Below are 1153433 nucleotides of genomic sequence, written 5' to 3'. Positions count from 1 at the left end.
TTAACATAATAGGAATAACAGATCTACCCAGTTTGTGATTTATCACAGATGAACATAAAAAGAAGAGATCCAGTTACTTGAGCAGTTCCTATTATTGTAAGTGATTATGAATTGGCCAATTGCATATCCAACACACATTTAGTTTTTACTGGATATGTAGAACCTGCTTTTCTTACAGGGCATATTAAATAAAAAGCCATTGGCTTCATTGCATATTATTTAATATAACACCTTAGAAGTGATGATTATTAAACATTAAAATATATTTGAGGTTCAAGAAAGTGGGAGGTTTTCCCTATATTTCAGTTGGCACCAAGTCAGGGCCATGTAAAAAGAAAACAAACATTTTCTTTTGACTCAAAAATCCGTAACCCTATTTCATTCCAGTTTACAGTACATCAGTAAATTAAGAGAGCTACATTTAAAAAGAAAAAAGAAAACACAAGGGAGGAGTTCTTTATTCTCAAAAAAGCCTACTTGCTACATGCTGATACCACTTAAGATACACAAAGCAGAATACATGCTTTTCTTATGGGGCACATAGTATAGTTTCTTATTGAATAAAACAGCTACATTACCCACCCAATATTTTTTAGCCGGTAACTTATGACTCACCATCACAGTTTTTTAACCTTGGTCATTTATCACCATTAATTCTTTAAAACTTTTACTTTGTTTCTATCAGAGGTTAAATACCCCTAAATAGCAAGGCAAAATAGCAGTACATCTATCACCACTGCTTTCTTCTGACTGGATAATATATAGCCTCACCCCGCTAAGAAAACCTGCAAATGAAACCTAAAGGCGCACTTTACTCCATAGGCAATGTGTAGGGTGGGGCACGTGCCCTCCTCCTCCCCCCAAATTGGCCCTTGCTGGCCAGGGAGTGGGGAGAGCCGGCTGGTGCCCCACCTGAGAAGCGCCGGCAGCATTTCTGGTTTTCCCTGTGGCACTTCTGGTTTGCTGACAGATCTTTTGGGGTTGGTGATCAGCCACTGGGGGGGACCCCACACCAGGCAGCAATTGGCTGCTGGTGCCCCCCCAGAGCCAGGAGGCACCAGTCGCCCATGCTTTACTCCTAAGCTTTGGTACATCCACAGGCTGGGAATTCACTGGCCTTCATCCTTTCAATGCCAACACCTACGCTTTTCTGTGGAGAGATTTTCTAGTACCTCAGCCTGTCTTCTCTGAACTCCAAAGGAGTCTGCTCTTTATGAACCTTTGCCACTACCAATGCTATTCCTGCTTTTGCCTGTTTATAAGGTATAGTTACACATTACAATTAGCATGTGTTAATTCTAAGGAATGACAGGCTGTGTTATAGTTAGAATGTGCTGTGTACAGTCATACATTATGGGTTAATACCCTCTGACACGTATAATGCTCTAACCTGTCCCTAAAAGGCTGAGGAGTGGACGCGTAGCTAGGAGCTGCCAAGTCAGCTCAGTGCCTACCCCTACTCACCTGCTCTCCAGGCCAGAAGGGGTTCTAGGAATAGGCCTGCAGCCCAGAACATACGTGCCATTCCCTGCCCACCCAGACTGGTGGCCCCCACTGCTCCCTGACACCAGCCCAGATCACATCCACCAGCCATCCCTCCTCTCCCACTCCTAGCCCCCCAGCAGCTTCCTCTTTACCTGTGGCTGCTGGCATTGTCCCAAGGACCAGGCAGAGAAGGGAAACCTGCTCACACTCACTTACCACCACTGCCTCTCTCCAGGTTGAGCTCAGCCTGGAGAACAGTAGTGGTGGGAAGCAGAGGACATGGGGGTGCAGGAGTCTGGAGGGTGAGACCCAAGGGACAGGGGGAAAAGGTGGAGCCAGGGAGACTCCTCCAGCTGCCAGCTCTTCCTGCTATCATGTTGGGGCAGGATAGAGTGTCCAAGAGAGGAAGACTGAAAGAGGTGCCTCCTGGGATGCTGGAGGACAATGCCCAACTCATAGCAGTCTAGAAATATACTATACAAGAAAATATGTAATAGGCAAAATACTCAAGTCCCTCCGTACTGCCTATTATTAAATATTACAGTTTTCAGGGATTGCTCTGTAGCTCTTAAGTGCATTCATAATAATAAATTATTGTAATAAATCCATGTAAGAGTACAGACTTATGCTCTTCTTTCTTTAACACCAACTAACAGCTGAGAACGCAGTCATGGCCTTGTAGGTCAGTTCCTGCTGGAAAAGAAATGAGTGAACTGAAGTCCATGTGAATTCTAACCATTTTTATTTGAAAGTATACTCCTATTTTTAAAACATAGCTGATGAAAGGCATTGGATCTCCTGTTATGCATCTCAGCCCCAAAACCAGTGTCCAGTTCTACAGAGCAACTCTAATTGGAGACCAAGACAGACAGCAGAGTTAAAACTTAAAACAAACGGATCTAGTCTCACAACTTAGAAGCTGAGTTGTAACAGTGCCACCACCTGTCATAGCAAGTAGGTAAATCCCCAAGTTTCAGACAACTATATAAAAATAATGGTTTAGAGAACCAAAATAGGCCATGTTGTTTGAGCAATTATTGCATTTCAAACCCTTCAAAAGAATGAAAGCTGAAAACTAAAAGCTAGTGTTGATCAATGGAAGATGAAAGTGCAACTGAAATTTAACATAGATTGGAAACCATTTGGCTTAGTGAAGCCAACAGAGATTGGAAACCATTTGGCTTAGTGAAGCTTACTGTATTCAGGAAGCAGAGGAAAAACACTTGTTAGTATTCAGCATTTGTAATGCAATTTTTTTCTATGTACTTTATATAATTACAGCTTTTAATGCAAATGGAAATTATAGCTAGTAAGATAAAACCACAACCTAAATTCACTTTTGGTTTTGAGCTCACGCTTGCTTTGATTGTGTAAGACTGCTGTGGCTCCTCATAAAATATTTCAGATACATTTGTATAGCAGAGGCCTAATATATTTAACTTGATATATTATTTTAAAAATTCCTGATTTTTCATAAAAGTGCAAATTCATTCAAACATCATAGCAACTGAACACTACAGTGCTAACCAAGAAAGCAGATTTTTGTTCTTCAGCTCCCATAGGTAAATGGAATCTGAGCATTCCAGTGTGCAGCATATTCGCTCCTTGCAGTGCGAGAACAGTCTTTGTTTCTCAGGTTAGCTTTGCATCTGTCTGGAAGAAATAAATACTTTACTATCTTTGGCCATTAAGAGCAAGGGTAAAGTTTATATTCTCCTTGTAGCAGGTTTGCATGTCATATTGACAGTACCACAGAAGACAGAATAAGTTTGACAGCCTCCCTAAGCAGAAATAGGTGAACTTAGCTCTACAAAGCTTTCGAACAGATTAGGGCTATGCATAAATCAGATGTTCCATGGTATAGAAATCTGTTTTAAAACAATTGATTCACATTGGAATGAGCATATTTTTTCTGTGTCTTAGAAGCTTAGAACTCAGAAAAACATCAATGTGGGTCAAACATGCCATTTCAGTAAGGTAAACACATATAGTTAACGTTATATTTCAAGTCATTTTGTTTTGACCTGTTGAAACATAAAATTTAAATACATATTTAATATTAATAAAATGTATTGTTAAATTGTATATCATGTCAAAAGGGAATAGTGAACCCGGTTTGTCTTGATTTTTTCAATCAAAATCACTACTCATGAAGTGTTTCTGTCAAAATATAATTTTGTCAAAAATGGTAAACGTTCCAATGAAAAATGTGTTACTTTAACAGAGATCTCTATGCTTTCTAGAGCAGTGGTGCTCAGCCTCTGGCCTACAGGCCATATCTGGCTCACAGGACTCCCCACAAGTCTGGAAATTTGGTAGCGATAGCAGCATTCATTGTCACTCCCTTACTGCCAGATTTCCAGACCTGTGGGGATCCCTGCAGGCTGCGTAACATAGCTATGTCCTAGTGCACTGGTTTACCCCATGGCATGCACGGTTGGACTGGCAAGCAGTTGCATCTGGCATGTAAGGCTGTGTTGTGTGCAGCTACATCTCAGTGCATGGAGTTGGACTAGCATGCACCAGAAGCAAGCCTGCAAGGTCAGGCCAACAGATAGTCACACGCAGACCTACGGGGTCAGGTCAACACATGGGCATATCTGACAAGCAGAATCAAGTCCCTGGAGTAACTCTACACCACTCATCCAACCCCATGGGGAAAGAAGGTTGGGCACCATCTTTCTAGAGCAGACGCCACTCTTTCTGAACACCAATAAAACCACGAGGAACAGAAGCTCGTATGTGGACTTTGACTCTTACCCCCTATCTCTTCTTCGGAAACCTTTATGGAAGATGGAGGGAGAAGTCTGCAGTCTTTTTTGTGAGAAACACGACAAGTCAATATTCTTGCCTGGGGTTTTGAACATTAACTGCTGTTGTTGTTTCTCTGTAAGCAGGTCTCTTACTAAAGAACCAGTTTAAATTTAAAAACATGGAGTCATCTCCAGGTACATTAAAGGTGGTGGTGGTGAACAGCCTATTGCGATACTTGAACACAGAGCAAACAGGCAGCAGGAAAGGGTTCAGATGCCCAGGAAGGCTGGCATTACAGACAAAGTGTTTGTGCAAGTATGCAAACAGTGTAAGCAAGAACAGAAGTCTGTATACCAAGCTGAACAGGGGAGCGGGAATATTTTATTATATCACCGGGGAAATAAGAAGGATGAGAAATCAGAGACATGCTATTGTGAAGAATAATGCTTGGAGCAGCTACAATAGATGCTTGCAGTATCTGTAAATCCCTATAGTGGAGAAATGGGATTTCCTGACATCCACATATAGCTTTGGAGACATTAAAGATTCCTTAAATAAAGATAGGATCATTTGTGGGAACTGCTATTCCAACTTACAGGAGAGATTGTCAAGATAACTCATGCACCCTAGAGAAATATTTCTAAATGGCAAAAATAGCTGAACTACTGTGGGAAAGATCAAAACAGAGCAACTAAAGAGCCTGAAAAGCAGGGCAGAGACAGACCAAATGAGATTACAGACATAGTCCTTATGTATGTATGCCTTTATATATAATAGGCAAAAGAAAAAAAAACTTAGTTCATAGGCAAGTATTGAAAACAAACAAATTTTATACTTCAAATGCTACAGCTACCTCAGCATTACATACAAATAAGCATTAATACATAAAAACATGCAAATGCAATGATCTCCAAAAAATAGGAGGAGGTCTGCACAGTTATTTATCTCTCACACATGCTGACACACATATACATATGAATATTATGGATGCTGCGTAAGAGCTGGTGACCTTTTTTAACTGTTATATTTGCAACTATGATAGAGGTGAATGGACAATTCAGTTTCACATAGACTGTGAAGCCAAATGCAGTATAATCCCATCAACATTGTTAAGCAATATTATTATACTGGTGAAATGTGAATAAATCCTGGTAATGTACAATAAAACCATTCTGAGGCCAGCTTACAAATGTAGGCTGTCAATAATAGATGTGTGAAACAAGAGACATTATCACTTGACATTTAAAATTGTTGACATACCTTACTGGACAGCAGGGAAGTCTGAACCATGATTTGACTACCATGGTCATAGCACTTCTTCAGTGAGAGAATGTTCTGCACAATATAACGGACATACAAGACAGCTAAGCCATGTCCAGATGAACATGGACGTTTGGTGCCCAGGGACAACTAGTGGTCTTGTGCCACTACTAGTTGTCCATAGGGAATTCTCATGCCATGTTCACTCTGGTGCATGGCAGGTTACCATAGGTGGGGTAGAGGAGGCTGGGGCCAGCACTGTGCGGGCCCCAGCCTTACCTGGGGTTCTCGGGGGCTCCCAGGGCTGCAGCAGCAGCGATCCTGCCGCTCAGAGCCTACCTGGCAGCCAGATTGCGGCTCCAGCTGGCTAGGCTCTGGTTTTGAGCCGCGCACATTGCTTCTGTGTGTGTTGCTGTGCTTTTGCTTTGCACAGCTATTCGGGTACGGAGAACAGCTGAATGTGCAGAATGTGGTGCTGCAGACATGTCTGCAGTGCCACGTACTTCATGGCCACGCTCATCTGGACACAGTCCTAGAGGGCTAGCTAATATTATAAACAGGCTCCTAGGTGCAGCATTGGAGGCTACCAAGATGAAGAACACTATTAATCCTGGTTATGCCACTGAGAAGGAAAGGGAAACCCTGGAAAAAAGCAGTATTACACCTGCTGGAATTAGCACGGGGGATCAGGAGACTCAATGACTGAAGGCACATCAGAGACATGGGTTTGCCAGAAAATTTTGAATGGGAAAATTTTGAACTGTAAAATTTTCCAATGCCCTAAATAAAGCATAATCTGATTTAACATGTTTATTTGACTTATATTTAGTAAACAAAACTAAAAAAGTACCCCCGTGTAAATGTTATGTCCCAATAGCCACAGTATTTGAACTGAAATATTTTATTAGGAAAAAATATTAAATACAGCACACTTAATGTGGTTGAAATGTTATATTCAAAAAAATTCAAAGCTTTATGTGGAAAGAAATTATCTTTATTGGAATACTTGTAAAAATGTAAAGACACAATTCTTCCCTTACATTTTTTGTTTAAATTTAAGGAGGGGGAAAAACAAATGCACCAAGCACTGTTGACATGCTAATTTTAGCACACCCAAAGAACTATGCATGATATGCCGTGTTTGTCTACTCATCTACTTCAACAGAGTTTAACTCTCTTCCACTGAGGTCATTGCGGCGCCTCCAGTTTCACTGTCACTATCTATAGAATCACTTGCACTACTTATTACTTCCATTTTAGAATAAGATTGAGGCAAATCTGATTCAGAACGACTTGAACTACATTCTCTTCCACTGAAGGTTGGTTTGACCAATGAGTCTACAGGCAAGGGCAAGTTAACATCACACTGCATCTTCTTCACTAATTGTGCTTCTGACTGATTCTCCAGAAGCAAGAGATTTTGAGAAATAGAAAGAAGCTTAGCAGTGCATTCAATTGGTTTTCATTTGACCTGCACAGCCAATTAGGTGAATTCATGAATTGATTTTTGGTTTGGATTATTCTGTGAGTGTATTTACCTTCCTGTTTCCAAATCAATAAAACATATATAATATACTCTCTCACACACTTCCTAGGGATAATCACCTGAAAAACATTCATTACAACTTTGAAACTGCCAGACTTGCCTAATATTGTGGCATCCATCCATTGTCACTAGCAAATTTTATGAAACAATGAATTTTTAGAAGTGGAAAAATTCCCATAGAAAAATAAAGCACTGGTAATGCATCTCTGAGGTGCATTACTCTAACTGGGAACCAGAATGCTTAAAACAGCATGCATGAGTTGGCATGAGAACAGAAAGTCAAAAGAATCAAAATCTATGAGCAAACCAGAGGACCAACAAAAATGGAAGAAATAAGCATGGAAGCAAGTCCTACATCAATAGCAACAACACAAACAAGGCATGGGAAACTGAATACAGAGCCAGAATAACTGAAAGACTATGAGGCCTAACAGGAGACAACAGACTGGTGATTAGAGCCATTTTCCTAGAGCTGGCTGTGCACTAGTAACCTCTGGGCCCAGCTAGTCAGCAAGTTCTTTCACAAAAACAGCACAATAACTGTTAATAGCTAAAGTGAACTGCATGGAACATAGACAGAAAACCACAGGGTGCAGGAGTTTGCAGTTTGGAAGAAGACCAGAAATGTAGTTTGTCTGCACATGACTTGAATTCAATTGCAGTTTCTCTAATTCTCTCAATAAAGAACCAATTTAATCGTAGGAGGCTTTTCATGCTTTAACCCAGCATGGAGTACACAGCAATCTTCTATTATCTGCCTGACTGTGTGCACTTTCTTCCCATCTTCTTTGCTGCAAAAGGAAACTTAAATTTAATTAGTTATTTTCCCCTTCTAACCTTATGCAGTGCAACTGTGCTTCTGACAATGCAATGACTTCTCATATCACCTGCAGCTGTGGCTCCAAGGTTGTAACGAAACTAAAGAAGAGAGAAACTGAGGAAAAAAAATGAAAACAAAAACAAAACTCTCCCTGTTTTATTCTCTTATATGCTTACGTCCGAGAGTGGCTGGGTCTATTTTTAACCAAGGAAAAACCAGAATGCAAGTGTGGCTATGCAAAGATAAGGATCAATACACACACAGTGACAATGGAAAGAAAACACTGTTCTCATTGTCTCAGGGGCTGGCAATTGCGGTTGGGTGATGGAAGGTAAGAATTCAAGGCTACTTATGTCCCATTCTTGCTGGACAGCTCTGCACAGCTCTCTTTCTTTTTATCTGGGGGCAGCCATAACACCTTGAAATCTACCATATTACAAGGCTAAGTACAGACAGCCATAAAGCCAGAAGTTGAATTGATTCAGTCTTCACAGGTTAGTCTAAGCATCCTGGGATATTGGGAACTGTGAGTTAACTTGAATCTGGAGAGGACTGGGGCGGAAGTTTAATAAAGTGATTTAATCTAAATCACTTAAGTCTGATATTACATCCATCCAGGTTTACCTTAAATGAGTTTGTGCCTTTTTGAAAGAAGTTTATGTGCACCGAACTTCTGTTGAGTTACAGATTTGAACCAGTTTCCTATCACTTGTACTGGTTTATGTGTAATTTCTGTCCCTAGTGCAAATGTGAGAGACATGAATGCTTGGTAGCTCAGGGCTGAGCTCTGTGGCTACAATGGAAAAAGACATGGTTTCAAGGGTGCCTTACTCCCTTTTCCACCTGGGCAGAGGGCTTTCTGAGCTGATTTTTGTGGGGGTTACTGCAACCTCTAGCTCCTACCGCATAAGTAGTCCAGGAGAGAAGTGTTCACAGTCTTAGTGCTTGGTAGCTCAGCAGCCAAGATTTTGCAACTGGGAACATCAATAGTGAGATGTCCACTGTATTACTAAGCTGTCTTTCAAGCACCTCTCAAATGAGACAAACTCCTAGCAGTCCAGTGATTCTGCAGTGGCATTCCCAGCTGTCAGTCCTGGGGTAAATGGATAACTAATGGGATTACAACCTAAGTGTATTTCCAGGTTGAAACTGCTCATGCATGAGATCAAAAATAGATAATATTACAGCCAGCAACTCTGGAGGAGAAATAGAAGTTCTAAAGTTTTAAAGTAGACTACTTGAAAAAGCTGAACGTGCTTCCCTTTGGTACTGCCCCATTCTTTTCATTGTTCTTTCTTTCAGGCAGGAAATTCTAGGGAATGTATCGAATTATTCTTTTTCCCTAGGAGCTATATCATTATGGCACCAGTTCCAATTCTGTAGTTAACAGAGTTGCACATCCCACACTTAACAGAGCAGTGAAGTTGGTACTAAAATTAAAACAGCACCTCAGTGGGAGATGAAGTATTGCTTGACTTTCCAGAAAGGGGCTAAGCACCTAACCGGCATCCTGGTTGGGGTTCAGGGCTGGGTGGGGCAGATTACTAAAAATGTGCCTGTGAACAGATAGGAAAGGAAGCATCATGAGTCAAGATATAAACAGTGGAAGCAACACTAAGGAAATTCTGCCTCTCCCTTTTGAAATACAAATTAAAATAGGGTACTCTGAAACTGAAGAGCAAACTGATAGAAACCAGTAGAAGGATTGGCTAGGAATTGAGAATGAGAAATCAATACTTTAATATATGGCTCACTCCTTTACCTCAAGTGAAAAAATTCTTTAAAAGCATGTACATGGGCCATGTACATTTGCATTAAATAGAAAATAGTTATGTTCTAGTTCACATTAACGTTAAGAATTTAAAAAAAAAAATCTCGCCCTGATCCAGTCAGTTTCAAAGGAAAAAGAAAAAGTTAATTCTCTTCTACTGTAGCTCTGAAGAATAAGTCTATCAGATTTAGAAGAGGATCTTCATAGAAGGCTCCCTCTCTCTTTCTCCACATCCTTCTAAACATACGGTAAGCTCTTTTTAAGGCCAGAATTAACCATCTTTATTCAGGTGGTAGCACTACTAAGTAGTTGCATTGAAATATTAAATTCTAGGGGGAGTAACAGAAATCTCTTCCTTAGTATTAAGGAAGGATGGGAAGAAGAATTATTGAGGGAGAAGATTTCATCCCATGGATAAATTCTGAAATGGAAGAGTCAGAGGAAAAACAGGGTAAATTATTCATGATGGGGTATATTGGAACTACATTGAACACAGTAATTATAGCTTTTGATATTTATTTTTGAAGAAGTCGGCTGTCCTATTTCCAAATGATCAATTCTGCGTAGGGTTTGTCAGAATTCTTTAACGGTATGATTTTTACATTAGCAAATTCTGATTTTTCAACACCAGAACATTTTATTGGAAGAGGTCTGATTATGTTTATATCAAGAAACACTTTCCAGGTTCAAAATGATACTTTTAGTAAAAATGAGAGAAAACAAAAGAGATGCAAGGACTTGTTTATTTGTTTACTTAGGTAATAGCTTTTATTGGTAAAACTATAGTGCGGATAAAATTAGACAAGCTTTTAAATTCAAAGCAGTCTTCTTCAGATCATCAGAAGGTCACCAGCTATACAATTGATCCAGTAATACCTATCACCCCTAAAAAAAAGCCTTGTTTCTCACATAATTCCTGTACTATCATCACTACAGCATCACTAACACAAGAGAATAAAAGAGAGACACCCCAAATAATGAAGAACATGTACTTAGAGCACTCATGATTTCAATTCCCTGTTCTGCCTAAGTCATACCGGGAATTAAAGTCTGGTCTCCTACATCTTGTAGGATCTTGACCATCTGGACTATTGATTATTCTGGTTTCCTCTCCTACTTTACTTAGGAGCCCATTTTACCTGCTGTAGAGTATGAAAAAAAATTAAAACTCTCAAAATATTTTGCAAGACAAGAAGTTTCTTTCCCTGATCCAGTTCTATGTCCCATTGTATTCAAGTTGTTTAAAAGCAGAGAAGTGTCCCAACAACTCCAAATATCTAAACAGACAATACATTTTCATTAATCCAAAAAATCCCATCTTTCTAACTAAACCCAAATATTATAGATCTGCCATTATGTCCCTTGTCTAGAAAACAAATCCTTTGTCAGGTTAGTTTGTCATGATCTACCTTTGGCAAGCCAATTTTCCATTTACTCCCTTGTCCTTAATTACTATTCCCTTATAGATAAGAATGTGAACATTAGTCAATTAAAACTGAGGCAGTTGAACTGATTATGCGTCCACTGAGTATCAGTGAGGGCAATATAATAATGGTTAGAAAGAATGCGTTTGAAATAGATTAACATTCTCCCATGTTTATTATCTGGGGAAGTAATGCATTTTAAGATTATAAGGATGAAGAATTCTACCAAAGCAAAATTGAAATGGAAATGTTTATGCTTTAAAGATATGTACTGTTAATTTTTATTTTCAATATTTTCTGGATGCAGCTTTGAAATATTCATCAGACATGCCAGCCAGCACATTACTTAATGACTCCTGCCGTTTTGAAGGACCCAATTTGGAAATTTCTCATTACTTCGAGAAATAATCACTTTAATTAGTCTGCTATAGAAAACACTTGCTTGGATATTTGTAAACAAGAAATGAATCATTCACTTAAGTATCATTTTGAACACAATGGTCTTAACCAGTTCAGTGCCATATGCATCTATGAATATCTGCAACCACCCAGAAACTCATGAGCTCTGCGTTATAGTGCATTTTATGTTCTCATCTGCTATTAGTTTCCTGGTTGCTTTTTTCCATAATAGTAGGTATGATTCCTCATGTGTGGCATAAAGAGTATTCTCATTGGATGGAACCTGATAGGACAGCACTGCTGAACATATCACTGTCACAGCGGTGTTCAACAACTTTCATTCTAGCTGCTTCACAATGTATTTCCTCAAATAGTTCCTGTTTATCATGGGAAGGACTAGAATAAAACACACAGAATAAAACACATAAAACATATGCATATCAAAGTAGTTGGTGATGGAAGGTAGAGTTTTTCAAAAACTTAAAGCCTGAAAATGTATAGCTGGTGGCAGCCTTTTTACTGCAGGAAAAAAGGGGGAATGATAACAACTGAGAGAGAGAGTTTAAAAAAACAAAGTGCATCTCCCAGCACATGCATCGGGACCATTCATGAAGAGTCCTCACCAAAAAATTAAGCCAGGCAGCACAAGAAACAAATACTAGGATACTAGACAACAGAGAAAGTCTAGTTCAGAATAACTGTTCCAAGGATGAACTGAGCTGTATAATTTTGCTTTGGCAAAAATAATTAAAGCAGCAAGTTATATGCTGAGAAAAGATTTTAAAAGCCCATAATAAAACTTTTCCCCATTTCTTATATATATAGTTTTTACTTTAATTTTTCTTTAAAAATCCCTTCCTTTCCAAAATTAGTTGGCATTTCTGCTAAATTTTATATCATTCGCAGCATGTTTCATTGTGGTGTACATATACGAGCATCCTTAATAATAATATACACCAAATATAAATACACTACAGTATTTGGACAGTATTAAGTACAAAGTACGCTCAGTATCATTAATTGTATTTACAATGCAGATACATGACACACTTAATTACCATCCTAATAAAAATACAGAACTAAAACATTCTTTTTCATTGTATAATTTCCACAGTTGTTTGTTTGTGTGCAAAAAGTGTTAGCTTTTCCTTACTCATGTACAGTATACAAAGTCTGGTCTTTTGTGCAGTCATATAAGCTATAAAGACACAAGATAGATTAATATTTAATATTCCACAAAGAGCAGTTTTATACTTAAAAAATACTTCTTCATACTCCTAAAAGGAGAAATGTTCACACACACACGTTTCAGCCCAGATCCTCACCCAGCATAAAAAGGTTTAGTTCCGTTGGAGTTAACAGGATGCCAGTTTTTCAAACTCTACATCTTGCACCTAGTTTAGGAACAAAGGGCAAAACAAGCAAAAGGAAATCAAAAGGAAAAGACAGCAATTTAAAAATAAGACAGCAATTTTCTGCAAAGACAAAAGAGCTCTATAAATACCCATTCCTTCTCATATAACTTACCTGAAAATTATGAATATCATCCAGTTTGGGTTTCGCTACCAAAATGTCAAAAAGAAAATACTAAATCCAAAGACATAATATGCCTCTATTAACTCTGTAGAATTTTTTAATATCTAATTGCTTTCTGCTTGGGCTATTGAACATTTCATCAGCACGTATGTGAAACTTAACTTGTTAATTTTATTTTCCAATTTTCATTAAATAGCACATGTTCTACTATTTAGATTCCAACACTTCAGGGATATATTTAAATCGATGGAAACCAGTTTTATCAATATATAAAAATTAAAATACCACCTTTGCTATCCTTTTAACCCAGCCTCAAACTTTGGAGCTAAACGAATTGATACCATCTTCATATGATCATTTTTACAATTTAGAGGACCTGTTATTAACTGCTGAGCAGTTTTGAGTATTTACAGCTTTGACTTTGCTTGTCTTCCTGTAAGATTTCCAACTGAATTTTAATTACATGCCAGCTATGCTGCCAATAATTTGTATATTACTTATAACACAGTTTAAAGATATTAATTTTTTATTACATTTCATGATTAAACACTAGAAATAAAAGTTATGGATTAGAAAACCATTTGGATGCATAGTTAGATGCTCATTCTAATATAATCAAAGGCTTAGTGTATCTGTCTATCTGCCTCTATGTAACGCATCTGGCCAACTGCACATGTGCCGTAAAGAGAGTAGGCGATGATTGGCTGTGTGAGCTAGACTGTGCAGGCCCCAGTTTGGGCCACGTCAGGGAAGTGTGTGGTGACAGCAAACATGTCCCAGCCACCTGAGCAGCGGGGATGCCCCACGCCTCCCTGCCTCTTGCCTGCCTCCGCCTCCTCTCCCGTGCAGCAGGGATGCCCCCCGCCTCCCTGCCTGAGGGCAAAGAAGGGGGATCATGGTGGTGGCACCCCCCTGCTGCCCAACCCCAAATGCCTCCAGAACAGCCAGCAGGGAGGGGGAGGCAGCAGAGAGGGAGTGGAGAGGGGAGGCAAACAGATGCAGAGGGGGCACAGGGCTGGACATGGGGGGAGAGGAGTGGGCTGGACCCCAATCACCAATGGGGAGGGAGAGGAGAGGAGATGAGCTGGACCCAAAGTGGTGTGGAGGGAGCAGCTGGACCCCAAGCAGCAGCGTGGGGGAGCAGGGCCAGATCCAAGTGCCAACAGAGGACAATGGGGCCAGACCAGACCCCCAGGCAGCTGGGGGCAGAAGCAGGGCCGGACCCTGAGCAGCACTGGTGGTGGGGGGTGGGGCGTTGACTGCACCCCGAGCAGCAGGGAAGAGAGAACATGGCTGGACACTGAGCACGAAGGGGTGGAGCAGGGCCAGACCCTGAGCAACAATGGGAGGGGTGCAGCTGGACTCTGAGTGACAAGGGGGGAGTGGGGCCAGACCTGGAATGGAGATGGGGGGAGGAGGGTGCGGCCGCGTCCCGAATGGTGCCGGGGTGCATCAAATCCTGCCCCCCATCATTCTTGATGGGCAATTTGCAAGTTAATATATACTCACTAACCTTTTTTCCCCCATCCTAGATTACATTGCCTTTTTACTAATGGTCTCTTACTTTATTGTAATGAGTGTAAAACTTTGGAACATATACTTGATCCATCTGTATTTCATACTCAAACTTGGCTTGGAGATTTTTCAGTTTTCAGCAGGTACTACACCTTCTCAGTGGAGAACTGAGAATTGTAGAAACAATTATGAACACTACCAAACCACTTTTTCTTACATAGCATATTACTCTTGTCTGACTACATTACATTCTATATTACTTGTACCTAACGACAAAAATAAGGATTTTGCAGACTAAAGTGCACAACCCACTAGGTTCATTACACAGACCAGCAGCAACTCTTGTAGGGCATGTAACAACAAAAATAGTCCCTTAATTAAACTTTTAACCCACCTAGGCACACACATCCTCTGAGGGGGGACTTTTTAGTCTCCTGCTAGAAACTATTTCTGCTCTTGGGGTTTTTCCCTCTTCCTGGGCTAGGACCTACCCATTCTGCAAGTGTTCCTTCCTCCCTGATACTCCAGGCCAGAGTATTCCTTCCTTCCTCAAGTCAATTTACATGCAAGCCCAGCTGTACCCCTACCAGTGAGCTGATCAATGACTGCCAGCTCTGACACGGGTTTTCCAATATCCCCTTTGTGGCCTCATTCACCTTTAGCCAGATCGGGAGAGGCCAACCCAAACCTAGGATCAGTTTCTTCCCCCATCAGCAGCTTCTGCATCAGTCTGTAGCTCAGTCTTAGTCCAGAGCTCAGATTCAGTAGAGGCATCTGCTTAGACAGCTTGTCTCCTCTATCAGCTGGGGCACTGCTTCTCCAGTTTTTCCCTTTCTTCCTCCCCTAACAGGTATTTTTCTGTCTACATGGTCTAGGGCTATGGACCTTGTACACAGTAAGTTTGGGCACCTCCTGGAAGCTCTTAACCCCTGGACTGTCTTCACATGAAACACCTTAAAGTGGTTTTAGCACTCATTATGTGGAAGTTACACCAGTCTGAGGCAGGTTTCTCTCTGATCTGCACTACCCAGCTCCTGTTCCATTAAGGTGTGACCAATACCCACAGATGTGCTGCCTAACATGAAGTCCTCCAGCATCCCATGATCTCTCACGTCCCTACCTGTAGATCAAGGCTAGAAGCCTGGCCTGGCTCATCAGCCCTCCAATAACAACTCACAGCTACAGCTACAGCTGCATCTCTTAGTCCTGCCCCTGCTCACCAGGCCTCTAGTGGCAAGTGGCAGCTGTGCAGGTGGGGGGCAGTCAGAGAACATTCACTGCTCCAAAAAGCTGGTGCTAGCCAATCAATATTTGTGTGATTCACAGCATAAGGTGTAATAAAGCTTTCTCTGACCTTCCTAAGATGGATGCACTATCACTCCATTGGCTATGCAAAGGTTGCATTTTAAAATGTTCCTTCTGATAGTACAAGGGAGGGTTACATGAAGATTGAAATATTTGTACTCTGAAGAATCTCAGTAACTTTATGGTTCCTTATAATTGCACAGGGACCTCTTGGTAAATATGATACAATTTGAAATAAGGAAACCAGAATCTAGTCCAGAATTAGTGTTTTTCAAATCACACTAATACAAGACACACTATTAATATTCCAATATATTCATGTTATAAGAGTGAGACACAAATGTAGAAGATAGCCAGTAAATATTTTTGCTTAGGAAGGCTTACAGTGCATGTTCTAAGCTAGGGTACTAAATCCAAATTAATAGTGCTAGAAGATGGCGAAATCAATACTAGAGAAAAGAGAGAGGCTTCCTATTTCCGCTTCTTAATTACAAGCTACAGGACCTTAACATATGAGCTTAGAGTTGTTTGCAACTCACAAAATAAAATTACTCAAAACCTAGGAAAGTTGTTAATTAGTTTCTACAATGATGTTTTCTGATTAGCTATCATTGAACCACTCAGAGTTCGCAGAAGGCTCTGGTAAAATAAACAGAAAGATTTCAAATCAGAACTAAAAATCAACCTGCCTTCTAAGTTATACATTTTAGTTGAGGCTAATTTTAAAGCCCTATCTATTTACCTCTTTCCATATAGGGCTACCTCTCTGGTGTTATGATAATAAGGCTTTCTGCTTTTGTATTAGCCTTTGCCAGCTCTGCCATTATGTGGATTTTGTATATAGCTTGTCCTTCCTTTGTTGATTAGTTTTATTTCATCTGCAATATACCAAAAACCATGCAGCTCCTATGTACTCTAAACTGACAGTTCAATTACACAACCAGTTCTTCTTTCAAAAATTTAAAGCTCTACTTGCGGGCAAAATGTATAATGTAAGTAGAATAAAAATGTAGTAGATTGTTGAGATATTATGTATCTTATTATGTGACCATAAGAAAGTATAAATAAGTATTAGTAAGGCTATTTGTTTAAAAAAATGTTATGTCCATATATGCCCCTGTGATATTACCATACATATAGGTATGTTCAGAGTTTTATTATTTTACCTCGGTACATTATTGTGAGGAGTCATCTGACTGCCAGTAAAAAAAAAAAAATCTGGCCCATTTCCAACCCAACAAGGCCTTCTTGCCACACTTAAATCTCTGCCACAGACAGTTTCATTCCTCCACACAATTTAATCAAAACAGAACAGTCTCTTTGACCACTTTGCTAGATGCTCTTTTCCTCTGCTACCCCTTCCTCATTGTCTACTGAATGACCCTGTCTTTATCCTGCCACATTTGTAGATATGCATTTTATATCTGCTTCTATCCTCGTATCTCCCTGTGGTATAGAAAGTAGAAATGCAGCGTTAACCTTCAAAAGATAGCATGATAATAATATTATGCTTCTTAGTATCATTAAAATATATAAAGTTATAACTGAGAAATCGGGCTCCTAATTTCACAGACAAGATAATCTTAATAGATCTCTTAAAATTTTGGTAAAGGTTTTAAAGAGTTCTTTCTAATCAAAAGATTAGATTATGGATAACCATAGACTATGTATTTCACTTCTAGAAAAAAGCCATGATGGAGTCACAATACTTAGTTAACTAATATCAACCCAAGGAGAGTCTTGGTTATTCGTTAGGTTTAACTTGCTGGCTGTTTTCCATGGAGAAAACATCATTATTCTGGTCAGCATTGGCTTGAAATTTTCCCTCTGCTACTTTGTCCCTCTTGTAAAACGTATCCATATCTCTGGACATACAAGAGTAATGATAACAGAAGCACTATTGTGCTACAGTTATGCTATTGTGAAATCTTTATTTCATGTGTGTCCATAAACTGAAACTAAATATTCTAGATGTTGTCATGAGGAAGTCTCATCTCTCTTACTAATGAAACTCGTGGACTTATCTGAACGTCATTAACCAAACGATTCTATGAGCATAAAATTTTGAAAAGGACAAAAAGTTTGAAATGGTAGCCACTGAGGAATTTGACAGGTATGCTATTACCCTCAAACACATATGTAATACATTTTGACCCAGCTTTTGACCCAAAAGCTGACCCTGACATGTTTTTAATTTTATAGACCCTGATTAAAGACAGAGCTGCACCTGCCTTAGACGGGTTATCCAAAAAACCTGTGCACTGAGCAGAGACACAGAGTGGCTAAATTTTCTTCTCAAATATTCAGATACCTCAATCAGGGCTACAAGGTCCACTCAGAATCCAGACCTGAGGGTTTTTTCAAAGAACTAAGCAAGGCTTTCTTTTTGCCTTTGAAAAGACAACCACTGGAGAAGGAGGAGCTTCTGCTTGCCTGTATACTTGGGCAGTTTTTACCTAGTGTTTAGATAGGCCCCTCAAAAGAGGTAGATCTGGATTCTAGGCTCTGGCTTTCCCTGGGGGAATTCAGGCTCACATTTCTCACTTCCCTGGAGCAGATCCTAATTATTAGGCTATTCTTGGCTGCGGTAGGGGGTAACATCCAACTATCTGGTTGTACGTGCTCAACTACGGAGCAAAGAATATAACGTTTGTTGGACCTGAAGAAGTGCTTCTTCTAGTTTACTCAGCTCTGCAGTCTAGTGGTTAGGGCACTCCACTATGACAGTGGAAATCCTATGCACTGATCCCTGCTTTCTTAATTCTATAACATGTTTCATGGGGGTCAGGGGAGAATAGAATGAATCCTTAGAGCAGGGATTTAAACTTAGGGGACACTTTTCCCAGCTTTGGTATTTTTTCTAAACATAACCAGAGTATGGTCAGGTGTACTCTGGGCTCATGGCGGGCTATGGGACTTAAGTAATACTCTTCCTAATTTCTGGATCCCAGTGGGACTTAGGCAGGATCTAGATACCTGATTTCCTAGGCCACAGGAGTTCTGGATATCTGAACTACATAGAATTTGGCAGCTAGGGGGATTTCGGTTCACAAAAAAAGATGTGACCCTAAGGCAACAGTCATTATCAATAAAATATAAAAAAAGAAACCCTTGAGGACAGCCATAACTAAAACTGAACTTTCTGTACTGACAAGTTAATTGGACAGTATGATTAAGAGAGGCAAGAAATATACAGAGTTCCCATCTCATGCTTATATAAGTAGAACAGAAATTATCTAAGAAAAACAAAAATTTCCAAAGTTACTAAATAACTGTGAGCTATTATGGGCACATGGCAATTGTATGGATGATATAATGCATGTTTTCCCCAAATAGCCACACAGAAAGCAGGGGTTATAATTTGGCACTGATGTTCACTTGTAATTTTAACCCTTAGGATATTGGCTAGTGTCACGTTTTTATAATCACTTTGGTTTTTTTGTCTGTTGCTGAAAAACTGTAAGGAGATGGTTATTGCTTTATTAATCCATCCTCATGACACCTTTCTGTGTTGTATTCTCCATACACAAATACTGTCACTCCAATTGACTAAATTTAGCTACTAGGAAAATTGCAGAGAGAGAGAGAAAAAGAGAGAGAGAGAGAGAGAGAGAGAGAGATTCCTATACTCTTTAAGACACAATTGCAAAAAGATTATGCCAGCACACTATTGATGCTTAAAAGCGGTTTGTTTCTCTGGAGGCCACTAAAATCACAGACACACACTCATTAGATGGCACAAAAGGTGTATTTGCAAATAGGGTCAGAGCAGAGTCAAAAACTCAGATTACTCTGAACCCCCCAAGGAATTTTGCAGGCTGTATTTATTTTTTTCCTCCTGGGCACGTGTGCAGAAACAGGAACTCTTACAGTTCACTTCCATTTCATACAAGCATACATGTGGTTACATCACTACATACATTGCATGTATATTATAATTAACTACTTAAGTATGCAGGGCGGAGAGGTAAATATGCATCAGCTAATTAAGCATGCTCAGAGAGTACTATAGGTCACCAAGAGTTTAACCCCCCCCCTTTCAAGGACACAGTCAGTTGAATTCCAGCTTCTGTAATCTGCATGAGAAGCTGGGGGAGAGCCTGCGACTTAGTATAAGAAAAGCTGTGGCAAGGCTGGGCAAGGAAAAAAGTCCTTGGCAGTGTTTCTTTCTTATCAGGTGCAAGATGCAAGCTGTGCATTTCTAACAATACTCCATTTCTAACAATATTCCCCCCTCAAGATGCTTTCTGCTCCCCATTCTCATTTAGGCAGATCAAGATAATTACGAGGAATTTTTCTGAGTACCATGACTTTTGCTACAGTCTGCGCTTTGAGGGGGACTGCTGCAACTTGCATCCCTTCAACTGTGGTGGTTATCAATCTAGTGAGACAATACTCTCCTAATGCCACTTGGGAAAGATCCCAGCTGCGGTTCTCATTCTATTCTTGACCAGTACTCTTAACATCCTCCTTATCACTTACCAACCATTTTGGGGCCAAAGGAAAAGTCCTCCAAGGCCACTGTTCTCCAGCCTCTCGGAGTCCCCCACAGGCCCAGCAGTTGGTGAGATTGAAGGTACCTGCAATTCTTTCCATCATGTCAACATACAAATTTGTCCCTGGGGGAGCAATTGGGGGAAGCGGGGATATAGGCTGGCAGCTAGGGCTGCTCAATCCTGCTTCTCTTACTACATAGATAACAACAAAGCATATTAAGATTCCCACCATAGTCTCCCTTTCTTGAGATTAAATACAGCCTAAACTTTTTCTTTTTACTTTCTTGTCTAATTTTCTGAACTTTGATTAGGCCGTCTCAGGCGCACTTGGAGATCACCAGTAGGTTCACAGCTCCACTTGCTGGCTTCTTGTTCCGAGGACGACTCAGCTTCCGGAGTGAGTTCGTCCTGGGAGTTGGTGTCTGCTCGTGGATGTCATTTCACACGGGTATGGTGTATCCAACGGTCATGGCCAGCAATCTTTACAGCGGTGTGGGTTGTTAGAAGTACCTTATCCAAGGTTACCACTGCACATCCTGTTTGTCTTTTTCCATCGATGACAGAGCTGGAGCCATCTACGAAGTATTCAGCATCTGGGTCTTCAATTGGGTCCTCAGCAAGATCAGGCCACACCTGTGTGGTTTGATTCAGGACCTCAAGGCAATCATGCGTCGGTTTCCCTGGCTCCGGCAGCAAGGTTGCAGGGTTCAAGGCTGTAGTGTGTTTGAAAGTAAGTCCTGGATTAGAGAGCAAAAATGTCTCATACCGTAATTGTCTGGAGGGCTTGAGAAACTTTCCTCCCTCAGTCCCTAGGATCTGGGGAACTCCATGTGGGGTGTGTATTTCCATATCCACACCCATGACTCTCTTCTGGGCTTCTTCAACAACCACTGCTGTGGCTGCCACAGCCCGAAGACAGTCTGGCCACCCGAGTGCAACTGGATCTAGAACCTTTGAGTAATATCCCACAGGTCTCCAGGTTGGGCCTGATGGCTGTGTCAGCACCCCTGATGCGACCCCTCAATTCTCATGAACATACAGTCGATATGGCTTTTTACTATTTGGGATGGCCAGGGCAGGGGGCTGGGTTAATGCTGCCTTAAGCAGATCAAAGGCATGCTGCATTTCTTTATTCCATTTCCATTTAGTGAGACTCTCCTTAGTCAGTGAGTCATACAGTGGTCTAGCCTTTCCACCATAACCTGGTATCCATAGTCGACAGAACCCAGTTAGCCCTAGGAATGCCCACAACTCCTTGGGTGACTTAGGTGAGGTTAGACCTTGGATTGCCTGTATGCAGTCTGCACTCAGGGCTCTGACTCCTTTTGAGAGCTTATATCCCAAAAATGTAACTTGAGGCTGACATATTTGGGCTTTCTCTCTAGAGACTTTATATCCTTTTTCCCCTAGAGTGTTTAGCAGTGACCTGGTGGCTTTCTCGCAGAGTTGCAAGTTTGGGCTTGCAACTAGCAGGTCATCCACATACTGGAGGAGAGTCACTGTGGGGTGCGATCCCTTCCACTCCTCCAAGTCCTTCTGAAGGGCAAGTCTGAAAATATGGGGGGCTGCTATGAATCCTTGTGGAAGAACTGTCCACATGAGTTGGGCTTTATGGAAAGTATCTGGATCCTCCCATTCAAAAGCAAACAATTTTTGACTCTCTCGGTGAAGGGGAATGGAGAAGAAAGCATCTTTCAAATCTAGCACTGTAAATATTTCAGCTTCCCCCGGTACTTGTGTCAAAATCGTGTGTGGGTTCAGGACTACAGGATGGTCTGAAAGGACCTTCTTATTTACTGCTCACAGACCTTGGACCAGTCTGTATGAGACCCCATCTGCCTTCGGCACTCCAAGAATGGGGGTATTATATGGTGAGGACCCTTCCACTAGCCATCCGCACCTCTTGTATTTCTCTATTAACGGCTTGAGTCCAACTCTGGCCGCTCGGCTGAGTGGATACTGCTTTACCCGAACGGGACCCTCCCATCCTTGAGTATGATCCTTACCGGGGAGACCGACTTAGCTCGTGCAGGGGTTCCATCAGCCCATACCAAAGGGTCTACTCCAGTCATGTGATCTTCAGAACTTACTACAGGGCGTCGGTCCTCCAGGAGAGCCATCTGATAGTTCGAGCTCTGCTTGACAGGTAGCTGGACCACCATCTGGTCGTCTCTGAAAAATATCTCAGCTTGCAATTTTGTGAGTAGGTCCCGCCCAAGTAGTGCAACCGGGCAACTTGGAGAATATACAAAGAAGTGCTCAAGCAAATGGTCCCCCACTTTGGTGAGAAGTGGCTTACAAACAGGGAGTCGGGATTGCGTTCCCTCAATCCCTTCCACAAGTACATGCTGTTCACTAGTTCCTGCACGGGGGGGGGTTTCTGGAATCATTGAAAATGTAGCCCCAGTATCCACCAAGGCTTCAAAGTTTTTGCCACCAACCCTAATGGTTACCATGGGATCTTCTTGGGCTCCAACCCGAAGGGTAGTGGTCTTAGATCCCCGTCCCCTTCACTCTGTGTCCTCACCCTTTTCCTCTGCCCACATGAGGTGACCTCTTGGTTCACCCTCTCCTTCTTTAACTTTGGGCATTCCCTCTTCCAGTGTCCTTTCTCCCTGCAGTAAGCACAAACGTCTGCTCCCACTCTTTCTCCTTTCCCTTTCTGCATCCCAGCCTTTCCAGGGTTCCCTCCAGTTATAGCAGCTGCCAGTGCTGCCATCTGTCACTGAGCCTTTTTATCCTCCTTGCGCTCCTGCATATGCTCATGACTCCTATATACCTTATATGCAATTTCCACCAGCTCTGAAATCGGTTTCCCAGCACCTCCCTCAGTTTTCTGTAACTTCTTACGAATATCAGCAGTGGATTGACCAATAAACATAAGATTTACCATGCGTTGATTATCTGGGGCTTCTGGATCTAGGTCCAAAAACCTGCGGAACGCCTCATACAGCCTCCCAAGGAAAGCTGAGGGATCCTCTTCTCTTCCCTGTCTCACTTCATACAATTTAGACAGATTAGTAACCCGAGGCACTGCCTTCCCCATTACTTCCACTATAATCCCCAGATACTGTACACTCAGCTCTCTTCCTTCTGCAGTATGATTATCCCATCTCGGTTCCTCAACAGGGCAGGTATCACACAAGGTACGACCAGCAGCTCCCTCCGCTTCTACCCTGGCTGCTGCAATGCACTCTGCCATCCCCAACACTAATCTCCTCTCCTCCGGGGTCAGGAGGGTTTGAAGCATTATCTGGACATCAGCCCAAGTGGGTCGATGGGTTTGCCCAATAGATCGAAACAGGTCCCTCATCTTTTCAGGGTCTTCACGAAAAGAGGGGCTCTGATTCTTTCAGTTAAATAAATCTGAAGTACTAAATGGGGTGTAGATAAAAGTTGCATTGCCCCCCTCTCCGATAACCTCTCGCATCGGGCAATTCAGCACCGGCTGTGATTCTACAGTCTTGAGCAAATAATAGCCCTTATTCCCTGATTCAGATGGGGCACTTGGCTCAGGCTCACGCTCTGAATCATTAGGTATGCTTTGATACACCCGTGGTGGTTTCCCTGAGGGAGGGAGCGGTGGTGCAGAGGGACTGGATCCCGAGGAGGTGTCTGATTCATCCTCGCTACCTGACAGGGTGACCGGAGAGTGGGTCCGATACTCAGCCAATTCAGAATTCCCCCCCTCATTAGACTCAGGGCGGTCCTCCTCGAGTCTTTCCTTTAACAACCATCACATGAGACTTTACTAAGCATTTCTTAATCCAAGGTGGCTGATTTTGAACTACCCACAACCAACAATCGATATAAGGAAATTGATTCCAATATCCATTCTGCATAACTATTTCATGGATAGCTATCACTTCTTTTACTACAAAGGATCCTTTTGGGGTCCAGTGGACCCCAAATGTTGGCCACTCAAGTTGACAAAACTTAATTAAATCACCCTTTTCCATCTTCACTCCATAATCTGCCTGCTTTGCAAATTTACTGAAATTTTGTAATATATAACTTAAAGGCGTATCCGAGTCTTCTACACGGGAGCGACCCGCGCCCATATGCCCACAAAAGTGTGTCCAATGCACACCAAATACCAAAAGATCCTAGTTACAGATGGTTCGCATATACCAAGCCGAAAATTTCCCAGTATTAAACCAAATCGAACGCGTCTTTGTTCCCGGATCCAGACCAAATTGGGCAAGGGAATTCATATACTCACTCAGATACCCCAGAGATCTCGATCAGAATGCCGGAATGTGTGCCTGGCATCCTCAGAAACCAAAAATTTTGCACTGGAGCCTTTAATCTCTCGGGTACCCCGACTCACGTCTCAAACGCCCAGGCGAGCCCAAAAAGGCGGCTCGGTGCACACTCCCCGTGGTGGCAGAGATGATCTTGTCACTGAGCCCCGAGGTGATCCAGAGACATCCTATCTGATGGTGCCAAATTGATGCTTAAAAGCTTCAAAGTTTCTCTGGAGGCCACTAAAATCACAGACACACACTCATTAGATGGCACAAAAGGTGTATTTGCAAATAGGGTCAGAGCAGAGTCAAAAACTCAGATTACTCTGAACCCCCCAAGGAATTTTGCAGGCTGTATTTATCTTTTTCCTCCTGGGCACATGTGCAGAAACAGGAACTCTTACAGCTCACTTCCGTTTCATACAAGCATACATGTGGTTACATCACTACATACATTGCATGTATATTATAATTAACTACTTAAGTATGCAGGGCGGAGAGGTAAATATGCATCAGCTAATTAAGCATGCTCAGAGAGTACTATAAGTCACCAAGAGTTTAAACCCCCCCCCCCTTTAAAGGACACAGTCAGTTGAATTCCAGCTTCTGTAATCTATATGAGAAAGGCTAGGGAGAAGCTGGGGGAGAGTCTGCGATTTAGTATAAGAAAAGCTGTGGCAAGGCTGGGCAAGGAAAAAAGTCCTTGGCAGTGTTTCTTTCTTATCAGGTACAAGATGCAAGCTGTGCATTTCTAACAATACTCCATTTCTAACACTATGCAAATAGGAATATTTTTCTATTCAAACAAGCTGATCATGAAATAGCAATATACAGCTTGACTGCTCATTGCCAAGGTCCTTTGGGAGCTTTGTGCTAAGGAGGAGGCAATAGGGTTGTGAACAATGCAGAGCAGGGCAAGCTGGAACTCTGTCAATGAGCAAGTCTTCACTCAAGAAGCTAATAATAGGAGCTCTTTCCTCCAAAGGACAGATTAGGTGGGAAAAACTAAACAAAAACACAGAAGCTGGAAACATATGTCTTTTATAGAGTGCAAACAGCTTGTTGTACTGCACAGACATCTACAGACATTGCTGGGTGCCACACCCTGACTTGGGGCAAATCTGGAAGCAGGGTAAACCCCCTGCTTGTAGATGTACCTTCCACATCTGGTAACAGGGGAACCCCTGCAGGGTACAGTGGCAGCAGCAGCAGCGATGGGCAGGGGACCAAAGCGGTGAGGTCCCTTACCCTTCCCAGTCTCCTGGGAACAGGCATGAGGAGGGTGAACCCTCCCCGTATTGCTGTTGTATCCATTTCAAGCTGAGCCCAGTGCTCACACAGCCCAGGTAAAGTAGGCATGAATAACTTTTAAGCTTCTCCTGCCCCTGGGACATCAGGGAAAGTAGTAGCAGCAGGTGGGAGGAGCAGGAGAGCATGCTGGGATGGTGAGGGACTCTGATTTAACTTAAACCAGCAAGGGGTCTGGGACAGACATTGCATAAACCAGTTTGACCCAAATCAGTTAAGTCTGATATTACATTCAACCAGGTTTATTTCAAACAAGTTTCAGCCATTTTCAAACCAATTTATGTGCACTGTTCTGTTACAGGTTTAAACCTGTTTCTGATCACTTAAACTGGTTTATGCATAATGTCTGTCCCTAGCCCGTAAGTCAATAGAGGTCTCACAAGCTCTTGAAAAAAGGGCAGTTACCCAATTCCTACACACTACAAGACGAATTGAAGAATAGTAAGAAACCTTCTTCAGTTTCTGACCAAAGAACACTAACTATGAATATACTTACCTTTAATGCCTTAAAAGTCGGTATGCATTCTCCAGAGCTGAAATCACAGTACCAGAATTACACTGAATTACATTAGCTGGAAACCAGACTTAACCAATCAATATTTAGTATGTCAATGTCAAACTGTGAGACATAGTCCATGGAGCACCAGGTGTTCAGAATTAATCTTCCTGAAAGTTAAATGCTGGGGACTGGGATATTAAAGAGAATATGATCCAACAAATGTACTTCCTTACAAAATGAAGTAGTTGGAGATTCATCTATATGACATAATATGACATAAAAGTGACAACACAACTGAGTGAAACTAAGGACATGTATAAACAGGGAGTTGTTTTGGAATAGTCTTTCATCAATTTCCAAAGCCAATCTATCTAAACCAGAGCAAGAGCCTGTTATTTCAGAAAGTATTCTGTCCATGTATATAACTATTTGAGAATAGTTGTAGCGGTTTAAGTAAAAGATCCTATTAAATGCCATCAGCTTTCTTCTTATAGTTCATCCACTTCTAAACAGGCTTTAATACCTAGTCTCTCTTAGTGACAAAAACAAGGGCAGAGAGGGCCAGATTCAATGCCACCTTTTAGATACATAAGTGGACTTAAACATCTACATGCAATTCTGTTCCACCATGCTCATGTTCCCAAAAAACAGTTAATGCAAAATGTGGGTGGACACTCCTCTTCACTAGTTTCTGTGACTCAGTCTTAAGGGTCAGATGACAGTGTTACAAAGGTAGATGAGCATTAGTGGATTTTCAAGGGCTTGAATGAAGAGGAAGAGAATCACACCTAGATGATTCTCTAAGTAAGTTTACTTGGGCATCAACTGAGATGCCTAGTAAGTAAACTAGAATATGGTTCAGAATGTGTGGATGGTATACATAGAAATTTGTTCGATTACAAGTCACAAATTAATTTAATTCCCTTTGGATGATTCTTATTCAGTTACAGAGAAGAGGGGAGGGAAGGGGAGGAGAGGGGAGAAGAAAAGTCAGTCATGGAAAAAGCAAGTAAAAGTATTACTAGTATTGACAGCTAACAGTTGTGTAAACATCTTCACATACTGCAGACTACTAGAGCATCTAATTTCTGATCATGATTACATCTTTTCTATTTCATGCAGAGTCATCTCTTGAATAGGCTTTGCCCATCATGTATCATTAAGTGAACAAAGGACTGTAAGGAGATGTCTTTACTCATTTTCACTTTTCATTCAGTTAGGATTTTAATACACCAGGGTCTCCAGCTGAAAAAGGTAAATATGCTAGCTCATTGAACTACCCAGTCACCTGTGTTTGACCATGAAATTCTGACAGCTGTACAATGGTACATTTTAAAATAAACTCTAAGGACATAACTGATTCCAGTTATCAGTGCTATCAGGAGCTGCTGTTGTACAGTCTAACTTAACCATTTCCTTTTTATTCTTTCAACTTTATATTTCTGTAGCATGAAAAAAATACATAAAGGAAGTTCTCAGATGACAGTTCAATTCTTCAGAACAACTAAGGCGTTCGCTTAAAGACAGTCTATGAAAAATCACTTTTCATTGCTGAAAGCTATTTCCTTGCTTATCTTAACATATGGTGTTCCTTTGTGCCAAGAAGCGGTCAATAAAAAGGAGCTTTTGTTCCTGAACAACACCTTTGTTCTTCCAAAGCCCTAGCAACTGTTCCTCAATCCTTAGATGGCGTAAGAGTGGGAGATAGACAGAAAGAAATGTCATATGGCAGAGGACTTTCTTACTTAATTGATCTTTTCCAGTTCTGTTCGCAGTTCTGATACTAACTCACAAAGTTACATTTGTAGCAATTAGACGAGTGTGTTGAAGGCAATTATGCATTGTTAGGACACAACTATTATTTTATCTGGTTAATATTAACAGAGCTTTGGTTCTGTTAAAACCCCTATTCTAGTGATAGGAACATTACATGTGAACAAGCATCTTCTCCTTTACCAGCTTCTCTTTGTTGCATAGCATATCTACAATCACATAGAGTAGTCAGAGCTAGAGTCTATTTCCTGCAATGCCAAAAAATGGAAACACTGGAGTCCCACTGGAGTTGGATGTGTTGGAGTTGAATAAGCCACCCATTATACTAATAAATGAGGACTAACCTTTTTTGGCAGGCATGCCAAACACCCTCCTGGAGTGCAACTACAATACTTTTCCTTTACCCAGTCTGATGCTTGGCTTTCTGCTCCCTGCCTGATCTGATGCTGTTTTGCTCCCCGCCCTACCTGCCGCTATGTTGCCTGTTCCCTTCCCAATCTGCCATGTGCCACTAACAGAGGTTGTCCATGCCATTTATGGGAAGCTGGCCACTCCTGAACTAGATGGTCTTGCTACCATATTATCCACAACAGGGCCAGAGAGTTACATTGCAAGAAGATTTATTAATGAAATACATTTCACCTACTCACTGATTAATATAGGGAACTAATTCACCACTCATATCCACTGACCTATAGTCTTTTTAGTACCATTGACTTCTCACTTAAACAAGCATACATCAGGAGCAACTCCAAGGAAATCAAAGTGTTCCCTCTTCCTCTCTCCATGATCACTCCCAGTTAGGTAAATTGCAGTTACCTAAAAACCCATAAACCCATTCAAAACACATGATCACGGAGATTCAAGAATGCTTCCCCCCTCACCCTTTTTTAAAATAAATATCAATAGTTCTGATCAGTATGCTGATAGACCAAGTGAAATGGGCATTGATACTTGGGTTTATATTATTTTGATATTTAAATATAGTTCTTGCTTCTCAACTTATTTTTACATGGAAATTTGATTTTGCATTTCCAGGGCAACATATTTATATTTAAAGAAAATCTTATATTATTCTTTCCCTCTGATCATTTTTTAACATGCTGTTCTGGTGTGAAAAAGTTCTGAATGGCTCATCCTCAAATTGAAGATAATAATACACCTTCACAACTCTAGGAAAACTTTGGCCATTGAACTAATGGGACTAATTGAGGAAAAAGTACAACTCAACCCAAATACGAATGATACAGTCTATCTACTACTTAACAAGGTAAACTGTGATTCCTATTATACATGCAAAGCTGCAGAAGGTCACATTTTCCCAAAGATTAAATATAATTTAATGTGTGTGGTACATTGGTAGCCAGAAGGAAATGGACCATATTTTCTACAAGAAAATGTAACTATAAAAATATCACTGAAGGAGTGCTGGAAGAAACATTTTCAATTTAGTTTACATTAGCTAAAATGCAAATTTCTCAGGATAATAAAAATCATGCTTGAAAGAAAGAAAACAAGGACAACAAATGTATAGATGGGTACTATGCCTGAACTAATTTCTAACTAATTCCATTAAGCATGATTCAAATGTACTAGCATTACTGATTTCAGCTAGGAGTTATACAAGCCTTTTCATATAATTCAGTTCTGTTAATGCATCTCAGTTACAATCTGTTTTATACCACACACTTCAACTTTATGCATGGCTAACTCTTGAATAGGAGATTAAGGAGCTTATTCTCCTGGATATAATTTTAAAAGGTAAACACTAACCTTAGTGGTTTAAACAGGAGTACCAAGTAGGCATAAGCAGCCACTGCCAGCATTACCTTTGCATACAACCTTACTCAAACCGTATTGTGTCCAGTTCTAGTGGCCATATTTAAATAAGGTGTTGAAAACTTTAAATTGGTTCAGGAAATAGTTATAACAATGATTGAAGATTTGCCTAACAAAAAAAAAGGCTTAAGAAACCCGATATATTTTCCTGATCAAGGTGAGGAGTCCAAGGTGATTTATAAGCACCAGCATAGAAAGAATGGGCATTTTACATGTGCTCGTGTAAAACTAAAGTCAAATGAGCTTTAGTTAAAGTGCCCCCATCACCATTTTGAAGAACACTGATACATGAGATATGGAGGCTGGCTGGAGCAGACTCAATTAATCAACTCTTCTCCAATATGCTGTAATTACAGGTTAGTACAGGCATCCCATATTTCTATTAGGCAGAATATTTCAATCAGGCAGATAAAGAAAAATTAAAGCCCAAGGGCTGGATTGTGCAGATAGACAATTTAGACTGAAAGGTGCACATTTTTAAATTTAGGCTAACAATACATGGAGCAATTTACTAAAGAAAATAATCAATTCTTTATTGCTTGAAATCTTTAAAATCAGTAGACACCTTTCTAAAAGCTTTATAATAGCTCAGCTGGACATTATAGGCTTACTGTAAAAATAACCACATACAATTCTATTGCCTGTGTCTGAGATTAAAAACCTGCTTTCAAATCTAAAAGCTATTAGATCTATTTATTTAGCTACTGTAACCACATCTACCTATGGGGGACAGCCATGGCAGCCCCTAGCAGCCACTCAAACTGTGTCTTATCTATGCTGCCTTATGCTTGCCTGACATTCCTTGATGGGGAATATAAATATGGGAGGCTGCCCTCAGACACTACAATAAGCTTTGGGTTCCTTACTTGGCTCTGTTCATCAATGAGCAGCCATACTTTGGACCCAATTCCTGCTAAAGCAAGGCATTACTCGCTCTTTGTTGGGTCTGGGCACATTGGCTCTGCCTCAGTGTTTCAGGCCCTAGACCCTCTAGTTATCCCTCCATACCTGGCAGGCACTAGTCATGCCCCACTAGCACCAAAAGTGCCCTGAGAGGCAGCTTCCAGGTGGTGTAGGGGCTGACTGAATGCTCACCTGACCAGAAGAAGGGAAGGCTGGGGCAAGATAAGCCCAGTGCCTGAGTTGGTATGGGAGCCTCTCCCTGAGAGAGGAGAGGAGTTCTCTGCAGCAGGGCAGGAGGACTCCTGAAGGACCCAAGAAGTTGAGGAAGCTGAATGATTCTGCAGGCCTGGGAGCCAGAGACTACTACCTGGGGCAGAGAAGAAAGGGTCTATACAGGCAATGAGCCTTTGTTTTATGTTGGTGTAACCCAGGTGTCCCCAAAGTGTGTGTTCCCCCTTTACCAATCAATAGAAGGGGAAAACCAGCAGGGCACATGTGCTGGGGGTGGAAACTGCAGTCTACTCACAGTTGCCTCCCACCTATCATACCTCAGTAGAGGAGGAACAGAAAGCAATGTCTTAACCAGGTACAAATATATACATATACATACACACACAAGGTAGTGAACTAGGGTGAGTATTTACAGGTTACAAATACATATAATTATAACTATATACATACCCAAGTGCGACCAGATAAGCATAATGATCCCAAACAGTATGATCAAGTAAATACAACAATAAATGGCACTCTAAAATACAAGGTGTACAGTTAACAGTTAATAAACTCTCCCAAAAATGCACAGCCTGTATCAGCCAGTAAACACTCCAAAATATGAGACACAAAAGTTCTCTAGTGATTCCCTCTTCCTCCTGCCTCTCTACTGAAGCTACCTTCCCCCAAGTGTCACTTCCTCGTGGGAGATCCATTGCCCCACTGACTCACATGTCCCAAGGAGCCAGTTGGGCAATGTTCATAAGCTCCCTGGCCTGGCTAATGTTTCTCCAAGGGAGGGCTCAGTTCCAGAATTCAGGGGAGTGGTGTGACTCACTCACACATCCCAGTGGCTCAATCCTTCTCAGGGGGAAATGCAGGCCTGGGCTGCCTCATGCATGCCCAGGGCCGTGTCACTCTGAATACTGCTCTCCACACTCAGGAATTGCTCTTTTCCCGGGGCCCTTGCAGACCCACTGCAGGGAATGGGTCCCAGATCACCCAGCCCCTCCTTCTCCAGGGCCTTACACCCTGCAATGACTCACTCCACGGTAGTGCTGGCTCCCGTGCCTGGCCTTACCCTGTGGTTGGAGACCCAAGTTACCTCGCTGCAGCTCCCAGGGTCCCAGTTCCTCACAGACCTTCCATGCAGCAATGCCTGCACTTCAGCCCAGCCTTGTTCCAGGGTTGGAGACCCAAGGCACCTCATTGTGGTTCCCAGGGTCCCAGTCCCTCACAGGCCTTCTGTGTAGTGATGCCTGCACTGTCCACCACTTCTGCTAAGCAGCAGAATCTTTTGGGCTCTTCTGGGCAGCTGGATATGCCCACTGGGCAGCTCTCCCAGGTCTTCTTGGCCCCAAGACCTCTTCCTTCTTCATCCCTCACCAACTCTCTTGTGTGCTCGGCACACAGCTGTTTATATCCCCTTCTGGGGCTCCCCCACAAGATTGAAGATGAACCAATCAGGGGGCTACAACATGCAGTCCTCAACTAGGTCTGCTCCTGGGCCCCCACTCTGGACTCTCCTCCTGGCTCCTCACCTGCCTGTGTCTCATTGGTGGGTTTTGCCCCACCAATCACATTTGGGATTTCTTAAACCCAAAGGGCAAGCCTGTCACGTTGGTATTATTGTTTGAGTTACAAGTCGTGAGCCCTGCTGAAGACAGACTCAAGGCCTACAGAGAATTCCTCATCCCAGAGAAAGAGCAGACTGGGGATATAGAGAGTCCCCAGCCCAGAGAAGGGGCAGAGAAGACAAGGGAATAGAGCCCACCAGCTCAGAGAAGGGGCTGAGTAGGGTACAGAGGGCTCCAAAGTCCAGAAAATGGACTGAGCCAGGAACCCTAACAGAGGACCTGTTGGACAGGAAGAGCTGGAGAGAAAGATTAGAGGGTCTACAGTCTCAGAGGGGAACTGAGTGAGGAGCTAGGCATCTGAGGACTCAGAGAAAGAGAGTGGAGAGACCCAGGAGGTCTAAGAGCCACCAGAGGAACTAACAAAAGCTAACATCTAAAGTGATAACAAGGCCTACAAGGCCTGGGGTATGGTGTAGGGAGCCACATAATTTTCCCTTAAGGTTATAGGTCTCCTGCAGGGGCACTGCCAGATCTAGAGGGCCTATTTTGCAAAAGGGACGGATTAAAACTAGTGAAGTCTGGGCAGAACTCATTGAGGAGTTGTCTGGATTTAGGATCTCCCTAAGGCTCATGGGTACCCTCCCTTACTTAGCCTCAATAACAAGGTGTGGTGGGAGAACACTTAAGGGAGGGCAACATTAGAGACTGAGCCAGGCAGGAGCCACACAACTGCCAGGGGGCATCATGGCCACCCCCTGTGATTCAAACCTGCTATAGCCCTATTGGCCCCAATCGTGGCCTCCCTATACCTCACAGACCATCCCCTTCCATTTTCCCTCACCCCTCCCTGAGCTGCATCCCACTCAGTCCCTGGTCCTTTTAGGGCTGTCCCCAACTGAGAACTTCCCCTAGCCTCCTAGGCCTGTCTGAGCTTCAGCCCACCAGACACCCTTTTGCCCTCTCAACTTCAGCTCACTCCACCCAGCAAACCCCTGGTCCTAGCAGGTGTCTATCTATTCACTGGGCCCCTGGCCCTGTCTCAGCTTGAGCTCACTGGGTTCCAGACTCTTGCAGGACTCTTTCTTGGCTTCAGCACCTTATCTCAAATGTTGTATTAAGATATCTTAAAAAAATAGGCTTCAGCACCTTATAGTTCCTGCTAAGTACCTCACTGGTAGCCTCTAAAACCACTCATTTCAGCCACCCACAAGCCACCAGGAAGAACAAACTCCAAAGAAAAAGCAACTCTAATGCAAAATCCATTTATCTCCATGAGATGCCGAGTATACCTGAGCTGGAATCAGTCCTCTAGCACCAGGTTAGGCTCATATAGCATGGTCACCCTGTTTTTGGTTACCTAATTCCATTCCCCTGCTTCTAGGAACCTGTTCCATTGTCTCATCTGTAGGCCTGTTGATTTGAAGCCACTTCACTCTGCTGGCTTCTCCTCTAGCAAGCCTCAACGCTTTCTGAAGCTTACTAGTCTTCTAAATATGAAGGTAACAACTGAGATAGATGCTGAAGCCCCAAAGATTGTGTCCCTTCAAAGGAAAATTTTTAATCTATTTAGTGTTTCAGAGGGAGTCATTTTGGCACTCTTAGCACTAACATGACAAGTGCATGGTAATGTGCTAAGTGAAAAGGCTTTTGGAGAAACAAAGTGGCAGTTCAGTGTGAGGGGTTTTATTTCATGTTTCATCAAGAGACTTACAGAAGCTACTGCTGTTTTCTATCATCTTTCTATCATAATGGAAACTTCAAGTTCTTTTTAGCATTAACCCAAGAGCTATCAGCATAACATCTTCAGCAGGTGCCCTATGAATTTAGCCACGCTTTTAGTAAGGGAACTGAGGCCCATTTTCTTTGAAGAATTTGTTATTCCTAAGCACTTAACATCTGTTCTTAGATTCTCACAAGTTATTTACTACACCTCTTCAGCTGTTCATTATTCATGCTGAGCAAATATAGAATTCTGTGCTGCTTCTATTTCCTTATGGGAAAGCAGGTACATTTTAATCAGAAAAACAATAGAAGCGAAAAAACATTCTGGAATCGCTCTATTTACCCAAATCTAAGACCACTCAGAATTGAAGATGGCCCCCCCACACTAGTAAGATTCTATACATGGAAAATAAACATTTGTTATAAATTTACACCTATAGAATCCAGTTATTTGGGTGTTGTCTTAAATTCATCCCCCCCCATCACCACTGCAGCAGGTAAAGCAGTGTCAGGGCAGGTGGTAGCGGGGAAGCAGTGGGAGGGCAGACAGTAGGGGGTTCAGTGATGGAGGAAGGCAATGGGGGGGACAAGTAGGGGGGAGGTGTTAGGGGAGAAGGCAGTGGAGGAAGCAGTGGGAAAACAGGTGATGGAGAAGCAGTAGAGGGGCAGGTAGTGTGGAGATCAAATAGTTTGACCCCTGTTCCTTGTATCCTCCCACCTGCTTGCCGCCCCTTTACATATCTCCCAGTCTTCCCCTTCACATGCCTTCTTCTCCCATCTTTTACCCTTGGACCATCCCCACAAGCTCCATCCCCACTCCAGCATGGGGTACAGCATGTACAATCTTGGTCCCAGCTGGCCCAGTAGTGGTGCCAGCAATAGCTCCAACCAAACTCTGAAGCCAGGGCTGAAGCTGCTATGCCACTACTGCATACTTTAAGCGGCCTAGACCTAGACCAAGATAAGCACATGCAGCAATTTGCTGTTACTAGAAGCAGCATGCATAGCCATTTACTGCTGCTGGGAGCCATGTGGTGAGCCTGATGTAAGTAACTCAGGGTGGGTAGAGGGGAAGACTGTATCAGGGTGGAGGGGCTGATAGGTTCTTGGTGGAGGGAGGAGGGAGAGTTGGAGAATCTGGCAGGGGGGGTGGTGTCAGGAGAATATTTCAGGGGTGGAATTAACACAGCCCTAGTATTAGAGGAAGTGGCTGGGATTTCCCAGTCCCTGGGTCACACAGCAAACACATGCAGGCATTTGCCAGATTTGGTGAAGCCTTTCTTAGATCAGATGACCTCATCTAGATCTAAGTGCACCTCCTGAATACCAGCATGATTGGGCGTTTAGGTTGACGTAACCTTGGTTAGGTTGATCTAAATATAATACCTGTACACATCCTCTATTGCAACGTGGAAATAAGATATCAAAGTATTAATGGAGGTGCAAAACACACTGAGAAAGGCAGAGGGTGAAGCACAGAATGCAAATTAAGGATAAAACATTAAATAAAATGGAGAGATGATTTATTGGTATTTTAAGACAATAAATGGAGATACAGCTAAATTACTTGTTTGAATTTTGCCCCATGGGTAGCAAGTGATCAAAACCTGTTAGTGCAGCTGTTTGGCACCTTATGTGCAGTGAATAGGTTTATAAATGGAATAGCTAGTGAATAAGTCTCTTCATCACAATATATACCCCCATATAACTGGAAGCTCACCTGAACAGTCAAAGACTAAAAATATATGAAAAATGAGCTGTCGTCTCATTTGAGATGGTCCTTCTAGCTTAAACTCCAGGTACATTAAAGCAAGGAGAAGTGTCATTAATTCTGCTTTACCTAAAGAGAGCTTCCCTCTTTACTGCTATTCATGTGATACTTTGCTCAGCTAAAATTAAGTTACTTAAATTATTTGAAGCAAAAAATAAAATATTAAGGACCAACTGAAGTAGTAGGGTGGAAGTGCTTGACTTTAGGAAGGCTAACTTCAGTGTGCTCAGGAGTGTTGTCAATGATGTGCTGCAGGATAGGAGTACTGGCGAGATGGGAGTCCAGGAAGGGTAGTCGTTCCTAGAGGAAGCGAACCTTCAGGTGCAGGAGGAGATGATCCCAGTACAAGGGAAAAGAGGGAAAGGAGTCAAAAAACATCCTTGGCTAAACAGGGAAATCCAGCAGAGCCTAAGGACAAAAAAGAAGGCATATAGGTAGTGGAAATAGGGGTAAGCAACCAAGGAGGAGTATACCTACTTAGCCTATACTTGCAGGGAGGCAGTTAGAAAGGCCAAAGCAACTAAAGAGCTGAGGCTGGCACCACAACTTAAAGACAACAAAAAATCTTTTTTTAGGTATGTAGGGAGCAAAAGGAAGGTGCAGGGCAGCACAGGACCCCTACTGAACAAGAAGGAGCAATTAGTGACAGACAGCGGGGACAAGGCTGAGTTATTCAATGAGTTTTTTGCTTCAGTGTTCTTGAACAGGTCTCAGGATAAGTCTCCAATGGGCTCTTAGACAGACATCAGAAGGACACTAGCCCACGAACTGTCAGTGCTGACTCGGTGCAGAGTCACTTGGATGAACTGGATGTGTTTAAGTCAGCAGGCCTGGATGAGCTGCACCCAAAAGTACTGAGGAATTGGCTGGTGCCATAGCAGAACCACTGGCACAGCTGTTTGAGCACTCGTGGCACTCAGATCAGGTCCTGGAGGACAGAAAAGGCCAATATGGTCCCTATTTTCAGTAAGGGGAGGAAGGAGGATCTGAGTAATAATAGGCTAGTCAGTCTCACCTCCATCCTTGGAAAGGTCTTTGAAAAGGTTAAGAAGGATCGTATCTGTGGGAGTCCAGAGGGAAAAATAATGCAGCACGGAAACCAGCATGGAGTCGTAGCAGGTAGATCATGCCTGACCAATCTAGTTTCATTTCATGACAGGGTCACAAAATGCTTAGACACAGGAGTAGAAGTAGATGTCATTTTCTTGGATTTTAGCAAGGCCTTTGATATGGTACCTCATCCCATTCTATTAATAAATTAATAGGCTGTGATGTAGATGTTTACATGGTCTGGTGGGTGGCAAATTGGCTTAGCGGTCACACCCAGAGAGTGGTAGTAGACAGGTCAGTATTGACCTAGAAGGATGTGGGTAGTGGGGTCCTGCAGGGTTTGTTCCTTGGACCTGTACTCTTCAATATCTTCATCAGTGACTTGAAAGTGATTGTGAAGTGTACTGTCCAAGTTTGTGGATGATACTAAATTGTGGGGTGAAGTGCACACTCTGTAGGGTAGGGAACCATTGCAGGCAGACCTAGACAGTTTAGAAAAATGGGCAGTACACAATAGGATGCAGTACAACAAGGACAAGTGCAGAGTGCTGCACTTAGGGTGCAAAAATATCCAGCACACCTACTGGCTGGGAAGTGACCCTCTGAGCAGCACAGAAGCAGAAAGGGATTTTGGAGTCATAGTGGACTCCAAGATGAACATGTCGTCAGTGCAACAAAGCTAATTGCACTTTATCATGCATCAGCAGAATAGAACCAAGGAAGTGATACTTCCCCTCTATGCGGCATTGATCAGACCACAGTTGGCGTATAGGCAGTCCTCAGACTTACGACATAATTGGTTCCTGAAAAACCACATCTTAAGTCGAAACGTTGCAACTCAAAACCAATTTTCTCATAAGAAACAACGTTATAAACGGGGGAACGGTTCCTGAACCAAGGCCCGATACCCTATTTTCACCAAAATACCACAGAATTTTGTACTCAGTCAATTATAGATGAGTAATATAGTTACATTAATATATTTATATTGTAAATAGCAATCATGCTGATTTAGAAGGACTTCTTTGAGGTGACTTTGCTGGACTTCTTGAAGGGCTCTTGGTTGGATTGTTTGAAGAGTTCTTGGCTGGAGTTCTCAGGAGTCTTGTCTGCAGGTTTTTCTGGAGTCTTGTCTGCTTTCTTAAAGAAAGTGTGCAAGGAAGTTTGGACAGATGTTCTCCAGGGAAATGAGCAATGCAGTGAACTTGTTTGCTGGCATGGCATTGCATCGGATCAAGCATTGTAAGTTGAAACAGGGTGTCAATTTATAAATGTTGCAAGTGTGAAATGTTGTAACTCAAAACATTGCAAGTCGATGACTGCCTGTATTGCATCCAGTTTTGGGCACTGTAGCTCAGGAAGGATGTTGATAGACCTTAGAGGGTCCAGAGGAGGGCCACTCGCACAGAACAAGCCCTATGAGGAGAGACTGAGGGACCTGGACCTCTCCAGCCTCCGGAAGAGAAGGCTGAGAGGTGACCTTGTGGCCACCTACAAATTTATTAGGGGGATGCAGCAAGGGATCAGAGATGCTCTGTTCACCAGGGCACCTCTTGGGGTAACAAGGAACAATGGTCAGAAACTGAGAGCAGATTTAGGCTAGATCAACTTCTTCATGGTAAGGATGGCCAAAATTTGAAATGGGCAAAATGGATGTGGTGCTCTCCCCTACCTTGGAGATCTTTAAGAGAAGGCTGGATAGGCATCTAGCCGGGGTCATCTGACCCCAGCACTCTTTCTTGCCTAGGCAGGGAGTCGGACTTGATGATCTATTGAGGTCCCTTCCAACCCTACCAACTATGAATCTATGAAGTTAATTGAAAAAAAATAATAATCTTTTAGTGACGTTCTATTAAAAAAACCCCAAAAGTGTAGCATCTGTGATGGATTTGAAACTGCTAGATAATACCTCATTAATCCTGTAAATTGGTTTAGTTATTGTGAGGATCATTATATATGAGTATATTGCTTGAGTTATAATAGAGATCAGGTGGGGGGGAAAACCAAGCAGGAACAAAATAAGTCACCCTTCAGTAAACAGGTAATGGACAATGGGTTTAAGTGACAATTGCTGAAATATTAGCTTTGAAAGTTCTACTTCCCCTCTAACCAACCTCAACATTAGTTTAAACTAAATCACAAAAACTCCAACAGAGAAGTACAAACCAACTAAAATAGGATTTATTAAGCATTTAGTGGGTTGTACTGAGGAATCTGATAAGAGTACCTAAAGAAGTTTGGCTTTATTGGATCATCACAAGGGGATAGTAAGCATTTAAGTAAGATAGACATGTAGGAGTCCATTTGTTGTTTAGAAATACTTTTTTCCCTCTAAAAGCTTTGTTATTGCATCTAGGATATTGAATACTTGAATTTTAAGACAGCTGTTTATTTACAACCAGTCACAGATGCCCAAAGGAAGTAGGTCCCTGACCCTAACCCAGTTGGACCTGATGGATAAACACAGTTAATATTCAGGGCACTGTAACCTCAGACAGAATAATGTTTTAATCCTTCAAATGATCTGAGTTTAGTTCTAGCACAGCCACTACCATATTAGTAGAGAAATAAAGCTCAAGGGGTGCATGTAGAAAGAACACAAGCAGTTTCAACCGTGACAGCATCCTCACAGATGTATAATGAGGACACTAAGAATTATTTGGTTTTTTTGGGTTTTTTTGTTTTTTTTACAGTGGATTTATTCAGGGCCAGAACTTAAAGAGACTAATTCTTCACTGATGTGTGTAGGTTGCTCAGACTTTCAGCAGCTCATTTTTATTTTTGCTAAAGGTCAGCTGACTTTCTATAGTCTTGACCATGCCTCATAACATAAAATAAATCTTCAGAAGAGAAACAGCCATGCTCATGTCTTCGGGACAAAACAATCTGCTGAGATCTCTCACCACAGAAAGTGTAGCTGCTCAGAATTTGTTCTCCCATAAAAAATGTTAAGGTGGTACAAATGAGATGTCAGGTGAGATCTGTTTCCAGCTCACATATCTTCTCGGCCCAGTGGGACTATCAGACTGTAATTCAGTTAAAAACATTCCTTGCAAACTCATTCACCTGGAAAAATTAGGACAGCTAGACATCTCTCTCAAAACTACCTCTGTCAAAGAGAAATTAGAATGGGTGGCAACCCAAAGTAACCAGATGTCTGCAGGCAAGAGCAGCTTCATATTCAAGTGATGCATCTTGAATTCCTGAGGGACTGCCTGGCTGATTCATAGAGCTGGCCAGAAAATGAAAACGCCTTTCCCATATAAAGTTCATCCTGAATTAGAACAAAAAAAAAAATCAATATCGTGATACATTTTTAAGAGATAAGGATCTTCATGGATAATACATCATATTGGACCAACTGTATTAGTTGGGCAGGATATAGGTAAAATTTCAGGTATGAAGTATGGTTTCTCAGGCCTCTGAGGGAAAAAAAAAGAAAAGAAAACACAGCTTGAGCTGTATAGCAGACAAAACAAATGGCTATGCAAAATTCCAATGTAAATAAAAAAAAGATATAAGAGACATTATCAGGTAGCTAAGAGTCAGGAGAAATGCAATAGAATGGATAACCTGATCACTGGAAGAGCAAGACCATTTGTGAGGGTCATCATCAGCTGTGGAGGGCAGAGAGATTAGCAAGGATCAGGTAGATTATAATGTGCCATGAAGTCAATATCCCTGGTTGTTAGAGTCCAGTAAGGTAGTGAATTTTTGTTCCTAGGCCTGTTTTATAAAGATGTTTTATAAGTTAACATTGAGCACATGGATTGTGAAGTCACAAGGGGAGTGGGGGGGCATTTTTGTGAAAAATGTTCTCCTACCTGAGTTCTAGTGCATCTTTCATCTTTTTTTTTTTTTTTTTTGTAATCTTTCATTCCTACTGCTACATCAGAGGCATACATCAAGAGCTTGGTGAACAACTGTTCACCAGGGCACCCTTGGGGAAAAGTAGGAGTAATGGTCACAAACTCCTGGAAGACCATTTCAGGCTCAACATTAGGAAAAACTACTTCACAACTAGGGTGTCCAGACTGTGGAATAAACTCCCTCCAGAGGTGGTACAATCACCTACCCTGGAAATCTTCAAGAGGAGACTGGACAGTCACCTTGCTGGGGTCACCTGACCTGCTTGGTGCAGGGATCTGGACCTGATGATCTTCTGAAGTCCCTTCCAGCCTTACACTCTATGATTCTATGAAGTCTGATGCCTAGTTTTTTGTCCAACTTCACCCACATAATTTTCATGAGAACATTTGGTGCAGTGGATGAGATATGGGAGGAGGGCCAGCTCCCCTCTTATCCCTCAAGCTACAGCTGATAAATAGTGGTACTGAGCAAACTGATGGGTCAGGCACTCACCTGGTAAGTAGGTGGCATAAATCCAAGTCCCAGCTCTGAAATTCAAGTTCACAGTTTCAGTCAGATGCAGAAAGAGAACATTTTTTGAAATCTCAAAAAATATCTGTGGGATGCCTAAACCAAGTAACCATTGTTTGGCTTTCTGAAAATAGTAAGAGGGAGATGATCAGGTACCAACAAATTCCTGAAAGCAAGTTTTAGGAAATAGATTGTATGCTGTGAAGAAGGAAGGCCCCAGGAAACCAGCCAGGAGCCTTCCTGACTAACTGTGAGGAGCAAGACAAAATAGCAGGTTTATGAGTCAGCAAAGTCTAATGGGTTTAGGGTCCTGGAGAGGAACCAGGAGTTTAATCCTTTTCCTAGCTCTGCCACTGACCTCCTTCGTGCCTTTGGGCCAGCCATTTCAGCACAAAGTCTGTGTCTCTGGTTTCCCCTTTACCTTTTGGATATTTATAATGTAAATTTTGGTGGAAGAGGCAGATGTTCTCCATCACTGTAGCAGAAATGTGACCCAGCTGTCACAGCCCTGAGCATGACACGCTCTCACTCCTACACTGATACCTCAAAACTGAAAATACACCAGTGAACATGCTCTGATGTCATTCCCAGAGGCTACTCTCAAGTACATCTTAGACTGATGTCTTTAGATGGCCATCTTGGGATATCCCAAAGCATCTTCACTGGCATATTTCTAGAACTGGAAATCCATGCAAGTGTACAGGAGGGGTATGCTCAGGAATGGCTGGGTCAGGAAACACTGGTGCCATGGGATTGGCATGCTTTATGTGGCTGTACAGAGCCTAGACCATGGTGTGCACTAACACTTCTATAATTATATAATGATCATGTATCAAGTTGACTAGAGTTGAGTAGAAAGAAGAGCATGACTGAACTGGCAGTTTTGTGGACTGGGTACTGTACAAGAAGTATGAAATGGCTAGTAGGAAAGAAGCAGTACCACAAACAAAATTATACAGAATAAAAGCACAAAATTATTATGAGGTTTTTAACCACTACTTTTTACACACTGAATACAAGAATACCAGATTTGGTGGTGAAGTGAGGAAAAAATAGCCAGCTGTCTAAAGTAGGCATTATTTTCCTTTGGCTGAGAGTGCTTTATTGACAATACAGAAAAGGACTGATTTTCAGTTATGATGGAGCTTGAAAATTCTGGGAAGTAAGAAGCTGTAATAGCAATTGTTTGCAGTACACTGGGATCTAATAATGGGGGTATCACAAGAGGACTATGTAATATGGAAATTTGCTCTGTTATTAACTAAAACAGAAAATAACATTTTAGATAGAAAATGAACCTGAGGAAGGTTAATAATGTTCTAAACTCATGAATACCATTGGTATAAGTTAGACCTCCATTAGTGATTGTATTCCACCTGAGATCCACAATGGTGGAATGCTTGTGATGATGGTAATCCTTATTATGATAAAGGCAATTTCCAACAAATCAGAGGCTGCTATTCAGCCCTAGCAAAAGGAGAAATAATTGTTAGTTTTCACAGATTCTGAAAAAAAAATCATAAATATTAAAATACCCTCTTCTGATATTTTTCATTCAAACAAAATATTTTGACACTCCCAAATTAAAATAGGTCAATAAGCTGAAAGAAACTATCTTTGAAATGCTTTGTTTTGAGTCAGTTCAGCATTAAACCACATTTTCCCCACAGTGGCACATTACTGTATAATAGCTGTAAGTTCAGGATCCTAATTGCTCTTATTTTTCCCTGCAGACCAGGCTCCTGACAGAACATTTCTTTCTAGTTCCATTGAGAATGTAAAGTTGCATGACCCTACATGCACACTGTGGACTCAAATTAGGTTCAAGTAGTTCTTAAACTCTATTTCAAGAATATGCAATTATTGTTGTTATTAAACTTGTATGTTTTAGTCAAATTTAAGGTGCCTCACAAAAGCTGCAGCTAGGTTGGACAACCTGAGGCACAGGGAATCAGTGTGTCTCTGGCATGTGGCAGATTAGGGAGGGGGCCAGCAGCACAGTGGCAGATAGTGCAGGGAGCAGAAAGCAAAGAAGCAGATTGGATAGGGAGTGCAGGGTAGGTAGAAGAAAGAAGAGCAGATCAGGCAGGGAAGAGAATCAGAGTAGCACTTGGGGAGGGTGTGGAGTTTAATTTGTGGCACACCTATCAAAAAGGCTGGCCCCACTGTTGTGAGTATAAAATAAATGACAGACCATGCCCCAGAGATCTTAGAAATTAGGAAAAAGGTAAAACATAGACAAAACAAATAATCAGGAGCAGGTAAGGTTGGGAGAAGTAGCAAAAGAAAAAAATCTAGCAGGAGGTTAAAAGTTCCTAGCCAGTGACTGTGTCTACATGAGATGCTTTACTGTGCAGTAGACTAATCTACTGTGCAGTAAAGTGTCACTGTCTACATGTGCAAGTACTTACTGAGCAGTAAAATTAGTCTACTGCACAGTAAAGCCAAATAGCATTAATTGCATGTATAGACGTGACCAGTTAGTAGAAATGGTCACAGAGATTACATATATTCTTTATGAGAGAAAATGAAGCAACCTGTCAAAAAGTACAACAGTTGTATTTACCAAGGATAAAGAAGTCCATGATACAGAATACAGAGATTTTAAGCTTCTACCCTACTGAAAAGCTAGTCTTGTAAGTGCTTATAGAAGGCAGCATTCAGAAAAATTCCCAATCCCGATTTAATTTATGGTTTCATGTTAGTCCACTGTAGCCATTTATCCCTAACAGTGAAGAATTAATACATAAAGGAATGAAACAAGGAGATGTGCCATTTCTTGATGTTTCCATCAGTAATGCAGCAGTTAGCTAGCATGGCAACGGTGCTATAAGTAGTCTTTAAAAAATTTTATCAGCTTAACAATGCTGGAGCTACAGAAGTCTCAGGGAGCTCAGATTGCTTTGAAAACTCGTAGTCTAGTGTCTGCAGTCACTGTTTCATTTAAAAGAAAAAAGAAAAACTTGCAGCAGTGGAAAACTAAATTATAAGCATTCACTTCTGAAAAAACTTACATGTACAATTTTTAGATTAATTAAACATGCAGTGAATGGCTAGGCTACCCAGTGTCCTGAGACACCCCATGGATTAGTTCATTCCTAGTATTTTGTGTTCTTAAAATATAGTCTTAGGTCAGAACAGGCTTTACTCCTTTAGCTAGCTCTTTGCAGCATAAGAATCTTAGACTAAAAATGATGCAATATCTGTGCTTCGAAAAAGTAGATTGGCTTTAAAACTCCATTTCCAAGTCCATTTACATTCCATAGTCCACTGGAGCAGACTGTTAAAAGGAACCAAAACCGACTGATAACTACAATAATTTTGACACAATCTGTAAATGAGAAGATGGCCTCTAGCAATTTAGCCACAATTTGTAATAATAGATGGAGCCAGTTGTATGTACATGCTTTTTCAGATGACATTTGCGTGCTTTATAAATGGCTAGGTAATGTAGAATCTGAAGGAGGCCACACTTATCTAAAAACCTTGAGAATAACAACATTGTGCGATGGAAAGATTTTACCAAATGCTGAATTTTGACTGACACTAATACTAACTTGCAAAATATAATTATACGCTTACATGCAGAAAGAGGCTATGTGTAGTAGTCCTTTAGTCTATCTTTAACATTATGACTATCACTTGTACTTGCTTTCACTATACCTACTCTAACAAGAACACCTTTTCAATATACAGTGATAACAGTGACACCATTTTATTAAATCAAGTCAGAAAAGAAAAAACTCAAAATGAAAAGCCCAGTATTGTTAATATTAAAGTTTCCAAAACTATATGGCATCCCCAAGCCTAGTCCTCCCAAAGCTATAACATGCATCTCAAAATCATGACATCGGTTATTGTTTTTTAATAAATTATGTTGTGCTTTTCTGTGCTTTGATTTTTTTATTTCCCCTTGTCTACCTCAGAAGTGTGAGTGGGTGTATGTATGAGACAGAGACAGAAAAGTGGAGGAGAGAATGGCTGTTATCAACTCTTCCAGATGTACTGAATTATTTTAGTCCCTAAGGGAGCTCTTATCCCAGCATCTGCCTCTCCTTCTCCCTAACAGTTAATTTTGCCTACAACACCTTAACCACTCCTGTCTTCAGTATTCCTTATTAAGTCTCACTTCTGCAGGGACCAGCTGCTGTAAGATCCTCTTCTCCTTTTCTAAGTCTGGAGAGGAGCTATCTTGGTGCTGACAGGAGAAAAGAGCTGACCTGGTTGCTCTCTTTTGCCTCATGTCCTCATATAAGAATACATGAGAGAGCTGTGTGTGCTTCTTGTATCAGTTCTGATCTTCTACTTTTACCCAATGGGTGCAGAAGTGGCAAAGGCAGAGGGATTTCCCTCCAGCACAGTTAAAATTTGTTGGGGTGAGGGACTTGACTTTCTTAGATCATTGAGAGAGATGTTCCAGAGCTGACTGAAAGCTTAAGACTTGCAAGTGTATTGTTACAGTTGGAAACAGTTTAACTCATGCTTTTATAATTTAAAGAAAAGGTCTTTGATGAATATAGTATTTGTGAGGTTCTGATCTGGGAGCTCACAAGACAATTAGCCTGGCCATAAAACAAGCAAAGCATGATTTAGTGTCTCATCCTAGAAAGCTCAAGTTCTATCAATTAGCTTGTAGAAGGAACTTTGCACTGGGTGTTATACAACTCTCTCATGTATTATATCTTGTACATATGATTGGTTTAAACACTAGCCCTGCTGAAATGAATGGGAGGCCAATGATTTCAGAAAGACCAAGATTTCACCCAGTCACTCAAAATAGCATATGTGCATCTTGGAAAGTAGTGTAGCCTAAGATGCATCTTCACTGGAGAGGCTCCGACTAAAATGTTGCCTTTAACCTGGCTCCCGTCCAAAAATGAGAAAACTCATGCTAAATTATAGACCAAACCTGAATGCTGTTTACACTCATGTTAGTAAATCTTCCACCTTGCAGTATGAAGGAAAGCTAAACCATGGAAATGCCACTATTCCTCCAGTGCCTTTCTTGAGTCCCCCACGTGGCCAGAAAAACAGAAAAGCCCAATTTACTAAGAATATCTTAGCTTATGCCAGCGTCATAAACTATAGAATATGCCCCCATGTGTGTGAGTATACCACCAGCAGAGAGTCACTGCAGAATAGTTTTACGGTATGACTACTTACACTCGAGCTAAACCATTCTTGCTGCAACTCACAAATAAATGTCTGAATTAAGTCTATGACCTGAGCCTGACAGTAGTGCCACTCATCTAGGCATGACACCTCAGGGCTAGTCACTTAGGCTGGCCTGAAGCCTTAGTAGGATCTAACCCTCCATGTACTCCCTGTCACTGGAGTGGCAAGCCAGGGTCAGTCAGCCCTCCATTTCCCTCATACAAACCCCTGAGCTGGAATAGGAAGGGGGTCAACCTGAATGCTTTGCTGGCCCCTCTGACTCGCACCGTGACTCTACTCTGGGTGATCTCCTGGCTTCTTGATTTGGCTCAATCTCTGCATGATCATTCAACTTCCTGACTCAGCCTTGGCTTGGCCTGGCTTAGCCTCTTGGCTCCCTGACCTGGTTTGTCCTTGGATTCCATCCATCTGCTCTGGCCCTGGTCTGCACCTCTGTCATGGAGTTACCCTAAAACCAAGTTACCCTTTGAGGATTCACCATGTGGCATGCATGGATAGTTTCCTAAACTAGGTCTACTCTTGCAGAGTTTAGTCTCTCCTTGTAAAGCTGAGTTCAGTTTTATCGATCTCATCTGTATGTCTTATAGTATCTTAATACGAGTATAATTTTGATGCATCTTCATATTTCAGCCAAGGCTCTTTTAGTAAGACAGTGCTTAACTTGAACAGCCCTTGCTATTGATACCTAGAAGAAATGGCTGAAAATTAGCATTTGACAAAAGTTTTTTACTCTCAAATAGTTCTTGCCAGATGATGAGCTTACACTTTAAAGAATGCATGCCTAAACAGAGGGGAACATCTCCCACTGAAAAGGAAGTAGAGGTGAGACAGATATTGAATTAGTGAATCTATATGTCTAAAAAGGATGCAAGTCTAGTAAATAGGCACTTTTGGAGGTTAGGAAATTACTGGCATGGTGCAAGTCCTAGAAATGAAGGGGTGATGAATGTTAATAGCCAGACTGGCAAAAGCACTTAAGCATGCCTTGAAAGCACATCTTAGTCTTTAGTCTTCCAGAGTATAAGGGGGCAAGGTGAGTGAGGCTGGGGACCCCCAAGTCAAGGTGGCTGGGAAAAGCAAGCTGGCATGATGCAGGAAGCCCTGACAGCAAGGGTCAGAGGTAGGGTCTGTATTTAAATTGATGAAACTGGCTACGGACTGCAAACTTAGATTTAAGCTTCAGGGTAAAAACAGGTCAACACTCTGATATTTTCCTTTGTTGGCCCTTATATATGTCTGTATTTCAACAGCTGGTTACTAAATTTTGTTATGCTTATTGTGTTTTTATGAAAAAATCCTTTTGTTGTTCGTCTCCATACTGATTGCCAGCGAGGAAGGGGTGATTTCCAGGCAAGTGATATTCCAGGCTCTCTCTCTCTATGGAGATGGGGGCTTATAATTTCTCCCGTAACCCAAAGTAAGGACCACCTGGAGCTGGCAAAGATTTCCTCGCTATAGTGGCAGGGTCCAGTATAAGGGCAGTAGAGCTGAGGCTTGCTGGGATAGGGACCTGAGGGCAGCCTCAACCTCTTACTTGGGGCAAGTGGCAGCACAGTGGAGAAAAAGTCTGGGCTCCAGGGGTCCCACATAAACAGGTACCCTCCACCTCCACCCTTAAGTGCCCCCAGACCCAGCTGCCTACATCTGCTATGACACTTTGTAGTGAAGACATACGGCTAACAGATAAGGCCTGGAAGGCCTAAATCTAGAAGACAAGTAATTTCTTGTTCTGCTTTGCTCTGTGACCTCTGCCTTGCTGCTTTCCCTCATATAGTCAAATTACATGCTCTTTGGGCACAGACGGTTTCTTACTCTTCTCTACATCCCGATATCAGCTGGAACCTGTATGTGCAAGTATAATAAATAGAATGATAACATTAATAGCAGTAATGCATTATTGTAAGTTCATTGTATTTATCTACCAAGAGTATTCATTTTTATAACAGATCTATAAACTTTTAACTTTTCCTCTCTTCCAGAAGATGTTAAAAACCAAAATAATCTAGCAGGAAACAAGCAACTAAAGAACTCTCATATTTAACCATTACAGAAACATATGGTGTAAATGAAGGTGAAAATAGGCATTATACAATTTAAAACACATTACAGTACAAAAGAACAGCAAACAAAACAAATCTTAAGCTTGATGCTAAAAACTGTTCAATTACCTCAATTTATGAAGCAGGTATTGAATTGGCTTCTACAAAACCCTAAATGTCATCTGAAGTTGACAGTTCTGGCCCACAGTACTGATTGCACTGCCCAGATTGTCTTAGAATGGTACAGGATTTATGTAAGCAACCAGGTAATAACATCTTAAACAAAGGCATTAGTGAATGCCTCAGGCTATCCAGCTGGTGCTAAGGAATATGATTACACATAATTTGGGAAATCTATCAAATCATTCCAATAGTATTATAACCATGGGTAGTAAAGCAAGACTGCCTCTAGTTTAGTATATTGGCAGTCTTGTGAGAGAACAGTGGTTGCTTTGACTGACTCCAGACCTCTGTATAAAGGGTAATTTGATATCTGCATTAGATTAATTAACATGACAATAGATGTATAGTTAAGACATTATTTTTATATTTCCTTTTGTTTATCAGAAGCCCCCTCCTAACAATATCAGTGGCATCTAAATAGGACTTAACCAGCATCTAGGTCTCTTTTCATTAGGCATCTAGATCAGAGGTAGGCAATGTTTTTGGATGGAGTGCCCAAAAAACTGCAACATCTACCTTGTGCTGGCATGCCAAAAAAATAAAACTGGAGTTGGGGGTGCATGGCAAGATGCACTGCATATGTACATAGTTAATAATCATACTTGCTGCTCTTTTTTTTTTAAACAGTAAATACCAGGTTTTCAAAAAATTCTAAACCTGGTAACAATAAATAAAACATTGCATACTACCTTTGTTGTCATGTACTCTTTTTGGTTAAGCTAGTTGTGATGGGAGTAACAGTGAGGAGAAAAAGGGGAACAAGGAGAGAAAATAAAGAAAAAGAAAGAAAGGAAAGACGAGAAAAGCACTAGCCACCCGGTGATAATGTGGCAGGGGGCAGAGTAGGCCATTGGCCATGGGGTCCTACCCCACTTCTGTCCTCTCTTAGTTCAAGATGACATGCTGAGTCTTCAGATGGCTCCTCCACCTCTACACCATGCCCACACCTCACCAGAGAGATGTTTCCATGGAAGATGTTGGCTCTTTACGGATATGCTTGCTTAATTCCTTAAAATAGATGCTCAGTATTCACTGCCATAAACAAGTATAAATGTTCTCAAGTAAAAAGTTGTTTCTGCCTCAGCTTCTGACAGCTGAGTTTGGTGATGCTAGGCAGATAACTGGTTGTCATTACACACAAGCACGAGTCTGAACTGTCAATCATCAGATGGTTTGTCATAGGACTGAGTATGGTTTTCATTTGCGAAAACACTTGTTCACAGCGATAAGTAGATCCAAAGATAAACAGCAAGGCAGAAGCAATTTTTTTCATGCAAACATACTTTTGAGAAAGGGAAGACCAGCATGCTGTAATTTTAAGTTCATTCTCAAGTTCACCTCGCAGTGATTTGAACTTTAATACACAAATGCATGAGCTTTTAAAGTCAATCAGTTCCAATTCAAATCCTTCAATGTTCATCCACAGCAAGTAGTGCGGTTCTATGTCACTTGCCATAGTACTGGTGGGGCTCACAAGAAATTAAAACATGGGTCCTCTGTTGCAAACATCTTGGAATCATCTTGTCAATTCATCTTCCTGCTTTCCTATGTAGTTGCATATATCCCTAGTGTTTAACTGATGCTACTTGGAATGGATTTTCAGACTAGGGAAGTAATGGAAGGCAGACATTTTGATATCTCATCTGAAAACAGACAGCTTTCCAGTCTTCATTCAGTGGAAGGATGGTTTCTGTGTTCCTTGTAACCTAGTTTAAATGTGATGCGATATGATGTGATGCTTGTCAAAAAAACATCAGTTTTGTTAGCCACCTGTTATCAGTAAGTTCTGCATATTGCTGACCACTTTTCTCAAGAAACAGCTTGATGGACTCGAGACAAGCAACAAATCAGTTGAGCACATTACCTTGACACAGCCAGTGTACATAAACTGTGTAGCATTAAATCTCCATATGCAGAATCCATACCATTTAAAAGTTCACAGAATCTCCTGTGTGTCAAAGAGGAGTGGGCAATCAAAAAGTTGGCAATTTTCACAACTGTTATCATGATTTCATTTAAATCAGAAGATGAGATCTTAGTGCACATGCTCTCCTGATGGATAATACAATGGAAACTCATAAGAGGATGTCCAATCTCAGTTTCCAGAAGTTTTACAAATCCATCTGTTTTACTCACCATAGCAGATGCATCATCAAGGCTAACAGAAAACTTTGTGCAGGTCAATTTGTTGCTGTGTGAAAATATCTTTGACAGCATTAAGTATATCATTGGCCTTTGCTGTGCTTTGCATAGCACTCAAAGAAAACAATTCCTCCCAAACATCCCCAGAAATAAAATATTGAAATATTATAGCAAGATGAGAGATATAATTTACATCTGTGCTTTCATCCAATGTAAGGCTCATCACATCACAAGCATGGAGGTCTTGAGTCATTTGTTCCCTAATATTAGTTGCCATTTCATCTGTTGTCCTTTGAGCAGTCCTGGATGACAACAGCATTTCATCAACATCAATATGAGCAATGATGTATTCTCTTCCAACAGAAATAACCTGATATGGTCCTGAAGTCGACTAACCGCTTGAACCAAAGGGGCAACAACACAAAAGTAAATGGAAAGATTGCAGTCTGGAAAATGGTAAGCTTACTCCAAAAATCTGTTTAGTAATGAAAGACTGAGAACTAGTAACACATTCCTGCAAAGAGAGAAGAATTACTTCTATGCTAGGAGAAAAAATAACTCTTCCTATTTAGAAGAGTTTTGTGATTTCTCATTCACAAAATCCTGAAACAGATCCTCAGCACATTTTAAGAAAGTGTCCTTTAAGTAGTCTCCAGCTGTAAAACACTTGCCTTTCTGAGCTATAACTAGAGCTGCAGTGTAGCTTGCCCATTTCTAATTACAAAACTAGGAAAGCTGTCTGTCTGTTTTTTAAATGAATCAACAGCTTTTTGAATGGATTCATGTTTGTCTGCTTCATCGACTTGAGAAAATTTGGCTTTTTGCTTGGTTGTGAAATGGTGCTGGAAGCACAAGATACCACACTTTTGCTGCACACAGACTACAATTAACAATTCCCTTTCTGCACAAAACCATGCAATTCTCTCCATGCTGGCTGAAATATCTAGCTGTTTTTTTACTATCCATGGTTACGTATCTAATTGCCTTCTAACTATAACATTTCTTGAAGCTCACATAAACCAAAGGTAGGACAAACAAGTAAACAGGCAAACAGAAAGCAGAAAATCAGAAAGAATGGAACTATTTGAAGTGAGTATAAATCTGGTAAAATATTTCCATGAAGGCAATCAGAGAGCAGAAAAACACACAAAAAACGTGAACAATATGAAATGCTGAAATCTAGGAATGCAAAGGAGAGAAATCAAAATAAACTGAGTATAAACTACTTTAAGAAAGTAAACAAATGAAAAATATGAACTTGTTTGAGAGAGCAAACAATGAAGACGAATCAATTTAACAGAGCAAAATACTGATTAATGTGAACTGGTTTGAGAGGGCAAAAAACTGATTATGAATTGATTCAACAGATCAAAATAAACTGAATAAGAGAAGAAAATAAACTGAATAAGATAAACTGGTTAGAGAGAAGGCAAAAACTGAATATGAAATAATTTTACAAAGCAAAATTTTTGGAGCCAAAATGGTTCCGAGACTATGGTATTGCCTCAGGGCCATGTGCAGAGCCCTGGCGCACTGTGTGCACTACCCTTATACAAAGGGTTTTGATTGACAAAAACTGTGTGGCTGTGGCTGTGGCTGTGGCTGAGTGAGTGCATTAGGGACAGAGTGTGTGTGCTCTGTCCGGGTGGTGCTCTGCGAGAGGTGTTTGAGATGTAAAGGTAGTGTTTGCACATGGAAGTAGTGGCTTTGTGAACAACTGGTGTGGTGTTGTGTCTGCTGATTATTTGGTGTTGTTGCTTGGTCTACGTTGTGTTCTGTGGGCCCAGGCCAGCAATCGAGAGCACCTCAACGGAGGCCGATGATCTGGACAGCCTAACGGAGGTCCACACCATTTGACTCCTGCACACTTCCATCTCCTAGCCCTGGTGATCTACAGCCGAGGGTTGCTTGAGTTGGCTCCCCAGACTTTCTCCCCTGGGTGTGCTGGGCACATAAGAAGTGGCTCATAACACTACTTGCGTGCCTCTGAGCGGATGGTGAGGGAGGAGCAGGGGTTGCATTTCCTCAGCCCTTCCCCTGCTGTCTCCTCTGAAGCACACATGCAGTCACCACCAGCAGGGTGCATGCATGCCATGAAGCGGATGGTGAGGGAGGGGCCCGAGGCAGCACAAGCCCAGTCTCTACCCTGCCATCCGTGTGCCAAGCAAAATGACCTTGCGTGCCATGCTCTGACACATGGGCCGGGGTTGCGGGCCCCTGATCTAGATTATGAGCTTAGTTGTTATGTGCCACCGTTCTTATGTGAAGCAGCCTAGTCACTCTACTTACTGCCTCTACATATGATCTAAAAAAGGATATCAGACCAAAATCATTTGGCAGGCAAGACCTGGACCCTGGACCTTCTTGTGAGTCAGATGACCCATGTCTGGCTCCAGCACATAGGGCTTCTCACCACAGCTGCCAGAGCTGCTGTGTCAGTACCAGCAGTCAGGGAGTTAATATTACCACCACTCAACCCAAGTTGCCAAATGCTGTTGAATTTAGTCTCCAGCAGTGATCAAAAATGGTACATTTGATGGCAGTGTTAACCCCATGGGTGCTAGCTACACCTGCACAGGCAGTTGAACGGTAACAGCATTAAACACTTTGCTGCTGGAAGCCATGTCTATAAGTCTATGTAGGTACCAGAGAGTTGCAACCCTTTACTTGGCCCATGGGAATGACCATCTTTGACCATAAGGGATCACTGATGACAACCTACAGATAGATCCTATTGTCCATAAATTCTAAGAAAATCTTAGCTCTTGCCGATAAAGACCTCACTTCAAATTTTCTTTCTTTAACTTATTTTCTTTACTGCTATCCATCTCAAGCTAAAGTTGTTTCCAAGCTAATTTATTTATATCTAACAAGATTTCATTTTTATTCCCACTACTTTCACAATGGTTAGAACACATCTGGTGGTCTAGATTGTTCACTTTTAAACAGATTTCAGGATATCTGCTAAAGGTTTCTTGAACAAAGCTATCTAAAGTCTCCACATGTATAATAAAATACAATCTAATATTATTATTGTCTATAAAGGAACAGTCTCATTTTATAATAAAATACCTAAAAGGATTATACATATCATTACAAAATCGTATTTCAGGTCATAGATTATTTTCATATTTTCATTCAAACCCCATCATTATCAGGTGCAGAATTAACCAGGAAAAGATTTATTACCAAAATAACACTATTAACATTTAAAGAGCTATTTAAACAATATAGTCTATCACTCTTTTTTTAAGTAGAAAGATTAACCTATGCAATTAATCTTCTCTCTTGCTAATTGCAAGAAATCAAATGAATTCTTAAAGACTGTGTTTACTGTTTCAGCTGGGAACTAAATTTGAAATCCAAGGTTTAAACATTAATTCCAGATACTCTTTCTCCCACTATGCTTACCTTTGGGGTTGGATACAAGGTAAATAGTAATTGCTGGAATTGCAAAACCATCACCTTCCCGCTCCCAACCCTTTACATTTGGTTACTTGATGTCACAGGAGCCACAGCCATTCAGATATCCATACAGACATTCCTCTAAATAGGAAGAGTTATTTTTTCTCCTAGCATAGAAGTAATTCTTCTCTCTTTGCAGGAATGTGTTACTAGTTCTCAGTCTTTCATTACTAAACAGATTTTTGGAGTAAGCTTACCATTTTCCAGACTGCAATCTTTCCATTTACTTTTGTGTTGTTGCCCCTTTGGTTCAAGCGGTTAGTCGACTTCAGGACCATATCAGGTTATTTCTGTTGGAAGAGAAAAGAGAACTCAGACATGCTTTTTTAGTGTAATCTTATTCATTAAAAAGAACTATGCAAAGGCTTGGTTGCCCAAACATATCAGAAACAAACAGTAATCCATTTCAGACATCCTGAGCATGCCAGTCTAGTGGACCTTATGTCCAAAGGAGCACTGTTTCTCTTCTACCTCTCTGAATCATGTTCTCAACTCCTTTCCCAGGTTTTCTGCTTACTTTCTGCCTTTAACACACACAAGAACAGTAAGAACAGTGTCTTAACCTCTGTTGTAGATGGTGAACTCATTGGCCTGTCTGCACCACCTCTGACCTTGGACAGTACCTCTATTGTATGAGCTGTCTCTCCTATATAAAGGTGCTTAACTGCTTCATCCACTGAGTTTGAAAGTGCAATTGGTAACTATACCAAACTCAGGGAACTAGTGGGCTGGAGCCTATAAGAGGCAAGTTGCAGGGGAAAAGGAGGCCAGAAGAGCTTGTATCTTAAAAAGCCCGTATGAAGTGTGCAAAAGCAGGCTATTTCAATAAGCAGAAAGGAGAGAGGTAGTGTAGCAAGAGGCCAGTAGAAGGAAGTGGATATTTGGGCATATGACTAGGGAGGATTATAGTAACTGTATTGTGTGACATACAAAGAAATAAAAATCAGGAACACCAAGACACAATTTATGATGCAACTAGCAAGGGATGTAAAAGTGAACCAAAAAAAAGCACTCAACAGTATGTCAGAAGTAAAAGGAAGACTAAGGAAAGCACCAATCCCTTGCTAAATGCCCAGGGCACCCCCATAATGGATGATGGACACAACAGTATTCTCATTAGTAAGATAAAGAAATACAATACAGATGAAACTATTGTAACATAGATACTAAACTTCCTGGATCATCATGTTCTACAAGCAGTTATCAGCAGCTTGATGTGTAGCTGGTAGGAGGTATTAAATGGTATTCTCCAAGGGTCTGTCCTGGGTTTGACATTATTCAATATAGAAAACATAGAAATTATAGAAAAGTAGGATTGGAAGGGACCTCCAGATGATACATGGTCCAAACCCCTGCCTCATGCAGGATCATCCCTGTCCAAACCATCATATCTTCTTTTTTAAAAGTTGGGATTAAGTGCACACTGCTAATTTCCAAATAAGGTCAAGCTGGGTAGACTTCCAAAGACTCTAGAGAGTATGATTAGGATTTAGAATTATCTTGATAAAATGAAAAAAGGCTTCCAATCTATCTACCTGAATCCAAGACAACTTGAAATTTAAGACAACCCACCCCCCATTAAATTCTATACATGGAAAATTATAACATTTAGAATTTACTTAGCAGAAGGTCATCTTAAATTTCTCCCCACCCCCTCCCCTCCTACCCCCACTGCTGTTGCAGGGAAAGCATTAGTGGGAGCCAAGGGGCCAGAACCCTTCCCCTTATCCTGTCATTCTTGTCCCCGGTGCTGCCTTGTCTCCATCATGCACCCCCCTGCCACAGGCACCCTTCTCCCCATCCCCAGCACCTGTGCCACCCCTTGTCCCCTTTCATCCCCACTGAGCCTGCCCCCTCCTAGCCCTTGATCCCCCCTGCAGCCTGGTTCTCCCCCTGCCCCCTCCCCTCAATCTCCCAGTTATTCTGGGTCACTTTTGAACCAGAGATGGGGCATAGGTAGGGGAAGGGGTCAGCTATTTGTTAGAGAGCAAAAGATAGGAGAAGTAGGGAATGAGGAGACAGGCGCAGGCATGGAGAGCAGGGAATTGGGGAGGACAACAGAGAGCCAAAGGCTCCTGTTACTAAAAAAAGGAAAGCACAGCAGAAACAGCCTCGCTGTGTAGGTAGACTGACAGCTGAGACACTTAGCTGCAAAGCAATAAACTGGAGGAAACACACAGATTCCCAGGCACCATAGCAAAAAGGCAGTAAGTGGCAGATCTAAGCTGCAGCAGGGATGGGCAGGCTGCCCATTAGATGCAAGGAAAAACCTCTGTGCAGGACTCAGGAGTCACCCAACCAAAGGGGACAGGGCATCAAGGCATATAAACCTAGCACCTGGAGGAAGACAATCCCTCAGGCCCAGTGCATTGCAGGGAACAGAGCTCCCAGGAGAAAAGTGCTGCAGGAGACACCTTAGCAGGCACCAAAACACCCTGAGAGTGGAGAGGTGAGAGCTCAAGGGAAGAAGGGCTAGCTAAATATTTGTTTTACCCCAAGTAAGGGAGGTTTTGTTTGAAAGTGCTTGCCTTTTTTCTAGTTGATACCAGAGAAGTGTGTGTGGCTGTAAAGTGTGGAAAGGAGGCTGCCTGAAGGGAATGCCAAGAATGGGGAAACTAAGGCCAGGGCGTCCAAGGCCTGCCTGAAAAGAGTGAGACCAGGGATGGAGCCCAGAAGCCAAGGTCCAGGACACCAGACATAGACAAAGCAGGGCACACCCAGAGAAAAGGGGCCAAAGTCCAGAAGGCTGAAGCCACAACAAAAGCTTTGAGGCTGAGAGGGCCAAAAGATGTGGTGGGGCTAGGGTTGCCAACTCTGACTGAAGTTATTCTGGGAGATTTTTTTCCCCACTATGACATAATGTCATTCATTGTACTGTTCAACCTGTTCACAATATCAGTCTCCTGGATTGCTTTCAATAGTCACCGGGGATTGATGCCGATTCTGGGAGACTCCCAGTCAATTTGGGAGGGTTGGCAACCCTGAGTGGGGCTGGGCTCTGAAGCGATATCATATACCATCTGTGAGGCATGGACATAGCTATGGAGGTGGATGGAGGCCATAAACAGTCCCCAAGACTCTGATGCCCTGGGGCATCAATAGGGCTGTCAGGGCTGCAACAGATTGTTGGAGGGTAAATTGTGTAGTAGACTGGAACCACTCTGGGCCCTCAGGGCAGCCTCCCAACCTTTTTTGAACACCGTCAAAGTGTGGCAGGAAAAATAATAGGGAAGGGCACCCAGACAGGTCAGAGTAAGCAGGAGACATGTGTCCACCAGGGCACAGGTCCTGTCACAGGGAGCAGGCTGTAGGTCCCCCCCCGCCAACCCCACACACACACACCCTGCAGTCTCCCACAACACTTCCCACAGCCTTCTGTCTCCTGTCCTGCCAAACAGACCATTCCAGCCCAGAAAAAAAGCAGAATATGATGGTAGGGGGCACAGTGACATGCCAGTGCCCTGCCCCTGCCCATTCTGTTGCCTCTCACAGACAAGCCATGACCCCCTACTCCAGCACCACTGGCCCCAGCCCTGACAGTACCCCTCAATCCCGAAAAGCAATACCCTGCCTCCCCCACTTGCTGCTGGTGCCCCTCACTCCCAACCTGCAGCCCCCTGGCACTGCCAATGCCCCATACACCCAACCCAATCACTGATCCTGTCCCCTATGCCCCTCACTCCCGATCCGAAACCCCCTTGGCCCCCAGCCCTGCTGGTGCCCCTCACTCCTGACACGCAGCACCCTGGCACTGCCAGTGCACCACACACCCAACCCACAGTCACCCTTTACATCCCTCTTGACCCTTACTCCTGATCTGCAGCCCCCTGCCCCCCTCCCAACCCTGGCTGTACCAGGGTTACTCCCTTACTCCCTACTCACAGCCACTGCCCCCCAGTCCTGCCAGTGTCCCACACTCTGGACCCACAGCCTCTGCCTCCCAGCCCTGCTGGTGCCCCTCACCTCCAACCAGCAGACCCCTGCCACCCCCCAGCCCTGCTGCCCAAGCAGCTCCCACATTGGGCTCTCTCTCTCTTGGGCTCGTGCTCTCGCTCTCTCACCCGCATGGGGAGCACATGACCCCCAACAGCTAATCACATTGCCCACTGCTCCCAGTGCCAAGCAGCCCACCTGGGAGAGCAGAAAATTCAGACATTTGCTTTTATTTTAAAAACCCACCCGGACACAGCACAGGGGTCCAAAGAAGAGGACATATCCAGGAAAACCCAGATGTATGGTAACCCTAGCAGACACATTTTGACCACTTTTGGTTTTAAGCCTGCAAAGCTACACAAAATCAGTTTCCTGTGTTAAAAAACAATTGAGTCTTAACAATCATTTCTCCTTTTGCTGTGATGTGCAGATTTTGACAGTCCTACAATAAGAAACTCTTCGTGAAAAATGACTAATTAAAATCTAATGTGAAGTTTCCAGACAAAAGTCAGTGCTTTAATATTCATGAGCAATAATTGTTTTTCACACAACTGGTGACACATTCTTTGAGTATAAAAGGTAAAGTATATCCTCGAGGAGGAAGGGAACAAAGATAAAATGAGGTAAGAAATTAATATTTTAAAATCAGAGGGTTGCACTCTTCATAGTTTCTTACCTCTGTGTTGTTACACAGACAGAGGACTCCTTACACACTTAAATTCCTCATACAAGTTGCATTTTTCACAGCCCCTCTAGTCCCCTGCATTCCCCACAAATTGCTCCCCACTGTGGGTTGCCCCATTTTCTCCACAATGCCAGAAGCTGTAAGTATGAACCTGTGATTCTTTTCCTCCCCATCTTCTTTTTCATGGGAGATAAGTCACTCAAGGTGTCAGGATGTCAGTATGCTAAACTTTATTGAGAGGATGAGTAGAGACAAGCTGGTGGGGTATTATTATGTTGGCAGGCATTAATGAGTGCCTGCAACCAACTGTTTGATTTACTGACAATGGCAAATGAATTCAAACTTATGGCTGTACTAAACAGATAACAGGGACTGCCTCTACCCCATATTTGCTCATCTTTGAGATTTCTAGTTTCCCCAAAATATATAAATTTCTGCCCTTTGAGAAAACAAGTATTCATGCTGCTGAGTTTTTGGTTCCAGGCATGTTGGTCTAAGGACATAGGCAGGCAAGGCTCTTTGGTGAGATGTGATATCTTTTATTAGACAAACTGAGTAGTTGGAAAAAAAGTTCTTAGCAAGCTTACAGGCACAGTCATCTTTCATCAGGCATAGGGAGTCTCTACTAGTCTGAGACTCCAAGGAATGAGAGAAGCTAAAAGTGTGGTAGGATGTCAGTGAAAATTTAAATGGGTAGAGATAAGCAAGACAAAAAGTAAAGCAGAGGAGGAGAGGGGGAAAGAGAGCAGGGGGAAGGTGTGGGGGGAAGGTTGAGGGAGACAACAGTGAAAAAATACAAGGTGAAAAAGAGATTGAATTATTGTGGGATGGTGGAGATATGCTGGCAGGTTTTAAATGAGCACCGAACCTTGCTAACCTCATCACCAGATGCAAATTCCCTATGACCCAAACCACACCCGACCGATCCAGACCATGTCAGGACAAGAAATGAAAAACCTGCCAACATATCTCTACCACCCCCACAGTAGTTACACCCCACAACTGAACCATAACCATTCTTCGATCCTACACCTGCACCTCCAGAAATGTAATATATCTCACCCAGTGCACCAAATGCCCTGATTGAAAATAAGTAGGAGAAACCAAACAACAGCTGCACACCAGAATGAACACACATCAAATATCTATCAAAGACAAGAACACCCAACTACCTGTTGGACACATTTTTCTCAGGAGAATCACTCCCCCTCCGATCTCTGTTCTAATCCTCAAAGGACATAGGCAGGCAAGGCTCTTTGGTGAGATGTGATATCTTTTGTTTTAAATAACACAAATCACACAAATCACCTTTCGTAGATAAGACTACGAACTTCACTTCATCAGCCTACTGGGTACTAGAAATCATGGACTCTGTATAGACATTGGATTTATGACACATTACAACCTGCCTGACCTGACCTGACCTCTTGCATTTTTCCCCTCCACCTTTTCACCCCTCCCCCTTCTCTGCCCTTTTGCTTCCTGATTCCCTACTATTTCCTTTTTATTTATAGTCTCTTTTTTAACTTATTATTATTACCACGGTGGTATTTTCCCTTTGGCCTTTTTTTACCTCTGTTTTTCTTCACCCTCCCTTCCCTGCTTTATCTTTTGTTTTTCTAATTTCTACCCTTTTATATTTTCACTGACATCATGTCACTTTTTTAGTTTTTCTCATTTGTGCTCTCCTGATCTTCAACTATTCCCTTTTTCACAGACAGCTTTTTTTCAACCTTGTTTTTTTTCACTGTTGTCTCCCTCTGACTTTCTTCTGGTGTCTGGAGCTCGCAGGAGCTATTACATTTTACAGGGCATGGACACACATAACACTTGGAACAATTTAAATGCAGTTTGAACTTGAAGCAGACTGACATACAGGCCTATTAAACCAGTTAAAATCTACTTGGAATTGCTCAAAAGCACCCCTGGAAAATTAAGTACTATTTTGAACCAATCCATGAGGAACTGGTTCAGTGTTACATGTGAACACCAAGGGAATTTTTATGTGTTCCCAACACAGCGCTGAGCACTTTTAATTAGCAAGCCACATCAAACGTGTTTTAGTTCAAAGCGTGCCATATCTCTTTTCTCAACACTGTGCCACTAATACATGTGACAGGCAAGGGTGATAGTGCACATCAATTTACATGCTTGACTTGCATCGATTTCCAGTGCATTGGAGCAGGCTCCCCACATGTGTATAAGTGCCCTAAGTGTTTTGTGACATGGGTCCTCCAAGCATGCCACACTGCTTTGCTTCTCACCTTCTTCTCCCCACCCCCACATACACTGCTGCAACTGGCCACTATGGTATGCAACCAGAAATCTACTGTCCCTCCTCCTTCCCTGCCCCTCTCCCCACTCCCCCACCCCTTCTGCTGGCACTTTTTATCTGTGTCAACAGATTGTTCAATAAAAGCTATTTTCCTAACAATTAGATTTGTTTTCATTCATCATCCCCTCCCCTGCCCCCAACCCCCATGAAACAAAAAACAGGCCCACATCCTCCCTGTTCTCTTCCTCTTCCTACATCCCAGTTTCAGAGCCATACAGCTGCACTTCACACAGTCATGAACCAATTCCCCATCAGTGGCATTTAGGTTTAAATGTTATGTGTGTCTACGCCATGTAACCATTATGTCTGCATTAGCCTGTACCAAGATAAAATAGCAAAATGGCTCCAAAGTCAAACCTGTTTCATCCAGGGTCAAAGTTAGGATGATTTAAGCTAGGCAGAAGTAACAGTTGCGGAGTAACAGCTCATGCACAGTTGTGAGGAGTAGCCTCCCGCCCTCCTTTTTTGAAACAGTACAAATGTATGTATGTCCATACTCTTAGTTTACACTAAATTAACTATGATCCTTGACCAATACAGCTATTCTGGCAGGAGTCTAATATACATGTAGCCTTGGCCTAGACCTTCAGAGACTTATGTGCATGCTTAACTTTAAGGAAATGGCTAGTTTTCATGAATTCACTAGACTTCTTAACAAGTATGAAGTTTTATACATGCATATTCTTTGCAGGTTCTGTGGCCTTTGCTAAAAGTGAAATTCCCATTTACATTCCTACTGCCTACTGAAGTTGTTTGCCTTATTCATAAAGCCTGATATAGATCTTCTCTGTAATTTCTACTTGAAAGCCGTTTCATTATGGAAAAACAATATGTTTCTGAGCCTTAGGCAAATGCTATAACATTTAAACTGGATCTCAGCTTTAACTGACTTGCTTACAGACTTTTTGGCTCTGGGCTGCATCAGTCCAGCTAGAATATTATAGCATTCCATGAGTATTCCCTTCCATGAATATTCTCCACTGAGAATTCAGTAACTAAATTCTAGTTATTCCTCCTGTTAAACAGCAAATAATGAAGATGTGCCAAAATATGAGAGCCTTCCAGCCATATGAATATCAAAATATCATGGGGAAGGCGGAAGAGGGGGGAACAGGTGCTTTTTTCAATATAAGCAATCAGAATTGCAATGAGCAATTTTTCTTTGCATTATTTTTTTGATGCAAGTACTATTCCATAGCATTTAATAAGCAAATATAGTCCCTGTATGCCTTCAATTTTAAAAACAGGTATACATTTTAAAAAATAAGCTTTATTCCAAATATTTCTGTTTATTATGCAATCATGATACCACTTTGTTTTCCAGTACACTGTATAACAGAACAGCTTACAACACAAGATGCATCCAGTCTTTGAATTTTGGGCTTATTATATATTTAGAGGTAATTTATGAAGTTTAAAACCGTCCTTCAGATTATTCAGATCTCATTTTGATTCATAACTATTTCTAGTTTTAACAAATGAAAAATGTGTGCAAGTAAACTGGTTAATTTTAGAACAAAGGTTGCTGATATCTTAGCTTAAGGCAGCAAAACTATTAGATAGCAGCTGGGCTTTGATTTTTGTAAGACCTTACATGTCATGTTCAAAGGATAAGTAACATTTTACAGGGACTGTACATTTGGATACAATTCAATTCTTATTACTACTCAGACATATGAAGTCATCTGCCATTGTGATTATTAGCTAACTAGGCCTAGAGATAACAGGATGAAGTTCAATGCAGACAAATACAAGATGCTACACCTCAGGAAAAATCATGAAAGACACAAATACAAAATGGGGGACATCTGGCTGGATGGCAGCTCTATGGAAAAAGACTGGGTAGAACACAGACTCTATATGAATCTGTAATATGAGGCAGCTGCACAAAAGACCAATGCAATTTTGGGTTGCATCATAGAAGCATTAAGTGCAAGACCTCTCTACTCAGTACTGTTTGGGCCCCATCTGGAATACTGTGTGCAGTTCTGAGTTCCACATTTTAAAAAGAACATGAAGTTAGAGAGGGTCCAGAGGTAGGCAACAAAGATGAGCAAGGGCTTGGAAGGCAAGTCCTATGGGGAGATGCTGAAGGAACTAGGCATGGTCAGCTTGAGGAAAAGGCACTTTAGCAGTCTTTAAATACTTGAAGGGCTGCCACAAAGAGGGAAAGCACTTTTTCTCTCTTGCTGAAGAGAAGCAGATGTGAACCAGTAGCTGAGGCTGTAGCAAAGTAAGGTTTGATTGGATATCCAGAAAATCTTCTTCACTCTGAAAGTAGTGAGGCAGTGGAATAGACTGCTTAAGGAAATTGTGGATTCCTCTTTCTGTTATATGGGACTGGGTGCTTTTAATCCTTCCTGGAGACACTGAGTGTTGACTATAGCTAAAGCCAGGGACTTCAACTGGGGTGTGCCGACTCTCCTGCTAGGAGCAAAGCTGGAGGTTCCTGGCTAAAGGGTCTTGCCCCTCTACTCAGGGTCAGACTGATCACCATACTAGGAGTCACAAAGGAATTTTATCCCATGGTCAGATTGGGACATACTATGGTGGGGGGGGGGGTGTTGCCTTCCTCTGCAGCAAGGGGCATGGCCCTCTACACAAGACCTCTTGAGCATATATTGACAACAAATTATAGAACAAGCAGGACATTGGCTTCTCTGCTATACCTGTGGCAGGTTGGGGTGTTAGGGCTTATATTGTGTGAGAGTTAAGGGTAGTTTTATGTAGAGTTTAGATTTTGATAGTATGAAATGGTTTGGATATGGATGATCCTGCTTCAAGCAGGAGGTTGGACTAGATAACCTCTGGAGGTCCCTTTCAGCCCTACTTCTCTATGAGTGCCTGTACACAAGCCAGGAGGCTGCTCTGATAATTACAGCACATTGAAGCAGATTTGATTAATTGAGTCCCCTGGAGCGTGATAATTACCACACACCAGCCAGCCTCTGCATATCATGTATCAGCTTCCCTGCACTTCAAAATGGTGGCAGGGGCACCTTATCTAAAGCTTCTTGAATGAGCTTTAGTTAAAGAGCCCCTGCCACCATTCGGAAGCGTGGGGCTGCTGATACATGTGATGCTCCAGGCACTTTATTAGAGTGGCTCTTGGAGCCACTCTAATTAAAGCACCCCCCCCAGAGCATGTGTAAAAATGCCCTATGACTTCTCTAGGACACTATGATCTGACGTTCAAGTTTACTGAGCAGATTGACATTTAAACAAAGTTACAGAAACTGTGCTCCATATAAAACATTTTCTATATACCACGATACAAGAAAATCATTAAATAGCCCAAGAAACCAGGAGCTGAGCAAATTTCTATTCCTAGGTTGTCAATCATGTGAATAAAAGAAAAGCTTCTGGAAGGTTCCTCAACCTACAGACAAATGAAGTAGACTATCAAGAACGTCTGTTCTTGGCAAAGTGTGTAGCAGAGCTAAATGCAACAAAGATGCCATTATATTATTTCTACCATCTTTCACAGCCCTTTACACAGCGCCTTCTGGGAGCATTTGGACACCTGCGTATATAAAGCAGAAGTGGCAAATCTAATCTTTTCTGACGTGTTACAAAGAGGAATAAAATATTTGTGTTCAGCCCAGTTTTATTATATGATTTTTATCCTATTTCTTTTGCATTTTTGGCACAGTAAAATACCATGTGAGTGTGGAGAAGCAAGAGAAAAGAAAATCAAACACCATGCACTTTTGAGCATCATAATCTTTTAAAATTAATAGTGATGCTAGCATTCAACATTGAATACCAAACTTCATGAGCTATTCTTTCCCATATATAGTGTATCTTGCATCCCATAAATCATCCATGTTATGCTTCTTATTTGGAAAGCAGAATCCTTTTAGGATTTATTTAGATTACTTCAAAGTCTTTCTTCAAAGGCTTATTTCTACATTTCTCTACTTATGGACAGTAGGGAGAAGAGAAGGTGCAGGATGGTCAGAAATCAGAAGCAGATGTACAACTGTTGCTGGCATATTTCCTGAACTCTAAGCCTGCAATCCTAGGTAAATTCCAAGCTCGCTCCAGAAAAAATAACAGAAGGCAAACAGAGAAAGGTTGACCTTACACCAAGATGTTCAACAGAGCTTCCAGGACCAGGCTGGGCTTCCAGGACCAGCCAGTAGTCAAGCTGAGGTATTAACAGTGCTGGAAGGATGGGCTTTATGGCAACCTTATGATTGACACTATCAGTATAGCAAAAGCATAAACTTGACTTAAACAGGAATTCTTTGATTTAGAAGATGATTGTTAAAGAATAATTTGTAACCATTAAAACTGAGCTTCATATTTAATGTGTATATTTCACTTTGCTCTGGCAAGCACTAAGCCACATTATATTAAGAATAAGAAGATCAATGTGGTTGTTTTGCAATTTAAGACTTCTCTATCTTTATCACTAAACATTAATTCAATTTAGGCTACAAACAGATATCAACTTTGTGCCACTATAAACATTTTTATGGAGACACAAAGTGCAAGTAGAGGTCCATGCCCTTTCCTGTGCCACAAAGGCCCAAATTTGTAGCTGCAACAAAAGGTAGCATTAATTTGTGCTGCTGTTTTGCAGTAGATGTTGTGTCCGTTTTAAGGCAGGAAAGTGTGGGCAGGCCAGAGCTCTCCAACTATCATGGGAAGTCTTGAAGAGGCACACCCAGAGATTCCAACTCAGGGCATGCCTCTGCAAACAAGGAAACTCTGGGTTTCCCATGTACCCAAGGAGCATACAGGATCAGGTCCCTGAAGCCCCAGGAGTATCTGCCCAGAGACACACCCCAAGTGCTGTCCCACAAGATCAACAATGAAGTGGATCAGCTATGTGGAAACAAATCCCAGCACAGCTAATCTGTTTCATTTGGCAACATCTGTTTATAGCCTTACTGAAAAGAAGAGAGGGACTTACAATGGCTGGACTGTACTTGAAGGGGGGGTAGATACATAGCTTAAACCTCCACAACTACAAGTGCAGAATATTTAGAAAAAAATAAATTCACCTAAAAATAGCAGAAAAAGAACAGCACATCCCAGTATTGGATAAGTGAGTTTTAATATCATGAGGATAAGAGACCACTGAGTATCTGTGCTACTAATTTAAGAAAAAACTTGGGAGAGGCTGCAAACTATTCATTTACAAATTTCAGAATGATCCAAAATGACACCTTCAAAAGGTGAGCCTGGGAACAAAAATTCAAAAACACAACATTTCTCCACAAGTCTTTGTCCACACCACCAGAAGACAATCTTCTTTTTGAAAGGTATTGATCTTCCACTAATCAAACTATCCTTTTTTCTATGATCTGCCTGTCTGCTACCCTTAGGAATTTCTCTCTTCTCCAATTTCACAGCCTAGAAGGCAGTTATTAGTGCTTGCTGGGCCTGTTTTTCCCCTCAGGCCTGAAGAAAAATGCAATGCATTGGGAAGCTTGTCTAATTTTATCCCAGCCATGCTGTTGGGCCAATAAAAGATAGTCATACATAAGAATCCTTCACTTCCTTTAAACTATTTATAGTGTACAAAGACCCTCTGCATTTTCTGTGCTCTATTCTCCTCTGTTTAAGGTATGGTCAATTCTCCTTAACTCATATAATAAAGGAGGTTATCTGAAAAAGCACTAGCTGCACAAGAGCTTATGTAAGCCCTAATATAGTTACAACTGCAATTTATCGTTTACTCCTATTATTATCAAATTTGCCCTAAAATTAGTTGAATGATTGAATTTAATATTAGAGAGACAGAGTGGCTGAATAGGATAAAGACAGTGATAGTAAGAAATGATAATTTCTATCCCTGTTAGCTTCCAAGGTTTACTGATAAAGTATATGGATTTCTGGTGTTGAAAGAATTCATTTATACATTTGGTTGTTTTTTAAGTTTTGGGGTTTGTTTGTTTGGGGGCGGAGGGGGAAGAGTTCTCCCAGTAAAATACCCTGAGAAATGGGCAAAGCATTGAGGTGAAGCAAGGGAATTTATTTTTATTATTAGTTTTAATCTATAGATGAACCTATGTTGCTTCTGAATAATTCATAATTAATCCTAGGACTTTTAGAGCTTGGGGAATTTAAGTCAGAATAAAATGAAAGGCATGTATCATTTAGGCATTAATTTGTTTTTTTTATATCGTCTGTAAACTTTCTACATCCTGGCTTTATTACTGAGGTTTATCACTGCCATCATCAGAATGTTAGCATTTACAGACCCAGATTCTCTTGCTTGCTTTGTACAACACTGAAAGTCCCCATCAGGGACAAGTCCCCATATTTCACAGATTCCTGTGTAATCTTCTTATTGTCTTGCGTTGTCTCTTTTATGGATTCTTATTACCAAAAACTATGAACGGGAACTCAGACTTGAAATAGATTATACCACAACAGCAGTCAAAACAAGATCTGTCTACTCAAATTTATTGTGATGGGCTAGCTACATAGAGTCCTTCCTCAAAACTGTCACTAAACATGGGTAGTACAAATATATTTTCACTATATTCACTACTTTCAGTTAATTACCATCTTGTCTGTTAACTTGCTGCTGACAGCCTTCTTGCTTCTGGGCATAAACTTTGAATTATTAAGATTTCTTATTTCTTTGTATTTTCCATTATGTGACATTACTGCAAAGAAAGTAAAATTTTCACAAAAATTAAATACAAATAGAAATAACCAAGGAAGACATTGGATTTAGAATGTATATAATCTGAGGTTCTGCCCTAGAGAATTCTTATTGTTGTACCTTTTAGTCCTTACACAAATATAATATAAAAAACCTCACAAAGGCACCACAGATATATAAAAACCTATAATTAGGCAGAGCTTATATGTTGTTGCATACATTTATTAACCCTTCCTTGTTTCTTCTGGTTTCTGAGACACAGGCCTCTAGCAGATATTACATTTTATGTAATTGATTGTACAAGAAAATTATGATATGGTAAAACAGCAAACTGTATTAAACGGAACATCTTTGTGGTTGGTTTCTATCACTCCAATTTGAATGTGTGACATGTAGGTCTGTAGCAGTCTGATATTGAGGAGCAGCTCCCCCTGCCAGTACGTCCAAAGAACATGGTTCACATTATTTAAAGCTCGAAGGGATAAGGAGCCTGAGTTGAGGAAAGTCTCCCCAGTATCAGACTTCCTCCTTTCCTGAATAGTTAAACTCATGAAACCCAGCAAGTGAAATCAATTCCTTCATGCTGTTCTGCATAAAATACCTGTAAAGGGCCAGGCACCCAGGGTAAATGGCGCAGCAGGGCAGCTAGGCAGAAAGGAATCCATTGCTGCATGGTGGACTGCAGCAGCATGCCTTTCAACTTGCTGGCATCCAGACCTTTAGGCTAGGGACAGACATTCAAAAAGCCCAATGAATTCAGGTTAGCAGGTTAGTCTAAGCTGTGCAACTTAAACTGATTAATAACTGGACAGACATTCTCTGTTAAATCAGAAAATGCAGCTACATGCCTGCATTGGCTCAAGCCAGAAGCTGGGAGGGCACTAGAGCATACCTGCCGGCCACTGCCAAAGGGAAGGGAAGAGACACCTCACACCCCTCCATGCTGAAGTGGAGGGGTGTGTGGCCAGGCACAAACCATGGGAGGCCAGCCACCAGGTTGGGGGTGGGGAGAAAGAGAGGGCCAGCTGTTGCCAGACTGAGGAGTGGGGATGGGGAGAAAGTCCTTTCTCTGAAGCACTCATGTACTGAACAGCAATTTGCAAAGCATACAACAGGGAACTACCAAAAATCTTTGCCTAAGCTCAGATACAACCCAGTAAAACACAGTATACACAGCTTAGTCTAACTTAAAATGTAAACCAGAAAGACAGGAATTAATTTTACTAATCCTGAAGGCAAAGTGTCTCCTTACAGCCAGGCATTCAGAAAGGCTTTGTTTACATATGCCCACCTTTTATACGTTCTACTTTATAATGTAAATGTAGCTCTTTGCATTCTTTGGTGAAGCTGCCTCCAACTTCCCTTAATTACATGTCCATTATTTGTGATGATTGTCAGGTCTTTGTCAACACTTCCCACCTCTCAGTCTGGTCCTGCAGGTCTTAGCTCTGGGTTCACAGGTGCAAGGCTTGGATCTGCACACAGGGGACTAGCTTGCCTCTCTCCCCAACCCCAGGACATGCTGTGGAATTAATCCCCTCCCTGCCTGACTGCAGGCAAGCCACAGAGAGCAGCCAAACCCCCAGGGGTTCCGGGGGAGAGAGGGAACAAAGGAAGTAATTAAAGCCATCCCTGCCTGCTGCAGCAAGCCATGGAGGTGCAGCCTCTGCTGGCAAACCCCAGCTGTGGTCCCCAGGGTTTGCCAGTGGATGGAGGGGGGGGGTAGGAAAGGGGACAAAGGGAGGAATTTGCCTCAGGGGCCATGTTAGGCCAGCCTCTGGCCACACCCTGCCCCTGCTCTGGCTACAGAGCCCAGCTCACTGGAGCACAGCTCCACCCAGCCCAGAGACCATGCCAGGATGCTGGGGGAGTCTGGTTCAACTTAAACCAGCAAGGGGTTTGGTACAGACATTGCATAAACTGGTTTGAGCCAAATCAGTTAAGTCTAATACCATTTCAACCAGATTTATCTCAAACCAGTTTCAGCCATTTTCAAACTGATTTATGTGCACCAAATGTATATAGGTTTTAACCAGTTTCTGATCCCTTGAACTGGTTTGTGTGTAATGTCTGTCCCTAGGCTTAAAAGTGTGGGCTCCCTAGACATGACCAATTTAATGGAGCTGCAGGAATTATTGCACTGGGAACCAGTCAAACTAACATCAAGAACAAGGATATCCATTTTTTGGCAGATGTCGGAAGAGGAGGCCATGGGTATCTAGGGATGTATCCTGGAACAGATTTGCTTGTATATATTCAAAACTGAGACATATTTGGGCTTTCCTATTCAGTCATTACTGCTGTGGCCATGTTCAAAAGGTTAATGTATAGTTATATTTAGAAAAATGAGCATTGGTAACATAGAGATTCTTGCATATTTTTGTTGTTGTTTTGACAAATTAATTTTGAGTGAGGTGGGTGGGTGATAGGTGAAAGAAGAAGAATCTGGAAAAAATATTTAGAGACTTAAAATTGAATGGAAATGGAAATAATTATTTTTCCTAGCCTAAGAAGGTATCATTTATGCCTAGCAGTTTAATATTACATCCACTGAAATCAAGGCAAATCTCATAGTTGTCAAAAGAACAGGAATGTAATTCTATGTAAAGTAAAATTAGCCAAATGTGAATTTTTTTTTCATTTTGAGAATAAAAATAGAATGTTTGATCTTCAAACTGGGCTAAGTTTATCTGCTTAGCTTATTATGATGTGTGTATTTTGCTTGATGTCTTTGGTCTCTGCTTGATTTTGTGAGACAACAAGAAAATACCTGCCAAGTATGCTCTTAATCATCACACACTGTAATTACATCTGTAGGATGCCAAATTGCTTCTTGAGTTAAAAACTGCTTTCTTTTATAATTGCTGCACTTACAGAATTAAAATGCAGCAATATATTTCAGCAGAATGAGTTTAGGAAGCCAAAGATATACTATAAATATTAAATTAATCCTTGTAAAACAGAAGAAACAAGGCTGAAGTTCCATTAGTTTATCATTTCTTGATTGTAGTTGACAGTTTGACATGTGTTAATAACCTGTAAAGATTGTACTAATCAAAGTCAGTTTACATTTGACATCCAAACATTTTTAGTCTCCCACATCATGCCAACATCTAACATCCAAAGATTTGCTCTGCAGTCAGGATAGTAAGGTTAGCTTCATGAAGAAAATTGACATGAAATTAATTTGCTATTTATTGTTTATTTCATGCCTCTGCCCACCCACCTGCCCTATCACTTACCCTCTGGCTTTGGCACAGCTCTGGCCCTGTTCCAGCCTGGTTGCTCTGGTGGTGGTGGCAGCAGCTTCAGCCTGAACTCCAGGGCATGGATGGAAATTCCACTACTGTAATAGCTGTTACTGGACTGGGCTGGGGTTGGAGCAAGTATGTGGTCTGTGCCCCAAGCTAGAGCAGAACTGAAACCCTACCAACGTGGTATGGTAAGTAGTAGGGTGGAGAAAATGCAGAGACAGTGGGGAGGGCAGATGTGGCAGGGCAAGATCATGGAGGAGCAGACAGAAGTAATGATCCTACCCCTCTGCCACCTTGTACTTGAATCTAAGATGACAGGCTCCCCTCTCCCCCATGTTAAATGTGGGGAAAAAACTCATCTTGGATTCCATTGAATTCAGTATTTAGGCAACAACCTTATTCTGTTGCACTTGGAGAAGCCTCTTTCTCTCTTTTTTTTTTTGCCTTGTCTATCCAGTTTTGCTTATAATGGAACATCAGATTTATTCACTAGGGTATATTACCATTGACTTCTGCAATCTGTACCGTAGATGTATTCTATTATGGTACAAAATGTACAGCAAACTATTCATATGAAATATACTTCTCCAGCCTTTTAAAAACTAGTTGTGTTTAATAGGTCAGCTAAACTGCTTAAAGTAAATGCAAAGGGATTAACAAGTAATAACAAGTGAGTAATAAGTTGGCTATAATCTAAACTTATCTAAACTCATGCCACATTGCATTTTAAAGTGGTGACTCAAGCATTAACCAGCCAAAATCATGAGAAAGTTACCTTGGAAAACTGAGGAATGGTCAAAGGTCAGGTCAAAAATCCTGCTAGAAATCCGAATAGAGAATATCTGAACAACCAAACCACACAATGTTATCCAGAATTCTGCTCTAGAAATTTTGCAAATCAATTATATGGCAACCATAGTATTAACAACTGTGATCAAATACATACCTTGATTATAAGGATGTTGGCAAACCAAACAGTCTGTGCAAGTTTTCTTGGGGGATGAACTAACCCTATGGATATGGAATGCAGCGAAGCAGACGTATTCACGTAAAAACCTGTTCTAGAGATGCTAATGTTAATGTTACACAGAAAAAAAAAATACAGGCTCTACTAAACAAGACTGAAAGCTTGGAAAACAGATCAATGCACTCTAAGCTCCTTTTCTGTGGCTTTTCAGAGTATGTGGTAAAATGAGATTCTATAGAAAATACTCTTTTTACAAGAGCCATTACAAGTGACTGAAAAGCTTAATTTAGATAAAGAATGTGCAGAAGGGCATTTAGCTATAGAAAACAGACTCAGATTCATTATTTTATATTCAAAGCTTGGAGAAGAGAATCATTGCTCATGGTTTGCTTACTTCCAAACATCTAGCCATTTTTATGATGATCTGATTATTGCCATTAGTCATATTTATTACATTAATATCTAAAGAACAGATACAAATGAAACCCCATTTTACAAAGCTCTGTACAAACAGAGTCCCTTCTTGAAGAGTGTCCAGTCTAAACAGGCAAGATAGGTGAAGTGGGAGAAAGAGCAGAACACAAAAATATAATGAGGCATGTGACAGTACAACACCACATAAGCACCACTATTTGGAGAGGGGAATGGCCATTAGGAAATGATAAGATAAATGGAAAGAAAGGAGAAGGGAAAAAGAGCATAGGGAATAGGGCAAGGTAAGAGTTTAAGGGGAAAGTGTAAAATGAAGCAGAGTTGAAGAGATTGTGTGGGAAAGTCTGATACAGATTTGAAGAAAATAGCACAGGGTAGAGAAAATCTAGTCAAAACCATGGACATTCAGAGAAGTTTCAGAAGATCCCTGCTTTATCTGCTTCTATTGTTGTTCTTATTAGTTGGAGCTTCTGGGTGGTTCCTTTCTGCAGGTACTTCCTACATCCACCTAAGTAGGGCAGGACCACCTGGGTCTCTCTTGCATAGTTCTAAGCCCATTCTTCATAACAGGAATTTTTGCTTGTTTCTAGAAACTAACACTAACAACTTCAGGGACCATAACTACTGATTTGAAGTCCTAGAATGGAATAAGCACACAGTCTTGTGTAGAACTAAAATAACAGACCTGGCTAACTTCGAAGACGTACATATTAGTACAATTAACCAACAAAGATATACTCCCAGTACTTTGGCTGCATTACAAATTTAAGCAAGAAGGGGAAATAAGGGAGATGGCAAATGTGAATATGTACACAGTACAATTAAAAATAGAAATGAAAGAAGAGTAGTTTGAAAGTTCACTAAAAAAATCATGAGGAAACAACCTTCCTATATGCTTCAGAGGAGAAAAGGTAATTGTGACAGAGCATCTTTGGGTGCCTGTCGTGATATGGGCGAGAGTAGCTATCAGCTGGCAGGTGTGAACTGGAATAATGAGCCACTCACATGACTGCAGGAGGGCCCTGAGATTGGAGGTGGAGCAGAGCAGCCTCCATTTCAGACCCAGGCCCTCAGGGCCAAGCCAGCAGTCTGCTGCTGGCAGGTGAAAGAGCAATGCCTTGCTGAGCAGCTGCTTGGAACATCTAGGAAGTAAGGGCAGGCGCGATGGGGATGGTAGGAGGCTTCTGGTCCTTGGTGTGACTGCAAACCGCACCCTGACAGGGAAGAGTGGGCTGGTGGGGTTGTCCATGGCAGGACAGTTCCCCAGAAATGTCAGACCAGTCACCTCCTTGCTGAAAGCTGGGTAGGGGCACTTTACAACCCAGCCCCCACTACCCAGTGGGTAACAGTGAAAGCAATGGGGCCAGACATGCCTACTGAGAGGCACCTGAGCCCATGGGGGTGTAAGATCCTGAGGACAGTGAGGTACAGGCATGCCATACCCAGAGAAAGGCACCTAAGCTCAGGGGGTGTATGACCCCAAAACCCTAGTGTAGGGGGCAAGAATGATGAGTTACTCAAAGAGGGACTTGGGTCAGAGCTCCATCCAGGGCCAGATGAATTGGCTGGTCACTGTTCAGATGAGGGTCATGGGAGAGGCCTGAAAGGCTATGCCTTTCAGGGAGAAGTATGAGTAGGCAAACCTAATGGGCAAAGCAGTCACACAAGGATGCAGGGCAGTTTGGGTGTGGCTCAGTGAGAAGCAGCATGTAAGAGGCCCTGTGAGAGATGGCAGAGCGCAAGAGGCCCCAGTATGAATGAGGCCCAATGGGGCGGAGTGAAAGGACGAATGAGGCCTAGCAAAGGGCTGAGTTTGGCCTGGCCATGAGCCCAAGCAAAGAGCTACTCTGAGATGCCATTTGCAAGGCATGGGACACTAAGGGGAGGTTGAAATTGTGTGAGAGCCCCCTGGCATCGAGGTATTTAATGGGTAGTCTCCCGCTTATTCCAACAGATTGATTCCCAACAAGACACGGCAGATGAGGCTGGGCAGACTGCCCTAGATGAAGTGGTGGGCTGGTATGGTGACCAACAGAAGGTGCCCTAATCACAGTAATCTTTTACAGGCTACTTTTGAAATATTAACGTGAGATTAAGGTTGACAAGACTGGTAAGAGTGAGTTTAAAATAGGGAATGGAGGGAGGAGGCTGGGACAGATTAGTTTGGTAGGTCTTGGCAAAAAGGAAGTGTACAATTATGAAAATGAGGATGTAACAGTTATGAAAATGAGGATGTAAACAGCAGAGGGTATAAAGATAAGCAACAAGTTTCATATAGATGAAAACAGTAGTCAGGTAGGTGATAGAGTTAGTGAAAAGACTGTATCTAATTCACTAAGAAATGACTAAAAAAAAATATGATGTTGAGACCAGGCAACAAAATGGAAGAACTGTTTCTATTGATACAGGACATAATACAAGATAAATTAGAAACCATAGAATCATGCAATCATAACTAGATAAGAATTATATAAGAGTATGCACTGTTCAGCAAAGATAAATATAAGAGTTATGATGATGGGGTACCATTGTGCAGTACTGTAGACCGTAAAGAAACATGGCTAACTCTGAAGGTTCACCACTGCACCCCGCTCTTCAACAGGGAAGCTCACCTGCCAGTGGTTCCAGTTCCCTGAAGCCAAAGCTGCCTAGGTCTCCTGGGGTGTCTAAGGTATGGCTAGAGCCCTGGGCTGACAGGGGACACCCAAGCAGAACAGGTGAGGAAAGGGAGAGACCTGCCAGTGTCCCTAGCTGAACCCAACACTCAGTACAGTTGCTCACCACAGCCTCCAGCTAGCCATAGGCATAGCTCTGGGGCTTTGCTTCCCCCACTGGGGCAGCAGAGGAAAGTAATGTCAGCTGGCAGGATCCAGAGGAAATCCCCTGTTGGAGAGGAGAGGGGATGGGAGGGGAGGTGCAACAAATTGGAGATGGGAGGGGAGGTGCCCAGAACAGGGTGGGGAAGTAGGCAGGGCAGGGGTTTATACCTGCTATAGGGACTCAAAAAGATTCCTGGAAGCTGCCACCATGACAAATCTCACAGCACAGGGCAGCGGGGGCAGAGGTTATGTGGCTGCAGCCACCAATGATCTCACCTAACCCCCCCTCCCCCTGTTTTGAAATCTAGATCTGCCTTTGGGGCTAGCACAAATAAAACAGAATTGGTTTGGGACAAACTTACTTTGGAAGGGCAGCAAAAGAGTTTGTATTTTGATATCACTAAAGATCTGTAATAGACTCTGCAAGTCAAATCTAAATATTGAGGGAGAGGGAATTGCTGGGGAATGTGTTGTTATTGAAGACCAACTTTGCTGATATAGATTAAAAATCAAATGCTACTAATAATGATAAGAGCAAATTGACATTTTTTTTCCTTTTTCATAGAACCAGAGGACTTTGGGACACAGAAGCTTGTCAGAGAAAATCTTGAATGAAATTATTGCAAATTGGTTTAATATAAAATTATATTGAAGAATAAACAGAAGTTGCATGGTGATTCCGATTTGCTGTTTCAAAAAGATAGACTTTGAATAATTTAGGCCACATCTAAGCAGGAAACTTATTGTGCCTGACAGCAACACCCTGAGGCATGTCATCTTGTTCTAGGCAGGTTGAATCCTAAACTGGAAGTAATGTAGCCATGTTTGCTTAGCACTGTAGATAGGCTAATTAGTACAAGATGAGCTAACTGGCATTGGGATTTAACAGTGTTAATTAATTTGCCTGAAGTGTCATAGGACTATACCTGCACTGCTTTTGGTTTAAGATGGTGGCTGTCAACTTTATTGGACTCAAGCCATTCCTCTAACTTTCGTAAATTCAAAAACTAATTTAAACATTACAGTGTTCACCTCAATGTAGAGGGGTGGGCAGCGGGGGTGGAAGATAACAGGCAGAAACAAACTTGAGCCAGTGCTTATCTATTTATCTTCTCACAGATTTCTTATCTCCTCACATCCCATGACACTCTGTTTGAGAATCACTTGTTTATAAGGTAGCCTATGCAGAGCTGTGGTGTATATGTTTGATAGTATTTAAATATGCTCTAATGACACAGACAGAAGTGATAATTTTCACCAATCTGGCCACAGAAAGTGACCAAGCACCAAGTACATGGCTGAAGACCGCTTAAAAATGGCCAATTGGGTGAAAATCTGATCTTTCATTGCATGAGGGCTCAGAGGAAGATTTTCAAAACAGAGCATCTTTTGCAACTTCTGTCTGTGCTGTTAAAGAGTTAGTGAAGTTACTGAACTGAAAAGCCCAAAGATTCAGTTGCAAATGACATGCAGACAAGGCGACCCTAGGAGCAGATCTCTTCCCCCTGCAGAACCGAGTCACACAGCAGAGAAGCAGCATACAGCTGTTTCCCTGCAAGCCGGGCTCTGAAACACCAACATTTTCCGAAACATTTCCAAAACGTTACAGATGCCTTGTTGCATTTCAGACATGCTTCTTATCCTTTAGTTTTGATTCATATTCAGCATTTTGGGCACCAAAAAAGCCTCCAAAATGAAACAGCTGCCAAAATTTTGCACAGCCCTAGCAAGAAGGTATATTGATTAAAAAAGACAAAGAAAGAAGTGGTACTACTGTGCAATAGTGCATGGGGTCAAAATGAAAGATGTTCTAAATATGGTCCAAAATACAATTAATATCTTGCTCAGCTTCTCATAATACCTAAGTAAGAACAAAATTAAGGTACAATATGTTCCTGATAAATTGGAAAAATGGTCCGAAGTAAATAGGGTAAGATTCAATACTGACAAAGATTAAAATCAAATTCACAAACACAATTTGGATAATCACTGGAAAGGGAATAATAGTACAGAAAATGAACTAAGAGTTATTGTGAACCCACAGGATGATGAGTCAACAGTGTAATACTGTTGCAAAAAAATAAAAATAAATAAAAAAACCCAAAAACTAATGACATACTGAAATGTACTAATGAGAGTATCATATGCAAGTCACTCTATTCAGCACTGGTGAATGATATCTTTATTATTGTATCCAGCTTGGGGCATGATTTTTTTTAGTTATCTACAAATTAGAAAGAGTCCACAGGAGAACAATAAAAATGATTAAAGGTCTAGAAAATATGAAATAAGTAATTGTTGGGAAAATTAGGATTATTTAGCCTAGAGAAGGAAAAACAGAAAAGCTTCACATTCAGAAAGGATTTTTTGGTAAAAACAATGATGATCAATTGTTTTCAGGGGGGCAATCCCCCCAAAGAAGGCAGCTGGGGCGGGGGGGGGTCATAAATTCTAAAACAAAAGAAAACAAAAAAAGGAGACAAGTTATTTTAGGAATTTTTCAACTCTCAGATGATAAAGTACTTGAACACTTTACATGGAGAGGTTGTAGAATCTCCATCAATGGAAGTCTTAAGAACACGTTGAGCAAACATGTTTCTGAGACTGTCTAGATGGGGATGATCCTGCTTTGAGCAAAGAGTTGGACTTAATGACCTCTTGAGGTGCCTTCTAGCCCTAATTTGATGTTATACAATTTTTCTAAGTAGGATGATTCAGAAAATAATGCATCTATCTTAAAAGAAATTAAAATAGCCCAGTTTGTTTAACATACAAAAACCAAGGCTGACACAGGATGATTATTGCCTATAAATACATGAAGGGCCTAAACACCAGTAAGGGGAACAGTTACTTAAGTAAAGTACAATATATTTGGAACAAACCAAATGGGTTTAAACTGCCCCTTGATTATATTTAAACTGGAAGTTAGAAGAGTAGGGGAATGAAGTTCTGGGCTAGCTGTCAAAGGCTCTCCTGAATCCATCTAATGTGGGTAACATACTAAGTCCTGTAACTCAATGGCACATAAGGGCCCGATGGAACTAGTTTTACATCTGCTGCTTCACCAGCCTGACTAACCAGGCACTCATTTAAAGCTGGGATGACTGGATGGCTTTTAGCATAAATCTGGAGCCATGATAAAATGCTTTAACCACTCTACCAGCAACAGCAGGAGTTTTGACCACAAAACCCCAAACAAACAAAAAACAAAACAACCCCCCCCCCACCTAACTTAAAATTTGAGTATTATCAGTTTTTAGAAAGGATTAAATATCATGGTAACCAGCAATCGCTAGGAAGTAGTCTTGGTGACCCAGGAAGTCCGTTACAAGTCTTGCATTCTATGTTCCTATAATATTTCATAGACTTCATCGACATTAGGGCTGGAAGGGACCTCGGGAGATCATCGAGTCCAGGCCCCCGCCCAAAGGGCAGGAAGTCAGCTGGGGTCATAGGATCCCAGCAAGATAAGCATCCAATTTACTCTTGAAGGTGTTCAATGTAGGTGCTTGAACCACCTCCGATGGCAGGCTATTCCAGACCTGGGGGCTTGGACACTAAAAAAATTCTTCCTTATGTCCAGCCTGAAACCCTCTTGCAGTAGTTTATAACCATTCAACCTTGTCATCACTTGGGGCGCTCTGGTGAACAAACATTCCCCCAGATACTGATGGTAACCCCTGATAAACTTATAGGTGGCCATCAGATCACCCCTGAGCCTGCGCTTTTCCAAGCTAAAGGGCCCCATGGCTCTCAGCCTGTTGTCGTAAGGTCTGTTTTCCTGACCTCTGATCATGCATGCAGCTCTTCTTTGGACTCTCTCAAGCTTCTCCACATCCTTTTTGAATTGTGGGGCCCAAAACTGGACACAGTACTCCAGCTGTGGCCTCACCAAGGCCAAGTCCAAGGGTAGAATGATGTCCCGGGATTTGCTTGAGAAGCTTCTATGGATGCAAGCCAGCATTTTAGTCACTTTACTAGCCACAGCATCGCATTGAACGCTCATCTTCATCTTGTGGTCAATGATGACCCCCAAGTCTCTTTCTTCCATAGTGTTAACCAGCGTAGCACTGCTGAGCCTATAAGGATGCTGCAGGTTTTTCTTCCCAAGGTGGAGAACCTTGCATTTTTCAGTGTTAAACACCATCAGGTTCTTGTCTGCCCATTGGCTGAGCCTGTCCAAGTCAGCCTGGATCACACTCCTGTCTTCAGGTGTGGATGCTTTGCCCCAAAGTTTGGTGTTATCAGCGAACTTGGCCAGTCCACTTCTGACTCCAATGTTCATATCATTGATGAAGATGTTGAACAATATGGGTCCAAGGACAGAGCCTTGGGGGACCCCACTGGTCACAAGACACCATGACGAGTGACTTCCATCAATTACTACTCTCTGGGTCTGATCACACGGAGCCAATTTCCCAGCCAGCAGATCGTGGTGGACCCAAGGCCACAATTGGCCAGTTTCACCAAGAGGTCATCATGGGATGCCAGAGCGAAGGCTTTTTTGAAGTCAAGATATATGAAATCAGTCTCTTCTCCCTTGTCCAGGTGATAGGTCACCTGGTCATAGAAGGAAATGAGATTGGTCAAGCAAGACCTATCTGCAACAAACCCATGCTGGCTATCCCTCAGGATGTTGGCATTGACCTGTCCCTTAAGGATGGCCTCTTTAATAAACTTTTCTAAGATCTTCCCCGGGATAGAAGTCAGGCTGATGGGCCTATAGTCAGCCAGATCCACCTTCCTCCCTTTCTTGAAGACAGGCACCACATAGGCCTTCTTCCAGTCTTCAGGCACTACCCAGAGCACCAGGAGTTCTCAAAGATCCATGCCAGAGGCTGGGCTACGATGCTTGCCAGCTCCTTGAGTACCCTGGGGTGCAGATTGTCAGGGCCAGCTGACTTGAAAGTATTCAAGCTTCCAAGGTGTTCCTTCATGAGGTCAGCATTGATGGAAGGCAGGGGATCTCCCTCACCCAGACCTCCCTGTCCTATAGCGAGCATAGGCGTCCCATGGGACAGATGAAAGACCGACGCAAAGTTTAATAGGTTGGCTTTTTCCCGGGTGTCAGTTGTTGGACCCCTGCTGAACCAGATGGGACGTTGCACTCGCTTTTCCTCCGGCTCCCCACATACCCGAGAAAGGATTTTTTTTTATTGTCCTTGATTCTCGAAGCTAGTTGGAGTTCAGTTGCATATTAGCAAGAGATTGGTTCAATGTTTATATTAGGCATGGTTGCTCTGTCCAGAATTAATAACAGAAAACATTTATAGCTCAGTTTATTACATTCATGTTTTCATCTTCAATTATGATAGTAAAACATGAGATTACTCTTTAACCGGAATGGAGATTAATCACCAGATGATACTGCCTTCCTGTTCTCAACCCAATGTACATAATTAGAAAAAAAGTCCTACCCTTTTCCCTCTTCCACTTCCCAACTCTTCCTTGAAAGAAATCTATGTCCTTCATAGATTTTTTTTTCCTGTAAGCTGTACAAAGACCAGCAGCAGTAATTATTTTTCCCCCTCCCACTTCCTCATTTTCATTTTCTTTTGGCTGGTTCTGAGTTAAAATGTTAAGAAATCATAATTATTCATTCACGCCCTGTCCACAGTCCTAAATGGCTTGAAGCTTAACATTGCAATTTAATTGGATAAGCAATTAATCCCACAAAGTTACCTACTGCTTTATTTATTTTTAATTATACAACTGAGAGATAAAGAGAAGCATTCATAAAAATGCTTTAAAAAAATCTTAAGAGAAAAAGTGATGCCTCATAAAATCATAGAAAGTTAAGGTTACAAGGAACCTCAGAAGATCATCTAGTCCAACCCCCTGCTCAAAGCAGGAACATCCCTAACTAGATCATCAAGACTTTCTCTAGCTGGTTCTGAAAACCTCCAAGAATGAAGATTCTGCCATCTCTCCGAGTAACCTGTTCCAGTGTTTTACTACCCTCCTAGCAAGAAAATTCTTCCTAATATCTAACTTAAGCTTCCCTTGCTGCAACTTGAGAGTGTTGCTCCTTGTTCTATCATCTGCCACCACTGAGAAAGTTTAGCTCTATCCTCTTTTGAATCCCGCCTTCAGGTAGTTGAAGGCTGCTATTAAATACCCTCTGTCTTCTCTTCTCTAAACTAAATAAGCCACGTTCCCTCAGTCTTTCCTCAGAAGTCATGTCCCCCAGCCCTCTCAACAGTTTAGTCACCCTCAGCTGGACTCTCTTCAATTTGTCCACGTCCTTTCTGTAGTGGGGGGCCCAAAACTGAACACAGTACTCCAAACGTGGCCTCACCAGTGCTAAATAGAGGGGAATAATTACTTCCCTTGACCTACTGGCAACACTCCTACCAATGCAGCCCAGTATGCCGTTAGCCTTCTTGGCAACAAGGGCACACTGTTGACTCATAGCCAGCTTATTGTCCACTGTAACCCCTAGGTCCTTTTCTGCAGAGCTACTGCCCAGCCAGTCAGTCCCCAGCCTGTGCTGGTACATGGGATTGGTCCATCCTAAGTGCAGGACTTTGTCCTTGTTGAACCTCATGAGATTGCTTTTGGCCCAGTCTTCCAATTTGTCTATGTCACTCTGAACCCTAGCCCTACCCTCCAGCATATCTACTACTTCCCACAGCTTGGTGTCATCTGCAAACTTGCTGAGGGTACATAATTACTCATTTTGTTTCCATTTAGCACCTTCAAACTCATGCTGAGTGTCTGCAAGTGAAACTTTTCTCCCATATGAATGTATTGTTAAGCAGCTCAGGTCCCAGGAATATGCATTTGTAAAACTTATTAATATCAGACACTAGGAGTGTAAAATGCTATGTTTTGAAAGAACGGGTTTGCCTTGTCATATTAGGGCTTAAATAGGAAATTAGCAGTGAAATGAGTTTTCTTTATCTGCATAAATTAATTCCATAAATATAAGGGAAGTAGATCTACAATTTGTAAAATTAAAATACCGATTTAAGAATCAAAGTTAAAACTGCATAATGGGTAAAAAACAACACTCCACCTCCCCCCCCCGCACATTCGCATTCAGTAAAAGCAATTAAGCAAAGAACATTCAAAATTAAGAAACAAGAAAATATTTTGCAAAACAAAGAGTTGTGTAAAGTGGTGAGGATGATGCTTATTCTTTTCATGGTACAGATGATGCCAACATTTTTAGTACTTCTCCAAGCACATCATAGAATCAAAAAATGGATAATGACCTCAAAATTAAAGGTCCTTAATCTTTTTAATCCTGCCTTGTTTATATATGATCAGGTTTACTCAAAGTTTTCATCTAAGCTTTCCTTTACCTTTTAGTTATTCTTTCATTTACAGAAAGATTTATGGAGAGAACAAATCTAGGAGAATTCTCCCTATTTATTTAAATGTGTCTATGCAGCAAAAGTGTCATTTGAAATAGATAAACACAAAGCTAAGTCTGTTAAAGCTACATCCATTAAACAACTTAGGCCTGTTTCATGTACCTGCTCTGATTTTTAAATAAAGGGCTTTAGAATAGACCTCCAGGCTGTGGGTCCTAACTGGTCTCCTAGTCAAGCTGGGCTAGCCCCAGAGAACAGTAAGATTTAAGTCATACCCATCCCCTCAGCATTTCCTTGTTGGCTGACTCCTCACACAGCATGGTTACCTCAAGTTATGTCTCTGTCCCCATGGACAGAGGTGTTGCAACACTGTTTCAGCCTGTGGGGTAAGAATTAAACTGACCACAGGAAAACAGAAGTGTGGTTGAGGAAAGGAGATAGAGGCAGAGGAGTCTTTCCTGCTCAGACCCTTCTCACTTGAGAGGAAGCTGCCACAGCTGCTGCTTAACAGTATGTGCTGGGCTTGTAGCCATGCATAGGACTTGGCAGCATGAGCTATGGGTGGCAAACAGCACTATAACTTAATTTAAACATACGTTATCCAAAGCATAACCAAATTGCCAGGAAAGTACAGGTATCAGGCTTGGCCATGTTCAGGGAACTAAAGTCAAAGCTGCAGAAATATGACTGAACAGCAAGTCAAGGACCTGTATCCTAAATACTCTGAATTACAATTGTATCCTAAAACATTAATAACTAAGGTTACCAAATGTATTAATAGTTATTTAGCTATAATAAGTGTATGTTTGCTAACATGTTCAAGTGATTATAGACACAAAGGCAGCCTTGAGGATGGAAAAAGCAAAGCAGCCTTGTTAGGCTACAAGCCATGGTTAGTAAATTACTGACCAGGGGCCAAAAGCAAAGCCATAAGGGAGATAAGAAATGTTTTTTTTCTACTATCTCAAAAATATAAATTTCAATTGATTAGCAAGATATTGATTAAAGTATATTAACAGATTGGGGACAGACACCTGAAAACCTGAAAATAAAGAGCCTTAGCTAAGGTGATCCCTTGACCTCTGCCTCAGGGCCACTAAAATTTGGTTCCAAATTTGGTGAAACAAAGAAATTTAAACAAAACCAGAGATCAACTGCTACTATGTCAAATTTACCATCTATATATATTGGGCCTGGGGTGAGTGACAAACTGGACCTTTCAGCTGAGCAGAAAAAGAACAACTCAGCAAGTCCCCAGGAAAGCAGAGATGCCTGGCCAGCAGACCTGTTCTTGAATCCAAGGCTGCATAAGCATTGTCTTTATTAGTAACAATAAGTCTTTGCTACTGTGTATCCTAATAAAGCTTTCAAGTTATGACTGGAATGGTCTCATCGATCAATTATTCTCATTTCTAACCACAAGCCCAATCAAAAGGTCACAGGCTGCTGCCACTGAAGGATAGGCAGTGGCACTGAGGACCCTTCCTGGTGCTCTGTTCATACTACTCTTCCTGGGGGCAGGACTGAATTTCCTATGGCAAAGTCCCCGGGGGAAAGGGGTGTCATTCCACTCCCCCCACCCTACCAGACATGCTGTTCCTGACCAGCTACATGTGCCCAACTCCCTATGAGCAGGCTATGCAGTCTCTGTATCCAAAGGAAAGATGCCTGGGGGAGGGGTCTATACTAGCACCCCCCCACACACTAAATTGTTGCCTGGGGTTTGTGCCCCTCTCACCCACTGCTAGCTGTTTGAAGATGGTGGAACCTCCTTGGAGGTTTTCAAAACCCGGCTAAACAAAGCTTTGGCTGGGATGATCTAGGTAAGAATAGTCCTGCTTTGAACCAGGGGTTGGACTAGATTATGGCCTGAGGTCCCTTCCAACCCTTTCTATGATTCTGTCTCATTTTGTAGCTATGCCCATTCATTAGTTGTACCATCAGTGATCAAGAAGCAATTGATCTAATATAGAATTGATAGTTTATTTTCAACACGTTGTTAGTTAGCACAGCAAATTTTAGGGAATAACTACTTCAGGACTGTTTTATGTGCATCTATTTTTCCTGTGTTTTTAATGAGTAATTAACCAGATTAGCAAATCCAGAAGACAAAAGGTGAAAATGCTTTGTGCTCAGGGGTTTTTGCAGGCAACAACATTGCTGAATACTGAGTGAACCATATTGAGATAACTAGAGATCAAGCATTTTATTATTTATATGGTCATTAATGTTTACTGCATTAGAGATGCAGAAGGAGATGCAACATTTCATAGCTTACACATAGGATCATAGGAAAGTAGGGCTGGAAGGGACCTAATCAAGGTCAATTGTTACAGCCCCCTGCTCATGATCATCCTTGACTAAGCCACGCCAGTAAAATGCATCTAACCTGCTCTTCAAATTTTCCAAGGAGGTTATGTAGGTATCCTTCTCCAATATTTGATCACCCTCGCAGTCAGCTACACATTATCTTTTCAGTAGTACTTGATATCACCTAATTCACTTTGCTTCATTTCTTTGGTGAAATCCCATTAAATGGGCTGTGATTGGATACTGCAGCCTGAAGCTGATATGGGTAGTTTACAACTTAAGACAAATACGAAACACTCCTTTTATAGGTATTACATTTTCTGGGTGTATCTAAGTTCATACAACAGCAATCTACATTGGCAATATCCTCTAACAATAAGACTATCAAGTCTTGCAGGTGCCTTAGATAAACTAACACTTGTATAAATTCCCACTATGCTCTAATGTTGGCTGTCTTTACAGTTTTTCAAATTCCAGTGCCGCAGTAGGACATGCCAGGTGGAATATTCACTTGCATTACAAAGCAGAGGAAGCACAATAATTCCATTTAAACCCAGCTTTACAGGTTGAATCAAAATTACAACATTCTTCAGCCACATTAAAGACCTATTGCTACTCTTCCCCTGTGGAGTACAAAGAGCAAATTCTGAGCTGATAAATCATGTTATACATTACATGGTGTGTGGGGGTGTTGGGCTCTGAGGGAAGAGAAGACTGAATGTATAACAGGTTACTTGATTTTTCAGCAAGAAAAGTAACCACAGAAAGCATTGCTTTAATTTATCTCTCTCTGTATATATCTGGTTTCTTTTTCTTTTTTTCTGTCCAAACTCTGTTCTTCTGTCACACTAGAATGAATGTAGTATCTACTCAAAGTAACTGCATGCCCAAGCACACTAATTCTGAATTAAATCCATAATGATTAAATTCAGGCATTATATAAATATTATAATGAATCAGAACTTGAATAGATTGTGTATCTGGCATGAACCCATGCCAGATTTTCCAAATTGAACTAATTTCCATTTCAAGTGGCCAGGAGGTATAAACTATACAAAAACAATTAAGGAAGCAGAGCATGAGATGGGTTTTTTCAGGTTCCTGCATTACTTGGTATTTCATTTCCTAAGGATGCCCCATATTAAAGAAGCCATTTTTTAATAGAACTGCATACAATAATTTTGTAGTAAATCACTGATCCTTGATACAGTGAGACAAAATGCCCCCATACAGTTAGCATCTCTGTCTCAGGAACAGAATAAGCAACAGAACGAGAAGGAAATATGAAAGTAATCATTCCATATATGCAAGCAATATTTAAGGTCAAAGTATACTTACATGTATACCATAAAAAATATTGGTAAACAATATTTAAATTAAAAGCAAAAATTTACTGCTAGTTTCAACCACTTTTTCTTTTTGTTACTGTTGATTTGAGTAGAATTTTGTCTGCAAGAATTTCAATATCATATTGGATTCATTTCCTTTACCAACAGGAGCATCAAGCCTTTTGGGACCTGCAAGCTGGATTACACCCTGGGCTTCTCAAGGCCTGGAGAGCCCATAAGCAGTTGCAGTTAATCCCTATGGCTACCAAAATAACTGTTTAGTTGCCACTCTCCCCCACTTTTCCTCTGCCGACAATTTTATTTGCCAAGCCACTAAAAATGCCAATTTCATGGCGGGGGGAAGCGGGCGGGGGGAAGCAGCCTTAACTCTGTGGGTTCTTGAGCTGTACCACAACAGTGGGAATTAATGGCACTGCTGCAAGGGAGCCACAACTTTAAATGCTGCAGCCTGCCCGTGAGAGGAACGGTGGAAAAAAACACTGGCCATGTCCAGTTTACTCTCCCTTTCAACTTCTATTCACTGCCACTGTGTGACACAGGATACTGGGCAAGATGGACTTATGATGCAGTGGATGCATCTACACATGCATATTAATGCACAGCAATAAACTCCAGCACATATTGTGCCAGAGTTTATTACTCCTGGGCACCACATTTACACGTGCACCCAGGACCGCAGCATCCTGAGCCAGGTTGGAGCAGCCCCAGCTGGCAGGGGACCTGGGGGGTCAGCCTCCCAATCTGGGACAGTTTCAACCCGGGTCAAAGTGCTGTGGAAGGGCTGGCTGGACCACAAGTCAGCAGGCAGCCCCTGCACTGAAGCACCCTTGTGCCCCGGGCAAGCCTCATTAGCATCTTTAGGTGTATTGTTGCAGGGTAAAAAAACTACCACAGGATAGTACCTGTATTTACATGTACTAACCTGTGGTGGAGTTAATTAGTTTCCTGCAGCCTAATAGCACTACATGTGGGGACAGTGAGATCATTTACTGTGGAGCTAATTACTCCACAGCAAACAACTTGTGTAGCACCCAGTCAATTGCAGTTCTTATGATCTTAAGCCAATGATGAGTCCCACGCAACTGGGTGGCCCAGGCCTCAAGAATCCCTGTGGGCCAGACAACCCATCACCACACACCAGATCTGGTTTACAGGCAATATATTTGATACTCTTGTTCTACATGTTGCTCTTGTTCTACAGAAAGGTCCAATATATTCACTTTTACTCATAATGCTTTTTAATTTTTTTTTACTTTAAGTCATTTATAAAGTATTAAGATAAAATTTAGTTATTTGTAATATCAGAACCATACTTAGTATCTCTTTTAAACAGATACAGACAGACAGATACTAATGTTGAATCTAATAAGGTTCCAAATCAGTCATTTAACTCTTAAATTCCTTTGTAGTTTCTGCGCATCTAATTTCTGTTCCTATGGATTTGAAGTTATTTGACTTATCAATATGTCCCATAACTTATACTTTGGGCTGCTGAACATCAAATGGTATCTGAGAAAACTAGGTTTTCCTGGGTATTTTGGTCAAATTAACAGTGTAGGCATCTCCCCAGAATCTATACTGAAAACCGGTATGAAGTCATTTAAGGTAGAATATAAATGTAGTTTACACACTGACAAGTGCAATTAGTCACCCATGTGCTTTTAAAATTTGAGTAAGCACTTATTTGACTCTGTCCATGCTTACATGCTTTAAAAAACAACATGCTACCATTTATTTATCAATAATACAATATACCACTGAGTTCCTCATAATTTTCCTGTAGATATTTATGGTCCTTTTATGACCAGCCTAATTGCATATGGGTATTCCTTTATCACTATTAATGGCTCAATTTTTACTACCTCTTGCCACAACTCCCATGTGCTATTTATGACCGTCACAAGTAAGCCATCTTCTTTTGAAGACAGAATATGCCCATTATTTGTATGAAGTAGAAGAAATAATTTTTCTAAAATGTATCCCAGTGCAATGTTTGGGCAGTTAAACTATGGCTAAATAAAGTCACCTGCTTTTCTATTAAACTTGTTTGCCTCAGATCTCTCTCAACCTTGTGTTCTCATTATTAGCTCTCTGACTCGGAACTCAGTATGATTATTTATCCTATGTTGTTAGGAATTTCAGTATTAACTTGAAAGCATTGCCAAGTGGCTTTGCTAACATAGTTTCATAGTTTCTAGGGTCAGAAGGGACCTAAACAGATCTTCAAGTCTGACCCCCTGCCCTAGGCAGGAATGAGTGCCGGGATCATAATACCCCAGCCAGATATCTAGCCAACCTCCTCTTAAAGACTCCCAAGGTAGGGGAGAGCACCACCTCCCTTGGGAAACCATTCCAGAGCCTGGCAGCCCTAACTGTAAAATAAAGCCTCCGATATCAAGCGTGAACCTGCTCTCAATCAATTTGTGGCTGTTATTCCTTGTTATCCCAGGTGGTGCCCAGGGGAACAGAGCCTCACCTATTTTCTGCCGGTCCCCCCGGTGAGTTTATAGACAGCCACCAGATCCCCTCTCAGTCTTCTCTTGTGGAGGCTGAATAGATTCAGGCCCTTTAGTCTATCTTCACAAGGCCTGGCCTGCTGCCCCTGACCATGCGAGTGGCCCTCCTCCGGACCCACTCAAGGTTAGCCACATCCCTCTTGAAGTGCGGTGCTCAGAACTGGATGTACTCCAACTGCAGCCTGACCAGTGCTGCATAGAAAGGAAGGCTCATCTGTATGGACCTGTTTGTGATGCATCTGTAGATGCACAACAAGGTGCAATTAAGCCTTACTGACCACTTCCTCCCATTAGCAGCTCACGTCCATCCTGGAGTCAACAATGATTCCAAGATCCCTTTCAGCCACTGTGTTGTTGGGAAGGGTATTCCCCAGCTTATAAGTATGCTGCAGGTTCCTTCTCCCTAGATGCAGCACTTTACACTTGTCTGCATTGAATTCCATGTTATGCTCATCCACCCACCTCTGTAACCTGCCTAGTTCTAGTTGGATTTTGCTCCTCCCCTCCAGGGTGCCCACTTCTCCCCACATCTTTGTGTCATCAGCAAATTTGTACAATGTGCTTTCCATGCCCATCTCCAAGTCACTGATAAAGATGTTGAATAGCACAGGCCCAAGGATGGAGCTCTGGGGAACTCTACTGCCCACATCCCTCCAGGTCAAAAACAACCCATCCACCACCACGCTATGGGTGTGACCATTGAGCCAATTTGCCACCCATCGGACTGTGTAGGTATCAATGCCGCAGTCACCTAGTTTTTTTATGATAATGGGGTGAGAAAGTGTCAAAGGTATCTTATTTCAACTTACCTTTGTAAACACACATGAAAAAAAAATAGTGCTTCCATTTTTTGGATGTTTGACTCGCATGCTGGGTGTTAACTAGAACAAAATAGTGTAGTATTGTTGAGAACTCATAAGGCATGTGAAATCTCTCAGCTAGTGGCAATCTGGTCAAATTGGTAAAACCAATGACACAAAACTTCCTTTTTTATTTCCTTTGTATGGCTTAAAGAATAGAAAAACATGAGTTCTTACTTTTTATAGCATAAATATCAACTTTACTGCACCTCAGAAATACCTCCAAGCCAACTAAGTAGATCCTACCTAAGTGACCCAGATACATTATAGTGGACAATTTTTAGGCCTTAGTTCACGGTACAAAGTCCTACCATCAGTTACCATTTCTTTCCCCTTATAAATTCAGTAGAGAGTCAGATTTTCATCTAAAAATATGAAAAACACGACAAATATGGGATCCAGGTCTAGAAAACTAATCTTGAATGTCTGGTTGATATAACCACCCAAGACTCACCTTTAGTAAAAAACATTTTCAGAATAGCTAGTAACCTAATCAACACATTTTCTCATTCTTGTACATTCTCATGACAGTAATCTATTTTTGAGTTTAGAATATTTTAAGAAATGATGATTTTTTTTTTACTGACAAAAAAACCTGAGGAACAAATACATTTTCATAACTTGTTCTGATGACATACCTCAAAAACACAAATTGTTTTATATCTTACACTCAAGTAAGCCCAGCTCAAATCTGGACTTCTGTTACTCACATATTATATTTATATTCTTCTGACAGAATCCAAATTCACGTAATTCTTTGCAAAATAGATCTAAAGTCCTATCCCATTTCCACATTTAAATTACTTTCAACCAATCCAAGATTTGATCATAACATTTCTCCTTTTAGAGAATGACTATCAGTCTTTGCAAACATGAATCTCCAAGGTAATTCATTCTATGTTCAAATTAGCAATTTATTCTTGAAGTTTTATAAGGCCTAGGTTTATTGGCTGCTTTATAAAATTCAAACTGATCATTTCTGCCCAATCAGGAAACAAAAGATGATGCTTTTAAAAAGGCCTGCCTTCAGCAAACTTGGCAAGTTAATTCTTGACCTTTTTTCCATATTCTTACCATGTTAACCAGGACAATATGAGCTGAATATCTACTGATGCAAGTGATCCTTTGTTCATTGCTGAAATTCTGTCTACCTAGACAGCATCTCTTCTTATTCACTTGTTATGTGAATTTATAAAGCATGCACATAATAATAGCTATAATAGAAAATTTTCAGCTTCCCAATCCAGAGAGAGAATGAGGTGTAGTCCCCGGTGTAATTCCTCATCATTAGCCACATAGAATAAGGGTACTACTGCTTTTGTGTTAATATGAAGCTACAGCTACTCTCCTGATCTGTCATCTGCACTGTACACACAAACAACTGCACAAAAAAAATCACCACTTCACAGTGCATCATATGCATATGCATCTAAAGTAGAGAGAACTTAACCCCTTGAAGGTTAACAATTAAATCACAAACAATGACCTTTTCTGGTTACCAAAGATAATGCTTTCACCAAAACAAAACTGTTCTAATGATACTGAAATACACATCAACCCATGGAGCCTTCAAATAACTGGCTTAGCAAAAAACATTAAGTCTGCTGCCCTAAATGTATATTTACACTGAAAGGGGATTTGCTGGAGTACCAGAATTTCACACTGCATGCAGAATATATTTCCTAACAAGTTTTCAGTTATCCCAAGAGCTAACTCATGTATACACTGCTCTTAGTAGAGATATTGTTTCTATCAATCTTAGATCACTTGATGTTTAATATTAAAGCTAACAGGTAAAGAAGAATTATCCTTATATGCACGTGTGCACATGCACACACACGAATGGCTGGAACAGAATAGGGAAGTTGAATATTTTTACTAAGAAATCTTCACAGTCTGCCTCCAATTTCCAACTCTTCTATTAGTGCACATACACAAATGGTTTTCCTTAGGCAAAAAGAAATCTCTAGGGAGTGCTAAATTACAGTAGTTAAAAATAATTCTCAGTTACATTCTTATTTTGGTTTTATTTACTGTTTTGGTGTTCTATCATTATTCATTACATCATTTCAAAGTCAAGTATACAATGAAAAATGTTTTACCCCCTGAGAGAAAATGACAGCCCCCCAGACTTCGATTAGCATTAGCTCCCAAACAACTAATAGAAGAACAATCCTCTAAATCAGCTGACATCCAGTGAAATAGCAGCAGTCATTAGCTCCCACAGCAAGCCCAACTTTTAACACACAATGGAGATTTCAGATATTTATAGCTCTAGGATTATGAAACAGTACAATAGTGACAAATGGAAAGTTGTGCTTATTAGAACAACCAGTAATTCAGACAAGGCTATTTCTGCCTTCTATTATAGAGAGACAGAAGTCTTTCTTGTTAGAAAGAAATTCCAGGCCACTGGCAGATTACCAATGTTGTGCCAATACTAAAATCTTGAGGAGGAAAGATGACCCAGGCTACTGTGGACCAATTACCCTGACATAAATACCAAGCAAAACAGAGATTTCAATTGATAAAAAAATCAAAAGGAACATACATAAAATCAGTCAACATGATTTGGTTAAAAAAAAAGGGCTTGTCCAATCCTTCTAATTTTGGTATTTGATGAGATTATAAATTGGTTGATAAAGGTATCTACAAACATATAATATATTTAGGGTTTTACAAAGCATTAGATCTAATGTGATATGAAATTCTGATAAAAAATTAGCAACATACTACATCAATGAAGAACGTGTTAAAGAAGATGACTGCTTAAAAAAATAACAATCTTGAAAAATAATTGGCCATGAAGAATTATTATTGGCTTTCTTCTTCAGGCATATATTCATAACTGATCTAGATTTAAATATACAATTCCACTTATAAAACAGGCTGATAACAAAAATACTAACAGTTATTTATACTTCAAAATTTATGTATATGTGCCAAGAGGTAAAATTACATTAAAAATGCATGTTTTAGTTACAAGCTTAGAAGAATTTACAAAACATGGTTAATCCTTTTTTCTACTACTCTCCAAAACAACTTGCTCTAGAAGTTCAAATGAGATGTGATTATCAATCAGTAATAAATATCTCAGTGTTTCATCTAATTTAGAGTAGAAAACTATTCTAACACTATACTTTATTGTGAATAAACAAACTTACAAATACATTTTGTGAGATTAATACACAAATGTAAGGAATACTGTTGTTCATTTACTATGCATAGTAGTACGTAATCAACACTCCCTGCAATGATATTTGACTTTATCATGGAACTGTATTTGAGATATTCCTTCTGCCTAGAACAGTGACCTCAAATTCTGTAGTAATCATCAAATGAAGGGGTGTAATTGTTATGTATACACTAATTAGCTAAACCTGCAATTAAATATGACAGAAAACCTCAATTTCTTCAAAGGACTGTATACCTCACTAGGTCAATACACACTTCTTCAATTCAACTCAGAGTGAAATGCCAATAAAAGACAAAATTCATACCTGTGAAGTAGTTCAGCTCAAAATGTACAATGCATATTTTGAGAATTGAAAGAGAAATTGGAACACAAACCTTGTGCTGGCCATCCACACAAAGCTGAATTCACTTTAAAGCCGGAGTAGGCTAAGAAGTTATGTATTATTAGCTCAAAGAAATCTGTGTTATAAAAGTGCAGGACATGCCCACAACAACTGGATTTGCTGAGATAAACCATTTAAAACGGTTCAAATCACTTCTGAATATACACACTCTCCTTCCAGCCATTCTTATACCTACATCAGGAACACCAGGGAGGGGGTGGAAGGTAGGGTGGAAGGGACAGTAGCCATTGTGCTGGAAGCCCACGGGCCCCATCCTAACTGCCAACAATTCAATTTATTCTATACTTATATGTTCTTAGGAACAACGAAGTGTCAGAGACTTCCCCGGGTTTTCAGATCCAGTGTCTTGCTCTCACAAGCCGTCACATCACACAATACTTTTCATAACCTGATATAGCTCCTTTTCCTGTCATTTCCTGTCTGTTCCAATGGCCAGTTCTCTCTTTTTGATGTAGAAGTTCTGTTCAGTCTATGTCCATCGTAGCTTCAAAGATATCAGCAATAGCTCTCATACAAGACAAATGCATGCTTGATGTACGTTCAGCAACTGTACATTTTTAGACACTTTCCACTGCTAAAGCAGACAAAAAAAAATGTTGAAATGTTATGATCAAGACAAAGAAATAAGACAGCCCATTTCAATTCAGTAATGCCTAGGACCAATCAATAATAAGCCTTCATTCTGTTAGACTCTCTATAGCTGTGTAGTAAGCAATCCTTACCCTGAAGTGCTAATGAGCTAAACAGTCAAGACAGAGGATGAGGGAAAGGGAATAGCACCCAAACAGACAAAACAACATAATGGCAACAGTTTGTTCAATGGCTTGGAGGCATGGGGACTGAAATGGAGAGTAGAGCAGGCTTCAGTTAGTAAGGGATGCACTAAGGAAAAAGAAAAGTGAAGGGCATAGCCTTTATCTGGGGATCACAGAGAAGGGAGGACAGGTATGGACTGAAGCTATGGTGAGAAAGTGAGAGCTAGAGCATAGATCATAGAAAATTCACTCAAAACCAGTCCAAACTACAGGAAGTTCTTGCTAGCCAAAGATCCCTGCTTCCACTACTGCTTCTGTCATTTGGATTCACTTAAACTTGTACCTGGAGTTTTTGTCCAGGGTCACCGGGCAGCTAAGAGGACAAGGGACCACTTTGTGGCCCATTGGCCTAAGTGAGTGGCCTCCCAGACACAGAAGTAGCACACAGACCCCATTTTCCCCCATCTTCCCCTGTTCAGCAGTCCATGCTTAATGTAGTTCAGACTCTGCTCTGACTGGCTGGGATCTCTGGCCAATTCCTCACTCCTATAAACTTTAACAATTGTAATACCTTAAAATTCTTCTAGCACGGAACAAGCTTGGAAAAAGGACACAAGCATCTCTCCCTTCAATTACCACATTTAAACTTTTTTTAAGCAAGATGACAGCTATAGATGAATATTCTTAAAGCAGATGGCATGTAAGCCAAATGTCATAAATAAACACTGGTAATTTCCCTGAGGGGTAGGATTAAATGAACTGCTACTACAGGGCAGATGGAGGAGCAAACTCTTAGTTTCTCTGCTACTTGCCAACATCCCACATGTAAGTAAAATCAGACAGACACTCATAAGCTACAGCCTAACATTAGAGGACATCTCAGAGAGAGGGATAGACTTACGTATTAAAGCAAAGATACAACTGATACCAACATAAACCCAAAACCCATAATGACTGCATGACAAATCAAGCTAATTTACACTGAACAATTGAGCTTGTTCGGTACAATACTGACTGAGGGCTATTGTTTGTTTTACTATAATTGAGATTCTAGCAACTGCCCTCATTGGACTAAAGACAACGTAAATAGATACTAAGCATCCTATTGCTGTGGGTCAAAGCAATGATCCAGCCAAAAAATGTAAGACCCCAGTTCTGAAAAATGAACACATCTTACACTGACAGTAAATGTAGTCATATTAAGGATGAGAAAGTGTTATTAGAAGCAAAACTATAAAAATCTGAACCAATATTATAAGTCCATTTTACTTGAAAGGTTTATAAGCAGAAAGGGAATTAAAGTGAGCTGGAAAACACAAAGGCTGAGATCCTATTTCATCTCTAATTCACCTAAGCGCAAGCCCGTTCCACCCTAACTCAAGTCCTTGGAAAAAAATCACCGATGTGTCTATTTTTGAAAAACACCTTCACCTTAAGATTTACTGACAAAAAACCAGCAAAGATAAAGAAGATTCATTGACCATGTATTAACTGTGTTTCAGGGACTCATGCAGGATGGAATACGATCATACTTAGGTCAGAAATTGGATTTTGGTAAAGGCAAATTATTTAGTGAAAAGACTGAGGTTTCAATGTCTGTTTCCATCTTGAATCATACTAAAACCAAAATGAACATCCCACCCAAGAACAAACAATAGTCTATTCAGATTCCTGACTTGAACACAACACTGTTGGGACTTGGAAGTAGGTCTCGCATATTTCAGTGTCTGCATACTATTGGTAGACTTACCTAAATCATGGTTTTGCAGATTTCATGGAAACTGTGAAATCTGGGGTTGCTCACAAAAAATTATTTTTAAAAGAGCTTAATAGGCTCTGTCCTTGGACCCATATTGTTCAACATCTTCATTAATGATGTAGACACTGGAGTCAGAAGCGGACTGGCCAAGTTTGCTGATGACACTAAACTTTGGGGCAAAGCATCCACACCAGAAGACAGGAGGGTGATCCAGGCTGACCTGGACAGGCTCAGCCAATGGGCGGATGAGAACCTCATGGTGTTTAACACCGAAAAATGCAAGGTTCTCTACCTTGAGAAGAAAAACCTGCAGCATCCTTACAGGCTTGGCAGTACTACACTGGCTAGCACTACGGAAGAAAGAGACTTGGGGGTCATCATTGACCACAAGATGAACATGAGCCTGCAATGGGATGCTGCGGCTAGTAAAGCGACCAAAACGCTGGCTTGCATCCATAGATGCTTCTCAAGCAAATCCTGGGACATCGTTCTCCCCTTGTCGTCGGCCTTGGTGGGGCTGCAGCTAGAGTACTCTGTCCAGTTTTGGGCTCCACAATTCAAAAAGGATGTGGAGAAGCTTGAGAGAGTCCAGAGAAGAACCACATGCATGATCAGAGGTCAGGAAAACAGACATTATGATGACAGGCTGAGAGCCATGGGGCCCTTTAGCTTGGAAAAGCGCAGGCTCAGGGGTGATCTGATGGCCACCTTTAAGTTTATCGGGGTGACCACCAGTATCTGGGGGAATGTTTGTTCACCAGAGCGCCCCAAGGAATGATGAGGTTGAATGGCCATAAACTACTACAAGATCGTTTCAGACATAAGGAAAATTTCTTTACTGTCCAAGCCCCCAAGGTCTGGAACAGCCTGCCAGCGGAGGTGGTTCAAGCACCTACACTGAACACCTTCAAGAGTAAATTGGATGCTTATCTGGCTGGGATCCTATGACCCCAGCTGACTTCCTGCCCTTTTGGCGTGGGGCTGGACTCGATGATCTTCCAAGGTCTCTTCCAGCCCTAATGTCTATGAAATCTATAAAACAATTAAAATAAAATGATCAGTAACTGAACCAAAAAAGGCTAAAGGCTATGTAGGTTTGTAAAAAGGATTGAACTCCATATATTCAATGGGGGAAAACACTTGCCTTTTAAACAGAGAACTTCTATTTATTTATTTTTAATTCTTTGTAAAGAGAGGAAGTAGAGAAGAGTATGAGGAAAACTTACAGAAGACTATGAGGCTGAAGCTGTAGAGGACATGGTTACCTACCAGGGCTGTGTGAAGCTTCAGTCACCAATTCAATTTGGCACAGATTCAGCCCAATTCAGTGGCCAAATCTCCAAATCAAATCAGGAGACCCTTTAATCTCTCCGAATTGAATTGGTACCCTCCAAATCAATTCAGAGAGATTTGGAAAGATTTGATGATTTGGACATAGAAACAGCTTAATTTTTTTTCTACATATCTCAAGGTACCAGGCAGCTCGTGAACACTGAGGTGCTGCGGTGTCCCACAGGAGCACAGGGGCGTCCCCAGCAGACTCAGCGGCAGAACTGGAAGTGGACCAGAAGCACTTTGAGTCCACTTCCAGGTCTGCCACAGACTGCACGGGAGACCTAGGTCTGGGGGCCACCTGGGGCCCCCCCACAACTGATAGAGCTGGGTACTCCCAGTTCATTTCCGGGTCTGCTGCTGGAACTCTAACACACTTTCATCTTAGGTTTCAAGCATTTGTCCAATAGCTATTAGGTAACAGCATTGACCAAAGACAGGATCTAGATATTTCTTATGCTAAAAGGGGTTGAACTACACCACCCTCTTCTGAGAAAAGCACCCTAATCTTAAGGATTATAAGGCAAAGCAGGGCTGAGGGCATCCTCTTCCACTTTTGATGTTTGTTTGCCCCTCTAGCGAAGCAAAAGGATGCTAGAAATACTGTGCAGTTTAGTGAGTTGGTCACTTCCCTGAGGGGGAAGGAGATCTGGTTTCAGTCCCTGCTCAACATTATTTATGTATTTTGTATTAGTCACTGGATAAAATGCATAAATAGCATTGGAAGCAGGGGCTTAATGTGTGCTCCCTCTGCCATCCATGACCACATTGTGTCTTACATATATTTAGATCGCAAGGTCATCAGAACAAGTTCTAGTAAAAGGGAGCCCTGGTACGATGAGGGCACTATGTCCTCCTTTTATACAGCACATTATTATAATAATAATTTAAAAGTTTTGTTACGTTCAGATTGTAATAAACAAATGGTGTAGCTGAATAGATCTAGGTAACAAACAAACCGATACCCTTGCTGCCAGGCTGTATCGATTAAGATTTCCAAACTTTCATTTATGATCTTGGCGATCACTGCAACCAGAAAGGAAGACTTGTAGCCGTTTTTGAACGCTGTTAACTACATCATTTAAGTGCTTATGTGCTTTGGAATCTTACTTTGTCTTCCTCATGACATCACAGGGTTCCACATTTCTTAGAAATTATTTTCTGTGGCAAGTTTGCTCAGGTAAACTATCAACACCTTAGCTCACACTAAGCTTGTAAGAATATACTTTTTTTTTTTTTTTGCTAGCTAATAGTTCTTGTCAAACAGTAAATGCCCTACAGACCACATAAGGACCTCATAACACCTCTGGAACCTCCACTGCTTTAAATGGTGCTATACAGGTGTCATTGGCAAGAAATAAAGTAAACAATCTTGTTAGTTACACAGAAAACCTGAACATAATCCAAATCACACTTTCACCCTTGGAACTATCACAATTACCAGGACTCAAAAACAACAAATCAGTAATTCATGCAATGATCAGATAGATGCGTCTATAACTCAAATACCAGACATGGCACAATAGAATCATGCTTTTCAGGATAAGGGTTCCCAGCTTCCAAAAATGGTTTGCAGCACAAAAGCTCTCTAGTTGCAAATGAACCTATACAACATTATGTTAATTATTTTAGATATAACAATTATATCAATAATGAACATACTTGTAGTTTAAGCACCTTCACATGAAAACCGGTGTGCTTTTCAATAGAATTTTGCCTCGTGATCCCAGGTAAGGATGAGAAAAAGGGAGGCAATTAGTTTCTCTTAAATCTAGCATGCATATATTTTTATAACGATTACATACAGGGTGCAGCATTTCTTATTAGTCAGTAACATCTCCCCCACCTTAACAGCAACTAAATATAGTACTTACCCTTATAAAACTTGTTTCTTTTCCTCAGATTATCACAGACTAATTGTTGGCCTAGTCTACCAACTTAACACATAGAGACTATTCTAGTATTGCACCTATCAAATACTGGTTGAAGTTTATTTTGGTCAAAACTGCTATGCGAGCACAGCTAGGACTATTTCATCAAACTTTATGTTGCATACATCTGATTTTACATAGGACTTAGGTACCCAGAAAGATCAGTAAAGGAATATATCCCCTTGTCCAAACAGAGTGTACAAGTTTACAGTAAACACTAATTTCAACTATGCAAGTGGTATACATTTCCAAATTTAATCAAACCCAAGACAAGGTCTGCACCCCCTCCCCTCCCTCCAATCAGCATGTGGGGGAAAATGCCTTGCCTCAGATTCAAGTACCAGCCTGCTGCAGGTGGTGGTGGCTCAGCTCTGACTTTTGCCTCTCGGTCACAGCAAAAGCTGGAACTGGCCCATCACCTGCCCCAAGTCCAAATGGCTGATCTGCTGGGTTATGTAGTGGGGGACAGAGAGAGGGGAGAAGAAAACTTTTTTTTTTTTCCCTTAACCTTTACCTTCCTGATTTGTCCCTGTAGTTTCTGGCTACTTTCTGGTATGCTTTTTCTTGATGACCTGTGCATTGCGCCTTGGCCTGTATGATTTTGTTTTCTATTTGAGGCATCCTAGAAACTCCTCATGCAGCCACATCACTCTGTTGCCAATCTTCTTGTGCTTCTATATTGTTGGAACAGTTTCTTCAGGGCTTCCAATACTGTGCCCATTAAAAGCTTCAGTCTGTTTTCCCATGGTACCATGCTTATTAATTCTGAATTGGTTGAAATTCAACATTTTAATTTTGCTTGCTTCATACTTTCCCCATCTTAGGATCTGGAATTCTAATCATATCATGATCGCTTCCTCCCACGTCTCCCATCACCTTCACATTGTCTACCATTTCTTCTCTATTTGTCAGGACAAGATCCAAGATGAATGATCCCCTAGTTGTATCCTCAACATTCTGGAACAGAAAGCTGTCCTCCACACAGGTTGGAAACTTTCTGGACAGTTTAAATTTGGCTGTATTATTCTGACATTCACAAAAGCTTTCCCTGGAATCCGATATCAAATCATATTCTTTTCAGAGGCTGCAGCTCTTAGCTTATCTTGTTGGTTTCTTATGCTTCTTGCATTTATATACATACATCAGACACATTTTAAACTCTGACCCATTTCCCTTTTGCATCACTTGTTGGCTATCCTGTAGATCTCTGCCCCTCCCCCCCCCTTTTTAAATAGTTGAGCATCTTCTTACAGTCCTTTCCCCTCTGGTTTATTCTGTTGCTGTATTCACTATAACCCATGGAACCTAGTTTAAATCCCTCCTTGCTAGGTTGGCCAGACGTGCCCAAAAATTCATAATTTCTAAAGGTTAGGGTTGGAAGGGACCTCAGTAGGTCATCAAATTGGACCCCCTTCCCTGGGCAGGAAAGAGCGCTGGGGTCAGATGACTCCAGCTAAGTGCTTGTCCAGTCTACTCTTGAAGACCCCCAAGGTAGGGGAGAGTACCACCTCCCTTGGAAGCCTATTCCAGATTCAAGCAACCCTTACTGCGAAGTTCTTTCTAACGTCCAACCTAAATCTGCTGTCAATTTGTGGCTATTGTTCCTTGTTACTCCAGGGGGTGCCCTAGTAAATAGAGCATCTCCTATTCCCTGCTGCCCTCCCCTGATGAAGGTATAGGTAGCCCCTCCTCTGAACCCTCTCAAGATTCTCTGCATCCCTCTTGAAGTGCAATGCCCAAAACTGAACATGGTACTCCAACTGCAGCCTGACCAGTACCACTTAGAGGGGAAGCATCACCTCCCTGGACCCACTTGTCAGGTTTGGGGTGGGGTGGGGGAGAAATCAGGCTCCTCAGAGCTTGGGCAGCACCCAGGGGATCATCAGGATCAGGCCCTATGGAGTTCAAGCAGTGAGCTGATTCAGTGGTAGGAGGCACTGTGGCCACCAGGCACTCCAGGGCCACAGCATTCACTCTGCCTGGCGGGAACATCGTGCTGGTCCCACCCCCACTGTATTTATTCGCATTGCAGTCAATGCCAAAAAATACAACAGACTAAAAAAAACACACAAAATGTGTCGACATTGTGGTTGACATCACTGAGACATCACTGATTCTGTTTGCACTAAAAAACATTTTACATAGGCTCCTACCCTGCCCCTGCTCACCAAGCCTCTAGGGGCAAGTCACAGCTGTGCAGGTGAGGTACGGTCAGAGATGGTTTTTCCACTTTAAGGTGCAACTGCTTCAAGTCAAGCAACACTAAACCAATTAACATATGTGCAGCTTTCTTAAGGTGTAACAAGACCTTCAATCTGTTTACTGTCCTTGTCTGTCTTTAACATCATCCTGTTGTATATAAGAGCAGCTCTCCAGCCCATCAAGACCCTCTTGAGAGCCTAAAATGCTTGCAATCTCTCAATTTTCTTGTCATCTGCAAATTTGATCTGGAACCTCTTTATTCCAGCATCTAAATGATTAACGAACATAAGCAGCACCAGAGCTAGCACAATACCCTGTGATATCCCATTTGAAACCTCCTGCCATACTGACAAGAGCCCTTTACAACTGTCCTTTGCTTGCAGTTAAACTAGTTATGTTACCACCTTATAGTAATCATCTTACTCAAGTATCTCCAGTTTATCTATGAGAATGTTTGGGACTTTAAGCAAAAGTTTTAGAGTCCAAGTGTCAAAGCCCATCATGTTAATTGTGTTCCCTTCATCTACCCAGCTTCTTAGTTTGAATCAGGAAATGATATGGGGAATAAGGGATAAATTAGGATAAACAGGAAGGCATAAAAAGGAAAGTGAATTCCTGCAAACATTATATGTTAAACAGGCATGTTCAACAGAACATGCAATATAATTAACATGCCCAGCTGAACAAATAGTAGAATCTGTGATAGAAATAAAGAATAGCACATTGTGGGAAAGGAAATCTAAGTGAGTAACTTAAAAACACTCTAGCTAGTAATTATTGTGACTAGATGCATTAAATGCATGCATGTTGTCCAAGGTATACATTCATTAATTTTTTTAATTGAATGGAAAAAAAAAAGTAGTTTTGTTAAAAGAGACAATAAAGTAAGAAGCTAAACAGGATGATGCTAAACAACTTGAGATAAGGCACCTTCCTTCCAGGAATTATTTTTTTACAAAAACATGAATTCCAGCTGAACAACATCTACCTCAATCATGAAAAACGATTCAGTCAAGTTCTCAAGAACTCGATAAAAAAACCCTACTTGAATTAGCCAAGCAGAGGATGATGACAGAGGCAATCAGGTGCAAAACATGGAGGAGACACCTGAGAGGAGAGGAGTGAATTGAAGAACTCGGCAGATTTAGAATAAGGTAAGAAGAACCTGAAATTAAATTTCCCCTATTTCTAAGGCTCCTAAACAGGAGCACTGTGATAGTTGCTTCCTTTTCCCTGTTCCTGGAGCCAACTGTTATGCAGCTGAACAAAGTACAATATTATTACAAAGCAGACAGTGGGGACTTCTCAGTTTATTTAAGCAATATGCAAATAATCTGTTTGGTTTAAGGTAAGCAACAAGCAGAAAAATTGGGACTGGCATCATGTTATGTAGTTAAATTATGCTCTTCTCTGATATTTATTGCATGAGTGGATTGAACTACATGATTTTTTGAATAAGTGATACAGCCACCTGTTTGAAAAATAACTCAACAGGAACTGGCTAAAAATGTTTATTTTTTCTGTTCTGCTTCTAACCATCTTAAACCCACTCCAGAGCAGTGTTCTCCACTAGCTGAAGGACAATCCCCAAACTTCTCCTCCACCCCAACTTTTACATAAGAAATTGAATGTGTTCTTTTACATGCTATCCATGCTATCAAAATCATGCATCCTGCATAGTCTCAGTGCAGACTTGGAGCTCTCCATAAGAACTGAATAAAAGGCATGCAGCAATTTAGTCTTACAAATTAAGATTAACGCTGGGGGGGGGCAGTGTCTTAATGTACTGCCTTCACAGCACATATGCTACAGTTGTTCTGTGTACAGTTAGTCTTGCTCTTCAAAGGATTAGTCAGACTCACCCTCAAGATATTCCAACCAAAATAAAATCTGAGTTCATTCAAAAGAATCTCAACTCCTTTCCTTCTTAGAAACCCATTTTTTCACATTTTTAGGGGAATTGGAGGGGATGGGGGAGGGCAAGAGGATTAATCAATTAAGGCAGAGAGAGATTCCTTTTAATATCCTGAAAAATGGAACATTACCCTTTTTCAGGATACAGAAATTTTGAAAAAGATGCTCTTTGGACTAATTACAGGCCAGATTCTGGTGAGCAGTCACAGCCACAGATTCTGAGTTAAAGCATGTAATGCCTGCTCCAATCCATACCTAGGTGGCTTAACTTCCCTTTGAGGGTTAATTTTCCATCCCTCTCACAGGCAGTGGGCAAATATGCAGGATGAACCTAAGAGATGACATAGAGGGTCAGTAGAGGTTCATCTGCCAACTATTTACAGGATTTTTTCTAATAGGTAGTTTTAGAAATTTGGATTGCAAAGCCTCTGCAGCAAGAAAGTCTGACTGATCCAGACCATATTTGAGAAGCAGAACTAAATAGGAAGGTTCTTCAAGTGATCCTCCCCACTCCACGCCCAGCCACACAAGCACACCCCTAACAACAGTTAAAATGGATCTTCCCCAAATGTAGAAAGGCTGAAGGTATCCTATAAGGATCCAGAGTTTTCTCTGTTAATACCATGTTCTTTTGCATATAACTGATCCTATTTTTTTTTTTTTAACAAGCCATCTGGGTAAAATTGGGTGCACATTATATACAAGGTACAGCCCCAGCCCCAGTGTGCAGCTCCCAACCTCTAAACCCCCAGCCCTGGTGCACAGTCCCCAGCCCTGGCAAGTAGTCTGTGGCCCCCCAGTTTCAGAGATCCCAGACCTCAGGGACTTACTTATTCATACTCCAAGTAAGATTTTTTTCCTTCATAGAAAATAGGATGCATTTGGGAGCACGTATATATGAGAAAATATGTTAGTGGCATCTGCATTGTAGAAAATGGATTATCACTGCTTTAAGTTTCTGTCTTATGCAGTTTTATACCTTAATGCACTGATAGAATTTATTTTATTAAGTCTAATTTTTAGGTTAGTTTTGTTCTTATAGAAAGCCGCAATCCGTAAGTTCCTTCTGAATGGTACTTAGATGCACTGTCACATTTAGGTCAATGTTCCACTTATCTAGAGCTGCTCATTCAAATTTTAGAAAGCTACTCAAAATTGCATTAATTATCAGTAAATGACTCAAAATTTACAATTACTTTAGAACCAATGTATGAAACGTGAAACAACATGCTGTTATTGGTGTTAAATGAAAATCAAGCTCAGAAAACAAAAAAAAAGTTTTCTTTTAACAGAGCACTATAACTGTTTTTTAAAAATATATATTTCTGGACCAGTTATACCAATCCTGCTAACTATAGCACAGTGTCCTCATTTTCAATCAAAACAAAATGTTTTCCCCTCTGAGATTGATAGTTTTTTTTTAAAAATCCTAGTTCAAGCTACTTACTATAAAAAAAGATCTTCACTGCATGCTGGTTTACAAAAATAACATTTATTAATTTTCAATCCTTCAAAATTGCCAGGATTTATTTAAAAAAACAATTATTCAATACACATATAATATTTCACTTTTTCTTTTGAATATGACAATAGAAGACCACAAGGTTTATACTTCTCATGTGCCCAACAAAAGATAGTTGCTTTTTAGCATTAGAACTTTGGATCTGTTCTATTCTTGTACAGAAGTTTAGATTTTCTAAAATAAATTTAAAACAGCAAATAAAGCATAACATTTTGGAACAGGTCATCATAGCTCACCCCTCCCCTCTCCACCTCAATTATCTACAGCTTTTGTATATTCAGATGCAAAGCACTCAGAATGACAAATTTAGAAGGTTAAGAATTTGGAGGGGCAGAGGGTGGTGGTGGTGGCGGTGGCGGAGGGGGTGGTGGCGGCAGCATAAATGGGAAAGGGAGACCATACATATTAAAATTCATTGGCATTCCTGTCCAGACCATATCAGTAGTCCCAGGTGGTGGTGGGGGTGGAGGTGGAAAGGGACAAATTCCATTGTGAACAGGTCCAAACACTGGTGGAGTAGGGGTAGGAGTAGGAGTAGGGGTAGGGGTAGAAGTACTAGGAGGAGGAGGAGGAGGGGGGGGAGGCGGAAGAAGAAAGGGATAGTGCTGAATCATGTCTTGTGCAGTTGCCTGTGGACACACGGCAGATTTCTGATGCATCCTGTGATCTGAAGAATACAGCTGTGGGGGTCTCACTTGTGGAGGTCTCAGTTGTGGTCTCAAGAAGTGTGGAGGACGAAACAAACGAGGACCTCTCCCTCGTGAGAATTCTCTGCCACAATATAATCTTGAATAACTTGAGGTAGGCTGCTCCGCAGGAGGACACTGAACTCCATTTTTCTCACCTTAAAAATACCCACAAGATTACCTTATTTCCAACACAGCTTAGTTTTTAAAATCTTCCCAAGATAGGTCCCCCCCTGCCCTTCTCCTCTTGCTCCACTCCTGATCTCACACGCATACACACACTTAAAAAATCTTAAAATGTAGGGATACAATATGCTTGATGTTTATGAACTGATGTATTCCAGATTTTTTTTAAAAAGAGGAAATTAAGAAATAGCCTGAAATGTAATCACATCGTTTGTTCAATTTCAAACACTTATTTTGGTAAATTAAGAGGCCAACAGCTTTTGTGCTCAGTATAAGACTCTTGAGTTTAACGATGAAAAATTTACACTTCCCATCCCAGGAGAAGTCAATGGTGTTACTATAGTTACTTTAAAATGACTGCTTCCAAGTAAGCACCAGTGAAGTTTTGAGATCATAGTTTTGTTACAAAAAATAAAGAAAGAGAAAAGCACTGAGGTTTTAAAGATGTACGTCTTGATTCATCATAGACGATCGGTTAAGCTTTAAATAATAATAAAAAAAAGTTAATTTATTCTACTGAAAATGAATCAGGATGTCTGAACAATCAAGCTCAAGAATCTCAAAATTAAACTTCCAGGCAATCTGTTTTTTGCAGCATCTACTGTTTAGTAATGAACACATATGCAAGCCTTGTATGAACTGCACTGCCACGTTGTACCCTACAATTCAGTGCAAAAATATTTTGCATCATGCTAAATTCTTAAATGAATCATACTGGAGGTAAACAAAAATACATAACAGTGACATGGAGATGGAACCTGTGAAAACCAGAAGATGCCTATGGTCCTGGCACAGCTTATTGCAGATTAACTGCATTTAATCTCTATGAGCTGGAAACTTACCTAACATGGAAGCAGAAAGGTTTTTTGGCAGGCTTTCAGCTTCGAAATCCCTCTAGAAGGGAACCTGTAATATCCTACAGGGGAAATCTACCACCCCCATACATCTAGCATACAGCCCTGCTCCTGGGCTGCCTGCCCACCACCCTTTAAACTTCCAAGAACACAAACAGCCCGAGAAGCTGCTTTCTAGTCCCAGACTGCTCATGCACTGGGCATTGCAAAGGGACTTCTGACGACCCGAGGACTGGGAAGTAGGGCTGTGCGAAATGGAAGCATTCCGTTTTGACCAGCATTTAGACAAAACAGTGTTTTGTTTCAACTTTTGTTTCGAGTCGAAACGGCTATTCCATTTCATTCTGTCAAAACGTTTTGCTGTTTTGACCCCGTTTCAATGTCTCGCCCATAGGATATAATGGGACTAGTCGAAACAGGCTATAAAGTTGCCGTTTCTGGCCAGATTTGGATGAAACTTGCAGGAATGGTAGCCCCGTTTGAGGGCATGACGCATGCCAAGTTTCAAGAAGACAGGTAGAGCTGGAGTACTGTGTCCAGTTCTGGGCTCCATACCTCAACAAGGACATGGTAAAGCTTGAGAGAGTCCAAAGAAGGGCCACTCATATGATCAGAGACTTGCACAGCAAGCCATACAAGGAAAGGCTGAGTGATCCGGGACTCTTCAGTCTGAAAAAGAGAAGGCCAAGAGGGGCCTTGGTAGCAGCTTGCCACTACATCGGAAGCGTACATCAGGGCTTAGTGAACAGGGCGCCCTTGGGGAAAACTACAAGTAATGCTTACAGACTGGACACCCTAGTTGAAGTAGTTTTTCCTAATGCTGAGCCTGAAATGATCTGCCGGGAGTTTGTGACCATTACTCCTAGTTTTCCTCAAGGGTGCCTTTTGTGGCCTCAGCAGGGGCTAGCAGACCAGTAGTTTTCACCCTGCTGCGCCTTAACACAAAGTGTCACCCATGTCACAAGTTTTGCTCGTCTGCAGCTTGAGGTGCAGTTTCCCCAAACATCTGCACCCATCTCCTGGAAACTTGGCTGGCTTTGTGAGGCTAGCATGCCTGCAGTTTTGACCCTGCTGTAGCTTAACACATACACATGACATAAGTTTTGCATTCAAGATTTTGGGATGCTGTTTCTCCAAACCCCCTGCATCTATATCTCCTTGAAATGTGGCAGGATTTGTGGCCTCAGCAGCGGCTAGCATTCCTGTAGTTTTAACCCGGCTGTGGCTTAACATATACACGACACAAATCTGGCTCTCAAGACTGGGGTGCAGTTTCTCCAAACCCCCTGCGCCTATCTTCTTGAAACTTGGCACACTTTATGCCCTCAGAAGGGGCTACCATTTCTGCAAGTTTTATCCAAATCTGGCCAGAAATGACCAAGTTATAGGCTGTTTCAACCTTTCCCATTATAACTTATTGGTGAAACGTTGAAACAGCATCAAAATGATGAACCGTTTCGACTTGCCTTGTTTTGTTTCAAGGCTGTTTCGACCATATCTGTTTCATTTCAATTTTGCCGTTTCAACTTCAAAACAGGTCGAAACAAAACTGGTGGCGAAATTTTGCACAGCCCTACTGGGAGGCACCCGTTTTCCAACCTGGGTGCACCTTATGACAGCACAGCAGACCTACCCTCATTCCCTCCAGGTGGCAGCACAAACAGGGCAATCTGCAAGCTGCCCTGTCCTCAAGCTGCTCCAAGCAGCAACAAGAAAAAGGTCAGCCTGCAAGTTGCTTGCAGCTGTTTGGACAGAGAAAAGGGTGAAGGAGTACCCTGCAATGGGAGGCAGGAGCTAATCAAGGAGCAAAGACCCCACACCCCACCATCACTTGCAGGCAACCCCTCCATCCTTGCTATCCAACTGAGGCTATCCCCAGGTGTTCTGCATGCCTGAAACTCTGCTGGCCATGCCATTCTGACAGACCCCCTGCACCACCCTCAGCCAATTGGGATTGTGGGACTGTGGAGGGGGCAGCCCCCGGTTAAGAACAGAGGCAACCCCTGCCTAGTCCCACTGATTAGCCAATTGGTGGGTACCAGGAAATGAGCAGGGGCACTAACAGCTTGCTCCTGGATGAGCTATCAGGGGGCCATGGGATACAGGCACCTCTGCTTCCCTTATAAAATGGAAACCTGTTTAAACCAAAACCTTTTTCTGGTTTAATGTGATCCCATCCTAGACAGATTCCACTGTATTTTCCATATAATCACCCAGTCATTTTCAATTTTTAATAAAATATTTATGCAAAATACTTGCATTTGTGTGCCAATGATTTATTATTGTAATTTACTGAGAGTATGCATGTATAACTTTGTCTCAAAAATGATCAAAAACTTTCAAATTTGAGGCAAGTACCATACTAGTGTATTAAGGATAAATGTAACCAATATTTTTGACAGTTACAGTTAGGTTTGTAGAATTTCTATGATCAAAATTAATTGTCCAATACAGAAGTGTGTGTGTGTGTGTGTGTGTGAGTTATTCCAGAATCTTAATCAACTCAGTTTCTATAACTATTTATAAAACAGAAGAAAAGCAGATACTTTTCCTGGAATAATCAATATATTTGTAGGTTTTATAAACAAATCTACATGGACTAGAATAGAAAAAAACGACTACACAAAAAACAAAGTAATATTCTGTAGGTTCACTTGCCAAATACAATTTAAAAACCTATCAGTCCTCAATTGAAACATCACAATCTAAGGAAAATGTGTTCCATTCATGGAGACTTTGGTCAGGTTGTCCCTCTATTTTCAATGACTCTGCATTGAGCCATGGGACTCTATGAGGAACATGCAGATTTTGACGTGTGTTGTCTAAGCTAGGCTATTAACAATCCTCTTTTTTAAGAAAGAGAGACAGCTGCCTTTATCATTCAGTAAGCAACAGAATAAATGAACTACATTCCAAAGAAGGCCACTAGACCAAGGGAAGTATTGAATAATAGGTAAATGGATCATTTAGAATATGTAGCTTACTCACTGCTGGCACTGAAGTTAACCAGTTACAGAGATAAAGGATCATTTAGCAAAATAATTAAAGCTCCCCATAAAACTAATTAGTGTACTTATTTTTAATTACAGATAAGCAATCTTCCCTTTCTCAATTAGTTAGTCCAAGATTAAGAAAAGTACCCTCATGCATTTCCAATTATCATTTTAAAAAGTACTGATGAAATGTACAAAGACTCAAATGTTGTATTAAGATAGATTTAACAAGCTATCACCATTATGCAATTCCTATTTAGTTTTGGGAACTATTGTTAATTGTTCCTATAACAGTTACTCACTTGATTCATTCGTATCAGATCTGGACTTCTTTCTTCCTTGATTCTGAGGTTTCTTTTTCTTCTGTTTTGCTTCTCTCTCTTTTTCATCATCACTGAAATCTAAGGCCTAACAAGTGAACAGACAGATAGTACTCATCAAAAACTTGTTTTATGTTCAAGAATCAGCCTTTTAAGATACTTTAGAGGTCCTGCAAGTAAGTGTATGCTCAAGTGATTAAATAATGCATCATTATGCAGGTGTGCAATGGAATCAATTATGATTACATGGGCATTTTAGTTCTAGCATTTACTAGTTTGAGTCCTCGACTCACAACCTTCGTACTCTTACTTTAAGTTATGATTCACTTGAATGTTGCTTAAAATATATTTTTTGCTTGTTAAGAATTAATGAACTGAATGCAAAAAAGATCACCTAGTAGTACACAACTAAATTAGCCTTCCAGAAATTGCAATTTGGCCACCGCATTCCAAAAATCCTTTCATCATGAGTGAGGAAGCAATATTAATTTTTGGTCTCCATTACATCCAACCCTTGAACCAAATTAAACATATGTACCATATTATATACATAAGGAAAAAGAAACATTCCTCACATTTTTCAACTGATTAGTGGCAAAAAGAGAAAAAGTGACTGTTATGCATTTTGTGTATCCAGCTTTGAAAAGTAATAAAAAAGAAATGTTAAGGAACAATAAGCAACACAAAAAAAGAAAGAAAATACCACTGTATTTAATTTGATACCTTTTGCTTAACTCATTATGCACAACAGATAAATACATTCTGTAAAAAGTTTAACACTGGCAGCTCTGGTTTTAAGGAGTACTATCTACACTAAAGGCTGAGTAATAGGAACCCCTCTCTTAAAAAAAATATAGAACATTCATTTTTTAAAAATATTTTCCATTTCTACAGTGCACTAAATACTACAGCATCAGTTTTACTTCAATTAACTTTGGATCTGCTATATTTTGAATTGTGGTTAACAATGTTAATTTACATCAATATTAATAAGAAGAAAGTCAAAGTCTTGTAGTATAATGAGTCCTTGGAGAATTGATTCAATGCCTTAGACTCCAAAAAGAACAACAAATCATTTTGCTGCTTTGCTAAAAAATTATATTAACAATTGTAGAAAAATAGGCTCATATTTCTCTTAAAAGCCTTTGTTAATAAATAGTTTTACTTTATAATTCCACATGATAATAATAAATGAACCATAAGGAATATCACCTAGCATTTACCTATGAGGAAACCTTTCAGTGATTCCTCTCAGATGATAGCTCTTTAAATTCCTTACATTAAGCAAGTGGAATAGAAAATTTCTTGAGACCTATTAATTCAAGAAGGACCGACCTCCTGTGGCTTAGAGATTTTAATTTGATGCTATGAAAGGATGGATTCTGGAAGACCTGCTGCTTCCTTCTAGCATTGCAGAGGATGTTTATTTCATTTGTTGCTATAAAAAGCGAATAGCCAAGATGCCATCACGCAAGTCCCATGATGAGCCAATGAGCTTATGGTTCAAGCATACTGGGTTCATTCACAGACTGGCATTTACAGAGAGCAGGTGGGTGGGAGTGTGCTTCCTGGCAGAAGACCTATCCAAAAAGAGAACCAACCCAGTAATCTGCATTGCCTGGGAGCCAGCAGTGCCATGGGAAGCAACTAAACATTCCATCACCCTTGATGTTGCTTTTTCAGTTCTTAAAGGAAGGGGCTTTGCTTTGGCCATGGCAGCTATGGTCTCCCAACCTCAAGGGCTTCGCGCTCCCCCAGCACTGGGAGAAGTCAGCAGCTGTGGTCTCCCAGCCCCAGGGACTTCAAGCATTCCCAGGGCTAGGAGATAACAGCAGCTCATCTCCCAGTCACAGTGGTGGATGGGGCACCAGCTTGCTTCTTGCTAGTGCAGGGAAAGCCCAGAACCCTCCTCAACCAGCAAACAAGGCATGGTAGGATCTAATGTGTGATCCCATAATCATGCCTCCTGCCATGCACATGTGGCATGGCAGGAGGCATGACTGTGTGGATCAGGTCACACGGTCTTTACCTCATGCATAGAGGGGCCCTAGGTCTGACTTCAGGAAACTTGCATAAAATTTAACATTCATACAAGTTTGGTCCATAAACCTAGTGAAGTCATTCTAGGCTTGGGAAGAACTGCATCCACAAGTAGCCAATAAAAATAAAAAAAAAAAAAAAAGGTTGCTATGGACATATGGCTTTCTATCATTGCTGGGAGAAAGTAAGCTGGCATGATCCCACTGAATTCCTCCCATCCCCGCAAGGTTTTTCAAAGCTGCGGAGGATGGCAAAGAAGTCCCTTCTACAAGCAGGAATATTGATTCAATACTTGCAAAAAGATAAGTGGGTTAGGCTATATAATTATGTCCAAAAATCAATGCTATATGGATACTGAAATATTGACTTTCAGAACCCAAACTCCCACAATACTTCCTTGGGGAGGAGTGCGGGTGGAAACATCAGGCAAATAAGTACCCATGTAAAAAATATTCTTAATTGCCAAAAATCATGACCCAAGACCTATTATGAAGCAAAGTAAAACCAGTCTCTCTAGATCGTCAATGGCTAGGTATAAACAGAACTAATGGAAGTGGCAACATTACAAACATTCCTACATGAATGCGTGTGCCCTTATAAATTTGCTACCTCCACAAGAAGCACTTATTTTCATATCCTTAAAAAAATTTCTAATAGCCGCTATAAGCTTGTATCAAGATTTTGGGCCTCACAGGATGGTTCTAAAAATGTCTTAGAAGTATGGTTGAACACAGTACATAAGAAACTACCACACAAAGGCAGACTATAGTTTCATCTAATCTAGCATACTGCTTGCACACAGTTAGGTAAAAGATGCTTAAGAAGAATACAAGAAATAGGGCTCATCTATATTAACCCATCCCATTATACGCTCAGTGGGTACATCTACACATGTGCTTTACTGCACAGTAAACCAATTTACTGCACAGTAAAAAGTGTCACCATCTACATGTGCACTGCAATTGGGGCATAGTATATTAATTTACTCTGGTGTCAGACGGCCCCATCACACACAGGTACTATCGGATGGCAGAGTAAATTACTGCACTTAAATGCACGTGTTGACAGTGATGTCAGGATTAGATTACTCTGGTTCAAATTCCACCAGAGTTTATTCAGTCGCATTAACTGGACATGTAGATGTACCCAGTTACTATCAGTAACAAGTTTTCTTTTTGTAGCTTTAGCTCCTCGATATCAAAATCCTCCTTTCCTGACTTTCTCCCTGTCATCAATGCATGTTCCTGACATTGTCACCACACTAAGAAGGAATGAAAATAGGAACTTCAGCAGCTACGGACTCCAGCATCTTATGACAAGCAATAGTATCACTGACTCTTACATCTAGGCAAGCAACATTATGTACAGTAGTGATCCTCCACTTGATTTTTTGTTGTAATACTATTTTCTTTATTATCTTGACTAAGTATTCTCACAAAGGTTTCCTAAAGCTCAGGAATTCATTTTTAGCATCACTGTCAGACTAACATTTTCCATATTCAAGCAGTGAAATTAATTTTGAGTTTTTCCATGTATGACATTACTGATAATGTTAATATAGATTACATGGGAGCAAAATCCAGCTGCATCGTTTTTAACAGCAACTAACTGAAAATGCCCATTCAGACATTTTTGAGAGATTTAGCCAAAGATCACAAGCCTAACTCTGTGTGCATGCAACTCAGTGATGTATTAACTCATGGTGAAATCCAGCAGCTGCTATTTGTTTTTGAAAAGCTTCACAATACTTTTCACTTTTGCATGATAAACTTATCAGGTTTTCAACATCAGCAATGAAGAACTATATCCTATGGAGAGCAAACCTTAGCCTGAGCAAGACTTTTGGATGTGTTAGTATACCAAAATCAAATAAATTAACAGGAGGTGAGTATACTCATTTATCAGCATAGAAAAAGCCCAAGCAGCCTTACTAGCTGTTTAGGCTAATAAGATAAAAATAATCTCTTGTGAACTCAATTCATTGATCGTATTTTTAAATAAGCCATCAAAATGTTGGGATGAATATTAATGCTAAATTGTATACTGGAATAAGTAACAATGCCAAAATTAATCCATGATGGCAGCATCCTGGGAAACTTTGATTCATTCAGCTATTAGAGATGCCCAAACAGCTCAAGCAAGAAACTCCAATTTTATTTTTTATTTTTTTTTTAATCTTTCATTTTTGACATTCAGGAGACTACCTGCAAGCCATTTCCGACTTGGAACTTTGGATGCTGTTTGAAAGCTTATTGAGATTTTAAGTTATGTATGATACTGAATAAGCAAGTCTTATGAATAACTTCATAATACATTCCCTTTCACAATCCAATATATTGCTTAGGACTTATTTTTTTAGTAACGAATTTTAAAGCAGCAGCAGTCTGCAGCAGGGGCAAGTGGTTTCAGACATCTTCAGATAGCGAAGAACTAAGTATCTAAATATCATACTAGTATACTGGCCTGATGCCTGCCTGAAAAAAGATGAGAGCTTTCCATATATGGAGCTGCGTAAGACAGAATGTTATTAAAGTATAATAAAGTAGAATTAAAGAGCACTGACTTCCAAGAAACCAGATGTACATTGTAAAGAGACAACAATCTTCACAAGCTGATCTCGAAGTAAATATGACATGGGAGTAAAGTAGCTGCTTTTGCCTACTTGATCCTGCAGACCTGTCTGACATGGAGCCCTTGTATTACAAAAGTAAACTGACATAAGTTTCAGAATCCCATGTTCTAAAGAGTCCATGATAATATGCACCACCCCTTCTTTTGCAAAGAAGCTAACTAAAAAAAAAATAAGAAAAGATCTGCCATGCAGTAAACCTAATGTGTCCCCTGGCTATATACTGGCAGCTTGCATAAAGCCAGTCAAGAAAAGCTTTTCTTGACAACTGGTGGCTCTTCATATTCTTTATGTTCTCAGTTTAGAGTCTAAATTGCTTTTGTTAGAATGGAGGCATGGCAGAAGCCAAATTACAGTAGGAACCATGGATCAATCAAAAATTCGAGATAAGCTGCTACCTCTGCTGCTAGAGGCAGGATGTTGGGACCACTAGAAAAATCTAGCTCTAAAATGCTAGGAAATGTGTATTTCTATTTCCAGAAGCAAGTAGGAAAAGGTGTTCTATAAACAGTCGATATTGGTAGAGGGCTATGTCTTAAGGAAAACAGATCACTTTCTTAACAGAAGACAAAGAAACCCAAAAACTAGGCTGCATCTTAAGCAACGTGCTAGTTAAATCAAACTGTGAGTATAATGTGTAAGACTGAAACAAACCAATCAAATGAGCTACACATACCTCAGGTGGTGGTTCTTGGTCATGCAACCATGAAGCATCAGATCCTTTTTCCCTAAAAGATTAGACAGACATGTTAAGTAATTTAAACACTAATTCACTGCAAATGAATCCAAATCATTACTTGAACACAAATAAATGCTCTACAAAAATACTGTAACAGCACTGCTTTGAGAGCTCTAACACCAGGAAGAATTTTTTAGATGATTTCAAAAAATGTTCTAAGTTTGAAAGAGACATTTTATTTAAACACATTTTCTAAATAAATATCTTATCTCAAACCAATCCTAAGAACAATTTCCCATGTTCTACTTTGAATGAATGAAAGGTAAGAGTTATATGTAACTAGCCATTAATATCGCTGAGTACTTACAAAAAAAAAACAAAACACCTCTCTTTTTAAGGCCAAACTGCTATGCTGCAATAAGGTGCATCTTCTTCCTAAGGGCCTATTTCATGATGAGAAAGCATAATTCGGAGGAACACACAAGTGAAAACAACTTCAATATGGGTCTATCTAGGCAACGTCTCACCTTCATGGCAATTTCATTCACAAATATAATTGCACTTCCTTTTATTTCAAAAGTCAGATGGCCAAGCTATGTCTTGATGCCAATTCTCAATCACACTTCCTTCCTGTTACCAGGATCTACACACAAGTGTTCTGGCAGATGGGAGGTTTTACAGACCCATAGTTTGAAATAATTTTCAGATCTCTCAAATACCTTTACTTATATATTACAATAAAATCTTTATTATCCGGCATCCCTGGAGCAAGAGAATTGGCGGTTATGTAAAAATGCCAGTTATGTTAAATAATCCAACATGGGTTTTAAGTTAACATGGAGTGGAGTGAAAAGGCGGGGGGGAGGCAGCAGCTGCCACCACATGCAAACTCCTCCCCCAACCAAAAATTCCATTTAATACAATTTCCAGTTACTTAAGTGCCAAATAACAAAGATTTAACTGTAACATGCAATAATCAAGCCTGCACTCACTTAACTCTAAACTTTCTTCAGGGAACTTAGGCAACATTTCTTGTTTAACAGACATAAGATGAGCAATAAGACACCTAGATTAAGTACATTTAACTTAAATTGTCTAAGTAATCAAATTGAAAGAACAACAAAAACTGAAATTCCATTAACCAATCTTTGGGAGGGTGGGGGGGCAGGGAGTTTGGGGAGAGATTTCCTTGGTAGCAGTACTTTAAAGTTCATGAAATCAGTATCCGGTCAAATAAATATTTTAAAATAGGAAGCTTCTGCAAGAATACTTCAACTGAAGTGTGTACCCTTACTATATATTTACCTGCAATTCCAGACAATTAAACATGATCTTTACGCAAGTCTTTTACAAATGGAACTGTTATGTAAATATCACTGCAAAAACTTCAGTTGCAAACAAAACCAACTCAAGAATGTGAATTTCATGTATTGCTTTTTCTTGAAGCATAGTACTAATTCACAAGGAGATTCAGAGAACTAGGTAAAAGGTCATTCCTGCCTTCTGAAAACTACAGTTTGAAGGAACCACAACTTGTTTTGAGCAACTAGTATGTGATGTCATGAAGGTGCATCTGCTTTCCCATACCAAATGTTATCAGCCGTTAGTCTCTTTAAAAAGTCATCTTGTGCAACCTTATTTATATTTCTAGGTAAGTGTTAAACTCGGGTTAAGACTCAGTACATAAACATTTCAGTAACAAAGCACAAAAAACATGAAAAAATATAACTTTAAGGGATATACTAGATGAGTGAGCGGGAAACAAGCGTATCTTATAGAGGTGCGACGATACATTGGTCCCATATCAGATCAGCACCGATACAAGTAAAGTGAGCTGCACAGCTTGGCAGCATGGAGAGCAGCCAGCTCTGGCTGGTAAGTCTGTTGTGAGGGAAGGGGTAGAGGTGGTGGGTGGAGGGGGGGCAGATTAAGGCCCCGGCAGCGAGGGAGGGAGTGGGGCTGGGGCAGGTGCCAGACAGTCAGAGCTGCAAGTGGCTCATCTGGGGAGCACGGGGGGCAGCTCCCACCACTACATACATGCTGGGAGGACATGGCAGGTGTGTACCCTCATATCTGTGCATGGGACAACAGTGGTGTGCAGCTGCAGGCTGACGTGGCACCAGACTCTTTCCGGCAGAAGCAGGGCCAGGCTGCACTCTGGGTGCACAGCGGTGGTGCTGGATGTGCGGGCTATGGGGCGCTACAGTGAATTTGGGGGAAGCTGCAGCCCCCCTATTGCCCCTTCCCAGCACCAATGTGGCCCACCCTGAGCACAACCTGACCCAACCCCCACTCCACCCCCACCCCTAGAAAGAGCCCAGTGCCACCTCGGCCCACAGCAGCAGCCTGCCCTTGATCCATATGCAGATCTAGGGGCACATATCACCCATGTCTCCCCAAGGGGGGTGCGTAGCAGTATCCCCTGCACTGCCCCAACTGTACAGCACCTGCCCCAGCCCCACTCCCTCCCTCACCGCAGGGGCCTCAATCTGCCCCACCCCACCACGCTCCTTCCCACACAACAGTTACCAGCCAGACACCACTCTTCATGCTTCCCAGCTGCATATTGGAATTGGACTGGTATTGGCCAATATGACTCATTTAAAAAATAAAATAAATAAAATTTTGGTCCAAAAAAATCAGGTAATTGGCCCAAAAAACCTCTATCAGAGCACCCCTAATATCTTATAAGATACAGTTTAATAGTTGGTAGGGTCGTAAGGGACCCAAGCAGATCATCAAGTCCAACCCCCTGCCATGGCAGGAAAGAGTACTGGGGTCAAACCACCCCGGCAAGGTGTTCATCCAGCCTCCTCTTAAACGTCTCCCAGGGTAGGAGCCAGCACCACTTCTCTTGGAAGTTGGTTTCAGATCCTAACCGTCCTGACAGTGAAGTAGCGCCTCCTGATATCTAGCCTGTATCTACCCTCTGCCAGCTTGTGACTGGATTTCTTGTCACACCTGGTAGTGCTGCTCGGGGGAACAGGGACTCCCCCAATGCCTGTTGGTCCCCCCTGACTAGTTTGTAAACAGCCACTAGGATCCCCCCTCAGCCTTCTCCTGTGGAGGTTGAACAGGTTCAGGTCACTTAATCTCTCCTTATAGGGCGTGCCCTGCTGACTCCTGATGATTCGGGTGGGCCCTCTTCTGGACCTTCTCCGTGTTGTCTACATCCCTCCTGAAGTGCAGCACCCCGAACTGGACGCAGTGCTCCAACTGCGGCCTGACCAGTGTCGCAGAGAGGGGGAGAATCACCTCCTTGGACCTGCCTGAGATGCATCTGTGGATGCATGACAAGGTGTGGTTGGCCTTCCTGACTCCGTCCCCACACTATTGACCCATGTTCATTCTGGCATCAGTAATGACTCCAAGATCCTTTTCTGCCTCTGCACTGACAAGAAGGGAGTTCCCCAGCTTGTAGATATACTGCTGGTTCTTCCTCCCCAGGTGTATCACCTTGCACTTATCAGTGTTGAAACCCATCCTGTTCTCATCCGCCCACATCTGTAAGCTGCCCGGGTCTAACTGCAGCCTATTCCTCCACTCTAGTGTGCCCGCTTCTCCCCACATCTTAGTGTTGTCTGCGAATTTGAACAGGGTGTGTTTTACACCCCCTTCCAAGTCGCTGATGATGTTGAACAGTGCGGGCCTGAGGACCGAGCCCTGCAGAACCCCACTATCCACATACCTCCAAGTTGAAAATGACCCGTCCACTACCACTCTCTGGGTGTGGCCCGCAAGCCAACTAGTGACCCATTTGACTGTGTAGGTGTCAATGCCAGAGTCCCTTAGTTTTTTTAATGGGAATGGGGTGAGAGAGCATGTCAAAGGCCTTCCTAAAGTCTAGAAAGACTACGTCCACCGCTACCCGTGCATCTAAGGATTTTCTGACCTGGTCACAGAAAGCCACCAGGTTGGTCTGGCAGGACCTGCCTCTAATGAACCCATGTTGGCTGCCCCTAAGCATAATCTCCCCTGCTGGCCCCTCGCAGACATGCACCAGGATAACTCTCTTAAAAAGCTTACCCAGGACCAAGGTAAGACTCTGGTCCTTTTCTGTATTAAAATGAAACAGACAAAACAGAGGTTCAGGGATTTTTTCATCCCAAGTTTTACCTTTAATTTGATCTTCTTGTGTATCTATATGTCTGACCATTTTGTTAAACACGCTTGTGCTCACTTACTGTATGTTGCAAGATATTTCACTGTACGCGTTTCATAGATTTCATAGACATTAGGGCTGGAAGGGACCTCGGGAGATCATCGAGTCCAGCCCCCCACCCAAAGGGCAGGAAGTCAGCTGGGGTCATAGGATCCCAGCAAGATAAGCATCCAATTTACTCCTGAAGGTGTTCAATGTAGGTGCTTGAACCACCTCCATTGGCAGACTGTTCTAGACCTTGGGGGCTCGGACAGTAAAGAAATTCTTCCTTATGTCCAGCCTGAAACGGTCTTGCAGGAGTTTGTGACCGTTCGACCTCGTCATCCCTTGGGGCGCTCTGGTGAACAAACGTTCCCCCAGATCCTGGTGGTCACCCTTGATAAACTTATAGGTGGCCATCAGATCACCCCTGAGCCTGCGCTTTTCCAGGCTAAAGAGTCCCATGGCTCTCAGCCTGTCATCGTAAGATCTGTTTTCCTGATCTCTGATCATGCGCGTGGCTCTCCTCTGTGACTTTAGGCAGCAGGTATTTCAACAGCTGTCCCATAGTTTGAGGTTCTGTCAGTCACAAGTGGTTGAACCAACGGTATAGCCCCATTTTGACCCCACAATTTGATACTATACCTAACACAACTTAGAGGCTAAAATAAGCTATTTGAAAAGAAAAAAATAAAAAAGTTCTAGCATGACTAAATCCCTACTTGCTATGAAGCCAGTTATTCTCATATTAACTATACCCATGCTGAGTTTAAGGAAGAACAGATGCGCTTTAAGCACAACAAAGAGAAATATTTACTAATATTCAGAAGCTATTTAATGAAATCTATGACCATGAGGCCTTCCAAAAATGTTTGAAGTGAAAATTATAAACCATATACACTCTCCCTTGAGACATACAGAATGGATCCTTTTCCAGGAGATTCCCCATGGGAAAGGGTGACTCAGCCTCCTCTATGGCACCTTTCTTTCCTATGCTATCCAGGGTCTGTGATGAAGAGGGTGGAAAGAATGCACGCTATCCTTCACTAATTCCGCAGAAGTCAAATGGAAGGTAACAGACCTGGCTACAAAAGCTTCCCTGTGCCCCTCAGTGTTCTTAAGGAAAACTAAAGCCTTGCAGCAATGTCTGTCTAACACATCTAGGGAAACCCAGTACTTTCTCAGGTTTGGTCCAGCCTCCTGGAGGGGCACCATATTTGAAGTCAGAGCTATGGACCCTCTAAACCTTGGAACATGGCATGATCCACATAGAAATCTTACTTAGGACCCCCTGTGACAGAGCTCTGGTTCCAGATGCAACCTTGAGACTTTCTCTGGTGTGCCCTTCTACTGTTTCCTGCTTGACCGATGAGAACCAGCTGAGTTGTACCAGAGGCCAATTTCTTGGCCGGACTCCTTCAAGCCTTGCCAGCCCAAGCAGAGGGATTCTGTCAGCAAGAAACAACATACCCTCATTCAGCTATGTGCTCAGAAAACATGGATCCCTCTTCCCCTGGGGAGATCAAACATAATAGCTCAGATACCCTGGGTTCACGAGCATCACTGACAATTAATGGGTTAAAAAGAATAAGAAAAGGATTTATTATAAGCAAGAACCAACACAAGAAAAATCAATAGCCATATGCTGAAAGAGAAGGGAAAAAAATATCAGAACAATACCTGATCATACCGTACACCTTATATCCAAGGATACAGCCTCTATTCAGATCACCAGCTGGGAGCCTCCAGCATTTCCCTGTCCCCAAGGAAATCTGACAACCAATCCATATTCTTGAGGAAACCTTTAAGTACTGCTGCATACCTGGTCATTAATTTATGTCACCCCTGGATTCATGGGGCTTATACTTTGCAGTAACTTCCTTCTCCCTACTCCTCTCAAGGTGCATATTTACCAAGACTACTAGCTTCTCAGACATATACATTTGTTAATCCAATATAATACTCCTCCCCCAAGATTGTATGACTAGCTAGGTGTCTGGCTTTTGGTCCTTTTCCAAGCCCTTATCTTTTCAAAGTTCAAACTGTTGAAGGCTTTTAGGCTAATCACCAACTTACTAAAACAACCTTGGCTGTAAAAAATATACATCAAAATTACATGCATCAAGTACTAACTAGACAGCATGCAGATGTGAGAACAATACTGAACACAGCTTTGCATACTAGCTACCATTATATATTAAACACCACAGAAATAAACCTATTTTGGGAGAAAAATCCATGTATGGTACACAATGAGTCCCTAAAAGTAACTTTGTCCTGGGGTGACTCCATGATACTCCCTCCCTTTGGTCCAGCCATAGGAAAGATCTAAGCCTGAATTTTCTTAGTGTAGAAGCTGACGAAAAGAAGAAAACAAACAAACAAACAAACAAACAAACAAACAAACCACACCCTTAAATATGTTTGAGGGGGGAAAAAATATTTTACCAAAGATGAGATGCACAGAGTAATGCAGATGACCCAAAAGTGAAAATGAGAAGTTCTGCTGTATTCTTATCAGTGAACGGCTACAAACCACACCTTGGAATTTAAAACTGAAACTTAATCTTACACATACTGAAGCAATTTTCAACATTTTAAAGCTCCTAAAGCTGTTAAAGCAAGTACTAATGACCCCAAAGAAACCAAAGCAAGTTTTAACTGATAATGACAGTCTTCAGCAAATTGGTCAAGCTATTGTAACATCTGGTACAGGAACCCACTCGCAAGTAATTAAACTTTTGACCTCAGCTGAGCTACCTAAAAAAAGTTGTTAAATAGACATACACCTTATCCAACAGTTATAAAATGGACAATACAGGGAAATAACTGCTCTGCACTCATTCTAGACCATAATTAGATATCATGGTTCTACAACTCTGAAGATAGGAATCTAGGATTTTAAGCAACAGGAATTCAAGTACTAAAACTCACCTATTTCCATCTTAGGAAACTTTAGAGCAAGAAAATTGTTGCGAAAGAGACTCACCACCTAAGAAGCAATCCCCAAGGGGAAGTGATGAGGAAGACAATGGAGGGAGGACAAGACAAAAGTTACTGATTTTCTGTTTTGATACACATCAGGCAGATGCAACATGTGGTAAGAACCAAATCGGCATCAAAATCCTCTAAGTACCGCACTGCTTGATTTCACATTTCACATTCAGATAGTAAACAGGGCACTGGCCTGGATCACAAGACAGTGAGTTTCAATTCCTGCCTCAGCCAACATTTTTGCAATAAGCCTGAGACAGTCATTGTCTTCAGTTTCCCAACAGTAAAAGCACTGTGAGGATAAACATACATCAACAACTGGGGGATGCTCAAATGGTGAGAACTCCTTAGGTATCTAGCTAAAAGGAAAAGCTGACTGGATAAAGCCTTTAAACTAAAATGTATGGTTGACTCTTCCCAAGCAGCAGAAGAATGACAAATGATGGAAAGCAAAGCTCACCTCTGATCTTTAATAAGCAAAGTGCATTCTTGTAGTTCCTTTTCATCTCCTTGGAATATTGTTATAAAAATAATTCCCATAAAAAATACCAGAGGAAGTATCAAAGGAAACCTGTACTGTTGAGAAGCTCATTAGTCTATGGATTTGTCCATAAAACAAATAAGCAAGCAAACCACTAGACATGGTTATAATCAAAACTAGGCAAATGATGATGGTTTCTCCCTATTGCCAAGGGATAGGATAAGACAGAACATTTAATCTGTACAGACACAGTCAAAAACAGAAAACCACCTTCAGGAACAGAGGAAACAATTCTCTGAAGTCTGAACTTCAGTATTCATTCTAAAAATTCAGAAGGGACTGAAAAACAGATTTACAAAAGCACTGAAAAGTGCTTAATCAACCAGATGCATTACAGAACAATTAACATTAGACTCTTTATAGTGGATTTACTGTTCCAGATATCCCCTTTTATAGCAAGCAATTATACTACTACCCTAAATGAGCTTTTACACTGCCCACTGATATTTATTTCTTTGATTTAACAAATCAGAGGAAGGTTTATGTACACATCACTGAAACTTTACTTTCTACAATATGGGATGACCATAAGGCAATCTTCGAAAGAGTCGAAAGCCAGTTCTCCTAAACAGAACAGTTTCCTTTATTATCTTGATCTAGTCTACACCCCGTCAGAAAAAAAACAACTACAAGCACGACAAGCAAAAATCACCCAGAAAATTACAGATGTTCTTTTAAGCACAAATATAAACTGCACACGCACTCTTTTAACAAGATGGAAGAACTGAGACCAGAGCTCACTTGTACCAGGGATGATCATTGACTCACATGGCATGAACAGTAGTTTAGGCACAGAAGTCATTCTAAGCGTACTGAGGAATTTTCTGAGAAAATGTTAGGAAAGTCGGACTGGAAAGTCATCCATTCCAGACCCCTGCTCAATACAGATGATTTCAGATGGACAAAAGCAAGGGTTTTCAACCTTTAACTAGCATACCCCTTCTGGTGGCAGTGGCCGGACACAAGGGGGGTGGAGGGCGGGGTAAGGTGGGGGGTGCTCGCAGGCTGGCACTGCCACCTACTTCCCCGAACTGCTTTTCCATGGCCAGTCACACATGTGGCTCCATAGGCTGCTGACGGGCCTTGCGCCTGGCCAAATCGCACACCGCCGCCCATCAGCAGCCCACAGAGTTGCACGAGTGACTGGCCGTGGAAAGCAGCATGTGGTGGTGGCGGTGCGGGGTGTTGGCAGAGGGAGACAGAGGGCATGGCGGGGCAAGCTCCCCCTGACCTCCTGGCTCCTGAGTGGGAGCAGCGTGGGGTGGTGGGTGGTGGTGCTCCATCCCCACCCATCTCCCTCTCCCCTGTCGTTCTTGATGGGTAATTGGTTAGTCAAGTACAGAATAGTGTGATGGAACCTCAAGAACAAATGATGAAGCACTACTGAAAGATTTGGAAATGAATAAGGCAAAAATCTAGAAGGGTCAAGACCTGCTCTGAATCTCTAGAAGGAAGACACCTGAAAGGTACTTTCACTCACTGTGCTCAAAAATAGAAGCAACTGGCAATTTGAGTACTCAAAGATGCACATTTGTATGTTGACAGATTGGCAGACGGAACAATTGGGGGAAAAGGGCTGATGGCACAGATGGCTGCTGCCTCATTATATCCACAGAACCACTCTAGTCCAAATGGAAAACAAACACAGTCTTAGCACTAAGGAGCTAAGACCAAGATTTAAAAATCTCAGAAAAGTACATTCTCTTAGTTTAACTACAATTTCTTCAGATACCAATTCAAAAGGGCTTTGGAATATTAGCATGTGCGTTACAAGAAGATCAAAATGATCTCCCCCTTCCCATCCCACCCCACCTCCCTGTTGGTCCCCTCATAGTTCTTTAATAGGGTCTACTGGCTAAGTAAGAACACAGGAAAAACAAAGTAGGTTTCTGCATATCACCCTGCTCCTTCATTTGTGAGAAAGAGCAATGCAACATCCAATTAATCATTAACCATTTGGAATACTCTTTTACATCTCACTATCAATCTTTAAAATTAATTTATCATCATGTCTAAGCTTTGGACTGATGCATGGAAAAACAAAAACAATACCCCAGTCCTATAGGTATAAATGCATTAAACTGGTCAAATTTTGAATGATTTTGATATCAAATACTTTAATGTTGATCATTTCAATGTTTCTGTATTTCTAAAACTTCTAAAAGGTTGCATGAATATATTGTTGAAAATCAGTATATAGTTAGAAGCTCTAATGCCTATTCCATGATGATATCTTTGAACTTTAACTTATCTTCAATTAAAACTCTTTATATAAGTTTATTTTTTTAAAAGCATCTTAACATTCTTTTTAAAAGATTAAATAAAAAACCTGTTTTTTTAAATCGTTGTTATCTACCCCGATTTGAAATTTAGCAATCATGCAAATGTTTAATGTTAAAACAAATATATTACTTTAGTTATTTTCCTCCTTCACTTTGATAGTGAACAATTTTATTATAACATGGTCTACTTTTGCACTTTCATTTTTGCAAGGGGCATTTAATTTTTTCTATAAAAGTTCACTGTTTTTGTGCCTATATATACACTTTGTTAAGCAGCCTTAAAATCATGTAAAAACAGGTTAATAACTCACTGTTGTAGTTTCTCTGCAAATATATACTGGGTGAAATCCTCCACCGATGGAGCAAAATACACAGCATCTTTCAGATTAATGCCCTTCTTCTTAATATGCTCAGGGCTGTTAAACCGCAACACATAGAAGGGATGTGAAACAGGACCAAATATCTCAAATATCTGAAAGACAAAAGAAAATTATAGCCAATTTTAGGAAACTACTAAACTAAGAATTTCTTCTCTACAATTATGCGCTAAAACAACTGATATTGTCAGGATTATAAAAATATTCTAAAAATTACCAGATTATGTTTTAGAGCAATTCAAACACTTCAAAATCAACCATGACCGGCAGGTTGAGATTTTGTGTTTAAATAATTTCCTTTTAATTTTTGTTTATTATTCAACACAATGTTGTTAGTTTCCTCAAAAATTGCTACTGAAGAAGTCACTTTCCTTTCCCATTTCCTATTTAGCTGTCACTTACCAGCAGCTATTTGTGTAGGCAAGAGGGAGGCACTTTTGTGATATAGTTCTTCCACTCATCTCATTGCCTCTTCCAGTGTTCACTTCTTGTACTCCTTCCAATCCTTCTTTCTACCTTAAGTCCTTTTCAAAATTTTGGTTCTTTTTTTTTTTGTCTCTGTGGCTCTCTGTGCTTGGAACACTCTGGACTCATCTGTCCTCCTTAAATCTCTAGCCAACCCATACATGGATCATTCTTTGTTTCCAGAGGAAATCCCATCAGCAGACTAACTTCCTTAAGTGTAATTTCATTCTCTTCTTCTGCCATCTTCCCAACTAAATAGCTTTTCATCTCCACCAAACTGAATCCTATGCCCAGAATCATAGCTTCCTTCTCCCACTTTAACTCACTTCTCAAAACCTTCCTGCTTCCTTAAACTCTTCTATGTAACACCTCAGTGCTTCTTGCACAGGGGGAAAGGGAGGAATCTGTTGTGTGTGGATTTTGTAATATAGAAGTAAGGCCATTTCTTTTTACCTTTCAATACATAGAAGCGGACACAGCACATACTAGATGGGTTAAAAGGGTTAAAAGAGAAGTGCTGTGTAAAGAGTTACTAATAAGATATGAAACTAGCTGAATCTGGTCAACAGAGGAGTCTCGTCAATGGAAGAACCTTGAAAGCAGGACAAGAATTGTTTTCTTTCAAGCAGACTACTTGGCAAGAATATATAAAACATGCAGTCACGAGAGTTAAACTTCAGTGTTCACGCCCACAATGTCACTTGATTGGATAGAACAGTAATTTAGTTAGTAGATGATTGAGTATTTTTACAAGCACAAACTAATCACGAACTAATGCTAGCATATTAACAAGGTATAAAATAGTATTATAACTGGTAGGCAGGGTCCCTCCTCAGAGGCACCTCGCTGCAGTGAATAAAAATTCTGTATCTGGCTTTGGATACTTGCTCTACATGATCGTTGCCCCAGCCTAGAGTGAACTGCACGTAGCTTTAAAGAATTAAAGAAATAGTGTGCTTTTCCCCTTCCTTATTGCCACTTTTTTTTTTTTTTTTAACCTGTCATATACAAAATTTCACCCCGCTCTAAACTCTGTTCTGCCACTCTGCTGCCCTCTTAACCACTCTTGCACCTACTCTCATCTACTCCATTAACTTGCTTGGATGTTTCCCATCTCACTGTAAAAGCATGCTTGTCTCTAACCACAATTCTGAGCTGGGAAAATATATTCTTTTATCTCCAGTTATTCTTTCCTTCTCAAAGCCCATAAAAGTTGCCATTTACAATCACCAGCTGGATTTTTCCCAGTTGCATGCTTTCCCTCTTTCAAAGAATTCTACACTGGGTGGGTAGAAAAAAAGGAAATTTCCCCCCTTTCATTGTGCTAGCTACAAAATTTCAGCATGCCAAAACAACCAAGTACTAACAGTATAATCTCAAACCAGGACCAGAACACTAGCCAGGTGACAGTGTTTGTGCATGTGTGCACAAGTGCATGCGAGTGCACGTGCGTGTGTGGAGGGAGGGCGGGGCTGGAAATCAGGTTCAAACCAGCCTTCCCACTGTGCTCTGGACCAAACAGCCTGATCTCTCCCATCCAGCAGAGGACAGCAATCTTCTGCTGCTGTCAGATAATGTAAAGTTACACCTGTACTGAAATTTTAGTACTTAAACCCTAAAAGTGGATGGCAGAATGATGTTACAAGTACACATCATACAACTTAATTAAATGAACGCTAAGCCAAAGCACCATCTGAGTTGCAATTAAAAGCACCCACAAGTTGAAAATATCAGAGTTTAGGCTGCTCAAGTAACCTTAATTCTGCCCCCTTGTATATATGCTTTCTGTTATGTTGTCAATTACATAGAATCATAGAAGTATGGTTGGAAGGGACCTTGTAGATCTTCAAGTCCAACCCCCTGCCTGGGCAGGAGAAAAAACTGGGCTCAAATGATCCCAACTAGGTAGGCATCAGTACATGATCATACCTGATTGGGGAAAAAACAGTATATCTGCCTTATTCAAATTCACAGGCTGCCACATAGCCAGAAAGGGAGGAGGGGATGGGGGGGGGGGGAAAATCAGTAAATCATTTTGGAGGAGTGTAGGGACTTTATCCACTGCAAAAGATCCAAAGCCTGTATATAATTACCTAGTTTAAAGATATCCATTCTATCCTCACTAAACTTTTTCTAGCTCCTTGCATAGTCTGTTTACTGCCAAAAGAGCCCTAGTCACACCCATTGTAGTTTTATTTGTGTATCTGCCACCCTTTTTTGAAAAAATTATTAGGGGTGCACCGCTACAGGTTTTTGGGAACAATACTGGTAGCTGATTTTTAAGCAGGCATATCGGCTGATACCGATCCAATTTCCAATACCAGCCCAGCAACTTGAAGAGCTGCATGCAGCTGGTAGGTCTGGTGTGATGGAAGGGGAGGGACAGGGGAGGGGAAGATCAAGGCCCCACTGGTGAAGGAGGAGTGGGGCTGGGACAAGCACTGCCCAGCCAGGGCGGGGCAGGCATGTGATGGAGCCACAGCTCGTCCAGGGGGGTGCAGGGGTGGGGGCTGGTTCCCACCACTGTATGCCACTCATCTGGGAGCTGCTGGTTCAGCGGCTCATCCAGTGCTCTTCTGCTCACATGGCAGCTACTGCTGTTCATCCAGGAGAGCACTGGGGGAGGAGGGGAAATGTGTCCCCAGATCTGTGTGGGGCCGGGCAGGGCGAGCTCTATCTGGCCAGATGGGGTAGGGCTGTGCTGGGAAAAGGCTATAGGGGGGGCTACAGCCACCCCCAAATTCACTGTAGCCCCCCATTCCTCCTCCTAGTGCTACCGCTGACCTGTCCTCCCTGCACACAGCCCCGCCAGAAAGAGCTTGGTGCAGCCCTGCCCCCCCCCACACACACTGATCTGGGGACACACACTCCCACTTCCTCCGCCCCCGTGCCTTCCTGGATGAGCGGCGCACAATGGCAGGAGCTGCCCTCCCCCCCCCGAACCCCCCAGACAAGTCGCAGCTCTGTCCCATGCCTGACTCGCCCTGGCTAGGGAGCACTTCGCCCAGTACTCCCTCACTGCAAAGGCCTTGATCTGCCCCCCACTTCCCTTCACTGGTCTGTAAGCTGCCAGGCTGTGCTCACCACCTACGTGCTGCACTGTGGCTGCGCGCATGCATAGGCCATTTACTGGCCCAATTAATCAGCCATATCAGCCGATTTCCAATACAGACAGTTTTCTTTATAGCAGTGCTGATCCAATATTGGACCAATGTATCAGTGCACCTCTAAAAATTACATACCCTGTTGTTCAAAATTCACAAACAAAAGGTTAAATGGACTGTAATGAAAGTGACTACACAGACACACCACCAAATGAACCAAGACAAAAGCTAAGAAAAATATTCTGTTACTTGTAAAAGGTGGCACAGTGGCCTTAGGCAATTTTATTTACATTTTCAAATGCATCTTTAGAGCACCCTATTAAAGCTTAAACTTATAAAACAAAAAAATTTCCCACACAAAATTATTAGAAGCATAATTATTCAGTACAGCATATACAGTTTACCATGCTCTACCAGCTTCAGCTACAGTTTCAACTTCATGCAAAATTAGGACCTTCTAACTTTTGAGATCTGACCAAAATAACCTGATAGGCTCAGCCTTAAAAAGACGGCTCTCACTAACAGAAAGGCAATTTAAATTTGAACAGCACTCATTGATCTCAGAATGAAGGTCCTGGTTCAGCTACTGGAAGAAGAGTAAAGACTGTGAAAATCTTGAAACAAAGGAGTATTTTACATGGTTAATTAACCAGCTACCTCATCTAGAAGGGAACTGAGTCAGTTCTTCAGAAAAGACTAGCTGTGCAGAAAAAGGGAAAAACAATCCAAAGAAGGAACCAACATTTTAATGGATTCCCCAATGAAGCATTCATAAACAGTATCATGGTACTGTTATCCATATATAATTATAAGCATGGAACGAATTAATTTACAGGTTACAGATGCCACCAACAATATACATTTACTTTTCTGGTGTTACAATCTATGATGTTTTACCATACAAACAGCAGAAGTAGTGTAATAAGCTTGTTTCACAGACCTTTCCTGCTGCATGCCTATCTTCCTTAAAAATAATGCTTTCTTCATTTACCGGAGGTAGGCCTTTCAGTGACTCAATTACTACTAAAAGTAAAAAAAAGAAAAAATTGGAAGTTTAGTATATTTTAAAATGTTAAAACAACTTAACCAGCAATAATTTAGAATTGAAGCAGCAACTGCAAATAATACAAAGAATATTTCATAATTAAACAGATTTTAAACAGTTTTTAAATGCTTGGGCAACTTACTCACAAGCCTATATGCAATATGCAATCTCTGAAGCCAGATTCCAAATACAACTTTACATTTGCATAAATGTCCGTGAAAATAAACTTGTGAAGATGGAAAAAAATATAAAACCTGAATAGCACAATCCAGGAAAGTTCTACCATACAACTCAGATTACATAATCCCAGCTCCCACATAATGCTGGAAACAAGACTGATACATTCATGGGAGTTCTGTGCATAAAATTAGCATAGCATGACAAAACTGGGGAAAAATAAAAAATTAGATATGGTCCGTTTTATGAAGAAAGCAACTTTATTGGTTTAGATTTTTAAAAAATTCAATCACATGCTGCATTTACTTCTAGCACTGCAGATCAGAGATTTAGTACATTCAAAAACTTCTTTTAAAGCAGAAGAATACAAAACTTGACACCTTAGATGAGGGATGGACAACTTGGGCCCGCAGGCCATACAGGGTGTTTTGGGGAGCTGTTGCAGGACAGGTTAGCACCTCCTCTCTGCCTCCGTCCTCACCTCCCCCATGCAAGAGCTCACCAAAACTCCCTATGTGAGATGGGGCTACAGGTCAGGAGGGAGTGATGCTTGGGAGTGAGATAGATGAGCAGGGCCAGGGACACACCACAATCACAGGACGGTAACCGTGTGAAGCCACGGCTGGAGCAGAGCTGGGAACCTGCTCCCCACACGTCCCTGCCAGCAGAACTGAGGCTCTGCCAGGGAAGTCTCTCCTTGCATCCAGGGCATCAGCTGTGAGCTTGGTCCAGGCCCAAAGAGTGGCAGTGGAGCTCAGTAAGTACCTGTCCTTCCCCCCCACCCCACACCAGACTGTTGCAAAGCCACAATGGGCAGATCAAGCAGTTTCCAGCCCAGCCTACCCCCAGTACAGTCAGCGCTGCTCACCCGCTCATAGATGGCAGCGGTGTGGGGCCCAAGGCTAGAACTGCTCAGGCCCGGAGGGAAGCCAAGTGCATGTAGGCCTAAAAGGCCTCTCCACACAGCTGGGTCGGGCCCACCACAGCTCGCCTGGGGAGCAAGGGAAGGTCTGGTCCCAGCGGGATGGCCTCTGCCGGGTGCATTTTGTCCAGACCCTTCCCGCCTGTGGCACCAGGGCTACATATGGCCTGGCCCAGGCCTAAGGCAGGGCTGAGCATATGGCTTGCTCAGCCCCAGGAGGCTCTGCAACAGCAGGTGACACCAGTCTGAGGGGGTCGCTGCCAATCCCTCATGTGGTGAGCACAGCCCCAGGGCATCCCTGAGGGGCAGCAGCACAGCAAGGTGGCACAGTAGGGATCCCGGGGGGAGCAGTGGGGCTGTAACAGCAGCCTCCCAGGCTGGGGCTGCTGCCCATGACTGGGTGCACAGTGAAGACATAAGGAGCCACGGCTATTCCTGCCAAAGGTCACTAAATGGTAAATGGTAAGCAGTAAATGGTATAAATATAATCGATGTTTAACCAGTTACATCCCTATTTGGTGTATGGTTGTAATTCCGCTCAGCTACACTGGGAATTGGCTAATAATCGAGTCCTGAAGAAGTTCACAAGTAACCATGTGCTATAGTAGCAGTAGCCTGGCCCTTGAGTAACCACAACCATGCGCATGTTTTTTCAGCCATCCTGGCATTCTGCTACAAGGATGTTGCACAAAAAGGCAAGCAATAGATGTTTTAAGACTTCTCTAAAAAATTATCACAAAAATCTTTGGGAATAGAAAAAAAAAAAAAAAAAAAAAAAAAAGATTAGCACCTTAAACTATGGCTTGCTACCAGCTTCCAATAAAATTACAAAAAACCTAAATAAACAGCTACTAAAATAATGTGTTAATCTCAATATAAATTCTTTATCTCTAGATTTGAATCTCTGTCCTTCTTCACTGATGGAGACAAAGCACTTCACCAGCTGGTAAAGATAGCCAGTACCTCTGTTTTAGGTGATAATACTTAATTTTAAGAAAGCAATCATCGTATGTCTTTTAAAACTTAATATAGGCAGACTGGCCAGTTACAGACTTAGTTCAAGTCTTTGCTTTTTCAAAAGATTATTAAACAAGCTCTTTCTGTTCAGCTTCACTCACCCAAGAAGAAAAGCACTTTGGAGGACAAAGAAGAAAAACAGGTTGGTATGGCAGATGTTAACACAGAAGGGGCCAACCTCTTTGGTAGGGATGCCACAAATTAACCTTGTACCCTCCTTGAGTGCTGCTCCGACCCCCTTCCCAACCTGCTGCTCTGCTGTCTGCTCTCTGACCTGTGCTCCCTACCTGATCTGCTGCTCTGCCTTATGCTCCCTGATCTGCAACATGCCACACAAGGAAGCTGCCTGTGCCACATACACCTCATGTTGGCCACCCCAGTTCTAACAAACACCAAATTAAGAGCAAACCTACCATCTGTTATGCAAGGTTGCACTGTAGATGACTTCTTAGCTTCTCAGCCACTTTTAGCTGATTAACTAACAGAGAAGTAGCTAAGCATCCTGCAGAGATATAACTTTCAGATGCAGACCTTATTATAGTTATCCATAATTTTCACTTTGCGGTTTCAAACTACAATGTACTCCGAGCAGAAAAAGGTTGCAGCTATGCTTTCTTGAGCAGGATAACAAGCAAAGCATTTCATTCTATGTTAAGTGTTTTCACTTCATGCGTATTTCACACCACTACACTACAGTCTGCACAGGCTGCCTATTGTAATCTATGGCACTAAAACATACCCATTCAATTGTAAAAGCATAATGTTCAAATAGGTATTTGCAATGCTGCTTCACCACTCGGTGTACTCTTCTCTAGCACAATGAGCCTTCACTGAACAAACCAAAAACAAAACAAAAAAAAAAACCCACAAGCACCATTTGGTACACTTGCACTATAAAATAAAATGAATAAAAATGCCTTAAAACTAGTTTACTCATATAAGCAAACCTATAGGCTTACTATACCTTCCTCATTTACCTGAGCACATGGATTACAGACAAATTAGTACGTCTTCAGTTTGTTCATAAAAAAAAAAAAATAAAGCAGTAAACACAAGTGCTTAACTCAAACTTACCAATGGAAAGACATTAAAAAAGGAGGCTCTGATGTCATATAATCCTCTTCTGCACTACATGAAGTAGTTAAGCGAAGTGCCCCTCTAAGATTTACACTTGAGAGACAGACTGGACTGGCTTCAAGAGTGGGGGGGAGGGGAGGGGGGGGCAGGCTGAGCTTCTTCCCACAGAGATTCCATTCTTGTGGTCCCTCACTTCTCAATTCTCCATGGCCCCGACTCAAGGAGCTAGCACCCAGTTCTACTCCTGAGAGAGGGACTTTACCTCCTCCTGGATTGATCCAGTAAAGCAAACAAATTTCAACAGACAGCACAACAGACAGTGTCTTCCGTAAAGGCATTTGAGGCAAAGGCCAGCCAGCAAGTTCTGTCCCCTGCAAAGGGGTTAAGGAATCTCTCCATCTCTGTACACTCCATCCTGATCTCAGAGGAGCTCTTCTCTGGCAGCAAACCTTTAATAACCAATTTGAATGGGAAACTGAAAAACAAGTCATCCACAGACTGCTTTGTGTTAAGTATGGTTTAAACAGGGACTACACATTTTTATCCCATTACCTGAACTAGCTTGTGACCCCTTGTTCTTCTGGGTTCTTCGCTTGTTGCTTATCCCAACACTGCTCCTTTCTAGCTCTGTATTCTAAACCATTCTTGCCAGTTTATACACTTAGCTGGGCATGTCCTTCCACAGCACTGGATGAAGTGAACTCCAGTTCATGAAAGCTTACTCCACATCTCTCTCTAATTTACTTAGCATAGACTGTACAAATCTACACTGCCTTCTGCAAAAATAATAAATAAAAATAATACAAGACCAGTTTTTCCCAATTTTAAGAGTCCACAAACAAAAGTCCTTGGGCCGAAATTAGGGGTTCACTAATAGAGATTCTGGGGGACAATACCAATAGCCAATATTTAAAGAAGCATGTCGGTTGATACTGATCCGATTTCCAACACAGCTGCATGCAGCTACTAAGTCTGTTGTTGTGGAACGGAAAGGGCATGGTGGGGGGCAGATCAATGCCTCCCCCGCCTCAGTGAAGGAGAGAAGGGGCAGAGGCTGCACAGCCGGGGTGGGGCATGGGACAGAGCCATGGCTCATCAGGGGGGCAGCTCCTGCCACTGTGCACACCCTAGGACAGCATGTGGGGAGGGAGTCTCAGACCTACATGGGGCAGGGCAGACTGAAGCTGTAGGCAGCGATGCGCCAGGCTTTTCTTGGAGGAGGCTGGGCTTAGGGCAGGCAATGGCAGTGCTGGGAGGGAGCTATGGAGGGGACTGCAGCCACCCCAAGTTTTGCCGTAGTCCCCACATAGCGTTGCTCCCAGTGCCACCACCACCCTCCCAGTGCAGCCCTGGCTCTTCCCAGCATGTGGGTGAAGGCAGAGGGTTGAACAAGAGCTCTGCCAGGCAGGTGGCGGTGGTATGGGGAGCAGCACTACAGTGAAATATGGGATGGCTGCAGCCCGCTCCGTAAACCCCCCCGCCCACAACGCAGTCCTGCTGAAAAGAGCCCAAAGCAGCCTTGGCTCCAACCTGCAGCTTCAGCCCACCCACCCCACCCCGTGCAGATCTGGGGGCACCCCCCCCCCCCAATGCCCTCCTGAGGTTCGCACAGAGGCGGGGGCCACCTCACCCCAGCCAGGTACCCTGCCTCCTCCCTCCCTCACCACAAGGGGCATTGATCTGCTCCCCCCACCTCAACACACACACATCCCTTCCCTTCCTCCTCCTATTCCACCACACCAGACTTACCAGCTGCATGCTGCCAGGCTGTGCTCCTCACTGCCTGCATGCTGCAGTGGCTGTGCACAGGCATGGGCATTTAATCAGCCAAATTACCAGCCATTTCAGGTTGATTCCCAATACAATTTTCTTTACATTAGTAAAGATCTGATATCAGAGTGATGCATCAGTGCACCTCTAGCCAAAATCAAACAAGTATTTTGGGCATTAAAATTACATCTCCAGATTTCCATTCCAAAATGTATCTGTTGTTACCAAACTGTTTACATGTTTAACATATATTACTGCTAATATGATATTTGAAATAGCCAACTTTACCATATTTCAGAACCTGACACCCAAGACAACTGGGGCAGTTCATGTCTCTCAATTACACGTGGCAATTTGAAGACTAAGAAAGATGCCATTTACCAAATGGTCTACATATGAAAAAAAGTTCCCTTGGTAGCCACAAAGAGTAGAAATTTAGACACCAATATACAGGCTATGAGAATAACTCAGACTAAGAGAATTTAGCTCCCCTATTTGTTTTTTCAAGGCTGCCTCATGGAAACTACCCTTAATATAACTCGCTCTCGAGACTCTCATTATTAATCCACTAAAAAGCAAGAAAATGTATGGCTATAAAAAGGATGACAACGTTATTTGAGTAAATGTGATATCTTTTATTAGACCAACTGAATAGCTGGAAAAAACTGGTCTTTGCAAGCTTTCAGGCACAAAACGCCCATCTTCAGGCATATGGAGTCTGCTGGTTTGTGTATTCTCTCTAGGGTCGGAATAGACATTTACGCCAATATGCAGCTCTGTGAAAATGCACATATGGCAGGGAAGATCAGAGAGGATAGGAGTTAATAGGCAAGAGACAGGTTGGGGGGGAGAGAGGAAACAGAAAGGGCAATGTCAACAGGTGATAAAATGCAGCTGGGAAAATACAGAGCTGGGGTTACTGGATGTCAGGCAGATTATGACATGTCATAAATCCAATGTCTAGTATTTAGTCCGTGATTTTTTTGTATCCACTAGATTTATGAAGTGAAGTTTGTAGATTTGTTTACAAAACATGCTTTGTAAATTCCCTTTGAGAATTAGAACTGAGAGCCTGGAGAGAGAGTGGTTATCTTGTGAAAAATGTGTCCCCACAGATAATTGGGTATTCTTGCCTTTGATAAATTTTCAGTGTGCATTCATTCTGGTACACAGTTGTTGTTCAGTTTTTCCTACATAGTCTCCATCCAGGCATTTGTTGCATTGGATTAAATATATTACATTTCTGGAGGTGTAGGTGTAAGATCCAGGAATGGTGATGGTTCTACTGTGGGGTGTAGTTATGATGGGAACGGTGGACGTGTTGGCAGGTCTTACACTTCTTGTCCCAGCATGGTCTAGCGGCCCCCACAGTGAGGAAGGGAGTGGGACTAGGAGTCCCAGCTCATCTGGGGGGCACAGTTCTCACTGCTGCATGCACCCCACGAAAGCATGGGGGGGGGGCCATGTGCCCCTGGATCTGCACGCAGGATAAGGGTGGGCTGCCAGCACAGCCCAAGGCCGGGGATGCATGGGGCTCTTCCTGGCAGGGGACTGGACTTGGGCTGCACTCCAGGCAGGCAGCAGCGGTAGGAAAGGACTACAGGGAAGCTACAGTGAATTTTGGGGTGGCTGCAGACCCCAACCCCCACTCCCAGAGCTGCCACTCCCTGCCCCTAGTGCAGCCCCAACATAGTCCCCTGCTGGGAAGAGCCCCATGCAGCTGTAGCCCCATGCCCTTGTGAGGTACATGAGGCACCAGGAGCCACCACCCTCCAGGAAAGCCATGGTTCCATCCCACACACTGTTCATCCCTGGCTGGGCAGCATCTGCACCTGCCCCAGCTCCAGCCCCACTCCCTCCCACAGGGCCTCAAACTGCACGCATGCACAGGGCATTTATCAGCCACAAAAAAACAAAATGAAAAAGCCTACTGCTGATGCTCTCAATTTTCCTCAGATCAGTGCCAATCTGATATGGGACCGGTGTATTGGCGCAGCTCTAAAAGACAGGTGTCCTTATCTATATTACCAGCAACATTTAATACCAAAACAAATCTTAATTATCCATTTTACTTCCTAAAGTTTCAATCAGCTTGAACACAAGAAACTACTAATCAGTTCTACTTGCCTGGTGTTTCAAATTCTAACTCTTGTTACAACAATTAGGTGAGAAACACTTTAAGAAAAATAGATCATATATACAAGCTTTGAGTTTATATTCTGAAGTCAGGGGTGTAGGTTGTAGCGGTGCTGGTCTAACGACATAGGCAGACAGTTCTTTGGGTAAACCCGACAGCTTTTATTAGACCAAATCAATTTTTTGAGTTGGTCTAATAAAAGCTAGCAGATTTACCGAAAGAACCGTCCGTGTCTGTCTATGGTGAAGTCAGACACAGGAACAATCATTCAGTGTCAGATTTTGCAAAAGTCTGATTTGCCAAGTTTTTAATCGTTAATGTATACTATTTGCACCTGCTGTTCCATCCATAGATCCTCACAGTCCTACTTAGGTCGACACTACATCCAGCCCCATAGATGAAGCACATCTGTCATCCTCTGCCCTTTGGCAGCTGACACTGGCAAGAAGCTAGCAGCATATAGATAAATAGCACATAAAGCTGGTAGTATACCAACTATACAAAAATTGTGAAAGAAAAATAAGTTTGTTATTACATCACTTCTTACTTAAAAAGGGAGAGGGGGAAAAACAGAAATTTTGGAGTGGCCCATCACAGAATCTTCAATCCTTGTTTTCACCCTTCTCCTGTATTTTGCAAGCCAACTGAAACACAAACTATGGGCTAGAGACTTCTGAAGACATTTTTAACAGTTACAAATTAAGCATTTATTTTTTCAACAACTTTTTCCATGACAGGAAATTTTCTTGAGTGCCCCACAAAACATCCCTACCTTTAAAAAGATGTATTCAATAGCCAGGTAAGAAGGATTCAACAACAAAAAATTATATTCAATAAATTCATTCACGTAATACCTTCTGTTACACTATACAAGAGCGAAGTCAACAGAAACGTATGATCATTTTAAGAAATGAGATGCTGCAGTAAATACCATGTTCTCAAAACAATGATAAAAAAGATGGTTGTCAGTTAAAGAAAATAAATGCATCTTGCTTACCTAACTGATCAATAATGCTTGAAACTCTCCCAAAGGGCTTTAGTTCAATATCCTCAGGCAGAATTATTACCAAATCTTCACCAAGAGGCAGTTCCTGAGAACATCAGAATAATTAATCTTCAAAGCGCCGTTTTTCACACAAAATATTATCCACTGGTGAGAACTTCCCTTTTTAAACCATTTTAGACATTTAATTTTGAAATTCAATAAAAAAAATCCAGTTAATTTGTAATAATACATTCCAATAATACTCAAAGTTAGTGCTCATCAAATTAGAGAGAACTAGTTTTGAGAATGCTCTCTTTTTTTTTTTTCTTTAACCATTCACTTGTACCATACCCCAATACTATAGCTATGTATTTTAGATAGCTTAACTCAGCCAGAGAAGACTGGCTTCTAACAGCTAAAAATTCTGTTTTAAAAAGCTTCACTTTCTGACATTATCTTTTAAATAATTACATCATGACATCCATGTACAACACTAGAAAAAATACTGTAAGAGAAAATGAAATGGTATTGTGGGGAGTAAGTACATCAGAGATTAAGTAGCCGATATGAAACAGAGTTAAAACCTATCACTTATTTTATCATATATAATGCTATTACTGCACTATATTAACACAATTATTCAAATCCAAAAACTTTTCAGCACACAAAGTTAAACTACAGGGTACAGGAGAAAACTAACACACATTTTAATTTATGTTTTACACAACTCAGCATATGTAACAAATCTAGCTAAGCTTAACAACATGTATCATAAGGTTAAAATGTGAAATCATCATACGTTTAAGAGATCTGTGTGACAGACTTGTGTAGTTCATGTGACCAAGCTCTGGGATAGACTCCCAGTAGGGGTGGTACAGGCACCTACCCTGGAGATCTTCAAAAGGAGACTGGACGCACACCTTGCTGAGGTTATTTGTCCCCAGCTGTCTTTCCTGCCCAGGCTGGACCCAACGATCTCATGAGGTCCCTTCCATCCCTAAACTTCTGTGAATCTGAGATATGATAAAGCGTTCTACAGGAACAACTATTATCTTGCAACCATTTTTTTTTCTAAAACTATGAACATAAAACTACTCTAGTAATACTTTTTTAATCAAGTTTTCGATTGTCCTCATCTTCACATTTAATGTTATTAATCTTAAAAGGATCAGTTCATGTATAACCTGTATTCTTGCAAGATGTCCATGTATTATAGGATAATGCAAGTCAAGCCACACACTGGTTCTCTCATCCTTAAACCATCAATACCAAGTCCTAAGGCAAAATTATTCATGTGACTACAAAGAAAGTATTGACTGCATTTTTGTTTTCTTCCCCTATGCCTCTGCCTCCACAAAGAAAATCCTCCCACAATATTACAAACTAACAGTCTCCTTTACCCAGTTTCCTAGAAGACTTACACACAGGGCAGGTCTACATGTTCGTTAACATGCTTTTGCTAATACACATTCAAATTTAGTACCTCCATTGTGAGGTGCAAGAAAAAAAGCTCATTAGCCTTTTAATGCACATCAGCAAACGTGCATAGTTTTTTTGTGACACTTTAAGGCACATTAAGTGTGCATTACATGCATTTTAATGCTCATTACCCAAAGAATTATGCTAATCATGTGGAAAAGGGGCAGCTGGGCTGCTAAGAGCTCCCAGCTGCCCGCTGCCATGCACAGGGTTTTGACAATCAGCTGATTGTCATCCCATCTACTGCAGTATGAGGCCCAGTCCCAAGACAGACCCAGGGCTATCCCAGCCGGGCCAACAATCAGCTTGCCATACTGGGGAGTAAAGCCTGCCCCACTGTGGTCCAGGGCCGACTATCAGCTGATTATAAGCTCCAACCCCTGACTGCACTGGAGCCAGTTTGAGTCCCCCATGTAAATCTCGATGGATACAGCTTACAATCAGCTGAATGGTGAGTGGCTGGACCTGTCGTGCTTCTCTTTCAACTTGCCACTGCAGGGGAAGCTCAAGATTCTGATTATGCCATTATAACTATGGCAAGCAGTAATGGTGTGATTGGGATCCAATCTCTGATCCCAATTACATAATGTGCCATGTATATGTGCATAGCAAGAGGCATGACTGTTGGGACTGGAGAGCAAATCTCATTGCACCAATAAATGAATATATGCCAGCAGCTCAGAACACAGCAACCTTATATTTTTCAATAACTTCTTGGAGGAAAGCCTATAAGCAAACAGCAATGGCTGGATGAAGCAAACAGCAATGGCTTGCCAGTGACAGGTTGCATACTTCTAAAACTTGCTTTTCTTCCTACTAAAGCAACATAAAGTTTAACAGACTTGTTACTTAGATCAGCGTTTCCCAATGTTTTCCAATCCAAGGCACACTTATATTAATAACAATTTTCTATGGAACACCCATTAAGGCATTCCCCATCTCCATGTTTATGAGCTCATTGCCATGGCAAAATTCCACGGCACACCTGGTCATTTGTGATAGCATGCTATTGTGCCACAGCACACCAGTTGGGAAACACTGACTTAAATTTTTCTTGCCCCAAAGACCTAAGCATCGAAGTTTGCTAACCTGTAACCCATCCTTAGAAGGACATTATTCCCAGGATGCAGCACAGCACAGAGAACAGTTTATAGTAGTACCTGGTACAACACTCACATCCCCTCCATTCCTGGAGATTTTGGGAGTGAAGCTATTAAAAAGCAAAGTGATTCAGTTCCTTCTACCATATTCTCAGAAATATTTAAATTAAGACTGAGAAAGATGATGGATATGGATAAGCTTGAATGCTTGTGGAGTAAGAAAAACTATCAGAACATTTTCCGAAGTGGCACAATAAATGTTTTGAGTGTGGTCAGAAAACTTTTCTACTTACAGAAAAAAAATGAAGGATAGACTTAGACACTTCTCTTCAGATAGATGTTACACCTAGAATGAATGTTATTTTGATTCAATCATTGATGGAACAGCAAGCAGTAATTAAAAGGGAGACTTAAATTTTGCAAAGCCTAGGTTAAAAGTCCCATAATAAAGTTGAATCTTTGACTGATAAGATAGACATTCATGAAACCTTTTGAAAATCTTTTTTGCCCTGTCTTGAGTAAATGCAGCTCTATTATGAACTACTATATGGCACACTGATATGTATGCTAAATAGACTACCAAAGACTAATGACAGACCAGAAAGTTCCACATAAAAGTAGTATAGAATGGATAAATTCTATGCTGTCATTCCAAAAAACATTTTCTGGAATTTATCAAATCAGTTTCATGGAATAGAATCTCTTACATACACATCAGGATTTTATGAAATATGCTGCCAGGTACCATGCATGAAGATGCAAATGATAAATTAGGCCACTTGGTAGGTTACCAGCCCTAATCTAGACCAGGGGTGGCCAACCTGCCATAAAGTGGCATGGCCAGCCGCTGCCTGTGGTGCACAGCAGATCAGGGAAGAGTGCAGGCAGTACAGCAGCAGAAAGAGCAGGTCTCAAGCCTCCTGTTAAATTTGTGTTCTATGCCAGAGGGGTACATGGCTTACCTCCCATTTAGACAGGACTGGAAGCATCTTTTCTGCTATCATTGAGTAGGAAATGGTCACTGCTAGCATTAATATCTATGCGTGAAGTACAAAGATATAATAAATACTTCACATTTCAAAAGTAGACAGGAGCAACAGACTTCTTTTCAAGGGCCGGTGAAAGTATCAAGTCACTTGTTCATCTAGTGGCCACCTTCAAGATTTTATCTATATTGGCAGTGAAGTAAACCCCTTTCTGTAGAGGCCCCAGCCCCCAAGACCAGGTTTCTAAGTTATATCTGTTGTCTCGATGAGATGACAAAAGCTACTGTTCTTGTTGCAGCACTGCCTGAATCAAACCAGTTTCTTCATCTGTTTCATCCTAACAGTCTTTTAAATATCAAAACTTTAAACAGTTTTCTTTGCTTTTCAGATTGCTATTTGCTTTTCTTTGCTACTTATGCTTTAATAGATAAGGCTACTACCTGAGAAATGGTAACAATATCTACATTCCTGAAACCCTACCATGTTATGACGCTGACAAATAAAAGCTTTTTGATCCACAGTGCCGGTTACAGAGCACATTTGGCTTACTTTTGTAGTGGGGCACGAGTTCCTTGCATCTAATGGACAGATCTAAGCAACTGCTAAGCACTTAGGCTCTTTGTATCATTCTTTAAAGGCACCCAAAACTCTCACTATTGGCTGCTGAGGGAACCCAGGTGCTTAACACTGTTTTTCTGAATTGCACTCCTCAAGGTCAGGCATTTACAGAAAGAATCATGATTTTTGTCCTTTGCTACCATTAGATGTACATTGATACACTGGTCCATGTTATATCAGCACCGATATCATTTACGTTATCAGCAATTGGCTTTTCTGGCTGATAGGGCTGATAATGTCATTGATAAATGCCGCACGCATGTGCGCAGGATACACAGGGCCAGCCTGGCAGATTGCAGAGCAGAGTCTGGCTGGTATGTCTGTTGGGGGGGAAGGGGGCAGATCAAGGCCCCTGCAGTGAGGGTGGGAGTGGGGCTAAGGCTGTCCAGCTGGGGTGAGGCGCAGAATGAAGCCAGAAGAGGCTCATCCGGAAGCAGATCTCCCCTGCATCTGTGTACAGGGCAAGGGCAGGCAGCCACTGCAGCTGGCACAGAAATGGGGCTGTGCTCAGGGCAGGCAGTGGTGGCACTGGGAGGGGGGGGCCACAGGGAGCTACAGCAAATTAGGGGGTGGCTGTAGACCCTCCCCATAGGTCCCTCCCACCCCAGTGCCACCACTACCTGTCCCACTCCCAGCTCACCCCAAACCTGTGTGCAGGGTGAGGGGGCACACACCCCATGTAGATCCCTCAAGGGTGTACATGGTAAGGGGGGGGATCTTCCCCGCACTCTGACACCCCAGACAAGCCCCACAGCTCTGCCCCAACTGGGCAGCACCTGCCCCTGCCCCACTCCCTCCTTCACCACAGGAGCCTCAATCTGTTCCCCCCACTTCCACACCCCTTCCCCCAACAGACTTATTAGTTGGACACTGCTCTCCAAGCTGCCAGACTGCATATCAGCAATTGGATCAGTATTCACCGATATGTCTCATTAATAAAATCGGTCATCAGTATCAGCCCAAAAAAAATCTGTATTTGTGTACCCCTAGCTACTATTAACTCAGATCACTAAACTGGTCTTAAAAATTCCTATGGCCTGCATTCTATTCATGCACAGGTTTACTGCAGAAACAGAAAAAAGGAAGTTCTGCTGCAAGTCAAAACTTCATTAGCCAGACAACAGAGACAAGTAAAAAGCTCAGCATCAAAGTAACAAAAACTGAGATAAGCTTAGAAGTGGATCCTGTAGCCAGTGTTGGATTTGGTCAAGAATGGAGCTAGAAGCATGGTAATAAGTGTTTTTTATCTCTGTGTGAAAGCACAAGGTTGCAGGGTGACAAAGTCTAACTCAATACAGAAGAAAGTGTTTCCCATCTCCAAATATCTTAAGGAAGACGACCCAACAACACAGATCAGAAAGAACTACTTCATTTCTTCACAGCAGCCCATTTTCCCCCTCTAGGGCTTTCTTCTTCCACATTTGAAATACATCTGAAGCATCAGAAAATTCTCAGAATGATCTATTTAATGACCCCTACCAATGCCGAAAATTTTAACTAAGAGAGCCCCAAGCTAACCTAGTTTTAAGCTACAGCCCAATACCATAGCTTCTCGCTTCATCTGAGAAAAGTGCAAAGATACAGAGGAGTCTTGTTCCAGCAGCATGGATAACGAACAGCAGAAGGAAAACTTACATATGAAAAGATTAGGAAAAAAGTGAGGAAAGGATCTTACATGAAAACAATAAAAAGCAAGCAAAGACAGTATGCTAATTTGAAGAAAGGATGTTAGCAAACCAAAGTATGTTATACAGCACTCTTAAATCCAAAACACAAGCCAGGGAAATACAATTAGGGCACTCAAACATATATTCTACCCTGTAGTGATGTCATGTAATATTCATGACTAAGATACTTGAAGAAGTGCTTTTTTAAAGATTTGTTTCAGTATCTTTCCATGCCAGCAAGGAATTATTTGGATACCAAGTTCTTTCATATCATAATACGCCTGGATTTCTTTTAAAACACAATTGTAAATTCAAACATCCTGTGTATATAATTTTCATCTTGTAGATTACAACATGACAATAATGTTGTTTCACCCTTAGACTACTGATAGAAACTAAACTCAGTTTCATTTCACTATCACTTATACTTTGGAAAATTGAAAAAAAACCCCAAAAAACCTGCACAATAAACCAACCCTTTCAAAGGCAAACTTGTCAGCACACTGAGTAGTGTAAAGCAATCATAATGCAGTGGGCACAAGTGGCTTTTTATGCTCCTCCAGCTACTTAAGTATATTAGTTTATCTGGCTCCTTAAATTGTACTTGATATTTAAGTTAAAGAACCAGTTTAAATAAGACCAGTCCAGTACAAAACAAGAGCTAGGATGTCTGCGCTTCAAGGGCTCATGCCTCAATCCCTTCCATCAGTGCTACTTGAGGGTACAGTTGAAGCAAGGCGGCAACAGAAAACAGCACTTTTACACTCATATTCAAGCTACCATTCAGTCACACAGCTTTAAGAAACCACAACAGCCAAAAGATATTGGTGACACCTGGAGAAAGTAATCTACCTATGAAATCTCTTGACATATTAACAACCAGCCAATCTTTATCACTAGATCATGCTAGATTACTGTATGTAAATCAATTTTAAAGAAGAGATGTACTGCCCACCCTTTACTTTGACATGATTCCAAGCATAGCTGATACAATCATAACAACTAGCCATGGCCTCTAAAAGCTTGGCTTAACTATAATCCAATTTCTTCACATTAATCCAATGAACAATATTCAACTAGGTTCAGTGATATGGAATGCTTGACAAATGCACTGTTCTGCATGATCTCTTAAGATCACTGTAAAACAAAGAGTAATATAGATGTTAACTATTTTAGAACATGGTTAAAAATACATGAAGGAGCACACTAAAAATTTACTGATGAGAACAAAAATGTTGTGAACATGGGGAGGGCATCTTGTATTTTTCATAAATGAATCCAACCTCTTTGCTAACTGCAATTAACCATGGAATTGTGACAGGTATTTAGCTATTAGTTCCCAAAAAGGAACAGAGGATGGATGGATAGGTAGGTAGGTAAACAGCCACCTTTAATGCTTGGCTTTAACAAATGTAATCATAAAACTGCAAGTGTCCTCACAGGTCATCTAGTCCAACCCTATGTAATGATGCAGAATGCCCTACTCCTAAACCATCCCAAACAAATGCCTCTGCAGCCTTTCTAAACACTTCCAGTGAAAGTGATTTTACATCTTCTTTAAGAGGCCTGTTCCATTATTGTACCATTCCAATGATTAGGAATGGGGCTTTTAAATAAGATTTTGTATACATCATATGAACCCACTGTCTCAGTGGCAAGTGAGAATAGTTATTCTCCTTCTCTATTCTTTTTGAAACTGCATTGCATTGCTCATGAATGAGTCCAGGATGCACCACAGCCTCAGATTCTGTTTGGTAGCACTACCACCAAACCAATTATCCTCCATTCTTTCTACAAGCACTTCAGTTCTCTTTTTCTTTGTTGTTGTTGTTGAATTTCATTTACTATCATCCAGTTCTCCAATTTATCAAGATCCTTCAGTGTTTGCAGTACCTCACAGGTTTGTGTATACCTGTAATTGTGATCACAGAACTCTTTGTTCTTAATTTAAGTCATGAATAAAAGTGTTTTAACAGCATCAGACCAAGAACAGGACTCTTGCAGAACCCCACTTCATATATCCTACATATTTTTTTCCTTGAAGTCATTCAGCAATAGAGCCACCTAAGAAGCCATTCTATCTAGCTTGTTTCCCCAGTTTAGTGATGAAAAATATGTCACGTAGGTGTGCGTTCAAAGCCTTACTAAAGTCCAGGTATAACATATTTACTCAACTAAAAGAAGAGGTCCCTGCCCCTCCCTCCTCCGCCATCAGCAAGGGAAATAAACTCCTCATCCTACAATCACATACAAGGAAACCACATTAAATACATTGTGTATAGTCAAACTGCTGCCAAAAGCAGCATATGCTCAGTAATGCAAACCAAACTAGGAAACTGATTAAAAGCAGCCAACACTGAGCATCACAATAAAACACATGGCTCATGAGGGGCAAACAGTAACCTACAAGGACAGGTTAGTGCAGTCCACCTTAATAAGGTATAGTGCAGTAGTGCCCAATGCGTTCTGTCCCCCTCAGTACCAACTCTTTTTCAAGTCATAGTGAGCCATTACACTGAATACACTGACTTCCTCTTCACTCCCACAGCTGAAATGTGCCTTTTTTCCCCCCCATTTCTAATGATGCCCATTTCTTCACCAACCTTAAATGTCTGGCCAACACCACCAAATGGGACCCCAAGCAGTTCACCCCAAATCCCTCTCTCAGCCTGATGCATATGATTAGTAAGGCCCCACCCTCCATGAGGTTCAGCCAAACCAGGTTGCCCTGAACTTAACCTGCATATAAATTTCTGAAGCAGAAGAGAACTAATTAGCACAATTGGAATGGGGGGGGGGGAAGAAGGGGCAGGTGTATCTGGAGCATACACACATACTAAGAAGTACTGAGCTACAGAGTTACTATGGCTTGAAATTCTGCTGACTCGGCTGAGGCCCAGCTCAATTAACTATGTAAATCATGAGCCTTTTGGCTTTGGACTACTATCGTGCATAATTTATACTCTATATCGAGTAAGTATAAGAGTGCTGCTTAAATGCATGTTTTTGGAGTACCTGTTCTAAAGCTTGCATCAGTTAAAAAAAACAAAAATAAATAAATGAAATAAATAAAAAACCCTACCAACAAAAAAAAAAAAAAACAAAACACAGACAAAATGAATCAATTTATCTTTCAGTGCCCCTCACTTCCAAATCTTCCCCTCACTTACATTTGCTCAGGGAAAAAAGGGTATGACAGAGGGTGGAGAGGGGAGGGCAGAGAGAGCTGCAGGGGGAATAAGTTTGGGGGACAGAGGTCAAGGGGGCCACCTGACCACCCTGTCACATCAGGAGCGGGACCAAAAAGAAGGCATACTTCTGTCAGAGCAAAATTGAGTATATGCTGCCAACACAGAAGAGCTGGACTGACATGCGCGGTTTGACTCTGAGTAGAAAGTTCCAAGGCTCACCCAGCCCTTGCCCCCTGGGTGACCTGCGGACCTGTCAATCATTGTTGACCTACTTTCCCCACAGACCATGCTCAGATTGTGTCAGCTTCTGACTGAGAGCATGCTCAGTCAGAACCTGACATGAGGTAATCTGACTCGAAATTTCTCTGCGGAGAGGGTTCTGATTGGCTACCAAATTCATATAAAAGTTCAGTGAACCCCTCCCTCGGGGGGAGATCGCGTTAGCTGAGGACAGAGGCTGCTGCTGCAGGGACTGTCTCTCAGTCAGGCTTTAGGACCTATACATCTCCTCCTTCGCTTGGCATTTCGTATTACTTATTGTGTTACGGCTTTGACTCCGCTCACCTGGCTTCCGACTTACCTTGGCACTGACTACAGACTACGATTCCGGATCATCCATTGAACTTTGTTTGCAATCTCGGCTCAACTCACCTGGTTTTGACTTCGGCTTCTGACATCACTGCTTCTCACCGTTGTCCTGCGGGACTGGCGTCACGCGACTCACCGTATACATCGAGTTACAGTTTTCATTTTATTGTTTGTATTCCCCATTAATGAGCTGTTGACCAGCCCTGGGACTAGGTCTTCGGACTGAACCTCGTGGGCCAACAGACCCCCTTGTTGTTTACTGTTATAACTGTAACTGAAGACATCGCTGCCTATGCCTGAAGCGTATGTCAAATAAATCCACCTTAATTTCAATCCTCTCCGGGTCTGTATCTCCTGACTCTACGCCAATAATCCCACCTGTCCGTATCTGATTGCCACCCCGGCCCACCGTGACCTGGGGGCCCGATTCATTCTGTTCGGTTTTCCCCGACATAGCGTCACGAACAGGATCAATGGGAGGCATATTGGAGTCGGAGATTATAAGGAGTTGCCCATGGAGCAACCGAGTCCGGCAGACCATCTGTGCCGAGGACTTATGGGACCATATAGCTTTCCATCAGGCCGCACCAGCTGAAGGAACTGTAAGCGGATACCTGTCCCTCTGGGGAGAAAAAGGGGAAGAATGGGCTGTTCGGCTCACCCCAAGTGCTCTGGGTTGCATTGTCCAGGATCCTCGGGCCATTTACCGCCCAAGGGGGGAGACCGGGACCATAGCCATGGCCCGTAAGAAATCATCGGGCACAGCAACCTCAGGCCCGGACCGAGAATTTGCCCGGTGCATGAAGTATGTACAGGAGGGCCGTGAGGATACCCCTCCTGACGAGTTCAATTGTCTGACCCTTGCCATCGGGTCTAGGGGGCATGAGCTCCTGGTCCAGCTGCAAGAGCGGTTAGAGACGGACAGCAAGAAAATCAAATGGTCCGGACCCCGATGGAAGAAAGGCCGCATAATAAATGTGCTTTTTCGGGAGTACGTTGTGTTATTAAGAGAGCTAACTGATATGAGGGCCCAGCTCATGGCTACAACCAGAGCTGTGACAGAAAAATTGGCTAAGCGGCCATTGCAAGATGGCACCGACCAAACTGTCAGCACGCCAAAACCAGTGCTGACATCACGACGTCCAGCTCCACCCATCCCGAGCCCACCCTCCAGAGAGACACCGCCCATGGTTCTGCCCACCGAGAACCTGACTCCCGCAACAGCGCCACCTACTGTACACAAGTCACCACCCCCGTACGTCAGCCAGCGCCACCAGGAGGACGTACAGGAGAAGAGTACCCAAACGAACGAGAACTGCAACCAAATGAATTACAATAGCGGTAACAAAGTAACAAGCAAGAGCGTGGGAACAGAAGCAACTGAAGTTGCTTGACAAAGCTACTGGAACCAATGCGAATGATAAAATGACAAGAAGAACAATAAGGACAAGTACAATCAGAACAAATACAAGCAACGGATTAATGGAAATGACTAAACCAGTAACCAAGAAGAATTATATAAACGAAACCATAAGTGCTGATGACAATGAAAGTAATAAGTAATAAGAATAGTACGAGATAAACCAGTTCAACAAGACAACCAAGACACCGAAGAGTTAGCATCGGCTTTTCCCATTGCAGTCCAAAAATGGGTAACTGATCCCCAGGGCCAGACCCGACAAACAATCACAACGCGAACTAGAACACACCCAGAAATGAATGAACTAAGGAAGGAAACCGGCATAAGAAACGATGAAATGCCAATCGCCTGGTTGGGGCGTCTAGTAGCAGAGGCAGGGAGTGAGACCGTCAACCATGACGAAGCCCTACAGCTTGTGCGCAATTCAGCTTGGAGCCGAGCAAAGGTAGTGGACCCGGTGCCAGTGCTAGCTGACTACTTTTGGCCGATACCAATACCAGCTTTGGTTACCGAGGCACTGCAAAGAAAAATCCACACCTGGCACGAGGGACATGCAGGTCGTGCGAGTGCCACTTCATTGGTGTACACAGTGATTGGAACGTCATACGCTATGTGGAACCCAGCCCACCAAGCCTTAAATTTGACACCCACTCAGGTGCAGGGGGCATGGCCTCATAGGTATGTCCTATCATCTGGAGACGTGCCCTGTCTGCAGGAAGCAGTAGACGCAGCAACCGAGTTATATGGAGGGAACCAAAGCATAACAGCAAGACTCTTACTAAGTACATCGGTAAACAGACCAGATACATACCTTGGGACAGCTCGACCACCTGAGAGGAGCGATGGAAAAACAAAGACATCAAAAGAATGTAAGCTTCGACAGGGATGAGAAAAAAGAATCAAGGTATGTACACGTGATTGAACACAATCCAAAAAATATTGATAAGAACCAACGGAAACCACCTCGAGTGTCACCACAGGAACCGAGAAAAATATTACTCTCGATCTTCTCCACCGCCAGCCCAGACAAGTTATTCACCGCCCCAGAGGACCCCTCAAGAAAGAGCAATGTTTGGGTTCCTTCTGGAGAAATTCGGCCTTAACAAAGAGCAATTAAGAGCCCTAAGAGACGAGGGACAGCGAGTTCTCGCTAAAACTTTAGGATTCATCGAAAGACAGAAATCAAAAAACAAGTGACCGCCATCGGCGCGAGTCCGGTGACCGATGGCTGCGACAACCTGAACGAAACGAACACGGACTTCAAAACTAACCCAAAACAAAACGAACTAAAGCGTGACGAATCTAAACGTAGCGAAACTCAACGAAGCAACCCAACCGACGAAATGAAAAAAACCGAAATAAAACCAAACGAACGAACCGAATTGAAATGACGTAACCTCAGACGAGACGAGTCAAAGCAAAACAAAATGTATCGAGATACATTAAAAATAAACGAACAAGTACAAAACGAACCAAAACAACTCGACTTAAAGCAAACTGAACTTCGAACTGACCGTCAACGAGACAAATCGGAACCAAGCGAACGAGACGAATCCAGAAAGAATGAAACGAAACGAAACCTGAAGCGTAACGAAACCGTACGAAATGAATCGAAACAAAACCAAGAAAACCCAAACGTATCGAACATGAAACTTACCGTAACAGAAACTGTTTTGACTGAAGGAGTGCAGGAGGAAGTCAGAGTTAGGCAAATGAGCTATCCAAAACCGGGTGTTGTCGTAGCAGAAAACAACGTGAAGATGTTCAACGACGACCAAAGACCATATGCTCGGATCGAGATTCAAAATCCCAATGACCAAATGGATATAATGTATGCAAAGTTCCTCCTAGACACGGGAGCCCAAGTGAACGTCATAAAGTCATCCATACCCCACGTAAAAACGAAGAAGATAATGATGGTGCAGGGACTAAATGCTGCAACGGCAACGTGCAGAGTGAAATTTTTAGTAAAAGGCTGCGAGTCTTGATGCAGTCCTTGAGAATGTCAATATTCTAGGGGTACCAGGAATTCGAGTCCTAAACTTAAAGCACAAGGTGCTTGAAGCCTTACCCATCACAACCATGCTGGAAAACGAGTGGCACCGACCGACATTGCGAATTAACACCATGTAGCGGTACACCCCGATACCCACAAAACCACACCTTCAAGATTCCCTCAACACCTGTTGGAAGGCTTAGTAAAAAAGGGATCAATTACGCCGATACACGCTAGTGCCCAACCGTCTCCTGGATGGGGAATCCCCAAACCGGGAAAACCTAGTGAAACACACCTAGTAGTGGACTACAGAGAAGTGAATAAGTGCTGTACAACCCTGGCGCAAGCAACATCTTGTACTCTACTGCAAAGTATGCATGAAATGGCCGAATACCAAACTGAAGAATGGGTAGGAACAACCCTGGACTTGAAAGGACATGTTTTTTTCAATTCCCATCAATGACGCTGAGGGAATTTTGAACATGTGTGTCTGGGGAAAAATCTACAAATGGAACATGTGTCCACAGGGATACCGCAACGCTCCAGCATTGGCTACCGGCACACTGAATGAAAGCTTGGAACGATTTTCAAAAAGTAACCCGGAAGCCAAACATGTAAAGATCTGGAGTTATATTGACGATGTAGCAGTGATGGGAAGAGAAAGAAACATCATGAAAAGAATTACTGAAGGTTTAGTGAAACATCTGACTACTGACGGCTGGACTATAAATGTAAATAAATCACACCTAGAACCATCTAACAGCATTAGTTTCTTAGGGACTACTTTCAGTGGAGCCACTCGACATGGGGTATCCCATGACAATATTGACATCACTGTTTGGGAGAATAAAACCCCTTCGACTAAGCTAGACTTCCAGTCCCTGTTGGGATGGTTAAATTGGTTCCAACATTACGTCACGCCGGAACATTTGCCAGTCCTCACCAGAATCCAACTGTCACGGATGGCCCCGCGAGCGGCCGTGAGCTCGCGAGCGCCCCTTTGCCGTGCCAATTAGGGTGATCTGACACCCTCTACTCGCCCGCCACGTCTTAGATCTTATTGGTTCAGTATGGGAGGCTGCCTACTCGCACCTAACGGCGCCGCAATGGTATCACTACCGCTCCAAAGTGGGGTCCTCTCCCCCAGCCTTATGGGCAAATGCGTGCCTCCAAAACCTCCCCTTTAGCACGCCCCAAGCCTCGCAGCTGTCCCGGGGGACGTTGTCTGGTCCCCTTCCTGTTCTGCGCCCTCTCCGGGCCTCGCCCTCTCTGGGGCCTGTATCGCGCTCACCGCGCTGCGCCCTCTCCGGGCCTCGCCCTCTCTGGGGCCTGTATCGCGCTCTCCGTGCCGCGCCCTCTCCGGGCCTCGCCCTCTCTGGGGCCTGTATCGCGCTCTCCGTGCCGCACCCTCTCCGGGCCTCGCCCTCTCTGGGGCCTGTGTACCGCGCTCTCCGCGCTGCGCCCTCTCCGGGCCTCGCCCTCCCTGGGGCCTGTATCGCGCTCTCCGCGCTGCGCCCTCTCCGGGCCTCGCCCTCTCTGGGGCCTGTGTACCGCGCTCTCCGCGCCGCGCCCTCTCCGGGCCTCGCCCTCTCTGGGGCCTGTGTACCGCGCTCTCCGCGCCGCGCCCTCTCTGGGCCTCGCCCTCCCTGGGGCCTGTATCGCGCTCTCCGCGCTGCGCCCTCTCCGCCAACGATTAGAGAAAGAACGCGACAAAAAGGCCCCTTGGACCTCAAGAGACGCAAAAGCCCTGAGCGGACTTCTAACAGCTGTAAAGAACACGACCCTACACGCTATCAATCTTAGCGCACCACTACTAATTACGATTGGGTTCACTGAGGAGCATCTCTTCACCATGGTGAAGAACTCCGAGGGAGACCTGGTATACCTAGCGCACCGAACCATACAAGCGGCGCAACACCGATATGGCACCGTAGGGAAAGTTCTTTTAGCCGCTCAGTTAGCCGAGTCTTTGGCAACTGGACACGGGAAAATAAAATCGGTAGGGGCAACCCTACTGCCTTGATTATTGCACGATCGACCGGACCCGTGTTTCCAGGGGGAACCGTCGACTTGGAGTGTCCTGGTATTGAACCATCTATGCCACTGGCACAACTGGAAACACGAGGATTTACCGCCGACGTCAATTACCACCACAGAATCAAGTATCACCCTCTATGGAACAACAGAGCCCACGTGGATGGCCTCAGATGGCACCACTCGAGAGGAAGGAAAGTATGGGTATTACTGTAAACCATGTCATTGTCACGAGATCTACCCGGGATACAATTCTGCCCAGAAAAACGAATTACTGAGATTCAAAGAACTGATACAACATTGTCTGGCCCACTACGACAGAACTCTTCCGATTCCAGTGCTAACAATTGACTCCCAATATATTTACAAAATTGTAATAGGAACGGCCTCACCGACAGAAAACCTTGAATTATGGATGGAAATCTATAATCTGTTGTCCAACTTCACAGTGCTACCTTTAAATCAAGCATACCAGATCGCACCGAATTGATACTGACCCTGTCCATGAAAAGATCGATCGGTTATTGGAAGATCCCACTTGTACTAATGTTCTTGCCACAAGCGTCGATGAGCCTGTATGTGTTAACCCGTATTTAACCTGGCTACATGAGGATTGGGGCCACCCAGGTCCTCGTGCCTGTTATACAAATGGCGCCGGGCGTCTGATGGCTACTCATCACATGGTTCTCACCGGAACTGGAAGCGAGTCACCCAGGCTTGTAATGCCTGCGCCAAAGAAAAATGTCATCAAACTAGAAGCACGAAAGGTGCTCTCAATAAGGATACCTTCGCACCAGGACAGACTTGGCAGGTAGACTTTCTCGGTCCCTTGCCAGGGGCGTCAATCCCCAATAAAGTACTGATTGTTGTGGACCTCAGTACAAGGCAAATGACTGTAGTTCCTCTTCATAGGACACACGCCACTGCAGTCATCCTCGCTCTTACAAGTGTCTTTGTGATGTGGAAGATACCCACCACCATCCAGTCTGACGGTGGGCCACCGTTCACATCACTGGCCATAGATCGATTTGCGCATCTGTACAACATCACTTGGCATCACCATCTGCCCTACCACCCACAGTCCAACGGGGTGGTAGAAAGAGCAGTCGGATTATATAAGGAGGCACTATGCCTCAAGGGAAATTACAAAGGATGGACAAAGCATAATCATGAAATTCTGATCAATTTAAATTCCACGAAAGGACTATGGGATACGAGAACACCAAATCCGATGAAATCCTGGGATCCAAAATTTACACCGTCCGAGCTGGTATGGATTACATTACCTGATCCACAAAATTGACACCCAAAGACACTGAAAGGACAGATACAATCCGTCGAAAAGTATCCTAATACTTACCTTATTGAATTAGAGGACAGTGGGCGATCGATCCTCGCTCATCATAACTGGTTGGCTAGAAGAGCCGTTACAGATTCGCTACCATGAATCTTCTGTGTTCCCTGCAAGGGGGGCATATAGTATTAAGTATGGGTTTAGGCACATAACATCGTTTATGAATGGTTTTATTGGGAGAATTTGTTCTGCCGGTCTGTTTATTGTTGTTTCAGATTCACGACCTGTATATTTCACCGCAGTCGAGATCGTTCAACACCATCAAAGCTGACGGATAAATTAAGACACCATGGCGACTGGACCCAGAGATATTGGATTGATTTTCATTTACTATTGTATATATTGTGTATACATTGAAAAACTGTCCGCGGAATCGGATACTGAGCTTTATCATTCATCAAACTCGGTCCTCCACCTACTATCCCTCTGGGCCAATGCTACAGGGGATGAAACGGGCCAGGGACTAACGGCATGTCTTAGGATCCCCATGTCCGTTGAGGATTCAGTCCTCATTCCGTACCCTGTGCCTTTCAACATTGACGAGTGGTTCACTAAGGTTTCCCTAAGTGAAGAGACCACCATAAATATCTCTGTCCCTTTGGAAGGTGGGGGTCATCTTATGACCAGCTATTCTTGGCCTAGAAATTTTTCATTGGCAGATATTGCCCAGGTTACAAACCCTCCGCAAATGAACTGCTTGGAAAGAGAAGCCCGATGCGCCTGTTCCGCCATCCCATGGGGAATACACCCCCAAGGGATAGAATGGTCCAGACCAGCTATGTCTCAGAGGTGGGATCTGCATTCTATTAACCCACCTTGGTATATTGATTTAAGCCCCCGTGGTCATAAAGTTCAATCCGATTTCACGTTAACACCTCTAATAGAAGCCACCCCTTTGGTAAAATGGAATGAATCACAAGCCGTAGATCTGACAAAGTCTGGTTCTCATGGGAGAGATTCAGGGTTTGGATTTTATTATCCGACCCTCCGGGCCATATTACTCCATGCCGCCTGTCACAGCATGGCGCAACCAGTTCGGCAATCTGGAACCCCAGAGCGATCTAGGCATTCCTACCCAACTCCAGGCTGGTGTGATGAATTAAGTACACCAGCGCCATTCCGTCTGGCTTGGGCATGCTCAGATGGATGGCTATATACTACTCTGCCGGCCACGTTAACAGGCGTCCAATGTTTTTTAAGTTCCATTTTGTTCTGTCCCCTGTTACAAGCTTCGACAGCACACCCACCTAGTCCAGCAATCATACATCATCAAGTACGGTCAGCCGCACCAGTCTGGAGCTCACTAACTCATGGGGAGAGAACCACTCAGGACCTCAGTTGGGCCTTTGAGGGCTACTTCCTTTGGGGTTACGCAATAGCCAAAGCTCAAATTGCCCTGGCGGAGCTTTCTGAACGGGTTGAGCTTTTGGCCAACCATACCGCCACAGGCTTTGTATTAATCAATGAACAAATACAGGCCGCGTCTCTAATGATGATGCAAAATCGTTTAGCATTAGATGCATTACTCATACAACAAGGCGGCCTGTGCCAATATCTGAACCTGTCCAGAGACATGTGTTGTATTTCTATCCCCAACGTATCTGTTCCATTACAACACCAAATAAGAAAGATTAGAAAGATTTCAGATGATGTCAACACCATCTCGGGGGTTGGGCAGGGATGGCTGTCGCGTATCTTTAAGTGGCTGGGGTGAAATCCGTCCTCATGGCTGATGAATCTGCTCACACCGGTACTGTCATTTCTGTTTGTATTTGTGATCATTGTATTTAGTATCAGTTGTATTTTTAAGATACTGACATGGAAAGTTGCCAATCTGTGCATCTACATGTATTCCACTGTTCCCGCACATGAAAATTTCCGGAACGATGGTTCCATCGTGGAGGAGGTATAATTCGACCATCTAGCTTCTATGCTGACAGCAAGGGGGCATGTCAGAGCAAAATTTTGAGTATATGCTGCCAACACAGAAGAGCTGGACTGACATGCGCGGTTTGACTCTGAGTGGAAAGTTCCAAGGCTCACCCAGCCCTTGCCCCCTGGGTGACCTGCGGACCTGTCAATCATTGTTGACCTACTTTCCCCACAGACCATGCTCAGATTGTGTCAGCTTCTGACTGAGAGCATGCTCAGTCAGAACCTGACATGAGGTAATCTGACTCGAAATTTCTCTGCGGAGAGGGTTCTGATTGGCTACCAAATTCATATAAAAGTTCAGTGAACCCCTCCCTCGGGGGGAGATCGCGTTAGCTGAGGACAGAGGCTGCTGCTGCAGGGACTGTCTCTCAGTCAGGCTTTAGGGCCTATACATCTCCTTCGCTTGGCATTTTGTATCGCTCGTGTTGTGAATTACGGCTTCGCATCTACTACCCAGCTTCCGACTTACCTTGACACTGACTACAGACTACGATTCCGGATCACCCTATTGAACTTTGTTTGCAATCTCAGTTTGACTCACTTGGTTTCGACTTCGGCTTCTGACATCACCACTTTTCACCGTTGTCCTGCGGGACTGGCGTCACGCGATTCACCGTATACATCGAGTTACAGTTTTCATTTTATTGTTTGTATTCCCCATTAATGAGCTGTTGACCAGCCCTGGGACTAGGTCTTCGGACTGAACCTTGTGGGCCAACAGACCCCTTCGTTGTTTACTGTTATAACTGTAACTGAAGACATCGCTGCCTACGCCTGAAGCGTAAATCAAATAAATCCATCTTAATTTCAATCCACTCTGGGTCTGTATCTCCTGACTCTACACCAATAATCCCACCTGTCCGTATCTGATTGCGACCCCGGCCCACCGTGACCTTGGGGCCCGATTCATTCTGTTCGGTTTTCCCCGACAACTTCCAATAACTAGGTTCCGTACCTGGAAAACTGTAACACATTTTTAATGTTTTCCATATACAGAATCTAATTATTTACTTGAGTATAAGACAATGCCCTGATATGGTATTACTGTCCACTACTTGTCCCTCATCCCAACTAGTTAAGTTGCCAAAGAAGGAAATTAAGATGGTCTGTAAAGTTTTCTTCTTATTGGTCCATGGTGGATACTAATGATCAACTCCTTCTCCACAAATGGACTGCTCTACATCATCATGCCACAGAACAATTTGTAAAATCATAGTGTAGAACAAGAGGACTACTTATAGTCATCCTATATTATACATTCTTAATCATTCAGAATACTTAAATGGAACTATGAACACATGTACTATTTACCACATTTTCTCCTGCTCATCCAGTACATAATTTTTTGTAGATTAAATTGTTTGTACATGTGACAGATCTTTTTCCCATACCAGGATTTAGTCAAATGGTATTTTAATGGAGGAATTATATCTTCTGCTTAGTAAGGGATCTTTTTATTACCTCTGCCTACAAAAGTCACCTTACTTAGAAACCCTCAGAATCACAGGGTGAGGGAAGCAAGAATCAAAGGATGGGAAAGTGGGGGGCAAAGGAGAAAAGATTTTTGGGTCCCCGTCACCCCTAGAAACAAAAAATATATTTTAACAGGCATTAATTTTGCAAGTTAATCAACACTCATATGTTGAAATAAATAATTTGAAAAATTTGTATGCAGGCTTTTAGTTATATACCTCCAGCTAATTCTACCATTGTAATATATGGCATCACAGGAAATTATTGATAATCTGATTACTTAGAAGCTGAGCCCTTATTACCTGTCAGTAGTATAAAGTTTTACTTGTTTCAGCAGCATTTTTAGCATTTAATCAGCAAATCTAACAGTTTAAAAGCAGTGCCAAAGGCTATGCTAAAACACAAAAAGGAAGTTTACAAGAAGTTGAATTTTGGGCATACAAGTAGGGAGGAGTACAAGAATATGGCTTGGGCACTGCAGGGATGAAATCAGGAAGGCCAAAGCACAATTGGTGTTAAAGCAAGCAAGGGATCTGGATGTGAAGGGTAACAAGAAGGGTTTCTATGGGTATGTCAGCAACAAGAGGAAGAACAGGGAAAGTGAATGAATGGATGCCTTACTGAATGGAGAAGGAAACCTAGTGACAAATGATGCAGAAAAGGCTGAAGTATTCAATGCCTTTTTCATCTGTCTTCATAGGCAGTCATCTCCCAGACTACTGCAGCTGGCGGCACAGTTTGGGGAGGAGGTGAGCAGCAGACAGTGGTGAAAGAGTAGGTTAGGGACTATTTAGAAAAGCTGAACACGAACAACCTCACACACAATGCACCCGAGGGTGCTGAGGGAGTTGGTAAATGTAACTGCAGAAACTGACCATTATCTTTGAAAACTCATGGTGACCAGGAGAGGTCCCAGACAATTAGAAAAGGGCAAATATAGCATCCATCATTAAGAAAGGAAAAGAGGAGGATCCTGGGAATTACAGACCTGTCAGCTTCATCTCAGTCCCTGGAAAAAAATCTTGGAGCAGGTCTACAACGAATCCATTTCTAAACACTCGGGGAAGAAAGTGATTAGGAACAATCAGCACAGATTCACCAAGGGCAAGTCACGCCTGACTGCCTTCTATGATTCTCTGTGGATGCAGGGAGAACAGTAGATGTGATATATCTCAACTTCAGCAAGGCTTTTGAAATGGTCTCCCACAACATTCTTGCAAGGAAGCTAAGAAAGTTTGGGTTGGATAAATGGACTACATTTAAGTTGATGGACAGTCCATCTCAAAGGGTAGGAATCAATGGTTTCATGTCTAGTTGATAGTTGGGATCAAGCGTAGTGCACCAGGGGTTGGTTTTGTTCCATATCTTTATCAATGACCTGAAAGATGAGATGGAGTACACCCTCCTCAAGATGTCAGCAAGCTGGGTGAGGGGGTGAAAGTGAGTCTTCCCCTCTATTTAGCACTGGTGAGGCCACACCTGGAATACTATGTCTAATTTGGCACCTACCCCCTTCCACTAGAGGAAAGGATGTGGACAAACTGGAGAGAGCCCAACAGAGGGCAAAAAAAAATGGTTAGGGAACTGGGGGACATGACTTCTGAGGAGACACCAAGGGAACTGGGTTTATTTAATCTGGAGAAGAGAAGACTGAAAGGGAGATTTAATAGCAGCCTTCAACTACCTAAAAAGTGGTTCAAAAGAGGATGAAGCTAGATTGTTCTCAGTGGTGTCAGAAAATAGAACAAGGAGCAAGTTACAACAACAGAAGTTTAGGTTAGATAATAGGAAAAACTGACTCACTAGGAGAGTAACGAAGCAGTGGAACAGGCTACCAAGAAAAGCTGTGGAATTGCCATCCTTGGAACTTTTTAAGACCTGGCTAGAAAAAGCCTTGGCTGGGATGATCCGATTGGTGGCAGCTATGCTTTGAGCAGGGATGGACTGAATGAGTTCCAGCAGTCCCTTCCAATCCTAAATTTCTCCGATTCTATGAAACTTTGTAGCAATTATATTTTAAAAAGTTGTTCTTCATTTGCCAACCCTAAATAATGTTAGAAACTGTAAATTTAATAAGAGGTAAACAAATGTGGGCCAATAAACCACTGCCCAGAAAGAACATGAGCAATCTAGATTATTACAGAGACACAAAAATAGGTCCAGCATGTTGTATGGCCTAGGGCAGTGGTTCTCAACCTTTTGCACCTTATGTCCCACCAAACATTGGTCCCAAAAACCCTAGTCCCACCATAATAAGCGACAAGCGGGGGGTGGGGGGAGGGAGGAAATCCCCCAACAGCCAGTTGACAAATTCCTGCTTCCCTCCCCAGGGCCTCTACCACCCGGCAGACACAACCCAGCGTGGCTGCAGACAGCAGATATCTCGCTGCTGCGAGCTGTACCCCTCTCCCCCGGCAACATGCCCCCTGTGCCTGCCACCACTTCGAAGGACACAGCCCCACACTGCTACCCTCACTGCAGCCTCGTGTGCAGGAGGAGCTTCACCGGGTCAGTGCGAGGTGAGCAGCAACAAGAAGACCCCCGAAAAGATCTCTGCCAGCCTGCAGGGAGCTGAACTCATTGCCAGCAGACTTGTTACAAAGGAGCTTCTCTCCCAGAGGCTTCACCAAGGTACTACTGTAATTATTTTTGAAACTTCAGGTCCCACCTAGATGACCTTCGCGTCCCACCAGTGGGACACATTCCACCAGTTGAGAAACATTGGCCTAGGGGGCCTGTGGCTTGCCCTGGTGCAACCCACAGACATCCCCTGTTCAGCCCCTGACCACGCAGAAGTTGAATAACCCTGACGTACAAGATGAGCTAAGCATAATACAAAGATAGGACAAGAAACTTGGTTCTGATTTTCATTGTTTTTCTGTATTGCTGTCTACTGATTTATTTCATTATTACTTATGTTGACTCATGTTTACATATATTCAGGAGAGACCAAGGCAATACACAGCACCATATTAAATGAAAGCAATAGCATCAGCTGAACTACCATACTCACTCATACCCAAGGATGTTTCAGACTAGTATCCCATCTATGCAAGATGCCAGTACTAAAATATTTTAGAGGAAAACAAAAAAAAAAAACCAAACTCCACAGAGTAGGCATATTCCACTAATGTCCATTAAAGACATTATCCTCATTGTCTTAACCTGGGAACAAAACCTCCATGCTTCATACTTTCTGGGGCAGGTTTTTTTGCATTAACTGCTGTAACTCGGTATATTCTTATTATTCAAAACATCCATCCATACCATTTCCAAATCTTGTGAACTCCTAGACTCACTGACATCATGTGGCGAGTTCTACACTCCAACGATGCCTTATTTGAAGATTTCACTCTCAGCCTTGAATTTCCCAGTCTACTTTCTGCACATTTATTTCCTTCTTTAAATGTATTTGTCTCCTAATTTACCTCTTTAGGAAAACAACTCAAGAGTTCTACAGACTTCTGCTCATTTCTTTTACCCTTCCATGAGCTTCCTGCCCTTAAATTGTGCGGTATCTTTTTTCCAGTAAGGAGGCTGCCACTGTACAACAGTACCCTCATCCAAGATATCTCACGATGTATGCATGGCATTACAAATATAAATAAAGGAAAATAAGAATATTCATCCTAAATGGTTTGATTAGTCCATCCATCAAATTATCAGAAATAAATACTTTATTTTTAATTAGAATCTAGTTTTTAACTTTAAGTAACATTTATAGTAATAAATAATGAGTACACACTATTTATAAGAATAGAACTAAGGACCTTCAGGCAAACCAAGTTGTTAATCCACTGAACTCAGAATGACACAGTAATTTGCAAACACAAAAACAAAGATCAAATTCTTTAAAAAGCCATGTTGTTCACAACAAAATTCATATTAACAAATTCAAGAAAAGTCAGTATTCAGTATACTCTCTGAACCTCTTTGAACACTTGAGAAGACATTTGAGTTTATCAGATCTTTAATCCCCACAATTCAGCAAGCATTTAAAAATAGTCTGTCAACCTAAAAAATAAAGATTGGAGTTCCCCAGTTCTCACACTTGCAGAGAATTAAATGAAAGAATATTCAACTCTACATATTAGCACTATGCTAACAATGAAGAAAATATTAAATGTGTCTAAACTAGTGATATTATTTCAGAGCTTCCTCCCCAAACATGATGTATCATCAACACTTTTATGTCTCTGCTAGGGAAACCATAGCTGTACTGATCACTTTGGCTTGAAATGATTTTACAAATAATATGTTTAAGTTTTATTATATTAAGGAAGCGTAAGAAAAAGGCTGGAAAATGGCCAATTTGTATACCTACTTCAACAGGTAATTCATCTTTTATTTCAACACTGCTTGGCTTGTTATCCTTCCCATTCTTCTGACTGTCATCATCAGATATGATTAGAGGGCATGAAGAAGAGGACAATACAGAAGATGAACTTTCTGAATCTGTGTCACTGCATAAGACAAAGACAAGAGAGTTATAAACATGTATAACAAAATTCCCTTACCACAGTTAGAAGGATATATTAAAATTACCTGTTAATTCTCAGAAAAGTGAGAGTATAGACCAGTGATTCTTAATGAAGATGCTGCAGCACTACAGTGCCTTGAGATCCTTTCAAGGGTTAGCAGTTCTCTATGCAAACAAGATAAACCCAGAGATTTCAAATAGGAATCCATAGGTTTAAAGATGTTCTGATCCAGTCTGAGTTTTTTTGAGTACTTTGCAACAGAAAACCTGCTCAATTATTTTTCCCCAGTCAAAAAAAAAAAAACCACCCCAAAAAAACAGTGAAAAACCAAGGACTAACATTTTCAGAGAACTGCCTCAAGTCTAACAAGAGGTACCTCAAATCCAAAAAAAAGGCTGAGAACCGCTGAGGCAGATGGATGCAACAACTCTATCGGTATCTGAGGACACTACTGTACGCTTATACAATACATCTGTTACATCATATACCAATCATTGCAAGCAAAACCACTTGCACAGCAAAATTTTTAACTCTACTTCTTCAGGGTCAAAGTAAGGATGAGTTAGTTCACATGCTTCACTAAAGGATCTCACAGGCATAACAATTCCAGCCTAGCAGCTGATGCGCACTGCTGAACAGCCCTTTTTTCACATGGCTAAAACATACGTTGGTCCACAGGGCTGTGCAACGCTTTGGTCCCCAATTTGATTCTGCGGACATTTGGCCCGATTCGGTGGCCAAATCAAATCAAAGGACCCTTTAATCTCTCCAAATTGATTTGGAACCCTCCAAATCAATTTGGAGAGATTCAGAAAGATTAGGAGATTTGGACATACAGACAACTTTAAATGCTTTTTCTACATACCTCTAGGTAGCAGGGGCTCGTGAGTGCTGGGGCACATGGAGCATCCCACAGAAGGGCAAGGGGGTCCCCAGTGCACTTGGCAACAGACCCGGAAGTGGACAAGAAGCACTTCCGGTCCACTTCCGGGTCCACCGGAGAGCGCACCCTCCCAGCTCGGCAACTGGTGCCTCCTGGGTCGGGGGGGGGGGGGGGCACCCGGGGTCCCCCACAGCCAATCACTGACCCAGGGAGGTGCAAGGGGCCCCTCCAGCATGCTCCCGGGCAGACCCACAAGTGTACTGGAAGTACTTCTGGTCCACTTCTGGGTTCACCACTGAGCACATGGAGGGCCCCCTGCACTCCTATAGGACACTCCATGCATCCCAGCATCGCAGTGATCCAAATCAGAATCGAATAGGGCCCCCTTTGCACACCCCTATTGGTCCATACTAGCGGTTCTCAACCCATTTTAGCCTCAAGGCACCCCTTGCTGACTTGCTAGTTAGATTTAGATTTCATAGATTTCTAGGGTTGGAAGGGACCTTGTAGATCATCAAGTCCGACACCCTGCCCAAGGCAGGAAAGAGCACTGGGGTTAAGTAACCCCAGCTAGGTGCTTGTCTAATTTCTTCTTGAACACCTCCAAGGTAGAGGAAAGTACCACCTCCCTTGGAAGCCTATTCCATAGATCACAGCTCTGAAGCAGGGCAGCTTTAGACATTTTTTTTTTTTTTACATGTCAACTCAGCTTCTTGGGTATTAAAGCAGCTCTGGTGAGGTGGACAACTCGGAAAGGCTGCACCAGGTCAGAAGGGTTCTGACACTACAGATTCCTATTGGAAAGCCCTGGGTTTACCTGCTGAATCACATCTAGGGTTTTGCACACTTATCCGTGCTAATGCTGGCTGCATCCTGCATCCCCCTTGAAAAGATCTCCCAACAGCCCAGGCTGGCCTATATCCTAAAACTAGCCTAGCCGCAGTTTTGGAGGAAAAAAAAATCCTGTTTCTGCCATGCTGAATCCATTGGTTTGTAAACAGATAAAAAAAGAAATAAACTGGATTTATCACCATTTCCTTTGAATAGCTACCTGGAGAGACTACAACCTCTGCACTTGGTAACAACAAAGAACGGGCATTTCTGCAAGCATGGGAATCGCAGAACTGTTCTTTGTACTTCATGCAGTGAAATCACTGCCATGTGGCAGGTGACAGGCACAGGAGATGCCTGTGGAAACAAACAGCTGCACCAGTACTGCAAAGAAGCTTCAGAAGTAAATGGAGAATCCACTCCAGTATTGTCAACTATACAATAATTATCCTATTTGTGCAATAAATGTCAACCCTCGTACACTGTATGACCAATAAAAGTAAAAGTGTACATAATGTATGATAGTTTTTGAGGCAGCTAATTGATACAGCATCTGCAAAACCTAAGTTGCTCTCAGAGAGTCTTAACCGGCTTCTGGCCTTTTTGGTTTTTTGGGTTTTTTTGTTTTGTTTTAATATTTTGTGTTCCTGATCAAATCAGTTCCAATTCATATTAAGTGAGCAGAACTCAATCATTCCAAAAACCATACTGACTGAGCAAGCAGAACTCAATCTTTCTAAGCACCATGTATGGTGCTTCAACCAGTAAGCATCCTTCCTCCCAGGCTCTCACCCTGCCACTTCAGATACATGGAGGAAGTCTTGGGGGATGCCCCCCACACTTGATCTTAGCCAATCATAAGGATGCATTACTGCTGGGGTTTTTTTGTCTGTTCATTTTTTTAATTACATGTTTTCATATCCCAAGTCAAATCAGCCAATTCAATTCCAGATCTGTGAGTCAGTCAAGAACCACTGACTGGCCCTACTACTGGTAAACATCTTCCACTCCTGCCTGGGGCTTCAGATATTTCCAAATCCTTTGGCGGGCATCCTATGTGCAGGCCCAAGCATGGACGCTCGGGGTTCAGATGCCGCTGAGTTTTGCCTGCCCTCAGCTGTACAGCAAGCAAGGGAGGAATCTCCCATTTCCATAAAGTTGGTATATAACCAAGATCTTCCCACCAGAAGTAAAAGTGGGAGGCATCACCTCAGCCACAGCACTACCCCCACCAGACCAGTGGCTTTCCGCTGCCAGTAGGAAAACAGTGCAGTTGCTGTCAGCACTTCCTTGTCACTGCTTGCCTCAAAATAAAGAAACACTTCAACTTTGATGACTTGGTTCTCACTCCCTGGGGACTTACAGTGATCAATATAAAGTAAATAAGATGTATCCCATTGCTTTCCCGCTTTCTGCATGATTACTGCATGCTTTACTGAACGTTTATTTTCGGTGCACAAAAGTTTTCCAGCAAATAGATACTGTTGCGCTTTTAAAATGATCATGTCATGTTTAAGACCTGGCAAAGCTGGCCCGCTCCTAGGCCAGGCTGGACTTGAGAGGCTCCCCAGACACGAGGCGCCGGGCCGCCGGGCCGACCCCAGGGGCGGTCTTGCAAGGGAGGGATCCAAGCCCCCCCGGACGCCGCACCCCGTGACAGCGGCTCGGAGCCCCGCGCCCGAGGAGGGTGCTAGGCGCCGTCCTACGCACCTGTCTGAGTCCGGGTCCGAGTCCGAGGAGTCCGAGTCCAAGGAGGAGTCGGAGGTGAAGCAGGGCTGGCCGCTGTCCCCAGCCGGGGCCTCGGCGCCTGTGCACGGCGGGGCTTGGCCCGGCTGCGCGGTGGGCTCGGGGTCGGGCCCCGGGCCCGGCGGCGGCGCGTGGTCAAACGTCAGCGTCTCGAGCTGAATAGCCACCTCCATGAGGCAGCAGCAACACCCGCACCACGCGGAACCAAGCCCCGCCCCTTCACTCCGCTGCTTCCGGTTTCCTCGGAACCACCCCGCCAGCGCCTAGTGCGCATGCGCTCTCCACTCTTCCATGTCTCACTTCGCAGTGGAGCTGGTCGGCTTTTGTATGACCGGCACACGCATGTGCGTACAAAACACTGCCAGCCATTCCATGCACCCCGTAGTGCACCTGGCCGGCTTTTGCTTATGCGTCCCCTCTCAGTCCACCCCGCTCAGCTACTGCGTGGTCTGGGCATGCGCACAAAGCACTCAGCCATTCAATGCCTCCCCAGCCGTGCGCCTGGCCGACTTCGTTGTGTGGTATGCGCATGTGCGAGGAAAGGCTATGAGAGCTAGACAGTGTTGAAGAGGTGGCTTCAGGCGGGCTGTTGGTGCTGCGTAGGTGTTGCTGGCACGTGTGGCCCTGGGGGCTGGGCGGGGAGTATAGAAACAGTGGTTTGTCTGCAGAAGTGTGGAGTCCTCTCTGCCCCTAGGGGTGCGGGGGCATCATCTCCCGCCCATAGGTTCAGAGTAGGATGCCTCTCGGAGGCCCCCACTCTTCCACCCGCAGAGAGCCTGACGTTAAGAAAAACATTGCACTTACTGTTAACGTACTGGGAAAACGTGGGCCATGCAGTTTCCACTGGTGGATCTTACCGCTTGTCAGACTGGAAGCATCCCTGCACAGACTGGCGGCCCCCCTCCGAAAATGCCACTCGTAATTTTAATTTTAATTCCACCCGGGAGAGCACACAAAGAAACAACAAACTCTCCCTGTGCCTGAAGAAAGGTATTTGTACCTGAAAGCTTGCAAAGAACACTTCCAAGGGAAGTGGTGCAGGCTCCTACCCCGGGGAGTTTTTAAGAGGAGGTTAGATGAACACCTTGCTGGGGTCATTTGACCCCAGTACTCTTTCCTGCCATGGCAGGGGGTCAGACTAGATGATCTACTCAGGTCCCTTCTGACCCTAGAAACTATGAAACAATTTCTCCAACTATTGATCTAATAAAAGATATCATGTTTACCCAAAGGACCTTGTCTGCGTTCTTAATTTTCACTCTTTTTTGGCAATGGAAAAAAATAAGTGCTGTTTTCCTGTTGAAAAGAGCTCAAAGCCCCCAGCTCTGCACTTTCTGTTTGAAAGCACTATGTTTATCTTGTGGCATGTGTTTGTAAACCTAACAGCTAATGTGCAGCCCCCTCTAAAAGATCTCAAGGCACCCACGGTGCTGTGGCACCATGATTGGGAATCACTGGTTTGGTGCTTGTCTGGAAAGCCAGCTTACTGGCCTTGGGTGCCCTTACGTGGAGGAAGCCTGAGCACCTGAACCTAATGCCTGCATATGCTCCAGCTGCTGCTAACGGGGTGGGGTTAGGCTTGAGGTTTCAGGCTTGCAAAGAACAGGCCACCCTTCACAGCCAAGTAACCCAAGGGCTGTGGCAGGCTGCCCAGCACCTTGGGCAGCTAGGGCTAGGATTGGACAGGAAGCAATGGGGACGGAAACTGGCAGATAACTCATGCAGTTGGTCCAATAAAAGATAACACACACAAAGACCCTTAAAACCCTTGCCTCTCTAAGGTAACTCAAGATATGTTCCAGGAGGTGCTGATTCCTCATTGATCTGGCTCAGCACTTTGCTGGACTGGGCCCTATGTAAAAATCGGTCACCTTGTGGAAACTGTGAAATTGAGAAAAACATTGCAGCTGTTGTTAATCTACTGGGCAAACATGTGGCTACTGTGTATTATGTATTCAGTTAGCTATTGCTGTCATGGATTTCATTTGCCAGTATAAATAATGAGTTTCCATTTTGTCAGCATTTAAAAATCCTATTAAATTAATTGTGTCCTAATTTAAATATGTGCTGCCTTCCATAATCTATTTAAGTAGTAAATGGTAAGTTTTATTGTTATTAGGCACGCGCTTGCATGAAAAAACAAAGATAGGGAGCAGTGCTACTGCTTTTCCAGGGCATGACTATGCCATGATGGAAATGTTGGTTGTATGAGGAATTTTCTCTTAATTTCAGCATTTTGTAAGGCCCAGTTAAGACACTGACAAAAGAACACCAATAGCACAAATACAAGATTCCTGTAATTTGTAAACTGTATGCACGTTTACACAAACTTCCAGCTAGGGATTTCAGTACCATACCTTTAACATTTCCAAACTGTACTTTATCATCACCATCTCCAAAAGGGTTTATTGTAAAAAGGTATGTTTTATGCTCTTATAAATTAAGTCAGCACTGTAGCCCTCGTCATTCAAACACTTATGCATGCCTTTAATGATATTGGAGTGGAATAATCGTATTGAAGGCAATTGGACTAATTCAACATATAAAGTTAAACCCAGGCATTAATGGCTGTCAAATCATTCCGCATTATTTTGCCCTGTTGGATTTACCTGAAATGATATACAGTTTAACTAGAATACAGCCATTATTAAGTATTTCTGCAAGAGATTTAACATTTTAATGTAAGCTTTTTGAATTGCTAATTGTGCCTCCCTGTACTAGTGCCATATTAATAACAAGGCTTCAATCATAGTTTCATAGTTGGTAGGATCGGAAGGGACCTAAGCAGATCATCAATTCCAACCCCCTGCCATGGGCAGGAAAGGATGGTGGGGACAAATGACCCCAGCCAGGTGGCTATCTAGCCTCCTTTTGAAGACCCCCAGGGTAGGAGTGAGCACCACTTTCCTTGGAAGTTGGTTCCAGATCCTAGCCGCCCTGACCATATATCTAGCCTGAATCTACTCTCCATTAACTTATCGCCGTTGTTCCTTGTTACCCCCGGTAGTGCTCGGGGGAACAGGGACTCTCCCATTGCCTGCTGCTCCCCCTTGGCAAGTTTATAGACAGCCACCAGATCCCCTCTCAGCCTTCTTTTGTGGAGGCTGAACAGATTCAGGTCCCGTAGCCTCTCCTCGTAGGGCCTGCCCTGCTGCACCCTGATCCTGGACCCTCTCGATGCTGTCCACGTCCCTCCTGAAGTGCGGCGCCCAGAACTGGTCACAGTACTCCAACTATGGCCTTACTAATGTCGCATAGAGGGGGAGGATCACCTCCTTGGACCTGCTCGTGATGCATCTACGGATGCATGACAAGGTATGGTTGGCCTTTGTGACCGCGTCCCCACATTGGCAGCCCATGTTCATCTTGGAATCAATAGTGACACCAAGATCCTTTTCTGCCTCTGTGCTGACAAGAAGGGAATTCCCCAGCCTGTAGCTATGCTGCTGGTTCTTCCTCCCCAGCTGCAGCCTCTTGCACTTGTCCATATTGAAACCCATCCTATCTCATCCTAATCTCATCTCAATCCTAATAAGGGTCTTCAGATTGTGGAGTAAAATAAATATTAATGGCAATATTAGATGTTAAGTGCAAGACCAGTGATGCCAAAAATGTTGACCCCTCATAGAAATATTATATTTTAAATCTTGTAAGTGATACAGTTTCCTTTTCTCCCTTCAGTTCTGTTCTTTTCTCTTTTTTTTTCTTTTCTTTTTATGTAATTTATGAAGAATTTATGACAAAAAAGGACTATGTGTAGCAGAAAAAAATGAAAGGTAGAATCCAGCTAGTATCCCAGCCCTCCAGACCTATACAAAAACTTAACATAAAAGTTAGCAAGTTTTATTACAGGATTAGGTCCTACAATCAGAGCAGTAACTGCATGCCAGCCAGACTCCAGCTGATATTTCCCAGATCCAAAGCTGGGAAACTCATGAGCTGGCTACACCCAGTTGATGCTCCTGTAACAGTAAATTGAGGCGACCACTATAAGATGTGGAAAAACAAAAAAAACAAGGCAAGCATGGTTACACAACAGGTCCAGAGCTGGCTATTTATCAGGGCCAGTGTCAGATGTCATAAGGTCACAGATTCATATGGCGTTTTCTCAGCAAAGTTGTCTTACCAGACCTTCTCCAAAAACTTATTTTGACTAGTTCCCTCCCTTCAAGGGGACAGACTCAGGAGAAATGACCAAAGGAGTCTGAACCAGTGTTACCAAGTCTGCTTATAATAAGCAGAACTGGGCTTGTTATTTTTAAAACTCACTTTTAATTTTTTGAGAGTCACAGGTTGATAAGCACTCCCACTGCCCTCTGTTTGAAATGGGTTGGGCTTGTTTTTAAAGGCAGTGCTGCTTTTTTTTCTCTTGAGACGTGGCAACACTAGTCTGAGCCTTTGCCCAGCAGAATATACTCCCCTCCCGTAGCTGGAACAGAGCACAAGATTCTGGAGTCTCAGAATTCCTCTGCTGTCAGCTAATACCTCTGAAACCCTGAAGTGCTGTATTACCCAGAGGCTGACAGTCAATTAGCATCAGTCACTCCATAAGCTCAAATGGATGAGGTCTGTGCGGTGGATATGAAGGTGTCAACCCTGCTTCAAGAACCACATTGTGTTGATCCTGCATGCTGGAATTTCTGGAAGGTTTTTAATCTTATTTTTAGAAACCTAGGAGATTTTTTGCACATACAAAAATAAACTTATATTAAAAGAACATCAATAAAGTTGCAGACTCAATCACTGAGGTTGAAAAAAAACTGTGGTTGTTAAGGTGGTTTGTGCATCCTTAATTTAATTTGATTTCCCTATACATGATATGGTCCTCAATTATATACACATTAGCTAGGTGCAGACATTCAAAAAGCCTGAGGTGGAAGCACTAACTTAGGTTAGGTGGAGAATGACCAGACCAGACATTCGCCCTTCACTGGTGGGAGGGCAGCCGGGGCTCAGAGCGAGCCTGCCTGCACTGGTAGAGGCCAGCAGGCTGGGGTACTCCCATATGCCATCCAGGAGGCTTCTAGCAAATGCCAAGCCCAGCCAAGCACTCCTGACTGACCAACACGGCCCTCCCTCCCCTGCAACTGCACCCGCCTGCCAGCAGCTGCTGGGGGATGGAGAGAGGGAGAGAAATGGAGCCCCCTGCCACATGCCCCCCCCCCCCACCCCAGCTATGCTGGCTCGGGTCTTGGAGGGGCCCAGGCTGGGACCTAGGAAGAGGCTCCATTCCCCCATGCTCGCCCCTAGGTCTCGGAACAGCAAAAAGCCAGACAACTTCTTCATGGTAAGGGTAGCCAAAATTTGGAATGGGCTTCCAGGGGAGGTGGTGCTCTCCGGTACCTTGGGGGTCTGTAAGAGAAGGCTGGATATGTGTCTGGGTGGGGTCATCTGATCCCAGCACTCTTTCCTGCCCAGGCAGGGGGTCAGACTCCATGCTCTGTTGAGGTCCCAAAGGCAATGGATGCAGGTGTTGCCGTGGACGTAGTCTTTCTAGACTTCAGTAAGGCCTTTGACACCATCTCCCACCCCATCCTCATTAAAAAACTAGGCGACTGTGGCATTGATGCCTACACAGTCAGATGGATTGCAGATTGGCTCAAGGGTCGTACTCAGAGGGTGGTGGTGGACGGGTCATATTCGACCTGGGGGGAAGTGGGCAGTGGAGTACCCCAGGGCTCAGTCCTGGGGCCTGCGCTGTTCAATTTCTTCATCAGCGATTTGGACGATGGGGTGAAATGCAACCTGTTTAAATTAGCTGATGATACCAAAGTTTGGGGTGAGGTGAGCACGTTAGTAGGGAGGGAAAGACTGCAACAAGACCTGGATAGGTTACAGGAGTGGGCTGACATAAACAAGATGCGTTTCAATACTGGCAAGCGCAGGGTGCTGCACTTAGGCAGTAGAAACCAGCAGCACACTTATAGAATGGGAAACTCCCTTCTTGAGAGCATGGAGGCAGAAAGGGATCTTGGAGTCGTTACTGACTCCAAGATGAACATGGGCCGACAATACAAGGTCTCGGTTGGCAGGGCTAACCGCACCTTGTCATGCATCCACAGATGCATCTCAAGTAGAGCCAGGGAGGTGATCCTCCCCCTCTATGCAACGCTGGTCAGGCCACAGCTGGAGTACTGTGTCCAGTTCTGTGCACCCCATTTCAGGAGGGATGTGGACAACATTGAAAGGGTCCAGAGGAGGGCCACACGCATGAGGACTACAGAGCAGACCCTACACTGAAAGACTGCGGGACCTAAACCTGTTCAGCCTTCACAACAGAAGGCTGAGGGGGGACCTGGTGACTGTCTATAAACTCACTAGGGGGGACCAGAAGGGTTTAGGGGAGACGCTGTTTCCCCTAGCGCCCCCTGGCATGACAAGGAACAATGGACACAAGTTATTAGAGAGTAGATTTAGATTAGACATCTGCAAGAACTACTTCACAGTTAGGGCGGCTAGGAGCTGGAACCAACTTCCTAGGGGAGTGGTGCTGGCTCCTACCCTGGGGATCTTTAGGAAGAGGCTTGATGACTACCTGGCTGGACTCATCTGAGTCCAGTCTTTTTCTCCCGCCCAGGCAGGGGGTCGGGCTTGAAGATCTACAAGGTCCCTTCCGACCCTACTTCTATGATTCTATGAATCTATGAAACTCTGAGCTGCAGCAGTCAGTAGGCTGTGGGGGGCGGTGGAGGGGGGGCAAGAAATGGAGCTGCACCACTGGGGCGGTGGAGGGGGGGCAAGAAATGGAGCTGCACCACTGGTCAGGTCTTACCCCCAGCTTTCTGACTCAGGTCTTGGAGAAGGTCTAGGAGGGATCCACGCTGCAGGGAAGGCTCCATTTCCCCAACCCTTCACCATCCAGTTTCTGGCTCAGTGAAAAGCCACATGTGGCTCTGAGCTGCACTCTCAGGAGGTTGGGGTGATGTGGGGAGAATTGGAGCCCCCATGCTTTGCGGGCCTCTCCCCACCCCCCTGGCCCAAGGCCCGAGCCAACAAACTGTGAGGGACCATGCAGCAAAGGGGCTCCATTCTCTTCCCTGCCTGGCCGCACAGAGGAGTTTCTGTCTCCTACCTGTGACAGCCCAGGGGCAGGGCTGAGCTAGTGCTCTCCTGGAGCAGAAGAGGCCTGGCCAAGGCTAGCACACCACCCAGTGAGGGGCGCCTGGGATACTGGGGGACTGAAACCTCCTTTGAGTCACAGCGGAGTGCTAACATTTAGTAAAGCACTCTAATTTAAAGCACTTCACTCTGATACAGAATCTATCCAGGTCCATCTTAGACCAGGATCCATTTAAAGCAGTCTTATGTGCAATAAGCATCTGTATGGTTATGAGTAGGCACTTATCGTGTAATAAGTGAGTAGGCACTTATCGGGTGATCTGTACCTAGCTATTAACAATTTTAACCTGTGTCATTCACTGCCTAGCATACCCTGTTTTGGGGATGAATCAGAGATATGTAGTGAAGGAGAACATACTCTGTAAAACCCCACCTTAAGTTTTACAGAAGATAGAAGGTAAACAGTGAATATGGCAGGATTAGAGGAAGGAAAAGGATGGTCTCATGGTTAAGGCAGTTGAATAGTGCAGGGATTCAATCCCTGCTTTTGTCAAAGAGTTTGTATGTGCTGCTAGTCAAGGTGCTTAAACCAGTTTGGTCCCAATTGTGTATTCGTCGTTTTCTGTGCATCTGACTTGAGGCTTTACTGTCCGATTTGCAGAAGCATTGAGCTCATACAGCTCTAACTGAAGTCAGTAGGTGTAGTGCTTTAAACATATAATATGCTTATATTTCATAGATTTTCATAGATTTCATAGACAGTAGGTCTGGAAAGAACCTCACAAGATTGTCGGGCCCAAGGGCCAGGGCATCAGCTGGGATCAAATCACCTCAGCAAGATAAGCATCCAAATGTTTCTTAAAGATATCCAGAGTAGGTGCTTGCACCATTTCTGGGAGGAGTCTATCCCAGACTCTAGAAACTCAGTCAGTAAAGAAGTTTTTCCTTATGTCCAGTCTAAAATGGTCTTCCAGCAGTTGGTGATTGTTAGACCTTGTCTTCCCTTGGGGTGTCCTGGTGAAGAGACGTTCTCCCAATTCCTGATGTGCACCCCTTATATACTTATAGGATGCCACCAAGTTACCCCTGAGCCTTTGCTTCTGCAGGCTGAAGAGTCCCATGCTTCTCAGCCTCTCCTCATAAGGCCTGTTGTCTTAACCTCTAATCATGTGCATGGCTCTTCTCTGGACTCTCTCAAGCTTCTCCACATCCTTTCTAAAGTGTGGAGCCCAGAATTGGATGCAGTACTCCAGTTGTGGCCTCACCGAGGCTGAGTAAAGTGGGAGGATGACTTCTTTGGCGTTGTTTGAGATGCATCGGTAGATGCAAGCCAGAGTTTTATTTGCTTTGTCAGCTGTGGCATCGCATTGGTAGCTCATGTTCATCTTGTGTTCAGTTATGACCCCCAAGTCTCTTTCGGTCATGGTGCTAGTGAGTGTAGCACTGCTGAGATTATGAGTATTAAGTATGAGTATTCATGCTAGGTATTAAGTAATTAAAAAAAAAACAGATCAGATTATAGACCTTAATTTCTCTGTGCCTCAGGTTCCCCCTTACTTCAGTGGGAAACTGTGAAAATAAATGTATAGATGCTTGTGAAACACACATTCTGTGGTGATGAGCATGGCAGAAAAAGCATGAGAGAATGAATACTTTCCAGAAGGGTTGTGTAGTGAATAAGGACTGGGCCACACTTTGACCAAGAGAAAATACTGATTACTTCTAATTAATACCTGCTGTTACTACTGTACCTTCCGTGCAATGCATGAGCAGGAATTCCTAGAAAAAACCTATGATTATATAATTAAAGACTGTACAGTGATATATTCACACAAGGGAGCTAAATTAAGGTTGTGCTGGCAATCTTATTACTTACATTCCCTAAGTTTTGAATTCTTGACTTTGCAATTTTAATAATGTCAGTTTGAGTTATATTTTAATATGTGAAATAAGAGTAGCTCTAAAGAGTTCAGTCTAAATATGCTCTTTTGCATCAAATTACTTCCCAGTTGGTAATGATTTCTAGCACTCTCTGCAATAGGGTTGGAGAATTTACCCTATTGTTCCAGGCTGCTTACCATGTTTCCTTTAAGGTGCCAATTGGGGATGATGCAGTAGGAATTCAGTGGGTCTAATACTTTGACAAAACTCTAGCAATTAAGATATTGTTTATCAGTTTTAATATATTTTATTATGCTAGAGCTTCTGTACTTGAGTCCTCTACTGATTTGATTAATACTCTCTATTTTTAAGATGCTTGAGACAGACAGTGCAAAAGGAAGGCAGAAGCTTGGGATTCTGTCAACCCAAAAAACGTAATTAATCACTATATCTGTCTAATAAGTCATATCCACATTTAGTGACATTGGACAAATTCTTATGTCCCATTAATGAAGATAAGGGCATCTGGTTTCTATATAACTTATGAATCATACCTCTTCCATATATACTTTATAAAATAATTTAGGAGGTATCTTCTGATTCAACTGTACCAGTTATACTAATTCTGTTTCAAATGTTTCCTACATTTTGAGAAAAACATCTCATTCCTATGGAATTCCTTATTTTGAGCATATAAAATCTCTTTCAACCTGATAGAAACTGTCCAATTAGAAAATACGTTATCTGTTCTGAGCAATGCATATTTTGTGTACTTTGAGGCCTCTAACATTTATCACAGAGCTTCTCTTAGACTAAAGGTGATGAAAAGCATCATAGGATGTGTGCAAGCATTCAAATGAACCAGTCTAAGTTTCACAGTTTAGTCTGAACAGCCTAAACTCTTATCAATAAAGCTCCATGCAAGAATTCAGTGTTCAGGGGAGTAGGCATGCATATAATCTAAGCTGGTGACAGATGAGAGATAAACAGACCATCAGCATACATCCCAGAAGGCTGCCTGTGCTGCCAGAAATTGCTGAGTGCATGGAGCAGTCCTGACTGGCTGGCTGCCACGGGGATCATGTCCCCTCAGGAATCTCCCCATCAGAGTGAGCCCTTTCTTCCATTCTGCCCGGAGGCTTCCAGAAGAGACTCAGAGTGAGTTTCTCTGCCTGACCTCTGACATGCATCCCTACCCATTATGCACAACAAACCCACAGACCCAGGAGCTGCAATGCATTCTTGTCAACTTGTGCAACTCTCACTGGAGTCTGTGGGACATTACAAGTATCCCTCTGAAGACGACTCTGGCATGTGCCTTCTTGCCTAGGAGCCAGGAGCCTAGTATCCCATGCAGGGCCACATACAAGACTGAATGGCCAATAAGCATCCTGGAATCAACTTACGTCTTCCAACTGAGGTTAAGGAAGCCTAGGGCCTCCTAGATGCCATTGATTCAAGGGTTCTGTGGAAGCACTTCCAGATTGTCAAGTGGTGGTTTGAGGCCCACAAAACCAGCAGCAACTGGTCTGTGTCTGAGTCTTGGGGGTCTCGGTCTTTGTGTTCACGTCTGTGTGTGGGTCTTGGGGTACTTTTATATAGGGTCTTGCTCAGGGTCTCAGATATCAGGTGGCTTGGGCCATATGTAAGGGACACATGTGCTTTGGCCCCATATGTCTCCCTGCAGTCCAGAGCACAAGGTGGGGTTGGGGTGAGAGGTTGGGTTTTCTTCACCCCAAAACAGCCAGGCAGCAAGGTTTGTTCCATGCTTGGCTGAAGCAGTGGAGTGCAACCCAAATGCCAGAATATCGCCCTGCATGGGGCGGGGGGGAGGAAGGAGTGGAAGGCAGGAGCAATGCATGCTGGGATGCCAGAGGATAGCGGGGTAATTTCTATTGCTAAGGGAGCTGTACAAGCATTCATCAAGCCAATCTAATCCCAATCAGTCTAGAGTTAGGATGACCATGCATGCTATTTATAGACCAAAATAAGTGCTGAGCTTGCACACTTCATATTTCTATCACACTAAACTCAGTTCTATTGATCTAACTGTAAGGCTCGCATGCACTGATACATATAGTAAATGTGCATCCATATTCAACCAGGGTATATTGAAATAATCTACAGTGCACTATAATGTTCTGGAATCAAAAGTAGAAGCATTTTTATACACATTAAGAACATTTCATTTCCGATAGAGGTGGTAGGTAAAATTTGCAAAGTAATTAATTTACCTTTGTCTCACTGAGTTACTTATTTACTGCTTTTTCGCTTCTTTTTTTTAAAGGGCATAAAGCATGGAAGCAGATTTTAATCCATTGTTTTCAGTCTGTGTCCTAAACAAAGCAAAAACAGTCTTTTAATTCCAAGAAGGATATAAATTTCTCGGATTAAAGGAGTATAAAATAACCTTGAGAGCACTACGGTGATTTTTGCCAACTTGGCAACTTAAGGAAAATATCAGAAATGATTACTCTGAATTGTAGATGTTCATACAGACTTCTTAAAATTAGTTGCATGCCAGGGTAATACACAATAGGTTTAATTTCAACTACTGAATTGGTAATTTTTAAGGTAATAATCTACCATTATGAAACTGCACAGCACAATGTAAGGATGCTTATTTCCCTAGTCCTTTCTTCAGCCACAACACTTATTACTTCCATTGTGGGCATTCACTGTATCAGGTGGAATCTAATCAGAACAGAATATTTTCTTCTGGATTGACCTTAGTAAAGTTTTAGCGTAAGTATTCATTTTGGCAATTCAGGTTGCATAGCAACTTATCCTGAAAGCAGTTCCATTGTTTTCAACAAAAGAAATTATTTAAGTTACGGGATGGCCCATAACACCATGTTTTAAGTCTGTTCTGCGGCCAGTCAAGTACAAGTGATGTTTATGTCTTTGTCACAGGGGCACTTAGGTGCCCTGTTCCTAGAAGGAGCTGCCAATCACCGGGGCAACTCAGGTGGCGGTTGCTGTACCAACCAGGACGGTCAGGTGACTGGAAAGGGGCAGGGCCGGGCCTATATAAACAGCCCAGGCCAGAGCCTGGGAAACAGTTCCCTTCTGGCTGCTGCAGGAGCAGGAGCTTGAGCTCTGCAGGGAAGCTGAGCAGCCTGAGTCGATGGTTGCAACCTGACCGGCTGCAGTGATGTGGGCAAGTGAACCCTATAAGAGACCATGACTAAGGAGCCAAGTGAGTGTTGGGTTGTAAGCCAGGAGGCTGCTTGGGTTTGTGTTATACCCGGTTGGCTCTTGGTTTAGTTATGGTTATACCGGAGGACTGGGTGAGGCTGTAGGGGTGGGGAGCTCCTGTGAGGCCTCCTCACAATAATCTGGGGGTTCCTGGTGCCCAGTAAGGGCACAGCAAGCGGTGCCAGGGTGGCACAGCGATTGCTGCCATAGCTGGCACAGTGAGTGAGCACCGGAGAGGCATGGTATGTGGGGTGTAGAGACCCCAGCCTGTGAGGGTGATATCTTGTCCAGTGTGGGCAAACGACCCAGGAAAGGGTCAAGGGGCCAGGCACGGCTGTGGGCCACCTGCGCCCCAAGCGCGAGAGGTGCGGCAAGGGCCCCAGAGGGATGAGGAAGCGCGAGAGGTGTGACATAGGCCGTGAGAGGGTGGGAAGCCCGGGGGGGGGGGGGGCACGTGTAGTTTACAGACACCCACCAGGGTGTGGGTAGGAAAGGATCTTGGAGGGGCTCCACTGTGGTGGGGACCCCAGAGGGTCAGAGGGGTGCAGGGTGCGTGACCAGCCCAGGAGTACCAGAGAAAGGGGCGTAGGTTGTGTGGCAGGCCCAGGAGCGCCGGTAAAGGGGCGCAGGTTATGGGACAAGCCCAAAGGTGCCAGTAGAGGGGCGCAGGTTGCACAACCAGCCCAGGGGCACCAGTGAAGGGGCGCCAGGTGCGCAATAAGCCCAGGAGTACTAGAGAGGGGCGCCAGGGTGTGGTGAGCCCAGGGCCCCCAGAGAGGGGCGACGAAGGGCAAGGACTTAACATCCAGGAACAGCTGCGAGGCTTGGGGCGTGCTGAAGGGAAGGAAGGAGGCATGCATTGCCCTTAAGGCTGGGGTTGCACTGAGTCACCCCATATGAGACGGGGATAGTTTACCGTAACGCCATGTGGTAGGAGATTGGAGGCAGCCTCCCATAGAACCATATACATACCAGCAAGACGTGGTGGGCAAGAATAGGGGGTACTAGATCGCCTAAGTGGCATGGCAGGAGGGGCGCTGGTGGGTTCACGGCTGCCCCTAGGCCCCGGCCCGTGACAGTCTTCATTATCTAACTTTCTACATATATTACTGACATAGTACTCCAAAGTGTATTTGATATGTTATGGAAATTTAAATGGTCCCAGACAAAAAATTCACAGGGAAGAATCCAGTGAAAACAACCCATTGTTTTTGTGTAGGTTGGTAATTTTGTTTCAACGTACTAATTAATTACAGCACACTAATTGCCAGGTTGACTAGGCAGTGATCACCAGAAATGCCTTGTTCAATCTGTTAACTGGTCCAGGGTCAAAAACCACCCCTCATTGACTTGGACTAGCTAACAGCCAATAATTGGATGCTTAATTAGTCTTAATTAAGTCCAGGGTCAACACTGCTGGGGGTAGGTAGGGATTCACTGAGACTATTGGGGCACAGCTACACATACACATTTACTGTGTAGTAATGTAAATTACTGTACACTACAAGCTTGTGTCTACATGTGTGCACTTACTGGACAGGAAGGCTGTGTGAAGCTTCAGGTACTGACTCAATTTGAAGGAGATTCAGCCCAATTCTGCAGCCGAATCTAAATTGAATTGGAAGATCAATCAAAAGATCTGAATCAATTCAAAGCTCTCTAACTTTAGTCCCAAGTCAGACCACAAACAGCATTAATGCACTTTAAAACCTGCAAATGTGTTAATGCACTTTAAAACCACTTACGGTGCAGTAACTTACTATGCAGTAAATTTAAGCCAGTATAAACGCACATCTAGAGATGCCCTTTGTGTAAGTAAAATTAAAACTGAGTATGTGTGTACAGCCAGAAGCTTGCCAAATTTCTTTTTTTCCATGTTGAACTAGTTTAGTGGATACTGTTTATCTGAATGCTTGCTGTTCCATGTTAGGCAGCTTCAACATGTTAGATAATTTTTGACTGAGTGTAAGCCAGAAACCTGTCTTCCATATTAGATTTCACTGTGTATAAATTACCCACCTCCTTCCCTAACCTTGCTTTATTGCTAGCTTGTCCATTTTCCTTATGAAACTGATTAATCCCTTTTCAGCCCACAGTTTTCATGTGTGAGGTAACACAGAATCAGCCAGGCAGAATGGTCCTGTTTCAGTAAAAATGTTTAAGATGGAGGAGATGCTCCTGGGAAGAATTTGTGGCTCATTTGCCCACAACATTCCAGCCAGTTGGTTGTTTTTTTTGTTTTTTTTTCCCTTCCCTCCATCACTGGAGAAAAGTAAGTGAATTCTGTTTTTGTGGGCTGGAACAAAAGCAGAGGCCTGTTGCTGCCCCTGGTTTTTGCATTGGCTTATGCATTTCAAGGCCTTGGCAATTACAGTGTATTGAAACTGGGGTAAAGGATAAAGCTAGAAATGGTTTGGGGCTTGTTCTCTGCTATGTGTATTTCCTTCAGTTCAAGCTCTAAGAAGATGTTGTTTTCTATACTTATTTTATCTGTATTTGCTGAAAGCTGTGGAAGGAGGTGTGTCTGCCTAAAGGTTTCCATCCTGCTTTTTATACTAAATGTGATATGATTAAAATTTCAATATGTTATTGTAATTGTGATGTGTTATATTTTCCACTATACAATTTAGGAAAGTCTTAAAAATTTCAGTTTAAACTTGAAGGCTGAAAATTGCCTAGTCATGTCAATATGCCACTTGATCCCTTAGGCAAAAGAGTAGAAACAACAACAAAATGGAAGAAAAAAGCATCAAAGCAAGAAAATGAAAAATATATTTCTTAATATTAGTGATGCATCTCTTCAGATTTCTATTAAAAACAGATCATCTAGATTGTTACATTATATTGTATGTCAGTTTTATTTTGGTGGACTCTAGGGATTATTGGTGGTATAAAAATGCTACCAATATTACAAGAACAAAGTACAATTGAAATGTAAATTTCTATCAGAAAAAATATACTAAAATTAAAAGTAATTATGATTATAGTAACTGGTATTTTTGGTTGGTTAGTTTTTGCTTTGTGTTGTTTCTCCTACTTTAGTTTGATGCATGTCACGGATGGCCCCGCGAGCAGCCGTGAGCTCGCGAGCGCTCCCTTGCCGTGCCAATTAGGGTGGTCTGGCACCCTCTTCTCGCCTGCCACGTCTTTGCTGTTAAAGTTCAGAATGGGAGGCTGCCTACTTACGCCTAACGGCACCTCGATGGTATCCCCTCCGTTCCAAAGTGGGGTACTCTCACCCCAGCCTTATGGGCAAATGCGTGCCTCCAAAACCTCCCCTTTAGCACGCCCCAAGCCTCGCAGCTGTCCCGGGGGACGTTGTCTGGTCCCCTGCCCCTTGGGTGCTCTCCCTCTGGCGCCCTGGGCTCGTCGCCCGCCTGGCGCCCCTGGGCCGGGCTCTCACCCACCGGCCTATTCTTGACGCCCTTGGGTCCCTCTAGCTCCTCTCACCCCTCTCGGGATCTCCGCCGCGCCCTCTGCGCTTGCGGCCCCACTCCGGGTCTCTGCCGCGTCCTCCGCACTTGCGGATTTCCCGTGTTTGGGGCTCAGGTGGCCGTAGCCATGCCTGGCCCCCTTGACCCTTTCCTGGGTCGTTTCTGTTCTGCGCCCTCTCCGGGCCTCGCCCTCTCTGGGGCCTGTACCGCCCTCTCCGCGCCGCGCCCTCTCCGGGCCTCGCCCTCTCTGGGGCCTGTACCGCGCTCTCCGCGCTGCGCGCCTCCCGCGCTTGGGGCTCAGGTGGCCGTAGCCGTGCCTGGCCCCCTCGACCCTTTCTTGGGTCTTTTGCCCCACTGGGCAAAGTGCCGCCCTTCTGGGCCGGGGTCCAACCCCGTGCTCCGTGCCACTCCGGCACAAACCGTTGTGCCCCCCTGGCACTGTGCCCCTACTGGGCACCCGGAGCCCCCAAACTGCTGGGGAGCCCCGCTGAGGCCTCCTCGCTCCCCTACAGCCTCACCCGGTCCTCCGGTGTAAACTGTAACTCAAAGTCAAGCCCTCTGGCTCCAACCTAAACCGAGGCTCCACACGCCTAACAATACCTCCAAGCCCTGCCAGGGCTCTCAGTCCTACCTGCAGTCAGGGTGATCTTGTTCCCTGCATCACCGCAGCCTCTTAGTGGGGTAAGGCTGCCCCACTTGCCTCAGGCTGCTCAGCTCAGCCGCAGAGCTCCTGCTCCTGCGGCAGCCAGAAGGGAACTGCTCCCTAGGCTTTGGCCTAGCTGTTTATAAGGGCCTGGCCCTGCCCCCTCCTGGCCACATGACCGGCCTGGTTGCCCTAGCAACCCCCATCTGTGTTGCTCCAGGCCTCTCCTCTTCCTGGGGCATCTCCTTAGGAGCGGGGCGCGGGAGTGCCCCGCGACAATGCATTTGACAGCACTTTGTCAAAAGCAAGTTTCAGAGTTTTAGCTGTCTATCCCATTATTTAGCTGTTCTCTATTAGCTGGAAAAATCCATTATTTTTAAGTCTAAAAGGGCGCATCTACACATCACCCTATGGCAGTGTGCTACATTGCCATATGGCACACTCTGGTCACTTAGTGATCACATGGGTCTACACATGACTGCCAGCTACGTTTCTGCAGCAGTGTACTCCCCCAGTATAGTGCTCTGCTGCGGCAACGTAGAGGTGAAATCTAACCATACACAACATGCACAGTGCAGTAACTGCCTGTACTGCGCCATGCTTTAGTACTTCCAAAAGGAAGTACTAAAGCACGGATCCATAGCACCATCACCATATAGCAACGCTTAGATGTGCCCAAAGAAAATAAAAGTTAGAATACATTAGTTAAACAATAGTCTGTCAGAAAACTTTTTTCACACTTTTTTTTTTTTTTTTATAAAGTGAATGATCGGTAACTTTTTAGAGGTGAAAGGAAACTAGCTGACCCTCCAAAAATGACATTTCTTTTTACATAAATGCAATGTGTTAAGAAAAAAAAAAAAGCATAATCATTAATTAATCTAGAGGTTAAGAGATCCTTCCAGGGTCCTCTGCTATGGATTCCTTCAAAACTCAGTGCACCTGTCTACATGAGATGCTTAAAGCCCATTGGACTAATTCTACTGTGTATTAGAGCTGCTGGCAAAAACAGTGCTACTGTGCTAATGCACACAAGATTACTCCAATGAGCATTAAGCAGCACACAAAAAGCATTCATTTGTGCTAATGCACAATAGACTTAGTCCAATGAGTATCCAAGTGTCACAAAGTGTTCATTTGCACTAATACAGAGTAGCACAGAATATGGTGCATCTCCTATAATAACAGGTACTAAACTTAATGCTCCATAATAATGGTGGATTAATGAACGTGTAGATGCGACCACTGTTACTCGGCAAAATTCACCTCCAGTCAAATCTTAACTTTCCTCCCTGAAGTTATTCCCTTCCTGCCTGAAGTTGTGAAGAATAACAAATTAATCCCCTTCTTGTTTGCACAGAAAATGGAAAGAACAGTATGTTCAACAGTGCAGAATGAAGATAAGGTAGAGAAACATTTGGAAGACCTTTCTTAACAGCCAGAAGGAAAAATATATATTGTCCCTTTACAAAATTTCCAGGGCTTGGGACAGAGACATTTATCAATAGCATTTTTCTTCCTGTGAATTTTTTTTTTTTTTTTTGTAGCAGGGAACTTCTCTTGAGGGTGAACTTTAGCAAAAATCTTCCTACTGGAGATGCAGTTTATATCACTGTAAATGCTTTTTTGTGAGAGACTTCATTCCTCGAATATAAACTAAGCTATACTGGCAAAAACATATCTCTGGCTATACAAGAGCACTTGTTGGTTTAGAAATGTCACAGAAAATCTCATCCCTGGCCAGCACTGCTTTACTAGCAAAAACTGCTATTGTAAATGTGGCTTAAAAGGCTAAGAGCAAAAGAGTGGTGCTTCACAGCTTCATCGTTCACACTTCCCTTTTTACCTGATGAAGGAAGGAAGGTTACTGCTTTGCTTTGATAATCTCCCAATTTTTTTTCCAGTGAATCCTACAACAGATGCTAAATACATTAGCCACATCATTTTTTCTAAAATATTACTAGTTTTGATATTTTGATTGCCACCTTTCTGTTTCAAACTAAACAGTCCATGGTGGTGAACAGGACACTTCACACTTTCTTTGACCCATTGATTCTGTTTTTAGACATTGAAAAGTAACACATTCAGAAGGTCGTCCTTTTAACCAAAAATACAAGAAATACAATTTTATTTTAATTATTTAAATACTGAGAAACTGAGTGGGTAAAGTCTTAAGGAAAGCAATTGATCCCCACCAAGCTTTTTTGTTCACTGCCGACCTCATTTCCCATTTGTTTGACTCCATGCAGCAGTGAGCTTCACTGTGACTGTGTAATGTAGGCCTTTTTTTTACTACTACCCAATCGGATCCATCAGCAATACAAAATATGGCAGCAGTGAGTATAAGTGCTATAAAAGATATTTATACGTTTTGGTTTAGAGTTGGCTGACACGGTGATAAAACTGAGTTCTATCTATGCCAGCACTTTCATCGTTGCTCTCATCAATTAAATTACACAATTAGCCATTACTTTTTTGCATCACAATACCTATTTTTGTAGCAGTCATATTTGTATCAGCAATTCATTATCTACATTCATGCTTTGATATTTACCATTCAATTTTTCAAGTGCAGAAATATGTTTCTGTTGATGTCCACTTTATCTTTGCAGTCACATCAATATAGCTTGCAAAGTTAAATGTTGGAGATGTGCGAAACTCTGGTCACCGATTCAATTCGGAGGAGATTCAGCTCAAGTCAGCAGCCAAATTGCTGAATCCAAATCAAATCGGGAGACCCCTTAATCTCTCCGAAGAGAACTGGAAGCCTCCAAATCAATTGGGAGAGATTCAACAATACGGCCATAGACACAGCTTTTATATGTTTTTTTTTTTTTTTTTTTTTTTTTTTTCTACATACAAGGTACCAGGCACGGCTCATGAACACTGAGATGGTGGAGCAGACGGACCATCCCATGGGAGTGTGGATGGGGTCTAGCACACGCTCACAGCGGACCCCCCCACTGCCCAGCTCAGTAACTGGTGCCTCCTAGGTCTGAGGGACACCCCGGGGGCCCCCCCCCCCCACAGCCAATCACTGAGCTGGGGGGGGGCAGCATGGGGTGGTACCCTGCACACTCAGTGGTGAACCCCCCCCACACTCTCATGGGATGCTCTATCCGGCCCACCATCTCGGCGTTCATGAGCCATGCCTGCTACTTCAAGGTATGTAGGGAAAAAAAACATATAAAGCTGCATCTATGGCCGAATTGCTGATTTCTGCAACTCAGAATCGAATCTTCAGATTCAGATGCGGCTGAATCAAATTGGGACAGTGATCCAAATCAGAGAACCAAATCACTGTTCCCTGAATCAGGCCAAATCTGAATTGAATACTGCACACTTTGCACACCCCCTATTAAATATACTGTTCTGAGTGAAGTTAGATAAACTGGATGTATTTTAAAAAAAAAAAAAGATAAACTGGATCTCTAGGTCTAGATGTGGCTGTTGGCTAGAAATTTCCAGAGTCTAAGTTTATTAGCATTTGGGGTGGCTAAGTGTCCTTCCTTCCTTTTTTCCTTCCATCGAAGAGGTAGAAGGGCTTTGCAGTTGAGATAGTAAGTGCAGAAGTACAGCAGAGAACAAAGAAATGAAACAAAGGCCTAGTTGCTTAATTATTTGGTATTTTCAACAGACATAACAAATGTATCACATGCTCAGCTTCAGGCATGGTGCATAATGCGTGCTTCAGGCATGTCCAATTTAGCAAGCAGAAATTAATACACTCACCTCACCGACGCATCAATTTAGATACACAAATCGTATATACTGCCGACCCTACTGAAAACTAATAAAAAGACAATTTTACAGGCAAAACACCATAGTCTATAGATAGAAGTTATTTGTGGGTAGCTGTAATAGAAGGACAAAGGCAAGTATAACAGCTGCTCTTTCTGGCTCAAAGTCTGTGACAGAGCTAGGAACCAAATTCAGATTAGTCAGAGCCCAGAAGTTGTTAGTCATGCTAATCTGTAAATCAGGCAAAAGGTAAAGTATGGCACCCCTAATACAAACCCTTTGTTCTTTCTGGTGCTAGTAAGGTATGACTGTGACAGGCTACCTCCCTCAGATATTCAGTAATGTTTTGCACTAGGAACATGTATACATGTACACACAAGTTATTGCCTTTACTGTTAAGATTCTGGCACAAAAGAAAATCCACATTAACCCCAAAGTTAAATTTGACAGTCTGGGTCTGATTTTTTTTCCCCCCCCCCCCCCACTCACTTTCTCCTTGTTTCTTTCCTAGACATTTTTAATAACTATTTTTCACATTCCCTAGCTGGTCCTAGCCACATAGCTAGGTGAATGTACAGAGGTCACATGTCAACAGGACCCTCTTAAAATTGAGCCCCAGAATGTCAAATTTACCCTCAGACTTCCTCTTTCAAAGCAGTGAATTTTTACAAGGCCATCTAAAAATCTAACCCTCCTTTAACTTGTATGATAAAAGGGCAGACTGCTAAGGGCAAAATTAGACTTAAGATGTAAACAGATGCAATAGCTATGCCACATTACAGATGTACCATGTATCAGCTGCTTTGCAGTAATTATTTAATGCATCTGCTCTTATCCTACGATACATGGAAGCTAAACTGGGGCAGGTTATCCCTGAAGGAGTATGGACAAGTTATACTGAGTTAAAATGGGTGAAGGAGAATTCATGCATATCATATGCTCTCTGGTAAGTGTTTTAAGGCTAAGTACAGAGGTTCAAAAAACCCAAGGCAAAATCAGTTCAATCTTTGCAGTTCTTTCTAAGCTGCATAGATTGAACCAGTGACAAACTGAACTGAGGTTGAGTATTTGGGTGGCCAGGACAGACAGAAGCATCACTGGCCTGGGTCAGAAGCCTGAGGACCATCGCATGCACTACACCTAATGACCAAGCTGCTGAACCAAGCTCAGCAGCAGCCTGGGCCTGATTGGCAGCCAGAATCTGCAGGGTGCCAAGAGAAAGCACCCACCATGGCTCTTTTCCCCCACCCCACCTCCAAACCAGGCTGGGCTTACCCCAGCCCTTATCCTCTGAGACAGGAGACGGGGTATGAGGGGCAACACACATACCCCCTGCATGCACTGGCCCCCCCCACCTGGCTCTGCCTTGCAACCAAGGGGGGCTTTTCACCCCCCCACAACTTGAGATGGGCTGGGATCACCCCCCAGCCTCACTCCTTCCTCAACTGTCCACCTCTAAGAGGTGGGGGGCACAAGAGGAGATGCACTTGCCTTCAATGCCCCCCCCCAATCCCATGTGGTGGGGGGAACACACACCATGCAGTTTCTTGCCTCCCTCTGCAGCTCCAACTAGGCCCCTTCCCCAGCCCTCTGAGCATTTATACACATACTTTTCTTCCAGCGCATGCCAGAGATCCACTGCATCAGAGCAGACTTGCATTTCGCCACTTATACAACTGCATGCATTGCACGACCAGGTGCCAAGTGCTGCAGTGAATGCAAGTGTAAAAATGCTTTGTCTCTGACAGGGGCAGTAGGGTAGGGGGTGTGAACCTCCCCAACCTGAGGTCTGCCTGGCACAGAGGAAAGCACTCACTGGAGGATCGCACCAGTCCTGCTCCTTCCCCAACTGTAGGTGCGGCTGGAGATCCCTGCTCAGCTAGAGCTATGAGCAGGAAGGGAGTGAAAAGCTTTTCCACTTCATGCTGGGCAGATCTCAGCTGGGAGGAGTGTTGCCACCCTGCCTACCCCTACACAGAGGTGGACAGCTGAGGAGGGGTCCGGTCCAAGCATTTCCCAGCCTAACTCAGAGCTGCAGGGGACAGGCAAAAAGCTCCAGGGTGGGGCAAATGCCAGGCAGGAGCAGAGACAAGTATGTTCCCCACCTCTAGGAGGTCAAGGCTGGGAAGAGGGTAGGGATTAGCCAATCCTTTCATGGCTTGCTGGGTTGCACAGCCCAAAGCTAGGAGGACCAGAGCATCCCTTTCTTGTCCCTCATCCCACTACCCTGACAGGCCCAGGCAGGAAGCAGGCTGGGGCTGAAGCTTTAGTGCCTCAGCTCCTTAACAGCTGGGGTTGGAGCCTACTTTGTTCCATTGGAGCAGACAGCAGAGCCCAGGGCTGCAAAACACCCTGGGATGCTGAAACCTTTGAGTTAACTTGAATCAGGAAGGGATCTGGGACAAAAGTTCCATTAACTGGTTTAACCTAATCAGCTACATCTGATATTACATCCAACCAGGTTTATCTTAAATCAGTTTTGGCCATTTTGAAAGTGGTTTATGTGCACTGAACTTCTGTTCTGCTATAGGTTTAAACCAGTTTCCAATCACTTAAACCAGTTTATGTGCAACTTCTGTCCCCAGCCTGTGTCTAAACAATAGTGACTTTGTTCGGTTTCACTTAGGGGTAAGCTGTCCTGATTTATCTTCCATTTATTAGGCTGTGGTGGAAGCAGATGTATGAAGTAGTTACCACAAAGCAGCACATAGTAAATCCTCATCTTTTAATTCAGTATAATTTGTTTGTCTAAACCCTTGCATAATAAAAAACTGACAGAGCATAAAGGTATGAGTTTAACTGTGGAAACGAGCACATATCACTGATATGGACTGGAGTTCAGTAATGTTGATGCAGAATTATTCTGTCCAAAGAGCTAGCTATGTATTAAATGTGAAAAAAAAACAGGCATAAAAAGGGTAAGGAACAAACCTTCCTGGAAATGCCATGGGACCAAGTTTCATGACCCTCAGGATAGTAGCTTAACCAAAAAAGTATTTTCTCTTTTATATCATTCTAGTTATAGTTACCTTCAAAACCTTAAATCAGGTAAATATAAGATAATTTCTGGATATTGTCACCCTTATAAGAGAAGTAGAAAAAAAAGCACAGCATTTATTTAATTTTAAACAAAGTTGGTACTAATGTTCTAAAATAAAATTATTTGTTTAGCTCGGGACTTCAATACATTTCTTTGACGCTTGTCTTATTATTTGGAAGCAATTCTTGCTCCTATACTTTTAAGTGGGGTGAAGAAACCAGTTACTTTTCTATCAAGAGTACTGAATGCAACTGAAAAAAATCATACACAGATCAATATAAAATTTTCCATATAGTTTTTGGAGATTAGGTGTTTTCCCATTGGCTTTAGATGACTGACTGTTACCAATGACCACGGTAACCAATGTCCTGCTTCTATGAAATGTTCAAGAGATCCCAGGTAGAGGGCCATGCCCCTCACTAGAGAGGAAGGCAAAAAACCCACAGTTCATACCAATCTGACCATGGGATAAAAGTCCCTCCTGATCCCAAAAATGCCTATCGGTCTGACCCTGAGTAAGGGGGCAAGACCCCCTAGTCAGGAACCTCTGGCTTTGCTCCCAGCTGAAATATTGGCACACCCCAGTAAAAGTCCGCAGCTTTGGCTATAGCCAGCACCCAAAAAATTGTATCTCAGCATGGACAGTTTCACATCTGCCCTGCATAAAATATGACCCATCAAGAATTGTTTCAGAGATCTTTTCCATGAAACAGACAATCATGACATATAACTAGAAAAAAGTTCACAAAAAACTGGCAAGCATCTTGTACTGCTAATGAAATATGCACTGCTTTCACAAATGTCAGTAGAAAGCTCTTCCTGATTTAGTATCACATCACACTCACAATTCTGAAATGTAGATGAATGGATTTAACCTGTTGTACATTGATATAAATCAGAACTGCAGAGCCCTACAGTGGAAATTTCACATAGGGAGCTATAATCAGCCTTCAGTCAAAAGGCACTCAAAATTACATGATATTAGGTTGGAACAGCTGGACATGTCAGTTGTTGAAATAACCATATTTTCTGAACACCTTCAGCAGCCTCTAATTATTGGGGTCCACTGAAGCTTTTGTCACAAATTAACATAAACTACACAACATAATCTTTCAGATTGAAAACACTTCCTGCCCTCCACTGTGGCTGAATTTACATTGATAAACATTGTGCTTTAATGGCATAAAGAGTTGCAATTTGCATCTCACTGTAATCACTATGATGACTATGATTCAGTACATATTCTGTAATAGATTTTTATTGTAGGATGTGGTAGAATCAGAGCTGCTTAGTAATAACCTATGAATATTGTAAATTGCCTGGATTGAACCTCTAGAGACAAAGACTGGTTTAAGGAATAATATTGCAACTACTTCTGTTCTGAGAAAAATCAAGACTTATATTAATTGGGTTTTGGCTTTGCCATTCTATATAACCTCTCCCTTAAACTGTGAATTTCAAAAGATAAACACATTATAATTTAGTGCTTTTTCTTCACAAGCAATGTCACTCTGTTGGAGCAAGCCTAATCAATGCTATTAATGCCCTAATTAGGAATAAGGAAAGGGGCAGAAAGGGTCAAAACTGACACTGTCATTGCTAAAGAGTCCAGCTTCAACAGGCAGTGCAAGTATAGAGAAGAGATAGATTAAAAGGAAAATGGTTTATTGAATTAGGGATGGGTAAAAACTGTGGAAAGATACAGGGAAGAACAAACAGGGGATTTGTTTCTTCAATTTACAATATCAATCTTCCTCAAATGGCGCTTGATATCTGGAGCTACCAGGGAGTGGTCCACACAGCTGATGGTGTGGCAAGCAAGGCAGGCAGTGGCACTGTTAAATTGGTCAGCTTCTCTCCGGACTAAGATGCAGGTGGACACAAACTGGATTGTCAGTTTGGACTCAGCACCAAGTAGCACTGACTTTCATTCAAACACTTGCTTCTTGATTCACTATTGACATAACCACTTACACAATCTGACAAGCATTACAAATCCAAAATACTCCAACAAACCAGTATGCCTGCACTCCATAAATGTGGCATTTGAATTCCATGCTCAAGCACATGTGAACACACTTCAACCACTAAACTCACACACAGATCTAATGGCAGAGGGAGATAAGACACCCTAGCAGTCTTACACAGATACAGAAAGACACAGACAGCAGAACACAGATCCTGTTCAAAGACGCATCAATGCCACACAAATTCCAAAAATACACTGTGGGACAGGCACACACAGACCCACACACCTTCATTGTTATCTATAACTTTGGAAAGCCTGATGTCATCAGCTCATCAATGTCCTCTAATTGCATGAAGGAGGTAACAACTCTTGCCTAATCATTCTCTTCTGCCACCAGGAACTATCAATCACTCAAGGTGCAACATTCACCTCACTCATGATCATCGATCATCTTTGATCCTATTAGCAACATACACCTGTCATTCATTCTAGTCTTCCACCAAAACTAGAGCAACAACTGTCCATACTCTTAAGTCTTAGGTAGGTGGAGAGGTAGAAGGTTCTGGGTTTCTAGGCCTTTCTCAGTTAAACTCAGTTGAACAGATCAAACTTGGGGGCTCCAACTCCTGTCAGTGTCTATGATCCAGCCAAGAGCAACTCTGACAAAGAAAAGTAGTATTTTTATAAATTGTTGGATATGGCTCTTTGTAGAGTAAATACGGCAGATAAACTTGTGATTCTTTGTGACTTCAGTGCACATATTGGTCTTTGTCCAGTGTTCAGCTCTTAGGTAAAAATAGGTCTAATGGGAATTTTTTGCTGTTTAAAGATGCATCCTGACAAGCTGCACATGCAATTTGCTGCACCTCAAAGCAGTTTGAAGATCCCAGTGTCAAAAATCCCAAACTCTGATGAAAAAGTCAGCATGGCACATGCAGGAGCAGTGTGTGCCATCAGAAAGGGAGCCTAGCCAGCTAGAGCTGCACTCTGCTGGCCAAGCTCCAAGTGGCCGGCTCAGCACTTCTGCTGCCCCAGGAAACCCCCAAGACCCCAGGTAAGGCCAGCACAGGTACTGGCCCTAGCCTCCCCTACCCACCTGGGTCACTTTGCCATGCACCAGAGCACACATGCAGGGGCATGCCTGAGGACAAATACAGTGGCATAAATATATGCTGCTGCTATATGTCCCATGGGAAGCACATGCCTCTGTACAGAATGTAATCCTGTAATTACTAGCATATTTAAAAAAAATACTTGCAAAATGGACTTAATCATAGCAATATATCCACTTGAAACACTGCTATCCTTTAGATTACATCCTAGTGTAATTTCCATGTTGTTTCCATTATACACACTATGGGAGTTATAAAATGCTGCACAGACCATATTCTAATGCACTGCAAGCTGAAATTAAAAAATTCAACCTTTATGTATTAAAACTGCACACAAAGTGCCTCCCAAAAAATTGAATGTCAGCAGGCTGAAAGACACAGCTATAAGAAAAGATCATACAGCTAAAATAACTGAACTACTTTTATCTGGTAAATTCAGTCCTGAACCAAACATTTAAGAGTAATGGAACTAGCTTTGTAATAAACTTTACAAAGCCTCTGTAGGAGTTCTTAGCTTTCCGACTCAATGTCATGCCAGCTGGTTTGATGAAAATAATGCGTATCACCTTTTGCAAGAGAAACCCAAAGTTCACATGATTTTCCTCAGTTATCCTTCCTCTCAGGCAGCCAGCTTGAAATTTAATGCTATCAAAGGTGCAGTCCAAAGAAAAAAATGATGTAAATTAAACAGTAGCATAAAAAGGCAACTAAAATTCAATTCCTAGCAGGTAATGAATATAAAATGTTCCTGTGCTGCATTGCAAGAAATTTATGGACCTAAAAGTAGCTACAATATACCAGTTAAATCCTTGCACAGAAGTACACTGCTTAATAATTACAGCCAAACAGCTTTGAAACTACCCCCAACAATTTAAGGGTGCTTTTTATTGCTATTACAAATGATGTATTTAAAAAGTGACTGTCATGATCGTGGCATTTATGATAAATAACTTTACAGTTGATAAAATTATTCCATGTGGTTTAGTGAACTGTTTGAAATCTTTGGCAAAGGCAGACCAGGTTCTTTGGGTAGATGTTATATCTTTTATAAGACCAATTAATAGTTGGGAAAAGGTTCTTTGCAAGCTTTCCGATACAAACACCCTTTGTCAGGCATAAGAGAGTCTCCCTATGCCTGATGAAGGGTGTTTCATAGTATCGTAGTACTTAGGGTTGGAAGGGACCTAAACAGATAATCAGGTCTGACCCCCTACCCCAGGAAGGAAAGGGTGCCAGGATCATTTGTGCCTGAAAGCTTGCAAATAACTTTTTTCCAGCTATTTTTTAAATACACAGGGGGCAAAAAGAAGGTCCCGGGTAATGTGGGGCCCTTGCAGGACGCGTTGGGAAATTTGGTCATCACACCAGACGGCAAAGCTAACATGTTTAACGATTTCTTTGCCCCCGTCTTCCTAAATAGGGACCAGAACAGCCACCTCCCTGCTGGGCCCCCCTTGGGCCCCGGAGGAGGCACACCTGGGCTACGGGTTAGCAAGGATTTAGTTAGGGAGCTTCTGGAGGGGTTGGACGTATTCAAGTCAGCCGGCCTGGATGATCTCCACCCTAGAGTTCTAAAGGAACTGGCCGAGGTCATTGCAAGTCCCCTGGCACAACTTTACGAGCACTCGTGCTCTGGTGGGGTACCGGAGGACTGGAAGAGGGCCAACGTGGTCCCTATCTTCAAAAAAGGCAGGAAGGAGGACCCGGGAAACTATAGGCCAGTTAGTCTTACCTCGATCCTAGGCAAGCTGTTTGAGAAAATTATGCTGGCACACATCCAGGAGGGGCCAGCAGGGGACTGCATGCTTAGGGGCAACAAACACGGGTTCATCGGTGGCAGGTCCTGTCAGACCAACCTGGTGGCCTTTTACAATCAGATCACCAGATCATTAGATGCAGGGGTAGCAGTGGATATACTCTTCCTGGACTTTCGACACTGTCTCTCACCCCGTTCTCATTAAGAAACTGGGGGGCTGTGGTGTAGACACCCACACAGTCAAATGGGTCGCCAACTGACTGGAGGGCCGCACCCAGAGGGTGGTAGTGGATGGGTCCTTCTCAGCCTGGAAGGACGTGGGCAGTGGGGTTCTGCAGGGCTCGGTCCTCGGGCCTGCACTGTTCAACATCTTTATCAGTGATTTGGACGAAGGGGTAAAAAGCACCCTGTTCAAATTTGCTGATGACACTAAGATGTGGGGGGACATGGGCACACTGGAAGGATGCAACAGGCTACAATCAGACCTAGACAGGTTACAAGGGTGGGCAGATGAGAATAGGATGGGTTTCAACACAGACAAGTGCAAGGCGATGCACCTTGGGAGGAACAACTGGCACCATGCCTGCAGGTTAGAGAACTCTTGTCAGCACAGAGGCGGAAAAGTATCCGGTGGTCATCATTGACTCCAAGATGAACATGGGCCTGCAGTGTGGAGAGGCAGTTAGGAAGGCCAACCGCACCTTGGCATGCATCCACAGATGCATCTCGAGCAGGTCCAAGGAGGTGATCCTCCCCCTCTATGCGGCACTGGTCAGGCCGCAGCTGGAGTACTGCATCCAGTTCTGGGCGCCGCACTTCAAGAGCGATGTGGACAGCATGGAGAGGGTCCAGAGGAGGGCCACTCACATGATCAGGGGACAGCAGGGCAGGCCCTATGAGGAAAGGCTACGGGACCTGAGCCTGTTCAGCCTCCAAAAGAGAAGGCTGAGGGGGGATCTTGTGGCCTGTTATAAACTAGTCAGGGGGGATCAGCAGGCATTGGGGGAGTCACTGTTCCCCCGAGCACTGCCAGGAGTGACCAGGAATAACGGTCACAAGCTGGCAGAGGGTAGGTTTAGGTTAGATATCAGGAGTCACTACTTCATGGTCAGGGCGGCTAGGGTCTGGAACCAACTTCCAAGAGAAGTCGTGCAGGCTCCTACCTGGGGGGGTTTTAAGAGGAGGTTAGATGAACATCTTGCTGGGGTTGTTTGACCCCAGTACTCTTTCCTGCCATGGCAGGGGGTCGGACTAGATGATCTGCTCAGGTCCCTTCTGACCCTAGAAACTATGAAACTATGAATAGAAAAGACAAATCTTTAATCCAGGAATTTTTCTTCTGCTCTTGTAGATGTTGCTGTTAAAGATTTTAGGGCTGTGCGAGGCTTCAGACAGAGCTTCGGATCTGGAGAGGCTTCAGCCACTTCAGGGTCTGAAGCAGCACATCTGGGTTGAAGCGCTGGCCTCGTTCGGCTTCCCGAATCAGTTCGGAGCTGCCTCGGAGATCTGGCTATAGGGTATAATGGGGAAACAATAAAATGTCTATAACTTTGTTGTTTTTTTGTCCGATTTGGATGAAATTTTCAGGGATGGTAGACTCTGCAGAGAGGATGAAGCCTGACAAGTTTCAAGAAGATTGGTGCAGGGGTTTGGTGGGGAACAGCACCCCAAATTCTTGAAAGCAAAACCCCTGTTACATTTAGGCGTTACAACATAGCAAGGTGAAAGCTGCAGGGGTGGTAGCTCTTACTGAGGCCACAAAGCCTGCCAAGCTTCAAGAAGATCGGTACAGAGGTTTGGGGGGAACTGCCCCGCAAGCTGCGGATAAGCAAAACTGGTGCCACGGGAACTGTGGGACTGACTGTGCCTGTCTTGGGGTGGGGAGGGGAGACACTACTGCAGGCCTCATGATTCACCCAGGGACTCAGGGCCCAGCTCAATACACAGGACCTAGCTACTACATAACGACTTAACAAGCATCAATTAGCACCTATAAAACCAGGCTAAGGAGAAAAAAGAATCAACACAGACAATAAACTGCCCCAAGACAGACAGTCTTGGCAGCAGTTTTGTTTGTCAGCAGCTAGAGGTGCAGGGCCCCAGACTCCCCCCTGCACCAATCTCCTCAACAGCTGGCAGGCATCACAGCAGGGGCCACCATCCCTGCAGCTGTCACCCCGCTGCACCTGAACACACGCCGTGTCACCCATGGCACAAGTTTTGCTTGTCCACAGCTTGAGGTGCAGTTCCCCCCAAACCCATACACCAATCTCCTTGAAACTTGGCTAGCTTTGTGGCCTCAGTAAGAGCTACTAGCCCTGCAGTTTTGACCCCCCTGTGTTGTAACACACAGCCATGACATGAGTTTGGCTTTCAAGAATTTGGGGTACAGTTCCCCTGAAAACCCTGCACCTATCTTCTTGAAACTTGGCAGGGTTCATGCTCTCAGCAGAGGCTACCATCCCTGCATGTTTTGTCCAAATCAGACAAGAAACAACAAAGTTATAGACATTTCATTGTTTCCCCATTATACCCTATGGCCGGATCTCTGAGGCAGCTCTGAAGCTGTGGAGCTGCTTTGGCCGGATCAAGGTGGCCCTTCTCTGGACCCTCTCAAGGTTATCCACATCCCTCTTGAAGTGTGGTGCCCAGAACTGGATGCAGTACTCCAGCTGCGGTCTTACCAATGTGACATAGAGGGGAAGTATCACCTCCTTAGACCTGTTCATGATGCACCATCTAATGCATGAAAGAGTGCGGTTGGCTTTTGTTATCACTTCATCACATTGACGACTGATGTTCATTTTGGAGTTGACTATGACTCCAAGATCCCTTTCTGCTGCTGTGCTGTACACTGTTTGAGTTGGTGTAAATATGTTGTCACTGTTAAAGCTCATGATAGATTTGCCCCAAAATGTACTGCCTGGGGTTAGACATTGAAGCCTCGTAATAGTCTAATAATCTAAAGACTTAAGCAGGAACACATCATCCACAGCAATGCTAAAAATGAAAAACAGAACTCACAATCCCTGCCCCTTGGAGCTTAAAGAGAAAATATACTACAGTAATAGGTCCTGTTCGAGAACATAGTTAGATAACTCTTCTGACTCCCACTGGCATCAGAATACTTAGTTGTATTGTATTGTCTTGTGAGGGAGAGAAGGAAACTCTGAAAATAACTCACTTTAATGTAAGCCACAAACAGAAAGAAAAAAACGTAGTAGAGGAAATGGTGCATATAAAATGATTGCATCACCTTTAATGACTTCTTTGATAATAATTTGAACTTAATCCCATCAATATGAAAGGTTTCATTCATCTTATGGTACAGTAGTGACACCCTTGAACTTTAAAAACTCAGTAATGTCTCTGGCAAAACTAGAATATGCCTATAATTTCCTTAATTACATTTAATTACTTGAGTAACTCAATATATTAAAGGGAAATACAATCCGGAGCAACTCATTCATTTTTATCCACTTGGGAATTTCTGTTCATTGGGAATGATGCAGCTGTTTATTTTCACAATCCTTTATGAAGCTGAAATCATGTATATTCAGAATGATTATACACAAAGCCTAGGACATACAACATGCTAGTGTAAACCATGTTCACCACACAGTAAAAAAGAGTTGGTACGTGACAGATAGGCCTACACTGGAACTTAGTAGAATCCAGAGTTATCCTGTGAAAAAAAACAGGTAGAAAAATACAAAACCATAAGTTACTCAAAAGAAGCATAGCCAGTTGCCTGGGATAGTTGTGCTGGGACAGCTGGTTATCTGTCTGCTGTGATGCACAAATTGTACCAGCACTGGGGAGTTGTGTCCCCAGGCCTGTACATACGAGTAAAGGCAGTAGATATATTTTGCTTGCTTGGGACACAAAGGTAAATTATATTCATGACTATGTGTTGTTATTGTACTGCTACTCCTATCTCCCCTCACAACCCATACTGTTAGCTCCCTTGTTTCTGTACTTTGCCCCCTTCCTCTTGTTGTTGGTAGCTAATTCAACTTATGATCCCTACTGTGTATTGCATGTGAATTTGGAGTCAACTGCACTGTATCCATCCTGTCTACAGTGATGGTGTTGAGCTATTTACATGGAGGGGAAGGTCTCTGAAAGGAAATAGGTTATCTTCTGCTTCCTTTTTCAGCACTTCAGTAGATAGAGGGTGCATCTACACAAGATGCTTTACTGCATAGTAGAGCAGTTCACTGAGTGGTAAGCATGCACATCAACATGTGCACATGCTTATTGCTCCGTAAATTGCACTACTCGTGAGTAAATTTGCTATCTGCAAATGCAAGTAGCAAATTTACTTGCAAGTAGTTACTATGCAGTAGCACATGTGTAGATGCCAACTGGGAGCAAATTTTCTCCTAGTCAGCCCTACCACTAAGGGGCCAGCCTCAGACTAGTCCTGGGTCCCAGGGGCTGGGAGCCTCTCCTGCCCCAGGGCTGGACCAGCTCCACAACAGCCCCAGGCCCTTAAAAGCCTGCAGGCAGCCTGAGCCCTGGGGAACATGTGCAGGGAGCCTGGGGCAACTGATGGCCAATGCTCCCCCTCCACAGGCTGCAGGCCAGTTGTGCCAGCCTGCTTGCACTCCAGCACTGCTCCCTGGCATTGCAGTGCCATGAGCCTCTCGCATGCAAGGGCTGCCTCATCCAGCCCTGCAGGATTCTACAGGCTCCTTCCAGGCCTGCCAGCACTTGGGCCCAGATGCAGCCAACTTCTGACCATTGAGGCCAGCTCCATCCCCAGCAGCCTGCCCAGACCCTGCAGGTGCTGCAGGGCACTGCCTCACTGTGCCAGTCCCATGCTATGCCCCTGCTCTGAGTGCTGCAGGGGGTTGCCCAGGCCCAGCAACACCAAGAGAGCTGCACGGAGGTCCAGTGAGCCATCACAGGACCCACAATGGCATTCTCACCAATGCCACATGTGGCCTCCTGAGGACCCAGCTGGTCAATGGAGGAGACTGGGGACCTCATGGTGCAAGGTAAGGCGGAAGTAGAGAGGCAGTTCGTGCAGGGCGGACACTCCAATGCACATGTCTGTAAGGGACTGTCAGGCCAAATATGGGAGCATGGGTATGACTGGTTAGCACGGCAGTACCACATAAAAGTCAAGGCCTTGTGGTAACCTAGTTGGTTACCGTCACTAACCACAACTGTCAGTCAGGGAGTGCTCACAAGTCCATGCCCTTTATGCAGCAACCCCATCTTTATGCCCTGGGATCCAGGCTGCAGCCATGCTGTGTACTGCAGCATGGGAGGCCTGCCTGAGCCCTCACTCCAGCTTGGCACCCATCGTGACTCGTCACGAATGGAGGGTCCCCTGAGCCACCAGCTCCCAGTCTCCAGCATCCTCCAGCAGCTTGGGAAGACTGGGCCAGCACCTACCTCAGCCCCCGGCTATTAGGCATGGCCGGCCATGTCACTGTTGGCTACCAGTAGTACCAGCTCCTTCCCAGGGTGGGGCCCCTGCCCTGGTAGCCACATGCTGTGTCCCTCTAACCAACAACTCTGCTGGGAGCCACATACCTTTGCTGCCAGTGGGGACCAACCGGAGCCAGCGGGCATGCCAGACTCATCTATGCAGTAAGTTATACTCTGGGGGGAGAGCCCTCCCTGTCCCAGCCTCTGCCTCCAGCCCCAGCCCCTGCCCTCACTCTCCACTTGGCCCAGCTGAACTCTCCTGGCACCTGGGTCTCCCCACCACAGCATACAGGGAAGTGGGAAACAGTGCAAAACTTTATTAAGCAGCTTGTGCCTCCACAGCTGGGTGGGCATAGGCCTCTCACATACCAAGGAGTGCATCAATGCTGCTGCTGACGTTCTCCTCAGCTGTGTGGGGCAGGAAAGTGTTGTGCAGCCACAGGTAGCCCTTGAGGTGGTGGTGGGGGCAGAACAGGCTTTCCTGCCATACCATCAAAGCTTAGGGTCCCATGCCAGGTGTGCAGGTGTGCCCAGGGCACTATGGCCAGCAGCAGCAGCTGGGAGTAATGGGCCAGGCACCCTTCAGTCCACACAAATGGCTCCTCATGCACCCCTCCCCCCCCCCCAGGACATGATCAGCAGAGGGTGCAGAGCAGCTGTAGGAAGGATGCTGGCCCTGAGTCACCTCTCTAGAGAGGCCCCCTGTGGGGAGGGTGGGGATGCAAACAGCTCTGTGTCCCAGTCATTTGGAGCCCAGGCGCTGTGGGCATGGCAGCAGCACAGGAGATAGGCTGACCTGCAGGAGGGGACGAGGGGGGCAGTGGGTCTGGAGCCATGGCAACAGGTGCTGCCAGGAGCCAGGCCTGGCCCAGCCTGGGAACAGTGGGGGTGGGGGAGGAAGTCTTGGGAGCAAGCAGGGATGGGGGGGCTTGGCCTCCCCAGCTGACCTACCATGGTCTATGGGCACCCATGCACATATGACACCCAATCTGAGTCTAGGCAGTGCCTGGCCCTCTAGTGCAGAGCATCTTACAAACAACTTCTTTTTCATGGCTCTGCTGGTCCTGCAGCTGCACATGGGGGAGATGACAGTTGGCAGCTGGGATGCACTGTCAGGGTCCCTGCTGGTTGAGCCCTGTGGATGCACCAGCTCTGCAGGGGGAGGACCCAGGAGCAGACCCTTCTCCTGGACTGGCTGCTGGTGGCCTCAGAGGGCTGGCTGGTGGATGCACAGGTGTGGTGGGCAGAGTACATTGCCCAGAAGGACAGGTAGGTGGTGGGAGGAGATCTCCCATAAGGACTGGCACAAGAAGGTACAGGACCAGTGTGAAGGGGCATGGGACTATGTGGACTGGGAGTTTAAGGCATAGATTCTGGCCCTGAAGGAGCAGTGCACAGAGGCCCAGTGAGGAGGGAGATGGGAGGGTATTCTGTTGTTGGAGAGAGAGGGGGAAGATGGGGACTGTTTGTGTGAGAAGAACTCTTCACTTTGAGCATGATGCTGGGGGTGGGCGGTGGGGCGAGGGTCCATGAGTAGGCTACAGGGGGCAGTACAGGAGTAGTTGGTTGGCCAGTACTTCTCATACATGGTTCCCTGGCCCTGCTCGAAGGTGTGCACCTCACTTGGGGCCTCAGCAAGGCAGGGGCCCACCACTATTGCTGCCACAGCAGCTCGTGCACCCACTGCCACGCTTCTTCCACCCACTGTGCCTCCTCTGCCCAGGGATCACAAAACAGCTCCCCTTGGGTCTCACAGATGTTACACAGGATATGATGATGACACAAGGGATGTTGACTCCAGTAAACTCAAGGCAAGTGGTGAGAGCATGCAAGTGTCTCTTCAGCTGGCCAAAGGCACACTCCACTTAGGTGTGGGTCTGGTCCAGGCACCAGTTGAAGTGGACCTGGTGGGGGCACAGTTGACTAATATAGGGCTTCATAAGCCAGGGCAGGAATGGGTATACAGATCCTTGATGAGGAGGGGTGGGACCACCATGGAGTCTGTTGGCTTACAAAATGATATTTAGAGGTTTGCTTTTGGAAACTGACTTATAGGTAATATGTAGGTGGGTAGGTTGGTTGGTTGGTTTATTTTATGAGCCTGGGTCTAACACAGAGTTTTACACAGCCTTCAAAGCTGCCAGGCTGTCTAACACAACAAGGTCAATACACACATAGCCTGGGAAACTGGGGGTATGTACCATACTGTTCCATAACATAAGATAAGTGTGGCACCAGCTAACAATGCTCCAGAGTGGTTGAGGGCTGAGTGCTGGTTCTGGGGAAACAGATCAAATTAGGAGAAAGCCCGGAAGGACCAAATTAGTATGTGTGCATGTGATGTGTGATATCCATGGATGAAGAGTCATAAGGAGGGAAGGAGAATACAAAAGCAGAGGCTTGAGAGTAACAAAGGGTCCCTCCCTCCCTGTCCCACTCTGGTCCTTCTCCTCCCTGAGAGGGGTTCCTGTCCCCATTCCCTGGGAGGGTCCATGAGGCCACCATGGTCCTGTCTCATCCACCCCACAGGGTGTGTGGGCCTCAGCATCCCACCTCCAGGCTGCTGACATGATGCCATCTGACACCTAAGAAGAGCCTCAATGAAAAATGCATCCTGGCTAGATGTATTTTGACTCTGATGACAGGCCTAGGATTTGGTAGATATACAAAATTGCTTGAGTGTTTGTATTACTTCTTTTTCTATTATCACTGTGTATCAATAAATTGGCCTATTATTGAATGAAAAGGTCACGGTTGGTCTGAGGGTGGGTTGCCCTCTGGAACAAGGCATCTGAGTCCTAAATCCAGAGCCAAAAGTACCCAGCTGCAGGTACGGCATCCCCAGCACAAAGAGCACACACTGCACCAGGGCTGGCAGGGAAGAGTTGTGGAGGATATGGGTGTCATCAGTACTGCCTGCCCAGCCAGCACTCACATTGGTGAAGGCACCACAGTGGTTGATGATGGCCTGATGCATGACAGAGTAGAAGCCCCACCAGTTGTAGATTGGACAGTCACCATGGGATAGGCAGATGACATGGATGCGGGTCCCATCCAGGATCCCATGCACAGATGCATGGAACCCAGCCACCACCACCAGGGGGTTATGTTCATGGAGCACTTCATGCCCCAGCACATCCTGGAGGGCACTGCACACCTCCAGGATGGCGTCCCCAGTGGTGACCTTGCTGATGTCAAAGAGGTGGCTGGAGGCTGGTGGGCTTCAGTAGGGTGCTGGCCAGCTGGTTGTCCATGGGGAGGGGCTGCCACATGGTGGTGTCCTGCTGCTCCTGCTACAGGTGGAGCTGCTCCAGGAGGTCAAGGACAGTGGCCCGGCTCATGCAGAATATCTCCAGCCACTGTTCATCATCTCATCTGGCCTGGATAACGTGTAGACACCAGTCCTGGCTGGCCAGGAAGGCCCAGAGACAGCAGGGGTGGAGGCCCAGGTGGGCATGGATGGCCCCAGCAGTGGTGTCCAGGAGCATGTCAATGGCACCCCTGCCAGTGTCTGGCCAGGAGGACAGCTGAGTGGCAGCAGGGGGCCTAAGATGGAGCAGTGGGGCCATCCAGGTGGCCTCTACAAGGAGGGGAGCCAGCAAGACCTAGACTGCTATAGGCCATATGGTGGTTGCTGCAGCAGGCCAGCACAGTGGCCAGCAGGAGACCCAGGGTGCTGGGTGTTGCTGCTGGGGCAGGGGCTAGAGTAGCCATGGTGCAGGGAGACAGAAGCTATGGCTGCTGCATGTTGTTTTCATGCCATGCATGCTGCTCCTGGCCAGAGAAGCAGCTGGCCAGGGAGCAGGGAGCTGGGCTGGCTTTTAAGGATGATTTCCAACTGCAGGCAGCTTCAGCCAGAGCCTCCAGTTCCCCCCGGTTGGCAGCAGGGGCCCATTGCAGTCCCATTACTCCTGTTTCTCTGCAAGTGTAGATGCCTGCCTGGGACTGTTTACTCACAAATTGTTTATTCACGAGTAAACTGCTCCTGAATCAAACTACTCCCAAGTCAACTGCATCAGCATCATGCTCCTGGACACCACCCAGTGTGAATGTTATATACTTCCACTAAAGGCAGATTCTGGGAGCTTCTTATTGTTGCTAATGATTAATAGGTTTGTCCAGATTTATGCCTTGGGGTGTGGTGGGTTCCCATGTGTCTGAAGCTCAAAATATAGTATGCTTGCTAGCCTCATCTTTTGTCTATCTCTACTCAGCAGCCTACTCATCATCTGAGTTCTCTGCATTTTCCTTATCCTCCCCAGTCTCTTGTAGAGAGATTTGATATATAAATCTAAATATACATTGCTTTTCAGAGCTACTTTCATGGGCTTCTGTCAATCTGAATCACCTTCCTGGCCCTGGCATGTAATAGGTAGGTATTGCAATGTCTAAATAGAAGTGTCTATAGGCCATTTTGAATCTGGTTCTATTTCATTTTCTGTGCCAGTGAGGCAGGAAGCACTGCTTAGAACTTTATTCAAGGATTGAAAGGACAAAGAAAGTCATACCAGTAATCAAACTCTCATAAGGATAATTGGCTCCTTCAGTTCAAAGTAGAATTGAAGAGAACTCAGGAGGAATAAAGAGAAGTGGAAAAGGGCGGTGGCACATAAGTGATAAAAATCAGGGAGTCTTATCCAGATTACAGGTGTTTTGTAAGTTGGCTATTAATATAAGAGGCAAGAGACTAGTCTGCAGCCCAACCTTCTTTTTTTTTAAGCTTAAACCACAAGAATAAACACTTATCCCAGCATCCATCTGGCTACCTGTGATAAGGATTCTAACCTATAAGTACAACCAGTCAAAAAAATACCTAGGCTGAATTTATTCAATCTTTGCAGGTTAGTCCATGCTGTGTCCAGTTTTGGGCCCCATAATTCAAAAAGGATGTGGAGAAGCTTGAGAGAGTCCAGAGAAGAGCCACGCACATGATCAGAGGTCAGGAAAACAGACCTTACGATGACAGGCTGAGAGCTAGAGGGCTCTTCAGCCTGGAAAAGCAGAGGGGTGATCTGATGGCTACCTATAAGTTTATCAGGGGTGACCACCAAGACCTGAGGGAACATTTGTTCACCACAGCACCCCAAGGATGACGAGGTCAAATGGTTATAAACTACTGCAAACCGTTTCAGGCTGGACACAAGGAAGAATTTCTTTACTGTCCAAGCCCCCAAGGTCTGGAATAGCCTGCCATCAGAGGTGGTTCAACCACCTACATTGAACATCTTCAAGAGCAAATTGGATGCTTATCTTGCTGGGATCCTATGACCCCAGCTGACTTCCTGCCCTTCGGGCAGGGGGCTGGACTCGATGATCTTCTAAGGTCCTTTCCAGCCCTAATGTCTATGAAATCTATGAAATTTATTATAGCAAAACTACATCTAATACATTTGGTTACATCAGTCACTACTAAAACATTTTTAAGCCAATCCTATGACATCCTATGTTTGTGTTACCTAATTTACAGCCTTTTCCTTCTAGGCCTTTTACTCTGTTTAATTTGATCTCACTGCTGATTTAACTGGACATGTTAATCGCTTCCTTTATTTTGATGACTGGGCTTATAATATTTGCAGAAGTTCACTCTGCTGTTAAGTAAAAGCAGACTTTGTGGTCTGCTTTAACCACACTTGAGCAGCTCGGCTTAGGCACGTTGAAAATTACCAAAACTGGCAATTATTAGGAGGGAGAAAAAACCATCCAAAAGAGAAGTGAGAAACTGGGTAGAGAAAAACAAGTGACAAAAAAAATGACATAAGGCAGTGACTAGAAGTATTTGGAGGAGATAAGAGTTACTGAGTTGTAATTATGGGAACAGAAGATAACAGAGAAGAAATGCCATTCCCTGTGGACCTGATAAATATAAAATCCTAAGTGATTAACTGGAAATATTGTAGTTAAAAATAGTAATATTTGCCATATTGTACTAACATCTGATACCTTATCTTTTCTTCATTACTGCTTTTGTTGGTCATTAAAAAGAATATGCTTCTTTTGAAATTAGGTTCATGAAAAATTAAAAGGATCAATCTAACTTCTAACGTCACACTGATATGCCACATTATAATCCTGTCTAATATTACATTGCAAAAAGGAACCAAAGGTACTTAAGACCAAGTTTTACATATTGGCCCATCAAAAGAGTCCTTTGAAAAATATTTTAAATTAAATCAGTATATACTACTAAAATTATATTTAATCTATATTCATTTTTATTAAAGTGTAGTTCTAAATGAAATATGAATATAAAAAACAGCAGTCTGAAGTTTTACTTAGACTAGTGCAAAAGAAGAATCTGATCAATACACACTAGTGTAACTAAGGTGGGGCAAACTGGGGCAGCAGCCATGCTGCCCCAGGGGTGGGAAGATGCAAAAACAGCAACTGCCACTGCAGCCATGCAATTGTGCCAGTGACACAATGGCAGCAACATGGTAGAAGGCGCGTGGTTTAGCTCATGCATCCTGCTGCCCTGGGCACATGGCTACCTTGTTGTACCTCTGCCAGTGTGCTTTGTGTAACAGGGTGCATGGCTCGAGAGCTGCACCCCAGCTGAAAGTGGTTAGAAAAGGATATCCTACTCATCTAGGAGGACTGAGCCAGCTAACAGGGATGACTGGCAAGCCCTCGAGGAAGTTAGAGGCTCCAGGGAGAAAAACTGAAAGAGAGGAAAGACTGGTGCTGAAGAGACAGAACACAGCTGGGGTTGCCCTCCAAGGGCCTGGGAAAGGACCACATGGTTTAATTTCACTGTTTATTGTTTGTGTATTTAGTTGTCTGCACAGGAAGCAACATAAACCATAAAACAAGTTTGCTTAGGGGAAATAAAACTGCTGTGCAAGTGGCAACCCCTTATACCTTGTTACTGTTAGAGTAACAATATGGATTTTGGATGTTGGGATAATGATTTAGAATCTGGGGGTCCTGGGTGTGCAGCTGAATAAAGGCCTTTTCCTGTGTCTCAGCAAAACTGCTGGTCACAAGGCTGGCTGATATATTAAAAGCAACTAACTTAACTAATGCTTAAGCAAGCGGTTTCTTAACAGGGGGGTAGGGTGCAAAGTGCATGATGTGTTAAGTAAAAATAGAATAGCCCACCAACAAGTGTCAGGAAACAAAAGCAGACATATGGCCTTGGAGATGGTGCTGAAGTCAGCAAGAAAACCAACAAGAACCAGCGAGAAACCGCAAGTGACCGAAAGAAGGTGGGAGTCAAAGTCTTACGCATGCACTCTTAGCAGAGAGGCATGTAAATAACTGAAATGCATAGGCAATGCCATGCTAAGGAAGCGAACAGTGAACAGAGGTAGAGCTTGACATAGGAGGAGAAATGGGTGGAACCAAAGGTGGGACAAGGGCGGAATAAATGTTAATAAGTATGAAAAAAGGTATATAAATGTTGGAAAGAACTGTTGTTCAGGGCAGGTCCCCAGTTTGTTGTTTTTTGGGACCTCTGTCCAAAGCTGTCTCCATTCTGAATAAAGCTGTTGTGAGCAATGTGTGCTGGTGTTTGCTCCCTGCTTGTTCCGGCTAATGAGTAACAGGATCCATAGGCAATTGGATCGTCATCTCCCTAGTCACTGGGCACCAAATGGAGTCGGGGTCTAATAGTTGCTACAGCATTGTTAGTGGGTATGTCTACACGAGACATTTACTGTGAAGTTGCCTAACTAGCTCTGCAGTAAACATCTCGTGGCCCTACTAAGCTGCAGGAAACTAATAAACTCCACAGAAGGTTAGTACTTGTAATTACAAATACCATCCTGCTGCAGAGTTTTTTCATGTGCAGCAATGCGCATATAGACTTTGGCTGGGGCATGAGGGTGCTTTAGTACAGCATTGCCTGCTAGCTAGCCCCGTACTGGAGCACCCTCATGCACCAGACAGCCCCTCTGCAACACATTGACCTGGGTCAGAGCAGCCCTGGGCTGGCAGGGTTTACACATGCACCTAGAGACAACAAACTTGATATGTGCTGAACTTTATTGGTTCGCATTAATATGCATGTGTAGATGCACCCAGTAATTACTAAGTTGTTCACCTATGACTGGATCCTGTACTACTGAAGTCAATGGGAGTTTTGCCCTTGACTTCAGTGGCACCGGGAGATGGACACACTATATTATTTGATTGGATCGATGATTAAAGAATAGAATTGTTTGTACAGTGTGAAGCAGCCTTTGTAACATAAAGCATATATGGCAGCTTAGCCAAAGCAACAAGGCCTTGATTGAGAGACTATAACTATAGATATTAACTCGTGCAGGTACTTTTATTACCAACCATATTATTTGAATGCTTATCTCTATTAATTTCTGGTCTGCTTACTCTTCTTAACCTTCATAAACAAAACATAGAAATCAAATGTACAGGTGGTTGAAAAACAATAATGCAAACCAATAACAAACTTGTTTGTTGTTTGATTTATTATTTTATTACCATTTACCCATTAAATCATTGTACTCAACTTCTGTCATCTGTTGTTATAGAATATTGTAAATATACTCCTTGATTTGTATTTAAAATCAATAAATAGCTGCTTTTTTATCTCTGCTGAAATTGGCTAGGAGCACATAAACTAACAGTATTAATAAAACCTTTCATTGTATTGTAAAAAGATGTTTGGCTGGACAACAAAGTGATTCTTTAGCTAGGTAACCTGATATTGTGCTAAAAATTTACATTAAACCATCTTTTATTTAAATTTCACACTGAGAAGGAACTGGATATTTTTGTCAGGAAAGGTTTTCTTTCTGTTTAGTAAAATTCACTGTGTGATGTTACAAGAAACATGGAAAGAAATAATTTATGTCGTAGATTTAGTTTTCCATTATGAAAACATTGTCAAAGAATTCAAAAGTGAAAACCTGCTGTTTCTTCAAATTACAGATATTTTCATAAGGAGAAGCCCTATCAAAAGCATGTTGAGACCGTAAGTTCAATAATTGCTACTTGAAGCAATTAAACTGCCTTCATAGATAAAGTATTCCATTTTCTGAACTCATGTTAATTTATAAACTAAGAATATGTATCTAGACACCACTGAACCTGACTGCTAGCAAAAGTCAGTTTTTATATATTGATACCTGTATATTTTTGTATGCTGTCCTTCACAGAAATTTCTGTTCAAGAAAGACAAAAAATAAACAGACAATGGAAACATTGCTAAGGTTCCTCGGGTACCTATAAACCAAAACACGTGTTGCTTTCTAGGCCAAACATAACATGGGATCATCTTGGTTCTGCTGTACAAATGGGCCAAATTTTGAAGACTCTAGGACTTGGCAGCATTAGGCTTGCTGCAAAGCCCATTATAATGGTAGCTCAGTATGGGTATCACCTGTGGACTACCTTAGCAGGTGATGGCAGGTACTCCAAGTTTGTATGGGAGAATCCAGTGCTTCTGTTCACTGAGTTGATACCTTGCAAAAGGCAGGTACCATATGCCTAGGGTAGATATAAGTAAGCCATTTGTGTAGCCATCAAGCAAAATACTGGATCCATCGAAGACAATGGTAGTTTCACTACTGCTTTCAGTGAGTCAGGATTTCACCCACTGTTTCTGTCTGTTGTACAAACTCACTGTCTAAGAGTTATAAGCATGGTTACTGACTTCAGTAGGTACCGGTTTGGCCCCTAAAACAATTCTGCTCTGATTCATATTCAGAATACTTTCTCTGAAACCAAAAATGTTAGTAATTTCACATATCAGTTTAGTAATAATATTAATACTTAGATCTTATATTTTGGAAGGGGGTTGTTTTCTTTTTTGGTAGATCTCAAACATGTAAATAAAATCTTGAATTGTTCAGGGACTAGTTGAACTGTCAGCCTAGTTCTGGTATTGTACAGAACTATATCAGCTCAATCCAGCACTTGCCCTTGGCTTTCTGGGGAATTTTGCCTTTTTGTAAGAGAACATTTTCTCTAGTCTTACTTTCCTGATCATTATATAATTCCTGTGCTGGAACACTTGTTTTCAAATACTTGGCAGCTTTTCTGACAGCTTTTTAAATATGTTCATTTTCAGATCAGTCATGGCTACCAAACAGATTAGTAAAGGTGATATTCACACATAAATCTCTAGGAACATAAAGTAAGTTAAAATGACAGTTTCAGTTGCTTCCCTGTTATGTTCTCAAGTAGTTTGACTGATTAATTGAAGAAATATAGATGTAATTACCATCAACATCAAATGAAGTTTTATGTATCTTTTTTCCCTGAGGCCATATTTCCAGCCTTTCACCTCCCCCACATTCTGGCAGTCCAGTGTTTGAAAGAGTCTGTCTCCTAACTAGGACCAGTAACAAATAATTGTGTTAGTGACTGAGCTTTTTCCTCAAACTGAGGAAATTTGCTTCTGCCTTGTTTGGGGTTGTTGTCTCTGTGGACTAGGATCCTGCACATCATTTTTATGAAGTTGTTGGGGGTAGAGTGAGTGTGGAGATTGTCAAAGCACTATTCTCTATTGGCAAGGCATACTTATTCTCTATTAAATTTTAGCAAGAAACACTTGGATTGCAGAAGTCCATGCTGTAATTTAGCTATTTTACATCTATCATATTTGATTCCTTGCCTCATCAGACATGAGCTAATGGAAAGGTCAGTTATGGTTTTCCTGTCTCTAATAATAAATGTTTAGCAGTACTAATTTGACCATATTATAAACAAGAATATATTATCATAATCTGGGCATATCTTGTTAATGTTATTAAGGCTTCTGATGGAACAACCACATATTTGGGCTATACTTTTATATGTACTCATAGCAAGTTTCTAAGTAAATATATCAGATCATAGCCAACTGATGTTTATATCATCTGCTTATGATAGACAAGGAGACATTACTGAGCCCTTCTCCTTTTTTCAGGCCTGATTTGAAATGATAGCATTTCTGATTTTTTGAACCATAACAGATTCAAGGGTCTTGTAACATTAGCATAATCCTCTATGAAATGATAGGAAAAAGTATAATGCTACCTTTTCCTGTATGGTTTATGAAGGGTTTTCATTTACATCACTTTAATTCTTTTTTTATGGGAAAAGATTGTGTAAGAGTTATCTTTTATGTCTGTAAATTTCACTCATTTTTATATGTTATCTCAGTAACATTTTAACCCTAATTTTCTTGAATTGGATAAATATGTGTATAATTTTCTCATTATATTCAGGCTAGTGTTGACTTATTGTCAATGTGTAGCCACACAGACAGAGACCCTTTAAGAAAGGTGTCAATAAAGTTCTTGGTTTTTTGTGGAAATCTGCATTAACAGACTTGAAGGGTACATACAGGCAGTCAGGGAGGTTACAGGGAGGTTAGATTAAATTAAAAATAGTCACCTGATCTAAAGTCAGTTGGGATAGGGGGTCTAGCAGGGAGTCTTGGGGAGACTGGGGGGGGTACTTGTGGGAGAAGGGGTTTCATAGATTTCATAGACATCAGGGCTGGAAGGGACCTCGGGAGATCATCGAGTCCAGCCCCCTGCCCAAAGGGCAGGAAGTCAGCTGGGGTCATAGGATCCCAGCAAGATAAGCATCCAATTTACTCTTGAAGGTGTTCAATGTAGGCGCTTGAACCACCTCCGCTGGCAGACTGTTCCAGACCTTGGGGGCTTGGACAGTAAAGAAATTCTTCCTTATGTCCAGCCTGAAACGGTCTTGCAGGAGTTTGTGACCGTTCGACCTCGTCATCCTTTGGGGCGCTCTGGTGAACAAACGTTCCCCCAGATCCTGGTGGTCACCCCTGATAAACTTATAGGTGGCCATCAGCTCACCCCTGAGCCTGCGCTTTTCCAGGCTAAAGAGTCCCATGGCTCTCAGCCTGTCATCGTAAGATCTGTTTTCCTGACCTCTGATCATGCGCGTGGCTCTCCTCTGGACTCTCTCAAGCTTCTCCACATCCTTTTTGAATTGTGGAGCCCAAACTGGACACAGTACTCCAGCTGCGGCCTCACCAAGGCTGAGTACAAGGGGAGAATGACGTCCTGGGATTTGCTTGAGAAGCATCTATGGATGCAAGCCAGCATTTTGGTCGCTTTACTAGCCGCAGCATCGCATTGCAGGCTCATGTTCATCTTGTGGTCAATGATGACCCCCAAGTCTCTTTCTTCTGTAGTGCTAACCAACATAGCACTGCCAAGCCTATAAGGGTGCTGCAGGTTTTTCCTCCCAAGGTGAAGAACCTTGCATTTATCGGTGTTAAACACCATGAGGTTCTCGTCCGCCCATTTGCTGAGCTTGTCCAGGTCAGCCTGGATCAGCTGCCTATCTTCTGGCGTGGATGCTTTGCCCCAAAGTTTGGTGTCATCGGCGAACTTGGCCAGTCCACTCTTGACTCCAATGTCCACATCGTTAATGAAGATGTTGAACAGTATGGGTCCCAGGACAGAGCCTGGGTCTGTGGGGGATGCAGGAAGGGCAAGCAGGGTCCACAGGGGGCTTGGGGAGATTAAGGGGGCAAGCGGAGTAATGGGAGGGCTGGTGGGGTTCAGGAGTGCTTTGCAGTAACGGGGTAAGTGGGGCTTGCGAGGGGATTGGGAAGATTGTGGGGGCTAGCAGGGTCTGCAAGGGTGTTGGGGAGAGTATGGGGGAATTTGGTGGGATATGAGGGGTTAGCAGGGTCTGTGGGCAGGATAAGAGGGACTCTCCCCTCCAGGGGCCAGGTGCTATTTTTAGCCCCCTAAGCCTCCCACCTCAAGATAAACAACCCTTGCCAGTGAACCAACCCCTCCCGCCGATCCCACTTGCCCCTCCCTCCACCCTGACTTAGTTCCTCAGCTCCTGGCACTAGTGAACGCTGGTAATACCAGCATTGGGAGCAGCTTGCAGGATGCAGGGTTTGGCAGGCTTGAGGGGTTGGAAGGGGAGGGCAGCTGGCTGGTCTGTGGGATGAGGTTGTTTGTCCCTCTGGAAGTGGGGCAGGGCATGGGGGGACTAAAAATAGTTGGGGAACAGAGGCAGGAAAGGCACAGCCCTGGGGCTGGGGTCAATGACTGGGCTTTCCCAGCCCTGGAACTGTGCTGGGAACTGTACAGAAGTTCAGTTAGACAGGTCTTGCCATATCTGATGCAAGTTAGATTATTCTTTGCCACCTGCTCCTTTTCCTGTTCAAGTGAAGGTTCACCAGGGCAGGACAGGGTATTCCTTAATAATTGCTCCAAGGTTGTGTGGCTACAGACTCGAGACTGATCCTTAAGAGGGTAGTTATCCACCTTCCTCTTTACCTCCAACATGTTGAATGTACCATTACCAGCAGGGACATAAATTTTATAAGGTAGGATGTGGACCAGGGCAGAAAAAATACCCCTTAGTGAGATTGCACAGGATCTTGAAAAATCCTGTATTTACCTCTCCTTTTATCTAGAGCTGTAATTGAAACCTCCTATCCCGAAAAATTAACAGAAATTAATAACTTTACACAACTGAACACTGCTGTTAACTTCATTGGGAACATAACTGAGAAATACCATTGATTTCAATGGGAACTCTAATGTTCATAAGTGTTTGTAGGATTACAGCCAAAATCTACATCCATTAACTTAAATATCTTTAAAAATCCAAATTGAATTTTTAAATGTCTAACCTTAGTATTAGTGTTTTCTGTGTAATCATTTTCATCCTCTGTGCATGTAACAGTCTTTGGCTTTTCAACATAAAGGGACTTCTGTGGAGTGGTTTATTTTGCAATACTGCATTTCACTGATAAGGTAATTCTAGTAATTAAAATTCAAGTGATCCTGAAATGTCTTATCGGACAACTCTTCAGCATTACTGACAGAAGTACATGACCTTTGTCAGCCAGTTCTTTATTTTGAATTTTTATTAAGTAATTTCCCAAGTAGGATATATGATCATTTAAATTATTTTGTGAGAGCAACATATTTGTCAGAAGTAAAAGTGTGGGATTTTTCTACATGGAATATTTTCATTCTACAACATCCAGGATTCCTCATTCCTCAAGTCTGGTATTTAAACAAGTAGCTGCCTATTTCTGAGAGCTTTATTTAAACTTCCCCAACTGAAATCTCTTTGCTACAAATCTCTCAGAGTGCTTCTGGGATTGTTCTTTGGTATCCCTTCAGATTTGTTTCTTTACAGTAGTCACTCTTTTCCCTAGAGAATGAAAAAAAGAGTTTCATCCGTATTGTATTGGTGAAGGAGCTGTGTTTTTAACTTGTTTAAGGGATGCTTAAACAGTGATGAAATGCCTAGGAAAACATAGTATTTCTCATTGTCATCATCAACAACAGGGATGACCAACTTGTGGCATGCATGCCACAAGTGGCTTGTGCAATCTCTGTGTGGCATGCAGCAGACTAGGAGGGGCACAGCAAATGAACTAGGAATCAACACCATGGCAGATATGGCAGGGAGCAGAAAACAGACCAATAGATTGGACAGGGACCACAGGGAAGGGAGTAGAAAGCAGAGCAACTAATCATTAGAGGAAGGGGATCAGAGTGATGATGGAGAGGGTGTGAGGCTAAGCTACCAAAAAAATTGGTCCCCACTGATCTACATTAAATATACAATATTACTTTACTTCCAGCAAGCCCATGAGGTTGAAGCCCATGTTTCAATGATTTAGAGATTGGAGAAATTAACTTTAAGTAAAAAATAATTAAATGGAAAAGAGACTCTTTCTTAAATCCTTAATTAAATACTTAAAAAGGATGATGGGAGGGAAATCAATAATACCTGAAGACTTCTTTGAAAGAAATAGGTTCTGGTAACTGGGTTAATTGTGGATGGAGTGAGTGGCAAATATGGAAACAGATGTGTGAGGTAAATGAGCAGGGACTCTGAAGAGGAATTGAGCAGAGGGCTCCTGGCACATGGGACCTGAATCAGTGTGATGATATTACCATAACATGCTTAGAAGGGAGATGTTTGCCAGCAAGGCTAGCAACAAGCTACTGGACTAGCTAGGTATGCAGAGTGGCAAGGGACCTGCTGCTAGAGGAGGATGGGGTGTAAGCAAGTCAGGCAAAAATGTGTAATGCTACCTTTATAAAAACAGGTTTCAGTGATGGTTCCTGACATGCCACTGAAGTAGTGATTTATATTACAAATGCTGAGATGAGTCTCTAGGATATCTGATTTAAACTGTTGTGAGTTTAAAATATAATGCTGATTTGTCTGATGGGCTTCAGGTATTGATGGCAGTATGATATATTGTGTAGGAAGGGTGCTATTAGCAGATACATTATAAATGGCCATCTGGACCTCTTCTCTAAAAATGCTGCAAGAGGCAACATATCTAAATCTATCTTCCTATTATTTTATTATATGAAATATCAGGTTCTGTCAAACTTATTTTAATGTTTAATCATTTAAGGTTTAATGTATGTTTGAACTTAAATGCCTCACTCTTATCAAAGCCCATTTTTCCAACATGTTTCAACTTGTCATAAAAATCCTCAAGGTTTTACCAAAGGACTTTTAAAAAGTGTAATGTGAGATTTGGGTTGTTATTTAACTTGTTAACAGCTGTCCTGGATTTTGGCTCTTAAGGCCTTAAAAACCAGAAATAGCTGCTGCCTTAATTAACAAACTTAGCACTGTTGCCAACTCATATATTTCTATTTGGTATGGCCACTAGAGGGGATCAGAGCATCACGCTCACTAAACATAACTTACATAAGATTTCTGCATTTAATTTAATGGCACCCCCTGGTGTAATAATGCTTTAGATGCTTCCTCAAACTGCTCCTGGATGTCATCCAGTATGGATTAATGGTAAATTCTTGCATGTGCTAGAATGGGCCTATTCAGATTAGATTAGAACTGCTCTCTCTGTATCTCTGTTCTATCAGCAGACCTGCCACCTACTTCAGTCCTACATTCCCCAAGGAACAAATCGTCCCTTTTTATGGTCCTTTACTACTTCCAGATGTGACCCAAAGCAGCAGAGTCCCACAATGCAAGTTTGGGCCCATACAGTTTTGAGATTCTGCCTGCCCATAGACAGTTAACCTATAATCAGTTCTCTTCAGAAAGAATAGAAGGATCACATAAAAGTAGCTGGAAGGCCTGAAAGGGACTTCATTAGGTCATCTAGTCCAGCCCCCTTGCTCAAGGCAGGATTGTCACTGACTAAACCATCCTAAGTGTCCATCTAACCTGCTCTTAAAAACTTTCAAGGATGAAAATCCCACAAATTCTCTAGATAGCCCATTCCAACGCTTTACCACCCTAATAGTCAGAATGTTTCTCCTGATCTCCAAACTAACTTTCCCCTGCTGAAGCCTGAGGCCATGGCATTTAGGACACTTAGGTCACAAAGTGCTTAAATGAAGGAGTGGAAGTAGTTATTATTTACCTGGATTTTAAAAAGGCTTTTGACACAGAGTCACACCTAATTCTTACAAGCAAATTGAGTAGCTGTGATGTGGATTTTTTCATAGTAAGGTGGGTAAAAACTGGCTTATGGGTTTCACTCAGACAGTGGTGGTGGATGGGTTGGTTTCTCCCTGGAGGGAAGTGGGCAGATCAGAATAGGATGCAGTTTAACAAGGACAAATGCAAGGTGCTGCACCTTGGGAGAAAGACTCTCCAACACACCTATAGATTATGGGGTACCATTCTGAGTACCACAACAGTGGAAAGAGATCTTGGAGTCCAGGTTGATGCAGAAATGAACACGAGTTGCCAGTGTGATGAGGTAATAAGCAAGGCTAACTGCACTCTTTCTTGCATCAGCAGATATATCACGAGCAGGTCTAGGGAAGTGATAATTCCCCTCTATGCGGCATTGGTGAGGCCGCAGATGGAGTAATGTGTCCAGTTTTGGGCACTTCAAGAGGGATGCAGACAACCTTGAGAGGGTTCAGAGGAGGGCTGCTCGTATGGTTGAGGGCCTGCAGGTAAGACCCTATGAAGCCAGACTGAGGGACCTGAATTGCTCCATGGCTGCAAACACACTCTATGGTGTCTCCCTGGCTGGAGTCTCCCAGCCTAATTAAGCTCTTCTGAGCTTAATCACCCTCTGTCTGCTGGTTCAATGCTCCGGGGGATGTCCCACCCTGCTTCTCTGGGCTTGGGATGCTCATCTCCACACTTCAGCTCCCCATACACTTCTCTTCCTGCTTCTCAGGGCTGCTCTAGCCTCACCGAGCAGCTGCTCCAGAACTGCAGCTCCTGGGGCACTCCTCTCTCCCTCACTGTTTCCTTCTGGCTGTTGGTAAATATCTCTTTTCTTTCTTCCTCTTTACACTTCCTTAAGAAAAAACTAAGTAACTTTAAGCCTGACTGAAGATCCATTGTTGGAGTGGCATGGAGGAAATATTAATGAACAGATAGTGTACAACAGTGCTACCTTGTACCTGAGTGGGTGAACAGCTTGGCAGCTACAGGAAGCTCTCTGTCCGAGGGCCTCTGAAGCCCCTTCTCTCCCCCTAGGCATGGGAGGCAAAGATTTCTTAAGGTTATATCTTTTATTGGACTAGTTATATAGTTCAGTTCCAGTCCAGCAAGCTTTCAAATGCAAGACATTTTTCCTGTTCCTCAGAACCTGGTCAGACTGGAGAAGAATATCTTGCATTGAAAAGCTTGTCTATATTCTAACTACATAGTTGGTCCAATAAGAGATAGCACCCTGTGACAGAGAGCAAAAGACTGCCACACAGCAGGACTTATGGGAGACACTGGGGCAGCAAGCAGACTGACTGTTGGTGGCAGAAGGAGGGATGAGAAGGGAATGTCCAGCCCCAGCATGAACATCTCTTATAAACACATGCCAGAACCACTTTTGGGGGGGGCCGGGGAATGCAGACGCTGGTTCAAAGCTGCCATGGGACAGCTTCTCCGGGGAACCAGAAGTGAGTTCCCCATATCACCCAGAGCAGTGTAGGAAGGTAGAATGACCTGGCAGATGCAAGTGGTGGAAGCCTACAGCTGAAAGTCTGTTCACCAGGGCTGACTCGGGGGAATCAGTGTACTTACCAGAGCAGAGTCTGTGGAAGCCAGATATTGGTGAGGTGAGCTGAGCTGGATCAGTGACAAGCTTGAAAGACAAGAAGAGAGGAGGGACTGGTAAAACCATGAGTGAGAAGGTGGGTGGCACATTAAACATGTGTTTCAGCCCAACATGTCCTGAGTAGGAAAGTGATATATATGTGGGACTGACTCTAAGTAAGGATATTGATAGTAGAACCCTGAGACAGGGTGCTCTTGCCACTATTATTGTGACAAAGATTCTTGAACTGAGGAAGGCAGGAAAAGCATTTACTGAACTTGACATTGCACCATCAGGTTGGCACTAGGCAGGGTGTAGGGGAGGTGGAGTGCCAGGCCCATGCAACAACACATGTATTTATAAAGTCACCACAGGAGGAGGAATTGACACCATCCTCCCTAAAATTAGTTTATTCCAAAAACATGGGAGTCAAGCTCCCAGCTTACAAGGCAGTGGACAGTGTTAGTGTGAGGCCTGACCTGAGGAGGCTTCTGGGAGGACGCCAATTTGACACCCTGAAGGGGGGGGGGGTCAGATTTGCGGAACCTGGAGGCCATGAGGTAATTACCTAATGCATCTGCTGCAGTTTGCTAATGAGTAAAGAAGAAGAAAAAAAAAGAAACGGCCTTAAGCTGATCAACGGTCCTGGAAAGTCCCGGGTCTAGCTGAGTGCAAAGATAGCTATTTTTATTTAGAAAATAACAGCTTGCAGAATGAGATAACGGCTTGGCTTTAATCCCAGAAAAAGCAGTAAGACTAAAAGTGAACCCTCCGGCTGCGGAGATAACCGGTAGGAGGAAAGGTATATAAAGTGGAAGAGCCGGGTCCCGGGTGGAACTACTTCGGGGAGGACAAGGCTGAGGACACGATAAAGGAGGTAGTCTCGCCACCCTGGATGCAGGGTGGGGTTCCCGAGACCTATCAGGTAATAATGGGATAGGGTGTGGAGTGCCTTTCCTCCAGCCCAACGCGCTTGCAGCTCAGAAGCTTGTTATAATATTATCCAAGTGTATTATTGATTTATTTTTACAATAAAGAGAGACATTTGGGTTTTAGCTGGCATGTGACTTGTGGGTTACTCACCTACCCCCTGTTGGGAGGGAGGAAACCCCTAACAGTTAGCTGGGTAGAAAAATCAAAGTGCAGGACTAAGGACTGGCATGGCAAATTACACACCCTAAGAAATCCTTGCCTCTTCATAATTTCTGAACCATCACAGCTACAACGTCACTCTTGTACTGCTATATATTTTATGTTGTGATACAATATTGGTGCATGAATTATGGATATGTTCTGCTATATAATGATTCAATATTCTGAAATATATAATTGTGTGGACTTACTGATATATTTATGTACCAAGAAAATATCACTGTATTCCACCTCATTGCCAATATAATATTGATGGCAGAGTGGTTCATACTAAAATGCATGATAACATTAAAATTCGTTGTAACACAGGAAAGAATAAGAATTTACTATAAGGAGAAATAGTAACGTTAAAAAGTGTGAGTGAGGAAAGATAATAAAAGCTCAACTATATAGGAATTTGGAGGAGTGAATTTTACGTTTAACCTAAGTAATGTAGTTGATGTTTTGGTCATATTAAGCTAGGTTAGTTTAAGAGGAGACATGATAAAAATAGTGTGAACAAATAAAATTTATGCATCAGTTTTACTTTGTAAGCTAAACTATATATCTCTTCTTTGTAAAGCACAATGTTAATTTACTATGTATCTGATATTTGGAGAATCATTTGATTTCCAGGATTTCTTGGCAGCACACAGCTTTGATATTGCAAGCCATTTCCAAGAAGGAATAGGAAGTAGGATGTGGTATCTTTGAATGTATAAAGTGTTGCACTGTCCCTCAAAATACCTAAATTTGTAATGCCAGATTCTCAGCTGCCATCAACCAATTGCCTGTGCCAGCAGCATATGGTCCTTCATTTACAAATAGAGGGCAAAATCCTACTTCACTTTACGTACCAAAATGGTACTTACCCAGACACAAAACTGTCTAAATTCCTACTCAATGAATAGTGAGGATGCATATGTCCACAGGGCTACAGAGCATGCACACTAGGCAGGTATGTGGCTTCATATAAGTGTGAAAGCACCTGAGCATAAGGTGGCTGTGACAGGATGGGAACCTCAGGGTTACTGAGCTCCCCCTTTGTTACCCTCTCTACCACGCCAAGCTGCCTGTCTGCACCTCGCAATCTCACCCGCCATGTCTTTGGTCTTATGTTTATAATAGGGTCTTTGGTCTTATGTGTATAATACCTTTAGTCTTCTTGGCTACAGTTCTCCTGTGCTATACCGGTCCGTCTTCTGGAATGGGGTTCAGGTGCACCCCAGCCTTATGGGCTCTGCATGGCTCCAACCACCCCGTACCACATCCCAAGCCTTGCAGATACATCGGACGTTCTTCGGTCTTATTGGATCCCTTCTCACAGCCCACTCTCTCTCTCTCTGGGCTTCTTGCTGCCCTCTCTCTCTCTCTCTCTCTCTGGGCTTCTCACAACCCACTCTCTGGGGCTTCTCGCACTGCCCTCTCTCTGGGGTTTCTCGCACTGTCCTCTCTCTGGGGCTGGGGCTCCCACACTGTCGTGGTTCCCCTATGAGGCTTCCTCCATCCCCTTATAGCCTCACCTGGTCCTCCAGCCTAACAACACAAACAATAACACAAGCCCCTGGGCTATAACACAAAGCTAAAATGCTCAGCTAACCTCCTTTGAGTCACACTCCATGGGTGCTCCATCCTAGGCCAGCATAACTGATTGCTCGCATTCAGGTCTTTCTCCTTTGCTTAGTTAGCAGCACTCCTTCTCCTTGGCCACCAGCCAAGAACCCTTCTCTCAGCCTCCAGCCTGTGCTTTATAGGAGTCAGCCCTGCCCCTTCTGGTCAGCTGACTCAACAGGTGAGGGCCTCTGACTCCTCCTGGTTGCCCTGGCAACCGGCACCTGGGTGGCCATTTCTGCTCTTCAAGTAGCAGGAACCCTAGTGCCCTGCTACAGTGGCTTAAGGAGAGCCATGCCATGCTTTAGCTCAGTAATCTAGGATAGAGACAGACATAACACCTAAGTCAGTTTAAGTGATCAGAAACTGGTTTAAACCTGTAACAGAACAGATGCTCAGTGCACATAACCCAGTTTGAAAATGGTTGAAACTGGTTTGAGATAAACCTGGTTGAATGTAGTATCAGACTTAACTGATTTGGGTCAAACTGATTTATGCAAGGTCGGTCCCATTCCCTCCCTGGTTTAACTTAAACCAGAGTCCCCCAGCATCCCAGATGCTTTGCAATGCTAGGTGGAGCTCTGCTCTCTGCTCCAGCCCAGCAGGGCTGGCCCCGCCCCTCTGCTCCCTGGCTGGAGCTCCAGCAGAAACTGAAGGTACAGCAGCAGCATCTTCCTGGCTTCCTCCTGCTCTCCTCCACCCCCCTCTCACCACTTCCTGCTCAAGCAGGGATTCCCCCCTGCTCTCTGCCTTACACAGACACCTCTCAGCATTAGTTAGCATACCACATGCTGGCTTTGGTCTGGCTATGGGGGACAGGAGAAAGTCAGACAGGACAGTCTCAACTTAGGGGTTTTTGGAGCCAATCAACAGATAGATGGTAATGTCCCTCCATTCTGTCCTTGGAAAAAGTTATTTAAGAAGAGTTTGAACTAATGAGAGAAGCTTTTGTTTTATAGATGGACTGATAAATCCCTTTCAGCCATAATGTCTGTGTGAAATGCTAACAACTCCCTGTGTAACTCCCTGTTGTGTAAGTAAATGCTCTGTTATCAATGCCCTGCTGACTCCCTTGCTGGTCAGGAGTCAGGGAATCCCTCCACAATCAAAGCATCCTCCTGGGGCCTAGCCACACTGCCCCTCACCGCAGCTGAGCACTGTAAAAGGCAAGGGAGGGCTTCTCTAGTACCCCCCAGCTTCTCACCTGAGCCACTTCAGGTATGTGCCTGCATTTTCAGTCCAGAGGGGATGTCTGTACAGTTACAAATTGGTTCCATATGGCAGCGGGGTACACCTTCAGGGGCCAGAAGTGCCAGGGGAAGACCCTGATGTTCCTGGAGGAGGGCCGAGGGACCCCAGCACCAGAAAACTTACCCAGGAGGTAGGTCAGGATGGAGAATAATCCATTCAAGCCAGCAATGCAGCAGCTGTTCAAGCTGCTGTTGATCAAGCTGAGTGCTGGCCAGCTGATGATGCCAACTGCTGCAGGACCTTTAAAACCCTGGTGGAAGCCAGGTGCAGGGGGAAGCCAGGATGTGAAACACCAAGCATGCCGAGGCTTCACAAACCTCGGACCCTGGCACAGAGGCCCATGGTCAGCAGTTCCCCACAGGAGACATGACCAGCCTTATCGACCCTGGCCCTGAGGTAGGCACCTTAGACCCAGGGTCAGCGTAGGGATGGAGGTGGACCAAAGATGAAGGGGCAGGCAGGATGAATTTACAAGCCTGTGCTCCCAACAGCAGCTGAGGAAGTGGAGACTCCTTGGGGTGCTTGATGAGCTGAAGCCAGGAGTTGCTGTGGCAACATGAAGATACATAAGGTTGGTGGGTGGAAGGGGTGTAGGGGACACGGAGCCCCAGGAGCAACCATAGCAAGCCAGGGAGTAGCCCATCTCTGGGTCGAGGGAGGAACACCACTGAACCCCTCCTTTCAGTTACAATTCTATCGAGTCGTGGTAGGCAAGTCAGGGGCCCAGACCACAAAGTGGGAGCATACTCACAGCACCAGCTGGGAACGCACATTCAGCCTAGCCACGTTAAGAGTAACCTGCAAAGATTGAATCAATTCAGGCCCAGGCTTTTTGAATGTCTGTCCTTGTCCAAGTGCTCAGGGCAGTCAACCAGGAAGCAAGAGACTCGGGTTCTAGACCCAGAAGGAATTTGGCCCTACATCTCCTTAGCTCTCCTAGTCAGAAGGCTACCTCATGGTTACGGATGATGGTTACATGGTTCACTACCCACTTCTATTTTTTTAATGATTCGGGTTCTTTTTATCCCTTCATTTACGTAATAAATTATTGGTTTCTTTATACTTTGACATTTCCCATATGTCAAACATAGAATTTTCATTTCTGAAATGCCCTAAAATACAATGGTTATGACAATTTTCTAAAAAGCATGTTATCTAGCTCATTATTTAGTCAAAATATATTTGAGCAATGCTACAATTGACAAGGTCAGAAACTTCTGTATAATTTAACATCATAAGAATATTCTAAATAATTGACTAAAGACTGTGTAGCCTGCTGCGTAATGCAGCCAGTTTCTAGATAAAAATAACTCAGTTGAAATAGTGATTAGATGCTTTGTTATTTTCACGAATTAGTGGAAAATGGATGAGGGTAGTGTAATCGAGAAGAATATATTCTCATCGCTTACTTCAAACACTGTTTGAAGGAAAGAAAAAATATCTAATTAAAAATAACATAAAGCTTATAATTGTACAATAACATTAGCTATTTAGATGGCAAGGTTAAATGGTATATAATTAGAAATAAAATGAGCCATGCTTTCTAATTTTATACATCTAAAATTATAAATCTAAAATTAGAGCACTGAGGGCAGAAACAATGAAGGTCCTATTTTTTTAGTAACATTGACCAGCTTTCCTCTGAGCACCCACGTGGATAACGCTTTTCCATTTTTTTTGCTCAGAATCTGTTAATTAGGTTATAAAGGTATTAATTTTCTGACGTGTGAATCCATAATGTTTCCTGCAAGGCACTGCAGTGAGGAATAGGAAAAGTTCTTCAAAACCAAGCACATTGGGTATCTTTACACATGCTCCAGGGTGGAGAGACAGGGTGTATTATTAGAGCAGCTCTCAAAGCCATCTGTCAATCTCCAGGGAAGGGTGAGATGTCCAGATATCCTCGTGCCCCAATCAGAGGCATGAGAGGGTCCTTTCACCCCTCCCCGGAGATTGACTTCTAGGGCCCCTCAGTCAATCACAGGCATGGGGTGGCCCACTGCACTCCTTCATGAAAGTTTTCCCCTCTTTCCACCTATCACTTCTTCCCTCCTCCCATGCTTCAGGACACCAGGGCTTCCCACCTCTGTTTTCAGCTCCCTTTTCCCCACCCCAACCTGCTGGCCATTTTCCACTTTTTTGCAGCCCCTGCACTTTTTCACAAGGGACCTACAAAGTTTGCAGTTCACGTCTGCCAACAGCAATCATCTATGTAGCTGATTAAATGCAGCCAGCACTAATCGTGACTGTAAAACACATGGCCCATTTAGAGAAAATCTATCAAAAGAAATTTCACACAAGAATAAGTTAGGACAGCCCAGCTGACTAAGATATATGGTCATGCCCATTGTGCTCAGTCCCCCACAGTGCTAACTCCTCTTCAAGCCTATGTACACACCTACATCCATGGCATGTCTACCTGAGATGCTTACAGCGCAATAGTCTAATAACACTGAAGAGTAGCATGCTAGTCAAAAACTGCTAATATGCTACTGTGCAGTGTTATTAGGCTACAGGATCATAAGTATCACAAAAAGAAAATCTATCGATGCTACTGTGAAGTACTGTAGTTCCTATGCATTTAGCTGATACTTCATTAAGCAAGTACTAAACTAAATGTGCAGTAACTACTGCTCATTAATGAATGTGTAGACAGTCCCACTGTTTAATGCTGAGGTATGGGGTTATCATGGCTTGAAAAGCTGTTAACTATGCTGAAGTCCTGCCCAATGAACTATATGGCAAATTATGAGCCTTTTGGCTTTGGACCAATATAATGCATAGTTTGTAGTATATATAAGTAGGTACAAAAATTCTTTTTAAAAGTGTGTTTACAGCATATCTGTGTTAAAACCTGAAGCAGTTTCAGAAAAGGCAAAATGCATCAATTCTGAATGAATTAAGCCTATGGGTACCTATAGTAATTTGCCTATATGCAAGTTACAACAGGTACATATTTCAGTCAGTGATTTCAAATATGTCCCTCCCTTCTTTCTATCATAGAACCATAGAAAATGATCTAGTCCAATCCCTTGCTGAGAGCAGGATCATCTCCAACTAGATGTTCCCAGACAAGGTTTTGTCTATCTGGGTCTTAAAAACTTCCAAGGATGGAGATTCCACAACCTCTCTGAGTAACTTGTTCCAGTGTTTTACTACCGCCTAGTGAGAGTTTTTACTTATATCTAATCTAAAGTCTCCTTGCTGCAACTTGAGACCATGCTTTTTGTTCTGTCATCTGCCACCACAAAAAACAGTTTAGCTCTATCCTATGGGAACCATACTTCAAGTAGTTGAAGGCTGCTATTAAAGTGCCCCCCGGTCTTCTTTTCTCCAAACTAAATAAGCCCAGTTCCCTCAAAAGTTATATGCCCCAAGCCCCTAACCATTTTTGTTGCCCTTCACTAGACTCTGTCCAATTTGTCTACATCCTTTTTGTTGTGGTGGGCCCAAGACTGGACACGGTACTCCAGATGTGGCCTCACCAGTGCCTAATAGAGTGGAACAATCACTTCCCTTGATCTGCTGGCAACAATCCTACTGATGCAGCCAGTATGACATTAGCCTTCTTTGCAACAAAGGCACATTGTTGGCTTATATTCAGCTTACTGTCCACTGTAACCCCCAGATCATTTTTTTGCAATGCTGCTCTATAGCCAGTCAGCACCCTACATGTGCGAGTGCATGGAATTGTTCTTTCCTAAGTGCAGGACTTGGCACTTGTCCTTATTGAACTTCATGAGATTTCTTTTGTCTCAATCCTCCAATTTCTCAAAGTTTCTTTAAATCTTAGTTCTACCTGCCAGCCTATCTACTACTTCCCCCAGCTTGGTGTCATGCATAAACTTGCTGAGGGTGTACTCCATTCCATCTTCCAGATTGTTGATGAAGATATTGAACAAAACAAGCCATAGGACTGACCCCTGGAGCCTCCACTTGATAACAGCTGCCAGCTAGACATCGAGCCATTGATTTCTACTCTTTGAGCCTGACCATCTAACCAGTTTTTTATCCACTTTATTCTCATTCATCCAACCCATACTTCCTTAGCTTGCTAGCAAAAATGTTGTGGGAGATAATATCAAAAGCCTTGATAAAGTCAACGTATATCATATCCACTGGTTTCATGCATCCACAGAGACAGTCATCTCATCACAGAAAGCAATCAGATTGGTCAGCCATGACTTGTCTCTGATTAATCTATGCTGACAGTTCATAATCACCTTCTTCTCCTCCTCCAAGTGCTTAGAAATATATTCCTTGAGGACCTACTTCATGATTTTCCCAGGGCCTGAGGTGAGGCTGACTGGACTGTAGTTCCTTGGATCCTCCTTCTTCCATTTCTTAAAGATGGGCACTTTGCCCTTTTCCAGTCATCTGGGACCTCTCTCAACCACCACAAGTTTTCAAAGATAACAGCCAGAGACAATCACGATGGTCTGGCCAACTCCCTCAGCATCTTTGGGTGCATCCCATCCAGCCCCATTGGATTTGTATATGTTCAGCTTTTCTAAATACTCCCTAACCTGTTCTTTGACCACTGTTGGCTACTCATGTCCTCCCCAACTGTACTGCCAGGTGCAGTAGTATTTAGTAGCTGAACTTGCCAGTGAATTCTGAGGTAAAAAAGATATTGAGTACTTTTCTGCGTCATTTCTTACTAGGTTGCCTCCCCCATTTAGTAAGGGACCCACACTTACCCTGATCTTCTGCTTGTTGCTGGAGAAGAGTCTGATAAGGGCTGGAGACTTCTTACCCTCCCTTACTGTGATGGTAGCAGCAGTGGAACAGTGGGGAAAGCGAGAGCCCCATTTTGTGAGTACCTGCTCGCAGATACCCAGGAGCCAGTTGGGTATCTGGAGGTCCAGCATGACTGGCAGGAGATGATGGAGCAGCATGAAGCCTCCAAAGTTGCACCATGGTAAGAGTGTAGTCAGCAGCACCAGGGTTGGGGAGGGGATGTGTGAGCTCAGAAGAGCACCTGGCACTCCAGGCTGTAGCCTGGAGGAAGTAGTGGAAATATAAGTTCCCCAGAGGCATGATCGGAGCCAAGTAGCCAGTGGAAAAGCTCATCAGTGAACATACCTGATTTCATTTTTTTTCCCTTGACGAGTAGACACAACTCTTGGGCCCATTCCATTGGTTTACCTGGTAGTCCTTGATGAGTAGGACTACCAGGTAAACCAATGGAATGGGCCTGAGAGTTGTGCCTAATGAACTGTAGGGGAAATTCATTGGCTCAATTGATTTACCTGGGGAAATGCCAGAGAATTAATTGGCTTGATCAATTTATTTAAAGAACTACCAAAGAAATTAATTGGTTTGATCATTTAATCTAAGGGACTGTCGGGGAATTGATGGGTTTGATTGATTAATTTAAAGAACTATAGAAGAATTAATTAATTTAATTAATTCATGTAATTGGACTGTGGTAAAGGGAACTGGACTGAGTGTTTTATCCAATGAACTGCTGGGGGAATCTGATCAGAACTGCCGATGTGGCATTACAGAGCCCTAGAAGCTAGTGGACTGACCCCGAGTGGGCTAACCTAAAGTCAGTTAGGACAAGTCTTAAGTTGAAGGCTGATTTTAGTAGTTATTTTCCCTTTGATTTCTCTTATATGGAAATCAATTGAGTGGATGTGACATCCAGAGTAGCCAACATAGTATTGGCTCTAGTGAGCACAGGATTAGGTAAGGGTGGGGTGTGAGGGGAGAAGAAGCCCCACAAAAAGCCCCAGAGGATTATCACTCTGCCTACAATCTACCTTCTGACAAATTTGTTGACATCAAGGCATGACAGGAAAGAAGCAGGCACAGAGGGCTGGGTGACCATAAAATACTCTCAGCTTCCTCACAGCTCAGTCCACCAAGGCTCCAGGCTGTCAGGGACCACAGCCATAAAGCATCTCCATCTGACACTGATTCATCCTTGCATGTCCAAGAAATGCTCTTATACTCCTCCCTAGTCTTCTGTCCAAGTTTCCACTTCTTATAAGCTTCCTTTTTGACTTTTAACTCAGTGAAGAGTTCCTGGCTGAGACAAGCTGGTCTTCTGCCATACTTGCTAGTCTTCTTGCGCATTGGGATGTTTCATTCCTGTGCCCTCAGTAAGGTTTCTTTCAAATACAACCAGCTTTCCTGGACTGTCCTCTCCTTCTGACTGTCCTGCCCAGGAATCCTGCCCCTCAGTTCCCTGAGTGGGTCAATGTCTGCTTCTCTGAAGTGCTAAGTCTTTACTTTGCTGCTCACCTTACTTCCTTTCCTCAGGATCCTAAATGCATTCATCTCATGGTCATTGCTGCCCAAGTTGCCAACCACTTCCACATACCCAGTCAAGTCTTCTGTGTTTGTGAGCAGCAGGTCAAGAAGAGCATGGATCTTCTTGCAGCAGGAGGTTGTACCCAACATTCTCCAAAAACTTTCTAGATTACTTGTGCACTGGTGTATTACCTGTCCTCCCTCCCACCCCCCCAAAGATGTCAGGGCAATTGAAGTCCCCCATGAGAACCAAGACCTGTAATCAGGAAACTTCTACTATCTGTCTGAACAAAGTCTCATCCACTTCATCCTCCTGGTCTGGTCATCTATAGCAGACAACCAGAGTAATATGTCACTTTTGTTACTCTCTCCTCTGACCCTAATCCAGAGACCTTCAAAAGTCCTCTCTCCAGTTTCATACTGAAGTTCTGAGCAATCATACTGATCTTTTACATAAGGTGCAGCTCCTCCTCCTCTTCTTCACTACTTGTCCTGCCTGAATAATTTACACCACCCATGACAGTACTCCAGTTAATCAAGACTGAGAAGGCCTCCCTTTTTACTCCTTCCTACTTGTGCTTCCTCCAGATCACCTGCTTCCCTACTTACCTCAGGGTGTTGGTTTCCATACCCCAGAGAACCTAGTTTAAAGCCTTCCTTACCTAGTTAGTGAGCTTGTCTATAAAGATGCTCTTCCCTTTCTTCACCAGGTGGAACCCATCTCTTCCTAGTGATCCTTCTTCTTGGAACAACATCCCACGATTGAAGAAGCCAAAGCCATGCTTGCAACACCACCCATGCAGCCATGCATTAGTACAGTCTATGTGCTCAGTGAGAGCAGAATTTGGCAGAAAGGTGAGGGGTGGGGAAGGGACTGCAGTGGAAGAAGTCATGAATACAGAAGGAAAGGGGGGTACCTGATTTCCCCAGATTTATTTTCCATGATGTAGCAGTGGGAGGGGGCAAATTCAAGACAAACCTTCAATAATTAGATTCTATACCTAGAAAATTATAACGAATTTATAATTTTTCCATTGTAGAATCTAATTATTGTGGGGTCATCTTATATTGAGGGTTGTCTTATGTTCAAGTAAATATGGTACTTGATGTAACCACATATACTACCACTCCAATTGTTTTTGGAAGGTCAAATTCATCACATAACTCAGAAGAGGGTTAATACAAATTCCTACTAGAAGCTGATCATCATGCATAATGCCCTTATCTCTCCACTTTCTCCACATTAATTTGAGACCCATACTTTTAAAAGGGATTGCCCCAAATATAGGCCTTACAATATAATGAAAAATTATTCCATTGTCTTTATTTTTTTCCTTTTGCAGTTGAGTCATCCTAGAAGCTCCTTGTGCAGCCACATTAGTCTCTTACCATTCTTCTTGTGCTTTCATCATGTTGAAACAGGATATTGATGGGCTTTCACTGCTGTGCCTATTGTAGGCTTCTAGCCCTTCTGGGCAGCTTTATCATTCAGTCTGTCTTGTGTTGGTACCATGCCTACTATCTCCTTGAATCAGATGAAATCCATCTTTTTTTAAATCTAGCATCCTAGGTCTGTTGAGCTCATGCTTTCCCTGTCGTAGAACCTGGAATTCTATCATATCATAATCACTTTCTCCCAAGTTTCCCTGACACCTTCATGTCCATCAATTCTTCCCTATTGGTCAGGTCAAGATCCAAGATAGGTGATCCCTTAGTTGTATCCTCAACCTTCTGGAACAGAAAGTTGCCATCCACACAAGTTATTAACTGGCTCAACATTTTATGTTTGGCTGTATTGTTCATCCAGTAGATATTTTTTTTTAAATTGAAGCCTCTCATCAGTAACATCTCATAGTTTCTAGATAATTTTGTCACTTCCTTGAAGAATGTCTCACTCCCCTCTTCTTCTTGACTTGGTAGCCTATAATAAATCCCCACCACTATATTTGTGCTGTATCTTTCACCTTTTATCTTCACCCAAATGCATTCTGATCTGCCATCTTATTCCTCCTGAACCAGGGAATATATGTATGTATTTTTGACCTACAAGGCAACATCACCACCTTTTTTCCCAATCCTATCCATCCAAAACATCACCGAACCCTTTAAGAGTACATATGGGACTCTTCCTGCAACTAGTTGCAGAACTGGGAATGTATTGCTTTATATGGAAATGCAAAATTCTTTATATGGTATTCTTTATTTTATAAAAATATTTTATATGGTATTCTTATATGCCTTGTTTTAGGTCTGGTCCAATCCTACGTTCTAGACATTTTCTGTTAATCAAACCGAACTCTGAGATATTTTTATTTGAGCACTAATGATTAATACTGTGTTATATGGGACATAGAAGAAAAGGTAGTACCTACTTCTGTAATTTATATTGCATGTTAGAGAGACTGTAAAATTCAAGCACTTTGTATACCATATGATCCAGAATAAGTCCAGAATAATAACTTAAGAAATAGTTAAAATATGTAAGAGAATGCCTACATATGTAAATAGTTAAATACTTAAATATGGAAGAGAATGTCTACATTTACAGTCCCTTCAATATTTATAGGAGGATTTTTAAATGTTTCATAAAATTTAAAACATTCTATTTAATAGTGTGTTTAGGCCTGAAACTTGCAGTAGAAAACTGTCAAGAGCCACCTCAAACTACTGCAGAGGTTCTAAAATATTTGAAGAATGTTTTGATTTAGAAATTATGTCATATTCCAGTGATCCCTCTTGTCTGGAGTCAGGAGGATGTCACTCTAATGACCAAAATACATACGTAATTCCATTGTGGATTATATTCACAAAAACACAGTTGCATCCTAAACTATCCACAATGGAAATTGTTAATGACTATGCTTAATTACAAAGTATTTTCTCTAAATATAGTCACTGAACATGTTTTTAAGAATATCTGACTGTAGTGGGAAGCTGGCAGGGACTGAAACAAGTTAAGACAGGTAAAGAAAAGTTAGACAAAAGTCATGATTTCAAAATGGAATAAGTTTTTTCACAGACAGGAACCTAAAATGTATTGCTAAATTTTCTTTTAGCTTCACGGAAACTTTTTCTGTGTCTGTTTAGGAAATCTAGAGAGATTCAATTCTAATCTGTTGTCAAAATTAGTTGCAAGCAAATTTGGGCTTTGAAGGGGGAGCTGGTTGCTATCTTAATTACTGAGACTAACACCACATCAAACATACTCCCCTTTTTCCAACTGACACTCTTAAATAAGTGATATACTCTATCTAGTGGCTAATGGAAAACAAGGTATTTAACGCTTCCAAAATGGACCCAAGAGTATAATCTGTGCGAATTAAAAACAACAACACTAAATTTCTATGGGATAACCCACATTCAAGACATTTCATATGAATCAAGCTGAGCTGTTTAATCAAAGATCTGGGGTATGTACAAGCATTACATTTAAATCAACCTAACCCAGGTTATGTTGATCTAAATGACCAATCATACAGGTATGTAGAGGGCAAAAGTCACCCAAAAATGGCATGCCTAATCTAATTTAGTTCAATTGAGAAGGTGCACTAACTTAGATTGCGATAAGGTTAACCTGATCTATGAAGGGGTTAACCCAATCTCACAATACCTGTACACATTCTCAGCACAAGGACACTTTAAAGGATAGCAATTTTCCAGTAAAGCCGGAGTGAAAATGGAAGAAACTGGTGACACTTTGAAAGTTAGAGAAACTACTGATAAATTAGAGGAGGAGTCCTATAAACCCCTGGTTAACAGAACTGACCTTTGGAATCACAGCTTTTGTTGTATGTGTCTGTTCCCTTTTCCTTGAGAATATAGCTACATGGAGCTTGAGGATTCAGGAATGAAGAAGAGCCTGGATCCAAGTCTTTCAGGACACCAGCTCCCCATGCTGGGTATGTATCTTTTTCTTAACCAGTCCATTGCATTTGCATCCTCACCTCATCCTCTGATGCTTTAATCGTGCCTTCATTCCCATAGTTTATCTGTAGCAAATTAAAGAGTGTTTTGGATGTTTCAGGTACTGTCTGGTAGTTGTGTATGGGGGTTGGTCCTGAAGATTTTAAGAACAGTTTAGACAAATACTTAACTAGGATGGTTTAGTCAGAGGTGATCCTGCCTTGAGCAGGTTTTTGGTTTAGACTGCTTCCTGGAGTCCTTTCCAGCACTACTTTTCTATGCATCTACGACATGCAAGGGGAGAGGGACTACTAGCTTTCAAGGGAAAATCATCTCTACAAAAACAAAAAGGGATATATTCTCAATCAGTCACCAGAGAGAGCCTGCAGGCTGCACCCAGTGCCGGTCCCAGGTGGCAGAAGCAGCCTCCTCTCATCCGGCATGCAGATCTGGGGGTTTGCACCCCTGGACAGAGTTTAGCACAGCCCGGCAGCCCTCTCAGGGGTGCAAACCCATGGATCTGCACCCTGGATGACAGGAGGCTGCCTTGGCTACCTGGTACCATAGCTGGGCAAGAAATGACAACATTTTAGGCATTTTCATGAAGAGCAAAACAGTTTCGACAAAACAAAACAGGACAGTGCTTTGAAATGACATGAAACAATTAAATGCAGCACTGTCCCTTCAAAATGGCAAAATGGACCTCAAAATGAAACAATGGTGTTTCTCACAGCCCCAGTGCTCATTAGAATATCTACCTTCACAACACCCTTGTGATACAGTAACATATCCTTAGACCCACTGAGGATCTGAGGAACTGAGAGGTTAATTTGTCAAAGGTTGGAAAGAATTCTGGAACAAAACCTGAATTTCGGATTTTTTAATCACAGGCCAGAACCTCAACCACAAGACTACTTGCTGTCTGCTACTGTCACTTTGCATGGCATTCTTAGGCGAATAATTTTTGGACACAGCATGAACAAGTTAAAATACTTTAGAAGGAATGGCTTATATGGGAGCAAGAAAAAAGATGATGGCACACAGATTATGTCAGAAAGGATTTTGGTGTCCCTAGTTACAGAATGCCATTTATTTTGGGGGGGCTGCGTAGAATCATAAGGTCATAGGAAAGTAGGGTTGGAAGGGATCTCTGGAAGTCATCTAGTGAAGCTCCCCTACCCAAGAGAAGATCATGCATGGCTAAACCATCCTAATTTAACCTGCTTTTAAAAATTTTCAAGGATGGAGATTCCATAACTTCTCTAGGCTATATAGCTGACATCTTGTTACTATGCTCTGACATATTTTAATATACATATATTTATTAAAATCTTTATGGGAAAAGAGTTGTAAAAACAATCAATTTACTTTATGCAATATTAATCAAAGAAAATAGATTCTTTTCCCATTAACATGCAGAATGGAACCAAGTTTAGGATATCCTTGAATTTACTAAGATTATTATGGCTTTTCTGACCTGGGTTTACTTTTTGTTCTATGATCTTTATCCAACTATTTAAAAAAGAATACCATTCAATAATATTAAGAGAGAGGAAGTTTTTAAAATACAGATCATATCATTTTCTCACTTAATGCTTATAGGAAAAAACTGCTCTAATACTGTGATTCTTGCAAGCCTTGAGTGAATTGCAAGTCCTAATACACAAGCGCATACTCTAATTAAGAAAAGGTCACTGTATGTCTGTCTCATAGTGACTGACAGAGCAATAGACTCTGGAGTTCATAATGAGCATAATGATCTTTGTTCAAGGAAATTACATTCTTCATTACAATTTGCATAAATTAACTAACTGATTAAGATTTTTCTACAGTAATTTATATATAAACTAGAAATCTAATTTGATTTTAATATCTAACCAAATTATGGAAGAAGAGATAGAGAGTATGCAAATACAAAGACAGATACCAGTGCTCAGTTGTGTATCCAGAAATATGGAGTACACATTTTGAATTACACATTTAAATTACATTCCCAAATAAGACGTTCAATCAGATGAGAATTTGTTACAAAAGAGTCAAAAAGTTAATGGACTCAAGATTCCCCTAAAGGGCAACCATCTGAAACTTTTTTATATGGCCTCTTCCTTTGAACAGGAAACATTTTTGCTGTTCAGTCTTTGAGTTCCTGTTACTAGTACCGCCTGATGGTTCAGTGTGTGATTCCTAACCAGCACTTCCTTGAGACAATGAGCACTGTGTGAGCCATATAATAGCTCGGATTCCGTTAATTATTCTATTTGCCCATATAAGGCTGAAGAAGGGAGAACGAGCAAGATTGGAGGAAGGCTCTGTTCTAATGGTCTGCTGAAGTAGTATTTTCTTTTCAAGCACTGTCAGCATGGATCCCTATTCTGGGTTCTGTCACTGCTGACAACCTTTGAAAAGGGGAATTAAGCGCAACTCAAGGAACTCATTTTAAAATCCAAGAGCGCAGACAGAAGTGACAGCTTTTGAGCCATCTGGCCCCTGAAAGTGCCTACAGCCATGATTTAATACACATGCATGGCTGCAGAGCATTTTTTAAAAACACGAATCACACAAAAAATTTGTTCTGGTTAAATCAGGTATTACATTAAGGCACTCAAAAGAGAGTACCTTAGGTCTGTCAGGAGGAAGAAGAGGGAGCTGCTGGCTGCTGAATGGCCAGAGCTGGGGGAGAAGATGAGGGGGAATTGAACCCCCTCACCTTGCAGACCCCCTAGCTACACCATCTGAGGTACTAGGAGAAGCTGGGTCAGACACCCAAGGTGAGGGGGCTCTATTCCCCCCTTCCCTCTCAGGTCTGGCCAGTCAGCAGTTGGGAGCAGCCAGCAAGGAGCACAGACAGATGTGCTCACCTAACTTGGAGGTCTTCAAGAGGAGGCTAGATTGACACCTGGCTGGGGTCATATGACCTCAGCGCTCTTTCCTGCCTGGGGCAGGGGGTCAGACACAATGATCCTTCGTGGTTCCTTCTGACTCTACAATCTATGGATCTATGAATCTATGAAAGGAGCTGCCAGCTGCTGAATCCTCAAAGATGAAGGGGAGGGGCTGGGAATGGGGCCCCCTCAACTTGCAGCCTCCCACCCTAGCTACCCTGGCTGGAGTAATAGGAGGAAGTGGGTTGGGCTGGAGCATTCCTGTCTGATGGCCTGGGCTGCTGTAGGCTGCCTACACCCTCCCTCCCGCCCCTCTCTGACCCAACAGGTGAACATCTGTTAGTTCAAGGGGATATTCTAACTCATGGCACTTTATGTAAGGTATCATGAGTTAAGCAGGGCCCTAACATCTGTCTGTGCTCCAAGTGAATATTCATTTAACATTTGAAAAAAATATTTCCCCAAACAGCATTGATTTTGCCCCCAAAGTATTGATATTAACTTCTCAACAGGCAGCCATTATAGGAACAAGTGGCCATCCCCAAATGTCTAGTTCTCTGGAATTCCACATAGATCTATCATGTTCCCTTTCCCCTTCAATGGAGGAGCAGTGAGATGCTCCAGTTCCTGTTGCCAGCAATATGCTGTTAACACTCCACTGCATGTTTAATTTTCCGCAGATGCAGCCAATGTCATCCTGAGGATATCACAATGTCAAGGGATTTTGCATGGATGAAAAATAGCTATTTCAAACTAAATTCAAGCAGGAATAAAATTCTGCTGGACATACATGGGAAATATTATGAAGTACTAGCAGAGTTATGGTCCTCCTCATCCATTATACAACTTAACTACTGTATTTTTTGGAGCACATGTTTCTTTATTTTTGGCTTGGATGGTGTATTTTGTAATGAACTCACTGAATGTGGAGAGCATTAAAACCCTGTGACCAAAATATATTTAAGGAATCCACAAAAGCAGTGACAATCCTTCAGTTCTTGAGGTGCTGTCTTCAAATAGCTGTTTATAGTTTGGGTGAGCTTGAGAGTTAGATGATAACGGTTTTTAATTAATATTACAACATCATAACCACCATTCCAGGCCAGACCAGAAGTCCTCACAAACCAGAAAAAGGGGTCCCCCAAACCCATCTTTTCTTTGACAGTGGCAAATAGGGGAGACTTTAGAGGAAGTATGTAAAAAATGTGGCCTGGCTGGAGTGATCCACCCCCTGTCATACCCTCCTACGTACCAGCAGTTATAGCTTTAGCAACTTCCTGCCTGTTATATTTAACAGCTGCTGATGGATCTACCTTACACAAATTTATCTAATACCTTTTAGGACCCAGTTTTACTACTGAACTTCCTGAGGTAATGAGGAAATTGTTAAATGTACTAAACAAGCAATAGCATGAAAATGCTGTCTTCAATTTGAAATGTTAGAGTTCCTAACAGGTCACTATATAACAGGCTGTAATGTTACTTGGATGCACTTACATAAGATCTCCAAAGAAGGAAGGGTTTTGGAAAACTTCACTATATGCACCATTTCTGTTTTGTTTAGTGGAGGAACATTATATTGCTCGGTATGCATGACTAACATGATCAAAAATGCAAATAAAAGATTAGCAGACTCTATGGAGGCATCATAATGTTTACCATAAAACTAAAGGGCAGCTCAGCCAGCTTGAAAATGTCTAAGCAGAATTAAAAAATATAACAAGAAAAATACCATTTTTAAAAGACATAAGCAGAGTAATACTTGCAAATAGCCTTGTATAAACAGATAATGCTGAGAATTTCAGTATCTTGGGTAAAGACCAGAAAATACAACTTTACTTAACAGTGCAACAATCTGTGTACAAAGCCTTACAAGAAGCTATGTACAAATTAATTTTGGCACACTGGTAATAAGAATTTGATGTTTTCTACATGATTATACCTTGTTTTCTTTTTCTCGCAGTCAGAAAGAACAAGAGATTGATTTCCAGGGAAACAATTAAGATTGAGATATCAGTTGAATTTATAATACCAGTTTCCAATCATGCTTGGAGGCTTGAATGAAATAGAAAACCAGTGTTAGAGATCTTCCATATAAAGTGCATTTAAAGCACTAGCACTAAGAGAGGCAAGGCTGGAAGAAGCTATATGATGTGTAAAATGTTTTGTTTGATGTATTTATATATGACATTGTTTCCAGAAGATCTAAGTATTCCACATTTTCTGAAAATGAGTAATTAAAATATGCAATACAGCTAGTATTACTTTACTTCCATTATTCTTATTCTTCATATAGTACCATAGTGTGCATAATACTGAAAAAATACCTTATAACGGTTCATTTATAAGGTCACACCACCATTCAAACAAATATTAAAAGGCCTGACTAACTAGATCAATTGTAATGAACTGCTAGAAAGAACAAATTCTATGGACAAGGATGGAATTTACTGGGAAAAAAAATATTCTTATGACAAAGCAAAAATGAGTTATTTCACATTGTGGCCATTTGCTTGATAGTTTTATCACTTAAACTTGTAAAATATTAAACATGAAACAAGCAGAAATACATATAACTTATATTTCACATATAACTTATATTTAATATCAATCTGGCTGCAACAGGGTCCCTGACAGAAGCCCTGTTACTTGGGGAAAATCCCCACAGCTGGCAGTCATGATGCCCAAGCAGGGGCAGGGGGAGATTCCCCACACCATTGGTAAGCCAATGGGACCAGGCTTCCAGGAATAAAAGAAGAGACTCCGGGAAAAATGCCTTTGGGCACTTAGAGAGTGAAGAGGAGGGTCGCCCTAGCCGCCAGACGCCTAGTACCAACTCATGAAACCTCAGTCACTGTGGTGAGCCAAAGGGAAGGAGTTGCGGGTCTGGACAGTGACGCAGCATGGCATCCTGGAGCGGAGAAGAGCACCAGCTCTGGCAGCTAGGGCGCTCCCAGAGCCGATCTGGAACAAATCGTGGAGAGGTGGTAAGAGACATGGCCAGCCTCTGCCACTAAGGAGGCAATTAGCGGATATTAAGCCGAGTCGCCAGCTGGAGTGATTCCCACACAGGGGGGACTGGGTCAGGACTCCCACTAGTCAAGACCCACAGAGGGGGAACAGCCAGAAACACCCTTCACAGTAATCAGGAAGGGATAAAAGGCCTCATTTGCACGGGCTGCTAATGAGGTAATTAGCACCGTGAGTCTCCCAGCCAGCACTTACCTTTAGGACAGTGAAGCTGGTGATCTTTCCTCAAGCACAAGGATGACTCTGGGGAGCAGGAGGGGGGTGAACTGCCACCTGTGGTCCAGGCTGTAAAAGAAAGACAAGAGAATAAAGCACCTGAAATTACAATATGGGTCAAGTGTCATTACTCCATGGGCACCTATTAAAACTCCGTCTCTTTCCTCCCTTAGTAAGACCAAAGTCATGGCAGGAAAGAACCAGAGAAAGGGGCAGTACCCCACAGACCTGATAACACTGGCATTATGAAAAAGGAAACAAATTAGCTATTACCAATGTGTCATATGTGTGGATATTATGTATTAAAAAGGAAACACTGGCTTTTAAATATGATTTTCTAGTGTAATCTTAATCCAATTTATTTACCTTTATTCTCAGTGTGCTTTTTCTCATTAATCCAAAACAGTGGAATATAAAATTCTGACATTATAGAAATATTCTTAAGAAAAGAACATGTGGTGCTGAGGAAATGAAACTACCTGTAGAGAAGTCTGAATGCCTTAGGGTCAAGTGCATAATCTTGGGCATTATAGAGCACTCAGGGATCTTTGTTTGTTTTTGTTTGTTTTTTAAAAAGAAAAATGGTCAAAACAACAACTTTAAAATTATAAAAAGCTCAGATGAAAATGGTGTAACAGGGAAAAGAAAAAACAAAAGATGCAGACCTGTCCTTCACAGTAAAAGCATGTCTCTCTAATCTACTAGAATTATTTGAGAATGTCAATGGAAGAAGCTAAAGAAGAATCAGTTGATTCGTTTTATTTAAACTTTCTAAAAGGCTTTAGTGCAGTCCCTCACAAAAGGCTAGAAGAAAAAAAGTAATGAGTGATGAGTTAAGATTTCCATCAAATTAAAAATTGAAAAATACACCCAAAAAAACCTATATGAATAAATGCTCAATACAGAAGAGGAGAGAAAAGATGTGCATTATTTCTACTTCAGATTAGATCCAACATCTACATGTTCATAGCAAAACTTACCATGTATCTCATACACACAAGGAAAGATAAATATTCCTTTATTCAAATATAAGTTTGGAAAACACAGTTTACTGCAACTAGTATGTATATGGTGCACTGGGCACCCAATGTATCTGTTTCATCTAGTCACTTTAGTGCTTGTAGCCCATCCCTCAGAACCAGATCTGAGATACACTTTACTCTCTCCACTCTATAACAAATTGTAAATTCTGTAATCTCTGCAAGATGCTGAGGCATGTGGGCACAATGTATTTCATATTCAGTGTAGTCAACATTACCAAAATGTTTTAAACAAAGGGAAGCCGGAATCAAAGCCATGGTAATTTGCAAGGCCTTAGCAGCAAGTTTTCCAGTTTTTACAATGATGTATGTTAACTAAAACGTATGTTAGATTCTTAACTCTCCATGTCTACATTTTTTACCCCATTTCCAGGAAGACTAGATTTTATCCTTGTTGAAAAATAGTTCAAGCTAAGAAATAGAATAATAGAAAGTAAGTGTGAGAAGGGACCTCAGGAGGTCATCTAGTCCAACACCCTGCTCAAAGGACCATCGCCAACTACATCATCCCAAGGTAGGCTTTATCTGCTTAGGTCTTAAAAACCTCCAAGGATGAAGATTTTACAAGCTTTCTGGGCAACATGTTCCAGTGCTTTACTACCTTCCTAGCAAGAAAGTTTTTTCCTATTATCCAACCTAAACTTCCCTTGCTGCAACTTGAGACCATTGTTCCTTGTTCTGTCATCTGCCACCTACACGAGACGCTTAACTGTGTCGTAACAGAATTTACTGCACAGTAAGCATGTGTATCTACATGTGCACATGCTTACTACACAGTAAACCTCACTAATCGTGAGTAAATTTGTTACCTGCAAATGCAAGTAGCAAATTTACTTTCAATTAGTAATGGTGCAGTAGCACTTGTGTAGATGTCTGACAGGGAGCAAATATGTTCTCCATCAACCATTCTTTTGAGAGAGCTTCCTGCCCCCAGGAGCTGCCTGCTGCCAAGGCAGGCTCTGCCAATGGAGCCCAGATGAAACTGTGTCCCCTTGACCCAGCAGCAGGGAGCTCCAAGCCCCCTGCTCAAGATAGCAATCAGGAAGTGGCGGGTTAGGAGATCCTTATCTCCCAGCCCCAGCTCCGCAACCACACAGGTCCCTGCTGGCAGGGGCTGGGGAACCTGTCCCCCGTCCAGTTCCATGAGGGCAGAGCTGGGCAGGAAACAGGATGGGGAGCTTGTTCCCCACTTAGCTCCACACACATGGAGCTGAGCAGGGAACAAGCTCCTCAGCCTGTTCCCCACTCAGCTCTGTGCTCATGGAGCTGGATGAGGAAAAAACTCCCCAGCCTCTGCCCCGCATGCTGGGTGGGGGCTGGGAACTGTCCTGATAAGGGGTAGGTCCCAACCCTGTGCCCTGATCCAATAAACAAGACATGGGGATTGGAAAGAGCTGCAGGGGTGGGATAGGTCCCAGCCCCCTACCCCAATCTGCCACTGGGGCAGCTAACAGTTGCTAACTGCCGCACTGCTACATTGGGGCAGAAGGCTGGGATCTGACCCTCCTTTGCAGCTCTTTCCATGTTCCCTGCCCCTGATCAGGGAGCCAGAGCTACAGAGCCAAATCTCCCCACACATACACACAGCTCCAACACCTTCAGAAATAACCCCACCAGACACACACACACAGAGAGTTCAAAAATAGCCTCTCATCATTTACATATCAAATCTCTTGATTTTTAAGAATTTGTCTCATTTTTGACAGGGTGGCATTGGCAATACTGCATTGACTTTATGCCCCCCACCCCAACCTGGTTGACATCTGCTACCTACAGTTAAACAACCTGTTTGTGTTCCCTGCAACACTCCTAAATTTGCATTCCTGCAGAACACGTTTCTAAAGACTGGCTTTTTCATACCTAAAGAATGTCTGGCCATCTTTGATATCACCCACCATTTTTAATTTCTGGGTTTTTTTTGCCTGAGAGAGGATGTGAGTGTCCAAAAGCTTGCAAATAACTTTTTTGCAACTATTTAGTTGGTCTAGTAAAAGATATCACGTCTACCCAAGGACTCCAGATGCAGGTCAACATTCCCCTCCCTCCACCTTCCTGCTCATCCACGAAGAGCTCAAAACACCTGCAGATGCCCTCTTTGCCTGAACAAGGGAGTTTTTATTGTAAGGTACAGAATGTTTCCAACTATTATAGTTGGTCTAATAAAAGAAAGCTTATAGTAATGGCTTTACCAGTCTTGTATTGTATATGTGCAATATGTGACACAATTGCACATATTCAAACACACAAATCAAGTAGGTGCATACACACACACTACCAATTCAGGCACATACACATCCAAACCAACCGAGGCACATGTATACCTGTCACCAATTCAAGCACATACATTATACACCCCAAAAGTTAGACAAAAATCAATTGTCCATACCCACACACTCAGCACACATACACAGATCACTAATTCATATATCATGCACACAATGAATATATATATACACACACACTCATCAGTTCACACACATATAACCCACCTACACATACACACAGCTAAGTTCCTAACTTGGATGGTGCAGTGTTTGCTTGGGGTACCTGGGAGAAGGTTAAGGTGAGAGAGAGAGTTAAAGTGTAGGAAGTGAAAGTTGCCAGAACTGGGATTAGAGAGAAGTCAGTGAGGAACTGAGGCTTGGGTTTACTTAAGATCAAGTGGCCCCAGGGTTACTGGTGCAAGGGGAAAAAAAGCCTGGTGGCAAGGAGGAGACAGCCAGGAAAGAGAGAGAGACAGAAATCTGGGAGCTTGGGGCTGGAAACTGAAGCAGACAAATGAGATATTGGGGGGTGGGAGGCAGATAAGTTGTAGCAAGGAGGAGACAGCCAGGAAAGAAACTGAGGCAGAAACCTGGTTGTTCAGGGGAAAAGGCAGTGGGGATAAGACAGTGGCAAAGAAACAGGGGGGTTGGAGGCAGAGAGGAGCTCAGGACAGGTGTTGGGGGTGGCAGCGAGCCAGAAGCAAGAGAGGGAGAAATGAGACAGAAGTTAAAGGAGCGAGGAGCAGGGCTGAACCACGGCAAAGCAAAACCTAACTCAGGGGTCCAAATAACAGTTTTATTAAACAGACAATACACTACACAGCCCCATGAAGTTATTGGTTCACACACACACAAGCACTCACAATGGCAGCAGGAGAAAGAGACTCAATGGAAGGGCTGGAGTCCAGGTGGGGAAGAAAAGCAGAGTCCAAGTCCTTGGTTGAAGAGGGGTTGGGGCGTGATAGCTACCTATCCAGGCTGGAATGGGGTCTTTGTGCAGTAGATGTTGTCCGGGGGGGGGGTCACCAGCAGGGCCTCTGGGTGTATAGGTGGTGTGGCACGGTGCTGGTCCAGATGGAGAGGGCATCCCAAAAAGTCAGTCTTAACTAACCCTTTTTATGGGGCAGACTACTTATGATCTCCTGTGGGGACGGCCTGTCCAGGCAAGGCCAGTCCTGTTCCAGAGGGCTCCAGGTATTCTTACTGAGCATGTGGAGCCTTGGCACAATGGTGAGTTGCCTCATCTTTTGTTTCTTGAATGCTGAGGGTGGTTCCAAGGGCTGGGTTATTGGTCCAGGTATTGGTGTTGATGGTTTGGTCATTCAGAGGGAGCTATTTTTAGACCTACTGCCATTGTCTCTCAAGCACCCTCATTTATCCCCATTCATTCAGGAACCAATTTACATAGGAGGAGTAGGTGTGAGTCATAGATTACACAACCAGGCATGGGGATAAGATGGAGGCTTAACATTACAAGATGAAAACTTGACATGACTTATGCTAACTTACATATATAGGCCTAAAACAGTAATCACACAATATAAAAGCATTAAAAAAAAATCAATACAAACAGAATAATTATCACTTACAACATTATATCAAAATAGCAGGGCACTTATTTGCAGAGGGGAGAGAAAAATAAAACCTACTACCTAAGATAAAATGTTAAAGTTTATCCTACATCTTAGCTTCTTATACTTATCTATAAGGAATAGAGAGGGAGAGAAAAAGTCAGAAATGGTTGGAGAAGGAGAGGGAATGCATTTTAAAAGGAAAAAAAAAGAAAAACTGGAGATTTTGCTACACTAGAAGCCAATATGCAAGAAGGCCAGGCAATGAAAATGCCACAAGACAATGGGTGAGAAGCAGGTAGGGGTGAGTGGAAATATTAGGGCTGGGGAGAGGAGGGGTCTATGGCTTGGGAATGAGAGGCAGGCACACAGACATAGAGACACAGAGACACACACGCAAATTACAGGTGGGTTGGGTTGCAGGTCATGTGACACTTGAAGGTAGCGAAGAGCCTGGCCCAAAGACCACCCAGCTCTGGGCAGTTTTATTTATTATTGCACCATTTAAACATTTAACAGATCTATTTACTAATGCTTTTGATACATTCATGTTTATAATGGGATATTGGGGGCTTCCAATTTTCTGTTTGCCCAGGGTCCTAATGAATCTTAACCTGCCTCTGCTATCCAAGAGACACCTATCTCCTGGCCCAGTGCTCCCTGCCAGCTCATGGACTAACACCCAGGGGAGCCTAGAGCTGCCCCTGGTGGTGGCAGGGGCCCATTGCAGGGCTCCAAGAAGCAGGCGCAGTTTGCTGCCATTGAGCATTTATACACATACTGTTTTTCCAGCAATGTGCCAGAAATCTGCCGCTTCAGAGCAGACTAAGGTGAACTTCACTGTGCTGCATGAAGTTGTATAGGTGGTGAAATGTGTGTCAACACACACACAAAATGGCGGTGGTGCACTTTTGATGAGCTAAAGCACCTCTGAGGTGTTTTAGTTCAAAAGCGTGCTGCTGCCATTTTCTCAGCGCTGATGTACATTTTGCCACTTATACAACTGCATGTGTTGCAGCACCAGGCACCTTTCAAAGCACCCGGTGCTGCAACACATATGTGTGTAAAAATGCCCAATAGCAGCAAATCTGCTCCTGCATCCCTATATGTGTAGATGCCTGCCCAGGAGGATTTACTCACAAATTGTTTACTCTCGAGTAAACTGGTCCCGGATCAAATGCATGTGTAGATGTTCTCACTAAGAACAGTCTAGCTCAGGGGGTGGCAAAATGCAGCCCAAAGGCTGGATGTGGCCCACCAGGCCATTCTATCCAGCCTGCGGGGCCCCTAAAAAATTTAGAAAATTAATATTTCTCTGCCCCTGGCTGCCTGTCATGCAGCCCTTGATGGCTTGCTAAAACTCAGTAAGTGGCCCTCTGCCTGAAAAAATTGCCAGCTCCTGGTCTAGCTACATCCTCTTTGGAACCACCCTTTAGGTAGTTAAAGGCTGCTTTAAATCTCTCCTGCCCCGTCCCCAGTCTTCTCTTCTCCAGACTAAATAAGCCCAGTTCCCTCAGCCTCTCCTCATAAGTCACGTGCCCCAGCCCCCTAGCCATTTTTATTGCCCCCCGTTGGACTCTCTTCAGTGTCCCCACATCCTTTCTGTTGGGGGAGGGGGAACAAACTGGACATACTACTCCAGATGTGGTCTTACTAGTGCTGACTAGAAGGGAGCAATCACTTCCCTTGATGATCTGCTAGCAATGCTCCAAATAATGCAGCCCAGTATGCCATTAGCCTTCTTAGCAACAAGGCCACAATGATGGCTCATATTCAGCTTATTGTCCACCGTAAACCCCAGGTCCCTTTCTGCAGAGCTGCTGCCTAGTCAGTCAGCCCCCAGCCTGTACCTGTGCATGAGACTGTTCTGTCCTAAGTGCAGGATTTTGCACTTGTCCTTATTGAACCTCATGAGATTTATTTTGATCCAATCCTCCAACTTGTCTATGTCTTTCTGAACCCTGAAGCCCTACCCTCCAGCATATGTAGTACTTCTCCCAGCTTGGTGTCATCTGCAAACTTGCTAAGGATGCACTCTGTCTCATTTTTCACATTGTTGATAAAGATATCGAACAAAAATTGTCCCAGGATCAACCCCTGGGGCACTCCACTGGATACCTGATGATCTAGCCAGTTTTCTGCCCACCTTATATTCCATTCATCCAACCCATACTTCCTTAGCTTGCTTGGAAAGTTGTGGGAGACCATAATAAAGCCTTGCTAAAATCAAAGTATATCATGTCCACTGCTCTCCCTGCATCCACTTACCCAGTCATCTCATCCATAGGAGGCAATCAGGTTGATCAGACATGACTTGCCCTTGGTGAATCCATGCTGACTCCTAATTATTTTTTCCTCTGGGTGCTTAGAAACGGATCCATTGAGGACCTGCTCCATGATTTTTCCAGGGACTGAGTTGAGGCTGACCAGTCTGTAGTTCCCTGGATCCTCCTTTTATCCCTTTTAAAGATGGGCACTATATTTACCCTTTTCCAGTCATATGGAACCTCTCTCAACTGTCAGGAGTTTTCAAAGATATTGGCAAGTAGTTCTGCAAGCACAACAGCCAACTCCCTTAGCACCTTCAGGTATATCTCATCCAGCCCCATGGACTTGTACACAAACAGATGTTCTAAATAATCCCTAACCCATTCGTTTGTCACTGCTCACCTCCTCCCCAAACCATGCTGCCTGGTGCAGTCTGGGAGCTGACTTTGCCTGTGAAACCTGAGGTAAAAAAGTACTCCAGCTTTTTCCACATCTTCTGTCACTAGGTTGCCTTTTCCATTCAGTAAGCGTCCCACATGTTCCCTGATCTTCCTCTTGTTGCTGACATACTTGTAGAAATGCTTCCTGTTACCCTTCACGTGCCCTGCTAGCTGCAACTCCAACTGCGCTTTGGCCTTTCTGATTTCAACCCTGCATGCCTGAGCAATACTTTTATTCTCCTCCTTAGCTGTTTGTCCATGTTTCCACTACTACTATTTGATACTTTCAATAACAGAGAAAATGTTAAAACTTGAAAAGAGTTAAGAGTTTAGTTTGAAAAGGGAAAGGACATGCTAAGTGTTTTAATGCAGACTTTTCCCTGTTTGTTTGCATTTATCTAATTTGGAGAGAAGCCTTTGACAATCTCCTGACCCTAAATTGATCTTACTTGGATGTAGAATGCTAAATAAGATTATGTTTTTAGATCTATTTTTAATTACCTAGGTTTATAATATTATCTCTTGAGACACAGTAATAAAGTCTCATTAAAGTGGGATTAAGTGGAAAAATCAGAGTGCTAGATATAACTGCTCTGCTTCTACATGCAGTATGTAAGATGGGCCTGACCCCAACACTAGTTATATGGACAAAGGTCATTTTGAATGTGGAACCTGAAGTGGAAAATACATGGTCTGTAAGCCAAGGAAGGTTTACTGTAATATTGTTTGCATTCTCTCCATTTAGGATTCTTGTAGCTTTTACTCATGATTTCAACAGAATTGGATGGCCCTTCATGTCAGCACAGATATTAAGAGCTAAGAAGTACTGCTGGCTGACTGTCTTGTACTTTATATCACTGTGCCCCCTGGGAACTTCTTGGAAACAGCATGAGCTGTGCTGGATGTTGTCCAGGGGCTAGAATGGCTTAGTTTAATACAGTGACTGCTAGGTTGAAAATGTTCCTATTTCGGATTTTGTTAACAAGCTGAGGCTCACTGCTGATGCATGGTAATTGTTACCTTTGTGGTGAATGCGGAATAGCTTATGCCATGGACAGTCGTTCTCCATGCCCTGGATGTGCTCTAAAAATCTAGATCAGAGTGGGTAACGTCCACCCTGAAGGCCAGATTGGGACCATAGAAGACTCCATTTCCAAGCAGCCCCTGCCTCCATCACTGCAGCCAGTTTCCATGCAGATCCCAGGAGTGGGCAGAGCCATGACAGTGCAGGGCTAGGGTTTCCATAGAGATCTGCCCCAGCAGTGCTGGCAGGGTGTGCAGCTGGGTGGGGAGCTGCTCTGGGGCTGGGATCTTGCGGTGGTGTTGGTGTTGGCCAGACATAGTTTTTATAGCAGCCTCAGATATTTTATATAATTCTTGTAATGGGGCTCCTACCCCATTACTGGGAGGGGGGAGCAAAACCTAGGGTCTGCCAGCCAGACAAACCTGGGCACAGACTAAAGGAGGAAAAGATTTGATCAAACACTCACCCCAGAGCCAGCAGCGACAGCAACAACAGGAGCCGGGGGCTTTCACAGAAACCCTACAGGCCGAGAAGCAAGAGGCCACCCTGAGGCTGTCTGTAACAAGCCAAATCAGGAATCACCTGTGACAATTTTCAAAAGCAGGGGCACCTACACACATGATGGAGCTCTGCTCTGATGCATGCTAATTAGCACATAGCATAACAGACTTGATTAATCGACCCTGCTGTGAGTCTGCTGCAGTGTGTTAATTAGCACACTCCAGCAGCCTATGTATCACGTGTAGTCAGTGTCCCCATGTTTCAAATGGCGGCGGGCACGCTTTAACTAAAGCTCCTGGAATAAACAGGAACAAGCTAGAGCTGAGTAGCCACCTGGGGGTGCTGCGGCCACCCCTGAAACAAGCACCTTGTTACAATTCCATAAGTGTGAACAAGTCAGAATGATATCTGGGTTTCAATAGAGTGCGAGACAATCATTTGATATTCTTGTTAAAAAGCAGGTTTTCTGTTGTTGGCATAGGCTGACACTTCAATTACACACAGTAAGGGGATAGAAGACCTTTCAGTTCTAGCATGAATCATTCCTACTTACAAATGAGCATTTACTGTATGTCACTCAGACAGGTAGATACAGAGAAAGAGTAAGTAAAACTTTAGATATACTCCCTTTCTGGCAGTGCAGCATATATCTTGACTTACATTTGAAACAGCCAGCAACAAATGACTCCTCTGACCTGAGAAGAGAAAGTAGGGAGGCAGTTTGCCTGAGAGGGGTAGATTATCTTGAATCATATTGCCTAGTTTTGAACTGGTACAATTTACATCACTTGGGTCTGTGCTAATAGGCATGCCCTAGCTCACAGATATTCCTATGTGTGTCTTGCATATGCTATAAATTTCAGCTGTGAGATAAATACACACACACACACACACACACACACCATTGTAACCAACCATTCAGAGTTTAAAGGGCTGATATTACAAGGGAGAGGATTCTACTGAAAATTAATGTAGAATTTATATTCAGTGTAATCCAATTTGTTTTTTGATGGTGGGGTACTGGAGATGATTAAAGTGAATTTAGTGTTTGCCAGATGTTTCTCTGACAGTCCTGGATCCTGACGCATTCTTTTATTCACAGAACAGATATACCCCAGGGGATAGTAATGCATGCTTCCAACATTGCCCCTCCTTTCCCATCTCAGCTGACCTGGAGAGATCACTTGTAGGGGGCTAAATGTAATATAGTCTCTATACCCACTAAACCACGAGTGTCACACATATGACCCACAGGCTGGATGTGGCTTGTGGAGCCCTATGATCCAGTCCATGGGTTTTGGACTGACTCTGCACATCACATGCAGCATGCAGAGCTGGTTTGGTATGCATGTTGAAGCTGACACCACAGGCACTGCATGCAGCACAGAATGTCAGTCCAGAGTGCTCATTGCATAGTGTCCCCATGCTGGACTGGCTCTTAGTGCTGGCTCCAAGGACAGTCTGGATTGGGTTGCACTGGAGCCAGTGTGCAGGGTGCATTGGTGATGCATAGGGGGTGCACACAGGTGCATGTGCACCCCCTGAGTTTGGCAGTGCACCCCCTGCAACACAGTGCCACTGACACTGTTGCCTCTGGCCACTGCTGACACTGCCAGCGGTGTCTGCAGGTGGTGGCCGACCACTGGTCGGCACTCACCACCCCTTCCCTCCTCCACTGACAGCACTGCAGCTGCCTGTGGCAGCTCCCCACTTGCCTCTGCCATGCTCCCACCGCCAACAGTGCTGTCACTGCCTGCAGGAGTTAGCCATGCCCCCCCCAGCCTCTGGGGTCACCCAGTGTTCATGGCAAGGCCAGTCGAGCAGCTCACACCCCAGACTGCTACAGCACCAGATCTAATTTGTGGACCGTATGCAGCACAACTTCCAGAGTGGGGTTAGTGTATGCTTCATGTGGTGCACGGGGCTGGACCAGGCATGGGCACAGCCTGCAGCACAGGGGGCTGGGCACAGCATGGGGCATTCACAGTGGACAAACCCTGCATGCTAGCTCTGGTGCACAGTCCCTATCCAGCACACAGACTGGCCCAGTGACCCTCTGTGGCATGTGGGACTGGATGAGTTTGACACTCCTGCACTGTTTGGCTTTTCTGCTGAGATACCTATCATATAGGTCCAGCTCTAATGACACCTTTATCTGGAGTATTAAGAAGGCTTTAAAATCATTCAGCCAACTGACTTTTCAAGCGTTATGACCTTGTCCTGCACATTGAAATTTTAGTCTTGTTAGATGCCTCTTTCTGGTTCAATCACTTTGCCAAGTGTGTTTTTCAGACAATATCCTCCAGGATAAAAATAATTAAAAGTCACAGAACGACCTGTCACACTGATGTGAAAAATCTATACTTCAAACAGGAAATAATTTAGTATAATAATCAACTCAGGTATTAAATGCAAACAAGAATAGGGCACTCTAATGTAAGCTATTTATGAGGAAGGCAGATAGATGTTTATATCATCTCATCTTCATAGATTTAACTTAGGTTTTGTTCTGATTTTTCTGAGTTTTAAAAAGAATTAACAGCCAAAATTACCAGAAAATCTCCAAGGAAATGCCATTATTTTGTTTAAATGGAAGCATTACATGATAGGAAATGTGATTTCCTATCACAATGTTAATTCATTAATGAATTTTAAAATATAAGATATCTAATTTGCTGCTTGAGTACTCTCACCAGTTGGACGTTAAATCTCAAAGTATAATTAATTAAGGAAAGCAGATGGGAGATGTATTGCTAGATTAAAGTCTTCATTTCTCTCCTAACACTGAAAAGTGCCCCAGATTGCTGATGAATCCTGCTATGGATGAGGATAGATATGCTGAAATTCTCCTGGGTTTGTCCAAACTATTTCCACAGAAGCAGTGTAGACTTGCCCTCCACATATGAACCAAGCATAATTGGTCCAAAAACAGCATAAGTGCCCCTACTGCTCTTATGTACTAAAGATGCTTCATTTTCTTCTGTTCAAATAATAAAACATGATCTAATGTTATCTAATTAATGATACATGTTTATATGATGAGTAAATCATATAAATTGTAAATTGGAAAGAAAAACAATAGTTATAGTATTTAGACCTTAAACTATAGTACCACATTTACTTGAATATAGGTAAATAATTAGACTCTATATACGGAAAATGTATTAATTTGTATAATTTTCCAGGTATAAAATCTAACTGTTGAATATCTGCCTTGAATTTGACCCCCTCCTACTGCTACAGCAGGGAAAATAAATCTGGGGGGGGTCAGGTAGCCCCACTTGCCTTCCCACTACAGCATCTTCCCCTCTCCCTTTTATTAGACCCTGCTCTTCCTTAGCATGTAGAAGTGAAGAACAAATTTTAAAACACTTACCTCAAAAGAAAAGAAATAGACGAGTAGTAACATTCATAAAGTACCCATAGATTTAATTCAGGCAGAAATAATGCACCATATCTTTTTGAAACTACTGCAAGTTTTAGTACAGATACTCCATAAATATACTTTTAAGCAGCACTTTTGTGCCCTGCTATAGAAAGTACAAACTATCCATAATATTAGCTCAAATACCAAAGGCTTATGATTTCCTATATAGTTCATTTGGCTAGGCCCCAGCAGAGACAACAGCATTTCAAACCACAGTGATCCCATAGCTCAGCACTACTCAGTATGAGTGTGTACTCTGGATATCCCCCACAAAGGAGCCATGTGCTAATTAGCCTTCCACTCATTACTAGAAACAGGTGGTTTTTTTCCAGGAGTCCTGGGATCCACCCAAATTTATATACAGACGATATGCAGGGCAACCTAGCCTAGCTGCACCTCATGGAGGGCGGGCCCCACTAATCGTATGCACCAGGCCAAGAGAGGGGGCAACAGAGGGATTCTGGGTGAACTGTTTGGGGGCCCATTTGTTCATATTTGTCAGATATGGAAGGCTGTTATTCAAATGGGCTGTACTAATCTATCCTTGTGCTAAGTTCCTATCAGTTTGTTTGCCTTATGGGCCATGTGTTTTACAGACATGATCAGTGCTGGCTGCATTTAATCAACTTCATCGGTGGTTTCTGTTACTAAGTACATTCTGCTTTTGGCAGCAGTTTAATGATAGACAATGTAGTTAGTGAGGTTTCCATCTATGCAAATGTAAGATGAGGGTCTTTTTTCCCCATGCTGATTGGTGTGGGGGACCTCATCTTGTATTTGTGTAAAAATGGTATTTTGTGTTGGCTAATACTAACAGGTGACTATTGAAGTATGTTGTTCAATCTCAGTTAAAAGTTCTGACATTGATACTCAATCTGTGAATTTCTTTTGAGCAGAAAATTGTAAGTTTTTGGATACCGGCCATGTGAATCCTGCACTCAGGAAAACAGAAAACATAATTATACCCTTTAATGGGCTCAATGGAATCATAAGCAACTATTTTCACTGAATGCAGCAACAAACCCAGCAATCAACTTCCTTGCTGCTTAGTAGTGTGTGCCAGTGTGATCACTGGGGAAAAGAATTAATAGGACAAAGAAAAAGATCACAAGTGGATAAATGATTAAATAGGACAGGGCAGGAGAGAGGGAAGGCACATTAAAATAGATACACAGCCCTAAAGATATCTTAGCAAGACAATATAGCCATATAAAGGAAATAGGAAGTGAAGGATCTTTTATAATCTATACATTCTAATAAAGTGATACATAATAGATGGAAGTATATACTTAAATACTGCCAGCATATGCAGAATATAATCTTCTGTGCTAGAGAATTATACATTTAAAAGAACCGAGTTGTTTAAGGCTAAATCTGTTCTCACTTTATACATCTAATTGGCACATACAAAGTCAGCTAACTGCAGCTTTTGACACCTGCACAGAGTTTCAGACATGGGTGCTCAAGTATGCCCATGCCATCTGAGTATGCTCATGGGGGATGCACTCTGGCTGAGCAGATGTGCAGCATCATACACAGACACTCATGAAAGGCGGATAAATCTTAAAATTGCATGTCAGCAAAAGCCTGTGACTAGCTGGTATTAGATATCAGACAGGGGAAAAGCATTGTGCTCATATTTTGTCCTACAGTCAGGAGGAAGGCAGAAAAACAGAAAGCACAGCTGAGTGAGATAATGCTGCCCTGGATGGTAGGAAACCTTAAGTCAGAACTTTGGTCCTTTCCCCCAGCAGGGCAGAAATATTATTTGTCCATTTTATCCAATGAATATAACATGCAAGGTGCAGTAGAGCAGAGAGATTTGTATAATACCTGCCCTGTGGCTTGGTGGTTCAAAACATTTTGCTGGAAAGTAAGAGCTGTAGGTTCAAACCTAGAACTGGATCTCCTTTTATCCAAGCAAGTGCCTTAATCACTAGGCTATTGGGCTTTAACAAGGAAGGGTTCTCTTGCTCTCACCCCTCCCTCCCTCCAGCTAGTATACATTCAGGACAATTCTGTTTTGCTGCAGGGGGAAATAGAAACCCAAACTGCACATAAATACATATAAAATTTTAGTCACACAGTTATGCATGAGCCATGTAGGTATATAAAGTGGAATGGGATCCTCATTCTTAATTTCTGTTGTGTATGAGCGTATATGCTATACCCATTACTGGGACACACAAGTTCCTTCCAGTACCTCTTTCACCAATGTGATTTATTCTCATGTGTGCACTGTCAGTATGATCAGAGGCAGATCCAAAGGAGAGGCAGTAACACAACTGCACCCTGCTTTCTGAGGAGCAGCAGCCAAGGACTTTTTTTTAAGCCCCAAAGCAGGTAAGCATTCCCTCCTCTCCAATCCATGCTCAGAGGCATATCCCATTCCTTTCCCTTCAGGGGACCACCAGAGATTGTGGGGATGTTTTCTGGTCCCTCAACTGATCATATCTCCAGGCAGAATTTCACTGGGTAGCAGTGGCTCATTAGATGACAAGTGGGCACCAGGCTATGTGCTCTGCTCAGTGTCCCCTTGGAGCACTTGTTACAAGTCTTTGACCCCCACTCTTGCCCCTGCTTTCACCTTTTTTGCCCCATGAAATCACTTGTTACACCTCTGCTGCCACTCCAGAAACAGGGAGGGGTTTATAGTTTCTGAGTGGGACTAGTACACAGCTTTCTTGTATAACAAATAGGCTTTCCCTCCTCCTCCTCTCCTTCCATTCCATTCCCCCCTCCTTTGCCTGCTGCTGCCAATGTCCCCACTATCCTGGGGGTAAAAGGAGCTCCTATTCTACTCCAGCTGGGCTGTGTGGGGTTGGGCTCAGCCCAGAATCCCAGCAGTGGCGGTGGGCGGTGGGTCCCCCCTGCACCCTGGCTGCTCCACCTGGGTGTTCCCTGCCAACCTGGGAGCAGGCATGGAGAAGGAGAACTCATCTGCCTGCTACAACCATTGCCCACTGTCCTAGGCTGAGTCCAGCCCTTGGGCTGCCCAGGTTGCCTGGGACAGCAGCTCTCCTTGCCTCCAGGGCAGCATAGACAGTGAAGATATGGCAGCAGCAGACAGAGAAGGGAAGGGAAGGCTTACCTTCTTCAGGACTTACTGCTGCTCCTGGGGTGAGGTCTGCCTGGTGAGGAGAGGGCTGAGAACAGGTGGTATAACAGCTAAAAATTGTGTCTAAGGTGCTTGCTGAATGCTGTGAGGATTAGAACAGGTGTTTCTTATTATCTGTTCATATATTGTAAGGTGTACGTTGCCACTGAGAGACTAATTAAAGTCAAAGATTAATGAGGCCTTGTATGTAGTGAGGCCCAGTACATTTAGCAAGGCCTTGTACCACAGTTAAAATTAACCTTATCAGAAGAATGCAAAGGCTTGTACTGGTATTGGTCAGTCCTAAAGAAAGTTTATTGTGGGAGAATCTGAATGGCTGTCAGTTACCAGCATAGCTCCGAAGTTATCCGGAAATCATGAAAAAGAAAATGCAGCTCTGTAAGAGAAGCTACTAATTTAGAAATTAGCTGCTGACCTGGATTCAGTAGGCCCGTAGATCTCAAGGAGCCCAAGGACTGAATACCAGGGTCCTTCCTGATACCCCTCAGACACCGGTAATCAGGGATGCCTGACTTCGCTGAGCTTTGTAGAAGAGAAACTGGTCATACATCAGGCATCAGAGGGGACTGCTGATAAGTTGCCGATGTGAATTGTTATTGTCTGTCATTGCTTATTATACTACGCGTAGGTGTGTGTTTGTTAAGTCAATAAACCTTTCTTACCTTTTTATTCCCGACCACGCTCTCAATCCCAAACCCTCCACTGGCAGCTGAGACCAGGTGTGCAGCCACATCTGCACCAGTTGCTGCTCCTGGATCCACTTTATAAAATTCTGGATCCACTTCTGAGTATGATCATGGTTCTCAATGAAATTTACCCCTTATGTGAACTGTGGGTGAAATCCTGGCTCCACTGAAGTCAGTGAAGCTAAATATCACCTTGGTTATTCAAAATCAGAACAGCTGATGGCTTGTTCTTTCTTGCACTTCATTGATGGAAAATATGTTTTATTATTGTGCTTTGAAGGCAAATAGGAATTCCTGTTACAGTTAGCATGTGTTACATTTGGTTTATACACTGGGTAATTTAATCTTCCTTTGCAATTAAAGAACAGGAACCCAATTATTGATACTGCATAAACAATTTGTTTTGTTTTGGCCACTTGTGGGTACTTCTGGCAGTTCTGATTGAGTTATTCCATTCATACCCATAGGAACTTTTCATTTAATCATCAGGGGAAGTAAGAATTAAGAATGAACCCAAAGAAGAAAGAGGCCTAAGGAAAGTCCAACGGTAGGAAAAACTGTGATTTTATCCTGCTAAACATTTAGCATTATTCTATATCATGTATGTATGCATGTATGTATGTGCTCTGAAAGCTGTGATATTCCCTCACCTGTTAATTTAGTTATTCAGTTTTATAGACCAAATAGTGATAACTATTATGATTAAAACAAAAGGAAAACATTGTGGCTGCAAACAGATGTCACCTTTGTGCCTTCATAAAACATTTTTATGAAGGCACAAAGAGGAAGCAGATAGACATCCTGAAGTCAATATGGAATCTCTTTGAACAAAAATCAAGCTGTCCAAGACATGTTCAAGACAACTCTTCTACATTGAAAAGATATAGACCTTCAAGAAAGTTAATGAATGAAGACCCCTGGCCTTTCTATTGAAAACTTACAGGTGGTTGCTTACAGTCAGCTAGTGAAACCACATCAGAAAGGAGATTATTATTTAGTTACTTTACATTAATTAGGAATAAAGAGGAATCACCACCTGGTTGGACACATCTGCCTGATACAGACTGTGCTCTTTGGCATGGTAAAAAATGGTAGCAACCAATATTATACATATAGAGGTGGGTAGATGACACAATGGAATGATTCAAAGATGCTAAATGCCAAAATGAAGGGTTAGAATGTAACATGTGACTAGTACCCGTGGTCATTGTAGTATGCAACAGAAATAGGAAGAAAAGTAATGTACATCTTTATATTGCTTTATTTTACTGATTACTAGTAGGTAGTGTAATAATAGTAACAATGAAACACTAAATACTAAGATTTTTCCATACAAACAGTTTACGGTTGCAGATATGAAAGGCAGCTTGTTCTACCTCACAACTGGTTGAAGGCATATGATTGTTTGACTATAAGGCCTTGAATCCATAATGAGATCTTTTGAATATGTATCCTACAAATGCTTACTATCACAAGCAGTTTCAGTGGGACTGCTTAATTTACTGTTTGCAAGGTCTGGCCCTTCAGCTTATGGAAGTAAGTATTTTTATGTAGGCTACCTATATTATAGTATTCAATGTATCTGGATCCCAAATTGCTAAAACAAAAGCTACCAGTAGGATTGTCCATGTTTGTAAGCACCCTACGTGTAACCTTGCTTTAGCTGAAGACATTGGCAAACCTCTTCTTGTCAGTGAGGGTGGACTGGGTCATCTCTCTCTCTCTCTCTCTGTCTCTCTCTCTCTCCCACTCCCATCTCTATGTCATCCTGCCTGCCTCTTCACCTGCCCAACTCTCTGGTTCACCTGTATTATCTGCCACAATAGTTTCGAAGAGCAAACATGGCACTATTTTAACTCATACTGTTTGTACATTATATAAAGAAAAAAAATTCACTGCAGCATTTTTAAAACCTTGCTACAGTACATGGTAAGTTTTAGTTCATTGCCATAGTGACTAGAGAATTTCTCAGGTTTAGGATTTCAACAATAACAAAGCTATCACCCACGCATCTCTAGGGTGATTCTTCTTTGTGTAAACATTTTAATACCAAATAACACAGAACAAGTACAGTAGATACTGTACTTTGATTTTTCTGAAAAATAAAGAGATGGCATGAACAGAAAATGTAGTTAGAAGTTATGTTTTTATGGAAGTCATAAGAAAAATGATGAGTTCGTTCACTGAACAGAACTGCCTCAAATTCTTGTGATTTATAATGGATTCTTAGGGGGAAAATTAGGATATAGTTCAAATATCTCATGTTATTGGAAGTTCTATGGGCTTTTATGCCTACATGCAACACAGTACAAACCTTTTCATCAGCAGATTTCATGCCGTGTTCTAAGAACGTGTTATGCTGAAAGGCATTTTTTCAGCTCCTGTTCCCTCACTTTTATCTTCTGGTTATGCCTGGTCTGCCTTTTTCATACTGGAAAATACGGTAGAAGTAATAGAGAAAAAGGTAACTCCTCACAGCTTTGTATACCCTTCATAGCCCAGTTGTCACATTATGCATAAAATTTCTGTAATTCACAAAATGAATGGGAGGTCATAGATTTATGCCATTATATGAGAAATATTACTTTTTTTAGACAACAATTTTAAAAAGCAACCTTGAGCAGGAAATTGCAAAACAAGAAATCTTCCAGGGATTGGATTGTGTTAAATACAGGTCTAAATAGAGGCTGTGGATTCTTATCCCATTACTTGGATTAGCATTTATAATTACAATGTCCATCAATGGGTTAACTGCTTTTTCTTTCCTACCAAATTTACTTGTCCGAGCTGTGCCACCTCCTTTTTCCTTCCCTTTCCCTATCATTTGTATTCTAATGACTGCTTTCTATTTAGAAGCTCTGCTTCCTGCAATCCCTTCATAGGACCTGATGAAGAAAGCTGTTGATTACGAAAGCGTATGCAGCTCTGATTTAGTTAGCCTATAGTCTATAAAATCTACCTTACCTTCTGCCAGAAATTTTGTGTGCCATATGTGGTTCTGTAAAGTCAGAGTAGGCTTTTGGACTATTCAAGTTTATAGGCTTCAAAAACAGAATCTTTAGTCATATTTCTTTTTTTAAATCATGAAAATATTTCATTACAATATTTTTCAGTGAAATGTTTAACACCTCTAAAATGAATATGTATGATTTTTACAGCTTTGAAGTTAAACTTTTGTCTTGATGCAAAGAGACATTTTTCCTTTAAAAACTGACCTAAATTAAAAGCAAAAAAGGTTAAATAAAAGAGTTGAATAACCTGTAAATTAAGTAAAACACTGCTTCAAATTAAATGAAATATTTTGAGTGTACCAAAAGTAAATTTGGTTTCTTGTTTTCAAAAAAAAATTAATAAATTAAAACTTGCAGTTGTGCTGCGACCCACATGTTCTTGTTTGCCCATCATCAAACTGAAAAAAAAATCATTATTCACCAATATCTAACTGCAATATTTCTTGAATATATTTAGTCATTCTCCATTTATCAATTCTGTTTAACTTGAGGGTGGCATATTTTGTTGTGAGTGTAGGCCTGCAGCAGATGGTGGGAGGGGCAGGAACATAGTCTGCATCCCAGACTATTGTATAATTGTACAGGACACTGCTCCTAAAGCAAATTTTTTTTAAGTCTAAGAGCCATTCGTCTTTCCTTCTCTCCTCTTATATCATGTTGCCATTTTCCAAGTTTTCAGTCTTCTACTGAAAGCATCAAGTTTGCTGGAGGGTGTTGGAAGGTATTTGGCATGAGATGGAGCTACAGTAGATTTTTTTCTGACCCTCCCCCGGACTTAATGTTTCTTTGCCTCTGAAGGGGATTGGTTATTTCTAATTCTATATTCCTTGTTGATCTGGGAGAAAAGTAATGTACATAGAAGACACACCACAAAATTCCCTTATGCCTACTGCCTGCAAGAGTAGAGTCAGGGAACAAACTGTATTGGTCAGGGCCAAGAAGTCTAACAAAGAAAAGTCTACTTCACCCAGCATCCAGGTTCTAATGAATCTGGAATAAATAATGTTAGCTTCTGTACAACACAACAGTTTCCAATTGGCTCTGAAAGTTATGTTCCCATACTCATAAGGACCTTCAGAGATCCAACAATCCTGTCATGTATACCATGATGCTAACTATGAGCAGCCCTGTTAAGGAAGAACCATGCGAGTAGCCTGGGGAAATTATAGTGTTTCCACCTGATGCAGCCAGACTTTTAAGAGAGTTTGCATATGTAGACACACACGCTTACTGCTCAGTAAACTATGCTACTGCACAGTAAAGTGTCTGATGTAGACATGCCCACTATCTAGGAATAAAGACAACTAACTAGCTATTTACATGAATTATAAAGCTGTTGACATGCAGTTTGGCATAATGTGTTTTGTCTCAAGGAAGTAGATTGTTTCTGTGACTGTACTTGTTAAAAGGCATCAGGATTGTGTAAGTTATGGCCTGGAGTAAGTCATCACTCTGAGTTTACTGCAGGTAAAACTGAACTGGAAAAGGAATTCAAGAGCTCTGTCTTAGAGAACTGAATCCCTCTTTCAAGACTATTTTTTATTTGTATTTTTCCATCTGGGGTTTTCTGCACTTTAAAGTGTTCCAACAGGTAGCAGAGCTGAGATTACAGAGCTAGGTCAAGGAGATAACAATCAGAATGGGGCCTTATGGAATAGGTTTTGCTGGAGCTGGCAAACCCAGAATATCACCCTTTGATGCTGCCCCTTTGCCCTCCTGAGGCACATCCAGATGAGCCCTCATGTGCTTCTTGCAGCATCTCAAATCCCTTTGAGACACTGAAAGAGGCACATGCAGGAATGAGAAAATGTTCCCCTTACTGCAAGTTTACACCATGGGGGCAAAATTAGACCCCTGGATATCCAGGGGTCAAAAAAACCTGCACAGAAAAAAGCAGGACAACCAGAAGCTGGGTCCTTCATACAGATGCTCTGACTGCCAGAGCGTCTCTATGGTTAGCCCTCGCCCTGGTGCTGAAGCACACTTGCCTGCCCACTAGGCTGCCTCTGAGGGGGGTAACCCCTGATCACCGTCTCTCTGTCTCACTTTCTCTCTCTCTCTCTCTCTTTATAGTGGTCTTTTGTTTTCATTGTAAAGGAACATGGATTTGGGGGTATTTTACAGAGTGACTTTGGGATTTTTTTATCAGGGATTTTTCTGTTTTCCAATAAGGAACACCCAAATTCCTGCTAGGGAGGCCAGTGGCAGGACCCTGCCTGCTCAGAGTTGGCACCTTGGACCCAGCTGGATGTGGCTGACCAGGAGGTCTATTAGGGCCAGGAGGACATGCTTTGACAAAGCTGGCCACTGCACCCAGAACACCTCCTGGGCGATAGCTGCCCAGATGGCCGGGCAGGGGGCACACATGGCATTAGTGTTGCGCAAAGTCCAACTCTGCAGTCACAGCCCACTGGCAACTGGCCCAGAGGGGCAGATGCCTCATCCAGGTCTGGCAGGTGGCAGCAGGTCACAGCCAGGCAGCAGCCCGCACTGCCAGACTACTGCAGTGGGTAGAGGGTACAGGGAACTCTCAGGGCTGCTGCAGCAGTCCAGCTGGCATAAGGGGTCGTATCCCCAGGTACCAATTGGCTGGGTCCCAGAAGCTCCTGAGAGCGAGTAGCCCTGAAGCTACTTGCCAGAGCAACTTTTTATACTGCTGGGGACAGCACAGATCCAGGAGAAGCCAGGTGGGGTTATTTTGCTCCATGTGGCACAATTTGCTCCACAACAAAGTGTATGTCCGAGCATGTGGGCTGAGGCAAAAAGCTGTTTGCAGCTACTCGTACACAGTGATTGAGTTTTTCTTCTCTTATTGCACAGAAAAGGATACAGGGATTATTATGTTTCTTTAGCTTCTCCCTTAGCCTGTAAAAAAAAAGGGGCTTTGTCTTATGTTCCCAAGTATTCTGAGGGCTTGTGAGTGGGCAGAATCACCTACAAAGGTGACCAGGAGTGTTTGTTTCAATTTCCCAAAGCCAGAATTAGAAGTACAGCTCATAGTGAGTGCTTTTATTTGTTTTTCAAGACAACTATAAGACAAACTGAACCTAGTACCTGAGCTGCCATTGGCACCAGACAGATGGATTATAGCAATTTTATCTCTTTCTACAAAGTTGATTTATAACCCAGGTGCAAGGAGCTTAGAGAAGGCTGCACCATTACAGCAGGCATGTGTTCCTCACATGCCTGCTAGCAGAGCCTGAAGTCCACCCACTCTAGGAACTCACAGTTCTGGTGATTCGGTAAAAGTTGGTGGAGAAAGCCATTGAGAAAAACCTTAACTAATTCTGTCACATTGAGAGAGAGGTTTTTGTAATGGATTAATCTAATTAATCTATCCCTCACATCTGCTGAAAAGGAGTTAAAGTAGAACAGGGGCGGCTAACATGTGGCCCAGGTGCCACAAGAGCCACAGTCAGCTTTGGTGTGTGGCACATGGCAGACCAAGGAGGGGACGGGCAGCACTGTGAGATAGGGTAGGGAGCAGAAAGCAAAGCATCAGATCAGGCAGGAAGTGCAGGGCAAGAACCAAAAAGCAGAGTTAATTCTCCTTGTGTATATATTTAAAGTGGGACTAATACAGTCCCACTTTTTTAAGCAAGAAGCAATCCAAACAGTGTGACAATTTAAAGGATTTCACCCTTGGAAGGATATTGCATAGGTAAATATACCAGCTTAAATAAATCTAAGTACTATGGTACAAAAATCATGGCACAGAAATTTAAAATAATTAAGTTTCAATTTTTTCGCTACATTTTTAACCTTAGTTCCAGACAATTGGATTCCTTGTTGTAATATGTTCAGGATTTTTGTTTAACCATGAAAATTCCATTTCTTCCCTCTATAAAATACCAAATAAAATAATAATCTTGATCTATAGGACACTTCAGATACAGAACATTAATAATTTATAATACTGATATTATGCTGCTTGGCTAGCATGGCTTACAGCCAATTTATTTGTTTTTTTTAGATAACACAGAATTACTGTGCCAGAGTTTCTAGGGCGCTGTCTTGTAGATAAAATGTATTTAAGTATATATCTTGGCATATACTCTTTTGTAAGTCATATAGAAAGTTAACTAATAACTGCAACAGAAATGTAACTTGGAGAAATGAATCCAATACTTACTTGACAATACCTACCTAATCTCACTTGTCTTGGTTGGACATACAATAATTTCCTTTGACATGTCACTGCAGGTTCATGAAGAAATTATGTGTTCAGAATAAAGTACATTTCAAGTCCATGTCATCTAAATACATAATTTAATCTAAATACATCATGTGATCTTTGGAAAACCATTCTTTCAATAAAGTCATGCAAGGGCAGAGTTCCTATAGATTTATCTCTTGTTTCTCTTCTGTCATATTTTGATGGTCTACTAATAAAAGTGATTTAAATAGTGTTGTGTATAGCACAGCTTGAGCACAGGAAGTCAGAAACTTGTTTTTTAATCCCAGATCTCCCACTTACTCCTTAAGAGGCATCTGGCAAACAATCTAAGCCTTTTATCAAAAGTTTGAATGCTCTAAAAGTTAGAAACTTTCTCTTAATTTCCAGCCTAAAATATATTCATGATTCATCCATTTTTTTCTTGTGCCAACATTGTCCACAAGCCTGAGTAGTTCTTTTCTTTCTCTGTTTTTATCCCCTGATAAATGTATAGACTGTGATCATGTTCTCTCCAAGCTTCTGTTTTGCTAAATTAAACAGTTCAAAAGTTTTTTTTCAGTCTCAAACTGAAGTCAGATGGGGTGATAATGAAGAATTATGTTAGTGAACAGGCTTTAATCCTTACTAACATAGTGACACAAGCAGGGCTGAGGGGCTATGGTTTGGGAGTGAGCACTGGGCAGAGCACTGGCATATCAGGGCTGCTCAGTGCCACAAAACAGGGGGGACAGAGGGGACAGGGGGAGGGACAGCCACAGCTGGATTTGCATCATGGTGAGTGAAAGGGGCAGGGGGAGCTCTGATTTTCCATGATAAAAAAACCCAAAATCAAATACCAAAATGTATAGAATGTAATTTATTATAGTGATTGAGGCACTGGTAGGCTTCCAAATTGCTTTAAAATTGTAAATATCTCAATAAAACATTGTGTTCAACTGATACATATATATTTAGCACTATTTCATTTTACTCATGCAGGATACATGCCCCTGGCAGCTGTGGGGGGCATGGCAGCACTGGCTGTGGCAGAAGCATGGTGGCAGCGGTGGGAACGCAGCGGCGGGAGTACGGCAGTGATAAGCAGGGTGCTCCCACAGATGCCGCCAGCGCTGTCAGTGGCGGGGGGGAGGTTGGTGAGTGCCAACCAGGGATTGGTGACCACCCACAGACACCGACAGCAGTGTCGACAGCAGCCAGTGGCAATCACTGACTGCCCACAGATGCCGCCAGCAGTGTTGGTGGCAATGGGGGGGGAGCGCATGGCAAGCAGTGGCTGCCACTGTCAACAGTGCCTTTTCATAGGGGGTGCACCCACATGTGCCACCTACATGTCTCCAATGTTTTTAATCATTGAAAAACACAGATTTTGGGAGTTTTATTCAGAGAAGTCATTATTTTTTATCAGAGAATTTTCAAATTTAAACAGAGAAAACCAGGACCCCTGATATTACTATATGGTGTCTGGGTGTGAAATTAATACTGAGGGGTCTCAGCACTGCTCCAGAGAGTCTCTGTATCTTGTAGGATCATGTCTGTATAAAAAGGAAAAAATAGTCAAGATACCTTTGTGGCCCGTTGAATTAAATTCTTGGAATCCCCTAAAAGATACTGTCTCTTGCTTTACTTGTGAAGGAATCATGAATCCTTTAAAGCATTAAATGAAGTGATTGGAAATTAGGAAGTGACTGCTGCAACTGAAAAAAGTCATCCCTACAACACAGCTGGAGAAATTCATTATTTTGCCATTTTCAGTTTTGGGAGGAAATAGTTCCTTCGTGCCTAGAGGGAAATTTACGGAAATTATTGCCAATGAATGCAAATTATTTTTCAGAAACCAACTCTAGCCTGCTCCTCTGCCCTACCCCCCTCCACACACACACTTTTTCTTCAGCAATCAGTATACAACACAGGTGAAGCAAAATGCTAAAGTCAAAACACAGTTGGCTCCCTGTGTATTAGTCAGCCTTAAATCCAGAAAGGGACCTGTTAGGTGCCTTATCACCTAGCGGAATCCTTAGCCCCAAGGTAGATGCATATACTTCTTATACAATACATGGGGACAGTTAAAGTAAGTACAGATGTTCAAAAAACCTCTGGCACTATTGCACTTTACTCAGAGTGCTATGAGTTAAAGTGGGAATGAACTGAACACTCATTCACTGTTCAGTTGGTGGGGGACTTGTTGCCTACCTGCACTAGCCAAGGCCAGCAGGCAGGGGGCACTCCCACATACCTCCCACAAGGCTGCCAGAGCAGCCCCTCTCCCCAGCCCTGCCCTCCTGTCATCGGGTGACTGTCAGCAGCAGCTAGAGGGGGAGAGGTGGAATGGAGCCCCCATCATGAGGGCCTCCCCATAGCTTGCTGGCTGGGGTCTGGAGGCAACTGGCCCAGGTCCATGTGGCAGGGGGCTCCTTTCCCCCCACCCCAGCCTCTTGATAATTTCAGCCAGGAACTGCAGAACAGGGCTGCCCAATCCAGCTTTTTTCCCTACCCCCCTGCTGCACAGTTCAAGCCTCCCTTCCTCCCTCCCTATCCTGAGACCCCAGTCTGCAAGCTGGGCGGTGGGGGGGGGGGGGGGAGGAAAGGGAGGGAGGGGCTCGCATCAGGTCTAAAAATAAGCACTGATCAGCACCACAATGAGAAGTACTACGGAGTAGTACAGAGTGGGAAAAACAGGAGCAGGATGATTTTGATCTTTGACAATCTTTGATCAGTATTCTGTCCTGCTTTGACTAAGGTAATGCACCAAGTGCATTCCCCCACTGAAAGAAAATGTATGTCTTGGAACTATTACCAGTTCATAGGCTCAGAAGAAGGACTCCCAATATCCAATAAAGTCCTATATACACTGCGTGTATCTCAAGTTACATGCTAAGAGGAGGGTTGTGAGACAATTAACTCTTAACTTTGGATCTCACTATACCTGATACTTTCCTATATTGCTCCATAGGTAACTACCATTCATATATAATCATAGAATGGCAAGGCTGAAGGAGCTTGTGGAGGTTGTATAGTCCACCCACCTGCTCAAGGCAAGACCATCCCTGACTAAACCATCCCAGTCGAGTGTCTGTCTTTACTCTTAAAAATATGTAAGGATAGAGATTCCACAATCTCTCTGGGTAGCCTGTTCTGATGGCTGACCATGCTCATAGTGAAAACATTCTTCCTAATATCCAACCTCATGTGCATCCTCCTGAAGACTCAGTTATATTGCTCCATAAACTGTATCTAAGAAATACAAATACATATTTTCTGTATTTTATCAAAAATAACTTTACTCAGTAAAAGGGTATTCATCAAGATACAAGGGATGTCACCCCTTCTTTTAAAAAATTGCTTCCAGGAACATGACAAAAGTATTCCTTTCCCATAAAAACATTGATTTTTCTTGGACATTTTTAAATTGTCAAAAACTTAGCATTTTTAATACCATCAAAGCCTTTGGGGATTTTAATTACATACAAGGTATAAATCCAGTCCATGATGTATCATTTAGACATAGTAGTTCCCATATATATAGGTTTCTCTGTGTCTAAAAGAAAATTCAGAGTATATACCACTAGTTTTGTGTACCTGTAATTTTTTGATAATACATTCATTTTCAAACTGTAAGTGGGTATACTAAGAATACTGTATATTGAGATTAATTACACACATTAAAATGAAGAATTTACACATTCAAATCAAATAAACCCAGGCATTGTTTTTACACACATCCAAGAAAATTCAGTCCTATAACATCATCCAACCTTTATATTGGATCAATGTGTACAGCCATTTAAAAACAGGCCCCCTTGAAAAACTTAATTTGTTAGCATCATGTGTATTGTGAAGGTGGGTCAATTACTTCTTTCAGAAACGCAGAGACAATTTCTATTGAGATCAATAGGAATTGCATCCATGAAGCTGGAAACAATAAGTTCTGAAAAGCAAAGCCCACCCTATAAGTAAACTGATTTGTTACTGTGTGTTTTGCAGATTTTTTTTTGCATCCTCTTGCATCATCCATATTCAGAAATATGCAGATTGCTGTGCTTTTGAGGGTTGAGAAAAAACTGGCAAAAATAAACTTGGCTTTATCCATTCCTCAAACGACATTGAATGCTGCACTTTTCTAAATATACCTCCATAGACCTGAAAGCAGAATTTTCCCATTAGTGTTCAATGCTGCTATGCAGCACTCCACTTATTGCACAGATAGCTATTCTCCAGATGCAATACCTACAAAGAATTCATAGAAACATCCATCTTTGAATTTAGCACATGCAAGGGGCCTTGATAGGGGGTTATAGTAGTTCACTAGCTCTTCTGCTTTTCATGGGTGAAAACTCACACTTGCATCATCATTATTTCTTGGAGACAAGTACTTCAAACAGAATTGAATAGTAGATTTTATGATGTGGCGCACTTGGGATGTTCTCATGCTGAAAGGTGTTAATAGCTACCAGCAGGTGAATCTTAGGGCTATTCCATGGGAATACTGTCATTTTAATTACAGCACCAGAACTGTGACAGATGGTCCCCTGACTGTAGATAGTTTGACCCAACAGAAGTTGACTATCCCCAGCTACACCCTGAACCACAGAAAGTTAACCAGCAGAAGTCTTCTTCTGTCAACAGAGCTGCCTTTGCAATGTGGATTTTATTGGCATAGAGACATCAGCTAGATATCAATGTTATCTCATTGCTAAATGTCAGTCATTAATCCCTTTGTTAACATGTAGTTTTTTTTCTTGCTAAATTTAAAATATTGTCACCTGTGTAATGTTGTCAGGATGTGGGCAGTCAGTTTGACCCTAGAGAGCCAGGGGTAAACAGGACACATGAGTCACCGACCAGTAGACAAGACTAGATGGAAATATACCTGTCCTATTAAATACTGAAAGGGCTGTTGTTTATAAGTCAGGCTTACCTAGGTTAACTAGGGCCAGTTTGGGGCTAATTAACTGGCCTGCTGCCCGAGTGAAAAATGACCAGGGTACTAGAGCACTCATGTTGCTCAGCCTCTTTTCACAACCTCCCATGCCTTGTCAAAAAACTCAAGGAAAGTCAAGCCTGGAACTTTTTAATAAATTTACCTGGGGGTGGTGGGTTATCAAGTGTTACTTTATCTCGTGGAGGTCCCTGATATTATACTCAGATTTTTTTCTTCATCCTTTAGTCTGCCTGAAATAGAACTATGGTAGTTCTTTACACAGTATCTCTCTCAGCTCCACTGCTGCTGCCTGCAGCAAAAATCAAACACATTTAAGTAAGTGTGGTGCAGGTGTTTAATAAAGGTAGGCTGTGCCTGGAGGCATCTTAGGTGATTATGGGAGATGGAGTTCAGAACCCTAGGTCTATCAATAGCAGAGCAACTACCAGAAAGACCTACAACTCAGGGTGTTTAGAGATCCTCAAAATGGTGGCACAAATTTCAATTAATATGTGGGTACTTCAAAAAAATGTAAGTTCAATCCAGTGTTTCTCTTCAGCTAGTCAGAAACACTGTTTCATCTGTAACCCTCCCATTCCTTCTACCTGCCCAGACCTCTCTTAACATATCATAAAAAAATATGGAAAATGTGTTGCTTTTTTTTAAACAGGTAACATATCATTTTTGGTCAGAGATTATTCTCCTCCCTCCTCTGCCCCCCCCCGACCCCTCCCCAGTTGTAATTATATTCAAAGTAGGTTTGCCCAGTTATCAGCAAAATATCTACAGAAATCTAATAAAAAATAGTGGTTTCTGACATGGCTAGTAGGAATCTTTAGAAAAACATATCAATAATGTTTGTGCCTTTATTATGCATCCAATAATGCTACATTTCTTCATCAGGAATAACTGTTTCTTATATCTGTAAACTCTTTTTATATACCTTACTTGGCAAGAAATGTATATTAGTGCAATCAGCACTGCTTAAAATGTAGTCGGCTTTGAAGCTACAAAAGAATAATTTGTGCTGTCAGCACCCTCACTGGCAAGTGGTTTTTCTGTCTAACAGTCTTAGAAAAGTAGATTTTACTGTTCAAATAATCAAGAGTTTTGACAAAAATTACTTTAACTTTGAGAGATTTGTGTGTCTATAGTTTTGACATAGAATAATTCATCTAGAAGCTAAGACACTCCTAGAGCTAAGTTATGAAAAGAAAACTGCATGTGAAGAATACAGGCTTTAATAAACCCAGTGAAAACTGCCAACAAATCAAATTGCTTTTGAGTACCTTCCTAGAATAAAAAACAAAAAGCCCTTTAAAAAGTTAACAGAGAATCTTTCAGCCTCTGGGGGAGGAAGTGTTCCTTCAGGTGGCTGTACATCTTTCTTATGCCCAAAGACCAAATGTAACACCTCTACCACTCACTGGAAGTTATATACTTCAGGTCCACATTAAAGAGCTGTACCATTTAGCTCAGAGCATGGACACATGGCATGTTTACACCTGTGTAACTTTAAATTACACTAGGAGCATCTACATGTGAATTTACTGTGCCATAACTTACTGTGTAATAAGCGTTTTTTAGGCTGGCGTCTACATGTGCAGCCATTAAAGCACAGTAATGCTGTGTGGACTGATTTGGGACTAATGTCAGTCCACACACACAGTGTTACTGAGCAGTAAGGTGTCCACATGTGCATTACTGCACAGTAACTAATCGGGCATAAATTTGATACCTGCATGATGCAGGTATCAAATTTGTGCAGAAGCTGAGGTAAGTCGCCTTAGCTACTGCTCAGTACAGGTGTGCGTGTGTAGATGTGTGCCCATACTGCAGATTAATTTTCAGTTACTGTGCAGTAAATGTGCATATATAGACATGCCCGCTGAGTTTCAGAACAGACAGATGAGCAGGTATCCCAGAGTAAGAGGAGGCAGGATACAGTTACTACAGCTCCTTGCCACTTCACAAGGGAGCAAGTAATAACCCGCTTGCCTTGAGTTAACAGCTACCCTGTAAAACACTACATCTACCAGTAGAACTTTCACTGGTGTAGTTTCACTCCTGATTTTTCCTGGGAAAATCGCTGTGCCCAGGTACCTACATTATACTTTTCCTAATATAAACAATTGGAAACCAGTCTAAACCCATAACAAAACAGAAGTTCTGCACACACATATTGGTTTAAAAATGGCAGAGCCCAGTCTAAGATTTGCCTTTCCCACCAAACAGAGAATGTGTGTTCTGTTCACTACTGATCTAAACTATGCCGCTTACAGAAAACTAGGTAGCTAAGATTGAATCTGCCTTGGGCTTTTTGAATGTCTGTACCTAACCTACATGACTTGGATCATTTATAACACAATAAGTACACATCTCTCTTGTCCATAAGCTGTATTATCCTTTTACTAAGTTGATAAAACATTAATGTACGTAAATGGAAATGGACAGGCACAGAAATACTGTAATGAAATTGGGGTGAGGTCATCAAATTCTGGTCTTGGTTAAACCAGCATCAATTAACTCTACACATTTACTGTGTACATGAAATTAAAATGACTTTTGGAGCCACTCTAGAGTCTGTGATGCTCATGGCATGTTTGAAAATAAAATGTTGCTGTTGAACTATGATTGTCCATTCCAGTTTGATATATTCAATCGAATTCCAGGGAAGATTCAATGATAAGCTGGACGTCTCCTCCTGACAAGTGTTGGAAGTCCAAGTCACACCAGCAGTCAAATGGAGGCAAGGGGTCTGAGAAGGAATAAGAAGCATGAACCCAGTGTTCAAGAGGAAAGGACAACAATACGATTAAAATTGCTATAAACATGCACCATTATAATCCCTTATAATCATAATTTAATTAATATTGAAATCATATTCAATTATACTAATCATTAAATTAGTATCATTAAGCTAGAACAACAAGGTGCTATATAAACAAAAAATGACAGACCCTGTGAGCAACACTTCATATCTGTACAAGTAAAATCAATACCATAGGTCTGATCCTAGTCTAGCCTCGTTAACAGGTTCTGTTTTGAAAAGAACTAAATCCAGCAAAGTCATGGGAGTTAACAAAAATGTAAGACCACTACAGTGAGACCCAATAGCATAGCCTGGAGAAGGGCACTAGCTCCAGGTACCAATCAGAGGTGGTACCGGAACTGTAGCCCTCAGGGAACCCACACGGGTATGGCAGCCCCTATTCAGGAAGCTTGCTATGAGGCAGCAGAAGTCTGTGCCTCTAACACAACTGCAGCAGCTCCTGCGTGGGCAAGTAGGCACTTGCTTCCCTCTCCCCTTCACACCCGCACCCCCACACTCCAGATGACAACATTTCTAGTTACACCTCTAGTGAGACCAGGAAGCAAAATGGCCAGGATCCAAAAATGCATTCAGGAGTGTGAATGCATCTCTTCCAAGTCTCCACTGAAGCAAACTGGTTTAAATTACCAAGCCCAGTAATTTTGGCAGATGTATTTGACTTACAGTTTTGTTAAGAAAAATGCATTGGACTACAGCTCATTAAATAACCCATGGGAGCAGAGTACCCTCTGTAAAATGAGGAGGTCTGGCTTTCTGGGAGTCCAGAGACCAATATTCTTTATCACACTGTTGCTGTTCTGTGGTTGCTGAAGTTTGATTTATAGGAAGCATTGCTGTTAGTGAAATCAGTAATACCTGCATGGGAAGACATTTACTACAGTATGGGATACATTTGAAATGGAAATAATTCTCTCCAGATGTTATAAATCATAATTATTACAAAATAAAAAAACCATAGTAATAATAATAATTAAGAAATATGCTCTCTGGTTAAAGATAAAACTTCAAAAATGTACATCTGTCAGAAACTAAATCTCCACTCAGGAGAGCTAGTGCATTTCTTCCAAATATCTGCTGATGCACATTGATTTAAATCAGTAAACCAGATAGCTCTGAAAAATGCTTTTGACTTAAAATCACGTCAAGAAAAATACATGGTACTAAAACCCATGACATTATTTTTTGTTTCATTGAGCGAAAGGCAGCAGCAAAAGATATATCAAGTGGAGAGTGAGGGTATGGAAAGGAAAAAAGTATAGCTGTATAGCATAATTCCCAGACTCTCCAAATCAGTGTTCCCCAAACTTTTGATACCAGGGGCACACTTTTTTCTAAATTAAAATTGAAAACACTCTTCACTCTTACACCTGAAAAATGAGAAGTGTGTGTGTGTGTGAGTGTGCACGTACGTGCGTGTGTGCGTGGGTGGGTGAAATACATATGTAATACAAGCAATGGTGTCCAACCTTTTGGCCCCACAAGTCAGGTGAGTGGTGCTGGGTCACTCTGATGGCTATATCTGGCCCATGAGTTCAATCCCATTGTGTTTGGCAGCAGGGAAACAGTGGCAGTGTAAATTGACACTGCTCCTCCACTGCCAAATTTATGGATTTGTGGGAAACTATGAGGACTGGAGCTATTACTGATAAAGCCTCATTTTTCACCACACACTTCCACCGCTCTCACAGCACACTAGCATGCCAAGGCACACACTTTGGGATTCACTGTTCTAGAAGTACCATGGGAGCCGTGTGGAAGTACATCTCTAAAGCACTTGAAATTGTTGGGGTCAAGTCATTCTCACACTCGCTAAGCAGCATATTTGCTAACATATAGCTACATCTTACTGTGGCTTGAAAAAAGGGTCTAATTCAAAGCTCACTGAAATTAGTGGCCGTTGAATTAGGAACTAGGGGCTCTTATACATGTGCATGGAGGCTACTCTGACATGCTATAAATCCAGTGCATTGGAGCAGACTTGATTAATCACGGAAATTAACATGTTCCAGCAGACTCCAGCATCATGCGTATCAGCATCACCATGCTGAAAAATGGTAGCGGGGCACTTTGGACTAACGAGTTTTAGTTCAATGTGCCCTGCTGCCATTTTTTCAGCACAAGGATGCTGGTACATGCAATGCTCAGATGCTTTTAATTAGTGTGGCTCACTAATTAAAGCACCCCCTCCACCTCCCAGAGCACATCTATAAATGTCCTAAGGTCCCAATTCTGCAAAGTGCTTTAGCACCAGAATAACCATGAATACATGAGGAGTGTCAATGGGATGACTTGTACTCAAAACAAGAGGGATACTAAAGTAACTTGCTGAATCAGGGTTTAAATGCACGTTCTTCCAGTCTTCAAGGCAGAAAAATAAAGAACAGGCCTTTTCTAGGCATTAACATTGTCAAAATGCAGTATTTGCTAGATCTAGATAAATAGGAAAGACTGTTTATTGTCAAATATTGATGCAGATACCATAAAAACAAGATAATGAACACATACAGACATGAAAACTATAGGTAAGTAAACTTGTTCCTATGCTACCTTTCTTGAGAAGAAAAGACAAAGAATCAAAAGACAAAATAATAACAGCAGAAGGCCTAACAGATATATTTTCTTTCCAAAGTCAAATTTCTCCATCAAGTTTCTCCACCAAATTTCTCCCCAAGAGCTCTTCCACAGAAATAACCAAACTCGCAATCAGTATATTGAAATATACAAGACAAAAGATTCAAAGCCAAAAGCTGAAGCTCTTCCCAGGAACACCTGAGAGACCGTTCATTATGAAGAAAAGAAACCACCAAAATAAAAATGACTCAGCTTGTTGTAACATTAAGTTTGAGGGTAACAAGGGCTATTTGTTATCAGTGGGAATGAAAACAGAGGAAAGAAGGGAGAATTCAGGGTTTTCACTCTCTGTCATAGGAAGAGTTTCTCCATGCTGTGTGAAAGTAAAAGAGTACAGATTTGAGGTGTGAAGGACAGAATGCAGAGTATATTTTATGGACAGTGCTAAAAGCATGCACTTTTCTTGAGTCCAGTAAAACACAGAAAATCCTAATATATTTTCAGTTGTCTTGGCAGTTGTGAGGCTATCCCTTTTCTGAAAATGGAGCAGCAGAGAAACAGATCACACTTTATTCATACTTGTTCACCATTTACCTTATTGCCCTCAATACATACTGCTTTTCAGTCTTCAAGTATGTATCTCAAAACTGCAATATTTAACGTATCTAAAGGCAATAGCCTTATCTATAACTTTTGTTCTGCTGATTTTTTTTCTGTCCTTCAAAATTGATATGGTCAGATATAGTTGTTTTCCTTTGTGGCAGAAGAACACAGTATCATAGAACCCTTTGGTTCATCAAGTTCAGTTCTAAATTTCTATAACAGGTGGTAGATTAAAAGGCAATCAGAGGCAAAAGCACAAATAATGCCTGTGTTACAAGCTGAAGTAGACACTTTTGGTGCAAATATTTTAAGATCAACTTGATCGTTCTGAGTATTTTGCTCTTAGCCAGGTGTACCCACAAAGATTCAATGAAAGTAAATGGTACAATATGGTGTAAATGTTATGAGCTGTGTGAAAGTAAATCCTATTCTGTCTTGGTTTTGTAAAACATATGATACAATATGAGTCCCCAGTTTAGGAAAGCATTTATATTCAGAACAAGTCTTAAATACAAACTGTTGCTTATGGCACATATTTATGTACTGCCTTAAGAGAGATGGATTTAAGCATACCAGTGCTTTCCAGTACTAGAGTCTAAAATCTTTTATGTGGTTTCTTTGGAAGCTCTGGTCCAATGGCATTAAAAATAAATCAATAGCCCTAATCTTGAATCTTTTTTAATTCATCATCTGTAATGTAATTTTTGGCAGAAAAATTTTATTTAATATGAATCAACTTGTGCCACAGGCAAAGTAGGGGACTACGGATGTGAGCTGGCACAGTTTTTCTTCCTAAGTAGTATGACATTGCATATATTTGCAATGCAACACAATTTGTAAAAAGTCTTACTTTCTAACATAAAATGATAATGGCTCAGGTTTTTATTTTTTCAACACAAATTGGCAAATAATGTTAAATAATGTAGAAATAAAAGAAATATGGTAGAACTCTCAGTCCTGATTTTGATCTATATCCTTTAGTCAAGAAGGGAACTGTCAACTTATCATCTGACTATAATTTAGTGTCTCTTCCCTTTCCACCCCCTCCAATCAATGGAACTTATTTCATCTGCAGAAACCACGGGTGTTATCAAAGAATAAATTCTGTACTATTACATATGCTGTAAGAATAATAAAGGTAAAATCCAGCTTTCTTATTTCTTTGATTTTTCTCACCCTTCAGAATCAGAACTAGGTCTGAACTAAAGTCCTGGATCAAAAAAATAACCGCAGATATTAGACACTGGGCTGCAGGCCTAAATCCTGATCTCAACTGCACGTGCTGAACTTACTCCATATACAATAATCCAAAAAGAAATCTGTTTCAATAGCCTATTCCTATTTAATAATGACTTAAGAAATTCGGGTATTACTAAACAGGAATAGATGTAAGTGTAGTGCACTGCATTTAGATCATAATCAAGCTTTGATGTTAGGATTCATTTTGCTAACACTTCTAGTAGTAAGTATGTATAATATTTATCAGGTGCTTTCTTTTTTGAGCAGCTGAAGTTAGAAAAACAGGTAGAATAGCAATTTAGTCCTGGAACCTAATTTTTATAATTAAAATGTTGATATTTTAACTAAGAACTATATATTGTTAATAAGAATTGATTACATGTCCTGAACTGGAATTAGTTGATATTCGTTATCCATTATGTCTTCAGCTTGCATCCTTTAGCCTGTGGGCCTGAACAGCCAGGCCTTATAATAATCTTTAAATAAAAAATAGTTATATGTAAAATAAAATGGGATCTTCCTTGTTAACAATGCTACTCTGGTTTTAAGTAGCTTCTTTGTAGCGGTGGCTGATCCTAATGGCCAACTGAAGTCTTTTGACAATAACACTAAAAGGAATTAAGTCAGTGGTTCTCAATCTTTATAAACTCAAATCAGACCTCATTAAACATGAGGCACCTTAGAAAATGCCATCTCTTAGCTTTCATGTATGTCTTGCATACAAAAAATATAATAGGACAATTCTTTTGTTGCAAAAAACTCAGAAAGACCACAACAAATTTGAATGTTTATGATATTATGAATTCCTATTTTAAAACTCAGGGTTTACCTTGTGAATTATGTATACTATAGGTGTTTGCAAAATTAATGCTACTTATGTGTGGCACCCTGCAGCACCCTATAAAGGGTTTCACAAAGCCTAGAATACCATGGCACCCTGGTTGAGGATCACTTAGGTATATATTTTAAGCAGAGGAATAGTCCAATCAGTTGTGCTTTTGTACCTTGCTGAACAGGGCCTTAATTGTAAGATTTTAGCATCAAATACTTAAGCTGCTAACCTTTAAAAGGCCAGTCATGAAGCACAGATAAGTGAAGTAGGGCAGATTTTTTTCTCTGGGTTTAAACCTAATTCAAGGTTGTATTCCAGGGGATTAACATCAGAGAACTGGTTTTGCTTTTCTAGTCAATAACCACAAAATACAGTCTAGTCATGCACCCAATACCAAGGGGTTTTTTTTCATTGCAACAGTAGCAGGGGAGCAAAAAAAAAAAAGCAAAACCAAAGCAAAACAAAGTAATAAAACAACACAAAAGCCCCAAGCACCAATACAATGATTCCTTTTTAACTTTCATACCCACTAGCCTTCTTTATAAAGACCTGGAAACTACATTCTAGAATGCACAACAGTCAGACGAACCAAGAGATACACTGAGAAAAGGACTATGAAAATACTAGTATGGCCCCAGCTCTCTAATAAATTGGTATACCAATATGATTATAGTTTATTGGAGATCAAACATAAACATGTTCCAAAAAAAGCAAAAATACTTGTTGTAGAGAAGATAAAGTTTAAGATACAGAGAACTGATCAAAAGGAAGCTGACAGGTTTTTATTAAATAATTCAATTTGTAATTGAAGTTTGGTTTTATATGCACTGTACATAAATGAATAAGTAGTAAAAGTGGCATATGAATCTCTTGTCTGTCTCTCTTTCAATAAAATTTCTGTCTAGACTGAAATTTGGAAGCAAAGCAGTTTTCAGGAAATTTTGGATAGGCATCAACATGGACTGGGACTGGAGAAGGAACAGGAGAGTACTTAAAAGAAGAAACATCAAAATGGAATGATTTTTTTTAATAAATGAGAAATTAAACTGAGGAGTGTATATGCACAGCATGACACTGTAGCACTGGCTAGCATACAAAGGAATTTGGTAAGTCCAGAATGTGGGGGCATGGGAGGGAACCTGACACTGAAGAAGAGAATTGATGATGTCCTGGAGTAGGAGTTTCTTGAGGAAAGGTCAGGTTGATTTCCCTGTCGTCCATGGATGTGATTTCCTCATGTGATGCTAATGTCAAATCACCCAACCCTAAAAAAGATTAGTTTGATCCCTGCTGCTCATAAAAATGCACCTGAAGAGGCAAAGCCTTTACCGCTGAAGTGTTCCATTTTGCAGATGTTATCAGAAGTTTCCAAATACATTTCCTCAGTGGAGGAGCCTGCCCCTGCAGTTCATTTCTCACTACCATTCTCAGATACCATATATCAGACTGGTACTATTATTCTGTTCCTGAAAAATGTGCTGGGTTATGCAGTCACCTGAGGCTGAAGGTGGCACCATGATCTTAGAAGAGGAAAAGAATACAGAGGACCCTAAGCTAGCCTTGCAGCAAACTGGTTCTTAGCAGAAGATAGAACAGCCTTAGGTCTGCTTTACTGTCAATGGCTTCAAGAGGTTGTTACAACCATCAGGGGTAATGTGACCTCAGTCAAACCTCCATCAATTATAATAAATGACTGGCATGGGAAATAAGTTAACATTTCTGGAAATCTTCCTGTCAAGACCGTGACAGATTTTGAACAGGTTTGTGCTAGTGCACAGGTGCCCCAGCATGCAGCTTAGAAAGTAGATTAATATGTTAACTTGCCAAGTACTTCTGCTTCCTTTATAGTTTTTCCTAAAATGGGGAGAAAAGAACATGGGTATATTTTTAGTTGTGCATTGTTTTCATCTGTGAAAATGTTCATCCATTGCACATAAAGGGGAAATATTTGCTGGAGCTTCTTGGTTACACATTGGCAACATCCCACCAAGAAAACTATGTAAGAAAAGAAAGACTTACAACACATCAAAGGGGCCCAGTTCCTAAAGCAAAGTGCTCCTTTCTTAATATATTTAATGTACTATATTTGGCTCTATGCCTTCCAAAATAGAAATGCCAGCTTTAAAGAAATGATCCCCAAATAAGTACAAGGAATTATAATACAGTACTAAGCTACATTACCTTAATATTCTACATCATACACTACTTATAAAACTTCACAAGGCACAGTTTTTACTTTTTAATCATCAGCCAAACAAAATATTTTCATTTCCGAGGCAGGTATCCCAATCAGATTTTGGGTATGTTGAATTAACACTTTGAGATCTTTTTCATTTAGAGATACTAAGCTCCATCCTCATTTATGCCACATTTACAGTTGCACCTTCTTTAAAATCCCCTTCCACTACCAGAATGGATTAATGGAACCTTAAGCCAGGACCCTCTATTTTACGAAACAGCTGATTACTTGGCTAGGCATAGATTTATAGCAATACATTTTAGGGAATAGAACCCCTGCTGGTAAATATTGTTATTGTTCCATTTACTCCACTCTACATGACTTTACATCAACTGAAGATCAAGCCCTGTTTTTCTTTATTCTATAGACTAAAGGTTGATAAGCTTTTGAAAATGTTATAATATAGAGAACTGTACAGGGCACATATGGGCAGATTTTGAGTGGACTGGAAGGATGAAAACATCTTTGATCACAAATAAATGGGTGTCGGGTAAGTATCAATACAAACAACCCTCATTGACAATTATGCAAATCTTGATAAATCCCTCCATTGTCTTGGAGGTCCCTTATCATTTTATCTGGGGCATAATATGATTAGACATTATTAACATAAACTAAATACAATTAAAAGCTTCAGATAGCCAATACCAACATATTTTTTTTACTGTTGGATATGATTTTCATCGTATTCTTTGAGGGTGAAATTCCAGCATGTTCTGAGGACCAGCACATCAATCCTAGTTAGCATCCACAGAAGAGGATGGCATCCTACTGTTATGTAGGATTCATGTGGGTCCATAGGCCTTGGACTGGTGGTAAATTCATCTTCGCAGTCCCTATTTTCTAGGTGCTGCCAATGAAGAGAATTGTTTTTGTCTTCTAATGGAAATTGAAAACATCTGTACTAATAAAACCAGCAGTAATAGGTTAAAATCTAAGGCAAAAATAAGAGCTTGTTTCTGCTTTTGTGTATCTGGTGTTTTTTGGGCAGTCAGTGAAATTACTCTGGATTTACCATGTTATGGTAGCTTGAGAGCGATGTTGTAACTGTGTGATGGTCCAAGAATATGTGAGAGGCAAGGATTTTTTGGGTGGTATCTTTCAAAAGCTTACCTAACTTTATCCCAGCTATACAGCTGGTCCAATGAAAGATGCCACCCACAATATTTCTTGCCTGTGGATCAGAATTATTAGATTTTGCCCAACAGAAGCAGATTTTGGCTCCTAATCTTCTCTTTGCTCCTAAGTGATTAGTACTCAAATTATCTCTTTAAACAGTGCAAATGATTGTTACCATTTACTTTTTTACAGGTTTAAAGAGGCATTCTCAGTCTGGTTATTCTGATAGGGCTTTATTTAACAAAACTCAAAAGCTAGATAAAGAACAAAAACAGAAACAAAAACCCCAATAAAAAAGCCCTCTTCAAATGCGAATGACCTAATTTTATGCCAAAGTATGTATCTTCTTTAGTGATAGCCTTATTCAACCCATATTGTTTCCAGTGGATTTATATATAGTCACACTGTTGAGAAATATTCCTTTTTAATAAATACAATAGATAATTTTGAGTGCAGAAGTGCATAACTGCACAAAGAAACAGAAAAAAAGACAGTTGATAAACAGCCTAAGTAGAAACAGGTCCAAGTCTCTCTTATAATGTGATACAAATGTAATTGCTGTGAACATTAAAGCAACTAAAAAGGAAAAAAATCACAGCATATAATTTCGAAGTGACAACAATTAGATTTCCTTGAAAAAAAGAAAAGCATCACCCTTTTTGTTACAGGATTGTGCTTTGTCCTTGAACCCACTTTACTCATGATCATACTGCCAAAAGTCTGGGACTAGGGGGGCTTATATTTTTTCATCATCATCAAGATTATTAATTTTTTTAAATGCGACTGGGCTTGCTTGCTTCAAGGAGGTTTTTGAAACGTCTGTGTGCATGGTAGACATAGCTATAGTCTCATAATCCTCATCCCTGGAGCGGAAATCACAAAAATGAAATAAAAACTGTAAGTCCCGCTGGAAGTTCTTGTTGAGAAACCCATAAAAAATAGGGTTTACACAGGTGGAGATCATAGCTGTGAGATGGCAGATCAAGAATAACAAATTGTGGCTGCAGGTAGCAACAGGTAGAATTTCATGATTCCAGTCAAACACAATATTGAAGATGGTAAGGGGCAGCCAACAGACAGCAAATGCAACCACAATAGAGATCAGCATGATGTTGATCCTTTTCGTTTCAGTAGACCTGTACTTATTGTCTCTCATCTTGTCCATCATGTTGTTCCTTCTTTTCAAGCGTATGTATATCTGCAGGAAACAAAAGTCAACAACAACAAGGAAAAAAATTGTAGAATCATTTAGCCTAATGACACTTCTAGGGACAAACAGAAATCAAACAGACAGCACAAAACAAAATCTGTCTTACCTTTAAGTAGCAAATAAATATAAAACAAAGTGGTCCAAAATACTGTATCACCAAAAGGGATGTGGTATAAGAAAGCCTGACAGAGTCAAAAGGGAACAAGTCTAAACATACATATTTGTCCTTATATTCATCGATTGTTATGTTTCTAAAGGGTTCATCCGTTAATACATGATACATCATGAAAGGCAAAGAGGAAGCCATAGCTAGAATCCAGATGGCAGCAATTCCTATGTAGGCATGTCTGTTGTTTGGCCTCCACCCTCTGGGGTTGATGATCAGCTGATGGCGTTCAATAGCAATGAGGACCAAAGAGAAAACTGAAACTGTGATTGAGACACACTGCACAAAAGGATTTAGCTTGCACATGGCCTCTCCAAAAATCCAGTGGTCCATTAAAGTGTATACAAAAGTGAAGGGAAGACACATGATGGTTACTAAAAGATCTGAGAACGAAAGGTTGACAATAAGGATGTTTGTAACATTGCGCATCTCCTTTTGTTTTAAGATGATGATAATCAAGGCCAGATTCCCAGAGACTCCCAGAATAATCACAGCTCCATAAGCCAGGGCCAAGGTGAAGACCATGGCCAAAGGTACATGGCAATCTTCATCTTCAAAGTGTAGGATTCTGGAGTTCTGAGAAAAATTCAAGTAGAGAGAATGATTCACAAAAGAGGAAAGAAGTGATGTATTCATGTTGTTTAGAGCTTGGGTTCAGGTTGTGTAATAATCTCTATTGCAGTTGGTCTCTCCCAAATAATCTCAAAAGTTCAGAATATTCTTATTTCCAACAGGGTAGGTGCTCAACAAAAGTTGCAATTGGATTTTCATTTCCTTGATAGTGCTGTACAATCTGCAATGGTAAAGGAACATATATGTTTATTTTGTATAAGAACATATATGTTTATTTCTTATTTTCAAGATAGGGGTATTTATGGTACCAACCCTATAGATGCTGTTACCTGAAGCCCTTGAGGCATTAAAAACTTATTAGCATTCTAAATTATAGCATGATTCTGTAATTGGCCAGAATGAGAGTTGCTGTTCTGACCTTCTGAGGATTTATTTTGACAGAGAAGAAAAAAGAGAGACTATACACCAGTGTATACTTGTATGTATACTGTATATATGCACCAGGGTATATACCAGCTATCAGACCATACTAGATAACACTGCTAAAGCAACTAACCATGCTAGGGATCTGTTAAAGTACTTTTAAACAATAGAACATTTATTCAGAATAAAAATCATGGACTCACAATGGGAAGCCTATTTATAGATAAGTGATTATAATATGGTCATGAAACAGTCATAATATGTGAAGAACAAAAAGTTCTGCATTTCTGAACATGGTTCCCCTGATTTACCTGTGGTAGGTTAGGTCTATGTTGGGTCAGGACTGATGGTAGTCTCATGCAGAGTTTAGATTATGTATGGTTTGTATGGGATGGTTTAGATAGGGATGATCCCTGCCTCAGGTTGGATCTGGAAGTCACTTCCAACCCTACTTCTGTATGATTCTGTGAGTTAGTCTCTGAGGTGCTACCCTACTTTCTGCCTGATATGGTCACAGGGAGGGAGAGAACGATTCTGCGTTATGCAATACAAACTGTGTTTCATTGCTTGTTCAGAGTCCTTGACACAGACCTTGGAGTAGCAGGCAATAAATAAGACCCTAGAACAGTGGATCCCAAACTGTGGTAAGGGTATTACGAGTGGTACACAGGCAACCTGTCTGTGGTACTCATTAACAGATTTTTTTTAAATTACTTTATATGACAAACTTTGCTGGTGGTACTTAAGGCTGAACTGAAACATTTGCTGGTGGTACTTAAAGTTGTATCATTTTAAATTGGTGGTGCATGATCTGTCAGAGTTTGGCAACTGCTGCCCTAGAAGTAAAATAAGTTTTTTATACACCAGTGTATGCCAAGCCAGGTGCCAAGAGAGCCCTGTTTTGGCCATGAATGGTGCATGCCCCCAGTGACTGGGGGGGCACAACTGAGCTGGCAGTGGCAGAAGTGCGGCGGCAACGGTGAGAGCACAGCAGCCATGAGTGGGGGAGAAGGGTAGGCGACCACCCACAGGCACCGCCAACAGCGATGGCAGTGGCCAGTGGGGATTGCTGACTGCCTGCAAACACTGCCAGTTGTGTCAGCAGCAGGGTGGCAAGCCGCAACCACCCAAAGGGGTTACACTGCCATGCTCAAGGGGTGCATGTGCACCCACGTGTACCCCCTACGCATTGGCCCTGGTTTTGGCCATGCCAGTGGAACAGTTCTGCCATTTCAGATTCTCAGTAGGGTACCATCCAGCCAACAAACATTGACACTAGAGTCAGCTGTAGTCACTCACAGGGAAAAACAGGGTCATAGAATCATAGAATCACAGGAAGTTAGGGCTGAAAGGGACCTCAGGAGGTCATCTAGTCCAACCGCCTGCTCAAAGCAGGACCGTCCCTTGCTAGATCATCCCAGCCAAATCTTTGTCTAACCAAGTCTTAAAAACCTCCAAGGATGGAGACTGCACCACCTCCCTAGGGAACCTGTTCCAGTGCTTCACCACCCTCCTGGTGAGAATGTTTCCTAATATCCAAGCTAAACCTCCCTTGCTGCAGTTTGAGACCATTGCCCCTTATTCTGTCGTTTGCCACCACTGAGAACAAGGTAGCTGAAGGTCCCCTCCGTGCCGAGAGGCTCGTGCAGCGGCAAGGAAGACTTCTACATCAGCAAGGAGCATTGAGTGGGGAAAAGTGGCCCCAATCACCACCCACGGGCCAGAAAGCGCTCTGAGATGTGAAGGGCTGGATGGCCCTGGTGATGCTAAATAAGTGCCCTGAGCCCTCCGCATAAAGAGCCCGGGCTGCCTTCTCCTGGATACACCGGGGTGGAAGGGCTGGCGGGCTGCGGTGCAGTGCATGCTCGAGGATGCCTCGGAAGGGCTCTGGCTGGGGGGCGGCTTTGGCACGTGCCCAGCCGGGCAGGAGCGGGAGCCAGGACGCGAGTGCTGCGCACAGCGGGGGATGCTCAGGGCTGAAGCCCAGCCGGGCCGACCCCGGCCATGTGTTCCCGGAGCAGGCGCCCTGGAGCCGGGGTTTCGGAGGGGGCTCGGGGGCACGGGCAGGGGCGATGCCAAGCCCACAGCCCCAGGGCTCTCCGGCTCTATCACGTCGGCTCCCGAGCATTTGTGTCCCAGAGCATTTTACTGTGTAGAGCGTCTGGCGGGAGCGTTTGCTCGCCGCGGGGGACGAGCAGCTCCCCGAGCACTGCCCCCGAGCACTGTCCGCCCTAAAGCTTGCCCCTAGAGACCCTGGCCCTGCAAGCCTCCCGCAGCCTCCTCTGGCGGTGCCCGCCCCAGCACAAACGGGGGGTGGCCGAGGGAGGCATCCTGGCCCTGCTCAAATGTCCAGCCTCTCCCAGATCTCAGAAGGGCATGCAAGGCCCTCCGGCATCTCTCGCCCAGTGTATTGAACTGGCTGGTAGCAACACCTTGTCCACCGCACTTTCTGACTTGAATACTGGTTAACCTTCAACAGATTTAGTAGGGTCTAAGCATAATGTGTACAGCACCCTTGGGTGCTGGATATTATGAGTCCTAGCCCTCAATTCACTGTATAGGGAACGACGGGCGTTGTTAGAGGTTACCTTTACACCTTTCTAATGGCATTTAAAGTGAAAGCGTCCATGCATCAGAGGTGTTAAACTGTACTGAGTCCTCTCTAAGCATGTTACAGTGAGGTCTCTTTGGGTTCTCTACACGGTTCTGCCTGGGTTGGGCTAGTCTGCTCCACAGAGATAAAGCAATCCGTTTGCAGCGTCCCAAAATGCACAGCTCCCAGCCCCTGTCCCCCTGACAAACCTGCCACCCAGGACCCAAGGCAGGCTTCTGGGCTGGGGGACAGGGACACAGCCCTGCCCTCAGAGGGCTAAGCCTTTGCCACACCGTGCTCACTCGGTTGGCTTGTCTTTATGGACACAGAGGAGGATGGGGAGCTGGATGAGCCTCAGCTAAACCTGAGGGTAGGAAACACCAGGTCCAGGCTAGAATCGCTGCCCAGGCTAGAAGAAGCTGGTGCACAAACATCATGGGCTGGGGACTGACAACCTCTTCCTCTCGTGATGATAAGGACTGGAGGGGGGATGATCCAGAGCTAGGTCCTGAGCCCCTTCGATCTTTAGATCTCTGATGAGCTCGGCGAGGAATAGGGAGGGGTTGATATAATAAACCTGAGTGCTTGATCTAATAATCTGCTGAGGGATTGGTATCACAACCCTTGAGGGACTCCGTTATGCTCAGACATACACTTGCAAGAGGAAGGAGGCTGCTGCTAGCTCGCAGTCCGTTTTCCCTATTACGGTAGCAGGGTTGGAAAGTGCTGAGCTCAGTTCATGACCGATCGCATCTTTAACCTCGGCATCATTTTTCAACTGTATTTTCACCTGCTCTGTTATGACCTGCTTCCTCACACAGCTCTTATTTTCCAGCTGTTTCTCTCCCAGCGATGAGATAGCAGAGGACAAACCCAACCCGACGTGAGCAAACTGGAGGAAACGAGGAAACCTAACTAATCAACATTGTGTGACGGGCCGACAAAGGACTAGGGATCAAAGGGGAAGCAGCCCCTCTGATCACCTTCATCTAAGCTAGGATTGCTCTCTAGCAAAGAAAGGAAGAGAAAAGAAGAAAAGAAAAAGCGAAAACTAAACACAGTGCACATAAAAAGGGATCAATATTTACCCACGTCACACAAATAGACGTGCTTAAATGATTCCTTCTTCCGGCTGTGAAAGCACAGAGACTCAGGCATTGTGTGCTTAGAGGAGGGGAAAGAAAAGAAAGGGAAAATCAAATAAGCTGGCACACCTCTGCTCCAACTGCAGCTAGCAACAGCCTTGTTGAGGCTGGAATTTCTCCTCTGCCAAGTCTCCCGCCAGCTATTTCAAATGTACGCTTAACCCCAGGTCATAGCAGTCAGAGAGAGGATTGCCATGTTAATGATGCCTGAAGTAGACCTCGATAATGTTATTGAGACACATCTGATCTCCGACCAGTTAGAAGAGCTGTAATCCTACCCTGCCTAAATCCACTTGAGTAGTGCTACCTATAGGGAGTATGCAGTAACCACAGGTGCAGGAGCAAATGTCCAAAGAGCAGATCTCTCATCCTCCTGGCAGGTAATGACTCCTCTTTGATGTCTCCTGTGGCCGAGGCCAGCTCAAAGTTGCTAGGGGTGGAGGGGTTTGCAGGATCAAATCCTACTGCGGGTGGCAGGGCCAATGAGGTATATGCAACGATTAAATCACTCGGCTGGTTTTGCAATCCATTCCTACAAGGGATCCCTCCCAATCACCAGGCATGCAACCTCCACAGCGCTACAAGTACTTTTGAAGATGCTGCCTTACTCAGGGAATTGCTGCAGCCCGGCTTGGATGAAGCAGATCTTCTGCCCCAAGTTTGACTACGCCCATTTTTTCCAGCTGGTTTGGACATCCACTAAGCTTTAATACATGTTTTACATGGGGTCATCGAGTCGTTTCATCCTCCCGCTCTGCTTCCCATCCACAATCCCATGCACTGTCAGGGTGAGATATATATCACATATGTCTGTGTACAATGTCTGTGCCCATATTGAACCCAGACATATGGACCTATCTGTAGACTCTGTACCTGCATCCTTCTCTTTATGTGTCTATAAGCAGGTAGAAAGCTGCCTGTGCATCTGTCTGGTGTATGCAAGGATTATTTACACCCACCAGCTTCAATTTTCCTTGGTCTCAACGACAAACCAGGGCAAGTTTCGCTTGAAACTAGAATGAATCCCTGCTTCATCTGGGCAGAAGAGATCACCTCCAAGCTCGTCAAGACTAGGACTTTGCTAGGTCCCCGCAGGTCAAAGCGTGGAGTGGGAGATTCGTGTCTTTTCCCCTCTGCCTTGGCTGGGATGATCTAGTTGGGGATGGTCCTGCTTTTACCAGGAGGTTGCACTAGATGACCTCCTGAGGTCCCTTCCAACCCTCATTTTTCTATGATCTCCAGTAATTAACTCAGTCATAAACTAGGCAGAAGCTTTTTTGGGGGTGCCAGGCCTAAGCTTTGCTCTCTCTCCCCCCCCCCCCCCCCCCCCGCCCTTCCATCACTGTTCCCTATTCTGCATTATTTAGTAGGCGCCTTTAAAGGGAAAATCCACACGCAAGGTCCTTCCTCGCAGCGGAGAAACCAGGAGAGCCTCCAGCCTCCAAATCACACCCTATTATTGGGGGGGGGAGGGGGGCGAGAGAGCTAGTGCTGTTTGCTCAGGGTCGTGGCACCTTGTCCCATACCTGAATTTAAATAAACTGGAAGTATGGAGCGGATTAAGTTGACAGAGGTCGGGTTTGTCTTTGCCTGACAGCTCATCAGCTAAAGACGACGCAGGTAGCCCTGGGTGCACCACTGCCCGAAAAGACTGCTTAGCCTGTGCTTCTCGGGGTAGGCAGGGAGAAATCAAGAAGCAGCAAAGGCACACAGCACCTCAGCCTTTCCCTCTGGGAGGTAAGCAGATCTCTCTTGCACTTTCCAAGGATGCAGATGAGAAGTTTGATGCAAGGGTCCAAGGATGCGATGCTAGGGGATTGGAAAGACCCTGCGAAAACTCTGCCTCCGCAAGGCACCAACCCCACAGGTAATGTACCAACGATGTGTTCGGTACAGTCACGCATCCATCTCACTGACAGGCTGTCACCGCTTAATCACCCTGATGAACCACACAAATAAAACCTCATAGATAGATGCACCGAGACAGAAATTGAAAGAGCAAGAAAGAGAACTACGGGAGAAACTCACCTTATACTGTAAGTATTCTTAATTTCTCTGGTTCCTTGATCTTATCAGGGTTTCGAGCAGAAGGAGGGATGGAGAACAAGGAGCAAGGCAAGTGGGGGGAAGAATCCACTGGTATTTCTCCAGCTCAGATCCTAAAGATTGGTGAGGAGAGCTGGAGACTCCCCCTTAAAGCTGAACACCACCTTATCCCAGTATCCTATGGTGGTGCTGAATTGTTCAGAACCTGAACATCCCAATGTAAGCACATCACCTTTAAATTACACATCTGGGGGTGGGTTGCCTAGTAATTCTGAAATAAATGCAATTAAGTATTGTAACAAAAATGGGGAGGAGGGAATGAAGTGAGAGGCAGTTTGAAATTGCTTAGTCTGGATATTAACATTTTATTTGCAAGGTAGTGCCATCTTGTGGTCAGTGTGCAGATATTAAACTTGAGCCGTTTGGCAAAGTGACTGGTAACCAACTGGTTAGCACTCTCATGTGCCATTGCAAAGTGTTATCTTTGTTTTAATTTAGACAGTTATGCTCTGCTTTGTTTGTCTCTGGGAATGACTGAACTGGGAAAAAATCCCAGTTTGTTTTCAAATAGGCATATTAAGAAAGCTATTTCTAAAGGAAAGTCAATCATCATTCTTGCCAATCATCAAATATAAATAGCAATCTCCAGATTTGGAGATTATATTATTTACTGCAGGTATGCCTCACTCTACTCAAAATTATTTTTCTTTTTCCCTCCCTCCAAATTCCAGTTTGTGGAGCACCATTGGTTTGAGGCTAGGAATAGATGTTTCATTTGCCTCTGGACAAGTTGTGTCTGTGTTTGTCCTGAATAGAAATATCCTGGGATTGGCATGTATACACATTGCCCTTCTAACCTGGGTTTAGTGAGTGGCTGAACGCACTGCTATTTTTCTGCCAGTGATTAAATGATGCAATCCAAGGATAACTATTCAGATGCTCTTTGCAATGTCCTAGGGTAAACTGTTAGTACTTCATATCTTGTGAATCTTTTGGGGATTTTTCCTAGGACAATGGACATAGATGTCTGAACAACTGCACACACAGATGTGTGTTTGTAGCCTGAGAACCCTTCCTGCCTGATAAAGCAATTCATCCTTGGGATGTCTGGAGGGGGGTGGGTAGTAGGGGGATAGAGAGGAGAGATGAGCCAGGGAAAAAACAGAACATAACCTGAGACACAGAATGAAAAACTGGAGATACTTTATCCTATCCAATTCTTGAATACAGCATGCATCACTAGTTCTGCAGAACACCAGCAGCTATCAGATGGTAGATTCAAGCTTGCCTCTTCCCTGGACACAGTCATAAATATTTAACATTAATAATGCTCACCTTTCCCATTGCTATCCTCATATATTCAGAACAAACCAATGCTGCCTAAGGTCTGCTGTAGTAAGAATGTAGGATTTAGTAATAAGACAGTTTTAGGGCCAATGACTGAACTGAGAAAGAAATCATTTACATAAACTTGTACATCTTAAAAAGGATTTCAACAGTCATGTAACTTCCAAACACTTGTGAATTTACCAGAAGTGATTCTGAATTAATTTCTAAGTCTGAGTCAATAGGCATACCTGTATTACAAAAGGACACTGCAATTTTTATGCTACTTGCTTTGTTGATACGTGCTAAATGATAATTATAACAGTGGTTGATGCACTGTTATTTGTGATTTTTTTTTTACTTAATACAATTTTGCATAGCTTGTGGAGGTTCCAGGGCCTGACATTAAGGTTTGTGGTTTTGCTGCATCTGCAGCCATATATGCCATGTGTATCTTCATGTCAGTCAGAGGTGTGACTACAGTATTTAGAGCCTCTTTTGAACTATATAGTTTAGTCACTGCCAGAGGTATATCTATAGCAGCACTGAGCTCAGTGAAGACTGCAAAATCTGGCCAAGAAACTAAGAAAAAACGGAGATAATTTGTCCATCCTGAGCTCCATGTTAAGCAGAACGATGAGGACTCTATAGCTAGCACTTTTGACTCTGAACCAATGAAAACTTCAGGATATGCAGATGTGAGGTCCTGTGTATTTGTGGCCACCAAAGGTCTTGTGGTATTACTGATAAACAGGATCATTGTCCATTACCTATGCTTTGATCAGAAATAAGAAAGGACTCTTTCCATGCCAGGAGTTTCCCACTCCACAACTGCATCACAATGGCAGTCATGGTATTGTTAACTCCCGTATCTTATAGTTATTTTAAAAATAAATATTTTAAAATATTTTAAATGCTTTATTGCTGTTACAGGCCAAGCATTCTGATTGCAATGAGTGCTGAAGGAAAGGACTGTCATTTATACATTCCTCAGACCTAAATAGAGGTGTTTGTTCAGAGTGTGTTGGCTAGCCAGATACAGATGGAGAAGTAACATTGTTCTTATCAAGGAAACGCCCAGCAGTCTCAATTCCACATGTTCTTCCTTGCTTCTTGCCCTCTATTTATGTAAATTGTCACCACTAACTAGCAAAACAGCATCAAGCAGATGAAAAAAGAACAGCATTTCCTAAAAATATTACCTTGAGGAAGGAAGGAGTCATCATGTTTTAAAAAGCCTTTCAGAAGCAATATTACCTGATTGCCAGTAGATCAATCCATAAATATTTGTACATCTAAACCTATTTAAAACCCTTATTAAAACAAATAGAATGCCAATCTGAGATGGCCATTCCCTCTCTAATTTATTCTGTTGTCTCCAGGTAGTGCAACATAAATGTTATACAAGATCATTATGTGCCCTTTAAGTGGAGCAGCCAGCCAGCCCCTCAGTAGGAACCTGTGGGTGATTATCCAGCAGTTAAAAGCCAGGGGAGACAGCTGGAAAAGGGAATTAGGGAAAGGGTAATTTGTGGTCAGTAAGCATCCCAGAGCAGCTTGCCTCTAGGCAGGACCAGACTTAAGGAACAATTTCCTTCTGTCTGGAGAAAAGCTGAAGATTTTGTGTTGTTCGGTCAGGGATTTTTGTTTGCGCTATCAACAGGTGTTGGAACTGGCTGCGGAGTTTCTAAGTGGACAAAGCCCTTCTGCACAAGAACAGGCACACTGACCCGCTTATAATCAACCGTTTTGTATAAGGTGTCTGCAATACTTAAATATAACAGGGCAAGTTAAAGAGTTCTGTTTCATTAAACCTTAAACAGTTTTGTTTCATTATTTGCTGTATGTAAAATAAACTAACTTTGAGCTTTCAATTCTATCAAACGGCAATGCTGCTCTTTCTGTAAGCTTTTCTTTTTTAAAAAACTTATTTTTATTGTTTTCATTCTGAAAAAGGAATGTGTGCATATGCTTGCATCTCTGCAGTGTCTTTGTTTCATAACACTTCATTCAGAAATAAAGGAACTGTTTGCTATTTCTGAGCCAGATGCTATACTGAGTGAGTGAGGGTTTTGCCATTAGAAATAGCAGCAATTCCTCTGTTTGCATGATTATATCTTTATAAGTTGCAGTCACTACATACCCTTACTATACGAGCTTTAAGCTAGCTAGCTCAGGTACTGCTAGCAGGAGACCAGCAACAGTAAGGAGCTCAGTGTGGACTTCAAAGTCCAGCAGAGAAGCTGGATACACACTTGGAGGATTAGCCTATGCTGATCTCCATGCTGCTACAGCTACACTGACACCGACACTGCTGTCAGTACCCAAGCTAAAGCTAGCTCAGGTGTGTCAACATGGACTGCTGTTCATTCTGGAATAGAAATAAATCATTCTTTCCTTCATGTTTCAAACCAACAGGAGTTACAATTATTTCAGAGAAAGAGAATAAAGTCCCTACCTACAACAGGAGAAAACAACATAACTAATGTAAGAGCAGGTGGAGTCTCAGGGTTCTTCCTCCTTCCTCCAGCTTTTATTTCCTGCCCCTGCCCCAGATGGCAGGTTACATTGGGGCAGGGCTGAGGAGCATCCTGGGGCTATGCAAGCCAGCAATGTAAGGGTTGAAGGAGAAGGGGAGAACTCAGGCAGTGCTGTGGAGGCAGGGGAAGATGTCCATGCAGCATGCAGCCCTCGGAGCCAAGGGTATGCCCTGGTATCACCCATGGCTCACCCTGATGTGGTCTGTGGGCATGGAGCTCCAGGCACAATCAGGAACTGTCCTGCTGGTGAGGCCTGTGAGGTGCACCAAAGCTTTCACCAAAATATGTCCATTTCTAAAGAGAAGATTTCTTTAGGACAGGTTTTCAGACCCAGGATAGAATTTCTAGTCAAACTAAGAGCAAGAGGTGCCAATTTTAGAAGAGGTAAGATTATCATAGTTAGGATATTCACTTGAGATGCTCGACTCATGCTCATACTGATACATTGAACCCCGGTTTCTAACATCCAAAATGAATAGTTTAATCACCAGTAGTTCTTAAGGAGTAGATCTCAATGTCTCTTTCAGACACACTTTTTGTGAAAACAATTAATCCTTGGGATGTCTGGGGTGGGGAAGGGGTGCGTACCAAGGGAGATGGAGAAGAATGAACTGTGAGGAGAAGAATGAACTGTGAGGAGGAACGTTATAGATCAGGAACAGAAATCCTTTTTGTGGCACATAGTTGCTATCTGTGTTTCACTGCCCTCAGCCTCTTCAGAGGTCTCAGTATTGTATTTAATATTTGCCATTTAAAAGTTGAGCAGTCCTGACCTATTCTATTGTGCTTATGCTCTATTAGCCATTTTTGCTTTTATTGATTTCAGATGTAGCAGGGCCAGGATGTTTTTCTCACATAGTCCACCTGAAGAGGGACCTATCCTTCAAGCTAATTATCTCATATAGCATCAGCAAAATGTACCTGATGGTTATCAAAAGCTGCTCCTCCTAAAATAATCAGTAATGTAGTCCTTTCTAAAGGTGATATTAATTTACTGTGAGACAACCAATCCAGTACTGCAAAGGTGTCCCGAATGTAGCTCTCATAGCTACATACCACCCTTTTCACTCATCCCCAGTCACGTTGCAATAAAGGAATTTGGTTTGCACTGTCTTTTATGAAAAAGAAATGTGCTATTCAGAAGCAAAATTAACCGAAGGGGCTATTTTAAAGCATGCATGCATGTCAGCATTTGTATAGGTGTGTGATGTTGAGTTGGACTGACCTACAAAAAGCACATTTTCATATAATATAACTATTGTGTATTATTTCCTCATAAACCATGCAGTTATAATTATTTTTCATCCGTCCCAACTTTTTTAATGTCTTGCTAATGGATTGCTGTTGAACTGGTAGGGAACTTTGCAGTGACATTAGGCTCTGACTCAGAAAGATTGTATGCCAAAGAATTCTGACAATGACTAACTGAAGGCTTGATTTTCAGTAGCACTGCATGCTTTCAGATCTCCCTGAATTCAACTACAGCATAGAGCTCTCAGCCCTTCTAAATGTTAGGCTGTAGGAACCAGATCCTGGAAGGTAGTTAGGCACAAGAGTAGCTTTGAAGATTGGATGTATGATTGTGATATGTGTATATGATACATTGACTATCTTAATTATATTCCCAAAGTAAAAGAGACATTCCAGAATCTAATGTTAAATATATAGCAAAAGTAAGATCAAATACGGCAGGAAAAACATCTCAGGAATTTTCTGTTATTTTTTTCTTAGCCAGGGGTTTCGGTCCCTCTCCCCGACTTCTTATACATGTCTCTCCCTCCCTCCCACCCCACCTTTCTTTCTCTCTCACTCTCATTTCCTATCTTTTTTTTTGCCCTGGATCTTCTCCAAAGTTACATTTATTTGTCATACTACTTCAAAAAAGAATCCTCTTCCCTGCTGGTCTCATCAACTATGGTGACTGTCTAAAATCGGTTGCTTTCAGAAATGTTCTTAGGTCAATCTCTCCAACATACTTGATGCCCACATACTTCTTTTGTGAACCATTAAAAATCAACTAATATGGGTCCTCCAGAATGCCCACATTTGGAACAAATTCACAGTTATCCACTCCATCATAGATGACACTGGCTATTTTACTTCAGTTTTGATTTCCAGTGAATTGTAAGTATTGTCAGCTTCTGAGTGCTCAACATATTTTCTCTTCTTCTGCAACACCTATTTTAATTTCAATAACACTGACAAGACACAGGTATGCAGGTGATAAAACAGAAACATGTGGATGGCCATAAAAGTTCTATATCTGCATATATGTCAGCAATACACTATCCAAATATGGCTATGAAAAACAAGTTATTGTTTACAAGTTTAGAAAAATCAAACAGTGCATTGCCACTTAGGCCATCTCAGGACCACCAACAAGGTAAGTATCACAGTTTTTTCTCATCATCATCATCATCATCATCATCATCCAGAAGACTTGCACAAGAGGCTGAGGGCAGTGAAACCACAGATAGCAACTATGTGCCACAAAAAGGATTTCTGTTCCTGATCTATAAAGTTCCTCCTCACAATTAATTCTTCTCCTCACAGTTCATTCTTCCCCATCCCCCTTGGTACGCACCCCCTCCCCACCCCAGACATCCCAAGGATGAATTGTTTTATCAGGAAAGAAGGGCTCTCAGGCTACAAACTTTACAGCAAGCAAGACATAGGGAAGCTATGAATGAATGGACCAGGAGATTCTTCTTAATAAAAATGCACTTGCTTCTACTTGGATAGAGATGGTCAGGAATATTTTGACAAGAAGAATGCAGATGGAAAAGTGGGAGCCGATCTGTTGAATCCAAAGCTTTCACCAAAATGCGTCTGTTTCTCCGATCTGTTGAATCCAAAGCTTTCACCAAAACATGTCTATTTCTAAAGAAAAGATTTCTTTTAGGAAAGGTTTTCAGACCCAGGATACAATTTCTAGTCAAACTAAGAGCAAGAGATGTTCCAATTTCAGAAGAGTTAAGATTATCATAGGGCATTCACCTGAGATTCTGGATTCATGCTCATGCTGATTCAAAGCAGGGACTTAAACCTAGATTTCTAACATCCCAAATGAGTACTTTAATCACTGGTAGTTCTTAAGGAGTGGGGCTCAAGGTCTCTTTCACACATGCTTTTTCTGAACACTTCAGAGGTCTCAGTTTCATCCCTATGTAGGCTGGAAAAAACCCCTGAAATCTCGTAAGTAGGAAAATCACAAAACAGAAAAACTTTTTCTTGCTCAGCTGTACAACAGACTACAAAGGATGTAGCTTTTCTTGTAATCCTGTGACTAAGACAACAGCCAAAGAATAGGAGTGTGAAGTGAGAGGTGGTGGGCTAGGACTTTCCTACATTCACACTATCAGTAAGAGACTGGATTTCATATTCCTGACCTTTACATACTCCAGCTCCACAAAAGCAGAGTATTGTTACAAATATCACTGCTTAGGAATAATTGAGTTCAAAACAAAAGAAATACAGGACAAATCCCCATCATATTACTCATGTGATCAGTTCCATAAATTAAAGCTGCTTATATGAACATATTTGGTCTTTTATTGAACTTTTCAATATCCTTGTGGTCTTAGAGGTATTTCAAAATGAGTATGACCATCACTTCTATTTCTACATGATAAGGGTTTTCATACCTCAAAAGGTTTTGCTTGTATTGTATTAAATACTTATCATGTAATGATTGTATATGAAAATGGGGAGGCAATTATCATACGTGTAGAACCACTTCAAGTAAAGGCCTAAACATAGATGACAGGTCTATTGTGTGAGGGAAGGAATGCTGGGTATTCTCAAGACAGTGCTATTAGACTTTGGTAGTGCTGGACTGATGTTGTATTAGGTTTTTTCGTTTTCACTTGTCCAGGCCCTAAAATGGATTGTATTTCAAGGCTAAATTCTGCCCCTTACTCTTACAATAGTTATAGTACAGTTTTGTGGTGACTAATGGGTCTCAGAATTGTGCTTTAATGTCTTGTTCTATAACATATCCAATACCCCACATTCCAAAGGAGATGGTAGAATTTAAACATAATATTTAAATAAATACCCTGCATGCACATTTTGGGTGTAGTCCCTGGTCAGATATAATCCGACTAGATCTGGAGTTTTGCCTGAGTAAGGACTGAAGTATTTATTTATCTGAGAAGTGAGGCTAGTTAATTTTTCAGGTTTGGGGGAAAAGTGGACATAGCTTGAGCTAAATAACTGATAGGACAATGATAGAACAGTGACTTGTGTATAACACCATGTGTAAATTACTGTAAATGTATTTATAGTGGCATTATGCTTACATGGTATCTATAGCATGATGTTATCGTATTAGCTGTAATATTGAATTAACAGAATATAAAAATAATCCATTAAATATTTTAACACAAATTCTTTAATAAAGTAAGTTTGAGCCTGTTCCTGATCCCATGGAATAAATGGCAAAAATTCCTATCAACATCAATGGGAACTAGAACTAGCTTTGGTATTATTTATAGAGAAGGATGAACTTATTTCTCCAGAAAGACTTCCTCTTGACTGGAAAGCAGACTTTTACCTCAGCAAAAACTACCATATTCATTTCTACAAGAAACAATTATGTGATTTAGAGTCTTGAGGAAGTAATCCTTTCTCTGTATGTGGTAGTCTTCGAGTCACAATATTTTGACTTCTGACCTATTTAGTAATTATGTGTGCAACACTGATCTGCCATTTTAGTACCTATTTATATATCGCACTCTTAAAGAGCTGTTTGCTTCTGTTCCCTCTCAGCTACCAGGCAAATGTGATGATAAAGCCTTGCAGAGCTGCACTGTGGGTTTCTGACCCATTTTAAACCAACTGCAGTCTTCGTATGGCTCCTGCTGAAATACTGTAGTTGGGAACCTGTGTGGAAATGGGAATGCCAAGCTTCAGAGTACATCATGTCCTATAAGGAAAGTGAGGGTCCTTCTGTTATCCTGGATATTATAGAAAAAAGTGAACAGCACAAAATGGCTAACAGAGGGGAAATGTTCAAGGAATAAATTCACTCCCTTTCCTTTGGAACTAGTTTAGTACAGAAGCATTTAGCTACAAGAGAAGGCCTTTCTGAAAGAGTGATTGACCAGCTTATAGGGCTGACTGATCTGTCATTTATTTCATAGAATCATGGACTCATAGAAACTTAGGGTTGGAAGGGACCTCAGGAGAGCATCTAGTCCAATGCTCTGCTCAAAGCAGGATCATCTTCAAGCAAATCATCCCAGCCAGGGCTTTGTCAAGCTGGGCCTTAAAAACCTCCAAGGATGGAGATTCTACCACACCTCTCTAAGTAACCTGTTCCAATGCTTCACCACCTTCCTAGTGAGAATTTTTTTTCCTAATATGCTACCTAAACCTCTCTTGCTGCAACTTGAGACCACTGCTCCTTATTCTGACATCTGTCACCACTGAGAACAGCCCAGCTCCATCCTCTTTGGAAGTCCCCTTCAGGTAGTTACAGGCTGCTGTTAAATCCTCCTTCAGTCTTCTCTTCTGCAGATTAAAAAAGCCCAGTTCCCTCAGCCTCCCCTCATAAATCATGTGCTCCAGCCCCTGAACCATTTTTGTTGCCCTCTGCTGGACTCTCTCCAACTTTTCCATATCCTTTCTGTAGTGGGGGGCCCAAAACTGAACACAGTCCTCCAGATGTAGCCTCACCAGTGCAGAATAAAGGGAAATAATCAATCATTTCCCTCCATCTGCTGGCAGCTTCCTACTTATACAGCCCAGTGTGTGGTTATGCTTCTTGGCAAAAAGGACACACTGAATTTGTTCTCTGCTCTTCTGAAATAAAAGAGCATTTGTATGCTTCTGAACCTCACTCTTGCTCTTTGGTGCTACTTCCAGATGCCCCGATGGACAAAGCCCCTGTCCTTTCTTCCACCAACACTCACGGACCACAGCACTGAGTGTTTCATCCTCCTGGAGGTGGATTCAGGAGCTCAGGGGTGTTCCTGTCACAGCTCTCGCTCCCAAAACCCAGGCTGCTGCAGTACAAAAATAAATCAGCTGTCCTTCAGGCCGCACCTACACATGCATTAATGTGCTTTTCCTAATGCACACTAAATTTAGTACCTCCAAGGTGAGGGCATTACCACACATACCTTTTAGTCCCACAATGCACTGCAAACCTGTTGCTTCAGAGACTTGATTAACCAAGCCTGCTCTGCATGCAAGGTGACATGCAGTGCTACGTGCAGTTGTGTAAATGGTGAAATGCACATCAGCGCTGAAAAAATGGAGGTGGCGGTGCGCTTTTGAACTAAAATACCTTCTATGTCTTGTAATTCAAAAGCGTGCCCCTGCCATTTTCCCAGCACTGACGCCCCTTTTGCCACTCATCCAACTCCAAGCCACGCAGCGCCAGGTGCTTGCATGTGTAAAAATGCCCTGAGGTACTCACTACATGAGCATTAGGCTAACCTGCAGCACGGGAATTGAAGGTTTCTTAAGTGATGTTTAAGCAGTAGCCTCTTTTACTGCACAGTAGCCTAACTGCACGATGTTCACTGACGCATTCATACGCAGTAAAAGAGGCTAGTGCGCATTAAAGCACACGTGTAGATGCGCCATCAGGGAGCTCCACATGCCTCATTTCCCCGCACAGCGCCAGGCAAGGGGCGCGACACCCGCCCCGCCGGCATGGGCGAGGAGCGGGGAAAGTCAGGCTACAAAGCCCGGCTCCTTGGGTGAGGGAGGCCGGGGAGAGAACAACCCGCCCTGCCGGCTCTGCAGCTCGGGAGAGGGGTGGCGCCGGGCGGGAAGAGAAGGGCGGGGGCCCCCGGTGGGGCGCGGGGGCGCTGCCCGCGGCCACCTTAAGAGCCGACCCGAGGGGGGCGGGGCGGGGCGGCGCTGGCGGGAGCGGGGCGCAGCTTCGGGCGCAGCAGGTAGTGGCACGTGTCGGCGGGCCGGGCTGGGCGGGATGCCCAGCGGGGGATGAGGGGGAGGGGGCAGCCTGGCGCCCCGGGGAGCCCGGCGGGGCCGGCCGCGGAACTGGCTGGCTAGCCTTTGGGGAGGGGAAGCGGACGGCCCCGGCGCCGTCTGCCTGCCCTGGGGGCCGGGGACTGGGGGTGCAGCGCCCTCGGCCCGGCCCTGCTCCATCCCCAGGGATAGCGCCGTCCCCTCGGGTGCTGGGATGAGCGATCCCCTAGCACCCGGGGCTAGCGCCATCCCCTTGGAGGCTGGGATAACGCGATCCCCTCGGGTCCCTGGGATAACGCGATCCCTTAGCATTCAGGACTAGCGCGATCCCCTCGGTCCTTGGGATAAGGTGACCCCCCTCGGGTCCCGAGATAACGCGATGCCCTCGGGTCCCTGGGATGGGCGATCCCTCAGCATCCAGGACTAGCGCGATCCCCTCGGGTCCTGAGATGGGCGATCCCTGAGGAGCCAGGACTAGCGCGATCCCCTCGGTCCCTGGGTTAGGTGGTCCCGGGATCACGCAGTCCTCTCGGGTCCCCGTGGGACAAGCGATCCCTCAGCATCCGGGACTAGCGCGATCCCCTCGGTCCGGGGGCAGCGGCTTGCGTTTGAACCCATAGTCACGGCTCATGTTGTCCTCTGACTTCTTCTAAACGCCGGCCTTGTGAAAGCCTTCCCTGCCGTCCTCCACCTCCGAGACACCTCGACAAGGATCCTTGTATCGGCTCCGTTGGGGACATTGCACTGGGCAGCGTTGGGAGAGCGGCATCTCCTCAGATGAGATAGGTGCTTAATTACCATGTAATTACTGGGGTGAGACGCCTTGCTTTTAATTTGTTTGAACTAAATCTACCGCGATTCCCTGAATTTGAAAAAAAAAGCAGATGCCTATCTTAAGGTCATTAGCATCCTTATCACCATCGTTATCATCACCATCTCTAGAAGGTAGTTAAGTTACTCTATAGGCGCTCAGAAGTACATCAGTTAGCAACAGAGTGTAGCCCTTTTTTGATCAGGAAAGGATCACCTTACCTTACATCACATCCCTTTGCATGCATTTGGAGGGATATTGTCACTTAACTGATTAGTTTGCCTTCAGTGGGAAGCTATAGTCTTGTTTTACAGGATGGAAAGCTGCTTTTGGTTTTTTTTTTTAAATCAGCCCTGGCCACTTTAACAGATGCCACATTAGCATGCAAGAAGCCACTTTTACGTGGAGCGTTGAAATGATCTTACTCTTATTTGAAATCTCAAGTGTTCTTAAAATGGAGTTTGCCGCTGAATGCACTGATTGTACAAGTCAAAGAACAGAAACATTTGCAATGGTAGCTCTAATTCTTGAATCTGTATAATGTGAACGCACAACCTTAACTCTGTCCTGTGGCTCACGAGTGATACAATAGTCTTTACTTACATGATAACATTGTTTCTTAAATAATACAACATAATTCAGTGAGCTTTCTACAGGCGTAGATAATTAGTAATCATAGACCATCATAATACTTGCCTACAACAGAGCAGCATTAAGGTTGCGGTGTTCAACTCTTTTATTTTCTAGGCACTTAACTGCACAGCCTTGATACTGTGGTAATATTCTAATTTTATTGTGTGTATTTTGGGAGGGGGAGATTATGTTTAATGAGGGGGGTGAATGGGGCTAATGATACATTTCTGGGAGTCTATCATTTGTTCAGCGCTTGCTATCCCTAATAACATTACTGAACAATTATGGACACTAGATTAAACAGGCCCAAACCAGTTAAAGCTGGGTTAAAATATATTAACAACACCAGAAAAGGACAGTTTTCAATACACATGCCTAGAGGAGTCTCATTTAATATGAAGAAAACTCTCAGAGGGAGAAATGTAATACCTAGTTCCTGTTTGCTTTCAATGGAAGTTGGTGCCTAACTGCCTTTTGTATCTTTAAGATTTTCCCTTTTAAAACCTTCTGCAAACATAAAAACTTTGCATCCTATTTATCCTCCAAAACTCTGATTTATGGATTATTTAATTTTGCATTTTTAAATAATCAAAAGTCTTAAGGCAGAACAATAAGATTAATTTTAAATCACATTAAACATAGTATGCCAGGAGACTGTGAGATCAGCTGGTATTTTAAACTCCTTTTTCATTTTAAGGCCTTAGATCAATTTAGATTTCCAAAAACCTCTTGAAGCATAATTTGGGGAAGGAAAAAGAGAACTAAAGTACTCATAAAAAGATGAGTGAAAATTAAAATATGGAATTTGATATAAATGAAATAGATTCAAGGAAGGAATTTTCTAGTTCATGATGGATGTTCTTGTTTTAATGTATGTATGAGCACAGAGAGGAAGCTGTTTTAGTCTGAAGTTAGGCAGAAGGCAAGGTATGTTTGCACCTTGTAGACTAACTAATCAGAGATGCATAAACTTCATAAGCAGGGACTTACTGGGTGCATCTACATGAGATGGTTACTGTGAAGCTGACTATTTAGCTCCACAGTAAATGTCTCATCATCTACACACGCAGTCCTATTAGGACTCAGGAAACTAATACGCTCTGCAGCAGGGTAGTTTTTCATGCACTGCAGCTCACATGTCAATGCTGACCCAGCTGAGGGTGCTTCAGTGCAGGGGCTGCCTGCTGGCTAGCTTCAGTCTAAAACACCCTCACTCCCCAGCCAGCCCCTCCACAGCACGCTGAGCCTAGTGGGACCAACCTTAGGCTGGTAGGCTGACTTCCCAGGTCCTCTGCCATCCTGGGCTGCTCCATCCCAACTCATAACTATGTTGGGTGCCTGCTCCCACAGCTGGGCATGGGGAACAAGCACTTCTTCCTTCCCTGCAGGGCTCTGCTGAGCCTTGCTTTGGTTTGCTCATGTGCAGGAATGGTGAGGAATTTCCCCCTCCCTTTCTCTGTGTATCATGGCAGAGAAGTGGTCCTCTCAGCCAATTAGCGGCGTGGGAGAGCTCACCCTGAAAAATGCCTGAAATCGGCTCCAGCGAGCCTACAGGGAGCCCACTTGTCCCCCTGCCAGAGCCTGAATTACAGTGATCTCTAGCTATAACCATAGCTTGTAACATCAGTTACATTTCCGTAGCTCAGCTGGATAACTGGCCTGCTGTGTAACTGGGATTTGCTGCAACTGCATTCACTTCCCTAGACCCTACGACCAGTGCCATATTCTAAAACACAACAATTTTTTTAGCATGCTGAACCCAGACTTCATCTTTTTGCGTTATCTTGTTTATAGTTTCATCCTTCAGCTACCTGCAAGAAGTAAAACAAGATTGCCTAGATTGTCTGTGAATTCTTCTGCATAAATCAAAGCACAGATCGAGGCAAAAATAACAAACCCCTCTATGCAGAACCTATCCCCAACATCCTCATCATTTCAAGAGCCTTTTAGCCATCGGTAGCATCCTTTCAGGTCAAAGGGCCCTCCTGAACTCTCCTCTTCTGTTTGCTGATTGGTGACAGAACCTTAAGTTTGATAAGAGCCAACTTGTAAAGAAAGTTCTGCTTCTCTTTTCATGTAATGATGACTTAAAAGTTTAAAAAACCCTGTCAGGTGACCAGAAGTGCAACTCCAGACCTAGCTCCCTTGAACTCTAGACAACCTTTTGTTCTGAGATGTATCTATCTGCAGGAGGGTTGTCCAAGTTCAGGACCCTTGGCATCTTTCCTACAGATCTCTTCTGCTAGATATAAGGATTTCTCCTTACAAATCTTCCAAGGTCCCAGCTAAGATGGACATTACGCTGCAAAAATCTAGGATACAGCACCATGAACAGTACAGCATCAAAATGTTGTTCACAAATCAGAATGGAGTTTTCAGCATAATGCAAAAGCCGTGACTTGCAGCTCCCACTGTTTTTGGGTGATTTGTAGTTAGGAACATTTCTGAAAAATCAGAATCTATTACTGACTTCAGCTAAGTCTTTTAAGAAAATGCTGTACTTATTTGAAAACCCATAAAAACTAGAATGCCCCCAAATTCCAAGTTAAGGTGTCCCTTCACAAAAGCTTCTGAACAATGGGGAGTATAGTAATGTATAGTTTAGGTCACATGCAAATCACATTGCTTTAGTACTACCCTAAGGAACAGATATTCTATCCACCATATAGTTTATCCAATCATATCACTAGTGACCAGAAAAAGATTCATACTTTAAACTAATACACTCTTCCACGACATAATGAATAAAGTATTTAGATTATTGCATTGGCTCCACCTGCTCTTACATTTGTCCTGTTTGTGTTTAAGTAGCACTTTATCCCAAACTTGTCAAATTGTCATAAAAAATCACTAGATTCAAAATTTATTTATTCTCCCTCTCACGTGATGATGGAAAAATGATGGACATAATACTCATTAATAAATACAATCATAGAAAATTAGGGTTGGAAAGGATCTCAGGGGGTCATCTAGTCCAACCCCCTTTTTCAAAGCAGGACCATCCCCAACTAGATCATCCCAGTCAAGGCTTTGTCTAGTTAGGTCTTAAAAGCCTCCAATACTTCTCACCTTAGATGACTGAGGAAGCAGATTTTTACATGAATGAAAACTAGTGGTAAATAGCCCTTTCTAGAATGCTTTATGCCTAAGAGCTGGCCAGGTCTCTAGGTTCTGCTCCCTATGTAGTTAAGTCTTGTGATCAAGGGAAGTGGTAGGTTTGTAATTTATAAGAGGGACAGTCCGCAATTTTTAGAGGAGCCATTTTTGCTTGGCCCACTGGGACGCTTACTTTATTTTCTCCCAGAGGCATAATGAGATAGCCAGGAACCTGGGGCAGCCATTATACGTGGGGGCAGGAGTGACTTCTGGCTGCTGCTGCTATGCTGCTGGCACAATCACACAGCTGTAAGGGGAGCCATTTTTTTCTGTGCCCACCTCCGCTCGTAAGTCGGTGCCTCTTGCAGCTACTCTGGCTGCCCTACCCTAGATGTATCACTGCTTTCTCCTGCTGCCAAAATCTAGCACATCCTCCAGATCTGAAAGTACCTGTGAAGAGACAGTGTGTAGCTGAGGGTTGCAGGGAGGAAGAACTGGTACTAAGCTGGCAATGTGCACTAAGAAGGTATGCTCTGAGAAGGTGATTAGCAGCTAGAGGAAGGTAGGTATGGCATTTCTCCCCATTTATAGGTCAAATGTTCTTTCTGTGGTGGTCAGAGGGGTTGGAGACCTATAAAAACAGAGACAAGAGTGGAAAAAGGAGAAAAGTGAGTTTACTTTAGCCTTTTAACTGATATCTCTCAGGACTAGTAAACTTGTCCAAAGTTTTAAAGGACTAAAACAGATTATACAAGCAGGCCTCCACTTTCTAGGAATTTCAAGCCACCCTTGTTCTTTGATTTTGTTACCCCAGTACATGCAGGTTCCTTACAAATGCAGCCCATTGTATGACCCACATAGCCTGTATAAGCCACCCCCTCTAAAATACGTGCATCTCTTCTGGAGAAGAGAAGATTGAGGGGGGATTTAACACCAGCCTTCAGCTACCTGAAGGATGATTTCAGAGAGGATGGAGTTGGACTGTTCTCAGTGATGGCAGATAACAGAACAAGGAGCAACAGTCTCAACTTGCAGCAAGGGAGGTTTAGGTTGGACATTAAGAAAAACTCTCTCACTAGGAGGATAACAAAGCAGTGGAATGGACCACCCAGAGAGGTTGTGGAATCTCCATCCTTGGAGGTTTTTAAGATCAAGCCTTGGCTGGGATGATACGTTGGGGATGGTCTTGCTTTGAGCAGGGGGTCAGACTAGATGACCTCCTGAGTTCACCTCCAACCTTAATTTTCTATGATTCTAAAGTATTAGACATGTCCCAAATAGTAAACAATTATATGAAGATTGCAGTGTCATTGCATTAAAAAAAACAGCACTGGCTTCTCTATACTGCATACACTTACTTTGTTTTGTAGGACCTCCAGAACTTCTGCTCAAAAGATCCCTGAAAATTTAGGAACACCTGACAGTGATTTTAGAGGGGGTGGCTTTTTTGTGCTCTATCTTTCCCTCACTTTTCAGTTTTTGGGAAATATTATTTGAGAAATAATTAAATACTACAACCTGCACTTCATGAGCATTATAGAGATACATCTCATAATAAAAATAATCTAGAAGCTTCTGTATCCCTTCTATTGTGACAAACTTCCCTATGATGTTAGTGGTAATTATGCCTCAATGGACATGTCTACATGAGATGTTTACTGCACAGTAGACTAAAATTAGCTGTGCAATAAATGTCTTTGTGTCTAAATGTGTGCCTCTATATAAATGCAAGTACTATCCTGCTGTGGAGAATAAGATTCCTTAGCAGTGCACATGTAGATGCTGCCCTGGCTGGCTGGGACACAAGAGTGCTTCAGTGTGGGGGCTCCCTGCTGGCTAGCCCCACACTGAAGCATCCTCCTACTCCAGCCAGCCCATCTCCAGCACACTGAGCTGGGTTGGGAGAAGCAGCCCCCTGCACTGCACCCGACCCCCCGACCCCCTACCAGCTAAGTCTGCTCCAACCCAGGTCAATGTGCTGTGCTTCCATGTGCACTTTCAAATGGCAATCAACTCCAGAATTTATTGCTTTGCATTACTTGTATGTGTAGATATGCTCAGAAAGGGCTATAGCATTGTCCCTGAAATGTCATTAACATTCCAAATTAAGGGATGCAGGTTGACTATGACTACCATTTCAGGGATTACCATGCTAGGCAGTGAACTCAGTGGGACAATAGGAACCTTTTATAGAGGTAAGGAAGATTTCTGTCTTTCAACACATTAGGTATTTTAAAATACTTCCAGTGTAATTTGTTGTCCTGTAAGAGAAATTATTTTTGCTTATGGCCAAACTGTGATTGTGAGCCCCTCCCACACTGATGAGCAATTTTTCTTGTGAATAATCCCACTGACTGCTTTTGTGAACAAGTGCTCACATAAGGGGTCTAGGGTCTTGCCCACACTGAGCAATTTTTAATTGCTCATTTTACAGTACATACTCTCATATTGTAACTAATATGAGAAGTAAGGTGTTGAGATCTAGGTAGGCTATACAACATATGCCAAGATTTATGGAAATTAAATGGATGTCAGCTTATAGGCATACAGGATTTGCTACAACATATAGTTATCACAATACTTTCAAATGTGTTAAAGTAATAGAAAAAAAGATGTTTCTGTAAATTATGATTAAAATCAGTGTCATCTTTTCTTCAGCTGCTAATTAATGTCTTTCTGATTCTAAGCAGGACTGTAATATGGATTTAGAACTCAAAGACCAAAATGACACGACCCTTGCCAAGGAGAACACCTCTGCTACTACAAAAAGTTCTGATTTTTCTGCCTGGGAAGATTATAAGAGCAGTGTAGATGACATACAGTACTTCCTGATTGGGTTGTACACATTTATAAGTCTTGTTGGTCTTCTGGGAAATCTGCTTATTCTAATGGCTTTAATAAAACGCAAACAGAAGACAATAATAAACATTCTCATTGGAAACTTGGCCTTTTCTGACATTTTAGTTGTGCTGTTCTGCTCGCCTTTTACTCTGACATCTGTCCTACTTGATCAATGGGTGTTTGGAGAAATCATGTGCCATATTATGCCTTTCCTCCAATGTGTGTCAGTTCTGGTTTCAACTTTAATGTTAATATCTATTGCCGTGGTTCGATACCGTATGATAAAAGAACCCCTTTCTAGTAATTTAACAGCAAGACATGGATATTTCTTAATAGCAACCATCTGGGCTCTTGGTTGTGTCATTTGCTCCCCTCTGCCAGTTTTCCACAAAATTGTAGATCTCCATGAATCCATTAATCTAGAGGGACTAGGCAACAGGCTTTTGTGTATTGAGTCATGGCCATCTGATTCATACAGAATCAGCTTCACTATTTCTTTATTATTCATGCAGTATATATTACCCTTGGTTTGTTTAACTGTAAGTCATACTAGTGTCTGCAGGAGTGTAAGTTCCAAATTGTCAAACAAGGAAAACAAATTTGAAGAAAATGAGATGATAAACCTCACGCTTCATCCACCTAAGTGTAGTGGACCCCAGGCACAGCTCTCCAGCAGTTCTGGATGGAGTTACACATTTGTCAGAAAACACCGAAGAAGGTACAGTAAAAAGACTTCTAGTGTGATGCCAGCTATTTTAAGGCATCAACAGAACAATAATTCTGGAAACCTCCCAGATACCTCTGGGACAGAAAGAAGCCAGCTCTCTTCAAGTAAGTTCCTACCAGGGGTACCTATCTGCTTTGAGATGAAACGAGAAGAAAATTCAGATGCACAGGATGCAATTACAGTATCCCGATCCATCACTCGAATTAAGACAAGATCTCGGAGGGTTTTCTGCAGACTGACAGCTCTGATACTAGTTTTTGCTGTCAGTTGGATGCCTCTTCACCTTTTCCATGTTGTGACTGATTTTAATGCCCATCTCATTTCTAATAGGCATTTTAAATTAGTATACTGCATATGTCACTTACTGGGCATGATGTCCTGCTGCCTGAATCCCATCTTATATGGATTCCTCAACAACAGTATAAAAGCTGATTTGATATCTCTTATTCCATGCTTCCAAATTTCATGATCCTGTAAGCTCAACAATAAACTGTAAAACAAAAAGTTACAACTATGAGCCTTCTGAACTATGAAATATTGAGTTGTAGTTAGCAATATTTAGTAACTTTTGGTGTGAAAGGTTAACTCAGGCTGAATGACTCGTGCATTTGTGTAGAGCAGGATTATATAGGTTAATTATAATATTATTCTTTACTTGCCTATTTCTTTGGAGGAAATCATGCCCAGTGTACAAAAAACATTTTTATAGCTCAAGCAGATATTGTTTCAGCTGTACCTTGGTCCAAGAAATCAATAGTTAACATGAATTATTTCAACTGTTTATTCAATATCAATTATGGTGAGGCTGTAATCCAGACATTTATTTCACTAAATAATTATTGTTCAGAATAAATATGTGACTATTCTAACCATTTTTTACAAATAAATTTCTGTTTCTGGGTGTGATTAGAACACATTTATCTCCTTCTTTGATGATGGGACTCCTGCTCCGCCCATACCTCTGCCTCCCACTTGCCAGAATTCAACAGATCTTTTAGCTGCTTCTCTACAGACTTTCTTATTCTCACGGGGGCTGGTTATCATTATTCTCTAGACTATTTCCATCCCTCTTAGTATACCTAATTACTCCTTTTTTCTGGTCATTTTACAGTATCCTATTATTTCACATGGTTTTCGGTCTTACCTGGACACAGATAAAATATATTTCTGCCATTATTTTGATAAAGCTCCTTAAAGTGCACTTTGCTTCTGGTCAGCATGAACTTAGTCTGGTGAGACCTGATTTTAGTGAGAAATATAACAATGGGAATAAAAAGGGATGAAAAGAGCAGGTTTTGGTTGTGTTTGTTTGCTTGCTTTAAAAACAAAACAAAAAAAAATGGTTTTCATCATATATATTCTGCAGTTTTGAAATGCTGAAACACCTTGTAGGAACAAATATGGATTAAGGATCCTGAGTCAGCAAGACAGTGGCATGAGTATAGGACTTTAACCACAATCAATTCAAGTTAGATTACTGTCTTCCAGCATCCCAGCCTCCTTTGCGACCTTCCCCCACCCCCCACTCTTCTTTTGCAGGGAGGCATCCTAGCACTTGCCCCACACTAGGGTGCTCCAGCCAAGTGTGCAGTGGGCCCTGCCCCTGAACTCTGCCAGAGCTGAGCCAGCACAACCCCTCCCCCTAGCCCTGCCGCCCCTCCAGCCATCTGTCAGCCACAGACAGGCAGTAGGGGAGGAAGGGAGCCCTGGGACCTGCATGAGCAGGTCATGTTGTTTTGCTCGCCTTTTACTTTGACATCTGTCCTGCTTGATCAATGGATGTTTGGAGCAGTCATGTGCCATATTATGCCTTTCCTTCAATGTGCGTTAGTTCTGGTTTTAACTTTAATGTTAATATCTATTGCCGTGGTTTGATACCGTATGACAAAACAACCCCTTTCTAGTAATTTAACAGCAAAACATGGATATTTCTTAATAGCAACCATCTGGGCTCTTGGTTGTGCCATTTGCTTCTCTCTGCCATTTTCCACAAAGTTTTAGATCTCCATGAATCCGTTAATCTAGAGGGACTAGGCAACAGGCTTTTGTGTATCGAGCAATGGCTGTCTGAATTCATACAGAATCAGCTTTACTATTACAATGTGTGGAAGAGAAGCATCTCTGTCCTCTGCATGAGCCCTGGGACCTCTTGTTTTGCTTGCCTTTTACTTTGACATTTGCCCTGCTTGATCAATGGATGTTTGGAGCAGTCATGTGCCATATTATGCCTTTCCTGTAATGTGTGTCAGGTACCTGGGGAAACCTGAGCCCCCAGTCTGTGCCCCTGCCCCCCACAATGTATACACAGACCTGCCACTGAGCTGAGGCGAACCCCAGAGGATGAGGCATAGGGAGGTTCTGGGATGATGGGACAAGCAGGTGCCCTGGAACCAAGTGAGGTCCCTAGGAGCCTCAGGGCAAGAGGTCAGCTGATGGCAATGGCCCCTGAGGAGCCCTCCCTCTTGGTGCCGCTCTTGGCACCATCATAGGATCTGGGAATCAAGTTGCACTTGCAGCTGGACCTGAGCTTCCTTGACATCTTCTCCAGCATGGTTGAAGGCATGGTGCACAGGCGTGGAGGGAAAGCTCCGATTCCACGGAAATTGAGACCCTGGACCTGGAGTCCAAGCCCATGCTTTCCATTTCATGGGAGTCCCCCGCTGTCCCTGGTCCTCAACTCTGTGCCCTGCAGCCAAGAACATGGGCCCCAGGACACAGTTCCCCACACAGCTGCTTCTGGTGTTCTGCTCCCACTCCAACATCTTACTGCTCCCCTTCCAAAACACCCCAACCCACCCACTACCAGTTGTCCCGTCCCACTCAGTGGGTGAAGGGAGAAGTCCTTTTGCAATCCTCTGTGCGGCGTGGTTAGACAACACTCTTAGAATAAACAACTTACTGCTTTATTTTGGTTAACTTAATAACAACAATAAAACCCTTGGTCAAGATTTATTCCTGGAAAACATTCACATGAGGTAGAGAAGAAAGGAGAACTTGAGAGAAAAAGAGAAAAGAGGAGAAAGAAAAAAAGAGAGAGAGAGAGATATCACCACCCCTGGATCCTGCGCTGTCAGCGCATGTTTCTGTTGCTGGTGCCTCTTTCTTCATCTGCGGGTGATGGGTCGACAATCGCGCATTTTCCCTGTCCATCTTTTATCTCCTTCCCTCAGGAGGGCTCCGCCTCTGGCTGTCAATCACTCAGACTTACGCGATCTAGAGTTCTAGAAGCTTCTCCATTTGAGTCAGTGGGCTCACTAGGGGTTTCTGGTGGTAGCTGAGTTGACCGCAATGTGACCTTTGTTTGCACATGCTCAGATCAGCAAACAACCAACTTTACACAAGCTGCAGCTTAAGGAGGCTGTTACAGTGCACCGATCTGCATTGCTTCCCACTTTCCCCAGCACTTGTTACCACTGAGTCAGCACCTGCGGCAATGTGCTTGCTCACGATGTTTGAGACAAACCTTTCAACTGTAGGCTGTCCCCAGGTTATGTAAAACAATTTAAGCAACTTTAAAACAATTTAACTGCAGGTTATCACACCAGTACAGCAGCCACTACTGCAGCACAGCCTAAAGGACCCAATGCCACCCCCCCTCCACACCCACACACACACACCCACACCCACTTCTGCTGATGAGTCAGGCACTGATCGGGCATGCTGTGCAGCCTGGGAAGGTACAGTCCACTCTTCCTCCATACAGACATGATTGGGACACAGGCACTGGGGGAAGTGCAAAGCCCCTGGAGGGAAAAGGGGAATAAAAGGGGAGCGAGGAGACCCACTGCCACTACAGGCCATCCCCATAGTCACAGCCCTCTCCCAGGCCATTGTGGCCAAAAGAAGGCTAGAAGGGGGTGGGAGTGGGTTTTGCGATGCAGCGATGGACGGACATGGGGGAAGGATGAATCTCCCCACCCTGACAGCTCGAAGGGCCTCAGGTCACTAAATGCTCAAGAGGTTTCTGTCTTTCAGTACTGGGCAGAACAGTCACCACCATTAAGGTGATTAGTGTCCTACAGGATACAGATGGGCCAGAGGACCAGAATTAGCATCTGAGGGTGGAACAGAGGCAGATGGAGTTTCTAAGGAACTTGTAGAGTAGAGAAAGAATGAAGGATCACTCTGAGGCCTAGGCACAGCCCCCTTCAGGTGTCAAGCACCTCCTGGGGGACCATGTCATGCAGAAGCAGGCTATATTGGCTGGTGTTGCCTCAGCAGACATTTTTAAATGAAAAAAAGCTTATTAATGAATCAAAAGTAACAGTGAACAGAACTGGGCAGTAAACCAAAACCGAATACAAGTAAAAAACAAAAGCAACATAGTGCTGCTTTATCTGTCGCAAGTTAGAGTGTTTATGATGTTTTGAGCATTGTGCTTGGTAGTTGGGCAAGAGGGTTATTTGTGAAATTTTTTAAGAATAGGTTCAACAAACATTTGTCTAGAATGGTTTAGACAGGGGTGATGCTCCCTTGATGCAAAGGTTGGACTAGATGAACTCCTAACACCCCTTGCAACCCTTCTTTTTCTATGATTCCATGAATGTAAATGAGAATTAGCAGTTTTACATAAAATGGTCAGTGTGTTTACTGCCAAAAGTAATATATGAGCTATAAAAGCAACTTTTCAGATAATAATATTTCACATTTCTACTGACTCTTATCAGAGAATGTCAAAGCACTTAACATTTAACTAACCTCCCCAATTCATTTGGTAATAATAATAACACCTGGCTGTTATAGGACATTTTCATCCAGGCTGTCTGTTAAAACTAGCCCTTTTGTCAGTCATGAGTGGGAAATATGAGGTCAAGAAGAAGAATCTAAGTTAGTGGATGTGTGGGCCAATGAAATGGCTACTGTGCTGGAAGGAAGCAGGCCCTGGATTCTAGCCTGGATTCTTCTCACAAGGTGACAGAAACTACTTCTCCAGACATTTTATCCATTAACTACCAGCCATTTAATCCAATAACTATTGAACACAAGATGTAGTGGAAAAACTGGAGAGTAGCCAGTTTGGTAGTTGGGACACTCACCTAAGAAGTCAGTGAGATGCAGGGTCGAATTCTCTCTGGATGACATGGATCTAGAAGCTGGGTTTCTTACTTCCTGGGACAGTGGCGTAACCAGTCAGTTAGTCAGGCTAAAATATGGGGGGGGACCATCCTCCTTATTTTTTCCAAGCTTTGTAGCTGCCCAGCTATTATAGTCTACTAATCAGACTCCAGATATATACAAGCACTTTGACATCTATGCTGCAGTAACAAGGTAATAATCACATCCTGTAAGTGTCAAAACACTTACTTACACAGCTGGGTAAATGTTATTTGGGCAAACAAAAGGTAATAGAATCCCACCCTAATGCTCCTGTGTCCTTGTTCAACTATTACTATGCATTTCCATTTTAATGTTGGGTCACAGAGCCAAACTCTACAAAGTAATGTGAGTTTTCAACCTGGATAGTCTGTGGGGCAGTCACCAGCTAAAAGGCAGCAAACTCAAATACCTATCAAATACATTGCCCAAATAGCAAACAAAACACTGGTATCTCGGTGGAGCAGCCATGAAAAATGATTCCTTCTCTTCGGGAGTTGGATTAATAGTATTTGCATAGTGCTTTTCTGCCATCATTGCAACTCTGAGGCTACAGTAATCCCCATAGAAAAATCATAGAAAGTTAGGGTTGGAAGGAACCTCAGGATGTTATTCAGTGGTGATGTGCAGGGGGGTGCACGTGCAACCCCTGACAGCACCAGTACACCTCCTGACTGGCCACGCTAACTGCTTAGGTGATGGGCAGGTGGGAGCAATTGTGCCCTCCCTGCAAGCACCAGCCGGAGAGTGGAGTGCCGGTTGCGCTCCCAGAAGCAGCTGCAGCCACGGCCACTTTCGAAGCAGCTGCAGCGATTGGCCACGTTGAGATTGGCTGCAGAGGGATCCCCCACCCTGTCAGTGAGATCAGCCAAGAGGGACCGTCCCCACCCCAGTTGCTAACTGGTCACTGGGGGGGCATGTGCCCCACGTGACTAAGGCAGCACCAGTCACCCATGACATTATCTAGTCCAACCCCTTGCTCAGAACAGGACCATCCCCAACTAAATCATCTCAGCCAAAGCTTTGTCTAGCTGCGTTTTGAAAACCTACAGGGATGGAGTTTCCACTACCTGTCTGGGTAACCTGTTCCAGTGCTTTACTACCCTCCTAGTGAGGAAATTCTTCCTAATATCTAACCTAAACTTCCCTTGCTGCAACTTGAGACCATTGTTCCTTGTTCTGTCATCTGCTACCACTGAGAACAGTCTAGCTCCATCCTCTTTCGAATCTCCCTTCACATAGTTGAAGGCTGCTATTAAATCCCACCTCAGTCTTCTCTTCTCTAGACTAAATAAACCCAGTTCTCTTTGTCTTTTCTCATAAGTCATGTCCCCTAACCCCCTCACCATTTTTGTTGCCCTTCACTGGACTCTCTCCAATTTGTCCACGTTGTTTCTGTTGTAGAGGGCCCAAAACTGAACACAGTACTCCAGATGTGGCCTCACCAGTGCTGAATAGAGGGAAATAATCACTTCCCTTGACTGCCTGGCAACACACCTACCAGTGGAACCCAGTATGCTGTTAGCCTTCTTGGCAACAGGCATACACACAAAAACTCTCTGCTGTGGCCTTAAACTTGCAACCCCTCAGCTGCCAACTGTGCACCTTAGTGCCTGCACCACCCCAGCAATAAGTTGCATCCTTTGTAGAAAAAAGGGAAGATGTGAATCTCTGTGTAGCAGTGTCTTTACTTTTCCAGACTCATATAGTTCCTCACACAGTCTCTGTGGATGAGCTCCCTCTTCCAAATCCTGTTCTCCCAGCTATCCCTAGATCAGAAAACTGTATTATAGTCAAGAATATTATAGGTGTAGAAGAGATTCAGGTTAATTTACAAAGCTTTAACAAATGTTTTTGGGAGGAAACCTTTGAGCACTGCAAAAGGTAAATCTGCCCTACTTTTGCCTGCTTTGTACATTCTCATGACCTCAATTTTGGTCACGTAGGTGCCTCGGAGGTGGGACTGAGAGGCTGACTGATGTTGCCAGATTTGCATGCTTGGTCATGCACAAAGAGGGACAAGAGGGCAGTGCTTTCTCAGTGGCACACTCAGGGATCATTCTAGAGACCTATATAGATGCAGGTCAAGAGAATAAGGTCAAGTTTTTCAAATTTGATGCTGAAATTAAAGTATTTAAATCCATTTTTAATCACCTAAGCCAGTGACCTGATTTTCAGATGTGTTGAGCAAACCTTTGGTTTGTTGAGAACTAGGAACTCTTCTGGATATTACTTGAGACACCAAGGTTAACAAACCTAACCTAAGGGCGCCTGATCCAATGTGCTGCAATTACAATGCATCAGAGCCGACTCGATTAATCAAGTATGCTGGGGCTTGCTAATTAGCATGCTCCAGCAGCCTCGGTATCTCGTGTATTCAGCATCCTGGTGCTTTAAAATGGTGGCAGGGGCACCTTGCTTGTTGAACAAGCTTTAGTTAAAGCATTCCTACCACCATTTTGAAGCAGGGGACACTAAATACATGAGACACTGTGCTTTAATTAGAGTGGCTCTAATTAAAGTGTCTTCTCCCAGAGCTCGTGTAAAGACACCCTAAGTGATTCATTTATAGTCACATGGAAAGTCTGCAGCAGAGTTAAGAACAGAATTTAGATGTCTTTTTTTCAACAGGACTGGAACATAGTACCTTCTTTCTTTCCTGCATATCTTCGATTTTCATGAAGTTTAGAGTTTCTATAATAGCAAATGCATAAGAAAAACAATTTCTTCCTGACAAATCTTGTCAAAAGTACTCAGGCTTTTCAATCTATCTGCCTCTACTTAACAGAGAGCCTTTTGTGACTCCTTACTTGCTTTTCCAATTTGAAAACGGCCTTCCTATTATATTTAAAATATAGCTTAGGAAATTGTTTCCCATATACTATACGTCTCCTTCTCTTATGTTTGGATTTTCTCAATTGTCTCAAAGTTGAAAAGGAAAGTCTTTCTTTTTATTGGTTTTCTTGCTTCAAGATATTTCTACTCAAGTCAGTTCTTAAGTCAAAGTAGTATATAAAGTCTTAGGCACTGTGGTTAAAATATGGGAAGTACTCCTATTTCCGGTGATTTATGTTTATGTCCAAAAACACATGTATTTAGCTATGTGCCTGCCCAGCTGTGAGGGAGTGGGGCCTAGGAGCGGCCGTGAACTCCCTAGCGCCCCCTACCGTCACTCACAGTGGACTCAGCATCCTCAGAATCTCGCCCGCCACGACTTTGATAATAAATAGGATGGGAGGCTGCCTTTATCCCCGAGCCAACGGTGGATGTGTTCCTACCCCTCCTCCATATGGGGTACCGCTGGGCACCCCTGCCTTAAGGGCTATGCATGCCTCCAAACCACCCCTTTAGCATGCCCAAGCCTCACAGTTGTTCCCTGGGATGTTGTGTGGTCCCCTGCCCTCTGGCGCCCTCTCGGGGTCCCTGGCCGCGCTCTCCGCGCCTGCGGCCCCTCTCGGGGTCCCTGGCCATGCTTACCGCACCTCTCGCCCACTCTGGGGCCTATCCCGCGCTCCTCGCGCCTGGGGCTCAGGTGGCTGCAGCCGTGCCTGGCCCCTTGACCCTTCTCTGGGTCCTTTGCCCCACTGGGCAAAACACCGCCCTTACGGGCTGGGGTCCAAAACCCTGCACCCCGTGCCTCGCCGGCACAAACCGTTATGCCCTACTGGCACAGTGCCCCTGCTGGGCACCGGGAACCCCCAAGCTGCTGAGGAGCTCCCATGAGGCCTCCTCACACCCCTACAGCCTCACCCGGTCCTCCGGTGTAACGATAACCAAAACACCAGCCACCTGGCTTCAACATAAAACACAGAGCCTCCTGCTCATAACATTAACACTGAGCTCCCGCCCAGGGCCTCCAACCATACCTCTCATCAAGGTGCTCTCATCCCCGGCATCATTGCAGCCAGTCAGCACCACAATGCTTCCACTACCACTTCAGGCCGCTCAGCTCGGCCGCGGCTGCCAAAAGGGAACTGCTAGTCAGGCTCCAGCCTGGGCTGTTTATAAAGGCCTGGCCCTGCCCCCTTCTGGCCACCTGACTCGCCCGGTTGATTGGCAGCTCGATTCCTTTTACTTCCATGGCACAGGACACCTTGGTGCTCCTGTGACACCAGCCTGCACAATAGTTCAGCAAAAATGCAGCAGCCTTGGTTACTCTCACTCAAAACTGCAGCAGGAGGAGGTGCCTGCCCTCCCCAAAGGAAATGAGAGATCTGGCCTGTAAGCTATAGGCTTGCCTTATCTGAAGATGCCTTGTCTTAAGGTATCATGCATGCCCAGATTATAAATGAACAGCCAATTTCTTCCCCTTCACTCCCCAGATATTCACATGAAATGCTCCAATACAATTTAAGATATCATGACTTGTTTCATTTAACATTCAACCTCCCTTTTTTGATATAACAACATATTTTTCTCAAGATGAATACATCCATGACAATAAGTATACATGCATGTCTGATCTTTCAGATAGAAGGGTTGTTTATTCTGGGACAGTTTTACATAGTGGAGGAAGCATTTAACAAATGTTACTCTCAGATCAATTCACTCAGACAACTGCATGCACGGGTGCACAAATGCACACACTCACACACACACACACCCTCGCACACTGAGTACCATCTGCTAGAGTTATAAAAACAGCAAATGTAAGAATACTAAAGTAGAAATATTTCTTTATTAAAGAAGTTTGGAAAAAGAAAACAGCCCCAACAGTTGATACTTATGTAGAATGGTTGTTGTGATTTTTTTTATGGTTTCATTCAGATTCAGGCAACTGGGATATGGGTGAAAGGATTACCTTTGTGTTTATTTCTGTTCAGCTGATGGACTGTGCTAGCTGGCTAAGATTGCTCATTTGCAGATGTGAAGTGGTAGGTGTTGCACACTGCTGATCTTTTGTCCTTCTGCAGCCAGCTGGGAGGACAGAAGAGGCACAAGCCTACTGGTATATGACTGCACTGCAGTAAACATACCTGAGCTAAGTTTAAACTAGCTAGATGAGGTACTGCTGGCTGTGTAACCATAGTAGCACAAAGCTCTTTGAAAGCTAACTGCCTGAGTATTTACTTAGATTTTCAGGAGTGTTTTGCAGCTTGCATTGAGTTCTGTGCTGCTGTGGATACACTACTAGCTATACCTGAGCTAACTATTTTGGACAGCTCTATATGAGCTGCAATCACAGAAATATCCTTTTCCAAGCAGGTGGCATTAGAGAACATAGACAGCTGTGGCAGACCATAGTCCTAAAGGGAGAGCTAATATATTAATATGGACCAATACTATGAAGGGCTCTAAACAAGTGATGTGCAACTCATGAATGATGTGTGCCTCTGGAGGCTGGTGAGGCATGGCGACCACTGACAGGTGGCAATGGCAGCAGTGGGGACATGGTGGCAGCGAGTGGGGAGCTCCCACAGACAGCTGTGGTGGTGTCAGTGGAGGGGGGTGGTGAGCGCCGACCACTGGTCAGCAACCACCTGCAGACATTGCTGGCAGTGTCAGCAGCAGCCAGCAGCAATCAGGGGTGTCAGCGGTGAGGGGGGCAAATGGCGGCTGCCCACAGGTGCCACCAGCAGCATCGGAGGCGCTTCTGTCATGGGGTGCACCGCCAGTCTCAGGGAGTGCACGTGTACCCATGTGCACCTCCTACGAATCGCCAATGGTGCAACTCAAACTGTAATAAGAGCAAGGTGTGCTATTCAGTACAGGGATTTGTTCTGGTCAGATGTAAACCCTTAGTGCTTTTGCAACCAGGAAACTGGATTGCACATGCAGACACATTCACAGAAGTTTGGGGCTGGAAGGGACCTTGTGAGGTCATTGGGTCCAGCCCCCCCTGCCTTGGGCAGAAAAGACTGCTGGCATCAAATAACTCTAGCTGAGTGTATGTCCAGTCTCCTTTTGAAGATCTCCAGGGTAGGTGCTTGCACCGCCCCCACTGGAAGTCTATTCCAGAGTCTGGTCACATGAACTGTGAAGAAGTTTTTCCTTATATCTGGTCTGAAACCTTCTAGGAGTTTATGACTGTTGCTCCTGGTTTCCCCCTGGGGCACACTGGTGAATAGTTGGTTGCCTACCTCCTGATGCTTTCTTTTTTAATAGAGTGGGTCAATAAAGAATAATTGTGTGCCACTGGGCTTGCCCAAATAAGTCACATGTTTATATTGTACACACCTGTTAAAATATTCTAGCAAAGACCTAAAACTGGACTCTGTATTCAGTAGGGAATCAATGCTGTGGTTGCTAAGCAGATGGGTTTCTGCATTTGTTACAAGTTTTTGCTTTGACAGGGTATGTGGCTGTATTCCCAGGAATGAGAAGTTCTGATAATAAAGTTTGGCTGCCAGCACGGTAGCTGCTGAAGGGAGAGGAAAGAGATCCAATCAGACTGCAAATGCCTTCAGTCAGACAGCAAATGATCAGGAGACAGCAGAAAAAAGGCCTCCTCCTAACAAGAGGGGAGAGCATAATCATTAGTTGTGTATGGAATATACCAACAACCCTGCCCACTAATGTGGGGAAGGTAGGAGGAAGCGTTCTCCCTCACTCATGATTCATGCACATGTAGGGTGGCCACCTGTCCTAATTGGGTGGGATAGTCCCAAAATGCAAAGATCATGTCCTGGTCCTGGGCTGAAGGACTCCAAGACAACATTTTTCCTGGATTCCCTTTGACACGGTCAAACCATAGTAACTATTGTCTCAGTATTGTTTGCAGGAATCCAGGTTTTCCATTCACTGCAGAAAAGCATGGAAAAATGCAGATTTTCTCCTGGGAAGGAAAAAAACATGGAAAATGGTGGGTTTCCTCTTGCAGGCTGGCTGAGTACCAGCCTACAAAGGCTGCTTGGGCTGGGGGGAGTGGGACACAGGGGGCACCACATGAACGTGTATACATGCACACATGTATATGGCCAGCAATACAGCCAAATAGTGGTGGAGAACAGCTCCCCCAGCTGCTTGCAGGTAAGTCTATGGAGGCCAGGGGGCATAGGTAATGTGAGGGAGGGGCAGAGGGGGCATATCAAGACTCCCAAGTTGAGGAAAGGAGTGGGGCAGAGTTAACGGCTGGGGCTCAGGCCAGGACTGGGGGCATTGCCTAGACAGAGTGGTGCATGGGGCCCAGGGCTTGAGAGGGAGTGTGCAGCTATGAGGTCTGGTTGGGGAATGGGATGCAGCATGGGCAGCTCATCCAGGGGGTGGGGAGGGACTGACTCCCTGCCACTGCATGCACTCCCAGGGAGAGGGGCATGGGGAAGCATGTGACCTCCCCAGATTTGTGTGTGGGGTAGGGGCAGATACAGACTGCCTGCTGCAGGGTTGGGGCTCCCCACCCTGCTGCCCTCCCTTCCAGGGCCTCTGCAGTCCAGGGGGTGAGACCTGGTGCAGGAGGGTGGAGCAGGATTGTGAGCTTGGTGTCCCACTTTTGCATTTTGAAAAGCTGATCACCCTAAGGGCATGTGACAGAGTGCACTGTTCTGATTTCCTGCTGAGCAGTCCAAATAAACTAAAGTGACCACATGACTAATGCATTGAATGGAACTGAGGTTAAACCGAAGTGTTTTTGGAAATCCCACCCTAGCTACTTGTATTTATTTTTATTTCAAATGCTCCTAAGAATGTGTCAGGATAGTGCATGAACTATACAGCTTCTATGAAATCCTGGTCCAACTGAAGTGAATGGGAGTTTTCACATAAGACTGGGGTTTCATCTTTCAACATTAATGGGAGTGCAGCTAGGTTAACACAAAGCACTTTAAAAAAAATTTCACCCATAATGGACACTGCGTCTTGAGTAAAGGTTAGGAATTCTCATATTAGAGTCCTGTTTCAGGCAGTGATTCCCCCTGTGGCCTCAGACTTTTATCTGTTCTGACTCATTGTGCCACATCTATAAACTGGTACTAGTCAATTCTCTCACAGGAATATTGTAGGGATTATTAAGTAATTAAGAAATTATAATTCCTAATGTCTATGCAATCCTAATGTCTACGAAGTAATACTAGCAAAATTTATTAACACAACTGTACATGGAAAAACAGACTATCTGTTTTCTTCCACGCTTTTTGTGTATGTTACAAAATTCAAAAAGAAATATCCCATTTGTACAGTATATCACAATGGGTGCATCTACACAAGACATTGTCACCATGGCATCGTCAGGCATGAACCGTGACACTATTGTCTATTTAATAGCAGTTAAAAATAATGATGTGACAATGGGACTGTGCAGTAATGCCATTTAATATCAGCAAGCAATAAATGACTGTGCAGTAATAACTGTGCAGTCTGCTGCACATATAGACACACCCAGTGTGTACTGTATAATCACTTTAAAACTCTTAAAACCATTAAAAATTTTAAACCAGCAGTGCGTGACATTTATCCTGGGTATTTTTAATTGGCTAGGGGCTGCTTTTACCACCAGGGTTAGCTAGATTTGTCAAAGCTGTTGATAACAGGGGGAGCAAACTTTATTTTCCTGTAGTTTAAGGGTTAAAGTTTAAAGCATGAAACTTAATTTAGAAGGTCAGTAAATCTAAAAAATTATCAATAAGCAGGTGTATCATCTTAATCTGAAGGCATACAAAAAAACTTTTAAAATACATAACCCAGTTCAGAGCACTTGCAGTGTGCTTTTATGAAGAGAGTTCCCCTCCTTCCTGTAAGTAAGGTTTGTGTGAATTTCTGTACTCAATCATATCTGCTCTGTTACAGTTTGTAGCTACCAGACAAGTGTAATCCTTCCCCTGATGGACACACTGTTTTCTTTTCACCCTTACCTTGTCTTTTCAGAGCTGGTATGAAGCACAATTCTTTGACAAGTAGGAAAATGTTTCTCTCTTCTGCACTGTTCCTTACAGACATCTCTAAGCAGTAGAACCATTCATGATGCTGGTTTAGTCCATCATTATCCATCCACCAATGAATGAATTCCATTCTCTCTGGGATCAACCCAGCAGGCGTTGAAGTTCTTTTGCAAGATATTAGATGTATGCAAAACTCACTAATTGCAGCAGGGCCAACAGGTCAGAATCTTGCAAATCAACTGCAGCATGTTGCATGACTGAGACTTTTATGAATAGTTTTGTTCAAATATGGTTGAGACTATTGACTCAGCATACTGAACTTTGCATATAAAATTAAATCAACATGGATAAGGGATCTTTGCATTACGGGTGAAGTGAATCAATATTTATAGTCCAAACAAGGCTTATATAACACTTAAATCCTGCATAAACCTTCAAAATAGTGTTTAACTGGGATACTGGCCTTCTGCTGGTCCCCTGCATGCTGATGTGAATTTCATGACAGGAGTTTAATCAAGCAAATTCTTATTGGTACCAGTAGGAGTTAAGAGTAAGCATACTGTATCAGTGTGAAAGGAGATTCTAAAATATAATTCCACCATTATGTCTTTTGAGGCCTGATGTTGTGATTGCTTAGCTTGTAGATCTCCCACTAAAGTCATGGGAGCTCTATGCATGAAAGTACCTCTACATGGAGCTCTTAAATTATAAGGAATTTACAATAAAGATGCTATTTTGCACTTAATATTATAGCTATCTATAAATTATGATGTTATTTCGACCCAGACACAGTGGGGTGTGGGGCCCAAGGCAAATCAGCCTGTACGGGGCCCCCTTAACACTGTTTAGGGCTGTGGTACCGTGGGGTGGTCCCTGTGCTTCTTCCGTGGCATGAGGCTGAGTCGCCAGCTCCAGGCAGTAGGGGTGTGTGAAATGGGACATATTCAATTCAGATTTGGATTTGGCCCAAACTGGGGACAGTGATTTGATTCATTGATTCAGATCACTGTCCCAGATTCGAGTCAGCCAAATCTGAATCTGAAGATTTGATGCTGATTTGGCCATAGACACAGCTTTACATGTTTTTTCTACATACTTTGAGGTACCATGAATCCTGCAATGGTGGGGTGGATGGAGCATCCTATAGAAGCATGGCGGGGTGCTGCATGCTTGGCGGCAAACCCGGAACCGGACTGGAAGTCCTTTTGGTCCACTTCTGGGTCTGCCACTGAGCACACTGGGAGGCCCTCCTGTGCCCCCCTGGCTCGGCAATCAGCTGCGGAGGGACCCCAGGTGCCCCCCCAGACCCAGAAGGCACCACTCATCATGCCAGGGGGGCACAGGTTGCCCCCCTGCGCACTCCCTGCGCACTCCCTGCGCGCTCCCTGGCAGACCCGCAAGTGGACCAGAAATGCTTCTGGTCTACTTCCAGGTCTGCTGCCAAGTGCACTGGGGAGCCCCCCATGCTTCTGTGGAACATGCCATCTGCCCCAGTATCTCAGCATTCACGAGCCACCTGGTACCTTAAGGTATGTAGAAAAAAACCCATCTAAACCTGTGTCTATGTCTAAATCATTGAATCTTTCCAAATCTCTCTGAATCAATTCGAAGGATTCTGATTCGATTAAGAGAAATTAAAGGGTCTCCTGATTCGATTCGGATTTGAAATTTCAGCCACTGAATTGGGCCTAATCTATGCTGAATCGAATCAGAGACTGAAACTTCACACACCCCTACCAGGCGGGCCCTGTGGGAGGAGCCATGGCCACTCCACCTGGCTCTGCAGGGCTCCCCTAAAGCACAGAGCCCAGGGGGTTGCCCTGATTTGTCTCACCCTAGGGACAGCTCTGATGTTATTTAATGTGTAAAATGTAAGAACCCTTATAAGCATATACATCTTCATGTTCATATTGTCTGGGAACCAAGAGTCTCTTCATGCCCATTCCCTAGAGCACACATATTACTCTCCCTTCCATGAAAGGGAGCCATTTCACTTGGGTCAATATTGCCACTTTTAATTAATGTAAAAGGTGGGGCTTCCATAAGAGGCGAGACTCTAGAGGCTAGGTCTATTCAGTTTAGAAAAGAGATGCTTGAGGGGGGACATGATAAGGGTTTACAGTGATAAAGAAAAAGTAAATAGGGATTTATTATTTACTGGGTGCATCTACACATGTGCTTAACTGTGCAGTAAACTAATTTGCCTGCTGTCTAGCCACATGGCTCCACTCTTTGGGCACTCTCATGCCCCAGCCAGCACCAATGCCACCTGATGCCACCACCTGGAGCCTGAAGCTGACTCCCCCAAGCCTGCTGCCAGCCTGGGACTGCTCTGCTCAAACTGCTGTAGTACTGGGTGCACGTGAAGATGCTGCACCCAGGAACTGCTGATTCCAGTGCTAACTGCATCAGAGTTTACAGAGGTGCACTAATTGCATCCACTGTCTCTCACAATACATGAACTAAGGGCTACAAAATGAAACTAGTAATATTAAGTTTAAAACTAACAAAAAGGAAGGTTTTTTTCACACCTTCCAGCATGTAAAAAGTGTGGAACTCATTCCTGCTAGATGTTGTGGAAGATGATTGTTTAGCAAGATTCAAAAAATATTGGACAAATTCTTGGAGAAAAAATTATAACAATTGAGCATGGGAGTTAGAGATACAGCCTATGAATTAGAACTGCCTAAATCTTAAATGGCCAAGGGTCCTAGTCAGAGAGGTACAGTGGAAAAAAACCCTGGTCATACTCAGTTCACTTTCCATTTCAGTATCCACTCTCTGCTCCTGTGGAACACAGGACACAGGGAAAGATGGATCTCTGGTCTGATCCAGTAAACAGCAATTCTTATGTCCTTAAAAGTTTTGAAACTTAACTAAGAAGTCTGACAGAACCAATACAGATCTCTTTTTCAATCAAGCTGTGAAGCTGAAAATACATTACTTTTGACATCAAGAGATAGGATTGTACATTAGAATTTAAGATAGGATTTCCCAATCTGGTGTACCAATGACTAAGGCTTCTTTTAGCTGTATACTCTACTAATGCATCATTTCTTTCAAATAGTGTTTGACTTCAAAGTGAACATGCCCTCTCACTAACAGTCTGGATCTCTATTGCAAATTATTGAATGGTAGGAAATTAACGTTTGAGTAAAGGAGCATGGGGAAAAAGAAGAAAAAATCCCAGATACTGTAGAATAAAATGTATTATGTTAATTTACTTTGACAACTGCAACTTGCTTTCAATTTTGTAATATTACATAATGTGTAAGTCAAAGTAATGTAGTATATTTTGTAAACATAATCTTATCTCGGCATCCACTTTTACATTTTTCCTGAATGATTCAGAAATACCACCAATATTTTTTCCACTAAATAAGGAATTGCCCCATGAAGAACATCTCATTGGTCAAGTAAAAACAGCCTTACAAAGAAAGTGTTTTATGCATACAGCAAAAATGAGCATCTTCTGGGGAAAAAAAAGAACCTTCGACAAAGGTTAGATCAAGCAGAGAAAGCAAGATTTGGCCAAAGGTCCTATTGCAAAATTTAATCAATCTTTGGGGATAGGAGACTTAGCTATTATAGCAATGAGCACAGTTTAGCACTTAAATTAAGAAAAACTAGGAGTTTGCTTGTAAGAAGTTAGCTCTGAGGAGTTTGCTTATAAAGCGAAAACAGCCTGAAATGGATGTTGAAATTAAGTTCATATTGTAATGGGCTCTGTTAAACAAATATGGATGACAATTAGTAATTTACCCTTTGTTCACATTCTTGAAAGGGCTCTATTGTTAAGAGAATTCAGAAAGCCTTGTCATGAAAATATCAACACAGCACTTTAGTATTCAGCACTAACTTTATCTTATGTCCATTAAAATTAATTGTAGCTTTGTCACAGACTTTTTAGGAAAAGATCAGGCTAATATTTTTTGGATGTCATTATTTACCCACATGACTGAGTGAAAAATCAAGTTTAGATTTACTGCTGTCCTACAGCAGTTCTTTCTAACCCAGCTTTGATGCACTGTCTTCTCCAATAGAGCAACCAGGCTCAAATGATAGAAGTGGCCTACCAGTTTTTCCTTTCCGCAGAATCAACCAGAAAGTTTTTAGGGAGGCAGGGCAACTGCAAGCCTCATTTTGGTCAGAAAATGAAGAGAAACATGCAACTATAAGTTAAAAATGTTGTTTTCAATTATAAATCAGTACTTATTCTATAAGGGGGAGGGGAATAAGCTAAATAAAACAACCTGGCAGCAAACAATCCTAGTGATCTTGTGTGCCTTCTGTACAGACACATTTACACTGGGAAAGCTCAGATGCCTTCACTAGGTTGACCACCTTTTCAAAATGTAGAAGCAGGACAGTGAGACTCCCTGCTACACTCTGTCCTCCCATGCTGGGTCCTGCCCAGTGCAGCCAGGGGGGAAGCTCTAAGCCCACAGCATGCATCTGCCCCTACAATGCAATTAAGTCTGAGGGGAGCACACGCCCCCCACATTCTCTTCTCCACCAGGATGCATGCAGCAGTGGGGAGCCAGCCCTCCTGCTGCCTCCGGCATGATCTGCCCATGGCTCTTTCCTGCTCCCCAGCTGGGCCCCATTTTTGTTGTGATTTAATATTCAGTAAACATTATATGCCTTCAATAAATTTAAGGAAAGATGAGTTGTTATGCTGCGGGAAAATGAAATGAATCTTTATGTAACCATTAATAGACAAAACATTTATATGTTTTTAAAGATATCAACTCTAGCACATGCCTCCTGATATAGCTGTTTCAAAGCTGGTTGAGGTATGGTCTGAATTGCCATCCTAAAGTCAACCTCATCTCATCCTTTCTGTAACATACAGATTTCTGGCTGCAGACTAGAAACATTTATTTTCAACAGGAAACAATAAATCTACTTAAAAGCAGTATCACAATGTCCTCTACCTAAGGGTATACCTTAAAACAGTCTGGAGATTGAAATTAGCACAGATGGCAACAGCTTGTATACTGAGTGTGGAATCTCTTTGGAAGCATATAATTGGCTGCCCATGGAATTTAAGCAGACAGAGTGGTTGTTATTTATGTTGCCTAGCTGATCCCTCTCTTTGTATGTGTGTGTATATTGGTCCATATCAATATAAAATCATGATGGAATGTCCCTGTTTTCCAGGTATTTGGGGACTGGATGAACAATGATGTGTATAAATAACAAAGGTAATGTTTATATTATTCCACTTAAGTTTTTCCCTTTATAGTCCTAGGCAAGGAAGGATGCAGAAGAGGTGCAGTGGCACAGCTGCCTTGCCCCCACCCTTCCCCCTTTCTGAACCTGCCTCAGAAACAGCAGCCAGGTCTTTTTTAATTCCTCCAAGCAGGGAAGAACTGCCCACACTTCCTTTCTCTCTGTCCTCAGAGACATGTCACCTTTTTTTCCTTTCCTTTCTCCCCTCCCTGCCTGATCTACCTGGGAGTTTCTCCCAGCCTAGGAGCAGACACAGGGAGGGGAAACCTGTTTGCTGCCACTGCTGTCCTGGGCTGAGCCCAGACCCTGAGCAGCCCAGCTGAAGTTGGGTAGAAGCAGCTCTTGAGCTCCTCCAACCCCCAGGGCAGTGGGATCAGTGGCAGCAGCCAATGGGGGAGGTAGGGAAGGAGAGGGGAGGAGATGTGTCTCTGAGCAGGCCAGAGGGGCATGGAATTTTCATCCAGTTTTGAGGACCCTGATTGCTGCTCCTGCAGCATGGTCTGCCCACCCCAGTGTGAGGAGAGGGGGATGGAGAGGGGACAAAGGCTCAAAGCAGGGGGTGCAGTTCCAGTCTCTGCTCCTGTACCACGCCTTTGCAGAATCCTGGATTTGCTTCTGGTCCCAGAAATAGGAGAAAGCCAAGTTAGGAAAAAAGTCATAGTGTTTCAGGCCCTCTAGGAAAAAGAATTTGCTGTTGAATGTGAGTCATTTCCCTGATCATACAAGCACTGGAATATTATTGGGATTTCTTTGCAGTTAATCTCTATAATATATATAACGTAAATTTAATAGCAAAATAACTAGTTAAAATGTACATTCTTATTTTCTTTTGTTAGTACAGAAGAATTCATGATACATCAGTCTAGATTTAGTTACATTTGCCATTTGTGATGATCTTGACCTGAGTTTGCGAAATATACTTTGCTTAAACTTTGTAGTCCTTATATTCATTTTTGTATACTCTTTTTGATTGTTACACCACATATATTTCTACTGAATTAGAAGTAGGTAACTGCCCTCTGCTGTTCAATGCAATACCTACAGCTGTTGCCACATGATCAAAAATACGTATTTCTTTTAGTTTTTAATTACATTTCCCACTAATATAATTAATTATAGATTTGTACATGTTTATCATTTATATAAAGTAAAAAAATAAGATCAATGAAAATAATCTGTTTTGATACAGATTTATCCCAAGTATTTTTCCTTGGTCTCCTTAGCCAAAAAAATGGACATATTCAGATCTTTTCTCCCTGATCTCCTGAGACAACTGATTCTTTACACAATTGGTCATACCCATGGGTTGCCAAATTTAAGGAATTACTCAAGGGCTGATTTACTCACATTTCTGTTGGAAATCACTGGATATTTAGTTATTTGGTATTTCTGAGTACCAGGACAGAATTATGTAAATACTGCAAAAGGTATCCTGAGAATAACTATTTGAATTCTTCAATATATTATTTGCTCTCATTACATTTGATCTGCTTTTCTCTTTGCTTTCTATGAGCAAGTGTGTGACCAAGTTCTGAAATTACAGAAAAGGATCATAGGTCTGGAAGGAACCTCCTGTTTCATCAAGTCCAGTCCCCTATGTTGGCAGACCATTATTCGTTCAAGTTTACATACTCCAACCCCTGTCACAGAACACAGCTTCAAAGCTCCCTATGAATAAAAACCCTGCAAGATGCCACAGATAAGGAACAAAGGAGGCAAGGGAATTATCAGTGCCTTGCCACTGCAATGGGAGGGAGTTGTTATGTCAATATACGATTCTAGGAAGAGGCCTACACCTCATGCTACAAAGGAGTCTAATAGAAATATATGGTCCTTGCCAATCTGACCTGAGGAAAACTTCTTTCTCATCCCAAATCTAGAGATTAGTACATGTATGTTACTAAGTGCATAGTGAAAACCCTTGAAATAGGCACCTGAATGGTTTTTAAGTATCAGCAGGATCCTGGCCCAATTTCTTCAATGCTTCATAGGAAGATGGAGAAAAGACACCACACAGAAATAAAATAACAAATTCACAGAGAAAAAATTCCTTCCTGGCATATCATCTATGCTTTACCAGGCACTTCTACTTAGGTTCCACTTAGGCACTTAGGTTTTCTTTCATTCCTTCCACAGGGATGTCAAGTACTTGAATCCACAGATGACATGCACCGATTACTTTTCCAGAAACATCCCTATCCAATGATACTACCCTTTCCATAGACTTGTTTAGCTCAATCTTGAAGCATTTCAGCTTCTTTAAACCTACTTTTTTTAGAAAATCATTCCAAAACTCCACTCTTTTTCTAATTGAATACTCCTAAAAAAGTAATACTTAAGCTTATTTGTAGAATACTTATGAAAATAAGTTGTTAAAACTACTTTTTCTGACTAATTGTAGCAAAAACCTGATTATTAGAGTTATAGTCATGCATACAAGGACAAGCAACAAAGTCAGGATATGCTCAAGTAGGAGAGGGAACCCTATCAAGGCCAACTTTATAAAATGGATTAGGTCAGTCAAGGAAATTACTTATCTTTCAATTAATAAATCTCTTCTAATGAACTGAAAAGGATAAGAATAGTGCAAGTTTCTGAATCATTTGTAATAAACTGTAGCAGCTTTCATACAATCTGTAAATTTGATCTGACACTATATAGAAATTCTATATAGAAATGGGTCCCCTTTAATGAATTATTCATTTATAAAAAAAGGTTTGTATGCCCACTGAAAGTTATCAGGCAGGAGATGAATGACTGAACACAGACTGAAAATCTTATCACATCTTGATGGTACCTTGGGAGGGCCAGGAACTGAACTGCAGTGAAAGGATCTCAGCAGGAGTATATTGTTGGTTACTGAAGGAAAACAAGAGAAAACATGTACTGGGTGGACGGAAATATTCTCCCCTCTCTTTCCCATTTCTGTTGGCACTTACCAGTTATTCTGTCTGAATATACTAAGACACCAATAACTCATTAAATACAGTATAACTTGTCCCCTTCATCTGCCCTCTCCCAGCTGCTAAGTACTATCCACAGTGCCAGATTTGCACTCTGCTTAATGTATATTTTTATAATATAAATTGGCACTCTCTCAAGCTCTCCAGTAGCAGATGTGTAAGCACCTCATTTATACCAAAATATTTAATAGAAATATGCAGCCTCTCCCAGGCTCCCTTCCAGTTTCTGTCACTGCTTCTCACTGATTTTAACTGTCTGCTTCAGAACAGGACAAAACAAGGGCCTTCAGCAGGAATATGACACCTGAAATAAACAATCTGATATGTTCAGCATGGGCACAGACTATAACGAGCTAGTGAGAGGGGAGAAGTAGGGTTGTGTTTTAATGGAAATCTGCAGGGGTTTATTTCATCTTTCCATGTTTGAATGAGACAAGCAGCTCACTGAAGCTCTTTTTCTCATTTATACCTGAGAATCTCATAGAAAAGTAAGGCTGCAAGAGATCTCAGGAGGTCATTGGGTTCAACTTTCTGCTCAGGATAAGTGCCCCTCTATCTAAACCATCCCAGATAAATAGGACATCTACCCAGCACTTAAAAACTTCCAATGATGGAGAGTCCCCAGCTTCTGCTAGTAATCTATTCCAGTACTTAACTGTTCTCCTAGGTAGAAAATTCTTTCTAGTATCCAATGAAAATCTCCCTTGTGCTATTTCAGCCTACTGTTTTTTGTGTCATTCCCCATTGGGAATACAGAATAATTGATTAACATCCTCTTTATAACAGTCTTTTTGTATTAAAAGAGAGCTGTCAAATCCTTCCTCTATCTTCTCTTCTCCAGATTAAATTATCCCAACTTCAGTGTATGGAAGAGTGGGTGCGTCTACACATGATGCCACAGCGAAGTAGCTTCCGCGGGCAAAAGCTGTGACACTGTCGCTAAGTCGCCATAGCAACGTACTCCCTTGGTATAGCATATTGCTACAGCAACACAGCTAAAAATAACCGTGTGCCACCAACATGCTGCAGTACGGGCTGTTACTGTGCCATCATTTGGCACTTCAAAAAGGAAGTACTAAATGATGGCACAGTAACGATGACACTATAGGGGCACGTGTAGACCCTCCCAGCAAGTCTAAAAAATGAACTTAAGCTTCTAAAATAGTATGTAGGCAGACTTTACATGCCTAAATCCACCATTGTGATCTAGGAAAAGAATACTCAGTCCTAGAAATGTGCAAATGTAGGCACCTCACTGTTTGACTGGAAAGTTCCCTAGCTGTCAATATCTCTGCCTCTGTGCATGTCCAGAGCTGTCCCAGACTAAGCTTCCGGCCACTGCGCAGCACACAGGAAAGCCCACTGAGTAGCTTGATAGGCAGGCATGATCAAAGCATGCCTAACATACACAGTAGAATTAGGTCGTTCAGAAAAAGCAGCTGTGATTACTTTCTTTTTATAATGCTGCTGCTACCGCAGCCCCATACTTCTCAGATAAAAGTGTAATAGTTGTTATTTACTCAAGAAATAGGAGATCTGAACTCAATGCCCTCCTCATCATAGCCACATCTGCCACTTTACTCAAGACTGCCCTAAAAAGCAGGCTAAAGGGAAGAAGGCTGAGGAGGGAGCACTCACCCCATCCACCACCATCTGTTAAAACTATAACACTGATGGAGAAAATGCAAGACTTAAAGAGACCAAGAAGAGCAAGGAGAAAAGGGGACACGTGTTAGGAGAAAGGAGGCCTGGATTCTGGTTCTTGCTCTAAGGATTATTTTTGGTTTGTGTCGAATATAACATTAAGAAACAGCTCTTAATGCAGGATCCCCATTATAGGTGTGTACCCTGACTGCTCAGCTACAGTCATACATATCCATGCTACAAGTAGAATCACAAAAAATGCCACCTACACAGCGAGAAAGCTATCATGTAGATGCACCAAGGGAAAGAGGATTACACCGTATGTTCTTTAGTGGTTCTAACCCTGTACTAATGTAGCATAATCTTTAAGATTAGAAATGCAAAATCACTTGCCCTGATTGTGTATGTGTGACAGCTTGCTTTACTGTAGAAAGTATCAACTTGAATGCCATTGCCCCTCCCATATGTTCATACAAAGATCCATGTTCTAATTTAGTCCATTGACCTTTAAGTACCCAATCTCTAACTGTAAAGCAGCTGGAAAAAGTAGTGCATACTCAGCTGATCCAAGTGAAGTTTATGCCAAAAAAGATAAATTGCAGCAAGGGAAGTGTAGGTTAGATATTAGGGAAACTTTCTCATTAAGGTATTAAGGTATTAAAACACTGGAACAGGTTACATAGAATCTCCATTCTTGGAGGTTTTTAAGAACCAGCTAGACAAAGCCTTGGCTGGGATGTTATAATTAGCAGGGGGTTGGACTAGATGACCTCCTGAGGTCCCTTCCAGACCTAATTTTCTATGATTCTATGCTAATAACGTAAAGGCATCTCAAGTGCTTATTGTCACAGCTCTTTCCTTGCTCCTCTCAGGCCAGGTGCAGACATTACATTTTTCTGATTTAAGTGGTTGGAAACCAGTGTATACCCATAACGGAACAGAAGCTCAGACCACATAGAGCAGAAGTTTGGACCACCAATTTAAAAACAGTGGAACACAGTCTAACAAAGACCTGGATGGATGTAGTATCAGACATTACCAATTTAGGTTAAACTGGTGTATCAAACTTTAGTACCAAATCCCCTTCTGACTCAAGGTAGGTCACAGTTCCCTGGCACCCCAAGCTGATTTGTGGGCCCCTCCCTAAACCGCTATTACCTGGTGGCTCACTAGCCTCTGCCAGCTCAGCTGTCAGCTGCAAGCTGGCAGAGGGAGGAAAGGAGCATCTGTAGCTCAGGGATTTTCTATCTTTACACAATGTCCCTAGACAGTGGGGGCAGGCTTCATGTGGGGTGGGGAATGGGCCCTTGGGGGCTGTAGCCAGCAGGCTCAAAGTGCAATTCCTGCAATCATGATTCCTGAAGTTTTGCCAAATACCCGCTGCCACCACCTGCAGTTTCCGAGGGCTATGGGGGGCCCCTGGTCCTTCCTTTTGTGGAGCGGCCCCCCACCCCCAAGAATACACGGTTGCTGCTTCTGTGGAAGTGAGGAAGAGAAGGTCTCCAGTCCTGCTCCCTGTGCCAGCTGTGCCAGCTTGTGCAGGACTCGAGTTGGACATGGTGGAGCAGGTGTAGGCAGGAGGTGCAGCACCTGGGTGGAAGAGGGAGTGGCTGGCCCTGGCCCCAGCCTGAGCTGGGGAGGCCACAGGGTGGGCAGTCACCCCAATCTGGCTGGCCAGCACAGCTCCTCTCCCCAGCCTCAGCCCCCCACAAGTGCCCAGCTCTCAGCAGCAATGGGGGGTTGCCCTTCAATGAAGCGTTCCTGCCCTGGCTGCCCAGTGTGGGCCTGCTAGGTTACCCAGTGCATCTGGCCAGTTGCCACTGGTGCTGAGCTCCAGTGGGATGTGACAGGTGGCGCAGACAGCTTGTGTCAGGTGTTGGGGATGGGAGCACCCCATAGAAGAAAGGATTGAGCCCCTCAGAACCTGATCCTTCCTTCTAAAGAGCCAAGGCACTCCTGACTGGGCTCTCCCCTGCACCAAGCCCTGGACTTTCAGGGGGGCCCCACGGGGGTCACCATATCATGCCTGGCCAGTGGCAGCAGTAACAGCATGCCTGGTGGCCCCCTCTGGGGCTCTCCTGGGGGCCTGAGGCTGGGAAGGCAGAGGGAGGGGTCCATAGTGGCAGTCGGGGATTGGGCGGATTGTACCTAGCAGCCAACCGGGGTGGTCCCCATTTGGCTGCACTCAGCAAACTCCAGCATGCTAGGAGGCATATGGGAGCACACCCCATCTTCTGGCCTGGGCAAGTTCAGGCATTTGCATGCCTTCCCCCACTGAAGGGTGAACATTCATTGCATTCACTCCTGATACAATCTACACACCTTAGAGAAACCCACATAGATTGGATTGATGCTGCCTCGGTCTTTTTAAATGTCTGTACTTTGCCTCAGGGTCTCCTTTGGGAAAGAGATAGTTGAATCCTTTTCAGGGCACAGCGCTGCTGTATAAATTTGTGGAACCCATGACACTATTTACTCCCTATGCACTTGATCAAGGGCATGTAGTGTTGAAGACACAGCACCTTCTTCCCCCACCTGCCACCTTAGCTACACAGCGCTATGCCATGGGATATGAGAATAAAAGCTTTCTTCCCTTTGTAGTCATAATAAGTCTAGATAATACTGAGCTCCTGTTTTGGAAGCATTAACTCTAGAAATCAAATTATTTTACTTTTAGTGTATTTTAGTTCTGTTTACTGACTTGCCTGGCTGCTATACTGGATTTACAAAGTGGGAACCAGAACTCAGCAGCTGTTTATTCTTCTGATAGCAACTGTATAATTGTCATTTTAAAATACTCTGTTTGTGGAAGCAGGATTTGCCTAGCAGTGCAAGGGGAATCATTTCAGACAAACTGAGCTATAGTAGCTAAGAATTTTACATAATAATTTTCTGGCTTCAATACAGTATAGTTTGTTAACATATTTAGTATAATTTCATCTGAGCAACACTGCAGATATAATTAAGGGGACTCGTTCATTCACCTGATGTTCTGTAGTTTACAGTTAAAGAAAATACTTTGGGGTCTAATATTTCCTAGAGACAAAGACATTTCTAACTGGATTAGATATATGATTTATGTAATCCAGAATCAGGCATTTGACAGTTAAGGGGTAATTCGTCCGAAGGGGAATTTTTTTTCTAAGTGCAATCTTATATCCTGATAAATCACAGCTTATATTACATATCTAAAAATGTCATTTTTTACTTCCTAATACAACAGTAACATTTTCGCTATCCATAAAAATGCCGTCTGTTACTAACATTTTGACGTAAGTGATCACTTCTGGCAGCAAGTTCCACAGCTTAAGCATGCATTGTTTTTCCTTTTATCATTTTCAGTTTAATAGAAAGTCAGTTACATGATAAGAAGGAACAAATAGTCATCCCTAATTTATCTTCTCTGTGCAGTCATTGATTTGTCTTCTTCTAACATATTATCTTATTTGTCTCCCCTCTAAACTCATCAGTCTGATTCTTTTGGATCTGCATATACAGAATTTTTACTCTGTCTCTTATCATTTAGTACCCATCTTCAAACAGCTACTTCAGTGCAAAGGGTCAGATTAGATTACTTTTAATCCATGGCTTAACCCATGGCTTTGTGCGTACAGCATATTTTATTGATCTAAATCTCTTTGATTTCCCAACTCCCTTGGGTAGCAGAAAGGGACCTAGAACTGCTGCTTCCTGGCCTAATACATGGGAGGACTCCCCTTTTCCTCTGTCATCTGGTACTTACTACCGATTGGGCTTGCAGTCTCCCAGACATGTGCACATGGAGCTCCATACCTGCCCAGCTTGAGTGTAAACTACTGAGCATGATTATACATCTACACTGCATGTGACATGGATTGCTAAGTGTTCATAAGTGCCAGAAATGGCAGTTACATGGTTGGGTAACTGCCATGTGGACATCTAAACTGTACATGTCTACACCCAGGCTTAATATTTGTGTATCTTTAGCAGGGCCCTGGGGTGTGTCTGCTTCTTTGGTGCAGGCTGCTTGCAGGTGGTGCAGGGGTGAACAAGAGACTCACCAAAAGAGGACTCAGGCTGGAGCTATAAAAGCCCAGACTGAGCCAGAGCTGGTCAGGCAGTCTCTCCCTGGCAGCCACAAGGTGAAGAGCTCCTGGCAGCAGGGCTCCTGAAGCGACTGTGGTGCTGCATGTGGATTCCTGGTTGAAGCCCGGAGAACTCACTAGGACATAGTCCAGGGCTGGGAGACTATCCTAGCTGTTCACCCTTTTAAAGGGGCAAAGGGCTGATTCCCCTTTTGATATTTATGTTATAGACTGGGGCCTTATTGTTTATGTTGAAGTTACACTGGTGATTTGGGGCAGTATACGGAGGTCCCATTAGTGCCAGCTGGGCATGCAATCACCTTGAGCCCTGCCAGGGTCCAGCAGCCCAGATAGGGGCCTGGAAATAGCATAGTGCAGACCAGTAGGGTGTTGAGGAATCCCAGTGGAGTTTCACTTGGATTGGGGCCCATGCAAAGGCCCATGGACAGCCTCCCTTTCAATCTTATTATTCAAGGCATTTTGGGCAAGACCGAAGAGAAGACAGAGTGAGGCACAGTTGTAGAACCATCAGAGGACATCATGGCCACCCCTTGGACCCTGACGTGCTACAATATCGCTCAAGTGAAAACTGCAATGTAATTTTACGACACCTAAGCTAGCTTTAAATTGGTTGAGTTGGGTACCATAAATAGTCTAAACACAACAGCACATAGTTCAATACAAGCTAATTTTCCTGTCAAGAAAATGGCAAACTGGCCCATATTGAGCTTAATGCTGTTGTCACTAGATGGCCTCTAACACACAAGCCAGGTTGTTTAAGTCCAGTTTGGCATCTCTACCACACTCTGCATCTTCCTCTGACAAGAATTTTCAAAAGGGATGTAAAGGATTCAAATCCTACTGACTTAATGAAAGAGAAAATAAATGAAATCTTTAGATGCTTTGAAAATCCTACATTGCTAGAGACCCTCTGCAATTGCATTCTAATCACACAGATAGACAGAAGGTGCACCTGTGAAATCTCACAGAATAATGTTTGAAGACCATGAATGAGAAAAGACAGCTCAATTTTCCCCAAATTTGCTACATTACCAAAAAACACAGCAACTCAAACAAGAAGATCACACTTACCCAAAGAAATAACTTAATCAATATCCTTTTTTGGCCATGACATCATTTTTTGTCTGTAGTAAGATTTCCTATTTTTAGTTTAATGTACAATTGGTTCTTTCAATCTTGGAATCCCTTTAAAGTCATCCACAAATATGGTTTCACTGGCCCTGCTGCAATACAGGTACCCATATAAAAAAATTGTTATATGACTACTCAGGCCCTGACTGAATTTGACAGCAAATAGTGCATAAAACAAAGCTAAAGCAGATGCCGCATAAAGATATCATTTATTTTACCAAATTCCTACAGATATATTTATGATAATAAAAATGTTGAGTTTCATTCTCATTTACATTTTACATTGCTTATTGAGTTAATATCCATTTTAAGGCCTCTTTTCATTGCGAGCATCAGATAAAGGTGCCTTAATATATGTGAAAGTCATGCTCTCTCTCTTTTGTATCACTGTGGGTCTTCACAAGACTGAAAAGAAAAAGTAAAGTTAATTTTGCAGCTGATGCAAGGCTTTAAAATTAATAATTTAATTCAGAATGATTCTTACGGCAAAGTAGTGTTATTAGAATCAGTTAAAGCCTTTTATACTCCATCTTATTTTGTCTATCCCCTGGGGACAACTTCTAAAACTCATGTGTCAGAAGAGTTGGTGGAATTAGTTGTTGATGAACCAGAATGTCATTTAAAATGAAAGATAGGTAGTAATAACAGTATTGCACTTAATGTGCAGCTGTAGCCTCCCCTTTAACAGCCAATTTTTAATCATCTGGACTGCCTCAAAAGAGAAAGTAGGTCTCTTTAATTTCACATCTCATCCCTATATAGAATTTCACTATCCTGCTTGAGGGAATAAAAAACAGACATTTTAAAGTTATTATTAAAGAATATGTTTGCCCTGCCCCGCACAATTTGCAAAATTTTCCATGCAGAGGTAAATATAATGAATTACTGGGAGAGTATAAAACTTCAATAAAGACTCATCAGTAAAGCAAAAGAGGATCCAAGCACAGGTATATTTTCTTATTATTTGGAATAAAATAGGAACAGCGAATCTTGTCAGATATTTTGATTATAAAGCAACCTTCTGGTTTATCACATTTCAACTGAAAGGATAGTGAAGTGATTTTTATTTTATTAAAAGAAGCCAACCAAGTAGCATGCATAACTATTATTTACCTAGTTACCACTTTAAACCCCGCCCTAAAAATAATCTCTGCTCTTTAATTCTTAGAATGAATCTCTTAACTTGCAACCTGTATAAACAGTTGCTACATTTCTTGTGTACTTAATTGAATGAAAACAACTTTTCTTTTTGAATAACAATGCAGAATCAACCAGCCGTACATAAACAAAACACTGATATCCAACAATGCTGCTTTGATCAACGATATATAAATATAAATTGTATATTAAATGCTGTAACAAAGCAATGCAGTGCCATTTACAACTTTTCTTTGTAGGTAAACTGCTAACTTAGCAATTTTATTTTATGTAAATTTCTTTTACAACGTCACATTTAAAAACTAAAGTTGCATATTATCCTTATGAAATAAAATATTAAAAAGTTAAATTATTGCTGGAAGCTTTAGTTGAAGTGTGTTCATAGGCATGTAAATACTCGGTAATCAATGTCATGAATCAATCAATGATTAATCAAACATGGACATTGATATGCTCCAGCAACCTTCTGCATCACATGCATCAGTGTCTGTGTTGAAAAAATGGTGGCAAGGCGCTTTTGAATAAAACACGTTTGATGAGATTTAGTTCAAAGCACCCCGCTGCCATTTTTTCAGCATGGGGACACTGATACACATGATGTGTGGGCGCTTTTAATTAGAGCAGCTTGCTAATTAAAGTGTCCGGCGCTGCAACCCAAAGCATGTGTAAAAATGCCCATAGAGTTTAAGACCAGAAGTTCTGATCTGTTTTCTCCATACAGTATTTATGGTGAAATTGAATGGCTTTTGCTGTGTTAGGCCCAAAGATTTAGTTAGACTAAAACATTTAGCTCTTCAGGAGACTAAATTACAGGCCACTGGAATAGAACAGGAAACACTAAAATGACAGGGATGCCTCAGGCCTCTGCAATAGCAGTGAATTGATTAAATAAGATGTACCCAGATAACTCCCAACAGGTGATCCGTGCCCCATGCTACAGAAGAAGACAAAACTCCCAAGGTCACTGACATTCTGAAATGAGGAAGTTTGTTTCCTGTCCCTGAAACGATGATCTTTATGACACCAATCATATGAGCAAGACATTTCCTAGGTATTTGAATTCTCTGCACCATCCCAGGGCTCTGGTCTATCTTATCAGTGTTCTCTCTCCAGATGTGTCCAGCTTCTGATGCTTAAGGGGAAGGGAAAATGGGGTGGCAGTGGGAGGGGGGAATCAACCAGCGGTATATTACAAAATATTCTTTTCCTAATTTAGTACATACATAAAATAAGTAACTATCTAGACAATTTCTTCTGCACGTATCCTGTCCCCTGTGAAATTATGTAATGAGATTCATGGGCCTGCAAACCCACAGTGGCTACAATTATTTATATTTAGTAATCAGTATTGTAGGAATAGCCAACTAGTGATTCAAGAATTAGCAATGGGCACATCTGTATAGTTTATTATAATTGACTTTATAATAAATCTGTCTCCTTGAAATGTGAAAGTAGTTTACTGTTCAAATATCTGCCCACTGTGATTTAATGATTTTCACTGGGCATATCTACATGAGATGTTTACTGCGCAGTTGACTAATTAACTGTGCAGTAAACATCTCAGCATCTACAGGGGTGCCCCTATTAGGGCACACAAAACTAATAAACTCCACAGCAGTATAAGATTTGTAAATATAAGTACTACCCTGCTGCTCTGTAGCTTATTAGTTGACTGATGAATTTTGATTATTTGACTGATGAATGCTGTCATGCCCAATCCTTGTGGTGTAATGTACTTTTACCTTAAAAAATATTATAATAAAAACCTTTAAGAAGTCTTTTCTTCTTTCTACTCTGGTACTGTGCTGTAGGAGCATTTTTTGTACCATAAATTGTCCAGTGTGCACATTTATCACATCTACACATGTGCTGCTGTGCACAAAAAAAACCAACCCACTCTGCAGCAGGGTATTTGTGCATGGCAGCCAGAGCCACAGCAAGAGTTGGGGCGAGCGGGGTAATTGCCCTGGGTGCCAAAGTGAAGGGGCACCAACAGATGCTGCTCAGCCAGTGTAGGGTGTGGGATGAAGCCACAAGCCACTCATTTGGCCTACCCGCTAACCCTGTACTGAAGCATTCTCATGACCCAGCCAGCCCCTCCACAGCACTCTGAGACCAGTCGGAGCAGCCCTGTCCTGACAGGCTGACCTCCTGGGCCCCATGCCAGCCGGAGCTACTGCAGCCCAGATCTGGGCCCCTGGAGATCAGGGGGCAAACATGCAGAGACATGCCCAGAAGCTTCCTGGGAACAATAAAGTGCAAAGCAGTAAGCTCTGTAGTTTATTGCTGCCCCCTAGTGGCACATGTAGACATGCCCACTATGTTACATTCATGATTTTTCAGAAATTCGAAGTAGCAGTACAATAGAACTCAAATGCCTTTTCTTAGACAGTCACAGGCACCTAATACTTATAGGGCATATCTGCATGAGATGCTACTGCACTTTTATTTAGTACTTGTATTAGCAAATACTAAATGGATGCACAATAACCAGAGTTGCTGCTCAGTAACACCGGTGAAAGTCTTTTACGTGACACTACTGCACAGTAGCCTAATATACTGCACAGTAGTGTATTAGCACTGTCCATGCTGTGATGTGCTGTGCTACTGCACAATATTTTTCAGCTACTGTGTAGTCAGCATCTCATGTAGATTCACCCACACTTAAGGAAAATCCCCAGCATCCAGTAGAGCCTATGACATAATGCAGTTCAACAGAACTCTAGCCCATATACAACAGGGATAAATGTGCATGCTGGCCAATTTTTTCACACAATAAATGCTCCTACAGTACAGTGCAGGAGTGAAAAGAAGAAAAGACCTTTATTACAAAATCTTTTTTTTAAAAAAAATCTTTAAAAAAAGTAAAAGCACATAACCCCACAAGGGGTTGGGCACAAAAACATTAATCAGTCAAACTTGCATCATAACCAGAGATTGGACCCCTCCTCTTCCACCCCTCAAACAATTTGTGAAGTTCTACTTTCAGGACTAGGCAGACATTTTTAACTGTACATTGTATTCTGTTTATGACCCAGTGGAACAAAATTGGTCAATATTATGATGCTTTTACACTGCTTCCAGTAGGCATTGCCTTCAGGTCATGCCAGAGCAGGCAGCAAAGTCATGGGCATGCCACCCTTGACTTTCCTGAATGGCTCTTAAAACAGATGCAAGTGCTGCTATCACTGGGCATGGCAACCTTCGTTGCCATCCATGATAGGAGTGATACGTTATGACAAAGAGGGAGCATCCAAAGAACCCTTATCAGGAAGGACTCACTCATGGAGATGATCATCTAGGGCAGCAACATCAAAGAAAGGAAAGAAGAAAGAGAATGCATGCTAACGTATGGTAAATTGATTTGGTTCCTAGATTATTTCACTTCATCCTGTTACGTAATTTCTTCTTGGTCTAGTACTGCTGCAGTAGAAACTGATTGAAATGACAGTATGCTGCAGGTCATTTTGAGCACCTTTCAATTTCCTTTGGGAAATTAAAGAGAAAAAATAAAAATAAAATTAGTAGGAGGTGACCTGTTTCACCTCATTCCTACATCACTGCTCTTACTCTATCATGAATCAATACGTTCTTGCCCATTTTTGTAAGCAAGCCAAATGCAGTATATCTAGAAGCCTGTTAAGTAAAGGAGATATCTGAGAGTTTACTGTAGAGCTGAGTGAATCAAATCTGCTGACCTTAGCTGTCAGATCAAAATGGAAATGTTCAAAATAATATACATGAATTTACCACAGCACACACAATTCAATATTTAATAATAAAATAAATTGAAAAATTAATGTGATGTGAGCGATCCTGGACTTCATGTATCTCAGGAATAATGGAACTTTGATCACACAAAATCTTCCTTGGCTTAATTATCCGGACTCAAAAACTGTATGTTTCAGTTGTTTGTACTGGACAAAGACACAGAGAATCATACAATGGGCATGCATACTGCAAAATTTCCTCAAAGTTTGGAGTTGTTCAAGTCCTGGTTTGGAGGCATTTCACAATAAAAGTGGTTACATTATCAGACTAGAAAAACAGGTCTGATAGTTCAAAAGCAGGCAACCTACAGGATACCCATTCCTCACAACACCACCAGATCACCATTAGGATAGGGTTGCAGAATAAATCAAGAACTAATACTTTGCTGCGTGCGAGAGAAGAAGAGTTTTTATGCTGCTTCATAAAATTTCTACAGATGCACTGTTATATATTTTCTTGTGCTTGCCAAATTCCTACTCCTTTTTAAACACCTTTTTTATTTTAACCAAGTCCCACATCATTATCTCATAACCCTTTGATCAATACTGCTTCTTTGCAAGACAGAAATCATGGGTTAGTGATATGAAACACTGTCTTCTTTCTTCCAAAAACACTGAGCAAAAGATTTTCACACCATTTCTAGTGCCGGGAAGAAAAAAGAATGGGCTTGAGGACACGAAGATGTGTAGTGAGCTCATTCAGTGCCTGGCATAGATTAAGAGTATTTTGAAAAACTAGTGCTAGGGTGTGGGTAGGGCAGGGAAAGGAAACCATATTTACAGGGTAATCTGCACAAAGAGGGCAGCTTCCACTGCTGCTGCTGTAGCAAATGCGGCTTCAGCAGTAGCAGCAGCAATAGCAGCAGACTTCCCCATGTACATAGGCAAATTAATGCATGGGCCAGATAGGCCTGGGCCCAGGGACTCCTGCCTTGGTATGGACAAAGCTGGCGGCCAGGCTGGGACAAGCATGTACAACGTGGTGGGCTGTGGCTGCCAGGTGCTGTTTACTGGGCACTGCTGCAGCTGGACTGAGTCATGGCAGGGTGAGGAACTATACCCAGAGCTCAGTCCACAATGCACATGCCTGGTGGGCAGCAGCTCTGCACTCCCAGCACCAGCTCCAGTATGGACCTGCAGGCAGAGGTGGCCGTGGCTCCTGCCCTGGGCCTGGGGGACAGCATGTCCTACTCCAGCTGCTGCTCCCACTGTGCCGGCCAGGGACAGAGTCCGTGGCTTTGAAGCAGGGTGTGGGTCAGGGTGGCCCCAGGCTGTGGGGCGGGGGGGAGTCAGGCCCAAAGCCCCAGTGAATCTTAATCTGTCCCTGTCCTTGCAGAGAGAGTCCAATGGCACCCCTGTGGCACAGTCTCCTTGGATTGGATCCTATTTGTGCCCCACCTCCATGCCCCAGACATGCTACTGGGAGCAGGGCTGGACCTCCTGTGAGAAAATAAGAAAACTGCTTTAGGGGTGTAGCAGGCTTACTTTTCAGAGCTTGGGTTGAGTCCCAGGCTTGAGATCCTGCTGTTTTGACTGGTGGAGCCCATCCACCAATTAGGAGGCACCAAGAGAAATAACATCACTCCCCTTTCCTGAGGGGAGGCAGAGAAGAGCTCCCCCAGACCTGATTGAAGACTGCAAACTGTCAGGTCCGGAAGACTTCAGGGGTGGAGCCTTGGAGGATATAAAGGAGCTGTGTGCCCAGCACAAGGGAGATGCACTGGGGACAGAGAAGAGAGGCTTAGAAGAGCTGAGGAGAGTTGCTCATCAGAGCTCAGCAGTAGCCCAGGAAGAGCCCCTGAAGACTTCTAGCAGCAGGGAGTGTGGCACGGCTCCAACAGTTATGCTTTCAGTGTGCAGCACGGCACACGGTGTCCAGACCCTGGGAGCTGTGTGAGGCGGCTTGGGTTTGCAACCTCTGGTGTATAGCCAGAGACACGGTGCACAGGCCGGTGCATGGAGCAGGATCTTTAGAGCCCCTGGGGTGCCCCAGGTCCTCAACCCCTAGAACAAGGCTGGGAGCTTGGTGCAGAAGGCACTGCATGGAGGGTGAGAGACCCTGGGAGCTGCCTGAGGTGGCTCAGGTCTACAGCTGCTGACATGGGGCAGCAGCTCAGTGCAGACAATGCTGCCCAGAGGGTCCAGGAACAGCAGCCCCAGTGCTGCATAAGGCTGTCCAGGCCTCCAACCCCTAGCACAAGGCAAAGTGCCCACTACACACAGTGGTGCATGTGACCCTAAGCCAGAACGGTGGCAGCAGAGTCAGGCGGCAGGAAAACCCGGCGGGGAACAGAGCTTGACCTGAAGAACAAGAGGCAACCCTGCAGGACTGTGGAGTAGTAAGTCACCCTGGAGAGAGGGTCCCCACAGGGGAGGGACCCCCCGAGGGTTGCGAAGGGGCACTACATGGGCCACTCCTGGGTGATAGCAGGGAAGCTTAAAAGTCTTTGGGGTCTTCTTCTCCTTTTTCTTCCCCCTCCCATCTCCTTTCCTGTAATAGTACATTGGGAGTGGGGCCCTTGCCCTGGAGGGCACCCAGGTAGTCTAAGGACTGCTGATTATATATATGGACTGTGCCTTGCAGTTTATGTGAATATTTTGAAATAATAGTTTCTATATGAATAGAGTTATAAGGTTGCTCAATCAATATGCTTTGGTCTGGTTTGTTCTATTTTTCATCTGTATTTTAAATGATAACTGGGTGTGTGTGTGTGTGTGTATATATCTATATATATATATATTAGTAACGGGGACTCAAGAATGAGTCCTGTTACTCCCCGAGGGGAAGACTTAGCAGGCAGAAGAGAGATCGGATCACACCTGGAATCCATTTTGGCAATCATGCCAGGATAAAAGGGGGATTACCCAGGAGCCCCGTTGCCTACGGGCATTCACAAGGGAGCAGGAGCCGGGAGCTGAGTCTGCGTTTGCTGAGAAAGGAGCGGAGCACCCAAGCACCTGGAAGCAGGCACAGCAGCGGATCAAGGTAACTGAGGGCCTGCCAAGGCCAGCCGTTGGCAGGATGGACTAGAGAACCCGCTGCAGCTCACTCCTTTGCCCACCCCCGAAAGGACAGACAAGCGAATGGGCTGAGAAAAAGAGGGAGAGATCTGAGACGGCCAGCAACTTTGTTGCAACTGCAGTGCTGGCACAGGCAGGTACTCAAGGACTTAATTGATTCATTAACGCGGGGAATCCTGTCCGTGCCTAAGGCGGTGCTAGGTACCTTATGCAGCATGGTACCTAGCACTGTGCTTGGCTTAATAGGTAATAGAGAAGGCTCGCAGCCCATTGTAGACACACACCTAGCCTCCAAGCTTCTTATTTATATCTGAACCTCTTCATTTTAGTCATCAAAGTGGCGAGCAAGAACAGGAAGCTCCGAGATCCCTACATCTCCAGATGTCTATGCGCGCACGCACACACATACGCACACGCGCACGTACATGCACACACACACACTTATTGTTTTGTAAATTTGTACATGTATATAGAATCTATGTCCTTACCCTTTAATGGTTTTGTTGCAATAATAAATCTGTATATAGTTAAGTAATGGATTGACTGGACCTGACTCTATAGGGGATGGAGGCTGCTGCTGGGCTGTTGTGTCCCTCCACAGCACACTACCTTGCCAATAATTCCCTCAATTGTAGAAGGAAGTACAAACCTGTGTATACCCGGGCTACAGGGGGAAGGGGGAAGGGGGCACCCTTTTACTCACTGTAAAGACTCTAAAAGGGAGAAAGTGGGTGATTTGCCCCTAGTGACACTACTGGTTGAGGACTACCCTATATTAGAGCTGTGGGGAAGCAGTGCGGTCCAATGGCTAGAGAATGGGACTGATTCTTAAGTGCTCTGGTTTCCATGCCTAGCTATGGCCTGGTTTTACTTATGATCTTGGATACTTCGCTTGACACCTCTGTGTCTATTTCTGTCTCCGCAGCCTGGGTAACAATACCCTTCATAATAGGATATTTTGATATCTCTGGAGGACAAGTGAGGAGTGTGATTGTTATTATACAATGATACACTGTATTGCTTCACAGAGGTCTGTGGACTTCTTCAGATTCTATATATGTGAGTTCACACATGCACACAAAAATGCACCTTGTGTCACTGAGATTTGGATCTGAGCAGTATAGCCAAGTTCTAACTAGCTTCGTGTCAAATATGTCTTCAGTTTTGCAGAATGTTGATGTGAAAGTCCTGCTCAGCTAGACTCTGGCTTACAATTATCAGTATCCTGACACCTTGCAAACTTTCTGCCAACATAAAAAAAATACCAGAAACAAGAGAAACAGAAAAGCAGTCTTTTGCTTTTTACCCAACAAATATAATTCATGTAAAATATTTAAGCATAGAGAGTTTCAAAAAAATATATTTATTGAACAGTCACAATGTGCCGGGGCTAATTAAGTATGCATACTGCTGTTCTGGCTGTTTGTAGTGATCCCCCACTATGGTAATGCCATTGCAAGGCTCAAGAACTATTTAAAGGGATATAATCCCCTATTCCTAATCACTACAGTTTTCACTATAAATATTTCACACAGCTTTAAGGTATATAAATTATATCTAAATTTTTTACCAAGATCTGCTTGAACTGTGTTTTTGGAATCCCATATAAATACTTACTAACATAATCTGCATTGATACAACTTCTCAGAGTTTTCAGCTATAAGACAAAAGCATGAACCATGGAACCCATGAGGAAATTTTGGATATATTTGGCTTTGACAGCACATGACCAGCTGTATACCAAAGCTGACATAAGCATGTAACATTATCTTAATGGGCATAATGACTCTTTATAGCTAGGGCTGATTCTGACCCTTTAGTTCTTCTCATTCATCCTCTTTGTTTCTCCCCATGGTATTGTTAGACAGTCTTTTAACAGTCAATTTTGAGAGCAGTTCTCATCCCTCTTCAATGTTTTTACTGGAAAATGGCTGTTCTTGAACTGGCTTCTAATGATGCTAGGTAAGAAAAAGAATTAGTATGATGTTTCTTTAAGGAGATAAATTGCTGAATAGCAAAATTAGTTTCAATCCTTTAAATTGGACTATGTGCAGGGAATGTTACACGTGTTGAAATACTAATGGGTAAAATGCAGCAATTAGAAGCAATATTTGTGACAATAAGTGAATGTGTTTTAGCGATCCCAAATGATACCATTTAATGCTATACATTTACAACAGTCAAATAATGACGTTCAAAAGCATTTTAAAACATGCAAATAAAATTTGTGTGATTTAAGTTCTCAGCTCTGTAGTTTTAGTAGTTTCCCTTCCTTAGTTTTAATTAGTCTTTCTTGTTTTTTCCCTCCACTGTGCTGAATAAAAAGGGAGGTAGTAGTGCTAGCTGTATGGTAATGCAATTATTTTTCCTTTAGGAAATGCTCTCATTCTGTTGTTGCCTTTTTGTTTAGCAAGACATAATGTAGCACTGGAAATATGCAAGCGTAGTTTGGTTATTTATATACAGTTCTGTGTGGAACAATTTAATTTTTTTTAAAAGTAATGGGACTTTAGCTTTGCTTTAGCTAAAGCAATACAATTACATTTTATGTGTTTGTAGTAGAAGAAAGAATTAAGGCCTCATTACTTTTATGACAGATCCTTGGCTCCTGTAAATTGCCCTAATCCATTGTTTTCATGACACAATTTTCTTAGCAGAAGAAAATTTAAAGCTAGGTACAGATATTGTACACTTAACATACGTTAAGCATACAGAAAGTGCTTTAAAGCCATAACAGAATGAATGTTCATGGCACTTAAAACACATTAATAATGGCAGATCCACTCAGAGTTAACCCTTGATGGATGTGGTATTAAATGAAAGCACTTTTTAGAATATCTGAACCACATCCATCGTGCTTCAATGCAGGTTTGCTATGTAGGTCCCAGCAGCATCTGCTGCCATCCTAGGGGCCTCCTGCTGATGGCAAGCTAACCGCAGCCAGTGCTCATCTGCTCTGGGCAAGGACTGGCCCAGCTCTGTCCCAGGACTTTCAGAAAGGAGACAGTAAAGGCTGTCTCTTTCCTGGGCAGCCAGGCAGGAGGATGGAGAGAAAAAAAGTACCCTCTGCCCCCGCACCCAAATTTGCAGGCTTAGGTCTTGGTGGGGGGTGCTGGGCCAGCTCTGCATGGCAGAGGGGTTGTTTCCTCCCCTGATACCAGTTCCCAGCATGGCAAAAAGCCATGCCAGGCAGCCCCATGCTGCAGCTTTCTAGCTGCCGTTGTCAGGTAGTAGTTACAGCATGTCAGAGCAGCCTTGCTGCTCGTGTATAGGTGCCCATCAAATTGCTTCCTTCTCCCTCTTCCATTTCCAAAAGAAAAAAAAAAGAGAGAAGAGAGAAATTAAAGAAAGAAATCAACTGGTGTTCACAAACTGTGCTATCACATACACAATGCCAATTAGCTGAAATGGGGCATGTTCCACATGTACCTCAGTTTCAGTCAGTTTCCAAATGAAACACAACTAGAGGCCACTAGAGCGCTACAGGCCAAACCATATTCCAGATTTGCTTGCCAGGCTTATTTCCATCTGAAACCTGCCCAAGTCTGGAAAGCATGCCTGACCTGTTCTTTATGGACTCAATTCAGTCAGAATTTGAGTGCATCCATGTGCGAAGGCTCTGAAGTGACCTGACAAGACCTCTGTCTTGGGTCCAGGAATCCCAGGCTCAGTGGCATGGAGCTGGGAGCCTGGCAACTGATGAGATTTAGCTTTAGAGAGGATTCTCAGGATCTTGGGTCAATAGCAGGGAGCCTGGATGCCCTAAAAGCCATAGCATCATGTGCTGGACTACCCAGCTGAATTTCACTTGGAAATTGTTTTATGAAAAAAATATTCTGCTCATTTCAAAAGAGTTTTAATGTGGCCATTAAATTACAGAATGATTGGCCTTAAATTATATGATTTGTTGTAACAGGTCCCATCCCACAGAGGTGGCCGTGATACCCCTGGTGGCCAATTCATTCCTGCCCCCTCTGGCTCTCCGGGTACCCTCCTGTTTTACCTCACCTGCCATACCTTGATGCATCTTATAGGATATAGGGAGGCTGGTCCCAGGTCCCAAAGTGAGCCTTGGTTCCTCAGCCAGCTAGTCCTTCCCATACCCAGCCAGCCCCTCCCATACCCATCAGGCCACAGCCTTGCCCCTAAAGGCACTAAATTAAGTATCGTGGGATACCAGTCACATTATGGGCTGTATTCATGGTCTCCATATTTCCCTGTAGCCATACCTATGCCTCACAGGTGTTACCTTGAGCTTTTCCACTGGGCCTTTTGGCCCCATCTGTCAACCAATCCACTTAGCTTGCCAGGCCCCTAGTCCTGGCAAGACTCTCTTCCCCCTGGGCCCCTGGCCCCAGTTTAGCTTCCAGCCTTCTTTGGGCTTCAGCCTTCTTAGATGAGCTTATTTTTTGTTTCATCTTGTCCCAGGTTTTTGCATCCCTAGTATAGCCTTAGCCCTCCCAGCCTTGGCCCAGCTCCACCAGCCCTCTGAGGCAAAGGCCACAGCATGACCTCTGCCCCAGTCCTCACTCTTCTGGATCCCCAACTCCATGTTCCCACTGTCTCAGTCCTCTGAATACCTAACCTCAGGCTAGGCTGCCTGTCACAGAGTGCCCTACCTGGTACCCATCCCATAGCCTCCATCCTTCTATACAACCACAATCCAATCCCCTAGTTCCAAGCCTAATCACATACGCTAATACCAGAAAATTGCTGCACAACTCAAATCCTCCCCAATCTGGGTCACTGCCTCCCTGCCAGCCATAAGTCGCCCTTAGCTCTTTCCTTCCACTGCTTGCTAGGGCTCAGCCACCAGGTTTGTGTGTGCCAAAGACCTGCTCCTTCTGGTTATGCAGCAAATTTGACTTAGACCAGCTTGCCCTCCACTGCTACAGCTTCACCCACCTGCTTGAACCCTCTTTACCTCTGAGCTTCCTGCCTCTTGGCTGCTACCTGTACTGCAGCTAGCTCCCACTAAAATGACAGGAGCCTCAGGCTCCCTGTTGCACTTGTATTCCATAAAAGGTTAGATGTCAGTAAACTTCAGATGTCAGTAAACTTCAGTATAGTATCTGCAGTGTTCAGGAAGTTCTCTACAATAAGGTATATTCTGATGTAAAATTATCCATCTATCTATGGTGAAACTGTTGGGGTTTTTTTTATACCAGAAAACAAAATGAATCAGGAGTCATCTCCTCCAATGCCGTAAATATTCTGACTCATTCTCATCATTGACCTTGTATAATTTTTAAGAAGTCCTTCACATTTCAATGTGCATTATAAAAAGCACCTTTTATCTTTCTTGAAGAGTTCATACGTGGAACAAGACTTCATGTGTGAAACTAGAAAATAGACAGCTTAACGTAGAAAGTAATATTCCAGTTACCAGCCTCCCTCAGAAACTCTTAATAGCTCTATTTTGAGAGGTCTTCTTAAGCTTTCTCCAACTCAACCATCATACCTAGATATTTCTTCCAGCTTTAGTGAACAAGGAAACCACTCTCTCATTCCTGAGATTAAGTCTCAAAGGATACATCATCCTTTTAGGCTTCTAGTGTTAATGCAATTACTTAGAACTGCTATATAGAATTAATATTTATCCTTCCTTGAGACATCCTGGGTATTTCTGGGCATTTTTTCTGTCTGCTTATACTGTAAGCTCTCAGAGTTTTAGGTACCATGTTCCACTGATGACATGTAGGGGATTCATGCAGGTACATGTGCAACCCCTGAGATTGGCTGTGCACCCCCTGAAAGAAGCACCTGCAGGCAGTCACCATTCACCATCCCTCTCCCTCCCCCATTGCCAACACCACCATGGCCCCCTGCAGGAGCTCCCTGCTTGCCACTGCCACACCCCTGCCACTGCCACTGCCACCACCACCTGCGGGTGGTCACTGTGCCCCCACAGCCTCCAGGGGCATGCAATGTTCATGTCATGTTCCTCTCTTTAGTACAAGGCTGTCTTTGATGTTGATGCTATACTCAACTAACAATGACATTACGCTGTTTCATGACACTTTTTGTCCCTCCACAGCTGTAAATTAGCAAATAACAATTTAAAGAACCAATGGCCACTCTCAAAGATGGTCCAGCAAGTCATGGAAGGCTCATCATATGAGCAGTTTAAAGTAAGAATTGACAAATATTTAAAACTGCTGTTGCTAATAGCCTTAAATGTTGTGAGTAATTTTTAAAGTTTCTAATTCTATTCCTTAAGTTTGTGGTGTTATTTTGTAAAACCATTGCACAGACCTTCCCAGGCCTGTGTTAATGTTTTTTTCTGCTACTATTTGTATTATGTAGCCTTGTCTATAGACTTCATGATGCTATATGCCAGTGTCTCTCAAAGTTAAAACATCCCGAAGAATTGTTCATATGCAAGTGCTCTCCAGAACCCAGACTTCCTATTTCTTTTTCTCCCCACTTTATCTTTTAAATGTAGATGACACAGGAGAATCCAGCAGTGAGTTTCTTACAGTATATAAATTGGAATGAGATCTATAATGCCCCCAGGAGACTGACTGCACAGCCGATAGAAGTTAATTACATCTTGAGCAAGCTGTGTATTACTTCTCTTCACCTCTGTTTCATCAGTTTTAGATATTTAAGTCTGGAATGTGCTTTGGCATTGTTTGGGATCAAAAGAGCTACCCAAAAGGAGACCTATACATGTAGCTTATCAACAATCACATTTACTAATTTTTTACTGTTAGTTTTAATTTTGTCACGGGTGTAGTAGAGTCTGAGACTTCCTGGCATTTTGCTGGCCCCAGTAGGTTAAAACAATTCTATTATTCCTTTCCAGGGCCTTCTGCAAGAGGATTAAGAGACCCATTGATCCATGGTCCCTCTACAGGATTCAATATCTAGTCTCGATGAACAAGGTGTTAACTCCAGATAAACTTTGCTTTCCTTTTCATAGGTGTGTAACAAGTGTTGTGGGTCCACTACCTTGGCCCATGGTGCCTGCTATGGTCTGACCCACCTGCCAGCTCTTTCCAGACCCACCCCACTTCCAGTCGCTCACCTGCCATGCCTCTGATGTTATCCTTGGTTTACTGAGGAGGCAAACTGTGGGACCAGGAGTAGCTCCACTGGTTCCTTCAGCAGCCCAGAGGCTGGGCTTATATGCCCCAAGCCCAGGCCCTTTCCAGTCATCTGACCTTGTCTCCTGCACCCAGGGCTCACGTGCTGTTAATTCTCCCATTAGTTGTCTGCCCTTTTCTAGCCCCTGGCTCAGTTCACCTAGGTAGCTATTACCTGTTGCCTCTTTGCCTTCAGGCTTCCTGTACACCTTCCCCGCACTTTCTTCCTAGTAACAGGAGTAGGGTTTCTCTGTTACAAGGTGTTCAGGTGAGTACCTGTAAGTGTCTACTTGTAGGAGGCTCTAGATTATGATAGATTTGGATGGCTAAAATGGTCCAGTTCCTACATAGGTTTTGAAAACAGAAAAACTCATATTGTTTTGATCATCTTTCTCTTTTCAAAAGTCAGTTCTTTCAAAAAGTTAGCACTAATGTAATATAGCCTCCTCTCCTCTGAGCACCTTATTACTTGAAAAAATAGACAGTTTAAAGGGAGTACAGATAATATAGTGACAGTTATTAAGTGGCTGAATAACTTAGAGTAAAATTGTATGGAGGGAAAATCAAGCAAGTTTAAAAGTCCTCAGATAATATATATCAAACTCCAGTGAATTCTAGGACCTAGCTCATTGTGCAAGTATATGTGTATGTCTGTATGAATAGATGAACTAGAACGTTCTCCTCACTCAAATGCTATCAGATTTATTGCTTTGAGTATCATAATGTAAGGTAAAAATCAAACAGAATGAATGCACTTGCTGATCATTGTAAGAAAAGAGATGGAACCTTTTTCTTATATATTTAATTAAGGCTCAACACCCCCACTTCTCATCATGCTCACATGCTGGATGCGGCCTGCCAAGTGATTGCATCTGGCTTGTGAAGGCAGGACATCAGCAATGATTTGGTGATGGAGGACATTTGCCACAACTTGGCCTACAGGCCCCCAGCAATGTGGTGGAGTGGAAGTGGTGACACTGAAACTGAAAGTGGGAAAAGTAGTAGTGGCTCCAGTTCTGGCCTCTGCTGGTGCTGTGGAAGACGCTGGGTGGACAGCCTCACCTGCCTACTTACTCATCCACCCAGTTCCATGCAGCAGGTCTTGAAGAAGCCATGCTCAGGCCCCGGCACTCCTGCTTAGGCTAGGCCAGCAGCACCCTTCCTGCCTGTGGCTGGTGCTGAGCCCACCCCCAATGTTCAGAGACCAAGTATTGAGTTAATCATTCTTCCCATTGAGTTTGTTTTTCTTTAATCTGATTTTCAATATACAAGAGTAAGGCTTTATTTTGAGCTTTTACGCTTCTAAATACACTACTCCAAACACCCCAAAAAGCATAAATCAGGACAAAAAATATTTTTTGAAATAAAATTTCAGTATTTTATACATGTTTGATTTTTAGCATATGATTGGTTTTATCTATAATTTGTTAAAATGATATCTGCACCATTAATTTTGTGTGCAGCCTTCAACAGCTCACCAAAACTCACTAAGGGGCCCTTCAGATAAAACAATTACCCACCTATAAACTAGACCTTTTCACAACTTGGTAACAATTGGTACCTATACATGTGCCCAACACCTGCTTTGATGTGTTCTAATTAGAACAAGTTGGAGCAGACTCAATTAATCAAGTCTGCTGGAGTATTCTAATTAGAGTGCTCTAGCAGACTTGGCGTCATGTGTATTCAGTGTCCCTGCATTTCAAAATGGCATCGGGGCACTTTAAAGCTCATCAAACAAGCTTTAGTTGAAGTGTGTTTGCTACCATTTTGAAGTATGGGATGCTGAATACGCAAGATGCTGTGGGCATTTTAATTAGAGTGGCTCCTGACAGCAGCTCTAATTAAAATGCCCAACCCCCACCCTGGAGCATGTGTAAAGATATTTGAGTCTGAGTGAAATTCAGACCTCTTCTACATAATCTATTTGGATAGTGTAATAACACATCAGAATAAGCAAATAAAAATGAACTTAACTACAGTTAAGATATTTATCTATTGAGCAATGATAAATAGGCATTATGAATAAGATACCTGCTGTAACTTGATGCAACTCCATAGGAGCTATGGAATAATCTTGATTTAAACCAGATGAGGATCAGATTAATTGCATCATTTTAGGTTCTCAGAATTCTTGTGATTTGGGGCATAATTGCGACATTTTGTGATTGCAGAAGACAGAAGTACAATCACAGTTGGCTAACTTCACAATGATCACACTCTTGATGAACCATCCTGACATCAGAAAAAGTAATCACACAATCCTGGATAACTTAATACCCAGACTGTTTCACATTTCAAATTAGATTAGGTATACTGAATGCCCCCTCTCCCCACTGCTGGTGCACCCTGCTGCAGCTGGCCAGAGCCCACACAAGGCTGCCTGCCTCTCTGCCATGTCACTGGTGCTCCGCGGAGCACCGGTGGCAATGGAGAGCAGGCCCAGGCAGCCCTGCACGGGCTCCGAGTGGCTGCAGCACAAGGCTGTGGTGGCAGGAGCAGGGGGGCCTCTTTTCTCCCACACTGAGCACCAGTTTCTTGCCTGCTGCCGCTGCCAGCCTGGGCTCCGCACTGGCTTTGGGTCACCCATTGGGCTGAATAGCAGAGGTAGCAGCAGCTGGGCACAAACTGCTGCTGGGGCGGAGGAAAGCACTTCCTCACTCCTTGCTGCTCCTGTGCAGTATTTGCTGTGGCTTCCCACCTGGATCCTGCACTGCACTATGTTGGGGTGCAGCTCCTTCACTGCCACTTGTGAGCTGCCCTGCATGGCTTCTTCACGTGGTCACTGCTGCCGCACTTTTCCCTCCACTGAACACCAGTTTCTTCCCTGCTGCTGCTGCTCAGCCCAGATGGGCGAGTGCGCAGGGTTGGGTTGGGGCTGCTCGCAGTCATCCCCACTTGTACCATGAAGCTGGGGTGCGGGTGAGCAGCAGCCAGGCACGACCGTGGGCCCTACGCCACTGTCCTGGGTCAGTGCTGGCTGGGCCCAGAGCAGGGCAGCAGGAGTGCAGGGTCCTGGCCAGTAGGAGCTCTATGGAACTGGGCCAGCTCCTCGCTCTCCCTACTGGCGCAGCCCAGCTCAGATCCACAGACCCCTGCCAGCCCACGCCTGCCACCCTGCTCTAGGCCCTGTCAGTGCTGGCCTTGGGACACTGGCATGGGCTCCATGCTCCGGCATGCTTCCACTGCCCCCACTCCCGCTTCCCCCACTTTCCTGCCTGCCCCCCTCCCCCTTCCCCTTCTTACCTGGATTTCCCACTCTGGCATAAGGAGGTATGAACAGCACCACAGTCCCAGGTCAGAAGTGGGCAGGGCAGGTGGGCTTTGCTATTGCAGGAGCCTGTTGTGGCTTCTACTGGGTCCTACTGCCCCTGGCACTAAGATGTGGGGGGATGTGGGTGCACTAGAAGGGTGCAATAGGCTACAAGCTGACCTTGACAGGTTGCAACGGTGGGCGGAGGAGAATAGGATGGGGTTTAACACTGATAAGTGCAAGGTGTTGCACATGGGGAGGAAGAACCGGCACCACACTTACAGGTTGGGGAACTCCCCTCTTGCCAGCACGGAGACGGAAAAGGATCTTGGAGTCGTCATTGACTCCACGATGAACATGGGCCGGCAGTGTGGGGAGGCAGTCAAGAAGGCCAACCATACCCTGTCATGCATCCACAGATGCATCTCGAGCAGGTCCAGGGAGGTGATCCTCCCCCTCTATGCGGCACTGGTCAGGCCACAGCTGGAGTACTGCGTCCAGTTCTGGGCGCCACACTTCAAGAGGGACGTGGACGATATGGAAAGAGTTCAGAGGAGGGCCACTCGTATGATCAGGGGTCAGCAGGGCAGGCCTTATGAGGAGAGGCTACGGGACCTGAACCTGTTTAGCCTCCACAAGAGAAGGTTAAGGGGGGACCTTGTGGCCTGCTACAAACTGGTCAGGGGGGATCAGCAGGTATTGGGGGAGTCCCTGTTCCCCCGTGCGCTGCCAGGAGTGACCAGGAATAACGGTCACAAGCTGGCGGAGGGTAGGTTTAGATTAGATATTAGGAGGCGCTACTTCACAGTCAGGGCGGCTAGGGCCTGGAACCGGCTTCCAGGGGAAGTGGTGCAGGCTCCTAGCCTAGGGATTTTTAAAAGGAAGTTAGATGAGCACCTTGCTGGGGTCATCTGACCCCGGTGCTCTTTCCTGCCAAGGCAGGGGGTCGGACTAGATGATCTTCCTAGGTCCCTTCCGACTCTAGCTACTATGAAACTATGAAACTATGGCTGCTGTCACCTTGACAGGCTGGCTAGGGGCAGATGCATATTAATTTTTAAAAAATTTAGGAGCCCTGCAGGCCGGATAGAATGGCCTGATAGGCTGGATCTGGTCCGCTAGCTGTATTTTGCTCACCCCTGTTGTAAAGCCTCAATCTGTAAATGGTCAGCTATGTACATAACTTTACACCGGTGACTGGCCAACTACCATCCATAGAAATACTCATGGGCATAGCTGTGTCTGCAGATGTGCAGATGACTACATAAGGTGCAACAGAGCGGAATATCAGGCCCCAAATCCGTATCTGCAAAATAATATTATTTCTTTTAGCTGTAAACATGGGGAAAGTAGAGACATTTTGGAGATTTGCCTAGATCACATACTAAGTAATAGAATTGGAGATCAAACATGCGTCTTGAACCTCAATCAACAGCACTAACTGACAGATGGTATTAGCCACAAAATTTGGTATTATTTCAGATAATTCACCATGGAAAACTCATTCAGTTACTAGAGCCTTTCTATCAGATACTGTTATTTCCTAGTATCGTAGAAAATAATTATTTTTTTTCTGTCGCTTTAGTTCTATGCAGTATTTGAACATGAATCGGGTAGTTTTAAAGTTTGGATCTGCAAAACCCTTCTAACTCTGCTTCTACACACCTACTTTTTTTGCAGCTTGAGCTTTATCTGGTAGAAGTTCTGCTGCCATTTAAGTGCAGATTTATCAACAATTTAAGAATATGCACTTTTTTTTGCTGAAGGGACAAACAAGCCACAGAAGTCACACAGATGCACTATAGATATAGTTATATCAGATGCACTTCCATAATATGTAAATTGTTTAGCTGAAGAATTTGGTGCTGAAATTGACAAAAATGTTCTTATAAAAGCATACATTAAGTAGTTTAAAAGCAATGGCATTATAGTCAAGAAACTCAGATCATGTAGCAAATCTCAGTTGCATGAAATGCTGAAGGACGTCATACCTATCACTTCACAGCAATCTCCCATGGCACATTCTTGTGAATACTTTTTTGTATCAATCATTTTGTCATTTATGTGTTTATCAGAAGACAAGAATACTCAGAGAATCATGCTGGTATGTACTTAGTAGTTCATTTACTCATTTAGGATATGAGATCATTAATGTAAAAGGATCTAAGGTGACACATCCTACCTGTGAATAAGGTTAGCTTAAAAAAATGTTGTGAAGGTGACTGTTGAAATTAACTTCATGGGACTGTGTGACTTTATTGCTTATTCTGAGTGACACCTGTGAATGTAATTGGGAGACCTCCACATTTGTTTCATCAAAATTCCTTTACAGATATATTTCCAACTAAGACAGGTCCTGACAGTGTCATGTCTGACAGCCAACTCTTCTCTCACAGTTAGTTTCTCTACCCCATGCTTTTCGAGTGCACGATATTCTGAACTGCTAATTGTTTGAACTTTTCTGCTGAATTCCTTCTCTGAGACTCAGGAAGTTAGTTTAGCAGCTAAACTTTTAGCAAGCACTGGTGAACTTTTAGAGCACTGAACTGTGTGGGTTTTTTTTTCTTTTCCCTGAAGATGTCTTACAGCTGCAAAGTTAAGCCTCCCTAAATTATATTGTTCTGGTATATTGTTCTATATGTAATATAGGATTTTCAACTATTCACCATTGGCCTAACTCTTGCATCTGAGCCCCTTCAAGAATCGGATCAACTGTATGCACAATGAAATTAAATCCATAGTTCTGGATTGTATAGTTCCATCTCAGCCCAAAAAGCTAGCATATAAGCATTAAAGGGTTTTTTTTCACAGAAGTTAGTTTAGCAACTGAACTCTTAGCAAGCCTCTACTGGGCATGGGTGAACTGTGTGGGTTTTAGTTTTCTTTTTTGCAAAGGTGTCTTACAGCTGAAAATTCAGGCTCCCCCAAACGATCATTCTGTGAAAAAATGTTAACACGTCCAACCAGCAACTTCTCTGAAAAGTTTTTCCTAGGACCTCTATTATCCCATACTTCTCTGTCTCCCTTTCCTCCTGCAAGGGAGGTGAGGGAAAGCACTGGCTCCCTGGTGGCCTAACCAGAGGTAAGCTGTCAGGGAATCCTGCAGGGACCCTCCTGCCAGGCACTTTGATAGGCCAAGGGTGTTCAAGCCCTGGTGCCAACTCCCAACTACTGAATAGCACAGGGACTTTCTGGTGCTGTTCAAAGACCAGCATGGCTCCTGTGGCTCATTGGGACGGCTCAAGTGGCAGTGCCACTGATCCCCATCCTTTGCAGGTTCCTAAGTCTCCCCAGAACCATACAAGCTGATCATTGACAGCCTAGCCCCTTACCTAACAGTAGATAGGGCAGGATGCTAATGATCAGATTCCCCTCGGGGCAGCAGAAACTAAGGAGCCCCTGTTGACCCCCTAGCTCACAATTGTGTAGTTCTCCAGACAGGGGGGCTATAAAATGCCTGTATGGCTCCTTACTGGCATGTTTTTGTGTTGCTGAAAAATTTTGGTGATCAAATTGAATGCCTGTTCATACCCATAGTTATTCTAGTCCTATAAATTAGCACCCTGCATACTGGGATTTAAGAACTACTCTGTTCTGGAGGTGGGTATATTTAAATTATCATATGTGTATATTTATCTTATATTTTGTCTCATGAATATAGCATAGTGTTGTGCAGGGGTTTTCAACTTTCTTGAGCAGTGTACCCCTGGTAGCTGGTCGAGGAGCTGGTGGGGGGAGGGGTGGTGGTGGTGTGGGTAGTGGCTGCACAGAGAGCAATGGCAGCACAGTGTGGTGGATGGAGGCAGCAGCGGCCATGTGCAAACTTCTCCCCACCATGTCCAGCTAGCTGGGCAATACCTGTTCAACCTGCAGAGGGGTGCCACTGTCCTCACCCTGCCCTGGCCCTGCTCCTGTGAGGCAGCAGTACGGGGTAGCAGCACACTATCCCCACCCACCTACGCATACCTCCTGGGACCTTTCAAAGTACCCCCATGGGTATGTGTACCCCTGGTTGACATCCCCGGTGTAGCGGAGACTAATTTAGTCTCAAAGTCTGCATCTAGGTTTGGCTTATGTATCTCAAGCAATTCTAGAATGGTATGAATCTGAACAAAATGAACTTTGAAAAGGGAAAAATTCAGATCCAGATTGCAAGCTATCAAATCTGCGAGTAGGAATAAGCATCTTGTCTCTAGGGAGTTAGTCCACAGCACCACACTGCCACTCAGAGGTCTGAATGCTCGAAATGCATCATATTTGCAAGAAATAATTGTATGAAGGTGGATTGATAGTAACAAATGCAGGTCAGGCAGTATAGCAAGCTGGCAATGAACTTGTTCTCACCATGGGACAAAATGTATGATGAACAAAAATTGAGGAGAGCAAGGTGAGATACTTTCCTATTTTTTTTAAAAATGAGGGCAACTGTGTTTCTAAAACATTTATTTTGCTCCGTGAATGAAATCAAACATGATAGATAATAGACAATACTAAACAGGTACTTCTCACAAGGAATTTTCTTGAACATACACAAAGAACAAATTTATACTTTCAGCTTGAATGACTGACTTACAGATGAAGCAGAAACAACACTGAATAAAATTAAAGCCCCAGTGAAACTACCAAATCCCTTTATTTTCATAGATCTATTTATAGCTGCAGAATTTGATGCACAATTCATTCTTCATGCAGAAGTATAATCCAAAGCTTAATCAGTCATCTAAAACCCACTAATATATTTCTGGTCCTGTTCTCATTGCAGTGGATGAACAAAAATCTGAACCAACTGTAAATTGATGTAATGTTGTCCTTGGCTGACAGACAGCCTGAAAATAGCTGTTAGAGAGTGTGAACTGCTCCTTCTATCTTAACAGGCCAACAGTGGAACCTAAGGATGTATTTGACTATGTAAATGGCAGCTCTGTTAACCATGTTGTTGATAGCAGTTTTACAAGAATCATCTAACTAATGTGCCTTCCCAAGAATCCCAAACTCAGAGGTGTAACAGTAATTCCTGTGTTCTGGGTAACAGCAGCCACTGAGGCAATGGTGGTGACCGGGGCCAGGTGACAGCTGGACTGGCAGAGCTGGCAGCCACCATTCTTGAGCCCCCTCTAACTTGGCACCTGGGGCTTATGCCTTCTTTGCTCACTCCCACTTATGCTGCTTCCCAAACTGCCTTGCAGTGGGGTAATCAGTTGCATCTCATACAAGTGAATCTGGCAGAGAGCAGATTTAAAACAAAGTCTTCTGAAAGTGACCCCTAGCCACCTCCCTACAGAGTAATTTTCTTGCTTGATGTTGCTTGGTTATATAGGGCATTTAAAAATTGAGGAAGAGAACCTAAATGTAAGGTGTCTTCCCATAGCTTCACTGCTTACATTAGAGCTATCAGCTTCACACAGTGATCCAATCCTTTTCTATTAGTAGTTGGATACTTAAAAGATTGTCATTTGTATTTTTTTTTCAGAAAAACAAACAAACAGCAAAATGGCTGTATTTGTTCCAGGGAACAAAGTCAAACACTACACTAATAGCTTTCTCCTGTAATCAATGTCATTGCTTATGCTATTGTTATTGTACCATCTTTGTATGCATGTTCTCCTCTCGGATCAGTCAGCCTACCTCTCTCACCTTTTACTTGTTTTATGGTTCAGGCAGACTTATTCGCATCAGTTTCATACTGACCAAGTCTGGTTTCCTTTTCTTAATATGCTTACTAGATGCTGCTTTAATGATTCTGTTAGCTGGTGGTCTTGGTTTGGAACACAATCAGGGCTTAAGTAGCTTCTCTGAAGAATTCTTGGGTGCTTGCAAAAGGTCCTCTATAAACCATATGTTCCCAAAGCATCAGAATAAATCCATATGTACCTGTCTATTTCTTCTATCTTCAAACAGTCGTTCAGACAATACAAAGGAATGTAGTCTAAGTCATACACTTAAGTCAGTTTTCAGTGTCCTATTGACTTCAGTTTTTGCAGGACTAGGGCCTTTGTATTTTGGGCTTGATACACTTGTGTAAATTAGGAGTAATAGCATGAAGACAGTGTATTGTATGCTACAAAAATAATGTAAGGTAGAGGAGAATCTGGGTCTTTGTGCTGACTTGGATTTATAGTGAGAAAGAGGGAGCAAACAAGTTTTAATACTACCGGTATTGGAGTGCATCATCCTAACAATTGCTTGATACATGGGAAATTATGTGGGTAAGTTCTGACCAAATAATGAGTGCAGAAGACATGCACAAAGGAATGTAAACATTTCTCCTCAGCCTCACTTACAAATGCCAAAGGAAGTTAGAACTATTTCTGTTGGACCATATCAGGTGTGGGGTGCCACATTGTTCTCAAGAACAGCTAAAGGTGGCGATGCCTCCTGCAAACCACAGTACTTTTTCAGGTGAAGATGCATCCTGCAAGTCACCAGATGCCCTGGGGTAGGTAGGGGGAGAGCTGTCTGATAGCCACACTAATTAAAGAACCTGCAATGTCTTGTTTATCAGCATCCCTGTGCTTCAAAATGGTGGTGGAGGGGCATTAATTAAAGCTCATTGAACAAGCTTTAATTAAAGCACCCCTGTCACTATTTTGAAGCATGAGGATGCTGAGATGTGGAAGCTGCTGGAGGCACACTAATTAGCACACTCCAGCAGACTCAATTAATCAAGTCTGCTCTGATGTGCTGTAATGGCAGTACACCGAAGCAGCCTCCCTGAATATATACAGGCACCCAGCACCTTTGAAACAGTACTTATGGGGATTTTTGAGTAATTCTTTTTCGCCATATAGTGTTCTGAGGAAGGCTTTTGGTAGCTTGACTAGAGTGGAGTAAGCAGGGCAGCAGCCTTAGATGCTGATTTGGGGGATGGGGCATAGAAAAATAATAGCTGCCACCACTGCCAGCCAGCTGTTCTACTGTTGCCAGCCGCTACCCAGTGCCCTGTGTGCCACCATTGCTCAGGGCACCGAAATACCCTGTTATGTGTCTACTCTCTATCATCTTCTATCATGCAGGAGCAGACTGGAAGAGCTCAGCATGTTTGGTCTGGCAAAACCAAGGCTGAGAGGAAATATAATCAGCATCTGTAATTACATCATAGAGTAAATAGCAGGGAAGGAACAAAAAAGCAAACAAAGATCTGTTTTTAAGATGGAGTTTATCTGTTCATGAATGGATTATATGATGCGATTCCCAGATCATCATTCCATATATATGATCTGAGGGTTCTTTGCATTAGAAGCTGTATAGAAAGGGAGATTAAAAGCCATGTAGAGTAAAATTCCTTTTTTGGGACATAGACTATGTCTTTCTAGATATTTAGAGAGTATCTAGCATATTAGAGGCTTCATTTTGACTGGAGCCTTTAACAACTACTGCAATATAAATCAATGGGTAACAGTAATAACTGACTTGATCTACTGAAAAGAAACCTCCCTTTTCAGATGCATCAAGGTTTCTGATGCATGGACCTGTTCTCAATGATCAATTATGAACAGAACTGCTTCCAGTTGTTCTCAACTTGAAGAGTGGCAAATCCCTAGCAGTGGCACATTATGCAGTAACACTTGGGCCTATGAGCCTATGTGGATTAGATGGTCTGCTAATCAGAAAATGTACTAAAATGTTGCTAGGTTGGAGTGCCTACTGAACTATTCAAAGGAGGAAAGTACTGTAATATAATAGCTATCACTCCCCCTATCCTACTGTGTGTTTTTTGGCAAGTGTGCTTGAGATGATAGGGAAATTACTATGATTTTGTATCTACAGAATATGATGTCTTAGAGAGAAATGTAAGGGGTCTGAAGACCTACGGTATTGTAAAGTGAATTTTTATCCATATTTGATCTTGAAAAGGAATTGGAAGTGGCTCCTATGTTTTCAGTCCTCAAGTGGTCCTTGGATATCAAGACAGTGTCTGAAACAGAGAAATATGAATTCAATAAGGATGAAAGATAAAACTAGTATAGGCACACCCCCTGTACCAAAACTTAAACTGCATTTCAACAGACAATTCTGTTATACTGTATGTGAAGAGAGATAGATAAGACAGTCTGGACTGTTTTGTTTACTGTTTGATTTGAATCTTAATTTAAAAAATCATCATGATTTCTTTCTTCCTGTCTCCTGGCACAGCTATTTACAAGTTTACAAGATGGGTATAAAATACTACCAGAACAGAATGGAATTGTGCATTCTCTGTTCTTGGGTATAAATTGTACCACATGCAGGCAGCCATTAAAGAAAGGCCCTTAAATATATGTTTGTATTTGTTCCTATCAGTCATACTAAGTCTTTATTAGGCACTGTGGTGATGAGGGCCTACATACAGAAAGAATTTGTAAGAGCTACTAATCCATGGGGAAGGGAAATTTGTGTTCTGTATCTGTACTGAACTGAAAGAACATATCCTTTATTCAAATACAGCTTCTTCTCAGTCTACATCGCTATGAAGATCACTGAAGTTTTAGGTACACAAGATTTTAGGACTTAGTTGGGGTTTGTAACCAATTTCCTCTAACATGGATATGACAAATTATGCATGTATAAAAAGAAATTAAGCAACTCTCTTTAAACAATCTTAAAAATCCTGATGGTGCTGACATAATCCATAACACATAGTCCTTCATTTTATTTGTTACATAACCATTTCTTTTTTCCTTCAAGCTCTCCTAAGCTTGACCATCACAAGAACATCTTTGCTCCAACATTTACTGCAAAATCACTGGTTATTTACTTAGTTTTTGAACAGCCTAAGAGATTACAAATCCCATTACTGTAGCAGATTCTTTTCCCTAAAGAGCAGAGATGACAGCATATTAGGCTTTAGTCTCTGATGCGTGACATGATGTGCATTTCTTGCATTTCCTGAAGGTGGGTTAAGTGCTGAAAAGCAAAAGAATCCTCTTAATGACTAGAGAAATTCTAAAAGGCTGCTAAATGATTCAGTAGATGAGGGGTTTCTTGGGTCTAGTTTTTATATAATGAAGGGTGGTAGGTAGGAGAACAGTTAAAACAGAAACGAAGGTTGTGAGTTTGATGTTATCTCTTGTAAAATGGATATAAATGGAAAATCCTTTTCTACCATTATAAATGTTCATTCTGTTCATTTCTCCCAGTATGATTGTTTGTATAGGGTTTGTGATTTCCTTTGGGCTATATTGGCTTACAACACCACTGTATCTCAATATGGTTAAACCGCACTTCTCTAGCATGGCATCCTGCTATATTAAAATGATATCCTTGATATGTGCTGTGTTTGTTCTGTCCAGAGTTGCAGCACAATTTAGGACACAATTAAACACAGATGGAACTAATTTCCCACTCTGCTACACTGATATACTTGTAGAACTCCTCTGCCAGAGAAAAATGGTGTGATAGTTAAGAATCAGTCCTGGTTAGGTTTAGTCTACATTACAAAATGACAACTGTGTTTAATTGACTTGGGGGCGGAGGCAGGTCTGTGGTAACAGGTACTCTCAAAACATGCTTGTTTATAGTATAAATGGGTCTACGTAATTTGTCCTTAAATGAAATTGAAATGCAACTTAGTTCCTTAATAAGGTAAAAATAATTTATTGAAAAATGAATAAAGTGAGAAATAAATGGTCAGAATATTTTTGTATTTAAATAGATGCATTGTTTCACAAGGGGTGGCCATGATGCCCTCTAGTGGCTCTTCAGCAAAATCTCAAATGCTCACAAGCCATGGTCTACCTGCTCACCATCTTAAGGGCAATTTTGTGGCCTCCTCATTTCCCCTTCAAGCCATGCCTAAGCCTCACAGATATACCAGTCAATCAATTATATTTGGTCAGTTCCATGAGCCCTCAGTCATAGTCTAAATCAAGCTAATGTGACCTCAGCCCCAATCCACATCACTCTCAGCCTCCCCCTGGACTCCCTCGCCCAATTCATCTTGGGCTGTCTCTGAACTCCAAGGTCTCCACCCCCCTCTCTACCTTGCTCACAGGCTCTGGCCTTACTCCCAGCCTGTTGAGACCGTCTCCTCCCCATAGTCCTCCCTAACTACCAATTGCTGGGACTTCCACCTGCCCTTAGTCCCACGCTAAACTGCTGGTGTTATCTCAGCCCTAAGGATGTTACCCACATGCTTTCTTGGTGTCTATCAGGAGTCTTTTAGTCTACTTGTTCAGGAACTCCTCTTACATCCACCCCCAGAGCCAGACTGCCTACCTAGCACAGGACCTGGGCTTATACACACCCTAAATGAGATCCCTTTCTGGTCAGGTGCCTTCCCTGATTACTGATTGAGCCCTCCCTGCCTTTTTCCTCTTGAAATAATAGGAGTATTAAGCTCCCTGTTAGAGCAGCCAACAGTGTAACTAAAGTGGAGCAAGTGGGGAGGGTGCTGCAGGCACTGACTTGATGGGGGTTGTGGGGGCAGGAAAAAAACTGGCTGCTGCTGCACCACTTTACTAGCTGTGGCAGCAACCAGAAGTCCCAGCTGCTGTCCATATGTGTAAAAGCTGGGTGCCCAGCTGCATTGCTATATCTCTGTTTCCAGTGTTTACGTTTGATTCTGCTGGAGACAAACTGCTGGCTGGTGAGTTTTTTCAGGCAGTGATGAAATCTTCTCATTGAACAGTCAATTTTTAGGGTACCTAGTTTTTGGCCTAAGGCTTTCTGTAGACTTCAGCTTTTACAGATGTATATTAGTACTAAGATTATTTTGAGTTGAACTATCTTATTTTTATGATGTTTCTTAAGCTATTTAGTTGACCTATTATCTTTTGTGCAAAGCAAGGTTTTTTTTGGTGATATCTTTTCCTGGACCAACTGTATCGCTGAGGGAGATGTTAGACAAGCAAAGGGGCACAAAGTCTATAACTATGAAACTTTCAGGTACTTAACTTAGTATCTGCTTCTTTCCAGACCTAACGGGAAAGAAGCAGATACTAAGTTAAGTACCTGAGTCTTTTTATCTTGTTTTCTGTGGCATTTAACTTTGATTTTTCTTTCTTGTCTAACATCCCTCCCAACCATACAGTTGATCCAGTAAAATATATCAGAAAAAACCCTTGCTCCACATATTTCTTGGACTGTCATAGCTACAACACTTTCACCCTACTACAAAATCTCCTGAGTAGTTTTTGCAGCTATCTTCTGAGGCTATCTGACAATGATTCTGCTTCTGCTGGTCAAAAGAAGTCACTTTTACTCAGACTTAATCAAACAGCTTGTTCACTGACATTCTGCAAGTGATATCAGTGTTTTTAATATTTCTGCTGATATATGCTAAAACGCAAATTGTCTAAATCAGTAATATTATCCTTGTTTGATCCATATTCTCTGAGAGATGAAAACAGTAACTTTCAACATATTTGTCAGTATGATTGCAAAGTAGCATTTTCTTCACCTGTCATAAGTAATCATACAAGTCAGTAACTCTTATCTAGTCATTCGGGGTGCATGTAAATAGTTATGGTATTATCCTTCCACAAAACCTTTATTACTTTTAACTTATTACAAATGGTAAATAAGTGTAATTAAATCCACCATTCCGCACCATAATCACTACATATTGAAACAATAAAATGACCTATGTTTTGTATAACTTTAAATCTACAAATTATAATACATACTATGGATGTACATAGCTGGTGTTATAAATTAGCATAGCTCCTTTGATTTCAAGGGGGCTTAATGAGCTACTCTGTGTTCCCACCCCTATCCCCTTTCCGCTCTGCTCTCTGCCCTGTCTGCTGCTGTGCTGCCTGTCCCATTCCAGGATCTGCTGGGTGCCACACAGAGAGGCTGCCTGTGCCATTTATGGCACACATGGTGCAGGTTACCCACCCCTGATCTAGGTAACTTACAAAAAAGTTGACAGATGACACTTGGGAGGAGGGGTTTAAATACTGGTAATGTTTAGCACAGGGGCGGACAAGTATTTTGGGTGAAGGGCCTCTTACTGAGTTTTGGCAAGCCATTGAGGACCGCATCACAGGCGGCCAGGGGCAGAAAAATATTAATTTTCTAAATTTTTTTAGGGGCCCTGCAGGCTGGATAGAATGGCTTGGCAGGCTGCATTGTGCCCAACCCTGGTTTTCAAACTATGTATTTCAAAGCACTTAATGCAAATGGGTATTAATATTGCCATGTTACAAATAGTTAACTAAAGCAGAGAAAATTTTAAAGAACTGGCTTAAGTTATATCAAGTCATTAATAAAGCCAAATAGGACACTAGGGCCAAATCCTATTTCACTTTATATACCCAAATGGCAGTTTCCTTGCTACATACATACCCCAGCACAATTTGAGATCCTACTCCATGTGTTGCGTGGACACGTAAGCACCCACACAGTTATTGAGCATGTGTAATGGGCTCTGATCTGCCCAAGAACTGCCTTGGGCAAGTGTCCGTCACAAAACAGTTGCCAGACAAGTATTTGACATCAGACCAGGAGGAAGGCAGCATCCTCATTTTTTTTAAGTTCAAAGGCTAACGGTTAGGGTTCTCATCCAGGAAGCAAGGCTGCCAGGTTTTTGCTCTCCTTCTCCTCCCCCATGCATCTCAGCATAGGCTTGAACCTATTTCTCTTTAATTTCCCATCACAGTGCCCCGGGAGTAGTCGCACAATAAAGGTTGTGCAAAGTCTCTGAAAGTAAGCGCTCAAGCATCACGGTACCCTGGTTCACAATTCTGCATAGCACAGAAAAGGCCTTTATTTTGATAAATATACAAATTAAAACGCAGTCTGTTCCCAGACATGCTAGTTAGCGCACATCGGAGCAGAGGTCCATCACGTGTAGAAATGCCCCTGTCGAGCAGGGCAGGACTACGAGCTGGAGCTGTATCCCAGGCTGCCCAGCCCCGCGCGCTGCGCTGATTTAGCGCCGGAGGCTCCTACCTTGAGCCCTATCCCAGGTCCCTCCCGGCCCGGGGGCGCAGCAGCAGTGCCGAGGCGCCGCCCCCGCCTTGCCCCACTCAGCCCGGCTCTGCAGCACCGGCCGGCTGAGGACTATCCCCGTTCCCGCCGCCTCGTGTACGCAGGCGCGGCAGGCAAAGGCCGGAACACTGAGAACGCTGGGGCCCGTGGAGCGGGGCCGGACGGGTTGGAGGAGCGGACTGACGTCCACTTCCGGTGCTGTGGAGCTGGCGCACGTGCTGCCCTTACCCGGTTTTATTTTCCCCGCCGGTGGGCTCGCCATGGTGGGTGCCTGGAGCGCGGCGGGGGGTACCACGGACCTTTCGGTTCCGGCTGTAGCGAGGCGCGAGAGGAGCCCTGGGGTGGGGAGTAGGTTGCAGGGTGGGGGACTACCTCGGGGCTGCCTGTGGGGACACACGGGGGAGTCCCTGTGTTGGCTTCGCCCCCTGGCGCGTTTCACGTCACCGACATGTCGCCGCCGCGTGGGGTTGGAGCTGTGACGTACGGGGGGCCAGTGCTGAGGGTCCGGGCAGATCTGCCCCCTGCAGAGCCCTGGGTCCCGCAGCTCCTGGGCACCGCAGGGCGGACACCAGACCGCTATTTCAGGCTGGAACCTGAAACGACACAATATGTCGCCTGTCTTCCCTGTTCCTCTGCCAGGCAAGGATGGTGTGTTGTGGGCTTAGCTCCTGGTGTGCGTTTCCCAAGAGGCTTGGAGCCCAACAGATTTGAGGACCCCTGTTAACGACCAATTGAGTTGCAGCGTGTCAGCAGGCCTGGGCAGCAGTTTTCTTAACCTGATGTGGCAGGGGCTTCATCTGGTGGAGGAAGCCGCTGCTTGTGGAAGCTGATGCACCTCTGATTTCCTTAATCCTTCAAGCGCATATCTGGCTACTTGGCCTCCTGCCTGCTGCAATCATGGGGTCGGAAAGGGCCTTGTGTGTCACTGAGTCCAACCCCCTGCGTGACTCGGGGGGGGGGGGGTGCTGGACCTAAATCATCCCTGAAAAGTGTTTCTCCAGCCTTCTGGAAACCTCCAGTGAAGGAGAGGCTACAGCTTCCCTTGGTGGGTTATTCCACTCTCTCCTATTCTGCCTGTAAGGAAGTCTTTCCCCAGAGCTGATCTAAATCTGTGTGGTTGCGGTTTAAATGTGCTGTTTACTACATACGCTGGCCCGGAACGGGCTATGCTGGTTAATGTTCTAAAATTGTTAAGATCTGTGTTTCATGATGCATTTTACTCCTTCCAGTTGGGATCATGAAAACGGTTGTCTCCAGTTTTTTGCAATAAGAACTGATGCGTCTGTAGAAAGTGGTGCTCTACCTTTTGGCCCTGTGGGCGGGATGAGTGGTGCGAAACTTATTTGCAGGCCAGACCAGGCCTTGGGGCCCAGCACCATCCCCTCTGCCCCTGTGCACTGGGATTGGGTCCTGGTGGCCTGGCATCAACCAACTCTCTCTCATGCAGGTGGACTTGTCTTGGATCTGAGTATCAGCCTGGGGCAGGTGCTAGCTTAGCTCCAATTTTGGTCCCAGGCCCTGGGGCTGAAATTATATATGCCCTGGGCTGGAACAGCTTGTTTGGCAGGAGAGGGGGCACGTGGCTGAGGGGAAAACTGATGGTGGGGGGATGGGGATCTGCAGCTTGCACCCTCATCCCTTGCCCCCCTACGCTTATGTGTCTGCCCTCTACCCCTTCCCCCGTTACATTCTCCTCTAGCTCTGGTCCCTGCCAATGTTGCTTCTCCCTGGTCAGGCTGCAGCTGGTGATGGGGCAGGGAGAAGGCACAAGCATTGGGGCAGGAAGTGGAGAAGCAAGCTGCAGGAGGGAGCAGGGGTTGGGGTAGGCAGAGACCAGCCTGGGTGGGGGCTGAGCTGGGGTCATGCTCTGGAAAGGCAAAGCGGTGGTAGGGAGGGGCACGGGGCAGGGAAGCAATAGTTGTGGGGGGACAAATTTAAGACTACCTTCCACTAATAGATTCAATGCATGGAAATTTATAACACATATATTAAATTGGGGGGGGGGGAAGGAGAGGTCTTAAATTCAAAGTTGTCTTGGATTCAGATAAATACAGTATTTATAAGAGATCAAACAAGGAAATGACAAAGGAGCTTCTGTGCAAAAAAAAAGCAGTAAAATATTTAGTTGGCAATGTTAATAACTTTCATAGCTATCTGTAACAGAATTGGAAGGGTTCTTTCTGTTGATTAAGCTGATTTTTCTACACTATTAATTTTCCAATAATAATGGTGTATATGTACAAATAAGGGTGTATTTGTATACCCTTATGAAAGCTATGAGAATTGCATAAGTTGGGTTAATTTTGCCGTCATGGATCCCTGTGAGAAGATAATTATGTTTTCTTTATAAAATGTAGCCTGTAACAAACAATGACCTTTTTTTTTCTTTCTAAGTTGGTTTATGATGATGGTTGCATGTTTTTCTTCAGCCTGCAGAATTAATCTGTTCTGTTTTGTTTTGTGTGCAATGTTTGAATCTGAACTCATGAATCTACTTTTATGTTCGTGTCACTCTTTGTATTACTAAGGATCATAAAACTTTATATGAGTCCAGTGAATCTGTTTTTATGAATTATGGACCCTTGAAAGTATTAATGGAGGACCTGTCTGTCCTTAGTGAATCTCTTTGATAACATTCTACTGGTTTCCCTTAAGCTGTTTCTCTTTATTCTGGCTATAGTAGCTTATTCCTTATGCTGTTTCGTTGTTTCAGCCGAAAGCACCAAAGGGCAAAGGTGGAGGGCAAGAGAAAAAAGTCATCCATCCTTATAGCAGAAAGGCTGCTCAGCTTACAAGGAAGGCCCACAAACAGGAGAAAAAAGAAAAGTGAGTTGATTTCTAATTCTCTTTTACAACACAAGTCAAAGGGAGAGTAATTGCTTGCCAGGATTTTAAAAAAATATTCTGAATCTGAATTTAAGGATAACACAGAACACTAGATTTAGAAACTTTTTTGGTGACTTTACATAATATTCTTTCAAAAAGAAGGCTATTTACACTGAATACCTTAATTAAAAAAAAAAGAAAAACAAAACCATTTACAAAATAACCAGTCTTGGATTACTTATTACTGGAATAATTTAAAATTAAACTAGCCTGGGAGTTTAATGAATCAATTTACAACATGAAACCTACTGTAAAACATCCAGTTCTGGGAGATCATTTTTGGTATTTTACTGGTAACATCAGTCTTTTTGCCATGATGCATTTTAAAAAAAATCTAAATGACACACAGCTACCAATTTTACCTGGTTAGGATCTATTGCAGGATGGTGTTAACAGCGGGTTTGGTTTGCATCCTGTTTCTTTTGCATAAGTGTTCAGATAACAAAAGACAGCAAGAAAGCTGACACGTTTGTTGGTCTTACCAAAGAAGGGAAGATGGGGGGGCCTGGAAACATTTATGTCAGGGTAATTTGCTATTAGTTGTGAACACTGGTAGAAACTATACCAGGATCTGGAATGGAGAGAGGAGAAGCTACTCACAGTAGATGCCTTAGCTTCTGCCCCAATACATAGAATATTATAAGATAGCTATGAACGCATGATACTTACCCCATACAGTTTTTTTTCCGTGGGTTATTCACATGAATTCAGCATAGTTACTTTGATATAAAGCCTATCCATCATGTGTCTCCCTTTTTTTAAGACTGTGGTACAGGCTGTTTACATTGGTGTAAACATGTTAATTCCCTGTTTGATTATGTGAGATAACTGTAACAAGGAATGAAAATAAACTGGAATGGGGTACTAAATAAGGAAAATAACTGGAGTAGGAATGTCTAGTATAAAATGGCATGCTGTACTTAGTATAACTTGGCTATACCTCTTGGGTATAACTTTGGTATAACCCTTCTGTTGTGCAGATTTCATTTATGAAGTTATCTGACTTAAGTTTTAGTGCAGCCATACTCTCTGCAAAGTTAGGGTTATATGGGAGAATTAAGGGCATTGGTAGAGTCTTGAGTATAAATTTCCTCACTTCCAGTGTTTTTTATTTTAAATTCCCACTCCCCTGAGTCCTCCAGCATCCCACAGTGCTCTGCTGTCCATCCTCTTCGTGCCTCCATCTGTATGGGAGGAGTGGAGCACCGTGTCAGTCAGTTCTCTCCTGTCCACTGTGTCTGCAGAGTGCTGTAGTAGGGAGAGCACTCTGCAGAGCCACACTGACAGTCCATAGATAGTTTTCTGTGGCTCTGAATGGGTGTTTTATTAACACACCCATTTAATAGAGTATCAGTTTGTTAAAAGTAACTTCTTGAGGCTTATGTAATTGAGCCTCTTGGAATTGTGCTGCTGCTTTCTACCTAAGATTGTGCTGCCTTCTATCTAAGGTTTTGGTTTTTTGGCAGCTGCTTTGTTTCTTTCTCATGGCAATCAGCACCACTCAGCCTAGTACTTTTGGTTGTCTTTCCTCTGACAGTGAATGCCTTAACCCTGCGCACAATGTTTACAAAGAAGAGATGTAAAATGAAAAGTGGCTGGGAACCCTGAGGACTGGAGCACATAGTTTTTATAGGCAAAACATATATTTCAAAGCAGTGGAGTACTTTGATAGATATCTTCTTATTTATGGTTTGCATAAAAAAGCCTAAAAATATGACCTCAGGCATGAAGAGAGGCTGGAAGGGACCTCTATGTAAAGATGGTACGGAGTATATAGCGCAGCGATTCTCAACCTTTTTAGATGCAAGGCACCTCTTGGTAGACTCAGGACATCCTTTGAAAAATGATTGGTTGGTTTTTACTTGTTTGACTACAGGGCAATTCTCTTGTTGCAAAGAACTCAGGCACAAATCAAAATGTTTTTAACACTATGGATTCCAGTTTAAAATTTCTGGATTTATCTTGTGAATTTTGTTTGCTAATTTGACAGTGCTAACATTGCTTGGCACCATGTGGCACTCTGGTTGAGACTCTTTGGCCGTCATCCTCATCAGCAATCCCTTGCAGTTAAGGATGATTGTCTTCCATGATTGAGTTATCTGCGGGTCCAGAGATATCAAGGTCAATCCGGGTAACCTTGGTATAGAGGCACTGAACTCATACTGGGCTGTAATCCCATTAGCCTGCTTTGCAAAATGTAAGTTAATATGCAGGAGAGAAAGTGATGAACAAGAGAAGTAAAAATGCTGTAAAATAACAGAGTAAACTAGAAGTAATACTCTAGATCAGTGATTCTCAACATTTTTAGATTTGAGGCACCGCTTGTTTGACTTGACACCCCACATGGAAAATGTTATCTCTTACAGTTCACTCATTTTTAACTACAGAAAAATAATAGAGCAGTTTTTCTGTTGCAAAGAACTCATGTCACAACAGGACAGAATGTTTTTAACGCTGTGTTTTAAATCTCTGGTTTTATTTTGTGAATCATGTTTGTACACCCAACAGTGCTAATGTTGCTTAGTACCCCAGAACACTCTTGAAAGGATCCCAGAGCATGCCAGAGTATACCCTGGTTGAGAATCACTGCTTTCATGTCTGAGTATGCAGTCCAAACTGAACTGTTTCTTATGGATCAGTATCTTTATGGCAAGGCTATCCTAGCCCTTTTAAAGGTGTGCATTCAAAGACATTTTAGGCAAATTGTCTGTAGAGATACCCATATTCTAGTATGAGAGCACCTTCTTTTGGTTTAATTATATCACTTGGGACTGATTTTAATGTAAACTAAAAAACCCTCACTGATATAGGAGTAGGTGCTTCACTGAAGACAGGTTACTTTATATACATGGTAAAACATTTCTTTGTAGACAGTCTTAAGGCTCCTGTAAACACTGCATTTTTCTGCTGAATCCCATTTAAGAAAAAAATGTCACGCACATCAAGAGTTCAGGGACTGTTCCTAGCTTTTGCAAGCCAGTCATCCATCTGCTTGACACCTTTAGTAATGCAGTAATAAGATCATTCTCTGAAGTCATGGCCAGGATTACCCTCCACAGCCAGCAGAGGAAGATAGGCGATAACTGACACTAACCAAATAACAGGACTTGCCAGGGCTTGTTGCTAAGGCAGCAAACCTTAGTAAGCAGTACTGAGTAGATGACATAATCATAGTTCATAAAATTCCCTGTCTAAATGGATCAGCTGATGTTGATCCCTTACAATGTGGGTGTGTATTCTCTTGGACAAGAATCATACTTTGAACGTAAGTATTATAATATAACTTGGATGCCTCGGAATTCTTTACCCGTATCCGTAATGATTATTGACCCTTCTGTTGTAGCAAATCTTCTAGGATGAGAGAGAAACTGAGACTCTTGCCGGGAACCCGGGGCTATTTAAGGAATGCAGAATTATCTGATATAACCTACTCGATATTTAACATGTTACCAGAGTCCAAGATGCTCTAGTAGCAGCTGTCCCAAAGAAGTTGTATGCAATTTAGATCTCTTAAGACCTGTATTTTATCAGCCCTCTGGTCAAAAATTTGATTCATGGTTGGTCTTTTGTCAGTAATGGACAGCCATGATCCTTTGACTCAAAGCAGGACTCTGTGACTTCAATCTTATCTTTGTTTACTGTAGTTTTGTTTTAAATAGTTCATTTTCTGTCAGCTGTAACTACCATACTTAATTTTGGGTTAGTGGACATAAGAAACAACTACACTCTTAGCAAAATTTAAGATTTTGTCTACAAAGGCATCAGTGCTGCCCTGGAACAAAACCAGGTTATTGCTTGCAATTTGCACTTAGTTTGTGAGTTTGCTGCACAGGGGCTCACGTTTTTCAGTGCTTCTACCTTAATCAATTAGGTTTACAGTTGTGTGTATACTTGCTGCCATTCCATTATTTATTCTTTCCCACTGTGCCTATATGCACATTTATAGCTCCCAGGTAGTCATTGGCTGAAACAATATTCCTTAAAATACACTCTGTTAAAAGTGTACAACTATGATTTGTCTGGGTTCATGGTGGCTCTTACCGAAGTTGTAGCTTCTTTGTTGACAAATAATATATGAATGAAAAGCCTGTCTCTGGAGGAACTTGATTTTTTTTCTTTCCTTGCAGTATCTAGCATATATCCTTGTGTCAATTTGTAATGGAGGTAAGGAAAATGTAACGATCTTGTCTTTCAGTATGTTGCAAGATTGTTTGTTTATTGTGCTTTTACCAGATTTAGATTCATAGGATCATTAGAAGGTAGAGCTAGAAGGGACCTCCAGCGGTCATCTAATCCAGTCCCATGCTCAAGGCAAGATCATTCCTGACTAAACCATTCTGACCAAGTGTCTGTCTTACCTGCTCTTGGAAAAGAAAATTCCAAGGATAGAGATTCCATAGGTTTTCTTGGTAGCCTAACACTAACCACTCTTAATAGTTAAAAAGTTCTTCCAAGTTTTCAACCAAAGTTTCCCATTGATGCAGCTTGAAGCCATTGCTTCTAGTCTTATCCTATGTGGCTTCTCCAGACTAAATAACGTTAGCTCTTCCAGGCTTTCCTCATGAATAATGCTTTCCAGACCCCTAATACTTGTCTACATCCTTCTTGAAGTGTAGGGCTCAAACTAGACAAAGTACTCGGGTGGGGCAAAATTATCATTATCATTTTCCTTGATTTGCAAGTGAATCTCTTGTTAATACAGCCCACTACTTAGTTACCTTTTTGCAACAAGAGCATACTCTTGGTTCATGTTCAGCTTATGGTCTGCTGTAACCCCCAGGTCCTTCTTTGTAGTACCATAGGCTGATCAATCATTTCCCATTTTGTGTTTGGACCCAGGACAGATCTCTGGGGAACCTCACTTGATACCTCCTCCCAGCTAGAGATTGAGCCATTGATGACTACTTATTGAGCATGATGATTGAACAAGTTATGTTACCCACCTTATGATATTTTCATCTAGCCTGTATTTCCTTAGCTTGCTAATAAAAATGCTATGAGAGACAATGTTAAAAACTCTGCTGAAATCAAGGCATATCATATCTACTACATACCACATCATCTGCAACTGGATTGCCTTTTGCATTCTTATGGTTTCTTTAGTCTTTCTTTTCCTTTTGACATACTTGTAGAATCCCTTTTTATATCCTTTTATGTCCCTTCCCAGTTTCATCTCAAATACTGCTTTGGGCTTCCTAACTTTTTCCCCATGTGGTACTTCTATACTCTTCCCCAGTAATATATCCAAACTAGTTTCTTCAAACTAGCTTAAATAATACCTATAAATGTAGTTTGTCACTTTCCTTTTCCTAGAAAAAAATTGTACAGTAGATGAAGTGTAAAGAATTTAAAATGTTATCTGGAAATGTTTTAAAGCAGGGGTCAGCAATCCTACTTCACAGGGCAGATTGGATTCAGCCCAGAGCCAGGAGGTTGTAGAGAGGACTTGGTGACATTTTGTGACTGGGTGGTGGGGTGGTGGTGATGGCAGGATCTGGGTATCAGCACTTGTCCCCCTCCGATTTGGATCATTCTGGCCTGCCAGCTGAAAATGTTGCTGACTGCTGGTATAAAACTGTCTGTATGAGACAGTTTAAGAAATGCAAAACTCTAGAACTCTTGGTTCAGAGATGATGCCTTTTATTAGGCCAGCTAAGAAATCACAAACAAAATGATCTTTCTGTGCAAACTTTCGGGCACACGCATCCTTCCTCAGGCCTAATAAACGGTATCATCTCTGAACCAAGAGTTCTAGAGTTTTGCATCTCTTTTTATCTCAGACCAACATGACTACTGAATACATCCCTGAGAGGGTTTAATTAATTTAGGTAGAAGTTTAATTGAATTTTAAACTCTGTCACTAGAAACACTGTAAATCTTTCTGTGGACAATCTTATTCCAGATCATTTTAAGCAAAACTGAAATAAAGCATGCTACAAATGAATGCACAAAGATTGTACTAATTTTACTAAAACAGTGTTAAATTTAAAGCTATCTTAGTTTAAGCCATAGTCAGGTTTTAGTTAGAAAAGGCCTTAGTTAGGTGACCTGAAGAAGAATGCTTTGCGTTCGGAAACGTCTAACTTTATCCCAACCATACAGTTGGTTCGGTAAATGATACTACCCAAAAAAATCCTTGCCCCTCACATAATTCCTGGACCATCATGGCTACAGCATTACTTTAACACAACCATTATTGCCTGAGTATTTTCCTCAGTTTTTCATCTGATTAATGACTTGACTTGGATTTTGTTTATCCAATGGTGTGATAAAAGCAAACTACATTTGATATGGGTGAAGAATAGGTCAGTTTGGACCATCCAGAACATTTTCTGGTAACAGAAGCTTTCAACACTTACATAAGTGAGTTTTATAGTAAGGGTCCTGCATAAGTCTTAAGTAATCTGATTAACAAAAAACTGCATCAGTAGAATATCTGGACTGGTTGAAGGTAATTTGCAAAAGAAATGTACACATCCAAAAAGAGATTTCGCTTTTCTGATATATAAAGGTAGCTTGAAAACCTTTTTTATTTTCTGACTGTATCTGACCTTAAAATTCTAAAGAATGTCAAGTCTGTGCTTCCTTGATTTGTTTGGAAATGTTGTTGAAGGTCTCAGGCTTCCTCTGGGACCTTTCTTGCCCTTAGTTTAAGGGCTGGAATTGTTTAATAAAAACAAAGTATTTTCTGGTGCTGAGAGCCATACGAGAATTGGCAAACAACTAGTTTAATTGGAATAACAATCCCTTTCATCTTTCTTTACTAAGCTTTCAGTCTCATATGTTGGTGTAGATTGACTGTATTTCTCATTATTATAGGTTTCATATGCAAGAGTTGCATTTCTAATATTAAATAAAACTGGCAAATGGTAGGACCGGCAAACTTTTGGTTCTTTGCATTACTTAAGAAGAAACAAAATAGCTCACATCTTTCCTCTCCTCTGCAGGTCACTTTTAATCATTCTTATTAATGTAAGTGGTCATGCACTAGAAATGCACTGACGCTTTCTGCTCTAAATTTGAGGCAGAACAGTTGTTTGCTGCTAATATCGTAATTGGAAAATGCTAATTTGTTGAAACTCAGATGTTTGACAGAAACACACTCATTTCGATTGGTTTCCACCAAAATGCAGACCTTGTTTTCTGTGGCAGGTTTTTGGTGTTGCTGCAGAGACTGGGTCTTCAGGATTCCTGGTTGTATGGCAGCCCTGCTGTGCAGATTGCACTGGAATATAGACAACGGATGGGCAGTTATTTTGGGTGGAGGGCCGCTTAACATGCTTGGTGAGCTTTTGAGGGCTTCATGGGTAGCCTTGGCCCTTGACAGTTGCCCCGCCCCCTGGTTGCCATCTTTGGACTGAAGATCCCACCCTTGACCTTTGCTACCAGAAGACCCTCTCCTTGGCCCCTAGGCAAGCTGTTCGAGAAAATTATGCTGGCACACATCCAGGAGGGGCCAGCAGGGGACTACATGCTTAGGGGCAACCAACATGGGTTCATCAGTGGCAGGTCCTGTCAGACCAACCTGGTGGCCTTTTACGATCAGATCACCAGATCATTAGACGCAGGGGTAGCAGTGGATATAATCTTCCTGGACTTCCGGAAGGCTTTTGACACTGTCTCTCACCCTGTTCTCATTAAGAAACTGGGGGGCTGTGGTGTAGACACCCAAACAGTCAAATGGGTCGCCAACTGGCTGGTGGGCTGCACCCAGAGGGTGGAAGTAGATGGGCCCTTCTCACCCTGGAAGGACGTGGGCAGTGGGATTCCGCAGGGCTCAGTCCTCGGGCCCGCACTGTTCAACATCTTCATCAGCGATTTGGATGAGGGGGTAAAAAGCACCCTGTTCAAATTTGCTGATGACACTAGGTTGTGGGGGGACGTGGGCACATTGGAAGGATGCAACAGGCTACAATCAGACCTAGATAGGTTACAAGGGTGGGCGGACGAGAATAGGATGGGTTTCATCACAGACAAGTGCAAGGTGATGCACCTCGGGAGGAACAACCGGCACCATACCTACAGGTTAGGGAACTCCCCTCTTGTCAGTACGGAGGCGGAAAGGGATCTGGGGGTCATAATTGACTCCAAGATGAATATGGGCTGGCAGTGTGGAGAGGCAGTAAGGAAGGCCAACCGCACCTTGGCATGCATCCACAGATGCATCTCGAGCAGGTCCAAGGAGGTGATCCTCCCCCTCTATGCAGCACTGGTCAGGCTGCAGCTGGAGTACTGCGTCCAATTCTGGGCGCCGCACTTCAAGAGGGATGTCGGCAGCATGGAGAGGGTCCCAAGGAAGGCCACTCGTATGATCAGGGGACAGCAGGACAGGCCCTATGAGGAGAGGCTACGGGACCTGAACCTGTTCAGCCTCCAAAAGAGAAGGCTGAGGGGGGATCTTGTGGCCTGTTATAAACTAGTCAGGGGGGATCAGCAGGCATTGGGGAAGTCACTGTTTCCCCGAGCACTGCCAGGAGTGACCAGGAATAACGGTCACAGGCTGGCAGAGGGTAGGTTTAGGTTAGATATCAGGAGGCGCTACTTCACAGTCAGGGCAGCTAGGGTCTGGAACCAGCTTCCAAGAGAAGTGGTGCAGGCTTCTAGCCTGGGGGCGTTTAAGAGGAGGTTAGATGAACATCTTCCTGGGGTCACTTGACCCCAGTATTCTTTCCTGCCATGGCAGGGGGTCGGACTAGATGATCTGCTCAGGTCCCTTCCAACCCTAGAAACTATGAAACTATGAAATACTTCTTTTGGGAGGGGGTTACCATCTTAGAGCCAGAAAAAAACCAACTCATACACTAAAAGTCAAGCACCTACTATAACATATTTTAATTTTATTACAAAAAGTATTTTTGCTATTATTTGTGTTAGCATAGTGTATATAGAGGTGATTGCATAATAACTTAAAAATAAATTCTTAGTCTTTTATATTGTGTAGGGGGTATTTGGTTGAGTGGGTGTGTATGGTGGGGTGTGGGGATGTGTGGGGGGTATAGGGCATGTTGGGGGGTTGTGGGGGCAGTGTGGGTGTGTGGCATTTGTGGGCGGTGAGGGAGGGTAGGGGGCATGCAGTCTCCCCATAGTGCAGCAGCAGGTGGGGGTGCTTGGGGCACTTGTGCCCAGCACAGGTGCTATTGTCCAGGAGCTTGTGGCTCCAGCCAGTGTTGCATATCACAGTGAGGGGTGCAGCCTCTGCTGGGCAGTCTCTGTCGGCGGCACTCCCTGCCATGCACATGCAACATCTTTGCTCACATGGCCTGTGAGCTGGAACCAGCTGCTTGCACTGCTCTTTGCAGGTCCAGGAGCAAGGAAGGCAGCTGGTGCCAGCACATGGGGCTTTCATCCTATGCTGTGCAAGTGCAGGGGCTGCACGTGTATGGCAGGGAGCACCAGTGATAAAGATGGCTTGATGGAGGCTGCACCCCTTGCCATGATGTGCAGTGCTAGCTGGAGCTGTGCATTGCTGGGCACCAGTGCCTTCGCTGGGCATGAGCACCCCAAGTGCCCTTGCTTGTTGCTGCTGTCTGCCAGGGCTGCACACCATGGAGGGAATGTGTAGGGGTGGGGGTCCCCACACCCTCCAGCACTTCCTGACACCCACACCTTGCCTACCCAAGCTTCGTGCTGCTGCCTCTCCCCTGGGTGCTGGCTCTGCACTGCTGCCAGCCCCAGCTCCATGCTCCCTAACCCTGCCCAGCTGGAGCTCCACCCCTGCCACTTCTCTACATGGTGCCCAGAGTGATCTGGATGTTGGGGAAACCAAGCAGGTCTTGTCAGGGACTCTCGGGCATCAAGTTGCTGTTTCTGAAGCAAGGTGTCTGGAAGCCCTGATAACTTGTGCTCAGACCAAATCAATGTTACACTTTATGCTGTAAGCTGCACAAATGTTAATTGGCTTAGTGTTGTTCAGCTTAGTGGAGCAGTCGTACCTTAAGGCCAAAAACCATCTCTGACTGTCCTTCACCTGCAGAGCTGTGACTTGCCACTAGGGTCTTGGTGAACAGGGCCAGGCCTAGGAGCTGCATATGACACCAGGAGGAGGTGGTACCCCTTAATGTTCCTATAATGTTCCTTGTTTTTTTCTGTTATTAAAAACTCAGAGCTCACTAAATCTGAGTTCCTTTCAATCTGGTGGTTAAAAGGTGGTTGAAGCATCCCTGGCAACCCCAAGTGATGCCAGGACTTGGTGTGGCTTGGTGTGGCTGCGGGGTGATTGCTGGCTGTGGAAAGGGGCCATGTGAGATGCGCTACGGCAGCTGGGTGCTCCAGGGCTGTCGTGCTTGTTCTGCCCAGTGGGAGCAGCGGGCTAGTCCAGGCAGTTGTCTCCTAGGCATATCAGGCAGAGTGAGCGCTACAGCTGTGGAGCATCCTGGAAGACTTCAACGTGGGCTGAATAGCTGTGGGGAGTGGCCACATCTTAATGGAACAGGAGCACAGTTATGTGAATTAGAGATAATCCTGCCCTGAAGTGGAATAATTTTGAGCATGTTAATAGCTTTATGTGCTTTAAGCCACATAACAGTGTTAACGTACATCCAATTCAGGGGTTAAAAACTCCAGGGAGGGTGGCTGGGGTATATGAGGGGGTATGGGTGTGGGGGTCTGTGTGTATAGTGTGAGAGGGTGTGTAAGTGCATGTGTATAGTTCAGGTGTGCATGTGGGACTCATTCTACAAACGCACACACACTTTGCTCCTTCCTACACACACACTGCCTCTGCCTACGCACACATACACACTGTCCCTGCCTACACAGACTACCCCTGCCTACATACACACATGCACACACACTCTGCTCCTGCCTGCATGCGCGCACACACATACATACACAGACTGCCTCTGCCTCTGCCTGCACACAGCCCACCCTTGCCTACATACACACATGCACACACTCTGCCCCTGCCTACGCGCACACATACTCTCTCTCTCTCTGCCCCTGCCTACACAGACACAGACACGCTCGATCCCTGCCTGCACACATACACATTGCCCCTGCCTACACACAGACTGCCCTGCTTACGCATACTCTGCCCCTACGTGCACGCACACACACACGCATACTCTGCCCCTATGTGCACGCACACACACACGCATACTCTGCCTACACAGACTGCCCCTGCCTACACACATACATGCAGTGTCCCTGTTTGCACACACACCCACTTTGCTCCTGGCTGCATGCATGCATGCACACACACAGACTGCCTCTGCTTGTCTACACACACACACTGCCCCTGCCTGCATGCACCCCCTCACACACTGCCCCCGCCTGCATGTGCACACACACACATTGCCCTTGCCTTCACACAGACTGCTCCGCCTACACACTCTGCCCCCACCTGCGCGCGCACACACTCTGCCTACACATAGTGTCCCTGCTTGCACACACACACTCTGGTCCTGCCTCCATGCATGTGTGCGCGCATACACTCCCCCCCCACTCTGCCCCTGCCTGCACACACACGCACACGCGCTGCCCTTGCTTGCATGCAAACACACACACGCTGCCCCTGTGTGCACATGCACACCCACACCCTCTGCCCCTGTCTACACACACATTCTGTCTCTGCCCCTGCCTGCATGTATGCACAGCCCCGTACTAGTGGTGCCTCGTGCTCCTCAGTCCAGCCACGCAGCCTGCAGCCATGTAGTGCTGGGGCAGGAAGCAGGGAAATGGCTGGGCGGGTGGGGGACGGGGCTGGGCCCCTGTCTCCTGCTGCCAGCTCTCCCTGGGTCATACTGCCCTTGCCTCCTGTCATCTTTTTCAGGCATCCAGAAGCAGATAAATATTGTCTAAATTTTTTAGGGGTTCCATAGGCCAGATAAAATGACCTGTCGGGCCCATTTCCCCTCCCCCACTCTGGTTTACAGGCTTCAGTCACAATATTACCTAAAATAAACAGTTGTATTGCAGAATGTATGTTTATATAAATACTTACATTATATGTGGTGAAAATGTCATGACAGTAACAAAACAAATGACCTAAAGATATGTGCAGGATCTTTATTTGACATACCTTTGTCCCCAAATGTTAAATATAGAGTTCTCTGTTCTCTTAAGAGGCAAGTATTTTGTAAGAAGCAAAAATAAGCAGCTGTAGAAGTTTGGGAATTTAAAGCAACTATTACTCAGAAGAGAAAAAGAGCAAAATAATTTGCTCTGGTGCTAGTTAGTTTTTTTGCTTGTTTGTTTCTATGTGAAATCATCAGTAGCTTAATAGTTTTTTTATATAGATGTGCCATTTTATTGTACTTGGGAATCTTTCGCTTGATGACTTCAATGCTAGTTTTTTTAGGTCTGAGCTGAATATGGCCTCAGACAGAGGCGGTACCCTATAATGTTGCCATAGTGTTCCTTGTGTTTTTCTGTTACTAAAACCTCTCTGAGACACTTTTAATCTTGGCGGGTAAAAAGTGGTTGGAGCATCCTTGGAACTCCAAAGTCCACATAATTTTTCAAAATGATGATGCTTAATCCATCAGCATGTTTATTAATTCACATAGCTCAGAATAGTTATGTAAACAATAGTTCTGAAGATTAATTTCAGGTATCTGATGTTATAGGCAACTATGATATACCAGTGTTGCTCAGTCTTTTGGCTCTGAGGACCAGATAAATGGCAAGGGGCCAGTCTGCAGGCTGGATCAACATGGGCCTGATATCATAACCAGGCTCATGTTGCCCTGCTTGGCTCTGTGCTGCTGTACACACTGCCTTGCCCTGTACTTATTGGCTTTACTTGACTCTGCACCTCCCTGCTCCACCCCGAATGGCCTCATGTGCTCAATCCAGCTAGCTGTGCTCTCCATGGGGCTCTTCACAGGGACTGGAAATTTGACAGCAGTGGAGTGGGAGTTCACTACCACAGCTACCGCCACCACTAAATTTTTGGATACGTGGGAAGCCCTGTGGGCCAGATAATATAGTTTTGTGGTTGAATGTCCCTGCTCTGTTAGTTGGCCTCTGAGTTGCATCATATTTGTGGTAGACATACCACAAGTTAGCCCCATACTCTCCCTGAGTGCCATTCTGAACCCCCTCCCCTACCCATTCTGCTCCTCTGCTTGATATGCTGCTTTGCTGTTTGCTTCCTGCACTATCTGCCTCTATGCTGCCCATCCCCTCCCTGATCTGCTGTGGACCACACATGGAGGCTTCCTCTGGAATACATCATAGAATAATATATAAATCACCATGATTTCTTGGTATGTTTGTTTATTGATTATCAATTTTGTGATGTCTCTGATGTGTTTTATGATATTTCACATAATTCTCCAAAGAACCAGTGTATGTGTTTTATTTTGGTACTTCGAGGAATATAGTCCACCTAGCTTCTAGTTTTTTAGTTTGAAAATCTGAAGTTAATCCCAGCACATAGGACCAGGTGGGACATGGATCACCCCATGTGCTGGGACGGTGCCCATAGTCTGATATGCCTGTGGATTGGTCCTGTGCTATGGAGCCAAAATACTACAGTTATATATATTACAGTTGTAACGTGTCCTTTGCTACAGTATTTACATCCCCAGAGCTCACTATAGCCTCTCCTCATAGGGTCTGCTCTGCTGTCCCTGGATCATGCAAGTGGCCCTCCTTTGGACCTTCTCAATGCTGTCCACATGCCTCCTGAAGTGCAGCGCCCAGAACTGGACACAGTACTTCAACTGCAGCCTAACCATTGTCGCACAGAGTGGGAGGGATCACCTCCTCGGCCCTGGTTGAGATGCATCTGTGGATGCATGACAAGTGTGGTTAGCCCTACTGACAGTGTCCTCGCATTGGCGGGCCATGTTCATCTTGGAATCGATAATGACTCCAAGATCTCTTTCTGCCACTGTACTTTCGACAAGAGAGTTCCCCAGCCTATAGATGTGCTGCTGGTTCTTACTGCCCAAGTGCAGCACCCTGCACTTGTCAGTATTGAATCCCATCCTATTTTAATTTGCCCACCCCTGTAACCTGTCCAAGTGCAGCTGTATCCTGTCCCTCCCTTCTTGCGTGCCCACCTCACCCCAGATCTTGGTGTTGTCCGTAAATTTAAACAGAGTGCTTTTCACCCCCTCATCCAAGTCTCTAATAAAGAAATTGAACAATGTGGACCCAAAGTCTGAGCCCTGGGGGACTCCACTGCTCACATTCCTCCAGGTCGAATATGACCCGTCCACCGCCCCTCTGAGTGCAGCCCGTCAGCCACTATGATGCCTACACAGTCAGATGGATAGCAGTGCCACAGTTGCCTAGCCTTTTAAGGAGAATGGGGTGGGAGAGTGTCAGAGGCCTTCCTGAAGTCCAGAAAGACTACATCCACCGTGACACCTGCATCCAATGATTGTGACCTGATTATAGAAGGCAGTCAGGTTGGTCTGACAGGACCTGCCCCTAATGAAACCATGCTGGTTGCCCTGAGCACTGCACTGCATGAATGCCACGTGTCCCTAGAGGCTGGGGGGCATGGCAAGCTCCCGCAGGCAGCAGCGGTGCTATTGGCGGCAGGAGCATGGCAGTGGTAAGTGGGGACCTCCCACAGGCAGCTGCAGTGCTGTCGGCAGCTGTGGGGGGTGTTTGGCAAGCACCAATCAGCAGTCAGCGACCACCTGCAGACACTGCTGGCAGCATTGACCAGCAGCAATCTCAGACTGTCCACAGGTGCTGGTGGCTGGCGGGGGGGGGGGGAGATGGTAAGCAGCCACTGCCTGCAGGCGCCTCCAGCAGTGCTTTTGCAGGGGGTGTACCACCACATTCAGGGGGGCCAATGCCTCAGGGCTTCCTTTCGTGCCCTTCCCTCCCGGACTGCACTAGGCCTCAGGCTAAACAATAACGATAACTTTTAGTAAGCTAAAACCTGTTATCATTGAGCTAATTGGTTAAACAATTTAATTTTTAACTGTTCACATCCCTAGTGGACTCCTTGAGCCATGCAGACAATAAACTGGCTGAAAAATCTCCTACCCATGAGTATTCTCCCTACAGCTACAAGCCTTGAGCATGTGAAGAACTAAGTGAAGAGTACCAAGCTCATGTGAATGCTTGCATGACCCTTGTCATTTCCTTATTGCCTTCATGTAAGTAGTAGTCCTGATCGTCTTGGATGATTTTGAAAAGATTTTAAGAGGTGGCATACTTCTTATAGGTTCCTTTTGAGGCGGCACAGGAACCTATTAGCAAATGATGTTCTTTAGTTGTCTGCTGCTGGGAAAGTAGCCCTCTTAATTAATGAAGTCCTAATCGATACGAACAGACTCTTACGGCAGATTCCTGCTGTAGCAGGCCTTATGTCTTATAAAGGCAAATTCTTTCTGTAGGGGCTGATTTTTTTTCCCCTCCTCAGTTTATACTCCGATTCCTTCTGAAAATCCATGGCAGCAAAATAAAGTATCAGTAAGAAAGGTTAACTGAAATTTAACCTTTTATTTCAGATTTATTTTGGTGTAATTCATATTTGACATCTTGCCTGCAATTTATAATTACAAGTGAATAGTCCGTGTATGATTTCTTAAACTGAGAAAAATCTTAGTCTGTATGCAAGCTGACTCCTGAAGCTGAGAGAGAATTGTCCTCGCTCATTTCTGTAAGACGGATCATAACTTGGCCCAGTCTGCAAGCAGAATGTGGTGTGGCTGCAGTGATGTCCATGGCTGTGGCAGTATTGAGAAAAGCCTGACTTTTGTTAGGTCTTCTTATGGATGGTTCAGTTTACTGTAGAGGATCTCCCCTTTGTGGGGTGTACTTACTATATTTACCCTGCTCCAAGGGGGTTCTAAATTTAAGACAACTTCCTAATAATTAGATTTTATACATGGAAAATTTATCAATCTGTTAAAATTGCCTATGCATGGTATCTAATTATTGGAGGGTTGTTTCAAATCTGTCAACCCCACTTCTATATATTGGACAGGCAGAACTGCCTGAGAACCAAATGAAAGGATCACAGATCAAGTACATCACATCCCAAACAGAAGGCAAAATGAACAAACTAGCTTCTCTAACACCCTCTTTAGATCCTGTTTCACTGATTCGCATCTTTTGACATCTTGATATAAAGGGCATGTACTTTCCTATTGCCTAATTCCAACTTACAAGTAGTACCTAAAATTCATAGCCAGTCAGGCACTTTTCAGTATTGTTTCTCCCTTTTCAAGTGTTTTTAACTTAAGAATATATTTGTATTATACTCGAGTAGTGCCATTTGCATCTTTGCCACTCTACAGAATCATAAAAAGAGATCCACATGGATTATTTACTGCTCAGACCTTGAAACAACAACTGTATTTGTTCATGAATTTAGTCAGAATTCACCTTGCTGCTATACTGCAGCATCTTCCTGAAGAAGAACATACCGCTTTGTTTTGCATCACTGTAATAAACAGGTATCTCCATGTAACCTTGGTTTTATCTCTTTTGATGGACTTACTGTTTTGAGCCTGTAGCAGCATTCTCATTACAACCTTTTTCCATGAAAATCAAGCAATTACATCATTGAGAAGAAATGGTAATATTTAATTCTTAACAGTGGACCCACAATCTTCCTTCTGGATACAGTGTTTCTCAGAAACTTTCCAAAGTTTCTAAATAGTTACACATTTTTGTCTCAATTGGTGACTTCATCTGTCCATATTTTTTAAGGGACAGTGCAAGCTATGTAAGTGGATGCTAAGAAACTGCTGGGATCTATTCTGGGATTACTTTTGGAAGGAGCATAGTTAGGGGTGTACCAATAGAGATTTTTTGGACCGATACCAATAGCTGATTTTTTAAGGAGGCATATTGGCCAATACTGATTTGATTTCTGATACAGTAGCTTGAAGAGCAGTGTCTGTTTTGGTAAGTCTGTTGTGGTGCAAGGGGAGGGAGAAGTGAAGTGGCATGGAGAGGGTCAGATCGAGGACCCTTAGGTGAGGGAGGAAGTGGGGCTTAGGGAGGGGGGTGGCTCCTTCTGCTGCGCGCACCCCAGGAGGGCATGGGGTGGGGAGGGGATGTCCCTGGATCTGTGTGGGGCGAGCTGCCACCACAGGCTGGGGTCAGGGCTGTGCTGGGCTCTTCCCAGCTGGGGATGGGCTAGGCTGTGCTTGGGGCAGGCAGTGGTGGTGCTAGAGGGGGCCTATGGGGCAGCTTTAGCCACCCCAGAATTTGCCACAGCCCCCCCAATCTCCTGTCCCAGTGCCACCACCTGCTCTGCCCCAAGTGTAGCCCAGCCCTGCGTCTGCCCAGAAGAACCCAGTACAGCCCCAGCCCACAGATGCAGCCTGCCCCACCCCGTGCAGATCCAGGGGCACATCATGCCTTCCCAGGGTGCACACAGCAGCTGGAGCAACCCCATCTCTGCACCCCCCTACAGGCCACATGAATGGTGCAGTGCCACTCTGGGCATGGATTGGGCACCACATTGCCCTGGCCAAGACCCATACTGCCTCTGTATGCTAGGATCAGGCTCTTCACCAGCCCTGCCCACCCCTGTGCACCAGGATCAAGCCCTGCAGCACCCTGTACCAGCTCCACAGGTTGGCATTGGGCCCTGGTGCCAGCCTGTGTGCGCTATCTAGAGCAAAGGGTTGCTTTTTTTCTGGCCCCCAGCAGGGGAGCAGTGATTAATACTGCCACTGCTCCCTAGCTGCTAAATTTTCAGACCTGTAAGGAGCCCCACAGGCTGGATGACGTGGCTCCAGGAGCTGGTTCTGGCCCGTTGGCAAGGAGCTGGGCTACCTTGTTCTAGAAGAATATTAGACTGTGAAAGAAGCTCTGCTGCCCTTTCAACTCATGCTACACAGCTTCTGCAGCATCACAGAAAAATGTTTCAATTTTGTGTTTCTGTAATTCAGGAAGCTTTACAAAATGTTATTAACATTACAACATTATGCCTTTGCACCTTTTAGATCAGATGCTTCTGGAAAATCTGTGCTCCACTCTATTATTCCAGACAGTGAGCTCCTATTCTGACAGTGAGCTCCTATTCTCATTGCTTGGAACCACTGCTTGACAGTCATTCCATACAGGAACGAGTACTCGGAGAAATTTGGTGGCTATCTTTACATTTAAGCTGGACTTATTCAGAACATGTTGTCTGTTTACAGCCTGCTTTTGTTCTCTTCTGTAAAGTGGAAAAAGAGCTGGTTGGTAGTAGAGCTACTTCACTTCTTCCCTGGTACAGTGTGATAGGAAAGTTATGAACAGCTACAATAGATACTGCTGGACAAAAGTTTGATCTTGAGTTTGTGAATGAGCTGTGGCAGGGCAGGGAAGAGTTCATCCATGTGTCTAGCAGTTCTGGATTTTTGCAGTTTTTTGTGGATTCAGGAAAATTCCCTCAACATCCATTAGATGGTGTCAGTGTATAACAAATGCCTTTGATCGTTTTCTTGTCGGAGGATTGTTAAGTTTTATTGATTTTTTTTTTTTTTGGTTTTTTGTTTGTTTTTGGTTTTTTTTTGTTTCGGGGTGGGGGGGTACCCTGACTGTTAACAGGAATTAGTCCCTCTTTTTTTTTTTTTTTAAGCAGTATTTAATGCTTTAAAATGATACGTAAGTGCTAACCTTTCAATAGGTTTTTGATTCTTTTCAGTTTGTAGCAGTGATAGAGTGTAACCATTCTTTTGTTGGACTAATATATTTCTTTTTATACCTATCAGGCTTACAACAGAATAAGAATTATTATACTGAATTATTAGAACAGATTTTTCAGACTTGTAGTGGGGGAGGGAAAGAAGAAAAGAAACGGGGAGAGACAGAGCATGTTTATGATGAGACAGATAATTGTACAGATTCTGATTTGGGATACAGTTATATTAGATTTCTTGGCATGATCAAGATTTACACTGGGACATTCAGTTATTTGGGTGAACTTTTCCAAAGCAGGTCTAAATCTGTAGCAGGGGTCAACAATGTTTTTGGGCAGTGCCAAAAACACCCAACTTCAACATGTATGATGTTGGCATGCTAGGAGAGGATGGGGCCCAATCCTTGTTGTGGCAGCGTAGCCCCTGCCATCCATCCCAAGATGCGTGTGCCAAGCAAAATGCCTTTGAGTGCCACACTGGCACCCGTGCCAGGGGTTGCTTACCCTTGATTTACAGGTTTCGAAAATCCTCCATGAAACTTAGTTCACTTACACAATGCAAAGGACCAATCTGCACTGGAAAAAAGAGCTTTTTATTATTTTGTCATCTTAAGATGTGGTTTTAAGAAAGATAGAAACTCCATCCATATATAAATTGCAAGTGGCTCTTGTCTAATTGAGTAACGATGCTTTAAAATGTATTTAAAATAAGCCCTTTTCTATTTTGGGGGACTTTTTATATTAGCTGTAATTCTATAGACACATTTTCTCACTTTTGTGGAACCATCCAAGCAACTATATTTCCACTTTTGTGGAGTTGTTTTTCTTTTTACACCCATCGCAACTTGTGGAGGAGCTATCCACGCTGTGGATTGTTGAGCTATCCGAACAACTATCATGAGGTAAATAAATCCCTTTTCCAACATAAAGGATAGTAGAAAATAAAGTTAGTATTTTCAAAGCGTATGTGATATGTGCATGTCTTGCACTGAATTTAAGCTTAAACTGTTTCAGAAAACAAGTTGCAGGCCCCAGGCAATGAATGAGAGTTAATAAGTTGCTAGATAATGGCAGTAATCTTGTGCTGTTTGAAAATACGTACAGAACTGAGTTGAATTTCTCAAAAAGCAGATTCTTCAAATTCTTTACATGTAGACTGAATTGACGCCTACTTCATGGTATCTAGAAATTTTCTTGTGTGTTTGGTTTCACATTGTTCTTTGTTTAACACAGTTTTCAACCAAGTGTAAATCTTAGCTAGTTACCAGCTCTATGTGATGTGTGATACATAGGAACTCTAGTTTCCTGTTAGATGATTAGTGATATTCTCACAAGAAGAGTGCTGGGCTTTGTATCTGTTAGGCATTATATGATACTAAAATTGTTGCTGGTGCATCAGTTTATTTGGTATATTGTTAAAGTGGTCTTGAGAAGTGCTAGGATGGCTAAATAGCATAGCATTGTAGAGTAATTGGAGTATTGTTGTAGCTGAGACTCCATGCAGTGTGGAAGAGGCATGTCTTTTTTGTGGCATCTTTTATTGAAGCCACTTTTATTGGTCCAGTTACAAGAGCTGTCGGCCAAGCTTTTGGGAATAAAGAAGGCCACTTTATGCCTGAAACTTGTCTAGCATCTCTTCCAACTATGCAGTTGATCTGATGAAAGATATTACATTAAAACAGTTGCATTGCAAAGACATATTTTTTTCACACTTTAAGATTATCAGAATTGATTATCTTGAATTAATTCACTGAGAACTATTCATAGATAGCATACGAGAGCTTTAAAACGGCTTGGGATGACTATGGGTGTGCTTTTGGTGAGGTAGTTAACCACATAAGGCACTTTATTATTGGAGGTCATATCAAACCAGACACAGCCATTTATTCCACCTCAGTCATGCCATATAAACATTTCTCAAGTATTTTGTAGCTAAGTATCATCAATATATTATGTGAAGAAGGTGTGATGGTGCTAGATTTACAATTAATAATTTCAGAGCCAGGTTTACCTTAGAACAGGGGTTCTTAAAGTGTAGCTTACAGGGCAGAAGTGGCTCATGGCTTGGTAATAATTGGGTGGGGGAGTTGTTTTATTAAAAAAAAAAAAAAGAAAAAAAGCAGTTGAAAGGTGGTCCCAGAGTGTGACCCTGCCACCCAGGCTTCCCCCTTTGAAATAGCTCTTTGTGGCTGAAACTTTGGGAACATCTGGCCTAGAGGGTGGCCTTTATTTTAAAAGAGAATAAAGATTTGTTTGATAATATATTTATTCAATTAACTGAATAGCTGGGAGAGGTTTTTAGACAATTTTGGGGGAATACAAAATGTCCTTTCTCAGACCTCCTAACTATTAAGTTAGTCTAATAAAAGATACTGCCAAACAGATCTTGCTTTCTGCATTTCCCTGAACTAGTATGGCTAAGCAACACAGGAAGATTATTTTATTTTAAAGGGCATACATGTCTTTGATACAAAAACACTTGTAACAAAAAGATGGTTTAATTGCTGCCATCATTGTTTTCTGTATTAGAAAACTGTCGTTGTTTGCACTATACTCCAATGGAAGTCTTGTTTTAGCTAACTTAATAGGGCTGACTACTCTGCAGCAGGAACCTACAAAATATAGACAAGCAAACGATCAGCTGTGTTGACTTTTAAGACATCTTCATATGCATAATTCTAGCACAGTTGTTCTCAACTATTTTTAGACCCCCAAAACCCCCTTGTCATAATCAGGTCACCCCTTGGCAAATCCCAGCTCTTAATGTTTATTGTTTTGTTTTTTTTACTATAGAAGAATAATAGAGCAATTATATTGCTGAAGAGAACCCTGAGCCCAGCAGAATGTTTTTAATTCTATGAGCTCCTGTTTGAAAATTCAGGGTTTACCTTGTTTGCATATCTAACAGGGCTAAATTTCATAGCACCCTGTAGCACTGTTGAAAGGATCTCAAGGCATCCCAGAGTGTCATGGCACTGCAGTTGAGAATCACAGTTTTAACAGAAAAGAACCAGTTTGCCTGATTGAACATATATGGCTAGAGTAATCTCAAGTATTATTAATAAACAACTTCAGAACAATAAAACAATTGTTTTACTAATAAACAATTTTGGAAACTTTTTGCAATATTTGCAGAAAAGAGCAAAAATTTTACTAATCAGTTTGTAAGGCTTTTGCAGATACCACTGTAAGAACATTCTGACCTGTCGGGACACTCTCATTCAAACATGTCAGTAAGAATAACTGATAATCTGGAAGCCATATCTGCACGTAGTACAAAAAATGTGCATGGGCTTCTCCCCCAAAACCCTTACACTTCCTCTATAGTGACAGAGACTAATTCAGAGAAGACAGGAACATGGGCTTCAGAAAATCTTCTGACATCTATGTTCATTTGGTTCTCTCGCATTCCCACTCTCTTCTCATGCATGAGTGACCTTTTTCACACCCTTTTCCTCATCAGGTTTATATTAGTCAGCATTTCCTGTATGCTGTCAAAAATATGTTTTTTTTTAAATCTATACATGGGTCTTTATGGACAACTTGGGCAACCCAACACTTCTGTTAGGTAATTTTAAAGATATTTTAGGTTTATAGAGGCTTATTCACTGTTGCAGTGAATTATTCTTTGTCTGCACTTTAGAAAAGTGGAGTATATTGGAATGCTTCTGTAACTGTCATATCAATAGCTTTCTATCAAAACCTATCCCTTTTACTTTAATTATTACAAAAAAATATATAGATCCTTATGTTGACCCTGTAATGCTTATGATAGCCAACAGTCAACAACAGAGTTTTGGTTTTCTTCCCTCATTCTGAGTGAGGTGACAGCATTCCAGTGGGCTCATATATCATAAAGCATGCAAAAAAATTGGGGCTTTTCATTACAAATGTGTCAGTATCACAGTCAAAAGTGGGAAAGTTGATAAGGCTTTTATAGTATCTTTTGTTTTAACATAGAGAGCTCCTTTGGGAACCTTGAACTGTCCCTTTGTTGAATTGAATCTATTTTTTTTACCTAGCTGTTTTTGTATCTTGCCGTCATAATCAATCCTGATTTACCATGTTCAATTTAGTATTGTTAGCTGTGACTGTTCCTTGAAGTTTACTCTGATTTTCAGTATCTAAGCACCAGAACATTTAAGTTTTTTGGTTTACATAAGCAAGAATAAAAATAGTTCAAAAGTAGCTGCAAAAATAGTTCTGATTTTAATATTTATAGAAGATATTTCATGTGGAAGAAACCTAAAGTGCTTTTGAAAAGTAGCAGTCGCTGAATCAACTATTGAAAAATGGACACGCGTAGAGGGAAATACAACCTGGAACTGGAAATGAGGGAAAATCTCTCTTCATCTGCACTTTTTGAAGTAGGATAGAAAAACCTAGTGTATTTTTGTGGAGTCAAGCATGGAATTTATGGGAAGTTACAGGGGAAAATTCATAGTTTTAAAAATGTTTCAGTGTGACATGAAATAAATGAGTTTCAAATATGAAGCTTTCATGGCAGTTTTCAAAGTAGAACCATACTTAAGTTTCTTTTGTACTGAATCTGGATCTGGAATGAGGAGAGCTGATGAAATATGGAGTCTGTCCATGTATTAGCAGCAAGTGGAAAAGGAAAGACATGCCATGAAAAACCACCATTCGCTGAGTTTTCTGGTAGTTGGGTACTAGGGACAGACATTACGCATAAACCAGCTTAAGTGGTACAAAGATATACAAAGGGTCAGAACTTAGGTCAGTACTTAGTACTGACCAAGACCATTCCCCTACCTTGAGCATAGATAGATGTCCAAAAGGCACAAGACTGCCAAAAGTTAGTGCTGACTTAGTTAAGGAGCACTTGGAAGGGCTGGATGGGTACAAGTCAGCTGGCCCAGATTACCTGCATCCACGGGTGCTGAAGGAATTGGCCAGCATCATAGCTGAGTCACACAACTGTTTGAGCACTCATAGTGCTCCGGCCAGCTCCCTGAGGACTGGAAAAGGGCAGTGTAGTGCCCACTTTTAAGAAGGGGAGAAGGGATGAGCTGGGTAACTTAAGGCCAGTCAGTGTTACCTCTATCCCTGGGAAAATACTGGAAAATATTATCAAAGAGCGCATTTGGGAAGGCCCAGCAGGGGAAATGATGCTGAAAGGAAACCAGCATGGGTTCGTCACAGGTAGATCCTGCCTGACAAACCTTATAGCCTTTTATGACCAGGTCACACTGCCTTGACACAGGAGCTGAGGCTGATGTCATCTACTTGGATTTTAGGAAGGCCTTTGACACAGTTTTGCATCCTATTCTCATAGGGAAGCTAGCAGGCTGTGGAGTGGATGCCTACACAGTTAGGTGGATGGCCAACTGGCTTAGGGACCGCACTCAGAGTGGTGCTGGACAGGTTGTTCTCGGCCTGGAAGGAGGTGGGCAGTGGGGTCCTGTAGGGTTCGGACCTTGGACTGGTGTTATTTAATATCTTCATCAGCGATTTGGACGAGGGTGTGGTGAGCACCCTTTCTAAGTTCGCAGATGTTACCAAGTTAAGGGGCAAAGTTAACACGCCGGAGGACAGGGAGCAGATGCAGGCCTACCTGGACAGGTTGGATCAATGGGCGGGACAAAATAGGATGCAGTTCAACAAAGCTAAATGCAAGGTACTCCACCTAGGGAGGAGGAATCCCCAGCACACCTATAGGTTGGGGGATGACCTCCTCAGCAGCTGAGAGGGATCTTGGAGTCATAGTCGACTCCAAGATGAACATGAGCTGGCAGTGTAATGAGGCCATCAACAAAGCCAATCGCACCTTGTCGTGTATTAGCAGATACGTGACCATCAGATCAAGGGAGGTGATGCTCCCCCTGACCAGCATTGGTCAGGCCACGGTTGGAGCACTGTGTCCAGTTTTGGGCGCTGCATTTCAAGAGGGACACAGAAGATCTGGAGAGGGTTCAGAGGAGGGCCACTCGCATGATTAGCAGTGAAAGACCCTACGAAGGGAGGCTGAAAGATGTGGATCTCTTCAGCCTTCACAAGAGCTGAGGGGAGACCTTGTTGCCGCCTATAAGTTTATCAAGGGAGGACAGCAGAGAATTGGATATGAGCTATTTACCAGAGCTCCCCTACGAGTAACTAGGAATAATGGGTGCAGACTAGTGGAGAGTAAATTTAGGTTAGACATCAGGAAGAAATTTTTTACAGTAAGAGTGACCAGAATCTCGAATGGGCTTCCAAGAGAGGTGGTTCAAGAGGAGGCTTGATAATTACTTGGCTGGGGTCATCTGACCTTGGTCCTCTTTCCTGCCAGGGGCAGGGGGTCGGACACAATGATCCATTGTGGTCCCTTCTGACTCTACATCTATGAATCTATGAATAATTGCTTTTTAGGAGCTAATTGATTCTCTGCTCCGCTTCCTGAACTTGGTGACTTTCTTAGCTGCTTAACACTTCCCATGCTAGGGTGCAGGAGCCTTAGTACAGTAAAAGCTGTGTTATCCGGCACTTCATTAACCAACATACTCTACTAAGAATCCCGCTTTGGGCCACGGCCTGGGGCAAAGCAGCCTGCGCAGGCCCCCTTCCATGTCCCCCAGCACACTGACACCAGGGGATAGGCGGTGTGGTGCCTGTCCCCTGGCACACTGACACGCTGGATGCAGCAGGAGGAGCGTCTTTGCCTCACTAGGCAAAGACGCCTGTCAGGTAACTGGCATATTTGGTTATCTGGCACCCCCCATTTCGCATGGGTGCTGGATAACAGAGCTTTTGCTGTACTTAGTATCACCCTTAGCAGGAGCCACAACCACTGGGGGAGTGACAGTTCCACTCTGCAGCAAGGCTTCCAAATGTCCTTAACTTTAAGTCAAAGTAAAAGTTGGTGTCACACCAGTAACTTCTACAAGTCTTAATATTCCCTGAAAAGCTAAATTATTTGTGTTCAGCTCTTGTTTAGAATGTTGTTTTAATCCAAAGAGTCCTTTAACTGCTGCCTTCTTCCCAACACTTTGATTGCATGAATTGATGGACTAATCCTTCTAGTACTCTAAAATTTTCTCATTTGGGAGGTACTCGCTCCATTCTCTTGTACGGTGCAAAGCTGAGTTTCATACTAGCAGGCTGTGCTGCATTTTTAATGAAAATCTACATATTTGTGCAAGTACATAAAATGTATTTAGCTGTGCTTACTTCAGAAAATGTTTCATCAGCGATTTGGACGAGGGTGTGGTGAGCACCCTTTCTAAGTTCGCAGATGTTACCAAGTTAAGGGGCAAAGTTAACACGCCGGAGGACAGGGAGCAGATGCTCCCTGATATTTTACTTGTCTGTGTGTTTATACCAGTGGTCTCAACCTTTTTTAACTTGAGGCACCGCTAGCTAGATTCAAGGCACCCCTCAGAAAATGCCAACTCTTTGTTTTCCTTTTTTCTTTTGACTGTGGAAAAATAATAGAGCAATTCTTCTGTTGTAAATAACTCAAAGACCACAACAGGTCGGAATATTTTTTACACAGTGGAGTCCTAATTAACATCTCAGGGTTTATCTTGTGAATCATGTTTGCACACCTAACAGTGCTGACATTGCATGGCAGCTTCATGGCACATTTGAAAGCATCTCAAGGTACTACAGGATGCTTTGGCACCCTGCTTGACAATCACTGGCTTATACCAGTAGATGAATAAAAACTGTTAATGGTTTCTTTATTGTAATGTAGTACAAACAAGCATGTAGCATTTCTAGGCAGGAGTAAGCTGCATACACTACAGCTCTAATTTAGGTAGCTTTTCTATGTTGCATAGCAATTTTCTCCATGGCAACACTTTGTAGGCATGCACTATTGTCTGTATTGCTATGCAAAGCACATAGACAGAAGTGTCAAATGCTGAAGATGACTAAAAATCAAGTTTGTTACAATTTATGCTTAAAATAATGGACTTACATTTAAAGGTAAACATATTACCTTTTAAAAGTGCAAAGGCTGCCTAATTTATTGCACTGAGTGCAGCAGGTATCAGTATCATCTGCCCTGGAGGTAGGTTTCATATGTGTGCACTTGGTGCAAGGAGCTCCAGCCCTTTAGAGAGCAGATGTGTTCAGTGTGCAGGACAGAGACTGAGACAGAGCTTCAGAATCTCAGTGCACTGGTGAATTGGTGGTTATAGGGAGAGAGGTTTTAGGTCTACTAGGAATTGGGAAACTTTTTGGGACAGAAAGAACCTGTACAGAAAAGATGAGTTCTGCATGAACTTAAAGAGAACCAGACTACCGGTGCTAAAACTTAACGAGTCATAGAGTGATGTGGTTATACATTAAAAATGAGGGAAAGCAGACAAGTGCAAAGAAGTGCACAGCTTGGTTGGATGCAGTCACAAAGAAGGCAATATACAAATTCTGTATCCTCTTGAAAACAATAGTAAGGAAGGGTAACGGTAGACAGTGGTGAGGGTTAGTCAGTGCACTTAAAGTTCAAGTCAAATAGCATATGTAGTAATAGGTAACAAAGCAAGAACAAATGTTAGATGCATAAAAAATAAGATGGGTGTTAGAATGCCTGATATGCAATGGTAACCTTTATGTAATAGACATCTCAGAAACTTGGTGAAAGGATGTTAATGGCATACTGTTTTACCAGGTGACAAACAAGTAGGAATTAGAGTAGGACATGGTGCTGGGGGAATGGCACCGGATGCAAAAGGCAGAGAGTAACAGTGTGAAAATCGTACCTGATAGGAAAATGACCTCAGAATCTCAGTGGGTGAAAATTCAGTACTTGACTGAAAACAACATTGTACTAGGAGTATGGTAGATTACCTTATCAGGAATATAGTGTGCAGTTCTGGTTTATGCATTTCAAAAAAGATGTAGTAGAATTTGGACAGGTGCAAAAGAAGGGCAACCAAGATGGCTGGGGATATGGAGTAGCTGCCATACCAGGAGAGACTTTAAAAAAAGATTAATGTTGAAGTGACATTATAGCCATGGTGGTTCAAGAAATGTGAGAGGTCTCCCTGAGGAAAGATACAATGATACCCAAAAGATTTTTTAAAACTATCCCAGTCATGCAGCTGGTCCAATAAAAGATACTGCCCAGAAAAATTCTTGCCTTAATAACGGCTAGAACTCTTAAGTTTGAACAAGAGACTGAGGTGGACACGGTAGATCTATAAAAGCATGAGGAGAGTAGTGGACAAAGTGAATAGAGAACTGTTACTCACTAAGTTCCAGAATACTAGAACTAAAGGAGACCCCTGGAAATTTGGAGACAGGTTTAAAACTACTGAGACAGTACCTTTCAGTGAAGTACATAGTTAACTTGTGGAACTCATAACCACAGGACGTTATAGAGGTAGATAGGATAGCCAAGTTTAAAAAGGGACTAGACACATTTACATCTGATAGATCCTTTAATAGCTCTTACATAAAATAGTCTGAGTGTATCCCCTAGCACTTGTAAGCCAGCAACTGGTGGATTCCAGAGATGTTATGGGATAGATCACAGCAGATGCACCAGATCTACCATTGGTCTGACCCAGTGTAGCACTTACTTCTTATGTAATTACAATTTTATTTTTAAAAATTGTATATGCTGCCCATTCTTTGCTCTTTTTCTGTTCTCATTCTTACTACTACTTTTTAAAATTCCCTTTTGTTTTTGCATGTTGTTTCCTAGATGTGGAATCTTTTTTTATCCAGTCTCCAGAATTTTCCACACTTGGTCTGCTTCCTAGTATTGGCTTTTGTGCTATCTACTTTTTCCCCTGCATCAGTCTCTGTTTGAGACATTAGCTGTAATTCTCACTTCAGTTTGTTGTAATGTTAATTCTTCCTTTTCTTTATCTATTAAGATCACATTCCAGGTCTGTCAGTTTAAAACTTTGAATCTATTAACTTAGAATGTTTCTTCTGAGTTAGGTTCCATTTTTATCTTTTAATTACCATTCATAAACTTGTTCTATTTGGTGAAATTAAAAAAAAAAAGAAAAGAAAAGGAGAAGAATCCTGCCTAATTTATTTGGTTTTATACTCTACTGTATTTGATTTTATTATTCTGTTACCCACTCTGAGAGCCCTGCCTAGTGTTATTAATTGTTGTCATGGCTCTGTTGACTTCAGTGAAGCAGTGACGATTTATACCAGAGAACCTGCTGCTGCATCTTGTGTTACTGTATATTTTAATTAAAAATGGTTTTCTGCTGTTTGGAACATATAGGGAGTTGTCTTGACAAGAATAAATATTATTTCACAAAGGTTAATGTCGTTATTTGTGCCAAACCAATGCGTACTTGAGAGATTTTTGTATATTTTATCCTTGCTTACTTCAAGTGACATCCATACAGCTTGATCATCAGGTATTACCCTGAGAGCTCCAAGATTAAAAGTGTGAGGCTCTACCATGTATCCTCCAGAATTAACAAGGCTGTACCATACATCTAATAATTCAAAAAGTGGGAATGATATGGAAACTCCTTGGAATTTACTTTCTTAATCTTCACATAAAAGCTATTGACTAGTTCTGTCTATTTTGTTATCACTTGTTATCACGTGTTACAAAATAATGTTTAGTCTATAGGAATTAATAAATATCCCAGGTGTAATTTTACTTCCTTTCTTTCCCTTCCTTTAGATAACACAATGGGGGTATACTAGAAACAGTTTACATATTTCAGGGATGTGCAGAATAGGAGTTGCAGACCGTATGTGGCCCACGGAGAGATTTTGCTCAGTTGGCAGTGGGTCCTTTGGTCCCACCCAGCCTGGGTGTGGGCAGCAGCTTGGGCCATGGCACACGCGGCCAGTCCCGCCACTAGCAGATGCACAGTGGGATTGGGGTAGTGCGGTGGATGGACTCCATTTCCTGACAGCCCTGGTGGTGATGGCTCCTTCTGGCTGCTGCTGCTGAACCCAATCCCAGTGCCTGGGCACCCCAGCTTATCCACCTTCCACCACGGCTGGAGGCATGACCTGTGCCGGGAGGGTATGTGGCCAGGCAGCTGGGATAGGGCTGCAGGCCAGCAGGGAGACATGCGGGTGGGTCCAGAGAGACTGTTGAGGTCTTGGCGGGGTAACGGCATGAGGCCAGGGCAGAGCTGCTGTCCAGTTACCACATGCCCCTGTGACAGGCACAGGTTCTGCAGGCAGGGGAGTGCAGCTCTGCCATGCACTGTGCCTGCATGGCTCCCAGATCACAGGTCCCAGGCAGAGCCGCAGTGTGCTCCCTGCATGTCCCTGCCTGCAGAACTGGGGTTTGGCCCCAGGCCAGGCCCTGCATTATCACTGCCCTACAATGCTGGCACCAGGTGCAGCTCCCCACACAACTCCTGACCAGTCTTTGTGGTGACCGTCTGACCTCTGGGGAGAATGGCTGGCAGCTGTGTGGGCAAGGGTTCACAACGGGATGGGAAGCTGTGTCCAGGGCTGAGGCCAGGATCTTGGAGCGGTGGCAGCTCAGGGCTGGGACAGGATTGTGATTTGCTCCCTGCACACCTATGCCAGCAGAACCTGCCCCTGTTGCAGGGGCATGTGGGCAGCGGATTATGGCTCTGCCCTGAGCCCAGCCTACAGCTCTACACTGTCACCATCCCATGATCCCAGCCTTCCCTGCCAATCCTGCCTGTGGCCCCATCCCATACAGGGCATTTTGGTGACTTGGATGTGCTGACCCAACCCATGACAGCTCAGCAAAACTCCCTGTGTGGCCCATGGGCCCAAATATGCGCCCACCCCTGACATATTTGATGTAGGGACTGAGCCTGGGGCTGATGATGCTCCTGCATAAAACACCCACAGAAACTCTCATAGTGGCATGTTTTAAAAATGAAGGTTCCCGTAAGGCATGTTTTCATCCTATTTTTCCATGGGCATTCTCTTGGTAGATTTGCAGAAGTGTTAGACAAATAGTTTTATTTTGTTTTATTTAAAACCACATTGTTTTGTCAGTTTTGGGTTGACAAAATAATTTGCCCATTTGTGCTGAAATAAATAATTTTCAGCTGAACGAAGGGAGGAGGGGAAATTAAGTCAAATCCCTTTATGTATACATTTTCAAATAAACTACCTCTGAATAGTGTCGAGACCAAATTTACTTAAATATGAAATGTAGTACCTTTGGAAATTAAATGCTTCCTTTGATTTGAAACGGATTTTTTCAGGTTCTTATTTTGATAGGAATGGAAAACATGTTTTGAGTTGCTATAATTTTTGCCCTGCTTTTTATTAACTAATTATTGGCTAATGTATGAACTTTTGCTTTTCTAGGTTGAAAAATGAGAAAGCTTTGCGTCTGAGTACTGTAGGTAAGTTTGATCAACTGTGTGTTGTTTTTTTTTTTTTAAACACTAATTTTTGGTTTTGAAAGCAGGTCTTCCAGAGTTTTGAGGGAAAAGGAATGCTATGGAGTTACTTTGTAGCTGCAGAAATGACTACTAGCTTATTAAAAGATTCTGTGTATTCAAGCATCACGTTCCCATTTTAACCCTACATATATTGATACAGTCAGGATATTGAAAGATTTTACTTGTGCTTAATCTTTACAGTGCACACAGATGTATGTCTTAGCACAAGGTAATTAAGCATACAACAGAACAAACTTTCTTTCCTAAATACAGTCTGGTTTTACCAATCTATATAATGTTTATACTTGAACACTTACACAAAAAGATGTTTTAAGTGAAGTAATATTGAATTTTAGACAACTTTGTACGCTGCATATTATATCTTTCAAATTTACCCGATTCTTAAATTGTATAAATCTGACTGCTTGCCATGGAATGAATAGATGTAAACCAATATTATTCTTCTCCATGCTGCTGTTTTAGAACAAACTTACTTCTCTTTATATTAAAAATGGAAAATATATTAGAAGTTTTCTTCCCGATTTCTAGCATTTTAAAACAAAAAGAAGAACAATATATTTTTAGGCAAAGGGAGATGAGAAACAGATGACAGTACTTTCCTCACCAGTTTATGACACCTAGATAAAATATTTTATTTGTATGAAATCTTCAGTAAGACTCAGTGCAGGTACTCTAATGAGCCAAATATTTATGACTAAATATTAAACTCTGGAAAATAAAGTTTATTACAGGAACAAAGGGCTCTGTATTCATATGAAGTGCTATTGTAATTAATATTCATTTTATTTTTGTAGGAGAAAAATTGCAGTGGTTTCAAAGTCACCTTGACCCTAGCAAAGCAGACTACACAAAGAAAGAAGCCTGTGAACTAATTGAAAAGTAAGATTGGGTCTAGAACAGTAAAAAGTTTAATTTCTTTCAAATAAGGTTGACTGGTAAAACTACAACCAACCTTTAATAAACTACCTTTTACTTTTCAAGTTTTATTTTAGATGTTACTGGTCCTTAATTTTTTTTAGTATTAAATATATGCATAACAGAAATGTCATAAGTACCCTGGAGCTTCTGAATTAGATCGTGGCGCAACTTTCCCACGCAAGATTTCTGTCCCTTCATATGTAGTGAAGGCAGCTCCAAATAAGACAGCTACAGCTGTATGCCCTTTCTAAAGACTACATGATCAGGATAGCGTAAGGGCATGGAGCTGCCCATTTGGTAAAAACACAGCTAGTCGATTCTAGTCCTCTTACCCTATTTTATTTTTTTTTTTTCAGTCAGGACCCTCTCAACTACTACAGTGCATGAATTTTAAAAGCAAGCAATTTTGAAGTAGGAAGCTGTACAAAGAGACTTTATCATTACTATATTTAAGGGTTTATTTAGCAAAGGTTGGCCATATGGTAGCTGAATCACTTACATCGCCTGATGGTAGACTTTCATTTATCTTCAGTCATGTCACGTTTCTTACACAGTTCAAGAAAACCTACATAACAGGAGGTATTTTTTAAGGATGTTGAAGAACAGGTGTTAGGTATGTAAGAGTCAGAAGACTTTAATTCCTCTCAGTGCAGTGTGGGCAACCTACAACTTTGGAGCTATTTGATCTGGCCCATGAAGCAGGGACCCTTGTGGCATTCAGCATCTGGGGGCTTCACCCACATTGTGTTGCTGTTGGGTGGCAGAGAGAAATGGTAGCAGTTGGGTCCTAGCTCTGCCCTGCTTTGGACCTCAAGCTGGGTTATTCTGGCCCAATCTGGAAAAGTGTTCCCAACCCTTTTCCCAGTGTAAATGATGGCATGATACTTTAAATATCTAGAATATTTTCATTTGAAATTTTAATGAAAGGCAACAAGATTTTTGTTTTCCAGGTTGCACAGGGGTCTCTTAAGATATACAGTTTGTGTTCTATGCACAGGGTGTACAGTGTGAATTAAAAACAAGCATGAATCTTACTGGGATAAGGCACCATGCTGCATTTATTGGAACATAAAGCATACAACATAAAAGGAATAAAAAAACAGTAAGGTTATCTGCTTCACTCATTCCCATACATATTCATTCATTCATTCATACAAAAGAAACAAACACACACATAGATAGTTAGATAGTCCTGCAAAGGTTAAGGTGTTACCAAGTTCTAAAGATGCTTGGGTCAGTCTGGTGGCCAGCCAGACTGATCACAAGGAATGGAGTCAGGTCTTGTTGGATGCACCCAAAATTCCTTCTTGTAGGTGGACAGACCCAAAGCCTTTTCTTTGTGTTCATATTTTATAGTGATAGCTGTCCATACAAGCCTATGGATTCTGCTGAGTCAGATGCGAAGGTCATCTTCCTTGTCCTGTTGGCAGGCTGGGATTGGTAGGATGTGATCTTCTGGCTTTGTGGTCTACAGTCTTCGGGGAGGTCGATGCTTGTGGTCTTCAGCAGTCAGGGTGAAGCCATGATTTAGTATTTGGTAATCCTTAACTGCTGACTCAATATCACTGCAGTCTTTAACTCTTAAACCACAGGAGGGTATTTTTACCTGCTGTGACAAGACTGTCTTCCTTTATGTTGTCACAGATATACTTCATTCATTCTTTCATTCCCTCTTGTCAGACATGCCAGACATATCACAGACCTTACATAAACATTTTTCTTATACTAAATGCAAGTTCTAAAATCACGAGACCAACAGGTCAGATATATATCTAAGCAATAGGGGATTTAAAGTAGGTGGTTAATTCCATGGTTATTTAATATTTGATACAAAATAATAATGACTGATTAAAATATTATGAGAAATAAAACATAACAAGATTCATTATAAAATAGCAATATAAAGCAATTACAGCAACTCTAGCTACTGCAGTACAACATGTGTACAATCTCTCACACAAACACATACCTGCCTACCCATCCATAATTATTAAAGTCAGGTGTGTTCAAGGTAGGCAATTTTAGCATTTTTTTGGTCAAATTTGGCTGCTTTTCCTCGAAACATAGCAAAAGAAGCTTCCCTGACAGTATAGCAAGCCTTCCCCCACCCATGTCATCTTTTAAGTTGTTGCTCCAAAGTATGAAGGTACTAGAGTTTCTCATAATAGGCTGTAAATAGATGTTTCATTTGACCCAGATCAAAGCAGGAGCCCTTTCATGCATCATTGCTCCTTCCCCAGTAGGTGGCCCACACAAGCACACACCTTGACAGATTTATCCCTGGTATGAACCACTGTAATCATACAAATATGCAACAGGTTGTCATGGGAAATTTTTTGTACATTTTATCCAGCATACTTCACAGGGAGTTGAAGTAGGACACGGGGAATGTATGTCTGTAGTCCCAGGACAAAAGTATATTTCCCAGGATAAATGTGATGTCTGTTCATAGCCAAATAAGCAGGAGCAGTAGTTTATTAATGTGAACAAAACAGTGTATTTTTAGAAATCTCATCACCTATGATGTTCAAGTAGTCTAAAATGAACTATTTCTCAAAAAACTAAACTAGAAAAATTTAACCAAAATGATTAACAGTTGGCAAAATTTCACATTCCTATTTCAGTTCCTTATAGTGAAATTATTTGTCAACCTTTTGTGTAGCTTCTAGTCATAAACGGGAACAAATCTTATCCTACTCCTAGAGTCCTTAGGAAGTTCTTCTAATATAACGCTACCCTTCCTTCTCTAAGTTTCTTGCATAGGCTGATCTGTGCTATACTCTGCAAAATGTAATAGGAAGAATGATGGGATCAGAACCTAACTAGACTTTTTATACTTTAAAAATACTATTTCAATTTAGCTCACCGCAATCTGTTTGCCTCTGTAGCATATTTTGAAATGGCTTAGAAGACAAAGTATTGTAACTGGTAAAAATGTCCCTGGCAAGCAACCAAACTAGCATCGTTGTGATACAGTGTTGCTATGATTAGCTGAAATATATGTTGTTGTCTTTCAGTTACTTGAATCGATTCAGTGATGAACTGGAGCAGATTGAGTTGCATAACAGCATTAAAGGCAGACAAGGGAGACAGCATGGTTCCCGGGAGATGATCATCAAACAGACCATGGAACATGAAAGGCAACTGTATGAAGGATATGGGATAGGTATGACTTTAGTAGTAGCTTCTGCTGTGAAAACTGCAAGAGCCAGAACTACCACTCTTTTCACAAATCTGAACCCAGAATGAGGGTTTTAGGCAGTATAATCTTTCACTTTAGAAAACTTAAGCTCCCCTTTCTCATCTTTATTTCCAGGGATTTTGAATGTATAAAGCCAAACAAAGATTCTTCTCATGATTGTATGTTTTACTTCTATGCAGTGATTGCCTTGAATAGTTACTGTGCTTCACGTGTTAAAACTGTTTTGTTAAAACAGTTTTTGTTGTAAGCCTTAGGCTTCTCTTTTTAAAAAGTGATTATAACCTACCTGTGTTGAAGAAACAGGAATTCCAGCACCTCTCTTAGGCCTTGCCTTTAGTTTTTTAGCCTAAACAGGCTGACTGCCCTCTTTGAAAAGCTATCTTTATGTATATAAGAATGAGCATGATGCTGTACATTGGTTTATTAGCACTTATTTGGAAAGACAAGCATAAGTTTCTCAAGATTTTATTATTCATTAATAGTAACCTTCTCAAAGTCATGGAAACGAAGCCTTTATTTAGACCATAAAACACTGTGATGTTCTCTTACTAATGTAAGTCTAGCAAGAGAACTAATGATGCAAGTCTAGCATCACTGATGATCCCGTGACCTGAATCATTCACAAGTAGCGCAGTGATACAAAAGTTTCAGTAGATTCATGTTTCGTATCTTACTGTATATCAGTCACATTTGAAGAAATGCCTGGGGGCTTGTGAACATGAGGTGTGTCAGGGTGTCCCAGACTACTAAATCCTAAAGACCTTCACAGAAAAGACCTACAAATCAGAAAGGTAGTCCAGTATCTCTTGGTTTTGCTTTCACATTGATTTACTGCTTTCTCTTTCTTTGGATTGGATCACGGCTCCTGTAACAGGTACAGTGGAGCCAAAGGAAATTAAACAGCCCCAAGCTGAGTTAAATATGTTGGATTTTATTTCTTGGATTTCTTCATGTAAATTCAGAGGAGTGGTATTTCACTGTAATGGGTCTCCTGCCCCACCCCTAGCTCTGCTTCAGGAATACTTTTCAGCCTCAGTACAAAGATATTTTCTTCTGTTCCCTTCAGTTAGAGATCTAGAGCTGTACATTTAATAACCTTGTCAAACTTGGTAATGAATGTTTGTCACACTGTTTTTAGCTTATCTCAGGGTATAGACATATGTAACAATTGTACTGATATTAAATTATAGTAGTATATCTAGAGGTGCACTCATACGTTGGTCCGATATCAGATCAGTACTGATATAAAGAAAATTGTCTGGTATCAGATATTGGCCCAGTGGAGCCAATAAATGGCCATGCTGCGTGCAGCCACAGTGCAGCACAGAGTGGAGCCGGCAGCCTGCCTCCAGCTGGTAAGTTGGAAGGGGCATGGGGGCAGATCAGTGCCCCCTGTGGTGACGGACAGGGCAGGCACAGGTGCTGCCCAGCAAGGGGAGGAGAAGGGGCGCAGGACGGAGGCACAGCTCTCCTGCTGCTGCTTGCACCCTAGGAGGGTGGGGGGGTATGCCCCCAGATCTGCGCAGTGCAGGGTGGGCTGCAGCTGCGGGGTGGAGCCAGATCTGGCACTGCATGGGGCTCTTCTCGGCAGGGGCTGGGCTCAGAGTGGGCTCTGGTGGTGCTTGGCAAAACCCCAAGTTTTGCCAAGGCTCTGCTGCCTGCCGCTTGGCACAGCTGCACCTTTTCCTGGCGCTTGGGTGGAGGCAGGGCATTCAGCCAGAGCCGTGTTCGGTGGCAGTGTGGGGTTGGGAGCAGAGCTGCGGTGAAAGTTGAGGTGGCTGCAGTCTCCTCCTAGCGCTGCCAAAGCCCGCTCTGAACCCAGCCCCTAGTGAGAAGAGCCCCACACAGTGCCAGCTCTCAACCTGCAGCTGCAACCACCTCATGCTGTGCAGATGTGGGGGCACATGCCCTCCCGCCCTTCCGGGGCTCAAGCAGTGGTAGGAGCTGCCCCCAATGCAAGAGCTGTGCCACCTTCCAGTGCCCTCCCCCCATCCACACTGGGCAGCACCTGCCCCTGCCCCCTCCCTCACTGTGGGCGGTATCGATCTGCCCCCCCACCCCCTTGCCCCACCTTTCCACCACAACAGGCTTACCAGCTGATGGCAGCTATATCGGATTGGTATCAGTGGATATGCCTCCTTAAATTTGGTTCTCGGTATCGGCCCCAAAAAGTTCTATCAGCGCACCCCTAATATAAGCTCTTGTGATGTTATTTACATTTGTATGCACCTTTAGCAACGCAAGCATAGCAAAAAGATTGCAAATTCACTCCGATTTAATCCAGCCTTTTACCAGTGCAGAAGCATGAAAACATAATAGTTATAACAGCTCATGTGCATTCCTGAGTGGCAGCTTCGCCTCCCCTCTTAAGGGAGGTTAAAAGTTATATTTGTTCATAGCCTCAGTAAGTATATATTTATAAAATATCCCTCCCACTTAACCTTTAATAACTAAAGACTCATGAGAACTACCATGACACAAAAAATAAACTGTAATTTAGATATAAAAAAGAGACCAATAAAAGTAGACTCAAAACATCATTATTAATACAAAGAAGACAAGTCAGATATTTCACTTGCCTGCCATTGTAAAAATCATTCTCCAGTGTACTTTTTTGCCTCCTTGAAGGTTGCTTGTAAATGTTAGCTATGCTAGAGCAAAAGAAAGAAAGGTGGTGGAGGGAGAAGGAAACAGAAAAGGTGGAAAATCATAAACCTGGAACTATAAGAAGCAGTAGGTGTTCAGTAGCACAAGGGATAGGAATGATGAACTCTGAAAACCAGGGAGGATATGGTGTTGAGATAGATGAGCAACAAACACACACGTGAATTGTCTATATTTTTAAATGGACATCATTGCCAAAACCAAGTCATCACTTAAGCTTTATTAGGCACCCCAGGAAGTCATCTAGTCCACGTCTCTGCTCAAGGCAGGATCGTTGCTAACCAACTCTCCCTCACTCGTTCCAAGGGACACAGAGGGAGGAAAGCACTGGCTCCTTGGTAGCCCACCTATGGGCAAGCTGTCAGGAAGCCATGTTGGGACTCTGCTGTGGCTGCCAATACCTCCTAACACTGAACAGTCCTAGGTCAACTCAGGTCTGTGCAAAATGAGGGCATTCCCCCAGCCTGGAATCATCCTAGGAAGGCTCAAGGCCTGGGCTTTCACTTCCTGCCTCTGCCTGGACCTGGAAAAAGATCTGTGTATGGGCAGAGGGCATTTCCCACAACTAGTCCCAGGAGAGACCTGCAACCCTCTCTTGCCAGGCCCTTCTGCTCCACCCATCCCTGCAGCCAGCTGAGGACAGGCTTTCAATTACTGGACTCTTCTAAAGGCAGAGGTGACCTAAGGAGCAGCCTTCTAGCACCTCTGGGCTGAAGACCTCACCCGGCTAGAGCACTTATATCATGAATGTCATGTGCCTCAAGGCTGGGGGGACACAGCGACTGCCCGCAGGTGGTGGGGGCATCGTGGTGGTGATCAGGGAGCTCTTGCAGGCAGCTGCAGTGGTATTGGGGGTGAGGGGGAGCATGGCGAGTGGCAATCAGCAACCACCTGCAGACACGGCGGCAGCGGCAGCTGGAGGCAGTTGGCGACCACCTGCAGATGCCGCTGGCAGTGTCAGCAGCAAGGGAGAAGGGGTGGCGAGCAGCAACCACCAGCAGATGCCACCGGCAGCGGTGGCCAATCTCAGGGGGTGCACCGCCAGCCTCAGGGAGTGTGTGCGCATCTCCTACATATTGCAAATTATTTGTATGCTTAAAGTCCCCAAACACTTTTTCCAGCGCTAAGACTTTTACGGCAATTCTGTGAAATGAATGCCTGTCTATGGCCTAAAACATTGAGGTCAAGTATCTGTCTAACCAGCTCTTGAAAATTTCCAAAGATGGAGGTTCTTTAGGGAAGCTGCTCAAATATTTAACCATCTTCATTGTGAGACAGTTCTTCCAAAGCTCTGGCCTAAATTTGCTCTAACCTAAATTTCTTCTAATGCAATTTGAAGCCATTGGTCTTAGTTGTGTCCATTACAGCCACAGAGAATAGTCTATCTCCATCTTCTTTATATCACCCCATCAGGTACGTAAAGGCTGGCATCAAATTCTGTCAGTCTTCCAGACTAAATAATCCTAATTTCACTCTAATACATTGGGTCCTAGGCCTCTAATCATTTTTATTGCTCTTTTCTGGACTTTTGCAATCTGTCTATATCTCTCTTTACTGTATGCACTATAAATTAGATACTATTTACTACTACTGCTAAATAGAGCAGAAAGATCTTGATCTGCAATTGACAGTCCTGCCAGTACAATTCAAAATGCTGTTGAGATATATTTTTTTGCAGCAAAAGTATACTGTTGGCTCATATTCAGTAAAAATAGGTTGTTCCAAAACTGTGTGTAGACTGGAAGTGTCATGAGCGTCTATAGTGCAGTTTTGTCAGCGGTTTTATCAGCTAGGAAGGGGGTGGGGGCAGTTCTCCTTTTTTTTCCCTTGCTTTTCTATGCTGAAAGGGGAAACACTAAAGAAGTGGAAAATTGACATTTTTCCCTGACTGGAATTTAAATTGTGGCCTCATAATATATTTGGCACAAGTATTTCTAATATTGATAGAAAGAACTATTTTACAAGTACCTTAGCTTATTTAATCTTCCCACATGCTGTGGTTTGCATACAGTAATGAAGAATTTGCAGGTGCTTAAAGTTAAGTGTAATATCAATCCACCTTTCCCTCTAGTCCCTTTTTATTTGCATTTCTTTCTTCTCAGACAGCATAGGGAAGCGACTTCTTATCTGTTCTCAATTTCAAATTGCTCAGCTGCACAAAGTCTCTCTTTCACTTTCTGTCTTTTTAAAATAATACTTTCCTAGTCCTTCTCAATTTTTTTCTCTCTTATTGCTACATGGAAGACTCATACGAACCGCAAAACAGACAATGCTGTTAAATGCACAAAGCAAATGCATTGGAAAAAATAGAGACTAAACCAGAAATGTTTTCAGTTAGAGTTATCTCAATTTTTACTTACAACAATAGTAAGTTAAAAAAATTCAACAAGAATAACTTTAAGTTGATGGTGCAACTTTACATGTTAAATACTAGTTAAATACAATTTGGCATCATTCGTTATTTGTTATCACAGCTGCTGTAGGTTTTCTCTGTCCAGGACTCTATTCTCATTCAGAGAAAATTGTTGCTGCTAAATACTGTAATTAGAATGAGAAGGAAAAAAAAAAAGTCAGCTGGAGAGTCTGTTCTTATGGTTCCAGTTCATCATTATCACTAGAAGCTTCTTTAATGACAGGGAATATCTTCAAACTGGCTTAATACTTCGGTGTCTTTTTAACCAAATTCAAATTTCTCCTGTCTGTGTTTGTGCCTTTTGCCTTGAAGAAACTTCACAGTACATAATACTGTAGCTCTAAAAAAGGTTAACTCGGGTTTGGACACTTTTGTGTAGACAATCATGTTGATGTGGACAGAAATTCTAAATGTCTTTTTTTTCTTTACAACTTGGGGATTAACAGACCTGAATTTATTTTATGTAAAAGAGAGCATGATGGCAATTTTAATATTTAAATAAATTAGTAATTATAAATTATAATATAAACTCATCCAGAAATGGTAACAATAAAAGGGATTTCAGTCGCATCTACATAACTAACCTTAGGAGTAACTTGTAACTTCTAACATCTCCTGCAGTGCCTAACTACTTGTATAGCTACTGGTTTGGGCTTCCTGGTATATTGTGAGTACTTCGTGAATGACAGAAAATATCATATTTTAGGTGTCTGTAAATACTATGAAAAGCCTTTTGAAAAGAGACATCTGTGGTACTGAGATGTGCCATTTTTAGCTGTACACCTGCATAGTAATTACCTCATCTGAACTTTCAGTATTTCAGATAAATGCTTAATTTTCAGTAATTCTCTTATATCAGAACAGAAGCAAGCATACATATCCAAATGAACTCTCAAAGTTTAATTAATCAGAAAATAACTATTTTGTTTGTTTGTTTTTTCAAAATCCTTATATCGTGAAGATCATCTTAATTTTATGTAGAGAGAGAACGGAGAAATATAATTACATTTATCCACTAAATGTCGGCCACATTAATTTATAATCCAGTAACTACTACTCCCCCCGCCCCCTGCTCCTTTTTAGTCATACTGCTACCTATCCCAGTGCTCTTCTTTAAGTGACCTAGGTATAGAGATTGTAAGTTTTTCAGGACAGGGGTTGTCATTGACTTGCCACTCAAACTTATTTACAGAAATGGGAAAGATTGGTCTAGATTATATGGTAATGTAAACAACATATTTCAACAAGACATTTAATGTAGCTAAATACATGGTTGTACATATAGGAACAAAGACTGAATGGTGATAATGTTTAAAATAAGATGGGATACCTGGAATGAAACAACACTGCAGACAATTTAGTAGAATTCATGTTAGAAAACCAAGTGAATTTGAGACTCGCAGTTTAGTGCTATAGTTAATAATGCGGCCTTTGGATGAGGTATATCCATCAAATGCATTTTTTTGTCATAACTATTTGAGAGAACCATCGAAACAGCTGGTTCTCTTGAAGTTTTTGGTGGAACTCTCTCTAAATATATGCAGCTGTGACAGCTTGCCCTAGGCACAGTTCCCTCAGCTGGGTCCTGTACAGCATGGGCTTTCTCATGCAGCCTGGCTTTCCCCCACAGTCCGGCTTTCCACCCCACTGTCTGGCTGGGAGATTGCCGCAATCCCACCCTTGTGCCAAACCCAGCCTCTCAGCCACAGGGCAGGTGTAGGAAGGGAACAAATGCCCCCAACCCTGCCCATGCCCCCCTATGGGGCTCTGTACAAGGCAGGGTCTTTCCTCCCTGTAGCCTGGCTGGGCAGTCGCCCCTGCCTCACCCCTGTACTGGACCCAGCCTTGTTGGCCCCTGTGCTGTCCATGGGTTGGGCTGGGGAGTGGGGGCTTAGCTGCCTAAGCTCTTTGACAGCCCGGAGGTGGGGCCAGCCAGGTTTGGCTGGAGCAGACAGTGGGCCAGAGACTAGACCACCCACCCTGTAATGTGGGGGGGGGGGGAGCTGTGCTGAAGGTGCAAGGCATCCTGGGATGCTGGGGGATTGCAAAGTATCATGAGTCAGGAGGGGCTCTGGGACAGAAGTTTCATAGGATGGTTTTACCTAAATTCGTTAAGTCTGATACTACATCCATCCAGGTCTATCTAAAACTGATTTTGACCATTTTGAAATCGATTTGTATCCGCTGAACTGTTCTGTTACAGGTTTAAATTGGTTTCCGATTAATACCACTTTATGTGTAATTTCTGTCCCTAGCCTTACTCAATAGAAAAATGGGTCTGTTTCTAAAAAGAAATCTTTGTGGTTAATACCTGTGCTTAGGCAAAATTTTTCAATCGGAAATTTAAAATTATTTAGAGTAAGGGACATGGGTATATATACTTGTGCATGGGTAAAATTATTAGTCTTGTAAGCCAACAGTTTCCTCTAATATTTCTGTAGTATACCTCTTTCCCCATATTTCTTTCTTAGCCATTCTTGGTTTCTATATGTTTTATTTTTTTTAAATCCCAGTAATTGTTTCTTTTTCCAAGTACACAATGTACTTTGTCGTCCATATGGACCTTCTTTTATTATAAATATTTGTCTTGCACAGAGTTCGTTGTTAATACTTAGATAGTGATAGGATGGGTTATCATCTGTGAATATAGTAGAAACAGAAATCCTTTGTGGATCCTAGATTGAATATAATCCCAAACGTTCTATTTATAACCAAAGCTGTTGGCTAAGATTTTTCAAAATTAGGGGCCAGTAGTTAGGCTGTTAAGTCAGTAGTTAATCTTTTATCATGCTTATGATGTTTCACAAGTACTGATCAAGTAGCTGTCTCCACTGAGTTCATTGGGAGATGACAGCTATGTGAAATTTTGTAAAACATGCTATTCATTTAGGTATCTAATATGTGGCCTGCTAGTAAAACGGATGGTTTGGTGATTATTACTGTTCATACAGGAGACTCCACATTTCAGTGTCCAGGAACTAGACTCATGCCATATGGGCTAGGAACAGACACCCAAGAAGCCTGAGCCTGAATTGTGATTCAGTTTTTGCAAGTTAGTCTAACCCTGCCTAGGCTGAATCAGTTTGTAACTGCACAGACATCCCCTCTGGACTGAGAAAATGCAGACACATGCCTGCAGTGGCTCAGACTAGAAGCTGGTGGGTGCTAGAGGAGCCTTCCCTAGCACAATGTTGAGCTGAGGGGTGGGGGGTGCATGGCCAGGCCCTGGCAGGAGGCTCTGATTAGGGAAGGGTTCCCTCCCCCCTTACTGGTCAGTGAGGAAGCCAGTAGGGATTTATACAGCATTTATCACCCCATCACCAAAAGAAAAGGATCTCTCATTAGTTCAAGCTCTCCTTAAACAACTTGTTCCAAGGAAGGAGGGACTTTAACAACTACCTGTTGATTAGCTCCAAAGAGCCCTAAGCCTGTCCTGTCTCCCTTTGTCCGGTCTCCTACAGCACAGACTGTAGCCAGCATGTGGTATGCTAGCTAATGCTGAGAGGTGTCTGTGTAAGGCAGAGTGGATGGGGGTAGCAGGAGAAACCAGGTGGACCCTGCTGTATGTGCAGTCTCTGCCCGAGCTGCAACCATGGAGCAGAGAGCCCCACCCAGCCTCGAGAGCATGCTGGGATGCTGGAAGAGTTTGATATAACTTAAATCAGGAAGGGGTCTGGGACAGACATTGCATAAACCAGTTTGACCCAAATCAGTTAAATCTAATACTGCATTCAACCAGATTTATCTCAGACCAGTTCAGCTATTTTCAAGCCAGTTTTATGTGCACTGAACATCTGTTCTGTCACAGGTTTAAACCAGTTTCTGATTACTTAAACTGCTTTATGTGTCATGTTGGTCCCTAGCCATGTAATGCAAAGCTCTCTTATGGCAGCTATATCCCACCCTTCCTTGGTACACTAGACCAAGTGTCCAACCTATCGCCTGCAGGCCAGATCTGGCCCAGGGAGCCATTTGGCCTGTGGATATACCACTTGGTGGGGCTGGAGGACTTGAGCAGCAGAGACCATCTTCAATGCTGTGGCATTGCTCCTGCCCATTTGCCTGCTTCTAAACTGGATTTGGTCATTTTGGTGCTTAGCCTGAAAAGGTTGCCAAACGCTACATGAGACGGGTCAAGGCACAGGGTAAAGTCTCTTTCCAGCTTGCATTCTTTTTTGGAGGCAAAATGTGGTGGTGCTGCAATTTGAGATACTAGTTACTTTGCTGATGTCAGTGATGCACAGCCATTTTTGAACAGTAGCAAATTGCCTGTCAATAATGATGGGCAGGCAGGGACACAGGCCCATGTCTGGTACCCCCGCTCCTTTGGGTCCTGGCCTGTTTCTTCCCTCCCCTCCCTTCCTAGTTTGGGTCCAGGCCCGTTCCTCCCTGCTGGTTTGGGTCCAAGCCCATTTCTCCCCCAGCTCCCGTTTCCCCCCTCCCCCTCCCAGTTTGATTCTGCTCTCCCTCTCTTCCCTCCCCCCCCCGCCCCGGTTCAGGTCTGGGCGTGTTTTCCACACCCCCCCACACACGCACACTGTGCCCCTGGAATAGGTGCCAGGCTCCAATTGTCCCATGACCCGGTGCAGCTGGGGTCCCAGTCACCATGAATGGACCCCAGCCAGAACAGGTTGTGGGCATGGCCCATGGCCTCCTGGTCTGTGCACAGGCAAGGGTGGGGCAGCTGTGGGCTTTGCTAAGCCTCTATTCCCTGCCTATGCTTTGACAACAGTGTGGCACCACGTGAGTCCCAGTACAGGGCGGGCTGGGCCGGGCACTGAGGCACAGGGAGCCATGCCACACTATGTTGTGGACAAAGCAGAGGCAGGGAGCAGAGGCCGAGTGCAACCTGTAGCTGCCCTGCCCTTGCCTGTGCACAGATCGTGGGCCCACGCTCTCCTCTTGGCTCCCCTGTGCTGTGCCACTGGGGGAGCTGCAGGGCTATGATTGCCCCACGACCTGGCCCAGCCAGGGTCCCGGTCACCATGATTGGGGCCCCGGCTCGGCCAGTTCATGCAGCAGTCAGAGTTCCGTGGCTCATCCAGGGACACGCGAGGGAGTCAAGAGGTGGCATATCCTGTTCCCCCCCCTTCCCCCCCCGGCTCCTTCTGAATGTGGCCCAGTATGCTGCTCCACCCTGCACTACCTCCCTGGGTGGAGGCAGTTGCGGGCACAGCAGGACAGGGTGTGCTGTTCTGGGGCCATGCAGTGACAGTGACTGTTCCCCTCTCTCACCGCTGCCTCCTGCTCCCTGCCAGCGGTGGTCTGGAAGCATGCCTCCCAACAACAGGTAGTAGGGAGGGGAATGCAGTGGGGAGGGGGGGAGCGGGCATAGTGTGGTGTACCATGCCACGCAGCAGTGCCCAGCAGCAGCGTGCCACAGAGTCATGCCCATGCCCCGCAGCAGGGAGTGCCCCTCAGCAGGTAGTGCCCCATGGCAGGCAGTGCACCACGCTGTGCCCCTGACCTGCTCCCTGGCCCCCGACCACTGCCTCCTGTCTGCCTTAATCTGTCTGTCTGTCTGTCTGTAACGTTCCAGACCAGCCAATTGCCACCCACCCTATGGACCATGCCTAGAACAGTTAGCCTAGAACGTTATGGACAGATGGACAGACTAAGCCTTTTATTATATTAGAATTTTGTATATATTTTATATAACATTCAGTGGCTTGAATGATGATTATTTATACCCTGAATAATAAAACAGAATGTACCCTGTGTCGGTATACACTCTCTGTATACTTAGCTTATTTTTCAACCGCTAATCTGGTAAACATTAATCAACCTTCCATATATATATGTATATGAATATATATATATTCATAGCAAGCACTTAAATTCTTGGATTACTTTATTGCACTACTAGAAACGAGATTCAGTGGGCTCTTGATGACTTTTCTCATTTTATTCTACAGAAATTAATGTCTGTTATTGCTGCAATAAATATGAATGAGTAGGCAATATTTTGTAATGAAGAGTATAAAATTATCAGGACTTTCTTTTTTAAATCACAGTAATAACAAAACCTCTCTGTGTAATTCATAACGAAGCAGACTTTGATATTAGAGTCTTTTAGGAAATAATTTTATTTAATGCAGCCTGCTTTTGGACTATCTTGTGTTCACTTACGGGAAAAGAAAAGAAATTGAATTGGTCAAAATTATAAATAATAGGAAAACCAAGCCATAGGATTTGTTGTTTGTGGTTATAATAGTAAATTTATCTGAATTCTGGTGTCTTCTGTGAATGTATTTGAGTAATGGCCTAGTTCTACAGTATATTACAATCTATGGTTAGTCTTTCCAAGTTACCATAGAAAATATAATTTTAGGAGGCAGATTTTTAAAATGAAAGTTTTAATAAAAACAAAGCAAAAATTGTTTAAGCTTTTGCTGATCTCTGCTTTGAGCTTTACATAGTACCAGGCTCTTCCATCTTTTGAAGTGCTCAGAACTCTTTACCAAAAGGAAGGTAAAATGTTAAAAGTTTTCTCTGCTGGGCAAACATCTATGCGGGGCCAAAAAAATCTGATATTTTACCATAGTTTCATAGTTTCTAGGGTCGGAAGGGACCTGAGCAGATCATCTAGTCCGACCCCCCTGCCATGGCAGGAAAGAATACTGGGGTCAAACGACCCCAGCAAGATGTACGTCTAACCTCCTCTTAAACACCCTCGGGGTAGGAGCCAGCACCACTTCTCTTGGAAGCTGGTTCCAGACCCTAGCCGCCCTGACCATGAAGTAGCGCCTCCTGATAGCTAACCTAAACCTACCCTCTGCCAGCTTGTGACCATTATTCCTGGTCACTCCTGGCGGTGCTCAGGGGAACAGGGACTCCCCCAATGCCTGCTGATCCCCCCGACTAGTTTATAACAGGCCACAAGATCCCCCCTCAGCCTTCTCTTTTGGAGGCTGAACAGGTTCAGGTCCTGTAGCCTCTCCTCATAGGGTCTGCTCTGTTGTCCCCTGATCATACGAGTGGCCTTCCTCTGGACCCTCTCCATGCTGTCCACATCCCTCTTGAAGTGTGGCGCCCAGAACTGGACGCAGTACTCCAACTGCAGCCTGACCAGTGCCGCATAGAGGGGGAGGATCACCTGTTTGGATGCTGGAGATGCATCTGTGGATGCATGACAAGGTGCGGTTGGCCTTCCTAATAAAACACAACAGCCGCTTTCCACTGCAACAAGAACTCTTCCCTATTGCATCACTCACCCCAGCTGGGATTTGAACTCAAACCTCTCACGTGGCAGCTAGAAACTCTACCACCCAGCCATCAGTGCTGGCGCTTTTAAAACACAATGACCCCTTCCACTCTGACAAGAATTTTTCCCCCTTGCCACTTCACTTACCCCCCTACTTGATCCAGCCAGGACTTTGAACTCAGATCTCCCACCTGGGAGGCAGAAATTCTACCACTCAGCCACCAATGTTGTTTTAAGTTAGAGAGTTTGGTATCAATCCTTCATGGTTAGATTTTTAAATTCAGATTTAATTTTTTCTCACTGGTCTCCCATCCAAGCTCTTACCAGGCTCCAACCTACTTAGGATGAGAAACATGATAGGGTTATAGTTCAAAGTGGTTTGACTCCAGGGTTGCAAACTTCTTTCACTGACAACCTGCACATATTTAATGACACAGAATTTTTTTTTACTGACGTTTTTCTTTCACTTAAAAAAAAAATATCCTGGATTTGCAGTCCTGTGTGACTGCAACAGCGGTCTTACCCTATGCTGCCCCCTGCAACCCTAGTTGCACTCTTCACCGTGTTGCCTCTCCTAGCCCACCCCACAGCCTGGCCCTTGCTGACCCTGTTCCCTCTGTCTTAGCATGGACCCTTCACCCACTGCTTCTCCTCCTCCTGGTCTGCACCTCTATCCTGACCCCCTCCAACCCCTGTACTTTTAGTGGGTGTGTTTTTTTTACGGAGTGTCTGTAAATTTACAGATAGTTGCCAATCCTGTATTTCACTGAATTTGCAACTAGCCCATCTCTAGGTTTTCTGTTCATCTTCATCCAAGATCACACATTCCTTAGCTGCAAATCTTGGTTTATCATGGAGAATAACAGAGGGTGGGAACTTGGAGACAACATTGTGTTAAGTGGAGCAAAAGTAAAAGCACACCAGATCAGCAGTTGTTAGCTAAGCTTCAGCTCTCCAAGGTTTCATTGTGGTTCAATGGATAAAACACATTCTTAAAGTAGCAATAGGATAGTTTCTTGGTGACAAAAATAGAATTTTAGGATACACTATTGTATGGTTGTCTTAATTTAGTACACATTTGGGATGAAACCAATCCAAAAGCTTCTGATCAGTTTATTTGAACTCCTGATTCCATGTAGTATAGCAGGGGTTTCCAACATTTTTAAAGAATTGTACCCCTTTTGGTGGCTGGGGGGCAGGGGGAAGCTTGTACACAGTGGCCACCACCACCACCCACTGTGTGCAGCTTTGCAGACTGCTGACAGGTCTTGCACCTGGCCAATTGCACGGAGCCCGTCAGCAGCATGGAGCCATATGGGCCGTGGGAAGATGGTGTGCAGCAGCACCACGGGGCAGTGGGCAGTGGAGAGGGGTGGTGGGTGGTGGTGCTTCATCCCTGCTCACCTGGGAAGGGGACCTTTCCAAGCACCCCTAGGGGTAGCATACCCCCAGTTGACAACTCCTATAGTATAGAAATAGTCACAGTGTCCATATTTTTAAAGTACCATATAGATATAAGTTACTGATTAGCATAACCCTACACAGTAGATTTAGTGCACTACTAGTGTTTTCTTTGTTGCTTAGAAGCTATGTGAAAATACTACATTAATGAGGATGAATATAACTACAAGCTCAAATTTTTTAGTCTTAAAAGAAAAATGAGGTTTTTTCTTTCCCACAACACTACACGTGCAAAGCACAAAATTCTTTTGTCTTAACTTGAAACTCCCAGAAGTTTTATCTGGATTCAGCAGCTCAGGAAGTAATAGCCTGTCATGTAGGTACAGTGATTGCACTTGAGGTGATCATGAAATGTATAGGAAAAAGGAAAACTTGTCCCACACTATTGCTGTACTGTCCAGAAAGGCTTAAAATATTCCCTTGTTTGTGGCAAATTGGAAGCTTTCCCAAATGAATGCCATCAACTTGTAAAGAAGTAAGTTTAAAAAAAAAAAAAAATCTAGTATTCTTTTTTCCATGAAGGAAATCTTCTAAATGTGAACTAAATGTAAAGTAATGTAGGTCTCCAATCTGAAGTTTTCAGGCACTTCTAATGCCTTTTGCAAAAGTTGTAGAGAACCCCATGGACAGCAGATCAGCTGACAAGAATTTGGTAGATTTCCCTGATATGAACAGTAATAGAGATGGTAGTTAAAGCTGTTCAGTAGGAAGCAAGATTCAAAAGCAAGGGTTGAAAAGACTAAGAAGAGTACAAAAGAGTCTTTTATAGCGGTCAGGATATATGTAGAAGAAGAGCTAAGGGTAACATCCAGTTCTTTTCCAGACATATCTGATAAACTGTAACTCTGATATGTGACCTTAATTAAATGTAAGGAAAAGGATTTTTTCAATAGCAGACTGTCCAACTACAAACACCAAGATGAATGACATGTTTCATGCTGCATTTTATCATGGGGAAAATAAGATACATAATTCAGCGTTGATAGTATTATGTGGCTTATTACCTTGATACTGAGGAAAATTGAAAGGTGGACAAAGACAGAATAGCTTCTGACTTTCACTTCTTGTTCAGGGTTTGAGGACAGCATAGGTGCCATCTGAATCAATGTGAGATTTTAAAGATATGAAGTGGTAAATTAGAGTTAATGCCAGAAAGGTAGCATACTTCTTGGTTGAGACATTTTGCTGCCCCTTAAAACTGAATAACTGTTTCTAGATAGTAATGAGACATTTCACGCTTTGCTAAAACTTCAAGGCTGCTGAGCATTAGCATTTTTCTAAATTGCTCATTGTTACTGATGACATGAAGCAGGTCACCTATAAGAGTTCACAAATGGTCAAGAAATAACTCTGAGTCATGTCTGTGCCTCAGAGTAGCTAGCTTCCCATTCTTGGACAAATGGTGCACTAATTTCTTTACTTGGTACAGCCTTTTTGAACCCAATGAGAAGGAACAGGTAGGGACTGGGTAAGAGACCACAGAGTGTTTTCCATGTAATTTCAGATGGTGGCTAGAAAATCCACTTTCCCAAAGAAAGGCAGCTTCCATTTTTTCTGAATTGCATAAAGAGAGTCCATCATCAAGCTATGCCGCTTGTTTCCTGCTCTGCTCATTTGGAGAGGTCACTAATCAGCATAAGAGGCTGTCTGTTAAAAAGCTGTTGCTACTGATTTGTGATTGAGAGAAAATTACCTCAAGGCCCCTACAGACATTGCATTTATCATGTGATTAACATGTTCTGCAAATTAAATAGTAACATGCTAGACATTCAAGCAATAAATCATGTGATAAAATGTCAAATCTGCTTCAAAAATGGCAACCTCACATCCGAGAAGTTTTTGATTGATTGTGGGAGAGGGACAGAGGAAAAGCAGCTGGCTCTTCCAGCAGCAACGAGCTGTTAGGGAGAATTGGGTGCAGCCCTGTCCCTGCTGCTACTGCATAGCAAAGCCTGCAGGCTGTCTGAGAGAGTCTGTACAAACACAGTCCTGTTGCAGCAGTGGTGACAGAGCTGCCTACAGTCCTGGAGCTTTAAAGGGGGCAAGTAGTGCTTCAACACCAGCAGCCCAATAAAGAATTGGGAACTTTAAAGGGCTCCCAGGTAGCCCCAGACTGGCTTCAGCTTGGTCTCAGGCTGCCCAAGAGCTGGGGGCTTTAAAGCATTCACAAGCCTGTTTATGAGTCCTTTAAAGTCTGTTTGGGGGATAGGGATGTGGAAGGAAGCTGGGGTGCTTGCCTTTCTGGCAACCCTGCTGCTTTCCAGCCAAGAGGCTTTGAATGTGTGGCTGGTCATAGCATTTTATTTTTAGTAGCACTACAAATTTTGTGATGTTACAAAATATGTTTGGAGTTGCCCCAAGAGAGAGAGAATATCTCAACATCTCCATAGAAGCAAAACATTGTAGTTAAAATTTACAGTTGCATTTCTTTCAAAATACAGATTGCAACACTGGAAAAAATAGTTTGTAGCAATACTTTATTGCTGTCATTAATAATTACTTCAATGAGTGTTATTAGAATTGTAGCAAATTAGAGGTGAAAGTGGTCATCCAGCCCAATCACCTGCTCAAAGCAGGGCCACCCCCCCATCTAGATCATCCCAGCCAAGGCTTTGTCTAGCTGGGTCTTAAAAACCTCCAAGGATGGAGTTTCCACCACCTCTCTGGATAAAACAGTGGTATGCTCCCTGACCCTTGAACAAGAATATCTCAAGTTCTTGAGGCAGCTCGGGTTCATATTTGGATGGAAAAAAATGGTACGCTTCACAGCCAAGAATATATTCTGTTTGATCAAGAAAGCTGTATCACTGCATGAAAATACAGTATTACACACATTTGTATACCTGCCAATTTCATTTTTTTTTTTTAACATTGTACTGCTCTTTACATTGTCAGAACTGTGTCCAGAATTATCTGCCCCTTGCAGAGCATTTTAGGAAAGAATTTTCAAAAGCATATATCCCTTTGTAAAATGTGGCTTAAAAGCCTAAGATCCAGATCCTATTCTAGCATTAAGCACTGAACTAGGCTCCTAAGTGTGTTCATATCCCACCCTGCTTAAGTCCTAGAAAAAATGTTATCTCACCTACTTTTATAACATGCCATCATCTTAGCCTTAAGACTTAAGTCACACAAAAGCAGAGAGCATCCACCTTTTGTGTTGAATCTTTTTCAGGGACTTAAGCAGGGTAGAATAGGATCACACTTTGGTACCTAGAGCTCACGTGGCAGGGCGTAGGACCTGGGCCTTGTTGCACCCCGATGACTGGTGCACCCTTGATTTGCATGACCGGCTTGGCGCGAGGAGGGATTTATGACCTGACAGGTGGGTGTTAACGGCGAGCAGGAGTCAGATGATTTAAAGCGTATTGGTTATACAGAAAGTTTATTTTACTTATGCTACTGATGTGATGCAGCATAGGCGGAGGAGTTGATTTATTCAGTTACAGCATGCAGATATCATGTTACCCAGCATTTACAGGGTGGGTAATAGACTTGATTCCGAGTGATTCACATAAGCCGTTGCAGTCTGCAGATTACTGAGAGCTCTTGATAAGAAAGATAATGACAGAGATAGACGGGCCGGCAAGATGGGGGTACGCCAGAAAGATTCAGAGGCAGAGGGATATTTGTGCACAAACTGTTCTTCTTGAGTGTATACGCAGTTCTCTGCTTTGGGCGGAAGTTCTTTCAAAGTTATACTTGGCCAGGTGACCAATTACTACACGCCAGGCATGAATAATTAACGAGTTGGCACTTGTGCTTTCTTTGTTTGCTCAAGTTCCATGCTGGCAGCTCATCCTTCAAGAAAGCGGGGGCCTTTCTTTTAGTTTAGGTGGTACTGAGCCTGTTTGGTCACAAGAGGGTAAGCACAACACATTATTCTGATCTTACAGTTTCATTAAAGTCAGCTAATCTCGTTACTGTTTCATGCTAGGCTGTCAAGGTTAGCTTCTCTCTTGTATGAGAAGCTCAAGTGATTTGAAATGAGGCACAGACAGGGGTGTGTATATGCAGCACTGTTAATACAGAGGGATAAATTACAATTGCAAAGTTTGTTGTGTTAGCTTCTGACATTTTGCTTCTGACCTTTTGCCATTGGAATCTGAAATCAAAGACTTAGATCTTTGACAGGCCTAAGTCTCATTGACACTTAGTGAAATTAGTTTCTTAAGCACTGGTTCCTTTTGAAAATGATACTTTTCCCCTTCAATCCTGTTTAGTTTATTTAGACTGAGAATTCTGTGGAGCGGGGGCTGTCTCTTTCTGTGCGAGTGTACAGAGGCACAACAGGCCATGGATGCCAGGCACTAATGTAATGCAGGTGATGCATTTAATTTTACTCCTGGTCATCAAACTAGGCATTTGCAGCTTCCTTTTTAAGGATCAGTGATTTTCGAGCACTCATACTTTTAGATAGAAAGTTGTTGGCTGTAGAATTTCAAAAGCTGATACAGAACCACAGGAGGGTTCAGGAAAAGCATGCTGGTAAAAATCACAGATTCTTTTCCCTGGGTTATGGCAATGGGAAGAAGAGTCTGCTTCCTAGACTACTTCTCTTGGATCTCATGAGAATTTAATCCGTATTTTCATTCCTATCTGTCCTTACATTTCAGTTTATTAGTATAGGCCTTTAGCCAGCAGACAACTGATGCTTCTTTTTTTAAAAATGAGCATTGTGGTGGATAATACAGAAATTAATGTGTTCATTTCTTTCCCCATTAGAAATCCCTGACTTTGTGAACAGCAAGCATCTTAAAATTTTCAGGTGAGTTTGTGTTGTCATGTTTAATCATTTATATATTCTGTGCGCGCCTAACAGGACGTTGCTGGAAACAGGATACTGGCTCCCTTCAGCTTCTACTTAAAAAGTACCCTCCACAAGTATTGGTAGAATGTCTTTTGTTTGAAGGAAAACTGATGAAATATTAACAGTATACTTAATAAGTCACTTCTTAGCAACCACAACCTAAAAAGTATAACTTGCTGGCTGCTAACAAGTAGTTATTGAAATATTATGAGGTTTAAAGTGCTGAGACTGTTATGATTGAGTTCTTGTAACTTCAGTGACTAAATTTTAGGCATTTTCAAACAAACATGTGCCTGAAATTCCCTGTCTGAATTTCTAGCAGTTCATATAGCAAACAACCTAGGGCTATGCTGTAATGACAGACATGAGGGATCAGATTTATGGTTCTGTGAACTCAGTAGGGAACACAATAGAGGCAATCTCATCTTCCAGGTAGAGAGAGCGCATTTTTTCTACAACTGTGCCTAGAGAGTCATTTTTTAACCAGCCAGATAAACTAATATGCAGGATCAAAACACTAAGTTTAACAGTGAATGGAAAAGTGCGTTAGCACTACTCTTCCTACCACTCTCTTCTCTGTCCAAAAAAGAAGCTAAATAGTAATTCTCATCTCAGTTACCCTATAGCAGAGTGGTTTATGTTTTGTATAGTCTGGACATAAACTTAAGTAAGCCAATTTGAGTTTAGAGTTCAGTCTTAAGTGGGTGAATCATACAAACTCTATCTTTTAAAAAAAAAAAAAAAGTGTTGTATTGCTTGTGCAAAGAGATTATTGTTTCCATTTTCTAAGGTCTCAACATAATTGGGTTTTTATATGGCGTAAGATATCTATGCCAAGAGTGTAGTAGGCTTCATGATTGGCTCTTTGTAGATAATAGTTCTTGGGAATTTGCATTGCATGGGTCTATGATATTTAATATTTAACTAGTTCTTCCATAATTAGAGCTTTCTTTTAAGTTCTTTTGATTCTGGTTGTGAGGCAGTGGACCAGATAAAACTTAGATTTGGTTTGAGATGATTACTCCTATGTCCCTTCATAACATGAAATCTTTAAATCTGTATTTTTAGAGGTACAGAGTGAGTAGTAGGTGTGCCTGTAATAATTGTACATTAATTGGTTAAATGGTCTCAACTCAGCATGATAAATGAGCATTTTCCCCATGGCAATGTAAGCCTGTAATACAAGTAATGATATCCAGTCAAGGGACAGGCTATATTTATCTAGCAAAAATTATAAGAAGTCTTAATTGGGTGATGAAGTGACTTACTTGCCATACCTCAGGCGGCTGTGGCTATGAGGAAGGAAGCAGCTTTGGAGGATTTCCCCCAGGTGTTAGGAAGATTGAAATGTTGTGGTTTTTACAGGGGACTCTGGGGAAGTAAACCCCTCCAGCTGTTGTGTGTTCAGAGTGATTTACTGTACCGTGATGATTGTGATAGAAGTGGTCTGTGGATTTATTACCTTGTTAGCACTGTCCCTTTAAAAATGATCAATATATTTGCTCTTGCCCTCAAGAAAAATAATCTTTTATGTATAATTGTTGTACTGAAGCGTGGATTGTGTAACTTTTACACCAGGCCTAACGTGACAATTAAATGAGTCCTTCCTCATGTATACAGCCTGTAACTTTAACTTTTAAATTTAAATTACAAGTGCTTTGTATCTCCTTGAAGTCAGTCATACAACATTTCTCATAGATCATAATGAAAAACTGTCTTCTGGTAGATGTAAAATTAGCTCCACATGTTGAGTTCTGCAAGTGGAGAAGTTCATCCAACTTGCACTTTTATTATTTTACATACATGAGAGTCACATCTGTCATCTTTGAATCCAATTGACTAAAAGTCAGCAATTCTGCAGAATAGAAATTGATCATGGGAGTGAAGTGAGTTGTGGGCTATGTAGATATGTCACTTTTTAACTGCTTTAAAGGGAGAGAGGGTTGTCACTTGGGAGGTCATATCAGCTGTTGTGGTGCAGTCATTACTTCATCATGGTTTTAAAGAGGTACACATGACTGAACCACTGTAATTTTAACCCTGGATCTAACAGAATTAAAGTTACAATTGTTTTGGTATATTTTTAGCTTATAACAGGTTTTTGGACCCTGCTACAATTGGCATGTGTATCTGTACCCAAATACTCTGGGGGGCTTTTCAGGGTCACTTATCTCCTAGAATCCAAGGGCACTTGACAAACTAGATAAGTCGTTTAATAGACCACCAAGATGCCTTAGGTATTTTAACCAGTCTCTGCAGTAGTGCCATATATGCATTGAGGAGAGGAAAAAAGAACATTTTATCCATGTGAAAACTGCAGGGGGAATTTAAATCGATAGTGTGATTTAGAAAGACAGACACAGTTGATTTAGCACTTGTGCAGGGATGCTGAGCTATACTAGTCTTAAGTTTCTTGGCTTGCGTCTCATCCAAAGACCAACCCTATCACTATGCAGGGAGAAGTAGAAACTTGGGAGGAAAGAATTACAACCTCATAAATCGGCAGCACAACCTTCTGCAGAACCTTCGGTTTTTCTTAGGCATATACAGATTTGCCTGAGATTTTGAAGTCACAGACTAATATAGTATACACACAATTCCTATAGTGTTGCATAGAGCAGCATGCATTTTAACCAACTTTATTATTATTTTTTTTTGGTCTGCTGTATTTTACAGTCTGCTGTATTTGTGCACAGACTTACCCTGAGATTGTCTGTCTGCTGATCCTAACTCAGCACCCCACTAAGCGTAATGATTGGCTACCTTTTTCCTGGGTACTTTCCCAGCAGTCTTCTCTCACAGCTAAAGCGTCACTTGCTTCAGGTTATTTTTGGGTCCCTTGTTGATATGCTGTGCTTTCTGATGAGCACCCTTTCACAAACATGAACAGCTGAATGGAGAGAGAGTGGCAGGGGAACTGGTCACACCAGACCCACCTGCAGAGGCTGGAAACTAAAACTGCTTACTCCAGGAAGCCATCTTTGATTACAGAATTGCAGCTCTACTCAAACAGTTTTCAGGCAGGATATGCAACCAAGCAGTAATGAATTCCTCAGGGTTTTGTATTTTAATTGTTAGTAATTTCTGTAACATCACTTTTGTCCCCCTTTAAGAGAATGGAATGGTGATCTGAAGAAACTGCCAAACATTAAAATGAAAAAGCTGTCTGCCAAAGATGCCACGTGCAATAGGACTGATGAGGCAGATGTGGAACCCAAAGAGGAACTAGATGAAGCAACAGACCTTGGCTAATGATCACCCACTGATTCTGGATATGAAACATCTGAAGGAGAGACTGTCAGGACCTTTCTGTAAATATCACTACAAGCAAGAATAAAGCTAGGATTTTACTTGAGAAGATATGTCTAGCTGAATTATTAGTTAATTTTTGTGTTCCACCCTGACTTAAGAATTCAGAGCCAGCGTGTTGTCAGATTCTGGTGCTTACCTGAAACAAAAAACAACAAACAAATAATAAAACCCTAGGTTTTAATCATCCTACCAGCTCTTCAGCTTGGGGCCCCTTTCCTGGTTGTGAGTGGGTGAAAGAATAGTCCTCTGTCACCTGTTTTGGCAGCTGTGAAAACAGGGCCCTAGATATTCCTTAGATTATATAACACCATGAGTGCCTGGGTTTATTAAGCAGTAAAATGATGTTACACAGTGGACTACAGTTGCCAGCAACTTTTATTCATCTTCAGTTGTACTGTGCTGGTTTGGTTGATCATTGTTTTCAGATGTGTACAGTTTTGTTAACGTTTAATGATGAGCTCATGTTCATTGACAAAAGAAAATACAACCACATTCTTTTTGTGTGTGTAAGAGATTTTCTTGATTTGGTGAGACTGTGGCATAATGAGCATTCGTCTAATTGATATACCATGTTTACATGCATACCGCACACCTTTCCTCCCAAAACAAGCCCTCCAACATCAGGGTGTTTGGCTTAAGCAGGACCACTGATTTTTCTTTACTGGAATAGAAGCATGCAGATGCTGTTCTTTAATGGCTGATTCCTTTCTGACCCAATGAGCAGAAAGGGCAGAGTCCAGTGTTAAAATCTCTCTGAGCTTCTATGGAATTTACAGTAGCTAATGACTGAGCATTATAGCTTGTGTCTGAAGCAGCAGTTAAGCTGCTTTAGGGTAAGTGAGCTGCTGCATGCAGTTTGTAGTAGTTTGATGAGGCTTGCGGTCTGCAAACAATACTTTATTTACATGGCCTTACATTCCCATTAGTGCTGTTTGCTGCAGATACTAATGTGCCTTAGCCATGATCATCTGCCCCCCTAGGGTTGGGGCAGAACCCTGTTTTTGACCAAGATAAACTGCTGCACCAATTTAAGTCTGGCAGAGCAATTTCACTTGCATTAATAAACTTCCTGGTGAAGTTAAATTAATACAGCAGTTCTGAAACCAAAAGAAGTGTATTCAGATATCAGTTTATGTGGATTTGATAAATCCCTTTTAAACTAATTTAACTTAAAACCAGTGAAGTTTCTTTGTGTTTAAAACTTTTGTCGTATTTTCAAGGACAGGAGTAGAATTACCACAAAAAAGTCATTCTATATTTTTCCCAGTGGAGTGAATAAAGGCAGTAAGACTTTTATTTTTCCCAGAAGGGCATGTGAAAAGCAGATATATTTATCTGTTAACGTGCCTAAGGTGGACACTTCTTCACACTTGTAGACATTTACAAATAACAATTCATTTTCATATCAAGTTTCTCATTTGTTAGTGAAGGTTTCCTGAAACCACCATTTCTTTTGCTATCATTTAGACTTCACATTCTTCTTTAGGTTACTGTGTAGGCAGATAAAAGGAAAGTTCTCCAGATAATGAGGGAAGCATTTTAATGCTCACATACAAAAAATACTATGAAACAGCAGTATATCTGCTAAGCTATCTGTCCCTGTGTGCATCCAATTCATACTGACAAATACAAATTTGTATGTGTTCAAGTAAAAGAAGAGATTTTATACCTGATAAACCGATGTGCAAAAATCAAATATTTTCACTTCAAAGCTGAAGGGTGATGATGGAAGAGGGGGGCAGACAGGAAACATTTCAGCTTGATTTTAAAATTCCAGGGTTGAAAATTCTGGGAGGGGTGTTCCTTGGATTTGAGATCAGGATCTTTTGAGAGAGAAGAAGTGAATATGGAATCCAGTAATGTCATTGTTACAGTTATCTTTCTAACAAGTTCTGCATCTTGAAACCTGGAGGTAGAGGAATGCCCTGAGGCGGCTCTAATGTCCCGGCAAAATTGCACTGCATTTTAAAAAGAAATCTGCACAAGTGTTGCCATTAACAATTCAATCTTGCCTTTTTCTGATATTACCACAGGAGTTCTATACTCAGTATCAGGAATATCATGAACTTGTTGCTTGTTTAGCATCAGCGATTGCAGTCATTGTAAAGTTAACCATTGTATACTGCAGCTTTGCATTTGTAATTGTTGGTATAGAAGTGTTCTTTCACTCTAAACTGGCTGTTTTACCCCTACACATCTTTGATTTAGGTACTTGCTTTTCATGCTAAATAACCATTCAGTTTGGGAATTTTACAAACTGTTTTAACTAGGGTGACTCAAAAAAAGTTAGTGTGCAAAATATCTCACAATGTGTAACACTTGAAAATAGTGTATCTTGCTAAATAACATATAAAAATCATATCTCCTTTGTATACCAGGAGTGATATCTACATACTTTACTACTAACTGAGGTGCCTTTTACTTTGTCAGTTCTCCAAGACCAGCCATGGTTCTATGAAAATTTAGTGAGAGTTTAAAAAAAAAAAAATCAATCAGCCTGATTTTTCTAATTCAAATAATTTGGATTCATAATTCTATAATCTCTCTTCATGTAAGCCAAAACAGATGCAAGATGGCAGTTGAGAGAATCATTCATCACAAGGGAAATTTGTATATCAGTTACAATGGAACTTATCCTTCGTTATAGCTCTTTAAAGGCAGGAACAAAGTAAAAATGTCAGAGCTAGTATGACATTGTCTATGAATGATACACTAGCTTGGCCCTTGCTTTCTCATGGTCTTCTAAAGACAAAGTCATAAAGAAAGGAGAGAGGAGCCCTCACATGGAAGAACAAACAGGTGTTAAGAGGCTTCTTGGTGGTTCACTAACATCTTAACTCCTAAGAGCTGTAGCTTCAGTCATGATTAGTGAAGTTGAACCTCTGATAACTTGGGGACAACAAAGACACCTGTTTGTTATCCTGGCTATGAGTGTCTAATCATTTCCTTTCTTGGATTGAAAGGAGAGAGGTATCTTCTGTAGTTTCAGGTAATCCACACAAAGAGGAAATTAAACATCCCATCAACTACTTGAGAAAGAAAAGAATAAAAAAGTATTCAGGAAAGTGGCATCTGAGGCTCTTGAGGTAGGGAGTTGGGTGATGTGTCACTTACCCATCGATGGATTTATTGGGATCCAGAATCTAGCAGGAAAACTGAACTCTTACTGCAGGTGAAACAGTAAGTCCTGTGTTAGTCATACTTTTGGCAATTAGAAAAAGTATACAAAGGCAAAATTATTTGGGCAAGCTTAGATCTTTTATTGGACCAACTGCACGGTTGGGAGAGATTTTAGACATGCTTTTGAGCACACAGTGTTCTTCCTCAAGTCCCTTTTTGCTTGAAAGCTTGTCTAAATCTCTTCCAGCCACACAGTGATAACTTCTACTGAACCAACTAACTCCCCCACCCCCAAATATCCTTGTCTCTTGCATATTTCTTGAACTATAATGACTGCATGTCTCCAGCACTACTACAAAACTATAATTTTATCTTTTGCCATTCACACTCTTCTTCAAAATCAAAACTCAAAAAGTAGATATTACCCAGGGAGTTGCTGGTTATTCAGTTATGCCTCTCCTACAAGGAAAATATGTTACAGGTACCAAATTTTATACTCAAACCCAGAAAAATTAAGTCTAATCATAAGAATACAAAAGATACCATATGTGTTCATGAGCATCTTTTCACCTTGAGAAAGTGTTTTGCAGTGTGATTATCTTCAAGTGCCTTTTTCTATGTGTGATTTAATAGAGTGCTGTTACCCTACATAAATACAGACAATGAAAAGTCAAAGCAAATCTGTAGAGTGCTTCCAGTAAAATCTTAAGATGAGCCTAAATTTCAGACCTCAGAATCCATGCCATAGTTTGTTCTGTCCAGCTCACAGCAACGAGCACGGTATCATCTTCTTATTCGGATGGAAGAGGATTTCTTAGCTGGATCTTCTGTACTTTGCAAAGCCACACTCATGAGGAGAACTCCCTCCTGGCAAATACATTTTGATTAAACCGAGCCCAGCATCTTCATTATCTCCTGTCAAGGACATGTCGATTTTTTTTTTCCTTCTGAAAACTGCCATCTCAGTTACGATCGCTTTAGTTTAATCAGGGCATAGCAGTACTTCACCTCTCATTAGGGCAAAATCATGTTATGAGTTCGCACAGCCTTTGTTCCCAAAATAAGCCTGTTTCAAGAAATTGTTTTGCTCTCCAACTTTTTCCACCTCTATTTATAGTAACTACAAAAATATATTGCACACAACCATTGCATACTCATGATGTCGGGAGAGAGCTACAGTCAATTTTCAATGCAATGTCAGTTAAGAAGAGCTCTGACTGTTCTGCAACTTCCATCATACATAAAAATACTGCTACAGTTTTTTTTTGTTGTTTTTTTGTTTTTTAGAAGATTAAACCAATACACTACAGAAACTTTAAAATACAGCCTTTTTTTTTCTTGACAAATGTTCAAAAATGTACACTCATTCATTTAGCTCTAAGGAACCTCCAGACTTCAGGTTCACATCGAACATGTACAATAAGAAATGGCAAGATCCAGCTGGTCACAGACATTTTTCTCACATCAGTTACATTTTACAAATTAAACATGCTGTTCTCTTTAAGTCTCTGCAGTTGGAAGAGGGGAGCTGTGTAGCATGTTCATCCAATAACTGATATATTAGGAAAGCAAACAAACTCACAGATGGAATTGACACAAACTTTCTTTCTTTTCTTTTCTTATTTATCTTTTTAGTTCCCTTTCTGGGCAGACCCTAATATCAAATGTTGTATACTAAGAAACTTGAAAACTTCCCTGGACAAACAGTTGGCAAATGTACTTTATCTGAAAAATTCCTTTCTTCTAGTAGTAAAGTCTGTAGAGCCACTCCATTGAGCCTAGGGATTATAGTTCTGCAGATGACATAACTTCTTCTCTTTTCTCTTTGGACACCAGTGATTGTCCAGTAATGGCGTGTAAAATTTGAATTGCTTTGTAACGATGACCATTTACATAACTACCTTGAGATATCTAATGTGGTTGTTTGTTGTAGCCATGTTTGTCTAAGGACATAGGTGAAAAAGGTTCTTTGGGTAGATGTAATATCTTTTATTAGACCAACTAAATAGTTGGAAAAATTGTTCTTTATGAGCTTTTGGGCACAGATGCCCTTCTTGAGATATCTAATAAATTTTGAATTTAAGCTTAAAGTTATAAGCTATACTAAGTAGCTATGGAAGTATTTGGAACTGGCTGACTTGGGTTTGTTGAAAAACAGGGGTCTTAGCTTCACAGCCCAGCTTGAGCTTTTTTCTAAGTAACTGCAAGCATCTGACCCGTCATTATGGATCTGTGGAATTCCTGGTAGAAGAAAGGAATTTTTCTGGTAAACTGAGACATTTTCCTAATACAGGTCTTGCACTGCTATTTTAAGCTGTTTTCTGGTGTAGTTCAGATACTGGCCAATTTTCTATAATAAATAAAAAGTAGGTAATAATTTTGTAACTAGTTCCCTGTTAAACATGAACACATGATATTTTTTTTTAGATTATTTTTACTCATAAATCTGGGCCATGATTCCTTGCTCTAGAAACGCAGGCTTATTCTGCTGGAGGATGAAGCAAGTAAGTGTTCTGCTAATTAATCATCTTTGATATATATTCTATCATCTTTTCGTTTATGGCAAATGAAGAGGAAGCAGTATGTTCATTCAAAACAGTAAGGTTGTCATTTTTCCCTCTGGAACAACCCATGTAAATGACTGATGTAATAACCTCATTCTTATACATACGCTGTGTAATAAAGTTTGCCTCTATTTTGTAATTTCAGAAACAAAAGCAGCAAACCCTCAAGGCAAGATTGCACTTGCAGACATTTCTCCCCAAATTCTTGTCAGCTTTCTCTTAGCTTGTGGCAGGTGTTACTTAAAATTTTTCAGATCCCATAGAGGGATTAATCCCAGATCGCAAAAATCAGGCATCCTGACATGCCAGACTTCCAAGGTATGGCATAATATAACATGCAGTTGTTGGGATCCAGGTGTATACATGCTGGTGTGTGGGCTGCTGGGCTGCAGCATGGTTTTAAATGTTCCCAGGTGAGAGGACACGTTCAAATTAAAGTGCAATACAAACCAGACACAATGTTCCATATTTTTCACTCACCACTTTTGTGGCTGGTTTGCCATTTTACAATCTATTGCACAATTAACATGTTCATTGTGTGATAAATATAACATCATCCAGGGCCCACAGCATGATTTATTCCCAGCAGGAGGGCTGCTTTCCTCAGGTTTCCTTTTAAGTAATTTTCTTGCATTTGGGGCTTCTGATGAACATTACAATTAAGACATGATTAAGTAGTGAGCTGGACACATGTTCATTCAATTAATGGTGTAATAAAATGAGGAATAAGCTGTAAAATTGTTACACATACTTTGTGTATACTTTTGTGGCTGGTTCCTTTCACACCTTTGATTGCTATGCAACTGGTCATGAATTCAGTTAAAGTGCTGCTTATGACAAACATTCAGGTAGCCAACTAAAGGGTAAGACTATTTTTATTACCCCCTTGGAAGGCTTAGTGTCTGCACTGTAGGAATGGGGAAACATCTACACATCTCTGGAAAGTGATCCTATTCCTGTATCTATCTTTAGTTGGGTAATTGAGAGTTTGTTGCAAACTGCCCTTTGGTCACCACAAGGTAAAATAGAAGTCTGCCCTAAATCTTAAAAAACTCTGCATGCCTGCATGTATTATAAGTTGGTTTCTTACATTCAGTTTAAATCTCTTGCATAAAATAAAAAGGACTAGTGATTTACACAGGTGTAAGAATCTCCTACTTAAAATAATCTTCCAGAAAGTATAGCAATGTAAATTAATATGCCCTATAAAAGCACTTATTTTTAAAAATATGATACATATTTTTGTTACTGGTAAGGTCGGGCAAGTAGGTATTGTACTTAAGTTGATGTTTACTTGCCAGTTAGTGAGGCAAGTTTATATATGTCCTACTGTGTCTCATTCTTCTTTCAAGTAAGCTAGTTAACTTTTGGTCTTGAAGGCTATGGATGCACTTTTCACTGTGAGCCTTCCTATCCCAACACTCCAGATGTTGGGAGATAACACCAGGCCATCATGTTTCAAAGACAGTATCTAGATTATAACTGGACATATTTTTTAGCAGTTTCCGTAGCATGAGGACTAGGCTAAGCCCTTTTAAAGTACCTTTTTAAACTTACATTAAAGTTTTATCAACCTCACAACCTAGGAAAATGGAACGGTCAGGTAGGTGGAGTCTTCCTAGTACATTCAGTTATAATTATGCTTTGCTTGGAATTCCAACTATTGAGAAAAACAGCATGAAAATATGTTTTGCTTGACAGCTGATTTGAAGTTGCTTTGGTTGGTCAAATGTGCAAAATCTGTGTTTACAATAAAATAGTTTGTTTTCCTTTGGAAACATAAGAACGATTGAATCACCACATAGTGTGATACTTACCAAGTAAACACAGAATGCTACAGTGCTTTGGGGTCACTTGTTTAATACAAATACAAATTTGTTCCACAACAGTTAGGAGTTCTAGTAATTTTGTTCCCCTTACCTTCGGTCTTTCAGGACACACATTCACCCAAAAATTCATCTTTTTTATTTTGCAAAAGAGAAGAGGATAAAACAAACAACACAAACTTGATCCAATATTACACACAGTAAAATATTTCCATCCCATATTACATTTCACTGCAATGTTTAGAATTAGAAAGGGCTAGTCCTGGTGATGGGAAACTTACTTTCTGCAGGCCAGAAAAATAAATACTGCCTTTTAAGCATAGCGATATATGACATGGCATCATTGGACTTATTAAGAATCTTCATAATGCTAGCATAAAAACAAGTGGTTCAGTGTTGCTACCAATTTTTAAATGAATCATTGAAATAATTCATTCCTGGAATGGCAAACTTTTAAGAAACCAGTAAAGAGGACATACACGTTTAACACAGAACAGAAGCATCTTGTTGATATTCCAGAATTGCTCATTAGTACAATTGTTCTGCAGTCTTTGTTAAAGCATAACTTTCACACAAACTAATTAGGAGTGTTGCTCAAGCCAGGAGGCAGAACTTGGTTCCAAATTAATGCAATTTAATGAAACTAAGTATATCTATGAAAGGGCACATCATGGTAGGTATCTGTCCCAAGGTTTGGTCCTGTAATTCTTAACCATGCCAAGATGAAGTTTTGCCTGATTTGGGTATTTACTGCTGTCCACTGTGGAAAGACTATTTATGTCTGTGTCGGATGTTCCCTGATCTTTAACTTCTACTTGCAATACCATTACTTCATGTCATTAAAAAAAGAAAAAAAAAAGTACTAGACTTCTATTTTTCCAGTAAAAAAAATGTGTTCCTTTTGTGTTATAGAAGCCTCTGGTAAACTAAAGTAATTGGATTAATACAGACCGTTAAATTCCGTAAGTGACAAAGAATTGAATGAGGTATTGCCTACCATGCATATTTTTTTCTTGGAGGCAAGACCTATCACACAGTGCAAACGTGTCTTTCTGCCTACCACTAAGTCTTCACAAGCTATCACAAATCAACCTCCTATGAAAGAGGAGGACAAGGAGGAAAGAAAACATTTACAATAACATTCTAAGGCAGTGGTGCCCAACCATCTTGCCCTTCAGGCCAAATGGGCAGCGCCAGGTCCCTCTGTGGGTTGCATCCAGCCAGCTGGCCCCAATCCAGCTGCAGGGGTTGTGTAGCATGACTTTGATCCATCTGGCCAGGGTGGGGATGGAATGGTCCTGATCTGGACATGTGGGGTGGGGCGGGCAGGGCAGCCCCAATCCTGATGCACCAGGTGGTAGGGAAACAGAGTGGCCCCAATCCACACATGCGGTGAAGGGGTGGGCAACACTGATGTGTATGCTGGGTGGAAGGGTGGGATGGGATTGCCCTGATCAGGGCATGGGAGGGATGGAAGGGGAGGAGTATGGACCAATCTGGACATTCAGGGATAGGGCCTGACCCTGATACTCTTTTGTTTCAATGGCCTGAGTAAGGCTGGAGCCAGCCTCACAGACCTTCCTCCATCCCCTGCTGCCAGGTTTTCTGATCCATGGAATCCCTATGGGTCAAATTTGTCCCATGGGCCCAAGTTGAGCACCCCTATTCTAAGGAATCAAAGCCCTTATTTAAGGCCACCTATACTCAGTGTTAATTTTATTCTAATGGTCTTTTGGTCTGACTCAATGTTACATTTTCCCTCTCCATCCCATTGTTCAGATATATATTTCATTGAGGGTAGTTTTTGTTAAAGATTTTTTCCCTTTGTAATGTTTAAACTTTAACTAAGCTTCAAATGCACAATGTCAGCAAAGCTGTTGCCATATGGGGGAGGGAGAAGTCTTGGTATGGTCTTGTAAATAGCGTGACTTTAGGGCATAAATATTTCCATGGTTCTAAGACATGACCAAACCAAGGGACAAATAGGCTGAAGAGGGAAAAATCATTTGTTTGAACAAAAGAGGTAAATGGCATCTTGTGCCCAAACAAATCCATATTAGAACTGGGATTTTTAGATTTAAGCATCGTGCATGAAACAGGATTTGGGGGTTTAAAATTATAAAATGTAGTTTAATTCCAAAAAGTCTGATGATAATTACCTTGGGAATACAAATTTTAGATCGAGCAATTATGTAGTCCCCATTAATAAATATTTAAAGAATAAACCAGTTTCCTCCTGGCTGTTATTTACTTTAATGTTATTATTCCAAACTTAAAGTGTAAAAACATAACAGAATGAAATGTTCTAAAAGTGCCTTTATACCTTTGCAGTTTGATATAAAATTGTATTCTGTCCAAACTTCATCAAAGTAAAGGAGAAAATTAGCACACCAATATCAGTATCTCAGACATTTGAATACAACAGACATTTGTCTTCTACCTCTTTAAAAGAATGTATGTTTGTTCTTTCCATCCCTCTCCCCAGGCCAATTTCCTAAATACAAGTTCAAAAGGAGCCCTAGCTGCTATCAAGTGTTGTCCTCAGACTTACCCAAACCAATGCACAGGTATTTCTCACCAGCTTGCCTCTCCTGTCCCAGTAATAAACACCACAGAGATTGGAAGTAAATCACAAAAGTCTTCTCTTTATATAACTCACTCTGTTGGACACATTATTATATCTACATTCATTTATCTATTGCACCTGTTAATGTTATTCACACTTCACTTAACATGAGAATGCTCAAACACAAAAGTAACAACTGAACTGTTGAATTGCTAATAGCTCAATCTTACCCATATAAAAGAATCCACTGATAACTTTTTCAACCAGATCAGAGCAAGGAGATACCAGCATCATTTTAAGACTAGGTATGCTTGCTTGTGACTACCTTAATTGCTGTATCGCAAACTCTAAAAAATAAAGCCTTATGTTTAAAATTCCCACTACTTCCCTCTATCCCCCCCAAGTCTTTAGACATATAATTCAATGTCAAGTTCTTTTGGAGTGATTGCATGCTTCCACCTGTAATACTTCTGTTTATGCTTAATCTTTTTCCATTTTGGAACAAAGCTTTCTATATCCAGTATGCTTATATAACAGAGAATTCATGTTTCTTTTGCTTACTTTTTAAAGTACTGCAACAAAGGTCCTGTTCCAGACATTTATCTAATAATTTTCTGAAGCCTTCTGGCTAAATAACTTCTGTATTTTATGGGACCGAGGAAAGGGTTCAGACAATTAGAGAACTCAAAGTCTGATTGTTGAATATTTTTGCAAAAATGTGAATGTATATTCAAATGAAACGTATTTTCGATACTACCCTTCAGCTATCCTCAACTCATACAACTACCAAAACATTCAGGCACCCAATATAGCACACAAGCATGTAACTTCTTGAGGCTTAGAGGAGTGCCATGGTGTAGGTCTGTTAACTTTGTTGATTGAGGGTTTATGTGAGTGACCTTAATGGTATTACTTTGAAGTGTATTTTAAGAAGATAATTAGCAAATAAGACCCTTAGTAGTAATAAACAGGTGGAAAGGGTTTGTTTGTTTTTCCCTGTAAACAGAACAATAATAGCAGGTCTTTCCAATATCCTCATGGCCATTAAGTTTAAAAAGGTCATCTTGTCATGTCTGTTTGGCATTGTCTGTTAACTGTTGTCTATTGCACTTTCTACACTTCCACTGTCACTATACCTGGCTGACTAGTTGAGAAACTACTTCACAAAATGGTCACATTCCATAAAGTAACACGTTGCTTCGCTGGATCCTTTTTTCCTGGGTAGGGTTTGTGTTGTTTTACTCAGTATGCATGATCATCTCTGCTTTCTTTAGTGGCTGTGGTGTAGAAAACACTCACACTTTATTCTTCAAGTGAAGAAAGAGTGCCACCTCTGTCAAACTGGCATGACCTCAGAAGTCATTTCTTCAGCTGATGGCTGTGAGTTTGTACCTGTCTGTGATACTGGCACTATCACAGCATCCTTGATTTCAGAGTTCTGAATGCATGAAGAATTCTTCTCCTCCAGTTTTTTAGCAGTGTCTGGGCAGTTTTGAACAAAAATCACTCTATTGTAAGCCTTCAACCTGCGCCACAACTGAACGTAGACTTTACACTGTACGTACATGAAGACTAGGCCTCCAGTGAACCCAATGGCCACCACAACCAGTTTTGTCCAAAATGGCCATTCAAGGACACCTTTCAAACAAACAAGTTAAGGTTAGTATCATCATCATCACCTTATTTGGTCATGCTGCATAGTTCCTTTCCTGGATGTCATGCATGCCTATTTCTGAATAATATTCATAGAACAAAATGAAGTGACTTCTTTTCTAAAGAATTCCAAATACTTTAAATGCTGTGCATATACAGAGACACAAGTGTTGCTGCTATTGTACTAAAGATTAACTGCTGTTTAAAAGAGCACAGGAGCCATGCTGGTAGGCAAAGCAGCAAGACCAGACTTTCACTGGTGCGGTTATATACATCAGGAATATAAAATTACTTCCTGGGACAGAAATGTGTACTTGTATTGTGCTTCTTGTTCCTGTCTCTTGGTTAGAACCCATCACTATAGTCTGTAGGTTTAAGTGGGTAGAATGTAATTATCCAAATTGGAATGGCAAGATCCTGGCCTGTGCCACACTACTGCTGTAAAAAGTGACACAGAATTGCTTTTTGTGCCTTTTCTGTTAGAAGATACATGCCCTATTTTATACTTAATTGAAGCCATAACCTATTATACTATAGCATTTTTCCATTGTGATGGAGCTTTGGTTTGGAGCAACTTAGTGGGAAAGAATCCCACCCCCTGCTAACCAGCATCATCCATTTTCTGATTGGCCTTTCTTTTCTGTTTCTCTGTGTGCATTTCTCTGTTTTCCTCATTAGTTGCATAGAAATCCTAAAGTTTCTAGTACATCTTGTTTCACTCTTTGTTACTGGTTATTAAAGGCGGGGATAAAAGGAAACTATTGTAACTCTTTAAAGGTCTTTCTATAATTGCAGAAAAATCTCCATTGGCACTGCCACTGAGAAGCCACGTAACAGTGGGCCTAAGTTAGGTGATATTCTGAGCAATACTAAGATGATTCACTTTTACCTAAAACTAGTCTTATGATTTTACAAAATCAGAGAATGCCATACTGGGAACAGTCTTGTAATCACAAGATAATTAACACCATTGCAGCTGCTGCTTCAAACATTGAGCACTCTAAAAGAGGGGGAAAAAAAACTCAGTTGTGCATTGCCTCATCTGACTAATGATGACAGCGTTGGCACTGATACAGAATGTGCTGGCCTTCAATGTTTTGGACTGTTTAAGCCTTTGTATCAACATTGCTTCCTAGATATTTTAACCTTTTACCAATACATACATTTATTAGTAATATTTAGGAGAACTTTAAATAAATAATCCATAGCGCACAGAATGCCATTAATGGTCCAGGCATCTTAAAAACATAATTAAGTACAGCAATAATACTGTAAGGTAGACAGGTATTGTCCAAATTTTCCACAGCGGAAAACTAAGTCAGAGAGGAGTAGAAATACCTGCTTGAGACCATTTAGGAGTCAACAGAGGGCACTGCTTCAAGAAGGAATAGTGGCAGCAGGTTGAGAATCCAGGGCTTCTCAATTGCCTGTCTTGCATTGTACACTACTAGAGAAGTAATTTGAGATTATCCACTGCTTTACCACAAAGAACAGATTTTTTGATTTTTAGGTTTTTCCTCCTTGTTTTCCCCCCAGTTTGCCATTAAGTAGGGTCTCAGAAGATGAAAAGAAACAAAAAAGGCAACTTAACATTTTTTACTTTTCAGGTTTCTTTTCCCAACCCACCCCCAGTATTTGAGGAGAGGGATTGCAAAAAAATTCTCATTTCACCTAGTGTTTTTTCAGTGAAAATAACATTTGAAAAAAGGTGCTAATGACCATTTCACTTTCCTTGTTACCTTGGTAGCACCAGAATGTCTTTGTGTTCTGTTAAGGTGGCAATATCAACCATTCGGCCATGTTTCAAGAACACTAGAAATATGCCTAAACTACTGAGAGTAGGTAACCTGACTACGGATATACCCTATGTCAAAGCAAATATTAATTCTAGACACTTTTGCTGAGTAGTTAAGCTTGCCTAAAGTCAGCTTAACCAAGGGAATGCACATAGTTATCTTAATGGATAGTATTTACCTGTAAATAAAGTATCAAGCCTTTCTTTTCCTAGGGTAAATCTCACAATGAAAACCAAAGGTGTACATATTTAAAAGAGAAACATGATATTAGGACTTGGCCTTACAGAATCATCTTGGGGATCTTGATGTTATATAAATAGAGTTTGCTCATAAAACAAGAGTTGGGCAGGCAGCAGCAGCATCAAATATTGATGTTCAACTAGCAGTACACAAAGCTGATTTTTGTTGTTTCATGTAAAGTTTACAGCAGAACACAAGGGACTCTGCTGTGCTAGTCTTTATGTCACTTAACATCAGAGACTGAAAAGCTGCTCCCCACATACTCATCTGATTTTTAAATTCTTTAAGTATTCAAGAGGACTTGATGTGGATTTGTTTTGCTTGGAAGCCTTTTCATGCACAGGCATGTGGTTTTCAAATGATTTCCAGCACTGCATGTTATCTACGTTATACACACATATAATATTAATGTAGTAGTCTACTAAGTAATAGTCCTGATCAAAAGAGGAAGAATGATTGTTATAGACTTCTTTTTAACAAGGTCATTCATATACTATGCAAAGGTTTTCTTTTCCTCCTGTAAACAAATTAGAATTGCTGTTGGTGTCACCTGTAAGATTAGATATTACACCTAATTTTACCAGGCCCTGGAGTACATACCTCAAATGGCAACAGAAACCATCTTTTAATATTAGCTGGCTGGCATGTACGTTTCTGGCCAGTAAATCAGTGTTTTGAATTTTATCATGAAATAAAGAGCAGGCCTGATTCTGAAGGGATGTTTGGCAGTTGTCCTTTGTGGGTGGCGGCCAAAGATAAGAAAATTATTGTTACAACATGCTCAGTTGGTTAGAGCGTGGTGCTTAATAACACCAAAGTTTCAGATTCAATCCTCTGTTGTACTAGATGATCTCTTGAGGTCCCTGCCTGCCTGACCTTGTTACTTCTCTGTGATAATGTGTGGATCCAATTCTGCCTTTGAATGTGCTGGCTTATTTCCCTTGACTTGAAGAACAGCTGATGGGCATATCTATGGCTGGGATTTGTTCTTGCATGGTAGAGTTACTTCAACAGATTCTTATAAAGCAGCACTTACAGCTTTACTGAAGTACAGTAGTTCAAACATGTTGAAAATACCTGCTCAATTCATTAACCTATAGTCTGCTGTAAATGGTGGGCCAATCCCACATTCATTACCCCAAACACTCCTGACCAAGATGAGACTGGAATTCTGATTCTCATCTAGCAAGGGAGAATCATACTATTATAACCATCACCACCAAAGTTCTTTAAGGCTGTAAATGTTTTAGTAATTTCTCCTTTGTCCTTAGAGACTAACTAGTTCAAAACGGCATTTAGTCTCTAAGATGCCACCATGCCCTGCCTTCTGCCTGACTTCAGACTAACACAGCTATTTACCTCTCTCCACTCACATAGCCAACATTTTTGCATTTCTGGGTTTCTACTGGACACTGAACTGAAATGCCACAGTAAAGACTGTTTTCATAGAATAAACGTAGCTATGTATGAAGAATGCAGGAAAGGGCCTTGGTATCATTTATTTTACAAATTAGGGGCTGATAATTTCACCCATAGTGTTTCCAGTTGGGACTATAAAAGATCATTTGCTGGAAATCTTCATTACGAAGCCTGTTGCATGTGTCCTACCCTAGTTTTGCAGAACAGACAAGTTCTATTAAGTCACATAAAACACACCTTTGGATGTGTTTTTGGACTTTTGGATGCTTTTGTGAAATTCAGCTGAACCTTTGGTTTTCATTAGCCATTTTTTATTTCAGTATGAAAACCCCTCTGCTATGGAGTAAAAAATAAGAATAAACAACATGTTTTAGCTGCTCTGATGGATGCACTGGGCTGTGAGCTCTTTTCTTATTGCAGTCTAGGAGCAAAATAAATTCAGCCAAATTCTGGCTTTTAACACTGAATGATGTGCCCTTTAATTTTTCCATAAAGCAGATATGCAAGCATTTTAGCAATGGGATATATATTTACAAACAACGACTGTCCCATTAACTAATCTTCCTTTGTAATTAGTCTATTACTGTACTAGCAAAGTGGCAGAAAAAGTAACTTACCATTGTCATTGCCTTGCTTAATTTCCTCAGCTGTCCGATCTATTAAAACATACAATGACCAAACAACGCAGGTAATAGCAATAATGTGGAATGTGACAGAACAGACTATCTTCCTCCTCTCACTTGTTGTCATCTGTAGCTTCTCCCACTATAATTAGAAAAGAATTAGAAATAGAACAGGCTTATAAACACGTCTTGAGAAAGGAACAGCCAAAATGGCATGAGATGTTATCTGAAGCAAACAATCAGAAAAACTAGTTACAGAATCTTATTGTTTTGCTAATAGTGTAGATCCCAAGGACAACATTGTTTGTGCTACAAATATAGACAAGACATAAAGTACAAATCTTTGTAGATTCGTAAGAATGTAGGATCTAGTAGTTTTCTCATCTGTGCACTTCCTTACCATCAGGATTTGAAATACGGTGGGGCTTAGGGAAACTGAGCCCCCCCCCATACAAGACAAGAGCCCCTCATAAGAGATGAGAGCCCCCAGCCCTCCCTGCATCTTTACAAGGAGCTCAAGCTTCAGCGGCTCTTTCCAGCTTCCAGCTGCCACCATCACAGACCCCCACAGAGTGCAAGTGTAATTCAGACCCCGCTTACCATCAGCCTGAATAATACCTAATTTCTCTTCCTTTGTAGTAACGCTCTACTGCTATGTATAAGCAAGTCTGCATCTAGTATACAATTTTAAAGCTCTGGAAGAATATACAAGTCATTTGATCCAAAACTCAAACATTCTTGGATACTTAAAATCCCAGGAATAAGATTTCAGAACAGCCACTCACTAGGAGTATTGGGGGGCAAGAAAATGGGTATAAAGATGAAGTTGGATAAATTTATGACAGGGATTACACAAAGCAATTGCCTGTGAAGTAAAGAATTGAAATTCCTGTTCCAAGAGGGATGGACGTTTGAGCTCATTGTTTCTCGCTGCAGTCATTATGGTCTCGGTTTAGGTTGTGACAAGATTTTAGTAACAAAGAAGCCAAAGTCTCTCCACAGTTGAATGACTATACTTCAGGAGGCTGCAATCTATAATGTTTTGTCTTTTTTTTTTTATCACAGGTCCTTCTCTAAAACTCATAACAAACTCAACGAAAAATGCATGCTTGTTAAACAGACAAAAGGATAAGACATTGAAAAACAAAATGTTTCTAATGTGGATGACTAGTTTTACAGTCTATAGACAACACCCAGTAAAATAAGTAAGATACAAAATACAACAGTGCCACCTTTCTGACGATCATATTACTGCATGTATGAACTGTAAAGATAGTGAGACAACTTTACAGTTTATTTTGCACATTTTTCCCATAGAGTTTCTGAGCAATGGCACACACTAGAGGGTGAGCTCAACTCCACAAGTTGCGTGCACTGAGACATGCAATACGGCTGAAGGAATAAAAACCAACAAAATGTAATCTAAAGACTCAATGTTTTCTCTCTCACATATGCACTGCAGTTCATGCAGGGAGGCACCTGGTACAGTACACAGGGAGGCACTTGGTGTAGTATTTAATCCCATCTTGGGATATGCACACAATGCTTATTGGGGCTCTTTGTTGGCTAGTCAAGGTTTTCCATTTGGAATCACAGAAAACTAGGGCTAGAAATCACCTTGCCCAAACCTCTGCAAAGCCAGGATCATCCCTGTCTAAACAAGGCCAGATAAATGCTTATCCTGCCTGAATTTAAAAATGTCTGATAATGGAGCTTCCTACATGGTACTACAGCTTCAGTAAAAATGAAGCTTTCTTTTCCAGGTGAAGCACTTCTGAATGTGTAAACAAAAATGCTGCTGCAGAAAGGGGACAGTCTATCTAGAGAAGAAATTGGGCCTGAAGACTGGCCATGCTAGTCTTAAACCTACAGCTTTTTACATGGTTACACCAGTTTGATGTATGAAAACAAGAAATACAAGCTTTAAATACCAGCACAGGGGTGGAAGGACAGCGACGAATGGTATGAGATGGTAACAGAAGAAACTCCAACTTTCAACACTGACTTTAGCTAGCTGTTCAACACTACTTCAGATTTCTGTCTGTCTCCAATACCTATTCAAATGGACTGATTAAAAAAAAAAAATCAGGCAAACACTTTGGAACTTGAGTTCAGCAAAAACTCAAAAGCTTCATGACCTATTTCATTAAAATGGCCAAATACCATAGAATATCACTGTTAGTCCTACAGTGAGTTGCATAACTGGTTGTGGTACTACTCCATATCATTTTTGAAAACATAAAATAATTTCAAGTGATGGGAAATTCAAAGCCTTAGAAAGGCTTGTGGTATTGCATGATCCTCTCCTTCTGTTTGTACAGTATGTACAGACCATGACCAAATCATCATATAGTCTCTTTGATAAACAGGCTGAGCTACTTAAACCTTTCCCCATGAAATATGTTTTTTCTGGTCCACGACTTGTTTCTTGAGCTCTTACTAGCCTTTCCAATCTTGCCAATGTCTTTTTAAGATGAGGCAGTTATTCCACTAATGTACTGCAGCAGTTGGCAATGTTTTCTGTTTGTGAGCCAAAATGACCTAGCTCACAACCAGTGCATCTCCCCACAGTGGCATGGAGAAAGCACCCACAAGTGGCACTTCTCCTCATGGCAAGATACATAACATGCTTGCAGCCAAAATCCCCGCTGCCAAATGCCTCGGATTCTACAGGCCAGATCTGCCTTGCAGGCCATAGTCTGCCAACCCTGATGTGCTATATTGTATATAGAAGCAATTCTACCTCCTATTCCTGTTCTATATTCCTCTGTTTTACCCAAGTAGTCTTACAGATCCATATGCTCAATCTGTGAAAATAAGATACAAACCCATACTTACTAACAAGCCATCTTACAGGAAACAAATGCACCAACTCGGAAGCTATTTTTCTTCAATTCCTTTTGTAATCTTTAGTTAAGACTACTGCCTTAGAACCCCTAAATAATGTATGGCTTTAAGGTAGATGGTTGCCTGTCCCGGTTTGGGTGATTGTATGTGGTTAGTTAAGATTGGGAAATGTCACTGCCTCAATATCATAGTTTACTTTCCTATGACTGCTTTGTATCAACTGTTTCTAATTCCGAACCAATTTCTGTCTTTCATAGCAGTATGCTGTGAGATGGATGGATTTCCAGAAGTGCAGACACAAGAGGCAGCCAGAGTGCAAGATGTCCAGGAGTTATTTTCAAGTTAACTGGTAGGGCAGTGATATAAATGAATTTTGCAGGGTTCTATGAATATTTCACAGCTGTTGCTTCAGACTCCTGTCTGAGGTCTCTGGAGCATTCACTATTCAGGGATTTGGCAGACCTGATTTCCTTGGAGTCTTTCTTATTAAATACTGCAGTCTTATATAGAATTCTATAAGAGCTGAAATATATGCCAAAACAACATGAAAAGAGACAAAGCTATCAGTCTGTTTGCCAGGTACATGTCAAGCATTGAGTCTTTTCAGGTTTCTCAGAGACTGTCACCTTTGCATTCAGTGGTGTTGAGAATGGAAGCTTCTATGATTTTGAATGACAGTTTGTGAACAATTAGAGTCATAAAAAGGAAAAAAAAAATCATGCTCCATTCATTGCATGTGTCCTGCAGATAATTTAGATAAGTGTATGACAACCGTATTCAGTGGTCAGAATAAACGGACTGTGGCATTATTATCACAGCTTACAGCACTTGACCTGGAGACCTTTATCTGCTTGGGATGAAAATCCATTCAGGCCCATCCATTAGGTGCTGTATTTCTGAGGGGAAAAAAATTATTTAATTACATGGGTTTCAGAAAAGGGAAGAGAAGAAAAGGAGTCTGCCTCAGTTAAAAACCCCAATTACTAGCTTCGAATGCTTTGCCTGAGAACGGTGCTGAAAGTACAAGAGGATTCAGTTGCTTGCCACGTTTTTTTCTTGTTTATCATATTTTCTCCAAGCAGGGGAAGGATATCATGGTGTTGCCACTACCACTAGTATCTAGTTGTTTCATTCCAACAGTGTCACTGTTTTACTTTTTGTTAAGACCCAGGAAAGCCTTAGAGTAGGCTGTGGCCCTACATGATAGATCCAGTGTGGGGCCAGGCAGAGGCAGCTTGCAGTCCAGGACCTTGATCCCTCCACATGGGACTGGGCAAAGGTGGCACAGGGTTCCCGGACTCTGATCCCAGCACGTGGGACCAGGCGGCAGCAGCAGCATAGTCTGGCTCCACGCATGTGGGCCCAATTCTGACATGTGGGGTCCAATCTGCCCTGCAGACCAGCCCTATGCCAGTTATTTGGTCCACAGGACCAAAAAGATGAGCATCGCTGCCTTAGAAGGTTGCTCCACCGAGATTCAAGTTAAATTAACTTTAAGAAACACAGCTGCATGAAAACTTTTTTTCTGAAATGTCTCTTCCAGTGAAACATATCCTTATGATAAAAAATTCTCATGAAACTCCTCTTGAAAAGCCATAAACCTGGCATCTTTTTTTTTTGTGATCTCTAGGAAAAAAAGTTTCTGTGTTCAGAATCCTCCTTTCCCTATTGTCCAGTGTGGGGGGAAAAAAAAGAGCAAGAATGAGGAACTTTATTTATCCCTTTTTATCCCTGGGAAACACCTTTTTTCCCCAGCAGTCTTTTTGTGTTAAAGATCCGGTGAGATTCCTAAAAACAGGCATGTTTGACAACTTGTAGCATATTATCAGTTATTTATATTTTGGGTGCAATTTTAGGATCAGATCAGACACTCAATGGAACAGTGCCAAAAAATCTAACCTTTGTCACTAAGAAAATACAATACAATACAATACAATTAGTACTTTTTGTGGGGGAAAAAAGATCACAAAATAACTAAAGGAAAACAACAATGATTAGGTTGGCTTTGTAAAGAAAGATTGCCCAAAAAACCCCCCTTACCTGCTTACAGTTGTTGACAGAATTACAAAATTGCTAGGGAAAGAGAAAAAACCCCCAGAGATATTGAGGTAGAGCTCAGCTTTTGGAGTCGTCACTGGCACTGGATTCTGGGACGCCGTCAGGCTAATCTAAAATTAAAGCTGCTGTAACCACTTGCCAGCAGCACCACTATGACATTTGGCTGCTCTGCCACTAATGGTGCTCTCCATCAATCTATCCAAGGGTAGTGGAATGATCTGCCCCTGAGTGAAAAAGTCAGCATCAAGACACCTTTGTGGTTGAATGAATGTTCAGAATTACTCTAAAGCAGGAGACGGTATCAGCCAACACATCAGTGATTTAGAAGGATATGATTCTCTGTCTTAGGAAATTTTACTCCCAATAATAATATAAGTTGGCTTGTTTTGAAACACAGTGATGAGAATTAAAAACTGTGAAAAGGCCCATAAACAAATAGCAAGCAAAAATGTACTGAAATGTGGCAGGGGCAGGGGAGGGAAAGAAGGAAAGGAGCAGAAAATGACGTCCCCCATTACCTGTAATTATACAGCTGTATTAGTCGAGAGGGTAGCTCAGTAAAGCAGAAAGACACCTGACATTAATAGATAGCAAAATGATGAGACTATAAAGTGCTCAATGGCAATGGTATAATATTGGCTGCAAATCTTGAGACCTTTCTTAACCTGGAGGTGTTCACACTGCGGCTGATGGCAGATTCACAACTACCCCCCGGCTGCAGTTGCCTCCAAACTCTGTGCATAGAGAAGAGAAAAGTTAGGTTCAACTCATGTTGCTTGCCATGTTTTAATGCTGAGGCTGCTCAGGGACTAAGTGAGTCTGCAGAATAAGTTGCAGCAGCCTTAGGGCTTCTCTACAGGCTGTCCTGGCAGCTGGGGATCACTCCCTCTTGACATGTCCTAGACACACTCTTTGTTTCCTAGCCCTAGCCACGTGCTGTAGCAACAGGGGTAGAGAAGGCAGATGAGGCTCCCCCAAGACAGTGAGGATGTGGGTTAAATCACCATGCTGTGATCCAAAATCTATCTGTCCCTTCCCATTTATATGTTCATGTAATAAAGTTAATGGGAATTTTGTCTTAAGACTTGGTCCACAGGATCTTGTAACATGGCTATCATCCTAGCTCTCATGGTATTTTTTCTAGCTCTTGGTGGAAGAAAAAATCCACAGATTTTGGGGTAAACAACAATAAGTGATATTTCCTCTCTCTAATCACGTCCAGTGTAACACCTACCATAAGAAGACCTCTAACATTTGACATAGGTTTGAAAAAGAGACAAAGAACACCTTCAATTAGGCTTCTTATTATTTTAATTAAAAGTTAATCTTGGTATCAGATGCTGTGAGTGTGTATTCCTTGAAGCAAACAAATTGTGCATCTAATTAGTGTGACAAGGAAAAGAGAGGGCAGAAGAGAAAGTCTTGAAAACTGGTGGGGTTGTGGGGAAGTCAGCACAGGAAATCAAAAGGAATAATATGTAGGTGGCTTATTAATGTCCAAGACAGAATTTGTCCTACAATCTTGTGAGGCTGGTGAGGAAAGACAAAACAACAGACAGTTAGTAAGAGACGCAGCAAGAGAGGTCTGGACGGAAGGCAATTCATATAAAGGACATGCATTCAAAAAACATCTGACAGTTGCAGTCAAAGTGTAAAATTTGGCTGAGGTGCCTGCAGCTTTCCCCCTTAAAACATTTTTTATACTATTTATGTATTATACCGCAACATATGGGTTCACAGGGTACGTAAGAGTATAATACGTTCATTAAGGCAGAAACAACATATGAGTAAAATTAAAACTGAATCAATGTTGTGGGGAAGAAGGCTTATAGTAAAATACATGTATAGGCCTCACCCTGTCCTGTCACATCTCAATGCCACGCTTTTGCCTAAAGGATGCACGTAGTCCTATGTAACATGCATTATGGAACATCTCTGAATTCTCCCCTTTTTCCTTTCCTTTCGGACAAAGAAAGTGGAGCACAAAAGCAGTGGAGGTTGGTAGTGGCAGACAAGCTAACAGAAGAGTGCTCTAATGAGGGATTCCATGGCACCAGAACCACTTGGGATCTTTGTATCCTTGTTCCACACCAAATAATGAATAATATTTTCATTTTTAACAAACCCACTGGAGAATTATGTTTGTATTGTGTGAGGCTGGCCACTAGAGGGAGCAACAGGACTATGTACCTAGTTCACAAGTTTGTGGTAAATGAGTGTTAGTCCATAGGAGTAATGGGATGTGCAGCAGAAGGAACAAAAAAGGCACATCAAGATGGTCAAAGTTAGCAGAAATAAGAACAACCATTAAAACTCTATTGCATTAAATCCTTTCTAGCTCCTGTGTACATATATAGAGATGTGGATACAACTTGTGCTGTATATTTCATATGCACACATGTGAAAAACCGCTGGAAAAAGGGCACATATACCAACCTTTCTTTTGACAAGGACCCTCAAAAGACTGGGGGAGAGAGGATAGAGGTGAACACACCCCCACATCTTATTTACCTCTGTTGTTCCTATTTATGTTCTGTTGATTACTGTATTTACTTGCTAAATTATATATAAAATTGGCAGCACAAGAAAACACATCAGACAAAAATGGATTTCATGACCACGGTGGAATAATCTCTCCCAGGGCTGCTTGGACCAATCTTAGGAAATGAGGTTCCAGAAAAAGATATAGCACTGGAAAGTTTGGAACAGGCTTGGTCAATGGCACAAACTGATCTTGTGTTAAGATTTGTGGGTGCAGGTAGATGAAATGGGGCCCTATATTGAAACGGTGGGTTTTTAAACCCACCGTTTCAATTCAGGGTGAAGTAAACCCCCGTGTCATGCACACACCCCGCACTGACCTGCCTCTCTGGTGGCAGAGAGGGAGGGTGAGCTGCTGGCAGGCAAAACAGTCCCTGGGCTATAGTGGGGAGGCTGGTGCTTCCCTCCATGGCAGCAGCAGCACCTGTGCACAGGCACCCAGCTTGGGTGGTCCCAGGAGTCACCGCAGCCATGGAAGGAAGCACCAGGCCCCCACGCAGCTCAGGCAGGTTTGGTGGTCAGGGGGAAGGGAATCAGGCTCGCTGCCTTCCCGGACTGCTGCCAGGCTGCCTGCAGGACTTCCTGAAGAGCCACGGAGCTGCACAGAGCCCGGTGCTTTGCTCCACAGCTGGAGGAGTTTTACTTTGCTGAAGGAGTTTTAGTTTGCTGTGCCCCAAGTCATTTACAGCACATTACACTGCCAAATTTCCTACAACAGCTGGAATTAATGCACAATACGCTGCCAAGGCATGCAAACATTGACACCATTAAAGTGGTGCAAAAGCATTTAGCTGGCCCGCTTTAAAGTGTTGTGCACACGTGCTCCTTGTTTTGTCTACACACGGCCCTAGCTTCCTGTTTTATAGACATGATCTTCCACTAATAAACAAAAGTGTTCATAGGGGCAAATGACTGTATATACAAAACTGAAGGTGCAAATTAAAAGAACTACTTTGAAAAATGAAATACTCAGAAGATGAAGAAACTGTATCTCTGTGCTTTGTAGTGAATTTCAAAAGAAAAAGAAGATTAAAGAAAACATCTCAGTACACAAGAAATGCAATCATTTGCCAGCAAAGAGAAGATGGTGGCTCAACATCCAGGTCATTCAATGTCCTTCTGAGATAGTGTGCAAGTACTAGCAGCCACTCAGACAGCCAGGGATCAAAGATGCAGCTCAGAGAATATGGTGTGTGAAGCAGAAAAGGGAGACAGAGATGCCCTCTACTGTGGCAAATGGCATCTATTGAAATTATTCATTTCCAAAAACTATATCTTTTTCTGGAATCTCATTTCCTTAGATTGATCCAAGCAGCCCTGGGAAAGATTATTCCATTGTGGTCATCAAATCTTTTTTTGTCTGATGTGTTTTCTTGTGCTACCAATTTTATATATAATTTAACAATTTTACAGTAATGAACAGAACATAAATAGCAATAGAGGTAAATAAGATGTGGGGGGGTGTTCACCTCTTGCTTCCCTACCCCCAGTCCTTTGAGGGTCCTACATTAACCTTGCCTGCAAAAGGAAATTATGGCATCTAAACTGGATTAATGTTCATGTTCCACAAACACACAGAAAAGCATTTTCCCTGCTCTCTAAATAGTGTAATATGTCTGGCAGGTTTGGGAAGACCTATTGGAATAGAGGGCAAAAGATCATTAGGGACTTCAGCACAGCATGCAGTGCAGGGAGCTGAACACTCAAGATTTTTCAGTGATCTGAGTCTTTCACTTTGAGATGTTTATTTCATGGCTTTTTTTTTTTTGGTCAGTTGTGTCACAGTACTAATTGGCTCTGACTCTGCAGCAAACCACTTGCTACTATCGACCTACCAGCTGGAAGAAAGAATCTCCGAGGGTAGTTTGCAGGGAAGGAGTGGATCCACTAGGCAATCTGTGTCTGGTGAGAGGAGGATAAAATAATAGTAATAAAAGGCAACAGGGGTCCTGGACATGCAGGGAAGCATAAGAGCCATAAAGAGATCAGATGTATGGATCAGAGAAGAGAGTTTAGCCCTTGTAGTTTAAGAAAAGGACATTAGCCTCTACTGTACACAGTATCTACCACCTCCTTTTGGGAGGTGGTGCACATCTGCATTTGCGGTGGACCTTGTTATGCACTGTAACCCAGAAGGGAAGATGTGTGTCTTTGGCACTCAGGAAGATATAGCATTTTGCCAGCTCTATGAATTAAGAAGTAAAAAGGACAGAGTCATGACATCCATTTCCTCTTTGCTGTTCTGGGATAAACAGCACCCAGGGCAGCAGAAACAAGCAGTTCCTGTGTTCAGTGGGCTTGTCTACACATGCATAAAACCTGGGATCAGTTTACTCATGAGTAAACTACTCATGAGTAAATGCTCCCAGGCAGGCATCTATACATCCAGGGAAGCAGAAACAGATTTGCTGTTAATGGCAGCAAACTGCTCCTGTTTCCTGGGGCCCTCCAATGGGCCCCTGATGCCACCAGGGCAAGCTCTAGTCCCACCCTAGGTGTTAGCCCAGGGGCTGGCAGGGAGCACGGGGCCAGAAAATGGCTGTCTGCTGACCAGGGCTGGGACATTACACTCTGCCCCTGAGAGCTGCCTGCTGCTGGGGCAGGGAAAATGCTCCCCTGTCCTGGCAGAGGGAGCTCCTGACCCTGGCTCCCTGATCAGAGGCAGGAGACTTGGAAAGAGCTGCATGGGAGGGGCAGATCCCAGCCACCTGCCCCAATGTGTCAGTGGGGCAGCTAGCTCACTGCTCGCTGCCCCATTAGCAGATTGGAGCAGGGGGCTGAGACCTACTTCGTTCTTGCAGCTCTTTCCAAGCCCTGTGCCTTGATCACCTGATTGGGGCATGGGACTAGGACCTGCCCCTGTGCTGCTGCTTCTTGTACCCAGGGAAATAAATGTCCATGCTCGTGTGGACACAGCCCTACTGTGTTGGTCTCTGTGTACAGACCCAGAGGAAGACAGAGCCCATGGGATCTGTAACCCATGGTCTTGCCAACACACAATGTTGCACCAGTTTAGTTGAACTGATGTGACTGAACCAGTCCAAACCCTGAAGTCAACACACTTCTTCCTGCTTATGAGTGACTCACTGAAATTTAGTTTAATCCCGTATCAACTTAAGCTAACCTCACCTCCCCCTGCCTTTCAATAAATCAAAATCCATTTAGACTCCTGCACCTATTTAAATATGTTTAAAAACTGCATCTTATGTTAAATTAGTGCAAAATGTCCTCATAGGTCAGCCTTTAAGCTTCTACAGTCTGTGACCTGCTTGCACGGAATATTGAAGCCTGCTATTAACATACCTCACTTTGGTAACACCTTAGCAAGAAGATATTTATCTGCACAGAATTAAAAATTCAACTTTGTCAAAGGAGTAATACCACCATATTTCGTTTTAAAATATCAGTGCATCAACAGAGTTAGACTTGTTGGCATAATAAGTGCATACCACTTGGCAAACTACTGATTACTTTTTACTTTGTGTGTCATCAGTTAGCAAACCCTTAGCAGACCCTAAGAGAGAAAAGACTAGTCATATAGGTGAAGGGCAGCAGTGCAAACATAAATTCATGCACATGAATAAGACACTGTATCCCAGAGATATCTGTGGAATCATGGTACAAAAGATAAACAACTTCCTTAAAACTTTAGTACCAATTCAAGAGCAAATCACAGAGTTAATCTTAAACATCAGATACTCTGAAAACAACTATAGGTAAAATTGTTCTTCCCCTCAGGATCAGCTTTACATTTTATTGAAATATATTACTCAAAACTTTTAAAAATACCCTGAAGCCTCACTGTTCATAATTTCCTGACTGCATATTAAAAAAATCATATCTATATTCTCTTAGGAGTTTGAAACAGATATAATTTGGTACAGCTGAGTGCACCTCTAAAAGTTGCCGCACAAATTCATATATGTGTGTATGTATGTGTGTGTGTGTGTGTGTATACATACATACATACATATATATAAATAAAAATATCCACATTTTATTTGCATTTTCGGTTCTTTCTATACTTGCAAACAAAAAAGCCCCCAGCAAATTTGCCCTCATCTTCTTTAGTGAGTGAATTAATATTGCAAATGAATCTGAAAAATAACTATTTTTACATCATCATTATTTTATTCCTCAAGGGGAGAAAAAGTTAATTTGGCCTTTGATCTTCATTTATCCAAACCAGTCTGAATCATAAGAAAAGTGTGTTTTTGTCCATATATCTCTATAGACCAAAGATATGCCTGTTTGATGTTCTTCTAAATATTTTAGTTTGACCTGCATTTTCAAGTGCGTGTATGGATTCAAATTGGCCACAGTTCAGTGAATTAAAAAAGTGCTAAAATGGTACATGCAAGAATGATGCATATTGCCAATAGCAATAGCTAAATCACTTCTTGTACTTTTCCCAATGGAGATGATCCTTTGATCCAATGAAACAGTGAAGTGGGGGTAATCTGTGCTGAATAATCCTGGAAAGCTAAAGTCATTAAGAACTTCACAAAAGCAAGGCTTGATATTCAGCTGAGGGGCTCAAGTAAGCTTTACATGCTGAAATACCTCTGGCAAAAATCAAATGTTGTATTGCTGGATTCCACGTAACCAGTGTCTGAAAACATGGGGCATCTGAGTCAGATACTTCTAAGATTTTTATTTCCTTGTAGTTGAAGGCTGCTTTTAAATTTAATTTTAAAAGTGTACTGTGAAAAGAAAAATAAATTCAATACTAAAAAGTTGTCAAATATAGATGAATGATTCAGATTTTCCAATTCCGTCATAATTGTGATCCAACATCACAATTATTCTGATTTTTTAAATCAAAATGTTACATTCTTTCCACCAGGTGAGGAAGATTTTATATATAAATACATTTCTAACTACAGAACTCCATCTGAGCAGATCTCACATAATTTGGAAGTTTATTTTAAATAATGTCTGTCCAGTTCAAATGGCTTCATTAGATCTATTAGTCATTTACTGGATTATTATTAGATAGTATCACGGTGATTATCAGTCCAGTCCCATTAAAACCAATGGGAAAATTCCCATGAACTTCAAATCAAGCTTTCAAAAGGTAGACACCCCACCTTGTCTGATGAATTTTTAGATACTGAAGTCACTAAGTATGAGCCTGTCCCATCTTGCACCATGCTGAGATTTCTTATGTGGCTCTTAAACAGCTGCATCTCAACCTAGAAATCTCTTAAATTCCATATAATCTCAGAAACTATCCACTACAGTGATCAAAGCATCTAACTTAGCTTATGATTTGTTGTGATCCTATTCTGGGGTGGCCAGCTTACAACATCTGTACCATAAGTGTCATGGGCAGCCGTTGTATTTGGCATGCGGCAGATCATGGAGGAGGTGGGCAGCAAAGTGTCAGATTTGGCAGGGAGTACACTGGCACTTGGGGAGGAGATGGGCCTTAATTTGTGGCATGCCTGCCAGAAACATTGACCACCCCCGTCCTATTCCATCTAGGAAAGTGAATAAAGCCTATGTTTGTCCCCAAATCCTTGAATAGAAAAAGAGGATGTACATTGTCATTTTGCCCAGTATGCTATTAGTTAAGGCACTTTCTCCAGAAAATAGGTGACCTGGGTTTTAGGCCTAACTCACCCTATGTAGGTTTGAGCCCACAGCTTCTACTTCTTAAGACAGGTCATTGGCTAGTCTGTTCTAAAAGCATCTTTTACCATTCTTGTTGAAGTTGGGTTCCTGGGCCACCCAAAGCGAGAGTGTCATGGGGCCAGAAGAATATGCAAGAGGGGATTAACTCTGTATCCTGGTAGGTGGGCACTCTTCTTGGAGGGAGAGAACCCTAGGTTCTGTCCCCTGCACAATCTTATTCAATTACTTGGTAAGCTAACATGTTTAAACAATTCAAGGAGCAAACAACTACCTTGGCTTCGTGGTTAGGTTACTCAACTGGGAATGAGGGAAGTCCTGGCTTGCGTTTGCCACTGCCAGAAATGTTCATGCCCTTTGCATTAAACAGTTATTGCATAAAAAAGATAATTAACACTCAGAGCAGGAAGAAAAAGCCAAGACATCCTCTTCCAGATAAGTGCCCTGAGTTAGCCTCATATTTAGACAAGGCAAAAAGTTTTGGCAGCATATAAAAGTCAATAAATAGCTAACAGTTCTTTTAAATCAAAGTTCGGCCTGAGGACTGAAAATGTGCCGTTTTGGGCTTAGTTTAAAATTGGCTGTTATTACTCAGTGATTTCCTAAACCCCATGTCCATATGACCACATACTTGACTAGAGTTCTCACGATAAGGGGAGAGTTCCACTGTCTAGTTCGGGGCTCAGCACCCTTTTAGAGAAGTGAGCTGCTGTTTGCGACCCTGTCATCACTGTGGGCTGTTGATCTCCCTCGCCACTATAGGCTGCTACTCCCCTCTCCAGTACATCACTCCACAGTGCCCAGGCCACCAGCTGCTGCCTCCACTGCATGCCTCTGCTATGTCATGTGCTGCTGATTCCTGTGCCCTCCAACAACCGTGGGGAGGGGCAAATTTGGTAACAATGGGGAGTTGCACGTGCCAAAGTGGGCAAGGGGTCTCACTTCATTCCAAATTTCACGGGCCAAACACCTCAGGTCAGAACTGTTAATCTCAGTAGCTGCTGAAATGCAAAAGTTTCTGCACTGATTTACACTGGGGAACTGGGGATGAGCCTGAAGCCCTCAGTGATTAGTACCTCTGTCATATTATAACAGTCTGGAATGCAGCAAGAATTGCATTTCTGAGAAACAGAGGAGGACATTATTAACATCTAAAGTTGAGCAATTTCCTGAATCCCTTGTTGTGATAAGTATTACTGAAATCAGCCTTTGGAAAAGGGAAACAGAATTTGGAAAAGCTGTAAGCAAAAGAGGAAATGCTTTTCATTCATATCATGATAACCAAAGTTTTGTCTGTTCTCTTAAAACATTCAAGCCCAAATCCCTAACAATACAAGCTGTCTTGTATGCTCTCCAAGGGAAGCTGCTGCCTGGTGGTGTCCATGCATTATACTATGATGTGATGACATTTTACTAGCATGAACATATCTTGCAGTTGTTTCAAGGTCATAAAAAGGAGAAGCAGGGCAGCTTCTCAGCAGGGATAAGTCAGTGGAAATCAGGACAGAAGCAATAAAATCCCTGTTGAATAAAACAGGAAGAAATATTGGCATGGGTGGCTAATCAAAATTCCACCACTGAGAAACATTTATGATCTGTTGTTCTGCTTATAGAACAAGTCACGAGAAGTCTGATCTATTTACATACAAATTAGCAGTAATGCTCTATTGCTATCACTGAAACATTAGAAATACAACTGTCTATACAGAACAGTCCCTTGTATCCTTGAGGCAGCACAACAGGGCATAAATGCTACAGAATTATTTTAACTTTAAAAGCTTTAATATACACATTCTCCCTTGAGCCCAAGAGCTGTTCACTATAATGACATGATAGCCAATAAAAAAGTAATAGCTTTGTGCCTTTGTGCATACTGGTGAAGCATCTGACCTCGCCTATTACAAGAAATGAGCGTGATTTGAGGCTAGCGATGTTTGAGGCTAGCATAGTTTACTGTGGGAAAGAAAACACTGATGCCAGGTTGCCTTGACAACGCTCTGTAACTGCATCAGAAAGCAAAGGAAAACATAGGACCTTCTTTCTGTGTCAAGGATTGCAAAGTAATCATCAAATTAGGCTAAAAGAAAACGAATCCCACAGCAGGTCTGCGTTACCTAACCTATGCAATATTGGCAATCCCTTCTTATCATGGACCTTGTTAGAAAACTGATTAAAAAAAAAACCCCTAAAAAAACCAAACAGGTGGCTTGTGCATCACAGCTAGAGTGACAGAAAGTAAACAGCAAGCAACACAGTAATGACTGTTCACAGGTTTCCTTTTTTCTTGTACGATTCTGCCGGTCACTCCAGGTTCTGAGAAAGTCTAGTCTGCTGGGAGGAGTGGTTCCTAATGGAGACTAGTTTGATTTCACAGCAGGATCTCACAAAGCCCTCTCTGCAGGGAATATTGCTTTCAGCAGCCAACACCACACGGCATGTTCTTAAATAATGAGTGTAAATAAGATTTATCAAAGTGAAGCTAGCTCTTAAACAAAAAGAAATCAACACCTTTCAACATATTTTGCGTTCATTGCAATTATTGTGGTATCTCCCAATAAAGGAGATTATCCACAAATCATCAAGCCCTTAGCTAATTCCTTCAGGAAAAAAAAGTACCATTTCTGTTACAAGCAAACTTCTAAAAAATGCATGGTAAGATCAAGAGGTGCTTTGCAGTGAGTAAAACTGGGGTGCTTGGCCACAGCAGGGTGATTCTTGGAAACAGAACTGGGTACAGGGCTACCCTGCAGTAACAGGAGAGTTAAATGCCTCCAAATGACAGCTCAGAGTCCAGATGCTGATTAGCTAGACCCCTTCCCCCCCCCCCACAGCTAGCCAATAAGCAGCACAAAAGAAATGGACACATTTGAAAGGCTGTTCTCCTCTCAAAATTAGATGCTTGACTCAAGGCTTCACATCAGGGATCCTGAGCTCTCCTCTGAAGGTAGGTGCCTGACTAAGCAGCAGAAGTGGTCATGCTGATCATGTCACAGCTGCCCACCACTGCTTAATAGGTTAGTGGTTAGAGCACTAGCCCACACAGTGGGAGATCATGATTCTGGGTCCTCCTTAACCTGACAAGATCCAAGTCTACTTCTGTGTGTTTTGTAAAAAGTTAGCTTGAGACTATATGAGAATTTCTTACATAGAGTGCAAGGACTTTGGGACAGTTATAATGTGCCTGACACTTTGTCTGGACACACATGCCTTATATTAATGCATCTGACCTGGACAAGCTCAGCAAACGGGCAGACGAGAACCTGATGGTGTTTAACACCAAAAAATGCAAGGTTCTCCACCTTGGGAGGAAAAACCTGCAGCAACCTTATAGGCTCGGCAGTGCTACGTTGGATAGCACTACAGAAGAAAGAGACTTGGGGGTCATCATTGACCACAAGATGACATGAGCCCCCAATGCGATGCTGCGGCTAGTAAAGTGACCAAAACGCTGGCGTGCATCCATAGATGCTTCTCGAGCAAATCCCGGGACGTCATTCTCCCCTTGTACTCGGCCTTGGTGAGGCCGCAGCTGGAGTACTGCATCCAGTTTTGGGCTCCACAATTCAAAAAGGATGTGGAGAAGCTTGAGAGAGTCCAGAGGAGAGCCACGCACATGATCAGAGGTCAGGAAAACAGATCTTACGATGACAGGCTGAGAGCCATGGGACTCTTTAGCCTGGAAAAGCATAGGTAGGCTCAGGGGTGACCTGATGGCCACCTATAAGTTTATCAGGGGTGACCACCAGGATCTGGGGGAACGTTTGTTCACCAGAGCGCCCCAAGGGATGACGAGGTCGAACGGTCACAAACTCCTGCAAGACCGTTTCAGGCTGGACATAAGGAAGAATTTCTTTACTGTCTGAGCCCCCAAGGTCTGGAACAGCCTGCCAGCGGAGGTGGTTCAAGCACCTACATTGAACACCTTCAAGAGTAAATTGGATGCTTATCCTGCTGGGATCCTCTGACCCCAGCTGACTTCCTGCCCTTTGGGCAGGGGGCTGGACTTGATGATCTCCTGAGGTCCCTTCCAGCCCTGATGTCTACGAAATCTATGAAATCTACTAAGTGAGTGTATGGAGTGAGCTTGTATGGGTGAGCTGAGACTGAAAATCTTGCCATGCCCTTGAAGCAACATAGCAACACATATGGAAACAAACATGAGTGGCATACAGTTCTCTCCCAAAGTGTTTATGGGACAGTTTTTAGCAAACACAATATACTGCATTTCACAATTGGCAACATAGCATTTCGAATTCCAGGGCTCAAGGAAACTCGGCTGTGAGTGCAATGGGATGAGTTTTTTCTTTTTTTTCTGTTTATCTTGCTGTAACAGCATAGTAAGTAAGGAGCTAGACTCATGAAAGACATCAGGCACAAAGAGTGGGAGTTAAGTGCCTCAGACCAAGTTTTAGATTCTTAAAACCCCTGTGCACCAGCCACCTAATCCTGTGTCTGGGGGTCTTTTTCTGTGCAAGCCCAGAAATGCCTAGATCTTGTCAATGCTGAGCAGCTAGGTGTCTGTGCCCCAACTGGGCATTCTTCTTCCTGTCTAACCTGCAAGGTCAGATGTGGTAGGCATTTCTTAGAGCACGCGCAATGAATCAAGCCATACATAAGACATATAGTGGTGGAGCAAAGAAAATATGGTGATGATTGATCCTGCTTTATCCAATGGCTGGTTCTTTAGCACACCTGTCTGCAATGTGGGAAAACCACATTCCCTCCTCTGCTTAAGTTGAAACAAACTTCAGCTCACAGGTCAATGTTGTGAGCAACAGCAACAGAGTATTCTGAGACAGAGCTCTCTCAAGCTTTCCTATTGCAGCTGGTCCATTTTTCATCCAATAACTATTTGTTGGACCAGATGTATATATTCATAGCCTAGTGGTTGGTGCACTTCCAGGGGAAAGGGAGGATATGGGTTCCAGGCCTTTGTCCTCTAAATGTTTAACTATTTTAAATTATGCATTCATTGGGGCAGAGTCGACTCAAGGGTTTCTTATCTCTCTGGTGACTATCCTAATGAGGCTACAGAGTCACTTTTATCTTCTTCAGGCAACTGACCTCCCTCATATTGGTTTGTCTTCAATAGCAGAGACTAACAGAGCTCACTCCCAAAATACCCTGGTGGTTAGGGAATTCACTTGGCAGAAGAAGATTCAAATCTGCTCAGGCAGCCTTGGTCTCCCACATGTCAGGTGGCTGCTTTCACCAGCAAGCTCTTGGGTAAGAAGGGTGGGGGTGGTATTTGTGTGTAGTGAAAATTTTATGTTGTGAGAAAAGTGCTTATGCCAATCCAGAGTTTTAGGGTTCAGAATGATGATGGACACCTGTTTGCAGCCAAAGCAAGGTGCCTGTGTCCCAGAGAAGAGAAGGAGTAAAGATAAGCCACATGCTCAGCATTTTTTACTACCTGCAGCAGCTCCTGAAAGAGCATATTGGCTTTTGTGAATCCCATTCTTCCAGTGTTTAACTCCTCCCCATCCTTTTTATTGGAAACTTAGCTGATTAATTTAAGTCTTGAATTCCCCTAGATAATAGGATGCCTAAAAAAGTGCATCACAGTTCTGGCTGTTGGAGCACATAAGCTGTTCTGTAGATCTAGTCTTGTATCTTAACCAGCAGTCTTCTGTAGAGTAAGCATAATTATTTTTAACCCACTGCATTAAAAAGAAATAACTGTTTTTGATCTAATAGGTGAGCCAGTGTCATCTCAATCAAGCTAATTTTCCACTAAACCTAGAGCCAATCGATTTTATTGTTGCATTGGGAGACCTGAAGCGGCTATTATTTCTTCTTTTTAGATAGTCTTAAGTATGAGCTAACCTATTTCACTGAGGTTATTGCTTCCATATATTTTATTATTCTTATAACAGCATGATTAGTAGTTTACAGCTACACTAAGGGAGTAGATTGAGGGCTCAGTGAGGAACAGTTCACCAGGGCACCTGAGGGGAAAACTAGGAGTAATGGCCACAAACTCCTGGAAAACCAATTCAGGCTCAACATTAGGAAAAACTTCTTCACAGTCAGGGTGTCCAGACTGTGGAATAAGGTCCCTCCAGAGGTGGCGCAAGCACCTATCTTGGAAATCTTCAAGAGGAGACTAGATAGTCACCTTGCTAGGGTCACCTGTCCCCCAGTTATCTTTCCTGCTTGGTGCAGGCGACTGGACCTGATGATCTTCCAGGGTCCCTTCCGGCCTTACAATCTATCAATTTATTCTTTAAAGTTAATGTTATCAGGCTAGAAAAGAATCTAGCTTTGTTTTACCCCAGTAAAGACATCAGTGGGTTACCTAAGCTAGTCACATAGTTCCCTCAATTATAAAAGACATTAGGCTAAGCAATGCTTCATTTGCTTCGAAGCATCAGTCTATAAACAAATATATGTATACATGCACACAGTCTTCAATGCCTTAACCAAGAGGCCACAGTCTTTAGACTATTAAAAGTTATAAATGTCAGTTATAGATGTTAGTTATTCTGAATAATGAAAAAATGCTATATAGAAATATGTAATGGGTTTTGTGAAGGGGATCATCCTGATCCTGTTAAACTCTGCTCCTCTTCTAAGTAGAGATTAAATTATGCCTTAATTTTTGCTTAATGTTTCTCTAAACAAAAAGTTAATGCACTTGCATGTAATGGTTAATAATAATTACATGGTAATGATTTGTAAAATTGCTTATGCTTCCTAAACAGTTATTTTAAAAGTTTCCAAACTTAAATCAAAATCATATTTGGCACCAGAGAATAATCAGCTGGGATAATACATTAAAGGAAAATATCTCATCAGAGACCAGAAGTCTTTAAACAGACAGAAAAATTTAAATATGAAAAGTAATTTGAAATATAATCATACTAAGAGACTTTGGGGAAATCGGCATTTGAAGATATCTCTGTGTTTATGCACATTTTAATTTGATGCTTTCATCCATTTCATATGGATCACTGCAATATGTTGATTCAGTTTCTGTTTTTACTATGCTTCAAATATCAGATTGAATATCTATGAACTGTAGCATCTACTTTATCAAGATTCCATCTTTTTTCTAAAGGAGAATTGACTTTCTCAGGGGTGGGGCTATTACCTGATAGACTTGAATGAGAAATGCTAACACAAGTTAAATTGTGTCTCTCTAATTCTCAGCATGATAACAAGGTGACTTCCTAAATAGGAAACAGGGGGATTATGCATTGAGAGTGCTGATTGGAAAAAGCAGCAAGTGAAACCAAATTACTTTATAGCCATAAATAGAGATAATGAAGATCAGAAGAAAGAAAACAAACAGACTAAATGCAGTAGCCTTATATTTCAAACTTAGGCCTTTAAAGCTGTATTTAGTTGGCTACAAGGCACTGAGCTCCCATTGACTCCATGTAAAATATTACTTTTTAAAAAAGATTTTAGTCAATGCAAAGCTTCACTAAGATGATAATTCTATATTTCATTCAATACTGCTTAAGTTGCAAAGGGCACTGGGCAGGTTAAGCCAATGAAAATTAGCATAAGGATATTGATCCAAGGGAGGCATGTGGATTTACACCAGATGAGTCTGGATCATGGTCCCTTCTGACTCCCATCTTGACTGCATGATATTTAGATGTAGACTTTTCATACATTCTCGGATTTTGTTAGAAGAATGTATGAATATATACTATAGAGGGGCCCGTGAAAGGCTGAGACGCAAAGGGCCTCTGATAATGCATGTAAGTGCTAACAGAACAGCCAATGCAACAACTAACTTCCAGATGCTTGGCTCCCAGAGCAGAGCTTAAAATCCTGTGTTAGACACCCTAAGCTTCCAGTACTGTAGACAGAGACAGTTAAGTGCCTCTATGGGGCTGCTGACACACTGAACAAGAAACCAGTAAGACATACTAAGCACAGGAGTGTCTAAAAATCCTCTCTTATTCAGAGCTTAGGAATGGAGCCAGGGTTGTAGGAAGGCATCTCCACAAACTTGGATTCCCATGTCCCGAATCCTCTCCTCGGTATGGATGCCTACAACTCTTCCTTGAAAGAACTAAGCAGGACTTGCTGTTTTGGTAAAGCACAGCTGAAGGAGGAGAAGTTGGAGGAGGAAACAGTAAAGCCTATTACAATTGGTAATAAGAAGTTTGCAAGTCAAATCAATGCTACGTGACCTACTCTTGTTTACATCAATGGAACAGTTTATCTCTGGATGAGGGACAGAAAAGAATCAATTCCCAGCACTTCTTTTCAAGCTCTGGTACCTGTGCAGGACTACCTATTGAGTCAGAGGTTTCAGTTTTACGTGGTCACTTTTCAGGAAGTTTGACATTAATGTTTAACCTTAAATTGGGTTTGTTGACCATATTCAAGACTGGCCACAAATCTAAGGGCATGACAACATTTAACAAAGTGAGATGATATAGTAGAGGGGAAATGACAAAAAGGAAACATTTCCAGCAGTACTTGGCATGTAAGGATTTGAAGTGGTGATTTGGGGAACTCCTTAGGTACATTGCTGCTTACAAATGCAAGGGACTGGACTTGACAGGCCAGGAGGCCCTACCAGATTTACGTTCCTAACAAAATAACAGTTATTTACTGTCTCCTTATGACCCTATCAACAATTTTCAATTATCCTGACTTTTCAAGGATTCTTCTAAAAGACTCTTTGTCCCAAGCTAGCATACATTAGACTTTACAGATGTATGTTTCCTCCATAGTTTAGTTTAGATTGCATTAAATTATCTTAATGCATATAGCTTATTATTAATTTCTACACAAATTTAACACAATTTCTAGGTCATTTGTATTACCTCCAGTTTCTATCCCATGTATATACACAAATCTCAGCATTACTGAGTGAAAATGTGAAAATACACTGAGTGAAATTCTGCTACCTATATTCATTTGGTAGGTAAGATTATATGATTTTCAGAGTCTCTTCTGGCCTTAAAAATCTATGAACACATCAACACAAAGCAAAACAAGAAAAGTCTATTGGGACATCTAAATGCCACCAGATATCATATGATACAATATTAATATATGTGTTCAAACAGTGAGAGTCACACTAGATCAGGTCATCAGCTGTAGTAAATAGACTGACTTTGGTTCAACAGAGGATCTGGCCCACTAGGTTTTGCTGTCACTGTAACTAAAAAGATATCTGGAAAACATCAAAGTTTCTCTATGTCAGCAGGTTATGTAGTCATCTTATCCCTTTGCCACGTGAATAGAATTAAGTTATTAATACTGTACCTTCCGAAGAGGTTTGAGCTTGGTCTCCATTATAAAGTCATACTTGCAGAGTTCACAACAGCGTGTGTCTGAGCTCTTGATCCATTGGTGCAGACAGGCTTGATGAACAAAGCGCAGGGTTCCTGTGCAGCGACATGGTGTGATGAGGGGACTTTCATCATCTCCCTCACAGTGACAGATCCTGACAGGAAGGACAGCAACACACAATGAGTGACTTTTCCAAGGAGAAAAATAAAGACACTGCTTTTTCATTCTCAGCCTTGACATGCATGAGAGCCCAAATCTGTGACCTTTAAGATTAGATCCCAAAAATATGTTCCTTGTTCCCTTTTGTCATACAGGGCCAGAATAAAAAAATATATTAGACACCCAACTTCTCACTAATTTCAAAAGGAAGGGGAGAATCTGAATAGTTGTTGTTATATTTTAAATGTACTATGCAGTTTGGACACAAATTGACAGAAATACTACTTGTCTCTTCCCTTGTGTAGGACAAGTCTTTTAGGGTGCAAGTTCTACCCTCCCTCCTCCCCAGTTTGTGTTGAGTAGCAAGTAGCCTTGGTAAAATGCTAGAGAGAATCTGGCCCCAAGTTAAAACGAACAAAGTACGAATGGTACAGAAAACCTTTCTGGGAAGGTCAGAGTCAGATTGGTGACTTGGGAGCAATATATATAAGACTGTACGTGCTTTCTAGAAAGGAATAAAAGCCTCTTTTCCATTTCCCCATCCCTTTTTTGGGTAGGTGGCTGCTAGCTGAGAACACAAAGACATATGCAGCAAGCCCTAAGGGTGGGTTGTAGATACAGCATGTATGGGCTGACTCTAAATGGCAAAGGTATGCAGAGATTTTCTCATTTGGTTTTCTGGTACTCAGTGGATGCTTCTACATGAGATGCCACATCGCCACAGTGAATAGCTACATCACCGTACCCCATTGCTATGGCAACATAGCATCACCAGGCATGCTTGTTGCTACTGCACAGTAGCTGCTAAAACTAGCCGTGCAGCGTTGCAGCTATACAGTAATGCTGGTTACCGAGCAGTCATTTAGTATTTGCTTAAGCTTGTAGATGTGTTCAGTAGCCCTAAAAACATTTTTATGTGATAGCTTTTCCATGGCCCTTGCCAAATGACTTGGTGATCTCAGTCAGTTTTGAGTAGACATTTGTCCACAATAAGAAAACCAATAATCAGAACTAATGGCTTACAAACAGATTGGGTGACAGTGTCTCCAGAAGGATGGAGGACTGTTCTGCAGGTGAACAGAAGACTTTGCTCTAAGGCTGTGCAATAAAAAGGAGGTTTAATTTTAAGAGATACTCACAGAAAAGCTAAATGGATATTTAAAATGGATGGCAAGCTGGAAAAAAAAAGCCATGTGCATTGCATTGAAACCCCAAATACATCAACCTCAAAACAGAGAAGTAGTAACCACAGCACTTATCCACGCTCTATCAGGCATGTGAAACTTAAAGCAAACAATTTGAATTTAGAAAAGGAACATTCTGTGACATGCGACAGAAGTTGCAGCACAGCCTAAACAACCCTAAGGAAAAACTCTTGAGCAAAATACACAAAGGTGGTCCCTGAGTTCCCAGAGGGAGCTGTCATGCAGTATACTTTTATCCTGAGGAAAGATAGGAAGGGGAGAGAGGCACCCTTCAGGACAAATGAGCACACAGTATGAATCACAAGAAGACCTAAAAAAAGTATGCAGTAACTGTCACTGTAACTACTGGCTGCAACACAGCATCCAGGAGGCCTGGTCTATAACCAGCAGAAAGGAAAATTGAAAGACAAACCAAATGCTCTATTGAACAAAGCCAACTACCTTCCCTGTCTTTTCACAGCATGGCCCAGAGTCATGAGAAAATGAGTCTACAATAACGGAAAAGCAGAACAGAGTCTCTCTTCCAGATATAAAACCAGAAATGAAAAAGCAGGTTTTGAAAAAGTGAACAATACATGGAACCGAGAGCTGCCTCCCCAGCTGGTTCAATGATCTATTAATGGGACCTATACTAAGCAGTTTTTTTTCTGTAAAAGAAAAAAAAATACACTCTTGCACATTTCATTAGTTCTTTGTATTCATTGAGGTAACTCCACATTCTGCAAAAAGTACCTGTGCACATTCTCACCTGGACTAGCTCAATCAGGCGGGATAAACTGATCTCAGCCCTTATATGGCTTCCTTTGTACAGACTTTTTTCTTGAAACTGTACCTTATGCAGGACCAAGACTTTAAAACACTGAATAAATAATTGTTTTGCTAAAACACACACATATTCCCAGTCTAGAACTTTATATAAAAAAGCAACTTCATTTTCTTTTTTAATTAAAGCCATTTCCCAAAGGAAAAATACAGGCTTTGTTCATTTTAATTCCAGCTACATATAATTTATTTTACAGACTTTAGCATTTAAACCATTTAGAAAATTGACAACTAAACTGGGTACCCCAGAGTCTTTTTCAACCATTTGCAGAATTGTTTTAAATTATTTTAAAAGGTAAAATATCAACCTACAACCCCACTGGGAGCTTCAAATAAGTGACATCGCCATTTTGAAAGAAATAAAAGTCTTCTTCAGTGGAAACACTATCTGAATTATAAATTAAATTGTGCTTTAGACAAACACAAGTCTTGGGTTTAAACTGTGGGTCTACAGGGGAAATGAAAGGCTCTGTGATATGCAGGTCACATTAGATGATATAATAACCCCTTCTGGCTCTAAACACAGTGAGATATGGGATAAAAGAGATGCATTCTAGTGGCAGAAAGTGTCCACAGCAAATGATTTTAGAAACAATTTTGTGTACCTTCTGCATACCTTTATATATTTTCAAATTTATTTACTCATGAGAACAGTTTAGAATGATGCAAAGCATATGGTTTGTCTTAAGCCACAGACTCAGACGTATTTAGCCACCTAACTGCCACTTAGACAGACAGATAGATGCCTCAGTGAAGGAAGTGTCCAATGGCTTAGCAGGGACTAGAACCAGTACCATACATATGTGTCTTAGCCCCTGGCTACAACTGTTAAGCAACCTGTATACTTCTCCCTGTCATGGGTGCCAGAAAGTTTATTCAATGAAAATTCAATTATGGGGTGTTGAAAATAAAATATATTGCATAATGTGAGCTGGAGTAGTGGCAACAGCCTATGTCGCTTCCATTTTAACCCTATGTTTTCAGGTATTTGTAACTGTCTGGAGTTTTCACTTAATGAGGCTGACATTTTGCAAACCTAGTTTCTGCCCAAGGGGGAGATAATATGACATAAAAGTCTAGGTAAAACTTGCTCAGCTACTTTTGAAAGGAGTTGAATGGTGTACGTACTAGCCTTCTACCACATTAAACCAGTGGTGCTCTATCTTTTTGCTCTGTGGGCTAGAAGGGCAGTGCCTGGTCCCTCCATGGGCCAGATCCAGCCAATGGGCCCAATCCAGTGTATGGAGTAGATGCAGTGGAGCCTGATCCAAATGTAAGGAGGAGGGCTGGAGAGCAGCTTGGCTTCAATCTGGCCATGTGGAGGGAGGCTGGGGGGCAATCTGGCCAGGGCCGAATTAATGCATAGGGAAACTCCTGTAGTTCTCCTGCTACATTCAAAGTAACAATTTTCTCCTCATTAGAGAGAACAGCAGTTATCCTAGCCAGTCCTTCAGTAATTAGCTTTATGCTTTAGGAGTTAGAATACAGATTGCTTTAATCATGCTGCACTATCCTGCACCAGCCCTTGCCTGATTCTTACAATGAACTGTACCATCCCCAAAAGCTGGGAGCTTCACCAGCTTTGCAGAAAGGCAGAAGGCCCTGTGGATTTACACCCTGTCTTGATACACAGCATTCTTCCCAGTGTAGACAAGTCATAAAAAAAGGGTTATATTAAGGCTCCAGAGGTAGAATTTTAATATAGAATTAAAGTACGTTTATCTTAAAAAACCCATACTAGCTTATTATAAATTACATTAATTAAAGACTTAACTCTTTCAAAAGGTGCAGCTATAAACTCTACATGTGAACTGGTATTAATAGACGTGAAATAATTGATGTTGTAAAATGAATTTGTACATGACTGAATTCCTGTATGTTAATTTCAATGTGTCAATCTGAAAAATAATAAATGAAGGTTTGTTAGAGGATATTGGGCTTCAGCATGTTCCTTTTCAGCACTCAGACCCAGATCCTTATAGTATTGTTTTAATTGGGCCAACTTCTGCTTTCATTTACATCTGTGCAATCCACAGGGCATTAATTAACAAAGCCTCTCTGAAGCTTTCAAAAACAGAAGAGAGAGGACAGCAATATGAGGTCCCTGCCAACCTTTCTGAGACCCTTTCTAGCCATACTTTTGTACAATACTCTGAACAGTTAGTAGCATGAGGTATATAAACCAGTCACGTTGCTCACAATGGGGACAGGCAAGACTTATGGAAAGTTGTATCCTTGGTGATCATGCTTCAAATGATACTCAATATAGGCATTTTACATTGTCATCATCCTGTAAGTGATACCTCCTCAGGTTGCCATGGTTTGATAGATTAATTGATAGATTAATTGATTGTCCTTAATGAGTTAGCCAGAAAGACTGATGATGACAGTGATATCATCATCTGATAATTCTGGGACACTGTGTTACAATTACACTGAATAAAGTAGAAGGGCCTTGTTACAATGCCAGATAAAGTAGCCAGTGGCACAACAAGCCGGGCAAACTGTGGGAAAGAAAGGCATGGGGAGGAGTCTTCCCAGTTCCTGGTGGCTGCTGCAGCTGCAGCGCAGTCCACTCCTGCTCTTGCTCTTAAAGCAGCTGTAGCAACGTGGTGTCCTTGCACTGGCTGCTGCTTCCAGAGCAACACTGTGGGGCCTTTCTTGCTACCCATGGTGCAGACTCTGTGGGTGTGGAAGGCAATTTTTGTGCCCCTCCTAAGTTGACACCCAGAGCTGGTCCTCCTCTGGATCACCCCTTGTTACACTACTGAGAGGAGCTTCTTACATTAACTCAGTCTTCCTCTCACTGGTCAGTCAACTTCCAGTTAGATCAGGTTGTGTTTGGGTTGTGCTCTAAGGCAGTCATTACAAATGGATGTTCTTGCTTCTCATGCAACGGTATCCTGAAGAAGAACATACACTGCCCACATTTGCAGGTGCTTGTTTATGGAAGAAGTAACCCAAACTTTTTATTTAAATATGTCCAATCTTTTCACAGCTGTCTTTCTAATTGGGAGTGGAAAGACCCTCTCTCTGTAAGTGCGCTTATTCTAGACAAGAAGATTTAATTTAGCCAAAGGCATACATATATATAGATATATAGAAGACTCACCTCTGCAGGCTCTACAAGCAAGATAGGCATTCTCCTGCCTAGATTTAGGCACCTGGGAAACTACAGAATTTGTGTGTGTGTGTGTGTGTGTGTGTGTGTGTGTGTAAGAGTGTAAGTGTCTTAATAGGCAAGCAGCATCATACAGCGTATGATGTCCCTGGCCTCAGGAGAATTGTCTTGGTACACGGATATCCCTTACCCAGTTGGATGCCAAACCCTCCACTACTGCTGGAGGCAGCATAGCCAGAACAGTTGGCATTGCTAGTTAAATTGTACCCAGTCAATCCTTGGCGGGGGTTTTGGACTCTTGTGACTATCCGAAACCAGTGGGACTTGGAACAGCTTTCTGCCCATGGATAACTGATCAACAGCAAAAAGAGTTAAATTTGCCAATAAACTGTTCTTTCTGGGTAGTTCATCCAGCAGTAAACTGCAGCATGCTGGGTTTCTCTGTCCTTCATTCCATACACTTGTCTTTGGCTTATGCACTCTCTTTCTCTGTCTGTTCCTGTTTTTTAACATAAAATGTTCTAAATGACAAATTGGTCTTCCTTTCCCTCTCAACACAGAGTGAATGAAGCCCATTAATTCTGCATACTGAATGTAATCAATTTGTATACCTCTTCCCTGTCATCCCTGCCCTTCCATTATACCAGGCAGGCGGCTGTCTTTATCTGACTTTAGGAAAAAAAAAACACATTTGGAAAATGTTGTACCACACTAGTATAATTTCATAATGGTTTTCATAAGCCTCTCTCTTGATTTCTTGAAACGTGATCAGCATAAAGAAGAGAACCGAAAGCGAACTGCACTAGAATATGCTAACTGAACCATTTATTTTGACTACAACACTTGTCCTATTCATTTTCTGTTATAACTGACAAATAGCATGTTTAACCATATAAAGAGTTATAACTAATTCCCATCTTACTGCATTGTCAGTGCCACTCAAGACTGGTGTTGTATATGAATTAACATACCAAGCTTAGCATTAAAGAAACCAAGGGAAAAATTAACAAAGGAACTTAGGTGTCATGTTGCCCTGTGGAATTCACAGCCTCAAGTTAGGTACTCAGGAGAATTAGGTGCCTAATAATGGGTTTAATCAAACTGACTACAGGGCATGTAAAATAGTCAGTGGGAAATACTGAGGATGATCTCAAGGTGCAGACAGAAGTGTCAATTTTCAGGCAATCTGGCCCTTGAAAGTGCTCTACAGCCATGACCAGACAGAAGTGCATCACTGCAGAGTGCTTTAAAAGGGACCGGTCCCATGAAACTCTGAACCCTTTTTGTCTGAGGGTTCAGATGAAGATGATCAAAACGAAGTTATCTTCAGTAACTTGTGTCTGTATACAGGGCTGGGCTGACTGCAGCTCAGCCCTGCTCTGGCACTGTCTTCAGAATGGAAGCAGGGAAGGGAGTGGAGGGAGTTCGGTCTGGGTTTTTTTAGTTGGTCCTGGACGGTGGAGCAGGTGGATTGAAGCTACCTTGAGGTGGGGATGGGGGGCCTCTAATCCTCCAGCCCACCTTACAGCACTGGCTGGGAAAGTGCTCTTCTACCTGCGCCTTCAGATCTACACCCTGCCTGATAATTACTCAACTAACTGCTTGAGATTTTGTGTGAAAAAAGAGGGAAATCCCACTCCTTATTACTGTCAATAGCCAAGTGGTTAGGGCACAAACCTTTCCAAATCCCCGCTCTACCTTATTTGGAGCAGGGTCTTGAATGTAGGTCTCTCATACCCCTTACTCTTAGGGTGTTTAGCATTCTGGTGTGAGACTTACACAATTTCTCCTATCTCCTGTGGACGACATTGAACGGTTGAATCGATAAATAAATATTCCTTGAAGCACAGCCTCCCTTTGTCTGAGATTTGCAACTTGTCCAATGCCTGGAACTGTCTTTCCTAGAGTGTGAGAAATATGACTCAAAGTCCCTCAAGCAAAGGAGTGAATTAAATAGCAGGCTATTAATGTCCTGCACAAATGGTCTAGTCACTGGGCTATTCCACAAGAGGGCACTGGCAATGACACTGCCTCCTATGTCTCTGCTTTGTTATCCAGTAGATATGCTCTGGGAAGATTCACCTGTGCAGGTTCTACAAGCAAGATGAGCATTTTCCTGCCTAGATTTAGACACCTGGGAAACTACATTCATGAAAATGTAAGTCCAAAGCAACTCTGGTATACCTAATTGCCACATTAGACACTTCAACACCAAATATAGATCCTCAAAACTCAGCTGCTGACAAATCTTGGAAGCACCTAAAACCCACAGGTGCCCAAAATACCCTAATCTCAATAGCACTTGTCTAAGCCTGACTGGGATTCACAAATGAGGCTTTCCCTCTATCTCACTGGGGTCTGTTGCTGCTTCAGTAGCTGGATCCCACACAAAATTGTGATGAGTGTCAAGAGCATCCTGATGCCCCCTTTTGACCTGTAGCACTGGAGCAGACTGTAGATTCTTGGACTTCTGTGTGGTTGAATGCTCTAACCAGTAGGCTTTTCCACCAAGTTGCTGTAGTGCAGCTACAACCCTCCAGCTGGGCCGAAAATGAAAATGACCATTGCTGTTCTGTTTCTTGTGGAACTCAAAGCTGCCAGTGCAGGTGAGTATGCTCAGACTTATAACACCTCATCCTCAGCTTTTCCTACTCACTTCTTTGGTAGCTCTTGTTAAGAGCTTAAGTGTTACATGCTGCAATGCTCAACACTGCAACAGCTATGTTCCCTTTGTGGAACTAGGCTTTAGGGGCTCCAGGTACCTCCAAGGTTAGGTAGAGGCTGAACAGGTTCTGAGGAACTTAGTTTTGGACTCTGCGGTAACAAGTACCAGCCCCAATAAACACAGCTGTGATCAGCCCTATGCTGCAGACCATGTACATGATCCCTGCAAGCTCCAGAAGAGAAAGGAAATATTTAGGGAGCAACAGAAATTTCTCTACAGTTAAGCTTTCCATTTTTAAACCCAATTTTCCTCTCCCTGCTCTCTGCCCTCTCGAAATCTTTACATTCCTTTGTTAGGGTCCAGCTAATGCACTGCTTTTCTGGTCTGCACTGCTTGTCTGGGAAATTTTAAGTGGTCTGGGAAAGAGATTTGCTACATCCTCAATCAGAGCTGTTTAATGTACTTTCAGAAGTCTATAGTTCTGCTATTTTTTAGTTAAGAAAATAATCTGAGGGTTGTCAGGCCAGAGACAACATGCACAAAATGAAGTACATTGCATAAACCTGAGCACTCAGCTGGGAAGTAGCACCCCCTGCTTCAACCACCACTATTTCTGTATTTTACATAAGCCAGTGTTGCATAAAATGCACAAGTAGTCCTGGAAGTCGAGGCCAGAACAAACATGATTCATCCTTCCAGCTGAATAGACTAACCACTGAGCTTGAGAGTCATGCTCCCTCTTTCCGGTGCAATGAATCTGGAATACTTTTCTGCACAATGTCACAGCTTCACCAGAGCTGTTAAATGGGAATAGGGTACTTCCACCCTTACCCCCCAGAACAGCCTATAGCCTAGTGGTTACATCTCCAGAAGTCAGGAGATGTAGATTTGCAGCTCCTTAGGCAGAGGATACAGGCATACCTCCTAGTATCTAGGCAAATGCCTTAACTACAATGCTAATAAAGAGGAAGGGGAATGAGCATCTTCACTACCTGTTTTGGCCTTGTTGTTAATAATACAACCTCTGTTTCAACTCCAGGGATGTGATTCCCATGCTCGTTTTAAACCAGGTATGGGGATCTAATACCGTGTATCCCCAGAGAACTCCTTTAGGAAGACATTGGTAAGGGTGCTCTCCAAGCATTTTGCAAATGGCAAGCACTGACATAAAGAGCAGGTCAGGGAGGCTCCAGGCAGTTCTCTGCCCTACAAGGCATCAGAGGAAGATCCAGATCTCCCTAAATTATGCCAGGCAGTTGTCTACAGCCTCCTGGAGCAGCCCAGGAGGGAGGGTTATACTTTAAAATATGCAGTGAAGGCATGTATGCCTCCTCTCTTTTAGAAATATAATAAAGTCCACAGGATGAAATGGGGTTTAGCTTTACCTGGCAAGACTTAGGCCCTGCAATGTGGTGTCTCTGTGGACAATAAGCTAGTGTGTTTGGCAATTAACTAAAAGGCTGGGGGTTTGCGCCCACCCAGAGGTGCTGGCCACAATGCCCAACTGACAGGTAAGAAGAAGCTTCTTTACTCAGGGATTGGGCTTGAGGTCCGTCTGCTTAATATCATAATTCAATATTCACCTGCTGAGAGAGAATGTCAGAAGTTAAGGCACTCCCCTGGGAGTGGGGAAGCTGGCTTCCAGTCCTTGCTCCAATGAACATTTATTTATTCTATTCAAAGTGAAATAGTTCCATCCAAAAGAGTGCCCTCACCCCAACCCTGCTTTTAGATTGGTGTGTAAGGTACTCTTATGAGAGGTGAAGTACATGGATTCAAATACCCATCTAGGTGCCTAAATTCCTCTTGCAAAGATGGCTTCAAAGTTTTTTCTGTTCACTTCAATGGGCTTTATGTAAAGTTCACAGTAAGGATGAATGAAGCAAGAGACCACAAATCAGCAACAAAACCAGTATAGGCAACTGCCGCTTAGCACTCTTAATTGGTTCCCAAAAAAATGAGCGTTAAGCGAAATAGCATTAAGTGAAACAAAAAGTTTCTGATGAACCAAGATGGCGTTGCATGATGCCTATGAGCATTATAACAAAATTCGCTGAGTGCTAAGTGGAATTGAGTATCAATGTAAAGCGAGCGTTATAGCGAAATAGCGCTAAGTGAAACAGCGTTAAGCAGGGGTTGTATTTATGGATCAGTAGCATACAGAAATATATTTCTTTTGTAGACTTGATTGCGGTCTGTATGCCAGCAAAAATCTGAAAGCTTCTGGGTAGGCATATGTCACTTTGTTGATCCCAATCTAGAAATCCAATGCATTCAAAGAAAATAATTGTGTGTACTAAACAGGCAGTTAGCTATTGACAGGATTTCAGAAACACTTCATCCTAACTTCACTTCCAATGCTAAAAGAAGAGTCAGACAAATGCTGCGTCTGAAAATCCCTCATAACTATTCAAATAAGTTGTTAAAGGTGCTGTTTACCCAATCTGTGCATACCTTCATTCAGAACTTACATTCTGAACATTGGTGACCTTTGGGGACGTTGTGGGAACTTCCAAGCACCTGCTTTTTCAACAGTTATGGATTTCACTGAGCAGTGTCTCAGTTTTCATGTCATCTTGAATCAAACTGTTAGATGGGCTGGAAAAAGCAGCTGGGTCCAGTTTTGCTTCAAGATACAGAACATATAAAGAACACTTCCCCTCACCCCCCACCACCCTCAACTGCTCCTATATCTATCTACTTTTCCACCAATAAAAACATATACCTGCTCTCCAAATCCCCATGTTTACTATGCACATTGTGTCAAGAGCCTGGTGGACAGGAATCAGTTACACTGTGTTGAAGGAAGGGGAAAGTAAGATGTTGTTTTGAAAGGCCCATTCCAAAATACTAAGGCTGGTGTTGCTTTTGAAAAAAAAGTAGTAATCTTAGAGGCTAGGAATTAACAATGCCCTCAGCTCAGCTGCCCACTGTGCCACAAGTACCATTCCCTGCCAAGCCTTTTCATAAAACAATACCTAGTTTTCATACAGAACTTATCATCAGTACATCTCAAAGCACTTTGCAAAGGAAGTCAGCACAGGGCAAAGGAGACACTGGGCAGCAGAATCAAGAATAGCGTCCAGATCTTCAGTCACAGTACAGTGCACTGTTCTCTAGACCACACACAGGACCTTTTATGTCACTACATATACATCTGAGAGCATTCACAGACTTCCATATATCCTGGCTCCAACACTGACTAAGATGCAGAATGAGCAAACCCTGCAGTCTGCGCTCCTCCTTGCCAAGATCTGTCTATCCAAGCTGATTTGCAGTTCAGAGTTAAAACAGGAGGTAGGATGTAGATTGGTTCCTCTTCTATCCCACCTCACTCCATCCTTTAGGAAAAAGTTATTTTCTCTCCCAACTTATCAGATCAGTGAAAGGAGACCATCATGTAGGAGGGTCCCCTAATGCAGGGCTGTCTAATTTCAGAGTGGCTGGGGGTCACATGCTGCCAAGTTCATGGGTCCCAGGTCACACACTGCACAGGCTGCATGTTACAAGGGCAGCATGGGCTCCCTGCCCCCTACACCACCACATGAGGTCCCCTGTTGCTACACCACGTTTGTGATCACCCCAGCATTTCTGTCACGTGTGCCTTCCCCACCCAACCCCCTTCAAACCAATACATAGACAAGCCCCTTCCTCTCCACCCACCACTTCTGTGTGAGCCTCACTGTTGCCACTACTGTGCAGGCAATCCTCCTCCATCACTGCCACATGAGCCCCCTCCTTCCTCTGCCTTTCCCCCCTGCTGTGCGAGCCCACCTGCTGACATCACTATGCAGGCAATTACCCCCGCTGCTGCTGCAATGCAGGTAGTATGAGCAACCTCTGCTCTTCTCTTCCAGGGACCACTGCCACAGCCAGAGCAATGGGAGCAGCAGAGGCCAGACAGAAGTCTGGGGCCATACTTTAATCCCTTGCAGGCTAGATGCAGTACAAGGACCACTAGCTAGACATCCCTACACTAATAAAATACCTCAAGTAGCCTGGGTGTTCTTACCATAAACACATAACCAGCTGCTTATTGGGGCACATGTATATCATAGGCTTATGGTGAAAATCATTAAAATATATAAAATATTAATATATTATTAATATTTTGTAGCATTCTGTTGGTCCTGAAATACTCAACTCGGATGTATGTGTGGAAGATGTTGTACAGCATGACCTGCTGAAGAGAATAAGTTTGTACTATTTGGGCACAAACCCAGAAAGTGAGCATTTTGTTCCAATATTTTTCCAGTCTTTTTCCCCCAACATGTTGACTCTACAGAAAGAAGCCACACGTCATCTGTCAATGAATGTGCAGACACAGTTTGAACCAAAAATCTGGTAAGACTCTTTTAGCTAAATTGGGATAATCAGACCCAATAAATAATATAAGATAATAAGGAAGATAATAAATCTCTTTCTTTTTGTTTAGCTGCCCTCAAATTTAACAAGTAGGGTAACTTACAAGCCATGAAAAATTATCATGCTTTCAAATTTGCAGCATCCTTCCTAGATGCATAATCTTCCTGAGGTGATATATTTAGGAATGACAGCAAGAAATACAGCATTATGCCTGCGAGTGAGCAAAGGGTGAATTTATGGCTGTTAACGTGGCAGCATTTAAAGAAAGCAGGCCAGATTCTTAGCTGAAAATCTCCATGCAGCTGAGCAGATCTTGGGGCTAAGGGCTCATTTAAGCTATGCTGATTGAATCAGTTGCACAGGGCTGCAGAGTGTAGCAAGTGATACTCTGCCTCACCCCTTCCACATTTCTTCCAGCTCTCAGGCCAAAGTTGGCCAAAGTTGGCCTGAGAGAGTCAAAGCAGCCCTACCCATCTTCAAGTCAAGTCAGTCCTGAGGCTGCTGCAGCCACTGGGGCACCTCAGAGTTTAGTTGAGTTGCTTTGCATCATTGGTGATGCTTCAGGCAGAGTGACCTGATGGTGCTCATCTTCTCTCCAGGTATGGATGGTTGTTGGCTCACAATGTGTTCATCCACCCTTTCACAGGTCTTGTTTTTAATCCTGTTGGGTGTCCACATATCCTCCTCACCCAGGCTAGTCCAGGTGAGGGCACCAGTTTAGTCACCGACAACTCAACCATAGAGCAGGCTGTACTGGTTTACCTGGTACCAGATAGCAGACCAAGAGAAGCTGGCCTGACAAGCACCTACCCACCTTACTCATCTAATATTAGCACAGCTGCAATACTGTGAAAGTGAACTCAGTGAAAAAAGGCAGAGTCTGACAGAGAAAACTTGTCACTCCCTTATCAGGGTGCCAAATCCTCTACATCCCCACACATTCTAGATTAGTGATTCTCAACCAGGGTTTTGGGGGCTCCTGGAGTACTGCCAGATGCTTTGTAGGGTTCCACGAGGTGTAAAGTGTACAGAGATAAGTATGTAAGCTAAGTAGATAAATGCAGGCTCAGGCTCGTCCTTGCCTGAATAACCTCTCGCCCTCACTGCCAGCCCCTCTGCAAGGGGGTAAGCAGAGTAGTATATGAATTTGTTTTTGAAATTGAGTGTCACTCAATTCACAAATGTTATGGAGGGGTGCCTCAAGTCTAGTGAGGGGTGCCTTGAGTCCCACAAAGTTGAAAACTACTGTTCTATATGTTGATGTTCACTCTAAGAAGAACAAGGGAAACATCCCTAAGTTGTCTGATACTTGAAAATATAGTTTCAGATAAGTGGTCAGGCAGCTCTTATCTACAGGAGAAAGTTGCAAGGGTTACTTTCAGCTGAACTAGTGCAAGCCCTGTATGAACATAACTATAAGTACTTCTGAAACTGAAATAAGTAAGTGGAAATGATTGAACTTCCTAGCCAGATATTTCTACAGGATTTATCACAATGGTACCATAATACATATTGGGATCTCTTAAAGTGATTATTATTGTTTTGAATTTCAATAGCACCTAAGGGCCAAAACCATGAATTAAGACCATACTGTGCTAGGCCTAGTACAAACAAAGAATTAAAATGCAGTCCTGCCCTAAGGAGCTCACCATGTCAATATAATAAAGAGAAAACTGGTGACTGCAAAAAAAATCAGTAATGGAACAGGGCTCTATGTTGTGGCCTGGCCAACCCAGTATACAGCACGTGATCTGCTAGTAGTACCTGATCTGCTCATACTTTCTGCTATGATAGAGGACACTGTCTATTACAGCCTGATAATTGTCTTAATCAGAATATTTACAGTTTACTGGAAAGTCATAATACCCTGGATTACATCATACAGTTTCACAGCATGCACATTTCCTCATTCTGGTTCTGTTTAGGCCTTCATGACAGGTTTTTTTTCCCCAGCAAAGCAGAGAAAGAAGCTTTCAGCTACTGTACTAAGATATTATGACTGAATTTCATTAACACTAAGCTCCCTGGCAGTGCAAAAGGGTTGCAGCATAAAGGAGAATCAAGACCAACATGGTTTTTAAAAAAGAAATATTAATTTCGATGCCTGATTTAGCTTTTGAACCTCCAGACAGCTACATTTTCAAAAGACATACTCAAGTTCACCTCAGTTTTCTACCTCAGATTCCTGCACTGGTTCAGAAGCTGCACATTGCCCTTCCTCATAGCAGAATCCTAAGTGTGTCAGCCTTCAAATCCGCTGACATGCCACATACTGGGTTTAATGCCATGACGTTAGTTGGAAATCCTTTCCTTTGATAATTCCCTCAGGGCCACTTCTCTGCTTAACTGAATTAGGGAAACTTGTTGATGTTACTTTATCCTATGCTAATTCTTTTTAATATTTTAATCCTTCAAATATTGAATTTATTACTTGATGTATTTACGAGAGGTCCATAACATTGAATTGTGTCAGAATGACAGTGTGGGGCACCAAAGATCTTTCTTCATGCGTATAATACAGCGCAGCAGCAGCAGTATGAACAGTTGCACACTGTGAGGCCATATCCTCAATCCTGACCTAGAACTTAATTCTGTCTTTGTGCTGATACAATCTTTAATATCCTGGTAATTACTGTGACTACCCATCAGATTGCAATATTAATGTCTACTCTAGTAGGCCACAGATTCACTCTATGGAGGTCAATGAACAGAGCTATATTTCAGTCTCTACTGACCAAGACTGGATTTGAACTAGTCACCCAAGAACGAACAGCTCCATATCTCATTAGCATGGATTTGTGTGTCCTTTGCTTTTCCTCTCTGTTGCTAATCAGAAATTCAAAATACAGCAGCGTTCTGCTAGAGTGCACAGTGTCTCAAACTATATAGACAAGCCACTATTTCTAGGGGAGAAACCCCCCCCCCACATATTTCAGTTCAGCTACTTTTGTTTTTAAGGTGCCATATTTTTAGAAATCTCTTTGTCAAGCATGTGTGTAATGTATCATAGTCCCTAGAAGTTAATTACTAAGAAGTAGGTACACAAGAGATGCCAGTGGTAGCAAGAATCAGGTGAAAGGCACATCTATAATTCATAGCAATAAGAAATTCCTTTTGGTAACGTTGAATCTTTCTTATTAGAGACTAACCTGCATGATTCTACATCATCAGACCAGTCATCACATGAAACAGGAGGTTTCTGAACAGCATCAGTCACACTGGGCCCTGGCACAACAGGTACTTCATTATCGGGAACTCCGAGAGCATGATTGCCAGAGCCTCCCTCTGTAAAGCCTTCCTTGAGATCTTTGTTTGGTCTAAGATAAGATGAAGTCTGCAGATCTGTATGGCAGCTTTTCCCTTTGTTTTTTCCATATTTTCTTGAGGAACTCCTTGCCTCCTGACAGGACACTGAAGACTGCAAAAAGCAAGATTCTTTACATCTTGACAACTTTCTTCTCCGGTGATTTAAAGTCTGGCTATCAGAATCAGACACCTCCTGTTTCTTTTTCCCCGTTGTCCCAAGAGTGACAAGTCCAATGGCTTTACTGTTTGGGGACCCATCCTGGTTACTGCAAGATCTACTGCTCCATCTCTCTCTCTTGGGCATTTTGACCTTCTCTCTGGATCTCCTTTTAGCCTGTGCCCACTGACTATCATCTGAAGATGATGAATCAGATGTCTCCTTGTGAAGTGCATTCCACCTGGAGTTTGTAACCTCACTGTGCAATTTACAGTCTTTGCCCTTTCCTTGCTTTTCTGCATGCTCACCAGTGTCACCAGTCTCTTTTCTCCGCCTAAACCTTCGTTTCACTTGTTTCTTACCAGACTCCCTACTAGAAGGGGTCAGCACCATGACAGAGGCTGCATGTTCAAACTTATCTTCTGATGCATCATGCAAGGTGGCAGATCTGGACAAAAGCAGTAGGCACAGAAGAGGGATGGAAAATGTCAAAGAGAAAGAGAGAAAGCAAAAAAAGAAATGAGACATGAAAATGGAAACATAGATTTTGATTTAAAAAGGAAAAACAAAAAGAATATGACATCAAAAGAAAATCAAGACTGTGTAATGCATGAAGTATGTTAGGCAGAAGCAAAAGCTACACATTATTAGATAAAGACAATGAACAGTGAATGACCAGCAGATCAGAATGATTTGTTCAGCACTTACCGACAGATGTCCTGCGTGGAAGGACAGACAGACAGCCGTGACTGGCTCCTGGGAGCTGTTCCTGTTGTGGGACTGCTTGCCTGTTGAAAAAAGTTTGATAATTTGGAATCTTTGTCCATGAAATACATTGCAGATATTTTATTGTTTTGCCACATGATTATAAAGTTTAAGCAATGGTTGCTGCTGCTCATGGTGACCTTATGCACATATGCAAGTTTAAAAAAATACAGGAAGCCTGAACAAAAGCAAAACTTATTTGAGGAACTAAATGAGAGCGAAGGGTTTCAGCTTTCATTCAACAACACATATCTTTTCTGTTTGAGGAAGAGTCTTTCAGTGGTTGAGATTTCATTTTGGTTATGATCTACTGTATGTAGTTGCTGGGAAGGCATATGATGTTGACTTCTATTTCAAGAAGAAAAACTAGTATGATGATCCTTGTCAAAATTAAGTGAAACATATTTACATTATGCTCAGTGATGCTGGGCACAGAGGCTCAGTTAGCAAATCTGTGAAGAGTAGAGTGGCAGAACATCAGGAATATTAAAGCTTTTAAAAAAAGATTTCCAAGGCAATCAGAGCATCTGCAGGAGTTAAATGAATGTGAAATCAATGAACCTCAGAAGGTCCAAAGTGCAAGCTGTAATTCTACAGAACCTACTGCATTCGCAAAGTGAGAGAGAGAAAGAGACGTTAGATGCATGTAGTGTCTTCAATTTCCCTCATAAGGTTGTCACTGCAATTTGCAAACTATATTGCTGAGTGCATCCAGTGAGAAACACTTTTTGATGGTGTTGATAAGAAACTATTTCAGTCGCCCTGCTAATTTATTGGCAAGCTAGCTGTAGAAGATCCAAATTTAGGCCCCAAGTGTCCTGGTTTGCCAGAAGCCTGACAGAGGATTGCTTGGGGGCTATAACGGGAATCATAAAAACCTTTTTGCAGGGTCTAGCCCTCCCCCTGGATGATAAACGGTGCTATGGTTTGGTATGTAGTCCTGTAATGAAGTAGTGAGCACCATCCATTCAATGGGAGACAAAACAGCGTGAACTTTAAGCACTGGGGGAAAAATATGTCCAAGACAAACAAAGTGCATACAGAAGAATAACCATTAAATAAGAGTTGTGGATCAGATCCCATATATTTTCACCAAGTTACAGGGCTGGAAACAAACAAACAAACAAACAAAATTATTGTACAAATCATTCAATCAAAACAACTCCTGGCTTACTTTGTACAGGTCAGGAAATGCCCATTTTTATTTCAATCAGGTGTCAATTTTGTACTTATGAAAAAGGAAAAAAAAAATTAGTGCAAGCTAACAGTTTTAAATAAGTATACTGAGAGCTTCCTGACTCATAAATCAGAAACATCATAAGGAGCCTATAAAATTCATGGGGTAAAAGCCCACTATTGGTTGGCCAAACCGCAGCTTGCAACCGACTTTGAATTACCAAGCTAAAGTGAAGGAGCAATTGTTAGCCCTGTGACAATGTAAGTGCTCATTATAAGAAAAGATAGATATCTGTACACCTCTAGGCAAGGGACATACATTACACATAAAACGTATAAGTGAGCGGAAACTGGTTCAAATCTGTAACAGAATAGAAGTTCAGTGCACATAAACCAGTTTCAAAATGGACAAAACTGGTTTAAGAAAAAGCTGGTTTAATATAATATCAGATTTAACTGATTTGGGTCAAACTGCTTTATGAAACTTCTGTTCCAGACCACTTCCTGCTTCAAGTTAAATCAAAGTTCCTTACCATCCCAGGATGCTTTGCAGCCCTGAGCTGGGCTGGGTTGTCTGCTCCAGAGATCAGGGTTGACCCCACCTCTCCATTCCCTAGCCAGAGCAGTGAGGGCTGGCTGACAATGGGGTGGGGGCAGGGGACCACAGCTGGGTCTGCTGAGGGGGGAGGGAGACAGCCCCTGCCAGACTTTTCCCTGCTGGAGCAATGGGAGAAGGAAAGGGGGAGTGGGTTGGCAGGTTCAGGTGGAGGGGAGGGAGAAGGGTTTAAATCCTTTCTCCCACATGCAAGGGCCCCTAGCCAGGGTCTGCTTGGCAGGGGATCAGCAGGCCCCGGCAGGCTATTCCCCGCTTGCAGCTGGAGCTGGGGGGCAGAAGTGTGGGATGGTACACTGGGGGGACCCCAGCACCGCAGGATGCTTTGCACCTCCCCTGCAACTCCCCCTTGCAGGGTGGGCAGCATAAACTTGGTCCATGCTGTCTGCTACAGCCAAGCAGGGAGGCATACTCTAGCACCCCTGGCTTCTAGTCTGGGCCACTGCAGGCATGTGGCTGCTTTTCCAGAATCAAAAGTGAATGTCTGCTTATCAGTTCAGGCTATGCAGCTTCTACTAACCTGCAAAGACTGAATTGATTCAGCCACGGGCTTTTTAACTGTCTGTACTTAGCCCTAGAGGGCAATTCTTTTTCTATAATGGGGGCACTTTTGTCTGCAGAACAAGTAACAGAATCATACCTATACTGTGACTGGGCCTTCTTTTGAACAGGGACCACCAACCATGATATATTTTATTGAGGGCTCAGATGAGACTGGGAACCAAGAAATGTAACTGCTTCCCTGATTCTTGCCTTGTAATTTTACTAACAATTCCAATCATGAAAAATAAAACTTTTTATGAATGAAAAAGTCCAATTGATAAGGGTGTGTATGGACTCAGTCTTTATTTTCCAGGTGTTTTTCAAAGGCTGGGTTACTTCTGCCTGTTGCAAAAATGAGATGCAATGTGTCATCGGGCAGAGGAAGTACACTAAAGTGTTTGCCACTGAATGTAAAAAAAATACGTATCAATGGGAGAACAGTTTATGTTACTTATCTTCTTTCCAACATAAATGAACACTTCAGTTAAACAGTTTTTAAGGAGAAAATAAAATAACAATAAAGTCTGGGGAAAGATATGTTAGAAACAGCTGGTGGGCGTATTCTCAGGGTTGTATTCTTTCTCTTCTCAACATCTGTTATCAGTCTCAAATAATAATAACTTTTGTCTTGTACAGATTGCATGAGTACTTATTACGCTGCTGTCAATGTTAAGGGAAAATGCAGAAGCCAGTGCCTGATTGAAGTTGCTGGACTGTGCAGTACCAGATGCTCAGGGGCAAGAGGAACATCCATTCAGGCCACAGAGCAGCTGAGGAACCGTTACCTGGAGACCACTCTAGACCATGCTAAAGCAGGCAGCATAAGTCCTTGGGCAGTCACCCTGCAGGGAGGAGAAAAAAAAGCCTGACATAGAAGTGGATCCTCTATGCTTCAGAAAATGGGGCCTGCTCATAAATTGTTCCTATTGTGTTAAACACTGGATCCTTGCCTGGATCCAAAATTCAAACTGTATTCGATACCCTCACTGCAACTGAATGGCATTAGTTCTTGTAGCACTATAGGGTCTAGACTTGATCTTAAAAGTGCATGGAATGAGAACAAGTCCTAATGTACAATAAATAATTGTTGCTAAACCCACAAGAGAAAATGGTTGTAATTAGTAAACTGTTAAATTTCTTTATAAAGAACATTTTTTGCAGCTTTTTCTTTAAAAAGAAAGATTTTGTAACTGATTTTTTGGGGGATAGGTCTTCATTGGAGATGGATTATCTGTATAATTTATGGACAATTTTTATATTTGCTTTTTCCATCTGCATGAAGGCCAGTTATCTGTTTAGCTGTAAAGAGCTGTGACCTGTGGGGAGACAGCATAAATAGGACTACTAGATTTAGCACTTAGCATCACACCACTGATCTGCTAATCCAACACCCTAATATATTCATGACTAAATTTAGAGTGCAAGACACCCTGGTGCAGAGGATTTAAGTGGGACTTAAAAAGATGCATAGGCTTTGTGTGATTGCTTTACCCAGGAAGACTGACTGACAGTGAATTTAACACTCTTCATCAGTAGTTCATAGATAGATTGCATTATATTGCTTTGTCAATTTTAGCTACAAGTTTGGGCTTTTTTCTTTTTCTTTTTTTTGGGAAACAAATTTCAACTTGTGGATCACTCCAACTGTTCTTTGCAACAAATTCTTCAAGATTTGCTGTTTAAGTTGTATGCCCTACTGCCTGCAACATGTATGGATGTTTTTTGTCAGTGATTGACTTAACTACTACAGATATATTCTGCTTTTGATCAATGCAGACTTCATTTAAACATAAAGCAAAGTGTACTTTTTGTTCAAGTGAATTTCAGCTACAAGTCACTGTTGGTAAAACAGTAAATAGAAATTGGTAGAAACACATTTGTACCAATCTATTTAAAAATGAACAAAATGTTTTTCAAGAATGGTCTTTATCCTGGATGAGTCTGAATTATATTAAGAATAGTTTCATATATTGGAGAGGAAGGATAGTTCAAGTCACTGCTTTAACTACAGGTTTCCTGTGTGACATTTACCAGTGATTTAGGCTGAGAACCTCAACATTATTTGAGCCTGATAATTTGGGTGGATTTTCCTAATACAATCTCAGTCAAGGTAATGACTGTTCAAGGGAAAATATACACAACAAATATCTTGCTAATACATAACTGTAGCATACAGAATCATATTGCTGTAATTTGGTATTTTGCACACTATGATTATTTTGAAGCTATTGTATTTATTGAATGGGGATAAGATTGATACTGGGGACTCCAATTCATTTGGCATGTAGAATAATGGATTCTTTGAAAATGCATATTCCTTTAATAGTTTCTTATTTTTGACAGCTTCATTGTATATTGCATTCAAATGGGAAAACTAAACCAGAGGCCATCTGTACTAATTTTATCATAGCAAATTATATCAGTAGCATAATTAAAGGTGGTAATTCAAAATTAGGTTGTCTGACAACCCATTTATAAGCAAGGCAGCTCATTTCTTCATGACATCAAGGCTAGGAATGTGCTTAAGGGACAGTGCCAACTCCTGTTGATTAGGTTTGGCATTTTAAAAATTTCTGTTAGAATAGATTCCCTAGTCACCACCTTCTTGTGTCTGAACCAGTTTAGATGAACTCTTCTTCAAGAGTATGCAATTTAATTAACAGGGATGACAGGGCATTTTCTTCATAATTATTTTCAATCTGCCAGTCTTGTTCAACAAGCGCTGATAATCAACTTGACAAAGAGAATCCTTGTAAATACCACATGTGCAATATGACAGAGAAACCGAACAGACCATCAAGTCTAATTCGGAATATATTTATTTTTTCTATGTTGTTACTATCCCCTACTAAAGGCAAAAAACCCCCCAGTAAAAAACAAAAAATAAAATAAAAACAAAACAGAAGCAAACAGACAATCAACCACTCATGACATTACAGACGATCGTGGAATTAATGCATAGCCTCCTCACTATAAACCCTACAAATTTCCAAATCACTATTAACACGTTTCTGGATCTTTGATTTGTAATTGTCTTGGAAAGCTTTCCATCCAGAAGCTAATCAGAAGATACGAGCTTTTGTGCTGGAAAATTATTGTTTCATGTTGCATATTCAAGTTTTTCAGAATTTAACAGACAAAGAGCAGACTGATGGAAGTGTTTGATATAAATATGTTTCACACATGTAAAACATTGTGTTTTAATGGGCTCACGCTTTATAAAAGAAGATATCAATGGAGATATCAATGGAGAATTCATGCAGAATGATTTCATGCAACGGGTAAATGTATGGCAGAAACTATCTAGAAAGGTGCTTAAGTCCACCCATAATTCTCTTGTGAGTGAAGCCGTCTGTATTTCAAGAAACCCTTGGCTCAGGATGGTATTTGCACCAATGGTGAACAGGAAGATACTAAGATACTAACAAGGGCAAGTATGTTGTAGTAGAAATCTTGTTCCATGTCTAAAATAACTAATGCTCTTGTTCACGTACAAAGTGTACTTTCTAGCAGTGATTCATCATAGAATCTTCCAGATCCAAAGACTCATATGTTCAAATTGCTGAAACACCCTGTCCTATTAATATAACAATACTCTGGAGAGCAGAATCCTGAGAGGATGAGCAATGGTTTATATAGCTTTATATATTTTGGCTCAAGTAATATTAAGTTCAGTCACAAAGTGGTCTGCGATTGTTTATTAATAATTTTTTTAATCCAAAAAAATACTGGTTTGTGAAGCTGAAGCTTTCATGGAAATGTATTGATTTCAATGTTTTTTTTCATTGGGAAGGTTTGTCAGATCTTAAATGATCAAAACCACTATTTTCAAAACCACTTGCTTTCCAACCAGTTCTCAACAGGAGCTACCGAAAGTCATTACCATATAATAGCTGTTCAGCAAAGTTTCAGTGAGTTGACAGTCCCAGCTCAGATATTATTGGACACGTTTCTACATCACTTGATTCATCATGGTGTTGTTGCAGACTCAGAATATACTTTGTGCAGTACCAATGCAAAAGAAAATATACTCCTGTCCTGAAGAGCATATTCAATGTGATAGTAATGTCCCCGTTTTTGTACACACATAAAAAATGCCTGGCTCTGAGTCTGAATAGATATCATCCGGGTGCTTCTAGTTTCTTTTCTTTGAAAAGTACATACATTACATAAAGTAACTACATATATCATTATTCCCTGGTTGGAAAAAGATTTTTCTCCCCTGCTACCAGAAAAAATGTTAAAAAAACATTCAATTAGAATGAGGACCTGAATTTGAGTTGCAGAGGCTCTGAGCTCTGCATGGAAGTCAATGAAAGCTGCAGATACTCTGGACCTCTGAAAGTCAAAGCCTTCCTTGGACAATGTTTAGGAATCCTTGGGTCAGTGGTTGCCTGCGAATGCAGGGGCCTGGGAAGCTCCTTGCAGTTCTGTCTTCTTGTGTCTGTGTGGCATAAGCCAGCACTGTGCTAAGACACCTGATCTAGCTTTACACATATGAGCTCTGGAACCAGAAACAGACATGTGGGTGTGTGATTGCACCCAGGATAATAAGCTGACAGAGTTGCCTGTCTGCTCAAAGGGCTGTGCCAACACTGCACTAGCTCACTATATCACTGCTTACCACTGCCTTGCACCGTATAGGGTAGTCATTTTTTCACTCAAATGAGTAAATCAAATTTATTTTGCAATGAAGTGGCATTAAAAAACAAATTTTAAATGGTAAGATTATCTATCCATTAAAGAGACCAACAAATAAATAATATTTTTAATTCTAAGTGTTTACTGGATTGCTTTTCTTCTCTATTACTATGATAGGTTAACTTTTTTTGAGGAAAGGGTCTATTTACTCAGGGGTCCAAGTCAAAATTCTGTCCTTGCTAAAAAATCAAGAAAATTGCTAGCTAAGCTTTGAATTATCAGAAGTTCTATAGTTTTCATCATCTCTGTGTTGCAGCAATGCAATTACTTTGATTTGTGATTCTCTCTTACCTCTTTAGGACATATATTCCTCGGCATTATCATTTTCTTAATAAAAATGTAGCCCAGCTCACTGAAAAACTAACTCATTTTCCCGAGTCAGCAACTAAAGGCACTGGAACTGAGCAAAACCAAAAGTGAGCACAAATTCAAAAATTCCTAACATGCCAAGTCTTAACCATAATTCCATCTTCCATCTTCAGCAACCTTTTTGTTTAAGCACCTTCTTAACTTTAGCTGTGTAATTAATTCAGCTGGGACAAGGTACTTTATTCCAGAAGTCTCATAAACGGCTGAAAGTTTGATTAAGAAGCAAAGACAATTGTCAGCTTTGGGGATGGTTAATGTTATTATTACTAACCTTTCTATTACACTAACACCCAAGAGGCCCAGTTGAATTGGGACTCCATTTTGATGGGCTGTACCCAAACATATAATAAGACACACACATGTGAAGGGTTTATGACCTAAGTTTATTTTCTGTTCATTCCTGTATATACAGTGTTTGTGTCTCCTATCCTACAGCTTCAGAGCTAAGCAAACTTTATCCTGCAAAAACAGCCTTAAATATTCCAACTGACTGACCTTTTAGATTTGAGGCAGCATGGGCTAGAACATGGTCACTGAGCTCACTTTATTGTCATCCTCAAGGGGCTTTTCATAGACTTCTATACACAGTTCTATTTGACTGAGTTGTTAAATAACATGGCACTAAACTATCTCAGCTTTTTAAACCATTTATTTCTTAAACAATGCCAGTGATGTAACTAGGGTAGGGTAGTTGCCCCAGGCACCAACTTGGTAGAGGAGGGGAAACAGCTACCACTACAGCTATGCAATCCTGCTGGCAGCATGTGGAAGTGGCCACTGTCCCTGTGTGTGGCAGCTTCCCTGGGCACCTGCCCATGTCATTATGCCTCTGATCAACATAATGCTAGCCACAATTTTGGATCTTGTAGGTTGGTCCGTAAGTATGGAAAAACTCATACCTCTGCTCCTGAAGAACAGCTTGTAGATCTCAGCCATAGGGGCAAGAGAAACATGTAAATCCAAATCCAAATAAAATTTTCCTGAGCTAAAATTAGGAACAAAGTGCACCTATACACCTATACACATGTAGTGAGGCTTCTCCTATGTGCTGTAATTATAGCATGTTTATGTAACTGATGAAAGATACAGGTATCTATGGAATGTACAGAATGGCTTCCCCTCCTCCAGTAACCAGGGAGCCAGTGACCACAGGCTACAAACAGAATTTGCAGGCAGTTTGGAAAGAAGAATAAGAGGAAGAAGGGGAAGAGAAACCAAGCACCAGGCACCAGATCGTGCCCAAGGAAGGTAAGTGAACTAGAGCTGCCTGTGCCTTTGGTTTCCTAAGCGTTTCATTGGTGGGCTGTGTGGCGGGACAGTAGAGGGTGCCACTGTGCTGAGTCACCAACCTCACTGTCCCCAGCTCAAAACCATACTTTGGGAGTCTCCCCTGGGGTGCTTACATCCAGCCATCCCCCTTCCTGAAGACCTCCCACAAGCCTGGGGTAATGTTGCCACCACCCGGGCACTGGTCTCTGTTAGGACACTGTGCAGCCTGGGGTACACAGACGCAGGCAGCCTCTGGGGTGCTTTGTCCCCTGGAAGTATTTCTGGGTTCTCCTTAAAGCTTGGAGCCTCCCAAGATATTCTCAGATAGGACTGAATTAGTTAATAAACAGCCCAACACTCCTAGGAGCAAAACACATTCTGACCCCTCTCCTCTCAGGCATTCACAGCTAGATGTGCTGAGCCAGATAGCCTTTTATTGATCAGAAAGAAAGGGAATGGGGGAGGCTAGAGAACAAAGGAAGTTTAAGAGAATAACAAAACACCTTGAGCAATACAGAATAAATTGAGCCTTTCATCAAATTTGGGTTTGGGGACCTTTTTAACACACAACTAACATTCTTAGTTCTAATCTAGTAGCCAGATCCTAGATGTCTACTCACAAATCTTCCAGAGATCTTCTCTGGAAGGACATCCTTCTGAGCTCCCAAAAATGACTACCTGTCCCCTTCCCAAAATGTCTGCTGCAGGGAAGGGAAGAGCAAGCTCCCCATTCCCTTAGGAATCTTCACAGCCCAGTCACCTAGGTGACCAGGCTCAGTTACCTAGGTGACCAGGTTGACTGAAACCAGGCAGTATGAAAAAACACAGAGGGGGCCAGCCCATCTCAATACAGAGGTAAGGCAGATCAAGGAGGATGTCTTCACAGGCTGTGTGTGTTTGCGGCGTGTGCTCTGAGAAGCTGGGAGTGTTGCTGGCTAAGAGATTGCTGTCTGGGCCTGACAAGACCTAGCAAGGGAATGGAGCCAGTCCAGGCCCAGCAGAGTATAAAAGGAGATTCCCTGAGCACCCAGGGAGCCAGTAACCAGGGGCTGCAAACAGGGTAAGCAGTCTGCAAGCAGTTCGCAGGCGAGCTTGCTCTCCCCCTCCCTCACCACCTTTTAAGGGGAGAGCCTTTCAGTTTGGTGTGAGGAAGGAGGAAAAAAGGATACCTTGGAGGCAAATAAGCAGTAAATAGGCCAGCTTCCAGGCAGGTTTGCTAGGGAAAGTGTGCTTGCAAGAAGGGCAGTAAGAGAGAGAAGTCAGCTCAAAGAGACCCAAGGAAATGGCTGGAGGATGTTGCAATGTCAGAGTCACTGCCACTGCCTCTGACTGCACCTGTGAGGTTTCTGTCCAGGCAAGACTACTCACCATTGAGTTCAGGATCCTAAGGAAAGGAAGGATGGAGAACAGCAGAGTAGGGACCCTGGACTTCAGAAAAGTTGACTAACTTGCTCAGGGAACTCATGAGTGGGATCCCCTGGGAAGCCAATCTGAGCAAGAGAGGAGTCCAGTAGAGCTGGCTGTACTTTAAAGAAACCTTACTGGGAGTGCAGGAATAAATCATCCCAATCTGCAGAAAGACTAGCAAGTATGGCAGAAGACTAGCTTGGCTTAGCCGGGAACTCTGCGGTAAACTAAATCACAAAATGGAAGCTTATAAGAAGTGGAAACTTGGACAAACAACTAGGGAGGAGTATAAGAGTACTGCTTGGACAAGCAGGGATGAAGCCAGGAAGGCCAAAGCACAATTGGAGTTGCAGCTAGCAAGGGATGTGAAGGGTAACGAGAAGGATTTCTACAAGTATGTCAGTAGCAAGAGAAGAAAATGTGGAACCCTTACTGAATGGGAGAAGCAAACATGTGAAAGAGGATGCAGAAAAGGCTGAAGTACTCAATGCCTTTTTCACCTCAGTCTTCACAGGCAAGGTCAGCTCTCACAGCCAACAGTGGCAAAAGAACAGGTTAGGGACTATTTAGAAGAGCTGGACATGTATAGTCCTTAGGGCTGGATAGGATGCACCGAAGAGTGCAAAAGGAGTTGGCTGATGTGATTGCAGAGCCATTGGCCATCATCTGGGAAAACTCATGGCCATCAGGCGAGGTCTTGGTTGACTGAAAAAGGGCAAACATAGCACACACATTTAAGAAGGGGAAAAAAGAGGATCCAGGGAACTACAGACCAGTCAGCCTCCGCTCAGTCCCTGAAAAAATCATGCAGAAGATCCTCAAGGAGTCCATTTTGAAGCAGCTGGAGGAGAAGAAGGTGATTAGGAACAGTCAGCATATATTTACCAAGGGCAAGTCATGCCTGACCAACCCGATTGCCTTCTATGATGAGATGACTGGCTCTGTGGGCACAGGGAGATGTGGTATGCCTTGATTTCAGCAAGGCTTTTGATACTGATTCCCACAACATTCTTGCAGGCAAGTTAAATAATGGATGAATGGACTGCAAGTTGGGTAGAAACTGGCTGGAGCCTCAGGCTCAGGGGGTAGTAATCAATGGATCTATGTCTAGTTATCAGCCAGTATCAAATGGAGTGCCCCATGGGTCAGTCCTGGGCCTGGTTTTGTTCAGTGTCTTCATCAGTGACCTGGAAGATGGCATAGAGTACACCCTCAGCAAGTCTGCAGATGACACCAAGATGGAGGAAGTAGTAGATATGCTGAAGGGTAGAGCTAGGATTCAGAGTGACCTCGACAAATTGGAGAATTGGGCCAAAAGAAATCTCAAGAGGTTTAACAATGACAACTGCAAAGTTCTGCACTTAGTACGGGACAATCCCATGCACCAGCATAGGCTGGGGGTGGACTGGTTGGGCAGCAGCTCTGCAGAAAAGGACCTGGGAGTTACAGTAGACAATAAGCTGAATATGAGCCAACAGTGTGTTCTTGATGCAAAGAAGGCTAATGGCATAATGGGCTGCATTGGTAGGAGTGTTGCCAGCAGGTCAAGGGAAGTGACTATTCCCCTCTATTCAGCACTGCTGAGGCCACATCTGGAATACTGTGTTCAGTTTTGGGCTCCCCACTACAGAAGGGATGTGGATAAATTGGAAAGAGTCCACTAAAGGGCCACAAAAATGGTGAGGGGGGTGGTGGACATGACTTATGAGGAGCGGCTGAAGGAACTGGGCTTATTTAGTCTAAAGAAGAGAAGACTGAGAGGGGATTTAACAGAAGCCTTCAACTACCTGAAGGGAGGTTCAAAAGAGGATGGAGTGAAACTGTTCTCAGTGGTGGCAGGCATGGGTGACTGGTGCCTCTTGAGTCGGGGGGGGCACATACAGCTGATCCCACTGGCTGGGGGTGGGGGTCCCCAGGCAGCTGATCCCACTGGCCAGAGGGGGGCCAATTTCACTCACCAAAAAGCAGCCACACAGCTTCCAGAAGTCCAGCAGCCACTTCCGGAAGCAGTGCAGACACTTTTGATGGCAATCCCATTCCCTGGTTAGCACTCGCAGGGTGGGCACTGGTGCTCCCACCTTCCCCCTCCCTGCCCACTGGCTAAACAGGGAGTGAGGCCTAACAGGGGGTGCACTGGTGCTCTTAGGGGGTGCATGTCCACCCCCGTGCACCCTCTACATGTTGTCACTGGTGGCAGATAACAGAACAAGAAACAATGATCTCAAGATGCAGCAAAGGAAGTTTAGGTTAGATATTAGGAAGAATTTTATCACTAATAGGATAGTAAAACACTAGAACAGGTTACCCAGAGAGGTGGTGGAATTTCCATTCTTGGAGGTTTTTAAGATCGAACTAGACAAAGCTTTGGATGGGATGAGCTAGTTGGGGATGGTCCTGCTTTGAGCAGGGGGTTGACCTACTGTGGTCCCTTCCAACCCTCATTTTTTATGATTGTATGATTCTATGTGAGGATGCCTATAATTACAGTGCATTGGAGTAGACTCGATTAATCAAGTCTGCTGGAGTGTGGTAATTACTGTACTCCAGCAGACTCCAGTGTCTTGTGTATCAGCATCCTTGCACTTTAAAATCGCTGCCATTTTGAAGTGTGGGGGCACTGATAAATGAGATGCTCTGGGTACTTTAATTAGAATGGCTCCCAGATCCGCTCTAATTGAAGCCCTTCCTCCTGGAGCGCATGTATAAATGCCCAAATATTCCTCCCACTTCTTTTTCTTCCTACCTGGAACACACAGTTTTTCTTGTATTGGAATATAAGTTTATGGGAACTAGAGAATTTACCTGAATCAGTGACTTGACACAGTCAGGTCACAACTCTAGTGTGTCTGTCAACATAAGAGAAGACCAAAGTGCTGACAAACATGATCAAAAGATAAAATTATTTACATTAACTTGCCTTGTCTTCGGTACTGAATGCGGAACAACCTCACTGCCTTGCTATTTTAATAGACTAAAGTTCACTATCTTATTTGACACTTATTTTGTATCCTAATGAGAGCTTATTTTGAAAGCTCTCATTAGGAAATACTTCAAAAAATGCTTGAGAGCTCTGAAAATTCAAATGAAGTATGGATCTGCCTTCTAACCAGTAAGGAACATAGAAAAAAATATTACATAGCCTGTCTCCAGCAGCAGCAGCTTCTGTCATGGGGCAATGCACTGGACAGGATGCCTTCTAAGCCAGAACCAATGTAGCCAGGGCTGTGGGGACAGGCTAACTCAGCTGGACTCACAGGCACTATCATTCTGCAAATGCTAATAGCTGTCCCCAAGGATAGCATAGATATGCTGCTTCCAATTTTGAAAGCAGCCATGAACAGCAAATCTTTTTTAAACTGTGCAACTGGTCAGGTTGATCATCTATCATACAGTCACTCTCAGACCCTCCTATTTGGCTAAGTCCTATGTGGATCTTCAATCTCGGCATCATGCCCCAGCTCTTGGGATATTTTTCTTACGGGCATAACAGTTTGGAGAGCAGATTGTTCAAGAATGAGGAGGGAAGTAAACAGCATCTTTTCAAGGACTTTAGGAGCTTATTTTCCCCCAGAGAAAAAGGAGAACAGGATAAAAATATGGATATTGTGGATCTCAGCACTTCTCCGGAGGCTGTGAGTGACAACGGCTTTTTGCATCTTCAGTCATGTTGCTCATCTCACTGGACTAAACTATAGCTCTGGACACCATCCTAAGTGATGGATAAATGACCCTGGTAAGATCAATCCTGGGAGTCACTGGGCCACAAATCTCCCTCTACCCTAATCCCTTCCATACACACCCTGATTTGTTTCATATATCTTGAGAAAGAGTTAAAATGGTTATAAAATCATAATTTCACCTCAGGCCAGGGAGCAAGCATGAAAAGGATTAGACCAACAGATCTAATTCTGGTAAATTTCTAGGAAGGAGAAAATGAGATTATATGAAAACCACCTGTTGTCTCAACAACAGTGTATTTACTACTCTGAGAACCATAAAATATAGTCGCTGTACAAAGAAAAGCAGAGGATCTTATCCTACAAACTGTCTCCCCACGACATAGCCATTTTCTTCACTGTGATTTCTGTAAGCAAAGCATAAGGAGACCACTGAGCTTTATAAGGATGTATAATGCCTTTAGCCTGATTCTGCTCTCAGCCAGAATGAGGTAAACCAAAAAGAACAGCAAATAAATCAGTGGAGCTTTGTTGGTCTGTATTGCTTGTATCATCTGGCCATGTAGGCTGGATGAGTGGCATGAGGCTGGTCCATGGTTTAGATTTGGCATGCAGGATTAAGCTGTGGGCCTGATCTGTCTTGAGGGGCTGTTTCATCTGGCCCAGAGGTCTGAAAATGTGGTGGCAGGATGAGCAGCAGCAGTGTTAATTAACACCACCACTGCTCCCCCACTGCCAAATTTCCAGACCTGCAGGGAGCTTCCAAGGCCAAATCACACGGCTCCATGGGCTGTATCTTGGTCACCCCTGGCCTATATCAGTGTGAATGAGAGGAAAATCACAATTGGTAACTTCAAGAATGTTAAATCAGGCACAGAGAAAATGTCAAATGTTGGCAATAAAGGAAAAACAATTAATAAAAATGGTTTCTATTTTCTAACCTGATCTAGTGGCAGATGTCATGGCATTACTTCTCTTAGTGGTGATTACACAACTGGTTGCAATAGCTGATGCTTAACTGTTGAATATCTGTGGTTGAGTTGTTTATAATGAGTAGAAAGAGAGCAATATGTTGTCTTTCTTTTATCTTATTCTACATGTAATTCAATATTACTGTGGGTAATAGCCATTCTTAAAAGGCACTAACAGGGCTTTTCTTTTCGCTTCCCCTGGAGGAGTGGGGGAGGGATTACTATTATTCCAACATGTAGTTCTGTTTGAAAGACTTCTCTGAAAGTTTCAAAACATTTTTTAATCTGCTGAGCATCTTGCAATCACATGATGCTCTAATCTCTTCCCCCCTTATGCATACATCAAAAATCTGTCTTCTGTTCCTTTGTTTGATCTGTTGGACTACCCAGGATGCAGATTAAGGAAGTTCCCATATTTGGAGGTATAAAAAAAATGAAAGAGCATATTTGAACAATGCTACTATGGTTTCTGTTCAAGGTCTTCTATTTTAAAAAAAGAAGGAAAGACAGAGACTTTGATGCCTTGGATCAAAGTGCTTACCACAATTTAGGAAATAAATCTGGCAGAGGAGCTATCTGATGATGCAAGATGTCAGAAAAGTGGGGTCACCATATTTTTAAAGAGAGCACAATATGTCTCGGATTGATGTGATTCTGTATGGGTTGGTCCACTTGGATGCCTTTTAGGATTGAGGCCTTAAATTTTCCATATGGATCACCATATGGAAAGTAAATTCTTCAAAAAGGGAAGAACATTCCTTCACAATCCTGCTTGGAAAAAAAGATGTATTACATAGTTCAAACAATTTAAGCATCATAATTACTCTGAGCTCATCAGGACTGCTTGAGATAAGACTTTGTATGTAGTATTATAGCTCATATATTACTTTTTCTGTATACATTGACACATAAAACTAGACTACATGGATCTACATGTAGACTACAACTAGACTACATGTAACATACCTTTGCATGCATGTGTGTGTAGTCTATGAAATATATCATATCAAACATGTGCACACACAGTCTTTCTAAGGTAGTCCAACAGATCAAACAAAGAAAGAGGACAAAATTTTGATGCATACACACTTGTAGATTTAAGATAAACTTCTGGTAAGCAGAAAGCAAAATCTGAACAGCAGAATACCTAATATTTTTCTTCTATATACTTCATTTTATTATAGCAGCATTTTAAAAACAGGTCAAGTGTATCCAGCTATACATGGAAAATGCATTATTTTATACTAGCTCCTAAAGCCAAGGCATATTTAATGCAGTTTTATTTAGAAGTTCAAATATTAGGCAGACTTAGGAAAACAAATGCTGTTGTCATGAACTTTATCAGCTTATTGCAAATATACAATACATTCTACAAACACCCATGGCATATTCTCTAGACAAAAAAGTCAAATATTTACATCTGGTAGAAAAGCAAACTGCCATAATATGAATGTTCCTGGATTTAATTTTAACTCATGCCTTCAAATCCTTTATTAATGTTTTTAGGAATAGCCTATTTTCTAAAAAACTTGCTTACTCAATATTGGATTTTTGGAGTTATGGAGGTTTAATAAGAGCTGACCCTGGGTCTACTTTTTACTGTTGATATTAATGGCTCTGTTTATCAGGCAATGGTGTCATTTAGATGACTAAAATAACATTTACCCTCTAATAAATTTTAATGTTGGCTCTGTAAAGACTATATTATTCCTTGTAGGCACAGCTTTTGAGGAATTATGACATTTTAAATTTTATGGAGGGTGGGGGGTGTTTAAGTTGTGATGCTACACAGGTATAGGATAGGACATCTCTGCCTCTGATCAGAGGAACTATAGGCCATGTTAGGCATCACTTCTTATTCCTAATTCTCGTTAAAGTTAACCAGAAGTTATGCTTTAAATAAAAGGGTGGAACAATATGGCCCATTGACATGACATGGTAATCTAGAGGAGGACTGCAATTTCAGGACTAGCTTGGGAGAGACTAGTAAAATTAACAAACGAGAACCATTGGCATCTGCAAACTACTGCTATTCCAGGCTAATGTGGGGCTAGATATTGCAAGTTATAATCCAGTCTTAAAAGTAGTACTTTCATACAACAGTCCTGCCACAGTGCTATCAATGAAAGAGTATAAGTGTAGGTTTGTTTTTTAAAAAAGCACACTTACAGTTTTGTAAACAAAACATGTTTTTCTGCCTGAAACCTAAGTTGCCAGGTTTTGTATCTGAATATGTGTTACTGCACATTCTTGATAGCCATGTTGTTGAAAACATGCACTGTTTGAATCTACAGGAAAAAGGCATTGTACGTGGCAACCTGAGTTTTGCTTCTGTCGAATACACCAGGCACTTACATTGAAAGATAACATTTTTCATACATGTACCTCAGGGTGTTATGGAGATGGAAAACTAAGAAAATCAAAACCCATCTTTTTCAGTATTCAGTTTTGATTGAAGAAAGGAATGGATCTCCATACTTCTAACTTTAAATGAATAAAAGAGTGTATAACCCATGGGGAAAAATACCTGTGAACGCTGTATCATAATTTTATAAAATTCCTTTGACAGTGAACAGTGTGTAGCTGCTTATACCATCAACCATCATAAACATTCTCCTAAAACAGTATCTTGGTTAGAAAAAATTCAAAACAGTAAATCAAGTAAGGACTAAGGCTAAATATCTGAGGTCAGTATTTGGCATCTTTAATATTAGTCATTAATCCAGCTATTCAACTGGTATCTCTACCAAATTTTCAGTGCTTCTTTAACATATACATCATTTTTTGAAAAAAGACAGACTAGATAAATGTTTGGAGATCTATATGGTAGATGGGGTTAAAGCTACACCAAAGGTACACCAAAGACAATCTCTCTCTCTCTCTCTGTATATTTAGTGGTAATATTCTTCACATTATAAATTAGGCCAATGTCGACTATTGCACTAATCTTTCAAAAATAACAGTTTTCTTCTTCCCACTGTGATTTGACTGAGTTTCATAGGATAGACCCTTTGCAGACTCCCAAATAAAATATATTCTACCACCTGCACTAGGCTTTTGAAAAGCCATTGAACCAAAACAAAATCAGACAATTTACTTCAAGTCTGAATTTCCCTTCATTGGAAAATAAGCACATCAGGGAATTTTAAGACTTGCAGCATCAAGGGCATACAGCTTCTTTCACCAAGGAGCTCTCAAATCATAGTTAACATGCAGAAAGATAATTATAATGCATTAAAGGCATTTCTCCCAAGTACAACTAGGCAATCTCACAAACACATATATAAACATATCCTCAGGGATTATATTTCAAACACAGGACTTGTTCCACTGGATAACCATAGTGGAAAGGAATGAATCCACCAGATCCTTTTCGTATTATCAACTGTTCTAAGTTATTCACACATATACAAAGACATAAAACATTCAAGGAGAAAAGATACTAGGTGGAGAGAAATACTTTATCCACTGATAGGAGGCTAGTGAAATAGAGAGGCATTTTATTCATCCGCTCATAAAGAATACCTATGCTAGGATCTTGCCACCCTTATTATCATTTTCAAAAACATTACATAATCAAAAGTCTCTCTCTCTGTGTCTTACACATGCACACACACATGAACTACAAGGCAGAGAAAAAATAATAAATCAAATCAGCATCACTATACCCTGCATATATTCAATTATTCACACTCTTCTTATTCTTATTTATTTGTATTGTGGTAGTATCTCAAGGCCATAATCAAGAATCAGGGTTGCATTGTACTAGCAAATCTACATATTTGAAAGAAAATGACAGTCCCCGGCTTAAAGAGTTTACACTCTATTATTGTAGACTTGTAGAAACAACGTTCTTGCTGCCAGCAATGCACAAAGCACAAAGCACCCCAACCTTTTCTTTTTTTCCTAGCTCCACAAGCATCATATCTATATATTTCAAAACCAATAATTCTTTTATCATCCTAGCCCTTTGACAGGTATGGACACAAGTTATTGTGAAAGAAGCTACAGTATGGATTTACAGCACGTCAGCTATAATACAGCTTCTCAGTGACTGCCCACAGTCTTTTGCCCTTCAACATATGTGAGGTATCTTACACCTCAATGGAAGTGCAGTGAATGAAATTCCCATACACTTCAAGGGTACTGGGATTTCCCCAGTGTATTTTCCCCAAAAAGCAAACCAAGAGAGAGACCTTTCTAGTTGTAAAATAGTATCCTAAATTACACTGAGGTAAAGCAAGCACTTGCTTGCCTTAAGCCGAATTTCACAGCTTGAGAGTTATCTCATGTCATTGCTAAGGATACACTTTTCATGCTAGTGAAACCTTCTTTGTAAGCCTACTCTTTCCACAAGTCAGAAATTATATTGCTCGCAGGGCATGATCAGCCACTGAGAGTTTGCTTGTTTGTTGTAATGTAACTCAATACCCTGCTCAAAAAGTTGGTGGGTGAAGTTCTGTGGACCTGCCTAAAATGCTATTTTTCTTTACCAGTTTGCTTCTACATTTTCAGTTAAATTCAGGAAATTAATCTCTGCCTCCACATAAACTCAGTTGTTGCTTAGTAATGCACCTCTAGCCTCCTAATGACGATTACTAGAAATAATACTAATCTTCTTTCCTCTAATTTCCTGTGCCCTTGTATCACCTAAATAAATTGGCAGATAATCTTTTCAGTGGATCATATTTAAAGGGATCTCAACAATTCAGCTGTTGCTTAAACCAACTCTCCATAAAATGAACAAGCACAGTAACTAATATACTTAAATCAAAAGTAGTTGTGGACATGAGAGAGGAGAGAATGAACTATGTCTACACTAGAAAGTTTTACTGGTAGAACATTTATAAGTTTACTGCTTCCCACATTGCTTGGATGTTAGGGCACATGTACATTTGGTTGTTTTTGCTGGTACCAAGCACAGTATTGCTAATCCCACTGTGTCAGAAATCATGAGACAAACTCTTAAAAATCAAGAGATTTGGAATGTAAATCATGAAATGCTAGTGTGTGTGTGTGTGTGTGTGTGTGTGTGTGTGTGTGTGTGTGTGTGTTGGGGGCGTTATTTGTGAAGATGTTGGGGGCTGTGGATGTGGATGTGTATGGGGAGTTTGGAGCACAGAGAGAGGGGTCCCCGCACACCCTGGCAAAATCCAGGGTACTGTGGGTCAGGAGTGAGGGGCAGCAGCAGGGCTGGGGGGCCTATGGGTCGGAAGTGAGGGGTAGACACACACACACGCACACGCACACACAGAGTCGCCCATAGCTCTGTTGCATGACTCACCCTGGCCCCGGGGTCCCAATCACCCCAGCCCTTGCCCCACTCCTTCCCTCACCTCCGGCAGTATCAGTGGCGCTTCTGTCAGGAGGTGCACTGCCAATCTCAGGGGGTGCATGTGCACCGCTGTGTACCCTCTATACATTGCCAATGCCTTAGGGCCATGAGGCAACACTGTGCCTTGTGGAATATTTTTTAAGTGTATGGTAGATTATATTTCCCATACTCCTGTTCTTTTCTCAGCCACAAAATTTCTTCCATTCAATAATTTTCACTTTAAAAAAAAAAAGATTCTTGTAGTTCCTAATATTGCTGTTTAATCTCTGCCAGCCTGTCATCAAAACATGGATTCCGCACAGACCAATGGAAGCTTTAAATCCATTTTATAAATGTGGTTTGTTGCTCTTTTCTGTCTGTAGAACTTCAACAACGACAGGCGCTGACAGATGTGCAGGCCCCTGCTCTAACTCACAGCACTTACATAAAGTGCCATGAGTTAGAGCACCCTGCCCCCAACCCAACCAACATTTACTGTTGTGTCGGGTGTTAGGATGGAGTTCAAGCCTGCCTGCAGCTGAGGAGCTACCTCTCTCCCCCAGCTCTGCTGTCTCGTCCCAGCTCTGGGGCTGCCTGCAGGAAGAGAGGAAGGAAGGGGAGAGAGCTGTGGGCTGGTGTTTGCCTGGCCTGAGCTGCAAGGTGGGCTGTTAGGTGTGTGTGTGTGTGTGGGGGGGGCTCTAATTCACCTGCCCCCTCTACAGCTCAGACCAGGCAAACCCCAGCCAGTAGCTTGCTCCTCCTCCCTTCTTCCCCTTCCTGAAGACAGCCCTAGGGGTGGGGTTGGGTTCCATTAGCACAGCCCTAATCATGCTACAAATGAATTCTAGGGAACACAAGCTCCCTAAGGCACTCCAAAGTGCAGCACCTTCATCTGATCCCTCATTTGCTGAAAGTTAACTTGTCAGGCAATCATGTACTTTAAAATCACTCTGCAGCTGTGTATGTGTGTCACAGCATGGTACAGTGCTTCCAGGGGGCTGATCATGCTACAAATGTAACTTCTGTCTGCACCCTATGCCTACCACTGTCACGGGGACTAGATATTTTGTGATGAATGTGAAGATGCAGGGGAAGCAACCCACAAAGAAATGATTTCATAGACATCAGGGCTGGAAGAGACCTCGGGAGATCATCGAGTCCAGCCCCCTGCCCAAAGGGCAGGAAGTCAGCTGGGGTCATAGGATCCCAGCAAGATAAGCATCCAATTTACTCTTGAAGGTGTTCAATGTAGGTGCTTGAACCACCTCTGATGGCAGGCTGTTCCACACCTTGGGGGCTCAGACAGTAAAGAAATTCTTCCTTATGTCCAGCCTGAAATGGTCTTGCAGGAGTTTGTGACCGTTCGACCTAGTCATCCCTTGGGACGCTCTGGTGAACAAACATTCCCCCAGATCCTGGTGGTCACCCCTGATAAACTTACAGGTGGCCATCAGATCACCCCTGAGTCTATGCTTTTCCAGGCTAAAGAGTCCCATGTCTCTCAGCCTGTCATCGTAAGATCTGTTTTCCTGACCTCTGATCATGTGCATGGCTCTCCTCTGGACTCTCTCAAGCTTCTCCACATCCTTTCTGAATTGTGGAGCCCAAAACTGGACACAGTACTCCAGCTGTGGCCTCACCAAGGCCGAGTACAAGGGGAGAATGACATCCTGGGATTTGCTCGAGAAGCATCTATGGATACAAGCCAGCGTTTTGGTGGCTTTATTAGCCGCAGCATCGCATTGCAGGCTCATGTTCATCTTGTGGTCAATGATGACCCCCAAGTCTTTTTCTTCTGTAGTGCTATCCAATGTAGCACTGCTGAGCCTATAAGGATGCTGCAGGTTTTTCCTCCCAAGGTGGAGAACCTTGCATTTTTCGGTGTTAAACACCATCAGGTTCTCATCTGCCCATTTGCTGAGCCTGTCCAGGTCAGCCTGGATCACCCGCCTATCTTCTGGCGTGGATGCTTTGCCCCAAAGTTTGGTGTCATCGGCAAACTTGGCCAGTCCACTCCTGACTCCAATGTCCACATCGTTAATGAAGATGTTGAACAGTATGGGTCCCAGGACAGAGCCTTGAGGGACCCCACTGGTCACAGGGCACCATGATGAGTGACTGCCATCAATCACAACCCTCTGGGTCTGACCACAGAGCCAATTTCCCAGCCAGTGGATCGTGGTGGAACCAAGGCCACAACTGGCCAGTTTGGCCAAGAGGTGATCATGGGATACCAGATCAAAAGCTTTTTTGAAGTCAAGATATATGACATCAATCTCTTCTCCCTCGTCCAGGTGATAGGTCACCTGGTCGTAGAAGGAAATGAGATTGGTCAAACAAGACCTACCTGCAACAAACCTGTGCTGGCTATCCCTTAGGATGTTAGCCTGGGCCAGTCCATCAAGGATGGCCTCCTTAATAAACTTTTCTAAGATCTTCCCCAGGATAGAAGTCAGGCTAATGGGCCTGTAGTTGGCCAGATCCATTCTCCTCCCTTTCTTGCAGATCGGCACCACATTGGCCTTCTTCCGGTCTTCGGGCACTACACCAGAGCACCAGGAGTTTTCAAAGATCCATGCCAGGGGCTGGGCTATGATGCTCACCAGCTCCTTGAGTACCCTGGGGTGCAGATTGTCAGGGGCAGCTGACTTGAAGGTATCCAGCTTCTCAAGGTGTTCCTTCACAAGGTCAGCATTTATGGAGGGCATGGGTGTCCCGTGGGACTGATGAAAGACTGACGCAAAGTACCTATTTAATAGGTTGGCTTTTTCCTGGGCGTCAGTTGTCAGTTGCCCCATCTGGTTTAGCAGGGGTCCAACATTGCCCTTGCTTTTCCTCCGGCTCCCCACATTTCTGAAAAAGGACTTTTTATTGTCCTTGATGCTTGAAGCTAGTTGGAGTTCAGCTGCAGCCTTGGGCTTTCGTGGTTTGGTCCCTGCAGGACCGGACCAGCGCGGAGTAATCCTTCTTGGAGGTGAATCCCATCCTCCATCCTTTGTAGGCTTTCCTTTTTAGCCATAGGAGGTCCACTAGGTCCCTGGAGAGCCAGGAGGGCTGCTGTGCCTTCTTGCTGCCTTTCCTCCGTGTTGGAATAGATTTAGCTTGTGCATTGAGGATCGCTTCCTTGAGAAGCAACCACTCTTCTTGAACTCCCATCTCCCTGGGGTCATGGTCCCTGAGGGCCTGACCGACAAGCCTCTTGAGCTTGTCAAAGTTGGCTTTTCTGAAGTCAAGGACTTCTGTGTTGCTGACTGACTTGCCAGCTTTATGGCGGATGGTGAAGGTGATCAGCTCGTGGTCGCTGTCACCCAGCTTCCCATCGATCACTAGGTCACTGATTAGGTCATCCCCCCGTAGCCAGTACCAGGTCGAGTAGCGCTTCACCTCTCATTGGCCCATAGACTTCTTGAGTCAGGTAGAGGTCATCCACACATGAGAGAAAGCTATGATGCAGACAGTGCATAAAAATCAAAATCCTGCATGTATTTTCTGACTATTCCAAACATGGTAGAATAGTCCAAGAAGCAAAGAAAGGCAGGGCCCCATTATGAAACAGACCTAGGATGATCAGCAGCAGGAACAGAAATTTCAGATGAGGAAGGCCACGTTCCTGGAGTTGTGTGGATATCCCTCTTCCTCTTCTATAGTGCTTTAGTGCAGGGAAACCAGAAAGGATTGATTCAATTTTGTGTCTGTGAAGGCAAGTAATAGTGCAAAAAATGCACTTGGTAGGTTGAAACAGCACTGTCAATAACTCATGACAAGGCTAGGTCTCTGCAAGGCAAGTATTATTGCTGTGCCTCCTGTCTGTTGTGCTTTATGCAATATTTTGTGAAGCAAAGGGCAAAATCTATAATCAGTAGGATGGAGGTATGGAGAGCAAAATATGTTTGCTGATTTTGAATGGCCAAATACAAGAGCAACTAAAAGAGTCCATCACCTTAGTTTCTCTTAAAGAAGGACTTAAAGGATCCTTTTAAGAGTCTGCCAAGAGAGTCCCCCTGTGCTGCTTTTGTGAATGTGTTTGTATTCTTGGCTTGAATACAAATGAAAAGTTAGGGGTGGCAATTAGCCTGTGACTCTTCTATTTTTTTTAGGCATAATAGGTGTACATACATTATATATATTTTTAAGACTAAAATTGCATTAAAAGGTAATAAAAAGTGAACATACTTAACCAACATTAGGCTTTGAGGCTTAATGGCATTTATGAACCCTTAATTATGCTTATTAAAATGGCTAACTACAGCTGATTGATGCCCAATTCCATATTAATCACAGGCAAATGTGTGGACAGTTATTATACTTTTTGTTTTTCATTAGTGCACAGGATAAAGCTTCAGACAGTGCTAATGTTTGGGAGAAGTTATGGTCCGCTAAATGCTAAATTGTCCATGTAATCAAAGGCTGTTAGAGGACAGGGGTCTTCAGGTATTTTGCAACCATGTTAATTGTTCCAAGAGTAGCTAAAAAACATCTGGGTGCATTTCACGATGACCTTCTATTGTCTGTCTTGTGTCAAGCATGTGATCCCTCCTATGCCTATTCTTCTGACTGATCTCTGAATATAGGCAGAAACACTGTTAGATTGGCAAGTTTGGAAAAAAGGAAAAGATAAGTATTATACCTCCCTAACTTTTTTTCTTAAAAAGAACTTTCTAAAAATAGGCAGAGGGTCTCAGACTTCCTCCAGGACTCAGTGTTGGCACCAGCCATAACATGGCATGCTGATACAAACCTGTACCTACAATGCGTTAGAGCATGGTTGCGTGGGCTGCTTGGTATCCTGAGATTTAGGTGTTGGGCTGCCAGCAGTACTGTTAAACTCACTGTGACATGTGGCTGAAATATCACTGCTAAGGGCAATAAAAAGACAGAGAAAGCGGCTGCTTGAAGCAGCTTGAGATTGTTCTTGCCAGCGTGGTGCCAGGCCGTTCATAGTGATAGTGGCCACAGCACCAGTTATGGAAGTGATAAGGGTAGGTGTACAAAGGGGAAAGAAACAATACTACTCTTTTTAGAAATGTCTAGGAAAAGTTCAGAGGATATATTCTGGAAAACTTCGCCATTAAGATTGTTGCCGAGGCCAGAAAGGGCATTTGTGTTTGGATAAACAGAAGGCCTCCACAAGAAGGTTTATGCCGCTGCCTAGCATCACAAGCCAAAGAAAAGTGAATCCTGCTGAGCCAATAGCAAGGTCTCTGCATCTTTTCTCTACCTCTATCCAAGCGCAGCAGGAGAGTGATTCATTTTCAGCTTGGTTGATTGGACTTAAAAACCAAAAGCATTGTCTTTTCCAATGTTTCCTTTGCGTGTTTGCTTTACAACTGTACTCTTTAAAATCAGACTCTTTGGCTAGTTACTGAATTTTTAGATTTCCTATAGTTATTTTATTGTCATGCTTGGGTCCTGGTTTCAGTGCATTTCTAGTAATGCTTACAATGTGTTCATTTTTTACTAGGTTAGTATTTTGTGAGAGCAGGAACTCTAGCTGCCAAAACATGACTACTACTAAATGATTCTAACATATTCTTATTTTTTATGTCATACACATTTTGAAAATTCATTCCCTTGTTTTTTTCACTTCATAAGCAGTCATTATTTTGAAAGGGATGGGAGTGACAGGAGGGGGGCAGTTTTCAGGCCCTTCACACAAAATAAAATAATAAAGCTCTGCATTAAAAAAATTACCTGAGCTGTTTTCTCTTTCCAGGTTTCACCTCTTGGCTTATGCGGGTCTGGATAGGGGCCATCTGACGCTAAAAATACTTCTGGCCCTATGAGGAGTCTGTACTTCCCCAAGGAGCTTACTCTCACTGGACACTGTTGAGGCTCCTTATTCTGAATTTCACAGGTATCCATTGTCATATTTATAGCAATGGCAGGGTCCTCACCAAATGTGAAATTGGAGGTCATCACAAAAGTGACACACAGGAGGATGACCACAGATTTTCTGCTGGCCTCCCCAGCCTTCTGGTACAATTATTATAGCTCCTTTGCCATCGTCCAGTACCGCCTCTGTTCCTCATGTGCCATTTGCAGTATCCACACAAACATCTTTATCCTTGAGATGAACCCACAGTTGGGCTTGTGCCATCTTCTCTTACCATAATTAGAGACCTTGACTCTTTCCTCATCATAGCAGTGGCAGGAGAGAGAGACAGAGCTCTACCTTTGTACAGCCCACCTGGTTGCAAAGATACGACAATAGCGGTGCTTAAAAAGATCAAAAGCATTGTAAGCTTTTTCAGAGCTGGGGGTGGAAGGTAGAAATTATACTGACTATTGGAGTAAGGGGAAAGGGAAAGGGGACAGGGAGTTTTACCTGTCCATGAAAAATAGTGATAGCTAGTAGAGCACAGCTTTGGATTATTACAAGTAATCCAGCATTCCCAGTGGTACTTTGCCTGTGGAAGTGCATCAGTAGATCTGTGTTACTCAGGGAGGTGGGGTAATTTTTGCAACCAAATTTGGTGGCATGAATCAATTTTGGGTGTAGATGCAAGCAAACAAAAGTCAACTTTTTCCCTAGCAAAATGTTGTAGTGTAGACCAGAGAGAGATGGAAAAACAATTTGCAAGTCAGGGGATCATAGGAAAATAGGGCTGAAAGGGATCTCAGGAGGTCATCTAGTCCAGCTCTGTGCTCAAAGCAGGATCGCTTCCCTGACTAAACCATCCCAGTCAAGCATCTGTCTAACCTGCTCTTGATGATTTCCAGGGATGGAGATTCCACAGCCTTTTCCAATACTTAATTACTCTCATAATCAGAAGGTTCTTCCTACTCTCAAACCTAAATTTCCTCCGCTGCAGCTTAAGGCCATGGCTTAGTCCTGTCCCCTAAACACATGCACAGAAAATAAAGTTTTCTCTCCTCTTTATAATTGCTTTTCAGGTATTTCAAGACTGTTTTTAAATCCTCACTCAGTCTTCTCTTCTTCCGACTAAATAATCCTGGTTCTTTCAGCCTTTCCCTTTAAGCTATGCTACTTAAGCCTCTAATAATTTTTCTTGCTCTCTGCTAAACTCTTTCCAATCTGTCCACATTTTTCTTGAAGTGTGGGGCTCAAAACCGGACACGGTACTGCAGACCTCACCAGTGCTGAATAGAGCAGAAGAAACACTTTCCTTGTTTTGCAAGAGAAACTCTTGTTAATACAACCCATATGTTGTATTTTTTTCTTTTGTTTTTTTGCAATAAGAGCACATTGCTGGCTCACGTTCAGTTCACTGTAACCCTAAGGCCCTTCTCTGTAGCACCACAGCCGAGCCAATCATTCCCCAATCTCTATTTGTATATGAAGTTATTTTGTCCCAAGTGCAGTTATTGTAAATAAACCAGGATCTATAGAACTAAAAAAATTAAGTTGCCTTTATTTTGTAAGTAAAACAAACAGAAAGTCACAATTAGAGAAGAGTTTTTGATGTTTATAGAAGAGTTTATATTGATTTGAAGCATGTCATGGGAAAGAGGATGATGCAATTTCATTAGAGAGAAATCTTGATTAAAGCTTTGGTAGAATGATGACTTTCTTTTTTAACAATTTTTTCATCTTACTGCTTCCAATGCATTTTCTGGTTATTTTGTATTCCTTAATTTTATCTTTCAGTGAAAAATAAATGAAACAACCTTTTTTACATGCAAAAATATGAATCTTGTCATGTCTCTCCAAGGTAGACTTCCTTACTAGGCCACTTTCTATAGAACATATGTCCATTTATTCTGAAAAAGAGTCTATTTTCATTTATAATAGTGACATATTACAATGAAAAAAGCACATAATTGGGCAAATACTTCTTGTAATTAGGCAAAGTTTTGCATTCAAAACATGATGAATAAAGCCACAGTTAAGAGTATTTTCTATCCTCTTCCCCTGAAATATTTTGCAAACTTCTATTCATGACCTTAACCTGTTATCTAGTTGAATTTAGATGTCAAACCCTGCAACACTAACAGATGTGCTCAAAATTAAAATGGGCAATTGTCCAGTAAGTATATCCATTAGATGATGTGTAATCCTTTGCCTGAACCTGGGCATTACTTGAAAGGGGAGTCAGGTAGCTTCAGTTTGTGCTTCCTCTGAATAACTTCATGAAATCTTCCATATTCAAACAACAAATGTCTGAAGTCAAAATGAGATACATTTCTTCAGACATATACAAGTAGTGCACTGAAACAAATTTCAGTGAGGCAGGATGAGTTGAGTCACATTGCATAGGTGATTTACAAGGAGTTCCCTTCCCTCCTATACCAGATGACAGGGGACAAAAAAGCATGTTTAACTTAAGCTTTTTATTCATGCAGGTGGCTGGTAGCAGTAAATATTTAGTAATTCTGACAATATATAGAAAAATCTAGAGTGTTCCTAAATCTCCTTCACATATGCTACAGAACCAAATACTGATCCATTTTACTAATTGACCCTGGTTGGAGAAATTGTTAAGACTCAGGAGTCGTTATTCTTAGCATCCCACAGCAACTTTAATGATTTACAGTTTGAAGCAAGTGAGCTAACTTAGATGGATTTTCATACAGAACCAACCATGGCTGACTGCCAGACAGCAATACTGTAGAGACAGAGATAGGAACTGTGAGAGATCACTGCAGATTAAGAACATTAGTGTCATGTTTGGAATATCCTCTACCTGATTTTCAACAGACCTTTTGCAAAAATGGAATCTCAGGCATAGTTTGTTTAGTTAAGCCTTTGGAGTAATAGAAGCAAATTTTTAAACGGTGATCCTTTCCATCAGAAAGGACACCAAATAAGGAGGGAGAGTTTGAAATGTAGGTGTGCTAAAAAATGGAGATACTAAAAATGAACTGACTTTAATGGTGGTGTTAATTTGTTGCTGTCCCTGGGTACACTGGATAATGCAAGATTACTCTAGAAGTTTTCAACAAAATAACTGGCTATGTCCAGGGTGCTACTAATTCTTTGCAAATTTTAGAAAAAAAATCAAGAGGGAAAGAAAGCGGGTAGATGACCAAAATATTTTGGACAACTGCTATTTCCCCTCCAGCACACTCACCCAGATGCAGCTGATGCTGTGTCTCCACCCTATAAATCTACATAAATTTTAAGATGCATTTTATGCTGTTTCAATTTCTATAAATAGTATGTATGGACATGTACAAAACTTGGCACTATGCCGATAGTTACATGCATTTCCTCCCAGTAACTATGGTTAGCTACTTATTAATTGCTGTCTCTGTTTTTTCTTTAAATATATCTATAATCTGTATAATCAAAAATTGTCACAAACACATATTATGTATTAAAAGTATGTATTAAAAGATCACTACAACTTCTGAGGTCTGGTTTGATTAAAATAGTTCAGTATGAAAATTCTTGTTGTGGATTTTGTGTAATGCTAGCAATGTATTTATAAATTAAACTTTTTTTTGGATTATAAATAGGCAAATTCTTGACAATAGAGAATTCACTTGAAACACTGGGTACCCTGTCAAGTACATTCCAACATATAAAAGTCCTGTTTAGTGAAATACATAAGGTAAGTGGTCAAATAGAATAATATAATTCCACATATAAGCTGGTGACAGAATAAGAAAGGGCATGTCTGGATAATTTTTCACTGCAACAGCCCATCTGTAAGCTGTGTGCACAATTTCTAAAGAGCATCTACAACTCATCTCCACAGAGGTCACATTGAGAGAAATGTTAGAAGCTGGGATGTGATGCTTTAAAGCACATTAAATATATTTCGACAATCCCTCATTGATTGCATTTGACCCTCTTATGCTGGTCCGGGGCTTTGTCACACTTTAAAAGTAACTGTTGCTCATTGACATTGTTAGAATAACAGAAAATAAGTGCAGTGAATTTACATAGGTTTACAGTCCTTTTAATTAACAGGAATCACAATTAGAGACGGACTGAGCCACAATCCCTGGATGCTCCCAGGCCTAGAGATATTAAAATTTTACATTTTGTTCCAGCATGTTATAGAGATAAATTACAATGAAGTGTGAATCTGTATTTCCCCAATATTCAGGAGGCTTTGTAAGTGGGGAACCAGTTTGGGTCCAGCTATAATGATGCAATTAAAATTCACATGTATACCACTGGTTAAATAACACTGAGATTTTGATCAAAACTAAAAACAAAGCACAGACTGACACACATCGTGTTGTATGCTGTGAGAAGTGAGGGATGAGTGGAAACATGAGTGGATCAAAGATTTTGTAAAGGTGGGGAGGGCAGGAACAGCAACTGAGACTACAGGAGTGATGGTATCCCTGTTGTAATCCTTCTTCCCCCTCACCAGGAGAGTCAGACCACAACACAGGAGCTGCAGCTGGGGACTTTTTGCAAGTGCCCTTATCAAGTAAGAATCCTGCCCCCCACTCTTGGCATCCCCTCACCCTCTGTGCTCAGCAGCACCTCAGTAAAGCCCCAGAGCTGCTCCTGCCCTGCTCCAGCTAGGCTCAGCTGGGGTAGGGGCAACAGCAGGCAAGAGTGGAAGAGAGTGCGGGAATGGAAAGGTAATGGAGGTGCCACTGAGTATGGAAGGGATGGGAGAAGGGGAATTCTTACTTCCTTTGGGGATTTAAAAAAGGCCCCTGGCCCAAAGGGGTGCAAATGCAACTATGCCACTGCACTGACTCTGGATCTGCCCCTCAGTGAGAATGAATATAGTCTCACTTTCTATCATGTGAGTTACCTGCCCTTACTCTTATAATTACAAATGTTTTAGTGCATTTAGTACCTTTCACTAGAGCATCTCAAAGCATTTTAGAGGCACTGGTTAAGCTTTACAACTCCCTTGCCCCACCATAATTGCAACTGTTGTCCTTATTTCTTACCACTACATGAAGTAGAAAGTCATAGCAGACTCAGTTAAGGCTGAAGTGCAAGGCTCGGACTTGAATTTTCTGAATTTTACTGACTTGTCTCTCATGACTTGAAGTCATTATACTGTCAGTTTTGGTTTATGATTTTCCCCGGTCATATGACAGTTAAAACCATGGTAAGAAAGGTGCCATGGAATAAGATGAAAAGTGGTATATAACATCATCACACTGTCTTTTAAAACTGATACCTATAACTGCACATTGGATGATTACTGCTTTCAGATACAGTCAGCTTTTGATCTCATTTCATCAGTGTAAATCAAGAGGAAATCCAATAAAATGACTTGAGCTCCTTCAGAAATGCATTACAGTAAATGAGATCAAGGTCAACTCTAATATTTAATAGGTCCTTCACATAGGAAGCACAGGCAGGTGAAAATTCTTTTGGATGCCATTATTGTACTAACTCTGATATAATATGATGTTCACCCCATTCTGCTCCTACTGGGTAAAAACAGGTAAGAATACTTATGCCATGGAATGCAACACACTCCTTGCTGTATTCTTTCTTGTAAAACTGTAATTGAATGCTCATTGAAGTGAATTATACACAGAAGACTACTTAATAGCAGTACCATGGACTACTCAGAGCCTTTTCTTTTGTTGTTATGAAATAGCAGAGATGAGCGTTTTAACCGGTAGTTCTTTGAACTATAATTTAAAAATTACTACTGTGATCTCTTTTTTTTCTTTAAATCAAATGCATCTCTGAGGGTAAAATAGTTTTGGCAGGGTCAGGCCACAGTAAAGCTTCATTAGAGAAGGACTGAGGCCATGATGTTCAGAACTGGACCCAAGTTCAAACCTTGAGGAGCAGGTTTGAGCTTAAATAGTGGCTGGTATTTTGATTTGGATTTTACAAGCATGGAGAAATATTCTCAAGTCCAGGTGTTATTTATATCATTTACATACTTATATAAATTGCACCTGAATCAGGAATGGACAGAAGTGTAGCTAACTTGTGAGAGCTCACACCTAAGGCAGGGGGCTGGTGTGGCATGGCACGGGCACCAAGGCATACAATTTCATAGACATCGTAGACATCAGGGCTGGAAGGGACCTCGGGAGATCATCATGAAATTGAAAGCCCAGAGATCACAAGTTTGAGGCCGTAGCAGAAGATCTCACAAAGTGGCCTGTCAGGTTCCAAAAAACCCACAAATCTGTGAATTCTGCTAAATTCCTTGACACAAGGGCACATAAAAAGAAAGGAACACCCAAGGCAGCAATTATACTACTCTGTTACTGGTTGGTGGGTATAGAGATAATAACCTGTTTGCCTTTAGAGATACTTCAGGTTAGATGTGCACAGACAAAACCTGACCTAATGCAGATCTAACTTATACCAACAGCATTTTATTTCTGATTCTTTCAAGTATAATTCTCTACTGGACATAGTGAAGTTATTCCAACAAAGTTAGTCCAGTAAGTCAGGGAAGTTACTATTTAAGAGTTTGCATTATTTTGTGCCAGTGTAATGCTGATTATATTGGTAGAAATAAGACATCCATCCATGTCCTCTGGCACCAAAACCTTTTGATCTATTCTCATGAACTTTCAATTTTTAACTTGGGTTTCAGCCATATCTGAACAAAATTTACAGGAACAATGTAGGGTCCATAGCTTCATATCTGAAATAGACAGCCCCTTCCATGGCCCCCAAAGTGAAATGGGTTGAGACAGGAGTTTCTTAAAGGATATTCAATGGATAAAAAGAGATTAATCATGTATTTTTAAATGACCTTTATGTTGCAATTAGTGCATTAGACAGCCTAATGTTAAGAACCGGTATATACAAAGAACATGCCAGAATATGGTTATGCGGACAGTGGAGTAAAATGGGACTTTAGTCGCTTGGAATTCTACATGAAAGTAAACAAGTTAATATATTCCGCCTACCTTTGAGATGTTACTTGATCGACTTGCAGAGCGCCCTGGAGATTTGTCATTCTAGAAAACAAAATAAGAGGAATTACTGAATTATATGCAACTCAAACTGTGTGAGCTCAAAAGAAAATGAATATTTTAAGCTTGATTGTGACTGTGTTCAGCTCTATTTTGTGTTAGGCTACACAATGTTTACTGTACAGCAACTCATTAAACAGCTACCAACATTTTGGTATTTCACATACTGGTAAAAGAAGAGAGGAATTAACAACAAGGATTCTGACATGCTGTTCAATATGGCTTCTTCATTTGTTTTTTCATGAATGTCAGTGTGAAGGTCTTTCTGTATGCATCGGTCCTGGGGAGTACTTAGTGTGAACACCATTACCCATGGGGGGACTAAGATTTTTCTTGCACTAATTACTCCGCAAGTTTTAGTCATCTGTTTATGGAGAAGAAATAACATCATGTGTCTTAGGTGAACAACCATATCCTGTTAATAACAATTTGTCAGAGATGTAGTCAAGGCAAATGGTTCGTAAACACCACATGTTAGCAGATTTGTTCGTAAGAGTTTAAGTATGCTTGCAGATCATTAAAAAAGGGGGTTACAATGACTCAATCAATTTGTCAATATTAAATTCTATCCTAACTACAGTATAATAAAATATACCTTTACAAATCTGGATCTCCTTCTAAGGATTTTATTTGGAAGCATGGAGTTTATCAATGTGGAAAAGATACACGTTTAATGGAGGCCATAACCAATGCTTTTCTTATCACTCAGGATGGTAAATTAAAACTGTAGTGTGAAATATGGATATAAAACAGGATTGATTCTGAAAGCTAATTTTTTCTAGAACAGCAGCACTAGGCACCATTCCTGTAGGATCTTTATAGTGTTTACTCTAGAAATAAAGTAGAGCTATTCTCTCTATATCTTGTTTATAACATACCCATCACTGTAGCATGTACTGACAGTATTTTCAGTGAAATATTCATTTAATAAAAATCCTTCTGCCCTTCAGTGTCCTATCTCTCCTTGTCTTTTACTTGAACAGAAAACTGGTAATAGGCATGTCAATTAGAGGTTCATCTCCTATTCAGTTATTAAGCATGCTTACTGTTCATACTGAAATTTCTGTAGCATGGTGTCTACATTACTGAAATGACAAAACACACTACTTTAATCTGTTGAAAATAATTGCAGAAAAACATTTTTCCCCCATTTTTAAAGTAAATTGTGTCCTGACAGTTTATTATGTGTGATCTTCAATTTCAAGCCCAATCCAATATGAATAAAGGGAACTGATTAAAATATATCCTGGCTGTCACCAATCAAACTCACAACACAGCCTCTGGAGGAACCTCCCCATCCCATTTGCCATTCTATCTCTTCTTTATCCCTCCCATGCTTCTGGGTAGCTTGAACTGACTTTTTCCCCAAGCCACATGAATTGTCAATGCTGCAAATATCTTTTCATTGCATTGCTCTTTTTCCTTTATTACAGCAAGTTCCGAGAGGAACAACATATTTAGTTGCTCAGATAAAACACACCTGCATTTTGTGACCTCTTATCATTCTCTAGTTTATTTTATCCCAGAGGGAGAAACAAATATCTAGCCCATTTCCAAGGCTTGTATACCTTTAGATGCCACAATCTTTTCATTCCTTGGAAAAATTCCAAAGAAATATTGCCTAATTTATACCTAATTAATTATGTGACTTGTCCAATTATTTCAGTGACATATTCTTCATTGTAGCCTAGTTAGATATGGTTGTCATACATCATTAATATTAAATTATACTTTCTCTGCTATATTAACAAGACTCACTTTCAAACATCTGTACTTATACCCATGCCAAATTTGGACTTTCTGGGCCAAATATACCCTGACTCAAAAGCAAGCCTTTAACTCCATCTCCTATGACAGTCTCATTAACAGCCTAAGGAAATACAGAGTAAATGACAGTACCATAAGGTGGATTTTTAACTTGTGCTCAATGAGTAGTCATCAATGGCTCAAAGTCTAATTGGGAGGAGGTATCAAATGGGGAACCTCAGGGGTCTGTTCTGGGTCCAGTATCATTTAATATCTTAATTAACTACTTGGATGATGGGGTTGAGGGCACACGTAGCCAGCTTGTGGATGACACCAAGCTGGAGTTGCAGACATTCTGGGAAGCAGGGTCCAGAATGATACAGAAAGACTGGAGAAATGGTCTGAAATCAATCAGATGAAATTCAACAAGGACAAGTGCAAAGTCCTGCATTTGGGATGTAATAGTTGCATGAAAAATATACAGACTGGATAATGATTGGCTAGGTTGTGGTACTGTGAAGAAGGACCTTGGAGTTATACTGGACCATAAACCGAATATGAGCCAACAGTGTGCTTTTGTTGCAAAAAAAAGGCCAATAACATACTGACACTCCTGTATTTCAAATCAAAGGAAGTAATGCTTTTAGTCTGTTTGGCATGGGTGTGGCCTCCCCTGCAACACTGTGTCCCATTTTGGACCCCACACTTCACGAAAGATGTGGACAGATTGGGAAGAGTCTAACAGAGAGCAACAAAAATGATTAAAGGGGAAGCATGACTTATGAGGAAAGTTTGAACAAAGTAAGATTATTTATACTGGAGAAGAGAACTCTGAGAAGGAATTTAATAACAGTCTTCAAATACCTGAAGAGCAATTATAAAGAAGATGGAAATAACGTTTTTGCCATGGGTGTAGGGAGCAGGACTAGAAGCAACGTCCTCAAGCTGCAGCAGATTTTAGATACATTCTTGGAGGAAATGGGGCATCATTCAGTATTGAGCATGGGAGTTAGGAATACAGCCTCTGAATTAGAACTTCCTAGACCAGGAAGTATGCATACCCCCAGGAGTACTTGAGAAGGCCCTAGGGGGTATGCATGGGTGGGTAGGGATGGAGTGCCACCACGCACCATCCCACACTGCCATGCAGGCACCGCTTGCCTGGCTGGACACAGGGGTACACTGATCCAAAAAGGTTGAAAACCCCTGTCCTAGAACTTTAATGCTGGAGGTTGTAAGTGAGAGAGGAACAGTAGAAAAAAACCTAGTTTACTCTCCCTTTCAGCATTAATTCTCTGCCACCATGTAGCACAGCATTAGTGACGCATAGGGGGTGCACCCTGAGATCAGCTGTGCACCCCCTGGAAGCTCCAGCCATGAAACTGGAAGTGGCTCAGTGATTGGCTGCTGGGGAATCCCCCTAGTTAGCAATTCACTGCTCGGGGACCCCACCCCCTGGTCAGCGATCAGCCACTGGGGGACAAGCCCCCTCCCCATCAGCAATATGGTGCCCCCACAGATTCAGGAGGCACCAGTTGTCCATGTGGCATAGGATGATGCGAAAGGTGGACCTATGGTCTGACCTAGTAAATGGCAGTTCTTACGTTCAGAGGAAATTTAAGTTGGAGAGTAGGAAGAACTTTCCAGCTATGAGGGTGGTCAAGCAGTGGACTCAGCTACCTAGAGAAATTGGGGAATTTCCATTCTTGGAAGTTTTTAAGAACAGGTTAGACCAGTGGTGCTTAACCTTTATGGCTAGCATGCCAGATGGGCAGTGTCCAATTCCTCCATAGGCCATATCCAGAGGGACCCCATCCAGCCATGCCAGCATGCCAGATGGACAGCCTGGCCCCAATCCAGCCATTTGGTAGAAGGGGGCTTGGTTGGGCCTCAGCTAGACCCCACGGGAGGCAGGGACCATGACTGAGCCCTGAGCCAGCACTTCAGGGGAAGGAAGTATGCCCCTGCCCTGTGGGAGAAGGCAGCATGACCTGGCCACAACCTAAGTGCAGGATGCAGGTGTGGGAAGGGAAGGGAGTGTGGCCTGGCCCCAAACCAGCAGCACAGGGGAAGGAAACATGGCCTGGCTCTGTGTGGAGGGAGAATGGGTGCAGCCTGGCCCCAACCCTGCCATGCAGGGGGAAGAGGATGTTGCCTGGCTCCAATATGGCCATGCAGGGGGAGAGTCATGGCCTAGGTCTAACCAGCTGCTTGGGGTTGGGGATTTTGGCAGTAGGAAGGAGTGACTGTATTAACTGCCACTGCTCCCCTCGCTGCCAAATTTCCTAACCTATGGGGAACCCTGCAGGCTAGATTCCAAGGCTGTGCAGGCCACATTTGGCCCAAGGGTCAGACATTGAGCACCCTGGGTTAGACAACACGTGATTGGAATGGTTTAGTCAGGGAAATGATCCTATCTTGACCAGGGGGCTGAATTAAATGAACTTGTGGGGCATCTTTCAGCCCTATTTTCCTATCATCCTGTGTTCAAAGTAGCCCAACTTATAATATGCAGGGAAACATTAAGCCAAATGATGTCTCCCCAACAACAATCTATGAAAAAGGGTCACCTACTGAAAAAGGAATGCTTAGAGTCACATATTTTGTTCATCTGAACAGCTACTGCAGTGCCAAATTCTTATTAACCTCACAAAAATGTATGCTACTCCTGCTTTTCTCTAAAAAGACAAGGTCTCCTATGACTGGACCCCCCCCACCCCTCCCAAATTCCACCAGATTATCCAAAAAATTTTGCTACCCTTGAAAATAGTAGCTCCACCTTTAAGTCTTAGTAATACTATAGTCAATGATTAGAAAGTGATATCAAGATACCTTGAAAGTACCCAGGTTAAAAAAATAAATTTCAATGAGACTATACATTGTAAAGGACCTTTGGGTATAATGTGCATGGAAGGAAGGCAGAATTATAAAGCCGAGAGCTGCAGTGAAATTATGACCATAGAAATTTGCCTATAAAGGATTTATTTTGTATTTCTGTGTCAGTGGTCTGTTTTCTTGAAATAGACTGTTTTCTTAGGAAGAGTCTTTCTTTGTCGTAGAAGAAATGTGTTAACTCTAAATAATTTTCAGTGATAAACATGTTCTATTTTTCTGCACAGTTGATATCATTTTACATTTAAAAAGAGATAGTTAACGAAACTACCATATGTTCAAGCATCAATTCTTATCTTTATTTTCATACAGCAGGCAAGTGTTGTAATTCCCTTCCCAACATGCTTCTTGCAATTAAAACAGCATTAATACTAGACAATTTTAAAACACCTCACAGCATGAATTGGTTAATGTCTATAATGTGGTTTTTAAAAGTAAATTCTTGTTTACTCTCACTTAAACAAAATTCAGATAAATGGATTTTGAAGCATATTATGCCAATCTAAAAAGGCAGCATTATGTCTGAAGGTAGCCACAGAAGAAAATTCCACATGGCAGCATTCTATTTCACAGAAGTAATAGTAAACTCTACGGCATATCCTTTAGGAATAATTTTAACGTTCAGGTTTTACAGATGGGTACTTCTCTAAAGTCATCAGATTTTGAGGCCAACAGAAACACTAGGATACTATTACCCCTTTGACCTAACGACATAAGCCACTATTTGAGTTACTGTAGCTTATTTCCAATACAATGAGACACTGATGATAGACTGACGTGCTTTCTGACTCAGTTCTCTAAGTTTACAAAAACCAAAAAATATATATAGACATATTAGGAATCAAACAACAATAAATGATTTCCTTTTTAAAATACCCCAAGCCTCTTTCTCGAGCTAGCGTTCTGTCCCTAAACCTCCCTTCATCTTTTAGTGTCCTCCCAGCATTACCCCACAAGTCAGCCCTTTACATTTTTCCATACAGCTCCCCAGTGAAAGATTTCTGTCCAGGTAGATAAGCTTCATGACCAGTCTTGCACAGGTCTGTCTTTAGCTCTGGCTTCTATTGTTTCAGCTATCTTACTCCAAAAGCAGCTTAACTACATCTTACATTTATCCTGAATGAAGGTGGCTATTAAGTGAAACAGCCTCAAAGAGGTTTTGCTCAGACTCAGCATAACAATACAAACAAGATAGAGTATAAGCTTCTATCTGGTAGGTAAAATTTCCAAGAATGAGATTGCTTAAATGACTGCAATGAACATCATCATTAGAGATATACCAAAACTTCCATTTCAGGGAAATTCTGTGATTCTGAAATTTGTTTTCATTCCAAATCAGAACAAAACCAACAGAATTTAGAAACATCCCATGAAATAACATTTTCAAAACAATTATTTTGGGATCAGTGGAAGTATTTTGTGCAGATACAAAGAAAAAAATGTTTCATTTAGTTTTATATATAAAATACAGAATGCAACTACAATATGAATTCAAAACAAAAAAGTTTCAAAACATGCTGCATGGTGCAGTCCAAAGGACAGCATCATCTCTACATCAGGACGTTTGACAACACTAACCTGCACAGTATAGTCTAGAAAATATGAACACCTGTGTTCTTTTCTCAGTCCTATTTATCCTTCTATAGCCTCAGTCATTTCATTAGTAGATTAATAGATCAATTTATTAATAGACTAAGTAGTTTTGCCACTTCAAGCATACCTATTATTATTATTTCACAGGACAGATGTGAGAATAAGCTAGAATTTCTGAAATAATTCTGGTATGCAAAGTCCAACTTTTAAAAGAAAGTAGAATGATATGTGGCAGTAGAATGATATGTATATTATGGACAATTTTTATGCATCTAACCCTATGGTTTTGGAGATAAGATGCCCCAGGTGAAATGTCAAGTTTTCAGAGGGACATGAGAAAATTTCCTTGCAACTGCGCCTTTGAATGATCTAAAATAAAATAAAATAAACTAGCTTTAGTCTTGTTTATAAAGTAATGAAGAGAAAATAAAGCATGAGATTCTGGGTTTTTTTAATTCAGTTCAGGGGAAGATTTGACAAAAAGAGTGAGTGCAATTTTATATGCTTGTCTGCCCTTCCAACACAAGTTTACCATGGCAACTAGCAAACACTGTGATACGTACTATCCCACTAGAGTATCAGAGGGCTTCTAGACAGCCAGATAAGAGCAAGAGAGAGAGAAAGCATAGTAGCAAACTGTATTTAATTGAATGTTTTTGGATGCAGGGTTCACGTGGCATTTGCTAGTTGCCAAAGAATTCATAAAATGACAGGATTCTATGGTAATTAAGCAAGCATAGCATTAAATACAGCTTTCAGCTATGATTTCTGTTGTTCTCATCTTGATACCTAGAGGCCCTCTAATACTCTAATGCAGGGGTTCTTAACCAGGGTGCCATGGCCCAGGGCACGAACTCTGCTTCTTATGCCTCTGACTTCTACAAAACTGAAACCTCAGGGTTGTTTGACTCTGGTTCATGGGTTTGCAAATGACACCCATCTCTTGACTGTATTCTCCTCCTGGATGACTCCATTTACATATGAGCAAAATATGCCTACAAAACCCTTTTCTGCTGTACTTTTGTAGTTTGCATGAACTATGAAGTAGATGATTCTGTGTGTGGATGGAACTGCATGATAGACGTTTCTGTGGACCCGAATAAAGTTGGCAGATTTAGAGATGGGCTAATGGGATATCCAAGAAACCCTTTCAAATTGCAACAGCAGCGCTACTCATACAATCAATAAACGTATTTGTGTATATTTCAGAAACAAAGTGTAAAAATTCCCAACAAATGAAGTAAACATGGGTTTAGAGAAACATGAAAGGATTCCCCAGTCCTTCACAGGCCCCCAGCGAGACCATCGAGAAACAGGATTTATTAAAATTGAGGAAGACATTCTGTGGACACATCTGCAGTGCAAACCTGAATAGATTTTACTTGATTGTGTTGTATTCTGGAGATAGCTATTTCAGGGAAATTATTTCTTCTTTGGCATTTATTCTACAAGCAGATCCATAACACCACTGGCTGCAGGGAATACTAATACCAACATAATACAGCACTACTTAATGCTATTTATTATTACAGCAAAACAATAGTGGGGCAGATTCTGATCCTCTTACACTGCATGGCATCTTACCTATAAATATGTTCACTGAAGACAATGGAATTAACTGTAAAGTAAGATGTTAAGTAACACACATAAATGGTATCAGAATCTGACCAAGTATCCTTCTGATTTGAAAATCCTAATTACAGTTTAATGAAGCCCAGAGCAATTTGCATCATAGGCCAAGATAAGTCAATAGTATACCTGCTGCTACAATATGAGGGTTTCACTGTGATACTTTTACCTGCAATTACAAGGACAATTTCCATGTTACAATATTCAGTTTCTGTTTTACACTAATGCACAAGGTCAGAAACTGTATTCAAAACAGAATAAATATACCATTAAATTAAGAAAAGAATCCAACCAGCCTTGAAACACCAGTAGATGCTTTTACAAAATATAATTAGGTAGAAAATATTATCTATAGCACGTAGTTAGGAGGCTTCAAGAACATGCTGAGGTGAAAAAGACATGATTTTTTTTTTTGGCAGATGTACTAGCTCTATTAAGGTTCACACCAAGAACAACCATTTGCTTTGTTGTATTTTATTGTGGATATTTCTTAGAAGTCCATTCCAAAACCACATATAAAATGAATATGTTAAGTTGCAACTGAACCCAATACAGCTTAGTATGTAGGTTTGATACTAATGACATGATATGTAACTAATTATTTTTGAATGATCCCAAGATAAAAAGAGTATCAGAAGCTTTTATTGGGAAATTATTCCTGTCAGTACTTTCAGTTTCAGGCTAAAATAATAAAATAAATATTAAGAGCTCCTCCAGGGCTACACAGACACCATGTACACAGATGAGCAAGGTAAGCAAGCACCTCTGCCAACACCAGCATTGTCAAACATACAGCCTGTAGGCTGGATCTGGCCCATGGAGTCATATGATTCAGCCCATGGAGTCATATGATTCAGAGGTTCTCTGGACTGATCCCATGTGTTGCATGGGACATGCATCAGCCCCAGCCCCGTGCGCTACATGCAGCGTGTAGGCTGGACCCAAAGCCACGTGTACTGCACACAGTACAGGGGATGGATCCAGAGCAGAGAATGCATTCAGTGCACACACTGGACAGGTTCTCCATGTTGGCTTTGGGGCTAGTCTGAATGGGGCCATGTCAGAACAAATGCACAGGGCCGGTCAAAAGGGGTTCCACATGCAGCCCACACGCTGGACTCCCTGTGCTGCATGTAGTGCTAGGTGTAGGTCATGCACTGCGTGCCAAGTGGGTTGATGCATGTAGTGTGCAGGCTGGACCCGACACCATATGTGCTGCACATGGCACATCACATCAGTCCTGATCCAACCCATGGGCCAGATGACTTTGTCACTTCTGTCCTACACAGATGCTGTAGAGTTGTGCCTCTCTCAGTAGTGTCCCTCTAACATGGATTCTCCCAGAGGAGAGCTTGCTTGGGATATCCAGTCTTATCTGGGTTCTGTGAGTTGGAAGCCAGCCAGGCGCAACTTCAGGAATAGGATAGAGTCCTGGTTCCTTCCAAGTCTGAGACTCCGGCTGTCTAGGCCCTGACCCTTCCTGGTTACCCATGATTCTGCCTCAGAAAACTACGTTCTAATTCAGCTCCTGAAAGCAATACAGCTATAACCAAAATGGTTCTGAGAAAGGCACATAACTTTTTTAAAAGGAGAAGTGCACCCCAAAGTCTCAAGCAGAAAAGCTCATCAATAAAAGCAGGTCTTGGGGTAAAGGCCACACAGCAAGAAGTTCTTGTTCCCTACAAAGTGCTAAGCAGTCTCTCTGTAAAGCTCTAGCACACACAAACCCAGATACCCCCAAGTTAACTCAGCTGTTTTCTTTCCAGCTTCTGCAGTTCTCAGGTAGACCTTCTATTTAGGCTGCTCTATTCATCCTTTGAGGCTTAACTCCTTCTGCCTTCCTTGACACCTGGTGGGTAACACCTCCAAAGATGTTTGCCAATCCCACTGATCCCACAGAGTTATTCAGTGATCTTTTGATGGATGTCTTCTAGGCTAGGCAACTCTATCTTCAATATTTCTTAACTCCTTCTTACTCTCCTGTGCAAGTTAGCTGGGGCAAGTGAGGCACGTGAACACATTTAACTCAGAAATATTACAACAAAGCCAGTCTGTCATACCCTCTCAGGCTGTGAGGTGGAAGGAATGCTTTCTCCTTCTCCTTACCAGTGTGCAACTGCTAAATAGGGTTGGGGGAGGACTGGAGCTGTAATGCTGTCCTCTGTGCACCAGCCTGAAGAAAGATGAAGCACAAAGGAGAGCAATCTGATCAATTCTAATGATTACAGCAAGTCACACCTTTTTCTACTGTACACTAGGAGAAACTGTTCTTCAGGCATGCACAACCACCCTGTACCTCCAACTTAACTCTGCAACTTCTTCTATTCAAGCCACTGGTATAAATGCCACAGTCGAGCATCATCCCCAAATGATCATAAGAACATAGGAAGTGCCATACAAGGTCAGACCAATGATCCAGCTAGCTCAGTATCATGTCGCTGACAGTGGCAGAAGTGAATGCTAACTGGGTATCTCTGGACTGATTTATCCCTTGTTCAATTCCCTCCCTAGCATGCACCATTTATTGGTTTAGAGATCCCAAAGGAAACATCTCCAACCACTCTGTTCAATAGCCATGAATAGATGCATCATCAATTCGTTTATCCAGTCTCTTTATGAACTTATCTGCCTCCATCCTCTCCTGTGGCAATGAATTCCATCAGTTAACTATGCATTGTGTAAGAAAGTACTTTCTCTTGTTAGTTAGCAGTGTCTCCTGTCACTTAGTAATTTCAGTGTGTGCCCCCTATTTCTTGTATCAGACTGGTGACATCAAGAAAATTCAGGGGATTTGTTTATAGCACAGAAAACAAATATTACAAAAGCACCTCAACCCCATATTGCTCAAGTAGTGTAGACTACATCTGCAATTTACTTCCCAACTTACCTCCCTTAAATGTAAACAACTTCAAGCAGACCTAAACCATAAGCAATATGCCATTGCATAGCGGCAGTGTGATAGTGGCACATCTTCCTGTCTTCATTGATATAGACCACTATAGTGAACTGCAGATACAGATGGAGATTAGCCGGTGTTGTCCTTTTCAAAAGGCAAGCAGCCTCAGATCATCCTGCTCTTTCTAAAATGTCACTATCTATCACAACCTGTGAAAACCAGACCACCCACCAGGCTCTGGGTTAACTTAATCTAACAAAACATTTTTTATACCCAGTGATGACAATCTTTGTTTCATGTTACCTGTAAAGTTATCTCCATTCTGAGATGTAGACAGCTTTGGCAGTTCTGCTACAGAGAAATGTTAAGTCACAATCCAGTGTGTGTTCATTGACAGCAGAGATAATTCTCAGACATATTCTTTTAGTTTTCCCTCTCTCCCTACTTAAGGAATAAAGTGTGATGAAAATGATAGTATTTTGCAACACAGCACATAGATGCCATTTGCCATAACAGGACAACATAAAAATGGAAGGATCCTCCTGAGCTAAGAGTCCAGGACCCTGCACTGCAGGCAACCACGTCAACTCCATCTTAGAACTAATTAGGTTTTAGGCTCCCATTGCTTCTGATGGAAAGTAGTTCCAGAACCGTGCTCCTCTAAATGGTTAGAAACCTTATTTTCAGCCTAAATTTAGTCATAGCTTGTTGTCTTCATTACCTTCCAATGCGATCCTCCTGGGTCATGGCCTGTTTACAGCCATTTATTATTGTAAAGTCCCTTACCTTAAATAGCGCTTTTCTTTCCTCATGTTTATCAACCTGAGTTATTTATGGAGAACAACTATCTCCTTTTACATACTAATTTTGCTAAGCTAAGCAAACAGAGCTCTAACGGTTTCCTTTCATATGAAAGGCTCCACATTTCCCTGTTCACCTTTCAAAAATATGAGCACCATAAGAGCATATAATAATCAGAGGAGGTCTCATGAGTCGCTTTTATAGTCACTTAGTTTTCTATCTCTACTAAAAATATTTGCCTGCTACTTCCTACGGTCACATACACTTCTTTGCATGATCATATCACACTGGTGTCTCCTACTTAACCAACTTGTTTTAACTTGAAAAAAAGACAATTTTCTATGGACAGGTTTTAAACAATATTTTCACCACTTACCAAAAGAAGCCTAAAACAGCTTCACTTTTTATTAATTCATTGACCTTTGGTGAAAAAAACGTTTCAGCTGTCATGCTTATAACTGGTTCCTACCATTATTAGTGGCAATTGTCCTTCAATTTGTATTTTGAAAGTAAATGTGTTCCATAAAGAAACAATTCTTGTTAGTACTTATGAGAGGCAAAAGTAGGTTAATATAATATGAGAGGCAGAAGACAGAGCAAGGGGTTACTTAGTACAGATAAACAATAGGAAGGGCAAATAGGCATCTTAAAGACTAACTCATTCAGAAAGGCATAGCAGCCTATTTCATCAGATACTATAAATATTTAGTACTCCTGCTCTCTGCAAGTCCATTCATAGCATCTGACAAACTACATTGTCACCTAAAAAGTTTATGTCTCTTGGAACCAGTTAGTCTCTCAGGTGCCATCCTGCCCTGCTTGACTTCAGACTAACACATCTAACTACCTCTGCCTAATAATATGAAAGTAATCCACACTCAGGTTTGATCTTGGGGATTTACAGCAACCTCATGCTATTATTCCACAAAGACTACAACTTTCAGTAGTTGTTTGAGTGCATTTCCTTTCAACGCAACCACTGAAACCAATTAAACCACTGACTGGAGCACTATCAGCACCAGGGCCCCCTCTGTTCACATGCCTCACTTTCTAAATATAATATTTAAATATACTGAGAGGCAACATCACGGTAATATCCACACCAATATAAATCTAACATCAAGCTAATTCCCAGAAGCACCTAAAAACTCTGTTTCTATTCTAATCTAGTCCTTGCACAGTCTCGAAACTATGACATGACTGGAATAACAGAAACTTGGTGGGATATCTTGCATGACTGGAGCACTGTCATGGATGGGGAAAAACTGTTCAGGAAGAAGAAGCAGATAAGAGGAGGAGTTGCACTTCCTGTAAAAGAGCTGTACGATTGCTCAGAACTTTAGTATGAAACTGGAGATAGGCCGGTTGAAAGTCTCTGGGTTAAGGTTAGAGGGTGATGTTGTGGTGGGGGGCTGCTATAGACCATCTGACCAGGAGGAAGTGGTGGAAGAGGTTTTCTTCAAACAGCTAGCAGAAATTTCCTAAACACAAGCCCTGGCTCTCACAAGGACATCGATCACTCTGACATCTGCTGGGAGGGCAATACAGCAGTGCACAGGAAATCCAGGAAGTTTTTGGAGAGCATTGGAGACAACTTCCTGGTGCAAATGCTGGAGCAGCCAACTGGGGCCAGGCTCTTCTTGACTTGCTACTCACAAACAGGGATGAATTGGTGGGGAATGTAGTAGTGGATGGCAACTTGGACAGGAATGACCACAAGATAATTGAATTTAGGATCTTGAGGAAAGGAAGAAAGGAGAACAGCAGAGTAAGGACCCTGGACTCCAGAAAAGCAGACTTTGACTCACTCAGGGAACTCATGCACAGGATCCCTTGGGAAGCCAGTCTGAGAGGGAGAGGAGTCTAGGAGAGCTGGCTGTACTTTAAAGAAGCCTTACTGGGAGTTCAGGAACAAACCATCCCAATGTGCAGGAAGACTAGCAAGTATGGCAGAAGACCAGCTTGGCTTAGCAGGTAACTCTTCAATAAAGTAAATCACAAAACAGAAGCTAATAAAAAATGGAAATTTGGACAAATAACTAGGGAGGAGTACAAAAGCATTGCTTGGGATGCAGGGATGAAGTCAGGATGTGCAACTGGAATGGCAGCTAGAAAGGGATGTGAAGGGGAGCAAGAAGGGTTTCTACAAGTATGTCAGTAACAAGAGGAGGATCAGGGAAAGTGTGGGTCCATTACTGAAGAGGGGAAGCAACCTAGTAACAGAGGATGCAGGAAAGGCTGAAGTGCTCAGTGCCTATTTCACCTCACTCTTCACAGGCAAGGTCAGCTCCTAGGATACTGAAGCAGGCAGCACAGTTTGGGGAGGAGGTGAGCAACCAACAGTGGCAAAAGAACAGGTTAGGGACTACTTAAAAAAGCTGGATGTGCACAAGTCCGTGGGGCTGGATGGGATGCACCTAAGGGTGCTGAGGGGGTTGGCTGATGTGATTGCAGAGCCATTGGCCATCATCTTTGAAAATTCATGGTGATCAGAGGAGGTCCTGGATGACTGGAAAAGGGCAAACATATTTAAGAAAGGGAAAAAGGAGGATCCAAGGAACTATGGACCAGTCAGTCTCACCTCAGTCCCTGGGGAAATCATGGAGTGGATCCTCAAGGAATCCATCTTGAAGTACTTGGAGGAGAAGGTGATTAGGAACTGTCAGCAAGGATTCACCAAGGGCATGGATTCATCAAGTCATGCCTGACAAACCTGACTGCCTTCTATGATGAGATGACTGGATCTCTCAATGCAGGAAAACCAAAGGATGTGGTATACCTTGATTTTAGCAAGACTTTTGATACAGTCTCACACAACATTCTCACAGGCAAGATAAGGAAGTATGGATTGGATGAATGGACTATACATTGGATAGAAAACTGGCTGAGGATCAGGTTCAGAGGGTAATAACCAATGGCTTGATATCTAGTTGGCAGCTGGTATCAAGTGGAGTGCCCCATGGGTTGGTCCTGGTGCCAGTTTTGCTCAATGCTTCATCAATTGCTTCATTGACGACCTGGCAGATGGCACAGTGCACACCCACAGCAAGTCTGCAGATGACACCAAGCAGGGGGGAGTAGTAGATATGGTGGTTGATAGGGCTAGGATTGAGTGACCTAGACAAATTATAGGACTGGGCCAAGAGAAATCTCATGAGGTTCAACAAGGACAAGTGCAAAATCCTGCCCTTAGGACAGAACAATCCTATGCACCAGTACAGGCTATGGGCTGGACTGGCTGGGCAGCAGCTCTACAGAAAAGGACCTGGGGATTACAGTGAACAATAAGCTGAATATGAGCCAACAGTGAGCCCTTGTTGCCAAGAAGGCTAAAAGCATACTGGGCTATATTGGTAGGTGTCTTGCCAGTAGGTCCAGGGAAGTGATTATAACCCTTCATTCAGCACAGGTGAGGCCACATCTGGAGTACTGTGTTCAATTCTGGGCACCTCACTACAAAAGGGATAAATTGAACAGAGTCCAGCAGAGAGCAACAAAATAGTGAGAGGCTGGGGCACATGGCTTATAAGGAGAGGCTGAAAGAACTGGGCTTATTTAGTCTAGAGAAGAGAAGACAGAGGGGATTTAACAGCAGCCTTCAACTACCTGAAGGGGGTTCAAAAGAGGGTGGAGCTAGACTGTTCTCAGTGGTGGAAGATGACAGAACAAGGAGCAATGGTCTCAAGTTATAGCAAGGAAAGTTTAGGTTAGATATTAGGAAGAATTTTCTCACTAGGAGGGTAGTAAAACACTGGAAAATGTTACCCAGAGAGGTGGTGGAAGCTCCATCCTTGGAGGTTTTCAAAACCTGGCTGGACAAAGGTTTGCCTGGGATGATCTAATTGGAGATGGTCCTGCTTTGAGCAGTGGATTGGACTAGATGACTTTCTGCGGTCCTTTCCAACCCTCATTTCCTACGATTCTATAACTCCATGATTTTATAGACATAAATTTAATTCTGAGTATGTGTTATTAAAGGTCCATATTTCAATTTTGGGGAATTGCACTTGTACTTTCTGAGTAGTTGTAAACTATAAATGAAGATAATTAAGGAATGGATGAATAACTAAGTTCTATCATTATTATTTTTTTATATAATAGGTTAAAAAAAAGGAAGGATAAAAGGAAAAAGAATGTAAATGAAATACTACAAATTGTTAGATCAAGCATGTGACAGGAAGAGGATGACAACAATGATTATGACTATGGCAATCAAGAAGACACTATTTTTTACAAGTGCTGATTAAATGGAACAATTGAGATAATCTTAATGTATTTGATTAGATGAAGGGATCAGACAGACAAAGGTAGGTGGAGGCAGAAAAAAGTAGAAAGAGAGAAGAAAAGGGAACAGACATGCATGGAAAATATTATGGTTGCTTCCTTTGCCTTCAGAACATACTATGTCAAAAGGCAGACGTGTGCAATCATATTCCTGAATATAAACCCATTTAGAAAATATAGTACCATGCACAGTTATTTAAGATGATGAGTAATCTGCAGGGAGAAGAGGACGATTATTTCTATACCTTAATATTTGTTTCTAAGCTGGATAGCAGGAGCAAACAGTACCCACTGGTTTCAATAATATTGATCTTTCAATGTAAAAATCATCCTTTTCTTTTTTATTAATGTCTATAGGGCACTTTCATGTAATTTATAATAACTAATTTTGGCATATACAATTATGTTCTTATCTTTTTATATGGAACTATGTGCCAAAATATTTCTCTATGGAGAGAATAAGCTTTTTATTATTATTATACATCCCTCTAACTACAGTCTGTTTAATTTCTCTATGGCATCCTACCACATTAATCAGAGCACTGTAGTTATAATAGGTAGCAATATAATTTGTGATAGATTTCTGCATGTCAAAACCACCTTCTGCTACTTGCTTCCTAATGTCTAAATTACCTAGCAATTATAAACGACCTGCATGATTGCACTAACATTTGATTTACATTCATTTATTATTGGAGACATGCTAAGGGAGATTTGGTGCTTGGTTGCTGTTGATAAAGATAGTTAAAGCTGTAAAATTGCAACTGCTATTTTTGTGTCTTTTTCCTTAGCACTGTTTTTCCCCAGAAAATCAAGACAAGCACTTCCGTGGGCACAAAAACATTTAAATTGCTCAATAAAATATAGCAACTATATCAAAAAGTCTGTAGGCTTAAATCTACTTCCCTAATTTAAAACCATCATTTCAGCCTCCTTTTGCCTGCTGCTATATAAAAGCTGTACTTATAGGACATCACATATTCCCATTCTAGTTCAAATGTAAGTAGGCTGGTCTTGGAGAATAAACCCTCTAGTTATCTCTTTTTTTTGTGCGGGGAGCACTACACTGTCTCTCTTTTTGTGATATATAGATATATCAACTGAAAGACAGTCCTCTTAAACATGACATCAGATTACAGCTTCTATCTTTTTTTCCTTGCTATACCAAACAGGAATGTATATAATAAACCTTGCTGTACCATTTTTGCACCAAATAGTACTGTTATTTACAGATAACGTTATAATAAGATGTCTTGTTCTAGCCATATAAGCAATCAGATTTTGAACAAATGCTTGTTGGTAGTTATGATGCAGTTCTGTTGCTTTAGAAACGGTCCACAGTAAAATCTGCCTACTGTCTTACTGCCTGTCCCACAGACTAGTGAAGTCAGTCAGTAAACTTTGCAGTTATATAAAATGGATTAGAAGCGTGACTCTCCTAATTCCTATTTTAGATATATAAGACCAAAATCATGATCCTCAAAACCTCAATATGGCCATCACCTAAACCTGTGGGTTCCTAAATCTGTAGGTACCTCAGTCTTCAATATTAAAGTTCCTCAGGCACATAAAATTCTGCCTCTGATCATGCTCAGACGTCCCCCAGTGCCAGGTGGTAGGAAAAGCACAGCTCTGGGGCTGGGTCAGTGGCTGGGTTTTCCCAGCCCTGAGGCTGTGCTAGGACCTGTACAGAAGTTCAGAACAGTTAGATGGGTCTAAACATGGCCAACCCAATCTTAGATTACCTTGGAAACAGAGTTAACTTAGATTGGGTCAGACATTTCTAGACTGACCTAACCTTCCTGATACTTCTGTACAATTCACACATATGTTGGTCATAAAAGCTTGGACAATGCCTCTTGCACACAAATGCAATACAGTGGCTGGGGCAAGACTGGGTTGTGGTGACAAGACTGCCACAAGAATAAAAACAAGTCTCTGCGATGGCTGCAACCTAGTAAGGCATAGAAACAGTAGGGCTTGAGACACTCAGTACCAGACCCATGCCATAAAATAGTAAGAGTGATGGTCTCTCTAAAAGGAAAGTTGTTGGCAGAGACATGACACACTCATCACATGTGTATATCTAAGAAAGCAAGAGGGAAAAAGGCTGATCCAGTGTAACTAAAGATGGCAAGGAAACTACATATATATTTCAATTGAGCTAACAACTAAAGAAGGCAAAAGTCTAAATATACATTTCAAGTGAAACCTGTAAAAGATACAGGAAAGATGCCCTGTATGTGACAAATGCACCTTGCTAAAAACACATCCTGACATTTCTCAAAACAGGCATCCAATGTCTAAAGGTGTTACAAATGTCTGAATCATTCAGTGTATGTCTGGAGTTTTGTAAATAAACGATCGTGGGTACAAGCTGTTGCAAATTTGCCCCATTGATAAACAAATGCCCAAAGACACAGCTGGTAACCAATGTCTCTAAGCATCCTGTTTAACCACCCAAGCCTCATCACATTTAATTGCAGTGGTTGCATGAAACACAAGTCTTCACATCTGGACAAATCCCAAACCAGGAGCCAGGCAATTTAACAATTATAACGTGATAGTCACCCTTTTCCTCTCTGTTTTGTTTGGACTTCAGTCAACCAACCATCAAGGAAAAATGTTTTGAAGCTATACAATTAAAACAGTATAAAAAGCAAGACAGAACTGCCAGCAAGGTGTGCAGTCCAGAAAAGATCAAGAAGCCACCCTGCACCCAGCCCATGAGTGAAGGTTACAAGCCTGGACCAGCTTCTCTGCTGCATTTGTAAGAAAACACTGCTGCAGGTAAATATGTACTGGGACTGTCTGTATTAGCTCATTTTACATTGGAGAAAGAGTCTTTTTCTGTCATTTTGTGGCTTGTCGTAGTTACTAAAGCAAACCTTTTTGTTATTAATCACCTGAGTGTTGTGTCAATTCTTAAAGCACTAGGTTTAAAAACCTGCTTTTAAGTGCTACAACTTAAATAGACCTAACTAGGGATGTAAGTGCAAGGTCTGCACCTGGGGGAACTAAATTGGATCGGGTGGCATTTTTACACAATCTAACCTCCCCAAACATCCTTATGCACCCTTTGGAAAAAAGAGACCTAGGTTCCATGTATTTGGTCTGGTGACTCATGTGTTTGATATTAAATCCTCACTGGATGAAATACCAACAGCAGTCAGCAGCTGTCTGCTGAAACAAAGCATGGATACCTGTTTGGGTTCAGGGCTGTAAATCCTAAATAGAGGGGAAATTTATTTTTATTTTTTGGCATCTCCAATTTGAACACCTGATATTATCCAGGGTGGCATGCAAGTTGGCCACTAGGTTGCTGAGTAACTCCTGCTTTTCTGTGTAATGTGGATATGCAATGTCTGTGCAAAACATAATAATACTGGAGAATGTAAGAAAAACTATTCTGTGAGAAAAATACAGGGACTGTGTCACTGTGAAAAGCACACAGAGTAAACACAAAGAAGGAAGTACTCATTCCTTGGCAAGACTACTAAGAAGGTATTTGCAAAACAGTTCTAGCAACAGTTTATTTCCGTCGGTATCTATTGTATTTCTAGGATGACTTCAGGCAAAGTCTGAACACTGTAACCAAGTTGCTGGAAGTGACAGATGACCCTCCTATAGCAATTAACAGAGGTGAAATAACTGTGTTTCTATTACATTTCTAATCTATCTTTTGCTTTTGTCTCTGTTGACTAAAGACCTGCTTTTTCTTCCTTTCATAAAATGATGGAACCCCCATGAGCTGGTTCTGATTCTTTCTTTTTAAGAAAACTCAGCATGGCATGATTCTCTGCCCTTTTATAACTCTCTGACACAAAGTCCCACAGTCTGGATCTGTCAGACTGTCTTCTCTCCTTTTTATCAGCACACTGAACTCCGATCCAGATTAATTCAGTAAGCATGCCAAATCTGAGGTCGTTATCCTTAAGGCTTTCTAACCCCCCATGACATTCTGTCTTTCTACAAACTGTGCTGTATTTACACCCTATGCCTATCTGCCACCTAGTCCAACTTAAGGCTGTCACTAAAACCCAGCCACTGATAGATTTTCCCCCATGAATATTTTACTTCTCAAAAGTAATTGTCTCTGCCTGGTATGAATGCATCTGACAGCAGATGGCTATGGTGAACCGTAGAGGGAATCGTAGGTGGTGTTTTCTTTATTACCTTCCAAAATATTCCTTCTTGTAACTTTTAATTGTGAGTGTGACATGCATTCACCTTTTCTCTACAAAGTATCAATATATTTGGACTCTTTAATATGAAAGAAATTAATTTGTTTTGGAAGGCAGAACAATTCATTTTGGATTCTAGTGGGTCATGCTAATTGGCAGACAATAGTCAATTAGCATCAGAGATGAATGCCTCTGGGTGGCCAAATACTTGTCTAAGAGCCAAAATAGATTTCAAAGGAAAGAAAATTAATTTAATACACAAAGTTTAGGTGGCTCAATTATAACAGTGTTATAATATATCTTATTGAATTGTATTATGTACAGGATGTTAATATGGTATGAAAATGGCTAGTTATTAATTTTATTTAAAGGGACAATAAGGACATAAACCAAATGATGAAATCAAATTTCTCCTACATAGTAGGGACACTGAAAGAAACATTGCTTTATTAGACAGAATATCCATTTTTAATAAGAGGGGCCAGTTCGAAAGGCTGTATCTCTTTCCTACCTGTTCAACACAGCACATGCTGTTCCTGCATGATTATTTCATTAGAGTTTAATTGTTACCTATGAGTTTTGGTCCATGTCTTATAATTTCTTAATTTTACCTTCCTTTTAATGCAAATAAGTCTAAGAATAGATGTGTAGGAAAATGTAAAACATATATCTAGAATGATAAAGATTTTTGAATGTTAAGTCTTTCTACCACATATGCAACAAGCTATAACTAAAAATATTCAAATATTTTTCTAGCCAAATTGTTATTTAACATATTAACAGGATTGAACACCCTTAGTGCAGTTTTCATCTAGGTAATCACTAAAATAAGGCGGGTGAATCTTAAATATGGTTGGTATGTAGACCTCAAATTTTAGCATCCTTAGCCTTGCCCCTCTCTGTGATAGTGTTATTGTGTAAGTTAAGTAAATCGTAGTGTACATGCTCAGCTGAGGGGAGAGCTAGGAGGTTCTTGCCCAGTTAACCTTTTGAACCAGCAGACGCAGTGACCTAGTTTCTCTGACAGGAGTATGCACAGATAAGCTTAATTAGGTAACAAGAGTTTGTGCCAAATCTGAAAAGGTAACTTACCTGAGGTAAGTGATTGGACAGAGGGGTGAGCGACAATTGACTGATGGGAATGATAGGCTGAAAAAAAGATGGACAGCGGTGGTGCAAGTGAATTAAAAGAGCCCGCAACTGAGGTTCAGTGTGTGAATGGGATTTTGATTTGAGTGGGTTCACAATGTATGTGGGCTGAAGGAGCAGCCAGGTGAGATTAGGGCTGACTGCATGTCTACACATCATTAAAGTCCCTTACATATTGTGCATTTAGTTTAGTACTTCCTTAATAAAGTACTAATGAAATGTGCAGTAGCACTGGCGCACGGTTATTTTGTGATGCTTATTGAGCATTAGCCTAATAACACTGCACAGTAGGCTATTAGCAATGTTTTTGCCGTGACACACTACTGCACAGTGTTATTAGGTCAATGCATAGTAAGTATCCTGTGTCGACCAAGATTTGGTATATGCTTGATTATGTTTGAGAAGGCACCATTGTGGTATGTAAAATGTAAAATGGATCAGTGAGTGACTGAGCAGAGCTCTGATGAGGGAATTCTTGAAAGAACTGGACGGGTGAAGTATTACCCACCCTTGAATTTGGGGCGCTGAGTACCCAAGGAGTGGGAAAAGCTGGAAGGCTGCAAAAGGAAAAGGGAGCTCCTGATATACTTACATAATGCAATTTGGACAAGCAATTGACTGCTACCTTGTGGTGTGCATGTCAGTGGGCATAGTTCTAGTCTTCTGCTTTGTTCTTTGTGCTGTATTGTTTACTGAACCTGTGCATATATGTTTATAGCTTGTTAAGTCTTGTTGTATTAACTCGCCATTTACAACATATCCCTGTTGTCTAAATTAATCTTAATCTAAGTCTCTTGTGTGTTTCCTAATTAATATAATTGCATCAAGTGGGGCCAGACCATAGGTCAATGCTTAATGACAATGCTCCCAAAGTCCACCGTTATGATTGTAAATTCTCAGTTTTGGTTAGAATCATAGAATGAAAGGACCAGAAGGGATCTGTAAAATCTTTAAGTCCAGTGCTCAGCCATGGGCAGGAGGTTACCTGGCTCAAATGAGTTCAACAAGGTGCTTGTCCAGCCTCCTCTTGAACACCTCCAAGGATGGTGATTGCACCACTTCTGCCGAGAGTGTTTCAGATTCTAGTTACCCTTACAGAAAAGAAGTCTTCCTTATGTCCAGCCTAAATTTTTCCTCAATTAGGTTGTTCCCAGCCATTGGCCCTCATCCTTCCAAGGGGTGCCTTTGTGAAGAGTTGCTCCCCTAGATCTTGGTGTTCACCCAAGCCGCTTGTAGGGAGCTATCAAGTCATCTCTCAGTCTTCTCTTACTCAGACTGAACAGACCCAGTTCCCAGAGTCTCTCCTCATAGGCCTATCCTCAAAGCCCCTAATCATGCAAGTGGCCCTTCTCTGTACCCTTTCAAGCTTATCCACATCCTTCCTGAAGTGCGGTGCCTAGAGTTGGACACAGTACTCCAGCTGTGGTCTCACCATCGCCAAATAGAGGGGGGAGGAGAACCTGTCTGGATCTGTTGGCAGCACATCGGCTGTTGCACACCACAGTTCTATTTGCCTTGCTACAGACTTCACTGCACTGTTGGCTCACATTCATTTTCTGGTTGACTGATGCCCAGGTCCCTTTCAGATGCAGTGCCAGTCAGTGGACCACCACCCATCGTATAGATATGGTGAAGGTTCTTTCTACCCAGATGAGGGACTGTAACAGGGAACCCTAACCATGTTACTAAGAGACAGGGTGGCCCCTTTAGGTCCAGAACCTTCTAGTCATGGTGGGCCAGTCGAGTAGGGATTAAGGCTCAAGCCCTACCAGGCAGTCAGGTGACTGGAAGTGGCTCGCATATAAACCCCAGGGTTGAGGTGAGGATGGCAGTTTCCTGCTAGCAGCCAAGGGGGAAGGAGGTCTCCTAGAGCAACCAAAGGGGAGAGGCCTGACTGCAGGTACAGCCTCTGATACTGGTCAAGGCTGGAGCACCCCAGGTGTGGCTTGGATGATGTTATAGCCGGGCAGCTTGAATTTATGTTATAGCCCAGGGGCTTGTGTTTTGTTTGCTGTTTGACACCAGTGGTTTGGGTAAAGCTATGAGGGGATGGGGGAGGCCTCATAGGGGACCCACGGCAGCGTGAGGACCCCAGTGCCACAGAGGGCACAGCGTTTTGGGGTGCATTGACTCCGGTGCCAGAAGAAGGCACAATACTCAGGGGTGAGTGGACCCCAGTGCCCCAGAGGGGCAGGAGCCTGAGTGAGGGTTTCTTTTTTGAGAGCTAGAGCCTGGGAGTCAAACCCTGATTAGTGGCTTGTTGTTTTTTTGACTGACAGGTAAAGGGGGTAGGCCCACAGTGGCCTAGACCCTGACATAAAGAGGAATTTACAAATACCATCTGTGATGCTTGGGCTGCGGTGTAGGGGAGGAATGGAGCTACAGATAGTGCCCCCTGACATTGGGGCAGAAAATGGGCAGCCTCCCGCATAATTGCATCTATTAATCAATTAACAAGGCACGGCAGGAAAGAAGGTGGAAAGTTGGCCCATAACAGGTGAGCAGGGCCACCAGTAGTCAGATGCCAAAGAGGCACCCCTGTCACGAGGACCAAGCACATGTCCCTATTGAATCTCATCTTATTGTGTTAAGCCCGTAGGACCAGTCTGTTGAGGTCATCCAGATCCTTACCCTGTCCTCTGATGTGCCCACATTTTCCCACAGCTTGGTGTCATCCACAAACTTAATTACTGTGCTTTCCACCCCCTCATCCAAGTCATCGATAATGATATTAAAGAGCATGGGCCCAAGTACTGATCCCTGTGGGACACCACTGGAGATGTTCCTCCAGGATGAGGCCATCCCATCAATTTCAACTCCCTGGGATCAGCCTCTGAGCCAGGTGTCAACCCACTTCACTGTAGACTGGTTTAGGCCAGTACCCTCCAGTTTAACTGAGAGGATCTCATGGGAAACAGAATCAAAGGCCTTGCTGAAGTCAGCTGGTTAGTTACCTGGTCAAAAAAGGATACCAGGTTTGTTAAGCATGACCTACCCTTGACAAAGCCATGCTGCTTGCTTCTTAGTACCCCATCGGTTATGAGCCTGTTATTGATGGCCTCCTTAACAATTTTTTCAAAGATTTTCCCAGGACCAAAGTCAGACTGACCAGTCTGTAGTTTGCAGGGTCATCCCTCTTCTCTTTCTTAAAGATCGGAACCAGCGTAACCTTCTTCCAGTTGTTCCGGACCATTCCCAAGTTCCATGACTTTTCAAACAGCTTCACCAGAGGCCCTGTTATGAGCTCAGCCAGCTCTTTCAGGATGCTCAGATGCAGGTCATCTGACTCAGCAGAGTTGAAAATGTCCAAATGTTCTAAAAGTACCCTCACCTGTTTGGGACCGATTTCATGTAGACTGTTGTCTTCCCCATACTCCCTGGGCCTCTGGACAGGTCAGCAACTCCCATCTGATTTCAGGAATACCCATGTGAAGTAAGTTTTTAGGAGCTCTGCCTTTCCGCAGAAATCAACTGTGGGCTGCCCCTCAGTATTCCGTAGGGGTCCCACATTAAAGCTCTTTTTTCTTTTTTTTGCTCCCTATGTACCTATAGAAGGACTTTTTGTTGTCCTTTATTTTGGTTGCCAGCTTGATCTCCTTGGCTTTCTGTGTCTCATAACTGTAGACCCTGACCTACCATGTCCTCCCCCTGGTTAATTAAGAGAATTGTGGTTCAACAGGTACTGAAGGCCATCCCCATGTGGTCAAAAAGCAGGAAAGGGGCCAAGAGACTTGCTTGGCTCAACAGGAATATCAGGGAACTTTTGAAATAAGGTTGGTAGTTAGTAGATTTAGTCAAGGGCAAACAAAATGATTCAGTGATAGCTTGGAATTGAATCCAAAACATACTTCCCAATTCTTAAGCCAGTGACCTACATACGGCCCTTTGCTACTATTAATTACACTACTACACTTAATATTTAATCAATGGTTTTTCTTCTTCAATGAAGTCCTTCCTGAGACTGTCACATTTTATAGGTTGGAAAGTGATTTTGATGACCCTGATAAAAGATTTCCCTTCAATCATTACTATACTGGAAATCTGCACTCTAAGAAATCCTGTTCATGCAGAGAAAAACCCCTAAAAGAATGAAAAATGAAACTGACAGTTCTTATGAGGCTTGGAGACCATTTCTACTCTAGCTACCTAACAGAACTTTAGAAATAGCAGACTTTGGGCTATGAGGCAGCTTGGTAATTACTCCATAATACATTATATTCTGTCAACATTAATGGAGTATATTCATTCTTTTATTGGACTACAGTCAATCTTCCTTTTTGGCTCAGAAGTGAGCAGGAGAATAAAAAAGCACAAAAGGAAATGGTATGCATGCGTTAAAAGAGAAAAATGTATGGGAATGCAGTCTTTACAGGATATAATAAAATGGTATATATTAGAGGCAGGATCCTCAGATGGAGTCAGGCTACTTCTGGTGACTTCATACCCTGTCTGTCTTCCTTAGAGCACATTTGGAATATATGCATATGTGTTTATACCAGTTCAGAGCATATTTAAAAATATTGCTCTTCCTGCCAAATCCTGTGAATTTATTCAGATTTGCTACCCTCTCCCATGATGCTAAACAAGAAATGAATACCCTCACTTAAATCCAGCCATTCTTAATATTTTCACTACACTGCTTTTCCTCTCATATGCTATGTTGTAACCCTATTGATGAATTTGATTCGTTGTTCATTAATATTTGAATGAGATGGTTTCTTCAATCTGTCTTATTTATAGGCCCATGACAATGGGAGCTAGGGCTTTTTGTAATTATGTCATTTGACTTCCTAGTGTCATTTGTAATGCTTAGTCTGTGCTGAAATTCAAAATGAGGTTAAATGTTTTAGGCTGCTGTGATTTTAACTATTCCTAACTGCTGGAAATTTCATGTGTAATTTGGTATGGCATTCTGGTTCCTTACACAAGTACAACTTGACATTTTTTGTCATTCAGCATCTGGACCAAATTCTACTCTCATGCTCTTCACCATACATCTGAGGTGCAGGTAAACCTTAATTATAAATCTACATAGCTTGCAGGAGCCTAGCTTTAAACCACAGGCTTCAGCTCTAATCCTGTGCACAGACACAGATTAAATCCTGACATAGTCTTTCTAGACTTTAAGAAGGCCTTTGACACTGCCTCTCACCTCATTCTCATTAATAAATTAAGCAACTGTGGCACTGATGCCTACTCAGTTGGATGGGTAAAATACTGGCTTATGGGGCATACCCAGAGAGTAGTGGTGGATGGGTCGTACTCAACCTGGCGAGATGTGAGCAGTGGAGTCCCCCAGGGCTCAGTCCTCAGGCCCGCACTGTTTAACATCTCCATGAATGACTTGGACATTGTCCAAGTTTGCTGATGACACTAAGATGTGGGGCGAGGTGGGCACACTTGAAGGGAGACAGAGGCGGCACATAGATTTAGACAGACTACAAAAGTGGGCAGGTGAGAATAGTTTGGGGTTCAGCGTAGATAAATGCAGGGTGCTGCACCTTGGGAGAAGGAATCCACAGCATACATACAGGCTGGGGAGTTCCCCTCTTGAAAGCACGGAGGTGGAAAGGGATCTTGGAGTCATTATTGACTCCAAGATGAACATGAGCCACCAATGCCAGACCGCAGCCAGCAAGGCCTGCCACACCTTGTCATGCATCCAAAGATGCATCTCAAGCCAGTCCAGAGAGGTGATAATCCCCCTCTATGAGACACTGGTCAGCCTGCATTTGGAGTACTGTGTCCAGTGCTGGGTGTTGCACTTTAGAAAGGATGTGGCCAGGAGAGCCCAAAAGAAGGTAAACCCAACACGGATCAAAGCAGGCAGAAGGGTGCAAAAGCCCCTATGGCTCACCAAAAGCATCTGGGAATGTCTTCTAGCTAAAAGGGAGGCATATACCCAGTGGAAAGGAGGAGCCATCACCAGGGAGGACTATACTGCGGTTGCTCGAGCATGCAGGGGGGCAGTCAAGAAGGCCAAGGTGGAGATGGAACTGGAATTAGCTACCCAGATCAAGGACAACAAGAAGTCCTTTTTTAAATACATAGCGGGGCAAAAAGAAGGTAGCGGATACCGTGAGGCCCCTGCAAGACACGCTAGGAAATTTGGTCGTCACACCAGATGACAGAGCTAACCTATTTAATGACTTCTTTGCCTACATTTTCCTGAGCAGGGACCAGATCAGCCCCCCCACTGGGCCCCCCTTGGGCCCCAGGGAAGGCTCAGTGAGGATCTAGTCATGGAACTTCTGGAGGGACTGGATGTATTCAAATCAGCTGGTCCGGACAATCTCCACTCTAGAGAACTGAGGGGATTAGCCGAGGTCATTGTGGGACCCCTGGCACGGCTTTACGAGCACTCATGGTGCTCTGGTGTGGTGCCAGAGGACCGGAAGAGGGCCAGTGTGGCTCTCGTCTTCAAAAAAGGGAGGAAGGAGGACCCAGGAACTATAGGCCAGCTAGTCTTTTCTTGATCCTAGGTAAGCTTTTTGAGAGAATTATTCTGGCACATGTCCACGAGGGGCCAGCACAGGAGATTACGTTTAGGAGCAACCAACACGGGTTCATTAGCAGCAGGTCCTGTCAGACCAACCTGGTGGCCTTCTATGACCAGATCACCAAATCCTTAGACACAGGGGTAGCAGTGGACATAGTCTTTCTGAACTTTCAGAAAGTCTTCGACACTGTCTCTCACCCCGTTCTCATTAAAAAACTGGGGGACTGTGGTGTTGACACCTACACAGTCAAATGGGTCACCAACTGGCTGGAGGGCCGCACCCAGAGAGTGATGGTGGCTGGGTCATTTTTGACCCGGAGGAATGTGGGCAGCGGGCTTCTGCAGAGGTTGCTCCTCAGGCCCACACTGTTTAACATCATCAGTGACTTGGATGAGGGGGTAAAAAGCACCCTGTTCAAATTTGCTGATGACACTAAGATATGGGGAGATGTGGGCACGCTAGAAGGAAGGAATAGGCTACAATTGGACCTAGACGGGTTACAAGGGTGGGCAGACAAGAATAGGATGGGATTCAACACTGACAATTGCAAGGTGATGCACCTGGGGAGGAAGAACCAGCATCACACCTACAGGGTGGGGAACTCCCTTCTCATCAGTACAGAGGCAGAAAAGGATCTTGGAGTCATCATCGATGCCAAGGTGAACATGAACTGGCAGTGTGGGGATGCGGTCAAGAAGACCAACTGCACCCTGTCGTGCATCCACAGATGCATCTCAAGCAGGTCCAAAGATCCTCCCCCTCTATGCAACACTGGTCAGGCTGCAGATAAAGTACTGCATCCAGTTCTGGGCGCTGCACTTCAAGAGGGATGTGGACAACACGGAGAGGGTCCAGAGGAGGGCCACTCGCATGATTATGGGGCAGCAGAGGCTACGGGACCTGAACCTGTTCAGCCTCCACAAGAGAAGGCTGAGGGGGGATCTACTGGCCTGTTACAAACTAGTCAGAGGGGACCAGCAGGCATTGGAGGAGTCCCTGTTCCCCTGAGCACTACCAGGAGTGATTAGAAATAGTGGTCACAAGCTGGCAGAGGGTAAATTCAGATTAGACATCAGGAGGCACTACTTCACTGTCAGGGCAGCTAGGATCTGGAACCAACTTCCAAGCAAAGTGGTGCTGGCTCCTACCTTGGGGGTCTTTAAGACAAGGCTAGATGTACACCTTGCTGGGGTCATTTGACCCCAGTACTCCTTCCTGCCATGGCAGGGGGTCGGACTTGATCTGCTCAGGTCCCTTCCGACCCTACTAACTATGAAGCTATGGAGAGAGTTCAGAGGAGGGCCACCCATTTGGTGAGAGGACAGCAGGACAGGGCCTATGAGGAGAAACTGAGGGACCTGAACCTGTTCAGCCTCAGAAAGAGGAGGCTGAGAGGGGACCTGATGGCTGCCTACACACTCATCAGGGGAAATCATCAGCAAATAGGAAAATCCCTATTCTTCGCAGCACCACCTGAGGTGACGAGGAACAATAGTAATAAGCTGATGGAGAATAGGTTTAGGTTAGAAATCAGGAGGCAATATTTTACAGTTAGGGTGGCCAGAATCTGGAACCAACTTCCTAAGGAAGTAGTCCTCACCCCTACCTTGGGCAAATTCAAAAAGAGGTTGGATGATCACCTGTCTGGGGTCTTGTGAACCCAGCATGCATTCCTGCCTGTGGCAGGGGGTCAGGCTAGGTTATCTGTTCAGGTCACTCCTGACCCTAGCTACTATCAAACCCTTAGTAGGACTACAGTTGCCAATAGCTTGTAAGTTTCAATTGTCACCATGTATCTTTAAAAAGTGGGGTTTCCTAAAATTCCATTAACTGAAATAGAGTTACTCCTGATGCACACTAAGAGAAATGCAACTAGCATCTGATCCCAGTCCTATAAATACAATAATATTAAACAGATATAAATGAATTTTATCTAACAATGAAATCCAGTTCAACAAACACAAGAGGCAGTACCAAAGAACTTTATAGTTATCTCCATTACTCATATCAGTAATACATTGCAAGTAGTACACTGACTTGACAGGAACCACACATGAGGTTTTGCACTACTACCAACTGGGAATGTGGGCGACAGGACTGGGCCAAAAATAATATTGTCAGACCTGGCCATGCAAAGCTATACTTGTCACCTCAAGAATTTCTACTTTCATAAAGGAAATCTCTGTCTTATGTTTGTAAGTTTTGGAGTTCATAAGGAAATCTGATGTAGCTAAGCAGATGGGTGCAAAACAAAGCAGATGGAGGCTAAGAGAGTGTAAAATTGAAGTAAGTGCTATTGCTGAGGCCATTAAAATGAAGTGAATAAACAGTACCAGGTGAATAACTTAACTCTGTGAAAAACATGCATATTAGTCAACAGTCTCGAACTTTGGACCCTAGGCCGCCCAAATCAACTGCTCATCCTGGTCTGCCACCTCTACAGCTGACCACCTACGTTGGATGCTGGTGGCCAGAGGATTCGATCAGGGCCTAGCCATTGTCCATTCTCTGCCACCTGAGTCAAGGTCAGCTGACCTTCCACTTCCCTCCATATAAATCCCTGCAAAGGAACAGGAAGGGTCTGGGTAGCAGGGCTCAACTTGTATCTAGGCTGTTTTCCCCTTGGCTTGTGCACCTATCAACTCCCTGAGCAATCCTTTAGCTACCTGAATTGGCTTACCCTTGAACTGCATATTTTGCTTGACTCTTCAGCTTCCTAACCCAACTCCTGGCTTAATCTCCTCCTAAATGCAAGGAACTTGTTTTCCTCCTAAATGCAAATAACTATGATGTCATTGGGATAACAGAGACCTGGTGGGACTCTGCCCATAACTGGACCATGAATATAGATGGCTATACCCTGTACAGCAGGAATAGAGTGGACAAAAGGGGAAGGGCATAGCTCTGTATGTCAAGGAAAGCTATGCATCCCTGCAAGTTGACATTGGCACCCATGGTGGACAACTTGAGACCCTCTGGGTTAAAATCTGTGGGGAACATGGTGCAGGGGATACTATGGTGGGGGTCTACTATAGACCCCCTACCCAGAGTCAAGACCTCAACCAGGAGATCACCAGAGAATTGACTGAGGCCACACAATCCCGGTGTAATGGTTGTCATGGGAGACTTTAATTACCCAGATATCTCATGGGAGGAGCGCTTGGCCAAATCCGAGCAGTCGCAAAGCTTTCTCTCATGTGTGGACGACCTGTATCTGACACAGGAAGTCTACGGGCGGACAAGTGGTAAAGCACTGCTCCACCTTGTACTGGCAACTGGGGATGACCTAACTGGCAAGCTAACAATCAAAGGGAAGCTGGGTGACAGTGATTATGAACTGATCACTTTTACCATCTGCCGTGAAGCTGGCAAGTCAGTCAGTTGTAGAGAAGTCCTTGACTTCAGGAAAGCTGACTTTGACAAGCTAAGGAGGCTTGTCAGAGAGGCCCTAAAAGGCCGCAACCCAATGGAGAGCAGAGTTCAGGACACGTGGATGCTCCTCAAGGGAGCAATCCTGGATGTGCAAGCAACGTCCATCCCATCTCGGAGGAAAGGCAGCAGGAGGGCATAGTAGCCCCCTTGGCTCTCCAGGGAATTGGCGGACCTCCTACATCTTAAAAGGAGGACATATAAAGGATGAAGGAATGGAACTGCCACCAAGGAGGAATACTCTGCTTTAGTCCGGACTGGCAGAGAGCAAATCAGGAAAGCCAAGGCTGTGATGGAACTCCAGCTAGCTACAAATATCAAGGAAAATAAGAATTCCTTTTTTAGATATGTGGGGAGCAGGAGGAAAAGCAAGGGCAACACTAGACCCCTGCTAAACCAGATGGGGCAACTGACAACTGACGCCCAAGAAAAAGCAAACTTGCTAAATGGGTACTTTACATCAGTTTTCCATCAGCCCCATGGGACGGCCCTGCTCACTATAGGTCAGGGAGGCCTGGGTGAGGGAGATTCCTTGCCCTCCATCGAAACTGACCTTGTGAAGGAACACCTCAACAGGCTGGATACCTTCAAGTCAGCCAGCCCTGATGGGTTACACCCAAGGGTATTCAGGGAGCTGGCGAGCATCATAGCTCAGCCCCTGGCACAGATCTTTGAGAGTTCTTGGTGCTCTGGTGAAGTGCCCGATGATTGGAAGAGGGACAATGTGGTGCCCATTTTCAAGAAAGGGAGGAAAGTAGATCCGGCAAACTACAGGCCCATCAGCCTGACCTCTATCCTGGGGAAAGTCTTGGAAAAGATTATCAAGGTGGCCATCCTTAACAGACTAGCTGACGGCAATATCCTGAGGGATATCCAGCATGGGTTTGTTGCGGGTAGGTCTTGCTTGACCAATCTCATTTCCTTTTAAGAGCAGGTGACTTGTCACCTGGACAAAGGGGAAGAGATCGATGTCATAAACCTTGACTTTAAAAAAGCCTTCGATCTGGTATCCCACAATCAACTCTTGGTTAAACTGGCTAACTGCAGCCTTGACGTTACCACGATCTGCTGGCTGGGGAACTGGCTCTGCGGTACGACCCAGAAGGTGGTGGTTGATGGAAGCCAATTGTCTTGGTGTGCTGTGACCAGTTGGGTCCCACAAGGCTTTATCTTAGGGCCCATACTGTTTAACATCTACATCAATGATGTGGACATTGGTGTCAGAAGCGGACTGGCCAAATTTGCCAACAGCACCAAACTCTGGGGTAAAGCATCCATACGTGAGGACAGGAGGGTGATCCAGGTGGATCTGGACAGACTCATGAAATGGGCTGACGAGAACCTGATGGTGTTCAACACCAAAAAATGCAAGGTTCTCCACCTCGGGAGGAAAAACCTGCACCATGCATATAAGCTCAGTAGTGCTATGCTGGTTAGCTCTACAGATGAAAGGGACTTGGGGGTCATGGTTGACCACAAGATGAATATGAGCCTTCAGTATGATGTTGCAGCTGGTAAAGCAAGCAAAACACTGATTTGCATCCATAGATGCTTCTCAAGCATATCCTGGGACATCATTCTCCCATTGTACTCAGCCTTGGTGAGGCCACAGCTGGAGTACTGCGTCCAGTTTTGGGCTCCGCATTCAAAAAGGATGTGGAGAAGCTTGAGAGGGTGCAGAGGAGAGCCACCTGCATGATCGGAGGGCAGGAAAACAGATTTTATGATGAGAGGCTCAGAGCAATGGGGCTATTCATCCTGGAAAAGTGCAGGCTCAGGGGTGATCTGGTGGCCACCTATAAGCTTATCAGGGGTGCTCATCAGGATCTGGGGGAATCACTATTCACCAGAGCCCCCCAAGGGATAACAAGGTCACAAACTCCACTGTGACTGATTCAGGCTGGACATAAGAAAGAAATTCTTCACTGTCTGAGCCCCCAAAGTTTGGAATAGACTGCCACCTGAGGCGGTTCAAGCACCCACTTTGAACTCCTTGAAAACACATTTAGATGCTTATCTTGCTGGGATCCTATGATTCCTGCTGACTTCCTGCCCCTTGGGTGGGGGGCTGGACTCGATGATCCTCCGGGGTCCCTTCCACCCCAAATGTCTATGAAATCTCTTGGATACTCAACCCAGCTTGCTTTCTAACTCTGAACTCTATCTGACCCTTCAGCTCTCTGACTCAGCTTTTCAGACTGACCTTCTGGCTTCTCAGTATTTGTATTCTTCATGCTCCTTATGAGCCTTTCTGGGGTTTGCTCCCCCAGACCTGGAATGACTCCCAGACCTGGCTGTCCACAATCTGGCATGGCAATGTGCCCAGATTACCTTTTAAATTTTAAATTATGAGTAGAGGTTATTCTAATGAAGTATAAAAGTAGATGGTTTTTTGGTCAAAGTATCATTAGAACAAGTTGCACATTTATGTTAGTTTCCAAATTCTTTGTCAGTAGAAAGTCTAGAATATTTTAAGAAACACTGAGAACACTAAAGTAAGTTCAATGAAGAGAATTCACAATGAGAAAATGTGTTGATTAAGTTGCTGGGTTTTTGTTTTCTTAATAAGATTTTTTTGCTGTTTGTGGATTTCATGCCCATTGCCTCACAATCTTCCTGCCAAAGATCTGCATATCTTGCTTTCCATATTCTTGGAAAAAAAAATTGTTTTTGAAAAAGCATGGAACACTCATTAATGAAACTTTCTATCTTGAGACCTAAAGATTGCTCACTATGAAAGGACTGCACTATACTGGCTATCCTGAATATTTGGATCCATTTAATTGACCCTAAAGCCACAAAGATAGTACTGAGGAAGAGTAAATAAGAAATCTAAATAGAGATAAAGTTTTGCCCCTCTCTTTGCTGGCCAGGAATATCCAAAACCAAAGGAGGTGACCTGAACCATCAGTGAGGCTAGTATGTCCAAGTTGCCATGTGATAAGAGACCTTTAATATTCTCCAAAAGTAAACACCAATCTGCCATCCAAGTAGTTAGTATATTATTAAGGGTTAAAAGTAATAGTCAAAAGCTGCTGTAGTGTATGACTTACTATTACTTCTACGTTGGGTCTGTGGAAACGTGTGGATGGGGACTTAATTTGGTGGCATGGCAGTCTAAGGCCAGAGTGGACACTTATGACACTGATATCCATGCTCCAAAAGGGGGGGGGGGCAGCTCCGAGAACCATTCTGATTAAAGTGCCCGGAGCGTCTCATTTATCAGTGATCCCACACTTCAAAATGGCAGCAGGGGCACTTTATCTAAAACTAGTTTTAGTTAAACTGCCCCCACCACCATTCTGAAGTGCAGGAACGCTAATACAGAACAGGCTGGAGTGTGCTGGAGCATGGTGATTGCCATGCTTAAGCAGACTCAATTAATTGAGTCTACTCTGATGTGCTGTAAGTACAGCATGATGGAGCAGACTTGCTGCTCATGCATAGGCACCCTTACATCTTACAAATATCTGTATCTTTCATGAGTTAGGTAAACACACTTTACTGAACTCTTGTATTCAAAGGGAACTGGTTTCCTCTTAAACTATCTCAAGGAAACATTAATGCAAAATAATTTCTTTTAATATCACCTCATAATTCAGTGCAACTACTTGTTGTATTCATTTGGTGGTTTGATAATTTGAACATATATATTTTTTGATTTAATTTTAAACTCGACTTCCATTTGATCACTGCAGGGTACCATCTTTAATTAGCTTAGTAAACTTGTTACATGCTATTTTACTAGTATAACTACTTAGATATTATATTTACTTGCTCGTGCTTTTTAATAAAATCCATAAAAAAGTATACAGAAATAGTTTAATAATTAGTTGTTATTATTAGCATGAGAGACAAAAATCTGAGGTCACATGTAGCTTCACTTGTAAGAAATTTTCAAGTCACATGGAATTGCTCCCAAATTAATACTTCTGTTCTTCACAGTTCTTAAGGTACAAAAATCTTCCTTTGCTTCAATCATAAACAAAAGAAAGAAAGAAAGAAAAAAGTGACCTATAGTCCGTAGCTTTTAATGGATACGAGTTAACTATCATTTTATGTTACAGTTTCTTCTGTACTATTTTATAAGAAATGACAACTTATTTACAAGTACATTTTGTCTGTCACTTGCCTCTCAGAGCACTTAATGATTCTGTTGAAGAAGTGAAGTTTATCAGTAGAAAAGTATAGTATTGCATGAGTAAAAGAAAAATTCAAAACAGAAATAGTTTTTCAACCCAGCATCTTTAAGAACTACCAATGTATTTTAATATTTATTACCAGCCATGGCCCACATGCTGACCTCAGTTGTACCAGTGTACTTTAGCATGTTCCTCATAATTGTTTTTCTCCCTTCTTTTTGAACACACTGAGATTTACAGTATGGGATAGAATACCGTAGGAATTGGAACAGTGATTTATTTCGACAGCTCATTTGGTTCCCTATTACTACACATTGTTCTACCCAAGGGAAAAATAGAGGAACAGAACGATACAACAGACACTTTTCTTCATAGCTGCTTTTAATATTCCATTAAAAACCTACATATTAATCTTCTTTTCCACTTATAATAATGTATTTTTAATAAAGCCTGGAACATGCTACACAAAAGCTAAGCAAAAGATTGGTATAGCATAATACACTCTACCACACAAGGAATGAAATACAGCATTCAGGCTTGTGTCTTTTGCATAGACTGGAATTGATGGACATGCTGCATATTCAGTCCTGTGAATGGAATGAGAAGACACAGAGGGTACGTGTAGACATTACATTGACCTAACTAAGGTTAGGTCAATCTAAGTGCCGACCTGTATAGATGTCCAGGGAGGTTATGCTGGGCAAAAAAAAAAAAAAAGATTGGTTTGTTCTAACCCAGTTGCCCTGAAGAGGTGAACTAAATTAGACTGGGAACAGGTTAGCTCGATCTACTGAATGTCTGCACATGTTCAAAGTGCATGCCTGGGACTGGGAAAGCCCAACATCTCACTGCAGACCCATCCACTCTTTTTCTACTCCATCCACTCTGACTGAGCTATTTTTAGCTCCCCGACACTCCCATCCCTGGACGGACAACTCTCCCCATAGACCTTCCAGTCCTCCCTACCTCACAATCCTGTCAAACACCACTGTGTACCACTAACCTCTCCCTCCCTCCCCCCCATGCTAACTTACTTAGATCAGGTTCCCAGCCTGGGTCCCAGCACAAGTATATGTGTGTGCATGCCAGAGCCAATTTACCATTACGTGGCTTAAAGTAAGTGGTGTGACTGTAAACTGGGTATGCTTACATCTGCATATACCCAGAGATTAAAGGTACCTTCTGCCTTTAATTGACTGCTCTTATTCCAGTTGATTCCAGGGCTATATGTAGACTATCTCTGGCCTAAACGATGTGGAAGAAAGCTGAAAGAAATGTCTCTGGGAAAGGAAAACAGGACAACGGTGAAATGATTCAGGCATACAAGGCACCTACCCCTAGGGACTTGTTCAGTACCTGATTAGTAATTTCAGTAAAAGCTAGAAAACAAAGTGCATGCATAAAATTGGAACTGCCAAAATAACTAGTTAACTATAAAGGAAATTGTTAATTCTATCCAACCACACCTTCATGCTTGAGAAAACAGTCCTTGGTATAATCAAGATAAAACAAACCAACCTGTCCCTGACTGGTAACAAATGGTTACTTATCAGAATACAGAATGGAATATATTTATTTTATCCATCTCTGTTAATTACTGCATGGAATTTAAAGTAATGTAATGGGAGTAACATCCTGACATTGTAATTCACTTGAATATTTGCACCCAGTATTCTATGCATTTAAATTAGAGGATCTTGTCATGCTTCCTAGCTGAACAATATGATATTTATGTCTGTCTGTCTTTATGGGAACTAGCTGTTAAAAACAACATTAAAATTATTTATTCACTTACTCATGGCCCATTTTAATTACTGCCTCGGGTAGCAGCTAATACATTATGTTTTGCTTCTTTCCATTATTATAGCAAACAATGTTGCCTGGCTGATTCCATTTTATCCTTTTCTCTACTGTGTCTCTGAGGAAACATGTATCCCTCAGTGACAATTATCATGTGAAATAAAATTATGTGCTAATTACCTTCCTATTCTCTAAATAGATATTGCATTCTCCCTCTTTTACAAGAGTGGATCTTTCAGAGGATGGATCCTCCAGATTTTTAATCTTTAGTTTATTTGCAGACTTCGGAAGGCGTTGTTTGCCGTTTCCAAAAATAATATCATGAGCAACGTTTCATCAAGCGTCTGGGCCAGAACTCTAGCTGCTGACATCAGTTGACCTAGTTCAGTTGACAGTTGACAAGGATCTGGCTCATCCACTTTATTTGAGATGATGATGCATATATACTTTGCAATAAAAGGATTGTAGTTCCTACTTTAATTTCTAAACCTATTATTGACACAAACTTTAATCCAAAATGGAGAGGACATTCAAAATGACTATAGTTCATGGGGAACAGTGACAACGCGTAGAGGGTGCAGGGGCATCCCCTGAGACTGGCCACTGCTGATGCTGCCTGAGGTGCCTGCAAGCAGTCGCTGCTTGCCACCCTCCACCCTCACCGCAGATGCTGCCAGTGGCACCTGCGGGCATTCGCCAATTGCCACCCCCACCAGCCTCACTGCCAACACTGCCGGTGGCATCTGCGGACTCTTGCTGGTTGGTGCTTGCCCCCCTCTCCCCTCACCACCGACACCACCGCAGCCACCCCCATAGCCAACACCACTGTGGCTCCCATTGGGCAGTCACTGTGCTCCCCCAGCTTCAGGAGCCACGCAGTGTTTATGATAGGGTACACAATATATCTGTCAGCCAATGCACTGCCCTTAATTTAATAAAACAGTAGAAATATGTAAGAGATGGGAGACACAAGTTGATTAATTGATTGATCTGACTACATTGGATCACAAGGAAATGTCCTACTATTAGTGGATGAAAATGTACCTATTTGGAGAAAGCTGCTCCAGTATGGTAGGGTACTATTGTAGGCACAAGTCAATTTCCACAACTCCATTTCACTTACAGAGCTGAACAAGGCTTTTTTTTCCAAACAAAAATCTTATAATTAAAAATAAAATTTTCAGAAAACAACAAATAAAAAAGTTTAGCAAAAAGCTTTTTTCATTTAAAAAAAGATAATCACAATTTTAACTTTTTTTAACAAAGTAGTTAGACAAGTTTTGTTTACCAAAACTGGGTTTAGATTTCTGTGTAATAGAAATGACATTTAAATATCAAAACATTTCCATTTTCTCTGTGAATTCAATGGATGACTGGTGGTTATAACTCATGTCCTCCTTAGCTGGTGAAGGCCACTGGGGAAAAAAAAAACTGGTCTCATTACTGATGAAGATTGTCATTTCTTCCTTAATGGAAGGCAAGCCACCTTTAAAAACTTTGTGTGTCACTGCTGCTCAAGAAATCATTACTTGCGATTGCCAGTTTCATCAGCCTCAGTGCAGTATCTAATAACCTGCCAGTCGTTTTTGAAAGAATACCAAGACTGTTCGGTGTAACTGACCTACTGACTGTAAGGGCCTTGTTATATCTTACACTGTATGATGCACAAATGTTGATCAGTATCAGTTCTAGCTTGGAGTTTGGAGCAGTTGCACCCATAGCCTAGAAAACTTTGGCTGTCCCCCACCTGCACAGATGTTACTTGCTATTAGAGTCCCAGGCTAGGGACAGACATTCAAAAAGCCTGAGTCTGAACTGATTCAATCTTTGCAGGTTGATCTAACCTGGCTAGGCTGAATCAGTTTGTAACTGGACAGACATTCTCTCTGTACTGAGGAAATTCAAGCATATGCTTGCAGTGGCTCAGGCTAGAAGCCGGAGGGTGCTAAAGCAGCCCTCCCTTCCCTTCCATAGTGCAGAGCTAAGGCCAGGGCCCAGCAGGCTGTTTTGATTAGGGAGCTATGCCTGCAGCATCCCAGACTTCCCTGCTGGCTGCTCAAGGGGTGAGAGTGTGGCCAACCCCCTGCTAGCATCCTGAGGGTGTGCAGTGCATGCATCTGTTCACGATATGGGGTGTTTCAATCTCCCTCCCTGCTTCTTTATACGGTCTGCAGCAAATTGACAGGCAACCAAACCAGCAGGGGGCTGATAACAGTGTCTATCATCCCATCAGCAAAACAATAACCTCTTTCCATTAGTTCAAACTCTTCTTAAACAGCTTACCAGCTGACCGATTGATTAGTTTCCAAAATGCCCTAAGCAGTCACTGTTCTGCCTGCCCGTCTCAGTGAAATTGGAGAGAGACATACACAGACACCTCTCGGCATTAGCTAGCATTCCACATACCTAGGGTCCATGGGGCTGGGGTCTGTGCTGTGGGAGATGGGAGGGAGGAAGGGGGAGATTCCTGCTTGAGCAGCAGGTGGGGCAGGCGGAAGCCAGCAGACCCTGCTGTGCCTGCAGTCTCTGCCGGAGCTCCAGCCAGGGATCAGAGGAGAGGGTCCAGCTCTGCTGTGGAGCAGACATCCCTGCCCAGCCTAAAGAGCATGCCAGGATGCTGGGGGAGTCTGGTTCATCTTAAACCAGCATGGGGTCTGGGACAGACATTACATAAACCAGTTTGACCCAAAACAGTTAAGTCTGATACTACATTCAACCAGGTTTATATCAAACTGGGTTCAGCCATTTTCAAACTGGTTTATTTTTCCTCAGAACATCTGTTCTGTTACAAGTTTAAACCAGTTTCTTATCAACTAAACCAGTTTATGTGTAATGTTTGTCCCTAGCCTTGGTAAGCAGGAGCAGGACTAAGAGTTGTAGCTGTGAGCTGCCACTAGATACCTGGTGAGCCAGGACAGGCTTTTATCCCTGCTTTACAGACAGGGGTGTGAGTGATCCTGGGATACTAGAGGACTTCAGCTTGGGTGGCACCTTGGGGAAAGGAAGGAAATACAAGAGTAGTGAAAGGATATAGATAATATTTTTCCATCTTTATTGCCATCTTTAGTTAGGTGGCATTGATAGATTTGGAAATTATAAGAACTTAATTTAAAAGATATTTCCAGGCATGATCAGATTCCAGAGAAGAAATAATCCCCGAGTATTAGTATAAAACTGTACTTCCTGTCATCATTAGCTAGTTTAATTGCTTTTGGCTCAATGTTATTTTTCTTAATGTACATGGTAGACCAAATAAAGGCCGTTGTTGCAGTTCACTATCTGTGCAGTCAATTTTACGTTATACCTAAACATCTTTTTTTTTTAATAAAGGCTTCTTGTTTTTGGCCAAAATTTGCTGATTCAGGGTAGTTTTTCTTTTATATAAAACAGCTTTCTCCCTAGTTTCTCTAGTTTTATTTTGTTTACAGAAATAACTATCAGACTTTCACAGAAAAGTAAATAGGTAGTAAAAAGGAATAAAAACATTTCAGGTAAGGACCACAATAAATATGGAACTAAAAATAATTCAGGTAAGGACTACAATAAATGAGTCTGATCTTCAGGTGTTATTCACACATGGAATCTCACAGTAACTACTTGTACAAAGTGAGTTCATTAAACAAAGATAAATGACAATGGATTTAATGTAGCACTTCTATGTAATGCTGACATCACAGATACCTGTTTTCTTGGTTTAATTTATTTTATGACATATAGGTATTTTATAATTAAGAAAGCCCAAGAAAGACGCATATTACAGAAAATGGCAGAAGCCGAGATTACAGATAGACTATATCAAAGGAGAGCTTGTATTCTCTCTTCACTGTTTCCATTTCATATGTCAGAAAATTTAATTTTAATATTCTAAGAAGTATGGTGATCCCTTCAGCATTTAACTTCATACACAGGCATTTCATCCTGCACTCTCCCTTTAATCTAGTCTTATGCCATCCCAATGTATGGTAATTGGTGTAAATGATTCAATAATTCTCTCTGTGTTAGAACTTGCAACTATGTCTCCTTGTTATGCTTTAAGCAAATGGTTTCTTGGTAAGGTTTCAGAGGCAACATATTTGTACACTGGTTGGGAGGTTAATTAAAGTGAGATTCCATCTGGTGGTCCAGTTGGAAAGGTCACTGTTCTGATTTAATCTACAGTGAAATGAAATTAACCTCTCACAATCAAAGAAAACAAATGCAATCCAGCTATGGAACTGTAATGCAACCAGGCATTGCTGAATATCATTCTAGTCAGCCTGCTCACCCATGTAAGAGACTACAACTGGTGAGAAAGTGAAGACAGAAATTTCCCCAAATCTGAATATGACACTAATTAACTTAATGAGAAAGGTAATCTCATTCTATTAATTCAGGGATAAATTCCATGTACAATGAAGGAGGAAATAAAATAATCCCCAATAATCACAGGACTGACATATTTACTCTTTTGAAGTGTACACATGCTTGCTAACCTGAGCTTAATTGACAGCAATACTCTGGAGACCAGGCTGTTCTTTATTCAAGTAGGAATATGATAATATTTTTCATCATTCTAGTGCTGGTTTTGTTGGCTTACAACAAGCTCACTTGGCCATATTTATATGGTAATCTTACTGTCTATGGAGGCAGTACCCTCCAGTACACTGCCTGCTCTGGGTGGGCTGCCTCCTAAACCAAAAGCAGTGTTGCCACAACTGTGCAATCAGGCTAACTGGCACTATCACACAACAGTCCTAGGTAGCCTGCTTTAACTGCTGCACAGAGGCTCAGTTTAAGAGTATACCTGTTCAGAGCGGTGCAGTTGTATGAGGTACCCCCACAGAGATGGCAAATCCACTGTATAGATGCAACTCTGAAGTACCGAATTATGCAAAGCCCTTAGCCGTGTCTGTGGGGCAGTCAGAAGGCTACAGGAAACTTAATACCTCGCCAATGCAGACACTCGGAGTCCCTGGAATTATGCAAGTGATGGGCTCCTTGTGATTACATGGGCATAGAATTGAAACAAGTTGTACCTCCTTCTTCTCGCTTCTCAGGTTTGGACAAAACAGGTACTCTACAGCGCAAGGAGATAGAGAAAGAAAGGGTGCAGAAGTCTGATAAACCCATTGTAACAACATAGCCAATTAAGGAATACTTACTGATTGAAACATGACATAAAAACAAACCAGCAGAGTCACCACCTTCACTTCCACTTCAACCTTAGAGCTGCAATGTTGTCCTACACTGCTCCAGGGATGGTACTGAACCAATCCATGGGTCAGGAGGCTTCTAGGAGCTTCTTCCCACTGCACTCCTGTGTGCATAGCAGGTATTTTGTGCAGCAGAAAATCCAGCCATCTACCTTAACCAGGCAAAAACACATACTAGCACTTAAATTCCCGCACTTCAGATCCAGGATTTTAATTTCTTATTTTTACAGATTAGTCAAAACTAGTTTCCTGTTCTTTAAATATTACAGTACACTAGTTTTTCAGTTCTGACTTTCAAAGCTTTGCAAGGAATAAAGGCAACTCCAAAGGCTATAATGGCTACTTGTTCCTTCTCATAACTAAGAGAATAGGTGATATGCATGAAAATCTCTCCCTTGGAAAAAAAAAAAAGCTAAGAAACCCAGTATAAAATAGGAATACAAAATGCCTATGAATATCTGCAACTCTTTGCAAGTTTAAGCTTAGAATCAGAGATGGATTAAATATTTTTTTATCTTTCCCTTTTTATCCCTTACAGCTTCCTCTTCTCCCATAATGAATATTTGAAGGGTAAGTCCAAATAAAGATTTGCCCTCCCTCATATAGTTTATGAAGCTATTTATTATAACCAAACCCCCACCTGATTCTCTACTGAGGTACTGCTTTTACAGAAGGCTTTGGCAGCCGTGAGTCACGTCTACAAGTTGCATGCTGATCTCCATGACAACGGGGTTATACACTCTGAAAATAAAAATTGGCAAGTCAAGGTTATTTCTTCCTCTCTGTCTCCAGTTCTCAGGTAATTGGAACAAAATAAAAAGGATTAAAAATGGTCATGAAGAGCTACATACTATGTTCACCTTTAACTATAGGATTGATTCAAACGAAAAAACAAAAGCCCACAGTTACCATTATTCAATCCTATTCTTCACAATTATATTAAGTATGTTGGGGTGCTAGCTAGGCATGTGAATAAAAAGGAGAACTCTTTGGTAATGCACTTATAATCTCTATAATTATTTGTATCTAGAAAAACCATTTTGTGGCCTAGCAATGCCAATGAGCCAAAAACAACAACAAAACCAGAAATTTTTTAAAAATAAAACACATGGCCACTATAAGAGACAAAAGTCAATTTTTAAATGCAGTTATGCTAAGTTGTCAGAAAGCCAGCTCTTCAAGCATTTTATTTTGTGTTATCTTCAGCAGTTTCAACTGCTTTATCTGCTTCTTCATTAGTATCAGTATCCCTTTTTCCTCTTCCTTTGAATATGGAGTTGACTCCTCACCTTTGATTTTCTTTTCTCATCTTAAATTTTGATATATGGTCATGAACTTCCCAGAAGTGGAATTCTTCAGTCTATTTCTGGTTTTTGAATGGTTAATTCCTCAAACTAACCAATTTCGTTCTGTACATGTAGTAGTGCATGGAAGTGTTAAAAAGTATTTCTGCCACTGTAGCTTAACAACCCTTTCCACCAGGATGAAGGAGCAGGTTATTTTGATTCAGCTGCTGGGATTGCACTTCACTCTGGTTTATGACTGAATGGGCTGCTTCTTGCTTTATAATTTGCTACCACCCCCAGAATTGTTTGTTTGTTTTTATATGCTTTAAAATTTGCAACAGCCACTATAAGGCTGCAAGCTGAATCCAATTAATCAGAAAGGTCATGGCAAGGGAAACATGGATCAAGAAGGTAAACAGCACTACATGCAGGAGTGGGAACTTTATTTTCCTGTGATATTATTTTGGACATTATTTTTTTTCTCTTCAGCTTCTATAAGTGGACTTTGTTCAGCATTCTTGCAAATATGTTTCTTAATGACCGAGAACTCAGTTTAAGCATCAGACAATGTGGGACTATCATTTTCTATATTCTGAATGAGCTAAGTGATAGGCTCAAGCAGTGAAATACATTTTGAGTTTCTCAGCCAAAGGACATAATCATCAAGAAATGTCAGTGTGGATTATCTGGGGGCAACACCTGGCCACTCCTTCAACAGCAGTTACCTGAAGTATTTTTTGTATGTTTGAGGATCTTTGCAAGATTTAATAGAGATGCCCATTGATTGCAAAGCTTATCCAGTGTGGATATGAACTCTACTAAGTGCTCTACTAAGTGCTCTACTAAGGGCCCTTCCAGATAGGCAGGTAAAGGCATGATGGGTCTGATGCATGATCCACACAGTTATACTTCCTACCACGCCATACCTGCATGGGAGGAGGCATGATTGTGAACTAGTGCATCAGATCCCATCATACCTTACTGCCGGTGCAGGCAAGTTGCAAGTTTCTGCAGCTGAGAGTGATGGGGCTCCCAGCTACAGGGCTGCACCTGGCCACATGTTCAATTAAAGGTGTCACAGAAACCAGCCACGAAGTTATTACACCTTGTGGCTTATTTCTTGTTTTATGACACCGTTAATTGCTTTTATGTGCATCTGGGTTACAACTTAAGACATGGTTAAGTGGTTAATAATGCTGTAAGCGTAACATGTGGCAGGATCCTAAGTGACGCTGAAACATATCTACTGGTACTTGTTGTTTTTGAAAAACGTGTTTTCAGTTTTGATACACGTGATGAAATCATCAGATCTTCAGCATCACAGATGAAGAGCTGCAACACATGGATAGCACATCAATAACACAGAAGCTGCAGATACTCACTTTTCAACAAAGCCCAAGCAGTTTTCATATTAGCAGCACTGTCAGTCACAATCAAAATAAACTTCTGTGCATCTAATTCCTTAGTGATATTTTTAAACAGGCCAGCAATATATTGGGCTGTGCAATGATGCTCAGCTGCACACTGGAATGAGTAAAATACTGTTTCTGGAGTCATTACTCTGAGGTTGATGACACTTTCATTGCGAATATTGCTCCACCCATCAGAAAGTATGGACACCTGAAGGTCCATCAACTCTTTTTCACATCTTCCGCTTCAGCATTTATAAGCCTTCCTGCAAGCTGTTTCCTACTCAGAATTTTGTACATCGGATGCCCCTTTTGAAAACAAATTCTAGCTCATACAGATTTTCAAGTATATGAAATGCTGTATTTCTGGCATAAGCACTTCTAGCAAAAATACGAGTTCATTTTTTTGGTTGTTGAACATTTAATCCACAAAACTCTTAATACTGATTTGATGAACATCTGCAGACTTTCCAGGAGTAAGAGTTCTTGGTGCTGAAGCACACAGAATAGTAAAGTTGTTATTGGACCATACAGAAAGAAATAGGCCTTGCTTTACTTTCACTATGACTCGCATTTGCATTAAAAGAATCTGTGCTTTGTAAAGTTGCTGCTACTTAAGTAGAAGGAGAATATGAGAGAAAAAAAATCTGAATGCAAACCAGTTTGCCTTTCCTTGCTATTTGACTGCAATAATCTATCTTTGACAGGAGCTGGACACCCAGTACAAGAATTCAGTAAGAGTTTTTCCATTCTGTCTGCCTGTGCCACCTACTCAGAAGAACAGAACTTGCCCTAAACTTTACCAGTTTTTCCCATGTACCTTCCTAATAAAAAAATTCCAAAGAAATGATTTTGGCTTTCCCTAACTATCTATAATCTCACAGTATCTCTTCTATTTAATTCAATATTTAATTCAAGCAGTAGCTTTCAGTCCTGTTTTTGACAGTTACTACCACCTAGAATAGGGGTCAGCAACCTATGACTCAAGGTGCAGGGGCTTTGTTTATACTCAGTGGTAGAGGGGCTTTGTCTATGCCATTTCATGCCCAGGAGCTTTATCAATGCCATGCTGTGATTGGGCAGTGGACACAAATGGCAGCAGGGAGAAACAGTGTCAGAGCTGGGTCCTAGCAGTGGCCAACCGTAGACCTACCTGATCACTCTAGCCCACCATCAGAAAACATCACCAACCCCTGTCCTAGAAGACTCCAGTGTCTAGTCCTTCCCAGGAGCTTTACAGATCAACCTGACTGATCACCTGGAGGATGCAGGTGGCCCCTCCTTCTCACATCAAGAGCAATGGATCCTGGGACAGTCCCAACTCCTAGGCACTTGTGACTTGTGCTACTGTGATGATTGCTTAAGTGTATGTTTTCCTTCCTGCCCCTTGAACCCTGAACTGAATCCTGTTCCTGTTTGGAGATCCTGGGAGTTACAGCAGATAGAGGAATCCTTTATCAGCACAGAGTTGTCCATTTGTAGCCCCATGAAATCCCAGGACCTTCTGACCAATTTCCTCCTGGTCTTGGCCAAGCTGTCAATTTATTAGGCCAGGAAGGAAAAGATGGTGGAAGGGACTTGGGTAACTGCAGGGCTGTCTTCCATTACCCTACCCATATGCATCCTTGAGTGGATTTTCATTCAGCAGCATGCAATGGCTTCTAACAAAAATGAGCACTTGCCAGAGCTGTCTACCCAGGGTTCTCCCTTGACACCCCAGTTATTAACTTGCAGCCTTCCTTCTCATTCCTGTTTTGTCATTTGTTGTCCCAAATCCCTTTTTGCGCACTTAGTGGTCCCTCTCTAGCCATTGAGAGGGGCTTGTAGTTCCTGGTGGGCTAGCCTCACTGTAACTGCACAACAAATAGGCCTGAAGCACCCCTGTCTTAATAGGGAGAAGGGAAAGTCATCAATAAAAAGGTAGGGTTCCCCCTGTACAGGAGCATCCTTGGTTTCATGGAATCACTTTTTGATGGTGAAATACCATGGAACTGTGGTCTAACCCAATACGGCATCTCTTTTGTTCTTATGCTCCCCTGGAATGTGGGATTATTTTTACTCCTCAGCCAATCTCTGTCCTGTATCCTTTCCCCCAGCAGGTTTTGAGTTATCAGCATCTTCCCAACCCTGGTGGATGAAAGCTTTTTTTGGTCACCTACCAACGTTCTTCTAATTTAGATACGTTAGGAGTTGCTGAACACACTATTAGAATGAGTGAAGGTAGTCCACACCCACCTTAAAAGTGTTGTTTCAAGGCTAAGACAAAAGCACTTTTAATTACCTGTTGCCCAGCACTTTGACCATAACCTACAATTTAGAAGAGCTTAGCACTCAAAGTATCCATCATTTCCATGGGGCATTTTAAGAGGAGAACACCTCTGAAAACTGACTTTTGTTTTGTTTAAACATGAAGGCTCGTGATATGAAGATTAAGCTGCTTGGTGTGTCCAAGATTTCATCTGTATTCCACCAATGTGCTCCAAATTCATAGCTTGAATTCTGAAGTCTTAAGTGAGTTTTTATTTTGGCAAATTTTTCAGTAAGTAATTAGAAGTTGTGCCTGAATAAAAAAGTAAGAGAGAACTTAGAAATTTGGAAAGAAAATTTCCTCTCATGAATTTCCATTTGTAAGTCATATGCTATTCTCCCTAGAGAAAATACAGTAAGTGCTAACTTTATGCTAAAGCAGTTTTATGACCCATGCTACCATTTCTATAGAAACTAAAACCCACTGATTCACAGTACTTGAGCAAGAAATAAAAATAATAAAAAGCTGTGTAAAGAGGCTAGGATTACTACACAAATGATGTGTAAATTGTCTTTAACTACAAGACTTTAAGAAGCATGAAGTTGGGCCCACTGTTCTCAATAAAACCTAAAAGCCAGGCATCAGTTTTAACAGACTGGTTGATCTAGTGTCTTTCAGATTAGTCTTTGATTTATTCAAACCTTAAGGAGTATTATTTTCAACTGACTATTATCTTTTCTTTTCTGCCATCAAACATACATTACATGGATTTGCACAAGACATTTTTATCTACAACAGTGCAATCCATTACTGAATACCTGATAACAAGATCTGTCTCAATTATAGATTGGCAGAGCAGAAATTCACAGTAAACCACAAGGAATTTGATAAACTGAAAACAAACCAAATGTTTTTGTGAACAGTTGCTTCATGTTCAGAGGGCTCTATTTTTTTTTTTAACCTCTAGCATATTTTGAAGGTGAAGCTCTCCCTATTTCTTTTGTTCCCCTGTACGTGGCATAATGGGTTTATAGAATTGCTGGTACTCATCATTTGGGAAAACAAAATACATGGCCTGCAGAACAGAAAAGTTATTTGGAAGGGTACAGGTTGACAATATTAATTTAAGTCAAGTCATAGGACTCCTTTTCTGTTAAAAAAAAAGAGGCATAACTGTAAAGCTTTTGGCAACTAGCCAGTAGCATTATGAGTAAACAGGTAATGTAGAAATGCACTGATAGACTCATAGCATAAAACTGGAAACCTCTTCATTAACTAACATTCAAAACAATCACACTTTTTACACTTATAAACTTGCTGCCTCTGCCACTTCTGCTTTTGGTAACAATAGAGAATGTCAATGATAAACTAAATGGGCTAAATGGTCTTGTAATATAAGAATGATGAAAATAGAAGGCTATAAGGTTCTAATTTATTTTGGGTATGTAATGATGAAAGCAAGACACATTGCATACAAAAGAGTGACTAACTTGCCAGGTTTTGGGGGTGTTGGATATAGCTGTGTTGGTCTAAGGACATACACACACAAGGTTATTTGGGTAAATGTGTAAAAGAATAGAGTAAAAGAAGGGTGCCTGGGTCTGAAAACTTGCAAAGACCAATTTTTCCAAGTATTCAGTTGGTCTAATAAAAGATATTCCATTTACCCAAATAACCTTGTCTGCCTAAATTCCCCAGGTATCATCCAAACCTAACAGTGTTTTCATGTGGCCACAAATCACTAGAGAAACCTGCATGACCATTCTGTGGACAACACAAAATATCCAAATATTTAAGCAAGCTGCATACCATTTGTTAACAAAGTGATGCACATAAATATCAGTCAAGACTTTCCATAGTTTCCTTAGTTATAATGAGTAGCTCTGCCATGACTACTGAATGACAGAGAATTTGCAATCTGTGGTTACTTACGTACATGAAACAATAGGCAGGGCAGGGTGGTTAAAGGCTTAAAGACTAGTACAGAAAGGCTTACTTTCATAAGGAAGAGCCTTCTTCATCAGACGCCATAACTATATAGTATTCCTGTTCCCTGCAAGTCATTATAGCAGCTGATGATCTAGGCAGTCAACTATGAAAGTTTATGCCTTTCTCAAGGATTTTTAAAGGTGCTACCGTGTCCTGCTTTCTGCCTGATTTCAGACAAACACTACTATTTGCTTTTACATAAGCAATAGGAGCTGGTTGAGCATTTTCTGCCAAAATGGGTTTCTATTTTGAAAAAAGTCTATTGAGATAAAAGTATCTGATTTTCAATGAAATTTTCAAAAGCAACAAATTTATTGGGTCTGATGTATAAATACTAGATAAATACAGGGAAGGAAAAGGAAGAGGGAAGACTAGCCAACAGGCCAGTGGGTTAGAGTTTCTACAAGACCTAATTCAGACACCTGGCTTTATTGGCATGAAAGAGCTTGCTCTCTCTCTCACTTTGGTTTTTCAGAAATAAAATTAAAAGGTTTTAGCTTCATACTGATTTGGAAAGGAAACATTTTTGATATCTTGATAACTGTTGAGGACAAGAAAACCATTTCCCACCAGCTCTAGCTGTCAGCTCATTGACAAACAATTGAAATCAAGAAGATAATTTAAAAGTGTCTGATCTAATAAACAAACTTCTAATATCTGAACTACACAAAAATCATCATTAATATGTACAGCCTCTTCATAAGCTAGTTTTTAGTGGGTAAGATAATTAAAACATCTGAACAATTCTATTTCCAGTTAATGGGGTCAGTTTTTTTACACTAATGTTTTACTCTTTATGATGCCCCTATGAAGTCCTGTGGTTCTCATGCATCAAAAGTTTCACTAAAGTTTATTCAACAACTTCAATTTAATATAGATTCATAATAAAGGATTATCATGCAGTTGAACAGAAGTCTGGGGAAGAATAGGAGATTTCTAACTATACTTTAGGAAATGATACCAGATGCTGAATAGTAGTATGGGAATATAATTTTACATGCTACCATCACAAGAACAAATTAAAAAAGGGATTTATGCCATACCAGTGCATAATATTCGTACCATGACTTGTGAGGATAATTATTCTGAATCCCCAAAAGGTCAGAATACTGGTTTAAAAGGTCGCTAGACACTGTAGATATTATGCTGGAATCTTCAAGAAGGAACTTAATAAACAGGCAAGAAATTGAAACAAGATAAAGTAGAAAACATCTTATGTTTGTATTAACTGCACAGTACAAGCACAGTTTTTTCATAGTACTGTAAGACCCAGAGTTTATGTAAACATAAAGAACGTGTGGCAGGAAACTTTTAAAGAAGGATAGATACAGTATTAACGCCTTTGTGAGATATATACAGAACAAATGGAAAAGAGTCTCCAAATTGAAGAAAGCTTGCAGGCATGGAATAAATCGACAGAGTAATAAGCATATGGCAAGAGGTAGGATGGAGTGAATAAACAGATAACTGCATATGAGTTAATCCATGAAAACTGTCTCTCTACTAATTTCAACATCCGTGGTTTTTTCCTTGTTTTTTTGGCCCCAAACTGAAAAATCTGACCTAACAACTGGAACTTTCAGGAGAATCCTCACATTTTAATTTTGAGATGCTTCCACAATGTTTCCAAGTACAGACAGTCAAAAAACCAGGCTAGTTTAATCTGCACAGATTGAACCAATAAGCAAGTGAACAGACATATACTTTGCTTCCGGAAATGCAGCCACATGCCTGCAGTGGCTAGGCCAGAAGCATGGGGGCACTAGGGCATGCCTCCTTGCTCAGTTGGAACAGACAGCTTGAGCCAAAGTTAGCCCACACACCCTGTGAAGGGAAGTGCAAGGCATCCTGGGATGCTGGGGTACTGTGAGTTAACTTGAATCTGGAGGGGATCTCAGATCACTTTATTTAAACTAAATCAGTTCTAGAACTTGTGGCACTCAGGCAAAGTACCTGAAGACTGGAAGTGGGCCAATGTGGCACCCAACTTCAAGAAAAGGAGGAAAGACGACCTGGGAAACTACAGGTCAATCAGTTTGCCCTCAATCCCTGGGAAGATTTTGGAAAAAATTATCAAAGAAACCATTCTTGACAGGCTAACGAAAGGCAACATTCTGAGGGATAACCAGCACAGTTTGCTGCAAGTAGGTCTTGCTTGGCTAATCCCATTTCCTTCTATGACCAGGTGATATATCACCTGGACCAAAGGGAAGAGGTTGATGTCATACATTTGGACACGGGCTCGTGGTGGGAAGGGGTTAACTCCTCGCTTGCTGGGAGGAGGCCGCTGCCTGGTGCCGGGGCGGGTCAAGCCCACGCCCAGGCCCCTACTTGGCCCAGCCCCCCAGGGAGCCCTGCGACCGGAGCCGCGCGAACAGGCTGCGTAAACAGGCGCTTGAGTTAGCACAGAGTTCGCACAGGGGAGGGCGCGGGAGGGCACGAGACCCTGCCTGCGACCCCCCCCAGCCATAGCCAGCCTACCAGAGGCATGACACGGATGGGCACGCGCCGCACCCTTCGGGTCCCCTCGGGCTCTGCGGCCCCGCCACTGGGCACCTCAGAGACGGCCACCCAGACGGAGCCCATGGTTCCGGGCTCCAAGCAGACAGAGCCCCTGGCTCTTGGCTGCGGGGGCTGCCTGTCCCTTTTTCAGGCTCTGGGGCCCGGGAGCATGGCCACCTCCTCTTGCGGGGTCTGCTCCCTACTGGGGTCTCTGGCACGCCAGCTGGAGGAGCTCCAGGCCACAGTCCAGAGACTGCATGCCATCAGGGACTGTGAGCAGGAGATAGACTCCTACTGCCAGGCCCTTCTCCCCCGGGAGCCGCAGGGGAGAGCTCCGTCTCCCTCCGCGACTAAGGAGGACTCTGGGACCTCCCACTCTGCCCAGTCAGGGGCATGGACCAAGGTGGTCAAGGGCCCCAAGGCCCGCCGCATCAAGGCCCCTGCCCCGCCGGAGCTTAGCAACAGGTTCGCACCTCTTGCAGCCCCAGCAGAGCCCACGCAGTTGCCAGCTCCCGCAGGCAACCCAGGCTCGACCGCAGCTACTGGCCCCGCTCTCCCCAAGACAAAGTGTAAGGTGTTTGTTGTGGGAGACTCCATCCTGCGGGGCACTGAGGGGGCAATCTGCCGCCCCGACCCCTTAGCCCGGGAAGTCTGCTGCTTCCCAGGGGCCCGCATCCGAGACATTGTGGAGAGGATCCCGCAGCTCCTCCGGCCCACAGACCACTACCCCATGCTCCTTATTCATGTGGGTACCAATGACATGGCTCGGAGCACCCCCAGCCAGGTCATGAGGTGCTACAGGGAGTTGGGAGTGGGGCTTAGGGCTCTGGGAGCTCAGGTGGTGTTTTCGTCGATCCTCCCAGTCTCGGGCTATGGGCTGAGGAGGGAGAGGAGGATCCATGCAGTGAACCAAAGACTGCGGCGCTGGTGTTATCGGGAAGGCTTTGGCTTCCATGACCACAGCCCGCTCTTTGGAGAGAGAGGCAGCGAGCTGCTGGGAAGAGATGGCCTCCACCTCTCTCCCCTGGGGAGGAGGCTCTTCTCAGCCAGGCTGGCTGACCTGCTCCACCGGGCTTTAAACTAAGCCCGCTGGGGGATGGGGGGACTACTGCCCCTGCTGGTCCACTGAACGGCCCTTGCAAAGCAAGCGGACCAAGACACTTAAGGGGGCACTTAAGGGAGCCCACCCCTGCCCCAGCCCTGGCACAATCTGTGGGCAAGGCAAGAGCCCCCAAGGGCACACTTGCCTGCCTGTACACTAATGCCAGGAGCCTGGGCAACAAGCAGGATGAGCTCGTCCTCCTGCTCAGTGCAAAGAAATATGATGTCATTGGGATAACGGAGACCTGGTGGGACTCCACCCATGACTGGACCACGGGTATAGAGGGCTATACCCTGTACAGGAGGGATCGTGTTGACAAAAGGGGCGGGGGTGTAGCTCTCTGTGTCAAGGAAAGCTACATGTCCCTGCAAGCTGATGTTGGCGACCAGCATGGACAGCTAGAGACCCTCTAGGTAAAAATTCGTGGGGAATACGGCACAGGGGACACAACGGTGGGAGTCTACTAGAGACCTCCCACTCAAAGTCCTGAGCTTGACCAGGAGTTCGCCCGGGAACTGACTGAGGCTGCTTGCTCCAGGACCTTGGTAGCCATGGGTGACTTCAATTACCCGGACATCTCGTGGGAAGATCACTCAGCTAAATCTGAGCGGGCACAAAGCTTTCTCTCGTGCGTGGATGACCTCTACCTGACCCAAGAAGTCTATGTGCCAACGAGAGGCAAAGCGCTGCTTGACCTGGTACTGGCTACGGGGGACGACCTAATCGGCGACCTAGTGATTGATGGGAAGCTGGGTGACAGCGACCACGAGCTGATCACCTTCACCATCCGCCGTATAAAGCTGGCAAGTCAGTCAGCAACACAGAAGTCCTTGACTTCAGAAAAGCCGACTTTGACAAGCTCAAGAGGCTAGTCGGTCAGGCCCTCAGGGACCATGACCCCAGGGAGATGGGAGTTCAAGAAGAGTGGTTGCTTCTCAAGGAAGCGATCCTCAGTGCACAAGCTAAATCTATTCCAACATGGAGGAAAGGCAGCAAGAAGGCACAGCAGCCCCCCTGGCTCTCCAGAGACCTAGCGGACCTACTGTGGCTAAAAAGGAAAGCCTACAAAGGATGGAGGATGGGATTCACCTCCAAGAAGGATTACTCCGCGCTGGTCCGGTCCTGCAGGGAGCAAACCAGGAAAGCCAAGGCTGCAACTGAACTCTAACTAGCTTCAAGCATCAAGGACAACAAAAAGTCCTTTTTCAGATATGTGGGGAGCCGGAGGAAAAGCAAGGGCGATGTTGGACCCCTGCTAAACCAGATGGGGCAACTGACAACTGACGCCCAGGAAAAAGCCAACCTATTAAATAGGTACTTTGTGTCAGTCTTTCATCAGTCACACGGGATGCCCATGCCTGCTATAGGACAGGGAAATCTGGGTGAGGGGAATCCCCTACCCTCCATCAATGCTGACCTCGTGAAGGAACACCTTGAGAAGCTGGATACCTTCAAGTCAGCTGGCCCTGACAATCTGCACCCCAGGGTACTCAAGGAGCTGGCGAGCGTCATAGCCCAGCCCCTGGCACGGATCTTTGAAAACTCCTGGCGTTCTGGTGTAGTGCCCGAAGACTGGAAGAAGGCCAATGTGGTGCCGATCTTCAAGAAAGGGAGGAGAGTGGATCCGGCTAACTACAGGCCCATTAGCCTGACTTCTATCCTGGGGAAGATCTTGGAAAAGTTTATTAAGGAGGCCATCCTTTTGGGACTGGCCCAGGCTAACACAGCCAGCACGGGCTTGTTGCGGGTAGGTCTTGTTTGACCAATCTCATTTCCTTCTATGACCAGGTGACCTATCACCTGCACAAGGGAGAAGAGATTGATGTCATATATCTTGACTTCAAAAAAGCTTTTCATCTGGTATCCCATGATCACCTCTTGGCCAAACTGCCCAGTTGTGGCCTTGGCTCCACCACGATCCGCTGGCTGGGAAATTGGCTTCGTGGTCGGACCCACAGGGTTGTGATTGATGGCAGTCAATCATCCTGGTGCCCTGTGACCAGTGGGGTCCCTCAAGGCTCTGTCCTGGGACCCATACTGTTCAACATCTTCATTAATGATGTGGAGATTGGAGTCAGGAGTGGACTGGCCAAGTTCGCCGATGACACCAAACTTTGGGGCAAAGCATCCACGCCAGAAGATAGGCGGGTGATCCAGGCTGACCTGGACAAGCTCAGTAAATGGGCGGATGAGAACCTTATGGTGTTTAACACCAAAAAATGCAAGGTTCTCCACCTTGGGAGGAAAAACCTGCAGCACCCTTATAGGCTTGGCAGTGCTACGTTGGTTAGCACTACAGAAGAAAAAGACTTGGGGGTCATCATTGACCACAAGATGAACATGAGCCTCCAATGCGATGCTGCGGCTAATAAAGCGACCAAAATGCTGGCGTGCATCCATAGATGCTTCTCGAGCAAATCCCGGGACGTCATTCTCCCCTTGTACTCAGCCTTGGTGAGGCCGCAGCTGGAGTACTGCGTCCAGTTTTGGGCTCCACAATTCAAAAAGGATGTGGAGAAGCTTGAGAGAGTCCAGAGGAGAGCCACGTGCGTGATCAGAGGTCAGGAAAACAGATCTTACGATGACAGGCTGAGAGCCATGGGACTCTTTAGCCTGGAAAAGCGCAGGCTTAGGGGTGATCTGATGGCCACCTATAAGTTTATCAGGGGTGACCACCAGGATCTGGGGGAACGTTTGTTCACCAGAGCGCCCCAAGGGATGACGAGGTCGAACGGTCACAAACTCCTGCAAGACCGTTTCAGGCTGGACATAAGGAAGAATTTCTTTACTGTCTGAGCCCCCAAGGTCTGGAACAGTCTGCCAGCGGAGGTGGTTCAAGCACCTACATTGAACACCTTCAAGAGCAAACTGGATGCTTATCTTGCTGGGATCCTATGACCCCAGCTGACTTCCTGCCCTTTGGGCAGGGGGCTGGACTCGATGATCTCCCGAGGTCCCTTCCATCCCTAATGTCTATGAAATGAAATCTATGAAATGACTTTAAAAAAGCCTTTGACCTGGTGTCCCACGATGTCCTCATAGAAAAATTGGGCAACTGTGGGCTCAACTACTCCGCAGTCTGAAGGCTGGGGAACTTGCTCCGAAGTCGGACCAAGACAGTGGTAGTTTACAGAACCAAATCAACATGGCACTCAGGTACTAGTGGCATCCCCCAAGGCTCTGTTCTCATACCTGTACTCTTTAATATCTTCATAAACTGTCTGGACACTGGTGTCAAAAGCAGACTGGCCAAGTTCGCTGATGACTCCAAACTTTGGGGAAGTGTCCTCACTTGAGGATCAGCTGGTGATCCAGGCCATCCTCAATAGGCATTTCTCAATACAGAGAAATGCAAGGTGCTCTCCTCGGGAATAAACACCTGCTTCACACCTACAGCACTGTGACTGAAAGAGACTTGAGGGTCATGAATGACCACAAGATGAATATGAGCCACCAATGTGATACCACAGCTGGCAAAGCAAACAAAACTCTGGCTTGCATCTACCAATGAATCTCAAGCAAGACGCCTTCCTTATAGCTAGAAGACATTCCCAGATGCTTTTGGTGAGCCATGGGGAGTTTTGCGCCCTCCTGCTCCCTTTGATCCGTGTTGGGATTACCTCCCTTTGGGCTTGGAGGATCGTCTCCTTAAGGAGCCACCACTCTTCTTGGACACCTGGCTCCCCTCCCCTCTGGGACCTCAGTGCTTCCCCAACTATTCTCCTTAGCTCACTGAAGTCCGCCCTCCTGAAACCTAGGGCTTGACTTGGTGGCAGCCTATAAGTACATAAGGGGTGTGCATCAGGAGCTGGGAAACACCTGTTCACCAGAGCACCCCAGGGGATGACAAGGTCCAACAGTCACAAACTCCTGCAAGACTATTTTAGGCTGGACATAAGGAGACACTTCTTTACTGTCCGAGCCGACAAGGTCTGGAACAGACCGCCCAGAGGTGGTGCAAGCACCTACTCTGGACACTTTCAAGAAACATTTGGACATTTATCTTGCTGGGATCCTTTGACCCTAACTGACTTACTGCCCCTTGGGCAGGGGGCTGGACCCAATGATCCTACGAGGTCCCTTCCAGTCCTAATGTCTACAAAATCTATGAAATCTATGAAGTCTGATACTACATCCATCCAAGTTTATCTTAAACCAGTTTGTGCCATTTTGAAAGGGGTTTATGTGCACAGAACTTCTGTTGTGTTACAGATTTGAATTGCATTCTGATCAGTTATACTGGTTTGTGTGTAATTTCTGTCCCTAGCCAAGAAATAACCGTTTAGGTAGCACATGCCCCCATTCAACTCTAAAAGCTAAGCATTCCACAGCCAGACTACATCTCACAAGAGGGATCACAGCCATGGGACCTCAAAAATGTACTACAGCAAGTCAGCAGCTGGGAAGACCATAGAATACCACGGGGGATATGGTTTAGGCAGAAGGTCCATCTTCTACTGGAAGGCAGAAATATGAAACATGAGACCTGTGACTCATAAGGCATTGTGGCAATGCAAGTATCTAAAAATTCTGTTTTTATCTGAAAGTTATTTCCTTGCTTGCTTTTTGGCTGAAAACATTCAGTTTCTGATATTTTACCAGAAAAGCATTTTTTTTGCAAGGAAAATAACATGCTATTATGGAAGATGCTACAAAATAGTATGGTAACTTGCATGGAGTTGGAATAGTGTCCGATTCCAACATAGTATCCAATCTTTCCATAATCAGCTTTATTATTTCCAATATATAAAACATAATCTCTTGATATCAGGAAAAGTGATATGTTTTAAAGCTATTTCCTTTTTCTCCTCTACACGGACTGAGCAAAATAATTAAAAGGCATTCTATTTCCATAATCTGTCACCAACACCCCCAACTTGATGTTTATAGTAACCAGTTGAAGATCCTATTACTACAAGTTGAAATATTTTATGCCTTTTGAGTGTGTTTCTTTGCTCATCTAATTATCATTTTACTCACTCTCTTTTTTAAAAAAATGTATTTTCCAAATCTCCATCCTACTTCATTTACATTTATGTTTTTAAAATGCTTTTATTTCCTTCTTGCATTAGAGTGTTATATTTGCATTTGAAATATCATCAACTGTTTTCAGAAACTTTTAACTTTGAAGTCATTGGCTTCCTCAGACATTTTAAAATAAAGTAGTTAATGGTACAAATAATTTATGCAACAAGTTATTCTATTGCATCCATTTGGACATTTATCAGATTTATGATATTGCTGAGAAATGGGCTAAGTATAGAATACCTTGTTTAGTAAATCATCTCATTGAGGCCTAAATCATTTGCTGGTATATTCTATGATGTTGTCTTTAAAAGAAACAGTATTTTGGGATAATGATATTTCATACTGTAAGTATTCATAGAATACTAGAAACGTAGGGACTGAATGAGGAGGGGGCATCTACTCCAGGAGGTAATCTACTCCAACACCCTTCTCCAGGCAGGATTATCCCTGCCTAAACTATTTTATCCAAGTTTTTGTCAAACCTGCTATAAAAACTTCCAAGCATGTAAAGTTCATTACCTCTCTAGGTAATCTGTTGCTTAACCCACCCTCATAATGAGAAAGTTCTTCTCAATATCCAACCTAAATTTATCTTATTGTAATTTAAGGCAATTGCTCCTTGTCCTGTCCCCTACAGCCAAAACAAACAGTCTGTCACCATCCTCTGTATACACACTGTTCAAGTATTTGAAAACTGTTATCAAATCCATCCCCCCCCCCCCTCAGTTTTCTCTTCTCCAGACTATAGGTGAAAAATCATTTTTGGAAGTACTACAACTGAGGGCTTGCATTTCCATTACTGATGATTTTGAGAAGGTTGCTATGCAACAGCCATTTAGGATAAATCCATGTTACAAAAATACCCTTTAGATTCATGCTTCCATATACTTAGATATCCTCAATTTCCCAAGATACCTGCAAGCTAATCAATGGTATTATTACCAGATCTTAAATTTCCCTGAATGCAATTCTCTAAATAATAATTTAAAAGATTTAGAAGGTGTTTTGAATGTAGAAAGCAAGTCTTTAGTATTATCATCTTTCTCATCAACACAAAACTTATAGATGCGTACATAGACTGATTTCTAGAGATAATCAAACTAGATGAGTAAAAAAATATGAACCCTAATCTCCCTCATATGCAAATCTTCATTGGTTTTAAAAGCTAACATTTTTTTGAGCTAAAGTGGCATGACATCTATGCAAAATAGCCTTTATCTCAGTAAACTTTGTACCTGAACCCCCATTTCCATAATACTTAAATACTGAAAAATAGTAACCATCACAATACTATGTCTCGCCCAGCTAAGTCTGTAATTTAAATCCTATTTTACAAAGTTAATATTATTCTAATTTTTCCATGAATAGGCTGGTTTAAATTATTTTTAAAATCATACAACCCAACTGGTTGAAACTAGCATTGCTTTGTACAGTGAACTGCATGCATGCATTCAGGGGAAGTGGATACTACTGAAAAGCTTGTAAAGGGACACTGTCCTCCTATCCCAATTTAATACTGTAAATATCATCTTTAGGAGGAATTCTGTAAAAATCCTTTTAAAATGGACATGATTATATATAAAATGATGTTACTGCTTTGTAGAGAACCAGGGAAGAATATATTTGCATTTTTTGTAGCACATGCAGCGTACAAGAGCCAGATGGCAATTAGGTTGGTGTAGAACTGCAGAGAATACAAACCAGTCCAGCAACATACATCACAATTTTCACCTTTGAATTGCCTGGAAAGAATTCATCTCTAAATATTTAAATTAATCAAGACCTATCAGTTATTCTACTCTTTTGATACTATGGCATCACCCATCTTACCTGTACTTCTTTAGAAGGAAATCTGTTCCTTCTAAATCAGAGTTTATTTGCAGTAGGCCTACTGTTCATGAAGGATTTAAAATGTACAGTGATACAATTTTATGACAGATTATTGCTGTAATTATGGAGGTTGACCAAATGGCATGTGTCTGGTCCTCATGCAATTCCCCTCAGAAGTTAGGAAATAACACCCTTTATACCACTGTCAGTAGTCTGCACTTGATAAAGCACAAAAGAGTTGTGGTGCAATTAACGTTAATAAGGATCAAAGGAATGAAAAACAAATAGGTCATGACAGTGAGAATCTGCTAATGCTCCTCCAAAGTGTGGAGAAAGAAGATATGTTACAAGATAGGCTGCTGTTTTTGGGAAAGAAGTTAGCTACCTCCTTGTACCAAATCCTTTGCCTTCACCAATGTAAATATTTTATTTTTTATATATGGATGTACTCTACAGTGAGCTGACCACTGGCAAATATCAGCTTGGACAGCCCAAACTCCATTTTGTTGATGTCTGCAAGAAAAACCTTTGTGAGCTGCACATTGATGACCAATGCTGGGAATCAATTATTTCAGACTGCCGTGAGTAGAAAGCAACCATGAAGCAGGGCCTACGTTGCTTTGAGATGGAGAGGGTCTGCCTGTTGCACATCAGACTTCTCAGCCAGTCAAGGAGCTGTGGTGGCATCCAGTAACCTACCAAAGATACATCCCTATGGTATCCCAAGACCAATGGCTGCCAATGATGATTATACTCCACCCTATATAGCTATTTTTATGTCACTTGGTACTTTTGGATCAACACAACACAGAGGGATCAAATTAGATTTTATAATTTCTCATCTCCTATTGATAGAATAGTTTCAGTTCCAGGGTTAACTTTTGTCTTCAGTTACATTTGTGCAACCAGCTTGGATAAACTGAAGATAATGAGGCTGAACATGTGTAACTGAGGAGATGATGCACAAACCAGAAAGAATCCATGTTGATTTTCAGATCACAGTTGGATTTTGAGTCAATTACTTACTTCAATTATAGGGAGGAAAAAGGACATGAATATTCAAGCTCTGTGTATGTAGCTTTCCACAGATTTCCATTTGCGCTCAATATTCTAAAACTATTTAATAAGGACAATTATTACATTAAATCATATTTACTTATTTAATGTTTAATTGCAGATGCAACATATGCATTAGAATAAACACATTCTTTTTTAAGGAATTTTACATTTAGATTGTGATAGGATAAGACTCATTTGTTAAAGTGCTGTAATCTTTACAGACATTTTCACTGGGGTTTTGGTTCTTTGAGTTTGACATCGGTAGTGTAACTAGGGCAGGGAAAGCCCTGGACACAAATCTGGAAGGGGTGCCAGTATGCCCCTCACCCCCAGGAGTCTTTGCCATAGCAGGCACTACCTGGGCACAATACCATGCCCAGCAGCGTATCTTGGGAGGAGGGGTGTGGAATGATGCCCCTACCAGGATGCTTTTCCACGGGCGAGACAGCTCTGCCCCCAAGAGTCAGGGCAGCAAATGGGGCAACAGGAACAGCTCCTGGAGAGCCCATGCTGTTGTCTGCCCCACAGCAGCAGCAGTCCAATCCCATCCTGCTATAGCAGCAGCCGTAGCAGCTTCCACTCAAGTGAGGCCAGCCCTGGCAAGTAAGGCTCCTCTCTCTCTCCCTCGTTCCTCCCATTCCCGCTCTCCCCCATTCAGTGGTCAGTAGACTTTCTACCTTCCCCGCGCCCCTGGGTGCTAAAAAAGCTTGCTACACCTGTGCTTCAAATATAGGAAATGTATCCCAGAACAGCAGGTAGGGGTCACAGGTGGCAGGTTGCAACTTCATTAACCCAAAATTATGTGTATATAGAGGTAAGTGGAAACTCTTCATATCCCAATCCCCTCTTTCAACTTGCAGACTGTTATTTGAGTCCAGCATATTTACATCATTATGAATTTTCCCCAAGGAGGAAGGGAGCCGACTACAGTTAGTTAAGAGTCTTGTAATGCAATAGGTTTTCACTTAAAATACCAGCTTGTTGAAATGGAAACATTTCAGAATAAAGTCTTGGTTTTGATAAAACTCTCCAAGGACACTGGGCACTTGTGCTCCTGTCAATTTATCTGATAAACAGCTGAACGCCAAAGGTTCCCCAACCTGATCTGTAGCCAGAAGCCTGAAAGTCCTGGCTCTAAAAGGGGCTTGACTTACAGCTCTATAACTAGGTCTCTCAGAGGGTTGAAGCTCCGCGGAGACATACAGCCTCGGCCACAAACCCAGGAGTCTGCAGAGGCACACTTTGTGGCAGCTTCCCTTAAGACTGCAATGAAATCCCACCCCCAAATACCTCTTCCTTTTCACCAGCACAGCCAGTAAGACAGTAGGGAAGCACAGTGACAATTAGAGGAAACTGAAACTGAACCCTAACAATGGCCTGTAATACCCGAGTAGAGAGGCAGTTAGTCATGTCAGTCTGAAGGCAGGGTAGGTTTGCAACTTACAGACTTAACTAAAATGGAAGATGTATACACTTTTGTAAGCGTCTGATAAAGTAAGCCACTGCTTACAAAAGTTTGTGCACCTCTGGTTTAATTAGTCTATAAAGTGCCTATCTATCCTTCCTTCTGTAAAATCTGAGGCACATGCATGTTTAACCAGCTAGAAAACTACAATTCTTATCAGGGAAACTCATTCAAGTTCATTTAGTTTCTTTTATTTTACTGTTCACCAGAACCAGAGACCACTATTTAGCTGCCTGGGGAAAAATAAATGTAGTCATCCCAATCCCACATAGTCACTCAGCTAACAAATATCAACAAGTAGCAGCTAATGATCACTAATCAGCTCTGCCGCCCTTGGGAACTGCTCAGTTTGTCAATAGGACTGGTCAACCCTGCTACCTGCAGCCACAGGGTATGAGCAAACATTCCCAGAATCCAATCTGTGATCACATGCCTTGCTTTACATTGTGTGATCATAGATCAAGCTTGTGCGGACATTTGCTGGTGCAGGGAGCCACACTGGGAACATGATCTAAGTTGGGGTGGGGGGTGGGGCAGATGGGATGGGGGTGGGGACCAACAGGTCTGCAGGGGGCTTGGTGGGTCTGGGCAGGAGTGGTGTTGTGCATTTGGGGATAGGGGAGCTGGGGGGCTAAAAACAGTCCAGTCAGGGTTAAGGTGGTAGGAAAAGCTGATCTTCGGGGCTGAGGTGAGTGATTGGGCTTTCCCAGTCCTAGGACTGTACTCCGAACATGTACAGACATTTGGTAGATCAGGTTAATCTGTGCCTGATCAAAGTTAGTGCACCTTCTCAAGCGAACTAAGTTAGATCCACACTAGTTAAGTCTATCTAAGTATAACGTCTGCATATACCCACGGTTAGCTTGCTAGATGTTTGCAATGGACACTAAGGCAGTAAACTGAAGAAAAACATGATTTATTCTTTTCTGATGTTAATAGGAGCAAAGGAATATCATTGATTATCATGAGAAGATGTTTTTGTGACCATGTTGCCGTATGTTGGCTTGCAATTTAGAAAGAGTATAAGGATTCTCTTGTACCTTTCCAGTGGGTAACCTTGATATTCTATTCCTGGCCAAACAGTTGTGGGGTTTGCTGAGGTCTGGCAGCCATGTCAGCATCAAGGTGTACTGGATTCCTGTTGGGCAAACTAGGAATGTCTGGGTATTTGATAAAAGCACATGTGGTTTATTTCTTACGCTTGTGGAGTTAAATTTATGATTGCATTCACTTCTATTTTCTTTTATTCACATTCTTGAGTTTTAGAGATTGAGTTACTCTGTAACCTTAATGCTTTTTAAGGGTTTTGTTTTACTGTTGAATCATAAGTACATTCCACATGACCTGAAAGATTAGGGATTTGATCTTGCCAAAACACAAATCACACTTCTGATGTGAGCAGCAGCCCTGAACTCATTTTGATATACAGAAACTAATTGAGTCATGTAGCTGTTCAGTAACTAGATGCCTTCATTGCTCTTGTTACTCGACAATGATTTATTGTAACGAATAACTTATTAAATTGTTGGGCTTAATCTGTTATGCTTTTAAAAATATACCCTGTTCATCTGTATCACCTAACCAAATTATGATAGGAAGACAAAGCCCTAAAAAGTCTTAATTGTACTGTACAATGTTTTTTGGATAAAAAATAGAATATACATGTCAGTAAACAATGTAGAGCAGAAAAATCTACACAAACAAATACAAGTAATTGCTATTTTTAACTAATAAAGTATTACATTTTTACATCCCTCTGTTCTTGGGTTTGGAACAGCAATGTATTAACTAGTAAAAACAGTCTTAAGATACTCTTGCAAACACACAAGTTTTCAAATGACATCACACACATGTTGATGAAAGAGTTTTCCAACAAAGAGATGTATGGCATCCCATCTTTAAAGCACAAAATGTCTATGAACGAGACCTTTCTTTGAAAGTACTCTAAGGTCAGCAACACAAGAAGATAAAAAGGAACACTAACAAGAGTTAAATCATTTCCTCACCACACAAAGCCACAAATGAAAACATGCAAAAAAAATATAAAAATAAAAGTACTGTACTATATAGTTAAAACAGCAAAGGACCAAAACTGAGACGTGGTAATGTTGATGGTTAAAATGTAACGTGTCATGTGAAAATAAACAAGATGCTCAGAAAATGTTTTGCCAAGAAATAAAAAAAATATATATATATAATACCATGCCTGGAAGTTGATGGATAAAGAACTTAAAGTATAAAAATCAGCAGGTCACATGCAGACTTAGCTCCAGAGCTTCATTTCCCCTAGACAATACTCCTTTGCTGCTTTCACTTTCAGCCTGCATCCAGTTGAGTCCCTTTACAGCTGCATGCTTCATTCTTTTCCATTTTGGCCTTTCATTATAGCAAATTCCATGGGAACTTTTAATTATTTTTTTCCAATAAGACTGTTTCCCATGATGTTAAAGTGACTCTACTTAAGCCTTTGAGCATAAAGCCTGTTCCACATTTGCATGGTAACTCGGCTATCTGAGTAATTCATGAAGGCAGATAAAAGTCTGTTTCCCCTGTAAATAAATCAGACAAACAAATAACTACTTTAAAATAATATTGAGGGTCAGATTTAGACTGAGAAAAATCAGGAAATTCAGAATAAGAGCCGAAAGCCAGCCTTAAGCAGAAGAGTACTTAGATATGGCATAGGGGTCTACATGCATCACAGGCCAAGCTTGGCTCTCAGTTACAGATGTACAACCCCACAGAAGTCAATAAAATTGCATAAATGTGTCTGAAAGTGCAATTTGGCTTGAGGTAATTTTACAATTTTACAATTTGCCACAAACACTGCAACATATCAGGCAGAGCATATCAGGCTTAGTCAGCTGCTTTTAGACTTAGTATTTTAGCATCTGGGCATAGAAGAGAAATTAAGATACACATTGCTGCATTTGTGTATAAAATCACTTCAATAAAGCTGCCCGGAGGATGACAATTCTATTTCATAGTAACTTTTGAGGTTTCAATATTGGAATGAAAATATAACCTTTGGAATGCTTCTTTTCTGAAAACAGATTTGTGACAAATGCCCACTTGCAAATTAAAACCTGAGCTTTTCCATTTGGGAATGTTTTTGCAGGGCATGAATCCTCTTATCCATTATTTCTGATGACAAACTCTCAGAAAGGCTCAGCAGTTAGACCATGCTCTTGGGAGGCAGGACCCAGGTCCTGTTCTACCTTATTCAAAGAAAAAAGAATTCCCCCAAACTAATCTGAATCTCAAATGATGATACTCTGAACCGACAGACTTCCCAGTGCAAACATCAGCAGAACCATTAAGTCTTGCTGAAACATTTTGGCTTTGACAAAATGTCATGTCACTGAATTTTCATTGAATCAAAATGTTTGGATTAGGTTAAACTTTGCTCTTCAATTTTCACATGCACATTCAGTATTCTCACAGTTAAAAGCAATATTCTCATCTTTCACAACATGCCATTCTTATGTCCCGAACATATTCAATATATTTTGCTGCCAGTATATTCTAAACCTTTCCACAGCCTGTTGCTAAAGATGCTGGACTATCATACCACGCTCTATGAAAAGCTGTTTCCACATGCAAGTATTACAGACCATCTGTCATTATTGGCACCCTAATGTTTCACGTGCACGTTATACCCTGAAGGTAATACTAGCACAGTGGATTAGCATTTTGACAACTGATCCTAATGTCCCTATCTTATCACTGCTGAAGTGTCTATCATAGTAGTTTCTACACACTGTATATGGGTTCTAGAAAACAGTGGAATCTGCCAAAATGGGACAGTTAATTCTGCCTCCTACTCTTTGATTTAATTGAATTCACACTACCTGTGACTGTGCTGACAGATTTCCTTCTGCTCTGGTTATTTTGGGAAAATATTGCATCAAGAGCTGAAGATGTTAAGAGTAGTGCTCCACCCAGTTTACTTTGAGAGGGTGTTCAAGGACCTTGGGCCTCTAATTATAAGGTTCTTTGCCTCAAACATGTACCTGGGCTTCTTTAATTGTGAAGCTGACAAAGGCTGACAAAGCAAATCCTCAACAAGAATTATGATGACAGACCTCAGAACATACAAGGCTGCTTCTTTTCCCACAGTACACAAAATATTCAAATAACTTATCCGTGATGCCTTATGTAATGCTCTGAGGAATCACCCAGATTATTAACCATTACTTTGGAAGACTGAGCAAAAGGCCTTATTCAAGATAATCCATGTCAAGATTCACAGCAACACCATTCTGTTTAGTCCAGGACTTCATGGTTTTAGCCCTTCCTAGTTGAATTCTCAGAGTGTGTATAACACACCCAAAGCTTATAATGCTGTTTTTCACTTTGTTCTCATTGTCTTGATTTAAAGTATGTCCCAGTGGCCAGAGCCAGAGCAGCATCTGCATGCAAGTGGAAGGAAGAGGTAGGAGTAATTGGTGCCCTACTTACTTGAATCTAAGATGACCTTGAATTTAAGATCTTCCTCTTCCAGTAATTAGATTCTATATATAGAACATGTATGTTGTAACAAATTTATATATAGAATCTGATTACTAGAGGGTCATCTTTAATTCATCCCTCCCCACTACTGCAGAGAGGCAGGCAGTGGGGAGGCAGGTGGTTTGGGGAGGTCAAGCAGCTCATCCCCTTCTTGTGCCTTCTCCACTACCACTTCTGCTCCCTGACTGCTCCACTATAACCTCAGGCCTCTCCCCCCTCCCACTTTCCCCCAACCTCTGCTCCCTGTTTCTCTCACCCTGACTCTTGCACTGTACCAGCAGACTCCATCCCCAGTCACTGAGTATGGCCCCCATAGCAGCCATGTGGGCTGTGCTCTGCTGCTATGGGACCAGGTTGGGGCCAGGCTCAGTGCTGCAGCGTGGATGGAGGCTGCCAGTGTGGAGCAAAGGTAAGGGCAGGAGGGAGAGGGGCAGGTAGAAGAGCACAGGCTGTGTGTCCAGGGGAAGATGGGAGGGAAAGAGGCTGCAGGGGGGCAGATGGCAGCATGCAGGGACTGGGGGGAAGGGGGGAGCAGGCAGGCAGAAGCTGTGGCTACGGCTGCAACCCAGGGAGAAGCTGGAGCCCAAGCCACAGCAGCCACCTTCCCCCCACTGCCCTCATACTTTAGTCTGTGGGACTTCCACCCACCACGTTAAATGGGGAAAAAAAACCTCATCTTGGAATCAAGTAACTGAAGTATACTTCCCACCCCCATATAAAGTCTGGCACACTTTGTCTTCAAGAATAAGAATTAGTTTATGGTCTACATTACACAGCATAGATCCTACCATAATGATTCTGCATCTGTAGCTATAAGAAAATGTACTGTAGAACTTAATCATTTTTGTTGATCAAATAGTACCATACACCTCAAGGACCTGGGGTTTATATGATTACATAAAGACTAGGAAATAAGTTACTACTATGATTATTCTGTGAGCAATATCTCTCAAAATTTCTTGATTTTGTGCAATTAAGGTATCAGCTTTTTATGTTATTACCAAAGAAGAGGAAAGCAATTTCCTTTGATTTAAATATTTAGAGCAGCACATCTAGAAAAGGATTGCAGGAGGTAAACCAAAGCCACAACTTCAAGAATAGCTTATAGAAAAAAATCTTAAAACAACCCCCAGTTCTTCAGACTTATTTTTTCCTTGGTGGTCTCCAAGTACTGACTGGGCCCAGCCTTGCTTATCTTATGAGATCTGACAAGATCATAGCCCGTGGCAGTGTAGCTATAGAAGACTGATTTTTTTTGCTGTTGTTCCTACATTAACCGATGCTCCAAGGAATGAGATAAAAGAAGAAGAAATAAATAGATGGTAAAACCACATCAAGCAGTATATCACAATAAATTGAATCTTTCTTATACCCTAATCCATGCACGTGTATATATTTGCATAAACATTTGTATCTAAACTCCACTTCAAAAAGCACTTAAATATATGGCCAAGTTCCACTGACTGTAATGGTACTTAGGTAGGGCTGTACCAAAAACCATAATTTCATTTAGACATCTATTTTGTCGTTTGAAAGGGATAGTGTTTCTTCCATCGTTTCCTTTAGAAGTACTGTCCCGTTTCGTTTCATCAAAACTGATTTGCTGTTTTGACATGTCAGCCACAGGCTATAATGGGGAATCATGAAAATGCCTAAAATGTTGTCATTTGTTGCCTGATTTGGATGCAAATTGCAGGGCGGTAGCCCCTTCTGAGGGCGTGGCGCCTGCCAAGTTTCAAGGATATAGATGCAGGTTTCTCAGAAACTGCACATCAAAGTCTTGAAAGCAAAATTTGCTGGCAGGGGCAGCCTTCTGTCATCTGGCATGCAGATCTGGGGGTTCACACCCCCAGGAGGGCTGCAGGGTTGTGCTGGACTCCTCCCAGGGGTGCGGGCCCCAGGATCTGTGCCGGATGACAGGACACTGCTGCTGCTACCTGGGACTAGCGCTGAGCACAGCCCGCATCTAGCACGGAGGAAGACAGATGCTGCTGCTGGCCACAGGCAGCAGTGACAGCCTCCTGTCATCTGGGTGCATATCCAGGGACCCGCACCCCTGGGATGGGCTGTGGGACTGTGCCAGACTCCTCCTGGTGGTGTGGGCCCCCAGATCTCAGATGTCGCCGGAGACCAGCACTGGGTGCAGGCTGGGCCCAGCACCGGAGAAGATTGCTGCTGCCACCTGTCCCAGGCAGCAATGGCAGCTTCTCCTCATCTGAAACATAGTCCAGCACAGCCCAACAGCAGTCCCGGGGGGTGCGGGCCCCTGGAGTCTGAGCCCCAGATGAGAGGAGGCTGCCCTGTCACCTGGGACCGGCACTGGGTGCAGGCTGTGCCCAGCACCAGAGTAAATTGCTGCTGCTGCCTGTACCAGGCAGCAGTGGCAGCTTCCCCTCATCTGGCATGCAGCCCAGAAGGCCTCCCAGGGTTGTGAGCCCCCATATCTGTGCTCCAGATGAAAGGTGGCTCAGGCTGCAGCAGCAGCAGCAATCTCGTCCGGTGCTGGGCACAGACTGCGCGCAGCACCGGTCCCAGGTGGGAGAGGCAGCTTGAGCTTCCTCTCACCTGGGGTGCAGATCCAGGGGCCTGCACCCCCAGGAGGGCTGTGTTAGACCCCTCCCAGGGGTGCGGGCCCTCGGATCTGCACTGAATGACAGGAGGCTGCTACCTGGAACCGGCACTGGGTGCACCCCCCCCAGCACCGGGGAAGACAGATGCTGCTGCTGGCCACACTCAGGAGCAGCAGCCTCCTGTCATCCGGGCACAGATCCAGGGATCCGTACCCCCAGGAGGCTGTGGGGCTGTGCTGGACTCCTCCTGGATCTGCGTGCCAGACGAATGGGCTGCTTGGAAACTCAAAACGTTTTGAAACTTTTGAAAAGTTTTGAGTGCCCTTATTTCAAAGCTGTTTCGATGCTTTTTGTTTCATTTCAATTTCACTTTTTTGACCTCAAAACACATCAAAACAGCTTCAAAACGAAACACTTGGCAAAATTTTGCACAGCCCTATTAGATATGTCTGTATGTTTGAGCTTGTGTTTAGCTATGCTTTCTGATACCAGATGCTTTCCCAAATGAGAAATATAAACCTGCAGTTAGGGTAAGAACCTGCCATCCTTATTCACATCCTTGAGTACAATCTTGGTTTCTGTAAGATAAATCTTACTGAAAACACTGAGACTAGTCCTAGGAGCACAATGCTTGTCAAAGTAAATGAGGGTCCATTAATTATAATCTGACCCATAGTTAAATAATTAACATAAAATAAGATTGGGATCATCCAGAAGTCTAGGATATCAGCCACAGAATTCTCAGCTGTTGATCAGATAAGCAGTAGCCATACCCAAATCTCCTTTAGTGTAGGAATAAGACAAGATTTAGCATATTGAGACCAGAAACAACATGTTTTTCAGATCTGCAGCTGCTCTGTATTCAATTATTGATTGTGATTCCGGTAACTTATTCCTCCCAGGAAGCAACTGTACACCTGCAATATCATTATTTGGGTTTGTTATATAATTATATTGCAAATTTATGTGTAAGTGACAAGTTCAAAAAGGAGATTGCAGAAAATGGTTCTAATAGTACTCACACTTACAAAAAAGGAACGAGTTTGTTACAGATATATTTGCTGAGTGCTACCGAGTGCCAAAGGATGCATTTGGTAGCTGTGTTGGTTTGAGACAAAAAGAAATGCAAAAATCTAGAACTCTGGGTTCAGAAATGATACCTTATTAGACCAACTAGGAAATTGCAAAAAAACCCCAACCTTTTCTGAGTTTTGCGCTTCTTTTTGTCTTAGACCAACACAGTTACCAAATATGTCCCTGAAACATGAAAGATGCTGTATTTTAGCGGACTTAGAATTTTAAGCTTTATTGCAGAACAACAAAAAAGATTTTTAAACCTCCCTTGCTTGCCGTCTGACACTCCAGGGAAGGAATCCTACCAGATTTACACGACAAAGAGCAACTCAGAACAACTCACAGAGATGTTCTCGTGGACCCAGAAGAACAGATTTTCCATCTCCAGCTCCCTCTGAGCAAAAAGGAAGTTTATTTCCTACCTGTGGGGATTTTTTACCATCTTTAATTTTCCCAGAGCCTGATGAAAGGCATTTGAGCCCAAACGCTTGCAGAAAAAGGTATTTTTTTCAATTTCCTAGTTGGTCTAATAAAAAGTATAATTTCTGAACCAAGAGTTCTAGATGTCTTGCAGAAATGAAACTCCACTTAGAATAAATGATGAGTGATGGAAATGCATGTGTTCTGTGTTGCACTGTGGTCCATGGGAAAAAGCAGTGAAAAAAACTGTACTGTGCATGTCCTGAACAGGATTTTCAAGCATCAAATATATATAAATATACAGGTGTTGTTGCTTTTTATAATGACACTAATTTTAGTATCCAAGTGCTAAAAGAGGATCTGAAAATTTCTCAACAATATATAAAAAAGAGCAAGCACAAAAATATTATTGAATGTATTTTTCTTCATTAAAGGTTTTTTTTAAATCTCTTAAAAGTCAAAGGACAAGACATTTATTCTTCAAAGGTGAGAGAAAGTGATAAATAATAGAAACAAAGAGTTTCTAAATAGAAATTTGCTCCAGCCTTAACTACAGATTCAGGTATGCAAAATTGTTATTCGTGGCATTAAATGTTTCACTGAAGAATTACAACACCAGTTTCAGTTTTACCTCTACGTTTCACACACAAAACCTTCTGAATACCTTTTGGGAGTTTAAATTTCATAATTTCAGTCTTAATTTTGTGACCGAATATGTTAGTAAAATCTTATTTTTTCAGCTTCACAAAATGAAAAAAGAAATCATTATTTTTAAAAGAAATCCTCATTTTCTCTCCCCTCCTGTTTGTTGCAACACAGGCAACTTGAAAGCAGCTGAAGGTTGATGTCTGGCATGTATATAGTGCTCCTTTTGGAGTACATCTATAAACAAGTAGGTAAAAATGGAAATTATGTAATCTGTTGTGTTCCTATCAAACAAACTGTAGTCCTTGTAGCAGTTCCAGGTGGCCCATGGAGCTGCTTATTAACAAAATGTCTTCACTAATCAATCTTAAAGCACTGACATCTCCTGTGAGTTGTCGCCAACTCAAGAAACTTGAATGGTTTTCAGAAGTATTTTTGGCAAACTAAACTTAAAAACAAAAACTTTACAAATACCTCTTGTGTACCATACATGGCCAATCAATGTTTTTTTATCTGCTTTTGATTAACATTAACTGATACAATTAGTGAAGGGCATCATTCATATTGGCATGCAACAAACACCTCATACTGCAGAACTACATAGGGAATTTCATCAGTTTCCAGATCTCATTAAAAAGCTTGGCACAGTATGAAAGGAGAAGAGTTCTCAAGCACAAAAACATGCATTTTGATGGTATGATGCCGGTCCAAAGGAAAAATTCCACTTCTTTTGGAGCTATGACAGAAAAGGTACAAAGACCATGATGGATATGGAGAAGGCTTCCAGTGACCCTGGTGGTATGACTTGACGATGATATATGACAAAGAAACATCAGAGTTATTTTGCATGAGAACCACTGGAGATATTTAGAGGAAAGTGTTGTAAAGGGAATATTTAGAAGAAGTGTTAAAAAGGGAAAAGCAGCTAGTGCTGTAGGTCTTAGGTCTAACAATGTCATCAGATGGAAGAGGGAGAATATGAGTATATTTTACATTTTTAAGTCCAGCTACAATATTCTTCAAGTTTATCCATCGTGTTCAATTCTAATCAACATACAGACTTCAACTGAGAGCAAGTCAGAATTTTCAAAATATTACAATGTAAATGAAATAAAGGGAAAAAAATACAGTGGTTTTTTTTTTCATTTATATTTTTTTTCCTTCTTCAGGCAGTTCTAAAACTGTGTTAAAGTCTAACACTGTCTAATTTGCCTGAAGAGAAAGGAGTGCTGAGAGCTGATAGGGAAAAAGCTCTCTGCAATCTGGTTGGAGTGCTTTTTGATCTCATTCTCTAAGGAAAAAAAAATCTGTATTTAAATAAAATATAAGTAGTCTGTGAAAAAAATGCAAGCAGCAAGTTTATTTTTTTGTTGTAGCATAAAAAGCAAGCATATGGGGACAGATTCGTCTTCCCATTATTCTGCTGAGAATACAGAGTATCTACTTTAAATTAAGTTGTGCATGTTTGGTCTACACAGGTGTAGACAAAACAGAATTTGGAGTATAGTTCTTCCACAACTGATCCATTGATTTTCCTGGAAAGCAGTTCAACTGGATGTGTGGAGCAAAGTATTATACCACACAAAAATGGTTGGACAATGGCCAGGCTCTAGCCAAAAACAAAGCAGCTAGAAAAGGAATGGATAGTTTTGAAGAACAGCAGATTTTGTTTGACTCATAGTACATTCCAGACACAAAAGCTGATATTCATGTAGGCGCACTTACTAATTCACTTCTGAATTCTCACGAACCCAATATTTATATGACTCCTACTGTCCCTTATTGCAGTCAATTATATTCCAAACAAACTGAGATTAAATAACAGAAAACCATATTGTATTGAATTTTCATGCATGAAAACAAATTGCTTCCAGTAATTTTTTTAATCTACAAGGATCTGATTGCTTTACTGCACAGTTTGAATTGAAAATAAACATACAAAATGACTAAACTAATTGCAAATCTCATGCATCTTAAGAGCAAATAAGTAATGTATTTTCAATGACAGGTGCAGATGAAATGTTAGCTCATGTTACTCTGTTTGCTGCATTATTTGAGGAGCAGTATCTCTTTACAAAAGATTTGTTCTGGCTCAATATCAAGCATTTATAAATTTACATTATTTAAATGCCTTTATGTTCAAATAAACAAAATCCTTGTCTTGTACTAAGCAGACCTCGACGGGATTTACAGGATACGAGGAAAGGGGTTGAAAACTATTGCACTTTAGTTCTTAAAATTTCAGGAGCTGATGGAGGCAGGATTTGACCCTAAATACAAATGTTTCTACAGGTAATATTAAAGGTAGCTGGACAAGAGAGGTAGTTAGCTGTGTGAGTATGAAGTCAGGCAGAAGGCAGGAATGGATGACATCTTACAGACTACAGACAAAGTAGGCTGTTACCTATGAAACCTATGCATCTCTGAACTGGATTAAAGTCATTTAATTGTTGTATGACAAGCATCGTAATTCAGTTGTTGGATGATGAATGCAATCTTTCAACTGCCACTGAAATCTGGAACAACAGGATACATTTAATATATGCAACTATGGGAGCATAGTATGCAAGGGGCAGAAGGATACGGCCAGGGTCTCTTAACACTACTAAGCTCAAAATCTCTTTTAAGCAGACTCCTTGCCTACACTAAGAGAACCTCATTTCAAAAAAGGAGACTTATTTAATTACCAATTAATTTATTCCTGCTTACAGTTAGTTATGTACACCTACTTTAAGTAAATGTGCAAAAATAATTAATGTTGACAACATTCATTATTAAAAGAAAACTTTAGTCTGCAAATCGTAGAATCTTTTTTTAATCTTTTATTGAGAGCCATAAGAAACTTTTCCAAGAGCTAGTTATATTCATTGCATTACATTTTATAACAATAATGTCTAAGTTCAGAAATCAAAGTAGGATCACAGTGCAGGTCAACCTAGAAAAACTGATTAAAGTACAGTAACTAGGAGTCAGGCAACTCAGCTGTACATAGTCTATAGATCCTGGGCATAAGCACGGCTTTTCAAAAGTACCCTCTAATTTAGGATGTCTCAATTTTCAGATGCTTAGTTTTCAAAACAAAGGCCAAAAACTTTTGAAACTTGTGCGCATGGAACCATTTGGGGAAACCAGGTCAACTGGCATCTTCACCAAGAAGTCCAAGAAAGACTGCACTACCTTCTCACAAAAAGCACTACCCCATACAAGTATGCTGAATAAAACAGTGGAAGTAGAGGAAGCTCGGAAATGGATACCATGCTGAGGGGGTAAATTGAGTGGGGAACCTCTCTGATGGAAATGAAATCACTTTTTGAACTTGTATATAAAAAATGTTTTAAGGTTCAAATTGAAAAAAATACTAACTTTTATTCAGAAGAAACTCTTTCCCCTGCACCCTTTACTTCCATTATGGGGAATTAAACAAATGAAAAACAAGAACAACATGATCTGAATCAATTTTAGTTGGAATATTTTTCCCACATGAAACTGTAATAAAAAAAAAAAATCACATTAATGAAACATTTTAAATTATTGGTAGTTTTTAATAACACTTTTTCCTCTAGATTCAAACGTTTTAGCAATAAAAAAATTATAACAATTTTTAAATAGGTATAGCTGGAAAACTTTGATTCCAGAAAGAATTTTTTAAAATTGATGCATGTATTTTTTTCCCCAGTGGGATCCAGTTATTTCACAGCATTCTCATTGAATACAAATATCTATCCTAGTTCAGATGAAATTGGATCATCAATATTAAGTAGATTACTGCTATTGAACCTCTCCTGACTGGGGTAAAACCTTAGTGATCTACATATTGCTAACAGCTGCAGTAGTGCTAGTTTGCTAATAGTGCCTCAATCAGATACCGGCAATTAAATCTAAGGTGCATGATTTCTGGAGGTGCTGAACCCCTACTTTCTGTTAACTGATTCCTTGAAAAGTTGCCCATTTTTAGTTTGGTGCCTAAGTAAGGATTTAGCAGGCTAATTTAGCCAACCACTTTGGAAAGTTTAGCCCCCAGGGTCCAGTTTTCAGGTTTATAAAGTATTAACAGCGGTAAGTGTTCACCAAGGCTACACTGGAAAATGTGGCTCTATTTCTACAGCCCCCAGCAGATGTTATTTTTATCAAACAACAGGTAATATTGCTCAAGAGAAACTATCGTTCCATGTGACCTGCTTTGAGTTTACAGGGCCAGCTATCCAGAAAAGAAAAGAAAATATCCCGAGAATTTGCTCTGCCAGCACTTGCCAGCAAGGGGAGCTGGAGAGCTGCTGGCCAGGACTTATCTCCCCACTGCCACCTTCAGCTGTGCTGCTAATAAGAAGTGAGCTTTGAGCTCATCAGCTGGGTGAAACAGCTGCCGTCTCAACCCTTGCATAGATCAGGGAAGACAGATAGAAAGGGTGAGAGGGATGGAGAAACAGGAGAGGAAAAGCAGGCAGGAGCAGCAGGGCTCAAACTCTCCTGGGACACTTTATTGTTCTTTCACCACCTTGCGTGTATATGTGCTCTTCCTCTCTCCCCAACACATTGCTATTGTGTGCAGGTAAGGTCTGTCATGTCCCGAATTTGTTTGGCTCTCACAGATGAGAGGTGAGAAATAGCTCCTTAAGTCTTGAAAGCTGGACGGAGAAAGGGAGGAAGAGCAGTGAGTCATGACATCTACTGATGAAGTGAGCTTGGGCTCATAAAAGTTTATGCATCTCTGACTTACCTAGTCACCACATCTCCTACTGAGGCACCCTGGCAGAAGAGTTCAGCACTGAGAAACAGACAGTCTCCTTGTAGGTGAGGAGACGATACTCCACCCTGAGATGCTAGAGGACCTGGCCAGATTTATCACTTGGTGTGTAACATACCACATATTCATATTAAAGTCAAAACTGGAAAGCTGTACAAATATTCCACATTTAACACATAACATCTTTGAGGCTGGGTGGCTAGTTTTGTGGCTCATTATCATGTGATAAATTGCACTGAATGTGGGCCATGATATTGCTTCAATTTATTGTTCTATTAACGCTTTCATAGCACTTTAAATGTAACATGCCAGGGGCCTATGACCCATATTCATGTCAAACAGCGGGGGAATGACACTTTTCTTCAAAAGCCATTGAAACCTAAGATTTCATAGATTTCATTGACATTAGGGCTGGAATGGACCTTGGAAGATCATCAAATACACCCACCGCCCACAGGGCAGAAAGTCAGCTGGGGTCGTAGGATCCCAGCAAGATAAGCATCCAATTTGATCTTGAAGGTGTTGAAAGTAGGTGCTTGAACCACCTCCGATGGCAGGCTGTTCCAGACCTTGGGGGCTCAGGCAGTAAAGAAATTCTTCCTTATGTCCAGCCTGAAATGGTCTCGCAGGAGTTTATGACCGTTCGACCTCATCATCCCTTGGGGCGCTCTGGTGAACAAACGTTCCCCCAGATCCTGGTGGTCACCCCTGATAAACTTGTAGGTGGCCATCACATGACCCCTGAGCCTGCGCTCTTCCATGGCTCTCAGCCTGTCATCATAAGGTCTGTTTTCCTGACCTCTGATCATGCGCGTGGCTCTCCTCTGGACTCTCTCAAGCTTCTCCACATCCTTTTTGAATTGTGGAGCCCAAAACTGGACGCAGTACTCCAGCTGTGGCCTCACCAGGACTGAGTACAAGGGGAGAATGACGTCCTGGGATTTGCTTGAGAAGCATCTATGGATGCAAGCTAGTGTTTTGGTCACTTTACTGGCTGCAGCATCGCATTGAAAGCTCACGTTCATCTTGTGGTTAATGATGACCCCCAAATCTCTTTCTTCTGTAGTGTTAGCCAGCGTAGCACTGCCAAGCCTATAAGGATGCTGCAGGTTTTTCTTCCCAAGGTGGAGAACCTTGCATTTTTCGGTGTTAAACACCATCAGGTTCTCATCCGCCCATTTGCTGAGCCTGTCCAGGTCAGCCTGGATCACCTGCCTATCTTCTGGAGTGGATGCTTTGCCCCAAAGTTTGGTGTCATCGGCGAACTTGGCCAGTCCACCTCCAACTCCAATCTCCACATCATTAATGAAGATGTTGAACAATATAGGTCCAAGGACAGAGCCTTGGGGGATCCCACTAGTCACAGGACACCATGATGAATGACTTCCATCAACTACTATCCTCTGGGTCCAACCACGGAGCCAATTTCCCAGCCAGTGGATTGTGGTGGACCCAAGGCCACAACTGGCTAGTTTTGCCAAGAAGTGATCATGAGATACCAGATCGAAGGCTTTTTTGAAGTCAAGAGATATGACATCAATCTCTTTTCCCTTGTGCAGGTGATAGGTCACCTGGTCGTAGAAGGAAATAAGATTGGTCAAGCAAGACCTACCCGCAACAAATCCGTGCTGGCTATCCTTTAGGATGTTGGCCTCAGCAGTCCATTAAGGATGGCCTCTTTAATAAACTTTTCTAAGATCTTCCCCAGGATAGAAGTCAGGCTGATGGGCCTATAGTTAGCCGGATCCACTTTCCTCTCTTTTTTGAAGATAGGCACCATATTGGCCTTCTTCCAGTCTTTGGGCACTACACCAGAGCGCCAGGAGGTCTCAAAGATCTGTGCCAGAGGCTGGGTTATGATACTCACCAGCTCCTTGAGTACCCTGGGGTGTAGACTGTCAGGGCTGGCTGAATTGAAGGTATCCAGCTTCTCAAGGTGTTCCCTCATGAGGTCAGCATTAATGGAGGGCAGGGGATTTCCCTCACCCAGACCACCCTGTCCCATGGTGGGCATGGGTGTCCCATCGGACTGATGAAAGACCAACGCAAAGTACCCATTTAATAGGTTGGCTTTTTCCTGGGCATCAGCTGTCAGTGGCCCCATCTGGTTCAGCAGAGCTTCAATGTTGCCCTCGCTTTTCCTCTGGCTCCCCACATATCTGAAAAAGGACTTTTTATTGTCCTTAATGCTTGAAGCTAGTTTGAGTTCAGTTGCAGCCTTGGCTTTCCTGGTTTTCTCCCTGCAGGACTGGACCAGTGCAGAATAATCCTCCTTGGAGATGAATCCCATCCTCCATCCTTTGTAGGCCTTTCTTTTTAGCCTCAGGAGGTCTGCTAGATCCCTAGAGCCTTAGTTCATTTTTTATCAGTGCTCTTCTTATATATATATATAAGCCAAGGCTGCAACTGAACTCCAACTAGCTTCAAGCATCAAGGACAATAAAAAGTCCTTTTTTCAGATTTTATATATATATATATATACACACACACACATAGAGAGAGAGAGAGAGAGCTCCTGCTGATGCAAGCACCCGGGGAGGACATGGGGGGGCCTGTGCCCCTGGATCTGTATGGGACAGGGTAGGCTGCCACTGTGGGTTGGGTCCAAGGCTGTGCCAAACCCTTCCCAGAGTGGGGGCTGGGCCATGCTGTGTTCAGGGCGGGTGGTGTCAGTGCTGGGAGGAAGGTTGGGGGGGCTGAAGCCACCCCAAAATTCAATGTAGCCCCCCCAAACTCCCTTCCCAGTGCCACCGACACCCGCCCCAAGTACAGCTCAGCCCAGCCCCTGCCGGGAAGAGCCCAGTGCTTCTGCCTGGGAGCACACCCCCCATGCCCTCCTGGGGTGTATGCAGCAGCAGGAACCACCCTGTCTCTATCCCCACACCCCCTGAATGAGCTGTGGCTCTGTCCCATGCCCCGCCCTGCCTGGGCCCCAGCCCCACTCCCTCCGTCACCGCTGGGTCCTCAACCTGTCCCCCTACGTCTCTTCCTTCCCCACTCCCCCCCACAACAGACTTACCACCTGGGTGCTGCTCTCCATGCTGCAGGGCTGCATATCAGAATCAGATCAGTATTGGGTGATATGGCTGATTAAAAATCAGCCATAGGTATCGGCCTATAAAATCTCTATTGATGCACCCCTAATATATATATATATATATATATATAAAATTACTCTATTGCAGGTTACAGCTACTTTGACACAATACTGAAATGCTCTACATGCCTATTCATATTTAAATATCCAGAATGTGAAGATATGGAAATGCTTACTTGTGTTAGTTTGTACACAGAATTTTTTTGGCTGCTATTTGTACGTCATAACTATTAAATGAAATCACAGTGGGGATATCTGCATTTGGTATGTCAGAAAAGCACCTGTATAATACAACGTTATTAATGTACTGTGAGAGGACATGGCTCAGAGGCAAGCACTTGGGATTCTGTTATCTTAATAATTAATCCAGAGTCAAGCTTATACGAGGGGGAAAAAAAAAATAGATTTTAACAAAAATAAAAAAATAATAATTTCAATGAAAATATAAACCTCCTACTGCACCCTTGGCATCCCTTATAAGTTTCTCTGTAATTTTAATACAGTATCGGTATGAAGTTTTCTCTGTACCATCACCAGGTGCTCTCGTCTGTAGACAGCTGCCAGGCATCTTCTTTTTTCAGATAGCCAAACTGCTTTCAGGTTTGTCTCATCTCTACTAAATGAACAATAAAAGTCAAGTTCTAAACAGAATGCCTGGAACTTGAATGATGCTACTGCAAAGCCAAGAAGAAGAGATGTGCTGAAATCAGTAGGACCAGATGTTAGTAATTACATCTGAACTGTAAGCAAGGCACTTTGAAATATCACCTTAGAGGGTAAAATAAAATGTGGGGCTGATCAATGGGTACAAGATTACCCCCCTGGGGTCCAGGGAAGTTCTTTGACACCATCTCTGTGACATATAATGATTTTAAAGAAGGAAACACAACAGACTAGAGAGTATGAGGCTGATGAATTAAATATAAACTTCTCAGTCCTTAAAAGGAGAGTACTGAAATATTTTCAATATTTTTAATAAACTTTAATATCCAAAGATATAATAACCACCTGAAAGCTTGAAAATAGAATCCAGTTTAACTTGTTCTTTAACATGTACACCCAGTTTTTGTTACAGGAATGCAGAAACATTCTGGCCTGCAGTAATTAATTTTATCTCTATTTTAATTGTTCTGAAAAAATAAACATAAATTAATTATTGCATGTAATTTACAAGAAAAAAGGGTCAGAAAATAATTTAAAATGTTGGTCAAATTTTGCACATATCAATCATCTCGGCCCTTTAATTTTCCCTTAAATTGAAGGGTCTCTTTAATTGTATTATTTCCCTGACTTCAAATGAAATGGTCTTAAACATTTTGGTAAAGAAATCACATAATCTTATTTAGTCTACATAAAATATTCAATCTATCACATACTATAGTTCAACAGGAACCATTATTGGTGTTTTGACAATTTAGCAATTATCTATGTAGTCATGAAATCAATTTAAATTGATTAATTGAATTGCTCATTTTTTTGCATTTTGTTTTTATCAGCTGTTATTAACATTGCATGAGCATTAATATTTATAGATTATAGAGATTACAAGAAGCAATTAGCACATTTTGAAATAATATCACCCAGAGAAAACAAATGTCAAACATGATTAAGTAAACTCAGGTTTTCATAATAAAACCAAAATCCAATTATTTCAGTTTCAGGAAATATTGTTTCCTGAATATTAGTTTAAATTAGTTAAGTTTGCCAAGTTGTACTCCTAAATTTTAGTGGCTAAAATCATCCCTTCCAACCTAGGCAGACTCTGAGTATATAGTCCTGGCCTGAGGGAATGTACCTGCACAGACCATTTTACCACCGTTTCCACCCAGCCTGTTCTGCTCTGCTCATTTCCACCAGCCTGTTTCTTCTCCATACAGACCCACAGTGAAATAATGCATAACCTTGCTTCTAGGTAGTTTTACCTTCTAGGCATGTGACAAGCTTGGATTAATATCTTCTATGCAAAATGTGCACATTCTGCTATTGCCTGATCTCTTACTTTCACCTGATCCTTGACTGAAGCACCTGAAGACACAAGCCTGCAGTTGTACAATGATTGTGAAGGGAAACTTCTAAGCTCTTCTCATGAAAGGCAGCAAGTGTATAATTTCCAAACTAAACTGTAGTTAGGTATAGTAATTTAGTAATAATTACTCAGTTTATATAATCCCCTGCCCCATTTCAGCTACTCCACCTTGTGGTTGACCTTTTAGGGAGAACAGCCAAAGGTTGCTGAGTAGTAACTCCAGTTTTCTTGGCCCAGTGGAGAAGAGACACTGGCCTAAGGTTTACAGAAATCTCCAGTCTGTCTGGATCCCATTCTATAAAAAATTCAAAGAAATCAACAACAATTTTTTTTTGTGAGATTATGGACAGTAGAGGACTTAGAAAGATGAGGAGAGCAATGGTCTTAACAGACCTTCTTTTATCTAAACTACCCACAGGAAACCTGTGATAGGAAGCCGACAGGTTCTTGTTATCAGCTGACTCTTGTAAAGTCAGTGGCAGCTTTCAAAGGGAATTGTATAACCAGACTAATGTTGTTTTCACCTCCCCTGCATCTCACAGTGGTGGAAACATGACCCTGATGGAACTTTTAAACATTATCACAAGAGAAATAAGTTAATTAAAGGTAGGAATGAGTATGCAATGCAGTGTGCCTGCAAAAAAAGTCTAAAATAATTTGGGATATGTATCTAAAGTACTTCTTCCTGGTTGGAGGAGGGAAGAAATAACTCTAGTTCCAGTGCAAATTCTGCTAGCATATTTTGTTCAGTTCCAGGTACTCCATTACTAGAAAGATTGGCATTGAACTGCAGGAGAACTGGGGGCAGTTCCTGAATTTGCCACAGATTTCCTGGGCAATACTGGAAAAGTTATTGAATATCTATCGTGTACCTCAATCCCCAGCACCTGTAAGGGCAATGGGATGAGTTGAGGAAAGAATAACCTCAGAAGTGTCTGGTTTAAACTGAAACATTTTGGATTACCTGAGGTATTTTATACCTCTGCCCTTTCCTTGAATGCTGTCCCTTTGCATTTCCCTGTTGGTATTATTCTTGGCAGTAGTAAACCGTGAATTCAAATTGCTTCTTTATTGCTCTTTGTAATGGGAAAGCTTGGATGACAATGTATGCGTTTAAATTAACTGTGTGTACAATGGAACAGAAGGCTTCACTGAGCTAAAATGAAAATAACCCCTTTCACCTTTTCAGGCAGACAGGTTAATTACTTGGCCCTGTCTGGTTTCCTAATTTATTAAAACTCATCTTCACAGATAGCAAGCAGATTCTCATCTAGTAACCCCCTCTTTGTTTTAGCACATATAAATCTATACTATATAACCTAGAGTTGTGTGCATTTCCAAATACCCAGCTTTCAAATGAATCCAAGAATTTTATGGACAAAATTAAAAACTGTTAAAATTAATTTTAGCTTCAAATGTTGTGAAGGGTCAGGATGGGAATCTTTAAGCTCTGCTGAGATCGGTTAGCCTTTTTTTTTTTTTTTAAGTAACCAGTGTGATCCTACATTTAAAATAACATCCATGCCACAGATGCCAGTTGTCTGATTACATAAAGTGGCTGTTACGTTTTAAATGAGAGACTAAAGAAAAATGAGTAGAAAATAAATAACACACTTTTGTTTGTGCTTATTTATACATATACATTTATAAACACCCAATGTATACGAGTGAATATAGGTTTTCTTGTAAGAAGCAGTCAGTCTGTCTCCAAATATTCAGTGTAAAAAGTGTAACACTGGGACTGGAAATGAAGAAAGGGCCAAACATAGTCTACCCAAGCTAGCATTTGGAAGTTAGATGCATGTTCTTGTATAGTCACTCTCCCTGCTAAACATATTTCCTTGAAATTCTGAGGACTTTAAAATATGTTTCAAATATGTATTTATGCCTTGAACATGCAAGTCTATCTAGCAGGTTGTAAAGCTGAACAACATTTCACTAATTCTTTCATCAGTTTTTTCAGTACAAGTAAAACATGATAGCCAACCTGGAAGAGCCATCTCTGTTTGATACTAGCTCACTCCTCAGTAAGAAGACTGGCTTAGTAAAAGTATACAACATGGTACAATAATATCAGCAGTCCTTTGTAAGATGCAGGGCCTGGAAAAATCACTTGGGAATACTTTGTATTACTGTCCCAACATTATAACTGAGAAACTGGCACCAATAATCCTTCTGGGTACTGTTGTTTCCATTAAGATACAGATACAGCATTCTTTGCTGTGCTGTACAATCTTTTACAAATGGAGGACATTTAATCCTTTTCATGAATGAAGTGAAATTGGGTAAAATGGTACATAGCTTGGGAATGTTATATATTTCTTAATGTAACAAATGTGTATGAAGGAATTATCTTACCTGAAAGTTAGCTTCTATAGCTAATCACATAAAAATCATTTTATGAGGAAAGCTACACTGCATCATGATTCACATTCACCACAACACCCTTTATCCAAAGCCAGAGTTTCTATACTTCATGACTTATAAGGGGTAAGAGACTTTACAATGAAATAAAGAATGTAAACTTTGGTAAAGTGCTGTACATGAAGAAAAAAAATTCCCTTTCATTTATACAGTTTGCAATCCCAAATTATTCAAATTGTATTCAAACCAAAAAAAAAAAAGAAAAAAAAGGCAGGTGAATGGACACATAAAGAGCACTATGCAACAAATCGAAAAGAAAAAATGGTCCAAGAGTACCAGAGCAAACCCCAACTTTTTACTGAAATGTTGTGAGAGGTTTCTTAATTTCTCTGAAGAACAGATAGAAATGTCATTTTAAGGTCTCAAAAAATTCACCCCCCCCAACAGTAACTCACCAGAAACTCAATTTATCAGCGTTGGAAAAATGAAGGGCAAATCAATCCTGCTGGGATGCAAACCAATAATTCCAGATAACATGAGGGACTCAGAATAAATACAATGAATTAAACGTATTATTTCAATGACTTTGACTATGCTTCACCTATTATTCTAAAAGCTACCTGATATAGAAACAACCAGTAAGGGAGCTGAACCATAGCAACATAGAGTAATTCCCTTCCAAGGTTTCCAAACTGCACAATTATATTTACAGTATGTCATACCATAATGTATCTTCACTTTTTCCATACCTAGAGATTGTAAGATGTGATAAACAGTGATAAACAGTTGAGTAATGCTAGTGTTTTTGGACTTCCATTGGTATAATCATTCAGTCTTCGTAAATAAAAAAAATGGCCGCTTACTTGCTGGTACATTACAGTAGGGAAAATGCAATTCAAAGTGAATGGCAAGTTATGTGTGGAAGTTGACAAGCTGGAAAGTGTAGGGTATGAAATGTATTTGTTTTCCTATCCTTGGAGAATTACTGAATTGTTAAATTCAATTTTATTTCCCTGGGATAAATGTGGCATATCCTGTATATGCACTAACGTTTCTGTGTAGTATCAGCATGCTGCCCACACTGGATTCCAAGTGGGATTTTCTATCTGGAATTTTGCAAATCTGATACAGTAGAATCACAAGATTGTTCTGCAGCCTAATTAACCCAATTACACTCACTAGTTAGTTATGCAAATGAGAAAATAATTAACATGACACTAAACCTATCTATCTTTTCAGGTAATTATGCATCCTTCATCTTTGTTGCAACTGAGCATTAGCATTTGGTTTTTAAGGTACAAAATTTACTTGCAACAAAGCAGACTCAGTTTAATGGTGTCATACAATAAAGAAAAAAAAGAATTAAGGAAAACAGTCTTGCTCTTCTAGAGTGTCTTAAAACAAGTCCATTCCTCTGGAAATTCAGTAAGTTGTTATAGCATCCTTGATTAAAATCAGGTGGTTATTTATTTCTAGCTCAGATTAAGAGATTTTTTTATTCTGAAATTAAATTTTAGAGTTCATCTATAGCTAAATAATTACTGCACTAGCCAATACTGTCAACTAGCTAGCAGAGTATAGTCACACAAAAACACATGGAGCTAACTGTATGTTTGCTAGTCTAAATTTATTGAAAGAAACTCCTCTGTAGTGGAGTACATTCCACCAGTGCATTTTTGTATTATTACACGGGGAGCTGTGATCTTCATCTCTATTTTAAACACCACTTATCTGAACCTTCAGTTAACAAATATGGATATTTTCCCTCACTTATGCTTTTAGGAAATGGACACAGACTGCATGGTATCTCTGGTTTCATCTAAGAAAGGCTCTCCTGCACAGATATACACATTCAGCTGACTCATCCTCTGAATTTAATATATATCTATATATGGAAGACTGTTTTGCTAGTTGAAACAAATGTATAATAAATATCTAATTAAGCCTCACTTCAGGATTAAGTACTTGCTTATGTTCCATTGCAATCAATGGGACATGAAAATGTGTGCAAGTTCTTCAATAAGTCCAGAATTACAGTACATACCTCTGATAGAGAGAATGTATCATCAATCATTGTTGAGTATTTTTATTATGCTAGTGTTTAAAAACCTCAGTCAGGACCCCAACTAATACTAGGCACTAAACTAGTAGCAGAACTAAGGCAGGACAACTAGGGCAGTAGCCCCTGGTGCTGATTTAGGGAGAAGATTAAGAAATAGCAGCTGATAGCTCAGCCACACAATTGGACTGGGGGGTCGCATTAGCAGTCAGAAGTTGCCACTGTCTCTGTGCACTATAACTTCCCCAGATGCCCTGAACATATATGTAGGAAGACTCTGTACCTCTTTCAGCCATAGTTCTGCAGACTTGTAACTTTATTAATCTAAGTATCCCTATTCAATAAACTGGACTACCTTCATTTATGAACATTTACAAAAGGAGTACATAAATAGACAACATGGACAAGACATAAGAATGTCAAACATACACATCTCATTACTTACAATTCTTAAAAATTATCCCAAAGCATCCTTTACACTACACTGAGGTACATAATTACTGGAATTAAACCAAAAATTTCCAATACTCCATAAAATGGAACTACTGTGAGCTGGGGTGCCTAGAAGCTCCAAAGCTGCACAGCCTAAGTTGACTGCTAAGGAGATGGAAGCCTTACAAATTCCCAAAAGCCCAAGCTGCTGAAGAGCAATGAGCTTGGAAACTTAGGAGATGAAGCTGCCAGAGTTTCCAGGCTCCCAACTTGTCAGCTTATGAGACAAGCTTCCAAGAAGGCAGGCAGGTGAACTGGCAGGAAACCAAGTATTTTTACAATGGAAACATGCCTAGTTTCTGACAGTTTCATCAGAATTTAAATGCTCTTGCAGAACATTTAGTTTTTGACAAATCTGAAAACTCTGACAAAAAAAGTACTCCATACATTATGCTTCTAAGTGCCTCAACTAACATACTCCATCAAGGGTGACATTGTGCCTGATACAGCCACCCAACAAAAATAAGTATACATGTGTATGTAGGTGAAGGCATTACTGAAGCAAGTAACTGCATGGTGCCTCTTCAGTCAGTCCCTCTGCAGTCCTTGCTATCAAAGGGCAAAAAATTCCAGAGCACTTGTGTGATTTAGGAGCCTAATTCCCACTAATGCCTAAGTGCCTAAATCACTTCTGAAAAGGGAGTCTTGGCTTTGTAAGTCATTGGGGCACTTCTGAAACTTAATGCAGCTAGAGGCAATGATGGGGTTCAGACAGATACGATGGCAGGAAGAGTGTTCTGCACAGACCATTACAGCTATGATGATACCCAGTGAACAGAAGGACCTGGAGAGCAGACTACTGGACTAGCAGGGATTGATGAATGGCTGTAACTAAAAGGACAATGTGAATAGAAGATAATTACATTTTAGAAATTTTGGGGGTTTTTCACTGAAGAATGAGGAGAAACATGGAAAAGATGGGGTAGCAAAAATGAAGACAAGAATGGATAGCCAGTGACACGATCTCAAAGAAAATTAAGGCTGAAATACAGAGGGGAGGGGGGAGAGAGAGAGAGAGAGAGAGAGAGAGAGAGAAGACAAAATCATCTACAGACAAAGGAAGATGTTAGGGAACCTGAGATTCATAGTAACACCAGGAAGGATTTCTAGATTACTAAAAACGAGAGACAGGTCTGCCATTAGAGCAGAACCAGAGAACTGGCCTATCTGCCAGGAGTGAGGATACAAGGTATAGACCTGAGACTGCAAAGTATCCTGTTGGGAGTCTGCTGTAATGGATAAAAGATGACAACCATCTAACTGAAGTTCATCATCTAAAGTTTGGTCTCATCATCTAAAGTTTGGCTATGGACAAAAGTAACACATGAACCAGTGTAAGTGATCAGAAACTGGCTTAAACCTGTAACAGAACAGAGGTTCCATGCACATAAACCAGTTTCAAAATGTCTGACACTGGTTTAAGATAAGCCTGGCTGAATATAGTATCATACTTAACTGAATTGGGTCAAACCAGTTTATGAAACTTTTTTCTCAGGCTGCTTCCTGGTTCAAGTTAAATCACAGTCTCCCAGTATGCTTTCCAGCCCTGGGCTAGGCTATGCTGGTCTGCTCCAGAGGGAAGGGCAGGCCCCACCCCTCTGCTCCATAGCTGGAGAAGTGAGGGCTGACTGACAAGGATATAGAGGGGCAAGCCCAGCTGGGGATGCAGCGCAGGCTATGGGGGCAGGGGGAATGCCCCCCCCCCCGGCAAACCCCAGCTCGGATCTGGGGCCAGGGAGGGGGTTAAACACCTCTTCCCCTGCTCAAATTTACTGCTGGCTGCAACTGTGGACTACAGATCCCAAAGGCACCTGGAAACAGGAAAAGGAAATGATGGGCAATCCTGCAGAGTCCTGCTTCTGTGATTCTGGACTGCAAATCCCAGAGAACTTGGGGTCAACAGGAAGAGGAGGAAGTGAACAAACAGCCAGATAGCCATGCTATAGCACCCCTGGCTTCTGGCCTAAGTCACCGCAGGCATGTGGCTGCATTTCCTGAATCAAAGCTAAGTATCTGTTCACTTGTGTTTCAATTTAATCTGTGCAGTTTAGACTAACCTGCAAAAACTGAATCAATTCAGCCTTGGGCCTTTTGACTGTGTGTATCTAGCCAAAGACTCAAGTTTTTCCAATTAAAAAGATTCAAGCTCTAGGACATAATCCAGCTAGAGAAATTGTGTGATACCAGAGAAAGACAACTGAGATGTTTGCATACAAATGATCCTGAGCAACAAAAGGAAGGAACTAGAATTCCTAATGCAGCTAAGAATAGCTAATATGCTAGGACAGCAACATAGTTAAATAAAGATCATGAGTGGAGAAAGATACGCGATGTTCAGAACCAACCAAAATATATTTGGATTTTTCATTCTTTTCAGCTCAGATATATGAAAATGCAAGGAGCTCATCAGTCAGAAAAATCAGAAAAGACGACAGACCTGGGTGTTAGTCACTCACAGTGCAACTCTTAGCAACAATTAGCAACTGATGTGATACTGCTGTGAAAAGCAGGGTAGAGATGTACCTTATGAACAAACTAAATGTTTTCACAATTTTTTCCCTAATTCAACATCTATCTATCTATCTAGGCTTAGTCTGTCTGTCTGTTTCTGTGTCTGTCTATCTGTCCATAACGCACTTGGGGGGGGGCATGGCTCCCAGTGGGCATGGCTCTAGCCAGTACTGTGTCAGGAATGACAGGTGGGAAATGGCTTCAGCAGGGTGGGCCAGGCAGATGCAGAATGGGGGAGAAGGGGGACGGCATGGAGCTGGATGCAGAGTGGGGGAGGTGTGGCAAATGATTGGACATGTAGCGGCAGCAGCGCGGGGCAGTGGGTGGCAGTGGCCACTACCACGTGCAAGCTTCCCCCCACCCTGCTCCTGGGAGGCAGTGTTTCTTCCCCCTGGCCTGGTCATTCTTGATGGGCAGTTTGCTAGTTGTATTAATATCTGATTAAGTGGGCTTGGGTTCACTAAAGCTTATGCATCTCTGATTGTCCCTGCTCTGCCATCTGCCTGACTTCAGAATAACACATCTAACTACCTTTCATTTCTGTGATAAAAAAAAATGAGTTTCTAAGATATAGCGGGATTAAACTTTTCAAATGTACCAGACAGGATAATTTCATTAGAAATAGGGAAGCATCAGTCCCATTGTGCAAGATAATAACGAGCATTTGTTTAGACTACCGAGTACAAGGATGAAGAATTCTGATTAGAACATATGCATGGAAGGGTGCAAAGAAGCATGATTAAAAATTATTCTGAGAAGACTATTATTGCTTGTTGTTTAACCTAGAAAAATGAAGGTAGAGAGGTGAAATGATGATTCTCTTAACATGACAGAATGAAAAGGACTACTCAGCTAAATGATAACATCAAAAAACAATTGGGATACATATAAATTTAGTCTGGAATTTACAAGAAAGATTAAATTAAAGAGGAATAAAATTCTAGTAAGAGCAGGGACCTCCTAGGTCATTAAGTCCAGTCCCTAGTTTGTATGGCAACCATTTAACTAAGGAGTCCCGCACCTTATCACTTCACACCCTCAGACACAATCAGAAGGTGTAAAATCATACACTTCAGGAGCACCCTAAACTTGCTACAGAAAGGAAAAAGCAGAGGCAATGAGCACATTTCCTGGGCTCTGCTAATGCAATGACAAACAACCCAACTGGTTTTGAGATATAATATATGAGATGATTGCTTCTGATAGGAGGAAATGGACTCAACAGCCAAAGATGTCCCGTCCAGTCCTAAACAGCTAATAAAGAACCATTTTGATAAATCAAATAAATTTAAGTACAAAAATTAACACATATATAAGGTTGTAAACAGAAATTGTATAATAAGATACTGTATTTTTTGAGAAATTCTATGCAATCCTGTCATTATAGCATAAATCATAATGCACATGCATAAGAGTACAGATTCAGGACTTCGTATGCAATCTTTACTGTAGCTTTTGAGTGCTTGGGCATGTAAATAAATGTTGACCTGCATGAACTAGTTAAATAAAAATACAATTATAGCCAATTCAATGAATCTGAAGATGGACTGACATATTTTTAACTTGCACAATTTTGCCTTCTAGTTTTACAGTGGGATTAATTAAAGAAGAAAAAGCTTAACTTGAATTTGTTATCATGCTCTGCCACTTCCTTCAAATTACTTTTTCTTTATTTAAAATATTAGTTTTCTAAATCTGAAGTCCTTCCTCTGGTTTCAAAATAATTACTATACTGGCAGCAACTTTGTGAGCTCTTCCACAAACTGCTCATAACAGAAGTTCCAAAATGGGAAAGAGGAGTCTTCTCAGTTGTTAGGATCTCCATATAAAAGCAAGGATACTTATTTAAAAAGCATATACAAACGTAGATTTTGTGATCATGTAATAACCACTAAACTGACAGTGGATGGATTATTCCGGCTAGCTGGCTCCAGCGACTGAGAAAAAAGTATTTTTTTCTTATTGAGTTACAAAAATATTGCATAAACATAGTTTTAGTTTAATGGTTCACCAACCATAAGATTTTATGTGACCTGTTTAATTACAACAAGTCTTTTTAATATTTTTTTTTCAGAATAACTCACAATTTTATTCCTGTTTAACTCATTGATTGATGTCAGTCCCTGATCCTGATGTTGGATTGATTTATTGGTGCCCTTATCCTCCACTGGTCTCCCATTCCACGGTGCTGCCATACAATGGATGTTCAACAGGTGTGTTTACTAGCCTCCTCAAAGGCAGTCCTATTTATAGGTTTGCTAAAAGCTGAATTAACTGATGTTAAAACTGCTCTGCTAAAAGCTTCTCTTTTTCACATTAACTGATCCCTAATTTATATGGGGTGACATAAAAGCACCCAGAATCCAGAAGACAACAATATGGCACCTACTCTTGGGCTGATAGTACTGTGGAGGCAGCATAGCAGAGTGGATAGGCCACAGTCCTCAACAATCCCGGACTCTGCTTTCTCGCTAATTCTGTTATGCGCAACTGTAACAGCCCTGTCCTTCCCCAGAAGGATTTGAACCCTAAGGCTAGGCACAGACATTACACATAAAGTGGTTTAAGTGATCAGAAACTGGTTTAAACCTGTAACAGAACAGATGTTCAGTGCACATAGATGAGTTTGAGATAAACCTGGTTGAATGTAGCACCAGACTTAGCTGATTTGGGTCAAACTGGTTTATGCAATGTCTGTCCCAGACCCCTTGCTGCTTTCAGATAAACCAGACCCCACCAGCATCCCAGCATGCTCTCTGGGCTGGGCTCTCTGCTCCACAGCAGGGCTGGCCCCTCCTCTCTGCTCTGCACCCCCCCACCTTCTCCCTCACCACTCCCTGCTAAGCAAGAATTCTCCCCTCCCCTCTGCCTTTCTGAGGAGGTGTCTGTGTATTAGTTAGGAGACCACATGCTTGCTATGGTCCCTGCTTAATCAACAGCTAGAGTAAAAAAGTAGCTGGTAATGTCCTTCTGTTCTTTTCTTAATTGGGTGATAAACACTGTTATCAATTCCCTGCTGGGCCAATCATAGTGTCCTGCCAAGCCTGACCATGCCATGCCCCCCCACCCCCACCCCAGCTCCATGCTGTGGAAGGAAGGAAGGGCTGCTCTAGCACCCCCTGGCTTCTACCCTGAGCCACTGCAGGCATGTGCCTCCATTACTGGGATGTCTCTCCAGTTACAAAACTGATTTAGTCTAGCCAGGTTAGACTAGCCTGCAAAGATTGAATCAATCTTTGACTGAGAGCTCAGGCTGTTTGAATGTCTGTCCCTACCCTAAACCTTCAGCACCATTCTCTACTATTTGGTAGATGGCTTATCTTCTGTGGACCAGTAACTGGAGAAGCAAGTGGAACACACTGAAGTAGTAAGCTAAATATGCGTAAGTAGTCTCATTTTTCAGAAAAAGTAGCACTTCTGAGGCAATGTGACTTAGCAGCACAGACATGTGCCTTTCAGATAGCAACCTGGTTTCTATTTCCAGCTTGTGAACAGAATATAAACCCTAATTAATGAACAAAATTGTGAAAAGAATTATAAAGCTCAATTAGTGAAAGAAAGGAATTTAAAGAAAGGAATTTAAAATGCATGTTACCTTCTGCTTCCTTTGCCAGTGCTCATCTTAGATCAAAAGTTGTTTTGATTAGAAACTCTCTGCAACAGTATGCAGTGGCAGTATCTGGCTGAGTGCTGTCTGAGGGCACTGGCAGATGCTATTTTCATTCCATGACAGGAACTGTAGAATTTTGTCACAGAATGGAAAAGTTGCACATTGTTCTGTGCCAGTCATTCAGGGACCCACTTCCCTCAATGGAAAAAAAAAGGTGCAATAAGAGCTTGCTGTGGTAACACTCAGAAGTTGAGGGAGCTGTTGAACCGATGCTAGTGTGTCCTGTGGTGTCTCCTCTCTCCATGATTTCCTGAGTTTAGCCAAGTGTGGAATACAGTACTGACTGGCTGTCCAGCCAGGGACTTACCATGCTACCCCTCAACTCGCTCTACTGCCTGATCAATCTTTTTTTTTCCCCCAGACCCTCTTTCTAAGCCCAGAATGGGTCCAGATTGGCCCAACACCCTGCAGTCCCCATTAGGGCAGATATTGGTACTGTTCTGCATGCTCTTATCTGCCAGGTAGTGCATTCAGGAATAGTGGGGGACCTGACCATGATCCTTTGTGCTCTGTGTAAATGGACAGATGTTAAACTATCACAGGATACTTCTGCACCACAAAGTTGCTGTTTCAGCCAACGCTTCCGTTGTGGTGCCTTTTTGGTGGCAAATGCATCATGTTTGTCTCGGAACAATTCTTTTAATGTCTGGTATGTTATGATTTTTCATGGAAAACTCACATATAGTCTGTGACAAATGTAACATCTGCCAGGACCCTGAAAGTTCCATTATGTAAAGGGATTAGAGCTAGGTAGATTTGGATTTTTTGGTATGGTCCAAACAGGAAAAGATTTCTTGCCAATTTAATTTATTCAGATCAAACTTTAAAAGATTTTTAAAAGATTTTTGACAAACTAAGGCAAACATTGGCAAACACTGGCAAACTAAGGTAAACATTGTTTCGGGTCTACTCAGAACAAAATGCTTTGTCTAGTTTTAAGGTTATTTAACTTATTGTAACAATACTTTTCCTACCACACAAGCACTTGGTTAATTTTATTTTTCCATGTTAACTCTGGCTACGGACTGCTCTCCCAAGAGACACAATAGAGACTGTACAAGTGTTTAGGATTTTTTTCTCAGAGCAAAAATGGCTGCTTTAAAAGAAAAAAAATGACTTGGGAACAACAAGAGTTAAATCACTCCCAGGAAAGTTTTTCCTGGGAGACTGAATATCTGTACATGTTCTCCTCTGAGAAAAGCAACAGCACAGTCCTGCGTTTCTACCCCTGCCTCCCCACTGGGAATCCAACATGTCACTCACTAGACTTTACTGCTCCAGCCAAGCAGGAAACAAGACATGCCCCCTTCACAATCCCCACATTGTGCAGGGAGACACAGGCAGACTGGGTCAGCAATAAGGGCTGTTCTGTGCACTGTTGCCATCTGTCACTAGGCAGACTAAAGAAGCCTGCAAACCACTGAGATGTATGCACAAGGGACCCTTTGTGTCAGTGTTAGCACTGCAAGCTCTCTGCTTTTTAAGGGCTCAGTATTCAAATGTCTGTTCAGGTATCTCTGGCTAAGTCTTTCTACCAGGAGAATAAGCCTGGGAGAATTTTCCCAGATTATTTGAATATCTGTATGTAGTCTCTTTCTCTCCACTATTAGATTATTATAAAAGTTGTAGATAATCTTTTCCTGACTATCTTAGAATGGAGTCTTACAAATTTTCATTTTATAGCTTTATAATTTTCCTACATATCCACTTCTTGTATATTCAAAATATTACAACAGATTTCTTCAACAACACATATTTTGAATGTCCAAGCCAAGCATTTTTAGTTAAACAATAAGAAAAAGTCTAGATTTTTTTAAAAGAGAAGAAAAAATATATTTCAAAACCAGTAACCTGAAAGCCCTTACTGAATGTTACAAACTGCTTATTATAAGATAGAGCATGCAACATTTTCCCATGATCATTCACCTTTAAGGGAAAACTTTAGGAAAGCTAACGACAGCTAATTCCAGTCTTAACTATAAAACAGATATTTCTACTCTATAATATACAGCTGCAAACTTTCTCACATACATACATATGTATGTGAATAAAAACACTTATACTGAGCACTATCTCATAGTGGTCTCTGTAGAAAATAGTTACAACTGCTAACAGCAATGTTAACCATACTCAATCTGTCACAAGAGGACAACACTCATAGCAGTAAAACTACGAAGAAATGAATGGATTTAAAGGATTTGTTTAACTGGATGGAAATTCAGGAAACCATCAGAAGTGCAGCTTCTGACTAAAGAAGCCTTTAGCTGAGTAACAGTAGTGCAAGTGAAGGTCAGAAGAGGAAAGACTGCTCTGGAGCAATACATTTTTGTAAAGATGCAACACAATTAATGAGACCCTCACACTTTGTAATAATTATTTCAAAAAGGCCTGGGATTAAGGAATTAGGGAACAGACATTTATCATGAGGAGATTTTCTGTGTGATTCTGACAGAGGAAATAATAAAAGGTTTTAAGTGCACTGCACTTAAATAGAAATATCTACCTGCTGACCTATATCTTCATACTAGGAAGGATTGTTTCTATCAGTTACTTTATCTCCTTTCAAAAACATGATCATTCCTTACAATTTAAGAAAGATGACAACAAGGTCTTCCTGCCTCAAAGCTCAGAACACATAGTGAAGATCTAGAACCATGTCCACCCAGGTGATGTAATGCCATGGAATGGTAGAGAGAAATTCTTGAAATAGGAGGCCTATGGCTTACCAACTTACTGTCCAAAATTCTTGCTTTATTTACTTTACTGCAATTAACCAAAAGATTGAAGCCTTAAGGAACATATGTAGGCTAAAAGGCAGGCCAGGAAGAGTTAAAAAGTATGGGGGCCTGAGGTTCTGTGAAGAGTGAATCATACCTTTTGGGATCTGTTCAAGAACATCTTGAGATGGATGGAATCAGTACCAGCTATGACAGTAGATAAAAAGCACATAGGATGATATGAACAAACCTGAAACAATACATGTGTAGGGAATGCTGTACATGAATAAGTTTATTAATCAATAAATTGTAAAGGTGCATGGCACCAAACAAGACTGATCGTGAGGAAAGACATAAACAAAACTGGGTACAGTAGGCATAAAAGCTAATTATAAAGATAATTCATCAGTAAATAGCAATATATAGGGATACATGGCTGATATAAACACTTCTAATGTATAAAAACAGTAGGATAGAGAAGCACGTTGGTATTTAACCCTGTACCATCCCTGCTGTCAGCCAATCTGGTCACCTGGCTGATAGTATGAATAAAGGTGTAGCCCCAGGCCTTGAACAGTTACACTTGGGCAGCTCTCGCTCAAGTGATTGGTGTCAAGCACCTCACAGGTTCATGTTCTCGCCTGAGCTGATGTCTTCCGCCCGAGTCTTCAACCCTGCACTCTCCTGCCACGACTTGTTGGACCTCAGTATGCGGGGTTGTCCTTTGGGTGCGCTCGCTGGCCGTGGCTCACCCGGCAGTTACTCATGGGGCTCCGCCAACCCTACACCCCAGCCTCACACCTCCTGTGGAGCAATGTCCGTCTAGCAGCCTCCTCCTTCTGTGACAGGGGCACCCCATCTGGAGCTTCATATCCCTAGTCTGCCTAGTCGTCAGCCCTCCCTCGAAGGAAAACGTAATGACATGACCAAAAACCTCTGGGACTCTGTCTCAGCCTCACTACTTGGGGACCCACTTCCCCTCCTGTACCCCTATAGCTGGGGAAAATGACCAAAGAATGCCTTAACAAAATCACTGGGCAACCTGCCCCTCTGGCTTCCCTTCTAACCTTCCCAGGTCTCTAAGGGGGGTTGTCTTTTCCCTCCTGTCACTTCAACATCTGTTCTCTCACCTGCTCAATGACCCATCTGGGTCCGGCAGCAATATCCACCTTGACAGCAGCCCTTCTGGGGTTTTCCCGGGGTCCTTTTCTCCCTGATAGGACTTCTTCAGCACCCCGTCATTCCCACACTCCCACCTGTGGTCCGCTCTGTCTCCCCAGGTCTCTCTGATGTCCCCAGACAGCTCTCCAGATGATCCCTCGCCGTCCTGTGCAGGTCAACATTGAGGTGCTCCACCTCGTTCTGCCTGCACCCACTCCCGCTGGCTCCAACCCTTGGGTCACAGTCCCCAGATATCAGTGGAGCCAGGATTTCACCCCAAAAGCAAGTTGTGCATTACTAGTAAAATTATACTAGAACATTTTTTATAACACATAAATAGCATAACACTTTTGAAAACACTTTAATAGACACTATGAGCACGTCCAGAGGAGTGTGATGATGCAGTAGTGGTGCTGCAAACATGTCTGCAGTGCCACATACCACATAGTCCAGAGTTCTCCATGTTGCAAACAACATGGGGAAAAAAAAAATGGAGCAGCACACACTCAAGCAGCATGAGCTGCTAAAAAGTGGAGCCGGGCTACTTGGAGCCATGCTGAAGCTGCCGGTCAGGCTCCAGCCAGCAGGATCACTATGGCTGCAGCTCCGGGAGGCCCTCAGGAACCCAGGTAAGGCTGTTGGGGCCAGCACAGAGCTGGCCAAAGCCTCCCCTATGTCACCCAGGTTAACTTGCCATGAGCCAAAATGCACATGGCACAGGTTTTACCCAGAGACAAGGCGTGCCGCTGTTACTTGTCCCCAGGGAACCAAATGTCCACACACATCTGGACGTGCCCTATCAGTGTCAATGAGTAGTGTTAGTCTATGGTGCTAAATGGACTTTAAAGTGGCAGGAAATCCCAGGTCATGCAACACAAACGCAGTTGTGTCAACGTAAACAGGAAATTTTGTTTTGTCTACACATTCCCAATATGCTCAATTTACAGAGACGAGAAAGTTGGGGAGGCATCAGGTTACAAACTTACCCACAGAAAATATATATGTGATTGTACTGATTTAAAATTACACTTTTACTTATTTATATGAAATATATATAATTTCATAAGTTTCTGGCCCATGAGGTTTGTTATAGTTTCATTCAACTTCTTTATTTCTCTCTTTTAGGCAGCCAAGTTACTAAATATTATCCTACTGCACCCTGTGAAACAACCAGAATACGGCCCACATGTGTCTCCATTTTATGTGTCCCCTTATGTATCTCCATTTTAGCCTGAGAGGTACCTAGGTCATTAGATTTGGGACTGTTCATATAAGTGGTGTTAGATGCCTATGTTGTCACACTTCTATCTAGGAATGTACATACATTCTGAGAAGAAAAAATTGTTTGGTAATATTTTTTGGGATCTACTAGAGTTGGGAGAAATGTTAGGCAAGTTTTCAGGAAACTGTTCATCCTCCATTCTAGAAAAGAAGTAGCTATAGCTTAAGCTAAATACCAGGTAAAGCAATGATTTTTGTTTAACTCCATTCTGTAAATTAATATAGTTACTTAAAGAAGGGGAAGAGGGGCAGTAAATCTCTAGAGCAAAGAGACATTATCCAAAATACTTAACAAACCTAGTAAAAGCCAGTAAAGGCAGTTTAACTTCTTTAACATTTCTCCCAAGCATAAAATTTGTCCAATATAAATCTCACTTCTTGCATATTGCCCAGACTATCACAGCTACAACAACAATAAGACCCTACTACATAAATACTGAATGAGTTTCTGAATTCTTAGTCAAAGGATAATCGTAGAGAAGGACTAATGTTTGGTTTGACCTGGTGGTCCTATTGCCCACCTTCTGCCCAACAGCCTAATTGTTAAGACACTTGCCCAGCAGGTGAAGACATAGGTTCTGGGCCCAACTTAGGATTCCCAAGAGAGATGCCTAGCCTCCAAGGGTAGGCAGAATTGACAGGATCCTCCATCCCCTCCTGTTGAAGATGGATTGCTGGGTACCCAAAAGTGAAAGCTGCATGAGTCAGAAGGACAGCAAGTAAGAGGTAGTGGCTCTGTGGTCCAGTGAGATGGGCAGTTTCATGCCATTGTCTGTTAGATGCCCTGGAAAGTATCTCTTCTGAATGAACTGGATCTCAGCAGGACAGGAACATATAAGCCTGCCTGTAACCCCATCTTTTTGGAGAATGGGACGGGCATGCATGCCTTGCTTAGATGGAAAAGACAAGCTTCTGGAGGTGTGTAAGGCTTCCAGTTTCATGAATGGGAGAGCCATTCATCTCTGCTGGGAATAATAAGGTGTAATAGGACCTTTGACAGTACCCACAGAAAGGATGGGAGAATTATGTACCTTAGATACGGAAAAGTATCGCGCTTCTGAGAGAGACTGTAATATTAGCACAGACAGAGCTATGTTGTTAGACACTTGACCTATAGGTATGGTAGTAAACTGGAATTGTGCCATATTAAGTTACAGAGGCTTTTTCATCACAGTTTAAACCTCTGCTGAATAGATGGCTGTATCTCTGTTTGTCCCCATGCCTCCCCCAGTACTTCTCCACATTACCATGTTTGTCAGTAAAGAAACCTGGTTTTAAACAATTATTCATTTTTCTGTTTGGATGTCAGGTCCTTGTTTCGACAACTGAAGGGCTGTTCTCTTTCCAGTTTCCTGTTCTAATGTTTCTTTTTGACAGCTCTTTAGTAATGCTTGACTTGATATGCCTGCCTCATGTAAAACACTGAAAATGTTAAATATTCCTGAAGCTAACAGGGGAAAATAAAAAGCCAAGTGGAAAAACTGACAGAACATTTGTTCTTGTTTAAATAGCAAGTCTCCATCATCATATTACAGAAGCTATAACAGACACCTCAGTAAAGAGTCTATATATAATAAATACCCCAACTCAAAACAAGTGAAAAATACTGAATTAAATTTCAAAGGATGCCCACTTAACATGCAGTGTGATATGACTCGAACTGAGTGGTTTCTTTTGAATCCTAAAATGTTCATTTTAAAATTCATTAGCTGTTACAAAGAATCAACCATTGCCATCCATGAAATAAACTGGGGGGGAAACAAGATGATCTAAGATGAGTTGATGTTGATGGAGTATGCCATTCATATCCAGTAAGAACCATGGCTCATTTTACGTGAAAAACTGGATTTACAACCAGAGATCTCTTTTTTCCCAGTGAGCAAAGACAAACAGTATACATTTCTCCCACTTAAATTGTACCTGATATCATAATCAACAGAACTTTTCCAGCAGGCAGGAAGAGTTCAACACAGTTTTAACAAAAGAGCAAAATACATAAAACACTTTTATTAGTGCTGCAGTTATTCTGCAACCTTCATATACATTCATAGTCTTTACTTACCTGAAGAGCCCAACTGATGAAAATGTAACTCGCATAAGTAAAAACTGCAGGATCACACCCTTGTCAGACAGGTTGAAACATTCACTTTGTGTAAGTTATCATAGTTCCAGTGAGTTCATGAACCTCAATGGATCTATGACAGTTAACAAGATTTGAACAGCTATGCCACTAAGTTTGCATGCACAAAAACAACTTTTTCCTGTAACGAATCATAAGAAGTGTATTTTAAAATAACAGCTCTCTCTATAAGTTAATAAACAATAATAGCTTTACATTTTATTCATTTTATTCATGATGGAAAGCTGTACACTACAAGCAGAGAGTGCTTTTAGATAAGTTCCAGCTCTATTCCTCATGAAACAAGTTTTTGGTTAAGAGCAACAAAAAGACTAGATGTGCCCCACCCAAAAGTAAGACTTCTTTCTGATTGAAGAATTCACTGTACAGCTTAGAAGAAAAAATTTCCATTGAAAAGTGATGAGTGTGATCTTACATTTGCCATCCATAAAACACCAGTAATTCATAGCTATAGCATGCAAACTTCAATGGATAATGCTTCACATGAAAATGAAAAGCTAGCAAATGAAAACTGAATTCAAAAGCAGAAAATTGCAGGTGTTGCTATAGGGTTTCAAATAGTAAAAGATGAAAGGCAAACATTATGTTTCTTAAAAAGTATTTTAGCACCTTTGAGGTTCATCTGTACATGCCACCATGAGGAAATAGAACTTTTCACTCACCAAGGTAGAGTTATGTGAAGCATCACCTGAGACCTCGGGTGTTCTTGTGCTGTTTGGGAGTCTGTGAGGGTTACGAGCTATCGCTTGACACCAGCCCAACATTTTCTCCTTCCACTTATCCCTTCTCAATTTCTGAAATTCTGAAAATAATTTAGATTCCCTGAAATATTGAAACTTTGAGTTTGTTGTGTGCATGTCTCTGGATGCATGCCTTTAAACAGCACTTTAGACTGTGTCTAAACAAGTTAATAAACAATTTTTAAAGAAAAATAGTTTAAATACCTTGAAGGGTTATACAATGCAAACAGTTAGAGAGCTATGCACTTATAATAAGTATTGCATGCATTAATACTAGTTTAGTGCCAGCAAATCTGGTTTCCCAAAATGACAAATATCTCTTGCTGAAACATGGCACCTTATAAAGAAGGTTCTTTTCAGGAATTATATTATTGGACAGCTGTAAGAATGGTATTATTCCTACAGCTATTGAGTGTCTGCGTATAAGTGCTACACATTTCCTGAAACAATTGGAAATCAAATTTCAGTCAAAAGCCCTAAAGCTGGAGAACAAAATGAATACAGATCAACTGTGTAAGTACACATACATACAAATAAAGCAGAATATTCTCACCCTAAGCAATTGGTCTGCTTTAAAGAAGTGTCAGAAATGGAGGGGAATTTTCTTCAAAAATAACAGTACATTAAACACAAGCTGCTTTAACTACATGTACAAGACATGTACAGAGCAAAATTATGTCCTTTTTTTAGTTAGAAATACTTTAGTTAGAAAGTCAACTTTTAACTAACACTCTGATACATTCTGGAGAATAACAGTAATTTTCCATAAAGTATGAAAAGTACACAGGAAATGTTATCTGCTGGTACAATTTTATAGTTTACTTTTCCACCACACCACACAATTTAAAATAGTAGAGCATAGGTCTTCAGTTGAATGCATTACACTGTCAATTAAATATCAAAAATAATTTGGAGTAATTATTTTTCACAGCATCTGAAGCAATTAGCAATCTGGTGGTTTATAACATTTCAGGTTCTAAAATAGGCTGTTCTATACCATTATGAAAGGGAACATATAAAAAGGTTATGTTAACAGATTGATGAATTATTACTCTAAATGACAAAACACTAGTGTTAAATGGATCTGAACAATGTAAATAGGGAAGCGATAAAAATCTTTCATGAAAATCAAGACCCATTTGTTTAAAAAAAATAACACTTTCTTAATAAGATAAAAGTAATATGCACAATTCATCCTCTCCAAGTCAGGCTTTTTCTTTAATGTTCCTCACTGAAACATCCAAAGCAAAGAAAGACTGTCCTTTGCTGCTGATGTTTATCTGAGCATCCCCATGCTCCTCTGTCAACATACCCCAAATTTTAGCTAGCTAGACTACTTCTAAGTCTGAGAGAACCATTCAAAGTTTATACACTCACTCGTTGTCCACATATTCCACAGGCTTATACAGCCACTGCTGTAAGTTAGTTATTTTGCCAATTGTGATGATGTTTCGTGTATCCTAAAACACAAATCATTTAGTTTAGAATAGAAACTATTCTATTCTGGTTTTATGGCAGCTAATTTGTCTCACAGGCACAGATGATTTATTTATTTATTTATCAAACAACATAACTAGATAAAATGGTGATTAAAGAAATCGCTTTGATAACTTTGTAATGTCCTGTTCTCTGACAATAAATTCATATTGAAAAAATTTGAGCATTTTTAAAATTATTTTTTTAAATTTAATTAAAACATTTTTGCTTCGCTATTCTGTAATTGTAATTAATTAATTGTAATTAGTTAATTGTAATTAATTACCAAATGTCTTTACATGTTACCATGCATGTTCTCTGATTGCCTGAAGGGACTTGTACATGCTCAGTAAAAATGCACCTGGACTCATTAAATTTCATGTCACCTGCATTTGTGATGGTAGATAAGGCTGGACTGAGATGTATAATGTAACTATCTATTTGGTTGTGCTGCTTTTGAAAGGGATGCTGAACCAAACCAACTCCTTGCCAGTTCTTCACCAATAACTGAAGTGATTTTGGATTGTTTTTTGTTCTTTGTAATTTGTAGCTCACTTTCTGCTCTTTTTGTTACATGGGGATTCTAGACAAGCATTATACATTGTGGGCTGAACCAACTGCTTTTGGAAATTCCTATAGGGCTGCTTGGCCATACTCTCTAAGGAAGTGCACACGTGTGTGTGCACACAAGTGTATAATTAAATAAATAAATGTTTTCATTTGGGTGGTTGATTTTTTGTACTATACAGAATCATAGAAAAATACCATATTTTCTCACCTACCACATGCCTCCTAATAAGACATGCATACAGTTTTTTGCAAAAAGAATGCAGAAAAAAAGGACTTTTCCAGTCATGGCTGATTATGCGATATCAAGTAAGTCCACCTGGAAACACAACTGGAATTTATACACATGCTTTTTCATGCTGCAATGCACCAGAGATCCAGTGTACCATAGCAGACTCAATTAAACAAGTCTGCTGTGCACGTGAGCTGATATGCATGGTGCCGCATTGCTTGCAGTTGTATAAGTCGCAAAACGTGTCAGCGAAGAGAAAGTGATGGTGGTGAGCTTTTGGCTGGGCTAGATGACCTTATGAGGTCCCTTCCAGACCTCCTTTCCTTGGATCCTCCAAAATTAAATTTATTATGCATCCAATCAACATGCATATTGTTGAGGTCATTATACAAAATAAGGTCTGTTCTATGGGCAATTCAGGTACAACATCAGTACTTAAAGCATCTTGAATAGTAGAAAAATGAAATGCAAACCCATTTACTCCCAGTTATCTCACCAACATCTTAGTTCCAAACCATTCATGATTTGAAGTAATTAATGTTTATGTTTAGTAAAGTTTGTGTGCAATATCAACACCTCTGACTAAGTATCAGATGAATGGTGATATCATGAAGAGTTTTTTATGATACCACAAAAAGCTGCTGTTCTTGTCTTGAATATGAATGTACATAAGTAATGGCAATAGAATTAAGCAAGAACAGACAAGACCAGTTTTTATAAGCCAAGAAGATGCGAAAGCAATATTTAGTAACTAGTCACTGGGATCCGGAGGCACCAGATTTAGCTCACTCTTAGACAGATTGGGAAACCCTTCCCCCCAGTGGTGATGAGTTAGTTCAGCTAAGGTTACTCAAGTTAGTATACATTGCTCACAGTACTGTTCCTATTATCTTGCCAGATCATATGACCACAGCCCAAAGTGTTGAAATTTACAAAAACCAAGGAAGCAATTTGAATACCTTAGTAAGCATCTCAAAGATAAACTATTTTGTTAGTAAACTTTGGAATTTAACAGAATTGTAAAAATATCATTTAATTTTTAAAATTAATTTCTGCATTGCCACTGACTTCAATAAATGTGGGTTAAGCAGCAATAAAATGTGTGAGTAGTGACTGCAGATGCTAAGTTTTAAACTTAATTATTAATATAGTTAGGTGTAGTTAAGCAAAACTTGGTGTTAAAGTAACACTGGTGATTCTGGGGATGTCCAATACTAATTTTCAATTAAAACATGAAAAAATGTATCAAATCCAAATATATCTACAACTAGGATAAAAGATAAGTAGGGGAGCAGGACAAGAAAGGACTAGGTTGCACTGAATGTACTGGCTTACTATACAGTACACTATACAGTAAACTCATTTATAAAGTAAATTAAACACAGCATTTCACAAAGTTTGTATGCGATTCCATGCAAAGATATCACTGGTGTGTAGAAACAGATGGAAAATGTGTGTATAAGGAGGATTTGGGGGACTCCACTGCTTCTGTGTGGGTCAAATTCATATAAACATGAAAAGAAATCTTAAAATTAAAATACTATGCTGGTTAATATGCCTTTTTATATACTAAAAGAGGCTGCTCATAGTTATAAGATCAATGGCTCTTAAAAAACTTTTTATTGTAAGCACTAACAGTGAGGATTTTTATTTAAGCCAGATAACTCATTTCACATCAAGCAGTGATTAGCTAATGAGGTTCTCAGTTCTGTGATATGTTATTGGGTAAAATTCAGCTAGTCTTATGAATTAAATGATTACCTTAGCTTGGGATTGGCTAAGGTTATAACAACTTTTCATTGTTTTTTATATTGCTTGGTGGTAAGATAGTTACCTTGGCACCAATTCCCTGCCCACAATATACTTCATATAACAGTTTTATTCTGATGTCCTCTGCCAACTTTGTAAGTACACCTAGTGGAAATACTGTTACATAGCTGCAGGCTGCTGGCTAGAGTGAATTTTTCCAGGGATTCTTAGTGTATGTGCCAAATGCAAAATTTAATACCTCTAGGGAGTCATGTACTCAACCATGCTTAGGGTGGTATGAGCCAATTCAGCCTGATAATACAAGACTACATATCATGTGTATACACACAAGCTGTCACAGTTTGGGTCTGATCACAGATAAAATAATCCAGGGAATTTTCAACAAAATGATACTGCACAGCTGTATACTCTTGGAATTTGGACCTTGATAGTCCTGACAAAAGACCATAAACCATAGGCACAGCTGTGGCTCAGTATATAATGTACCTACTTAAAATCATTACACTATGAACTTCCACACTTCTGAGACTAGCATACTGATTTTGTAACTGTTCAAAATGGCTAATTTTTTCCACAATGCCAGGAGGGAAGAAATCTAAGTTCACATCAGTTTTACAACTGATTGAACACAGATGTTCATTTAGGACTCTACAGAGGCTTCCTGAGTTATAGTTCTGGTGGAGAGTAGATACCCTGTGTTCAGTTTGAAAACAGAAAGTCACTGGGAGGGCAGCAGGAGAGGAACAGGTGTACTGAATGCTTATTCCTCTTTTTAACAAATGAAATATGCAACCTTCCTTAGCTGGATACTCTTGAGTGAGGTGGTGATGGGTACTGTGAGAGGATCTGTTCCCTTTGGGATGGACAACCCTCCCAAAAAGGATGGCTGTAAATCTGCCTTTTTCAACTCAAGAGTGAAAAGTCAAAGATCAGGGTTGTTGTTGGATGGAACTCCTGTTGGAAGGACGGACTCTCATGTTTTATATAATTTATGAACCTGCACAAGGCCACCTGAAACTATTTACTTTTGAAGTGTAGCCCCAATTATTTCTATTTCAAAGGAAGTATTTTGTATTCTCTGTTGCTTTTGCTTTTTCTGTGAAAATAAATTTTGGATCTAACTTAAAGAATAAATAAAAGGATATAGAATGTAACATTAAGTAGTTTCTATACAATGGTGGCATTTTAGCATAAGGAGTTATGTAAACATGTCAAAGGGTACACAGTTTTTAAAACTAATTATCTTATTTGAAACTGGGAAAACATTAATTTTGGGTGTTAAGCCCTATCTGGAAAAAAATACATACACTTCCTACAGGATTTCACTAGCTACTTCTACAAGAGGAAAAGTCTAGTATAGACTGCTGGTACTTCAATCCTTAGCAAGCTCTAACGCATGACAAAAAACCAATGGAAAGCGAAACAGACCACATATCATTCTATGCCTATACCAAACAGGTTATTTTCTGTCTCTAACAATATAAGAACTAGGATGTTGTATAATAAAACTAGTAGGTAGTAAATTTAAAACCAACGAGAGTTATCTTTTATACAGCATGTAGTTAAAGCGCGGAACTCATTGCCACCAGATGTACAAGCTGACAGTTCAAACAGATTTAAAAAGGGATTGGAAAAATTCTTAGATGAAAGGTAAATAAGTAGTGATTGTCACATGGTAGTTAGGAATATAACCTCTGAATCAGAACTTCCTGTACCTCAAATGCTGAAGGCTGTTCAGTTGGAGAGAAACAATGGAAAAAACCCTGAGCATACCCTGTTTGCTTTCCCTTTCAGCATCCACTCTCTACCACTTTGACATAGGATACTGGGCAAGATGACGAAGTAAATGGCAGCTCCTATATTCTGATGTTCAAAAGTGTTTTTCCAGCACATCTGGCCCACTAAGATCAGGGCTGGAACATTAGAAGTGTTTCAAATCTGAACCAAGAAACACTGGCTGAGAGCAGGAGAGCAGGAATGAGAAAAATACAGTCCCCCATGAGGAGAGGGGGGCAGAGTATGCACTACTCTACCCAGAGTCTTATAACTCCCAGACTTTTGTGCACACCCTATTCCAACTGAACCCAATATAAATCCAAATTTGGTAGACTGTTTGGATTGCTTTGTGCCACTCCTGCAACACAAAGATCCCATACACTTGACTTAACTTGTTAGTTAATCTTAGTTTATGTTTGCCTTGCAACACTAGAGTATGTAGCCAGAACATTACAGCAAATTTGACTCTGTATTTTTGAAAATGAAATATCAGTTTCTGGTCTGAAGATCTATTCTACTTTTAAAAAAGATTAAGAATCACTTTCTCTTAGTCAGCAAACACTGCTGTAAAGTCACCAACAGTTAAAGCCATGTGCTATCTAAAATATTACAGTACAGTAGTTAACAGGATCAACTGTAGTGCCAAGTTTGGTAACTTGGGCAATGCAGCCTTTAATGGCAACTACTTTATAGAAAGTGATTTTACAAAATGAGATGTGATTTTGAGGCAGAGATCAAATCATCACTCTTCTCATTTCTGAATATGGTTTTCAGTGGGTTTTTTGGCTGACTACCCAGTACATTTTGATACCTTCCTGATGAACATTCACAGTTTTTAGATAAAAAATAAGCAAACAAAATTGCCACAGACTGCGAGTTATGCATTGGCAAAGGTAAGAGTAAATCACCACACTAAGTGGTTTGCTGATTTCTACGAAGATGTGACCTAACAGAGCAGTTTGGTAACAAGCCTAACTGATTCTCCATACTATGAATACTGTATCTGACCAGACTGTCTGTCCTGCACTGGTGAATTCAAGCCATTTCCTTTAAAAAAAAAAACCCTAAAGAACAGGTTCTGATAAATTTACTATCACTCACTAATTACTGGCTGGGGGCACAGCATTTGTATTACTTGAGGAGCAAGGCCCTGATTCAGGAACTTTAACCATGGAGTTAACCCACTATGCATGTCATGCATCATATAATGAAGAGAAATGGTGTGCTTTTAAAAAATATATATATGAGAGCATGCATTTTGGAGGCATTTCCAATTCCATAAACAGTAGGAGATGCTATTCTTTAGATTTTTATTGGAGCTAAAAACCTGATTTAATCTGCTTCAACAGATCTCTGGATCTCTTTTCTGCTGTTGGGTATCTGCATTTTACTTGACATTTAAAAATACTTAAGAGAAAGATCCTAATTCTTCTGCTCATATTCAGTCATACTTCACATCCCATTTATGCATTTATCCATGTGCCTATTTTAAAACTGAAGACAAAGTAAACTTTATCCTTTTCTGTTTGGAAATGCCTCCAAATGATTCATGGGCTGACAGACACAGGCAAGACCAGGGCTGCAGGACAGAGGTTTTGTAGTCTCCACTCTGTGACAACCTGGGGGCAGACAGTGCAGGCCAAGGTAAGCTTGACCACCCTGCAAGGGGGGAGGGGAGGGATTGCAATTGCAAGGGATATGGAAAGCACCTGGGATGCTGGGGGACAGCAAGTTAACTTGAGTAGGGGGGGTGTCTGAGACAGAAGCTTTATAGATAGATTTAACCTAAATCAGTTAAGTTTGACACTACATTTATCCAGGTCTATTTTAAACCAGTTTCAGCTGTTTTGAAACTGGTTTATGTACACTGAACTTCTGTTCTGTTACATATTTAAATCAGTTTCCAATCACTTAAACCACTTAGAGTACAATGGCTGTCCCTAGCCAAAAAGTGTAAATGTTGTCTAATATCCTCCTCAGTTACTAATTGCCAAAAAAGTACTGCAACCTCATGTGATACTAGTGTACTAACCAGTGCATTTCCAAATACAGAACAGAAGTACTCATTGAATCTTATCCATCATTAACAACAAATTTACCCTTTCCATCTAGTAATAGCCCAAATGTACTGCTACAATTTCTCTGTTCTAGTGCTCTTTAAGAAAAATAGAACCTCCTCCTCCTTATTCTTAGACATGCAGAGAATCGATATTTCTCTGCTTTTTTCCATGATCAATTTCCTACATTTCGTAAGCCCTGATTTATGTTAACTGCTATTTTCTACCTTTCCAATTCATTATATATTGCTTTTTATTTCTAATTGTAGCCTTCATTTTTGTAAGCAGCAACGTAACATTTTCATTCACTATACCTACAAAAAAGAACTATACTGCAAATCTGAATCACAAAAAATGTGAAACAGAAGAGTGGAAAAGCAATAGAATATAAACCCAAGTGTGCTGGCACCAAACATGTAATTAATATAGCATTCAAAATGTGTCTGAAGATTCTCTAAGCTGAAGTCTATAATGTATGCTACTCTATTTCTAGATTCAATTTTTCTTTATTGCCTATATTTATTTTAAATGAAAATTACTCTTTTGATCTCTGATCACTGTAGCTGTTCAGCTAATACCATGCAGCATGTCTTTATTCTCAGACAATCAGAGTTCAGACTACTAAGAAATGAGTGAGATGCAATCAAATGTCAATACAGTTGGTAAAAATCCTAACTCACAGACTTGTAGGAGTCCAAAATAATTGGGTTTCATTAAGAAAACTAGAATATCTTATAGGAAGACTTGCTATTAATTCATTTCAACAACAAAAATATTAAACATTTATTTCAAAGACTCTTCTTCAAAGGAGGACTGTATTAACAAAAAAGTTTGTAAGGGGTGGAATAGAGACAGGATCAAATTTATTTGCAACTCATCATAGTTCAGCTGGTGAAACCATGAGCAAAAACAGCAACTTGGGAAAAGAGATGTGGTTAAATATGACTTCAAAATTCTTATTTTCCACATACTTATTATACTTCCTGGTACATGTCAAAGTTACCTTTGAAGTAACAATGAACTGTTGTTTCAGGCTAACACAGTCAAAAGTTCAAATCAAATATGCTAACATGTTTATATGTATATATAAGGTAGATCTTTAAAATAAGTCTGTCTAGACGGGATATTCCATGAGGAAAGAAGATAGTCATGGTATACACTAGCAATGCTAATGTTAGAATAGTTGAACATTATAATGGATGTAAGATTCATTTATTTTTTTACCTACTTACATTCTAAAACATTCTAAACTATCAGGTCAGAAAAAGGGGAAAAGATTTTTACTAGTTTTTGTAGAAAATTATTCAGCGGTATAAATGTAAACTTTTTTAATTTTAAAAAGGTAAAAATATATACATTCCATGCCAGAGGATTTGCCCTCATTTTTCTTTACCACTATGTCGTTGTGTAGAGATAAATAACTTGTGTGTAAAACAGAATTCAGAGTAAGTTTTAAAGCATGTGCCACACAGCTATATCCAGTATCTCATGACTGTATTCAAACTGGAATAAAATCTCTAGCAATATTATTTTATCCTTTTTTGCAAAGCAAAAGAACAATATATAGACTAGCTAAAAATCAAGGAACTCTTTGTTTCCTTGTTAAGCATTTCAAGTCAAATTCATCTTTAACACATATGGATGATGCATCCTCTGTAATCAATGGGAGCTGTATATGCTTATGGCATAACTGTGTTTAAACTGTTGTGCCACATGTGAAAAGCCATTTAAACTTTCTCAATTGGTTGTTTTTTGACGAGTAAAACTTGAGCAGTGATGATACTTTATTTTCTTTCCTGTTTGTCTCTACCACTTGATAACCAGTGTGGCAGTTCTCTGAATTCCTATGAAGTTCTTGGAGAGCTTGTATGTGAATTTTGATATGGACTCACAATTACTAGGAGAACTTTCTAACTATGAGAGTGATTAAGCATTAGAACAGGTTACCTAGAGAAGCTGTGAAATCTCTATCCCCAACAATTTTTCAAGAGCAGGATTGACAGACACTTGACTGGAATGGTTTAGTATGGGAAGATCCTGCCTTGAGCATGGGGCTAGACTAGATGACCTCCTGAGGTCCCTTCCAGCCCTAGTTTCCCAGGACTAATGGCTCTAGTCTGGGTTCCTGCTTCCCCAGTCTTGCCTGTTCCTGCTCCCCTGGGTTGTAGTCCTCTGGGTTAAGTTTCAACCACCTATATCCTCTGACACTCTGACATTATTCATAAATCAATATAAGTGATCAGAAACAGGTCTAAACCTGGAGCTGAACAGAAGTCCAGCACACATGAACCAGTTTAAAAATGGTTGACTCCAGTCCAAGATAGACCTGGATGGATGTAGTATCAGACTTAGTTGGTTTAGATTAGACTGGTCTATCAAACTTCTATACCAGATCCCCTCCTAACTCTACTTAGGTCACAGTCTGCTGGCACACCAGGTGCCTTTACATCCTCTCCCCTGCCCCTCCCCCCACTAGCCCCCATCACAGGGTGGTACACTAGCTTCGGCCATGCTTGTCTGCTCTGACTGAGCACTGGATCAGCCTTGCCTCAAGGCTTCACAGAGATGGCAGGTGCCAGGAAAGAGCCACATAGCCTGGTGGTGGTGGGGAGGTTGGGGAAATGTGATCCTCTGCTCCAGAGGCTCCCCCAGAAATGCTGGCACAGGGCAGGGGGCTGGGGCTGTGCTACAGAGTGGAAGCCTCTACTTCATCTCTCCTCCCCCCACTGCCCAGTTTGGCTGACAGCCCCATATCTCAGCCCTGGGTCCTGCCATCTCTCTGTGATAGGTGAGTCAGTCAGTGACAAAGTGTGTGTGTGTGGGGGGGGGAGGTGGAGCAGGGCCACCCCTATGAGGCCCTCCCCAGCTGTGCTTGCTTAGGTCTGGCAGGGGCTGGGGCCAGGGCCATGTGGTGGCCTCTGCTCCCCTACCCTTCCCATCCCTCTGCCAATGCCCAGCTTAGCTGACAGCCTCCATGTAGCTCTCAGCCCTGCTCCTGCTTGCAGGTAAGCTGAACTGTGGTAGGGGGGAGGGGGTTGCTGGAGCAGAGGCCCCCTGCTGTAAGCCTGATACCAGCCCCCACAGACCAAGTACAACTGGCTGCTGGGGTGGCAGTGCTGGGACAAGAGACTGTCCTGGGAACATGTGGGAGTGCCCCTCACCTCCTGGCCTTGGCCAGTGCAGTCATCTGCTTGGGAGTACGCGTGTTCTGTTCACTCCTGCTCCAATCTAAACAGCTTAGAGAAATCTCCATAGGTTTGCGCGATTCCAGCTTTGGATCAAAGCCAAAAAGAAGACTTGCATGTTTGAGTCATTTCTGAAATGACCGTTCTAAGGTCCAATTTTTTGAACACGCAGTGATTGCATGCAAAAAGTATATGCAAAACTTTCCCACTGATTATGCCTAAAATTAGCATAATTGCCCATCCACTTGTCAGTTAGGTTTCTATTACCTCTATGCAAGCATAATTATCTAATTAGTACATACAAATTTGATAGCTGAAGCTCAAATGTGGATGCACTTGGATGTGGATGCAGCACAAACACTGCTGGAGAATCAATTTTTAAAAGAATGTGAAAATAAACATTTTGATAGACCAAAAACTCAGGCCTCTGTTAAATTCATTTAAAGTTAACAACAGATCACTCTTATCTTTTCTGGTTAACTCAGTTGAAACACAGAGACTAACCACTACCTGAAACCTCTCAAAAACTTGTGTTATGTCCAGTCTTCAGAAATAATATTGTACAATTGGCCTGAACTGGGAAATACTAAGCAGCCTCATTTGCAGCTAACTTGAGTTTTGCAAGCTCCTTGCATTTCAGGTCCAACAAATGGATGGTTAAGGAAGCATATTTGCTAGAAGGTAAATATTCTTTTTTTCCTTCTAACAGTATTTAACCTTTAGACATTTCAAATGAGCCCAAACATGTTATATTGGATGAGGTCTTGCTGTTAAATGTGCTTGCCTTTTTCATTGCAGAAATAGAGAAACAGTATATTTTTAAAAAATCAATACTTAGGCCATCATCCTGCAGCTGTGTCTTAAATCAATAGGGCCTCTGACAGACTCAAGGGTGCACATGTGCATAACCCCTCTGACTGCCTGTCTATACAGAGTCATTTGCACTCACAAATTAGTTATGTCTAGCAAAAAAACAGTACAAATTTCACACGAAGGCCTGCAAGCAGAGTTAAAGCAAGAAAGTGATATGGATTTTCTGAGGACCTGAATCTTAATGATTGACTCATGAACTTTTAAGATCTGAAAGATCATTTTATAGAGCAGTGATTCTCAACTAGGGTGCCAGGGGATCCCTGGATGCCACAAGATCTTTTGAAAGGTGCCGGAGAAAGTTTGAGAAAGTTAGTGAGGTCTAAGGGAATAAAAGCAGATAAAGGCAGGCTCAGGATCTCCCTGGGCACATAATTCTAACAAGCATTCGTGTGGCAGGCAAAAACCGTGCTAATTCACTAATGTGCAGGATTATGACGGATTAAGTTTAGTACCTGTAATTACAGGTACTAACGTAGTGTGCTGTAATTAGTGCTACTGCGCAGTAGTGCCGGAACATTCTTTTTTGTGACATTAATGTGCAGTAGATTCATTCTAATGTGCTAATGCATTAGAATGCATGCTACTGCTAAGGAGCAGTAGAATGAATCTACCGCACATTAATGTAAAAAAAAAAAGCATGTGCCAGCACTATTGCACAGTAGCACTGATTACAGCACATTATGTAATTACAGGTACTAAACTTAACGCACCATAATTACGATGCATTAATGAACATGTAGACATGTCCCCTCACTCGCTTCTCCTCTGTCTTCACTGGCCAGCTCATCTGTGATAAAGCACTGTAATAAATAATGTAGTGTTTGAAATGGGGTGTTACTCAATTCACAAAAATTATGGAGGGGTGCTTTAAGTCTAAAAAGCTTGAGAACTTAAAGGTTAAGAACTTGTAAGTCATGGAACTTAAAAATTTTTATAGCTGGGCTCAGAATTCTCCAGCAGCCAGCTGTGAGTACCCGCCATCCTGCCGGCCTCAACCAGTACTAACAGCCTCCTTCCCCCCCCACACACCCAGGGCAAACATGAGGCCCGTTCACTCTCAAACTAACGTAGGACACTTAGAAAAAGATGTGGAAGTTAGTGCAAATCTGCTGCAGGCTTTTTGGATGTCTTTACATGTGCTCCAGGGTGCAGGGAAGGGGCATTTTAATTAGAGAGGCTTCCAAGAGCCTCTCTAATTAAAATGCCAAGCTTCTCTAATTAAAATGCCCACAGTGTCTCTTATATTCAGAATCCTGTGCTTCAACATGGTGGCAGGGCTGCTTTAACTAAAGCTTGTTCAACGAGCTTTAGTTAAAGCACCCCTGCCGCCATTTTGAAATGTGGGGACACTGAAAACACATGATGCCAAGGCTGCTGGAGCATTCCAATTAGAAAGCTCCAGCAGACTCAATTAATCAATTAATTAATTTCAAATAACTGAGTCTGCTCTGACAAGTTCTAATTAGAGCAGGCACTGGGCATGCATAAAGGTGCTGTTTGAAACCATGTACCTAGTGCCTTAGAGAAAGGACGTACATCAGTATTTGCTCTCATGGAAAGTTCCTTGCCCAGAATGCAGGATACTGTGCACAGCAGTCTAGGAGCAAAACAGAAGTGGCAACTTCCAGTTCATGACCATGAATGTGAACATGCAGCTCCTGACAACAGCTGTGGGGGGTTTTTTCACTCCTTCCTACCAACCCTTTCCCCAAGTCAGCACCTGGAGTTGTTGACCTTATCACCCCCCTCATTACGCTACTGATTGTGCAGTAAGAATCCACTTGATCTTCCCTGGCCATCCAAGGCCTGCCTCAAAACTGTGGATTCTACAACTGGGGACAAACCCATAGTCTGTTCATGTATCTGGCCTTAAACTCATTTGTAAAAGCCCCAGGGTTACTGAACAATTTCATACCAAGTTAAAGTTGATATGACACCATCATTCACCAGCCAGTTGTACTTTGCAATATCTGGGTGTGTCTGCACATGCAAGTATGGTGCATGAATAAACTGCAGAGCTTATTGCTCCACAGTTTACTGTTCCTGGGTGCACCATTTGACTGTGCAGCCAGAAGCAATTAAACCTGGAGCAATAAACTCTGCAGTTTATTCATGCACAGCATGTGGAGCCAAGTTGGAGCAGTCCCAGCTGGCAGGGGGCTCTGGGGGTCAGTCTGCCAGCCTAGGGCTGCTCTCCTTGGCTCAACATGCTGTGAAGGGGCTGACTGGGGCACAAGAAAGCTTCAGCATGGGGCTAACTGGCAGGCAGCCCTCGCACTGAAGCACATTTGTGCCCTAGTCTGCTCCTCCAGCATCTACATGTGTGCTGCTGCAAAGTTTTTTACTCTGCAGCAGGATAGTACTTGTAAATACAAGTAAATTAGTTCACTCCAGCTTAATAGAAGCACACATGTAGATACTGAACAATTTACTGCACAGATGATTAGCCAACTGTGCAGTAAATATCTCATGTAGACAGGCCTTCTATATGAAGTAAAGACAAAGGTTCAAGCAAAATGCTTAAAACTCTATGGACTCGGGAGTGCCTTAAATCAACTTAGATAAAGGACAAAGTTTCTTTTTGATCTGGTTGTTTTTAGATTGTGATATTCAGGCTGTAGTGAACAAAGTAGTTATGAGTTTTACCATTCTGGAGATACAAAACACCTAAGAGTTGCACCAGGTGAAAGTGACTTGAAGGTATCAAAGATCATATGCTTTTAAATGAATTTTATTGTTTCTTAGGAAAGGAAGTATAGAAAGAGGTTGACTGTAAATTCTTTTTCTAATGTTTTATATCTCATTTTCACATATAAACAACTGTTACATTTGTGCTGAACATCCATAAAAATGAGTTTAGCTGACCCTCTGTTTACTAGATCCCCTCCTCAATTTGATATACTGCTAATGGTTATTACTCTTTCTTTAATGACCTATAACTAGTTCCAATCCATTTGATAACGACAATAATATAAATTCAAATTTTATGAGGCACTGTGTAAAATGATTAGTAAAATTAAGATACACACAGCCAAAAACCCAGATAAATTATATTTTGTATAAACTCCCTCTTCCCAACAATGAATGGTGGCTCAGTGGTAACATTCTAGATTTGGTGAGCTGTCAATGAAGAATAGAAACAAAGGTAATTTTTGAATGCTGTAAAAAAAAAAACACAAAACAATCCCTTTATGAACCCCAGAGATCCCATTTCAATCATTAGCTCTCTTTGCTAAATCCTAGTGAAGGATTTGTTTCATAAGCACAAGCCATGGATGTGGAAAGGTTGAAATCTGGTACGCTGGTCTGCTCATACACTGACTAATTTTATCTGACATCTAGAATAAGTTATGAACCTGAGATGCCACCACTTGAGGGGTTAGGCAATAGTTTTGACACCCAGCACCTGTCCTCTGTATTCAACTTGCTTTTCTGTCCTAGGCAGCCAAAGCTTAAACATGATAAATATGGGCACTTGGCACTTTACTCTCCAACTAGAATTGGACTACATTTTCAAAAGGCTGAGATTGTGGAATGATGCTGCCTTTTCTTTCAATATCCATGACACTGGAAAAAAGTATTAAGAAGGAATACAGTGGCAATGATGGGCTATTTGCTTCCCTATTCACTGTTTTCTTCAAAGAAAACAGGGTTATTTATGGTTGAAAGTTCATTTTTTCTCAAGCCGCTTATTGGTTCTTTTTGTATTTGCTCCATTACTTCACAGTGTCTATTTCCAGGATGTAGGTATCTATATTCTCCTCATATTAAGACTAGTGTTAAGCCTCAAGGCTAAGAGCATTTGCCTAGAAGCTGGATCTATTAGTAAACAGCTACACTAAAACTAAGTCTTTTACAGGTATTTTTGTTTCACTGGTTGGTTTAAGGCTTTGCTTCTAATGGTTTTTGGCTTTTTATTTTAAAAAGCTCATTACCATAATTAAGATATAAGGACTTTGAGTGAGACCTCTGAAGATGAGTACCACAGCTGAAGTTTATCTAGGCTCTGGAGCCCCCGTACTTCTTCATGTGTATTCTATAAAAAACACCAGTTCTTTACTTAAATCAGCAGCCACAAGATCTAAAGATGCTAAATAATTCTTCAAACCAGCCAACAATTTATAGTTTCTTTTCCATGGCAGTCAGTAAACTGCTTTTTAACAACAGCTAAACTGACAAGATCTTAATTATTTTCAAATTGTCTATGCTTCTTTTATTCTTATCTAATTAGAAACCCATTAAAATTAAAAATAAAAAAATCAGCATTTCAACCACATTTACCTTTTGTGTCATCCTCACTGGTTTAACTTTCTCTATAATATTACTGCCCTTTCCCATCTTTGTACCAATCCTGCCTTTGGTTTTCTATATACTGTGGTTGCCAACAAATCTTGACCACATTATTCATATAGCAGCAATGTAAGTAAGCATATAGTTTATTTATGTAGTGGAACCCAGTTATTTAGACTGTTATTAGTAATTACTGGCCTGCTGCCCCAGCACTATAATCATCTGTAATAGCTTAAATAACCAGGATCTGTTTATCCTGAAAAACGCAGAACTTACCATGTGGCATGACTTTCTGATGGAGGTGACTGAGTAGTGATATTTATATAATTTATGGCATACTATGCACACATCTAGAAACTCAAAGATGTGGAAAAATATATCATACTGTGTGCCTTTTTTCATTTTAATATAAATGGCAGCACATATATATAATGACTCTTATTTGGTATACATTGACAGACAAGTTTATACTTGAGGAGTCAAACTCCACTGAGAGATCAATGGAGCTCTGTCAATTCATACCAGCAGGGAATCTGGCTGACACATTCTTATTAACACCTGCTTGGTATATCCAGTTAATCCTTGAGGACAGCATGATAAAAAATTTCCTCCCTCCAAAATTTTGGCAGGTGTTTCTGGATATTAAGTATATTGTATATAGTTACTTAATATGATAATGCTGAACCTCAGTGCTCAGTAGAATTGCAAGAAGTATTACTCTGGACTCATTAACTACATATTTTTGTGGTTGTATTTGCTAAGGCTTAAAGCTGTCTCTATTTATGAACATTAAAGTTTAAAGCATTTATCTAGCATACCCCTCCACATAGTATCTAAGACCCTATCTCAGATATAATATATAATAGTACTGCTTGCTATCAGGGAAGTTCATTACAGGTACTATTTATTATGGGTAAAAGAGCAGTTAAACAGCCAGACTCCAATGCCATATTAATGGTTTACAAAAATGTCTAAGGGAGTAATCTAGATGGCTAATATTCTTAGGCAATTAGATAATAAAAATGCCACAGCTCCAAACTGTAATTCTGTATTAATTATTTTCCATTTAGAATGTCAATTTTGCTTTTTTTAAATGTATTAAAACAATCCAGTACATGCAATTACTGTGAGAGCAATACAATTCTTGATCAGCGGCCACTTTAGACGTGGAGGTTTCACACATACCAGAATTCCCTAGCATATGGCATTCTTGACAAACTATTTAACAGTATATTCATAAATATCATATTTTCCTACTCCTTACAGCTAACTGAAACAAAAAAATAAGGTATAGATTAGTCCTGAATCCACTCGTATATGATTGCCAATCTAAATTGACTACAGACGTACACTGATTCACCTATAACAGGGGTTTTCAACCTTCTGGGATCAGCATACCCCCGGTGGCTGGACATGGGGGGGTGGCGTGCGGCCAGATATGAATGGGGTGGCACATGGGCAGACGTGGGGGGAAGGGGTGCGGCATGCAACCGGACTTGAAACAGGGGTGGGGGGTGGCGGCATGTGGCTGAATGTGGAGCAGCAGCAGCCACTACGTGTGAGCTTCCCCCACCTCCCATCCCCCGCACGGCTGGCCAGACAGCTAGCACAGAGTGGTGCATGGCAGCACACCGTCCCTGCCCACCCATGTGTATCCCCCTAGGGCCTTCTCAAGTACCTCCAGGAGTACACGTACACCTGGCTGACAACCCCTGACCTATAAGATCTTCAAAATGTTTGACACCCAACAAATTTGAAACTGGCATTTTACACAACAATCAATAATTCTGAGCTCACAACTAATTAGTAAAAGAAGCAATTATATTGGAGGCTTCAGAAATATTGGAAATCAAAGTTTAAATTCTAATTTACCAATGAAGGAACAATCCTTTCATGCTTAATTACTGGATAAGCAATATTAACATGGAGTGGCCCTAACACAGCAACTTAGCCATGAGTTCAGGCTTATGCTACTAAAACTGGAAAGTGTGTATTTGATCCCTACTGCTGACAATCAGTTTGGTAGGTCACATATATGTTACAATTACAGCCTTCACCATTCTAGCCTTCATCCACTGATGTCATTTCCTTTTAGCCTGTACAAAATGCTGATGCTAAAACTCTGCCAACTGACCAAGTCATGTCAAGCTTTGGTATTTACCTAATCCCTTTCATAGTATCTGAACACCTTACAATTTTTAAAGTATTTTTCATCACAGCATACCAATAGAGAAATGCTATTACTCAAGCTTTACAAATAGGGAGCTGAAACACTGTTTCCACTAAGAAACTAGGCATAATGAATTGTCCAGATCAGGAGGTATTAGTGGTACAGCAAGAACTGAAGCCAAGCCCTATACTTAAGTACTTTGCAAAAGTACCATTATGTTTCAGATTTTTTTTCACCTAAGATAAGTAGACAGGTGTCTTTTCTACCCCCACTACTTTTCTCTATTTAGAAGAGACGTATAACACCTTCCCGTATGGGGAGATCTAGGATTTCAGAAGGGGGTGTGTGGGAGGTACAATTGGTACCCCAGGGGTAGCTGCACCCCTGCTGCCACAACCAGTAGGCAGATTATGCCATGGCAGCAGCTTCTGGGGACTTCTTTGAGTGGCTGAAGCAGCTGAGACTTCCTCACTGCACCTTGCTCTCAAGCTAGAGCTCCCCCTGCCTCCCCTCCCCCTGTACCAGCAGGATTTCCCCAAGGTGTAAACCCAGCTAATTCCACCTTTTAATGGAGGACATGGGGACCTGCCTGCAACCCCCACTATCTTCAGCTGACCCGGCGTCAAAAGAAGACCCAGCGCCACTCCTGCAAAACTGAATGGGCATGCACAAATTATGTTCTGAGCCACTAAAAATGTGATAAATCACAATTTTCACCCCACTGCCATAATAAATAACTGTGACCTAAGAATACTGCAATTCTATACTACATTCCACTGAGGAACTCAAGCTTTGAAAGGAAAAAAACAACTCAGAATAGTTCTAGTTTAAATAGTGTGAAAATTATATTTGTTTTTATCACTGCTTTACTTAAAAATACTGAACCAAAGACTCAACAAATGGACTGAAAACCAACTTGCTAAATAGTCCAAAATGTAAAAGATTGGCTAATTACTAAAAAGCTAAAGATGGCTACCTACTTTAGCAGGAGTCCCACTGAAATGAAATATCTGGTAATATGTAATATTGCAAAACCGACCTGAACCAAAAAAACCTAGAAGCAACATAACTGGTAAGTAGCTGGAGTGGATTCAAGTGTAACATCTACTTAAAACACTAAAGAGAGAGAGAAGCTTTTAAAGTAAAAGCTAATTGCAGCCCAACCACCTGCAAAACACAGCAACATTTCATGTGGAGTAGAGGGTGCGAAGCATAGGTTAAAATATAATTAGTTCTGAGTTGTTTTTGCTACTGAGGCATTTACTTTTAAAAAGCCAAATATATAGCATAAAGAAGATTCTTATCCACTAGTCCCTTTTCTCTGTGCATGCTGGTACCTGATGGATAATAAATCCAGATTAGGATTTCAATAACAAAGTAGAAATGTATAGAAAGAAAGTTTGATATCAGCAGAAAGGATCAGGTAGAAAACTCATGCCCTGCGGTCAGGATAACATGAGCAACTAAGGGAAATCTTGCTGGGTTTTTGGTTGTAGACGTGTTGTCCAAGGACATAGTCAGGCAAGGTCCTTCAAGTGATACCTTTTTTAAAAGATATTTCTTCCTGACCTCAAGTATGGTGATTGGTGTTACCATGTCTGGAAGGGAAAGACCCTCTAGCCAGAAACCTCCAGCTTTGCTCCTAGCAAGAGAATCAGCACACCCTAGCTGAAGTCCCCTGCCTTAGCTGCAGCCAACCCTCGATACCTCTGGGGAGGCTTAAAAATCCCTTGGCTAGAGATAGAAGCTACACATAAACTGGTTTAAGTGATCAAAAACCAGTTTAAACCTGTAACAGAACAGTAGCTCAGTGCACATAAACCAGTTATAAAATGGCTGAAACTGTTTCAAGATAAACCTGGCTGATTGTAGTATCAGACTTAACTGATTTGGGTCAAACCAGTTTTTGACTCCTTCCTGATTCAAGTTAAATCACAGTCTCCCAACATGCTTTCTAGCCCTGGGCTGGGCTGCGCTGTCTGCTCCAGAGGGCACGGCTGGCCCCGCCCCTCTGCTCCCTATCTGGAGAAGGAGGGAAAGCAGGAAGGGAATTTCTTCTTAACTGATTGTCCCGGAGGCTGGGGTGACACCAAGAACTCACCGGCGGCAGGAGTCAACGCCCCGGGGAAAGCCGCACGGCTCGTGAGCCGCCTCTTCATACAGCTGTGGCTGGCCGGTGACGTCAGTGTCGAATGCTGGCCGGTGAAGATAAAAGCGGTGGTGGCTGCAATGGAATGGGTGGATGGCCCCGAAGAGGGAAATCCGTTGACAGAGGAAGAGGAGGGTGAGGCCCCGCAGCGTCCGAGGAAGGATGGGGAGCCAGAGCAGGAGGAGCCGGAGAGAAGGAGCTGGCAGCAGCGTCCAGGAGTCGGCAGCAGACGGGAGGCATCTGGACTGGATAGCGGCAAAGGGAAGTCACCACGGAGGACCCGCCAGAGCGAGGTGCACTCTGGGCGTGGTAGGGTGGCAAGAATCCCCAAGGAGGAGCCAGATCGGGGCGGGGTCGCTGCTGGGACCATGGGTGCCTGAGCCTATTAGAAACATAGGTCCTAGGGGCTTAGGGTCTGGAGCCAGATCTGTAACTATAGAGGCTCGACCCTTTTAGCATAGGGAAAAGGGGTAAAGGAAGGTGGCAGAGGGGCAAGAGGAGCCACGTGCCTCCTCTTCAGGGCCAGCTCCAGAAGGTGGCATAAGGCTGGGGTGCAGGGGTGGTTGGAGCCCCGTGTACATCCGTCGGGTGGACCTGGGCAATGAGAACCCGTCAGACGACTCCCCCCGCAATTGACGACACATCAAGATGTGGCAGGCGAGAGCGAGGCGGCGATGCAGTGAAGGAACATCCGTTTTTCCCTCAAGGGTCCCGGGGCGGGGCCGACATCCGAAGGGCAGTGCCCTCAGGAGCAAGCAAAGCCTGGTGGGTATACTGATGTTTCAAGACAGCTTCCCCAAGCAAAACAAACAGCTTTATTTGGAAGGAAGAAAAAAAACAGGGAGGAAAAAAGATGAAGAGAAAAAAAGAAAAAGACTTTTTCTCCTTCAGGAAACAAAACAAAACACAAACATTGAACAAGATATTTGAGTTAAGAGCACTTATACAGACTGTTCCATGAACTAAAAAAAACAACTTGTCCTTTTTCGAAAATGTCTTCACTGGAAGGAAAGAGAAGGAATTGTATTGAAGTTGAGGCCATGTAAGCCAAACTCCAGCCCAGGAAACTTTTCCCCCTAAGTTTTAAGTTCATGAAAAATGCAGTTTGGAAAGGAAGTGCCACCTCAGCATTACTGACAATGGAACTATGGTTCATTTAAAAAAGAATACATTGTTAAAATTGTCTTTGAGGTATCAGATGCTCTTAAAAAAAAAAGGATAAAAAGAATTACTAAAAAATACTAGCAAGCGTAAAATGGAATATACTCTGCTTCACATAAGCTTTGTCAAGCGAATGACCACAAAGAACCAGAGTATCGCAAGTGAAAAATTGCTGTAGCCAGTAACAACTACCAGCTAAAAATGAGACAGACTAGTAAAATGAACGAAAATGTTTTTCAGAAATATTACAATGCGTGTTTTAACTGCTCAGCAATTAGAGAAACAAACATCAAAACATGCAGCTGATGATAATGTCAAGCACACCTTCAGACACTGTGGGGGTTCAACAATTAGGCTCTTCAGTTGCACAGTAACTACATTAAAGACAGAGGATGCTAATTATATAAATCTAATTAAATATTAAGACAGCAGTACACAGCCATGCTTTACTGACAACCCATTATTAGGGCAATCAATTTAGCAGGACACTAAAATGTTATTAAAGATTCACGGTATACTCTACATGGCATTAGAAGTAAATAGATCAACTTGGACTAAAAGTATATTATGCTGAATGATTTGTGGCACTCCCTTAAAGACAAAATCTTTGAAACCCAATTTCCATCATACCCATCATACAGTACTTTGTAAACATTTGTAAAAACACCTCTTTAATTAAAAAGCACTCTTTCTCTTCTCAGATAAAGGAAGAGTAGGTAATAGACCCTTCTTACCATTCTTACAGATTGGAGCCTACTGATGGTTTAGAGTGACTGACTATTCCGTTATTTTATTGATAGGAATTACCTTGTTCCTTCAGTCATCAGTGAAACACCAGGTAGAGTTGTTGGAAAAGCTTCTGAAAAATGAAACATCACTTCTATTTTCTGACATATTTTAACTAGCCAGATGGAAACTACATGGGATCTAGTAAGTAGGTGGGTAAATTCTCATCTTCATTTATCTCAGTGCATCACTTTTAATTCTCTGTTTCCACATAATTCTGCTCAAATAACCTCTAAAAATCAGCAGCCAGAGATGAACTCCAGTCTCTCAATATGGGACTAATTTGAACTATCAATAGTTGAGTATAATCTAGACCTGACTACAACTTAATTTTGATATATTGTTTAATGCATCTTATAAGGGAAACCAAATAGCTTAGAAGATTGGTAATGGGTTACAGAGTCTTTCATTTCTAAATTTAAATCTGTCCCAGGATAGTAGTAAATAAAAGTCGATCCTAGCAAAAAGCTTTCCAGTGGCTTAGTTGATGCATAGTAGAATCTCCATTTACCTGGATTCTTAGATAAAGGCATAGTTGCTTCTTAATGATAGATAGTATAACAAAAATCTATTGCCGCAAAGGGAATTAAAGGCACTACTAAATGAACATATAATTGTCTTTACAGATAGGTCTCACACACACACACTCTCACTCTCTTTAAGGAAACTTGCACTGTGGTTGCCTCTGGTGCACTTTTCTACCGTTTACGAATGACAATCTTTGGAAAGTTCTATCACAGTCTTAGCAATTATAATGCTTAATAACAATGCTTGAATTAATAATGCTTAACAGGGGGCAGGTAGCATTACTCAAGTCATTCCCTTTTTTTTTTCTTCTTTATTGAAAGAGGGCCAAATCCTTTCCAAATGGGTTAATGTATACACCCAGCTAGAAACATAAACAATAAATAATTACTCTTGTAGGCTGTACCAGAGATCTACCATCTCAAAACAGATCTGATGATGTTTTTAATTTGTACTTGGGTTTGACATATATGGGATCTGCAAACCAAGCACTCTGGTACAGAACAAGCTGAGTGACTGCAATATGTTCTTCATTCTCTCATTTACTTTCCTCTTCCTAATCACTACATATGTGGAACAGCATGATACTCAAAGGTTTGGTTTTAAACTGTACTAAATAATTGTTCCTTGCCCACCTCCTTCATTTTATAAATGACATAATCAAGTTTTGAGAACTAAAAATGTCCTCATATATTCAAACATCATTTGCTTCCATTAAATATGGAAAGACTATCTGAGAGGAGTGGAAAAGATTTTAAAACTTATTAGAAAATGAAGCATATGAAAGACATTTTTAATCAGAGGATATAAAAGTTTAACCATAGAAGAGTTTATGACTGATCTGAGGCTGAAAAACCAATCTTTACATTTTGTGGGCTGAGTCCCCCATAAGGAAGCAGGCAGTGATTACATCTGGACAAAAAAAGGGAAAGCAAACCCACCCAGAGATAGAATAGAAGACCCAGAAAATAATTTCTGACAGAGCAATTTTCTCAGAGTAGTTGGTTTGCTGGTCTCACATCTATATAAAATGTCTATGAAAGTAAACAAATAAAACTCAGGACCGATAATACAGAGCTTATCCTCACTAAAGCAGCATGTGAAATAAATGTGTGGGGAGACAGAACATTGGAAAAGACAACATTTGTAATAGTAACAAAGAAAAAATATCATCCTTATCTGGTGAAATGTGTTAAGCCCATGGTCTCATCTGAAGAATGTCCTCATTTGAGGAATGGGGAACAAAGCCAAATGAGAAAGACTGAGGCAGTCTACCAGGGAAGAATAGAAAAAAGTGCTGAAAGATGCCAACTTCCCCATGATTCACATCCCTATGCAAAGTGCTCATTTCCTAAGCCAGTGGCTAAAAAAGGAGTTGGATAGACTCATTGCTCCAGGATGGTAGAAGCAGATAAAAGAACCTCAATGCATGTATACTTGTAAGTCACTGGGAGGTAGGGACAGGGGAGGGAAATTCACTTGCTCACTGACAGAGATTGCAAAGAACTAAACAAGTATGTCAAAAATGGAATGATTTTTCACTACCTACGAGGGGAGAAATTCTCCCAAGATGCCTTACACCAAATATTTTTTATCTCAATTTATCACTTTGAGATAAACTGGATGCATCAACAGGATTCTGGCAAGTGCTCTTATGAAACAGAGCAAATACTTGTAAATATTCAATGACCTTTAACAAACACTACTTTTCTGGCTGTTCTCGTGTCCAGCACCCAAGATGTATAATCAGAATATGTAACAGGTTTTTTTTTTATGGTATGATTTGTATATTGTTTACACAAAGAACATTTTAAATTCAGGGGAAAAAATAGAAAAAGGCCCTAAGCTCTGAGCAACTTTGAAAAGAACCAGATCTGGACGAAATTACTATATTGTGTTGCATGCAACACGCACTTTCTTCCCAAAAACCAGATGTTGGAAACTGGAGTGCATAATGTAAGCAAGAAATATGGTAAGAGCAGTTTCTGCTGGTTATGGCAAAAGGAAAGTAAAATTGGCACGTGACTCAAGAAGCAGAATAATGGACAGTTTCTGCTTCCTAGCTGCTGCTACTCAGTTACTTGCTATAAGGAACAATCTTTTTTTTTTCATTCTGTCTTTCAAAAATGAGATATTTACTCCAGGATGTGTTGTGTAAGAGAAAATATAGTAAAGCAGCAAGGTGTTCAGGAGGATCACAGCTACTCGGAGGCCATTACCAATATGTCTGTCCCAACAAAGAAATGGGACAAATTCTCAAGAAAGGCAAACCATGGAAGAAAATATTTGTATCTAATCTAGGTACCTAAATAAAAAAACCTGAGTGCCCTGCTAGGTAAGATGCTGAAAGGAAATGGGATGAAAATCTTAACAGTTTAAGAAACTCAGGGAGTTAAGAGGCTCAAGTCCTAGGTACTTTAAAATAAGTACTAAAAATATATTGACCTTGACTGTTTGCCAAATTACTTTGAGGAGGAGACTTGAAATAAAAAAAACAGTGAAAGGCATGTCATACACTAATTGAAAACTGTTGGTTAGTTTAACTGATAGAGTGGTTATAAGTATTTGAAATCCTGCTGTCTGTCAAAGTTGCTTATTAATTGTTACTTCCACAAGCATAAGTATAGCTGGCTTAGCGTGGATGCCAATAAGCTCCATCTCTTCATAGAGCTTTTTGGCACAGGCATCGTGACGAACTAAGCTGGCTACACAATTTCAGTTTGGGAGGTTGCGAACATACCACATGTCGCCGGCAGTCCATAGCACCATGGTGCTGGTGTAGACATGGCCCCAGTGACTACTGAACAGGACAGGCAACTACCGTTGTACCTACGTCTATGAAAACACAGTAGCGGTGAGCCTTGAGAGTGCACAACAAATGATTTTATTTCAGTGTGAGAATTTTTTTTAATTAGTAGAAAAGACCTAGATGACAATGATGATAGGAGCAAACTACTAGAGTTCTATATAAAACAGAACCTCTCTCCTCCAACCTTACATTTTGTTCACAGAATCACCAATAGAGAAGATAAAGTAGGGAAGACAGAATTGATTTGGGCTTTCCAAAACACCTTGATAAAAACCTTCCCAAGATGCTAGTAAATCAAATAAGTAGCCATGGGTGACAGAACAAGCTTTGTAATAGATAGAAAAATGTTTAAGACAAGGTACAATAAGTAGGAATAAATGCACAATTTTCAACATGAAGAGAATGGGGTATGAAAAAGTTGCAGTTGCAGTATCAATTTTATTTTTGTGTGAACTATGTTAAAAGGAACATCACTCAGTAGGAGATTCCAGGATTAAGGTTGTAGGCACATCTACATTATGATGTAATCTTTCAATTACCTGACCACTTACTATTTTTTCTTGCCTCATTCAATGTATGTGATGGCCAGTCCTCACTTCAAAAGCAACTATTCAGTATTTATCTTCATTGTAAACTGTCATGTACACATGCAGTAATCTATTATACACCATTCAAACTCTGCTTTAAAGAGACTTACTAATTTCCTATGACATTTATCAATAGTTTGCTAAACAGTCAGACGCATTTACCAGTTTATCCACAGAATGTATTAAGGGTGTTTATCTTCATTTTACTGATGGGAAACTGAGACATAACAATTAAGGTCAAAATTAAGGTATTCACAGATTGTACATGCCTAATAGCATTTTACAGTTAAAACAAAGCTCCCATTGATTTCAGTTGTAGCCAAAATCTTAATGCTTGTCAAGTCAGCAACATATGTGGAACATACAAATAGTGATCACCAGGGTTCCTTAGTTTTCCATTCGCCATGGAAAACCATGAAAAAATGAGAATTTTGTGGGTTTTTTTAACTTGGGGAAAAATTGTTTTCAAAGTGACTTGTTCAACAGAGAGCAATTTTAGTAACAGAAGCAGGAATAGAACTGAATTATCATCAGCTTCCTTTTCTATGAATCTTCCTTTTCTTTCCTGCAGTTCCTTTGCCTCATACACACCTTCCTAGATGCTTTGCTGGTAAATTTCACAGACATCTGCTGACATCAAAGGAATGGTGAAACTCAGGAAACTTGTGTTTCATTCCAGGGCCTGAAGGGGAGCGTCACAAACACTTCTTCATTCTCCCATGCTTGACTCCTCCAACATGCCCCTGTCCCAGTGAAATCATTTTCCTACTTTATCCCAGCTTCCACATTTTAGGCTTCTAATCTCAGCCTCAATCTTGTTCCCCTCAGCTGCCCTTTTTCTTTTTCCACATCCAGTTTTTGTTCCCAGTTCCCTTATATGGTCAATTCCAGTTTCTTCCTGGCTTTCTGTCTGATCTGGCTTCCATTCTCTCCAGATTCACCTTCTGCATCTTCACTGGATGCCAGTCTTAGATTCCAAACCCAGTTTCCTCATTTAAAATTTGTGTTCCCTTATACCACCCATGTTATTTCAGTCTCTTTTTTTCAGAAAATCTTTTACAATTTGACTCCTCGTTAGACTGGTCAACCTCGCGTATCCTTCCTCCTCCTGACCCAATTGGATTCCCAGTTTCTTTGCCAAAACAAGCTCTTGTCTTCAACTCTTGTCCCTCAACCTCAGTCTCTCCTTTAATCCAGCTTTCAATCCTAGGTTTCTTCCTCCTCTCCCAAATTCCAGTCTCCTCCCTCCTCAGAGATCCATCTTTTTCCTGTGTATTTGAATCAAGCAGCTTCTTCCTCCTTTCTGTTGCCTCTGTGCATTTCAGGTGTCCTCTAAACAGAAAGATAGTTCTAGTTCTTTTAATTGCCTGGGAGAGTCCATAGCAATGACAGGGAATGTCCTACTCAGCCCTGGGGTCAAACAGGCCCATTGTGGACAGAATTGTTGGAGACTATAGCAATTACCAATGCATTGACTGAGATTTTTCAAGAGAAAAATCTTGGTTGATTTCCATGGGAGATGGCAAAAGGCCACCCTGATTTCAAATACCTGATTCCAAAGCTAAAAGGCACTAGAGCTTCCTCAAAGAAAAATTACTATTTTTTTAATATGTGAGCAAAATGCATATTTTCTTTCCCCTACCCTAATTGTCTGAGATAGGTATGGAAAAAAAATCAATGTGAAGTAGACCTCCATCATTGAAAAATTCAGCCTATCTGGTTGAAATCGGACAAAATTTCAAGCAACTGAAAATGGATCTTATAGTGACAAGCGTAAGGGAAATTTAAGAGGTAATCTCTGTGTCAGGCATATATAAAAGTTATCTCATAACATGATTGTTTCACTGTTGCCATTGCTGAACCTGGAATGTATACCTGCAAAAGTACACATCTGAACTCTTGGGCTAGGGACAGAAGTTACACACAAACCAGTTTAAGTGACTGGAAACTGGTTTAAACCTGTAACAAATCAGAAGTTCAGTTCACACAAACCCCTTTCAAAATGGCCCAAACTGGTTTAAGATAAATGTGGCTTGATGGAGTACCAGACTTAACTGATTTAGGTCAAACCGGTTTATGGAACTTCTGTCCCAGATCTCTTCCTGGTTCAGGTTAACTCTCAGTCCCCCAGCTTCCCAGGATTCTTTGCAGCCCTGGGGTATGCTGCCTGCTCCACTCTGCTCCTTAGCCTGCTTCCTGCCTGTGTCTGTCAACACATAGGGATGGCAGGGAACAGACCTCCACTCCCCCCCTTAACCAGAGTCTATACAGCACATGGGGGAGGAAAAGCCCTTGTGGTGTGGGCTTTTCAGACCCTGGCAGCCTTCTCCCCTTCCTATCCCAGCTGCTGATAGCTTCAATGGCTACTACAAAAGGAAGAGAGAAAGAGTCCTCCCAGCCAGGTGCCTGCCCCAGCAACCTAGCATGAAGACACCAGGGAGCTCCCATCTTGGGGGGCTTCTCCCCCTGCATCCTGGGGCAGCCCCAAGAGCTGAGGGAATTATTTCCTTCCCAAATCTTACCTTAGAACCTTGCCTCAGCCCCTGCCAGTCTCAGGCAGTCTGAGGGAGTGGAGGGAAATCCTCCTGCTCCTGCACAGCTGGTTTAGCCTTAGTTGCTGTGAGTCTGAGGTAAAACTAACACAAGGGAGAAGAGCAATTTCCCAGCACTCCCTAGGCTATCCCCAAGACTCCAGCACCTAAGGCAAACAGTGGGGTTGGGAAGAATTCCCTATAGTTCCAAGGGCTGGGGGACAATGTGCTGTGGTGGAGGGGGCAGGGGGTGGAGTTCCTCAGTGCCCCCATGCTGGGCTGCTGGGGCAGACACCTGGCTGGGAAAACTCCTTTTCCCTCACTCCTGCAATCAGCAGCTGGGACAGGGGGAAGGGAGGTGCTCCCCAAGGCTACCTGGGGTTGGGGAACCCAGGCTGGGGGAAACTCTTGAGGGTGGGGGCTCCCCCAAGGTGGGCTGGCACCCAGATCGGGGGCTCCTGAACCCCCTGTGGGGAGACAGCAGGGGACTGGAGACACTTGGCCAGGGTGGCAATGGCCAGCAGGCTGGGAGATGTGCTTTAGCATCCCCTGCCTACTGGCCTGGCTCAGTGCAGACCTCCCCCTGCCTTTCCCAAATGAAAACTGAATGTCAGTTCAGTTGGTTATCGGTTCAATCTACACAGCTTAGCGGAAGCTGCCTACATTGAATCAATTAGCCTCGGGCTTTTTGACTGTCTGTACTTAGCCTTGAACCATAGATGCTCCTCCTGCCATCCAGAAATATTCTGGTATTATAGGAACTGAGGCATGACTGTTTGCAAAGTTTAGGAGAGGGGCCAGCGGCAGGTTGGAAAGAGCAGGCCCTACAGCTTTCCTTCTTCTATTGGGTAAAAATGGCAGAATCATGTCCCTTTTACTATTTGTATTTTTCATAAATTAAAACATGATTACTTCAGAAGCATGCATTTTGATTAGTAAGATATGTCTACAGCATACTTATGAAAAGTTACAGGGGACCATTTTTTACTTGACTTCAGAGAGGCACAGAATAAAATTCCCACAGAAAGATAGACTCAGCCTGGCTTTTAACCTTCTTAATCCCACATATTAAGACAGTCAAAAGTTGCACTCAGAGTTCCTGGCTCCTTGAATGTATAGACTTCAAATATCATCTACCTTTCCCACTGGTTTTTCTCCTGTATCAGCATGAGGAATCCTGTGTGAGCCTGCCAGTACCTGAACTATGGAAAAATGTTTCCTGGTCATCTAGGGGCTTTCTTAGTTTCTTATTCTGCTGCACAAGGGGGTTATGCCAGGGTGAAAAGAATCCTTTCTATATGGTTATATGTACCTAGAAAAAACTGATATTTTTATACTGCAAAAGAGTTAGCATATTTAAATGCCACTGACAGGGTAGTTTTTTTAAAGCCTATTCATCAAGCATCAGCTCCCATTAAGAATTAGTGGTAGTAAACCTCCGCTGGATTCTTGACCCTGAATGAAAATTCTTCATCCTGCCTCTGGACATTCTGCAACTTCACCACTCATACAGACACCAGCAGAGAGAGCAATATTTCTCCAACACAGCTCTGGGTTTTAATTAGCTTGTTCCCCACTTCCATGCATTCTCTTACAGAAAGAAAACATATGGACTGTCTATTTAAATAAAGGTTTCTGGGAGCTTGAAAACCTAAAAAGCTCTTGAATATCATATTTCCTAATTGGGTGACTATACTATCCAGTCTAAGTTTTGATTCTAATTAAATCTGTCATCTCAGAGATTTGAAAAGTACATATACCAGAGCAGGGCTTCTTACTTGTACACCAATGGGAATACAGCTGGTGAGTTTTATGACAACTTTTACAAGCTCTAACAAAGTGTAGATTTCATCACTTCCAGCATATCCTACAAATTTGGCCAAACTCTCCAAAAGAAGATGGGAACATTGACTTCTAGAATTAAGAAAGGGCTGGACAGAGGCTAGCAAGAGCTTTATCAGTGTAAGAGGGGAAAATATAGTCAATAAACCATTTCATTTTTCTCTGTTTAACTTCAATGACTATGTTTAGCATTGAAAATCACAGATAACATTCATTTTTTCTATAAAGGGGGAAAAACCCCCTTATAGAAACTGCACAAACTTTTAACGAAAATATTTCCAGAATTTGTTTAAGCTCTGTATTGTATAGCTTTCTGGCAATGGTTGCATTTAAGACAGTTGGTCATTAGAATAATTTAAGTATTTAAGTTTAAGGAAACCTATATCTTTGCTCTATTATAATTAGGGAGCTACTAAATTCATGCCAGAAGTGGGTTGCCAAGCAGCTCCTTGAATCTTGCAAGTTCCCCTGTGCGCCCCCTATGCTGATTGGTGAAGAGGTCCCACCACTTGCTCCTGATCAGCAGGGAGGCAAAAACCGCCTTTTTAAATATGGCACCACTTTACCTGCCAGCCAGTCAGAAGCAAACAGCAGGTCCACTGGGGCCCCTCAGCCAATCAGCAATGGGGGCTGGAAGGGGGGAGGAGGGGTACGCAGGGGAACCTGCAAGATTAAAAGAGCAAATGCACAGCCCACTTTCACTAAGAATTTGGTAGGTCTTTAACTACAAAGAGTTCACTTTTACATGTTTCATATGTACAATATATGGATTTCTTTTATACCATACCTCCAAGACTTCACCCAACTGTGCAAAATCCTACCTTTTCCTTTGTTGTTGCACTTAATCATTGTACTTTATTAAGAGAGCATATATTCAGCCAACAAAATGTTTCCCAAAGGGAAAACAGCTACGTTATTTTTGTATATATTAGAAATATTGGATCCACATGGTGGCATGTAATTTAATTCCCCTCCCCAGTACAAGTTTTTCCATATTATAAATATATTTCATCAGATGTTGGAATTAGATTCCTCAGATAAGAGAAGAGTTGTACTGGCCTCTCTCCTGTAGTGTAATTCATTAGATCATTGACTCATTTGAACTATATTTGAAGAATTAAGGACTTCTAACAAAGTATAAAATTGTGTTTGTGTAATTCAGATTAAATCACTTCAAAGGAACTTGTGCCACAGTGGAACAAGATTAAACTGCTTGCATGAATACATTTCTGAGTGAAGTCTTTTGAAATCTCTCTGCTACAGCTACAGGATTAAGCAAGTCTCTATTTTACATACAGTGTGATAAGGGACTGCTTATAAAATTACTCCTACCCTCCCTCAACTTAAAGAAATCAAATATACATTACGAGAATATGTATATCAGAGATGCATCAACCTAAAATAAAAGCTTCTCTCTGATAACTTCTAAGAAACATTGAAGATTAAAAGTCAATGCTTGATATGCCCCATGATTAAGCACACAATTTAAACATAGTTACCATATGCATACATGTCACAGCTGTATTACTAGTTAAAGGTATAATAGCCTAAGCATTTCATTATAAGAGTTACTGAAGACAGACAGTTATCTTTTAGGCATTCAACTTTCAAGCTGATTTTATTCTCAGTCCAAACAGAATGTATTTCTTTTCAGTCCAAGAAAAAAATTCTAGCTTTATTTTTTTCCTCCCAGCCCTATCTATCTAGAAATATACTTACTTATGACATTTTTTTGAATGGTCTCAAATTTAGCTGAGGTAGAATGGCAAAATTTAGCACAATAATTATCCTTTACTGATCACAAATTAGTTTTTAAATGGACAAGTTTTGGGCACTTAGTAACAGAATAGGTTTAGGGGTCTTTTAGACTACATAAAGCTATGTAAGCTAGAGTTTGTGGGGAAATTGTGACAATAATAAAATTACAAGAAAAACTAAGATGTACCTTCAAAAAGTATGCTTCCCAGATAGTTCTAACAATAGTACCTTTGATGAGTGACTCAACTTTATAAATAAAAGCTATAATTATGCTTCATGCACAGGTAATTTGAATCAGAGTAAAAAATACAGTAGTAAACTCTATTTCATTCCAGAAAGTTAGGGTAAAGTAAGATATTACACTTCGACCATACTAAGAGCACTTAAAAGATGAGCATCTACACGTTACAGCTCATTAACTCATGGTAAGTGTCTCTAAGTGTCTCAAAGTTGCATATTTTCAGGCAAGGCTATGGTATTAGGCTGTGCAGGCTAGAAATAGTATTAATCTTTAAGATGAGACTGTTCACAGCATGTTCTAACTCTAACAGTACCTAAAATAACATTAATTTCACCCTCACATGACATATACGGAAGTAAGAAAAGAAAAGCTTGACTAATTCAATACAAAGGTAAGTACATACTTTCTCATGTAGTCTCTGCATGCCCACTGAAGTCAGTGGCCCAAGAACTTTAACAGTACATGATTATACTTTTCATAAGCTATTTCAAAGGGGTGTTCAATGCTTTTGAAAACGGTGTGCGTAGGGTTTTTGTTCTTTTCTTCTGTAACCTTTTTATGTAACATACAATCCTGGTTTCCTTCTGAAATTATGGTGGTGTCAAGTCAAACTCTGTAGGTAAGTGGCAAAATAATTATTTTTTTTAACTCTACTGCTTTGGTTAAAAAGAAAAAAAAATAACATTCTATACCTAACTATATATTCAATGACAGTGAAAGTTGCAAGATTAAGTGTCCAGAAGTTAAGAAATGGCAAGGTTATGTTGTTTATGTTGTGATTTGATTCCAAACAGTGACTCTCAAAATATCATTGTGGGCTCTGTATTTATGGTTTCAGACAGGCCATTAGATGTGTTCAGTTTTGCACCAGCACCTTTTCTAATTGACACCTTTGCCAGTTCACCCTGGGCTTTGAAATGAAATCTTGTGCCAGTTCACTTGTAATAAAGATTTCAAGGCAAATTATACTGTTTTTAAACGTTGTTTGTATCAATTTAACAATTTGGAACGTAAAAATGTTTAGAAAGCAAAATAAAGAGTAAAGTAAGATCATTCCTTCCTGTTCTTTTAGTCTCTCCCCCCCCCACTAAATTAAACAGGAATTAAAACCAATAATGTATTCATTTCATTATAGACAAAAGCTGAAAATCTGAATTCATCCAATGAGATGTATTACAGACCAATTCTAAGACACTCTTCAGAGTAGAATCATACTCTTGTCCCTTGTGCATGATAACCGAATCTTTAATTACATTATCACGTATTACAACTTATGAAGGAAATAAAAAGCATCATTTTATTGTCAGGTTAGAAATTATAACATGCAGAAGGGATAGGTTTTGAACATTTGCAACATTTTGTCATTACACAAATGTAAATTTAGAATAACTCCAATACATTTGACAATACTACATATTTGCTTTAATTTCAGTATTTTATGAAACTGGGACCTTTAAAAGATATAAGTCCAATGGAAATAATTTGGTAGGGTTAGAGTGATGTTGTAGCTGTCATGGTACAAGAACTATGTGAGATTCTGGGGGTTTCTTTGGGTGATATATTTTACTGGACAAACTGCAAAGATGGGATGGATACAGTTAAAAAAGCTTACAAACACAAGACATTCTTCAAGTGGAAATAATACTAAGTGATCCTGTGGAAGAAGGTTCCCATACTTCCAGGGAGCAGAGGTCAAGTTACATTATAAATTTAATTTCGACATTTCCTTGCTCTTACGTGCTTTCTTGTGTAATACAAAGTTTCATAACGTAATTTTCAGTGTGAAATATGCGTAATCCTACCCATCTGTCTACATACACAGTGAACAATCTTAAGTTATCTCTGAATTTGTATTCATACTGTGCACATATGTACTCAGGCCTATGTATGTAGAAGGCAGTCTCAGGTGGTACTTAGATACCATGGTGATGGGTAAACAACAGGCAAACTGAGATGCCAAGTACTTTAAGTAAAGATGCCTTGGGTAAACAGTACAAGATGGCATCCTTAAATATTTGTGCACCTCATTTAACAGGTTTTTGTACTTCTAATTCTGAAATTACATGTTATTTTGAGATGCTCATGACTTCTAATGACAACCTGTTAAAGATGAAGAAAAGCTTAGTGATAGCAACAAAATGTCATCCTAGTGGTTGCCATGCTCATATTTGTAAAATGTATTGCTAGGAATACATTATCCTTTTTGTAGTCAATATTAAAAGATTTCTTGTGAGGGTAAGGCAGAGTGTCACTGGCAGTGTTTCATATATTTTTTGCATTCAAAATGTATTCATCTTAGAAATTACAAAGAATTTATTTTAAAATTACTCATGAAAAACACAGCAAATGCTCTCTGAATTGTCAGGTGATGGCAGCTATATTTTCCTTCTTTCTAAAAAAAAAAGCAGTCAGTGTCTTGTTTCTTCTTTTTACTCTAAAGCATTATGGGATTATTTTTAAGTTGCATAAGTATGTGCAAAGCGAACAGGAAAATATACAGAAAAATTGGAGCAACATAATGCCTCATAAAAAAACTGTTACATTAGTGCCACAAAATGCTTATTTGCTATAGGCTTATGTGCCAAAGTCCTGTTCAGTAGCACTAGTGGAATTTGCTGAATGCAAAATAAGAAACTGAAGAAATAAAATATGCCAAAGTTTGCGCTTTGGGACAATGAATATAAATTTACCAAACCCATTAAAAGAAGTTGGAGGGTATGTGTTTAGTACTACACATCAGAACACTGCTACAGATTTATTATTGAGCGTAAGAGATCATGTACAAAGAACTGGTAGTGCATGATGCAAAACTCTCATAAATTTTAATGAGACTTAGCCCCCGGCAGCCATTCAATTGAAGACATGATGGGATCTGATGTGTGATCCCCATAACTGTGCTTCCTGCCATGTCAGACGTGCATGTCAAGAGGCATGACTGTGGAATGGAGCACTTAATCCTATCATGCCAAACTGCTGTTGCAGGGGGAGCCTGGGATCTCCCTGAACCCACAAGTAGCAAGCTTCCATGGCTGGGAGTCCAGATCAGCTGACAGGGCTCCCAACCACAAGGGTGCAATGGAACCATGACTCCAGCTTCACCCTGAATACCCGATCTGCCACTATTCCCAGCTGAGGGGGTGTATGCAAGTGAAGGGCTCCCATGAACCACCTTGGCTGGGAGCCTTTGACTCTGATGCACCCCTGAGGCTGTGAGCAGCAATCAGCTGATCAGCACTCTCAGCTTTGGAAACTTATGGGACTCAAAGGCTTCCATGAACTCTGGAGACTGTAAGTCCCAGTCATCCTGGCTACACATTCAATTAATGGCATGATAGGAACTAGCCAAAAAGTTATTACATGTGTTTTGTGCAATAAAATAAGTAAAAAGCCACAGTTACACCACAATTAATTGCACTGTGTGTGGCCTGGCAAATACTTAAGACATGATTAACTGGTTAATTATGTATTAGTAATTAGAGTATCCAATTGATTCAGTGCATGTCTTTGTGAAGAATGTTCTCAAATTCCTCCCAGTGTGCCAGGTAACTCAGTAAAGTGTTGCTGAAGAGCCTCATATCTAGCTTGGTCTTGGGGTGCCTTGATGTTAAATCTCTTCCACATTCCTTTCAGTAGTTTACAGCGTTACATGTCCATGATTGCATGTTGAATGGTTGCATGTTCATGATTGATCAGAGTAATCGGTGGTCTGTCCAACAGTCATCTGACCTCTCAGGAAAGAGGTGATATGGACACCAGTACGATCACAGGCTCTGACAATAATAGTCAAGAAGGTGCCAGTGATTGGAGCGTGGGTGTTTCCAAGTGGTCTTACATTTGTCATTCTGTCTAAAGATAGTATTTGTGATGATAAAGTCATGCTCTGCACATTTTCTGAATAGAAGGATAACATTGGAATTAACTTTCCCCACCTGCTTTTTCCCAATGGTGCCGCTCCAGAGTCCAGAGTATCACCCAATTCTTGTGTTGAAGTCACCCACGAAGATGAGCTTGTCACTTCCTTCTTTCAGCTGGCCTTCATCTGCCCAGCAGGTCTTGCTTAGGGTAGCAAAATTGATGTCAGATCTTGAAAGTTCTCTAGCTACTATGGTGGTTCTTCCTTCTGTACACTCACTGTTTGGGGAGTCCATTTGAGTCCAGACATTCCATATGGTGAATTTGAGTACTTTATTTTGTTGGTTTTGGCCCCAGGTAAAGTGATCCCACTGGATGAGGCCAGGGGTGTTTGAGACAGCCTATGTTTAGGGCACCTTTTCTAGCCCCTTCCCCATTCAGGGTGAGCACAGCAGAACCTAAAAAGGAATGCTCAGTTATGGCCGCAGCTGCCGAATTGTACTTGCATCTTGGTAAGTGCAAAATGACCATCACATGACCATCACCTACATGCCTTTTTGTGACTATGGACTCCCAGAGATCATTGTTCCTGTCCCCACCACCACTCGTCGGTCACCATAGGACTTGGTTTGTGGGAGATGTTAACATCCCTGATTGTGGCCTGCACATTACATCTTTTAACAAGAGGAAGCCAGTGCACAAATGACAGCCACACAAACTTGACAGCAAGGGGCCCTAAACCCAGTGACAAGGATGTCCAAGCCAACCAGAGACCTCCATCCCACTGCAGCCCTCAACTTCACAGCTACAGAGCACCAACAGGCTGTCAAGTATACCTGTTCTGCCATTGGGGTCTTCAGGAGTTTGGGCCATGCTTAGTCTGGGACCTCACCTCAAACCTGTTCACCAGGGGAGACCCTACCAGGAATACAAGACTCCAAACAACACAGCTCTGAGGATTATTGGAACACACAAGCCTCTACATTATTAAAAGGGTACAATCCAAGGAAAGGGAGATGATTGGTTTGACAAGAATAATGAAGAAATCCTAGCACTTATCCATCAGAAGAAAACCACATTCTGCAGTTGGCAAAATAAACCTCCAACCAGCAAAAACATGACAACACCAAATTATGGGGCAAAGTAAACACACTGGAGGGCAGGGAATGGATTCAGGCAGATCTAGACAGTTTGGAAAAGTGGGCAGAAAAGAATAGGATGCAGTTTAACAAAGATAGGTGCAATATGCTGCACCTAGGGAGAAAAGAAAGTCAACAACACACTTACAGATGGGGGGATGACTTTCTAAGCAGCACAGAAATAGAAGGGGATCTCAGAGTCATAGTCGACTCCAAGCTGAACATGAGTCGTCAGAAGGTAGAGGGCACTTCTCACACACTTCCCAGCATGCTAGAGAAACCCCCTGCAATCACCACAGACCATCCCCCATGCCCAGCCCTAAGCTTTCCAAGAGAACCCCAGAGCAGGTCACCGTGGCACGCCCCATCCTGCCGCCACTGGCTGGGATGCCTAGTGTGCCATGGTGACTCGCTCTGAGGCTCTCCTGGAAGGTGGTTGGGGGCACATGCCCTGCAGCCAATCAGGAGTGGTCCAGCTGCTCCAAAGGAACGAAGGATTAGGTCCCTTGGAGTTTGGCACCAGCAGCAGCCAAGGGACCCAATTCTTTCTTTGTGCAGTGCCCCTGTCCCTGCTATCTGGTGAAAGCCTCCGGACTGTGCTGGTATGTCCTGCTGGTGCCAAGCTCTGAAGAGCCTGATTCTATGGAGTACCCCCCACCCCCTCGCATCTGTACTGGCTTGGCTTTGTGACAGCCTGGAGCCGCAGAGCACCCAAGTACTGGCACATCTCTCCATGATGAGGAATAATGCGGGGAGCCACAAGAGTGCCTGAGATGCCAGAGGACAGTGACCTGACACAAATTGATAAGGGATCTGGTACCAAAGTTCAACAGATCAGTCTAACCTAAGCTGATTAAGTCTGATACCTCATTGATCCAGGTCTATTTTAGTGCACCATTTTTAAACCAGTCTATATGTCCCAAATTTCTGTTCCGTTATTGATGTAGACTAGTTTTTGGTCACTTATAGAAGGTTATGTGTAATGTCTGTACCTGGCCTTTGGGTCTATGACCAAATATATGAAATAAAATTCATGATAAAACCCCCTTAAAAATACTTCAGTCTGTTAGATTAGAAAAACTGCCTGAATAAACACTGTTTTTTCATTAGTCAAACAAACAGGATTTCTCCCTACCCCCTTGAGCTTTGGTAGTTTGTTCACATGGTTCATGTGTTTTTGACAACATGCCACTGATACTGCCTATTGTGCTGGGAGAAAAATAATCAGCTTTCTTTTATTCTTTCCTCATTCAGTTATTAAGATTGGTAGTTGAATGACAGACAACAGAGTTGTGAAATGATTTGGAGTATGTTTTAACATCAGTCTAAATTCAAGTATGTGCAATTCACTAATGTTATTTACATGATGACATCACACAAAGATCCATAAGAACCAGCAAGGGGTTGTACCACTACAGCAGCTTTTGGTGCAGTGAAATCTACCAACTGCCATACACCCCTTCATATGTTAGAAATGGCTGACATATGTTAGGCAACCAACAACAATTCATTTGTCCCCCATGACATCTCCAACACTCCCACTGCCTTCCCATGCCCCCCCGCCCCCAAACCCTCAAACCCCACTCTTTCCTTCTCCGGTTTTTTTTTTTTTTAGAAAAATCATCCATCTGAACTTCAGGTGCAGTTTCGCAAAATACAGTCAATGGTAATTTTTAATTGGCCATAAAGTGAGGTGGAAAAAAAAAGAGGAAATGGCAGAGATAACATACTTGCAGCAACAATGAGCACACATGCACTTTAGTGTGCATTAGCTTATTTTAATGTGCATTAAAACACCATGAAACCATGCACATCAAAATAGGCTAATGCACATTTTTTTAGTGCTTCATGATAGAGGGCACGTTTACATGTGCTCCAGGACTGGTGGGGGGGGGGGTACTTTAATTAGAGCTGCTCTGAAAGCTGCTGTAATTAAAGCACCACAGTATCTCATGTATCAGTATGCCCACACTTCAGAATGGCAGTGGGGGTGCTTGAAATAAAGCTCGTAAGATGAGGATTAATTCAAGTCTCCCCACCACCATTTTGAAGTGTGGGGATGCTGATACACGAGACATGGGAAGTTACTGGAGCATACTCGATTAATCAAGTCTGCTCTGATGTGCTGTAATTACAATGAATTGGAACAGACTCCTGGCACATCTATAGGCCCATGGATGTAGTACATTTAATGTGCATTACCTAAAGTGCATTTATGAATGTGCAGATGCACCCAAGTAACTAACATCTCAGAGTATTTTAGCTAGTAAAGCTAATGCCAGGTTTTTGCATACCTTGAAGGATTTAAACTTAGTCCTGCTGTGAAATTGTGTTAAAATGTGTATAAGTGTACTAATACAATGTTCCTTAACCTAAACATCTAATATAAGTTCTTGGAACTAGGTTGCTGCAGACCAAACAGAACAGCTTCTAATCAGCTTTTTCTGGTTTACTGATTATCATTCTTCAAGTAGACAAAATATTATTCCTTTGTATTTCCCCAGTATATATTCTATGGAATACATTTCAACATACCTGGTTCTCTTGAAATAGTAAGATACTAATCTTTTGCATATAGTTATTTCCGTATGCTGTCTCCTGTGATATATACCATTTTCTCTTTTTTTTCAAATCACTGAAAATAGGATTAGATATATATCTTGTGTGTTGCAATTTTAATAAAGAACATTTCTACAGTCATTTCATTTATTCTTCTCTGTTGCAATCAAAACAGAACTGAAGTCTAAATATTCACTACTCGATCCTATTGGGTGTATATCACATAATTTAGACATTATTTTCAGTCTATACTATTTGCCAAGAAACTTAACAACCACAGCAAATATAAAGTGACATTTCAGAAAATCTAGAGAGTTATTTGGGAAGAAAGAGATTGTTGATTACAATTACTAACTCTAAACCAGATGACTATTTCCTGACCTTATGTTTTTCTACAGTAACATGATTTTCTTTGGTAACTTGTGCTGAATTCTGTTAACTTCATTTTATTTCACACCAGTGGCTTCTTAAATAGTCTCATATTTGAAGGCAGACATCCTTAATAAATTTATGCTGATATTCATGAATGGGCTGACAAAGTTATATCACTGTTCTGGAGATGCTGACTGGCATAGTCTACTCTTTTAAGTGGGGACAGAAAGAAAGACTGCATTTGAAGTTATATTGGGGTTAATTTTTTTAAAATAAACTAATCATAGTTCACTTTTTCCAGTATTTTTCCTTCCTAGGCTCCAATCTTCTGTAAAGTATGATGGGCACTCTTGAACTTGACACCATTAGTTTCACAGCTCAAGCAGTGTCAGTTTCACCTGCCAATGAAATTTCATGTTTTAGATCTCTTTAAATATGACAGTAGTCACTGGGTTCACGATTTATGTCCTGAAGCTTGAGAGCATTTCAATTTTAAAACAGACCAGAAAGAATATCAATATAAAGCAATGGCAGCACAGACACTAAGCCTGAGGTTAGCATGGGAATTTTTATACAACTTATACATTTGCATTTGAGGAGAAAAAAAATATTTTGTGGTAGCTAAGGCACATTCTAATATGTTAAATCATGGAAGAGGTATGTCTTCCATCACTCTGATCACTTTGCTGTTCTGTTGTATTCCTTTCTCAAAGCCTGTATTCATCCTCATCAATTTACATTATAAGATCTTCAGAGTGGAAATTGTGCTTGCTTATGTCTGCATCACATGAAGCATGGGGGGCCCTTGGGGCCTTGTACAACTATTGCAAAATAAATAAGACAAATAAATTACAAGTATAATACCTCCATACTTGTATTTTAGATTTCCAATATTATAAATGCCAAGGGATTGAAATATCTCACTTACAAACATTTCAGACTAAAGGCAAAAGCCAGGGTTGGACTCCAAAAGGGTTGCATGATTTTGCCACAAAAACAACCCTAGTACTGGCAAGATCCTACACAATAATCATTTCAAGAAAAAAAAAGCGGGGGGGGGGAATATTCACAATATCACTACTGAGCCTTGTCACTACAATCTGCCCATTCACGAGCAAGAATTTAAACAAGTGGATAACAGAGCTTTGAATTTTAAGAAATTCCGCTGAAGGTATAACCTTTCATTGTGTTCATAGCACAAAACTGAAGACTTTATTTTACTTTTCGATTCTAGATCACTCTAATAAAGTGAAAGGGTTCCTTATTATTATTGTTGTTTTAATACAATATGAATATTTAACACCTCCTCTTAACTTTTCTTTCATTATAACTACTTTCATAATCTAGCACTTGCTTCCTTGAAACAGGAACCTAGAATTGTTTCCCAAAAAAATAAAATATGTTAGAGCTGGCATATGCTGGCTGACAAATTTATTCAATTGTGGTATGTTTAAAAATATATAAATCTGCAGTGTGGAAGAAACTACAAAAATATCATCTCCTTCTGATACTTTGTAATTCTGTTTTAAAGATTACCTCAGGGATCACAGGGTCATATCCCAACATAGCATAGTGAAATTGGTATCACTATGCCTATGATTTCAATATATTTATTTCTTGCTTGATCACCTATGTAAATGTAGTTTAGATGTGCAGTCTTAATTTAATGCACAGGCATCTCCTTTTTTGTCGTTTGAATTATTAAAAATTACATTAAAAGGGAGATAGTGATTTATACGGGCACATTTGCAAAAGCTAAGGTCTGAAATCCTGAAGTTATAACTGAAATCAGTGAACAAATGAAGTCAGTGATAACTCTGTATTGACTTCATCAGGGCCAGAATTCCACGCAGGAACTTAGGGTTCCAAACAGAGCTATTCCTCCAAATTCTCCCAGGAGAACATTGTAATTTAAGGCATTTTTTCAGGTGACATAACTACACAACTGGATCTATACCAGATAATTCAGACACATTACATACAATGTGATCATAAGTTATAATTTTGTACATGTTGAGTCATAGTCTTGCCAGGGCTACTATACTTGTGTTCACCTGGCCTGGTGCCCTGCTTGCCCTAACTTATTTATGCTACTTGTAGCAAACGCTACCACAAATAGAAAGTATTAGCAGCAGGGAGCATTTTGATTGTGAAGAATGTATGGAATGTCTAATTTATACCCTGTGTAATGCAGAGCGTCTTCAATGATTTAAAGAAACAATATGAATACCTTCAACTGTTGCATGTTATTATTATATTTACATTTTCAATGCATATTGTATACTCTTGAATGTATATGACTCATATTTGTGTGTTATATTTGGAGTACTGCATTTCCTTAACTTCTTTGTAAATAATTTCTTTCCTTTTCCTTAACCCAAAACAAAAAGTGAGGGAAAATGAATAAGGTTCCAGTCGGACTGTGTGCATAGATTCTCAAATTAAACCTTGTGAGGAGTAGCAGCTATCTTTATTTTCCAGAAACAGTAGTTCTGGATAGCTTGCACTGATGATCTGTGGTATGACTGCAGGTTATAATTCGAGGCCATTGTCCTAGACAATTCTTGCCAGAAGCCCAATTCCAAGCTCAATAAGCTGAGTTTTGTGTACTGATGGAGCCAGTGGAGTGAATTTAGTCACATAGCTACATCTAATTAGAAGAATGTGCTTCAACAGATTAAAGTTCCAGGAACTTTTATAGAAAAACTAAGTTTTAAACATTGTAATTTGTACTCAAAAACATACAGGAGGATATTGTAATGTACTCAAAATACATGCCCATAAAGATTGAAGTATTTCATTAAGATCTGCTCTCATAGATCAATGAGCAGTATTTTTAAAAGCATTTCCAACCTTCAAAAAAATTTTGTGTAGAAGGATGTTGTCTTTGATAAGAGCAGTCTAGCATAGCATTCTGTGCACCTTAAATCTTAAAGGAATGGTTTTTAAGTCAATTCCCCATTTCACTAAGTTAATCAAGAAAGATCTGTATAACTTCATCTTTTCCTCCAAAATGTCTGCTGGCTTCTAGCATACTTGCCAGAGTATTTTCTGGGCCAATTACTGTATCTTCACCCAGTAGATTTCAAAGTCTGGCTACTCATGAGATCTGCATGACATGCAGGGGGAATTAGAAAGATGCTGTTCAGGTGTATCCCCATTTCCTACAAGATGCAACATACCTGTTCAGCTAAGTGAGCTTGCCAAAGATAATTGGTTTTTTGCTTGTTTTGTTTTGTTTTTTAAGTAAGAAGCTAGAATGGACAAAACTAGATAAAACTATCACCAGGAACAGCCACTCACTGGCTGCTAAGATCTTTCTTTGCTTCCACAGGGGAATGCCAACTTTAACTGGCACAATGTCACTGAAAATAATTCACCATCTGGAAATGTCTGCTGCACCAAATCAACAGCCAAGAGATGCAACAAAGGACTAGGCTGCCTGAAAACTTCTTCCAACCTCCACCATCCCATGATGAAGGCCTCCAGTCCTCTTTGTGATCATCCACTTTAAAGGAGCCAGTTGCAATGTGACCGAGTGAAATTCTGAGACCATTCAAAACATACTGAGCTCTAATTTTCTGAACAGCACTAGTTCCACAAGCATGAAGACATTACAGTTTTAGTACTGTAAATGCATCTACCTTACAAAACATCTAATCTTCCTGAAGTTTAAAGGGGCCTAGACCTTGTGGTCTTGTTCAGGACAATTTTGAACTTTCACTAACTCAGTAATTTATCTTTAAGTGATATTAGTCAATTAGACAATTCTGGATACGATGAAATCCAGTATGGAAATACTGAAGGTTGAAAACTCATAAACTTTAGTTAGATTTAAGAGCAACATTTCAAATTAAGGAGTTGGGAGTTGTGAAAGAAGAGCCACTATTTATCAGTAAAATGGGTAAAACACATCTCCCAGCCAATGTAATGCATTGTCATATTCAGCAAAGAAATTACATTTGACATGGAGGAATTTCACCACTCCCATTTTCCAGCTTTAGAAACCACCATGTATACTGTCATAATGGGCAGAAAATAAGACACTATATATCCTGATACATCACTATATATCTGGATATTTATAGATGTCAAGATATTGAAGGACTTACATACTCACAAAATTTCCCCTAGGTTACATTTAAATAGAGGGGAAGTGAAGGAAGAGCATAAAAATACCCCAAATTCTATAATTACCAAGATAATGGAATTCTGTACTGTCCCAGCAACTGCACATCATGGAAGCATTAAGCATGATTTAAGATTATTTTAATGTTCAATAGTTTTTAGCAACATAGGAAAACTAACCATGTCTGAATGTTTAGCAGAACTACAGAGCCAGCTATTTTCAATCATCGTGGAGATGTCTCCCTAGGCGTTCTCTTTACTCTTCTTGAACAACGTTTGCTATCTAAATTAATCAACTTGAGGATTTAGGCATTTAGCAAACTTCAAACCACAAGAGCAATCATGATAGTATGATTCATTATAGAATTAATATATTTGCTACTATGCAATGAAGCCAAAAGAACATTAAGCCCTACCAAGTGTGCGTTATCCACTGGCAATGGTTGTTTACATATTTTGTAGGAATCGAAAGAAATTAACAGGTAAAATAAAACATACCACTTTGCAACAGGGGAATGAACTGGTGAATCCCACAGATGAACAGTTTGTACTGGACAACATTCTGGTACCAGTGGGAAATAACACAGACTTGGTCTCTAGTCCATAAATAATCTGTTCCTAATGTTTATTTCTGTTTACCAGGAAAGTGAACCAACTTACGCAACCAACTTTTCCTCCACTCTCAAAATGGAGTTTCATAGCTGGAAATATAACCAACAATTGTCATGCACTTTCTAATTGAGCTAAACCTGATTTCTTCCCCCTTCTCCTTTTTTTTTTAAACTGTTTTTAGACTTTTATATTTATATTTTAAATATATTTATATTTTAATATATTTAAAAAGAAAGTACACCTGACAATCCAAGAAGAGAAAAGCTACATATAGCAGAAGGACCTTTTTATATTTACACAAAGAACAGAATTCCAAGTCCATTAACACTATCCCAGTTATTTGATCTTTTCTTTTCTTTTGACCAACAAAATGAACACAGGATTCAGACTTTGTGACTGTACATGATACTAGAGAAGCAGCAACTCTAGCAGCAGAAATCACAAATCACATAGAAAAAAATTCTGCAACAGGGTAAGCTGAGGGCCAGTTTGCATATTTCAACACTGAGGGGCTATATAGCAGTGCACACCTCCAGGCCATTTGAAATCAGTTTAAGCAGGTGTTTCAGAGATTCTATACTAGATCATGTACTGAAGAACTGTACATATAATTAACATTAGAAAAGTAATTCTTCACTTCACAACAGATCATTAACTGTGGTTATTTGAAAACTGAATAATATATGATTAATTACAAGTTACTGAGTACTCAAATCTATAATTTAATACACTAGGTTTTATCTGAGTTGAAGAACATTAAACCACACCTGGTAAAAATTATACTTCTGAACAGCCCTATTATTCAAAATGGTGGAAGTTAACATTGCATTTTAATGAGCAACAGTTTATAAATCATTAGTAAAAAAAGCCTATGGCCTAGATTCCATTTCAGCAACTAAGGCTCAGTTGCCACTTGCCTTAAACTGAGGTTTCAAACTTCAGGAGACCTCTAAGAAGCCTAAGTCTCCCATTCTCTCACTGGTCAGACCTTGTGTGTCTAGGGAAACAGATGCTCCTCCTATTTTATCAATGGGTAGAAATGGGAGTAGCTTTATACACTGGATCCCATTTGTTTAAAGGAGACATGTCTTGGAGAGCCTTACTGACACACAACAGCAGTATATAGAAAAGGGGGAGAATACGAGTACTGATGTTGCTCTTAACAGTGCTCTCTCCTTTGGCCAATAGACTAGGGGGTAAAGGCTCACTCCTTCAGATGGTCCTATGCCTAGGTGATTTAAATCCATGTTTCCCTTTTCCTTAGCAGTGCCCTAACCAGCAGACCACAGGTGAGGTGAATCTGAGTACACTAAATCTATTGTTGAAGCTGGACCATGAGATGGGAGGGAAAGCAAAAGTCCTGGGGGGCCAGAAGGAGAACAAGTAAGAGTAAATATGATTCTTTAGCCCAGTGAATAGGAGAGACCTTAACAGGAGTGACCATACTAAGTTCTGGTCCCTGATCCCAAGGTTATATCTGCTTTTTAAACAAATACTCTTAAGTAAAATGCATAAACAGTACAAGGAGCAACCCAGAAACACTGCAGCTCTGAAGCCTACTGGTTATGGCTTCATATGGAAGTGCTCATTGTTTTGTAGTATAGTCACTGGGGCTAGGGACAGACATTCAAAAAGCCAAAGCCTGAACTGATTCAATCTTTGCAGGTTAGTCTAATCTACCTAGGTCAAACTGGTTTGCAACTGCCGGTTTGCACAGTCATTCAAATCAGTTTGCACAGTCATGCCCTCTGGACTGAGGAAATGCAGGCACATGCCTGCAGTGGCTCAGGCTAGACACTGGGGGGTGCTAGAGCAGCCCCTGCTTCCCTTCCATACTGCCAGCTGAGGGGGGGGCCTGGCCAGGCCCTGGCAGGATGCTGTTATTGTGGGGGGGTTAAACCCCCACCCTGCCTGCACAATCCCAGGCTTTTTCCTGTTCACTGCTCAAGAGACGGGATCATTGCCAGACCCATGCTAGCACTCTGAGGCACAGGGGGTGTGTGTGGAGGGATGCAGTGCATGCATCTGTTGATGATACTGAGCTTTTCAATCTCTCTCTCCCTGCTTCTTTACACCATTGGCAAACCTGACAGGTGAGGAAGCCAGCAGGTGGCTGATAACACAGCATTTATCAGCTCATTAGCAAAATAAAAGCCTCTCATTAGTTCAAGCTCTTCTTAACCAGCTTTTTCCAAGGAATGAACAGAGGGACAATACCAGCTGACCTGTTGATTAACTCCAAAAAGGCCTTAAGCTGACACTGTTCTGTCCCAGGTGGGAGGGAGGGGGAATGCCTGCTTGAACAGTGAGCCACAGGTGGGCAGGCAGAAGCTAGGCAAACTGCTGTGCCTGCAGGCTCTACCAGAGCTCTGGCTAGGAAGCAGAGGGGCCCAGTTCAATTCTCTGAAGCAGATAGCACAGCCCAGGGTGCAAAGCACCTGGGATGCTGTGAGACTCTGATTTAATTTAAACCAGGAAGGGGTCTGGGACCCAAAACAAGTAAGTCTGATACTGCATTCAATAAGATGCATCTTAAACCAGTTTCAGCCATTTTGAAACTGGTTTATGTGCACTAAACTTGTTCTATTACAGGTTTAAACCAGTTTCTGATCACTTAAACTGTTTTATGTGTAATGTCTGTCCCTAGCCTGGATAAAATAGGTAACAAGCATTGTGAGGAGGCACCAAAACCCATGGTGTTGCCTTCTCTAGGGGCTTCACTCTTGTTTGCTTTCTCAAAAAAGTTGGTCAAGACTCCAGAATTTTATTTCCTCGGCAAATGACTTAACTCCTAAGTTACTAGGCAGGTGTTATATTCAGGGACTGATATCTTACAGGCACAACTGCTACTATGGAAGAATATGCCTCAAACAAAAACATTAAAATTACTTAGCTTTTCTTTCAGTATGTCATAGTTCAATAGTTGTATGTAGAAATGCTGGCTCAACAGTACAATCACTTTTCATCTTAATATTATTTTTGTTACCAATTTACTTTGCATAATACATGATATTTTTTAATTATTACAGAAAAAAAACCCACTTTAAAAAGCAACGTGGACAAATAAAATGCAAATCTACTGAAGACTGAATATTTTGTTTTGAGGGAGTACTGTAAAACATTAGGAATAAAGTTAGATGTTATTTAAGGAAAGAAGACAGTTTTTCTTGTATGAGTTTTTTTTAAGTTTCTTACATATGGAAATTTATCTTAATATATCTTTCAGGGTTTTCTCCTCATGCTGTTCAGCTGCTGCTTTATCAAACTGATTTTACAACGCAATGCTAATTATCCATGCCTGATTTATACATTATAGATTCTCGACCAAAAATAGGCTGAAAGAGGTTCATGCAAATCTATGTAAGATCAGCTTCAAATCTGATAGGTATTATACTGGCTAACATGTTACATCAAAGAGAAAAAAATCCCCAAAACATCAAAAAAAAATTGGGTTCCAAAGCTGAGTACTGAAAAGTGATAACTGGCTGGAACTAAGGTTATTCAAGCAACTTATTGCAGTTATAGATAGACATTAGGACACAGGTATTATTTGCAGTCATTCTGATAAAACACCCCAGTGATTTGACCACAAGGCACACATGGAAAGTTCTCACAGAATAGGGCACTATTCAACATAGCTTTTTATCCTCATCATTTCACCTATGGCTCCATGTCTTACACACTGTACATCACCAATTACTGAAATGAATTGAAAGTAATTTTCTTGAGGCTTTCCAATGGTACTATCATCATAACTTAGTTCAATGCAAACAATCTGTCTTCACAACACTCCTGGGAGGTGGGAGGTTAGGTAAGTATTATTATAACCGTCTTGCATATAGGCAGCTAAAACTAAAATTGTCTGAAGTATTAACTAATTTTAGATACCCACGTTGAAAAGGCTTTGGCATATTCCAGAATGTTTATAGCATTTTATCAGTGCAGAACTCTTAATGATTCAGTTGCATTTCTGAATGCTTAACACTCATACAAATAAGTTCCAAGGTGCTTTAAACAGAGTACCCAGAAACTAAGAATCACATAGTGGCCACCTCCAAAGCTCTGGGTTTAAATATACAATTAAGACCCTGTCATAATCAACTGTCTTATCTGGATGATGGGATTGAGTGCACTCTCAGAAAGTTTGCAGATGACACCAAGCTGGGTGGAGTAGTACATATGCTGGAGGATAGGGCCAGGATTCAGAGTAACCTAGATAAACTGGAGGACTAGAGCAGAAGAAATGTCATGAAGTTCAATAAGGACAAGTGCAAAGTCCCGCACTTAGGATGGACAATCCCATATACCAGTACAAGCTGGGGACTAGCTGATTAAGCAACAGCTCTGCAGAAAAGGACCTGGGGGTTACAGTGGATAATAAACTGATTGTGAGCCTGAAGTTCACCTTTGTTACAAAGAAAGCTAACAGCATATTGGGCTGCACAGTAGGAGTGCTGCCAGCAGATCAAGGGAGATGATTCTATTCTATTCAGCACTGGTAAGGTCACATCTGGAGTACTGTGTCCAGTTTTGGGTCCCCAACAACAACAAAAAGATGCGGAATGTGGACAAACTGGAAAGAATCCAGCGGAGGGCAATGAAACTAGTTAGAGAGCTGGGAAACATGACTTCTGAAGACAGGCTGAGGGAACTCAGTATTAGAGCTGTGGGGTTGGAAGGGACTTCAGGGACAGATTGTGGTCACTGGCCAGCTATAGGTGTCAATTTCAGAGCAGTCCTTCCCCTCCCTCTTTCCTGGCAAGCTCACCTCTGAAACATTTTGGATGGCCCATTTCATTTTGGAGCTGTTTCAGAGCCCTGTGTTTCACTTTGGATTTTGTGTTTCAATCGTCGAAACGTCCAAATCTGAAACTAAATGAAATGGCCGCCGAAATTTCGCACAGCCGTACTGAGCATATATAGTCTGGAGAAGAAAATATTGATGGGGGATTTAATAACAGCCTTTAACTACCTGAAGAACAGTTACAAACAGCATAGAGCTAGACTGTTCTCAGTAGTGACAGATAACAGAACAAGGAGCAATAGTCTCAAGTTACAGCAAAGAAAGTTTAGGTTAGATATTAGGGAAAAAACCTCTCACAAGGAGGGTAGCAAAGTACTTGAACAGGTTACCCACAGAGGTTGTGGAACGCTTAGAGGTTTTTAAGAATTAGGCAGACTAAATTTTAGGTGGGATGATCTAGCTGAGAATGGTCCTGTTTCAAGCAGGGGGATGGACTAGAGGACTTTTTATGATTCTATGAATCTATAGGGTAGACATATGGGAGCCAAATTAAGAATTCATTAGCAACTTTTATTTTGGTATTTCCTAACTGTTGAATGCTTAGCTTAGTAATACTGATGTTTTAATGTAGGTTTTTAAAAAAAAATTTAGCTTTCATTAATCAAGAACTGGTACAATAAATCCCAACATGTGTCATCCTCATGGCTCAAATAAACAGATACAAAATCTTCTACCATTTTGTTAGAGTAACTGGAAGTAGTATCGGCTTATCTTCTATGTATGTCTATCAATAGAAGGAAATGGAAAAGCATATTTTGTTACACATAGTAACCAACTTTCAGGGATTACAATCTGGTACACAGTCCTGGGTGCTCCACAGGTCACCGGAACTAGACGTAGTCTCAAGACATTTGCTTCCACTTTGTGCAGCTGCCTTCATGCATACTGCAGGAAACTATGCTTCTTAGCAGAGCTAATGGGCTGGGAAAGGTCCATGTGTGAATATAGGTTAGATGGTTTCTAACATATGCACAGAGCGGCTAGGACAATGCAAGACCACAGCATGAAAATGCAATTACAAATACCGGTGAATTCAGGTTTAAAATATTCATTTGGATAAAAAAAATTTAGGATCCCCAGTTTTCTCATGAGACTACTTTAAAAATAAGGAACAAAAATATCAAAAGACAACAGATCAAGTTGTTCAAGAACCAAGCTCTCTCTGGTGTGAGAAGCAGGCAGAGGTACACTGCTCCCTGTGGTTGGCTCCCAGGGCCCAGCAGCCAGAGAGAGCACTGCAGTAGAGCTCCTCCTACCATCTCACACCTGCAACTCTGGAAAGAGAAGCAGGGAAGGAGCAGCTGGCAGCCCCTTCCCAAGCTACTGGAGGAGCTGGGCAGTCAACTACCCCCCATATCTTCTCCAGACTTGAGTGATCCCAGTCTCTGGAAGACACGGGGCCTTTTCTCCTAGCTCTAGTAGCTCCTGGTTTCCTGGAGGAGTCAAGATGAGAGAATGTGTGGAGCTATTCAGTCTCCCAGGAGAAACTCCTGGGAGAAACTCCCTTGCATGATTTCTATCTTGTTGTAGTCAGCTTATTATTCTCACTGGGGAAGTTGCTCTGGGAGAAAACATTTGAATGGCTGCACACTTGTGGTTTCTACAGAGGAGAACAGCAAGAGAATGGCAATACTCCCATAGAAAATGAATATCTGTACATGGCCTTAATTACCAACTTACTTTCTTCTAATATTGTTTTCCTTCTCTAGATTACATTATCTACAGAAGCCTTATTTTAAGAACAGTGGTACAGTTAAAATGCATACATTAATATATATTAGCAGCCAAAACTCAAACAAGCAGTTACTTAATATAACTGAATTTTTTACAATTACAATATTGCATTATATTAACAAGGAACATGATAATAGCTATATGAAAATAATAAAGATTTTTATGACTTTCCTGATTCCAAATCTATGAACATCAGAGTACAGTCAGTATTTTGACAATCCTTTTTTAAAAGTCTCCCGGAAAGTAGGATACAGGCTTTATGCAATCATTAAAAATACATCATCTGAATGAGGTGACATTCAGAGATGCTTATAAACAATTTTCCCATTTATCCATTCTGTGTAGTGAGGTAAAAATAAAGTGTACATTTTGAATGCTCGATAATGAGCTTTAGCATTCTTCCCTGTTACAAAGGATTTTATCAAGTCCTGTTAATTAACTGATGATGTTCTGTTTACTTTTATCTGGTTTCAGAGTTTCAGTCAATGCTTCCAAGCTAGACTTTCAAATAAAAAAAGATGAACAACTAAATCCAGTTTCAGAAGAGTGCATCACATGGTCATAATTTTCATAATGAAAGTAATGAATCTGTTCTCAAAAAATGTTTCTCTTAAAATCCCAGCCATAGCATCTTTTTTCTTATATTCATAGAAGTTAATGTTGATTCTAAAACTAACAAATCTAGGACACTGCATTCTTTATCTGGGAGCAGTTGCATCCCTTCCCCTTTCAACTCACTGCATATTTTAAAATTACATCATATTCTGTCCTCTAATAGTCCACTATTTATCTTGTTTGGACTACAAGAAAATGATGGTGGTGATAGTTATCATCATCATCGTTATTACTATTTTATTCACTCACTGGCCTCAACTTCAGTGGGCACTGAATGTGCTCAACTCCTCACAAGATTGAATGAATAATCCACAAGACTTGTTTGTGTTCTAGAGGATGGAAGCACCCCTCGGCTGACTGGGACCCCCCAGCCATGGAGCACACCATGCATTCCCAGGTTGGGAGCTCTGATCAGCTGATAGGACTTCCAGTGGGGAGAATGGAGAAGTGTAGGGAGTCAAGCTTGCCACTTGCTGGTGCAGAGAGAACCCAATCCCAGAGTTGCCCTGCACCAGCAATATGGAATCAAAATGGAATCTAAATCCCAAAACCGTACCTCCTGTAACACGCGTGACACAGCAGGTAGCACAACTGTTGGAATCACACATCAGATCCCATTGCAACTTTACTTAAATGTCTGCCAGGATCCTAAATTACTTTACTCAAGCTAAACACACTAGCATTTTCTAGGCTTTCCATAAACAAGATGCCCAACTTCCAGTACTCAAAAATGTCTTCCAAATTGTTGTTTTCATGTCAACATCATGAAAACTTTGCTTGATTTATTATATGTCCAAAGTTCTGAAAAAGGTTCACTTCTCAGTCTGAAATAATACTCTTTCAGCTTGGAACAATTAACATTTTGATCTCTCTCAACCCTTTTCCAGACACTTTTCTTGCATTTCATTTCAATTTGGTTTTGTCACTTATGCAGAACAATGTGCCTTGTTATAGGTTTTTAAAAGAATCTAGAAACTCTGAGGCAATAATGTAAAAAATTATAATAAAAATCAAACAGAGAAACACACAGACACGCACAATCCAGTTTCTCAGCCTCAGCATAGAACATGAAACTGAAAATTCTTAACAATAATCAACTTAGCCATCAAGGCAACTACTACATACAGTCGACTACCAACATACCACAAAAGATTAGTGATCAGTAATCAAAATAAAGGAATACAAAAAAAGTGAAAGTAACAAAGCTGTGGGAGGGTAAAATCACCTCCAGAATCTAAGGAACTCAGTCAGCTAAAGACCTCAAAGAGGAGGTAGAGGATGAACCAGACTCAAAAGTCACATATAAAATGTAAGCCAGGTACACCCAAACAGTGTCCCTAATATTCTAGTACAAAGTGGGTCACAAGGAAAATTCCAACCTATTATTCCTACTAAACTACATTCTGCTGAAACATTAACAGGAGTCCAACAAAGCAAGGTGTTTAGTGCTCCAGAAATTGCTCCGCATCTTCAAGTCTCATTTACTTTATTAAAAAGATGAAAGCATTTAGTATCCCTCAGGAGCAGTCAAAACCTGACAAGCTCTAGATGAAAAGGAAGTCAACAAAACAAGAATAAAAATATTAAAATTAAACATTAGAAATGTATACACATTTCTACTTTTATTCCATGGTAAATGTTAGGTAAATGCTCGTGTTTGTCTCATGAAAAGATTCTCATGCTGTTCAAATTTTCTTGCTGGTGAGAGATCTAGGAAAGACAGTTATCAGAAACAACTGTTGAAATGAAATATGTATTGAAGATATATATTTACCCTCATTAGGGGGGGTGCAGCAAGGGATCGGAGATGCTCTATTCACCAGGGCGCCTCTTGGGGTAACAAGGAACAATGGTCACAAATTGACAGACAGCAGATTTAGGCTAGATATCAGGAAAAACTTCTTCATAGTAAGGGTGGCCAAAATTTGGAGTGGGCTTCCAAGGGAGGTGGTGCTCTCCCCTACCTTGGGGGTCTTTAAGAGAAGGCCTGATAGGCATCTGGCTGGGGTCATCTGACCCCAGCACTTTTTCCTGCCTAGGCAGGAGGTCGGACTCAGTGATTTGTTGAGGTCCCTTCCAACCCTAGCATCTATGAATCTATGCATCTATTAGATCTAAATCCAATATTTCACCCTTTGGAAGCTTAGGCCCTGTTATTGTTTGTGTGTCCATAGGTGCTATCTCTTGCTTTTGATGAAACTTCCTACAATTTCCCAAAGAGGAGCAAACCTATACCAGCAAATATTTTTTACTCTTTTTCTATTGGAGTTTTGTTCTGTGGTTTATTCCCAGGTTAAAAGTTCACAGCTCACTATAGGGAAAAAAAACAGTAAGCTCTGGCTGGGCTGTAACCTATCTTAAGTCTACTAGAAATGGACTTGTGTCTCAGGGAGTCTGTCCCAGAGCCTTCCTGTTTTACCCAGGGACACTGAATCAACTGACATGGAACTTGGAGGGGAAGCACAGATTGCCAGGAAAAGATTTTGAAGGAAGTACCAGAAAGACAGTCAATATGCATGTGATTTGTATGCTAGTGCTGTTCAGCACATCCATCAATATTTCTCTTAATTAAAAGCTAGCTTGAGTTATTAACCAGGGCACATGAAACATGCTAACTGCAGACAGCCAAGTGAGTGTGATGCACAGATGAAAAAGCAGCACCTATAAACTGGAACCATAAAGCAATTCAGATAACCAAGAATGTTGAACTTTAGATAAAAGCATTGCAGGAACATGGAAGGAAACACTGAGTCTGTATACAGAGATGACAAGGATAAAGTTGAAGAAATGTGGGGGGTGGAAATGAAAAGAGAGTTGCCAGGAATAATGCCTGAAACATCTGAACAGTTGATAAATTTATTTAATGAATACTGTACCCCATAGAAAATGAGAATGTAGAGACATGCTTTGCTTTCCCCAATTGCCAAGCAGGAGCAAATAGAAGCTTAGGTTATAGAGATGGGAACTCTAACATCCACATGTAATTTTGGAGATATGAAAGATTCAGTAGGTCTGCTAAACTCTGAGAAATAGGAATTATTTGACTGCAAGGATTTGAGGTCACTGAGAACGCTATTATACTTGCACAATGTCTTCTATATTCCCACCAAATTATATTACCTAAACAATTATCGGTAAACTTTCCAAAAATTCCTTTTTTACGAAGTTAAGGCATGTGAAGAATATCTTAGTAATGTTATACTTTTTAGTGCAAACAGTGCACATTCAATTAACTGTACTTTACTGAACTGAAGCTTTTTCATAACACTTTTTGTATGATATTACTAATGTGAATAGGAGTTTTTTCCCTTACTTATTCAAGTACTCTAATCCTGTCCACTGCTGAGCATTCCACTGCCAGAAACTGAATATGAAATGAGAGTTCGGTGTGCTCAGCCTAACATATCATCAATCCCTATGTATAATGTTGTCCATAGAAACAAAAAAAAATAGTGTCACGCAGAGGATATAAGGTTCAATTATGTTACAGTCAGACCTAGTTAACCTCTGCTTGATTTATGTGAATATTAAGTTAATGTACCTGAATATATACTACGCGTGGTAATCAGTCTGGCAAAATGTACTCTAAGCATCATCAGTTTAGTAGCCTAAAGTTGATTTTCTTTACTAAATCAAGAAAAAAGTAAAGTTTGCAAACAAATGTGGTTAACCATGTTTTTACTACAACTGATGTTCAGATAATTTAGCTTTAAAACTGAAATAACGTGATAACAGAAAGATATATAACAGCAAATGCCAAACGATGCCTAGCTTGCAGCATTGTCTGTTGAATGGAAGTTATAAATAGTTACATTAGGTAACTGTTTTCAACCGTGCCATATTTTATTTATTTGAACTTAGCTATTTGACAATAAAGATCATATTAGTTGTAAAGACAAAATTGAGTCTGTCATATTTTTCTGTGACATCTGTCTTACAGCAATTCTGCCAGAATATAGAATTCTATATTAAGATCCAATCAACTCAAAATTCTCCATTCAGAGCAGTTTGGAGACAAACTGCATGGACTTCTGGACTCTGTTAGGAAAGAAGCTAATGACCAATCTGGAGAAGATGCCCCCAGAATAGCAAATTAGACATTCCATATGATCCCAAGAACAGCAATCTAAAATTCTGCTTAGCTTTCTGTCAAATGACATTCAGGAGCTGTAATCAGTGTTGCTAGGTCTTAAAAATATTAGATTTTTTTTTTTAAGTTTCCCCCACTGAATCACAGTAATAGGTAAAAATCCTAATTTTTAGTTTTAAAAAAAATTAGCTTTTCTGACTGTGCAGAAAAATTTGAAAAGCTGAATCCTAAAATAGTTTTAAAAGAAAAGGCAAATAAGCACTGAAATCATGCTTAATTTTTTCACCCAAGACAACTGTCATAATTTTTGGGGTAATGGTTCATGACTTATCCACATCTGCAATTCACAATGAGTGGGTTACTCGACTGTTCAAAGGACTTGAATATGGAAAAATATTAGTATCAGAGCATGACCAGGTGTTCTAGCTACTTATCTGTACTGTCTGCATGGGAAAGCAACAATGCAATGCATCTCTGGTTAGGTAACCTTTATTAGGCAATTGGTTCTGTTAAAAAGGTATATGTATATCATTTTACAGTAAGAACCATTTCACTCAAAAAACCTAATTACATTTATTTATAAAATCTAAATAGGAAATCTAATCATATTAAAAGTGATAATCAGAAATATTTTAAGAGATGTCCAGATAGCCACTAAAACACCGATTGGCCCAGGCAGACCTTAATGTTACATAAGGTCATATCCAACAAATGAAAGGCTGCAAGCTGCACAGTTAACCCTCCCCGAAACTTGAATTCATGAAACTTGGGGGGGGGGATTATTGTTTCAAAATACTATTTTTGCAGCTCTGTGTTCAAAAGTTTTAAATAAAATAGACATTAACAGTTCATGTCCTTGGCCACAGATGATGAAACCAACCAACCAAAAAAACTAAATGTAAAATGGAGATTGTACAAAGAATGCTAAAATGCTACTTAGGCTATACAGGAAAAGTATTTGCATACCAGGCACTTTTCCTCCCAAAATTAGCGATAGAAAATTGAAGCAGGGAGGTCTTAAATTAGGACATTTATTTCTGTAAGTACTGGACCCTTGTCCTGCATTGAGTTGAGGCAGGTTACCCTCCTCAGCTTCCTTTCTCCATCTTTTGCTGCAGGACCAACAGCTACTGGTTTAACCCTCTCACCCTCACTGATTTTTAGTATTAACCTGCATACAATTGGACTGTGGGTGTGAGAGGGTAGCTGTTGCATTAGCACCTCAGGGATGTGTGGTGTGTGAAAAATGACAATTTGTGTGAGGTGTGATTTGGGACGTTAGCACTGAACCAGCCTAAAGTTTAAAATGTAAGGGTCTGACCTTGTAAATCATATGAGCTGCTCATTTGAAGCACAAATAAAACCTCTCTCATACACTTTTTTATTGGTTGATCTCAAAGGACTTTACAACAAGGGAAAATTGAGGCACAGTAATGAAATGACTTACCAAAACTGACCAAGGAGATCAATGGCAAAGCTAAGAACAGAAACCCATGATCCTGAATGGGTCCTAGATACTAGAATTAAATAAAAACTATAATTTCCATACATTATGTTGTCATCAGCTAAAACACTTGTACATAAAAGTATAATTACAGGCAAGCCCTGCTTAGTGGACTTAATTGTTCCTGAAAAAATGAATGTTAAGCGAAACAAGCGTTAAGCAAAACCAAAAGTATTTGATGACCCAAGATAGTGACCACAATTGTTTTTAATGACCCATGCAATGCAACCAAGAGCTTTATAATGAAACTCACTGAGTGCTAAGTGAAATCAGGTAGCAATTTAAAAAGAACATTACAGTGAAATGCGCTAAGCAAAACAGCGTTAAGCAGGGGTTGCCTGTATATCTCAATAAGAATTCAAATTTGGAATTAGTTGGGATGTGGCCCTCAGTTTGACCTGGTATAGGTAGTGTCCCTGTGTGTCTACACTGTCCCACTGACCTGGAGAAACAGAAGTCTCAAAGAGATAGGAACCTTCCTGGAAGCCACAAGTGAGGGGACTAGAGGTTTGGTAAACACTATGTACTACTTTTCCCTGGTGTGTATTCCTTGCACCTACTAGATAGCTTTGCTTTCCAATAGAGAAAGACCCATCACATACAGATATTGCCAAACATTTCCCATTATCTACAAAAACACTAAAAGTATCTGTATCAGTGTAACAAACATAGCAGAGTAGACTGGACATTGGTGGATGTTTCTGTAAGGGAGTAAAGACCTTCCCTTTATGTCTTTCACAGGATACCTTGTATTTATGCCCTACATAGATATCTATCCCCCTACCCCTAGATCAGAGAGATGGGAAGAGGTAGGAAGCTCCACTAACAACTCATGGAGCTAAATCCTGGTCTCCTGGTACTACTCCTGAGGATGGTACCTAATGAAGTGCTCTTTAGTTAGGGCTCTAGCTAGAGGCATACTCCCCCTTTCTTTCTCTCTGGATAACAGTGACATTTCTGAGGTTGTACATGTCCAGCTTGGTTGATATATCCAATAAGGGTCTCTTGTCTGTGTATAGTTTGGGACCCAGAAACGTGGTTCACAATCAGGATTTCTCTTACAGCTGTATATCAGTGGCCCTAGACAATCTGTTGACCAGTCTATTATGATTCAAATAGATAATTTTCTTTCTGCTGTTTAGATAGCTGTTTACTGTTTTGTACTCACATCACCCTAGGACATTAATATGTCCATATTACTGTCAAAAATGAAATGACACCATCAGCTTTAATACTAAAGTTATATCAGAGAAAAAGCTGTCCACTCTTTCTACATGTAAAATCTAATATGAAAAACATTTTCTATTTGCCTCCAAATGTGTTTACTTTGAGCCCTTGCTATATAGTTTCAAAGTTTCCAGTAATATGAGGATAAAAAGATATTTTTCAGGTGGTAAAAGGACAAAGAAAAACATTTTTAAAACATATTACTGCAGATATAAAGCACAAGAAGTGGGAGAAGGAATGACTAGTGGGAAGTGCTGTTTCTTTTTTTTCTTTTTTGTTTGTTTTTTGTTTTTTGTTGTTTTTTTTCTGAAGACTACACTTCAGCATAATACTCTTCTTCCAAATGTTCCTGTAATGTAACATACTATAGGATATTTGTCTCTTGCTGTCTCTGTTATGTAGGCCATCTTTCATATCTTTCAGTGAAAGGCTTTTTTTTCTTTTAAAATTTATTTTTTAGTATTATACAATATTTGTTATGGATCTGAAACTTAATACCCTAATACATCATTATTAGGTATTCTTTTTAAGCCATTTAGATCAAGACAAATGCCCCCATGCCCCGCACCTTTTTAGTTTACACTATTTCACTATATTTCTCCAAATAAAAATCAGTAAAGATTTTAATAGCATCTTATCTGAACTGGGAAATTCAGTCAGGGACTTGGAACGCACATGCGTCCATGTGTAGAATGTTTTACTTATCTTTCACCCTTCAGAAGAATAAGCCAAAAGACCTTAAGCAAGTATTGATTTCAAAGCTTTTATTCTTTATTCCACTGATATTGACAGTGACATAGGAGGCAATTAAGAGAGATCATAGAGTATGTTTAAAAATCATGGCCACAACTTTTAGCTTAGTAAACCAAGAATTTAAATACTATGTCACTGATATTTTTGTCAAATATTAGCACAGTTCATTTCCAACACTGGCCAAAAGGAGAGAGATATGTAAAGGCAGGAAAATCTTCATTCTCACATACATATAAGGATAGGGTCCAAGTTGCCAGAAGGGAGGCAAGAAAGGCTACTAGAATCTTTAGAAGACCAGACTTTCACTAAAGCAGAGCCAATAGTTTACAATGATTACAAGGACTTAAGGATTTGAAAATTGGTTCTGCCAACACATAACAATCCACACTAGGCATTTGTCAGAGCGACAGCAATTAAAGCATACTACCACAGCTGTCTCAAAGACAGTCTCTCTAGGGAATACATAAAGGGCAAAAGAGTCCACAAAGCACCATGCAAATCTCACTATAAAAAACAGTGCTGCCTGACCTCAACCAGTAATATGAGGATAAAAAGAAAAAAAAAGAATTTCCATTCGCAACTACCAATTAATTACACAGTGGGTAGGATGGCAAAAGAAGCGCAACTACAATGATCTCCTTCAAATATTTCTTCCACTTTTAAACTCTGTAAAATCTTAAAATATATTTCCTATACTTAAGATGAGAAATTCCACTGGAACCAATAAAAATCTAAAAAATGGGGTCCATTGGATTATGTATATACATACCACTTTTCTACTCACATGTACTCATTTTTGCAGGCACGTGCATGCTTTTGTGTAGAACCAGAATGAAATAAATTTCATAGGAGCTTATAGCTCTAAAACCAGACTAAAGACTATCATTTTAAATGAAAGCATTCACTGTTACAGTAAGAGACGATAATGGGATTTCAAAAAAAAAAAAAGAAAGAAACCCACCAAAGTAAGACAAAATTGTATACAGCTCTTGATTTTCCAAGTTACTTTAAAAGTAAAGGTTTCTGTCAGTTTCTGAGAACATATTCTTTTGTATTCTGTAGTGAAATGTGAGTCTATCTTGTTTTGGACATTGTATTCACCATCAAAAGAAAGAAAATGCTGTCCTGACCCAAAATCAGCTTTCATTAATTACTTTCATCCAAAAATACTGCTATTATCACTGAAAAAATCAGTAGTTTCTGTCTTCTCCTTTCTAGCTCCCCTGTTTTCACTGAAAAACCGTAAAAGGATTCAAAGTAAAACTACAAAAAGCTAAACTATTTAAATTAAAACAGATGTAGTAAAAGATACAACAATGTTTAAATATCCACAAGATATGTTGATCCATATCTTACAAGAAAGAGAATAGATATGGGGTGACCGGAGCAACAGGTAAGGCTGCTGTCCAGAGTCCTGAAATTATGTACCTAGCGCACATACTCTTTTGGGTCTTGTTGAAGATGGTGTTTAACTGTATTGTTAAAATTAGCTGGTTTTCCAAAGTTAAAACATTTGTCCTAAATCAAAGTAAGTTTGTTGGACTTGCTAAAACAGTAGCTAAAAGAGGAAGCTGTTTCTTGGTAAACTCTTTATGCCCAAGTACAATCCCAAAGTCAAACTTAGAATTTGGGATTTGCTGCCGACTTGATATTGTGATTAGTAGCACTCAACAGAATTGAAATCAGTATGTACTCTCCATTAGTGTCCCCAATAAAAATGTACTTTCATATAAAGGGAGTGATGTTTATAAAAAGACATCACTTTGGGCTGTATGCAAAACAGACTATGAGCCTACCAATATAAATAAGTATGTCCACTCAAATCAGTTCTGCTCACACACTGGAGCTGTGTTTGCAAAAGAGTTCAGCTGTGATAATTATTTAAACCTTCCTCAGAAGACAACAATACACTTTTGTGATGCTCAAGTGAATGAAAGCTTATGGTGCAATTCAAACAAACATATATCTATTAAGAGGAAAGGAAGAAAAAAAATCTACCATTTTTCAGAATGTAAATTTGGAAAGACATGTTTGGAAAGGAAAAAAAAAATCCCTTTTTTGCAGTTCCAATCAACAACTAATTTATGCTGTCATTGAAACAAAATGCATGCCACTATAGCCCAAAGGGAACGTGAAACTATCATTTGTTCCTAAAACTATATCAAATCTAAAAATATATATATATGTTACTGTAATAACAGGTAAAATGACAGGAAGTTTTTAAACTCAGAACCAAATCAAATCTTCTTCAAATCAATAGACACAGAAAATCTAGAGCTATAAAAATTAAAACTAAAAGTTTTCTCCACAAAGTTGGCAGGTACCCCTTAGAATTATCAGAAAGCATGCCTCAGCAGATTTTAAGAACTGGCCATTAACAAAAAGAAGCAGGCAGGTAGGGAGATTCAGTATCTCAAACTTCAAAACCATTATGAAAAAAGAGCAACTTTAAATAACACCTTTATTCAATACATAACCCGTACATGGTAACTTAAACCGGTAGAATTGTACTTTTCCTGTCTCTTTTTCATAAGAAATCTGACAATCATATTCTGCAGCCATTAGCATCTATGCAGTCTTATCAGGCAAAGTATCTAGTAAGGAATTGTATACCCCTACAATAAGCTAACAAAAGTGTGACAAACAACCTGTTATTTCTTTCCACCTAACTGATGAACTATTTTCCATTCAAAGGAACATCAAGCAGCAACAAGGAAGCAAGTCAGAAGAAAAAATATTTTAAACATGTTTTATAACTGTAGCAGGTTCATGGCCACTGTGGTGGCCATGATGCCCCCTGGTGGCCATGTATTCCCTGCCTGGCTTAGATTCTAATGTAGCCCTCCCTTGTTAAGTCGCCTGCCATGCCTTGTTCTTACTAGAGGCAGTGTAAGGGAGGCTTCCTGTGGGCTGTTAGAGAGAGTCTGAGTCATGTAAACTGCAACCAGGCCTCTCCTCTGGACCCCCTTTGCCTCAACCTGGCCCTCAAACCTCATAGGCCCTTCTCAGGTTCCCTATGCCCCTGCAGAGCACCTGTAACTTTAAGCAAAGATAGGATGGCTCCATTCCTCCTCTCCATGACACCCCAAGCATTTTGGTTGTTATCATTATGCTGTTCACTTCACACACCTGGTTCTCTTAGGTCTTTGCAGTCCCACATTCAGTCCTAGCCCTGTTGCTGGGGCCATAGACCCTCTGGTCTGAGTGTCAATCAATCCCTAGTTCCTGAACCTCCAGGTCCCACATTCAGGTACTCTCCCTGCCCTTGGCCCTTTTTGGGTTTTACCCTCTCCCAACCATGCTTGTCTCTGGACTCTCTGATCACACTCCAACCCCTTTCTGGGTCTGGGGCTCATGGATACCCGAGTCCCTAGGCTGCTGCAGCCCCTGCTGGGCCCCAATTTCACCTTCAGAGCTTCTGCTTTCCCTACTGGGCTCACTCTCAACCCCTGCTGGGCTTCTGGCCTTGCTTGTCCTTGCAGGGCTCCAAGTAAACTGAATATAACTTAATAATGAGCACCTGCTCTCTGCAAGTCATTCACTCAAACCTTCTCTAGACTTATCATAAACCAGGTCCACCTGCCTGCATACCCAAGCCCTGCTCTGTCCCAGGTACCTTTCCTTGCTCCCTGCATTGCAGAGTGGTTTTCTATCTGACCAGCTAAAGCCCAAAGCCTGGCTATTGCTGGTTAGGTGAGTTCTTAATTACCACCCTCCCCTCCCACCCCCCTCCCCTTTTGCCACCTGCAAATGACCTCTCAGGCTGCTTGCTCCCAGTGCCCTACTACAATAACATTCTCTGACCTCAAGAATCACATTACTGACCAAAGCAATACTATCCCCAAGACTACTAGACATCCTGGAATTAGTCAGAAGGCTTAAATGAGAAGGTATTACCTTAGAATGCCTTAAATCTAAGCATTTCACAAGTTGGCTTACAAACTGAAAATGGAGCACTTCAACCACTCACTACTAGATGTAACTGCAATATGGCTATAAGGAAATTAGTCAGGAAGCAGAGAATAACTCTGTCATTTAAAGTATGGGTGGAATTTTATGTATGGATGTAAATGTGATGTTATTATCCAAATTGCACTGGCCAAGAAAACAGGGTTAACATCCTAACAGTTCTGAGTTATGCCATGGGACATTGAACACTAGATGTAATCAGAGGTCTAGATCTATACCTTAACCAAAAAATTGTACTTCCTATAGTATAGCATGCTCTATTAAAAGCTTGTGCATCTGCTTAATACAGACTATGGTGGAAGGGAACTACCAAACTTTTCTACATCCCTAGCTAGTATGTTTGTATAATTTTTTTTTTAACTTTTTATCAGATTAATTCAAAGATCTCAAAACACCATGATCATGCCACTGAGTCTGCAAAGAAAATAAAAGCCTCATCCAGTAACTAAATTTGTGAGAGTTAGCAGGAAATCAATGTAGGCAGGAACACTGGTACAAGAGTATCCATTAATTACCCAGAAGCATAACTGGAAACAGAATTAAAAACCTGCATCAAGAAAAACAAACATCTGCTGTTTGAACTGGAGAACAATTACATTTTCAATAATATTAGGGCTTCTCCTCCTCCTGTCCATATATTGGAACAATAAGGGGCCACCTTTTTGGCAGGCATGCCACAAGTTAGCCCTGAACCCTTCCCAAGTGGCACTCTGACTCCTTTCCCTTACCTCATCTGCTGATCAGCTTTCTGCTCCCTACCCATTTGCCATGTGCTGCCCATCCTCTCCCCAACTGCTGTGTGCTACACACAGAGACTGCCCATTCTACTGTGGCATCAAGTAGGCTGCTCTTCCCGCCCCCCGCCCTTGGTGTAGTGAGTGAGTAAGCAGTGGACAGTGGCTGTGCCACCTGGCTGGATCTGCAGCACACTACACCCACCTCTACAACAGCACTCCCACAGGGACTGCATAATAGTTAAAGAACATGCATGTTCTAGAAAAGCGTGTTTCAATCTTTTTTATTTGTGGACCCCTGAAACATTTTGAACAAAAGTCTGGACTCCTTTGAATCATAAGTGTGGGTATTCACATACTTTCAGTTGACCATAGTCATCTTTCACAGGCCTCTTAGAATATAGGATGTGGACCCCAGGAGTCCACAGACCATAAGGTGAACACCACATTTTTAGAGTTTTTTTCGGAGGGAAGCAGTTTGGAGAATCTAACCCTAACCCCATCCCAATCCCCAACTATAGTGCAGTCCAGTGTGGGCCAGACTTTTTGGCAAGAATGTCATAGATTAGACCCTAATTCTCCCCAAATGCCACTCCCTGGAGTTCCCCTTACCCAGCTGCCTGCTCAGTTTTTTCTCCCTAACCAAGCTGCTTCTCTGCTTTCTGCTTCCTGCCCTGTGCTCATTGCCTAACCTGATGCTCTGCTTTCTGCCCTGCTATATCTGGCACCATGCTGCCCACCCCATCCCTAATCTACCACGTGCCGCACAAAAACTGTCCATGCCATATGTGGCAACCATGCCTCAGGTTGGCACCCCCTGTGTTAGGTGATGACATAATCATCAACAATTAGGCAAGCCAAAGGAGGAAGAACTGGATTACTCAGATATTATCCAGTATATTTTATTACTACCTACATAATAGCCTCCAGTTTTCAATAACTTGACTTAAGTATGCCAGCAATTACTCTGATGTCCCTCTCTGATAATCATCAGAAAGTTTAAATGTTTAATTATGTTAATAAGTATAGCACTAAGCATTATCATTGTAAAAATACATTAAAATGTGGTTAGTGCCAACAGAGAAACTGAAAGATATTTAAAATAAAACATTTTCCCCCTTTCAATATTTATCTGCATAATATTTTCCAATCCTGTATTTGTTTTCATTTTTTCATAGTTCGACAGCTTTTAGGTATCAAATATAAATGAAATGGCATCCATAAATGTCAGGGAGAAGTATATCTGCAGATGTGCTTGACCATGTCTCTCTTTTTAATGTGCAGGTAATGGTGGTCAAGCTTATTATTGCTTCTCTTGAACATTATATCCTTTTACAGAAATATTCCTTTTTATTTGCTGAGATGGAACTCATATAAAAGAAATCCAATTTCCTATGAAGAACATTCAAATACCAGTATCTTTTCACAAAACATATAAATATTTAAGCTAGTTATAAGCATTAAGGCAAATAGCAGATAGTCTATTTTGGCATTGGAAATCATGATTAGAGTTCAGCCTGATTTGTCACTTGAATGGAAAAGATCTGTTCAAAAAACACATCTCCTTTACATTAAGCTAATGTAAAACATTTCAGTAATTCAAACTCCTCAGAATGTATTCTATTGTAAAATATAGAACTAGACTATAAAGCTATAAACTAACATAATATATTCAGATGCAAAATACCCAAAATTCTCTACCACAGGTGGGGCCAAATTCTGTCCAATTCTGAGGCTAGGGTATGGAGGACCTATGATGCTTAAACAAATGGAAAGTCAATCAATATGGTATATAATCACAGTTGCAGAGGAACATATTATTTCATAGTTTGTTGTCCAACTGGTTGGGAGACTGAATAAATTCTTTAATTTCCCCTCCCCCTACACACACACAGAGGATAAGTATTTATCCCATATCTCTACCAGGACGGCACACTCTATATAAAATATTGATGTATAATAGTCATAAGTATAAAGTAAATAAGCTACCAATAAAGTCAGCAAGCTATCAATATTATTTTCCTCTAAAGTAAAAAAAAAAAGGAATGAACTATGAAAGTTCCCAAGATCTGGTAAAGTAACTGTTAGTAAATATTAGACTGTTTAGTGACAGATGCTGTACCATTCTATGGATTCTTTTGCTTATTCATCACCAGACTAAATAGTGAAGCTTAAAATATTATACTTTAAAAGTCTTTTCAAATGAACAGTGGCACAATTTAAATTGCAATTGATCTTGAAGTATACAATCATAAGAATTACAGACTGATATCTTTCAGTCTCCTATAGCATATATATAGTTTCTAACATGAGGGTATTCAGACCTTTATTCAAATAGTATTTTAAGTGTAAAAGATGTATTCTCAAAAATAATAAAATGTGGAAACAAAAACTTAATTAAAATTTGGTCAACTTTAATTACAACAATTTCAATGATTTTTCAATGTAGGCTATATACCTTAATTTGTAGGGCTGCATGAAGCTTCAGTCGCTGATTTGATTTGATGGAGATTTGGCCCAATTTGGCAGCTGAATCTCTGAATCCAAATCAAAGCAGGAGACCCATAATCTCTCCAAATCAAATCCAAAGCCTCCAATTAAATTCAGAGAGATTCTATGATTTGGACATAGACACAGCTTTATATGTTTTTTCTACATACCTCAAGGTACCAGGCAGCTCGTGAATGTTGAGATGGTGGGGCAGATGGAGTGCCCCACGGGAGTGTGTGTGTGGGGGGTCTCCCAGTACACTCAGCCATGGCCCTGTGGAAGTAGACCAAAAGCACTTCCGGTCCACTTCTGGGTCCTCAGTGGAGCGTGTGTAGGGATTGCCCCCCCCCATGACTGGTGCCTCCTGGGTCTGCAGGAATACCCAGGGTCCTCCCGTGGCTGATGGCCAAGCTGGGGGGTCCACCGCCGAGCATACCCCCCCACTTGCTCCTGTGGGATGCTTCATCCACCCCACCATCTCAGCGTTCACAAGCCGTGCCTGGTACCTCAAGGCATTTAGAAAAAACATACAAGGCTGTGTTTATGGCTGATTTTCCAAATCAGAATCGAATCTTCAGATCGGATTCAGCTGAATTGAAATTGGAACAGTGAGTCATCCGAATCAGCTAATCGAATCACTGTCCCCTGACCTAGGCTGAATCCAAATCCAAATTGAATATGGCCCGCTTTACACACTCCTATTAATTTGTATCTTCTTCTTCAGAAAAGAATGTATCTTATACACCAGAAAATACTGTAACAGTTGAGTTACATTTTTTTCTGAATATGAACAAAATATTTCCATTCAGTTAAAAAAACTAGTTTGGGAATCACTACTATTTTTTCAGTAGGATTATGCTATTCATCTTTAGTCTTCTTTTTAAAAACACAATTGATAATAATCCAGAGAATGGGACACATAGATTGTTTTGTTTTTTTTCTTTTCCCATAGTAGCAACAGTAGCTTACCAGCTCTACAAATTCTAGGTAGGTATTACTTACTGGCTCAAAACAGACATTGATAAATGAAGCAGATCATGTATGCAAGGATGCATCAGGGCACAGCTGATTTGCTTCACTGGGAGAAACATGTTGCCCCTTGTCCCGCCTGTTGATAGTTTGGGACAAGAGGCCATGTGTTTTCATGGCTTGAGGGGCCCCACTTTCCATGTTTACTCAGATGTATCCCTGGGTTCTCTGGTGACCCATCTGGGTAAGGGAGGAAAGTATGGGATTTCCTCCTTACCCAGGCTTGTCCCTGGAGAAAGTCTGGGTAGATGCAGAAAGTCAGAGTTTCCTTGCTTACCCAGACACTGGGATCTCTGAGGATCCACCTTACACAGATCCACTTCCAAATAAGTGAGGTAACCCCAACATTCCCTGTTTACCCTGACCGGTCCACAGACATTTCAGTAGGCCTGAGTAAACAAGTCTCAGCATGAAAGCATGGGGCACCAGGGATTCCCTGGGTACGGTGCCTCCATGCTGGGATGCTCACAGGTTTTCCCTACATATGGAGACATGCCTCTGGACATCCCAAGGTGGGTCTCCATTGGTGGGAAACCCCAACTTTCCCATTTATGGAGAGATAGACCAACTTTTCCTGGGGTGTCTCACTGTAATGGGGAAAGGTAGACAGTTGCTTCAGGGACTTGAGGGGCCCTCAAGCATTCAGGACACCTGCCCAGAGGGGCTGAAGAGTACAGACTGCCCACATTCTCTCATCACAGAGATAATAGACATCTGCCAACCCAGAAAGTGCGGAATGTATTACTACTTTTGTCATGCTACTCTTTTGCCTCTGATTGGCAGCACAAATGTTACATGAAGTAATGTCTGTTTCTACTCATTGGGCAGGTCTACACATGTGATTAATGTCCCAGGTCAGCCTGCCAGCCCAGAGCTGCTCAGACTGGGCTCTACATGCTGTGGACCAGCTGGCTGAGGCACAAGAGTGCTTCAGTGGGGGGAGAAAGGGGCTGTTTGTTGGCTAACCCCGCATTGAAGCACCTTGTACCCCGTGTCTGCATGTGTTGCTGTGCACAAAAAAGCTCTGCAGCAGGGTAGTACTTGTATTTACTTGTATGCAGAGTTTATTAGTTTTGTGCACCCTAATAGGGGCACACATGCAGACACCGTGACATTTACTGTGCAGTTAATTAATCAACTGCACGGTAAACATCTCATGTAGATGCGCCCACTGTGTCTGATAAGCTTATATGATTACTTTAGTGTGTTATTCTACCATTCTTTTTTTCCCCTCCTACAAGAACAATTCATTCCAACGCAAAGGACAGCAGATAGAGACTTTTAGGTTATCCATTAGTGTAATAAGGTAATGCAGACATTATTGCACAGCCTTTTATTTCTACAGGTTATTTAATACACACAAATGGCACTTCTTCAGCATTTGACCTCAGAGGAAGGATGTTCAAACCTATTATTCAACAAGATTACACAAAGATATCAGGTCTGATTTGCTGGCCTCAGATTCACCGGTTTTCAAACATTTTGTCAATTTTTGGGTGCTCCAGACAGTGGAGCTCTACTTTAGAGTCTTATTAACGCATAGCTTCTATTGATTTTAACAGTTCAGTGTGGGCCATCAAAACACTGTAATAAGCAAACTATTGAAAATATAGGCCAGGGGGAGGTGCGGTGGTTTCCTAATTTTGTGGGGGTTTCCCTTAGTTTGTGGATGAAATGCTGCACCTACAAATTTGACATAACTGTAAGAGTTTGTGTTAGTTGCTGTTGTTTCTTCCTCTTTCTCTCTCTCTCTCTCTCTCTCTCTCTCTCTATATATATATATATGCGCACAGAAAAATTACACTTGCTCAAGTAAGATCTTTGGACTTGAACCTGTCCTGAATTTCTCACTGCAAATCTGCTTCCCATAATACTTATTTTTTTCATGCCCTGTATACCATGGGTAGTGGTCTTGGCCATGAACAGCCCACTTGGGTACCAGCACCCAGAAGCCTTTGGATCAGAACAGGATAACACAAGTGAACTTCTGCCTGAACTGAATAATGTACACTGAGAACAGACCTGGTTCTGCATTGTTAAATCTGTTCCAGAACCTACTGTTGACCACAGCTTATAATATGATGAGACAAGTCAGACAGAAAACATTTAACGTGTGATAAAAAGTTTGCAGGGACAAACTAAATCCACACTTCAGCAATACCTACAAAGGAACTGCATATTGCAATCAAGGAGGCCATTTTGTAATATAGGGACTTATATAGGGAAATGTCTTGCCAACATGTCTAAAGCATCCATATATTTGTGGACTCTAAGCAGCCATGCATTTTACAGTAGCTTTGAACAGGAAAAAAATGCCGGTATCCATCAATCATGAGTTTTAAAAGTGCAGAGTCCTCACTGATTTCATGAGATACTCAAAACACAAAACAAAGCCAGCAGCAGAGTAACAAAGCAGTAGGATTTTTTACTCTCCCTACAAGTTTCTTCTATTAACCAGTAAATAACAGCCCTTCATCCAGCAATGCACAGGTAGTACTGAACGTTCCTGTGCTGACTATAGCCAGGTATGCAAATAGATAGGGACTGAAAGTTTCCTTCATAATCTTTAATGCCAATAGTTTGGGAACTCATGAGAGTTTCCTAGCAACCACCTGTTAAATGACACACTTTCTCCCTAGCATGCTATTTATAGATTATGAAGCAATTTCAAACCTTATTCAGTTAAGGAATGAAGAAAAATATCCTGGCCTATTGCTTTCAGTTCCTCTTCAACTGATGTGGGAAGTCTTCCTAATTTTTGGAAAAAAACAGTTCTCAGAAGTTACTTCCCCCTCTCTCTCCTCACCTCACCAGCCCCCCTCCCCACCAAAAGGGGGGGGAAGCAGAAAAAAATCCTGCTGCTGGCAAAAAACAAGGATAAACAACTGTTCAGAGACAGAGACGTATCCCGTAGACCTAGTGGGCAATTAAGGTAACTAGCTCTACCAGTCAGAGACAGAAATAAGATGTAAGTTGAACAAAAAATGAGGTATCCTGGAAAAGATAAGGTAAAGTGGAAAAGAAACATGAGACAACAGTAAGCATAAAGGATTTGTTGGGTTCACACAGACATGAGCCTATTATAGCACAATGTTAATAAACCTGGTCTAATATGCAAAAATGACCCATTATACATTTCAGATATGTTCAAAGTTTTATGTGAACTGTTCACATTGCTTCATTCAGGACTCTCTGCCTTGTAAAGGCAAGTCCCTGCGACTTGATTTACAGAAGAGCCTTCAGCATCCATTTGCAGTATTAAGGGGCTCTTCCCTGTGCAAACTGTAGCCATGGGAAGGAAATTTGAAAACATCCTTGAACAGATCAGACATTGTCCCACTGAGGGCAGTTCTGCATGCACATTTTAACCAGTACACTAAAACAACCCCTTCTCCTTTTTAAGAGAAAAACTGAACTGAACTTTTATTAACCTAATTTATTCTCCAGACTAATTTGCCCCACAACTACGTGCCTCTCTGAAAAAACAGCAAAAACAAATTGTATTAAAAAGGTACCAAAGTCTTTCCAAAATGTTTTGGCACAACACAAGGACAAAATAAAAAAATCCCCAAAACCCAAAAACTCAAATGTACCAAAAACAGAAACACGCACACACACACACACACACACACACAAACTTCAAGTAAAGAAACTGAGGCATGTCTCACCCTCCCCTCTCAAAGGGCAGTACAGTGTTTTACTAATTCTAATGAACTTTCTGTGGAAGTCAAATGTATCACTTTGTCAAAAGGTAATTTAAATCAAAATTACAGAAAGCTATGTGTAAACCAGGTAGCATCTTACATTTCAACTGTTTATGCTTGAAGTCTTAATTTGAACATTTTTTTCTTGAAACCTGCCCACACTCAATAAAGCGATTAAAGACTTTAATTGCATAAAACCCAAAGCATGATCTAGTCAAGTCAAAATTGCTAACAGAGTGCATTTGAAAAAAACAAACAAAAAACTCTCTCTCTGTCTTAGGAAAGGACACTGCCCAGGGATGTTCTCAGATGAAAAACCAAAAATAATGACTGCTGCTTTTGTCAGAAGCCAAATGCCAGATTTAAAGACTGTCTCAACCAAAATCACTCAATAAATCTACTAATATTTTCCACCACTCTACAAGAACCTTAGAAACATCAATCATCTGTTGATTTCTTGAAAACTAGGTCATTTAACTATGAAAGAGAAAGGGGCTGCAAAACACCACTTCTCTTTAAAAGAGATGCAGTATATTTTATCACTTTATGAAACAGATAACCCTTACAACATTCTCATTTTTTCCCCAGAATAGAAACATATATTTGTTAAAAGGGTAATTGGGCATATATACCAAACTAAAATTGCTGAAGGGATGAAGGTGGCTGTATCTATAAGAATATTTATTTTTATACCATTTCAAACTGTTTCTGAGGTGTCCATCTAACCTATACTGATAGAACTGTTATATTAGACTCTGCCTCACACCCACAAAACACTCTTAAAAACTTACAGAAAATGTTGTAGATTTTTATATTTTGTGTGCCTCTCTTCATATACAACAAGCCTAGAATTAGTTCTTAAATAATTAAATAATGCCATATTGATGAAATAACATCTGTTGCTTTTTAATGATTTTTTTCATGAAAGACAGGGAACAATGGATGAACAACAAAACAAAGTGATGCATTTTAAATGAAAATGTAGACCACTCTGCAGGGGATAGAGCTTTTGCCTACACTTACAAAAGCATGCATTTTAGCAAGGTAGACTTTAACAGGATTATTTTTTTCCTTAAAAGAAGGAATCTCTCTAACTATTCCCTTTTGTCCAAAGCTATAAACAAGAAGTTAAAATATTATGTCCTTGGCACCTTAAAGTGTGCAAAGAACAATATCCACTGTCTGTAAGTGTTACTTGGCTATATATCTAAAAAAAATCAACAACCCTTAAATGAAGGGTGAAATCCTGACCTTACTGAAATAAATGGGAGTTTCACCCATGAAATAGAGACAGATTTTGCCACAAGTATGTTTAATAAAAAAAGAAAGAAAGAAAAGAAAAGAAAAAATAATAACCCCACTGGTACTGCAATGTCTTCTTTAAATGATAATGCCTATGCATTCATATTTTTCCATAATTCCAAAATGCATGTTAGGATGGTATTATTGGCTATCATAAGAGATGCTGTTTCTGTGTGCTAAAGCATGCGGTGACCATGTGTACTGCTGGTCTACACAGTACATCCTGTTGAGCTGTTCTATTGTATCAAATCAAACCTTCTTCTTACCTCGACTTCCTTGCTCTTCTCTTTGTTTCTGCCCATTGAACTTCTCCCATTGCTGGCAGTCTCCCGCGCTGGGACTACAGAAATCTGTTGGAGGGGCATTTTTACAGTGCTGCAGGTTGCCAATACCTGATTGGATGCCTTATATCTTCACTCCCCCTGAGTAGCCCACCTGTATAATTGTTCATATCCTTGCTTTGCCAAGCTCAGTTCTAAATAAAAAGGGGAAAATATTATTTGAGACACTGAGCAGCACATGCCAGGGTCTTCCATCAGAAAAGTAAAACAAAAACCACATCAAAGAAAAAAGCACGACATAATCCGAAGAGTTTTGCATTCTTATAGAGACGAGGCATAACTACTCTGCTTTGTCACTGGAGCACCCCCTTTCCTCCCCCCCAAGAAGCATTGTGGGAGACAATTCAATTTCTATGTTACCTAATAAATGTCATGGAAACCAAGGAAACCTGGGTCTCACAGGCCCTCATTAGCAACTGCTTCCCTTTAATAGCACAGACTCCCACATTTGCAGCGGCTGCCACTTCTGCTTTTGTTTCCCCGGCTGATTCCACAAGAGGCCACTAAGCACCCAGAGACACTGCATCGTGCTGACTAGGTAAATAAGCATAAGGCTGAAAGGCTTAGTGTCCTATTTTGGAGCCAAAATCTCCTCCTTTAAAAGCATGGATTGCTTGCTGTGTCCTTCATGCGTCTACAATAATCTGCTTAGGTCAAAGGATCTGCCTTGAAGTGAGGAGTAGCGGTGAGCGAATGAGGTATAAAAAGGAAGACAAGACGGGGAGCAATTGCAAATGTGCCTTTCTGTGGCTGATAGTAAAAAGTTAACCCCTTCCTGTACTTCTCTTTTTCTAAGACAGCACCAGAAGCAAGTCCAGCAGGATAAGACAAAGGCACAGAGCACAGCACGCATGGTAGTTTAGCGTGAACACATCCATTCTGGAATACCATTTGCTGAACCCATCCAACAGTTTCTCCTTCTGTCAGGTGCATGATACAAGACCCAGGGAACTATTCTTCTCCCCTCCTCAAACTACAGAACAATAGAAGAATTCCCCAGGTGCCCAAAAAAAGCGGGGTATGGAAAAGAATAATATTCTTAAACATTTCTAATTAAGTATGTTTTCTTGAATATACTTATTTTTAAATAAAAAGAATCAATTTTACTTCTGAATGTATACGGAAGGGAAACAGACTAAATCAGATCAAATCCGAGCCTAAACAGTGCTTAGAAAATACAGTGATAGCTACATGGAAAAAAATATAAACTAAAGAAGCACCAATATGATAACCATATAGTAAATAATATGTAAGCAGGCTGCACCCCAAGTCCTTAAACATAACCTCCTGCTTGATTCCTGTTACCTGATAGATGCATTATTTCACTCCTTATAGTTTTGTAAATAGACATTCTAAACACTCTTGATAGGCTTTTTTTCTCTCTTATCAGCCACTTTATTGACTTAATATAAACATGCAAGAGAATGACAAGAAATAAAAGTTTGGACCTAATTCACTGCTACGTTACTTCAAATTTACACCAATGATTTCAACTGAGCAATGCTATAGTATAACTGGATTAAATGTGTAGACAAAGCAGACTCATTAGAAAGCTTGTATGTCCACTACAGACTCTCTGTGGATGCTGCACAAATGATATACATGTTGTATAGTGTAACTGGGAGAGAGATTTTCACTAAGTACACAAGAAAGTCTATATGCAGTCATGTATTTTCTTTTATTTTTGTTTCTTTATGGTACTTTCCATTTTTATTTACACCTGTTTCACCTATTTGACATTTTAAAATCAATTTAAAAAACTAAAACCAACCATATACAACACCAAAGGCGGATTTTTAAGAACTTTGAACATGCTGGGGTTTTATGCCAGGACTTATGGAATACATAACTAGAAGTGGTTTATGACAACACTTCTAATCCATAAATGGACTGCACATTTTAATAGCATTCCAAAACAGGTTAAAAAGCATGCCATATTTTTTAGGTTAATTTTTCTGATTAAATTGCACCTTGATGTAATGGTAACAAAATATGTATTAGCCTATCTAAACTTTTAAATCTCTAGACAAACTATGTTCCCGATCTGAATAGCTATAGAATTAGGAAGTCCTGAATCAGACTCCTCTTGTTTTGATAGTCATTTATTCTTAAAGCATTGGCAGAAACACATGGTGTGTGCAAGTGAACTGAAACAACATTGTGCTGAAGAGTAGAACCTATATCTAATTTTATACAGAAAAAAAAGTTGACTTTGCTTGTTGTGCCATGCCACTAAGTTCCTTTTTACAGAATATATTGAGATTCTAGTCAGAGTTTTCTAGGTTAACCAGTAATGTATTTAATCCCAGCCATGTCTCTTCTAGTTAACCATAATAAAGAGTTCAAAGGGTGTGACAAATAGCTCTTTGTAAGCTTGACTAATTTTTTCCACTTTGAGAAAACCTATTTAGGTTATAACTCAGGCCAGATATGGATGTTCTGTTTCTACCAAGATAATTGCTGTTCTTGCAGTAGAAACTAAAAATGTATAGATGTTCAGGCTTTTTCTCCCAGAGCAAAAATGGCTGCTCCAGAAGAAAAATATCCAGGCAACAACAATTAAATGGCTCTGGGTCAGAATGCAAGAAGCAGGGATGTTCTCCTGCAGCAGAGAACCAGGAGGATTCACATCATGGGAAAATGCACCTCTTCTGGCAATCAACTAATTAGTGGGTGGAAGGGAGGCATTCCTCTGGGTCTGGGACCCTCCTTGGCTATCTGTGGCATCTGCTGCTTTTCTGCAGCTGTCAACTGCCACTCACTTCCCAGGCATGGGAGAAAGCAGGCTGTCAATAAGGAGACATTCCTCAGAGCACGGGTGGCCTAGAGAGTAGACCTCTGGTGTCCCCTGGCTGGAAAGCTGGCCTGTGAAGCTCTCCAGACTTTCTTCCATCCTCTAGGCTATTTTTCTATTGAAAGAAATTTCTTCCAGTAGAGATGAACATCTGTAAACACCTGGAGGCAGCTGATTCTATAGATGGGTTAGTTATCTTACTGCAATTCCTCCTCACCTGAAATGTACAGGTTTTAGGATAGGGTGCGTTATCATTTTGGAAGTTGTTTCATTAATGAAAGGATGTCTATTTACAATTCTTTGTCTTTTAAACCAAGTTACATTTAATAGTTGTTTTGTATCATAATCACTTAAGAAAAATAGTATTTGTATTTTTTTAAATTATGTATAATGTTTTTCATGAAGAATTCTCAGAACAATTTCCAAACATTAAGGCTTCTCATGCCATAGTAAAGAAGGTAAGTGGCAGTATTATCCATCTTTGTGTATATAGGAAAAGTGAGGAAGCTAAGTGACATGTCCATGGTCATATAGTAAGTTGGTGGCATAGTGGGATTTAGAACTCACGTATACAAAATCCAAGTCCTTTGCTGCAATGTTGTTTTTCTTACTATGCCCTGCATTTATTCAGCTTTTGAAAATGCTTTATTTTAGCAAATTAAATAGTTATTTCTAAAAACACTTTACAGACTCTGAGCAACAGTAACCTACCTAAACACTTCCTGGAAAGAAAATGATAAAGTTGATTTGTATTTATGATGAATTTTAACCAGAAATGTCCCGAAGTATTTCATAAGATTTAGAAAAAAATAGGAGTCAGACTTTAGGATTCCCTGGGCACACCTGCTTGTTCAATTAATGCAAAACAATAAACTCCAGTTCATATTGCACTCCTGAAATGTACTTTTATCTGGGGTTATAACCAGCACAACACAATATCAGACTCTGATTGGTTTTTCCACACATTGAGTCTTGGAAGATGACTCCCAGGACCCGTTCAAGGACAACACCTATGATTTAGCATAAATATAATTGATGTACCTGTGCCCACTATGAATTCTCCAATCATGGGATTATACATATCCTTATACAAATACTATGTATATGTTTGTATGCATATTACTTGCATTTGTCTTTTTACAACCTCTGAACCAGCCCCTCTGAACTAACCGCTTCTTAAAAGTGATTTAAAAAACTATTTGAAAGGAAACATTACAACTACTTCCATCCTGGCAGGCTATTTTTAGGTTCTGCTTTATTACATTATTTATACAGGACACATTTGCATGTAATCCATAGATTCTGGGATTTAGGAAGCTACGGGCATTTATACACATGCCTGATGCCTAGCTAATTAGAATGCAAAGGAACAGACTCAATTAATCCAATTAGAATGCTCCAGCATCCTTGTTGTCATGTGTATTCAGCATCCTTGTGTCTCAAAACGGTGGCAGAAGCACTTTAACTAAAGCTTGTCAGGTAAGCTAAAGCATACCCACTGCCATTTTGAAGCACAGTATGCTAAATCCACGAGACACTGCAGGCGTTTTAATTAGAGCAGCTCCCAAGAGCTGTCCTAATTAAAATGTTTCCCTATCCGCACCTCAGATCATGTGTAAAGATGCTCTATAGTAGTAATAAGTAAAATAAAACTTATTTGCTGAATAGGTCATCTGAATAATTTACCAAAAAGGAAACACTGGCAATGGGAGCAAAGCATGCTGTGTGACACTTGAAAAGGCTGTGGTGCAGTTTTGCAGCCTTTGGTCCTAAGTTGGGGAACCAAATTTTATTTCCCCCAAATTCTGTATTCTGCAGCATTTTAAAGGAACTTCACAAGTTTAGAGAATTTTGTTCAGGTTCACCATCATCACATCCCTTCATTAACTATCATATCTAAACTTGCATGATAACCTGGCAGAGCATTTCTGAAGGAGTAGTATGAATGTAACCTAGATGTTATTTCCTGTGGCTTGAATGGAAAGCATGCTGCCAAAACTATAGTAGATATATGGATCCTGTCTGAGGGAATCTGTAGTTGTTCCATAAATGCCCTATATCTACCAGCAAAAATAGCAAAACTGCCCTCAATTTTTTCTCTCCTGCTTTATATATCTATCTAAACGCTGCTTTTCTGTAAGACCTTCACAATATGAGATTTGTTAATGTAAATTACTACCATAAAAACTGGCTTGTGCATTTACCTCTGAGTTTTGATATCTGTGGGTGTCACAATCTAAGCAAGTCAGTCACTTACCAGTAAGTGGAGTTCTTTGAGATAGAAGAACTGTGCATACCTTCCCACTTGTGAATATGCTCACTCCCTGAGCCTTTACCTGGAGACTTGCCTTAGCAGTATTGACAAAGTATGCTAGAACCACAGCTCCCAATGGTGGTAACTGAGAGTAACTGGTTCAGAGAGTTTTCATATCTGACAGCCAACTTCCTCAGATGCTATGAATGGGCTTGCCAGAAAGCAGTGGTTCTAGACAGATGGGAATTTAAATACAAAGGATAGAAAGAGGTGACACTGCTGAGAGGAGCAAAGGTGAGTTGAATAGCTCGATAGGAGTAAGCAAGATAGTAAAGTCATTGAAGGACACAGGGATTATAAAGGTTAGCACAGGTAACGGTAGTAGACTTTGTAATCTCTCTTGAGACCATATTTAATACATCCATATCCACACATGTGGATGATTTCTTGTGCTATGATTTTGTGTTCAAGTTCCCTTTGAAGGTTTGGCTGTTTAAAGACAGCTATTTTGAGGTCAGAGACAGAATGTTCAGGAAGGTTAAAGAGTTCTGCCATGCCATGGACTTTTGTGTGGGTCTGAAATTGATGTCAGATTGGTGTCCATTTATTCTTTCACATAGGGATCATCTCATCTGTCCAATGTGGACAGAAGCAGGTGAATGAACCCTGGATGTTATAATCCATGTTGTTTAGTCCAGTGATGATGTGCGCTGTGATGATGAGGGGAAACAGCTGGCTTTAACTGCCCTACCAACCTATAAAACCATCCTTACCTTTCTCAGCTGTGTCACATCCCCTTTATCCTTTGTATTTAAATCCCATTTAATTAAAAAACCCTGCTTTCTGCAGATCTATCAATAATGTATGAGAAAGTACACTGTCACTTACAAAAGCTTATGCTTCTCTGAACCAGTTAGTTTCAAAGGGTGCATCCACACATGCAGGCACATGCACTTGCAGCAGTTCAAATAGACACAGCGCAAATTTGAGCTGGGGCTTTTTGCCTCAGCATACATGCTTAGACATGCACTTTGTTGTGGAGCAAATTGTGCCACTTGGGGCAAAATAACCTTGCTTGGCTCCTCCTGGATCTGCAGCCACGGGGAGCTAGAGCATAAGGCCAGCACCTGGGCTGTCCCAGCAGCATAAAAAGCTGCTCTAGCAAGCAGCTCAGGGCTACTCGCTCTCAGGAGCTTTTGGGGCCTGGCCAATTGGTATCTGGGGACACTACCCTTTGTGTCAGCTTGACTGCTGCAGCAGCATCCCAAATCCATTTTTTTAAATACCCCCAAATACATGTTCTTCCACAATTAGAACAAAAGACCATCATGCACATATATATGTGAGGGGGAGAGAGAGAGAGAGAGAGAGAGAGAGAGAGAGAGAGAGAGAGAGAGAGAGAGATATCAGCTGGGCAATGCTTTATTGATATATTTACAATGTTAAAGTATTTTGGAAGCCTACCAGTGTCTCTATCATCATAATAAAATTAATTATAACTATCTATGTGTGTTGATGTGTGGTTTTGGCTTTTCTCGCACATGACTGATATCTGATAGGGGGATGGGGGAAGGTGGGTGGGTGTGTGGGTAGGTGTGGGACAATTGCAGGGGGGCTGTGGGTGCATCCTCTGGCCCCCACAAGGTGCAGCCCCCCACAAGGTGCAGCCCCCCACAGAGCACATGGACTGCCCCCCATGCAGGGCCCCAGCTTCCCTCTGGAGGGCCACAGCTCCCCCCCAACCACCGGGCAGGCCCATTCCCCGCCCCCCCCCTCCCCTGCAGGGACCTGGGCTCTGTACATGCTGAGTGGACCTGGCCCAGCCCATCCAAGGCTGTGCATTAGTGGGCCAGACTTGGTCAGTTCAGCATGTATGGAGCCCAGGTCATACAGTGCCGCATTGCCAGTGACTGTGCCTGCAGCAGAGCCATAGCCACGCTGCCTACTGCCACTGGTGCTGCAGGGGTGGGCAGGTGCGTGGCAGCCCCCACTCAAGCCCCTCCATGAACCCATCCACATTCTGGACACCCCACTCACTGCCATTCTCCACACTCCCCGACACTCTCCTCTACTTCCCATAGCCCCTGATAACTCCCTCCACTCCTGACACCCCCCCAACATCCCCCACCACTCCTCACAGCCCCTACCATCCTTCTGCCACTCCCCATATCCCCCCAACAGCCTCCTTCACCTCTAACACTCCCCCCCCAACATCCTCCTGCCACTCCTCACACCCACCCATGCCCACCAACACCCATAACTCCTCCCCCACCCCATGTCCCTAACTTACCCTTGACAATGCTGAGGACAGCAGGAGCACCACAGAGACGCTCTATCCAGAAACTAGAGCATCTCTCCTGAAGGACCAACTCTCAGGTTGCCTCCAGACATGGTCTTGACCTGTGCCTTGCCCTGCTGTTCTGTCCTATGCAAGTAATACTCCCAAACTTGCTTAGCATCAAATGTATGCAGTAAAGACTTAGCTCAGGAGCTACACAGTTCAGGGAATAAAACAAGTAGAGAGACCTGCTTATTTAAGTGTAACTCAGTGAATTACACATTTGACAAGAACTTAAGTGGACCTTGAGGACTACCGTGCTAGTAATTTATTAATCTGTATTGCGGAAGTAATGTATTAAGGGAAAAAGAAAACATCCACTCCATCTTTGTCCTTCCTCCTTCTTGGCTTGAAGGAGCATCTAGCATTAAATCTATAGGAGATGTGAGGTTGTCTCAGACAGGTGCAATGAATGTCACATGCTGAAATAAATGCCTCACAAGAAAGGCAATGTCTGAAACTGGGATATTTCAGATATGCCATTTGAGAAGTTTCCTGTTCAAGAAAAACAAAAGACCAGACAGAGGAATACAGGATCTGGTCCCAGATGCATCTGAGGGCCCAAGATGGCCACATAAGGCAGCGGAGAAAACTTAGGAAAAAAGGGTGAAATTGAATGGAATCAGAGACATCAACGCCTTGCTTCTCTCCTCAAAAACCTGCTTGTGCTCAGATCTTAAATTCGGGGAAAATCTAAATCTAAAATAAAAGCATTAATTTAAGTAAAGAAGGGATGCTACAGCTTCAGATAATAAGCAGGCCTGAAATGGAGATCAGCACAGTGCTCCGTCTCAGCCAGACAGTTGAGAAGAACTAAGGGGTGTATACAGGTCATCAGCATGATGGCGGTTCTGCCTACTTGTACTGCAAAGCTGAAAAGTCACTGGAATGAGACAGCATGAGAGAGGGAGAGACAAAACAAAAGAGCCGAGAACAGATGTTCAGTTTCTAATGGAAAAAAAAATCACAGTTCTCTCAGTAGAAAGTGTGTAGATGTTCAAGCTCTTCCTCCCAGAGCAAAAATGGTTGCTCTGGAGGGAACAAAAATTACCTGGGGACAACCACAGTTAAATCACTCCTGTAAGAGTTTCTCCAAGGAGACTGAATGCCTACGCACTTTTTCCTGGTTTAACTCCTTCTGGGGATCAGGAGGAGTGGAGCTGGGGCAAAGTCTCCCTGCCTTCCTGAGACCAGGGACACCCCATCTGGAAAAAGCATTGGGGGAAGCTGCTGCTGCACCACTGTTGAGTAGGAAAGGAGGGGTGGAGCAGCCCCAAGCCACTCCCCACCTCCTCCTTACTCTGGGGCTCCCAGTGTAAGAAGTGGGCAGGGGCTGAAACAAAAGAGGGAACGTATAGGCTGAACATCTGTACTGCTCCCTCTATTGGAAAGGTGTATGAAATTTCTGGCTGGATTTGGCTGAAATAATGGATCCAAAAGGAAAGTTAACTAGGATGAATGTATTTGTAAATTTTTTTCTGTGTTGCTCATTCATAATATACTGTACATTACACCAGTTCAGCGTCAGCAATACTAGTCTATTTACAATTCTTCCTGTTCCTCTTCCACCAGACTGAAAAGGAAATCAATGCAATTACAGAAAAGAATAATGTACTTGTCACTTGTAAGGTCCGTGCCCATATATTGCACATCTACAACTATTTGCTCTTCAAGTCCCCTTGAAGGTAGCAGGCCAAAAGCAAGGTTAGTAATATGGGAACATAAGACATGGAGGAAGAACCTCAGCAAAGAAGTGTTCCATCATATATTAGCCATGACTACCTAAAGCAGTGGACTCCAAAGTGGGGTGCACGCACCCTAGGGGGTGCGGGAAGAAAATATTAGAACTTTTATTTCTATTTATATAAATATATCTATATTGGGGGTGCATGCTCAAAAAATTTTTACTGATAGGGGTGCATGATCAAAAAAGTTTGGAGACCACTGACCTAAAAGCTTACCATTACACAGTTCAATATTGTATCTTCAAAGAAGGTGTTTCCTATGACAAGGAAAAGAGTGGACCAATGAAGGAAAAAACTTCCTTGATCTAATTTTCAGCAATGACGTAAACAAACTTCAGAGGCACACCATATCCTTCAAGTCAGCCTGAGAATCCTGTTATGAAGTCACTGGTAAATCTTTCATTAGAACTTCACTAAAACAATATCAAAGGAGGCAGGGGCCTTCCTGTAATTTTCCCAACATGCCCACACTTTATAGATATATTTTCTAACATAACAAATCTCTGCAAAAGCACAATCTTTTAAACCTTACCTCATGATTTCTACTCCTTCCCTCTCTACCCTCCCTGAGTATAATACTGAGCATAAAGTATTTTGGTTTTTGTTGTTGTTGTTTAATTCTCGGCTAATCTAATTGGGTTGACCAAAATTTCTCCCAAAAGGAAAGTATAAAGACCTCCAAGTTAGGCTGGGGTTCTTGTGCAGTACCTATTATCATTACTATGGCATGGGTACAAGGAATTTAATGCAAGGTAAGGTTGGAAATGTCACTTCTTTTCTTAGAGTTTCAATTCCCTGGTGGGCCCAGCTGTGCTGGGGCTTGCCCTAGTATATGCTTTGCCCTTCTGTAAAACGCTATGTGTCAGTTCACAAATACCACCAGATTTAAAATTCAAATATTACAGCAGAGTGCAGGTTCAAACAAGTTCTAGAAATAAGGGAGGTTTTTTTGGGTGATACATTTTATTGGACTAACTGTATATCTGGGGAAAATGTTAGACAAGCTTTAGGGTACAAAGTGTGCTTCCTCAGGTTATTAGAAATGTATTTTTTAGTGCTGAATACCTTACCACAGATGGACCTAGATTCTACTGAAATGCATGTCCTCCTGCATTCTGCCACTCCCGTCCCACCCCCAAGGCCAAGATCTATATATAAATCAAAAACTGTGCTTGGAAAGGTTTTGAAAAGCTTGCAAGTTCAGTGGCCTCCTGAGAATGAATTCCATGTCAATAAATTATGAAATCTGACTATTTGAAAGACATTTGTACACCAACAGCAAGCTTACACATTCCAGTTCTGTTAGTCTGCATAGAAAGCTGAACTCTTTGTAAAACTTAAAAAAAACAGGCAAAAAAAAAGCAGGAAAACACAATATATCTGACATTTACCTAGATGCAACTTGATTCTGATGCGACAGGCATGTAAATGATAAAACAGAGCTAAAATTATATCAAATGTAAGAAGTAGGTGTTAAATTGGCTGCCTGCCTACCTTCACCCCAATTTTAAAAGTGGCAAGATGAAAATATTTAACACTACTTAGATTGAGAATATTAAATCTACTGTTAAATTTTCTCTTCTAAATTATGATGGATGCATAAAATTTAATGGCAACATTAAATCTGCTCATGTTTGAACTGTGTCCCAATTCAAATCCTTTATAGATCTTTGTAATAAATACTCTTTAAATTTAAATGATGTATTCAGCACCTCCTGTACCATGTTCTCCAAGTAGGGAGAGGTGGCATTAGAAAGAAATTGCAGTACTTGTCCTGAGTTTGTCTCAATGCACAGCTTCAGAGTTGTAGTTTGTGATACACGGGTTTTTTACATGTCTAAATGTAGATAATCCTCATAAATAAACTGCTTAACTCTTAGGAAAGACTGGTAGATGTTATTCGCCCATGGATACTATCATGTGCACTGTGGTAGTGCCCACTCCATTCACAAACTAAGTATTTCTTATATAAGGTATTACACAAAGAATGTGCCCCATACATAATTCACTGGTTATTACATCTCCCAAGTTCTGCTGCCTCCCTTCTGTCAATCACAGCTCACATATCTTCACGTTCATTCTGAACAACCAACATTCTCTGTCTTAAATCTGACCTGAGGTATGTCTTGTTGTGTCAGATAAATACGAGGTGGGTTCGTCTTTAATAACATTACATTGTATGAAATTCTGTACCTGATTTTGTTTGGTTGTATGTAAACGAGGTTTAGTGTCCAATTGTATATGGTAGTTGAAAAATACCTTTTTTTCTGAAATGCTTAGGAAGAGCTATATGAATGGATGAGGTTTCATATAGAATTTCTCTCAAAACTGAGAAAGTTAATACAAACTGCAGAACTAAAACATGCAGGCATGTGCACATGGGGTAATTATAGTCATAATCTAAGATAAATTTGGTTGTTCAGGATAAGACTGGAGAAAGGAAGGCAGTGGTTTCAAGAAAACAAAGAGTCGAGACTAAGGACTAATGAGCAGAATGCAGATGGGGTATTGAAAGAACTGCTCAGATGTATTTTTTTTTTGTTCTTTACTGTTTGTAAAGGATGACAGTGACTGCAAATCTCACTGCTTAGACTTAAGTGCAAAAAACAAAAAATCATCATCTTAGCTTTCCTATAGCTGCAACTAAAAAACAAGCAGCAAAGAGAAGAGGAAGAGAAAGTTACAAGGCCAGAATTAAAAAGGAAAAGAGTAAAAGGAGAGAGGAAGTTAAAGTGATGGAGGGGAAACATTATACAGATAATACATATACCTTTACATAACTTTATATATAAGATATATATACTCACCTCCAAGACTATAAATATGCACATTCTACAAATGCACATGCATACAAACATATATATAAAATAAAGTATTCCCTCCACCTGGAGTTAGGGACGTGTGGGGGGCGGGGAATGCGCACACGTGTGTCTACAGGGTTATATACTTCTCCCTAACTTCCTCCAAGGAAGAAATTAACCTGTTTCAGTTCCCACTGTTAACTTAGAAGAGGTGTTGAGGTCAGAGAGTGAGGGATGGTGTTATAACAGCTTGGAAAGAAAGAAGGTACTATTCACTGAATCACTTTTGTGGTCCTTACTAATTATATTTAAACAATTAGCATAGGATCTAGGTCTGTAGGTGTAATTTGTGATATGGCTGCTTTTTAAAATACAAGTTGTATCGCCTGGTTTTGATTTGACAGAGAGCAGATAAGTATCACGTGACATAATTAAATGGAGTTATATTTTACAATCTGCCTTCTGTCACTGAATAGTCACACTTCCAAATTTTATTTTTACTTTTAGATAATATTTTTTCATATTTGCTCAGAGTTTGTCGGTTTTCTGATCATTCCTGTCAGTTAGCTGAGTACGAGCCAAGGACATTTATTAAATATTAAAATAAAGATTCAGAAAAAATGTTTTTGCAATATTCTCTCGACTCCACTAACTACCGGCATCTAGCTCTTATTATTTTTTCCTTCCAACTCTTCTCCTTCCTATTGAAGGTACTGCAATCACAGTACATTTTCATGATCTGTTACCTCCTTCCTCTCTTCACAAACATCATTCTCTACCATTCTTACCACTGTGATCTTTTCCCTCCTCTTTGTCAAATTTTTTTCCTTTCTTCTCCTTATCCCCAGCAGTTTCTATCTTCAATTCTCTAGTCTTTCCTCCTCCTCCTTCAGCTGTCTCCTAGAACTCAGTCTATTTAGTGAACTACAAGGGAAGTCATAGATGCAAACCTCTTCCTGGCTCCATATTAGGAACCAGGTATTCCGCTTTTCTCTCCACTCATTGAGGGGATCCACTTGATTCTTCACATCCTATTAATAAATGACCCTAGGAAATGGAAGTGTTGTCCTTCCCTGGGGGTGGGGATGAGGAGAGTGGAAGGGGTTTGAAGAGGAGAGTCTCATTGGCTTTCATAGATAATAAATACATGGTACAGCATAAAGCTGTGCAAAACAGCACTGTTTCATTTCAACTTCCTTTTCTCCATTTCAAAGGGACAGTGTTTTGTTTCGCTGTTTTGGAGCACTGTTCTGTTTTGTTTCATTGAAACTGTTTTGCTGTTTTGATGCATTTCAATGTTTCACCCATAGGCTGCAATGGGGAATCATGAAAATGCCTATAACATTGTCATAACCTTGTCACTTCTTGCCTGCTTCCAATGAAAATTGCAGGGATGGTAGCCCCTTCTGAGGGCCTGCCAAGTTTCAAGGAGATAGGTGCAGGGGTTTCTGGGAAACCGCTCCTCAAACTGTTCAAAGCAAAATTCATATCACTTGCCAACAGCGGCAGCCTGCTGTCATCCAGGGGCACGCAGATCCAGGGGCCCATGCCCCCCAGGGAGGGCTGCAGGGCTGTGCCAGACTCCTCCTGCAGTCTTCCTGGTGCTCAGTGCTGGCTGTGCTGGGCAGCTGCCGCTGGTTCCACCCTGCAGCAGCAGCCTGCTGAAACCCTGCACAATGTGGGCTTGCGCCCCCTGGGAAGAGCTGGGAAAATGATCAGAGAGCTGGTGGAGGCAATTAGAGAGCTGGGGAATCGAACTGGGAGCTAGATGTCAATATCAGAGCAGTCCTTCCCCCCTCTTTCCCTCCCTCTCCTTAGTTTCTGTTTAGCTGCAATCAAGCCCAGTTTCAAGTGCCCTTGTTTCATTTTGAAGCTGTTCTGAAGCCTTTTATTTCATTTTGATTTCGCTGTTTCAAGCTCAAAACAAAACACCCATCAAAATTTCGTACAGCCCTAGTATAGGATATCCAAACATGCAAGAGCATTAGAAGTTTAGTTCTCCCATCAAATAAAGAGTGCAATTTCCATGAATTTCTGTGAGCTATATATAAAGACAGAACTACGCCACCTACCTGAGGGCATAGCCAGGCAGTCAAATGTCCAGCACCACAAAAAACATGGCAAGAAGGGGGCAATAGAGGGATTCCAGGGCCCTGGCTGGAGTACTACCTAGCTGCAAGCTTTCTGGCCAAAGGGTGATAAAGGATGCTCTTTGGTCCCCCTGTCCCCAGGAATCCAGGTTATTCTCGAAGGAAAGGGAGTCTGGCTGCCCTGGAAGCTATTAGCAGCCTGCCGGTGGCTACTGAGAAGCAACAGCAGCAGCCAAGGACAACCCCCTGCCACCACACTTCAGGGTGGCATGGGTGAAGAGAACTGCTCTCCTGGAGACCCAGGACTGTGCAAAGGGGCAGGGATGGGGAGGAGAGTGCTTAAACCATCATAGGGAGCCCCAGTGCTATTCAAAGGGTGGGAAGCTGCATTGCTGCTTGAACAGTCTTGCTAGGACTGTTGAAGGTAGAGGTAGAAAGAAGCAGTCCTGGTGCACCTAGGGCAGTGGGTCATGGAGGCAGAAACTAGAACCTCTGGGAGGGCTCATGCATGGCAGGAATTGGAGCCCTTGTTTCAGCAATCCCGGTACTGCTAGCCTGGCAGCAAAAAGCATGGATGACGACCATGCCACAGGGAGGTAATGCCCTCCCTCCCTTCCTCCACCTTGGAGGGCAGAGGGACAGCAGAGGACTGTGGGAGTCTGGGGCTTCCATGGCCCCTGAGGTAAGTGTACGGATATTAAACGTAGCACTAGAAACTCGCTCCAGAGAAATTGCTGGTAGAAGAACTAATATTCTTTGTAGGGTAACAGCAAGTTTTATTCCATTAAAAACTCATTTAATGCCCATACACTAAGTTTTTGTGCAGAAAAAGGGCCTATTTCTCAGCACAAATGTAATGCTTGTTCACGGTTCAAGTCAGTAAGTGAAAACAGGCAGCTTATATTCACAGGGTTATGCTTTTCCTAACCTACACTGTTGTACTTCCAAATTTGTCAGTATTTTGCACCAAAATCATCTTGATAACTGGGCATCCTACTGATGACAAAAAACATTTTCTGTTTTGAGTTCAACTCAACTCAGGCTGAACATTGTTGATTTTTTTGTTCCTTTGCAGCCTCACTCCTACATCTTCATGGGACAGAGTATGTACCTTAAATTATACCATAAATTACAGTGGGTCTGAGATTAAAAAGCATTGTCCGCTACATTCTGAATAGTAGGAGGGAGAAGGATCAGCACTTTCCTTTTTATATTTTTTGGTGCTGCTGAGCCAAAACAAACACACCAGATCTCCTGACTTGACTGTTCAGAAGTACACCATGCAAGTGGGGTATAACATTCTTCTCTGTAGCTCTATCAAGTGGGCAAATGAATTTATATGCACCCATATAATATTGAAAGAGAATTAATAATAGTTTTCATTTAAAACACAAGTCTACAAGGATTTGATCTCAGACTTCTACATGAGTGTTGACAATCTTGTTTACACAGATATTTCAATAAAAGGTGAACAAAGAAGTTTAATGCAAATGAGCCACCAGAGGGAGCTCATATAACCATATGAGCCTAATAGAAACACTGACACTGGCAAAAAGTTAATGAAACTTTTTTAAAGGGTTACACACTGTTACAGACTGAGTTCAAGCAAAGCAAATTCCCTAGCCCAACTCTGCATGCATGAAGAGTTTAGTTAAATCAGATTAGCCAATTTGCTTGTTTATTCAACAAAAAGAATTGTTATAAAATGTTTTAATCAAATTTAACATTTTAAGTTAATTCTAATTTTAGAAATTTATGACCCAGATTACACCAAAAAATTCTTTAAAATGAGAATTTCTAAAGGACTCTGAACTACTAAATGTCTAAATATTTTTACAACAATAAGTTTATATAAATTTTATAAAATTCTGCATGGAAGTCTGCAAGTCTTTAAACAAGCCACCAATGAAAATTCCAAAAAATCATGAAGTTGCTGGTTTTTATTTTTAAATCAATAAACTCCTATTTTAAAACTGCATGTAAGCATTACACATCAGGGGAAAAAATCATTCATTGGCTAGGTTCTGCTCCATATTTAGATTTTGTGCGCAGCATGTTTTATCTCTCCGATAAAGTGAAAAAGAAAACCAAACCAAAATAAACAAACATGAATTAATGTTCCTGTTTTACGGTATATGTTTCTCCACGACTAAAAACTGGCAAATTACTTTTGGTTTTGTTATTCAATGTAACAATAAAAAACTGCAGTTTTCCCATTAAATGCAAATATATCTAGGAGAAAGAGATAACCTTATTCAGCTTATTCTCACTGGTATGATTTGTATCATATTTAATACCTGCTCATTACTGGACAACTAAGGCTGTCTCATTGACAAATCATAGCAGGTTATTTTTTGTGAAAGTCAGAAGTAAAGAATTTGATTTCACATTCTGATCCAAAGGTAGCAAGATGCATGGTGGTTCCAATCTCTTCCTCTATCCATATGAGTTATGCTAACATTTTCCCCCTCCCTTTCTTTCTCAGGGTGCTTGCAAGCATTCCAATCAATTGGTTGGAAACTTGGTGTTTTAGTTTCCGGTGCTAAAACCCCTATTGGTAGAGCACTGTAGAAAGGTTTGGTGTTTGGAGCAGGAGCTGCTCAAACAGCCTGTGCTGGTGGTAGCCTGCAGCCGGGGAGTACTCTCTGCAAGTACCCCAGCATGTTCTACAGACTTCCAGGGCTGCCAAAAGCAGTCAAGTGCACAGGGCAGCCCTGACTGGCTGGTCACTCCAGAGAACTCCCAACCACAGTAATTCCTAATTTCCTACTTGGAGGCATCCAGAGAAGAGATCCAGAGCACATCCCTTCTTTTGTTAGTTTCAAGCATGTTACTTTCTGTTCCTGCAATGGATCCTTATTCCTCACACAGTAGCCAGTAGACCCAAGAGATGCACCACCTCCTCATTTTACCCTTCATGCACCTCACCAGATACTTAATGACATTTCATGTACCTGCCTACAGCTGACCTAAGAGATGCTTGTGCTGGCATGTGCCCTCCTGTGCAGGGCTCAGGCACCTCACCTCCCATGTGGGACCACATACCAACCAATTGCCCAGGTCAGAGCCTTAAACCCAGGACCTTGGCCTGGCCACTCATCTCAGTCTGCCACCCTGTAGGCAATTGTTGGCATGAAGCCTCTAATAGGGCTTAACCCTCCACCCACTCTGTCACCAGAATGGATGGCTGGGATCACCTGACCCTCCACTTCCCCAATTTGAGCACCTGAACCAGAACAGGAGCTATAAGGCTCAACCTGACCCAAGACTCCTTCGCTGGTCTGTCTGGCTTGCTCCAGGACTTCACCTGTGGCTGAGACATGATGAGATGACCCCCTGAGGCGGCATCCATGATTGTGGCAGCTATAGATTTTGACCTCCATAACTATGGCAGCTCTTGCTTTCTGAAGACATGGCTGAGCAAGTTGTTTTTACTCATACAGCTCTGCCTGCTGTTACCAGATTTGCCCTGCTACTTTGGGGTGAGCTCATTTATTAGGGCTAGGGTCTTGGTAATTCTATTAATGTGCTGCTTGTGTTACTTGTGTTTCTATACAGAGCTGTATCTCTCCCTTCTGCAAGCCCTCACCCCCAATGGAGCTATCTTGCAGGACTCAGTTCAGTGGGGCTGGGTTCCTCCAGTCCCCAAATCAGTCATACACACAAACACACACAGATTAACGTGACACGCCTGACCTGGCTGGGTTGATCAGCATGGACAGGCTGACACCCTCATATGCCAAGAATCAGTTCATCAGAGCAAAAATAAACTACAGTCAGACACAAGCACACAGGTAATACAGAATACCTCTGAATCTGGCTGGGTGTCCAGATGACACCCTCATGGGCCAGCATTCAGTTAATTAGGGCACGTCTGAGCCAAACTAGGTCAATCAGCCTGTACAAGCTGATCCCCTTATGCATTTCAAACTCAGCACGTCCCAATCTTTTAGTTTTTTTTGATGAGCAGACCCCACAGTATTTCTGGGCTTCATAGGGATCTTTAGCTTAGGTAAGAGGGGCGTTGCTACAGAGCAAGTGGGGAAAGAGAAGTAAAGAAGATGAAATATACCCAGTTACCACCAGTTTGACTATAAAAGTTATTTATTGCTAAGTAGATGAAATATATCTATATTGGCACTAGTAGTGATATACATGCAAAGGAAAAAGAAACACAAACAGTCACAGTATACCCTGGTTTCACTAAGTATTTGGGGAAACTTAGCTCAAGCTTAACTAATACAGTTCAAGTTCAGAAATCTATGCTTAGAGGGAGAGAAGAGAAGAGAGAGAGAGAGAGCTGGGATCTCACCAGTCCAAGGCACTCGGGTTGCAAAGCTGACAGGTTAAAGTTTTCAGCACGATCCTTGAAGGGAGATGATGTTCCTCCTGCAGCCTCTCCAGAAGAAAGTGAGTGGTGTCAGCACCCCACTGCTGCTTCTTTTTACAGATTTTATACCCTCAGTTTAGTTTCTTTCAAGCATCGTCAATATTGTAAATCAAATTGTTTTGACATTTTTATGGATAGCAGATATCTTTTTTGGTGTTTTCAGGAACAACCTCTCCATTGACAAGGGGTTATCTAAGTGGAACATCCCAGGAACTTGATTGATACTCAGTAAAACACCTACTTGGAGCCAGCTTGACTTTTTTATGGATAGCAGATATCTCTCTTGGCGTTTTTAGAAACACCCTTTTAATTGACAAGGGGTTTTTGTATTTTTGCTTGCTGTGAACAAGCCTCAGCTTAGCATGACTTTTTAGATCTTACTATAGTCTTTTAACAGACTTAAGGAGTGTTCCTAACCTGTTGTGGAGAGGACTTCCACCAGTCGTCTCAGGAAAAGTATGACAACACTTGTGGTCAGGGCTCCAACGGGCTGGATGTTGTGATGAACCCTGTGCCATTGTTCAAATGTTGCCCATACCCCCTCTGACTTGGTCTATTGCCTCAGCATTCCCTAACCCGGCAACCAAGTTATAGCCAGTTAAGTTTACATAGGCCTCCCATAGTGGGACCGGGGAACGTACGGCCCGAGATGCCTATTAAACTTACTTTTGCTTAGAGTTGTGTGTGTGTGTGTGTGGGGGGGGGGGGGGGAGTCCTTTGTAAATCCAGATTAGAACTGGTCTGATACACGCTGAGCTGGGTGTAAGGGTCGATTAGCATTTGGAACATATCTTCCTTATCATGCAGTACTCCCCTGCTTCATTGATCCCAGAATTCCCTGCAGTCTCTGCTTCAGGTTTTGTGTTTAGGTTGGGGGGGGGGGGGGCGAGTCTTTGTGAGTCAGACAGTCTGTGTCCTGTATCAGGGTTCCCCCAAGAACATGGAGCTGACAGGTAACACTGCTGCTGTCCTCAGCTGCCATGCTTGATTCCAGTGTTTCCAGGTGACAAAGAGAAGAAATGGTGCTATCTTCCCCATGTCCCCTTCCCTGCTCCAGAGTCACCATGAGCTCCCAGTATGCTACCAGTATGCCCTAACTCAGCAGCAACAGCCAGACTCAGTGGGTTGGTAGGTGTTCTCCTGGTGACTGCAGGAAGGTAAGGAGGGATGAGTACTTTCCAGGAGAGGCTTAGGGATGCATGGGGTTTTGAGAACTCAATTCCATGACTGTTTCTTCTGTGAGAATCAGAGCTGCCTTGCAGCCCCAAATTTTGCAAGTGACTTGACCTCTGGCTGTGACTATTTGATAACCCTGGGACTTTTCCCATCTCAATAGTGTCTTTAGAAGGGGAGGAGGGAAAAATACTTTTTGTTCTCTGAGGTATTCATGTACCAGTGTTCCTTTTCACATGTCCCTGACCTGATCTGCCTATGTGCCTTCCATGCCCTTGGAAAGGACCAGCACAAGAAACCCCCAATACTTTGCTAAGTAGCTTTAGGATGCTTAGGGAGTAACACTTCCACTATTTATTTGCAGCCTGAGGGGTTCATACTCCTTGAGTTACCTGGCTACTCCCTGCTGCTAAGAACAACTTCTTGATCCAGGTCCACCTGGAGACAGTCTGTCAGCAGGGAACTCAGGACTGGGGGTAGTTGGTGAAACTATTGGAGGAGTTTGAAGGAAAGAGGCATTGTGCTTCTTGCTATGCTGGAGAGGGAGGTAGGGTGGAGATGGTGTAATTCCAGCATTTGGGGGAGGGATTGCTCTGCATCCTCCCAGCAACAGAGGATGGCCTTGGAAGATGCACAGAATACTATGACTAAACATGAATTGCCTTTTTCCCCATGGTGACTGGTGAGGTGTGAAATGGCCAAACACCATGGATAGGGGCCTCTGGCCTACCTCAGAGAAAAGGGAGGTAGGAATTTGACCTTACAACTGTTGACTGAACACACAGGGAACCTTTACATGTCTTTAGGGGTTGGGGGTGGGAGTACTTTAGCTAGAGTGGCTCTGAGACCTGCCTTAATTAAAGCATGAACAGCAGTATCCCACACTTCAAAATGGCAGCAGGGGTGCTTTAACTAAAGTTCGTTCGATGAACTTTCGATAAGGCACTCCTGTCACCAATTTGAAGCATAGGGACTCTGAATACATGAAACATGGAGCCTGCTGGAGTGAGCTAATTAGCATAGTACAGCAGACTCAATTAATTGTGTAGCGCCATAAGCACATCGGAGCAGCATCCCCACGTGTCTACAGGCACCCACAGACATTAGCACCCTGGGCCATGTGCTTTGTTCACCAAGGGTGGAGCCTTAACAGCTAACCTACCACAAACTCTCTTACTCTAGAGCAGAAGTTCTCAAACTGTGGTCCACGAACCACCACACTGGTCTGTGAGCTCCATTCAGGTGGTCTGCAGAAAGGCTGCAGAACTATCAAGAATATCTGTACTTGTAAGGTAAGACTACTGATATTAAAATCTGAGTTGTGTGCTTTGATTTGTAGAACAAAAAAAGTTTGTTAAGTGGTCCGTCAAGACCCTCAGCAATTTTCAAGTGGTTCACAAAGAAAAAATTTGAGAACCATTGCTCTAGAATATTCCCCTTTGGGGGTTGGGGCTATGACTGCATGGATGTCCACAAATCGCCCTCACCACTGTGTGTGTGGGTGGCAGGGGGGAAAGAGGGCCTGCCCAGATGCCATCAGGCAACAGTCTTACAGTCTTGGATTGAGTTGTGGGCTCCCTATGCAAAAGAAGTATTATCTTCTTTCCTGTCCCTGGATTTGAACCCCACATGGCCCTTGTTCAGAGGGAGCAAGGATTGGGAGTTGACTTTGCAAACAGGTCCCTACTGCATCCATGCAGTGTAGTATTGACCCTTACCTTTAGTTGTGGAGGGCTCTGCTACAGGTACACCACACTCTGCACCAGAACTGGAAAGAGGTGTGCGTGGTCTTTGTCTTGCTATGTTAGGACCAGAAGGGGTAGTGGGTGGTCTCTGGGTCTGTGGCAGGGGCTGTGAGGAGTCATCCAAGTGGAGCAACCTTGACCCTGACGTGGGAAAGAGCATCTCTGAGAACACAGCATTCCCCTGATTCTTAGAGGACAAAGTCCACTGGAGAATAGAAGCACATCCTGGGGCCACCTACAATGTGGATGGCATGGCATCAAAGTTTACATCCTGCATAGAGATCACTGAGCTGTCAGAGGTGTGCCACTAAGGGGCAGGCCCCTTAGTGTCCAAGGCCCCATTCCCAGGGAATAGATTAAGGGAACTGAGATCCTGTTCCAGCTGCAGCTGTTCCCTGTATCCCAGACAGCTGCTGGTCAGCCCCTGCCCTCTTGCTTCCCCCACCAACACACGCAAACAAATCTGACCTTTTCAGGGTTCAGTACTTGCTACCTCCAACATAGCTGGCTGCACCTCCCTCCCAAGCCACCAGCTTTCCAAGGTTATCTCCCTAGTGGCCCCAACCCAGTTGGCCATGCCCACCCAAACCCTTAACTTTCCAGGATCACCTTCCTGCTGGCATACACCACTGTCTGCACCCCGCTTTTCCAGACCTGTAATAGCAGAACTGGCTCCCACAAGCTGAGGCTGGGGCTGGGGATATACCCAGATCTGGGTCTGGGTCAGGGAGTGTATCCTGGGAATCATGAGCATCTTTGGGTCTGGCTGTTTATACCCGTGTCTGGGTCTTGGGGGTCTTTCGGACTACATCAGCTCCTTGCTTCTCCTTGAGCATAGCACGGGTCTGGTGACAGAGGGCTCTTTTAGCTCCAAGGCAGGCAGGGAGTTTTCTCCATGCTTGGCTAGAGTACTGGAGTCCATCCTGAGTCACAGACTGTCTCCCTGAAGGAGAGCAGAGGGCTGGATCAATGGATGCTGAGATGCCAACACATGGTGCAGTGGTTCCTATCAATAAAGTAAGGGTAAAAATGTTCATTTCTCCAGAGGCAACTTCTACTTTGTGGGATTTTAATGGCATGCAGCATTTTTAGTCTGAAGGAAAGGTGAATGCTTGTATATCTAGCATTTCTATTGGAGGAGCTGCAATTCTACTGGTGCAAAATTAACACTCATACACACCCTTAGTTTCCAGTTTTTGATCTTTTTAATAACTTTCTAAAAGTTAAGAATAGCTGAAGAAAAATATGACATGGCAAAATTATATCATAAGAGCACATGGAACTTATACCAGCCAGTGGCTCTTCTTTCAATGATGTGCCATCCAGCTTTTATAAACTTAATGGTTAGAATCACAAAGTTAGGGTTGGAAGGGACCTCAGGACATCATCTAGTCCAACCCCCTGCTCAAAACAGGACCATTCCCAACTAGATCATCCTAGTCAAAGCTTTGTCTAGCTAAGTTTTGAAAGCCTCCAAGGATGGAGCTTCCACCACTTCTGTGGGTAACCTGTTCAAGTGTTTCATCTAGTGGAAAATTCTTCCTAATATCCAACCTAAACTTCCCTTGCTGCAACTTAAGACTGTTGCTCCTTGTTCTGTCACTTGCCACTACTGAGAATGGTTTAGCTCCATCCTCTTTTGAACTACCCCTTCAGGTAGTTGAAGGTTACTATTAAGTCCCCTCTCAGTCTCCTCCTTTCTAGATTAAATAAGCCCAGTTTCCTCAGTCTTTCCTCATAAGCTATGTCCTCCAGCCCCCTCACCATTTTTGTCACCCTCGGCTGGACTCCCTCCACTTTGTCCACTTTCTTTCTGCAGTGGTAGGCCCAAAACTGAATGCAGTACTCCAGATGTGGCCTCACCAGTGCTGAATAGAGGGAAATATTCACTTCCCTTGACCTACTGACAACACATCTACCAATGCAGTCCAGTATGCCATTAGCTTTCTTGACAACAAAAGCACACTGCTGGCTCCTATCCAGCTTATTGCCCACTATAACACCAGGTCCTTTTCTGTAGAGCAGCTGCCCAGCCAGTCAGCACCCAGGCTGTACTGGTGCATAGGATTGTTCCGTCCTAAGTGCAGGACTTTGCACTTGTCCTTGCTGAACCTCATGAGATCCCTTTTGGCCCAATCCTCCAATTTGTATAGGGACAGTTTTAAAAAATGCCCACCCTGGAAATAATAACTTCTGTTTTCAGTTACCAACTTGCATGCCTAGCTAGCTATACATTTCCTGATCATATCCTGCTTTCACTTTATAGTCAGTAAAAAACAAAGCACTCAAGAACTGGCTTTTAAATGCAGTTTGAAATGTCACAACAATGATATTTGTCTTAAAATAAATACAATGGATGATCTAAGGGACCACATTTCAAAAAAAAAATGCAGTAATGGAACTCATCTCCCTAAAAGAAGCTTTATATTTTCCTCAATATACTGCATCATTTAAAATCATTAGGTATGTATGGAGCTGGTGCTCTAAGGCCATCAAGGATACCGCTATAAAAATAATTTCATATGTCCTGGAGAAACTAGCAGGCCCTTTGATGTGCAGACTTCTAAAAAGTTATCAGTGGCATAATCTTCTGCTTAAAGAAAGAAAATCAACTTACTATCCAAAATGACAACTGGTTCTCCAGACAAGGAAATAGCAATACAGGTGAACAGCTGCTGATATGAAAATGACACAGAGAAAATAGGCCCTTGAGACAACACTGCTAACATTAAGTAAAGGGGAACAAATCAGTTGAGTAAATAAACAGAAATTATAAAATTTGAAGGTATTTTTTGTCATGTTAAAGGATCCACATGGGTCCCAGTAGGTCAAGAGTCTGCTGGCCTTATTTATAAGAGTCGCATCTCTAAGGAGAAACTGAGGATTCTCAGTACCTCTGAAAATCAGGCAATTTTTAAATGCCCAAATAAGGAATTTAAGATTGGAATTTTCCCAAATGGTACAAGAGAGTTAAATGATCAATTCTCACTGAGTATTCATTAATGTTAGGTGCTTAATTGCTCTAAGCCAGGTGTGTCATCCTTTTTTTCCTTTTTATTTTCCAAACTTGAAGATTTTGACCATTAGGTTTACTTATGGAAGAATTACATATACATCCAATACTCTTAAAATATCCCCATCAATTAATTCTCTCCTTTACCACCTGGCTTTCTCTAAAGTTAGGGAAGTAAAATCTTACCCTCTCAAGAATGCAAAAAGAAAGACTTGATTCCAATTGCGTGGTCTGAAAATTTGTTTCCTTTTAGTGATGAAAAGAATAAGCATCTAAATATCAAAACCCTTTTTCCAAAACTCAAACTAAAACCTTTTCTGAGGTTAAAACACACACACACACACACACACACACACACACACACACTTCCATATTGATGCATGCCTTTGAACTTTCTAGTTCATGACAAAACTGAAAATTTTCTAAACATTGTCAAAGAAAGGGTGCATAAGGGGTGACCAGAAGAGGGAAGTTCCAAAACTTGACAGGAAAGCTCACTTTCTTGACACTTCCAATCCACTTTTATACAGCTGCAAAGCCTGGATAACTTCCAAGTTGCTTACATTAAACAAATTTCTCAGCAATAAGCCAGACTCAAAGTTGTTTTATTTTTTGTTCCCTAGGACAGTGGTTCTCAACCTTTTGGATCCACAAGCCAAATGAGAGGTACAGTGCCCATCCATGAGTTGGATCCCAGGATCAGCATCCACACTGGGGCATCACAGGCCAGGTCGGACCCTGCATTGCCTCAATCTGGCCCCCCAAACCTGGAACAGACCCTGTGCACCTAGATCAGACCCCATACTGCCTCAGCCCAGCATGACTGGATCAAGTCTTGTGCTGTCTGAGCTCAGTCCTGGGCACCTGGATTGGGCTCCACACTGCATACACCCCTGTGTCACCATGATCCAGGTCCTGCATGCCTTGCGCCACCTCAGCTTGGTCCCACACAGCCAAATCAGGTGCCACACTGCCTCAACCTGACTCTGGCCCTAGCCCTTCTTGATCCAGCTCTGACAAGCCAGCTATGGTCCCAAGCCACTTTGGCCCCTGCTTACCCGATCTAGGCACTGGGCTAGGCTATCTGGCCCATGGCACTCTCCTGCTGCCTGTTCCCCCACTGGGTTCAAGTCAGGTCCAAGTTTTCAGACCCCTAGGGAGCCCTGCAAACCACATGACATGGCTCCACTGGGGGAGGTGGGGGGAGGGTGCTCAAGCAACCCTGACCTATGAGAAGCCTTTTAAATTATAAAATATACTACAGTAATGGGGAAAAAAAGCATATTGTCTCCTCTCTGGAGCTAGATTTCAACCTATATCCACCCTGACATTTTGTATAATGTGAATTTACAAGACTAGAAGTAAATGCTGGCCTTTGCTTTCTCATCACATGCGTTTGGCAAAGACATTTAGTCATTGGAAGCAGAAAAATAAATGGAAAAAGCATCTGACCTCCTTTACGTTTAAAAAAAAATTCCCTCCACACAGTTTAAGCATATCACAAGATTATTTTCCCCTTCAAAAGAGCGAAATGAAAATAAAACAGAAAATAAGTTGATTAAAAGCCAAACTATTTTCATTTAGCCTTTACTGTTTATCACCTTCTGCAATACTATTTTTAGCTGCTGAATATTTTGTAAGTTACAATGTTTTTAAATATTATTTTTGATGGAAATACTGTACCGCCAGCATTACTCACAAGTAGCTTTTCTTGCTTTTCAATATCTTTCTTCCACCTTTGCCAGTTCTTGGTGTAAGGCTCCTGCACTAAAGCCTGGACCATTTCTGTAAGGCTCAGGCAGGCTCCTGCCCTGCAGCCCTGGTTAAATGCACTGACCCAGATACTACTAATCACAGCTAGCTGACCCTCAGCCCTTTCCCTCTAATTGGTCTTGGGCTGCATTTAAAAAACTCCTCCAGCACCTGAGCCACGCTGCACAATACACTGGTCTTCCTGCCCCAGCAACATCTTCAACTTCCCTGGTTCCTGACCCAGTCTTCAGCTTGCTCCTGGATTCTGGTCTCAGGATTTTCCCTGCAGATCTGTTTCCTAACTCCCAACTCTGCTTTGGCTTACAGTTGGATGTTTCCCTCTGAACTTGGTAACTGATTCCTGGCTCCTGAGCCTGGCTTGGCATTTTAGCTCCTGACTTGTAGCTTCTGACCCTTACCCTTACCCATTTGGCTTTACCTACTAGGCAAGCTGGCCAGGTAGATAGTGACATTCGCCCTCTGTTTTTTTTTAAATTCTCTTACACTGATGCTTTTCTCAGCATTCACAGGTTATATGGACGCATGCTCATCTATAGTACAACACACCTGCATAGCCCCTGTGGAGCACTGCAGTCACTTCTAAAGTGACTAGGATCTTCTAGGGTACAAGAGAAGGCTACTCCTTTAATCCCCTGCCACCTAGAGAGCCTATCAGAGAGGCAGTGGTGGCAGAGAGGTTATCTTCATTACCTCTCCTCATCTGGTGCCCACACAAATTCATCCCACAAGGCAGTAGCAGCAGCAAAGTCCATTGAGTCTCTATAACAGTTCATCCTGGCTGCGTAGGCTATTAAGGAGCCAGCTGTTCTCCCTCCCTCCCATATGGAAAGAAAGCAGAAGACTGTGACATGCCGGGGGTCCAAGCGACCCATTTGTCATGCCACACAACCGTCAACGCAACAAAGCATTGGGCTACATACAAGTTCCTGTTTGAAAGAGGAACATTTTTGTGGAAGATGTGCCAATTTGTGGCATTACAGTTGGGATGCATCTATGGATGTTCACTTTTTGTAGCACTACAAGGGCTATTTTTAATGCTACGAGTATAATGTGTCCACAGCCTCAGGAAAGACGAACAAACAAACACGCATACCACTCTCCTTACTGAAACTCTTATCTGAAATAGAAATCTCTTAAATAAAAAAGACTCCTAGCAACAATTTTTTTTTTATCCAGTGGCACAAAAGGATTGAAATAATACAGTAAAGAATAAGACCTACGATAACAATATCATGTTTATCAGGAAGAAGAGAAATCTGATATCTACAAGTCATAAAGTGAATAAAATAACTTGCTTCATGGTTCTAGTGAGTTTTTTGAGTTTGAAGAGAAAGCCTTATCTACCACTGGACTCGCTGCCACTACCAGCCCTGCAGTGCTAAATCAGTAATGAAGTGCAGAGAACAAGTTTCCTCTGGATTATAAAAGACATTTTAGCATACTAGTTGCAGTTTAAATTATGCACAGGCCAGGTACAGACATTACACTTTTACCAGTATAAGTGATCGGAAACCAGTCTATACCCATAACAGCACAGAAGTTCAGCACACACAGACTGGTTTAAAAATGGGGGAACCTGGTCTAAGATTTGGTGTGTCCTCCCCAGCCCTCCTCCAAGAGTGAATGTGTGTTCTGTTCACTACCAATCTAAACTAGGCTGCTTACAGAAAACTGCACAAAACTTAGAATAATTCCACCTCAGGCTTTTTGAATTTCTGTACCTAGCCACTGTGTGTACATAGCAGGAGACTTTTGGCTGCTTCCTGGCATGGGTGGAACTTGTGCTTGTCCTGACTCATGCCCTAACCCACCCAATAGTTAGAACTGTTTGTAGAACACTTTAAGACCATATCTAGATAAGGCTCACAAATCAAAGCCTGGAGATGTATCCTAAATCTAATCACCCTTAAGACAAATGCATGCAAATTCTGCTGTTTTGGTAATTTATGAAAGGTAATTTGTAATTGCATAAGCAAATAAGAGTTTAACTAAAAGATCACAGGAGGCAGGGAACAAATGACTGAAGTCTAATGTGTGGGTTATCATACTGATGAAGCAGAAGTGACAAGATAGCATACCAGTTGAAACCTCTTATCTTGGCTTCCAGTCTCCCTGCTATTTCCTTTATTTCTGGTGGAAAGTGACTGCATCTTTCATGCTTTTTTCAAAATGACCTGTAATTACTATTTTATTGGGTTACTCGTTTTGCTGGAAATGTAAATTGCCTGCAGGAAGGACATCAAGATACAGAACTCTCAATTTCTAAAAACAAGCAGAAGTCTGCTGATATAATGAAGATTATATCATATATCCATCAATGATTCAGATTCAGACCAATTTACCCTGGTCTGAGCATACATGAAAAAAAATATCAAATTGAAAGTGACCTCCTCTGAATGACAATTTAAGGTTTTATGTCTGTGGCATTTTCTTTGTTCCCACCCTTTGTCTGTCTTTCCCATTTAGGTTGTAAGCACTTCAAGGAATGGACTGCTTCTTTTTATGAGTATGTTCTGTGTCTAGCAGAATAAGACCTGGTCTCAGTCAGAACCTTTAGGCAATATCATAATACAAATAAATAACACTATGGTCTATAAATATTTCAAAGCAAGAAAGTGAAAGCACTTATTTCAAAGGACCTTTGTAACTAAAAAACTCATGTCTCATGACCTTCTTATCTGCCATTGCCTGAATAATAATTTAAACATACTCTGAAAGCACAGTGAGATTGCTCCCTTCCCCTAACCCCCAAGATATTACAATTAAATAGGAAAAATACACTAAGCTCTCAGGTCTTACGGTATGTTACGCTACAACAAGTTATGCAGACATTTGTCATTTAAATACAAATTAAGAAAGCATATCTTATATACAACTTAATAACCTAACTCCATAGGACTTGTATCTACAGCATAAATAATCAAGTTCATCAGAAAGTCAAAATGTTTGCTTAAAAATGTGTCTTTTGCAACAAGTATCATGATTTCCCTTCCATTCTAAGCAGTCTTTCAAAATGAGTCACAGTAAAGACGTATAGCACAGGATTGTGTGCAGGCATGATGAACAAATCCACCTTTTTAACTCCTTTTATAGTTTTGAGTCTCTAGAAAAACTCATACGAAAAGACATTAAAAGAGTGGGATTTTTAACTTGGAGGAGATGGCAGGGAGGGAACCAAAAATTACGAAATAATGTATGGTATAGAGAAGGAAGAATAGACAGAAAGCATTTTATGTGGATTCAGTTGTTTCAAGAAAAAACAATCCTACTCAGAAGGGAAAAAAGTCAAAGAAAATGTATAAGAGAAATAAGCCAAAGCTATCCCAGGGCACAATCTCAGTTACTGTGGTTCAAAACAACTCCCTTGCCTGCCTCTGATTTTTTTTAAAACAGACATTCATGACTTTTCTCTATGACCAGCTTGCTAATAACTTTCCTAAAATTGTTATGATATAGTTAGTGTATAATTTAGGATGTATTTTGTACAAAAATGTGATGTATCAAACCATTTTTCAAATAAAAGCAAATAACAATACGATGAATATGACATTGTGTGACAATTATTAGTTTAAACTTATTCTTTCAGAATTCACAACTACCTCCATATTTTCCAGGGAAGAAAACCAACATGTCTCCAAAGAGTGGTGTGTGTGTAGGCCACAAAGTTTCCTCACATTTTAAAAATATTAAATTTCACTGTATGCACTATGCATTAACTAGCTGTCATTTTATAATGAAAAATTTTACCTGTTGAGGTTTCATTTAAATAGCAGTTTTTAAAGGAAAATTGTAAAATACTCAAGGACCAGTACATCTCAAATTCAGAATCATGGGTATTTATATCATATGTCTAGAGTTTTGCTCATCCAATCAGGGGATAAAAACCTTGAAAATGTATTATTTGTCCAAAACAACTTGAAAATGTATTATTAGAAACACAGTAAACTTCAAGGACAAACTAAATAGCAAAGAACAGTTTCATGAATAATTATTAATAATGAAAACATTCAAGGAAATTGCTGCCTATAGATAATTCACAACTATAAAAGACAAAGTATGTGCTTTGCAGGAGCCGGATAATACCATTTATACTGATGTCTGCTAAAACATAAGCACATGTCACACAACAGAACTAGTTAATCTATTATATTTTAAAAGCTTTTGAAAGAAATATATAATCCAATAAATTTTTAGTGCAAATGGAACACATGTTGTGAAACCAAACAACGGACAAATTTATGACCTGTCAAACTGGAACCATTATTTGTCAATCCAGATGAGCTCAACAAAGTTTAATGATATATTCCCAAATGTTTGGAGGAGAAAAGCATTTTCTCCCTCTTGGGGACTGAGAATCTATTTGTTAGGTCCTTTGGCACTCCTGAAAATGTTAATCTGTGACTTTAGACTGGAGCCCTAATCCCATTTTCAAAGAGACTATACCATATCCAGTAGAACAACTAGGGCAAGGCAAGCAAGACACTGGTCCCGGGTGCTAACTAGGAGGGAGTGCCAGGATTTCTCCACCCACACACCAGTGTCGATCCCAGTTTCTGGCCTTGATTTTCCCCATTGGAATTTGTGAGCGAGATCCTGCTTACAGATGTGATGCTTACTAGGGCTGCGCAAAATTTTGCTGGCTGTTTCATTTTGACACTGTTTTGACTCATTTCAAGCTGAAAACAGCAAAATCAAAATGAAATGACGGGCTTCAAAATGGCCTTGAAATGAAATGAGGGCAGTCGAAACATTTTGAAAGTTTTGAAACATTTCAAGTTTCAAAGCAGCCAGCCAGGTGGTTAGAGACAGGGGAGAACCAGGGGTGCAATCGAGCTGGGGAAGGGAATTCAGCCCGCCTCAGTTCCCTCCCCAGTGCTGTGATTGGGCTGGGGAAGGAAACTCGGGTAACTTAGGCTGCGGAAGGGAATCCCAGCACTGGGGAGGGGAACTGAGGAGAATGGTGCTCCTCTCCAAGAGAGACTGCTTGGTACAGTGCTGTGCTGCTCAGCTCCTGTGGTCCAGCAGAGGCAATATAGGGCATACAGAACACTGCAAAAAACATTCACATTTGGGGGGGAAGGGGAGAGGAGTGGAGGGAAGAGGGGGGAAAAGGGGAGGAAATTACTACTACAAAAGCTGAAATAAGTGGCAGAGTATATTTATATTCAGGTTTAAGTTAAAAGGGGGTACATCTAAGCGAAGTTTTACTGGAAAAATCCTAAGATCCTTGTTCGGGATTAGATACTAATTTTGGCTGAGCTAACAATGAATGAAAACCTCAGCATTCATCTTACAGATTGACAATAAGGCCAGAAGAAAAAGACTTAAGGCACCCTGATCTTTGGACACCCAAATAAGTAACTAACCAGCAAACTAAGGATCATATCTTAACTCAACATAAGAAAGACCCCCCATTCATCCCCAGCCCCAACATGATAGATAACCTGCAAGAGTCAACATATTACTCCCAAAAGGTTAAATTCTCTGGTGTACCTTGATATAGGTCAAGACTGCATGGCTTCCACAGGTGTCTATACTTTCTCATTGTTCATATCCCTCATACCTATGCAAGGCAACACTTACAAAACCAAATACAAAGAAAAACACAAGGACAGGAAACAAACACGTGGTAGGGGAAAAAACTCAAGGAAAACCCTGCTCGTTCCATTATTGTTATGTGAAAAGGTAGAGAGAGGGATTTCCTATTCTGGACCCTATTCTGCATCTAGGGTTTAACTTTAGTCAAGGATGGAAGACAAATAATTCTCATAACAATATCCTTCTTCTCTTCTTCTGGTATCCATAAGCACACATGTTCTAAAAGGCCACAGTGTGGGTTTAAAATATTTAAACAAGCAAGTGCTGGTTCTTCCATTGTAGTACCCTTGCAATGTTTAACTTGTTTAAAGGATTAAACACCTACTTAGAATGAGTGTTTTCTATTTTAATAGTTGCTTTTAGTGAAGGGCTTGTACCAGCAAGGTGCTATTCATTTATATTTTTGCTGTAAAAAAACTAACCATGCTTTATGGTCCTCTCTACCAACCTGTTTACATTATTAGTGGTAAATTTCCCATGCATAGGTTGCCGTCTGTTTTGTCCATTTTAAAGACATTGTCTGTGGTGTTGGTTGGCTTTGTTCATCTGCCATCTACTCTCTATCCTAATTAAAAATACCCGAGAACATAAATTAGCAAAGCACTTGAAAATAAATTCCATGGACATCAGCCCTCATCTTTCTTGTTCTGTCCCTTTATGGAAAGAATATGCTATTTCATATTGGGCTTGGGAGAGGAAATGAACAGTTCACATCTAACAGTCACCTGCTGCTCAGTTTGACATTTTAAAAATGTTTTCCTTGAGTTTTTTCCCCTACCATGGAAGGCAGTGGTTACAAATTTCTCATGCAGCAGGAACTCTTGTTGGCTGATCAGACTGACAGCTAGGATGAACTTTGCAGATTGCTGGTGCCACTTTAGCTTCATCCATTCACCAAGAAACTATTCTGTTATCATACTCTTCCTAATCATTTTATATATATTGATAGATCTCTACCACTAGCTTAAATATCCCACGTCTCTCTTCCATGCTGGAGCTCTATTCTCCCCTCAAAGGGTTTGACAGCTTGAAAAATATAGAAGCCATTGCTCATCAGCAGAAATCCTATGAGGACTAAGTAACACACACACACACACACACACGCACGCACGCGCGCCAAAGACAATTATTTTAAAATAATGTTTCAAAAGGCATGTAGAGGTTGATCTATTATAATGGATTGAACTATTCTGTTGCAATTTTTTCACCTGTAATATCTGAATGGTAGATATTCACAAATCAGAAACAGACACTCCAAAAATGATAAAAGTTATAAACTGTATTCTTGTGTTGATTCAGAAAATAAGGTAAAGGTATTATTTAATTTCTTCTCACATGGCAAAAAAAAAAGTCTGTGTTGCATTGTCTTGGCTTGGCCAGATATCACCCACGCAATAGCAGCTCTTCATACATCAATGTTTGTTCACATCTAAAATCTCAGTGCTTGTCTGTCCAACTCACGAGGAATATTGTCATCTTGTATGGTAGTCATGTGTTTAAATAGCCAAGGACTTCTTGTAACTGCATCCTTGGGCTTCTTCTTACCTTCCCTATATCATTTTCACACCACAACACTCCATCTGCAACTTCCCCCTGCCTTTAGGTACAGATCTGGTTTAAGACAACCCCCAGCTTCACTTCCTCTATCCCATGCTGCCTTGGCTGAATTTTTTTATACCAACTATTGCTAAACAGCTGGGGAAGTAAACCCTTATGGGCTACTGCAGTGTGTTCAGTTGTAATGCTTTCTGCTGATTCCCATGAACATACAAGGTAGGTTTTCAACTGGAGACCCTGTGTAGATTAAGATCAAAATTAACTAATCAGGCAAAAAAGTCAAAAACACATAAAACAGGACTAACACTTAACTAATATACTGAGACCAGGGAATATAGTTAACAATTCTTGCATTTCTACAAGAACTTTAAGGATTCAAAAGACTAGTTTGCTTTTTTTGTGGGGATGGGGGATCTTCCCAAGACAAATATTTTACACAGTTCTAGATGGAAGGTTTCATTGTTTTGGTAGAGATGAGGTTGGAATCAAGGTTTGACATCTTTTATTGGTAGTCTTTTAAAAACAAAATGCTGAAATAAACCTCAGGATGCACAATATTTTGCCCAATGGTTTCACATGGGATCCTGTAAATGTTTTTATAAAAAGTGCTTTTGCTTTTTTTCCTAATACCATAAGCAAATTCCTCATTATAAACTAGTCCACAGCTGTCTTGCAAGCAGAGGAGGGGAAAAAAAGAATTATTGCAAAGGTCTTTCCTTACTTACAATATAGATTTTTATAAAGGATATAACGGAGAATATAAATTGATATATCTGAACTGATGACATTAAAAAATGCAACATCTATCCCCGGTGTTCTTGAGGATAATTTACTTCATTGAGGCATAATTTCATGCTTTGTTAAAATGAGAGAGAACTATGACCTGCTGAAGGTGAAATAAGGGGACAGACTCCACTGAAGAAAGATAAACTTCTATGTTCTTTAAGGCTGTGATAACAGTTTGCCTCTATGAATGGTAAGGGCAGAGACAGAGGAAATATCTCTTGCATGTTAAAAGCTGTGTTTATGCTTTAGAGAAAAAGCACTGAAATATCACGTTTGCAGTGGACATCACCTATGTCTCCATTATCTCCAAGCATTTTAGTGAGCATTTCCATTCCACAGGATGTATGGACAGCTTGGGAATTTCAAAAACTTCTTAATCAGGAATGGAGCAGTAGAGGTAATCATGCTCTGTACACATGGCAAACCAAAGCTGACAGTGTCAGAAAAATAGACATCTTGTCTCATCATCTTAGCTCAAGAAAAGGGAAGTGGGTAGTTTTGTTTTTGTTTTGTTTTTTTTAAGATGAATAGATCAAGAGAATGACTGCAGCTACCAAACAGGGAAGAGAAAGGGTACAATAATGAAGGAATGAGCATTACAATAGCATTTACTGATAGTTTTGCAGGTGTTATATAGTTTCTAAGATTACCCGGTAAAATAAAAGAGGATTTCTTACTTTGTGTTTTCAATATTGTCTTGTCTTGCAGTGGGGTTTTTTTTGTTTGCTTAAGGCTGGTAGATAATGGAGGCATTCTCTGTGCTCACTCTTCCCACACTTGTTGAATACCACAGGGAAATTGCTGAGAGTGGCAGAGAAGGACAGTACGGAGTAACAGCCAGCAGAATGTATATTTAATTGTCTATATAAAATGAGATGCTTAATAGAATAACTGATAGCAACAATGGGTCATTATTTTCTCTTGACTAGCCACTAGATGGGGATGAGACACATTTTCTCTGTGTTTCACCAGTATTTTCTGATAGAAGATACTATGGTAACAAAACTTTATTAGTTACATCTAAATATGGCAGGTGAGGTAAAAAGTGGGGGTAATCCAAGAAGCCAGAGTGAGGGCAGGAGTTGAGTGGCCACCAGGGGCATCACATCCACACCCAGGGGTCTGTTCATATCAAAGGGTGAGTATTGAAGTGTACCCAAAGGGAGAACAAAAGGCACATCTTTGATACCAACCATTCCCAACCCATTTCACTAATCCAGAAAAATCTTCAGAAATTTAAAGTAGAAAATACAGTGCTTTGGCGATGTGTAGTGGGTCCACACAGGAGCATGTACACCCCCTGAAATCAGCTGTGCACTCCCTGGAAGCATCAGCTGCAAAACCAGAAGTGCCGCCAGAAGTGCACTTCCAGTTTTGCCACTGGCTTGGCGATCGGATGCTTGGGGACCCCCCACCGTCAGTGATCTTGTGGCCCCCCAGACTGGGGAGGCACCAGTCGCCCACTATACAATGCATTTATTTTCTCTAAATTCAGAATAGATGATCTATTTCACCTGAATATTTCAGAAAATGGCAGCTTGAGGCATATACCCAGCACGTTTCAACCCAAACTTATTCCAAATAAATTCATGATTTTATAACACGAAGTGCTAGGCAAGTTCTGTAAGGGCCTTGTTACACCTTGCTCTGTGAGCTGCACAAATGTTAATCGGTGTTAATGCTAGCTTGGAGTTCAGAGCAGTCAGATCCTTAGCCTAGAAACCTCTGACTGTCCCCTACCTGCATAGCTGTTACTTGCCATTAGAGCAGGGGTCAGCAACGTTTTTGGACAGAGTGCCAAAAACACCCACAGTCTTGACCTGTAAGATGTTGGCGTACCACAAGTAGATGGTGGGGGAGCCATCTACTTGTGTAGCCCTGGCCCCTTCTCTGCCATCCGCCCTGAAGTGCATGTGCCAACCAAAGTGCCTTTGCATGTCACTCTCTGGCACCTCTTTGTTGCCTACCCCTGCACTAGAGGCCTGGTGAGCAGGGGCAGGACTAAGAGCTCAAGCTCTAAGTTGCCACTAGAAGGCTGAGCCAGGACAGGCTGCTCTATGGGGGTGAGAAATCCTGAAATACTGGAGGACTTCAATTTGGGTGGCACATCCGTGGGGAGTGGTCACGCCTTAATGGAACAGAAGAGCTTGGTAGTACAGATCAGAGATAACCTGCTCTGGACTGGTTTAACTGTGAGCTGCATAATAAGTGCTTAAAATCACTTCAAGGTGTTAACGTGAGGAGAATCCAGGAGTTAAGAGCTCCAGAAGCTACCCAAAATTACCATGTAACAAGGCCCAAAATTACACTACCAACCCTGCACCACTGGCAGTGCACTAATAATGACACATTGCTCTAATAATTCCTTCCTCTGAATACAACTCCTCAGTTATACAGCTGCAGTCTGTATGAACTGAATATTCTTGCATAACAATGCTTTACATTTTACAATATATTAGCATCAAAGGTATCAGAGGACCCTGAAAATGAACACCTAGATCTCTAGGAATCAGTACTTCGTCTCTGTGAATAAACTAATTGTATCAGTGGGAGATCAAAGTTCTCTCTCAACACATTTGATACATAACATAGTAAATAATAGTGCTTCGATGCTTGCTCCACACATCCTACTTATTGTATGTTAATAACATTAAGTGAAGTTGTTAAACTATAAAGCGAATAAGTAAAATATATGCAAAGGATAGGTAAATTAAGATGGCAGACACATAAGTGAGAGGTGACGAAGCCAATTGTGGGGAAAAAGACAGCAAAGCTCAATTGTCTTATTAATTCTTCCATTAACATAAATGGGCACAAATTCCCTCTGCAGGAAAAATATAATAAATTTTAAAATGAGCATAACCAATTACCAGCTTGAACTAAAATGCTTGATAACTTAGTGAAATGACTCAATTTGGGTAACAAAAACAATGGCAAGTAGTTCTATTAATACTGAATTATGCATTTGGGACACTCATCAAATACACCATAGCAAAATAACTCAGTGCTGAACTTTGGGAAACACATACGATACATCAACTCAGCATCTAAAATGAGCATGGCACTCTGACAAACACCCAAAAAGAAGAAACAAACACCATCACCCATCTTTCTTTTAAATTAAAATCATTAGAATGATTTTTCAAGCAAATTTTTGGAAATGTATACCTTGCTGTCTAATTCTACTACTGTAACCAATAACAGAATTTTGTCACCTTTTATAGGCCTCCCTTTTGATATCAAGAACAGCCCTGAATCAGAAATGTGCACTGACCTACAAAATAACCCAGATGGCACTGTCTCTCAGAAACATGTAGCCAAGTCATAATGCTTCTCTTTTTCCTCAACGTTGAAAAATTAACTGCCATTCTAATATAGTAGGAAGTTTCTATCCTTTAATATAAAGAGAAATATGGAAGAGCTTAGAAAATTCGAATAATAACGTGTTATCACCCTGTACTGGCTCAACTATTTTGAGCCTTGAGGAAGCGCTCCATCTCACCTGTCACTGACAGGGTGGGAGTGAACAACTTATACCTAATGGGTCATACCTATTTACATATGACCCTACAACCAAAATGGGGGTGTTTCATAGAAGGCTGTAAAGGAGTAGAAGGATTCTTGCTCTCATTTTGCAGGTACAAAGCCCTACTCCAAATCACTCCCCAAATGAACATGTTATTTCATTTTTGTGTTGGATATATCTGTGGAATCCCACTGATCTCAGTCTAACCCCTCACTCCTCCACATCTGGTGGACCCTCCTGGCCCATACATGCCCTCAGGGGACCCATTGCATTATGGGCTATTCACAGCCTCCAACCTTCCCTACAGTGACACCATAGATGTTACCAATCTTTCATATCAGCTCCAAATCTCTCTGATGATTCAGGCATTTATGCCCTTATTAGTCTCTGTCTCTCTTGGGCTATGAGCTCCTGGCCCCAGTCTGTGCCCTTCTTGGGCTGTGGGTTCACTGGCCCTAGCTCTTGCCCCTCCAGGGCCGCAGGTGCTCAACCCTAACTCTGCCTCTCTCAGGCACTTGGCCCTGTCTCTATCTTATTATCGCATTCTCCAACTAGGCGTCTTGCCTGGATGCTTGCCCTTCGAGGCTATGCTGCAGCTTGCACCCTGTCCGGGCATTGATCCCTGATACACTGGGAACTCCTATCTTCCTCTCTTATTCCCATCTGGTCCAGTCTCTGCCCCTCTTGGGCTACTGGCTCTAAGCCCCAGGGTCTCCCTTCTAGGGCACCTTGCCCACTTGGGCTGTGAACCCCTGGTCCTGGATCCCATCTTGCCCTGGGCCCTATCTCCACCATGTTCTGTGCCCTGGCTACACCCTGCCCTGGTCTCTCCACCCTGCTCAGGCCTGCTGACCCTGTCTGACTTCAGCCCAGGTTAGGCTTCAGCCTTGCTGTCAACCATCAACCTGTTTAACCCAAGCTCTCAGCCACCAGGCTTGAGGCCCCATTCCCTGCAAAGCTCACACTGAACATGCATCCCTCAGGCACTACTAGAACCTCCTCTCACACCTAACAATGCCAACCCAAACATGACATAAGCTCAATGGGTGACAACTTAAACTAAGCGCACTAGGGAAACAAAATACACGCTTCTATTGCATGTCAGCATTCAAAGGTCTGTCAGATAGCATAAAGCTACACTGTTTGTTAAAATATTGTCAAAAGTGTTAACTACACATGGGCTAGAAAAGAAAAAGGAGGGGAGTTGTAAAACAGAAATGTTACCACAAGAAGTCTTAGTTAAACAGAGACCAAAACACAGAGAAAATGTCCAAAGACATTATGCATCCTGATATTCTAAAGTTAATAAAAAACGTTCATAAAATATATCAGATGCAGAAAGGTAGTGAGAGAATCAGAGGGACCAGGGTGTAAAGGGTGAATTCAGGGACGTGAGGGCCATAGCAGAGAAGCTAAATTAGTTCTTTGCATTGGTTTTTTGTTGTTGTTGCAGAAGATATTAGGGGAATTCCCACACCAGATCAGTTCTTCCTAGCAGATAGGCCTGAAGAGTTGGAACATACTGAAGTGACAGTAGAAGAGATTTTCAAACAAATCAATAAATTAAACACTACTAAGTTTCCAAGACCAGATGGCATTCAACAAAAGAGTTCTGAAGGAACTCGGATGTGAAACTGAAGAACTGTTGGCAATACCATGCAACCTATTGTTAGAAATGTCCTTCTGTCCCAGAGGACTGGTGGATTGCCAACATGACAGCCACCTTCAGAAAAGGCTCCAGAGGTAAATCTGGGGAACTACAGACCAGTGAGTATCACTTCCATTTCTGGTAAGCTGGTAGAATTTTTAACAAAGAATAAAATCAGGAGTCATATGGACAAATATGAGCTGCTAGGGAAGAGGCAGCATGGTTTTTGTAAAGGGAAATCCTGCTTCAATCTGCTGGAATTTTTTAAGGGTATTACAATACTTATGAACAGGAGGGTTCCTGCTGAAATAACACATTAAGATTTTCATAAATCTTTTGACTAGACTCCTCAACAAAGGCTCTAAAAAAACTAAGTTGCTCTGGGATCGAAGGAAAGGGTTTCTCACTGACTGAGATCTAGCTGGCTAAAAGGTACAAAGTAAATAGTAGGGCTAAATTGTCACTTTTCAGGATGGAGAAAAGTCAACAGAGAGGTCCTGCTGGGTCCAGTTTTATTAAACATTTTCATTAGTGACCTGGAAAAGGAGGTACGCCGTGAAAATCCTTAAGTTTGCAGATGATACTAAATTATTCTAGGTAGTCAGTCCCAAGTTGATGGAAAGGAGGTGCAGGAAGTTCTCACAAAGCTAAGGTGCAAAAAGTGGCAAATGAACTTTAGTGCTGACAAGTGCACAGTAATTCACATTATAAGAACGGGCCTCTCATACTTCTGAAGAAGCCAAAGGAAAAAGAGAAGTGTCAGCATGCGGCTATTAGAAGAAGGAAGGTCCCCAGAACTGAAGAGACTGAAGTCAGCAATGACCTTTTTTAAACACTCTGTGGTGGAACACCTGAGGGAAAGGAAGAGGAAGAGACATCGGCAGGCAAGCACCAGAGGATTCGGCAGTCTAGAGAGCAGGAAGTATAAGTCCCCATGGATGGGAGCTCTAGTGATGTTCTCATCAATCCTCCCTATGAAAAGCAAGGGCCATACAGAGACCATCATATCATGCAAGTAAATGTTAGCTGAGATGTTGGTGTTAACCCAAAGGCTTTCAGTTCATTGACAATGCACAGAAGTTCTTTCGAGGAGGACTGCTTTCAAGAGATGGAATCCATCTGACCAGAAAGAAAAAGAGCATCTTTGGGTGTTATCCAGAGCACTTAGTAAGGAAGGCTTTAAACTAAGTTCCATGGGGAGTGGTGAACAAAATCTTGCAGTCACAGAGCCAACAATCCAGAGGTGAAAGGACTGGAGGAAGATGTTCAACTCTGGGGTAGGACCAGAGAGCCACAGTACAGCAACAAGTGATGCAAAAGGGAAGCAAGTAGGTTGAAATGCAAACTACATCCAATGTATTTATATAAATGTGAGAAATATGGGGAATAAACAAGATGAGCTGGAAGTCATAGTCTGAAAAAGAAGTTATGCAATAATCTGATGGGTGTCACAGACATGGTAGGACAGGTCTGATGACTGGAATGTCAAAATTGAGAGCTACACCATTTCAGGATAGGATTGGGAGAAAAGGTGGTGGTGTTGCTTAGCATGCCAAACACACATACACTTGTTCTCTGTTTCAGATGGAAGAAGATTGCAGAGCAGAATGCATTTGGGTGAAGATAAAAGGTTACAGATACCATTATAATGGTAGACTTTTATTACAGGCTAACAAGTCAGGAAGATGTGGATAAAGCACTCTTCAAGGAGGTGAAAAAATAAACAAAAGTTATAAGATGGTACTGATGGCAGACTTCAATTTTCCAGACATCTGCTGGAAAAGCAATACAGCCAAACATAAAATGTCAACCCAGTTCCTAACTTGTATGGTGGACAACTTCCTGTTCCAGAGGATACAACCAGGAGATCCTGGATCTTTGTCCTGGCCAATAGGGAAGAACTGGTGGAGGATATAAAGGTGATGGGAAATTTGGGAGGAAACAATCATGAGAGGATACAGTTCCAGATCCTGAGACAAGAAAAGCATAAGGTCAGCAGAACTAAAACACTACATTTCAAAAAGCTGAATTTCAACCAACTGAAGGTGTTAGGAAGCGTGGTGCCATGGGAAGGTAGACTGAAGGACATATGTACCCAGAAGGGTTGTGAGCTTCTAAAAAAGCCCAGCAAGAAGCTACTCCGACATAATAGAACTACAAGACAAATGGTAAGAGACCAAAGTAGCTGCACAAGGAGCTCTAAGATGCTTCAAATGCAAAAGCCAAGCATACAGGCAACAGAAAAATAGGCAGGTCATCAAGGAAGCATACCTAGCAAGAACCTGCAGAAACAAAATCAGGAAGGCATAGATAAAGAATAAACTGCATTTGGAGAGGGAGATTATAGACAACAAGGCGGCTAGGGACAGACATTATATGTAAACCAGTTTAAGTGATGAGAAACTGGTTTAAACCTGTAACAGAACAGATGCTCAGTGCACATAAACCAGTTGAAAATGGCTGAAACCAGTTTGAGATAAACCTATGTGAATGTAGTATCAGACTTAACTGATTTGGGTCAAACCAGTTTATGCAATGTCTGCCCCAGACCCCTTCCTGGTTTAACTTAAACCAGAGTCCCCCAACACCCCAGATGCTTTGCAACCCTGGGCAGGGCTCTCTGCTGGAGCTCCAGCAGAGACTGCAAACACAGCAGCACCTGTCTGGCTTCTCCTTGCTCCATCCCCCCTCACCACTCCATGCTCAACAGCACGGACCACATCCAGCATGCAGTATAGTAGCTAATGCTGAGAGGTGTCTGTGTAAGGCAGACAGGACAATGTCCGTTTAGGGCTTGTTGAAGCTAATCAATAGGTAGCTGATAATGAGCCTACCTTTCTTCCTTGGAAAAATCTGTTTAAGAAGAGCTTGAACTCATGAGAGAGGCTTTTGATTTTTTTGATGGGATGATAAATACTACCAACTCCCTGTTTAACTAAATGCTTTGTTAACTCCCCACTGGCCAGAAGCAGTGAGGGGAGGAGAAACCGCTCCCGAATCACAGCGTCCTGCCAAAGCCTGGCCATGCCCCCGCTTCAGCTCAGCACTACAGAAGGGATGGGAAGGCTGGTCTAGCATTCCCTGGCTTCTAGCCTGAGCTACCACAGGCATGTACCTGTATTTCTTCAGTCCAAAGGGGATGTCTATGTGGTTACAAACTGGTTCAGGCCAGCCAGTTTAGACTAACCTGCAAAGACTGAATAAATTCAGGCACAGGCTTTTTGAATGTCTGTCCCTAGCCAAAAAGTTTAGATAAGAATGTTGGGCAGAAAAGAAAGACCAAGGAAGCTGTGGCTCCAGTGTTAAGCAGCCATGGTGAATCCTTACCAGAAGAGGCAAAGAGAGCAAAGCTACTCAACATCTAGTTTGCTTCAGCCTTCACAAACCATTAAGCTGCAGACACACAGTTTACAAACATTATCTGGATAAGGAAAGGGATAAGCTGAGGGATAAAATAACAAAATACGCAGTCAGAGAGCTTTTGATGGGTCTGAACAAAACCAAAATCAGCAAGGCACACTTTTCTAGTTTTCCTATTACAGGGTGCAGATTCAATAGTAGTAGTCATGCTTTAGAGAAACTATGATAGTCTACTTTGCAGGGCAGCCTCAAGCTCCTCAGATTTTAAATTCCCAGGCTCCAGGTAATGCACCAAGAAGGCTGTCCAGCAGCACAAATAGAGGTTCCCTGACATCTCAATGTATGAAGGACTCCCACACACTCAAGGAGCCTATCTACAGGGTTTTCCAGGGTCCTAAGCAGCCTGACCAGGAATATCAGCGTTAGATTTCCTTAAGTTCCCAGGCTTCTGCGATTCCTTCTCATCACATCTGTACCTTTGCGATTTTGGAATTCTGCAGGTGTTTAGGCTCCTAGATACAGGGCATTTTCCATATTTAAAATTACTCTTGGTTTAGCAAAAAGTAATATTTTTAAATGTTCTTTTCGTGCAAAATTTTGCATATCTATTTTATTCAAAATCAAAGTAAAGCAAAAAAAAGAAAAGAATGTATGACTTTCAAAGGCTCTAAAGATTGTGCAATGAAAATGTGGGTTTTTGCTGCATTCCCAAAACACGTACATGTATTTAATTTCTCCACAGAGTTACTCAACTCATCTTGCATATCTGTGCTTGAGAAGTATACCTGTTATGTAGTTGTGACATGGTAGCAACTGAAATTCTAAACACATTAAGCTAGATTTTAAACCAACACATGGGAAGAGACAACTGTGAAATGCTCCCTGCTAAACACATGAGGAATGGTGGCAAAAAGGAAGTACTATCTTCCACTTTACTTACAGTCAAACCCTGGACTACACTAGGCCTTGCTCTTCCCACTGTGGCTAGTCATAATGTAATGTAAAAGAAACCTTATTCCTCATTCTCACTCACACACCATACAAAGGAGTGTGGCCTGTGACATTATCCAATAGTTCAGCTGAAATTCTGCCTTCATACTACTCGACAGTTACAGAACTAGTAATACTGCCTCATGCTTGGGTGATCTAAAACTACAGTAGGCAAAAACACTTGGAGAAAAACCTGCACTGCTTGAGGGATAAGATCTTGTCCATTTTTAAGTCCCGTCAATGGATGGCTTACAAACATATGGTCTACAATTTTTTTTTAATTACTTTCTCTTCTTTAAGATTGTATTGCACATTTTATGCCACCATTTCCTATTACAATCAAGCACCAATATATTTATAAAATTATATGAGGTACAGACTTAACTGACAGGTATTTGGGAAATGGAATCCTTTGTTGCTATGTGCAACTCTGAAATATTTTATGTTTTCAGGGAATTTTCCTTTTATTTCATAGGGGAAAATGTGTTGCCAAACTCCAGCTCAGCAAAATATGCCACACATTTTCTGTTCTTTTGCTCTCAAACATGATCCTACTATTAAAATTGACACTAAATGAGACAGACTGCCAGTACTTCCAGATATTATAACTGCTTGGCCTGCCTATTTGTTGTCTGTCATTTAAGTATTGTGAAGCTGTCCATGTAAAATACAGATCCTGGTTTCTTTGCATCATGCCATAGATTTTTATGACAGTGTCACTTAATTTATCCTTGTCAACTCTGTATTTTTATTCTAATCAATAAATACGTAATCATTTTTCCTCAGTTTGCTGCTGTCAGTGAAGAAGTACAACTATACTAAAAGAGAACATGAGAGAATTGGAATAAGCAAGCTGATGCCAATCTCAAAACCTAAATTCTGTTTTCTTTTTCCTACTAGCATGATGCTGGAGCTGTACCCACTACCCCATTTGTACTACATAATTAAACTTACCCCGCAAAAGAACCCTCAGAAATTTAAATAACGAGCAGCTTTCCCTCGCCCAGAACACCTCGTGTATCAGTGTCCCTGCACTTCAAAATGGCAGCAGGGGAGCTTTATCTAAAGCTTGTCAAATGAGCTTTAGTTAGAGCGCCCCAACCACCATTTTGAAGTGCAAAGACACTGAAACATCAGACATGGAGACTGGCTGGAGCATGGTAATTACCATGCTCCAGCAGGCTTAATTAATCAAGTCTCCTCTGCTGCATTGTAATTAAAGCACCCAGAGCATAATTACAATGCGTCAAAGCAGACTCAATTAATCAAGCTTTAACTGGCCCCTGCCACCATTTTAAAGTGTGGGGACACTGATATATGAGATATTCCAGGCGCTTTAATTAAAGCGGCTCTTGGAGTTGCTTTAATTAAAATGCCCTCCCCCGCGACCCCCAGAGCATTTTGAAAAACACCCATATATATTAATTATGAAGGCTGGTCTGTTTCCCAAGTCAAGCTTTTGTAGAGGTTCATAAAAATTTGTTCGTACTTTTTCAAAACATTTTCTTGAAAAGCATTTAATGTTTTCATCTAAGCAGTGTGGAACTACCTCCAGGAACACCTTTTTTCTTTATATTGTTTGCACACTATTGATGAGATTTCCAGGACGTTGAAGAGGCAAGTAGTACAACCAGGTTCAAAGAGGGATTAGACAGATTCATGAATGATGGCTCTAGTTGTCATTATTAAGCAACAGAGTCAGAAATGTTTCCTCTGGCATCTCTAAACCAGTGATGGTGGATGCCAAGGAGGGTAATGGATAGGGGATGGATCACTCTTGATGTACTCAGTAAAGTGCCCTCCTTTTGATGCCTCCACTTCTGCCACTATTGAAGACAAGTATGCTGGGTTGCATAGGCCATTGGGTAGGTATTGCACTTCTCATGTGCCAGTGAGTTGTCCCATGGTACATACACTAGGTCTTGAATAAATCTTAGCACTTTCTGGAGGCACTCTCCCCTTTGGCTGTGCCAACATCTTAGTTAAAAATCTGGAGTGTAATTACAGTGCACTGGAGCAGACTCAATTAATTAAGTCTGCTGGAGCACAGTAATTACTGCACTCCAGCCAACCTACATACCTTGTGTATCAATGTGTAATTATGGTGCGTCAGACCAGCTTCCCGGCTCGTGTACAGGCACCCTGTAGTTCGATTTGAGAGACAGACCAGCCTTCAAAGTTTAGTGTACAAAGTTATTTTTCTAAAATAAACTATCCACAGTTTATCAGATGCATACAGGAATGTCCTCTAATTGTGAAATAATGTTTATTGTTTTATTGTCATGAAAGCCACCCTGTGTTCAGACTTTTTAAAAGTATTATTTAAGAAATAAGTCTAGTTAGCAAATCAGTGGCCTAAAACAGACAGCTCCTTTTCTCCAAAGTATGATTTTAACAAAGCTTGATCATACAAGTCCTGGCTGATTAATGGTATTAATGTCAGGCCATATAACCAAAATCTCCATATCCAGTGTTTTATGGTGAAATTTTAGACTGGGTTAAAATAATCTGGGTTCTGTTCTCAGCTCTGCCACTTCCTGTGTGACCATGGACAAATCAGTTACTCCCTCTGCACCTGTCTTCCCTTACAATAAAGTGGAACTAGCTAATCTTTCTCTCAAAGCCATTCTTGTCTTTCAGATACTTAGCTATTTCAGAGACTACAGCAATAACTAACTATATAAAACAGACCTTGATGGAAAATTCAGGTCCAAACCATTTTGATTCAGTGCTTGTTTTGTGTTTTATCTGAAAAGAACTGGTGTCACTCCAGTTGAAATCAAGTTAACTCAAACAGCTTTACTGAAACAGGACATTATTTGGCTATCACAGGAGAGATGGCCAAGACAGAACAGGACTAAAGGAGTTTATGTAGACTGTCTCAGCTATAAAATACTTTTGTTTAGGGGCACAAAACATGCTCTCTCACAAGTAGTCTCTTTCATAAGCTCCAAACTCACTTTTAGATAGAATATTCACTAGATAATGAACTAGTTACTATAGCTTAACATATATTTCAAGGAAAACAAAAGTATGTCATTATGTAACATACAGAGTACTGGTAGATAAAACTTACTCTTTATTTGGTATAGAGCCTTAACAGAGCAGAATAAAATAACTGTTTACTCTCCACTATAACTCAGCATTTTGAGAATAAGTAGCAAGAGAAAATAATGTAGCAAAGTTTCCCCTACATACATACACCTTCCAGAGGTTCTTAAGTACCCTCTATCTTTGATAATATATTATTCCATTAATTTATGACAGAAAGGAACTTACAAGTAAAGGAATCTCTTGGCAAATAACTACTTTGACAGAGATCTGTGGGTCTCTTCAAGGTTCTTCCCAGGTACATTTCCTGAAAAAAATAGAAATAGAGTAATGATTAAACAATTATGCAAAAGAGTCTGCACACATGAAGCTCATATCAAGTATTTGTATATTGCCCTAGACAGCATGTTTTAGATGTTAAATCCTATCTTTTAAGTATTACTTCATGCTGGAGATGATGCCAACTTTCGACTGGGGGAATATATTTACATATGGCCTGAACATTTTCCAGCCTGAAAGGGTGTCTAGATTCTCTTCCCTTCTCTTGTCCTCTTGGTGCAGTTAGGAAAATAATCCAAAATAAACTCTTGAAATCATGCCGGCAAGGGAATTTAACTGTAACTGATACTGAGAAAATGGAAAACTGTGACTTCATTACTTGCCCTCCTTCATTACACATAATTAAAGTCTTAAGAACAAGCAAGGTAAATGCAATAAAAAGGCAGGTATCAGTAATAAGAGCTATGTTGTAGGGCTATTGTAGCCATGTCGGTGCAGGAAATAACTTAGAAGCAATTATCATTTAGCAATATCTTTTATTGGACTAACTACATAGTAGAAAGAGACATTAGACAAGTTTTCGAGCACAGAATGCCCTCTCAGGTCTAGGAAAGAAACACATACAGCCTAAGCTAAATATCATATGACTATTTTCATTTAAGCAAAGGTAGTTGTTTTACCTGGTATTCAGCTTGGGCTGTGTACTGATGTTCAAATGACTCAGGAGAATTCTCCTGGGTTTGTTTTCCCAGTAGAAAAATGTACCCAGAGAACTCTATACATATGTTAGAAGAGCTGAGTCGCTGAGGAACAGAGACCCTGCAATGCTGACACTACCAAGCCGGGGGGCCCCATGCACACCTCTGTATGCTCTGTAGGCTCCGCTGTCTGTAAATGGATAGTGCATAGGACAGCCCTGATTAGCTGACCCAGACTACTAAAAGTCATGTGCAGCCCGAGACCACAGTGTGGAGACAGTGAAGGGGCTGCGCTTTCCAGCCTTGAAGCACTCCAGGGGCATTTTCTGCTTCTGTTTGGCAGGAGCAATTGAGTCCAGCCCAAGAGACACACCATCTCCCTTGACACATGGTGGGGAAGTAAGAGCAAGTCACACTGGGATGCCAGAGGACTATGCTGTGTCTTCTCTCCAGAAGCCCACTGGATCAAGGAATGGGAATCATGGGAAGTCACACACAAGTTCCTTGTAACAAACCCCACTCATCAACCTGCTGGCTATCACATTAATAGTGAACAATCACAGTGATAGTGGTCCCTGCTAAACAGATTTAGGACAGGCCAAGGCCCCTGTGCAGCCAACCTTTGCTGCTGGGGCCTCATGCTAATCCTTTGTGCACTTGTACACATACAAACAGTGCCGCACATCACCAATGAGTGTCCCCTCTACATATTAAGAGGGTAGATTAATAACTATGAACTCAGTTAACGAGGAGGCCATTGCTTGGCTTGGCAGATTTGCATTCACTAAATAAATAAATCTCAGAAGGGTAAATCTACAGACATTTGAGGCTACTCCAACACCCTGTAATTACAACACATCAGAGCAGACTCAATTACCCATGTAACAGTATCTGTGCTGAAAAACTGTGGCAGACTACTAAATTCAAACTCATTCAATGAGCTTTAGTTAGACTGCCCCCCCACCACCATGTTTCAGTGCAGGGATACCGATACAGGTGACGCAACAGGCACTTAATCAGAGCAGCTCTCAGAGCCACTCTAATTAAAGTATCCCCTCCTCCCCCCCACCACGTCCCAGAGCACATGTATAAAAGCCCTTGGTCTTTCCCATGGAATTCTCCCAGAATCCATTTAACCCCGGTTGTTCCTGGGATTATTTTCTCCTGGAAATAAATTTCTGAATGTCTATATAGTTGCAGTTTCTATTGGGAGAGTAGTGACTCACCCAGTAGAAACTAAACATCTGTATATGGCCTTAGACTGCATCTCCTTGTCTAGACCTAAGGAAAAAGCATGTTATATCTCAAAGCTCATCTAACAACATCTCTCCCAACTACACAGTTGTTCCAATAAAAGGTATTACCAAACAAATCAATAAAAATAGTATTACTAGTACTAGAAAAGCAAATTATCTACTTTCACTGTGTGAGACAAAATATTCATAGATACTTAATATACTGAATATGTGGTCTGATTTTCAGCACTTGAAGAATAAAGAATAACTACATGAAGTAAGAGCAAAATATGCTAGTTTAGTGTCAGAGGACTCCCACGTGGATGAGATAAGATGCTTAAAATCCAATTACGAAAGGAGAACTGAAGTGTTCTGAAATATCAAAAGTCTGACCAATGATCTAATTACTACAAAGCAACTTCCTGTTTACTGGGTTAGCTAACAAACTCTGTATGCAATCTCTTGAAAATGTATTTTAAGCCCCACTGCATAATGCATTGATTAAAACTGCATTCATACATAAAGGGAAAAAATAGAGACTGAAAGGAAAATTTAAATAAGTCCAAATGTATATAGTTATATACATAAGGTTTTTTGGGGGGGGTTTATAGTTCAGTACCAAAAATTTTACATAAAAAACAATATAAATGGTAATGTAGCAATCAAGACTGTAGAAGACATTCAGAAAGGAATAGGGGAAAAGTTGTGGATTTTAAAGAGTTTTGTGAAACTGGTACATTCTAAAAATATATGAAAGACATTTAAATTAATCATCTCTGCGATTCTTTTTATGTCCATTTATTTTAGGAAAATCGTTATCAATCTATCTCATTGCAGTAGTCTAATAAGGGCATAAGAGTTCACATGTGAAAGAGAATTCATTAATTCATAACACAAAATCTTAGGATCATAGGGAAGGGACCTCAAAAGAGTCATAGATTCATATATTGTTAGGTGCTGGATGGGACCTTGCAGATCATCAGGTCCAGCCTCCCCCACTCCGAGCAGAAAGAAAACTGGAGTTAGGTGACCCCAGCAAGGTGAATGTCCAGAGTTCTCTTTAAAACCTCCATGGTAGGAGGTTTGCACCACCTCTGGAGGGAGTTTATTTCACAGTCCGGACACCCTGACTGTGAAGGAGTTTTTCTTGGTATTAACCTGAAGCGGCCTTCCAGGAGTTTGTATCCATTGGTCCTTCTCTTCCCTGGGGGTGCTTTAGTGAACAATTGCTCACTGAGCTCCTAATGCACTGCTCTAATATAGCGGTAAGCTGCTATCAAGTCCCCTCTCAACCTTCTGTTCTTTAAGCTAAAGAGGCCGAGGTCCCTCAGCCTTTTCTTGTATGGCTTGCCTTGCAAGTCCCTGATCATGCAGGTGGCTTTTCTGGACCCTCTCAAGTTTTTCCACATCCTTATTGAAATGCAGCACCCAGAACTGGACACAGTACTCCAACAGCAGTCTCACCAGTGCTGAGTACAGCAGGAATATTACTTTCTTAGTTTTACATGAGACGCATTGGTTGATGCATGCTGGCATGTAACTTGCCCTGCTGACCACCGCCTGGCACTGCAGCTCATATTCATGCGACGGTCAATCATTACCCCTAGGTCCCTTTCAGCCATGGTGCAAGTCAAGCTGTCATTACTGAGCTTGTATGTATGTTAAGGATTGTTTGCCCCCAAATGGAGTACCTTACACTTGGAAGTGTTAAACTTCATCTGGTTCCGGTCTACCCAACTCTCGAGCCTGTCCAGATCTGCCTGTATCCACAACCTATCTTCTAACATGACCACACTGCCCCATAACCTGGTGTCATCCAGGAACCTGGCCAACGAGCTTTTCACTCCCCCAGCCAAATCATTGATAAAGATGTTGAAAAGCACTGGTCCAAGCACGGACCCCTGAGGGACACTGCTGGCCACTTTGCACAGGGACTCAGATCCGTTCATGAGAACTCTCTGGGTCCTACTCTGTAGTCAAGGTAGGACCCAGAGAGTTCTCATGAATGGATGCGTGTCTTCCTGGTGCAATTATCTAGTCCAGCCCCCTGCTCAAGGCAATCATCCCTGACTAAACCATCCTAGCCAACTATCTGTCTAACAAGCTCTTTAAAATTTCCAAGGACGGAGATTCCACAATTTCTATAGATAGCTAGTTCCAATGTCCTAACCACGATCCTCCTCCTTCTCTTTCTGAAAGATGGGCAGTATGTTTTCCCTTCTTCCATCAGCTGTGACCTCCCCTAACCTCCACAAGTTTTCAGAGAGGATAGTCAATGTCTCTGGTATTATCTTTGCCAATTTCTTCAGTACCCTAGGCTATATCCCATCCTGCCCTGCGGATTTGCAAGCACGTAGCTTCTGTAAGTAATCCCTAACCTGTTCTTCTACTACTATATGTTGTTTGTCTCCTTCCTTATTTTGTTGCCAAGTGCACTCAACATCTGACAGCTGCCCCTATTTGTGAAGACTTAAGTAAAAAAAGGCATTCAATGCTTTAGCCTTCTCTGCATCATCTGTAACTAGATTGCTTTCTGCATTCTGCAAGGGACCTAAGGTTTCCTTGGTCTTCCTCTTGCTTTTGGTATAATTGTAGAGTGTTGCCCACTTTATTGCCCTTTATGTCTTTTGCACTTGCATTCTATATTGTGCTTTGGCCTCCCAAGTTTACTCCCTGCATGTCTGTACAATATCCTTATATTATTTCCTAGTATTAAAGCCAAGTTCTCTGTTTATAAAATTCCCTTTTTAATTTCATCTCATTGAAGAGAATTCTGTCTAGCCAGGTTGGTATCCTAATGCACTTGCCATTCCTCCTTTGCTTAGGGTAGCTTGCTTCTGGGTCTTTAGAAAGGCTTTCTTACTCCTTTTCCCCTCAGACTTACCTCCTAAGGGATCCTGCCCACCAGTGCCCTGAGTTTGTTAAAGACTGCTTCTCTGAAGTTCAATGTTTTTATTTTGCTGCTCTCCTTCCTTTCTTTTCTTGGGATCTTTGAAACTATCATTTCATGCTCAGTCACTCAAGTTATTTTACCCCCTTGCATTCTCAACTAACTCCTCCCCATTTTCCCTGACTTGACCTCTCCACTAATTGTATCAGAAAGTTATCCCCAACACTACAGGAATTTTCTGGAGGGTTTGTTCATTGTTTCCCTTTCAGCATATGTCCCAGTAATTGAAGTCTCCCATAAGAACCAGGTCCTGTAATTTGGAAGGTTCCATCATTTGTTTAAAGAAGGCCTTGTCCACCTCCCTTCCTATTTTGATGGCCTGTAGCAGATGCCTAGCATGATATCCTGGTTGCTGCTCTCCCCTCTAAACTTCTCCGAGAGGCTTTGAACAGGCCTAACTTCCATTTCATACTAAGCCTTAGAACATGTGTCCATCACTATTTTATATAAGGTATCATTTTTTTGCCCCTATCTTTTTTGAACAAGCTATACCAATCTATGGCTATACTCTAGCCATGTGAACTATCCCACTGTGTCTCCATAATTCCAATTACATCATAATTCTCCGATGGTAGGACCTCCAATTCTTTCTGCTTGTTCCCTGTGCTTCTTGTATTAATATGTAAACACATCAGGTATCTAACGGAATGTCTTGTCTTCTTTTTGAGAACATTGCTAAGGGTTGTAGCTATTGCTTCTCCTTTACTCCTGACCAATTAAAACAAATAGTTGTTTTGCATGAATTTCAAAAGTACCAGGAATTCACTCATGGATTTTAATGCCAGAAGAAATTATTCTGACCATCTGGTTTGTCTTTCTGCACAAGACACAGAATTTCACTCAGTACTTCCTCCCCATATACACCTTCAGTTCACCTTTTCCTTGATCCCTCCATCCTTTCTGTTTTACAGATTTCATAGACACTAGGGCTGGAAGGGACCCCGGAGTATCATCAAGTCCAACCCCCTGCCGCAGGGGCAGGAAGTCAGCAGGGATCATAGGATCCCAGCAAGATAAACATCCAAATGTCTCTTGAAGGTGTTCAAAGTGGCTGCTTGAACCACCTCTGACATCAGTCTATTCCAAACCTTGGGGGCTAGAACAGTAAAGAAGTTCTTCCTTATGTTCAGTCCAAAACGGTTATGGAGGAGTTTGTGACCGTTCAACCTTGCCATCCCTTGGGGCACTCTGGTGAACAAATGTTCCCCCAGATCCTGGTGAGCACCCCTGATAAACTTGTAGGTGGCCACCAGATCACCCCTGAACCTGTGCTTTTCCAGGCTGAAGAGTAATACATTTGTATTACTTTGTTGTGGAAAGTTATACAGTTTCGCAAGTCTCTTTGCTTGTGAGCTACATTTTCTTGAAAATCATACTTAATTTTGTATGTGTTCTAGAAATAATTACGTTCATCACAAGTTGATCATATAATCATCTTTCCTCAGTACACCAACACTATTGGACTAGACCCCCAGTTGATATAGCAAACATAGCTACATAGATTTCAGTGGGGTTATACAGATGTTACCAAATGAAAATATGCCTACTGAATTTACAGAAGCAATTCCTTGGAACAGGTCCATGAAAAATATTTAGTTCATTTATGTGAGATAATTCAGTGAGAACAGAAACACAGAGATCCAGGACAGAAACTCCCCTCATATACAAATTATAAGAAATTCCTTCAACAATAGAAATTATACATCTTCAAGTAAGCAGATTACATTTATATTTACCTCTGAAAAGAGCTTATGAGTTTACACTTAAGCATTCAAAATATTCAAATACACATATGACTGCAAAGCAGATTTAAAATTCTTGGCCCAAATATTTATTCCTCTAGAGATAAAATTACAATATCAGTATATATTAACTAAAGTTATTGGTGTCAAAGAGGTCCCAAACTCTGATAAAGTGTATTAGATATAAACATACACATACATACAGATGTACCATCAGACAACTATGCGTTTTACGTGTACACACTCACCTATACACTGTCTTCATATTCATATTGCTAGATTTCTGTAAAAAAATCAGTTGGTTAAATTTCCATGAAGGAGGTTTTAATTTTCCAAGTGGTATGTTCTATTGAGCAAAAACCAATTTGTAAGGTTATAGAAGAGCTTGTAGCAACAGAGAACATATTGAACCAACAGGACCATAAAATTTGAAATTAAAAGTGTTTCCATGCCTTTCAGTAGAGGAATAAAATTTGAAGCTCTAAGAGTTATGCAAGAGACAGTTTACAGAAAGAGGAGATCAGGGTCACTGCTATTTTTCCATTTAACAGAAAAAGAAATTGGATGGACCTTAGGAAAAAAAAAAAAATCACTGACTTGCTGAGAACCAAAGAATTAAGTGGAAATTTACCCAACTAAGCCAATGATACATGGCAGTTTGAACTCAGGTTATTAAAGTAAAAATACTATTATAAAAAAATATTATTCAATTTAAAGGCAACCAAACAACTCTACAACTCTACAAGCAAAGTAAGTTTTACACTCGAAAATTAAGCTACAGACATTTCCATAAAGGAGCTCCTGGTGTAGCCAATGAATCATATATTGCTGTTGAATTACATAACTCCTATTCAATACCTGTATCCATGTTATTTAACTTTGGTCCATCTGCTCTGCAAATGTTCTGGTCTCCCATGGCAACATCAAATATCATGTAGCTCCCCATCTTCTGAAGAAGTGCTTTCGTTCTAACTGATCCATCTCTGAATTTCAAGCTGTCTTGTTTCTGTAGTATGTATGCATTTGGTATCATTTAAAATACAGCCTGGCATCAAAACAATGTATCCCATTAAGGGATCAGCAATAGCCTTCAGTATAGAAGACCTAATTGTCTTTTTTTTTAAATATAGTTGACAAATTTTATTTTTCAGAAAGCATCATGAGAATTGCATGTGAATCCTGCAAAGCAGGATTAGTAGAGCTATAATATAGCTATAATATAAACAGTGCTATTCTGTTGGTATATTTGACTTGATTAAACAACTAAAGTAATCATTTTATATGTAGTAAAACACATTTTGCAAATAGGATTGTATGCATTATACGATGAATTAAAAGAATATTGCAATTACCTCCTACTGAAACACAATTTAAACTGCATTTGACTCTCAGTTAATTATACAGTCTCATTCTCTACTTCATATTGCCATTCCTGCTTTTTGTTCTAAGTGCAAGAGAAACTTTACAATACATTTTTAATGCATGATAATGGTATAACGATAGGATTTGTTTTTAAAAACTGAGACAAACTGTGCCTCTGCAACCCCAGTGACTTCACTTTGTCTTAGCCAAACTCCAAAACTAACAAACAATTGTAAGTGTTCCAAATTCTTGAAGCTTAAGTTGAGAAATCTTGGCTCCAATTTTCAGAAACAGAGAAAGTGTATAGTATCCATTTTTAAGTCAATGGAAAGGACTAAGCATTTCTAAAAAGCAGTCAAGACTGGCTCACGAAGAGCAGCTGAAACTAAACCATTTCAAATCAAAGATTATACCTTTGAACATATGTCTTTTTGCATTAATGTTACACTTGCCAGGGTAATACTACAGCATTTTCAGTACGTACTACACGAAGTAAGAATTAGTGAAAAATTGTTCCAGTAAGTTCAAAATGCTGTGACACATTTTCAGATAAACCCAAGATCAGATGAGACCAAGGGTGGTGGGGGACTTGGTGGTAGTCAGCTGCATCTGTATTTTTCAATCCGCAGTGACATTTCAAGAAGTCTAATAGCCATTTTAAAAGTACACCACCTGTTTATGGAATCTCATGGCTTATACATCCCCTAGGAACAGTGTTCACACTAGTGCTCCTCCAACACCTCTTTTCTCACTTGCTGTTGAGAAAATGTATCTCCTCTATTCCCTGGAAATAGCCAGTTAAGGTGATCTAGTGGTTCCTGGCTCCTTAGTGGCCCAGGAGTAGTAAAAGGGTATAGGATTAAAGTAGAAGTTGTTGCCATATTGCCTCAAAATAAATATGAAATATAAGAAAACAGATGCATCACAGTGATTTGAAATCAGACAGGATCATAGGGAAGGAAGGGACTTCACAAGGTCATCTAGTCCAGCCCCCTTCTCCAGGCAGGATCAATCCTGACTAAATAATCCCCAACAAGCATCTGTCCAATCTGTTCTTGAAAATTTCCAAGTATGGAGATTCCATAGCTTCTCTAGGTAGCCTGTTTTAATACTTACAGGCTCATAGAAACTCTAACAAGGAATTCAATCTTAATATAGAAATTAAGCTAGTTTCTGACATATAACAATAGAAACATGTTCTTGAGTTGATAAGGACGTGTGTCTGTTACCTTGATAATACTGCTTGCTTTTTTCATTTTAAATTTACTCATAATGGCAAATGGACATTTTTAGTCAAATATTTCAGCCAATACAACATTAATAATCATTATAAAAGCAAAAACTTTATTCATGTATCACCCTTATAACCTAAAAGCCCATATCATTAATGATAATGAATTACCCTGGCAACAGTCAAAGGGGACACTGTATTTTGTATTACAGATACTGTTGCTCAGTAATTTTATCATTGTACTTATTTTAACAATTATGGATGACCTCATCTTAAGTAAAAAAAATAAATAAAAACTACTAATTGAATCAAAAGACTAGGATGTTACCAAAACATTTTTCAAACATCTTATTCCAAGAGCACAGATTTAAGCTGAAAATGGAATATAAATTCTTAAAAGATGAACAAGTTTTTTTTTGCTGTCTCCAAATTATAAACCTCTAAGTTATTAGAAGCCATTCAGGGGATGGCTAAGCAACCAGTATTGTATTCATTTATCCTTTTGTCCTTTTAAGCTTTCAGGCTGCTGTGTAGCCATAGTAACTCAGTCTTTTCACTCTGAAATCCATTAGCTGGTTTCAATCTGGATTCAATACTACCATAAAATCAAAGTCAAGGATTAAAAAGAGAGAGAAAGAGGTTTTTTTAAAATTGTAACAGAAAGATTCTTTGAAAAAAAAAATTATTTAAAACTGATTTCTTGATTTATCTTCCTAATGCTCCTTCTGCAACAGCAACCAGAAGGTTAAAATGGCACAAAAAGGTAAATCAGGCCTAAATGTAAAAATATGGGGTTTTCATTAGCCAATGTGGAAAGCAGTTTTCAAAAATATGGTTTGTACTATACAAACCTCAACTATCAGGTGACTAGCACTTTTCCAAAGTGATACCGGAATCATGCTACACTAAGCTGCACTGAGGCCACCTTGTACTTTGTATGCCTTGCACTTGTACTTTAAATCAAACAAAAATTCTTTATATCTAGAACTGGTGCTGAACGGAGTCCTACCTAAGAGAACGCTTCATAACAGGAAAGCCAACTTTTGCACCCTCTTTCTCTATGCACCGATGTACTGTCAAGTGTTTCAGCCCTGAAAGAACGCATACTATAATGATTTCTATGTCATAACAACAAATATAGTTCAAGTATTCTAAAAAGGATGCAACAGGAACATCTTTCAGGGAAACGGAACTAAAGTCCAGGAGAGAGAAGACCTGTAGAACTTCAATAGCCAAGTCTTGGAGAACCTTCAGAATACAATTTATATAGTCTGTTGTTATTATTTCAAAAGTCAAATCTTAAGCAGGAGCTAAATTAGGATTGTATCTACTAAGCATGCATATTAACTCTAGTTAGAACTGCGTTGAAAGACCATTTTACTTACAGACTTGCATTAGAAAAAGAATATCATTTATATTTTGAGAATTCTAGTAAAGCCATTTATATGATGATGTATTAATCACAAATACATTTCTATACCATGCTAAGAAAGAACACATATTGGGCCAAACTAAAGAGGGTCTTAATCTATCCTATACATTTTTCATATATATTAATTTATTTCTAAAAGAAAAAAAATCAGAGCATTTAACTACCAGATTTACATGCACAAATCCTGCCTTTTGCAAATGCACAAAATTGTCCATGCACCACTTCCAATGGAAATTAAAAAGTCATTTTTGAAAATCCATCCTACAGAGTGTCAAAAGAAATATTAATTGCAAAATCTTTAGTAAAATGTAAAGCTATGTAATGATGGTAAGCAGACTTTTTTAAAATAACAAAACAACAAGACATTATCGTGTTTCAGTTAGTTTGCTTTACAATTTAGGATTCATGCCTAATGCTGGAATTATATTTAAAAAACCCATCACAGTCTTTGTTCAGAGTCTGTTTGATTGTTTTCCTCCCCTTAAATCCAGTTATGTTAGTTCTACATTCTTAAGGCTAGCTTAAAGGTGCCCTTATTTTGGTTACCATACTGAGGATGACAAATAATTTATTCACTTTTAGACATTATTTACAAGTAATCAAGTCATTTTACTTTAAGAATTTTTTTAATTGATTATATAATGGAAAAAAAATAGAGTGGATTTCTTTTAAAGATTACACAAAATTATGGGACAAAGTAAACCCACTAGTGGGCAGGGAATGAATCGGGGCCAATCTGGACAGGTTGGAGAAACGGGCAGAACACGATAGGATGCGGGTCAATAAGGACAAATGCAAAGTGCTGTACCTAGGGAGAAGAAATCACCAACACACTTACAGGCTGAGGAATAACCCTCTCAGCAGCAGTGTAGTGGAAAGGGATCTCGGATTTATAGTTGAATCCAAGATGAACATGGGTAGTCAATGTGATGAAGTGATCAGTAAAGCCAACCACTCTTTCGTGCATTAGCAGGTGTATCACAGACAAGTCCAGGGAGGTGATACTTCCCCTCTATGCAGCACTGGTAAGGCCACAGCTACAGTACTGCATTCAGTTTTGGGCACCATACTTCGAGAGGGATGTGGATAACTGTGAGAGGGTCCAGAGGAGGGCCACTTGTATGGTTGGGGACCTGCAGGTAAGGCCCTATGAGGAGAGATTGAGGGACTTGGACCTCTTCGGCCTCCGCAAAAGAAGGCTGAGAGGTGATCTTGTGGCTGTCTACAAATTCACTGGGGGGACAGCAAGGGATAGGAGATGCTCTGTTCACCAGGGCACCCCTTGGAGTAACTAGAAATAAAGACCACAAACTGACAGACAGCAGAGTCAGGTTAGACATCAGGAAGAACTTCTTCACGGTAATGGTTTCCAGAATCTAGAATTGGTTTCCAAGGATGGTGGTGCTCTCCCCTACCTTGGGGCTCTTTAAGAGGAGACTGGACAAGTACCTGGCCGGGGTCATCTGACCTCAACACTCTTTCCTGCCTAGGACAGGGGGTCGGACTCAGTAATCTGCTGAGGTCCCTTCTGACCCTAACATGTATGAATCTATGAAGGAAGTAATCCCTCTAGAGGTGTTAAAATAGTCACGTATAATTTGTAAAAGCACACACACATGTTCATATTCTAATACACCACAAATGTAGGGAAGAGTATAATTTATAAGAAAATTAACATAAAAATAGCTATCTCCCCAGGGATCCTATGTTCATTACTTTCTTTCCAAATAGTGAGCAGATGGTGAGATCAACCCACCATATCCCATTGTTTTCCAGACAACTAATGGGGTAATGTTATAGGAGTGTGCACTCCAAATGAAATTTGGACCAATATTTTTATAGGAACATATAGAAACTCTCTGCATTCTCTTTTGTATGCATATACTAACCACAATCTGACTTTCATTTTGCAACACCTATGTAGAACTTATTTTTAGGTCCTGGATACAAACACATGAATATTGTAAGTAGTAAGATGAAAGCCCATTGTGGGAGATCATTTCTCAACAAAATAATTCATTATCTAGAAATACTGAGCAATTTCATCTCAGTGATTTAATGAAGAATTGGAGCCTGAATTCTGATATGGGAAACAAATAAATCAGGGCACGTGACCTTGTTTTTTCACACATTTCTAATCATCACGTACTGTCCTCTGAGTTTATAACCCAGAATAAATTCTTTAACTATCATCAGTTTAAAAGGAATTGTTATGTTCTTTGGATCTGATGGCACATTCTTCAATCAGATAAAACTTTCACTGACTTCTCAGTCATAGAACAAAGTCATTTTCAGAATTAACCTGATTCTAGCTAATTTGATTTGATGCAATACATTCCTCCTCTAAGTATTATAAATGTTAAATATGATTTCAGATAGAATAATATCTACCATTGTAAGAAATTATTATTTTTATAAATTATATTATGTAAAGCTTATATCTTCAGTGCAATTTGTTCCATTGATGATACAATGTTAGAACATCAAGCAACAACAAAAGGTTGTACCCCAAAGACAGCATGAATATGTTAGGTGACTATTTCACCTCATGTGCCCCTTCAAGGTAAATTTGATAATAACATTTATAGTTGCATTAGGCATATGTGTAAAAATAAATCTGAACAAAAAGAAACTAACATACCAGCATTTTCTGTTGATATCGTTTCTTAAATTTAAGATGGTATTTAATATTTCAAAAAACAAATAATTGTAGGGAAAAAAACTACACTACTTTAAACGTGATTCAAAGAAGATCCTCAAACTATATTGATTCTATATTGTTATAAACGTTAAGATGGTGAAACCTCAGGCTACTGCTCTCTCTTCTGAAGCCCCTTTTAAAAAAACAACATAACACCTGATTTCCAGTAACAACTGTGTCTAGGACAGTGAGCATGCACACATCTTTATTTCATTTTAAAATAGTAAAAATAAAAATTTAAGTTTGAGCAGGTCTCTTTTCTTTTAAAACAGACGAAAAAGAGGTAATGGTGCCCCCACTTTTTAATTTTTTAAAAAATTTTTTGCAATGGCTCTAGAGCATTTTCCCAGAATATAAGTAACCTACATAAAATTAGGTGGGGATTGCCCAAGGGGATTCACACTCATGATTGATGTCTCCACAACTTGTCCTAACCACCAGCCTAGAGGCTGTATTGTGGCGGGATACTTCACCCCTACTGTGGTAGCTGTTCTTTTGGGCAAAGAATTCTAGATTTATTGGACCAGAGAGAGAAAACAGGAGAATTACTCAAGCTTTGTGGTTGGGGTACTCATTGCTGGGGTGGAGGGACTTGGGTCCTGTTCTCTGCTCCAATGACTGTTTCATGCAAATAAAATCCGTTGTACTTATTTTGGAAATGTACAAATGTTACATTTAGATCTTCTTAAACAAGGTTAGGCTGATCTAAATGGCCCCATGTGCAAGCATTCACAAGGCTTCAGTTGCCCTAAAATAGCATGCCCAATATAAAGTTAGTTCACCACAGAGATGAAGTAACTTCAGATGGATAAAGGGTTAACTCAGTCTACTGAAAGCTGAATCAGAGAACGGTTTTTCTTCTCTTAAAAAATATTTCTTGTTGTTGGACGGTGTACACACACCCAAAAGAAACAGCATGCGTTGGCAGCCAGGTCTTTCCTGTATTGGTCTACCACTGTACTGTGATGGTAAACAGCAGTTAACAGCACACATTTTATTTCTTAACTTGCTTACACTTAGGTACTCATCCCCATACTCCTGCTTGAAAAAGAGGAGTCAAAATGGCCCCGAAAAATATTTCAACTAGCAGTTGTTTCTGGGTCTCTGGTACTAGTCAGGGATGGAATTTTACTGCATGGCTTTATGGTCCAGATGTGTCTGTAATTTCCCTAGAGGTCTTAGCCAGGGAAATAAGCGGGGATCTCTTTATAGGGTTTTTAGGTACAGTAAGTGGAGGGAAGGCACAAAGGAGCAGGGCATGAAGGTCCCTTTCCACATGGACACTGGCAGAACTATGTTTGGTGTCCTTCATTTGTAAACTGATGGGAAATGGTGGCTTTGTTCCAAAATCAGGAGTGTGGTCTCTAACATAGGCAGTGGTGACTTGGGTGCAACCTTCCTCATAAAATGTCACCCTTTTGGCACCACTCCCCTTCTGGAGAGAAGTAGGAAGAGGGAAGGCAACTGTTTGCCCTGGTCCCAACCCCTCAGCTTCCCTTGTCTGGACAGGAAAGTAGGAAGCAGCAACCTCACTAAGCCTGGGATGTGAGGTCATCCATTGTGTGGCTGATCTCTTCAGCAACACATTGAAGTGTGAAACAGCAAGACAAAGGACCTTCCATTTGCATTCAATTTTCTCTGCCTGGGTATGTTCCCCAGAGCTTGCAGGAGTACCAGCCATGGCAAACAGCTTTGAAAGAGAAGCCAAACTAAAGGGCAACTCCCCCCAAATCAAATGCAATTCTGAGACACTGCTGGACATTTGGTGAATAGATTGTTGAGCCCAACTGGTAATAAGACATTTGAAAAGGGCAAAAAGAGAAGCTCTACAGTGGGGTGGACTAGCATGAACCATCAGCTGCTCCTGCTTTTCCAGACCTGAAGAAGGGCACTATGTGCACAGTTGCTTAGGTAACAATGAAAAAAGGCTCAGAATTTCTGTATGCTTGGTGAGACCTAAAGAGTACTTCAAACTCAAAAGCTTATCTATATCCCTCCTACCTATGCAGTTAGTCCAATAAAATATACCACCAGCAAAAATCCCTACATCTCCATTTCATGCAGCTATTTGTGATATAGGACCCCCTCAGAAGGTCTGTGTCCACTTTCTATTGCTTATATTCGTTACTATGATTCATTTTTACTTACTTTCACCAAGTAACAATTATTGACAAAAAAGAGACCTACTCAGTTACCAGTGTACTATCTTGCATATACTGACAAAAAATAAAGTTATGGTGCCTTGAAACAGATTCAAAGATATGTGTATTACTCCAGATTTGCACCAAAGTGCCAAAGCCAGAACAGCTGCAATGGTGTATACAAGACTGAGAAATCAAAAGTGGTCAGACATGTTAGCCACATCCCCGCTATGCATTGGCTACAGAAACTTGCATGCCTTAAGCATATTAGTTCAATAGACTCGCTAAACCAGTGATTCTCAACTCAACTAGGGTGCCAGGGCAGACTGGGGTGCCACTGGATCTTTTGATTGGCGCTGTGAGATGCAAGGAGATAAGTGAAATGTTAAGCGATAAGGAGCAAACTAAACAGGTACACCCAGGGTCAGGTTCACCCCTATCTAAACAATCCCTCGTGCCCACTACCAGGCCTTTCAGCAAGAAAGCAAGCATTGTAATCTATTGAGTTCTTTGAAATCAGATGCCACTCAATTCACAGAAATTAAGAAAGGATGCCTTGAATCCAATGAAAGATGCCTTGAGTTCAAAAAGGTTGAGAACCACTAATCTAGACTCAAACAGATCTGTTCATCTTTCTGGTATACAATTAAGTCAAAACATTATAACTTCCAAGGAGCAAAACTTCTATTGAAATTAATGTGTTCTTAGCCTGGAGTTCCTCAGGCTCAACATGACTCTCTCTCTTACTCTCTCTCTCTCTCTTTCTCTTGGTGCCTGTGCATCAAAAGGAACACTTTTTCACCATATCTTTCAAATAGATGCATGCGTGCTGTTACAGACTCTGCCCACTTTCCAGATGCTTGATGCTCACAGACAATAAAAAAAAAAAAAGAGTGAATCCTTCCAAGATAAACATCTCCCAACAAAATAAGATGCTATAATATACTACAAAATATCTGCAAGCTGAAAGCAAATAATCCTGAGACCAAGTCACTTTTACCCATCACCTTCCACTCAAACTTTGCTGTCAATTGTCTTTCCTATTCTCTGCTTCAGAATGAGACGTGTGAGAAATTTAGTCTGAATAAGGCTGAAGCGATGTTGGCAGGGTAAGGCAGCCAAATGGACGATATGGAGAGGATTATAAAAACTCATTTGCTGTGGGCGTGTACACCACTGAAGTAAGCACACCATTTATAACAACTTCACAGGCTGGGGATATTGTTGACTCTCCAAACTCTGTTCAATAAATCACAGGGTAGTATCTAATGGTGACTTTTCTCACCCAGATCTAATGAGGAGGTTATTGTCATTTAATTCATGTGTTACTTTTGTTACCTCAAAATTATAAAGTACTCTATATAAGCTTGTACGTTAAATGTATTGGGAAATTTAATCTTGTACTGGATCTCAAAACCTCTCAATACAAAGAAAGGTGCCAACAAGGGATTCACACTTCCAGATATACTCTATTCCACTTCCAAGCTTCATGACACCAGCTCCCTTGATCTGAAATAGCCTATACCATAGGCCATTTATGTACCCATACCTTTATGGATAAAAAACGCACAAAAACATAATATTTATGGGCTAGCTGGGCAACTGTTTGGGTTTGATTTAAATTTTCAGCTGGTCATCTGCTTTCTGGGGACTGCATTTTAAATAATTATTAGGGGCTTTCAAACTTGGTATAGATTTTTTAAGCAGTTATTCTCAGGGGTTTGAACTGGCACTTACCACTACTATTCTCCAGAAAACCAATAAAAAATAAAATATTTGACACAGCAAAAAGACTTTTAAATTTCAAGTAGACAGAAACACAAGAGTGCATTGGTAAAAGACCAATGGGTGTCCAGTGACCTGTGAAAATAGTATATGTCCTGAATTAATAACTTTTAACTTCACTCAGTCGAGAACGTAAAAAGATGAGAGTTTAGAATGTGTAACACAGCAAAACACTGATGCAAGCTCAATGTTGCCCATATAAGTATTGTAGGGTATGGTTACTGAAATTCTGTCTGTTGTAGGCAGTGACCTGCTCTCATACAATACTGAGTACTTACATTGTCAGAGTCCATGCCTATAACTGTTACTCATAGTAACTCCACTGTAACAGGGTCCTACTCCGGTGGTGGCTGTAATGCTCCAAGAGGACCCTCTCAGCCTTTGTTCTCTCTGCTTCATTTGGACATCTCCCCTTCAGCTTTTCTCCCATGCCTTGATGTTAGAAAAGGAGGGCTCCCTAAGCAAGATGTCACTCATGAGTGCCAGTGTTGCAACTCATCACCTTAAGGGTTAATCACAGCCTCTGAACCTTCCCTATAGCTATGTGCATGCCTCACAGGTTTTTCCAGTCATCACTTAAGTGGACATCTTGCCCTGCGCCACTAGTCCACCTTAGGCCTCTACTCCCTTGTTAGGGTTTTTGCCATGCCAGCTTGTGCCCCCATTGCTCTGGCTGGTTCCTTTGGCCTAGACCAGGGGTGAGCAATTATTTCGGCCTGGGGACCACATAAGGAGTTTTGATGAGTTGTCCTGTGCCAGGTCAACACCTCCACTCCCCACCCCTGCAACAATTTTACCAAATCCTATGCAGGATGGGGCTGTGAGCAGGCAGGGAACAATGTTCAGAAGTGAGATGGTAGGAGAGGCCAAGATCATAGGTCAGGGTAGCGGGGTGTCCCCTGTGGGGGGGGGATGAGAATGTGTGGGGTTTGGGGAGGTGGGTATGTGGAGTGGTATGTGCACATATGTGTGGGGAGGGTTTCCTGGGTGCTAGGTCCTGGGAGCTGGCTGGGGGTAAAGGGAGGGAGGAAGGGGAAGACAGCACGTGCAGCAGAAATCTCCTGGGCAGTGTCATCTGCAGCTGCACCTACAGCTTTCTGCATGGGGTGAAGCCATGCCCAGGGCAGCCTGAGCCACACTTCACCCTGTACCTGCCAGCCCCACCCTGACCAGAGTGCAGACCTTCTGACAGGGCTGCTTCCAGTATGACTGCTGCTCAGCTCCCTTCACCTCCAGCACCTGCTTCTACTCTTGCTCCTGCTGCCCTGCTCCAGGCTGAAAGGAAGCTTCAGCCAGACAGTTTCTGCCCTGGAGCATGGGGCTCCAGCTCCCAGCTGCCTTCCTTCCACTCCGCCCACCTGGCATGCTCAACCCTTCTTAGTCCCATCCCGCCAGTCCAAACTCAAACCAAAAACATAAGCACTCTGGGTGTAAGTAAACCGTTAGCTCCCCTGGCTGCGTATCAAAAACTCCTACCTACCCTTTGGTTTTAGTCTGCTGCTAGTCCCCAGACCCTTCGCTTGTTGCCTCCAGGCATAGCATGCTCACAGCCCATCAGCAGCAGGCAGCTCCCTAAAGAGCTCCTTCCCTGCAGCTTCCAGGGCCAGGCCCTTTGTTCTGGCTTGGACTTCAGTTTACATGCCCTAGAGCGCTGCCCCTTCCAGTCAGTTACTCCCTGGGCAGCCTACAGGTACTCTCTAATCCAGAATGGCCTATAGCAGCAGAGCTAACCTTGCAATTGTTTTCATGCTGCTTCCCCGGGTTACTTTCCTGATGTACTATTGCTCTGCTACTAGCACAGCAATAGGTACATCTCAATTTAAAGGGCTGCATCTGCCTATCACACTGTAGGTAGCCCACGTCTTGGCTGCCTAAGTGTGGTTTGCCTCTATTTTCTCCCTCTCAGTACCAGGAACTGTAGGTTCTGTGTTATGTAAATATTAAAAGTAATAGAGAATACTTAGAGGAGTGAGGGTTTTCAGGATCAAGTCTGCACTTCCAACCTGAACTCAGCATGGTAGGAAATGAGAATTCTGTATACAGCAGTCAAAAGTTGCTTTCGGGTTTTCTTTGGCTATGCAATTCCTTGTCTTGCATATATATATAAAAAAAGTTTCTTTAAACCAAGTATTTCTCCTTAAATATCAAAGTTTATGGCTGAAGTTGACCACTATACTTTCATTCTCTAGGAAGAGCATTTCTGATGCTGATAATGTATAGTGAAAAGAGAATATCTGGGGATATTGTTGACTCTCCAAATTCTGTTCAATAATCACAGGGTCTAATGGTGACTTTTTTCACCCTGATCTAATAAGGAGGTTATTGTCATTTATTGATATTATGTGCATCTTGCAAATATTGCAAAGTCTGTCTGTATTATAGTTGATGCTAGTATGGCAATAATTAGAACCTTGTTTACAAGATTTATGGTTATGACTATCTGTATTCAGATCTCACCTATTCTCACAACAGAAGTTACCCATCTCCCACTGGTGGATGATTTGTTTTTTCTGTTCTTCCCCCTGGATACATTTCATCATTCCAATGCTTTTCAAGTCACCAGAAAGCTTTACTGTGGCTGATATGTTATGCTTCCATCACTGTTAGTCCTTCGGTGAATCTATACATGCATTTTAATGTCTATTAGCATATTTTAATATGCTTGAAAAACACTGTGTGCTTTTCCTAATGCACATTAAAAAATAGGCTAATGTGCCCTTTTCTAGTATGTCACAATGGAGGTACTAAATTTAAAGTGAATTAGCAAAAGCACATTAATGAACATGTAGATGCACACCTTGTGTAAGGGCCAGTCTCCCCACCATTTCAGCTCAATTCATTAAGAGTAATAGTTTGTGGCTTCAAAGTTAACAAAGACTTTCCTTCATGCACAATTACAATGGAAAAGATTGTTTACTGTTTTTTAGCTGACAGTTGCATGTTGAGGAGAGAACACAGAAAAGGCCAAACATTTTTTGTTCCTTATCCTACTTGTAAAAATCAGGATGGTTAACATTTATTTTATCTTGGATCCTCATGTGATTGGGACGGTTGGCTTTTAACCACTTCTTTGGGGGATATTTCACTTTCCAGTGCAAGTTGGTAACATTCACTGATGTCTGAGGCATGCATCTGCATATCTGAAGGAAAGATTAATGATGCACAGATTCCTACTGGGAACACTCTTGCGCCACTGCTATTTGTTCTTTGTTGACTTCTTTGGTAAAGTGTTCTCAAAACAGAAGAGGATCACTCAGGGTTTCAACATGTCGTCAGTTGTCATTTTTACAAACTAGTAAATGTTTATTAAACGTCAGGGTTTAATAGGGGACAGGGTTTGGCCTTCATTATGTACCAAAGTCTAAAATGGGTGAAAGAAAATCACTGAATCCCAACTACAGCTGACATTCCAAACTAAAATCTTACAAACTTTGCATGTCACTCATTTCTAGCTAAATGCAGTTTTGTTAGTATTTGTTATTTTCTATGAAGTGAAGTCTACCTCTTATTTTGAAATTCACACTTACATAAAGGATGTTTTGCAATTTAAATGATAAATTACTCATCAGCACCACCCTTTGACATTTTATTTCCATGATTTTTAATATAGCATTTGTCTAGCACTTAATAGTAAATTGAGGGAAACTCAGATCTGTAGGATTCCTGAAGTTGAGACATTATATAGGATAGCTAATAACCAAGAGATCTGGTCACTTTCTGCCATTCAGAACATCTGAAGATACAAGAAAGCAGCACAAACTTATTCAGCATAACCAACACATGGTTTAGAGGCTAAGAGAAAAATTGGATTCTGTTGATTCTATTATTAAGCATACCAGAGGTTTGGCATGAAACACTAGTCAAATCATAGAAGGACATATTCTTTAGACCAGTTGTTTTTTTTTTAACCCAAGTTCTTACCTGCCACAGACTGATAATGAAAGGATTCTGCAAATTACATAGACTTTCTGGCATGGTTTATCACAAAGCAGCAAGTATCATCCGAGGGCCTTGCACAAATACAGCACTTCTTCAACAGTCAAGGTACAAGAACGATGTATAAACGGTGGTTTACTTCAGCCAAAGGGTAGGTACAGACCTTATGCCTAGATTGACATAATTGGGGTTAGGTCAATCTAAGTGCCAATTCGTGCAGACATCTGAGGTTAAATTGGTCAGAAAAAAAAATGGCCAGCCTAATCTAAATTAGTTCACCAGAGGAGGTGAACTACATTAAATCAGGAATGGGTTTGCCTTGATTCAGCGCCTGAAACATTTACTCAACCTGAAGCAAGCCAATTTGCTTCATTTAGGTTAAGATTTTAAAAGGGTTTTATTTTGTTTTTTAACATATAATATTTAGTTATTTCAAAATTTCACATTTTCTGCCCATAACTATTTGCCAAATTCACTCTTAATATCTGAGTGTTTCAGTTCTACAGAAACATTTTTCAGCAATATCCTACAGAAGAAGTGTTCAACCTCCAGCCCACAAGCCAAATGCAGCCCGTGGGGCTCCCAGCAAGTATGGAAATCTGGCAGCAGGGGAGCAGTGGCCATTAGTATGGCCACCATTCACTTCCCCCTGCCAATTTCCCAAACTCCAGGCCCCATGGGACCAGTCAAAGTCAGGCCACACCTCCTAACTTTCCTCCCCAACACAGGGCTGAGCCATGTCCCCCCCCCCCCGCCCGGCTTTTGGATCAGGGCTCAACCATGTCCCCTTTCTCCCCCATGGGGCCAGGTTGGGGCCAAGCCCTTTCCCCCTCCCCAGGTCTGACCATACCTCTTTTCCCTGCAAAGCCACATCAGTCTCCGATGCCAACTGTTAAAAAAGCATGGGTTCCAGAACGAACTGGATATCTTTTTTGCCAGGATGATTAATAAGTTCCTGGTTTAGGAATCTAGAAAAAAATATTGCACTCCTATGTGAAATACTCCATTAGTTATAAGAATACACACACATCCACATGGATAACAAATAATTATTAGTAATGAGATTTCAAAAAGCTTTAGAAACATAAGTCAGTCCAAGTTACAGTGGTCCATAAGCTGAATATAAGCCAACAGTGTACTCCTGTTGCAAAGAAAAAAGAAAAGAAAAGCCAACTTCATAATGAGTTGGATTAACAAGAGTGTCTCTTGTAAATCAAGGGAAATGATTCTTCTGCTCTGTTCAGCACTGGTGAGGCCTCACTTTGGTACTTGGTCTTGGAGTACTTGAAGGGCCCCACACTTCAAAAAATATATAGACAAATTAGAAAGTCTAGTGGATTTCAAAAGTCTTTAAATATCTATAAAAACAATAATAGGATGGCAATGGACATTTCTCTGTAGCTGCAGGACACAGAAATAGAAGCAATGGCTTCAAACTGCAGCAAAGGAAACTTAGGCTGGGGATTGGGTACAACTTTCTCACTATGAGGGTAGTGAGGAATTGGAACAGACTACTGAGAAAAGCTGTACCATGCTAGCACAACCTAGTATTGGAGCTCCAAATTCCAGAGTGGCTGGACAATCCCCAGAATGAGCTCCTTCCACCCACTGCCTTTCTCCCCACCTGTTCTGAAAACAGCTCAGCCCTACTCCTGGCACATGCAGTCACAAGTTAATGGACGTGCACCTTCATCTGAACATTCATGTAATGAGGGTTCAGGGTGTTGTGGGATCAGGCCCTTTTAAAGTGCTCTTCACTGGTTTAAGATTTTAACAATATTACTATTCACTACTTAACTGAAAAGAAAACGACAATCATCCTTGCTAAATTTTTCTAGAGGCCTAGTAGAAAAGTAACCCTCCTTTCCCAAAGTATTAAAGTTTTTTTCATTTCTCCCATTGTCCAATGATCTGTTTTCTTCAAGTTGTCAGACATTGTATTCCCTTCTGAAGTTTAACTCAGCAAATTCATCATGGAGGAGAAGAGGGAATATGAACTCAACCACAAAATACTTTAGGAAGAAAGGAACTCTGCACTGCCTAATCTAGCATGATGTAGCTATTAATACAGGATCTTAATGCTGCACAAAATTGAGCATCAAAAAACCCATACCTATAAAGGTGCATTCCCTCTCGATTCCTCCACCCTCTCACATGCAGTGTGTGAAAATGCCAATGATTTCACGGGGGGGGGGGGGAGGGGGGGGGCAGGGAAGAGAGACAGAGATTCTCTTTCTTTTCAGCTTCTCTGTTTTCAAAATTATACCAGCTGATTCCAGAAAGTCACATCACATCATCTGCTTTCATTCTACTCTCAGTACGGCTGATCATTTGACAACATGATTTTATGTTTCTCTCTAGTAATAAAAGAAAACTAAACAGGTTAGAATGTCACCTTTTGCATTTGAGGGTAGACTGCAATTTGAACTACATACCAGTCTAGTGGTAGGGAAGAAGGAGGAGGAAGACCCTTTCTCTCGCCTCTATATGAACTCCCTAGACCTGAGGAGCGGACATGCAGTGATGAATGGGAGTATTGTTCCTATTCCTCCCTCCTCAAGAGGAGGTAGGCAATGAGCAGATAGTACAATGAAGATCTTTGATCAGACTGCTTCAATTCTCTGCTGCCCCCCACTCACAGGCCATGCTAGGTTAGCCAGCATCTGCTAAGTAGTAACAAAAGGCAAACACAGGCCAGCAGTAAAGTTTCTAAGCCTGACAGTACCCAGGTTGACACAGGTGAGGAACTGAGGAATTATGATTATAAGTATACCTTTAAAGCACAAGGCTTCCCAGGCCCCCACACTTTCTTTTGCTCAGAGCCTGGTTAAATTCAGAGTCTAACCCTTAAATTATTATTTTTTAAATACCTAATGGTCAACTGGTTTTCATGAAATCTGTTACTGTGAAAATAATACAGCTTTCTAGCTGAGATAACTGAGTTACAGAGAGATTAAATGACTGATTTTTCTGAAGGTCACACAGCAAGCCAGTGACATGTAAGAACAGAAGAACTCTGCTCTCCTGCCATTAAACCCTATCCAAATCACTGAAGAGAAAGAAAAGCAAGGAATGAAAAGTATGCATTAGACCCTGAATCCAGCCATTTCTGTCCCCAAAATAATTTATGCCTTCACTGGATGTTTGACAATTTGAAGTGAAATCCTGGCATCAAGGCCAAATCAAAGAGAACATTACTACTGAGGTGAAGATTTAATTCTTTGTGTTTGGGTCTGCATTTGAGCCAGTGGTTTTCAACTTTTTTTAGACTCAAGACCCACCTTGTTTAGAGTGACTACCCATCCCTATTTGGGTGGGACAGTCCTGAAACATAACTAGCAAGGGTTATATGGCTCTGGATTAAATGCCCCTGGGATATCATTTGTTTCAGATCCCCCTTGGCACACTCAACTATGGTCCCACCATCATGTACAGGGATCCATGTTTTCCATTCACCACAGAAAAATGCAGAGAAAAACCTGGGAACCCACAGGTTTCTCCTTGCAGGCTGGCAGAGTTCCAGCCTGCAAGGGGCTGCTTGGGGCTGGGGGGAGCAGGATGGAAGGAGCACCACATGCATGTGTGCACATACATACATGCATATGGCCAGCAATACAGCTATGGGCAGTGGTGGAGAGCAGCTCCCCTGGTGGCCTGCAGGTAAGTCTGTGTGGCAGATTAAGGCCCCCATGGTGAGGGAGAGAGTGGGCCAGGGTTTGTGGCAGAGGTGCTGCCCAGCTGAGGAGGTGTGTGGAGCCCAGGACTGGGGTAGGAAAGCGCAGCTGCAGGGCCCAGCCAGGGCGTGGAATGGAGCCACGGGCAGCTCGTCCAGAATGGGGCAATGGGGAACCTGGCTCCTCACTGCTGCATGCATCCCTAGGGAAGGGTAATAAAGGAGGCATGTGCCCCCCAAGATTTGTGCGTGGGGCAGGGGCAGATGTGGACTGTCTGCTACAGGCGCAGGATTGCTCGCCCTGCTGTCTTCTCTCCAGGGGTCTCCTGGAGTAGGCAAGACCCGGTGTGGGAGGGCAGAGTGGGGCCAAGAGGCTCTGTGCCACCACTGTTGGGAGCCCCATGCCAGACACACCACCACAGTGAAGCGCCCCCTGCCCACGCAGCAGCAGCAGACTGCACAACTCCGCACTGCTGCCACCACCCCCACTGCTGCCAGGCAGGCAGGGAGTGTTGTGCCCTTGCAGTGCAGCTGATGCAGGGCTCCCGGTGGCAATGGCAGCACCAAGCCTCTCTTCTGGGCCCTGTGTACTGAGCTGGGGAGGTCCTGGAGTGGAGGGCAGCAAGGCAGGGAGCCCCAAGCCCTACAGCAGGCAGCCCACATCCTCCTCCACCTCCCATAGCCTCTGCTCTGGCCATGCCACCCATGTGTGGGGGTGTGGTCATGCATGTGTCCCACCTTTGCTTTTTGAAAAAGATGGTCACCTTACCCTTGCTAGACTCAAAGCACCAACCCTTTATTTTCACTCTTTAATTTACTCTAATTGAGCTTTTTTTCTGTTCCAGAGAACTCAAAACCACCAGCAGCTCAGAACGTTTGTAACACTCCGAATTCCTTTGAAATCTCTGGGTTTATCTTGTTAATCATGTCTGCATACCTAACAGTACTAATATTGTGCATCACCCTAGCTGAAAATTACTGATTACGCTATATGTAACTATTTTCAAATGACGACTTATTGAACAGAAGCTTGATCATGTCTAAAGGATTTTACTTAATAACCAGACCGAATTCAGTGTTTGTAACAAAACTCATTTCATACATTCTTTATAAAACACCATTTATGTAACAAGTTCTCATGGGAGTTTAAAGATTCTGATCAGGATTTCTTTGTGGTTAACACACAGAATAGGAATCAATCATATATTTTACAAGCATATGTTAGCTGTCTACTGTTAAATTACCTTGATTCACAGAATATAGAGTAAAAGGAGTACTCAGCATAGAATGTGTTTCATTTGATACTCTAGTATATGAAGAAGCATATTTGAGTGTTAAAATGAACTTGCTTTGACAAGCAAGTTTGTTCATTTTCAGTGTTGAAATGAACATCATAGGGTATATACAGGCATTACATTTTTATCAACCTAACTTTGGTTAGACTGATCTAAATGCCCAACCATGCAGGAGATCAAAAGGCTTAAATCCCCCTCTCCCCCCCACAAATGATGTGCCCAACCTAAAATAGTGTACCTGAGGAGGTGCACTAACTTTGATCAAGATTGGGTTAAACCAATTTAAGAAAGGTTTAACCCATTCTCATGAATGCCTGCACGAGTTTGCAGTACAGCCCACGCGGTTGGAAAGCCAAGCCGCCCGCCCCAGCACTCCACTGTTCCACCACCCTAACCCTAACTGGGCTATTTTGAGTCCCCCTCCTCCATCTCCCTAACTGGGCAACTCCCTCCATGAACCCATCAACCCCCGCTGCACATTGCCTCCCTGCATCCTACCAACCCCTTAGATCTACTAGCCTCCCCCTCCTGCCACCTGATTCCATCCACCTCTTCCCCACCCCAAGTTAGTTACACCAGTTTCCCCACGATGCTCCCAGTCTATATTTATGTGACTTTAACTGCACGAATGCAGACCTGGTCCCATGAATGACTGTATACAGCCATAGTATTGCCACATCAATTAGATATAATAAATTTTGCAATCCATGCCAACACCCAACAATACCTCCTCTCAGTCTATACTTCCTTTTTAAATGACAAAAGATGAGCTCTTTTACACAACAGCAAAAATAAAGGTGGGCCTAATCTATGAAGTTAAGATGTGAATTTTAACCGCCATAAATTTGAAGATAGAGTTGTGGTTTAGCAAGGTATGTTTCCCAACCTGTGGAGCAGACAGTGTATGAAACACAAACTCACTTCTTTCCAACGGTTTGGCCTGTTAAGCCACAGTAACATAAACAGGACTAGCCCTTGCTCTTGAAATGTTCTAGTCAAATTAAATAAATTCCCTCTCCCACATTTACAAACTTAACCACATCAACTGGTCAGAAGCTGCTGATTGCTAGCCATTTCTAGAAATGTCACCTGCAAATTCTGTCAACATAGGCAAAAGGCAATTCACCCATAGGACAAGACAGCCCTGAATAAGAATTCTCTCAGACATTCACCCATAGCACTTTGGGTTCCTCCTTGAGAACTGTTCAGCCCATCCTAGTCCTCTCTGTTCTTTATGTCCAAGTGGCATACCCTCCTGTCCGAGTCAGCAGAACAAACTCTATCCCCTCTGATTAGCACTCTGAGTCATTGTCATGTCAAAAATTACAAAAATTCCTAAACTAAAATTATTTGGCCATGGTAAATATACATCTTCACCTGGTTTCCTTCTTTAAAAAATACTCTTCCTGTGGCTAACTTTTTATAGTGATCAGGGATTTCAGAAATCAGTTGTTCAAGTCATAAACATCAACCATTTCTATGCTGCTTATATTAGTGCAGTATTTCAAGCTAACCTTTTTATTTTTAAGAAAAAAGGGGGAGAGGGTCCTTTTTAAAGTTATGATGATTGGATGCTATCAGGTGTTTATTCAACACTTCTGGAGCATCCATACTGTTCCAAGTACTCTAATTCCCTTATTTCTAAACAAGACTTTTTCTCTAGGACCTACTCAATAGGCTTGGTATTCTTTTTCTAGAAATGCAGCACTGCATGCTATGTAGCCATACTGGAGGGTCCAATAGTGAGGGTTGACAGGCTTGAGATTACTGCATTAGTAATTACTTCAGCCATCAATCCCTGTACATAATACCTCAATCATCACGCAGCACTTTGAACAAGTTACCTTCAAACTACATTATCAAACACCTTTCCTATGTCATTTGCAAAGGCTGTAAGTTGTCTTCTTATTTGGGCTCACATGAATTAGATCTGAACTATTTAAAAGGAAGCTGATCAGTTCATTCCAATTCCTAGTTGAGACATTTGCACATCACAAAAAAACATCACTGTAATTGGTACCGACAGCCAAACCTATCAGCAGTATTAAAGCAAAGCCAATGGCTAAATGTGAATAAAGACTGAACTACCCATTATAGTTAATAATTATATTTCTTTCCTTTACCCTCAGCCCACTTCTTCAATACTGTAATATTAATATCAAAAAAGATTTCATACCTTTGTGGCTGCTGGTCTAGCACCTTTCATGAGCAGTACTTTTAAGACAGAAAGAAACAGAAAGACTTTCAACTTAAAACATTATTACACAAATACTAAAAACAAATGGTGAAAATGCAGAATTGTGTTAACAACAAAAGAAACCATCATTTTCACACGAGACTGAAACCCCTACCCCGATGTTCTTCATGGTCTTACACACATAGGATCAGTTGTCCATCTTCCACATTGCAGAGAGCCCCTTCAATGGCCCAGTGTATTTAGTTGCATGGTGAAGTATCCAAATTCAAGTGTGACACGCGTTCAGACCTGGAAGTGGAAAAGTTGGAGGGCATCACTGAAGCCAGCCCCTAAGAGCCTGTTTCTGAGGCTTTTCTAAGTTACCCTCTTGGCCTGGCCCAGCAGGAAACTGGCCAGGCAGATCACATTCTCCTTGGCTGCTTGGCGTGGGATAAAGATGGATTTCTCTGAAACTGTGTACCAAAGCAGGTGATGAAAATAGCAAAGAGTAGCTGCAGCCAGATGCAGTCCAGAAAACCATAGAAGACTGTCCTCCATCTCCTCCTCACAGAAACAGCAGTCCACTCTTGCTGCCAGGTCTCAGGGGCAGATTAAAGTGCCCATGGCCAGGGCCCAATGCAGCAACCACCTTTGGACCTTCCCGGTCTCTGGGGGATGGGTAATTTGTACAGGGTGTGCCAGACTGGGCAGGCTTGCTCTGTTTTTCCTGCCACTAGGTGCTGCCTCCAAATCATGTCAGGGCAGGCAGTAAGGACACAGGCACGATGCACTTTGACTGTCTACATGTACAGGGCCTGCCCAGACAGGATCTCAAGGCAGATCCTGCCACTGCTCTTGCTGGACCTCAGGAGGGACAACAGAATGCAGATCCACTACTCTCATTTCAGACTGTATCCAAAGAAACAGGAAGCAAGAATGGGGGAATGTCTAGTGAGCTACCGCCAGGGAGGGCTTGTCATGTGTGGAGGTGGTCTTCAAGGGTTGCAACCACATCTGCTGGGAGGCCAGCTTTCACTTCAGCCAAAAGGCACAAGTGAAATGGACAAAGCAGAGTCAAACTGATCAGCCGGGGCTGTCTGAGATCCAGGCAGACAAAGCTGAATCAATGAAGTGGGTCAGCTTGATGCTTTGCAATCAGACCATGAAGCAATGAGGCTTCCAGAAGTAAGTCTCAGTGCCCTCTGCTGCAAAGACAAGTAATCGACCATGGGCTCCAGGGGTCTCAGTCAGAAGTAGGCCCACCAGGCCTAGGCAAGGCTGCAGTAGAATAGTGGCAGGGCATCCCAGCCAAAGCAATCAGAATCCGAGAGGAAATGTTCCCGAGGTCACCCCACCAACACAGGAAAGCAAAGACCAGGCATTGCCAGGGCAGATATGAAGGGCTTGCAGGTAGAAGATGGCCACCCTGTTCACCAGGTCAATAAGGCCTTGACGTCCCTCACTGGTAGGCAGGTACAGGATGGCCTGCTGGAGCTACTGGTACCAATTCCAGAAAAAGTTTACAAGGACTTCTGGAGCCTTTTGAGTGGGGTCACTGGTGGGTCCAGGATGGCACTCCTGTGCTGCAGAATAGCAGATGCCAGGTTATTGATGATCAGGACACAGATATGGTAAGAGAGGCTGGGCAGGTTCCAGTGCCACTGCTCCTCACATGCCTCAAACCCCTTACTTAGGCTTTCCCATTCTTGGCTACAGATGCTGGTGGGCCAGGGAAAATGCCCGGGGCTTTGAAGCCATCAGAGCACCAGGACAGGCCTCTAGGTATGTTTAGGGGCTGAGTGTCAGCACAGGTGCCCAGATGAATTGTGTTACTCTTGGCTGAAGAGACATGCCTGTAGGCCCAAAAACTCCTGATCATCTTGGACAGCACCTACTGCTTACAAAACCAGTCGCTCGGTCATGGTCTCCATTGTAGGCCCTGAACAATTTGGAGCCAACATCTGAGCCACAGCTTTGGTCAGCATTTTGTAATCAGTACATAGACATAATACTTGTCACCAGTTCTTAACATTACTGAGATTCCCCTTCTTGAACAGCAGTGTGAGGACTGCTCACTGGCAGCTGACCAGGAGGATCCCATCTTTTCAGTCTGTCCTGGAAGATATGCCAGTGGTCTGAGCCAAGAAGGGGACAAAAAGCCTTGCAGAATTCTAGAAGTAAACTGTCAAGGCCAGGCACCATCCCTGTAATGAGGCCTTCAATCTCAGGAGTCAAGAGTCAGTACTGCTAGGGATAGTTCCTGTTCAAACTCATCAACCCCAGACGTGGAAAGTTAGGAGAGGACCCTTATTCAGGTACAGAATGGCTGCTGGGCAGGCAAACAGTTCCGTGTAGAAGTTAACGGCATGCTATCAGACCTTGGCAGGGCCCATGAGGACCTGGCCTGATGAAGTTGTAAGGTGGCTGATGATATTTTGTTCTGTATGCTTTTTCTCAAGGTTGAAAAAGAACCAGGTTGGGGCATCAGCCTCATTCTTGAAAGCAAGCTTGAGTTCTCATGGCTTGGGCCAAACCATGTACGGGTTCTCTTAAGTGCTTTTTCTGCAGCTTGAGGCTGTCATACAGCTTCAAGCTCCACTATGTTTTTCTCAAGTTCTTGCACATTGTGGCAGCAGTCTTGGTTTGCCTATTGTATGTATTAACAAAAAATCTTGATTTCTACTTTTTCCATTTCCAATCACAGTTTCCAAGAAGTCAAGTCACTTCTTGAGGCTGCCCAGGTCTGTCACAATATGAGGGGCCTCTAAATAAGAAATAAAAAAACTAACTTGATATCAAGTTTTATAATAACCAGTTGGTAAATAAAGGAGATAAAGGAGATATGGAGACATTACTCTCTAAATATGGACATTTTCATTCTAATATGACAAAAATATACATACATTGGATTATTTCTATCATATGGGGCCTCTTAAACTGGACATATTTTAGGGTCTCAGCATGCCATAATCTGGCACTGATGGTATGTGAAGCAGTTTAGAAAGTGGGCAACCTACAGGAGACTAATGTTGAGACACCAGTAGGGTACTTGGCTGCAAGGTAAGTCAGGAAAACCCAGCTGACACCTGACAGTGAGCTGAGAGTCTTGTTGATACAAAAGGGCTGCAAGTGCAGCAGAAGCAGGTGGTGTTCAGTCTTCTGGAGCTGATCCAGGCCAGCCATGGAGAGCCTGTTGGTGCCTCCCTTCACCCAGGTATACTGCCTTTTGCTCGGATGGAGGTTTTGCCACACGGTGGACAGATGGTCTGCACTGAGCAGAGGGTGAAGAGAGAGAGCGAGCAACAGTTTGGCAGACAAAGAGAATAAAGAGTTAAAAAGTACTCAAAAAAAGCACATAGAGTTTTTGAAAGTTCTTTTCATTCTATTCAGCTACTCATCCAAGACAAGTTACTCCTCCCAGTTAATATATTTAGATTTTTCCAATATAATTTGAAAAATCATAGCAAAGAACACAGAAAAGTCTCCCCATTTTCTCTCACTAGCAAATTTTCATAACTTTCAGAAAAATTTTGCCCCCCCCACCCTCCCCCCAGATGGTGACTGAAAAGCTGCACAAATCAGTTTGCAAGGGCTGGCTCTGAAGACACCTTCCAACACTTCCACTTCTTGGTCACATTTGAGTTTGGACACTTTACTTTGCAACAACATGTGAACTAGTTGGTGTCATGCTGGGCCACCCAGGGGGCCCTCTGCAAGGTAGAAGATGGACAGCTGTTTCTAACCATGTAACCCCATGACGGGCATTGGGGTTTCAATCTGGTGATATGGTGGTTTGCTGCAGACCAGCATTTTATGCTCATTCTAGGGAGGACCCCACACTTTTGCACTTTCACCTTTTCATTTTTAATATTTTTATAATAAAGGTTTTTAAAGCCTCTCTCTCACCACTCCACCACATGCTGCATGCACTAGTCTCCCCACAATGGTCCTGCTTCAGGGAAGGATAAGACTAGAGTGAACCAGAGCTAAAAGGTGTTAGTCGTACCATGTAAGGCTCTAATTGAGGTGCTGAGATATTATGGTGATAACAATGGTGTAAGAACCTGCATAGAACAGAACAGCTTGTTGCAGGACCTTTATTTTTTAAATAGTATAAAGGGACCAAATAGTGGCTTTTGGTCACAAATTTATAATGGAGAGAGCAACTGTGCAATTAGAAAATAGGAAGGGTGGACATTAAGAAAAACAAGGGAAAACTGAAACATAAGGCATGTTCAGGTCACGAAGAGAATTGTTTAGCTTTTCTTTACACACACTCACTGGAAATTATTTTTCCTAGTGGAAATGTTTTGCATAATTTATGAAAATTTAAAATTAGTAAGATAAAACACTGGTAACAAGACATATCAGGGTGTGTATTGGTAGATAACTGATGTATTGGTAGATAACTGATGTATTTGTGGGGTGTTGCATGCAGTCTACTTTCACCCACGTCAGCTGAAGCAGTTAATAAAACACCACGGCATGGCTTAGTAAATCCCTAAAAAGATGTGGCATAACTATCACTTGATTTGACATAGTTCCATAGCTTTTACTGTGTCAGTTTTTTGCTGAGATTTGTTATTAAAGAAACTCATTTTGTGGGATTTTGATTTCTTCAGCATACTTCTTTCAAGTTAATTTGAATCCATGTTTTAATTATCAGATAAAGAAAAGCTCTAATATTTCTGTTCTTACTCTCTAGTGGGTTAAAAAAATAAAGATAGCATCAGTAATTGTTTTTGCATGTCATCTGGTTGATTAGATTCATAAGCATCCTGCATGTGAGCTGAAATCTCACAGGACTAGTCTAATTAAGAAGTCAAATTGATATGCTGATTACAGCTACCCTTCATAAGCTTTAAAATCAATACTCCAAGTAACCTGCAACTCATGTGATTTGATGAAAACAATTAGGATTTTCTGTTGCAATTGTACATGTCAACTAAAAACTTAAAACAAAAATTCTTAGTTCCTTAATTTTTTCAGTATTACAAAAAAGAGAGTGCAGGTAAGTTTCACTTCAGCCCCTAAACAGTACTAGGTTTAGACATGGTATCACCATCTTCTATTTTGGGACAGTGCTTTCTAAACTCTGGCCACATCCCCTCACTTCCTAAGCTTATTATAACGCAGAGGTTCCCAACCTTTTTTTTTTTTTTTTTACCGTGGACCAGCAAACATATTTACATTTAATTTACATATTTAAATTTAAATGTACATATTTGCATTTATTTTTTACGTGGTGGGGGTGGTTGCAAGGATCCAATCGGGTTGGGGCACCACATCTGCGGGCACTAGGAGACCCTAGTCTTTGATCCCTGTACCTCTAGGTCTGGAAAAAGGAGAATGGAGGCCAAAGCTGGATTTATGCTTAAGCTACTTAAGGTACAGTTTAGGGCCTCACAATATGAGGGGCCTCTAAATAAGAAATAGAAAAACTAACTTGATATCAAGTTTTATAATAATCAGTTGGTAAATAAAGGAGATAAAGGAGATATGGAGAAATTACTCTCTAAATATGGACATTTTCATTCTCATATGACAAAAATATACATACATTGGATTATTTCTATCATATGGGGCCTCTTAAACTGGACATATTTTAGGGCCTCAGCAGTGCCATAATCTGGCACTGATGGAGACTTGCACCCTCTGGATTCCAGGTCAGGGACCCTATGTTTAACAGCAGATGACAGAGCAGGAGACTTACCTTACTCCACATCTGTGAACTGATTGCTGCCTTCCCGGCTTGACAATTTTCATTTCCATGCTACACATTCAAAAGCCTCTCCACTTGGCATCCCCATTATGCCAGGGGTAGAATTTTATGCCAAGAAGTTGAAAGTCTTTTATAGCAATTGTTTCAAATGTATGCTTGATAATATCTAAAGGATATAATTAAGTCCTTAATTAACCCTTTCTGGTCTGTGGCCATATGCTGTATAAATGCATTTCAATGGTAATTCAGACAATATATATCACACAGCCACCCACCATACAAAAGCAAAATAAGATACAACTAAGGTTTAAGCAGGAATTCTCTGGGAACCTTGGATTAAGGGTCCTACAGCAGGAGAAATCTCATGACAAAAAAATTCATGACCCCACCAAATACTATTTGTCTGCATCCCTTTACAAAACAGCAAGTAGGGTTGTGCGAAATGGGCCATATTCAATTCAGATTTGGCCCAAATTGGGGATAGTGATTCGATTAGTTGATTCAGATCACTGCCCCAATTCAATTAGGCCAAATCCGATTCAGACACAGACAAAGCTGTATGTTTTTTCTATGTACCTCAAGATACTAGGCAGCTCATGAACCCTGAGATGCTGGTGCAGATGCAGCATCCCACGGGAGTGTGGGGGGTCCCCAGTGTGCTTGGTGGCAGACCTGGAAGTGGACCAGAAGCACTTCTGGTCCACCTCTGGGTCCACTGCAGAGCACATGGGGGAACCCCCCGGGCCCCCCCTCCAAATCTTTCCGAATCTCCCAAAATCGATTCAGAGGGTTCCGAATGGATTCGGAGAAATTAAAGGGTCTCCTGATTCGATTCGGATTAGGGGATTCAGCCACCAAATTGGAATGAATCTCCGCTGAATCAAATCAGCGACCGAAGCTTCACACAGACCTAACAGCAAGCAAAATTTGTCTAGAGTTCTCTGTTCAAGTTTTCATTGAAAATATTAATTTGACAGAATTCACCTATTTTAGAATGTATCAAATTTGCTGACTTTTTTTGTAATGAAACCCTACCTGCCTTCCAGTCTGCCCATAAGCTAGCCAGTGGGAAATGCTACCCAGCTCCCAGTACCCTCAGGGCAGCTGCCCATCTGCCCAGCTCCTCAAGATTTTAGACTCCCTGTCTGAAAGCTTTTTAGAATGATTATATCAGCTGCAAGAGAAAATGTCCATTGACTATACCAAGTACCAAACTGGTTTGGTAGTAGTATTTATATAGTAATTGTTTTTGGCACCTAGAATGCTCAGTTGTTATTCACACCAATTATTTGTGGAACTGATGTTGTAAATGACATTTTTGTAACTGTAAATGATATTACAAGATAATAATAGGAACATTATGATTATTATCAATATAACAACACAGAAGTCAATAAAGTAAAACAAAACAATTTCTGTCTTGAAGTGCCATTTAGATCTTTCCCAAATCAAAAGATCAAAATTTTGTTCAATGGACAATTTCAATTCAATTGAATATTCATGTTTACTTAACTGATTTCTAGAGATGCTGGCAGGTCTTTCAGTGGGGCTAGGTGAAAGGGTAAAAAGTTTACTTGTCTTTTTGGTCTGCTTTCAAACTTATGATCAGCTTGACTTGTATAATTCCTTCCTCCTTCATTATAAATCCCTTTGTTGTTTTGTCTTAAATCCTTTTGTTGTTTTGTCTCCTTACTGGTTGCCCGTACTTTTTGTGCAAGTGATATTCCAGGCTAGGAACAATGAGAAGAAACTTAGGGCTGGGGGGAAGTGACAGCAGTCAAGTTTATGACAATGTGTCTTTCTGAGCTTGATTTCAGTTTCATGTTGAAATCTAAGGCAAAAATCAAGGAGTACAAGCCCTTGCAAAACCTCAACTACTTAAACCCAAATGAAAAAGAGAAGTCTGAGAGGGGATCTAGTGGCCATCCATAAACTTACCAGGGGGGACCAGAGTCCCTGTTCCCCCAAGCACTACCAGGAGTAACTAGGAATAATGGCCACAAGTTGATTGACAGTAGGTTCAGGCTAGACATCAAGAAGCACTGCTTCACAGCCAGGATGGCTAGGATCTGGAACCAACTTCCAAGGGAAGTGATGCTTGCTCCTACCCTGGGAGTCTTCAAAAGGAGGGTAGATAATCACCTAGCTGGGGTCATTTGACCCCAACATTCTTTCCTGCCCATGGCAAGGGATCAGACTTGATGATCTGCTTAGGTCCCTTCCTACTCTACCATCTACCAAAAGTCATCTACCAAAAGGGGCAGACAAGAATAGGATAGGGTTCAGTGTAAATAAATGCAGTGTGCTGCACCTGGGGAGAAAGAATCCACAGCATACATACAGGCTGGGGAGTTCCCCTCTTGAAAGCACAGAGGCAGAAAGGGATCTTGGAGTCATTATCGACTCCAAGATGAACATGAGCTGCCAATGCCAGAGTGCAGCCAGCAAGGCCAGCCATACCTTGTCATGAATCCAAAGGTGCATCTCAAGCCGGTCCAGAGAGGTGATACCCCCGCCTCTATGTGACACTCGTCAGGCTGCAGTTCGAGTACTGCGTCCAGTACTGGGCGCTGCACTTCAAAAGGGACGTGGCCAGCCTGCAGAGGGTTCAGAGGAGGGCCACCCACTTGGTGAGAGGGCAGCAGGACAGGCCCTATGAGGAGAGACTGAGGGACCTGAACCTGTTCAGCCTCAGCAAGAGGAGGCTGAGAGGGGACCTGGTGGCTGTTTACAAACTCATCGGGGAGATCAACAGCAAATAGGTAGACCCCTTTTCTCCCCAGCACCACCTGGGGTGACAAGGAACAATGGTAATAAGCTGATGGAGAACAGGTTTAGGTTAGAGATCAGAAGACAATATTTTACAGTTAGCATTGCCAAAATCTGGAACCAACTTCCTAGGGAAGTGGTCCTTGCCTCTACCTTGGGCAAATTCAAGAGAAGGTTGGATGATCACCTGTCTGGGGTCTTCTGAACCTAGCACTCATTCCTGCCTGTGGCAGGGAGTCAGGCTAGATAATCTGTTCAGGTCCCTCCTGACCCTAGCTACTATGAAACTATGAAGTATGAAACGCTGTACATTAATACATGCACAGAGAAACTAATTCATACAACAGGACAGAAAAGAGCAAGGAGCTATTTCATTAGGACTGGTATAGAAATGGATGTGTTAAAGTCTATCTTCATACCGAGCTGATTCAAAGGTTGACTGGACACATCGGCCACGTCCAGACAAGCAAGCACATACCTGTTACAGTGTCTCAAAAGCAGTTTGAGACACCGCAACAGGCACACTGTGAATGGAGACCCTCTGGATTAAAATCCGTGGGGAACACAGCACAGGGGACACAATAGTGGGAGTCTACTACAGACCTCCCACCCAAAGTCAAGAGCTTGACCAGGAGTTCGCCAGGGAACTAGCTGAGGCCGCATGCTCGAGGACCATGGTTGTCATGGGTGACTTCAATTACCCAGACATCTTGTAGGAAGATCACTCAGCAAAATCTGAGCATTCGCAAAGCTTCCTATCATGCGTGGATGACCTGTACCTGACTCAAGGAATCTACAGGCCAATGAGCGGTAAAGCATTGCTCGACCTGGTACTGGCTACTGGGGATGACCTAATCAGTGACCTAGTGATCGATCGGAAGCTGGGTGACAGCGACCATGAGCTGATCACCTTCACCATCTGCCGTAAAGGTGGCAAATCAGTCAGCAACACGGAAGTCCTTGACTTCATGAAAGCCAACTCTGACATGCTTAGGAGGCTCATCAGTGAGGTCCAAAGGGACCATGACCCCAGAGGGGGGGAGTTCAGGAAGAGTGGTTGCTCCTCAAGGGAGCGATCCTCAATGCACAAGTTAATTCTGTTCCATAGTTTCATAGTCTCACAGCTTGTAGGGTCGGAAGGGACCTGAGCAGATCATAGAGTCCGACCCCCTGCCATGGCAGGAAAGAGTACTGGGGTCAAACAACCCCAGCAAGGTGTTCATCTAGCCTCCTCTTAAAGACCCCCAGGGTAGAAGCCAGCACCACTTCGCATGGAAGTTGGTTCCAGATCCTAGCTGCCCTGACCATGAAGTAGTGCCTCCTGATATCTAGCCTGAATCTACCTTCTGCCAGCTTGTAACTGTTATTCCTAATCACTCCTGGTATTGCTTGAGGGAACAGGGACTCCCTGAATGCCTGCTGGTCCCCTCTGACTAGTTTGTAACAGGCCACTAGATCCCCCTTCAGCCTTCTCTTCTGGAGGCTGAACAGGTTCAGGTCCCGTAGCCTCTCCTCGTAGGGCCTGCCCTGTTGCCCCCGATCACGCAAGTGGCCCTCTTCTGGACCCTCTCCATGTTGTCCACGTCCCTCTTGAAGTCCAGCGCCCAGAACTGGACGCAGTACTCCAGCTGTGGCCTGACCAGTGCCACACAGAGGGGGAGGACCACCTCTTTGGACCTGTTTCAGATGCATCTGTGGATGCATGACAAGGTGTGGTTGGCCTTCCTAACTGCATCCCCACACTACTGGCCCATGTTCATCTTGGCTTCAATGATGACTCCAAGATGCTTTTCTGCCTCTGCACTGACGAGAAGGGAGTTCCCCAGCCTGTAGGTATGGTGCTGGTTCTTCCTCCCCAAGTGCAGCACCTTGCACTTGTCAGTGTTGAATCCCATCCTATTCTCATCCACCCACCCCTGTAACCTGTCTAGGTCTGATTGCAGCCTATTCCTCCCTTCTAGCATACCCACATCCCCCCACATCTTAGTGTCATCAGCAAATTTGAACAGGGTGCTTTTTACCCCCTTGTCCAAGTCACTGATGAAGATCTTGTACAGCGCAGGCCCGAGGACCGAGCCCTGCAGAACCCCACTGTCCACATCCCTCCAGGTTGAAAATGACCTGTCCACTACCACTCTCTGGGTGCGGCCCTCCAGCCAGTTGGTGACCCATTTGACTGTGTAGGTGTTGACACCACAGTCCCCCAGTTTCTTAATGAGAACGGGGTGAGAGACAGTGTCGAAGGCCTTCCGGAAGTCCAGGAAGACTATGTCCACTGCTACCCCTGCATCTAAGGATTTGGTGACCTGGTCACAGAAGGCCACCAGGTTGGTCTGACAGGACCTGCCTCTAATGAACCCGTGTTGGTTGCCCCTAAGCATAATCTCCCGTGCTGGCCCCTCATGGACATGTGCCAGAATAATTCTCTCAAAAAGCTTGCCCAGGATTGAGGTTATACTAACTGCCTATAGTTTCCAGGTTCCTCCTTCCTCCCCTTTTTGAAGATGGGAACCACTGACCCTCTTCCAGTCCTCTGGCACCACACCAGAGCACTACGAGTGCTCGTACAGCTATGCCAGGGGTCCTGCAATGACCTCAACTAATTCCCTCAGGGTGGAGATCGTCCGGACCAGCTGATTTGAATATATCCAGTCCCTCCAGAGGTTCCCTAACTAGTTCCTCACTAACCCTTGGCCTAGGTGTGCCTCCCCTCCCCATCTTGGAGGAAAGACAGCAAGAGGGCACAGCAGCCCCCCTGGCTCTCCAGGGATCTAGCAGACTTCCTGTGGCTAAAAAGGAAAGCCTACAAAAGGATGGAGGATAGGATTCACCTCTAAGGTGAGGAATATTTTGCACTGGTCCGGTCCTACAGGAAGCAAACTAGGAAAGCAAAGGCTGCAACTGAACTCCAACTAGCTTCGAGCATCAAGGACAATAAAAAGTCCTTTTTCAGATATGTGGGGAGCTGGACGAAAAACAAGGGCAACATTGGACCCCTACTGAACCAGACGGGACAACTGATGCCCAGGAAAAAGCCAACCTATTAAATGGGTACTTTGGGTCAGTCTTCCATCAGTCCCATGGGATGCCATTGCCAGCTATGGGACAGGGAGGTCCAGCTGAGGGAGATCCCCTGTCCTCCATCAATGTTGACCTCGTGAAGGAACACCTTGAGAAGCTGGATACCTTCAAGTCAGCCAGCCCTGACAATGTACACCCCAGGTACTCAAGGAGCTGGGTAGCATCATAGCCATAGTCTCTGGCATGGATCTTTGAAAACTCTTGGCACTCTGGTGTAGTGCCCGAAGACTGGAGGAAGTCCAATGTGGTGCCTATCTTCAAGAAAAGGAGGAAAGTGGATCTAGCAAACTATAGACCCATCAGCCTGACTTCTATCCCGGGGAAGATTTTAGAAAAGTTTATTAAAGAGGCCATCCTTAATGCACTGGCTGACGCCAACATCCTGAGGGATGGCCAGCATGGGTTTGTTGCGGGTAAGTCTTGCTTGACCAATCGCATTTCCTTCTGGGGGGGGGGGATGTAGTGTAGGGTTTGTAGACCTATCACCTGCACAAGGGAGAAGAGATAAGAGATTGATGCCCTATATCTTGACTTCAAAAAAGCCTTTGATCTGCTATCCCATGATCACCTCTTGGCAAAACTGGCCAATTATGGCCTTGGGTCCATCATGATCCGCTGGCTGGGAAATTGGCTCTGTGGTCAGACCCAGAGTGTAGTAATTGATGGAAGTTAATTATCATGGTGCCCTGTGACCAATGGGGTCCCCCAAGGCTCTGTCCCTGGACCCATATTGTTCAACATCTTCATTAACAATGTGGACACTGGAGTCAGAAGCGGACTGGCCAAGTTCGCCGATGACACCAAACTTTGGGGCAAAGCATCCACACCAGAAGACAGGAGGGCAATCCAGGACAGGCTCAGCAAATGGGCAGACGAGAACTTGATGGTGTTTAACACCGAAAAATGCGAGGTTCTCCACCTTGGGAGGAAAAACCTGCAGCATCCTTATAGGCTCGGCAGTGCGTCCAGTTTTGGGCTCCACAATTCAAAAAGGATGTGGAGAAGCTTGAGAGAGTCCAGAGAAGAGCCAAGCGCATGATCAGAGGTCAGGAAAACAGACCTTACGATGACATGCTGAGAGCCATGGGGCTCTTTAGCCTGGAAAAGCATAGGCTAAGGGATGATTTGATGGCCACTTATAAGTTCATCAGGGGTGACCACCAGTATCTGGGGGAACATTTGTTCACCAGAGCGCCTCAAGGGATGACAAGGTCAAACAGCCATAAACTCCTGCAAGACTGTTTCAGGCTGGACAAAAGGAAGAATTTGTTTACTCTCTGAGCCTCCAAGGTCTGGAACAGCCTGCCATCGGAGGTGGTTCAAGCACATGGAATACCTTCAAGAGTAAATTGGATGCTTATCTTGCTGAGAACCTATAACCCCAGCTGACTTCCTGCCCCTGGGACAGGGGGCTGGACTCGATGATCTTCCGAGGTCCCTTCCAGCCCTAATGTCTCTGAAATCTATGAAATCTATGAAAAAATGTTTCCCATGCTGCATATTTGCAGCATGGACTCTAAATTTGATACCAGGAAATTCTGATGGACAGCTGCTACAAGGAGTCTGTGCACTGTATGGGGGGGGCAGGTGGGTGGGGGACTGTAACAGGAGTCTCATTTTTGGAGTCCCTCCGTGCGTGCAACTCCGGACTCCTGCAATGGGTCCACCACCCGCTTATTCTCACCTGCCACAACTTGATCTTGTTTATAAGTAACGAATGATGAAACTTAGTGGGAAGCTGCCCATTTGTACACGCCCCGATGGCAGGGGCGCTGTCTGCGGCTCCTGTACCTCCCCTGCACCGCAGCCCAAGCCTCGCTGATGGTGCTGGAATACTCTCACTAGGGCCATGATACTAGGTCCCAGCCCTTTGTGTGTTCTTAGGGCTCCTCAGCGCCCCTTCTCACTTCCGGGGTCTCTCACAGGCCCCGCACTCATCCCCTTCTGGGGCCTTGCCCGTAACCGTGCCACACCTCAGCCCGTTGCCCCACTCTGGGGCCTATCACCTACCTCTGGGCTTCCCCACCCCTCTCCGGACCTCCGCCGCACCTCTAGCACCTCTCGGGTTTCTGCCACACACTCCGTGGCCGTTGCCCTCCTTCTGGGCCTATACCGCGCTCCCCGCGCTTGGGGCTCTGCTAGCCCCTTGACCCTTCTCTGGGTCCTTTGCCCCACTGGGCAAAAACACCACCCTTACGGGCTGGGGTCTGAAACCCCGCACATCACCTCACCGGCGCAACACCGCGCCTCTCCGGTGCATACAATAGTGCCCCACTGGCACCGTGCCCCTACTGGGCACCAGGAACCCCCAAGCTGCTGGGGAGCTCCCGTGAGGCCTCCTCACACCCTTACAGCCTCACCCGGTCCCCCGGTGTAACTGTAACCAAAACACAAGCCACCTGGCTTCAACATAAACACGGAGCCTCCTGCTCATAACATAACTCCAAGCCCCTCTAGGGCTCGCAACCATACCTCCATTTATGGTGTTCTCATCCCCAGCATCATCGCAGCCAGTCCACAAGGTAAGGCTGCAACCCCCAGCCCAGGCTGCTCAGCTCTGCCGCAGAGCTCCTGCTCCTGCGGCAGTCAGACGGGTACTGCCACTGGGCCCAGGCCTGAGCTGTTATAAAGGGCCCAGCCCTGCCCCCTTCTGGTCACCTGACCTATCTGGTTGCTGCGGCAACCCGCACCTGAGCTGCCTCTGGTGATTGGCAGCTCTTTAACTCCCTATCAGTCACAGGTCATCTCCCTGATCCTGTGACAGGGACCCACCTCTCCCACACAGTCCTCCCACCTCTGCAACCCCCCTATCCACCCACCCCCACTCATATACCCACTTCCAAATCCCACATGCCCAAACCCTGCATAAGCCCCACACAGCCCCCACAACTCCCCTACAAACCCTACACTACCCCCCCCACATCCATTATGCCCCCATGCCCCATACCCTGTGTGCCCAGCTACCAGACAGAAAAGGACCTGCTGGCAGGAGCTGCAGCTGCAGGATTAACTGCCACACTGCCGCCCTGCACTGTGCCTACACTGGGAGGGCTCCTGGTCCTAGGAACCACTTGCGGGGTGTGATGGGCTGGGGGTAGGGGTGGAGGTGGCAGTAGGGGTGTGTGAATGTGAGAGAGATGGGGGTTGTGCATGAGGGAGTGCTTCATGTAGGAGAGGCCACCAAAGCCAAACTTAGTGGCCCTCTGGCCCCCTAGAGCTGCCTGTGCTGGGGAAGGCCAGCCTGCAATGGAAGGGGCTTGCTCATCCCAGTTCCTGAGCCTCAGCTGAGGGCTTCACAGGAAAGGCATGGGGATCACTGGGACCTGGACACAGGTGCAGAAAGTAGAATAGTAAGGTCTGTCACTGCTCAAAGCCACAAAGCAGCAGTGAGTGGAACAGCTGCAGCTGAACTCAAGTCCTGGTTCTTGGATAGAGCTGCTGCCAGGACAGACCTAGTGGGGGCAGGCAGGAGCTGCGGGTCAGGTGTGAGGGGCACTGAGGGGGCTGTAGGTCGGGAGTGAGGGGCAAGGGCAAGGGCAAGTAAGGACAATGGCAACCCAGTGCTGCTCAACACTCCACCATCCTGGTGAGTGAAGGCGGCAGAAGCAGCTCTGATTTTTCTATGATAAAAAAACAAAAACAAAGCTGAAGTGTATAGATATTTAGAATTCATTTTACTATGATGATATAGGCACTAGTAGGCTTCCAAACTGTTTTAAAATTGTAAATATTTCAATAAAACATTGCCTGACTGATCTCATAATATATTGTGGTCTTTCATTTTAATTGTAGAAGAACAGGAATTTTGGGTATTTTAATGATAGAATTGCAGGGGGTGGTTATCAGAGAATTTGTAATTTTTAAACAGGGAACATGAGGATCCCTATTAGTAAGACAAATGGCGGGACCCAGGCAAAGGAGCCTGCCCAGGGCCAGCACCTGGGACCCAGCTGGAGGGTAGATGAGGTGGCTGACCTCTTGGCCAGCTGGGGCCAGCAGGACACTATTTAACAGTTCAAAGAGGGCCACCACAATGAGCACATCTTCCGGATGATAGCTGCCAGATGGGAGGGCACCAGAAGACACGACAGCAATGCTGCACAAATGCCAACTGTTCAGCTATGGCCTACTTGCACCAGAGGTGCAGGTGACTCTATTACAGTGCCCATACCACAGCCAGGTGGCTAAACAGTCCCCATCAGGTCTGGCTGACATGCACCCATGGGGCTGCAGGTCCAAGGGGAGGGATGCTGCTGCAAGTGACAGCAGGTCACAGCCAGGCAACAGCCCCCACTGCCAGACTGCTGTAGACTCCACTCTAGTTTAGGCTACTTCAGCAGTCCAGCTGGCACAAGGGGCTAGTGTTGCCAGATACCAAGTGGCTGGGCCACAGAAGCTCCCTGAGCTGCTCATGAGGGCAGCTTTTTTATACTGCTGGAACCAGCGCAGGTGCTGGCCCCAGGCTCTAGCTCCCCCTGGCTGAAGATCCTGGAGGTGCTGGGCAGGGTCAGTTTGCCCATAGTGGCATAATTTGCCCCACACCAAAGTGCATGTTCAGGCACATATGCTGAGGCACAAATCCCCAGCACAAATTTGTGCCACTGCTATTTGAGCTGCTGCAAGTGCATGTGCCTGCATGTATGGACATGCCCATCTTTATTTCTTTCTAGCAGTAAGACTGAGGACATTTTCAGAAGAAAATTGGGTTGGCTAATGTGATAAACCTTTTTATGGGGCCAAATTTCAGAAAGCCACTCTGGAAATCCAGTTCCTTAAAAGGGAGTGGCAACTAAATTCATTAGTCACTTTTAAAAATGTTGGCTATCATACCTTTTCCCCCACAATATATTATAAGTTATATTCAAAGACTGCTTAAGTAATGGCAGCCTTTTCACAATATTGCCAACCCCATCGTGTCAAAAATCAAGAGACAAACGCTTAAAAATCAAGAGATTTGGTATGTAACTCATGAGATGCTATTTTTGAAGTATAAACCAATATAGAATATTGACTGTTGGTTTATAAATCCAATTAGTCACTTACTTAACTCCTAATAGGTCAGAGATTTATACAAAAACTATATTACTACACCTGATAATGCTTTAGAAAAAAAAATCCTACCTGTTGTTATGATTGGGACGACATCTGCTGGATTGTTGTGCATTTAGCACTTTCCAGACACAGATGCACAGACACACCCAGCACCCAGTAGGTAAATCTGTGGAGAGGAAGGGAGGCGGGGGGCAGATCAAGGCCCCCATGGTGAGGGAGGGAGTGGGACAGGGGCTGGGGTGAATGGGGCCCTGGGGCTGAGGTGAGATATGAGAGAGTGCCATGGGCAGCTTGTCCAGAGATGGCTCCCTGCCACTGCGCCATCCCCAGGGGAGCCATGGGGGACATGTGCCCCCCAAATTTCTGCGTGGGGCAGAGGCAGGCTGCCCACTGTGGGCTGGGGCTCTGTACCCTGCTACTTTTGCCCTGGGAGCCATGCAATGCCATGTTGTGCATCCTGCTGCCAGTCAGGTAGGGGATACATGTTATGGCCAGTGCATGGCTCCTGCAACAAAGACAGGGTGCAGAGCCCTAGCCTGCAGAGGGCTGCCCACCTCTGCCCCATGCACAAATATGGGGGGCATATGCCCCCCATGTGTCCCCAGAGGTACACTTCAATCCAGGTCTATCTTAGACCAATTTTCCAGAGCTCAAATAAAGCATAAAACTTAGTTAAAAGCTTTATCTTCCCATTCTATAATCCAAACACAGCTCTAATCAAAATTCTGTGGCTTTCAAAAAATATATACCATCTTCTCTGAGCATCACAGCTTTGACATATGTCCTCAGGGTACTAAACATAGTCTTCTACATTCTAAAGGCTCACCAAAAGCACTATAACAGTCAACTGGTAATTTTTCATCCCAAAAGGCCCAAACTCAGTGCCTAACAATGCAGCACTTTCTGGATCTAACTACCACCCATGTCTTAAATGTAAGTGCAGATACAAGTGAAGAGTATGATTTTGAAAACATCTTTGTGATACCTTGGAAATGATACCATAAAATGTGTATTCTTAGTAAAAGGCTTCACCTTTGAATGAGCTCGCTGTTCAGTTAAAAAAAAAAAAAAACCCTACAAAAATGGCGAGAAAGTAATATACAAGGATAAGATCAGACTAGATGATTAAAAAAGGATACAATAATTCTTTAACATGCACTAGAAAAGCTATATAGATGGGGGAGGCATTTGTTATGTTATACAATGGCAGATTCAAGGATAATTGGCTAAAATTAGGAAAATAAAAATATAGGTTATCAGGGAAAACTTTCTGATAGCAAGCTCTATTGAACTACAAAAAGAGTCAAAAGAGCTGTGATAGAAGCTCAAATAGCTGAGACATCAAAAACTGTCCAAAAAGCAGAGAAAGCACACAAAGTAATCTAATATTTTGTGCATGAGAATCAAATGTATGATTTAATAACTTTTTTCCCCTCTGATTGTAAGATTCACTTCAGCATTTTCTGCTACAGTTAATGCTCTAATAGAAATAAAACACCACCATTTAATTCTACAGACAAAAACTAATACCATCCTTCACTCCTATCCATTTTTGGACAGTCTTCATGAGAATGACAAACACTGAACATTTACCTTTTCCAGGAAACAGAATTGTTTTTAACTGCAGGGATAAAAACATGAAACTAAAATGACCTTAAGGAACAAAATTCATTTTTTTAAGAAAAGAAAAATGTTTGCTACTGATTTACAAAATCTAGGAGCAAATGTGGTTTGGAAAAAAATATAAACAGAAGAAACCACACTACTACATGGGTCATGTAATATTTAACAGTAAGTCATGTGTCAGTAAAAATAAGCATGGGAGGTAATTGGAAATTATAGAAGTTGCTGTATAATATAATGTTTATATCAAGGCACAGGGATACATACCAGTCCATTAGTATAAAGGTGTGTATGTATGTGTGAAGGAGGGGGAGAGGGAAGAGGAGCACAGTGGGAGAAACACAGATTTACTGCTTAGAAAAGTGCCTCACTTCACTCAGTAGACAAAATTCTTTGAGTAAATCTGATATCTTTTATTAAACTAACTCAAATAGTTGGAAAAATTCTTCTTTGCAAGCTTTTGGGTACCAACACCCTTCATTAGGCCTACTCATTTCACTCAGTGTAATTATTTTGTCCATCCACTCCTACATGCAAAGAGCAAAGTTACTCCTCACTAATTGCCCCCAAATGGAACTGGAGAGGTTATTATGGTTTTGTTTCAGGTATGGGTTATGAACATAAAAATGAAAGTTATACCAGATTCATTTTCACCATAGTAACATCCCCCTTTTACAGTTGTGTGTGTGTCAGCATTTCATCTGTCCGCTCCTTAAGTTTAAGTTGTGTACACTGCGTTAGAGGTGTGGGCTAGTAATGCTCCACATTTTTGATGAACCAAAGAGTAACAATAAATAGTTTCAAGTTGAACAAAATAATATTTTTCTTTAAATATTTAATGAGGACATAATGCATTTCTTTTAAATAAACTGCAGTAAAGTTTAAAAAAAAATACCATTTTGAACTGAAAAGGGTATATCATTTTAACACTTTTAAAGCAATAGTTTCTAGATTTTTTTCCAGAAATGCCTAGGGATTTCTTTTTCATTGATATTACTAGCAGAAACAAAAGATTGTAGGTAACTAGGGCTGGAAGGGAACTCAAAGGGTCATCTAGTCCAGCACCCCTGACTAAACCGTTCCAGCCAAGTGCCTGGCCAACTTTTTAAAATGTCCAGAGATTCTGCAACCTTTTAATGTAACCTATTTCAATGCCTGTCCATCTGTATAGTCAGAAAGTTCTTCCTAATTTCCAACTTAAAATTTCCTCTCCTGCAGCTTGATTACTCCTAGTCCTGTCCCCTGCAGCCACAGAGAAGCCCATCTCCATAAGTACTTTTCAGGTATTTGAAGATTGTTATCAAATCTTCCCTCAGTCTTCTCTTCTCCAGACTACGTAATTGTAGTCCCTTCATCATTTTCTCATAATTTATGCTTCCCAGGCCTCTAATAATTTTGAGTGTTATCCACTGGGCTCTTTCCAGTTTGTCCATATCCTTCTTTAAGTGTGGGGCCCAAAATTGGACACAGTAATTCAAGTGAAGCCTCACCAGGGCCAAACAGAAAGGAAGAATCACTTCCCTTGATTTACAAGTGAGAATCCTATTAATACAACCCAACATACTCTTTGCTGCAGCAAGAGCACCCTGCTGGCTCACATTCATCTTATGGTCTACTGTAACCTCCAGGGACTTCTCTGCAGTACTGCAACCTAGCCAGTCATTCCCCATCTGTTAGATGTTTTTAAAAATATTTTTTTTAAGGACTGCTATATGACAACCTGAAGGCAAAATTGCAGAACAAGGAATAGTCCACAGACGGGAATTGTATAAATTTGATCTCAAGAGAAACCTCAGATTCTTATCCTATTACCTGGTGTGGTGGAGCACCGATGGGGTGTTTGCCACTTAAGGACTGTTGCATGCTGCAAGGGAGCCTGCATTGTGAGCGTGAGCAACAGGGAAAGCCTCCCCCAGGAACTCTTTAAGGGGAAAGGTGGGTGACAGAGCACCTTTGGTGTCTGCCACTTTAAGGAGGAGAGTAGGCACCAGACAGGTGCAGGCCAGTCCTGATGAGGTAGCCATTTTAAGATCCTGGCTCTCAGGGCTGGGGCAGCAGGTCTGCTGCAAGCAGTCAAGAAGACAACATCTGCTTCAGCTGCTGCTCAGAACATCTTGGAGGTAAGGGCAGGAGCTATGGGGATGGCAGGAGGCTCCTGGTCCTGGGTATGACTGAAAACTGCACCCTGCTGGGGAAGGGAGGCCTGGTGGGAATATTCATAGCAGGACAATCCCTCACAAATCCCAGACCAGTTACCTCCCAGCTGTAACATGAGGAGGAGCACCTTAAAACCCCAGCCCCCACCATTTGGTGGGTTATTAAGATCACAGGGGAGAGAAGCCAGGCATGCCTATGGGAGTGGCACCTGATCCTGTATAAGACCTCAGGGAATAGTAGAGCCAGGCATGCCCAACCGGAGATACTTGAGCCCAATAGGAAGAGTGGGGCCAGGCATGCCCATGGGGTGGCACCAGAGCCTGTGGGGAGTAGAAGACCCCAGGGAAGGGGGGCGAGTGTGTGGAGCATCAGAGAGGGGGAGAGTATGTTAAGGCCCCAGGGAGACAGGGTCGAGTGGAGAGGGCCAGGTAAGCCTTCGGGCACCTGAGGCCACAAGTAGCCCTGAGGCCAAGTGAGGTGGAATAGAGGGAGCCACAAGTGGAAGGGGCAAGTCACTGGCACCAGTTAGAGAACCAGTGAGCTGTGTTATCTGATGAGGGACCAGGGACAGACTTGGCCCAGCGTTTGGTAAATTGCTTGGTCACTGCACAGATGAGGGAAGAGGCCCAAAAAGCTGCACTAGGGCTGGCCAAGGAGTATAGAGACAAGCCTGATGGCCTACACGGTCACTTGAGGGAGCAGGGTAGAGTGAATATGGCCCAGTAAAGGGCATGAGTGCAAGAGGCCTGGTGAGAGCGGGCAGAGTGGTAGAGGCCTCAGTGAGAGGGGGACGGTGTGTGAGGCCCAAAACATGACAGCGTGAGAGAGGCCTAACAATGTGCTGAGTTGGGCCCTGCCTCAAGCCAGAGCATAGTACAACTCACAAATGTCATCTGTGAGGCATGGGACATGATAAGGGAAGGTTGGAGTCATGTATGCGCTGTACCCTTTGATATCAGGGTGCTCGAAGGGCAGCCTCCCACCTAGTTAACATCTTAATGATTTAACAACAAGGTATAGCAGGTGAGTAAGGCAGATGGCATGCCCAAAGACAGATGAGCAGGCTGATACTGTGACTGGACCTGGCACTGTAATAGACTGCCTATTTAGAACACTCCAGCAGACTTGATTAATCAAATCTGCTCCAATGCATTCTAGTTAAAATGTGCTGGAGCATGTGTAAAACCACATCAAGTGCCACTCTGATTCCCTTCCCCTGCCCAATCTGCTGCTCTGCTTTCTGCTCCCAGTTCCATGCTCCTTGCCCGATCTACTGCTCTGCTTCCTGCTTCCTTCCATGTACTCCCTACCTAGTCTATTATTTTGCTTTCTCCTCCCTGCCCTATCTACCTCTGTGCTCCTTTCTCCTTCACTGATCTGCTGTGTGCCACATACAGAGCTTCACCATGTCTCTTGTGGCACCTTGATCTAATCAATCTGTTTACTACAGCTCTTAGTCACATCCCCTCTCCTTGTCTCTTTTCTTTCTGTATACAATCTTTTCTTTCTGTCAGTCCACTCCTAGTATCTGATGAAGTAGATTGTTGCCTACAAAAGCTTAGGTATATCTAAACCAGTTATTCTCTAAGGTACCCTGCCCTACTTGCTGCCTGACTTCAGATTAACGCAGCTAACTACTTCCATGTTATGTGAGCAATCCCACTAGATTCAAAAAGGAGTCATCTATTCAAGAGTATGCTATTCCCAATGAGTAGGAAAGCAGCATCAGGCCCTGTGCACTCATGTATGTAAAGTCTATTGTATAAATTATTATATCTTTGTGGTACCTTTTTAGACACACAGCTACAAACATAGAATAAATATTACTTTACTATCCTGGTACCACAGAAAACCAACCAAAACAATTTTTCTATTATATAATTGACAGGCTATTTGTATTCACCATAGAGAAAAGTTATTCCGCACAAATTTGTTTTCACTTTCAGTCTCATTCATAAGACTAAATCAAGTAACATTTGTTTAGAAAATGTAGAAAGCAATTAAATATCAAATAAGAATAGTCCCCTTTCACACAAACTCCTCTTGCAGTCTCTACCCATTCCACATTCACCATTCAGTTAACCAATGACAAACAGAACATCGTATTGTAAGTGCAAAAAGAAAAACCAAGTCATCCATCATTCTACGAGAAGTCAATTTCCTCTTCCTCAGATTTTTTGCAAAGCCAATTCAGCTAACAGTTAATGTAAAATAAACTTAGTTTCTGCCTTAAATACTGTAAAGTTACATTAATATCTCAACTTTTTATAACAGAAGGCAAATATACAGAGACTGTAGTATGTTACTGGTTTAACACTTCTCCTACTTCAACTTTTCCCTCTATTTGTGAGGTCTAGTATACTCTGAAATCATGAGGTCAAATGCAGTCAAAGTGCATCAAGTCTGAAGTTGGCTCTTACACTGAATGGACATGGTTCTGAAATAGTGTTCTTACATCACTGCTTATCATTATACCACGGACATAGAGGTCACTCTTTTTTCTCTATTATGTTAACCTCCCCAATAAGGCTATGAAACTTACAAGTGGTTTGATTGTAACAGAGAAGATCAAATATTAGAGTAACTCCAAAGAGAGAAATATCTTTACAATTGGTTAAAGCTGATCCAATATTTTTCCCCTCATTCAGCCCTACATGACATACTCTAGGATCAAAAGATCCTCAAAAACAAAGATATGACATTCGAACTAAATAAAATAGGGGGTGAAGTGCAAGACTAATGTTAAGGACAGAGACAGAATAAAATGCTACAAGGAACAGCATGATAACTGGAAGTCATATTCAACCCATGCTCAAGAAAATGCCCTGCAAGCTGGTGATTTTCCTCAACAGCCCAAGAAATAAAGTTCAGAACTATACTCCAGCTTCCTCCAGGTCCTTCCTTTACTGTTGAAATTTTAAATCTGAAAGTTAAGCTAAACATCAAAACAAAGCAGCTCCTTATCCACCAGAGGACAGAAGCATCCATTCCTCCCTTTCCGCCTCACCTTTTCTGCTGATGGTGAAAAAGAAAAGACATTCCATTCCCCATAACTACCCAGGGCCTTTCTTTAACATAGTTTTTTAGCCCAGAGCCTTTCTTTAACAGCTTCTAACCAAGCCCAGATAGTCCTTTTCTAGCAGCATTTCTCAACCCATGGGTCACAACCTAAAAGTAGGTCACAATAATATATGAAGGGTCATAAACGAACTTCAAAAATGGTTTAACAAACTTTAAAAATGGATTCTCCTTTAAAGGAGAAATGTGGGAAACTGTGGCTTTCCTCTTGCAGGCTGCAAGAGGTCCAGCCTGCAAGGGGCTGCTTGGGTCCTCCCCCTGCCCCCATGTCCCACACACACCTCTCCCAATCCACACATCCACCTTCTGCCCCACACACTGGGAGGCTGAGCAGCACTTGGTCAAGACTGGCCAATCAGTGTTTACAAATGGGTCCTGGTACAAAAAAGATTGAAAACCACTGCTTTATAGGAGGCACCTGAACCCCTGATCAACTGTATCTGATAATCCAAGGCAACATCATTGCCAGCAGGCACTCACTATGACCTCCCAGCCTCAGGAGGCACATGTCATTCATGGCTAAGAGATTTATTTTATTTTAGGTACTGTTCCAGAACCAGTGTGAATAAGGGTGGTGGTAAGATTCGTTTTCTTCCTTTTGCCTCATGGTGTACCCCACTACCTAGCTATATTGTCACAGTCAGGATTCAGGAGAGGATTTTGTTTTTATGAATAAATGTGTTCAGAAATCTAGTGACCATTTAAGGCAGAAGTAAGACAAAAATATTATTACTCTTTTCTTTTGTTACAGCTCCAACCTTCATAGATCCTTTTTATATTAAAAAAATCATGGAACTGCAGAAAACTAGGGCCATAAGGACCTTCAGAAGGATATCTAATTCAAAGGTTATTTTGAATCCTAATTCCATTCTCTGATGTGCCTGCTACTCTGCCCAGCTTGGTATCACCTAAACATTTAATTAGTATGGACTGATTAAGCTACTGATTACTACTCCTTGAATATAACTATCCAACCAGTCATATACCCACCTTATAATAGTTTCATCCAAACCACATTTCCTCAACTTACTCCGGAAAATGTTATAGGAGTCAAAAACATTATCAAACAGATTAAATTATTTCTTCCCATCCACATCCCTCCTTTCCACAGAAATAAATCAGGCTTTTTGACATGAAGGCTAAGTACAAGCAGTCAAAAGCCCAAGGCTGAATTGATTCAGTCTTTGCAGGTTAATCTAAGCTGCAGAGATCGAAACAATCAGCAAATAAATAGACATTCAGTTTGGATTCAGGAAATGCAGCCACATGCCTGCAGTGGCTCAAGCCAGAAGCTGGGGGGGTGCTAAAACATAGCACGTAGCCAGCATGGGCTGTATGTTTACTTCCTCTTCCTGCTGCCCCTAAGGTCTCTAGAATTTGCAGTTCACAATCACATCAGCAGGATGCTGCAGGGTTGCTTATCACTTCCTCTTCCTGCTTCCAGGTGCTTCTGGGATTTGTAGTCCAAAGTCACAGCTAGCAATAAGTTTAGCAGGGCAGGGCAAATCTGTAGTCGGGGGAAGGGAAGATTAACCACCCCCCACTCCCTGGCCCCAGACCCCAGCCACGGTTTGCCTAGATGGGGCCAGTGAGCCAGACCCTCACTGCTCCAGCTAGGGAGCAGAGGAACAGGGCCAGCCCTGCTCACTGGAGCAGACAGCACATCCCAGCCCAGGGCTGAAAAATGTGGGGATACTGGGCGACTCTAATTTAACTTGAACCAGGAATGGGTCTGGGACATAAGTTTCATAAACTGGTTTGACCTAAATCAGTTAAGTCTGATACTACAGTCAACCAGGTTTATCTTAAACCAGTTTCAGCCATTTTGAACCTGGTTTATGTGCCCTAAACTTCTATTCTGTTACAGGTTTAAACCAGTTTCTGATCACTTAAACTGGTTTATGTATAACTTCTTTCTCTAGTCAAAGGGTATAACAAATTCATATGGGCTATTCCTTATTACTTTGTTATACCTAGATGCTTACAAATTAAGTGTCTGATGATACTCCCTATTATCTTTCCAGGTATTGAAGTTTGCCTGAGTGGATGATAATTCTCTGGGTCCTTCTACCTTCTTACCTCTCTCTCTCTTTTTTGGCTGATACTGTTTTCCCTTATTGAGGCTTCTGGAACCACACCATATCATGACAAGTCCTCAAACATAAGAGCCAGTGGTTTTGCAGTTACTTCAGCTCCTTGAATACTCCAGTATGGCCTTGATCTGAAAACTTCTGGTTTACATCAGTAATCTCTTTTTCTTTCCTTACTCTAGGCAGGGCATCTGACTACTGGCCCTTGGCATTAATTGTGCTTATCATTTGACGGTTGACTTTTTGTGAAGAATTGATGCTCATTTACTTCCAGACCTAAGCCTTCCTTGCATCACATGGTCTTCATTCAACAAAAAACAACTTTCTGGGTCCTCTTAATTCTAACATGTTTATAAAATGCATTGTTGTTACCTTTGTTACCCTTGCTAACTGCATCTCAATTTAGTTTTGGCTTTGCTGGTTTTGTAATTCTTATTATAATCTTGCATTCATCCTTTGTAATATGCCAGTGTTTCTGATTTTTGTAAGTTTTTTAAGTTGCAAATCTTGGAAAAGTTCATGATTTAAGCAAGGTTTAACTGTAACATTAAAATTTTCTCCCGCTCCTATTTTAATTGAGTTTGTTTCTTTCTAAGAATTCAAAATACTCTACCTGAAGCAACAAGTTCAGTCAATAAAGAGGACTCAAGTCTATGTAAAACTGCTTTTTGGAGTCACTGCTGAAATATTTACTCAGCTGCTATTTAAGTAAATGTTTAATGTAGGTCTAGGCTGAATAAGGTTTACTGAGCCAATGAATGGATGAAAATTGTATAAGAGAGCAATCAATACTGTTATGGATTCAGATGGTCCTAGTGGGTGATAATTATGTTCTAAAGGATTGAACATATTGATATGTTTTATTTATATGCAACATATAGAATATTACTGTTTTAATGTAAAAATATTTGAAATGTAAAATACCTCATTTTTATATCATTCAGAATTTGTCAGAGTTCATGTTAATTTTTTTCAACTTAAGAAGAAACAAGAATACAGAACATGATATTTCCAAGTGCTAAAATACGTAATTTGTCACTTCACTGCAAAGCTTAAGTATACCCTTTTTTTAAAAAGTAGCTACCAGCACAGAAATAGCTGCTTTTCTTAAGTTAGTAAACACCTTTTTGCATTTTAAATTATCTCAGTATAGTGTATCTAACCTGATATTATACGGCAAATCTGCGGAGGGGGAGGGGAAATCAATATAACTTCTCTGTATACCCTTCCAAATAAACAAAACCCAAGAGCTGAGCAATAGGGCTTAACACTGAAATCCCAGCCAGTTATTACCAGCTTTACTGTAATACCTTGACTGGACAATACTATGAACAAAAACACACCTTGAAAACAAGTTACAATTTGAATGTAGATGCTGACAAGCTATGGAAATGAGAAAAACCTAATAGTGAATGATGACAACTTTGTTGATGCTAAAATTTGTTTAGATCCTACATCTCAAAGTTATAGGGATGGTTGTAGCTGTATTATGAGAAGATGTGTTAATTACCTAGGGGAAAAATACAGGAACACTCCCTTTAGAGCAATGACCATGATTTGCCAAATATAAGATGTATTATATAATAAATGTTACCTTTTTACAATAGTTAACTATAGCGACATATTACAATTTAAAAGTGCAATCCTGAAAATAATCAGATTAGTTTATAATGGGAAAAATCAGGATACAGAAACGTATTTTGATTGCTAGTTCCTTGAAGAAAGAATCGTGTACATTGATACAGGCATACAAGAATTTAAACACATTATAAAAAACCACCACTAGAAATAAACACTACTCTGCATTACTTTTCTTGGCAGTCCTGTCATTCCTGTCCCAAATCAAAGCAATGTCATAATAGTGATACTATCAATACAGCAGCATATTGGATTTGTATTGTACATCATGCCTACAAGGCACAGGGAAATATATCAGAGACACGGCTTTAAAAGTTACCAGTGATATCACAGCAAAAACGACTGCCATGAATTGATTTTTGCCATGTTTGCTATGGCAAAGTTAATTCATATAAAATGTCCAGTGGGATATTTCCAATAGAAAGGACAGACAACAACAACATAGTTATTTTGCTTTCCAGCATTCACACAACAGAATGTATTGTATGATTATTTGTGTTCAAAAAAATTAAGTGCTCACGAAACTTCTGTGTTTTCCAATTCATCCAATCAATGTAATCCTGAGAGAAACTATTTCATTAACTACCCAGAGGGGAAAAAATAAATAATAGGAACCAGGTTGAGAAATAAATAAAGAAATGAAAAAGGAGAGGGTACTCAGCTCTTCAGATAACAGAAGGATTGGCATCTGGAAAGAAAGAAATCTTCAATTTATTTCAGAAAATATAATGATGGGATGGATATGCAGCAGCATCTAGAAGGAACTCATTAAACTTGGATTCTTCCCTCTGATCTTCAAGATCAGAAACAGAATCTGTGCGTTTCTAGATTCCTTCCTGTTCCCACACTTCTAACTTGACTCAACCATTTGAAATGCCAGCTCCATCACTGACTAGTCCCAGAAATCTATGCTGTCTGACAGAGGCAGAGACAGCCAAAGTAATCCAAAAGAGAGGAAAGCAATTCCAATCTGCTTAGTCTGAGTTAGGTTGTAAAGAATGGCTCTGGAGAAGTGGAGAATGTGTAGCTTCTTTTCTTCCAGTGTATTGTCAAGAAAAAAAAACACCAAACAGGTAATGCTGTTGACTGAGATGAACTTCAGGGGTAGATTTGCACCTTATATGCTAGCTAAATCAAAGACATACAGTATAAGTTTCCATAAGCAGTGTGTAATGGGTTTGGGCCCTGTTGCCGCAGGGAGGAGTGTTTCTGAGCTGCTTCCAACCCAGGACGGCTCCTCCCCTCTGCTCCAAGATGGATGCAGCTATGTTGCAGTTGCACCAGCCAGCCAGAAACTGGCATGGTGGGTATACCCACAATAGACAGCCTGAGCTGGGAGTGGCGGGGAGAGGGCACCCCAGCTCTGGGCAATTGGGAGCCTAGGCATCCAGGTCAGAATGGAAGGGCCTGCATTTGGATGATTATCTTGCTGGCATCATCTGACCCCGGCTGACTTCCTGCCCTTTCGGCAGGGGGCTGGACCTGATGATCTCATGAGGTCCCTTCAAACCCTAATGTCTATAACGCTATGAATCTATGAAGAGGAGCCAGGAGCAGCTGCCAAGAAGGTCTCCTAGGGTGGTGAAGGGCCAGCAGCTCTACTGGGGTGCACATAGACAGTGTGGTCCCTGGACAGGGCTTTCCTCACTTTACTGAGGCTCTGAGGCTGGGTCATGCCCAGTTGAGGGCAGCTAAGGAACCAGGATTGCAGCACGGAGGATGGCCTGAGAGCACCCCAGAGGATCTGCATGAGGATAAGCTCTTTTTATATTATTGTTACTTTTGCATTTTCTAGTTATAGACCTAGGGCCAGAAGCTCAGGGCCTGTGAAGAATCCTATAGCTTGGGGGGCAAGCCTTAGGCCAGCTGCTTGGGGAGGCCAGGATCCTAGTCAGTAGATCCTTGGCCAATCCACTGTAGCTAGAGTAAGAGGGTGGGGCATGGCAGTACATCTGACTCAGCAAGCCCACCAGCACCACTCTGGAGTCATGGCTGCCTACCCAACTCACACAGCAGCTTTACTTCATCTGATGATATGATGCTTGCTTTACTAGGTATACATTTCTGAATAGTCCTGGGTATAACCATAAACTGCATTTGATTGGAGGGCCTGGTAGCAATGTAGTGTGGCTACTCATCGTGGAGTAACTCCTATAAAATACCACAATGTTACAACCTATAGAATAGGGTGTCTCAAAGCCCTAGCCCCCAACTGCCTTGTGAGTACCCTTTGGATGGAGAAAGGCTAAGGGACATCACCCTGACAGAAATGAGCCCGCGCTGAGGCATTAGGCAATCAGCAACAGTTCTTATCTGTTGCTCTCTGATAAAAGCTACAACCATCATAGTTTCATAGTTGGTAGGGTCGGAAGGGACCTGAGCAGACCATCAAGTCTGGCCCCCTGCCTTGGCAGGAAAGAGTACTGGGGTCAAACGACCCCAGCAAGTTGTTCATCTAGCCTTGTCTTAAAGACCCCCAAAGTAGGAGCCAGCACCACTTTGCTTGAAAGTTTAGTTCCAGAGCCTAGCTGCCCTGACAGTGAAGTAGCGCCTCCTGATGTCTAGTCTGAATCTACCATCTGCCAGCTTGCAGTCGTTATTTCTAGTCACTCCTGGTAGTGCTTGGGGGAACAGGGACTCCCCCAGTGCCTGCTGGTCCCCTCTGACTAGTTTGTAAATGGCCACTAGATCCCCCCTCAGCCTCCTCTTTTGGAGGCTGAACAGGTTCAGGTCCCATAGTCTCTCCTCATAGGGCCTGCCCTGCTGCCCCCTGATCATGCAAGCGGCCCTCCTCTGGACCCTCTCCATGTTGTCCACACCCCGCTTGAAGTGCGGCACCCAGAACCGGACACAGTACTCCAGCTGCGGCCTGACCAGTGTCGGTTAGAGGGGGAGGATCACCTCCTTGGATGCATCTGTGGATGCATGACAAGGTGTGGTTGGCCTTCCTAACTGCATCCCCACACTGCTCATCTTAGCGTCAACCATGATTCCAAGATCCTTTTCTGCTGCTGCACTGATGAGAAAGGGAGTTCCCCAGCCTGTAGGTATGCTGCTGGTTCTTCCTCCCCAGGTGCAGCACCTTGCACTTGTCAGTGTTGAAACCCATCCTGTTCTCATCTGCCCATCCCTGTAACCTGTCTAGGTCTGATTGCAGCCTATTCCTCCCTTCAAGTGTGCCCACATCCCCCCACATCTTAGTGTCATCAGCAAATTTGAACAGGGTGCTTTTTACCCCCTTGGCCAAGTCACTGATGAAGATGTTGAACAGTGCAGGCCCGCGGCCCTAGCCCTGGAGGACCCCACTGCCCACATCCCTCCAGGCTGAACCAGGCACTGAACCTCTGGACTCAGCCTGGCCTTTGCATTTTCTCTTGATGGTCTAAGGGCAGGATGCTAGGTTTTGGCAGCCTCCACTCCACCATACTCTTGTCCTCAAAGGGCATTTCGACATACTTTTTTGTCCTGCACCATACTGAAGCTCTGCCGCTTCAGAGCAGATTTGATTAATTGTGCATTGAGCTGCACTGTGTGCAGTTGTATAAGTGGCTAAATGCACATCAGTGCACAGAAAATGGCAACAGTCCACTTTTGAACTAAAACACCTCTGATGTGTTTTAGTTCAAAAGTGCACCACTGCCATTCTTAGGACTGATGGACATTTTGCTGCTTATACAACTGCAAGCGCCGCTTGCATATGTAAAAATGCCTAAAAATCTTGGTGTGATAGTCACAGAAGTCCATAAAAACAAATTTATTAGGTACCTGACTAGACCTCTTATGCATAGAGTCATGATCCAGAGGATTGACTGCTGCCTACTACATTTCTGAAATACTCCACTAGAGTGCCTATCCCTCAATTATCAAAGGAAAGGCTCACCAGCCAATTGATAACAGGTAGAAATGCATTTATGGTCTACTTGTAAAGTCTTTCTAATGACATCTGTGGGCCTTCGGTACCTTGTATAACTACAGAGAGACATGGAGAACCTGAGGGGCTTAGTTCCATCTAATGAGTAGCATAAAGCTCTTGACACATCCAAAGTAGCTTCTTTTCTCTTACAGTAGTTCAAATGGGATTCCAGTGCACCTTTTGGGATGAATCTGAGGTGCGCCTTCCACCCCACCCCGTCCCTGTGTTATAATATGACCAAGAGTCCAGCGAGTCCAGTGAAACAAGGGTTTTGCTGACTCTTCTTATGTATGTGATAGCAACTAGGAAGACTATGACAGCTTTATAGTGCTGTTAGATGGACCTGAATGGAGTTTTATAGCAATTCCACCTGGTTAAAGTGCAGGATGCAACTGAGGACTTCTGAAAATGAGAGCTCCATGCTCATACAATGTTGTGCTGCCTATACAAAGAGTGTAACTAAATAGCTCCTCTGATAAAGAATCTTTTACACCTGCTAAGAATATACCATATTATGTATATGGGTTTTACATAGAATTTCCATGGCATGGCTCATAATTGGTTACGTTACTGAAAAAAACAGAGGTTATTGTCAGGCATTGTTTACTATCCAATATCTCTTTTTGATGTATTTTGTCATTTGTAGCTAAAAAGATTACCACAGAGCTTTCACTGGGTCTAACAACCCACCATTTATGGAAAGGAAGATTTATGGCTCTGTTATTGATAGGATATTGAACAGTTTGTGTGGTCTTTAAGTGATGACCAAGGTATCAGGTTCTGTGATTTGCATTAATGAGTGTAGGTTTTGCTGGAGCATGGATCAAAATAACTGCTCAGTAAAAATAAAATCTCACAGAGACGCTTATAATAGCATGAACAGAAACAGGTCCCAAAGCATACAAAGCAAGACACATACAGCTTGCGCTGAGGTGCTGGAAAAGTAGCATTTTAGTTTTAGCAGTGTCCCCTAGGCCACCAGTTAGAGAATGAACTGATGAAACCAGTCAGCACAGAACACAAAAACAAATATCAGAGTGACCAGCAAACTGGTGTGCCTGTCTGGTGGGAAGGATGCACTACTTGGTGAGAAGTAGGATGTGGATGTTGTTATCTAACAATGTTTTCCTAATTCTTACCAATTACTGATGTATAAGCTGGAAAAATGAAGTTGTTCTGATGAGTATATAAAAAAGGGCCTAGGATCCTTTAATACTGTATATGGGATTAAGAGTTATGTTTGCATGGTACGGGTATGAATGATAAATGTGGCAGAGCTCTTTGTCACTAAGAACCAAAGCCTACAGTCTCTTTCTTGTAACAATGAGGCTGTTAGGGGCACTTCGTCATGATGGCAGTACCCACACAGATCATCTAAACTTAGGGAGTCTGATGTGGTCGGTAACACCAAGCTCCCAAACAACATTAACAGAGTCAGTCAGATAACAATATCAACAGAGTCTGCCCTAACAATACTGGTGACATCTCAGAGACCTACAGTGAGTTCTTGAAACACCCGGAATCAGTATTAATGCCAAGGAGATTGCCTCATCTCAACAAGATCAAAATTGGTATTTAGGAGAAAAGGGAGGTTAGTATTCCTGAGTTTCTGGTACTCAGTTAGATGGGGGTGCTGCAAATGAGACAGTTTTCTGTTTCTAGATAACAGTCAACAATTCCCTGAGGTATCCCTGCAAGACTGAGGGTGGACATCCAATATGCTTGGCTTTTACATTGGATGTGTTCTTAACCTGCTGAAGTGGCATCTACTGCCTGGGCCACCTGAGAAACCCCTAATAGATCATGAGAGGTACAGCTCTCTGTTGGGCTCTGGAAGCTGATCTGCTCCAAAGATGGTGAAGATGATACCTCGCCCACTTGTGCTCAAGAGGTAAGGTACTTAGAATGGCGACGTGTGTTATTAGTAACAAGGTAACCCCATGTCAATACTGAGTACAGTTCCAGTCCAGCTTTCAATCCACACCAGTCAACAGCAATGCCAGTGAAGCTCTTAGTCATAGACAAGTACTAATGCAGTCTTCTGCTTTGCAGTCTGTGTTGTTTAGCTTGCCTTCAGTACCGAGCAAGGTTTGGAAAGCTTATTCCCTGCTGGTTTTTAGTGCCTTTCACTATGTAATGAAATTTAGGTCCTGTCCCAAGGTCTGGGTAGATCTTCTCAAAAGAACAAAAGATAAAACAGTGCCAAATCTACCAGTTTCAATGTTTAAGCAACATTATAGATAGAGCATAGAAAGGTTATTTCTGTTGTGCTACAGCTCAAGTAATGACACAGCATTGATCTATTTTTTATGTCAAGAGGGACAAGTGAAATAGGGAAAAAAAGAAACAACTAACTTGTTCCAGTGATGTCTATTGTCAAAAGATGGTCTTGTGTCTACAACTGGAGCACCAGCCAAGTAAAGTGTTACATCTTTTATATATAATGCAATGTCCTTTTAGACATAACAAGCAAGTAGAGTTCCTTAAGATATTTTTACTTTAGCTGCATTTTGAAGTGCCAGTACTGAAATAGAGTTGAGAAGTTACTAAGATAAATTCTATCAAAAAGTCTATGTTGTGGACTTTGAGAACTTTAGGGTTTTTTTAAATATTTGTCATCCAAAAATTAACATCTAGATGCCTTTTGTACTGAATTGTGAAATATAGTTCACAACTAAAAAAGAAAGCTGGCAACAATTTGAGTTCTAAAAGTTAATGCAAAAATATGGTTGCATCTATAAGTGCATTTTCCAGCTACTGAATGCAATTTAAAAATGCCTCAACTGCTTGTCAAAAAAAGCTTGCTTTGTTTTTGTTTTTTTTTCTTAGGGAGCAGCAGGGGGAGGAAAGAGATTAAGGAAAGGAACTGATACAATACTGTCTGCACTAGCATATAAGTGCTGCATAATTGCCAGTGATAGTTATAGCAACAATACTTAAGACTAACAAAATCTTTGGCTGCTGGCATTCTAGCCACCTTGTCATCTTACTGATAATGCCAATGTGGTCAAACTGGACTAAGCTGCCACCACAGGAGCTGTGCATCCAAACAAGACTTAAAGTTATGAAGGAAAAGCAATCTGTCAGAAAGGGAGTTAACTATCTTTGAGGCACGTAGGTACATTCTCTAAAACAAGATGGTCATAGCATATCTGCAAAACATGCACTGATCTTTCAGTAATCAAGGTGTTCTATGACTGTGCACAGTAAACAAAGAACAATGAAGAACAAATGCAACAAGTTAAGGTTTGGAGGCAAAAGCATTTCTAATCCAATCATGAACGAAACAGATTTTACTGGCAGAATTTAGGAAGGCCCTCATCAATAATGCAAGTTAGTGAATGTGTATCATTTTATAGAACAACATTTACTTTAATTACATTATTGGAGCAAAAGATGGGAGTGAGGAACAAGTAATTATATATGCTCAGACTGCTACATTTCTTTTTTCTTCTAAGTCAACTATGTCAATACTTTATTTTCACAGAGCCAAACCATCAGTACAATCTATGTAAACTAATCGTCTTTTAAGAAGAATTTAAATATGTACTGAGTTGTCATGAGAGATGCTCTATATCAATTATATATTAGCAAAAACAAATATTCATTAAAACAAAAAAATGCATAGATCTGGGTTTGGAACCAGTATCTTTCCTCTCCAAGCAAACAGGCATCTATTGCTTAAGGCGGAGAAATACATTACTTAAGAGAACATCCCAGAACCTTTCTGTGAAGTAATCTTCAGGGAAACATAATCACTCATTTATGTGATACACTCACTCACACAGGCTGATTTAGCACCTAGAAATGTAGGCTTTGCATATTATGAAAGGAAGGATTCTCTTCTTAGAGTCCTGTTTTTGGGAGTTATAATTATTTCAGGGGATATAAGATACTATCAGTGGTAACACAACTTTTAGCTGTATTATCATCTTTGTAGTCCTTTTTTCTGGCCCATGTTGCTGCGTCCCCACAACTTCTGTGTACCTCTAAACCTACTTTGATCCCAATATTGTCCAGAGAACTGTGAAAAGTGTAAAGCAGGGCAGAATATGTTTCACTAAATTTTAGTAGTGTGAATATTGGAAAAGGTCCTGAAAATGGTGATGGAAGCACTCATCCTATACCAGATGAGACTTAATTTATTTCTACTAAGTGTTGCTTCTCCTTACACAACTCTCAGATGACAAGAGGTTCATAAAATAAAGTAGCTTCCTTTCTATTAGACTGTGTACCTTCCTGATGCATCTACCTGCTCTCAGAGACCTCAGAGCAAATAACAGAAGCAAGCACTGGCCCCAGCCACAGCATCCACTCTCATTAGACCCATAGAGCTTTCTTCTCCATACAATTCACACAGAAATTAATTCTTTCATTGCTGAGGGTAATCGTAACCTTCTGTGCCAAAGGGAATATTGTGTTTGGAAGCTAAATCCTCTATCAAATAGGCTCTCTTGAGGTACACAATGCTAGAGAATCTGTTTGCTTTCTGCAAGCAATGTAGTTTCCAATGGTACACAGATTTTGAGCCTATGGTCAGAAGAAATGCACTCTGAACATATGAAAAATAACTACTTTTTCTTAAACTGTAGTATTTGGATATAGCCAAAAGACGACTGGTAAATACAGTCAAGACAGAATGGAATAAAGAGTATGTAGTATACCACATGAGAATGCCATGTGCTTTTGTGTTTTGATAATGGGTAAACATAGCTCAAAATGCATAATTCATGCAGGAAATTGTATGTGAGCACCGAGATTGTTTTGACCTCAACAAAAGTTTATATCTCCAACATAAGCCAGAGGACTATACTAGGCATAACATGATTCTTATGATAACATAAGTGTACCAATTTCCTTCCCGTTATCCATTAAAACAGCCAGAGACACTTACTTAGTCTAGAAGACTACATTATTCTTTCACATTCCCTTCTCCCCATGCAAATATCATAAGTGATCTTCCATCACTAATGTGGCTGATTTCCCAGGAACAGACTCTGTAAAACCTCTGCTTTCCAAGAAATATTTTCTATAGGCACTACTTCAGCCCAAACACCTAGACCTTCTAGAGGCAAACTCCTTTCTCAATATTACTCCATTTCTCATATCACAGGCCCAATAGAAAGGTTATGGGTTTTCAGATGCATTTCCCTACCACTCCTGAAAAGACTGAGAAGCATTCCCACCCTAATCAGTGCCCCGATGTACCAACAGAACTAGCAGCTAGTTAATCCTGTTCATCTCTGGCTCAACTCCATGTGGACTACAAGGACGTCACAATAGCTTACTGTTCCAGCCCAGGTACCTTCTACCGACCATCACCCATTGCCTTTACTCTCACCTGCTTCACTGAATTATCACTGGGGTTTTTTGTTTTGTTCTGTATGATCCGTTATCACTGGTATGCCACCCTGTTCACTGCCCCCCCCCCCGCATCCTTCATAAATTTTCTGTGCCTGCTCACCAATCCTTAACGTCTCCTTCAACTCCATTTATTATTCTCCCTTCATTTGTCTTCTTATCACTAGTGACAACAACTATGACAAAATGCATTGGGTCCCACAGAGGGACAAAGAGGACTACTCCTGAAGCATGATATATCCATAACACTGGCTTGAGATTAATTTACATTCCACTGGTTACTGCATTTGAAATTTCTTCAAGAAAGATGCACCAATTTATTACCCTTCCTACCAATCTACTCCTACTGCCTATTCACTTGCCATGGCAAGCCACTGGGGGAGTGTTCATGAAACAGGAGGTTCATTTTTTCCTAAGGACATTTTTCAGCACTGTCAGCACAGTAGTAGAAATATTTAATTGGCATAAAAGAACAGCTTCAGCTCAACCAAACTTTTAGGCCCCCTCTACACATTAGAAGTATTGTGCAATTAACTAAAACCAGCTACACATGCAGAGTACCTATCATGATCCCCTGACCTCCCCCAGGGTTGGGAGACTATGGCACCTGCATCTCCCAGCCATGGGGTGCTTGGGGCATTCCCATAGCTGGGAGCCCATCAGCTGAGGGGAATCCCAGCCACAGGAGCTTGCTTCTTGCCAGTGCAGGGAGAACCCAATATCAGGATCCCCCTGTACTGGCAATAAAGGTGCAATGGGATCTAAGGTGTAATCTTATAATCATGTCTCCTGCCATTGCACATCTGGTATGGCACAAGGCACAACTATGTTGATCACGCACTAGATCCCATTGTGCCTTTACCTGCATATGTACCATGTAGGGGGCCCTTAGACTAGAAATTTCAAAGAAGACAGAAGAGAGGATTAGGAGAGAGAAAGAGTTGTTTTTTCTCACTCTACTAATCACTGATATCCATCCAAACGGAGGAACTGGAGATTAACATTAACAGAAGGTGAACCAACACAAGAGACACTTTATTTTAAACTCAGTATGTTCCCACACCAAGCCCCACATATGCCCAGAAGAGGCAACGCATTACTTCAACCCAACTGGCCTGATGTGTGTAGAAATCATGTGCTTTAGTGGAGATTTTCTAGTGCTTTTATCTAATAACTGATTGAATTACCTTTAGCTGAAAGTGCCAAAAAGCCCCACTGAAGTGCCTGATCTTTACAGATGCTGCAGAGCTGGGTTGAAGTAATCCATTGCCTCTTTTGGTAAAGTGTGGCTTTGTTTTATTTTTTAAACATCTGCAAGCAGGCTTAATGCCTAGTCCTAACCCTCTCCCCTCCAATAAAACAAGAAATTATCAATAACTGTATTTGTAATTTTGGCTTCTTCCCTTTTTTCTATACATTGACTCACACACAAAACTGTTATATTGTAATACAGCTGTAGCATCCTAATCTCTGAAATTACTTCAGAGACTTAAAGTGCACTGCATGTGGCAGGGGTGGCCAACCCCAGCACATGTGCCACAAGTAGCATGAGCAGCCTCTACATGTGGCAAATCAGTGAGAGGTTAGGCAGCACAGTGGCAGATAGGGCAGGGAGCAGAAGGCACAGCAAGAGCTCAAGGCGGGGTAAGGGGACTGGAGGGGCACTTGGGGAGGGTTGGAGGCTTAATCTGTGGCAAAGCTGTTAAAAAGATTGGTCCCCACTAGTAGCGACTCCTGATACATGAATAAAATTCATCAATAAAAATATATTGCGCCTTACCTGTGAATGAAAAGCTTCTTTACAAAGAAAATGAAATAAAACAATTAAAATGCAAAAAAGATCCATTTTAATTACTTGATGTCTGTCACAACATGTTTAGCTAATTAACTTCACACATCCATAGCCTATATCATTTAATTACCTGTTGTGGTACTACAATGAACTCTCCTGAAATGCTATTGAAATACCAGCCTTTCAAAACAACTTACCTGATTTATATGATAGTCTCAATATATTACAATGGGAATTTATTTTTTTATTAATTACTCAGAAATTATTTGAAGTCCAAAGGAAAAAGGAAGTGAATTGCCAATTCAAACACATATGGATAATAAAATGATTAACATTATCACCTATCTGAAGAGTAACATTTTCAGAATGATAATGCTTTCATAATTGTCCTACAAGTTGAGTTATGTATTGATTTGTAGTGAGAAGTCTTATCAAGCACAGTAGTTCAATCAAAGGTGTAAGAAAGTTCACCTAGTGCTGTGACAACCAGTGCTAACCTAAGCTCCTACCCCCCTACTGGGCAATAAATCCATTCTCTTACTGAGGATGGCTCAAGGCCTTGTATTGAGACAGGGAAATTTTCATTTCTAGATTTCTGATTCAACAGACTATTTGCTACACTAGGGCCAGATCTTACAGAAGACATCATATCCGACAAAGGTTTCCAAGGACTGAGTGAATGAAAACTGAACTGTGATTTCATAGTTACTCTGTTAAAAGTACTGCTTGCTGCCTACAATTTGTGATGGACTCAAAATCAGAGGCTGAGGACTGGGCATTTAACTCCAATTGTAAATACTAAGTTTCAGAAAAGTTGTGGTATTTAGCACTGATGAGTGGAACAGAGCATTAGAAGTTAATCCTTATCTTGGTTTCAAGATACTGAGATTGGAGTTATAGTGCAGATGGTCTGCTCAATGTTCAATTATATTTTTAGATGTTAGATGATATTTTTCTTATTTAAGCATCCCTTATTTAGTACACTTTTATTTATATCAGATGATCTAAAGTGTTCTTTTAGCAACTTTTCCACCCCTTTCCTACAATGTAGTCAATAAAGTATAAGGATAGATATAAATTATTTCTGGGCAAATGCATTCCTTCCCAAAAGCTGTAAAGGCCAAATGTAAGTATTGAGGCAAATGAAAGATGAAATCATTAGATACAAGTAGTATTCTATATCAGGCACATGGGCTGGAAATTAGGGAGAAACTGACACCAGTGCAACAGAGCAGAATGTCTCATTAATGATTATGCTTTACTATGTGAAGAAGTCAAATTAATAATTATGTGTTGTCATTTCAAATCCTCTATTTCAGGAAAACTTTTCATCAGTATCAAAAGGTTTCGCACCTCAGATTAGATAAACTTCCTTATATTATTTCTTGCGTTATGTTCTTCTCACATTTTTGTTTCCAGCCCCCTTTCCCTTTAAGTCTTGAGTTGCCTATATATCAGAGGACAGAACTGATGTATAAGATGCATACTTTCTACTGTCTTGCCTTCTCTACCCACTTCTTACCATTGTGTTTCACTTCTAGAAAAGACCAACAATAAACAATAAGCTCTGTACAATACATTTTTCATTTCCCCCATAACCTTTTTTCAGCTTTCTCAGCTTTGTGTTTTAAATCCTGATTCCCCTCCCTTAGCAGATATTAAATAAATAAATAAATAGGCAACAGAGTCACCACAGGTCTTTTGGCCTGGCACCTCTTTCCCAGTTAGTTCTTTTAGGCTTCTCCATGTTTGTGGCACTTTAATGGGTTGCTTTTGCCTTCAAGAACCTTATCATCATAATAGCCTGCTTGAAGTCCTTTTGGCCTAGTTTCTATAATCATGACTGATCTCAACCAATGTAGAAGTTACTAGACCTAATGAAGCCACACCAGGAGCACAAGAGACACTAAGCTGAGGGAAAGAGAAAATAGATGGACTTTGCAGTGAGGCCTAGTAAAATTTGGCAAAGATTAGGCTTTTGTTCACTGAAATCACGGCTTTCACACTGATTTGTATAGCCTTCTTTCCTTGGGCCCCTCTGTCTCTTGAGTCTTGCCTTATCCTTAGATTGTAAGCTCTGTGGGACAAGGAATACCTTTTTGTCTTGTTTTTGTACGGTATTCTGCACAGTGAAGTCTTAGTCCCTAACTGGGGCTTCTAGGTACTATAACTCAAATGCTAAAACAATAACATAAGAACAGTGAACCGGGCTCCTCTTTGGTCAGGGACAAAAGCTAACACAAATCCTCAGAAAAAAGTTTTGTCATTTATGCTGAGGATTTTGCCCTCCCTTGTATCCATCCCCAGTATTGGATGTTTATCAAGAAATATGCTGCAAGTAATAGGACAGTCACATGGCACAGCTGCAGAGAGACATAAAAGGCTGGCTTGTCTATTCTGGAGAAGGAGCTGTCATTAGATAAGCAAAGAAAAATGACACATAGAATTATAACATTGCTTATACCAATTTACTCAGAATACTATTTAAAAAAATCCATTAAATTGAAAGACACTATTAGATCTCCTGATTTGGGCTGGGGGAAAAAAGAGTGTCTACAGTAGGAAAAAAGAAACGTGCAAAGCAATGAGCGGACAAATAATTTGCTTTACAAAAAAGGCAGATGATCAGAACAAAAACAAATCTGTATAAATTTAATTAATTGGAAAGCTAAAGCAAATGAAAGATTGGCAGAGAAAAATTCAGTGGTCTTTTATTAAGGGAACATGGACTCTGGGATTAGGTTAATTACTGATCAAGCAAACAGCTCTAACTTTCATTACCCAAGCACTTCATTATAGTACAAAAGCACATATTCTGTGGTACTCTTCTGTCTTTGGAAAATTAACTGTAGCTATCTGGTTAATGATCTTAGTCCTGTTGTCCATTTACTTTACAGCCAGGCAAAAGCAATACAGTATACGAAAACAGTTGAATGTGAAGTGTTTCTGAGAATAATATTCTAAATTCATGAAGGCATTGGCACTGTTAATTGAAAAGATAAGCTTCAGTGTAAACAGGAGTATTTAATTGATCATAAGCAGGAAAGCAGAGGAAGGCATACTTTTAAAACCTGTACCTTTGGGCCAAACAGTTCTATAGGGACTGTCCTCTGAAATATGATGAGCGTTAAGAAAAAAAGAAAAATCCAGCAATAGATTAAACCTGAATTCAAAGTTTAATCTTCTGAATGAAGAAAATAAAAGGCTTTCTGAGAATCAATTTAACAAAAACCTTCTCTTTTCATTGTCAAATGTTACATAGCACGTCAACATGAGAAATGGCTTGACAACCATTCTCCTTGGCTGCTGCTGCTGTCCCAAATCGCAATGTTGCCATCAAGCTACAGTTCCCTCCAGTCAGTAACCTGCTGTCTGGTCTCCACATCTTCACAATAACTGCCAAGCAGAGGCCTCTTTTCTGACAAACAAGGCTTGTCTGGAGGCATCTCACTCACACCATTTTGTGAGACTGAAATTACTCTTCCTTCCAAACAAATTGATGCTTTGTCACCAGCATGTGTTTTGCTGTTTATTGATTAAAGAAAGCTGCATGTGTGTAATTTATTCATTAAAGGGCCACCTCAACCTGACAGTCAATGTACAGAAATCCACAAATGTCAAAAGAAACTTCAGAAACAGACTGCACGATACAGAAACCTAAAGATTAAAAAAAAAGCATCCTAATGAATGGCATATTTTTAAGTTTGAATACAAGCTGCTAAAAAAGGAAAACTTTTATAAGTAATTTTATATAATCGCAGAGAAATACTAATTGAAACACTACTTTCCTCTCTCTCTACAATCTGTGGGATTTTTAAGTGGTACATACAATTTTAAATTACCTGCTTATCTCCAACAGTAAAATGATAGAGTTCAAGTGCAAATTCCTCAATTTAAAGGAAGAGCCTTCACATAGCTTCTGACTGTACATGGACTATGCATGTGCAAGTGTTTTCATTATAATCTGACTGAACCCCAGTCAAAGACCAGGAACCAGGGCTAAGGCCAGAAACAGCTTTCCTTCCCCTCGAGTGTTCAAAGGCTAGGTGTCAGACAGGACTCAACAATGAGAAAAAACAGGCAGATACCTTAAGGGCTGGTGGGTAGGATAATGAATGATTGAAACTGAAACTGAATTGAGGGGGGAAAAAAAATAAAAGGGCTAAGATTATAATGTGTGCACCTATGAGTACAAATGTATGTTACAGGATGCCAAAATTATACATTAAAAATACTACTTCACCACATAGTCCAATCTACCATTAATACTGGTAATCAGCATACAATACTACAAAGAACTGAGTTAATCTTAGGAAGGCATTTCCTATACTGGGGCTCATAATCATTAACCTATAAGATTTGTCCTTTACTGCACTGGCATTTCCACACAGATGTTTGTGTATGCAAACAATTTAGAACTCCCACCCAAGAAGACACTTAGGATACATAAAAGCATTACATTTAGATCAATCTAAATCTAGTTTAGTCTAAACTTGCAGACATTCAAGTGTTCACATTGCTTAGGTCAGGCTAAAAATAGCGCACATGACACCTGAGATCTCAAGCTCCCACACCCCCAAGCACATCATGACCAACATGCAGACCCAAACATTGGACATGCCTACACATGAATTAATGCACCGTAATTACAGTGCATTAAATTTTAGTATGTGTAATGACAGGTACTAAATATACTGTAATTGGCACTACTGCGCATTAGCAGAGATAATGGGGGTTTTTTTGATGCTACTGTGCATCAGACTAAATCTACTGCAGATTAGCATGGGCTTTGCCCACCACTCTAAGCACAATATAATTAGTCTTCAGTGCATTAAGCGTCTCATGTTGATATGCCCACTGAGACCAAGAATACCCTAAGGCTCAGGCACAGCCCTATACACCCAGACCCCAACACACATTCTGAGCCAGAAACCTCAAACCCCAGGCACAGATCCACAGAAGCCACACCTGAGAAGCCATACCCAGGCATCCCACAAACCAGACCCTAGCATGGACACACCCACCACAAACAGGAATTGATGTGGGCATTTCAGGTTCAGTGTGGGAGGGTGAATGGGGAGTGAGGTGGAGTCCAGGGACTGGGCCAGCATGGAGATGATCTTGTTATACATGGGACTTGACTACTACTGGCAGGTACCTAATCCATGTTAACTTTGGGTGTTGGCAGGGAGTTTTCTGCCAGCAACTAGATGATCCCAAAGCAGTCATGGCTGGCCAGGAGTATGACTATCTGAGCTGACACAGACAAGTGGAAAGTTGAGGAGGTGGTGGGACAAGGCCAGCCTCTCCCAGGTCACCAGGTACAAGCACCTGGAAGGTTTGGCGCTGAGATATAGCCAACATCTCAGGGGCATCAGGTAAGAGCCCCTGGAAAGTTCAGGGCTGAAAAGGTTGGGGAGCTGACCAATGAAGCTGTGGTCACTCTGGAACAATGGGTATACCCATTTGGAGTGAGAGAGACAGGAACTGTCCTGCCATGTGACAGGAACTGAATCCACGCCTACCAGCCTACACCCTCATAACCAGATCCTCATCCATCCACAGACACCAAGACTCCACAGCACCACCATGGAAGATCCCATCCTACCCTCAATTCCAAGCACAGAACAGGGCAGTTGCCTTCAGATCTCTGGCTCAGGGTGAACACGTGCCCAGGAACTACATTTCCTGCATCAGGGCCAAGGATGTTCCACACCCACTCCCATGATATGTCCTCAGAGGCCCTCTCACAGATGCTAAGACTTCCTGCCAGTCCTCCTGGCTCAAGACAGGGGAACTGCAAAGCACCTGTACCCACCGCTCCTCTCAATCCCTGATTCTGAGAAACAAGAGCCTGCAGTCATGACAAGGACCCAGGCACCAAGGGAAATGCAAACCTCCCAGAGGACCTCACATATGGCCATCAGGATGGGGAGGTAGTGGGGCAGTGTTACCCTACTGGGCCCAAGCCCTTTAGGCAAGCCTGTCTCTACAAGGTGCTTCACAGGCAAACCCCACCCCTCCCAGTGGGTTGATGGGCCTCTACAGACCATTCCCATGGTCAGACACCCTACCAGGCTGTTCATGGTGAAAACCTCAAAAGCAGGATGCTGGTATAAAGACAGATGGGGGTAAGGGATGATGTTATGCCCCAGCCCCATCCGCATATAGCACAGAATCCAAGGTCCTTACTGCTTGATTTATCAGTCAGCACTGGGCAGATCACGCCCAACCTCCCCACTTTTCCTTGGGTGGACAGACCACAGGCACCCAGCCCACAGCCTTGAGTATTTTGTGCCTTATAAACATGTGGGAACACAAATCTGTCTTAGTCACACCTCATTATCTCTCAAGGCCACCCTTAGCTGCTGATAATAGCTAACCACTCCTCCTTCCCTCTCCACTAAACACTGGAATGAAAACAGACTCACCTTATCTCTCTGAACACTGTGCTGAAACTGCAGCATTGTCCCCACTCACCGCCCCCCCCCCCCCAGGCTCATAAGCAACTTCCTTCCCTTCCCCCACAAACTCCTGTGCAACCCAGTTTCTTAGAGCCCCTGCCAGGACCCTAATTTCAGGGCCAGGGTTATTACCTACTCTGGAGCCATGCAACCTCCAGATCCTGCATCCCCCAATGCGATCCATGAAAAATCATCAACAGTGTATATTCAGCTCAGGTACAAGTGTTAGGATTTCACATATCCCCCTCTGCCCCGCAGCACAATGGGGCCAGGAGGTAGACAGGGCATGCAAGTCAGAGACATATGAAAACATACTGTTCTCATCAGGGACTGGAAGTGTTTTCCCCCCCTGCCACTCCCCCTCCCTCCTCAAAACAGGCACTGATGAGAAAGAAGGAGTCCCATAAGGGAACGGTAAGTGCAGATATTCCAGTCCAGGAAGCAGGGCCACTCCCAGGACAAGCATCTGAATAGGCTTACAAGTAGCATTTAAGCAGTCTCACCCCCAGTCCCTGTGGAAAGTCTGTGGGAACGAGATGACTCCAAGTCTCATAGCACAAGCAGTCAGCGTACTGAACATTCATAGTTTCTAGGGTTGGAAGGGACCTTAGCAGATCATCTAGTCCGACCCCCTGCCATGGCAGGAAAGAGTACTGGGGTCAAACGACCCCAGCAAGATGTTCATCTAACCTCCTCTTAAAAACCCCCAGGGTAGGAGCCTGCACCACTTCTCTTGGAAGTTGGTTCCAGACCCTAGCCGCCCTGACAGTGAGGTAGCGCCTCCTGATATCTAACCTAAACCTACCCTCTGCCAGCTTGTGACCGTTATTCCTGGTCACTCCTGGCAGTGCTCGGGGGAACAAGGACTCCCCCAATGCCTGCTGATCCCCCCTGACTAGTTTATAACAGGCCACAAGATCCCCCCTCAGCCTTCTCTTGTGGAGGCTGAACAGGTTCAGGTCCCGTAGCCTCTCCTCATAGGCCTGCCTTGTTGTCCCCTGATCATACGAGTGGCCCTCCTCTGGACCCTCTCCATGCTGTCCACATCCCTCTTGAAGTGCGGCGCCCAGAACTGGACGCAGTACTCCAGCTGCGGCCTGACCAGTGCCGCATAGAGGGGGAGGATCACCTCTTTGGACCTGCTCGAGATCCATCTGTGGATGCATGACAAGGTACAGTTGGCCTTCCTAACTGCGTCCCCACACTGTCGGCTCATGTTCATCTTGGAGTCAATGATGACCTAAAGATCCTTTTCCGCCTCCGTGCTGACAAGAGGGGAGTTCCCTAACCTGTAGGTATGGTGCCGGTTGTTCCTCCCGAGGTGCATCACCCTGCACTTGTCTGTGTTGAAACCCATACTATTCTCATCCGCCCACCCTTGTAACCTGTCTAGGTCTGATTGTAGCCTGTTGCATCCTTCCAGTGTGGCCATGTCCCCCCACATCTTAGTGTCATCAGCAAATTTGAACAGGGTGCTTTTTACCCCCTCGTCCAAATCACTGATGAAGATGTTGAACAGCGCGGGCCTGAGGACCGAGCCCTGCGGAACCCCACTACCCACGTCCTTCCAGGTTGAGAAGGACCCATCCACTACCACCCTCTGGGTGCGGCTCTCCAGCCAGTTGGCGACCCATTTGACTGGGTGGGTGTCAACACCGCAACCCCCCAGTTTCTTAATGAGAACGGGGTGCAACGGGCAAACCCTGGTTGCATGGCCCTGTTCCATTCTTGAATGGCATATTCTTCAACTGCCCGACAACCTCCCCCCCAAACTTGTAAGCAGAGAAATGCAGCATGGAATCTGAGAGCAATATGTGGCAGGGCTGTATTTCAGCTGCGGGTCAGGGGGGACCTCACTTGGGCAGGTTATCATGGTCTGAGCACCACATCAATAGTTGCTGAGTTTGAGATGTCTCAGCAGGTTCCTCATGATTTCAGAATGTGCCTTCAAATTTCTCAAAGCCTGCTGGACAGCTCTGGGCATAAGCCTGGACGCAGGAGAGAACCTGCCATCCCTCATCGCTGCATTGTGTCCTCCACAACTTCCGTGAGACCATGGGAGGCAGTCTTTCATGAGGCCTGGGCAGAGAAAGTGAATGGCGCTATCAGACATGATTCAGCAAAGCTGTGCTCAGGAGCCAGTCACAGTGCACCTCAACCAGAGGGGTAGCCTCCTCCAAACTTTGGATAGCCATGTCAAACCCCTTTTCCCAAACCACAGCAGCTCAGGTGCAGATTCTTGAGGATGATAATAACTGCATAAAATGATTTTAAAAAAACCAGCAAAAGCAGCTAAACAAACACTGGGTAAGGTTATGGCTTTCAATGGGTGGTTATACCTTTGTGGATTCCAAGAGGAAGAGAAGGAAAATGAAAAACAGTTGTGATTCAAATTTTAATTAGTGTGTAGAATAACAAGATGCATACACACTATACAAGGAAGAAAAGGCTATGATGTACAGAAACCTGATGTTATTTTTCCCATTGCATTATTCTGTGTGTGTAATTAATGGATCCAAGGCAGAAAAGCATGTATCCTATGTTAGTCATTAACAAGATGTAAGGCAGAGGAGTAATGCTTATTGGCTTTCGCTAATGTACAATCATGCCTTTTCACATATAAAATTGACATAGCCCAGCCTCCCTTAACTCAACCTAATTCCAAATTCCTCTCTTTGCATCAAATCTAATCCTAAAAATAAATAAATAAATCACAGTTCACTTGAATTTAGCCAACTGATACTCAATCTTAAGTATTAACTCCAGCAGCAAGTCTTTGCAAAATTAGACTCATCAACTGAAGCCTAATGCAATGCTGCTGCTTAGTACAGATACTTCTAAAGCCCAGATCTACTATCAACTTGCAGCATGGCTTTGGGTAATAGCTACACAGAAAAAGATTATATTCTACTGTATCCAGATAACACCAAAACCAGAGCGGATTCTGGTCCCATTAGCTCAGTTTCTACAGCTGTAGATTTATACAAATGAAACTCTTTGATCTAATTAGCCCATGATCATTAAGAATGCTCAGCCTGGCATTTGGATTCAGACTTCATGTTTTAGTCCAGTAGCCTAACTAGGGTTGGGAGAAGCAACACACCAGCCCAGGGTGCCAAGTTAGAGGGGGTATCAGAATAGCAGCCCCCAGGAACTCTACACAGCAGCAGCAGCAACAGCCAAGCAGTTTGCAGGAAGCCCACACTGAGGCAACCGTAGCAGCCAGGGTGAGATAGGCCCCTGAACCATGTGTGTATCTGCTCAGCCCACACGCACACACTCACTCTCTCCTTCTCCCCAACATCTCTGCCCAGGGTGCCAAAATTAGTAGTTATACCTCTGCTTCAGACTACCTCTATTGTGGGGTACTGAACTAACTACATACTATTAAATGTTCTGAGTCTGCTAATCAAGTTTATCCCCTTCCTCTGCTCGCCATTAAAGACAGAATCTTCAAGTTTCACTACGTTGAGTGTCACTCAGTTTTTTATCTTCTTGGGGCAAACTTATCCCCTCAATGAAAACAACATCCATAAAAAAAAGCAAGCATTTAACCAGCACAAGGTTAACTCACAGCTACATTCCTTCCTTGGACCTGAACAGAAGACACTGCAGCTTGGGGCTACCTCCTCAGCCACACCACCCTCTTCCCTCTCTTCCTCAGTACTGCTCTCTGGGAGTTTTTAACTTCCTCCAGGTCAGGCACTCATCATTGTCAGCTTCTCCTCTCCCAGCAGGCACACACTATCCTTTAACTGCTGGCAGCTGTGCTCCCACCTATGAGCCATGAACCTGGTTACATTCATACTTTATTCCTTTCTTGGCTTCCTGGTAATCCTGCTGATTTATTTAAAGCTCAACTAAGAGTACTTAGAAAGCACATTTCTCTTACACAACTAAAACAACTGAGGAAATAATTGTTGTGCACAGACACACATTATCTAGGTAGTGAAGCCACAACAAGATCATTGTTCACATTGCATGCTTTTGTCATATAAAAGCTTCAAATAAAAGTGTTTATGCATATATTATTATATCAACCTTTTAGCCCCTAGTGTTCAGTGAGTTCTCACCCATAATGCCAGGTTTGCAATGAGATTGTGTACACTCCCCATGTTCAAGTCATATAGAAATTGTTTAAGTATTCTTTATTAAGACCTGGAGACATGAATCTATCAGAAATCAGTCTGGTATATCCTGCTGCTTCTACATTTTTACAGTACATCTTAAAAACTTCTAAGCTGCTATCTGGTACAGTACATTTGCAATACCATGTATCTTTATATTACAAATATATATCCTATTGGCTTACTAGTTGCAGAGAGCTAGTTAGCCATGTTAGTCTTCTACTTGCTCACTGTAATTCAATATAATTGTTATGAAATTTTGCATTGCTTGAATGAATTTCCCCAAAATATATCTTTAATAAATCATTTGCTTTGCTATATACAGTCACAATAATGTATTAGATTGGTAAAAATAGTATGGATTGCAGAGATGACTGCTAGTAATTTTTTTAAAAGACAGTATACAATCAGTAATATGACAAACTTGATTAATTTAGGGAAAAAATAGTCAAAACAAATTTTACTTTTAATCAGTCATTCAGCTTCATTAGTATTTCTGTTCTGCATCTGTTCGTTCTAACCACTGTCTTTACCTAGATGTTCAGCAGCCAGCAACATCTACAAAGCAAAACTCACAGAACAGCATTCACAACCTCCCGTTTCATAATGTAAGTATGGGATCAATTAAATTACAATGGGTGGCCGGGCACTTCGCCAACAATTTAGAAGTTCCAAGGTGGTCTATCAGTGGAATCCATTCAGCTCTTTACAAAGAAAAGAGTCCCAAACAAGAACTCTGGATCCAGATTAATTAAATTGTTGTCTACCACTCCCTTGTCTACCACTCCCTCCTAAAATTACATGCAGCTGGTGCGCGTATATATACATATGTATATAAAATATAAAGCATCATATTAACGGGTCCGGACCTACATATTAAGTAGCTCTTTTCCTGTTCAAAATATATGTGAGGCTACTGAGCAATATTTTTATTAGGGGTGTTCATCAGGATCTGGGGGACTGTCTGTTCATCAGAGCCCCCCAAGGGATGACAAGATCGAACTGTCATAAACTCCACTGCGACTGATTCGGGCTGGACATAAGGAAGAACTTCTTCACTGTCTGAGCCCCCAACATTTGAAATAGACTGCTGCCGGAAGCAGTTCAAGCACCCACCTTGAATGCCTTGAAGGCACATTTGGATGCCTATCTTGCTGGGATCCTATGATTCCTGCTGACTTCTTGCCCCTGGGGCTGGACTCGATGATCCTGAGGGGTCCCTTCCAGCCCAAATGTCTATGAAATTTATGAAATTTGCAGTGGCTTCCAATAGTCTTCTGGGAAAAAATCCAGTTGCTAGTTTTAACCTATAAGGGCCTATATGATCTGCGTCTTATGTACCTAACAGACTATCTTCTTCCTTATGTTGCACTATGATCCCTAAGGCCAGCCAAGAACGCTCTCCTGCAAGTACCATCAATGCAGCAAATCAAAAACATATAGAAGGTTCTTCTCAACAGCTGCTCCTCAGCTTTGAAACTCCCTTCTCCTTGAGGCCCACCAGAGTTTCCATGCTATAAGATCTTCCTATCTGGCCAGGCACTTAGCAAGTAAAGTTAGGTTGGGATATTGTTAGTTAGTTTTATTTTGATATTTTATTTGCTTTTTAAGTTGTTTGGTTCATGTATTGGGAAGAATGGTATATAAACTGAATAAACAACGAAATACATTATTATTGTTTCACTTGGGTGATTCTGTTTTCTGGTTTAATTTGAGCATTTATGGCAGGTAAGTCATTAAAGAATTACGGCAGTGATAGGCTTTGAGGCCTCTGAGACCAGAAAGAGAATGATCTGAAAAACATGCTTCCTTATAGAGATTATAAAATGTCCTCCGTTTCTTTTCACATATTTTAGATACTTTATTAGTGAGAGTAAATGCATCTTCAATCCCCTCTGCTCAATACATCCAGTACATTACAAATAAGGAAGATTTACCTGAAAAAATACGGAACTTCTACACACAAGAAGCAGTGAAAGATATTTGGGAATGAGTAAGCTTAGTGGACATACAGGGTGCCTATATATGAGATGGGAGGCTGTTCCTATGCACTGGGGTTCCAGCATGTTAGAGAAGACTCAATTAGTTGAGTCTGCTGGAGCATGGCAATTACCATGCTTCAGCAGCCTCCTGCATCTCATGTATCAGCATCCCTGCACTTTAAAATGGTGGCAGGGGGCACTTGAACTAAAGCTCGTTGAATGAGCTTTAGCTCAAGAGACTCCCCCTGCCATTCTGAAGTTCAAGGATGCTGCTGCAGGAGCCACAGTGGCGCTTTAATTAGAGCGACTCTCAGAGCCACTCCAACTAAAGTGCTGTCCCTCCCTGACCCCCAGAGCATATGTAAAAGTGCCCACAGTCAACAGATGGAGAAGAGAGGCTAAAGAGTGTGAAGAAGTTAGAAGACAGGGATCTCTGCAGTTCCAGTGTTATTTTGTTGTATGCAATATCCCAAGCAATTGCTTGCTTAGTTTATATCCTAAGACTTCCCTGAGTTCTGAAAAGATGTCTGGTAAAATTCAATGCTAAAAATACAAATCTAAGGCTGAAACTCCATCTTTAACTCACTCTAGGCTATCTTCCACACACTCAAAGGGAAAAAGTCAGTGTGTTATGAGGACGTATGTCTTTATGTGCTAGAGGAAGTCTAGAGAAGGAGGGCTGAAGAAACATATATTCTATTAAGCAGAGGGAGATTGGATTGAACAATAGAATAAAGATGATCCTTTTCAATCATGCTAGGCCCAGAGAGATTAGCAAACACTACACTACCAAGAGTAAAAACAGATTAAGGGAAATAACCTGACTGAAAGAATAGAGCAGCTAAAAGGTCAACCAGAGCTGAAGGTATCTGGAAATATGGAAGATAACTGAAAGGGATTGAAAGAACACTTCAGTCTATAGCTTTAATCAATGGATGCCAATGAAAGAAAGCTAATAAAAAAGGTAGCCTTAATCCTGATAATAGCAGGATCCGATGCATTTGATTTGTTTAACAGCCTTTGGTTAATTCAGGCAGGCAGCAAATTGATACTATATCACAAAAATTGTAATGCTGTAGTCCATGTAAAATGAAATGCATTATGCATAATGTTTTTCATCCAATGGTACAAAAATGAAAGTGAGGTAAGAAAAGTGTTCGACATAGATTGATCTGAGGCTGAAAAGACTGTCAATCTTGGGGGAGACGGAAAAAGGAAGAAAAAGAACAAAGAACAGATTCAAAGCATCTCTGATGAAAGAGTAAACTGTGCTTGTGTTTGGGGTTTGGCACAAACATGAAAGGCTACTGGATGATCCAGAATTAAACCTTTAAAAGGAAATGAGAACTATCAAAAAATATTAATTTAGTCCAGAATCAAACTATGGACAAAAGGCAGTCCTGGCACTGTAAACATAACTGCTAATCCAAAATATTGCTGGATGAGACATGAAGTAAAAAGGCATAAAGGCTGCTTGCAGACGTTAACACCTCCCCCCATGTTTTATCAGAAGCAGCAGCGCATTACTTCATCCTGGCTCTGCAGTGCCTAAAAATTGGGTACTTCAGCAGGGCTTTTTGGAGCTTTTAGCTTAAGCTGATTCAATCAGCTATTAGATAAAAGAGCCAAAAAAGCCCCGCTAAACCACCCAATTTTTACAGATGGCAGGTAAACCAGGGTGAAGTAACATGCTGCCTCTTCTGGGCATGTGCGGGGCTCAGTGTGGTACCGTTCTGAGTTTCAAGTAAAGCGCCATTTTTGTTGGGGGTTTTTAAGTCTGCAAGCACCCAAAGTGTGTAAGCACAAAGAGCTTAAAGTTAGGGTCAAACAAGAACTATATATGGCACAATGCATGCTTTGAAAACAAGCACAAGCTATGTTTAGGTATATGCGAGAAGACACAGAAATGATAGGTATATGCGAGAAGACACAGAAATTGTTACGGATTACAAAAAAAGAATGAGGAAGTGACCTGTGTAACTTTGACAAGCTTTAGAGGTTAGGGTATTAAGTGCCCTTCTTCAGGTTACTTCCTCACTTCCTCCTGAGGCAGGAACTGTGTGTCCAGCTTATTGACGTCTCCTCAAACACTGCAATTGGGCCAATAAAAGATATTGCAAAAAACCCAGTTGCTTTCTACATATTTCATTGACTATCACAGGTACAATAACACTCAAGTCCTCCTGTAAAATGTTAGAAACAGACAAAGGAAATGCAGAAATAGAGACAAAAATAAGCTAAAAACACCAATATGATTTATGTTTGCAAAAACAATTCCCATAATGTGACCATTATACAATGTGCATCTATGATGGGAATCAATGGGCAGAGGCAGCTGTGATATTATACAAGGTTGTCTTGTGGGCTTATGAGGTTGTAGCCCAATAAAAATATACCAAGGAAGAAATTCTGGCAGGAAAGAAAAAGGACTAGAGGGGCATATAGTCTACAATTTTGCCTTAGAAATTAGGCAAATAACACAATCAATATATGGGCATACTGAAAACTGATATCCCAATATTGTAAGGGAGACTCATGTGTCCAAGGGACAGTACTGGGCAGCTTATTAGAAGGTTGAGTGTAAAAATATTAAATTGTAATACTGCAAACATTGCCAAGTTAGTGGTGAATGAGGATGTGGTAGTGTCCAAAATTTATTAGAATCATATCAGATAGGGTTCTAATTCTAGTAACTGGCAGCAAGGTAAAGCAAACAAAGTAAAAAGTCTATAAGGAATCTGTAGCAAGAAACTCTGCATAGTTTCAGTCCTTTATAAAGTATGTTTATTGTATTATTACAATAACATTACAATAAAATTGCAGCCTCACTGTGTAGCAAAACACACACACAGGCAAGCAGCATAATCCATAATAGACTTGATTTTAATAGCCAATGCGGGGAAGAAGAAGAAAAAAAAGCTTACGCATCTACATCATGGCTTAAGACTTTGATTCTCATAATTGGCTGATTCCACAAATTGCACTGGAAAATGTATATAGTACAATGTTTCTGGCATTTGGTTTTGGGGTTAAGATTGTAATATGCAATTTAATAGAATTCATTAAACAAGACATTAACAAGTGGTACTAGGAATGAGGTTTAGCAGAAAGTCTTAAAGAGAGGTGATGCACAGGTACATGTTTTGTTAAGCAGAAACAGTTGGAACGGAGTTACTGAAGATCTTGCCAAATACCTTGGACCCAGAATGATTACTGATCAGCAACATCATTCTTTAGTTTGAATTCCATGTTACTTTATCTATTTTTCTTATGAGGGCAAATTTACACAAAAGCTTCCTTAAAATGCAGTGCCTGTGAGCTGGATGTTATTCAGTGAATGCAGTGAACTTCTGTAATGCTATTGAAAAATCAGTCGTTTTAACATTTTTAGTGTTCCAAGCAATTCTGAGGGAGTAAGTCAAAACATTACTCTGCATTCTGTTTCATAACAAGAATAATAATATAAATTATATACATTTCCATAAATCCATAATCCTGTTGCAATTTTATTTTACAAGGGAGTCCAATTTTCTCTAAATTGAAAAGCTGTGCTGACTAAATTGAAGTTCAAATCAGAGGACAAATGATTCCAGATATATAAGCATGATAAGAGAAAGTATGCCACCCACAAATAATGTTCATGTTTGATACATAATAAACAGCTTCTGAATCTGAAGCAAACAGCATTAATCATGCTTTCCAAGTTCTTATGAAGAAAATAAATGAAAATGTACTGCTAGGTAGGGTTACCACCTTCCTGAAAAATATAATGAAAGATAATTAGTGATCATAGGGTGTATTGACAGCATTAACATTGCCTAGACTTCTACAAACTCAGCCTTTTAAAATATTCAAAAATGCATTTTCAGGGTTTTCTTGATCTTTTAGTACATTTCTTTTATGGGCAATGCTATATCAGCATAAATTCTCTGGTTGCCTTCCCATTCTGCCCCCAAAATAAATATAAACTACATTACTCAATCACTTAATATGTTATACATATCACTGATCAGCTGAGTACTATGTTAACCATTTAAAAACATATTTCAGGTGCAATATCAATAATATTAATACATTTCAAGGGAACTATTCCATAAGTATACAGTTCTGGGCTCCACATTTTAAAGAAGTTAAAGATTCCAGGGGCAGCTGACAGAAATGATAAAGGGCTTGTAATTAAGCAGGATGTGGAACTCCCCCTTCATTCTCCTGCTACATTGTCCTCTATACTGTATCTATCTGCTCTGGGCTGCAAACATTCTCTAGCAATACCCAAGGATAAGCAAGCAGGGGAGCCACTGATCTTCCAGGGTTGCTCTACACAGCACACTTGCAGAAAAGGTGATTAATGAGGAACATGATAGCAGTCTTTAAATATCTGAAGGGCTACCACATAGGAGAACCCCTTTTCCCATCTCTAAAGAGAGTTCAATGCTTATCGATGGCTTGAAATTGAAGCAAAGTAAGTTTAGGTGGGATATGAAGAATTACTTCATTGTTAAAACAGGAAGGTAGTGAAATATACTTCCTAGGGAAGTTATGGCATATCATTCCTTGAATTTCAAGAAGAGGTTGGGTAAGCATTGGTCAGGGATGATCTAGAAGTAAGAATGCCTGGAGTATACTGCAAAGAGCAATATCGGAAGCTCTGAGCTCCCCACCCCACTCATGGATTACTGGGAGGTTGTTAGAGAACATCTGTAATCCAGAGCAGATATATATTAGAGTGGACAGTGCTTAGCACCAAGAGAATGAAGCAGATCTCCACAGCCTGCTTAATTACAAAAGAAGACTACAGGGGTATGATAAATTTATGGAGGGGAAAGGATGAAACAAAAAGGATGTGATATGTGGAGTTGTTTGCTATCCCCAAGTTGCAGAACCGAGTGAAGAGTGCCTGTTTTTTCCCCATGCTTCAGGGTTTTTCTGGTTGCTACATTAGGCCAGGAAGAATTTATTTTCCCTGTCCTACTACTACACGTCAGGAAGTATTTTTCAGCTTCCTCAAAAGCACCCTGGGTGCTGACTGCAACAAGGTGAACACTTTGATGGTGACAGTGGTCTGGCTGGAACTAAAACCAAGAAGTTCCTGGTTAGTGTGCCCCACCACTCAGAATCAGACAGATTGCCATATTTGGGTTCATATTGGTACAGACTCTGGGGGGTTTGCCTTCATCTGTAACGGGGGAGGGAGACATGATTCTCTTTCTTGGATCCTTGGTATTTGAAAACCTTGCCATAGTAGGACACTAACAGTATCCTCATCCCCTTGCTTTACCTATGAAAGGTTAGGGTGTTCTCATGTCCTTGGGCTAGCTGCCTTGTTGTTGTAGAGTTTTAAGAATAGGTTAGATAAGGACTCATATGGGATGGTTTGGATAGGAATGTATCTGTCCTAAGCAGGGGTTAGACTGGATGCCCTCCCAAGGTCCCTTCTAGCCCTATTTTTTTTTATAGTTCTATGAAATGTGACCCTCGTTTTAATGACCTTTCAAAAGGTATACATGTAGCAGGAGTGGGGAATGGGGGATGCATTACCACTTAGGATGCAATTTCCACCTAGTAAGAGGGAGCATATCCTTCATTAGTAGATATTTCCTAAATAACAAAAGATATTCAAGGGACTGTGGGATAATGGAGAAGATGGCAGAGTCTCTCCCTTCATCTTTCCTCTAGAAAATGCTTATTTTCCATCAAAGATATGCAGGTTAGAGCATCTGTAGAGGATTGGGCTGCACTGAAATGACTACTTCCACCAATAAAGAATTCCCTATGAAAGAAAGATTATTAGTTGAGTGAACCTGTAGAAAAAGTACAGTCTCAGAGCACCCTTCCTCCCACACAGTTCCTTTTGTAACCATAGTCTTTAAAGAAAATAGTCCCAGAACCCTGTGGTCTAAATCAGGGGTTTTCAATCTTTCTTAACAAGTGTACCCCTTTGGTCTCAAAGTTTCAGCTCATGTATCCCTTTATATCTTTTCTGATTTTAGGGGGGTGGCAGGCAGGGCAGATCAAGGCGGCCCCTGTGGTGAGGGAGGGAGTGGGGCTGGGGCAGGCGCTGAATAGGCGGAGGCTGCAGCCACCCCAAATTTGACGTGGCCCCCCCAACCCAGGTCATGTCAGCTGTATTACTAATAACTTGAGCAGCCCAAGGGAACCCACTCTGATGGCAGCCCAAGGAAAGGTCCCACTTCACCCCATAGGGAAGCATTGAGCTTCTCATGGCACACTTAACTGCCTATACATGAATGCCAGGAGCTTGGGAAACAAGCAAGAGGAACTGGTCCTTCTCCTATGTGAAAATAACTACGATCTTGTAGGGAAAATGGAGACCTGGTGGGATTCTATCTATGGGTTACTCTGTTGCTTTAGGGGGTTACACCTTATATAAGAGAGACCTTGTTGGGAAGAGCGGTGAGGATGTTGCTCTCTACATCAAGGATCAGTTCACTTCCCTGCACATTGCATTTTTTACCCAGGAAGGGTGTCTTGAGACCCTCTGGGTCAAAATACAGGGATTACAGGGGGAGGGTGACATACTTGTAGCAATCTACTATAAACCTCCCCACAAAGAGGAAGAACTAGATTGAGAATTCAGTAGGGAACTGGTTGAGGCCATATGCTCCCAGTGCATGATCATCATAGGGGACTTCAACTTCCCTGACCTCTTTTGGGATGAGCACATGACCAAATATGACAGGTTGCATAGCTTTCTTGCTTGTACTGATGACCTCTACCTAACATGGGAGGTCTATGGGCAGACTAGGGGATAAGAATTGTTTGCTCTGGTCCTGGCCAAAGGGGATCACTTGGTGAGCGATGTGAGAATCAAGGGGAAGCTTAGTGACAGTGACCATGAATTGGTCACCTTCTCAGTTCACCAAAGAGCAGGCAAATCCCTCAGTGAAACAGCAGTCCTTAACTTTGGGAAGGCTGACTTTTGCAAACTCAGAGATTTGGTCAGACAGGCAATTAGAGGCCATACCCACCTAGAAATGGGAGTACATGAGGAATGGTCATTTCTCAAAAATATAATCCTTGATGCACAGGGGAAAGCCATTCTATCTCAAAAAAAATGTAGTCAACGGGCAAGGAAGCCCCCTTGGCTAACCAAGGGACTGTTGGACCTCATTAAACTCAAAAGAGAAGCCTACATCAGTTGGGAAAAGGGAAGCATCACCAAAGAAGACTTTTCAGCACTCACCCACACCTGTAGAGCATGGTCCAGAAAAGCCAAGGCACAAACCAAACTCAGGTTAGCTATAGGAATCAAGGACAACAAGAAATCCTTCTTCAAATATGTGGAAAGTAAAAAACAGAACAAAGATAGCATTGGGCCCCTGAGAGATCTAATGGGACAACTGACATCCAATGCCCAAGAAAGGGCCAATCTCCTAAATGACTTTTTCACATCAGTTTTTTACCCTTGCAAGGGGTCAGAAAGGACACAGATCATCCTGAGAGTGGGTGACAGGCCCAAAACTGATGTGGATCAGGTGAGGGAACACCTTGAGAAACTGGACAGTCACAAGTCCACGGGTCCAGACAGAATGTACCAAAGAGTCTTGAAGGAGCTGGCAGACATCACTGCACCCCTCTTGGCAAAGATATTTGAAAATTCTTCGTGCTTGGGTGAGGTCCTGGAATACTGGAAACGAGCCAACGTGGTCTCTATCTTCAAGAAAGGGAGGAGGGATAACCCAGACCAATCAATCTGATGTCCATCCCTGGAAAAATCCTGGAGAAAATTGTCAAGGGATCCATCAATACCAGACTAATGGAAGGCAAGCATCTGAGTGCCAGCCAACATGGCTCTGAGATTGGCAGGTTGTGCCTGGCCAATCTCATCTTCTTCTACGTCCAGGTAACATGTGCCCTGGACAAGGAACATGACATGAATGTCATATATCTGAAAGCCTTTGACCTACTTCCCCACGATGTCCTCATAGTTAAGCTGGGGAATTGTGGCCTTAATCATCTTATGGTCCAATGGGTAGGTAACTGGCTATGGGGTCAGACTCAAAGAGTACTAGTTGAAGGGAGCAAATCAACATGGTGCAGTGTAACCAGTGGAGTCCCTCAGGGCTCAGTACTTGGGCCTGTACTCTTTAATATCTTCATTAACGATGTGGATTCAGGAGTCAGATAAGAACTGGCAAAGTTCACAGATGACACCAAATTATGGGGGAGGGCAGTTACACCACAGGACAGGCTGGGGATACAGGCCAACTTGGACAGGCTGGGGATACAGGCCAACTTGGACATGCTCTCAAGGTGGACTGACCAAAACCTTACGGCCTTCAATGTAGAGAAGTAAAAGGTACTGCACCTTGGTAGGAAGAACCTTCAACATACTTACAGGCTCAGCAGTGCTATACTACCTAGCATCATGACTGAAAGAGACTTAGGGGGTCTTGATTTACCACAAGATGAATATGAGTCACCAATGTGATCTTGTGGCTGGCAAAGCAAACCGAACTCTGGTGTGCATCCACTGATGCATCTCAAGCAAAACAAGGAATGTCATCGTCCTGCTTTAGTCTGTCTTGGTGAGACCACAGCTGGAGTACTGCATCCAGTTTTGGGCCCTTCACTTCAGGAAGGATGTGGAAAAGCTTGAGAGAGTCCAGAAGAGAGCCACTCATATGATCCAAGGCCTGGAAGGCAGGCCATATGAGGAGAGGCTAAGAGACTTGGGACTCTTCAGTCTGGAAAAGAGAAGGCTCAGGGGGGACTTGGTAGCAGCCTACATCAGAACCCGGTTGAACAGCTGTTCACCAGAGCGCCCCAAGGGATAACAAAGGATAACAAGGTCTAATGGCTATAAACTCCAGGAAGGCCAATTTAGACTAGACATAAGAAAAAAATTCTTTATGTTGCGTGAGTGTCCAGCGTCTGAAACAGACTTTCCCCAGAGATGGTACAAGCACCTACCCTGGACTCTTTCAGAAAACATGTGGATGTTTTTCTTGCTGGGGTTACTTGATCCCAGCTAACTTTCTACCTATAGCAGGGCAGCAGGACCTGACTCGTGAGGTCTCTTCCAGCCCCTAATGTCTATGAAATCTATGAAACCCCCTCCCAGTGCAGCCAAGCCGAAAACCCCCGCTGGGAACAGCCTGGCATTGCCCCAGCCCCAGCCTGGGTAATTATGACTGCCTTTCTCTGTACTTTTTAAAACTGTACTACATCCTTTTTGAACTACACAGAATAATTCAAGATGTGGACACATCATGGATTTGTATAGTGACATGATCAAATTTTTTGTTAAGTTTTCAATTCTATTCTTAATGATGCTTAAATGTTACTTATTTCTAAAAAGGAAGTCACATATCATTTGTTATTATTTCAACCAGATTGTTTTCCATTATGTTTTGATAATAAAAATCATACATGAACTCAACATAAGGTAGATCATAAATGCTGTAACTTTTAAAATTTGTCATATTATTGAAAAGTGCTTGGTAGTCAAAACACAAGTCATATATGCATTAATTTGATTAATTTCACTAATTAAACTTTTATAAGTTTAATAAGGCTTCCCTCTAAAAGACCTTAGTTTCCTCACTTATAATACTAAATTTTAACCAAAGAAACAAACAGTTTCTGTGCCTTAGGAAACAGTTGCAGTAGCAGATCTGGCAGTGACTACTGTCATTCTTTCTTTACCCTTGAAATTGGCAATTGCTCCAGGCCCCCACCCCCAGTTATGTTAGTGATTCTAACCATTCCAGATGAAATATTATGCTTCAGTCTGATTCTCCTCCTACTTGACTCTAGCCAACACAGTTTAACTGTCTCTAAGAACAAGGTAGGAAAATATGTTGTTTTGGCAATGTTAAGAAATTCCAGCAATCTTTTCTTTTGTAAGTGTACTAGAATCTCTATGCTTGAAAAAAAGATCAATTGGGCAGAAGGTCTCATGTGTGTCAATGCTTTCGGCTGCCCCATATGTGGGACATTATATGAATCAGGGCTGTTCAACGTGTAAGTGGTCAGGGGATGTACCAGCACGGGCCACAGGCCCTCAGGGCTGCACATCTACACCATGCTTCCTGGGGCTTTCCCCCACTGCATCACGTACGCTGGCGGCGCCCTGCTGCACCATGGATCCTGGTGCATCCTTCACTGTACTCCCATTGTACCTCATGCCCCTGTGCCCCCCCAAATGTACCACATTCCCTTTGCTGCACCATGCATCCTGATGCCCACACACTACACTTTACAGTCCATTGCACATCCTACCACTTTACCATGTGCCCTAATGGTACCCCCACTACCATGCTATACCACTTTTAGCTCCCCTGCTGTGGGCTCCTCTGCAGTACCATGCCACTCAGGTGCCCTGGGCTTTGGGCTCCCCTAGTAGTGGAGAATGTGTCACACTGTACCACCTTGCCCCACCTGCCCCTATACCAAGGGAGCACAAAGGAAAAGGGAGCCTGGAGCTTATGCAGCTGGAGCAATGGGAGCAATGGTAATCTGGTAGGACCAAGAAGCCACAATTTACCCCTTTGCAGGCTGCTAATTGAACAGCAGCAATATGCATCATAAGAGCTAGGGAAAAATAAATGGGTAGGAGTAAGACAGATCTGACAAGGACTCAGGACTGGGGAAGAGAAAGGACAACAGTACTGACTGAGCAAAAGAGAAGGGAACAAAAAGATGGTGGGGTGGGGGAACACCTATGTTGGATGGAGAATCAGACAAGGAGTAATGGAGATAAGGAAAGTGAGCAGAAGACTGGACAAATAACCAGGAGAAAAGAATGGGTACTGAAATTTTGAATGGGTTGTAGACTGGGACCTAATGGACAAAGAGAACAGAACTGCCATTACACGCTTGAATAGTCTGAAACTGTATGAGTAATGGAAAACAGGATTGAGAGTAGTAGCCAGTGGCAGGAAAGACATGAGACTGGGACATGAGCTGGTTGAAGGGCCAGTGTTGGATATCAGATGTTCCTGCTAGAACATATGCCCCTTCAAGGTCTGGGGTGGAATTCAGTACTCCTCTGACATCAAATATCTAACCTACTGACAAATGTCCAAATACTCTTCATTTAGACCAAGTCACAGATATCTGTTCAGATTGTTGAATGGTTTTGTAATGCATGTAAGTATTAATATGATGCTGACCAATGGAATCCATGCTCTTCAGTTTACACTTTCAATATTTACAAACTTTAATGCTAACAAAAAATCATAACAGACCAAACATGTCAATAAAAGAATTTTGAGCATAGCAACCAAACTTGGTTTTATTTTGATATTTATATGATGATAGAATATAAAGTAAAATGATTATTTAGAACAACAAATCCCCAACACAGTACAACAATAACTTACCAGGAATTTTTTTTTAAGTTTTAAAATTAATTACTCCAAGTGAAACCAAACCAGCTTCAAAGCTTTCATTAGGAGAACTCTCTCTGGTTCAAGATAGGATTTCTAGTCAAAACTAGAAATGCTGCTGCTAAAATGGCTAACTGACAAGAGAGTAAGATTCACATCCCTGTGCTGTTTGGAGAAGGGAATTGGACGCATAGCTTTCATCTCCCACCTTAGGTCCACCCTCTAATTGGCTATTCTGGAATATGTCCCTTTCACAAAAAGTTTTAAAAGTTTTCTGCTAATACAAAATGGGAAAACTTCTGAAATGTCCATTTTTTTCATAAAACAGGAACGTTTTCTTACTTAGCTCTAACTACGATAACAATCAACAAGTGCTTTTATTGTAATAAAAAAATTGTTGACGTCTATATTTAAACATATAATCAAAATTCCTAAATAGAAATACATTTAAAATATAAATAGCGGAAATCAAAATGAGATCTTCAGAATGACTGAATATTTCTTATTTCTTTTTTTAAATTTATTTTTAAGTTTGTCTTGTTGGAAAGGGCGACTACTTCAAATGTACAAGCAGAAAAATTTTTAATTTCAGAAAGTCTTTTGGAATGGACATTCTGAGTTTCAACTCAGCTGTAATTTATGTAAATAGTTGTTGAATATGACTGCATCTCAATTTTTTCTAAATTAATTACTTGATGGATACCAACATCTGGTACTATTTTCCATAACTTAGTAAACACATGCTAGAATCAAATTAGGTGCTCAAAGAATTTAATAACCAATCTACCAATGCAGCTTTTTACTGCTCTGGAAATGGCCCATAATGTAGCATAACTATTTTGGACTCCCTCTTCAGGTATCTCCTTTCTCACATTAAGACTTACTAGTCCCACTAGCTTATTTTTCTGCTCTGTTGGAGCCTTATTTCATTCACTATAGAGCCTTGGAAACATACAGGCACAAATTGGGGAGAGTGGGTGGTCAGAGATTCTCATTTACAGTTCTGCTGTGAATGCCATTTATAATCCAGTTCTCCTGGGATTGAAAGACAAATGTATATTTGATGACTTGTTTCACTCAGTCACCTCAAAAGTCTCCCAGGTACAATAAATATGAACTAAGTAATGAAACTACTATCTTCAAGGCAAGCTCTCTGGCAGCAAAAGTCTAATCAGGTTCTCTCTGTTTTAGCATCCCTTGGAGATATCTGGTCTGAACTGTGATGCTGGAAGGTCAGAAACTCCTGTTCCACTCATTATTATAAAGCAGGGAGAACCTTTGACTGACACACTCTCACACACACACTCTCTCTTAACAGTTCTCAACTTGACACCATTTTAGGAAGAAAATATCTAATTCATTCTTACAACATTAATGTGATGTATTACCTATACCATATACATAGCAAAACTGAGGAACAGCTGAGAGCCAGACTCCGATTTTACTTAGAGCAGTACATGCCAGGAATGACTTCACTGAAGTCAATAGAGTTAAAACTGGTGAGAGCAGAAATCAAAGCTGAAATTACCTACTCAGAATTCAGAACAGAATGAGAACTCAGAAATGTATAGCTTCTAGCTCTGTGCTCATACCCATCCTGCTTGCCTCTCTCAACACAAAAAAATATATTTAAATTAATATGCCAGTCATGTTTTTACAGAGTGACCTTTGCTTGGTGCTTAATGAGAGACCTTTTCCAGACCCTAATTTTAACTACTGAGCAGTGTAGCACTCATTCCCTGAACAATGAACTTGAAAAATCTTAAATGGGGCTTATTTTCAAATTCGTCAATCAGTTGTAAATCTTGGCCACTGTCTTCACACTACTAGTCTTTGAGAACAAATATTCTGCATCTCACAACACATGTTTCTATAACAAGAATATTTATACCAATAAGCAAAAGAAACTGGCAGTTAAAGGACTATATTATACATAAATAGTTATTAGAAAACTTAATGTATTTGGAACAAAATTTCAATATTATTCCACTTGGTTAGAAAAATGTATTTCAATTACAGCCTTAATGTGACAGTGGAGAGTGTTAATATATTAGAATTTCTCCTGATAATGTAACTTTTTTATGTCTGGGTAATGAATGAATTTGTAAATTATATTTCTTTGTTAAGCAGTAAAATACCAGGCACATTTTGAACATCCCATAACCCTGAAATAAAAGAGGTGTTTTGACAAAGTTTCAAAGTATACACATAAACCATTGACTTAAACCCACCAATTTCATGGCACATCAAGATTCTCAGGGGCAAGCCAGTGACATCTTAAGTAGGCCATCTCCAATGTTAGAGACTGTCTGTTGAACTTGATGAATAAAATGTTTCTGATTCATAGTCTTTGTCTTCTTTCCAGTTCTTCAAACTCCCTAACAACTTGTCATGACTTAATATTGACTTCACACTGATGAAAGTCTTTCTGACAAGTAGATAAAACACTTGACATTTAAAACTGCATTGTGAGAAATTAGCCCTCTATTCTCCCTCGCTTCTTTCTTTATAATTTATCCTTCCTGTTTGGAGCATTAGAACTTGAGAGAGTTCAAGCTACATTTTAACTATACTTTGTGGATATAACAAACTCTATTGCAGGGCAGGTTCTCAATTTAAGATTTCTGCCACAAATTTTGATGTCTTCAATATATGTATTTTAAGTTTATTCAAAATATTTTATTTCAGAAGCTTCTAAATATGGTTTTCCATAAGAAAATAAGGAAAAGAGCTCTCCCCTTCTCTCTGTAATACTAACATATATATGCTTAGAAAAAGAGTATGAAGGCTCTGTTTGAAAGCTATGACTATAATTTTTAACTGGATATCAATCAATAGCCAAGTTGTTAAAAGGCAGAGAAATTTGCCAAGGTGAATATATTAATTTAAGTTCTAAGTGTTCCTGATTATATGCGATTCTCAGAGCATCAGTTATCAAAATGTCAAATGTCATGGGAGATTAAGAAATAGAATTAGAATAAAAGAATGAAACCAAAAGGTAAAATGCTCAAGTTACAGGGGACACAAATCTTCGTCTTAAATACCATCCCATTCAACAAATTCATTTTCCTTAGTCAGTGCATCCAAGGAAAATAAAGTAGAAAAAGGTAAACTTTAAACTAATGTCAGAGATGTCCCCTAGAATAAAAGAAGTGTACTGTACTTTTAATGCTTTCATCTCATTTTTCAGGATTTAAAGCACAATTATTTCACGTATTTGAAACCTTGCAACGTAGCACAACATTGCTGCTACCACTGTAAAACAAGATTATTTGGCACATAGTTAAGCTAAGCTACTTGACTTTGTGGTGAGCCACAAAGCTGGGATTTCACTACATATAATCATAAGACCTCTTCCACAACCAGTCGATTTGGGTATATTGTTTTACAGTGCATGAAAAGATAAACTTCCAACACCATTACATGTATGTCTTTTCCCTTTATTTCCTAGAGCATAAAATAAGTCACTAAATATATTCAAGTTCCCTACCTGTATTCAATTCCCTAGAGACTCAAAGTATTCTAGCTTCTATTGGTATCAGGCACATTACAGGTGGTTTTCTTTCTTCTACTGATTTTTTACTATTTCTCTTTAAAGCTTTTGTGCCATAAAGCAACTATTATTAAACTAAGGCCTTATCTAAAGCTCATTTGAGTCAATGTAAAGACTTCTATTGGCTCTACTTAGCTTTGGATCAAGGCCATGAGTCAGAGATGTTGTCTCCTTTTCACCTGCTATTAAGCTTTCATTTCTTGGTAAAGAAGTCCTAAGAGCCCCTGTTCACCCTAGCAACAAGTGCTCTTATCATACTTTGCAAGCACCTCAGCATCAAAAAATGCTCAGATTACAATTGAAGTACTTCCCTATTCTACTAAATGTTTCCAGTGCTATCCAAACTGTTCTTGATAACTTCTCTTCTTGGGCAAAAAGTGGCATACACCTATGTAGATTTACATTAACTGTCATTCCATATTTGTCATTTCCACCTAGCAATACTGATCCCCGTGAAAATAATATCCCAAGGCTCAACTTAGGGACTTGTACTGTAGAGGGGTAGGAATTTCACCTATGCAGCACAAAGTAAAAGGAAAACTGGATTTACAATGAAAATGTGGATAAGAGCATATTTCCCTTTAATAATAATAATGTAGATTTCCCTTCAGTCCCTGTTTAAAATAAAACAGATCATACGTATATTTTTACTTTCAAAATATGGCCCCAAACTCAAGGATTATTCAAATTTAACTTGTTAACATATTACCTGCAAAATAATAATGTAGACAATAAGGTCAGATCTTCAGCTGGTATAAATCAATGAGCCTCCATTTATGTCAGAGTAGAGTGATTATTACAATAAGGGGTGGCTCATAATGTAAAAGCACTTATGGAGGACTGCAGAAACTTTGTATTACTCTCTGCAGTTTTACTTTTTACATTTTTGTGTCATTTACTTGTATTTTGCTGTAATGCAAAAACTATATTATCTTTAAAGACGTGTGTAAATAAGATCAGAATTTGTCCCTATGTGTGCATTTTAAGTTTGCTGGAAACATTTTCATGTATCAATTACTTAAAAAAGCAAGTACATATGTCCAGACTGAAAGAGAAAAGGCAGGAACTCAAAGGGAAACCGCTAAACAACTTTCTGGAGCAACAACATTACACAACTGACATTGATATCAAGACTTTTCTAAACTTAAGGAGGACCAAGACCCATTCCTTCACAGCCATATACAGTCATTCAGCTCATCCCAAAGCATTTTCACGGTGCAAAAGAATCTAATGAAAGCTTCTCTAAACTTATAGCTTTTTTCTTCTCTGACATGGTAAGGTCAGGTCTATATGGGAGGAGCAGCATGGCCTCCTAAGACAGCCCTGAGCTCTCTATATTCATTTGCATGCTTCGTCTTTGGAAATATGCTGACAGGGCCACGCCTTCAATAACCACACTCAAACATGCTAGACTGAGGAGTCAAGAGCAACCACAGGTGTGTGAGTTGGAACAGCTTCTTCAGTGTATTCCCAAAAATGTATTATATCTTTCCACCAAACTACATCCTTTTTGTCAAACAAAGCTCCCCATCTTTGCATCAAACAAGACCTAATATCGTACTTTCCAACTTCAGAGACAGTGAAGTCAGTGTGATTTAAGCAATTAATGCACGAAAATGTAAACATTTAGTGAAAGTAATGAGAATTTTACAGGATGGTTTTCTTGCAAGTAAAAACAATGTTTGCTCTAGCTCTCCTTCCAGTCGTGGCCTCATGAGCAACTATATTGTGGTTGAATTGTGGAGAGAGGAGTGTTACAGTTTACCTACAATCATAGTACAAATCAATAGGTCTATGCTTTACATAATCTATTGGTAATGCAATCTGTGGACCACTGCTGGTAATGATGCAACTAAACTACATTAACGCCACTTACTTCAAGTGTTGTGATTGTAGATTGGATGTTGACTGCAAAGATGTTCACTGGAGCCAGGCGTGCAATCTAAGTTGGGGTTTGGGGAAAGGTGGGCAGGAGCAGTGGGGGCTAGCATGTCTGTAGTAGGGGTGTTGGCAGAATCAGGGGGGCTAGGGGGTCTGTGGGGGAGATTGAGGGAACTAGTGGCTCTGGGGGAGGGGTTGTCCATCCAGGGGTACAGGGAAAGTATAGCCTTGGGGCTGGAGTGATTGGCTGGGCTTTCCCAGCATGGGGCTGTGTTGTGAATATGTATATACATTCCCAGGATCTGATCTACAATCATATGGCTCGTTTTAATTAAGTTGGGCGGAGGAGGAAGAGGTGAGTGCAGGTCGTTGGAAGGGAGGTTAGCAAACCCAGAGGGGGCCTGGTGGGTCCATGGGACAGGGGAGAGAGTGGGATTATTCATCTGGGATTGCACTGGAACACATGTTCAAGTTAGATCAGGCACTGGTTAGGCTGATCTACATAGTTTACATCCTAGGTGAACTAAAGTTAGATCAAACCAGCCAGTTTTTGTCCAAATTAACCTTCCTTAACACAGATTGACTGAAAGCTGGTATGCATGCTTTCTTGCATGCATACCAGCCTCTGGTTTCTTTACTATTCATTCCATCCAGGAAGAGCACACACCAACTGCAGATGCTTCTTCAGCCTGACGAAGGGCATTTATACCCAAAAGCTTGCAAAGAAGAATTTTTCCAAGTACAGTAAAAGCTGTGTTAACTAGCATTTTACTAACTGGAATACTCTATTAACCAGAAATTCCAATATCCCCCAATACAAATCCTCACCTTAGCAACCAGAATCTTTGCTGAGTCTATCCGGCATGCACATCAAATATTTCTGTAGTTTACATTAGTTAGTGACGCTGCCGATAGAGGAGCTGCCAGGAGCTGTTCTAGTTGATATCCTCATAGGTGGAGGGAGAAAAAAAATTGGGGAGTGGGGTGGAGTGTGCATGTGTGTGCATGCCCCCCCCAGACAGAAAAGTCTGCAGGGGAAGGGACAATGGAGGGGAAAGGGATCTGCATGGGGCAGGGCTACCGCTGTGGCGCTGCGGGCTGGGGCTGATATAAAACTTTCAGATAACCAGAATTTTTAGGTAACTGGCATCCCCTTTACCCCACTCAAGCCTGATAATGGAGCCTATACTGTATTTAAGTTGGTCTAATAAAATATATCATATTTACCCAAAGAACCCTATCTATGGATGAGCATTTAGATTGACCCAACCATAGGTCAAGCTAAGTGTAATATCTTCAAGTGGATGAACTACATTAGATTTAGGGGCCATTTTTTGCTCTGTCTAACCTCTCTGAACATATGTACTGTTCAACATTTAGGTCTACCTAACCCTAGTTAGGTAATCTAAGTGTAATATCTGTACAAAGCCATTGCATAATAATTTCTATATGTAGTTATATACAGATTTAAGCTATGAATAATAGTTAAATGAGACATATTACAGAGAAAAATAACTTGCACAAGTAGAAGTTAAGTTTTTGGCTACCCAGAAAATTGATCAAGTATAGTAAAGGAGCAGCAACTCTGCTAGTTCAAGCCACTTGAGTTCCTGCTGTATTGTATACAACATGTTATTTCCTCAGATTTAAGATTGAACTCATCATTACTGCTTGAGCATATACATTGGCCCATTAGCAGCATGTTTAATGATTTCAACACAAACAGTTAAATTGGCAACAGAATCCAGGCTCCAAGATGATTGAGTGCTCTGAAAATAAGTTTAAAAGGCAGCTCTGCTCAATTATACTGTAGTGAACCGCAGCCCTTCACAACTGTTACTTGTCTCTGCCTTTCTACACCACAATTTATCATCTTGAGAACTGCATAGTATGAATTTTTTTCAGCACAGTTTTCCCCACAGGCAAAGATGCCAAAAATAAAATCACAGGGATTTCTCTTGTCTGCGTAACCATGAAATATTTATTTGAGGTCTTAAATATTTCCATCTTAACTCCTCTCTTTCCTCTATCATTGGAGACAACTCCACCATCCTTCCTGTCAGTGTTATCCACACTCACAGTCTCTACATCATCTTTGATTATTCCACTTTCCTCCTCAGCATGCATGTTTCCATGAAATCATATAATTTCGTTTAAAAATTCATCCCTCCTCTCTGTTTTTCCAGCTGAAATGTTTTTCCTTTTTGTCAAATCCTAATTTGAATACACTTAGAATACTATATCTTCCATCTGCTCCTCCTTCCTCCTGTTTATCCATAAGCACAGCCTCAGATCCTCCACCTTCATGCACAAATGTTCTGACCACACTTTCCACCTTCTCATTTTCCTTCACTGGCTTCTACTCTCTTTCCACTTTAGAGTCAATCTACTCCTCCATGAAGCCTAACTCTAAATATTCAGACTGATCTAAAGTTCCTTTATTACATCTTCATTTCAGTCTCTGAAGTCATTTTTTCTTCCTTCACTCTTTGCAAGTTTCTCTCAATGCCTTCTTCTGACTATTCAGTATTAACTAGAAGTAATCAAGAATGTTCTCACAAATTGCCCTTGTGTCAAAATGCTAGTTTGCTGAAATAAAAAGCTTGTGCAAGAAGGTTTCTATTCTGACAATCATAGGCAAATTTCCAATTGAAGACTCCCCGTCAGGAGGGTGTCTATCAGAAATTGGTAATAGTTTTAAGGCCAGATTCTAGCAGTCTTAAGGTAGCTTCATCATGCATACTGCCATTGGACCAGAAGCATAACAGCTCTAGCTTGAGCCAGGCTTCAACTCCAGTTTTAAACCCCCGAGTCTGCTATCAGAAGCCTAGAGCTCTAACATGAGACAGAACCCATGTCAAGCCAATTTGGTTTCCTTTCCTAACAGTGCAACTGGTCTGGTGGATGAGGGAAATGTGATATACCTAACATACCTGGATTTTAGTAAAGCTTTTAATTCAGTCCCATATGATACTCTCAAAAGGAAACTGGAGAAATGTGGGCAGGCACATATACATTTGACTGAATAACCGCCACACAAAAAATAACTGCCATATTTTCCCACATATAGAATATGCCCTGTTCCCAAAACCAGCTGGTGGAAAGTGGAGTGCACATTATATATATGATAAGACAGTAAGAGTACTCAACAAGCCCACCGGATGGATCAGCCCATGGAGCCAAGACACTTGCTCTGTGGAGTTCCCAACAAGTCCAGAAATTTGGTGGCAGAGAAGCAGTGGCAGCATGAATTGCCATGGCTTCAAGAGCCACCATCTCACTACCAATTTTCTGGACCCATGGGGAGGTCTCTGCGCCAGATGACATGGCTCTATGTGCGAGATGGAGTTAGGATGTGGGGTTGGTCCATAGCTGAGTGTAGCCCCAGATTCAGTATGCAGGGTTGGCTGGAGGTCCCCATCTGGCACGCAGGGCTGGAAGCAGGTTCAGGAGCCGTCTCAGTTCCTTAGCTGCCACAGCTATAAGAAACAATCATTTTTTTCTTCATGCTGCCTTTCAGAAGTGAACCAAAACAAAACAAAAAACCAAAACAACAAACAACCCCCCACGGTCTGCATTATATAAAGGGGAGTGTTATGTGTGAGAAAATAAATATGGTATTAATTCATCAGTCACACGGGATGCCCATGCCTGCTATGGGACAGGGAAATCTGGGTGAGGGGGATCCCCTACCCTCCATCAATGCTGACCTCGTGAAGGAACACCTTGAGAAGCTGGATACCTTCAAGTCAGCTGGCCCTGACAACCTGCACCCCAGGGTACTCAAGGAGCTGGCGAGCGTCATAGCCCAGCCCCTGGCACGGATCTTTGAAAACTCCTGGTGCTCTGGTGTAGTGCCCGAAGACTGGAAGAAGGCCAACGTGGTGCCGATCTTCAAGAAAGGGAGGAGAGTGGATCCGGCTAACTACAGGCCCATTAGCCTGACTTCTATCCTGGGGAAGATCTTAGAAAAGTTTATTAAGGAGGCCATCCTTGAGGGACTGGCCCAGGCTAACATTCTAAGGGACAGCCAGCACGGGTTTGTTGCGGGTAGGTCTTGTTTGACCAATCTCATTTCCTTCTATGACCAGGTGACCTATCACCTGGACAAGGGAGAAGAGATTGATGTCATATATCTTGACTTCAAAAAAGCTTTTGATCTGGTATCCCATGATCACCTCTTGGCCAAACTGGCCGGTTGTGGCTTTGGCTCCACCACGATCCGCTGGCTGGGAAATTGGCTTCATGGTCGGACCCAGAGGGTTGTGATTGATGGCAGTCACTCATCGTGGTGCCCTGTGACCAGTGGGGTCCCTCAAGGCTCTGTCCTGGGACCCATACTGTTCAACATCTTCATTAACGATGTGGACATTGGAGTCAGGAGTGGACTGGCCAAGTTCGCCGATGACACCAAACTTTGGGGCAAAGCATCCATGCCAGAAGACAGGCGGGTGATCCAGGCTGACCTGGACAAGCTCAGCAAATGGGCAGACGAGAACCTCATGGTGTTTAACACCGAAAAATGCAAGGTTCTCCACCTTGGGAGGAAAAACCTGCAGCACCCTTATAGGCTCGGCAGTGCTACGTTGGTTAGCACTACAGAAGAAAAAGACTTGGGGGTCATCATTGACCACAAGATGAACATGAGCCTCCAATGCGATGCTGCGCCTAGTAAAGCGACCAAAATGCTGGCGTGCATCCATAGATGCTTCTCGAGCAAATCCCGGGACGTCATTCTCCCCTTGTACTCGGCCTTGGTGAGGCTGCAGCTGGAGTACTGCGTCCAGTTTTGGGCTCCACAATTCAAAAAGGATGTGGAGAAGCTTGAGAGAGTCCAGAGGAGAGCCACGCGCATGATCAGAGGTCAGGAAAACAGATCTTACGATGACAGGCTGAGAGCCATGGGACTCTTTAGCCTGGAAAAGCACAGGCTCAGGGGTGATCTGATGGCCACCTACAAGTTTATTCAGGGGTGACCACCAGGATCTGGGGGAACATCTGTTCACCAGAGCGCCCCAAGGGATGACGAGGTCGAACGGTCACAAACTCCTGCAAGACCGTTTCAGGCTGGACATAAGGAAGAATTTCTTTACTGTCCGAGCCCCCAAGGTCTGGAACAGTCTGCCAGCGGAGGTGGTTCAAGCGCCTACATTGAACACCTTCAAGAGTAAATTGGATGCTTATCTTGCTGGGATCCTATGACCCCAGCTGACTTCCTGCCCTTTGGGCAGGGGGCTGGACTTGATGATCTCCCGAGGTCCCTTCCAGCCCTAATGTCTATGAAATCTATGAAATCTATGAAACTGTTGAGCCGAAAGTGGGCATAGTGTAAGGCCACAAAACCACACAGGGCCCAGGGGCCTGGCACCCAAGAGAGGTGTTACCAAACAGGGGCCCAGCACCCAAGAGAGGCACAACCAGACTGGGGCCAACGGTCTAGCAGGCAGGGGCTAGGGGCCTGGTGCCCAAAAGGGCTAAACCAGAGCTAGTGCCTCAAAGCCAGGTCCCATACAGGGCCTGGGCTAGAAGGCCTACGGAGAGTAAATGGGTGGAGGCTGAGGAGGCCAAAGCCCCAACAAGCGAACAACGTTACAATAACAGCTATGAGGCTTACGGTGTGGTGTAGGGGAGGATTGGAGCAATGGAATTAGCCCCTAAGGCTTTAGGTGCCCTGCAGTAGCACAGTCAGAGAGGCGCAGGGAGGGGCCAACTGCACCCTGGTCATGCATCCACAGATGCATCTCTAGCAGGTCCAAGGAGGTGACCCTCCCCCTCTATGCAACACTGGTCAAGCCGCAGCTGGAGTACTGCGTCCAGTTCTGGATGCCGCACTTCAAGAGGGATGTGGACAACATGGAGAGGGGCCAGAGGATGCCACTTGCATGATCAGGGGGCAGCAGGGCAGGCCCTACGAGGAGAGGCTACGGGACCTGAACCTGTTCAGCCTCCACAAGAGAAGGCTGAGGGGGGGTCTACTGGTCTGTTACGAACTAGTCAGAGGGGACCAGCAGGTATCGGGGGAGTCCCTGTTCCCCCAAGCAATACCAGGAGTGACTAGAACTAATGATCACAAGCTGGCAGAGGGTAAATTCAGATTAGACATCAGGAGGTGCTACTTCACGGTCAGGGTGGTTAGGATCTGGAACCAACTTCCAAGCGAAGTGGTGCTGGCTCCTACCTTGGGGTCTTTAAGACAAGGCTAGGCAATCACCTTGCTGCCGTGGCAGGGGGTCGGACTTGATGATCTGCTCAGGTCCCTTCTGACCCCACTAACTATGAAACTATGTTACATGCTCCCATAGTAGAACTGCTATAAGTTTCTGAAGATTTGGTAGCTTACATATATACAGCCCAGATGCTTAGCTCTACATAACTATCAGTTTTGTTAGATACCAGGATATGTTACATAGAAGTCTTTAACAAAGCAGACATGGATCCACGAATGGAACATGAATGATAGAAAGGAAGTGAAAACTGAGGATAAAATACTTTTCCTATTATATGCTTAAAACAAAATCATACTTGTATGTAAAACCCATGTTTGCAGGCAAGCATCTGTACAGCTTGCACTATCCTGAAACATTATCACTCTTTGAACAGAACTTTCACTAAGAGGCACCAGTGTTTGCTTCTATTTAATAGACAGAAACATTAACATTTTCTAGATTGAAACTCAGTTTAATAGATTTGAACTGAAAGAGTCATCCCGGTTTATTAGGAGAGCCTCTAATCAATTTACAGCTGCTAAGCTTTTGGAATGCTGCACTATCGGTTGACAGGTGGTTAGATGAAGTTTTATTCTTCATACAGCTGTGCTCACACATTTAGTTCCTCCCTTACAAATATGCAAAGATGACTTTTGCGTGTTTATTGTTAGCCTCAGCAGGAATGTTCACTAACTAGTAAACAGACTGCTTCAACATCAACAGATGTTAAATGCTCATTAACTTTATTTAGACAAATACAAAAAATTAGTCATAGAACACAAGCTTTCCATCATTGAGTGCTGTATAGTTACTTTTACAATACCAAGAAATAAGAATAAATCTACTAGCCAGTCCTAGACTTGCTCATATATTATACTAAGAGTAATTAGGACTGAATAAGATAGTTATATAGAGATAGAAATCTTTCTAGTTAGCACTTCCAGTATTCATATTAGAATAATGAGAAATAGGGCTATTAAGCATTGAAAATAACAATAAATGTTTAACCTATAAATAACCAGAGGGGCTAAATGTAAGGTTTAACTTCCAGTTCACTGTGCTGCCAGTTACTCTAGGTTGTTGTTTGTAGCCTCTCATAAGAAGAGCTGCCAATTTGAGGGTGGGGGGGAGTATTGCATGATACTTACAGAATGGAAGAACAGCTAAGAATTGAAAAAAAGTTGTTCAACTCTAAGATTTATGAGCAATTCTGACTGGCTATTATAACCATTAATCTGCAGTACTGTAGAACAAGCCTTTTAAAATATTTCATTAAAGATTCATAGATTTCATAAACATTAGGGCTGGAAGGGACCTCGGGAGATCATCGAGTCCAGCCCCCTGCCCAAAGGGCAGGAAGTCAGCTGGGGTCGTAGGATCCCAGCAAGATAAGCATCCAATTTACTCTTCAAGGTGTTCAATGTAGGTGCTTGAACCACCTCCGCTGGCAGACTGTTCCAGATCTTGGGGGCTCGGACAGTAAAGAAATTCTTCCTTGTGTCCAGCCTGAAACGGTCTTGCAGGAGTTTGTGACCGTTCGACCTCGTCATCCCTTGGGGCGCTCTGGTGAACAAACGTTCCCCAGATCCTGGTGGTCACCCTTGATAAACTTATAGGTGGCCATCAGATCACCCCTGAGCCTACGCTTTTCCAGGCTAAAGAGTCCCATGGCTCTCAGCCTGTCATTGTAAGATCTGTTTTCCTGACCTCTGATCATGCGCGTGGCTCTCCTCTGGACTCTCTCAAGCTTCTCCACATCCTTTTTGAATTGTGGAGCCCAAAACTGGACGCAGTACTCCAGCTGCGGCCTCACCAAGGCCGAGTACAAGGGGAGAATGACGTCCCGGGATTTGCTCGAGAAGCATCTATGGATACAAGCCAGCGTTTTGGTCGCTTTACTAGCTGCAACATCACATTGCAGGCTCATGTTCATCTTGTGGTCAATGATGACCCCCAAGTCTCTTTCTTCTGTATATCAAAGAACATATTACAATTAATAGTCATCCACTAAAGTTTATACTTCACTTATTCCAAGCCGAATACTCATGGTGAGCTTTTGTCTTTTAAAGTCAGATGATCTGAGCCAAAGTTTTTTTTGCTCCCACAATACCAGAATATATGGAAATGAAGAATAATACTGAGGTCAAGACACCCAAGTGGTATTCAGAAAATCAGAGGACAAGTACCAACTATATCAGAGCCTTCTTGCACAATTTAGGGAAAGTCACTTCTCTAATGATCAACCCTCCATTTATAAATATTGGAATATATAGTTCCCACTCTAAGTTATTATTCCAAATTTTTACATTTCAATTTTTAAAATAATATATATATTTAATCACAGTCAGGCACTAGGGGTAGTTGAAGCCATTAGAGAACAGTGGTAGTCAAATAATATAACAAACAAATCAGTGGTGTTACAATAAGGCAAAACAGTTGTGAAAAAGCAATTTAAAAAAAAATTGCAAATATACACATATATGTCAATCTACTCAAATAATTTTCTCAACACTTAAGTGAAAAAAGCCATAATATTTACTAAGTGGTAAATAAAGTATATAGATTTATAATATTTGAAGCAACTTGCAACAACAAAGCGGAATTCCATAAGGCTGACAATGTGCTATAGCGGTAAGCAGCGAGGCAAAAAGCTGGCAGACAGGCAGTGAGACCAACAAGATAAGTAGCCCTGTGGTGAGAGCATGGGCTCTGCCTGCCCACTCCACCTTATGCTACTACCCATTGGGGGGTGCGGAGGGGGAAAAATACTAACTCTCCTACACACATTTAGAGTTTGTTCATAAAACTGCATCGCTTTTAAATGTGTACTCAATCACATATGGAAGAAAAAGCTACACACCATACATGCAACATTCTGTTTGATGACTGGCATATACTAGATGGTACACCTGGGGCTACCATCCCTGGCTGTAAAACAAATAAATAATTTAAGAGTAAATAATCAAAACAGACATGCAGTTGAATATATATTACTTACATAAAAATAGTTACCAATGTAACTGGTGCATCAAAGCAGAATGCTCTGTGTTATACTCCAGTCCTGTAGCAAGAGACTCAAATACACTCAGCCATAGTCTATTAGCATATTCGAATTACAGGATAAAAAAGGAAAAGGGACACCTGCGCATCCATATGCCAAACGCACAACATTTGAAGATGATATATACTTTCTTTTTGAAGACTTATGATACCAGATCAATTTCAGTTTTCAATTCCAGCTAAAGCACGTAGGGCCAATTTCAAGAGATGTGTTACACCAAAGCAGAAAGCCAACTGTTATGACTACACAGAGATGCATGGTTCCTGACATGCACTGTCATGTCAATTTTAGCAGACAGTTGAAAGAAGCACAATGCCAATTCTTTAAATAATATATGTCTGATTATGCAAGATAGAAAAAAAATGCAACATGCCAGCCGCAGCATATGGTAGCTCCAAAATATGCACAAATATTCTGGGAGCCAAATCATCTTTCCTAGAAAAAACATGAACAATGATCTCATGCAGAGGTTAACGGAACAAATTGCTCCCCATCCTACAGCAGATCGTAGTAGTAGCTTTTCCCGCTACTATCGCTCCTCCATTGTGGGAACAAGCTTGTTTTGTTGATTCATGAAGTAGCAATTTCATGGGTGACTCATTTGCTTCTCACCCCTTTACAGGTCCATTGCTGAGGGAGCAACAGACTGATTTCAGAAACTCCCTCAGAAGATCGCATCTCCATTCCTGCATTTGTGTTTATCATTTTGACTTAAACCATCCCCTATACTGTTCTCCTCCCCACACAGCAGCCCATCCCCAATGAATGCCTAGATCCTGAACCAGATTTTTCTTTACATGTGGCATAATTATCACAGCTGGAACAACTGAAACATATCATGCCAAAAACTATAGGTGGGAGCTTTAGTAAGAGACGTAAGGTCATGATTTTGGCAAAAAGCCAAGGACTGACATGTCTCTAAGACTTGGCCATATTTTTAAGAGGAAAAAAGCATATTTTAGAACCTATATTCAGGGGATTCCACACGTGCTACACATATATGTGATTGTAACAGAGTGGCCTGTACATTTAAGAGGGGGCAACCAACTCTGTTGAGTAGCTGCAGCTATGGGAAGGCTGTTAATAAGATAGTGGCTCACTGTGAGCTTAAAAACCTGAGAGAGAAGAGCAACAACTGCAAAGGAAGAGTGGTGAGCCACAAGCAAGTGGAGGGCTGAACCACTGACTGCACAGAGGGGCAGGAGTTACTACTATGTTCAGTTTCTAACTATTATGATTAAACCCAAGGCAATGTCCCTACATTTATGCACAGCAAATTGTTCTACTCCCCATACCCTGACAAACTGGAGAATATGGGGATACAAGTAACACCCAACTGAATTCATTAAAACTAAACCTGCATCATATATCAAGATTTAAAAATGGAAACAAAACCCAACAGCTTATCACTTGTCTATGCTTACTTAAGATAACTGGAAAAAAAAACTGATACAAAAAATAAGATTATACCATTAATTCTCCTCATCTGCCATTTTAAAAAGAGGATAGCAGGAACTACATTAGAATATTTTGGAATGCTCTGTGGCATGGGAAATAGGCAGTAATTAACTTGTTGAGGTTTCAAAAGAGAACACAAAAGAGGGGCTGTTGACCTCTTTTGTCTGGAAGTTTTACAAGTGAGCAGCTGTGATTTGATATTGTTGGAACGGTTATGTTTTACAGAAGCTCCAAACAACAGCTATACATGGCACAGCATTTCAAGCAACATATTGCTCCTCTTATGCATTCAAACCTGATTTATAGCAAAGACACTTTGTTCCCACAGGATATAAAACAATGTCCAATCTTAGAGAACACTCTGCAAAATGGGGGAGAAAAAAAGACAAAACACAGGTACCTTGGTATAGTGTCAATATTAAAATTGAATTTTTGAACATGAGTTTTATTCAATTCTCCTTCAAGACAACTTTAAAAGATAATGTACATAAAGACTGTATACTATTGGAGATTTACATCATAGTATAACCACTATCAAATTTGAATACTACACATTAAATTTAATATTACCTTCTTAGTATTTTTTTTTAAGAAATGTGCAAATTAAAAATTTCCCAACATGGCCACTCAAGAACAAACTACAATAGGTAAAGAACTGCTTAGGAGAAATCCACAGACCGTGGCCAATCCCAAATAAAATGGCCCTCTCCCATCACCGCCTCATTTTACATCATAGCTAAGAAATCTTTATATATACCTACCCTAGACTTAATATTTTTAAAATTCATTTTAAGCACATAGACAGAAAATGCCTGAACATCCAGCTGAATTCTACATTTTCCAGACCTGAAAGCAAAGTCATTGCTTCAGGCTGCCAAAACGCGTTATAAGGGTGGTTTACCCACTGGAAGATATTAACCAGGAAAGGTTGTGGAATAACCATCTTCAACAGCTCTTTAAAAGCAGGTTAAACAAACATCTGTCTAGAACACCGGTTGTCAAAGTACCCCCTGGGGGTACTCTGAGAGGTCCCAGGGGATACGTGGGAGCAGGTGGAGACAGAGTGCCGCCACCATGCTCCACTGCCTAACCGGAGCAGGGCCGGGGCAGGCCAAGATCAGGGCCACACACGTTATGCTGCCGCTGCTCCTCTACTCACCATACCCCCGCTTCACATCTGGCTGCTCACCACTTCCCCTCCCCTGCTTGGCATCCACTTGCCACCCCTCCCCAGGGGTACACTTACTAAAGAGGGGACTGCTGGGGATAATCTTATTTAAAAGGTTGAAAACCCCTGGTCTAGAATGATGTAGATAGAGGTGATCCTGCTTTGAGCCAGGGATGGGATTAATGACCTTCTGAAGTTCTCTTCAGGATTTTCTATGAGTCACATAATTTAGATTTATGTTGAAAACCGAATAAAAACATTTTAGATGTTCTAAATACAATTATCAGGTCACTCTCTTATGAAATAAATACACCATCTTGAAACATCAATTTATAACCTCAAACTTCTTGGTGTATCAGATAACACAGTGTTTTACCTTTCAACATATGTTTTGGGTATGGAAACATGGAACCAACTCTGCTAGTACCTATCAGCAAAATGTTAATACCAACTGACTTCTATACTTGAAAGTTAAAATTCATGCTCTGCCTTCCAAGTTAAGCATATACTTCTATTTGATGTATGGATACTTTTGTTCAAGTTTACTTTAATCCACTCCTGAATGTAGGTTAAGCAAAAGTGGAATAACTTAGAAATTGTACTAAAACTAAGACAGAACAAGCCACCTTTGTCCAGATGGAAGGTTATAGTCCAGCAGCAGCAGATCCAGGGAGGCTGCAGTGAAGTGGTCACATTTTGATTTTCCATTTTGATTCTTGCTCCATCCAAAGTTTAAAACCAACTTTCTGGCAACACCAGTGGCATTTCTTTTCAGGCAGTACTGAGGGAGTCAACTGACTTCCTGGTTCATTATAATCTACCTGATTCCTGCTAATTGCCCTTCATGCCACAAATCTTAATGACTATAATCAGGTTGGTTTGCCTGCATCCATGCAGATGGACTTTATCACCTTAGGAGCTCCTCAGCCAGTCAAAAAAAAAAGTCCTTAAGTGGAGCTGGGTGCCTGCAGCTTTGCTGGCTAGCTTTGTTCCATCAGGAGCCCCTCAGCCTGCCCTCATAATACAAAACAACAAAAAATGAGCAAAACAAAACCTTTGGCCTTTCTGCAGGCAGCAAGAGAGGGCCCTCTGGCTCTGACCTTTTCTAGAAGCCAGCTCCCTTTTGTTGCAGTCTGCCTTCTGGCCTTGGACTGCTTCTTTGTTGAGCTGGTTTTTCTCTTGGGCTTTTAACTGCCAGCTAATCACCCATGGCTAGACTCCTACCCCAAGCCTGCCTGTCCCATTTAAAGGGTCAGACCACCCTATTACAATGACCTTCTCTCCTTTTTAATGGTCCTAATGTTCCATTAATCAAGATTTGTTCAGGAATTTTGTTGTCTGTTAGCTACTCTTGGTCTCTCTTCTCCTATTTTATAGTTCTACGGACTGTTTCTAGCTAGATCCACCTATGGAATCCAATCTTCAGCAACAGCTACAGTTTCAGATTTTGGCTGAACAGCTAAGAATTGCTGACAATTCAACTGTGAAATAGTTAAAATTGTAGCTTTTGCCTGGGAAAGTGAGTGAGTCTAAGATTAGGCTCTGTTCCTGTATAATGTTGGTATAACTCTAGAAAAGTCCTTTTTTTCTGGCTTCCCAAAACAAGGTGCATGGCTTATTTGGGGCTGTGCAGTATGCAGGAAAATGTGGTAATAAGCCCATGAAGTATACTTCCTATGTGGGGAATCCAAACAGCCCATGAAAGGGGTATGCCTGCCTGCTTTGCATTAGAACAAAGAGTAAGATTAGAACTTGGTCACTTGGATTACAGCAATGCCCAAGATATATTCAAGTCAATCAGCAAATTACAGTATCGTTATTTACATTTAACATTATTACTTATATGGATTGGTAGAGTTTAGGATGCAGGTGTATTTGCCATTTTATCACTGCTTAAAATAATGCCAAAGAATTTGTTAAGTGGAGACATTCAACTTAATCTAGAGGGTTGAATGAATAATTTAGAAATATTATATACTATACACTGTAGTTAAGGGCACAAATACTACAGTAGATAGAGAAACCAAGAGAACTCCCCTTGAGCATTGAGAAAAAAAAGTTTAATCTTATCAGGAAATTGCACTCTAGGTTCTAATCATTACTGCTGCTGTATATGTAGCACATTGGTTTTACTGCATTTGTAAACAAGTGATTGAATTGCAGTGGCTAGTCAATTGTGGTGAAGAGGCACTGTTGCTTGCAGTTCTGTCAGCATTTTATTATAAAGAATAATAAACATCTTCTTCAAAATATCCACATCCTTAAGAATTGAATATTTCAAATAAATCTAAATCTGTGTAATATGCAGAAAGTGCATTCAGTTTGCTCTCTCATTACTGTGAAATAATTAAGGACACTGAACAGGAAAAATAGGAAAGCAAGACCAACTGGTAACATGCTAGAAATGCATCAAAATACCTAATGAGATAATGGGTGTCTGAGCTCTGTTCAAAAGTCTCATTCCCCAGGACTGGCAGCAAGAGGGATCCAAATCCTGCCCTCAGTTGCATATGGCTCCCATTGTGATGAACAGGATATATGCATGAACCAAAAGCAGAAACTTGCATAATTTTAGTGGGGAATTCTAGTTATCCCAACTCCCTTTGTCCTGAAAAATTATCCAAAGTGTTGCTTCTCTGCAGAAGCAGTGAATCCTGGTTTCCAAGGTAGAGAAATGGCTCCTATGCAAACACTGAGGGATGGGTAAGCAAGGAACAATTGTTAATGTGTCCATATTAAGTGGCCAAAAGCCAACAAGATACTTCTACTTTATCAAATCAGAAGACCAACAGAACAACTGGATTTCTTCTGGTATTTCTGGGCATTTTATGAGAGTATGAAAATATTTTTTTTAAATCAATATAAACTACAACTGCTCATTTGGATACACATTACTTTCATTTATCTGAACACTGGATTTGCATGTCTTCCTACACTGGACATCTCAGGAGAAAAATAGCTTCCTACACACATCCACTTTCATGAAAGCCATTATAGAAAATATAATAATAGCTGTAATAATTTATACCACTGTTACTTTGACTACTGTATTAACTTGAATATGACACAACTTGGAATATAAGGCAACCCCCCCCCAGTAATTAGATTCTATATAGGGAAAATGTTTTAATTTATTATAATTTTCCAGGTATAGAATTTAATTATTGGAGATTTGCCCTGAATTTTCCCCCTTCCACTACTACAGCATAGAAAATAAATCTGAGGGGTCAGGTAGCTCCTATGTCCTCTGACCCTCCAGCTTCTGCCCCCTGCAGCCTCTTCTACATCTCCTTATTGTCAGACCCTACTCTCCCTGAACACATGGAAGTGAAGAGAAAATCTGAAAACACTGACCTTGAAATAAACATGCCTGTAATCATTTGCATATAGGCAAACAATTGTAGGTACCCATAACTTTAGAAAATTTAGTAAATCCCAAATATATGCATTTTACCTTGTTGACACTGTTGCAAGTTTTAGCATGGGTATTCCATGAACAAACTTTTAAGCAGTGCTTTTATATTTATATATAGTACATACAAATATGCATGATATTAGTCCAAAGCCAAAAAGCTTATAATTTACCAAAGGGTTCATTGGGCTGGGCCCCAGAAGAGTGAACAGCATTTTAAGCCACTGCTCAGCACTGGTCCATATGTGTATGTATTCCAGATACCCCCATAAAGTATCCATGTGCTAGTTAGTTGCCTACTCATGACTAGAACCAAGTATTCTTGTCATGCGCCCTGGAATACTCCAAACATTTATATGCATATAATGCGCAGGGCAACCTGACCCAGGCTGTACCTCTTTGAGGGTAGGGCCATACTAATCACATATGACATGCTGAGAGAAGCACTGACAGAGTGATTCTGGTGATGTCTGCCAGACATTTAAAACTGGTTAAGAAACAACAGGAATTGAAAATGGGAAAGAATGGCACAGCTCAGCTGTGGGAGTTAAGTTGATGTTGAAATGTATTCAACTCTTTAAAAAGAGTCAGTGCTGAGAGGGACTGTGTACAATGGGCAATGTCATTGATCTTATTCAAATGTGCTGCACTAATCTATCCTTGTGGTATCCAGCTTGCTCCTTCGCCATACAGAAGAATATGGGGATGCATCAAGAACTGAATTAAATAAGACAAAGAGGTACATGGATGGGGGTAGGAAATTGGATGGAACTGGAGAAATATAGTTTAGAAGTGGTTAAAAATGAAATGGGATTTTTAGGTGTGCCAATGGATATCACAGGGAGATCAGTATGGGAGGAAGATGATGCAAGCTGGGGAAGATCATGGGGTTGTGGAGCAAGAGAGGGCTGTCCTTTCAAGGAAGGTGATGGTAATTAAGAAAGTATTATTGTGCATAATTCTCTTCACAGGGGTGGTGTACCTGCCATTGTGGAATCAAATCAGGAGGATTCAGAGAGGTGTGTGTGTTCTTTTGGAAAAGTAAAAGAGAGAGAGTGGTATGAAAAGAACTGTTTAAGGCATGAGGCATGGGAAGGTGTGAACTGCCAGAATTGGAGGTCTTCTTCTATACAACCTATGCATGAATGGTGTTTATAGAAGCAATGTGAGACAAAGGGAAGAAAGCAAACTTCTGTCTATTCGGGGCAGGAAGGCTAAGGAGGTATAGGATGTATGGCAGCAGCTGGAAAGAACCATGGGCACGGCAACCTTACGTGCATTACGCCAGGATGGAAAACTACATACGGGCTCAGAAACTGGAGGGTCTGGGCCTTGAGGCCTTGAAAAAGAAGGAGAAGATGGTAAAAATCATGAAAGAGAAGGATAAAATCACAGAAGCGGGAAGTATGACAGAGAGCCATTTAAAAAAGAAGTGGAGATCAGCGTCAGGGAAAGATATAAAAAAGGATCACTTGGAGGTGCTATAGATGGCCTCAAGAATAATCCTACAGGTGAGAGGGATGCAATACAAATGGACACTGGCAAAGACACCAAAGTGCCCGAGAGAGGGGTGTAGAGATGAGGAGCCAGTGGGGTGCACTTTCTGGGACTGCACCTATACAAAAGAGGTATGGGAAGAGGTATAGGAAAGACTGCAAAGGGTCTTCAGTGCAACAAAGATATGTTCCCAGATCACTTATGAAATGGTTATGTATGGGCTGGTCCAAGCTGGGCTGGAGAAGCAAAGAGTAAAGATCTGGTTGAAGTATGTCAAAATAGCCATATGGAAAGTGAAAACTGTGTTTGTGTTTAAAGGGGCTACTAAAGTTCACAACACAAAAATGTCTGTAGCTAGCCCTCCACAAACTAAGATATTACCTAAAGTACAATGTGAGGAAATGGGAGGAGACCACATGGAGATCACATAGTTTCATAGTAGGGTCGGAAGGGACCTGAGCAGATCATCAGGTCCTACCCCCTGCCATGGTAGGAAAGAGTACTTGGGTTAAATGACCCCAGCAAGGTGTTCATCAAGCCTCTTCTTAAAGACCCCCAAGGTAAGAGCCAGTACCACTTCTCTTGGAAGTTGGTTCCAGATCCTAGCCGCCCTGACAGTGAAGTAGCACCTTCTGATATCTAGCCTAAATCTACCCTCTGCCAGCTTATAACCATTATTTGTGGTCACTCCTGGTAGTGCTCAGGGGAACAGAGACTCCCCCAATGCCTGCTGGTCCCCCCTGACTAGTCTGTAAATGGCCACTAGACCCCCCCTCAGCCTTTTCTTGTGGAGGATGAACAGGTCCAGGTCCCGTCAACTCTACTCAAAGGGTCTTCCCTGCTGCCCCCTGATCTTCTGAACCCTCTCCATGTTGTCCACATCCCTCCTGAAGTGCGGCACCCAGAACTGGACGCAGTACTCCAACTGTGGCCTGACTACTGCCGCATAAAGTGGGAGGATCGTGGAGGAAGAAAGAGTGGAGACAGTTATTTAAGTTCAAAGAAGATAAAAGGTAGGGAAAAGGTTTAAAATGCTTATTTAAATGTTAAGTGTATAGTAATTGGGATATAAATAGAGCATAAGCTTGCTAGTATAGAGGTTATGTGATTAACCTCTTGCTAGTATAGAGGTTAAGAGGTTAAGTGATGAGACTGTGCAGGTTGATTTGTATTTGGTTTTGGGGATGGCCTGTTAGATGTGTGTGCTCAATTTCATTTTTTTTTTTAATGTAACTTGCTCCTTTAGCCCCTTCTGGCTAGGGGCAAGTGAGAGTAGGGGGGCATCTAAAATCCAAAGGTCTCTGGTCATCTAAAATCCAAAGGGCTCATGTATGATGCCTACCCTGGTTGGGGAGTATCTGAAGCCCCAGACTGAAGAGCCTAGGAGATAAGATATGTGCCAATGGTAGCACCACAGAGATTTGAACAATTGAGCTCTGCTTGTTCAGTAAGTTTTGGACCTGATTTGACTAGAGACACAAAATTTAATTTAAAAAAAACACTATTATATTTTCTCCATGTCAGCCATGGGTTTTATAGTCATACTCAGTATACGGCATCTGTTCATCAGTGAGTGATGGTAGATATTGCAACTATTCTTGTGACTGGTGGTGCATTTTCTCTTGTGGCTCTGAACACCGAGGTTAGACTTGCAGGTCCTGCCACAGTTGTCATAAATACACCTAGTGTTAGGGGCTCCTGTACTGATAGGCTTCAGTCACATTTGTTATAATTTGACTGACCATTTCTCGTCATGATGTTGGACCCCATGGGCATATCCACACATGCAAGCATGTGCGCTTGCAGCAGCTCAAATAGAAGTGGTGCAAATTTGAGCCGGAGCGTTTTGCTTCAGCACACATGCATGGGCATACACTTTGGTGTGGAGCAAATTGTGCCACTAGGGGCAAAATAACCCTGGCCTGGCTCCTCCCAGATCTTCAGCCAGGGTAGCTAGAGTCCAGGGCCAGCACCTGTACCGTCCCCAGCAGTATAAAAAGCTGCCTTGTCCTGGCTCCAGCAGTATAAAAAGCCACCCTGGCAAGTAGCTCAGCGCTATTAGATCTCAGGAGCTTCTGGGGCCCAGCCAATTGGTACCTGGGGACACTACCTCTTGTGCCAGGTGGACTGCTGAAGCAACCCTGAGAGTTCCCTGCACCCTTTACTCACTGCAGCAGTCTGGCAATGGGGGTTGCTGCCTGTGACCTGCTGCGCATCTGCCAGACTTGGATGGGGACTGCAGAGCCAGTAGAGGCATCTGCCCCTCTGGGCCAGCTGCCAGTGGACTGTGGTTGCAGGGTTGGCCTCTGCATGGCACTACTGCCATGTGTGCCCCCGGCCGGCCATCTGGGCAGCTATCGCCCGGAAGATGTTCCGGGTGTGGTGGCCTGCTCTGAACTGTCAAAGCATGTTCTCCTGGCCCCACGTGACCAGGAGGTCAACCACAGCCAGATGGGTCCAAGGTGCCAGCTCTGAGCAGGCAGGGTCCTGCCACTGGCTTCCTTACCAGGAATTCTGGTGTTCCTTATTGGAAAACTGGAAAATCCCTGATAAAAAAAATCCCAAAGTCACTCTGTAAAATACCCCCAAATCCATGTTCCTCCACAAGTAAAACAAAAGGCTACTATAACGAGAGAGAGAGAGAGCAAGACAGAGACAGCAATCAGTTGGACAATGTTTTATTGATATATCTACAGTGGTAAAGCAAGTCTCTTATCATAATAATAAAGTGAACTCTAAATACATATTTTGCTGCACTCCCACAAGGAGATGGCCCCCCAACAGGGGATTCAGCCCCCCAACAGGAGATTCAGCCCCCACACAAGGGGTTCAGCTTCCCAACATGGGGTTCAACCCCCAAACAAGGGGTACAGCCTCCCAGCAGGGGATTCAGCCCCCAAACAAGGGGTTTGTCCCCCCAACAGGGGTTTCAACAACCAAACAAGTGGTACAGCCCCAAAACAAGGGGTTTGAGGTGGAGCAAGAGGCACTTGCACACTCATCTGGACGTGCCCCATGATTGAGAAGGGAGCACCACTTTGTCCCGTCTCCTGCTAGGCCTTCCCAAAGGTTTGGGTCAATTCCAAAAGCCTTCATATACTGCTTGCAGATGTCTTTGAAGTGCAAATCTTGGGCATCCTACTCTTTTCTCCCCACCAGCAATTTGCCCATACAGGATTTCCTTTGGGATGTGCCCATTTTCCATCCTGTGAAGATGGCCAAGCCAGCATAAGCAGTGCTGCTTGAGTAGTGCAGTGATGGTTGGCAGGTTGGTTTTGGTGATGACCTCTGTGTTGATGATATTGTCTTGCCACTTACTGACAAGGATGTGCTGTAAACAGTGTGGGTGGAAGCTATTCAGCTTCTTGATATGCATATGTTGACCGTGTCTCATTGCTATACATAAGGACGCTGAGGACACAGGCTTTGTACACAAGCAGCTATTTTGATAGTGAGTTTTGTATTGTTCCAGACTCACTTGGAGAGCTTACTGAAAGTGGTAGCTGATTTTCCAGTACTCGTATTTACCTGTTCATCCAGTAATAGGTTGTCATTCACTGTGGATCCAAGATAGCAGACCTTGTTCACTGCCTTGAGAAGTGTGTTGTCAAGGCTGATACATGGTGACTGGCAAACACCCTGTCTTAGGACCACAGTCTTCTTGATGCTGATGGTCAGGGCAAATATCCTGCAAGCATGGGAAATCACAAGTATTTGTAATTGGCCTTCTTCACGGGTGGTGCCTCATTTTTGTCTTGGTCTTTGTGACAGACTGTAGCTTGGCATCTGATCTTGTGTGAAGGTATATACCTTTCTCCAAGCCATCAAAAGTGTAGTACAGCAGTGTAGAGAAGAACCCAAAGAGTATGGGCACCAGAACACAACTTTGCTTCACTCCATTCTTCATCTCAAACTTGTCAGATGTTGACCCAAACTGAACTGTGCCCTGCATACTTTCATGGAAAGAACATATCACCCTGAGCAATGTTGGGGGATGTCCAGTTTTTACCAGGACCCTGAACAAACCTGCTCTGCTGATGGTATCAAAGGCTTTTGTTAGGTTGACAAATGCTACATACAATGGCTTATTTTGTTCTCTGCATTTTTCTTGCAGTTGGTATAAGAAGAATATCATGTCCACTATTGATTTCCTTACTCTGAATCCCCACTGTGATTCTGGATAGATGCAGTCAGAAAATTGTTGCAAGCATTTCAGGATGACTCTAGCAAAAGCCTTGCCTGTGATGCTGAGGGAGAGATGCCTCTACAGTTGTTGCAGTCACCCTTGTTTCTCTTTTTCTTGCATAGAGTGATGATGTTAGCATCACACATGTTCTGGGGTACTTGAGCTTCCTTCCAGCAGCATACTAGGAGTTCATAAAGGTGTGCTAGCAAGATAGCCTTGCCAAACTTGAGAACCTCAGGTCGGATACCATCCTCACCTGGTGTTTTTCCACTTGCTAAAGAGTCTATGGCCTTGCTAAGTTCTTCAGTTGTAGGTTCTTTGACTAGCTGTGCCAGTGCACTTACAGTTGGTGGAGGCCATTGCCTCTTCTGAAATGTTTGTTTCATGGGAGTAAAGCTTGAAGTAATGTTTGACCCAGCGTGACATCTGTCAGTGATTTTTACTTTGCCATCTTGAAGGGGGAATCTTTAGTGACAGTTGGGCCAAGACCTTTCTTCAGGCCACCATATGTAACTCACGGATTTCCTGTGTCTGGGGCAAACTGCATCACTTGACATACATCAGTCCAGTACTGGTTTGCACAGCATCTAGCTGTTCTCTGCAGCAGTCCCCTACCACGCTTCAGCTTAATCTTGGAACTTTCTTTTGGATTCTGGTTGCGTTTCAGGTGGGCCATTCTTGGCTTCAACAAATGGTGGCATCTCTTCCAAGTGTGCATCAAACCACTCTTTATTTGACAATTTATTTTTTCCCCAAATACTACAGATTTGGCTGCATTTAATCAACTTCCTAGCTGGTTTCCATTACTGAGCACATGCTGCTTTTGTCAGTAGTTTATTGATAGACAGCATATTTTAATGATGTGTCCTTGTACATCCTGTAAGATGAGGGGGATATTTTTCCCCCATGCTGAAAAAGCCTCATCTTATATTCAAGGTAATATGGTAAACTGAAGGCCATTTGAAAACATGCAAATTCAAATGTATGCAGAATATTGAGATCTCAAATGATTGTTAGCTAGTACTCCAGGATCACTATGCCTATTAACGGGAAGAAAACTAGATTTATGAATTATATAACTGTTTCTGGACTATTTGAATTCACCAAATTGCAACTTTAAAATTCACCTTATGGGAGGCTTAAAAGTATCTTTAAAAAGTAATTTTATGTGGGTGTAGGAATAGAACAGAAAAATATTGTAGCAAAAGTTTAAATTTATAAACCATGTGTTCAGCAACCCTGGAAGGCCAAATCATTATACTTACAACAAGGAACAGTAAATTTTGGCTGGAGGGTTTGGAATGCTAGGAGGTGCAGTAAAAATAATTGTATTGCTGCTCAAAGGGCAAAAGACACAGAGGAAGATATTTCCAAACAGTACTCATCTCCAAGGAGGAAAACATTTAGGTGAATCTATAAAGATGACAGGTTTAGATTCATAATTTAATAAGTCAACTAGTTTTAATTTCTCAAAAATAATTACTCATGAAATTAATTCTGTGGAGCAAAAATTCAAGAAAATGAAAATCTGTCCAGTAATGTTAGTGACAGACCTGTAAATCTGACAGGAGAAGGAGGTGAGCAGTCAGGGAAAATGGGTTTGGGTTGTCTCATTGTACAGACTGCAGAGAACAGAATGTAGAAAGAGGAAGGAAAGGAAATAAAGAAGTCAAAAAGAATAGTGTTCACTGTTGAATGCCTAGAATAAAATATAAGCACAGAAGAGGAGATGTGGGGGGGGAGGGGAGAATCACCACAAAACTGTCAAATTAGACCTGACAAAATATCTATTTTCCAGATGCTCTTGTACAAATGACAGAAGATGGTGGGAAACGGCTCATTAAAATGCATGTGACAGGTTTCCAGAATCATGAAGTTAAGAAAAGTGACTACAGATTTTGGAAAAGTTATCAGTATTCTGAGAGTAAGTCAAGTAGACACCTGGACACAAAAAAGACACTCCATCCTTATCCTTTAAATGGGGTTCTGCTAATTGGATATACTATTCCATATATGCATTCAGCTTCTCTCTATGGTTTGATGGACTGATTAAGACACTTACTGGACAATTTCAGAAGCAACTGCACAAAGAAAAAGAAGGTAAGAAAGCGTACTGGTGCTCACCAGTTCCAAAAAACACACTGCAGCATTCACTACATCTAGTGAGAGAGTTATAATCCTATCCAAAATGAATTACAAACACATCTGCTTCTGATCCAGTCTGCTGCCCCAGTATTAACCCAACAGAGGTCATTGAATAATTATGAAAGATGTAGCTTATTCAGTACTGGCACTTGCTGTTCCTGCCTATGGCCACTAGCTCCTCACTCAACCAAATACTGGGAGGAAAAAATATTGCAAAGAAAGGAAACAGCTCTGGAGGGGAAACAAGACTGGACAACATCCTATTACATGCAATGGATATTTATCTAGGTATTAGAGAGTGTCTGCTTTCCATGTCCAAAATTTTATTTTTGTTCTTTCAGTTCAGGTTAATAGTGTAAAATTATATTTAACAAGGAATGTGTAATAGATTCCAACTGAAGTAATACTATCCACACAAAATTCCTGAATTTTTAAAAGACCAATGGAGTTACTATTCCCAAGAAGTCTTTCATAGGCTTAACATCTAGTTTGGCCCCTAAATTAAGTAGGACAGAATTCAGAAAGTTTAATAAAATATTCTATGGTGACCAATACTCACACATTATTTTTGTGACTTCCATGGTAGTTACGCAACTAAGTTCCAGGGTGCCATTTTCAAAAATATTTTAGGAACACAATTTAACTTTAATATCAATAGAAGGATATGTCCCACTAGACCTTGAACCAGACTTACGTTTTTAAGTAACTTTAGTGCTTATGTAAACTCCCTCCCTCAGCTCCTGGATTTAAGATTCCCCAGTAATTGATGGCAAAGCAGTAACATTGAAAAATTCACTTCTCTCTTAGTAGTTCAAAGAGAGACTACTTCCCTAGGAAATATTAAAAAAAAAAACCCACAATAATGGTGGGGAAGACTAGAGCATTAGAAAAATTGCCAAATAAAAATCTGGGACACCTCCAAAATGTGCCTAGATTCATAATGATTACTTCCCATTGCAACTCATTTTACAGTAAAGAATCGTTAAAAAGAAAGATGTTGCTACCACCCCATCTTTTATCCCAGTGTGTTACAAATCTTAAACACTATTTTTTAAGTAATGGTACATAATACAGTATAACCTCATAAATCCAGCATGCTTGGAACTGAGCACCTGCCAGAAATTTAAAAATTCTGGATTTTTGAAACCAGAGTGGCAGCTGGTCCTGGAGCAGCGGCCATACGCAGAGCAGAAGCATGGGGTGGTAGATGGTGGCAGCAGCTGCCACGTGCAAGCTTTCCCCTCCACTGCTCTGGGACTGGCTGCCGCTACGCCCCAATGTGCCAGATTTTCAAGAATTCTGAATTTTTGATATCCGGATTTATGAAGTTATACTGTAGTTAGAAATCATAGGGGACTGATAGAAAGTCAAAGTCTTCTTCCATAACATAGGCTGATTCAGTTCATTACAATATATAATTAAAAAGGGATTAGGTTAGATAGGCTAAACATCTGCATTTCAACTTGCAAATTCTCCAGTAACAGTTAAAGTTGCCGCAGGAAAGTATTTTTGTTCTTTCAGACTGGGGGCAGGAAGAGGGAGGAGAGGGGCAGGGTGGGACAGGGGGCTCAAGCCCAATCCATTTACTAATTTTAAGAGGAACTCAGTCCTTTGAAACACAGACCCTGTTTCTGTGACAACACCCAACATTGCAAGTACATAAACCCAAGGCTGAGACATCAGATGAATGCAGTACAAGGAAATGCACAAAAAAATTGTCAGCACAATAAACTGCAATCTAGCAAGCCACTATCTAATCACACCCATCATAGGATGGTTTCAATAAGGGTACTGGAGTGATTTTCCAAATGTTCATGGAAAGCATCTCCTATAGAGAAGTTCATAACAGAGGAAGCATGAGAAAAATAAGGACATGCCAGGCAATGACTATGAAAGAATCAGGGAAAAAAATTCTTGCAGGTTACTGTTTCCTTCCCAGAAGGCTTCAGCAAATAGGCTTCTGTGGGCAGGGATGCCTGAAGCCACTGGTATTGTATGAATCAAAATCCTGATGAGGAATTCCATGTGAATCTTGGGAATATGCACCCTGGTTTTGAAACCATTCAATTACAAATTAGTGGTTTGGTATAACCCCAACAATAAGCAATTTGGCATGATTTGATGCACAGTACAATATTTACAAAACAAATATCTATGTTCCAAAACCCTTTTTGTGTATACAACATAAATACTACTCAAAGGACCCTGCATTTTTCTAGCTGAAGAAAGAAATTGAATCTATCCACAGACACATGCATTCCAGACTACATTTTAACTCTCAATTCATTCAATAGTCAGATGGCACATGTGGCAATGCTACTTTCCGAGATGAACAATTTATGTGCCTGTCAAGAGCATGCAGTTCTCCTTCCCCTTGCTTATCTCCCTAAGTTCATCCCTTGATTTGGTTTGACTTCTCTAGGAAGTTCTACCCATACTGGGTCTACTTTCTGTTCTCTAAACTAAGAACTTTCCAGCCATCAACTTCAGCTCATATGTGGCCCAATTAATCTCAACTCATACCTGCCAAGCTTTCCCATTCCTTCCCACTAACCTCCCAAACTTTCTTTCTATATTATTCAAGGCATGGGCACAGTCAAGCTACAGCATACCATATTTTCTATGGTAACTACCCATATGCATGCTCTTTCATTTCTTAATGAAAGCTAATTCACAGATTACCATCAGTGCACACTAGGAGAATTACCGCAGAACAATTGACATGCCGTAAATCATTGTCCTCTATTTCACAGTAACTTCATTATGAGCTTATACCCTCCGATTCAACCCGAGTCACCTTTTATTCTGTCCTGTGTAGTGCTCACCTTAAGGTCATGCCTGAAGCCAGTGCTTTATCCTGCACAGCATCTCTAAAATCTGCCCTTTCCTCTGTCCACAAAGTTAAAGCCTCTTCTCCTCATCAGTTTTGAGGCACATGGGCAAGAAAGCTAGTACTACCACTCTCCACAGCCCCTACATTTAACAGATTTCAGTGTCCTGAACTATTTTGCACAAGAACTAAATCCAGGTAAAAATATTTTAGAAGATTCTCCACATGGAAGCAGAAATGAGCTTTAAAAATTCATATTAGATGACCAAGACCTCCATTTCATATTACAGATTTTGGGAATCATAGAGTAAGCAAATACTTGATCAACAAAATAATTCTAGATACTATATCAAGGAATGCACTTTCATCATTTACTTTGACAAACCAAGTTCACATCTTTCCATCATATTACTAAATGTGCTCTGGCATATTTTGTAAAAGAAATTAAGCTTTAGTTTTAGGAGCCAACAAATGAGCTTGCTCTTCCATTATACCTGTGCTGCGACCAATGAGACTGCAGAAGATAAGAGTGAATGCAATTGTATTTGCTTATTAGCGAGCTGAAAACTAGTAATTTCTACTCTAGATGAAGACAGGATAATCTCGCTCTCTACATTCTGGTGTAGAAGGAGAGTGAAAATCAAACTAGATGTGCCTCTTAGTTACAAAATCTCACATATTTGAGAAGCAGGCCATCAAATGTTTTATTCTCTCTGCATCAGAAATGTTGATGGCTACCATCCTGGGGCCACTATATGTTTGTAGCTACAGGGCATTACAGTACAAAACGAAAAACTGATAGATATTCCATGTATATGCCACAGACAACAAACAACAACAACATTCCTTTTGACCATCTGTTCCTCCTTAGGTATAAGGGCTTCTAGAGAGAATAGGATATTGCATAGTGATCTTGCAGAAGGAGAGAGTTTCCTGTTGCTAAGAAACAGGGATGAGAATAATAGCTCCAGGATCAGCTGGAACTGAACTGATTAATGACAATTATCATTTTTTACCTGATTAGACTTATTTCATGAGGAATCAGGCACCCCATTTGCACAAGTTGCACTGCTTTCAGAAGCCCCAATCTACCTTAAGAACACCTTATTTGCATGTATTTCTGAATATGAGCATAATCATACAAGAAACTCTGGGTGACAGAAAAGACAAGAACTTTTAATACCCTGATTAAACACGTCAACAAGAAATCAAACATTATGAGACCAAAAGGAGTAACAGACTCTCATTAATACTTTGAACCATAACTCACTAGTCCATCACTTGTTGTTTCTGACAGATTTTTCATCTGCTCACCTTTGATCCCAAATTTAATTCCAAGATCAGTATCCATATTGCATCACTTGCTCCAGCATGTAAGTTAAGAAGTCAGTTTCAACTGTGGCACCACTTTTGCTGACATGAAAGATGGCATTAATTTTCTTGTTTCCTCTGGCATACTGGTTCAGATCAGCGTGCTGATAAGCACCTATGAAAGCTGGAGTGCCTCTAAACATTACAAAGTCAAACTCTAAGAAACAGGCACTGAACAGAAGGGCTACATTCTTGTGTTACTGACTGTAACAGGGGACCCAGATCCTGCTACTCAAACACAACAGAGGGGGAGGAAGACCCATTCAGCACATCTGGGGCATGAGCCAAAGTGGTCCACATGGATGTGGGAAACCAGGCAAACAGCATTCAGAAATGAAAAGAACAGTGAAACACATTTAGGGTGAGACTGGGGATTGAAACAGCCAATCAAGCAGCCAGTCCACACCAGGGAATCAGGAGGCTCCTGTCACTTTAACAAGATGGAACAGCAGAAGGGCAGGCTGACCCTCAATTATGAGAGTAAAACCAAGCGTGCAGTAAGAGTGGAAGGCAGGTAACCAAGAGGAGTGGAGCGCCCAGGCACATAAACCCACCCCTGAGCCAAGGGAGAGAGTCAGGGCCTGCAGCCCACAGACAGGAGGTTCCACAGGGAATCTTACAGCGCCCGGACCAAGGCTACCCATAAGGGTGGAAACGAGCCTAGCACTGGGAGTTAGTTTGTGGGAGGCAAACTTTTGGAAGGCAGTATGCGTAGAGTTCAGTTGTACTAATATATGTTTGTTTATGTTTGTTGTATTACTGGAGGACTGAGTGTGGCTGTAAAGGGTGGACTGGAGCCCAAAGGGGTGCTGCAGGGTCACCCAACAGAGCCCTTTCAGGGTTTGGGTCCCATTGGGCTACACGGGGCAGAAGCCCAAACACTTTAGAAGGAGGCAGAGCTGCAACCTTGCCCTGGGTCCAGGATGCCAGTGGAGGCTGAGAGAAACCAAGAGCAGCGTTGCCCTTGCCCTTGCCCTTGCCCAGTAGGGGCTGAGACAAGGCCAAAAGGCCAAGATATCAGATACCCAGAGAGGGCTGAGGACATAGGTGGATTAATGCATGGGCCAGCTAGGCATGAGTTCAGGGGTCCCTACCAATTTTGGGATACAAAAATAGTGCCAAGTTTAAAACCCCAGCTTTCACATTGTTTCCCTGCAGCTGGGAGTGGGGCCCCTCCCCCAATAAGGCCAGACTGGCTGGGAGTGCTGCACAGCATCACACCTCTGCAGGCAGGCAGTGGCATTGGCAGGACCTTGCCCCCCCCCCCCCCCAAATTCACCTTAGCTCCCTGTAGCCACCCTTCCCAGAGCCAACACCCACCTGCAGAGGTGCAGCACAGCACTCCTGGCCTGACCCAGCTCAGCCCTGTGCATGTGTGTGGCCACACAGACAGGGCCGGGAGTATGCAGGTCAGTGCAGGGGCCAGGCAGGAAGCAAGAAAGAGCCACAGGTGGCTCATGGAGCAGGGGTGGGGAAGGGAAGCCCCCTGTGCAGTCCCTGGGAACTGTCCCCAAGAGTGTGGTGCTGCAGGAGCTTGGGTAGAGAAGCTCGACCTGGGGGGGAGGACAGCTGCTGGGTCCCCGCCACTGCAGCGTGTGCTAGGGCTGAGTCACTCCTGCCAGAACAGGGCTGTGGGCAGGCATGGACGTCACTGAGGTCCCCCAGAGCCCTCTGGTCCCAGAGCTGTAGGGGGTGAGGAGGGGACATGGGAGCCACCTACCTGCCCCACATCAGCACCACCCGGAGCAGGGATGTGATGGGTCCAGTTGTTAGAGTGGGTCCAGCAGCCCCCTTGGGGCTGCCTGGCCATAGCTGAAGAGGGCTCCAGTGCACAGCGTGGCTCACCCTCTGCCTCTGCCCGTGCACAAGAGCTAGAGCTGGGGCCCCAGGGCCTTGCAGGGAGCTTGCCCACCCCATCCTGCCAACTGGCCTAGGTCAGGTGGACCGCTCCATCCTTGCTCATAGCTGTAGGGGGTTTAGGTGTCAGAAACCTGCCCCAGGATGGCCCACAGGGTAGCGGTGCCTCCCACCAAGGTGCATGGATGGAGCAGCCCATGGGCAGCACCCGAACATCGCACTCCAGCCCCAGGCGTAGTCCAGGTGGGGTAGCTGCACTGCTGGCTTTCACAGCAATGATCTTGGCTATGAGTCAAGCTCCTGCGAGTTTTGCCCTTCACAGAACAGAGTGTGTGCCTGTCTGTGTCCATGCCTGTGTATGTGCATCTGTATGTTTGGCCATAGTGGGGGAGGAGGGTGGAGAGCAGGGAGGAGAGGCAGGCCTATACCATCATTCCCAGCCTGGCAGGATCCACCCAGTGGGCCTGTGCGAAGCGACAAATATTTGTTTTGGATTCAGATTTGGCCAATTTGGAGGACAGCGATTTGATTCAAAGATTTGAATCACTGTCCCAATTCAATTTGGCCAAATCGGATCCAAAAAATTTGGCACCTCTTCAGAAATTCAGCCATAGACTACCTCCAGCTGGCAAGTTGGGTCTGGGGGGAGGGGGGAGGGAAAGGGCATGGGAGAGGGAGGGATTTGGGCTGGGGACACAGGACTCAGGGAGAGGGGTGGGGGGCATGGAATGCAGGTGCAGCAGAGCTAGAAGTGGAGGCTATGCCCTGCTGCTGCTTGCCCAGCTGGGGTGGAGAGGCCGGGATGCAGGCATGGTTCACTCCGGGTGGAAAGGGGCAAGCAGCAGCAGGGCATAGCCCCCACTCCCAGTGCAGCCATGCACGCATCACACCCCCCACCTCTGCCCTGGCTGGGCAGCTTGTCCCAGCCCCAGCCCCAATCCCTCCCGCCCCATGCCTCTTCCCTCCCCCCTCCCTGTCCCCAACAGACTTACCAGCTGGAGGCAGCTGTGTCAGTTGCCTGTTTAGTCTATGGCTGAATCTTTTCCAAATCAATTTGGAGCTTTTAACTGGTCTCCTGATTCAATTTGGGTTTGGAGATTTGGTCCCCGAATTGGGCCAAATCTCCTCCACATCAATTGGCTACCGAAGCTTCACACAATCGTACCATCCAGCCTCCCCTGCTGACACCAGGAGGGGAAGGGGCCTCTCCCCCTGCAATCCAGCTCCCATGGGGGGAGGAAGCTTCCAATTTTGTGTTTGCCCAGTGCCCCATTACACATTTATCTGCCACTGGCTGAGGCCAAGGGAGCTGGGCCCGAATCAGTGGGCCAGGGCTGGAAGCCTACAGCCAGAGAAAAGGGGAGTTAAAACCAAGAGGGCTGAGGCCTCTATAAAAGAACCAGCCTGTAAACTGAGTAACACTGGTAAGGCATGGGTGTGACTGTAAGGGTAGAAGGAGGCCATAAATATAGCCCTTAAGGCAAGTAGGGCATGAGAAATGAAGGCAGAGAGAGAAAGTGAGCATCCTAAGCTCACCAGCCTCTGAGGGCAGCCTCCCCTCATTCTTTTTTAACATCAAGGCATGGCAGGTGAAGAGGTAGTATGAGACCCTGAGAGGCCTTAGCAGAAGCCAGACAGGGTTGAATCAGTTACAAGGGGGCATAGCAGCTGCCCTCAGGTGCCTTTCTGTCACACTGATGTCTAAAAGTCTTCATCTAGAAATACAGAGAACACCCAAGAGCACACTATACATCTCCTATGCATGCCATTACAGAAAAAGCAAATGCCAAGGAGAATTGATGTTTTGCAACGCAAGTATCTCTTTAGATCACTTTATTCTGAAAGATTTCCCAACACCCATGAAGATTAAAAAAAGATGATGTTTTCAAAAGTAAAATACTAATGTTCACAACTATTTAAATTTTCTGATGAGAAGCAGGCGGTAAATGAGATCAAAATATTCAAGATCAAGTGCCTCAGTTTAGACACATAAATAGATTTATGCCTTTATAATGAGATGGAAGAAGCGAAAACAATAATGCATAAAACAGATTTTACACTCTCCACCTTCCTAAACTTCTGCTTAAGTATTTGCTGAAGCATATGCCAGAGTTCTGCATAAAAAAGCATTACATGTAGTTAAACCTCAGAAAAAATACATGTAAGAGTCTGATAAACAGATGTTAATAATTCCCACCCAGCTTCAGAAAAAGTATTGTATAGTTTCTCAGGAAACAAATATTTAATAGACAAAGAAACAGGCACTACAAAAAGATATAACGTAATGAAAGGGGTTTTTTATGATATCATTTATTGTAAAAGGTTACCTGAAGAAGACAATTTTATGCCTGAAAACGTGTCTAAAAATCTCTCCCAATTACAGTGGTCCAACAAAAGATATTGCAAGACAACCTTTGCCTCTTCTACATTTCCAACCATCACGGTTACAACATTTCAACCCTGCTAAAAATGTTGGAGACAGTTTGACATATTTACCTTTTAAACAAAAGCATTTGGTAATAAATCTGCTATTGTCCTTCATCCAGACTTCCTCACTTTATTGCTGTTATACATGTTCAAGTAATGTTATACTTCTACACTTGAGCACCCGCTTATAGATGTTTCTAGAGATTGTCCAAAAAGGATAAATGGGATGATTGCTAAGAGAATTGGCTATTATTAAACTTTCACATAAAGCTTCAAAAATGGCTATTGAACATGTCATTAACTGTGGTACCCTACTCCTAGATCTTTCTGGGACTGTCTGAATGAGTAAAAACGCTCTGCCTTCTGCATGTGTACCAAAAGATAGCACCATAACTAAAATCCATGTCTCCTCTGGAGAGGGGTAGGAAAAGTGAGAAGATGAGGTGAAGTCATATACTAAAGAATAAAGCACATAAATTATATTTCAACGTTAGTACGGCCCTGTAATCCACCTAAATTTTAATGCCAAACTACCTTATCTTTACCAATACTTTAACCCATGGTAGTCCACTTTTTGCAGACAATGTGAGTTAACAATTTCTGGTAGTAGCAGCACTGGTCGTATATGTATAGTTTTTGCTAAGTCAATATAATAATAAACTATTTTTGCTAAAAGCATGTAATAGGATTACACATTCCCCTATCTTAAACAAAATTAAAATAGTACATACTGCATGATGCAAAAAATAGATAAAATGAAGTTATATATAACAGCAGAATAAAAGTAAAAACAAGGGAATTCTATTTTATTTTTGTCATTATTTGTACAAGTAACATAGAAACACCTAAGAAGTACAGGACAGCCTGTAAGTTGTTAGAGCCATATTGCTTTTTGCTTAGTAGACCAGTATTTAAATTTTTTCACTAATTCTTATTTCCCTATTCATTCTTCAAATAACAAAGACAATCATAAATAGTGATTTATCTATCTCATTCCTCCCACAATAGCATATCTCGTTCATATATGGGATCTGACACCAGCTGCTCATGAGGAATTCAGGCAGATCTCAGAAGGAATCACAGTTTAGTAATAACTTCAGCTGTTTGTAGTTTTATACTTCATATATGTAGTTTTCTAGCCCAAAAGAGTGCTTTAATCTTAAAAAATGGGAGGTTTCAGAAAATCTCACTGCCTGCATATCTGTCTGCGCACTGACATCTCTGGGAACCTATACATGTGCTCTGGGGTCTGGGTGAAGGGCGTTTAATTAGAGTGGCTCTCTGGAGCAGCTCTAATTGAAACACCCGCAGTATCTTGTGTATTCACCATCCTGCATTTCAAAGCAGGGGTGCTTTAACTAAAGCTCATTGAATGAGCTTTAAAGTGCCCCCACAACCATTTTGAAACATGGGACGCCTCACTGAATGAGAGATGCTGCAGCATGCTGTCTGCTCTGATGCATCTGAATCAGAACATGTCAGAGCATATGTAAAAGTGCCCTTTAATTTTCAACTTAAGTTCTGTTTTAAATATAGGGGAAATATTGGATCAGTGACAGTCAGCACATTTTCTCGGCCATTTATGTGGAGTAGAATACTAATATTATTTAACCATGCAACCAAGAATTTACTTGGTAAAGGAACGGTTTGTAAAACATACTTCTTAGGGTATCTGATAGGAGCAAAATTTCTAATTTTTACCCAGTAATTTAGAATCCTTGAGCTAAAATGCTTACATGAAGCAGAACCATTTCAGAACATATGAGCTCCTCTCTCTCCCCATGACAGAATTTGGTACAAATAAAATCCAAATAAAAATTAGGGATTTTTTCTATTTTTGAATAAAGCATGGGGTCCACATCCCCTAGTTCTGCTCCATTCAATAAAATGGACTTTGCATTAGACCTACAGACCTTTAGTTCTATCAGTATTACCTTTCTACCCGTCATGTTGTACAGGATAAAATTCCAGTCAAGGCTTGTTTTACTTCAGTGTGCTTATTCCAGCTCAAATTTGTATTTAGATTCCAAAGTATTTAAATGAAGACGCCAACTCTAATTTCTTTTTTCTGTAAAAACCATATTCATTTCCTCCTTTTGTTCCCCAAATCCAATACTGTACTTTGGCTTTAGCCATGTTGATTTCCAAGCTATTTGGGACACAAAACTGCTGAAAAGTATCTAATAACTTTTGGAGGCCTACCTGGAATTATAACATTAATAGCACATCATCTGTATAAATCAAGGCAGGGTCAGAATCATTTAATATCATAGCTCCATGAAACTGATTCCATGTTAGCATGTTTTGGATCATTCAAGAATAGATTAAAAAGTAGTGGAGCAAGCAGACATCTTTGTCTTACTCCTGAATTGCTGCCTCAGAGAATCTTTTGCACTCACAGTGAATCCCATAGGGCAGTTTTTACCGGGCTGCTTTCCTGCATACAGCATCATTTTGGCTTTGCTAGGGAGGTATGGCATGCACAAATTCCTGGCCTTTTCTTTGAAACAGAAAAGAACAACCCAAATGAAATTGCTCCAAGTCATAGCTTGCTGTGCCTCTCTCCTCTTCTGCTTTCTCCCACCACTATTGCTGTTCTTTACAATGTTACCAAGTTTCTCTACAGCAATAAGTGCAAACAGTAACGGCAGGATTGCAGGAATAATGGCCATATCCCATCCTGAGCCACACTGACATGCTGATGAGCTCAGAAAAATCACTGTGTTTGTGCTTCACACCTCCTTTGCAACTTTCCTGGACCTTACCCCTTCTCTAATTTTAATATTTGGCCCACTTGTGAAGTTCACTACCTCAGGATAATGCCTACTGAAATAACGATATTACAAATGTTATTAGAATTGAACACAATGAATCGATTAATTCCTTGAAGATTTTTTACAGAATTTAAAAGCTAAAGTCTGATTTGTGAGGGAAGTTCAGCAATAACCTGAGAGATAAATTAACTGTTATGTATAACTGGAAGAAAATGTAGAGACCACCATGTATTAAAGAGCTCTTCATTCTAGCAGAGGAAGGCATAACAAACATAATAGCTCTTAACTGGAGCCAAACAAATTGTCCTAACTAATTGGCACCAAGAAGTATCAACAGGAGACTGAAATGCCAAAGGGACTGTAGGAGTCACCATTTCTTGATGTCTTCAAATCAAAGCTGGAAGCCTTGTCAAAGTAAAGGATAAGTTATGAGGACCAAATGGATGAAAACTGGTGGCCTGTGATATACTGCACCATCAAGATCTTAGAAAAGTTTATTAAGGAGGCCATCCTTGATGGACTGGCCCAGGCTAACATTCTAAGGGATAGCCAGCACCGGTTTGTTGCGGGTAGGTCTTGTTTGACCAATCTCATTTCCTTCTATGACCAGGTGACCTATCACCTGGACAAGGAAGAAGAGATTGATGTCATATATCTTGACTTCAAAAAAGCCTTTGATCTGGTATCCCACGATCACCTCTTGGCCAAACTGGCCAGTTGTGGCATTGGCTCCACCATGATCCGCTGGCTGGGAAATTGGCTCCATGGTCGGACCCAGAGGGTTGTAACCAATGGCAGTCACTCATCATGGTGCCCTGTGACCAGTGGGGTCCCTCAAGGCTCTGTCCTGGGACCCATCCTGTTCAATATCTTCATTAATGGTGTGGACATTGGAGTCAGGAGTGGACTGGCCAAGTTCGCCGATGACGCCAAACTTTGGGGCAAAGCATCCACGCCAGAAGATAGGTGGGTGATCCAGGCTGACCTGGACAAGCTCAGCAAATGGGCGGACAAGAACCTGATGGTGTTTAACACCGAAAAATGCAAGGTTCTCCACCTTGGGAGGAAAAACCTGCAGCATCCTTATAGGCTCGGCAGTGCTACGTTGGATAGCACTACAGAAGAAAGAGACTTGGGGGTCATCATTGACGACAAGATGAACATGAGCCCGCAATGCGATGCTGCAGCTAGTAAAGCGACCAAAACGCTGGCTTGCATCCATAGATGCTTCTCGAGCAAATCCCGGGACGTCATTCTCCCCTTGTACTCGGCCTTGGTAAGGCCGCAGCTGGAGTACTGCATCCAGTTTTGGGCTCCACAATTCAAAAAGGATGTGGAGAAGCTTGAGAGAGTCCAGAGGAGAGCCACGCGCATGATCAGAGGTCAGGAAAACAGATCTTACTATGACAGGCTGAGAGCCATGGGACTCTTTAGCCTGGAAAAGCGTAGGCTCAGGGGTGATCTGATGGCCACCTATAAGTTTATCAGGGGTGACCACCAGGATCTGGGGAACGTTTGTTCACCAGAGCGCCCCAAGGGATGACGAGGTCGAACAGTCACAAACTCCTGCAAGACCGTTTCAGGCTGGACATGAGGAAGAATTTCTTTACTGTCCAAGCCCCCAAGGTCTGGAGCAGTCTGCCAGCGGAGGTGGTTCAAGCACCTACATTGAACACCTTGAAGAGTAAATTGGATGCTTATCTTGCTGGGATCCTATGACCCCAGCTGACTTCCTGCCCTTTGGGCAGGGGGCTGGACTCGATGATCTCCCGAGGTCCCTTCCAGCCCTAATGTCTATGAAATCTATGAAATCAAATGTTCCTTTCTGGCCTTCAACTATAAATATTCAAGCCTTAATTGTGGAGTGACAGTCATCCCTCCATAATAGTTCTATTTTATTTTATCTGTCCCCAGGCCACGTAAAATATTATTCTCTCCTTTCTTAAAAACAAATACTACAAAAAAAAGTGTTTCCAAGACTTGCAAATGAGGCATCTTGTACGTACAAACAGAGACCCCTTGTATAAAACACACACAGAAAACATTATGTGATTTCTTCCACAATGGGGAATCCTCCTGTAAAATAAAGGGTTATAAAAGATCTCTCAAGTTAATACTAAAACATCATTAGCCTCTCCTTATTTTGCACTGAAGTTTAATAAAGACAAAACTATCACCATAATTCTAGACGTTTAAGGGGACAGGAAGGTCTATAATCAACCGCAAATTCACCAAATATTGGGATATGCTGCAGTCTGCTTTGCAAGGGAAGCATTTTTATAAGAAATTACCTTTGAGTTAAGGCATTGAACTAGGAGTCAAAAGACTAAAAGTCAAGAGCCCTGCATTGGGACTCAAGGCTGCATACTGGGACAGGGAGCTTGGAGGGAGGGAGCTTGGAGGGGGGGATTGGGGCTTGGGAGTGGGGAACAATGTGCAAGGACTGGGGACCAAAACTGACAGCTTGGGAGTCACAGGCCACACACCGGAGCTGGGGACTTCGAGGCTATACCTGACACAGCCACAGCAGCACTGCGAGTCGCATGCCAGGTCTGCCCCTGTGCACTGGCTCAAGGGCCGGTACATAGTCTTAGACTCAGCACACTGAGTCCAAACTGGCACGTGGCTCCAAAATCAGTGTGTGAGGACCAGCTTGATCCAGTACACTGTTGAGGAAAGATTTCCCATGGGGCCAGACATTTGGTGGTAGAAGGGAGGTTGGGAGGGACTTTGGGAGCCATGGAAATTAACTCCGCCACTGCTCTCCCCACCGAAGTCTGGATGTATGAGGAGCCTTGTCTTCACAAATAATTTACACTCTGATTTTCCCCAGTTGGTTTGGGGGGAAAAAACTGAAAGTAACATGCAAGAAAATATGGTACACAAAATTTAGTTATTGATATACAGTAGCACAAGTAAAAAGTTTTGTATTAATTAATCACATTTTTAGAAGGACCTGCAATGACAGTCATTCAACTATGAGAAAAAAAACATACTAAAACAATGCTAAGATTCACACTGTACAAGCCAAGCCAGTCCTGAAGGTTAGTGCCTACCAGCTGTAACCAACACTCATGGCCTCCCACCATTATAGCAACTCTATAATTAATGCCCTTTGTTTACATCATGGGCTCAAGGGCTCCATTTTTATCTGAAACCTTTCTTAAAGATGGTAAAAAAATGAGACTTGATGGATTTTAAACAGGAGGCTACCATGTATTAGCAAAATACGTATGGCTCTAGTTATCCCTTCTAGATATAATTCATATATAAAGCATTTCATGTCATGATTACTGGCACGAATATGAAACTGGTTGACAGAGACTGAAAGTTGTTTCCATCTGCTTGCTACTCAGTGGCCTCATTTTAGTGTGAAATGAGTTAGTAGGGTAAGTCCAGCCACACAATGACACCAACTGGCAGTCCTAGAGGGTTCAGCAAAGAAGCCAAGTACTGATAGCCGTGGAGAATTAATTACTCTTTCACCTTCTACAGATGGCCCTACAAGTCTGAGGTACATGATGAGGACAGCTTGCACTGATGTTGCTTATGCTGTACTTGTTCTATGATTAAACAGAAGACTTTGGTTTCTACTCCTGACAATCTGGTCTCTTTCACAAGGGCTGAAATTTGTTTCTAAAAATTAAGCATAGATCAAGCAAGTCAAGAAAAGGAAAACGTATTCCAATTTACTCTAATATGCCAGATTTCTCTGGAAACTGGCCAAATAACTTTTTATGCACTGAGCTCTAGGTTTCTTGCAGCTTCATAAAACACTTCAGATCTCATTTAAAAGAGTGAACAATACCATTTAAAAATGAGTGAACACTCATTTAAAAGAGTGAAGCCAACCTGCAGCATTTCACTATACTGGAGTCACTGAACTAAGAGATAAGTAGTACTTGCATGGGTCTCTAACTTTCAATAACAATGCCATCTTGTGGAAAATTACAGAAGTAGCACAGGCAAGCCTATCCACCCACCACCTTTTGAGCTAACCAGGAGAACAGGAGAGTGACAGTAAATCTGCCTAATGAGAACAAGCTCATTTATGACAAAACCAAAAATATAGACAGGGATGAATAACAGGTTCTTTTTTACATGGTAATCAGCAACAAGTAAAGTGGATTGAAATAGGAAGGGAATTCTTACCAGCAGGGGAGGAGGCTAGGGATGCATATAGACATTTGTGGGAGTTAGGGGGAAGTTAGACTGCATTAAAAAGGGCACCTGATCTAACTTAGTTTGCCCAGGTAACTTAGAGGTCTAGTAAGGGCCATCTAAGTGCAAACTGTACAGAAGTTCCAGGAAGGTTAGATTGGTCTAAAAATGGCCAATCTCATCTAAATCAACCCTACCCCTGAAGTAGGGTTTGGTTGGCCATTTGTAGACTAACCTAACTTTCCTGAACTTCTATATAGTTCACAGTGCAGCTTCAGGACTGGGAGAGTACAGCTGATAGCCCTAGCCCCAGAGTTGTGCTTTTCCTCTGGCACTTAGCCCCCTAGCTACCTCTCTGCTACAGACCAGCCAATCCCTCCCCATTCTGCAAGCTGCTCCTGGTACCAGATTTACCAGCATTTGCCAGGAACCAAGAAAAGAAGTCCCAGTGGGGGGAGATGCAGGAGGGATCTCCCACACAGATGCTGTCTACCCCCCTTATTCCTCCAACAGATCCTGCCTGCCCTCCTGAACCCCCTGTGGATCCCCAATTCCCCCTGACCCTGCTTGCCCCCCAACCTCCCCAATACCCCTGCTAGCTCCATCCTAACTTACCTTAGATCAAGTCACTAATTTTAACTCAATCTAACCTCTCTAAATATCTGTACCCAGCCTAATTGTATAATTGTAGGAAGAAGAGCTGCTAATCTGAGTCAGTAAAAAGAAGGGAGCATTCTGTTTCCATGACAAGAGGGTGAGCTTCAGCCTCCGAAATCCATTCCCCATTGTTTGTACATGGATTTGTAGCTAACTTGCAGGAGAATGAGCTAAGTATCAGCCTGCATATCCTGGATTTTTTTTATTAGGTTTATTTTGTCCCATCAACATCAATTCCAGTTCTCATGCCAACAGATGGCAGGTATCATTTTTCAATATACAGTGAAATTCTGGGTCTTCACTGCAATAGAAAAGAAAGATTATGCAGCTATGAAAAAACATACTTCAAACAATAAGGGAACAAAACACAATACCTGCAGGACAATAGATTGCTTGGACGGCCGATTCCCTCTTCTATAATGATGCTTATATTTACTTTGTTGATTTACTTTGGGCTCAGATCCATAAAAGATAGCTATGTGGATAGATCTTTCCACATCTCAACTGAAGTCACATATGCACATCACATTTCTGAAGAGTTCTTTTTCAGGAGCAAGATTTAAATAATTTCTTACCTACATAGTAAGTCAGACATTTATGAAGACAACATCCAACAAAAGTAGGCTCCAACACTAAAAAAAAAAAGAAAGAAAAAGAAAAAGGTGTTTTAAGATCCTGGTACATATTAAGAATTCATTTTTTTCATGCACACATGGATTTAATGATGATTTAAAAAACTTACAACCAGTTCTACACGTCAGAAAGTGTTAGTGTGCAGCTATACAGTGTAAAGAATTTGGTAAGAGGTGTAGAGAGGAGGTGAGTATATGTGCAGTGCAAACAAGATTCATGCAGTTCCAGAATCCAAATTGGGTCTTCTTCACAGCCATGAAGCATTTGCTCATCTTTACTTCAAAGTTAAAAAAAAAATAGAAGCAGCCAGCTTTTTGTTCATAAATATATAACAATTTCAAAATACTGCGCTACCCATTACTTTACTCTGAAAAGCAAAAAAGCCAGAAGTAGGTTAGATGTCTGAAGAACTGTACATACCAAACATAAAATCTCTGGTTGTTAATCCAGAGGCAGGATGCCAAAGTTTCCAAAATGACACTAGAGATTAAGGAATAGGGATTGTATTTGGCAGCATATGTTATCCAAAAGAAGCAGAACCAGAATATTTCAGGCACAGATAGAAGCAAGCAATCATTTCAGGCTCTTAGCACAGGTACTACTGCTAAGACTGCTTCAGGATTCATCTGAAAAAATGGATTAAAATATACCTCCTTGATCAAAAGGCAAGATTTTATAGTTTTTAAGATATATTAGGAGGGGAAGGTGGGGGAACCTACAACCACCACATACAAGGCTGAAGAAAGATAGTAGTGGCAGTCAGGAACTACCTACTAAGTGGAATGAAGGCACCTATCTGACATCCAAATTTAGAATCCCAAGTAATAAACAACATTTCCAATGCCTAGAGTTCAAATTCAGAATATGTCAGAGAAATTGCTCATCAGGTCCTCAGATCACTACCTTTCTACTCCCCCATGTAGACTTTCATGGACTGTTGGGAAAGACTGAGAAGGTCAGAGACAGATTCAAGACCATAGGCAAGAAGATAAAGCTGTCTAAGATTCAGGCAGCACTCTCTTAATTCTCCCTGTTAAAGGGAAAGGCACTATCTCTTTGTTCAGTACCATACGGTTCTGATAGTAAGTCAACCCCAAATTTTTAAGTTATACTTGGGCAAATGGCTATTTTGAAAATACATGATGATAACTGTAAGGTTTCTGGAGTGGCTATTGCCCTTACAAAATCCCACAAGAATATCAATCACCCAAGAGAAAGGCACAAATGGCTGAATGCACTAACTTTTTAAAATAAAAAAAACCCGAAAACTTTTGTACCAAAAATAATTTTGCCTGATTCACCATATTGTCATCAACCTAAATTCCCATATCAATACATATCATGAAAAATACCTTAATGAAATGGAAACCATTTATAGCCTTATACAAGACCAAAATCCAGGCTCATTAAAAGGCCATTTAGAACTGCAGTTCTCAAATCAAATTTCACATGGCATAGGGAATCCAAACCCTGGGTCCATAAAGCCCTAGTCTGAGAAGGGCAGAATCCAAACTTTCCTCTCACTCTCTCTTCTTTTTTTTTGAGCAATATGGAAAAAGAGACAATGGTAATTTTAATTATACCATTACTACACACAGTTATTAGTTCAGATTTGACCTGGGATCCTGGAAGGATGAGTGAAATATATTAAACTAATTTGTGGTTTGGCAGCTTCTACATGTATTATACTATAAAAGATGTTATAATTTTATAACATTATAATAGAAAATATATGATATATGTAATATAAAAAGGTGTATACCACTTCAGAGCCATGGACTAAATGTTTACATCCCTAGGAATTTTTGAGAGATCTTGCTAACAGAATGGATGTCTGTCCTGCTACTGCCCTTTGATATGCTGAAGTTCAGTAGACTTATTGGTGATTCTTACTGCTGCAGCTCTTAGGATATGAGGAATACAGGTACACATTTCCCAGTCACATTTCCACAGAAAGTCACAATCCCACAGGGATAGATGCATCCCTATTCAGAATGGTTACCAAACCTAAGATTACCAAAATACAAATGTACAAATGCTTTAATATTAAGAAGTAAGAATCTGATCTTTTTCTACTGGCAGATAAATACCCTCCAGATAGCAGTTTACCACATTTTATAAAATGGGAGATGCCTAAAGCACAGAGATTAAATTAAATTTTCATGGGCACAGGTGCAGTGGCTAGCAGTATTAGCCAGGATCATATGTGGCTGGCTACCATTACAAAGATGGACAGAGAAGATCCTGATTTCTATTCCTGTGTTTAAACCAAAATTATTTCTTTACAGTAAATTTGTTAGATATATGTATCCCACTTAACTCAGCAGCTTGGTTTTAAAGTACAGAATTACCCATTGTACTAGAGAATTACCCACACAGAACACTGTCTTATTACAAGTCTGAAGTATCATGTAAAAATATAAAAAAGATTTTGTATTCCATAGGAGTCAGTGAAATATTCCATTCCAAGTTAACTTCATACACAAATACAGACTGAAGAATGACTGGCTAGGCTGGAGCAGTGCAGAGACGGCTGGAAGTTAACAGTAGATCAGAACCTGAAAGAGCCAACAGTGTGTTCTTGTTGCAAAAAAAGGGCAGCACCATACTGGGTTATGTTAAAAGGAATGTCACTTGCAAAACAAGGGAAGCAGCTCTACCACTCTGTTCAGCACTGATGAGAAATCACCTGGAGTACTTTGTCCAGTTTTGGGCCCCACACTTCAAGAAGGATGTGGACGATTCAGAAAGAGTCCAGTGAAGAGCAACAAAAATGGTAAGGAGCCTGGGAAGCCTGGTCTATGAGGAAAGGCTGAAAGAATTAGGGGAGCTATAACACTCTTCACACACTTGAAGGGCAGTTACAGAGATGGTGAAGATGGGCTTCTCTGTGATTGTAGGGGGACAGAACTAGGAGTAATGGCCTCAAGCTTCAGCAATGAAAATTTAGGTAGGATTTTAGGAGGAATGTTCTGACTATGAAGGTGGTTAAGAATTGGAATCAGGGACCTAGGGAAACTGTGGAATCTCCATTCTTGGAAATTTTCAAGGAACAGGTTAGACAAACTTGGCTGGGATAGTTTAGTCAGGCCTACTCCTGCCTTGTGCAAGGGGCTGGACTAGATGACCTCATGAGGTTCCTTCCAGTCCTACTGTCCTAATTCCTACAGAGAGTGAGTAGGTTATAACAATATTGGTTTCAAAGGAAGGAGTTTTAACAAAAGAAATGAGACCAAAAATATATATTCTCAAGACCAAAAACATATTTTCAATTCTTAAGTAATTGCTGTAAGAAAGTGGGGCAGGGGGAAGGGGGAATTCAAAACAACTCATAGGTCCCCACTAGTATTTATTGTGTTTTATTATTTTCTTATTGTGCTACAAAGCGAGCAGGCACAAAGATAAAAAAGACAATCCAGAGTTCAAGGCTGCCTGGAAAAGTAAGCAGCCTGAGGAGGCTGCAGATAGAAAAAGGTAGAGGCTGACAATCCAGAGAACTCGTCATGGCAATATGGCAGGCAAGATGGGACAGCAAGCTCAGGCACCTAGTAGTTAGACAGAAATAAGGCAGGAAGCTTGCCAAGAAAACAGAGCTAAGCTTGGAGCTAGAACTGCTTGCTAGGCAGGCAGGAAGCCAACCAATCTAAATGCTTTTGTTTTCATTGAAAGTTTGTTACTGAGCTGACATATCCCACACAAAGTTTCAAGATCATTGAATTTACACTTTGACTGAGAGCTGTTCAGTTGAAAAAAAAAACAACTGACCAGCTCTCATTTGTATCCTATACCAGTCCCCACACTTCAAGGAGGATGTAATACTCACAGTCCTCTTTGCTGGTCTCCCTTGGGAAGCCATATTGATCTCTCTTGTCTCAATTAGTAGTACCAAGTCAAGTGGACCAGATGACTGAGCCCTCCCTCAGACCATGCATTTGTAGTGCTCAATTCTGTTTCATATTCAGGAGTTCTTCCTTGGTGTACATACCTGCAGCTCCCAACCATATTCCCCTAAAGCACTTCAAAAATCACCACAATAATATGCAGTACCAGTGGTCTCCAACCAGAGGACATGATATGGAATTGCTTGGTCCTCTGTTATCCCCACCACAATACTCTGCTAATCCACCTGCCTGGGCACGGGTAGACAGGATAAAGAGCCAATGAGCAAAGAGATCAGAGCCTCCAGATGCCAAGAATCATGCAGGGAATTCTGTTATCCAGGCAGGAGTGCTGGAGGGAAGGATTTTTTTTTGAATACCCCTTAGCCTCCATGTTACAGGGGTGTAGGTTGTAGCCGTGTTGGACTAAGGACATAGGCAGACAAGGTTCTTTCGGTGACTCTGATATCTTTTATTAGACTAACTAATTGGTCTAATAAAATACATCAGTCACCCAAAGAGCCTTGTCTGCCTCAGCATCCAGAGACTCCCAAAGACAACTGAGCATGCAGGAGACTGCTTAGCTGTCTGCTCTGCCCTGCTTCCCCCCATGGGGGAGAAGAGGAGGAAGCAGAACACTGTTGGATGCCCAAGGACAAAGCCACTTCCTTTTGCTCTCTATGGTGTGTACAAATGTTTAAAAAAAGCCACATCAAAAACATCCCTCACTTTTTGAGGATCATATCTGAAGTACTGTGCCCATTTATGAAGCACATCTTGAGATGTGCACATCTGTATACTCACTGTTTGGAGAGCTTCAGAAGGTGTTTGGAGCATTTCAAACAGCATATCTGCCCAGGCTGTTTTCTCACTCTGCTCTGCAATGCTGGGAACACCCAAGTATTAAACTAACCCAGGGGTGGGCAAAATACAGCCCACAGCCAGATTCGGCCCGCAAGGCCATTCTATCCGGTCCCTAAGAAAAGGTAAAAAATTAATATTTCTCTGCCCTTGATTCCTGTCAAAAATGGTTCCAGGCTGGCAGTGGGGCAGGTTACAAGCTGGTGCTGAGGACGGGGAAAAGTGGCCCCACGCCCACCCCATGGTCAGCGCCCCATGCTGCAGCCACTCGCAGCCTGCCTGGGACTGCCTGTGCCTGCTCCAGACAGCCCTGCGCGGGCTGCGAGCAGTTGCAGTGTGGGGCGCCAGCCATGGGGCAGGTGAGGGGACGCTTTTCCCCCATGCTCAACACCAGCTTCTTCCCTGCTGGCGAGCAGGGGATCAGGGCTGAGCGCTGCCCCCCACCTGGGGGCTGAGGGGCACTAGGTGTGAGTGGGCAGGGAGCAAGTGGGAGCACGGGGCCTGCACCAGTGTACCAGGGCCAGCACCAGTGGGGCCCAGAGTAGGTTGGCAGGAGTGTGGGGTCCCAGTTGGCAGGGGCTCTATGGAGCCAGGCCAGCTCCCCGCTCCCTGCTGGTGCAGCCCAGCCCAGCTCCACAGGCCCTTGCCATCCTGTGCCCCACTTTGGGCCCCACCAGTGCTGGCCCTGGGACATTGGTCTCAAGATGGCAACCAGGAGGCAGAGCACCTGTCAAGTGGTGAGACACCTGTCACAGGGCAGGGCTACACATGCAGCCCTCGACAGCCTGCCAAAACTGAGTAAGTGGCCCTCTGCCCAAAATAATTGCCCGCCCCTGGACTAACCACTGCCCTCTGAAGCTAGCTTCACTGAACATACATAACTCTGATGGCGATATACAATCTATATAGTCCCTGGACCAGTCCAGGTAGAGCTAATGAAGCTAAAACATAGTGGTAATTTTGGACAATGCTCAAAACCTTTTCATGAAGACCTTGATATAAAAAAAAGTTACAAGAATAAACAAGTTCATAGCATGTATTGCTTTTGTCAATGTCATGATTCTTTAGCCCCACAATTGCAGGATTTATAGAAAGAATGCTGCTCCATTTTAGCTGCTAAATCATTGTCTGCTGTATTTCTCAAATTATGCTTAATACACTTGATGAAGTTAATGGTAATATAAGGTCTCAATAATACCATTATTGTTGTGGCCAACTTTTTAATATTTGGTCTGTTCCAAGGATCTACTCAAAATTTTTTTTTGTTTTATGTTTCATGGGCTACACTAATTTTTCCTCCTGGACAAATAAAGGTGGATAGGAACCTAGTGCAAATCTAGTGATTAGGAGGCAGAATTTCCCACCTTAATTTTGAACTTGTTTTGTTTAAAATATGTTTTTGAAAGTGCATCCCATTTAGTCTTACCATCCAAGGTGTGTGCATCTGAACACAATATTCAGAAGTTCTGTACTGAATACTGTAATCTTATTCGAGAATAGGAAAAAAGATAAGCTCTCATAAAAATCTATTTTAGAGGAGTGTGAAGGAGAATACAACGTGTTCTTCTACTCCTGGAAGCATTTGCTTTTAGTAGTGAGTCTGATATTACTGTCACAAGATGTCAGCTTTATTTATTCTGCTACAAAGTGACAAGAACTGTTTTCAGCTTTAGTTGTGAGCAACTTTTAATACTTTTGAATATGAAAAGTTCTTCTATTTGCATTTTTGGAGAGGTGAAGAGAACATTCAGAGGGCTACTGTTCTTCCACTCAGTTAAAAATGACATAAATTAGCCACTTCTTCCCTCTCCCTTCATGCAAATCATTACCTGCATTTATTTTTTGTCAGCTGAGCAATTTAAAAAATTCTATCAACAGCGTAAATAAGTTATTAGATGCTCATTTCACTTTAACAGCAGTGAATATTTCTTTTACTGTTTTTCTTTTGGTTTACACCACTGAACAGAGTTCTTTTTCTCAGAAGAGTCTAATTATTTTGTCTTTAGAACTCAACCATGTTCCCATTCGTTCTTTAGTAGACACAGGAAGCCCTCCTATTATCAGCCCTAAGGCAGAACTGTCTGCTGAAATCCTTATTAGCTGTTTAGCCAAGTATAGTACAAGGGAAGAATATAATTTAGTGGTTCTGCAGTCACAAGGAAGAGTTTTCTGTACCTGAGAAAAATTGCATACAAATACAAAAGTGTATGGGGATAATACAGACATCCAAAAAAGGTTTTATTTATTTTTTAAAGGACCTGGTTAAAAAGGCACTTAAAAAAAGAAAATTCATTTTATTTCTTAGCAAGAACAGACTATATCCAAACAGGCAGTTATAATTAAGCAGCAAGATTTGTTTTGGCTTCACAAGAAGCTACAGACAATTCAATTCTTGAAGTACTTTACACAAACTTGCATCTTCTACAGAAATTCATTTTCTCCTGGGAGAATCACTGGTCTTCTTGTAGAAACCATGAATATATAGATGTTCAGTGTTTCTCCTAAAGTAAAAATGGCTACTCCAGGAGAAAACTAAACTGGAAACAACCAGGGTTAAATTACTCCTAGGACAGTTTCTCCTAGAAAAGCAGATGTCTTATGTGCTGCAGCTTCTTTCAGATGGGAACATAAGCTGCATACACACAGTCAAATAATCTGGGAGAATTCTCCAAGGGTTTCCTCTTTGGGTAGAGAAACTTACCTTGTCAGGGTACAGACATTCAAATGCTGAGGATCTAAAGAATGGAAAGCTTGCAGTGCTGACACTGTCCAGCCAGAGCGCCCTGTCCACACATCTCACTGTGCTCTGAAGGCTCCCTTAGTCTGCCTGGTGACAGATTGCAGAAGTGCACAGGGAAGCCCCAACTGCATACCCCAGACTACCCATGGTCAGTCTGTGTTTCTCAACAGTACAATGTGCGGATTCGAAGGGGCGAGTGTTCTGGAGCAGCAGCGTCCAGTAAATGATACACACTGTTTCCCTGGGGGGAGGAGAAGAAGCTGGAGGACTATGTTCTCTTTTGAGAGAGGCATGTACAGGCATTTGCTGTCCCAGGAGAAACTCCTAGGTGCAATTTAACCCTGGCTGTTCCCAAGTTATGTTTCTCCTGAAGCAGCCATTTTTATCCTGGGAGGAAAAGCCTGAACACTTGTGGTTTCACTTGGGAGAGCTGCGGAGAGCAGAACGCACCCCCTTCACAATCTCCACACTGTGCTGCAGAGAAACACAGGATGACCATACATGTGTAAAATAAATATAAAATCACCATAGGAAAAGCCATCATTGGAAGAAACAAGTCATATTTTCAGAGTCCACTTACCTAACTCAATGGTTCTCAATCTTTGTGGGTTTATGGTACCTCTGAGAAAATGCTAGCTCTTAGCTTTTGCTCATTTTTTGACAACAGAAAAATAATAGAGGAATTATTCTATTGCAGAGAACTCAAAACACAACGCGTCAGAATGTTTTTGACGCTATGATTCTTTTTTTGAAATCTCTAGGCTTATCTTGTGAATGAAGTGTAGACATTTCCATACCCAACAAAGCTAACATTGAGCAATACTGTGCAGCAACTCTGAAAGGATCCCAGTTGAAAATCACTGATCTAGGTTAATGTGTGGGCATGTATGGTAAATTAATACATTGCTTGGTGATTATGTTATGTAAAGTTGAAAGATAAACAAAAAGATCTGGTGAACAGACTAAGTAATTATCTTGACTTGTCTTCATCCTGCACCCTGAAGACTGTTACAAAACAATGCAGGTCTATTTAATTCTCATGTTTCACCTGAACACTTTTGTAACTAAGTGCCTTCACATAGTGATGTGGCCATTTGGGAAGTCTATACCTGACCTTATAAGCACTGTATATACTTGTATCAAACTGTAAATGCCATTATAAAGCTAAGGTTGATCAGTACCTTGTATATTTTTATCTCCATATTGGACTGAAATTCTGAAAAGACAGGAAAATAAGGCTAGCAACAGAAGATCATTAAATACTTGATGATCTTTTGTTCCTGTGGAGCAGCCTTGGACAAACTAGCTACCACACAGAAGAACCAGCCTGCTCTGATAGGCTGGTAACCAAGCAACAGTGCTCAGCTAGTGAGAGAAATGATCACCTAACAAAACTGAGATGAAACACCTAACACTGGCTACTTTGTAATTATAAAGGGAAAGGTCTCTTGCTAGCCATTTGAGCAAAAAGAACAAAAAGCAGTGGCTACCTCCAAAATAAGGGTGACATTAAAAAACTCCATCAGATTTAAGTCCAACGAGCACCTAAGAGTACCAAAGGAGGGAAATGCACACTATTCCTCCTATCCCATTCACAATCTGTACACTTCTTATACCGTCTAAGGTAAATAGTAACTATAGTAGTTGAAGCAGATAGTGCACAAGCTTCACAAAGGTTTTAAAGCACATGTTCTTTAAACTGTAAGCCAAAGGACTACAGCGTTTCATAGTTTCATAGTTTGTAGGGTCGGAAGGGACCCGAGCAGATCATCTAGTCCGACCCCCTGCCATGGCAGGAAAGAATACTGGGGTCAAATGACCCCAGGAAGATGTTCATCTAACCTCCTCTTAAACACCCCCAGGGTAGGAGCCTGCACCACTTCTCTTGGAAGCTGGTTCCAGACCCTAGTCGCCCTGACTGTGAAGTAGCGCCTCCTGATATCTAACCTAAATTTACCCTCTGCCAGCTTGTGACCTTTATTCCTGGTCACTCCTGGCAGTGCTCGGGGAAACAGTGACTCCCCAATGCCTGCTGACCCCCCCTGACTAGTTTATAACAGGCCACAAGATCCCCCCTCAACCTTCTCTTTTGGAGGCTGAACAGGTTCAGGTCCCGCAGCCTGTCCTCATAGGGCCTGCCCTGCTGTCCCCTGATCATACGAGTGGCCCTCCTCTGGACCCTCTCCATGCTGTCCACATCCCTCTTGAAGTGCGGCGCCCAGAATTGGACGCAGTACTCCAGCTGTGGCCTGACCAGTGCCACATAGAGGGGGAGGATCACCTCCTTGGACCTGCTCGAGATGCATCTGTGGATGCATGCCAAGGTGCGGTTGGCCTTCCTGACTGCCTCTCCACACTGCTAGCCCATGTTCATCTTGGAGTCAATGATGACCCCCAGTCCCTTTCCGCCGCCGTGCTGATAAGAGGGGAGTTCCCCAACCTGTAGATATGGTGCCAGTTGTTCCTCCCGAGGTGCATCACCTTGCACTTGTCTGTGTTGAAACCCATCCTATTCTCGTCCACCCACCCTTGTAACCTGTCGAGGTCTGATTGTAGCCTGTTGCATCCTTCCAGTGTGCCCACGTCCCCCCACATCTTAGTGTCATCAGCAAATTTGAACAGGGTGCTTTTTACCCCCTCATCCTAATCGCTGATGAAGATGTTGAACAGGGCACGCCTGAGGACCGAGCCCTGCAGAACCCCACTACCCACGTCCTTCCAGGTTGAGAAGGACCCATCTACTTCCACCCTCTGGGTGTGGCCCTCCAGCCAGTTGGCGACCCATTTGACTGTGTGGGTGTCTACACCACAGCCCCCCAGTTTCTTAATGAGAACGGGGTGAGAGACAGTGTCAAAAGCCTTCCAGAAGTCCAGGAAGATTATATCCACTGCTACCCCTGCGTCTAATGATCTGGTGATCCGATCGTAAAAGGCCACCAGGTTGGTCTGACAGGACCTTCCACTGATGAACCCGTGTTGGTTGCCCCTAAGCATGCAGTCTCCTGCTGGCCCCTCCTGGATGTGTGCCAGCATAATTTTCTCGAACAGCTTGCCTAGGATCAAGGTGAGACTAACCGGCCTATAGTTTCCCGGGTCCTCCTTTCTGCCTTTTTTGAAGATGGGGACCACGTTGGCCCTCTTCCGGTCCTCCAGTACCTCACCAGAGCACCACGAGTGCGCATAAAGTTGTGCCAAGGGACTTGCAATGACCTCAGCCAGTTCCTTTAGAACTCTAGGGTGGAGATCATCCAGGCCAGCTGACTTGAATACGTCCAACCCTTCCAGAAGCTCCCTAACTAAATCCTCGCTAACCCGTGGCCCATGTGTGCCTCCCCCGGGACCTGAGGGGGGCCCAGCAGGGAGGTGGCTGTTCTGGTCCCTACTTAGGAAGACGGAGGCAAAGAAATCGTTAAATGTGTTAGCTTTGCCATCTGGTGTGATGACCAAGTTACCCATGTTGTCCTGCAAGGGCCCCACGTTACCCGGGACCTTCTTTTTACCCCCTACGTATTTAAAAAAACACTTCTTATTGTCCTTCATCTGGGAAGCTAGTCCCAGTTCCATCTCTGCCTTGGCCTTCCTAACTGCCCCCCTACATTCCCGAGCAACTACAGAATAGTCCTCCCTGGTGATGACCCCTTCTTTCCACTGGGTATAAGCCTCCTTTTTAGCAAGGAGACATTCCCAGATGCTTTTGGTGAGCCACAGAGGCTTGTGTGCTCTCCTGCTCCCTTTGATCCTCGTTGGGATTACCTTCCTTTGGGCTTAGAGGATCGTCTCCTTAAGGAGCGACCACTCTCCTTGGACACCTGGCTCCCCTCCCCCCTGGGACCTCAGCACTTCTCGAACTATCCTCCTTAGCTTGTTGAAGTCTGCCCTCCTAAAATCTAGGGCCGCTGCCTTACTGCATGCCTTTGCCACCTTGCGCTGGATGGTGAATTCCAGCAGGCAATGATCGCTGTCGCCCAGGTGGTCGAGCACTCGCAGCCCCCTCACCAGGTCATCACCCGTGGCCAGCACTAGGTCCAACAAGGCATCTCCCCTGGTGGGGCTGTGCACCTCCTGGGTTAGATGGAGGTCCTGCACTCTGGACAAGAACCTGCGGGAGCGTTCAGACCTGGCTGACTGCTCTTCCCAGCAGATGTCCGGGAAATTCAGGTCCCCCATGACAACCACATCCTTAGCCTTCACTACCTCTGTGAGCTGACCCAAGAATTCCTGGTCAAGCTCTTCACCCTGGTTGGGAGGTCTGTAGTAGACTCCCACCGTTAAGTCCCTTTCCCCTTGACTGCCTTGTACTCTAACCCAAAGCACTTCAGAGTGCCCCTCCCCTGGCTCCTTGCTAATTAACGAGGATGTGTATTCCTCCTTAATATAGAGCGCCACGCCCCCACCCCTCTTTCCTATCCTGTCCCTCCTGTACAGCCTATAGCCCTTGACATTGACCGCCCAATCATGCGTTTCATCCCACCATGTTTCTGTAATCCCCACTATGTCCGGGCTGGCGTCACCCAGCAGGAGGGTGTGTCCCTTAAAGAGGAAGCTCAACTAACTAGAGCCATATACCAACATTCAGTTTCACTTGGGACAGCTGCTGCAGGAGAAACCATGACGTGTTCAGGATTTTTCTCCCAGAGCAAAAATGGCAACTTCAGGAGAAAAATAACCTGGGAATAACCAGTGTTAAATGGATCCCAGGAGATTGCCTCCTGGGAGAGTAAGCTTCTGTACATATACCTTCTGAGAGAAGCTACAACATTGTCCTCCAGCATCCCTGCATGCTTTGCTTTCAGCATCAGGTCCAGGGAGACAGTGTATCACTAGAGTCTACAGCTCCAACCAAGCAGGAAGTAAAACACACCCTCTTCACAATCCCACATTGGCTGATGCAGACTATTCACAATCAAACTGCAGCACAATCAAGGCTGCCCTATGCACTGCTCCTATCTCTCTGGCCAGACTGAAGGAGCCTCCAGAGTAAGACAAGTGTGTGGCCAAGAGCACCTTGGCCACAAATCATCAGCAATGCAAGCTCTTTATTCTTCAGGGGCTTGGCATTACAAATATCTGTTCAGGTTCAGCTTTTATATCAGGAAAATGAACCTGGGAGTGTTTTTCCAGATCATTTGAACATGTGTTCACAGCCAAAGTCATCCTGCAGACCTAAAACAGCTAGAACACAAGACCTCGTTATCATTAAAGGCTTAGAAATGTCCACTCCTTCTTTGTATAATTTACATTTCATCAAAACAACTTTCCTTTTAAAAATTCTTTTTGAAGAAACAAAATTTCTCACAAAAATCCTGTCATTTGATGACTGTTAATTTTATTAATAAAACCCAACACAACTCAGTTAATGTACTGATTAAAACTACAAAAAAATTAATAAATACACTGCTGATCCTTGCTCTGTTTCTATTCATACAGAGAAAAACCATTCTGTAATGTCAAACCATCCTCCTTAAGAATCAGATCATTTAAAAATATACAATTCTATAGCATTAGGTTATTCTACTATACTTCTGTCAAAAGAAGTACACTAGCAAATCATTCTTGTTCTTAACCACTTAAACATTCTAAAAAGGGGAAACAAAAATGCAACAGATATACAATCCACATGTTTGAGCAGAAGGGAAAGAAACCTTTATTAGACAATTCTCAGCATGGTTAATTAAACTAAAGCTCACACAAGATTCTTATATGTAACTGGTATAGCATGCTAGGAGTTTGATCAACTAGTTTGACATGATACTGTAAGAAACTTTTCTTAATAGGCAGGCAGTCTAAAACAGCAGCATGCATCAATAAAATCTAGTATCTCACTTTAGAAATTTTTGTTGTTGTTTTCTAAAGTGACAAAATAAGACATTTCAACATTTTTGGAAAAACTTTGGTTTTCATTTAAAATAAAAAAAGGAAAGAGTTTCATTTTGTAATTTTAGAAAAATATAAAAGCATCTAAGGATGAGTGTTTTGACTGACTTCGTTATCAAAATCATGACGGGGGCTGGTAGCAGGGGAAAACAAAAATTTCATTATCTCACTTTTATTAGATGGCAAACTTCTGAGCAGCAAAAATTATGACCATTTAATTTCCCAATTACATACCATTTGTGTTTCACTTTGTGTATTGATCGGACTAGGCTAAATGAATGAATGAGCATTCATATTTTGTTTTCTGTCTGTTGTTTGATGTGCAGCCCAAGAGTTATTTATTACACATTATTTCTCTGACAACATACTGCCAAACTTCCTCTTCGGCTTTTCTGTGATACTGTACAACAGAACATTATTCACAGTTGTTTATTTTCACATGTAAGGTGAAAGGAAGGATTATCCCCTTCTACTGATAAACCACTGAAGCAAAGATTAAAAGGTGGGTGGAAAAAAGCGACCACTAATTTGAGGTAGTCATTTGAGATACTAAGGACCAGATTTCTTAGCAATGCACTACTTAGAGTAAAGCTATTTAGTAGTAAACCAGAACACTTAGTACTTATGAAGAGCTGGGTACAGCTTCCCAATGATTTGGGTTGCCATGGTAAGAGCTAGTTCCTCCTACAAACCACACCCTAGATTCAAGATTCACTCAAAAAATAAGCCACCCTAATTAATGACAAGCTATGAAGAGTTTAGCTTTAAGGTATGTAGGAGACAAGGATTTTTGTGGGCCAACTCCTTGGTTGAGTTAGTTTTAGACAAGTTGTATCATAATACATATTCACAAGAGGACCTTCAGATGTGAAGCACAAACCACTGCAACTTGTGTCGAGATTATAGCAGGAGGTTTCATCCTTCACATGGACAAGGTGGGAGGAGCGGGCAGAGGGAAGGAGGTGGGAAGGCAGCAGGGGGGCACTTTGCCAGTATTTCACAGGGGTTTGCTGATCCCAAAGGAACAGCAAAAAACATAAATTTTTAGCTCCATTACAGGTTTTCATGGAAAAAGAGGAATGCTATGATGAGCATGGCTCTTTTGCTCATTTCTCCCTTCAAAGTGTGTTCCCCTTCTGCACTCTCCTCTAAACCACCTCTGTCCCATTATCCATATCTAGGCAGTTCTAGTCACCATTCTTCAGGCTTCGATCCAATGCAGTTAGCTTTCATTAAGGGAAGTGATTTTATTGTTCTGTTTGTTACTAATGAAGCCTCACCTGCAGTACTGAGCACCACACTTCAAGATGTGGCCAGATTGGAGAGAATCTACCAGAAAGTTACAAAAACTATTAGAAGCCTGGGAAGCATGACTTATGAGGAAAGGCTGAAAGTATGAGGAATATTTAGCCTGGGGAAGATGCATCTTCAAACGCCTGAAAGGCAATTATAGAGAGGATGGAAATAGTCTTTTCTCTGTGGAGGTAGTGGAGAGGAGTAGAAACAAGTTTCTTAAGCTTCAACAGGGAAAATTTAGCCTGGAGATTAGGAGGAACTTTATGATTGTGAAGTGGTCAAGCATTGAAGCAGGCTACCTAGAAAAGTTGTGGAATCTCCATCCCAGGAAGTTTTCAAGAGCAGGTTAGATTGAAACTTGGCTGGAATGGTTTAGTCAGGGATGATCCTGTCTTGAGCAGGAACAAATGAGCTTATAAAACTTTCAGACCTTACCCTCCTATGATCCTACCCTCAAGCCCGTCCTGTAGTTGCCCCTACGTTCCCATATTAACTTTTCCCCTTGCTATTCTCCATGATCACCCTACAGTATCTTTTTATCAATGAAAATTACATAAAAATTGTAACTTTTGGATAAGGTTTCCTAGATCCAAGATGGAATTTCTAGCAAAAACAAAAGGACTGACATTTTCACCCATTCTCTAATAGACAATCTCATGTTCAGGACACAACCAAGAGGTGGAAAATGGCTAAGCCAAGACTAGAAGCAGTACCCATGTCCTTGCCACAAACCTGTTCTACAATAGGTCTTTCTCAAGTTTTTCATGAAAACATCCATTTCCTACTGATTGGGTGTGCCTACACAAGATGCCGACTATGCAGTAGCCCAATACCACTGTGCAGTAATGTGCTTATACAAGTACTAAATAAATGCACAGTAGCATCTTGTGTAGATGCAGTCACTGAGAACAAGAAAATTCTTAATTTCACGTATCATGAAATAGAAGGAGTTTCGCACCCAGTCGTACTCCTTAGAGTTATTACATTTAATGCATTTTTTTGCTCCAGTAAATTCTTCTCTAAACAGACAATCTAATTTTTTTAGATTGCACTTTTTTGGACAGTTGTGAGTGTGAAGGAAGAAAAAACATTTTCCCCTTTAAAATATGATATGCTGCAGTAAAACTATACTTGGCGAAATGGGAACTTTGAATCCCCCAGTTTTTTGGTTGACATTATAACACTGGGTTGCTCTGCTTATACATTTGGTGTGAAGTTCACAAACAAAATAAGGACTATGAGCTCTTTAAGTCACCAACACAAGCTTGAAAGAGAATTTAAATGGTGCATAGACCTGACCTTAGCCTGAGAAAAATTTCACCCATTCTGGTACTTCAGACTATTCGTTACATGTTCTGGAGAACAAGTACTAATAACTTTTATTAAATTTTTAGGAAAAAAATTTTTTTCCCCTTCTCATTAAAACAAGGTTTTGGATTTTTTTCCCCCTAATTTCCTTCCAGTTTCAGCTTCCTTAATATTGTGTTTTGTTTATCAGTCTTGAAGCCTTGGTGACTGATTTTTTTCTTTAAACTGGTTGCACAATCGTTAAGTAAAAGAAGTGTTAACTCTTCTCTCCACTCACCCCACTTTTCCTCAGCACGGTTATCTTAAGGTAATGATTACCATATCTGCTGCTGCTGTTACCTATTCCTGATAGGACTATAGTCGCATCTTCCCTCAACAGTTAATATGAAGCTTTTTCTTTTTCTTTTTTACTTCTAGTTATTTACCATACCATACCATACCATGTCCCGTCCCCCACCCTCCATACCTATATTTGTTAGTTTTAGATAGGTTTTAATTAAATTATTTCCTCAAGTTTTCTTATATGAAAGGTTAATCTATAATGTCTGCCTCTCAAACACTGCATAATTTCCACCAGCTCAGGAACCAATGAATCAAGCAGGAGCAATAATTCTCCATGTATTATTCCTACTGGTCTCTGTCTTTGCTGCCCTTTTAACACTGGAAAAACAGTATACTTGTACTAATGGGAAAAGATGACATCCATTCCCTTGGATTCAAGCTCAACATAATGAGAGCTTTTCACAGTACTCCTACTCTCCTGATAATACAACAAAAGCAATAGTTGTAATGACAGCATTTCTTTGAAAGCATTAAAAAAAACTGAGGCACATTCTAACTGTTGATAATTACCATTTTGTTAGTCTCTCAAAACTCTATAATTCAGTTCTATAAAACATAATAGCATAAAGGGAAGTCGCAACGAAATAGCAGTCAAATTTAACCCCACTCATATTCTTTCATAAATAAAATTGCCAATGATTCATCAGTTCCTCAAAACTGATGAACTAGCACTCCCTAGGCTGCAGATCAATATTCTGACTTGATGGGTCACAAGGGATATTTTGTGTTCCATGCGAGGGTGGCCAAATTTATTAATTTTTTTTAAACAAAATACTTGCTATTACCAAATCAAAATTCACCATTCCTGAATAACGTGCACGTAATTTGTGTCAGCAGCTGTTCCTGCAAATATTAAGTCTTTAAAATATTTATGGAAAACAAGCATAAAGGGCAATGCATACAGAGGGAGCAAATTAATCTTAAAAGTTGTACAAATTCTCCTTTATCTTTCCTTCATTCTGCAGTCATTCCTCCCCCACCCCATCTTGTGCAAATTCTCCTTCATCTTTCCTTCATCCTGCAATCATTTCCTCCTCCTCCTTCCCCCCGCCCCAGTCTTGTGCCTGATCTTGATAAACAGTGGAACTAGGACAGGTAGGATAGTGTTACATTCTTAAGTAAACTCCTTCCCATTTTATTCTTGTCAGCCTTTCAGTCTGCATCCTCCACCTTCTCCCTTCTAAGATACTGCCCCTCTATTCTACTGGATCTTGTTCCCTTTAATTCATTGACCCCATTTTCCTTCCTCTTTCCTTCTCCACAGATCTCAACTTACTCTTTGCTTTTTTGAAATTTTTATAGGTAGCAACCTACTCAAATTGCAATTTAATGGTTTTCTCTGAAACCAGAAAAATTGGTAGTTTCCGTGATTTTGTGCAGAAGCACCAGGAAAAAAAAAAATACTAAAAATAAAATGCTGGCTCCACAGTGGGAGCCAGAGGCTGCTGCAGCCCAGCCTCACAGTCCACTGGGGGAGGGAGGGAAGGCATGCTGGCATGAAGGGGAATAGCCAAGATGGCAGCCAATCCCATGGCTGAGAAGGCTGCCTTGTGTGGCCCTGCCCCCTCTGCCAATCAGCAGCAAGGGGCAGGCCACATGCAGGACAGCCCTGTGCCAATCAGCAGCAAGAGGCAGGGCCTCCAGGGCCCCTCATTCAATCAGTGGCTGGGGAAGGGGCATCACAATAAGCCCATAAAAATAGAGACTGGCACTGCAATCAGTCTGCAAACTTGCCTGTCTACCACCTAAATTTGGTTAGGTTCCTATTTATAGGCCATTTCACTTTATAAACCAAATTACTATTCTCCCCATTCAAAGAAAAACAGCCGTTTTTCAATATTTGCTGACTTAACACAGCTTTTGTTTGTTTGTATTTCTGGTAAGGGATAGAATAAACCTACAAACTACTTTACAGCAACAATTCAAAAGAGTTAAAAGGAAAGTACAATCCAATTTCATAGTTGTTAGGGGCTAGAAGGGACAGATCATCAGGTCCAGTCCCCCTGCACTTGGGCAAGAAAGACTGCTGGGATCAGATGACCCCAACAAGTCGGGCATCAAGACATGTTTTGAAGATTGCCAGGGTGGATGACTGTACCACCTCTGGGGGAAGCCTGTTCCAAACCCTTGGCACTCAACTTGTAAAGAAGTTTATCCTTATGTCTAGCCTGAAGTGATCTTCAATCAGTGTGTGCCCATTATTTCTTCTCCCCTGGGGGGCCTTGGTGAATAAATGCTCTCCCAAACCCTGATGTACACCCCTGATATACTTATAGGCTGCCACCAAGTTCCCTCTCAGTCTTCTCTTTTCCAGGCTGCAGTCCCAGGTCCTTCAGCCTCTCCTCATATGACCTGGTTTCCAGGTCTCTAGTCGTGCGTGACCATCTTTTAGACTCTCTCGAGCTTCTGCACATCCTTCTTGAAGTGCAGCACCCAGAACTGGATGCAGTACTCCAGTTGTGGTCTCACCAAGGCTGAGCAGAGTGGGAGGATGACATCCTTTGCCTTCCTCGAGATGCCTCGGTGGATGCATTAGCTCTGCCAGCTATGGCATCACACTGGTGGTTCATGTTCATTTTGTTGTCAATCATGACACCCAGGTCTCGTTCAGTGGTGCTGGCAAGCATAACACTGCCACGCCTGTAAGTGTTGTGGATTATTTCTCCCTAGATGGAAAGATGTGTGACACATAGCCTAATAGTAGCATGTGACCTATGCTAAAGAGTTATTCTCAGAAAGCAGGGAGTCAGTAGTGTGCCAGTTTTAGTCTGCTCCCCTAATGAATTTCATCTTGGGATAGCTCAGTGTAAACTGGCTCCCCTGCCACCTATTGCAGGCTGCCAAGTTCAGAGTCTTAGTCAAGCATTCCAACTTTACTACAGAATAAAATCCAGAGTAAATTACTTCATGGCAAACATGGTGTATATTCACACCCCAGGCTCCCTCTTTAGGCATTCAACTTCCTTTTCAAAACTAAATACCATCTTTGAACTTCTACTAATTGCAAGTGCTGAATTTTGGACCCAATTCAAAGTTAAACTTCAGTACAGGCATTTATGGATTGCTGCATTTTATATAACATCCTTCCATGGGATTACAAAACATTCAGATGGGGATAAAAAAATGTCCAAACTAAACACCTTGTATCTGTCTGCTGTATCTTTAATAGCTCTTTAGCCAAGGAAAAAAGCTCATGCTGGCTTGGTACTGTTGTTCATGAACAGTAAAACACTATCTGATGATGTAAAAATGAGTACAACTACAGTAAAGACAAGAAAATACAAAGGCTCATATTCTCACTTACGGTTATTTTTTATACGCTATCAAAATCCAACAGGAACCTTTCATTCACATGTTCATAAACAAGAAGAGAACTAGTAAAACTGACTAAGAGTTCGATCTAAATTTTTCAAACCTGGGTACCCAAATGAAAATGACTGATTTTCAGGAGTGCCAAGGCTCTGCAACATATACTAACTTCCACAAGGGCTCTGGGCATAACTACCCCTGCCAACATCAGCATAAAAGGACTGGGGGAATGGAAGAGGGATCAGAAAAGCATGCAAAATGGCTTAGCTCTGCTATAAATGACCTTCTGCTAGCACATAAGACTTTATATCAGCATCCAAATTTTATCAAGCCCCAAAGGTAAAACAGTATAATGAACTGTAATGTTGTAAAGTGAACTACAGCTCCCAGAAGCCTCCAGGGGACTGCAAGAATGAACTGTAGCATGTAGTACAACTTCCAGAAGTCTGCAGGGCCATCCCTCAGGGGGCATGAATCGGGGTGACTGCCTCAGGCCCCATGCTTTGGGGGGCCCCGCAGAGCGGGGCGGCCAAGTGGCTGTGCATCCAGCCACTCGCCACACCCCACACACCCTCCGCCACTGATGCCGCCAACACCAATGGCAGGGCAGCTTCTTGGGTCCAGGGCCCATGGGATCAGAGCAGGGCAGAGCCCCATATGGGCTGATTTGCCCCAACCCCCACACCCTGCTTGGATCAGCTCTGGCTGCAGGAGACAAAAGGAAGCAGAAGAAGCAGCATGGGGGCACAGAACACCATGATAGAGAGAAAGGTGCACGGCATGAAAGCAGAAAACAGCCAGGACTATGAGCTGCAGCAGTGGCTCAAATGTAGAGCCTGGACTGATAGCAATTAGGCATTTTGGGACCAGAGACTGGTTTGGAGTGCCTCCAGGCTTGTGGAGGCCATAAAGGTTGCTCAAGCGTATATACCACATTGTTAGTGTTACCTATCTGTTACCTATTATCTGTCCTTGGGTGGTTTCACCACAGTGACACTGTTTATTATCTGTTATATATATCCTAAGTGCATGTACCCTAATGTTTTTTTACTTGCGCTTTTCCCAATCTCCTTAGCATGCTGACTTGTGACCCTTATCCCCAGCATCCCCTATGTAAAAGTGAAAACCTCCTTTGGTGGTTATCTGTGCCATTTCCTGGGGTTGCAGGGTTTGGTACATTAGGTTCAATATCAAATGCTAGAAAGACCTTGCTAAAAGCAATCACTTCCAGCCATACCTTAGTGAAAAATTCTCCAACCTCCCCCATGAACTCAACACCACTGGCCACTGGGACAGCCTCAAAAAAGGCATCCATGAGGTATGTAAAGAATCTCTAGACTTCTCCAAAAGATACATCAAGACTGGCTTGACAGGAAAAGGAGAGCATTCAGAGCTTGGGAGAATGACCAACTCCAAATAGAAGCAAGACTCATATTGCCATGTTAAAGCAGAAACCCAGAGGAAAATCCAAAAGCAAAGGAACAAGTGGTGGGAAGACAAAGCAAAAGAGATGAGAAAGTTTGCTGACAGCCATGATATGCATAGTTTATTCAGCGCAATCAAAGCTATGAGCCAAGCAAAGCTCAATCATATCTATGAGCCAAGACCACAAGCAGACATCCCTCTAAGATCCAAGGATAACACAAAACTCTTTAGAAACATCTCCAACACCAATGCTTGGTAAAAGGAACACTTTCAAGAGCTTCTGAACTGAGCTTCCAGATACCAGAATTGTAATCATATTCAAGAAAGGAGATAAATCAGATTGCAGGAATTACCGTGGCATTGCACCCCTGTCCATAGCTGGGAAGATCCTCACCCACATTCTCCTCAATAGATTCACTCCCCTTGCTGAACAGAGTCTACCTGTGTTCCAATGTGTTTTCAGACCATTCAGAAGTACAAGAGACATGATTTTGTTGCTAGACAGCTGCAGGATAAGTGCCATGAGTGACACGGAGATCATTATGTGGCCTTCACTGACCTAACCAAGGCCTTTGATTCAAACAATGGAGAGGCCCTTTGAAAGATCCTGATAATATCTGGATACTGGGGCAGGCCAGTAGGGGGTGCTTCTGCATTGAGCCACCCACCTCACTGCACCAGACCACCTTCCAGGCTCCAACTGCCTCCCTGGGGGTGCCTCACATTTGGCCGACCCCCTTCCTGGAGCCCACCTGCAAACCTGGGGGTAATACCACCACCACTCAGAGTCTGGAAGGATCGTGGACCTGCGCCCTCTGGGAAACAGAGGCCTAGTAGTCCTTGAGGGTACTTGACGCACTGCAAGAACTTGGGGTGCTTCCCTCAGTCTGAAACACAAATAGTGGTCTCCCTTAGTCAGCTGAACCAAGGGGACCCCAAGGCATAATCTAAGCCCCTCTCCCAATAAGTCTCCCATGCTAGGTACACAAAGGAGAACTTTATTGGTTACAAGGAGTAGGTTTGGAATAGGGTACAAGGTAAAGCAATATCAGAGAACTACCTCAGAGCAAACAGTGGCATGGTAGCCTTTGATCATGCATTTGAGTTACTGCAAGCTATATATCTAGTTAGACCTCAGGTAGCTTACTCAGGTATCATCCAGAAGCAGGTGGAGATTTCTTCTGGAGGCAAGCAGTTCATTGAATACGAGTTTCAAGACAGAGAGAAAGAGTTTCAGATGGTTCAGCTTCTCTGTGAGTTTTCATTATGGCTACTCTCCCTCATCCTGGGCAGTCCTTCACTTACATAGCCCTTATGATCTCATTTACCTGATCTAATAAAGGCCAGCAATTGCTGGCTGCCAGCCAACGAATTTGAAATATGTCACTGGTTGCCAGATAGACTGGTCTTTAGCCCCCTCCCAGTCTGGTTGGCATTGCTTAGGGAGCTTAAGCCCCCACCCAGGTATGTGATGGCAGTCACCTAGGCAGAGGGAGCAGGTTTCTCCATCCCTCTGGAATGTATCCAGCTCAGGTTACAACTCAGGGTTATCTGAGGCCGATAGAGCAGAAGTGCCTGCCCTTTGCAGTGGCCATGATAACCAAATTGTCAGATAGCAGAGTTTGGGTAAAGACAGAGATGGTATTCTGCCACAGATGCCCACTGATGACATAACAGCAATTGTCCTAAGCAATGGCATGGAAACAGACTCCTTCACCATTAGAACTGGAGTCAGCAAAGACACATGATTGTACCAACACTTTTTCCCATCTATATCACAGCTATTCTGTATCTCATCGCTGACAGACTTTCATCTGGAATCAGAATCCAGTATTGCATTGGACGGGAATCTCTTTAACATCAACCAATTATGTTCCAAATCCAAAATAACCACCACCTCTATTACTGATCTTCAGTATGCTGCCAACTGTGTTGTGTATGCCCACTCAATTGAAAACCTGCAAGTCACTCTCAACTGCTTCTGTGAAGCATATGAAATGCTTGGACTCATTGTCAACCTCATGAAAACCAAGATATTTTACCAACTTTCCCCAAACCAACCAGCTGCTCCCCCACGTTACAATTAGAAGGGAATCCATGGAAAATGTTGAGCTATTCCCCAGCCTTGGTAGTCACCTTTCCCAACGAGTCAATAGAAAAGGTGATATTCAGCACCAAATAAGAGTTGCCAGTGCTGCCTTTGGATATCTCCAAAACTGTCTTTGATGAACATAACATCAGGACCCAAACCAAACTTCTTGCCTACCACACTGTTGTCATCCCTACCCTATTGTATGGGTGAGAAACCTGGACAATATATCAGAAACACCTAAAAGTCATGGAATGTTACCATCAGTAATGTCTTCGGAAAATTCTCCATATCACTTGGAGGAAGGACAAAAGAGCAAATGCTAGTGTTTTGGCTCAAGTTAACACTAACAGCATGGAAGCCATGCTTATACAGCCTCAGTTCCACTGGACAGGAGACAATATATAAAGATACCCAATAACCAGCTCCCAAAACAAATCCTATACTCCACCAATGGTCGCTGCTCTAGAGGTGGAAGAGATTCAAGGATACCTGGAAGGCTAATCTAAAGAAATGCAATATTAACATCAATACCTGACAGACTCAAGCACTGAATCATCCCGAGTTTTCCATGAAGTACAACAAGGCATTGACCATTTCAAGCAAATTCACTCCACTATGGAGGTGAATAGGCAAGAGAGAAAGGGAAAGAGTTGTAACCCAACATCACCATGATCCACTCCTTTCTTCTAGAACGGTATGCCATGTCTACAATAAAACATGCAGGTGTCAGACAGGACTCTTCAGTCATCTCTTTACTCACTGATGACTTCCCTATCTACTGGAAGACTGTCATCCTCACGTTGAGAGACTATACCATATATGACCCCTGGTAACACATATTCATGCCAGCATCTGAATTTGAACAAGGTTCAAAGGCAGCCAGGGTCAGGAGACCCTCTATTACAGGACTGGTAGCCCATGGGTGCATTCAGCCCTTGAAGAGTTAAACCATGGCTTCTGGAGTTCCTGGTCTAGTTGCTGCTCTCCCATATATTCTGTAAGCTGCTCTGAAGTGAAGGGAGGGCTCATTCTTCCAAGTTACCCTCCAAGTCTCTGGCTGCTACCACCAGTTTCTAGGCTCACTTTCTTCTCCAGCTTCTGCTGCCTGCCCCTGTTCCTGTGGACAGTGCAGGGTGGGATGACAGGACCCATGGGGCCAAGGGATCTCAGGGCTGGGTGGGACTTGAGGCAACCAGGGACACTGACTCAGCACAGCAGAAGTATTCACATAGCATGCTATGGGAGTGGCAGCACAGTGCAGGGGGGTGGCTCATGCACTACAGCAGGCAGTCCAAAGGAAATGGGTGGCTGTCAGTCTCTCAGAAGCATGTGTGTGTGCGTTCTTCGGCTAACATTGTCCTTACCCTTAAATAACAGGTATCCCTCCTTTGGGCTGATCCCTTTGTATTTGTAACAACTGTATTCCCTACTCAGCCTTCATCTGCTAGTGTAAATAAACCAAGTTCATTACTTTCAAAATAATAAGTTTACCCACAGTATAGCTTACAACACTTAATACATTGTTAACAGTATGCCTGCATTCCTGCAAAGGTGTGACTGTAGTTCATTAGATATACCTGAATTAGCTTGACTAGTTGGATCAGATACTGCTGGATCCATGCTAGCATAGACAGAGTTGCGTTTGTGCAAACTGTAGTTAGACCTTTACTGAAACATGGACATATGTCAAGAAAGGCCAAATCAATAGCTAAAGTTTCTAAAAAAAAATGATGAAACATCAATAGTATATATGCTAAGCATCTCAGTCTTCCGTGAAGCTCCCAGCTGACCTATATATACAGTAGTGGATATAGAAAATTTAGTTTGCTGGATTGTACCTATGTTCCTCTCACCTGGAAGAGAATTGTAGAAGCCTAAATAGGATTTGCAAAATTCCATCTGGGAGAACTTGTGGAGATGACACTTCATATATTCTTAACTAGGAATGGGAGTTGGCATAAAATGCACATCCCAAGCCCAGTGAATCTCAGAATACCTTAAGAATACTGCTCCTACGGCATATCTAACCAAAATGTTTACTACAGAGTTGACTAATTAGCGCCACAGTAAATCATCAACAGCTACAAGTGCAGAGCTATTAGGACAGAGTAAATTAACTCTGCCATAGGATAGTATGACCAGACAAGTACTTATTCTACAGTGGAGTTATTTACTCTGCTGCAACACATGTCGATGCTGACAATGCTTCAGTGTGGCTTCCTGCCAGGCCCAGTCAGACCCTCCACTGCACACTGAGCTGGGTTAGATCAGCTCCAGGCAGGCTGAATCCCAGGGGCTCCTGCCAGCCGGGGCTACTCCACCCTGGTGCAACATGCTGTGGTCCTGGGCACACATGAAAACATGGCACCAGGGAGCAATAAACTCCAGCACAAACTGCACCAGAGTTTATTCAGCCACATTAATTGCATGTGTAGACACACCCCCAGCCTTTTGTGGCCGGGGGGGAGCCCTTTTTTTTTCCTTATTTCTCACTTTGAATCTCCTCACCTTTTGACACACACTTCCCATCCATTCCTCCATTCCCTCTCTATCAAGATAGGAATGAATACTACATTGGGAATCTGCTTGATAGTCACTTCAGAATCTCATGGATCCTACAGGGATTATGCCACACAAAAATGGCAACTCCTACACGCTGCTCTCCCAAACTCATGGAGCCACTACTATTAAAATGAATGGGATCTCACACATACTAGACGAAGGCAGATGCATGTAGTAGAACCACACTGTGCCTTGCCACCCACCATCCTCCAATTCTGCAATTCCCACTGATTCCACACTCCTTTGTTCTCAATCACAACACAACAAAAGCCAGCATTCATTTTAATTTACTTATTTCCCCTGCCTATTTTATACGGAAAACAAACATAATTGGGACATGAAAAGATAACTTCAAGGGAGACAAGCATCATGTAAGTACATCAACAATATTTCTTTAAGCAGACAACTGCAATATAAACAGGGAGTTTGATAATTTGATATATTTTAAACACATTAAAAGCAAATTGCCCAGATTCCAGAACCTAAATACACTACGTACAAATTCCGAAGTCTAAATAAGTCAGGTATCCAGGTTGTAGCTGTATTAGTCTAGAGGAAAAAGCAATCAGGGCTTGTGGTAGAGGTTATATCTATTATTAAACCAACAACATTTTTGCAAAAAAATTACCCAGGAGAACCTTTATAATCTTTTCTCTGATGCCTGATGAGGGGTGTTTGTGCCCAAAAGCTTGCAATTAAAGAAATATTTTTGCAAAAATCTTGTTGGGAATAAAACATATTACTTCTACCATGAGCCCAGAAGCCTAAATAAGAAGATTTAACTTTCAGAGGTGCCAAACCTTCACATTTCCCATTGTCTGAATTCTCAGCAATCCAGGGAGTTAGTACAGACAAATATTATGACTCCTTTCCCAGAAATCCTACTCGATATTTAACTTCTTTTAACTAAAGGTCAGTTTGAAGGCAAAAACCATTCGACAACTCATTTTAAACCCAACTTCAGTGCACAATCTAAAACATTCTCAAACCTGGTAGCTTGGAAATCAGAAATGATCTATGTTAATAAATTTCTAGCTCCAGACTTTCATTTTACTAACAGAGCCCACAATAATACTACTGTGACTTAGAGAACAGCATGTGCATTTCTGCAAAGCCAAGCTAAATGATAATTGGGCTGACTGTCCCTAGTATGAATTATAACTCAATTCTCTCTCTAGACATTATAAAACTTTAGTTTAGTTTGCTAGACTAAATTCATTCTGTATATTTCTTTAATATGAGATTCTATAAATCAGAGGGAAGTTTCAAGCTACAGCTGATTGCCTGGGTCTGATCTTCAGTAATGTTTTGCATGTATCCTCCCATACTATGCAACAGCAAATAAAAGAGGAGTTTTACATTAATTATACACGTTAGTTGCTTGACCTAAAATATTTACATAGAATAGAAAGCCCTTTCACAACTGTTTTTATTGCCTCTAGAAACACCTTGATTATTATATTCATACAACATGAGAAGTCAGAGACATAGGAAGAAAATCAGATCTTTTGGCCCAGGTTTTATATGCTTATTTAAATTACATCATTTTAAATATTGTACACTTGCATATATATGCACACACTTTAGAGTCATAGCTTCTTGCTCCATGTGTTTAACCCACAGCCTCTCTCACACACACTCTCTCTCTCAAAGGGTATTTAACTGCAGATTTAGCCTGACCGAAAAGTGGCTGTTATGCCCATTTTCAAGGATACACTAGAATGAAGGCATACTCGCTAGAAACCAGCAAGACCTTCCCCAAATACAGCATTAACCCTAAGAACACGAAGAATATTCTGTAAGCTGCTCTGAAGTGAAGGGAGGGCTCATTCTTCAAAGTTACCCTCTCATCCCCCCAAAACATGCTAAATACAAGCAGTTAAGAGTTTCATCAATTCATATTTTGAAATGAACTCTCGCATTTCACTGAAGCAAGAATCCTCTATGAAATATTGTCAAGAGGAATTTTCAATTTAAAACTAGAGTTTTAATCAATAAAATTATATATAAAAACAAAACAAGACAAGTGTTTTAAAGAAAACAAGTATTTTCACTGGAAACGGAAGAACATTTATGCTGTCTGTTTGAGCTATAACCTCCTCTTTCCTGAAGACAATTCCAAAATAATTTTGCCAGCCTTTGTTCTGATCCTGATGTGCAGTTTCTGAGCCCTCCATCTCAGGCCCCCTGAGACATGACCAGGGATCCTGGTTTTCCCTGACAAAAAAAACATAAATTCTCTGATAACCCCCCCCAAATCCATGGTTAAAATGAAAGGCCCCCCACAGCCCTCCTGGTGCCCCTCACTCCCCATCCACAGCCCCCATGTCCCTCCTCCTGCACCTCACTCCCCCCACAGCCCTCCAGCCCTGCTCCTGCCCCTGCCCCTCACCACACCCCCTTCAACCCTACTGGTTCCCCTCACCCTGCCCCCCCCCACAGCTCCTGTAGGGGGCCCCTAGCTGCCAGGACTATGGTGCCGAGGACCTGGGTCCACAGCCCCCGCCCCTGACAGGAAGCGGCAGCTGCTGCAGTGGAGCCCAGCTCCCCCCATCCCTGCTGCCTGCCACTGCGGGCTCAGGGTAGGGGGCTGCTCCTCACTGCTACATGCACTCCAGGGGGGCAGGAGGGAATCTGTGCCCCCATATGTGTGTGGGGCAGGGTTTGAGCACTGCAGACTCCTGTTCTGCTGCCCTCCTCCAGTGCCTCTGCAGCTCAGTGTGTGCAACCTGGGACTACAGGGCATAGTAAAGCTGCACAGGAAGCTGAAAGCTCCACGCTGCCCTGGTGAGGTGTCCCCTGCTTGTGACGCTGCAGCAGGCATATGCACAGGGTCCAGGGCAGCATGGAGCTTGCAACTGCAGGCAGCTTCCTGGTTCCACTGTTCCCTGCAGTGCCAGGTTGCACTCACTAAGGTGCAGGGGTCCTGGAGGAGGGGAGCAGGGCAGAAGCTGAAGACTGAAGTGGCCAGCATGCAGCCCCCATCCCACACACAGGTCTGGGGGATGCAGGTCCCACTACATCTCCCCAGCAGTGCATGCAGCAGCAGGGACCTGGCCCCACTCCCACCCCCCTGGACAAGCCACCCATGGCCCAGTTCCATTCCCTGCCAGGGCCCTATGGCCACACATTGTGGCCCTGGGCCTCAAGCCCCAGGCACTGCCCAGATGGGCAACAGCCCCAGCCCTGCTCAACTCCCTTGCTGTGGGGGCCTCAACCCCCTGCCCCCACCACTTACCTGCAGGAGCTGCTCTCCAGGCTGCCTGGGGCCATGTGAATACACATGCACGTGGTGCCCCCTGCCTGACCACCCTTCTCCTGCACCCTCCCAGCCCCTTGCAGGCAGGAACTCAGCCACCCTGTAGGGAGCTTTTTGCAAAACTGCAAAATCCACAGGTTTCTCCAGTAAAATGAGAAATCCATGTTTGCCTCCAGTAAAAGGTAAAATCCACAGTTTACTCCGTTTTTCCATGTGAAACAGAAAACCCAGATCCCTGGACATGACCCACCAGTCAGCTTCTTCACTCCTGCAATCTCAGTCCACCAGAAAAAACAACACTTGTTCTAGCTACCAGTGTCATCCCTTCTATAACTCTTCTCCCACAACTTTCAACTTGGTTTTCGAGTCTACATAAATATATATTCTCAGACCGAGAAGTTGTCTACACAGACACATTATTACAGAGCAAGTTAGCATGGATATTTACTGTGAATTACCTCTCCATGTGGATATTCTTAGTGTACGGTAGCTTACATCACTTCCATGGCTGAGTAAGCTACCTCCTACAAAGGCACTCATAATACATTCTAAAAGCATCCACACAGGGATTTAGTGCAGTGTAGTCAGGGCATTTTAAATTAATATAACTGCTATTTGCAGTACGCAAATGTAGCCAAATGTCGGAGAGCCCATAAACCAGTAGCATTAGCAAAGGAAGATGGCTTGATTGTGGAGTGTATAACCACGGACTGGACAGAAAATCTAGCAAGATGGAATGGGGCAGAAGATGGGATGGGGCAGAACAGTATCCTGGAAGACTCCCAACCAAGCCACATGACAGTTACCAAAGGACATCGTCAACCCCTGCAGTGTGCACAATAACCCCAAGACTTTAGAACATATAGTTTGTAGAAGTCAACGTCATATATTATTGGGGTTAAAGTATATTTCTCTCCCTCCAACTCCATCCTCAGCATGGGCATCATCTGAATCCAGCTGTTTTTTCTTCCACACCTTCCCTGGTTCAATGTAGGAAAGGCTGTCTTGGAATGTCTATTCAAAAATGACAAAAATGTACATATTGGTGTCATGAGTCATCATTATTATACCTTGATGTGAGGCAGGGTCATTACATAATACTACTCCCAGAGCGTATCCGGTAATCTACTGTCCCAAGAACAGGTCCTGCATTACATATTAATGTAAAAATTAATGCATTACATATTATTATGTAAAAATTCAGAATGACACACAAATATGCTACGGAAGACCATGGAATAGTTAGGACACCATCAAGGTTCATGTACTTCACAAACCCAAGGAACCATAACTGTATTTGAAGCAATTTCTCCCCCCTGCTTTCTCCATTCCCCATTGTTATGGTTGCTCTCATTTTTCTTGCCTAATACTCAGCACAAGCAATTTAGGGCAGAAACTATATATTTCTTCTACTTATTTGAAAGGCATCTAGAACACTTATACATATTATAAAAATAAAATGGGCTTGTCAATAACAAGATGATTTGTGTATATAAATAAAAGAAGTCTTCATTCTTGTAAAATATCTTCTGTTACAGGGCTATGCAACGGGCAGGCTGCAGGTTGAATGGGGCCCACAAGCAGTGACCATGCCATCTACAAGCCCCTACAACTACCTCTCCCAGTACAACATAGTAGGAAGGGGTGGGAAGGCCACCTGCTGCCAGCACAGCCCTTGGGGTGGGAGGAATCCTGAGGAATCCTTTCCTGCAGCAGATTGCCCATAAGTGCTGCCTTTGGCTGCACTAAAGTTGGACAGCCCTGTACTATTACTATCTTGTGAATTATGGAATGGAGTCCCTTATCTCTTCTAACCTATCTGTACCTTGAAACAACATTTTCAGAGACTGGACACCCATCTGGCTCAGTAGACAATATATACTTGGTATTTATATGCACAAATACAGTTTCTGAGACACTGCAAATCCAACTAAATATGCAGGGGAGGGGGAAGAGGGAGCAACAAAATTTAGTGAAAATGATCAGCTTAACCTATTCTCCTTCAGCTGATTATTACTGTTCCATAAAAATATCCTATAAGAATTTAGGTAGAATTAGTGACATTCTACCTAAACCTACATCTGTTCTTCAATTATTAATACTTTAAATTCCAAATTACAGATTAATTCTTCAGATGGTTATGCAAAAGCAGGTTTTTCCTCTTTCCCTCTGCTTGTGGTCAGCTTCTCTCTCTGTAGTATTCCATTTAAAACTTATTCCATATAATACAACCACCAGGGTTATTCTCATACATACAAAGGCCATGTTCTTCCAATTAACTTCCTTAGAATTTGGGATATTTGTCTGGATTTTTACAACTGTAGCAAACCAGAATTTATCCCAGGAATATCTAACCTGTTTCTAACCAAATTAATTACACACTTTATTTTTGTATCTTTCAGAAGTTAACCTAATGTGTTAAAACAAGTAGGTAAGAAAGCAAATCAAGGTAAAGGTCAAGGTGGAAGATTGGAGAAGCTAAAGCAACAATGCAAGAAAAATGCTTAAAATGTAAAAAAGAAGTTTAAATTCCAAATAAAAGCACATGGATGGCAACAGAGGGCCACAAACAGCGCAAATAAATAAAATACTAGCCTTTTTAAAGGGTACAGTTTTTTAGATGAAGCTTGATACAAATATGTTGAGTAATTATCTAAACGGTTACTCAGGCGGACCAGTAGCAAAACTCTATGTCCCACAGAAAGCCTTTAATGAAGTCCTTTCCTGCATAATCCCCAAACTCACAAATTTACTTCACATTGGTCATGTCTACATGAGATGTTGACTACGGAGCTGACTCAGCTCCACAGTAAAGTCTCAGAGTCTATACATATGGCCCTATTAGGTTTCAGTAAACTAATAAACACTGTGTAAAACACAAATACTATCCTGCTGTGGCATTATTTAGTGTGCTGCAATGGACACATAGATGCTGAGGGGGCTGGCTGGGACCCGAGGGTGCTTCAGCACGGGGATCGCCTGCCTAGCTCTGCAGTGAAGCACACAGTCAGCCCCTCCACAGCACACAGAGCTGGGTTGGAGCTGCCCCAGGCTGGCAGGCTGACCTCTCAGGCTCCCTGCCAGCCAGGGCTGCTCTGCCCCGACTCAATGTACTGCAGCCTTGGGCGCACAGGTAAATGCAGCACCCAAAGGCAATAAACTCCAGTGCAAACTGTGCCACAGTTCATTCAGGTGCACTAATTTCATGAGTAGATGCACCCATTGTTAGGTTCTTTTAACATGACCCTCAGAAGTAACAGAATTTCTACAACTATTGCTCTTATAGCACGCCTAAGTTAGGCTAGAGTGGGCCAAAGAGAGCTTACATGAGCCACTAGCCCACGCAGCCAAGAACAGTGGTAGTGCTTTAATTTTGCTTGAGGTTTTTGAAATTCAACAAAACCAATTCAGTACAAGAAAAGGGATAAAGGACTATCTGAAGCCAGACTTCGATATGCTAAGCTTTTTAAAAATAGTGTAAATTCCACTCTTTATGTATTCAAACGCCATACAGTATAAAAATGAGATGACAAGTAGCTTTCATTATCCACCATGACACAGCTAAAGTATTAATTGGTGTGCACTGTATATAACAAACATTAGGAAAACTCATAGTGGAAAAAAGTAATTGTATTTTATTAGAAGCTTAATTACATAAAAGTTTATAACATGCATGAAACTACATTAGGTAGATGCCACCATTTCATTTAAAAACAAGATGCTTGAATTATCCCTAATAATTTCAAATTAATATCTAAAGTATTTGTACAGACATTTCTTTGCTATGATGGTAACTCATCACAAAAAAACTAATTCATTAAATGCTCGAGTAAACAAGAGAATTTTCCATCATGCCCTAAAGATCAACAAACTGTTGGTCTGTCTAAATTTGAGACAGCAAGTTTCAAGGGTTAGGCCTGACAGCTAATACTGCAAAGTTTCAGCTAATACTGATGTGAATCATGAACATATCTTAAAGTAGGTATTTCCAACTAGTGGCACATAGGCTGCATGCAGCCTACAAGTGCTTAACTTACAGCTCACAGACTCTTGCCATCCTTACATCCTCAGCACCCCACACTTTCCTCCATGGGTCGGGGACATCACTCCTCCTGGCTGTCACTGCCTCTCTCCATGCATGGACTGCTCCTGCTGATGCTATTTGTGATTGCTACCTCCTCCCAAGGCTCTCTCCCTCCTCCAAATTCTGCTTCCTGCCACTTCCCCTGAGGGTAGAGCAGTCTGGCCTGCAGAGGTCGCAGCAATGGTGTGGGGTTATCCATGGCCATTCAGAAGGTGGACAGCCATGTCTCAAAGGAAGACCGCTAAGTTGATGATCCTCTTGCCAGACACATTTTTGAGGCCATCTAATACTGTAACAAGTTACATACAAAAATTCTTGACCTAAGAGCTACTAAAAACACAAAGCTGCCCAAAGTTTACCAGGTACCTTCTGGCAAAAGTACAGACTGGCAAGATGAATTTAACTGTTTCCCTATATTGTCAGTTTTCACCCTTTCCAAAACTTCTCTGTACAAAAATGAGGGGACAAGGAAACACATTTAAAAAAACCCGAAAAACAACCACCAACAACAGAAGTGTCCGGGAAACTCAGGGACAGGTGATAGGCTGGAAAAAGATTTTGACTTTTTTTTCCTTAAAAAAACTTATTGGATTTCCAGTGGGAGAGAGGCAATAGAGAGCAATGCACCTGAATGGTCACAATACTCCATATAACATATCCCAACTCCCTCCCAGCCCTGTTCTTTCCATTAAAAAAAAAAAAAGGTGTTTTCTTATTAGCACAAGAACAGATTCAAGCTCCAACATGATTCATCTCCCTCCTATTTCTCAAAAGCAGACCTCCAAATCATTTTATTTTCAACTTTTGGAAGACCTAAACTTGGTTAGAGTGCTTGCTTTTGGGGAAAAAAACCACATGAACGTGGGAGAAATGTTCATTGGCTTGAGCATAGCTTGAATCAATTTCAAACCTTGAAGCTGGAAACTAACTGTAATCCAGTCGCTAAACTGTAAGACAGCTAATTAGCTCCCTACTATTTAATGACATATGGTGGTGTTGTCCACATTTGGTTCACAGTCATCACCAGCAGCCATCAGTCTTGGGAGACCATGGAGACTGTGTCTTTGGTGGGTTACCGGGTGACCCTACAGCTTCGAGTGGCTGAGTCTGATGCACAGCAAGCAGACCCTCCAGCAAGTTGCACATACAAACTCAGTTGAGCTTGTCCTGGCATGCCGAGCACCCTTTTGTCTTGCTTGCCTCTGCTGCCTCTTCTCTAGCTCATCATTGCTCTGTTCCTAAGAGGCTACATCTACACGAGCCGTTGACAGTGCAATTGTTACTACGCAGTCATTTAGTACTTGCATACACAAGTACTAAATGACCGTACAGGAACTGGTGTTACTGCGCAGTAGCACCCCTGCACAGGTTCTTGATGATGCTGACTGCGCAGAGGCTCGTTAGTACTGTGCAGTAGTGTCACATCACGCTTCGTGCTGCATGACGCTACTTCGCAGTAGTAACGATAGGGTGGCCATCACAGAGGACATTCTGGTTTTCTACTCCTCTGTCCTCTATTGATATGAAACTGGATGCCTTTATGGCCTCTATTTTTCTCTTAATAGAGAATAGAGGACATAAACGCGTCCAGTTTCATATCAATAGAGAACAACCAGATTATCCTCTGTGATGGCCACGCTAACTAACGAGCTACTAAGCAGTCCGTGTCTTGTACAGACACAGCTTGCAGTATTTCACTTTTAGTACTGACAACTAAGCTTGTTTGCTTCAGCAGTCATTCAGTCCAGTCACACCCAGGACACTTGTGCTCAGACTCTTGTCATCATCACAGAGACTCAATTTGGGAGGGGGGGGAGAGAAAACCCCCCAAATAATCGACATTGTTTCTAGATCTCAGGACATCAATTTGGTGGGGGGAATACAGGAGAGCATGGTAAGAGAAAAAGGCCCCTTCTCCCTCCAGCTGTGACTGCATCCGTTCCCCTCTCTGCCACTTGGATGAGGTGAAAAAGGCACGGGGAGAAAAGGGGCGAGTGAAATGATGGTCTGGCAGGTCTGGAAGGAGCAAGGGCCAGCCTGGGAAGGAAGGGAGGAGCGGCGGCGACTCCAGCAACTTTCTGAGGAGCAGAAAAGCCATGAGTGAAGCAGCCGCGAGGGAGAGACGCGGCTGCCGCCTCCCCTGGCAGCGAGTGAAACGCCCGCACACCCCAGGCAAAACACACCCGGGGCAAAACTTGGTTCCTGGAAAACTGCCCAGACTCTCCCCTCTGCCTGAAGAAGCGCGCCGGTGCCCCAAACCTTGAAGAGAACAATGTGTCCAACTACCGAGTTGGTCTAACGGAGGAGCTGGAATCTGCCCCAGGAACCTGGCTGCCGGCAGCCAACCCTCCCTCGAGCCGCCTCGGCGGGAGAGGAGCATCCCCGCGGGACCCCGCATATGGCGGGGGGGTCGCCGCAGTGCCCTCGGCCCCGGGCTGCACCTCGCGACGCGGCGGGAGCCCCCCTCCCCCCATTGCCCGCACAGGGGCACAGCTGGCGGCCCCGCTTGGGGCTGCCCAAACACTTCCCCCACCCTCCGCCTCCGTGCAGCCGGGGCATTGCGCTGCATGCGGCCGGGGGCGTCCACACTCACCGGCGGGCGGCGGGCATCTCCGGGCTGCGGAGCGGCGCGGCGAGCAGCCGAGCGGCGGCGGCGGCGGCGGGCGCTGCCTCCCCTCCCTCCCCCGCGCCCCCTCCGCTCCCATGATGTCATCCCGTGGAAACCTGCCATGCTCAGAGCCTGGCGGGATGCGGGGCGCCGGCCGCGCACCTGGGCGCCGCTCGGGAGCCGGGCCGCACGCGCCTCCCACGCCCGCTCCGGCAGGAGAAGCGGTGCGGCGAGGGCCGACCCCAGCCCAGCGACCGAGCTCCACATGCACGGCCGCCGGCCCTCACGGCCCCTCGGTGCCGGCCCGGCTTACCCACCGGCACCCGCCTCACCTCTGTCGAGGGGCAGCGTCGTTCCTGGCCCTGGCGCCCAGCCGATACCGCCTTGGAGGGAACGGAAAACGTTTCTGTTTTATACCAAATCTCGCCACAAAAGTACACCCTCGTAGCTACTCTGCGGGGGGGTCCCCTTTGTATCATTCAGAAAACATGTTCAACACACAGGCAGACAAGGGTCTTTGGGTAGGTGTGCCATCTTTTAACCAATTCATAGTTGGGAAAATTGTTCTTCACAAGCTTTTGGGCACAGACAGCCTTCTTCAGGCACCCAAAGTGTCTGTGACAGCTACGTTCAACACACACAATGTGGGAGATTACTCTGTTGAACATGTTTTCTGAATGATTGTCGCACACACACAGTGGGGGGGGATCACTTTGCTGAACATGTTTTCTGGATGATACACACATCTACCCCAGACGCTAACTGTGCAGAAGCCTAATAACAGCAAGCAGTAGCATGCCGGGCAAAACCCGCTCTAATACGTTACCATCCAGCAGTATTAGGCTGCTGCGCTGTAAGCGTCACTAAAAACTTACGTGCCAGTGCTACTGCACAGTAAAAGTTACTGTTCACTGATTTAGTACTTGGTTAACCAAGTACTAAAACTTAATGCGCAGTAACTATGGCACAATAATGAACATGTAGACGTGCCTGCCGGATACTCGGCTCCCTGGGCCAGTACGACAGGTAAGAAGCAGAACTGCTTCCTCTTGCCCACTTCTAATCCACTTCAACCAGGATTAAACTGACTCCAAAATGCAAGGCTACAGCTGAGACTCTTGTCATTTTCCATTACGACTGATGAGTCTGCAAGATTAAATAGTTGAGATAGTGTAACCAAGTGACATCCTCGGGTGACTGGCTCCGGTAGCCAGAAATTTTTTTTTTTTTTTAAGAAAAGCTAAATGAGCTCTACCCTGAAAACAAATTGCAGAGATGACCTAAAAGACCTTGATGCTTCCAAAAGGATCATTACCCACAACTAGTCTACCATGAGACCTCATAAAAAAAAGGAAGCAATTTCATATTGGCATCATTGCAAAGTATTCACATACCCTGAGAAAAGCCATGAAAAGCTAAAAGAATTTGCTTATGTCCATGCTGTCTCAATACCCAGTGTTTTCTTGTTTTCGTAGGGGCCCAGGAATCACAAGTCCTTCTGTTGTTTCCTTCGGGCTGTGGATAATGCGGGCTTCCTCTCACAACCTCTTCTGAAGAGCTCATTTCAGAGAGAATCGTCTTTGCTGTGTAGTCCCTGGCGTTCGTAGCAGAGTGACCCAGTACAAGCCATGATACTATTATAGTAGCATGGAAACAGATTTGTTAGGGGCTCTATACTGCAAAATTTATTGAGCTCTCTTCATTTGTTTCTCTAATAATTATCAGATTTTTTAAAAGGCCATATAAGAAGCTATGTTCATTTTAGTGTTTTGAAGCAAATTTCTCAGTCATCCCAGGAATTTTGGTTAAGGGATTTTAATGAACATTAAAATTTTGAAGTGTCATAGAAGTACTCTTTCTAAGAGACAATCAACAGTGCTACTATAGAGAGAAGTGGTGGCTGTGGATGGGTCCTAGCACCCGCCCATCTCAGACCCAAGCTGGGTCACTCCAACTTTGTCACAACTGAAAAAGGTTGCCAACCACCAACACAGTCACATAATGTTTCTTTAAAAATAGGAATGCATTCCTGAACTGAGCATGTGGTAAGTGCCCCTTAGTTAGTTCAGGTATTTCACTGCCTTTCAGACCATGCTCAGTAGAGCAGGTAGGCAGACCTACAGGCCTAGTCTACACAGGCTTTTTACAAAATTCTTATATCACATCACTTCCACCAGTACTACAAATTTAGTTTAGATAGTTCTTTAGCTCCATAAGATATACTGTATACAGGTATACATGCATACAGAATATCAAGCTATAGTTTTTCCACTTAATTAGACTAATTCCATTTAAATGGAAACAAAGACCCTTACAGAAGTGCAACTCAGATGTATATTTAAACAGTTGTAAGACTGCAATGAGTAACATGTTTCCATATAAAGAGAAACAGAAACATAACCAATGCTACCAAAAAGTCAAAAGAATATCTGAGGAGAGGGACCTGACTTTGAACCATGATTCCTATTTATAACTAAAAAGCTAGCATTACTACTTGCACACAGATATAAGTACTAAGATTAGATGTCAGAGGTTTGTAGCAGTGGTGCTCAGTCTTTTTGCCTAGTGAGATAGAGGGGCAATGCCCAGTCCATCTGTGGGCCAACAGTCCCAAACCAGTGCCCAGGGAGAGTGCAGCACCCTAAAGTAACCCATCCAGACACACAGATGGAAGCAGGGGACAGCCCAGCCCCAACCTAGTCCCACAGGGAGGGGGAGAAGGTGTAGAATCTAATTACTGGAGGGTTGTCTTTCAACACCCAAAGACTCAGGTCTCTCCTCCCCCCCCCCCCCCCCGCCCCACCTCTTCTGCCCCCACATACCCTTGCTCCACACTGGTACACTCCATCCGCATTCTATCCTGGGGCACTTGAGCACATTCTAGGATTGGCAGGGTTCAGATGTGAGGTAGATGGGGCCAGGCTGCTGCTGCAGCTATGGCCCCAACTTCAGGTAGAGGCCTGAGCCCAAGCCACAGTCACTGCCTGACCCCACCCTGGCCTCATACACAATTCTAAGGCAAGAGGCTTCCCCCCACATTAAAGGGGGGGACAGGACCTCATTTTAGAATCAAGTCGATGCAGCATTTTTGGTTCAGGTATATGGAAACTTAAGTATTTGCACCACAACTGATGTAAGAATGGGGAAAAATTAAAAAGTCACTCCTCCTGCTCCACTGTAAAGTTTCCTAACCCCTTGTGCAACAGGATTTAAAGAAATGATATACAAAATTTTCACAATAGGAAAGTAGCAAAAGGGAAGGAAGGGAGAGAGGGGCAGAAATTAAAAAAAAAAAAAAACAGATTTTGCAGACTGAAGAACAATGATTTTACATCCTCATCCTACAAACTTTTACCAAGTCAAGCCATCAACAAGAAGTACAATCTTGAAAAAACGTATTTCCTGGAATTTTAAATAACAGAAGTATTATGGCATATCTATTCACTTGGACAAATCCACTGGTATATTACTCACATTTCACCCACAAAATATGTCACTAGTGCAACATTCCCACTTTGCCAAATTACTGGAACGAACTTCTTTGCAACTCTTATTTGATCTGCATATATGACTATCACAATAATTAGTGGATTTCAGCCTCACACGGCCTTACTACATTTGAAAGGTAAAAAAAAAAAAAAAGTGAAACTATGTAAGTCAGTAGTTTAAAGACTTTTTAGACTCAAGGTACCCCTCCATAACTCTTCTGAACTTGGTAGCACCCCAGGTGAGAACCACTGTTCTAGAGTCTCAGCTTACCTACTTGATCTCCATACTGCTATGCTACCACCATCACCACCAGGTGGAACTGTCCTAGGTGGTTACAGGAAAGGCGTATGGAGCAGAACTGGGAGACAGCTGTGGCAGGAGCTTGCAGTTGCTCCTACCACAGTCATTTCCTCGTATGACTATACAGCACCTTGCCGCCAAACCAGAGGGGTATGGGACAGTTCCACCTAGCAACAGTGGTGTTGCCAGTACTATGACAGCCCTGAAAGGACTCAAAGGACCCCAAGGTGCTGTGGCAGCCAACTGAGAATCACTGAAGTACATTAAGAGACATATCCTGGGGAAAGGAAGGAAATACGATCCTGTGGTTAAGGGCATTAGCCTAAACTTTGGAGGCCTAGGTTCAATTCCCTGCTCTTTACCATCCTGTACAAGTCACTTGCCCTCATTATGCCTCAGTTCCCTATTTATAAACTACAGATAACAAACACCCTCCTCTATCTTAAGGGCATGTGGAAGGAATATTAAATATTGTGAAGCACTCTGATGCTATTGGGTTGGGAGAAAAGCACCCAGGATAGACAGACTGTCATACAGGAAAGTCTGAGGCTAAATTGGGAATTGAATCAAACAGAATAAAACACAAGAATTCTTTTCAAAGAATCAGTTTTATATCTCACCTTCAGTTTAGTGATTATTCATTCTACAAGATTCCCCATGGTTACAAGAAAGCTTTCCCCCCTGGACATATTCAAAATATCATCAGTGGCTCTACTGATGCATGGGATAGTGACACACTGTGCTGTTTTTAGCACCTAGTTTGTTAACTTAGCACATGCTGGGCATTTGTTTTACTGTTTTTGCAAGCTTCCAAATGTAAAGCCTAAGAGCCAAAGCATTGGAAGTTTTATCTGTTATGAAATAAAACAGTGGCCAAAATAAAGGACTGCAGGTATCTAGCTTTAAGGAAATATTGGTGCTTCCCTCCAGTGTTTTAATTTGAAAAAGCAGCAAGTCACCTTTGTTATGCTAAAAGAGTGTTGGGGGGTGGTTCCCTCTCCTACTTAGTTGTTCAGGTAAATACATTTTTGTTCTGAAAAGTCCTTGAAGGTTATTTGAAGAGAATTCTTAAGTCAGCTGTAGATTCACAGGAATAGCTTAAGGGTGAACATGCAAAAAAGAAAAGTATAAATGTGCATGAGTAAGCCTCTGAAAAATAGACAAACTTAGCCCCTTCTAATGATCTCAGCTTAGATTTTAACTCAAGACATACACAACTTCCCATTCAGCATCTGGTTTGGGGACATTATGCTGCCTTTCAGTAACAAAAGGTACTTTCAGTTCCACATACTCTCTCTTTCGTGGCATAATCCTCCCTAGGAGGACCTCCTCATCTTCAAATCCAAGCCAGGAATGAACCAAAGATCACAGGATGCATGGAACCAGTAGAAGCCACCTTAATGGATGTTGGCTATTTCATAAAGTAACCCTGGATATTTGCCTTTTCATAACCTCTCAGGCTCAGAATTGGTTCCAAAATCCTGTTTGATTTATGGTCTTGTTACATGTTGTACTTTGAGCTGCTGTTAGTGCTAGCTTGAGTTTGTAGCAGTCATACCTTAAGGCTACAAACCTCTGACTGGCATTAGAGGACTGGGGAGCAAAGGCCTGACTAGAAGCTACAGCTGTGAGTTGCCACTACAGGCTGGTGAGCCAAGATAGCCTTCTATCCCTGCTCTAGGTGGAGGGGGTAGGGGAAATGAAAGATGGGTTGGGGTGGGGGGGAAGAGTGGAAACCTGAAGCTGGGAGGCAGAAAGTTAATGGGATGGTGGTGGGAGAAGGGAGGTAAAGGAAAAGGAAAGCGGAAATAATTACCAAAGGTCTTACATTTTAATAAAATGGGATTTGAGATGAGGGTGTGGAGGTGCTGATCATGCTTCCCAGGATGGCTTGAAGGTGGGAACAGTGAGGTAAGGAGCTTGGGGGAGAAGGAGGGACAGGGAAGAGAGTCTGCCCCTGCCCTAGGAAGGAAGCCCAAGCTCTGGGGCTCAGGGGACTGATCCCATCCCCCTTATATTACCCTCCTGGACTCATCTGTGCCCTGTGACATTCTTCTGCAGGCTGTTTGCATTGGGTTGCACCGCTAGGGGTAAGAAGGTGCTGGAGCAGAGTTGGCCTGGAGCCCTGGGCAGCAGAGTTCAGGGTGTAGAAAGTTTGTCCACACAAAACAGGAGGGTGGGGGAGGAGACCCTGCGTCCTTGGAGGCTGGAGGACTGCAATTTGGGTGGCTCATCTATGGGGAACAGCCACACAGTAATGAAACACAAGCTAGGTAACACAGATCTGAGATAAACCCGTCCTGAAGTGGCATCATTTTAAACTGTTTAAAGTGTGGGCACATGGAATTGAGGGGAAAATTTGAAAACACTGACAGATGAACTGATGCATTTTATTTTTCTTTTGAAATTGATGTAAGCTTTAGCACAGGTACTCCACAAACAGACAGTTAAGCAGTACCTTTGTGCCTACTTATATAGAGTGCAAAATATGCATGATATTAGTCTACAGACAAAAGGCTCATGATTTACCATAAAGTTCACTGGGCTGGGGCCTAGCAGAGTCAACAGCATTTCAAGCTAAAATGCATGTTGCTTTTGGCAACAGTTTAATAATAAAGCATATTTAACGAGGTTTCCCTGTATGTGACTAAGTTGACAAGCTTTTCTTCCCATGCCTATTGGAAGGGGAAAACTTCATCTTATATTCAAGTAAATATGGCAAAGCAGTTTTGGTATTTTTTTCATTTCAAAATAAAACATTTTGTTCAACTCAAATCTTTTTTTTCTTCAAATTCCTAGCTAAATACATACTAAAAAGAGTTGGGCATGTATTTGTACCACTCCACTTAACATACCTTAAGTGTTTCCCTCTCCCTTTCTGTATAACTTTGAAGATAAGGTATTAACTTTTACGAATGAAAGCATCTGTAAAGAATTCATTTCATATTTTGTATTTTCCTGAGGCATTTATTTGCAAGTATTTAGATTCCTGTCTATACTAGTGATGGAATTTTAGCTTTCAGATTAAGGGAAAATAACATTTGAGTTGAAAATTCATGAACATAGATTTTTGATAGCCAAATCTCATTTAAGATGGTGAATGCAGCTTCAGCCTTGCTGAATCATGACACAGTTTCCTTCTAAATATCCCCAGTGACTTGCAAATTACTGCCAAGATATGTGAATCGACTCATCTCTTGTATATATGAGAAAGGTAGTAAGTCATGTTAGCCAGCAGTCAGGTAGAAGGCAGTGGAGGGTGGCACCTTGCAGACTAATTTGTTAAGAATAGGACATTTTTATGGGCAACAGCTTACTTTATCAGATGCTACAAATGGACTACATTCACAGCACAGTCAGATGCTAAGAATGGACTGGAAATATAACACTCAAGTTGGTGGTTGCTGGAGTTCTTATTAATTAACTATAAAAAACAAATCTAAAATATCTAGTAAAATACATCTTTCCCAACCAAGCAACATTTTTCCTTCATCTGTATTTGTCTGCATCCACAATAAGGGATGTCATACTCAGGCCATCTACACAGTGCCTACACACTGACCTTGCCTCCTCCATAAACCATTTAGCATGGCGCAGTGCTAGCATGAAAGTCTGAAACAAGGAAGGCCATATGATTGCTTCTGAAACTTGGTTGTGGTGATTGCAAGTAGCTATTCCTCAATACCATGAATTTGTACTGTCCTGACATGGTTTTTTCAACTAAAGGGGTCATGGGTCATTTTCACACCAAGGCAACTGCATGTGAGATGGAAAGATCCATATGTAGCAGTATGGTCCAGGATCTTTTCTAGTAGTTTGAGAACTATATTCTCCCAATGGACCAGGGTGGCACACCACTGTTTGTGCCCCACTGGACACAGAGCCCCACTGCTGCGTGGACCCAGCTCAACTCCCTGCAAGACCTGAGCCAGCAAGCTGGGAGTCCCAGGCAGCAAGGGGACTCCATTTAGTAGTTGTGTTATACTAGCAGTTGTGTCATCTTAGTGTAACGTTCCTGACATGACATGTACAGTCAATGCAATTGTGCATCATTGAATTCTGTGACATGACCAGACTAGCACATTGTATTCTGCAGGTATACACCAAATGGCAAGGGAAGACATATTGAGTAAACAAGAGTAGGCACCCCTTATTTAGAGGTGACTGTTGCATGTTTTTAAAATTCAGCAGCTCTTTTCTTTAAGTTTGATCTAGGTATCACACTAAAGTAAATCAGAAGCAGTTCAAAATTCATGAATTAGCCATTTAGAGTCATTATTATGGGCAGAAGCAACATTATGAAAGTAGAATATATTTATCATTCTGGCCACTGACAGATATTCATTTGAAGGCATGGTGGTACCTAATCCACAGCCCCAACAATGCCTCCTGCCAGGCAACATGTGTGTTGCAGAAGGCACAATTTCGAGATTGAGGATCAGTTACTAATAGTGCCATACTTGCTAGTGCAGGGGGAACCTGGCTCACACTGGACTTGGGCTCCTGACACACGAAGCCCTTTCACCACAACCAGAGCTGGGGCTTTCTCCACGCTGCTTCTGGGTTTCAGTGGGGGTGAGGCTTTTTCTGCTTATCCATGTCAATAATCTCAGCTCCTTGTGGGGACTTGACAATGCTGTTTGGCTACACGTGGTGGGGCCTGGTGGATCTGGGTCCCCCACCCCTTCCTGTACAGCACTGTCAAACCCCTGCCAGAAACAGAGACCATCAACACAAACTAGCCATTCAGGGACGTCCCTGTTGGGGTGGGTCAGGAACTCTGTGAACAGCAGGGGACAGGGTAGGTGTAGATCCAGCTCTGGGAACAGCATGGGCTCTGTGGTCTGTGGAGGATGAAGGGGTCAGGAAGCTCAGGGAATCGCTGGGTTTTCACAGCCCCAGGGCTGACAGAAGGAGGGCCTGGCTTGGTCTTTGACTGAGCTGGAACTACCATTTTGGTCCAGTAGAAACCATCTGAAACTTGTACACTTAGGCTTTCTACCAGTGGAACTGCAATTCCATCAGTAGAAATGTAATGCTTGTATGCATCGTTAGAGAAACTAACTCATTTCAGAGAGGCATAAGCTTTCATAGGTGACACTATGGTGAGATGCTATGAATGGACTTGCAGAGAGCAAGAGCACTAAATAGAAAGGAGGTATACAGGAGCATTCAAGGCACACAAGCAGTTATCAGGCTCATATACCGTACTCTCAAGGGTACAGCCCACCCTATCATTTACTATTCACCCAAATTATTTATTGACAGCTCTTTGTGCATCTGCTCCAAGTAGTTCCTCCACTGTTTAGTAATACATGAATGCAACTGAAATGCTTGCTAATTGCCATTAGTTATCCCACTACCAAGGGGCCAGAGCTATGATTTCACAAACATGTACCTTTTATTTCCCAGTGTTCAGAAGTCTGAGGTTTTCTGAATTTAGTGTTCTGCAAGTATAGAAGTTACCAAATTATAAACTTTACTTTGTTACTGCAGAGTTTTTCTTGTCATAGACTATGTCACGGATGGCCCCGCGAGCGGCCGTGAGCTCGCGAGCGCCCCCTTGCCGTGCCAATTAGGGTGGTCTGGCACCCTCTTCTCGCCCTCCACGTCTTTGCTATTAAAGTTCAGAATGGGAGGCTGCCTACTTACACCTAACGGCACCTCGATGGTATCCCCTCCGTTCCAAAGTGGGGTACTCTCACCCCAGCCTTATGGGCAGATGAGTGCCTCCAAAACCTCCCCTTTAGCACGCCCCAAGCCTCGCAGCTGTCCCGGGGGACGTTGTCTGGTCCCCTTCCTGTTCTGCGCCCTCTCCGGGCCTCGCTCTCTCTGGGGCCTGTCCCGCGCTCTCTGCGCCGCGCCTTCTCCGGGCCTTGCCCTCTCTGGGGCCTGTACCGCGCTTCCCGCGCCGCGCCTTCTCCGGGCCTCGCCCCCTCTGGGGCCTGTACCGCGCTCTCCGCGCCGCGCCCTCTCCGGGCCTCGCCCTCTCTGGGGCCTGTACCGCGCTCTCCGCGCCGCGCCCTCTCCGGGCCTCGCCCTCTCTGGGGCCTGTACCGCACTCTCCGCACCGCGCCCTCTCCAGGCCTCGCCCTCTCTGGGGCCTGTACCGCGCTCTCCGCGCCTCCCGCGCTTGGGGCTCAGGTGGCCGTAGCCATGCCTAGCCCCCTTGACCCTTTCCTGGGTCTTTTCTCGCCACCCACCTGAGCAAAGTGCCGTCCTTATGGGCCGGGGTCCAACCCCGTGCTCCGTGCCACTCCGGCACAAACCGTTGTGCCTCCCTGGCAAAGCCCCGCCAGGGCTCTCAATCCTACCTTCCATCAGGGCAATCTTGTTCCCTGCATCATTGCAGCCGGTTAGCGTGGTAAGGTAGCAACCACTAACCCAGGCCACTCAGCTCGAGCCGCAGAGCTCCTGCTCCTGCGGCAGCCAGAAGGGAACCGCTCCCTAGGCTTTGGCCTAGCTGTTTATAAGGGCCTGGCCCTGCCCCCTCCTGGCCACATGACCTGCCTGGTTGCCCTAGCAACCCCCATCTGTATTGTTCCAGGGTGCTTCAGCAGCCCTATTCCTCCTGCTAGTAGCAGGCACCCTGGTGTCCTGTACTCCTCTCTCCTTCCTGGGGCATCTCCTTAGGAGCGGGGCGCGGGAGTGCCCGGCGACAGACTAGACCAGAGAGCTTTCTGCCTAGAAATCCATAGCTAACAGCTTCTATTTAAAAAAAAAAAAGAATGTCTAGAACATCTACAAAGGAGATCAGTTGATTTTTAAAGTTTGATTTCTTATTGCCATACTAGAACTATCACAAGACGTGGTGACATGACATTTAGTCATCAATATGATGAAGACTTGTGCTAGCAATAAGTACATTTCCATGATAGCATATCATTATTGTTTACAATCACAAGAGGCAATTAGTATTAACTTTAGTCAGCAAAAAATTCCCAAGACAACTTAAATCATGCTGGCTGCAGGGAAGACAAGTGAACAAATATTATGCTGAAAAACCAAACATGCAATAATACAATACACCATTCTAGCTAAAGAATATGTTAGAAGTTCTGAAGGCTGTTGGAGTTTGGTATTAAAAGAGCATCATGCTGTTTTTGTAAGCTGCATACAATGAAATACTGATTCAAATAATCCTTTGTATTTCACACTGCAATATTATACAATAGTTTAAAACCACACACACACACTCTGGATCTTGCTTCAGATAATCTCATATTACAAAACTTACCGCTGCATGCTACTGCGATCACCAAATGACCTTTTACAGACAACTGTAAAAATTTCATTCACATACTTGTTTAGATTGTGTAATGGCTGTGAGACTAGCAATTTAACAGATATTTTAATTGCAATGTACTCAAATTTTTGGAAGCTTATACTAAAAACATTTCTTTGCTAGATACTTCACAGCCTAAGTTATCACTTTCATTATTCTCTATGTGCCTTTTCAAATAAGCTTTGTTGTCATTCTTAATAACATTAGCCTCGAGGAATAACTGTTCTATCATTTTAACTTGATAATCTTCCATTCATGCTCAGAATGGTAGAATTAATGTCACTGTAATTCTTACACACAGTAGACTTTGTATTGTTCATGAGCCATACTGTATTTTTATTCATTAGCAATAATGTGCGATGAGTCATCAACGATTTGGAAAAGAAATCCAGATCAAACAAGCTTCTAGCATTATCAAAATTCCCCATATTAGGTAACAGGTTAGCCAGACAGAGCTGTCCAGGGACAGTTTTTCACCTGAATTCTGTGCACTGATATTTACTCTGTAATAATGATATCTTGTCCCCATTTATGTTAATGTATTTTGGAAAAAGCACTAGCACTTTTGGAACAAGGCATCCTTTAAGTAATTATCTATGCAGTCTAGAAAAACCTCTCCCTGAATTACCATGCTTAGACAAACCTTAAGTATCCTAACATGCTCCATACATCAGCCATCCCAAGAACATTATGTATCTTTGGCTAACACATCCTTGTTTCCAAATTTAGCAAAGCAAGCCATTTATATATTTCAAATGGTTATTGTCCCAATTTAAAAGAAAACTTTCTTTCAGCAATGAAAGAAAACTGCAGAGAGCTCCACAAAAGTTAATAATAATAATAACCCCTCTTACCACCCCCCCAGGATTCCCATGTAGTCTAGGACAAGGAATGCTATAAACTGCCCTTGTGTGGCACACAGCAGATCAGGGAGGGGGCAAACAGCCTAGCACAGGGTTGGACAAATTACAGCCCGCAGACCAGACGCGGCCCACCAGGCCATTCTATCTGGCCTGTGGGGCCCCCCAAAAATTTAGAAAATTAATACTTATCTTCCCCTGGCTGTCTATCATGCAGTCCTTGATGGCTTGCCAAAACTCAGTAAGCGGCTCTCCGCCTGAAATAACTGGCCATCCCTTGCCTAGCAGCATGGCAGGAAGCAGAATGCAAAAGGAGCAGGCTGGGCAGAAGAATAGGAACAGAGTACTCGGGAAGGGTGCAAGGCTAATCTGTGGCAACACCTGCCTAAAAGGTTGGCCTCCACTGTTCTAGGGTAGTGGCTCTCAACTTTTTTAGACTCAAGGCATCCCTCAGAAAACACCAGTTGCTTTACTTCTGTAATAAAAGGAAAAAAAAAAAACATAAAAAACAAGTGAACACTAACAGAGCAATTTGGCTTCCTTGCAGACATTAAACAAAAAAAAAAAGTGCTTTACCCTTTACCGGAAGCAGCAGTGCATTAGTTAAACCCAGTTTTGCAGTGTCAATCAGCTATTAGATAAAAGTGCCAAAAAAGCCTCACTATAGGACCTGATCTATACAGATCACAGGTGAGCCAGGTCCACCTAATGCACTGCCTCTTCTGGGCATGAGCTGGGCTCAGAGCAGAAGCACATAAAGTTTAAAGTGCTTGGGGTTTTTTTTGTTTGTTTGCTTGTTTTGGAGTTGTTGTTTTTTGTTTTTTTTATCTATAAGCAACCTTTGTGTTGCAAAGAACTCAGAAAGACCACAGCAGGTCAGAATGTTTTTGCCAGTATGGATTCCTATTTAAAATCTCTGGGTTTATCTTGTGAATCATGTATTTACATGATCAGGTGTTTACATAGCAAAACAGTGCTAATATTTATTGGAACCCTTAAAAGGCTGCTGTGACACCCTGGCTGAGAATCACTGTCCTAGAACTTGTAAAAAAGTTCATAGAAACTTGGGCAGCAACTTAAGTCTCTCTCGCGTCCTAGTATTTCAGGCAACAAGCAGAAAACTTGGCTGCACTGATGGAGGCAGTCTTAGCTTCTTAAAGATTTTAGATTCAAGGCAAATATTTCAAGCCTCAGATTTATCTATTGAAATGAAACTGTCTTTGGAATTATGGGGGAGGGAGTGGGTGGACTGCATGGAGGTATTTTTCCCAAATTATGCTGTTTTATCCAGGAGAGGAGAGTAGCCAAGAAAAGAAACTGGCAGCAGCGAGGATCAAACACTGCATGCGGTGGTGTCCAATTAAGGAGATTTCACAAGGATTAACTATTCTAAAGCAGTTGTTATATATTTATCCACATCACTCAGACTACTTGGAGCTGCCCACATGGGAAGCACAGAACTGATTATCTATCATTTATTAGAAAACCATATTAGTTAAGGACACTATGTAATTTTAATGGAATTTGAATAGTTACTGTGCATAAAGTTCACTTCAGTGCAGCATGCCTACATAAGGCTATGCTAACAGTTTTTATTCCTTTTAATGATGCATCTGAAACAGTTCATTAGACTTAGAGCCACTTTGAAGAGCCCCACTCCATAGGGTTGCAGGTACATCAATTGGATCTATTCTTTACTCATGCATTGTTTGCAGATTCCTCCATTGATTTCACAGATACACAAACAACATTTTTAGATGCAAAGATGACAGGTGACAGCATGCATACCCCCTTGGAAGTTTCTGGCTTCCCAGATGGTTCTTGCTAGTTTGTATGTGAAATTAGCCAAACCTTTCAAACATGTTAACCCATTCTTCCCTTTCACCAACCTCTTCCTCAGAGACTTATCCACAATTCATCTATAGTCACAGACTCCCCTCCCCTCCATGAGAATTGTCCCGCAGTGGTCTTCTCTGCAAGCTCTATAACCCATCCTCAGCCTTCAACCTTTTAATGATATTTTTGCATTATGAACCATACTTTCCTACCTTTAAATTCTTCACCAGTCCCACCTGTCCCAGTCTAATTCCATAATGTGGAGATTCGTAGGGAAGGAAGGGGCAGCTGGTCTAAGGGTGGGAGGGAATCAGAGGGTTAAAAATAGCCTGGTCAGGGGTGGGGTGGGGTGGGTAGGAACAGGACAGCCCTTAGGTTGCGCTGTTAACATATATAGGTGTTCGTTATAACAACTTTAGGAAGGGCTGGATTAACCTTTTAGTGGTCCCTAGGCAAACAAACTTGTGGGCCCCAGGCCAACTGAGATCCTCCTCCCCACTCTGGCATTGCCAGCCATGGGGAGTGGGGCTCAGAGCTGCTGCTAGGAAGAAGCTACCGCGGTGGTGAGGCCAGTGGAGAGGAAGGGAAGGGAAGGGGACAGGCCATTTGCACCACTCCTGTGGAGGGAAAACCAAAGCCCCCCACAGCTCAGGGTTCTAGTTTGTCTATGTGTTAATCTGGCCCCGATTTTAGGTGCACCATTTTAAGATGACCTGTGAACACCTGCATGCCCAGCTAGTTATATCAACCTAACCTTGGTTAGGGCTATCTACACGTCATGCTTGTAAGTACCCAGGGTCTGCAGAATCAAAGATGGCTGCTGCAGGGGGAAAACAACATAGGCAAAGCAGAGGGAGAAAGAAAATAGCTGCTTTGATCAATGAGGTCTTTTGTAAATTAAATCTAAAAAAAAATCAGAGCTCTAAAATCCTCTATTGAAGCACAGTTTGATAAAAATCAAAGCAGAGAAAAGAAATTGGGGGTAGGGTCACAGGTGAAGGGGAAAGCTGCAATACACAATAAATACACAAAATAAAATTAAGATTATTGGGAGTAGCCATGGGAGGAGAGAAGAAAGTCTACAGAGAAAATTGAGATTGTAGAAAATCATGAGAAAAAGCAACAGTATAAGACAAGAGGATTTCCAGAAGGTGTGGACATGGGAGATCTAGCCGAACATTTAAAGCAGGTATTCCCCTCCTTGTTACACTTGAGAACAAAGGCTAGGCACAGACCGTCAAAAAGCCTGAGGTGGAATGGAAGTGCTTTACTCAAGGCAACTTAGGTTTGGTCAGGAGCAATCAGAATACATATTCACCCTTTGACAGGCGGCTTGTACCCTGCCTGAACAGGCCAAGGCCAGCAGGCTGCAGATGCTCCCACGCACCTCCCCAGAGGCTGCTGGAGAACTGCAAGCCCAGCCAAGCAGCTGGCCACCCCTGGTTGGCCAGTGCAATCCCTCTCCACAGACATCTAGCGACTGTCAGCAGCAGCTGCAGGAGAAAGTGGGGGAGGGGGAGGGACAGAGCCCCATGCCACATGGGTTCTCCTGCAAGTCTTGGGAGGGGGCCCGCACAGCAAGGTCGTCTGGCTGGGCCTGCACAGCAAGGGGACTCAATTTCCCCCATACCTCCCTCCACAGTTGCAGCTGTCCAAGCTGCAGCTGTCAGGAATCTAGGCTTGAGGGGGGAGGGGGTGCAAAACAGAGCCTGCCCCCACCCCCGCCACTGCACAGACCTCCCTAGATTGCTCACTTGAGTCTTGGAAGAGCAGGGGCAAGCACTGTCCATGCAGTGGGGGGACTCTTTTCCCTTCCCCCTACCTCAGCCTCCTGACAGCTGCAGTTTAGCATGCATGCAGGGTTTTGCTGTGGCAAGATCTAGGGACAGGGGAGAGGTGGGGGAACAAGCCCCACTGTTGCATGGGCCCTTGTAAGACCCAAACCAGCAAGCTGGGGGTCCCAGGCAGCAGGGAGGCTCCATTTACACCGCCTCCCCAGCCACACCTTTTCTCTCTCCTGTCTGTGACAGCCTGGGGGTGGGGTAGGGCACAGCTGGTGCTCGCCCGAAGCACATAAGCAGTGCCTGAGGCTAGCATGCCACCCAGGGGGGGATGCTGGGGGACTGAGACCTAACCTGAGTCACAAGGGGACCTGGTACTAATATTCGATAGAACGCTATCACCTGAAGTGCTTTAGTCTGATAATGCACCCATCGTCGTCTATCTTAGATTGGTGTAACCCAGGTGGTACTCCAAGAGGTACCCCCTCTCCAATTGAAGGGATCAGAGCAGATGCACAAACGCTGTGGGAGGTATAGGGATGCTCCTCTCCCTACAGAGCAGAGCCAGATCACTAATGGGGATGTAACCATATACCTTTTAACGAGAGAACAGTACTGGGAACATAACCAGTATAAACCAGGGGGTATAGGGGACACCACAAACACCCCAAGGAGCAGGGGGACAGGATTCAATAAAGGTTAGACACTTACAATCATAGACACATTCATCCAGTTGACAAAAGACAGGGTTAACAAAATATAAAACTAGTGCTGGTGCTGCTCCAAGCTGCTAGGAGTCTTGATCTTCCAGGAGCTCCAGCCTCTCATTGAGCTGCCTGGCCTCCGATTGGAGGAGCTGGAAGCAGAGCTGGGAACCTCTCAGGTTGCTGATCAGATCCTTGCTGGAGCTGGGGAGACTCCCCTGCTGGCCACAGCCTCTCATAGGGGATCCTGGAGCCCAGAGGGGAGCCTCTCCTGCCGGCTGCACGCTGCACTGCTGAGGGTCCAATTGCTGCCGGCCGGTCCCACTCCTTCAGGCTACCGCCCCACTGGCCAAGCTCTTTGAAACTCCTTCCTTGTGGTCCCTCGGTGGTCTCCCCTAAGTCAGCTGCACTGCCCTTTTTATCCCCCTCCAAGTGACCGAAGGGGCCAATCAGGGCACATGGAGGGTGAGTCTCTTGGGCATGATTGGTCAGGAAAGGGAATTCCAAGCCCTTTTGCCCTTTCAGAACCCCTGGGGGCTAAATCACTACTAGCCAGCCCATCACATGGGCATCAACCATTCTTAAAGTGGTCTACATGTAGTAAGCTTTTGTCTGGTTACAGCTATACAACGTTTATTGCACAATAAGCGTAACATCCATACCTAGCCAAAGGCAACAGTCCTTCTAAGAAAAGCACATACTGTTAGCAATCTCTCTCTACACTCCTCCTACCTCAAAAAAACCAAGAGATATGGTAATGTTTGTGACATTTTGAACAAAAGCAGTATATTCTGAAGAAGCTTAGAGACTTCTGATCCTATTTGGGGAGGATATAAAAATACAAGTGTTGCCTGTGATAAGTCTTGAAACAAAGAAGGAAGGAACCGAGTGAAATTACAGCATCTCCCACAAACAAGTGATACAGATAGGGTTTTAATTTTAACCTTATCTTCATACATCAAGAATAGTGGTACATTATAACGGAGAATAAATAAGGTATTTAAATTCCTGAGACACCAAACTTAAATGGAAAGTACCCTGGAATCTCAGCCTGAGACTGACATAGATAGCAAGAAGCAGCACCATAATACTGAATGAAAAACTGTTAAGGACAGAAGAAAGACAAAGTAAAAACAAAGAAATTGGGAGAAGTCACAAAACTAGGGGTATGCAAAAGAATTTGAGTGGGACTGAATAGCATGAGGGAAAAGAAAAGAATAAAGTGGAAGCGGGGGATATCACAAGGGGGAAAAGGAAAGCAATGTTGAGATTCAAAATAAATAGGAAAATAGGGAAGCAAAGGCATTCCTTTGCTAAAAGCAAGGGAGTGCAGGAGGGATATCAATAGTGTAACATGGGAAGAGACTGGGGAGAGGTATGAAATACAGCTTTGCACAACTCACTTCAACAAACAGTATCTGACTAACCAGAATATAATGCCATGACTTCCCTGTGGTGGAAGTCAGGGACCTCTCAGGAAGGAGTTCATGACTCAGGCCTGGATGAATTAAATTTTTCTTACCATTTGAGGACTAGGGTGAATCGCCACATTTTAAATAAATGTAAAGGCAGCAAAAAAGATCATTTGGGGATCCAAATAGGAAGAAAATTACTGTATTAAAAATGGGGGTGGGGAAAATGAGGGCTTTAGTAAATAAAGTTAATTTTAGGGTGATAATGCATAATAGAAAAGAATATACGTGCAATGCTGTTTGTTCCTTGTGTATTGAAGAGATCAGTCATAATCTAGATATGCTTTATTTCTTGTAAGACAGAGATGAAGACAGTTACAACCAGTGTCTCTAGTCAGACTGCTTGCATATTAATATATCTGAAGATTAAATAGATGATGATAAGTTATTAGAATTGTTGGCTATTATTTCCTTTGTAAACAAGTAATAATTCCAACCTCATGCATTTCCTGTATATTACTCCAGTACTGGTGTTTTGTTTCTATGGTTGCCTGAATACAAAAGGTAAAAAGAAATGGATGCCCACATTCTACATTAGGCCCAGCAGCCACTTCTGCAAAACCAGTTCTATACAGGACTTGGCAGCAGAGGCAGAGTAAAACCCTGGTCAGGTTGATCCCCATAAATTAGACCAAAGACAGACATTATACCAGAAAGTACGGAAATACCATTGGGACCCCACATTTGCAGCAATACTTTTCCATCTACACAATGGCACACCTTGTTTGCCATTGCCTTGTTTGCCAAGGCTACTACTGTAGATTACAACAAAGATTTCCTAACCTACCTAACTCACACCAAGAGAAAGCAATTTTCACAGCTTGGTTGTAGACCAAAGAGCTGATTTTATGGTCATTTTGCAGCAACCCCACCCCTCAGCACTAAGTAGCAGAGAGGCCTCAGGGGAAGGAGGGATTTGGGGGGTGGATGCCACCTTTATTGCTGGATGCCCTTCATGCGGTCCCACCCCTTGGCACTGATTGATGGAGAGGTGCAAGGACACTGCTTCCACTTGAGCCAGCATTTAATTTTTATGAAGGGGTTTGTTTGGTTTTTTTTATTGATTTCATGGGAAATTGTGACCAATACCTTTTGTCATAGTAATTGTGAAGATCGCCATTTTTCACGATTTCCAAGAAAAGTGCAAAACTGCAATTTAAGTAGTTCCCTTCTCATGAATCCATTTTCCTTTATGTTACTGCATTGCTGTTGAATGCCAAATTCAATTACAAGTCATAACATTTTCTCTAGCACTAAGCAAGTGAAGTGTAATTTGTGTTCTCAATTATCTGTCTGGATTTTGATAGTGACTAGGAGTATTTGCAGTAAGCCTGTGTTTTTCCCCAGAAGACTATTTGTTTTCATGCATTTGTTCCTGTAGTGGAACTCTCTCTCTCTTCCCGCATAAACAAATGGGCATAGCATGTCAATATCTCTTATTGGATACATTTGCCTAGGCCACTTCCTTTGGCAGGTGGTCTATTTATACAGTCCAGCTCCCATAGAGTAGTTGAGATTAATGATGTGGCAGGTACTATGCACCGCAGGTAGTAGAATTTGCGATTTAAACAGAAAAATCTATTTTACATCTTGCAAGTTTGCAGAATGTAGTCCTCAGTCTAATACTTGGGGCCCAGCCAGGAAGATTTGATTCTGCATTTTAATGGCTTCCAAAGGTTCCCAGTTTTAGGTATTACAATAAATTGTCAGGTTCCCTTAATACCCTAATGAGATGGCAGTGAAAAGCCTTGCAAAGGGTATGAATGAGGGAATGATTTAGATTAAAGGCAGGATCCAAAGGCAGCAATGACTAGAAACACTGTGACAGCACAATGCTCATGGGTAGGGGAACAAAGAAATGGAATTTGGTTTCTACGTTCAACTTGACTGGTTAAGGTCACAGAACTCCAAAACAGTTAAAGCATTTTGCTTTCTCAAATGAAGGAAGTACTGCTGTATTCAAACTTGCCTGCAAGTATTACAATACCTGGTTTGTAATACCAGGCAAGTATTACAAACTTGCCTGGTATTTCAATTGGAAGCTTAACAGAGGTGCAATTCAGGGTCATGGTCCTAGACTTCTGAGCACTGTACAAAAATACTTAGACTTCACTAGCACCAAAGAATTTTCAACCAGTCCAACTCTGCAAAGATTTCTGTGCAGTGACTTTAATGCGAGGTAGGCACACAAAAACAGCTTTAGTATTAAATCACTTTTGAGTTAAACCCGTTACCTGACTGGAAAAGTCAGAGGACTTCAGCATTCCAAAACGCATCACCTCAGTGTCTAGGATCTCCAGTCTTCTTTCAGTAAGGACGTTACTGGTGAAGAGACTTCCAGGATATATCTCCCACTCTTCTCCTGTTTCACATTTAGCCAGTCAGCTCTTCACTGGAGATATGCAGAGTGAAAACAAGCACTCCATTATGGAGCCAAAGTTTGGTTATAGTGGCCAAGCATAAATCTGGATTTATTTCTCACAATTCAAAAATGCAAGTAAAATCAGGCCTCTACTCTTTACTTATTCCTTCCTCCGAAAGGGACTAATTGTTTGCATGATCCACCTTTCCATATCCTCCTTTCCTAACATAACACATTGCTCTGAAGACCAGATACCTAGCACACAGGAACAATAGGATTGTCCTTAATCAAGAGCCTTATGGAATACTTAACCTCTTGACCGAGAAGCTTGTCCACTCTGCAAGCTGGAGCCAGTCTTCAGTACCATCTCTTGTCAATTTTCTGCCAGTACTCTAACTCATTGGTTCCCAAACTTGGGATGTGACCCAAATCAGGGTGGTGAAGGGCCTGCCCACACACAGAACCCAGGAGCAGCAAGCAGGGTGGGGCCATCTCACATAAAGGGGACAATGGGGGCTCCCTCACTCCCAGGCTGCCGCTGCACTCGGCTCCCAGCATGCCCCACGGCACCAGATCGGGAGGTCCTGTTGGTGGCCAATTTAGAATTGCAGCAAAAAAGGTTGGGAACCACTGATTGAACTCATATTTTAGTTTCCATTAACACAATACACAGTTTAAATTATACAGATTTAATTAAATGCTGCATAATACCAACAGATGTAATACGAACAATTCCAAATCGGTAACCTTAATCATTCTAAATTTCCAGCTCAGTGGCTCAACAGCATTGTGCGACTAAACAGGACGGTAGTAAGTTTAAAGTTGCTACTTCAGTCCTGGATGCTTTAGGTTTCTGTGTGTTGCAAAGCAAGTGCTGCTATTCATATACACAGGTAATTTTCTTCTGTATTTACTGAGAGGATCACTCAGAACAGTTTGCTACCCATTTGTGATATTAAATATTATCATAAGGTATAAAAACTGGTTTGTTAACTTCATATGACTTTTTGCAGGTACCATTTGGATTGATATCAAATCTAGCAACTGATATTTACAGACAATCATTTCCAAACCATTCTATTCCTCAAAGCAATTTGCTAATAAAAGAAGACAACACTTCTGAAAACTTTTTCAAATTGATGACTTTCATCCCTAATATCAGTTGTCACTTGAAGGCCTTGTACTTCTGCCTGAATTTACATGCATTGCTGGAGATGGACATTTCTCCCAGACAGGAAGCAAAATTCTCTGTTTACTTTTAAAACAAACCAGGAACCTGCTTGTATTAGTGCGCTTTCTAAAATAAGTTCCTTGATTTTACTATTTTTGACTGGTGCTTGTTCTTAGCTTTCTACCCCAAAGAGATTCTAAACATATGGGGTATGGGTAGTTCACCAACCAAAAGTGCCTGCCTCGTAACCATTGTATCAAAAACCTTGTAATACTGGGGGGACCATTCTACACATTTGAAAACACTGTAGTAACCTGGACAAAGACTTCAAATATGGACTGTGACCCATGATCACCTTGAGTAAGTATTTATTAGGTTTAAATACTGCCCTAACCAAAACAGGATCAGCATGGCTCACAATAAAACTCAGAGCAGTTGAACTGCCATATCCACTTGCATAGACTACTGATGGATTCCCCACTATACACAAGGGAGTCACCCCCTTGTGCGCTCCATTTAGCTTGAAAAATGATAATGTGTTATCCAAAAGCTTGCTAGAAACGTCAACACACCTCCCAGCTGGTTTAATAAATGATATCAACTCAAACCAAAAAAGACTCTGTCCATCATTAAAACTCAACTGGTAAATAAAGATCCCTCAAAAAGACATCAGTCCAGTTCTGATGGCTCACCTTCTCTACATATCCACACCTTATTTTCCATTTCAGATTTCTGAAACAAACCTTATTATTCTAAAAAGCTACAGCGGGTATGGTTTGTGATTGAACTATTTCACACACATTTTTCCTCCTGAGAATGAATACAACTTTTCCTCAATACAACTGAAACCCACTGTGTGTCAAGGGAACAGCTTGCACTTAAAATTCCCGAGGCTGATGCATCATTTTGATACTAGACTATGAGAGACGGATCAGGAAGTTTAAGTAAAAATGAAAGTGGTGCAGCTCTCAGTCTTAAACAAAACAACACACAAATAAATCACATACATCATTCCCAAAGGAAACCTCGAAAGTAGAGAAGGTTCACTGAGCCATGGAACAAGCAAGGACTGCTAGTCTCATTAAGTCCCAGGAAAAGCTGAGGGTGACCACAGTAATAACCCAGACTATGACAGGAACAATATTGTAAACTGCAATGTTTTAGTTACTGGAGAATGCAGTATCTGTTTTAAGTTGGAGGAGATACCAATGTGATGTTCCAAATGGGTAAGTGCCTTCCCAGTCACTTGTGGAAGCAGCATGGAGCTTTAAATCTTCATGCAACTGAGACCTTATATTATCCCTTCACTCCCCCACCCCCTCGCGCCGCAACATTTATTATTTGAAATTACTGTGATGACAATGTAGAATTAAAGAAGGTTCCTGAAGAGCATCCATTGAGACCCAGTGGAGAGCCAGTACTGAAGGTGTTGTTTTAACCTTTATAGAATCAAAATAGAAAGAGTAACCTTACATGTAAGGACTTGTGTTGTTATAAACCTACAACTAGGGGGCTTGTACATGTGATGGAAGTAGCGCATGCTTGTGGCTTAACGGCATCACTCTGGACATGTGTGCGCACGCGCGGGGGTTAAAATTTCAATGACTTTGATACGTTGTAAATTAAACCATATTCTCATGTAGTTTAGTTTGCAATGTAGCAATTTGTAATGTTGCAGCCTTTTGACAGCTCACCCCACCACCACATGAGAGAGGCAGACAGAAGCCGTGAGAGGCCTGACCCTTCTTCCCCCTCCCCGCCCCCAGTGGGACCTGCCCACCGCTCCCACAGCTGGAGGGCCAAGCAGCCCCTAAGCTGTGGGGGGCCCAGTCCTTCCCTCTGTAGCAGTGGCAACCGCGACCCCCTGGGGCCTCCCAGCTGAGCTAGTAGCAGGCTGGATGCAGCTATAGCTCAGGCTTGGGGAACAGTTGAATCAGGCTGGGTTCTGCCTCTAAGCTAGGGCAACACCCACTCACCCAGACAGCCCTGGGGGGGTACCACCACTGCAGAGGGTAGGACTGGGGCCCCCCACAGCTCAGGTGCAGGAGAGACAGGCAGACTCCATGGAAAAGAAAAAATAAAAAAAGGATTAAGCCCCCTTGCCACTTATTTTTTTTCCACAGGAGCCTGCCCACGCAAGCTGCCGGTGGGCTGTGCAGCCCCTGAGCTGCAGGGCCTTCCCTCCACAGTAGCTGCACTGCCTAGGGCCACCCAGGTTCAGTGCCCCAGCTTGGAGGTAGCACCTGGCTGGATCCAACTCTGCTCCCTGGCTGGGCTCGGGGAAGCCAGCAATGGGTTAAACAAAAGGCAAATGCTTCTTATAGTCAAGTAGTAGCATATATCACATAATGCTTAGATTCATGCATCAGCCAACAGTCAGGGAAAGTGTCTGGTGTGGCAAATGTGCCAGGGGAGAACAAGATGAGCAAAAAGCCCAGCCACCCCAGATAATGCACTTTGAAAAATCCACCAAATTCTCCCTTCTTTTGTTGACATGCAAAACAAAGTAGCTTCTCTACAAGGCTTTTCCTCCTCTCACTATATTCCAGTATCACTAAACAAAGAGATAATTAAGGGTACGCACAGACATTACTCTTAGATAGGTCAACCTTAACTCTAGTTAAGTCAAAGTGACAAACTGTACACAAGTTCTGAACGTTAGATTGGGCAAAAAATGCCCAAATTAACTTCATTCACCCAAATGCATACTTTACACTTAGATTGACCTGACTAGGGTTGCTCAGGAACATCAGATCAGGCAAAAAAATGGCTGGCTTGATCAAACTTTAGCCCACCTAGGAGATAAACTATGTAGGTCAGACTAACCCATGCCTGATCTAACCCAAACTAGTGTACCAGCACCGTTTCAGAAGGACAGTACCCCTGCAGACCCGCTAACCCTGCTTAAAAGGAGGTATATGATTGTAGAGTGGGTCCTGGGAATGTGTGTATAGGTTTGCAGCACGGCCCCAAGGCTGGGAAAGCCTAGTGGCTCACACCATTCACAGGCCCAGCCCCAGCCCACCTCCCTCACAACAGGGCTATCTTTAGCCCTCTGATCCCTTCCAGCCTTCCCCACCCTGACAACACCTCCTGCAGACCCACAACCTCCTGCACCCACCATCTGTCCCCATGGACCCACCAGCTGCCCACATCCTGCCAAGCCCCCCCCCCCACAAGCTACCAACCCTGCCAGGGACTGTTAGCCCCCCAAATCCGCTAACCCCCCAAGATCCCACACACCTTTCCCCACACCTCAACTCACTTAAATTGGGCTCCCAGCACTGGCAAACATCTGTACAGTCAACAACCAATCTAAAAATCACACTGCTTAAAATAAGCCAAGTGATTGTAGATCAGATCCCAGAAATGTCCCTACACAGCCAAAGTTAATACCCATCCCTCACCAACTGAACACTAAGTATCGACTTCCTGTACCAACTCATCTCCTTGGGACTATTTAAATTTGGATTGATGCTACTTGGGGAAGTGGGGGAAGCCAGAGAAAGGTTTCCTTCCCCTTTTTCCATCCCCACTTTAAATCTCCCTAAAGTTACACTGGCCAGAGGCTAAGTGCAAGCATTGTTAGTCTGCCATTTTTGACAAGTCTAAAGACTGACGTATCAAGTGTTATAGCAAACTAATTTTTTTAATTCTCATCTACCATACGTTAGTTTATTTTCTATCTATGGAGACTTTGTAACATCTTGTACCATCTACACTTTTCCCAGAGCATGACGAAGGGACTTTGATCTCAAAAGCTTGCAGAAAATGACATTTTTCTTGCGATTTCCCAGTTGATCTAATAAAAAGTATAATTTTGGAACCAAGATTTCTAGTTTTTTGTATGTATAGATTAGGTAAAGTTTTCTTCTTACCCCATAGTTTGGCTGGAGTGAGCTAGAGCCAAATCAATAAAGTCACTAAGGGGAAACTTAGGTGATGGCAGAGCTCTATATCAAGGAGCTAAGTTAGCTGCTACAGTCCAACATCCTGCAGCCTACCAGCACAAAAACACTCTAAAAACAAAAACCTTACCCAAGAGAATCCAAATAAGCCCCTGGTTGAATCCTTCACATACTGGTCCAGTGAATTCTTACCCTGCCAGGGCAAAGGAACCACATATATAAAAGAAAGCTTCAGCCCACCTTCTACTTAAAACTACAAACCTGGAACTCTTACAAAGGAGCAGATGACTAAACTTGACTTCCACGATGCAGTGCTTCCCTCCTTAAGGTCATTTGCTTCTCTACCTGGAGTCCCAAAATCCCACCAAAACTGTATTGCTAATAACCACAAAATAAATGTATATGAAGGTACAAAAGAGTTTAGAAAGTTTTCTGATCTCAGATGTTTAAAAATCTGTTTTAGAGATAAAGCATAAACAATATGTGAGCATGTGGAACACCTTTATCCAGAAACTTTATTCATATATCCAAAACACTTTATCCAAATACACTAACTTAAAGCTAGTGTTAAGTTAAAGCAACGTCAGTTAAAAAGAGTTGAAGATCTAACCCTGCAGCCTTTTTCTGTATACATATCATGGGGAGAGGGAGTGGAGAAAGGAGATTAGAAAAAGCTCACTTTACAATGGATTCAGTAAATTGGTGTACAAGTCAAATATAGGGTCAACACTGTACCTACCTACAAATTTGGGTTAACTGCAGGACAAGGTTCCAAAAATCAAGTTAAATTCTTGCTATTGTTGTCATAATTTGTGCAGCTGACTTGATTTGGCTTTTAACTGCTTTGTTTTTATTTGCAAGACAACAGAAAGAGAATAAGAGGCTTTTAACTGCTTTGTTTTTATTTGCAAGACAACAGAAAGAGAATAAGAGACACCAGTTTTTTCTTAAACTGGGTTCCACTCCCAGAAATACAGATACAATCCCTAGAGTTCAATTAACAATTGAGCATCCATAGCCAATAGCTACTAATAGGTGGGGTATCGTTATTGAACAGCTGTCACTCACATGAAACAATGCAGCCAGAAAGCAGTAAAATGGCAGTGGAAGTAGCAGCAGCAGCCACCAGGCAGACAGATTCCCCCTCCCAGCCTGTTCCCCCAGGTCAGCGGCAGCAGCCACAAGTAAGCTGGAGGACATCTGGGTCACAGGTGAGCCACAAGGGTTGGGGAATGCAGGGGAGAGCCCCAGCAGCAGGAGGAGAGTCCAGATTGGGAGGAAGGGAGAGGGAGGAATACTTATCTTTCAGTCCTCAAGACCCCAGTTCATCAGAAATGTGCAATTGCTCCAAACTTGACCTAACACAAACACTGATCAACATTTGAGAAGCTTAAAGCATAATATGTAACAACACTCTCAGTGAGTGTTCTGCAAGCCCTGCTCTCCAGCAGGACCAACTGGCAGTGAACACTGTCCTATACGTTCTGCCTCCAGATTCCTGTACTCCCCCCACCCTTCCACTGGAACTGAGAAACTGGAGGCCCCACTTTTCTCCCAGGTCTGGCAGGAGGGTAGGAGTACTTCAAGAGAGTAAGGGTAGAGACAGAAAGCCAGGAAAGCATCTCAGCTAAGTACAGATAGTCAAAAAACCCAAGGCTGAATAGACTAGTCTGCAAAGACTGAATCAAAGCTGCAGAGATTGTACTGATAAACACACATTCACTTTTGATTCAGGAAATGCAGCCACGTGCCTGCAGTGGCTCAAGCCAGAAACTAGGAGGCACTACAGCATGCCTGCCAACCATTGCCAAAGAGAAGGAAAGACAGAAGCCCTCCAAGACTTTTCTACTCTCCCTGCTGGAGCAGAGGGGGCATGGCCAGTGCTCTGCCTGGGTAGGGGGTAGGCGGCAGGGAAAGGTAGTGGCCCTGAATCAATAAACACTTGAACAAGAATAGTTTTTTTCTCTGAAAACTATAAGCTGAAGAACTATAAACACAGCATGGGCTTACTCTTTCTGCTGCCCTTGAGGTAGCTGGGATTTGTAGTCCAGAATCAGAATAGCAGGATTCTGCAGACTTCCTGCATCCTGGTGCCTCTGGGATTTGTAGTCCACAGTCGCAGGCAACAGTAAGTTTTGTCAGGGGTGAGTTTAACCTCTAACTCCCTGGGCCCAGACCCCAGCCAGGGTTTGCCGGTGTGGGGGCAGCAGCCCTCACTGCTCCAGCTAGGGAGCAGAGGGTTGAGGCCAGCCCTGCTCTCTGGAGCAGACAGCACAGCACAGCACAACACAGCACAGGGCTGAAAAGCATGCTGGAGGCCTTTGATTAAACTTGAACCAGGAAAGAGTCAGACATAGAAGTTTTATAACTGATTTGGGTAAAACTGGTTTAAGTCTGATACTGCATTCAATCAGGTTCATCTTAAACCAGTTTCAGCCACTTTGAAACTGGTTTATGTGCACTGAACTTCTGTTCTGTTACAGGTTTAAACCAGTTTCTGATCATTTAAACTGGTTTATGTGTAACTTCTGTCCGTAGCTTTGGTGACAATTGTCTCTGCTCTCTGTCAGTGAGTGCTCTGCATTTCCAAGTCTCTTGGGAATTTCTGTGTCCTGCACCTCTGCACCCATGCCCCATTAAGGACACTCACTGACAATCTATCCCACTTTCCCTACCTCCATCCTTTGGGGAAGAATGGAGCACTGTGGGATGCTGAAAAACTAAACCTCCCACTGTTGTGCTCCATATAGCAGTATATATATCAGGAAATGCTTATTTTTGAAGCACTTTTAAATAGCAGCTGTTTCCCACATAGTCATTTTTGGTGCATTTCCACCGTTTGTGGAGCGCTTCAAAGACAGCGTTGCCACAAGCTGCTTGAAAGACCATTAGAATAAACCCTAAAGCAAGATAGGAGGCAAGGTGCACAGCACTTGCAAGTGTAATTTTAATGACTTTTCAGTAAAAGAATGGAAACGAGTATTTGGACTAAGCAGCAAAAGCAATTTGGCAAAAATGTCATGAGCCTTTCTTGTGGTTTTGAAAGGCAAGCTTGATTTCATACTTGGAACAAGTTTCAAAGATGAATAAGTTAATATCTAAAAGGTCTACTCATTCTTCATGAGAAATTTAAAAGCCAGGCTCCTTAAAAACCAATGTTCCACCCAACAGAAAATGCTTTTTGTATCTATCTTGCATATTTATTATTTGCATAAAGGCAGGATCATTTTTCTCTGAAGAGTTCTCCTGCTGCTTACTCTTTAATTCTACAGAAGCTATAAATCTCTGTGAGAAATAAGCAGAAGGAAAAGATAAAGCTTTAGAAATAAAGCATTTGCTTTCATGCAAATACCCCAGTAATAAAAATCATGTGAAAGAGAAACAATACCTCAAAAAACAAACCAGCCAACCTTTCTATTTAGAAGCCTCTATAACATTTGCTTGGTCTTGATTTATTTGAGCATGATCATCAATGTGATTGGTTCTTTCACACTCCCCTTGCTAGCTATAAGTAGCCATAGCAGGTGCAAGGAGAGAAGGTAGATTGTGGATTGTTAACCAAAAAACAGAGACAGAGGTGTATTCCTAAATATAAGGGAAATATTATTCACTAACAGCTTAAACCTCATCATACTAAACAAAAAGGTGGGCCAATCTATGCCTTGAGAGGCTTCCTTAACCTCAGCACACCATAAGATGATTTTGTGCACTTTGGATAAGATTTTTCAAAAAGCAGGTAACTAAAGCTAAGCTCTTATGACCTTATTTAGGCACCCATCTTATTTTAAAATATTGGACTCATTTCTCCAGAGAATTCATACATACAAAGTTAGGAACTGCACTTATTAACTTTTACCTGCAAGAGTCATAAGTGCTAGCCCATGCTTGACCAACTTGGATAATATAAAGGAAGCAGATTTTCATAATACAACAACTGTTTCTCAAAGGTATGTGTAGCTCAAAAAAACCCCTCCAAAAAACCCAATCAGAACAAAAATCAATCAAGAAATCAGATGTCACTTTCTAAAGTTCATCACCGTAAGTCAGCTTGGAGGAGAGACTGATTATTTGTTTTGGTTGATATAATTCATTATTGAATTATACCAAATGTAACTATTACCAAGTATTAAGGAAGGCAAGAATGAACTCCAGTACAGCTAGAATTCTATAAAGAACCAGAGAAGCTCCAGCATAAACACGTTTATTTAGCTTAGGCAGAATTACTTGGACGTGTGCTCACTAAGGCAATGCAGAGAATCCCTGCCTAAATACTTGGGCATCTACATTTTTGTCATTAAAATTACTTGGGTGCCTAAAATTCTGTTACTGAACACAACACAAAAGTAATCTCAGGTCAACTCATGTCTCAGTACCTATAGCCATCAGAGTTCAAAAACGAGGTGCTCTCTTTTATCTATGTTAATCAAGAAGCCTAATTATGCCCATGATCTAGTGGGCATGTTCTGAACAGAATGAACACACGACAGCAGCTAGTTCAGCATAAAGCATAGTAGCCATGGCCACTTTCATTCAACACACATATATATACTCACCAGAGAAGTGGGATATGAGATTTGAGGTTAGTTATAAAACTGTTTTGGAGAAGTTTGCAGAAGGGAACAAGCAACCCCAAGCAAACAGAAAGAAAAGCAATAATTCCTATTCTTCACTGTGCGTTATATTTTTTTGTGCAGAGCCTGACTGTACTTTAGTAGTTAGGGTATTCAGCTAGAAATGGAAAGACATGGTGTTATTTCTGTTAATTACCCAATGACTGACTAGTACAAAATGCATAAGCTGCCTTGGAAAGTGTTCCCTTTAAGGGAGTGTTCTTACCACTGAAATAGAGTCACAATCCTCCTTCTCTCTTGGGACCTATGATCAGGAAAATATAGACCTTTAGGAATGGAACTGACAACAGCCAGAATGCTGAAGGAGGGAGCCAGGCTTAAACTAGCTCATGGGAAATGCTTCAGGAGAGGGATGCGTCTAAGATGCCATGTTGCATTCCTTTCCTTACAGTGGCTGAGTCTGAACAGGAGGGATAAAAACTGTTCTCATCCCAGCCAATTACATGGTATGATGTGGGGATTAATCCCTTGGTGGGAGTGGAGGGGGGAAGGAAATGCTATAACCTTAAAGCATAGTGGCCTAGCTGAGTTTTATATGATGGCAAATGCCTCCAGTACCTCAGTTGTCACCTCCTTTTCCTCTTCCAGCTGTTTTAAAAGATGGAGAAAAAGAGAGCACGCCAGTCTTTTATACACAAAGCAACAACTTTGGTGCCCAAATCCAGGAGTACTTTCATGGTCTGAATTCCAGTCTCAGACAGATGCTTAATATAGGGAGATATATGGAACCTCAGACTTCCACTCCTAGGGTTGGGTTTATACCACTGCTTAAGTTTTCTGTGGCTCTGAGTCTTATCCTCCCAATAAGATATACACATGGAGGCAAAATAATATTTAATCAGAGCTACATAACCGTCATGATTTACATCAAATGATGTTTGACTTTTGATCTTGGTTTGGAATATGTGTTATTATAAGGGTAATATTTTGGTAGCAGAAAAGGGGAGGCATTGACTATTGCTGGCTGTCAATGCCAATTACAATGAAGTACAATTTGAGACCAGTACATAAACACTGCAGAAGAAATTCCTGCAACTTTTATTGGTCGGTATTCTATCAGTTTATAACAAAGTTGTAGGTCTTTGAAAGCCTGTTTAATCACATTTATGATACTGTTGCTTTTTATGAAAAAAGCAAAGTGATTTTATGAAGATGAAATAATTTGTTTACCAAGCCAGGAACAACTGAAAGGAAGAAAGGCTCCTTCACAATACTCAAAAGCTAGCTATGGACATCTGTAGGATGGTGACGCAACAGGATCTGATAAAGGCTCTCCAAGTGAAAACTAAAAGCAGATTCGTTTCTCACCTAAATTATAAGGAATTGTGAGATATATGATGTATGAAAGATTTGTATACAATCAATAATACCATTCATGTCACTCACAATGCAATCTGCTAGCTTCTGGAGAGGTTTCCTCAAGGGAAATAAAGTAAAGCTTATATTTACTAGTGCTTTTACGTTATGCCTTTTAAAACCAAGGAAATGAACTAAAGGCAAACCAAAAGTAGTCTCAATAACTTTGCCTGTGGTTCTAGGGAGGAAATGACCCAATGTCTTCACAAACAGCACGGGTGAAACAAAAGGGTACTAGATTAGGTTTAACCCCCCACCCCCCAAAATAACGCAATATATATAGTTTTCTTTAAAATATTCTGTTAAAAGCAACAAGTGACAAAAATATTTCAGAAACATGATTTATGGAATATTGGGATGCAGCCTAAAGGCAAGTTGTCAGAAGACAATGGTCTGCATTTAACTAGAGTCCTTATGCCATTGCACAGTATCTACACTGAGTTCAATGGAACAGCTATGTTATTAAAAGTATTCCACAAAATTATTATAGTCTATATTTCAGGTTCTCAAGAAGGATGCAGACTTCTACTGCATGAGTGGTTGTGCCCAATGATTTGCACCTAGTAGTTAATTCACCCAGTTTAGTTGTTGCAAAATCAGACAGCTTTGCTCAGGCCCCCAATTTTATGCAATGTAAAATACAGGTACTAATTGAGAAGTCCCAGGTTTGGCAGAAAGAACCCCCCAATTTTTTACTGCTGTGAGTGAGTATACTTTGTGACACTCAGCAGTGCCATCACCAAATTTGATTGTTTATTAGGTATCTATTGTTTATAGGTCACTTCATAATAAAAGCACAGGATTGTTTGCGCTTATAACTTTCCATCTATATATAAACTTCTGAATCTTTGACATGTCCAAGTGGCAAAGTGTTATGGGAAGCAGAGCTCAACATTTGTGTTGAAGACACATAAAGATTAAATTTCTAGCTCCTCAACAGATTTCCCACTCAATATACTCTTACGAGATACTACTCAAGGAGCACAGTGCAAGTTTTCAACATCTAAAAACTTCCAGAATCACCATGGGCTTTGGACAGTTTGTTGTTTTGGGGTTTGTTTGTTTTTGGGGGGAGGGGTTATTTTGGGAGGGGTGGGGAGATTGAATTCATGGGGGGGGTTCTTTTCCCCCACCCCTTCTTTCCAAGGGGTGGCATACTCTCATAGATGTGTTAATTCTTCATGGTCTTTCCTTCATTTCAGTATGGTCACATATACTGGAATCTACAGACAACCTCTAGTAAAACTAGGCACAGACAATATTACAGCTAGGGATAACTCTTCCCCTCAGCTGCAATCAGAAACAGACAGTCCTCCACCTGTCTCCGAAGATTTGGGGAAAGGTATAAGAACCGGTTGATTGGGCTCCCTTTATTTCATGCCTTGCTAACAAACACACAATATATATAACCAGGGATCTGAGTTTTCTGTTTCCCATGGAAAAATGGAGTAAAATGCAGATTTCTCATTTTAGCAGAGAAACCCATGGATTTTGCAGTTTTGCAATGAGCCCTCTGTAGGCTGGCAGAGGGGACGGGAGGGAACAGGAAGAAGGCAATCAGGCAGGGGCACCATATGCATGTATATGCACATGGCCCCCGGGCAGCCTGGGAAGCAGCTCCTGCAGATAAGTAGTGGGGAGGATTGAGGTTCCCATAGAGAAGAAAAGAGCTAGGCAGGGCTGGGGCTGCTGCCCAGTCAGGCAGCATGTAGGGCTTAGGGCCTAGGGCCTCAATGCATGGCCACAGGGCCCCAGCAGGGGAGAGGGACAGGGCCACAGGCAGCTCATCTGGGGACCGGGAAGAAGAGACCAGCTCCCCACCACTGCGCACACTCCCAGGGGGGCAAAGGTGTCCCACGGCCCCCAGATCTGTGCACAGGGTGTAGGCAGGGCAAGTTGCTCGCTGCTGGCTAAGGCTCCCCACCCTGCTGCCCTCCCATGGGGCCTCTGCAGAACTGGCAAGTGTGACCCAGCCCTTCAGGACAGGGTGGGGCTGCACAGGAAAACTGCTTGCTGCTATGAGCTCTGTGCTGCCCTGGTAATGCATCTCCTGTGTGCATGGCACCAGTGGGGGCAGCAGTGCAGAGTTGTGCCCCTTGCTGCAGCCCCATGTGCAGCAGACACATCACCAAGGCAGCACAGAGCTTACAGTAGCAAGCAGCTTTCCTGCATGCCCCTGATCTGCCCTGCAGCACTGGGTCACACCTGCCAGGCTGCCAATGCTCCGGGGGAGGTGCCAAGGAGGGCAGGAGACCAAGTCTGCAGTAGGCAGCTCATGCCCACCTCTGCCCCGTGCACAGATCTGGGGGAGTGTGGAACCCTTCTGCCCCCCTGGGAGTGTGCTTGGTGGCAGGGAGCCAGCCCCCCTGCCCAAGCCCACAGCAGGCAGGCAACAGGGGAAAGAGCCAGGCTCCACTCTGTTGCAGTGGCCAATGCCTCCTGCTGGGGCCAAGAGGCTGTGGACCTGGGTCCCTGGCCCCATAGCCCTGGCAGCTGGGGGACCCCTTCAGCAGGGCTGGTGAAGCAGGGGCTGTGGGTGGGTGTCAAGGGACACCAGCAGGACTCAAGGGTGGGCAATGGGTTAGGAGTGAGGGCCAAGGGGATTGTGGAGGAGGGGGCCTTTCATTTTAATTACAGATTTGGGGGAGTTTAAAATAGGAGTATTTGCAATTCTTTATTAGAGAAAACCAGGATCCCTGTACATAACAGACTCTTCCAAGCTTGGCTTCCCCCATCTGGCTTTCTCATGGGGGGGGGCAGGATGAGATACAGGCATCTTTCCCAAATGCAAGTCACTCACAAGTCTCATTTAGGTACCATTCTCAGATTCTGCAGCTTGTAAACCACTCTCCTTTTTCGCATACTCTGGGGAAAAGTAAGATAGTTAAATGATTATCATTTCAAATTTGTCATCTTTGACATTCCAGATGTGTGAACTGCCCAGTTCACATTCCTTAGAGCTACTGTTACAAAATCCCTAGAGATACAGGCAAGCATTAGTTTACAGTCACCACATTTTAAAGGCTTTTTTCTTTTTTAAATTTTCATGGTGGTAAAATTAAAAAAAAAAAAAAATCACGAGCTCTGAAAATCTAGAAATAAACATGGCCACTTTCAAAATGAAAGCCAGTCATTCTGTAGTACAAGCATGCAATTCAAGCCCTGAGGACGCACAGTATTAGGCAAAAAATGTCTATATGCAGTCCAGAAAGGCTTTTGTTTTCTAGAACAGAAAATGTCTCTATTTTCCTGCCAGTGATTTATGCTTGTCATTGTTACCGATACAAATGAAAAGCACAGTATAAGAGCTGGTTCAATTATTAACTAACAACATCCCCCTTCCCAGCAAGAGGAAAGAAGAGCAAAGCCCTTCACCACTGCTTGAGTGCAGGCCATATGAGATCTAGAAAATACACTCCTCTGTTAGCTACTAGTTCAACATTTAAAAGCTCTTATCCTAGAATCAAACGTGGTAGTTCAAATACCTTTACTGTTTTCTATACAGTGGTCATATGTGAAGCCTCCTCACAGAAATCCTTAGTCTCCCTTGCAATTACATTATAGTTTCCTTTCAGCCAGCAATAACTTACTATTGCCTCCTGTTATTTGGAAAGGCAGGGTCTTGCAGGTTGCAATGCTATTTTCCTATTCAGCATCCTAAGGAAAGCCATTTACCATTCAGAAACTACAAAAGTGATAGTTTTCCTTACAATTCATAGGGATTTTCCAGTCACTTTCTTCAAACATGTCACAACTCTCTTCTTCCACCAACTACTATACTGGCTGTAGTAAAAGTGATTATTACTTTTAGTTTGACCAGGTATATTCCATTTACAAGTACTATAATCACCTGTTGTTCCACCACTGAGTTTTCATTCTCCACTCCATAATCTAATTATGTGCATCTGTTTGCCAATTAAACTCTCCCTTCTGTAGCCTCTTTAGATTTAGTCCACTGAGCTGCAGCCTTTAACCCTTTCTCTTTCACCAATCAACAACTGGCTTAGTTTAATATACTCTGCATATAAAAAACATTTTAAAAATTATTTTTAAGGTGGCAAAGTCAAATACAAAGTTAGGAAAACACAATAATTAAGATTCCCCTTGAAAACACAGCTCATCCCCCTTGTGTGTTCATCTAATTATCAGATCACATACTATTTTTGCAGAAAGCCCTACGCTTGGTCAGAGCCTGGGACTGAATGTGCTTATTCAATGGACAGAAATGAACCATCTTCAGTTGTATGGTCCCATGTATGCACCATACAGCCCTGCATTAAATACAGAACTACTGAAATTCTCATGGACTTTTCTATAGTGTTCTTACAGTACTACCATAAAAAGTCTTAGACTTAGATTGACAAAGGTATTTAGGTACTTTCCTCTCAATTACTTGAATTGGAGTTAGATGCCTAAATTCTTCATGGATCTAGACTCTAAACACCTAAAATACAAGTTGCACACCCCCTAACTTTTTTGTTCCTGATCCCTAGAACTGAATCCAGAACCATGTGTTAGGTACCCACACACCTGGGACAGGCATTTGAGAATGGGAACCAAAATAACCAGCATAATGAGCCGGGAGATCCCTGAAGTCAGCACATAACTGTTAGAAATGGAATATTGTTAGAAATGGAGTATTGTTAGAAATGCACAGCTTGCATCTTGCACCTGATAAGAAAGAAACACTGCCAAGGACTTTTTTCCTTGCCCAGCCTTGCCACAACTTTTCTTATACTAAATCGCAGACTCTCCCCCAGCTTCTCCCTAGCCTTTCTCATGCAGATTACAGAAGCTGGAATTCAACTGACTGTGTCCTTGAAAGCGGGGGGTTTAAACTCTTGGTGACCTATAGTAGTCTCTGAGCATGCTTAATTAGCTGATGCATATTTACCTCTCCACCCTGCATACTTAAGTAGTTAATTATAATATACATGCGATGTATGTAGTGATGTAACCACATGTATGCTTGTATGAAATGGAAGTGAGTTGTAAGAGTTCCTGTTTCTGCACACGTGCCCAGGAGGAAAAAGATAAATACAGCCTGCAAAATTCCTTGGTGGGTTCACAGTAATCTGAGTTTTTGACTCTGCTCTGACCCTATTTGCAAATACACCTTTTGTGCCATCTAATGAGTGTGTGTCTGTGATTTTAGTGGCCTCCAGAGAAACGAACCGCTTTTAAGCATCATAACCACCTAGAACTAATCAAAAGAAAATGCTGGGAACAGGATTGAGCTGAAATACCAACCTTCCCTGAAGTTTGAGCCCTAGCTCACTGTTGTCAAGTCCCAAGCAAATCATGTAGTAGAGAGACATAGAAGTATAACCACATTAGTTTTTTTTCCTACTGTTAGTCAAATGATCAGGCTGGTCAACAGAGGGAACTGGCACAAAGATGTACAAATCCAAAGCCTTCTAAAATTATATATGTTTATATATACATAAATATACTGTTGGTCCAGTCACTTAGTGGTATAGGTGAATTACCTAATCACACATTTACTAACTAACTGGAATATCAATCATGTGCTAAGCATGCTCCTCATGATTAGGTCATAACTAGTACCTAAATTATCTTCACTCCCTACATCCAAGAACACCATATATTTAATGTTTGTCATAGCTTTATCATCTTGTCTTGTACTGATAAACTAGGCAGACATAGCTTATCACTACTCCAGACCCTTTTTATTCTTCCCAGCTATATTTCAGGCCTTCCTACCTAACTCCAGAAGCTGCTTACCCTTACCCTTAATCAGTCAATCAGTCTCATGCCATCTCTACAAGAGACCTTTTCTAATTTAACCCTTCTAGACCTGCCCAACAAGGCCTACATGAATCCCATTCAGAACTGTAAAAGCACACACTATCAGCAGCTAAAATCCTTTACTGACTGTAGGTGCCAATATGCTGTTTTTGAAAGAACATAGAACGCTCTTTTCTCTTAAAGGGTAGCAATAATGGTGATACCATTATCACCCACTTACCCATGCCTGCTTTGTATTTAGAACAGTAGTATAGGAAGTGGGAAATGTCTGTTAAATTCCCACTTCAGCCTGAAGGGATTCAAATCAACATTTCTGACCTTAGAAGAGAGTGCCCTAATCATTTGGCAACAGGGTGCTCTAGTGAAAGCATTCTCCATCTTTGCCTTTGGAGTTGTTCCATTGTTTAGAAAAGCATTCCACATTCATTTGGCCAAAGAAAGAGCTCAAAAGTAAGAATAATTCTGCAGCTTAGTTGTTAATGAACTTACCAAGGATGGTGGTTTCTGATTTTCTACTCCCTTGTACCTGCCTCCCTGAATTGCAGGATGGTCTATGACAGCATTTCTCAATCCATGGGTCACAAAAATATATGAAAGGGTCACGAACAAACTTTAAAAATGGATTCTCCTTTAAAAGGAGAAAATCATGGGAAACCACAGCTTTTCCCTTGCAGGCTGTCACAATTCCAGCCTGCAGCAGGATGTTTGCCCCTTCCCCCACCCCACACACCTGCCCCCTGCCCCACACACTGGGGGGCTGGGTCCTGAAGGTTGGGAGACTTGTATCAGAAGTGAGGGACACTAGGTCAGGACTGGCCATTGAAGTTTATAAAAGGGTCCTGGTCATAGGTGGCAGAAGGCTGGGGCTAGTGGGACTTAGCCCCTGCAAACATAGGGCAGTGGGTAGAGCTGCAAGGCAGCCCAGCTGTGGGCTCCAGGCGGCTATAGCAGGGGTGGGGAGGGGTATGCATGCAGCAGTGAGGGAGGGAGTGGGGCTGGGGCGGGGAAGGTGATGCACAGCTGGGGTGGGGCACAGGATGGAGCCATGAGTGGCTCATCTGGGGGGGCAAGCTGGGTTCCTGCTGCTACGTGCACCCTGGGAGGTCATGGGGGGTGTATGGCCCCAGATCTGTGTGCAGGGCTAGGGCAAGCTGCTGCAGGCTGTGGCTGGGGCTGCACCAGGCTCTTCATAGTGGGGGGCCAGGCCAAGCTGGGCAGCAGTGGTGCTGGGAAGGGGGTTGCAGGGAGGCTGCAGCCACCCCAAAATTCGATGTATTCCGCCCAACCCCTCTCTCAGTGACGGCACTGACCACTCTAAGTGCAGCTTGGTGCAGCCTCCTGGCCCCAGCCCACAGCGGCAGCCCACCCTCAACCCACACACAGATCTGGGGGCACATGCCTCCCATGCCCTCCTGGGGTGCACGCAGTGGTGGGAACCTGCCCCCCTCCCTGCGCCAGATGGCCCCCAGATGAGCCACTCGTGGCTCCATCCCATGCCCGGCCCCAGCTGTGCAGGGCCTTCCCCTGCCCCAGCCCCACTCCCTCCCTCACTCCCGTGGGCAGAGCAGAACGAGTCCCCAGCAGTGAGGGAGGGAGCAGGGCACAGGAAGGAGCAAGGGCTGAGGTGAGTGGGCCCCCCCCCCCCACACCAGGTAGTAGGACAAGTGGAGGCCCAGGAGGTATGTGCCCACCCCCCCGATCTGTGTGCAGGGCAGAGGTGGCTGCCACTGTGTGCTGCACTTTGCTCCCTGCTGCAGCTGCCCCAGGAGCAGCTGACACCACATGTCTGGAGCTTCTGAGCTGCACCGTGTCCCCTGTCCGCCCGGGGGCAGGACGCACGCGGTGTTGTGTGGTTCTTAGGGCAGCGGGGCTCAAATCACAGTGTGCAGTGGCAGCCACTTCTGCCCTGTGCAGAGATCAGGGCTGCACGTGCCCCCTGGGCCTCCACTTGTCCCATCATCCGGCCTGGCTGGGGCCCCACAACCCAGCCCCTGCCCCTGCCTATGCCCCACTCCCTCCCTCAGTACTGGGGCCTCCCCACTGCATGGCCTTTCCCCACAGACTAACCTGCTGGGGGCAGGGGGGCACACACGCATGTATACACACACTCAGCCTCCCTCAAAAAAAGTTTGCTCCCTCCATCTATGGTCTTGTTACAAAAAAGGTTGAGAACCAATGGTCTATGCCAGTGGTTCTCAGCCATTTTAGACTCAAGGCACCCTTCATTAGGTTTGAGGCACTTCTTGACAGACTCAAGGAATCCCTTGGAAAATACCAGCTTTCAGTTTTCACTCATTTTTCAACTACAGAACAAAAATAGAGCAATTATTCTCTTGTAAAGAACTTGAAAAACTGCAGTAGAGCAGAATGTTTTTAACACTATGGATTCCTATTCATCTTGTGAATCTGGTTTAGCTTGTGAATCATGCTGGCACACCTAACAATCCTAAGACTGCACTGCACCCTTGGCACCCGTGAAAAGACCTCAAGGCACCCCAGGTCTATGCATTTTATCCAGTTACTGTTTATTGTAGAAACTATGTTAGGAGTAGGAACCAGAACCCAGGGCTTCCCATTCTGAGTGCCTTAATTACTAGGCTAGAGAGTAATGCTCCCTCTTTCCATGAATACCACGAGTCTGGTATTTTATACAGAGTAGAACAACTTCAATAGGAGTAGAAAATAGCCCACTCATACTGGCCTCTGGCCAGATCAAGGGTGCTCAAACCCTGGTCCCTGGGCCATATCAGCCCTCAGAATCATGTTATCAGGCCTGCAGGGCTCCCCAAGGGTCTGGAAATTGCTAGTGGGAGAGTTGTGGCACTGCTACCAAACTTTATGACCCCTGAGGAGCCCCAGGCTCTGCATGTTGGTTCAGGTGCCCAATCCCAGTGTATATGGTTGGGCAGGGGTGGTGCTGGACCCCAGGGCCCAATCCCAGCATATGGGGGTAGTCAGTGATGGATTTAGAGTTAGTGGGGCCCTGTGCAAAGATTCATTTTTGCCTTCCTCCCCCCCAGCACCCTTGGGTCCCAGATAAGAAAAAGAACATTTGAGACAGCGAAAAAATGGTGAAGCCAATTCTTTGCTAGACTACTTCAGAAAAACACATTTATAGCACAGTTCACAGAAGAAGTTCACAGAATGCAGAAAGCCTGGACCACTTTGTGACTTGCAACGCTTATTAAATTCAGTCATTTGTCAGATTTGTCCTGCATTTTGGAGCCTCCTGTTGTTGGGGGTCCCATGCCACCACACGGTTTATTTCATGGTAAATCTGCCACTGTGGGTAGTGCCTAGCTCCAAGCTCAGTTCTAGTGTGCAGGGGCAGGAAGGGGCAGCACCAGGCCTGAGGACCCAGTCTTGGCATACAGGTCTTAGTCTATCCCACAGACCAGCCCTGTGCCACTCATCTTACCAAAAGGTTGAGTACCACTGAGCTAAATGATTAGAGAATACTGGAAGGTCGGAGATTTGGGCACGAATCCCTCAGGCCAAGGCAGGAATTAAATCAGGATTTCCCACTTTGTGGGTAAATAATTTAACCATGAGACTATTAAGACAAAGGTAGTACCACCTCTATCATTTTAAAAGAAAATTTCAGCAACACAGTTTTGTAGGTGTCCAATCCTGTTGCCACACATAAAGTTTACTCTGAAAATACATGCAGTGTTGGGCCTCTCAGGGGATTTATGCAGGAAATGCCTAGATCTGAGTCCTAATTATAGATTTAGGCATGAACTGGGTGCTAAACTACTCAGACTGCAGCAATTCTAGACATAACCTAGGACACAGGTCTAGGTAGCTAAGAAAATTTCAAGTAAAAAAAGCAGGCACTGAGTATTTTAGGTGTCCCCAAGATTAGGTGGCAGCTGAGCAGGAGTTTTTTGGATCAGTTTTGGAGTAATACTAACAATAAATTCACTTTGGTTGCCAAAGGTTGCAGGCAGATGAATAAACTATACCATTATATAAAGAAGGTGGTGGGAAATTACCATACATCAGCTGGTGCATGGTAACAGTCTCATGTGTCTGCTCTATCCTATGGTAAGAGGGAACTAAATAGCTTAGTCTTGAATGAAATAGCAGCAAAATTACATTGGCTTCCACATATTGTGGGATAGAATATACACACAAAAGAGTTGCTACACATGGTATATTTCCTTCCTTTTGACTCAGTATGACTATTCATCGTCACACCCAAAGTCCTCCATTGTACCTAGCCATTTTTTCTTTGCAACGATTAATGAATTTACCTTTGCAACATCTCCTTAAGGTGAGGCAGGACTAGTCCGGTTCAACTAAGCATTTACTCTACATGGTATTTTCCATCTGTGAGTTACATAGATTTTGGGCTGACTTTAATTTCACTGATATATTCTCCTTAAAAAAGTATTGGTACTTCTAGGTATTCCATTTATATATATCTTCTGGTCTGACATTCTGCTAATTTTTCAAAGACTGATAATCTGTTTCATGTATCTTTTATTTTTGAGAAGTAGCTTGGGTTAGGATGTCATACCTGATATTGGGAATTTTGGTGTCACAGCCAACTCTAATCAGCTCACTAAAATATTTTTTTTAAGTACTCCCTGTGGATATTAGGGGATGGATAGGGAGAGTGTATGAAAAACAAAAATATTCTTCTTTTCCACTAACCACTTCTAATTTATGTTTAAATAAATGTTCATTAACTAACATGCAAGCTAAAGCTACCCTTGAAATTCCTAATTGCATAGATGAATTAATTCTTTCATGAGTAAGATGATAAGTTTTCACTGTTCATTACTATCTAATTCTGGCATCATTTTGTACACTCATTATTAGAAAATCCTTCCTTTGATGTGTTCCAAACTTCACTAGTAATAAGGGAGATTTTGTACATAACCAAAGACAGAGGGTGAGGACATATGACGTTTACACTAGTTTTTGTTTTTGTACAGTGATTTAAATTACACTAGGATCCAAAGCAGAACAAAAATTAGTTTATCTTGCAGTAGCAGATTGTGGACTGCTATACAGTACCTCATCACTAGGTTGGAGGGGAGCAGATAATAGCTTCAGCAAAAGGTTTCCCAGGATGATCAGTTGAACTTGACTAGAGTGGTGTATTCTGGACAGATACATCGATTAAATTTACCCAGTATATAATTATCCCTTTTTTTCAGGTTAACTGTACAGTAGAGTAACTTACTATAGCATAGTATACGTACTGTGTCTGCTTCACTTTTACCCCAGTATAAAGGTAGACTTGAGTAGTGTAAATATCTTGTGAATTGACATCCAGACAGGGAAAACAGACCCCATCACATCTACTTTCTTTGTAACATCCTGTAGAAATATATTGGTAGGGATGCTCAGGAAGTTGTTCAGAAAGCATAAATACAAACCTCAATCTCCACTGTAAAACAAACCCAAATCCTAAATTAGATATTTTAGTTTGAAAAAAATGGTTAATATTGATGGTGATATTATTGTTATTATCATTAATGTTAATATTCATGGACATCTGTACTCCCTGGTTTCTGCCAAGACCAAAATTGAAGTGCCAAAACACAACAACAAAGGCTGTTCTCATGGTGTTTCCAATAAAAAACAGAAGTGCCAAAAATCTCATTAAAAATATTTTGCCTCAAAAGATTTTCAGACATATTACTTTAGCCTAGTGAGTTCTGATTATTGAAAAAGACATCTAAACTTTAACCAAATTGAACTTCAAAACCATTATCAGCTCTGCCCATTGTTTATTGACTAGTTTCATTTATTTAAAAGAATCCCTCAGTTAAGAGAGAGACTACCATGGAGACTACATTTAATCCAGGAGGGATGGAAGAAACACTCTAGATCAGTGGTTCTCAACCATGGTGCAGCTCCTTGAGATCCTTGCAAGGGTGTAACTCAATATTAGCACTGTTAAATGTGCAAACATGATTCACAAGATAAACCCAGAAGCGGCCTCTACGCAAGCAGGTGCAGGCACTTGCAGTGGCACAAATAGTACAGATTTGTGCCGCTACTTTGTGCAGCAGTGCATGCCCTTGTACGTACCCTTTATTATGGACCATGCCCAGGCCCTCCCAGCTCCCAGCCAGACCCCATGTGCTGCAGCAAGGGCTGGATGGGGCACAGGGTGCCTCAGCATGGGGCTAGATGACAGGCAGTCCATGTGCTGAGGCACTCTACACCCCAGCGAGCTGGTTTAATGTGCAGTATGTGAGGTTTGTGGTGCTACAAAGAGATTTGTGGCACCACAAACTGTAAGTGCCTGCACATCTGGCTGCACCCAGAGATTTCAAATAGGAATCCATAGTTAAAAACATTCTAAGCTGCTGTTGCCTTTCTGAGTTCTTTGCAACAGAAAAATTGTTCTATTACTTTTTCATGATTTAAAAATAGTGAAATTTAAGAGCTGGCATTTCCGAAGGGTGCTTTGAGTCTAACAAGGTTGAGAACCACAGCTCTAGATCCAGACACCTTTCCAGCCATCCTCTTGAAGTTAGGCCACTGCACCTTACATTTAATATTCATTGGCTAAAGTGGGCAGAGACAGTTGGGGAAGTTTCTGCTCCATTAGGATAGAATCCAGGGCCCTACCCTTCCAGGGCAACATCCATCTCACTGAGCCACAAATCCTCTGACTTATTCTTTCTCCTTGCCCCATATAGCTCCTTCTCACTGCTGCCCATGAGGATTCTACTTTAAGCATAGAGCATACAGACGGGTCATGATAATGCCTATCCTGTGGCCTGCTGTTGGAGCACTTTACTGAGAAGACTGAAATGCATGTTCCAACTCTGACTAAGGGAGGCCTAGAATATAGGTTTCCTGATTCCTGAGTGAGTGCCCTAGTAACTAATTTATTTGGTTAAAACATTATTGATCCTTTCCCCCCATGTCTAACACCAGCTAGTCATATAGTTATTTTATTTGGTTACTATTTCAGTATTTACCCAGCCTCTTGGGTATACCTAGGACAACCCAGGTCATGGCCATATTGGGCATACTCATGTAACCCTGGGTGCAACACTACCCGTGCCCTCACCTGAACAGTGGGATCCTGGGGTACCCAGTAACCAGTGGCCCTGCCTAGCTCCCTGGGTAGCTGTTTCAGGGTCCCCAAGCAGAGAGCCTCCCCTTACAATCAAAAAACCTTGTAGACCATTATAAAACTATTTACAGGTTTTAATTATTTACAAGGTAACATGTAACCAATGTAATAGAACAAATGTTGCACCACATAACCTGGTGATGGTGACTTAAGGGTTAATGCTTCTTGGACACACATTACACTAGGTGAGGTATACAAATTACCCATGATAAATAAGGAACCAATAAATAAATACAATCATACTCCAACTAATAAACCATCAAAAATGTATTTACACGGTCTATAACTTGTACACTATGTACTGAGGACCCTGTGTGCACTGCCCCTGCACAGGATCTGTGGGTGCTCCCTGGTGCTGGCGTCCCTCCTATGAGCTCCAGGGGTCTCAGTGCAGCAGGCAGTGGCTCCTCCCCTGCAGTCCCTGCAAGAGAGCTGATTCCTGCCCAGACTCCATCCCAGGCTCAGCAGGGAGCAGTGTCTGGGCTGCAGGTTGCAAGTTTCCCTTGCCCAGCACAGTCTCTCAGCAAGGAGCAAATGCAGCCCCACCCTGGGCCCTGCCTGCCCCGGGGACTTCTGGTGGCTGGAGCCTCTAGCCCAGGGCTCCTTCCTGCACCCTGAGCCTACGCCTACCTGGGGCATTCTCACTCACAGGGGAAAAAACAGGGCAGTCTCAAGCAGTCTCTCCTGGCCCTGCATCCCCTCCCTTGCTGTGCTCACCCAGCCGCACTGGGGCTTGCAGGAGGGTCTTCCCAGGCTCAGAGTCTCCTCACAGACAGCTTCTCTCTTGTCCTGCCCCGGCAGGGCTCAGAGGGGAAGGGAAGAAGAACAGACATAGTGCAGCACTCTCGATGCAGCCTCTTGCTGCTACTTCTGCAGGGCGTTGCCAGGGGCTCTTGGAGGGACAGCCGTGGGGAGATCCTTTCCCTGGCCTCCAGCCTGTCTTACCCCTCTCTCCTTTGTTCTCCCCGCACCCTGGGAAAACTGCTCCCCCCGCTTTTAACCAAGCCTCTCAGCCAATCCCAGGCAAGGGCTCTTCCCAGGCTTTTGCTAATGTCTGTCACTCAAACCCTGTTGGGGTTACATCACTCCTCCCACTTCCAAGAGGGCTACCTCCAAAACAGCTTCACTCTCCCTCAGGGCAAACAGTGTCCCTACTGGGACAAACTCTGTCTCTTCGCACTCTGTCCCTCTGCAGGGCAGCCTTTCCTATTCCTTCAGGTGGATCCATTTTTAATGCTGCTACACTCAATAGACCCAGAGGTGCTTGATGACCCCTGGGGCTCAAACCTGGATCTTCTGGACTCATGGGCAGAGGCTTGGGCTGAGCACCACCAAACAGCTGGATGAGTGTTGGACCAAGCGCAGCTTGTCTCCTCCTATCAGGTTCCCAGTGAAGGACCATGTGACCCATCAGTACCAATGAAAACCACGAGCTCTTAATGAGAAATGCTCCTACTTACCTTGTGGCCCTGTACTAGCAACAGTGTTTGTAGCCCTGCTACATGGGACCCTTCCACCATGCTCTTGTTTTCCCTTTGCCTTGGACCCTCCTGCCTTGGTACGTCATTCCTGCTGCCCCTGTTGTGTGTTCTGAAAGCTGTTGCACAAAGGCGGTTCATTTTCCTGGAGGCAACGCAGAGATCACAGACACACAGACATCAGTCGGCACAAAAGGATGTATTTGTTTGCAAACAAAGGTCAGAGAGTGGAGCTTTGAAGCTCAGATCACCTCTGGCCCCAATTGTATTTGCAAGCGGTTTTTTATGCTCCTCTCTCCTGGGCACGTGTGCAGACACAGGAATTCTTGCAGCCTACTTCCGTTTCATACAAACATACATGTAGTTACATCATTACATACATCTCATATATATTATAATTAGCTATTTGAGTAAGCGGAGCGGAGAGGTAAATATGCAACAGCTCATTAAGCATGCTCAGTGCTACAAGAGTTCAAAAGTTTATACCCCAAGGCCATGCAGTTAAATTCCAGTTTCTGTAATCAGTATGAGAAAGTCTAAGGAGGATGGGGGAGAGGAGCCTTGGACAGTAATTCTTTCTTATCAGGAGCAAGATGCAAGCTGTGCATTTCTAACAGTATTCCCCCCTCAAGATGCTTTCTGCTTTCCATTCTTGGCTAGTACTCTTAACATCTGCCTTACTACTCACTAGCCACTTTGAGGCCAGAGGAAAAGCCCTCCAAGGCCACCGTCCTCCGACCTCCTGGAGTCCCCCACAGGCCCAGCAGTTAGTGAGATTGAAAGTACCTGTGATTTTTTCCATCATGTCAACATACAAATTTGCTCCTGGGGGAGCAATTGGGGAAAACGGGGATATAGGGTGGCGGCTAGGGCTGTTCAGTCCTGCCTCTTTTACTACATAGATAACAACAAGGCATATTAAGACTCCCGCCATATCCTTCCTCTCTTGAGATCGAATACAGCCTAAACTTTTTTTTTGTTACTTCTTCATCTGATTTTTTGAACTTTGATTAAGCTGTCTTAGGCGCACTTGGAGATCATCAGTAGGTTTACAGCTCCACCTGCTGGCTTTTTGTTCCGAGGATGGCTCAGCCTCCGGAGTGAGCTCGTCCTGGGAGCTGGTGTCCTCTGACACTCGTGGATGTCGTTTCACACGGGTATGGTGTATCCAACGGTCATGGCCGGCAATCTTTACAGTGGTGTGGGTTGTTAAAAGTACCTGGAAAGGGCCACTCCACCTCTCAGTCAAAGGTTCCTTTTTCCACCGCTGCACCAAGACCCAGTCTCCCGGGCAGAATTCATGTACCGGAACGTCTAAAGGCAGACATTGAAAGGAGGCTGCATACCTGTGAAGAGAAGACAAGACAGACTGCAAAGCAATAACGTACATGTGAAGCTCGCTATTACCTAATTTAAAAGTTACATTTTCTCGCATCCCAGGAGGTAAGACTCGAGGAGGCATGCCAAACATAATTTCATATGGGGTTAATTTAATGCCTCGTCAGGGAGTGTTTCGAATGCAAGTAAGAGCTAGCGACAATGCCAGAGGCCACTTAAGGTGTGCTTCAATACAGATCTTGGTGAAGAGTTTTTAAGGTCCTATTCATGTGTTCCACTTGTCCTGAACTCTGTGGTCTCCATGGTGTGTGTAGTTTCCAAGTGATCTTGAGGGCTTGTGCGACTTCTTGAACTACCTTTCCCACAAAGTGTTGTCCTTGATCCGACTCGATGGATTCGGGCAGAGAATACTGGGGAATGATCTCCTGCAACAGATACGTCACTACTGTAGCCACAGTGGCAGTCCTGGTGGGCCATGCCTCGACCCAACCGGAGAGCTGGTCTACCATGACGAGTAAAAACCTATGATGTCCGGACCGTGGGAGCTTGGCAAAATCAATCTGCCATGCTTGTCCAGGGTACACTGCCCAGGGTCTACCTCGCATTGCCACAGGAGGTTTCGTTCGAGGGTTTACTTTCTGACATGTGATGGACCTGGTAGCAATACGCTGAGTTTCTACATATAGCCCTGGGGCTACTGCTTGGCGGATCACTAGATCACCCATAGCCAAGCCTCCCATATGGGTACTTGCATGGAGCTGGTGCAGCACTTCCCGAAGCAATGGTCTGGGTATCATGACTTTCCCTCCTGGTATTATTCACCACCCATGGGAGTACTTTTCTGCGCAAGCCTCCTGTGCAAGTTTATCTTCTTCAGGGGAATACTGCGGGACTAGATCCCGGACGTATGGCCATACGGCATGGGACAAGGCCTGTCTGGATACTTCCTCCGCCTCTCTACTAATAAATGCGGCTTCTTTTGCTGCCGCATCAGCCCTTGCGTTTCCAAGCTTATGCTTTTCCTCAGCAGCCTTCCCATGGGCCTGCACATGAATTACTGCTACCTCTTTAGGGTGGTGGAGTGCCTCTAGCAGCTTGATAATCTGAGGGCCGTTAGCAATTTTATTCTCAGAAGCCGTAATAAAACCTTTTTCTTTCTACAATAGTCCATGCGCATGAACCGTAGAAAAAGCATAGCGAGAATCAGTATATACATTAACTCGCCGGCCTGTCCCCAACTGTAATGCTCGGGTGAGCGCAGTGAGTTCTGCAGCCTGTGCTGACCATGAGCTCGACAATGATTCCCTCCATACTACCTTATTCAAGGTTACCACTGTACATCCTGTTCGTCTTTTTCTATTGATGACAGAGCTGGAGCTGTCTACGAAGTATTCAGCATCTGGGTTTTCAGTTGGGTCCTCAGCAAGATCAGGTTGCACCTGTGTGGTTTGATTCAGGACCTTAAGGCAGTCATGCGTTGGTCTCCCTGGTTCCGGCAGCAAGATTGCAGGGTTCAAGGCTGTAGTATGTTTGAAAGTAAGTCCTGGACTAGAGAGCAAAAATATTTCATACTGTGATTGTCTGGAGGGGTTGAGAAACTTTCCTCCCTCAGTTCCTAGAATCTGGGGAACTCTATGTGGGGTGTGTATTTCCATGTCCGCACCCATGACTATCTTCTGGGCTTCTTCGACAACCACTGCTGTGGCTGCCACCTGAGTACAACTGGATCTAGAACCTTTGAGTAACATCCCACGGGTCTCCAAGTTGGGCCTGATGGTTGCGTCAGCACCCCTGATGCAACCAATCAATTCTCATGAACATACAGTCGATATGGCTTTTTACTATTTGGGATGGCCAGGGCAGGGGGCTGGGTTAATGCTGCCTTAAGCAGATCAAGGGCGTGCTGTATTTTTTTAGTCCATTTCCATTCAGTGAGACTCTCCTTGGTCAGTGAGTCATAATCTGGTATCCATAGTCGACAGAACCCAGTTAGCCCTAGGAATGCCCGCAGCTCCTTGGGTGACTTAGGTGAGGTTAGACCTTGGATTGCCTGTATGCAGTCCGCACTCAGGGCTCTGACTCCCTTTGAGAGCTTATATCCCAGAAATATAACTTGAGGCTGACATATTTGGGCTTTCTCTCTAGAGACCTTATATCCTTTTTCCTCTAGAGTGTTTAGCAGTGATCTGGTGGCTTCCTCGCAGAGTTGCAAATTTGGGCTTGCAACCAGCAGGTTATCTACATACTGGAGGAGAGTCACTGCGGGCTGTGATTCCTTTCACTCCTCCAAGTCCTTCTGAAGGGCAAGTCCGAAAATATGGGGGGCTGCTATGAATCCTTGTGGGAGAACTGTCCATATCAGCTGGGCTTTATGGAAAGTATCTGGGTCCTCCCATTCAAAAGCAAACAATTTTTGACTCTCTCAGTGAAGGGGAACGGAGAAGAAAGCATCTTTCAAATCTAGCACTGAGAATATTTCAGCTTCCCCCGGTACTTGTGTTAAAATCGTGTGTGGGTTCGGGACTACAGGGTGGTCTGAAAGAACCTTCTTATTTACTGCTCGTAGGTCTTGGACCAGTCTATATGAGACCCCATCTGCCTTCGGCACTCCAAGAATGGGGGTATTATATGGTGAGGACCCTTCCACTAGCCATCTGTACTTCTTGTATTTCTCTATTAATGGCTTGAGTCCAACTCTGGCCGCTCGGCTGAGTGGATACTGCTTTACCTGAACGGGCCCCTCCCCATCATTAAGTATGATCCTTACCGGGGAGACCGACTTAGCTCGCGCAGGGGTTCCATCAGCCCATACCGAAGGGTCTACTCCAGTCATGTGATCTTCAGAACTTACTACAGGGTGTCGGTCCTCCAGGAGAGCCATCTGATAGTTCGAGCTCTGCTTGACAGGTAACTGGACCACCATCTGGTCGTCTCTGAAAAATATCTTAGCTTGCAGTTTTGTGAGTAGGTCTCGCCCAAGTAACGCAACCGGGCAACTTGGAGAATATACAAAGGAGTGCTCAAGCAAATGGTCCCCCACTTCGGTGAGGAGTGGCTTACAAACGGGGAGTCGGGATTGCGTTTCCTCAATCCCTTCCACAAGAACATGCTGTTTACTAGTTCCTGCACAGGGGGGGTTTTCTGGAATCATTGAAAATGTAGCCCCAGTATCAACCAAGGCTTCAAAGTCTCTGCCACCAACCCTAATAGTTACCATGGGATCTTCTCGGCCTCCAACCTGAAGGGTAGTGGTCTTAGATCCCTGTCCTCTTCATTCTGTGTCCTCACCCTTTTCCTCTGCCCGCATGAGGTGACCCCTTGGTTCACCCTCTCTCTTCTCCTTCAACTTTGGGCATTCCCTCTTCCAGTGTCCTTTCTCCCTGCAGTAAGCACAAACGTCTGCTCCCACTCTTTCTCCTTTCCCTTTCTGCATCCCAGCCTTTCCAGGGTTACCTCCAGTTATAGCAGCTGCCAGTGCTGCCATCTGTCGCTGAGCCTTTTTATCCGCCTTGCGCTGCTGCATATGCTCACGATTCCCATATACCTTATATGCAATTTCCACCAGCTCTGAAATCGGTTTCCCGAGACTTCCCTCAGTTTTCTGTAGCTTCCTACGAATATCAGCAGCGGATTGACCAATAAACATAAGATTTACCATGTGTTGATTATCTGGGGCTTCTGGATGTAGGTCCGAAAACCTGCGGAACGCCTCGTACAGCCTCCCAAAGAAAGCTGAGGGATCCTCTTCTTTTCCCTGTCTCACTTCATACAATTTAGACAGATTAGTAACCCGAGGCACTGCCTTTCCCATTGCTTCCACTATAATCCCCAGATACCATGCACTCAGTTCTCTTCCTGCTGTGGTATGATTATCTCATCCCGGTTCCTCAACAGGGCAGGTATCACGCAAGGTACTACCGGCAGCTCCCTCCGCTTCTACCCTGGCTGCTGCAATGCGCGCTGCCGTCCCCAATACTAATCTCCTCTCCTCTGGGGTCAGGAGGGTCTGGAGCATCATCTGGACATCAGCCCAAGTGGGTTGATGGGTTTGCCCAGTGGATCGAAACAAGTCCCTCATCTTTTCAGGGTCTTCACGAAAAGAGGGGCTCTGATTTTTCCAATTGAATAGATTTGAAGTACTAAATGGGGTGTAGACAAAAGTTGCATCGCCCCCCTCTCCGATAACCTCTCGCATCAGGCAGTTCAGCACCGGCCGTGATTCTACAGTTTTGTGCAACTTATAGCCCTTATTCCCTGATTCAGATGGGGCACTTGGCTGAGGCACTCGCTCTGAATCATTAGGTATAATTTGATATGCCGGTGGTGGTTTCCTTGAGGGAGGGAGCGGTGGTGCAGAAGGACTGGGTCCTGAGGAGTTGTTTGATTCATCCTTGCTACCCGTCAGGGTGACCGGAGAACGAGCCCGATACTCGGCCAATTCAGGATCCGCCCCCCCCACCATTAGATTCAGGGAGTACAGGCGGTCCTCCTCGGGTCTTTCCTTTAACAACCATCACATGAGACTTTACTAAGCATTTCTTAATCCAAGGTGGCTGATCTTGGACCACTCCTAACCAACAGTCTATATAAGGGAATTGATCCCAGTGTCCATTCTGCATAATTATTTCATGGATAGCTATCACTTCTTTTACTACAAAGGACCCTTTCGGGGTCCAGTGGACCCCGAATGTTGGCCACTCGAGTTGACAAAACTTAATTAAATCATCCTTTTTCATCTTCATCCCATAATCTGCCTGCTTTGTAAATTTGCTAAAGTTCCATAAAACACAACCCAAAGGAATATTTGAGCTTTCTACACGGGAGCTACCTGCACCCATTTTAATGCCCACAAGAGTGCACCCAACGCACACCAAATACCAGAAAGCGCTCACTAAAGGATCCGAGCCAGAACCGTCCACAAAAGTGCGTCTGACGCACACCAAATACCGGGCCAAAAGAATCCCCGGAACAAAACCAAATCGAACAAGTCTCTTTGTCCCCAGATCCAGAAACCAAATTGGGCAAGGGGATTCGTATACTCACTCAAGTATCCTAGAGATCTCAATCAGAATGCTGGAATGTGTGTCTGGCGTCCTCAGAAACCAAGAATTTTGCACAGGTAGCCTTTAACCTCCCGGGTATCCCGACTCAGGTCTCAAACCCCCTGGGCAAGCCCAAAAAGGCGGCTCGGTGCGCACTCCCCGTGGCGGCAGGGACGATCTTGTCACTGGGTCCCGGGGTGGTCCAAGGAGCTCCTGGCTGGCTCGTCAAATTGTTGCATAAAGGCGGTTCGTTTCCCTGGAGGCAACGCAGAGATCACAGACACACAGACATCAGTCGGCACAAAAGGATGTATTTGTTTGCAAACAAAGGTCAGAGAGTGGAGCTTTGAAGCTCAGATCACCTCTGGCCTCAACTGTATTTGCAAGCGGTTTTTTATGCTCCTCTCTCTTGGGCACGTGTGCAGACACAGGAATTCTTGCAGCCTATTTCTGTTTCATACATACATACATGTAGTTACATCATTACATACATCACATGTATATTATAATTAGCTATTTGAGTATGCAGGGCGGAGAGGTAAATATGCAACAGCTCATTAAGCATGCTCAATGCTACAAGAGTTCAAAAGTTTATACCCCAAGGCCATGCAGTTAAATTCCAGTTTCTGTAATCAGTATGAGAAAGTCTAAGGAGGATGGGGGAGAGGAGCCTTGGACAGTATTTCTTTCTTATCAGGAGCAAGATGCAAGCTGTGCATTTCTAACAACGCTATGGCTTTTGACTCCTGGCCTGGCCTTGAACATGGACCCATCTTCATCCCCAGTGTGACTCTTTGGACCAACACCTGGTATTGTGACTCTTGGCTTCAGCTTTGGCTCCTCAATCCTGACCGCCCCCCCACATCAGGGTCATACCCTTGACACTGGAGTGTCCACAGCTGAACTGCAAACTGTGTGTAAGGACAAAAAACTACAGGTATATGGTATGCATGTATATATAGCAAGTGCTTCATCAACCTTATTAAGGCCTTGACTTTTCAAAGAGACTTGACAAATTTTGTGAATAGCACTCTTTCTGTAATTGCTTATGCACGCTTTTTTCAATACATCTTTTCTTGTAAGCACAAATGACAGAATGCACATAAGTAAAGCCTGTATTGCTTTGTATAAATAAAAACTAACATTTGCAGAGACAACTGATAGTGAATAATTGCTTACCTAAGTGATTGCCAAGGATCCTGGTTTTCTCTGTTTAAAAATCACAGATTCTCTGATTAAAACTCCCAAAAGTTGTGATTAAAATGAAATGCTACTGTATATATAGGTATTGATTAAACACAAAATTTTATTGATATATTTACAATTTTAAAGCAATTTGGAAGCCTACCAGTGTCTCAATCACTACAATAAAATAATTTCTAAGTAGCTATACATTTTGGTATTTGATTTTGGGTTTTTATCACAGAAAATCAGAGCTCCCTCTGCCCCCTTATCGCACTAGGATGAAGGCACAGTCCCCTCACTCCCAAGCCACAGCCGCCCCTCTGCTGGAGGGAGCCCCCCGCTGCCAGTGCTATGGAGCCAGGGACAGGTGTCTGCAGTCCTCTTCCCCCCACAGCAGCACCCAAGCCTCAGCTACCATTGGTGGGAGATGGTGGCTGCTGTAGTGGAGCAGAGCATGAAGCCTGCCTCCCCACCCCCATGGGTGGCAAGGCTGGAGCGGAGTCTGTTGTGGGGGGGGGCGTGGGCATGGGCTGCCTGCCAAGCGCTTGGGGATTCACGCTCTGCTGCCTTCCCCCAGGACTTCTGCAGGTGGGACCCTGCATGGCAGAGTAGAGCAGAGCCAGGTGGGGACACTGGAAGCTGAGCACTACCATGTCGAACTGCCCCTCCCTGCCTGGCAGCAGCAAGGGTCACAGCTCAATGCCACTGTCCCCACTGCTGCTGAGTGATCAAGTGGTGCTTTGCCAGGCTGGTGTGGGGCTTGCAGCAGCAAGGAGCTTCCCTGCTCAGCCCTGCACTGCCCTGCCCTGCCAGGTCCCACCCACTGGGCTGTAGAGGCGCCAAGGCAGAGCAGGAAGCCCAAGCCCACAGTGGGCAGCCCACCCCACCCGCACCCTGCACACAAATCTGGGGGGCACGTGCTCCCCTTGCCCCCCAAGAGTGCACACAATGGCAGGGAGCCAGCCTCCTCCCATCCCCCAATGAGCTACCCATGGCTCCATCCCACTCCCTGCTGGAGCCCTACGGCTCCAGATGGGCCTGGGCCCCAAGTTCCACACACCACCCGAGCTGGCCGGCAGCCCCAGCCCTGGTCCTGCCCAACTCCCTCCTTATAGGGGCCTCAACTCCCCTCCGCACCGCCAGATTTAGCTGTGGGAGTTGCTCTTCAGGCTTCCTGGCGGCCATGCATATGTGAGAGCACACACGTGCATATGATGCTCCTTGCCTGATGGCTCTCTTCCTGCTTCCCCCAGCCCCTTGCAGAACTGTAAAATCTGCTTGTTTCTTTGTTAAAAGTGGAAAATCCACATTTTTTTCTATGGAAAATAGAGGACCTGGATCCCTGGTGATTACAAATATACATTCAAATTTGCATAAATAGAGACCACATAGTGAAAACCTGACCCTTTTCTTTTAATTAGTGAAAACTTTTTAAAAGATAATAGATAAAAAGCACAATAATTGGTAAAGGTCATGTAGACTATATTATAGAAGAAACAACCTCCCTTCTTCATCTAAAAAATCACTGTAGCATGGCTCTTTTTTGAAAAGGGATTTAAACTGTCCCATATTTAATTAAGAATAAACTCTCCCTATCCTAAATATCTGAATTAAATACTCTGGATGAGAAAGTGCCATCTTTGTATGATCAAATTAATAATGTTTTGCTGTAAAAGAAAGGCTTCCTCCCCATCACCTCTGAAGCCCAAATGCTCTCCTGAAACACTAGTGGTGACAAAACCTAATTAATTTCACTCCCGCCACAAAATATTGTAATGCATATATTGTGACTTACCACTGGTTACTATGACATCAATCCATTTTTTTCCAAGGCAAATGACTTGCAACTTGAGAGCTGGGAACAAATTTTATGCAAAATCCCATGATAGGCATGAAATTAGCACATGCCACTTTACTATTCCTCTATCCTGTCTTATGAATCACACACTGCAATTTTCAGTCCTAATTTCTCTATTTAAATACAGGACACATAATCACCATCATTTTAAATCTGTACAAAAACATTTAAAAAGAAGAACAGAGACAATGTCTTTTATTTACACCAAAATATAGTGGACTAGGCATGGTTTTATAGAAAGGCAAAAAGGTAAACGTACTGTTAAAAATACAGATAGTCTCATCTGAATATGAAGAGAAGGCTTCTATAAAATATTTTTGGAGAAAAAGTCCTGTCTCAGGATGAGCATGACCTTTAAGACGGTCAGTTGAAATTGACTAGAGCACTTAAAATTGAACAGATATACCGATGAAATTGTTCTCAGTATTTAATCATCCCAGTTTTTTTTTCCCAAGTTTATTCCACAGTAGAGTGACTTGATATAACACAGGGTTGTATGTAATGTGTGGGCTCCATTTTTACCTTTTTTACTTTTACCACTTCTAACTTCCTGTGAGCCAAGTTTAACCACAGCTTTGAATGAAGGAAATCATGGATAAGGAGTGACATCATGGAAAAAACATGTTGAGGTCTCTTTCAACCCTAATTTTCTATTATTCAATGATATAGCAATGCATACTGGCAGACAAACCTGGTTGAAGAGAAGAGAAGAGAAGAGAACGTAAAGTCCTCATGTTGACATCATGCTAACTGGAGTTGCAAAATGTATCCACTTATTTTCTTTGTACCATAGTGCCAGTCAAGGAAATAAATTGCAATGAACTCAAAAATATGCTCATAGCCAGGTACTTTGAGAGACTAAAAAGCATGAGAATGAGGCCAGTCTGATCTGTTGTCAGATTCTTGTGTAGTGTGAGGATTCAAAGATCAAATTACAGTAATTGGTGATGTAAAACCTCTTCCTATCCACAGACGATCTTATGGATAAATGTAATTCCATTTCTGGATGAGAACATATTTCTGAGATTGTTAAAATATTGTTTCATAGCCTGATGCATTAAGCAAAATGGAAATAACTGTTGCCAGTTACACTCAATGTCATCATAAAATTCTTAGAAAGGCAAAAAGGTAAACGTACTGTTAAAAATACAGATAGTCTCATCTGAATATGAAGAGAAGGCTTCTATAAAATATTTTTGGAGAAAAAGTCCTGTCTCAGGATGAGCATGACCTTTAAGACGGTCAGTTGAAATTGACTAGAGCACTTAAAATTGAACAGATATACCGATGAAATTGTTCTCAGTATTTAATCATCCCAGTTTTTTTTTCCCAAGTTTATTCCACAGTAGAGTGACTTGATATAACACAGGGTTGTATGTAATGTGTGGGCTCCATTTTTACCTTTTTTACTTTTACCACTTCTAACTTCCTGTGAGCCAAGTTTAACCACAGCTTTGAATGAAGGAAATCATGGATAAGGAGTGACATCATGGAAAAAACATGTTGAGGTCTCTTTCAACCCTAATTTTCTATTATTCAATGATATAGCAATGCATACTGGCAGACAAACCTGGTTGAAGAGAAGAGAAGAGAAGAGAAGAGAACGTAAAGTCCTCATGTTGACATCATGCTAACTGGAGTTGCAAAATGTATCCACTTATTTTCTTTGTACCATAGTGCCAGTCAAGGAAATAAATTGCAATGAACTCAAAAATATGCTCATAGCCAGGTACTTTGAGAGACTAAAAAGCATGAGAATGAGGCCAGTCTGATCTGTTGTCAGATTCTTGTGTAGTGTGAGGATTCAAAGATCAAATTACAGTAATTGGTGATGTAAAACCTCTTCCTATCCACAGACGATCTTATGGATAAATGTAATTCCATTTCTGGATGAGAACATATTTCTGAGATTGTTAAAATATTGTTTCATAGCCTGATGCATTAAGCAAAATGGAAATAACTGTTGCCAGTTACACTCAATGTCATCATAAAATTCTTAGGACAATTAACAGTAGAAAATGTGTACTACCCAGATTTTTTTTTCTAAGCAGTGTGATTATTATGTTTTATTGTTTGGCAGAACATGAGGTGAGTCAGGTGTCAAAGCATGAATTCCGCCTATTGTAGTGTTTCAGCACATCATGTTCTATAATTCTATAAAACATCAGAAAAAATATAAATCCTAGCTTTTACATAGAGGTGAAAATGTCTTTAAGTAATTAAACATACAAAAATAAGAAGGTTAATAAACCTGAGAGGCAACAGCATGCTAAACTTGTTGTTGGTATAACTGCTGTACTTTACTCTGTATTAAGACTTATGGACTTCTAACATAGAACTCAGTCGTAAGTGCTATACAGTTTATGAACCAATTTATTCATTTTTTTAAATTTCCGTGGAATTATCTGAATTGCTAACCAGATTATCTCTATTTTTCTTGCACTGCATAAATAAAAAAGGACAATGGGGGAGTGGCCTTAAAATATTAATTTTCCTGCTCTCACATTGATTTTTAATAGTAATTGAGTGGCAGAGTGTTGTGAAAGAACAGTATTGCAGGATGGAAAATGGTGGTATTCATTCAACCCCTTGATAAATTCAAGCACATCACCAATCTTCATCTTGAGTTGTACTGATAAAAGGCAATGTATACAGGCTAGTATCATCATCATCATCTGAAAAAGGTTTTTAATTTTTATACTTATGAAGAAACGTTACATATATATAGTTCAAGCAAAAATTATACAGCTATATTTCCATATCTGCAGACAACCTGAGGCAGCTCTGAGAAGTTCATATCATCCTATTCTTAGTGAGATACTGTTCTTAAACTTAATTGCAATGCTCAGCAACTGAAGTTTTCAAATGGTTAAGATGCATAGTTGTATGTAAACAAAAATAGGTTCATTAATATAGGAGAACATAAGGAAAGGTCCTCCATTTTTATACCGAATAATGTTGAATAAAACTGCAATATCAACAGGAAACCAATGCACATACTGGGAAAGGGGAATGGGTGAAACCTTTTCTCTGTTGCTCACTAGAAAAATGAGTCAGTACAGGAGGATGAGACTGTAACAATTTGTTTCTGGGATCAGCTACAAGTACATTACAAATCCCTGGGGCAAAGAAGCGACAAGAGGAGAAAATATCACTCCAAGATATTTCTGAGGCACAATGCCTTAAGAGGTTGATGCAACTGTTTAGGGCTGGCTTAAAACAAATATTGAGTCTTTAATGTTCAGTAACCTCTTAGTAACTATCTTCTACCCTCCTTTTGTGTAAATCTAGCACTAACAATATAAGATTATCTGTGGATTAAGGTTACAAGACAGTAGGACTATTGTGGATTTGACCCACAAAAAATAATTACAAATATAGGCAGTTCATCTACCAAGAATGAGATTCATACCTATCCCAGACTGACAAAGGTGCTAAAATTTGTTTTACATTTGTGATTTTTATTACATGTGTGCAGGTGTTAGAATCTCCTAGAGCTCAAAGTGGAGCCAGGATTTTACAAAGTGGGGTGCTAGACCAACAACTGGCATTGTAGGGTTGGTTGCAGCTCCTGCTCCCAGACTCCTTCTCCCTCACCACCACCACCATCAACTAGGGCAGGGAGACTTCACTGCAGTAGCAGCAGTCACGGACTTTTTAAAGTCCCCAAAGCAGGGAAGAATTCGACTTCGCCTTCCCCTCCCTGCTAAGAGATACATCCCCTCCTCTCCACTCCTTAGCCTGCAGCTACAGCTGTCCCAGCTGCCCAGGAGCAAGGGGAGCTCCAAAGCCATTGCATCCAGGCTGGCAAGGTCTGGGCTAAGTCCGGGATTGTGGCAGTGGCAGTGGACAGATGGGCTCTCTCTCCGCACACCTGCTCACACCTGCTTCCAGGCTGGTAGAGAACACCAGGCAGGACCCCTTAACTTGCCTACCCACACAGAGAGGGGCAAACTTGTCCACCTGCCACTGCTGTTGCTTTCCCAAGCTAAGCTCAACCCCCGTGCAGCTCAGCTGGAGCAGGATAGTAGCCTACCTCACCCCTAGACAGAGGAGACAGTAGCAGGAAAGGAAGGGGATGGGAGGGTAAGGGATGTGTCTGAACATGGAAAGGAAGGGAGGAGGGAGTTTTTTACTTCTTTGGGGACTTAAAAAGTCCATCATTGCAGTTCCTGCTGCATGGTCAGAAGGCTGGGATGCAGCCAAACTACTGCAGCCCCTCTGCATCCACATTTGCTAGTGTTTGAGATACATAGGAAAACTTACAAGCAAAAGCCAAGGGGTAAAAACAAGACCCTAAATATTAAATTACATCCTCCACTTACCAACCCCAAAATAAAGGAAAAAGAAAAACTGTGTTAGTAGAACATCATTTAGTCTGTAAGTCAAGTATTTGACAATTGGGAAATGCCAACACTTACAGTTGTAAACACAATATGATTCATTTTTAGGTATGAACTTATTATCTTTTTATAATAATTTTATTTTACTTTTTTCATGTTCAATTATAACAGAATTAACAGCATTAGCTGGCAGCAGGTAACACCTATATTCCCAGAGAGGGAGGGAGTTCCTGAGTCCAGAGTATGGGCATAGGAAAACCTAGCTTCCATCTCCATGTGTCTCCACTGTCCGGGGTGCCACATGTAGTGCCTGTGTGAAAGGTGGTTGTAAATGGGCCACTATGCCATGTGTTTTGAATGCCAGGTACAATTCTTTCCCCCACATATCAACACAGTTATAACCAAGGAGCATGACAGCCTGCATTTAACAAGAAACAAGGCTAATCCTTTCATTCAGGAACCTCAGCTTTTCACTTTGAATAGTGTCTAGGTGAGAACTGTGGAAGCCAAAAATCTATGAATGGGGAATGGTAAAAGAAAAGCAGTGACTTTTAGTTCTTGTTAAGCGATATGTAATAAATTAAATAATAAAATCTTTCTGGAAATTGTTCAGAGCATATAAAAAGACTCAGAAGTGTGCTATTAGGATTCCCCTTAACTGATTGATAACTGATTCCCACCCTGTCCAGATATACCTATGAACTGAGTTCATGGTTTCATTCAGTTGCTAATACATAGGAATATAGGACTAGAAGTCAACACCTGTATCATCAAGCCTATGCCCTACTATTACAGGCAATCACATCATATAATATTTCTCAGAAACTGATCATATTTCATTTGAAAGCTGCTGAGGTCTCTCATCCCAGTACTCTTAATTGGACATATCCACTGTTGGTTAGAAGCCCTATTTCTAATTTGCAACTTAAATTCATTCAATCAAAGTTTGTACCCATTTGTTCCTATGGCAAAACTGTCCTTTGATGTTCTGGTGTTTATCCTCTGATGTATTTATAGGGGGGATATTCCATACCCATTCATTTTGCTAAATTAAACAAAACATGATGTTTTAGTCTTCTCTTATGAAGGTGGTTCTCTTTTCCTCTGATCTGTCCCAGTGGTGCTCAACCTTTTCCCTGGTGGGTCAATACCAACACCAATACAGAGCTAAGGAGCTGGACCCAGCTCCACGGGGAAAAGTGACATGTCTGAGATTCTTTTTTTCCTCTAAAATATTTCTCTCTCCTGGAAAATACTTTGACAAATAGTTCTTACGATCACATTTTGGTAAACTCTGCATTCGTCCCAAAACATTTTTTTCTGGTTTTAATTTGAGCCTGAGAAAAATGAACAATTTTCAGTCTGATTTAGATTGAACTAAATCTCTTAATCAATATTTCTATTTAGCTACTGTACCTTAAATCAGTTAGTCATATAGTACTAGTTTTGAGCAATATCCCTCCATTCCCCTCATCATCCCAGCAGACTTTCTCCACACTGACCCCAGCTTGAATTCATCTTTCTTAAATGCAGGAGCAAAACTTGTACATGGCATTTGAATGAGGGCTCTTCAGTTCCTTGCACAGTGGTATTGAAGGTTTCCTTCTCTGTTGGAAATAACTCACTTGATAATGTTGTGAACATCAGATTCAACACAATTTTTGTTCATTAACAGAGGACTATTGAAATACAAAAATTCTGTGTAGTGGCTTCCTGCTGAGGATTCATTGGTTTTCTCCCTACTATGATGCCAACAGGCAATTATAACACAAATCTGGAAGCTTCTTCATGAAGTTGCATAAGTATCTCATAACTAAGTTTCCCATATGAATGACTACCTCTTTATTCACTGATCTTCCTAGATGAATATCTGGTAGCTTTATAAACATTTTTAAATTATATAAATGCAAGTTATATTTAAAAGTTATATGCCACACTACATTCTGGTTGGACTTTCAGAGGCAACCATATATGCTGCTTTTCAACTATGAAACAGCATATGTTGTTGGTACTGAATGCCAATGCTTAAAAATCTAAGAGTTCCTTCATTTATCCATGGAGAACAAACAAGCATAGCCTGTGTAGCTGAAGATGACCTGAAAACTAATGAAGCATGAGTATAGCTTCTGGAAGAGTGCCTGATGCTTGTTCATTGGCTATTACAACATATACAGATCTGGTCATCCATAAAACAATAATTTAGAAATCCAGATTACTCAGGCCTTCTTCTGAACTCGGGGACCTTAAGCGAACTACTCATGATCATTATGAAGAACATCAGAGGTGGGAAACAGCATGGTTACTATGAAATTGATAAATTCTAGATTTTCTTGCTATTCTAGATTTTTAGGAAGCTTTTATACATCTCGTTTTCACATGCTGTCCTGCATTACAGCACTAAATTAAAATAAATATATCACTGAAATGTTGTACATTTCTCTTATATACGGTCTTCATTGTTGAAACCACCAGTACCTAGTATATTTCCTGCTTGCTGACTCATATGGCTGTATCATAAATCTCACTGTTCAATTTGTAGATGAAGTGCTTAATCTTACTAGTCCATGTACTCCAAGATGTTCAATCTTACTAGTCCATATAGTAGAAGCAACAGCATGCTGAGGGCCAGGTAATGTTGTTCTTAGTAGTATATTAAATAGAATTTTTAAGTGAGACGTACATCTTCCTTCCATAAATATTGGCAAAGATTGTCATTATATGCAAAATAATTTCCCATTTCATTGCAGATCAGGACATTGGACTGTGAGGTATACACATTTTACTAAATATGGAAGTCTGTTACTGAGCTACTGGAGACAGACAACCTTTCTACTGCTGTGGCTTTTTTTTTTAACCTTTTTACATTAATCTCTGTAGTGTTCCTCTAAGAAGTAATCATCCACCATGTTCCCCAAAAAATCTAGTAAATCCATCTTTGAATGGGGCTGAAAAGCTGAGCTGGCAATATATGGTTTGGGTTTCTTTTTTTTTTAAGATACTTCATGTATAGCATATGAGTTTTCCTAAGAAAACCAATACATGCTGTAATGGTGTGACACGTGTATGGATCTAAGAGGTTTTAGTAAGTAAACATCTCTATATATTCTGTCTCATTTGTGCCATAATGGAAAATTCTTAATGTGATGTAGGTGCATACATGGATTTCTTGGCCTGCCATCTCTGATGGGCAGCTGTTCTCCCTTACAAGCATTTCAGCCTGTCCTCATAAACAAAATAGTCCTTAGTTAACAAACATAAGCAAACAAAAAAATACCTTTCTTCTCTGTCCCTAGCACTCAAGGAAGGACCCTCTGGCTCTGGTTCCTAGGACAGCAGCTTGGCCTCCTCTTGTAGCAGGCAATTGCAGTCACTGCTTCACAGATTTAATAGATTTCATAGACATTAGGGCTGGAAGGGACTTCAGAAGATCATCAAGTTCAGCCCCCTGCCCCAGGGGCAGGAGGTCAGCTGGGGTCAAATCCCAACAAGATAAGCGTCCAAATGTCTCTTGAAGGAGTCCAGAGTAGGTGATTGCACCATCTCTGGCTGCAATCTGTTCCAGGGCTTGGGGGCTTGGACAGTAAAAAAGTTCTTCCTTTTTTCCAGCCTGAAACGGTCTAGGAGGAGTTTGTGACCATCTGGACCTTGTCAGCACTTGGGGCACTCTAGTGAACAGGTGTTCCTTCAGATCCTGATGTACACCCCTTATATACTTATAGGTAGTCACCAGGTCCCCCCAGAGCCTGAGTTTTTCCAAGCTGAAGAGTCCCAGCTGGAGCTCTCAGCCTGTCATCATAAGGCCTGTTTTCCTGCCCTCTGATCATGTGTGTGGTTCTGCTCTGGACTCTCTCAAGCTTCAGCACAACCTTTTAAAATTGTGGAGCCCAGAATTGGATGCAGTACTCCAGCTGCAGCCTCACCCAGGACAAGTACAGTGGGAGGATGACATCCTGAGATTTACTTGAGAAGTATCTATGGATGCAAGCCAGAGTTTTGCTCGCTTTACCAGTTGTAACGTCACATTGGTGACCCATGTTCATTTTGTGGTCAATCATGACCCCCAAGTCCCTTTTGGCTGTGGTGCTAACAAGGCCTATAAGCATGCTGCGGGTTTTTCTTCCCAAGTTTTATAAACTCCCAGTGGGTCACTCCTCATTCCTAGGAAGCCCACAGCTAAATGCCCTTAACAATGTTGGCTACCCCTTGTTAAGGGGACAGACCATGCTCTTATGAGATGACACAAAGAATTTCATAGTAAGCCTTATTTAGAGGTTATTCCCCAGAATCCACTTCTCTTGTTCTAAAAGATTTGTTTTAAACATTAGTAAAGTAGTTTTTTAATCACAGAGCTCTAATTTATATGTTTTCCCTACTTAATTTTTCTTAATTTTCCCAAGTATAGCTCCTGAAAACAGTAAAAATGCTAATTTGGGGTTCAAAATTGTCTTTGCCTTATTTTTTTCTATCTTGTAATATGTCTGGATATTTTTATACATGTACTTATTGGTATCCTCAACAGCAAATAAATATCAGCAAATAAATAGGGACCCATAAAGGTATGGCAGGACACATCCAATCCACACAAAACCTTAGAAACATAGGAATAAAATTAACAGAAAATATTCATGCCTATCTTTTCATTTTAATATGCATACATAATACACTTCAGTACCCTACAAAGCTTTCACTCCCCCCTCAAAATACCTAAAAGCTGTATGCCTGCAGCTTCACACTATGCAAAACTTTAGCAATGACCTTTGAGATCATGCCCAGGGGAAATCAACATGGGTTCACCAAAGGCAGGTCCTGCCAGACCAACCTGATGGCCTTTTATGACCAGGTAACTAAATCCCTGGTTGATGGTGTCACCATGTGTCACGGAGTCACAGAGGTGCCCCGTGATTCTGAGGCTGATTGGCAGAGCTGCCAATCACCCAGGGAGCTCAGGTGCCTGGTTGCCAGGCCAACCAAGTGAGGCACATGACCGGAAGAGGGCAGGGCCTGGCCTTTATAACCAGCTTAGGCCAGAGCCTGAGACACAGTTCCCTTCTGGCTGCCGCAGGAGCAGGAGCTCTGCGGCTGAGCTGAGCGGCCGGGGTTAGTGGCTACTACTTCATCGCGCTAACCGGCTGCAATGATGCAGGGAACAGGATCGCCCTGACTGGAGGTAGGATTGAGAGCCCTGGTGGGGCTTGGAGTTATTAGGCGTGTGGAGCCTTTGCTTATGTTATAGCCAGATGGCTTGAGTGTTAAGTTATAGTTTAGATCCGGAGGACCGGGGAGGCTGTAGGGGAGCGAGGAGGCCTCAAGGGGAGCTTCCCCACAGCTTGGGGGTTCCCAGTGCCCAGTTGGGCATAGTGCCAGGGGCACTATTGTCGGTGCGATAGGGCACCATATTGCGCCGGCGAGGCGCGGGGTGCGGGGTTACAGACCCCGGCCCATAAGGGCGGGGTTTAGCCCCGGAGCGGGGCAACGACGGCGCAGAGTCAGCCTCGAGAGGGCAAGGCCCCTGGAGCGGGGCAGAGACAGAGCGCGAGAGACGCAGAGTCAGCCCCGGGAGGGCAAGGCCCAAGGCGGGGCAGAGACAGTGCGCAAGGCACGTGGAGTCAGCCCAGAGGGGGCAAGGCCCCAGCGGGGCAAGGCCCAGCAAGGCGACCTAGCCAGGCCTGGCTAGCGGCCCAAGGGCATCGAGCCTAGGGGGCGATAGAGCTAAGGCCAGGGCGATAAGAGCAGCCTAACTAGCCATCAAAGGGCGCCGGGAGCAGGACGGCGATAGCGCCGGTCCAAGGGCGCCGGGAGCAGGACGGCGATAGCGCCGGTCCAAGGGCGCTGGGAGCAGGACGGCGATAGCGCTAAGGCGAGGGCGCCGAGACTAGGGCCGCGATAGAGCCGAGATCCGGGCGGCGAGAGCGTGCCGGCCCAAGGGCGCCGAGGCTAGGGCGGCGAGAGCGTGCCGGCCCAGGGCGCCGAGGCTAGGGCGGCGAGAGCGCTCCAAACGGAAGGCCGAGCCGGCGGTGAGCCAGGCGCCGGCTAGAACCCGGCCCAGGGGGCGCCGGTAGTGAGCGGCGCTGGCGAGCCGACCCAGGAGGTGCCAGCAGGTAGCTGGCTGCTAGCAGGACAGGCCCAAGGCGTGGGAACGGGCCAGAGATTGGGGCCTGACCCAAGGAGGCGCCAGGTGGGCGAAGAGCCCGGTGCCCGAGAGTGAGAGCAAGGGCACCCGAGGGGCGAGGGACCATACAAGCGTCCCCCAGAACAGCTGCGAGGCTTGGGGCGTGCTAAGGGGGAGGCTTGGAGGCACGCATTGCCCTTAAGGCAGGACGCTTATCGAATCCCCGTCTGGGAATAGGGACGACTAACAAGACCGTCCATTAGGGAAACTGGCAGCCTCCACATCATATATCTTAACATCAAAGTCGTGGCGGGCGAGATTCTGAGGGTGCTACGTCACCCTAACGTGACGGTAGGCGGCGCTAGGGAGCTCACGGCCGCCCCTAGTTGCCGCTCCCTCACACCATGGATGTAGTCTTTCTGGACTTTAAGAAGGCCTTTGACACTGTCTCTCACCCCATTCTAATTAATAAATTGAACAACTGTGACATTGATGCCTACACATTTGGATGGGTCAGAAATTGGCTGATGGGGCGCACCCAGAGAGTGATGGTGGACGGGTTGTACTCGACCTGGAGGGATGTGAATAATGGGGTCCCCCAGGGCTTGGTCCTAGGGCCTACACTGTTCAACATCTTCATCAGCGACTTGGACGTGGGGGTGGAAAACACGTCCAAGTTTGCCGATGACACCAAGATGTGGGGAGAGGTAGGCATGCTCAAAGGGAGAGAGCGGCTGCAATTAGATTTAGACAGACTACAGAAGTGGGTGGATGGTAATAGGATGGGCTTCAATGTAGATAAATGCAGTGTGCTGCACCTGGGGAGAAGGAATCCACAGCATACATATAGGCTGGGGAGTTTCCCCCTTGAAAGCACAGAGGCAGAAAGGGATCTTGGAGTCATTATTGACTCCAAGATGAACATGAGCCACCAATGCCAGACCGCAGCCAGCAAAGCCAACCACACCTTGTCGTGCATGCAAAGATGCATCTCAAGCCAGTCCAGAGAGGTGATACTTCCCCTCTACGTGACATTGGTCTGGCCTCAGTTGGAGTACTGCATCCAGTTCTGGACACCGTACTTTAAGAAGGATGTGGCCTGCCTTGAGAGGGTTCAGAGGAGGGCCACCCGCTTGGTTGGAGGGCAATAGGGCAGGCCCTATGAGGAGAGGCTGAGGGACCTGAATCTGTTCAGCCTCAGCAAGAGGAGGCTGAGGAGTGGTTTGGTGGCTGCCTACAAACTCGTTAGGGGAGATCAGCAGCAAATAGGAAGGGCTCTATTCCCCCCAGCAGGACCTGAGGTGACGAGGAACAATGGCCAGAAGCTGCTGGAGAATAAGTTCAAGTTAGAGATTAGGAGGCACTGTTTCACTGTTGGGGTGGCTAAGATCCGGAACCAACTTCCTACGGAAGTGATCCTTGCTTCTACTTTGGGTAAATTTAAAAAGAGGTTGGGTGAACACCTTTCTGGGGTCATGTGATCTCAGGATGTGCTCTGGCCAGTGGCGAGGGGTCAGACTAGATGACCTATTTAGGTCCCTTCTGACCCCTAACTACTATGAAACTATGAAATGACCTTATATGTTGTTATATTGATTCTGTGATAACATAATACATCTGACTGTCACATAATCCCTATGTTTCAGAATTTATTCTGCTTTAACATTGCTGAGGTTACTGTTATGTTTGTAAGAAACCTTAACCCCAGCATGTAGGTCCAGTTTATATAGGAATACTTTTATATAGGTCATAGTTTTACTGTCTCAGATAACCTCATAAGATTTAGTCTTTCAGTAGATGCACTTTATCATATTATCTAGCTACTTGACAGTATCACACTGTTAATTGTGTGTAGTGGTATGTTGCAAAGAGAGGGAGAGACTTGGTATATTAAAGGATCTGGCAAAATACTTACAAGTTTTATCCTAGAAAAGGAGATCAATTGTCCCAGAAGAGACATGTTAAACTGAGTAGTTGCCTTCTTTTTATAAATGTTCTCCTAAAGCCGAAACTGAATCTGGAGACCTAAGAATAAATTGTTGGAGCAAAACTGTATTATACCGTAGTCGGTGATGAGGAAGAAAGGATTAAAGACTTGAAGAAAAGAAATGTATGCTAGATCACCAGCTGTTACATTCACTAAGCACTCTGCAGGTGCTCGACTGCAGCTATAACTTGCGTTATCTCTTTCTGTGTAAAAAGTCATTTTATCCTTTTTTACACAGCATGTATTTGGTAATTAGCATATTTTTAGTTAAGCCTGCTTAATCGAATAAAAACATTTTAGCCATTGTTTAAAGTTTTTTAGATGCTGAATGTGGTTGTAATGTTTCTCATATTCAAAGGTTTACATTACTGAGACCCAAATGAATCAGATCCCTGCTGCTTGTACGCAGAACAGTTTATCAATCATCACGAAAATTATAGGTATGCATTTACAACAGTTTCAAGAGCCACATTTTGGTAGCTGAAACTCCTCTGAGTATGAGGGATTCTCCTTTATCACACTGACTAATTATGTTAGTAGTATTTTGTTTAATCATGCAGAGATTCAAGAGTGTTGATTTACCATATTAATAAATACATGCAGCTCAAATTTCAGCTGAATAGTTTGAAAGTGCCAGGTTTTGTTTTCCATCTTTGACAACTGTCTGGGAAAATATTAGGACCTCTGTCATATGCACTCTCTCCTCATATATCTTCCCCCTTGTCATTATTTCCCCCCACACATGTCAAGAAGAAAATTTAGAATTTTTAATTAACTACTTTTTAGGTGAAGTAGAAAATATTAAACTTATTCTCTCTCCCTTTACTTATGAAAGACTATTATATGTATCACTTGCTATAATATCATGTCCCCTTTCTAATCTCTTGAGTGCATCCCCTCATTTATTAGGTTTTGGACTCCTATTGTCTTGACCTTTCGTAATTTTCTTGCTTTTGGACTGGTTTCTGGGCACAACACCCATTCTGTGCCAGCCACATTACCACACAGATGCCACTGGATATCTGCAATTTTTCCATTTAAGAGTATATAGACAGTGATGTCTGACCAACAGCCTTTATAAAAATGCAAATAGAAAAAAAATTAGAGAAAATGAAACAAAAAACCCACAAACAACCTGTCTACCTATTTAATCTCCTGTACCCTTTCACTACACCCAAATTAGATGAATTAAGAGGATTGGGGGGAGGAGCTGGGAGTGGAAAAAAAGGGTTCCAATTTGCTTTCCCAAAGAGCTTTTGGGACTCATCCTAGGTCCTGTTTGCTTCCCTTCAAAATGACCCATAACTTCTTCAACTTCTCTGGGAATTTCTCTTTTATCAAACCCTACCTTCCCTGTGTGTGCCCAGCAACTATTCTTTTTTACCAATGGTCTTTGTTACAGGACCAAATGTGAAATTTTGCTGTTGCCTCAATTTATTTTTTCTCCAGCCATCCAGACCACCTGAAAAAGTCTGTAATAACTGCTCCATCACTTTGCAATTAGACTCATTCTGTTACCAATTTGCAACAACAGGAATTTGATATTGTCATATCTGCATACTGAATTAGATTGGATCTGCTCTTGCATGGAGGCAAATAGCATTTTGTATAGCCAGAACAAACACTGGTCATGATTTCAGTCCTTATGAGAAGGTACTGCTTGATCTTTGCTCTTTCTGAGGAGCAAATCACCCAAAAAAGTAAGAAAGAGGCATTGTCCTGCCTCCTGCCTCCCTCAGAGCTTTGTGTATATTTCATGATTAATTCTTCAGCAGTTTGAATATCCTCCAACTGTAAATCCAATTATAATGACAAACTTTAGAAGAAGTTGGGCATCTAAAAAAGAACTGCCAGGGTCCATTCTGTTCAATCAAGAAATCAATCCCTTAGTATGTGCAGGATACCACTACTGAATGTTTTCCATACTTGCTTGAATTACTTCTCTCTAGAGCAGCAGTTAAAGAACTTTACATACATAAAAGATCTCCATATTCTCCATTATCACTATTTCACATTCTGAAATTCTGGAAGCTTTTTACCTGAATTAGTTTACCTAACATTAATTATAATTAAATATGAACTTGAACCCATATACTAGATCCCAAAGCTCCAAACTTTGAAATGTTTGCTAAGCTGAATCAATGTTTCAGTCAAAGTGGTGTGACAGGTCCCTAGTTTTATGATAGTGGCTTCTTGATATTACACTAAAACCACAGATTAGTACAGACAGCGCCCCTAACTTTTGAAAGGGTTGAAATCTAGATTCCATTTATGTATTTCATATTTATCTCTCTGGACTGGTGGTTTTATGTCTCCTAGAACATATAAGGCCAGGGGCAGGTACAAGGTTTTCTCCTATGCTCTTTCACATGACTATATCTTCAGTACAACTTTAATAAACAAAAACACCAATAGCTTACAGAGTACATGGGGAAAGATATCTCTCTGACAGATTTACTCAATATCTTCACATAAAACAATAGCAGTGAATCATCTTAAAATGTTTCAACCAGAGAAAAACATGCATAGTAGAGATATATATCCAAGTATACAATTGTGTGCCTTCTTTTACTTTTAGCTAAGCGGTGTTTATTTTAAAAAAATGAGTGATTCTACTTTAACTACAAGAGAACAAGAAATATTTCTGATAAGACACATATTGTAACAAAGAAGACCATGAGAAAAGAATTTACCAAAGCATGAATTAATTACAAGCACATTGTCAAGTAATTAGACCTACATTTTAAATTGTTATTGTTTACCTAGGTGGTGGGTTCCTACTGGATTCTCAATATCTCTTTGAATTAGCTTGATAAAGGTCTTTTAATGCCATACTCTTGGTTTTGTAAGACACATATAAAACAGTATCTCAGGCTTAGAAAACAGTATTAAATGCTTTCCACAAAGCTGTTGATGATATCATCAATAATCTATCCTCAATGTCACCATGAAAAATCATCCGTGTGTTGCCCAGTACACTGATGCTGTCACTTACATCTTGAATCCCACCACTAGCATCCTCTCAACTCTCTGTTGTAAAAGAATCCCAAACAGTATTTTATCATCACATTTAAAACACTGCACTTTTTTTGCCAAACTTTATCTGTTATCTTGTCCGTTAATGCTTCTGCCTTTATTCCTTCATTTTGATTTAAATAGAAAAAAAGGACTTTTCTACAAATTCTGGACTGATACAATTAATATTATAACATAATCCTGCCAAAATTATTAAATTCAGTAGGAATTCAGCCAGTCAAGGAGTTATGAGAAAGCTCCTTTCCCCTCCTTCCCAAAACTTGTACCAAGAACAAGTCCCTAACAGATGTCTTCTGCAGCATGCCTAGAGGGTCATCAAATTTGAGCTATTCAGATGGGGAGAAAAGTTCCAGAGACCACACAGAACGCCCTGCCAGTGGCCCCCTCTTTTATAATGACGTGGCTCCAGATTGATAGCCTCTTCCATCTCTGGCAGTATGGCATGGGAAAAAGAGATGATCTCACAGATAGGTAAGCACAAGGTCATTGAGTATTTATAGATCATAATCAACATCTTAAACTTCGCATAAAGATGTGTGGACAGCCTGCACAGGTCTCTGAGCACTGGTGTCCTGAGCTCCCAGCAAGACTTTGTTCAGTAAGAATGTTACTGAATTTAGCACCAGCTTCAGTATCAAGATATAGCCCTAAATAGAACACATTTCAACTATCTAATCTTGGTAACATAAGTATGGATAGCAATAGCAAGGTTGTCATCCACAAAGGTCACAATCTCCTGGCCAGATGCTGATAGTAGAGCTGACTGCATTACTGTTGTAAAACTATTGTCAGAACTGAAGCTGAGAATCTAAAGGTGGCTGTGAAGTTCTGAATACATGCCTTTAATCAAAGGGACTGATATTACTCTGCTATCTTATCCTTCTATTTCCCCACACCTCCTAACAAAAACTCAGTTTTACCTCTGATGAGTTTGCTTCACTGAAATACATCTTTGAAGTCAGACACTGAGAGTTGGGTGTCATCGATGTACTATATATACCCCATGCTGGTTTGCTAACCCATCCAATTGTTCCATTGACATGTTGAACAGGAATGACAGAAATATATCCTGTAGCACCTTACAATTGATATCTTATTGGCAAGAGGAACAACTGCCAGCAACTACCTATTGATATTTTCCTAGGGGTATATGTATAAGTTTTACATTTCAGCTGGTGTAACTGGTGAAATCAGTTGAAATGCTCTAGGAACAAGACTTCACAGAGCTTCAAAATGTTAAAAAAATGGCTAACAGGGGAAATCTCCAATGCTTCAGACTTGGTTTAAGTCCTTAGTTATTGGGATTCAAGCACTTGAATAAATACTTGCATGCAACTCCAATCACCTGAACCCACAGGGATGCCTTTTGGCATTCCAGCATGCTCCACTTTTGCCTTGCCCATCCCTCCAGAAAAATACTCTGTAACTCAGGCTGCACTCTGTTGCTGCAGCCCAAGTAAAAACAAACGCCTTCCCCTGAGGACTGAGGAGATGGGTTTCTCCAATGGCAAGAGGAAGCTCCATCTGCACACAAGGAAAGCCTCCCCCCAACTAGGGTTGTCACCTGCCCCACTCCCCACTGCAGCACGAGAGCCCCAAATGGACTCTGCTCCCACTGTCCCTGAGCCCCTGACCTCTCTCCCAGCATGGACAGTGATGGGCTCACCCTCACCACTGTCCCAGAGGCCTTTCCGCTCACCACCCCCATCACAACATGGCCTGGCCTGCCTTCTGGCCTGTGTTCCTAGACTCCTTAGATTCTCCGCCCAACCCTACCTGTCAGCCAGGACTGTGTCCAGGTAGCGGGGCAAGGGGTCAGGGATCTCCAGGTCTGGTGGGGGCAGGATCCTTGCAACTTGTATACAGGAGCAGGCAGGGTCTGACAGATCTGGTCCCTCTTAATTGGACCGGTATAGGCCAGATCCCAGCCCCTCCCATACACAAACTATGGGGATCCTGCCCCTCCTAGGACCAGGGATCCCTGATTCTCTCTCTACCTCCTGTCTGGACTAACAGCTCAGCCATCCCAGCCTGCCTCTATTCCCTCCGTTCCCAGATCTCACAGATCCTTCCTCAGCCTAACTCTTGGAGCCTATCTGAAATCCTGGTCTCTGTCTGTGCAAGGGGTGGGGGGCTCAGGGATCTCCAGTCCTAGTAAATGTGGGATCGAGGCAGTTCAGGTACCATAAGGTATGGAGTCTGGTGGATCTAAGTCCAATCAACCAGGACCCAGATCTGCCAGATCCCACTCCCTTCCTACCCAAACATTAGGAATCCCTCCCCACTGGGACTAGGGACCTCTGACCTGCCCCCCATGCATGGACAATGCCAACCCCCATGGAGACCAAAGACTCCAGACCCACCCCCCCATGCCCCAACATGGACATGGATGGGCTCTCAGGTAGGGTTTGTGGTGGAAGGGGACTAAGAGGTGCAGTCCCTGTTGGAGCAAGCCAGGCAGTGTCTATGTTGGAGGTTTGGGGTGGGGGGTAGGGGGGTGAAGAGGTCCAGACATTGCCCACCCAACCCCTGGAGGGACTAGAGACACCAGACTCCCCTGAATGGACACTGCTTCCCCCATAGGGACCAGAGCCCCTTGACCCATACCTAATCTCTTTCTTAGATCCCCATATACCCCCCCGCCCCCTCCCCCACACACAGACTGCACCTGAAGGGCTAGAGGGATGAGGAGTGAAGACTCTTCACCTGATCTACACTCAGTCCAACAGCAGGTGCCACAAAAGGCTGCTGAAGGGAAAATTTTCAAGAACCTCTCTGGGTCTACTGTCTGACAGCATGCCAGAAATAAGGTGGGGATAGTGTGTGTTAGGGAGGGGGATGTTGTCCCTTGGGGCACCAGCCAGTCAGTCCTGGTCTATGCCTTTGGTTACTGCTAGAAGGCAGACAAGAGAGCCTGTATGACAGGAGGGCTATAAAACCCCTACTTTCTGTAGGACTTGTCCCAGAAACAGTAACTGTGTGTACAATCCTTGGACCTCTGCCTTGCTCCAGCCTTGTTCCTATTTGTTCCTGCATGATCCCAGCCTCACCACAGCCCTTGCCCCATCTCTGTTCCGACCTCTCAGCTCTGATCTACCTTATGTCCTGACAATGTTACTTCCTCAACCCCTTGGCCTAAACATCCGGACTGCAAGTGATACCTGGTGTGACCCTGGCATGCTTACGGTAATTTGCTGAGTGACTGCCTGTGGCCCAATTGATCCTGACAGCCAGTGCTCAAAGCCAATTCAACAACACATTTCCAGACATCTGCTGGGAAGAGCAGTCAGCCAGGTCTGACTGCTCACGTAGGTTCCTAGCCCAAATGCAGGACCTCCATCTAACCCAGGAGGTGCACAGCCACACCAGGGGAGATGCCTTGTTGGACCTGGTGCTGGCCACCGGCGATGACCTGGTGAGGGGGCTGCAGGTGCTCGACCACCTGGGCGACAGCGATCATCACCTGCTGGAATTCATAGAATCATAGAAGTAAGGTCAGAAGGGACCTTGTAGATCTTCAAGTCCAACCCCCCGCCTGGGCGTGAGAAAAAAAAACTGGACTCAAATGAGTCCAGCCAAGTAGGCATCAAGCCTCTTCTTAAAGATCCCCAGGGTAGGAGCCAGCACCACTTCCCTTGGAAGTTGGTTCCAGCTCCTAGTCGCCCTAACTGTAAAGTAGTTCTTGTGGATGTCTAATCTAAACCTACTCTCCAATAATTTTTGTCCATTGTTCCTTGTCATGCCAGGGGGCACCAGGGGAAACAGTGTCTCCCTCAAACCCTTCTGGTCCCCCCTAGTGAGTTTATAGACGGTCACCAGGTCCCCCCTCAGCCTTCTCTTGTGAAAGCTGAACAAGTTTAGGTCCCGCAATCTTTCAACATAGGGTCTGCCCTGTTGTCCCCAGATCATGTGGGTGGCCCTCCTCTGGACCCTTTCAATGTTGTCCACGTCCCTCCTGAAATGGGGCGCACAGAACTGGACGCAGTACTCCAGCTGTGGCCTGACCAGTGTCACATAGAGGGGGAGGATCACCTCCCTGGCTTTACTTGAGATGCACCTGTGGACGCACGACAAGGTCCGGTTAGCCCTGCCAACCATGACCTCGCATTGTCGGCCCATGTTTATCTTGGAGTCAATAATGACTCCAAGATCCCTTTCTGCCTCCGTGCTCTCAAGAAGGGAGTTTCCCATTCTATAAGTGTGCTGCTGGTTTCTACTGCCTAAGTGCAGCACCCTGCACTTGTCAGTATTGAAACGCATCCTGTTTATGTTAGCCCACTCCTGTAACCTATCCAAATCTTGCTGCAATCTTTTCCTCCCTACTAGCGTGCTCACCTCACCCCAAATTTTGGTATCATCAGTGAATTTAAACAGGTTGCATTTCACCCTGTTGTTCAAATCGCTGATGAAGAAATTGAACAGCGCAGGCCCAAGGACCGAGCCCTGGGGGACTCTGCTGCCCACTTCCCCCCAGGTTGAATATGACCCATCTACCACTACCCTCTGAGTACGACCCTTGAGCCAATTTACAATCCATCTGACTGTGTAGGCATCAATGCCACAGTCGCCTAGTTTTTTAATGAGGATGGGGTGGGAGACGGTGTGAAAGGCCTTGCTGAAGTCTAGAAAGACTACGTCCACGGCGACACCTGCATCCATTGCCTTTGTGACCTGAGGTTCACCATACAGCGCAAGGTGGCAAAGGTGTGCAGCAAGGCAGCAGCCCTAGATTTCAAGAGGGTGGACTTCAATGAGCTAAGGATAATAGTTGGGGAAGCACTGAGGTCCCGGAGGGGAGGGAAGCCAGGTGTCCAAGAAGAGTGGTTCCTCCTTAAGGAGACGATCCTCCAAGCCCAAAGGGAAGTAATCCCAACATGGATCAAAGGGGTCACAAGGTGTGCAAAAGCCCCATGGCTCACCAAAAGCATCCTGGAATGTCTCCTAGCTAAAAGGGAGGCACACACCCAATGGAAGGGAGGGGCCATCACCAGGGAGAATGATACTGTGGTAGCTCGGGGGATGCAGGGGGGGGGTGTCAGGAAGCCAAGGCTGGAGATGGAACTGGGACTAGCTTCCCAGATTAAGGACAACAGGAAGTCCTTTTTTAAATACATGGGGGCAAAAAGAAGGTTCCGGGTAATGTGGGGCCCCTGCAGGACATGCTAGGAAATTTGGTCATCACACCAGATGACAAAGCTAACCCATTTAATGACTTCTTTGCCTACATTTTCCTGAGCAGGGGCCAGAACAGCCACCTCCCCTCTGGGCCCTGCTTAGACTCCAGGGGAGGTGCACCTAGGCCAAGGGTTAATGAGGAACTAGTTAGGGAACTTCTGGAGGGACTGGATGTATTCAAATCAGCTGGCCTGGATGATCTCCACCCTAGAGTACTGAGGGAATTAGCTGAGGTCATTGTGGGATCCCTGGCACAGCTTTACAAGCACTTGTGGTGCTCTGGTGTGGTGCCCCAGGACTGGAAGAGGGCCAATGTGGTTCCAATCTTCAAAAAGGGGAGGAAGGAGGACCTGGGAAACTATAGGCCAGTTAGTCTTACCTTTATCTTGGGCAAGCTTTTTGAGAGAATTATACTGGCACATGTCCATGAGGGGCCAACACGGGAGATTATGCTTAGGGGCAATCAACTCGGGTTCATTAGAGGCAGGTCCTGTCAGACCAACCTGGTGGCCTTCTACGACCAGGTCACCAAATCCTTAGATGCAGGGGTAGCAGTGGACATAGTCTTCCTGGACTTTTGGAAGGCCTTCGACACTCTCTCTCACCCCATTCTCATTAAAAAACTGGGGGACTGTGGTGTTGACACCTACATAGTCAAATGGGTCACCAATTGGCTGGAGGGATGCACCCAGAGAGTGGTGGTGGATGGGTCATTTTCGACCTGGAGGGATATGAGCAGTGGGCTTCCTCAGGGCTCGGTCCTCCGGCCTGCACTGTTCCACATCTTCATCAGTGACTTGGACGAGGGGGTAAAAAGCACCCTGTTCAAATTTGCTGATGACACTAAGATGTGGGGGGATGTGTGCACACTGGAAGGAAGGAATAGGCTACAATCAGACCGAGACAGGTTACAGGGGTGGGCAGATGAGAATAGGATAGGATTCAACACCGACAAGTACAAGGTGATGCACCTGGGGAGGAAGAACCAGCAGCATACCTACAGGCTGGGGGACTCCCTTCTCATCAGTTCAAAGGCAGAAAAGGATCTTGGAGTCATCATTGATGCCAAGATGAACATGGGCCGGCAGGGTGGGGATGCGGTCAGGAAGGCCAACCGTACCTTGTCATGCATCCACAGATACATCTGAAGAAGGTCCAGGGAGGTGGTCCTCCCCCTCTATGTGGCACTGGTCAGGCCGCAGCTGGAGTACTGCGTCCAGTTCTGGGCGCCGCACTTCAGGAGGGATGTCGACAGCATGGAGAGGATCCAGAGGAGGGCCACTCACATGATCAGGGAGTAGCTGGGCAGGCCCTATGAGAACAGGCTACGGGACCTGAACCTATTCAGCCTCCACAAGAGAAGGCTGAGGGGGGATCTAGTGGCCTGTTACAAACTAGTCAGAGGGGATCAGCAGGCATTGGGGGAGTCCCTGTTCCCCCAAGCACTACCAGGAGTGACTAGAAATAATGGTTATAAGCTGGCAGAGGGTAGATTTAGGCTAGATATCAGGAGGCGCTACTTCACAGTCAGGGCAGATAGGATCTGGAACCAACTTGCAAGAGAAGTGGTGCTGGCTCCTACCCTGGGGGTCTTTAAGAGGAGGTTAGATGAACACCTTGCTGGGGTTGTTTGACCCCAGTACTCTTTCCTGCCATGGCAGGGGACTTGATGATCTGCTCAGGTCCCTTCCAACCCTACCAACTATGAAACTATGAAACACGTCTTGGTAAATAGTATTAAAGGCAGCTGATAGATCATCTGAGTCAGAATGGACTCTTGATCTACACCCGCCATCAAGGGGGTGGATCAACATAACGAATACGATCTTTGGCTTATACACATAGACTGAAAAATATAAAGCAGTTCAGGGGCAGCTAGATACTGTGCAGGTTATCTCAGAATCTTCTCCATAATTTTATCCAAGAAAGGAAGATGGTATAATGGTTAATAATTAATCAATGGCTTCTTGAATAAAGTCCATACCAATGCGTCTTTCAAAGCAACAGGCAGCCCAACAACTGAGGTACAGACAATCTCTATAGGCAAAGGACCTAGTACACCCTAATTTGCTTCAGGAAGGACTTGGATTCATGGGAAGGTTTTAGATCAAAATTATCACAAATACATCCTTTATTTCAGTGAGTATATCAGGTAGGGAATCCTGCAGAGAAGACAAGGAAATTGGCCCCCTAAGTCCTTGTTCTGTCATTACATATTCGGATAGGTCTTTTTCTTCTGCAAAAACAGTGGTATTGTGATGGTCTCCGCTACAAAGGTGAGACAGTTGTAAGTCAAAGTATCAACAATATCAAACACATTTATAATCTGAGGTTTTGTAAATTATTTCAATCTAAAAAGAATTCTTCCTTTGTCTCCTGCTCAAAAACAGTCCTGGAGTTTTAAAAACCTTTTTACTGCAACCAGTGAACCTGGCATGACAATTCTGCTTTACCTACATTCCTTTTTTGCTTTGTGTGTCACAAATTACCTGAAAAATCAGGGTTTTCCTTTGCAAATGAAGGAAGAAAAGCCTGTTAGGGGCTTCTTATCAGAAGTAGAAGATTTCTGTCTTATTACAGAGTTTTACAAAGGCTTATCAAACAAGCAAGGCAGGGTTCTGTCAGGAGAATGAGATTCTCCCTCATGGAGAACCTTTCTGATCCCATTAATTTCTATAAATTTCCACAGGAGAACCATCAAAATGGATTCCTCAGTATGGCAAGAGACAGAAACGGAGCCCAAAAATGTAGGTAACAATGTTCAGTCAATGACACAGTCTCTGGTCCAGTTGTTTAAATTCAATCCCAGTCCAAATAGCTGGTCTAAAGTGTATGAGTTGAGATAGGGTCATTTCAGTATGGCAATTAAAATCATCAACTCACGCATTTCATAACCTACAAAGTGGAATGAAACTGAAATTCTTTGCCTTGTCAACAAATGATGCATAACCACACTGTTTTCAGTTTGCATGTCTTTGCTTTCTTCTATGCCATCAATGTTGCTTCAAACATCATACAACCACTGCTCAGCAAGCTTCCACTATTTCTTCTTTCCAAAAAGACAGCCCTGCATAGCAAACCTTAATCAGTATCATAACCTGGCTTTACCTGTTTTACTTTCTTGGCATCTATCTCTACACATTAACACTAATTAATGGGCATCTATCTAATAATGATTGCTCACTCAGCTGTCAGTCCATGATTCAGCTGAAGCATGTGAATGGAAAAGTATTCAGAGCTGCTGATACAGATTCCACCAAATCATCTTCCTCCCACTCAAATTGCTCTCAAATTGCAGTGCAATCCTCCCTAAACTCACTATCTTCTGAATTAATGAGCTGAATAATTCATCCATGTTAACTAAGTTCCAGGATGGAATGGTTCAAATTGAGTTTCTTTAGCTTTTGGCATTGATTAATAGATTAGATTTATTTTGTAATCTTTGTATCACTTAAAATTAATCTAAAACATGTTTAAAATGACATTGTTTATTGGCAGTTCTATTTAGTAACTAACTTCAGATGGCGTACCATCAGTACCTCCAAGAAAATCTCCTGAGCATTCATTTGTGCATGCATGCATGACTCAAAGAGAGATCTACTTCTTTCTAAGGGCACATTACTCTTACCATTTTATCAGAGTAAGTTATTCAAGACAAACAAACTTGTAATTTGATGCAATCAGGATACTGTACTCTGGTGACAATCCTGGATATCTCATCTAAAGGAAGAAAAGCAAGTGCCATCTCTACATAGTGAAGCAAAACATATTTTGGAAGTTAGTCTTCCTGTACAGCAATGACTAACTGAACTGTGATGACGCAAATATGTGCAAATAGATCAAATCACTATAATCATTTCCGTTCCAGTTCATAGATTCATCTGCACCAAACAAGTATGTGATAAAATATAAATTCTGCTACCCAATCCTGCTATGGCTGCTTGATCCCTATTTACACATCGGAGAGCTGTGCTACACTGGACTGTCTAATCCCTTAATCTAGAAATGTATCTGATATGAACCTGAAAAAGAGATTGAGATTAAAAATTATCTATTGCTTCCACAAAATGTGGGGCAGCAGCACAGAGAAGAAAGATGACTTTCTTACAAGCCTCCCCAGAGCACCCTTATTATCATACTTTCCTCCCTGTTTAATGCAAGCTTTTTGAGCCACTTTGGACTAGAATGTAATTTAACTTAATCTAAGAAAAGATCTTCCAATGAACCATACAGTTTTGCTTTGACACTAGTTCATAGGTGGCTCAATAATTATTCTTGAGTTCTAAATACTTTTAAAACACCCATCTTGTCCTGCAAATCAGTCTATGTTTTGCTGAAAAGCAAATTCAAGTTTTATGAATTGTTTTTTCTATCTGATCCTAAAAGGATTGCTGGATTTATTTATTTTCATTTCAGCTTTTAAACCTTTGGGTTGGATTATTATGGAACCCATTTCTCGCTCCCTCTTTCTCCCTCTGTCTTACTCACACACAAAAAATTTAACAGAGAAAAATAATAGTGCTAGGTTACTGTGGTAGTTTACTGTGGTATCTATGTTTTATCTAGGTTTAAAGTACTGACATTAACAAGCTAACACCATTTTGTCTAGCTGTCTCTGAATCCCATTTCATTTAGAAATTATCAAAGGGTTTTGTTTTCTTTTCTTTTGTGGTGGGGGGAGGCAATTCTGTCAGTGGTGTGCAAGCTAGAGAATACTCCTATCTCTGACTTGCCTGACAGATTCACTCAATACTGGAAAAAATATATTTATATCAAAAGGTTTTTGGTTTTTTTTAAATGAGTCGGTAGCTTTTATTCCTTATTGGAAACATTGGAGATAAATTTAAGTTATGAGCTAGAGAGGACACACAAAGGCATTTTTGTTAAAATTCTGCCAGCAAATTAAAAGGAGATTCAGTGATAATTCCAATTATGGGAAGCTCTCTATCTCTGATGATGTTCAGTCCACCCCTGCTCACTGCTTAATCAACCCTGACAAGATTGATTTAACTGAGGATTTAAGGAAAAATACTTATAAAACACCTATTCCAATGTGTACAAATTAAATCTGGCAATTCATTAACTTATGTAAATGATCCAATTGGTTTAGTATTTTTTAAAAATTGAATTAACTTTGAACCTAGCAGGATAGTTAAGTTACAAAAAGAAATGCATCCCAGTCTAAAAGCACAAACTTCCCTACCCTGGAACCTTGGGGAGCTTCGTATCTGGATTTCACAGCTCTAAAGATCATTGTTGCCACTGTGCTCACTTTAGCTGAGCTCTGAAGGATTTCTTTTTGCCCATCCAAGTAGTTCCCTGGCCATTCCAGTGAGGAAGGACAGAGATGTCCAATGAACCCACAGCAAAAGCTTCACTACAGCCCAAAAAAGAATTCTTAAGTTTATACTGATCCAAAGCATAAAGCTTTAAAATGCATGTTGCTTAACAGAACACATCTGGGTAGGGATACTGTGTGCACGCCATCTGTTTTAAGGGACTAGTCATGGCCTCTAATGCAGAGAATAGGTATATTTAGCATCTGGTCTCTGTTGACTGGATCTCCTTCTCCTTGCATTCTCTCAAAAGCTCTGGAGAGCTCCTGCCTTGTTTGCACAAGCATGTCTTCCCTACATTCTCCCTGGTCCCCTACCAGGGACTCAAAAATCCTGCAAAGCTCTTGAACATGCACTTACTTGAGCTACAACTACTGCGTAGCACACAGCAGAATGGGGAGAGGACAGGTAGCACAGTGGCAGACAGGACAAGGAGAAGAAAGCAAAGCATCAGATTAGGCAAGGAGCATAGGGCAGGAAGCAGAAAGCAGAGGAGCAGCTTAGCTGGCAACAAAAGTCAGGAAGTAGAATGATTTAAGAGAAAAGGATTGGAGCGCACCATGGGGATGGTACAAGGCTAATTTGTGTCATGCCTGGCAAAGAGGTTGGCCCCCACTTGTCTGGATGGTTTCCATGATAAAGCCAAACTTTGGAAGTAGCATTTTCTTAGTGTTTCTTACAGATCTTCACTGGTTTTTCCCTTTTATTTGTCCAAACATTTTCCCTTATCTTAAACAAAGAAATATTTATCATAAAATAATTTCTAAGTTTTGCTGCCCACTAAAATTATTAGATTGTTATTGGATGGCTAGAAACTTAAACCAGGCTAGAAATCAATTATGCGCACACATAAAAATGTCAGAAATGCAATGCAGATGTCAGCGACTAACAATGAGTTAATCCAAATAAAAAAGAATGTGTGTCAGACATTATTGGCAATGGTGCCAGTGGTGCCTACCTTCTGATCATTTTGGCAAAAATGATAATACTACATCTTTACACACTGAAGAGGTTTGAACTATCTGGCAGGCTTTGTTACTGCCACCTAGTGCACATCTGCAAGTTCTAACATAGTAAAGTATCCTCTGAACTCCTGGCCAAGACAGTAAATCAAAATAGCTCATTCATGTACTCCTGGAACATCCTGTAAGAAAGCTGCCAACCCATAACTGCTAAACTACAAGATCACTGGTATCAAAGTACTGGCATGTTTTCTGTCCAACCCAAATGGATAGAGGAAGGTTTAATGTCTGAACCCACCATCCTTGTCTGCCAAATGCTAACTAAGAGCAACCTGGCAAGTAAAAATTCATGACTAGATCAATGACTAAAAATTGTTAATCTATGTCAATGGGATCCTATGCCAAAAATACTAATCCTGTTCTAACAATGTCTTTTCTAAGGGATGGTTGTATAAAAGAGCCAAATGAAAAAAATGTGTATTTGAATTTCAAGATAAAATTCAAGAGACCAAAGCGCACAGCCACCACTGCTCATCTGCAGGTTGTATATAAACCCAGGATATTTGCAGAAAGGGTATTTTGGGCTATAGGTTTTCAGTGTCCACCAGTTGAGGTCTCCTCTGACAAACTCATAGGCCAGGTCCAGACAAGTCCAGCCAAGCAGTATGAGGCACCATAGACATGTCTGCGGCACCACACACCACTCATTCAGCTGTTCTCCATGATGAAAGATAGTAGCGTGCGGGGGTTTGACCCTGGGAAATCCTGGGGTCAAAAAAACCCATGCAAAAAAAAAGTGGAGCAGCGCACATGGGGGCAGAGCACGTTGCCTAAAACTGGAGGGTAGCCATCTAGAGCCATGCTCCAACTGCCAGCAGTCCCAGAAGACTCCCAGGACCCCAGGTAAGGCTTCTGGGGCCAGGCCAGTGCTGGGCCCAGCCTTCCCTACCCCACCTGGGCTAACCTGCTGCACGCCAGAGGATGCATAACACAGGCATTCCCTGAGGACAAGGTGTCCAAACCCACATGGATGTGGCCATATGTACTACTACTTGGTAGCTTGAAGAGCTGAGTTGACCCTCTTAAGATTTTATTATGCGTGTCATGATAACGTTGGTGCTATAATCCTTTTATTTTTAACTACTGAACTATGTTTTCTGGATTACTACATTTTATTCTCTGACATTTGCTTTAGATTTTCAGCTTTGAGTCTTCCATGTGTTTTTGCTGTCTTGGTGGACTCAGCTCATTTTTGGATCTCTGTGGGACAATTGGGCACAGAGCCACTAGATCTTTGTGCAAATAACAAAAAGACTAAAGTTTTATTTTTTTGTACCTTTTTGCACATATTGTATATTCTGCCCTATCATTTTACTGTCTTTTTTTCATGTTCATCCTTTTGTTTGGGGTTACTTTGGAATCAATTTAGGTTAGAAAGTTAACTCATTATTCTAACATTTTAGAATATAATTGTCCATAATTCTAACCCATTTGGGAATAATCATTAGATGGGAATTCCATGAGAATTTGGTGTGCTTTTTCTCACACAAGGTATTTTTAAAATATCACATCACCACAAGATGTGATATCTGTGCGTAATTTGCCCCTTAGTCCCAAAAGCTGAGCTGTTACTAAGAAAAGGCAAACTACCTCAGCAGTTTATAAACATTGTTACATTATTTATACTTTGTTCAAATCAAGAAGTTCATTAAAAGCTGCAAAGGTATGAAAGACCTCTTGTTCCAAAGAGGTTTTTTTCCTTCCTTGTAAATAAATAATTCATGAGTGCACAAGGTTATAGTCTTGTCTGTATTCTTTACACCAGTTTAGCTTTTATAGATAAGCTTTTGTAAATATAGTAGATAAGCTTTAGTTTAGTTTGTACTCTTTGTTCTTATCCTGTACCTGAAAGTAAAGGGTTCTTCATCGGAGAAGGTGATGCTATTTTTTCCATTAGCCAAAAATTTCTTACAGTTAGGGTCTTACAATAATCCCAATCCTGAAATGTCATACCTCATCCACATTCATTAAGGATCCAAGTAAAAAAAAGTCCTATTTGTCCACATCATGAACTCTCTGGGTGTATCTACCTGTGCACTTTAATTCACAGTAGTCTATTTTAGTGCAAATTAAAGTGTCACATAAAAAATGTGCAATTAAGCAAATACGCAGTAAAATAGCCTACTGTGCATTAAGCATCATTTTAAAACCATGTGTATTAATTATTATGCACTAAGTCAGCCTAATGCACATTGCTTTATTACTTCAATCAGATGTTCTAAATTTAATGTGCATTAGAAAAAGTCTTTTAATGCATGTGTAGATGCACCTGGAATGGAAAATTCTATGAATTCCCTATAGAGTTTTCTCCAAATTTTTGGACTTGTGCCCACGCCATGTAGTGTCTGTGTGTGCAACATTAATATAGATCTGTTTTGTGGTAATTCATAGTAATTTTGGTGTATGAATGTTAGACACATTACAATATCTTCGATTATAAACTGCATTATTTACAACAACCCAATGCTGTACATTTAGATAAACCAATTAAAATGACTGTAGAGCCTGAATTGGCTTACTTAATCTGATCAAATTAACCTCACTATAATTGTATCTTTGCTTATACCCCTGCTGTGAACTATATCTTTTTACTAAACAGTAATCAGAAAATATCTAGTATTATATATCACAAAAACACAGGAGCACTGACCCATGGGAAAGTAATCACTGCAGACAGATTTCAGCAAAACTGCTTTTGAACATCACATTAACACTGGTTCGATAGGTTTATTTTTCAGCAGTTTTCCAATGGTGACTTTTATACGTTTCCCTCACTTCATTTTAGTATGCACTTTAGATCATCCAGACTCTTATTTTTGTAACTGGAAATTACCCCTAGTGAATTATTTCTAAGAGCAGAGTTCTTGCTCCATTGAGCAATGCCAACTAGAGAAAACAGCAAGAGTGACTACCTCATAACAAGGCCAGGAAGTTAAAAAGGACAATGACTTTTGCTATCACTTATTACTAATCTGCAGTACTAAATCCATTACTAAAATTCTTAATTTAATAAGTAATAACATTCTAGCACAGAAAGAAGCAGCAAACTATGAAAATACCTGCACTTTATTTAATTAGTTGATGTTTAAGCAGATGGTTGGAAATATAAGGCACTCTGTTACAACATATATATTGTTTTACATAAGCTATGCAAATATGAGACCACAGTCTTTTAGGTCCTGTCCACACTACAGCATCATCTATGTTAAAAGTTAATGATCTTCTATGTCTCCCCTCTTGTCCTCCAGAAAACCATTCTGCCTATATGATACTCTACCACCAAGGCTGTGTCTACATTAGTCTTTGGTCCTTAAAATTCTCTGTGGTTCTTACTACCAATATACCTCCAACAGTCATAGCATTCATAGGAGTACCAAAGTAGACAAAGCTATGCAAGGTCATTGGAGCTTAAAATCTTTTTTCTATTCATCCCTTCAAGCCCTTGATTAAAGTTTAACGTAATTGAAACCCAGTATAATCATAGGCAGTATTTCAAACAGAATCAGATTTGCAGATGTAGGAGAATAAAAAGAAAGGGTATGATTTGCATGCGTGTGATTTGGGACCCAATAGTTTAGTCAACAGGACTTGCGTTTCCAAGTCTCTTGCACAGTTTCTAAAAATTCCACCCCTGTTTTTATCTAATTTATCAACCAGTAGAACATGTGATTTAAGTCAAGCATGACAGACATGTAAATCAGGTAATTGGGATCTTTTTTTCATATGCAATCTATGCTAAAAATGAAATATCTCACAATACTTTTGTTTATGAAAGGATGGCCAAAATATAATACAGGGCTCCAAGAGATTTTGTTGAAGGAAGGAAGGAACTTTTAACTGAAAACACCTGAAGTATGGGAAAGTTGAGATCTGGGTTATCTCTATTAGTAAACCTGTGATCACTTCAACTTATGCTTGATACTCTAAAGCCTTCAGAAACTAATGTGGCATTTGGTCTGTTTGGATAATACAGCATTAGGAAACTGTGATACAGGAAGTATTATTAGAATTTAATTTTGTGCACTTTTGAGACACATGGACTATTTTGGGTTTGAATACAAATTAAACAATTACCTTCAGTGCACTCCTTAACATAGCATCTAGAGCCCATCCAATTCATTTCACCAAAACATTTTCACAAAAAGGATCTTCTTGACAAAATGGAATTTTTGCAAAAGAATAATTTCCATAAAAACATGATAAAAATATACATTGGCATACAACTACTAAACCCCAAACAAAAAATGTTTCATGCTTTTGGTCTGAAGAAAATAATTTAAAAACATGTTTTTGTTACATTTTTTTTCCAGGGAAAATAACCTCTCTCAACTAGCTCTACTAATGCTATTTCTTGCTACAACTCCAAACTCAACTAATAAATCATCTTGTTAAAGGGCTTAGGGTCACATGAGCTTTTATTTTTCAAAAGTATATAAAATCAAAACGTGATTTTTTCCTGTTTTAAAGACCCCATGCCACTTTTCAGAATGCTAGACACATAATCCCTGATGTTTATGTGGCATACTTATATAAATTTATTTAGGAGTGTGGATTTGACATTTCATCAGGAATAAGACACATTGCATGCCAAAGTCCTTTAGAAATTTGACCACCTGACACACAAATGGTTGTCTTTTTTATTTATTTATACTATTCTATTTCAGCACATAAAACATAAAATTAATCCTTAGTTATGTACAGAGTCTGCCCTAGGGAAAAAACTGCTAATCATTAGTGAATGTTGTGGGGGTTTTTAATGTGTAATTATAATCTCTCTCATTAGGTACCTTAGGGACCTTGAGTAAAGTTATCAAAAGCACCTAACTCTCATTAACTTTCAAACAAAACTTAGAAGCTTAAGTCACTGAAACACTTTTAAAAGCTTTACTACCAATGCTGGTAGTATATGCCTACCTCATAGATACCCATGTCATAAACTAGTATCCATATCCACATTTTACAGTTGGAAACTATAGCTGTAAAGCTTTGGTACTAAAAATTAGGCCAACTAGTGGGGAGGCTCTTCTTGTCTTAATGCTTACAAACAGCAAGAAGGTGGTTAAAAATATGAAGGTTGAAGGCAACTTTGATGACAGGAACCACAAAATGATAAGAGTTCAAGATTCTAAGGGGAAGAAGGAAAGAGAACAGCAGATAAAAACAAGGAACTTTGGAAAAGCCAACTTCAGTAAATTCAGGGAACTGGTGGGCACCATCTGGGAAGCAAGTCTGAGGGGAAAAGAAGAACTGGCTGTACTTTAAGGAGGTCCCCTTAAGGGTGCAGGAGCAAGCTATCCTGATGTCATGGAAGAATGGGAATTGCAACAGTCTTGCTAGACAGAAAGGTCTTCACTGAATTAAAACTCAAAAGGAAGCCTACAAACATGGAAATTTTGTCATAGTACTAAGGAAGAATAAATAATTATTGCAGGAACATGCAGGGAAAAAATAGGAAGGCAAGTTATGGTTTAAGATGCAACTGGCAAGGGCCATAAAAATAATAAAGAGATTCTACAAGTATGTGGAATGCTTTGGTCTTCACGAACAGGCACAGCTATCAGATAATAAGTGCAGTTGGCAACAGAGATAGGGAAGGAGATAAACAGCCTAGAGTAGTAGAAGAACAGGTTGGGGATTACTCAGAGAAACTAGATGCTTTCAGATTGGCAGAGGTAAATAAGATGCACTCTAGGGTATTGAAGGAATGGCAGAAATAATTTCACAGCCATTGGCTATCCTCTTTCAGAATTTGTGGAGGTTAGAAAAAAAAGCAAATACAGTGCCCATCTTTAAGAAAAGGAAGGAGGAGGGTCTGGGGAATTACAGACCAGTAAACCAGATCATGATACCTGGTAAGTTCATGGATCAGCTCTTTAAGGAATCTATTGTGAAGCACCTAGAGGGAAAAACAGTCATCAGGAACAGCCAGCATAGACTCACCAAGAGTGAGTCATGCCTGGGCAACCTGGTATCTTTCTTTGATAAGGTGATGCACTCAGTGGATAGGTGGAGAGCAGTCAGTATGATATAATTTGTTTTGCCACTGGATCCCACACAATTCTCATTAACAAGCCAAGGTGATACAAAATAGACAAAAGTACTGTAAGGTGAATACACAACTATCCTGGGTCCAGTACTGCTCCTTATATTCATTAATGGTTTGGATGATGGGATTGAGTGCTTGCTTAGCAAATTTGTGGGTAACAACTTTCTATACTGAAATAAGTGCTACTACATGCAACTTATTCCATATACAAACATGCTGACAAAAAGAGGTTTTGCCTTCGACATCTGGTTTCTTTTACAAGGGAAGTCTGCATTTTTTCCTCTTAAGCTAAATTTATTGTTATGTCACAAATCATAGATTGTGTCTTGCTTGCAAGCATTATATCTTGCTTACATTTTCTTTTATTTACAGTATACTACTGACTGATTTCAAATTCAGTATTAAGCTCCTGCATATATTATCATGAAAGAAATCCATATTCCAGGTAATTTTTCATGAGCTGATGTTTGGGCAGGACTGTAACAAGTTGAGTCATTTTTTTCCCTTTATCCTACTTAATGTCTATGGCTTTTAGAGCAGTGCTGTGTAAATATACAATGAAATTATGTCCATACCATGTCCCTTAACATTTATGTCAAGCTGTATTATGGTTCTTTATCATTATGTTGTTAATTACTTATTTACTGATAATAATTCAGAGCAGTTGTACTATCCTCAAATATTGTTATGCATTGAAATACAGCATCTGTTTCATTTCTTCTGCCCTAAATGTGAATTGAGCACTTCTAGAACATAGCATAGGCCCAAACTACAGGAACTCTTAGTCAGGAGATTTCCCTTCACTTATGCCCTCCTCTTAATCTCTGTCTTCCAGCACCTTGCATACCTTGCAGCACAAGGTCTAATCACAATTGCCCTGGAAATGTGTCACATTACACTGTAAACTATCATATCCTGACAGAGTTCAGGGTCAAGCTTGACCACACAGATGGCTGGGATCAAATCCAAACTTTGTATCTCCCTCTTCGACACAAACCAGCATTCAAAGAACTCAGTTTATTGTGATGGACACACTCACTGGGATTTGGCTAATGTACATGCTGCTCTCTCTTCCACTCTCCCTTCTGTTTTGTCTATGAGTAAGTAGGAGGTTTCTAAAATGTGCACATGTTGACATTGTATATGATCTGAACCTGCTGTACTTGGGCAATTCCGATGGCACTATGGGCCATTCCTGTATTCCTCTTTTATAACCTCAGAACCCTCTACGAAGAGAGGAACCTGACTCACGGGTCAAGTACAAAGATGAAGCAACTCTCATCTAACTGTGTAACAGGTAGATACCCTCTCTTTGCCTCACCTATTGCCTATATAATAAAAGACGGAGAGAACAAAAGAATATTATGGCAGTCAGGCATCAGTCTGGGACCGCAACAAAAATGATATACTGTATTTGGTAGCTTGATATAGTTTTCAGTGACAAATAGTAAGTTAAAAATATTTCACAATACCAGAGTGTACATCTTGGTCCTGTTGTTTACTTGCCAGTCTTGAGATAGAAATAATGGGAGATTTACCATCTGCCTACAGCAGAGCTGGCACAAGCTATGAATATTAAAAGAGGAAGGACAGCCCAAGTGCTTTTCCTTTTCTCTGCAGAGTGACCAGACAACCCAGAACCAGAGTCAGTGATGCTGGCTCATAAGAACACCTTGCCTTGCTGTGTGGTCTTTGCAGCTGTTCTGGCAGCTGCCAGAGAAGATTTGCTTTTTTGTGGAAAGAAATTCCCTCCATCCCCTCATGCCTCCCACTGAAAAGGGCAGAAAATAATATCAGGGGATTTCCCACCAAATACTGAAACCTTCATTTCATATCAGCAGAAAGAACAGCTGGAATTTACTTGTGATTAATCCTGAATTCCTTTGAAGACACAAACAATAACATATAGCACTGAAGAGAAATGTTCAGCATACTGGAGATGGAAATGCAGATCATTATCGACCATATCAATGAGGCTATAATAAAATAAGCTTAGATAACTTTAAAAAAAGTTTCAGTATTTCCTTAATACTATAGAGCTCCCAGAATAAAACAAGGGAGTAGACATTGGCTCTTAAAATTTACTTCAAGTTGACTTTGGCATCCATAACTGAGGGAAGAAAAACTAACTGGAAAAAAGGAGTGAATGCTTTTAAGCAAACATGAATAAACAATGTTAGATTTTACACTTATCTCCATATCTACAACATGATTTTAATGGTGCTGTTTTGGTTTGTATAACTATAAAATGAAATTTAACAAGATCAGTGTTAATATACTGAGAGTTTGCAATGTGCTAAGGAAAGAGGGAGTGTAGGAAACAAATAAGCCCAATACAACTTTGAGAGAGATAATTGAAAATATTAAAAAGTGTAATGTAAATTGGATATTTTGATGACACTTTAAAAATAAAGAACATCAAAAAGGGTAGAAAAAATATTTAGTAGGACTGCTGTCTTCTTTCTCCCACCTCCCTTACTACTGCCTTTAGGGAAAACTTGTATAGAAAGCAAACAGTCAACATGATTTGCAGCTGATTATAGTGTAGTTAAAATGTATTGCTAAAAAAGCTTAAATCTTGAGTTGGGAGGGGCGGTATTGACAGACAGGGAACTAATTTAAAAGGACATGTTATGTTTTGGGATGATATACTGGCTTAACTTTTCAGTGATGTTTCTTTCTAGTAGTATTTTACTTTTCTTTCCATTTTTCATCCACTGTGGTTGAGTTGGCAATGGACAGAACAATTGCTCCTCTCTATCGCTTGACTTGCTCACTTTGCTTTAAAGTTGTTGTTAATATCTTTCATTTCAAGAGCTGTATTATGATATTGATTCATGCACAGAGGAACAAGGGGACAATATACTCTTTGGATGTATAGCACTAAATCAAGAAATAAAACTTGTTACTATTGTACAGCTCTCTGTCCTCCATTAGACGGATTTCAATTTTTTTTATTTGTTTTGATTTAACCTTTTTAAAGACATCTGCTCCAAGCTCTAGGTAGCCTGGCAGTCCTTAAAAACAATTTATAACAATGAAAATAAAAACAATATCAGTGCAATGTTAGTTCCCATCCATCATAAAATACCTATTCAACAAAATAAAAAAACAACAAAAGCAAAGGATCCCACTTCTTCAAATAACACTATTCCATACCTACCTCAGCCTTACCCAAATGCCCATCTCATTAATTGTGTTTTGCAGCACATTGTAGAAGTTAAAAGAGCTATTTATGGCAAGTTCACACTGAAGATTTCAGTGTTGTGTAGTTACATCAGACCTACTACAGGCAAGAAGAGATAGCTGTGTTAGTCTGAAGTCAGGCAGACTTCTGTAAACAAGATAGCTTGGTTTTGAGAAGCAGTCGAGCCCTGACAACATTCAGCATTTATCTTGATGACATCTAACCTGAGAAGTCAGAAAGCTGAAGTCAAGTAATTTACAGATAGCTCAGATATATCTACCCTATAGCTTGCAGAATATATTCAGAATGTTTCTGATCCTCAAACCTCTGATTCAAGAAAGCACTGTTATTTCAGAAAGCAATAATGTATGTGTTTAATTGAAGTCAATGAAATTCAGCACGTACTTGGAGAGTTTTCCCAAATAAAATTTACATAGTTTTTTTTTTATTTGTGGCCACAGAATGCCCTGCTTTTATTTCTCTCTCTCATAAATCAAGGGAATTCTGAATAAACAGTGGTGCTGATCACACCTCTGGATGTATCACAGAGGAAGAGAGAGGTAGGGCAGGTCTCTGCCTACGCAGGGTATGGCCATACAGTGCAAGATAGAGCTCTTCTGAGATACATGATAGTGCAGTGTTGAGCAATAAACTCTACTGAGAAGTAGAAACTGGTTAGGTACAGACATTCAAAAAGCCTAAGGTGGAATCAATCTAGTTATACAGTTTTCTGTAAGTGGCATAGTTTAGATTAGTAAGGATCAGAACACACATTCACCCTTTGGGGGAGAGGCAAATCTTAAACTGGGTTCCACCATTTTTAAACCAATCTATGTGTACCGAACTTCTGTTCTGGTATGGGTATAGACCAGGTTCGGATCACTTATACCAATCAAAGTGTAATGTCATTTAATGTTTAGTGGCCCCAGTGCTCTCAGTTTGGTAGCTATCACTCAAGGAGCCAGTGGCAGGATGGGGGCAGGGGTGGCGCAGACTGTCTCAGCAAAGCAACAGCATGGCCTGTGATCTGTAGACATATCCTCAGACTTATACAGTTTAAAAAGCAATACGTCAACTCTGAGAAGCCAACAGGTAGGCAGTGTGTATCATGAATACTGGTATTATTAAGGGGTTGAGGTGAGAAACCCTACTCAACAAGTGGGCTGTCTAAGGCACAGCCCAAAAATACAATAATTACTCATTTGCTTTAGTGGCAGCAAGGATCAAAGGCAATGATTGTAAGAGATGTGAGATGCGAGTAAGAGGTGGTGTCCAATAAAAACTAAAAAACTTACAATTAAAAGAAAAGCAGGCAAAACTAGCACATAGCACAGCTAGTAAAGATATGGAAAAAACACACACAACTCTTTGCTGCTTTGGTTATATGTTCTCTTGAAATTCTGCTTTCATGTTGCTTTTCTTTTTCTCTGTACAGTTTGATATTCCAACCCTGAAACCAAGTAAGAACGATTCAGTTCTTAAAGATTGACACAATTTCTTTGATAAAGAGCAACTTGTCAAAATTATGCATAGAAGCCCTAAGGCAGAAAGGCATGTGCTTTCAATCACAGTGGTAAATAAAGTCCTTGATGCAGTCTGAGTGAAGGAGGAGAAGGGTCTGGCTGGCAAATTCCAGATCTAAGTTCTTCACTATGATAGAAAAATCAAGGAAGATGTACATAAGTATCTTTTATCAAAATGGAGTGACAAAAGCTCCAACCTACTGAGATTTAACTTGATGTAAAAAATTAGATTCACCCACATTTCTCCAATATGTTACTGTATTTAATATCCACTTCATAAGTGAACAAAAAAGAAAAACTGAATTAGAAAAAAATTAAACTTTTTCAATAGTATAAAGACATGATTAATATCAATACAGACCATTTTAGAATGAAGAAAGCCATGAAAAGGTTCAATGTAATGAATGCATAATTATTTCTAACTAGGCATCAATAGCTATTACAGTCTTTGGGCATGTCCACACATGCAAGCATGTGTGCTTACAGCAGCTCAAGTAGAAGTGGTACAAATTTGAACCAGGGCTTTTTGCCTCAGCGCACGTGCTCAGACATGCACTTTGCTGTGGAGCAAATTGTGCCACTAGGGGCAAAATAACCCTCCCTGGGTCCTCCCAGATCTTCAGCCAGGGGTAGCTAGAGTCCAGGGCCAGCACCTGTGCTGTCCCCAAGAGTATAAAAAGCTGCCCTGTCCTGGCCCCAGCAGTATAAAAAGCCATCCTGGCAAGTAGCTCAGGGCTACTAGCTCTCAGGAGCTTCTGGGGCCCAGGCAATTGGTACCCTTGCGCCAGCTGGACTGTTGAAGCAGCCCTGAGAGTTCCTTGCACCCTTTACCCACTGCAGCAGTCTGGCAGTGGGGGCTGCTTCATGGCTGTGACCTGCTGTGCACCTGCCAGACTCGGATGGGGACTGCAGAGCCAGTAGAGGCATCTGCCCCTCTGGGCCAGCTGCCAGTGAACTGCAGTTGCAGGGTTGGCTTTTGTGTGGCACTACTGCCATTTGTGCCCCCTTCCCAGCCATCTGGACATCTCTCACCCGGAAGATGTTCCGGGTGTGGTGGCCTGCTTTGAACTGTCAAAGCATGTGCTCCTGGCCCCATTCAGCCAGGAGGTCAGCCACAGCCAGATGGGCCCAAAGTGCCAGCTCTGAGCAGGCAGGGTCCTGCCACTGGCTTCTCTAGCAGGAATTCTGGTGTTCCCTATTGGAAAACTGAAAAATCCTTGTTAAAAAAAATCCCAAAATCACTCTCTAAAATACCCCCAAATCCATGTTCCTCCACAAGTAAAACAAAAGACCACTATAAAGAGAGAGAGAGACAGAGACAGCAATCAGTTAGACAATGTTTTATTGATATATCTACAGTGTTAAAGCAAGTCTCTTATCATAATAATAAAGTGAACTCTAAATACAGGTTTCATGAATTCATGAATACATATTTTGCTGCCCTCCCACAGGGCGATGGCCCCCACACAAGCGGTTGGTACGCCACACAAGGACTACGGCCCCCCAACACGGGGTTAAGTCCCTACACAAGGGGTTCAGCTCCCACAAAAGAGATTCAGCCCCCCCCAACAGACGGTTCAGCCCCCACACAAGGGCTACACACCCCAACAGGGGGTTTGTCCCCCACACAAAGGGTTCGGCTCCCCCAACAGGGGGTTCATCCTCCACACAAGGGGTACGACCCCCCAATGGGAGCCAAATGGCCCCCACAGGGGCTACCACCCCCCCTGCAAGGCCCACATGCACCACCCCAGCCCCCCAATGGCTACCCCACCCAGCCCCCCCCTCCCCCAGGCCTCCAAGGCTACCCCCACAACTCCAGGCACCATCACTTAAAAAACCCTCAGAAAAAGAACAGAAAAAAATGAAAATAAAAAGCCTCAGCTTACCTGAGAAGCGGGGGGAGGGGCTCTGGAGCCTCCTGCCAGGCAGCACAGGACAGCAGAGGGGCAGGAGGGCTCAGGCTGAGGCCGCTGGAGCTGTCAGCCTGCCCCGCACTGTGTGGGCGGGGCCCCAGGCAGCTGGACGGCAGCTGCAGCTTCAACTGCTGCTAAACGCCGGGGTTTTTTGTTTTTTTAAGTATGGGGTGAGGGGGCAGGGATAGGGCCAGACAGGGCAGGAGTCAGGGGCCTAGTGGGACTGGCAGGGGGAGGGGCCAGCCGCAGGAGGCCTCAGGGGGATAGCTAAAGGTCTGATTTCCTCCCCATGCTGCAAGTTTGCAGTGCGGGAATGTTTTTTTATTCCAGCACATGCCTCTTGCCCCATCTGAAAGGGGTTTGAGGTGGGGCAAGTGGCACATGTGTGCTCATGTGGGCACGCCCTTTGGGTTGTTGTAGTAGTCAGCAAACTGATGCTTATCTTGGGGGAAAGGTTTCCTGACTCTCTGGCCTGCCACATGAAGGATGGATTTGACTTCTACCCCATTATGACTTTACATTCTTGAATTCCACTCCCTGCAACTGGACATATAAAGCAGACTGTTTCATCTGCACAAAGACTTCTTAACAGTTTGTCTGACAGTTCAGATCTAATTGCATAATGGGGGCATTGACTGCAAATCTTTGGGATAAGGACTCTTTTTCTTGTGTTTTGTTTTTCTTGTGTTTAAATAAGGGAGTACAGCAAGGGCTCAGTGAGCAACTGTTTACCAGGGTACCCAAGGGGAAAACCAGGAGTAATGGCCACAAACTCCTGGAAGATCAATTCAGGCTCAACATTAGGAAAAACTTCTTCACAGTCAGGGTGTCCAGACTGTGGAATAAGCTCCCTCCAGAGGTGGTGCAATCACCTACCCTGGAAATCAAGAGGAGACTAGACAGTCATCTTGCTGGGGTCACCTGACCCCCATTTATCTTTCCTGCAGGGGGCTGAACCCCATGATCTTCCAAGGTCCCTTCCAGCCTTACAATCTCTGAATCTATGAAAAACTTAGTGCACAGTTTCTGTGACTGGGGTTTCTTACAGCTACTATCAATTTTTCTGTCATTTTTTGTCATTTTCTACTATATTCTTTACCTGAAAAGGTAAGAGGACCTTCCACTTTCAGATATTCAAAAAACAAGTATTGCTTTAGACTCAGTGTATTAAAGAGTAGAGCTGTGCAAAGCTTTGGTCACCGATTTCATTCAGTGGAGACTCAGCCCAATTTGGCAGCCAAATCTCTGAACATAAATCAAATCAGGAAACCCTTTAATCTCCCTAATCAAATCAGAAGCCTCCAAATCAATTCAGAGAGATTTGGCCATAGACACAGCTTTATACGTTTTTTCTACATACCTCGAGGTACCAGGCACGGCTCATGAGTGCTGAGATGGTGGTGCAGGGGTGTCCCCCGTGCACTTGGCGGTAGACCCAGAAGTGGACTAGAAATAGTTCCGATCCACTTCCGGGTCCTCCGTGGAGAGCACAGGACCCCTCCCCTGGCTTGGCAACTGGTGCCTCCTGGGTCTGTGGGGACACCTGGGGTCTCCCCATGGCCGATCGCTGAGCTGGGGAGGCCATGGTTGGGGGTCTCCTGTGAGCTCAGTAGTGGACCCAAAAGTGGATCGGAAGTGGGACTCTCCATCTGCCCCACGATTTCAGTGTTCACAAGCCATGCCTGGTACCTTAAGGTATGTAGAAAAAACATATAAAGCTGTGTCTATGGCCGAATCATTGAGTCTCTGAATCAGAATCAAATCTTCAGATTCAACCAGATTGAATCAGGACAGTGATCTGAATCAGCAAATCGAATCACTGTCCCTGAATCAGGCCGAATCCGAATCGAATACTGCCCGCTTCACACACCCCTATTAAAGAGTATACTTTATATGCTAGAGTCTTTGTTTCGAATCAAAGATCTTTCCAGTGCAACTCCTTCCTATTTTATATATTAGGTCTAGTTGCCCATTTAGTTTTGGATGGCTGGGATTTTTTAACAGATGCCAGTTACACAGGAAGGTGTAACTATATTGTGCTCTTGCAAAAATGAGGTGGGATAGGATTTTAAAATCAATGTGATTATCCAAATACAGAGGAGGTCAGTGTATTCTTCTTATCCATGTATGGAGAGCTTGCATTTAATGACTGAATGACTTTTTTTTAAATGTTGTATAGATCAACTACAACAGCAACAGCAAACAGAATTTTGTGTTCACTGCAGCTTAGCTCCAACTGTAAGACTGTTCCCTGAAGTCCCCAAACCTGCTACCAAAAATGGATAGTAGCCATCGGTCTCTGCTACCATACTCGTATCATTATAAAGGAAAAGCAGTGACTCTGCACAGGCACTACTAGAATACATGATCTTAACATACAAATCTGTAGGGAAAACTTCCACTAAAGTAAAATGAAGGCTTTGCAGAGGGCTGGTTGAGCCAGGAAAAGAGACTACAAACCAAAAAATCTTTCAAGCATTCACATTAAATTTAAGAAGGAAGTTCTTTGAAAAGGCTCTACTTTTTCTACCACTAATGAGAATTTTCAGCTAAATTAGTTTCTATTGTTCCCTGAATATAGTAGAAACATATTGAAAATGACAAGGAAAATATTGATAAAAAAGGACCCAGAGAGTTCAAACAGTGGCTGTTCCCTGTTCATAACAAGACATAATTGCAAGCAAAATTCCAGGAAGATTAAGTATAAACCTACATATTCCATTTGCTTCTTCAAGCAATGAAGTGATTAAATGTTTTTGTTAAATGTTGATTGCTTTTGAATGATAGAGATAATTAAGTTCTGAATATGTAATGATCCTTTGACCCTAAGAGAGTAAGAAATATGACGAATGTCTAATAAATGCATCCTCACTCCAGGATTTACCTCACTATCTTTGCAATAAGTGTGGACACTGTTCAGTAGACTGCAATTTTTATTAGTATGAATAAATGAACTACAGATGGGCTCCTTAGTTACCCCCTGAATACAAAAAAATTCAGGGAATTACAGAGAAAAAATTATTAAAAGAAATTGAATGATATGCCTACAGAGTCTGAGAAATTTCTGTTTCCTAGTTCATACAAGATACTACTGAAATGAACAATTCCATGAAAAATCAAACTTCGTTCCTGTGCTTTGTTTCTTTAATATAATGGTAATAAAATGATTAAATAGAACAAGAATTTGCCTAATGTTCTAATGGTAATTTCTTTGTAAATATGATAAACATCAAAGAAATCTCCAACATTAAAGATTTTCAACTATGGTCCACAGAGTACTGCTGATGAATTGAGCACTTGCCAGTAGACTGTTGTGGTCTGGCTGATTACTTAGTGCTGGTTTTCAGCTGCTAAAATCTCATTTTAAAACAGATGAAAATGCAAGTGCAAGTGATGTATTCCAAATCACTCAAGAGGCTTCAAAGAACAAGACACATTTTCTTTTATCTAACTGCGCTCCTAAATCACTTAGGGTACAGTATATATAGACATTACATCTAGATCAGGAGTTGGCAAGCCCCAGCACACATGCCAGAGCATGGCACTTGAGACCATTTTTCCCAGCATGCCACAGCCAGCCCAGGCTCTGGGCAGCTGCTGCTGGCCACAGAGCCTGGGCTGCTTGCAGTAGGTGCCCAGGAGGCTGCCAGCCCTGCAGCAAGTAGCCCAGGCTTTGTGGAAGACAGCATCTTCCCAGAGTCTAGGCCAGATGTGGCAGGTAGCTGGAAGACTGCAAACAGCTGCACTGGACTCCAGAGTCCTGGCTGGGCTCCATGGCAGTGGCAGTTGCATGTATGACTTAGGATGCACAGCCAGGAAGGGGGTGAGCAGCAGCATGTGTGCAGATGGGTGGGCAGCATGGAGCTGGAGGAGCTGGGCACATATGAGGAGTGTGGTTTATTCTGCTGCATTGCCTCAGACACATGGCTGATGGAGCTAGATGTGCCACGTGTCATCACACTAGGGCCGGTAGGGCTGCAGCACAGGTGAGCTGGGTGGGGTGAGAGCAGTGCATCCTAAAATCCCCACCACAGGAAGTAAGGGTGGTTGTGGTGCCGTGGCCCTGGCGGAAGGACTGGCCACCCTTGACAACCCACTTGAGCTGGCTGTGAGTGGTGCCATCTCCATGCCTTGGGGCTTGTCCTCCCCAAGTGCGCAGCCTGGGAGGTGTGCCCAGGTCAGTGAGAGGACACTATGGAGCACCAGGCTGCAAGGGACAAGGGCAGGGTGGGTGGAAGCTCCAGGTCAGTTGAGGTTGGTTGCTGTGCCCCTGGCCCCTTCCCCACCATGCACCCTGAGTTGTGTGTGCAGCCACTGCTGTCAACAAGCTGGGCCAGGGCTCCAGACCCTGGTGCAGCTGCTTGCAGGCTTGCAGCTGCCTACTGTGAGCCACCCAGTCTCTGTGACAGGTGGCAATGGACTGTCCAGAGCCTGGGCTGCTTGCTGCACCCAGGGGTTCAAAGCCCTGGCCAGGTTCATTGTCAGTAGCAGCTGCACACACACCTCAGTTGGGAAGGGGCTAGGGCTCTGCTGCCATAACAGGGATTGGGCCCTTGAGGCTCGCCCACCATCTGCCCTGGTATGCCAACATCTCTGAAGTCCAGGTTAGGGGGTTTGTTTGGCACTTTGCCAAAAAACATTCCCAACCCCTGATCTAGATCAACCTAACTAAGATTAGGTTAATCTAAATGAGCTTTTATGCAGGGGAGTTTAAATCTTCTAAAAAATGGTAGGCCCAATGTAAGTTCACATGAACTAACATTGAGGTGAACTAACTTAGACTGAGAGTGGGTTAACCTGATCTGTTGAATGCCTGTACATGTTCAGAGCATAACTCCAAAACTGCTTGCCACAAGCCACAGGCTGTGCTCTTCCTACTCCTCCCCCTCCAACCCTGACCAGGCTGTTTATAGCCCCCCCAACCCCCTTGTGCCTCATCATCTTCCTGTGCAAGAGCATAAAGGGCAGAGTGGCCGTAACCATAACCTTACTTTAGCTTAATTCCTAACTAATTCCTGTTTTAGTTGAGGTCTCTGAGAACAGAGATGATGGCTGGATCATGGGATCAACACTGATTACAAGATTGGAAAGAACTAGTTATTAGCCATTCTTTTTTTCTTCAAGTATGCATTGGTGTGGATCCCACTTCAAATGACTTGGAAGTTGGGGCAACCTCAAGATGCAGGAAATGAGGAGTTCCAGTTTCATCAATCAGTGATTTCAGTACTCCTCATCTGAAACTGGTATCTGCCACAGCAGTGAAGTCTGAGAGGTCATGTTTGACAAATATCACAACCTGGCAGTTCTCTGATAGAGGCCCTTGTCTGGTACAAATGGAACAAGTCCTTTGAACTGTAGTGGATGATATGTGTGAGATACACAACTTGCATGAAAAAGAGATGGATTACTGGATCCATTTCAAAATTCTCAGAGATGAGACAATTTGAATGCCCAATTGCAGTCAGAAAGACAGAGAATAGTCTGAATAGTCTTCTGTCAATGTATGACAGACTGGCTTGAATGGTAGATGTAGCTGCTATAACTTCTTTCACAAAGTGTCTGGCGTGGTTTGGGAAGAAGATGTCTAAGTTGTTAACCTGGTTTAGCTGTAAGTCTGAGAGAACCCTGGGGATATTTCAGCATCTCATGTTTTCCTGTGGCATACTACATTAGGCGATTCAGTTGTGTGAACGAACAACTGAAGTTTACTAACACTTCTTGTTGAAATGATAGCCACCACGAAGACCACATTCAGAGTGTTTTAGTTCAGGAAGCATTCTGAAAGAGACTCAGAAGGATGCTCTGTGAGCCTCAGGAGGGCTAATGTCAAGTCCGAAGCAGCAGGTAGTTCTATGGTAAGTATGAAATAAATTGAAACAGGTTTAAGAGAAGGCAGGTGACACACCAAAATCACTGTGAAAGGATGTTTCACTGAACTGACTCATTTTTTTCAGATGGAATATGCAACCCTTCTTAGGTATTCAGCCTGGGATATATCTAAGTTGTTTTGGGGCTGTCTGCATGAGGATTCTCTTTCATCTGGAAGAATATGTCGTCCTGATAGATGCTTTCTTGGTTTCCTGTTTCTTGGGATTCCTGCAATTAAGTTCATGGTTGTCTGTTCATATGAACCTATTTCCTTTTGCCTTCCACAGCTTGAATCTCCTTTTAGAGAGATCCTTGAAAGCAATGGCCTGTGTAACCTCCTGCCATCACCAACCATGCAGGAGCTATATAAACAGTAAACAAAATGAACTGGAATCACTGAAGAGACATGGATTCACTTACTTGTTTTTGGAGGTCACGTAGCTCAAGTCATCTATGATTTTAGAGAATGAAACAGTTCCATAGGATGGGGAAAGAACCCTGCCTTCATAGAAGAAATCCAAGAAAAGCTCTACAGATCCAAATTTACAGTATTTTGATGTTTCTTTCATAAGATAACTTGGCTAGAAGTGATCCACACTCCAGAAATCAGACGGAAAAAATTGCATTTTGTTGGATAGCATTTGCATGCATATGCACCTAAAACTGACCCTTGTACACAAAACCTAGATTGCCTGTTGCCAAAATAAAATCACTCATAATTAATGTACATCAGCTTTTACCATTCTTCTTCCAGCGAAATACCAGTTTGGATGTGGCAGTACTGTGCTGGTAAAAAATGGTCATCCAACAATACCCTGGCCCCATTACACGAACCACTCTGATCATAATTTTGAATTCTTCTATCAAGAGGTCATAGAGACTCCCTTTAAAATGCCCAATGTGTTCTGGAAATATGGTTTGTCTTGGTAGCCCACCCTTCTCATACACCTGCAGGCTTGTCTCATGTGACTAGATATAGATAGAGGATAGAGACAGAGACAGAAGCAGTGCTGTAGTCCCAGTGAGGTTTGCTCTTCTTTGGGTAGCAGCTTAGGCCACTGTGACATGTCTTGTTCTTTGGTTGATTTGTATGCAAATGTCTCTTCTGTCTTAACAGTATTTTCCAGATGATCCTTTTCTGAACTTTTGTAGAAGGCGTGGTCTTTTTTCCTTTCTCTTCATAAGAGTCCTTCTTACACCACTCTGCTTTGAGCTCCACTGACATTACTGTGAAACAGTCTGGCAGCATCCCAATCAGGGCAGCCTCAAAAGCTCTTTGAGCAGCTGCTTTCTCTGGGATTTTGTCACTCTCTGCAGTGATGGATCAGCCATGATCACCACGTCCTGTAATACGTTTAGCAATATTTCATATACCAGCCCTGCACCCCAATGTCAGTGTAGCCTGGGTGTACTCAGATAAGAACTCCCTCCCCTGACCGAAGGGGGATTGTTAGCTGGCAGAGGTGTGCTGTAAGCAAAACTGCAGACCACTCATGGTTCCCTTCTGTCCCTTTAGAATCAGGCTAGGCCAGTTATGGAATTTAACTATGTACAAATTTATTAATGTATGTACAACATACAGGAGGAAAGGAATAAAACTAATAACTCTCTATATATATACACACACACGTATATTCAACACACGATTTATACACATGTAAATTGCTATACATCTATATGTAAATTGCTATATATCTATAATGACTTTTGGGGGATTGCTCTGAAGGGCCTTGAACCCACACAGGTAAGTAAGGAATCTGGAAGAGGTAAATACAGGTGAGTTCAGGTAATCAGCAAACACACATAGGTACACCTAGATAAATACTGGCACTTAGGGGGAGGTGTCAGCAGGGGGGTTTCAACAAGATATGTACATATACACATCCACACATATAACAAATAAACAACAAAAGGTTATTAATGACACAATATGAGGTACTGGATACAAAATATAAGGCGCATACCCTCATTCACTGTATCAATATCACTAGATTACTAGAATCTCTTCTAGGGGAAAAGAACCTGGGCCCAGCTCCCAAAAAAAGGGAAAAGGGTGGGCCTCCAATACCTTCCCGCCCTCTAGGGCATGGCAGGGACCCTTATCCTTCAGGACCATTTCACAGTTCCCCGCCACTCCTTCCAAGGGGTTTCCTCCCCTGTGGGAAACCCTTGCCCCAATAAATCATGACTCTGGGGCCAGCACACTTCCAGCCAAACTGCTCCTTGCTGCCAACCCTCTCGCAGCTCTGGCTCTGCCCCAGCCACCTGTCTGATAGTGGTCCTGAGCAGTCACATGCTCCTGGAGGCTACTGCCTTCTCACTGGGGTTGGAGGCCTGGGCCACCTCGTGCAATGCCAGGTCTCGGTTCACTCTGGGACACTTCACGCAGCAAAATCAGCCCTGCGCCCTGGCCCTGTGCCAGGGGTTAGAGACCTGAGCCACTGCTATCAGCTCCTAGGTCAGGTTCCCCTGTGCACAGAGGCCCTGACCACTTGCTAGGGGTTGCAAACCCAAGCTGCCTTTTGCGGCTCCCAGGGTCAAGCTCCATGCAGTAGCGCCTGTAACACACCCTGCAACCCAAGCTGCCTTTTGCAGCTCCCAGGGTCTGGCTCCATGCAGCGCCGCCTGCACTGAATCCCTGTGCACTGATCTGCACACTGGGTACTGGTGCTGGAACCGACCTCTGCTCCCCGCTTCTGTCAACGGTCTTCTGGAGCTCTTCAGGGGCAACAGGAACTGCCCCCACTCTTCCTAGCTCTGCTCTGTTTTGTCCCTTGGTGCATTTGCCTCATGCTGAGCATGCCGCTCCTTTTATTCACCTTGGAGGCTCTGCGCCGGGGTTCTGTCGGACCTGGCAGAGCAGGGTTTCAAACCAGGTCTGGGGCTTTTTCTCGCTTCGCCCTGAGCAGGGGCGGAGCAAGCCCCTCGCTGCCTTGGGCTCCACAAATCACAATGTGGATTCTTGGAGCCCAGCATGCCCGGCTGTTTTGCTAAGTCTGCCACATCAGGAAACCCAAAGCTTCCCCTCAGCCTTTTAACATGAAAGGCTTTTAACAGCTTCCTCATGCTCCTCGCTGGGCCAGGAACTGCTGAGCAGTCTGCAAGTCTGACCTTCTGCACATTTTCAAAAGGATTTTTCTGAGAAGATGCTAAGGAATTTTGATACTTATTTTTTCCTTTCTCCTAATAGTATAAGTCTAAAAATGTCTATCTTTTTTCTTTCCCAGAATGGGTTTGTGGACTCTGCAGGGGGTAGGGGGTGGAGGGGAGCACAATTCCAGCAGCTGTCTTAACTTGGCACCTGGGGTGAATGCCCCTCTCAACCATGCCTATGCTACTAGCCAGAAGTGCTACTCCGTCATGTGCAGAGCTGTTGAGCAAACACATACAGTTCCTTATTGTTTTATACAATATTTGCACCATCTATTCCTCCTCATGATTTGTTTCCTCTACATCATACAACTATCCAGTATGGTAATAGCATTTATAATCACAGAACTTCTGAAAATTTAGACTTGTACTCCCTGTCTCTAACATTAATATGAGAACTCCATTGATTTGTATAACAGATGTGTCCAAGGGCAAGATGGAAGAGTGATCAGGTAGGGATATGAACAATCATGAAAATTATTAAATATAGCATTAAAATTATGGAATTGAAGAAAGGGAATTGTGTAAGCTTAACCCACAACTCCCATAATCCCTGGAGCACAGTAGTGGTAACCTATAATACACTATGAGAATATTTTGAAAAGCAGTATATTGGGTGGCAGAGTAAAGGGATACTTGTAAACTGTGTACTGCATGTTTTGTCAACATTCCCTCCCATAGTAAGGATGCAAAGTATTGGCAAACTAGCAAAAGCAGCCAAATGTGCATGCACTCTACTGTTGTAGCTTTATGTTGATGAAAGTTTTATTAATTCACAATTGTAGTGTAGATGTGGGCCCAAAAGAACAATCCAGCCTCAGGTGTTTAAGTCACTGTAGGGACTAGGGAAAAGATTTTAGCAGCTCTGTGACAAACTTGTGAATTCAATTCTATGTAAAACAAATACCAGAGGCCCCATTTCACTTACTATTTTAATGTGAACCTGTCACTTCACACACATGGATATGAAAAATAAAAAGGGCTGCTAAATTCAATAAAGCATACATTTATTCTTAAGTGTTCTCATTTTGAAAAATGAATGCATGTCCCACTGAATAAGAAACATACAGACAGACTCTTTAGTCACTTTATATTTTATAAATGCCCCCATCAGCTTAATCATTCAAGGCATAATAATAATGGCTAGCCTTCTGATTTATTAAAGTCTTTTACAGATGCACTAAGCTCTTATATTCCTTTAAGAAGCACTGAGTGACAAGTGTGTAATCATATTTTGTATCAGCTCTGTTTTGGCAGAGGGGTAATGGGTGTTCTAAGACAGTCACAGACTTGCTTGAGATTGGTGGAAATATAATAAATATGAAAAAATAAATATTTCTTCCACATCTGCAGAGCCCACACAATGCATGATATAGTGTCCTCCACACCTGATAAACACCCAATCACAAGGTCCAATAATAAACTCCCTCAATACAAAATTTATGGAGAGTTAAAATGCTATAAAATTCTTATATTCAAAATGTTTTTATTAGGATTATAGTGGCACACTACATATTCCTCCTACAGGCTCCATTTCAAGGTAATTCTGCAGGGAAGTACACAAACCATTGTGAAACCATCTAACAACAGTGGTGTGTAATATGCTGTACTTCCATGTTGTGGTGCATAAATGGAACATGTTATTTAGACCCTGAGAGTGCCAAAGATACAGACAAAGCCATTTTCCTGCTCCCTGGAACAGAGATAGAATGAGCATGATGTAGCCCTGCTTCATCACACCGCCTTTTCCCCTCACAATTGACAGACCTTTCTCTGCAGATCTTGTCTCTTTGGGACAATACTGGCACCAGGAATGCTCAGAGGAAGTATTCCCTGTGCTATGTAGCATCTGATCTTTGCTCATAATGCAAACGGAGGGTGTGACTAGTGTGTTGGAGTCCCAGAGAACACTTCAGATTTGTGTAAGTTTACTGGTCTCCCTCACTCTGCTGAATGGGTATGCCCAGGTTATTAGTTTGCCCAGAAATCACAATTTAGCACAGTCACTTTGAACAGAAAAACAAAAGGGTCTATTATAAGGAAGAACAAATGGTATAAAAAAAGAAGTAATCAACTGCTCTGACAACAGAATATGGTAAAACAAAACTGACAATAACCTTATGCTAGGTTCAGACTACTACTTAGTAGGATTGTGCGAAGCTTCAGTCCCTGATTCAATTCAGAGGACATTCGGCCTGATTTGGTGGCCAAATCTCTGAATCTAGGTTGAATCAGAGGACCCTTTAATCTCTCTGAATCAAATTGGATCCCTCCGAATCAATTCAGAGAGATTCAGAAAGTTTAGAAGATTCAGACATAGACATAGCTTTAAATGTTTTTTCTACATACCTCAGGGTAGCAGGGGCTCATGAATGTTGTGATGCTAGGGTGCATGGAGTGTCCTACAGGAGTGCAGGGGGCTCCCCCAGTGTGTTCAGCAGCAGTCCCAGAAGTGGACCAGAAGCACTTCCAGTCCACTTATGGGTTCACCAGGGAGCACACAGGGGTGCCCCCCCCCGTGCCCCTCTGGCTCAGCAACTGGTGCCTCTTGGGTCTGGGGGTGCATCCTGGGTCCCCCCATGGCTGATCACCAAGACAGGGAGGCATGGTGGTCCCCCCAGCGTGCTCCCCAGCAGATGCAGAAGTGGAACGGAAGTGCTTCTGGTCCACTTCTGGTTTCGCCGCCAAGCACGTGGAGGGCCCCCTTGCACTCCTGTGGGATGCTCCATTCGCCCCAGCATTGAAGCAATCACAAGCCGTGCTGGTATCTTGAGGTATGTAGAAAAAACATTTAAAGCTGTGTCTATGTCCAAATCAGCATCGAATCTTCAGATTCGGATTCAGCTAAATTGAATCAGGGACAGTGATCCAAATCAACTAACCAAATCGCTGTCCCTGATTTGAGCCGAATTCAAATCGAATAGTGCCCGCTTAGCCCTCATTAAAATGCCCATGAACAATCTCTCGGGGTCAAACTCCCTTCAGTCACAGCTATCTCATTTAACTGGGGACCTCCATTCCCCCTTCCTGACAGGGAGCCCCCACTTTGGCATTCCAGCCAGCCTCCCAATGCAGCCTGCCTCCTGGGAGCCTGACAATCCTCTAGAGTGTTTCTGCTTATGGATCTGTGACAGAGGGTAGGAAACTACTACTAGCTACTAGCATGCATTCACTCTTCATACCCATGGTCTGGCCAGGAACCATCTGGCCCTCGGGGCCAGCTTTTGCGAAGCACTCCATGCTCAACATGCACTGCTGAAATTCAGACTATGAATTCTTACGCTTTAATGGGTACAGATTTCTTAAAACCTTGACCCTGATTGTGGGTACTTTTTAATTTAATCTGGCCCTAATTTACAATAATAGTGGAAGGAAGTTCTCCACCGTTCTCCAGGGCTATTTCTCTATTTCTTACATATCATGTGAAACACTTAAGACTTAACACTATATAACAGACTTAATAGACTTAATAGCACCAGGCAGCATTTCTGGTTCAGCTATTACATCTGCCATTGAAAGGAAAGCAAAAGTAACAAGTTGCCTTAGTTGCTTCAGCCTTACTACTTCATTGCATCTACTTCCTAAAACACTTATCACATTCCACAGCTCTGGGGCTATGCTGGTTTTATACCCCCTCCTCACCCCCAAAGCCTGACCACACTATTTTTATACCTCTGATTATTTAAATGCTGCCCCTCCTCCCCCGCAACTTGGCAGCCCCTACCCCCAAGGACCCACCAACCCTCCCTGGACCTGCCAACCCCTCCCAGGTCCCCCAGTCCTTCCCCCCAAACTTATTTGCCCCCAGATGCCTACACCTCCTCCCAGTCTAAACTAAGCTGCTTAACCTGAGCCAGGTCCTGCAAACACTTGTTTGTATCCTCAGAGGAGAAGCTTTGATATGGATATGTAACAGACTGAATTACAACACTTTCTGAGTATACATGCTGAATGCACTGCTCGCAAACATTTAATTCACTGCACCTCATTGAAGTTACTCCTGAAATGACAGGAAACTCAAGATGGATGATCCTGGAATGCTGGATCTAAAATGTTTAGGGTGTGCTATGCTATGCTGGATCTAAAATGTTTAGTCTGTGTCTTCCCAGAACAATGCAATGCCATGTACACATGATAGAGCTAGTTCTAAATGAGTTAATTCAGATAGCAGAAGCAGTACATCCACACTAGCATGGTACTTCTCAGCTAATATACCTTGTTCTGCCTAATACAACTGTTCTGTTTCTAGCACCTAAACTACTCTGGCAACCCCTGGTTCCCTACGCAAGCATGCAAACTCTCAAATACAATGAAGTTCTGCTTCCATTGCCTGTGCAAGTTAAGCACATGGTGTCTCTATAGCTTTTCCATACTGAAGTGCCTCTCTGGGATAAGGCATGGAGGGGAAGAGCACTGGCACACTGAGTAAGTGCAGGGTTAGACCTAGTTATTCTGCAACTATCATCTACACCCTGAACAGATTACTATGTAAGAGCGGGTGTGAAATCATTAATCTTCTCTATATCACATAAACCTGAGCAAGCTGGAAATCATGATTTCATTCTTCAGCACCACAACCTGTTCATACAAATCACACGGTATATAAGCTTTATTGTTGCCCAGTATTCGGCTTCAGTACCCTACAAAAGACAGAAGATTTAGGGTTGCTGTGGGAACCTCAACTTTGGCTTCCTTGACATTTCTATTAGGTATGTGAAACATTATTTTGTTCCATACATTTATGGTTTACGTTTAGTAACTGTGCTGGGTCTCAACTTTGAAACCCTGTCAGCAGAGAAGTGCTGATTCAGCAGAAGCAGCACCAACTTCAATCTGTATTTCTGTGGAACTGATTGCATGAAAACCAGTGAAACCCACTGCATATTGCTCTACAGAAACATAAATGTTAAATCCATTTAACACTTTGCTCACAGAGTTAAAGGAATCATTTATTTGGTGTAGTGTTTCTTTCTTCCTGCCAGAACAAAATGTTCAAACAAAAACATGAATAATGGTTTAACAAAAATTCGGATGACAGAAGGTCCATGGTAACTAAACCTGGATTGAAAACCTGTTATTTTGTTATTTCTGCAGTACTAATTTTGCTCAAAACACAAAGGCTGGGACAGACTTGTTTTCTTTCTTAAAGTAACAGTTAACCCACTTTAAAGGGCTTTGGATTATACATAGTTTTAAAAAAAGGCCTCTCACTTTTCAGAAAACCAGTCAGATTTCATACTGTTCACTTAATGTGTCATGTTGAGAGGTGAAGTGAAGGTGCCATATTGGATTGCTTTAGTCACATCATGTTATAGCTCATTGTGACATGACAAAATATGACAAATGAAACTAATGCAACTTGACATGCCAGATCACCTCTTTTCTGTTGAGTTTCACAGCTTTTTTTTCACTTTGCAGTATATAAAACTCTTCACCTTCCCACCCTTAAAAAAAGTAGTGATATTCACAAGTTTTAGCTGTAGTATTCACCATCTAAAAAATTGTCAGGAGAATTACAAGTGAAAAATAAATTTGGAGATACTTTCCCTCCCCCATATCTTCTATCCTCTGATTTATGATAACTGACATTAGATTGGCTGGTTTTATTTCCATGGTTTTTCAATAGGATCTGGCATTTTGGAAAGGATTATTATTTTTTGTACTGTAGCAAGCAAACCACAAATGGCATGCCTCTTCAAACAAGAGACCAAAAGAGAGAGAAAGGTACGTTAAGCAGTAGAGGAGGAATATAAAGCATCAGCACTGCAGGAAGTGGAATTAAGATGCGTATTTCACTCATACGTATTCCAGTGGGGAACTTCGATAAGGTTAGATAAAAACAACTGAAATGCCTGAACCAAAATTTTTGATACAAGACACAAAACTAGACATTATAGGCAGAACTCTATTAATTTTTACATGCCTAAAAAGTACTTACTCAAACACCTATGTGTCATTTTGGACACTTCTGCACAGTTTGTGATTCAGTTACCTGTGCAGTGTAGAGGCATAAGCATCCACATGTCTATTGTACATGCACAGTAAACTACACACAAGCCAGGCGTATATGCAACTGTGTACATGCATGTACTTGCCTGGCTGCAAATCCCAGAAAAATAAAAGAGGGGACCCTTCTACTTTTTAGTCCCAGGATCTGAATAATCAGGCAGTCAGGAAATGGGAGACCAAGGTTCTAGGCCAGGGGTGGGCAAAATGCAGCCCATGGGCTGGATGTGGCCCACTAGGCCATTCTATCTGGCCTGCAGGGCCCCTAAAAAATTTAGAAAATTAATATTTATCTGCCCCTGGCTGCCTGTCATGCAGCCCTCGATGGCTTGCCAAAACTCAGTAAGCGGCCCTCCACCCGAAAAGCTAGGTTTATTCAGCTTAGAAAAGAGACGCTTGAGGGGGGACATGATAAGGGCTTACAAAATATTAAATGGTGAAAAGAAAGTAAATAGGGAATTATTATTTACTGTCTCAATATAAGAACTAGGGAGTCATAAAATGGAACTAGTAGGTTGTAAGTTTAAAATAAAAAGAGGGTTTTTTTCACACAGCATGTAATTCAAGTGTGGAACTTATTAACCCAAGATGTTGTAGAAATTAACAGTTTAGTCAAATTCAAAAAGAGAAAATTAAAATAAATAGCAAAAGCATCTTCAGGCATATAGATAGAGAACTAGGAGGGAAGACATAGGGCCTCTATATGTTGGAGATCAGTTGGAGATCAAAGACAGCATAGTTATAGACCAAACACTGAATAATTGCCTTAGCCTCTAAAAGGGATGGCAATGTAAAAGATGACAATGATAGGGTTTCAGAAGGGAGTGAGGACGTGGTTATGGTAACGGCCACACCTGAAACGGAAGCAAAGCTTAGATTGCTTACTGTCATCAGATCAGGAGCCCAGATAATCTCCTTCTTAGTTTACTGGAAAATTAGTACACAGAATAGGAAGCCACTCCTTTAGCATGGAATTTTAATGAACCTAGAATAAAGCCCTAGAATTGAAAAACAGCAAATTCTGTAGTGCTTATTTTTAAAAAGGGAAAAAGGGTGACAAAGGGCATTAAAACTGTTTTCAGCAAAGCCGACTAGCTTTACTCCAATATTATGCGAATCTTAGAACAGAAATTAATGAGGACATAAAAACCCTTAGGATACAGAAATAAACAAAAAATCAGACAAAACAAAACCTGTTTTTATCCAAGGAAAATTGTGTCAGACTAATCTAATACCCTCCTACGACAAGATACCTGACTTTAAAAGGGACAATACAATTGACTTAATTTATCTAGATTTAGGTAAAGCATGTGATTTCATGAGAAATTATTAGCCAAACTGGAAAAGATAAGGAACACTGCTATAGCTGTAAGGTGGATAAGGCGTTAAACTAAAAGGGAGACTATAATGGGATATGCTGAAAGTGAATTACCAGTCTTCCTCAGGAATAAGACTTGGGAATGTTAATGGGAACTGAAAATGTTGAGACTTCTGTATGTCTAGAGTCTTTTAAATAAGCTCTATGGGTGGCTACCGGTTTTCATTTATTTTAATATTCTAGTAAGAACAGACTTGTCTCCTAGACTACTGAGACTTAGCTTCAGCATAAATTCTAATATAGGTATCAAGCTATTCAAAACTTGTATATCATAGGCAACAAGACTAGGATATTCATAGTAAAATGTCCTACTCACAAATTCATGTTTTGCTCATAAATGACAGCTTTAGAAATATGTATTCATTACCGAAAAATATGATAAAAGAAAAATTAAAGCATGGGACAGGGTACATGGTGCAGAAGGCTGACGGATAGCATTCATCAAGTGTCCATTTAATGAGCAAAAAAAAGTAAATAATTAATAGAATACATATATCTCTAAATAATGCATTAAACACCATACACATATAAATGCAGTGCATTCATTCTAAATAATTAGTAAAACATTTCATAAAATCTCTCACACATGTTAGTAGCATTGCTGGTAGCCTTTGCCCTAACATAAATAAAATTCAAGAAAGAACAGCAAGCACATTATTTAAGAAAAAGAGAACACCATTCTGGAATACAGACACTTCTGATCTATCTTAACCTAAACTATGCTGACACTAGAAAATATTCCTCACTTTTTGGAGAAGTCCTATTCAGGAGGTACAGGGATTATATCACTGAATTTCTGCAAAGCGTTACATAAAATCATTTTGGTAGAAGTCTCCCCAGAATCACACTTTTAGCAAATGAGCTTCTTTTTGGTTTTGATCACACAACCATTCTAAATGGCAATATAAATTTGGCTATATCTGATAAAAGAAATAGCATTGCCAGGGAAAAACCTAATCATTGCTGAAGATGTGCAAAAGGCATCAGAAAAAACAGGGAATTTTAAGATACTAGGAAAACAAGGTTAGAAAGGACCTCACAAGGTCATCTAGTTCAGCCCCCTGCTCAAAGCAGGATCATTCTTAATTAAACCATCCCAGACAAGGGTCTATCTAACCTGCTTTTAAAAATGTCCAGGGATGGAGATTATAATTCCTCCTACTTCCAACCTAAATTTCCTCTGGTGCAGCTTGAGTCCATTGCTCCTAATCTTATATCCTACAGCCACAGAGAAAAGCCCATCTCCATCCTCTCTGTAACCGTGTCTTATGAATTTGAAGACTGTTATCAAATCTCCCCTCAGTCTTAACCGAACTAGGAAAAGAACTTATATTGACCTTCATAAAAAAAATAACTGCAGGGCATCTTCCACTGGCCCAGCACTAACAGAGTGATGGACCAGTTGCTCTTTTCCATTGCTGATATGATTCTGTTAATTTTTTTTTTCATTTTCACTTTTTAGTATTTACTGTTTTGAAGCCAGAAGCAAAATATTACCACAAAGGATATTTTTGTGGTGTATTTGCCTTTAAAACTAGTGGTGGTCTCTAATTTTGAAATTCAGATCTAAATGTCCAATATTCCATCATTTGGAGGTGCTGAGGTCTGACATTTTAACTTTACTTCTCGTAACATTAGAGTCAATTTACATAAATTAGATGCATATCTGGTCACAAGTTTCACATAGTTCTCTCTATCTCAAGATGTTTAAATCTTGGCCATCTCAATTGAGGTCATTCCAGTGCTAAGAGAATTAATTACACTAGAAAATTTATTTGCTGGGCCACTTTGTCAAAATCACCTGTAAAGATCTGATCCTACTAATATATCTATACAAACAAAACCTTGTACCTATATAAAGCCCCATTGTATTAATACTGCATCATACTGAACCTGTTTTAGGATTAGCTTTTGAAACTGAGCATTTTTGCTCATTTGGCTCATCATATCATATACCCAATTCCTTGGGTGCATAAAATCATGGCACTTGCAAACACAGGTCAAAGGCTAAGTCATCTGGTGACTAGGCTTAAACCCATAAATCCAATGCTTTTTCATGCCCCCCGGCCCAAACTAGAACACCAAAACTGCAAAACCAATAACTTGTGCACACAATTTTGGAAACATCCATTTATGAACAGGCTTGGAGCCATTTTGGAATACTGCTCCCATAGGTATGGAGTTTATTTTTCAAGACAAATCTTTCAAGAGAGCAGTAACAAGTAGTTACACTGCATACAGTCGAATCAGAGAAAATAGAGAAGAAAATTTAAATGATGATTCTTAAAAAATAAAAGAAACAAATGAGGCACATAGTCACTGCTGGCTGAGTTATGGCTTCATCATAAGCCCGAAGCAAGAGACAATGTGTTGGAACAGACTAGTAGACATTCTTTGGAATCACACTCAGCTTATGCTTTCCTCTTTCTGCCAGAGCAGGGAGGGAAAGGTCCACTTTAAGTCCCCTTACTCCCTTGCACCACAAGACAAGAACTAGGTCACTATACTGCCCTTAAAAATAATTACCTGGTTTCAGGTTAAATTCAAGCTACACCCTGACAGGCACAGGATGTCAAATGCACTTCATTCTGATTTCTTATGCAGGCATTCAGAATTTTTTTTATTGAGGGAGGGCATTGTTTTCAATAAGACAAAATGTAGGGAAATGATAATAAATATGCAATTTGCATGTTGATTTTTTTAAAGCTCAGCTTATTTCTCTAAGAATGAAAAACACACACCCTATCTTCCCTAGGTCTCTGACATATTTGTTGCTTTGGGCACATAACAAATTAACTGTATTAATCATATAACTCTCCAGAGAGAACTACACCTGGCTTTTCACCCAATTAAAAGTAGTAGATAAAGAGAACATCTGTTTTCTGTTATAAAAATGGGTTTACTGAGTGGAAATGACAAATTGTTTAAACAAGGTAATAATGGAAATGTTCTCTCACTCTACCTGGTGATAGACACCCCACAACACCCAGCCTGAGGACTTAAAAAAATACAAGAAGCTAAATGAACTGCATGGGATTTTTAAATACTAAATACGAAAGAGGTAATAAATAATACAATGGTAGGCAGCAGGGACCATTTTTCTCTCAAGTCCTGTCTGGAGCCAACCCAACTCTATCATGTTACCTGGGAGGTAGCTGATAGGGGTGTGCAAAACGCGCCATATTTGATTTGGATTTGGATTCGGACCAAATTGGGAGCAGTGATTCGATTCATCCTGATTGATTCAGATCACTGTCCCGATTCGATTCAGCCGAATCTGAATCTGAAGATTTGATGCTGATTTGGAGAATCAGCATTCAACCATAGACACAGTTTTAAATGTTTTTTATACATACCTTGAGGTACCAGGCATGGCTCGTGAAGGCTGCAATGGTGGGGTGGATGAAGCATCCCACAGGAGTGTGGGGGGGGGGGGGCACATGCTCGGCAGCAGACCCAGAAGTGGACTAGAAGTACTTCTGCCTGGGTCCTCTGCCAAGCACACAGCCCCCTCTCCGCCCATGCTCTCCCGGTTTAGCAACCAGCCACAGGGGGACCCCAGGTGCCCCCCAGACCCAAGAGGCACCAGTCACCAAACTGGGGGACAGAGGGAGGATCCCCCGCATGCTCCTCAGCAGACCCAAAAGTGGACCAGAAGTGCTTCTGGTCCACTTCTGGGTCCACTGCCAAGAGTATTAGGGATCCCCCCACACTCCTGTGGGATGCTCAGCTGCCCCACCATCTCAGTGTTCATAAGCCACCTAGTACCTTGAGGTATGTAGAAAAAGCATTTAAAGCTGTGTCTATGTCCAAATCATTGCATCTTTCCGAATCTCTCTGAATTAGTCCAGAGGGTTCCGATTCGATTTGGAGAGATTAAAGGGTCTCCTGATTAGCTTCAGATTTGGAGATTTGGCTGCTGAATCAGCCAAATCTCCACAGAATCAAATCAGTGACCGAAGCTTCGCACAGCCCTAGTAGATGAACATACGGACCATCAGAAGGAGTTAGAGAAGGAAGGGAGTCCCAAAATCACCTATTCTCACAGTTAATGCATACACTTGGCACATCCAGATGAGCATGCGCATGCATTTCCCTGGAGTCAAATAGCAGCTGCCACTGCTACTTGTCCACAGAGAATGCCTGTGCACATACGCTCTGGCACACAGCAAATTGCCTCAGATTGGGAAGGTGGGGCTGGAGCTTTACCTGGGGTCCTCCCAGGTCTCCAGCAGTGATGATCCAGCAGCAGGGAGCCCAGCCAGCATCTGGAGTGCGAATCTAGACAGCCAGTTTCCGGTTTCAGGCGGCACATGCTATTGCCACATGAACCACTCTGCTTTTTTCTGGCATGGGTGTTTTCTAGATCATGAACAGTCAGTTCCTGTCTTTTTCTCTTCACCAGTAATCTCCTCAAATGAAAGAGTTTGCCATCATTCTGGTAACTGATGTCAATTCCAGTGTCACGGTCAAGAAAGGCATCTGTAAGCATGGCAGTAAACATCATACTGAAGAGGGTTAGGGCCAACACAGAGCCCTGCTTGACTCTATTGTTGACTGGGAATGGTTCAGATGACTCACTGTCATCCATGACACAACTGAGTGTACCACCATGGAGTTGCCAAACCATTGGGATGAATTTCTCTGGGCAACCAAATTTGGCCATGATCTTCCAAAGGCCCTCCTGTCTGACTGTATCAAATGCTTTTATCAAATCAATGAAAGTCATGTACAGGTTAAAGTCCTGTGTTTGGCATTTCTCCTGAAGTTAATAAGCTGCAAACACCATGTCTATGGTCCTGTGTACTTTCCTAAAAGCACACTGACTCTCAGGCAAGAGCCTTTGTTCAATGTGTTGCATAAGGTGATTCAACAAAATTGTGGTGAGGATTTACCAGCTACTGATAACAAGGAGATACCTTGATGGTTGTCACAGGATTGCCTATTGCCTTTCTGCTTGTACAAGTGGACAAGTGGCATAGTTCCTTGAGTCCACATTAAGTGGAAGAGTTCAGTCAGTTTCAAAGCAATGTGTGAGCCTCCAGCCTTGTAGACCTCTGCTGATATAGTATTTGCTCCAGGTGCTTTACCATATGACAACAGGTTAATTGCTTTCACAGTCTCAGTCAGCATTGGAGAATCAGCAAGATGTTAACATCTACCTGGGGCAGTCGATCAATTGCCTCCTCACTAATAGATGATTGTTGATTGAGGATGTTGTTGAAGAGTTCTTCCCAACTCTGCAGTATCTTTCCTTTATTAACGAGCAGGGTGGTACCATCAGCACTCGGTATTGGAGATGCTCCTGATGACCGTGGTTCAGAGATTGTCCTTAGAGCATCACAGAAGTTCTTCATATTGTTCCCGTCTATGTAGGACATAAAGTTGTCTGCCTTGCTGCTCAGCCATGAGTTTTGCATCCTCTGAGTTTGCACTGGATGATCCTCTTGATGTTATTGAAGATGTCCTTCTTAGATATTGAAGTGCTGGCTTTCAACCAGGTCTTATGGAACCAATGTTTCTCATTCAGTAGTCTCCCTATGTCACTATCCTTTTCATCAAGCCAATCTTGATGTTTACATGTGGTAGGACCAAGAGTACTGGATGCTGCTGAGTACACAGAGTCTCTGAAAGATGCCCACATTTCCTCACTGTTATTGGAGTTTACATCAATTGTTACTAGTTGACTGCACAGTTCTTCAACAAATGCTTGTTTCACATTCTCTTGTTTCAATTTGAAGACATTTTATTTTTTTGGTTCTTTTTTGCCTTGTGGTCATCTACTAGGATGTATCTGGATATTCAGCATGGAGACTAAGCCTGTGGTAAGTCCAGCTTTCTGTACTTCTCATGTCCTTTGTGACTCTGACATCCGGTCTGCCTCTTCTCTTGATGATATAATCAATGAGATTCCAATTCTTGGAGCACAGGTACATCCAAGACATCTTGTTGTGGTTCAGCAGGCAGAAAACTGCATTGGTGTTGGGAAGGTCATATTCAGCACATTTCCTCAGCAGGAAGAGCCCATTGCTATTGCATTTCCCAAGGCCATTCCAAGCACTGATGGTGAGTGGTGTCATCTTTGTCTTTTTGTTTGGTTTTCAAATGCTACAGTGGGATCCCAATAGCTGTGGTATGATGACCAGAGTTAAGGTGAAGCAGACAATGTTTAAGGCACTTTTTCTAGCCCTTTCCTCACACTATGGAGGTGAGCAGTGTGATCCTAAATAGGGCTGCTCAGTCACCCAGTAGGCTGCTAAGTTTCACTGCTGCTTTGGTCCAGTGCAAAGTGACCCTATGTGCAGGTCGCCTGTGTACAGGTCTGCAGCTACAGCTCCCAGTTTATCCACACCTGCTACTTTGCTGCTCGCCCATTGCCAAAGGACTTGAGTGTGTCTATGAAGGATATAACCATGTCATGACTTGCATGTGAGTTGGATTTAAATGAGGGGAAGTTGTGCAGAGTCACCCTCCCTCTCTCATCCAGGCCTGTCTGAATCTAGTGGCATGACATTTGGATTTACTGTAGGCTATTTTACTGTGTATCCACTTAATTGTACTTTTTTTATGTGCACTTTAATTTACAGTAAAATAGGCAACTGCAAATTAAAGTGCACAGGTAGGCACACCCAGAGAGTTCATGATGTGGACAAATAGGACTTTTTTTTTTACCTGGATCCTTAATGAATGTGGATGAGGTATGTCATTTCAGAATTGGGATTATTGTAAGAAGCCAGCTGTAAAAAATGTTTGGCTAATGGAAAAAAATAGCATCACCCTCTCCAATGAAGAACTCTTTACTTTCAGGTACAGGATAAGAACAGAAAGTATAATTTTCTGTAGATAAACTAAAGCTTATCTATTATATTTACAAAAGCTTATCTATAAAAGCTAAACTGGTGTAAAGAATACAGACAAGACTATAACAGACTATCCAGTGGCAAGTACTTCCAGTCCACTTCCAGGTTCACTGCTGAGGCTCCCCCTCCCCCTCCCCCCACCCATAGGATGCTCCATGTGCCCCAGCATCGCAGCATTCACGAGGCACGCTGGTACCTTGAGGTATGTAGAAAAAACATTTAAAGCTGTGTCCATGTCCGAATCGCTGATTCTCCAAATCAGCATCAAATCTTCAGATTTGGATTTGGCCTAATTGAATCAGGGACAGTGATCTGAATCAATTAATCGAATCACTGTTCCCGATTCAGGCTGAATACAAATTGAATAGGGCCCATTTCGTACATCCCTGGCAGCTATTGCTAATCATCAGGATGGTTTGAAAAATTCAGTTAACTAGAGCATAGGGCCTGCTTTAAACCTTAAAATGGCCCTCCTATTGTCTTATAATTTCCTCTCCTTATCTTTTCTTTTCACACTCATGCTTACCATAGCTTTTTTCTTGCTTATAAGAAAGTAGCATTTTTACTTCAAAACTGACCCCAACTGAAGTCAATGGGAAAATATTTACTGACATAAATGGAATGCGGATTTCATAAGGCAGCATTTTCACTCTTTTTGCTCATTTCTCTGGTCAGGATCCCATTGACCTCAGTGGAAACCAACTTAGAGCACTGGTGAGTGTCACGGAAAGTCCCTTAACATTCTTTAGGAATGAGTTCAAATTCCACAGGTTTCACTGGCAATCCTAGATGCATGAAACAAACATAAGGGGAAAAAAGGTTCAAGTTTTTAAAGCTTTTTACGAAAGGCTTTTTATATAGTTTCAGTACACAAATTAACTCTGAGATTTTCAAGGAAGACAAGATGCAAAATCAATGTGAATGTAAATGGAAGGTGTGTGTCTAATTCCCTTAAGTTCCTTTGTAAAATCCAGCTAAAGTAACCGTGTTCTAAGTATGATTAAATACTTCAGGACTTTGGAGGCAAAAAGGTTCTTGAAATAGCCTTTACGTCCTCTACCTCTCCATGCCCAAGAGCACACATTGCATTCTTTATTACCTCAAGAATACATATACTGAGTAATGAGTACATATGTCCTGAAGAGTGTTATTACTTTCCAATGAAGCTTGGATAGGAAAGGGGATTAACAGCCTACAGTAGGGGAGGTTACAGCAGGGGTTGGTTTTTGGGAGTGGATGGTGGCTTTAACAGAACTTAGATTTGGGTGCAGGCTGCTTTCAACCTAGCCCACACCGTGGCTGCCAGGGGGCACTACTCCCTCCTTAAGTACTGTTGCCACTGCTTCACCCCATCTGGTTGCTACATGCATGAAGTTCCCCCTGGAGAAGCCTCCCCACCAATCATTGAATTGCTGCAGAATCCCTCTGGCTCCACAGATCACTTTGCCAACCATAGGTTGACTCCATTATTTGCCAACCCCTAGGTTAGAGAATACTTGTATGAACTAGATTTTTTCCAGGCAGCAGGATGGATGAGACTCATCCTAGAATGCTCAGGAAATTTGCTGGGATAATTCCAGATCTAATAAATAACCTTTTGACAACTCAGAGATTGGGTGAGGTACTAAATGACTAGAAAATTGCAGATATAGTGCCTATCTTAATGAAAGGGAAGGCATAGGATCTGGAGAACTACAGAAAAGTCAGTATGACTGGAAGATTATGAAGCATGTCTTTAAGGAATCTATGTCTAAGCACCTGGGAGATACCCAGGTTATCAGAAACAGCCAATACAGATTTGTCAAAAGCAAGTCATGCCTGACCAACCTAAAATCCTTTTACAAAAGGTGACAGGCTTTGTGGTGGTGGGGAAACGGTGTATGTGATATATGTCAACATTAGTAAAGCTTTTGACACTGTGTCCCAAGGCATTTTCATAAGTAAGCTAAAGAGATACAGTATAGATGAAGTACTGTAAGGTGTGATACATAACTAGGCAGATCTTCATACTCAAAGAGTAGTCATCAGTGGCTTGATATCTAAATAGGAAGAGGTATCAAGTAAATTTCCTCAGCGCTCTGCCCTACTGCATTACTGTTTATCTTCATTAAAGATTTGAAGAAATGGGACTGAGTGTACAGTTAGCAAATTCAGAGATAACACAAGTGTCTGCAACTCCACCCAGCTTTTGGAGAACAGGATTAGCATGCAGAATGACCTTGATAAACCTGGAAAAAGGTCCAAAGTTAAATGAAATTCAGCAAGGGGACAGTGCACGGGATGCTGGAAGTCTGCCAGGCTCAAGCTTCCCCAAGCACGTCTGTGTTTCCAGTGCCCTGTACATTGTTGCACTTTGTTATGCAGCAAACTAAAATACCCTGGATGGATTTTACCTTGCTACCTAACAAGGTCATTTAAAGTGAAATATGCTGATGAATGTGTATATCATCACAAAATTAAAGTGGAATACGCTGCTGAATGTGTAAATAGCAATGCCATTAAAGTGGTGCAAAATGGCAATTAAGCCACTTTAAATGTGAGTTTTGTCACATGTACAAGCAACCATAGTCAGATTAGTGTATTTCCAACACCTGTCCAGGAAAAGATATAGAAGGGAAAGAGGATAATGAAGCTGGCTGTCCTTTTCCCTATGAGTCTATATGGTAATAAAATACAAGCATTTCACAGATCTGACATGCTGTTACAGAAGCCAGAATTTTCTCTTCTTCTAAACCATGTCACTAGCCAGCTAGTTTCACAAAATATTTTTGTAATAAGATTTAACCAAAATGTTAAAGTACACAGCACTTGGTTTTGTTTTGATCTGGTATTTTCTTATTAAGGATTTTTAGGTTTTTCTTATTTAATGCTGAGCTACTTAGGCAGCTAAGGTTCTTAAGTTATAGTGGTTTTGGTTTTTCCCCTCAGCACACATGAAAATATGAAACTCAGTGCATGTCCCATTTCCTCCATCAGTACAAGGACTGCAGCTTGTTAACATAATTCATTGCTAGCATCAAGAATTTCAGTTGATGTGAAACTGTGATTTATGTATTGTTGCAGAACTCCTGAGACTCAAGTACAGCTACAATTGAAATATTATTAATATTTTAATGCTGTTGCTAGTGTTGCTAGTGTATTTAGTACAAGTTGTGCTGCTTGGCTAGAGCAGGAGAAGTCCTATTTCTCTCATATTAAGATAATGTTTAACCATGTATAGTATACGTAACACTGTACGAGAGAAGAAATAGAGACAAAGACACTGCTATCTTGAATACTGGTATGGATATACCCCTCTGTAATATTTTGAAAGACAAGCACTACTAGGAATTATACGAGAGGCAAAGAGTTTTTTGGTGTTATCTTTTAGTGGTTCAACTGTAGACTTGGGAGAGATGTGAGACAAGCTTTTAGGCATAAAATACCACAGCTTGAGCTAAAAGACAGATAGAACAATAAGTCATATATAATTCCATATGTAAACACAAACAGTCCAGATTCATGATGTCACTTTGAGTAATGTGCTCTTAATATAAAAAAGAATAAAAATCTTCCTTAAAAATCAACTTAGCAGGGCTAGGCTGAGGCATACCAGTTTCTGCATACAATAGCTAGGGACCTGGATGTAGGTGGCCTATTTCAAGGGCAGATGGGGAGAGACAGCTGCCATTTTCACAGATTTATCTCACTGGGCCTCCCCATGCCTCTGATTAGCCAAGGGGGCCCTCTGGCCATGCCCCTTGCTGCTGATTGGTTGAGAGGGATATCTATCATGCATCCCTGCCCCTCATCACTGATTGGCAGAGAAGGATGGGGCCGCATGACAGGCAGCTGTCTCAGCCAACCAGCAGAGAGGGTTGGGGGGGGCAGCTGCCATCTTGGTTGTTCTCCTTCATGCTGGCAGTGCCCCCCCCCGCTTACCCCCTGGTGGGCTGTGTGGCCAGGCTTTAGTGGCTATGAGGACTGCTGGCTCCCACTGGGGAATCAGCATTTTATTTTTAGTATGTTTTGCAAGGTTTTTTGTGGAGTTTGCAGACATCGCCCAATTTCACAATTTCTGTGAAATCGCAAATTAAGACAGTCTCTAACTATACAGAATGCAGTCACGGAATTGGCTCGAGGCCTTTGAATGATCATATCCTATAAATAACTGCCACCCCTGCCCACCCCCTTTTACCACTTCTCTGAGAAAAAACAAATGACATTTCTGTTTCCTGCCTTCCTAGAGCTTCTTCAGAGAAAGGGCATTAAATAATGGTCCTGACTCTCTGGCCCTAATTCAGCAGATTATCTAAACCTATGCCTAATTTTAAGTAGACAAGTTGTTTTTGAAGGCACTTACATGCTGAAAGGTAGACACATATTCAAGTGCCCTGGTGGCAATACTTAGTTGATCACCTTGGTTATGTCCATCCCTGGCCAGTAACATTCAATCAGGGGTTTTACCAATACCTAACAGAGAAAGTTCAAGCCACTTTTCCCCATTAGTATATCCTCCACATATAGGAAAACCTTGCTCTACAACAACAAAAGCTGCTACAAGTTAAACCTGGGTCAGTTTTTTCACAGAAGATGATGCCATGAACTGTAATCATTCAACACAATGGGGTTGCGCTGTATCAACACATCCTCAAAAGTACCAAGGTTTAATATTCCAAGAAAAGAGACAGGGAAAAATGGAGGAATTTGATGATCAAAAAAAATCCACTAAGGAAAACAAGTGACAGTATTCATTGATCCAAAATCTGAACTTTAAATGTGGTATCTCTTGAAAGTAAGAAGAATGAGCTTGTAAGTCAATATTGTAAAAAGTAAAATTAACAACACTTGTATCCTCAGAGTTCTAGTAACTCAGATTTTGTTGTCCGTACATATTCTATCATCAAAAATCTTTTCAAGTTTTAAATATTTTCCATTTTATTTTCCCTTCCTAGACTGAAGCAGCCTCCTAATAGTAATGTTCCGTCAAAAAGTATGTCTTTTATGGGTTAGCTAAATTTCATAGGACAAGTTTGGTAATTAAGGGCACTTACACACATGAAAAGAGCCTGCTCGATTAATCAAGTCTGCTGGAGCATGTAAAATGATGCATTCAAGCAGCCTCGCACGTCATGTGTATCAGTGGTGCAGCACATCTCCGTGCTGATAAAAGGGCAGTGGTGCACTTTGAACCAAAATATATTTGATGTGCTTTAGTTCAAAGCACGCCGCCACCATTTTCTCAGCAGAGGTGCGCTGCACTACTGATACATGCGTTCCTGACACAGTGCCAGGCACTTTTAATTAGCACGGTTTGCTAATTAAAAGTGCCCGGCACTGCGTCAGAACCACATGTAAAAATGCCCTAAGATACAGGTAGAATTTAAAAATTCATAATCTGCCTTGACACTAAGAACCAAGGACTGAACACTGATATTGACTTTATGGCATACTATAATCTGTCTGATTCCTGAAATTCTTCCTTCACACTACACGTAATGACAATCTTCCTCCTTTTTGATAGGTCTTAATCAATCAAGCTTTTTTTCTTCTGTTAATTGTTTGCCTGCTACCTCTGGGAATTTCTCCCCCCTCTAATTTCATAGCCTTACCCACTAATTTTAATTTTCGCTGTGCTTGCTTCTTTCCTCAGACCTAATGAAGAATGCTTTGCATTTGAAAGCTTGAAGCTTATCCCAGCCATGGACCTCACCCACAAAAATCCTTGTCTCTTGCAAACAATCTGATAGTCATTTTCATACTGTAAACATACAAACAAGCCTAAGATATGTGGAAATTAATGAGCAATCATTTTACACAAGTAATGAGGGAACTTGTGAATGGGGACATGTGGAGCTTGCTGGTTTGATCTTGGCCCTCTATGGTTCAATGTGCAGAGCAGATCACTGCAAGAAGCAGGTGCATGACAGTAAACCTTAGGTTAAAATATGAGAGAAGTAAAGAAGCAGCAATCAAGAAAGGACTAGTTTTTAAATTATAACAAATAATTTCCCCCATCTCCTGCTTCATGATTTAAAACTAGAGAAAATGTCAATAACATCTCAGACAATTTGGAATGGTGCTATAGTATCCACCCCACAGAAACTAAACTGCAGCTTAAGTGCCTGATTTTACTCTTGCCAAAATTTTGCCCACAGTAATATGTGTTGATACTATACTGCTTGAAACCATATTCATTTCATATCCAATTTGGATTATGCACAAATACAGTATGAGAAACCAGGATATTTTAAAATGTAACTTTGTTGTGGTGAAAAGGCCATGAACATTCCTTTTCAATACAAACTCTGACACCAACGAACTGCAAGCAAGTACTGGACAGAGTTCTTCCTCTGTCTTTCATTTCACCATAACATATGTTGGAGGCAAGGTTGCCAACTCAAGAATTTTTTTTCCTGACAAGCTGCAAATTTCTTATTGGCAGAGGAACTTTTTTTTTAACTGACGTGTGTTTTTAGTGTCAGTAAAAAAAATTCTTGGGTTAACAGCCCTTTGTGAGTGCAGCAATAATCTTACAGTCTGCTACCCCTTCCACAGGGATTCCCTACTTACCACATACCCTGACACCCAGAGCTGCACCCAGGACCATGCTTCCACTGGGCCTGACCCCTAACTCTCCCTGTCCCAGCATTGAGCCCCACATACTGCCTCTTCCTCTCCTAGGTCACAGCTCTGTCCTGGCTGCATTGCCACCCTTCCTGTACCTTTTATGTGAGCAGCTGCTAGAGGCAGGGGACAGGCATAGAGACCCAGAAGCAGCACATTGCTTGAGAGGGTTCAGGGGTCTCTGGCAGAGCTGCAAACCCTCACAAGAGATCTGTGCATGCGGAGTGCTGTGCTCCTGCTCAGGCAATAGGTGGCACTTATGTGCTCTATGTCTTTCAATGGTGCTCCTATTTTTTTCCCTCAACTGGAGCTTCAAGCTCACATGGTTCCATGTTTTTACAGAAAGGAAAATGCTTTTATACATTTTTATGGATAGGCATTTCTGGAGTGTTTTTATGGACTGTCTGTACATTTACAAATAGTTGGCAACCCTGGTTGGCTGACCATATTGGGTATAATAAAACAATACTGCAAAAGTGACTATGTGTGCTCATCTAAATTTTATATGGGTATGCTTGGGCTGTGTCTTTAACCCACATTGTTATGCTTTCCTATGGAAAAAACTTTAGAAGCAGAAATATTTTACTGTAAAGTCCAAAAATTTTACAAATGTCCATGGTCCAGCTGCTCACATTCTCTCCCAAAAACTCACTCAGCTGAAAACAACCAAAGATCATTTTCTAAGACTATAATATTTGGTAAGCAGCACATTATATCAATGAAATTGCATTTTGATGATCTATTATAGCAATATATCACTGGGGCTAAAGTGTTCAGGCACTATACTAGAGACAGCTGTCCCATGCATCCTTTTTGTTGCTTTTGTTGAATGTTCTTATTTTTCATAACTGAGGTAACAAGGAGAAAATACAGGAAGAAAATTTGTCTTACAACATAGAAATCACTCCTTTAAAGACCTTTTTGTTTTTCTCTGTTTGACTGTTTTCAATACAATTGTGCTTGTTATGTCACAATATATATTATAAGAGAGTAAGCAAACATTAAAATAAGAGAAATAGAAAGGCTACAAAACAAAAAAATCCTCATGCAGAGGACAAAAATATTTCTTTATGAAATACATGCTACAGTATTCTAGATTAGTAGCTTGAAAACAGAGCTAATTAGAATTCTTTTTTCAGCATTTGTTAAATGCCTCAGGGTAGTGACAGATTAACAAATTATACCGGGTTGAAAGGAGAGATTCCTTTGGACTAAACACACATCAGCTGTTCTACAAGTGTTTTGCATGTTTGTTCTTAGCCCATGGCAAAAGAAAGGTAAATTGCAATGATTTAGCCCTATTTTAGTCAGGTATAAATTGCCCAGTTTATTTCCACTTATTGCAGTGTAAGAGTAAACATATAAAACATTTACTGGAGAACAGCTGATTAGTGGTAAAGCATTGCTATTTTTTATCTTGATATAATTTGTCTTCTGATCTGTACCATCAGATAAGATTTGTTTATACCTACATTTGGTTTTCTTTATCCTCTCCAATCTCAATCTCCAAGCAAGAATGAACTCCTAAAGAAGAGAACATATAGTTGCATTAAAATGGAGTGAGTGTGAATGTTCTGTAAAACATTTCATTGATTTTTTCCCCCTGGTTACTGCCCAGAGCTCTCTAGTAGGTAAGAAACTTTCAGGAGAAAAAACCTGGAATATTGATGGAAAGAAGAAAAAAAAGTGGAAATATTAAGAATTCTAGTCCTGATTTCCTAGCCATCTCTGATGTTAATACTATTGTAACATGGCTTAGATTCTTGTACATTGAGCACAGCCAAGGGAAGGCCAGCTGTTCTTCCATCTGCATTTACAAGGGATAACTCCTTAACAGGACAATGCAGCAATACCTCAAAAGCAGTGGGAAAGTATACAAGGATGACCACCTTCATTCTGAATTACTGCCTCAAAGTAAGATAAGATCAGGAGGAATAATTTACACTTGCCTAAAGACTGAGCATTGTTTATGGCAAGCAAGGGACAGTATCCTTGGTGCCTTTTGCTTTGTTCTGTCTCCTTTTTAAGGCAGCTGGCAAAACACCACAACACAGCCTTAGGAGTTCAAACCAAGACCAGAGATTTTTATTTCAGTTTGGAGCAACTTTATCATGGTCTAGTTTCCTATTAGCAGTCAGACAGACAGTGGTACGAGAAATGTTCACTACCTGCAAAAAATTCTTATCATTCATAGGATCCTAAAGACAGTGCTGAAAAAATATTAGAACCTTGTGGGAGAAAATGCATTTTCTAGTTCATTATTCTTAAGAACTTCAAAAAAAGTATCGCTCGCGTCAGGAAAAAAAATATTCTGTATTTTCTCTTGCACAAATATAAACTTCTAGAAATTCTCTCTTTCTCTCTCTCTCTCTCTCTTTCTCTCTCTCTCTCTCTGTATATATATATACATGGTCTAAGTGTGCTATGCTGCTCTTTCAATAAAAAGGCAGTGCTTTTCACCATAATAAATCTTGTCGGTTAGCAACCAGATGCAACAGATAGAGTTATTCTGCAAGACATAAAAATGGGATGATGACTGAAAATCTATGCTCTCTTTAATTTATGACCTGCTACCTAGTAGTTTTTAAGAAGCCAGAGGGATGTTCTATAAAGCTAGTACTGCCTTTAGTTATTTCATAATTTCAGAAAGGTTCTTTGGGTCAAATTTTGGAAAGAATGAGTGTCTCAGACTTTCAGTTCTCTAAGGGAGCAAAATTTTCCTTTTGGAGCTAGAGGCATCCTCATCTTCCCAGGGATTTTTTCCCTACTTGCTTAGAAAATATTTAGCATAAAATACAGAAACCAAAATGCACACATAGAAATTCTTAATGGGATTCATAACAAATGGTACAGCAAGACAGAGAACCATAGGCTTATTGTTTAAATATGTGACTTTTTTTCTTTCAGTGACTTTGTCAAATATGTATAAATGCAAAATTGTATTGGATCTTTATGGGGGGATGGGAAAAATCTGCATAGCAATGTAATGATTCATTACGGAAACCAGTAGAGGCAGTTCATTCTGTATGTATGAAATAATTATTTGAAGACTCCTTGGTTTTCAACAACTGCAGCACAGAACTATTGAAGCTTTTCTCTGATATATCTTAAAAAAAACCCTGCCCTTCCATTACACTAAAAATAAACCATCTATAGTGGTGTGCTCAGGATAGCTCAGGATAGCTGGGGATTTGAAAAGTACATGAAGAGCATGACACAGACATTTTGACAACTATCAAGATACCTATAAACAGGAAATAAATTCAAAAGTAAAAATTGAAAACAGTGTTGCTAGTCCTACTGCAAATAAGGCTGAAGGGTAGGAGAAAGCCATTAAATCCACACAATCACCTTTAAAGCCCCATATTATCTGGTATAGGAAAGGACACTTTAAAAATACCAAAAGAACAGTATTTCAGCAGAGATTAGAAAGGGGAAAAACATGCCCAAGAGGTACTGAGAGTTTAATGATATCCAGAACAGATTGAGATCATGACCTTGCTCTACAGGAGTCCATAGGAAAGCTCAACAGCACAATTCCTGTATAAAATGCACAAGAAAGCAAGAAATAGCACATAATAATGTTTATGCAAGAAAACATTCACTGGGTATGACTACCATAGATAAAATATATTAACAAACACCAGTTTCAATTCTTATTTTCCTCATTTTCATTTAATTCAATTGATAATTACAGAATATACATATACATACTGCTACCTACAAACACCCACACACATGCAAAGGAAATTGCTTTTACTGAACTCAAATTGAAACTCGTATATACCTAAATCTTTATTCCTATGGAAAGCTTCAGTAAAGCCTGAACATCTGGGTTTTAAAGCAGGGTGTTTTACAGAAGTGAAGGGGGAAATGTCCTCCAAGCCAGAACAAATTCACAGTAGAGACAAAGAAATAAAGTTTAACTGTTTTCATGTCAGTTAAGTACTGTTACATTAGCAGGAGTTCTAGAAAACATTTTAACACATTTTCATCTGATTCAGGCCTATTTTTGCAAAACTCGTTCTGTACAAACTCAAGAAGGATGCACACAAGAGGTCCCAAATGTGACTGCAGGGCCATTTATTGGCTAAAAGACTTACAGAGCTTCGCTGGATTGGAACTGAAAGAAAGCAGAATATGTGTGAACTCTCCAAGGTACTGAAGACTAGAGGAAGGACTGGAATTTCATTACCTGACAAAAGTTCAGTGATCTGAATATGATCATAAACAAACTGTGGCAAGCAAACATGATTACTACTGAAATTTTGAAGTAGAATTGTTTTTTAAAAAGTCAGTTTTTCCCATCAGAAGATGCTGACTCTATGTAACCAAAGTGCCCCATGGGAATACAACCATTGTGGGTAGAATTCTTTTTCCCATTGTGTGTCTAAATGGTGCTTTTCTAGTGAAGTGTCATTTTTTACACTTACTCACATGTTAATATTCCATTTCTCCAGCAGTGTGGATATATAACTGTGTGCACAGCCTGCTAGGCACTCCAGTAAGCCATGTACTGGCCAAGCAACTACATGGTTATGTATGAGCATACCTTAGCATAACTCCTGGAAAAAGCACAAGGGAAAAAGGGCCCTACCATGTTTTAACCCCCAATAGCTGAGTGGTTAGGACATTCATTTTCCCAGATAATTTGACCTGGGTTCTTGAAAAGGCCACAGGTTCTCCTCCATAGGCCCCCATGCACATTTCGATAGCTCCCATGTTGGTGGATTCTCCCAATTTTTTTTATAACATATAACATTTTAGTTAGTTAGTGTATGTAGTTTCAGCATTTATAAAATATAAATATATATAAAATACACAAAAAAATTAAATCAAAATTATCTGAGGCAAAAAATTCTTGGCCAAAAACCAATATTTTTTCTAATCAGAAATCCCAGCATCTCATGGAATTAGTAATTTGTGTGACTCATGCTCCCACTCTCCTCTCTGGGAGAGACTTTGGTTGTATTGTATCTCCCATGATGTACCACAATCTCTGCTCTTGCTCAGTTTCCTTGGTACATCATAAGTACAGTCTTGGTAGGCAAATTGCTCCATACTAGAGTTGTATAGATTTCCCACCCTGGCCCCAACATTTCCCTACATCTTCTGCCCACTGGAGAAAGGCTGCCTGACTAAATGATACATGGGTCTAATCCAGTATGGTAATAGATATAGACTTATAAAATCATTGAATCATAGGTTTAGAAGGACCTCAGGAGGTCATGTAGTCTAACTCCCTGCTCAAAGCAGGACCATCCCTAGCTAGATCATCCCAGTCAAAGCTTTGCCTATCTGGGTCAGAAAAACCTAAAAGGAGTTCTACAACCTCCTTGGGTAGCCTCTTCAAGTGCTTTACAACCTTCCTAGTGAGAATGTTTTTCCTCACATCTAACCTAAACTTCCCTTGCTATAACTAGAGACCATTAGCTCCTTCTTTTGTTATCTGCCATCATTAAGAATAGTCTAGTTCTGTCCTGTTTGGAACCAAACTTCAGGTAGTTGAAGGCTGTTATTAAGTCCCCCTCAGTGTTCTTTTCTCCAAACTAAATAAGCCTAGCTATCTCAACCTCTCCTCATAAATTATGTTTTCTAGCCAGTTTTGCCAGGCAATTTGTCCACATCCTTTCTGTAGTGGGGGGCCCAGAAACAAGACACAGTACTCCAGATGTGCCCTTGCCAATGCTGAATAGAGGGGAAGAATCACTTCCCTTGATCTGCTAGTAATGCTCCTACTAATGCACCCACTATGCCATTAGCATTCTTCACAACAAGGGTGTACTGTTGGCTCATCTTCAGCTTATTATACACTATAACCCCAGGTTCTTTTCTGCACAGAGGCTGCTTAGCCAAGTCAACAAGTTGCTGGTTTGTACCAGTGCATGGGATTATTCTCTCCTAAGTGCAGGACTTTGCATTTGTTCTTATTAAACTTCATGAGATATCTTTTGGCTCAGTCCTCCAATTTGTCTAGGTCTTTCTGAATCCCAGCCCTCCTGTCCTTCATATCCACTCCCACACCCAGCTTGGTGTCATCTGCAAATCTGCTGTGGGTGCAACTCCATCCTTTCAAATCACTGATGAAGACACTGAACAAAACTGTCCCCAGGACAAACCCCTGGGGCACTCCAACTGATACCAGCTGCTAGCTAGACATTGAGCCATTTATTACTATCCTTTGAGCCTGACAATCTGACCAGTTTTCTATCCATCCAAATTACAATCCATTCATCCAACCCAGACTTCCTTAGCTTGCTTGAGAGAATGTTGTGGGAGACCATTTCAAATGCATTGCTAAAGTCAAGGAATATCACATCCACTGCTCTCCCCACATCCACAGAACCAGTCATCTCATCATAGATGGCAATCAGGTTGGACATTCTTACTGTTCCTAATCACCTTCTGTTCCTCTTCCAAGTGCTTAGAAATGGATTCCTTGAGGAGCTCCTTTATGATTTTTTCAGGAACTGAGGTGAGGCTAACCAATCTGTAGTTCCCTGGATCCTTCTTCTTCTCTTTCTTAAAGATGGGCACTATATTCACCCTTTTTGATCATCCAGAACCTCTCCTGATCACCACAAGCTTTCAAAGATAGTGCCAGCAACTCTCAACTCACATCAGCCAACACCCTCAACACTTTAAGGTGCATCACATCCAGCCCTATGCACTCATATACATCCAGCTTTTCTTAATAGTCCCAAACCTGCTCTAACTATGGTCAGCTGCTCACCTCCTCCCCAAACTGGATGCAGTAGTCTGGGACCTTGCCTGTGAAGACTCAAGTGAAAAAGGCATTGAGTACTTTAGCCTCTTCCACATAATTTGTCACAAGATTTCTTTCCCCATTCAGCCACGGACCTCTACTTTCACTAATCTTCTTGTTGCTGACATATATGTAGAAGCCCTTCTTGTTACCTTTCACATTCCTTGCTAAATGCAACTCTAATTGTGCTTTGGCCTTCCTGATTTCATCCCAGCATGTCCAAACAAATATTCTTATACTCCTCCCTAGTTGTTTGTCCAAGTTTCCATTTCCTGTAAGCTTCCTTGTTGTGTTTTAGCTCATTGGAGAGTTCCCTGCTAAGCCAAGCTAAGCTTCTGCCATACTTGTTAGTCTTCCTGTGCATCAAGTGGTTCATTCCTGCACTCTCTGTAAGGTTTCTTTAAAGTACAACCAGTTTTTCTGGTCTCCTTTCCCCCTCAGACTGACCTCTCAGGGCATCCTGCCCACCAGTTCCCCAAGTGAGTCAAAGTATGCTTTTCTGAAGTCTATGGTACTTGCTCTGCTGCTCTCCATCCTTCCTTTCATTGGGATCCTGAATTCAACCATCTGATGGTTGCTGCTGCCCAAGTTGCCATCCACCTCTATGTTCCCCACCAATTTTTCCCTGTTTGGGAGCAGCAGATCAAGAGCAGCACATTCCCTAGTTGGCCTTTCACTTGCACCAGGAAGTTGTCCCCAACACTCTTCAAAAACATCCTGGATTGCAATAATTGAAGTCCTCCATGCAAACTAGGACATGTGATTGGTAAATGTCCACTAGCTGTTTGAAGAAAGCTTCATCCACCTCATCGTCCTTGTCTGGTGGTCTATAGCAGACACCCACCAGAACGTCACCCTTGTTGCTTTCCCCTTCAACCCAAACCCAGAGACTTTCAACAAGCCTATCTCCAGTTTCATATTCTACCTCTGAGAAATCATATGGCTGTTTTATATATCGAGGAAGTCCTCCTTTTCTCCCCTGCCTGTCCTTCCTGAACAGTTTAAACCCATCAATGACAGTACTCCAGTCAGTCATGCAGGCTATTCCACCACATCTCTGTTATTCCAGTCGTATTAGTTCTGCAACTGTCTGAGGGATTGCAATTCTTCCTGCCTTTTTCCCAGGCTCTGTGTATCTGTGTACAGAATCTTGTTATACAAATTGCCAATTGCTCAAATCATGACCGAGACTTTATAAAGGAGGATAAGGCAAGGTGCCGCATTTATTGATTACATGAGTTAGACATAGAGGTCTGGGCACATCATTCATATAAACACACACAAATCATCATATACATCATTACACACAGGCATACACATACACAAAACAACCATTTCATCCACACATACACCAGATATAGTTACCAGCAATAGTTGCTCAATATCAGCCCAGGGTGGCCAACCTAGGCTTATTGAGCAGATGGTGATAATTTGAAGATAGCAGATTTAAAGATAACAGCTGGAGCAGGGTGAACAGATGCATCTGAGCTCTGATGAAACAGCAGTAAATAAAGAGTCTCACCCAACTTGGCATTTTCGAAGTGTTCCTTTACAGGGATTGCCATCGTTTGTTTCAGTGCTTTTGCAGTTGTTCTTCTTTTGTCTTCAGCTTATCTTAGCCTTGGAGTGTTCTTGCTGCCCGTCTGGCAGAATTTCTTCTTCTGTTATCTCCTTTGTGCCCTTAAGCTTCAAAGGGATTCTTCAATCATTCATTAATTAGTTTACTAACTGGTAACTTACATTTGGAGCCTTGTTGCTTATATAAACAGTTAAATCTTCTTCTGTCTCTATGCCATTCTTTTACCATTCACCCTTTTACACACACTTGTACATAAAGGCTATGCAGAGTTTATTCACTTATGTCAAGCAGAAGGATACAAAATGGAGTTTTCAAGTTGCTTACAGGACAAGACTAACATGGTTATATTTCACTATTATTACATTCTATGTTAACATCAGTTACATTAGTTCAGTTCATGCTACAATCTAAGGTAACTAATTGATTGCTCTACTTTCTCAGGAAGAATGAGAAGGCCTCCCCTACTGCCCCCTCCTGCTTGTGTTTCCACCAGGTTCCCTGCTTATCTCAAGGCTTTGGTCTCCACCCCTCTGGCAAACCTAGTTTAAAGCTCTTCTCACTATGGTAGCAAGCCTATGTGCAAAGATGTACTTCCCTCTCTTCATCTGATAGATCCTGTCTCATCCTAGCTATCTTTCTTCTTGGAACAACAAGAAGCTGGTGACACCATCTGTACAGCCATGCATTGATCTTCAGGATGAGCCTGCTCCTTCCTGGGCTCTTCCCTTTTGACCAGAAGGATCAAGGGAACACCATCTGAACCCCTGTCCCCTTTACCCTTGCACACAGAACCATGTAGTCACTTTTGAGCTGTTCAGTCTTCCCTGTGGCAGTATCTTTGGTGCATGCATGGATGAGTAGCATGAAGTAGTAGTCAAAGGGCTGGATGAGTCTCAGTAATCCTTCCATGACATCTTGGCTCCAGGCTCTAGGCAAGCAGCAGACCTCCTGAGACAACAGATCAGGCTAGCAGATGGATGCCTCGGTCTCCCAGAGGAGGGATTCCTCAACCACCACCCCACCATTGCTTCCTCTTGGTGGCAGTGGTCTCGATCCTCCCAACCTTGGGCAGGCTTGGCCTGTCCTCTTCTGCTGACAGAATGTGCTCCTTCTCCTCTGCTGCTGGGGCTCCATAACTGTTCTTCCTGCAAACTACTGCACAAACTTCTGCTTGTTGCCAAACATCACAAGCTTCTAGCTTCCACCTTCCTGGGAGTCCATATCCTCTTCCTTCTCCAGGGCTATCTTTGGCAGTCCTTCCTCCAGCATTGAATCAATGAACATCTCATGGCTGAAGATGCTTTAGAGCCTTGCCACCTGTTCTCTTCCTGTTTCCTGAGGGACACCAGCAGCAGATATCATTCACATCACAGGCACTCCCATACCTGGCTGTCATTGGAAAGGACTTGCAAGCTACAGTCCCCACAGCACCAAATCAGGACCTGGATGGAAGCCTCAACAATGAATGGTCCTGTATGGACAGACACCTCACAGGTTTGCAAAGGAAGAACTGGCAGTAGCAGTAGGACTCTTGCTCCCATATCTTCCAGAAGCAGGATCACCTGATCCTGGTGTCTAGTACCTCGTGACTGGTTCCTCTTCCTTTTAATCCTCTGACTCTCAGGAAACTGCTTGCAAAGCACCTTGTTTTCTGTCCATGGTCAGTCAGGGAGTCTCCTTTTATACTCTCCTGGGACTGGACTGGCTCTGCTCCCATGTTAGGACTTTTGTCAGACGCAGGAATGAATCACTCAGCAATAAGTTCCTATAAGTTCAACAGGGAGGTGATATTAAAAATTTGATCTGCCAGCCTGTAAAATCCATCTTCAAATATATCTTTATTATTTTAAGATGTGATATGAATGGCTTGAAATTGCTGTCCTTCTTGAATGCCATCATCCTTAAAGATTTTCTGTAGATGCTAATACTTTAGTTGCAGTATATCTGGGGGAAGATGGAAAACAGGATCTGTGAGAGGGTGCCTTGGGATGATCAAGCTCTAACTTGCTAAAGGTCCCATTCTTTTTATCCAGAAAATCTCTGTACTTCATATCACAAGATGAATGTGGAGCTCCTACAATCCCATATCATCACTATGGATTGTTCTGACAATTAACTGATCTAGTGTGGCCTCCATAGCATACATGGAAATCTGGCATACATGGAAATCTGGAACAAATGTGAACTTTGCTCTTGGCACAGGCAGATTTGAAAGCATAACCCCATGAAAAACCATATCAGTGAACACTGAAAACTCAGATTATAATTTCCCCTGGTGTGTCTGGAAGAAACAAGTTCTCTTCCACTTAATATAGACAAAAAGGACTTGAAAACACAGCTTCCAATTAATGACCTAGGAAACAAGAGTCAAAGAGCAGGTAATAAAATGATAGAAGCACATGTTTAAAAATCATAGTAAGTTTTACTTTCTGAAAACTTTTAACTATTAAAGGGAAAAGGGGAAAACACTTTTAAGAATGAATCAGATGGTTTAGAGACTCTTTCAGTGGGAAATAAACGAAAAACCTTTCTTTATAGCGAGTATTTAGCAAACCTGCTATATCCTTGCTTAAAATTCTATAGCTGTTCAGTTTTACTGCACACAAAGAATGCCTGTAACCAATTAGATGCTGGCATAATCAGTTCTGAAACATTAAAGATTTTTTTTCTTTTCATCTTCAATTACAGATTCCTTGTGAATGTGATTATGGACTCTCTGAAACAAAGCTGTGAACTTCCTCTCTTGAGCAACATGCTTTAAGAATTGATGCTAATCAAGTTGAAGATTTGCATCAGGTGTGAGCCTTTGTTCTCAACACTTTACACTCCATTAAAATGTGAAATGACATGAGAATGTACAGTTCTAGACACTGACGATGTTTTACAGTGATCACCAATCAAAATAGATGCCAGGTACAGTTGTATGTAAGAACCACAGTATTATTTCCTAGATAAGGTAGAGTGACAGATGGTATAAATAACCCATTATTTACATATCGTCCCAACATTATAATTTTGATTCAGCATGTTAAAATTCCATTAGAGTTAGATTTTTCCCTGCTGCATTGTTCTAGGTATTTTACCAGAACAATGGTTTTCACACTTCAAAGGAATTAGCAGTCAAAAATCTGCACACACTGAAATAGAAATGATTATTCAAATGGCTACATCAGGTCTGCAACATCAGTATGCTGATAAAAACTGCCCCGTATTTCAATGACATTTTCTACTGCAGAATTAAAAGATCTGAAGGGGAAGGAGAGCTGAGCAGTGTGGAGAATGGTAGACAGGATCACAGAGCAAGTATAGTAAAGAAGTGCACAGACCATGGAAAGAAAAAAAATAAAGGAAAGCTAGGGAAAGAGAGAGAGAGGATAGATGAAAAATAGGACAGGAAATAAAGAAACAATAGGAAGATACTGGACAGGCAAACAGGAAAACAAAAGAAAATGGGAGCAAATGGAGAGACACAAATAAAAAAGGGAAGGTGAAAGGAAAAACTGGAGGGAAAGTGGAAAAAGAAACAGGCAGATCTGGGTAAGCACTATGAAAAGGAAACAGGATGAGAAGGGTAAATGGGAAAGAGATTAACAAAAAGATACATGGATATAAAATGCGTGAGAGATATATAATGAAGTGAGAAAGGGAAAGGAAGATGACTAGTGAAGTGCTGGAAAAGGGACAAGCTAAGGGGGGAGGAATGAGAAAAAGAGAGGACACAAGAATGGGAGAAGGAAAAAAGATGGAGTTAAAAAGTAGTAAGGAAAGATATAAAAACAAAATAGGAGTGAAAAGACTCCATTTTTCTTGCCCAGTACAGCATGGTATTTCCAAAATGGTGCAAATGCTTGAGAGACAAAGTGTGTGCAGCAGGCATAGGGGGCCCTATATTCACAACAGTATGCTTTATCTGTCCTGCGCTTTTCCATCAAACCACTCTCGCATTCCTACTGACATACAGAAATATAATTACCTCCACTGCTGTATCGTTCACTTCTTAAGGGGCTTGCGTTTGTTTTCTTAAAGCAAAGTCAAACATAGAATTGAATTCCTGGCATCTTCAGAAAAACAAAACTTGCACCTCATAAAGTTCTTCCAGTGAGCATGGTGTATGAATAAACAGTATTGCAGGGCCACATGTCCTTGCAAAATAATCCCTTAGTGAGTTTATAGCAGCCCTGTAATTCTCAAAGTGCATATTGTATCTCTGATGTTCTGTGTCTGTTATTGCTTTCTGGCTGGTTAGACTGTGCCAAGTGCTATATGGGTGAATAGAGCTATTTTGGTTGGAAAAAAAAAGAACTACGTTATTTATACCAGCTTAAAATTGTTTTGTTTTTTATATTACAGTTGTATTCTTTAGAGGCCTTTGTTTCAGTCCCATGTCACTTCTATTCCTTTCCTTTTTTCCTAACCTGCTAATTACACCTCTGGTTATACCACATAAAAGGCCCCACAGGTCATCCATTGTGTGAAATAGGTTATGGAATGGGGGATATAAAGGTACAATCCAAAGCAGAAACCACAATGAAACTCACAATTCTCTGTAAAGTTCTATCAAGTCTTAGACATTTTAAGTCTTATAAGCATAGGTGGCAGAAAGGGAGGCTAATGGGGCTAATGAGCTCGACCCCCCACCCCCGCTAAACACAGGGCTGCGGTAGGGCCACAAGGCAACCTGGCAGGGGGCTTCCAGTGGCAGCAGGGGTGGGGAGGGGCATGCACACAGCAGTGAGGGATGGGGATGGGGATGGGGCAGGCAATGGGGATGAGGCAGGCATAGCACAGCCAGGGTGGAGCGGGGAATGGAGCCTCAAGCAACTTGTCTGGGGGTCCGGCTCCTGCTGTTATGCAAACCCCAGGAGGCATGGGGACGTGTGCCCCTGGATCTGCAAGGGGTGGGGTGGGGCAGGCTGCTGCTGCAGGCTGGGGCTGAGGTGACACCAGGTTCTTCCTGGCAGAGGGCTGGGCCAGGCTATGCTCAGAGTGGGCAGCAGTAGCGCTGAAAGGGTGCCTATCATGAGGGTTGCAGCCACCCCAAAATTTGCTGAAGCCCCCACAAGCCTCTCCTCCCAGTGCTCCCACTGCCCCCCCTGAGCACAGTGTGGCCCAACCCCCATTGCTGGGAAGAGCCCAGTGCCTCCCCAGCCCCATCCCACAGCAGCAGCCCACCCTCACCCCATGCACAGATTCGGGTCACACGTCCCTCAAGCCCTCCTGGGGTGCGTGCAATGGTGGGAGCCACCACCCCTTCCCCATGCCAGGCACCCCTCAGACAAGCCACTTGTGGCTTTGTTCCATGCCTTGCTGTGGCTGTGCAGGGCTAAACCTGCCCCAGCCCCACTCACTTCCTCACTGCTGGTGGGAGGCGGTGGTGAGAGAGGGAGTGGGGCACAGGCAGGTGCAGGAGATGGGGTGAGTTGGACCCCTGCCAGGCTAGGCCAGGTGATGGAACAAGCAGAGGCCCGGGGGCACATGCCCCACAATCTGTGCACAGGGTGGAGGTGGGTACCACTGCACACTGCACTTTGCTGCCTGTTACAGCTGCCCTGTGCCATCAGCCTGCCCGGCGATGGGATGCACCTGGTGTCATGCAGCTCTCGGGACAGCAGGGCAGTGGGGCTCAAAGTGCAGCATGCAGCAGCAGATGCTTACACCCCATACACAGATCAGGAGGGCACGTTCCCCACAGGCTTCTGCTTGTCCCACCACCCAGCCTGGCCAGAGCCCCACTAACCCCAGCCCCTGCCTGTGCCCCCCTCCCTCCCTCCTGCTGGGGCCTTGATCTGTCCCCTCCCACAGTCCTTTCCCCTCCCTCTACCCCTTTTTCCCCACAGACTTATGAGCTCGGGGGGGGGGGGACGACGACGTGCACATATGCATGTGCACTCAGCTCCCCCAATCATATTTTCTCCCTCTGCCTATGCTTATAAGACTAGAATATGCTTGTAAGAAGAAAGAGCAGGATTGAGCCTGATTCCATGATACTAGCAAGGCTTCTCCAGTTGCTGTGACAACACTACCTGATGCTGTGGCAAATATTTGTAACTGGGTGCATCTACTCATTCATTAACATGCTGTAGTTACTATGCATTAAGTTTAGTAACCAGCGTTACTACACAGTAGCACCAGTGCACTTCTTTTTATTGATACTACTGTGCAGTAGTGTATTAGCACTGTTTGTGCTGTGACATACTACTGCACTGTATTAATAAGCTAGTGCATAGTTAGTGTCTCATGTAGACACTGCCATTGTCTATCCAAAAGTCTTTTTCAGAATTTTAGATGTCCTGAATGTACATTTGCAAAGCTTCATACTCATGACTTGTATATTTAAAACTTCAACTTTTGAGGCTACTTTGAAATATTAGACTCATGAAGTAAAGAAAGGACAACCCTCTACATTAACACACACTTGTTTTGTCACTAAATACAATAAGGATATATTTATATTAAACAGCAGACATCCTGTATGGTAGAATTAATTGGACTGTCAAAACTATTTACTCAGTTAAAAATCAGACCACAAGTTTATTCACTCTTCAATAACTAATGTGTTCCTTTTTCTTTCAATTAACATTTGCCTCAGTGGACTCTTTAATTTGTAATGTATTATTGATAGAATTTGTGGTAATTCACATTTTTATGCTGAACAATCACTTGAATTAGTCAATTTGGATGCTAAAATAGATCCACAATTTGTTTGTATTATCTAAACTATATTTGATTTCCTCATTCATTGTGAAAATGTAGAACACCAGAAATATATGACCTTTAGGTTGTTCTTCAATGGGGCATAGTTGGCCTAATAAGCAGATTCAAGTATTTTTACAATGTTCACTAATTTCCTATTCTTTCAGAAGCTTCAGTTGAAAGAGAATATATTAGAGGTGACTAAAACTTGTTTAAGCATGAGCAATTTAACCATTATAGATTGAGACTCTGAGGTCTCTCTAGGAACATGTGTACAACCACTCTGCTGCACCCAGGAGTGCTTTTGTGAAGTATGCTCATACTGTATGCACACACAACTTCCATGGGCAGACCCGGGATTTTGAAAAACAGGGTGCAGATGAGGTGGTGCATCACCATATAAAACCACACATTTTTCTCTAGTGAAGGAGAAACTACAAGTTTGACTAATATGCTTGGGGCCTAGCACTATATTATTCCTTTTAAGATCAAGGCAAAAACAAATATAGCTTTACTGGAATGTGCATTAAGTTGTTAGATTATATATTAAACTTTTAAAAAAACACAACAAGCAAGGCAAAAAATAGTTAAAAGATATTGTTTCATTGGTCCTGTAGTTATTATTGTTAAATGTACATCTCTTATTCATATTCATAAAACTAAATTTAGCCTTCTTGAGCTTCCCGAGAATGGCTTCAATTCTTCACTGTCAGTCATTTTATTAACTCATTTTAATATTAATTCATTAATCTGAGCTAATATTACCATATCTCACTCCAAGGTTTTTAGCCAATGCTAAAAAAAAAACTGCAGGGTTGTGAAATAAGAGAGAGATATTACCAAATGTGGCTAGCAGATAGCAAACGTGCAGAGGAAAGAATTAGTTTGAATATCAAAACCATTAAAAAGGAAAGAGGGAGAAGCTTTCTTTCTCAACTCCAACTGTCACAAAACTATCTAATTCCCCACACAACTGTCTCTTGGGATCCAAAATGGGCTACAGTAACCCACCAGCCCTTAACCTTTTTACCATGTTCACCAATGAAAGCATGCAAATCCACAGTGGAACAGATCTCCAGTACCACAGCACATGATTAAACCATCATATCATTGTTGGCACCGGATTTATGACCCGGCTACCTTGTTCTGGGCAGTCCCAAACCCTCAGACCAACCATGATTTCTCCATTCAATAATAGGCAATTTTTTTTGATACATAATGATAGCAGATAAGAATAATGTGGGCAAAGCAGATAAGAATAATGTGGGCAAAGCAAAAAAAATAAATAAATAAAATAACCACCCCAATTCTATATCAACCAGTCCTAGAGTTCACAGAAGGAAGGTATATCGGCCAGGATGCAAGCTTTACCCTGTGGCTCTTTCCTGAATGTCAGATGTCAGCAACCTACAGAGTGAGGGCCAAGACCCCTGCCCCACACAGTGGGGTGGGTGAGCCAGGCTGGTGGTGTGGACTCTATCCATGGTTCCTCCATCAGGGACTATAACTCATCACATACACACATCTTAATCTGGTCATTTACCAGTGTCTTAATTTGGTCTGTCCACCAAAACTGGAAAGCCCAAGGACTCTGCAGCTGTGATCTAGTGAACATGGCAAGTTCCCTTATCTCTCGGGGTACTCTGTTCACTTTTTTAAGGAACACTGTGGAACATATCTTTAATTTCCCAGCCTGTTTGTCTTCTAGCTTCAGACACAGTAGGCCTTGAAGGAAACTTTGTCACAGTCTTTTAGAAACCAATTAACCCTTGTCATTGCCTTGGACCATTATTCTAATGCATATCTACTTTAACTACAAGCCAATGCCCAGAAGCAAACCTTTAAATATAATTTTCTAGCCATTAATCATATATCATATCATATCATATCATGGTTACACATGTGCTTTATTATGCACTTAAGTTTCATTGGCCTCACTAGATTTTAAGCACATATTAAGGAGGTTTTCTGGATAGGGATGGATATAAGGATATTCATCAAGCATTCTGCCCAATCAGTGTGTCTTCTACTGTGTGTATTTTTATGCTACTAGTGTATCTTCATATGAGTCACAACAAGTATGATACAAACCATGACACGTGGTTTTTGTGTCACTCACCAAAATGAAGCTGTTCATTTATAAGTAAATGAAAGTACTAGTGGCTTTCAGATCTCCTACCCTTTGTCCTTACGTGCAAATCTTTCATATTTGGAGTCTCGCTATACCTACAAATGAACTGTACTGCAGTGGGCACAGTCATGGCCTCCTTAATATGCCAGTATATTTTTTGAGAGATCTCAGAGTCTGCTTCCTCTGCAACTGCCCTCTCAGTTCCATGGAAACCTGAGGTATATCAATGTAGACATCATGTAGACATATGGGAAGGCAGGAATATATAGAGATGTTCCATCAGGACTTTAAAAGCTTCCACAAAACTGTCACCAAGCATCAACTTCTACCAAACACTCAAACTGACTCTTGAGTACTCCACCCAGCAAATTCATTTCTTGAATATCACTGGATTTTCAATTGTCACATCATCAACACATTGCATCAGAAACCAGTCAACTGCTACAACTACCTACACACCAACAGCTTTTTTTCTAAGGACACCATTACACCTGCCATCTACAGCAAGCTCGACATTATAACCATATCTGGTTTGATCCCACTGACTGGGATACACACTTTAAGGATCTGAGACAGGATTTTCTACATTTACAATGCAAATTCCACCTACAGCCATTCAAATTAATACAGCCAGACTCAGGTCCTGCTCTGACCTGCTACAATACCAACCCCATGACAAGTGCAACTAAATCCCTCTGGTTATCACCTATAATACTTAATCTCAAATAATTTGGATACATCATTACTGACCACATAAACACTCACGGAAAATGATGACAATCTCACAGCAGCCTAGAAAAACAAACTTATCCTGGTTTACAAGCAGCCTAACTTGAAATTATGTCTCTCCAGCAACAAACTACCTAACTCCAATCCTTACCATGCCACAAAACCTTGCTGCAGACCCAGATGCATGCTGTACCCCCTCATAAACACAGAACACATTTTCACTGAACCAAACAACAAAGTTCATTCACCTCTTCCTTTACCAATATCATGTAAGCCATCACATGCTTACAATGGCCCTTTGTCTACATTGGCCAGATGGGGCAATCCCTACATAGAACAATGAACGGACAGTGATTTGACATCAATTACATAAACACATGAAAGCCTGTAACAGAACACTTCCACCTCCCTGGAGGTCCCATCACTGACCTAAGAGTAGCTGTCCTTAAACAACAAAACTGTAAAAACCAACTTGAAAGAGAAGTTGCAGAACAAGAAATCAACCAGGGGTTGGATTGTGTTAATTATGGTCTTAACAAAGACTATCTATTCTTATCCCATTACCCAAATTAGCTGTTAATTTCAAAGTTCCTCAAGGTAACTGCCTTGTTTATCCATACTGACCTTTCTAACCTACTTTTTGCCTCCCTCAGCAATGTCCCCTACCCCTGTCCCTTTCCTTTTTATTTAAAACCCTTTATTTCTTCAGTCCAATCAGAGTATCAAAGTATGCTATTGCCTATGAAAGCTCATGACTCTCTGAACTAGTTAGTCTTTAAGGAGCCATCCTGCAATGCCCTTTGCTTACTTTTTTAGTAGCTGATGTTACACTAAAGGTTGTGCACATGGTTATTTTAACTACAGTACTCCATACTGTAATATTATGGATTGCAATTAAAACAGTGGACCATTGCATGTTGACTGCTTTGGTTAATAACTACATAGAGATGAATTACAACATGAAAAATATCTCACTCAATACATTTTAGGATTGCATTCACCTTTTGGAAAGCAATATGACATAGTCATCTGGTAATCAACTAATACACCACAATGTGTGCTGTGGTTTCCAGGTAATGACCGCTAAACTAATGGCAGAAATTCTTACTATTAGCCCCGAGCTGCATGATCTGCAACTCATTTTTATAATTCTGGGCCTCAAAGCTCATCCATTGTTCTGTGTGTATCTGAGTCCTTCCCTGTATTAACAATGCCTCCTGAGTCAGCAGAATATTTCATTGGCATATTCCAACTTTTTGTGCCACCATCATTTTTATATATATATATATATCAACAACATATTAAACAATATCAGTCCCAAAACTGATTCTTAAAAACTCCAATAGAAACCTCCCTCCAGCCTGATACTTCCTCTTTCAGGCACTACTCATTACTCCCCTACAGTCCATTCCTCACAATTTTTTAACTAGTCCCTGCCTTCTCTAGCCAAACAAATTCTCATATGGCATCTTCTCTTCTGCCCTACTGTCTGTCTCTCCTTGCTCTTCCAGTTCGCATTTTTCTAGCCCAGTGATTCAGAGTCTTTCTAGATTGGCTGACAATCCCAAATCCCAGTCCCTTTGTCCATCCAGTTTCATACATCCAACTTGATTTATCTTCTTCACTGCCAGCTGCTATGGTTTCCCAGCCTAGACTCTTTGTCCCATTATACTCCTCTCAGCCTCTCTAGTTTCTTCTTTTGCATTCATTCCTTTCTTCTCTTTATTCAGTCCAAGCTTTCCTCTTCTCAGTGACTGGACAATTGAAGAGAGGCAGTGAGAACACCTAAAAGAATGTTCTCAGTTCTGATATCCAAATGTGGCAGAGCTGGGGATTCCAATAGCGGGGATGTCCTTCTCAAGCCTAGGTAAGATCATGCCATGTGTAAACAGAATCTCCTGACAATTTTAGATATGTAAGTAGAAAGTATTTGTTGAACCTGTGTGAACAGTAATTTTTCAAAGTCATAACTTGGTCGACTTCAGGCAGATTTCCACAGGGATGGCAAAAGGTACATCCCAACACAATAGCCACCTAAATGCCAAATTTCAAGTTCCTATTCCAAAACAAGGCGGCATTTAATTTTCTCAGAACAGATCACCAGAATATTTTTAGCCTGGCTCCCACATATGTCTGAACCAGTTTTGTTGAATTTATGGATAGGCAGACAGGCACATGAGTACACACACACACAGAAGCAAATATTTAGAATGAAAAACTTCTGACCAAACAGTTTAAATTTGGCAAAGTAAAAACCAACTGAAAACAAGTTCCTGTAATAGGACATCTTAGGCAATGTTAACACGCAGTACTAATTGATTTACTAAACTTAATTTCTGCTTAATATTTGTTCATGATCAAAATGTGCCTGGGTGGAAGAGCAGAGCCACAATCAATCTATTATTTAACTTCCCCTTAGAAATCATGGGTTTTTTTCCAAACATGATTCAACTTTCTGATCTGAAAGGTCCATGCAAAAGACAAACCAATCAGCTCGGGTGAAAAGTAGTGCCTGGGTGGAAGAGCAGAGCCACAATCAATCTATTATTTAACTTCCCCTTAGAAATCATGGGTTTTTTTCCAAACATGATTCAACTTTCTGATCTGAAAGGTCCATGCAAAAGACAAACCAATCAGCTCGGGTGAAAAGTAGTGAAGTGGTTCTTCCATCTGGACTGCCTAGAGGGCTTGCTTCATACTTAAAATATGAGCTGGTCAACACATGGGTATAAAGCTTTTCACAAGCGAAGGTGTATCAATTCAATACAAAAAACATTAACAACAAAAATAGCTCCAAGTATTCAACCAGCTGAGTTATTGGCTCCTAGTTGGTCAAATAGTTTCAAATCCCCAGATTCTAAAACTTTCTCTAAGAACTTACTTATTCAATAGTTTGCTTGCATATTTGCATCAGTATGCAAACTACTACACTTATACCACTCTCTGTTTGCCTTTGAAGACTACACCATAAATGAGTGATGGCATAGCAGTGTGTTTATCTTGTTTTGATATACTACATAAATATGTAAATAATTTTGTCTCCTTAGAAGGAAAGGTATGTGAAGATGCTCAGGAATAATCACAATAATGCAAAATTCATGACAACTCATTTGGTATAATGTTAAAGCCAATTCCATAGAAATACTTACTGAATACAGATGGCAAATACTTAAGAAAGATATTATACTTCTTCATCTTTAAAACAAGAAAGTTCTCTATACATATTTCTCTGTTAAATACATTATACAAACGTTGCTATCCAATCAGTCATTCAGCCTCCACAAATCATCATGACTTCGATGCACTTCATTTTTGAAAATAAGTAATAAATAATAAAAATCCGAGGGGAAGGCTCCCTATTGTCTCTTTTCCAGCATGCGCTGTGTTACTGCAGATTTTTAAGACAGTTATTTTAACCCAGTCTTTTACTTCTTCAGTCAGTACAATGGATGGAAATCATCAGCAGTCATAAGACTGATTAAATTTTACAACAAGCCTATAAGGTACACCAGAAGAATATTAATCTATTAGTTTTTAATTTGGTAAACTGAATTAGGAAAACTTAAGGACTACCCATGGCCATACAGTAAGTCACTAACAGAGCTCCACAGTACATGGGGAAAGTTCCTGCCACCAAACCCCCTGCCACCGTATGCCAGCAAAGTCCTATGTCCGTGAACAGGCCGGATCTGGCCCATAGGTTGCCAATCCCCGCTCTATAATAATGCTGGGTAGAAAACTTCGCTTTACATTCTTTTATCTAGGCCACATGAGAAAACATGCCTAATTTGAGTACCCAGATGTTGGCACTACCAAAGGTATTAAAAATACACATAGAGAAGTTTAAAATAACATGTTTCGCTTGTATCAGTGACTAGGATCCAATTGTGAAAAGTGAATCCAAAAAATGGGCTGCCCAAGTTTTCTTGTCTGTTACTTAGGTCATATATTTCCTTTTGATAGCCCTATAAATTTAGGCAAGTACAGACATTTGGGGAGGTAAGATCAAGTTAAAAATGTCTCCTTGATTTAACTTAGTTTGCCCAGCTGTGGACCTTTTGCTAGTTAGACAGATCTAAGAGCAAACTGTACAGAAGTTCAGGGCAGTTAAATTGGTCTAAAAATGGCCAACCCTATCTAAGTTAACCCTACCTCTGAGGATAGTCTTACTTAGATCAGGCTGCCATTTTCAGATTGATCTAACTGTCCTGAACCTCTGTATAGTTACCAGCACAGCCCCAGGGCTGGAAAAGCCCAGGTGCTGGCCCCAGGGCTCAACTTCACTACACGCTTCCTGGCACCAGCCTATTTTTAATTCCCCAACTCTATCCCTACACCCCTGGATAGAAAACCCCTTCCTGGGGACCACCCAGCCCAGCCACCAAGCCTGGCAAACCCCGCATCACACAAATCCCTCTCAGTGCTGTTTTTACCAGTATTCATCAGTGCCAGAAGCAAAGCAAGAAAGCCAGTGTGGAGGGATGGGCAGGCAGAATGGGGGGACGGGGATTTTTTTGTCTGGTAGTAGAGGGATCAGGAAGCTAAAATAGCTCCCGCTTCCAAGGAATGGAGGAGAGAGAGCCTCCCATCCTCTCAGTGGACCCTGTAAACCCTCCTGATCCCTGCCCAATCCCTCCCAGACCCCCGTGGATCCTGCCTGGCCCTTGATCCACCTTGCAGACCCCTTTGCCCCCGCCCAGTCCCATCCACAGACCTTGTCTGCCCTCCCACAGGTGCCACTTGCCCCCCAATTCTGTTCATGGATGCTATGTGTTCCCAAATCTCCGACCCCATCATGGACCCTGCCAGCCCACCATCCCAAGCCCCCCCACCCTTCCCATAACCCCTCATTCTGACTTACCTTAAATTGGGTGGCATTTTTAACTCAATCTAACCCCCCCAACCTCCCCAAATATTTGTATTCACCCCCTGTCTAGCCTTGAGGAGCAATTGTGTGGCTAGATATCAGGAGACAGTACTTCACACAGACACCTTGCCAGGGTCGTTTGACCCCACCATTCTTTCTTGCCATGGCAGGGGGTTGGACTTGATGATCTGCTGAGGTCCCTTCTGACCCTATCAACTATGAAACTATTATCTGCCTACCAAATGTTGGCACTAGATTTACGACCCAGATACCTTAATCTGGGTGGACCCAAACCCTCAGACTGAACACAACTTCTCTATTCAATAATAGGTACATTTTATTGATAGACAGTGATAGTAGATAAGAATAATGCAGGCAAGGGAAACAAAATAATCGCCCCCTCACCCCGATTCTATATCTGCCAGTCCTAGAGTTCACAGACGGAAGGTACATCTGGCTAGTATGCAAGCTTTACCTGGTGGTGGTTCTTTCTTGAATGTCAGATGTCAGCAGCCTAGAGGTTGAGGGCTGATACCGCCCCCCTCCCCCGGTGGGGTGGATAAGCCAGGCTGGTGGTGACAGGCTCTGTCCATAGTGGCCTCAGGTTTCCCCCTCGGGAACCATTTGCTGCTCTGATATCCCTCCTTTTGTATTATGTTTCCCCTCTGATGACTCTTCATTACCAGCCATCATTGATTGGCTTCCCTGTGGTCATCATACTGGCTACATTCTGTTCTGTCAGCATATTCCTTTGTTTCCCAGACCCATCACATGTTCACAGCTTAATTTGGTCATTTACTGGTGTCTTAATTTGGTCTGTCCACCAAAACCGGAAATCCCAAGGGCTCTACAGCTGGTCAGTGTGAGCTGTGTAACCACCTTATTTCATGTTATGGACAGCTGTTTCAATGGTTTTAATTTCCCAGGATGTGTATGCCCGCTAGCTTCTGACACAGTGGATCTTGAAGGAAACTGTTACAAACAGGCTTTTAGAAACTAATTAACCCTTGCTGCTTCCCTAGACTGTTATTCTAATGCAATATCTACTTTACCTACAAGCCAATTCCTAAAAGCAAACCTCTAAATATCATTTTCTAGCCATTACAATACTATTTAGCACTGATGTGCCCAAACTGCTTAAAATACCTTTGGGGGGGGGGTTATTACTAATGGGAAAAGGGTTATTGTTCCCACTCTATTCACCCTGGAAAATGACTGAATATTTGTAGCTTTTACTTTTTAAAAAAAATGAATAAAACAAGCTTCCAAACTGAGGCCAAACCAACCAACCTCCATCCAAAAACTTGGAAAAATTACAGGCAACAAAAAGTACCTTTTGAATTCAACATTATCATGCTGGGAAGATCATCAAGATACCTAGTCCCAAATGTGAATGTGGGTATAAATTAAACCAATGTTTAGAATGACATTTGAAACCCTGATTTTTGTTCTGATGCCTATGCTAAGTTAGAGCTAGGGGCAATACTTGATTGCTACATAAATCTCTGAAGATTTTTGTAAGAAAAACTTCAACAGATGCTTCACCACCTAAGTGCTAGTGGATGCTCCTACACTGTGGAAATCATCTAGCACAAAACAAGAAAAAAATTATCCTGAGGCTTCAATTAGGATGCAAACAATCTATATACAGTACATTCTTACTCTAACATTCATTACATTTCAAATTCTAACAATGGGAAAGACAGTAAGAGCAACAAATATTTCATATGAACAGAATATTAGTATGAAGCTGACAAATCTGTCCCTTTCACAGTCACAGTAATAATACGGTTAAAATAAGATTTTATCACCAGCTTCCTATAGGAAAAGGAGCACTTACTGAAGAAAAACATAAAATTATGGCAATAATTAGTTGGGAAAGCTACAGTGGGTACATGTGACACTACATGAGACACTACTACACAGTGGCTACTGCATATTCATTTAGTACTTGTATAATCAAGTACTAAATAAATGTGCAGGAACTGGAGTTACTGTACAGTAACATCACTAAAATGCATTTGCAAGTGCTACTGTGAGGTAGGCTAATAATACCATGCAGTAGCATATTAGCCAAGTAGTATTATTTGGCTACTGCGCAGTTAGCATCTCATGTAGATGTGCCCAGTAACAAGCAGATAACTGATTTCAGAAAATTTAAAGTACCCACAGCTTTGGTAGTTTACTGTCCCTCCATGGGTGGATCCAATACAATATCTTTTAGTTTCTTCAAGTTAAATCTTTTGCAGCTGTAAAACTGAAAATTCCAGCATTGCAAAAGGCTCCTTTAAACTGAATTATATGCTTGAAGCACAGTTCACAACACTTCCAACAGTAGCCATCCATATTCTTCCCAACAGGTAGCCTACAATAGGATAATGGCTATGATTGTCTGTTTGTAATGTTCAAGAATAACATGAAGTTTTGCTCTGATATTATGTTGTCAAATAGATGTCACAGCAGAGGAAGATTTGCCTTGGAGAACATAGACATACTCAGTCTTAGACAAAGGCAAGTGAAAATCATTCTTACACTGGAGGTTCCACAGAAGGATGCAACACTATATGATAAAAATGTATAATACAAACTACAATTCTGTTATGTAATGTACTGTAAGTGCAACTTCTGACTTCCTCTATCAAAAGTGGAAAAGTTGCAACACTGACATATTCTCACAATACTGGCACTTTATCTATGCGTAAGTGGTTATAATTGTGACTCTCTTCTCTGCAGGTGTTCTAAGGGAATTATTGTGACTATTTTTCAAAATATAGGTACAAATTTCTAGTGCAAGTCTATATAATCTAGGTTGAATTGGATCCCCATCACTTTACAAAAACAGATATTTCTAAATGATCTTATTAGGCTTGGATTAAAAAAAAAAATCTTATTTTGAATTTTAAAAATAACCACATATCACACACCACAAATAGGAATAAAAAAACATGGGTGATACCTCTAGTATATTTACAGGTTGTGAGCATCGCTGAGCTTTGTGGAGCAGATGGCTTCATTGAACTCTCAGGGTTAAATTCAGCTGGAATCATAGGGCAGAAAAAACTCCAACTTGTCTAGTGGGCCCTGGAGCTGTCCAGGGGCCTAGCAATGATTAATTCAATTGCATGCTGCTCAAATGCACCATACATAAAACAATACATAAAACAATTTCATCCAGTTTAAGAGACCTGCTCAAAATCTCAGAAAATCTTAAGGCGTGACCTCTTGAACAAAGAAAGAGTAAAAGACTGCATGTGAAATGAGCATTACACTAAGGGTGCAGAAGTGACAATTTTTGCCTTATCTGGCCTCAAAAAGCAGACTATAGCGATGACGAAACACAAGTGCTTGGCTGCAGATCACTTAAAAAACAGCCAATCAGGCAAAAATCTGAACCCTCCTGAGGGTTCAGATGAAGATGTTTGAAAATATAGTGTATTCTGTTACTTGCCTCTACACTGCCTGCCAGCCTGTTGCTGTTTTCAGAACGGGAAAGGGAAAGTGGAGCCAAGGGAGCTGGTTGTAGGGGTTGGAGGGTGGGGCGGCTCCAATCCACCCCACTCTCCAGCACTGGCTGAGGAACCCCTAGAACAAGCTTCCTCTGCTCCCTTTCCCCCTTCCCATTCTGAAAACAGCACAGCCTGGCAGAGAGCAGAGGCCATTGCCACCAGCTAGAATCAGTAGTGAATTTCTGTTTGATATGGGGGATTGTTGTTACACAGAACGATTCCAGCAAAACGGTCTGAGTTACAGCAGAAAGCTGCACCACTGTCTGCACCCTAAATAGGGAGTTCAGATATTCAGAGAGGCAGTCACTATTGAGACAGTGTCCTCCAAATGCAATATTGGGCAGGGTCAGTTCAAGTTGACTAATCTAGCCTAAGCTGGAATGAATCACTGGCTTTCACTTAGGGTAGTGCAGGTCATCTGGAAAGGATGCCAATAGAGAGGCTGTAAGAAGGGTAAGGATAAAGGTCACTTTTGCCCTGTAACACCACAAAAAAATTTTCCTCAGAATTCTTAAAAACATTAACATTTCCTTACCAGCACTAATCCTTACTTGCTGAGTATTATTACTATATGTTAATTCTAGAGTGAAGCAAAGTTTTGATAAACAATTGAAAACTACTTGATAACTACTTCCAATCACACATTATATAGACAGTACATTGACGAATAGTTAATAAATACATTATTAGTATGCATCAGAAACAAGTTACAAACATGAGTAGCTATTATAGCCATCTATAACATACATCAGTGTGGCTGTGGTTGATTATAAGAAACCTGTTGGTCAGTTGGTGTCTGTGATCTACAGTAACTGGTTACCATTTATTAAAAATACCTAATTGTCATGTATTTACCCTTTAGAAGTTGCCCACCAAATAAAAGGTGAGTGATTTTCCATATCAACATTTTCTGGTTTGTTTAGAACCAGAAATGTAATTTCTATAATGCAAAGAAAAATGTTCATGAGATTTATAATATAGATTCATAGATTGTACAGTTGGAAGGGACCACACAAAGGATCATCATGTCTGACCCCCTGCCCCTGGCAGGAAAGAGGACCAAGGTCAGATGACCCCAACCAGGTGTCTATCAAGCCTCCTCTTGAAGACCTCCATGTTAGGTGATAGTACCACCTCTTTTGGAAGCCCATTCCAGATTCTGGCCACCCTTACTGAAAAAAAATTCTTCCTAATGTCTAACCTGAATCTACTCTCCACTAGTTTGCACCCATTATTCCTAGCTATTCCTAGGGTTGCTCTGGTAAATAGCACATCTCCAGTTCCCTGTTGTCCTCCCTTGATAAACTTATAGGCAGCTACAAGGTCTCCCCTCAAAAGTCTCTTGTGAAGGCTGAAGAGATCTAGATCCTTCAACCTCCCCTCGTAGGGTCTTTCACGGAGGCCACTAATCATGCAAGTGGATCCTCCAAACCCTCTCCAGATTCTCCGTGTCCCTCAAAGTATGGCGCCCAAAACTGGACACGGTACTCCAACTGCAGCCTGACCAATGCCGCATAGAGGGGGAGCAGCACCTCTCTCGATCTGTTGGTCATGCATCTGCTAATGCATCACAAGGTGTGATTGGCCTTTTGATGGCTTCGTTACACTGCCAGCTCATGTTCATCTTGGAGTCAACTATGACTCCAAGATCTCTCTCAGCTGCTGAGCTGCTGAGGAGGTCATCCCCCAACCTATAGGTGTGCTGGGGATTCCTCCTCCCTAGGCGGAGTACCTTGCATTTAGCTTTGTTGCATTACACCCTATTTTGTTCTGCCCATTGGTCCAACCTGTCCAGGTAGGCCTGTATCTGCTCCCTGCCCTCCAGTGTGTTAATTTTGCCCCTTAACTTGGTATCATCTGCGAACTTGAAGAGGGTGCTCTCCACACCCTTGTCCAAATCGCTGATGAAGATATTAAATTGCACCGGTCCAAGGACCAAGCCCTGCAGGACCCCACTGCCCACCTCCTTCTAGGCCAAGAACAACCTGTCCACCACCACTCTCTGGGTGCAGTTCCTAAGGCAGTTGGCCATCCACCTAACTGTGTAGGCATCCACTTCACAGCCTGCTAGCTTCCCTATGAGAATAGGGTACAAAACTGTGTCAAAGGCCTTCTTAAAGTCCAGGTAGATGACATCAGTCTCAGCTCCTGTGTAAAGGCAGTGTGACCTGGTCATAAAAGGCTATAAGATTTGTCAGGTAGGATCTATCTGTAACAAACCCGTGCTGGTTTTCTTTCAGCATCATTTCCCCTGCAGGACCTTCACAAATGAGCTCTTTGATGATTTTTTCCAGTATTTTCCCAAGGATAGAGGTAAGACTGACTGGCCTGAAGCTACCTGGCTCATCCCTTCTCCCCTTCTTAAAAATGGGAACCACACTGGCCCTTTTCCAACATGGTCTTCCCTATCTAAAAGGGTCAGATTGTTTGTCTAAGTGACTGAACAGTAGAGAGTTTATACTGTAAGCTAACTCTTTAAAGATTCTTATTAATTTAAGCACACTTTACTTTTCCTTTTCCTGGGATTTTTTAAATCCTTTTTCTTCAATAAAAGCCACTGTAAAATCTATCTACAGGTTTTGCATTGCACTTGGAGAGTGCATTCATCTCCTATAAACATATTTAATTACATCATAAGCTTTCAAATATACCACAGTTTTTAAGAAACTTATGGAAGTCACAGACTTGCAGAGATAGACAATGCTGTCCAAGAGACCACACCACTATCCACAGCATGAGCAGCAACTCACCCAGGGATGCTCATTTAATTCAGTGAGAATGTGAGGGGATTCCCTACTATTTCACAGAAGGATTGCATGACAGCCTCCTCCTCTGCACTGTTATAGTGTGTCCAGAAGAGAAAACAATCATTTCTTTATTTGGGTACTGATAGCAGAATTGATTGCAAATTACAAGCTGTGAACACAATTACATTGGCATAACCATGCAGAGTTTAATCCTTTTCAGCTCTGCAGGTTATGTACTATCATGTTACTCTGTTCATAGTTCTTTAAAAGTGAAGTTTTGTTGAAAAGGCTCTGTGGGTTTTCTGACATGAAGACACTATGCAAATGTAAGACAACACTGATATATATTTAACCACATATGTAGGGCTTACTCCTGAACAGAGGGGAATAATCATTTCCCTTAATTTGCTCTCAATTCGGCTACTAATGCAGCCCAAGGAGTTGTTATCTATCTTTGCAACAACAGCACACTGTTAGCACATCTTCAGCTCATTGTCCGCACTAACCCTCAGATCCTTTTCTGCAGAACTGCTGCTTAGCCAGTTAGTCCCCACTCTGTACTGGTGCATGGGGTTGTCCCATCTTAAGTGCAGGACTTCGCACTCGCCCATATTGAAAATTCTGTGGGCCTCTGTGTCTGCTAGCATTGGGTGGGCTCGTCTCCTTTGCCCACCTCATTTTCACTGCCCTGAATGCCACCTTCTCTCTGGGTATTTCCTCAGGAAGTGATCATGGTTGCCACAATGTCAGCATTCATAAACATTCATCTGATGACACCCCAGCTGCTATGGTTTAGAAGGATCTCCCCTTCAATCTCTGCTCTGGGACTGGGTTTTCATACTCTTTTTGAGCTGATCCAGTTCACCTCAGATCTGTCTCAATGTCTCCATGACCATTTGCAAGGCTGGTGACTCTAGGGCTGGGGTGTGTGCTCCTGACTTCTCCTCCCTGATCAAATGCCCATACAGCAGCCGGGGTACTTGGGAAGACCCTAGGGGACAATTCAGTCCCATCAGCTGTGCTAGTTCCTGCACCCAAATGCCCAATTAGTTTGTAACTATTTCCATAACTAACTTCCTAGTTATTCACTGCAGTGTTTGTTGTATGTACTCTGCTCAGTCTTCTTCCATAGCCTCCCAGTACTGCTGTTGCTCATTCCTATCATTGAGGTGGTAACAGACATAAAAGCATGGCATGATCCATGATGAGGAAGGACTCAATCACATTAGGGAAAGCATGCCATGAGGAGCAGGGAAAGTAACTATAACAGACTGCAAACACTTCAAAAACAGCAGGCACAGACATAAACCAAAGTGGGTAGAGAGAAATGCTTAATGGCCAGAAAGGTACCACTTAGACATAATTCCCTGGGGGAGGCCTGGGTATCCATAATGCTTCTCACCTCCATCCCACAATTACTTGGAAGGTGCTGCAAGGCCATTGGAAGGCTTGCCCAGACAACTTGCTGTGAAGATGGGCAAAGCCAGTACAAGTTTAGTAATGTGTACACACTGATGGCTGATGGGAGTTCAGTGACAACAGAACTTCAGGTAGCAGTACCTTCTAGTTTAAGACAACAACTTAGATCCCAGGCTCACAGTTATGTCCTTAGCTCCCATTCATTCTAAGGGAAGTTAGATGCAAGCACTTACACTTATGTTTAAGCCCATTCCAATCTGGATAGCGTTTTAAAATTTATAGAAGCATAGAATAACAGGACTGGAAGGGGTCTTAGGAGGTCATCTAGTCCAGCCCCCTGCTCCTGGCAGGATTTTTCCTTGATTTTAAACATTCTTTTGTAGCATTGACTTCAATAATTTAAACTAGGCTCATTGGGGGAAGGGGAAGATGAGGGCTGAGGAAGCCTTCGACTGCCAAACCAAGCAACACCCACAAGTACAGCCCAGCCTAGACCAATGAGCGGAACATATATGCAGGTAAGCAACAGGGGCCAGGGTAATGCTGAAAGTAAGGAGCCAGTGCACACATCCTCAGGAGGCCTCAAATGCCTCTACACAAATGCTCGCAGTATGGGAAACAAGCAAGAGGAACTTACCCTCCTGCTAGCTGACACCAACCCAGACATAGTGGGGCTCACTGAAATGTGGTGGGACCCAACGCAGGACTGGGTGGTGAATATCAAGGGCTATAGACTGTACAGGAGGGATAGGACAGGGAGCAGAGGTGGGGCGTGGCGCTCTACATTAAGGAGGAATACATATCTTCGTCAATTAGCAAAGAATCAGAGGAGGGGCACTCTGAAGTGCTCTGGGTTAGAATACAAGGCAGTCAAGGGGAAAAAGAATTAACGCTGGGGCTCTACTACAGACCACCCAACCAAGGGGAAGAACTAGACCAGGAATTCTTAAGTCAGCTCATGAAGGTAGTTAGGTCAAAGGACATGGTCATCATGGGTGACCTGAACTTTCCAGACATCTGCTGGGAAGAGCAGTCAGCCAGGTCTGACCACTGGTTTCTACCCAGAATGCAGGACCTCCATCTAACCCAGGAGGTGCACAGCCCCACCAGGGGAGATGCCTTGTTGGACCTGGTGCTGGCCACTGGTGACGACCTGGTGAGGGGGCTGCGGGTGCTCAACCACCTGGGCGACAGCGATCATCGCCTGCTGGAATTCACCATCCAGCGCAAGGTGGCAAAGGCCTGCAGCAAGGCAGCAGCCCTAGATTTCAGGAGGGCAGACTTCAATGAGCTAAGGAGAATAGACAGGGAAGCACTGAGGTCCCGGAGGGGAGGGGAGCCAGGTGTCCAAGAAGAGTGGTTCCTCCTTAAGGAGATGATCCTCCAAGCCCAAAGGGAGGTAATCCCAACACGGATCAAAGGGGGCAGGAGGGTGCAAAAGCCCCCATGGCTCACCAAAAGCATCTGGGAGTGTCTCCTAGCTAAAAGGGAGGCGCACACCCAATGGAAGGGAGGGGCCATCACCAGGGAGGATTATACTGCGGTTGCTTGGGGACGCAGGGGGTCAGTCAGGAAGGCCAAGGTGGAGATGGAACTGGGACTAGCTTCCCGGATCAAGGACAGCAAGAAGTCCTTTTTTAAATATATAGGGAGCAAAAAGAAGGTTACAGGTAATGTGGAGCCCCTGAAGGACACACTAGGAAATGTGGTCGTCACACCAGACGACAAACCTATTTAACAATTTCTTTGCCTCCATTTTCCTGAGCAGGGGCCGGAACAGCCATCCCGCTGCAAACCCCCTTAGACTCCAGGGGAGGTGCACCTAGGCCAAGGGTTAGTGAGGAACTAGTTAGGGAACTTCTGGAGGGACTGGATGTATTCAAATCAGCTTGTCTGGACAATCTCCACCCTAGAGTACTGAGGGAATTAGCTGAGGTCATTGCGGGACCCCTGGCACAGCTTTACGAGCACTCGTGGTGCTCTGGTGTGGTGCCAGAGGACTGGAAGAGGGCCAATGTGGTTCCCATAATCAAAAAGGGGAGGAAGGAGGACCTGGGAAACTATAGGCCAGTTAGTTTTGCCTGTATCCTGGGTGAGCTTTTTGAGAGAATTATTTTGGCACATGTCCATGAGGGGCCAGCAGGGGAGATTATGCTTAGGGGTAACCAACACGGGTTCATTAGAGGTAGGTCTTGTCAGACCAACCTGGTCTACAACCAGGTCACCAAATCCTTAGATGCAGGGGTAGCAGTGGACATAGTCTTCCTGGACTTTTGGAAGGCCTTTGACACTGTCTCTCACCCTGTTCTCATTAAGAAACTGGGGGACTGTGGTGTCGACACCTACACAGTCAAATGGGTCACCAACTGGCTGGAGGGTCGCACCCAGGGAGTGGTAGTGGATGGGTCATTTTTGACTTGGAGGGATATGGGCAGTGGGGTTCTGCAGGGTTCAGTCTTTGGGCCCGCACTGTTCCACATCTTCATCAGTGACTTGGACGAGGGGTAAATAGCACCCTGTTCAAATTTGCTGATGACACTAAGATGTGGGGGGATGTGGGTATGCTAAAAGGGAAGAATAAGCTGCAATCAGACCTAGAGAGATTACAGTGGTGGGCAGATAAGAATAGGATGGGATTCAACACCAACAATTGCAAGATGCTGCACCTGGGGAGGAACAATCAGCACCATATGGACAGGCTGGGGAACTCCCTTCTCGTCAGTACAGAGACAGAAAAGGATCTTGGAGTCATCAATGATGCCAAGATGAACATGGGCCGGCAGTGTGGGGATGCAGTTAGGAAGGCCAACCGCATCTTATCGTGCATCCACAGATGCATCTCAACCAGGTCCAAGGAGGTGATACTCCCCCTCTATGCAGCACTGGTCAGGCTGCAGCTGGAGTACTGTGTCCAGGTCTGGGTGCTGCACTTCAAGAGGGATGTGGACAACATGGAGAAGGTCCAGATAAGGGCCACTTGTATGATCAGGGAGCAGCACGGCAGGCCCTACGAGGAGAGGCTACGGGACCTGAACCTGTTCAGCCTCCAGAAGAGAAGGCTGAGGGGGGATCTAGTGGCCTGTTACAAACTAGTCAGAGGGGACCAGCAGGCACTGGGGCAGTCCCTGTTCCCCCAAGCACTACCAGGAGGGACCAGAAATAATGGCTATAACCTGGCAGAGGGTAGATTTAGGCTAGATATCAGGACATGCTACTTCACGGTCAGGGCGGCTAGGATCTGGAACCAACTTCCAAGAGAAGCGGTGCTGGCTCCTACTCTGGGGGTCTTTAAGAGGAGGCTAGATGAACACCTTGTTGGGGTCATTTGACCCCAGTACTCTTTCCTGCCATGGCCGGGGGCTGGACTCGATGATCTGCTCAGGTCCCTTCTGACCCTACAAACTATGAAACTATGAAATAGGATTTAAGCTTAAATGGTGTCCTGTTAAAAGTTGCTTTCCTGAATAGGGAATACTGTACTTTGCTCAACTGAAGCCTTCATTTCCTTATTTTAACCATCTCCATCTCCTTTGTTTGTTGCAGAAGGCTAATTTCAACTTCATTTCTAATTTCCAAATGTGGATTAATTTTCATGGAAAGACGAAAAAGCTGATACCTCTTTCAAATTTCAGAACTCTTCTCCAAAGTATGAAAGTGATAGAGTTTCTTGATGAAACTCTTAAACATTTTAATTTTTAGTACACAAATATGGTGCTAGACAGGATAAAGCAATGTATTTTCCCTTAATATTATTCTTGAATGGCTGAATCTTTTTGTTGAAACTTTGTGAGGGATGAGGGCAATCAGCCTGAGATCAATTCTTAGCATGGAAGTCTGAGGCTAAAAGTTACATTTTAACATAATTTAAAATAACTAAAAGTGTTTTAGAATGGGAAATGTCAATTGACCTGAACTATAAGTGCCAGCATAAACTCCATCTATACTACTAAATGTTAAGGAACCAAAAAGAAATGCAAATAGTTATTCTGAATAATGCAGAGAACTGTGAACCACGCTTCAAAGGTTACACTGTTGTGACCTTTTAGCCTCTTGCACCCCATAAGGATAAAGGATATATGCATATTGGATATAATCCACAGATGGCTTAAATGTAGTTTAAATATTCTAGACCATACCTGCTAAAGTGATGTCTCACTTTAAAAAGTTACCTGTGAAACATGGACAACTGGTGCCTCCTGAGTCTGGGGGCGGGGAGCACCAGCTGTCTGTGCCCCCGTGCTAGCAAGAGTGCTCGCTCAGGGGAGGCACCAGCACTCGCAGTGCCACCCCTCACCCCCCATGCCCTCCCTATGTGTTGCCTATGCTATGAAATGTTGAATATTAGGGTTAGGGACAGTAATTATACATAAACTGGTATAAGTGATCACAAACCAGTTTAAGCCTGTAACAGAACATAAGTTCAGTGCACATAGACCAGTTTCAAATGTCCAAACTTGATTTAAGATGGACCTGGATGAATGTAGTATCAGACTTAACTGATTCAGGTTAAACCAGTCTATTAAACTTCTGTTCCAGACCCCTTCCCAACTCAAGTTACCTCACAGTCCCCCATCATCCCAAAATGCTTTGCACCTCCCCCACCAACACCGCCCCCCCTTGCATGGAGACTTTCTAAAACTCAGTTGAGCATGGCTGCTCTGAGCTGTCAGCCACAAGCAGGAAGGGGCACTGGGGCAGACAAAGGGAGCATGTGTGTACCAGGAATTTTCTGTCTCTACACAGTGTCACTAGGCAGGGAATTCAGCAAAAGGAAGGATCAGACCCTTCAGAGGTCCAGGAAACAGCAGGTGCTCAGCAGCAAGTGCCTAGCATGATTCCTGAAATACAACTGGGCTGTTCGCTGGAGATCCGAGGACTGGGAGATGGTAGCTGCACCAGGCTGGGAGATCACAGCTACCGCGGTCTCCCAGCCTCAGGGCTAGGAGATGGAAGCTGTTACAGTCTCCTAGCCTTGGGCCTGTGTGAAACCTCTGGGCTAGGAGATGGCAGCTGCCAGGTCTCCCAGCCTCAGGGCTGTGCTGGGCTGGGAGATGACAGCTGCTGAATCTCCCAGCCTTGGGCTGTGTAAAACCCCCAGGCTGAAAGATTGTAGTTGCTGTGGTCTCAGCCCTGTGCAGCCCCAAACTGAGAGACTGCAGCAGCTGCCATGGGGCCGCTCAGCTCTCCTTGGCAGCCCTAGGAGGCCAAGGGGCACATGGGGAGCATATGGAATCATCCCTTACCTGCTGGCTTGGCCAGAGGAGGCAGCACACCTGCCTGCCCCAATGAAAGTGAACTTCTGTTATGTTCAATCCCGGTCTAACCGATGCCACTTACAGAAACCCACATAGATTTGAGCAATTTTGCTTCAGGGTTATGGAATGTCTGTACTTTGCTATCTATCTTCCATCTTCTAGGCTATGTAATCCATCACATATTAGGCTCAAACATTAGTATGACAAAATAGTTTTACTTGTTTATCTAGAAAATCAAACTTTCACCAATATGTGGACACCCTTGTAGAAATTAGATGGATTAAATGCAAATCAATTTTCAAACCCTTTCTCCATTTACAGCACAGAAAGAAGACGTATGCAAATTAAATAGTACCTGATAAATGATTTAGTAGGATTTCTGACTCTCCCTGACTTCAGGTTGTTAGAATACACATTACACCTGTTCACTAACATTCAAGAGTTCACCTTAAGTCTCTGCGAGAAACTCTATCCACCAGCATGACAAATAAAGTAAAATGCAATGCTGTACCAACATGCCCCTGAAAGAGAGACTGAAAATATTTCAGGCAGTTTGTTTCTTTGAAAAGATAAACAGATTTTTATTATTACTTTGGAAAATATACAGACTATATTTGCTTGCAATGCTGCCCAGGTTAATTAAACAATGCGTGCATTCTGTGCCTAGAAGAGTAAAACCTTGGATAAAGCCTAATGTGAGAAATGGATCATATGACATCTAGTATTGAATTTCACGAGTTCAACTATTTTCTACAGAACAAACACAGAAGAAGCAAGCTGACCGTCTCTCAACCCAGGTGCTGCACTGTTTGTCACATTGCTTGATGGCATTCCAGTGGTAAGTCTAACTTCAGTGTTGCACTTTTTTCCTACTGATAGGTATATTGGATGGGATTTAAGATGATCAGACTTCATGCTATAAACAGTTTAGGTAGTCTACAGAGAGTTGTACAGGATTATAGAAACTCTCAAGTTCGGTGCCTCATTATTAGCAAGCAAATTCACATGAAAGTGTTTTCAGGCTGGGATAGCTTCTGTAGGAGCACGTTTCTGAATGCTGTAGTTGCACAGAAAGCAATTCAGATGAAACACTTGAGTTATTTAATACGATTTTGAGAAAACCAGCTTGTTACAGAACATACTGTCTTTACAAAGGAGCAAGGCCTCCCTAATTCCCCTGTTCCACCCCTGTGACACTGTGACTGGCTGTACAGAAGATAATCAAGGTTGCTCAACTGCTATTCACCACTGAAACAAAGTTGGCAAGGCCCAAGAAGAACCCTGGCCATGTCCCTAAGTAAAGTACAGAACAGAGAAAGAGAACAGACATTGTGCACAATGGGGCAAAAAAAGAAGGTAACCTACTCCCTACTCAGAGCAAGGGAGTATAGATGGTATGAAGTTGTGATTCTGTGTCAACATTTGTGTTCTGGTCTGATCCTAGACCACTGCCACTATACACCCTCATTCTGGTTTGTTACAAGATTATTCCAAAGTGTAGCAAGGAAATGAAAATATTCTGCAGGCATCAAGGGTCTAACTGTGTGACATGCAGCATGTCCCCTGCCTTGAAGCAATTGCACTCAGGACTCACCAGAGATGTGGGTTTTCCAGAAAATTTTCCAATGCCCTAAATAGAGCATGATCTGATTTAGCATGTTTATTTGTCTTACATTTGCTAAACAAAACTAAAAAGTACCCCCATGTTAATTTTATGTCCCAGTAGCCACAAGAATTTGAACTGAAATATTTGATTGGGGAAAAAATTATGGCTTCATCCATCAGAAGGAAAAGGAGAAGTGGCAGGGATCTTGCTTCCCCCACTCCCTGCCAGAAAGAATACTTTGCTACTCAACTTGCTGCTCAGTTACCCTGGGACTGCAGAGCCAAAGGGAAGTATAGTATGGCCTCTGACAACAGCCAGAGGACTCAGCTTGCTCTTCTGAGTTGAAATAGTTAACAATTTATCTATTATGTAACTTAAAAAAAAATGTTGTTAAGCCTAAGCTATTTTGGATTCTTAGTACAGGCAGAAAAGCAGGATACAAATATTTTAAATAAATCAATAATAGTCCAGAGTTGCATTAACAAGTTTTAAAATTATAATGTTTTAAAACAATATAGGTATGTTGTTTAATAAATTAATTTGTTTACTTACATAGGATTCCTGAAGTAGATTTTTCTCAGATGATGTTGTTCCACCACTTCATTGTATTAGCTTTCTGTATATGGCTTATGCTCTTTCAGGACAGTTTCTACATGTTATTCAATGTTTCATCATTCTTGTTGCATTGTTAGCATACTCCCGCCTGCAATATTTACATCTACTAACTTTTTTCCTTCCTTCGGTGGCTTAAACTTCACTATAATAATGTCACATACTAGTTTTTTTCTGATTAGGCATTATTATGACTACTTGAAACCAAAAACACTAAAAAATTAACAGATCTTATGCAAACACTTCCAACTTCACCAACTCAAGAAAAGAAATGAGACACTACTCTGTGTTTCCTGAACTGAAAGTGAAACAAAACTTAATCACAGTTTTGGTTTTGCTTTTGCTTTTGTTTGCAGTCTGAGATGAAATAAGAATTTTAACTTTGGTTTTGATTTCACCTGCACAGCCAATTAGGTGAATTCATAACTTGATTTTTGGTTTCGATTATTATGTGAAAGTATTCACAGTTCACTTCATAAATCAGTAAAACACATATATGCTGTCTCACACACTTCCTAGGGATAATCACCTGAAAAACATTAATTACAACTTTGAAACTGCCATACTTGCCTAATATTGTATTAGCATCCATTCATTTTTGCTAATGAATTATATGAAATAATGAATTTTTAGAAATGGAAAATTTCCCATGGAAAATTTCCCATGGAAAATTATCTGTTTATTTTGTTTTGCGTTATACAATACAATATCGTAATATGTTTAGGACATGGTTTTCTGAATTTTCTTTTGGAAAATATTGAAATGTTCTTCTTTTGCTCTTGTACTAGAACAAAAAATCTCTAAATCCTCCACAAAATACTGTTAATTCACTGCACAGCCTAACCTCATACAGCTCATTTAAAGAATAGAGGCAGGCATAGCTTTATTCTGATCATAACACAGAAGCAATATGCATGAAAGGTGATGCCTCAGATTTGGGGTAATGTTCCTGAAGAAAAATTAAAGTTGGTTCAGCAGAATCCTGGGCTTTTATCTGACAGTTTAATTTCTAGTGACCTAAGTTCTGATGACAAGGAACTGCTATTTAAGTGGTTATAGAAACCCAGGTGTACTGCCTCTCCTTCATTTTAGCAATTTTCCAAAAAAGAAGCAGCAAGAATGCAATTTTACAAAGCTGGGATGTGTATGCTGCTTCGGACAGTAGGTGGATAAGTAAAGTCAAAGCTCAGATTTGGATTACAGGCACTGCCCTTGTACATTGCATAAAACAAACAGCGATCTCTAAGTAACAGCTGGGGGGGGTTGCAAAAAATAAACAAACAAACAAATAAATAAATAATACACACACACACACACACACACACACCATGATACCTTTCCTAACCTGTCCCATGGCCACTATGGCTCACTTGATAGTCCAAAGCACATCATTGCAATTATACCATAGACATTCCCATCACAATATCTACACCACATACCAACGCTCCCACATGTCCCGCATATCCATCACCATCACCCTTGGTCCCGCAGCATGTATATCACCATCACCATCACCCTTGCCAGTCACCGTGATGCAACTTTGCCCCTATCCCTCCTCTGTCATCCCCATCTATTTCCCAGTCTTTTCAGTCATTGCTGTCATTGTAATCTGCTCTCTTGTTGGCTTCACTGCTGTCATCATCCTCATCTTCATTGTTTTCTTCAGGGCTCCCACCCCTGAACAGTCTTTGCCAGTTCATCCTTTTCCATATGATTTCTACCATCTCCTCCCCAACATCTTCCACCACTTTTTTGTAGTACCCTTGCATCTTGCTTAGTTCCATTTTGACACAGGTCTCTATGGTTCCTGGTCTTCCATCGGGTGTTTCTGAAGCAGGAGATGAATTAATCGAAGTGGGCCACCAGGGTCCCCTGTTGCTAGCACAGGTGCCCAAACAGCACCACTTCTCTTGTCAGGATTGTGACCACTATCACCATCTTGAAAACTTTTCTCCACACCACTTTGGCATATGAACAGTACCACAGGATGTGGTCAGTTGTTTCTGCCTTCCTCTGGCAGGTTTCCTTGGGGCAGTATGGTTGGCTTCTCTTCCCCTCTCTGTGCTGCTGTGCTCAAGGTGGGAGCTCTTGGGGGGCTACTTGCCAATTCATGTTTTTGTGTTTCTCTGCATGTCCTTATGGAAGATGCTTTCCCACATGGCCTGGCAGCTAGGGTAGGCCCATAGGCAACAGTGTCCCTTTTCCACACCACCTCCTGCATCTTGCGGTAGTTTGTAAGGGACTTCTTTCTATAGTTTGTACTTACTGTGGAACTGCTCCAGGGTTCTGTACAACCACTGTAACAAATACTTTGGTAACTGAGGCATCCAGATTTCTTTTGAGTGATTCTACTAGGACTACCAATGTTTGCAAATCAATCTCAACCAAATTAGTGCAAATAATCACCCTCTGGACTAATTACTAAAAGCTTTAGTGTGAAACGATTTTCTGAGAAAGAAGATCCAAAACATCTGAGAAGAATTAATCGCCCCAAATACGGGTATTTCAGAGAAAACATCATTACTTTTGTCTGTGGGAGGCCTTATTTGGGGTGTTGCATTTTTACCATGCATTGCTTATAATGTACATGTTGAAAGCTGTTGTTGTTGTTCCAGTTTTCCAAAGTGATATTGAAAACAGACGTTCCCTTTTTGAGACTCAAATGCCTATAACAAACCTTGCCCACCTGATGTTGAGCTCCTTAGCATTTGTGTTGGTAGCAGATGGCTCTTTTGGGTCCCAAATCCTTTGAGCCTCTGATGTGGTTAAGTGTTGAAGAAACAGTGACACTATGCAAATATGAATTTTTCAGTTATCATTCCAACACAAATATATTTTGTCTGTTTTAAAATGTATAGCCCTCATGGTGAAGGATGATAACGCCAAGTGCCAGATTCTTTTACTGAAATGTTGCCTAATGCTGTCTGCCAGGGCTGTTTTGTTACGATACTAACAGTATCGAATAGTGCTGATTGACAGATATTCTTTCAATTGGGGAAACTCAGATAAACCACTTGAGTTCTTTTTTCATGGTGACTGACAATCAAATTCTCTCCATTATTAGAAGAGTTTTTTGTGAACCTACATTCAAAATGCTAGGTTCATGCTTTCAGAAAAACGTGCCAGATGGTGCTTTCCTAGTGGGGAATACAAAGTTGCTAAAAATGTCTCTGCCCCATGTTAATTGGGAGTTACTTGGGATTACATCTAGCTATTGTGTAAGAAAATGTCATTCTACTGTGTAAATAACTTGCTTTTGAGAAGGGCTTATGGTTGGTTATTACAAAAAGATACGTCTATTACAGGTGAGAAGTAGCAAAAAACAAGGTAGAAATGTTTTGGTATTTTCATTTTAGAAATCTTCAGATCTTTTTTTCCTCTCTTTCGTGCAGATAAATGAAGATGCAGTTTTAAAAACTAAAAATAGAACGGGTGTTCAGATAATCCACTTAATGAGATGTAGCAGAAAAAGTAATAATTGCTCCTGCAGATCACTGACTCATTCAGTATGTATCCAACAGGATGCATATGTTCCCCAGCTAGCTGAGCTAGGTACACAAACGTTTAACTTTCCCACACCCAAACAATTTAGTCTTTCTTGTATTTTGTATAATAAAGATTAAAGAGAGAGAAAGAGCAAGAGAGGTAACACATCCAGGCCAGTGGCAGGGATGATCATCCCCAGTTCAAAGCAGGGGGGTAAAGAGGCAGGGTCTGAAAAATGAATGAGGCAACCATGATTGCCTCTGAAGGATTAAGGGAAGATTTTACAAAGAGATCACATGGAAAAAGAGACTCTTCTTTTTATTCCAGTCTTAGCCTTTACCATAATACACACAGTTGACAGATCTACATTTCAGGCCATCCATTATTCCTTAAAAAAGACCAGGAAAATAGGAAGTATCTCTAGATGAATTATAATCAAGAGAAATGCCTTTATTTTAGTAGATTCTAAAAATGATTAACATTGAGTCACAGTACCTGATTACAATATTTAAGTTGCCATTTAATCCAACACTAAGTTAAAATCCTGTGTCTTGTTTCTGACTAACTAGTCTTTCTGTTAGAACTCATCACAAAATGAAATTTCTGATCAATGGAAAATTTAGACAGGTCAAAATTTGTTTTCCATATCAGAATAAAAGGTTGAAATTGTCCAAGGAATGAAGATGCTGGGGAATAGATATATTTGGAATGATTGTACCATTTCATTTTGAAGAACAAGTTCAAGAATTAAACAACACCAATTAAATGGACTTTGTTAACTGTATTGTAATGAAATATTTTCACTTTATCAAAGCAATAGAGTGAAAACTATTCATTTCAATTTTTTCCCCAAACAAAAATGATGAAAACCTCCATGCCCAGCCCTACTCTATCTATTAAGCAACTAAATGCACAAGCCTATTCCACTGTGCTTGGCTCCCTGAAAAAATATTAATGGATAAAGTAAGCCTTCCTGTTCCTTGTTGTCTTTTGTGACTAAGACCTAGGGCAGTGGTGCTAAGACCCTCCTAGGTGTGGTGTGAACTGGCACCACTAGCACAGCCAGGTGAATTGCCTTCTGCATAGGACTGCAGCACACACACACTTCTCATGCATTAGGGTTTTTTGATAACCCTAAAGCAGGCAGGAGAGCTGGCTTGGGCTGCAGCCCTGCCCCGTCCATCCACCCACCATCTCCCCATCACACACACACACTCCTCCCAGAAATAGAGATGCATGAGACAATTCCACGTCTCATACACCTCTTTCTAGGAGATGACATGCAGGATTGATTGCTCTGGCTGTGCATTAAACACACAGGGCAATTCTATCTGATTACAGTGGCATGTGGTGGAGAACCACTGAGGTAAGTTGAACACAACTGCAATACTCGATTGGGGATACTGTCACATTCTAAAAACTTGTGGAAGGGTGCTCTGACTCCACAAAGGTTGAGAACCACTGATCTAGGGCCTAAATAATAGCACATTACAAAAGGAGTCATGTTAAAAGTTTTTCAGGGATGTGAGCACGGTGGAATAGTCACACTTAGGCACCTAAGTCTATTTAGACAGTCTGTTTAGGAGGCCAAAAGGTAGAGTAGGATCTGGTGCTTTGTGCTCCCTTGAAGCATGCTAGTTTAAAATGGAACCCTGTTCCCTTGAAAATACTTTGTCCACATCTAGTTATAGGCATTTGAACATGTTTGTGAAATCACATCTAAGAAAACTCTTAGAAAATGGAGCTTCAGGGACAGCTTTGGTTACACAACTTTTAACAATATTTTCCTTCCTATTTTTCATTTGAAGCATTTCAGATGTAATTTAGAATGATTATTTGGGCAACTAGAGGGCATAAAGTAAGGCAGGGTAGAACCTTAGGGCACCTATACACATGATGGACCTCTGCTCCAACGCATGGTAATTAGCACACATCAGAGAAGACTCAAGTAACTGAGTCTGCTGGTGCATGCTAATTAACATGCTCCAGCAGTCTCCGCATCACGTGTATTCAGCATCCTCACATTTCAAAATGGTGGCGGGGATGCTTTAACTAAAGCTCATCAAGCCAGCTTTAGCTAAAGTGCCCCTGCTGCCATTTTGATGGATGGGATGCTGAATATATGTAACACTGTGAGAGTTTTAATTAGAGCAGCTCTCAGAGCCACTCTAATTAAAGTGCCCTCCCTCCCTCATCCTCCAACCTGGAGCATGTGTATAGATGCCCTTAGAGATTAAAAGGTTCAGAAAGCAATGAGCTACTTTGGGCAACAATCTACTTTGTCAAATGCTAGGTCTCTGCGTAAAAATGTAGGTGTTATCATGCCCAACCTTCTGTCTGACTTCAAACTAACACAGTTAACCACCAGAATTCCAATACTCTTAATATAGAACCTATGATTTCCAATACTAGAATAAGTTATTTTATTTTATTTTAAATTCTGTAAGTAGTAGTAAATTCTCATTTTGCTATGGTAAAGAATTAGCTGGGATTCAATTAATGAAGCCTGATAGAAATATAGAATTTGGTCTTGTTATCCCACGTGACAGTGACCTTTGTTTGACTAATTAAGTTCTTCTTTTAATTACAGGTAGAAAAGCTACAGTTTAATTAAAAATGCCACTAACATAATAGATTTGAGACCTGAAATTTCTGACAAAGCTATGAAAAAAAAATCATATCTCTATAGACACCATTAACTGTCTCATTAGGCTTAACCTACTGTTTACATTACTTATATATAATCATGTACAATTTCTGTTGCTTTTTATGCCTTTTATTATGTTTTGTGTGCTTATTAAGATAAAGGTTTTTTAGTCATGCTAAATAACAGACCAAATTCCCATAACATTTTGTGACTTTTGTTAAGGAAATAACAACTTAGTTAAATTTTATTTGACCTTTGGGTTAGTTAACCATCTTAAGAATTTGTCTAGTAAGATATTTTTTTTCCTCTTGTGGAGAATCATGTGAATGGGGTATGTCTTCCATTTTTAAATTTCTGTTTCTAAGATGGTCAGTAGCTATCAGTAGGAATGATTTGTAACTGCTATAGTGGTATTTCTAGTGCAAGTATGAGCTAATGCTGTAGAGTGTATATGATAAAGAAGTTAGGTATAAGAAATTGATGTGAAATTATCTGCTGAGCTCCAGATAAATAGCAGCAACCAGAACAAATCAAGGATTGGTAACTGTAAGCAGGCTGCCACCCCTTTGGGCCTCTTCAGGTAAGCCTTCAATCCCTGAGCAACTGCTCAGCCAGCCCTAGCATTAAGCAGTCTTTTCCAGGCTGCTCCACAACAGAGTCTTGAAATGAAGCAAATAAACAAAACCTCGCTGTCTTGTCCCAGTCGCTGGGAAGCCCCTTCACGCAGCAATGCTGCCCTTCACATAGTTCATCTTACTATTGCTTCTCCCACATTTGCACTCTCTGGCTGCATCCACACATGCAGGCACGTGTGGTTTGTGGTGCCATGTTGCTGATTTGCTACCAGGATTTCCCCACAGAAAAAAGACAACAACCCTGATAATAAAAGCAGGCAAAGCACCTAGAAAGGGAATGGCTGCCTGCTCCCGCATCTCAATGTGCTGCAGAGCACCCAAACTGAGGCACACTACACCTCAGGAAGCCACAGAGCAGCTGGCTGGAGCATGGTGTGAAGCAGCAGGTAGTTCTGAGCTGGCTGTTCCCCTGTCTCCACATGTCTCAGCATGGGGGTTGTGCCCCATCCAGCCATGCCTTCAGCAGCGGGGGGTTTCCGTGGAGAGGGAGCTCAGACCCAGGTTGAGTTATTCCAACTACTCGCTGAAAAACATTGCTGGCTCCTGATCTTAGTCAATAAACTGGGCTCGCTGTGTGGAACTGGTCTTTCAAAGGATAACAAATAGTTATTAGTACAGGTAACCAATTTGATCAGAATACAGATCTTGCTTGCACTTTGCCATTAACAGTCAAATGTTTATACAGTTAAGTCATTTACTAGAATTGGTTGTTTAGAGGCTGACAACAGAAACCTTTCATGCAAACTCTACCAGTACCAGTTCCTATGATTCATGTACGTGTTCTTTGCCTTCCTTATTAAAACTAGTTGAAGAAGCTTCCGTGGAAACATATTCCACTTAAGTTGCATGCTCCTATCTATAAAGCAAGGCAAGATGAGGAATCCTCATATTTGGATTCCTCCATATTGTCCAAAATAGTCTGAATTAACTGACCTTTGTGGTACACACAATGTCAAAATGTCTTTTAAAGGGCATTTGAAACATCAGAACTGATACCCAGGTAAAAAGCGGAACTATGTGGATTTGACGTACCAGATTTGTGCTTTCACTTTGGTTTAAGTATAAGGAGCAGTTCTTAGCTTTAACTTGGATTTCTGTATGTTCTCAACTTTTGGCAGGTGTGAAAAGACACTCATAGCAACTTGTTTTGAACATCGGACTGATTTTGCCCACATTATTATTAATGCCTAGGTATTAAGCGTGGACAATGTGCTTAGCAGTGTATGTGACAGAGACAAATCCTGAATAGGTTACAGCCCCTTTATGTTTAGATTAGAGGTGCACTGATACATCAGTCACTTACCAAATCGGCACCGATATAAGGAAAATTGACGTTATTGTCAATTGGCTTTTTTGGCTGATGTGGCCGATAATGTTGCCAATAAATACCCCATGCATGTGCACAGCTGCAGTGCAGCACATAGGGGGCCAGGAGTGCAACCTGGCAATGTTGAGAGCAGCCGGGTCTGACTGGTAAGTCTGTTGTGAGGGAAGGGGTGTGGGGTGCAGATTGAGGCCCCAGTGGTAAGAGAAGGAGTGGGGCTGGGGGCAGTGCCAAGCTCTTCCCAACAGGGGGACTGGACCAGGCTGTGCTCAAGGCAGGCTGCAGCAGTGCTACGAGTGGCGGCTATGGCAAAATTTGGAGTGGTTGCAACCCCCCTGGTAGCCTCCCTCCCAGCACCACCACTGCCCACCCCAAGTGCAACCCGGCCCAGCTCCCTGCCAGGAAGAACTAGGTACCGCCCCCAGCTCCAGCCTGCAGTGGCAGCTTGCCCTCACCCCGTGCATATGTCCAGGGGCACAAGCCCCCCATGCCTTGCCAGGGGTACACATAGCAGTGGTAGCCACCCCCCCCCCGCACTTCCTGAGTAAGCTGCTTGAGGCTCCATCCCATGCTTCACCCTGGCTGTGCAGCACCTGCCCCTGCTTCTGCCTCAGCCCCAGCCCCAGTCCCACTCTCTCTCTCACCAAAGGGACCTTGTTCTGTCCCCCCACCCCATACCCCTTTCCTTCTCCCTTCCTTCACAACAGACTTACCAGATGGATGCTGCTCTCCAAGCTGCCCAGCTGCATATCGGCAATTAGATCGGTATCAGCCAATATGGCTCGTTAAAAATCGGCCACCAGTATCGGCCCAAAAAATCTCTATTAGTGCACCCCTAATTTAGATGTCTCAAATAGATACTTTGCAAGAATAAGTCTTCCAACACACACAACAGCTGTCTTAAAGCAGTCTATAGCTTTTTTAATCTGTATTCCAGAACACTATTTCTGTTGCATTCACAGATTTGTTATGTGGCAACTATCCTGGCTGCAGACTTTTTACTGTTTCCACTGGAGTCTGCATCCATCTGGAGGTGCTACAGAGCAACAAGATACTTTTGCTTTTACTCAGACACACACAGGCACACTTGGAGATTTAGATTCGGAACCTCAGTTCTCAGAAGATACCACTATACTGGTGATCAGTTATAAAGAGAAAGTGTGTGCATTCTTGAAGATCTCTCTAGAGCAGGGATGGCCACCTTGTGGTATGTGCAATACAAGTGTTACAGGCAGCCTCTGTAAGTGGCATGCAGCAGACTGGGAAAGGGAAAGGCAGCAGTGGCAGACAGGGCAGAAGGCAGAGGAGCAAACTGGGCAGGGATCACAAGGAAAAAGGCAGAAAGTTGAGCAGCAGATCAGGTTAAGGAAAAGGATTGAACTGGCACTTGGGGAGGGTGCAGGGCTCATTTATAGCATACCTGCCAAAAGGCTTTCCCCCCGCCCTAGAGAATGACATACCTGTGATTAATCCATACTGCCACTGGATGTCATGGGTGCTCCACCTAGAAATTATACAGATGAGAGTAATGTGGATCCCTGAAGAGAACACCCTCCTTCACATATATGTAATGACGCATTATAGAAAAAAGACCATTATTAGAGGAAATAGATTAAACTAAAGTTTAAGAACTTTTCATCCAAACTCTACCAGTACAAGTTACTATGATTCATGTATATGTTCTTTGTTTTTCTTATTAAAACCAGTTGAAGAAGCTTCAATGGAAGAAGCACCCTTTCCATAATGTGTGTTATCACATACCACTTTTTAGTGAAATAGCACTGAAATGAGGAGATGATGGGATGTAATAAAAGCCAACCCTATAAGATAAATAGAGTAAACCAAAAATCTAAGTTGCTATAGTATGTCACACAGGCAATGGGATTAATTCCATTCAATTATCCTCAAGAGAGTGCATTCTTCCAAACTTAACACTTTCCTAAATTCAGAAAACACACTACACCCCAATTTTTTATCCAAGTTTGAATATCTCTTTATTCTGCTCCATCTCTTTTCCAACCTTAGGTTTAACAAGAGTGAATGAGCCCATCTGCTACAACAACAGCAAAATATAGGCCACTTTATACAGGCTTCTCCAACTGATAATTGCCTGCTCCCATGCTGGTGAACAAGATCAGAAATATTCCCTAAGTTTCACTAATCAAAAATACTCCATCCTTTAACATCAGCCATTACTCAACAGCTATGGAAAAAGCTAGAACTTCAGGTTTATAAGGCTGTGTAACCACTGCTCAGAGTCTGTGACAAAATGATTTTATTCTAGAAAAGTTGTCTAAATCCAAAGTAGACACCACAGTCAAAGGTAGCATTTTATCTTCCATCTGTTACAGAAGGCTTTAAGCAGCATTGCTTCCATTGCAAAATCACCTGTTGTCGATAGACTACTAGTTGCTGAAGCAGTAGCCACTACTATTCTCAACCAGTCCTTTTTATGCTTCTACGGTAATAGCAGACACACCCCAGTCACCAGCAGCAGAGTTATCCCACTTGGCATACTGTGTAATAAGATGTTTGCTTTAACCTTTACAAGACAGATTAGAAACGTTTTCCTCTTTGGAGACTGGCTAAATGGCAACCCCATGAATCTCATATTTCTGGCTGCCTAGTGGCTCAGCTTCAACAGGAAACATGAAATATACCCTCAGCCTTGTCTAGTAGTTAAGGCATTCTTCTGAGTAATGAAGGATGTGAATATAAAATACCTCTGTTGTGGCAAGTCTAGAATGCAGGTCTTTCATGTGACCATCATCCTGAGAGCTGGCCCATAAATTGGAGATAAGCAGCATTTAAATCTGAGTTCCTTAAATCTGCAACAGGATCTAGGCCAAAATTTTCTGGGTGTGCCTCTACAAGTGTACATGTGCAATTTGCAGCACCACAAACCCCACGTGGTGCACATTCACATGTCTGCTGTGCTGCTAACTTACAGAGTGGTGAGTTTTTTGACACTGGGAGGTCCTAATGTAAAAAACCCCCCAAAAAACAAAAAATACCACTAAGAAAAGCGGCATGGGACATGCAGCAGCTACCGGAAAGGGAACCTGCGGTACCAGAAAGGGAAACAGGCTGGCCAGAACCACACTCTGGCTGCCTGCCAGGATCTCAGTGACCGGCTCAGCCCCACTGCTGCACCATGAGACCCCCAAGACTCCAGGTAAGGCTGCTGGAGCCAGCCCAGCAATTTGCAAGGGCATATCAGGGGACCACTAACAGCAGCACAAATATGCACTGTATGTCAAGGAGCGTTATACATCGACCCTTATCAAAATAGAATTGGAGGAAGAGAAAGTAGAAAGATTGTGTGTTAGGATACATGGAGGTCAAGGGGAAAGGGATTTGGTGGTAGGGATCTGCTACAGACCCCCACACCAAAGGGAAGAACTAAATTTGGAACTCCTGAGGCAGCTCTCGGAGACCATAAAGACTAGAGAGGCAGTAGTCATGAGGGACCTAAACTACCCTGACATCTGGTGGGAGACGCAGACAGCAAATTCCCACCATTCACGCAGGTTCCTATCCTGTGTGCAGGACCTCCACCTGACACAGGAGGCACATGATCCCACATGGGGAAATGTCTTACTGGACCTGGTACTGGCAATGGGGGATGACATGGTAGGGGAGCTACAGATCAGTGGTCACCTGGGGGACAGTGACCACCAAATAACAGAATTCACCATAAGGCGTACAGTGGGAAAAGTAAGTAGTAGGGTGGAAGTGCTAGACTTTAGGAAGGCTGACTTCAGCAAGCTCAGGCATTTAGTCAATGATGCACTGCAGCATAAGAGATTTGGCGAGATGGGAGCCCAAGAAGGGTGGCTATGCCCTAAGGAAGCGATCCTTCGGGCAAAGAGGGAGACGATCCCGATGCAGGGGAAAAGGGGGGAAGGGGCCAAGAGGCTTCTTTGGCTAAACAGAGAAATCCAGAGCAGCCTAAGGGCAAAAAGGGGGGCATATAAGCAGTGGAAACAGGGAGAAATTACTAAAGAGGAGTATGCCTCCTCAGCTTACAGTTGTAGGGAGGCAGTTAGAAAGGCCAAAGCTACCATGGAGCTGAGGATGGCATCCCAAGTTAAGAATAACAAAATATTGTTTTTCAGATATATAGGGAGCAAAAGGAAGACCCAGGGTGGTATAAGACCACTACTGAATGGGCAAAAGCAATTGGTGACAGACAGGGGGGACAAGGCTGAACTCCTCAATGAGTTCTTTGCCTTGGTGTTCCTAAACAAGGGGCAAGACAAGTCTCACAACGGGTTACAGAGAGACAACAGCAGGGCACCAGACCACCAAGCGTTGACCCCGAGATAGTGCAGAGTCACTTGGAAGGACTGCATGCATTTAAGTCGGCACGCCCAGATGAGTTCCATCGGAGGGTACTGAAGGCACTGGCTGATGTCATTGCACAGCCACTGGCAAGAATATTTGAGCACTTGTGGCACACGGGCCAGGTCCCAGAGGACTGGAAAAGGGCCAATGTGGTCCCTATTTTCAAGGAGGGGAGAAAGGAGGATCCAAGCAACTACAGGCCAGTCTCATCTCCATCCTTGGTAAAGTCTTTGAAAAGATTATTAAGGCTCATGTATGTGAGAGCCTAGCAGGAAAAATTATGCTGAGGGGAAACCAGCACAGGTTCGTAGTAGGCAGATCATGCCTGACTAATCTAGTCTGTTTTTATGACCAGGTTACAAAACATCTAGATGCAGGAGTAGGGGTAGATATCATTTACTTAGACTTCAGGAAGGCCTTTGATACGGTATCCCACCCCATACTGGTGAACAAATTAAGAGGCTGTGACTTGGATGATTACACAGTTCAGTGGGTTGCAAATTGGCTAGAGGGTCATACCCAGAGAGTGGTGGTGGACGGGTGGGTATTGACCTGGAAGGACATGGGCAGTGGGGTCCCTCAGGGCTCAGTCCTTGGACCAATACTCTTCAATATCTTCATCAGTGACTTGGACGAGGAAGAGAAGTGTACTGTGTTCAAGTTTGCAGATGATACAAAACTGTGGGGAGAAGTGGACACACCGGATGGCAGGGAACAACTACAGGCAGACCTGGACAGGTTGGACAAATGGGCAGAAAACAACAGAATGTGATTTAACAAGGAGAAATGCAAAGTGGTGCACCTAGGGAGGAAAAATGTCCAGCACACCTACTGCCTAGGAAATGACATGCTCGGCAGCATGGAAGTGGAAAGAGATCTAGGAGTCCTAGTGGACTCCAGGATGAACGAGTCATCAGTGTGATGAAGTCATCAGCAAAGCTAACTGCACTTTATCATGCATCAGCAGATGTATGACAAACAGAACCAAGGAGGTGATACTTCCCCTCTATTGGGCACTGGTCAGACCGCAGTTGGAATACTGTGTCCAGTTTTGGGCACCAACTTTAAGAGGCATGTGGATAACCTGGAGAGGGTCCAGAGAGGTGCCATTCATATGGTTAAGGGCTTACAGGCCAAGCCCTACAAGGAGAGACTAGGGCACCTGGACCTTTTCAGCCTCTGCAAGTGAAGGTTGAGAGGGGACCTTGTAGCTGCCTATAAATTCATCATGGGGGCACAGAAGGGAATTGGTGAGGCTCTAATCACCAAGGCCCCTCTGGGAGTTGACAAGAAATAATGGCCATAAGCTAGCAGAGAGCAGATTTAGACTGGACATTAGGAAGAACTTCTTCACAGTTAGAGTGGCCAAAATCTGGAATGGGCTCCCAAGGGAGGTGGTGTTCTCCCCTACCCTGGGGGGTCATCAAGAGGAGGTCAGATAGGCATCTGGCTGGGGTCATCTGAATCCAACACACTTTCCTGCCTATGCAGGGGGTCGGACTTGATGATCTATTGAGATCCCTTCTGACCCTAACATCTATGAATCTATAAATCTATGTGCCTCTGCTATTTGTCCTGTGAGGAACACACACCCCTGCAAGTGTATGCTCATGGGGATGTGCCCTCTATGGCTTTCCTGGCACAGTGGTCTCAAGATGCACCTTTTAATTGCCTACAGCAGAGACCAGCAATGTTTTCTAGAGGCAGGCTAAAATAACCTAACTTGGATCAATGTTAGGACTTGGCTGCTGCTGTTTCTCCCCACCACTCCACCACAGTGCAGCACAGGCAAAGCATCCCAGCTGCTTAACAGCATTGACATCCCACACTCCATGAACCAGATCCAATGCCTCTATTGACTGGATCCAGCCTGCAGGCCACAGGTTTCTAATCACTTCTTGCCTCGCCCACTGCAGCTACAAGAATAGTTTATTACCATTTTCTTTATAACCACCCTTCAGGTATTTGAAGACGGTTAGCAAATCCCACCTCCCCCCACTCAATCTTCTTTTCTTCAGATTACATAATACCAGTTCTTCTAGCCTCTCCCTGTAAGTCATGTTTCTTAGACTTGTAATGATTTTGGTTGCCTTCATCTGGACTCTTTCCAGTTTGGCAATGCTATCCTGAAATACAGTACCTGTTTGTGAGGCCTCACAAATAGGGTCTATGAGAAGGAAAGTGTGAGGGTATAGGGCCATCAAAACCATATTCTGTTTTATTTTTTGTTTCTAGAATAGGAAGTAGGGGGAACTCAACTACCAAGATGTGCCAGGTCCCAAGTTTCTCTCACAGGCCTTGCTCACCAGTGCTGAAAAAAGTAAAAGAATACTTCATAGATTCATAGATTCATAGATGCTAGGGTCGGAAGGGACCTCAATAGATCATCGAGTCCGACCCCCTGCATAAGCAGGAAAGAGTGCTGGGCCTACATTACCCCAGCTAGATACACATCCAACCTTCTCTTGAATACCCCCAGGGTAGGGGAGAGCACCACCTCCCTTGGGAGCCCGTTCCAGACCTTGGCCACTCGAACTGTGAAGAAGTTCCTCCTAATATCTAATCTAAATCTGCTCTCCTCCAGCTTGTGGCCATTATTTCTTGTAACCCCCGGGGGCGCCTTGGTGAATAAATACTCACCAATTCCCTTCTGTGCCCCCCTGATGAACTTATAGGCAGCCACCAGGTCGCCTCTCAACCTTCTCTTGCGGAGGCTGAAAAGGTCCAGTTTCTCTAATCTCTCCTCATAGGGCTTGGCCTGCAGGCCCTTAACCATACGAGTGGCCCTTCTCTGGACCCTCTCCAGGTTATCCGCATCTTTCTTGAAGTGCGGCGCCCAGAATTGCATGCAGTACTCCAGCTGCGGTCTGACCAGCGCCCGATAGAGGGGAAGTATCACCTCCTTGGACTTATTTGTCATGCATCTGCTGATGCACGATAAAGTGCCATTGGCTTTTCTGATGGTTTCATCACACTGCCGACTCATGTTCATCTTGGAGTCTACTAGGACTTCAAGATCCCTTTCCACTTCCGTGCCACCCAGCAGGTCATTTCCTAGGCTGTAGGTGTGCTGGACATTTTTCCTCCCTAGATGCAGCACTTTGCATTTCTCCTTGTTGAACTGCATTCTGTTGTTTTCTGCCCACTTGTCTAACCTGTCCAGGTCTGCTTGCAGCTGTTCCCTGCCCTCCGGCTTGTCCACTTCGCCCCATAGCTTAGTGTCATCTGCAAACTTGGACAGAGTACATTTCACCCCCTCGTCCAAGTCGCTGATGAAGACATTAAAGAGTATCGGTCCAAGCACCGAGCCCTGCGGGACCCCACTGCCCACACTCTTCCAGGTCGAAACCGACCCATCCACCACAACTCTCTGGGTGCGACCCTCCAGCCAATTCTCCACCCACCGGACTGTGCAGTCATCCAAGTCACAGCCCCTTAACTTGTTCACCAGTATGGGGTGGGATACCGTGTCAAAGGCCTTCCTGAAGTCCAAGTATACGACATCCACCCCTCCTCCTGCGTCGAGGCGTTTTGTGACCTGGTCATAAAAAGAGACTAGATTGGTCAGGCACGATCTACCTGCCACGAACCCGTGCTGGTTTCCCCTCAGCATAATTTGTCCTGCCAGGCTCTCACAAATGTGAGCCTTGATGATTTTCTCAAAGATTTTGCCAAGGATGGAGGTGAGACTGACTGGCCTATAGTTACCCGGGTCCTCCTTCCTCCCCTTCTTGAAAATGGGAACCACATTGGCCCTTTTCCAGTCCTCCGGGACTTGACCCATGCACCACGAGCGTTCAAATATTCCCGCCAGTGGCTCTGCAATGATGTCGGCCAGTGCCTTCAGTACCCTCGGATGGAGCTCATCCGGGCCTGCCGACTTAAAGGTATCCAGTTCCTCCAAGTGACTCTGCACCACCTCAGGGTCCACGCATGGAAGTCTGGTGCCTTGCTGCTGCCTCCCTACACTCCCAGTGAGAGACTTGTCATGCCTCTCACTTAGGAACACTGAGGCGAAGAACTCGTTGAGGAGTTCAGCCTTGTCCCCTCTGTCCGTCACCAATTTTTTCTGCCCATTTAGCAGGGGTCCTATTCCTCCCTGGGCCTTCCTTTTACTCCCTATATATCTAAAAAACAATTTCTTATTGTCTTTTACTTGGGTTGCCATCCTCAGCTCCATGGTAGCTTTGGCCTGTCTAACTGCCTCCCTACAAGCACGAGCAGAAGAGGTATATTCCTCTTTGGTGATCTCTCCCTGTTTCCACTTTTTATGTGCTCCCCTTTTGGCCCTTAGTCTCCCCAGGATTTCTCTGGTCAGCCAGGGAAGCCTCCTGGCCCCTTTCCCTCTTTTACCTCGCACGGGGATCGTCTCGCTTTGTGCGAGAAGGATAGCTTCCTTAAGGCACAGCCACCCTTCTTGGGCTCCCATCGTTTCAAAACTACTACTCTGCAGTGCATCCTTCACTAATCGCCTGAGTTTGCTGAAATCAGCTTTCCTAAAGTCCAGCACGTTCACCCTACTGGTTACCTTACCCACTCGACGCCTTATGTTGAATTGTACTTTTAGGTGATCACTGTCCCCCAGATGGCTACCGATCTGTAGGTCCCCTACTATGTCATCCCCCGTTGCCAATACCAGATCCAGTAAGGCATTCCCCCTAGTGGGGCCATGTACCTCCTGCGTCAGGTGAAACCTGCGTGAGCGGTGGGACTTTGCTGTCTGTGTCTCCCAGCAGATGTCCGGGTAGTTTAGGTCCCCCATGACCACCGCCTCTTTAGCTTTTATGGTCTCTGAGAGTTGCCTCAGGAGCCCCAAATCTATTTCTTCCCCTTGATGTGGGGGTCTGTAGCAGACCCCTACCACCAAATCCTTTTCTCCTTGCCCCCCATGCAGCCTAACCCACAGTCCTTCTACTTCCTCATCCTTTGATTCTGTCTTGATGAGGGTTGATGTATATTGCTCCTTAACATAGAGCGCAACCCCTCCCCACCTTTTCCCCACTCTGTCCTTTCTGTACAATCTATAGCCCTCAATATGTACCGCCCAGTCGTGGGATGGATCCCACCAGGTTTCCGTCAGCCCCACTAAGTCGTAGTCGTTTAGTGCAACCAGGAGCGCTAGTTCATCCTGCTTGTTCCCCATGCTCCTAGCATTAGTATATAGGCACTTGAGCCCTGTGACTGGTGCTTTTGCTACCCCCTCGCTCCAAGTCCTAAAGGGCTTTTTGTCCCTAACCTTCCCGTTCCTTACCTGTGCCGTATTGCTGTCCACCCCCTGCCTTTCACGTTCCCAAAGCTCTCTTTCTTCAGGCTGGGCTGTCCTTGTGGGTGCCACCTGGTTTGGTGGTCCACAGCCTCCCCCACCCTCATCTTCCCCTCCCCCCGACGAGCCTAGTTTAAAGCCCGCCGGAGGAGATCCGCCAACCTGGAAGAAAACACACGCTTACCTTTGGGGGACAGGTGAAGCCCATCCCAGCTGAGCATGTCCCTCGTTGTAATGTGTGGGTCATTGTCCAGGAAGCCGAAGCCTGCCTCGAGACACCACTGCCGAAGCCGCCAGTTGGTCTCTCGGATGCAGTTCTCATGCCGTCTTCCACGTCCGTTCACTGGTAGGATGGAAGAGAATACCACCTGTGCACCAAATTCCCTCAGCACGCTGCCGAGAGCCTGGTAGTCCGCCATCAGGTGATCGGGGGTTCTCCTGGCCGCATCATTAGTACCCACATGGACAAGGACCATGGGGTAGTAATCAGTGGGCTTGATCCTGGCCTGGATTACCTCCGTCACATCCTGAATCTTAGCTCCAGGCAGGCAGTAGACCTCTCATGCTGAAGGGTCCTGGCGACAAATGGGCCCTTCCATACCTCTCAGGATGGAATCGCCTATGACGAGCACGCGTCTCCTCCTCTTCTGGGTCCTCTCAGATCTCTTGATCTGTTTGGAATGTGAAGAATGTGGCATTTCTTCCTGCCCAAGGGTTTCCTCCTCCCTTTCCATCTCCTGCAGAGTCGCCAAGGCCTCGTACCTGTTCTCCAGTTGGACTGGAGAAGCTTGTACCTGCTCGCTGCGAGCCGCTCCGGTCCTGGCTGTGACCGTCTGCCACTCTGCCGTGGAGGTCCTTCCCTGGGCTGCTTCTTCCTTGGGTGCCTGGTCCTGCAGGGAAAGGAAATAACTGTCAATTTCCTCCTCCGCCTCCCTGATCCCCCTCAGCCTGCTAACCTCCTCCCGGAGCTCCCTCACCTGTGCCTCCAGAGCCCTAAGCCGGGCACCTGCCGGACAGGTGTGGGGGCTCCCAATCTCTGCCCCCCCCGGCCCTGCTGGGGATCCCCCGCAAGCCGGGAGGTAGGGGGACATCAGCTTCCCCATGGGCTCGGTCTGGGTGGAGGCCTCAGACCAGCCCCGGTTAGCCTTGTCCCCCTGGGCAGAGGCCCTAGCAGCACTCCTCGTAGACACCATTCTAAGCTGCTGTTTGTAGACCTGTGTGGTGTCTACGTCCTACCCGTACAGGAGTCCCACTCCTGGCCCTCCCAGCCTGCCCGCCGGCGCGAACGCCTGCGCTGGGGGGATCCGCTGCCGGGGAAGCCTGCTCCCTAAGGGTTAGCCCTTGAGGGGGCTTGCTGGCCTGGGGGGGCAGTCCCCTCCCTAGCCCTCCCTGTTTGCGCGCTCTGTTCGCGCTGCGCGGCTCGGGAGCGCGGCTCCCTACCGGCTCAGCTATATGGGACCCGGAGGGCTTCCCCTCCGGATCCGGATCCAGCTCAGCTGTGCCGAGGCCCTCCGCCCCACTTACCTTCGGGGGATCAGCTGCTGCTGCCCCCGCTGCCGATTCCTCTGCTGCTGCTGCTGCCGCCGCCGCCGCTGCCTCGGGTCAAAAGTTAGTTATGGGGCACACGTGCGTGCGGGACACATGTGTGCCTAACTCCTCTCCTTCCCGCTGCTGCTTCCCTTGACATGAAGGTGACACTCCTGTAAATACAACCCCATATGCTGTTGGGTTTTTTTGTAAGAGCATACTGTTGGTTCATATTCAGCTTATTGTCCACTATAACCCGCAGGTCCTTTTCTACAGCACTGAAGCACAGCCACCAGTTTGTTTTTGTGCATGTAATAATTCTATCCTAAGTGCAGGACTTGGCAATTGCTCTTATTGAATTTCCTCTGATTAATATTGGACCTTCTTCCAGTTTATCAAGGTCATTTAAAATGTTAATCCCAGCTTCCAAAGCATCTGCAACTTAACCCAGTTTTCTGCCATCTGCAGTTTTGCTAATGGTGCACTGAGTCCCATCCTCCAAATCAGGGCTATCTAACTTCTAAGCAGTCAGTTTCAGACCCCAAGCCTCAAGCTGCATGGGCTAAATGCCACATGGGCTTATTGGACCCCTTCCTCATGGCCAGCAAATTTCCCCACTGCCCTTTGGTGTGCAATGCAAGTCCCCCTTCTGCTATGCAATGAGAAAGCTCCACAGCCTTTGTCTATGCGCCAGAGACCAGATTAGAGCAGCTGCAGGAGAAATGGGTACAAGTGATGGCTTGGCAGAAGCCTGCAGGCCATATGTTAACCCCTCACAGGCTAGGTATGGCCAATGGATTGCCAGTTGGACAGCCAATCTTCATATCATGAACAAAGAAATTTAACAAGTCCTGCACAAAAACTGGAAACTTGGCCATATCATTAGGGATGTTTATAAGACTATATCATGGGAGAAAATCAGGAAGATCAAGGCATGTATTGAGATAAAGCTAGACAGAGGTGTAAAAAAAATAAATAAATAAAATAAAAAACATTGAACAAGGATATTACAAGCAAGATGAAGATGAAGGGACGTGTAGGGCCCTTACTGAATGGAGAGAGCAAAATAATAATGGATGATGCAGACAACATTGGAGTTATTTAATGACTCTTTACTTCAGTCTTAAAAAAGGTCAGCTGTTAGATGGTGAATACAGCTGGCAACAAGGATAGGGAAAGAGCCCTAGTGTAGGTAAGAACAGGTTAGAAATTACACAAAGAAGCTGTGAAGTCCACAAGACTGGATGATTTTTCCTAGAGTACTCAAGAAATTGACAAAGTACTTGGAGAGCTGCTAGCTATTCTCTTTGAGAACTTGTGGAGGTTGGCTGAGGTCCAAGACAATAGGAAAAGCACAAATATAGTGCCTTTCTTTCTGAAGGAGGACAAGGAGAGTCTGGGGAATTAACCTCGATACCTTAAAATATTATGATGCATGTCTTCAAGGAACCGATATCTAACAACCTAGTCCTAGAGGATAACAACATGGTATAAAATCAAGGTATGCTCAACCAACCTATTATCCTTTTGTAACAAGGTGACAGGCTTTATGGATGTGGGAAAAGCAGTGGATGTGATATGCCTTGACTTTAGAAAGGGTTTCAACATAGTCTCTGTCCTAGGTTCAGTAGTAAAGATGTTTAACACCCAGGTCCAATAATAAAGATGCATAACATCTTTATTACTGGACCCAGGACAGGCCCCTGGGGGACACCATTTGGTACTTCTTCCAAATCTGAGTCTCTGATGACTAGCCTTTGAGTATGATGTCCAGCCTATTTATTATCTATCTACCTTACAGTGGCTTAATCTAGAATGTATTTCCTTACTCACTAATGAGAATGTCTTGGGAGACTGTATTGAAAGGCTTTCTAAGGACTTCATGGACCAATCAACCTGTGAAGTTGCATCTGCAACATTTTGAGGGGGGCAGCATCTGCTTTGACTAGCTACTAACCTAATATTTTTTAACTTCTACTGCTACTTCAGTTTTAAATAGAATTATATCTGTTACGGTTCAGTAAACCTGACTTAAATTTAAGACAACTGTGTCTTAGTCTCCTTGCCTGGTATAAGACCCATTATAGAGTCATAGGAAGGCAACAAATTGGTGGAGAATGCTGGCACCAGGTAACAAGTGTGGACTGTGGATGTAGATTCTCTCATATTGTCCAGACTGTGGATGTAGGTCCAGCAACATAGCGCAGTCATTTTTGGTCTGCAAAGGGATGAAGGTCAGATTGTTTCATTTTGGAAGATCTAAGGCACATGTTTTTAAGACACAGCTGTGGGTGTAGCTTGTCAGATGATTGTGGCTGGAAATCATCTGTTTAGCCTTTAGACAAGGTCTTTCCCCAGACACAACTATAGATGCAGGTTATCAGGCAACTGTGGATGTAGGCTGTCTGAACTGTAAGGATGTAGGCTGTCTGAAGTTATGCAGGGATCTAAAGATAGCTATACAATTGGGAAGGCTATAAAGAGTAACCAGGGGGAGAATCAAGGCAAACCCTTGGCTCCGCCATGGAAAGAGCAAAATCCTTGTTGTCAGTGACACCCATTAAGTATAACAGCTAAACTGTTTGTGTCCGTTAAAATTTGACACAAAATGGGGTGGCACCAAGGCAAATAATATTAATTGATATGGGTGCCTGATTTTTAATTGTAAGTAATGAAAACAATAAGAGCAACTTGAATAAATATGGTTTGCACAAATAAATTTGATTAGCTTACAGAAAGCTGATAAGATAATTCAGTTTAATTAAAAAAGGCTTCTCAGGTATCTAAAAATCAAGAATCTCCAGAGCTCAGGACAGGTGAAAGGGGCAAACCACACTTTAACAATTAGCTCTAAGAAAAGTAGTAAGCCAACAAGTCAGAGATTGAAATGTAAAATAGCCTTTGATTGTTAGGGCTTTGTAAAAAATAGCTGCCCATGAAATTACTCCCCACTAAGCCATGACTGGCAGAAAAAAATGCAGATGCCCAAGCTTTAAAGGTAAAATGTAATCAGACAGACAGGCATATTCGGCCACTTGAAAAAATGGTCAAATAAAAAGTTGGTGACCTGGTCATGTACCAAGCTTACACAACTCATAGATAAAAAACGTTGCGTTGTGCTCCATCAGGGCTAGACCTACCAGAATTGTAAATAAGGCTACTCCTACTATATATCAAATTAAAATACAGCCAAAAGGGAAAGGAAATCAAATTAAAATGGGTCCACACATCACAATCAAAGGCTTGAAAAGCAGGCAAAACCTGAATAATAATAACCAGATGTTTAGCAAGGTATCTGCCTTGGCAGTTTCTTAATTTTTTTTTGCAGATTAAAAATGCATTTCCCATGGAACATTCAACAAAAGGAATACATCCATGGGTTTCCAACAACTAAGTAAAATGCTTGTTACAATATGAAAGGAAGAGACACCTGAGCAAGGCGTTAGTAAACACAGGTGCTTCCTTTCCTATAATAAGTAATGAGTCCTCCCCTTTCCAATTCTGGAAGGCAAATATAGGAAAGTCCCTTAAAGGATTCAATGAAAAGGATACCAAAACTCCTTACCAAAACAAGAAATTTATTTTTACAAAGAAAACAGAAAAAATTAATTTACATGTAATTCCTCAGGGGCACCAGTGTGCAGCCTTTAAAATAAATCGGGTTTTGAAGTTGCATTGGAACTGAACAAGGGATGTGAGCCAGCCAGCACCCAAAGGTGTGAGCTAAAAATAAGCTGAAATGTGGGAATGGTTATCTGATTGTACCCGCCTCCACTCTCCCTTCTACGACCAGGTGACCTATCACCTAGACAAGGGAGAAGAGATTGATGTCATATATCTTGACTTCAAAAAAGCCTTCAATCTGGTATCCCATGATCACCTCTTGGCGAAACTGACCAATTGTGGCCTTGGGTCCACCATGATCCAATTGGCTCCATGGTCGAACCCAGAGGGTTGTAATTGATGGCAGTCACTCATCATAGTGTCCTGTGACCAGTGGGGTCCCTCAAGGCTCTGTCCTTGGACCCATATTGTTCAACATCTTCATTAATGATATGGACATTGGAGTCAGAAGTGGACTGGCCAAGTTCGCCGATGACACCAAACTTTGGGGCAAAGCATCCACACCAGAAGACAGGCGGGTGATCCAGGCTGACCTGGACAAGCTCAGCAAATGGGCAGACGAGAACCTGATGGTGTTTAACACCGAGAAATGCAAGGTTCTCCACCTTGAGAAGAAAACCCTGCAGCATCCTTATAAGCTCGGCAGTGCTACGCTGGCTAGCACTACGGAAAAAAGAGACTTGGAGGTCATCACTGACCACAAGATGAACATGAGCCTGCAATGTGATGCTGCGGCTAGTAAAGCGACCAAAATGCTGGCTTGCATCCATCGAAGCTTCTCAAGCAAATCCCAGGATGTCCTTCTCCCCCTGTACTCAGCCTTGGTGAAGCTGCAGCTGGAGTACTGCGTCCAGTTTTGGGCTCCACAATTCAAAAAGGATGTGGAGAAGCTTGAGAGAGTCCAGAGAAGAGCCACGTGCATAATCTGAGGTCAGGAAAACAGACCTTACGACAACAGGCTAAGAGCCATGGGGCTCTTTAGCCTGGAAAAGCACAGGCTAAGGGATGATCTGATGGCCACCTATAAGTTCATCGGGGTGACCACCAGTATCTGGGGGAACATTTGTTCACCAGAGCGCCTCAAGGGATGATGAGGTTGAATGGTTATAAACTACTACGAGACCATTTCAGGCTGGACATAAGGAAGAATTTCTTTACTGTCCGAGCCCCCAAGGTCTGGAAAAGCCTGCCATCTGAGGTGATTCAAGCACCTACATTGAACACCTTCAAGAGCAAATTGGATGTTTATCTTGCTGGAATCCTATGACCCCAGCTTACTTCCTGCCCTTTGGGCGGGGGGGCTGGACTCGATGATCTTCCGAGGTCCCTTCCAGCCCTAATGTCTATGAAATCTATGGTCCATTCCCGCACCGCCTTCACCTGGCAATCGATCTTGTCTGCCTCGGTCCCACATGCAGACCCCAGAGGATACTTCAGTCGTCTTCCGGGAGACCCCCTAATTTTCCTGCCATGACTTTGAATGACCCTTCAGTGGAGGGGGTCCCCTTTTGAGTTGCCTCCAGGGTCATCACGCAACTCAGCGTGCGCTAACGGGGCTCCAACCTCCCCTACACCCTGGCCATGCGTCACCCTTGTGAGGCGGGCCTCTTGATTTTGTTCACGGTCAGCCCCTCAGATGTCTTCTCGGGCCTCCATGTTGCCTTATGACAATGGTCACCCTGGACGTCTGGTCAGACTCCGGTGGGTAGGCCTGGAGATCTTCAGTCTTTGGGCCTGTCCTCTCTCTTCCCTGAGGTCTGGGCCACCCTCACCTAACACTGAGAGCTTCGTCCCAATTCCCTAAAACACCTGTCATGACCCCAACTGTACAAATCCTCCACCGTGTCTCCTGGTGAGGTGTAGCCCAAGAAAGAAAAGTGACTGAAAGAACCAAAGAAAAAGATGGAAGCACCCAAAAGGAAATAGAGCACCCACTGTGCTGTGTACCCCTTAGCACCCTTGGTGCCCTAAGTCTAGGGCACCCTAAGGGTCGGGACCTGTGCCTTAGCCCCAGCTGTGACCCCTCTCTTCCCCTCTCTGGGTCTTGCTTCCACTCGGGCTTATGTACCCAATGCCTGCAGATAGGCTTGGCCCCCCTTCTGCCCTGGGGCTACTATGGGCTCCTTTGGGTCTCGCTGGGCTTCTCTGGCTTGGGGCTCCCTGCTGCTCCTGCCGCTGTCACTGTGGTCACCACCGCCGGCTTACCTGCCTTGCCAGCATCAGCGAGGATTGGAGATCCTCGACTCGGATCTGCAGGAAGGCTCATTGCAGCCTGCACTGCTGCTCCTCTCGCACCACTCACCGGGCCATGCTGGGGCCCAGGGACCTTTTAATTTTATTGTCCAGTGTGTGCTTCTCCACACACAGGGACAGTGTACTCTTAAAATGGTGGGGAGATGCCAAATGTACCTCCACATCTTGGGCTCAGAGTGCTGGGAGCTTGGTAAGCTGACCCTCAGCTCTTTCTAGGTCTCATTCCCCTGCTGGTTGGGGTTTGTTGGGGGCAGCCTCATTGCCTAGAATGGCAGCACATGGTACAGATTAAACATAATAATAAAAAGTTTTGCAGATAATGGAAAAAGTCAAAAGGGAGGTGAGACACATTCAGTGGGAAGTTTTGCTGGGATGGAGCCCTACTGCCCAAGGAGTTCTAAATCTAATGCTTTACTCCACTGTGATGATAACTGGCATCCAAACTGGTATTGTCATCTTTGTTGTTGTTTTAATTGTCTGGACATATCACCAAGTTTATTGGTTTCACAGAGGTTTTATTAACTTCTACAAGACACACTACTGTGAGTCTTTATATTGGAGGAAAAAAGGTGTGTGAAGACAAGGTAAATTGATGTGATAACTCCTCCCCGGAAGAGTTACCAAAGCAGGGAATTGTTGAGACCCAGAGGCCTTCAGGCCTGGGTTTGACAATTGTGATCAGCTCAACCCGCATTCTTAGCTTGAACTGTGGTCAAAACCTGTACCCAAGGAAAGGACAAGATGGAAAAATACTGCCCCTAGCTTAAAATGAATCAGGAAGTTGGTTAATAAAATTGAAAAAAATATAACCTGGGCAACAGAAGAACATTTAAAGCAAAACCTACCCCAATCTAAGAATGAAAAGATTACCTCAGAATAGAAAATTCCAGTTAGAAATAACCGTATTTGGCAAACAGAAATAAGATGTTTAATATATGCATTAGGAGGAAGGCTTAAGTTAATTTTATATATTAAGAAACACAAGCTATATGGTATATAAACAGAGATGAGAGAGTGTACCCTTCAGAACATTCCTGAAGAATGCCTGAAGAGATCCTGTCACTGATCCAAGATCCTGTCTTGACATCAGACGTGGAAGCCAGGAGCCCTGGATAAGACTTCACAGCCTGATCAACCTGTGAAGTTGCATTTGAAATATTTCAGGGTGGTGAGCATCTGCTTTGACTAGCTACAAACCTAACAATTTTAAACTGCTACTGCTACTTCAATTTTAATTAGAATTGTATCTGTAAGGGTTCAATAAACTTGCCTTTAGTTTAGGACAACCGTGTCTTAGTTTCCTTGCTTGGTATAAGACCCATTATAGCATCATACATACGCAAGATCTCCTTGACCTCTTTCAGAAAGAAAGGCACTATATTTGTGCTTTTCCTATTGTCTTGAACCTCAGCCAACCTCCGCAAGTTCTCAGAGAAAATAGCTAGCAGCTCTCCAAGTACTTTGTCAATTTCTTGAGTACTCTAGGAAGAATCATCCAGTCTTGTGGACATCACAACATACAGCTTCTTCGTGTAATCTCTAACCTGTTCTTACCTACACTAGGGTGAGTAGCTCTTTCCCTATCCTTGTTGCCAACTATATTCACCATTTAACAGCTGACCTTGTTTAAGACTGAAGTAAAAAAATCATTAAATAACTCAAATCATCCATTATTATTTTGCTCTCTCCATTCAGAAAGGGTCTTACACGCCCCTTCATCTTCATCTTGCTTGTAATATACTTGTTGAATGTTTTTTATTGTTTTTTTATACTCCTGTCTAGCTGCATTTTGATACATGCCTTAATCTTCCTGATTTTCTTCCTGCATGCCCATGATATATTCTTATACACACCCCTAATAATATGGCCAAGTTTCCATTTTCTGTAAGATTCCTTTCTGAATTTCAATTCATTAGAGAGTTTGCTGGTTAGCTTGTCATGGAGTGGGGCCTAGGAGCGGCCGTGATCGCTCTAGCGCCCCCTACCATGCCAAGTAAGCAATCCAGCACCCTCTTTCTCACCCGCCACGTCTTGCTGTAATATATGGGAGGCTGCCTCTCTGTCCCCTTGGACACGGTGCTAGGATTGTCCGGGCTTCTACTCTGTACAGAGTAACCTGGTGCACCCCGTCTTATGGGCTATGCGTGCCTCCAACCTCCCCTTTAGCACGCCCCAAGCCTTGCAGATCTTCCAGACGTTATCCTGCCCATACACTTTCCCCAGAGACTCTCTCAAGAGGCCTCCGCCCAAATGTTCTCTCACACCGGGCCTTGTCTCTCGTACGTGCCCTCCCCGGGCCTTCAATCACACAGACAATGCCCCACTGGGGCCAGTCTCTCTCAGTACATGCCCTCTCCTGGGGCCTTCTCTCAACCGTGTGCCCTCTTTGGGGCCTTCTCTCAACCATGCACCCGCTCCTGGGCCACCCTGCTCAGGCTTCTCCGAATTGGGGCTCAGGCAGCCTTAGCCTTACCTGGCCCCAGACCTGCCTTTTTGGGCCTATGCCCCACTGGGATTTGCCAGTATCCCACTGGGGTCTGTTCTAATATCACCCCCCACATGGGGCTGGGATCAAGACACCCCCATCCGCAGCACTACCCTGGGGCCAAACTACTGTGCCTTCCCTGGCACCACTCGCTGTGTCCTAACAGGGCACCAGGAACCCCCACACTACTGGGTGTTGCACCTCATAACCGGCGTACCCTTGACCTGCAAGCCTGGGTCAGCACGACCGGTTTGGCGCAGAAGGGATCGATAACTGGACAGGTGGCGAGTAGCAGCGAGTAGGAGTCAGGCGGCTTGAAGCGTATTGGTTGTATGAAAGGTTTATTGTACTTACGCTACCTATGGTCTCAGCGTAGGCAGGATAGCTGACTTGTTCAGTTACAGTGCATAAAACAGAACGGTCTAAAGGGGTCTGTTGGTTCACGGGGTTCCTGAGCCGAGCCCTTGCTTTCTAACCCGGAGGCTAGGTGTGGCTGCCTGACTCAATAGTCCCAGAACTGGTCAACAGCTCATGCACAGAAAAAAATTATAATGCACTTTCGATCAGTAAACTTCCGAGAGCTCTTTGACGAGACGATCAGATGAACTGGTGAATGAGATATGCCAAATGAAGAACGGCTGGCAGGGAGACGGTGTCTGCAGGTGGCCAATCTGCTGAGTGTGTCTCCTTGGTGTGCTCGGAGTTCTCCACTTAATGGCGGGAATCTGCTCTTAGTTATAGTCAGCAGTGACCAATCACTTCATGCCAATTGTGAATAATTATTGACCGCCAATTACATTTTTACACCAGTGACCTAGATACATATTCAAGTGACCTAGATACCTATTCATTTGACCCAGATACATTATTCATCTGGCTGCCCTTAGTGGGTTCAAAAGGTCAACCTTGTGATTGGCACCTGCAATACTTATCATTGCAGACAACAAGCTTCTAAGTGTGGAGAACAATTTTCAGGGTACCTCAAGTGCCAGTTGCTGGGGCAACTGCACTGGTCAGGTGACCAGAATCCGTGTGGGATTTCTTGGGATTTACCCGCCACAGGTAGTCTCCCCATATTAGCTAACCTTGGTAATTTGTGCGCTTCACTGGCTGAATTTCTGCCTATTCTGGCTGAGTTTCCTTTCTTGGAGGGCCCTGGGACCCTCCTGGGTCCTTTTGTCCCTTTACCTTGCTGGGTTCTAGGCCTCTTCCCATCATCCTGGATATCCTGGAGCTTGCCCCAGATCTCCCATTGCCCTCTGGGCATCTTCTTTGCTCCAGGACTCCACTCTCCCCTGGCCAGTGGATCTCCCTCCAGGCCCCTCATAAATTTCTACATAGGCCACCCATCCTATTTTGGCCTCGAGGATCCTTCTTAGTGTCCTCCATCTGATTTTCCTGGGTAGGCCATGCACATACAGCTGAGGTCTTTTCCTAACTGATCGCTCTTTCTTCCTCCTCCCCAGACCCTCAGCTCATCTCCTTTCTTGGGCTGGACTGTTTCCTTGTTCCCGGAGCCTAGTTCTATCTTTAGCTGCCTTGGGTTAGGGATTCTCGATGCCTTTCCTTTATATATTGTGCTTGGGGTTTCCCTCCAAGGGGGAATGCATTTGTCTGCCCCTGTGACTTCTCCCTTTATTAAGCTAGTTATTTCTGGCATCTCAGGCCCACCTACAGCTCCTTCCTCCTTACTGTGCAGTAAGGATAACTCTCTTAATTGGCATCTTAACTGTCTCATTTCTTGGGCGTGATGTTCCCGCCACTGGTCCCATCTGAGGTCCCAATATTCCTGAGCTGCTGCCAGAGCCTCCCTCTTTAAGGCCTCCTTGGTTAAGAAGCCCTTTTCCTAAGCACTTCTCCCTGGCTGTTCTGGTCCAGCTCCCTCTCTAGGGTCTTCCAGATTCTCCGCAATGGGACACCCCTTTTTCTCTAGGCCTTGCCCGATTTTAGGCCATGCATCCTCCACGTTGGCTTCAACTTGGTGTAGTACCTTCATGAGCATCTCTCTTTCGCTCAACTCAACCTCAACAGCTTTCCTTTCCCTGGCTAATTGCCATTCAAGATCTCTCAGTTTCTGCCTTAATGGGCTCATAATCTCTAAGGTCTGCATTTCCCGCTCCACTAGGGTCATTTCTTTTAGCCTCTCAGCTTCCCTGATCTCTCGCACTTCCAGGGCCAGCTGGTCATTGGCCTCCCGCAGCCCCTGTATCTTTTCCTCCAGGGTTCATCTCTCCCCCTGTAGCTGTTCTTTGTCTGCAGCTAATCTTGTCTCTCTATCCTGACCATCTTTTAGGAGAGTCTCCAGAGACTGAGCCTGTTCCCTCATATGTTCATTTTCTGTCTTCAGACTCTGTACTTGAACCCTTAACACATTGTTCTCTTTCTTGTAATCTGCTAGTTCCCCTTCAAGGTTGACCATAAAAGTTTTTACCTTTTCCATTTCTCGCGCAATCACCTTGTTATTTTCGTCTGTCCGGGTACAGCTTTCACTTAGTTCTTCCTGCAGCTGATCAACTATACGTTCGGCCCCCAAGCATCTCACTTGCCATCTCTCCAGGTCCTCATGGAGACCTTCTATCTGGTCCGCTTGGGCGTGGACTTCCTTTTGCAGGACTGCTATCACGCCCCTGGCTACCTCCAACTTCTGCTGCATCTCCTGCTGTTCCCCTGCCGGAATTACGCAGGCTTCTGGAGACTGTGTCATCCAGGCCTCCATCTCGGCCTGCATCCTCTGCAGCTTTTCTTCCCTGACTTGACCCTTCTGGGCCTCTTGGGTAAACAGCCGTTCTAGTTCCCTAGTTTTCTCTGCCTCCTCCGCCATCAGGCGCCTAATTTCTTTTATTCCCTTTTCTTTCTTTCCCAGCCGCTCTAGCTTCGCAACCTTAGCCTCGGCCCCCTTCTTCTGGGCCTCTGCTAGGGCTAGGTCATGCTCTAGCTGGGCTACCCTTTCAGTCAGCTCTTCAATCCTAAGTTGCCAGAGGAATTTTTCCTGACCCTCCATAAACCCATCCTGAGCCATGACAACCCTGACCTCATTTCTCTGGTTCAGGGCCTCAGTCTTGCTAAGGACTTCTGGGCAATGGGTATTTTTACTCATCTCCCCCTGGCGAGCTGGGGAAAATCCCCCTTCTATAACGTCTGTCTATCAGCCTAGCCCTGGGTTCAATTTTCCCCTTTTAAAGGGGACACGGGTTTCTTCCCTGTGCACAGCCGGTTTCCCAGCCAATGCACCACTTTGTCACGGAGTGGGGCCTAAGAGCAGCTGTGATCTCTCTAGCGCCCCCTACTGTGCCAAGTAGGCAATCCAGCACCCTCTTTCTTGCCCGCCACATCTTGCTGTAATATATGGGAGGCTGCCTCTCTGTCCCCTTGGACACGGTGCTAGGATTGTCCGGGCTCCTACTCTGTACAGAGTGACCTGGTGCACCCCCTGTCTTATGGGCTACACATGCCTCCAACCTCCCCTTTAGCATGCCCCAAGCCTCGCAGATCTTCCGGACATTATCTTGCCCATACACTTTCCCCAGAGGCTCTCTCAAAAGGCCTCTGCCCGAATGTTCTCTCACACCGGGCCTTGTCTCTCAGTACGCGCCCGCTCCGGGGCCGTCTCTCAGTACGCGCCTGCTCCGGGCCGCCCTGCTTGGGCTTCTCTGAATTGGGGCTCAGGTGGCCTTAGCCTTCCCTGGCCCCAGACCTGCCTTCTTGGGCCTTCTCTGAATTGGGGCTCAGGCAGCCTTAGCCTTACCTGGCCCCAGACCTGCCTTTTTGGGCCTATGCCCCACTGGCATCTGTTCTGATATCGCCCCGCACACGGGGCTGGGATCAAGACACCCTCAACTGCAGCACCACCCCGGCACCAAACTACTGTGCCTTCCCTGGCACCACTCACTGTGCCCTAACAGGGCACCAGGAACCCCCACGCTACTGGGGAGTTCCCCTGAGGCCTCCTCCTTCCCCTACAGCCTCACCCGGTCCTCCGGTATTACACAATAACAAACAGGGAACATAAATCCATGAGCCAACCAGCTATAACTCAAAATAAGCCTCCTGGCTAGAACGTAATTGCTGTGCCACCATGGCTCACCTTCCAAGCCTCCCTATGAGGGTTCTCTCCACCCCGTACCATGCTGCAGCCACTCAGGCGGTCAGGCTGCTCTGCTCTGCTCTGCTCTGCTCTGCTGCAGAGCAGAGCACCTTAGGCCTGTCAGGGAGGAACTACTCCCTAGGCTTTGGCCTGAGCTGTTTATAAAGGCCCGGCCCTGCCCCCTTCTGGTCACCTGACCAGTGCGGTTGCCCCAGCAACCGGCACCTGAGCTGCCCTGAAGATTGGCAGCTGCCCTTCTCCCTTCTTAGGAACAGGGCATCTGAGTGCCCCTGTGACATAGCTATGCTGGGTCCTTATTGCCCTTCCTACCCTTGCTTCACATAAGGGTTCTTGTGCCAATAATATGGTCTTTTTAAGGTATTCCTTTTGGTTTGCCATCAGTCATGATTTTGTTAGAACTTGAAGACTACATTTTGGGTGAAATTTGTTCATTAAGTTAGTCTCACAAATTTCTGCTGGATTACCAATATTATTAGCTGGTTTACTATAGTTAGCTGCTTATTTTTTTTCTTTTAAGAGTGTAAATTAGAAATTATTATTTTAATACTGGAATGAATTATGATGATGATCTAGTCTGACTTTGTGCATAACAGGAGACATACCTCATTGGTATGCACAGTAATATTAGGATGTTATGCTCTTATCCTACAATTTAGAATAGAAAATAAGTGTAGTATCTTAGGTACCATTCTCTAATTACTTACGATTTTTAAGGGAAGATGTAGGTGTTACAAAATGCTACAGCATATTTTTCTTTTCCATTTTCAACAGATCTTGGGAAGGTCTATGTTATGGGCTCACCATTTACTGAACTAGAAATGGCAATGATTCTATTTGCTCTGTTGGTTTTTGCTCTTTTCACTGCATTTGGAATCTACAGTGAAAATCATGACAGTAAGTACAATTTAATATATAGTGTCCTTTTAAAAATGCGATGATCCTAATTCACCGACTGCTCAGGTTGGCCAATCCAAGATAATTTTTTACTGACAATCTGAAAACTTTTTACTGACAACAAACCTTTTTTACTGGCATATTTTTACTGATATATGCTCTACATAACATAAATTGAACCCTTCTACCAGACCCTGAGCAAGGGCCGGGTTCAAACCAAAGTAAAAACTTTTGTCTGTCAGTAAAAAATTTGCAGGTTATCTGTAAAATAATAATAATAATTCTTGGGTTGGAAACCCTACTTGACTGCTTTTACACTCTGCTGCCCCTACCCCAGTGGTACCCGTGAAAGCACCCTGAACCCTGCTGCCCCCCACCCCAGCTCACTACCCAGCATGATCCTGCAAGCTCCACTCCCCTCATCCTGGCCAGACCTCCAAAAGAAGGGCCACTGTCTACCTATCTCCTACCCACCAGTGTTATAGGCAGATGGAAGACAGCACCAGCACTAGTATCAACACATGGTTGGGGGTTGGGGAAGGAGCTATGGAGAGTCCTGTGGGCTACAAGGGCCTGAGAAGAGCTCCCTGTAGGGTGCTATGCTCCCTTTTGGACATCAAGTTGTGCTGCTATACTCTGTCTGTGCTTCAGCATTTTTAGCCTGGTTATTTACAAAGTGTCCATAAATTTATGGACAGTTGACAACCCTGCCACTACAACACTACAGTTTTACTTTTGCTATAACTCTTGCAATCAATAGAGTTATATCAGCACAAATATGGAATAAAACTGTAGCAGGAAAAGGCCTAAAAATACCCCCCTCCCCCCCCCAAAATCCCAAATCAGTCTGTTCGGATATTAAGACTTAAGTTATTTTCTTATGTTTTATGTTTGTTATGTCTACTGTAATTCAAATGTATATCTCTCTCTCAGTTACGATCATTACAATTGTAAAATAGACATCTTGCAATCTTGATAAGTTAGAAATACAATATTTATCAACAAAAACTCCAGGACAGTTATTAAAGAACTACATGCAGCCTCCAGCCATCAAAGACAACTGACTACAACGATAAATAGCAACATCTAGCTGTCTCCCATACAATGTGTAAGGACAGTGTGAGAGACGTCAGGCAACTAACTTCTGCAAATGCAGTTAATGTGTTCACAAAACTGGAGGCAGCCAAAATATTAAAATCTGCCATTTCAATTTCTTTTATCAGTTTTAGGTTAAAAATGTGGGCCAGATTTTCTTTTTGAATAAATTTATGCATCTCTGTTTGAATCAAGCTGGAGATCTAGCCCATGGTCTATATAAGTATGCTCCTCATGCCAGTTGCTTGCTCAAGATTAACTGTTTGTTTGTGAGATAGCCTTTTCAAGACTGATAATCAAAATTATGTTTTCATTACAGGTACTGGACAAAAACTAAATTTTCCCCCAGCAGACTTTATTATAGTATGACCTACATTTTCTTTTTACACTGGAAATCACTCAGTGGTTTTGCTCATATCCAGTTGGTCCATCAGGATAGCATTCTTCTGGAGAACACTCGTTTGCTTTGACTGGCATCTGCCTTGTATACGAACAAGAACAAATATTGCAAAAGACAGATCAATTGGATGTAAAGAGCACAAATCAGACAGTGCATTATGTGTGACAGCCTAAGAAATGACTGACTACCTCTACTTGAAGAAATCAAAATTTTAATGAAATAGAGTTGACATTTAATCATACCATTAGGTGGCTATAGCTATCATCTCTCATTAATCTTTTTATTGTGCTTCCAACCAACTTTACTTCTATGATTTTTTTTATTTCTTTTGGCCCTGGCTCTTTAATTTAACATCTGTGTTAAATTACTTAGTTCTCACACATCTAAAGCTTCTTCATTATGGTTATAGATGTAAAAAGTGTTTGTGTCTTTAATTAATACTCTGAATTTTCTTCACTTAAGACTGAAAATTGACTGCTCAGCCCTTTTGCTTGATTTTTTCCTGCAATATAGTACTGCTCCATTATTCCTATCACTGTAATAAAACATTCATTTTAGTGGAAAGGCCATGTATTGAATATCCCTAGAAAAAAGAATTTGCCTGTCATCTGAGAAAAATCAGGACAGAGATACAGGAGTACATGCAATTGCTGCTCAACGTATCTAGGCACAAAACAGGTAGGACAAGGCCTTCAGTTCTAAAGACTGCTCAATATGCCCCAAATCTGAAAGGTTCAAATCAGTGCACACACAAAGGAAACTAGGCTTAAACACAGCTGGAAGATCATCCTTTAAACTTCTGTGGGTTTAAAGTCTGATGCTCACTCATCTGAAACTCTAGTGAATCAGAAACCATATTGCAGAGTTAATTTATTGTGTACAGAAAATATTCTGACCAAACCAGCTTTTACTCCATTTCACTACAATTAGTGATGTACTGAAGCAGGAGAGTTAAGCTTCAGCACTCTTGAAATGCTGCTTTTGAAAGGTTTTACTTTAGGGCCTAATCATGCACATGGCTAAATGCATGCATAACAGCATGATAAACAGAGTCTTTTGGTTCAAGTTGATATCTTTTATTAGACCAACTTGGAGGTGAATTGATGTTTCTAGCAAGCTTTCAGATAGCATAGTATCCTTTTTCAAGCTAAGTGGAATGCAGAAGGGGGTGATTCCCCTGTGTATGGGAATTTGTCACTAGTCTATCTGCATAACTGCATAGCATTCTCCATGGCCAGTTATAGCACATCAAGCTCTTACTGCCAACACACTTCAGCCCTTTAGCATTATGTTTTTTTGCATTAGAGGTTTGACTCTAAACTTATTTGAGATATTTTAATGAAAAATTAAACATGAGCAACAACATAACTCTTTCTTTTTACTATGTGGGTGTTATAGATTATAAAATTATAATCCCATTTTGCTCTTCCTCCTATTAAATGATGCAATATCATCTTGAGGTGTTAATTTCCTAGCAAAGCTCAAAAAGTACTTAACTAAATGTGGTGTTACTATTTACCTTTAAAACATCATAAAGGCACTTAAAATGGGAGCATTCTCCCATTAAAGGGTGTAAACCCATGCTCAGTACCCTCTAAATCAGCATTTCTCAACCTGTGGGTCACAACGCAAGAGTGGGTAGCAAGAATATTTCAAAGGGTCGCAAGCTGCAGCAGGGCAGAGGAGCAGCAGGATGGTGCCTGCCCCTTCCAGTGGGGGAGAGTTGCATGGCTGGGCTGGTGGCCCTAGGGCTGGTGCCCATGCTTACAGGAGCAGGGCAGCCAGGAGACACTGCTCAGGGGGTGGGGATGGGCCATGACCAGGCTGCCTGGCATAGCACAGAAGCCCCAGCTCAGGGCAGAGGGGGTGCCACAGGCCTCTCCTCCTCCTACCTCCAGCCCATGCTGGGGTTGGACTCACTTTGCAATCACCTGCATGAGCTGGAGCCACCACAGCCACTGTGCTCTGGCCCAAATAGGATGGGGACAGATGGGGGCCCCTCCGGCAGCACTGTGAAGGGGACATTACCATGGCCCAGAGAAGCCATGGACTGGAGGTTGGCTTAGGACAGGCCATGGATCTTTGCAAATAGGTCCCGGAAGGAAAAAGGTTGAGAACCACTGCTCTAAATGCTTCAAAGTTATGCCACTTCAGGTGAGGATTATTTTTTATCTGTTTTAACCTAAGTCATTCTAGGATATTGTTAGTAGGGTCTGGGGTGATAAAATAATCTAACATCCTTCCAGCATCCCATTCACAGCCCTTCCCACTTCTTGTCTCTATGGGCAAATTTTCAACCCTCCTGAACTCTACTGTTCATGGGGGTTGTGCTGGCCTGAAGCCAACACCCTCTCCTGCCCAAAAGAGTACACCCTGACCACTCTGAGCACCCACATACAGATCACCAGTTTGATGTTTGCTTTAGCACCCCTGTGTGCACAGCAACAACAGTCCTACTCCCTACTTCTGTGAAGACAATAAACCAGAGAATGGAAACCATTCTCGGACTTCGTCTCACCTCCGTTCCAGTGTAGCGTGCATACAGCAAACCCACTGGTCTCAGCTGTACTCTGATGTAGCATACAGCAGGCCCACTGGGTCTTAGCACTGCCCCATTGTGGTATGCATGTGTGAGGGAGGAAAGAAGCCAGCAAGCTCCAAGTCTCCCTGCCCTGACACAGTGGGGCTAGCCCCGCGCCCACAGGCCCAACGCGCCGCGTGGAAACCCACCTCTTTCAGGTGCCTGGAGGAAGGAAGAGCCGGAACCCGCATTACCGGCATAAAGGAAGCGCTGGACCTGGACAGTGGGGCGGCGGGACCGGAAGGAGAGAGAGGAAAAACAGCCGCCGGAGAGAGCCGACAGGAGTGGATGCGAGGCGCCCACAGTGGCTGCAGGACCTTCTGGGGTAAGGGTAGGCCCCAGCGGAGTTGGTGAGCCCGGAAAGCCGGCCACACGTAGCCGCAGACTGTTCAACACCGCCGGCAGCAGCTGGCCCCGGCAAAGGACTGCCCGGGCTAAGCTGCGGTAGGGGAGCACCCCGGTGGGACTGCTGCTCCAGCAGCATGGAGTGGTATTTGCCTAAGGATCCCCAATTGGGGCGGAGGAGCCTCCCCAGGAAAGAGACAAGGGGGGGTATTAACCCTGCATCCACCAAGGGGCACTGACTTAGCCATGGGGAGGAAGCAAGTACCCCTCTGAAAGGGAAATCCCTGATCGGGACTGTTCAGTTAATCTGCCTCCACTAGGAGGAAGCATGGGAAAAACATCTTGAGGCGGCCAGCCTAGATAGGCGGCCACGAGACCCCGGTGGTACGGGCGAGGGTGTAGGGGTGGAGGAGCCCAGAGTGACGGGGGACCCCGAGTCGACACACGTTTTCACTTCTGGACTGGCACGCACCGGATAATCCAAACTGAACCGTTCAACATCAAGGTCGTGGCAGGCAAGCCGGACGCGGACAAAGTACAGAGGTGACACCTGGCGAACGGGAAGCAGTTCCCAAGGGGGAGGGGACGGTGCGCCAAGCCGGCCGCCCCCCCCACAGCATGTAACAAGCCTACTGGGTCTCAGCTCTGCCTGAGGGAAAGTGCTAATCCACCCTTTCCCCTCTCCCCTGATCAAATCTCAGTTCAGTGAAATGTGCAAAATGTTGGTCCTATTTTTTTACATTTTTTTTCATGCCTCTTTATTTCTCCCCCTTTCCATTCACTTCAATCAGGTTTTTTTTCAAGACTTTTCCCTTCCCACCCATGGCACTAGTTGGTTCCTGCTGCTGCAGACTGAGAGAGGCTACAGTTCCATGGTGATTTCTCCTCCTCTGAGCTGCATGCCACTGTCTATCCCCACTTTCCTCTCCCACCCCAGATGAAGGATAGAGTCCCAGCTCCTGACCATGCCCAGGCCCGCTAGTGACAAGACATAGTTGTGCATGTTTGAGATAACATTAAGTCTTAACTACTTGTAACTGTTCTATATTATTAAGCATGTAACTGTTTTATGTTATTTCAATTTTATATTATATTTCTTTTTTTTTCTGTATAACTGCCGTGCGGCACTCTCACATTTATGTAACCTTGAGGCCTTTGCTGTTAACCAAAGCAAGCGCCTGGTACCGCTTTTTGCTGCCTTGCAATTTTTACTGTTAGTCTAAACAAGTGCCCGGTACTATGCTCTGCTGGCGGTAGGCCACACACCTGTACTCTGTAAATTTTACTTCTTATCTAAAAAGTGTCAGTTTTACAGAAACGAAACTTATGTAGAGAATCTGCCTAGTAACTATTATGTAAAAGAAATGATCCTATCTTTGTATGCGTAGCTTATATCGTCGTTAGTGTCATAGAAGCAGTCCAACGAACATCTATAAAAGAGGCAAAAAAGCAGGAAGCAGCAGAGACGATGACTGGAAAACTCTGTAGGCCTGATCATCCTACAGACCAGTTCCTAGCCTCCCCGCCTGGGCGTACCCCAGCAAAGACAAAGGCCTCAAAAATCCAACAACTGACAACGATTCACCGTGTTACAGTATTGCATTGTATATCCCATTCATGAGCCGTTGACCAGTTCTGGGACTTAAGGAGCCGGCAGCCGCACTTAGCTTTGCACTAGTTCCACTGTTGGAACGCAAGGGCTGGCTCTGGAACCTCGTGAACCAACGGACACCCTATAGACTATCCCATTCATGAGCTGTTGACCAGTTCTGGGACTACGGGGCCAGCAGCCGCGCCTAGCATTGGATTAGTTCCGGTGTTGGAGCGCGGAGGCTGGCTCTGGAACCTCGTGAACCAACAGACCCCCTTAGTATCCAGCATACTGTAACTGAAGAAACATCAGAGACTCCACTCCTCGACTGCCTCTCATCGTAGCTTAGACAGCATACCTACGCTCGCTACACTTGTATTTACTGCAGCTTCGTTCCAACCGGCCTCCCCTCTTACTCGTAAGAGGGTGAGGCCAGGTGAGTGAATAAAATCTTTTTGTTTTACCTTATATCTACTCTGTAATAACTTCTACTACTAACATCCCATCTCAATGAGCCTTTGACCAGTTCTGGGACTTAAGGAGCCGGCAGCCGCACCTAGCTTTGGACTAGTTCCACTGTTGGAACGCAAGGGCTGGCTCTGGAACCTTGTGAACCAATGGACACCTTATAGATTAAGGAACACTAACAACTTACTCTAAGTCATCTACTTGTGCCAACTCAGCGAACCTCAAGGGCGGCTATAAAGCTACCTCAATCCCGCCACACAAGCCGCGCGCTCGCACAGCTCCGCAAAGCCCGCGGCTCCCCTAAGTGGTGCCGGAACCGCTTGCCCGGCATTCCGCCACACTACTCTAAACTGTTCTAACTTTATGACAGCATTACATTCTACAGATTCAATATGCTTTAAAGGTAACCTGTAACCCTAATGGACCTGCTGAACTCTTGGCAAAGGCTATGCAAATTCAGAAAAATCTTTCATAATAAGATTCACAGAGATCTTTTCTTCAAACACACCCTGTTATCAGACTATATCAAATTAATTAAATACAATATGACAATACAGTGACATAAAGTGATGTGAAGAAAATCTTTACAAGCATAAATAGAAGTTATATTCTTTTATGTTTTCTTCCACTGATTGTATTAGATTAATCTATACAAAGAGTTTAAAAAACAATCAGCTCAAAACAATTCTAAAGACTAGACTGTGCCACTTTTATGCTGAATAGTATCTCATTTTTCAAGCATTCATATTCACTTCAGTGTAAGTGCTCTTAAAATAAAGTTCAATGTAAAAAAGTCGGCAGAATCAAATTTCCTTGTATACATTCAAAGCTGGATACAATGAGCACTCTTATAAATATGTATGCTCATGTGAGACACTGAAAAAAAATCACTGCCCTTCCATGCTTAACAGCCATGTTTTAAGCACATTTACACTGGTATAAATGCAGAATAACTAAATGAACCTCAGATATTATCCACACTTACAAGTAATGCACCAGATCAAAATCTGATCTTTTGTGAGTTTACAAATATTTTTGAGGACATACCCCTCCCCCTGCAACACAGATCAAAAGTGTGACTTTATGTAGAAAATTAAACTATAAAGAACTGTAAGGTGAATACAAAACTTGTGTACAATAAGTAGACATCAATGGCTTAGTCTAATTGGGAAGAGATATTGAGTGGGGTTCCCCAAGGGTCTGTCTTGGGTCCAGTATTGTTCAACATTTTATTAATGATTCAGACAATGGGGCAGAGGGCACAGTTAGTAAATTTGCAGACAACACCAAATCGGGTGCAACTGTGGATACTCTAGAGGGTACCATCCAGAATGACCTAGATAAACTGGATCAGAATTGATCAGATGAAATTTATTAAGAACAAGTGCAAAGTCCTGAATAATTGCATTCACAAATACAGATGGGGGAATGACTTGGCAGGATACAATAGTGCAGAGAAACACCTGGGGGTTACAGTGGACTATAAGCTCTTATTTATATATACAGTAAAAGCTGAGTTATCCAGCACCTTACAAGTTGACAGCTGCACAGTGGGGACACCGCTGGGAAAGTGGATGGGTGCACTGACACACAGGGGGGATCATCCTGGGAGCCAGCATTGATTGGCCGAATGCCTGGAAGGCCGGGTAGAAAGCTGGCCAGGGCACAGATCCTCTGGGAAGGGGGAGAAGGAGCCAGAACAGCATAGGGCTTCTGTGAGATCTGTGCAGAGACACAGAGGGGAACTGAGGACCCAGAAAGCCCATACCATGGAGGAGCACCTGAAGCCAGAGAAGGAAAAGTGAGTGAGTTTTCACAAGAGCTGGCTAACAGTGGCTGGGCCATGAGGGGTCACTTTATTAGAAAGAAGACAGAAGTATGTCTGAGCTGGGACTTGTAGAGAAAGGAGACAAGCTGAGCCAGACCCAGTCCCTTTTTGGATCTGTAAAGAAGGTGTGGGTAAACAAAGAGGTGACTTCTTTACTGAGGAGAGCCTGTGAGAGAGAGAGGGTCATCTTATGCCCCACCACCCTCTGGGAACTGGGAGGGGGCTATATTGGCTAAGGATAATTGAGATTCCTTCCAGGACATAAGTAATAGACTTAGACAGAACCCTTCACTTCTCTGAGAGGGAATATCCATGTTAAGATAACCACATTTCTACAGTGCATGAGCTGGGGCATGTTGCATGCTTGCTCGAGGAAAAAGTTCAATGACAAAGTAAATCATCGTTACCAACTCCAACGGGTGTAGTGTGGACAGGGTGTAGAGGACACAGAGCCTTATGGTTAAAGCCAGGATACATACATTCCAGTCCCATACCATATGATTGTTGACCTCTCCCTTTCTGTTTATTTCTTTACCAACGAAGTGTGGCAAGTGAGAGAGGTGGAGGACTAAGACCAGACTGGGAAAAAGGGTACCTGATTGGGTCACCCAGTCACAAGAAGGAAGGATGATTTGAGACCATGGGAAGAAAATATCCATCAGGAAAAAGAGTAGCTCTGGGTATTAGCCCAAAACAAACAAAAAGAAAAACTAACTTCTATTATTTTGCAAAAATATAACTGCACTTTATACAGTAAAAATTTTGGGGCCTCATCAGTGATGGAAAGGTTCACTCATTCACACATGCACAAACAGTATGTTTATACTACTTTCCCAGGGCTCCAAGGGCATGGTTCAAGCACACCTCATCTATCTGCTCCTGCTCTGCACACAAAATCCAGAAAGGAGGAAGTGCAGCTGCTCTATTGGCACCTATGCCAACACTTTCAAGATATCAGTCTCCAGCAATAGGGAGCAGCAACAGAAGGGTACCCGAAGCAATTGTGTAACTAAGGGCAGGGGCAAGAGCAAGATGGGCACCAACCCTAGGTACCAACCGAAAGAACAAGGGGCACAAAAATAGCAACTGCTACCACTGCCTAACATGCTTCAAAATTGCCTAACTATGTCTCAGGCTCCCAAAGCAACTTCACTGCCTCATTTCCAGCTCTGGCATACTCCAGGGGGCACTGGGGAAGTGGTGCAGACATAGCCAAAGTTTCTAGGGCTTTTCTACAAAGGACCATTCTTCTGTGGCTATAAAACTATAGCTAGGGATATACCCGAATTGTGGTGGAAGTTGATGGCACAGCAACACATTTAATTTTGTTTTTTTTACCATGCCTTCATTCATGCTCCCAATGCTGAGGCAAAAGCAGCAGTGTTAACTGCCTCTTGGCCACCCTGTGCTGGGCTGAATGGCAAAAAGAGCTAAATTAAAGGCACTGTTGCACCACAAACTTCTGCCCCAATTTAGGTAGATCACTAATTATCATGTTGTAATCTATACCTAAATTACATAACCTAGGGAGTGGTATAATTACCCCATTATAGTAATAATAATAATTTCTAAGTGAATATCACAACAGTCAATAGCAATTTACCAAACCTATAATTAGGATGAAACTATGTGACAAATTTATTAATACCAAGTTCTTCTATTAAATTATTTACCTTTGTAATACTGCTGAGACTGTACACTAGTTATAGACGGCTAAGAGGAAAAATAATGCATACAAGGCTCTTGCTACCCTTATGTGAAACCACACATAATCTGGATTTGCCCAGATAAGGGGATTGCATTTGCAGGAGAGAGGAAACAAGGAAGGTTCCACTTGTCAGAACTTGGATTAGGAGAGATATAACTGTACAGTTGTTCTGTGTGGACACCATTAGTCAAATATAAGGGATTCCTCCAGTTAATCTTACATTGCAGGGGAATCTGTCTGCACTGGCTGGGAGGAAGGGAGCACCAGCCCCAGGTGTCAACTATGATTGGGTACGAGAAAGTTCCCCCTTGGAGTGTGTGCCACAATGGGTGTAACCCCATGCTGCCCACCCATTGGAGCCAGGCAGGCTCATAGAATGGCACTCTCTCAAGGGAATCCTTGCCACAGGAGGTGGCACCCTGCCACAGGAGGTGGCACCCTGCACCTACCAGCATATCTTGTGAAGTAAACAGGGCACTGTGGCAGAGCACCAGTGTTGTCTGCCACTTTAAGGGCTAGCTCAAGCATTCAGCAGGTGTTTCATTAGAGCAGCCATATCAGAGCTCTGGCTGCCTATATAAACAAGAGTAGTTTGCTACTGGGAGTGACATGAAAAACATTGTCTGGCTGAGCTGCTGCATGGGAATTTTGTAGGTAGGAGGCTCTGGTCCTGGGCATGACCTAAAACTGCACCCTGCTAGGAGTGGGTGGTCTGATGGGGCGCCCAGTGGTGCAGGAGTCCCCAGGAAATGCCAGGCCAGTTACAACCCTCGTGAAAGGTGGGTAGGGGTGCCTTAACCCCAGTCCTCACCTCTGGGTGGATAATTTGAGCCATTTAATCCAGGGAAGGCCAGGTAAGCTTCTTGAAGCACCTGAGCCTGGTGGGATGAGTGATCCTGCAGGGCTAGGCATGTTTTGTGAAGCACCTGAGCCAGGAATGGGGGACCCTGATCCCTGAGTGCAGGCAGGAGGCTTAGACCCAACCTGAGGGACCTGACTGGTCAATGCAGGGGCCAGGACCCAGATAGGGATCAAAAGGGCCAGGTAGTCACCGGATATGGACACATGCCTTTGCGTCTGGTTGACATTCACCAGTCTGCTCCCGTGAGTCGTGACCCTGTCAGTCTGGTTGGGGCTCTCACTCTCTCTCTATTCCTGCCTGGCACAACTTCAGTGTTTTGAGGTTGTAAAAGAAAAGGGGTAGTGACTTCCCCGCCTCAACCATGACTCACCACTGTTTCATACCCCTGAACTCCACATCAGTGAAAAACAGAGAGAGCAACAGAAAGACCAAAAAAAAAAAAAAGGAAGATTTATTGGGCACGTTGAGTCCCCTTCCCAGTTGTTGGGACTAGGACAACCCCCTTTGCTTTGCCTGTCATCTCCAAGGCATTTGACGCTTGGCATCACCAGTAAATTGAGGTTTTTTTCTTTTGATTGCTGCCGTACCCGGCTTAATTGGCTGCCTGCGGCAGCTAATCAGCACATGCAAAAAAAAGTAAGCTGAGGGAGAGCATCCATTTCTTCTCTCTCCCTATCCCTTCCCTTGGCTTTACCTGTCTTCTCCCAGGCACTTGACTCGCGGTGCCACCAGCAAATGGGGTTTTCTTTTTTCTTTTTTTTTTCCTCTGGTCGCTGCCGTGCCCAGTTTAATTGGCTGCCCGCAGTGGTTAATCAGCACACACAAACAAAACAGAGCAAACAGAAAGAGAGAGTCCATTCCTCTCTCTCTCTCTCTCCTTTTTCTTTTCTTTAGTGAGAGCTCTTCTGAGCCTCTGAGACCCAATTGGTTTCTTGCCCCATTCCCAGGGACTTCAGTCTCAGGCTGGGTATCACAATTGTCTTACCTGCCTGCTATCTTCTCCCTTCACTTCCCTGTTCTTCCCTGGTTCCCTGCTTGGCCCCAGCTGCTGACCCAGCCACGGATTCCCTCCAATCCACCTCACCTGATGAGGTAGTAAAATGAGGCAGACTGGGAGCTCCCACAGTAGCGTGGAGGTGTTATTCTGGCCAGACCTATGCCTGTGGCCAAGGTGAGTATCCTCCGGTGCTTCACAGCAAGGGATACCCATATAGAGCAAATAAGCTCAGGGTCCCAAATGGCCTGAGATGGGGCCAGGGTTTAAAGGGAAGCCAAAGGTCCCAGGGAAGGGGCCACAGCTAATGGGCAAAGAAGATGGTTGAGTTAGCTGCCTAAAATGCCATCTGCGAGGCTTGGGCCACAGTGTAGGGATGGAACAGACCTGTGGATAGCCCCCCAGTATCAGAGTGTATAATGGGCAGCCTCCTGCCTAATTATTACATCAATTACAAAGGACAAGCCTTAGTATAGCTATTCACTGTGAGGCAGAGGATTAAGTCATACGATTCCTATTATTATTAATGGAAATTGATATAGTTAACCTCTGATGAGGTATCATACTGCACTTATGTACTTCTGAAATTATTATTACATAAAGGCATGGCAGGTGAGTGAAGCGGGTGGTGGACCCATAGACGGGGGCAAGCTGGTGCTTGCACTGGGCATGAAAGCTTGTCCCTGCTACAGGCACAAGGGGGACACCTCATGCTGCTGGGCTGCCGCGCAGCCCAACCCATGCTGCTACAGCAGCAGCTGCAGCAGTAGAAGCTGCCTCCGGAGTGCAAAGAGCCAGGGCAAGTAAAGCTGTGACCCCATCCCTTCCCTGGGCACTGAAGGAGCTCACTACAACTCTGCCTCTTGCCTTCTCTCCCAGATACCTAAGGAAAGGTACTATATTACCCAAAGGCTTGTCTAAGTCTATCCCAACCATGCAATTAATCCAATAAAAGATATCAGCCCCAAAATCCTTGCCTACTACATGAGGAGGAGTTTAATTTAAATCAAAGCCACTGGCATGCTAGAATATGAGTGTCTACACCACAGTTTAGATTGCTATTTTATCACTTTTAAAATGCCAGTATAATTATACCTATATAATAAATAAAAAAAATGTTGTACAGATTTTGCAGACTACAGGGTTTAAAAAACAGTATATAGGGAAAGAAAAAAAAGACATAGAAGAGACACATTAAACAGACTATTATTTTACCACATTAAATTACTGTTGATCTTGCAAGATTTCTGCCACTTTAGGACAAAATGCCAGAAGACAAGATTGAAAAATTTTAACATTCCGGAACCTGGTTCAGCCTCAAATTCTAGTTCAAAATGCATTAGGTTTTGGATCCAATATTGTGTCCATTTTACAACTGGCCGAAAAATAGTATTTTCTTTGGAAAAAAAATCAAGTCTTGAAAACTCCTCCCCTCAAAAACATTTTAAGCTGAAATGATCAGGTTTTGTACTACTTTTCCCTAAATAATTGAAAGATTTCAACTGAAGGAAAATCATTCTCCATGTATTTTTATTTTCACAGAAGGGCATTTTAGAATGTGTTCCTCCCCAACTAGTTATAGTACTTCTGAATAAAATAATTTCAGAAGCACATAAGTGCAGTATGATACCTCATCAGAGGTTAACTATATCAATTTCCATTAATTATAATAGGAATCGTATGACTTAATCCTCTGCCTCACAGTGAATAGCTACACTAAGTCCTGTCCTTTGAATTTGTTTATTCTGGAATTTGAAAGGAAATGTGAAATTGCCAAACTATTAATGTTTTACAACTAAACTCTCTACTGTATATACAGATTAACATTTTCATCATTTATTTAAATCTGTATTTCAGATTATAGCCATATTAACAGCATAATGTTTCTCTACTACAGAGATGTAATGCATCATAATGTCTCTTATAGGTTTGCTGCAATGTATCATTGTGACAATGCTTTCAATTATTTATGATTTTGGTCACCTCCATTCTAGTACAATCAGAAATGTCAGGGTGATTGGAGAAGATGACTAGATGGGTTAACAATATTCTCAAAATACCCAGAAAGGGGCATAAGGAATCAGATTGCCTTTTTTGAAAAGACCTTTTTTGCCAGTACATCAAGGGTAGGAATTGTACTCTGAACAGCAAATCATTCAAGGCAGGGTACATACCCTCCACAGTGAGAAATTCTCTCAGCTGTGTAACCATCAGCTCTGATTTGAGCAACAATGAAACTGCTAGCCTTGATACAAAAGGCTCAGTAGTCTATTACCAATTCCCAAGAAAACCAGTCTCTTCACAACTGCTTTTGAGAAGGAAAGACACAGAGAGAGACGTAACTTTTTAAAAGAGATGTGTAATTTGTTTGATTTGCTTTACATTTTTCTACACATTTTTAGGTTAAAACTATGGTTGAGCCATTTCTACCAAGGTATTTTGTTTGCATCTACCACCATAGTATTTACACAACATTTCAAGCCAAAATAATTTTTTATCACTGTAAAAGTTATCAGCAGTGAAAACTAGGAATTACAGTGGAATTAATCCTGCAAATAACTTCTAGCAAGAATGCTACTTATTCCATTATGACTTTAGACCAAAAGATTTGTTCATTTCTGAATATGTCTAGATAAGACGTACATGCAAACTCTGGTTTAAAAAAAAGAAAAAACAGATTGTTATTGGTTTACAATAATTTATTCAGTTACCAAAAGTAATGTAATCCAGCTGAAATATTAAAATATCTGGCAATCTTCATTGCTTGCACCATGACAGGTATTTTGTATAATAAACTGAAAACTAATAAAAATAAATGCAGAATCCCATTATGTAAATGACTAGGATGCACATAATAATTTGCCTTGTAAATTTTGTGACAGTGCGAACAAGTTACAGTTTTAATTAGAGCTGAATTAAACACTAGTTCTAATCAAGTTAAATATCCCAGAATAATAGGGGGTTTTGGCAAACAGAATTGCAAGACAATTTCAGTGCTTGGTGAAGTTTTGCAGCTGCTTGATCAAAATTTTACCTTTGTACCATGGACAAGAAAGCCATAAGGGCTAAGGACTGACAGTCAAAAAGCTGCATAGGTTGAACTGTTAAGCAAGCGAACAGATATTCACTTCTGATTCCAGAAATGCAGCCACATACCTATAGTATCCCAGGCCAGAAGCCAGGGCATACTAGAATATGACTCCCTGTTCAGCTGGAGAAGATAGTATGGGCCAATGCTAACCTGCCCACCCTGCAAGGGGAGGGGTGGGTGTGCAGGAGGGGGAAAGCATCCTGGGATGCTGGGAGACCATAAGTTAACTTGAATCTGGAGGGGATCTAGGACATAAGTTCAATAAACCAATTTAACCTAAATCAGTTAAGTCTGATACCACATAGATTTAAGTTTATCTTAAACCGATTTCAGCCACTTTGAAAGCAGCTTATATTAGGGCTGTACGAGGCTTCGGTCCATGATTTAATTCAGCAGAGATTTGGCCTGATTTGGCGGCTGAATCTCCAAATCCACATCAAATCAGAGGACCCTTTAATCTCTCTGAATCAAATCCGAACCCTCTGAATCAATTCGGAGAGATTCGGAAAGATTCAGAGATTTGGACACAGAGACAGCTTTAAATGTTTTTTCTGCATACCTCTAGGTAGCAGAGGCTCATGATCACTGCGATGCTGGGGTGCATGGAGTGTCCCACAGGAATGTGGGGGGCTCCCCAGTGTGCTCAGCAGCAGACCCGGAAGTGAACCAGAAGCCCCCCCACACCCTCCCAGCTCAGTGACTGAGCCTCCTGGGTATGGGTGGGGGGCACCTGGGGTCTCCCTATGGCCGATCACTGAGCCAGGGGAATGCCGGGGGTGGGCCCCTGAATGCTCCCTAGCAGACCCAGAAGTGGACTGAAAGTACTTCTGGTCCACTTCCAGGTTTGTCACTGAGCTCATGGAGGGACCCCCACACTCTGGTGCGACATTCCATGCACCCCAGCATCGCAGCGACCATGAGCCACACCTGCTACCTCAGGGTATGAAGAAAAAGCTTTTAAAGCTGTGTCTGTGTCCAAATCACTGATTCTCTGAATCAGCATTGAATCTTCAGATTCGGATTGGCCAAATCAAATCAGAGACAGTGATCCAAATCAGCAAATTGAATCACCATCCCTGATTTGGCCCAAATTCAAATCTGATTCAAATAGGGCCTGCTTTGCACACCCCTACCTTATATGCACTGAACATCTGTTGTGTTACAGATCTGAACTGGTTTCAAATCACTTATATCAGTTTGTGTGTAATTGCTGTCCCTAGCCCAAAAGGCTAGATTCTGATGTTCTCAGATACTACTTAACCTCAGTAACAATGGCAAAATCTGACCTATAAAACATAACTCAAATTTTCCACATTCTCATGATACTATTAGCCAAATCAAATGTGGCAAAGGATTGTGGGAACTGCTGTGTAAAAATCCCATCCTTGGACATACTTGTGTTTGTCATGAAAGATAACTGCATGTGGATGCAAGTACCTAAGCACAGACTTGACTGTTGTAATTTTTTGGTTGGTACATTCTTTAAATAAACCTTCAGCGAATGCTTTAATAAATACATGATTAATTCTTCAACACATTCCTCTAAGCAATCATATTTTTTTCCCTTCCTCTAGGTTTGGAGTGTTCTATTTCTGTTTATTTTGATGTTGTACAACTTTTCTACCCACTTACAGATTTCATGTCTGAATATACAAAAGAGAAAATAAATATAAAAAAGGAATATAAATAATTACCTCCTGTTTGCTTCATCAAATCTAGGTAATCAGCTCTGGGTTCTCCCTTTGATATAGGTTAATGTGTTTTCCTGTCATACCCATTGTTGTTTTGGATCTTAATCAACAACTTTCTTAGCCTCTGAGGCATTCCAATGTGTTAATATATGCAGAGACATCAGATGTTGCAGAGGTATTGAAACTTTAAAGCATCTCAATTCTGATCCTCCCCCCTCCCTTCTTATGTCTCTACATCTCATAGATTCATAGATTCATAGATGCTAGGGTCGGAAGGGACCTCAATAGATCATTGAGTCCGACCCCCTGCATAAGCAGGAAAGAGTGCTGGGCCTACATTACCCCAGCTAGATACACATCCAACCTTCTCTTGAATACCCCCAGGGTAGGGGAGAGCACCACCTCCCTTGGGAGCCCATTCCAGACCTTGGCCACTCGAACTGTGAAGAAGTTCCTCCTAATATCCAATCTAAATCTGCTCTCCTCTAGCTTGTGGCCATTATTTCTTGTAACCCCCAGGGGCGCCTTGGTGAATAAATACTCACCAATTCCCTTCTGTGCCCCCCTTCACTCTGTCAGAGTGCTGCTGCTGCCACCACCACTGCCGGCTTCTGTGGGCAGTCACAACCCTTGGTCACCAATGCCTTCTCTCAGTGGGCCCCAAAACTATAATTTACAGGGAGCTCTCCTTCACTCTGTCACTTTTTTTCTTACTTTTCTCATAAGTGCCTTTGCTTTGTCTTTCTTCTCTGGTCTCTTGCACGCCCTCACTTAAGAGAACAGGAAGTTATCAGTCTGACCCAAATAGTTAGGGAAATGCTCTGGAATCAAGATAAAAGCTGAAGGGCAGAAGTTAATATCAGCAGCTGGGGCATGAGCCAAGGACTAGGGGCAAAAATCAGGAAACAGGAAAGGAAGCACAAGTGAAAATAGGAGCTTGGAGCAACTGTTGTGTGATTAAATGTTGAACAGCAAAACCAGCCATCATAAATCTGTATACTTTATAGCTGTATTTAGCTGTCTCAAGGTGATCCTTCAGCTCCTCATGAACTTGTGGAGGCTTTGGACCAGTTAGGTTTTTTTATGTACTAAAGAGACTTTAAGAAGTCTCCAAAACCATGGGTGAAACCATGAGTGGAACCCAAAACTAGAGTAGAAGGGAGTCTGTTGTTCAGAGAACTATAAAATGTTACTGTATAGAAATGTGACCAGTGGGAGCAGAGATACCCTGTTGTCCTGCTGAAAACTGAGGCAGTATCTGAAGTACTGTTCTGGGAGATGATTGGTTTACCTAGTCTGCCCATCTGGATATCTGTGGATGACAGGCAAAAGAGATGCTGTGTTGTATGTCTAGGAGCTTGAAAAGTACCCGCCCAACTGGAAACTGAACTCTGGCCCTTAGGGATGAAGTTTGTAGGTAGTCGACGGCAGTAAAACACTCCCTTGGGCAGTTGGGGCCTGGCATCAAGGCAAGTCAGTAGGTTAACTACTATTTATATAACATAATAACCGTGCTCAGAGTAAATCTAAAATAAAGTCTAATGAAATTGTTCCCCAACGTTGGTCAGGTGTGGATGCTCAATGCTGCTAAATTTAGTATGATGATAAATGATCTCTGAGTTACCATGGCTTGAGTATTTATCTCAGTATTATGAACAAATCTTTATGTTTGTCTGAATCTAAGTTTCAGGGATTCACCCAAAACCAAGTTATCTTTGGAGTTCACCATGTGGCATGCATGACTATTCTCTTTATTAGATGTATTTGTGGCTAGTGTGAAGCTAAGCTCATCTTTATAATTTTCATATTTTCATGTACTGTATTTTCTTTATGTAACTGTAATACAGTCAAGTGAGGTATTTAGCACATACCCAAGGCATTGACAAGTGAAATCAGCTCCTCTATAGCAAAGGCATCCGAGAGGAATGGCGCATCAGACCAGAGGTATGCCAGGTAGCCAAGGAGGTCAGAAACTTCGGGGAGGGGGGCACTGGATGGGTAATTAAAATAACATTGATGAGGGAGGGTTCGAGGGGGCTGAGTTGCAGATATTTTAGGGAGTAGTTAGGATGGAATCAGTGTCTTTGAGGCCTTGGGAGTTCAGTGACCCCAGGTGCCAGGACTGGTAGAATGAGCAGAAAGGCTGATCCCTAAGAATGCTGGCAGAGCTGTCAGGAGGGCTAAGGGGTAGCCAGATGAGAAGAAAATTTACTTGTTTTGCTTTTCTGTCGCCAAACCTGTGATCTATTTTGCAGGTATAATTCTTTTCTATTATTTAATAAATCATTTTGTTGTTTTGTCTCCTTAGTGATTGCTATGGAAAATGTGGGCAAGCATTACTTTGGAATAACTCTCTCTACAGAGGGAGGAATCTATAATTTCTTCTCAGTCCGAAATCAAGGGGCAGGGGGAGAGGGGATTGGGATGGAGCACCTGAAACTGGCAGAGAATCATTTCTTGCATCTGCAAAGTTCAATATAAGAACAGTAGAGTTGAGGCTTGCTGGGATAGGAAGCTATCCCAGGGCAAACTCGGATGGTTCTTTGGGGCAGGTGGTAGCACAGTGGGGAGAAAATTGAGGTTCTGGGAATCTCCTGCAGACAGGTTTGTGATACTAGGTCCTTAAGAAACTCTGTGCTGCTACCCAGAATCAAGGCACAGTTTGAAAGCCTCCAGAACTGGCACCACATAAGACATGTAGACAGGCCCTGCCCACGGTTTTTTGGGCCTCCCTGTAAATTATAGTTTTGGGGCCCACTGAGAGAAGGCATTGGTGACCAAGGATTGTGACTGCCCACAGAAGCCGGCAGTGGTGGTGGCAGCAGCAGGGGGGAGAAGGGAGTGGTGGGTGCCCAAGTGTTCACAGCCACAGGGGACCACTTGGCTGCAGGGTCCCCTGTGGCTGCAGGTTTCGCAGGATAGGATGGGTCAACCCTGCAGGTAGATAAACCCCTTCCAAAAAAACAACCCAAGCAAGACCTGCATGGATACAAAGGAGGCTGGAGATGGCTTCCAAACCGAAGAAATTCCTGTATGTGCTGCCCCTCTCTATGAGTTGAATGTCATCCAAGTCTCTTGTTTGGAAAGGAGATCAACAAAAAACATGATGGTCACACTTGGCTATGCTAAAGGAACTCAGAATATGGAAAATCTATAAACTTACTATTGTATTTCTCAATTTAATTTGGGGAATTGTCCAGTCAGTATCATACAGTATTTAGCAACTGTTCTGTTACTAGAGTGCATACATTTTTCACACCAGCTATGGTTAGGGGCATGGAACCAAATTAAATTTGCCATTTTATTTCCTTTATTACAGCCAGTTTGTGCATCAGAGAACCTTTTGGAATATATAGTTTAAATATGAAGGATCTCTAAACTGACATGTTTTAAGGTTCCATGTACAACTTGTGACATGATTAGGAGAACAGAACTAAAATTTAATCAAGTCTGTATTTACATCCTTACAAATTCATCTAAGAAGTAGCTGTAAAGCATCACTTGATGCTCTACTTCCACATCTTGAGTTAGTTTAAAACACTCTTTTAAGACCTTTTGTCATATGGGTTCTACTCAGAAATAATTTGTTATAGTTGCATTAAAAAAATCTTTATTTTAAAATGTTAGTCATATGCACAACTGCTAGGAAATTCTGAGAAGCCAGTTTTGTGGTGGAGAAATCTGAGCATGGAGACTCCCCAAGGCTTAAGTTAGTACAAGACATCCAGAATGCAGATGAAAGGAGCCCACACCTTAACCACTGCTGGGAACTGCCCCTTCCCACCCCCCCTCACCCCCAACATAATGCCAGGAGTATTTTGCCTTAACTTCTTCTAAATGCTTTTCATTAAATAAAACAAGCCTCACAACATCACTTCGAGGTAGGCAAGTAGATTTGTTCCCATTACATGGAACAGGAAAATAATCCAGAGAGCTGGTAAGGCCTGGAGCTAGCAACAGCTTGTACATGAGCTTAATTCTGAACTTAAGAGCAGTCCTGCTGAAATCAATAGAGCTATTTAAAAATAAGAAGAAGTCTTTGCAGAATCAGGTCATTAGTGTTGTCTTGAGAGGTCTAATCTTGCTCCTACACAATTCAATGGTGAAATTCCCATTCATGTCAACAGAGAAGAATCAATCTAAGTATTAATCATATACAGACAAAAAACAGACTTCAAAAATTTCTGACCCCAAGTCTCTATCCCATATTGCTTCATGCTGCAGTATTCTGTGTTACTATTCATGCCCTACTACCTATGCTATATGTCTAAATTACAGTTGCTGTGGCAACTGTGATAGCAAATTACTTCATGTGTGCACATGTAAAATCTTAACCTCAAGGTTACATTAGTATAGTTTTGTTTGTACTAAATTTGTTATTGCTTAAAGGAAACAATATTCTAACAGTTCTAAGAAAGAGCAATATAAACATCAATTTTTTTTGGCTGCAATACATATCCGGTTATACATTTAATTTTTTTGTAGTAGACAATCCTTTGTTCAATTTGTTTGCCAACCACTGGTCATATCTACATAAGATGCTGACTGTGCAGTTGTTACTGCGCAGTCATTTAGTACTTGCACACCCAAGTACTAACTGACTGTGCAGTAACCAGCGTTACTGCGCAGTAGCATCCCTGCATGGCTTCCTGGTGATGCTGACTGTGCAGTAGCTTGTTATTACTGCATAATAGCACATTACTGCTGTGCAGCAGCATCTCACCACGGTTCATGCCTTGTGATACAACTGCGAAGTAGTAACAAGCTACTGTGCAGCAAAGCATCTTATGTAGACGCGGCCACAAGCAATCAAAATCAGTCAGGGATTATGTTTTCCAGTGGCAAAGCATAGGGGGTGCATAGGGATGCACATGCACCCTGAGGGCACTGGTGCACCCCTTCACAGCCAGCACTCCTTGCTTAGGTGACGGGCAGGGGGGCTGGTGGGAGCGCCAGTGCCCCCACTTCGAGCATTAGGCAGGGAGTGGGGGCACCAGGAGAAGTGCCACTGGCACTTCCAGGTGCCTTGCTTGCACTTCCCGGTTGGCGCAACTGGCTACAGGGGGACCCTGCCTCCAATTGGTGAGATTGGCTACGGGGGACACCCCATCCCCAGTTGCTGAGGGGCCACTGGAGGCACTAGTTACCCATGATGTTTTCTGTGCTTCAAATTTATCATTTGACAAAGGATTAATTGTCTATGTGAACCTTTCACTAGTTTGAAGCTCATCCGATTTAGTAACCTATAAAAAATTCCCAAGCATCAGAGATTTATTACTTCCTGGCACACATTCTAGAAAATACCCACTCCAATGAAGTTTGATTCAAGTTGGGTGAAATACATGCTACTAGAACTGATTTAATATGTATCCTACTCTCTTTGATGTATCACTCCCACAAATTTAGTAAGCTTCAAATTCTATTTATGTATCATGGACTCTGGATGACAGCCATCTTTTAAAAAGCTAAAATGTCACTGTGATGGATCACAATCCAAGGTTTCAGTGTAGTGCTCAACCCAGGATGTGATTCCTTCCAGGTTGAAAGAGATAATAAAATTGTGGACTTATAGATAATTGTTAGCATGTGTAATTTAAAGGATCTAAGGTGCCTATCTCCCAACGACTATGGCAAAAATGCAAGGAAGAGATCCAAAATTCATATGATGCTAATGTGGGAGCACTTAGCTATTCCCACACTAATGAAACAATGTCTGTTTTTACTTGGACTCCCAAATGGAAGTCAGAAGTCAGTTTAAGAGTTGTGTAATGAGAGAGCTCCTTTGAGTGGGGCTACATTAAATTTACTTCAGATAAGGACTTGTACCTACATTGCTCTCAGCATACCTTAAGAAGGTATGCATATATTGCACAAGCTTCTGAAACCCTTTAATTTTTAAAAATGCAATTAGTAAAGAATTGCCATCATCTAGGCAATCGCCATATTACAAAGCTTTTTACTACAGCATGCATTTTAAACATCTTGTCAACCTTGTGAGAGCTTCAGAGCAACTGATGTAAACAAAAGACATTTAAAATCACCCCAGCTTTCCAGTCAAATGACATCCCTCACTCTATCAGCCACTTCTACATAAAAATGGCTTTTCAGGATATTTTAAGAGGCAATTATAGTTACACTGCCATGGGAACAGATTTATTCCCAAAATAAGAGCATCCTTTTTTGGGATTAGCTTATGACACTTAGAAAGGTGTTTGCATGAAACTGAAAAAGGTATTCTGATACCAAAACATGAGTGTCCTTATGGGGTGGCAGGTGGAGATTACAGAATGTAGCTTCTAAATTTTCTGGTGTAGGCAAGACCTTGTCAGACAAAACCCTGAGTTGACAGATGTATCCTCCATCACACCTTGAGTGGGAAAAAAAATCATTGGAATCCACAGGCAATGATATTCTAAAATATCTTCCCATCTTAGCTGAGAGTGACATTGCTAAGAAAGGATAAAGCAAATCTTTGTGACTCAGTGGGCACATCTACATGAAACACTTTACTGTGAAAGAGCACAGTTTACTACCCAGTAAGCATGTGCATCTACATACACACTTGATTACTGCACAGTAAATCTCACTAATCACAAGTAAATTTGCCACATGCAAATGCAAGTAGCAAATTTACTTGTGAGTAATTACTGTACAGTAGTGCTTGTGTAGGTGCCCGACCAGGAGCAAATCTGTTCCTGGTCAGCCAGACACTGGGGGAGGAGATTGCTCCCTGCCCCCAGGAGCTGCCTACTGCTGGGGTGGGCTCTGCCACTGGAGCCCGGGAGAGAACAATTACCCCCTGCCCTAGCAGCAGGGACCTCCAAGTCACTAGACTCTGAGATTGCTATTGGGCAGCGGGGCTGGGAGATCCTTATCTCCCAGCACTGCCCCATGGTTGTGGAGCTGGCACTGGGAGCTCTCTGCTGTTGGGGGTTGGGGAACCTGTCACCTTCTCTGGTAGTCTATGGCCCCAAAACAAGGAGCGAGTATCCAGTTCTGGTCCTGAGAGAGGGACTTTATCTCCTATTAGGGAAACCCCACACTACCCAAAATTTCAAGTCTCTTCAGAAAAGGCATTTACTGGGGCAAATGCCAACCAGCCAGAGGTTCTAAGCTCTCTTACCTCCCCAAAGGGGTTATACAGTCTCTCTGTCCCCAGTCCAAACCACACAGCTGTGTGCACCTCCAAAGATACTCTGCTGTTCCCTTTTCAGTCTTTCCAGATCCTGAGCACCCAAAGCTCCTCTCCTAGTCTTTCATGTTAAATTCTCTCCAAAGCAGCTGACAACCTGCTTGTTCACTTTCCTGGCTCCACTGTTATGTTTATCTCAGAGTTAACACCTCCTCAGCCTTACCTTCAATTTCCACCTTTTGTTGAAATCAAAACTGTTCAAGTCTTTTGCAGAAAGTCTGTTGAAGGTGTCTCACTTAGAAGACAGGGTGGAATTGCACCATATAGACTGACTAAATCAGGTACTCTCTTATCTGATGAAGTAATTAAAAGCTCACAAAAGCTCATGATATGCACTTCTGACTTGGTTTATAAGGTGTAAATCATCCTGCCTTCTGCCTGACTTCAAAATAATATGGTGAACCCTCCTCTCACTTTGCAAGCAACTCTGGCTTCACTGGGCACATCCACATATGCAAGCAGCAGCTGAAATAGAAGCGGTGCAAATTTGAGTCAGGGCATTGTGCCTCAGCACACATGCTTGGACATGCACTTTGGTGTGAAGCAAATTCTGCCACTTGGGACAAAATAACCCTGCCTGGCTCCTCCCAGATCTGCAGCCAGGATGACCTAGAGCCTGGGGCCAGCACCTGTGCTGTCCCCAGCAGTATAAAAAGCTGCCCTGGCAAGCAGCTCAAGGCTACTTGCTCTCAGGAGCTTCTGGGGGAGGAGCCTCTGGAAGGAAGCTAGCCATGCCCCTTCCTGTCCCAGGCTGCTGCTGTTGTGGCTGGTTGCTTGGTCTCAGGAGCTTCTGGGGAGAAGAAGGCAGGCCCTTTCCTGCCTCTGGCTATTATTAGCTGCTGGATTGGTCTCAGAGCTTTTGGAGTAAGTTGGCTGCACCTCTTCCTGCTTTGGATGGCTGCTGTGCCCCCTTCCCCCCCAGGGGGTCCTCTGCTGCATGCTGCAACCCCCCTCAAGGTGGAGCCCACTCCACTGCACTGCACCCCAGCACTATACCCCAGCTTCTGCACCCCTGTTCTGGTCTGCTGGCCAGCCCACTGCCAAGCCACAGTGGGGGAACAGCCTGGGGAGGGAGCATGCACTGCCTGTGGGCCCCTCCCCCACCATCATTGCTGAAGCCTAAAGAAACCTTTCCTGCCCTAGCTGCCTTGGCAGGCTACCCCCACCTTCACAGCCACTTTCACCAGAAGCATACCCTGAGTGGCTGAACTGACAGCTCCTACCATCACTGCTGCTGCTGCCGCCGGCGTTGTTTCTGCTGCTGCCCCCTTTCATGAGAGGGAGATTCCCTGTTGTACCACCTGACACCACACCTGTACTGAATCGCTTCCTAATTAACTGATTGCTCCTACCCTCCCACAGAGCTACCTCACTGCATCTTATCCTGACTTGTCTTCCTGCTGACTGCTCTGCTGCTGAGTGACAGGCTGGAGGCGTGAGGGGACAAAGCCCCTCCACTGCTCCAGCCATCTTTTACACCTGCCTCAGCAGCCTTCTCTATGTGTTTTTTTTGCCCTTGTGTGTTAACTGGCTGAGTAAGCCAGTTTAAGTTTTCCCAGCCCTTGTTTGTGTGGCTTTGTTGTTGTTGGTTTTGGTTTTTCTTCCCCCACCCTCCCACATTCTCAAAGCATAGGCCTCTTGGTTTTTTTCCTGTGGGGCTGTGGCTCAGTGAGCTTCAACCCCCTTCCTCCCTATCCTCCTTCTGCCCCACAACCCCAGCCTGCCCCTACTAGATTCATCAGCCCCATGGGATATTTTGTTTTTCTTTATCATCTTCCCTGGCCTCATGTGAAACAATGGCAGGGCAGGACTCTTCTGGTGAGGCAGATGCCCCCATGGAGTTTCCCCCAGCCCCCACTATGGGGTGGATCCCAGCCAAGCCTCCAAGGAGATGCATGGCCCTGCAGCCTCCACCCCAGAGGCGGAGTCCAACCAACTTCCTCCAGCGGTAGAGAAGCCTGCAACCTCCACTGCAGGGGCAGGTGGGACTCTGGTAGGGAAGGCCAGGCCTCCCTCCAGAGGGGTTCCCAAGCCCCCTCTCCCATCATCAGGCAAGGGCAGGGCTCCTCTTCAGCCTCCTCCACAGCTGGGTGTGGGAAGGGCAAGGGCCCTGCCCTGAAGCCTAGACCACCAGTACCTGAGGGGACCAGGTGCACTACACCATTCAGCACACTCATTCAGCCTAGCTCAGGCCCCACCAACATGGCCCCCCCTGGCGGGGGAAACCACAGCTATGCACAGGCAGCTGTGGGGAGACTCAAAGCCGGGGGCGCCTGGACCCTCCACCACCAGCCCTTCCAACTCGGGCAGTGTGAACTCACCCGCAGGCATGGGGTGAAGTGTCAACTGCCCAAGCAGGAGAACCTACACTCTGAGACCTGGGTACAGGCCCTGGCTTGGGTAGTGGGGGCCCCCAAGATCATGGCGGCCTCCTGCTTTCATGGCAAGGGGGTCTTTTTCCTTGCCTTGGAGGCCACCGCACAAAAGGCGGTAGAGCAGGGGGTCATGGTGAAGAGCAAGTACATCCTCCCCTTGAGCCTCTAGAAGAACTGGGGACCAGGGTGGTCCTCGGCTCCATCCCTCCCTATATCCCCATTTGGGCCCTGCTCCCCTAGCTCCAAACCCTGGGGAGAGTTATTTCCCTGGTGGGAGCCCTTTCACTGGGGTGCTGAGACCCTGGCCTCCGCCATGTGCACATGTGCACTCTTTTCATCACCAGGTCATGATCCAGCTGGTGGCAGAAATGTGGCTGGAGGCTGAGGGGTGCCTGGTAATTCCTTATCAGGGGGCCTTCATGAAGATTTTCTATACCCTGGGGGACCTGCAGTGCTTCCGGTGTCATTTCCCAGGGAACTTGCATCATGAGTGCCCAATGGACAAGGCAGGGAGGGCATCTGCTTATCCCACTGGGAAAAGGGGTACCCCTACCACTGGTGCCCCACCCCCCTCATGCCCTCACTGGCACTCCAGCCACAACTACGAGCCCACCCGTGAGCTCATGGGACCCTGCCCCCCAACAAAGTCTAGTGGAGTCCCAGGGAGGGCACCAGCAACTGGGGGGAGAGAGGGAGCAGGGCCCCCTGCCCCTAGTCATACCCCTGTCATGGCTGTCCCACCCCCCCAACCCTCACCTTCTCTTGCAGGAGCCTGTCCACCTGAGGACCACCCAAAGGCTGAGTGGGTGCAGGTTCCCTCTGGGTGTAAAGGCAAAAGGAAGGCCCAGGCACAGCTGGAACTCGCGGACGTGGAGGACTCCTCTCCTCCTCCAAAGACCACCACACAGGGTGAAGGAGCAGCCCAGCCTCCAGGGGCATCCCCAGCTGTGCCTGACACTCCACCCCCAGGACAGATCAAACCAGTGATCCCCATGGAGGAGGTTTCAGGGCTGCTAGATAGTTCCGAACAGGAGCCCATGGGGAAAGCCCTTCATTCTGCTGACCAAGGCCTACCTGCTGAAACCATGGGTGCTGAGGCCTGCCCAAAGGAAGGCCAGGCAGCAGAACCTCCTCCCTCTGATCTAGGGTATACAGAGGCCCTGGGGCTCACTCCAGTGAATACTGAGGGAGGAGGTCCCCTTTTCCAGGACCCTGAGGCAGATGCCAGAGCCACCCCAGTGACTGGTGGCTCTCTTCCCTCCCCCTCCCAGGAAAACCTCACCTGCAGCCTGCCCCATAGTCTTACACCAGAGGCAGTTGCGGTGGGGTCCCCTAATCAATGGACTGATCTCATCAGGGACCCTGCACAGACTCCCCAGGGCTCCAGCTCTACCCCACCATTTTGTGAAAGAGCCCCACCCCCACCCTTACCCCCACCCCTGTCCCAGGGGGCTGCAGAGCTCTCCCAATCCCAACCAGAGTCCAGGGTCTTAGCAATCAGTGGGTTAAGATAGTGACAGAAGAGCCATCTGAGCTCCAGGACCAGGAGAAGAATGCCCGAGAACCAGCAGGCTTCATGAAGCCTGCAAACCTCTCGGTCCCAGCAGTTCCCAGGGATGAGCTGCTGGTCCTGAACTTTCTGAATGTGTACGCCCCTGCGAAGGACCCAGAGTTGACAGATTTCTTCCGCCAGGCAGCCACATACATCGGCACCTTCAACCCTTGCGACTGCCTGGTCCTTGGTGGGGACTTTAATGTCACCCTAGATGAGTGAGACCAGTCAGGCAAGGAGTAGAACCAGGCTGCTGTGGGTGTCCTCAGGGAGATCCTGATGGACTACTGTCTGGTGGATGTCTGGCATGCCTGTCACCCCACTGAACCCCCTGCCTTCACTTATGTGAGGGTGGGGGAGGAGCAGGCATGCCACTCCTGGTTAGACCAGGTTTATATCTCTTTGCTGCACTTTGCCTGGGCCCACTCCTCTGGCATCCAGCCCACCCCTTTCAGCAATGACCACCTTGTCTGGGCCCAGGCCACACTAGGGCCTGGCTGTCCGAGTCAACTTACTGGCAGTTCAATACCAGCCTGCTGGAGGATGTGGCCTTCAGGGAAGCTTTCCAGGAGTTCTAGCTGCCCTGGCAGGAGCAATGAGCAGCCTTCCCCTTGGCTTGGAGATGGTGGGATGTGGGGAAGGTAGGCATCCAGCTTTTTTGCCTCAGCTACACTCGGGGGCACATCTGGCAGATGGAGGCGGTCCAGGAGCAGCTTGAGCAGGAAGTGTTGGAGCTGGAGTGGCACCTGCTGACTGACCCAACTAACCCACCCCTCTGTGGAGAGTGTTAGGAGAGGCAGGAAGAGCTTCATGCTCTGGACAACCACCACTTCATGCTCTGGACAACCACCACGGTGCATTTGTCTGCTCATGCATCCAGCTCCTTCAGGAGATGGACTGCAGCTCCTGCTTCTTCTTTGCCCTGGAGAGGAAGTGGAGGTCAAGAAGTACATCACCTGCTTTCTGGCAGGTGATGGCACCCTCCCCACACATCCAGGCGAGATGCACCAGCATGCGCAGGCCTTCTATGAAGAGTTATTCTCGGCATTGATCAGATCCAGGGAGTCCCTCCCACAGGTCAGAATGGGTGACTGGGACCGGCTGGAAGTTCCTCTCGCTCCACCTGATGTCTGGCAACAAGGCTCTGGGCATCAACGGGCTGACCTCAGGCTTTCTGTGATGTCCTCGGCCCAGACCTTGCTGCAGTCTGAGTCAAATCCAAGCGAAGTGGGGATCTCCCCCTGTTGTGCCAGAGAGCCATGCTGACCCTCCTGCTGAAGAAGGGAGATCCCTGCGACTTAAGGAATTGGCGTCCCGTGTCCCTCCTCTGCACAGACTACAAGGTGGTAACAAAGGCCATCTTACTGTATGTGCGGTCCATGCTCATGGACCTGATCCATCCCGACCAGACGTACACGGTGCCCAGACGTTCCATCTTCAACAACCTGTACCTGGCTTGGGACCTCCTGGAGCTAGCACGCTGGGAGGGCCTGTCTTTTGCCCTCCTATCCCTGGACCAGGAGAAAGCATTAAACAGAATGAATCACAGGTACCTCGCAGGCATGCTGCAGCCCTTTGGCTTTGGGCCCTTTTGTGCGGGCTCTCCAGGTGCGGTACACCTCTGCAGAATGTTTGGTCAAGCTCAACTGGACCCTGATGGAGCCCATCCTGTTCAGGAGAGGGGTGCATCAAGGCTGCCCACTGTCAAGCTAACTGTATGCGTTGGCCCTGGAATGCTTCTGCAGGAAAACGAGGAAGGGGGTGGCAGGGTTGATGCTCTGGGAGCCAGCAATGCAGCTGCCAGGACTAGTGTCAGTGTATACTGATGACGTACTCCTCGTGGTCCAGGACTCTGGTGACCTGGTGTGGGTGGAGGCCTGCCAGGCATCATACTCAGAGGCCTCCTCTGCCCGGGTCAACTGGGTCAGGAGCTTTGGCCTGGTGGTGGGATGATGGATGGCAGGTGGGCTCGCTCCCACCCATGCTCTGCAGGATCCACTGGGGCATGGGCTTGCTGCTGTACTTGGGGGTCTATCTGCCTCCCCACCAGAGAACTGGAACCAACTGGAGGCAAGGGTGGTGGAGTGGCTCTGGGCATGGGCAGAGCTCCTGCAATATCTCCCTCTACATTGGAGAGTGCTGGTGCCCAACCAGCTGGTCCTGTCCATGACCTGGCAGGACTCTAGAGATGGGCGCTGGAGTTTTTCTGGCTGGGATGGCACTGGGTCACTGCAGAGGTCCCGAGCCTCCCCTTGCAGGAGGGCAGCCAGGGCCTGGTTTGCCTGCACAGCCAGGTCTTGGCCTTCCACCTTCAGGCCCTGCAGTGACTGCTATATGATGCTGGCACCCACGCAGCATGGGGCCACCTGGGGCGTGCTTTCCTCTGCCACTTCTGGGGGCTCCAATGTGACTGGCAGCTCCTCAGCCTGTGGGGTTTCTCCCTCCAGGACCTGTGAGGGCTGCCAGATTTCTACCAGGGCCTCCTCTGGCCCTGAAGGATGATCTCTGCCTCCAGGTCCCCTGCCACAGTTGTCCAGGGTCCCAACCTGCTCATCGAGCCTCTCCTCTGGAACCCCCAGCTGGAGGTGCCAACAGCAGAGGTGCCCCAGTTGCAACAGAGGTTGATACTGGCTGGTGTTACCCATATTGGAGACCTCCTGGACTATGATAGGTAGGAGTGGGTGAACCCCTCTGCACTGACCTGGCACGTGGGTCTACCCATGACACATTCAACCTGCCACCTGGTCCAGGAGGTGAAATCTGTCCTACCTCCCGATGCCCTTGCTTTATTAACCAGGTCCTGCACAGTGGTGGTCCCCGCCCCCTTCCCTCCCATGTCCTCCAGCCCACCAGAATTTGTCATGGGGCTGGTGCCTTGCCCAGTTTCACGGTGCTCCCCGCTCCACCACCTGAGCTGGCTGGAGTACACCAGACCAGTCCACCATCCTTCACTGTCACCGCTACACACTCGTGTGCTGCACTGTCCATCATGTCACCCTCACGTCCTGCCCAGACACCAAGTGGTGGTACCTGCTCGGCAAGGGTGTGGCAGGGGCACCTCAGTGGCTGAGTCTATACTCCACCCTCATCCCACAAGCTACTGGGAACTTCAGCTAGCAGCTCCTCCATGGAGCCATCACCATGGGTATATGTGGTAAGCTTCATGGACAACCTGGTCTCCTGCCCCTTCTGCAGGCAGAGGGAGACCCTGGAGCACATGACCTTCAAGTACACCAGGCTGCAGCCCCTCCACCCCCACTTCCACTTCCACCTCCAGAGCCTTTACTTGAGGTTCTGGTTGAATTTTGCCCCCCACCATCTCGTTTTTGGTCACCCCATCCACAGCCCCACCAAGTCCCAGGACGTCCTGGTAAACCTCCTCCTGACCCTGGCCAAATGGGTCCTGTATTTGACCAGGAAGGAGGTTCTGGCTGGGACGGTGCCCAGAGACTGCGGGGCCACTTTCCTCTGACTTGTCCGTGCATGTTTCCAGGCAGAGAACCAGTGGGCAGTGTTAACCGGCTCCTTAGATGCCTTTGAGGACTGGTGGGTGTGGCCCATGGGACTCTGTTTGGTGTCCCCCTCCAGCAAACTTCTTTTCACACTTTGAACCTATAACTCCCACGTCACTCCTACCCTTTTCTTTCTTAGTTGTCCCACAAAAAAAACTTTGGCCCCACACAGTAGCGGGGGCTATTAGGTAACTACGTGGGCCTTAAAGACCACCATCTCCAGAAGATACAAATAGGAGTTTCTGGGGCCCAGCCAACTGGTATCTGGGGACACTAGTCCCTTGCGTCAGCTAGACTGCTGAAGCAGCATCCCAAATTCACTTTTTAAAGTACCCCCAAATTCACATTGTTACACAATTAGAACAAAAGAGAGAAAGAAAAGGGAACTGATCAGATGGGCAATGTTTTAATGCTATATTTACAATGTTAAAGAAATTTGGAAGCCTACCAGTGTCTCTAGCATCATAATAAAATAAATCCTAAATATCTTTATCTTTTAATGTTTGCTTTTGGTTTCCTTAGAACATGGCAGGTGTGTGATTGGGTGGGGGGGATTTGGGATTTGCAAGAGGGGGTGCGTGTGTAATGGGGGAGATGTAGTGTTTGCAGGAGGGAGGAAGGGGGATAGGGATGTGAGTTACTGTGGGTGTGGGAGCTGCTTAGGACGGGTGGGTCCCCTGCATGAATGCTGCATGCCCCTGACCGCTGGTGGGGCATGGCAGCACTGGCAGCAGTGGGAGCGTGGCGGCAGTGGTAAGCAGGGAGCTCCCGCGCATACAGCTGGCATGGTCGGCAGAGGGGGGAGGGGTGGCAAGCCACCCACAAGACACTGCCGACAGTGATAGTAGTGGCCAGTGGTGATCATTAACTGCTCGCAGATGCCGATAGTGTTAGTGGTGCTTTCTCTAAGGGGGTGCATGTGCATCCCCTACACATCACCAATGGTCCCCTGCCCCGCACAGGGCAGAGGTCCCCCTCCCACACAGCACAAAAACTACCCTGCCTGCAGGGTCCTAGGCCCCCCCAGGGGCTACAGCTTCCCTGCCCCCGCTAGTCTCCAGCCCCCTGCTCTTCTCCAGCCTCCAGAGGCTGAAGATGAGGAGAACAAGCAGGAGGCTCATTTCCCCAGCCCCACCCCCCACACTCACCAGCTGTAGCAGAGAATGAGCAGGAGGCTGGAGAGAGCAGGGGCTTATCTGCAACTTACGTTATATGGGCTAATTAGAGTCCCCAACCATGGAAATATTAAGGAATGAAGGCTAGCAGACTAACACAGCTAACTACCTCTCTTTGTTTTATGAAGTGGATTCACAATAAATGTATAGCATCATACTCATACAAGCATAGTATTTCAGTTCTATTTCTTATACTTTAAAGATTTAGAGAACAGTCTGAACATCTATGCTTTTGTTCTCACCTCTCTATTTTTAAAGCATTCTTTGTAGACATTTTATATAATACTTTACTGCCTGCCCTTTACCTGCATAAAATATGCTGGTGTATTGGTGCAGGACATATGAGTTTAGGATTAAAGAACTGGGATTACTTAATCTGGAGAAGAGACTGGATGGGGATTTGATAACAATCTTCAAACACCTGAAGGGTGATTACAGGAAAGATGGACATGTGCTTTTCTGTGTGGCCATAGGGGAGGATTAGGAGCTTCAGCAGGTTGGAGATTAGGAGGAACTTTCTGATTATAAGGATGGTCAAGAATGGAACAGGCTACAAAGAGACATTGTGAAATCTCCATCCTTGGAAGTTTTCAAGAGTAGGTTAGTCAGACACTTGCCTGGGATGGTTTAGTCAGGGATGATCCTGGCTTGGACAAAGGGGTTGGATTGGTGACCTCATGAGATCCCTTCCAGCCCTTCTTTCCGATGATCCGATGGCTATAAAAATACTCCAAGGGGCAGTAGGCTAGACAGAAAGCAGGGTAGAGATGCACCTTATAGAGTAAGGCTAGGGAAAGACATGACACACAAACTGGTTTAAATGATCAGAAACTGGTTTAAATCTGTAACAGAACATAAGTTCAGTGCACATATACCAGTTTCAAAATGGCTGAAATTGGTTTGAGATAAACATGGATGAATGTTTGAGATAAACCTAGATGACTTAACTGATTTGGCTTAAACCAGTTTATGTAATGTCTGTCCCAGACCCCTTCCTGGTTTAACTTAAATCAGAGTCCCCAGCATGCTCTCTGGGCTGGGCTCTCTGTTCCAGCAGGGCAGGGCTGGCCCTGGCCCTCTGCTCCCCAGCCACAGCAGGGAAAGGCAGGGGTGGAGGCCTGGCTGGATTCCGGCCTCGCAAAGGAGCAGGGAAAAGGTTCATTTCCCCCCACTCCCTCCCCTGTCCCACCACCATGACCTGCCTCCAGAGTGCTAACTGGGGGCTGGGGTATAGCAACACTCCCACCCCCTGAACAGCAAGCAGGGAAAAGCCTGGGACTGAGCAGGCAGGGTGGGGGTTTACACCCCTCCCTAATCAGAGGTCCTACCAGGGCCTAGTCACACTCCCTCTCAGTTTAGTACTGTGGAAGGGAAGAAAGGGCTGTTTTAGTGCCCCCTGTCTTCTTGCCTGAGCCACTGCAGGCATGTGCCTGCATTTCCTCAGTCCAGAGGGCATGTCTGTACAATTGCAAACTAATTCAATCCAGGCAGGTTAGACTAACCTGCAAAGATTGAATCAGCTCAGGCTTTTTGAATGTCTGTCCCTAATCTAACTGGCAAAGGAAGCTGTTGCTTACAAAGCTTATGCTTCATTAAAAAGTCTCAAATTAAATGAAAAAAAGAACAAGCTTCTAAGGAGAGCACTCTCATAAGTGGTTCTTTATGAGAGGCAAGAAATGGTTTAGTGAGGGTGCGTACAGTCATTTCTTGCACCTGGTCTCTGGTGTCACAACTTGCCTTAAGCCACATGACTGTAGAGCAAAAACTATTCACCAGTGCTGGGAGCCACACCAGTAACCTGGTATAAGTAACTTGGGGTGGGCATTATCAGGAGGGAAGTGAATGGGTCTGTAGGGGGGGTTGGTGAGTCCACAGAGGGGAGTTGTCCATCCATGGGAAGGGAGGTCAGACATGTAAAAATAGCCTGGTCAGGGTTTGGGGGGTGGGGGGTGGCAAAGGGGAAGAGTACAACCCCAGGGCTGGGGCAAGAGACTGGGCTTTCAGCCCTGGGGCTGTGCTTCAAACATGTACAGGTGTTTGGTAGATCAGGTTAATCCATTCCCAATGTAAGTGAACTAACATAGATGGGCCCAGCCATTTTTTGTCCAATTTAACCCCTCAAACGGGGGTTTAACTGCTCCACAGAAATGGGCATTTAGATTGAACTGTTCTAGTTAGATCAATCCAAATGAAATGGATGAATTCACCTTGGGTTGCTAGAAGAAGGTAAAACACATCCTGGGTACAGGAACTGAAATGAAAGAATGAAACCTCCCCTTCCAGCATTGAAGGGTCCTGCAGAAGGGCCAAAGAAAAGTCTGTGCAGGGAAGAAACAACAGGTTCCTTCCTTGGAAGTGACACTGGCCTAACCATATCAAACTGAGCCCTACAGTTTAAAGAATCAGACTGTTTACACAATACAAAAAAGCCAAGACTCCCTTAGACTGACAGTGACAAATGCTACATAACTACTTGGAGGTTTGTTCTCTTTGTTTATCCATCTTACTGATGAAAAGAAAGACATATTGCCAAACTTAGGATATAGATTAAACTGCTTTAAAAAGACAGGTGGAGCACTATGTATTATTCATGCCTGTTCATCTATAACAATGCATGTGAAATACAATCAATACAAGGCAGACAAATAAAGACATCAGGCCCATTCAAATGAAAATTACTGAAGGAGACAGATTTAAACCAGGCGTGGCTTTGCCTTTGTCTTATGTTTGTGATTCCGTTGTATGAACGCATTTGGATACATTAGAAAGAGCAAACTGTTTTTGAAGAATATTGCCTATTAGCTTTAAAAAATCTATCAGTAGATAGGTACTGCAAAGGATCAATATTACAGGACTTGGTGGAAGCATGTAGAAGAGAAGATAGACACATTCCTTCTTTTCCTGCTGGCAGGCTGTAATATTCCCTAGCTAGATCACAGCAGCAAAAGAACCTTATCTGGCTGGATGCTTTCTGCATCAAACAGAAGTCAAATTAATACCTAGCATTCAGTAACAGGAGAAAATTGACCCTTCCTTAATGAATCTGTCCCCTCTGCATGAGAGTTACATGATGCTGCTGGGCCAGTTCTCCATTCTGGTGAATGCCGAATTATTACTTGGAGCAATATTGTAGCCACATGGGCCTCGGAAACATACCAGAAGGAAAATTTGATTGCTAATATTTGTCTTCTATTAAGCTATCTTTATCACTAGTCTAAGTTGCAAATCTGTCCTGTCTTCATTAGGAGTTATGTTGACAAGCTTTAGTGCACACAGTGCCCTCGTTCAGGTGACCTAATCCATTTGGAAAGCTTGTTTATCATCTTTTCAACTATAAAGTTGGTCCAATAAAAATAATATGGAATACATCTTGATACTTGAATCCAGCACTAGTCAATCCTGTAAAGCTTTCTAGAAAAAGCTCTCCATCTCTGTTGCCATAGGCACTTTAGAGTTTGCATTCCTCTAAAAAAAAAAAAAAGCCAGTAATGCAGCTATGTAAAGAAGATTGCATTTACTGAGCTTTGCAGTTATGACATTGACAATGGTGCCCCCTTGTGCCACTTTAGTGAAGGCACATTCATTCTGAAATTTTAGACTTGGTATGGTACCTGGGTCTGCAAAGTGATTGGCAAACCTAACAAAAGAGAGAGTCTTTGTTCAGCTTGGAGAAGAACTTCAAAGCTTATATATTTATCCTACCTATTCTGAAACCTTGCGTTTGCAGAACTAGGATGGAAATTTTGTCCAACAATCACTCCTATAAACCTCTATTTTTACAAAGGTATAAAGGACACTACCAAATCTTCATACAATGAAGGATTCTTTAAAAAGGGAGGAGTTTGAGATACAGCTGAAGGTTGCATGACTTTAGGAGAACACTAGTGAAAAGAGTTAAGAGCTGAAATTATTCACAAACATTCTTTATTTGGAAGCATTAATAACAATACACTATTGCTAGGAAGAGTATAGAGATCTCTGCTCAGTGATGCCCAGTGAATTATTCAAGATCCCATTCAAATGGCTTGTGGCAACTTTTTGATAAATATGCCCTTAGAATACAGCTAATAAATTTAGTTTTCTCCCTCTCCCCATCCCACTCTCTCCCTTTCTCCTCCCCACCCCTATCCCTCTTTAAAAAGTCACCTTTTTCATGTCAGACCCAGGAAAGAAAACCTGTCAATACAAGTATCATCTTAATCAATATTTTATGGCTTTCATTTCCTATATGCATTGTCTAAGAAGATATAGACAGAAAGCCAATGAGAATGCATAGGTGCCTCTGGCTAATCTCAGCAAGTGGTCTATCTTGTTTGCACTAACATCTAATAATTTCCCCTCAGCAAGTTTCATTCCAGATGAAACATTTAGTCCACACATCATCGTCCAAGTCAACAGCATCCACAATATGAATTTTCAACTAATCAGAAAGGAAAAATGACACACTACAGAACCAAGGTCTTCTTTATGAGATATTATCTTGCCAAGTATTGTTGGTTTTGGAATGTGAATTTAACCTATGCTGTAAGGATACCTTATGCTATTATGGCTACCAGCTCCATTTCTGCCATGTGGACTTACTTGGATATTGTCTAGAAAAACATCTGAATATTGTGTAAATCTTGGACAAATACACATTTTAACCACTTTAAAAAAGAGGAGGGTGAGCTGCTGCTTGGGAGCGCACATCAGATGCTACAAGGTAACTGTTATGCCTGTATGGTCCTATAGAGATAAGTCAGCTAAATTACTGTAACTTTAACCCTAAATGAGATAGTTACAACAGTTCTGTGATACTGTTATTTCAACAGAAGTATGTAGCCATAATAATTCCATCATATTAGCTTCTATCAGTATCATTTGATATTGGTACAGTTGTTACATCTGTCTGTACACTGTGTGTGAAGATCAGCCTGAAAGTAGAAGACACAATATTGGATCTGAGACCATCAGGTCAAGAAGCAATAGACCATCATACCTTGGATCAAATAATCATTTGCATAGTATTCATGCACCCTCAGCAGAGAGCAGTGACTAAGTCAAAACAGACCAAGAATGAGCCCTATTAAATTCATATGTTCCTAAATTGCTTTTGTTTTTCTCCTCATATTTGAAACCAACCACACCTGCCTTCCAAGTAGAACGCTTTTGTAAAGGTTCCAGGTATCTTATTTCTTATTTTAGACGTCTAAATTTAGACATCAGGATCATGTTCACTCCTTCTTTATACATCCTACTAGTGTTTTACTATTATGATTGAATAACTGGGTATAATAATCTTTTTAATTGATCCACAATGCCAGAAATCCACTCCTGAGAATGCCTTGTATGTTGAAGCAGCACAGCTGACTGCATCCAGTTTTATCTCTACGTTGAAACTGACCAATGGATTGTAATTTGAAATGCATTTTACTATAGTTGATGAATTCTAGGAACTAATAGTTACTTATTATTTATAAAGGCCATTGTAGGCATTTCTCAGAGATCTGAAAGCAGATCACATATCCCAAAGACTTTTACAGTATAAGCTTGTTATGGAAGAGAATCTGTAAAAAAACACGCCCCCCCCCCAAAAAAAAAAAAAAAAAAACCAAAACAGATCCTATCTGAAGTCCCACAGGTTTCAGGGCCATGTGAGTTTGCATGTCTCTGCCCATCTAGTTCTCAGACCAAGATCCCAGTCAAAATAAACTAAATACAAAACAAAGGAGGCAGGAAGGGGATAGAAGTACCAACACAGTTGGATGGTAGAGCTAAGTGCATATTTTGTTCCCGTATTTTTATCTGAAATTACTGTTTCATTGATTTCTAATGCATGTGTTAATTTTGGTAGTTTCAGTGGGGAATAGAGATGCCCCATTTAACAGGGATACTGGAAACAGCTCAAACCTCATGCTAGATATTATTAATATAACATTCAAAATGCAACGTTTTACATATGGGAAGAAATATTTTTAAAACATACTAGAGGAAGAAAAGTAGAGCTATTTTTATTTATCACCCTATCAAAGCTGGAAATTGAGTTATACTGGTAAATTATAGATTTCCTGGTGCTCTAAAGAGAATTGTAAAGTACAGGCTCATGACTAGACTGCTAATCTACATAATATTCCAAGGATAATAGTATGAAATGCACAATGATTGATAATCCTGCATCTCAAATGATATCAACGTATATTTATTTCTTTAGCTTCTTTAAACATCCAGAGCAGCAGATAAACTTTTTCTTAGACAAATGACTCTATGGAGGACAATATTGTGCTTTATCAGCTATATTTATCATTGAAATGTCCAAAAGAATGACATCTACTAAGTCGTAGTGGTGCTAGGGACATAGCAAGTCCCCAAAATAGCTTCCTAAGCAGTGACAGAACTGGGGTTGGGGCACGCTGACAGATTACAGGGTTTATAAAAGGTGTTTGGCTGAGTAAATAAATGTGGAAATAAAAGATACTAAAGCCATTTAACAGACCATTCAACATATTCTACTTCCTGCTGTTAGCTTTCTCCCAATTAAATACTGTCTGTATTAATTGCTGCATTGCATGTGCTGAGCGCTATTCACTAGGTGCATCCACACTTACACTTAACTGCACAGTAGACTAATTTGCTGCCAGTGTAAAGCATCACAGTCTACACGTGCAATTCTATTAGACCACAGCAAACTAATTTTCACCGTCCTAACATAGTACTGTCGAGAACGGTATCATCTTACAGCGGCAAAAATAACTGCACCTAAATACACGTGCAAATGCTGCTGACCTGGGCATAAACTGCACCCAGTCAGCCCAGGCACCAGGGAACCAGATCCCTGCCTGCCCCCTAGCCACAAGGTTCTGCTCTTTGGGCACTCTTGTGGCCCAGCCAAGCCCTCCACTGCCTGATGCCTTGACCTGGAGCCTGGGACTGACTCCCCAAGCCTGCTGCCAGCCCAGGAATGCTCCACCCTGACTCAAAACTGCTGCAGTCCTGGGTGACACTGTGCCCAGGAACTGTTAACTCTGGCACAAATTGTGCTGGGTTTACTATGCTGCGCTAACTGAATGTGTAGATACACCCACTGTTGATTCATTGCTTAAGAGGCAGAGGATTTAATTCTGTTTTCTCATACACCACCACCAACAGGAACGCATGAATATATGTAAGACTGTTTATACATATGCTCCAGGGTGGGGGAAGAGGACCTTTAAAGTGGCTATAAGATCTGCTCAAATTAAAGTGCCCAGAGCATCTCATGTAATGGCAACTCATGTTTCAGAAACAAACACCCTTCTTCAGGAACAGGGAGAGGACAGACTCTCCCTATGCGTGAATAAGGGTGTTTGTGCCCTAAAGCTTGCAAAGAACAATTTTTCCAACTGTTTAGTTAGTCTAATAAAAGATATCACATCTATCCAAACAACCTTTCCTGCCTAACTTTAATACACATTAAGTAAGAAGTGTGTTAATGCACATGTAGATGCCATGGTGTCCTACCTTCTAAGTAAAACCACTGGATATTATTTTCCATCACAGAATTCTAAAAAAAAAAAAAAAATCTCATGGTCATGGACTAATGTGGTGTTAAAACTAGACAGGTTATTTTCTGGTTTATTCGTCATCTTCATGAGGCTTCTTAATAGTTATTTTTAATGTGTAAGGCCTCTTTTATTTGTCTTTCAAATTTCCTTTTTTATTTGGCCATAGGCTTGGCAGCAACTGAAATGATTCTGTGGCCAGTAGTGAGAGTATAGCTGTTCAGCTGAGAGCTGTCCTGAACTTTGAAAATTTCAGGAAAACCTATAAACTAATGGCAATCACAAAATACATTAAAAGAAAGAGGGCTGTGGCCTCTTATCTACATATAAAAGATAAAATGAGGCAATACATGATCAGGCCTAGCAACACAGCAATAAGCACTACAAAATTGCTTTCTCCTCTTCAACAGCAACAACTGACAAGCAAATATCCTGTATCTCATTGAAGGAAATCATAAAGAGAAAGCAGTTCCTCCAAAAGCAGGCTTAAAAATCAGGATATAAAGACTGCAATGAGAAAACCTTAAACAAAGAGCTAAGCCAAGTGTTATAGGAAGCAATTTTCTTTCAACTTGCCTACCCCTCTTTATTCACAATGCAAATATGTAGGGCAAAGTGCTATTAAAGCACTATGTTTCATTAGTTACAATTCAGCCAGTGAAAATTAGAAGATATTACATGCTATTATGTCCTAGCCCACAAAGCGTATGTATGCACCTTATATTCTTACAATATAAAATCTTATTTCATAAATAAAACATTTCCTGAGGAAGTAACATATAAATAAACTGTTATTCCCTCAGGAATTGCTTGTTGAAAGTAGACAGGCAGGGACCAATTTTCATTTATACTCAGGCCATTTTCTGTTGCTTTGGCCTTTAAGCATGCGTAAATCATCTGCTCTTTTATTGTCAATGCATTCGACATCTATATTCTCAAAAAGACCTGCCTGCCTAAAAGTCACCCTGCTCCAAACCTGTCAGAAATCAACCTGCACACATCTGTCCTCTGCAGACACCTGCTGTCTTTTATAATTACCAGATGAGTCTCACCTGTGAGACCTGTGAAACCATTTTTTTAGAAAGCAAACTGCCCTGTGCTAATCTGCTTCAGTTTTATTATAATATGGTAGCAACCTGAGAAACTTGATAAAACATTGTTCTCTAACAACTTTCAAGTCAACCTGCATGAAAACCTCCACTCAGCTGTCATATCTCCCTCCAAAATTGTACTTGCCTGAAATACAGTGAAGGTGGCCTGATCCAAAGATAGAATTTCTGTCCAGGACCACAGGAAAGTAGGGATAGAAGGGACCTCACGAGAACATTGAGTCCAGCCCCTGATCAAGGCCAGATCATACCTGATTAACCCAGCCCAGGCAAACACCTGTCTAACCTGCTCTTGAAAGGTTCCAAGGATAAAGATCCCACAGTTTCTCCAGGTAGCCTCTTCTAATTCTTGAGCATCCTCCTAATCTCCAATTTAAAATTCTCCTGCTGAAGCTTGAAGCCATTGCTCCTAGCCCTCTGCCCTACAATCACAGAGAAAAGCCCATTGTGACATTTCAATGGAGAAAAGTCCATCTCCATCTCTGTAACTACCTTTCAAGTATATGAAGACTGTTATCAAATGCCCACTCCGTTTTCTCTTCTCCAGACTAAACAACCCTAGTTCCTTCATCCTTTCCTCATAAGTCTTGCTCCATAGGGCTCTAATTGTTTTTATCATTCTCCACTAGACTCTTTCCAATCTATCTACATCCTTCTTGAAATGCCCATAACTGGACACAGTATCCAAGTGAGGCTTTACCAGTACTGAATAAAACAGAAAAATCAAGTCTCATTGATCTGCAAGTGACACTCCTGCTAATACTGTATGCTGTTGGCTTTTTCTCAGTAAGATGCTGTTGGCTTATATTCAGTTTATGATTCATTGTGACCTCCTGGTTCTTCTTTGCAATACTACAGCCTAGCAAGTTATTTCCCAGTCCCTATTTGTGTATGAAATTATTTCATCCTAAGTGCAAGGTTTAGCACTTGTCCTTGTTGAATCTCATCTGATTGACTGAGGTTCATTTTCTCAGTCTATTCAGGTCATTCCTGATCCTAGCCCTGATCTCCAGAGTGTCTGTAACTCCATACAACTTGGTGTCACCTGCAAATTTGCTAAGCATACATTTAATCTTATCATCCAAATCATTAATGAAGATATTAAATAATGCCAGACCTAGGACAGACCACTGAGGAAACCCATTTGATATTTCCTCCCAACAACACAATAAGCCATTGATGACTACTTGCTGAGCATGACAATCCAATCAATTATGAATCCACCTTACAGTTCTTTCATCTAGCCTGTATTTCTTTAGCTTAAGGAGAATGGTGTGGGAGACGGTGTCAAAATCTTTGCTACATTCAAAGTATGTCACATCCACTGCTCTCCCCCCATCCACAGGGCCTTCACTTTATAAAGTAAAGGTGGCCTCATTGGAAATCAGGTTGGTCAGGCAGTCTTGATCTTGGCGAATCCATGCTGGTTATTCCTGATAACCTCATTCTCCTCTCAGTATTTCACAGTAGACTTCTTGATGACCATCTTCCTAATCTTTCCAAGTATCAACTGTTCTAATTTTATTCCTCACACAATATTCTTCCTTAGTACAATAACCAAGTTTCTACTTTTTATAAGATTGCTTTTTTACATTTAAACTTATTGAAGAGATTCCTGTTTACCCAGGCTTCTCTCCTGTTGCATATAATATAATAAAAGGTTTTGTTTTTCTGGGGAGTTTTTTAGCATATGATGATACAGTGATCACAAAGCAAGAAGAAATGTATTCAAAATATTATGTCCAAATTTTGCAGCCAGCTGATAGTTTCAGGTATAGTGTTATGCAGATCCAGTAGAGTTCCATTAAATGCATGGAGAGGGCATTCAGAAGTGATGTGATTCAAAGTTTGGAAAGGGGCACCACAGTCGCAATTTGGTAAGCTAGTCCAAACCCATCAATGTAACAGAAATCCCCATCTGCCAGGGCCTGTCTCAATTCAGTTTAGAGAAGATCAAAGATGTCTAGGGAGATCAAAGCCAGCTGGTCTAATGGTGGGATTTGTAGTAATAATTTTACCTCTGTACTAGTAGGTGAATTGAGTCACTCTTGTATCCAGGCATCTTGGAAGTCAAATGAGTCTTGCTCAAGTTGAATTGCTGTTCTCCAAGCAGGATGTCTAGATTTTAATCTCAGATGCAGTGGGTTTAAAAGATCTTCGTGTATAGGCAGCTGTAGGTTATTTTTTATTTTTGTCCATAATTTAGTTAAAGCACATTTTCTTCTAAATGGGAAAGGATGTATGTTATTAAGAATAAGGAGCCACTGAACAGGGGCAGATTGGATTGTTCCTGCAATGATTTGCATTGCTTGGTTAAGTTGTGTCAACTTTATCAGTGTTAATACTGATTCTGCCAAAGAGTAGACCAGTGCTAAGGCTGTTGTTCTCAGTTCATTGACATCAGCTCCCCAAGAAGTCCCAGTGAGTTTCTGGAGCAGCTTATTATGGGTTTTTAACATAGCTCAGTGATTTTTTTTATAGGAGAGTGTTCTATCTAGGATGATTCCTCAAAATTTAGGAGTACCATTATAGCATAGCAACTGATTTCTGAAAACAATAATGGGTGGATAATTGTTTATTGTTCAAATGAAATGCAGGCACTTCCATTATCCCACAATTTGGATGCAGATGTCATTGTTTAAAGTAGATATCTAAAGTGTTCCAGTCAGATGTGAGTATTATTTCTACTCATTAGAAAAAAATTGACAACTATAAAAGATACACACACACGCTTCTCTTTGAAGATATACATACGTACATATACACACATATATATACACACATACACATATACACACACACAATATATATATATATATATTCAGCATCCTACATTTCAAAATGGCCACAGGGGTGCTTTAACTAAAGTTCATTTGACAAGTTTTAATTAAAGCACCCCTGCCACCATTTTGAGATGCAAGATGCTGAATACACATGATGACGAGGCACACTAGTGCAATGTAATTAGATTAAGTGATTAGTTAATTAAACGAGTTTAACTGATTAATCAAGTCTGCTCTGCTGTGTTCCAATTAGAACACGTTGGACCACTTATATAGGCACCTTGAAGCTCTGCATAATGGAACTTGTACTCAGTTTAGCCATTTGAAGGCCTCTTATAAAAGATTAACATTTTGGATCACATCTTGGACTCATTTTTATTTCAGTTCTCTGTATAGTTAAACTCCTAGGCCAGGTACAGACATTACAGTTTTACCAGTAGAGGTAATACAAAACTGGTCTAGAGACCCATAACAGAATGGAAGTTTTAGCACACAGATTGGTTTAAAACTGATGAATCTTGGTCTAAAATTTGCACGTCCTTCCCCACCCCTTGCTCCCCCCACCAAAGGGTAAATGTGCATTTTGTTCACTACCAATCTATACTACATCGCTTATGGAAAACTGTGCAACTTAGATCAATTCCACCTCAGGCTTTCGGAATGTTTGTACTTAGCCCTAAGGCTCAATTCTCTTCTCATTTAAATTGGTTTTGCACTGATTTAATTATATGATAATCATGTCTGTGACAACTAAAGTTCTTGGCTTTGCTGACCAGGGAATAAAAAAATGAATCCAAATATAACATTAACCTACCTGAACTATTCATGTTAGTAGCATATACATCCATACAAAGAACTATGAAAATTTGGAGTGACATTTTGAAATGACCTACAAAACTCATTTGTGAGTTTGACACTTGTGAATAACATGTTTTCCCCAAACTCATGCTAATAAAATCAGTTTACTCCACCTTGTTTCTATATTTAATATGATCACACAAAGCACGAAAATCAATTGTTTGTATAATATTCTGTTATCTCCCTTCACTTACCAGTAACATACTACTACAGCAACGAATGTGGATGTATTTATCAAAACACCTTAAGCGTTACTATTATTCTATTCAAACACCTGTTGCCTATCTACATTTGCTGCCTTCTCTATCTACAGTACTTCTAAGACTCATCCAGCATTAAGGCTCATCCAGTGCTAAAAATATATACTGATCAGTATTCCAGACCTTTGCCATTCAAATATAATAAGCACTGATATAAAAGCAGAAGCTGCTGGCTTATAAGATAAAGGATATTCAGTCACAGTGACTGAATATGATATTTATTTTCATAGTTATTCATGACCTTTCATAATTGACAACATTTTGCTCCACCACTGATGAGTTATAATGTCATCAATAACTAATGGAAATACATTCTACCAGTCTTCAATGAAAGTCTAGCCACATGGCTCATTTTTTCATTGCCTAGGTAGGAAAAACCATGAAGCAGAATGTGGATAGCAATGCAAAAAACACTGGAATAAGCTAAGTATCTGATATGCATTCAGAAAAAGACAGTAATATCCAGAAGACAAAGAAACTAGAAACTACTTGTCACAATTGTTCTTGTTCTTCACAGAAAGTGCAGCTAAACTGCGCCTGAATATCATGCAACTGTAAATATAAGTAAGAACAAATTGTATGCATGGCTGGTTCACCAGCACCTATATTTTTCTAGCCTAGAAGCCCACTAATGAAGTTGCAACAGGCCAACAGAGTTTCTTTAAAAACTCTACCTACTAGTAAGGCTGTGCGAAACAGTAGCATTCTGCTGCAACATCTGTTTTGACGTTTGGATGGAACAGTATTTTGTTTCAAGTTTTGTTTCATTTCAAAAGCACTGTTCCATTCTGTTTTATCAAAATGGTTTTGCTGTTTTGACATTTCGCCCATAGGCTATAACTTTGTCATGTCTTGTCTGATTGCTATGAAACTTGCAGGGTTGGTAGCCCCTTCTGAGGGCATGAAGCCTGCCACGTTTCAAGGATATGGGTGCAGGGGTTTCTAGGACACTGCACCGCAGACTATTGACAAGCAGGAGCTGGGGAGTAGCGCCCTGTGATCCAACAGGCAGATCAGGGACCCGCACCCCCAGGAGGAGTCCAGCAGAGCCCCTGCAGCCCCCTGCAGTCTGCCTGCCTGATCACAGGATGCTGCTCCTGCCTCCTGGGACCCAGCGCTGGGGAACTGAGCCCGGCTGGGGGAAGTGTCTCCTCCAGTTGGGCTGAGTTCCCAGCCGATCACAGTGCTGGGGAACTCAGCTAGACTGGAGGAAGTGCCTCCTCCAGACCAGCTGAGTTCCCCAGCACTGTGATGAGCTGGGAACTCAGCTGGGCTGCAGGAGGGGCTTCCTTCAGCCTGGCTGAGTTCCCCAGAGCTGTGATTAGCTCATCACTCTCCCCTGTCTCCTACCACCCAACTAGCTGCTTCAAAATTCAAAACTTTCAAAACATTTTGACGGGCCTCATTTCATTTCGAGGCTGTTTTGAAGCCCTTCATTTTGTTTCAGTTTCGCTGTTTCAAGCTCAAAACGAGTCAAAACAGTGTCAAAACAAAACAACCATTGAAACTTTGCACAACCCTACCTACTAGACAGATTCTGATTCTGTAAAAAATGTTTTGCTAATTTTCTAATGTAGGTCACCTGCTTCTCTACTGAGATAATACAGGAACACAGTGGATGTTGACTGAGCAGCCTTGAAATAGGTACCCTGGAAGCAACCAAGTTTGGCTTGAATTCATGTGTGATTGTTGATCTATTTATTAATAAAGTCAAACCCTATGAAAGTGGTAATTTTTTTACTACATATTGCACTGACTTGTTTTTTGTAACAGTCTGAGAAAGACAAATGCTTAAACAAGGTATACTTTACTTTTCTTTTCAAAGAGGCTTTTAAGACCAAGTTATGTCACAGCTATTAAAACCCACACACTACTTATTTCAGACAGATGATCCTTATTATGAATACTCTGCCCTGGTACATTTCTGTTACTTCCACTATTGTTACCACTGCACAGCTTCATTACAGCAATATACAAAATATTGTGCATGAAGTCATTTGTAAAAAGATAATACTGAACAAGAAACCAGAGGAGACAAAAATAATCAGAGGCTTAACAAATAAAGCCCACAGAAGATTCAAAGAGTTTAGCATATACCAAGTTAATTGATAATTTCCTTATAGCCAAGTCCAAAGGCCTCTTCTCTGTTCTTATCCTCCTTGATCTATTTTCTGCTTTTGACACCGTCATTCACTTACTCTTCATGTCCTCTGCTCTTCACTTCCCTCTCAGACTACTTCTTCAGAAGCTCCTGCTCTTCCCTTTTACTTATATCTGGCCCCAGCTTCTCTCTTCCTACTCAGTCTTGTGTCTGCTGTGTATCTCTCTATATTGAAGATTGCAGTGCAGTATGGAGATCCTTAAGTTATTTTTGAATGACCTCATTCATGTCCTGGAAGCAGTCAAGCCATGGCAAGAAATAAATGTGTGGGTAAGGGAGAAGATTATAGTATTTCAAATGGAAATTATGTTATTTTCTATTAAGTATATGGGAGTTAGGTACCAAAAGATGGGGACATTAGAAATAAATGTATTGGCTGAGAAAAATGCAAGCTGAAGGAGAAATCTTTTTTGTTACACATTACATTAGACAATGAGCCAGAACATCATTTGGTGTATGTTAGAGTTTTTGGTTTGTTTGTTTTATTTCTTTAATGGAAATAGGCTGATTTACTCCCATTAAAGACCTGATCATTATATTTCAGTGATATAGATAATCAGACTATGAAATGATTGCTATGAGACAGAGTTGAGGCTGTGTTCCCTGAAGTGGCAAAGGCTAATAAAGTAATAAGTATAATACATTTCTTTAATTCCTCTAGTTATGGTGTTTTAGTAACGTACTTGAACCAATCTTCCCAATGTCACCTTTCCTTCACTACTAAAACATTTTCTAATATTGAACCCAATTCCCATTTTTCTCAAAAAACCCTAATTGAAACAGTTACAGGATAATATAAGAAAATAATGTTCCCTAAAGAAATTCTATGAGATAATCATCCATAATAATAATCTTGCTCATTTGGTTAAGTTAGACTAATATATATTTTATTTGAATGTGATTAGGACTACACTTGCATCTTGTAATCTTCCCCAAGTAATGGACAGCCTGTATTAATTATTTTTACTATATAAGACATAACTGAAAAACAACTAAATACGTAAGTTAAACCAGTGGTCTATATTCCATTGCATTTAAGATAAAGAATTACAAAGTTAATTGCTGACAAAGATCATATTTACTTAGCTTGATATCTATAAAGTAGTTACTATATGTTATCAGTAACAACAAACAATAATTGGGCTGAAGTTGAACACGTCACAGTTTCATGTGTCACCTACTAAATGAACCTTGTACTTCACAGCAGCCTGTATATGTCATTGGCTTTGGCATTTACCAAGACGTATGCAACTTAAGCAGGACCTAAAAGAAATGTGAGTATCACATTCCTACTTCTCTAGTATTTGTACTAGACTAGAGGCACCATTGGTGGGGTTCAAGCTGTCAAAGTTTCACTCTCAATTTGGGAAAAGACTGATGACATTTGATGTATTGTGTGGGGCAATACCTATATGCTAGCTTACTTCAGAACTTGCTGGGAAGTACAGAAAGATTATCGTGGGTGATATTTTCACTTTGTTACCTGCATTCCCTTCCAGTGGCAGGAATACTGTGTGTTGGTAAGTACAGGTATTTTAGAGATTTTTTTGCTTGTTCCATATAAGTTTTTTGTCCCAGCTGCATATTGTGATCTGTCACTGATGGAAATTTTAAAAAAACCCTCCTGATTATTTTTTTTCTGCCAAGAAATTATCTTGATTTATGAAGAGAAGTGTGACTATATCGAACAAAAAACCCCCTGAAACATCAGATTATCAATTTAGTCCAGGTCCCACTAGGGAATTGTTTCGTCCCAACCAATTTTATTTTATTTTTATATATATATATATATATATTTTTTTTAAAGTTAAATGTACACATTAAAAATAGCACATTTTTATTTTCTTGTCTTTCTCTCATCCTTTTTTCCCTACATTTTTCTGGGCCAGACTCTGATATCTCTGCTCATATCAATTAGCACCCTTACTTTGTGAGTAGTTCTATGCAATTCAAGGGAACAACTTGCAGGCAGAGAATTAAATCCAAGTCCCACTGAATTTGGTGGCAAAACACCCACTTGGATAGAATCCTAGCCAGTGAATAAGGGGATCAGGATAGGCTCTGAAGAGTGTTAAAATGCCAATCTATTAAGATATCTCTGAGGAAGAGTTCTTCTCAGGTATTCCTTTGATAAATAACAGTCAAAGAAAGATTGTAAAGCCACTACTCACCTGCCCTGGGGATAGCTTTATTTACAGAGCTGGTTGTATATCTTTGTAAAGATTGTTATGACTGTAAACTTAGTAAGGAGTATATTTTTTTTTAAACAATGGAAGTTTAAAACAAACAAGTATAAGAAAGTTGTTAGGAAAAATTGTTTAAACTAGGGGTGCTCAACTTCTGGCACTACAGTGCACAGGAAAGCATGGGACCTGAACCTGGGACAAGGGGCCAGGTGACAGCAGTGCAAGGTGCCAAGCCTGATCCTGGCACATGGGGGCCAGGTGGGGGCAGCACAGGGCCCTGAAGCCTGATCCCAGTGCACAAGGGTGGCATGGAGCCCTGGAGCCCAATGCCAGCATGCCCCTGGAACCCACCTCCTGGGAGGTGTATAGCCTGATCTGGCCTGTAGACCCGCCCATTACCATTCACCTGGGTCACAGGCCCAGAACCTTGAGCACCACTGGTTTAAATCCAAATATAGCTAGATTCACAGTTTATCCACAGCCACATTCTTTGACAGCTGGGCTGCTTTTTTCGGGGTGGGCCAGAGTAGGGGAGAGGGAGTTGCTTCAAACTGGATTGTGCACTTCAACAAGGTTTTTATCATCACACTTCTGTAAATCACTCCAGTGCTTCTACAGGCCTGCAAGTAGGATTCTGCCCGTGCACTCTTATGAAGGAGTGGAGCTTCACTGGGCTCTCATGACATGTTAGTAGATGTCTTTGAGCTTCTTTAAGAGAGTTTTTTTACTACTTAAATTCTCTTTACTGCCTTCTCCAAGCTCAGTATCATTCTAGGCATCCTATTGGGAAGCATCAGAGCCAGCTTACAAATCCCCTAGAGGTATATACCTCGTTAAGATGCACTGATACATCAGCCCGATATCGGATCAGTACCAATATAAAGAAAATTGGCTGTATCAGAAATTGGCCTGATGGGGCCAATACTTTGGCCAATAAATGCTTGTGCGTGCATGCAGCCACAGCACAGCACTCAGGCAGTGAGGAGTGCAGCCTGGAAGCGTGGACAGCTGCCTCCAGCTGGTAAGTTCATTGTGGTGGAAGGGGAGGAGGGAGAGAAGGGGCATGGGGGGTGCAGATAAACACCCCACCTTGGTGAGGAAGGGTACAGAGGCAGGGGCAGAGGCAGGTGTTGCCCAGGTGGGGTGGGGGGGCGGGGTGTGGGACAGACCAGAGGCTCACTGGGAGGGCAGCTCCCACAGCTACTTGCACCCTAAGAGAACATGGGGGACCAGGAGAGCATGTGCCCCCAGATCTGTGCAGGGTAGTGTGTGGTGGGGCAGGCACACTGCAGCTGCAGGCTGGAGCTGAGACTATGCCAGGCTCTTCTCAGTGGGGGCTGAGTTTAGAGCAGGAGCTACAGAGGGGGATGCAGCCACCCCAAATTATGCTGTAGCTCCCTCCCAGCACTGCCATTCACCTGGCGCAGCCCCAGCTCTTCCCAGCATGTGGGGGGGAGGCAGGGCATTGACCTGGAGCTGTGCTGGGTGCACAGTGGCTGTGGCACTGCGAGGGAGCTAAAGCAAAATTTGGGGTGGCTGTAGCCCCTCTGTAGTCCTTGCCCCAAGCCCAGCCCCCAGCAAGAAGAGCCAGGTGCAGCCCCAGCTTCTGCCTGCAACTGCAGCTCGCCCTGTCCTGCACAGATCTGGGGGCACACACCCCTGTGCCTTCCCGGAGTGCACACAGTGGTGGGAGCTGCCCCTGCTGATGAGTCATGGATCCATCCTGCACCCTGCCCCACCCCCACCCTGGCTGGGCAGCTCCTGCCTCTGCCCCTGTTCCATTCCCTCACTGCGGGAGCAGGGGTTGATCTGCCCACCCCAAGCTCCTTCTCTCCCCATTTCTCTTCCACCACAATGGACTTAACAGCTGGAGGCAGCTCTACATGCCATATCAGAAATTGGATTGGTATCAGCTGATATGCCACCTTAGAAATTGGATATCAGTATCAGCCCCAAAAATCTCTATCAGTGCACCCCTAATATCTCAGAACTTCCTTGGAATACCTTTTTACAAGAACAAAGAGGCCTGGACAGTAAGCATGGTTGTATGACCACTTGGAGGGTCTGAGGAGAGGAGGCCAAAGCCATTCAGTATATCAGCTTATTTAGAGAGAAGTCTGGTTCACTCTTCCTCATCATAGCAACACACTCCCCTCCATATTTTGTTGCCATAGCATCTCTGTCCAGACCTCCACCAATCCTCTTGGCCCTCTCCAACATGGATGCAGGCATCTACAAGGAGCTTATGCTGATTGGAATTATGTTATGTGGCAGGGCACCTTTGGTGCCTCCTGCTTTAAGAGAATTTGAGCAGGCTGTGGAGCAGCTGGCAGGTGGGGTGCGATTCAGCAAGGCAGGCACATGACCAGAAGGGGACTTCCAGACTGGAGGATGGAGCTGAGCAGCCTCGCTATAAACCCAGGCCCTCATAGCTAAGCAAGCAGTTCCTGCAGGGAGTTGGATGGAGAACATTACCCAGCCAGAGCTGCTGCTCCCAGAACAGATGGAGGAGGTTCCTGGTGCTGGGAAATGACCTAAAACTACACCCTGGTGAGGTAGAATGGTGTGATGGGGCTGCCTGTGGCAGAGGGGTCCCCAGGAAATGGCACACCAGTGCCACCCTAGTGAAAGGTGAGTATGGGGCATTATATAGCCTCAGCCCTCATGACCTGGTGGGTTACCCCATAGAGAGGACAGGCAAGGGTCCAGGAATTGCTATCAGAGGCCTGAGACCCAAGGGGCATAAGGGTGAGAGGCCCAGTGATGAGGCAGTGTAGTAGCCCCAGTGATGGGGCATGTAAATGATTGATTGGGCTGTGCAGAGTAGAGTCTGTATGACAGGCCTGAAGGAATGTGCATGGGCCACATAGAGTAGGGTTCATATGAGGGGTCCCAAAGGACTGCACATAGGCCAGCCTGAGTAGAGAGCAAGATATGTTAGGAGGGGCCTGAGAAGGCAGACCCATAAGGGAGTGTGAGGTCAAGCGGTTCTGTACCTACCCAAAATAACCTCGCTGGCCCATGCTGCGGCTAGAGTACCCACCGCAAAGGATGGCAAGGACTAGAGGCTGAGTCCCATCTGGCCTAGAGGCAAGGCCAGGGCCAGTGAAGCCAAAGGTCCTGGAGGGGGCCACAGTCATGAGAGAAAAGGGATTATGGAGTTTTGCCACCCAAAATGATGGTGGAATAGACCGCCTGATTATGAGGTATCTTGGTGGAATCCAAATGCCAGGTGGGCATGGAAAGAGGTCCATCTTGGGGCCAAAGCCAGATAATGATGATATCTGTGAGGCATGGGACACAGCATAAAGGAAGGTTCAGAGCTGTGTATGATGCTGTGACAGTGTAAAAGAAATATGAGAAAAACCTTACCTGCAGAGTTGGTGCAATGTGGAGGAGCAGTGACATAAAATAGCTCTGAGTAAAAGGACAAGCAACAGGGAAACCCCAGTACTGGTGTGATCATACTTTATAAGTGCGTGCCACCAGCATTTAAGGGGCAGGAACCCCACACCCAGGTTAAAAACAGCTCAACCTGAAAAGACCGATGGACCAGAACCATCTGTCCCGGGAGCCCCAGGAGCAGCAAATGGTGCAAAGCACCCACCAAGGCGACTCAGAGAAGCTGAACAACTTACCCACAGGTTGGTCCTACTAGTCAGGGACAGGTGATTGGGGCCTGACCAGGGTCATTGGACCTGAAAGAGAAGACAGAGAAGGATTGTGAGTATAGTGGGGCACAGAGTGATTCACAGGTGACCATTCTTACCGCAGACCCTAACATCCAAAAGGGTCTCGCAAGACAAGGACTCCGAACTAGAGGACTGTGAGAAGGGACTAGGGCCTGGAGTGATTTTTGAGTTGTGTATTGTTTTGCTTTATATATTACCTCAGAAGGCACTATAGGAAAGCATAGTCTGTGTGCCCTGGAATATGTATTTAAGATCTCAAAGACTGGAGTAAGTTGGAGTGTAGGGGAGGCAGAACCTCAGAAGACAGCGCCAAGGCTGGATTAAGGACAGCATGGACAGAGTTTAAGATCTTCCTCCCAAGTTATATAGAAGAACAAGTCATGGCAGGCAAGAATAGTTGCCCTTACCCCAGTCCCAGTTATACAACACTAGGCACACGCTGTCTGCTTGTAGGAGAACTGAGACTGTAAGAGATCCTGTAGAAATGTTGAGATGTGCTTCACAGGATAGGCACAGGTACTTGATGGCCTTGGTATTGGGCATTAAATGGGCAGCCTCCCACCTTGTAAACAACTAATTATCAGTGACATCAAATGTGTGGCAAGCGAGGCAGGTAGGTGGGCCAATGATTTGGCCAGCTGCAGGATAGCCCCCTGTCACAGTTAATTCTTGTGCATATACTTAACAGGCACAGATATACTTTCTAGGGTATCT

General features: G+C 42.5%; 6 protein-coding genes and 1 long non-coding RNA gene across 13 annotated transcripts; 3 read left to right on the top strand and 4 right to left on the bottom strand.

Annotated features, from left to right (window-relative positions):
* Positions 1-104966: 104966 nt before the first annotated feature.
* NAF1 (nuclear assembly factor 1 ribonucleoprotein) lies at positions 104967-166603 on the bottom strand. 2 transcript variants are annotated; one of them, XM_090036261.1, is made up of 8 exons: positions 166183-166603; positions 162602-162740; positions 138449-138542; positions 130247-130326; positions 125672-125832; positions 115400-115451; positions 110037-110142; positions 104967-105859 (listed from the first exon to the last, which is right to left on the bottom strand). In XM_090036261.1, the coding sequence occupies exons 1-8, from the start codon at positions 166389-166391 to the stop codon at positions 105330-105332; spliced, it is 1371 nt and encodes a 456-aa protein (XP_089892387.1). In that variant the 5' UTR covers positions 166392-166603; the 3' UTR covers positions 104967-105329. The 2 variants fall into 2 exon arrangements, with proteins under 2 accessions (XP_089892387.1, XP_089892386.1); XM_090036260.1 differs by having other exon boundaries at positions 130247-130329; positions 166183-166599.
* A 51636-nt stretch (positions 166604-218239) lies between these two features.
* LOC149870459 (uncharacterized) lies at positions 218240-262829 on the top strand. 2 transcript variants are annotated; one of them, XR_016440759.1, is made up of 4 exons: positions 218240-218374; positions 231526-231602; positions 254541-254620; positions 262240-262829. It is a non-coding gene; the product is annotated as an uncharacterized LOC149870459 (long non-coding RNA). The 2 variants fall into 2 exon arrangements; XR_016440758.1 differs by lacking the exons at positions 254541-254620; positions 262240-262829 and adding an exon at positions 235169-236742.
* Positions 262830-275179: 12350 nt separating this feature from the next.
* NPY1R (neuropeptide Y receptor Y1) lies at positions 275180-285875 on the bottom strand. The gene is made up of 3 exons (XM_090036259.1): positions 285754-285875; positions 278932-279784; positions 275180-278813 (listed from the first exon to the last, which is right to left on the bottom strand). Exons 2-3 carry the CDS (start codon positions 279625-279627, stop codon positions 278352-278354), a joined length of 1158 nt encoding a protein of 385 aa, XP_089892385.1. The 5' UTR covers positions 279628-279784; positions 285754-285875; the 3' UTR covers positions 275180-278351.
* NPY5R (neuropeptide Y receptor Y5) lies at positions 285486-305495 on the top strand. Of its 2 annotated transcripts, none has more exons than XM_090036258.1 (2): positions 285486-285761; positions 303810-305495. In XM_090036258.1, exon 2 carries the CDS (start codon positions 303819-303821, stop codon positions 305154-305156), a length of 1338 nt encoding a protein of 445 aa, XP_089892384.1. In that variant the 5' UTR covers positions 285486-285761; positions 303810-303818; the 3' UTR covers positions 305157-305495. The 2 variants fall into 2 exon arrangements, with proteins under 2 accessions (XP_089892384.1, XP_089892383.1); XM_090036257.1 differs by lacking the exon at positions 285486-285761 and adding an exon at positions 296779-297365.
* A 59355-nt stretch (positions 305496-364850) lies between these two features.
* Positions 364851-425108, top strand: TMA16 (translation machinery associated 16 homolog). The gene is given in 8 exon segments (XM_090036255.1): positions 364851-365117; positions 367568-367680; positions 398528-398565; positions 399420-399504; positions 402561-402709; positions 421213-421255; positions 424411-424545; positions 424547-425108. Coding segments are annotated over 8 exon segments (654 nt in total). The 5' UTR covers positions 364851-365114; the 3' UTR covers positions 424635-425108.
* Positions 425109-425247: 139 nt separating this feature from the next.
* Positions 425248-904764, bottom strand: MARCHF1 (membrane associated ring-CH-type finger 1). Of its 2 annotated transcripts, XM_090036253.1 has the most exons (11): positions 904698-904764; positions 869017-869073; positions 733187-733265; positions 686252-686460; positions 612506-612645; positions 512140-512190; positions 479269-479348; positions 478247-479008; positions 462734-462914; positions 440411-440558; positions 425248-436323 (listed from the first exon to the last, which is right to left on the bottom strand). In XM_090036253.1, the coding sequence occupies exons 5-11, from the start codon at positions 612605-612607 to the stop codon at positions 436022-436024; spliced, it is 1626 nt and encodes a 541-aa protein (XP_089892379.1). In that variant the 5' UTR covers positions 612608-612645; positions 686252-686460; positions 733187-733265; positions 869017-869073; positions 904698-904764; the 3' UTR covers positions 425248-436021. The 2 variants fall into 2 exon arrangements, with proteins under 2 accessions (XP_089892379.1, XP_089892380.1); XM_090036254.1 differs by lacking the exon at positions 478247-479008.
* A 134620-nt stretch (positions 904765-1039384) lies between these two features.
* Positions 1039385-1086065, bottom strand: LOC149870454 (uncharacterized). Of its 3 annotated transcripts, XM_090034717.1 has the most exons (5): positions 1085600-1086065; positions 1085407-1085476; positions 1084990-1085148; positions 1076656-1076699; positions 1039385-1039482 (listed from the first exon to the last, which is right to left on the bottom strand). In XM_090034717.1, the coding sequence occupies exons 1-4, from the start codon at positions 1085996-1085998 to the stop codon at positions 1076662-1076664; spliced, it is 666 nt and encodes a 221-aa protein (XP_089890843.1). In that variant the 5' UTR covers positions 1085999-1086065; the 3' UTR covers positions 1039385-1039482; positions 1076656-1076661. The 3 variants fall into 3 exon arrangements, 2 of the variants coding, with proteins under 2 accessions (XP_089890843.1, XP_089890842.1); XR_016440449.1 differs by lacking the exons at positions 1039385-1039482; positions 1076656-1076699 and adding an exon at positions 1082990-1083080 and having other exon boundaries at positions 1085321-1085476; XM_090034716.1 differs by lacking the exons at positions 1039385-1039482; positions 1076656-1076699 and adding an exon at positions 1082990-1083080.
* Positions 1086066-1153433: the final 67368 nt, after the last annotated feature.

This window comes from Crocodylus siamensis, chromosome 2, assembly GCF_052110815.1.
Source record: "Crocodylus siamensis isolate JL-2025a chromosome 2, ASM5211081v1, whole genome shotgun sequence".
NCBI classification, from domain to species: domain Eukaryota; kingdom Metazoa; phylum Chordata; order Crocodylia; family Crocodylidae; genus Crocodylus; species Crocodylus siamensis.
Note: the sequence above shows the minus strand (reverse complement) of the source record. Positions and strands in the feature narration are given on the sequence as shown.

Bases quoted from the DNA above. Each gene is read 5' to 3' on its own strand.
- NAF1 (XM_090036260.1), bottom strand. From the start codon at position 166,391: ATGGAGGTGGCTATTCAGCTCGAGACGCTGACGTTTGACCACGCGCCG. The intron at 130,330-138,448 runs GTAAGCAAGATG...TTTTACTTTTAG, and splicing joins AAGCATTATTGATCAGTTAG to TAGTAATTGAGTCACTGAAA. The intron at 105,860-110,036 runs GTGAGTAACTGT...GGTATTTTTAAG, and splicing joins ATCTGATACGAATGAATCAA to GTGAGAAAAATGGAGTTCAG.
- NPY1R (XM_090036259.1), bottom strand. From the start codon at position 279,627: ATGAATACATCACTTCTTTCCTCTTTTGTGAATCATTCTCTCTACTTG. The intron at 278,814-278,931 runs GTAAGACAGATT...TGTTTCCTGCAG, and splicing joins TATTTATTTGCTACTTAAAG to ATATACATACGCTTGAAAAG.
- NPY5R (XM_090036258.1), top strand. From the start codon at position 303,819: ATGGATTTAGAACTCAAAGACCAAAATGACACGACCCTTGCCAAGGAG.
- MARCHF1 (XM_090036253.1), bottom strand. From the start codon at position 612,607: ATGTTGGGCTGGTGTCAAGCGATAGCTCGTAACCCTCACAGACTCCCA. The intron at 512,191-612,505 runs GTGAGTGAAAAG...TTTGTTTTCTAG, and splicing joins CTTCACATAACTCTACCTTG to AATGACAAATCTCCAGGGCG. The intron at 462,915-478,246 runs GTTAGTCTCTAA...CCTTCCTGTCAG, and splicing joins GATGATGTAGAATCATGCAG to GATCTGTCACTGTGAGGGAG.
- LOC149870454 (XM_090034716.1), bottom strand. From the start codon at position 1,085,998: ATGGTGTCTACGAGGAGTGCTGCTAGGGCCTCTGCCCAGGGGGACAAG. The intron at 1,085,477-1,085,599 runs GTACAAGCTTCT...CATTCCAAACAG, and splicing joins GAGCGGCTCGCAGCGAGCAG to ATCAAGAGATCTGAGAGGAC. The intron at 1,085,149-1,085,406 runs GTATGGAAGGGC...CCATCCTACCAG, and splicing joins AGGCGATTCCATCCTGAGAG to TGAACGGACGTGGAAGACGG.